Below are 1,003,373 nucleotides of genomic sequence, written 5' to 3' on the forward strand. Positions count from 1 at the left end.
CGTACCCCAAAATTCTTCGTCATAGAACCTCACCGTGGCAGTAGCGTAAACTAATTAGTCGATAATTACTGTAAAACAATAGTCATAAAAAGTAGTTAACATCCCAAAAATAAACAAAACAAAACCAATTTATTTATTTTAAATTATACTGTACTTATACCATAATACTTGAATTCGACACAAGAATGCTCTAATAGTAATATAATGTGATTATTCATTTTCCCAATTATTCCAATCTAACTATTCTCTACAATTGGGTAAAGAAATCATTGAATTCTAATCAATAGAAAGAGAGATATAAAGGTTTGAAATTTGAAGCAAAATGAAAACCACCAAATTTTAACCTTCTATTATCTCATTACCTGTTATCAGTAACATATTGTCATTTAAGCTAGTTATAAAGCTAACTATTCTCTACAATTGGGTAAAGAAATCATTGAATTCTGATCAATAGAAAGAGAGATATAATGGATTGAATTTTGAAGCAAAATGAAAACCACCAAATTTTAACCTTCTATATCTCATTACCTGTTATCACTAAAACATTGCCATTAATACTAGTTATAGAGCTAAGTTTTTCCTACAATTCGGTAAGAAAATCATTGAATTCTGATGTGTGGGATAAGAGATATTAAGGTTTGATTTTTGTACGAATTTGAATAAATTCGCTAACCTTTAAAATTTACCCTTTAATTTCTCATTAATTATTAACACTAAAATATTGAAATTTAAATGATTTATAAAGCTAAATTTTCTGTACAATTCGGTAAAATTTTCATTGAATTCTCAGCTGAATGAAGGGAGACATTAAAGTTTGTAATAATAGTACATCTCATTAATTATATCCTTTACACAAATTTTTAGTTTTAAAAGTTTAGTATGAGGGTTAATTGTACCTTAATATAGAGATCCTTAGCTCTAGAGATCTCTTTAAAGAGTTGTTATTGATATTGACCCCTAAACTATCCTAAAAAACAATTTTCTTGGAGTGTAAATTTTAAATTAATTTGAAACAGGATAGTTCACTGAAATGCGGGTCCGAGACAAACTTTTTGAGCCCTTAGATGTAACTGCTGTTCTGAAGAACCTTAGTAAAGCACAGATAGGTTATTGTATTTCACACTTCAGTAATACTGAGAATGATGTATAGAAGTAGGACGAAGAAGAAGAATACAATGTATAAGAAGATCGAAGAAGTGTTGGGTAAAAGTTACTAGCCCAGTTCAAGGAGTAACTTAGAAACGTTTTAGGTTACTTACAAGGTTGCCTTAATGGAAGCTGTGCCAGTTTCCAAACACACACTTAGTGTAAATGATGGAGACTCCATTAAGGCTTTTATCTCCCAAAGTAAATTTATCTTTGAAATAGAAGGTAAATGTATTGTTATCCACTGGAGTGTAGACTCACATGACTTCCTTGAATCTGCCTGTCTCAAGGTTCTATCTCGATTAATATTCTTCTACAGTTAATAAATCTACTTTGTGATTTATATAAACACAGTTTACTGGATAATTTCGGTACCATTTTTTTGGGTAAGTGAATAATTCTTTGGAAAAAGCAGGAATTTTCATTTAAACTCAGTTTTTTGAAAATTAATGACCTACCTAAAGAGAGTTGAAGAATTGTTTTTACCACCAATTTTTCTCCTAGAAGTAATTCTCGTGCCAAGAGGGTGGAAGATGTTCATTTTATGGTAAAATGCTATCAAAGATTCTTTTGTAAGTAATTCTATCTGGAGCAACCGCTCAGATCTTCTGGATTCTATTGAACAAGCAGATCGTTAAGTATACTCTGGGTGCCAAAGGTAGCCGAGCGGTTAGAGGCGAGACCTGCGAAGCTAATATGTATTGTGGTACTGAAGAAGGGTTTATAGGTTGGGAAGCCGGTAAAATCGTCGTCTAAATGATAGGTAATCAAAAAAGGTAGTCACCACGGTAGCCGAGCGGTTAAGATACTAGACCCGCAAAGCTAATGTGTATTGTTGGTTTAGTGGGTTCGTTTCCCTGTCTAGAGGCCTTGGATTTTATTTAATGGTTAATAAAAGAAATTTACAGCAAAGTATGTTTGCTGGTTGCCTCCGTCCACGACACCTAATTGGTAGTTGGACGTTAAGCCCCGCCTGAAAAAATAGGCGATTACTTTACTTTAAGTATGCTCGCCGAACGTGGAGATATCATTAAAGAATTTCATTTTTTTTGTACACCATTTCCCAAGGGGAAGGGCCACTGTACTGAATAGATCTTTTTCAGTTTTTTTTTTTCTCCAACGATTTGCCAGGGAAATGCTTTTCAAGTCCAATTTATAGAGGGAGAGGTTCTGATAAGCTTGCCTTTCTAGTCTAATGAGCGTCTTCATCAGCTGTGTAATAGCCGCAATAGGTTGAGCGGAAGTTGAAACGGAACTAAAATTAAATTACGTGATTATTATCATGGAACCAGGTTCCTCTTGGAACCCATTTGGGAGTCTTTCCCATCAAATACAAAATTGTTGTTTTTTGTTTTGCGTTTATTGTGCTACAATCAGCGCGTTGGCGCTATAAGTAACAATGATACCATAGCGTAATAAATAATGTAACGAGTGGAGAAGTTACCCAGTGGTAACACTCCAAAACATTATATGGTTAGTCACTCTGTTCACTGGAGAGGAGATCACGAGGCCACTGTCTTTTAAGACGCCTTGTCGGGTTGTCAGGAAGAGTTCTAGAAGAAAGATATTAAGCTAGAGGATTTATATGAGATTGCAGGCTGAAGTGGCGTTTTCTGAATCGTGTTTTAGCAACTTGGGTGACGAAAGGAATGTTAAGGTCAGTGTGTATAGTCCAGGTTGGAGATAAAATGGAGCGTGTACAATAATTCGAAGTATTTTAGATTGTAGCGATTGAATCCTTTAGATATTGGAGAGTTTGGTTGAACCCCACAGCTCTATTCCATACGCCCAGATGGGTTTCAATATAGAAGTATAAATCAGTCTTTTGTTGTCCAGAGAAAGTTTTGATCTAACGTCTAAGAGTCTTTTAAGTAGTCGACAGCGCCTGTTTAGTTCTGTTCTTTCAAGTCTAGTGTGGGGGAAATGTTTTAAAAATAAATAAATTAACTAGTATGGGAATCGACTAAGCGTTCCAATTCTCTACGCCCCCAGACATTACAGTCAAAAATATGTTCTTCGAAAACTTCTTAACGCTCCGTTCTATGTAACTAACCTCACCATCCATAAAGAAACTCCATTCTTGCTAAAACTCCATTTTCTCAAATTTCATACCTCTACAAGCAGCTCATCCTAACCCTCTAATAGAACAACTATCTTTTTCTGCAATACCAGGTGTTCCTCCAAGGAGATTGAAGAGAAGATGGCCTCGCGATCTAATCCTTATCATAAGAGCAGACTAACCATATCTTCAAGATAATGGAGTGATACTACTGGTGCCTTCTCCACTCATGTACCACATTACCACATTTGCAACAATCATTGCAGTTGCGAAATTTCAATAAAAGTTGTAAAAAAAGAAGAAATTGATAAAGCTTATTTAAAGTAATCAAAGCTGATAAAATAATTAGCTTAACTGAGTTAGTAATTATAAATAAAACCCGCTTTTAACCTTCCCTTTTGGTTTAGTTCATTGTAGTTGCAATCTACAATCACACCAAGGACTGGGGGGGAAGAGCTTTCATACAAAGGGTTGGAAAATGAATAGAAGTGGGAGGAGAAAGAGAGAGAGAGAGAGAGAGAGAGAGAGAGTGAGAGAGAGCGATTGGGCAAACGGGTTTGTTTGCTACACGGAGACGATGAAATTCAGAGCCCCCACGAGGAGTGTGAGTGTAGAGTGGAACTAACACAACAGGCATCAATGATGACGTTGAGAGTGAGGTCCGTGGCCAGGGCGGAAATAGTGGAAGTTTGGTATAAGGTCGGCGGACTTTATCGATTACGTATAATTGGTATAGTTTATCCAAGGAGAAGCCCTAGTACTAACAGTACAGTGATTATCGGAGTTAGCCACAACTTTGATAATTAAATCCTGGGAGTCGGTGTGTGGGGTGGGGTAAAGCGAGCGAGACAGAGTGAGGGAAGCCTTGGGGACCTTGTAGAACCGTATTGGCGTCTCTCCATTGTTGTCAACCCACAAAACATCCTCGGTTTTACCTCCCTTTCCACGTCACTTATTCCAAGTAATCTACTTTTGTTGTTTAGCTGATTTAATTGAAGCCACTTTATAAATTTATTATTACCTAAGGAAATTTATGTAAAAGGGTATTTTAATTATGAAACTTTATCATTGTAAATATATCAAAGGAAGTGTGAATTAGAAACTTGTCCCGAAGTTGGAATAGAGGTGGTTCTCTCCAGCACGCTGCTGAAGGTGGGGATGTCTTCAGAATAACTAAGAAGGGTAGGAGCCACAATCAGCCAGCCAGCAATGATTATGATTTAATGCCTTACACCACAAATGACTAACAAAGGAATTGGCTTAGGCACATCATTTAAGAATATTCACAGCTTCATTTGGGCACAATATCAAATGTTCTTGGCAATATTACCAATCTGAACGAACAGTGATTACTGTAAAGTTCTCATATTAACCATTAAATAAAATCCAAGGCCTCTAGACCTCGGGAATCGAACCCACTAAACCAACAATACATTTTAGCTTTGCGGGTCTAGCCTATAACCGCCAACATACTTTACTATAAATTTCTCATATTAACCATTAAATAAAATCCAAAGCCTCTAGATAGGGGATCGAACCCACTAAACCAACAATACATCTTAGCTTTGCGGGTCTAGTCTCTAACCGCCTAACATACTTTACTATAAATTTTTCATATTAACCATTAAATAAAATCCAAGCCCTAAGACTGGGAATTGTGGGAGTACAATACACATTAGATTTGCGGGTCTAGCCTATAACCGCTCGGCTACCGTGGCGCCTAACTTTTTTGATTACTTATCATTTAGACGACGATTTTACCGGCTTCCCAACCTATGAAACTTATGAATGGGATAAACCCTTCTTTTTCTGCCCGTCTTCTTGTTGGTCTTAACAAACTCTGGCTACCCCTGGGAAGTGTAAACATGTTTTCTGATACCTTTCATTAAATGGCCCATATTGCATTCTTGTACAAACTTTAGGTTCTAGACTAGACATTGTTTCAAAGAGCCTATCAAGAATTACTTTAACCCATTTCTATTCAATCCTAAGCTTGCTAGATTCAACATTTCGCCCAGGAATTGGCGATTTCCAGTCAAGTAGTTGGGAGAGAGAAAGAGAGAGAATCCTTAGCCAGTTTCAGTCCAGTAAGAGAAACTACTTTAAAATACTTGTGGCTCCTACAAGTATGTAATCTTGCATTTCCGTTCAGTTCAGTCCAACAGACAGAGAATAGAATTTCTACATGTTTAAACATGCACCTTTTCTTTAGAATCTTGTATCCACTTCACTAACGTTAAGTGGACACATAAAGCCCAGGTGCAGTTCTTACACAAATAATCTAACTCCCTCCTTCCTTAAAGGGATACGTAATGTTGACATAGATCTGACTACCTTCTTATAGCAGTACTTGACCCTTATAGTACCAGGTAAGAGATTTTGTTTGTGCGCCGCACGCCCTTTGTCCCGCTTATTTTGTATTTCAACATCTTGATTATTCCGACAAAGAAAAAAACTAAAATAAATTAAAAATAAAAGAAATGTCCAAATCGCCTTTTTTCTTACTTCAGTACTCACTGATTAATATTAATCGCAGATCATGGTCCATTATGTTCTCTGAGACTCACTGGCAATATTCTTTAAGAGGGCACAATATTGTCAAAAGTAAAAGTAAATCGAATAACAATCAAAGTACACACATCGAAAAACTTTACTTCTTTATCGATAGTCACTTAGTAAGAGCAAAATTTTGCGATCGGTCCGGATATCCGGAATAAAGATTTTCAACCGGACATTTTGCGTGTTACAAAGATTTTGAGCTCTCATCTGCTTAGTGATTTCGAGCACATAAATCTATGAATTTTACTACAATTATTTTTTCCTGAAAACATCGTTAATGATACTTCTAGGGTAAATTTAAAGCGGTTGGGTAAATTCTTTTTTAAAGTGATCATAATTAAATATTATTCAAATGCTTGGAGTTTGCAGAAAATTTGGTGAATTAGAACTTTTGGAATAGAAGAATAGAAAGTCGTATGGGTCTGCACAGCAGATTCTGCCTCATTGTCCAAATCTTGTGTAAAAAAAAAAAAAAAAAAAAGACAGATTATTTTCCATGTACAATGCGCAATCTAAGCCAACATGAAAACGTCGGACATTTCATTGCGATTTGTCTAGTTTAAAAAAAAAATTCAAGAGTTATCTGGGTTAAAGATAGCCAATCTATGGAAGAAAATTAAGGCGCCACGTTAGCCGAGAAGGTTAGAAGACTAGACCCGCAATGCTAAGATGTATTGTTGGTTTAGTGGATTCGATTCCCGGTGTCTAGGCCTTGGATTTTATTTAATGATTAATAAAAGGAATTTACAGTAAAGTATGTTGGGCAGTTATAGGCTAGACCCGCAAAGCTAAGGTGTATTGTTGGTTTAGTGGGTTCGATTCCCCTGGTCTCTAGGCCTTGGATTTTATTTAATGGTTAATATGAGAATTTAATAGTAAAATATGTTAGGCTTTTATCGACTAGACCCGCAAAGCTAAGATGTATTGTTGGTTTAGTGGGTTCGATTCCCGAGGTCTAGAGGCCTTGGATTTTATTTAATGGTTGATATGAGAAATCTATAGTAAAGTATGTTGGGCAGTTATAGGCTAGACCCGCAAAGCTAAGATGTATTGTTGGTTTAGTGGGTTCGATTCCCCTGGTCTCTAGGCGTTGGATTTTATTTAATGTTTAATAAAAGAAATTTACAGTAAAGTATGTTGGGCAGTTATAGGCTAGACCCGCAAAGCTAAGATGTATTGTTGGTTTAGTGGGTTCGATTCCCCTGGTCTCTAGGCGTTGGATTTTATTTAATGTTTAATAAAAGAAATTTAAAGTAAAGTATGTTGGGCAGTTATAGGCTAGACCCGCAAAGCTAAGATGTATTGTGTGTTTAGTGGGTTCGATTCCCCTGGTCTCTAGGCGTTGGATTTTATTTAATGTTTAATAAAAGAAATTTACAGTAAAGTATGTTGGGCAGTTATAGGCTAGACCCGCAAAGCTAAGATGTATTGTTGGTTTAGTGGGTTCGATTCCCGGGTCTCTAGGCGTTGGATTTTATTTAATGTTTAATAAAAGAAATTTACAGTAAAGTATGTTGGGCAGTTATAGGCTAGACCCGCAAAGCTAAGATGTATTGTTGGTTTAGTGGGTTCGATTCCCCTGGTCTCTAGGCGTTGGATTTTATTTAATGTTTAATAAAAGAAATTTACAGTAAAGTATGTTGGGCAGTTATAGGCTAGACCCGCAAAGCTAAGATGTATTGTTGGTTTAGTGGGTTCGATTCCCGGTGTCTAGGCCTTGGATTTTATTTAATGATTAATAAAAGGAATTTACAGTAAAGTATGTTGGGCAGTTATAGGCTAGACCCGCAAAGCTAAGATGTATTGTTGGTTTAGTGGGTTCGATTCCCCTGGTCTCTAGGCGTTGGATTTTATTTAATGTTTAATAAAAGAAATTTACAGTAAAGTATGTTGGGCAGTTATAGGCTAGACCCGCAAAGCTAAGATGTATTGTTGGTTTAGTGGGTTCGATTCCCCTGGTCTCTAGGCGTTGGATTTTATTTAATGTTTAATAAAAGAAATTTACAGTAAAGTATGTTGGGCAGTTATAGGCTAGACCCGCAAAGCTAAGATGTATTGTTGGTTTAGTGGGTTCGATTCCCCTGGTCTCTAGGCGTTGGATTTTATTTAATGTTTAATAAAAGAAATTTACAGTAAAGTATGTTGGGCAGTTATAGGCTAGACCCGCAAAGCTAAGATGTATTGTTGGTTTAGTGGGTTCGATTCCCCTGGTCTCTAGGCGTTGGATTTTATTTAATGTTTAATAAAAGAAATTTAAAGTAAAGTATGTTGGGCAGTTATAGGCTAGACCCGCAAAGCTAAGATGTATTGTTGGTTTAGTGGGTTCGATTCCCCTGGTCTCTAGGCGTTGGATTTTATTTAATGTTTAATAAAAGAAATTTAAAGTAAAGTATGTTGGGCAGTTATAGGCTAGACCCGCAAAGCTAAGATGTATTGTTGGTTTAGTGGGTTCGATTCCCCTGGTCTCTAGGCGTTGGATTTTATTTAATGTTTAATAAAAGAAATTTACAGTAAAGTATGTTGGGCAGTTATAGGCTAGACCCGCAAAGCTAAGATGTATTGTTGGTTTAGTGGGTTCGATTCCCGGGTCTCTAGGCGTTGGATTTTATTTAATGTTTAATAAAAGAAATTTACAGTAAAGTATGTTGGGCAGTTATAGGCTAGACCCGCAAAGCTAAGATGTATTGTTGGTTTAGTGGGTTCGATTCCCCTGGTCTCTAGGCGTTGGATTTTATTTAATGTTTAATAAAAGAAATTTACAGTAAAGTATGTTGGGCAGTTATAGGCTAGACCCGCAAAGCTAAGATGTATTGTTGGTTTAGTGGGTTCGATTCCCGGTGTCTAGGCCTTGGATTTTATTTAATGATTAATAAAAGGAATTTACAGTAAAGTATGTTGGGCAGTTATAGTCTAGACCCGCAAAGCTAAGATGTATTGTTGGTTTAGTGGGTTCGATTCCCCTGGTCTCTAGGCGTTGGATTTTATTTAATGTTTAATAAAAGAAATTTACAGTAAAGTATGTTGGGCAGTTATAGGCTAGACCCGCAAAGCTAAGATGTATTGTTGGTTTAGTGGGTTCGATTCCCCTGGTCTCTAGGCGTTGGATTTTATTTAATGTTTAATAAAAGAAATTTAAAGTAAAGTATGTTGGGCAGTTATAGGCTAGACCCGCAAAGCTAAGATGTATTGTTGGTTTAGTGGGTTCGATTCCCCTGGTCTCTAGGCGTTGGATTTTATTTAATTGTTAATATGAGAATTTAATAGTAAAATATGTTAGGAGTTTATCGACTAGACCCGCAAAGCTAAGATGTATTGTTGGTTTAGTGGGTTCGATTCACGTGGTCTAGAGGCCTTGGATTTTATTTAATGGTTGATATGAGAAATCTATAGTAAAGTATGTTTGCAAGTTGCCTCCGTTAGCGACACTTAATTTGGTAGTTGGAAGTAAAGCATACCTTATGACATTACAAGTATTAGTACTACATAAAAGTGTAAATTATGAGGCAATTAATATCTAAAAATTAAATATGTACCAAAGTTATATGTGAGGTCAATACGATATTTTTTAAATATCAAGCCAGTTAAAATTAAATCTTGAAACTTGAAAGGGAAAAAAATTCTTTATTAAAAGGCATTGTTGAAGAGAGAAAAATTGGATGTGAATGAGAGTTGTGATAAGGATTGGATTGCCGTGATAAGGGGCAGCTAGTTAAGGTGGTAAAGTCAAGTACAATGATGTTTTGATAGCCACGGAAGGAAGTACACCCATACATTGTTCAGGAAATGGTATTACAATCGTGGTTTGGGTTAAATAGAAGAAAGATCCCCCATCGTTGGGCTTTCATTCACACCCACCCTAGGGGTATGGCTAATACAATAGCTCCTGTGTGTGTGGGGGGGGGGGAGAGCTGGAGAAAGTGCAGGACCAAGTTATTGGGTCTTTCACTGTCAAGTGCAGGAAACACCACTTTATCCCAAACATCCAAAAGCTGCTCCCATTTCTTCACCACTTTTAAACTAATTATCATATAAAACGATCTGGTGTGGTTAGTGCAGCTTTTTGTTCTCAACGCTGCCTCTCCGCAATCTTCTCAATTATATTACTGGCGCAATCATTAGTAAACAATACAAGTACTCAGGGCCGGCGTAGATATAAACCCCAAGATATAGTCCTCCGTCTACTGGATAAGAAATTATGAATTAACAGAGCTCCCCACTAAGTGGAGGGGAAGAAGAACCTACATGGAAGCTGCAATTAAAGTGCGGGCCAGATGAGCTGTCTACAGTACGGTGCTGACTGAAGTGGGTCATGTCAGCTGAAGTGGACCATATGATCCTATTCAGTTTGGGCTGGTTCACACACAACCATTTCCCTCACCACTATCGGCTCTTAATAGTTTTTTTAATACCTCTTTCAACTTCCGCCACAACAAAATTCATCCATCAATTTCCGGACTAGCGAATCATAGTGCGAAATTTTTCGCTGTGTGTGGTTCAAATTTAAGTCAGGAAAAAAATCTAAAGAAAATTAGTTCATATTGAATTATTATCTCAGGCTAACGGACGTCAGGTTTTTCTCCATCACCAGCAGTTTGGTGACGTGGAAAATTCAAATTGAAAAAAATCCATTGGTCGACTTTCTTGTCACCAATCAAATTGTTACGTGTAACGAAAATTGAGTTATAGCCCTTGCAATTGTCGACTGTAAATAATCATTTGGTAAAGTCGGGTGAGATGGCCACCATTTTATTTGGAGGGTGCCTGCAAAATTTTGGTTAGGGCTAGGCTTACTTTAGTATTATTTTTTGAAACCTCATACGGTCACAAACATAAGGTAAGGAAAATTTATAATTGCCCAAGAGATAGAAAACAGATTAAAGCTTTAATTGTAAATTGAAGATTAACCAGAAATCTTTTGATAATTCACGTAAGTTTGGAAAAATAATTAGTAAATTAAAGCCAAAAGATTTAAACGAGATAATAAGGAAGCTGAAAAGGAAATTTAAGAAAATAATTTTCCACATATTTTTGATCCCCAAAACTGGAAAAAATATTTTGTATTTGACTGTGGCATCTAAATAAAAAATAAAAATTGAAATTTGTCTTTTTCCGCTATTTACGTTATTTCATTGTATTGAACACACAAATCGACTGACAGACACAAATTTGGACAAATAATCATCTTCAAAGAAATTTCGAAAATTGATTAGTTTTGCGATTGTGAATTGTAAGTAATCATAATCACTCACAGAATAGAAAACACTACTTACATGATAAAACAAATCGATCTAGGAATGTGATTAGTTGTTCAGAAATAGATCGATCATTATCAACAATCGTTTTTTGGGTGAAATTTAAAATAAAAATTTTTCACAGATGAGAAATACTTGCACTTACTTCAAATTTAAGTAAAGTACTTAAAAAAGAAAAAGAAAGATTATTAAAAGACTTTTTAAGTCTGAGAAAATTCTGTAGATAATTTCCCTCTTCCTTTAATCTAGAAAACCCTTTTCAGTCCTCAATTTTCTAACGCTCTTCCAATCTGCGCGCGTAGGGGGGGGAGAAAAATCTGTTAATAAATAACCTTCTAAGGATTTAATTACGAACCACAGCTTCTTTTTTTTCCCCGGACAAAGAGGATTTCAAAAGATTTAAAAAAAAAAAGAACTAAAGTAAAGAAAGAAGCTTGCAAAAAAAAAAAGCTGAAAAAGTCAAAATGTTAGAAGGGAAAAAATAAAAATAATAATGCTTATTCTTATTTTCAAGTTTTAGGTATTAAGAAGGAGTTAAGTAAGGGGCGAGCAGAAGGGCTTGCAGCTTAAGACGGCAAGTAAAGCGTTCCATTAAGGGCAAGGAGAGCCTGTAACCGTCGCTAAGCGTACCCTAAGCCAAGTTGTCGCTGGTGCCGACATTTTTCACAATTCTTTCGGCATTAACGACCTAACTTTAAGCCCCCGTCGCTTTCGATTTTGTGTGTCAACTTTCTATTTCTATTTTTTTGTTTTCCCTCAGGAGACTGGAGAAGAATTTTAAAAAAATAAGTGAGGTGGTGGTGGACTTTGCAAGTTCAATCTGTAATTATTTTTTTACTTTTACTCACTTTATGAGAGAGGTTTAAGTTTCTATTTTTCTAGATTTTCTGAAAATTTCCACACAAGTAAACAAAATAAAAAAATTTCTAAGGCTAACTGACGTTTTTCTCCATCACCAGCAACTATGTCGTTTGGAAACGGCCAAAATTCAAAATTAAAAAAAAATCCATTGGTCGACTTGTCAATGTATCAACCAATCAAATTTTTTTTTTTTTTTTTTTTTTTGCGCATCAACAGCTGAGGTCATTAGCGCCCGGAGCTTTTTCCAGTGCACTGCCGGCCTCCGGTCAGTGTTCTCTCGTTACAGACAACACTGTCCATCACCGGACAGTGAGCTGTAAGAAGCTCCTAGGAAGAGAAAATCTAAGGGTCAGCTGCTGGATTCGAACCCGGGACCTCCGCGTGGGAGTCCAGTATGCTAACCTCATAGCTAATCCCTTCCCTGCCAATCAAATTGTTACGCGAAACGAAAATTGAGTTATTGCCCTTGCGATTGTCAATTGTAAGTAATCATAATTGCAAACAGAATAGAAAACACCACTTACATTATAAAAAAAATCGATCTAGGAATGTGATCAGAAATAGATCGATCATTAAAAACAATTGGGAAATGAAGGCTAATAATAGTTTTGGCCAATTAATACGATTGGAGGAAAGATGAAAGCCAAATAGACTAATTTAACTTCGCTCAAAAAAGAGAAAGGTCGTTCAAGACCAGGAGGGCTCAGAAAAGGCGATTGTCGATTGAATTAGAAGGGCGGTTCCACCAAAAAAATGGGGTAAGGAAACGCAGGTAACCAAAATGCATCTCATGAGAGATACCGGGAGCTTCAAGACCAGTAAAATCCGTCTAAGAGTTTTCGGATAGCAGTACAATGAACTAATAAAGTAGTGACCAGGACTCTAGGGAGCATGGCGACTCAATCGCCCACTGAATAAACCTAGTAAGTTCTGATAAAGATAACCAGATGCCACAATCTCCGGTCGGGGAAACATTTAACCTCCTGAAGACCAGAAATCCTAGTTTCAGAATAAACTGGACACAACTCCACAAAGTCCGCACAGTCTCTCATTGGACTCCACCACAGCCAGCACAGATTGGCGAGACTGGGTAAGGCAGCATTTAAAAAAAAGATGGTACCATAAATTCGCATGTCCACTCAACACCTGAATTGTGTTACCTATTAGGAGATTCTTAATTATGAATTCATGAATCAGTGGAAAACCATTGATTCCTTCAATTGGGACTTAATAAGCAAAGATGGACTCAGAAATACCCGATTTAGAGTGAGAGAACTCCATTGCTCTTCCAACAGGATAATGAACAACATTGAAATTGATCCTCCCTTAGAGCCCTTACTGGAAGCTAAGCCTCAGATCTTGAGTGGTTAGTTTTCTGAATGGAATTGTCTTCTTAGTTTCAAGATTCTTTTTTTCTTTGTCTTCGAAGCATTTGATAGTGAAAGAGACGCGGCCCTGCTTTGAATAAGCATCAATTGCTCCAGCTCAGTGACGACTACAAATGCGCATCGATACACTACCAAAGTTAAGAGATAGGAGCACCTAAAGCATCAACTGATCCGCAACATCGAAGATATGACATTTGATCACGTCCTCTCAAACCAAAGAAGAAGAAAAATGCCGAAAACACGTTGTAACTAAATGAACAACTTAGAGGAAAACTTATCGTTGAAACTCCCACTGAATTGAACGCCCACTTGAACCCAGGAAAGCTATTTGCCATGGAAAAGTTTCGAACCCAAAAAAAAAAGAACCAAAGGTTCTGAATATGTAGATTCCAGGTAAGGTATTCACAAATTCTAGGATAATTACCATGTAGATCTTAGCATTAACAATTCTAGGACTTGGGGATTACTTAATCACAGTTGGAAACAAGCAGAATCTTATGTTAGTGTAAACAATGATTTCTGTTTATATAACCCGTGTAAGTCAGTTTAACCATATTAACCATATTATCAAGGAAAGATAATAAGAAGGAAAATTTTCTTGCTTTATAATTTCTGTAATAATATTATTAGTTAAGCCATTCATTGCACAACTAGATTAACTCCATAAAAGTGGAGAAATGCGAGGAGATAATGTAAATTTTTTTTTGTAATTCTGTTTAAAATATAAATTCAAATAAATTTAGCATTCAGCGGCTGCTACTGAATTTGAGTTGAATTATTACAACAATTTAAATTAGAGCAAGGAATTAATCAAAATGACTTCTGAAATAAATTATTTATTATTTAATGGCCAAAAAATGTTTTACCATTTAATGGCGTTAATCTTTATTATTTGAGAAATTTATTATAAATTTAAAAAGCTAGAACTGAACACTTTGGGCACTTAAATTTATGATATTTCAAAAAGTGGAGTTGTTAATCGATTTAATTGTATAAATAAAATTTTTCATTATTAAATATTAAATAAAATCCAAGGCCTAGAGACCGGGGAATCGAACCCACTAAACCAACAATACATCTTAGCTTTGCGGGTCTAGTATCTTAACCGCTCGGCTATTGTGGTGCCTGTCAAGTGATAAAAAACATTTCTATAACTTCAATTTTAGTGAAGGAACTACCGGAATCAGTTGAGCACAGTTTTAACCGCAATTATACGTAAGCTCTTGGCGAATTTTTTCAAATAAAACATGTGTAAATAAAAATAAAAGAATGTGAGAAATAATTCCATTTCATCGTTTTACTTACTGTTCGAGTCTCGATTAATTTCTTAAGCAAGCCCTCTTAAGTTAAATAATTTACTCCTAGTTATTTCCAAGCTCCTCTTTGCATCTGCAACAATTTGAACGAATTTAGAAGTAGTTGGACGATTCAAATTCACCATAACGTTACTGTTTACTTGCCCACTATCCAAGAATGTATAAACCTTACAAATAAATGTAGAGTGAATTAGATCAGTGATTAGTGTATGCTGGTTTTCAAAGCAGCGATCCAAGGGTTCGAATCCAGCAACTAACCCTTACATTTTTTTCTCTTCCCAAGAATTTTCTTGCAGCTCACTGTCCGGTGATAGATTTTTAAGGTGATAATTTTGGTGGCACTTTTTAAGACTATAGCTGTGTTATGGAATCGTTCGCAACTCATTGATAAGATAACCTTCTGCGGTTTTTTACTGCTTCTACTAAGATTTTATTTTAAAACATCTGAATACTTTGAAGTTTTGTATTGGACGCATTCCCCCCCCCAACTTTTTGCTTTCATAACCACAAAATAGTCTTATGCAGGAAGCAGTTTAATTGAGACTTTTTATTGATGATATTGATGATTTGTAAAAAGAAGACTAGCATCAGTTTGTTGGTTATTAGAAGGTTGTCAATCAAAATTTCTTTTTAAAAAGTAAAGTAGTCGCCTATTTTTTTTAGGCGGGGCTTAACGTCCAACTACCCAATTAGGAGTCGTGGACGGAGGCGACTAGCAAACATACTTAACTGTAAATTTCTTTTATTAACCATTAAATAATATCCAAGGCCTAGAGACCGGGAATCGAACCCACTAAACCAACAATACATCTTAGATTTGCGGGTCTAGCCTATAACCGCCTAACATACTTTACTATAAATTTCTCGTATTAACCATTAAATAAAATCCAAAGCCTAAAGGACCGGGAATCGAACCCACTAAACCAACAATACATATTAGCTTTGCGGGTCTAGCCTATAACCGCCTAACATACTTTATTATAAATTTCTCGTATTAACCATTAAATAAAATCCAAAGCCTAGGGACCGGGGAATCGAACCTACTAAACCAACAATACATATTAGCTTTGCGGGTCTAGCCTATAACCGCCTAACATACTTTACTGTAAAATTCTCATGTTAACCATTAAATAAAATTCAAGGCCTAGGGACCGGGGAATCGAACCTACTAAACCAACAATACATCTTAGCTTTCCGGGTCTAGCCTATAACCGCCTAACATACTTTACTGTAAATTTCTCATATTAACCATTAAATAAAATTCAAGGTTTAGGGACCGGGGAATCGAACCTACTAAACCAACAATACATCTTAGCTTTCCGGGTCTAGCCTATAACCGCCTAACATACTTTACTGTAAATTTCTCATATTAACCATTAAATAAAATTCAAGGTTTAGGGACCGGGGAATCGAACCTACTAAACCAACAATACATCTTAGCTTTGCGGGTCTAGCCTATAATCGCCTAACATATTTTACTGTAAATTTCTCATGTTAACTATTAAATAAAATTCAGGGCCTAGGGACCGGGGAATCGAACCTACTAAACCAACAATACTTATTAGCTTTGCGGGTCTAGTATATTTACCCCTCGGCTACCGTGGCGACTCAATTTCTTGTTATTTATTATAAGATTGTGCTGCGTGAACATCACAGCTTTCAAAAGGGCTCGTATAAACTGGTAATGTCCGAGAAACAGAAGGGCTGTTAGGGTACACCAGATTTTTAGGTAACTTTAAGACTTATTTGTTCTACAAGCAATTAAAAATACAAATAAATAATTAAAAAAAAAAAATGTTTAAACGGTTTATTTATTTAGGATGAAACATTAGAAGGGCAAAGGACGAAAGGGAAAGGATGTACGAAGGAAAGGCAGGAGAAAAAAAAAATAGAAACATAAAAAAGAAGTAATAAGTGTCCAACCAAAAGTAAATAACTAAGTGGGTAAATATTGTATAGGCCTACTGTAACCTCTGGCCGCATTGCAAACAGGATAGTAACCTCCCTAATAAAGAGTAAATTAAAGTGTGGCACCAATTAGAGGAGCAAGATGTTAGCCGGTAATGCTCCCCCAACTGAAGGGAGGTGGCAGGAAATGAGTTGGTTGCATTAAGTATGTCTTATATGATATATCATTCCCTGTAGATGTGTGTGTGTGTGTGTGTGTGTGTGTGTGTGTGTGTGTGTGTGTGTGTGTGAGGTAGGGGAGGCCAAAATGGGATGATGATGATGATGGGATGGAAAGTTAAAGAGAAGTAACACGATGAGTATAAATGGGTGGAAGGGATATACACGACCACCAGAGAGAGCGCCCCCCTTGGATGACTCTTCTCTCACACACTCTCTCTCTCTCTCTAGGGGGAGTGGTATTTCTGTTGGCCACGCCTACTACCCCATCCAGTCGGCCAATAGCTGTATTCCATTATTCTGTGTAGTGATGGTTATAACCGTCAAGTAGGAGAAGGTGGTTTTGGTTTTTGGTGGTACTTCTAGTGAAGGGGGGGACTAAGAGAGAGACAGAGTGAGAGAGAGGTTTCTCTCATACATGGGCGAGTTGGGGAGGGGATAAGGCCAGGTGAACTGGGATTGAAGGCACGGCCAGTTTTACCCCTACCCAACTGGTTATAACTAAACTTTCAGCCAAAAAGAGGGGTGAGAGGGCCGCGGCACTCCACTACCTTCCCGTATCGGTTACCCCGAAAACAAAATTACGTTCACATGTCTCCGTTCAGTTATAGGGCTCAGTACAGAGCCGGCTATCAAGATAGGCCGCCTACATTCTACGAGAATAGAACAACGGTGGAGCTGGGCTTGACTCGTGGCCCTACGGGTGGTAGCGGCCCAGGTAGTGAAGAAGACGAAGACGAGACTACGGTGGCCAACAACGCTAAAAGAATGGGCGCTTTATATCCGGCCGATTTAAGCAAACCAAGAGGATTGTTTACCATTGATAGTATACTGTCAAGACCGGCCGTTAATACTGCTAGTAATGGTAGTAGTCTTAGTAGTAATAATGCTATTACACCTATACAACAACAACAACAGCAGCAACAACAACAACAACAAATGGATACTACCGTAGCGTCGCAGAGTAGTATCAGACATCCACTACATTTTGGACATCTTGCAGCGGCCGCAGCAGCTGCAGCTTCAGTCTTCCCACCGGCGCATGATTTTTTAGGTAATTATAACCTCAATATTTCACTTAAAAATTATTTGTCTATTAAAAAATTTTTTTGTGTACGTTGAACATTCGGGATTGTATTACATAGTGATTAAAACTGTCCTGTAGGACAGTTGTAATAAGGGTTGATCATCTAAGAAACTGCACGAAAAAGCGTAACGTTGAAAAAACGCCCAACTTTGACAATTTTTTTTCTCTTTTTCTGTAAAAGATAAAATTCTCAAATTTTCTTTAAATTATAGGGGAAATCATCCTTTATAACTGTAATTTTTTTGCAACAACCCAGTTGCCAAAAAGTTGCTGAAAATGAGCAATAACGGCATTTTCAAAAATTGTTCTTTCTTGTTGTTGTTACCTTTTTTTTTTGTAAACAACGTAGCGCTTTAAAGCGCGAACCGATTTTCATGAATGAGGTGTCATTCGATTTGGAATTTTATGTAGATGTGCCTTTTTTTTGGGGGGGGGGTCTCGATGGTGTAAATCGAGTGGAAGAGGAGTTAGCTTGAAAACAAATCTGGTGGGCACTATTCTCGAATTTCTCTTAAAACAATTGTCAAAATTCCCAATAAACTGTATTATGATCTTTTCAGATTCGTAATTTCAAACCATGTTTCAATTTTTGACACCATAATTTACACCTTTGAAAGACCATAAACCTAAAAAAATGGCAACTTTAAAGGTGAACTAATCCTTCCTTAGAACTGTCCTAAAATGAATTCTCTTCGACAAATCATTCAAATAAACTTTATATATCCACGATCATGATGATAGGGAGCTTTAGCAGAAGAATCATAGGAGCCGTTGTCGGCTCCAAATCCCAACAAAAAAAGAGAGAATAATTCGTCCAGTCAAATGAGCCCGTATTTCCTTTGTTCTTGCAATCCTAGCAATCCACTTAATCTACCAGTTTGAATAAATTCATTAAAGTTAGGATATTACTTTTTGCTGGGATAGCATTTTTCAGTCCCCGCTTCCTGCAATCGTACGGGATTCCCAAGGAGAGTACAATGCAAAGAGAGAGAAAAACCACCATACTCTGGAATTGTTTGGTGAATCATTAAATACCTTCTTTCTCTTTTTGTCCCCGGGAGCGCGCTAGGGTTTCCTTTACTGCCGCTAAAGACAACGCAGTCCATCGCTGCTTATAGTGAAGCTCCTAGGAAATAAAAAAAATCTACGGGTCATTAGCTGGATTAAAAGGGAAAAGTTACCATTTGTGCTCTTATTGGTGGAATTTTAAGATAAGTACAAGGCTAAAGGAAATCTTTGTAAGCATTTTTAGGGAAGACCCCTTCCCCCCAAAAAAGAATCCAATCAGTAAAAAGAAACTTGCGTTAGTGGGATTAAAATCCATTCGGTAAAATGGAACTTCCGCCTAATGGATTTTATTCGCTAAGTTCAGACGGTTTCTCCAGTAGAATCTAAAAACAAAAATAACCATTTTTGTTCTTAGATTCAAAATATTTTGTTCACAAAACCCACACACGGACCTCTTTATAATAACTACTATTTCCGTCAAAGAACATCTCAAAATATACACTTCCTGTGCATAAAATTTGGCCATGATTGCATGATTTTTTTTTTTACCTGAAGTGAATGTAAGAATAAAACTGTAATGATTTCTCGCACGACATTCTTTCGTACTCTCCTTTAAATTTCGAATTTTTTTTTTAAAAAAAAGTTTATTAGATTTATTAATAGGGATGCTGTCACTTTAAAAAGGAAACGTGAAGTGCCAGGAAAAGAATTCCCCCCCCCCAAAAAAAAACTGAGAGCTCTCTCTGACCAGACTTCCCGTCAAAAGAACTCCTTTAGTACAGTAAGCGTGTATATAAAATTGAAACAAAAATCTTAGAAGCCATTTTTTTTTCTTTTTTTTCTGCACAAAATCACAAAGAAGTGATATTTCCGTAAAGTGGTATTTCCGGTCGAATGATTTTACCCAAAAAAATCTACGCGCCAAAAAGACGCCAAAGAGATACATACAAAAAAAAAGAAGAGTTATTTTTCTGCGATTTCTCGTGTTTTTTAGTTACAATGGATTACCATGCGTACATACAAACAGACCGATCTCTTTCTTTGTTTCATTCTCAGAGAATGATTCCTGTAATTGTTTTTCCTTAAGAGAAAAAAAGAAGAGAAAGAAGAGAAAAATAAAAACATTTTTCTCTTCTACTCTACGTAGCAGGAAATGGTATCGTGATATTTTTACAAATTTTCGAATTAAGAGATTGTACCGGAAACAAACAAAAAAAAGAAAAATCTGTTTTCAGCTTCCCAGAGTCGGAAAAACAGTTTTCTTTATTATAAATAAAATAACCGTTTTAACTAAAAAAAAAAGAAGGAAAATCGCTGAAAATTTATAAAGCTGATATTTTGAAATAGACTTTTTACGATTTTTTTTTGAAAACGGTACCAGCTACTTCCTTTTTAACTTCGCATACTCTTTGCTCACTTCTAGGCTCTAAAATTTTCATAAGAAACAAAATATTTCCCCCCCTCCCAAAAAGGGAGAAAAATTGAGGTTAAGATTCCCTCTGTATGGCCAAATTAAGTGTAATGAGTGGCTTACATTTTTTCTTTATTACTAAGCATTAAGTAAAATTCACAAATTTTGAAGGAAAATTATTTGAACAGTTGTACCACCTTTAATGATTAAAATTTGGAACCTTTTTTAACGATTTCCGGGCACGTAATAGAAAATCATATTACATGTGAGGAAATGACGTAAGTGTTTTACATCGTACATTAATTTTTTTTTCTAATTATTATTTTCGTATTTACCACATCAAAAATTTAATTTCTATGAATAAAATATACAGCTAAAGTTAAAATATTTTGTTTCACAATGAGATCATTAAATACAAAATAAACAGGTGGGCATTATTTTACGAAAAGTTTAAAAAAAACAATTAAAAATATCTAATTAAACAATACAAATAAATTAAAAAATGTAAGCGCTTTTGCTGTTCATTCTACTACGTCAATTAATTATTTAATTTTATTTATTTATTTTTTGTTAATTATTATTTAATTGAAAGCTTTATTTTGACACTAATTTAAATGTTGTTTTATTAAATCAAACTCAACTTAAATCCACATTATAAATTTATTGTTTTCAGAGCATGAATTATGGTTAACGTAATTTATACGGTTTAGCTAATTTATTTATTTTTATTTATTTATTTACTTTTTTTTAAATCAACTTTATTTACTGCAGTTAAGAGAAAAATTATTAGGGAACGGATTAGCTGGGTGGTTAGCGAATACTCTGGATTCCAACGCCGCAGAGATCATGGGTTCGAATCTAGCTAATGACGGAGTAGATTTTTTTATTTCCTAGGAGCTTCTTATAGCTCACTATAAGCAGCGATAGACTGCGTTGTCTGTAGCGGCAGTAAAGGAAACCCTAGCGCCGCTCCCGGGGACGAAAAAAGAAAGAAGCCCCACTGAAAGTATTCACTAAACAATTCCAGAGTATGGTTTGTTTTCTTATTTCAGTCGTGATATGTCTGTCCATGAACAGACAAGACAGAAGACACACACCAACCCTCTAATAATGTAAAACAGTATATTGTAAATTAGCCCTGAAGATGACCCTAGTCCCTAGGTAGAAAGCTCGGCATAATAAAGTTTATTATGACTGAAATGGGCAATTATTTTTTCATCCTACTGAAACTATGATTCAGCCACCAAAAAGAATGAACAACAGTTGTTTTTCTCTTTAAATTGTACTCTTTTGGGGAATCCCATACGATTGCTGGGAGCGGGAACTGACTCTGGAGAGAAAAAAAAAAAAAACCTCCAGGCGCGTCTTTAATATATTTAGATTCCCGATATAATAGGGGAACAATTTACATGCCGCTACTGTTGAACCAAAATCAAATCAAAGGTACGAATCTTGCCGAATACATGGAACTGTAAAGAGTAGTTTTTGGAAGTAATTTTTCATGTTTTGAAGCTAAATTCTTTAGCGCTTCGAACTTTGTTTTCAGTGTACTTTGAAGCTCCTAGGTAGAGGAAATCAATGGGACGATCAGGGCCGGGATTTCCCTATAGGCTAACTAGGCTTCAGCCTAGAGCCTCAAGATCCAAGAGGGGCCTACATTCAAATTGTTAGCAAAATTAAAATTACGCTATTCTAAAAGCAGTACCAATAGCAACATGTTTCATTTAACATATTGATACAACATATATCACAGTAGTGATGTATTTTATTATCTCTGTATGTAATTTACAAACCTAAAAATGGGAGGTGAAAGGGCCTCATAAGTGGGAATAGCCTAGAGCCTCTTTTCATCTAAATCCGGCCCTGGGGACGATAATAGCTGGATTCGAACCCGGAATCTCCACCTATGCTTACCGCTTAGCTAATCCGTTCTCTAATTGTACTTTAGTTTCTCACCTAGAATAATAGAAAAAAGTAGAAAAGGGAAAAGGGAAAAGAACACAATCAACTGGGAGAATTATTTAAATTTAAAATGGAATTACATTTTTTTTAACAAAAACCTCACTCATGAGGCCTATGAGATTTGTAAATCGTAGCTAAGTTGTCCCCTGGCGATGTAAAAAAAAAAAAAAACCCACTTCCTGCAATCGTACGGGATTCCGAAGGAGAGTACAATGTAAAGAGAAGAGAAAAACAACCAAACTCTGGAATTGTTCAGTGAATCATTAAATACCTCCATTGGGGCTTCTCGTTTCTTTATTTTTTCGTCCCCGGGAGCGGCGCTAGGGTTTCCTTCACTGCAGAGGGGGAGTTTTGCATGATGTAAACATCATTTTCAGTGCATTTTAATCTTTCAACAGGATTTACTAGAAGGGGCTAGTTACTAGAAGGAACACGCACAGAATGTAAGGTTTTATGCCCTAGAAAGGCCCTTAATAAGGGTGGTTGTTATACTCTAGTGGTTTAGTGTTATTAGACGCTGCAGGCAAATTTCTAATACAGTTAATCAAGTTGTACACATTTACCTAATCACACTAAACTATGAATGTTGCATAAACAGTGAGGTTTAGCGGACGATCTGGGTATATGTGTGTGTGTGTGTGTGTGTGTGTGTGTGTGTTGGAGGTGGCGGTGGAGGCGGAGGAGGGGATAGGTCCTCCATGGATAGGGGGTTTGTTTTTGTTACACAGCCTTCTATATTATAAACTTCCCTATTGCCGCCGCCGCAATCGTTTCAGTATAAATACCCGCCACTTGGGTATTGGAGGGAATATTAAGGAAAACAAAAGTGGTAGGAAATTGTTGAGAAACCCTTCTTCCAATGGTTATATTTTATTTTTAATCTTGAGGGAAGGTTATTTTTTATTTAAAATGCTTACTAGTTTTTTTTTGTAGAATTTAAAATTGATGGTATAAATAATTCTAACCTACAACAATCTAGAGCAGGGGTCCCCTGAAACTACGGCCCGAGGGCCACTTCCGGAAGGGGCATCTCTTTCATTGGTGGTCAGTGAGAGGAGGAGCACTATACTCGTATGTGTGGCGGTGCCGCAAAGCGCTGTGTCGTTCTTGTACAGTACTACTTCCAATGACGCGGGACGGACGCGTCACGGCTCCGAAAACAGTGTAAAATAACAGCCAGAAGTAGGAAGAAAGGCAAAGCACTATAACTAAACCGGGGACATTGGACCATCTCATTAGCCAAAAGCAGGTCCATAATTCCCACAGAAATACTGGGCAGTTTGTTGATTTAAATTTACTTGTTCTTTATTTGAAATATTCTATTTGTTTCCGTTTTTTACTTTAAAATAGTTTGTTTTATAGTCCGGCCCTCCAGTCTGAGGGACAGTGGATCTGGCCCCCTGTGTTAAAAATTTGGGGACCCCTGATCTAGAGTGTAACTTATATTGGTAAATCAATCGCCTATTTTTTTTTTTCTTGCGAGGCTTAACGTCCAACTTAGGTCTAAATTAGGCGTCGTAGACGGTTTGGGATACTTTACATTTTTTTTCAAATAAAAAGTAGCCATACGCAGGACTCAAACTTACTAGTCCACGCTCATATCCAATACACAAACCCGCTATGAGTGTATTTATGTAATATATAAACGAAGTTTACAGAAAAACAAAAAAAAATTACTGAAAATTAAAAATTCGTTCAGTAAAGTTGTACTTCCGTTGCTGGCATTCTCTTAAAGCTTAGAATTTCAGCCACACTTCATCCACTTCCCAATTATACTTAAGATACAGGATGATTAAGTGCACTGAAACGGTACTTAACGGTACTTTGAAGTGAAATCGAAGTAGGAGCTTCCGGACCCATTTTTGCGAATAGTTTTCAGCGCCAGTTGTGGCGTTTAAGGTCGTGCGTTGTCTTGAAGAAGAAGAAGAAGAAGAAGAAGAAGCACGCCTTTACTCGGCCGGCCATTCCAGACATTTCCATTAACAGCGCGGACTAGAACATTGTTCTCAATCATTGCTGAACAGTTTTTAGGCTGTTGATATGCTCCGGAAAAATTACGACTATAGGCACTACTTCAGGAGCAATGCTCGTCGCTTATTGCGGCCACTTTTTAAACCATCCCCCCCACCCACGCGTATCTGCAACTAGCACCGTATCGTTTGTCATCCGCGAGAAAATTTCTGACGGCTGTTCACCAAAAAATCGTATCACAGAACCCTGTCCTTCCAAACTACAATTCTTCCAGCCGACACGCCAACGTAACTAAGGCCTTAAAGGTTATATTTACGTAAATACTAATCAAACAGCTGACTGTTCACAGGGTTGCCAACTTCACTAAACATTATTTATTTATTTAAATTCAATGACCCCCACATAGATCAATCCAATAAGATGAACATAAACGATTATACTAACCAACAATACTCGGGTGCAAAAAATGTGGATAAATAAAATCAGTTCTATAATTCTATAAAAGGAGGCAATGAATTTTCATTATTTTAGATAATATTTTAAATATTCACAAAGCTTTTAATACCTAAAAACACACCTGTTATTAATTAACCGTTAAATCTTATGAAAATATAATTAAACAGTTTGAATTAGCATATAGGGTCAGATTATTATTTTATTTTTAGAAAATTTCATTTTAAATTAACCAATATTAATTACTGTGAACGTATTCTATAATTACTATACTGAACTTGCAGATGTCCCATACATATATATACATATAATAAGTTGTAAACTATAATATTGCGAATACAATTCACATTACACATACACACACATTACTTCATGCGTATATTTCCTTCTACACACGAAGATATACTCGTATATATTGCAATATATACCTATACAGTGTTTGTATTATATAATAATAGTATCAATATATAATTAAATGATAATGTTGTCCAGGTAATCTATTGACTGTTTATATAAGTAATATTATATAAACGGTTGCTTTGATTATCATTTAGAATTAGATAATAACATAAAGTTTCACAAATTAATCAATAATAAATTGTCGATTTAAACTTTATTCTTATTTATTTATGAATAAATTCAAATTATATATATTTAAATTAAATAAATAAATAAAAAAAATTGAATTGTGGTACTGGGTTTGATCCCTGGTCTTAGGCCTTGGATTATTTGTTTAATATGAGAAATTTACAGTAAAGTATGTTAGGCGGTTATAGGCTAGACCCGCAAAGCTAAGATGTATTGTTGGTTTAGTGGGTTCGATTCCCCCGGTCTCTAGGCCTTGGATTTTATTTAATGGTTAATAAAAGAAATTTACAGTAAAGTATGTTAGGGATTGTTGCTTAGAATAATATACTTCAAAGGAAAGGGATTAGCTATGCGGTTAGCGTACTGGCCTCGCACGCGGAGGTCCCGGGTTCGAATCCCTTAGATTTTCTCTTCCTAAGAGCTTCTTACAGCTCACTGTCCGGTGATGGACAGTGTTGCCTGCAACGAGGGAACACTGTCCGGAGGCCGGCAGAGCACTGAAAAAAGCTCCGGGCACCAATAACCTTAGATGTTGACGCGTCTTAAATCATTAAAAAGTAAATAAATAAATAAATAATAAAACAAAAAAATAACTTATCTAAATGGTTCTCTTAAATGGAAGTCAATTATTAAATTTTTGTAAATTTGCTTGGAATTTCCGTCATAATTACCTAATTCAATTAAATTCTAATAAATAATGGTATAATGCAATACATTCTGTAATATTTTTCTGATTTTTAAATTATAATCAAAGTTTAAAGCAATTTTTGTGATGTTTTAAGTATATTGTTATTGTAATTATTTTAAATGATTTAAGCTCCTAGGAAGAGAAAATCTAAGGGTCAGCAGCTGGATTCGAACCCGGGACCTCCGCGTGGGAAGATATGTTATTAGCTGCTCTTTTGTGAGACTCTCCTTTTCCGAGAAAAAAATGATTGCGTAACTCTTTAAGAGCCGGACACACAGCGAGAAAATGGAAAGTATTCTTTGGCAAGGACATATCGCACAAAGAACGGAGGGGAACCTTCACCATCTCTAAAGAAATTTATAAATTAAGATACAAAAGTTAGCCTCTCGCTTTCATAGTCCAGTAGATCTGATCTAGGAGAGTATTCATTGCTAATAAACTTATTTTCTCCTAAATCATAGCTCAGTTCCTTGTACTGAGTCTTCCAGAAGAGGAGTTTAAAAATACTGAACTATATCGCCGGCTATACTGTAGGGCCATTGCCTTTTCAATCGATGGTTAAAAAAAATAAAAATAAAAAGGAAATCAGTGGAACTTAAAATCGGTTGATTTCCGGTCTTAAACTTAAAAAACCCCAAAAATTCGACACGATCACATTACCTCCTATTAAGAAAAGCAGGAAGAAAGTAGTGATACCAACTTTCTTAAAAAAAATAAGAAAAAATATCCACAATAGTTTATATAACTTATAAGGCTAAGTGTTTATGACGCGTTATGTCTTATTTGAAGAGCATTAAAGTTTTTGTTTTCTTTCTTTGTGCGTAAGTGTGTGTGTGTGTGCGTGTGGATTTCCGCTGTCACAGGAAGTGCGAATAAAGATTTCTTCCTCTTTCCCCTCTCCACAACACCTTTAAAGTAAAGAAGAGTCGCAGAAAAATAGAAAGAGAACGCAAGAAAGAAAACGGATGATAGAGCTCGAAGAGAGAGAGAGAGAGAGAGAGAGAGAGAGAGAGTCTACGTATTGTCGGGCAAAGAAGTAAAAAACAGGAAAGATGTTATGGTTTTTTTAAGGAGTTGAGTAGAGCTACCCAATGGAGAAACCCAGAATAAACTCAGGGAGGTTTAAAGATGTACGGTTCACTTGACAAGGAGATTTGCATCTGAACATATTTCTAGCACTGCTACGTGTTCTTTTCACTAGTGAAACACCAACGGCTTTGTCCGTTCTACTTAGTCTAGATCTCTTTTATAGCTGAGTAAGCGGTGGAAAAAAATATTAGACGAAAAAAAAAATAAGAAAATACTATATACATACATACCACAACCCTCAGAAGACGCACAGATTTTCTAGAGAGAGAGATAAAACCATCACCAGGGAATAAAACACTCCAGAGACCTACATTGTAGCCAACATAACAGGCAAAAAAAAAGAAGAGAGAAAAGGGGGAAAAAATTTCCCTACATTAAACAACACTGATCCTCTTAAAATTAATATGGTTAGACCGGAAGACTTACACTGTCATCCAAAAAAAGGTTCAAACTCACGAATTTTCTCCAAAATCCCAACATTTGACCCCCACCAAACACGTGATTACTGAATCAAATATTCAATGGTTTCGAGGATTTTTTTTTATGCCTAGACCTAGAACTTTTACTTGAAACCTATTACCAGTAAACTTTGAATTAAGGGCAATTTTGCGATTGGGTGGGTAAAAAAAAAAAGGTGCCCCCCTAAAGTGTCCTTACTGATTTTTATAAGGAGGGTTGTATTTGTTCTTAAAAGGCGCCACGGTAGCCGAGTGACTAGACCCGCAACGCTAAGATGTATTGTTGGTTTAGTGGCTTCGATTCTCGATCTTTAGGTCTTGGATTTTATTTAATGGTTAATATGAGAAATTTACAGTAAAGTATGTTAGGCGGTTATAGGCTAGACCCGCAAAGCTAAGATATATTGTTGGTTTAGTGGGTTCGACTCCCCTGGTCTAGGCCTTGGATTTTATTTAATGGTTAATATGAGAAATTTACAGTAAAGTATGTTAGGCGGTTATAGGCTAGACCCGCAACGCTAAGATGTATTGTTAGTTTAGTGGGTTCGATTCCTTTGGTCTAGGCCTTGCATTTTATTTAATGGTTAATATGAGAAATTTACAGTAAAGTATGTTAGGCGGTTATAGACTAGACCCGCAACGCTAAGAGGTATTGATCGTTTAGTGGGTTCGATTCCCCTGGTCTAGGCCTTGGATTTTATTTAATGGTTAATATTAGAAATTTACAGTAAAGTATGTTTGCTAGTCGCCTCCGTCCACTACACCTAATTTGGTAGTTGGACGTAAAGCCCGCCTGAAAAAATAGGCAATTACTTTACTTTACTTTTTTTTATATTTGTTCTTAAAATCGCAAGTTTGAATAGAATTCCTCAATCCGAAGTCCGGACTTCACTCCACGGATTGTTCACTTCTTTGAGATTTCCTCGACAATCACTCCTAGGATTTTCCTGTAAGGTACATTCATTCCCTTGTGCTTACTAAGAATAAAATTATATATTTTCCAAGTTTTTCCTTTTTAAGTGAAAGCACTTACCCTTCGTTAGAAGAAGGTATTGCGATTTATTTTATGTTTTCTCCCCCCCCACCGGGAAATTCACGTCCTCTGAAAACTTGGAAGGAAGAGGATAACCATCCTAGGCGGAAGAAGAAGTGCTCCAATAGCGGATGGCCAACAAATCCATCGGGATAAGAAGAAAAAAAATAATAATAATACGAAAAAGTACAACTCAAAAGCGGAAATACATATGTGGTGAGCTCAAATTTTGGTATTTCGATTAGGTGTCAAGCACTTTGGGTGGTAATCAAAGATCATTTCCCGAAATTTTGATACTATCGCTTTACTACCTAAAATGTTGAAGGGAAAACTGGGAAATTCTAGAATATTTAATCGTCAAATTACGATCAAACGTTAATAGAAAGGAGGTGATATTTACTAAAAATAAAAAATGCGGGAAAACAAACAACACACTAGTGTGCCAAAGCGGGGGGTGTAACAGTGTAAGAATATTAGCCCGCAGCAATGTGCGCGCAACGCTGTTCACCAGAGAGAAGGTTATTTTATATTCCATTCATCAACAACATTAATGCCGGCTTCAACGCCTTCATTATTTCCCTTTTATTAAATGAATAAATAAATCTTTTATAAATTAATAAATTAATTTCCTTTGGGGGTTTTCTATAATTGGAAACAATTCATCTTGAAGGTGAACCAACGCGGAGAACCCGGGTTCAAAACCAGCTGATGGGCCATTAGATTTTTTCTCTCTGCAGAAACTATTTACAAGGTAGTTGCTTGATTTGTTCGAACGTCTACCAATCTTAGATGGCTCAGACCCAGGGCTGGTGGATTTTTATCCTTTTTTAAGGAAGGCGAGAGCTCATATGGGTCCAGACCGGATTTGGATAACTTTGGATTCTCTCCTTTATACTGACGTATAAAATATTAAAAATTAATTATTTTGGAAAGAAATCTGAGTTTGCATAAATATAAATGGTTTAGAACCAAGTGAATTGTAGACAGTCATGTGAGTTAGAGTAAAGAGTTTTTACTTCGTGTATTTAGTTTTATTGTTTCACTTCACTTCCTCTTGGCACTTGTCAGATGAAGGCCTAAGTAAGAGCGCGAAACATTACTTTACCTCTCGCGAGTGTGTGTTTGAAAACAGATTGCGTAAAAAAAATCTGGGTAATTCCTATTTGGTAGCATTGCCATTTCCGATATTACGGTTTCCGCAGGAAATCCAAGAACAGGAAGTGCAACTTAACAAATATGGTAATATGTATGTATTTCCTCGAAATGCCAAACACTCTTTAATTAAATTTATTTTCTTTCATTTTATTGTTACAGTTCAGATTATGATAGAAAATTTAAACAATGAACGCTAAGTTCTTAATTGTATTATTTGTTTTTTTCTCTCTCTCTCTTGTTTTAGGAATGTATCCAGGACTGTATCCTGGTTATGTAGGAGCTGTAGCTATGGCCGTAGGACAACAGGCACCACCTCCAAAAAGGAAACGACGACATCGGACTATATTCACCGAAGAACAACTAGAACAACTGGAGGCCACCTTCGATAAGACCCACTATCCAGATGTAGTGCTCAGGGAACAATTAGCCCTTAAAGTTGATCTCAAAGAAGAACGAGTGGAGGTAGGGGATTTATTTAGTTTTTTCACTAATCATACCTTAGATTTGTGTAATAGGACAAACTTTATTTAATAACATCTAGGCGTCATGGATAGTCGAGTGGGTTAAGATACTAGACCCGCAAAGCTAAGATGTATTGTTGGTTTAGTGGGTTCGATTCCCTTGACTCTAGGCCTTAGATTTTATTTAATGGTTAATATGAGAAATTTATGGTAAAGTATGTTAGGCGGTTATAGATAGGCTAGACCCGCAAAGCTAAGGTGCATTGTTGGTTTAGTGGGTTCGATTCCCTTGACTCTAGGCCTTAGATTTTATTTAATGTTTAATAATGAATAATTTATATCAAAGTATGTTAGGCGGTTATAGGCTAGACCCGCAAAGCTAAGGTGCATTGTTGGTTTAGTGGGTTCTACTCCTGGTCTCTAGGCCTTGGATTTTATTTAATGGTTAATAAAAGATATTTACAGTAAAGTATGTTAGGCGGCTATAGGCTAGACCCGCAAAGCTAAGGTGTATTGTTGGTTTAGTGGGTTCAATTCCCTGTCTGTAGCCCTTGGATTTTATTTAATGTTTAATATGAGAAATTTACAGTGAAGTATGTTAGGCGGTTATAGATAGGCTAGACCCGCAAAGCTAAGGTGCATTGTTGGTTTAGTGGGTTCTACTCCTGGTCTCTAGGCCTTGGATTTTATTTAATGGTTAATAAAAGATATTTACAGTAAAGTATGTTTGCTAGTCGCCTCTGTACACGACACCTAATTTGGTAGTTGGACGTAAAGCAATCACTACAAAAATTGGCATCACTGGATTTTTATTATTGCAGACATTTCTACTCTGCTTCTCAACAACCATGCACTTTCTTCTGATCTCGTCCTCTTTCTTAGAAACCCGCAGAGTCATTTACCAGAAAATCAATCATTCAAGTCAAGCTTCAACTGCGGGACAATTCCTCCATGTTGATGAGCAATCAACTCCTACACCCTACTTTTGATGTAGTTCGCCACTTTGGGTCTCTACATTGATTAACTTGGAACCTCCAGACACGATTTTATAGAGATGAACAAACGTTAACGACTGGACATAAAAAAAAACTAGCTAGAAAACAAACGACTATGGTCTATCGCGGGGGTCGGCAACATATTTTAAGTAGAGAGCCGATTCTCCTTAAATAATTTTAATAAATCTTACCAAGAGCCGCATGGATGAGAGTGTAAACAAACTCTGTAGATCATTTGTAATCTCAAATTATTTCTTTATGATATTCAATAACATTTAAACGTTTTATATATTTATTTTCACATATTGCAAAGTAAATAAACAAAAAATAATAAGCAAACCTGTGTTTGATTGAAAAGGCGGCAGTCTTACTTAATTACGTACTGCATTTTAATATAATTCTATTCAATTTCAAACCAAATCTCAATTTAAAATTCTTTTTGAAAAAATATCTTTACTTTAATGAAAGAAATTTTCATTTGTTCCAATAAAATTGAAATATACAATATATTTTGGGCACGCTGAAGAGCCTCACAATTTGGATAAAAGAGCCGCAGGTTGCCGACTCCTGGTCTATCATATTCTATGTGCTCGAATGTGGGGGTTCATCCAAACTATCTAAACTAAAGAGTATTCAATCCCAAGAATTGAAAATCGTTAGAACTAAGGAATCCTTAGTTTTGAAAAATGAGAAGTGTTCTTTTAGAAACAATTCGTGTTAATGGTACTTCTATGTAGTCTTACACGTTGGCGTCAAGACCGCCAGCCAATCACGCCGAAGTTCTTAAAAATCACAAAAAGACGTTGTTTTCACTAAAAAACAATTCAGAGTTTGAAGGAAATTTACGGTTACTGAGCTTAAGAGTTAAATTCATCCCAGACTTGGTGATTTCACAAGACCATGAGCACAGAAATTTCAGCACAATCATAGGCTGGATTTGCTACTGAAAATATCTTCTCAGAAATGTCCATGTTGCAAAAAAAAAAAAATGATGGTATTAATAATCACGCTTCTCTTATTAAAGAAAGAAGTTTGCTAGAGCACGTACAAAAGGGAATCAAGTTAGTGCTAGCTCAGGAAGAAGATAAATACAAGCTAGAAGCAGTTGGTGAACGAGCTCGAAGAAGAAAAGAATGATGCCGTACAAAAAAGGAAGACAACATTAAACTTTAATAAAATATAAATATTGATTTTTTAGAACAAGAACTAGAAGATAAATAGGTAAAGCTGTGGTAGACATTAAGAATATTTGAGTGAATAACTAATTTGGGAAATGTTTGACGATTTATTATTATTAGAGAAGTAGTTTGAGGAACAAGACAGACTCCTATAGAAATCGGACGATGTGAAGAAGAAGAAGAAGAAGGATATTTGTGGGTCTTTGAGTGTTGTTTGCGTGTGGTACTCCCTAACCCACAAGTAGTGTGGCGTGGGCTCAAAGAAATCTTTTCCGACACCCCAAAAGAAGCAAGAAGTAAGAACTACTAGGCTTAGACAAACACTTTTGTGGAGACAAATACGACATCGGCCAGAATAGAGAGCTACCTGACTTTACCGATATTACTACCTCATTGATGGTAAACATTGCTTCCCCTATCTCCCTTCTCTCTCACAATCTCTCCTTCCCCTAGTATCTAACACCAAAAAAGGAGAAAAAAAAAAAAGTTGTCAACTTATTAACCAGAACTTTACCAGGTAATTCAATAAGAACTACCTCTTTATTCTCCAGCATCTTTACCAACTTCAAACGACTTTAAACTACTAAAACTTAAGCAAAAACCTCTCCCCACACACAGTTGGGGCAACTTAAAGGGGTCCAGAGACAATAAACCATGTTTACATTAACAAAACAGGCGGACAGACAGACAGAAAAAAAAAAAAAATTCTTGCTGAATCATAATATAATTATTCAATTCTGCACAAAACCGGTTCTTGAAAACCAGTAATCTGATGGCTTCATTTAAAAAGATTTTAGAGTTGTAAATTTTATATATATATACGTGTATATTTTTTTAAATCCGTTTAGTACAATCACACAGGCGCCACGATAGCCGTGCGGTTATGATACTAGACCCGCAATGCTAAGATGTATTGTTGGTTTAGTGGGTTCGATTCCCCCGGTCTAAGCCTTGAATTTTATTTAATGTTTAATAAAAGAAATTTACAGTAAAGTATGTTGGGCAGTTATAGGCTAGACCCGCAAAGCTAAGATGTATTGTTGGTTTAGTGGGTTCGATTCCCCCGGTCTAGGCCTTGGATTTTATTTAATGGTTAATATGAGAAATTTACAGTAAAGTATGTTGGGCAGTTATAGGCTAGACCCGCAAAGCTAAGATGTATTGTTGGTTTAGTGGGTTCGATTCCCCCGGTCTAGGCCTTGGATTTTATTTAATGGTTAATATGAGAAATTTATAGTAATGGAAGTTTGCTAGTCGCCTCCGTCCACGTCACCTAATTTGGTAGTTGGACGTAAAGGCCGCCTGAAAAAAATAAAAAATAGTACACTCACTCACACGACTTAAATAAAGTTAATTAAAACTTAAAATTTTTACTAAAAAATAATAAATGAAAATAAATAAAATTACATAAATCGCAATAACAGTATGTCGCACCAGATTTTTATGGTTTTCCAGTTCTGCGTAAATTTAAGATCAAGAGATAAACCAAAGATTTCCCCAATTTCTATCTTTTTGAATCATTCCTTTACTATATGATTTAAAAGAACAGAGATAACTATTATTCAATTCAATTTTTTGCTGACATTGATGGCTTTAATTTATCATTTATAAGGATGGAATTAAAGTCGACTAAAAAAAAGAAGGATTTGATTTCACTAGTTGACATCTATTTTTCGTGTAATTGAGAGAGGGGAAGGGTGACGAGGGAGGGAAACGATTTGAGAGGGTGATTGCACATAAGATGAGGGAGAGCTTTGCAATGATCATATCAAAGGTTACAATTGTGGAAGGTATTTCTACAATTTGTCATTGTTGTAATATTGATTTCTGACAATACCTTATAACTTCCGGTACAAATAGGGGGGGAAGTTTTATATTATATCCAACTCCAGTGAATCAGTTCCCCCCCGCCGCCCTATCTCCGTCACACCATCCCACATACCTTACGTCATCATCCCTTTTACACATTTTAATCATTTCCGTTTTTGAACTCATTAATAACACGACACTAAATATTATAAGGGTATTTATCAATCATATACTGTTATTTGACTACGATGTGCATACGGACAGACAGATTCCTATTTCTTTTTTTTCCGCTTTCATCTTCTCCTCTTAATATATCCGATCATTAGGAAAATAAAATCATTCGACTATATGATCCTATTAGTCGAATCCTACCAGTCTAATTTATGTAATAATACTTACACACACACACACACACACACATTTGGAAAATTTTTTTGATCGAACGATTATTTTTACTTTTTAATTTTCAGTCTTTTTTTCAAAAGAACTGATTTAGTAATTAAGGGCAATATCGATAAAAGAGCACAGTTACACATAATATCGATTTCTCCAGTTAATAAAAAAAAATCTGGAGTGTAGACTCGTGCGACTTCCTGTTACTGCTATACTTAAGGTTCTAACTCATTAATATTCTAATAAACTCGAAATATTTAAGCCATATTCATATTCTCAGCAACATTATAGTTCGTAAAAGCGTACATTATACTGAAATACAACAACCAATACGTAGTTTAAGAGCCATTTCCGTGAAAGTAAACCATCTATTGAATAAAGGGGTACTTCCGGGGGAAGAATTACTCGTATCTAACAATACATTTAACTAACTCCTCAACACTGTAGATATTAGCTATGAAGGTAGATTACCGGAAAACAGGGCATTTTAGAGGGAAACTAAACACCCACACGCTCACAAAATACTCATTAATCGAATTTTCCGGAAAGGAAGAAATGGTTTCAAAGGAAGCTGTGATCTATACATTCGTAATCACTGTATTAAGTTTTTTTGTGGTTGCAAGAAGCAAATGCGATGTAATATAGTGTCTTGATTGAAGATTGGAGAAGGCACCCAGTGGTGACACTCCATTAACGAGATCAGATCACTATACTGTTATGAGGAGATAGGTCGCGGGGCCATCTTCTCTTCAATCTCCTTGGAGGATTGCCTGGTAATGAGGAAGAAGTTAAGTGTTCAATTAAAGGATTAGGATGAGCTGCTGTAAAGGAATGAAATTTTAAGAAACGAGTTTTAATAAGGTCGTTAATGAAAGGGATTTTGAGATCATTATGAATGTTGAGGTTGGAAATGTAGAACGGAGCGTTAAGTAGTTTTCGAAGTAATTTTGACTGTAATGCCTGGAGGCGTAGTGAGTTGGAACGTTTAGTCGATCCCCACATACTTCGATGCCGTATGACCAAATAGGTCGCAGTAACAACAGGTATAAGAGTCTTTTGTTTTGTAAGTTGAATTTAGATCGTTTATCAAGTAGTCTGGCCGAGAAGTTTGTAGCGTTGGTTAGTTTCTTGTCTTTTCAGTCTAGTATGGGGATTCCATGTCAACCGTTTGTCTAGGTGCAGTCCAAGGTAGCGTACTTTGTCCACAGTTGGTATAGGAAATGTATGAAGTGAAATTGAAATTCTAGGAACGTTTCTGTGGAAATTTTAAAATATTGAAAAATATTTTCAGTAAAAGGCGCCTGAGGTCAGCTGATTTTCTTCAAAATTTGGAATTTATTCATCCCCCACCACTCCCCCCCAAAAAGTGCCTTTAATTGAATTTCCCTGGAAAACTGTTTGAAGTAAAGATTTTTAGATCTACGTATTAACAATTACCTATCTGTCTTATATCGCTTAAAAATTTGATTTTAAGGTAAAATCTTTAAATTGTTATAACTGGCTTTAATCAGGAAGCTGATACATAGATTGGACCCTACCAAGAGAACCTGACGCCCATCCTAGCGATCACAAAACCCCGACGATCGGAAGTACCCCACCAATACTGAATGAACTTTTCTCACTTTTCTTAAGATTTTTCATCTCCTCCCAATTTCCTGTGAAGTTCGTAGATTAAAAGTTATTATTTGAATCATTTTTTTGTTTTGCTTTGGAAATTCGTTTTTAGGGGGTAGGCCATTTTGTGGTGCTTTAAAATTAAAATGTTCCTAAAAGTTAACAACCCAGAAATGGGCAATAAACAAAAGTCGAGTGTCACAACAGATCGCTACGATATAAAGAATATTATACATAGTTGGATTTCCTTTAATAACAATAATAACAGCATCTTTCCTTTTATTAAGTCATTTCCTGAAAAGCAATAACCTTCTTTTCTTTCTTTGCTTTGCTTTCATCCTTCAAATTAAGCGGAGAATAAAGATGAAAAGAGGAAGGATATCGTTAAAATACGAGTAAAATACACAGCCTTTTGGATTTGGTAGAAAATAAAGGAAGTAAAGAAATGAATTCGTATTTCTTATATTAAAGCAGCTGTTTTCTTTAAAGAGCCCAAGATTTCCTTCCTGTACTTCTCCTCTCGGAAGCCTTCAATATTTTTGGTTCTTCCAATGTTCATCGAGTTGGAAGAAGAAAAAATAAAAGTTATCCCCCCGGAAATATCACTTAGCCAGAGAAGTGGGGGGACTGCTGAATCGTCTACAATATCCCAAACGACGATATCGGGCAGGCCTGGCGGTATAAAGAAGAATGTAACCAATATCAGTAAAATATAAAGCAGGAAAGAATATTATAGAGTAAACAGGAAACGAACAAAGCAAAAAATGGAAAAAAAAGAAAAGGAAAGTGATATATGTAAGTGAAATTGGTGAAGCGACGCAAAGCGGAAGTAGGGATATCTTGGCGTGCTTTTTTTTTGCTTTTTTCCAGCCCTGGCTCATTATTCCAGGTAGATCTGTGTTGGGACGGTCGTCATGGCAACGATTATCATATCAAAGAGCCGTTGCCCGCCCTGCCCCTTCCCCAACTGGGTAGAAAGCGCTTCATTTTATCCGCTACCCCCACCACTGCAGTTATCCCCTGTGTGCTATTCAATCTACCTCCATTTGCAAAATACAGATTCTCTCCACCCACACTTAAACTGTAGCTTTTTTTTAAAGTTTATATATAAATAATAATCTACATATAAATAATATTCGTACACCTCACTGTCCGATGATGGTGATTGTTGTTTGTAACGAGAGAACACTACCCAGAGGCTGGCAATAAACTGAAATAAAGTTCCGGAAGTCAATGACCTCAGATATTTTGGGAGCCTTTTACAAAATTACAAACAAATGAAAGTAACTACACGCGGGATTTCGAACAAATTCGCACCTCAAAATCAGACAGCCCACAGAGCCGTCTCCAGGAAGAAGAACAAAGAATCCCGCAAACTATCTCTGGTCAGTGAAACTAACGTAACTTCGAACCTAAAATAGACATTCCAGGAGATTGTATCCCACAGCATCCCAGAGATAACATCAAGATAATGCTATTAACCATTTTTTTTTTTTTTTTTATAATCTGATGGGAACCTCTTAAGAATCTTCTACAGGATCACAAAGGATCTGAAAATAAGATTTAGTTCTTATTTAATTTTTTGGTTTTGTTTTAGCTTTTGTTACCTGTATCGGTTACCGGATCTGACAACAGTTCAATTATGTTAATTCCCACCTGATCAAGAAGATTACGTACTTGATCGCCAAGCGGTTCTCCTTGTGTTCTCATGTTCGCGCTTGATTAAATAAGCATATCAATTATTTGGGTTATTTTATTTTTTGTTCTTTGATTCATGATTTTGAACTGTTTTTTTTCCTTAAGACTAAAGGAACAGAATTTGGACGTAAAGAAAATTTGGTTCAAACGACTTTTCTCTTTTACCTTAGTACACGTTGTTAAATTTTCTTGAAAATACTGAGGAAAATTCAAAATTACAAATTTTCTCTTTAAAAGTACCCATACTAGACTGAAAAGACAAGAAACTAACCAACGCTACAAAACTTCTCGGCCAGACTACTTGACAAACGTTCGAAACTTAACCTACATAACAAAAGACTCTTATATCTACTGTTACTGCGACCTATTTGGTCATACGGCATGGAAGTAAGGGGGATCGACTAAGTGTTCCAACTCACTACGCCTCCCAGACATTACAGTCCAAAAAATACTTCGAAAACTTCTTAACGCTCCATTCTATGTATATTTAACCTCACTATCCATAATCACCTCAAAATCCCTTTCATTACAGATCTTGCTAACACTCGTTTTCTCAAATTCATCATTCCACTCTACAGCAGCTCCATCCTACCTAACCCTCTCATAGAACATCTATCTTCCTCCACATTACCAGGGTAATCCTCTAAGGAGATTGAAGAGAAGATGGCCTCGTGATCTACTCTTACCGTGAGAGCAAAGCACGTTACTGGAGTGACACCACTTGGTGCCTTCTCCACTCATGATTTTCTTTGATTTCTTTTTTCTTTTACCATATTTGCTTGTTGTAACAACTGTTGCAGTGGTAAATTACAATAAAAGATTTTTTTAAAAAAAAAGTACCATTTACAAAAGAAAAATATTGCTAAAAACCAAAAAAAATGTTTGCCAATTTGTTATTAGAAAATTACCCCTCTGCAACCCAAGGAAAATATTATATATTCACCAGTTGGATTGGGGATAAGAAACCCTTACATCCCAACAAAATATATTCACCAGTAGGATTGGGGAGAAGAACCAAATAAAAACCCAGCTCCAGGACAGTGAAGATGAAATTTGACTTAGAGAAGGATCTAAGCGTAAGGATTTTAGAAAAGTATTTATTTCCCCCCCCCTGGCAGGTTAGTAAAGGGAAATCTTCTGGAAAAGATGATGGCTTTTTTTCACATTTCACCAACCCGCATTTCCCATTCTGACATGCTTTTTCACTCTATTTCCTACATTCTTTAATATATTTTATATTAAAGTAAGTCGTAAACCTGTACGTAAATCAGGATAAGATTCAAGGACAGTTTTTGCTATATAACCTTTTTGCTACATACTTCTACCCTTTCTATTTTCTTATTTAAGGAAGTCCAAAACCTTCATTTTTATTTTTTTTTTACCCTCCTGGCAGGAAATAAATCCACTTCCTGTAAAATCGTAATCTCCGAGGACTTATCGCTGATGTCATGACGTCAGGGAATTACATTTCTTTTCTGGCTCACGTTTTTTTTTTTCCTTTCTTTGATTAAATTCCACATCGTCTTATCGTTCTTTCTCTTACTTCCAATCACAGGAAGTATTTCGATCGTTTTTTTCACGTTATTTTTTAATTACCAAAAACGATTTTGGGGGGGGTAAATCTTGGATCACTCTTAACTTTTTTAAATCTCAATAGAATCATTCACCTGCAAGGATTTGATGCGGGCCCTTGTTCGCGAGAAAGAGAAGATTAGGGGGGCTTTCCCTTTAAATAAAGTCCCTTTATGTACCACTAAATGTCACCAAACCTACAAAGGAAAACGTTAGAAAAACCGGAAGTGTGATAATTTACTAAAAACAATTTTTTTCTTTCTTTTATTTATTTAGGGCGCGCCTGTATCTAAGGTCATCAATGGCACCCGGACTTTTGTCAGAGTACTGCTGGCCTCTGGATAGTGTTCTCTAGTCTGTAAAAAGCTTCGATTAAGAGGGAAATCTAAGGGCCAGCAGGTAGATTCGGACCTGGGATCGATTATACGAGTTATATTTGAAGCAAAACTACTCTTTAGCGCAAATACTAATTATTTTGAAAAATTTAGTTACGCAAAAATGTAGTTAAAAAAAAAAATTCGAGCACAACGTGAATCAAATTTCGATGTCGGAGTATAACACCGGAAATACTCAGTCTGAGATCCTCCAGAGTTCAAGAAAAACAACAGAAAAAAAAAAATAGAACAAATAAAGAAATCCTGATTGGTTAGAAAATATTTCGTAGAAAAGTAATGATGTATATTTCATTTTGAATATTGGAAGCTGCGCCAGAGATGAATCTTCCACATACGTACTACCTACCAATCTCCACATACACACACTGCAGGATCTTAAATTTCCAACATCATGTTTCAATCAGAAAGTGGTATTTATTAACAAATGTGGCGCTCCAAGGGAGGCTGAAGCAGTAGAAAGAATCTCTACACACATATATATATATATATATATATATACGTATATATTTTAATAATATGTGATTCTGTATATTACACGGACGACTTGTAATAAAGTCAATAAGGAGTTGGAATGGTCCTATGTGGAAGTATGAAACTCATTGGAGAAGCAAGAATTGTGTGCCGAAGAAGTGCAGCAACTGGGGTACCCTCAGGATCTTCTCCAGTCGTGAGGAGAAGAAGAATTTAATATGCGACGCATGGTGGGAAAAACAAACTTAAGGAGAGGATATGCGTGTTTCATTTTGTGACTGAATCACAATGCCAATATTTTTCTTCAAGCAGTTCGTATTTCATCATCATAGCACTTCATATCCCTGGCATTCCCTTTTCGCCCCCTCATATCCACGCAGTACTGCAGACAGGAATAGCAATATTCTTATTATATGTAGCCAGCCAGATTGAATATATGCTCCCTATTTCCAGGGCAAAGTTTTTATCTCCCCCGGGGGGAGGCGATATATTCGATATAATATACTTCCAAGTTTTCTACTCTACATAAATTTCCCTCTAAACAAAGAAAATTAGCCTTTCCAGATTCCTTTTCCAAGAATTTTCTTTATGTTTTTGTTTTGTTTTTTCATCTCCTTCTTATAACTTTTCATCACGTTCGCGTATTGTAGGAAAATGAAATTCGAAATTCAGTGAATATTTACAGTAATGATGGAAAATTGGACGAAAATCGTTCCAGTTATTTTCTTTATAAAGAAAAGCGATCAATTTCTTTTAAAATTACCATTATTCAGACAGTTTCCTGTTTTTCATTGTCTTTTTAGAAAGGAAAAACTTTTTAAAAATTTCCATATTATTTTAATCCCGCATTTTATAGAATGTATTATTATTATTATTTTTTTATTATGATTTAAGGCGCGTCAACATCTCAGGTTATTTTCGCCCGGAGCCTTTTTTCAGTGCACTTCCGGCCTCCGGACAGTGTTCTCTCGTTACAGACAACACTGTCCATCACCGGACAGTGAGCTGTAAGAATCTCCTAGAAAGAGAAAATCTAAGGATCAACAGCTGGATTCGAACCAGGGGCCTCCGCGTGGCAATCCAATACGCTAACCGCATAGCTAATCCCTTCCCTGTGTATAATAATAATTATTATATTTGAGTGAAGTAGAAATCTCTTCCCCAAACTTCTGAAGATGGCTGTAAGTCCGAAACTCCACATTTTCTAAAAAAAAAAAAATTTTGTGCCAAAAATCGAGTTAAAAAAAAAAGAAGTTTCTCGATCGGAAACTACGTCATTTTTTCTTTCACAAGATCGTACACTTTTCCGGAAATGGCTCCTTAGGCTTTACTGTAAACTTCCTATATGCATTATACGAGGTGTGGCTATTAAATAACGAGACTATTGCTGTAAAACATTTTATTTTAAATTTAAACATATTTAGTTACTGTCCCCTTCAATATACACCCCTCCCCTATCCCAACAACGCTTCATGCGAATTTACCATTGTTCAAAACAGTGCTGGAAGTCTTTTGCTTCGAGCTCCTGTATGACGCGTGCCGCTTTTTCTTTCACTGCTTCAACGGACTGGCAAATCGTGTTCCTTTTAATGCAGATTTGATTTTTGGGGAACAAATAAAAGTCACATGGGGGCCAGGTCAGGCGAATAAGGCGGATGGCCTAAAAGCTGGGATGTTGTACTTGTCCTCTTGACAGACAATGCAGTGTAAGCCGGCGCGTTGTTTTGATGGAGAGAACCCCGTGACTTGTTCTTCCACAAATCGGGTTGTTTTTTTTTCTTACTTTTTCACGGAGTTGAAGCGAGCACCTTACGGTAGTAATGTTGATTAATTATAATCGATATTTTCAACTGTTTTGGATTGTGGAAGAGCTACCCGGGTGGTCATCATTTCCGATGTCTTTTCGGGCCATCTTTTAAACGCTTGAACCACTCAAAAACTCGCGCACCTGGTAAACATTCATCGCCATAAACTTCTTTTAATAAAAGTTAAAATTTCAGTAGTTCGGTTTTATCAAGTTTTGATGTGAAATTTCACGACAATTCGTTGCTCTACTACATGTGTAGTATCCATGTTTTCGGCAAAATGGAAACTAACACCTCTAGTACACAAACGACGGTTCCGGTCAGACAGATTTCTCTACAAAAACACGTGAGACGCTGCAATCTAAAGAGAAGGCTTTACGCTGCACAGCTGACAGGTCAGGTTAGGATTTAGCGCATGCATAGTTCTTCTGTAGCAGCATCAGTCTCGTTATTTAATAGCCACATCTCGTATGCGCACAGATTTTTGCATAATTTTCTGCACATAATTTTGCAGTTTCTCAAATAATAAAATGTTTTTGTAAGCGTTTAATTAATTTACATAATTAAAATATCGTAAAGATTGAAGAAAATTTTGTAAATTAAACTTTGAGAATAGTAGTGGGGGGTTGTTTTTATTTTGTTTTATAGTAAAATGGTTTTATATTTTTTAGTAAAATTTGAACTAACGAGTTTTAGGTGTTATAAAATTGAATTAGAATAGAGGAATACCATTTTCCTGTGGGTGGGCGTGAGAGGAGAGGGCCTGTATGTGCAGGAAGCATGATCTATAATTAATCCTGTATTTGTAGGGTGCTTTAATTAAGTGAACCAATCAAAGTCGGCCAATGTAGTAAGCACGTAAAGGACTATATATGTAGGCTTCCCCTACATACATACGCACGTGCATATACAGCACGAACTATGGGTGGGGGCCGGAACTCCTCCTCATAACCTCCCATCAATTTCTCGCCTATACGAGGCTGATCAGCTGTCTCACTCACTCTCTGCAACGGTGAGTATTTGGTGGGAGCGAGAGAGAGGGAGGAAGGAAGGAAGGCTCCACTCCACCTTGGATGACAGGACAAGGATGTTTGTCAAAGTAAACCGCACGGATACACACCGCTAAAGCAATGACTAAAACCAATTCCCAACCCACATATGCACAAATTGCACAATATATTCCTGGAAAGAGAGAGAGAGAGAGAGAGAGAAACAACAACAAAAAACACGTAGCGTACACCCCCCCCGTTTCAAAAAACCCAAACCGGATATCATTGCATTTTGATCTACAGGGGGGGGAGAAAAAAAAAACTGATGAAGCGTCCCCCCATAAACCCCTTTTGGCCAGAGTCTGCATGGATACATTTCTAGCTTTAGGGTAAATACCAAAAAAAAACAAAAAAAGGCTAACAGGTTGTTGTTATGTTTTAGTGACAATCATGGAGCGAAAACAAGAACACAAAACAGCGCAAAATTTTTTTATTTTTTTTTAATTGGTTCTCTGTTACGATTTTAAATTGGCTGCGATTGGGTCCCCCCCACCTTCCTTTCCCCCCATCTACTGAGGTTATTAAACAGTAAATATGGTCCCCACCCCCCCAAAAAAAACCAAAAAACATTTATTCCGTAACCGTTACAAAACCTGTACAAACCTGTTCAAACACGTTCACAAATTTTTACACTCACATAAATTTTGGCCAGTGAAGAAGAGTGGGGAGGAAGGCAAAATGTGAAAATGCATTTTATTTTATTTTTTTTAAACTCATTTTTCTCCCAGTTAACAAAAAATAAAAAAAAATTGGACGAACCTGGACAGGTGTGGTTTTTTAATTTCTACCTGTTTTACTGCCATGTTCATATTATTGTTCACGTGTGCGCCATTATACGTCACCGTTTTTGTTTTAAAGTTTGTTTGTTTTTTTGGAAAGTGGTCATTTTTAATTAACAATTATAAGAAATTAATTTTAAAATAATATACAATAATATAAGGTCCGCTGGTTAACATCTTTGATTTTATTCGTCGAAGCACACATGTTTAATAATAATAATAATAATAATAATAACAATATAATATCTTTGGCGAGGGAAGGGACCTAGATCTTCTCTTCCTAGAAGCTTCTTACAGCTCACTGTCTGGCGATGGACAGTGTTGTCTGTAACGAGAGAACTCTGTCCGAAGGCCGGCAGTGCACTGAATAAAGCTCCGGGCGCCAATAACCCTAGATTTTTTTTTTGCCTTTTTTTTGGCATTGGCTTTCGCCATACAGCCAGAATCGTCTAGCTGCTTATCACTAGAATATCACTCACTCTCCATTCTTACTTATAAATACATTCACTTCACACATTCATCCCTCTACTATATACAACTAATTTACATACAAATTTACAACTAATGGATGGATCAGTACTCTATATTCCTGCCATCCTTATAGCATAACCTAAATTAAAATCACCGTAATCCTTCTCTAATCATTTTCTTCCATTCATTCTATAACTTTTAAACACATTCTATTTCATTGCTAGCTCTTCTACAGATTTAAGCACAAAGAGGTTGGTGGAGAATATTATGTCTTCCTAGCGAAATGGTGCATCTAAATACCTGTATATGTCGTCAAACATTCGTTTCCTTTCTACTACATAACGTGGACATATCATTATTATATATTTGAAATCCTCCTCCTCATTGCAATGCAAGCAAAGAGGAGAGGACCTCAACCCTAGATGTTGACGCGCCTTTAAATAATTAAATAATAATAATAATAATTTTTTTGCGTTTATTTTTGCTACAATCAGCGCGTTGGCGCTATAAGTAACAATGATTGAAGTAAATGGTAGATAGAAACGAGTGGAGAAGTTTTCCCAGTGGTAAAAATCCTAAACATTGGGCTATTAGTCACTCTCTTCACTAGAAAGAAGGAGATCACGAGGCCACACTGTCTTTTAAGACCTCTTGTCCGGGTTATCAGGAAGAGTTGTAGAAGAAGAAAGATTTTGAACTAGAGGATATTATATGAGATTGTAGGTTGAAGTGTAGTTTTCTGTATCCGGTTTTGGCGTCTTGTGCTTGATAAAAGGAATGTTAAGGTTCAGGTTGGAGACATAAAAAGGAGTATTTGTTATGGATCGAAGTATTTTAGATTGTAGAGATTTGAATCCTTTAGAAAATATGGTGCGTTTGGTTGGAACCACACAGCTCTATTCCCAGACATCTAGATGGGTTTTTAAAATAGAAGTCTAAATAGTCTTCTCTTGTCCAGAGAGAGTTTTGATCTTTCGTCTAAGAGTCTTTTAAGTAGTCGACAGCGTCTGTAATAATAATAATAATAATAATAATAATAACAATATAATATCTTTGGCGAGGGAAGGGACCTAGATCTTCTCTTCCTAGAAGCTTCTTACAGCTCACTGTCTGGCGATGGACAGTGTTGTCTGTAACGAGAGAACTCTGTCCGAAGGCCGGCAGTGCACTGAATAAAGCTCCGGGCGCCAATAACCCTAGATTTTTTTTTTGCCTTTTTTTTTGGCATTGGCTTTCGCCATACAGCCAGCATCGTCTAGGTGATTATCACTAGAATATCATTCACTCTCCATTCTTACTTATAAATACATTCACTTCACACATTCATCCCTCTACTATATACAACTAATTTACATACAAATTTACAACTAATGGATGGATCAGTACTCTATATTCCTGCCATCCTTATAGCATAACCTAAATTAAAATCACCGTAATCCTTCTCTAATCATTTTCTTCCATTCATTCTAGTCGGCTATAACTTTTAAATACATTCATATTTCATTGCTAGCTCTGCTATAGATTTAAGCACATAGATGTTGGTGGAGAATATTATGTCTTCGTAGCGAAATGGTGCATCTAAATACCTGTATATGACGTCAAACATTCGTTTCCTTTCTACTACATAACGTGGACTTATCATTATTATATTTGAAATCCTCCTCCTCATTGCAATGCACGCAAAGAGGAGAGGACCTCAACCCTAGATGTTGACGCGCCTTTAAATTATTAAATAATAATAATAATAATAATTTTTTTTGCGTTTATTTTTGCTACAATCAACGCGTTGGCGCTATAAGTAACAATGATTGAAGTAAATGGTAGATAGAAACGAGTGGAGAAGTTTTCCCAGTGGTAAAAATCCTAAACATTGGGATATTAGTCACTCTCTTCACTAGAAAGAAGGAGATCACGAGGCCACACTGTCTTTTAAGACCTCTTGTCCGGGTTATCAGGAAGAGTTGTAGAAGAAGAAAGATTTTGAAGTGTAGTTTTCTGTATCCGGTTTTGGCGTCTTGTGCTTGATAAAAGGAATGTTAAGGTTCAGGTTGGAGACATAAAAAGGAGTATTTGCTATGGATCGAAGTATTTTAGATTGTAGATATTTGAATCCTTTAGAAAATATGGTGCGTTTGGTTGGAACCCCACAGCTCTATTCCCAGACATCTAGATGGGTTTTTAAAATAGAAGTCTAAATAGTCTTCTCTTGTCCAGAGAGAGTTTTGATCTTTCGTCTAAGAGTCTTTTAAGTAGTCGACAGCGTCTGTAATAATAATAATAATAAAGGGAAGGGATTAGCTATGCGGTCAGCGTACTGGACTCCCACGCGGAGGTCCCGGGTTCGAATCCAGCTGCTGACCCTTAGATTTTCTCTTCCTAGGAGCTTCTTACAGCTCACGGTATTGGACAGAGAACACTGTCCGGAGGCCGGTAGTGCACTGATAAAAAAGCTCCGGGCGCCAATAAGCTTAGATGTTGACGCGCCTTAAATCATTAATAATATTTATTTTGGGGAATACTGGAGGAGGGGTCAGTAAATTCTTAAATAAATTTCTGTCTTTATACCAACGTTTCGGTAAATACGTATATTACCTTCTTCAGAGAAGAATACAGGGTGTATACGGAGGAGTGGTCGAAACTTCGGGAGGTGATTGTCTAAAACATTAAAGTAAAAATTTCATTGTTATAAGAATCGTTTTGAGGCTCTATACCAAGCAAATTTATAGGAAATTTAATGCTCTTTCGTTTGGAATAAGCCGATTTGTTGTAGGATAAAGGATAGAAAAGTTACGGCCGTTTTTATGGTGAAAAACGCGAGTATGGTCGAAAAAGTTAGAAATGCAAATATCTTGGACACTATTGAGAATCGGGCCAAAGTGAAGAGAATATTTTTTGTTGCATTTGAGCTGCAGAATCACCTCCCGAAGTTTCGACCACTCCTCCGTATACACTCTGTATAATACCTTCATCACCATTACAGTTATGATTCATTAATATTTTAAAGGACACAAATATCAGCAAGAGTACTGCAAGATGGAAATCATAAGTGAAATTGAAATCACTACCTTCACTAAACTGGATTAGTCGACCACTGATAATGGATGAAGGTCCACTGAGAGATACAGAAAAACACGCGTGCTCCGATATAGAAAATCAAAGATATCGATCAAAAAAAACTCTCTTGAACTTTCAATATTGTCAAACACTAAGTCAAAAATGACTTAGCCAGTGGTCCAGTGTGAAGACTACCGTGGCCAGTGGCTATTTCCGTGTTTGGCAAAGAGATACACCGGAAACTGGATGCTGATGAAGACAGCATACAGTAAACATTAAATCTAAACCCGAAAAGTACATTAAAATTTTAGTGGGGCCCCCTCCTGCCAGCTCGCCTAAGGTCCCTAAGAGAAACAGCCCCTTTGCCAAAGCCAACCTGATAATGAAATTTAACTTTCATTAAAATCTCCCCACCACCTGCCCCTCGCAACTTCCTTCCCCTACTCTTCCAGGTTTTTGTTTTTTTTTTTTTGTTCGAACACTTCCACTTCTTTGTTCCCGTCTTTCTTGTTCTTTTCTTTCTTTTTTTTTTTTTTGGTATTTTATTTTTAGTTTCGTCTTCCTTTTTGCAATTATAATTAATTAAGGATATTTTACTGGCAGTGATCTGGTCCTTTACCCGCCCGTCGTACCTCCCACAGTGCCGGCCATCTTTATAACAGTTAGGTAGGTAACTCTCTCTTTTGTTCTCCAAACTTTTTCACTAGAATTAATTAATTACTGGGAATTTTATTTTCAAACTTTTGTTTTCCGCCTGCCTCTCCCCCCCCCCCCCCCCCAGAAACCGGAGCTCTTTTTTTTACAACAGCCATCTTTTTTTTTTTTTTACTTGTTCATAATTTTAATAAAACAAAAGTTGAACAAGGCTGAAAGAGGGTTTTAGTATTAACTTTATCTTTTGTTCAATTATACTTCTTCATAAATTTAGAATGAGGAAGGTTCTTTTTGTACCTGTATACCTTCTTTTTTTTTATTAATTAACAAAGTTTAACGATCTATATGGCTGGTCTTGATATAAAGGGTTTCCGCTATACTTTTATCTTCTTTATACAAAAAGACTTTCTTCCTGCAGTTATTTCATTAGTTACTATCTCTTACTTCCGCTTATCATAAATAAGAGGATATATGGTAATCATGCAGATTTTCCTGTTTCTAATTTTATTTACCGGAAAAATATACATTATCAATTTCTCCTAGAACAAACTACCAATATATATGACTGAGTGAGGTCAGACTAAAATATTTTAGGAATATTTCTATAACAAATGTGGAAATATTAGAAATATTAAATGGTTCTGATTGGCCTCGGTTAGCACAATATTGTAAAGCAATAAGTATATACGGTTCTAGTATAGTTTAGTATATAGTTTAGACCTGCGAAGCTAATATGTATTGTGGTACTGGGTTCGATTCCCGGTCTTAGGCCTTGGATTTTATTTAATGTTTAACAAAAGAAATGTACAGTAAAGTATGTTTGCTAGTCGCCTCCGTCCGCGACACCTAATTGGTAGTTGGACGTTAAGCCCCGCCTGAAAAAAATAGGCGATTACTATACGGTTCTAGTATTGGTTAAATTACATAATAGAAATAAATGTTAGATTTATAGGGTAATCCATTACTTTCTGAAAAAGGTTATTATTAATTAATAATAATAATAATAATAGTCTTTATTCAAGACTGCCTCCTGGCCATCGACCATCGGGGGAGTCGGTCATCTCATACATTAAATTAAACAGATTTGGTACATTACTAGTAAAATACAAAAACCAAATAAAAAGTACAAAATACAAAAGAAATGAGATGGAAAATTTACACAAAAACAATACAAACGGGAAAATAAAAGAAAAACTTCTCCAAATAAGCAAAAGCAAAATAAATTGTAAACTTATGCAAAAAATAAAAACAAAATAAAGCAAAAAATAATTTAATTAAATAATAAAAGATACTTAAATGAGAAGAAAAGACAAAAAAGAAAAGAAATAAAAACAAATAAATAGCTAAAATAGATAATAGTAATATAGAGAAATAATCATCTCAAATTATACGTAGAGTTTACATTTTGACGTAATCTTGAGGCAATCTTACAGAAATTGACAATTGAATTCCAGCCGCACTCTCCATTTAAGTATTTTATTAACACATCTTTCTGCAATATCTCCTGCTTTAAACATTTTAATCTTATTTCTTTTAATCTGGGACAGACAGCTATGAAGTGGAAAGAGTCTTCCGTTTGAGACAAGTTACATAAGTTACAGAGTGAGCTATGTTCGCTATGTTGATAGATTTTAAAGTTTAAGTTCAACAGGCCACTTCTGGCCTTCATGATCCAAACACTATCGCTCATGTTATTGTCGTACACATAGCTAATACACTTATGCTCAAAGTTCAGCTCTCTGTACATCATGTTTGAAATTGATCTCTGTGCCCTTTCAATGAATTCTGCATGAAATATTGTTTCCAAACGGTTACGTATTTTATCAAATTCAGATTTCCAATTGCTCATATTCTCAAAAGAAATATCCGCAGTTATATTAAATTTATTTATGAGTTTTTCTAAATCAGAATACCAAAATAGATTTTTTGCTATTAATTCTTTTGTCATTAAGAGAGGGTATCTATTAGCAGGAAGTTGTGTAATTTTAACTATGTAATTTAAGTGCAGTCTGAGCGTGTAGATGAAGAGATGTGTCGAGTTTGTTTCCAGATACAGCAGATATGTCGGGGTGGACCGCGGAAGATTAAAACATTTTTTTAAAAAGAATCTTTGCAGCTTCTCCGCCTCTTCAAACATATTTCCTCCCCACACCTGTGCACCATAGCACATTACTGTCCTAGAAACTGTATTAAATACATTTCTCTTAGCAGAAAATGGTATATCTCGGTTTTTCATAAAATAATTCCACACTGAATTTAGTGCTATTTTTGATTTGTGAAGTTTATCATGAAGGTGGGGTTTAAACGAGAGTGTAGGTGTTAGTATTATTCCCAAGTATTTGTACCTATTAGTAACCTGTATTAGTTCGCTACCTAATTTCCATTTCTCATTTTTCGAGGGCCTTCCCCCATTTCGAAAAACTAATATTTGTGACTTTGTTAGGTTAATTTTCAGATTCCAAGCATTGCAATACTCGAAGAACGCGTTAATCATAATTTGTAAACTTTTGGGATCGGTTGCCAAAAGGACCAGATCGTCCGCATACGCCAACAATTTTATTTTCGCATCGCCCACCCTGATACCTCCGCATTCAATAGCCTCCTCTAGATCATTGATGAATAAAGAATACAACAATGGGCTTAAAAGGCATCCCTGCTTAACGCCTATGTTTGTTCTAAATGCTTGGGTAATGCCTTCTTTACACCATACAGAGCAATCAGTATCAGTCAGCAAATCTTTAATAGCTCGAACACACTTTGTAGAAAGCCCTTGTTGATACAATTTATATATAAGAGCATATCGATCTATTCGGTCAAAGGCAGCGGACAAATCCACGAAAAAGGCGTATATCTTACCTCTTTTCACGCTTAATTTCATTTTTATTAATGATATTAAATTATATAAGTTATCTATTGTAGAATATTCCTTACGAAATCCTGCTTGGAATTCTCTAAGTATATTACAATCGGCAATCCAGTTGGATATCCTGTGTAATAACAGTCCAGTATAAATTTTACCTATTGTGTTTTCAAAGGAAATTCCTCTATAGTTTTCTGGAAGATTAATATCCCCTTTCTTGTGCAATGGAAAAATTATAGACTGCTTGAAACAATTTGGGGCATTTCCGGTTTCATATATACTATTATACATTTTTAAAATATAAAGCAAAAATTTATCCGGGGCATCTTGCGCAGTGGCAATATCGTAACCAATGAAGGTCTCCTGAGGTGCGATTATTGCTAGTTGGAAACTTTTATTATTAATTATTCGCAAATGATTTTTTGAAAACTTTTATTTACCAAATTTTTGTTTAACTCTCTGGTTTCTTTAATAATAATAATAAAAAGAAAAAAAAAAGAAAATTGTATTAACCACTCCGCCGACGGTCATTGACCATGGCAGATGTCTTTATAATTATTTTGAACCCCAGGAATGTATTTTATTTTTATTATTATTTTAATAAATAAAGACTGAATAAATAAATAATAAGTTCTCCTAAACTCGCGATATACAGGGTGAACCAGTAAGTATTGTCCATAGGCCTACTGTGTGTAGTACATCTAAAGTGGAATTCAATGACGTATTGGCCAATTTCATATTTTCCACTGTTCTTGAGTGACGACACTTTAAATATATTTTCTAAAATCGTTACTTTTTTTTGCAATAAAAATGTTATTACTCAGAAATTTTTAGTCCGAATTCGATTCTGATGACACGATTAGAAAGACAGATAAATTTTCTGAAAAATTGACACCATTTCGAAGCATAAGTTATTCTCCAAACAGCCTCAATCTTCCTCCTGGATGCTGGAAAAATAAAGGTAATCGAAATTTTTTAAGAAAACTCATCAGGCCCTTACGTCTGACCATTATCAGACCCTAGGTGCTGGCACTTTTTATGTAAAAGTTTCCTTGCCTAAATGGGCTTTCTAAACCGGTATATCATTTTCCAGGATTCCTTTTATCTCCTTTATAGTGCTGCACGAGAAACGAGACAAATCTCAGTCTCGGTCTCGGTACATGATATATATCTCGTCGAGAAATCTCGGTCTCGTCTCGGTTTTTCAAATATTAATTTTTAGCTACAAAATTATAAAATTGTGTTCTTTATTAATAAATAATTATTACGGGTATTGAATTAATTATTAAAAGATGCGATTTTATTATATATGTTCAATATTACTACATCTATTTGACTTCGAATTACACAAGTAAAGTAAGCAAAGTAAAGTAATCGCCCATTTTTTCAGGCGGGGCTTTACGTCCAACTACCAATTAGGTGTCGCGGACGGAGGCGACTAGCAAACATATTTTACTATAAATTTCTCGTATTAACCATGAAATAAAATGCAAGGCCTAAGACCGGGAATCAAACCCAGTACCACAATACATATTAGCTTCGCAGGTCTCGCACCGCTCGGCTGCCACGGCGGCCCCCTTCGAATTACATAATTTTTACATAAATTCCCTAAATTTCACTATTCATATCATTCATTCATTCAATTTCATAAATTTCACTATTAATAATCTAATACTTTGAACTTTGATATTATTTGAATTATATTTTAGAATTTTGGAATTAGTGAATTTGAAAAAAAAGACTATCTATGCACCTAAAAAATATTGCCACAAATTTTCGTTTTTATGATACACTTTGCCCAAGCATTGATACATAAAAGAGCTTTTACTGAGTCTGAAGTTAGAGAAGATCTTCTATTGGTCATTATCATCGCAGCTTGCGAAAATAATCTTTCCGATGGCACTGAAGTTGCACAGATACTAAAAATATCTTTCGCCATTCTAGACAAATTTTTGAAGGAATTCTCAAGTGTTTTCCACCATTCTAAAATGTCAACGTCTACTGGTGCTTGGTCTAATTTGGTGTAATTAATTATTTCTGTCTTCCATGCTTCGGTGATATTTGCTGATTTTTGAGCAAATGGTGCAAAAATATTGATGCAGTCGTCGACATCGTCAAAAGGTGATTCATCAGATTCTTTATCTTCACCAACAGCCATAACTAATGGAGTGGGAAGTTTGTTGGGTGTATTTTTTATTTCACGAATCGACTTGTTATAGGAAGCAGATATGTTATTTGGGTCTTTCATTTGGCGCGTTTTTAACATTTGTTTGAAATTATACAAAGATATATAACAGTAATAGTAATATATGATGCATTGAAGTGTAAGTAGTTGTCTTCTTTTACACACATTTTCATTACCAATATATAAATTAAAATAATTATTAGAAAATAATAACATTTTTTTAAAAGATTATTAATAGCAAACCGCTTTTAATACTTAAACAAAAATTCAAAAAACCGAGACCGAGACCGAGATCGAGATTGCATAAAGTCTCGCCTCGTCTCGGTCTCGTGCAGCACTACTTCTTTATGAGAAATTACGTTTGTTTTGCAAAAAAACGTATTCACGAGCACTCAGCAGTGATCCAAGTTGTTTAATTCATTGAAAACTCTTTTAGATGGACCAGTAGACAAATTTTTAAAGTAGATTGTCTTAAAATAAAGAAGTCAAAGGTTACAAATTGCACTTAAAAAAAAAGGTTAAGGTTTATTCACATTCTTTTCTTTTTCAACAGTGTAGTTGTGTGTGAAATTGTAATTTGGAGTAAGTACATATGAATTTTTGTCTATAAAAATAGTACTTGTTTAAAATATTTCCTAACATTTTCTCAAATATTTCAGAGAGTTCAGAATTTTTTTTTTCTAAGTGCAATTTGTAACCTTTGACTTCCTTATTTTAAGACAATCTACTTTAAAAATAAACGGAAATCTCTATACCACATTGTTTAATCTACCTCTGATGACGGATGATAATGCGAAAACGGAAGGATATACAATAGACAAGCGTATTACGACAGAGGAAATCAAAGATATGAGTAAGAACATTTAGAATAGTATTGAGACAAAATCGTGAGAGAATTTTCGCTAAATTTGGTTTCACACTTGCACCAGAGAATTTAGGAAATATTTATTAACTAAAAGATGAAAAAGGAAAACTCTATTCTCTCAACATTTTGACAACAGCATTCGCAGCGATAAACGGGGTCGTTATATTGAAAAAGTCTTGAATACGAATTACACGGCTAGAAAGCCGGGACCAGTGACTCGGCGTATTTCTAAATTCCTATTGATCCGAATCAGTATATACTCGTATATACATTCACGCTAACAAAATGGGGAATTTACTGGGAGAATCGGCAGGATATCCCTGGTGTAATAGACTAAAGCTGGCAGAGTTTAGGGAGAGTGAGGAGGGTTTAGGAAGGGATCTCTTGGTTGCCTAATTTTAATCACGAAGAAAAACAAAGACGATGCCAGGGCCCGCCCGGTCGGTGATGCTGGATTGGGGGTGGGGGACTAGCCGGCTCGGCCGCAGAATGCCGAACAGCTGTATCAACTGGAATATCTTCCCACCAGACTGGGCTGTGCAATCTGTTCCCCCTACTACTACAACCACCTTGCCGCCTCCACTAGGATAGCTACTGTAGCTACTGTAGGCGGCCGCCACATCCAACCACCGCCTTCCACATCAGATTTCACTTCTCTATGAATAGCTTAGACCGCCAAATACACTTAACTCCTTTACTCTAATTCAATATCTCTGTTCCCTCATCCTCCTATACCACCACTAAATATATATATTATTTCGGCTTTATTTATTTAAGTACGTTTATTTCCTTTCTTTATGTATTTCCACTTCTTCTCTTACATATATTTTATTTAGTTTTTATGTAAAAGAGTGCTTTATTTTCTCGTTGTAAACCGGGAATATATTGCGACTATGACTAATTCTCGATATACACAGGTAGTCCTCGGGTTACGACGGTCTCGAGTTACGACGTTTTACAGTACTGTACAGTATGTACTATGAAAAACCCGCCAACTACTGTACGTGTTTTGGTGTGCAGTACTGTATAGTACTATGTAAAGCCCGTGATTTACTGAACGTGTTTTGGTGTGCAGTACTGTACAGTACTATGAAAAGCCCGCGATTTACTGTACGTGTTTTGGTGTGCAGTACTGCACAGTACTATGAAAAGCCCGCGATTTACTGTACGTGTTTTGGTGTGCAGTACTGCACAGTACTATGAAAAGCCCGCGATTTACTGTACGTGTTTTGGTGTGCAGTACTGTACAGTATAATAAAAAGCCCGCGAACTACTGTACGTGTTTTGGTGTGCAGTACTGTACAGCAGTATGAAATTTTTATTACAGTACACTACTGTTTTTTATTACTGTTTCATTTCATTATTAAAGATACTGTACAGTATTTTATGTGTTTTTTTGATAATTATGTAGCGTACTGTGTTAGGTTAGGCTAAGTGCTTACAGTACTGTACTGTTATTATGGTAATACAGTACTGTACTGTACTGTACTGTATATGTATGTTCCAACTTACGTCGAAAAACCGGTTTACGACGCCGCGTAGGGAATGGATCAACGTCGTAAGTCGAGGACTACCTGTACTGTGTACCTACATCTGTCAGGAAGAAAGCAGACGCTTTAAACGGAAACAAATGACCGTGTTTACGTTAAAATGCCTCCGGCGATTCAGAGAATCCTGCCGACTGAGAAATGACGCGCTGTGATTCGTTTTCTTAGTGAAATCTGGTTTGAAATTCATCGTGCAATGGAGAGAACATTATTGAGCAATGAAATGATATGGAAATCGGTCAGAGCTTTTTAAAGATGGCCGCACGATGATGTGGAACGAATTGTGGGGTGGGAAGCCTTAAGTCATTACTGAAGATTTTGATCCAGAAAGATTTGTTGAAAGAGAGTGGCTATCACCTGTTTCTGCATTTGAAGATGCAACTGGGTGGACAGCGCCACGACAACGGTGAAGAGTACAAATCGACCATGTTGCAGAGTGGTTGTAAAATCAGGCGGCACCCATCAATGAGGATGGGATTCAAAAAGTTGGTTTTGTAGGATACGATAAGTGCCGCAATATTGGTGGCAATTGTGTAGAAAAGTGTCTTCAGGCATAGGCTTTTCATTTAAAAATAAAATTGCCAAGAAAAGGGCACTTTGTTTTTCTTTTATTTCAAAACGGTACTGATTTGAAATAACACTCGTCAACATTGGCGCCCGAAGCTTTTTTTTTTTTAGTGCACAGCCAGCTTCCGGACAGTGTTCTCTCGTTTCAGACTACACAGTCCATCACTGGACAAGGAGCTGAAGGGTACCGTAGAATTTAATTATCAACTATTTCTTTTTTCTGTTTTATTGCTGGTTAACGGAAGTTGAACATTAAATTACTCGCAAACACTGCGGCACACTGGACCTTAATGCGAACTCAGGGAACTTTAAAAAATAAAAGAGTTGAAAATTTAACATTATCGCAAAGATTTCTCCAGAGACTGGAAACAAGATGTTACACCATAAATCCATAACCTGGGATTATCCCTAATATTTAACAGTAAAAAAAATTTAAACGGAAAAGTTTTTTGTTCTTCTCGGTTGAATAAAATGAAAAATCTTGTGTATTTTTCTTTCAATAATTGCTTTTTCTGGGAAATCGTTTTATATCTATATACATAAAAAGAAGAGAAAAATGTAATAAAAGAAAATTATGATTTCCTGACGTTACCTCTAATCGTGGAAAAACTCTGGCTGTTTCCAGGCGTTTCTCAATCTCTCGGTTTTTTTTCTCTCGTCCTCTCTCATTTTATCTCCTGAAAGTTGAAAAAATACACTTTATTATGATTATATTAACTTATTATAAATACTTCAGTGGCCCCCCCCGGGGGGGGGGGGCGGGCGGGGCCACTGATTATAATTTTGCAGGATATTCAGTTACGTGTTATCTTTATTCTTTCATAATACTACTACTGAGTAAAGAAATATTATTGTGTAGTGATCTTATTAGATTTTTGATCTCGTGTTTTTTTTTCCCACCGGAAATATGCATTTTTGATGTCCCCTGAGACAGAAAAATTCTGGTGTTGAAGACTCACACGACTTCCTGGTACTACTATTCTTGAAACTCTTACGGTTTCAGTTAATATTCAATTTTCTTTATTAGTCCTCAAACCTCATTCTCTCTGCCCTCTCAGGAAAAGCGTTAAATTTTAAAAATTTTCTAGGGGCAAAGGTTTCCCAAACCTGTTAAGCGTGTGTTGACGTGTATACTCGTTGTGAAAAATGTAAAAATTGCTATTAACTATAAAAACTCGAAATTTTAATAAAATACAATAAGAATATTATTTGGTGGGGATGATTCCTTTATCTTTACCAATAGAACTGCCAAGTATTTTATTCGGAGGGGGTCAGCCAAATGATGAATGGTTGGTACATGTTTGGTCTCCGCATTAGAGATTGGGAATTAAGGACACAAATAGCTCTCAACGTGGGCCGGATTTAGATGAAAAGAGGCCCTAGGCTATTCCACTTATGAGGCCCTTTCACCTCCCATTTTTAAGTTTGTAAATTACATGAGATAATAAATCTATCACTATTGTGATATTCATCAATATGTTAAATGTTAATATATAATATCTTATGTTTTTAAAATAGTGCAATTTTAATTTTCCTAACAATTTGAATGTTGGCCCCTCTTGATCTCGAGGCCCTAGGCTGAAGCCTAGTTAACCTATAGGTAAATCCGGCCCTGCTCTCAACCCTTGTGCAATGCCCGTTTTTTACCTTTTAGATAGAGATTCAGACCTCTCAGTACGAGCATGATTTCATTTTGCACAGAATTCAAAAAGCTCTTTTCTACCTTGTAAAAGCTCTTTTGCGTCCCTACTTAACTAGAGCAATGCATACGTGAAGAAGCGGTGCAAGATTTTGAAAGAGCACAGAATGTTCTGTCTGTAATCTCAAGCCACGCAGAGAGAGATTGCAGAAAAAGTCGCTTGCAGTGACTATTACGACGTTGTAAAGTTTTGCCCTGCGTTCTACGTGTATACACGTCATTGTCTGATTTTAATTCCTAACACTGTGGGAAAGTTTTTAAAACTAAATTGCCACGCTTAACTCGATAAAAGATGTAGTTTTTTGTATTTATAATCATGGCACAAAGTTAAAATAAAACTAATTTTAAATTTTTTAACCCCCACACGAGACTCAAACAAATTGACCTCAATCTGAGGTATAAAATGTTGAAAAGACTACTCGACAAACGATCAAAACTGACCCTGACGAACAAACGAACCCTATACACCGATCTACTTGCCCCAATATGGACGTACGGAATACAGCTCTACGGAAGCGCCAAAAAATCGAACATCAACCGACTTCAGACCTTACAATCAAAAATTCTAAGAGCAATTGTTAACGCTCCCTTCTACGTCTCCAATCATACTATACACTCTGATCTAAATATTCCTCTAGTCTCTGAAATAGCCCAATCTCGATACACAAAATTTCACTCAAATCTACACAGTCACTACAATCCTCTGATCCCACAACATGTCTACTACAACACTTCCTTCAAATCCACAGCGCAGACTGAAGCGGCGGTGGCCGCCGTGTTGATCATCTCAACACGAACTAACGGCTTCCATCACTGAATGGTCGTCATTCACTCCACTCACGCCCTTGGCGCAACATGCATGTGCGCGTGTATGTATGTACACACACACACACACATATATATATATACTTATGTGTATGTGTATTTGCGCCATCCCTTATCTCCCATCCCTTTTGCCTATTGTACCAGGATATAGTTGCAAAATATATAAACAAATTAAAAAAAATTTTAATTTTAAATTTTAACGTATGGAAAATTCTACTAGGTCACTTCCGGCCAGCTGATCGCATCAAATATACGGGTATGTATGGCCATTTAAAGGAAAGCCTTATCTCTGAGAAGGGCTAACCTTAACAAGGAAGTTCGACTGAATGAGGATTCCGGAAGAGTTAAACATCAGACGAAGGGGACCGGAAACACAAGAACAATATCAATAACACACTATTTCCTTCTTAAAGCGATAAAAGTTTTAACAATATCAAATCAATATCTACAATTTTTTAATCTATTCAAGAAGGGAGGAAAAGACTCCCATTAATTATATATAATTTTATATTTTAGTTTAATTAAAATGGAGCTAATAAAATAGCATTTTGTAGAGACTGGAGGGTTTCCAGATCCCAGGGGGACAGGAGTGCGCGGTGAAGAGTGTAGGGGGGCTTTGTATTTAAAACCCATAACCGCAAATTGCCCTGAAGGTAAAAGTTATAAAACCGAAGTTAAATAAGGGTATTAAAGAGTGGTATAAAGAGGCTGTGAGCTCCATTGGATATTGCGAGGAGTGGGGGGGGGATGGTACTCAGGGAATTATTGTCGCAGTGTTGTTAGCTTACTACTCAAATAGGGAAATTTAATTAAGAAATAAAAAAAAAAAAAACAAACCTGCAAAGAGGGGGGAGGATTATATTTCATGTATAGTTTGTTGGGAAAAAAAATCAAATGCAAGTTTTAGTTACGGCAAGTTTGAACATTCTAAATTTAAAAAAGGTTATTCGTAATAGAATGAGGATTTGCAGGATACTAATTGGTAGACAAGTTAGCGCCCTAAATTCACTCTCTTTGAACTTGTGTACCTTCTGGGATACTCCCCTCTCCAAAGTTACTTATTTGGGCAATAATTATTTCCGGAGCATCCGTTCTATTGTGGTGAAACGCATTTCCGGTATTTCAAGTTAACTCGTAAACAATAATTATAACATAAAATGCTTTGTATCTAATTCCGGCCGATTCTACAAACAGACTACTTGACAAATGTTCGAAACTTAACCTACAAAACAAAAGACTCTTATACCTGTTGTTACTGCAACCTATTTGATCATACGGCATCGAAGTGTGGAGATCGACTACACCAGGGGTGAGCAACCTTTTTAATCAATGGGCCAATTTAAATTTTAATTTTTTTTGGCGGGCCGCACATAGATTAACTCTTATTAATAATTTACGAAACTTCGAACGAAACGCATGGCGTCCGTATTGCATGTTTGAAAACGTCGTCGACAAGTAACTCGCCATAAAAAAATATTTCGGTTTAGTATGTACTACCATTCTATTATAATTAATTTTATAACAATATATTGATGGGAGAAAGTCGATAAAATAAATTCAATTTTAGAAATGCTTGGCGGGCCGCGTGTTGCTCATCCTTGGACTAAACCGTTCCAACTCACTACGCTTCCAGACATTACAGTCCAAAAATACTACGAAAACTACTTATCGCTCCATTCTACAATTCTAACCTCACCATACATAATGAAACTTCAAAATCCCTTTCGTTAAAGATCTTGCTAAAATTCGTTTCTTAAAATTTCCTTCCTCTACTAGCAGCTGCCCCTAAACCACTCATAGAACGCCTACCTTCCTCCTGCAATACTAGGTGATCCTCCAAGAAGATTGAAGTGGAGATGGCCCCGCGATCTTCTCTCATCATAAGAGCAGTATATTCTCGTTAATGGAGTGACACCACTGGGGTGCCTTCTCCCAACATATTCACGAAGTAAAAAGTAAAATAATTGCCTATTTTTTCAGGCGGGCTTTACGTCCAACTACCAAATTAGGTGTCGTGGACGGAGGCGACTGGCAAACATACTTTACTGTAAATTTCTTAGATTAACCGCATTAAATAAAATCCAAGGACTAAGACCGGGAATCAAACCCAGTACTACAATACATATTAACTTCGCAGGTCACGCCTCTAACCGCTCGGCTACCGTGGCGCCTTTTAAGAACAAATATTCCTTATCAAAAACACAAAAGATAGAGCCGTACAGTTTAGCGAAATGACACTTTAGAGGCAATCCATCCATCCTCCCCTCCCAAGAGTGCCCCTAATAAAATTTTCCAAGAATAGATTATTTAGAATAGAATTTTAAAGATTTATTTAGCAGTTTACACTCTGTATATAAATGTACCCAAAGTACCCTGTATGTAAATGTGAGTAAAGATGCGTGAAGAGCAGGAGGAGTGAAACTACCCAGCGGTAGCATTCTCTACAGGATATTGAGGATAAGGATGATCTTAAGACTTCAAGTATGTCTCGAAGACCACTGGTGATTCAGTCGGCCTTGGAATGGCAGTAAAGGTAGCAAGTCAACGAAAACCATTAGAACAAGTAGAGAGAGCAGTGTGGGAACTTTGTGATCTCGTATTTCGTCTTGGCGAGAAAGTTTGTACGAATCGGATGTTGAGATCGTCAATTTTCAAGTATCGGAAGATAAAAAATTAACAAACCCACAGAGACAAACAAATACAGACACTCGAGAGAGCAATTTGTAAATTTCACTATATCGTACTCAGAGGAGCTCAAAACCGGAAATCATTCCCGGTGAAAACTTTAAACAGGAAATGCTTTTTATACGCTTTCCGTTTTTTATTTCTGTTGAAGTGAAAAATTCGAAATACAAAATTATATAAACCTATAAACACAAAAGCGGGTGTACGATTGTGTTCTTACAGAAATAAAATAAAAAAAAGTGAAAAGTACCTGATTCTGTATATTTGTGTGTCTGTATTCATACACTGCAATAGCCGGAAGTGTACTAGGTAAACTTTATACGTGTGAGCGTGCATATTAATGGAGTAAAAAACTTCGTCCTTATAAACCTTTCGCTGGACTAACGTAAAAACAAAAAATTATTGTTTTGGAGGTTTGTATGTCAGTGCGAGCTGTTAACGAATTGAAAGACGGTTTAGCCGGAAGCTGTTAGATTTTTGCAAAATTAATGAACTTTTCAAAAAAAAAAAAAAAATGTTAACCTACCCAAACTGTATAGGAGCTTTATAACTGGCCGAATCGCCGGATATTAAAGGGATCTAAATCTGGTGGGTTGTAGCGGTGAAGGGGGGAAGCTTCCTGTTCCATGGCCAATCCACCTTACTGCTTGCTTTTCGATCTAGCCCTTAACCCAAATATACCCATTGTTATTGTTAAATTGTGGAAAAAAACCCGATTGGTACCAGCTTTTCAAAATAACCCACGGTTTTGTAACCAAGTTAGGTGTGGTGAGTTTCGCGTGGGTGTGTGAGTGAGAGAGAAGAGAGAGAGAGGGAGAGAGTGCATAAAATCGAGGAACGAGAGAATCTGTACGGCCGGATTTGAATAGAACGTTTTGCAGCGGAAATTCCTTCAGTTTAACGCTATTTACAATGTACACGTCATTTTTAATCGCTCGCTTGTAGCAGTTCAATCCACGTCGGAAATACTTGACTTTATTGGATAAATTTTTTCAGTATTTTCTGGAATACGACTCCAACAATTTTATTTAACCAGTTGAGCGTGTTTGACGTGTATACTAATAAATGGGGGAAGGGAGCGCAGGTAATCCAAAATGCATTTCATGAGAGATACCAGGGCTTCAAGACCAATAGATCCGTCTAAGAGTTTCCGGATAACAGTACAGTAAACTAATAAAGTAGTGACAGAACACTAGGGACTCAATCGCCCAGTACCCTGTTTAAACCTAGAAATTTCTGGTAAAGATAACCAGATACCACAATCACCGTTAGGGAAACATTTGACCTCCCGAAGATGAGAAATCTAGTTTTAGAATAAACGGGACACACCTCCACAAAGTGCCGCACAGTCTTATTGGACTCATCACAGCAGGCGCAGATTGGCGAGACTAGGTAAGACCGCATTTGAAAAGATTGGTACCCTAAATTCGCATGTCCACCCAACAACTGAACCAACTGGTCGATCCCGGGAACTGCTAGAACCAACTAAAGCCGTTTTTTGACAGGCCAAGAATTTCTCTTTAGCCTGGCGGCAGTTTCAGCTCGGGGATCTCCACCGTTTCCGATGTTCCTTCCAAAATCCAACTGCTCCACTGCTCTGTTCTATAACGTCGATAGGATACAGGGATAATAATGGGCTGAGGAGTCATTGTTATCATCGCAGCTCCTCCCTTTGCTATTTTGATCAGCAAGTTCATTACCCAGAATCCCGGAGTGACCAACAAATTGAGAGCAGCAAAAAAAAATGTACTAAGAAAATAATTTTCAGAGTTAGAACTTTTGGAAATATTGATAAGTGGAAAGTCAAACGAGAATTTCCCGACAGCTTTTCCTTTTTTTTTCTTTTTTTGGTTTATAATAACTTCGGGCTCCCCAAAAAACAAAAATAGGCTACGACCCAATTTACTGGGATATATAAAAAGAGGGAAGCAGTTCATTCGGTATTATTTAATTAAATCTCAGAGCTGGGTATTTTATGAGCAACCCATGGGTCCACCATGTGTTACAGGGGAATTTTAATTCCCCTGTATCCAGAGTATGAGTTTTTAAACTGTTGTATTAAAAACAAGAAAAAAAATAAAAAATAAAAAATGCCCCCCCCCCATTGAGAGTATTATACTAGCTAGAAATTTAATTTAACCCCATTCTGGGGAAAGAAGGGGGGTCTTGTATCGCCCCAACCCCCACAAAAAAATATGAAGGGATAAATTTTATAAATCATACAAACACACAGAGGGATTGGTTCGTGTATTTAAAAGCAAGACTCTGGGGCGCTCTCTAGCGTACATAAAAATAAATAAAGTTTACATATATATACACAATATATATTCTACTAATTCCATTCTGCAATTCCCCCCCCCCCCAATTCCATGGCCTCTACCCCCAGAACAAACATCAAGCGGCTTAAATTCAGTATTACTGGAATAATAATTTTTTGTTGTCGGCGGATATATATACTGATATTTTTGTTAAACCAGTCTAAAGGGAAAATTGTTTAATTCTGTGATTTTTGCTGGGAAAAAATTAATTTCCATTTTTCCCGATTCCAGCTTTTTTGTTTAACACTTTATTTATCCTCTAATATGTAATTTTTTAAATAATGTTTATTTTCTCTTGTCAATCTACCCGTTGGGCAAATACCAGTAAAAATAATAGCTTTATAGCTCTGTGTTTGTGGATTATAGAAAAAGGGGTTAATTGAAAACTGATTTTATCCAGTCATAGCTCACATGTTTATTGTATCCAATAACTGGTTTATTATCCTAGTCCAGTTTTATTATAACCACGCAGATAACTCTGGAGTGTTGTCCGATATTGTGCTCTAATACAGCGTTTCCCAACCATTGGTGGTACGCGAAAAATAACCAATAATGGCGGACATAAAAAAAATTAAATCATAAAAATCTCATAGATACGTCTTTTTTCCTATTTCATAAAAATTATTTTAATTAAATAATATTATACATTAACGACGATATATGAAAGCAGAGGTCTTAGGGTACGTTTACAACGGAGCTGTGAGTATAGATGATAGCAGAGATGATAACTGATAGAGTAAAATATAATCGCTGATTAGTGTGCACAACGGAGCTGTGATACATGCAACATGTCGAGTAGTGAAGAAGAGTTTTTATGTTCAGCAGCAACCAAATGGTATATTTAAAAAAAAAAGATGTAGAAAATATCATGTACATACCATAAATAAAAAAACGAAATACTTTGGGCGAATTTCACTATTTATATAAGGAACTTAGAAATTATCCGGATCGTTTTTTTGAATATGTGAGGATGGGTCCACCCACATTCGACTATATTTTAGAAAAAATAAGGTCAAAATTAAGAAAACGTAGGAAAAATTGTCATGGAAATCCTATAACTATAGAAGAAAAACTAGTGATAACTCTGAGGTAAGGTTATATTGAGGAAAAACAAATAAATACACATAAAAATAAATGTAAGCACGATTTAAAAAACAAAATATTGTTTAAAAGTAAATAATAAAATAATAACAAAAAATAATGAGTAAAGACAGCACTAAATAATTTTTCGACGTCCATTTTGAAGCTCCGATACTGGAGTTCAGCTAGCAGAAAAATGAAAAATTCAATTCTATCATCTATGCTCGTTTATAGCAGCGCGTATGTGTCACTAGTCGAAGCTTCGTTGTGCACGCTCACATAAGAATGTACTAGGTTATTCTATAAGCGCTGATGCATCACTGCTATCATCTCCGCTATCATCTATGCTCGTTTATAGCAGCGCGTATGTGTCACTAGTCGAAGCTTCGTTGTGCACGCTCACATAAGAATGTACTAGGTTATTCTATAAGCGCTGATGCATCACTGCTATCATCTCCGCTATCATCTATGCTCGTTTATAGCAGCGCGTATCAGTCACTAGTCGAAGCTTCGTTGTGCACGCTCACATAAGAATGTACTAGGTTATTCTATAAGCGCTGATGCATCACTGCTATCATCTCCGCTATCATCTATGCTCACAGCTCCGTTGTGAACGTACCCTTAGTCAGGCCTCCCAATTCGGCTTTAGGAGGGGACTGTCTACGGAGGACGCGATTCGCTCATTGATAGACCACATAGTCCTGAAGTATAAATATATCGCGGGTATTTTTACGGACATTTCTGGTGCTTTCGATTGTTTATGGGGGGAGGGAATCTTGGAAAGATTAAGAGAGAGATGAACTGTCCGATGTATATCTTTCGTATGGTGGCGTCATTTTTGCGAGACAGGGAGGTTTTTGTGCGATCAGATTATCAGCGGGTTTCTCGGGATGTTACGCGAGGCTGTCCGCAAGGCTCTATTTCGGGGCCGATCTTATGGAATATAGTCTTCGACGATCTGTTGGCTGGTGACGTTCCGGAATTGCTGGGTAGGGTCGCATACGCGGACGATTTAGTTCTTGTGGTAGGAGGTAATAGTAGGGCGCAATTGGAGGCTAATGCGACATCAGCGTTGAATTATGTTTGCACATGGTGTAAGCATAATAAAATAAGGATTGCTCCGAATAAGACGGTGGCGATGTTGTTGAGGGGGTCGCTTGCCCCTACCCGTCAGCCAGTAGTCAGATACTGTGGCGATAGGCTGAGTTGGGTGTCACAGGTCAGATACTTGGGGATGATTCTGGATGCGAAATTAAGCTTTGTGCCACATGTAAGGGATTTAAGAAGGAAGGCTAGTTCTTTTGTCGGACAATTGAAATCGGTAACGAGGAAAGAATGGGGATTGAAAAGGAAGGTAGTGAGTACCTTATACCTTGGGGTTCTGGTCGCTCAGGTGACCTACTGTGCGTCGGTTTGGGCCCATCGGGTGGGGACCGCGATTGTGAGGATGCATCTTATGGCCGTGCAACGTTCTATTCTGTTGCTCATGGGGCGTTATAGCCGGACCACATCCACGGAGGCTTTGCAGGTGCTCACGGGGTGCTTGCCATTGGACTTGGAGGTGGTTAGGGCCGCGGTGAGATTTGGTTTGCGAAGGGGCATAGAAGTGCGTGTCCCCATGTTAAGAGCCTTACGATTGTCGGTGGCTGATATGACCGAAGATTACCGGTTATGGTTTAGGGAAAGAATGTATGGCGAAGTGGAAGAGGAATTGAATCGGGAATGGAGGAATAGGTGGCGAGCGTCAACTAAGGGAAGAACAACCTTTAGTTTCGTCCCCGACGCTGCTGGAGGTAGGCGGCTGGTTTCCACTGAGATGCCATATGCAGTTGCCCGATTGGTCACGGGACACGGTATGTTGCGCGCCAAATTGTTCGAAATGGGCTTAGCAACGGACCCATATTACGCTTGTGGAGACCCAGAGACAGCGGAGCACATTATTATGCAATGCGATCTTTATGATGATTTGCGCTGTATTATGTGGCGGAGGGTGGGATTTCCGTTCTGCGTAGCTGGAGACGTTTTCTCCTTGTTACTGGAGAACGCGTCCGCGTATGTGGCTTTCCGCGAATTCGCGCAGGCAGCCTTTGAGAGGCGGATGACCTCGGTGGTTGGTAGATGAAGTAGATCTGGTTGGTTGGCTGGAGGCTGTTGTTGGGTGTTTGATTTGGTGTGTGTTTTTCGAGTTTGTGTTGGGTGTGTGCGAGTGTGTGTGTGATTTTATTTGTTTTATTTAATTGTAATTGCGTGATTGTTGTTGATGTTGTGTTGTGTTGTTGTTGTTATTGTTGTGATTGTCAGTGCCTGTTGGCTTTGTTGCTTTGTTGGCCGGGACTTGTGTTTGTTTTTGTGGTCGTTTGGTTGAACGGAGGAGTGTGTACGTGAGGCGGGTATGAGCTAGCGCTCGGGGACCGCCCCTAAAAAAAAAAAAAAAAAAAAAAAAAAAAAAAAAAAAAAAAAAAAAAAAAAAAAAATACAGTAAAGCTGTTAATATGTACAGGAATAAAGTAAGTCTGCCTCAAGATATACGAGAAAATATAATAGCACATTTAACAGGATTAAAATTGTCTTTCATGGAGTATTTTCCCAAAACCCGAAAACACAAATGATAATTGGATTTCAAAGCTCCTTCTATAAAGAAAATTTAGGAAAAGCTACATCATTATCGATAAAAGATAAAGAAAATTTAATAGAATTATCATGTGACAGAAATTAAATGATAAACTATTTAAAAAATCTGCTTAAAGAGACTTGATTGTAGTGAGTAAGCTCTATCCAAGCAACATTACATTTAATTGGTACTTACAGGTAGTTGAATGCTTAAAAGATATTAATTTAGAAGATTTAATAATCCTAAAGAAGAACTCTGTAAATTAACTAATAATTTTGAAGAGGAAAATACAATCATTTTTACGAAGTGGTACAATTTACCATGATGTACTATAAAGTGGTACGGTGAGCCAAAAAAGTTTGGGAAACGCTGCTTTAATGGATCGCATGGACTTTGAAAGACCAAAAATAAACAAGAGATTGTCAACTTGTATGGATACAGTGGTCACAATGAAACTCTCTGTCTTAAGCGGCGCAAGTGTGGGCAATAAGATTTCCCACGTCGAGCGTATTGGTCAGCTGGCCAGCCATCTGGAACTCTTTTGTGGATGACGGCGACCACCCACCCCCCCGTTTAGGAGGTGCATTGAAGTCTCCACCATCTATCGACTGATTACTTGTAACACGCAATCAATTCCTTCTCACGCTGAGTAAGGTGTGACTTTTATTATCGATTCCCAGGAGATTGAGTTGGCCGAAGGAGTGGGTTCAATATTTTCTGATATCTTAAACTTCCTTTTAGAGGTTAAACTGGACGCTCTGGAAGATGCTGGAATATTTTTTTCCAGCCATCTGGAACTCCTGTGAATGACGGCCATGTATTCCCTTCCCTTTAAGGAGGTGCATTGAAGTCTCCACCATCTACCGACTGATAACTTGTTACAAGCAATCACTTCCTTCTCATTAAAACTGTCCGGTAGGACAGTTGTATAAGGGTTGATCATCAAAAACTGCACGAAAAAGCGTAACGTTGAAAAACACCCAACTTTGACAATTTTTTTCTCTTTTTCTATAAAAGATAAAATTCCCAAATTTTCTTTATAATATAGGGCAAATCCTCCTTTATGACTGTAATTTTTTCGTAATAACATAGATTAATTAGTTTTCGAGAAAAACTATGCCAAAAATGTGCAAAACATTTTCAAAAATTGTTGTTGTTCTTGTTATTGTTACCTTGTTTTTGTAAACTACGTAGCGCCTAAACGCGCGAACCGATTTTCAAGGATGAGGTGTCATTCGATTCGTAATTTTATGTAGATATGCCTTTTGGGGGTCTCGACGCAGTACATCTGCTGGGTGAGGAGTTAGCCCAATGTAAGCAAGGCCTCCTCAAAAATTATTATTACTAATAACCCTGCAAATCTTAGCCTGACTTTTTAAAATTTTGCAGGATGAAAGGGTTAGGGCTCCCTCTACGTAACAGTAAAGCGCCTATTCTGAATAAGGTGTGACTTTAGTTTCGTGAGGAGTTTGCCAAAGGAGAGGATTCAATATTTTCTGATACCTAAAACTTCCTTTTAGAGGTTAAAAACTGGACGCTCAGGAATATGCTGGAATATTTACCCATAGGACCAAGTATCTGATCCATGGAAATTCCAGCTCGCTCCAGAGACTCTTCCATCTCCAACAACCCAGAAAAAAAAAAAAATCTTCCACAGAAACTGAAACGCTGCTAGCCTCTTAATTTAGCGTCATATTTTTAATTCTTATTACAGGTGGTAAGACTGCAAGAAATAGTAATGTGGCACATCGGACTAAAAAACCTGAAAAACCCCCTCCCTGACCTTGAACTGTCCTTTAACGAATTTGCCTGGACCAAGTTTTCCAAACAGAAGCCTGTAGTTCCAGAATTTTGAGTATTTAGCAAAACAAGCAAATTCAGCAAACAATCAACTTTTAACCTATCGGCAATTTTATGGTTTCTAAGTTGCAGCGGATGCACACACCAATTATGTAAAAAAAAAAAAACATTTTTTTCAGACTCTGGGGACCATTAAACGGTTATTCAAGATTCTGCACGGAAACAATGAAATTACTTTCGCCATACAGCCAGCATCGTCTAAATGCTTATCACTAGAATATCACTCACTCTCCATTCTTACTTATAAATACATTCGCTTCACACATTCATCCCTCTACTATATACAACTATTTACAACTTACAAGTAATGGATGGATCTGTACTCTATATTCTTGCCATCCTTATAGTTTAACCGAAAATTAAAATCACCGTAATCCTTCTCTAATCATTTTCTTGCATTCATTATATAACTTTTAAACACATTCTATTTCATTGCTAGCTCTTCTACAGATTTAAGCACATAGAGGTTGGTGGAGAATATTATGTCTTCGTAGCGAAATGGTGCATTTAAATACCAGTATAAGTCGTCAAACATTCGTTTCCTTTCTACTACATAAAGTGGACATATCCATTATTATATTGAATTTCTCTAAACCTATCAACTATAAAGAAATGGAAAACTTCGAAAAAAATCTTAGCCTAATTTTGATAGTAACTATAAGCTTTAAAGATGACCTAGCTCTTTGATTGGAAAGCTTGGCAATAATACAAGTATACAAAGAAAACTATGGCTGTAAATGGCAGCAAACTTTCTTCGTCTTGGTGTAAAATTAAATCGTGTTTTTAAAAATTTGGAATTCGGTAAACAATAACTTCTTTCTTTAGCTTTTTTGGCATTGGCTTTCGCCATAGAGCCAGCATCGTCTAGCTGTTTATCACTAGAATATCACTCACTCTCCATTCTTAATTATAAACACATTCGCTTCACACATTCATCCCTCTACTATATACAACTATTTAAATACAAACTTACAAGTAATGGATGGATCAGTACTCTATATTCCTGCCATCCTTGTAGCTTAACCGAAATTAAAATCACCGTAATCCTTCTCTAATCATTTTCTTCCATTCATTCCAATCGCCTATAACTTTTAAATACACTCATATTCCCTTGCTAGCTCTGCTACAGATTCCTTTCACTTACTACGGGAAGAGGAAGTAAATAGTACTTTCACAAATATTCTGTGTGTGTGTGTGTGTGTGTGTAGCCAATAAAAACGAAGGATCGCAGGAAATACGAATTGGATTTAAAGCGATTAGGGTTTCCGGCATCAGCTTTTGAACAAAATGAGCCAACCGGAAGTGCTTATTCACTGAATCACTTTTTTACACCCCCCCCCCACCGAAATGGGCTCCGTTTTCTTTAGACTTCCTACGCCATCGTACTTGTAAATTTTGTTTACAATATTTACTAAGGAAAATGCCAGGATCAAAATTTCGAACTTATAGAAAATAGGTTTAGCGGAAATGCCATTTAAATAAATTTTTATAGTTTTTGATAACTTCCGTTAAAGATAAAGGAAGTGTGTCAGTTTTCGGATCATACATATTTTTTTTTTAATATGAATTTATATTAGCTTTTACTCAATTACTCAATATTTTTTCTTAATGAATGAATCGATATTGATTGCCGCCATTTCTGTATTAAGTTCATAGATGAAATCTATAATTCATTCCAGTAATGATTGTGGAGCGTTGGCACACATTAAACAATGGAGATTGGCAAAACATAGGTACCAGCTTAACCGGACAGTTTATGTAAGCACAACACTTTAATATATGCACATTGCAGCATCAATGAGCCTCATTTATCAACTGTGTATGCACAGCTTCCATATTAGCCCATGTTTAAAGCATAATTTATCGATCTAAAATCTGTATGATTATCGATACCAATACTTTTCCAAAAAAATTTTGTAAAATAATATTACCGTTATGAAGGCGCTTTTTATTGGTGTTTAGAATGTGGGTGGGGGAACATTTATTGTCTTTAGGACAGGGGGAGAGTTATTAAGGAGCCCAACCTGCCGGCACCCTTTTCTCTTCCTGGAGAGTTCCCCCTCCAAAAAAAACCTGGATGGTTTCTGGGTTGTTAAAGCAGGAAAAGTCCTCTCTGAGGAACAGGTGGAGAGTTTTAGTGCCAAAGATTAATCCCTTTCGCTATTAAATATTTATTGTAAAGATTAAAGTATTTATGCCATTTTTTCGAAATTCTTTTAATTAGTATTATTACTTTTATTACTATTATTAAAGTAAAGTAATTGCCTATTTTTTCAGGCAGGCTTTACGTCCAACTACCAATTAGGCGTCGTAGACGGATGCGGCTAGTAAACATGCTTTACAATAAATTTCTCATATTAAACATTAAATAATATCCAAGACCTAGACAGGGGGAATCGAACCCACTAAACCAACAATACATCTTAGCTTTGCGGGTCTAGCCTCTAACCGCCTAACATACTTTACTATAAATTTCTCATATTAACACATTCAATAAAGTCCAAGACCGGGAATCGTACCCACTAAACCAACAATACATCTTAGCTTTGCGGGTCTCGATTACTATTATTATTACTATTAATTAATGCGGCTACAGTTTAAGCCTCCAAACAATACTTAACATGCTTTAAAAGAACTTCAGTCTAATATTTTTTGTACTTCTTAAAAAAAGAGAAGGTATTTGGATAGACTTATCAGTGAAGTTAGATTTCAGTATCATGTTAATTTCAGTATAATTAAACAGTACAAAGTTAATAATTTAATTTACAAAAAAAAATCTGTGAATTTTTGACACCGGCTGTAGAGTTATTACGTATATTTTTCTTACAAAGTGTAGTTACGTGTTTTCACAGTAATATGAACAAATAAATGTTTGTGCATTAGACGAGAAACCCTATCAATATTGTGATACTGTGCATTGTATGTGTGTTGAAAAGCAAAATGAACCGGGGATGCCCTGCAAGCACACTATCCCCTCTCCCTATTTCTCAGGGTGAATCTCAGGGGTGGAAGCTCACCCATTGCTTGAAAGGGGGGAAACAGAATCACGAGCCAAGCAACCACACAGTGCACATAGTTTATCCATTATGCATTTAAATCAGGATCGGGAGGAATACTGACAGAGATAGAGAGAGAGAGCAACCTACTATTATGAGACTAAACACTCGGTTTATTGTGGGTGCTCTGGATGTATATCTGGATAGAGTATACATCCAGACTTGGAATAGCAAGCCTGTCCAGCATCCCAACATGTGTATCGCTAGAGAGGAGTGCAGTTTAAAGGCGGAGAGTTTGGATAGAGTGCCACAAATCACAATATAACAGATCACTCCAATAAGTCTCAGGGTCTGACATATGTAGATGGCAGCAACAATGTTAACAGAGTCTTATGATTTCTAGGATAGTAAGCATCCTTTCAAACAATACATGTCAACATTTCATGACATTATGATAATTGATTTTTACAGGTTACAAGTGGTTTTAGTGACCCCAGTTTTTTGTAATTTTTAAAAAGATGGATCAAAAAAAAGAAGAATTTCGTGTGTAGATTAAACATTATTTTTCTAATGGGTTGAATCCCAAAAACGGTGGCTTGATTACCTCCATGGAGACTCTGCGCCAGGAAAAACAACTATTACTAGACTGGACGCTGAACGCTATTACTGCTGAACGCTCTGGTCACCCAAAAATCGGCAGTTGTTCCGGAAGACCGTAAAATAAAGTTACATGAAATAGCTGACACCTTAAACATATCAGAGAGTAGTGTGTGTAAAATTGAACACCAAAATTTTAGCCATGTATAAGTTTGCTTTGGAAGAAGAAGGGTGCCGGTGTTTGCTTACACCGGACCAAAAACAACAACGCGTCCAGGATTCGCTTATTCATTCCCACTGGAGATGGGAGAATTAAAGGTCAAAGACAATTAAACTGGAAGTAATCTGGGCTCGTTATTACGATTACCACTACTAACACAAACTATCTCTAGAATAGCTGTATTGTTTAATCGACTGAAGAAATAATAATCTCATTCGATTACAATTATATTCGATTAATTTCCTATGAAACAATATCCTGTGCGAACACCCAATGTCTCTCGCTACAATTCTCGATGTTCTAACTCAACATTTCGATTTTTTTTCCCCGAATTCCGATTTTTCAAAAACATGATTTAATTTTACACCAAGACGAAGAAAGATTGCTGCCATTTACAGCCATAGTTTTCTTTGTATACCTACTTGTATTATTGCCAAGCTTTCCAATCAAAGAGCTAGGTCATCTTTAAAGCTTATAGTTACTATCAAAATCAGTCTAAATTTTTTTCGAAGTTTTCCATTTCTTTATAGTTGATAGGTTTAGAGAAATTCAATATAATAATGGATATGTCCACTTTATGTAGTAGAAAGGAAACGAATGTTTGACGACTTATACTGGTATTTAAATGCACCATTACGCTACGAAGACATACGTATTCTCCACCAACATCTATGTGCTTAAATCTGTAGCAGAGCTAGCAAAGAAATATGAATGTATTTAAAAGTTATAGCCGATTAGAATGAATGCAAGAAAATGATTAGAGAAGGATTGCGGTGATTTTAATTTAGGTTAAGCTCTAAGGAATATAGAGTACTGATCCATCCATTAGCTGTAAGTTTGTATGTAAATGGTTGTATATAGTAGAGGGGTGAATGTGTGAAGCGAATGTATTTATAAGTAAGAATGGAGAGTGAGTGATATTCTAGTGTTAAGCACCTAGACGATTCTGGCTGTATGGCGAAAGCCAATGCCAAAAAAAGGCGGAAAAAAAATTCAATTAATAAAAAATGGGGGATTGTTCTGCAGTGCTAGATGCAATGATTTTGAGTTTACCCGCCGTAGCACTATCTATTGTGTCTGTGAGGGGGTTCGCACTTTCAGGCATCATCAGAGGTTAGATCAATAAGTTTAACGTAGAGAAATTTCTACTTATGTTACCGTCTCGCACTACAATAGCGGAAATCTTCACAACAGTACTTTCTTTTTGTGAGAACGAAGTAAAAACGCCTAATATTTTTTTTGTTTACCTCTCTACGGTACGTTTTAGTGCTAGCAGAGAATTGAATGCTGACTATCGCGATAGAATTCTTAAGCTTAAGCGAAGCAACTATGTGGGTGGTTAAGCTTTAGCTTTTTTGTGGGCGAGTGAATAAGAAGATAATCCAATAGTTTTCTCCATAGATCCAGTAAGGATAGGGTTGAATGGTTCTTTTCTTTTGTTGGTGCTTAAGTGAAAGCTTAAACCGACTAGAAGATCTAGTTCAAGGATAAACTGCCGACTTCAGGACAAAGTCTAGGAGAAAGTGGAGCATGGCATTGCCGAGGACTAAATTGATTGAAAGTGTTTTATACCATTTAGAAAGACAACACTAGGGAGACATAGAAGTAGAGCTATTTGTGTACGATAATAGCGAGCAGAAGGGCCCGCCCGCACTTGTGAAGTTGATCAGATCATACGCATGAAATGAACCATCCTGTGTGGGCGTATATTGGACCAAAGGGTGGCTGAAGGACCACCCCTATTCTCGGTACCCAAGTGTGCCCCCCCCCCAAAAAAAAGAGACACCGCCCCGTTAATCCACTTGAGTGGCGGTCTACAAAAAAGGAAAACACAAGTAAAGACCCTTGTAGCACCTTACCTCCACAAAGAGGAGCCACTTATATCAATCTCTCTGTTTTTGTACCTGAGTTCATCTCTTATTTTCTTTGTAAAGTGGTTGGCCCCGCCCCACTCAAGTCTGTGGAGTATGTGATGACAATAGACTTTTCTTGTCACTTTAATTGTTCATTCTTCCCCTTCTCCCTCTTCTTTGTACAGAGTAACTGAGGGATAAAATACAAGAGATCAAGTTATGTCTAGATCTTAATCAATCGCAAAAGAACCGCTGAAAACCTAAGCTTCATTTTCCGTTTACAATTACAATAATTTTATAGGATGAAAAAATAATTGCCATTTCAGTCATGATACATTTATTCTGCCGGAGCTTTCGACCTAGAGACTAGGTCATCTTCAGGGCTGTGGAACATATTTACAGATTGTTAAATTAAAATGAATTTTTGAATAATATAATGAAATTTACAAAAAATTATTTACCTAGTTTACAAAGTAATATTTTTACATTACACAGGGTTGGTGTGTCTTCTGTCTTGTCTGTTCATGGACTGTGTGTGATCGGTCCTGTGTGTGATATGTGTTATGTCGTGTTGGAGTCAGTGTTGCCAATTATCAAGTATTTTGTAGTAAGTAGGCCGTATATGTTGTTTAAATTGTTGATTTCAGTTTTGAAATTTAGACTGTTTTTTGTCTTAGATACGTCTATCTTTCTAGAAATATTACTTTGTAAACTAGGTACCTAAATAATTTTTGTAAATTTCGTTATATTATACATATTCATTTTAATAGAATTATTGTTAACAATCTGTAAATATGTTCCACAGCCCTGAAGATGACCTAGTCCATAGATCGAAAGCTCGGCAGAATATGTTAAATGTATCACGACTGAAATGGCAATTATTTTTTCATCCTATTGAAACTATGAATCAGTCACTAAAAAATAATGAACAATAATTTTATAATTTCCATCGAGTTGTAATTGACGCAATTTTCTTTTTACCGGAAATAATGGTCTATAAAAAGGCTGCGTATTTTTTTTTTTACTTCCTCTTAATCTTCTAAATAGAAAGCATTGCCTAACCTGAGGATTTCCTGTTTTTTAAATATCCATTTTGGGAGGTCCAGTAAGTGCATGCGTCTGTCTTCCGTCCGGTTTCAGTATAACCCCTCCCCAAAAAAGGAAAATCGCGCTTAGTTAGATAGGTCTTCAGAATAAGGTCAAACTCAATTTACCGGAAGTGCCTCTTTGTTGAACAATTTCTTTTTTTAAATTTTAAAACGGCTTTAATGATTTTTTTGGTTTCCTGTTTATTTGGAACATTATTCCAGTAAAGTTTATTTAGGACAACCTGGAGTAGAATAGTTGTTACGTCGCCTAATGGCTCTCAAGGTCACCACCTAAGCTAAGTAAAATAAAAGAGGGAATAAGGGGAGCGAGTTCCCTCGAGCTTCTGACCTTTCAAAGCAGAAATCAAATTCCCCCTTTCCAACTTTTACTTATCCAAATGTGTACCCAAAATGTGAGTAGTCAACTACAAGCAGACAACAACCGGAAATGATCTTAGCGAAAATCGCAGAAAATGGGGGAAAAAAACTGTGGCTAGACACTCGCGCGACTTAATAGTAAGACGATTCTTGTAAAAAGGGCACTTACAAAGGGACGGCTAGGAATAAGAGATAATAAAAAACAAATATCGACAGAATGTTTATCTGAAGAAACGTTAGGGGTGAGGGCAGCATCCTAATGGATTGTTAAAGTAAACACAAAGCGGAAGCAGTAGCTGGAGGCGGAGATGTTCTGGGAGTGGGCAACATGTACGGAAATGGAAACCCTCTCTCTCTTAATGCGTGCCGCCTCTCGGTCTCTCTTCAGTTTTTCCAGGGTGTCGTTTACAACACATACAATCCTCCAGGCGTACCTACTTGTATTTCTTTGGCCATCAAATTTGATACGATGATACTCACACTCTCTCTTTCTCTCTCTAGTGACACCCCCAGGAACTGCCATCCCCCACTTGTATTGTTAGTTAATGTTGTTGTTGTTATCGTCTCTAGAAACAACATACAGTCAACTACATTCAAGAGATTTTTTGTATTTCTCTCTCTCTTTCTTTTGTTGTATAGTTTTGATAGAGGCGTCAGGTTGTCACTTGAGATCCCTAGATCCATCTCCCACATATGATCCCACAAGAAAGTGTTTGTCCACGATTGCACTCAACGGGGATGTATGGGATTTCCCCCGTTAACCGTTTCTTAGACCTACTTCACTTGAACATAAACACAGACAGACCACTTCTACTCTATCGCCGTCGCTATTTAGTTTTACAAGTATTAACTCTCCCCTAGACTTCTCCAAAACATTATAAGGCTTCCAAGATGTTGTTTTGCGAGGTTGTACCTACTCCTAATGGGTACATTATTCTTCTTTCTTTCTCCCTTGCCGTACAGAATCATATTAACCCTTTTTTTTGTTTGTCGCGGCGGCACACTTTTAACAATTTCAAAATTTGGGGTGGTACACTAACAATAAGATAAGTTTAAAAGTATTTTACTTATCCATATTTTACTCTCCGCCACATCACTCTTCCTCCGATCTTCTATAACTCAATTCCAATTCCCCCTGCCAATGTTGTCCATTATCTTGGGCTTTATTTAGCCAAAAGACTGTCTTGGAACTCGCACACACGACTTAAACGAACTAGACAGGCTTAACACTAACTAGACAGGATTAACAGGCGCTAATCGACTACTTAAAAGACTACTAGACCAACGTTCAAAACTTTCACTTAATAACAAACGACTGATTCACAATTCTATACTAAAACCCGCCTGGACGTACGGTATTGAAAAGTGGGGTTCAACGAAACGCTCCAATCTTCAACGAATTCAATCGCTTCAGTCTAAAATTAACTATCGTTAACGCTCCATTTTACGTTTCAAATCTAACTATCCACACAGAGCCTGGAAATTCCGTTTGTAGGTCCAGGTTGCACGAACTCGCTATAAACGTTTTCATCACAACTTGCACTGTCATTCCAATCCTCTTGTCCGCCATTTATCATCTCATCACCTTCCAGATCACTTGGAAGTGGACTAAGCACTCACAACGATCAAAATATACCTTCAACCATTACACATGACGATCGCAGTCATAGGGGTCGTGGCGAAAACGTCACTAATGACGTCATTATTTTTCGCTCACGCGAAGCTCACAACGCCCCACCTTAAGAGCTGGGTCGAAGTGGGCGTTCAAAAAATTTGGCGCAATTTTTTCAAAGAAAAGATGGAGACCAAAACAATTATCTCATGTAAAATGAAAGTATATTATCTCACGTAAATAATAGAATGTGTTTCTTGAAAGACTACAAAAAATAAATAAATAATTACTTATGCCTTTACATACTAAATCGCTGAATAACGATCAATTACACTTTGATAGTTAATAATACGGGGCCTAAGTTTTCGCTTTTCACCATTGCGATTTTTGTAAAATTGCATTCCACTCTTCATCGGAACTAGATGAAGAACTTTCTAAAGCATTGTTACGTTGCATTAATAAATATCTTACTGTTGCCGCAAAAGACATTTTAATTTTATTTAAACGTAAAATTTTGTAAATACTCCTCTAAAATGTAATATAAAAAATTGAATTATATATATATATTTTGACGATCAACCCTTATACAACTGTCCTACCGGACAGTTTTAATTTAATATAAGTCAACTTTACCAATAATTAATAAAGTTTATTATAACTGCTTATAAACGGGGTTAAAATTAAAAAAACAACCTCTTCAAGCTTCTGACTTATTTTCTAGGTCGCCATTTGTAATGTTTAAAATAAAGTAAAGTAATCGCCTATTTTTTCAGGCGGGGCTTAACGTCCAGCTATCAATTAGGTGTCGTGGACGGAGACGATTAACAAACATACTTTACTGTAAATTTCTTTTATTAATCATTAAATAAAATGCAAGGCCTAGACCAGGGGAATCGAACCCAGTTCCACAATACATATTAGCTTTGCAGGTCTCGCCTCTAACCGCTCGGCTACCGTGGCGCCTCCATTTGTAATGTTTACATGAACAGTTAAAACGCCCCATAGTCCATTCCACTTCGAGTTTTCGATTGTAGCGTTCGCAAGCAAGTGGAACGGGCAAAACCACGGTCGTGAGCGTGATCGTTGCGAACGCTTAGTGGAACGCACCCTAAGAGCTCTCTCCTGGACGGAAGTGGAGGTTGGGCTTACCACTAAAATGCCAAACTAATCACCTATTAAATATTAATTACAATAAAAATTAATTTTGGAGGGAAATTGGCTAAATCGGAAGTAGGATTTTACTCAATAGCTACTATTTAGTGTCGCAATCAACTACTTTTTAGTAGAAATATGAAAGTTCCAGAAAATTTAATTGGGTTAAATGCGGTTAAATAGAAATCGTGTTATTAAAGTAAAGTAAAGTAATCGCCTATTTTTTCAGGCGGAGCTTAACGTCCAACTACCAATTAGGTGTTGTGGACGAAGGCGACTAGTAAACATACTTTACTGTAAATTTCTCATATTAACCATTAAATAAAATCCAAGGCCTAGAAACAGGGAATCGAACCCACTAAACCAACAATACAGCTTAGCGTTGCAGGTCTAGTATCTTAACCGCTCGGCTATCGTGGCGCCCATAATCGTTTTAGTGTTCACTTTACTTTTTCTTTTTTTTTTAAACAAAAAATCATAATTGTAAAATTTAGGAAGATCTATTTTTACTGGAAAACATATTAAAAGTTAACTACAGTTAAGAAACAAGTAGAGGGGAGAAGGTCCCTGCTTACGTAAGAAAAGGGTCTCAAAATTTTAAAGGGTTCAAAAAAGGGTAGTAAGCGACTTTGAAATAATAATCGACACCCCCCCTCATCCAGTAATACACTTGGCTTTATTATTTTTAGATGATTGAATCAAAAAAAAGGGGTGAGAGTTAGTTGATGGGGGGCCTGGAGAGATCGCTGTCACAGTGGAAATCTGCGTGTGTTAGTGGAGGGCCGATCAACTAGAGGAGGAGAGGAGGTGGCCGGCCATATTGTTAGCGAGTTGGTGAATTGTGAATGGTCTTGTGGGAGAGGGTAGCGCTATGTCGGGAGGCTATCCTGCGCATGACACTTTAAACCCACTTAAAAGAGGTTTTACCCAGAGAGCCACTTCTATTGTTAAGCCAAGGCTCAACATTGTCTCTCTTCTTACTTTCCTTCTCTCAAGACTTTTAAGGAGTAAGAGAAAGATTTTTTTTTTTTTTTTTAATTTCACTTACAGCTGTGGTAACGGAAATTATTGCGTTCGCGCGCCAAATTTTTGGTAAAAAAGAAGAATTGTCACCGGAAATAACGTGTTGAGATCACTTGAACTCAGTAAAAATGCGCATGGTCTGTGTACATGTGTGTGTTCGAGAGAAAACACAGAATACCTTAAACTACCAACAGATGCCTTCAATTTAGTATTCCGTTTTGGTACTATCATCTCACTAAATACGATTATTAGTATTATATCTTAAGATAGGTCTTCGTCTTAAAAAAAAAAGAAAAAAAAAAAGCTTGAAACCCCTCTTACAAGGTACAGAATCTTCACCATCCAGACTTCCTTGTGGGGAAAAAAAACATCCTCTTGGCGCAGAGAGCCAACAGTATCTCCAAGGAGGATATGAAAAGCAGATTCCCTCTGTTCCAACTCACAAAAATCCCATCAAATGAGGGATGTTCACTGGATTTACCATGCTCTATAAGATGGTCCATTCACCCCCAAATAAATCAAGTTCCTAACTAACTTCAGTACCACATTCTCACGATATTTGATTCCTGCAAATATCCTTCCCCGCTTTGTCGTGCTCTTACTAGTAAGCATTGTTTCAAGAGCCGTTCACAAGATGGTTTTTATTGGTATTACCAAGTAACCAACGAAACGAGAAGTAAAAAAAGAATATTGCCAATTTTTTGTCATAGTTAGGCACCACGGTAGCCGAGCGCGGTTAAGATACTAGACCCGCAAAGCTAAGATGTATTGTTGGTTTAGTGGGTACGATTTCCGGGGTCTAGGCCTTGGATTTTATTTAATGGTTAATATTAGAAATTTACAGTAAAGTATGTCAGGCGGTTATAGGCTAGACCCGCAAAGCTAAGATGTATTGTTGGTTTAGTGGGTTCGACTCCCTGTCTCTAAGCCTTGGATTTTATTTAATGGTTAATAAAAGAAATTTACAGTAAAGTATGTCAGGCGGTTATAGGCTAGACCCGCAAAGCTAAGATGTATTGTTGGTTTAGTGGGTTCGACTCCCTGTCTCTAAGCCTTGGATTTTATTTAATGGTTAATAAAAGAAATTTACAGTAAAGTATGTCAGGCGGTTATAGGCTAGACCCGCAAAGCTAAGATGTATTGTTGGTTTAGTGGGTACGATTTCCGGGGTCTAGGCCTTGGATTTTATTTAATGTTTATTATGAGAAATTTACAGTAAAGTATGTTAGGCGGGTATAGGCTAGACCCGCAAAGCTAAGATGTATTGTTGGTTTAGTGGGTTCGACTCCCTGTCTCTAAGCCTTGGATTTTATTTAATGGTTAATAAAAGAAATTTACAGTAAAGTATGTCAGGCGGTTATAGGCTAGACCCGCAAAGCTAAGATGTATTGTTGGTTTAGTGGGTTCGACTCCCTGTCTCTAAGCCTTGGATTTTATTTAATGGTTAATAAAAGAAATTTACAGTAAAGTATGTTAGCTAATCGCCTCCGTCCACGACCCTAATTGGTAGTTGGACGTTAAGCCCCGCCTGAAAAAATAGGCGATTACAATGTTTTTTGTCATAGTGTTTTTATTCGTATTAACGCCAAGCTTTCGATCTACGCCGCCATCTTCAGGGCTCAGGAACATATTTTACAGAAACAGATTATCTCTGTTTACATGAGAATAATTGACTATTGAATTATTAAGAATGCACAGCGTATATATTCTCAAAGAGATATCGCTCTACGTTTTGGAATTCATCTTTATATTTTAGCGACAGAAAAAGAAATTATATCCTCTATACAATTCTTTATGATAAAATTCAAAAGCGGTCTTTGGCGATTTAAACAACAAAACGTTACACCAAAGTTGAAATATCTATTCACTTTAAAATAAAATGAGAATTTACCAATATAAAACCTGGAGTCTTACTAAATGTATTAAAATTTCATTATTTTTTACTTTCTGGTCCACTTCCGTCAATCTTAGCCACTTTTACAAGGTATATCCCTTGTTGGTTGAACTTAGGTCTCGGTAAATGGTAAATGAAATCCGTCTTAGCCCAAGCCTTTACTCCAACCATAAGACTACCCCCCAAAAGGACCGCTAAAGAGGACTAAGTTTTGTAAGACGTTATTGTCTTGGCAAAGTTTTGTTTTATAACAACCCGCTTTAATAACAAAAGGGACTTAAAGGGGGAAGGAGTAAAACATGAGGCAAAATTTAGGAATTATTAAATCCTTACAATGCAATACAAGGTTAGGGTTGTTATTTTAAAAGACGAAGAATTGTTGAAAAGTTTAAAAAGATAGAAATTTTAATATTTCTTTCAGAATATTTAATGAAATCAGGTGAGAACCACTCACAAGACCTTCTGTTCCCGCAAATTAATGATTATTCTTCACTGATTAAAAAAGAAGAATATTATGGACTCTTTTAACAATTTATCCAGAATCAATAAATTCTTCTGCATCGAATTGTTTTAATTATTGACATTTAACGTTATGCAGAGTTGCAAAAATCTTATTTCCTTTTTGTTAGTCTAAAAATTTCAATACAGGCGAGTGTCTTTAACACTGAAAAGGTTGTTAAGATAACGGAGATACATGGCGTTTAAAAGGAGTGTGATCCAAGTGCTACACTCTATCGTGGAAACAATCAGTTAAGGCTTGCCACACTGCCTTTTTGGTTGCATTTGATCTGTAGTTATTTTTTTTTATTTTTTCGAATGAATTGGACTATCATTATTGATATAATTCATTTTAGTTTTATTTCCTATGTATACAGGGTGATCCATTTAAAACGCACCAACCGTTAATAACTTTTTAGGAAAAAGGAATTTCGAAAAAACCCACTAAGTAAACTATATGTTTTTTTTGGTCTGAGTTACAGCCAAAAACCCGATTGGGGTTTCATAAGGATCACTGGTTTTGACAAGGATTATGAAAACTACATGAAAAACTGTGATAAATGACGTTAACCCCGTTTTGATACCCATAATATTAGTTGAGATATTTAAGATCAAAGTTACAATTTTATCTTATTCGTGAACGGTTTTCAATATTAATTTCCCACCACAAATACAAGTTTTGGGAGGTCCTCTGACTGCAAAAAATTTTATTGGTGACGCAAAATGAAAAATAATACGATAAATTTGTTTTTTCCCGCGTATGCAGTCATTCTTATTACTTAAAAAAATCATAATACTTTTTTTTTAATAAAGTGTAGTCATACGCGGGATTCGAACTGGGGATCTCCCACTTACAAAGCCATGCTCTTGACCACTAGACCTACACTCTGGCAAGATATCCTTACCGTAATCATAGATCAAGAAGTCTTGCATACTGGGTGGTTGTAATGGTTGCTTTTATTTGATGATAAAACCAATTTATCTTGATTCACCCACAACCATTACATTACACTAAATTTTTTAAAATCTTCAATTATTATTTTTGTTCTTTGCGTCCACCAATAACATTTTTTTGTAGTCAGAGGACCTCCCAAAACGTGTATATTTTTGGTGGAAAATTAATATAGTAAACCGTTCACGAATAGATAAAATTGTAACTTTGATCTTAAATATCCCGACTAATATTAGGGGATATCGAAACGGGGTTAACGTCATTTTTCAGTTTTTTTTTTTTATGTAGTTTTCATAATCACTGTCAAAAACAGTGGTCCTTATGAAACCCTAATCAGGTTTTTGGCCGTAACTCCGCTAAAAATGAAAATACAGCATCAGGGGTTAAAAATTTGATAACTAGACAAAACAAAACATATAGTTCACTTAATGGGTTTAATCGAAATTCCGCTTTCCTAAAAAGTTATTAGCGATTGGTGCGTTTTAAATGGATCACCCTGTATAATCTAAAGCTGTCGGAGTTGAACGTTTGGTTTTGTGTTTTAGCTTAGAAATTTAGAAATCTGTAATCTCATGTCCAACTTGAGTGACTACCAGTCCCTGAACAATAGTACACCAGTTAAAAATTACTAAGATAATCAGATCTCTTCTTTGTTTCTAGATTCTTAGTTGAATGACAGTTAATTAAATTTTCCGTTACTGAATAAAATAGCATAAAAATTCAGAATATAATATAAAAGGATAGAGTAATGTAACCAATTTATCAGCACAGAATGAACCCCCCACAGTACCGGATTATTCTATTATTGCTCTCTGAGATTCTCTTTCTCTTTCTCTCTAGCAAAACCCAACACACAGAACAATGCAATAATGTTTAGTGAGATAACAATGGTTTCCTATATGCACACATACCAGTGGATATCCAATTTAAATATTGTTTTCCACTACCTGGGGACCTGAAGAGTGGTATGGACAACGAAGAGAGTGGTCGGATCAAAAATGGCTAGAATCCACATAAACAGTACAGTCCATTATTAATAGTAAAGAGTATTACTATTCAATTTAGAATTACATAAAGCGTAAAACTTTTTGGGACTTTACCAGCACGGCTATCAAAATCGTATTGTAATTGTAAATTACAATCAGGTTATTCAAAACAATTTTAAAATGCAAAGCGATATTGTTGGATATCCATGTTGTAATGTTTCGTTGATCTGGAATATTTGGACAGCTTAATATTTCAACAAGATGAAAATTTCTGCTATTTCATTGTGTTTATGGTGTTTACATTAATTGGAATTTTCAATCCTTACTAGAATAACAATTGTGTGTGTTTAAACGAAAAGTAGGATTATTCGCTAGAATATTCTGTGGAAAATCTATTTTCCTTTTTCTTTTTTTTGACTACAGAAATAATTTTACACAGAAATTATATCTAGCAACAATATTTTTCACCATTACATACATATTTTTAACGTAATATACTGTCTTCAAATATACTTAAAATAGGTTTGTTTGTACATTTTTTTTCTCTCTGTCTCTCTCTCTCACAACAGGTATGGTTCAAAAATCGCCGTGCAAAATGGCGGAAACAGAAACGAGAAGAACAGGAACGGCTGCGAAAACTCCAAGAAGATGCTGTAGGTTTGGGTAGATCACTGCCAGTTGATGTAACACCGCAGAGGCATTGTGCTTCAGATTCTGACGAAGATCTAGAAGTAGCTTAGGGAGTAACTATTTTTTTTTTTTTTTAATTTAAGTACAGAGAAGTAAAAGAAAAAAGAAATACGTAATAAGTGTAAACATTGTATAATTAAATAATCTGTAAAATTGAATATGTTACTTTTATATTTCGCATTTTCGAAAAACGTCTTTTGTAATTTCACTTCGCGCTGGGCAAATAATAGCTATGACAATAGTCAACTTTTAAAGAGAAAGAATTTACCATGATTCCTAACAAGTAATTCAACAGTTTAATCAACGATGTAATTATAGTGCAGGATGCAAAATATAGGCAATTAAGGCAAACTAAACGTATCCTAATTAATTCTGCATAATACTGAACCTTTTAAATGAATGCAATTCGTAAAATAGTTTTCATTTGGAAAATATATTTTCAAACTTATTTGATAGAATTGAGTTAATAAAAAATTAAATTAACAGACTTTTTACCTCAGAAAACCAGAATGCAAATGAAGTCAAGAAGGTTGCAGAATATTATAGTTTAGTTAAGCTAAATATTTTGTATTATAAATCACCTAGTTTAAATTTAACATCCTATACAGTAAACTTTAATAAAATACTATTTTTTTAAAAAGACCGGTAGATATTATTTTGAAGTATCATAATCTTGAAGCCCTAAAGAAAACATTGCATGTTCGGTTTGAATTACACAAAGGCCCAATTTCTTTTGTTTATCGCCTAGTACGAAATAAAATCGCACCCACAATTTCTCCATTTCAATAATCAAGCTTAAAGTGAATCTTATGTTTTTAATTTTATCCTTGAATGAAACAGTTTGAAGAAATCAGCACAAAATCAAGGCTAAGTTTTTGTATTAACTTCGAACACTTAAATAAGGAGTACCTATTTGCAGACTTTTAATTGAAAAAAAGATATATTTGAATACAAGAAATCTACTCACTAAGTAATCAATATATATCACTGCATCCTGCTTGAATAATTTCAGTTTGAATGTGAAATAAAAGAAATAAACTGTATAATCTAACCATAATCTATCTAACTACTGGAACTTATATATTTTCTTAACACTACTTTTAAAAGGGTCAATTTAAAGATTTTCTGTTTCATATTTTTCATTAGTTTCAATTTTTTTATTTACTATTTTCAAATCACTACACCATGATGAAAATTAAAAGACAACCCAAAACTATCTTCAATCATCTCCGAAGAAAGTTTATTAAAGAACAGTGTTGCCATCCAGCAATAAACGAATTTCCCTTAAAAATAAATAAATTATTGTCCTAAAAGAATGTTATTTTTTCAATTTTTCGGATTTAATTTAAAAAATAATTAATAACTTAAGATTTTAATTAGGTAATAAAAAAAGAAAAATTAATATATGTTCTAATATCTGGCAAAATTAGTTCTAATTTCACACCCCACACAAAAAAAAAATTGAACTTAAATTTAACCATGATATATTTTAGATAATCTATGTACAGTGACTCCCATTAATATTGGGACACCTATTACAAAATGATTTAAAAGGAAAATGAAAACAACATACAAAAGTTTGGAATTTTTTTTTTTTTAAATAACAGCAACATCTGTATAAATCGATGAAATTCCAAACTGTTAGGTAGTACTTTTTGAAAAAGTGTGAAATAAGGCTCTCAAAAATATTGGGACACCAGAAGTGCTAGAGTTTAAATGTTCAATATTTAAAATCTCCTACTATTTAATAATTGGTTGGTAATAATTTAATAATTGCTTTTTGACTTACAATAGCCCTCAAACGATCAGGCATAGGTGAAACAAGTTTTTGGTTAATTCAGGTGGTGTTTTTTTCCCATTCTTCCAGGAAACATCGTTTTAATTCATTTTTGTTAGATATTATTCGTTTTTCTTAAAGCACTGGCTAAATATTGCCATAAATGTTCAATGGGATTAGGATCTGGTGACTGCGGAGAGGTTTGGAAAACTTTTCGGCAATTATATAACAGTCACTGACGTATCACCCAAGCCGTAGGTTTGGGGTCGTTATCTTGGTAGAATTTAAAAGACCCTAAAATACCCAATTTTTTGGCACTTTTTCCAAATTATTTTTTAATATATTACTATAAACTATTTTGTCCAACATTCCATCAATAAACACTAATTCTCCAAATCCTGATGCGGACATCCAGCCCCAAACCAGAACTGACCCACCTCCACCCGGAGGTGGAGCTTTAAAACCCTTTAATGTTGGCTGTAAATTCTTCTTTTCGAGCTCAGCATTCGCTTTCCTCCAGCCCATAACCCATCCATCTGACTGAAAAACATTAAATTTTGATTCATCGCTAGAGTATATCATTCCAAAAGTCACTATTTCCATTAAAACATTTTTCGGCAAATTTCACTCTCTTAATACGATTTATCTTAGTGACAAAAGGATTCTTCCAGGCTATTCTACCATGATAGTCGAGTTTTCTTAGCACTCTCCGAACAGTTTCTGCCCCTTTTTTGCTTTCTGAACATGTCAAAAATTTCACATTGAAGTTTTGGATCACCAAGTCGGTGATCTTTTTTAATTCTTTTAATATATAACGCTGCTCTCTCTCAGAGAGCAGTCGAGGACGGCCTTTTTGTGGGGTTGAAACAATTCTTTTTTCTTTGTGGTAACGCTGAATGATGTTCCACGCAATAGATGTTTTAGGTCCGATCAGTTTTTCTGTCCCTCTAACACTTTTTATTGTCTTTGTGCATAGAAATTACAATTTTTCTTTGTTCAATCGTTGTATTTGTATTTTTGCGCGACATGTTACACCTGGCTTGATTTATATAAACTAATTTAATTATTAATTTCATATTGAATATATGCTTAAGGTAAATATTTACAAATTGTATAAATATTCGGGCAAAACCTTGGACAAACTATAAATTATAATAGTGTCCCAATATTTATGAGAGGTAGAATTTGCACTTATTATAATATATATATTTTTTAATCTACCAAAACATTTTTATGTAATTATTTAAATAGTTTTTATTTAATTAATAGTAATTATAAAATGAAATGAATTTATAAAAATTTGAATAAATGGGTGCCACTTTTAATTTTCGTCAATTTTTAACTTCTGTATGTACTGTCCCAATATTAATGGGAGTCACTGTATATAAAGTTAATTTATTTAATTATTTTAGTCATAAATATATTAAAAAAGTTGTGCAATACACATTTTTTATTTTAATTTTATTTTAACTTTTAAATAGTTATTATTAAAATTGTAAATTAATTTTCGAATAATGAAAAAATATTGTAAATACTTAAAATAAATGTCATTTTTATCAAACTGTACAAAACTACTTACGAGGTTATTTAAACAGTGGTAAAATGCTAGAGGTAATTAATAATTTATTGAATGATTTGTATAATTTTTGTATTATATAAAAGAATATATATATAAAAAACTATTTAATGTTTTATGTATTTTAATAAATTAAAAAAAAAATAATAATAAAAGTTATTCTCTAATAAATTGTATGTAATTCAGCGCTATTAAAAATTAATAACTCGTTAATGGACAAATAAAAATGTTAAGGTCAATTTAATACAAAAAAAAATTAAGCTTAATTTTTAATTGATTAACCTAGTCTTATTTAAAAAAAAAAAAAAATTAAAAATGTAAATATAGTAATGTAAACTATGATCAATGTAAGTTATAATTTAAATAAATGTATAGTTATAAATATTAATTCATTTATTTTTGATTTCTATCTTTTGTAAGAAGAGATAAACTCAGTGGTAAGTGGACTCAGATTGCAAAAGTTCTAGCTGTCCTTAGATTCTCTCCTGGGAGCAACTTATTGTGTGTTGTAGCTAGCTAATTAAGGAGCTAGCTAATCATGGCAGAAAATCAAATTTATAATATCTACAATTATTGTTTTTCTATTTAGATTCTCAAAAATAAACACCACATAGCTCGCATAAGTTTCACAACTTTTATTCGGACTATAAACTATTTAGGAGGATTGAAAGTAAAAAAATTACTAAATATCAAACAAAACAAGTACAAAGAAACTTCCTGAACCGAAAAATGAATCGATTTTTTCACTCTTGTGAGATGTTTTTCCCTAAAATAGAATTTAGAATTATTTTTTTTCAACTTCACATTAGTCTGTAAACTTCATTTCAACAATTTTTCGAAGAAAATTGTGGTACAGGAAAGTTCCAAGTAAGGGTAAGTTCCAAGTAAGGCTTACTTTTAAGTAAGTTCTTCTGAAGTAACATTTCAGTCTAACCATAAACTTAAGTAAGATTGAAATATGTTTTAAATCCAGAGTTTGATGAAATTGAAAAAGATAGAAGCCAGATAATTACAGGAAGGTTCGTATGAGTGTTCACAATCTAATTTTTTAATTCCTTTTACTTTATTAAAAAAAGTAGTATTTCCTGTCTTGAGTCCATAAAAGAAATATCTGTATTTGTCCACTCAGTAGGAATATAATATATTCCTACCTTTTGTGCACTGCTAAGGAGAGAGTTAAATTAAAACGGTCCAGTAGGACAGGGTTGAAGTCAAAAAAAAGTGCACGAAAACCCATAACTGTATTTCCTTTACTATTGCATCCACAATCATCACACTTCTCTCAATTCTAGAGATAGTTAAAGTCTACAATTGTGCTAAAGTGCATAGAATTCCATGCAGTAGAAGTCGAGATAGTAGAACTCCAAGTTTAGGCAAACCAAAAGTAACATAACTTTACCTTCCTATGTTTCCTTTACTATTGCATCCACAATCATCACACTTCTCTCAATTCTAGAGATAGTTAAAGTCTACAATTGTGCCAAAATGCATAGAATTCCATGCAGTAGAAGTCGAGATAGTAGAACTCCAAGTTTAGGCAAACCAAAAGTAACATAACTTTACCTTCCTATATTTCCTTTACTATTGCATCCACAATCATCATACTTCTCTCAATTCTAGAGATAGTTAAAGTCTACAATTGTGCCAAAGTTTTCCATGTCGAGATATTAGAACTCAAAGTTTAGCCAAATAAGATTTTTGAAAAGTAGAATTCGCCAAGAAATAATGAATTAGAGAAAATTTTGAACATAACAGATTTCTATTACATTTAATTTTATTTGAAACTACAAGGTCTGGCTAAAAAACTTACCACATTTCGCTACGCCTACCAAGCGTGAGATTGATCGTGATGGGCCTATCAATTGTAGGCCCGTTACCTTTTTAGTTACCATCATCAAAGAGCAGGTAAACAACATGGTTATACGATTGCATGTCAAAATGTCATGCGCTCAACCTTTAGACATATCGATAACACATATAACTATACAAATATGTATAAAAATAAGCCTAGTGGACTAAGAAGTCCAGAGACGCCATAAAATTAGCGAACTCCAAAATCCAGACGTTTGATTTCAACAGCATGGTGCGATGGACGTTTTTAACGGAATTGTTTCCTGTACGCTTAAAATTACTGCAACAAAATCTGACCTTAACAGTTAACCCTAAAACATTTCTTCAAGGCAGTTCTGCCACAATCTTTGCTTTCTAATTAAAGAAGCATTTTAATTTAAAACTAATAAGAATTGCTACAATTCATTAGAAAATAGAACTAAAAATCTTTCCGGCTTTAGGATTATTTTAAAACTGAAAACCAGCTAATAAAAGCACATAGTAATTATAATTACGCCTAATCCCTAGAATAGATTTAAACCGAACTAAAATATATTTACTTTGTGATTTACGGGAATTTTCGCAGCAGCCTACGTACATGATTTAAGAGTTAAGTTGCTCTTTGTGAACGTAAAGGTCCGACTTAAAAACCATCTACGTGCAATTTAATAACTGCATACTATACTAATCTTTAAACTCATTAGTCTGTAGAGTGCTAATGAATAATACGATGTTCTTTTTTAAAGAAATTATTTTAATCGGTTATGTGTAGAAAAATCAAGGCTTAAACCAAAAATCACAAAAATCAAGGCAAGACAAAAAAAAAAGGTGAAATGTCACAATTTTAGAGATAGTGTAAAACTACTCGTGAATGGCCTTCTTAAAGGACAAGACAGGCTCAGGAAACATCTTCACAGAGTGGAGTTGTTCGAACCGTAACCTCTATGAACCAAGAGGAAGAAAACGCTCTCAGCAGCCACTCAACATGACATCATATCGTAACAAAGACTGGTGGGGAATATATCCTGTACGTTGAAAGAAGTGGAAGAGGATTCACCAATTAGATCACCAACAGAGAGGTAATATAAGAGTGTAGGATGCAGTACGGTACAGGAATTACCAAGTACTTAATTATAATAATATACATCTATTGGAACATGCAAATTTTATAGATCAAATGGCAATCAACTTCTTACAGGCCTCTTTAAGCTTTAGATGGGTACTAATTTTGTGTGAATCAAGCACTAAATAATTGAAACTAAGTGACTTATCAATGTACAAACCTTAATAATCATTTTTTTTTATGGAATTAGTAAAAATTAAAGTGTTCTTAATTGATTATGAGTCAAAAAAGTTAACAAAACGAACGTTTTGAGCAAAATAATCAGCAAGATATTACCTTAAGATTTATAAAATAACTTATATTCTGGTAACTAAAATGCAAGAACTCTTTTTGGGAAAAATTTATAATCGCCCTTCATGAAGAGCTTCTGAAAATGTATTTAAAAGACAAACATGGTAGGTTTCCATGTTTTACAACATGATTTAAAATAAAATGTGTGCAATTATTTAATGAACAAGTCATTTTAATTCTTCTGATAAAGTACACGAATGATATCTGACAACGTAACAGATCAAAAAATAGAAGCAAAATAATTAAGTATTAAGTTAGAAATGAAAATATTATTGGTGAAAAAAATCTATATCACGAACATTTTCGTACCCAGAGATACCCAGCTGTACACCCGCAATCATATCTCAAAAAATGGGAAAGTTCTCAACACATCACAATTCATACTTATAAAACCTAATTCTTGTTTAAAACTTATTTTAGTTGTACAAATAAAATTAAAAATAGAAACATTGAGTGTTGCAAATGATCGTGAATAATGAACATTTTCAAAGTATTAATACTTGAAATAGTTAGTACATACCAAAAAAAAAGTTGAGAAAAGTCCTCTTTCATTGATTGGATTTAAAATAATTTATTTTACAATTAAAAAAAAAACTGTTTTAGAAAACTGATTACTTTTTCCATTAAAAATGATTTTACACAAATTCAATCTTTTAAACTTTTCACTTTACAATAATGACTGACATTAAAACTTCATTATAACTCATTTAAATAAAATTATTTAATTTCAGGAGACCACCACAAAGAGAACGAAGTGATCTAAAGTGATACCAACCTACAAGAAACAAAAGGCAATGAAATTAACATTCAGAATATTTGTTTTAAAAAATTTAAAATAACGGAATAAAATTCTCTTACAAAATCAATAATACGATGAATTAAATGTTAAAATAACTTAAAATAATTAAATTTTTGGTAAATACCATATAATTAGATGTTTAAGCTCTAACCCCTCTCATTGGACCAGTCCTGTCCTGGAAATCATAAGATGAACTTAATCTCGATTTGTAAGTAAATTTAAATTAATATAAATTGAAGTTAATTACAATAGTTTATAACACGAATCGTTAAGCTATTCACAAATATTGAAGTTATACATTTTCATCAAGGATCATTAAGAAAATTCCAAAAAACATTTAGCATTAAGATTCCAAATTCAAATATGGCGAACTAAAAAAAAATTATAAGAACTAATTCAGTGATTGTTAACAATTTTAAAGATAAAATGTTTAAAACATACGAAAACCTTGTTTATTTTTTACAAATCTAATAAGATTATTTTTATTAGTAATCCGTTCTATAAACGGATTTCTTAGTTCTACTGAATATTGGAAGATGGAATCTTCTTTAAATATAGATGGCCCAACTTAGATTTTTTGTAATTCTCAATAATTTTAAATGGAAAACATGAAGTTGTTAAAATGAAAAATTGTTTTTAGATAGAAGGCAACAAAATTAAAGTAATTCAAGTGAAATTCTTGATCTAATAATTAATCACAGTAATGAGGCATACCTGACTATTGGAATGTTCTATTTCGATAGTAAAGTATTCTGGACAATTGTGATTTTTACAAGTGATATTGGGTTGAATCTGGTTAATATTTTATGACCTAAAAAGCCCTTTTGCTGTAAAAAAAAAATTACTTTCAATTAGTTTGAATTTCCACTCTGTACATTCAAATGCAATTGCAAATTTAAAAGCTTAAATACAGAATGTCTAACAGATATGTATTATTTCTATTGCCCCAAAAATCGCTTCGGATAAAGCTTTGAATAAAAGGGATTGTTTATAACACAACAGTTAGCATACTAAATTATATAGAAATTGTTGGAGACATTATCTAGAAAATTTCCACAAATTCAGGTACCTATTCTTTTAATGGTGAACTGGAGTTTTTTTTTTTTCAAAATAGCAATCTTAAAGTTGCTTTTAACGCTCCTTAATATTACGAGCCCTGGTAAAACCATACATTTTACTAAAGTTGAACTTTAGGACAGTGCTTAAAGTTGTTTTTCTCTAAAAAAAAATCACCTTTTAAATCCATTTCCATAGGAAATAAAAGCGAGTGATTTGGTGCGTGAAGTAGTATAGGAAATTTTAATAAAATTGTTTGATCTTATTAAAAGAAACATTGGAAAAACTGAGAAATAGTTATAGGCGATTAGTACCTTTCACTGTTAGCATCGGCCAAAATTTCCAACATTATTACATGAATAATAGGAGAAAATAGAAATTATAATCAATTACATACCTAATCGCTCTTGTCCTTTATCCATTACTTTATAGGGATAAATTATAGGATTATCTGTAATTTTCTTCTTGTTCACAATTTGTCAAAATTTCTTGATAACAATTAATTTTGTTCTTAATAGATGTTCAACAGTTCGGGTGGTTAGTTTTGTGCAGTGGTTGTGTTAGTGCAGTGGAACTTTTTACTACTTTTGGCTATTTCCTTGCTGGGTTTGCACTTTCTACAATGCTGAACAGCAATAAGGTAAGATTAAGATTACAAATCTTTTAAATTTTAACAATTTATACTGATATTATTTGTTTAACATATGCCAGGAATTGATTTTTCTAGATTCTTTTAGTAATCAAACAATTTTTCTTGTATTCTGCATGCAAATCTTACTTTTTACACGTGAACTTTTTTCTTTTTTAACGTTAAACTTCCATAATAACAGATAATTCTCTGCAAACTTACTTTTGAAGTATTATTTTTAAGTTAATACTAAAAACTAGAAGTAAAGAATCAATCAAATAAAAACTAGTCATTAATTCCCTTCTACAACACACTTTATAACCTCAAAATTTTGCACCATCACATGCCTGTTTGTGTGACGTTTATGTTGGAAGGGAGAATTATTCCCTCTCCTTTGTAATTTTTAATTCAGAGAAAATTTAAATACGGCCCCCCACGCTGTTTTTGTCTATTTAATTTTTTTTTATTAATTAATATTATTATTTTATTAAAAAATAACGTAGCGCCTAGTGAACCGATTTTCATACATGACGTGTCATTCGATTCGGAATTTCTGGTAGATGAGCCTTTTGGCGGACTTGATGATACACATTCCATGGGAGAGGAGTTAGCCCCTTATGTGTAAGGCCCCCTTTTAAACATTTATTACCAATAATTTGTGCAAAATCTTTACACCAGATTTTGATCAAATTTGGCAGAATAAAGAGATTAGAGCTTTCCTACTTATCTTGTAAGTGCCATCATACTATTACACTTACTAAAAGGAAGTATTGCGATCGTTTCAAATATCATCAACGCGTGTAAGGCACTCACTAAACTATTAATACTAATAACTCTGTAAAATTTGAGCCCGATTTTGAGAAAATTTGGTGTAATTAGATCTTCCCTACGTGACATTAAAGTGCAATCCTGCTCTTATAGCTAATCTCCGTAGTCTGAAATTTAATATATTTTTTTTTAAGGATTTTACCGCGGGGACCTTACAGTAACTTAGCGATCGGAATCCCTTAACGGGAAATACGAATTTACAGAATGAATCTTTTTCATTTCTTCAAATTATTCTCGAAAATGAATACAAAGATTTTTCTTTTAACTTATGCTCCTCTCTAACTTTTTATTGTAGGAAAATTTGATTAAAATCAGAAGTACTAATTTTATAAAATGGATTTTTTTTTGAACTTTTTGAGATTTTTTTTTTTTTTTTTATTCATACGATTTCCTAATTGGTTCGTTTTCAGATCCAATAACTTTTATTTGAACATTTTTTCTGGAAAAAAATTGTTTTAGCACATTTTTGAGATTTTAGTATCTCATGATTTGTTGTAATAGAAATGTAATGTTTTAAAGATCTCTATGTAATCTTTCGCACGAAGAGAAACCGCAAGTAAATTTGAAAGTAATTGCATAATAATATGGCTATGAAAGCGATTGTGTCCCAACAACACGGTTAGGCTGGAAACATAGTGGAGCGGCGAGCAAAGCGGCGCTGATAGCGAAGAGCGAAGCGGCGAAATCAAACACAAGTAAACATATGGGACCGCGCATAGTGGCGAGCAAAGCGAAGATAGAGCAACTCTATCTATTTCTAGTTTTTGTTTTTGCCGCTTCGCTCTTCGCTATCAGCGCCGCTTTGCTCGCCGCTCTACTATGTTTCCAGCCTTAGAGAGTGCTAATAGTGTTCACTAGTGCTATCTAGCGTCACTATTACAAATGATTGTTTGCTTTATAAACTCAAAATTAAATTAAAAAAAATCAATACATATTATTCATTTAAATTTTACAAAAATAATGTAATCACTTAGTACCGGTTATTTTAATTAAATTAATAACTCCTAATTAATTATTTTCTACACAGATATATATATCTAGAATAATGATGTTAATACTTTGTAACGTATGTATTAAGTCCATTATAAATATTGGCTAATGCTGTTGGAAAATATTAAATGATTGGAAAATAAAATAAATTCTAATGGTGGGGGGAGTTGTGCAGGTATTATGTTCATTGGGTGAACATTAATTAGGGGGGGGGGATTGGAAGTCGAGTAGAATTCATTTTTATTATTAATATCGTATTGAATTAATAATCATGTATAAGTATGTTTGTTCAATTTGTTTGGCTTTTTGTTTTTAATTTTCTTTGTATTAATAAGAGAGGAATAATAAAATTATTATAAAATAATATAAGCTTAAATAATAACAACAATAATAATAATAATAACAATGAAAATAATAATAATGACTGTTAGGGAAAGGATTAGCTCTGCGGTTAGCGTACTCGACTACCACGCGGAGGTCCCGGGTTCGAATCCAGCCGCTGACCCTTAGATTTTTCTCTTCCTAGAAGCTTCTTACAGCTCACGGGTCCGATGATGGACCGTGTTGTCTGTAACGAGAGAACACTGTCCGGAGGCCGGCAGTGCACTGAAGAAAGCTTCAGGCGCCAATAACCTTAGATGTTGTCGTGCCTTAAATAATAATACTAATACTACTACTAATAATAATACTAATAATAATAATACTATTTACTTTCAACTTAGTGTGTTCATTGTTTAAATGTAGATCTACGAGGGTTGTTTGAAAAGTCCGTGCAAAGTCAGAGAGATAGCACTACTGGCGCGTATCGAGGTTATGTTTAGTTAGTAGCATCTCTTGGAAGAACACACACCAAGTTTCAGCCAGATCGGTCTATTTCTTTGTGTTTGGCATTCGTTTGAATCGAGGAAGTCGAGTGATTTTCAAAAAATGGACGAAAAAGAATTTCGTGTGTTGATTAAACACTACTTTATGAATGGCAAAACGCCTCAGGAGACTAAAGAGAAGCTTGATAAACATTATGGATTAGAACAGTTTATAAGTGGTTTCAAAATTTTGGGAGTGGCCATATGGGCACAAGTGACGCTGAACGTTCTGGACGCCCTGTTGAGGTTACTACTCCAGAAATCATTGATAAAATCCATGATATGGTGATGGATGACAGAAGAGTGAAGGTGCGTGAGATTGCTAGTGCTGTGGGCATCTTGAATGAACGGGTACATAATATTTTGCATCAACATTTGGACATGACAAAGCTATCCGCAAGATGGGTGTGCCGCGATTGCTCACGCTTGACCAAAAACGAAATCGTGTGAAGTGTTGCAAGGACGGTTTGCAGCTGTTCCAGAAGAATCCGCAGGACTTTAAGCGTCGTTTCGTCACTGTGGATGAAACATGGATACATCACTACACTCCTGAGACCAAAGAACAATCTAAACAATGGGTTACCAAGGGGGAATCTGCGCCAAAAAAAGGCGAAAACCGTTCCTTCGGCCGGAAAGATTATGGCGGCTGTCTTTTGGGATTCGCAAGGAATAATCCTCATCGACTATCTGGAAAAGGGTAAAACTATTACAGGTGCATATTATTCATCGTTATTGGACCGTTTGAAAAACCGAGCTGCAAGAAAAACGGCCCACGATTGGCCCACAAAAAAAGTCCTTTTCCATCACGACAACGCGCACCAGCTCACACCTCAGCAGTTGTGGTCGCAAAATTAATGGAAATAGGGTTCCAACTCGTTTCACATCCCCCCCTATTCTCCAGACTTGGCTCCCTCGGACTACTATTTGTTCCCCAATATGAAGAAATGGCTGGCGGGAAAAAGATTTTATTCAAACGAGGAGGTGATTGCAGAAACGAATGGCTATTTTTCAGACTTGGACAAATCCTATTATTCGGAAGGGATCAACAAACTAGAGCAGCGTTGGACGAAGTGTATAAGCCTAAAAGGAGACTATGTTGAAAAATAAAAAAGGTTTACCCCAAAAAATTAAGTAGTTTTTATTTTTGCACGGACTTTTCAAACGACCCTCGTAAATAACTTTATTTTCATCTTTATATTTTTATTCTTTTCGCATTCTGCTTCTTTAGTATAAATGCCGAGTTTTAAGGAAATTAAATTGACGTGAATCTCAGGCTAAGTGGGAGTCATGTCATATTAAGAGTACGTTTAAGGGGGGGTGGGTACGTTTTTCCCCACAATAATTTGGATTATTATTAATAATTAATTTAAATATTTCCACTAATTTAATTTAACTGATTTATTTCTCATTTTTGTTGTTTTTATATTTTTATTAACCTTAGTAAGAGAGAAATAATGCCATTTTATATAATATATGTGACGGAATATGAATTTGATTGGATTTTTATGATTGGATATGGTGTATATAAATCATACATGAAAAAAAAAAAAAATTGTATATACGATTGTTGCAGCATTGGCTTTTATTTGATTTATTTATTTATATTTTTTTATTTGATATTTTTTCCAGAGTTAGGTTGGCTACATTGTCTCGTAACTTGTATACGAGAAAATGAGGAGTATTTTTATTATTTATTCATTTGTTTTTTTTTGGTTTTTTTATTTTATTTTTGAGTCAGTTAGTCTCCCCCCTGTTTCTCATTATTCCCTTACTGTTATAGGACCCTATTGACAAGCTTTATCCCCTCCCTCCACATTGGGGACAATTCCCCTCCCACTCTTTCCACGCTGTTGTTTTTTTGATTCTTTTGGGTTATTTATTTCGGCTGATGAGAGAATCGCCATTTTAACTATATAACAGGAAACAGGAACATACATGTCCAATTTTTTTTAGTTTTTTATTTTTGTTTTGTTTGATTGGTCATCTTCTTTTATTTATTTATTTTTCTATAAAAACACTGTGATAAAGGATGTTATTGGGACATTTTGGATAATAAACAAAGTGAATAAACACAGTTTCAAATTGGGAAAAAAATTTTACGTACAAATTCGTACGAATTTGATTTGTATCTTTCAAAACTGTATTTTATTTTTTTAAAGAATAGGTAATTTCTTTTTAAAATTATTTTTAACATTTTTTTTGAAATGTTGTTTGATGAAAAGTCGATTAAGGAAGCCCCCACCCCTTCTAGGAGATAGGGCCTAAGACTTCCATCTAAATAGTCTCTTTTTCAGCGGAATCTCAGATCTAAAGTCGAATGTACGTTGCTAAAATTTCGACTACGCAAAAAAGATCTCTCAACCGGATGTGTCACTTTGTTTTGACCTTTTCTGTTGCTTCTATGATTTGCTCCAGACTTCCTGTTTTTCATTTCTTGCCTCATAGATGAACAACTTTGTATTATTGCATGCATGTTATTGTTCCCCTGAGCGGTTTTATAGTCTTTGATCGATCATCACAGTTAGAGATTAATGAGTTCAATGTTGAGCTTTCGATTTCAACTATGTTTCCGTCTCGCTTTACTGAATGATTCGGTTACATGATGTGCATGAGAGTCATTTAAAATGTAAAGGAGTCTTAAAACATTTTGTAAAAATTAATAGAATTAAAATTAATGAAACCTAGTTTAAAAAACAAAGTATTTTAGAATTGTATTCTATGGGAAGGGCCCTCCCTGCGACTTCCTTGCAGTCTGAAGGCCTAAAAATCATATCCTGTAGAGAGTGCTACCGCTGGGTAGTTTCTCTTCTCCTGCCTTTCACGCATCCATTTATCCTTGATTCTCCCTATTTACTTATTGTATACTATATTATACAGATTGTAAATAACGAAATAATTTTTTTTTTTAAATGTGAAGGGCACAGGAATTATACTTAGTTCATTTGTACTGGGAAAGAATTATTATTAAATAGGGAAGTGTTAGCGTACTGCTTTCCAAACGCGGAGATTCGAACCAGATTCGAATCTAGCTGCTGGCCCTTAGATTTTCTTTTTCTAGAAGCTTCTTACAGCTCCAGAGACAGAGGACAGTGTGATCTGCAACGAGAGAACACTGTCCGGAAGCCGGCATTACACTGAAAAAAAACAACTAGCTCCATGCCCTAATGACCTCAGATGTTGTGCCTAAAATTAGAGATTGGAAAACATATGATAGCGAATAATGCTTAAATTTGTAAAAATCTTTTTTAAAAAAAAAGGAAACTTTAAATCGTAAAGGAACGTGCAACATGTATAACTTTTTTTCCCCTAAGAGAATTTGTTTTAGGACTGTACTTGCGAGATATGGAGTTCTCGAGACTTTGCTTTTTGGTGTTCACATCATGGTTTCCACACACTGCGAAGGTTAAATTGGTTTCGAAATTCGGAGTCTGAAGAAAACTGTGAAAATTACAGGATGTGTGAATAGGGGTTTGATTGTTCTATCCAAAATTAGTTTATTTCTATTTTTTTTTTGGTAGAGGTACTTAAAACATGTACTTCCGGTGATTTCCGGTAAGACGAAAATTCTGAGAATGAAGATAAAATTATTAGTATCTTATGTTTCTATTAGTGGTAGAAAATAAACATAAGGCCAATATAATTACTACAATAATATTGTTAGAAATAACGTGAACAACGCGATGCTAAAGGCTTGGTCGGGAGTTTAATAAAAGCACCCTTCCCCCCAACACTATATCCATATTTTACCACCATATTATAATTTCGGGAGTTAGCATTGGTGGGTAATGGTTGCATATATGAGCGTTTGGTGGATAAGGTGGGGGATGCATGAGAGTTGATTATAATATTTATATTAAATTAACAATCTGTTATATACTAGTATTGAATGTGTGGAGGGGATTATATAATGAAATTAGCGTTAGTTAAAGTGCCTTTATAGTGATGGTTATGTGCGTATATGTGTGTATAGTTTTAGTGTTATATAGGGTATTTTGGTTAAAGTGGGAAGGGAAAAATATAGTTAACTAGGTATAACTATGGAAGAGAGGGTTTGGAAAACAAGCTCAGGGTATAAACTAGGTACAACTGTGGGTAGGGGGGGTTTGTAAATGGGTAATCTAACTAGGTATATATTTCCAGCCAATGGAATGGCGCATGGAATGGGGCGGTCTGATGAGGAAGCGGTGGGTATATCTATATATATATTCTGGTGGTAATAAACTCTCTCAAACCCTGGGTTATATTAAAGAGCAACGCTAGTGGAGGGGTGAGAGAGAGAGGGGAAGAGAGAGGGAGAGTAAGTGAGAGAGAGAATGGTCATGTGTGTGTGTGTGTGTGTGTGAATGTGTGTGCATAAACAGTTTGTATAATGGTGTTGACATTGCGTACTACATAAACATATTATGGTATTATAAAGTGAGATTGGTTAAACATTAATATAGTTGGCACTGGCATAACCCAAAAAGGTGTGCCTTTCTGTCCAATTTGAGATTTATTATTTGAAATTAATTTGTATATTTATATTTTATTTATTTATTACAACTATATTATTTAAAATAGTTTTATATTTAACAAAGAAAAAAAAAGTCGGTGTAAATATTCATACACTTTCTTACTTCCGTTTACGTTATTAAATCTGTGACAACTCACAAATAGTGCACAAAAGAATTTGACTTTAAAATGATACATATTAAATTTAAAGTTAACATTTATATAAAAAAAAAAAAATATCCTTAAAAACTATGTAAATCAGACGCCAAACAGGTAGCCGAGCGGTTATGATACTAGACCCGCAATGCTAAGATGTATTGTTGGTTTAGTGGGTTCGATTCCCCGGTCTCTAGGCTTTGGATTTTATTTAATGGTTAATGTGAGAAATTTATAGTAAAATACGTTTGCTAGTCGCCTCTAATCCGGTTTTGGACTTTAGTTATCAGCCAAGGCCTAAATCAGTTTGGTGTAGAGATTATTCGACTTCAACTGTTTTAATCATACCCTATACTTCCTGATCGAGTGTGGGAGGTTATAAGGAGTGTAGGTTTTTTAAAAAAAAAAAAAAAAAAATAGAAAAGTTCTAGACATGAAAATAGGCCATGGGTAGTCCCAGTTGTGGGCAGTTTTCCAGAGAATTCGTAAAAACGGAAAAAAAAATTCTAATCCCTTAATTTCTATTTCCCGGATTGGCTGATTTCGAGTTCCTCTATACTGTGGATTTCTTCAACCAATTATTTCTTTTAATTTCATCTTCCACCTGGATCTAACCCGGATATTCTCTTCTTTCAGTTCGTAGAGGCTTTCTCGGACGCTATTTATCCACTTTTTCTTCGGATCTGCCCTTTCTTCTTCTTCCTTCGGCTTCCCAGTCTAGGATCTCTTCAGCCATTCTTCAAGCTTCCATTCTTTTAATATCGCTGTACCATCTAAATTTCTTTTCCTCCACCTTCTGCAGCACATTTTCTTTCTTACTCTTTCAAGCCTTGACATTCGTGCTGCCCTTCTCCAGTAAACCACCTCGGTAGCTACCAAGCTTTTTCCTTAAAGCCTTTTTTTTTTTTTTTTATCCAAAAAAGCTTATTTTCTTGTTCCCTGATGGTTCGTTCCTAAATAAAAATCATAAATTTAAACTTCTAAGATTTTTCGTTACTGATGCCTTTGGCAAATCAAAGCAAATCAGCATTGTTTTGATGTTTGACTTGACTTGACGACATTTTTTTGGTCGGGGTGAAGATGACGTCTTCCATTGGCTCGACTGTTGCTTTGTTTCTGGGTCATAACCATAGCACCATGACTCATCACCAGTAATGACCTTTGACAGAAAGTCTGGATCAGTTTCAAGCTGTTGTTTCAAAGCACGACATGTTTCAACTCGATGTTCTTTTTGATTGTCAGTCAGAACTCGAGGAACAAACTTGGCAGCAACCCTTTTCATCCCCAAAATGTGCAGATTAATTTGTAAAATACTACTTTTTCACACTCCGGAAGTTACTTCCGGCTATAAAATCAACACGATTGCAATACTTGTGCGCGCGATGAGTGAATAAAAAATCTAAAATTACATCATCCAAAGTACAAAAAAGAGATTAATTTATTAAATTTGGCGTCCTTTTTTTTTGGTTCTGAAAAAGTCCTTTTGGTACAATAATATTATTATTTCATTAACAAAATTAAGGTATTTATGTGATTATATTTAGCAGATTTCAGTCAGCTGTTTTTTCTTTTATATAAAATTTCAGAAATGTAAATATTAATAAAATTATAAAAGCAGATTATAATAACAGTGGAGAGGTTACAAATCCTATAACCACAAAACGAGAGTTGGCGGGAAAAGAGTCAAACACGACTTCCTCTATTTTTACGGCTCTCGGAACTTTTAACTGATACATGTTTTGAAACTCGGCATTTTAACGGAATGCTGAATTTCTTTCCAGCTTAGAAGTTTCCTGAAATGTCCTGAAACATGATTATTTCGCGATTAAGTTTGTGGCGGGTGCGGAGCCGGCGTGAGTGAGGCTGAGATAGATTGAACAATGAAAAACTATTACAAGCTAAAGGGTCGGTACGCGTATATTGAAAGTGCCCCCCTCCCCACCTTTGACCAAACACTCACGCTGGGGGTGGGGTAGGAGCTCGGTTTGGTGACGTAGTGTTGGTGGGCGAAAGAATGCGTTATGTGCATTGTATGAGTACGTTCATATTTGTTGGACTGCATAATGAAAATAATTGGTTTTTACCGGGGGAATTTTGCTATAGGAGTATATACTCCCGCGCGCGGCGGCACGTACCCATTTCCTCCCATATCCTGTCGATCCCATGGAAAACTCCCCCGTTTACACTCTCCCCGCCGCCCCCGCTCTGCAGGTTTTTTTTTTTTCCAACCGGACAAAAACATATGGTCATCGCTAAAAACCAGTTTTATAAACACACTGTGTGTATATATTCCTCCCCGAAAACCTTATTCGTGGTTTTCAAACAAACAAACAAGGAAAGAGAGATCGACCATTGGTTTTGGTCCAACGATACTGCTTGTATTTTAATCCAAACCGAATGAATATTTGGCCAAATTCAGGACAAATATAGTTATTGTCAATAGCGCACCCATATTGGCTAACTAGCCAACAGCTTCATGTTCACCAATACCCCGTTTTTAACTTTTTTGGTGAAAGTTGATTTCCCATATACTTGGCTAATATTTTCTACCCCCCATACCGTATACCAATCGTCCACAGTTACCCGCGCTCAATGAGTTCACATAGTGCTCGCCAGCGTTCAGTGCAGTGGGGTGAAGAAAGAAGATAGAATAAATACAAAATAAATAAAGCCTTGAGCGCCACGTCCTTTTTTCCTCTAAGTAGTGTATACGACGAAACGCAACCAAAAGGAAATGAAAATAAATGAGGATTAAAAAAGCTCAATAAAAATCAACAACTTTGGTTACCCTTAGCGACCACTTATTTTTGTTACCATGGTAACGAGACTGTTTATAATAATGGCTCCTTTATAATTTAAACTCTAAAATAAAAAATAACCTTAAAGCGAACAAAATTCCAATTATTATTTATATTATTCAGTTAGCCTAGACTTCACAAGTATAATATGAACACACACTCACACACACAAAATTTGTTGAATAGATAATAATTTCCCAAAAGTCTAATCAAAATTAAATAAAATTAACTTTAAAGTTTTAATTACTTCCTGAACAAAAAAAAAAAATTAAATAAATATATAAAATAAAGTAGCTAGGGGTAGTTTTTCGTTTAAAATAATTGTAATCATTTAACACAAGTTAAATATATAAAATATATAATATATATTTAGTTAAATATAGTTAAATTTGTTCGCTTGTAGGTTATTTTTTATTTTAGAGTTTAAATTGTAAACGAGCCATTATTATAAACAGTCTCGTTACCATGGTAACAAAAATAAGTGGTTGCTAAGGGTTACCAAAGTTGTTGATTTTTATTGATTTTTTTTTTTTTTTAAATTAGTCATAAATGGCACTTTTTTCTTTTTTTATTGTCAACGTAATCGTTTGAGCTTCCTGTAGGTTAACTTATAATTTATTGTAATAATTACTAATTATTATTTTTTATTGTTAATCATATCTAATTAATTTTTATTAGTAATTATATTATTACTTTGTAGGTGTTTTTTTTGTGATTAAGAGCTTATAATATCCGCGTGGTCGTTTATTTTTTAATATTGTAATTATGTATTTTCTTCCATTATCAGATCGCTTTTCTTTTAATTTAGTTCTGTAAGTTTTAGAAGACGTTTCATTTCTTGCCGATAACAGTCAACTTCCGACAGACGGTTTATTACTAATGCTGTATGTAGTTTATGTTATACGGTTCGATGTATCAATATAAGGCCTTTTTTTTTCCTGTAGATAAACTATTCTATTCTTAACACCAGTAGTCTGGTACAAGTTATATTCTTGGCACAACTAAACTGTACCTGTTTCGAGCTGACGATAAGCTTCTCCTGAACAAGTCCCTTCCGGGAATACTTAATCGATTTTTTGCCTTATCTTAGGTGTTTCCGTAAACTTATTATGTTCATTTCATTCGCGTACATTTATTACTTGATATACAGGGTGAACCAGTAAGTAAATTTAAAAAAATTTAAAGTGACGTTCCACTCAAGAACAGTGGAAAATATGAAGTTGGCCAATACGTCATTGTACTCCACTTTAGATGTACTGCACACAGTAGGCCTATGGACAATACTTACTGGTTCACCCTGTATATATAAATATATTTTTTTTAAAGATAAATTTGTTTTAAGGTAGTTCTCTAGGTAGGGAGGATTCGGGTTAGGTTCCCCCGTGAGGTTACGTTTTAGCGTAATGTACGGTTCCAAAATGTATAATGTTGGTATGGATTAAATGTGTCTCAAATGTTTAAATTTTGCGAGAAAAAGCGTACGTGTTAGAACCTTGTGATTGTGGTAGTAAGAGAAAAAAGTCAAGCATTTTTCTCAACAATATTTCTCATTCTCTGTAACGTTTTTTTCGCCAAATATAATCAATAAAAAAAAATGTAGACTTAAGTAACAAGGAGTTCTTATTTTATCGAAGCGGCAAAGTGGTAGTAAACCTTGCCCGGCTAGCAGTGCTTTGCTTTGGCGGGAGAGAAGATTGCCATGGCTTCCTTTATTTATTTAGCGGGATAGCTCTAGCAAGCTGTAAAATCTCTTTATTGTTATTGTTGTTAGAGGGGGGTGGGAGGTGGTAGTGAGAGGGGGGAGTAAAGCTACAAAGCAGGAGATTGGTAAAGGTTGGGCTTGCTTGTTTGCTTGGATAAGGGGTTTCCTCGTAATTGAATCTTGTAAACAAATTAGCTTCACTTTCCTACTACTAATGTATATTCACTGACAGACAAACGCGCGCGTTTCTGCGCACAAACTTCCTTTTAATGTTAAGCTAAATGTTATAAGAAAAAAAGAAGCTAAAAGAAATTGTAAAACTGCTATGATCGGGCCGTATCTGTCGACAGTACCCATGGTTTTGATATTGTACAAAACTTTGCACTGTTGTAGGCAGTTTTAATAAGTCCTTAACTTTACTGTAAAACAATCTGGAAACGCAGGTAACTATTGTTTCCTGTCTATTCCACACCTCAGTAGCGGGTACCGGTGCGTTATTTAGAAATCCTCCCAACCAGAGAGGACATCGCATATTTTATGTTTAAACTGCCTCTTTAGTACAAATTCCTATTTATTTACTTAGAAATTAACACTATGTAAAGTTAAGACAATCGCTGAATGATTAAATTCGATATTTCGCCCAATACCAGTGATGCTAAATACCCGTTTTGGACAAAAAACAATGAATCGGAAGTACTGAAGCATTTCCTCGAAAACGCTTCGACTAATTGCTTATAAAAACGGTTACGGGGGTGAGTGTTGGTCTAGTGGACAAGAGCGTGGCTTAGTGTGTTGGAGATCCCTGGTTCGAATCCCGCGTATGGCTACTTTTTATTTGTTAGAAAAAATTGTTTATACTAAAATATGAGCTTCCGTTCCCGTCCACCGACACCTAATTGGTAGTTGAATGTTAAGCCCCGTTAAGTAACCAGAGAGGACATCTCATAATTTTATTATTAAACTCTCTCTTTACTACAAATTCCTATTTATATTCTTAGAAATTAACACTATGTGAAGTTAAGAACCCAATAAGTAAATAGGATGAGACAAGGAAATTAGTTAGTCGTGAACAGCAAGAGAATGGTAGCAATCTCGACGTGATACCCACTTTATTGTCAGTTGGGGCGGGGATCTAGTGGTCAAGAGCGTGGCTTTCTGTGTCGGGAGATCCCCGATTCGAATCCCGTGTATGAATACTTTTTATTTGTTAGAAAAATATTGTTTTGTAGTAAAAGTATGAGCTTCCGCCCCCCCGTCCACCGACACCTAATTGGTAGTTGGACGTTAAGCCACGCCTGAAGACATCGAGACTAATGGGTACTTTTAGTCAGAGTGGTGGATTGTCAGGATTGGTAGGAGAGTCCGTAAAATAGAATGGTATTTCCGGTATTTTCTCTTGGCCTAGCACCTTTACCTAAGGAATGGTGAGATCGGTGTTTAGCGCCAGATTTGTGCTTAGACTGAAATTGTCTACATTGTCCGGTTGTCTGTCTGAGCTCCAGTCTTTAGGTCCATGGGGAGGTTTAATTGAGATTGTACTCTTTGTAGTTCCATTGGTAGTTTAGATCTTCTCATAGTAAGTAAATTAATGTAAAACATCTTACAGTAAAGAGGTTTCGCACACGTTTTCTCATTGCTTGTCTCTTCAGTCTTGTGCGTGGTTTCCAAGTAAGGCGTTTGTCTATGAGAAGCCAAGATACGAGGTGTGTTCAAAAAGTAACGGGAATTTTCGTTTTTTGAAAAAAATATTTATTTATTCATCTACATTAATATTGTCGCCTTCAAAGTAGTCCCCTTCGCATACAATACACTTGTGCCAGCGCTTTTTCCAATCCTCGAAACACTTCTGAAACTCGATCTTTGTGATAGCTTTCAGCTCTTTCAGCGATTCGCTTTTAATGTCATCTATGCTTGTAAAACGACGGCCTTTTAATGTTCTCTTTATGTTTGGAAATAGAAAAAAGTCACATGGAGCCATGTCTGGCGAATATGGAGGCTGGGGCATCGTTAAAGTTTTGTTTTTGGCCAAAAATTCACGAACAAGCAATGAAGTGTGACCAGGTGCATTATCGTGGTGCAAAATCCATGAATTGTTTTGCCACAAATCCGGGCGTTTTTTTCGGATTGCTTCACGCTAACGGCGTTGAACTTGTAGGTAGTACTCCTTATTGATTGTTTGACCTTGTGGCAAGAATTCATGATGCACTATGCCATTAAAAACGAAAAACACAGTGAGCATAACCTTCACATTCGACCGCACTTGTCGAGCCTTTTTCGGTCTTGGCGATCCAGAATGCCTCCACTGGGACGATTGAGCCTTAGTTTCGACATCATATCCGTAAACCCATGTTTCGTCACCTGTTATAACACGTTTCAGTAGATCCGCATCGTTGTCGACTTCATTGAGTGACTCTTGAGCAACTTCCATTCTCCGCTGTTTTTGTTCGAAATTCAACAATTTTGGAACAAATTTTGCTGCCACACGTTTCATACCCAAAACATCCGAAAAAATTTCATGGCATGAGCCAATTGATATGGCAACATCATCAGTGACTTCTCTGATTGTAATTCGGCGATCGTTCATAACCATTTCTTTCACTTTTTTCACGTTTTCATCGGTTGTTGATGTGCTTGGACGTCCAGGTCGTTCGTCATCTTCAACGTTTTCGCGGCCATCTTGGAAACGCTTATACCACTCGTAAATCCTTGTTTTACTCATAGCAGACTCGCCATATGCCTTTATTAACATTTCACACACTTTATTTCATTTTTTACGCAAAATTTAATACAAATTCTTTGATCCATTTTTTTTAACAAACAAAAATCGCCAAGCTCGAAAAACACGTCTAACCTTAACGGCTGCCACTTAAGAAGTAAACAATGAATATTACTGAAAATTTTATCGTACTTCAGGGGCATGTGTACCAACATAATAGAAAAAAAAAATTTACAATCAGACTCTCCAAACCCGCGAAATTTAAAAATTCCCGTTACTTTTTGAACACACCTCGTATTCTTGAAGACAAGAGGATGGATAGAAGTCCTACCGGAAAATGAACGTGGCAAGTTGAACTTTTTTCCAGGATCCAGTTGATTTCTACCAAATTTTTGCACCATAGTCCTATGACCGTGAAGTTAGTTTCTGTAATTAGTGAAAAACTGATGAAGGATATTGTACTTGTCGTAAGAATGGATGTAACGTCTTTGAATCTCCCCCCCCTCAAGAAAAAGTGTTGGGTATCTAAAAATTTTTAGAATTCGAGCTCTCGAAGGAGCTGTCTTCCGACTTCTTTCGACATTTTCTAACACTGCCATTTTGAGAACGTGATTGTGCCCCGGTAAATCCTGCAATCGTAATACTTAAAAAAAAAAAAATCTTCTTTTAACCCACTCCTTGCAATAGCACTCAAACTGTAGTATCCAGTTCATTCTATCTCTCATGTTGTTCATTTTCAATTTTTAATTTTTTCACTCTGTACTTATTTTTTCCAGTTTACAGTTTATGGAAAATCCATTTGCAATGCAAAATTATTTTTCCCCAGCGTTAAACGTTGATGGTGTTGATTATATTTCATCATCTGTATGTATTGCGTGCAAATTAACTTCTAAAACAATTTGCATATTTATTTTGTTTTTGCTTTTTGCTTTTTTTTTGTTTTATTTTTGGTTATTTGTTGGCTGAAAAAAAAGCAACATTATGTTAATGATTATGGAGGTGATAAAATCATTTCTTTATTAAAAAATAAATTTTAAACTTATATTAAAATCTTTAAATGAAATTTTAGAGCGCTAAAAATAAATATATATATTTATTTACGAGGGTCGTTTGAAAAGTCCGTGCAAAAATAAAAACTACTTAATTTTTTGGGGTAAACCTTTTTTATTTTTCAACATAGTCTCCTTTTAGGCTTATACACTTCGTCCAACGCTGCTCTAGTTTGTTGATCCCTTCCGAATAATAGGATTTGTCCAAGTCTGAAAAATAGCCATTCGTTTCTGCAATCACCTCCTCGTTTGAATAAAATCTTTTTCCCGCCAGCCATTTCTTCATATTGGGGAACAAATAGTAGTCCGAGGGAGCCAAGTCTGGAGAATAGGGGGGATGTGAAACGAGTTGGAACCCTATTTCCATTAATTTTGCGACCACAACTGCTGAGGTGTGAGCTGGTGCGCGTTGTCGTGATGGAAAAGGACTTTTTTTGTGGGCCAATCGTGGGCCGTTTTTCTTGCAGCTCGGTTTTTCAAACGGTCCAATAACGATGAATAATATGCACCTGTAATAGTTTTACCCTTTTCCAGATAGTCGATGAGGATTATTCCTTGCGAATCCCAAAAGACAGTCGCCATAATCTTTCCGGCCGAAGGAACGGTGTTCGCCTTTTTTGGCGCAGATTCCCCCCTTGGTAACCCATTGTTTAGATTGTTCTTTGGTCTCAGGAGTGTAGTGATGTATCCATGTTTCATCCACAGTGACGAAACGACGCTTAAAGTCTTGCGGATTCTTCTGGAACAGCTGCAAACCGTCCTTGCAACACTTCACACGATTTCGTTTTTGGTCAAGCGTGAGCAATCGCGGCACACCCATCTTGCGGATAGCTTTGTCATGTTCCAAATGTTGATGCAAAATATTATGTACCCGTTCATTCGAGATGCCCACAGCACTAGCAATCTCACGCACCTTCACTCTTCTGTCATCCATCACCATATCATGGATTTTATCAATGATTTCTGGAGTAGTAACCTCAACAGGGCGTCCAGAACGTCACTTGTGCCCATATGGCCACTCCGAAAATTTAGAAACCACTTATAAACTGTTCTAATCGAAGGTGCAGAGTCACCATAATGTTTATCAAGCTTCTCTTTAGTCTCCTGAGGCGTTTTGCCTTTTCATAAAGTAGTGTTTAATCAACACACGAAATTCTTTTTCGTCCATTTTTTGAAAATCACTCGACTTCCTCGATTCAAACGAATGCCAAACACAAAGAAATAGACCGATCTGGCTGAAACTTGGTGTGTGTTCTTCCAAGAGATGCTACTAACTAAACATAACCTCGATACGCGCCAGTGGTGCTATCTTTCTGACTTTGCACGGACTTTTCAAACGACCCTCGTATATATATAAATAAATATCCATTTAAAACGCACCAATCGCTAATAACTTTTTAGGAAAGCGGAATTTCGAAAAAACCCACAAAGTAAACTACATGTTTTTTTCGGTCTAGTTTCCAAATTTTTTACCCCCGATGCTGTATCTTCATTTTTGGCGGAGTTACGGCTAAAAACCGGTTTGGGGTTTCATAAGGACCACTGGTTTTGACAATGACTGTAAAAACTACATAAAAAATTGTGAAAAATGGCGTTGACTCTGTCTTGATACCCCTAATATTTGTCGAGATATTTATGATCAAAATTACTATTTTATCAACTCGTGAACGGTTTTCAATATTAATTTTCCACCAGAAATACACGTTTTGAGGGGGTCCTCTGACTACAAAAATGTTAATTGTGACGTAAAGAACAAAAATAATAATAATTGAAAATTTTAATGAAAGTAGTGTAATGTGTTGGTTATGGGTGAGTCAGAATAAATTTGTTTTATCATCAAATATAAGCAACCATCACATCATTTTAATGTACCCCGTATGCAAGACTTCCTTGATCTATGATTACGGTAAGAATATCTTGCCAGGGTGTTGGTCTAATGATGATGAGCGTGGCTTTGTAAGTGGGAGGTCCCCAGTTCTAATCCCATGTATGACTACATTTTATTTAAACAAGTGTTATGATGTATTAAGTATTGTGAATGACTGCACCCGCGGGATTCGAACTGGGGATCTCCCACTTACAAAACCACGCTCATGACCACTAGACCAACACCCACTCATCCCTGGCAACATATTCCCACCGTAATCATAGATCAAGAAGTCTTGCATACGGGGTATATTAACATTCTGTGATGATTGCTTTTATTTGATGATAAAACAAATTTATCCTGATTCACCCACAACCATCACATCACACTACATGTTTTAAAATCTTCAATTATTATCATTTTTGTTCTTTGCGTCACCAATAACATTTTTTGCAGTCAGAGGACCTCCCAAAACGTGTATTTCAGGGTGGAAAATTAATATTGAAAACCGTTCACGAATAGATAAAATTGTAACTTTGATCTTAAATATCTCAACTAATATTAGGGATATCGAAACGGGGTAACGTCATTTTTCACAGTTTTTTTATATAGTTTTTGTAATCATTGTCAAAACCAGTGGTCCTTATGAAACTCCAAACAGGGTTTTAGCCGTAACTCCGCCAAAAATAAAGATACAGCATCGGAGGTAGAAAATTTGGAAACTAGACCAAAAAAAAAACGTATAGTTTACTTAATGGGTTTTTTCGAAATTCCGCTTTCCTAAAAAGTTATTAGTGATTGGTGCGTTTTAAATGGATCACCCTATACTATGTATAAATAAATACATTTATTTTATAAGATGGCCTTTGAGAATGGATAACTTGGAAAAGGAATGAAACCAAGAAAGTACCGGCGGCGATAGACAGGGGAAAAGCCACTTCAACTCATCGTAGATTGGCGAAATGGGAGTATCTTTGGACATGCTGAAAATAAATCTTATGAAGCAGTTCATGAGAGGCACTTGAGACTTAATTACTTGTTAAATAAGATAAAGGACCCCCGCCCTTAGCTGGTTTCCCAGAGCGGAGATTTAGGTATTCGAATTCAGTTGCTGGCCCTTAGATTTTCTTAAAAAGTGATCGCGTTAACAATTGAGAGACGGTAACATATGTGAAGCCGGAAATCTCTACCCGAAAGTGAGTAAACTCAACCTGTGATGGTGGATGTAAGTTCAAAACCGGTCAGGAATAAGCATGCTTGTTATGACATATGAAATCAAAGATAATATTCTGCTGCGCACCTAATAATATATTCAGGGGACAGTTAAAAATAAAGTATCTACTCTATTATAATAAAATAATAAATGTCCTTATGAGGAGTTGATGAAAAATTGATGAACACGGATCTCTGGCTGGATAGAGATTCTGTAGTGAGAATTTTTTTTTTTAGATCGTATCCTTTATTCCAAATTTGGAATATGTTATAACTTTACTCAAGTTGAAAAGGAATTTGATTTACTAAGCAACGTTAAATGTGACATTAACAAGAATCCTTTACATTCTTAGGACATTTTGGAATTCATATCAGACTGTTAAACTTCCTGTGTAGAAGAGAAATACTTTTACGCCTTCACTACGTCCTTATTTCCTTTTCTTGACAGGTTTCTTGGTAATTCTCTGAGTTGTTCTTTATTCAATTAGGAAAACTATGGAAAAGATTGCTCCACATGTATCTATCGTGTCACATTGTCTCTGTCTATTTCGGCTCCTAATAATGAAAGGAAGTCATATATTTTATAAAGGGTTCAATGAAGTATGTTAACTTTAGGACACGTCTTTTCAAATATTTTTTTTATTTTACGAAATTGCCTCTTGCAATTTTTTATTGTAATGTTTGCCAGCCTTACCGTTGGTATGGTCCATAATTTTCCTTCTAAGAAAAGTTAGTTTTTAATTAAAGATTCAACAGTTTTGATGATGTAGCTAAACATTACCGAAACGTTGGTATGAAGTAACAAAATTTGTTTTTTTGTATTTATGACCGCACCTCAATATTCCTCAAAAACATCAATCAACCACGGTCTCGAAAACCAAAACCATCATTAGTGTAAAAACTTAGAATTAGTTGCCACTTTGGTATTCCGGTATAAATACAGGAGGCATTGATCTTTCTGGCAGACAAAATTGATTTCGTCGTTCTTTTTTGTGTAGAGCCACCAGTTTCCGCTCGTTATATTGATTGATGTTTAATTTTTGGGATATAATAGGAAGCTACGTCACAGCCAAAGTAATAAATCGGCGCAATTTATCAGCTCAATATTACCGAGAAACTAGTACAGTAAACAGCATCCTTCTTGTGCAAAGTTTTCTCATCAGTATTTAAACTACAAACCTTAGGTTTTCTTTTGATGGCTCAGATGTTTCAGCTGCCAGCTGATGTGCTGATTCTTGATTATTGCTGTTTTGATCCTTCATCATCTTCGTGAGAGAGACTCGAGTCCAGCTGGTAAATTTAGCCTTTAATCTTAACCAGCTGCTATAAAATGAAGCAACAGATTTCGGACAAAATCCTTTACAAATTTTTGGAAGTTTTTTTTTACGCCTTTTTTTAGCATTGGCTTCCGCCATAGAGCCAGCATCGTCTAGGTGCTTATCACTAGAATATCACTCACTCTCCATTCTTACCTACAAATACATTCGCTTCACACATTCATCAATATACTATATACAACTATTTACATACAAACTTACAACTAATGGATGGATCAGTACTCTATATTCCTGCCATCCTTATAGCTTAACCGAAATTAAAATCACCGTAATCCTTCTCTAATCATTTTCTTCCATTCATTCTACAATTTTTAAATTCATTCATATTTCCTTGCTAGCTCTGCTATAGACTTAAGTACATATATGTTGGTGGAGAATATGTCTTCTTAGCGAAATGGTGCATCTAAATACCTGTATATATGTCGTCAAACATTCGTTTCCTTTCTACCACATAACGTGCACATATCATTATTACATGTATGTTTGAAATCCTCCTCCTCATTGCAATCTACGCAAAGAGGAGAGGACCTTTTGTTGATCCTGTGAAGATACGATCCACACACCGCGTGGTTCGCTCTCAGCCTGCTTATTGTCGTAACAACCCATTTATTAGTGACAGTTCCCTTTAACCATGGTTGTCTAGGTAACTGATCTACCATAGTTTGGAAGAATTTCAATTTGGCTATAATTCGTTTCAAAAAAGAAGAATCCGATGACGGTACGATACACCAATTTAACCATTCCAAAGAAATACACTCAATAGACACACTCGTTTTTCTTTCAAAAGCCGTACAAAGAGATCTACTATTTGAGAGATCAGGTTGACCAACACAACAAAATCACATTGATAGCATTGCCATCTTGTGAGATCGCCAGCGAAATTTTCACCTGGCACTTTTTTCTTCCGCTAGAAGTAAGAGTGAGTAGAGGGGGGTGGAAAGAAGCAGAACAGTTAAATTGACCCCAATTTGTAAGCCCATTAGTTTGTTTAAAGTAAACCCCACACAGGTAAAACTACCTAGTTTGACCAAAGATATCATTTGTCATTACACTATCCTCACACAAACAAACATATGTAGTTGTAACGAACATGTGTAAACATGTTTGCCTTTCAAACTAATGTACTTACAGCTGGAGGTAGAAGGGGGGCCCCACTATGTTGCCCGTTATGTTTGTATAGTTTTAGCATATGTACAATTTAGGGCTATGTGACAGAAAGTTGTTTATTACGGTAAATTTATCGAAAAGGAGTTAACTAGTAGAGAGTCTAGGTACAATATGCTGTTCTAATTCTACGACTGACTTTTAGCTGAAGTTAAGATTCGTACGTGTTTCTGTTGCTACTGTTCGCCAAGGTTGTAGATTTAGATTTAGAAACGGAACGGGACCTGCGCCCCACGGCACCGCAGCCACAAGAGGCCTTCTTAGATCTAGTGTACGAAACCTTCCCTACTAAAGAGGTTGAAGACTTTTCCTACTGGTTCTACTTTGGTCCAAAGGATTCATAGCGCAACAGCTAGTAAGAGGCCGTTTCCTCCTCATCCAGACACAATCTGCACACAACGGTTCCGAGCTAATAAGCCCCTACCTTGTACACAGATACTTCCAGAACCTGCCATGCCCCAGAGAATAGGCCTGTGAATCAGAGTAATCTGATTTCTACCTAAGCACAGGGTCTCTTTAGCTCTTTGTTTACACAGCCAAGGCATCACAGTCTTGCTTAACCCCAGGACACTTCACCCAGTTCTCCTCGTGCTCCCTCCAGATCAAACCTCTGATAGCCGCACGAACCAAACCCTTGGTGATCTCTAGGTCAGGCTCCGGGCCAGTGAAAGTTGTGTTAGCTCCATTCCTGGCCCTCCCAAGGTTGTAACTCATTTCTTTAAGCTAGAAATATTTTAAGTTCAAGAACATCCGGAGATCCTGGGTTCGAATCTACAAAATTTCTCTTCCTAGAAGCTTCTTGCAACTCAAAGTCTGATTATGTACAGATTTTTTATTTATTTATTTTATTTTTTAAGTTAAAACCTTGAAAATTGTAAAAATCGTCGTATGAGGGTTTCCACCAATTTCTCCACCCCCTCAAAATGTGTATTTTCTTTGAAAATTCTAAATAGAAAATCTGTCCGATTCGAAAACGCATTTTCCTTTTTCCTTTTTTTTTTCGAAAAATATTTTAAGCAGCTCATCCTTGGGGATAAAGTGGATACAGTAATGCTAGATAACATTGCTGCTGATTTTACGCGTCGTACGTAGTACGCATGTTTTTTCTTTTTGTATCCTGACTGGTTACGGACTTCCTTCCATCGTCAGAAGTTAATTAAACAGTTTGGTGTAGAGAATTTTGTTTTAATTGTGTTTCCATCTCACCCTATCCTTGCTGACTCATTCTGAGAGCTTAACGGAAGCTGCAAAGATGACAAGGATATCCAGGGATTGGGAGGCCTAATTTCTCCTGGATAGTCTTCATAAAAGGACGCCCCGCGCTATCAGTATTCTGTTTCTGTAACTAATTTCTGGGATAGTTGATAATTATTGGGATATTTCTTACAATAATTCAATATATCTTCGTAAAGCAATGAGAGCATCCGCAGTCAATAATATGGTAATGATTTGTGGTGGAAAGAATATAACAAAATGGAGATTGATTAAAATTTTCATAATAAATACAATTCGGAAAAGCTAAATGGAAATCAGTTTTCTGGTTTGTATTTTCCGCATGATAACGGAAGCTGCAAAGATGACAAGGATATCCAGGGATTGGGAGGCCTAATTTCTCCTGGATAGTCTTCATAAAAGGACGCCCCGCGCTATCAGTATTCTGTTTCTGTAACTAATTTCTGGGATAGTTGATAATTATTGGGATATTTCTTACAATAATTCAATATATCTTCGTAAAGCAATGAGAGCATCCGCAGTCAATAATATGGTAATGATTTGTGGTGGAAAGAATATAACAAAATGGAGATTGATTAAAATTTTCATAATAAATACAATTCGGAAAAGCTAAATGGAAATCAGTTTTCTGGTTTGTATTTTCCGCATGATATGTTTATCTATAACATTTTGTAATATTCGTTTGTATCGATATGTCCCCGCCGCGGTGGTGGTGCTGTGGTCAAATAGAGTGAACACGGACGGCTGACCACTACTACGCCCTGGTGGCAATGTCTGGTTATTTGTATTGAACATCCTTCCTCTCTGTATGTACGTATATATGGGAGCCAATGAATAGTTAATATGGCTAACGATATACCCACAGATCTTCTCATCCATTACGTTATCTTTCTGTTTTCCAGTTATGGGGTTGAATTTGATTTTACATTTTATTCCATTATGATTTTTGAATGGATGCTAATTTGATTTGGCAAGAGGAATGTATTGCGAACGTATCAAATTTCGACGTCACCGGAAGCATCTGGTTTTTTTCACGAAGGCGTGCTTTTTTTTAAGTCAGTACCGTTTTGAAATAAAAGAAAAACACTTTAAATTGCACTTTTCTAGACAATTTTATTTTTAAATGAAAAGCCTGTGCCTGAATCCACTTTTCTACACAATTGCCACCAATATTAAGGCACTTATCGTATCTTACAAAACCAGCTTTTTGAATCCCATCCTCATAGATGTCTGCCACCTGATTTTACAACCACTCTGCAACATGGTCGTTTTGACCTCATCTTCGTCGTCGTGGCGCTGTCCACCCATATGTATCTTCAAATGCAGAAACAGGTGGTAGCCACTCTCTTTCATCAAATCTTTCTGCAACAAAATCATTAAGTAATGACTGAAGGCCTCCCCCCCTAATTCGTTCATCATCGAGCGGCCATCTTTAAAAGCTATCTATTACATAATAGATTTTCCAGTTTTTCCAAATTTTCTCAAAAAATAACTCTTACGATTTCCTTTATTTAAACTTAGCATTCAAATTACGCATAATTACAATAGTTCTACAACTTTTACTTGAAACAATTTCCCAAGGAAATATTCTTCTGAGCCAGGAAAGAGTTGTGCTTAAGGAAATTGGAAAAGCTTCTTTTTTCTTCGAGAAAATCTTCGAGAAAAGTAATTGGTACTTCCGGTTTGACCGATTTTGATCAAAACCTTTTGTTGGCGTCCTTTAACACATCTAACTGAAATATTAAATTTAAATTTCCGGCGATTTTTTCATTTTTGACTTACTGTGCACACACACACACACACCATTTTTTTGAGACTCAGGGGATCTAATTTTCGGTTTGAAAAATCGGAAATCGAAAAAGAGTAAGAGGAAGTTCTTTTTTCTTATTATTTAAGAGGCGTCTCTGAACATCTGAAGACATTGGTGATCAGTACAGTGTTTCCTACGTCAATAACAGACAGTGAGCAGTAAGTGAGCTCCTAGAAACAGTAGATTAGATTAGATTAAATTAGGGCGGCCTCAAGGCCTACGCCACCGTGACCCCTATTGTGGCTCCCCGGCTTTAGAGCTCACCCACCAGACCCGTCCGCTTAATCAGACTCTTAATTCTGGTGAGTGGCTCCTGGGTAAAGCTCTCAGGCCTTGGTTTTTCCTCCCCGAGAAGTAACATCCTTAGCCCCAGACAAGCCCCTCACACTGACACAACACCTGCAGTGCCGTTTCCTCTTCTTCCTGACAGAACTTACAAAGGCTATCATCTGCCAGGTGCCCATGCGATGCATGCGTTTTCTGGGGCCTGCAGTGGCCCAGTTAATAGGCCTACAATTATCCTTATAGCCTCACACGGCCTTGACGGATTAATTTTGCGGTCAGCCTCGGCGAATAGCCTCTGATGAACTCCTTCGCCTGTCTCAGCCCAGTGGTGGCAAGCCACCACTTCTGAGCCCTCCTAGAAACAGTAAGGGGCTGTGGTAGCTAGATTAGAACCTGAGATCTCCACGTGGGAACACACTTAGCTAATCCCTTCCCAAAAAGTAAAATTAAAAAAAAAAATCAAGTAAAAAAATTTTGTATAAAACAATTATTGGGTGTTCGCTATTCTTATTGGCCATTCTTAAGATGATGGAATTAAGGTCTATTTCTGAACTTAGATCTGCATAACTTTCTTCAAAGATTAAGACTATTATTAAAGTAGTTTCTGAAATAGGGTTGGCAAAAAAAAAGAAGATTTATATTTGTACAATTCCAGATCCTATGGGATCATGCACCACGTTAAGTCCATAGATAGAAAATACCGCCCCAGGAGTGCCATAAAAACCCCCACAATACCCAACAAAGAAGGTGGTGTTTGTATCCGTTCGTATGTATAGTTGTTATTTTCCGGTCAACTTAGTGTGAGTACATTATTATATCTCTTTGTTGTTGTGGGTGGGTATATCAGTTACCCCCAATTGTCGGTGTTAAGTCGAGCTGCTTTCCCTTTATTCATTCCATCCCAATAAATAGATCTTTTACTATAGCTTCTGGGTCTTTTATACCACTATTATTATGATTTTGGTTTCTGCCCATTGTATTGGTTCTACAGAGAACACCTGTGGAGTGTGGTTCAGTGAGGTATCATGCATGGCCTTCTAAATTTGGAAGAAAATAGGCGGAGGAAGAAAAGGATAAAAACCACGGGTTTATGCATGTTAAAGTTGCAATTATATTCGGGCATGTAACTTACTCCCTAAATACCCTGTTTCCTATTTATAGATCCAGATTCAGCCCTTTACTACCATAGAAGTACTCCAGAGGTAGGAAATTTTCTAGAAGTTTACAAGAATTTGAGGAGAATTTAGAAAAACTCTAACGACTTCCTTTACGTAATTTATTTTTGGATTTTCCGCAAGATGCAAAGCGCCATTTTTTTTTTAAATTCACAATAATGTTATAAAACGTAAAATCCCTAAAAGGGCCATTCCAGAATAAAGCCCTTATACTTCTTCCCTTTTAAACCCTCATCAATCAATTCAAATTCACACTTTCTTCCTGTTACTACTACTCTCAAAGTTCGAGCTCACAAATTTTTCCTTTCAAAACTCCGAACGTTTGAATCATTCTTAAATTCTAATCACTCAACAAGAAATCCGCCCAGCCTCTTCGCCGAGGTACTCTTAATTTAAGTTCCGGCAAAAAAAAATTGTTTCAATTAAAACTTTTAGATTTATGTCTTAGTTATCATTACACAAATTTTGAATAAATTCTTAGAAACCGTTTGCGAGCTTCTTAAAATACGAAACATTCTATTCGGTCGAATAGCACATCCGGTCCAATAGATTTTTATCAAATTTAGAAATTCAGTCTCACATTTGATTCTGAGATTAATACTATTGAAGTGGCATGCCAAAACATTAAACAGCAATGGGCGCTTTAAAGAAAAGCCTAACCACCTCCTCTCTCTCAGTAACGCTCCTAAATAGAAAATTTTCCGGAAAAATTGACCAATCAGCTTACTAAAAAATCGTCAGTAGAAAATCGTTGGAGCCATTTTTTCGAGAAAATTCCAAACAACTGGAAAATTTATTGTATGAAATGGCATTTCTGGTCAGCTGATTTTGATGCGAACCTCACTCTGTAGCACGCTATATTATATAACTTATTTATATTATTATATATAATATTTTACACATGTACTTTACTGCAACTTACTGGCCAAGAATTTCTGCTTTTAAAATCTAAATCTTAATCTTCTGCAATTTTTCTTTCTTGAGTTAGGACGGATATTACTTTGAGTTAGGACGGATATTACTTTGAGTTGGGGAAGATATTACTTTGAGTTAGGGTGGATATTACTTCAAGTTACCGTGGATATTACTTCGAGTTTGGGTGGATATTACTTTGAGTTGGGGAAGATATTACTTCAAGTTAGCGTGGATATTAAACATGTAAAAAGAATAAGTATTCTTTTAGTAATTACATAATATAAAGTATGATTAGAACTTCTTTCATTATCATTATTATTGAATAAGAGATAGCAAAAATATTTTTTATTAATAAAACGGAACTTCCTTGAAATCTATAAGATTGATCACAAAGTTTTTGATTGATCAAGTTGACTCGTCTTGTACTCCATCAACAAATTCCTTGTCGGGGGTCACCGATTTGTCACCAACTTTACCTTTTCACGTAGTAGCAACAATTTCGTGAGTTTTATTATATTCATAAATAAATAAACCAATTTTAGTATTATGTAAATTATATTTCTTCCATTATGCGAAATAAATACATTTTTTACTGTACATAGTTAAAATAAAAATTATAATTTAAAATAATAAATACAAAAAAATATATATATAATGATAAAAATATACAAAAAAAAATAAAATATAATAATACTGATAATTGAAAATTGTTATAAAATACTTTCTCCTTCTTTAATTGAAAATACATAAATTTTATGAAAAGAAGAAGTGATACTCAAAACTTCCTGAGCGAGAATAAATTTTAGGAGTACCTTTGAAATTAATAATTTAAAAAAATATATAAGGAATCGATTTTACGACATTATTAAGCAAAAGTAAAATTTACATGTATCTCAGTTATCGTAAATAAGATCGATTTTCCATAATACACAATTAATAGATATATTTACAATATATTAATACTTCTTACACAACTAAAATAGAAAGAGAGAGAGAAAATTATAATTAGAAACTGTAACGTCACAGTTATTCACCGTAAAACAAATAAGTAATAATTTAAACAAAAAAATAAGAACACAAAAAAGAACAAAATTAAGTAATTAAGAAAAATAACTTTTGAATTAAGTATGAATGACCAGGCTTATCTTCTCCTATCTCTTCTCCCAAAATTCTTGAGTTAAGAGTCCCCCCCCCCCATTAAATGGGTGTTCTTACACATTTAATAATTAAGAAGGGGGGTCTTTAATTAATTAAATAAGTAATTTAAACCCAAATAAGTAATTAAACAAAAATTGAACAATATTGACATTAATTAAAAATTAATTAATAAAAAAGTCTCTGGAGTTAATTATGAATGGACCAGGCTTAGTTTTTATTTACCCTATCCGCTCCTTAAGGACCCCGTTATTCGTTAAAATGGGACCTACGCTTCATTGAAATAGGCCTAATTCAGTGATTCATTAAATTTCAAGTATCGTACGATATTACAACTTGTTTTTTTCTTATCATTTCTTATCTAATTGTTATAAGTTACAACACGTGTTTCTTTTATCTATTTCGAAAGTTGTATTATGTGACTTTTTTTCCAAAGAAATAGTATAATTTTAGTCTCTTTTTATTTTATTAGAAAAATATTAGATACTGAATTTTGACGGAAGTAAAAAATAATAATATATCATTTCGAACATAATTGACAAAGTGGCTGATTTTATCCGACCTGTTTATTGTACCTTTTAACCTGGTTTCGAACTTTTTTCCCACCATTAGATGTTGATTGATCAGAATTTGACCTTGACCATGTTTCAAGTACGGAAGCTGATTACGGATAAAAAAAAGGAAGGAAGTTCGAAACCAATCTGGGGTTACAATGGCGGATGAAATCAGCGATCGATACAGTGGTACCTCGGTTTTCGAACGACTTGACTTACGAACAAATCGGTGGTATTCGGCCAAGAAATTCGAGGTAAATATTGTCCTGAAATCCGAACAAACATTTGGAACTCGAACACCACCGAGATGAGCCGAGTTGTTTTTATATTTGCACACTTTTAGATCTTATTTCTTGTTTAGATACATGTTTTTACATAAAATATAATATAAAAATTAGGCCAGTAAAACGGCCTAATATTTCTGGGGCTTAGAAACGAAATAAACTACATAGTTTACATTATTTCTTGTGGGATAAATTGTTTTGGTTCTCGACCGCACTTCTGGAACGAATTGTGGTCGAGAACCGAGATACCACTGTATATATATATTATTTTTTTCTCAATTCCTTGCTGTTGTTTTTAAAATAGATTTTTTGTAATTAAAAAAAAAGAAAAACTAAAATTATGGAATCATTTTCACCGCTGCCTCTACAATATTATGTTCGTCCATCTTTTTACCCAAATTATTCGTAATTAATGGTAATTTTCGTTTCGCTTCCAGACTATAGGTTCTATACGGTGGTAATTTATTTGATAAGGTTGAATTCAATTCTCTACATGCCATAGTTATGCCAACAGTGGCGCTCAATATGCCAATCACTAATAAAGCCAATGCTATGGTATTACAGACATGGTATAATGTTACCATAAAGCCAATTTCATTGGCCAGTGGTTCAGTGAGTGAAGCACGTTGATCAAACCATAGGATTGGCATGTAATATCGTTTGGGTAGATTTCTTAGGATGCTGTAACAGAATAGAGAGACAATATTGAGTTGAGATATAAGCAGAGCATATTGTTCTAAAATGTAAAATAAAATCCGGTTATTACTACCATCTTGAGGGGGGGGGAAATTAACTTTGTCTGAACTAAAGGAAGTTTACAGTGGTGCCTATTCCTTAAGGACCCTTCAAGGACTTCCCTACTATAGGGATTTGCGTCTTATCACCAAGTGTCTTAGGGTTTGAAAGTAAGCGATACGAGCGATAGGACTTTGTAACCGTTTGGTTTGTCTTTTTTAATTAACGAACTGTCTAAACAAAAAATTCTAAGTTCAGAAAATAAATAAATAAATAAATATTTAAATTGGTGATAAGAGAGACTATCTCTGAAATAGTCGTGTGAGTTTGCGTAAGAATTTTTTTAAACATTTAAATAAAAAAGTAAAATAAAAAAATATAAAGGTACGTTTCATAATAATTATCTGTACGTAGTTTGGATCTGTAGAGAAATTTGTACGTGCGTGTGTAACATGAGTGGAGTACTGATTCTATATTCATTGATTGTTACCGATAAAGGGAGCCACGGCGCCGTCAATCACTGCCTTACTGATAACAGAGAAGATCAGAAAACAAAAAAAAAAGGGAAGGCGTTGTCCTGGGGATAAGAAAGGCCTTGACTTTTTCTCTAGATAAGAACTACTTCCCGTGCGTGCTAGTTTCCCCATTATATACAACAAAATATTATTATTAAATACTTACAGAATATCCTTTGCCGGCTCTACCATAATATTGATCTGGAATCGTCCTTTTACATCCAATGGTACGCCAAAAGTCTGTTAAAAAAAAAGAAAAAAGATATTTGCATATAAAAATGTTGTCACTAAAATATACATATATTTTTTATAATTAGAACAGCTGATATCGTAACTCTTGCAACAATTTTTATCGAATTCAATATCGTGAGTAATTGATTAATAATTTCAATGAAATGTTTTAATATCACGCCATACTCCTGGCTATATTCTGCGCAGATATTATCATTTATTTACAATATAGAAATAAATTTAATAATAAATAAAATAAAATAACTGAGATAATGTGCATTGGAAATGTCGTATGTGATTCACAGTTTGTGGAAATTTCGTAGCTGATAATTTATTGGGAAATTTTAATTGTCTGGAATTTTCAGCGTTATTTATTTATTTATTTAATTTTTTTAATGGTGCATTTATAGATTAACTCGGTTCGATTCCCCCGATCTTAGGCCTTGGATTTTATTTAATGATTAATAAAAGGAATTTATAGTAAAGTATGTTAGGAGGTTATAGGCTAGACCCGCAATGCTAAGATGTATTGTTGGTTTAGTGGGTTCGATTCCCCCGGTCTCTGAGCCTTAGATTTTATTTAATGTTTAATAAAAGGAATTTATAGTAAAGTAAGTTAGGAGGTTATAGGCTAGACCCGCAAAGCTATGATGTATTGTTGGTTTAGTGGGTTCGATTCCCCCGGTCTCTAGGCTTTGGATTTTATTTAATGATTAATAAAAGGAATTTATAGAAAAATATGTTACTAGGTGGTTATAGGCTCGACCCGCAAAGCTAAGATGTATTGTTGGTTTAGTGGGTTCTACTCCTGGTCTCTAGGCCATGTATTTTTATTTAAAAGTTAATATGAGGAATTTACAGTAAAGTATGTTAGGCGGTTATAGGCTAGACCCGCAATGCTAAGATGTATTGTTGGTTTAGTGGGTTCGATTCCCGGTGTCTAGACCTTGGATTTTATTTAATGTTTTATATGAGCAATTTACAGTAAAGTATGTTTGTTAGTCGCCTCCGTCCACGACACCTAATTGGTAGCTGGACGTTAAGCCCGCCTGAAAGTTCTAATTCAGAAATTTATCTTCAAATTCTATCGTGGCGCCCACATTTGATGTAGAGAACGGTAAGCATTAAAATAAGCACCATCATTAGATGCAAAATAAGTGCTTACTCTTTAACTAACAATAGCTGATAGAACTTCTAGAATAGACAGATACCAAGATACGCCACTAGTCTGAGCAAATGTCTACCATAGATCTTACGTCACTATTCTCAAAAAGATATCAGTAATTACGTCGTTCGGTTGTATTTTATTGGTTATTACGCAATATTCTTCAAAACTTTGCGAAAAAAAAAACTAGAAATTTTAGCCACGCATGTCATTCATACGCACATTTTTAATTAATAAAGATATTTGTAAAGATGTTACGTAGTAATCTGATAATTTTTTTAGGATGATTAAAACGTGCGTGTCTGTCTGTGTGTACAAAAAAGGTTTTTATTACACATAAAGTTGTAATATTCTGTTGTATTTAATAGTGGCTGTAAATAGATAAAAAAGTGTATATATTCATATATTGGGTCAGCTGTGTCATTTATTATCTTTCACGTGGCTATAACCTATTGAACTGGTTATATCGCGCCACATATTACTAATAGGGCTTTTTCTTCTTGATTACAATACGACGGATAAGATAAACTTTAATGAATGTACACTGGGTTTTAGTGGATTGTTTACACTCGGAATCTGGACCGAGTGAAAAATGGGAGGAAAAGAAGATTCTGTGCTCTGTGACTCAATTTTTTGTTCTTCATTTCCTGGTGTGGGTGGTAGTCTTATGCGATGGAAGCAGGGATAAGTTAGATTTCCAGTTTTTAGGGTTATCAGCTACCTAAATTTGGTTCGGATGTGTTCGTCCTTTTGATGAATCAATAGGGATTCATCTAATTCTTGGAGCATTTGAGCAGAAAAGTTAATTACATAGGAGGGACTCCCTGCGACCTGCATTGTCCAATCCTCTAGTTTCTACTGTGGTCAAGGCAAATGTATGCTCTTCTATTTTGACTGCCGCTAAATCAGTTAGTCTGTCCTTATGCCATTTTATATGTAGAGCACTATAGGCTCATAAAAGACATCCACAAGATACTATACGTTGTAGTTGGGTTCAAACGTTGGGATGCCCGTGACAAAAAAGGAAAGGAAGTAGGGAACGTCTCTGAGACCCGGTCAGATTACCCTGAATAGTAAGTATGATTTATAAGGCAGAGAAGACCATTGGTGAAAAAAACACCCTGGACCTTTTTCATTTACCTGGAGTCCCAGTGGAAACTGTTTCGAGAAGAGGAATAAACGACCTCCCTGTCTCCCGGACGTTGCTGCATGTTCAGAACCTGCCCCCCCCCAAAAAAAAACTGGATGGAAAACAGTGGGTAGAACCCTGAACCCCCCCTGGAGACTAGATCTACTAGATTCAGTGATGGCAAACCTTTTGAGCTCGGGGTGTCAAAATTTTGGAAAAAATAGAAACATAATTTTCGTGGCGTGTCCCACATCAGAAATATTTATAATTTTTTTAAGTAAATTATTTGTTTAATGCCATTTAAAATACTAAAACCAAAATTATGAAACCAATGATTTACATTTAGAGACTTACATTAATATTATTATTAATAACCAACTCTGGCCGTTATGAGAGGCAAATATTTAAATTATGAATTTTTTTTATCTTTGAAGTTGCGTGTCACCAAGAATGAGCTCGCGTGTCATGTTCGCCATCACTGTACTAGATACCTCAAGGTGGAGGATGGTTCGATCTCTATGGCTGTATTTCAGTTGGGTTTCAGGACCAAATCTTTATTCCAATAGTAATTAACACAGCGAAATTTGGTAAAATTGTTTTTAGCGAAGCCGCCAATATTCTAGAAATGTTGGGCTAAACAATTTCATGATCAGAACTAATTTAAAAAAAAAAAATAGTTTATCGATTTATCGATTCCATCATGCGTTTTTTTTTTAGACAGAAACTAGAATATCGCTACTAGAATTTCGAATATCAAATTCGAATATCGAAACTAGAATATAGAATATCGCTGATTTTACCCAGCAACCACATTTTAAAAAAATACGTAGAATTTTAACTTCCAGTGATCTTTCGTTTTTGAGTTTGGCTGGCCACATGGGTATGTGGTATGGGTATGCATGGGTATATGGGTACATTCATTCAGAGAGAGAGATGGTTACATGGACAGGCAGAATAAAGGGTTTAAAGAAATAAAGAGACTGACAAACTGATATAATACAGACCAATTTGTAAAAATCTCTTTTCACAGGGGACTGAAATCACGTATTTGTAGGGAAAACTAAACAGAAAATCTGTAAGATTCTCTTAGGACTAGAGCGGAAGTGCCCACTTCCCACACTGGTAACAAAAGTAACTATTAAGGGAATCCCTGAAATTAATGTACAAAATTTAGCCACATTTATAAAATTCCATCACGTTTTTACCAGATATTTCCACTTACCGGTTCTACGGTCAAATCAAAACTGTGTTCCTCTTTTCTTGGGTTCATGCCATCCACTTGCGTCTGCACCTCTTTGTCAGCCAGATAGAAATGTGGATACGATACAAATATCGGAGCACCGTATCTACATTCAGTGATGTTCAACAAACCAAGCGGTGCTTGTTCACCATTTCTATAACATGCTGTTTGCGAATCTTTCAAACCAGAATCCACCAGATCTGTGCCGCCGGTGAACTTCAGTCCATGTATCCCGTTTACTGATCTGTCTTCTTCGTAATCAAGATTTATGGTCCTGGAAAGAACGTAAGAGTTTTAATTTCTATATTAAAATACGAGGGTCGTTTGAAAAGTCCGTGCAAAGTCAGAGAGATAGCACCACTGGCGCGTATCGAGGTTATGTTTAGTTAGTAGCATCTCTTGGAAGAACACACACCAAGTTTCAGCCAGATCGGTCTATTTCTTTGTGTTTGGCATTCGTTTGAATCGAGGAAGTCGAGTGATTTTCAAAAAAATGGACGAAAAAGAATTTCGTGTGTTGATTAAACACTACTTTATGAAAGGCAAAACGCCTCAGGAGACTAAAGAGAAGCTTGATAAACATTATGGTGACTCTGCACCTTCGATTAGAACAGTTTATATGTGGTTTCAAAATTTTCAGAGTGGCCATATGGGCACAAGTGACGCTGAACGTTTTGGACGCCCTGTTGAGGTTACTACTCCAGAAATCATTGATAAAATCCATGATATGGTGATGGATGACAGAAGAGTGAAGGTGCGTGAGATTGCTAGTGCTGTGGGCATCTCGAATGAACGGGTACATAATATTTTGCATCAACATTTGGACATGACAAAGCTATCCGCAAGATGGGTGCCGCGATTGCTCACGCTTGACCAAAAACGAAATCGTGTGAAGTGTTGCAAGGACGGTTTGCAGCTGTTCCAGAAGAATCCGCAGGACTTTAAGCGTCGTTTCGTCACTGTGGATGAAACATGGATACATCACTACACTCCTGAGACCAAAGAACAATCTAAACAATGGGTTACCAAAGGGGGAATCTGCGCCAAAAAAGGCGAAGATCGTTCCTTCGGCCGGAAAGATTATGGCGACTGTCTTTTGGGATTCGCAAGGAATAATCCTCATCGACTATCTGGAAAAGGGTAAAACTATTACAGGTGCATATTATTCATCGTTATTGGACCGTTTGAAAACCGAGCTGCACGAAAAACGCCCACGATTGGCCCACAAAAAAGTTCTTTTCCATCACGAAAACGCACCAGCTCACACCTCAGCAGTTGTGGTCGCAAAATTAATGGAAATAGGGTACCAACTCGTTTCACATCCCCCCTATTCTCCAATCTTGGCTCCCTCGGATTGTTCCCCAATATGAAGAAATGGCTGGCGGGAAAAAGATTTTATTCAAACGAGAAGGTGATTGCAGAAACGAATGGCTATTTTTCAGAGCTTGGACAAATCCTATTATTCGGAAGGGATCAACAAACTAGAGCAGCGTTGGACGAAGTGTATAAGCCTAAAAGGAGGACTATGTTGAAAAATAAAAAAGGTTTACCCCAAAAAATTTAGTAGTTTTCATTTTTGCACGGACTTTTCAAACGACCCTCGTAATGTAGCTTTTCCTAAATTTTCTTTAAAGAAGGACATTTGAAATCCTCTATTTCCATTCCTTTATTATCATTTGTGTTTTCGGGCTTAGGAAAATTCTCCATTGTCTAGTCAGATCAAAAGATATTCCGATTTTTGTTGGCAATTTACCCTAAGGATGGAGGGATTCTGGGACGACATTTTTACCACAAAAGTTTCCTTTACTTTAGGAAACCTATTTTAGAACCAATAATTATTAGTAAAAAGTCATAGTTTGACAAAAATTTAGAGGAGAGCCTTTGAGCTTTTGTTCTAATTTTTTACGATCTTCATTTTCGTGACGTAATTTAGATAATTTAGTTTTTTATTAGAAGATTTTCCAAAATGTTACGTCTAACTAAATTAGGTTTTTTTAATTACCTAGAAATCAGATTAATGTCTTTATTAGACAAGTACATAATTTGATTAGATTTGCCTTTTGGGTCAATTAGAGAGTGTGCCCCAAATCTCCTAGGAATTACTATAGTAACGCAATATTCCTAGTTATATACGTAATTGTGATTATTTAACGCGTGAATTATAATACCGAAAAATAAAATTAGCTGCCCTGCTGTGAAACACTCGCGTGATTCCTTTTACGTCATAACATTTTTTTAAAGTAACTAAATTTATTCAGTACAAAGGCACTTCCGTTTTACTGTTTTTCTTTAAATTTGAAAGTTTTTTACGTACATATTTAGTTTCTATTAATATTACAGAGATATGAGGGCGCTCGATGTTACTGTAGAGGGAAACCTTACCATCATTTCCCCAGAAAAAGTGTTGTCCATAGAGTACATTTTCGTGTTAGTTGTTCGCACCATTTTTTTTGGGCAAAGTGATTTCAACGCTTTTACAGTAACATCAAAAAAGTGATATTATTATTATTTATTATTATTATTTACCTGCACAAATCACCGCTGAACAGACCAATCCGGTCTTTAGACGTTAACCAAGGCGGAAACACCTCGCCAGAAGTGCCGGCCACATCGCCACACTGTCCACGGAAATAGTTAGTCTTGTTTTTATAATTCCATGAACGAATCTTACCCACTTGATTCAGATCTTTTGTGCCAGTATCCATGTTAAACAGTCCGTCCACTATTTCTGAACCATTTCTCTAAATTAGAAAGAAAAAAAAATCGATTCAAGAAAATTGATTGTAATTATCGATAGTAAAGATTAAAAATATCCTCAGGTATCATCCAGCTAACATTTTTTAAATTTCCTAGTTTTTAGAGTGAAATTTTCAATGCCTATTTTTCCCTTGTATACAGGGTGTTCATTTTAAAACGCCTCAAATGCATTTCATGCTTAAACGGTTTATCTGAGCCAAAAAATGGTAGAGGAAAAATTTGTTGCCCGTCACCTCTAGTTTCAGAATATGTGACTTGATTTTAGATTTCTGCCCGCATACTCGGCTGACGCGCGACCCAAAAAAAAAGGGTTTGCAGTTGACCCCCATTTTCATGTACACATTTTCAAAGAGTATGAAAAGTTATGAAAGAAACCGGAAACCGCAATTCGATATCTTTAAAATTAAAGGTGCTAGGCCATTTCAAAATCTGGTATTTATTAATCATATTTCAATTTTTTAACTTGTTATCAAAGAGAAAGAAGAGCACGCGATAGGTCATTTTTATGTATTTTTTCATCCCCTTTCTACTAAAAATATTGCCAAGACAGTAAAGCTAGTATTTTTCTTAATATCGGGAAATATGTCGTTTTCCGAGTGATTTTTCTAAGAAAAATCAAATGTTAAGAGCTTTAGATGTTCTCAAGCATACACAAAATGGCTAAAAATTAATTTCACATCTGTTACAAACAAGAAGGTTTAATAATTATTTGGTAATTTTGGGAGAGTTGCGTTTAATTACCAAAAAAAAAAATTGGAAACCACCTGCCACATATTTAAATGATCAATATCTTTCATGTAAAGGATCAAACTTATTCCTTAATTTATCAAATAATGCACTTTACTCAACTTGTGCGGCATGTACTGTGCCTTCAAAGGTGCCTCCTTAGATACAGAGAGCAGTTGATAACCTCCTGGTTAACCTGGCTTGCGAGCCAAAAAATACTATTTTTATTCTACACTATTCAAAAAAAAACTATTTACCTTATAAAACCATCCAAAACGATCAGTTATCTTCATTTTCGTCAGTCCAGGTATGAATTGTAGAATGCTGAGCAATCGATCTTGGTAACCATCGAACAGTAATTCACTGACAGTTTTCTCAACATCCAGACGTATGTTTAACCCGGTGAACGCCCAGGATAAAGTCATCAAATCTCTTCTGCTGCGAAACCTAGCGATGTGGGCCACTATCTGCGTGTGGGTGAGATTTTTTTGTTCCCGCCAAACAGAGAAAACACATGTTTCAAATTAATTAATTTGTTTCTCTTTCTCGTAGCCATAATAAGTGTAAGTAATAGCGGTACGAAGAGAAAGACGTGTGAGTTGTTCGCATCATTATTTTTTAATTTCTCTCCGTTCTTCGGTTAAGAAGAAAGTGTTTGTAGTCCCCGGACGGATTTCCTTTTGACATTTGTTTATCTCCAATGTGTTACGTACTGACGAAACGTGGCAGGGTTTCAGGCGTTGACGGTCTCGCAGCATTCATCCCAATGGATGAACTCAGAAGGTTTATGGGCTATAGTGGTTCTTAGGTTTTTCTGGGTCGTCTGATACCTCTTTGGTTGTGGAGTTTATGAGACAAGAGATACGAGGTCTGTAAATTAAGTAATGAGACTGATTTTTTTAAAAAAAATTTTATTCAAAAAGATTTACAATTCTATATTGTCACCTTCAAAATAACCTCTCGGTAAAAGTGTTGATTGACCGTTCGAAAAAGGGTCCATTCGTGTGAGACCAAACATCAAGAACAAGTGGGTGTTGCGTCAAGATAATGCTCCTTGTCACACAGCAATTTCAATAAACCAGAGTTTTTGGCCAGTAAAAATATTCCTGTGGCTCCTCAAGATTCCTTATTCGCCTGACTTTAGAGTCCTTATGAATTTTTTTTTCTCTTCCCGAAGTTGAAAAAAATCACCTCAAGGGAACTCATTTTAGGACAGTCGAAAACATTCAAACGGCTGAAGGCTATTCCAGTATCGGAGTACCAGCACTGCTATGAGGAGTGGAAGAAACGTCTCCAGCGCTGTGTGCGCTTCAGAAGGAAGTTATTTTGAAGGTGACAATATAGAATTGTAAATCTTTTTGCATAAAAATTTTTTTAAAAAAAATCCGTCTCATTACTTAATTTACAGACCTCTTATATTCATCCTGTTACAGAGGTTTGTTTTGAGGTGTGAGAAGGTTAGGATAAGTAACGTAGGCCGGAACAGGAGGATCTGCTTCCTGTCGCTCGAAATAAACTTCTAGTGATTGTTACCTCACTATGGCCCCCCAGCTATATGGGATGCCCCGGAGAGGTTTGGTTCACGAAGGACCAAGAAAATATGAATTTTGAATTTCCGGAAGATTTTTTTTGTAACTCAGGTGTCCTTAAAAGTGTACTTCCGGCGGGAAAATCAGTTCCCCCCCCCAAAAAAAAAATTCAATCAATTGCAACTTTTCTTTCTCGCCTTATGAATTGAAAAGAGAGAGACAGAGAGTACAAAAATGCATTATTCCACAGCCAACCAGAAAAATTAAAAAAAAACGGAAAACTCAACAACAAAACACGTAAATACATACATACCAATACTGTAACATTTGAATAAATCAGCCAATAGAAAACGGCATATACAAACACGTACACTTTTTCGGGCAATTTTGAATTTGCATATTCAAACTGAACTCAGCTGAAAGTATCTGGTGAAAAGTATAGTGAATGCAATTGATTCATTGAGGCAGAAACTTTTCATGTGTATCACGAGAATGACGTGTGTCAGTTCCGTCGTGTGTATGTGACTCCTGCCAATTTATTTCCGTTTTCTGTTCACTGTGTGTGGGTACATGTTGACCGTGTTACTTTAAAATTTGCGAAATGTTACTGTAACCCTCTCTCTCTGTCTCTCTCTTTCCCCTGCCAATTTCTAATTAATTAATTTGGTAGTACAGAGGGCGTAACCGTAGCCGGGTGTTGAGTAGTGGGGGAGAAGAGATGAGAACGGTTCAAAGGGTTTGCAGTGTAATAACTAGGTGGGCAGTTACCCCCTCTACACGCAGTTGTTTATTGCAATTCAAACCCCCCTCTCTTGGTTTTATATATACCACCTAATCAACCTATTAGCAATTAACCTCCACTAATAATTATTGTTTCGAACGTAATATTAATATAGTATGCCGTATGTACATATTTAAAAATATATCCCAAATTTATCCCCATTTTTGTTTTTAGCCAAATATTAGATTTTATTACGTACATAACCAATCAGTGACAAGTTTAAAAAAAAATAAAACTGTGGCTGTGTCCTGGACTCACGGCCGTGTGTTGTTCGTGAATACGTTTACCGTAACGGGTTATATTTTTTATATAAAATACTAGCTGTACCCGTTCACACGTTGCTGTGTTTGAACAAAAAGGCAGTTTTGATACCTCAAACATAATTTATTAATGATCAAATGTATACAATACATCGAAATGAAAATTAACAATAAAATTATCCCTACTTCAGAGTGCAGTAGTGTCCTTGCAAAGGTAGCATTTCTACATAATGTGAAAAATTCAGTTAATGTTGTTGGCGGTGGTGACATTGCTCTTGCAGGTACATTTTCTGTTGTAAAGTACACACGATGTCCATTTTCTGCTAAATGAACAACCGTTGGATATCGCTCATGAATGGAAAATGATAAAATACGCCATACGGCCTCATTGCTACTTATGTAGCGTCCCAGTTGATATTGGGTGACTTCATCGTTAGATGCAGTTGTATTTTCCTCTCCAAACACTGCCATATCGCTTCCTTTGTTCACATATTTGCAAATATATTTTATAGCTTTCACTGAATTGCAGTACTCAGCATTTATGTGTGCGTTATACGTTTTTAGTAGTAATGGAGAATATGGTACTACCCAACGATTATCAACATCAATAGTATTGTTGAGTACTTTTAGTTTAATGGATTTTCCACCATCCTCGGTATAATTTATTCTCGTATTAATAATTGCAAAAAACTGTTTTTCATGGTTTTCATGGTTACACTTTTAACAAATATTACTAATTAAATGTTATTTTGATATTTTTGGGATATTTGTTCGGGAGCACCTAGAGCCCCAACTCTGATTTTAAAAAAACTTTGCAAAAACCTTCCCGGGGATATACCTAATAATTTCCCAAATTTTCACTGCGATTGGATGTATGGTTTTTGAATCTATCGAGTACAAACAAACAGACACACATTCATTTTTATATATATAGATTTTTATTTATATATTTAGGATGAAATCAAGGAAAAACATCGTAGTGAAACGTGTACTAGCTGCTGCCTAATGCGTCTTCAGGCGGATTATGGGCTAGGGCTATTGTGGTTCTTAGGTTTCTCTGGGTCGTCTGATACCTCTTTGGTTGTGGAGTTTATGAGACAGGAGATATATTCATCCTTTGAGAAGGTTAGAATAAGTATCCTAGGTCGGAACAGGAGAAGCTGGATCTGCTTCCTGTCGTTCGAACTGAACTTCTAGTGGTTGTTACCTCACTTTGCCCCCCCCCCAGCTATATGGGGCGCTCCAGAGAGGTTTAGTTTACGAAGGGTAATCGACGATCGAACACAATCTATGTCTATACAGTCCGTTGTCGATGTAGAAGCGATTTCATCATACACTTGCATAATTTCAACCGGTCCCAGCTGCAGACGTACTGACACCGTCGTTGATCCGCTCGGCCGTATTCATTCTTTTACGTTCCTGGCACAGCTTGACTCGGTCATATGGTGTTTTATTATTACCATTCGATTGTTCTTGAGAAGCCCTTTCCAACCGTATACCGATCTCTGTATTTGGTTTTGACTTTTCGACGCGTATAGGCCGACATTATATATGTTTTTGATAATATTTTTTTTATTCTAACACCTTATTATATTCACTGTCACTATTCTACACTAATGTTTTATATACAATCGATAGATTGTGACGACAGCTGACGATTAAAACTTAAACGAACATCCTAGCTTCTAACGAGTCAAAAGTTATACTAAATAGCAAATCTCGATACGCAGCAAAATGATCACAAAATGGCGGCGCTTCCCCCTCCACCGCGCGCGATGCGTCACAGTCCTCGCTTATCGTCATGAACTCTTTGATCCTTTAGCTATCCAGTGGTCTAATTTAATTTTGGATGTAGACGATAGATTCGAAACTATAATGCCAAACTGTATCCCCCTGATTTTTTGTTATCATTAGGTTTTTTTGGATTGCCTCTATATGATAGCAAATTTAAAGATGTATTCACGTCAAAATTCTAGGAAGAGAAAAGTCTAAGGATTCTGGGTTCGAATCCAACTGATCCAGGATCTTCGCGTTGGAAACCAGGTTAATCGCTAATCCCTTCCCTTATCGTATTCTTATCACGAGTTCCATTTTATAGAACTTACCTGGGAAATAATAAAACTTAACATAGTTCTCCTACTTAATAAGTGTTTTGCCGCGTTGAACTTTTACAAATAACGTTTTTCTTTCTATTTCTTTACAAAATCCTATAATCCTCACCCAGCTTCATGGCCACCAGATCCAAACTTCTTTGGGGTGAGTTTGTTTTTTAGTGTTTTTAAATACTAATTTCAGATATTAGCCTTGGGGCTAAGCTATATCGTAGTTAGTAGCTACTGATGCAGGCTAACTATACGAGAGTAGAGATGCTGTTAGAAGCTGTAGATCTTGATGAAAAATTATTTTCTCATCTTTTGCAAGCAAAAAAACTCAGTCAACTGAGCAAAAAAAGAAAAATCAAAATCAAAATCTAATAAAATTTAATTTGATTGGATAATATCCCTTTTGTGGGAAATTTTCATGTTTTCCCTCCTGATCATTTTCAATTTTCAGGAAAAAATGGATTTAAGAGAAAAATAATTTCACTTTTCCATCATGATTGGTTTTTTTCTTTTCTGTTTTATGTTTAAGGTGCGTTAACATGCTGAGGTGGTATATAATAATGTGGCCATTCTGATTGGAGGAAAAAATACATCCTTCTTTTTTGTTCCTCCCGAAATGTAAAAAAAGGCTGGAAATGTAAATTTAATACTACATCGATGGTTTATCAAAGTATATACACAAAACATTGTTACATCGAACATTTTTCTTTACATTTATCTCGTGGCTGCGAAGGAAAAACAATAAAATTAACTAATTGACAATTGATTTGTCATCTTAGTTAATTGAAATTTGTCAAAAACTTGTTTTAGATTAAAATTCTATATACGTGGAAAATTAATATTTCTGTAGCCAATCAACAAATAGAGCTCACCATTAAAGTAAAACCTCACAAAACGTGATTTCTTTTTTAATTTTGTTTAAATATTTTTTCGAAAATTTTTGTAATTAATTAACGTTTTTATTGTTATTTTTTTATCTTATATCTGTGAATTGATTGGTTAGTACAGAAGTTTATAATAATTATTATTTTTTGTTTAAATTTAAATTAAAACACGTTTTCAAGAAAGCGGCCATTTTTATAACTTCTCAACTCTTTTCCTTCAAAATTCATCTAATCTCCTCAGGGAATACTTCTATAGAAAGAACATTAACTTTTCTAGTAAGTTGTCGTCATTTTACCTTTAAGATGGGGTAGCTTTGCGATTTTCTCTCTTTTCTGAAGAGAGTAGCTAATCCTCGGAGACGACTTCTGGGAGTGCTATCACTGGGTAACTTCTCCCCTCAGTTAGTGAGTTTGTAGTGATGTCAGTTATTGAATCGCGGCTACATCTTAGGTTATTACTTAACCAGTTAAGCGGAGGAATTTAGTTATTAAAAATAACCCCACAGTGTGCGGAATTAAAATCACGACAACGACGTGTATTCACTAGTCGAACGCAGGGGGGCAAAACAACCAAAAGTTTTACAACAGTCGTAATAAGTCACTGCAAGCGACTTTTTCTGGGGCTTGAGATTAACAGGAGCATTCTGTGCTCATTCAAAATCTTGCACCACTTCACGTTATGCATTGCTCTAGTTAACTAGAGACCCAAGAGCTTTTTTACAAAGAAGAAAAGAGCTTTTTGAATTCTGTGCAAAATGAAATCATGCTCGTACTGTGAGGTCTGAATCTCTATCTAAGGTTAAAAACGGGCATTGCACAAGAGTTTGAGAGCTTCTATTTGTGTGCGTAATTCCCCAATCTCTAATGTGGAGACCAAACGTGTGACAACCACTCATCATTTGGCTGGCTCCCACCGCAGTTCTATTGGGTAAGATAAAGGAAACATCCCCACCTAATAATATTCTTATTGTATTTCATTAAAATTTCTAGTTTTTATTGTTAATGGCAATTTTATAATTTTCACAACGAGTATACACGTCGAACGCACCGTAACAGGGATTTGGTTTTTACGTGTATACTCGTCAAACGCGCTTAACTGGTTAATTACAAGCTGTCAAAAGATACCCTATCTTAAAGGCAAAATTTAATGTATTCCCTGAGCTATTTAGATCATTTTGAGGGAAAAGAGTTGAGATGTTACAAAATGGGCGCTTTCTTGAAAACGTGTTATAATGAAATGTTTTTAGTTGCAGAAATAATATAGGCACTTATTTTTACAATATTATAATTATTTTAATGTAAGACGCGTCAACATCTAAGGTTATTGGCGCTTAGAGCTTTTTCCAGTGCTCTGCACGTTCGTTAAAGACAACATTGTTGTCAGGGAGCTGTAAGAAACTCCCTGGGAAGAGAAAAATCTAAGAGCCAGCAGCTGGATTCGAACCCACGATCTGCGCGTAGAAAACCAGCAATCGCAAATCCCTTCCCTTTTTCTCTAGGCTAATTCTGTAGGAATTTTTATCACGAGTTCCGCGCTAAAGAGCTTAACTGGGAAATCATAAAACTTAACACAGTTCTCCTACTTTATAAGTGTTTTACAGCGTTGAACGTTTACAAATAACGTTTTTCCTTTTCTTTTTTTTGCAGAATCCTATAATCCTCATCCAGCTTCATGGCCACCAGATCAAAATTCTATGGGGTGAGTTTGTTTTTTTGTTTTTTTAATACTAATTTTCGATATTAACCATGGGGCTAAGCTCGTACAGTTAGTAGCTACAGATGCAGGCTATCTATAGAGCTGCTGTTAGAAGCTGTAGATCTTGATGAAAAATTATTTTCTCATCTTTTGTAAGCGAAAAAACTCAGTAAATTGAACAAAAACAAAAGAAAGACCTACTCACCACAGGGATCATATTGATAGTAGTAACTTTATCCTCCAGGGTACCGTTAGAGTGTTCCGGGTCGAAAAACCAGTGGCGTGTCTGTCTATAGCTCACAGTACCATTCTCATTCCAAGTCAGGTTCACTTTAGTTCTTTGCTCACTGGACATGTTGAAAGGAAAAAGAAAAAAGGTTAAGTTTTATCCAGAAAACATTAAATTTTTCTTGATTAAATTTGATTTTATTTTGATTACTTACTAAAATCTATATGGTCCCATTTGATTGAACCTTGGCTTTTCCGTGTACGCTTTGTTAGCGTTGGTCCAATTGTGGAAATAAATATCTATGTACATAGGTACTGGAGTTTTCTCCCAGTGTTGAAAACTTTTAGTGCCTGGTGATAATTTTAATTCCTGTTGTTGAATTGAAACCATGGAAAAAAAAAGTCCACATTAAATTTAATTATAGGAGTAATAATATTAAAAAGGAACGGATTAGGGTCAGTGTTTAGTGTTTACTGCATTCTGCTAATAACCATTAAAAACCAAAAACCAAAGCCGGGAATCGAATTCACTAAACCAACAATACATCTTAGCTTTGCGGGTCTAGCCTATAACCGCCTAACGTAATTTACTATAAATTTCTCATATTAACCATTAAATAAAATCCAAGGCCTAGAGACCAGGAGTAGAACCCACTAAACCAACAATACATCTTAGCTTTGCGGGTCTAGCCTATAACCGCCTAACGTAATTTACTATAAATTTCTCATATTAACCATTAAATAAAATCCAAGGCCTAGAGACCAGGAGTAGAACCCACTAAACCAACAATACATCTTAGCTTTGCGGGTCTAGCCTATAACAGCCTAACGTAATTTACTATAAATTTCTCATATTAACCATTAAATAAAATCCAAGGCCTAGAGACCAGGAGTAGAACCCACTAAACCAACAATACATCTTAGCTTTGCGGGTCTAGCCTATAACCGCCTAACGTAATTTACTATAAATTTCTCATATTAACCATTAAATAAAATCCAAGGCCTAGAGACCAGGAGTAGAACCCACTAAACCAACAATACATCTTAGCTTTGCGGGTCTAGCCTATAACCGCCTAACGTAATTTACTATAAATTTCTCATATTAACCATTAAATAAAATCCAAGGCCTAGAGACCAGGAGTAGAACCCACTAAACCAACAATACATCTTAGCTTTGCGGGTCTAGCCTATAACCGCCTAACGTAATTTACTATAAATTTCTCATATTAACCATTAAATAAAATCCAAGGCCTAGAGACCAGGAGTAGAACCCACTAAACCAACAATACATCTTAGCTTTGCGGGTCTAGCCTATAACCACCTAGTAACATACTTTACTATAAATTCCTTTTATTAATCATTAAATAAAATCCAAGGCCTAGAGACCAGGGGAATAGAACCCACTAAACCAACAATACATCTTAGCATTGCGGGTCTAGCCTACCATCAAAAAATTATAAAATGCCCAATTTCTCAATAATGGTTACAATAACGGAACTATGGTTTATATGAACTTTTCTGTCACAAATGATCAAACAGTACCAACGTATCTACGGCCAGTTTGAACTTGTAGTACACCTTTATATAACAAATAATAATTAGATTAAGAAGTAATTAGCAGTATTAACATCATTATCGTGTTTTGCATTAACAGTACATCGATATATTAATAATCGCTTTATCTAATCAATTACCTAATTAGCTTGGTAGCACCTTCTAGACAAACCCCCCTTGATCGCCTCTAACTCCCTACTAAGACAGTAAGCCGTAGCCGTATCATTAGTCTAATTATATTAACAGGAATAATTTTTTAAAATTAATTTAATTTGTGTTATTTTTTTTAATTAAATTAAATTAATAAATTTAATGTTTGACCAAAAAATAAATTGTTTAATTTTTAAAAAATTGTAACTGCTTTTTTTTTTTTTGGTTTATTTTTCTATTCGCAGTATTTTTCAAAATTTCTTTTTTTAATTTTTATTGTAATTATGGTTTAATTAATTATTACCAATTTAAATAATTGTTCAATTATGTTATTAATTATAATTGTAATTCATTAAGCAATTATGTAATTCATTAAGCAATTCCTAATTAAATATTCTTGTTGCAATTATTGTCGATTTGAAATCGATGTTTCGATAAAATAAAAATTTAATAGTAATCAATGAAAACGAAAATAATTTTAATAAAAAAAAATTGTTTCGTGTTAAATTATTTAATAAAAAAATAATTACTCGTACCATGATATGTCAGACAGACAAATTTGAAAACTATAAATATTTGAATCTATTGGGCAAAGGATGATGACCTCCGGAAGTTCAGAAGTTTATACGCTTCCATCAGAACTACTGGATTAGTTAATGACAGGAAGTGATGGCTTTCTTGGATCGCTTTGTTCGTTTTACAAGGGAAGCAACAAGTCATTATGGTTGGATGTCCAAGGGATACAATCATCGACTTTCACTAATTAAAAAACAGAAAAAGAAACTATTTGACATGATATGGGCAACCAAAGAGGATACAGTAGACTGTTTGGGGGATTATGGTACGGTTGTCATCTGGAACAAGGAAAAAAATCTGAGGTCAGCTAGGGTATCGTCTTTTCCTCTTTTTCATTGAACGGCAGTCTGGTCATATGATTTCCTTGAATTTCCCTGCATTAATCTTAAGCGAGAGAGTGGAGCAGAAAATTCGCTTTTGCGAGGATATATAGTAGGATATATCATATGGGGTGGAGGATCCCCTAGGAAGTGGTAGTTTTTTTTGGAGCTAGACATCCGAAGTCTTTGGGCGAATACAGTAGCATCTCTTTTTTTTTTTAAAGCCAGAAGATATTGTGTTTGTTCTACATTGTCAAGAACAAGGACCAGTAAAGTTGCCGTACTTTGGAATGTGGATTATGTTATATGGTAAAAACTTTGGGTGTACTACCGGCAAGCACAAGCACAACAAATTCCTGACTGGGGTTAGGAACCCTTTACAGTAAAAAGCGTCTATCCCTTCAAGAAGAGTACAATAAAGAGAAAAACTCTAAGAGATCCTCCCAGATCGGAAATGACAAGATTGCTGAGAGAATGTTCTGAGTGAAAGCAAGCTCACATGTTTCCGCGCAGTGTATCAGAATACGGGATCATCTGAAGAAGTAAGACAGGATGTTAGAAAAAGAAACATTATCCTAGAACCTTCCAAAATCCTATGGTTCCTGAGGGAATCAATCTATAAGAGGAAACTTGTTTCCTTTAATGAACTCTCTAGAGCAGGGGTGGGCAAAGTGCGGCCCGCGGCACAAAACGGCAATTAATAAAAAACTTAAATCATAAAATATTTCAAATTTTAAGTCACATAAAGTTTGGTAATTTTTGCTAGTACAATTATTGTCTCAGCGTTCAAATCTTATATTAGTAATCCGCGCTCTTTCTTTGTATGATCACTTGACTATACGCCATTTTTACACCGACACAAAGCGTGTTGTCGCCGACGAAGCTGCGGATTTTTCGCTTCTCCTCTAGTTATTTATTTTATGGTGATATATAAATGTAAATGGAATCGCATTATTTTTATTTCGTCTGGCTTTTAATAGAAAAAATGATGAAGGAAGATATGAAGCAATTTCATAGAAGTAACTAATGCCGTTTTTTTGTTGATTTGTTAATAAATTTCATTTTAATTAATAATCTGTATTATAAATAGATAAAAACAATTAATAAATAAGAACCCGCAATAAATATATATATATGTATACTGCGGCCCTCGGTAATAAACCAATAACCTTCTGCGGCCCTCGCTAATAAACCAATACCCCTATGTGGCCCTTTACAGAAAAAGATTGCCCACTTCTGCTCTAGGGAGACCAATGAGGGATTATTTCTTATTCTGAACAAAGAGGTATCATCATTGTCTTTAGTAAGGGACCAAGCACTAAGCTACTCAACTACTCAGAGAAAATTCCCACAAGCTGCGCTAGAGATACAAAGACCAGTCCAAAAGAAGAGCTTCACTATGTCAACCTGTTACGACCCAAAGATCTTGTATCAAATTAAAGGCATTGGCCAGTCAAATATCCATCTAGGAGTCTGGGACAGGCACAGAATCCCCCGTCTGGATCCTCAAAACAGCATTTTATACTGCTGAAAACCCATTAGGCTCATCCATACTGTGAAGACTTCCAGGCCCTGGAAGCCAGACAGAGCACGCCATCAGCACTTTCAAGATCAACACACAGCTGAGAAAGCGCCTAATTTGGATAATACATCTAGCCTCCCACACTCATTTTCCAGAACATCTTGCATTTACAACGCTTAAAGCCAATTAAAAATGAAATAAAATTTAAGCTTAACAAATTTAATAAGTACATAACTTAGTACATACCTTGTACATAAGCGTTGACAGTACGACTGGCCATAACAGCGAGACACTGGTCAAGATAAGTCCACCAACAGCAAACAGCTTTGTCCAACAATTCATTTCGACTCCAATCATTTCGACTGGTTTTTTTTTTATGTTTCGATTTATTTATTATTTTTGCCCAAAATATATAAATAAAAATAAATTTAAATACAAAACAAAAACCGGTCAACCACTCAAAAATAGAACAACAACAAGAAAAATTTTGTCGTGAACAAAAGAAAATATGTTTATTTTGTTTCGGCTTTTCTGTACCAGTAGAATACAGGAAGAAGGATTTAGTAAGACTGGGCTATAATTAACCATCAACAGCTTATTTAAATTGTTCCCACTTTTTTTTCTTTTTCCTTTTTTTTTTGTGTCTCTCTCTCTTTTGTAATCAAGATGTGGTTGACCGTATTGGCCGATAGAGTGTGTGTACGGCGGCCTAGAGAACGAGGATATCGGAAATCCCGTTAAGAGATAAGACGCTTGATTATCAATGAAATTGTTTAATATCTCAATGAACGAAGGAACTATCCTTAGTTATTAGTTCAGCAGAGTTTATTCTCTCTCTCCCCTCTCTTTCTCCCTCTTACTCTCTCTCCCTCTCTCTTTCTCTCGCTCTAAATATATGTATATATACATAATTTGTCTGTACTCATGTGTTAGCTCAATGTTCAACTGGTGTTTACACAACTAGTCTTCAAGTATTCAGCTACGAACGGAAAGACACGAATACGTCTCCTCCACATATTATAGAACATTACCCCCACCCACTTAGTAAACAACAATCAAACCCAAGGACATTGAAACTTGAAGAAAAGCAGAACTTAATTTTAAAAAAAAGAAGATTGGTTAATATTCAATTTGCTTAAATTTTTATAACTTCCTCTCACTCCACTATAGTTAGAGCGGAAACTGTAATCGTGTGTAATTATTCGAATTTTGGTTTTTACCGGAAGTGTCGGTTTTAAGGTTTCTCTGGGTGTGAAACAAAATCTGACTATAGAAAAATCAATTCACCCTTACTGGATTGTTAATTGTAACAAGTTAGGCGCCACGGTAGCCGAGCGGTTAAGATACTAGACCCGCAAAGCTAAGGTGTATTGTTGGTTTAGTAGGTTTGATTCTCGGTCTCTAGGCCTTGGATTTTATTTAATGGTTAATATGAGAAATTTATAGTAAAGTATGTTAGGGGGTTATAGGCTAGACCCGCAAAGCTAAGATGTATTGTTGGTTTAGTGGGTTCGATTCCCGGTCTCTAGGTCTTGGATTTTAAAGTAAGTAAAGTAATCGCCTATTTTTTCAGGTGGGGCTTAACGTCCAACTACCATTTACTAGGTGACGTGGACGGAGGCGAATAGCAAACGTACTTTACTATTTCTCATTTAACCATTAAATAAAATCCGAGGCCAAGACCGGGAATCGAACTAGTACCACAATGCATATTAGCTTTGCAGGTCTCGCCTCTTGACCCGCTCGGCTACCGTGGCGCCTCTTGGATTTTATTTAGAGGTTAATAAAAGAAATTTACAGTAAAGTATGTTTGTTAGTCGCCTCCGTCCACGACACCTAATTTGTGGTAGTTGGACGTAAAGCTCACCTGCTAAAAATAGGCGATTACTTTATTATTATTTTTTTTTAGACGTTTTCCAGGGAAATTCTATTAAGAGCAGTTTTTTTGGAGTGGAGTAAAGACCTGCCTAAAGTGCCCATACACGTAAATGGTACAGTCTTACCACCAGTGTAATATTAATTAGAATCAAATTATGTGGCCAACTTTACAAAACTTTACCGGATGTACCATTTCCATGAATAGATTTTTCCAATATTTAGATATTTTCCTCGAAAATGGTGTCTCTTTAAGATTTTCTTTTTTATCTTCTTCTGGGAAATTCGATTAAGGACATTTGCCCAGAGAGGAGTTGAATGGATTTCGGTTTAAAGTGCTTATTTCCGGTAAGGGAGAGGCTAAATGTTTTGCTAAAATCGAGTTAATAGAATATTCCTGAAGCGGAAGTACCTCATTTATTCAATGGATGGTTCACTTTCAAATTGGCTCTTCCGTAAGATTCGTATACAGATTAGGCACACAGATGGTTTTATAAGCTTTTTTCCTGTTATCAGTTGAACAGTGTAGTTCTCGGCAATCAAGTTTAGACCCTCTTTTGAAAGATTACATTTAAGTGAATTATTAAGTGAAAGATTAAAATAAGGCTCAAATGTGCGGGGGGGGGGTTGATTTTAGCCTACGCAGAAGACATGGGGCATCATTTGCACCCTAATTCTCAATCCCGTTCTTGCCTCTAGAAACCTTCACAGCCCCCAATAAACACCCTAAGAAGAAGATGCTAAAAAAAGGCTAATTTTGTAGAAATTTCGACATTACCGGAAAATTCAATTATTTCTAAAGGTATTTTTTAGTCAGTTTTTCACCATTTTCTCGATTTTTTTAAAAAACTTTTAGCGTAAAGAAAAAATTGAAATTATGAAAAAAGTTTTGGATTTTTCTGCATCTCTCTCTTCGTGCTTTATAAAATTACGCTTACGGGCTTTGCTTCCTCTATTTACGTGAGATTTAAAGAATTTTGGAAACTGTAGTAACCGGAAAAAACATCCTGGAAGTGATGACGTATGATTTTTTTCCAATTGAATTTTTGTTTACAATCATTAGATAACCTTTCCTCAGAAATAAGGAAAGGGATAACTTCTTATCTTAAAGGGGGATAATTAATTAAGTTGGTATTATTACCACAATTAATCGTGAACGTCGTTTATCCAAAATCGATTTCTGCAAAAAGGGAATCTGACGTGCACACACACGACTTTTCTCGTACTACTATATCCTCAATTTGTTCTACTTAAAGGAACAATTTTAACTTAAAGCCTAAAAAGTCCGACGAAGAAAATTATTCCAATAGAAACTTATGGTCTAAATATGAAGTTTAGAGAAAATTTAGAAAACAAAAAATCACCATTGAGTAATGATGGCACTTCCGGTGGTTTTGTAAGTAACGAATATTTCCGGTCAAAGCTCGAACTTTCCGACACGATCGCAATATTTTCCTTAATAAATAATATGTGATAAATATTTATATAAATAGTTAAATAAAAAAAAAAACAACGAAATATTGTTTAGTCACCAAAATAAGAAGATATTTGAAGCGATTACAGTTGATTGAGTGGCGCAATAGATTGCACTGATTGGCCGGTCATCACTGAACACTTCACTAAGAGATAAGTGGTCCAACTAAACATCTTCCAACTACTTTGCATCAATGAACTTTCTTGAAATGGGAACAGATTAACTGTGTGTAGTTATTGCGGTTCTCATTTTTATAGGGCCTTGAAATCATCTTTTATATTCTTCTTACCTCTCCCTTAATGGGAAGTATTGTAATCGTATAGTTAATGTTCCATTATTTTTGGTGACTGATTCATAGTTTCAATAGGGTGAAAAAATAACTGCCAGTTTCAGTCATTATAAACTTTATTATGCCGGAGCTTTCGGCTCTAGGGGTTAGGTCATCTTCAGGGCTGTGCAACATATTTTATAGTGTGGTCACAATAATTATATTATTAAAATGAATATGTATAATGTAACGTAATTTACAAAATTATTTAACTAATTGACAATGTAATATTTTACATCATTAAAGGTGTGTCTTATGTCTTGTCTGCTTATGGACTATGAACCAAGGTTCATGAATAGACAAGACAGAAGACACACCTTTAATGGTGTAAAATATTACTTCGTCAATTAGCCCTGAAGATGACCTAGTTCCTTAGGTCGAAAGCTCGACATAATAAAAATATATCATGACTGAAACTGGCAGTTATTTTTTCCATTGATTTGTCAAAAATTTCTATTAGGAGAAAATCTCAAGATTAAAAAATATATTTATATATTTTTATAAATATATATATTTATATATTTGAAAAAAAAATTATATTATTATATCCACCATTACCAAAATTATGACTCAACACTCGATGCTCAGAGTACAAAATTATGCAAGTAAATGTGATTGACCAATGACTTAAAGCAAAAAGCAAATAAGTTTATCAAAAGGACCAATTAGGCAAAACAATAAAAAAGTAAGAAATCAATTAGGCGTCTTTACAATTCGAACTTAAGATTAATACTAAATTTATTGTGTGAACCCTAAAACACAAATTTAAATGTAAAAATAAAAAATTTGGATTATTTATTTGGTGTAGAGTAAATGCTTTGCTAAAAATATAGATACGAGTAAATATTTACATTGTTTTTCTATTTATTTATGTTTACCGAAAATAAGTAAATACAACTTATAAAAAGTAGTAGTAAAGTAATCGCCTATTTTTCCAGGCGGGGCTTAAGGTCCAACTACCAATTAGGTGTCGTGGACGACAGAGGCGACTAGCAAACATACTTTACTATAAATTTCTCATATTAACCATTAAATAAAATCCAAGACCTCTAGACCGGGAATCGAACCCACTAACCAACAATACATCTCAGCATTGCGGGTCTAGCCTAATAGCTGCCAAACATACTTTACTATAAATATCTCCATATTAACCATTAAATAAAATCCAAGACCTCTAGACCGGGAATCGAACCCACTAACCAACAATACATCTTAGCATTGCGGGTCTAGCCTAATAGCTGCCAAACATACTTTACTATAAATTTCTCCATATTAACCATTAAATAAAATCCAAGGCCTCTAGACCGGGGAATCGAGCCCACTAAACCAACAATACATCTTAGCATTGCGGGTCTAGCCTGATTGCTGCCAAACATACTTTACTATAAATTTCTCCATATTAACCATTAAATAAAATCCAAGGCCTCTAGACCGGGGAATCGAGCCCACTAAACCAACAATACATCTTAGCATTGCGGGTCTAGCCTGATTGCTGCCAAACATTCTTTACTATAAATTTCTCCATATTAACCATTAAATAAAATCCAAGGCCTCTAGACCGGGAATCGAACCCACTAACCAACAATACATCTCAGCATTGCGGGTCTAGCCTAATAGCTGCCAAACATACTTTACTATAAATTTCTCCATATTAACCATTAAATAAAATCCAAGGCCTCTAGACCGGGAATCGAACCTACTAACCAACAATACATCTTAGCTTAGCGGGTCTAGCCTATAACCGCCTAACATACTTTACTGTAAATTTCTCATATTAACCATTAAATAAAATCCAAGACCTCTAGACCGAAAATCGAACCCACTAAACCAACAATACATCTTAGCTTTGCGGGTCTAGCCTATAACCGCTCGGCAACCGTAAATTTTCCCTAGCTTTTGGAATTTTACTAAAATTATCTGCTCAAATTAACAAAATAATAATTTATAGAAGATATTTTTTAATTTTCGCAATCTTTACTGATGACTCCAATTAAATTTGGATAATTTAGTGTCAATGGAGACCACTATATCAGTTTTGCGAAAATAAAATAAAAAATATTGCAAAGAGCTTATCTCATAAATAGGAGTATAAGCCATCAATGTCAAGTGATAAAATGCATTAATCTCAAACTAATTATTATTAATTAATTATATTGAATAAAATGTTTTTAAAAAAGGAAAATTCTCAATCAATATTCTTGAAAATCGTTTGGTAGATAAAAGGTTACAAAAAAAGACTAAATTCAAATTCAAATCTCTAATTAAAATTTATTTTTAAATTGCAAGGGTGTTAAGAAATTTTCTTTTTTTTTTATTGCTAGAATTAATTTTCCTTCTTCCTCTTAAGAAAAGTGTGTTCCGTTTTCATTGGTTATTATTACTTTTTACGAGGTGTAGCTATTAAATAACTTTGACTGATGCTGCTACAGAAGAACTATGCATGCGCCAAATCTTAACGACCTGTCAGCTGTGCAGCGTAAAACCTTCTCTTTCGATTGCAGGGTCTCACGTGTTTTTGTAGATAAATCTGTCTGACCGGAACCGTCGTTTGTGTAAGAGGTGTTAGTTTCATTTTGCCGAAAACATGATACATGGTAGAGCAACGAATTGATGTGAAATTTCACATCAAAACTTGATAAAACCGCTACTGAAACTTTCTTTTATTAAAAGAAGTTTATGGCGATGAATGTTGTATCACGTGCGCAAGTTTTTGAGTTGTTCAAGCGTTTCCAAGATGGCCGAGAAGACGTCGGAGATGATGACCACCCAGGTCGCCCTTCCACGTCCAAAACGGATGAAAATATCAGATTATAATTAATCAACATTACTACCGGTGAGGTGCTTGCTCAACTCCGTGAAAGATTAAGGAAAAAAACGACCCGATTTGTGGAAGAACAAGTCACGGGGTTCTCAATCAAGACAACCGGCGCCGGCTTACACTGCATTGTCTGTCAAGACGACGTTTCTAGCCAAGTACAACATTCCAGTTTTGGGCCATTCGCCTTATTCGCCTGACCTAATATAGTTGGCTATAAATTTAAACATTGCGCTTTAAGGAGGGTATATTCTCTAGGGCAATCCCAGGGATTGGGACGCCGATTGGGATAACCTCTTCCTGGCACCAAACACCCAACATCCTGGTAACCACCCAGGCTTCCTGGGGTTCCCAATTTTAGGTAGATTATTATTATTATTATTTTATTCTGTGTATAAGTACCAGAGTTTCAAGTTTCCGTCCAATTAGGGCATCAATATAAAGGTGTACGTGAACATATCGGACCCTCTTTCTGCGTATTACTTATAAACCATTACAGAAGATTTCACTGCATGCATAATGAAAATGCATAAATAAAATAAAATAAATCAAAGTTTACAAATTCTTACCATTCTGATTGTACTCGCTTCGGTGGTACATATACTAAAAGTGGAATTTTAGGTAGTTTAGGATCACAAAGGGCTAAATTCTCAATAACCTTCCCCTCAAGGTTATAGAATCTAGGATATAGGTGATGCAGGAGTTTTTCTACCAATCGACATTTACTAAGGCTTTCTAGGAAGAAAAATCGCCCTTGGATTTGAGCTAAAAGAGGTGCAGCGGAAAAAAGAAAAACGGGATATCTTACTCCCTAGGGCTAAATGCTCTCCTTTCCTTCCATCAAACATCGCTTTAAGATGTTCTGCGCTTGACTAACTTTGTCCATCTCTAAGCTGAGATGAAGATCAGGTGTGGAAATGTTGATTATCTTAATCCTGGCTATAGATAAAGCCTTCATACCGTGTCCTACTTCTAGGAGCAGTTGTCCGGATAGCCCACAACGAGTTAGAGATCGTCAAAAATGCTTAATTTGATGGCCAAACAAAGCACAATGTTTAAAGGAAATCGATAGTCATTTATTGAAAAATTATTCAGTAATTTCGCGCTTCCTTTTTGACTAATTTCGGTCGCATATTTTTTTTAAATCAGAAACAGCAATAGTTTATCCAATATTAAGAACAAATAAACAAGACGTGTTATTAAATAAAGAAAAATAAATAAATTTACCAATAATTTACAATAAATACATCGATAATAATCTTTTACTGATAATAGATGAAGACATAAATTTTTCCACCCAAATTATAGAATAATTTGTTGTCAGTTTGACACATCCTGTATGTTTGTAGGTCTGTATAACCGTGCTAGCATTTATCTAACCAACAAAACCAAGATCAGTAGACTGGCCAAACGACCCATAACTTCGTCGATAACTTCTATTGACATTAATTATATTTGTTATTATTTATAATTTCTACATTCATCAAACAAAACATTTTTTTTATTTTTTTTGTTTAAATGAAATTTAAAAATTAATTAAACATTAAACTAAATTAAGGTTATTTTTTTGTTTTATTATTTAATTAAAAATTACTATTAAAAAAAAACAGATAATGTTGCGAATAAGTTTTAAGAGCAATTAAGTAATAAGCTGTCCAATAATTAAATAATTTTTGTTTACTTATTGAAATTATTAATATTTAATAAACAAAAAAACATGTGACCTATAACCTAAGTGTAACCTGTCAAAATAGAATGACAAATGACTACAGAAACTTGTATCTTTGTAGATCCCGACAATTCTGTGACGTAGTTTTAAAGTGTAGTCCTATTTTGAATATCCTTCAACAAAAAAAAAAAACAAAAAAAATTAATAATAGTTTCTATTAATAAAAATTAGAACAATAATAGTCTAGTGACGTCAAAAAGTTAATTATGTAGAAAAAAATGTCTAAAGCTAACAAGACACTTCGACAAAGAATTGTAAATACTTGAAATTTTCTTTAATTTATATAATTATTTAAATACACTCTCTTTGTAGTATTTTTAAGATTATAAGTTTTATTTTCTCAATGACTTTGAAAAAAAACTCCTAAGTTTTAAGAATTTTTTTCAGGGAGAATAATTTTTAAAAAAAAAAAAAAAAAAAAAATTCTGGGAGGAAAAACATTGAAACTTTTTTATTTTTTATACTAAAAAGAAGTTATATTAAACCCGCACAACGTATGTGTATTGAAGGAAGGTCAAACCCGCACAACGTATGTGTATTGAAGGAAGGTTAAACCCGCACAACGTATGTGTATTGAAGGAAGGTTAAACCCGCACAACGTATGTGTATTGAAGGAAGGTATAAGTTTATTAATCTTCCTTCACGCGAAACTTTATTTTCAACACTAAAAGAAGTTATATTAAACCCGCACAACGTATGTGTATTGAAGGAAGGTATAAGTTTATTAATCTTCCTTCACGCGAAACTTTATTTTCAACACTAAAAGAAGTTATATTAAACCCGCACAACGTATGTGTATTGAAGGAAAGTTAAACCCGCACAACGTATGTGTATTGAAGGAAGGTATAATTTTATTAATCTTCCTTCACGCGAAACTTTATTTTCAACACTAAAAGAAGTTATATTAAACCCGCACAACGTATGTGTACTGAAGGAAGGTTAAACCCGCACAACGTATGTGTATTGAAGGAAGGTATAAGTTTATTAATCTTCCTTCACGCATATCGTATGTATAGTATGTATTAGGCTTTCACTATAAATTAGTCTAGGCACAAACTGCTTAAACTTATTTGTTTATTTTAATATTTACTTGTAAGAGTTAATAATTTATTAATTATTTTTAGATTTTAAGAGCACAATATAATGCTTTTAAAATTTATGTTAGTTTAAAATGTTGGAAATTGTGTAGGTTTGTCTGTAATTTCTAATTACAATTTTACAATACCTTGGGCCAATTACGTGCCCAGTTTAGAACATTCGGACATACTGAATCAATTTCTTGTGGTAGCCCCAGTTACCCCTCCCCCCAAGTAACATAAATAGAAATTCTGCTTATCATTTCAATTTTAAATTAATTTATTTAACAATTAATGAAAATATATTACAAAATATATTTTGTACAATTCCCAATATTATTATCACTAAACATAAATTATTCAATCAAAACATCAGTATTTTATTAAATACCTACCAATCATCTGGGATCTTTTAAACTATTCCATCACTTTCAAACACAGGACAATATAGAAAATTACAAAATAATAATTGTTACGTATTTTCAATTTTATTATTATTTGTATTATTTATCACTCAAGTCAATCAAAGAGTGTTTTGATTAGATTTTAAATACATTTTCGTTTCACATTCTGTCCAATCATCATCAGTTGATTACTGTGTGCTAGCTAGTATGATATTTACGGTGATGTATACGGTTTTGTTTGTACAAAATAATTATTTGAATACACATTTTTAGATATAATTAATGTATATGTGTATCAGCATACAATGTATATATTATATTAATTAAAATATTGTATTGACTTTTCTTTACTTAGTGATTACTTATTACGCTGCTCTGTACCCCTAGGGTTGAGTCTTGGCTTACCTCACAATGTTCCTGCACTTATCTTGGTGGCTAGTGCCCTTTTTTATAAATTTAAGGCGCATAGCCAAATCTACAAACATACGGACAGCACAAGACATTTCAGTCAAAATTACTCCGACAGATAGCTGACGCTCCTTTCTACGGTGACTAACCTCACTCTTCACAACGACCTTAAAATTCCCTTCATAGACCAACTCGCCAAGACTAAATATCAAAAGTTCCATACTGCTCTCTCGACTAGCACTAATCCTCTCTTGTACTGTCTCTCGCTTCCTCTGACATTCCTAGCAATCACTAACTCGCCGACTGAATCGCCAGTGGCCCCGCGACTTCCTTACAGTCTGAAGGTCTAAACGCCATTATTCTCCTATCTCTCCTCTTTCCTCCGCGTATTCTCCTCCTCACATTCTCCTCTCTCCTATAGAGAGTGCTACCGCTGGGTAGTTTCTCTCCTCCTGCTCTCCTCCCGCACCAGTTCATCATACTCTCCTATCTCTCCTCTCTCCTCCCCACATTCTCCTATCTCTCCTATAGAGAGTGCTACCGCTGGGTAGTTTCTCTCCTCCTGCTCTCCTCCCGCAACAGTTCATCATACTCTCCTATCTCTCCTCTCTCCTCCTCCAATTCCCCTCTCTCCTATAGAGAGTGCTACCGCTGGGTAGTTTCTCTTCTCCTGCTCTCCTCCTGCACCAGTTCATCATACTCTCCTATCTCTCCTCTCTCCTCCTCCAATTCTCCTCTCTCCTATAGAGAGTGCTACCGCTGGGTAGTTTCTCTTCTCCTGCTCTCCTCCCGCACCAGTTCATCATACTCTCCTATCTCTCCTCTCTCCTCCTCCAATTCTCCTCTCTCCTATAGAGAGTGCTAACGTTGGGTAGTTCCTCTTCTCCTGCTCTCCTCCTGCACCAGTTCATCATACTCTCCTAACTCTCCTCTCTCCTCCCCACATTCTCCTATCTCTCCTATAGAGAGTGCTACCGCTGGGTAGTTTCTCTCCTCCTGCTCTCCTCCCGCACCAGTTCATCATACTCTCCTAACTCTCCTCTCTCCTCCCCACATTCTCCTATCTCTCCTATAGAGAGTGCTACCGCTGGGTAGTTTCTCTCCTCCTGCTCTCCTCCCGCACCAGTTCATCATACTCTCCTATCTCTCCTCTCTCCTCCTCCAATTCCCCTCTCTCCTATAGAGAGTGCTACCGCTGGGTAGTTTCTCTTCTCCTGCTCTCCTCCTGCACCAGTTCATCATACTCTCCTATCTCTCCTCTCTCCTCCTCCAATTCTCCTCTCTCCTATAGAGAGTGCTAACGTTGGGTAGTTCCTCTTCTCCTGCTCTCCTCCTGGACCAGTTCATCACTCTCTATATATTTACTGATTGTATACAATGTATGCAGATTGTAAATTACAAAATAAATTTAAAAAAGAAAAAAAAAAGCACATTAACCTATTTACAAAAATGATGGTACAACTCCATAAATGGCCACAAAAAATTTACTATTTCTTTAAATCTTGCCTCCTCTACTATTTCAAAGTGAAAATCTATTTTTTTCTGACCTTGGGTCAAATTTAATGGTTAATGTACTCTCAGTTTATGGGAAATTAAAAAAAAATCTAATATTCAGATCTTAGGGCTACATTAAGGGCTCAATTTTGGACTGCTAGATTATTAACCCTCCACGTTTTTAAACATGTTACTTTCCTTTTTAGTTCTAAAAGGTGTAAGGCACTTTTATGGGGACCCTTTATATTTATAGCTGTAGGGCTCACTTTAGAATCACTTTCTACACTGGTCAGGTCATAAAAACGGCCATAAAAACTATTGCTCAATGGTAGGCTGAAAAAAAAAAAACAAAAAACAAAAATAGAACAAATATCCGTTCAAAATTTACTGGCTTAAAATTTAAGATGCACGCTTAAGTCGCAGTAAAATTATGACGTCACGTTCAGAGATAAATGTTAATCCGCAGTTGAATCTATCAATCTGTCATTAGCACGCTCAGTTTTTTTTTCCCAGTACACTGCTGGCCTCCGGACCGGAACTATAAGAAGCTCCCTAATTAAGAGAAAATCTAAAGGGCCCCTGCAACTGGTTTCGAACCCGTGATCTCCGTGACCATTCCGCTAATCCCTTTCTCTAGAGATAATTTATTAACGATTAATTGATTACAATCAGTATAGCTCAATGATCCTGCTCTAATTGCGCTAAATGATCTAAAGATGTTAATCTAACCAATGGATACATATTATGTCCAACATTCATCTGAACCGGATCAGTCTGTCAATCCCTTCCTCCCCTATCAATCAGCATGTTCATGCCTTACATGCTGACGCTATCTTGTGCTCTCTAGATTAAAGACACCATTACTTATTCTTGTTTCTCCACCATTCTCTCTCACTCTTTTCTATTCTTGCTTCCGTTCCTTTGAAAGAAGTTGCTAAGTAAAACACGCGTACAACTACCTGTTACTTCAATTCTCAAATTTCCAAACTTATACTTCGTGTTCATCATCTTAAGACAACGTCCTGTGAGCTGAGCGTGCATATCGGATGAAACTTGCTTATTTAATTAATTCTACAAATGAATTAGGCGTGTTTATCATCTTTCTTTTATTGTTTTAGTCTTTAATGACCATTTAATTCAATATTGTAGATAATAAAAGAGTCACAGTTCTTCTTAATCTAAATGATTTGTGTGTCAGAAATAAGACCAAAATTTCTAGGGTGATATTAATCGCGATTAATTGGCTCCGTACATAACAGTTCCTTGGGCCTTATTCTTCTGTTTTAATTACTTTTATCTTTATTTATTTAATCTTAATTAATTAGACATGCATTAATCTAATTTAGAAAATAATAATAATAATTATAAGAATTCTTATCACAAAATGATATTTCATCACCAACTAATTATTGCGATTGGTGTTAGTGGTAATTGTAATTAGATAATTATTGCACATTTTTATGTTTCTTAACGGCGAAATTGGCAAATTAATTATTTATTCTTTGTCTTATTACTTTAAACAACTATTATATAATTAAACACTAGTTATTCATCAGAATTCGGCATTGCAGCGATACATTTAATCTTTTATTATAAATATAAAAAAGCTATGACTGAACCAAGTGGTTTGTCCATTAAATTTAAGATATTGCAAAAAGTGGAGTTCATCAATGAGTGCAGTAGAGGCGCCACTATATCCGAGCGGTTAAGAGACTAAACCCGCACAGCTAAGATGTATTGTTGGTTTAGTGGGTTCGATTCCCGGTCTAGGTCTTGGATTTTATTTAATGGTTAATATGAGAAATTTACAGTAAAGTATGTTAGGCGGTTATAGACTAGGTTCACAGCTAAGATGTATTGTTGGTTTAGTGCAGGGGTCGGCAACCTATTTTAAGTAGAGAGCCATTTCTTCTTAAATAATTTTAATATATCTTACCAAGAGCCGCAAGGATGATAGTTTAAACAAACTCTGTAGATCATTTGTATGCGCAAATTATTATTTTATGATATTCAATAACATTTAAATGTTTTATATATTTATTTTCACATATTGCAAAGTAAATCAACAAATAAATAATAACTAAACCTATATTTGAATGAAAATGGCGGCAGTCCTATATATTACTTACTGTATTTTAATATAATTCTATTCAATTTCAAACCAAATCTCAATTTAAAATTCTTTTTGAAAAATATCTTTACTTTAATAAATGAAATTTACATTTGTTTCAATAAAATTGAAATATACAATTTATTTTGGGCAGGCTGAAGAGCCACAAAATTTGGATAAAAGAGCCGTATGCGGTTCGCGAGCCGCGGGTTGCCGACCCCTGGTTTAGTAAGTTCGATTCCCCGGTCTCTAGGCCTTTGATTTTATCTAATGGTTTAATATGAGAAATTTACAGTAAAGTATGTTAGGCGGTTATAGGCTAGACCCGCATTGCTAAGATGAATTGTTGGTTTAGTGGGTTCGATCCCCGGTCTCTAGTTATTGGATTTTATTTAATGGTAAATATGAGAAATTTATAGTAAAGTATGTTGGGCGGTTATAGGCTAGACCCGCAATGCTAAGATGTATTGTTGGTTTAGTGGGTTCGATTCCCCTGGTCTAGGCCTTGGATTTTATTTAATTGTTAATATGAGAACTTTATAGTAAAGTATGTTTGCTAGTCACCTCCGTCCACTACACCTAATTTAGTAGTTTGACGTAAAGCCCCGCCTGAAAAAATAGGCAAAAAAAAAAGAATGCAGCGAACGGCTCTTATAAAACTAGTGATTTTTTTTTTACAGTCAGATTCATTCCTTATTTCTTAATATAATTAAGAACACCGGAAACAGTCGGAATTGTACACGTTGATTTAATTACTGACTCTACTGACATTGCGATGAGGATAAATCATTAGTACCTGATTATTTTTCCTTTAAAAAAAAAAAGAAAAAAAGGAAAATCATTATTTATTTTTTGAAAATTCAAGACATCAACATCTTGAGTTTATTGGTGTTCGTATTATTTTTTTTTTTATTATTTCACATCCGGTCTCTGGACAGCATCATCTCGTTACAGACAACACTGTTTATTATTGGACAGTGAGCTATAAGACGTGCTCCTAAGATGTGAAAAATCTAGAGGTCAGCAACTGGATTCAAGTATACGGTAACCACTCTGCTGAGCCCTTCTCTCTTTAAAAAAAATAATTATTTAATTGTCAACAAAATTTTGGGACATTTTTGGTTGTAAAAATTGTTTTCTAGCCAGTTCGCGATATAAAAGTGCACCAGATTTTTTTTTTTTTTTTTAGCGTCCTTTTACCCACACAATTTTGATTTTTCCACGAATATGATGATAAATTAACTGCTACGTACAGACAAACAAATATTTACAAGTAATTAACTTCAATTAAACTGAACCTAATTAACGAAATGAGATAATTATCAACATGAAGATGAAATTACTGATATCGTGGAGAGTGGGGAGCAGTTTGTAATGGCGGACTGATTAACTATTACAATTTGAATAATTAAGCAAATGGTGAAAATTGGGTTTTCACCAAATTTTTTTTCTCTAATTGGAAAATACAATATTAATAATTGAATTTTTTTTTGTATTAGATATATTTTCTCTTATTAGTGGTTTTAAAGTGCGTTGATAGTCAGTTAATTTTTGTCAATAAAATTGCCAAAAATTGAGTTTACTTTGTTAATACAATTTTTTAAGTTCCTCTTTTGATAAAGGAAATGCTTTTTTTTAAAACGGATGTCTGTTGAGGACTGTGAAGTTGAAAAAAAATCATTATTGTGTTGCTCACCAGGAGCAAAATCCAAAAAACCGAATTACAAATTTATGGATAGATTACTTTTCTAAATATAGAATAGAATAGAAAAGAAATTTATTATTCTGGGACAATTGTCCCCTAAGAATAAACACAGGTACAAATAGAGGCCTTAACAGTTTGGCCTGTGATTAAACAGAAAATAAATAAATAAATAAGTATTTTCAAAAAGTGAAAATAAAAATAACAGCAGAAATTAAGGAAATAAATTAAAACAATTAGAATTTCGGAGGAAGCTGGATAGAAAGGAGATAACTGAATAGACGGGATTTAAAGATAGATAGGGTAGGAGCATGGCGGACAGATGAAGGCAAGGAGTTCCAGAGAGAGGTAGCCCGTATTAGGAAGGACTTGTCAAAGGTTGAGGTACGGTGTGAGGGAATATAGAGATCGGATGAGCGAGATCTAGTATTACGGGAATGGATCGAGGATTTGAACTTGAAGAGTTGAAAAATCTAGGAAGGCCTTTGAGACTGGATGACTTGAAACAGGAAGGAAGCCAAAAATACTGACGGCGGTAGACAGCAAGAAAAAGCCACTTCAACTCATCGTAGTAGTGCGAAATGCTAGAGTCTCTGGAAATGCTGGAAATAAATCTTATGAAGCAGTTCATGAGAGGCGCTTGAGCTTAGCTTCGAGATCACCTGAAAGACCGGCCATACACTAAGCAACCATAGTGGAAATGGGGGGGGGGGAAATAAGAGAGGAAACTAATATACTGTCTTTTTCTTCAACAAGAGACAGTACAGTAATCGTGCCAATTTTGTAGCTACCGGAAATATGATGAGGTACCCGGAACTCATCCCGGCAAAGAAAAGTTTTATGCTTTTGTCTCAAAAAGAAATAAAAATGGAAATAATTTTCTCTTCCGATATTATAGATTTGGCTGAAATTATCCCACTAAATATACTATTCCAGTAAATTCGAACAGAATTACGAAAAATTAGGGAAATTATTAGCACAAACATTAACCTATACTGGAATTCCAATGGTGGAGATCCCAGGTTCGAATCCAACTAGCTAGCTCTTAAATTTTTCTCTTTCTAGAAGCTATCTTACAGTTCATTTTTCCGGTGATGTCAACAGTATGACGAGAGAATACTGACCAGAAATTTATGGGCATCAATGACCTCAGATGTTGACACATCTTAAATTATGGAGAAAAAACAAAAATGGCAGATCTTAAGCTATACGTCATAACTAAGGTGGTTCTTTTGCCAAAAACAAAATGAACGAAATAGAGCGGATGTTATATCTATATCCGATCTAACAAATTTAACATAGATCTAATAACAAAGTATAGATCTAATGGTATTGATGTCGTTTAGATTTTCAATTTTAAGCTTTAATAACAGCAGCCAACGTCCGTCCGCTACCTTGGGCTTGACAAAAGACTAACATGGAATCCTCATACTCAGACTTAAGAGAGAATAGAACTCAACAGACTCTTCCGACAACTGAAAAGACTATTAGACAACAGATCAAAACTCACTCTGGACAACAAAAGACTTATTTATGTAAGTAAGTATATTAAAGACAGTCTGGGCTTATGGCATCGTACTGTGGTGGTTCAACCAAACGCTTAAAGCTCCTAAGGAACCAGGCCTTGCAGTCTGAACTTCTTCTCTCCATAGTAAACGCCCCTTTTTACGTCACCAATCAAACCTTTCACACTTGTACATTCCTTTCGTCACTCAAATTGCAGGACATTCCATCTTATAATTCAATCTCATCACAATCCACTGGTACAACAACTTTCAACCAGAACAATTCCAGACAACACTTCTAGACAGTCTTAAAAGACAGTGTGGCCTCGCGATCTCCTCTCTGATGACGAGAATCAATAGAAAGTAAAATGTTATTGGAGTGTTACCGCTGGGTAACAGAGAATTATAACATATGTTGTTTATTGTAATTATTGTTGCTTATGACGCAATAAAATGCGTTGATTGTAACTAAATAATCGATCCAAAAAAAAGTTTTAATACAAAATATTCCTTTTGGGGTGCTCCGGGTCTGAAGATGGGATAGTTTTCACCCAAATTGATCTATTACCAAATTAAAATTACGTACCTATATAAAATAAGGGAAAAGATTAGCACAATGTTTAACTCATACTGGGACTCCAACGCGGAGATCACAGGTTCGAATCCAGTTTGCTAGCTTTTAAATTTTTTTTCTTTTTATGTGTGAGATGTGTTTATGTGTTACAATAGCATCACTCATTAATGAGAAAATTACCGAGATTTTTTTTTTTTTTTTTTTTTTTAATTTATTTATTTTCACAACTGCAGAATAATTCTGCATCAAGTGAAGCTGATACAACATGATACATAGAATACATACATGAATACATGAGGGGAGAATTCACCCATTGGTGAAACTCCCAAAGTGGTACAGTTCACTACTGTACATTGGCTCTTACTTCATTTAGAAGATCGCGTGGCCACCTGCGCTTCAACCGCCTGGGAGGATTTCCTGGTAGAGTGGTAAGTTGAGCTACTAGAGGATTAGGATGTGAGGTGATTGATGTGTGGAATTTAAAGTATCGGGATCTTACAGCTTCAGAAACATAGGGAACAAGGAAATCTCGGTGCAAGGTATGATTGGAAACAAAGTAAGGAGCATTAGCGATTCTACGGAGAGTTTTTGACTGGAAGGATTGGATTCTGTAGATATTGGAAGCTTTGGCTGAGCCCCAAAGTTCCATTCCGTAAGTCCAGGCAGGTTTTAGTATCATAGTATAGATAAGTCGTTTATTCTGTAGAGAGAGTTTAGATCGCTTGTCAAGAAGTCTAGAGAGAAGTTTGTATCGTCTGTTCAGTTCTTTCCGTTTGAGTCTAGTATGTGGATTCCAGGTTAGGCGTTTGTCCATGAAGAGTCCTAGATACTTAACACAATCTGTTGTGGGAAGAGGAGTGAGGTTTAGGTAAACGGGTGGAAGGATAGTTCGCCTTAGGGAGAATGTAATGTAATTACATTTATTTTCATTAATTTTAATTCTCCATTTCTTTAGCCAAGGCTCAAGAGATTCTATATGGGATTGGAGGAAGCGGTAGGCAAGGACCGGGTCTTTATGAGGAGAGAGGATGGCCGTATCATCGGCATAAGTAAAAAGGAAGGTACGAGGATTGGTAGGAATATCAGCAGTGTATATGGTGTAGAGTACAGGCCCAAGGACACTTCCCTGGGGAACACCTGCTCGAACTGGGTAACAAGGAGAGTAGGAATTTCCACAGACGACACTAAATAAGCGTCCAGTAAGGTAAGATTGAAGGATGAGAAAATATGTAGTTGGTAGGATGCTCTTGAGTTTGGCAAGCAATCCCCGGTGCCAGACGCGATCGAAAGCTTGAGCAACGTCGAGAAAAACTCCCGGACAATACTGTCCATTCTCAAGAGAGGTTGAGATTACATCCACAACACGATGACATTGTTGGACTGTAGAGTGATGAGCGCGGAAACCAAATTGATGGGACGGAAGTATTTCCTGTGATTCTAGGAGAGGATAAATTCGTTTTAGGAGCAGTTTCTCAAGGAGTTTTCCTAAGATTGGAAGAAGGCTTATAGGACGATAGGACGAAACGCTGTTTACTGGCTTTTTAGGTTTAGGAATCATTATTATTTTGGAGAATTTCCATTGAGTCGGGAAAAATGTGGTTCTAAGTACTGAATTGTATAGGTAGGTAAGGAAAACGATAGCACGTTTTGGCATTTGCCGGAGGACTTGGGCGGTGATAAGATCGTGACCAGGGGATTTTTTCCTAGGAAGATTCTGGATAGCATACTTAACATCAGAAGGAGAGAAAGCTTTGGGAGGAAGTTCGAGAGGTAACGGTCTATTAAGTTCATCTACAATTTTGCTGGTATGTTCGGAGTCGAATATGTTAGTGTGGGGTGTAAAAGTGGTATGTAAGTGTTGAGAGAATAGATCAGCTTTGTCGCGGTCAGTCTTGGTCCAAGAACCATCCTCACGTCTAATTGGAGGTGAAGTGAACTTATACTTAAGTAAGCGTCGTGTAGTGTTCCATAGTGAGTTGTCTGTAGTGTTTAACGCTGCAGTGAATTTTTCGTGCTGCTCATTTTTGTACTTACTCAACTCCTTCTTAACAAGACGTGCTAGGCGATTAAATTTACGTTTGTAAGAAGGTAGTCGTGTGTTTTGCCATAACGATCGTATCCGTCTTTTATAAGTAATAAGGATTCGTATGTCACTAGGTACAAAAGAGAACTGGTCAGGTAGAGTACGAGGTCTTTTATTTGTTGTAGAATTCCGTACACTTTGCTGTATGGCAGAGGTAAAGTTTTCTACTGCACTGTCAATCTGTTCAGGAGTCTTGAGAGGTATTTTAAAGTCTATTGAACTGTCCAGTAAGTAGCGAAAGTTGTCCCAATTGACGATTCCGTCAATCAGTCTCGAAGGATTTTGTTTGAATACAGGTTGAGTGTCTAAGGTAAGTAATACAGGACTGTGATCAGAAGAGAGTTCATCTAAGGTTTCAATGTTGGGATGTAGAAAAGAGATAGGAGTACAAACAAAAAAGTCTAAAATATCTGGAAGTTTGGAGAGTGAAGTAGGCCAATAAGTTGGTTTGAGTGGAGATAAAAAGGAGTAATTCGTTTGGGATAGGACATTGTTCAGTAAACAGCCTCGAGGATTGGACACTCTACAGCCCCATTGTGGATGCTTAGCGTTATAGTCACCTCCTGATAAGAAGCGGGATCCGAGGGACTGGAAAACCGAGATTTAAAATTTTATATTACTAATCACCATGGAAACCAGATAATAAGCTTTTAATAAAAAATCAGCCAACCGGAAATTGGCTTTACTGAATATTTATGTGAAAAACGGCTTTAACGACTTCCTTTAAAACATTGTATAGCTTTCATTGCACGCGTATCTAAAACTTTAATTTGAAACAATTTTATTAAGGAATTTTCAGATTAAAAGTACAGCTTTTTCTCAAAAGAGTTATTAAAAAGTAATGCGCGAACTATATTAATTATAGTAATTAAATTAATGTAAGTAAAATTCTTAATATGAACGGAAGTGACACTTGACTGGAATTTCGTACTTCTCCCAAAATGAATTTCAACAAGACATTTTTGTTAAGTAAATTGTGGTCAAGAAAACAATATTCCTGCAAGCGCTTTGCTCCAGACATCTATTGCTGTTTGCTTCATCATTCATATCCTGTTTATATCGCTAGTGTGGCGCATGCTCCTTAGAAACAAACAGGAACAAGAAAATAAAATAAATTGTAATGGCGCTGAAAAAATGCGATAAAAATAGTTTGTTTTTTTTTCTGTTTTTTCAGACATCAATACATTTGAATTGCTGAGCACCGACTAGATAAGAAGCTAAATTTCAAATTTCTGTATTCATAAAAAAGAAAAAAGAAGGAACTATTTCATAATCAATGAGAACTATGAGGCCATCGTCTGGGGAATACCAATGAGATAAAGATGTCTCTAATCATAAAAATTCCTTGATTTTATTCCGCACAATGGTGTGGCGTTTGATTTCTTCTCTTGAGATGATCTAATTATTTCCTAATTCCAATCATCAAGTAATAATAATGAAGCAGATATTTATGAATAATAATGAATGAATTAATATTTATTTCAATAAATATATACAAAATAATAATAAATAATGAAGTACAATGCACAATACATTTTAATCTTCATAACAAGTGAGGAACGAGAAAGGTTAAGATTTGAAGGATACAGAATGTTGGGAAAAAGGAGAGGAAAAACCTGCAGCTAGTGTAGAGAGTGTAGAGGAGTATCTGTGGGGAATAGAAGGATCTGTAGGAGGCTATGTCACGGCAGAGTGGATTAGGATGGCAGTCTAAGATGGAAAGGAGTTTGAGCAGACGATTTTGGATGTAGATTTTGTGTATTAACATATTGCCTGGCACAGCACTATCAATAATATATTGAACGAAAGAAATAGATTATAGAATAGAACAAATCTTTGTTACAATAAATATGTACAAAAAAGAAATATACGAAACATCAAGGTACAAAACATTGTAACCTTCATAACAAGTAAGGATAACAAGAAAGGTTAAGGTGTAGGATAAGAATGCAGGGAAAAAGGAAGGAAAAACCTGCAGCTTGTGTAGAAAGTTAGAGTAGACTATATTTTAGTCTTTTGTGTCCTGTAGGGAATAGAAGGATTTGTAGGAGGCTATGTTGCGGTAGAATGGATTAGGATGGCAGTCTAGGATGGAAAGGAGTTTCAGCAGACGATTTTGGATATAGGAGTGTACCAGAGGATAATGGATGCAGTCTCTGTGGAGTGCGTCAATTTTAGTGCGTCCTGGAGAGTCTGAGAAATTTGTCCTATGTTGTCCTGGAGTTTCTTGATGTTGCTTACTACAGGTCCAGGCTCCAGGCGGAGCAGGCGTAGAGCAAAACATCAGCCTAATGACTATATTGTTGGCCGCAGTCATTTTGGAGTCACGTGAGAGTAGAGGAAATAGCAGTCCTGTAGACCAGTTTGCCTCTGAGTTTACTTTGTCCTGAACGTGTGCAGTGAAAGTCAGTTTGTTGTCCAAAGTTAGGCCTAGGTACTTAACGTGGGTAGGACCATGGGATCAGAGTATTATTGTGTCTAATTTGTCCGTCTGCGTTTGGTGAAGAGTATAGCGTTAGTCTTATCGTGGTTTATTTTAATTCTCCCCCTTAGTGCAGAATTTTGTTAGTCTGTAGGTAGCAAGGAGTAAATCTGTTGGTGATGGTGTCCATTCTCCAAGATGACGTGTATAAAGCCACGTCATCAGCGTTCAAGGCAAGGTTGACAAGAGGAGGTTTTGGGGAGGAGGATTTATGTAGGTGATGAACAGGATAGGACCTAGGATGGAACCTTGGGGAACGCCTGCTGCGATTGGATATAGGGGTTATGAGGAGGCAGAGGATTATTTGCTTTCCTTTTACGGAAATTGAAAGTTTTTCACCAGATGTTGAACTTTCACGTGTTTTGGATCCGGAAAATGTCCTTTTTGCAAGTACGGGGGTGTCAATAAACAAACATATTTATTGAGGGCGGCGCTTAATATAGGAAATAGAAACTTTGGTAAATGCCAATTGGCAAACTTCCATTTATAATTCAACTTTGAAAAACTGCAATAATTTTTTTTCCTTATTATAGCAGAGTGAGAGAACACAAATAGCATCCAGTGCGACACAAATTACGAAAATCCAACAGTTGTACATTCCAACTCAAAACTTTATTTAACTAAATGTTAAATGTAGATTATAATATTGAATTTCTTACCAGAATGTATTTAAATGACTATATATCTTAATTTGTATTAATTAATAGAGAGATTAAAAAAATTCATTTTAGTTCATTTACAATGTCTTAAACATGGAATCGAACAATGAATAAAAAAATAAATAAAAGGTTAATGTGGCGTGATCGGCTAAATTTTGATTGGTGCTAGATAAGGACGCGAATATTTTGAAGCGAACATTGTCGGTAACGATCTGTGGCGCCTATTCCATTAGATTATATTAATTATTAATCTAATAAATCTGATATTACTCATTATATCTTTGATTTATTTTAATCTTTTTTCTTTTTTTTCTAATCTTAAATGCAGCATCCCACAGTGATACGCTTTTTAGTCTGTGCAACGATGTATTTTTTTTTTTAGCCCAAAAAGTGTGTTATATTTCTATTTTTAGATTTTACCGGAAGTACTCATCTTGAGATCTCTTCGAGTATGAAAAAAAAAGGGTTTTTACGAATTGGTCTGTACGTGTGTATGAAGAGTTTGTCCTGCATCCTCTGTAACTCAAAATGTAATATCAAATCTATTACGAATCCAGACGAACTTTGATGCAACTGGGTACAAGAAATAATAACAATTCCATTATTAAACATTATTATTATCATTACATTATATTATAAATACAATTATTATAATATGGCACACAAAATAAGTAATGATGAATATTAATTAATCCTGGGTAAGTGCACACAATTGGTCCGTTCCAGTATGTTGGGAGAGATGTGCTGGAATGAATTGTGAGGCGGCACTGAAGTAGGTTATTACAATTCTAATACAGGCGCCACGGTGGCCGACCGGTTAAGATACTAGACCCGCAATGCTAAGATGTATTGTTGGTTTAGTGGGTTCGATTCCCCTGGTCTAGGCCTTGGTTTTTATTTAATGGTTAATATGAGAACTTTTATAGTAAAGTATGTTTGCTAGTCGCCTCCGTCCGCGACACCTAATTTTGTAGTTGGAGCCCACCTGAAAAAATAGGCAATTACTACTACAATTCTCATTTGCGGGTATGGGCTAGCTTCTTGTTTGCATTTGATTATCCTAAAGGGTGCCAAATGGCAAGATTCCTCAAGAAACTGCCTGAAGATCACTTTATCCTAAATTGGATGGCCGTTTATAATCAGTCTCTCCTCATAATCATCTCCTGGGATTTTGTTATGTTTAATCAAATAGCTCCGATTTGAACTCTTTCCGTCAGATATGGAATTTTAATTATTTCTACTTTTAGGCAGGGGACACATTTTGTTCGTCGTTTGGTTTTCTTTGCACTCCTCACTTACAGAACTCCTTAATTTGTTCCGTTTCTTTTTTCGGAAATAAAATTATGGCAGGAACTCCCGTACCAAGCCTAGGCTCTCTAAAGAAATCCCAGGGAATTAGCTGTTCGATAAGACCACCCTAGTGGTCTTATCGAACATCTCCATATACCCCAAAGGAAGATTCCCTTTGTCCGTATCTCCGCAAGATGGGCAGGTGTGAGATTGAAGATTACGTCAATCCCCCAGTTTCGGAAAATTCCTTTTCACGTCTCTACTGACCTAGAAACAGTGCCTAGGAAAGGTACCTCAAGAAGGTAAAGGTCGCCCGAATAACATAGCATAACTATTCCATTTCCAGAAACTTGTTACCACTCTTTTCCAAACTAGATTTATTGCTAATTACTGATAGGCTGTTATTGAGACGCCATTGTATTCATGGGATACACCAAAGTTATTATAAATATATTATTGTAAAAGTTCAAACTTTTGTGCAAATTTTGATTTACAAAGCAATCATTTAGAATAATACAATTGTTGCTTCAAATTTTGTTTACACTTAAGAATAAACTGATATCTGTTAACGTTATCAACATAACATGATAACTACAAGACGATCCTCCACTGTTCTATAATCTGATTGGCCAATATTATATAATAAATTGTGAAAGAAATTTTTAAGACATTAAAAAAAAAAAAAAATTATATAAAATAATATGATGTAAGATTTAACCACTTGACATCAGAATACCGTAGATAACTGATCATAAAATTCATTCACAATTCAAAGAATAATTTGGCAAATATTTTTTCAAAGTAAATTTGATTTGATTGGTTTAAAATTTAGAATACGTAATTTGTGGGTTTTTATCTAGTTATCATGCATCATCAGAGATAGAGGTAGATTAGTCCAGAGAATCAGTAAGTGTGTAATATGAGAAGCTAATGTAAGTGAAGTCGGAAATCTCTGCAGCTAACTGATTTAATTTACCTCTGATGGTGGTGGAATGTACGAAACCGGTCAGGGATACTTTTACGACAGATAAAATCAAATATATTCTGAGTCTGTAAAAATTACCTTGAGAATTTTATTTTATAAAAGTCTTGTGAGTCTCTAGCTTCGCTTTATCTTCTTCTTGTCGGCTATTTGCTTAAGATCTAGAATCCCACCAGACTAGCAGATGTAAATTTTTGTAAAGAGATGTTTGTTTTTATCTTCAGGCATATTTCTCACATGATCTGACCTAGTTCTGATCTATTGTAAAAGAAAGTAAGTAAAGTAAAGTAATCGCCTATTTTTATCAGGCGGGCTTAACGTCCAACTACCAATTAGGTGACGTGGACGGAGGCGACTAGCAAACATACTTTACTGTAAATTTCTTGGTTTAACCATTAAATAAAATCCAAGGCCTAGACCAGGGGAATCGAACCCACTAAACCAACAATACATCTTAGCATTGCGGGTCTCGCCTCTAACCGCCTAACATACTTTACTATAAATTTCTCATATTAAACATTAAATAAAATCCAAGGCCTAGAGACCGAGCATCGAACCTACTAAACCAACAATACATCTTAGCATTGCGGGTCTCGCCTCTAACCGCCTAACACACTTTACTGTACATTTCTCATATTAAACATTAAATAAAATCCAAGACCTAGACCTGGGAATCGAACCTACTAAACCAACAATATATCTTAGCATTCCGGGTCTAGTATCTTAACCGCTCGGCTACCGTGGCGCCCAATTCTGATCTATTGAATTTAGTAGTACCCTGCTAAAGGGAAGATTGCAGTATCCTCCTTTACTTAGCATAGTCTGTAAATTACCTTGAGAATTTTATTTTAAAAAAGTCTTGTAAGTCTCTAGCTTCGCTTTATCTTCTTTATGTCGGCTATTTTCTTAAGATCTAAAATCCCACCAGACTAGCAGATGTAAATTTTTGTAAAGAGATGTTTGTTTTTCTCTTCAGGCATATTTCTCGCATGATTTGACCTAGTTCTGATCTATTGAATTTACCCTGCTAAAGGGCAGATTGCAGCAGCATCCTCTTTACATGGCAATCAGTTCAAGAGCATAGAAAGAACAAGTTAATCCCAGGGTAAACATGTAGTTTCAATATTTAAAACCAACAAACACTCCTTAGAAGTGTTTTGCTTCTTTTTTTTTTCTCCTCTCCCCGATTTCATTGGTTGTAGAGTAACAGAGTTGGTATATTTTACCTTTACGATTGGCAGATATAGATCGCCAATGAAAATAAAAGGTACAATACGATTCAAAGAGATACGAGGACAAAAGAGACCTTCTCCCTCGGTTAAAAAGAAAGATGAGAGTAAAGGAATAAAGAGATATCGGCCCTTCTGCCCTACAAAGGGACCGCCTTCTTAGTTCACACTATCTTCATTATGTTATTTTGATTCATAGAAAATAAATCCATTCTATACAGAAGAAGAAGAAGAAGAAGAAGAAGAAGAAGAAAAAGGAGGTAAAAAAGAAGTAGGTAGGATATTAAGAGATAGAAGGCAGTGCTTTGTAGGTCTAATCTATTCTAAGCACCCTACAGAACCTAGTTAATGCCCTTCTTTTTCCTGGTGAGAAGGTTTTCCATCAAAAAATTGTGGTTACTTTTCATTTCTAAATGGTCCAATAGAGACGGCAATAGAAAACTTTTTTTTTGTACGATTTGGCTTGCGGCTATCTAGTACAAAATTTACTGATTGGGATTAATTGTTGGAAGGCCATTGTTACGTGTTTATCCCGTTCCCATTTCATGGTCAAGGGTTCAATTCTCCCTTCCCTATTGTTAACACTAACTCAAAAAAAAATTAAAAATTCTCCCCCACCCCTCGTTAAAAAACGCCAAAAACAATTATGACTAGCGTTCCCGATAAATTCTGGAAAAGAAACTGATATTTTCGGGAGATCTCACACGCATCTCTTTTTCTCCTAAAAGGATCTAACATATTAATTTTGGTAAATCTGGTTATATCCACAGTGCTGGATAAATTACTCACGAGTGTAGTTGAGCAAACAATAAATATACTATTTCACATTATCTGTTGAATGATTGAAATCGCCATATTCATCATTATTACCGTTGATCCACAAAAGGCTGAGAAATGTTTTCGAATTCATTCAAATTTCAAACCTTTATATCTCTCTTCCTATTGATCAGAATTCAATGATTTCTTTACCCAATTGTAGAGAATAGATATCTCTATAACTGGTATAAATCGCCATGTTTTAGTAATAACTGGTAACGAGATATAGAAGGTTAAATTTTGGTGGTTTTCAATTTGCTTCAAATTTCAAACCTATATATTTCTCTTCTAATTGATTAGAATTCAATTATTTCTTTACCCAATTGTAGAGAGTAGTTAGCTCTGAAACTGGTAAATCGCAATGTTTTAGTGATAACTAGTACTGAGATATAGAAGGTTATATTTTGGTGGTTTTCAATTTGCTTCATTTTTCAAACCTTTATATCTCTCTTCCTATTCATCAGAATTCAATGATTTCTACACCAATTTAGAGAATAGATATCTCTATAACTGGTATAAATCGCAATGTTTTAGTGATAACTAGTAACGAGATATAGAAGGTTATATTTTGGTGGTTTTCAATTTGCTTCAAATTTCAAACCCTTATATCTCTCTTCCTATTCATCAGAATTCAATTATTTCTTCACCAATTGTAGAGAATAGTTAGCTCTGAAACTGGTATAAATCACAATGTTTTAGTGATAACTAGTAACGAGATATAGAAGGTTATATTTTGGTGGTTTTCAATTTGCTTCAAATTTCAAACCTTTATATCTCTCTTCCTATTGATCAGAATTCAATGATTTCTTTACCCAATTGTAGAGAATAGATATCTCTATAACTGGTATAAATCGCCATGTTTTAGTAATAACTAGTAATGAGATATAGAAGGTTATATTTTGGTGGTTTTCAATTAGCTTCAAATTTCAAACCCTTATATCTCTCTTCCTATTCATCAGAATTCAATTATTTCTTCACCAATTGTAGAGAATAGTTAGCTCTGAAACTGGTATAAATCACAATGTTTTAGTGATAACTAGTAATGAGATATAGAAGGTTATATTTTGGTGGTTTTCAATTAGCTTCAAATTTCAAACCCTTATATCTCTCTTCCTATTCATCAGAATTCAATTATTTCTTCACCAATTGTAGAGAATAGTTAGCTCTGAAACTGGTATAAATCACAATGTTATAGTGATAACTAGTAACGAGATATAGAAGGTTATATTTTGGTGGTTTTCAATTTGCTTCAAATTTCAAACCCTTATATCTCTCTTCCTATTCATCAGAATTCAATTATTTCTTCACCAATTGTAGAGAATAGTTAGCTCTGAAACTGGTATAAATCACAATGTTTTAGTGATAACTAGTAACGAGATATAGAAGGTTATATTTTGGTGGTTTTCAATTTGCTTCATTTTTCAAACCTTTATATCTCTCTTTCTATTCATCAGAATTCAATGATTTCTTCACCAATTGTAGAGAATAGATATCTCTATAACTGGTATTAATCGCAATGTTTTAGTGATAACTAGTAATGAGATATAGAAGGTTATATTTTGGTGGTTTTCAATTTGCTTCAAATTTCAAACCCTTATATCTCTCTTCCTATTCATCAGAATTCAATTATTTCTACACCAATTTAGAGAATAGATATCTCTATAACTGGTATAAATCGCAATGTTTTAGTGATAACTAGTAATGAGATATAGAAGGTTATATTTTGTTGGTTTTCAATTTGCTTCAAATTTCAAACCCTTATATCTCTCTTCCTATTCATCAGAATTCAATGCTTTCTTCACCAATTGTAGAGAATAGATATCTCTATAACTGGTATTAATCGCAATGTTTTAGTGATAACTAGTAATGAGATATAGAAGGTTATATTTTGGTGGTTTTCAATTAGCTTCAAATTTCAAACCCTTATATCTCTCTTCCTATTCATCAGAATTCAATGATTTCTTCACCAATTGTAGAGAATAGATATCTCTATAACTGGTATTAATCGCAATGTTTTAGTGATAACTAGTAATGAGATATAGAAGGTTATATTTTGGTGGTTTTCAATTAGCTTCAAATTTCAAACCCTTATATCTCTCTTCCTATTCATCAGAATTCAATTATTTCTTCACCAATTGAAGAGAATAGTTAGCTCTGAAACTGGTATAAATCACAATGTTTTAGTGATAACTAGTAACGAGATATAGAAGGTTATATTTTGGTGGTTTTCAATTTGCTTCAAATTTCAAACCCTTATATCTCTCTTCCTATTCATCAGAATTCAATTATTTCTTCACCAATTGTAGAGAATAGTTAGCTCTGAAACTGGTATAAATCACAATGTTTTAGTGATAACTAGTAACGAGATATAGAAGGTTATATTTTGGTGGTTTTCAATTTGCTTCAAATTTCAAACCTTTATATCTCTCTTCCTATTGATCAGAATTCAATGATTTCTTTACCCAATTGTAGAGAATAGATAGCTCTATAACTGGTATAAATCGCCATGTTTTAGTAATAACTAGTAATGAGATATAGAAGGTTATATTTTGGTGGTTTTCAATTAGCTTCAAATTTCAAACCCTTATATCTCTCTTCCTATTCATCAGAATTTAATTATTTCTTCACCAATTGTAGAGAATAGTTAGCTCTGAAACTGGTATAAATCACAATGTTTTAGTGATAACTAGTAACGAGATATAGAAGGTTATATTTTGGTGGTTTTCAATTTGCTTCAAATTTCAAACCCTTATATCTCTCTTCCTATTCATCAGAATTCAATTATTTCTTCACCAATTGTACAGAATAGATATCTCTACAACTGGTATAAATCGCCATGTTTTAGTAATAACTGGTAACGAGATATAGAAGGTTAAATTTTGGTGGTTTTCAATTTGCTTCAAATTTCAAACCTATATATTTCTCTTCTAATTGATTAGAATTCAATTATTTCTTTACCCAATTGTAGAGAGTAGTTAGCTCTGAAACTGGTAAATCGCAATGTTTTAGTGATAACTAGTACTGAGATATAGAAGGTTATATTTTGGTGGTTTTCAATTTGCTTCATTTTTCAAACCTTTATATCTCTCTTTCTATTCATCAGAATTCAATGATTTCTTTACCCAATTGGAAAGAAAAGTTAGCTGTATATCTGGTATAAATCGCGATGTTTTAGTTATAACTAGTAATGAGATATAGAAGGTTATATTTTGGTGGTTTTCAATTTGCTTCAAATTTCAAACCCTTATATCTCTCTTCCTATTCATCAGAATTCAATGATTTCTTCACCAATTGTAGAGAATAGATATCTCTATAACTGGTATTAATCGCAATGTTTTAGTGATAACTAGTAATGAGACATAGAAGGTTATATTTTGGTGGTTTTCAATTAGCTTCAAATTTCAAACCCTTATATCTCTCTTCCTATTCATCAGAATTCAATTATTTCTTCACCAATTGTAGAGAATAGTTAGCTCTGAAACTGGTATAAATCACAATGTTTTAGTGATAACTAGTAACGAGATATAGAAGGTTATATTTTGGTGGTTTTCAATTTGCTTCAAATTTCAAACCCTTATATCTCTCTTCCTATTCATCAGAGTTCAATTATTTCTTCACCAATTGTACAGAATAGTTAGCTCTGAAACTGGTATAAATCACAATGTTTTAGTGATAACTAGTAACGAGATATAGAAGGTTATATTTTGGTGGTTTTCAATTTGCTTCAAATTTCAAACCCTTATATCTCTCTTCCTATTCATCAGAATTCAATTATTTCTTCACTAATTGTACAGAATAGTTAGCTCTGAAACTGGTATAAATCACAATGTTTTAGTGATAACTAGTAACGAGATATAGAAGGTTATATTTTGGTGGTTTTCAATTTGCTTCAAATTTCAAACCCTTATATCTCTCTTCCTATTCATCAGAATTCAATAATTTCTTCACCAATTGTAGAGAATAGATATCTCTATAACTGGTATTAATCGCAATGTTTTAGTGATAACTAGTAATGAGATATAGAAGGTTATATTTTGGTGGTTTTCAATTAGCTTCAAATTTCAAACCCTTATATCTCTCTTCCTATTCATCAGAATTCAATTATTTCTTCACCAATTGTAGAGAATAGTTAGCTCTGAAACTGGTAAAAATCACAATGTTTTAGTGATAACTAGTAACGAGATACAGAAGGTTATATTTTGGTGGTTTTCAATTTTCTTCAAATTTCAAACCCTTGTATCTCTCTTCCTATTCATCAGAATTCAATTATTTCTTCACCAATTGTACAGAATAGTTAGCTCTGAAACTGGTATAAATCACAATGTTTTAGTGATAACTAGTAACGAGATATAGAAGGTTATATTTTGGTGGTTTTCAATTTGCTTCAAATTTCAAACCCTTATATCTCTCTTCCTATTCATCAGAATTCAATGATTTCTTCACCAATTGTAGAGAATAGATATCTCTATAACTGGTATTAATCGCAATGTTTTAGTGATAACTAGTAATGAGACATAGAAGGTTATATTTTGGTGGTTTTCAATTAGCTTCAAATTTCAAACCCTTATATCTCTCTTCCTATTCATCAGAATTCAATTATTTCTTCACCAATTGTAGAGAATAGTTAGCTCTGAAACTGGTATAAATCACAATGTTTTAGTGATAACTAGTAACGAGATATAGAAGGTTATATTTTGGTGGTTTTCAATTTGCTTCAAATTTCAAATCCTTATATCTCTCTTCCTATTCATCAGAGTTCAATTATTTCTTCACCAATTGTACAGAATAGTTAGCTCTGAAACTGGTATAAATCACAATGTTTTAGTGATAACTAGTAACGAGATATAGAAGGTTATATTTTGGTGGTTTTCAATTTGCTTCAAATTTCAAACCCTTATATCTCTCTTCCTATTCATCAGAATTCAATTATTTCTTCACCAATTGTAGAGAGTAGTTAGCTCTGAAACTGGTATAAATCACAATGTTTTAGTGATAACTAGTAACGAGATATAGAAGGTTATATTTTGGTGGTTTTCAATTTGCTTCAAATTTCAAACCCTTATATCTCTCTTCCTATTCATCAGAATTCAATTATTTCTTCACCAATTGTAGAGAATAGATATCTCTATAACTGGTATTAATCGCAATGTTTTAGTGATAACTAGTAATGAGATATAGAAGGTTATATTTTGGTGGTTTTCAATTAGCTTCAAATTTCAAACCCTTATATCTCTCTTCCTATTCATCAGAATTCAATTATTTCTTCACCAATTGTAGAGAATAGTTAGCTCTGAAACTGGTATAAATCACAATGTTTTAGTGATAACTAGTAACGAGATATAGAAGGTTATATTTTGGTGGTTTTCAATTTTCTTCAAATTTCAAACCCTTATATCTCTCTTCCTATTCATCAGAATTCAATTATTTCTTCACCAATTGTAGAGAGTAGTTAGCTCTGAAACTGGTATAAATCACAATGTTTTAGTGATAACTAGTAACGAGATATAGAAGGTTATATTTTGGTGGTTTTCAATTTGCTTCAAATTTCAAACCCTTATATCTCTCTTCCTATTCATCAGAATTCAATTATTTCTTCACCAATTGTAGAGAATAGATATCTCTATAACTGGTATTAATCGCAATGTTTTAGTGATAACTAGTAATGAGATATAGAAGGTTATATTTTGGTGGTTTTCAATTAGCTTCAAATTTCAAACCCTTATATCTCTCTTCCTATTCATCAGAATTCAATTATTTCTTCACCAATTGTAGAGAATAGATATCTCTATAACTGGTATTAATCGCAATGTTTTAGTGATAACTAGTAATGAGATATAGAAGGTTATATTTTGGTGGTTTTCAATTTTCTTCAAATTTCAAACCCTTATATCTCTCTTCCTATTCATCAGAATTCAATTATTTCTTCACCAATTGTACAGAATAGTTAGCTCTGAAACTGGTATAAATCACAATGTTTTAGTGATAACTAGTAACGAGATATAGAAGGTTATATTTTGGTGGTTTTCAATTTGCTTCAAATTTCAAACCCTTATATCTCTCTTCCTATTCATCAGAATTCAATTATTTCTTCACCAATTGTAGAGAGTAGTTAGCTCTGAAACTGGTATAAATCACAATGTTTTAGTGATAACTAGTAACGAGATATAGAAGGTTATATTTTGGTGGTTTTCAATTTGCTTCAAATTTCAAACCCTTATATCTCTCTTCCTATTCATCAGAATTCAATTATTTCTTCACCAATTGTAGAGAATAGATATCTCTATAACTGGTATTAATCGCAATGTTTTAGTGATAACTAGTAATGAGACATAGAAGGTTATATTTTGGTGGTTTTCAATTAGCTTCAAATTTCAAACCCTTATATCTCTCTTCCTATTCATCAGAATTCAATTATTTCTTCACCAATTGTAGAGAATAGTTAGCTCTGAAACTGGTATAAATCACAATGTTTTAGTGATAACTAGTAACGAGATATAGAAGGTTATATTTTGGTGGTTTTCAATTTGCTTCAAATTTCAAATCCTTATATCTCTCTTCCTATTCATCAGAGTTCAATTATTTCTTCACCAATTGTACAGAATAGTTAGCTCTGAAACTGGTATAAATCACAATGTTTTAGTGATAACTAGTAACGAGATATAGAAGGTTATATTTTGGTGGTTTTCAATTTGCTTCAAATTTCAAACCCTTATATCTCTCTTCCTATTCATCAGAATTCAATTATTTCTTCACCAATTGTAGAGAATAGATATCTCTATAACTGGTATTAATCGCAATGTTTTAGTGATAACTAGTAATGAGATATAGAAGGTTATATTTTGGTGGTTTTCAATTAGCTTCAAATTTCAAACCCTTATATCTCTCTTCCTATTCATCAGAATTCAATTATTTCTTCACCAATTGTAGAGAATAGTTAGCTCTGAAACTGGTATAAATCACAATGTTTTAGTGATAACTAGTAACGAGATATAGAAGGTTATATTTTGGTGGTTTTCAATTTTCTTCAAATTTCAAACCCTTATATCTCTCTTCCTATTCATCAGAATTCAATTATTTCTTCACCAATTGTACAGAATAGTTAGCTCTGAAACTGGTATAAATCACAATGTTTTAGTGATAACTAGTAACGAGATATAGAAGGTTATATTTTGGTGGTTTTCAATTTGCTTCAAATTTCAAACCCTTATATCTCTCTTCCTATTCATCAGAATTCAATTATTTCTTCACCAATTGTAGAGAGTAGTTAGCTCTGAAACTGGTATAAATCACAATGTTTTAGTGATAACTAGTAACGAGATATAGAAGGTTATATTTTGGTGGTTTTCAATTTGCTTCAAATTTCAAACCCTTATATCTCTCTTCCTATTCATCAGAATTCAATTATTTCTTCACCAATTGTAGAGAATAGATATCTCTATAACTGGTATTAATCGCAATGTTTTAGTGATAACTAGTAATGAGATATAGAAGGTTATATTTTGGTGGTTTTCAATTAGCTTCAAATTTCAAACCCTTATATCTCTCTTCCTATTCATCAGAATTCAATTATTTCTTCACCAATTGTAGAGAATAGTTAGCTCTGAAACTGGTATAAATCACAATGTTTTAGTGATAACTAGTAACGAGATATAGAAGGTTATATTTTGGTGGTTTTCAATTTTCTTCAAATTTCAAACCCTTATATCTCTCTTCCTATTCATCAGAATTCAATTATTTCTTCACCAATTGTACAGAATAGTTAGCTCTGAAACTGGTATAAATCACAATGTTTTAGTGATAACTAGTAACGAGATATAGAAGGTTATATTTTGGTGGTTTTCAATTTGCTTCAAATTTCAAACCCTTATATCTCTCTTCCTATTCATCAGAATTCAATTATTTCTTCACCAATTGTAGAGAGTAGTTAGCTCTGAAACTGGTATAAATCACAATGTTTTAGTGATAACTAGTAACGAGATATAGAAGGTTATATTTTGGTGGTTTTCAATTTGCTTCAAATTTCAAACCCTTATATCTCTCTTCCTATTCATCAGAATTCAATGATTTCTTCACCAATTGTAGAGAATAGATATCTCTATAACTGGTATTAATCGCAATGTTTTAGTGATAACTAGTAATGAGACATAGAAGGTTATATTTTGGTGGTTTTCAATTAGCTTCAAATTTCAAACCCTTATATCTCTCTTCCTATTCATCAGAATTCAATTATTTCTTCACCAATTGTAGAGAATAGTTAGCTCTGAAACTGGTATAAATCACAATGTTTTAGTGATAACTAGTAACGAGATATAGAAGGTTATATTTTGGTGGTTTTCAATTTGCTTCAAATTTCAAACCCTTATATCTCTCTTCCTATTCATCAGAATTCAATTATTTCTTCACCAATTGTAGAGAATAGATATCTCTATAACTGGTATTAATCGCAATGTTTTAGTGATAACTAGTAATGAGATATAGAAGGTTATATTTTGGTGGTTTTCAATTAGCTTCAAATTTCAAACCCTTATATCTCTCTTCCTATTCATCAGAATTCAATTATTTCTTCACCAATTGTAGAGAATAGTTAGCTCTGAAACTGGTATAAATCACAATGTTTTAGTGATAACTAGTAACGAGATATAGAAGGTTATATTTTGGTGGTTTTCAATTTTCTTCAAATTTCAAACCCTTATATCTCTCTTCCTATTCATCAGAATTCAATTATTTCTTCACCAATTGTACAGAATAGTTAGCTCTGAAACTGGTATAAATCACAATGTTTTAGTGATAACTAGTAACGAGATATAGAAGGTTATATTTTGGTGGTTTTCAATTTGCTTCAAATTTCAAACCCTTATATCTCTCTTCCTATTCATCAGAATTCAATTATTTCTTCACCAATTGTAGAGAGTAGTTAGCTCTGAAACTGGTATAAATCACAATGTTTTAGTGATAACTAGTAACGAGATATAGAAGGTTATATTTTGGTGGTTTTCAATTTGCTTCAAATTTCAAACCCTTATATCTCTCTTCCTATTCATCAGAATTCAATTATTTCTTCACCAATTGTAGAGAATAGTTAGCTCTGAAACTGGTATAAATCACAATGTTTTAGTGATAACTAGTAACGAGATATAGAAGGTTATATTTTGGTGGTTTTCAATTTGCTTCAAATTTCAAACCCTTATATCTCTCTTCCTATTCATCAGAATTCAATTATTTCTTTACCCAATTGGAAAGAAAAGTTAGCTGTATATCTGGTATAAATCGCCATGTTTTAGTGATAACTAGTAATGAGATATAGAAGGTTATATTTTGGTGGTTTTCAATTTGCTTCAAATTTCAAACCCTTATATCTCTCTTCCTATTCATCAGAATTCAATGATTTCTTCACCAATTGTAGAGAATAGATATCTCTATAAGTGGTATAAATCGCAATGTTTTAGTGATAACTAGTAATGAGATATAGAAGGTTATATTTTGGTGGTTTTCAATTAGCTTCAAATTTTAAACCCTTATATCTCTCTTCCTATTCATCAGAATTCAATTATTTCTTCACCAATTGTAGAGAATAGTTAGCTCTGAAACTGGTATAAATCACAATGTTTTAGTGATAACTAGTAACGAGATATAGAAGGTTATATTTTGGTGGTTTTCAATTTGCTTCAAATTTCAAACCCTTATATCTCTCTTCCTATTCATCAGAATTCAATTATTTCTTCACCAATTGTACAGAATAGTTAGCTCTGAAACTGGTATAAATCACAATGTTTTAGTGATAACTAGTAACGAGATATAGAAGGTTATATTTTGGTGGTTTTCAATTTGCTTCAAATTTCAAACCCTTATATCTCTCTTCCTATTCATCAGAATTCAATTATTTCTTCACCAATTGTAGAGAATAGTTAGCTCTGAAACTGGTATAAATCACAATGTTTTAGTGATAACTAGTAACGAGATATAGAAGGTTATATTTTGGTGGTTTTCAATTTGCTTCAAATTTCAAACCTTTATATCTCTCTTCCTATTGATCAGAATTCAATGATTTCTTTACCCAATTGTAGAGAATAGATATCTCTATAACTGGTATAAATCGCCATGTTTTAGTAATAACTAGTAATGAGATATAGAAGGTTATATTTTGGTGGTTTTCAATTAGCTTCAAATTTCAAACCCTTATATCTCTCTTCCTATTCATCAGAATTCAATTATTTCTTCACCAATTGTAGAGAATAGTTAGCTCTGAAACTGGTATAAATCACAATGTTTTAGTGATAACTAGTAATGAGATATAGAAGGTTATATTTTGGTGGTTTTCAATTAGCTTCAAATTTCAAACCCTTATATCTCTCTTCCTATTCATCAGAATTCAATTATTTCTTCACCAATTGTAGAGAATAGTTAGCTCTGAAACTGGTATAAATCACAATGTTATAGTGATAACTAGTAACGAGATATAGAAGGTTATATTTTGGTGGTTTTCAATTTGCTTCAAATTTCAAACCCTTATATCTCTCTTCCTATTCATCAGAATTCAATTATTTCTTCACCAATTGTAGAGAATAGTTAGCTCTGAAACTGGTATAAATCACAATGTTTTAGTGATAACTAGTAACGAGATATAGAAGGTTATATTTTGGTGGTTTTCAATTTGCTTCATTTTTCAAACCTTTATATCTCTCTTTCTATTCATCAGAATTCAATGATTTCTTCACCAATTGTAGAGAATAGATATCTCTATAACTGGTATTAATCGCAATGTTTTAGTGATAACTAGTAATGAGATATAGAAGGTTATATTTTGGTGGTTTTCAATTTGCTTCAAATTTCAAACCCTTATATCTCTCTTCCTATTCATCAGAATTCAATTATTTCTACACCAATTTAGAGAATAGATATCTCTATAACTGGTATAAATCGCAATGTTTTAGTGATAACTAGTAATGAGATATAGAAGGTTATATTTTGTTGGTTTTCAATTTACTTCAAATTTCAAACCCTTATATCTCTCTTCCTATTCATCAGAATTCAATGATTTCTTCACCAATTGTAGAGAATAGATATCTCTATAACTGGTATTAATCGCAATGTTTTAGTGATAACTAGTAATGAGATATAGAAGGTTATATTTTGGTGGTTTTCAATTAGCTTCAAATTTCATACCCTTATATCTCTCTTCCTATTCATCAGAATTCAATGATTTCTTCACCAATTGTAGAGAATAGATATCTCTATAACTGGTATTAATCGCAATGTTTTAGTGATAACTAGTAATGAGATATAGAAGGTTATATTTTGGTGGTTTTCAATTAGCTTCAAATTTCAAACCCTTATATCTCTCTTCCTATTCATCAGAATTCAATTATTTCTTCACCAATTGAAGAGAATAGTTAGCTCTGAAACTGGTATAAATCACAATGTTTTAGTGATAACTAGTAACGAGATATAGAAGGTTATATTTTGGTGGTTTTCAATTTGCTTCAAATTTCAAACCCTTATATCTCTCTTCCTATTCATCAGAATTCAATTATTTCTTCACCAATTGTAGAGAATAGTTAGCTCTGAAACTGGTATAAATCACAATGTTTTAGTGATAACTAGTAACGAGATATAGAAGGTTATATTTTGGTGGTTTTCAATTTGCTTCAAATTTCAAACCTTTATATCTCTCTTCCTATTGATCAGAATTCAATGATTTCTTTACCCAATTGTAGAGAATAGATATCTCTATAACTGGTATAAATCGCCATGTTTTAGTAATAACTAGTAATGAGATATAGAAGGTTATATTTTGGTGGTTTTCAATTAGCTTCAAATTTCAAACCCTTATATCTCTCTTCCTATTCATCAGAATTTAATTATTTCTTCACCAATTGTAGAGAATAGTTAGCTCTGAAACTGGTATAAATCACAATGTTTTAGTGATAACTAGTAACGAGATATAGAAGGTTATATTTTGGTGGTTTTCAATTTGCTTCAAATTTCAAACCCTTATATCTCTCTTCCTATTCATCAGAATTCAATTATTTCTTCACCAATTGTACAGAATAGATATCTCTACAACTGGTATAAATCGCCATGTTTTAGTAATAACTGGTAACGAGATATAGAAGGTTAAATTTTGGTGGTTTTCAATTTGCTTCAAATTTCAAACCTATATATTTCTCTTCTAATTGATTAGAATTCAATTATTTCTTTACCCAATTGTAGAGAGTAGTTAGCTCTGAAACTGGTAAATCGCAATGTTTTAGTGATAACTAGTACTGAGATATAGAAGGTTATATTTTGGTGGTTTTCAATTTGCTTCATTTTTCAAACCTTTATATCTCTCTTTCTATTCATCAGAATTCAATGATTTCTTTACCCAATTGGAAAGAAAAGTTAGCTGTATATCTGGTATAAATCGCGATGTTTTAGTTATAACTAGTAATGAGATATAGAAGGTTATATTTTGGTGGTTTTCAATTTGCTTCAAATTTCAAACCCTTATATCTCTCTTCCTATTCATCAGAATTCAATGATTTCTTCACCAATTGTAGAGAATAGATATCTCTATAACTGGTATTAATCGCAATGTTTTAGTGATAACTAGTAATGAGACATAGAAGGTTATATTTTGGTGGTTTTCAATTAGCTTCAAATTTCAAACCCTTATATCTCTCTTCCTATTCATCAGAATTCAATTATTTCTTCACCAATTGTAGAGAATAGTTAGCTCTGAAACTGGTATAAATCACAATGTTTTAGTGATAACTAGTAACGAGATATAGAAGGTTATATTTTGGTGGTTTTCAATTTGCTTCAAATTTCAAACCCTTATATCTCTCTTCCTATTCATCAGAGTTCAATTATTTCTTCACCAATTGTACAGAATAGTTAGCTCTGAAACTGGTATAAATCACAATGTTTTAGTGATAACTAGTAACGAGATATAGAAGGTTATATTTTGGTGGTTTTCAATTTGCTTCAAATTTCAAACCCTTATATCTCTCTTCCTATTCATCAGAATTCAATTATTTCTTCACTAATTGTACAGAATAGTTAGCTCTGAAACTGGTATAAATCACAATGTTTTAGTGATAACTAGTAACGAGATATAGAAGGTTATATTTTGGTGGTTTTCAATTTGCTTCAAATTTCAAACCCTTATATCTCTCTTCCTATTCATCAGAATTCAATTATTTCTTCACCAATTGTAGAGAATAGATATCTCTATAACTGGTATTAATCGCAATGTTTTAGTGATAACTAGTAATGAGATATAGAAGGTTATATTTTGGTGGTTTTCAATTAGCTTCAAATTTCAAACCCTTATATCTCTCTTCCTATTCATCAGAATTCAATTATTTCTTCACCAATTGTAGAGAATAGTTAGCTCTGAAACTGGTATAAATCACAATGTTTTAGTGATAACTAGTAACGAGATATAGAAGGTTATATTTTGGTGGTTTTCAATTTTCTTCAAATTTCAAACCCTTATATCTCTCTTCCTATTCATCAGAATTCAATTATTTCTTCACCAATTGTACAGAATAGTTAGCTCTGAAACTGGTATAAATCACAATGTTTTAGTGATAACTAGTAACGAGATATAGAAGGTTATATTTTGGTGGTTTTCAATTTGCTTCAAATTTCAAACCCTTATATCTCTCTTCCTATTCATCAGAATTCAATGATTTCTTCACCAATTGTAGAGAATAGATATCTCTATAACTGGTATTAATCGCAATGTTTTAGTGATAACTAGTAATGAGACATAGAAGGTTATATTTTGGTGGTTTTCAATTAGCTTCAAATTTCAAACCCTTATATCTCTCTTCCTATTCATCAGAATTCAATTATTTCTTCACCAATTGTAGAGAATAGTTAGCTCTGAAACTGGTATAAATCACAATGTTTTAGTGATAACTAGTAACGAGATATAGAAGGTTATATTTTGGTGGTTTTCAATTTGCTTCAAATTTCAAACCCTTATATCTCTCTTCCTATTCATCAGAGTTCAATTATTTCTTCACCAATTGTACAGAATAGTTAGCTCTGAAACTGGTATAAATCACAATGTTTTAGTGATAACTAGTAACGAGATATAGAAGGTTATATTTTGGTGGTTTTCAATTTGCTTCAAATTTCAAACCCTTATATCTCTCTTCCTATTCATCAGAATTCAATTATTTCTTCACTAATTGTACAGAATAGTTAGCTCTGAAACTGGTATAAATCACAATGTTTTAGTGATAACTAGTAACGAGATATAGAAGGTTATATTTTGGTGGTTTTCAATTTGCTTCAAATTTCAAACCCTTATATCTCTCTTCCTATTCATCAGAATTCAATTATTTCTTCACCAATTGTAGAGAATAGATATCTCTATAACTGGTATTAATCGCAATGTTTTAGTGATAACTAGTAATGAGATATAGAAGGTTATATTTTGGTGGTTTTCAATTAGCTTCAAATTTCAAACCCTTATATCTCTCTTCCTATTCATCAGAATTCAATTATTTCTTCACCAATTGTAGAGAATAGTTAGCTCTGAAACTGGTATAAATCACAATGTTTTAGTGATAACTAGTAACGAGATATAGAAGGTTATATTTTGGTGGTTTTCAATTTTCTTCAAATTTCAAACCCTTATATCTCTCTTCCTATTCATCAGAATTCAATTATTTCTTCACCAATTGTACAGAATAGTTAGCTCTGAAACTGGTATAAATCACAATGTTTTAGTGATAACTAGTAACGAGATATAGAAGGTTATATTTTGGTGGTTTTCAATTTGCTTCAAATTTCAAACCCTTATATCTCTCTTCCTATTCATCAGAATTCAATTATTTCTTCACCAATTGTAGAGAGTAGTTAGCTCTGAAACTGGTATAAATCACAATGTTTTAGTGATAACTAGTAACGAGATATAGAAGGTTATATTTTGGTGGTTTTCAATTTGCTTCAAATTTCAAACCCTTATATCTCTCTTCCTATTCATCAGAATTCAATTATTTCTTCACCAATTGTAGAGAATAGTTAGCTCTGAAACTGGTATAAATCACAATGTTTTAGTGATAACTAGTAACGAGATATAGAAGGTTATATTTTGGTGGTTTTCAATTTGCTTCAAATTTCAAACCCTTATATCTCTCTTCCTATTCATCAGAATTCAATTATTTCTTTACCCAATTGGAAAGAAAAGTTAGCTGTATATCTGGTATAAATCGCCATGTTTTAGTGATAACTAGTAATGAGATATAGAAGGTTATATTTTGGTGGTTTTCAATTTGCTTCAAATTTCAAACCCTTATATCTCTCTTCCTATTCATCAGAATTCAATGATTTCTTCACCAATTGTAGAGAATAGATATCTCTATAACTGGTATAAATCGCAATGTTTTAGTGATAACTAGTAATGAGATATAGAAGGTTATATTTTGGTGGTTTTCAATTAGCTTCAAATTTTAAACCCTTATATCTCTCTTCCTATTCATCAGAATTCAATTATTTCTTCACCAATTGTAGAGAATAGTTAGCTCTGAAACTGGTATAAATCACAATGTTTTAGTGATAACTAGTAACGAGATATAGAAGGTTATATTTTGGTGGTTTTCAATTTGCTTCAAATTTCAAACCCTTATATCTCTCTTCCTATTCATCAGAATTCAATTATTTCTTCACCAATTGTACAGAATAGTTAGCTCTGAAACTGGTATAAATCACAATGTTTTAGTGATAACTAGTAACGAGATATAGAAGGTTATATTTTGGTGGTTTTCAATTTGTTTCAAATTTCAAACCCTTATATCTCTCTTCCTATTCATCAGAATTCAATTATTTCTTCACCAATTGTAGAGAATAGTTAGCTCTGAAACTGGTATAAATCACAATGTTTTAGTGATAACTAGTAACGAGATATAGAAGGTTATATTTTGGTGGTTTTCAATTTGCTTCAAATTTCAAACCCTTATATCTCTCTTTCTATTCATCAGAATTCAATTATTTCTTTACCCAATTGGAAAGAAAAGTTAGCTGTATATCTGGTATAAATCGCGATGTTTTAGTGATAACTAGTAATGAGATATAGAAGGTTATATTTTGGTGGTTTTCAATTTGCTTCAAATTTCAAACCCTTATATCTCTCTTCCTATTCATCAGAATTCAATTATTTCTTCACCAATTGTAGAGAATAGTTAGCTCTGAAACTGGTATAAATCACAATGTTTTAGTGATAACTAGTAACGAGATATAGAAGGTTATATTTTGGTGGTTTTTAAAATCGTTTTATATTTTAAATTTTAAAATTTACATCTTTATTATCCCAAATTCTTTTTCTGATTGATCTCTATAATGCTCTTGATTATTTTGAGTAATAACATACACACTTAAACATGCCCATTCAAACAGAAAAATACAAAGTTAGAGTTTATTCTGTTTAAATTTGAATCACGGATTTAAAAGAAAATTTGCTTCTTGAATTCTTCTAACAGAAGTATTTGGAGCCCACATAACACCGGTTAATAACAAGGAAATTATTCAATAGTAATTAATGATTTCTGTATTATAATTTACTGTATTTTTACTTGTAGGAAAATACTTTATTATAATTTATTGGCGGTCCTAAAAATATGTATGAAAGACAAACGCCTTGTTGATGGAAGAAAAGCGAAAAATCCATTCAATTAGTTTGTACTTCCGTGGATTTCCGTTTCTAAATCAGTTCCCACTGAAGTACAAAAACCAAGTATAAAATCAGGATATAAATTGTTTTCATTTTTGGCTTTGAGTGACTCGTTCATACAGACGGCCTTTTTTTGTACATTAAAGGAGCCTTTTCTAATCTTTTCTTGATTCGCTCTCATTACAAGATTGTTTATCCCCATTAATTGTATAACTTCATTAATTATTTTTGTCCCCAATGATAACTAGATCTGATCTATTATCGATAGAAAAAATTTAAAAATTAAGATACTCGATTTGACTGCTTAACGATAGCTATATAATTAGTGGTTTAACATTGAACATAATCAGTCCTTTGTAGATAAGTTACGTTTTATATAATAGTTTAGATTTTTTGTTTAAATTATCTATTTTTGGATATGACCTTTTCTTTTTAACTCTAGACTGGGCTGCAATTACTTGTAAGGGTAACTAAGTGGTTAGCGAATACTGGAAAAGCATGAAAATTGAAACTCAAAGTGTAATTAAAAGACAAGACTCCAACAAGAAGGAGTAACTTCATCATCATCCGGATGAAATTTTAAGTACTTTTTTGATAAAGGATAGCAAAGATGTAGAGTAAGAGATGAGGAATTCCATCATCGAATCCAGGGTTCGAATCCAGCTGCTTAAATTTTCCCCTTCCTAGATTAGATTTTGTCTTCCTCATGGTAATGAGAAGGTTTAAGGGGACACACACCTCTTTTTCTCGAAATTATTCGGAAAAATTAAAGTTTTTCAGTAAAAGCTAGAAAAAAAACAGATGTAGATGTAAAGTAGACTATTGAATTATTAAGGATATTCGATTCCTAAGGCAAGATTAATTGGCTATGTAGTATTTAGGGAGCAGGGATAATGTAAGGTTTTCCTCTGTCCAATAGGGCAGCTGTAATAAGGGTTGATCGTCAAAAAAAGTGTCCGAAACAGGGTAACGTTGAAAAAACACCCAATTTTAACTAAATTTTTTTTTCTAGCCAAAATACCCAAATTTTCTTTAAAATATAGGGCAAACTCTCTTTTATAACTGTAATGTTTTCGGCACAACCTAGATCTGATAGATTTCGAGGAAATAGTTGCTAAAAATGAGCAAAAAACGGCATTTTCAGAAAATTGTTGCTGTTACCTTTTCTTGGTAAACAACGCACGAACAGATTTTCATGATATATTAATATATTGTACGGTTCTGTCTCGTGAATATTTGATTAAAGTCTAACCGAAATTCTGATTAGGAATTACATCTGTATTGTGACTTTACAGAAAAGGCTTTTTTCATCATGTTTTCGTGTTTTTTTCAGTCATTTTCCGGGCATTTAAAGCAAATTCCAAGTTTTTATAGAAAAAATTTAATATTACGTACATTGTTTAAAGTGAAAATTCTTTTCTTCACTCTGAGATGTATCAATTTCTAATAATGGATGAGAAGTATCGATAAAATCGGACGATATTATACATAGATCATCGTTTGGAAAAAAAAACTTATAATTTCGATGGTTTTTAAATTTAATAAATTCTAATTCTATATTCCAATTGGATGATTATCCAAAGACCAGTTTCATTACCAATCCGATCTTCAATTTCTGCCTTCTCTATCGTTCCTAAAGACTTTTCCGATGAATTACTAATTTTATCTTTCTATTTCCATTAACAAGAAGATGTTGGAATTCCTCATCCCTTACTCTACTTCTTGAGCTTCTTCTGCTACATCATTGCCATACTTTATCAAAAAGTACTTATAATTTCATCCTGATGATATTTTCCATTAAGTTACTCCTTCTTGTTGGAGTCTTGACTTTTAATTACACTTTGAGTTTCAATTTTCCTATCCAGTTTAGTAGTAGTGGTAGTAGTAGTCGTCTCTTTGATTAATTAAATACGTACACACGTACACACAGACACAGACAAAGTAATTAAAACAAGTGTAAGAAGTTTTCCGCTCAAGTGTAAATAATATGGGCCTACTCATTCTGCAACCATCTTTTCCAGAGGGTTATTCTCGGGAAAAGATTGGTTGTTAACTGTTAGAAGAAGGAAAGTGGGATGTACGAGCAGACAACGGCAGGGATGGTCGCTTTGGCATGGATATCCTACTTTTACTTATTCCCAAGCTTGACAAAAGCTTCTTGTTATAATAGAACTTCTTTTGCTTCTTACTTCGTGGAGGTGGAAGTCTTTTACCAAGTTATCTTCATTAAGTAAGAGGAAGAGGAGTGAGTGTACGTACCCCTTAGCGCTACCAATTAAGACATTATATCCAACCAGGGTTGCTCGCTCAGGATCGTACTTATTAAGTACAAAGTTTTAAGAAATTGATGCTGTACTTGGCAAGCTTTCTTTCATTAACTTTTATTAATTTTTATTCTAATTATTTTATTCTTCTTTTTTGTTCTATTCGTCATTCTTCTTACATCCATCTTAATGACTGCTTCATTGCTCACTCAATTTCATGCTCAAATTTATACATAGTTAACAAAATTGGGCGTTAGATTTTTCTCTATCTAGGTGCTTCTTTCAAGCTCACTGTCCGGCAGACATTGTTAAGAGAAAACAATGGTTAGAGGTCAGCTGGGAAATGTAAAAAACTCCGAGCACCAATTTCCGTGCCTCAAAAATAAAATAAACCAAGATTTCCTGTTAAGAAAAAAATATATTGATTACAATAAACATCAATATGATTTTTTTTTTTTTTTTTAATATAATTTTGAAAGTAACTCCAGCGTTCGATGTTACAATGACAGTAATTGGCAGTACTAAACACTCACTAACTGTGGGGAGAAGTTACCCCAGAGGTAACCACTCTCATCTCTAGGGAGTGATTACTGTCTTCAGAAGAGAGAAAAATCATGAGGCCACTGGTGTTTTAATCGCCTTAGAGGATAATCTTGGAATGTGATTAGATGATAAATGGCGGCGGACAAGAAGATTGGAATGAGACTGTAAAATTCTGATGAAAGTATATATAAGCAGGACTTACAAAACAGAATTCCTAAGACAGTGTGGATGGTTATATTTGAAACTTAAAATGGAGCGATAGAGCGGAGAAGACTGATAAGACTTATTTCTTTGAAAACTGAAGCGTTTCATTATAACCCACCGTTCAATCCAGGTGGCTTTTAGCACATGAATGTATATCAGTCGTTTGTTATTAAGTATTCGAGGCGCCACGATAGCCGAGCGGTTAAGATACTAGACCCGCAATGCTAAGATGTATTGTTGGTTTAGTGGGTTCGATCCCCTGACTAGAGGCTTTGGATTTTATTTAATGGTTAATATGAGAACTTTAGAGTAAAGTACGTATGTTTGCTAGTCGCCTTCATCTAAATCACCTAATTTGTCAGTTGGACGTAAAGCCCGCCTGAAAAAAAAGGCTTTACTTTACTTATTAGTAGGTAGTCGATAGCCCCTGTTAACTTCAGTTCGTTTAAGTCCCAAGACAATCTTTTGTCTATTTGTAACCCAAGGTAACGAACAACATTGACAAGTAAAAAATAAATAAAAATAAAATTTTATTAATTAATTAGATTAATTAAACTATTTATGCGTGCGTTCGACTGGATGCTGGACCATGAGATCAGTTTTGGCGATCGAAGGCACCCTAAATCGGAAGTACCATTTTATAAAGGTGGATTTTCTTTATGTTATTTTTGATTTTATTGTAATTAGCTTCGACTATTTTTCTGTTGTTGTTCTTTCAACTTTGTATCCTCATTGTACAAGCGCTGGTCTATGGGTTGGGGATGGATGTACTACAAAAAATAGCTGCTTTGATTCGCTTTCTCACCCTAACTAAGAAGGCTCACACAGTGGTCTACATCCTTGCAAGAAGTAGACTCCCTTTTCTCAAGGGAAATATTCAATATGCAAAAACAAAACCCATTTCACCACGCCCCCAGGCGGTACTCATCAATCTAATTGTGTGTACTAACTATTATGTTAAGTATAAAATAATAGAACATATCCACATACAAACCTACCTTATGTACGTAGATTTAATTAAAGATAAACATTAATCTAAGTAATTTAGTAAAGTTTCTGCCCCAGAATGTGACCTCGGCCAGCAATAATTATACGACAATATTAAGATGTTGCGAACTTAAACACGAAATTAATATATGCATGCTAATGTACCATTTATGCTGCAAACATTACATATATATCTCTCTCTAAATGTAAAGACAAATATAGTGATGGTGACGTTTTGGTAGTTAGTCTCTCAGTTGGTATGAGTGGAGCACTTCGAATTCATTCCAGTCACCAGGATGTGTTACATTCACAATTAGTGAACTCCCCCACAGGTCATGTCGACAAGTGCACTGTGAGCATGTTTATGTAAGTTGGAATTCAAAATTCTAAAACTTCTCTTATAATTTCATCACTCAACTTCTGATGGTGGATGAAGATTTGAAGCCAAAATATAGCCCGATCTTTCGCCCAAACAGAAATCACTTCCTACAAACACATGTGAACGATTTATCTGTTGACCGTTTCCCGGAAATGTTGAAAATACTTGAAGTGCCACCTAAAAAAAAAGTAAAGTAATTGCCTATTTTTTCAGGCGGGCTTTACGTCCAACTACCAATTAGGTGTCCTGTACGGAGGCGACTAGCAAACATACTTTACTGTTCATTTCTCATATTAACTATTAAATAAAATCCAAGGCCTAGAGACCGGAGAATCGAACCCACTAAACCAACAATACATCTTAGCTTTGCGGGTCTAGTATCTTAACCGCCCAACATACTTTGATATAAATTTCTTTTATTAACCATTAAATAAATTCCTAGGCCTCTAGACAGGGAATCGAACCCACTAAACCAACAATACATCTTATCTTTGCGGGTCTAGTATCTTAACCGCTCGGCTACCGTGGCGCCTGAAGTGCCACCTATAAGTCAAGTTGTTTGAGAGTACGAGCTTTGAGAGAAAACGAATAACTCTAAGTGAAAAGTAATCGCCTATTTTTTTTTAGGCGGGGCTTAACGTCCAACTACCAATTAGGTGTCGGTGGACGGGTGCGGAAGCTCATACTTTACTATAAACAATTTTTTCTACCAAATAAAAAGTAGCCGTACGAGGGATTCGAACTTACACTTACAAATTTAAGCTCACTAAACGCAATATCACGGAAATTGTGAGAAGTATTTACCTTATTTGATTTTATTTTTTTCAACCAATAGTTATAAGGTCTTGAGGCGCATGTTCATCAAAACAAATTATGGGAAGAATTGTGTTAAATAAATACAATTGAGATCCTAAGCATTTAAAAACTAAGGTGCTTCGTTGGAATAAGCTGTAAAACCCAATTGCCTTATTTTTTAAGGCAATTGAACATCTGGGGTCATTGATAAATCAGGTTTTAAGAGAAAAAGAAAGGGAGTATTAGGAGCCTTAAGTGAAATTTAATAGAGGAGAAGAAGAATTTAGGACAGAGCCTTTGAGTTCCCTAGTTTGAGTGGTGGAGCTATTAAAGAAGGTGCTGTTGTAGATGATACATTAAGTTGTTGCTGGGTTATAGAGGTCCCTCCTACAGACGAAGGTCTGCTAGCCCGTAGGTCGACCCTAACAGCACAATGAGCTGGAACAAGATGAAGCCAGTACCCACTATTGTGCAGCAAGACTACAGAATAGCGATGTGTAACCGGCACCAAGCTCTCTACAAGCAAGACTATTGTCCGTTTTGTGACGTCCCAGTTCACACAATTGAGGCACAAACTTCTAACCCTCCATTTAAAGACCAAACGGGTGTATTCACGCTAGTCTGTCCCTTTCTAAACACATGTTCCTTCTTACACACACACTCACACACATAGACCAGTTCAAATTTAACGCCTCTTCTCCATACTTTTCTTACTCTCTTTGTGGGCAGTAAGCAATCGTTTACTTCCTATTATCTGCAGCATCAGCCCCTAAATATGTTTACAGATTTATAATTTAAATCATCCCTTTCAAACGCTACTCGTATAATAATTGAAATAATATCCATTTTTTTTAGATTAAATGTTTACGTCCCTTTTTTCAGAAGGGGAAAACTGGACCAGCAACTTCTTCTGCAGAACTTTTCACGAATGCGAGATGAATTCACGTTCAAAAAACTAGGACCTAATCCAAGGTAATTCCAGTTTCTATCATTTCCTGTCTGAATTTGGTTGAGTTTATTGTCCTGGATTATAAGTTTGAGATCAATATTTTTTAAAAAAACGCTAAATTAATCTAAACTGTGATCTGTTTCTGTGAAATATGTTTCTCAGCCCTGAAGATGACAAGATCAAAAAGTTTGGCATTAATACAATCAAACAAACCAAAATTATGACTGGAATTGGCAGAAATCTTTCTCGCACTTGGAAGATTTAAAGCTTCAATTTTTATTAATTCTTTTCATTTCTAGAAGAATTCGTTTTCGGGGCAGTTTTCGGGAAGAGATTTGTGAAAAAGTATCATTTCAGGGTAATTTACTTTGAATTCAGTGTATTTTAGTATTAAATTCAAAAATTAAAAGTTTGACGAAATTTCATGAGTTAGAGCCTTACGTAAAGTCTGTGTTTGATGTGTTTTCACACCAGATTTTTTAAAAAAATATTTCTAACCGTTTTCGAACTTTCATCCATCATCAGGAAGTTGGATTCATCAGTTTGATGTTTGAAGAGTAATGCCAATTTTTTTGCCAGGCTTTGCACGTCCAACTACCCAATTAGGTGTCTTGGACTGAAGCGACTAGCTAACATACTTTATTCTAAAGTTCTCATATTAAACATTAAATAAAATCCAAGGCCTACAGACCGGGGAATCGAACCCACTAAACCAACAATACATCTTAGCTTTGCGGGTCTAGTATCTTAACCGCTCGGCTATCGTGGCGCCTATCTATTTATGTTTTTGCCAATAAGTAAAAAAATAAAATAAAAAATGAATTTATGCATCACCCCTTAAAATTTATTGTATATAAACTATATCTATTAATAAATTTTTGGTTATAATTAAATATTAAAGCAATATGTAAGCTATAGGTACATATATAATGAGCTAAAAGTGATTATTTTAATTAATTATTGATAATATAATTTAATGAACAATTTAATTTTTATTAAATAATATTTATTACATTTTCCAGTCATTTAATTGAATATAATTTTTGTATGGAATTTAGTGATTCAGCAAATTACATTTTTTTAACATTCTGAATTTTAAAAAGTTGTTTTCTTGATCAATTATTTTTTTAGCAATGGTTGCAATTTTACAGTGGGATTGGGGTAACATTGTGTTTTACAAAGAATTGCAAAATGATTGGGGCTATATACAAAGATGTTCTAGATCTTTAAATACAATTTTAGTTCTTATATATTTGAATTTTCTGTAAGGAATGAAGAAGTGAATAGAGATCGAGGATGAAAGTTAGACTGGGCGGAATGACGTTGTTCTGCGCGTTGACATCACTTCCAAGGTTTGTGACGTCTTCTTAACCATTACCGCAACACCCGCCCCGCTCAGTAGTAGTAGTAGTAGTTTCCTAGTGAAGGCAATTTGGTACCTGATTTGGTAGGTGGCCAGTTTCAGTGCAGTTTACCTAAGTCGTGGTGCGCTAAGAGTTATTCGGCAATTAATGACAAGGCACTTATGGGAAGATTGCTGATGTCATTGCGGAGAACGCGAAATCAATTTCCTGATGCGAGTGTTGGTAGAATCAACAAATTTGAATCAACAAATTTGAATCAACAAATTTGAATCAATTGAATTTGAATCTTACAACCAATCAACAATTAATTTCTGTATTTGGCTTTGAGTTTCTCTTTAGGCACACTTGATTTGATGGCAGCTAAGCCGTATGATGGACATAGGTACCCTTTTGGCAAGATTAGGTTTTCATGTAAGATACTATATTCGCATACGCTTTGTTGCCGGAAAATAGGTCTGCCAATGAAGCACTCTCAGCACGTTTGTATCGGCGACTTTTACTAAAAAAGCGGAAAGTAGCTAATTAGATGGCTTAGGCGAAGTGTCCGTAAGTAATTCATTGATTGGATGTGGCACGATTGTGATTAGCCTATCATTTTGTAGATTTAGGTTTACTGAAGGGAATTTATAGGCTTCACCTGGAATTTTGAGTACAGCGAAACGTTTTTTCATCGTTCAGTTATGATTTTTCTTTGATTTTCTCCCTGGAATTTTCCCTTTTAAGGTTAAGCTTGCACGCTCTTGGTGGGAGAATAATTTTAAGGATTGTCTAAGGACAAGGGATGAGCGCAGCTTTGGAATCGCCCTTGGAGGGATTAAAATGACTCAAAACAACTACTTTTCCTTGGAAGCTTAGCTTACTAGAATTTAACACCTTCGGCTCGTGTCTTAACATTCCACAACTCTTAAGAAACTTTTACGAAACCCAGTCACACAAAATAACTATTGAATAACATAGAATGACTTCGATGGAGTACCTCAAAGAAGGAATGACCGCTACAGAACTACGAGTTATAGAGCCAGCGGTTTTGTACCATGGAAATCATCAAGAGATGAAATAATTCCTTAAGTACGCACACTGCGGAACAGTCTTTGGCGTCATTCTCTTATTTTTTTAGCTCTTAAGATCTAATTTCTTCGATTGGTTAAAGCTACGACTACAGTGACTTACAAATGAGAGTAATGAGCTTTGATATTGAACCCATATTTATTGTATCCCTGACCGGATTTCTGACGAATCCATCATCAGAGGAAGATAATTGGGGGTGGTTACTTAAAGCGTTAATCAGAAGAGTCAGCTCCTGTAGTGTGAGAAGGTAACGTAAAAGTGAAACGGAAATCTCCTCTGCCTCTGCTGATGGATGTAAATCCAAAACTGGTCAGGGACACAAAAAAAAGAGCCTGTTTCGACAAGTTAAAATCAAGGATAAAACTAATAACATTTAGCGAAGTTATTTACTACTATATTACAATAAATCAATAACTTCTGAGTAATCATGAGGTTTTATTCTGAATCTGAGGTTTTATCGAATAGAGATATAGTTTGAACTCTTGTGTACGCTATTACGAATGACCGATTTCATATAATTTTATTTTAGGTTAAGTTGCTTTACGTTAGACGTGATTTTCCCTATAAATATCTATAGAAAGTTACGGGGGGTATTATCCCTTTTTATAAAAAGGATTTATCTAGTAGTTTTCCCCATTTTTCTTAGGAAGAAAACCGTTTCCACCCACCATGTTTTTCCCTTTATTGTTGTGAAGTGAGATAGCTGAGTCTATGCAATAACAAGAGTCCCTAGCTAGAATTGGGAATAGATCTATATAGAGATTATACTTGGAATAGATTCACAGAAATTGGAAGGTATTTATTGTAATGAAGGTATTTGTGAACAGCAGAGGGTAGCGGAAGGGCAGCAGCAGGAGCAGCAGTAGAGAAGGGCGTAACAGCCGGCTGTGAGTTCTGCTGGCCGACATTACTTGCTTATCCACAGGGATAAAGAATGGGATTATCCTTCATTGTGTGCCGGGTGGTAAGGAGGGTTACCCCAACTTCTTCTCTCTCTGCAATTCTGCACACAGCCCACCAATCTCCGACCATCATCGCCTTCTTTGTCCCGCCTACCATCTCCAGCAGTGCTTTCATCCAGTATTTAGCGTGTAATGTCCCCTTTTCACACAATATACTCCATAATAATAAACTAACTTAGTAACTATATACAGTTCCCTTATAACTGTTTACTTATTTACCTAAAATATTCAAACACGGATAACCAATCAGAATTCTGATGCGATCACTTTTACGCCTTTTTCAAATTCTCAAGGTTTCACGTTTTCTCTTCAAACAAACAAACAAAAATATTGAGTCATCAATTAATGCTTACAATTATGCAGAGTTTTTAAAACAGTACATTTCACTGAAATGCTTATAGTGCTGGAAATTCATTGATCTAGGAACCATTGTCGAGAAAATCTCTCAATAAATTAAGAACACATTGGAGTAAAGGAGAGGACTTCCGGTTGTGAACACGTTTTCCGCTACTAAAGCCTTCTTAACAGTTAAAAAGTGGTAGAGCCGTACACTCTGCACAAAATATCATTTTAGAGGGAATCTAGCCAATCATTTTCCTAAAAATAATCCTAAACAAATTTTTCAAGAGATATGTTTACAAATAAAAGTTTTAAATCGACAAATTTACAATGTACTATAAGTTTTAAGAAAATAAGAAAAGTTGTAAACCAAAAAAAGATGTACAAAGCTATTTTTGAAAAAAAAAAATAAAAAGAAGAAGAAGAAGGAAATAATCCTTTTTGGTAAAGGAGGACTTCCTTCCGGTTTAGGGATTTTGCGTGTTAACTTTCTATGAGGTTCCATGGGATTACCCAATCAAAGAGTAAAGTTTGAGCTACCGGCAATTTTCATTCACAACTGAAACCTCAAAATGGACACTTCCGATGAGAATTTGACAAGATCCCTGGTTACTTAGTAAACTTACAATGGGTAAGTGGTGAATTCTTGCCAGAGCGGAGCCGTATAAAGGAGAATATGGAGAACTATGCTATCATAGGAAGTCGTGAGAGTCTTCATAGCTGGCTAATGGAATGTTTTGTAGTATTCTAGTTATTTGATGCCGCGTATAGAACATTACATTTCTATCAAACTGGGATTGCTGTGGATAAAACCAGCTTTTACTTTGATACAATCTGTGACGGTTTTGTCCGGAAGCAAACACCTTTATAGAGGTATAACCAAAATGTTTGGGAGCGAAACCAGTGTTTTTCCCAACTCAACTGTGGCACTACGGCCCGTGTAGGACCTTGGCCTCCGCCAGTAGCTGACCCCAAAGCCTCTCTATCCAAAGCCTTCCTTCACCACTGTCTTACATTTAGTTCCCGGAGAGATCCTCTTCCAAATCACACATCCAACGCAGCCTAGGTCTCCCTCTCGGTCTACTGCCTCCAGGGTGACCCTCCAGCGCTCTTCGTGGTGCTCTCTCTCTCTCTCTCCAACCTTATGCACATGTCCCGTTTTTCCCCAACACTATGGGATAAACCTTTTCCCGTCACCCGTGAGAGAGCCCCACTGTATAATGGTCCTAGGTCCTTTCTCTCGTAACCAACCCGGGACTCTTTCTCACTTATTTGCGCCCAGTGTGTGAGTGTGAGTGTGTGTGTGCAAGTTGTGGCCGTTTGAGCCTTGATCTCATTCCTCTCCCCTACCCCTGTCTGTTGGGATTATCATGCCCAGATTATCCGATCTGCCAGCTGTGCCCGACTTTATCCCTTGACTGACATATGCACACCAAAAATCTCTGCAACCCCTGCACTAAATATCCACATCACCCCTACTTAGTAAAGTTTTCTCCCCTCTTTATCGAACATTACACGCTAAACATCTTCAATTATGCTAATTAAAACGCTGTATACTGAATGCGTTAATAACACAATACATATGTATATCAAAAGAATGTAAAATCCCCAGTTTATAAGGTTTAAGTTAGAAAGAAATATGTTTCTAACAATCGGTAGCTAATAATCCATGGTAGCTAATAATCCATGGTAGCTATCATGGTAGCAAATTGTTAACACATTTTCCTCCTTATCATGTTACCGATTTTATAGATTCTCTAATCATCTACTTGAATATATTCTAAACCATCAATTGAGTAAGATAAACTTCAAAGTCTTAAGTCTTTGTTTTAATTTGTCTTAGCACGCACGTTTATTGTTTATCCTTAATCGATTACAGACTTCCTTCCAAGATCAGAAGAGCATTAATCAGTTTTTGCTGATGTTGATTTCTACTTCACACTTATCTACTTCAGTCTTGCACTAAATTTACCAGTATACACTGCCGATAAAGAACACTACTAATAAAGTAACAAACGTAAAACCGCTATAGGTACCAAAATAAAAATCACTTCTTTTAGAGAAGTTAAGTTTAAATTTCTAAGCAATAAGTGATGTAATAAGTAACTTAAATTGAGGTTATTTTTTTTAGTATTATTATTTATTTACAAGCTTATAGGTAAATACATACCTTTAGCTGGGAGTAGTAACAGCAATGCATAAAAAAGTAAAATAACATTACATTAACACAGTATTAAAAGAGCTATTCTTCATGAGGTAAAAAATTGGAAAACTAAAACATAATTCACTGACGTACATAAGTGAAAAATAACTTAATTATTATTATTGTGTTCTTTTTAAAGGTGCTCAACATCTAAGGTCCTTCGCACCTAACTTAATTAGTTAAACATAATTTACTCAACAGTTATCACTTTAAGAGCAAAGAACTACTGAACTGCAGAGCTTGGTGCATAAAACTGTAAATTTCATCAATTTGATTCACACTATTTATATTCTACCAACTTGAGAAACTTGATCATTTTTAGAATCATTTAAAGAATGGTACGAGTTAAGAAAATGACTTCTAATGGGTAAAAGTGAGATACATTTCAAAAAGGAAATGAACCAGTTGAAACAGGAGAAAAAGAGTTACAAATGAGGCAAAGATTGTTTTCATCAAATTCATAAAAGGTGTCATTAATATAGAACCATACCTTGGATAAATTGCACAGAATTGCACTACCACTCTCACTTTTTTAATATTTACTTTCCAATCCAGATATGGCTCTGGTAATCCGAGTGTAGCTGATGATCTGTATAAACAGTTGTATCAAGAGTTGAGAATGAAATCAATATCCTCAGTGACACATTTATTCTTATATTTGTTAATAAGATTGTGAAATTTTACCCCCAGTTGTTATCCTTACTAGAAAAAGTTAAAGAGAACGTTATAAGAGATTCTGAGCAAACGAAAGTCAGGCATATCTACAATTTTAATAAGTAATGAAAGCATAGACTGAAATAAAATTACTTTAACTGGAAGAAAATTGAATTCTGAACGTACATACGTGTTAGGAGTGTTTCTATTAAGTAAATAAATTTGTTTAAACAATTGAAGTTGAACAATTTCTAGCTGGTTAGTATAATTATAGGCCCAGCTAAATTGTGGTCATTAAAAACCAACTCATTATTAAGCAAAAATTCTTAGATTGTGTAAAAATTCGTAGCACAATTACAATCCTTGAGTGAAAGACTGAATGTCACCAGCCCCCTTTAAACAAAACTCCACAAATCCTGCAATATTTGTTTATAATAAGACGACAGGTTCTTCTTCATTTATTTTTTAAATCAATACGCAATAGCTTCTTAGGATGTAACAAAAATCAGATCGGATGATCTGTACCTAAATAATAACACATAAAGAGAAATAAGATTTTTGGACAAACTGGTTTTTTTTTTTTTCATCACTTGACAATAATACAATAACCTTTACAATACATTAGGAAAGGTTTTTATAGAAAAGAGAAGGTATTTTTAAGGTTTCCATTGTGGTATGTTGGAGGGATCTACTACTACGTCTTGTTTATTATAAAAGAATTTGGGAGGTATGTTTCAATTATTTTTTTTTTTCAGTCCCAATAATCTCGCAGGAAACCTTTCTTCAAATAGAATGGGTATTTACTGTTAAAATGTTTCTAAATAAGATCTTAAAGAACTGAAAAAAAGTGTAAGTGCCAAATAATGTTAAAGGTTAAATACACTTTTCATTAGAATCAAGTAATAATGCTGTTGAAGGTATGTGTACTACTAATTGATACTTTTATTACTTAATTCCCTATCAATTTTTCTCTTTTACTTCTAAGAACAGAAATACCTTCCGTATTTCGATATGTCATCGTATCAAATTTTACGCTATTACGAGGTGTCCTGAGAAAAATGTTGCGTGTAACACACACGACTATTGCAGTTGTCAACATTTTAATTGACAAAATATTTACTTAAGACCTTCAGTAAAGTTCGAATCTTACAATTAGGGTTGCCAACTGCCCTTTTTTGGAAAGGACAGTCTTTTTTTTAACACCTGGTCGTCCTTGTCCTTTTTTTCAGAAATGATTCACACAAATTAATTTACTTTATTGTATTTTTGATTTAAGTTCTGACTTCCGAGACTTCTTCATTTGGCGTGTTGTTTTTCTGTCCTAACTGAACTGAATAGGACAACAGGTTATTGATGTAACGATGAACAGAATGCAAAAAAAATGGTACTGGATTTGATGGATTCTGATCAATTATATTCTTATGGTAGGTGAATTCCTTTCATAATGCCGACGCTGTTTTGAGGCCTACTTTTTTTGCAATTAATCAGAGATTTCTGCATCAATTTTTAAAATAACCACTATTCATGGAATATCTTTCGAAAGATGTTTGTATGTAGATGTTTTTCATGAGTAGTGCACGTTTTAAACTTATATAATATTTTTGAGAAAAATGAAGACCAAGTTTTTGGAAAAAAATTAGAAACTTGCTATTCCTTATGTTTGGGCCACAAAGTAGAAATAATTAATATTATTATTTTGGAATATAATTAGCTTATTTAAAAGGAAATTTAACCTTTCTATTGAGCTTATTGAAATTGCTGCAGCTATAATAGTTTGAGAAATATAGACAACTGTTGGCTAAAAAGTAGTAATATCTTGAAAAAAACATAAAATTAAAAATATTTATACAACGGAGCCAAATCGAGCCATAGTTTATATATGTAGAATTTTTTGTCGCAAATGATGCCCAGAATCGCCTGCCGTTGTCTTATGTCACGATAGTCTTATGCTGAACCCCCTGTATATTCCCGGGCCCCAAAATCCTGTCGACGGCCCTGAATGTACCTAATTTTTTTAGGGTGTCCTTTTTTGGAACTTTATAGACTTGGCAACCCTAGTTACAATTAACTTACTTTCAATTCCATCCACGATACCTAATTGGTAGTTGGACGTTGAGCCCCGCCTGAAATAATTGGCGATTTCTTTATTTAACTTTCAGGTAAATTTTTAATGATTGTCTTAAGAGGTTCCAGGGAAGAGAAGTGTAAGGGATCTCCGGGTTGGAGTCAAGTGCACAAACCACTAAACTAATCCCTACCTTTATTATCTGTTATATTTATTATATTTCCAGTATAAAGTAATGAAAATAAAACTGTATTTAAAAAAAAAATACACGGTATTAATCGCCCAATCACCGGGCGACGCTTTTACATTAATTCGAAATAATTAAATTGGTATATTAAGAACTTTCTTGTCTCTCCTGTTTCCAGTAAGGCACCACTGAGCAAAGCTTTCTGAGCATCTACCATTCTTGCTAGAGTCTCGAGTCTGCTGCAAGAGAGAAGTATTGGAATCAAGAGCTGTCTTTCAGATGATTAAAGTGTGGCAGTGACAGTTACTACATCGTTCCTGGCTCAAAACAACAGCTCCAAAATCTAAACTTTGCGTCAAGCTTCATAGAACTTAATCTAATTGTAATTATTCCCATAATAACATTTTGATAATCGCATTTACAAACAATGTAGCTTTGTTTAATTGAAGGTAGATTATTTTGTTAAAGAGCTCTTCATATCACTCCTAAACCCCTCTACGTCTCTCTTAGGGAAAGGCCCACCGGCATTTTACTATTGACATCTATGATAATGATAATAGTGTGTCTGGTGTGTGTTTAGGTTGGGATTATACGTTTAACATACGTGTATTATCTAATTACTATCTAATATAGTATGTACGGACGTTAAAGGCAACTTGATCATATTTCGTCCAAATCATATCCACACAGAATAGTAATTTTGAGATTTCTACTTAAAACATTCATACAGATCATGCGCTTGAAGCTTTTTTGTATTCAGTATTGTGAGAGGAATTAACTTATCCAATTATTTCAAAATTGAATTTTCTACAAAAAAAAAAATTTGGGGCCTCTTGAATGCCAAAAAGAAAATTATCTTTATGCGAGTGTATAGAAAACTGTAGGTAACTTTATTATTCGATTAGTTCTTACTAGAAAAATCGATTGGAACTTAGCGATTAAAAATCTCCTTTTCAGAAATAAGGGTTAGCAAATAAGTTCGTTCGGTTTTTGAGAGTGGAATAAATAGCAATTTTTTTGATATACAGAATATATTTTAATCAATTATACATTGACTATTCTTATTGATAACTTCTTGCCATCTTTCCACCAACTTCATTATACCACGTTCGTAGAACGTCTGTGGCTTATCGTCTAAAAACCAATCAAACTATTTTTTGACAGTCTTCTCATTATCGAAAGTTTTTCCGTTCATGGAGTTCTGCAACTATCAGAATAAATGATAATTAGAAGGTGCCAGGTTCGGTGAATTTCGGAGGATGAGAAAAAACGTCCCAGCAGTTTATCCCCAATGGTCAATGACGTATGCGGTCTGGCCTTGTCGTGGTGGGAGACGATACCTTTGCGATTTGCCAATTCTAGACGTTTAGCGCGGATTGCTTGGTCCAATTTTGGTTAACTGCAAGCCTTATGCGGTTGAATCAATTGTTTTGCCTGGCGGTAACAGCTCGTAATAGATGATACCTTTATAATCCCACCATACGGAGAGCATTGCATCTTCTTCGGATGCAATTCCGCCTTCGAGCTTGCTTGCGGCGGCTCACTGCAGTGCTTCCATGATCTTTCACGCACTACATTATCGTAGACGATCCATTTTTCATCTCTCGTTACCATCCGCTTTAAAAATGGGTCGTTTTCTTGACGTTTCCGCAGCGAATCGCAATTGGATATGCGAGTGGCTAAGTTGGCTTCGTTTAATTCATGCGGTACTCAAACATGGAGCCGAGAAATGTAACCCAGCCGGCGCAAATGATTTTTGGAGCTTATATATGATATGTTAAGTGCTATTGCTATCTCTCTCACCGATTGGCATGGATCTTTATCGATTACGCCCTTGTCATTATCTGAATTAATCTCGGTCGGGCGACCGGAGCGGGGCCCATCATTAATGTCAAAATCTCCAGAACGGAATTTGGCAAACCACTTTTGGTACACGCGTTCTGTTAAGGCATCATCACAATGTACACAACATATCTTTTTATGAGCCTCTGCTGCTCCTATGCCTTATTTAAAATAATAGAGCAAAATATGACGAAAAAGCACTTTATTTTCTTCTATCTTTACAGCTACGCAGCAAGCGCAATAGTAATGTTTGTTAAACCGAAATCCATAGAAAGGTTAAGCTTAACATAACCTTTCAAATGAACAATCGAGTTCTGCGCTTGCGCCGAAATTGAAAAAGAAAATCAGAATGAATCTATACCGAAATAAAAACCGAACGAACTTATTGGCCAACCCGATAATATTGATGGATTTTTCGTTTTGCTTTTTTTAAAGATTTTTTCGAATAGTACCATTATTTTCTTATCCCTTTACATATCTACACATTTATCTATAGCTTTGATTTGAATTGTTTTTAAAAACGAAGATTTGTTTTAGGGCCGCTTTGAGGAAGAATTGGAGGAATGCTCCCTTGAAAGTACTACTTCGGTTTATTTACCCTACGGTACAAACCATACAATCTAGGTAAGAATTTAACATGTTTTAAAAGAATAGAATCAAATAAAGTAAATAGGATTTATAATATATACAATATATACATTTGGGTGCCAGAGTTCAAATTTTTGGTTAATCTACATTAACAGAAGAAAATATATATTAAAACTGTTCGGTAGGACTGTTGTTATGAAGGTTTGATCGTCAAAAAGTGCACGAAAAAGCGTAACTTTGAAAAACACCCAACTTTGACAATTTTTTTTCTCTTTTTCAATAAAAGATAAAATTCCCAAATTTTCTTTGTAATATAGGGCAAATCCTCCTTTATAACAGTAATTTTTTCGTAATAACATAGATTTAATAGATTTCTAGAAAAAAAAAGTTAGCAAACACTGGAAAAAACGACATTTTCAGAAAATGTTCTCGTTGTTGTTACTTTTTTTGTAAACAACGTAGCGCCTAAACGCGTGCACCGATTTTCATGTATGAGGTGTCATTCGATTCGGAATTTTATGTAGATATGCCTTTTGGGGGTTTCGATGCTGTACATCGAATGGAAGAGGAGTTAGCCCCATGTATGTGAGACCCCCTCCAAAATTATTATTGCTAATAACTCTGCAAATCTTAGCCCGATTTTGTTGAAATTTGGCAGGATGAAAGGGTTAGGGCTCCCCTACGTAACATTAAAGCGACGATCTGCTCTTACACTTGTTAAAGGGAAGTATAACAATCGTTTCAAATTATCAACGCGTGAACTGATTTACGTCAATGAAGTGGACGAAATACGAAGTTTTATGTGAATAAAGCTTTTGTGGATCTCGAAGTTTTCAACAATAGAAACGGAGTTTGCCCCACGTAGGTAAGGCCCGCCTTAATAATCAATAACTACGACCAATTTTGATATTTATATAAATTTTAGAGAAAACTAAAAGTACTCTAAGCATTTTCCTCCTTGTCTTTAATGGACTGTTTGACTCTCCTGAAAAGACATATTTGTATTACAGGTCTGATATTCGGGTCTTTTGCGGGTAAAGGATGTTACCATGTAAGAAATGTAAGCGATGTTGTATAGAAATGTCAGGCTGCAAATTTAGCAGGCGTACCAGTCCCATTGGTCTAATTACTTTCTGGGTAAAGAGGAGTTAATTTTCCTGGGATAGCTCGGTTTTCAAACATTCAGAAAATGAAGTTTTTGAAAAAAAAATCTGCCTTACTCCCCCCTCCTAAAAAAGAAACATTTCCTGAAAAATAGCTATACATAGCGTTTTTATTTTTACAGTAAATATTGTGAAATTTTTACGTTAAGGTAAACGACATAATGAAAATGTGTTAAGAGTAAACATATATAACTTTATAGGGAAGGCTGTGAAATTAATTGTCATACTCGTATATCTAAGGCAGTGAACACGATGAATAGCAGAGAAAGGATATACAACAGCTGTTAGGTGTAAAGCTAGGTATTTAAAATTAATGTAGTTAAAAGGTTAGGTGTGAGAATGAAGTAGTTGTTGATGTGTGCTTGTGTTAGCGTTTAATAAAATTTAGTTTGTGTAAAGTAGGGAGAGGTAGAGTTGGCGCTTTTACAGATGTATATATATATATATATATATATATATATATCACATTTGGCTAATGGGTAAGTATGTCTAAAGCAAAAGAATAAGCCTCTGTAGAAGATGTATTACCGGGGTATAAGGCTTGGCAGGATTGCTAATGGTATTGCTGTTTTTGGACTAGATAGCCTGCAGACATCTCTTGTGTTAGGGCTTAGCATCCAGTTCCCTCTTGTTATTAGCTGGGCTCTCTGCCTCGAATTTCTGCCCTTTCAAAACCTCCTTCCCCCTCCCCCCTTTGCCCTTTTAGATTTGCCAAAAGTTAGACGTGTTTTCACACTCTCTTATATTTAATACAAGAACTTTAAGTATGACATTACCTAATTGTATCTGAAGGATCTTTATTTGGTGGACTGGGTAAAACTCCTCTACTATCAAATACCAACATCTCTTCACCATTTAATTTAATTATATTTTCTGTTGTTTTGGAGGTTTTTTTTTCTTTTCTTTGTACCTGGAATATCTAAGTGGTATTTATTAGACAAGGATCGTATTTTTACCATTTTCTTTTCCTTTGATAGTATTTTAATGAAATTACTTTGTCCTTATTCTGAGTTATTGTCCCACTCAGTGTTTAATAATACTCAGAGCGGCAACTCTGTTAAGATATTAATTTAGAATTTGTTTTTTATTCTTGTAGTGATGAACATAACAGACTTTCGGGACCCTTTCCAGTAGTTGAGGATCCAATTCGTGGGACCTTCATACTTTCCTGTGAACCTGTAAGTACCTTGTCATTCACATACAAGTTTTTTTGTGCAGTGAACACCTACAACTCACGAAATTTCTATTAGTGCAATTAAAATTTTCAAAGACGACTTTAATAACAAATAGATCAAATTAATTGCTTCTTAATAGACCTCTACTTGCGGCCTAAGATGTAGAAGCTCGGAAGGCTTCTAGCCTAGCTGCAAGAGCTTGTACCAAAGCATTTCATTGGTTCAACAAACCCACCAACTATCATATAAAGACATCGAAGTATATTTAGGGAAAAAAATGAAAGAAAATAACATCTTATTACTAACTCAATTATTCGCCGTGTTTGAAGAAATCTAACTTTAAGGCAGCTTTTCCATTATTCCATTCGGAGAGTTTTTGTTACATATTTTCTCCTAATTCGAAGTGCAGAAATGATGATAGTGTGCTTAAGTTCACTGCTACATTTTGCTGGATTGAAAATTAAGGAACAGGAAGGCATTATTTACGAAGGGACCTGTCTTCTTACTCTTCTGTCTAATCAAGTAGAGTGAGGGAATGCCACATCTCGCCTGTGTCGCGATAGCATAAGTGAGTCTATCTGGCCAATAATTCCCTCCTCATAAAATTAAGCTAATCTGAATTTTCAATTTTTAAATTAACAAGATACTTATAAATACGAAAGTAGTATGAATAGAGAATTGGTGAATGCGCCAAGGAAGAAAATTACACTACTATGCGCTTACACGCTTAATTCATTAAGATAACATGGTTACCGGCGAGTGGTAACACTGTCAATTTCCTGGCAATGTATTAAGTTGGGAAACCAGATTAGAATGTGCGGAAAACTCTTCAGTTTCAGCATTGTACTTGGCATAGCGGGATCTTGCAGCTTCAAAAACATAAGGATAAGGAGATCTCGGTGCAAGGAAGTGTTAGAGGCAAAGTAAAGAGCAATAGTGATTCGATACAGTGTTTGTTTGGAAGGATGGGATTCTGTGGATATTAGAAGCTTTAGCTGAAGGTCAAAGATCATTCTGTACTTCCAGACTGTTTTAGAATATTGTGTAGATAAATCAGTTTGTTGTTTAGTGAAATTTTAGATCGTTTGTCAAGAAGTCTAAGAGAGAAGGTTGAATCGTCTGTTTAGTGCTTTCCGTTTAAGTCTAGTTTGTGGATTCCAGGTTAGAGTTTCTCCATTAAGAGTCCTGTATTTAAAACGTTCTGTTATGGGAACATGAATTTGGTTTAGGTAAGCACGTGGAAGGATAGTTCGCCTCTGGGAGAATGTAATTGAATTACATTTGTTTTCATCTATTTTAGTTTTTGTTTTCTTTAGCACTGTTCTATACAGGATTTAAAGGAGTGATAGGCAAGGAATAGGTCTTTGTGAGTGGATAGGATTTGTAGTGTCATCGGCCTAGATACTGTTTCTAAGAGCATTTTTTTTTTAGGTAATATGTTACAATTTACGATAAGCTTATTTTTATATCATGTACCTATGTTCTTATCCTAAATCCTAACCTTGGGTGAGCATGTTTGTACGTATAATTTTGTTTTTAATTTAAGGCTCTATAACTTCGAAGATCGTAGACGTCCTGAGTTATAAAATAATTATTTGTAAATTTTCATCATGCTTCTACAAAGAAGATAGCGCAGATAATCTTAATAGAATATAATTTCAAAATAATTTATTGCTAAATTATTTTAAAATTGTCCAACTTTAGTAATTTTAATCAAAGGCATATTTAAAATGAAATTGTACTTTTAGTTGTGATTTCCACCACAGATGGCTCTAGCCACTGAAGGTGATAATTCTTTGGTTTGATGTCTGTTTCCTAGGTATCGCTAGCGCAGCTGGCACACTATTGCCGTGCTGTGGTCATTTTGGCAATTTACAGTTGTGTTCCACATTGTCAGAGCCGCTTAACCCATATGCTTAAATTTTCAAATAATTAAGTACTATTTACAAAAAAATGGCCGAAGTAATGCGACAGACTGTTGCTTCTATGCTGCAAGGCATTGACAGGTATTTAAGAAATATTTTCTATTTTTTTGTAACGATTTACGTAAAAACTAATTTTCCAAGAGATAACCTTATTGAAGGTTAGCTTTATAATTTCATTTCACATCCCCTTTTCTACATTACAATAATTAATACCATTAAATAGTTACTCAATAATATTATTTTGAGGTGTTTTCTAGGTATAATCCTGATAATTTATCTACATTAGAACGGTATGTAGAAATACAATCACAAGAAAATGCTTACGACTTAGAGGCCAATTTGGCAGTTTTAAAATTGTATCAGTTCAATCAAAAGTACAACGAAGATATTACTTGTCAGATTTTATTAAAAGCGCTTACAAATTTTCCACATACTGATTTTATACTATGTAAATGTTTATTAAATCAGAATCTGGTAATTATATTTTCTCTCTATCAAGTAAATTTTAGCTTTATGGATCCAGTTTTTAAAAATGTTTTGATTATTTTTAGTGTGAAAATAGTCCAATCAAAGATATCATAATACTCGCAGATTTTTTAGAATGTTGTAATTTTGAACAATTTTGGGAAAATGTAAAGGAAATGAAGGTATGTGGTAAAATTACTGGTTTTGAAGACTCTATTAGAAAATTTGTATGTCATGTGGTTGGAATAACATTTCAAACTATACAGAGATCTCTCTTATCACAACTTCTTGGCGGAGTAGATGGTAAGTACATCCAATAATTTCAGGGAGAAATTTGTTACGAGACTGAATAATTTTAAATTACTAATGTATTGTTTTTCTCTTCTTCGGGGGTACCGTCCAGTCTAGTTCTCTCAATTGTGCCAATCTTTCTATAAAACTTCTGCCAGCTATCAGCTCTTGGTAATCTTCCTCTAATGCTGATCCTGCTCTGGCAGTCTCCAAAAGGCTTTCATCTAAGATGACCGTACCATCTAAAATTCTTTTCTCTCAATCTTTTAAGTTAATTATTATCTTTCGAAGAGATTTTGTGTTTCAAAACACCAATTTTTTGATGATACCATTCCTTAGCAAAAATCTTAAACAGAATCTGTAACTTTCTCTAATATGTTGCTGCTCCAAATTCATTAGGGTTGCTAGCACAGTACCCATCAATTCCATCAAGATTTATCTGCTAGATTATTCACTCATGAAGAGGAAGTGAAGTGTATCATTTCCGATACCGTCCATAATTTTTGAGCTTGTATAATCTATTTTATGAACTGGTCCTTTCGATCAATCTATGTACACAATATAGTGAACTAATGAAAGATAACCAAAGAGGACTGAGTTATCAGAATTTGAATCTTAAGAATATCATATCAAAAGAAAAGGATTAAAATATCCTTTTAGTGAATCTGTTTTGGTAATTAAACGAAATTCTAATGTTTACTAAGGTAATAAATAATTTGAACATCCCTTATCACAAATCTATGCTACAATATTTTGAGTGTCTAATAGCAACTCTATTTTGTAAGTGTTCACTTGTACTTTCGGTACAGACATTTTAACTTAGTTTAACAAAGTAAATCTATAATTCCTCTACTTGTGTCCCTATGGCTTCCTTGGGGTAGCCCCTATCATATACTATCTCCAGGTTAAGATAGTATATTCGAGAACTGTCAGAATCTGGAGGGAGTTATAGAGAAGTTCCTAAGCGAGAAGTCAGCAGTTCGGGGATAAGTACTCCCAATAATCCAGTGCCTTCCCTAAATATTTTGGGCATGACTTCTCAACAATTGACTAACTCCTGATAACTTCCTCTAATGCCCGAAGAAACCTCGCGAAGTATTAGAGATCAGATTCCTCTCCCTCTTACCTCTCTAATTGCAGCCCATTTAAAAAAAAAAAAATCCAAAATAGACAATTAATGAGCAATTTTTATATTACTAAATTCTGTCATATTGTGCGGGAGAAAAGTATTCTGTGACTCATTTCTCATGTATGTTTTTAATTATTTTTCTTCTTTTTTTTTCAGATCACACATTGAAACATTGGGTTCAGAAGTATGGTTGGAAAGAAATCGCGAACAATATGATCTTTATAGCAAATCAAGATGAAAATATCAAAACTAAAAATATAACAGAGAAAATTGATTTTGATAGTGTAGCTGGCATCATGTCTACTTGTCGATAATTATACTAAAATATTTCTTTTTTAAAAAAAATAAAAATAAAATATTATACTTCTTATGTAAAAAAAGTCAAGCCTTTAAAAAAAAAATTAATAAAAAAACGATTCTGTCTTGTTTTGGATTGAACCAATTTCAGAGATTCGTTAGCGTAAAGAATTTGACTGATCTTTTGAAGTTGCCGTCGCTTTATCTGACTTGTTTAAGGAGTTACATTTTTTTTATAATGGAACACCTGGCAGAGTATCGTAGCGGTAGACTTTATATCACTGGTCATCCTCAGTGAAATAGGATAATGGAGGAGTAAAGGAAACTGTGAGATAGGTATTATAATCAATAAAAAACCACCCTTTCATCCGGAAGTGTCCTTAATCGGATTTGGATTTTAAGTTGATATCAGTTATCAGTGTTGCGATACTTCTGTCCATAAAGTTATTTAGTAGAAAACTTCCATTATACTCAATGTAAACTATACTCAAGCAGGTAATGTGGTTTTAGTGCGATATCAAATTCTTAACACAGACCTTGATGAAGCAGTCAGTATTCCTTGATTAGATGTATTAACTTCATCCCTGATACGACCCTTTTTTTGCAGTAACGTAATTTCAAGACTTGTAAGATTACAGTTTTCTGTTTTTATATTAATAAAGTAATCGCCTGCTTTTCAGGCTTAACGGGTCGGCCGGGCTTAACGTCTAAGTACCAATTAGGTGTCGTGGACGGGGCTGAAAGCTCATACTTTTCTATAAACAATATTTTTTTGTCAAAAAGTAGCCATTATAGGATCTCCCATTTACAAAGCTACGCTCTTGACCACTAAATCAACACCCGCCCTTATATTAATAAGAGTATTTGGATTATCACCAGGATTTTTCACTCGATGTGAGTCGTCTTGAGGACGGGACCTCTCACAATGAAATTTCGAATTTGAGGTGAGTCTAATGGCTATTGCCCAGAAGGTAAAATAATAAATGTTTCAAAACAAATTACTTTTTTAAATTATTGTTTCTTAATTGAGAAGTTTCAAGAAAACATTATCAAATGCCTGATGGGACGTCTGTCTGAAGGAATTGATAAGTCTTCAGAAGGATGAGGGCAACCAAAAGTGGTCTGTTATCACAAGTGGATACTTTTCTCTACCACACTTAGTAACCAGTACTAGTACGTTTTAGATATGAAACTATTTCCAGTGTTTGATAGTGAATTATTAAATCATAACGAGAGATCACCAATCGAAATCGGCAGTGCTGATTTAATTAGATTTACGAGCCCAATAAAATTTTTAAAAGTCCCACCTAGAGTGTTTTTTTCGTTTTTTGTACTGAAAAGAGATTTTTCATTCTAAAGAAAGGTGAACGATTCGTTTAAGTAAATATATAAATTTCTCTTCGGTGTTTTAAATCAACAAGCAAGTATATGTATTCCTTGTTAAGTACACTCGAACAACGAAAAATAGTTTATATTGTAACTTTAAACGTATTCTTCAATAAACTCAAGAAAATTTTATATTTTCAGTAAAATTTACTTTTTCATTTTTTTCCATTTAAAATGTTAATATTAAATTCTCAATTTTAAAGTTTAAAAAATTATGAAGATGAAAACAAAGTTTAACAGATGACCGGATAACAATTGTGGAGGTTACAATGTAGCTGTTATAGCTTGTTTTCCGATTGTGGGCTCGTAGATTGTCATTTGGTTTCAAAATAGCGTAACATATTAGGGAAGTGTATTCAAGAATGTTTTAAAGTATTTATTTTCTTACTAAAGTAATTGTGTGAATCGTATAAATCAAAATGGATCATATGCTACCTAGTCCAGGATTTAGCATCCCTAGTATAGGGACTCCTCTACATCAACCAGAGGAAGATCAACAGATTTTACCTATGGCACAACAGCAACAGCAATCCCAATCTCAACAACAGCAACAACCTTTACAAATTCCTCCGTTATTGCCGATTCCGATGACTGCCCAGAAAAATATTAATAATACTTATGCTCCTTCTCTTGGATTTACTACACCGCAGAGTATGATGCATCCTCAGACACCGGTAAGTAGATTCTTTGGCAAAATATCATTTATTGTGTGTTTTATAAACAATTGTAAAAGTTTAATTCATAAATACAACTTAACGTTTTTCGAAGGCAGGGTCAAATATAAGTAATAGTTGGCCTGATGGATAGTTCTCTAATATCTAAAAGTGCCTCACATTAATTTAGTATTATTTACTTTTTAATATAAGTGTAAATGGTGATATAACACCACTCCCGATTAAAGTCGGCTAGTAACCAATCGTGGCCATCATTTTGGGGAATGTTGGAAGAATGGGATCATTAAGTTGCCCTAGTGAAATCAAGTGCTTTCCAGCAGTTTAGCTATGTGTTTTGCTGAAACTTCTTTTTCTACAGAAGTAAATCTTCGCTCTAAGAATTCTTCTTACTTCTTTCTCAGATATTACTTATCATCGGCGAGTCATCATTGTAAAGAACAATTGTCCGACTGTTGCACAACATTACTTTCATCGAATCTGACCACTATTGCTCTTAATGCTGAATTATTATCTTTAATCTCTTGTTTTATGTCTTTTGAACAACCTTGTCTATGTGTGATGCAGTATTAGCGTTGTTCTCAAAGAAATGGCTTTTGATGTTGAAAAAACCAACTGCAGCCGCTGAGGTTTTGTGCTTTGGCGGAAAAAAATGTTTGTTATCCAGATTTTTATGTTAATTTGAAACAGTTCTTTTTAATTATCAATACAATTGAAATAAATTTAAATATTTCAGCAAGCATTAATGTCACCTATGGTTAACCGTATGGAACAAGCTCCCAATATTTTGGCACCTACAACCCCAGGACCCTCTACTCCAATGACGCCATCATCCGCTGATCCTGGATTCATTCCGCAATTACAGTAAGACTTTAAATATATAATTTTTTTTTTCGAAGTGTATCTCTTAATAACAATGTTGCACCCAACATCGGCGGACAAAGGTATTTCTTCACTTAAGACGCTTAAAACTTATGGGCTGTAGAAGTAGTAATTACCTCCCCAACTTAATTTTGCCCCAATGCCTTTTTAATGAACAAATAAGCTCTTCACCGTAACATGTTCATAAAGAAAGAACCAATACCTGAGGAGACTGGACCGTTGGTAGGTAAGTGCTCTCTTACATCCTATCTGTTTTCTAATCACTAGTTTATGACCTAAGAAAGTCGGCACTTTGAGACGTGAGACAATGATATGAAAAAGCGTTTGATAGGAACCCCATGATAAAAAGAAGGTTGAAAATAGGAGTTAACATTTATTTTTAAAAAGTTTGTAAGTAACTTATACGTTTATTTTAACCTTACTGAAGTTGGTATTTTACTTGAATTTTTACCTGGAAAAAAATTTATTTTTTGGCTTCAATACTTGCGGAACAGTGACCGCTCAACGCTTTAATTTGATTCAAGAATCAATACGAACAATTCTAATGAGACTTTTGTGTTTTTCTTTTCAGAAATATAGTCTCCACAGTCAATTTGGGTTGTAAGTTAGATTTGAAGAAAATTGCATTGCATGCCAGAAACGCTGAATATAATCCGAAAAGATTCGCAGCAGTAATCATGAGGATTCGTGAACCAAGGACCACCGCGCTTATATTCAGTTCGGGCAAGATGGTGTGTACAGGAGCAAAGAGTGAAGATGATTCAAGGTTGGCTGCTAGAAAGTATGCTAGAATCATTCAAAAACTTGGATTTCAGGTAGACAAATTTTGTTTTTAATTCGTAAGTTATACACTATTATTTTGAAAAGTTCTAAATTTGGAAAATTATGTATAAAAAAAAGTCATTTAAAGTGCAATTTAGCGTCTTTATACGCGTTGGGTGTAAAATTTACGCTATTGATTTTCTGTTTTATTCTTAGGACAAATTTTGTTTTTAATTCGTAAGTTATAAACTATAATTTTGAAAAGTTCTAAATTTGGAGAATTATGTATAAAAAAAAGTCATTTAAAGTGCAATTTAGCGTCTTTATACGCGTTGGGTGTAAAATTTACGCTATTGATTTTCTGTTTTATTCTTAGGACAAATTTTGTTTTTAATTCGTAAGTTATAAACTATAATTTTGAAAAGTTCTAAATTTGGAGAATTATGTATAAAAAAAAGTCATTTAAAGTGCAATTTAGCGTCTTTATACGCGTTGGGTGTAAAATTTACGCTATTGATTTTCTGTTTTATTCTTAGGACAAATTTTGTTTTTAATTCGTAAGTTATAAACTATAATTTTGAAAAGTTCTAAATTTGGAAAATTATGTATAAAAAAAAGTCATTTAAAGTGCAATTTAGCGTCTTTATACGCGTTGGGTGTAAAATTTACGCTATTGATTTTCTGTTTTATTCTTAGGACAAATTTTGTTTTTAATTCGTAAATTATAAACTATAATTTTGAAAAGTTCTAAATTTGGAAAATTATGTATAAAAAAAAGTCATTTAAAGTGCAATTTAGCGTCTTTATACGCGTTGGGTGTAAAATTTACGCTATTGATTTTCTGTTTTATTCTTAGGACAAATTTTGTTTTTAATTCGTAAGTTATAAACTATAATTTTGAAAAGTTCTAAATTTGGAAAATTATGTATAAAAAAAAGTCATTTAAAGTGCAATTTAGCGTCTTTATACGCGTTGGGTGTAAAATTTACGCTATTGATTTTCTGTTTTATTCTTAGGACAAATTTTGTTTTTAATTCGTAAATTATAAACTATAATTTTGAAAAGTTCTAAATTTGGAAAATTATGTATAAAAAAAAGTCATTTAAAGTGCAATTTAGCGTCTTTATACGCGTTGGGTGTAAAATTTACGCTATTGATTTTCTGTTTTATTCTTAGGACAAATTTTGTTTTTAATTCGTAAATTATAAACTATAATTTTGAAAAGTTCTAAATTTGGAAAATTATGTATAAAAAAAAGTCATTTAAAGTGCAATTTAGCGTCTTTATACGCGTTGGGTGTAAAATTTACGCTATTGATTTTCTGTTTTATTCTTAGGACAAATTTTGTTTTTAATTCGTAAGTTATAAACTATAATTTTGAAAAGTTCTAAATTTGGAGAATTATGTATAAAAAAAAGTCATTTAAAGTGCAATTTAGCGTCTTTATACGCGTTGGGTGTAAAATTTACGCTATTGATTTTCTGTTTTATTCTTAGGACAAATTTTGTTTTTAATTCGTAAGTTATAAACTATAATTTTGAAAAGTTCTAAATTTGGAGAATTATGTATAAAAAAAAGTCATTTAAAGTGCAATTTAGCGTCTTTATACGCGTTGGGTGTAAAATTTACGCTATTGATTTTCTGTTTTATTCTTAGGACAAATTTTGTTTTTAATTCGTAAGTTATAAACTATAATTTTGAAAAGTTCTAAATTTGGAGAATTATGTATAAAAAAAAGTCATTTAAAGTGCAATTTAGCGTCTTTATACGCGTTGGGTGTAAAATTTACGCTATTGATTTTCTGTTTTATTCTTAGGACAAATTTTGTTTTTAATTCGTAAGTTATAAACTATAATTTTGAAAAGTTCTAAATTTGGAGAATTATGTATAAAAAAAAGTCATTTAAAGTGCAATTTAGCGTCTTTATACGCGTTGGGTGTAAAATTTACGCTATTGATTTTCTGTTTTATTCTTAGGACAAATTTTGTTTTTAATTCGTAAGTTATAAACTATAATTTTGAAAAGTTCTAAATTTGGAGAATTATGTATAAAAAAAAGTCATTTAAAGTGCAATTTAGCGTCTTTATACGCGTTGGGTGTAAAATTTACGCTATTGATTTTCTGTTTTATTCTTAGGACAAATTTTGTTTTTAATTCGTAAGTTATAAACTATAATTTTGAAAAGTTCTAAATTTGGAGAATTATGTATAAAAAAAAGTCATTTAAAGTGCAATTTAGCGTCTTTATACGCGTTGGGTGTAAAATTTACGCTATTGATTTTCTGTTTTATTCTTAGGACAAATTTTGTTTTTAATTCGTAAGTTATAAACTATAATTTTGAAAAGTTCTAAATTTGGAGAATTATGTATAAAAAAAAGTCATTTAAAGTGCAATTTAGCGTCTTTATACGCGTTGGGTGTAAAATTTACGCTATTGATTTTCTGTTTTATTCTTAGGACAAATTTTGTTTTTAATTCGTAAGTTATAAACTATAATTTTGAAAAGTTCTAAATTTGGAGAATTATGTATAAAAAAAAGTCATTTAAAGTGCAATTTAGCGTCTTTATACGCGTTGGGTGTAAAATTTACGCTATTGATTTTCTGTTTTATTCTTAGGACAAATTTTGTTTTTAATTCGTAAGTTATAAACTATAATTTTGAAAAGTTCTAAATTTGGAGAATTATGTATAAAAAAAAGTCATTTAAAGTGCAATTTAGCGTCTTTATACGCGTTGGGTGTAAAATTTACGCTATTGATTTTCTGTTTTATTCTTAGGACAAATTTTGTTTTTAATTCGTAAGTTATAAACTATAATTTTGAAAAGTTCTAAATTTGGAGAATTATGTATAAAAAAAAGTCATTTAAAGTGCAATTTAGCGTCTTTATACGCGTTGGGTGTAAAATTTACGCTATTGATTTTCTGTTTTATTCTTAGGACAAATTTTGTTTTTAATTCGTAAGTTATAAACTATAATTTTGAAAAGTTCTAAATTTGGAGAATTATGTATAAAAAAAAGTCATTTAAAGTGCAATTTAGCGTCTTTATACGCGTTGGGTGTAAAATTTACGCTATTGATTTTCTGTTTTATTCTTAGGACAAATTTTGTTTTTAATTCGTAAGTTATAAACTATAATTTTGAAAAGTTCTAAATTTGGAGAATTATGTATAAAAAAAAGTCATTTAAAGTGCAATTTAGCGTCTTTATACGCGTTGGGTGTAAAATTTACGCTATTGATTTTCTGTTTTATTCTTAGGACAAATTTTGTTTTTAATTCGTAAGTTATAAACTATAATTTTGAAAAGTTCTAAATTTGGAGAATTATGTATAAAAAAAAGTCATTTAAAGTGCAATTTAGCGTCTTTATACGCGTTGGGTGTAAAATTTACGCTATTGATTTTCTGTTTTATTCTTAGGACAAATTTTGTTTTTAATTCGTAAGTTATAAACTATAATTTTGAAAAGTTCTAAATTTGGAGAATTATGTATAAAAAAAAGTCATTTAAAGTGCAATTTAGCGTCTTTATACGCGTTGGGTGTAAAATTTACGCTATTGATTTTCTGTTTTATTCTTAGGACAAATTTTGTTTTTAATTCGTAAGTTATAAACTATAATTTTGAAAAGTTCTAAATTTGGAGAATTATGTATAAAAAAAAGTCATTTAAAGTGCAATTTAGCGTCTTTATACGCGTTGGGTGTAAAATTTACGCTATTGATTTTCTGTTTTATTCTTAGGACAAATTTTGTTTTTAATTCGTAAGTTATAAACTATAATTTTGAAAAGTTCTAAATTTGGAGAATTATGTATAAAAAAAAGTCATTTAAAGTGCAATTTAGCGTCTTTATACGCGTTGGGTGTAAAATTTACGCTATTGATTTTCTGTTTTATTCTTAGGACAAATTTTGTTTTTAATTCGTAAGTTATAAACTATAATTTTGAAAAGTTCTAAATTTGGAGAATTATGTATAAAAAAAAGTCATTTAAAGTGCAATTTAGCGTCTTTATACGCGTTGGGTGTAAAATTTACGCTATTGATTTTCTGTTTTATTCTTAGGACAAATTTTGTTTTTAATTCGTAAGTTATAAACTATAATTTTGAAAAGTTCTAAATTTGGAGAATTATGTATAAAAAAAAGTCATTTAAAGTGCAATTTAGCGTCTTTATACGCGTTGGGTGTAAAATTTACGCTATTGATTTTCTGTTTTATTCTTAGGACAAATTTTGTTTTTAATTCGTAAGTTATAAACTATAATTTTGAAAAGTTCTAAATTTGGAGAATTATGTATAAAAAAAAGTCATTTAAAGTGCAATTTAGCGTCTTTATACGCGTTGGGTGTAAAATTTACGCTATTGATTTTCTGTTTTATTCTTAGGACAAATTTTGTTTTTAATTCGTAAGTTATAAACTATAATTTTGAAAAGTTCTAAATTTGGAGAATTATGTATAAAAAAAAGTCATTTAAAGTGCAATTTAGCGTCTTTATACGCGTTGGGTGTAAAATTTACGCTATTGATTTTCTGTTTTATTCTTAGGACAAATTTTGTTTTTAATTCGTAAGTTATAAACTATAATTTTGAAAAGTTCTAAATTTGGAGAATTATGTATAAAAAAAAGTCATTTAAAGTGCAATTTAGCGTCTTTATACGCGTTGGGTGTAAAATTTACGCTATTGATTTTCTGTTTTATTCTTAGGACAAATTTTGTTTTTAATTCGTAAGTTATAAACTATAATTTTGAAAAGTTCTAAATTTGGAGAATTATGTATAAAAAAAAGTCATTTAAAGTGCAATTTAGCGTCTTTATACGCGTTGGGTGTAAAATTTACGCTATTGATTTTCTGTTTTATTCTTAGGACAAATTTTGTTTTTAATTCGTAAGTTATAAACTATAATTTTGAAAAGTTCTAAATTTGGAGAATTATGTATAAAAAAAAGTCATTTAAAGTGCAATTTAGCGTCTTTATACGCGTTGGGTGTAAAATTTACGCTATTGATTTTCTGTTTTATTCTTAGGACAAATTTTGTTTTTAATTCGTAAGTTATAAACTATAATTTTGAAAAGTTCTAAATTTGGAGAATTATGTATAAAAAAAAGTCATTTAAAGTGCAATTTAGCGTCTTTATACGCGTTGGGTGTAAAATTTACGCTATTGATTTTCTGTTTTATTCTTAGGACAAATTTTGTTTTTAATTCGTAAGTTATAAACTATAATTTTGAAAAGTTCTAAATTTGGAGAATTATGTATAAAAAAAAGTCATTTAAAGTGCAATTTAGCGTCTTTATACGCGTTGGGTGTAAAATTTACGCTATTGATTTTCTGTTTTATTCTTAGGACAAATTTTGTTTTTAATTCGTAAGTTATAAACTATAATTTTGAAAAGTTCTAAATTTGGAGAATTATGTATAAAAAAAAGTCATTTAAAGTGCAATTTAGCGTCTTTATACGCGTTGGGTGTAAAATTTACGCTATTGATTTTCTGTTTTATTCTTAGGACAAATTTTGTTTTTAATTCGTAAGTTATAAACTATAATTTTGAAAAGTTCTAAATTTGGAGAATTATGTATAAAAAAAAGTCATTTAAAGTGCAATTTAGCGTCTTTATACGCGTTGGGTGTAAAATTTACGCTATTGATTTTCTGTTTTATTCTTAGGACAAATTTTGTTTTTAATTCGTAAGTTATAAACTATAATTTTGAAAAGTTCTAAATTTGGAGAATTATGTATAAAAAAAAGTCATTTAAAGTGCAATTTAGCGTCTTTATACGCGTTGGGTGTAAAATTTACGCTATTGATTTTCTGTTTTATTCTTAGGACAAATTTTGTTTTTAATTCGTAAGTTATAAACTATAATTTTGAAAAGTTCTAAATTTGGAGAATTATGTATAAAAAAAAGTCATTTAAAGTGCAATTTAGCGTCTTTATACGCGTTGGGTGTAAAATTTACGCTATTGATTTTCTGTTTTATTCTTAGGACAAATTTTGTTTTTAATTCGTAAGTTATAAACTATAATTTTGAAAAGTTCTAAATTTGGAGAATTATGTATAAAAAAAAGTCATTTAAAGTGCAATTTAGCGTCTTTATACGCGTTGGGTGTAAAATTTACGCTATTGATTTTCTGTTTTATTCTTAGGACAAATTTTGTTTTTAATTCGTAAGTTATAAACTATAATTTTGAAAAGTTCTAAATTTGGAGAATTATGTATAAAAAAAAGTCATTTAAAGTGCAATTTAGCGTCTTTATACGCGTTGGGTGTAAAATTTACGCTATTGATTTTCTGTTTTATTCTTAGGACAAATTTTGTTTTTAATTCGTAAGTTATAAACTATAATTTTGAAAAGTTCTAAATTTGGAGAATTATGTATAAAAAAAAGTCATTTAAAGTGCAATTTAGCGTCTTTATACGCGTTGGGTGTAAAATTTACGCTATTGATTTTCTGTTTTATTCTTAGGACAAATTTTGTTTTTAATTCGTAAGTTATAAACTATAATTTTGAAAAGTTCTAAATTTGGAGAATTATGTATAAAAAAAAGTCATTTAAAGTGCAATTTAGCGTCTTTATACGCGTTGGGTGTAAAATTTACGCTATTGATTTTCTGTTTTATTCTTAGGACAAATTTTGTTTTTAATTCGTAAGTTATAAACTATAATTTTGAAAAGTTCTAAATTTGGAAAATTATGTATAAAAAAAAGTCATTTAAAGTGCAATTTAGCGTCTTTATACGCGTTGAGTGTAAAATTTACGCTATTGATTTTCTGTTTTATTCTTCTAGACAAATTTTTAACAAAACCTATATTAATAAGCTCGCCTTCGTTAAGCTCTATTCAATTAACTTATTTGGCTTATTATTTGATCTATTTAGTTAGTCGTTGACTTTTGATAGGCAAGCATGTTTATTGTATCTCTGACTCTGGTTTGAGACTTTCTTGCATAGACATCTTCATTTGTAAAAAAAAAAAAAAAAAAAAACTTTTGGCAGTTGGCTATAAAATGATAGAAAACTCGGAAAAGGCCAAAAGTTCAGCTTTTTTAAACTAAATGAGTTAAACTAAGTGCTTTTGAACAGGACAAGCACTAAATGAAAATACAACTTTCTCTTTTTTGAAAACTTAAGAGTTCAACTTATTGTTTCTATCTTTATCTGTTTCAGGCCAAATTTTTAGATTTTAAAGTACAAAATATGGTGGGAAGTTGTGATGTAAAATTTCCAATTAGATTAGAAGGATTAGTTTTGACACATGGCCAGTTCAGCAGGTAAAGTTAAAAGTTCTTTGACACAAAGTACTTATTTTTTTCCGTCACTCGCCCCCTTAAAAACAAAAAAAAAAGGATCGCCGCTCCCTGCAAATTTATCTTTTATAATCAAATAAGAAAGGTCAATATGTTACAGCTGTTATTATTTATGATTACATTTGTAAGTGGGACTAAACTCGGTTACTCAGCTAGATTTTTTTTTGCAAATAAGAACAACTGGGAGCATGAAATATCTAAATTATTTTTTCAAAATCAAAGTAGAAATACAAACAGAATGATATATTTCATTACTCAAACCACAATCAAAGATTATTTAGTAGGAATGATGAACTTGATGCAATCGATCAATTTATTTTTTAATTTTACCGGTTTTGCTAAGGTCCCTTTTAATAAATTAATAAACTTTTTGACAACCATCGGACTTCTTTTAAAAGCAACATTTTTTTAAATTTTATTGTACGCTTTATTAGCATACTGTGACCACTTTTTCAAGGGTTCACTAAGATTTATAGCTTAAGAAAAGTTTTCTTTTTTTTTTTATAGATTATTTTCTTGCATAGCCTCTTTAGTTTTCTTCAGTTTATACAATGCTCCCAGTTTGAACCTGATCTTCCCTTGAATCGTTTCTGCATCTCCTCTTGAGGGAACCTTTTGTTCTAAATCGTTGAAGTAAAGTTGCATTTAAAAAATTTGTTTTTTTTTTTTTTTTTCAGTTATGAACCAGAATTATTCCCAGGTCTAATTTATCGTATGGTAAAACCTAGAATTGTTCTGCTAATATTTGTATCTGGAAAAGTTGTGTTGACAGGTAAACGAAATTTGCGTATTTATTTATTGGTTTAGACTCCTTTGAATCTCTTAGCCATTTGACGTCTCCAAGCCCAGGAAAGCGTGACTGGTTCTGAAAAGTGATCCCATGTTTTCTTATATCCTACGCTCCTTATATATTTTTTTTTTGTGTGATAGTTTTTGCTTCTACTTACCCTTCTTGTGGAGATATTTGTTGAGGCTCGGCCATAGTATACAACGTGAAGCCCCCCCCTTAATGGGCTAACTTAATTTTCAATTCTTACAAGTATTGTCACTCAATTACTAGAGAAAAATCACAATGATGATTTGGATATGTTCTCCCGTTTTGGACAACAATGCCCACAATGAGTACCTACGCTGCTAGGAAGGGAAACGCTTCCTCCATTTGAATTTAGGACCACAGACTAAAACTTTTTTAGCAATAATATTAACTCTTATTTCAAAACATTAAGTAGGGGAATAGCTCTCCCAATTTAATCCTGAAAAAACCATCTGGTTGCGCTATTTTTTTCAAAAGCACGTAGGGAATCATGACTTTCTGAACCTCTCCTGTGTCTGCTGTGCTCAGAACAGCAAGGGGATGCAAGTCCAGTCGATATATCCAAGGGAGAACACAGGTAAAAACAATTCAGGCCTCGCACATCTAACTTGGCAGGAATTTGCTTCAATTTAAGAATTATTTTTTTTATTTTATCTTAATACTTTTTTTGCATTGACGTTAAATTTAGATTCCCTTCACCCAAAAATGGACATGGTCAGCTTTCGTACAAGTCCCAAGCTCATATTAAATTTTTGCTTATTTATTTACAGGCGCAAAAGTACGTCAAGAAATTTATGAAGCTTTTGAAAATATATATCCAATACTTAAAAGTTTTAAGAAGCAGTGATAAAACAATGTTTTGCTTAATTTTTTGTTTTCTACATTTTGTTTCTGTAAATAAGGTACATAATTTTTTATTTTTTAGCTAATTGTATATAACTTATAAATTCTATTTATATTTTTTAAATTATTTTTATTTTAAAATAAGACTTGTCAGTGTGACAAAAAAATTATATGATAAATGAAGTAGGGATTTTTATAATGAATGTCATTGTACATTTCTTTTTAGGTCTAAATTATCGTTTGTTTGTTTTTTTTTTTTGTAACATACAATTTCATGACGTTTATGTGACCTGAATGCTGAAAGTGCCTATAAATATATGTACAATCCTAGAAGAAAATATAGATTTTTTAAAATTATTATTATTTATTTGTTTTTAATGGAATTTCTATTCTATATACTTAATGTGCTCACATGGTGACTAAAAACTCGATAATGGCAATGGCCAAAAATTGGACAAGAAAGAAAAATAAAAATATTCTTGGAAGAAGAAGAAGAAGTAAATCTGTGTTGAGGTCGTGCACTTCCTAAAAATATATTTGGTCCGATTAACAACTTTCATCCCCCAAAAAAATTGTCTATAAACAGTATGGGTGTTACAGGTATTTTAAATTTAAATACAATAACCGAGTAAAAATTATTTTTTTCTTAAAATGATCGTGTCATTTTAAGTATTATTGTAAAAGAAGCTTTAAGAAATAACTTCATCTCATAATGACTTCTCTTGATCGTTTTCGAGCTATAAGCTGATCCGAATATTCGTCAGTTAGTGCTCTTCAAATACCTTGTGCTCTTTTAACATTCAAAGAGGGCAAATAGATAAAATAATATGTGTTCTTTCATTTCATTCATTAGATTTACCTATGTGCAAATACGAGTTGGGAAAATATAATAATTCTTATCTTTTACATATTTACGATTCTGTTTTACATCAAGTAAAACTTTTTAGAATTTACTATGAGGCGTATTAATGATCAATTATTGCCACTTATGAGGTAGCATGGATTGTTCAAAACAGGTAAGTTGCAGGTGCAAATTAAGCCAATTTTCAGTCACTTCAATAGCAGACCTCCTGGGTCTATCAACTGTATATCAACCAATATTATATTTACGCCGGCTTAATCTTGACAGAGTAATGTAAGATGAAACCTTCTTTTTTAAAAAATTTAATGAAGTCAAAACAAATTTGGCGTGTGAATCACCAGATGTCACAAAATTGACAAAAAGAATTTCTTAATAGTAGACTAGTAAGTAGTTTTAAAAACAGTCAACATCTTAAAAACGCAAGATGTTTCCAAGCACATCAAAAGTAAAAGATTTTATTAAAGCTTTGCGGTAGGACTGTTGTATTGATCGTCAAAAATTGCACGAAAAAGCGTAACGTTGAAAAACATCCAACTTTGACAATAACAAAATAAGTACTATGTGGTGATTTAACAAGTATTCTGAGTACTAACTCGTTTATTAGTTCGATGTAAAAGCGTAACACCTAAAAGACAACCATTTTGATTATTAATAAATAAAGGAACGATTAAAGATTTAAATCGTCACACAAAAATTTAAGCCAATTGTAATTTTCCTCTAGTTTTGAAACAAAGAACGAGATTTCTGCATTAATGTATTAATTTAAATGCCAGAAGTGGAATGTATGTTACAAACAGGTTCGCCAATAATTTGAAGTTACGACAGTAGAAATAAAATAATTTCGTCCCAAATAGACAAGAATAAATTATTTGGAAATAATAAAATTCATTTGTAAATTAGATTGTACAAGCAGGGTACTCCGAATTAGAAGTTACGATTGCAAAATTAATGGAAAAATTAGGTATGCACGTTTTGTTTGACTGGAAAGATTGAGATTTCTGCTTTAGTTTATTAATAAATAAGCCACAAGTAGAATGTATTCAAAGGGTGGGCGAATTCTAAATTTCTGCTGAATAATAAATGAAAATATAAGAAATACTCTTCTAGTTTTTAACTAATGAAGGAAAAAGATTGCGATAGAATCAAGGAAGAAATCTCAATAATTATAGTAAAACTAGACGGGAATTCCTTATTTTTCCAATAATTCTTCAATTGTAACTTCTAACTAAAGGCAACCTGGCATTTACACCTCTAGCTTAGTTATTAATACACTAAAGAAGAACTTACTTTCATTTGTTTAAAACAAGTAATGAACTACTGCTTTAACTTAAAATTATTTGTTTAAAACTGGTAAAGAACTGCTATTTTAACCATTAATTTTGCAGTGGTAATTTTAAATTAAGGCTACTCAGAGAGTGTAATACTCCTTTGTCTTGCTTATCAAAATTATGAAGCAGAAATCTCAATCTTTCCAGTCAAACTGTACGAGGATTCATAATTTTTCCATTAATTTTGCATTCGTAACTTCAAATATATGGTGACCCTGTTTGTACATTCCACCTTTGGCTTAGTTATTAACGCACTAAAGAAAAAATTACAATCATTTGTTTAAAACTAATGGAATGTAAATGCTAAATTGCCTTTAGTAAGGAGTTACAATTGAAGAGTTAATGGAAAAATAAGGTATTCCCGTCTAGTTTTACTACAATTATTGAGATTTCTTATATATTTGAAGTACAAATTGCAAAATTAATGGAAAAGTAAGGAATTTTCGTCTACTTTGTCTGGAAAGATTAAGTTTTCAGTTTTAGTGTATTAACAACCAAGCCAGCGGTGGAATGTAAATGCCAGGTTGCCTTTAGTTAGAAGTTACAATTGAAGAATTATTGGAAAAATAAGGAATTCCCGTCTAGTTTTACTATAATGATTGAGATTTCTTCCTTGATTCTATCGCAATCTTTCTCCTTCATTCGTTAAAAACTAGAAACGTATTTCTTATTTTTCCATTTAATTTTCAGCAGTAATTCAAATTCACTACTCAATGTATACATTCTACTTGTGGCTTATTTATTAATACACTAATGCAGAAATCTCAATCTTTCCAGTCAAACAAATCGTGAATTCCTAATTTTTCCATTAATTTTGCAATCGTAACTTCTAATTCGGAGTACCCTGTTTGTACAATCTAATTTACGAATGAATTTCGAATCACTATTAACAAATAATTTATACTTTTCTAGTTTTTGACAAAATTATCTGATTTCTCAATTATTCTATTAATAACTAAGACGAAAATTGATTGTACAAACAGGATAGCCCGACTTCAAAATACCTATTGCAAAGTTTACAGGAGAACAAGGAATTCTCGTCTAGTTTTACTGCTAGATTGAGATTTCTGCTTTAGTGCATTAATAACTAAGCTTAGAGATGGAATGTACACATAGGGTCTCTATGTATTTGAAGTTACGATTGCAAATTAATGGAAAAATTAGGTATTCTCGCCTATTTTGACTGGATTGAGGTTTCTGCTTTAGTGTAATAATAATTATTAAGCCAGAGGTGGAATGTATAAACAGGGTCAACAAGAATTTGAAGATACGATGACAAAATTAATGGAAAAATTAGGTATTCTTCTTTAATTTGACTGGAATGATTGCGATTTCTTCCTTCATTTTATGGCAATCTTTCTCCATCATTTGTTCCAAACTAGATGAGTATTTCCTATTTTACCATTTGATTTTCTGTAGTAACTTAGCCTACCCTGTGTATTCCTTCTACTAGTGGCTTATTAATAACATCAAATTTCCTTTTTTTTTCATAAATTTTTTAATCGCAACTTTTAATTAAAGGTTACTTTACATTTACATCCCTCCTCTGGCTAAGTTATTATAATAATAATGCAGAAATCTCATTCTTTTGTTTGGAAGTAGAGTGAATTATTCATTTTACCATTAATTCGGCAATTGTAGTTCCAAATTCAGGCTACTCTGTGAGTACAATCCACCTTGTCTGAGTTATGAAATGTATGAAGGTGATATCACAATCTTACGAATCAAACTAGACCAGAATTCTTTATTTGTCCATTAATTTTGCAATCGCAATTTCAAATTCTAGTTGGCCATGTTTGTACATTCCACTTCTGGCAAAGTTATTAATACATTTAAGCAGAAATTAAATAATTGTGTCCCAAATTGACAAGAATAAATTATTTGCTAATAGTGATTCGAAATTCATTCATAAATTAGATTGTACAAGCAGGGTACTCCGAATTAGAAGTTACGATTGCAAAATTAATGGAAAAATTAGGTATTCATGTTTTGTTTGGCTTGTTGGAATGATTGAGATTTCTGCTTTAGTGTATTAATAAATAAGCCACAAATAGAATGTATACATTGGGTAGGTGAATTCTGAATTACTGCTGAAAATTAAATGGAAAAATAAGAAATACTCTTCCTAATTCCTAATTTTTCCATTGAGTTTGTAATCGTAACTTCTAATTAAAGGCTACCTAGTATTTACATTCCACTTCTGGCTTAGTTATTAATACAATGAAGCTGAAATCTTAATCTTTCAAGTCAAAGTAGACGAGAATTCCTAATTTTTCCATTAAGTTTGTAATCGTAACTTCTAATTAAAGGCTACCTAGTATTTACATTCCACTTCTGGCTTAGTTGTCAATTCACTAAAGCTGAAATCTTAATCTTTCCAGTCAAAGTAGACGAGAATACCTAGTTTTTCTATTAATTTTGTAATCGTAACTTCTAATTAAAGGCTACCTAGTATTTACATTCGACTTCTGGCTTAGGTATTAATACAATGAAGCTGAAATCTTAATCTTTCCAGTCAAAGTAGACGAGAATACCTAGTTTTTCTATTAATTTTGTAATCGTAACTTCTAATTAAAGGCTACCTAGTATTTACATTCGACTTCTGGCTTAGGTATTAATACAATGAAGCTGAAATCTTAATCTTTCCAGTCAAAGTAGACGAGAATACCTAGTTTTTCTATTAATTTTGTAATCGTAACTTCTAATTAAAGGCTACCTAGTATTTACATTCCACTTCTGGCTTAGTTGTCAATTCACTAAAGCTGAAATCTTAATCTTTCCAGTCAAAGTAGACGAGAATACCTAGTTTTTCTATTAATTTTGTAATCGTAACTTCTAATTAAAGGCTACCTAGTATTTACATTCGACTTCTGGCTTAGGTATTAATACAATGAAGCTGAAATCTTAATCTTTCCAGTCAAAGTAGACGAGAATACCTAGTTTTTCTATTAATTTTGTAATCGTAACTTCTAATTAAAGGCTACCTAGTATTTACATTCGACTTCTGGCTTAGGTATTAATACAATGAAGCTGAAATCTTAATCTTTCCAGTCAAAGTAGACGAGAATACCTAGTTTTTCTATTAATTTTGTAATCGTAACTTCTAATTAAAGGCTACCTAGTATTTACATTCCACTTCTGGCTTAGTTGTCAATTCACTAAAGCTGAAATCTTAATCTTTCCAGTCAAAGTAGACGAGAATACCTAGTTTTTCTATTAATTTTGTAATCGTAACTTCTAATTAAAGGCTACCTAGTATTTACATTCGACTTCTGGCTTAGGTATTAATACAATGAAGCTGAAATCTTAATCTTTCCAGTCAAAGTAGACGAGAATACCTAGTTTTTCTATTAATTTTGTAATCGTAACTTCTAATTAAAGGCTACCTAGTATTTACATTCGACTTCTGGCTTAGGTATTAATACAATGAAGCTGAAATCTTAATCTTTCAAGTCAAAGGAGACGAGAATTCCTAATTTTTCCATTAAGTTTGTAATCGTAACTTCTAATTAAAGGCTACCTAGTATTTACATTCCACTTCTGGCTTAGTTATTAATACAATGAAGCTGAAATCTTAATCTTTCCAGTCAAAGTAGACGAGAATACCTAGTTTTTCTATTAATTTTGTAATCGTAACTTCTAATTAAAGGCTACCTAGTATTTACATTCGACTTCTGGCTTAGGTATTAATACAATGAAGCTGAAATCTTAATCTTTCAAGTCAAAGGAGACGAGAATTCCTAATTCTTCTATTAATTTTGTAATCGTAACTTCTAATTAAAGGCTACCTAGTATTTACATTCCACTTCTGGCTTAGTTATTAATACAATGAAGCTGAAATCTTAATCTTTCCAGTCAAAGTAGACGAGAATACCTAGTTTTTCTATTAATTTTGTAATCGTAACTTCTAATTAAAGGCTACCTAGTATTTACATTCCACTTCTGGCTTAGTTATTAATACAATGAAGCTGAAATCTTAATCTTTCAAGTCAAAGGAGACGAGAATTCCTAATTTTTCCATTAAGTTTGTAATCGTAACTTCTAATTAAAGGCTACCTAGTATTTACATTCCACTTCTGGCTTAGTTATTAATACAATGAAGCTGAAATCTTAATCTTTCCAGTCAAAGTAGACGAGAATACCTAGTTTTTCTATTAATTTTGTAATCGTAACTTCTAATTAAAGGCTACCTAGTATTTACATTCGACTTCTGGCTTAGGTATTAATACAATGAAGCTGAAATCTTAATCTTTCAAGTCAAAGGAGACGAGAATTCCTAATTTTTCCATTAAGTTTGTAATCGTAACTTCTAATTAAAGGCTACCTAGTATTTACATTCCACTTCTGGCTTAGTTATTAATACAATGAAGCTGAAATCTTAATCTTTCAAGTCAAAGGAGACGAGAATACCTAGTTTTTCTATTAATTTTGTAATCGTAACTTCTAATTAAAGGCTACCTAGTATTTACATTCGACTTCTGGCTTAGGTATTAATACAATGAAGCTGAAATCTTAATCTTTCCAGTCAAAGTAGACGAGAATACCTAGTTTTTCTATTAATTTTGTAATCGTAACTTCTAATTAAAGGCTACCTAGTATTTACATTCGACTTCTGGCTTAGGTATTAATACAATGAAGCTGAAATCTTAATCTTTCCAGTCAAAGGAGACGAGAATACCTAGTTTTTCTATTAATTTTGTAATCGTAACTTCTAATTAAAGGCTACCTAGTATTTACATTCGACTTCTGGCTTAGGTATTAATACAATGAAGCTGAAATCTTAATCTTTCCAGTCAAAGTAGACGAGAATACCTAGTTTTTCTATTAATTTTGTAATCGTAACTTCTAATTAAAGGCTACCTAGTATTTACATTCGACTTCTGGCTTAGGTATTAATACAATGAAGCTGAAATCTTAATCTTTCAAGTCAAAGGAGACGAGAATTCCTAATTTTTCCATTAAGTTTGTAATCGTAACTTCTAATTAAAGGCTACCTAGTATTTACATTCCACTTCTGGCTTAGTTATTAATACAATGAAGCTGAAATCTTAATCTTTCCAGTCAAAGTAGACGAGAATACCTAGTTTTTCTATTAATTTTGTAATCGTAACTTCTAATTAAAGGCTACCTAGTATTTACATTCGACTTCTGGCTTAGGTATTAATACAATGAAGCTGAAATCTTAATCTTTCAAGTCAAAGGAGACGAGAATTCCTAATTCTTCTATTAATTTTGTAATCGTAACTTCTAATTAAAGGCTACCTAGTATTTACATTCCACTTCTGGCTTAGTTATTAATACAATGAAGCTGAAATCTTAATCTTTCCAGTCAAAGTAGACGAGAATACCTAGTTTTTCTATTAATTTTGTAATCGTAACTTCTAATTAAAGGCTACCTAGTATTTACATTCCACTTCTGGCTTAGTTATTAATACAATGAAGCTGAAATCTTAATCTTTCAAGTCAAAGGAGACGAGAATTCCTAATTTTTCCATTAAGTTTGTAATCGTAACTTCTAATTAAAGGCTACCTAGTATTTACATTCCACTTCTGGCTTAGTTATTAATACAATGAAGCTGAAATCTTAATCTTTCAAGTCAAAGTAGACGAGAATACCTAGTTTTTCTATTAATTTTGTAATCGTAACTTCTAATTAAAGGCTACCTAGTATTTACATTCGACTTCTGGCTTAGGTATTAATACAATGAAGCTGAAATCTTAATCTTTCAAGTCAAAGGAGACGAGAATTCCTAATTTTTCCATTAAGTTTGTAATCGTAACTTCTAATTAAAGGCTACCTAGTATTTACATTCCACTTCTGGCTTAGTTATTAATACAATGAAGCTGAAATCTTAATCTTTCAAGTCAAAGTAGACGAGAATTCCTAATTTTTCCATTAAGTTTGTAATCGTAACTTCTAATTAAAGGCTACCTAGTATTTACATTCCACTTCTGGCTTAGTTGTCAATTCACTAAAGCTGAAATCTTAATCTTTCAAGTCAAAGTAGACGAAAATACCTAGTTTTTCTATTAATTTTGTAATCGTAACTTCTAATTAAAGGCTACCTAGTATTTACATTCCACTTCTGGCTTAGTTGTCAATTCACTAAAGCTGAAATCTTAATCTTTCCAGTCAAAGTAGACGAGAATACCTAGTTTTTCTATTAATTTTGTAATCGTAACTTCTAATTAAAGGCTACCTAGTATTTACATTCCACTTCTGGCTTAGTTGTCAATTCACTAAAGCTGAAATCTTAATCTTTCCAGTCAAAGTAGACGAGAATACCTAGTTTTTCTATTAATTTTGTAATCGTAACTTCTAATTAAAGGCTACCTAGTATTTACATTCGACTTCTGGCTTAGGTATTAATACAATGAAGCTGAAATCTTAATCTTTCCAGTCAAAGTAGACGAGAATACCTAGTTTTTCTATTAATTTTGTAATCGTAACTTCTAATTAAAGGCTACCTAGTATTTACATTCGACTTCTGGCTTAGGTATTAATACAATGAAGCTGAAATCTTAATCTTTCCAGTCAAAGTAGACGAGAATACCTAGTTTTTCTATTAATTTTGTAATCGTAACTTCTAATTAAAGGCTACCTAGTATTTACATTCGACTTCTGGCTTAGGTATTAATACAATGAAGCTGAAATCTTAATCTTTCCAGTCAAAGTAGACGAGAATACCTAGTTTTTCTATTAATTTTGTAATCGTAACTTCTAATTAAAGGCTACCTAGTATTTACATTCGACTTCTGGCTTAGGTATTAATACAATGAAGCTGAAATCTTAATCTTTCCAGTCAAAGTAGACGAGAATACCTAGTTTTTCTATTAATTTTGTAATCGTAACTTCTAATTAAAGGCTACCTAGTATTTACATTCCACTTCTGGCTTAGTTGTCAATTCACTAAAGCTGAAATCTTAATCTTTCCAGTCAAAGTAGACGAGAATACCTAGTTTTTCTATTAATTTTGTAATCGTAACTTCTAATTAAAGGCTACCTAGTATTTACATTCGACTTCTGGCTTAGGTATTAATACAATGAAGCTGAAATCTTAATCTTTCCAGTCAAAGTAGACGAGAATACCTAGTTTTTCTATTAATTTTGTAATCGTAACTTCTAATTAAAGGCTACCTAGTATTTACATTCGACTTCTGGCTTAGGTATTAATACAATGAAGCTGAAATCTTAATCTTTCAAGTCAAAGGAGACGAGAATTCCTAATTTTTCCATTAAGTTTGTAATCGTAACTTCTAATTAAAGGCTACCTAGTATTTACATTCCACTTCTGGCTTAGTTATTAATACAATGAAGCTGAAATCTTAATCTTTCCAGTCAAAGTAGACGAGAATACCTAGTTTTTCTATTAATTTTGTAATCGTAACTTCTAATTAAAGGCTACCTAGTATTTACATTCGACTTCTGGCTTAGGTATTAATACAATGAAGCTGAAATCTTAATCTTTCAAGTCAAAGGAGACGAGAATTCCTAATTTTTCTATTAATTTTGTAATCGTAACTTCTAATTAAAGGCTACCTAGTATTTACATTCCACTTCTGGCTTAGTTATTAATACAATGAAGCTGAAATCTTAATCTTTCCAGTCAAAGTAGACGAGAATACCTAGTTTTTCTATTAATTTTGTAATCGTAACTTCTAATTAAAGGCTACCTAGTATTTACATTCCACTTCTGGCTTAGTTATTAATACAATGAAGCTGAAATCTTAATCTTTCAAGTCAAAGGAGACGAGAATTCCTAATTTTTCCATTAAGTTTGTAATCGTAACTTCTAATTAAAGGCTACCTAGTATTTACATTCCACTTCTGGCTTAGTTATTAATACAATGAAGCTGAAATCTTAATCTTTCAAGTCAAAGTAGACGAGAATACCTAGTTTTTCTATTAATTTTGTAATCGTAACTTCTAATTAAAGGCTACCTAGTATTTACATTCGACTTCTGGCTTAGGTATTAATACAATGAAGCTGAAATCTTAATCTTTCAAGTCAAAGGAGACGAGAATTCCTAATTTTTCTATTAATTTTGTAATCGTAACTTCTAATTAAAGGCTACCTAGTATTTACATTCCACTTCTGGCTTAGTTGTCAATTCACTAAAGCTGAAATCTTAATCTTTCAAGTCAAATTAGACGAAAATACCTAGTTTTTCTATTAATTTTGTAATCGTAACTTCTAATTAAAGGCTACCTAGTATTTACATTCCACTTTTGTCTTAGTTAATTATACACTGAAGAAGAAATCTCTATCTTTCCAGTCAAACTAAATAAGAATTTCCTTTAATATAGTCTTCGCAGCTTCAAAATCTGGGATACTCTGTGTGACATTCCTCATCTGCCTTAGTCATTAAATGTGTAAAGCCGAATTCGCAATCTTTGCAGCAAACTAAACATGAATTTCTCATTCCTAAGATGGCTGTAACCATTGTAAGATCTTGGCCTGCGCCAGTAATTCGCCAGTTGGCTCTATCCTAGCCAACCGGCCAGCCCATCTAGCTTGATAAATTATATGACGCTCTCGTTGTAAAAACAAATCTAAACTTAATGTAATCTACAAATTAATCTTTGAAACAATTAAAAATCACTTATCATAAAAGGTACCCAATCATTTGCTTTGAGATTATGTGAAACTGTTGGGTAACAAGAAATTTCTTTTTAATTGTAGTAATTGTTTGCACACTTTATTTCTACAAGATTAACAACCATATTGATCTTGCTTCTAGTTTCTAGTAGCCAATGAAATAGTTATAGATAGTTCTGTATTTTTACGTGTATATTTTCTTTTAATATTCTTTGTACTTTATGATAGTTACGGACAAAAACAAAATTTTAATGAGTTATATTAAGATTGTGTTTTTTGTATCGAATTTTTGTGAAACTGGTAATAATAAGAGGAAGGGTGTCAGGGAAGAGAACAAGTTAGGTAATACAACTTTTCGGTAAGATTTTATTTTGACCATTACATTTGTTATTATATTACATTTAAACACGTAGCTTGGGTGCACACCACCGGCAGACCCATCGGTAAGAGCAGACTATCCACATCTTTTCATAGTTCTCTGGATATCCTAGAGACATTGACTAAGACGAAGACTTTCAGAGTTAACGGTTGTTGTAGCAGTTCGGCAAAGTCACAGAAAATCTCTTACGCCTATGAATGACAGAACATCGTTCTTATTTAAAACAAAAATTTAATTTATTTTATCAGAGTCACGGACTCTTAACTCATTCAAATTATAAGGGAAAAATAAATCATAAATACTAAATATCTCTTACAGTCTACGTTTAATATTAAATTAAAGTTTTACGACTTTACTTGTTATAAAAAAAACTATTTCCTCTTTAATGCCTCTTTTTACTATCGTAATATTAAAAATAGTTATTTTATACACCAGCTATTCAAATATTCTAGATGTGTTGGAATTTAAATTGTTCTTCATTTAGAGACGATGCAGCCTTTTCGAAAAGCAAGTGAGAAATAGAACATTATAGTTTGAGCTTGTCTTTGTTTAACATGATAGTTAGAAAATTATTTAAAAAATAAATCTTAAAAGGGTAATTAAAAATAATGGTGTTTGTGGGTTGGTAATTAAAAGGAACCTGCACTCCCATAATGAAGACATAAATTTTACACAAATAACGTTATTTCGAATTTTTTTTTACCCATTAACTTAATACATTTTAAAAGACTTAGAGATTAAATTCTCTAAATGTTTGTTATTTAATTTGCACTTGACGTAAAAGTAATGAATCATTTTTAGTTACACTTAATTCATTATTTTTCATTCTTCCTAAATGGTTATTAGTTACGTTTGATTTTATTCAGTAAATTGTTCAGTATTAGTTCTGGTTGTACTCATCTTTTTTCTTACGCTTGTAATGCAGATAAATAAATAACTTAGTTCTGGTGTTATTTCTTCTTTATTTAATATCTATTATTTATTCATTTTAGTAATTTTCTTAGGCTATTGTGATATGTATTATTCTAAATTACTTCTTTATGGCCAACAAATTTTTGTAATATAATTTATTACTCTCTCTGAAATTGATAATGTACTATTGCAAACTTTTTAATCTACTTTTGCCTACGTAATAATCTCTAAATTTTAATAGCAATGATAAAAATAAAATGAGTTCATAATAATATATTTTTTAATAATTTAATTCAATAAAGACAATTTTTAATTTTAAATTATAAATTAGCATTAACTTGTAAATATCATATGATAAATTCAGTCACCAATGTTGTGTAACCTGAGAGAAACCTTCTACGAACAACCAACCATAGTGGTGGTGGTGTGCCTTCACCTTTAAACGACTACAAAGTGCGTTAATGTAACTGTGGATAGTAATGAATACTTTTCTGAAATTTTCCTCAATTAAATCAAGGAACCAGTATAATTCTATAGAAAAATAGACAACAAATTGATAACTTCCAAATATAATCGAATCAACAGCAAGATTGGGCACTATTTCTCGTTAAGGTAACAATTATAAGTACAGTAATCATCATAACTAACGGATATCTGGGCAGTTTTAGTCTTTATCAGAATCTTTATACTTTTAATGACCAAGATAATTTAATGTTCAAATCCACTCTAGATTGCAACAGTTACGTTACAGTTGCTACTAAAATGTTCATCAGAGAACAGTGCAGCTAGAAATGTTAATTCGAGATTCATGGATAAATTGATAGAAATAATGAGTTATTCATGCTTGAAAAATTAGTTACGATGTAGAACATTTGGAATCTTGTAAACTCTATAAAGAATTTTCGGATTTTGTGAAATCTCACAATTCAGGTTGTAGTATTAGTGCAAAAATATCTTTCTTCATTATTGAGAATTCCAGACTGTTAAGTAAAAAAGTTAAAATTCCATCAACAAAGAATATTACTTTGTCCATATACCTAAAATCAATTGCACAACAATTTTATTTGCTAACAAGTTGTACCAGTGGTTCTTAACCTTTTCATAGACGCGGAACACAATTATATGTATATATTTTTCTCGCGGAACACTAACATTAAATAATTTGAAATTCGGTATTTATCAAGAGCTTAAAATTAAATTCAAATTAAAAAAAAGGGGAACAATTTTTTGTTTTCGTATCTTTCCTAAGTTTCTAAATTTCAATACATTTAAAATTGAAATTTCGCGAAACACCAGTTAAGAACCACTGCTTTATATCTTCTACCTTTTTAGGTCTGTGCTCAAAATAACTATAGTTTATAATTGAGAAAAACAAAGTGTATAAGAGAACAAAATTCCATACCAATAAGTGGTTCAAAGTGGGAGATATAGAACGGCCATTATTTTACAGAATTTCATGACCCAAAAAATTTTCAACCCTTTATATCTTCTACCTTTAAAGGTCTGTGCACAAAATAACTATAGTTTATAATTGAGAAAAACAAAGTGTACAAGAGAACAAAATTTCATACGAATACGTGGTTCACAGTGGGAGATATAGAACGGCCATAATTTTACAGAATTTCATGACCCAAAAAATGTTCAACCCTTTATATCTTCTACCTTTTTAGGTCTGTGCACAAAATAACTATAGTTTATAATTGAGAAAAACAAAGTGTACAAGAGAACAAAATTTCATACGAATACGTGGTTCACAGTGGGAGATATAGAACGGCCATAATTTTACAGAATTTCATGACCCAAAAAATTTTCAACCCTTTATATCTTCTACCTTTTTAGGTCAGTGCACAAAATAACTATAGTTTATAATTGAGAAAAACAAAGTGTACAAGAGAACAAAATTTCATACGAATACGTGGTTCAAAGTGGGAGATATAGAACGGCCATAATTTTACAGAATTTCATGACCCAAAAAATTTTCAACCCTTTATATCTTCTACCTTTTTAGGTCAGTGCACAAAATAACTATAGTTTATAATCGAGAAAAACAAAGTGTACAAGAGAACAAAATTTCATACGAATACGTGGTTCACAGTGGGAGATATAGAACGGCCATAATTTTACAGAATTTCATGACCCAAAAAATTTTCAACCCTTTATATCCTCTACATTTTTAGATCTGTGCACAAAATAACTATAGTTTATAATTGAGAAAAACAAAGTGTACAAGAGAAAAAAATTTCATACGAATACGTGGTTCAAAGTGGGAGATATAGAACGGCCATAATTTTACAGAATTTCATGACCCAAAAAATTTTCAACCCTTTATATCTTCTACCTTTTTAGGTCAGTGCACAAAATAACTATAGTTTATAATCGAGAAAAACAAAGTGTACAAGAGAACAAAATTTCATACGAATACGTGGTTCACAGTGGGAGATATAGAACGGCCATAATTTTACAGAATTTCATGACCCAAAAAATTTTCAACCCTTTATATCTTCTACCTTTTTAGGTCAGTGCACAAAATAACTATAGTTTATAATGGAGAAAAACAAAGTGTACAAGAGAACAAAATTTCATACGAATACGTGGTTTACAGTGGGAGATATAGAACGGCCATAATTTTACAGAATTTCATGACCCAAAAAATTTTCAACCCTTTATATCCTCTACATTTTTAGATCTGTGCACAAAATAACTATAGTTTATAATTGAGAAAAACAAAGTGTACAAGAGAAAAAAATTTCATACGAATACGTGGTTCAAAGTGGGAGATATAGAACGGCCATAATTTTACAGAATTTCATGACCCAAAAAATTTTCAACCCTTTATATCTTCTACCTTTTTAGGTCAGTGCACAAAATAACTATAGTTTATAATCGAGAAAAACAAAGTGTACAAGAGAACAAAATTTCATACGAATACGTGGTTCACAGTGGGAGATATAGAACGGCCATAATTTTACAGAATTTCATGACCCAAAAAATTTTCAACCCTTTATATCTTCTACCTTTTTAGGTCTGTGCACAAAATAACTACAGTTTATAATGGAGAAAAACAAAGTGTACAAGAGAACAAAATTTCATACGAATACGTGGTTCACAGTGGGAGATATAGAACGGCCATAATTTTACAGAATTTCATGACCCAAAAAATTTTCAACCCTTTATATCTTCTACCTTTTTAGGTCAGTGCACAAAATAACTATAGTTTATAATCGAGAAAAACAAAGTGTACAAGAGAACAAAATTTCATACGAATACGTGGTTCACAGTGGGAGATATAGAACGGCCATAATTTTACAGAATTTCATGACCCAAAAAATTTTCAACCCTTTATATCTTCTACCTTTTTAGGTCAGTGCACAAAATAACTATAGTTTATAATCGAGAAAAACAAAGTGTACAAGAGAACAAAATTTCATACGAATACGTGGTTCACAGTGGGAGATATAGAACGGCCATAATTTTACAGAATTTCATGACCCAAAAAATTTTCAACCCTTTATATCCTCTACATTTTTAGATCTGTGCACAAAATAACTATAGTTTATAATTGAGAAAAACAAAGTGTACAAGAGAAAAAAATTTCATACGAATATGTGGTTCAAAGTGGGAGATATAGAACGGCCATAATTTTACAGAATTTCATGACCCAAAAAATTTTCAACCCTTTATATCTTCTACCTTTTTAGGTCAGTGCACAAAATAACTATAGTTTATAATCGAGAAAAACAAAGTGTACAAGAGAACAAAATTTCATACGAATACGTGGTTCACAGTGGGAGATATAGAACGGCCATAATTTTACAGAATTTCATGACCCAAAAAATTTTCAACCCTTTATATCTTCTACCTTTTTAGGTCAGTGCACAAAATAACTATAGTTTATAATCGAGAAAAACAAAGTGTACAAGAGAACAAAATTTCATACGAATACGTGGTTTACAGTGGGAGGTATAGAACGGCCATAATTTTACAGAATTTCATGACCCAAAAAATTTTCAACCCTTTATATCCTCTACATTTTTAGATCTGTGCACAAAATAACTATAGTTTATAATTGAAAAAAACAAAGTGTACAAGAGAAAAAAATTTCATACGAATACGTGGTTCAAAGTGGGAGATATAGAACGGCCATAATTTTACAGAATTTCATGACCCAAAAAATTTTCAACCCTTTATATCTTCTACCTTTTTAGGTCAGTGCACAAAATAATTATAGTTTATAATCGAGAAAAACAAAGTGTACAAGAGAACAAAATTTCATACGAATACGTGGTTCACAGTGGGAGATATAGAACGGCCATAATTTTACAGAATTTCATGACCCAAAAAATTTTCAACCCTTTATATCTTCTACCTTTTTAGGTCTGTGCACAAAATAACTATAGTTTATAATCGAGAAAAACAAAGTGTACAAGAGAACAAAATTTCATACGAATACGTGGTTCACAGTGGGAGATATAGAACGGCCATAATTTTACAGAATTTCATGACCCAAAAAATTTTCAACCCTTTATATCCTCTACATTTTTAGATCTGTGCACAAAATAACTATAGTTTATAATTGAGAAAAACAAAGTGTACAAGAGAAAAAAATTTCATACGAATACGTGGTTCAAAGTGGGAGATATAGAACGGCCATAATTTTACAGAATTTCATGACCCAAAAAATTTTCAACCCTTTATATCTTCTACCTTTTTAGGTCAGTGCACAAAATAATTATAGTTTATAATCGAGAAAAACAAAGTGTACAAGAGAACAAAATTTCATACGAATACGTGGTTCACAGTGGGAGATATAGAACGGCCATAATTTTACAGAATTTCATGACCCAAAAAATTTTCAACCCTTTATATCTTCTACCTTTTTAGGTCTGTGCACAAAATAACTATAGTTTATAATCGAGAAAAACAAAGTGTACAAGAGAACAAAATTTCATACGAATACGTGGTTCACAGTGGGAGATATAGAACGGCCATAATTTTACACAATTTCATGACCCAAAAAATTTTCAACCCTTTATATCTTCTACCTTTTTAGGTCAGTGCACAAAATAACTATAGCTTATAATCGAGAAAAACAAAGTGTACAAGAGAACAAAATTTCATACGAATACGTGGTTCACAGTGGGAGATATAGAACGGCCATAATTTTACAGAATTTCATGACCCAAAAAATTTTCAACCCTTTATATCCTCTACATTTTTAGATCTGTGCACAAAATAACTATAGTTTATAATTGAGAAAAACAAAGTGTACAAGAGAAAAAAATTTCATACGAATACGTGGTTCAAAGTGGGAGATATAGAACGGCCATAATTTTACAGAATTTCATGACCAAAAAAATTTTCAACCCTTTATATCTTCTACCTTTTTAGGTCAGTGCACAAAATAACTATAGTTTATAATCGAGAAAAACAAAGTGTACAAGAGAACAAAATTTCATCGAATACGTGGTTCACAGTGGGAGATATAGAACGGCCATAATTTTACAGAATTTCATGACCCAAAAAATTTTCAACCCTTTATATCTTCTACCTTTTTAGGTCAGTGCACAAAATAACTATAGTTTATAATCGAGAAAAACAAAGTGTACAAGAGAACAAAATTTCATACGAATACGTGGTTCACAGTGGGAGATATAGAACGGCCATAATTTTACAGAATTTCATGACCCAAAAAATTTTCAACCCTTTATATCTTCTACCTTTTTAGGTCAGTGCACAAAATAACTATAGTTTATAATCGAGAAAAACAAAGTGTACAAGAGAACAAAATTTCATACGAATACGTGGTTCACAGTGGGAGATATAGAACGGCCATAATTTTACAGAATTTCATGACCCAAAAAATTTTCAACCCTTTATATCTTCTACCTTTTTAGGTCAGTGCACAAAATAACTATAGTTTATAATCGAGAAAAACAAAGTGTACAAGAGAACAAAATTTCATACGAATACGTGGTTCACAGTGGGAGATATAGAACGGCCATAATTTTACAGAATTTCATGACCCAAAAAATTTTCAACCCTTTATATCCTCTACATTTTTAGATCTGTGCACAAAATAACTATAGTTTATAATTGAGAAAAACAAAGTGTACAAGAGAAAAAAATTTCATACGAATACGTGGTTCAAAGTGGGAGATATAGAACGGCCATAATTTTACAGAATTTCATGACCCAAAAAATTTTCAACCTTTTATATCTTCTACCTTTTTAGGTCAGTGCACAAAATAACTATAGTTTATAATCGAGAAAAACAAAGTGTACAAGAGAACAAAATTTCATACGAATACGTGGTTCACAGTGGGAGATATAGAACGGCCATAATTTTACAGAATTTCATGACCCAAAAAATTTTCAACCCTTTATATCTTCTACCTTTTTAGGTCAGTGCACAAAATAACTATAGTTTATAATCGAGAAAAACAAAGTGTACAAGAGAACAAAATTTCATACGAATACGTGGTTCACAGTGGGAGATATAGAACGGCCATAATTTTACAGAATTTCATGACCCAAAAAATTTTCAACCCTTTATATCTTCTACCTTATTAGATCTGTGCACAAAATAACTATAGTTTATAATTGAGAAAAACAAAGTGTACAAGAGAACAAAATTTCATACGAATACGTGGTTCACAGTGGGAGATATAGAACGGCGATAATTTTACAGAATTTCATGACCCAAAAAATTTTCAACCCTTTATATCTTCTACCTTTTTAGGTCAGTGCACAAAATAACTATAGTTTATAATTGAGAAAAACAAAGTGTACAAGAGAACAAAATTTCATACGAATACGTGGTTCACAGTGGGAGATATAGAACGGCCATAATTTTACAGAATTTCATGACCCAAAAAATTTTCAACCCTTTATATCTTCTACCTTATTAGATCTGTGCACAAAATAACTATAGTTTATAATTGAGAAAAACAAAGTGTACAAGAGAAAAAAATTTCATACGAATACGTGGTTCAAAGTGGGAGATATAGAACGGCCATAATTTTACAGAATTTCATGACCCAAAAAATTTTCAACCCTTTATATCTTCTACCTTTTTAGGTCAGTGCACAAAATAACTATAGTTTATAATCGAGAAAAACAAAGTGTACAAGAGAACAAAATTTAATACGAATACGTGGTTCACAGTGGGAGATATAGAACGGCCATAATTTTACAGAATTTCATGACCCAAAAAATTTTCAACCCTTTATATCTTCTACCTTTTTAGGTCAGTGCACAAAATAACTATAGTTTATAATCGAGAAAAACAAAGTGTACAAGAGAACAAAATTTCATACGAATACGTGGTTCACAGTGGGAGATATAGAACGGCCATAATTTTACAGAATTTCATGACCCAAAAAATTTTCAACTCTTTATTCAGTGGTTCTTAACCTTTTCATAGACGCGGAACACAATTATGTATATATTTTTCTCGCGGAACACTAACATTAAATAATTTGAAATTCGGTATTTAGCAAGAACTTTAAATTAAATTCAAATTTAAAAAAAAGGAACAATTTTTTGTTGTATCTTTCCTAAGTTTCTAAATTTTAATACATTTTAAATTGAAATTTCGCGGAACACCGGTTAAGAACCACTGAGCTATACGTTTGATGATGAAGCACACTCAATTTAAATCCCTGACATTTCAATTATATTTCATTCTAATAATTTGTCTTCATTTTTTGGTATTCTTATTGCGTAGTTTATTTATGTAATATTCTTTTTTTGGCTTAGATTGCTTTGGACTTCTTTTAGAAGGTGAGTCATTGTATCATTTGAATATCAAAATTGACTTGAAAAAATATGTCCACTGTGATATGGCAATACATGACATTATGGCTGTTTTATCTGCCTCAGCACGCTTGTATTTCCATTCTTGAGTGGTTTCCGATTTTTTCCGTCATCAGGGGTTGATTAAGTTTGGTGTAGACGTATAGAGAAGATGACTTCACTTTTCACTTACTGCACCAAACTGATAACTCATCTCAGATAACGGATGATAGTTCGAAACATGTAGGAATGCAAAAAGCCATGTATGCTACGACAGGTAATCAGCAATACCGATTTCTTTATTTCTAATACTCAGTTGTTTTAATAGTGTGCTTTCATCTTTATCAGTGTCTCGTCCCTAAGCTCTTTCTCGCTGGTTGCATTTCCCTGATGGTCCTTCTTTTGATCATATGATAAGATGATGTATTAGAATCCATTCTAATACTACTTTCTGGCAAATATTATTATTATATATTAAATTTGGATAATAAATAATAATGCTTTAAATATGTTCATTGAAATACATTGGACATTTCCAAACATACCGTGCATTTATGTTCTCTAATTCTGTGTAGTTTCAGATACATATATTCCTTTTAAAAGCCTGTCAAAATCAAGTAAACATAAAAAAGCTATGAGATCATTATCTGAAATATACCAATTATAGGTTTTTTTTAAGTAACAATAATATCAGCCTTTATTACCAATTATTAAGTGTCCACCAAATAAATGAATAAATAAATTTAGTTACAAATGAACCAAGAACTAAATGCTTGAATGTAAACTTGTAACATAAATAGATAAACAACTTTTTGAATGAATTCTTGCTCACTAAAATAAATAATAATAATAATCATCATAAATTTAATTACAACTAATGATACCGAGGGAAATTTTATTAATTCATTTGGGCATGCTCGATATCTGTACCCAGACTATATCCTGAAACCGATTCTTTAAGATTTTCTTAACCAGAATTAATGTAATAATCTGTGAATATTGCTTCAGTTTTTCAGGTATACAAAAGTACTCGTAGGAGCTGAAGGTACTTTAGCTATCTGGAGGAAAAAACAAAGAATGGCCATTGCTAAGAGCTTTGGTTAGACATCCGAGTATACTAAGCAGACATACGTCATGATACTTATTTCCTATTTGACGTTTCCAATATTTTTTTACAATTCTTATAGAAGAACTTTCATGTATGTTTATGATAGAGATTTTTAGAATAGAGAGACATACTTATGTTATTATATCATATTTGATTAGAATATGTTTTATTACAATTCTTATTTTTGACTAGACAGACATATGTCATCATACCTCTTTCATATTTGATGATATGGGACTATAATAGATATGTTTAAGGTGACGAGCGGCAGAGCGATGTGCTACCCCTTAACATTCAACTCGTACTTAAGAAAAATATTGACAGTTGTATTATACAGTTTTAGTGCTATCTGGTGGCGAATATGTAAACTAAAATGTGTTTTTACAGTTGACACGTCCAGTAAGTGCTGCTACCTTGTGGCCATTTTTGAAACTAATCTTGCTTTTTTTTACTTTTTGATTTTCAAAACTGATCGACCCAAGATATACAGTCTAGAATTGCCTTTATTAATTACTATCAAATGCAGAAACAGCAGCATTGCAATGAAATTAAGAGACTATTTTTAAATTTATATATTTTTTAATACAGCAAACAAATTAAACATTTTATTAAAAACAAAGAACAAGTGATTTGAAGAAAAATTCTACCATTACATTGTGAAATTAACGTGCATATTACGCATAGTAACTACATAACACTTGTTTTATTAATTGATTCTTCACAAACATTTCCTAGGATAGATGGTTAACGTCTATTTCACTTGGGCTTAATGAACTAGTTCAGAATTACCATTAGAATGAAAAATAAAAATATATAAACTATTATTTATACAATTGTTTTCATTGTAATTTACTAATATTTAGAAAAAAAATATCAATTTTCAATAATTAAGAATTCAAAATTACTGGTGCGAACCTTGCAAAATCGAAGGTCCATAATTCTAGGACGTTATTAAACTTTACATTATTAATTTAAATTTCATGGAGATTACTCTCCCCTTTAAATGAGAGAAATGTGAATATTTACATGGAAGTTCATAGTTCCCAAATACATAATCGTAATTAGCAATTTACTTTTACAATAATAAAGACGAACAAAAATTATTAACATATTACGAACTAAATCTACCTACTTATGAAACAAAATAATGAAGATTAAAATCAACTTATTAAAATTACATGCGTACACTTAAAACATCTACTATCAACAGTCTTGGAAACATGTCGATTTTATAATTACTTCTTGTAAGTAAGCTTCACTCACATCAACTTGTAATTAAAAATAAAAGTAAACACAAAAAAATGTTGCTTACCTGCAAGAAGTTCTTAACGCAGTAATAAAGCAAAAACAAGTTTTTTAATTTCCTAGGAAGTTATCGCTTAATGCAAAAAGATAATCAGTTTTCTAAGGTATGTAAAGTTCTCACTGACTTAGTTACAGCAGCATCAACTTAAAACTATCGAATCATAATTTTAAAAAAACATCAAATTATGAGGTAAACAGTGAATTTTAAACATGGACATTATTTTAGAGAAAAACTTCTTTTTAAAATACTGACGATATAAAATGTTTATCGACGTGGGTAAAGAATATTTAACAAATAAAGCAAATTATTACTGTTGCTACACGATAGTGAATATGGACAAAACCGAATAACATTTTTATCCAACTGCTTTACCGGACAGTTGTTTCATTAGGAGGTTATTTAATGTTTATTTTAATAGTGTCAAAGTACATGTTCATGCTACCTAGCGGTAATCACTGAAACTAGTTCCTATGTAATTACATCTCCCTAGTTCAAGCTATTGCCGCTAGAAAGCATTGAGATGCTCTTAAAACGTCTATTTTTTCCTTATTCCTATTTTGAAAGTAAGAACAGAATGTATAGAACTCTTTAACAAAAACTTACAGTTTAAAAAGTTAAGTATAAGGGTTGATTGAACGCCCTTTAAAGTGTTTTATTTATTTTTTAAAGAAGCACTTCACAGTTCCTGTCAACCACCTCCTAATTAAGAAAATATGCCCAAAATGAAAAATATGTACATATTTTGATTAAATATGTATAAATATTTATTTATTTTAATCAAATACGTATAAATATGCGATAACACCCAAATTTGTGGAAATATGTGAAATAAAAGTAGACTCAAACGGCTTAAAAAGTGTCAGTATGAATACTTCTAGTTGAAAAACGTCTGTAAATTGCCTAGAAAAAAATATGTAAATACATACGGATCCGTTCCCTACTTATCAGTAACAAATACAAATTAATAATACAAACACTTTAAACTGATGAAGTTCCCTCTTATCGCAACTTGTGGAATAACACTTTCACGGAAATTATAATTTCTATGAAAAAAAATCTGGTAGCAACACTCTCACGACTTCCTCTTAATATTATTCTTTAAATTAAACTCTCAAATATTTTACAAACTTGGCACGTTTAATTTTAATAAGTTTACAATTACTTGTGTACGCTTAATCGAATTTCCTGTATAAGTTTCCCAGAAATTCCTATCAAACTGAAGGATCTGCTCTCATTAAAGTGATACTTCCGGTAGATCGATTTTCACTAAAACCTTATTGTGTCGTCTAAAAGCTAAAAAAATTTAACGTTCTGCAATTTCTGGTATTTGAAATACACAAACACACACTCAAACAGAAAGAAAGAGAGAAGACAGAGAAACCAACTTCAAATTCAAAAAATTTATCTTACTAAATAAATTGAGTAAGACACAATTCATCTTAAAAAGCAACAGAATTTTTTCAGGCCGCTCGTTACACTTTCATGACATTTTAAGGAATGCTTAATCTATCGTGCAATAAAATGTTCATGTTTGAAGGAAGTAACACTCGTAAGTCTTTTATGAGAAAATGTGTGCCCCTTCATACACACTCAGCCAGACAGACCATTTGATAATTGGAAACGATTGTAATACTTCCCCTTAATAGGCGTAAGAGCAGAACGTTGCTTCAATATTACGCAGGGGAGCCCTAGCCCTTTCATCCTGCCAAATTTCATCAATATTGGGCTAAGATTTACAGAGTAACTATAGTGTTAGAGGGGGCCTTACGTACATTGGGCTAACTCCTCTCCCAGTAGATGTACTGCCTCAGGATCCCTAAATGTCACGTCTACATGAAATTCTGAATCAAACGACACTTATTCACAAAAATCGGTTCAAGCGACGATAATTTGAAATTATTGCAAAACTTCCTCTTAATACGTGTAAGAGCAGACCGTCGCTTTACTGACACGTAGGGGAGCCCTAACCCTTTCAACATGCCAAAATTTAACAAAATCGGGCTAAGATATTAAAACTGTCCGGCAGGACAGTTGTATAAGGGTTGATCGTCAAAAACTGCACGAAAAAGCGTAACGTTGAAAAATACAGAGTTATTAGTAATAATAATTTTGGAGGGGGCCTTACATACATGGGGCTAACTCCTCTCCCATTCGATGCACAGCGTCGAGATCCCTAAAAGGCACATCTACATAAAATTCCGAATCCTATGACACCTCATTCATGAAAATCGGTTTACAAAAAAGGTAACAAGAACAATTTTTGAAAATGTCGTTTTTGCACATTTTTGGCATAGTTTTTCTCTAAAACTAATTAATCTATGTTATTAAGAAAAAATTACAGTTATAAAGGAGGGTTTGCCCTATAATATAAAGAAAAATTGGGAATTTTATCTTTTATAGAAAAAGAGAAAAAAATTGACAAATTTGGGTGTTTTTCAATGTTACGCTTTTTTATGCAGTTTTTGACGATCAACCCTGATACAACTGTCCTACCGAACAGATTTAATACTTGACGAAGCCTCACCGGCTTTGGATTCAATTAGCGAGTTGATTGTACAAGCAGCTTTAAACCGAGCAGCACGGAATAGAACTACTATTTTTGTTGCACACCTATTATCAGCCATTAGGAACGTGGATTTTTGACTGAAATTGATTCTAGTAAATGTTTTTTCTCTTATTAACATTTCACTACCTTTGATCCTTTAATAAATAAATAAAAAAATTCACTAGAATTTTAAACTGACTAAATTTATAATTTCACAAATTCAACGCCAATCAATTTGTACCATTTCAATTTTTCCCATTAATCAGTGCATAATATTCATAATATTCCGTTGTCATAGTAACATCATTCATCAGCTGATCAATCAGCTGATGTGTGGTTATTCCTGCAGATATGGTGGGGCCATTATCAGCTGATGTACAAGTTACTTGGGGTGCTCAGTTCGATGGAACTCTACGGTCTTTATTACAACTTAATAGTGGAGTAACAAATGCAGGCAGGACAAGAAGTGAATGTATTTCAATAAAAAAGTAAGTCAGCTAAAAGATTTCTTATAATCATGTTTTATTTCTTGTAATAATTGTTAACTTGAGATACCTCGGTGGCATTTAGTGTTTAATCATTTTTTTTAAGCATAAGGAGCTTCTTGCTAAAACATTAACCTTTAAAATTAAAATACATAAGAACATTATAATTAAAATCTTCAATTCGCATGTTTTATAATTTTTGTATGGTTAACATTTACTGAATGTTACAAATTCTCTCTTGTTCCTAAAACCGACTGTAAGTCTTAAATACCTTACTAAGGAAAGTATTTTTAAAATATTTCTTAACTTTCTAATAAAATATTGATTAGGTATTGAAAATATTGATTAAGTTTGGAAGTATCAGATAATAATTAAAATGTAGAAAGAGAAAAATCTTGAGAGTTTCCTTTTAAATTTTGACAATAAATTGATAATAATAGAAATGCTTTAAATATGTTCTTTGAAATACATTCAACATTTTCAAACGTATCGTGCTTTTATGATCCCTAAGTATGTGTAGTTTCGGAAATGATCCTTTTAAAAGTCTGTCAGAATTAAGAAAATATAAAAAAGCTATGAGATCAATATCTGAAATATACCAATTATAGGTTTTTTAAAGTAATAATAATAACAGCCTTTATCAGAAATTATAAAGTGTACACCAAAAGAAAATTAATTCAAATATTTAGTTACAAAGGAACCAAGTACTAGATGAAAAGAATTAGCTTAACTTAAATAAATAAATAACTCTAAGTGATTTCTTGGGCACTAAAAGAAAACAAAAGCCCCTAAAACTTTATTCATATCATCCTTCCATCTCAAGGAAGATCTTTCTAGTCTTTCTCTATTTCTTGATCTGTCTAACAAAATGCTTTCTCTTAATCTTGTTATTTCTCCCATTACCTAGGTATTTCTTTCGCTATTGCTATCTTGTTAAGTATCTCTGTTAATACTGCGACTAATGATAGGAAGGAAAATTTTATTAATTCATATGAGATTTTATCTCGCTTTTCTCATTTTGAATTCTTTTTAACAGAACAAAGAAAGAGGAAAGTTAAAAGTGGCATGATTGATATCTGTACCCAGACTAAATCTTGAAATAGATTCTTTATGATTTCACTTTACTAGATTTAATCTTGTAATAATCTGTGAATATTGCTTCAGTTTTTCAGGTATACAAAAGTACTCGTTGGAGCTGAAGGTACATATCTATCTGGAGCCATTGCAAGAGCTTTGGTTAGAAATCCGAGTATACTAATACTTGACGAAGCTGCACTGACTTAGGATTCAATTAGCGAGTTGAATGTACCAGCAGCTTTAAACCGAGCAGCACGAAGTAGAACTACTGTTATTGTTGCTACACCGATTATCAACCATTAGGAATATGGACTATTGATTGATATTATTGATCATTAGGAATCTTTGTTGCCCAGGTAAGACTCTTTGCACTTTTTTTCTAGTAAATGTTTTTTATTTTTATTAACGTTTCACTTCCGTCGCTGGTCTTTTAATAAATAAATTAAAGTCTGCTTTAAAAATAATAAATTTGATAATTTCACTCACAAATTCTACGCTAATTAAATTATACTATTTCAATGATTCCCTCTAATCAACGAATAATATCCCGTTGTCATGGTAACTTCATTCATCAGCTGATCAATCAGCTGATACTAAAGTGAGGTAGGTTATCTTTGCCAATTTGGTGGGGCCATTATCAGCTGTTGTGCTGTAACTTACCGTGTGGTCAAAGTTACTTGGGGTGTTCAGTTCGGTGGAACTCTACGGTCTTTATTACAACTTAATAGTGGAACAACAAGTACAGGCAGAACAAGAAGTGATTGTATTTCAATGAAATAGTAAGTCAGCTAAAAGATTTCTTATAAATATGTTTTATTTTTTGTAATGATTGTTAACTTGAGATACCTCGGTGGCATTTAGTGTTAATCTTATTTTTTTGTTAGCATTAGGAGCTTCTTACTAAACATTAACCTTTACAATTAAAATACATAAGAACATTAAAAATAATATCTTCAATTCGCATGTTGTGCGATTTTGGAAAAATAAATAGAATCAGAAGATAGGGTTAAATTGGTTGATAAGAAGTTAAAGGTTAATTGTTAGGGGGTATAACCTGAGCGTTTAGTTATTTTTATTTTTTTTTTAATGCAATATTAAACTATTTATTGTTATTTCCTTTTTATTTGGGAAACTTCTGCTATGTCATTAAATCGATCTTTGGCAATCTTCATCCACTTTATCTCTGATAGAAGATGATTGAAATCTGGCATTCATTCTGCATGATATATCTAAGTTTTCAAATATCTTCTTCTTCCTTTGTTGCAGGAAATCACTAATCTTGGACTTCACAATTCTCTGGCAGTTCTTGTAATTTTCAATATTATGATGCTTACCGTTGGCAGATGAAGACCTGTATTCAACTCTAGTATGCTGATGCGTTCATGTAAGTTTATTTGTTTTATTACTTATGTTTATTGTTAGGAAGTGAAATTTTTACATAATTTATTTTTATTTTAAAACATACACTGACTGTGAAGAATTTAAACAACCTGTTGCATATTGGACTGGAATCTACGCGTGATTTGATATTATTACAGGATTAAGTAATTATTTGCATGTATATAGTTTTCTTTCGTCCTTTTAGTCTCATAATTGAAGATTGGTAGAGAAAAAGTAATATTAATAACTAATATCTCTTATTTTAATAATTATATCATCCAATCTTCTGTAATTGGTTAATGTGCAAACAAGAGCACAATTACAATAAATAAATCCAATCTTCTTATAGAAAAATTTTATCAGTACACCACTAAGATCGAAAGCCATCAAAAGTAAAGTATATAACGTAAGCTCTGCACTGGTTTGACAGTGAAATTTATACAGTGGTTAGATTAGTAAATTGTTTGGTCAGAGATCGGCCAGCTGCAGTAAAAGTATATCTTAATCTAACATACATTTCTTAAAAAAGATACATGGTTATAATTGAAATAATCTTCGAGAAAAACGGAATAGATCTTTTAGAATACGGAATGATTTATTTCTTTCTGGAAGTATATAATGTAAATTGGGTACCAAAATTAGATCCAGCTCTAATTTATTTAAAACTTCAGTGTGTTCTAAGCAGTGTGGTTCCTTTGCCGGTCGATCAACAATTATTATCGTGTTGTTTGAAAATTACTTACTTTATTGCTTGATTTAGATTAAGTACTGTCGTGTTGATGTCGTTTATCTTATCGACAACATCTCTAATGCATTTCATTAAGTCAGCTTACTTGTTCATAAGCTAAGACATTATAGGTGTAATAGAAACCTTATAAACTGGATTTTCGATTTCCTAATGAATAGAATGGTTCTAAAATAAATACTTTAAACATTTCTTGCTGTAACGAAACAGTTTCAGGCGTTCCTCTGGTCTGACACTTTGGACCATTTCTTACTTTTTGTTCATTAACGGTGTTGTTTCTATGTTCTCTGAACTTCTTTTCTTACCTATGCTAACGATATCAACTATTTTTTAATAGTTTCTGTCTTATGTAAATGTATATCTCATCAGGATAAATCCTGTTAATAGTACACGTAACTCTTTTTCTACGTCCAATATGCTTGAATGTTTTTAATTTTGCTGATACTGATTCAGTTATTGTAGATTTAATATGGTAAACGCATTTATTTATTTATTTTTTTACCATCGATAACTGAGAATCAGCTGATATAAAAACATACACAATGTTGGGGTACCATAGGTTAGGTTACAGTTAATTTAGGGAAAGGAGAAGAAAACAGACTTAATTAAGTTCTTTGGAAATAAATCTTTTTATTTAAGATTAAATAATTATAATACGTTCTACAATTTAAGTAGTTAACAAAATTTAAAAAATAATCATTAGTTATTTTAATTACATAAGTAAATAAGACATTATTTCAGGCTGCTGGTCTTAGAGGTGCTCCTGTTGATAGCAACTATCTCTTTCATTGCAACACTTTGCACAGCATTGATTTCTGGATGGGAATTGACTCTACTTCTGTTGCTGGCAATACCTGTCAAGATAATTGTACAAAGGTTAGTGAAATTTTTAAAATCAGTTTTTTAAAAAAATTCTCTTAAACGTTTGTAATCTCCTTTTCAAATTTGCGCAATGAGATAAAAATCAAGCATGATCAGTCTCTTAACATTTGTTTTCTTTATTTTTCCATTTTATTTAAATTTTCCATTTATCTTAGTAAGAACAGAACAATTGAAAATGCATCACTTATTAGGAACTGTTTCGTTTTACGAATAAATAATAATAATAAATAGATATTATTACAAATATTAAAAAAAAAGTAAAAAGCTATAAATTTTATTATACATATTATACAATTTATTAAAATAGTTTATATAATAAAATAAATTTTTGGTTTAGGAAGCAAGAGGAATACCATTTGAGAACTGTACAGGCAGTGAACAAGGAAGGATCCTTCTCTCAGGACGGTGGCACTAAATATTTACTTCCACCTTTCACGTAAGTCCTTTAAAATTATTTTGCATGTTGCATGTAATCAGCTAAACTGGCTACGTGGCTAACTGGTTGAGCTGATTATCTAGTTAACCGGTTAAACTGGCTGACTGGTTAAAATGGTTAATTGGTTGAACTGGGTAACTGGTTGAGCTGATTAACTAGGTAACCGGTTAAACTGGCTGACTGGTTAAACTGGTTAATTGGTTGAACTACTAACTGGTTGAGCTGATTAACTAGGTAACCGGTTAAACTGGCAGAATGGTGTAACTGGTTAACTAGTTGATCGGTTGAACTGGGTAACTGGTTGAGCTGATTAACTAGGTAACCGGTTAAACTGGCTGACTGGTTAAACTGGTTAATTGGTTGAACTGGGTAACTGGTTGAGCTGATTAACTAGGTAACCGGTTAAACTGGCTGACTGGTTAAACTGGTTAACTAGTTAATCGGTTGAACTGGGTAAACTGGTTGAGCTGATAAACTAGTTAACCGGTTAAACTGGCTCACTGGTTAACTAGTTAATCGGTTGAACTGGATAACTGATTGAGCTGATTAACTAGGTAACCGGTCAAACTGGATGACTGGTTTAACAGGTTAACTATTTAATCGGCTGAACTGCGTAACCGGTTTAGCTGATTAATAGTAAGTCGGTGTGGTTAAGTTAGGTTAGGTTAACCTAGCCTAAGTTAACCAAAGTATAAGGGGGGGTTAGGTTAGGTTACCTTAGATGAACTTAACATAACCTAACCTACCCTAGCTTAATTAATCTAGACTTAACTTAACCTAACCTACCCTAGCCTAACTTAAACCTAACCTACCCTAGCCTAGCCTAACCTATCCAGTTATAAACTGGTTAACAAAGCAGCCGGCCAGTTTTGCCGATTAACTAATGGACCAGTTAAACTAGCCAGCCAGTAAAACAAATTACCTAGTTAACCAATTTAAATAATGGAACCAGTTAGCCAGGTTAACCGATAAACTAGTTAACCAGTTTAACTGATTAACTAGTTAACCAGTATAATCTATCAACTAGTTAACTGGTTTAATCGGCTAATGGGTTTAACTAGTCGACCTGATTAACTAGTTAATTGATTAAACTAGTTGAACTAGCTTACTGGTTTAACTAGTTAATCGGTTAAATAGGCTAACTGGTTAAGGATATAACTGGGTAGGAAATTAATCGGTTAAACTTGTTAACTGTTCATCGGTCAAACTAGCCAACTGGTTAACTGGCTAAACTTGGTAAACTAATTCAAATGGTTACCTTTGTCATTTCGTTTCACCTTACAACTTATTTCTTCATTTGTCCAGTTATTCTCTTACCAATCCACTTACCTCTCTAACATAGAAGGATAAGCGGAGGATCAAGAAGTGGACAGTTAAAAGAATCAATCAATTGATAGGTGAAAAAAATTAATTGATAAATATCAAAGGTAACCAGTGGAACTAGTTTAACCAGTTTAACCAGTTAACCAGTTGCTAGTATGACCGATAACAGTTCACAAGTTTAACCGATTAACTAGTTATACCTTAACCAGTTAGCCAGTTTAACCGATAAACTTGTTCATGCAGTTAGCTAGTTAAACTAGTTTAACCGGTTACTAGTTAACTGTTAACTGTTAACTGTTACTAGGTTGACTGTTAACCCATTAGCCAATTAAACCTGATAACTGCGCTAAATAAGTTATACTGTTTAAATAGTTAATTGGGTAAACTGTATCAGTTTATCGGTTAACCTTGCTAACAGGTTCTGTTAATTAAATTGGTTAGCTAGGTAATCTCTTTTACTGGTAACAGACTAGTTTATCTAGTCAACTAGTTAATCGGCTAGTTACTTTGTTAACCAGTTTAACTGTTTAAGTACTTAATCGGTTGAACGGTTTAACATGCTAACTAGTTTAGTTATTTTGTTAAACTGGTTAATCTGGTCCAACTGGCTACCTTTGCCATTTATCCAATTATTTCTCTTCACCCATCATTTATTTTCTTCATCTATCAACTTATTGTATTTATCTATCCACTTATCGATCTACCTACCTGCCTATATAAGTAATATAAGTGGATAGGCAAAACAATAAGTGGATAAATGAAGAAAATAAGTTATAAGGAGAAGAAAATAAGTTGATAGGCGAAGCGAAGTGACAATGGTAACCAATTAAACTAGATTAACCAGTTCAACCGATTAACTAGTAACAAGTTTAAGTGATTAACCCGTCAACCAGTAAAACCAGTTTAACCGATTAATAAGAGTCAACCGATTAAGTAGTTAGTTTAACCAGTTAACCAAGCATAACTGTTTTAACTGGTTACACTGGTGTAACTGTTTTAACTAGTTAACTAGTAAAAGCAGTTAGCCAGTGTAACCGATTAGATTCTCTAATCAGTGCACCAGTACAGTGTAACAAGTACAACCAGTTTAACTTGGGCAACAGTTAGCTAGATTAAGTGGTTAAAAGATAAACTAATTATATTACTTTAGATACTTTATCATACCTGCAACAGTGCATAATAGGCCAATTGTGCTCTTCTGTTTCAAGGCATTAGTTGGATCCAGTTCTACATCAGTATCGGACCCTGATCCATGTTCGGTGTCTGGTCTTCAGGAACATTATGAATAATCAAACAACATTAAATTAGTTTGAATAGTTTTAAGAAAAATGTTAATTTAAAAGTAATTGTAATTTATTGTAGTTAAAAAAAATTATAATAAAAGCTATAATGAACTAATACTTCGTTCTTACTGATTATTTCCCTACACCTACTGATCAAGTTACTTTATTGAAAAAAATAATAAAATATTGAGTAAAGTGAAATCTTGAACAATTCTATAAATTGCTTCCTTTCACTGATACATTTTTCTTGGCAAACTTGATGTTTTAAGCTCGAGCTGGCATTTTTTTTTTTAAATGAAGTAATATTTGCACGTTATGCATGTTATTATTTATTTATATTTCAGGTACTCATTACATTCAAACTTTTTATTCCCGCGTCAACTCAAGCTTTAGTGCTAGTAATATTTTTACCAAACAGAAAAACCGTCTGATATTCACCGAAAGGGGAAGACCTTCGTTTGTTCTTAACGAAAGCAGAAGTAGGTATCAGTTATTTATTTCTGAATCTATTACAAGGATCTAAATAATTAATAAGAGGCGAGTAATGATGTGGAGATTCTGAGATTGGATTTAAATATTCTACTTAGAGTTCTATAAAAGGAACTAATTAAAATCAAACACACTTGAGAAAAGGAATCTTTAGAAATCAATTCCTGGTACCAAAAAGGTACACGGGGCCAAACAAGTCTGTGAACACTTACCTAAATTTTATAACTTTTATCTTAGTTGGAACTTCTTTTATCTCAAATGAAATTATACTATTCGGTAGAGAGAAACCAGGATTGTCTATTTTATATAAAATCTTTTATTTTTTTTTTCTACAGGAATATCATAATGAAACGTTAAACAAAATACCACACACGAATGTAAAAGGAGTCTGTGAACAACCGTATAAATGCTCACAAATCGATATTTTTACACAGGTAACAAACAGAAAAACAGTTGAATATAGTCCCAAAGAACCCTATAGTCTTGTAGAAATCATATCAGTCAGTTTAGTGAACAAATAATGTAATTAGTATTATTTAACCACTAGTATGGAAGTTCCTAGACCGATTCTTGAAATTATTGTGTAGTTACGAAATGAAAGAAAAAGTATGCGTGAAATAGGGAAGATAGTTAAAGAAAAACCCCCCACGGAGCATAATATAATTAATAAGTACGAAAAATGCGGAAGTGTGACTAGTAGGCCACGCAGTGCACAGCCACCAAAATTTAATTCCTTTAATAAACGGTAAATTCAGAAGACTATTTGAGAAGAACCGAAGTCAAGTGCTCAAAAGAATATTAAGGTACAATTTACAAGTAAAAGTTCAATGAAATTGGGGATGGATGGAACGTTTGTCTTCCAACAAGAAAACGACCCGAAACATACCGCATTAAAAACTTGGGAATGGCTTTTATATAATACAACCGGGCGCCCAAACACCCTTCGACAATCGCCAGACCTTTACCCAATCGAACATTTGTCGGAAGAAATCATTTGCCAAATAAATAAAAAAGAACTAAGAAATCGCGAAGCAGTTCAAAAATACTATTTTAGAAGAATGGGATAAAATTCCAACGTTGACGACTACAAAATTAGTAGGATCGATGAAAGCTCGCTTGTTGAAAGTGATTAGAAACAAAGAAGGTCCGACAAGTTTTTAAAATTTATAATACATGTACAATGTGTAAGAATACTCTATTATGTTCATGGTGTTCACAGACTTTTTTTGCATTCGTGTGTGGTGTTGTTTTGTTTAACGATTTTATATAAAATAGACAACCCTGATTTCTTTCTAGCGAATAGTATTATTTCATTTGAGAAAAAAGAAGTTTCTACTAAGATAATAGTAATAAAATTTAGAGAAGTGTTCACACACTTTTTTGACCCAGTGTAAACCAAGAATACTAATTTTGAGCTCATAGTCGATTAAAAGAAAAGATCAAAGAATTCATCAAAAAGGTTTAGATATCAATTTAAATACTTTTTGTAGTGTTCAATAAATTAAAGAATTAACCAAAACTGAACGAAGCAAGACGATGCATTGATTATAATTTGTAAGTTATAAATAAATGATAGCATGCTGTTTTCATGCAAGAATAATAAAAATATTATTAAATAATTGATAATAAAGTCTTACCTTGTCTAAAGAATATCCAAGTTCATCAGCATCTCAGTAGATCTCCAGTCCAATAGCACTTGACACTTACTAAAATAATTCACAACCCTATTCGCACTAAAACTGTATATCACGCACTAAGTATAACTTAAACTCAATTTATAAACCCGAATTTCACTTTAACACGCACTAATATCCACTTAAAAAGTCACGATAATGAAGAGACATCACGAACGAGTTAAAGATGGCAGACGGTAACTGGCCAGGCTGATCAGCTGGTAAGTGAAGGTTATCTAAACAGCTGATTCCAGCTGTTTTTTAAAAATTTATTTATTTTTAAATCTACCAAAATAAAATTTAATCAATAAATTAAAATCTTATGAATCTTACCTACAAAAGTTAGGTCTTCTAAAAAAGTTAGTATGATTTGAATAATGTAATTAATAGCGTAAGTCTACCTAATTTTGTACAGCAGTCCAACGTGTCAAAATTGTCAGATATATCAGCTAAATCAAGAAATATAGCTGCTGTGTACTTACTGTTTTCTACTTTATGCAAGATATGTTCAGTTATTCGTTCAACTTGATGTTATTGATAAATACTTTGACCTGAACCCAAATTAGTGAGGTGGTATTTTGTGAGTCAGTCAAGTTATGTAGATGTTAGCAGAAAAATTTGTTCAACCGTAATCATCTAAATTAATAAATAAGTAAGTAAATCCGATCTAATATTGCTGCAGATGTCCCGATTATATTTTGACATGAAAATATGAAGGTCCAATCTTGGCATTAACAAAAAAAAATACTTTTTCTTAATGAAGTAGTAAGATTTCATAGAGTTCTACTCTTAGACAATTTCAGCGAACTTAAGAAAACACGACAGTAAGTTCCCGACATTTTTGAATATGTTCCAAGTTTCTGACGCTATTTACAAAACCACGAACAAGTCTCAAACTGGATCTGTATAAATGATAAGGAAAGAAAAAGTACAGCACCAGTAAATTAAATATTAGATTATTTAGCTAATAGCTCGATGTTAGCCATTTGAAAACAGTGTAACAATTTCAGAAAAATAATAAAATTCAAATCTTTTTAAGAACACAGTTTTGGGATCACTTCTACAGCCTCTTTAGTACATAATATTATGATTCAAGAAAATTCATTTAAAACACATTGAATATTCTACTATTAAGTCGTTTATGGTAACAGAAAATGAACACATTTCTCAATGAAAGAAAAGAGAATATACCCGAAATCACACAAAATTAAAAATAAAATGAATTTAAAATTATAATTAACAAACACAGAGAATTAATGCCTGGAATATAGAAATAAGAAACACTAGTACTAGATACACTATAAAATATACTATAAAATTTCAAGTAGAGAAATAGTATTTTAACTTAATTGTGCTGGTTTACTTACTCTTATCTCCAAACGTACAAAATAGCTGCAAATATTGCAGCCATAACAATTCCTAACAGCATCAAATTTATCTACGTCTCTCGAACAGCAAAGGCAAGTCACTGATAAGCATATGTTGTATAACCTAAGAGAACCTTCCTTGTTCCACAAGCACCATAATCTGGAGCTTTGTAACTGGTGTAACTAAATATATTTGAACTCGAATTAAAAATGCTTCAACAAATGAATCATTTAATTATTTTCGAAAGGATATTTTTTTTTTATTTTGGAAAAATAAAAAATTTTCATTTAGAAGTGAATCTAGATATTGAATAATAGAATAAATTTTGATAAAAATAGATGTTTACAATGTTTAGACTGTTATTGCTAAACAATCCAGCTAAACCTCTATTGAAGTAATCTTTTTTAGCTAGCAGGATTCGAGATAAAGTGAAAGATGTTAGGAAAACGAATCTTCAGTAAGCTAGAGATCTTGTACACTGCTCTTACTAATGCTAAGAAGTGGCCTTAACCCATCTATTTGAAATGAATTTTCTTGAATCATAATATCATACTGAGACGAGAAAAAAAAGAACTATCCTTTCTAACCTGTTTGATTCTTTGCTTAGTGATACGAAGTCTTTAGCATCTAGAGTGATCAGAATAGATATAAGAGGAAACAACTTAAAAGGAATTTCTAGACCTTAAAAAAAAAGGTTGACCTACAAGGTGATGGCACAGTCAAGACTTCTGTTGGCGGCGTGACTGAAGAAAACAAGTTGATCCATAATCTTATCTAACATGCCATAAAATTAAGCTTGAATTTAAAAGATCATTACTTCCGAATTAGATTTACTTAACGTAATATAATATATACGTAAAGAGAAACTAGAGGGTTATTTCAAAAAATAAATCCATGAAAGAAAAGAGAATATCATCAAATATCAAAAGAGAAGTTGAAATCATACACAACTAAAAAATAAAATGAATTTAAAATTACAATTAACAAAAACACAGAATTAATGCCTGGAATATAGAAATAAGATTACACTACCTTACGGTATTTCAAGTAAAGAAATAGTATTTCAACTTGTGCTGATTTACTAACTCTTATCTCCAAACGTACGAAATACCAGTTACAGCAAATATTGCAGCTATAACAGCTATCAACATCCAATTCATCTACGTCTCTCGCACAGCAAAGACAAGTCACTGATAAGCATATGTTGCATAACCTAAGAGAACCGTAAAAGCATTAGTACTTGTCTGAGAAATAGTATAGAAGACACCCTGGCGATGAATTTTGTTGCTGAGAATAAGAGTACAGAAAATGAAAAATAATCTCCTGAGTTTAGTTATTTATAGAGCTCTGAACTCTGGTTATTCCTCAATATACAGAAATATTTGTTACTTCGCTCACTTAGAACCTCAATATTACTTCACATTAATTGTTAATATTAATATATTAAGGATTACTAGCTAATTAAGAATAGCAAACATTAAATTGTGTGAAACATCTCTTATTGGAATGCCCTATTTATTTCAGCTTTAGATCTAAATTTTTAAAACAATATATTACATTTGACGAATATACATCAAATCTTGTTAATATTTACACTTTTGGTAGTGTTGAAAAAAAGTATATGTTTATTTTTACCTGTTGGAGATCTGTAGACTGTCTGCAGGATTAAAATGAAAAATATCATTGTCAATGTTAATAATTAATATTCTGTAAAGTTGAAAACTTCTGTCTCCATTTTAGTTTTCTTTTCTTATTTGGGTAATATGTGAAATTTGGAGAGTTAAGTTTTAATTTATTTTTCTTTATTATTTTGTAACTATATAATGATTTTGCAAAGGATATTATTTTAAACTGTAAAACTGAGAATGTCAACTCTATGCTAATAGATGTATTTCATATAGCAATAAATAAATAAATAATACCTGAGAAATAGTATTCCAACTTACGTATCTAGGTTTACTAACTCACCTCCAAACGTACGAAATATCAGTTACAGCATATATTGCAGCTATAACAACTCCTATCAACATCAAATTGATCTACGTCTCTCGTTCAGCAAAGACAAGTCACTGATAAGCATGTGATGTATAACCTAAGAGAACCTTCCTTGTTCCACAGGCACCATAATCTGGAGCTTTGTAATTGGTGTTACTAAATATATATGAACTCAAATTAAAAATACTACAACAAAAATACATTTAATTATTTTTGAAAGGATATATTTTTTATTTTTATTTTGAGAAAATAAATTTTTTCATTTTGAAGTTATTTAAATATAGTTATTATAGAATAAATTCTATAAAAAATAGATGTTAACAATGTTTAGACTGTTATTGCTAAACAATCCAGCTAAACCTCTATTGAAGTAATGTTTTTAAGATAGCAGGATTCGAGATAAAATGAAAGATGTGAGGAAAACGAATCTTCAGCTAGCAAGAGATTATTCTTGTTCACTGCTATTACTAATGCTAAGAAGTGGCCTTAACCCATCTTTAAGAAATGTCATGTCCTTACGTTATGTAACCTTTTTTTACTTTATCACCCTCCCCAAAAACATTTTTAACGAAAAATATATTTCCAATTATAAGTTGATTTGGATGTATATAAGATTAGGTGTAGGTGATAAAAAAAAAAAATCTTGAGCGAGTGGTATTTTAGGCATTTGGTGAAATGGTGGGGGAGTATTTCTGGAAGCGTGTATTTTCGGCGAAAACTCAAATACAAAATATGTTCGATTGTAATAACGGCACTTGATAGTGACTTAGAAAAAGAAAAGTTGAAAAAAGTAAATATTTATATAAAATTCAATAAGCAAACTTATTTACATATTTATCTAAGCAAACGAATAAAAATCACAAAAATATATCTGAATTTTAAATAAAATAGCAGCACCCACCTCACGAAAAAGTAAATATTACTGTGTAGATTGTTCACCGAGACAAAGCAATAAAACATTGTGTTTGAGAGAAAAACAAAAGAAAGCTATGAAAAAAAGAAAAACACGGAAAATATAAAGAAGGTGGAGGAGGAGGACTGGTTGCCAATTAGGGTGTGGAAGAGACATTCAAATTTTAACGGGAAACAGACCTTATTGCGTAGTTTCTAGCGTGTTTATTCCAGAGTGTGTCAAATTAGATATAGTGTTTAGGTTTCTTAGTGGTTTGACATAGAAATGAGAATACCTGTGCTTTTTTTGGAGAATATATCCACAGATAGATGAACAACAATAAGGTAAAGACCTTCTGAAAAGTGAAAGAATCGGAGATGTGCAAAAACAAAGCAGATCGATTCAGCTCAAAGCAGACTACTTCAAACATTATGATTATGATGATGATTATTTTTTTTGTTATTAATGTTTAAGGCGCGTCAACATCTAAGGTTATTGGCGTCCGAAGCTTTTTTCAGTGCACTGCCGGCCTTACTGAAGTATTACTTTTTAGGTATTTTATTTTTTTAGGTGGGCTTTAGTAACTATCAAATAAGGATAGAGGCGACTAGCAAACGTTCCTCACAAGAAATTTCTCACTTTAACTATTAAATAAAATCTAAGGCATAGATCGGGAATCGAACCCAGTATCACAATCATTTTTTAATCAATACAGATAAACGTAGTTTAACAAAGAAATAGCCAACGCATATACTTTTAAATGATTGCTTTTAAGAACTTAAACCTTGTTTTCTTAATTTAACAATAACCTCATTTATCTAAAAAATATAACTTTTATTCAGTTTAAATAATACCATTTTTCTAAAATAATTTATTATTTAAACAAAATTAATATTTTGAGGAAAAGAGGTTTTATTTGGCCAAATAATAATTTTATTAGTTTATTATTAGAAAGTGCTACAAGCTACGAATGTAAGTTTTAAGTAATTTCAATAAAATGTTAGCCTTTTTCCAACCAAAATTAGAACTACCAAGATTAATAAATTGTCAACTTGGTTAATTTGACTAGAATATTGAATATAATTTTCAAATATTACCTTTTTCCTTTTTTGAATGAAACTGAATCTTTTTCCATGAAATTTAAGTAAAAAATGGTTTCATTAAAAACATAAATAATATTGTAGAAAACAGTTTAATTTGGGTGAATAATTGTTTTAATTGATGGCTGGAAATAGAACTTATGAAATAATAGATAAATCTTAGATGTTGACGCGCCAATAAGAAATAATAATATATAAGCTTACCAGAAGAACAGTCCAACACAGGCAAAATGGTAAGTATATTTCCTTTACTTCTTTATATTCCAGAATAGATTTAATGAGAATCACATAATATTATCGGCATGCTGCTAGAAGTAAGGTAGGGCCATAGAGGTAACTATTTCCAGATGAAAGCTGAGCATTATTTAATATGTTATTAGGCTGCAACCTGGTAAAGTAATGGAAAGCACTGGATAAAGATAAAAAGCTCATGACTGCAGTATCTACCTACCACTGTACATGCACATTTCATCAGGCTATTAAATAACAAAATATAATCAAACTTATAGTTTTTACGTTACTGTACTTTAATATACATTAATGTACAGTACCTTATTCTAAAAAATAAAAATTATGCTGCCAAATATGTAGATTCTGTATTTTTATAGACAGCATTAACGAAGTTTGATGCTTTGTTCAAAAAGAAAAGATAATTTTTGTTTAAAGAAACTTTAAGCCACCTTTGAGACCAAAATAACACTATAGAAAAAGTGTACTACCAGTACTAATTATCAACCAAAACAAACGTAAACAATTTAAAAAAAAAAGAAGTTAAATTCATTAAAACCTCTTTTTTATTATGAGGAGTTTTCTTTGTAATAATAAAAAGTATTATTTTTTTAAATAATGTCTCAAAACATGCTTTTTTTTTTTTAATTTATTTATTTTCACAACTGCAGAATAATTCTGCATCAAGTGAAGCTGATACAACATGATAATGGAATAGATACATGAATACATGAGGGGAGAATTCACCCAGCAAAACATGCTTAAATTGAAAAAAAACACTATGCATTAACATTTATTTGTTATTACCTGATTTGAAATGTATCATTGATTTTGTCCATCGTAGTACTCAGTTAAATTCCTTACAGTTTTGATCCAGGATTAATTATACATTAAATAATTTTAATAAAAATAGAATATAAATCGTATACTCCACTGACGTTCCTACACACAACGAACTTGCTGAGTGAAGAAGGTTACGTAGTAGTTACAAGATGTCACATGGCATATGTGTGATATTCAATATGTTATTGGGCTGTAAAACACTTTTTGAAAAATAGTGAAATAAAATTAATGAAACCTAGTATATTTATTTAAGACTTGTGTATTTTTGTTTCACAGATAATGCTTCAGAATTGTATTTTACCCAAGAAGGCGCGCATTTTTAAGCAGAAAACTCTTAAATTATGTCAGTTCCCTGTTTATCCCAGTTGTATTGAGATATATTTTAAAAATAACGGAAATAATTATTAATATTGAGAAATATGTTGTAAGATTCGGTCCTATACTTATTGTTCTTATTCCTTATATTAAAATAACCAGGCCTTCATTGACTACATAGACAAAATCTTGAAAAATATCCTTGGTCTATTTTGTAGATGGTTTTCCTGGTCAATGAAGAGTGTTCACAAAAGGCCTCTACAAGTGATTGTTTAGGAATTGAACCAAGAAGGCAGTATACGTCCTAAAATAAGTTTAGACTAAAACAAAGCTTCTTTGTACTACAGTAATAGAACCCTAAAAATGGTTTAGGTATAAGCATTGTGAATTTACTTGAGATGATGTAAGGGATTGTACTGGAAATAAACACTCAGAAGCTTACACAATGAAAAGATGACTCAGTTCAGGGCATACTACACAACATGACTACACACCTGTTTCTCTTAAAAGCTTCCAACATTCTGTTCTTACCTTGAAAAAGGATTAGAAGTGTTCGTCTTTTTTGTCTATATCTTGCAGAACTTCACTCAGTTCCCTCATATTTCTAGATTCCTGAGTAAAAATATTGTTTGAATTGAGTTTGTTTTTTTAATTTTTTAACTATTCACATAATTAGTTAATAAATATGTACACGTGTAATTACAAGGCATTGCAATCTGTGTAACAACTGAACCAGGGATGGTATAGGTTGAAAAAAAAGGAGAAATTTCAAAGCATCTGTCCTCGAATTTGACGAGAAGCTTCATTTAGAATGCTTGGATTACCTTATCAGCCCACCTATATCGCAGCAACGTTGAAGCGAATGGAAAAGTAGTCCCCTATACGTGTTTGGAGTTTCTTTGCAGTGAAGTCACCGAGAGCTAAGATATTCTTGCACTCTAAGAAAATTAAGGAATCGTTTAGACTTATGAACACACATCTTCACTTAGTTATAGCTATACCCTCTATTGGTTTGCAAGGATGTTTATAGGCTACCGACAATCCAAGAAATGAATTGTATGAAGAAAAGATGGAGTGAATCCCTTAATGACTGCAGATGCTATAAATAATTAAATGGTGGAAATAAAAAGCCTCATCTTTATTAACAACATTTTTATTTAATCATTATTTATGCATTCTTATAAAAATGCCATTTTATTTTTTTCTTTCTGCATAGGTACACCTTAAAACTATATATATAACATACTTTTTTCTATATAAAAATGCATAAATATTTTTATTTTAAAAATGTTTTATACTTTTTTTTTTTTGAAAATAAAATAAACATAAGCACCTTAGCTTCTCTTGGGGGAGGGGAGAAGATACAAAATAAAAATATTAAAAGTGAATCTGTTTTTTCCTTAAATATTTACAAAATTTCTAATGAGAAAAAACAAATTATTATTTTTCTTTTCGTGCTTTTAACAATTATTTTTCCATTTCAAATAATAGAAAACCTAACAGAGATTTTTCTTTGACCTTAGTAAAGATATTGCCAAAAAAAAAAAAAAAATTATAATATAAAAAAGTAGTAAAGCTATTCACATGCGGGGCAACACAGTTGCGTTCAATCGTAATAACGTTTACAAGAAATAATACAAAAGGCTGAAAAATCCAGTCTGAATAAAACAGCTAAGGTTACTGCAAGTAGTAAATGTGCTGGTCCTAACGATCTAACCCTATGTACGAATGAACTTTCGTTGAAGTGTACAAAGAAGTTCAAAAAAATCATTTCGAAACACAAAAATATAAGTATTCTATTTACCGGAACGCCAAAAAAGACGCTGATTTCGCTGTTTCACTCCACCTGATTTCGCTGTTGCCCCACATGTGAAGAGACTATTACAATTACAACCTTTTTTTTTCTTTACATATTTAAGTAGATATTTAAATTATTTAAAAAATAAAATTAAAAAAAATTAAAACTTACGAATCGTGTACACTAGACAGCACGCCATTTTAAATTAATTAAAAAACAACTTGGCAGCAGCCTTCTCTATACACAAAGCCTTTTTAATATATATTTTTTGTAATTTAAAGTTTTAGAAATATACAATTACTAGCTTAAATATAAATATACTTCCCGTTCTTTATTTTAATTTAAGTTTACTTTTTTTTAATTTATTTTTCTTTTTTAAATATTGAGAAATACACAATTATTATTACTTTTAAATAGAATTCACAATTTTTCTGTACAAACGATGAACACATCACTTGACTCCATGTATTTTTTTTATATTATTAGAGAGAACATCACAATATTTTCTGTTGTTACTTTTTAGAGGAGGGAAATTAATAATAATATAATAATTATAATAATAATAAAGACCAAAAAAATATGGTACTATTAACTTATTCTCTCTTATCCTCACTTTTGTTTACGTTTTAGTGTAAGTTCATATCTTCCTCTAAAAACACGTCTTAAAAACAAAACAATAATAATAAAAACAACATAAGTCACAATAGTTTTATTTCTTTACTTCTTTTAAAATAAAGAAAAATTATTCAGCTCAGCGCTATTAAAAATATTTAAGCGTCCATTTTTTACCCCGAGCAAGCATAATTGAATTTTAGAGATTCGTTTTACTCTTGTTTGATTTAGGTAAACAACTATAGCCCCTTTATTTTTTTATTTCTCCTTTTGTTCACTTTCTGTTAACAATTCACAGTAAAAAAAATTGCTAACAATTCATAGAACAAAACAGAAAAGTAACGAGAATAGTATGTTAACTGCAGATAACTGATGATCCACTGAACGTGATACCAGTCTGCGATATAGATCACTTCTTAGTTTTAGTGCGTGGTCAGTAAATAACCTCGTAGACGGTTGCTTTTTTGTCGCCAGAACCTGTCACTATGTATTTATCGTCTGCTGATATATCACAGCTAAGCACTGATGAGGATTCCTTGCTCTGTGAACAAATAATTTATTATTATCATTTTGAATGAACCATACGCATTAATAAACACATTAAATGAGTACATATTCATTTAATCATTATTAGATCCACACATTGTAAGGTCATCACAATAGTAGGACAAGAGAAGGTGCCACGATTGCTGAACGGTTAGAGGCGAGAACCGCAATGCTAAAATGTATTGGTGGCACTGGATTCCATTCCCGGACTTCGTCTTGGATTAAATTATATCGTAGGATATGGATTTTCCAGTAAAGTGCACCAGAAAAACTATAGGCATTACTTTACCTTATTTGAGGAGAGGGACATGGTCAATTAGGCAATCCCAATATTACAAGTTTTCTCAGATTCTACCATTCTCGAGACTGGATGTATAACTAAAATGCACGTCTCCCACGAATAACTTATTTTTCACTTTCTTGAAAGATATGTTCATAATAAAATATTAGGCACTGCTTACTAGAAAATTTAAACACGTAATCTTTTAGGTCGCATTGGATGAGACTTTTAATAAAATTCCACTTCAACTAACAATACTTTAATACAAAAAAAGGTAACAACAAAAACAATTTTTGAAAATCCCGTTTTTGCTCATTTTCGACAAATTTTTTCCCGAAATCTATTAGATATGGGTTGATGCAAAAAAAATAAATACATTTATTTAAAAGAGGATTTTCCCTATAATTTAAAGAAAATTTGGGAATTTTATCTTTTATAGAAAAATAAAAATTGTCAAAATTGGGTGTTTTCAACGTTACGCTTTTTCGTGCTCTTTTTGACGATCCTACCGGACAGTTTTAATCTAGGCTTACAGGATCCCAAAAAGAGCTCTATCATTCCACTGGAAGCTATGAACCAAGAGAATATGTAGTAGGCTCAGATCAATCTCAAAATACTCTATAAAATAATGTACAGACAATAAAAGTACAGAAGAGCTCTAAACCAAATAGCTTCGTAGCTAAAAATTTTAGTTTACGCCTGTACAGAACATTACAGTCTATCATTAAAATTTATCACCAATCAAAATCAGAAGTAAGTATTTTCTTTAAAAGATGGAATTCAGTAGTTTTCTTTTTTTTACTGCAATCTATTGGTTGTCAAGAACTATCTGATATACCTATCTGCAATGGGACACTTGCCATAAAGCTGTCTGCAATGTGTGGATCTGATTATAAGTAATATTCACTTAAAATCAACAACATCAACACCATAAAAAAAGAAAACAAAACAAAAAAATGACCCCATGCAAAAAAAGACAAAGAAAATAGCAACTAACAGGACAGACCTGGAAGATGGAAGCACCGTAGGGCGTCCTCCAGGCGTTCAAGAGGTTATCCTTGCCGGTGGAGACAAACCATTTACCACAGGCGGCAAACCTTAATGATAGTACACACGATTCGTGCAGATGTAACTGATACTTGTCCGGTTTTAATGCGTGCAATACTTCTACGTTGGAATTTTCCATACCAACTGCTAACCATTCTCCAGTTGGGCAATATCCAAGGGAGAAGATCTGAAACAAGAGAAACAAACTATAAGCTTTCAACGGGTAACAAAACAAAAATAAATAAAATCATGTAATTTTTAACACAAAGCTATATATTTAGACAACTGTCACTAAAAAAGTTTAATTTTTCTAAATCAATTAGAGCTCTTAGCACACAAAGTGTGGGCCAACAGAATGCCTCTAAATCTTAAAATCTCAAAATGATCCAACTTGTTATTCTGTTAAGGGACGTTAGCGCTTTTATTCCCCGTGGCTGTCTATTTATTTCTCCATCAAAGTCATGAAGGTAAGTGAACAAGCTTTGTTCATTGAGTTAAATGCTATGTTAATAAAGTAAAGTAATCGCCTATTTTTTCAGGCGGGCTTTACGTCCAACTACCATTTACTAGGTGTCGTGGACGGAGGCGACTAGCAAACGTACTTTACTGTAAATTTCTTTTAGTACCACAATACATCTTAGCTTTGCAGGTCTCGCCTCTAACCGCTCGGCTACCGTGGCGCCTTAAACGCTACGAGGGACGTTTGAAAAGTCCGTGCAAAAATAAAAACTACTTAATTTTTTGGGGTAAACCTTTTTTATTTTTCAACATAGTCTCCTTTTAGGCTTATACACTTCGTCCAACGCTGCTCTAGTTTGTTGATCCCTTCCGAATAATAGGATTTGTCCAAGTCTGAAAAATAGCCATTCGTTTCTGCAATCACCTCCTCGTTTGAATAAAATCTTTTTCCCGCCAGCCATTTCTTCATATTGGGGAACAAATAGTAGTCCGAGGGAGCCAAGTCTGGAGAATAGGGGGGATGTGAAACGAGTTGGAACCCTACTTCCATTAATTTTGCGACCACAACTGCTGAGGTGTGAGCTGGTGCGTTGTCGTGATGGAAAAGGACTTTTTTGTGGGCCAATCGTGGGCGTTTTTCTTGCAGCTCGGTTTTCAAACGGTCCAATAACGATGATTAATATGCACCTGCAATAGTTTTACCCTTTTCCAGATAGTCGATGAGGATTATTCCTTGCGAATCCCAAAAGACAGTCGCCATAATCTTTCCGGCCGAAGGAACGGTCTACGCCTTTTTTGGCGCAGATTCCCCCCCCCCTTGGTAACCCATTGTTTAGATTGTTCTTTGGTCTCAGGAGTGTAGTGATGTATCCATGTTTCATCCACAGTGACGTAACGACGCTTAAAGTCCTGCGGATTCTTCTGGAACAGCTGCAAACCGTCCTTGCAACACTTCACACGATTTCGTTTTTGGTCAAGCGTGAGCAATCGCAGGCTCCCATCTGTCATGTTCAAATGTTGATGCAAAATATTATGTACCCGTTCATTCGAGATGCCCACAGCACTAGCAATCTCACGCACCTTCACTCTTCTGTCATCCATCACCATATCATGGATTTTATCAATGATTTCTGGAGTAGTAACCTCAACAGGGCGTCCACATCGTTCAGCGTCACTTGTGCCCATATGGCCACTCCGAAAATTTTGAAACCACTTATAAACTGTTCTAATGGAAGGTGCAGAGTCACCATAATGTTTATCAAGCTTCTCTTTAGTCTCCTCAGGCGTTTTGCCTTTCATAAAGTAGTGTTTAATCAACACACGAAATTCTTTTTCGTCCATTTTTTGAAAATCACTCGACTTCCTCGATTCAAACGAATGCCAAACACAAAGAAATAGACCGATCTGGCTGAAACTTGGTGTGTGTTCTTCCAAGAGATGCTACTAACTAAACATAATCTCGATACGCGCCAGTGGTGCTATCTCTCTGACTTTGCACGGACTTTTCAAACGACCCTCGTATGTTAGTTAACCTTCATATCTGATGATTATTTTCCACTACAAGCAAACAATAAAGTTTCAACGTATTCTATTCTCCATGTTTTTCATACACTCCCTCAAGAGCAGAAAGACAGAGAACAAAATCGGGACAAAACTCGAAAAACGTTTTTTTCGTTCTCTAGGTTCTCAGAACATAAAGGGCCGGTCTTTGCAGCCTGAAAAAGTGAACTTACTCCTTTGCAGCCTGAAGAAACGAACTTTCTTTTTAAGAGTTTTTCTTACATTCATTTTCTTTGTGTCTATACAAAGACTCACCTGTGAGGAGAAATCATGTTGCTGTAATTGTCTTCCTTCTCTAAGATCCCACGATCTTACAGTATTATCTAAACCGCCAGTCCATAACTTTGTACCATCCGCCGAGATATCTATACAAGAAGCGCCATCTGTATGGCCTTGAAATTGTCTAACTAAAGTTTGATTATGCAGGTCCCATACGGCGATGTTGCCATCCGAACAACAACTGAAGCATACCTGTAAATAATTACACAGCATTAATGGTTTGTAAAGTATAAACACAATAAATTGGACAAAAGGATAGATAGTTGGAAATAGGGTACAATCCAAAAGAAAATACGAGTATTCAAATAAATGGGAACTATTTATTATGAAGTTGAACAAAATTACAATAATGAATAGCTGCGAATAGAAAATTTAGGAGCTAACAAAAAGGAAGTAAGTATGCTAGCCTTAAACGAAAAAGCTCAAGACCCCTTCCAAGTTGATGGCTTCTCAAATAAAGAAATGAAACCCGAGAATTGGTGGTGATATGAGAGGATAGAGATACTTAATTCTGTCCTATGGATGAACTCAACAAGACGAAGAAAATTATTTATAGTAGTACCGTTCAGAGAGTACAATTTACATAATTATAATTTTATGACTAGCAATAGTGTCCATCCTGGAGATAAGAAAAAAAGAGCTCCAAAGAATGGCCCACGCATTCTCATGCGCACTTGAGTTTCGAACTGCAGGTCTTGAGAGAAAGAGAAAAGGAATGAACAAGCGGAAAATATGCTTATTAGTTTATATGTGCACTCGATCAGAGAGGTCAGAATATAAGAAATTAGAGATGATTCCAACAACGTATTAGACATACAAATAGAAATAAGACGACCAAGATGAGGATTTTAAGAAAACAGATCAATATGATAATAAGAAATGTCCAGATAGGATTAACTAGCAAATGGAGCATTCTGGAGCAGTAATTTTAGCTCAGACTTACTTTGCTGTCCGGACTGATGGCCAGAGCGTAACATGCGGGTGCACTAGAGGTAAGTTCAGCTTTAATCCTAGGTGTGGGTGAAGCTAAATCCCAAATACTTAAATTACTCGCTTCACCGCCGACTATCAGTGTCCTCCCATCGGGTAACAGTTTTACTGATCTTATATAGTTATCTCTTTGCTGAAATTAAAAAAAAGAAGGGTAAGTAGTTTGAAATGGATATTAAATTATTCCATTGTAAAAAATCATGGTATTTGTTACAAACTTACCAAACAGTCTAATTGGGAAACTGGACTTTTAGAACCTGGTTGGCTAATGTCCCACACTTTTACACATCCTTTACCACCCGTGTAAACATATTTCGTAGGATTACTAATGGTTACAGCGCAGACTACTTCACCATGGCTAAGCGTGTTTATTTGTCTGGCATGCCTTGGTATACCTGGACCAATTAAGGCGTCCGGTGGGAATGGTACTGGCTGCATTTGACCTTCAGCGCTTACATGAAATGAATAAGCCCTGAAATAGAAAATAAGATATAAATAAATGAACACGAAATGTTGAAAAAAAAAAAAAGGATCAGTCAAAAACGGAACTAATTATAAAACTTACGGTTTGCCTCCTGGAATGCCGGCTAACGTCGGTCCTAGAGGAGCTCTCATCTGAGAATGTGGGTCGTAGCCAAGCTGGAACAAAGATATCTATTATTGTTAAAATAGTATAATAATAACAAAGACAGTAGTTACATTATATAGTTTTATTATTTTATTGCATAAACAAAATAAATAAATCAGAAACTGAACAAATTATGGTACCATCATCTAACACTTTTCAAAATTTACTACTGCATGCAAACACGACCTCCCTTACTGGTAACAGTAAGGTACAACACGATCCTTAAGACCATATTCCAGGCATACTCTTTAGTACATCCAAAGAAAACAAATATCGGAAGACTTGGGCAATAAACTAGGGCTGCAGCATAGGGCAGTTGTACAACTTAACTCTCTGATTTGACAATAATCAACTTTCATAATAGAAAGTCTTTCTTTTGCTAAGCAGGACCTTCTGGCCCAAAGCCAAACTACTTATTCAATCGATAAAAATACCTTAGAAACTTATAATGACTTAAATACTTATGTTATCTACTATAAGAAAGTATTTAAGGCTCACCATTGGCGGCCTAGGATAACTGTTTAGAGTTGGAGGAACGTTGTTGTGCAAAGCACCATATCCTGCTGCGGCAGCGGCTTGTAGATCGTGGGGTCCCGCACCAGTCAGGTAGTGTGGATATTGCGCTGAAAAATTGAAACAAACATTGAATTTTTTCTCCCAAATAAAATTTCACCCAGTTTATCCAAATAATTTGCAAAACAAAAACAAAAAAATGTTAATAATATACTCACACAAAGATGGTGGTTTAACTAGTGGTTTCATTGCACTGGCTCCGGCCACGCTACCTCCACTCCCGCCACTGGTAGGGGTAACAGACTTAGATATAGGCGTCGTAGGTTTCTCTTCCATTTTCTTTGTAGACGGGGTACTAGCGTTAGAAGAGGTTCCACTTCTTGGACTAAAAAAATTGTTCATTAAGAGCTCGTTTTACTATTTTTTGAAGCTATTCTTGAAAATACTTAAAATAAGCAGAGCTAAATTTAAAGAAAAATCAGAATTTTTCACAAAGAATAAACAAAGCAGAGAGCCACCTTTCGGAAGGATCTGTTAGAAAAGAATGCCAGATAAAAAGAACTGGGACATTTTAGACTAATTTACATGAGGGAAGGTCCACTTTTCCTTTGTCCTATCTTCTTGCTTTGTTTTACGAGTCTTTGGTGTCACGAAGAGGTAGCAAGAGGGACTAATTTTTTACAGTTATGTTTTTAGATTGAGATGCTTGCATTACCTTGGTACCTAAGTTTTGCTTGACAAGAAAAGGTTTGCTGTCGGGCATCCAGCCCTGCGACTCAATAGCGATGACATGACAGGTGAGTGTTCCGGAAGCCCATGAAACTCTTCGACTTTTTGGATCTCGAATGGTACTTACTTGGGCTTAGTAACAAGCAAGGTAAAACGCACACCTCATTGGGGTTTCCAAATAACTGCCCGCGGTCACGATCTAGACCTTAATCTGGCTTTGTACCTCTTAAATGGCGTGATAGTGCACCACGTTGGTGCAGACAATGACAGAGGAAGGATGAAATAACCTGCTTTATCCTTTATGATTGCGTTTTAATCGGAGGTTTACGATATGAGTTCTTAAGCAAGACCGACTTGGAGAAGAATCCTGGATCTCATATAAATGTAGAGGTTTTTCCTCTCCTACTACAGCTGCAAGGAGTCGGTGTTACATTATTTATTGAATAGGATTCACGGGCAGACTTCTACATTCTAGTAGAAGTAAGTGATGTGAGATTCTTTACACTTCCGCTATTTTATACTACTGAAAGCTTCATCGTTTCGAACCAGTCCATGAAAGGTTCAAGATATTAGAATTCTTCGTAGAGGCATTTAATTTATTTATTCATGATACCCACTGCCGGACAATTTTAGTATGTTTTCATACATCTCAAGTTATATAAACACAAAAAAGGACAAATTACTGAGCTGAAAGAAGGCATAAAACTGCAGTTCATTGTTCCATTGGTCAACCCCCATCCTTTTCAAATCATTCACGCATTATGAATAAAAAAACTAACATAATATCAGTTAATTAGAAACTCACCTATGGGGACCAACATGTTCTTTCTTAGGTGCAAGTTTATCCAGACCATTTTCTCTCGGAGAAGTGGTACCATTAGGTGGTGAGACAGGATCCTGAAATGCATTCTGGTCAAAACAAAAGGTAAAACTTGTGTTAAAAAAAATTAGTAAATAGCGGAAAAAATTAAAGTGAAAAATTAGCGAAAAATAAAACATACTTTGTATTAACAACTACTAGTGATTTGAAATTTTTAAAGAAGAAAAAGCACTCAATTTAAGAAATATGAATTTACACACTGACATGCAAAAATAAAAGAAGTTATTACAAAATTTACTACACTGTCATGCATATTAATTTTTTGATTATGGATGTATAAATAAAGCAATGGGGAAAAGAAAGTAACTCAGAACAGAAAAAAAAAATAAACACAACAGTAAAAAGACAAAATGGTGAGCACGCGGTCGAATAAAAACAGTGTTGTCAACTACACACAATTCATCCATAATTGTTTTTCCCTCATCTTTTTTCATTAAATTGTCTAAATACATATGTATTTTTAGTAATTCTGATTGTTTCATTTATTTTAAAAGAATATACGCAGCAGCATGGTGAAAAAAGTGACCAAAAGAGATTCACCATGAAATAATCATTTTGTTTTTATTTGAGGGGGGGGGGCCAGAAGACTGAAATTTTGACTTTTAGTACTACTTCATGCATTTTTTTTTTTTAAATCGCGAATTTTATTATTTATTTTTGAAGTAAAAATAAAATCAAAATTAAATTTATCTAACAAAAGAAAACCAACTCAAAACAAAAAAATAAATAAATAAAAGAGAGAGCCCAACTACCGGAATAAAATGGTTACAAGAGAAAATAAATACAAAAAATAAAAATAAAATAAATATTGTGTAAATAAGTAATTTATTTATTTGTGTAAAAGTGTTATTATATTGCTTACCTCACTGGCATCGTCTACAACTAAATCTTGGTCACTTTTTTCTCCGTCGCTAGCCTGTAAACGTACATAAACCGATTAGTTTAGATCTGTCAATTTTTTTTTTTTTTGTTTTTAAACAAATAATGCCCCAATTTTTATTTATTTTATTTTAGTTTTTAGTTTATTTAAAAAAAGATGCAGAAAAATTGAAAAAGCAAATATTAGTTTGCGTTATGAATAGCTCGAAGGACTTCGCACGATTCAGTTTTGTTCAAGTGTGCGGTTTTTAATTGAGAACAAAGAAACGATGGTTAAAAAATATCGATTTTATTTTTTTTTTTAACGAAAAAATAAAACTGAGGAAGATTGGAGGTTAAAAGAGAAGATAGATTAGGCAGTGGCAGGATTATGGTAAAAGATAGATTTTAAAATAATAAGTTGATCCTATTTTCTAAAAGTAATTCTATAGAATTTTCTGATTTTATGAGGGCGATTTTCAAAAAAACATGTTATACGTATTTTGGATATTTTAAATTCGATGTACATTTAAACTGGCTGTTCTAGCTAACCTTACCTTGCCAAGGTAAGGTGCAATAGAACCCGTAGAACTAGACGATGGGAAAACGTCTATCAGTCTTTAGTGGACTATCAGCAGCGATTAACCTAAAGAACGTTAGCATTTCTTGCTTCAAGTTCTACACTGCAAGGCAACGAACCTGCGCAGGTCCATCCCATCAATACTAGTCCCCAAAATCTCTTACACAGAACGTACTAACTCCATAGATTTATTGAGCTGGCCGAATAACCTGACGAATCTTGCATATCTTGCTTTCCTTCAACAAGATGGTTTTCAGTTGATTGTTGTGTGGGGGGGCATTACAAGGAATTTTTTCCTGTGAGAAAAGGACCTACTGTGTTCTTTTATGGAGACTTTCTAAGAAGAACATCCTACCTCTAAGAGTTCTTCTTTCTAGTGCCGGCAATACCTTGCGAACAAAGACTGGTAAGAATATAAATCTGTATACAGCACTGCCAAAAGTTCTTCAATAACTGAATTCCTCTCAATCTTTTAAGTTTGGTTGGTCGCTCTATCTATCCCACCTAAGTATTGCTATCTCCCTAAGTAACATGATCAGTATTTTTTTAAAAGGAATTTTAGAACCATTAAGATGTAATGATAAACAACTTACTGCCTAATAGGGGTTCTGCGAGTCCTAAAAACAGATCGTTTTAGAACATAATTTTGTCTTTCTTGTAAGTGATATTTATCAAGAATGGTAAGCCAGAATTTGTTAGGTCAATTAAAAAAGAATGAAGATCCAAAGAGGAATTGAAATAAGATCAGTTTATGTTTAAATACACGTGTTATCTTGATATACTGTTAAGTCAGTTATGGAAGTATTAAATAATATTCTCTTTTTTGAAATACATAATTTATTAAAAACATACATAAAAAAAAATGAAGATATAGAAGTAGTCAAAGAAGATAAAAGTCAGTGTTAAAAGTGTAAACAAAACAAAAATTAAAAAGATAATCAGACAAAACAGAGAAGTGGGATTGTAAAAGATCTTTGTTTTTTATTTTACTTTTACTCGTGTAACATGTTTGACGCGAGAAATAACACGACTGAGAATAAATTTAGTTCGAAAAAGGCTAGTATTTAGTTAGGGATGGGGGGTGTCCACCAGCCGCAGGCACACCAACATAACACCTCCCCATTACATTATCGTATAACAACACAAACACAAACACCGGCCATTCCTACCTTTTGTAGTAAGATAAAATCAGAATAATTTAGCACGTATTTTCAAACGTACACGCTATAGAAAATCTTAGAAAGTTAAAAAGAAACAAAAAACCTAATTTACATAAGTACACCTACATGAAGAACTAAAATTTTTTTAGGGATAACCAAGTAATAATTATAACCTTGTATTTAATTTATTTAATTCCCTTTAATTTTTTGTTTTTAACTCTTTCTTACTGGACTCATTCTCACCGAAAATAATTTATAATTTAATAGCACTCTCTAATAAAATCAAATAAATGAAGCAACATCTAAAAATATAAAAGTGAAACAACAAAACGTGATCAATGCTTGTTTTTTTACAGGGAGGGGCCCTTCAAAAGTTACTAAATAAAAAACGAATTAATGTATCAAATAATTAAGATACTTTCTTCAATTTTTACCGATTATTTACAGTTTTTATTTTTTTATTATTACCGATTTATTTTTTAATTTTCATGCAGCTTAGTACAACAGTAATAACAACTACGGAACTATAAGCAGAGTTAAAACTTAAAATACTAAGGGAAATCTAGGTATTTTTGCGGCAAGTTTGCTTAATACTAAAATAAGTACAAGAACCCATAAACCAGGTTATATCCGTTAATTTTCATTATGGCCGAAGAAGCCTTAGTAAGAAATTAAATAAGAGTTACCCCAATTACACTTGAATTTGTAAACAACATTCACTGCCTGACAAGGCACAGATGGACAAATCTGGAAATACAAAGCAGGACCTCTTTAAAAGACCTGCTGAAAAGCCAGTTGGATTTGGAACGTGAAAGGTTCTCTGAGTTTGAATCCACACTTCTTAGATTTTCTCTTTTCCGTAACAAGGAGGCAGGTTGTCTATCACAATCCTTTCTGGAAGAGGCAGTGCCTTTTTTTTGGTATGCAATGAGAGGAAAAGCCTTGGGCTATCTCAAATCCCTATTGTGACCAACCAGTAGCTACATCCCCAAGATGTTGTGGGTGAGCCCTATTTGTGGGTGAATATTCTTGCAGGGCCTACGTAGGTTGTATAAGTTCTCGAGGGTAGTGTTGTATAGCTGGGATCAGCTGGAACCAGTTAGTGACTTAAAATTTATGTTAACTATAAAAATAGTTTACAGAAAATTTCTTTTTTAGTTCAAGATGAAAACTTGTTAAAAGGTGTTTAATCAGGCTAAGTCAAGAAACTTTTAGTATCAGCTACTATATGCTGTACAGAGATTGGGTATTTAGTTTGCTAGTGCACGAAGTCGCCATAAAAGAGCGATGGCGAAAAAGAAAAAAGTTGAGGAAGAAGTGAAGAGGAAAATTGATTGGATAGTAAATTGTGGTAGGTTCAGGATGGATGCTGGCTGAGCAGGCTAGATAGAGAGAGGAAAGAGAAATACGGAGAGATCAACCATTTAGCATGAATCAAGGAGACTTGGATATATCTGGGTTTTGTGAGACCCAGGACCTTCAAGAAGTATGTCCTACCTTATTCCCAAGTTCCTATCCCACTTCACAATGAACAAACCAAAAACCTATTAAGCTTTTGAAGCACACAAGGACTGGAGAGAGAGCGAGGAGAGGATGCAGTAGGGAGAGAAAGGTGGAAAAATGGGTTTCTTTCCCGTTCTGGAGCCTGAGAGAGAGTTAATGATGGTCCCAACCAGGCAGCCATTACCTGTACAGGTGGAGATAGAGGAAGGAAGCAGGAAGGTCTTCTACTAGATTCCCCGCTGCAAATATCTCCCACAGCCTCCAAGCTTGGTTTTATATCCTCCATAAAGGGAAGAGCCTTTACCACGGAGGAACTTGCCATGGTTTTTACGGTTGTTCCATTTTTACAACCCCACCCCCCGCACCGAGAGAGAGAGAGGAAGAAGAGTCAAAGCGGGAAATATTCCCTCTCACCTATTTTGCCGCCTTTACTTAACCCGCTCACCCGACAACTCCTTAACCTTTTTCAATATTCCCCGCAAAAACAGCAACTCATTTCCAAGTCCTACTTTATGCTTCCATTCCCAACTTTTCTACAATTTCAGCCAGGCAGGCGTTATCTCCAGCTTCTAATCCACATCTTTAAAAATTTGTATTTCCCACTTCATTTTCCTTCTTTCAAGTTGAATATCCACTACTATCCGTAACGCTGGATGATTTCATTGATTGTATCTCTCTTAAAAAGATGAATTCGGTTTTTAAAAATCTAAAATATACAGGGATTACAGTTCCTGTATCACACCCTACACTCACGGATTTTGTGAGGAAGGCCAGTCAAGTTCTTTGGACAAGACCGCGAAGCTATCCACCAACCACCACAAAAATGAAGTATAGGAAAAATATAGATGACATGATGACGCGGAGGTTGGGAGCAGGTTGAACAAAAAATTATTCCTGCAAGTCTCTTCACTATAGTTGGTAGCTCTGATTTTTGGATTTTAAATCTCTTTCAACAACTTAAAAGGCTGTTCCGAAAGGCTCCTTTCAGTTCGACACAGCAAACGAATCATTAACGCTGGGCCAGCCCTGGATCGGCAGATGACTCCCTACAGAGAAACAAAACATGAAGACCTCCGTCCATAATTACTAAAAGCAGCCAGTGATTAGGTGCTTGCCAGCCAAGAAACACATGTTAGAACTGAATTTCTGTTTCAGCAAAAATGGCAGAGAATTGCCTTTGTGGGATTTTGTTGACAAAACAACTTTCAAAATATAGGGATCATTTCATAACCTAAAATGATGAGAACATAATGCTCGGAACTTCAGAGAAGCAGAGAAATTGACTCATTGACTTTCAAAGAAGATATCCGGTACAGTTTTGTCTTCTTCAAAAAATAAAACTTAAGCTAAGCATTTTCAAGGACATAATTCGCTTAAACCTTTCTGTCTTGCTGAATCCACCTAATGGGGATTTTAGCAAGATTTAGCAGCTCCCAAGGAAAGGCGAGGAATGACTAAATATTGTTGAGTTTTTTAGTGCTGCTTTTTGGACCTTTTGACAGCCACCTTGATGTTTTCACGTCTTGATGGCTTGTCACCCACCCAGAAGATGATATCCTGTTCTGTACGTCTAAAAGAGACTTCAAGATTTAGTCTGGCGAAAATTATACGCGATTCGTTACGGTAAGGAATGGAAATTTAAAACAAGCATTAATCGAGACGGACGTTTTCAATGTATATATTTTTTTTTTTGCATTGTTTAACGGAAGATTACGATGTTCACATTTAACTGGCCCCACTCTAACCCGACAGAACAATCCCTGAAGCTGGATGAATATGCGATACTGGTGGAAGGAATAAAGACAAAACAAGCATGCTACTGTGGGGACCCAAAAATCAAACAACATAAAGAGGTTTATAGAATCTAGCAGTAAAAAAAAGAAGCGATGGTGGGGGAAACCATGCAAACAAAAGACTTCCACTAAGGTCCTTTTAAGCTTAAAAAAACCGGCAATTCAGCCATCGTTTTATAGATACAAACTTGCAAATGTACAGAATACTAAAAGCTAAGCTTGAATTTACAAAGAAAACATGCTTTTCACATTTTTTTGCACTTTTTTTTTACCGATAAGATTTACTTTTTGAGGTTACTTTAATTTGAAAAACTGTAGCAGGAAATCTTTTTAAAAATCAAAAAAAGCTGAAAGTCTGCCAGTAAGTAATGAGAAGACGCATCTGAAGACGTGGGTTTTTTTTTATAGTACACAACTCAATTCGATGCTTTAGTATTTAGACATAAAGTGTTAATGCTTTTTGAGTTAAAGAATTAATCATTATGAGAAGGGATCCCGTGCAACAAAAAAAGTTTAAGAACCCATAGTTTAAGGCAACTAGGGCTAGTTGCATCATGTACTGTTTTATTGTAGTATCTTTTCAAATATTAAACCAACTTTAATTATGAAATTCGAAATTTAGCTAAAATTTCGTTTGTTAAAAACAACTTAAGAAAATTACAGGTCCTTTCGTGAAAATAATTTATAGCAAACAAAAAAATACTAATTCATGCAAATATCCCAATAAATATACAATATCTTATAAACACTTACATGACAGTCTTTTTCTTCCTTTTTAACCTTTTTGTGATCTGGTTCCGGTGGACTTCTAGGTCTATATTTCTCCCGTTCTGCGGGTGATATTGAATTCCTCTGGAAACAATACAAAATTATTAAAATACTGATTAAGCTATATTTTTGTAAAGTTTATAACTAAATAATGGTCGAGTAAATTCTATTAAGACGGTGGCTTAATTTTTTTGGTCATAAACGGTGTTTCAGATTTTCTATCCTCTTCAGTATGTTGTACTTTAACATGAGATGATGGTCCTGTAGTCCTGGCCGTTCTACCAAAACAGGCTTATCACGTCAATGTCTACTAGGAGAAACCACTCCTTTTACAAAATTCTTTGAAACAACTCCAAGAGAACTAGAACTTGAAGAAACACAAAAACTAGGAATGAGTATCAAACAACCATTGGGGTAAGCAAAGAATGTAAGTAAAATAAAAAGAAATCACCATGAAGATAAAAGAGAATGCAGAGAAAGAAACAACTTCTATCTATACATCAATAGCTCTACACTTTGTTTGAAACATTCTACTGATGATGGTTAGAAGTGAAATAGAAACGTGGAGGAACTCCAAGAATGATGGTGAAGGTAAAAAGAAGTTCCAAGGTAAATTTTCCGCAAGAATTATAAAGAGAAATAAAATGAACATTGAAGAATGAGACTGGAAGGGAGAAGACTGGGCGAAAGGAAGAAGAAGAAGTGAAGCTAGAAGATGGTGAAAGAAGAGGAGTGTTTGGAACGTGCTGGGAATGACTATGTCAGGAGTAAGCAGGCAGTAAGTTGGATGGTAGCCAGGCTTAGTGTGAAGTCCCTTGGGTAGTCAGGTAAGATCCTGGAGGTAACCAACATACAAGGAATTCCTGCTCCCCTCTTCATCAACATATTCCACTCCTTCACAATTCCTCATTTTCTGGCTTTAACTTCCCACACGTGTTCAACATACACTCTCTAACACATATTCCATGTTTAATTGGGCTTACACACCCATGGACAAGATCACATCTCTTGTAAGTCGCTCACGTGATCTACAATCTTATCTTCTCTAATTTACTCTACATACACCGTCTTGTTTCATCGCCAAGTTTTGTATAAGTTAGGTTCCTAAACTATTGCTAACAGTTTGTTGTCTTCAGTTCTACACGTATATGGTAATCCCTACACAAAATTTTCTTTAATTAAAATACTCGGTGGATAATAGCTTCTCTTTCCTGGAGGTATGTCTTCTATCCTCCATACAAGGCTGTGTCCAGTATGGTTGGAAAAACAACTTTAGGAAGGAAAATTTACTTGGAAAAGAATGCTAAGTAAAGAACTAGATGAACTTAGCAATTTTACAACCAAGATAAAAGAAGCTAAACTATTTTCAGACTGCAAGAGAGTTGGGGCTAGCATGCGATATGGTAAATGGCACACATCTTTTTTTAAGAAACGTCAACGATATGCTTAGTAATCTCGATAACTAACCTCTAGACCTTAAGAGTCAAGAGGTGAAAATGCGTTAAGAAGCCTGAATTGGTATGACAACTCCTGGACCTTGCAAAAAGTAGAAGCCCTCTACATGAGGTTGGCATAAAAAGCATTTCTTTTTTGCTACATCAAGAACCCGACACATTGCAAACTAATTTGATTGGAAAAATTGAATGACTTCAAGTCTGACTCAATACAATTAAATACAAATATGAAGTTTACATTATAACCAAAGTTACCAAATACTTCAAAGAAGAATAAGTTGTTTGTTTAACAAGTATGGGGAATTGAGTTTTTAAACTGCATGGAACGTAAAATTTGTAATACAATCGTTTTAATAATTTAGTAGATAAAACTCAAAACTTAGACAATAGGCTACCCGCTGAAAGTTAGGTTAGATTAGAATTTAGGATATTCAATTAACTTTAACTTTTAAAAGAAAAAATTAAGGAACACATTAAAATTATTTAGATACACTTTAATTCTTCACGTTATTTATTAATATGGTTAATTGTACTTACAATAAATAGTTTCCATAAATGGCATGTGGGCAACCTTGCTGTTGATTAGTTTGGTAGATTGCTATAGAGTTTACTATTATACTAGTATTAACTAATATATTTATTAGTTCTCAGCAATTTTTGTAATTTTAGGAGTATTTAAAGACAAAACTATTAACACTATCACGTTGTGGCACAGTCACCCTTCGTAATGTAAAACCAGTATGTGAGAAGGTTTCTTTCAGGTTACAAAACAGTGATGAATAAATACTTAAATGTTGTTGCTAACATAATTTTAAATTTTCAAATAATGAATTTAAACAATCTATTAAAATTATATTACATTATTTTTTTATTAATATAAAAATAAAGTTAATTATTAATTAAGGACACTTGGCAATTGTGCGCTAATCAGTTATTGAAATTTCAAGTTTCTTTACTTAATTTAATGTAATAATGGGCCCATTATTTTTAGTGATTGCAGAAAAAAGGAATAATGATTGTTAAACTTGCCTTTGGGAAACCATGACAATTTGAAAATACTGAACATCTTAAATAACAGAGCAAACTGGAGCCTGACTACGTATACGTTCTCCAATAAATCACCTCTATATCTTCAGACAGCCAAGAGAATTCTAAGTATTTTGTGATAACAACACTGCTTCCAACCCCAAAAACACTTAAGACGATGGAATTCGGCCAGCAAATGTTCTTCTTTCCTATATTTCCAGAAGGAATTTATTATTTGAAGGAATTCACTAGTCAAATTGAATTGCACAATACATCTAGTATTTTTGCAACTGTATATTTATCCACATGTTGTCGGGGAAAATATATTTTTTGAAATCGGTTAAGTTTTATAGTCAGAATTTTCTGCGAATTTTTCATTTTTAATTACATGGCCGACAGACACATCTAATCCAACTTCTAAAAACCTTTTTCTCCTCAGAGAACCTCAGTACGGATATATTTCTGGTGAGAACTCCAAATGATTACAATATTTTCTCTTAAAAACAGTAAAGAGGAGGAAAAAAAGAAAAAAACTTGGAAAACATCTTAGTAAATCGAAGAAATAACATTTTTATAACTAAAATACTAGCAGAAAGAACAGCGAAAAAACCTTTACGAGTGACAGCATATGCAGAATGTTTAAAGAACTACATATATTTGACAAGAGAGCAAGCGGGTCGCCAATGTAATCGTGAGGTTGATGTCACTCACGAGGGATGTGTGTGAGTGTGTGTGTGGAAAGAGGATGCTGCAAGGGGGAAAAGATCGGTGCGTACATCCTGCATACTGACGCGCGCTCTACTACTACCAGAGTATACACAAACAGAAAACCATGCTCCATCGGTTTTTGCCAGGGATGTTGGAAACACTGCGACGAGAGGGGTATTTCTGTGTACTCCACTGGGGATAATTTGTGCCAGTGTTGCCTGGCAAGATAGAGGAGGGTTTTTTTTTTTTTTTTTTTTTTGCCCCATAGAACTAAGAGGGTTGGTAGGAGTGTAGATTGAGGAGACGGAGAGGAACAAGCTCCGAGCAAGACCATCAGCCAAATTACTGCTTTACATCACCTCCCCGGAGTTCCAGTTCCATCAGGACCATGCTCCAGAACACTCCTCAGATATATATATTCCCCAGTTAGTACTCTTTCCAAACTAACCCACTCTAGACACCACTTTTTCTACCGTTACCACAGCCAGCCTGACAGAGACCCCGATCATCCCTTGCTCTCTCTATCTGCTCTTTCTCATTACTTCTACGCTCTCTTACCTCTCTTGCCGGCTCTCTGTGTGCGATATTGTGACTGTACATGTGTACGTGTAGGAATGAAAAGAGGCCGCATTTGGCCCTTGGGACCTGAATTCATTATAACCAGGCTTTTACCTTTTTCTTCTACCATACCCTTCGCCACATCCACTCCTCTTGGTATATTTTGCTTGCCTGGTGTTTTTTTCCCCCTATCTCTATACTTTCCCATTGTATTCACTGAACTCTTCTTCCTTCTTCGTCCGTCTTTGTCCCATTTTCTTCGTATTTTCCATTCCCGTACTTTTCTCTGTTCAACGTTTCCTACCTATTAACCACTTTTTCTTTTTCTTTCCTTTTTACAGCACATCCTTTTTTACAAGAATTTTTCAAGAAAAAATTAAAATATCACAGAGGTTTTTTTTCTGTCTTTCCACTCAAACGACATATCTTGAAATGTCAACACTTAGAACCTGAGTGTTCACATACAATATCGAGTTAAAATTGTTCCTCGTTAGGAAATGTTCGACTTGGGTTTCTCCCAAAGCTTTTGTTTCGTCAACTGTTTGCGTTCGGTCTTCTTAGAGGACTCACTGATTCTGTCTCTTGATATCCCCTCTTTCAATGCCACTTACAACGTAAGAGCTAAGTTATATATGTTCTTTCATTACGTAAACCAATATTATAGTAACTTAATGAGGTGAAAAAAAGGAAGAATCTAAACCAGGGATGGCGAACCTTTTTGAGACGTGGGTCAAATTTTAAACAAACAAATATGAGTAAAATTATACATTTTATTTTGGAAACACTTTTGCTTTATTTCCAAATATTACAAAAAGCATTTGTCGCCATTTGCATGTTAAAACTGTAATGATCCAAACTAAAGGTTATAGATAGCATTTAAATTGCTTTTATGTCAATGCGTGATTGAAAAAAATACAGATAGAATATAAATTATCCACAACAATTAGAAAATCTAAATCAACCCGGGTAAAAAAAAAGAAATGGTTGCCTAGCAATTGTGGGTCAGTGAAAAAGCTTGCGCGGGTCATAGGTTCGCCATCACTGATCTAAACAAACTATGGAAATAATCAGAAACAGTTACAAACTACAAGAATTGTCCATTGATTGAACTAGACACAATTCTTAGTCCACTACTACTGCTACGGAAAGGATCTTATGAGGAGATTCACTCCATTCCTGTTTGCCAATAGAAGGGCAATATAAGGGACATGGCGGAAGGCACACTTTGGTTAATTGTTCTCTCTCTCTTTCTTTCTCTCGACGCGCTAAATAGAAGGGCTGCTAAACTTCCGTGGGAAATGAGAGGGGAGACGCTACTCGCTGTAATTGATATTAAAGTTTGCCTCTCCTCTTTACCCCCCAGGCAAGTCTAAACTTTTACCCAACCGACCCACGGGCATTCCCTTCTTCATTTCACTAAGTCCAGAGAGAGATTCTGCCCCCATCTCTTCTGGCACACACACACTCAACAACTTGTATACCAACCCTCCCAAGAATGAAGTCCGGCGTATTACTAGCCAATTTCCGTGATTAGCACTTTATTGTCGAAACAATTAAATAACTTTCTCCCTCCCTCTTGAACACTTGTTAATCACATTACTCTACACAAACACACACATTAAAAGCTGTCTGATCAGGAACTACAAGTGCTTCTCTACTAGAAAACTGCATCTATAATGGATACATCAATTTCAAGTTTTAACACCGCTACAGTTACCAGTGAAAACCTGTTCTATCTTTTATTATAAATCAAGGTAACAAGTACTAATTGAAGGGTTAATTTTCACAGGATCAACAAAAGGTCCTCACTCCTCTTTGCGTAGATTGCAATGAGGAGGAGGATTTCAAGACAATATAATAATGATATGTCCACGTTATGTGGTAGAAAGGAAACGAATGTTTCGACGACTTATACAGGTATTTAGATGCGCCATTTCGCTACGAAGACATAATATTCTCCACCAACATCTATGTGCTTAAATCCTGTAGCAGAGCTAGCGAAGAAATATGAATGTATTTAAAAGTTTTAGCCGATTAGAATGAATGGAAGAAAATGATTAGAGTAGGATTACGGTGATTTTAATTTCGGTTAAGCTATAAGGATGGCAGGAATATACGTAGAGTACTGAACGTGTGAAGCGAATGTATTTATAAGTAAGAATGGAGAGTGAGTGATATTCTAGTGATAAGCACCTAGACGATGGTGGCTGTAAATTCATTACACATCAAACATCTATTGAAAAAAGAAGGAAGCAGTTCTTAAGGAACAAGGACAGCCTAAGACTTCCACTAACAAACTGTTCAGTCCAAAAATTGTAATGAACAAATTACACTACTCTTCTTCCTTATCTCTCTCAATTTCCTCACCTTCCAGAGAGTGCTTCGTGGACAACTTAAGAGAAAAGTTCCCTAACAGCTGATAATAAGGTTATTTAAAAGAAGAAGTGGACCGAAATTGGCCCTCATACTAAATTTGGCCTTCTAAATTATTGCTTCTTCCCACACTTGATTGTACAAAAGGGAGCATTTGGGGGCACATCCCTCTATTGAATTACTTCCTGAATGAAATTAAATCTTTAAACTAGGAAGCTTCCGAAGAGTGATCCACTCCTTCGGGTGGGTCTAACAAAATAAACGTCAAAATACTGATTGCCACTCTCATGCATGGAGCACATCTAATTCTCTGCCCCCGGACCTCAATATAAATGTTGAAAAATTAAAATTGACTTTCCAATTTAAATTTAATCTTTAATTAGGGGGAAGATTGGGTACGGAATTCAATTAGTGAAGCAGAAATAAGAGCTCTTCCAGGCCCTTCCTGCTGTCGGTGTACAAAGAGCGGCACCCCCTATCGAACAATTTCTTGTAGCTCACTCCACATTTACTTATTATTATTAATATGGCAGTAAATATAATAAAAGACTCGAGGATGAAGGGGTGCGGCGGCGGGTACTGGTGGAAATTATGAGCGTTGTTCAGAGCACACGAATTGACGGATTATGCAGTAGATTAAACTGTCTCTCCAAGTTTGAGGGGGAGCCGTCCTTACTGGCGGCATCATATGCGTGTTTGGGAGAGGGAGAGAGAGAGAGATTCTCTGACAGATTCAACGAGATAATAGCGATGAAAGACCTCCAAAAAAAAAAGGGTGTGGAAGACCAAAAAAATATTCTAAACTAAGGGTTGATACCATACTCAAATAACTTCTATTCATTCAACCCTAGCTAGGGCCACCCCTGATCCAGCATCCCCCTGCCACATATTTATGTAATCAGTTCGTACTGTCTGTCCCTGTTCTCTCAACAATATTCCCTCCCTACAGTTTGAAAAACCCCTCATGGGATTATAATGCTCACTTGCACGGATCACAATAGCATGTATACAACAATATCGACAGAGAAACAGGGGAGCCTCTACCCTCCTAAATAAGTTCTACTTAATACTTCTAAGTAGTGACAGGGCATTCTTCTCAAGTTAAGCTCTTAATGGTATGCAGACACGAACTCCGGATTAGGTCCATTAAAAGAGAGAGACGGGGCTAGGATCGTTAAGAGAAATGTTGAATATCATTTCCTCTTCAATGGAGAAATTTTTTTTGTTTTTTTTTACCGGAACTCCCCAAAAAAAGAACACCGGATCTTCTCTTGCAGCAATTTACGTAATTAAATGATTTGAAGTAAGATGTTTTATTTTTTGTTTAACTTCAATATTACCCACGATTAAGTAAAAAAAAAAAAAAGTAAAGTAATCGCCTATTTTTTCAGGTGGGCTTAACGTCCAGCTACCAATTAGGTGTCGTGGACGGAGGCGACTAACAAACATACTTTACTGTAAATTTCTCATATTAAACATTAAATAAAATCCACTAAACCAACAATACATCTTAGCTTTGCGGGTCTAGTATCTTAACCGCTCAACTACCGTGGCGCCCTATTATCCATGATTACTTTTAATGGAACCATTGTCAGCAAAAAAATCGCTAAAAACTAGAAAAAAAATAAATGTAATCAATAAAATCTCATTTCCGGCCAGCCAGCAATTGATTTATTAAAGTGGTATTTTTGGTGCTTATTGTGGGGGCATCGTCTGATGGTACCTAAGCGAACATCAAATTTTAACTTTCTGTGATTTGATTTTTTTTTTTTTTTTTTTTAAGTTCCGGTAGGCGTACACACACAAATCTGTATACAGGAACCACTTTTTCAGATTCAAGGGACCTCAAATCGGATATTTCCGGAATACGAACCCTTACTCAGTAGTGGAGGAGCAAACAAAATTGGTAAATTTGATTGTAAAGTTTGTCTGTACGTGTTATAAATCAGGACCACGAAAATCATGAGCTGTATTTGATACTTAGTTCTCAGGGAAGGATAGAACGACTCCGGAAGTGCTTTTTACAGAATCTTTAACAAAAACTTACAGTTTAAAATGTTAAGTATAAGGGTTGATTAAACGCCAAAAGGTACACAAATCAGCAAGTACCCAACATTTCCTTAATATTTCATTAATATTTAAGTAATTTTACTGCTTTAATTTTCATTAATATTTTTTAGAATTTATTAGATGTCACAGACCCTTATGCTGGCCATTTTCGTCTACAAAATATATGTTCAATTAGCACTGTAGATTGACTGTAATATCTAGTTATTTATAATAATCAAACTATTAATTACAGGTTAAAAAGAAAAACGTTATAAAAAATAAAAAAAAATTATGAGGCTAAAAAATTCAAAAACTTTTTTAAAAAATGCTTACACCAACATACATCAATGATTTTGTTTATTTTATTTTTAATAAAAATCGTCGGTTTAAGTTTATTTTTCGATTAAAGTAATTGTTATTTTATGTAGTAGTCAAACGTTTATAATAATAGGTAATAATTATCTGGCTTTATCGCAAATAATATAGTTTTCTTCAATCACACTCTCAATGTAGCTGTTCTTCTCACAATGTTATATATATGTTATGTAATATAAAATAAATAAGTATTGCATACTTTTAGGACATCTAATTATTCCAGTATTTTACTATAAGTAAGAGGAGCTTTAACCACTTATTCGAGCTGACTTTTAGCAAAATCGGACTAAGCGTTATAGAAATATTGGTAATAATAGTTTTAGAAAGGGCCTTATTTGGGTGGGGCGAACTCCCCTCCTTATGAGGCACAGCGTCGAGACTTTTAAAGTACAAATCTGTACAAAATTTTGATTCGAATGACACTTCATTCATGAAAATCGGTTCACGTGTCGATAATTTGAAACGATTGCTGTACTTTCCCTTAACAAGTGTAAGAGCTGATCGCCGCTTTATTGTTGCGTAGGGGAGCCCTAACCCTATCATCCTACCAAATTTTATCAAAATCGGGCCATGATTTACAGAGTAATTAGTAATAATAATTTTGGAGGGGGGCCTTACATAAAGGGGGCTAACTCCTCTCCCATTCGATGTACAGCGCCGAGACCCCTAAAAGGCACATCTACATAAAATTCCGAATCGAATGACACCTCATTCATGAAAATCGGTTCACGCGTTTAGGCGCTACGTTGTTTACAAAAAAGGTAACAAGAACAACAACAAGAAGAAGAAGAACAAGAACAAGAACATTTTTTGAAAAAGCCGTTTTTGCTCATTTTCGGCAACTTTTTTCTCGAAACCTATTAGATCTGGGTTGTTGCAAAAAAATTACAGTTATAAAGGAGGGTTTGCCCTTTATTTTAAAGAAAATTTGGGAATTTTATCTTTTAAAAAAATTGTCAAAGTTGGGTGTTTTTCAACGTTACGCTTTTTCGTGCAGTTTTTGACGATCAACCCTTATACAACTGTCCCACCAGACAGTTTTAATACGATTTTTTTTAAAAACTTTTCCGCCTTCCGGGAAAACTGCACTATTTTCTTTTCATTTAATATTTAAAGTAAAAAAAAAATTTGCATACTCTATTCATTCCATGAAAATGTGTTTTAGTGCAGTTCCTGAAGATGAGATGAGAGTAGCGTTCCCACAATGTGTAATCAAGGTTTTTGCGCTTTTAAAGGATCTTAAAAATGATAAACCTAAAGAGTAACTTATTTTGCAATATTTTTTATTTTAAGCTTCCGGCCCCCCTCAAAAAAAGAAGTTCTACTGATAAAATGGGAAGTTTATCATGAAAGAGAGGATTTCATTTTAAAATAGCGAATAGTAGGGACAAAATGGAACGGGTGGAAAACTTTTTAGTTAAAAGAGGGTAGCAGAAGATTTTAGTTGAGTGGGAGATGGATACAAAAGACAAAGTAGGATCTGGAGACAGACACAACAAGGCTTGGCACTCAAGTTAACTCGTCGTCTTCTCTTCGTGAGCCGTAGAAAGGGGAGGAGATTAACAGAGGACTTTGTTATCCCCCCACCCATCTTTTGAAAGATATAGAAGATTGGAGAGGAGAGGACATGGCAGAGTTTGAGACAGCCACACCAACTACTTCTATTACTGGGCAAAGAAGAAGGAAGTCGAGGAAAGCCTTTATCCACACAGCCGGGGAGGAGTGGATCTGGAAGGTTCACGATCAATTATATCTCTGGCACAAAGTGGCTTAACTGGTGACAGACTAGAGGAAGCGAGCGAGCAGGAGATGATCTGTGTTCCCCTCCACTCCCCTCTTCAACAACCACCCACACACCACAGTTCTTCTTCATCCTCCTTCTCTCTCTCCTTTACTCTGCTTCCTTTTGCTTTCTATCCAAGAAAAATCTGTCAGCTGTACATCCTTTCACACTCGGATGAACTACTACTTCTTCTCCATTCAAAAAGTTAACCTCTTCATCACATTTCCCACAAACTACTTCCAGCAGCCGGTATAATTTGTTCATTGACAACTTAACTTCAAAACTAAGCAAAACTCCAATAAATCAACAAGATGTAATTATCTAAGAAGATCTCTCACTTAGGTTTCTGGCAAACAAGAGGTTGTTTTGTTGGTTCACTGAAGAATGAGATTGTCTGTGCAAAATAAGAGTGGGTGGATAGAAATGGGCATCAATTTTACGTCTTATAACGTAGTAAGATTTGTCCATCTAAAGATATGCTCTACAGTTATTTCTTGTTCTAGTAGATCCGATGTATCCATGTGCCCCCTCCTTAGGACGCCACGATAGCCGAGCGGTTACAGGCTAGACCAGCAAAGCTAAGATGTATTGTTGGTTTAGTGGGTTCGATTCCCCGGTCTCTAGGCCTTGGGTTTTATTTAATGGTTAATGTGAGAAATTTATAGTGAAGTATGTTAGGCGGTTACAGGCTAGACCCGCAAAGCTAAGATGTATTGTTGGTTAGTGGGTTCGATTCCCGGGGTCTAGTCTTTGGATTTTATTTAATGGTTAATATGAGAAAAGTACAGTAAAGTATGTTTGTAGTCGCCTCCGTCCACGACACATAATTGGTAGTTGGACGTAAAGACTGTCTGAAGAAATAGGCAATTACTTTACTTCTACTTTATTTTACTATTTCTTCTTGATCTACGTTACTGAGCGGCATCAGGAATTCCCAACTACTCCAGTACTGGCGAGGTGGTACACCCCTAATGCCTAATCATGAGCCAAAAACAGTACTCGAGCCTTATCGCTGGGCTACTCCAGGTCGATCGTAGTTCAGGTCCTAGAAGTTCTTTCCAGAATCTCTCCTGCCGCATCCTCCAATCACGATTTCTTTTTAATTTATAATGAAAGCATTCTGCTAAGATAGAGCTATACCGATTCTCGATCGGCTATCTGCCTTTACATTGCTTGGATTTCCAGTGCGCTAGTATTCCCTTTGTAATACAACCCTTTCGAGATTAATCTTGAGCTTGATACATTTCAGGATGGTTGGTGGATGGCAGGGCTAGTTCAGATCTATCTTGCTTTTTTGTGGCAAGACTAACATACCTTTTTTAACTCTTAGTGAAAAACTGTTCGCGTCAAAAATTCCCATACAAGATCAACCGCGCTAAATTGAATTTATCCCAACACATTTCCCCAAAAATAGGCCCTATTGTGACAGTTGAAGTTTCAAGAAAAACTGCAAAAACTTTTGGGAGAAAATTTATGATATTTTACTAGTGAAATAATTAATTAAAACATTATAATCTTGAGATCTACAAAACTTAGGCCTAGATTAGATGTTTATGGCGTTTCTAGCTATAGCCAAAAATATTGTTTCAAATAAAAGAAAAGAACGATTAGATTGTAGATATGTTATTGATTTTGGAATATGTTAATATGTGGCTACATAGATCTATATACCTTATACATCTGTGTATAATAAATGCATAAAAGTTGTCATTTAACCGTAGAATATTGTACGTACGTGTGTGAATGTATGCGAGTTGGGAGGTTAAGGCGGGTGGAAGTGGTTTTAAGGTTTTGAATGGTTGGTGTCACGGATAGGAAATGGTAATGTCATAGGAAGGAGATGGTAGGTTATATACGGTTATAATTTGTCAAGTGGTTTTGGAAGCGGAAAGCTAGGGAGTGGAGGGGTGGACATGTCAAGGTATGTAGAATTAATGGAGGATGGTTTGGTAGGCCAGTTTGCCAAGTAAATCGTTGTTGAGGGTCTTTGGAGAAGAGTGAAATAGTAGAGTGAAGTAGTGGGAGTGTCAAGTAGGGGTCTGAGGAAGGAGGAGCAATATAGGGATTACTCTGGCTGCCGAGGGGTATAGGGGGAGAGAAATACTAGTGGAGAGAGAGGGAGATCAGATTACTCCTGGAAGGGTTTTTGGGAGAGTGGAGTATGTATGTTGACGGTAGTAGTACGGGGGTAAAGGAAGTTACCGCATGTGTCGGTTGCGGTATGAGCGGATAAAGTGGTTTCACAAGGCACTAAGAGCACTATACTCTGGCAACCCACACACTGGGAGTAGAGAAGAGAAGAGGAGATGATGCGATACGAACAGAGAAAGGAAGCAGGGCGCCTGGATCAATACTTTGGGCTTCCTCCTTTTGCCAACGGATCCAGCAAAGCGATGACGACAACATGAAGAACAGCGTTATAAAGTGGCCGGGGGGGAGTTTGGAGCAAAGAGAAGAGTTCTTGCTTTCCTCTCTCTCTACACACAAAGCGCTCTACCAACTTCTCACTGTGTATATACACAGCCTTCTTTTCTTGTTCTATGTACTCTACTGCCTGCCATTTCCTTTTTTTTTTTATAACACCATGTAACCTTCCTTACTTGGAGGTCTCCGGTCTTCTTTCTTTTCTACACTGATACCAACCTGATTCCGGTAAAAATAAAATATACTTCCCCCTTGAAGCTAGTGCAAAAAAGGGAGAAAGAGGAAACATTGTAAGAAGCGGAATGAAAGCAAAGGACAAAAAAAGGAAGTAAACAAAGATGGAGATGTGAAAGCTTTGTGCAATGGCCCTCTCTCTCTCTCTCTCTCTCTTCGTGGCAAAGTCTTTTGAATTATTCAACATCTTTCCACCAATGTGGTGATGTGTCTTAGATCCCTTGGGAGGTACCAGAAGAATTCTTCCATTTCTCCATCTACTTCTGCTACTTCTGGCAGACTGCACTAACACAACTACCCATACACACAAACAAACACACGCGCGGATCTTCATCTTAGGTCTCCTTCTGTCCAACCACCCACTTTTCTAACCACTTTAACATTTGGTAAACATTTCTCTACTTCCCAATTCTGGAAGGTTCGTATTTTCCCACCCAGTATCTCTTGGTTACGGGCACTGCCTCCTCCTTTGAAGTCTCCCTCTCATCTTTCTCACTTTTATTAGCCGGAAAAGACTTTTCATCACTTTTTTACGATTCACACACTCACTAATCTTTATGGACTCAACATTACAAAGATCTCCAGGAGCTCAGATTCTACTCTCCTCCTCCTAAAAAGGTTTCTTTACCACTTGTTTGTATGGAGGAGTGTGCTCAGTACTAGGAGTGTTATGCGTTCTTTGAGCTTCTCCTGAAGCACCCTTAAAAAGAAGTCTTTCAAGGCAGGACTTTGCAGGACAAGGCAGAATATACTATTCAAACTTTGTTTAGCAGCCAGCGCTGGAACTCTCTAGGAACGTATTGGGGTTTAGGAAGCAATGAGGTCACGTGGCCAACGCCGTTTTAAGAGTGACGTGGAGGATTGTCAGGATGGGAGGATGTGGATAGTGATTCAGCCAGAGGATTTGGGTGATCACCGAGAGTTTGCTGTGGAAATTTAGGAATCGGGTGTGGATCTCTGAATACTAATTTCATTTTATCGAACAGGATAGCGGTGATGTTGCGAACTGTAGCGTTGATGTTGATGTTGGCCGAACTTTCGAAACATCATTATGGCAGAATAAATGTTAAAGACCGTACGACAATACGACTATTACGTGGGTACTTGGAATATAGACCGATTCCTTGTGAGGATAGAAATCTTGAGCTTTATATCTTAGCAAAGATCAGAAGCTTTCCCACTTCATTGTGATGTGATCCTCTAGTCTCAAAGTGCTAAAGATCTCTCGCATCGTAGAGGATTGCTGTGTAACTAAACAGGATGTGATTCTTCGAACTCCTTATAAACCGCACACTAGTTTTAGATTAATTAACCAACTTCACATGCTACCAGTGTAAGTAGTAACGTTTTTATTATCAACTTCAAACACAAGTGTATAAAAGTAAATAATAATGAGACTTCATTAGAATTTAATTGGAAAGCATTTAAAAATAAATAGCGCAACAGAAATACAAAATAAATAATTAAAATTAGCATAAAAAAAAGAAGGGGAAGTAATCAGTTGGACAGACTTCCGGTAGCCCATAAACTTCCCCTTTTGGGCTGGGGTCGCAGGGCAACTTACTGTACTTGTGAACTTTTAATCGCATTATCACTTTGAAGCTTCTCTAATCTGTAGAGAAGTTACGGGACAGCAGGGGACACACGAAGGGCGTCTGATGCCAACAAGAACAGAAAGAGAAGGAGAGGGGGTTTTAAGGGGCAATTTAATTAACTAAAGGGAAGGAGAGGGTTCCCTTTGTTTGGGAGTAACAGAACTTGTGACTTGCCAAAGTCCAGGAAAATGCACAAAAGAGGGGATGGTTTTTTGGTAATAAGTCGCAAGCACAAATCTCTATTAAAGTCCCACATACAACCCTTTTGCATCCTTTTCCCCCTTAACGTTTCCGTTTCCCTTTTAATCAGCCATTCCAGAGCTTACCTTCCCATCCTACCCAAGACTAAAGCCAAGGGTTTAGAAGTGGAAAAATACACGAAGCTGAATTTAACAAAAAAAATAAAAAAAAAAATAAAAAAAAAGCTTATGGACGGATGAGATTTAAAGCTAGGCTCCAGAAGAGGGAAAAAAAGATAGGGGGAAAGAAAAGGACAGAGAGAGTAAATTACAAATGGAGGAAAGCAAAATTAGGGAGTGAAAACAAGGGAGACCAGGAAAAGCTGGCGTTACGAGCAACTAGCCACACTAGGGAAAGGGCTTTAAGGGCAAAAACGTATTTAATTAATAGAAATCCTACGTGAAGGTGTAGCGCGTGCGGGAGAGAGAGAAAGAGAGAGAGGAGAAACTCAAGAGAGAAAGCTCCTTTAGTTGCTGAAGTGGCGGACAGAGTGCGGGCGGGTAGCGTGGCGCGCCAAGAGGTTATGTTTGTGTAAACAGTGGCGCCGCCAGAAACACTGGCTCTCTACCTTAATTGTACTAATTAGCAGAAATTACACGAGTTCTGCTAGGTGTTGTCCGCACTGTTTAAAGATTCCTCGCTCTTAGTTGTTTGTTTTCTTGCATAAAACACATATTACTTGTTTAGCAAAACAGTGCGTTTCCCTCTCGTCAGAGATATTGTAATCTCTCCGTCAAAGAATCGAAATCAGGCAAATAATGTGGAAGCTTGTGTTGTCCTTTTTTTAAAAGCGCTGTACTCACGATAAGTACAAGGCCCCTTCTCACAGACTTAATCGTGCAGGAGCGTTTTCCTCTTCATCCTAAGCAAAATCTAGTCAGGCTATCCTCCTCTGCCAGAACTACAATGAAACTTGTAGTGTTTTCTTAGTTTGCAGAGGCTCGCAAAAGAAATTTACGATCATCCTTATGGACGCGCCATACCTTATAGAAGTATGGTTCGAGCAATTCATCCAGGCTCTGCTCTAGCCTGCGAATTTTACCCCTTCTTCTGAAACTACCAATTCTTTGACGGCTACTGTTTAACCCTGGATCTTGTGAAAAGGATAAGGTTTTATACATTACGTAAAGTAAAGTAATCGCCTATTTTTTCAGGCGGGGCTTAACGTCCAACTACCATTTACTAGGTGTAGTGGACGGAGGCGAATAGCAAACGTACTTTACTATTTCTCATTTAACCATTAAATAAAATCCAAGGCCAAGACCGGGGATCGAACCCAGTACTACAATGCATATTAGCTTTGCAGGTCTCGCCTCTTAACCCGCTCGGCTACCGTGGCGCCTTATACATTACGTACAGAGTAAAGCCAGGGTACTTATTCTTAGAGAAAGGAAGGCTTTGATCCACTTAAAGCTTTCACCTCCTTGGCTTCAGCTTTTTGGGGGGAAACAGGACTGCCATGTTTCAACTCGTGTCCATTCGTGTTTTTTTTAAATTTTATTTCAATCGGAACTGAAGAGATTTTAATAGAAGAGAAATTCGCTTTAAGAATTCAATCCTGATTTTATTTCGTGTTCTTTTTTATTTCCGCTGTTTGCTAAACGGAATTGATTTCACAGGATGTCAGCTGTTTGTACAAATGAATGCGCGAAAAAAAAAAATTGATAACAGCTAGAAAGATTTGGAAATGATTGATTCTCGTTTCGTACATATCAAAAAATTTGAGCGTCGCTGCACAAACAAAAAATACAAGAGCGGAAGGTAATTTACAATTCCGCAAATAAAAGGGAATTGAAACATATGAGAAAGGAAGAGAGGGAGATAGAAAGCGGGATAAAAACGCGAAAAGCATACAATGCGGAGAGAGGAAGAATGGGGTGTCCTTGTTTTTGTGTGTGTGTGTGTGTGAACGAAGATGGGGACCGGAATGCTAGACTATCGATCGGGGCTTTTTTTTGGGGGGGTTGTAGATAAGGTGCGAAACTGGAGTAAACTGGGGAGAGAAAGGCAGGGTTGGGTATTCGATGGTGGGCGGCGGGTGAAATGAAGCGATAGAAGGAGTACTAGAAGAGTTGTAACGGAGTGAACGGGGTAGAGTGAAGTTGTGCAACGATCTGAAAGGGTGTGCAGAAACATGACTTTAGGAGAGGGTTGGTGAAGGGGCTTACACGAGCTTGCTAACTCTCTCTCTCTCTCTCTCTCTCTATAGATACACTACCGCCTCCACTAACCCACTCACTAGCCATGCTGAAGGCACCGGAACCCCAATTAACTATAAACGAGTTCTGAGAGTCGTCACAGCCAACTCGCCGAGACAAAGCGATCCGACCCGACGTTTTGTGGCCGACAAACGAATTGATTTTTTTTTTTCTTCTTCTTTACCCGCTGCCGCCTCCGGACTAAACAACACACCCTGGACTAGGCAGATGGATGGTGGGTGAGGTGAATATGCGGTAGCCTAAAGTGGTTGGTTGTAGGCGGCGAAAGGATGGAATAGATGCGGAGGAGATTGAAGTGAGGTTGAAGAATCTAGCGCAAGCGCACTAAAGCGAATGACAATAGCGCACACTGACGGCAATACTAGCAAACTGTGCTCAGTTGGAGCTTTACATTCAACATGTACACACAGTCGCTGTCTCTCATCTGTTTGAACTATTCGACTATCTCGAATTTCGGAAACTAATCTGAAATCTCATTAACATTATCCCGATTTCAGAAAACTTGTTATTCAACATATTATGAATAATTATGAAGGTTTATTGACCCGTAATTATTCAATTAAGGATTCAAAATTGGCGAGGAGGAATCGGCCCAAATAAAAACAACAACTCGTCTTTTTGCCAACGTTTCGAAAAAAATATATTTTCTTCAGGGCGTGGCTATGGGGGTTGGTTGAGTTACAGAAAGCTTGTTACACCCACGCCCTGAAGAAGACAATATATTTGTCGAAACGTTGGCAAAAAGACGGAGTTGTTGTTTTTATTTGACCAATTCCTCGCCAATTTTCAATCCTCGTTATTTAACAATAACAGATAAAACAAAATGAAACATTTAGAATTGAACAAGCGAGGATTACATTCCGGTCAAAATCAGGGCCGGATTTAGATGAAAAGAGGCCCTAGGCTATTCCACTTATGAGGCCTTATCACCTCCCATTTTTAAGTTTGTTAATTACATGAGAGATAATAAAATACATCATTTCTGTGATACATCACTAAAACAGCGTTTTATTGTTCACTGTTTTTACAAAAGTGTAATTTTAATTTAGCTAACAATTTGAATGCAGGCCCCTTTTGATCTTGAGGCCCTAGGCTGAAGCCTCTTAAGCCTATAGGAACATACGGCCCTGGTCAAAATAAAAAAAACCAACAATTCCGTCTTTCCGCCAACCTTTCGACAAATTTATTTGTCTTCCTCAGGACTATGTAAGTTGGCTAAGATGAAGAAAAAAATTGTAATGATTCGATTATTAATAACAATATTGGGCAATCTCTGAATTCTTCTAACTAGCTACCTGAAAGGAGACCACCTCATCTCCTCAGACTCTAAGCAGAATCAGATATAAATTAGGGTAGCTACTTCTTCCTTAGAAAAACTCTATACAAAAGATATCTAATGATGTCCAGCAAAGAATCCAACCAGGAGTCTGAGAGAGACACCGTTACTTCCTGACAATCTTAACTAGGCACTTTGTCTTCAACAACAACCCAACGAACGCCAAGACAAGAATAAATGTTATAGACGATTAAGGGCGATTTCCTCTGAATAGCTTGAATTGGTAAATATTAAACGATAGCCAATACGAGCTTGTACTAGCAAGATAGAAATAAATAATATGTACATCTTCTCTAGTTTCAGCTATGATTCACGATTATGTTTGACGGTATTTAGCCCAAGAAATTGTACCGCAGGTTGTTCATAAATTTTCTAAAAAAAGTCGCAAGATTTTTTATTGGTTCTAAATTAACTAAATTAAATGCTAGCAAAATTGTATCCCTAAACAATGAAATTACAATACAGATGAACAACAGAGAGCCAACATCTCTCACTAACACACATCCACACCGGCGATATGTAATAATACGGTAGCAAACTATCATTAGAGGCAGTCAGTGCACTCTCTCTCTCTCTCTCTCTCTCTGGGTGTACACAACTAGTAAACTATAGTCGCTTAGATTAAGCCGGGTCCACCAACGCAGTGGCGGGCGGGTGGGTGAGACTCCGGGTGCATTGTTTGGCCCGCTGGGCACAGTAACACCAACCCTATTATGATCACTATACTAAATAGGGTGTATTGGCTTGAATAGAACCACCCGCCTCGTCCCACCTACTTTACAGCTGCCATACTTGTGTTCTATTGTATTATACACCCCATATTATACAGTCACTCGGGTCTATTTGCTACTTGTTTAATATTTCACCTAATACTTTACACACACCAAAGCATAATTATAATGTGCTTATTAATTTTAACATATACGTAGGTTTTTTTTTAAAAAAAAAATTATTTCGTTATTTACAATCTGTATAATATAGTATACAATAAGTAAATAGGGAGAATGAAGTATAAAGGCGTGAAAGGCAGGAGGAGAGAAACTGCCCAGCGGTAGCACTATCTACAGGATATGATTTTTAGGCCTTCAGACTTCAGACACTGGCGATTCAGTCGGCGCGTATTGTTAGGAACGTCAGAGGAGGCGAGAGACTGTACTCGAGGATTGGAGCAAGTGGAGAGAGCAGTATGGAATTTTTGGTATTTAGTCTTGGCTAGTTGGTCTATGAAGGGAATGTTGAGGTCGTTGTGAAGAGTGAGGTTAGTCCACCGTAGAAAGGAGCGTCAACTATCTGTCGGCAGTAGTTTTTGATTGAAATGTCTTGTACAGTCCGTATGTTTGTAGGTTTCGCTGAACCTCAACAGCTCTAGTCCCGTAAGTCCACATAGGTTTGAGGATAGTACTGTATATTAAGCGTTTGAGTTCAATGGGTAATTTGGAGCGTCGCCCAAGAATATACGTACGAGTATATGTAAATATTTTTTCGACTAATTTTAAAATAGTTCTGCTGCTCTTTGCACCAACTTACAAATTTACCGAGTCTGTATTTAAAGAGAATAACTAATCGCCTCCCGTATTCGTGGTAACAGTGGGCGTCCATCGAAGCTTGGGTATGCTCTTCAGCCTGAACATCGACAGTCACGTCCTAAATATGGGGCTCAGCAACTTAACATCCAAAAAGTGGTACAAGTAAGAGAATTCTCAGCTTCTTCTTTCTTAAAGCTCTAATGCCTTTCACCGTCGATCCAGATTACACTCTTAGCCAACACATTCCAGTGGTTTTTAGCCCTTTTACTTGGCCAAACACAATCCTACTACTCTGGTCTTCTACCAGGGCCGCATAATCTTAGTTTTGGCCACCATTAAACAACTCCAACACACTTTCAATACGAGGATCGTTTGAAAAGTCCGTGCAAAGTCAGAGAGATAGCACCACTGGCGCGTATCGAGGTTATGATTAGTTAGTAGCATCTCTTGGAAGAACACACACCAAGTTTCAGCCAGATCGGTCTATTTCTTTGTGTTTGGCATTCGTTTGAATCGAGGAAGTCGAGTGATTTTCAAAATATGGACGAAAAAGGATTTCGTGTGTTGATTAAACACTACTTTATGAAAGGCAAAACGCCTCAGGAGACTAAACAGAAGCTTGATAAACTTTATGGTGACTCTGCACCTTCGATTAGAACAGTTTATAAGTGGTTTCAAAATTTTCGGAGTGGCCATATGGGCACAAGTGACGCTGAACGTTCTGGACGCCCTGTTGAGGTTACTACTCCAGAAATCATTGATAAAATCCATGATATGGTGATGGATGACAGAAGAGTGAAGGTGCGTGAGATTGCTAGTGCTGTGGGCATCTCGAATGAACGGGTACATAATATTTTGCATCAACATTTGGACATGACAAAGCTATCCGCAAGATGGGGGTGCCGCGATTGCTCACGCTTGACCAAAAACGAAATCGTGTGAAGTGTTGCAAGGACGGTTTGCAGCTGTTCCAGAAGAATCCGCAGGACTTTCGTCACTGTGGATGAAACATGGATACATCACTACACTCCTGAGACCAAAGAACAATCTAAACAATGGGTTACCAAGAGGGAATCTGCGCCAAAAAAGGCGAAGACCGTTCCTTCGGCCGGAAAGATTATGGCGACTGTCTTTTGGGATTCGCAAGGAATAATCCTCATCGACTATCTGGAAAAGGGTAAAACTATTACAGGTGCATATTATTCATCGTTATTGGACCGTTTGAAAACCGAGCTGCAAGAAAAACGCCCACGATTGGCCCACAAAAAAGTCCTTTTCCATCACGACAACGCACCAGCTCACACCTCAGCAGTTGTGGTCGCAAAATTAATGGAAATAGGGTTCCAACTCGTTTCACATCCTTCCCTATTCTCCAGACTTGGCTCCCTCGGACTACTATTTGTTTCCCAATATGAAGAAATGGCTGGCGGGAAAAAGATTTTATTCAAACGAGGAGGTGATTGCAGAAACGAATGGCTATTTTTCAGACTTGGACAAATCCTATTATTCGGAAGGGATCAACAAACTAGAGCAGCGTTGGACGAAGTGTATAAGCCTAAAAGGAGACTATGTTGAAAAATAAAAAAGGTTTACCCCAAAAAATTAAGTAGTTTTTATTTTTGCACGGACTTTTCAAACGACCCTCGTATAAGGACTACAGCTGGCAGAACACTTAATAGTAGTTCTCTGACTTCAATTTATCGAGTTCCAATTGGGCGAAAAGAAATTTAAAAAAATAAAACTAATAAAGTGTATGAAAGATGTTGCTGTAAAAAGAAGAAAATAAAAACCAAACGGGAATAGAACGTCAGAGGCTTTACGATTATTTGATATTTCTAATGATGCAAATAAAAATGGTGTTAAAGCCTATAATGAAAGAAAATTATTTTTTAATCTAACAAAAAATGAAATTATTAAAAAAAAAAAAAACAATAAAAAGGGTACGAAGGAATAAAAAGAATAAAAAAGGACAGAATAGGAGATGAAATAATATAGGAAGAAGATTGGTTAGTAAGTGTGGTAGTAATGGAGGCAAAGAAGTTAGGGAGGAGTTTTTAGAAAGAAACTGGAGGAGTAGAGAAGAAGATGGAGATGGAGTTTGTAAAAGTTAATAGGTTGATGTTTGAAGAAGTCTGGCCAGAAGTGGAAGACGGAGGTAGCGCGGACGGTGATGTTTTCAAAAGGCGGTTGGGCAGAGAACTGGCACAAATGAAGAAGGGCAATAACGGAGGACTTCGAGGTGCTCTCATCCTCCTTCTTGTGAAGTAAGAGCCTAGCCAGTACCATGGATGGAAGTGGTAGTAAGAAGTCTGTGCGGTAATTAAGACCTGGCAATGGTGAAACGGCGGCGGGGTATAACAAGGAGCCAAAGTAAGGGACGAGGTGGCTAAAAGAGGAGGAAGTGTGGTAGGAGTTAACAAATTGTTTTCACAGAGCAGGGTTGGCAAGACTGTGGCCCACTAGGGAACGTTTCCGCCGGAAACACATCTCCCAAGGTCCTCGTCCTCTCTCACCCTTCACCACCACCGCTCTTTCACAAGTTTGGCCGCAATCCTTCTCAGCGCTAATAGACCGTTAAAGATGTGCCAAGCCACCCCCCCCCCTCCCACCTATCTTAAACAAAGACAGCTGATGAAAAAGGGCAAGCGTGCGACAGAGACGGAGATAGTGGCAGTTAATTAAAATTCATTTACTGCATTAGCACCACCCACTCACCACCAGCAGCTAGCAGCACCAGTTTCCGTTCGTGTATATCTGTCTGCTTGGGCACTCTCATGCCAAAACAGGACTCCTTAACCCCAAATCTAGGGGACATGACCAATATATCTACTAAAATCTCTTAATTCTTTACAAAGCAATTTCACAGTTTTAGGAAAGTTTTGTAAAGAGATAAGATCCCCTATTCAGAAGAATTTATCAGAAGAAGTTTACTGGTCAGTTCCACCAGTGGTTGGGGCGATATGAACGTGGTCTTGTAAGTTGGAGATTGCCCAGTTTAGGGGGAAAAAAACGTTTGACGAGTAATGTTCACACCGGGTTGTTTGCTTAGAGGTTATGGCAAAAATATTCTTTTAATCTGTACCATAAACTATCGATATGTAGAGGAGATCCTATATATTACAGGCAAAAAAAGGGAGACCTTACAACTCAAGTGAGTGAAGCTCTATGACAGCTGCTTCATGTTAAATGGGCGATTCATGTTTATCATTATTGTTCCACATCAGCGAGCACTTCTATTTATAGTCTAATAAACATGTTATATACCTTGATAGATATGTTCCATGGTACTCTACGATATGGATCAGTGTTCTACTCATTGGTATACAGTGGAATTAGAATCTAATAGACATATGCACTGATGCATTCTACTTCAGCATGTACATAAGCCATGAATTTACATATGAATATAATCATGGTAGGGCTGAGAACCATCCGCCCGTAGATGGGTAGATACAAAAAAAAAAGATCACCTTGCAGGAAAACACAATGCTGCAGGAAGATCTAATGTATAGTAAAAATACTGAACACTCAAAATAACACAAGAATCAACTAAGCGAATGCAACCAATGGAGGGATTAAAATGCATTAAGATAGGTAGAACTAGTTTGATCGGGATAAGGGGTGATCTGCTATAAACTTTTTTAAAGGCGCCACGGTAGCCGAGCGGTTAAGATACTAGACCCGCAAAGCTAAGATGTATTGTTGGTTTAGTGGGTTCGATTCCCTGGTCTGTAGGCCTTGGATTTTATTTAATGGTTAATATGAGAAATTTACAGTAAAGTATGTTAGGCGGTTAGAGACTAGACCCGCAATGCTAAGATGTATTGTTGTTTCGTGGGTTCGACTCCCGAGGTCTAGGCCTTGGATTTTATTTAATGGTTAATATGAGAACTTTATATACAGGGTGACCATGGTTATATGCTCCACCCACTTTTTTTTTTTAACGGCGGGAAATTTCGAAAAAATAAAAAACACGTATTTAATCTTTTTTAGTCTAGTTTATTTTCAGTGATTGACTCATTTTTTTAAACCCCTGTATCTCGAGATACAGCATCCAACTTTTGTTTTTCAAATGGAACGTTATATTTTTTGTTGCATATTTTTATAGTATTTGAGCTCCTAAAAAAAATTTTTGAATTCGGTTAGGTTTTTCAAAAGTTATGGTAATTTAAAATATGAAAAACAAATTTCAGTTTATTGTCAAAATTACGTTATTTTTTTTAAAGAATCTATTCAAACTGGCCACAATCAACGGATAGGCCAACCAAAACTCTGGACTCCCACGCTTTGCTTGTAGCAGCATTTATGGTGGCAAAGTCAAGATCTAGGCAGGCTAGAGTTATTCGACGTTCAGGTTTTTTTTTCTACAAACGTTTGGTGTGGAGTTGGATTTTATTCAATGGTTAATATGAGAACTTTACAGTAAAGTATGTTTGCCAGTCACTCTGACCACGACACCTAATTGGTAGTTGGACGTTAAGCCTGTCTGAAAAAATAGGCGATTACTTTACTTACTACTTTAATACTGAACACTCAGAATGCCTGAAGAATCAACTTAACGAATGCAACCAATGAAGGGAATAAAATGCATTAAGATAGGTAGAACTAGTTTGATCGGGATAAGGAAATCAGTAATCTGCCTAAACTGTTTTTCTGAAATTAAAAATCAACCCTTGCCGACTGGAAACTTAGTTAAGTCCACCAATTCTTGATATTTGATGATGGATGAAAATCTAAAACCTCAGTGGGGAGGAGGGAAACAAGCGAGCCTATGGCAAATAAAGTCAGTGATATCATCCAGCACCCTGGACTTAATCATATTGTCAACCAATGGAAGTTACAATTTCAAAATTTTAAAATAAGCTCTGCCTCACCTTCCAGTTTGATAGCAAGGCCCGTCACTAAACCACTATCATGGGAAATTATGGTTTAATATGGCTGACACTAAAACTGCACAAAAGGACATCCCAAATGTGTGTGCGTGTGTGTGTGGACTATATATGTTTGCACAGAGCGCTAATAGATGCAAATACAAGCAGCGAGGAGGGGTATGAGAGGTGACGGGTGGGGAGCATTTCCTGCTCCTGTTATATAATGCAGTCTGGTCGCATTTAGTTGGTAGCTGAGGGGGCGGCTAGACTCTCACTGCTCGTGTCTTCACTCTTTCTAGTAGCTTTGGGACTTTGGGAGTTGTTGGAATGGAAACTGGTTGTATACAGGAAGTGGTCGCAGTGGATCCAGGGGAAATGGGAGGTAGAGAGAGTACGACACTTTTGGGTATACCTAGAGGTTGTGAATATTTTAAAACACAACCTGTGTGGTGGGGGAGAAGAGGGAGTAACGGTTTTTGGACCAGGAAGCTGTAGGGAAGCATCCAAAGTGAAAATCGGCTGAACGAGCCAGACCTTACCATGGATGTACATAGGGCTGGCTGGGTTAGGGGTTAACTCATGAATAAGTGAAGTCCTCTGCGGCGGGTAGAGTGTGTTACTCTCCTCTACGTATATCGTGCCGGAGATAAAGCTGTGCATTATTAAGAACTCTGGGGGGGGGGAGGTGGTGGGCTCGCCCGGGTGGGTAGGCTCTGTGGGATGGTTTTTGGAAAGCTAGCACACGGTTTTAAGTCCAGGGGAATGGGTTAAAAATGGCAAAAGAGTAGGGGGAAAAGGGTTTATGGTATGAGAGTTGTTAGAGGACGATGGGAACTGTCTAGGGTACGTGCGCACGTTATATGGTGTAGGTTAAACTTACTCTGGTCTAGGGTATGGGAAATAGAGAGAATGGGTTAAAAAGAAGAGCTTCCAAGAGAGAGAGAGAGAGAGAGAGAGAGAAGTGGGCTTTGTGCTGGGTGTGAAAGAGAGCGAAGCAAGAGAACCCAAGACAGAAGAAGTAGAGCACCCAGCGAGAGTACTCTGTAATTTATTTATAGAAGTGACGGTTAGAAGTAGCAGAGGAATGCGTAGCTCTCGCTACGTTGTTACCCACCCACGCACGGTCCAACCTTTGCCTTGTTTGCGGAACACCCATTACCATGTACGTACGTCCGCCCCGTCTTTTCTGGAAACCTTTCTATACACCTCACGCGGGGTAACTCACACACACCCGGCTAACTGTGTAAATGTTACCATCCACCCCCACACAGCACATACTTCTCAGCCCAAACATACCGCCTTAATTGTCCTTATACTGCTCTATCTACTTACATGTCGTTCTTCCGCCGAGTTCAGACCTGCAACACAAACATTTACATAGCTAATTAGTTCGTATGTTACACATATTTAATATGTAAAGATATTTACTTATTTTTTATTTATTATAATTATTTTTTTTAAAAAAAGAAAAAAAATTAAATATTCTTATTAAATTCAAAAACTTGGAGATCGCTCTTAGTTCGCCATGTAGGGCCCTCAGTGGGCTTCTTCGTCATTCCCTTGGGCGACCTCCAAGTCACAGGAAATCCCCCAATAAAGTATCTTATACTTCAATTCTTTTTTTCATTCAGAAAATCGTATTTCAAAAACATTCTAAGTACTAAGTTCAATGTTAAGTCAGATTTAACTTTATGAACATTCACAATTATTCTAAGTGCGTTTCCAGAAGCAGTTAAACCCCGGTATATTGTTAACAAACACACAACATTTTACTACCCTTTTACCAAAAATATCAAGAGTTTTATTTTGAGTTTGGAAGTGCCAAAAAACCTTTCCAGTAATTCAGTAATTCTTCTAAATCACAACATTTATGGACAACCACAAAAATGGATAGTTCCGAGCGGTTGTTAGAGGCAAGACCTGCGAAGCTAATTTTGTATTGTTGGTTTAGTGGGTTAGATTCCCGGTCTCTAGGCCTCGCATTTTATTTAATGGTTAATATGGGAAATTTTTTGTAAAGTATGTTTGCTAGTCGCCTCCGTCCACGACACCTAATTTTGGTAGTTGGGCGTTAAGCCCCGCCTGAAAAAAATAGGCGATTACCTTACTTCTACAACAAAAAGCTTACAGGAAATCGTTTTCTAGAAAATAGATGAATGAAAAAATCGAGTCACTTAAAGGAGCGTCTTTCGGTAGTTTAAGTTTGACCAAAATCTTATTATAAGGTCCTCGAATCTGTGAATTTCCGTTTTCGAGTGGCGCGAAAAAAAACCACAGCTATTAATAGAAAGATCTTCTTTTTTTTTTTTACTTAAGAGACGTTTCAGGGACATAAGGTATTTTAATGATTGGTATTATCCTATATAGGAGCTCACGAGGTCAATGTAGCTTTAGGCATCGCGGTGGATTAGGATGGTGGCAATGGAGGATCTCTGTGGTGGATGTTTTTAAAAACATAGTGGGGGGCGTTAACAATTCGGCGAAGCACTTTTGATTGAAAGGATTAGATGTGGGAGGCATTGGAGGGGTTTAATTCAATAACTAAATGCTCCAATCCAATTATAAATATGCTTGAAAATAAATAGAGGGGGCGGTTTTTATTATTAATACTAATAATGGCGGAACAAAACAAAAGAGTTCATAATAATAAAAAAAAAAATAATAATAAAGGAGAGTTGAGTTTCATGTTTATGATAGATATATGGGGGATTGAGTGGGTACTACACAGGGGGGCGGATGGAGATGGAAAGGTCACGCGTAATGTCCGGTCCAAAAGAGGACTGGAGATAGGTGGATCTGTTAGAGGTGACCGCAATTAGTGTCCCGGTATTGTTATACAGGACTAGGGGGGAATACAGCGAGTGGTGGTAATGCTCCCTTATAAATAGAGGGGATAATTCAGAGCCGGCCGGATTTAATAATTGAGTAGACAGGTAATTACCAAGGGGGAGTCGACCATTGTCATTTCCACAATACCATACCCCTACTTGCACCTGAGGGATGTTCCGTTCATTCTCTCTCACTCTACACCATCCACTACGCTCGAAGCCTCCTGGATTCTTCTAAGAGGTGGCCCTTCAACCACGTAAATCAGGACTTGTATCTCAAAACCGGAACCATTTTTAAAAATAGGATAACTGATATCTCGGTAATTATTCTTTAGGAATGAAGCGGAAATGGGATGGCTTCTTGATTACCAAAAATTAAAAAAAAAAATTACCAAGAAAGATTTTTAAAATACTCATCGAGATAGCGAAGATTTTTTTTTTTAGATGAAGGTTGGTAGCACTGTGTAGAAACGAGAGAATTGAAGAGAAACTTGCGACATAGGTTTTTACATAAGTAATAGTCAGCAACATGCACGCAACTACCGGGTTTAAGTAAAGTAAACCCTGCTGCAGGTAGGAAAACTAAAAATATGGCCAGCTTCTTCTTCTTTTTTAACTTTTCTAAGTAAAAGGAAGTGTCCACGATCTTGTAAAATTTTTGATGCTAGATTTTTTTTAACTTTTGAGATCTACCATGCGTCGTAATTCTTGTCCCCCTATAACTTTTAACTCAATTCCTCTTCCTTCTGCTAATTTAGTTCGCTACCTTGGGATGTAGATCGACAAAAGATTAACGTGGAATCCGCACACTAAACTGAAAAGACTTGAACTCAACCGACGAAACAAATTACTGTTACGACTAATTGTCAGACAATCCAAACATAAAAGACTAATATACAACAGTGTACTCTAACCGATCTGGACTTACGGACTTCAGCTGTGGGGTTCAACTAAACATTCTAGTTCACAAAGAATACAGTCCTTCCAATCAAAAATTCTCCGTGAATTCTCTCCATTTTATGTCTCTAACTCTACCCTCCATAACTATCTCAAAATCTCATACGTAACTGACGAATCTAAATCTAAATATAGAAAATTCTTTGACTCTTTTCCATACTGAACAGATACTCTTGTACAAAATCTTGCCTCTACAACGATTCTAGATCGTTCTCCACGCAGATTGAAACACGCTGTTGGCCTCGTTATTTAATAAACTTAACCACGGTAAGAAAAAGTCGATGTTCATTTCAGATCAATATTTTAAACTAAGGTAAAAGTTCATAAGGCAAAACATAGGAATAAGAACTGCATTAAGGGTACAAATGGATTGGAGCTGGGTAGAATTAAATCCTTCTAGATACTATCCAAGGCTGTACATTGGTAGAAAGGACGATGATGTGGAGAAATATGAAAGTTTTGATGTCTATAGAATCCCCTTCCCCCTAGAGGTAGATAATTGCAACCCAGTAAATAGAAAGGTAGATAATGTCTTCATATAACTATAAATAGAAATGGGTTGGCACTATGGTTATACGCTACTTAGAGAGAGAGAAAGATAGCGTACAAGAAGTGGGTCGTCCTGTTGGAGAAAAGAGCCATCCATATAACAGAGAACATCACTGAAGGGAGGAGAATGTCTGGAATATAATTGCAGTTTATATAGGATATGTCTAGTGGCTCTTTTAACGGACCATATAGCATCAGTTTGCTTGTAGTCGGTGCGCTGGGACAAGGGTTTAAGGGCTGTAAAAGGGACCGCTCCCATACACATATACGAGTATTATATATATATATATATATATATATAGGAATCCCTTCCCGCTGGTTCTTGTTATATCCGGCAGTAAAAGATAATGTAGCATTAGAATGGAAATGGTAAAAGGGGACCCAGAATCTCCTATCCCTTACTGTCTGTCTGTCTGTCTGTATATGCTGACGTAAAGAAGCTCTAAACGACCCGCCAGTCTCCCAATCCATTTCTTTGTCCCAAAACTACTTGGAGTCCCCCAAACCCTGTTCTCCTCTTTTATCATCCTTCTCTGTAACTATCAACTTCCCTCCTCTTTTAGACACTATTATCTCTTAGACCCAAAACTGCAATTAAATTCCTCTATTCCAGGCTTATCTTACATTCATAGTGGACAGCCGTTATTGTTATGACTAGACTACTTTTTTGCCTTCACATTTTTTATTACTTTAAGTAGAAATATTTTATTACATTTCCCTAGTACAGTAATAAAAACCGGAAGTGAATACACATTAAACTTTCTCTCACTCATTTAATGACTATACTAATCGTCAAATTTCCAACTAATTTTGCATTTAATAGAATTAATTTAGTTATCACAGTTGACTGTTTACGTAATGCGAACAGATAACACACGCCTAGTTTCATGAAACGTCTTAATGAGCAAATTTAAAGAACTTCAGAATCATTTTCAGTTCTCTTCCGTTTTTGGAATTTTTAGCAATGCTTTTAGGTTGGTTGCCCCAAAAAAAGAAAGGGAGATTTGAATTGACTGAGGCACGTGGAGAGTGGTTGCCTGCGAGGAGGTCGTCTCAAAATCTCATGTGATTCAAGAGGACCCTCGACTAAAAATTGATGGTTGACTTAGGCTGGAAACATAGTGGAGCGGCGAGCAAAGCGGCTATGATAGCGAAGAGCAAAGCGGTGAAAACAAACACTCTCTATAGATAGCGTTGCTTTATCTTCGCTTTGCTCTCCATTATGCGCGGTCCCATATGTTAACTTGTGTTTGATTTCGCCGCTTTGCTCGCCGCTCCACTATGTTTCTAGCCTTAAAAAGGAAAACCTCCGACGGGGTTGGAAATGAGAAGATGGTTGCTTTAAAGCCGCAGTCCGGAACAAATATAGGGAGAACTTATCGAGGAGATCCAGTTCCTACTTTGAAGGACACTGTTGCACTGGAGTCGTAATTGTTACTAAACTTGATGAGACTGTGATGGGTTCAGATGTGAGAGAGAGAGAGAGATGTTGGTTGTGGATGTTGACGGATAAATAACACTTTTAGTATCGGTATAAGACTTTATATATTTATATGACTGACTGCCAAGGACTCTATACTTTACACTACAAGAACAGAACAGACTGACTGACGTGGCTAAACGATGTGTACAACTCAAGTGTAAGACTTTGAACAGAATTACAGAATCTCCGAATCTCCGAATTGAATATATATCTCACTGAATTGAATATCTAATTGAATCTGTATTTTAATTTCTAATTGAATCTGAATATGATTTGACTTTCCTCTCGTTCTTATATACCTTCGCCGAGCCTCCCTTCTCTGTGTGCCGAGGGGGCTGTCCCTCTCTCTCTGGCTAGAGTGGGTGAGTGGTGGGGTTTCACTACCCCTACGCTAGAGTGGATGAGTTGTGGGGGGTTCACTACCCCTACAAGACCCATGATGAGTGTGCCGCTCTAGAGAGATGTGCTTGCAGATCCCAGGAGAAACCTCCAAGAAAAATCTATTTTCCTTAGATCAGGATTCAAGAAAATCAGAAAACTGAAAGATTACTTTGGGGGAAAATTTGCATTCATGGTGACGTGATTATTTTTAAATTTAAAATTTCAGCAAATAATTTTCCACTTGAAGCGTTATCTCCCCTTTCAGGAAAAGTTCTGTACGTAAAATTGAAAGAAAATTATTTTTCTCCAAAGCCGTTTTCGGTAAGAATATGTTCTCTTTTTTTTGTTTTTTTTTTAAATAAACATTTTATTAATGATTTTTTTTTAATCCGGAAGCTTTATAAGGGCTTAAATCTGTCACTCACATCGTTTTATTTTCCGCTCATCCCTTTCTTATCAACACGGCCCTAAAAACGGATACTAGCGGAAGTTCCAGTGATGAGAACTGAACTATTTTTAGCTATAAACACGACGGCAAATTAATTTCCGGTTTCTCCGTAATGGACTAAAAGTGATTCACTTCCGTATTCTTGGAAAATATCAATTTGCCTATAAAAAAAAAATAATGAACAACAGTGTTCAATTCTCTTTTACTTCCTAAAACCAATTCAGCATCTTTTACAGTATTAATCTAAAATAAAGAGTCGATTTTGAGACTGAACGCTGCCTAAACCACCAAAACAAATATTTGTGCGTTTTAGATCGTTTCCAGTCACCAGGTGTAAGATCTTAGTAAAAGACATAATATAAAAAACCTTTTTCAAGTAAAATCTCTGTTTCCAAAAGATTATAAAAGTAAAAATAATAATATAAATGGTCCAGGATGTAAAAACCAAGAAAAAAAAAATTTGATCTTGGCAGTGGTAAGAAGAGATGATGGTATTAAACTTTTTCATGAAATAAAATAAAAAAATCTACGAAATGGGAGTTTGTAGACTAAGTGGCAACCAGAAGAAGGAAAACGAAGTGGTTGCTGGAGGAAATTGAAGATAGGGAAGAGAATGACTTTAATATATATTGAAAGGGATGACGGCAGGAACTGCAGAGAATGGAAAAATGGCGTAGACGGACGGCCGTTGTTCTCCGGCTAGCGGGGGACAAGGAGATGGTGGCAGGGAGGAGCAAAAAGCACATCTTCGGCAAAAGATATTGCATTTGATGTCTATTTTTCCACATGACGGCGTGTTTACTTAATAAAAAAAGATGAAGAAGCTTTTCTCTTTTATTTATTATTATTTTTGTTTCCTTTTTCTTACTTTTCTCTTAAAAGAATGGGAGAAGAGGCAAAACGGGTGGGGGAAGTGCGGAAGTGCAAAAGGGAAGAACTACTCGGCGAAAAGAAGGGCTAATATTAAAAGTTAGTAGGGAACATAACCTGGAACAATCCCTCTACACAGACTTCCTTCCCCACTGTGAGGGGGAGTAGGGAGTACACGACCCCATATTTCCTTTTGGCTCCACAAAAGACCTGGGATAGGGGGAATCCTTGAAAGTGAAGAGGGCGGGCGAGGAAAACCATTCGCTGTTTCCGCTTAGCTCTTTCCTGTAAATCTCTCACTTCCTTTTCCACGCAAATCTCTTCCCTTTTTTTCTTTTTTTTTTAAAAAAAAAAAAAACCTTTCATCCCATCTTCTGGCTTCACTGAACTCCTCGTATTGATGGGATTTTATTGGAATACTTCACTGCCAAGACTCCTGGAAACCCGTGAATATGGGGGGGGGGGACTACATTCACCCGCACATGATTTCCTCTCTTACGAGGTTGCTTTAAAAAGAATTTTCATCAGCAAGGGTAGGGGGGGGCGTGGTATAACTACAAACAGCATTGAGGGCGTTGCCATTATCGACGCTGGAAGTGGATTTAAGCTTTGGAGTCTCTTTAAAGTTGTTCGTCAATGATGAAGCAATGAATGGCTATGAAGAGAAGTGAACGGAAATGGTGTAAATTATTTGGAAAAAAAGTTCGAAATTGAGGTATCCAGATCTTCGAGGTGAATGTCTTGGTTAGGAAATGGGTTTCCAGAAAAGCTTTAAAGTTAGTAGTTAATAGTTTGGGAAAGATTGTGCCGTGGGCTGCCACTATCAAGTACCTTGGAGTAGTAATGGATCGTGGGCTGACCTTTACCCCCCACACATAAAGGACAAGAGTCAATAAAGGGTTAGGCAACCATTCGAGTACTATTCCCGCTGTTCTGCAGGGACTCTAAACTGTCCCCAGAGAATAAACTCCTGTACAAGGTAGTGGTCAGGCCCATGTTACTTTATGCTTGTCCCTCCTGGAGACTTACATGTCTTTTCCAATATCGCCTTCGCTGCAGATCATCCAAAATAAATTCCTCAGACTTGTGACAACTTCCCCCCGCTACAGACCGTATTATAGACCTACACTCTAACACCAACATGGACTATGTAGAACACTACATCAAGTATCTCGCTACTGGTTTCTTCAGTAAGTGTGAATCAAGTCACAACCACCTATGCAGACTAATAGGGGACTATAGTTTGGACACGGTGCACAGGCACAGAAGAGTTAGGGACTTCCTGAAAGTAAAACTTTCCTTAGAGGCTGAGGGTTTTTCATTGTTTTTCCCCTCATTATTTACTTTTATTTATATTTTATTTTGTAACAATTTATGTAATTAGCTGGAGGTTATAGTGTTTATACTGGAACTCCTTATTTACACATGTATATACCTTAAAATGTTAAATAAACTTTATTCTATTCTATTCTATAGTTTGGGAAAGGGGATATCAAGGAGGTTAATGGAGGATAGTAATGATGCAATATCCTGAAGATGTCAGAGAAGGAAACTGGAGCTGCAGCTTTCATGGAGGTAAACAAGGTCTTCCAGGTTGCTGGATAGTTGCTGGTGTGATTATTGAGATTATAACAACGGGCAGTCCAACAAAGCAAACCGCCGCTAAACCATCAACAGAAAAACCTTCTTAAAACCACTTTTTGGGGAAAAAAAGGAGGACACTTCAGGAGGAAATTTGATCTGATCACAAGATTTCCTGCCTAAGATTAACCGGAAGCAAAGGAAAAAAAATGTGCGTAACTCTCACGCCTAATTTTAAATTATAGATTTTTTTTTTTCAAACGTTAGTTTCCCTTCAGATAAAACCCGGGAGCTTGCAAGTACAGAAGGATTATGAAATATTGTTACAAACAAAGAAATGAACGTCTTCGATTTCCCCGGAAATACTTAGTTCCTTTAAAAACAAAGGAATGGGGACCACATAGATTCCCGTTCATCTGAAAAAATTAGCAAATCTAAATCTTGAAGAACGAAAGAAAAAAATGGCCCACCAAGGAAATCCGAAAAGGATATTCATCATTTAGGGGTGCCCTTTCACCCTAAAACTGGGTAACTAAAAGGAAATAGAGTACCATCAAGATAGTTGCAACTGACTCCTGTAGCAAATTTCCCTTTGCTATCTCCATAGCCAAGCCCTTCAACCTAGAACCTCCATTTTAGTAATCTTTCTCTCTTAACTACTCTCAACGTCTCAACCAATAAAACCAACAGTTTCCAATTAGCAGATTGCTGCTATTGGTTACCCAAAACCTATCCCAAGAAATGATTGGATAGAATCCTCTCTCACTACTACTACTAAGAGAGAAAAATATAAAAATGAATCCACCTTACTCTATAAAAAAAAAGTACAGTTACATAAGAAAGGTTAAGTGTTTCAATAGGGAGGTCTACCATTCGTTCCCCCCTCTATGGAGATGAGTTTAAAGATGAGGTAACGACTGGAGATGAACTGTGGAAAACTATAATAATATATTATATAAATTGATTTGTGTCTCAGAGCTAGAACCGCCCCCGCATAAGTAAATAAAATGGGTATAAAAGTAGGTGAGAACCATAAGCCAGGAAATACTACGTCAAACTCTAATACGCCCATAAAATACAAGGAACAGATTTAACGGGAAAATAAAACTGTATAATACTACTTGGAATTTTCCCTGATAAGAAACAGTAGGTGGATTATAAAGTGCTGTGTGAAGAAAAAAGGGAAGGAAAGGAAGAAGGTTATTTGGGTGGGATAATAGTGTTGTAAAGAAGATTGAACCTTTGGGAGACGGAATAGGCAGAAGGCTATGAGGATTTACACTCTATAGCCTTCAGGATCGGCAGGCAGCAAAAGGGCGAGAGCAGTTTTATTCGGCTCTTCTTGGGCAACTCCCGGTAGGGTAATAAGGTGTCTCATTCCCTTGGGGAGCCCAGATGGTTTTTAGTAAGGTGGTAAAAGAAAAAAAAAAAACAACTAACCCCGGTAGATATCTTGCTTGGTAATTGTTTGGTAGGGAATAACGCTAGAAAGGGCTGGGAGAAGAGGTAGTCTTCCCTTTTTTTTGGCTGCAGACCAAATCCTCTGCCCTTTTTTTCTTCTTTACCGGAAGAGTTAAGACTCTTCGCCATTCTTCTTTATCACCTCTTTCTCTCCATTTTACTTCCCATATAAAATGTGGGGGAAAAACTTTTTCATTTAGCTGTAGAAAGCAAATTTTTCATTGTTCAAGTAGTAGCCCACATGAGCACAGGAAAAGTTACCCTTTCAAAGGAGCCTAATGAAGTATATTGATCATTTTAAGTCCCTTGAATACGCTAGAGATTTCTGAGACTTCCTCCAATTTCTTCTTTTCTTTTATTTACGATATCAGGGGAAGAGAAATAGCTCAGTTAGCGTACTGGATTCCCACCAGAGTTCCCGAGTTCGAATCCAGCTGCCGATTTCTAGGAGCTACTTATAGCTCAGTACGAGTTATGGTGGATAGGTACACAGCGACAGATACTGCTACAAAACCTGGATAGGTACCTCAAAACGGGAAAGATAGATAGATTGTATTAAAAGGGTGGTTCCACCAAAAAAGTGGAGGAAGAAATGCAGGCAATCCAAAATGGCCATTGTTCCCCGCCCAACCATTCATCACATAAGAGATACGGGGGCTTCAAGTCCAACCAATCCGGCGAAAGATTGCCGGATATCAGTACAATAAACTAATAAAGTAGTGACAGGACAGTAGGGAGCATGGCGATCTCAATCAGTGCACTGGAATAAACCAAGAAAGTTCTGGTAAAGATTACTAGATGCCACAATCTCCGGGTAGGGGAAACATTTAACCACCCGAAGACGAGAAATCCTAGTTTTACAAATAAACGGGACACACCTCTACAAAGTGCCACACAGTCTCTCATTGGACTCACACCAGCCAGCGCAGATTGGCCGACTGGGTAAGGCCGACCTCAAAACGGGATACTTCCGGTGAAATCCCAAAATCAAAAACCCGCACGATTATAACTTCTCTTTTTTGATAGGATGAAAAAATGATTGCCATTTCAGTCGAGTAAAATTTATTTTGCCGAGCTTTCGACCTAGGGACTAGGTCATCTTCAGGGCTGTGGCACATATTTACAGTATTACTATTTTATTACTATTACTATTTTTTGTGGGGATACCTAAAAAATAAAGTGTACTTCCGTGGCTTCAGTCGATGATCTGAAACGACGAATAACTCTAGTCTGCCTAGATCTTGACTTCACCACCATAAGTGCTGCTACAAGCAAAGCATGGGAGTCCGGAGTTTTGGCTTGCCTATCCGTTGGTTGTGCCCAGTTTGAATAGATTCTTTAAAAAAAAATAACGTAATTTTGACAGTAAACTGAAATTTGTTTTCCATATTTTCAATTACCATAACTTTTGAAAAACTTAACCGATTTCCAAAATTTTTTTTGTTTTTTTTAGGAGCTCAAATACTATAAAAATATGCAACAAAAAATATAACGTTCCATTTGAAAAAACAAAGTTGGATGCTGTATCTCGAGATACAGGGGTTTAAAAAAATGGGTTATCACTGAAAATAAACTAGACTAAAAATGATTAAATACGTGTTTTTTATTTTTTCGAAATTTCCCGCCGTTAAAAAAAAAAAGTGGGTGGAGCATATAACTTTGGTCACCCTGTACATATCTAAGACAAAAAACAGTTTAAATTTTAAAACTGACACCAACAATTTAAACAACAAGTACAGCCTACTTACTACAAAATACTTGACAATTGGCAACACTGACTCCAGCACAACCTAACACACATTACACATAGACCGATTACACTCAGTCCATGAACAGACAAGACAGAAGACACACCAACCCTTGAAATGTAAAAATATTACTTTCTAAACTAGGTAAATAATTTTTGTAAATTTCGTTATATTATACATATTCATTTCAATAGAATGATGGTTAACAATCTGTAAACATGTTCCACAGCCCTGAAGATGACCTAGTCCCTAGGTCGAAAGCTAGGCAGAATAAATTTTACTCGACTGTAATGGCAATTATTTTTTCATCCTACTGAAACTATGAATCAGTCACCAAAAAGAATGAACAATCCCCTTATTTGTTATAGTAGGGTAAAGAAGCTCTAGGTCTGAAGAGTGAAGAGCAAATACCGAACAGAAATAGTCATCTCTTAAGTCTTAGTCTGAGAGTACCGAAATGTGGCACTGGCAGCGCTGAGTGCAATCACTTTGTGTGACCATTGTGATGCTACAACAGCGAAGTGTGTGGGGTGTATCGTACAAGATAAGGGAGAAGTGAAATTATTGGGTGATATCTGGCCAAGTGGATGCTGTGGGTTAGAGGACGACGAATGGAAGAGCACACAAGAGAGGATGACAGTTGGAGTTAGTAGAGAGAGAGGACTGATAAGGGTACACAGCTACACGTACGCACAAAGGGTGGTAAAAAAAAATAGGAAAGAAATACACCCACGAGATTGGAGTTGGACGTCAGTATGTGTGCTGCATGTGGAAGGGTGTGCTTAGCGAGCGTGTGGATGATGATGTAGTACCAAAGGGAGACTACAGGATGTACACACGCGCACGAAATAAGGGCCCGCTGTACTATCTCTTGTTCCTTCCTGGCTCAGACCAGACCCTCTGATCCAGATAAAAATCCCATCAAGTTCACTCCTCCAATATACCTAGCTCAGTGACCTCTCGCTTCCTCTCTCTCTCTCTCCAGAAACAACCCTTGGAACTTTCTATAGACCTCTCTCCCTACTGCTTACCCCCAGCTGTTCAAGTGCTCCCCAAACCGAACGTTGGGCTCCTTTACTGAAGCTTCCCTATACTACTACCCTCTACAACAGGGTGATAACACGTTCATTCTTCACCGCCTCCCCTCTCTACCACCATAATTCTCACATTACCTCCCCTTAGCTTCTGGGATATTGCTTCTGCCAACTCAACTAAAAGAGGGCTCTACGACGCCAGGCTTCCTAGAAAGCATACAAGTTTTATCGTATATAGCTGGAACATAGGAAACCGCTCTCTCTCTCTCTCACTTCCGCTTAAGACTCTTTCACTTGTGAGAGCGGACAATCTTCTTCCAGTGATCGTAAAAATAATGCTTTCATAATGTTTATCTCTTATTCCTCCTTGTCTTTGCCACTAACCTGTGACCAGGAGTGAAACTGGAAGCACATTTTTATGATCTCACCAGTTTTCAACCACCCTCACAGCTATCATTTACTTAGCGTCTATCCAATAACTGAAGTCATTAATCCGATTACTATTATCTCCGTTCTAGATATTATCTGAACCAACTGAAATTCTATCAGACTGGATATCCAAAACTCTTTCCTTCATGGGACTTGGTCAGAAAAGTGGTAGTATCCAAAAAGATGGTAGAGACATACTCTACCAAGAAACTTTTGGCATCAAAACTTTTCTGTAAGGGTTACCGACCTACAGGGTTCCTCTGGTCATCACGCTATCGTCCTCCCACTAAAATCATCGAAGTCTAGCCCTTCACTACCTAGTCTTTCTAAAATATCTTTTCAAAGAAAACTCCATCTCAAGTCCTTTGCCATCCTTCTACGGTTCTTTTCTTCATTGTCCTAGTCTCAAGTTGAAAGTTTAGCAAAAGTTCCACTTCAAATGTGTTCCTCCACACTTGACTCGATGATAGATGGGGGACACTCTCACTTCACAGACTAGGAAGTCTGGCCTCCGGGTAAGCCCTAGTTGGTGTATTTTGGGGGCCATTTGGGATGCGACTATAATAAGGATCCTCTTCAAACCGGACCAAGAGTCCAAAGTCGAGTGGTTCTGTTTGTCGAGTGGTGTATCTGAAGAGGATCTTCATCGTGGTGAAGAGAGCTGGCTGGATGAAGAGAGAATGAGAGTAAATGGTGCTAGTGTAAGAGAGAGATGTATGAAATAGGTCGGTGATAGCTCTGAGAGAACTACGTGGTTTTGTGTGGTTTTGTAGATGCACCCCAGACAAGTGGAATCGGGTGCTATGTACTGGTAAGAGTATACAGAGGAGACGAACATGGAAGTACGAGGCCTACTGTGTAGTGAAGAGAGCCAGTGAAGTAAATATTGATGCAGTGGTTTAGAGTGCTAGTGAACAGTCGGCACTGAGCTGCACGATATCAAATACGAGACTGGGCACTAAATAAGTGTACAAACACATACAAAACCATAGTGAACAACTTCCTAAACCCAACAAAACCCATTGTGTTTTAGGAGACTGGGTTTGTAGTAGTGGGTACCAGTGTTCATAGCACCACGGAAAAGCAATGCCAAGTTATCCATACCTCTATTAACCCAACCTACTAACACCACAAGTGGCTGTATACCCAAAATTACAAATCAACTCTATGCTTGTGGAATTTACGTGACCAAAATTTGGTTGGCTGTAAAAGAGGAGGGAGGAGTTACTGTGGATTTTCGTCAAAAATGACACCGATTTGGGAAGTGGAGTTAAACGTTTTTTTAGGTAATTGGGGATAAGATTAAGATTAAGATTCTAATAGGGCGGCCCTTGAAGGCCTACGCCACTGCGACCCCTTTGGATCTATTGTGGCTCCTCTCACTCTAAAGCTCACCCTCCAGAGCCTTTTAATCAGGCTCTTAATTCTGGAGAGTGACTCTTGGGTAAAGCTCTCACAGGCCTCGGTTTTTCCTCCCCGAGAAGTAACATCCTTAGCCAGACAAGCCCCTCACACTGACACAACACGTGCAAAGCCCGTTTCCTCCTCCTCTTCCTGACAGAAACTACAAAGGCTGACAGGCCCATGCGATGCATGTGTTTTCTGGGGCCTGCAGTGGCCAAGTTAATAGGCCCTACAATTATCCTTAAAGCCCCAAACGGCTTTGACGGATTAAATCTGTAGTTAGCTTTGGCGAATAGCCCTAATTAGAGATAAGTTTTCTTTCTTTAGAATTTTTTAGCTTCCCGAAATAACTTGGGAACATGTTACGGGATGGATAGGTGCAAAATGAGAGATTTTACCGACATCTCTACCGGAAGGCGCGTCAAAACGAGATAAATTTTTATTACAAAATTACTTCTTTTCTTTTCTTCGTCTGCAGGTGGCCCCTCTCAACAAGGGAAAGTCAAACTTAAAATCAAAATGCAACATAGTTTTTCTGTGAAGGGGAAGAGGTAAGAAGGAATCTTGAGGAAATCGTTATAACTTAGTTTGCAATCTTCAAAATTGGATGATAAACGTAAAATATAACTCACAACCTGTTTCGTTCTGAAGTGACGCAAGTGTTGTGGGAAGTGAGGAAGTGCGTGCAATGTCCGGCAACCGGTATTAGTTAGAGCACAACCAGCGGATGTTACAATGTGTGTGACATGTTTAGTAGGGTAAGCAAGAGGAATGGATGTCCCAGAACGGTACAGCAGCAGCAGCCGTTGTACCAGGAGCCTCTCTCGGCTGCCGTTACTCTACTAGCAACAATGTCGCCGTTCCTAATCTACAACAATGTTTTATCTCCATGGCTCACAACACATAGGTACATATGTGTGTGCCCCAGGAATGTAGCCCGTATTCCCCCACACACGCTGGACATCACTAAAACAAACTCATAACCAAACTGATGATAACATTGTCCTTTGTGTGTTACCATACACTATAATGGGTTTTTGGTGTGCAACATCAACGCAGCGAGCATTTCATGGTACACCATTTGTTGAGCATTATCAACACGACATAACGTACCCAACAATATCACAAAACAACATCCCCATTCTGCTGCAATGCACTCGTATATCCGCAAGCATTTACCGCCTCCTCCACTTCTTTACAATTCATAAACCAAGCATTTATATTAATATAAATACTACAGACCGCACTCAAAAAAGTAAGAGTACCGAGAGAAACGCACCTAATCCCTCCATCTCCCCTAATCCCTACACCATCCCTAAACCCTTCACTAAGGCTTCCACCTAATCTAGATAAATGATTACATAAAAGTAGTCGTTCGAGTTATTCACATATCTCCTCACCAATAACATCTACGGCAAGACATGAGAAATAAGAGAGACCATTAATTGTCAGCATAGTAAACCCCCATTTGTGCGATGTCCATAAACATAGAAACGTCCATAATATCTCCCTCTTCAATGCTTGAGAAATCGTCTTCTAGTAACGATGTTTTGTTAGACTTTCAATTAAAGAATCGTTTTTCATGTACGGATAGAATCATAATCGTACTGAAATTGGTAATTTAAAGGCTGCTAATAAATAAGATTTAAATAAAAAGCCTTAAAAGTCGGAAAACTCGAACTGAAAAACCATTTTCCAACAGTAAAAGACCCCTAGAAATGTTTCAAGCCTGAAATTTTGAATAAAATAGTTTGCCTTCGACTCCCTCTCACAATGATTCCCTTAAAGGTCATAATATTCCACCCTATGCTTGCAGTGGGTTATAGGGATTGAGATCCATCCCATTTTTCAGTATAATCTGTGATTGTGTTAAATACCCGAGAATTTATAATAAACAAGAGAGAATATAATAACTCGGAGGGCTTCTCCTATTTTTGGGCAATCTTAAGGAATTTGTCCAAAGTACCCAAGCATGTTTGCAGAACTAATGGGCAACAATTGCTCAATACGGTATCGTAAGGATTTTATTTTATGAAAACGGAGTATCTGTTAATATTCTTCATACAGTTCTAGTTATGGGTCTGATAATGCCCAAACAGGGCGCCACGGTTGCCGAGCGGTTAGAGGCGAGACCTGCGAAACTAATATGTATTGTGGTACTGGATTCGATTCCCGGTCTTAGGCCTTTAATAGTTAATATAAGAAATTTACAGTATGTTTGCTAGTCGCCTCCGTCCACGACACCTAATTGGTAGTTAGACGTTAAGCCCCACCTGAAAAAATAGGCGATTACTTTACTTTACATTACTTTTAATACCCAAACAAATGGCTTCCTTAAAGGAGATCTTTTTTACAAGGCTGGCTTGGGTTATCATTTAAACATTTCACGTAATAGTTCTTGTAGTCATTGTAGTTTCTGACCAGAACTATGTAGCTGAACAAGGTCAATCACTCTAACCACACAGACATGAACAGGGTAAAGCATGTTTCCTTAAAAAGGACTTGCTACAAAAAAAAATTGAAACAACGAAGACCAAAATACTGTCAAGTGACGGGCAATAACCCTGCTGATCCAGATATAAAAGCAATACCACGGGTACCATGACTTATCAAGAAGTACCCTCTCGTCGACTGAGTCGATAAGTACAAGGAGAGGATCCGTGGAGTCAATTACTAATGACTGAGGAGGAGCTCTTCTACTTAAACTTCCTGGACGAAGGGTTGTTTTGGGGACGCTCCATCGGGCAAAGGGAGCCCATTCTAATCTGAGTGGAATATGTTCAAGAAAATAACCAGATATTAGAGGCGCTAATGGTCTTAAGCAGTCGATAGGCAGCAGTTTCTCTACTTCTTCAAGGTCAGCGTAAAGCCACCCTCCCCCAACCACTATAGATCACAACCTCAAGGCCAATCTGCTGATTATCTGTAATCAGAGGAAACTCAGTTTCAACAATGAGACTGAATCTCCTTTCCATTAGGCGGTTCGAGCAAGTAAACAGAAAAAAAGGTGGTGAAAAATGTTCTTCTCGCCAGATTGTGGATGTTGCCAAGAACCCCTTTTCCTGCTAATAAATAAATTTATGTGTGAGAGAGAGAGAGAGACATGATGAAGATTTTGTAGTATCACGTTGAATACATAACGTAAGTATGAGTTGTAACATTCGAGATATTGCCAGTGGAGGATGCAGACGAACCAAGGGTGTGGTTTTGCACGAAGTGTGAGATGAGATGATTGTACAGATAGGCGAACAAGCAACGGTAGTAGTATATATCAGCCAGTTAAAGGATAATTAGGTATATCAATAGCGAAGTGAAACAGGGAACGGTTAATAGGTGGAGAGTGCCATTGACAGTGGAGGACTACGGTTAATGGAGGCTGAGCGTATTAATAGTTGCCAAGAGTGAACAGCGGGCCCAACCACTTAGACACACACATACACACAGGCCGCCGACCAAAAAGGAGCAAGTGAGGAACAGAGTTAGTGAAATAGGGTTTGAACAAGAGAGAGAATTAGAGTGCAGAGTGGTGGTTGGTTTGGTTGGCCTGGCAGGAAGAAGTAACAGGAACGAGTGCGAGAGGAAGCGGAAGCAAGAGAGCGAGGAGAGAATAGAGAGAAGAGCACAGAGGGGAATTGAGCGAGAAGCGGTTGGCGGGAGAATAAGGCGGGCGGGAGATTTGTGGGCTTGGAGTCAATTTGGCGGGGCTTTGCTACGTACTACCACATACACCCAGACCAAAACCGTGTACCACAGAACACTCTCCTACTAACCAAGGCTACAATTAGTAACTCACTCCCGAATTCCCAAACCATGTTACTTCCCCAGTTACCATGACAACCTATTCCAACTCACACACCAAAATAAACGCCAACACAACACTAAACTCGTATCTTCTTCTCAGAACGTATTCAGGATCTGCTTTTTTAACCCCTTTCGTCGTTAGATCTTCCAGAACAGCTTTCAGGACTTAGAACAAAAAAAAAAAACATGGTCCGAAAGCACAGAAGTTACGTCAAATGAACAAGAACACCCAACTTACAAACAAACGGAGAAAAACTTCCTAATCAGGAAAACATGTGACATTACCCAATAAGAACTTAAGTGACCAACACAGAAAACATAACAAAAAAAGAGGCCTCTGGAACTGGACAGGACAGTCCAGACGAACTAACAACTTCAACCAAATACAATGATAAAGATCCCAGTGTGTGGGTAAGCAAATCTCTTAAAAACGGACACATGCAAAAAGCCCCATTATCAGATTGCCAGCTTCGGATACGAACTATGGTAGCGTAATCGCTATTGATTCTATTCATTAGACTCTAGATATAAAACCACCACAATAACTACACTTTTGCATTCATAACATTTGACTTACCTGAAGCAGACTTGGAGTCCTCCCTATGAAGATCTGGTTTAGCGGCTAATATACTGAGAGGATGACTGGCGGGTGCTAATGCGCCCGATAAACCTAATAGAGAAGCGGCCGACGCACCCGGAGGACCCGGCAGGCCGGGATGTGGCATCATGGGCAATGGTGGCGCGTGTCCCGCATGCGGTAACTGCTGGGCATGCATTTGTTGCTGTACAAAAAAAAAAAAATGCATTTCATTATTATTATTATGCAAACTCTTTGAACATTTTCAAAAATCTGATTTATACTGCACTTATTATTACGTTCATTCCATCATTACGCCAACAAGATTTAATTTTGATACATTTATTTTAATAGTGGTCCGTAAAATAAAAATCCAGATCGTTTTTTGGGAGGATGATAAAAACCCAGTCAAAATACTACAAACCCGGACACTCCAGATCAAGGGAGGAAAAAAATCGAAGCAGTGCTGAAGATTCTTGATAAATAGCTTGCATTCAGCAAATTTAGACGCACAGTGTGTCCTGATTTAGAGCTGAGCAAGATTCTGATTTCACAAGTAAAAAAGTACAGTAATTGCCAATTTTTCCAGGCGAGCTTTACCTCCAACTACCAATTAGGTGCCGTGGACGGAGGCGACTAACAAACACATACTATACTGTAAATTTCATTTACTAACCATTAAATAAAATCCAAGGCGTAAGACCAGGGAAATCGAACCCACTAAACCAACAATACACCTTAGCATTGCGGGTCTAGCCTATAACCGCCTAACATACTTTACAATAAATCTCTCATATTAACCATTAAATAAAATCCAAAGACTAGAGACCGAGAATCGAACCCACTAAACCAACAATCAACTTTGCTTTACGGGTCTAGCCTCTAACCGCCTAACATACTTCACAATATATTTCTCAAAGTTAACCATTAAATAAAATCCAAAGACTAGAGACCGAGAATCGAACCCACTAAACCAACAATACATCTTAGCTTTGCGGGTCTAGCCTGTAACCGCCTAACATACTTCACAATATATTTCTCAAAGTTAACCATTAAATAAAATCCAAAGACTAGAATCGAATCGAACCCACTAAACCAACAATACATCTTGTGTATGTTTTCTTAACACAATCAATCAAGCCGAACATACAAATGGCTTTAGAACCAACAAAAGGCGAAGAAGAAGAAGAAGCCTTCAAATACAGTCGACTCTCGATAATTCGAATTTTTCGATAATTCGAACTCTACAGCTGCTAACTTCGGTAAATCGAAAAAATGCAGTGTATTTAGATACGCTCGATAATTCGAAATCCTTTTCTTAACAACAGGGGGTGAGAAGGCTCTATAATTCGAAGGAGGTCGCTTCCCCTCTTTATAATTCGAATTTTCCCTAGTAATGTTTACTTCTCATTTTCCGCTTAATGTTCATTTCCTGCGTAATGTTTCCCTCCTTTCAGCCCAGTTTAACTTTCCAATTCTCTTTCTTAGTTTGTCACGATGGGAAGTACGTCTCCCCTTACTGTGTCCGACCAAAGAAAACAGTATCGCTGCCGTGGAAAGTGGTTCGAAAAGAAAAAGATATCGCCAAAACTTTCAATATTCCACCATCAACGCTTTCTACAATTCTAAGTCACTTGACTAAGTCAAGCCACATTGTAACAAAAAACTGTCCTTCATTTTTTTTAATTAGGTACATATGTATATTATTATTTATTGAAATGTTAATACATATGTAATTTTTTTTGTTCTTTTTTGTCGTTTTCATTATTTTTACTTTTTTACTTGAGGCTACATATGTCTAAAACTTAGGTAAGCTCAAACGTATTTTCAATATACGTATGTACATACATATATACATAATAAAAACTCTTAATAATTCGAATTTTTCTTGTAGTCCCTTGGATTTCGATTTATCGAGAGCCGACTGTATAACTAACTTGTTAGGAACCATTAAGTTGCTACTGCATCAAAAACCCCTTTATAACAAAAAACCTGAGATGCTGGCCCAAGTGATAAAATGATCGTAATACAAAATATGTAAATAAAAAGCATAAAGAAATTATTTAAGTAATAGAAGAGATTAAATTAAATTCAAAAGAATTAAAAAAAATTTAAATAGTCTAAAACAAAAAATTTCTTATTTACTAGAAATAAATTTAAACCAAATTACGTAAAAATAATAAAGCCAAAACTAAAGACATGTTTTTAAAAAAATAAATTAATTAAAATTAAAATTTTTAGTAAAAACTAAAATAGTAATTTATTTTCGTATTTATTAATTTTATAATTTTTTTTTAGTTTACTTTATTTTTTTATTTTATTTTTTTGGTTGTTGTAAAAATTAAATCTTACCAATAATCTCGGAAGGTCCGGTCGTTGTTGCTGCAACACAGAATAGAAACAAAAATATACAAACTGTATTTTAAACAAAAATAGGAGAAGTTTTTTTTATAAAAAAAAAAAAAAAAATTCTCTCCTTTGTTTTTTAAAAAAAATAAAGTAATAATAAAATTAATTAAAATAAATAAAATGCAGTGCGTGAACACAATACTCAAAAAATTAAAAAATAAATAAAACAAAAACAAAAAATAACAATCACAAAAAATAAAATAAATTCGATATAAACAAAAGAAGGTTTTTTAATTTTTTAAAAATACTATTTAAGTTTTTTTTGGGAGGAAAGCCACTAACACTTAAAAATAAAAAAAGTTTTTAATTAATAAAAAATAAAGTAATAAAATATTAATATAGTAATAAAAACAACTTCCGGACCTTAGAGATCTCAGATGTACATTAAAGCAATAAAATAAATATACTTTTTATTTAGGCAAAGAGTGTTCATTTTTCGCCAGCCTAAAACTCAAAGAAAGAATACAAAAGACATGCTTACAACAATCTGACATACACCGTTACTTGCTCCTTCTCTTACAGTCATTCTAAAGACCTTTTGGGTAAGCTCTTAAATTTTTGATTTGTTAAGTATTAAAAGATTTATATATATATATATCAATTATTTCCGGCACACAGACCCCCGATTATCTAATATAATATTCTAAAGTATGGGGGTGTTTAGGTGTGTTTTAACCTGTAGGAGGGTAAATGAGGTGCAATAATTTGTGTGGGGGGGGGCTGTTACTGTTTTAGAGTTTGTGCCAAGGATTCCCCTGGAGGTTTTTGGGGCAACGGGGGTGGGGAAAAGCAATATAATGGTGAGTGAGGAGGAGAGCGGTAGAGATAGGGTTGTTGTGGTAGTGCGGAACCTCTGGGAATGGTGGGAAGAGTTAGGAAGTTTTAGTTGGCTTGGGTTTTATATGATGGTAAAGAGTGGTGGGGGGGGGGAGAGAGCGGCCCCGGAAGGTCTCTACTTGGTACGATGAGAGTCAGAAAGGGACGCCCGCAGTGAATGGGGTAAGGTAATTACTAATATAAACTAGGGCCTCACCCACTTCCCCCCCCACATACATAACCAAACTGGAAGGGCAAGTAGGGCTTTTGGCTCTCTCTCTCTCTCAGTCTAGCTCCACTTCAACGCTGCCAAGGGCATCATTAGCTCTCGTAATGACCGCACTGAGCCCGCTATTTTGAATCTTCAACAACCTTTAAACACCATACAACACTTTACACCCACTGTTTCCCCCCCCCCAACCTCCTCACTCTTTCAACCCTTCCAGGACGCCCTTTCGTGCTCATCTACTTCCATTATAACCCAATAACGGTTTTTGTACCTCTCTCAGAAATACTTTTTTTTTCTTCTTAAATTATATTTTAATAAAATGCTTTTTTTTAAAAAAAATTAATTATAAACTTACATTTTTAATTTTGAATCAAGTTTACTAAGAAATGACAGTGTATTAACTTCCTCTTCCGGAAATACTACGATCAAGTCAAATTTTCTGTAGCAAAATATAACAAAGTTTTGTGCTCCCTTGTGTCCGAAAAAAAAAACTGCAGTTTTCAGGAAATATTCTGGATATTTTTAGGAAATACGATCGTATCACCATCCTAAAAGCTGTGGAAGCTGATAATAGTCTGATCGGACGAATGATTAACGCACGCCCCTGGGAATTCAATTCCCAGCTGAACTAAAATAGCGTAAGACTAAGGCATAAAAGGTACAAGAATAAAGGAGGTAATTCTGCAGGATGTATTCGTATAAAGATGGCTCATACGGAAACGTATTTGTTAATGGACAAGTATGGTAGACACTCTTAAGATTGTACTGCAGAGGATCTAATAAAAATTAAAGTAAAGTAAGTAAAGTAATCGCCTATTTTTTCAGGCGGGGCTTAACGTCCAACTACCAATTAGGTGTAGTGGACGGAGGCGACTAGCAAACATACTTTACTGTAAACTTCTTATATTAACCATTAAATAAAATCCGAGACCTAGACCGGGCCAATCGAACCTGCTAACCAACAATACATCTTAGCTTTGCAGGTCTAGCCTATAACCGCTCGGCTACCATGGCGCCGAGGATCTAATAAGAATGGTTCACTAATCTACTTGAGAAAACGAAGATTACTGGCCTTATTCCTTCTTGAGGAAATGGGACATTTGGAATTCGCATCTGTCCAGGAAGAAATGTCTAGCTTTGAGAATGAAATGTATGAGAGCCATTCTCCAGAAGTGAAAAACCATTCTATAAAGTGGCATTTCCGGCCAAGAGATTTTCATTTGGCACTACAGGAATGTTAAGTTTCAGTTTCCCTCTAGCTTTGTTGTGTTTTCATTTAAAAGCCAGCTTTCACATTCATATTATGCAGATTATTTTCTTGAAAGCTACTTTTCCGAACTCTGGGAACCACAAAACAGATATTTTTTTCCCAGAGAAAACTAGATACAAAAAAATTTGACGTGATTTCCAATACTTTCGTTCCTAACAGTGAGAAAAATCAATATAATTGGGTAATTTTTTTTTTTTTTTATGATTTAAGACGCGTCAACATCTAAGGAGCTTTTTTCAGTGCACTGCCGGCCTCAGGACAGTGTTCTCTCGTTACAGACAACACTGTTCCATCACCGAACAGTGAGCTGTAAGAAGCTCCTAGAAAGAGAAAATCTAGGAAGAGAACAGCTGGAGCCGCATAGGAGTCCAGTACGCTAACCACATAGCTAATCCCTCCCCTCTATAATTGGGTATTATTTTAATTTTAGTTATACAGAACGTAAAACAATTTAAGAATGAACAGGAAATAGTTAAAAACGTCTTCAAATGAGATGTTTAAAAGTCTAAAAAGCAATAAACCGAAAGATAAGGAGAAAAGTGTCAGGACTTAATGATTCAGAAACCTGATTAGACTTGTAAAAAAGTTAAAGGGAGGGAGGAAATTAAAAGACGTATTTTTTTATTCGTCAGCGACTCAAAGCCCATTCACGCATACAGATTGGGCTGTGGACTAACGATAAGAGGGGAAATATTTCTGTTTTAAATTATTCTCACCAGATCCGCCAATAAAAAGAGAAACGGAACGGAGGGGAGGAGAGAACAAGAGCAATGAGCAGATCCTCTAATTGTATTAATAACATGCAAATGAGTTAGATCCTGGGACAGGAAGGGGCATCTCCACAACAAGAACTTCCTTCACTGTAAGCGACGTGCTTGCTTTTTTCTTACTGGGTAGTCCAGTGGTCCCTGAGCTTGATTAAAAAAGCATAATTGAAAGTCTTTAAAAGGGAGAAAGCGAAGGAATAAGGGAAAGAGAGAGAGAGAGGATCTTTTCTAAGAAAAAAAGTAAGGAGTTTGCAAAAGGAAAAGCGTTCGGGTTGGATGAAAACCTCGTGTCCTTGCTCCTTTTGCCCCCTTTTATTTAAACTGACAGGGAATCTCTTTTTCTTTTCTTTTTTCTGGAAGTGGAGGAACTCTGGCGAGGGTGTAAAGGAACTAAGAACTTTTTCTTCCCTTGAAAGTAAAGTATTATTTTTTTTTCTCCCAAGTTGTAAGGGAAAACCGAGGGGTTTTTTCTTTTTCCCCCATTACTGGAGGGTCGTAAGTTTTAATAAGAGATGCTGTAATCTCTGTAGATTCGCTTCCTACCTAAGCAGAGTATAAGAAAAGGGGAAGAAACTAGGAGAAAGAAGTTTTGAAAGAAGAGTGAACTTCCTTTTCTCACTCTTCCTCCCCAGCTCCTTTTAGGTACACTTTTTCTCCCTACCTCATTCAAGAAGGGAGTATCTTGGAATTAGGGAAATAATCTTGAACAGGATAAAAGAGCGAAAAGAAAGAGCGCTGTAAGTAAAGTAAGGAGAGAGATGATGGTGAGTCCAAATTAACAGGACCGGGAAAAGAAAAAAAAGAACTGCTCCTGAGTGTTAGTAGTAATTGGACTGGACTGCCTCATAAACGGCACAGAAGTCTCCTTTAGGGAATTTCTCATAAAATGAAAATAAAGGAAGGAAAAACTATGGGTGGAGTTTACAGTGTGAGGAAAAAAACCAGGATAAAGCAGGAAGGAAAGAACGTTTCTCGGGCGGGGTTTGGTAGAAGAAAGGGCTGCATTATATTAAGACCACTAAACAACAAAACCTTTCCCCCTGGTTAAGGGGACTTGATATATCATCGCTTACTGACCAACCCGGACTAGGGAAGACACAGTCCCTAGTAATAATATAAATTTCTGGTAGCAATGACAGTTGGATGTATTAGATCTTCAGCATCAGCACCTTATGGGCTATAAGGATAATTGTAGGCCTATTAACTGGCCACACTGCAGGCTCAGAAAAACACATGCATCGCATGGGCCTGGCCGATCACCCAGCCTTTTGTAGGTTCTGTCAGGAAGAAGAGGAAACGGCACTGCACGTGTTGTGTCAGTGTGAGGGGCTTGTCTGGGGCTAAGGATGTTACTTCTCGGGGAGTAAAAAACCAGCTTTACCCAGGGAGCCTGCTCTCCAGAATTAAGAGTCTGATTAAACGGACGGGTCTGGAGGGTGAGCTCTAAAGTCGGCCGCCCTAATTTAATCTATTCTATGAGCACCTTATCAATTTATCTACAGCGCTTTTTTCTTTTATTTCATGATCTGTTATCTAAAAATTGGAACAGAGGCAAGATAGTTTGCTTGAAAGATCCCTTCTCATACCCTAGGGATTCCCTTAATTCAGTTCATATAAAAAAAATAATGAAAGAAAATTTAAAAATTTGTAAAAAAAATAATTTTGAGGAAAATTTTAGAAACTTTTATATCGAATCTAAACAAGAATACAAAAAAATAATTAAATTAAAAAAAAAAAACTTATTTCAATACAATAATTCATGAAATAACAGCTGCTAAAGATAGTCAAACATTTTGGTCTCACATAAATAAATTCAAAAGGAGAACTTTTAGTAATTCGGCTATAGCGTTAAGGGAGTGGCATCTTTATTTTAAATCTGTTTACCACCAGAATTTTGCTTTGCAGAAAGAATGTTTAATAGATGCTAGGAACCCGTCACTGGACGCGGAAATACGAACAGTAGAAATTTTGGAGGTTTTAAATAAAATTAAAAATAATAAAACTCCGGGAAATGATGGTATATCGAACGAATTTTATAAATTATTACCTTTTAATTGGCTTCTATATTTGGAGGTGTTATTTAATAAAATATTAGATTCTGAAATGTTACCCGAATCCTGGAAAAAGATTATTTTCACAATGATACACAAGAAAGGTTGTAAACTAGATCCAGCTAACTACAGGCCCATAGCTTTAATCAATTGTATAACGAAACTTTTCACGCAGATACTCCTTAATAGGCTAAGTTCATGGTGTCAAGCAGCAAATATTATTCCAGAAGCCCAAAGTGGATTTAGGCCGAAAAGAAGCTGTGTAGACAATATCTTTGTACTTAATTCTTTGGTACAATTAAAACTTTGCCAAAAAAATGGGAAGCTTTTTGCAGTTTTTATAGATTTGGAGAAAGCTTTCGATAATATAAATCATAGCCTTCTCTGGAGGAAACTGTTTGATTCAGGGGTTAGCGGAAAATTTATTAGAATTTTGCAGAATTTGTATAGTGATGCAACTCTACAAGTTAGGACCCCGGAAGGTGTTAGCTCGGAAATAAATGTAACAAAAGGTGTTTTACAGGGTGAGTCACTATCACCTTTATTGTTTAGTTTATATGTATCCGATTTGGAGAGTTATTTCAGAAGTCAGGAGGTTGCAGGAATAAAAATTAATAATGATGTTGACATTCTATGCCTGCTTTACGCAGACGATCTGGTCCTGTTATGTGATTCCGTTACTGATGTTAATAGAAAATTAAATTTATTTAAAACTTATTGTGATAATAATTGCTTAAAACTAAATGTAAAAAAAACCAAAGTTGTTGTGTTCCATAAGGGTAGATATGTGAAATCCAAAATTCCATTTAAGTACGGTGACGACATTCTAGAGCAAGCGAGTCAGTACTCGTATTTAGGCGTAATTTTCAGTAATTCTGGTGTCTTTAAAAATGCTGTTGAGTCTTTAGTGGCAAGAACTAATATCGGATTTGGCTCTGTGATGAAGATATTAAGTAATATAAAATGTAATTCATGGGAGGTTCGCAACAAATTGTATCATTCGTTAACATTAAATTCATTACTATACGGTACACAGGTTACGGCCTTAAGATATTTACAAAAATTAGAGTCTTGCCACTTAGGATTTTATAAAAAATTGCTCTCACTTGCGGTCAACACGCCTCATTATATAATTAGATTGGAGATCGGCTCATGTCCGGTATCATATTTTGTGTTGAAGTCTGCCCTGAAATGGCTGTTACAAATATTTGCTATGGAATCTGATAGATTCCCGAAAATTTGTTTCAATGAATTGGTTAAATTGGACAACAAAAATATAAAATGTGTAAAGTTTAATTGGTGGACGCAACTAAAGAATTTATTGCAAAATTGTGGATATAATTTAGATTCAGTTAATTTCAATTTTGAATATTTAAAAAAAAACTTAGCAGAAATTTTAAAGAAATACAAAGATTATTTACTCGAACTAGATAAAGCAAGTTTGGCTAAGAGTAGTTTCTGTCCAATCTATAAGTGTTTAAACATTAATTGTAATTATGAAAATCCACAATCTTATTTATCGCTTAAAATTCCACACCATATCACTAAGGTATTGGCACAGTTGAGAACTAGTAATAAATTAATGCTGAAAATTGTCATAAAAAATGTTATGTATATAATTAAAACTGAGGAAGTGTGTTCAATCTGCAACCTATTAGAAATGGAAGATATTTATCATATATTTATTAGATGTCCAATTTATGCCCCTTTAAGGAAACACCTTTATAATGAACTTAATATCCATAATGAGCCTCAAAATGAGGATGTACTTAGAATGCTTAGTATGACATCTGAACCCGAATTAAAAACCATTTTTAAATATGTCCGTGATGTATGCAAGTTAAGAGCGTTTTGCAGGGAAGAATAAAATATTTTAAAAATAAGAAAATGTATAAAAATAAATAAGAAAAAGTAGAGAATTCAAGGGTTTTAAGCAATTCTGAATAAGTAAATTTAAAGTTCTGTATCAATTTTTGGGATGAAATTTTATTTTTATTTCTGTAGATTTATTTTTATTTCAAACAGTAAAAATGTTTTGTTTTTGTATTTGCTGTAAACAGTGAACTCTCTCCAATGAGATCTTGTATCTTTATATGGAACAATAAATTATTATTATTATTATTATTATTATTATTAATTCAGTTCATATGGTTGCATCCTCCATATAGAAGCCCCAAAATTTTTAATTGGGATAGCCGGGTACTCTGGTTTTTGGTTATACCACTCCCTCTCTCTAGAACTGTTTTGAAGACACTTGAAGCTTTCATCTTGAAGGCACTATTCTCAAAAGATCTGGGATACTTTGTACCAGAGTTATCCCTAAATCACACTTAAGGTTCTACTTAGATCTTTCGTTTTTTTTTTTGTTTGTTCTTTAGCCCTGAAGATGAACTAAATACGAAACGAAAGATTTAGTTTTGTTCAATATCTGATCAAATATCTTATCAAGCGACTGGTTCAAGAAAAGCTGCCATCTTTCGAAAGCTCTATGGAGAATTTAGTTACTGAACATTTCAGAAAAATGAATATCTCCCTCGACTAGGACGTATATCCTTCTTAAATTGAAAATAAAATTAGAAAGAAAATGCTAAGGGAAAAATCTTTCTGAAACTCAAAATTAGAAAATAATTTTTCCCCATTTTCCCCAAAAATAACGAAAATCTCACAACATTCATGCGCCACAATTACAAAAAACTGTTATTTTACAACAAACACAACCTACAACCAAAAGTAAATAACACTAAATAATCGTGAAAAATTTTTTTGAATACTTGAAAATGAAAAACTCTATTTTCTGATATTGTTATTTTATTGGATTTCTGTTTTTTTTTTAATGTTTTGCTTTTTTAAAATGATCCGTTTTGTGTTTTGTTTATAAAAAAGACTTACGCCTATTATGGCATTCAATTCGGTCATTGTGACTTGCTTCGCTCTTTCTACCGCTGTGGCCACCTGTTGTTGGTGCTGTAATTAATTATAAAAAAAGAAATTAAAATTAATTGAGTAAAATTTTCAAAAAAAATTAAAGTTATAATTTTTGTTAACTTTAAAGAAAAACCAAAAAAGTAGAATAACAATGTTTTATTGGGTAAAAATACTAAATTTTAGGCACTCACCTCTTGTGAAAGGAAAGGTAAAATTTGCGCAATTATGGCGTTCAAACGTTTCGCTATTTCAGTCTGAAACAATACCAAAACAAAAAAATATATCGATTAATTATATCGAAGCGTTTCATAGGAGCAAATTGTAAATACAAAAAAAAAAGCAATATCGATTAATTATCAAAGCGTTTCATAGGAGGAAATTGTAAATACAAAAAAAAAGCAATATCGATTAATTATATCGAAGCGTTTCATAGGAGCAAATGTAAATACAAAAAAAACAAAACAATATCGATTAATTATCGAAGCGTTTCATAGGAGCAAATAGTAAATACAAAAAAAAAACCAATATCGATTAATTTTATCGAAGCATTTCAATAGGAGCAAATTGTAAAAATCGAAGATTAGTGTTCTTACAAATTTTAAAAATAAAATTATTATTGGGATCTTGTAAGACCTTTTTTTAAAGACATTATTAGCCAATATTTCTAACTGGGAAAACGCTGTTGCACTCTTTCGCACTATTGTGATATGTAAAGAGGTGCTATGAAGGTTATTCGTAGTGAAGGTTATAATAACCAGCTGACCCATTAAAGGCAGTATATTTTTATAGCAAGTGGACTTTCTACTACGTAAAGAAAATTTTGTGATTACAAGTATTGGATGACGTAAAATTTTCGATATCGATTTTTTTCACCAGAAATATTCATTTTAAAAGATTTTTTTAATTTATTTTGTAATTTACAATCTGTATAAATATATACAATAAGGAAATGGGATGCAAATAAGATGAACTGAAGCGGGAGGAGAGCAGTAGGAGAGAAACTACCCAGCGGTAGCACTCTATAGGAGAGAGGGGAATGTGAGGAGGAGAATATGAGTAGGAGAGAGGAGAGACAGGAGAATAATGATGTTTAGGCCTTCAGCCTGCGGGACCATTGGCGATTCAGTCGACGAGTAGGATTGTTAGGGATGTCAGAGGAGGCGAGAGACTGTACAAGAGGATTTGAGCAAGAAGAGAGAGCAGTATGGAACTTTTGATATTTAGTCTTGGCGAGTTGGTCTATGAAGGGAACGTTGAGGTCGTTAAAGGAATTTTTTTTAAAAAAGAATCCTGAATCCGAAAATATGGAATTCAGTAAAAATGCCAACTCAAAAACGGAAAAAAAGCAAGAAATAGTTACGCCTAAATAGGAAATCCAGGAATATCTTCAATTATCAGATCATTTTTTGTGTGAATATGGTTTGGAAGAGGCATTATTCATTGGAGCATCATTACGATGCAATTCACAGCGTGGAACATCGAGTTTTTAGGTGGCAATTCAATAGAAACATCTAAATCGACGATATAGAGTCTTCTTGCCAACAAATATATTAATTTAGCCGCCCTCATAGTTGAAACATGACTAGCATTATCTACAGAATTTCAACGTTGAATATCTTGCAGGAATCAACATGTTTGTTTTTAATCTTCTTCTTCTTCAAGAAAAGCATTCTTGATCTCCTAAATCGTCTTGTCCCTATTGTAAACAATGATGGAGGAATACATAGTTGATTAATTCTATGTCCATTTCTGTCAAAATAAGTAAGTAAAGTAAAGTAAAGTAATTGCCTATTTTTTCATGCGGGGCTTTACTCCAACTACCAAATTAGGTGTCGTGGACGGAGGCGACTAGCAAACATACTTTACTGTAAATTTCTTTTATTAACCATTAAATAAAATCCCAGGTCTAAGACCGGGATTCGAACCCACTAAACCAACAATACATCTTAGCTTTGCGGGTCTAGTATCTTAACCGCTCGGCTACCGTGGCGCCTAAATTACTATAAATAATGGTGAAAGAAACGGTATGAATTCAACTTTCATTACATACATGGAAATATACAAGTATTTTAAACACAAAGTATGGAATTTGTAAACACAAAGATTTGTGTAGAAAGGGGGATGGTGGTCGATACACACATAATTGCAGCTGAATCAATTACAACAGAAGTAGGGTTTGTGTGAGGTTTAAATAATTAATGGATAAAGAGGGAGAATGAAAAGCAGATGGATGCTGCGGAAGCAGAGACGAGGAAATGACGACAAATCTCTGGCTGTGGGTGTGATAAGCCCATTCCAGTCTATTTGGTCGAATTCAATGACTATATAAAAGTGAACATATATACGTATATAGTCCAATTTATTTAGAGCTACCCAGTCTGTGTGGGTGGGTCCCTCCTCCTCTACACGAACACAAAGCCCAAAAATCCCACCCAAAACAGTAAATAGTTATCTCCGCGGTTCAAATGCAAATCTCTAGCTCTTGCAACCAATTCAATACACCTAACACTGCGGTTTGAGGGCACAGGCAGGCTTTACACTCCCTTCCTTCTCGCCTCTCTCCCCAAAAAAACCGCACACATCGACCAAAACAACCAACCAAAGCTGCACTGCTAAAATCTACACTGGGAGCACCCCTCTTCTATTTTAGTATTTATATTAAAATACTGACCAGGTTCCGTGTCCAGGAATCATCAGTAATGGTAGAAACTGCTCAAAATGGAGTCCAATTAAAACGGTGGAGGGGGAAGTGAAATTGAGTGTACCATCTCGGCTGACTGAGGTCAGTAGTTTCCATAACCAGAAGCTTATGATAGTTACCGGGTTACTAAATATATAGTTAACTTGATCAGTCATTTCCATTTTCAAGATTATAGAACCACCAACAATGGCTAATACAGTCGAGCCTCCCATAAAGGACACTCTCACTAGCGACCACCTCCATTTACGGACCAGTTTTTGGATTTCCCCGTTTTATCCCTATACCACTTTCTATATAAAAGAACCTCCGTCTAACGGACACACTCTACATAGCGACCGCGGACATTGATTTTTTGGGGGAACGGATTAAATGTTTCACCTCCCACCAACGACCACCTTATTATTAAAAGTTCGTTTGACGCGGTGATAGAAAATAATTATCCCCTCTCAAGTTTTTTTGTTTTTGTTTTTTTTCTGGTTTTTCCTAAAGTTTCCTATATATGCTCCATACATCTTGTACCCATTTTAATCATTTTTCAATATTACTTTAGACCAGTGGTTCTTAACCGGTATTCCGCGGAACACTGGTGTTCCGCGAATATGGTCCAAGTGTTCCGCGAAAATTCAATTTTAAATGTATTGAAAATTAGAAACTTAAGAAAGATAGGAAAACAAAAAATAGTTCCTTTTTTTAAATTTGAATTTTCTACTACCAAAGCTGGCCTATCTTTTTAAGTCATAGTCTTTTACAGCATTTGTTATTTGTAGCAACGTACTTTTATGTTCATCATTTGATTAATTTCATTTTCAGAATATATTTGTTAAAACTATGTAATAATTTATCCTTTTTAATTTTAATTAATACACATATATCTTTCTTGAAAATTATATTCGATATTTTATTATTCATTAATTTTAAGTTCTTGCTAATTACCGAATTTCAAATTTTTTAATGTTAGTGTTCCGCGAGAAAAATATATACATAATTGTGTTCCGCGTCTTTGAAAAGGTTAAAAACCACTGCTTTAGACGAACAATATTATTTTTTATGGATATGTCTCCCAAACGAAAGTGGTTAACTCTAGAAGAGAAAATAAATTTTGTTAGAAGATTTTGCAAAAACCAAATCGAGCCAAAAGTCAACTTGCCGAAAGGTTTGTTCTATTTTTCTAATAATAGATGATAGTATGATGATAATTTTACCATAAATTATTATTGTTATGAATAAATGTGATGATAATTATAAAAATTATTTATTAAGTCAATAATATGTAGTTTTTTGATAATTTTTTTGGATAATTAAGAAAAATTTGATGCATATCATATAGCTGCAATAATTATGCAATTATGTACGTTTTTAAATCTATTAATTTATAAACAATTTTTAAATAGATGTGTTTGGAAAAAAAACCCATATTTTTTCATTATGAAACTTGCCTACACTCCTTCTAACGACCACCTCCAAACAGCGGCCACTTTGCTTTCCCCCGCCAGTGACCGTTATTGAGAGGTTCGACTGTATAACAGTATTTTTTTACTTTGTGAATAATTCAAACCAACAAATATTAAGCAACTTGTGTAAGACAATTTCAAGGATTCCCAGCCTACTTAATAAACCATCTTTCTGTTTTGGCTCAAGTCCAAGATATTTCACTACAGAACTACACATTCACTGAAGTATATATTCCTAAAAAAAATGACTGTGATTTAGGAGAGACCAGAGTGCGTTCTTAGTTGCCTCTCAAGAGCTTTCAATTCCTCCCCCACTTGAAAAGAAAGAAAAAAAGCTCTAATAATAACTAATACTGACATCCAGAGAACTAAATCAGCCGTAAAGAAACAAACATAACCTGCCGCCCCCACAGTGTCTTTAAACCACTAACCAACTAAGAAACCTCCTCTTCTCTCTCATTATCTATATATACATCCGGGCAATATGCCCAAATATATCTCACTTCTCGTAGTGAGTGAATCTACGAGTGGGTCCTAACTAATGCCCATATTTCCACGAATATATTAATTTAACAAGTTCTATCCTGTCAACATTTCACGAGAAGTATTCACGCCTCATTTATTCATTTTGTAATAACCAAATAAATGTAAATCAATTTTAGTTAAATTAATAAACTTTTTTCTTTTTTTTTTTAATCTTTTTATAAAAGTTTCAAATTTTATTTAGTACCTTTCACTGTTACTATAACGCGCCTCTGTGTATACGTGAGAACAACGTACAGTTCTACCAACTATAGAAGAATGGTTAGTATCAATAGGCGCCACGGTAGCCAAGCAGTTAAGAGGCGAGACCTGCGAAGCTAAGATGTATTGTTGGTTTAGTGGGTTCGATTCCCCCGGTCTAGGCTTTGAATTTTATTTATTGGTTAATATGAGAAATTTACAGTAAAGTTTGTTAGGAGGTTATATAGGCTACACCCGCAAAGCTAAGATGTATTGTTGGTTAGTGGGTTCGATTCCCCCGGTGTAGGCCTTGGATTTTATTTAATGGTTAATATGAGAAATTGGCAGTTAAGTATGTTAGGCGGTTATAGGCTAGACCCGCAAAGCTATGATGTATTGTTGGTTTAGTGGGTTCGATTCCCCCGGTGTAGGCCTTGGATTTTATTTAATGGTTAATATGAGAAATTGGCAGTTAAGTATGTTAGGCGGTTATAGGCTAGACCCGCAAAGCTACGATGTATTGTTGGTTTAGTGGGTTCGATTCTCCTGCTCTAGGCCTTGGATTTTATTTCATGGTTAATAAAAGAAATTTATAGTAAAGTATGTTTGCTAGTCGCCTCCGTCCACGACACCTACGAGTAATTGGTATTTGGACGTTAAGCCCCGCCTGAAAAAAAATAGGCGATTACTTTACTTTACTTTTTTTAGTTAGTATCAATTGGGTACATTGAATTTTCGTTTTGAGTTAGTATAGACCTTTAGACTTAACGAAACCACAGAAAGAGAGTGACAAATGGCATTGCGCAAGATCTGGTCGGCCAATTGACGTCAGCATTTCTGGAAATGACTAGGCCAGGAAAACGTCATCACAAAACTAATAGGGAGGCTGGACAAGCTGTACGGCATCAAGATAAGAAACTTCTTGTAGGATCCAATTGGATGACACGGGACGGACCTCGAGGAAAAATGGTTGTGAAAACAGGACGGTACTAATGGTTGTAGGGTACCCCTCCTTAACCAAAAAATGTTTGAGGGACAATTTTGCAGCGTTGGAAATCTGAAGAAAATGTTATTCGACTTTTTCACGATTTCATTTACAATACCCCGAAAGTGTTGGAAACACATAAAATCTCATCCAGTTTTACTTCTTCATGAAATCTGTAGCCAGCTTCACGGTCCAGTAAGGTGAAAGATGGACACCGTTTGTCCAGCAAATTGTTATTTTTTTTTAATCAGCTTAAATCTTGTGAATATTCACAACTTATTCATTTTCTTTTTACTTCACAAGAAAGTAACCAAAAGATACAAAAATAATACAAAGAGGTAAAAGAACAGATGTTAAAAATGATTTTAGCGACATCTTTTTTTTGTTTTTAACAAGTCAATTAAAAGAAAAGACAGCTAAAGAGATGATAATAAACATAAGGTAGAACAAGTCTGTAAACTCCGCTCTCTTTCTAAATGGTGTATATTCATGTCGGTACAAGAAAGTGGAACGAGCGTGAGACAGGTGTTTATATATATATAAAAAAAAATTGCATTATTACAAAGTGCCAGTGTTGCCAACTGTATATATATGTTCGAATTCACATGTGTATTAAACATAATTACTATTTAGATGGCAGTTAGTGGTGGGGGAGAAGCTAAATAAAAAAAGAACTTCTTGTCTCGAGTTCTTCACGATAAGACTTCAATAATCTGCGAAATAGTTAAGCTACTATGTACAACAATTTAATATTCAAAGCGTTGCCCTGCGTCCTTTACTGGATAGACTTTCCAATATTTGGAAAAGAAAAAGACTTAACTAACACAATTACTGTATCATACAGATTAAGTGAAAAATGTGGAAAAAGATAAAATCCTCGTTGATGGGGTAAAAGGAAAATTTATCACTTGAAGTGAAAATGATTAAGCAGCAAGATAGAATGGTGTCGTGAGAAACCAGCTGGAATTATGTGAATTGGAGAAGTATTAATGGAGCTGGAAGTATTAAGGGCAGGAGGAGAAATTGGTAGTGCTTGAATTGCTCCACCCCCACGGAGGAGGGGTGGCGCTCTCTGCATGCTGCTCTGTCTTGGGGGGAACTGCTGTTCGCCACCCCCCCAAGTTAAGTGGAAACCATTAGCTTAGCAACAAATTGATTCATCGGCCAATTTCCTCTTCCAGAACACCCCCACCCCTACAGGGCGAGGTCCAGACTACGTGGGATAAGACCGCACACCAACCCGGGGGGGGGGACCCCTTCATTGCATAACTGTTTTGGGAATTTTTTTTTTATTATTATTATTATTTATCGATGTTTTGGTGAAGTGCTTGGCACAGAGAGAGAGAACACAGGAAGTAAGTAGTGTCTGCAGAAAAGGCAGATGCTGCACTGTTAACTGAATCCAATCTTCATTAACTCTTCTACAATCTTTTTGGCTTAACATTAATTATGTTGTCTTAATGAACAAAAAAAAAAATCTTTTACAAAATCTGTTACCTAAACCAGCGTTTCCTAACCTTTTTTGGCTCACCGTACTACTTGGTAGTGCAATCATGCTAAATTGTACTACTTCGTAAAAATGATTGTATTTCGTGAAATTTGTTATTCCCGAGTGTGTTATTTTATTATTATCATCTTTATTTGCATAGAGATACAATGTATCTGCTACAAAGGAGTTCAAGTTCATCTTCACTTTATAAACTTTGTAAAGTGTAAGATCTTAGTTTTAAAACTTTTTTAAATAATCAAAAAATTGCGTACATATTTTTCTCTTCAAAATTATTAATTAATTTACAAAGTTCTTCTTTAAGGATTATTATATTTGTGCTCAAATCTTCTAAATTAATTTCTTTTAAGCATTCAACTACCTGTAAGTACCAATTAAATTTAATGTTGCTTACATAGGAACTTACTCATTACAATCCAGTATAGGAACTTACTCACTACAATCAGTCTCTTTAAGCAGATATTTACATAGTTATCATTTTAGTTCTGTCACATGATAATTCTATTCAATTTTCTTTATCTTTTATTGAGATAATGATGTAGCTTTTCCTAAATTTTCTTTATAAAAGAAGGGTTTGAAATCGAATTATCATTTGTGTTTTCGGGGTTTTGGGAAAATACTCCATGTGCAGGGCCGGATTTAGATGAAAAGAGGCCCTAGGCTATTCCACTCATGAGGCCCTTTCACCTCCCATTTTTAGGTTTGTAAATTACATGAGAGATAATAAAATACATCACTAAAACAGTGTTTTAGTGTTCACCGTTTCTAGAATAGTGTAATTTTAATTTTGCTAACAATTTGAATGTCGGCCCCTCTTGATCTTGAGGCCCTAGGCTGAAGCCTTGTTAGCCTATAGGAAAATCCGGCCCTGTTCATGTGCTATTATATTTTCTCGTATATCTTGAGATAGACTAACCTTATTACTGTACATATTAACAACTTTACTGTATATTATTAATTAAAATAATTAATGTATGTATTGTAGGAAAAAACGTTTCTATAATTTTTTATATCTGCCATTATTCATTATTTTTCGCGTACCACCAACCAGCAACTCGCAACTACCAAAGGTTGGGAAACGTTGATCTAAGCACTCACACGACTATTTAATAGCCACGCCCACAACTCCATTAATAAAACCTACGTCCACCATTTAGTTTTTAAACGTTCAGTTAAATAAACAAGGCCTGCCACAAACTAAAAGAGCTGAAATATGGAATGGGGTCCATGCTTCTGCAGAGAATCCTTAGCATTAGCTCCTGAGAACCTCCCACCACAACAATCATACAATTTTCCTGGGTAAAAGTGGATGGATTGAAGTGTTGGAAGTGATAAGGAAGGAAGGATTAAAGAAAAGCGTGGATATTATGAAAGATAGAAGAAAACAAATCAGAAATCCGACTTCCGGTGGACGGATTTCGATCAAAACTTTAGTAACGGAAGTGATAGTTGAACCAAAACAGAACCATGACGGTCTTTTCTTCTTGAAGGGATATTCCGTTGAAATATTCAGACATAAAGAAACAGATCTGCGCTAAACATCATTTTAAAAAAATTAAACTGATCCTCTAACTAGGAAAAAGTGAAAACAAAAACACATATAGAATAAGAAATAAAAACAAAGGGTTTCCACAGGGATGGCTGCCCTATAGCTAAATGCTGATTCAGCTGAAAAACCTGAAGCAAAGACCCTACTACTATGGTAAGGTAGGTAGAGAGGGATGGACTGAACCCCCCCCCCCCGCAGGCTGTTGGAATGTAATGTGGCTTGTAAGAACCAGTGGAGTAGCACACGGCAGCGGATGTACAAGGGCGGTAGTTCAGCCAAGCGGACCATCATCCGGCTGCCTACATGGTCCACACATACCAACGCCGGTTCTTATCCACTTGGCCGGGTTATATGGCTTTCCAGGGGATCTCGAGCCCCTATTTCCCGGCTCTATACCCGGGGGATAATGCTCTGTCTCCTAGAGCCAGCTCTTATTTTTTATCACTCTTTCCCAGCTCTGCCCCCTCTTTTGGTCGTCCCCCTCTACACTGTTTCAAAGCCATCAGCGGATGGAAGGAGAGATAAAAAGAGAGATTCTGGGTTGATTTTTTCTCTTCAAACAACGTTACCCAGGAATTTTTTTGTTCACGCTCAATTGAACTGGGAATGGAAAAAGTGGGAAAACTAGTGTCGCCGTTTTTCCTTCTTGCTATAGACCTTCTCCTCTTTACAGGAAGTCCATGTTTTCTACTTTATCAATGCCTTTGTACAGCCTACACAGTAAGATTTCCTCTTTAAGAGCTTTGTGTGCTTTCTTTCTAGGCCTGTTTTGTGCTTCAGTCGGTTCCTCTGCCGCTTCTTCCACCTGGTTCAACGTCTGGAGACTTCTCTTTCTCTTGATGGACTACGTCTTCTCAACGCCCTTCAAGAGCTTAGTGCTTTCTTTGCAGGCTTACACTGGCCTGTTCTATGCTTCAGTCGGTTGTCTACTGTATTTTCAGCGTTACTTCCTCTACCGCTTCTTCCATGTAGTTCCACGTCAGACTTCTCTTTCTCTTGATGGACTACCTCTTCTCAACGCCCTTCTTATGTTTTCCGAAATCTATCTCGATCATCTATCCAAATTCAAGGCCTAAGATCGGGAACCGAACCCACTAAACCAACAATACATATTAGCTTTGCGGGTCTAGTATCTAACCGGCTATCATACTTTACTGTAAATTTCTTTTATTAACCATTAAATAAAATTCTATGCCTAAAATCGGGAATCGAACCCACTAAACCAACAATACATATTTACATATTAGCTTTGCGGGTCTAGTATCTAACCGCCTAACATACTTTACTGTGACTTTCCCATATTAACCATTAAGTAAAATCCAAGGCCTAAAGACCGGGAATCAAACCCACTAAACCAACAATACATCTTAGCTTTGCGGGTCTAGCCTATCTATAACCGCTCGGCTATCGTGGAATTAGTTAGCAATAAATGTTATTACATTTCCTTCTTTCATTTACAAGTTTCATTTATTTGCAACTTAAGCCTGCTACCTGATATTTAACTTTAAATAAAACTGAATTTGAGTTGTTTTGATCAAGAGAAATGTTGGCAATAGTACCCCTGGACATTCAATTTTCTTCTTTAAAGAGAGGAAATGAATTTGACTCCCAAAGATCGTCGTAAAGGAAATCAAGTTAGATTCTCACCAAGTTCTCGCGAGTGATTCCTTCTTTAGGTTCATAAAAAAAAACACCATCTAGCACTCTAGAACTGGTCTTGAAACAGGACGTTGTTAGGGAAAGCAAGTAGCTTGGGAAATAATTCCCAGAGTGGTGAGAAATCAAACTGAGAACCTCTCCTGCCTACAGGAAAAGAGATAAAAGAGAGGACGGGAGTCAATAGAGAAGCTAACCCCTGGTACTTGTAGAAAGAATTAGATCTGGGAGAGGATGATGGAGAGTAGAACGCGGATGAAGCGTATAAAATAGTGATGGAAGCACTAAGGACTCGTGTCAACAGCTGTCGTCGAGGGCTGCTTCTCTCTAACCACTTTGCAGCCCTTACCCTCTCTCTCTCTCTCTCTCTCTCTGGCGGCAGTCTCCTTTCAAAAGACGACCCTACTAAATATTCATCAGAGCGGCAAGCCCTACCACAGCTCTGACTCTACCAGCAAACTCTAAACCAAGTCATTCCATCACACTCCATCTCTTTATCTCTCTCTCTCTCTCTCACTCTCTCTCTCTTCACCGGAAGCTTCATCACTCGCTTCTTCAGCTGCCCTGACCCCCGTCGCGCGTAGGTGTCATACCCACTCTATACTTTCTGCAAACCCAACTTGATCAATACGTGTGTACACGCATCAAGTGTACAACTCAACTCACTAACACACAACCCTTCTCTCTGTTCGCTACTCCAGCAGAACCCATCATCCAGCTCTTGTGTAACACCTTTTACATCAAGCCACTACACAACTAAAAAGTTATCTAGGCAACCTCTCCAGCATCCCCACCCATCATCACATCATCCCCTTCTTCAATTCCCTCTCTCTAGTTCTTTTCAAAAAACCTTTTATCATAGCAAAAAACTTTTTTTCTTAACTGGAGAATAAAAAATATGGTTGTCATGCGTACTTTTATATCAAATATAACTTTTTATATACAGCCGACATACATTTTATATATGTACATTTCTAACAAACATACGTACAAATCTACACATATTACAGCTGATCTGTTCACCCACACGAGATTGATGTTCAACAGGACCATTTTTCTAGCAAACTTCTGTTGAGGGGATCGATTGGAAGAATCATGTAATTCTCCTCTTTAGATCAATGTAAGGACTAATCCCTTATTTAAAAAAAAGGGGTTAAATATGTGCCCTAAATTCCAAAAAGGGCCAGTTTAATGAACAGACTTTTTTTTAGTCTTTATCATTGGTTTGTTTTTTAATGATTCTATTAAAAGGGGGTACTTAATCGTATAAAATAGTAGAGCGAGTATTTAATAATCAAAAATCACATCAGAGCCATAAAAGTTTATTAAATTTTATATTTTATTGATTATTAATAAAAACTCATTTAATTAATACTTTAATTTGAAAACGGAAATCATCGCATTCATATTGTTAATAATTTGGCACATGGCAACCAGTGAGGCACCAATTTATATATATATATATATATATAGCTTTTCTCTCTTTTTTTTATATTTACAAAAGGGATTTGAAGGGTGTGTTTGTACATATATATGAAGGGATATGGCAGTCGTACAGATGAGTGGAGGGGAGTGGAGAAAAAGCTGTTATAGAAATATAAGCACTACCAGCCTGCTGTGTAAACCCAAACTCCCCTCAGCCCCTGCCCTATGGGTTCCCAGGGGGGTAGAACTGTATACCGCACACTGTTACCGCACACTAGGGCCTTGTAAGTTTCTCCCTATGTGGGGTTGGTTACTCTGTGTATGTGTGCGTTACGATGCGGGAAGTGAAGGGGTAGGGACTCTGTAGAGGCTTGTTATATTTGATTGTGAGGCCGAAGAGGGGGTACGCGGGTAGGTAGTGTAACAGCTGTTGCAATATTGACAATGTTCTCTCTCACACACAGTCCGGGATGGTAGAATGGAGGGGAGAACCACTCCCCCTAGTTGTGTATGTATAACGAGACTGTGTGAATGTGTGCATCTGTGTAAAGATACAGCATCCACAGCAGCTATTTCTTTCTTTTTTTTTACTCTCGTTCCCCTTTTCCAACAATCTGAACAGGGAGAGAAAAACTGTGATTTGGTTTTATGTTTACCATTTTAAGAGGGAGGAATCGGAAGATCTGCTAACACTTCCCCCATATAGGTGAAACAGGAACAAGAAGAGCCAATGATAAGCGAAATTCCCGGAAGGAAAAGTAAACAGAAGAAGAAGATTGAAGACTGTACATAGCACAGAATTCTCGCAGAAAAAGGCCGACATTATCTAAAGATAATGGAAGCATCATCCATGTGATGTGATGAAAAGCGGAAGGAAATGCCCGAGCTCGGTCTGTATAGTTTCCTCAAGCTTCCGTAACAAAAGTATTTCAAAAGTTACTGTTCATTATTTTTGGTGACTGAATCATAGTTTCAATAGGATGAAACAAATAACTGCCACTTTCAGTCATTATAAACTTTATTATGCCGAGCTTTCGACCTAGGGACTAGGTCATCTTCAGGGCTAATTTACAATATACTGTTTTACATCATTAGAGAATTGGTGTGTCTTCTGTCTTGACTGTTCATGGACTTACATGGTCCCTCTAATGATTTAAAACAGTATATTGTAAATTAGCCCTGAAGATGACCTAGTCCCTAGGTCGAAAGCTCGGCATAATAAAGTTTATAATGACTGAAACTGGCATTTATTTTTTCCTCGTATTTCAAAAGGTTTTTATTTACGCTTGTTCCAGCCAGTGGTAATGGCGAACGTAAATTTCAATAACTAACTCGAGTAAACTAGATATAGAACTATTTCTAGGAGAACTGGTTAAACTGAATGACGCGAAGAGTAATGATGTAACTGCTGCGTAGAGATTGAATGAGGCAGAGCAGTGGGTTTGACATCCTTATTATATCCACTGATGCTTGGGCCAGTTTCTATTGTTCTGAACCCTACTTAGCTTTAAAACTTTGAAATTTCCAAATTCTGTGACATTCAAAAAATTAGCGTCTACGATTTTTCCGCATTGTAATTATGCTGCTCATTTTCACTCATTGCCCATTTTTTCAAAATGTGTACTTCCAGGAAGATCTCAACATGGACATCTGAACGGAAACAATACTTCCTCTTATTGTGGATACGAGGAGGGGGAAATGGATATCTTGAGAAGGCGTAGGAGCAGCCATTAGTGTGTGAGTTATTCACCACTGATTTGTGAGACTTACAAAATTAGGGTTTTATTTGGGAAGGGTAATGCACTATATGTATTCAACGTTATGTAAACTGATTCTCCAATCTGATCCCAGACGGCAGGGGGTCTAATATGCGACCTTGCCCCCCCTCTGTTCGCTCACCACGCTGAAAATAGGGGGGAGATACCTTTACTAAATGTTCTGAAAACCAGCGTTGGGCTCCCGTTCATTGTCAAGACCCAAACAGTTAATGAACCAGGACCTTACTTGCACATCACATCCCCATCAAAAGATATCGCCTCCTATTTTCCTCCATGTTCACGGGCCACCCCTTGCCTTCCCACTTATACATGTGCATCCCATCTGCTGACTGTTGGCACCTACCCCTCATCTAGCTTCAGGCTTAAACCAATTTTTATTGTAACACATGTCCACACAAGTCAAGCTTGACTTAGTGCACTGCCATCCCATCCATCCCTAGGGGGACGTTGTTTAGGGGAGGAAGTACGGGTAAACTACAATAATAGGGGCGTCTATTTAGAAGAGAGCACTCAAACATTTCTCACCCTCTGTGGGGTGTCTAGAGCCCTTCCAACCCCCCCTCGTTTGCTTAGGACCAGGGTGGTGTTCTATTGTTATTGCCAAGCGCATTTTACTCTCAACATATAAAATGAAAGAAGCTTAACAGTTTCTATCACGTACGGGGCTACTTCATCAACTTATTAAGCGCCCCCTTTTTATAGAACGTTAAACTCTCCACAAGTCTCTTTGTTACCCTCACTTCATACAAATCGCCCAGAAAAAACTTAACACTAGTTTTTTTTAACTGTGTTAATACCATACTGTTGCAGTGCACACACATACTGTATCATCTTATCCTAGGCCCCTAATTTAGAGAGGGGATGAAGGACTGTTCCCAATCACAGTATGTGTCCTCTCCTCTTCAGTTAGGAAATAGGGAGAACTTTAATAGCAGCATGCATCACTTAACAATCATAAAGGAAAAAAAGCTCATTCAGAGCGTTTGAAAACATGAATTTGTTACATCCGGGGACTTGTGTACATCTGTCCTTCTAGGGCACCGCCCAAAAGAGATAATCTTTAAGTTTACCAACTAGGGTATTAGGCTCAGCTTCTAAAGTGGAGGGTACCAAAGAGGATTAAAGAGAAACTAATAACACTGCATTTAATTCCAATAAATAGATACGAATTATTTAAGGTCCCACCAAGCTGCGTCATAAATTAAAGCCTAGAATATTGGAGGGGGGGAAATAGCCCAAAAAAACATTTATTTAAAGGAAATACTCAATTTTGGAAACAGCCTTTTCTCAATAAGAAACTAGAGGAAAAAGTCTAGAACCTTGTTCTACTTAAAGATCAACCAAAAAGCAACGCAGCAGCCTATTTCATTTACAGAGTAAGATAAAAAGAAACCCCTGCACTCCAACTATAGATCGAAGAGTAGACGCTGAACCACAAACCAACTATAAAAAAGTTACTTTCCCGGCACATAAGGTATCTTATGAAATGTTTAATTTTTACGACAAAGAAATTTTCAGTTCATGAACCATTAATATAATACAAAACTTGATTCAAACCATCACCCAATCACTTGAGATTTATAACATTTTTTTTGCAAGTCATTTATTTAAACTAGTAGAGAGCATTCATTGTTACAAATAAGGTACTAAATTAACGGGTTATTTGTCTAGTAAAATAATAATCTTAAAAGTACCAACATTCTTATCATCTGACCTATTAATAACCTTTATAAAATGGTAATACAATTCTAAATTCAATATCTCCCGTTCAACTCCATGTATCTGCACGAAATTTTAATAAAATGTACACTATCTTATTCTCTACATGTGTACTAAATATCTTTGTAAAAGACCTAGTAGTTACTGAAATATTTGATGTTTAATGTTCTATAGTCAAGGAGGCCATTATCAATCTTCCCCCTAAAAAGAGTCCAGGTTATGATTTAATCACAGCACACATTCTCCTCCAACTTCCTAGAAAAGCAATAGTCCTCCTTACAACCATCTACAATTCAATACTGAGAACTACCTATTATCCTATTCTTTGGAAATTCTCCACCATCTGTATGATACCTAAACCTTCAAAACCCACGCATCTACCTTCCTCTTACCGCCCTATCAGCCTCCTTTCGATTCTAGGCAAAATTTTTGAGAGACTCCTCCTACCACGCCTTCAAGAAAGTTTTGATGGCCTTGAAATTATCCCAAATCATCAATTTGGTTTTCGCAGTTGCCACTCTACAATCCAGCAGGCCCATCGCGTTGTGGACACCATCGCTACATCACTGGAGCTTAAACATTTCTGCGCTGGAGTATTCTTGGATGTCTCACAGGCCTTTGACCGAGTATGGCACAAGGGTTTGCTATGGAAGCTTAAGGGTATTCTACCAAGCACATACTATCTTATACTCAAATCCTATCTCTCCGACCGATTCTTCCTAGTAACTCAAGGCTCTTCTCGATCATCTATTTTTCCTGTCCTTGCTGGTGTACCACAAGGTAGCGTCTTAGCTCCTCTTCTCTACACAATCTTTACAGCCGACTTACCTTCAAATCCCAACACCTCCATATACACCTTCGCTGACGACACTGCCATTCTCTCCACACATACTGATCCTGTCTTCGCTATCCGCTCTCTACAATCTCACCTTCACTCACTAGAACCCTGGCTACAAAAATGGCGAATAAAAATCAACCCAAACAAATCCAAACACATAGTCTTCACACTCAAACGAACAACTCTTGGACCTGTCTTCTTATATAACACTCCTATCCCACCAGCCGACCATGTGCGGTACCTTGGACTGTACCTAGACAAAAGACTAACTTGGAACCCTCATACGAGACTTAAACGGGCTGAATTACACAAACGATACAAACTCCTTGCTAGACTACTGGACAAACGCTCAAAACTAACACTACAGAACAAGCGTCGACTGTACACTTCCCTTCTTGCTCCAATATGGACTTACGGACTTGAACTTTACGGGACAGCTAAACGATCTAATATCAACAGATTACAAACACTCCAATCTAAAATACTCCGCCGCATTGTAAACGCTCCCTTTTATGTCAGTAACCACTCCATACACACAGACCTCAACATTCCATTTATACCAGAACTTGCCAAAACCCGCTACAACACATTCCACCAAAAACTATCATTTCACCCTAATCCTTTAGCTGCAAACCTATTCTCAACCACACTTCCCTCCAACCCCCAAAGACGGCTGAGGCGCCGTTGGCCCCGTGACCAACTGGTAAACTAATGATGGTCATCACTGGATGATCATCATTCATGATTGCCACGCCATTTTTATTGTTCGCCCAGCATATTTACTTATTGTACTGTACGAGTGCAGGTGTAAATTTCAAATAAAAGATAAAAAAAAAAAAAAAAAAAAAAAAAATGTTCTATACAAGAAACAAAGAAAACTGCTAAATTTCCACATTTAATATCTCCCGTTCAACTCCATGTATCTGCACGAAATTTTAATAAAATGTACACAATCTTATTCTCTATATGTGTACTAAATATCTTTCTAAAAGACCTAGCAGTTACCGAAATATTTGAAGGTAATATTCGTTGAACGAAAGTGTTCACAACTGCTGGAGAAAACCTTCATATTTGTAGCTTAAAAGTTTTTTGCAAATTAGCTAGTGTCAAAATATTATCCTAGTCAGGAATTAACAGAATTTACCAAAAGAAAAAGAAAGAATGATTAATAAGAAAAAGATAAGATCGATCCTCCTTTTTGTGGAACGATATGGTGATGCAATAAACGGGCCACATGACAATACTACGGTCTAAATTATAGGTTTGGAGTACAGGTGTTCTTTAGGTATCTTTTAAGACTATCAAAAAGTAAATAGGATAAATACTACATCACTTTTGGCGCCGGATAAGTGCAAAGGTGAAAGGAAATTTAATAACTAATAGTTATTATAGAAAAGGAGTGTAATAGAGTTTGGTTCAGTAATTATTTAGTTACTTATCTTTAATTACAACTTCATTTTTTGACTTAGAGGTGGATAGGACTTCTTTTTTAAAATAAGACGTGCTCCCTTATTCGACTTTTTCTTTTTTTACAATACTTACAAAATGTTGCTACAAATTTGAAAATTCTGTTTTGAACTGCAAACTTTATTAACCAATTCAGATCGTAAAACTCTTTGTTATTGCTGAGTTGACTGTTTGGTGAGAACGGAAATACGTACCCATAATGGCGTAAAAGTGAATTTCCCTGAAAGAATATTTTTCACTACATTAGGCAAGATAGTAATAAGAAAAATAGCGAAGCACCGTAGTACCTAAAACTAGATTTAATTACAAATAGAGAGAAGGTTGTAACGGTTAATGCACAGTACATCAGAGGACTGGCTGTGAAGGGGTATGTGACGAGAGGGCATTGCTAAAGAGTGTAGAGTGTGTAAAATGGTGCTAACATATGTTGGCTGTACATGATGGTAATACTGGACACAAAGCAGGAATGGAACGAACGCGGGAGACTGAGTGAACGTTGGTAAGCTTTTGGACAGTAGACGGATAAACAGTAAGCAGGGGTTTAGTGGTAGAGTAAACCCATGGGCGCTGTGTTAGGAGAGGGGGTGAGATTTGTCCCGGTCTCGCCTAAAGCCAGGGTTTACTATGTCTGCTTTTACATTATGTTATATCCCTTCACGTACATTGGGACACTACTAATACAAGGGACACTGGACTTTATAATATGATTATCCTGCCTTTAATGTAGGGGATGTGTTCACAACAGAGAGGAATATCAAGCGAATAGAACGGTAGTATATCCTGATGCAATGCATTTAAGCAGACGTGACACACTATGTTATACTACAATAGTGCTACAAAGAGCGACACCGAGGAGCACATTAAACTTGTTAAATCGCATCAATAGTTACTGCAATATAAACTATCGCGCCACTACTGCAAACAGAACGACACTATTATAAATTGCCTATCTCAGTATAAAGTGCCCGGAGTGTTATACAGGAATATACGAGACAAACACAAAACCTCATCATCATTTACGCGGATAGTATTTAACAAATAGTAAAGTTATTACTATTTGTGTAAGCGCCAAGCAAATAATCCCTGGAATAGTTGGTAGGATAGAATCATTAGTTTTAATCGCCAATGAAAACTATAAAACAATAATAATAGCAATTAAAATTACTGCATAGTTTATAATAGCTTAAAGTTTATAATGATTGATTGTGGGATGAAGGCGGGGATAACTATAGGGATCCCTGTTCCAATCTCTTTTTCACCAACTGTAGACCATCATATGCCGGGAATATTTATATCTAATACTCCAAGTGAGTTGATTTAAAACGCACGACTTCCGGATAAATAAATACAATAGAGATCAAATCCGCACAATCAGGACAGTAAAAAGTAAAGTAAAGTGATTGCCTATTTTTTTCAGGCGGGGCTTAACTTCCAACTACCATTTACTAGGTGTCGTGGACGGAGGCGAATATAAATTTCTCATATTAACCATTAAATAAAATCCAAGGTCTAGATCGGAGGAATTGAACCCACTAAACCAACAATACATATTAGCATTGCGGGTCTAGCCTATATCAGCCTAATATACTTTACTATAAATTTCTCATATTAACCATTAAATAAAATCCAAGGCCTAGAGACCAGGGGAATCGAACCCACTAAACCAACAATACATTTTAGCTTTGCGGGTCTAGCCTATAACCGCTCGGCTACCGTGGCGCCTAAATCAGGACAGTACCGGAAAAGCTAAAGAAGAATAGAAGATAACTGTTCTTTTTCTATTTATGGGAGATGAATGATGGAAATAAAGTTTACAGGTTTTGACACGTTTACTTTTATAGAGTTTTCCCCAAACAAAACAATCTGTAAAGAATTTTTTTGGGGACAAAGAGACCTTAAAATGAACACCCATAATATATAGTATATTATATATTATTTGTTTATTTTTTTAATAAAATTTTGAAAGTTACGCCAGAGCGTAAATGCACTATTAGTAACAATGAAAATAATGTTGAGATAACTACACATTCACTGAAGAGAAATTGGTCCAGCGGAAACGCTTCCTAAGCCCCTGATTAACTACTCTCTTCAGAAAAGTGGATATCACTGGCGTTTTAATTGCTAAGGGAGCATGCTCTTGGAATGTGTCGAGATGATAAATGGTGGACTAGAGGATTTCGAATCAGACTGTACGTTTTCTGATGAAAAGTTTTTATAGAGAATTCGAACTAGCAGGACTTACAAATGGAAATTCTAAGACTGTGTGGATGTGGGATTTGAAACTATAGAGCGGAGAGAATTGGCGACTGAAAAGATGGAATTCTTTGAAGATTGGAGCGTTTGTTGTTGAACCTCACGGTAGAAACCTGATACAGAAAATCACTATATTCTCCTAGAAAAATTGTTTAATCCCACTCTTTTTAAGGGTCAAATTTAAGAATTAATGTTTCTAGTATAAATTCTAAAGATAAAACAGGATTGAAAGCATTATTAAAGGAATGCCGTGCTAAAGTAGTTAAATAACGGGTGGAGTAAAGTATTTAATAAGAGGGAATATTGAGTTGGAAGAGATGGATAGATAAGGGTGTTTGGAGGTGGAGGACTTTAATGAGTGGACAGATATTGAATTGCGGTCGGCTGGTGTTGTGGCCGACCACTGAATTATGCATAGAACTGTTCGCTAATGAGCCGCCTCCAAACCTATTCTACAACACTAACTCAAATACAATTACATCAGCTCGTAAACTAACTAATTTCAGCGGGGAGTTTTATTTGTCTTTTTTCTCTTCTTTATCTTGTAAAATAATTTTCCACCGCAGGCGCACGTGATTAGGGCGGCGGCTAGGATGACGAAAAAGTGATTCTTACAAATCCTCTACTGCCATATTCTGTCTCCCTCACTCACTGTGAGTTACTCGAGTTTTTCTCAACCTTACTCGGCCTGGAAAACTTTGGGTACACCATTTTTCCCAGGAAGACTGTGTGATGAGAAAAATTGCCTTGGCTGGGAGAAATAGCTTGAGATCTAGGCATGTTTGTATAGGAGTCAGTGAAGGTTGTTATAATAATATTCTAGAGTGGTAGGGAATAAAAAAAAAGAAAAAAGAAAACCCATGGGTTTGCATTTGGAGGAAGACTGAAGGATGAAAGAAAGACCTGGTGGATTGTAGACGGTGAATAGGTACACTGAAGCGGGAAGTTACAGGCAGTGTGTTCTCCTATACAGGAAGCTCTCAGCGCCGCCAACTCCAGCCACTTTCTTTGTAATATCACCAACAGATCTTCCTCCTCCTCTCGCACCAGACAGACCCCATCATCCTGAACAAGCCCAACTTCTTCTATCTAGTTTTCTTTCACTTCTACCACCACAGTTCCAGAGGCTTCAATATCTTCTCTACCTTCCTTTCAACTACTTCTTCCATTATCCATTTCTACTTGTGATTCTCCTTTTTCTTCACAACTAGCTCATCTCTGCTTTCTTTCTTTTTCTCCCCCTTCACTCCCGAACCCTCAGGAACTTCTCTATTCTTAACCAAAAAAAAGGATGAAAGAAAGAAACCCTTATCTCTAGTTTCCCTTTTTCTTTACCTATACAAATAACTCGTAGCCCTTCCTCGTTCCTCGTCTCTTTTACCGCCCCTTTACCTCTTACTATAGTTGCCTTATACACTGCTCTAAACTAATTCTCCTCTCCTTCCCTTTTCAAAGATCCCAAGGAGTTGGCCCCTCCGAGTTTTTCTCCCTATAGTCTTCCCGATTCTTTATTTTCTTTTTTTGTGTGATTCAAGTTGTGGGTTCCATGAAAATAAATAAATAAATCACAATTTTTAAGGGAACCCCATGTTTTTCCTTAAAAAAATTCAACTTAACTTACAGAAAATCTGGCCTAGAACTCTCACATAACGTTTACATTTTAACACATCATTGAAAATAGTAAATTTTCTTGAAAGTGTAGGTAAACATGAATTATAACTAGTTTTTCCTGTTTTAAGATTTTCCAAGTAGTAATCTTCTTCCTCCTTTGAACTAGAACTTCTAAATACATCGATTGCCCTGAGACCTGCAAAGCTAAGATGTATTGTTGGTTTAGTGGGTTTACTCCTGGTCTCTAGGCCTTAGATTTTATTTAATGGTTAATAAAAGAAATTTACAGTAAAGTATTGTTAGAAGGTTATAGGCTTACCCGCAATGCTAAGATGTATTGCTGGTTTAGTGGGTTTACTCCTGGTCTCTAGGCCTTAGATTTTATTTAATGGTTAATAAAAGAAATTTACAGTAAAGTATTGTTAGAAGGTTATAGGCTTACCCGCAATGCTAAGATGTATTGCTGGCTTAGTGGGTTTACTCCTGGTCTCTAGGCCTTAGATTTTATTTAATGGTTAATAAAAGAAATTTACAGTAAAGTATTGTTAGAAGGTTATAGGCCAGACCCGCAAAGCTAAGATGTATTGCTGGTTTACTGGGTTCGATGTGGTTGGGGGGGTCTACTTCCTGCACACTTGAAAGATCTTTCAAGTTATCTGTGGAATCTATACTAGCGGCCTCACCTAGGTTTATAGCAAGGGATCGGCAATCAAAGACAAGGGAGTTCCTAGACAATTTCGTGTGCACACCACTTCGCAGAGAACGAAGAACTCTTTCTGAGAACAATTATTGAACAATCTTCATAACAAAGACAAGGTTCTTAAGCAAACCCCATTTTACTTCTTCAAGAACTCGGATGGCCCTTGAGTGTCAGTGAGAAAGAGAGAGAGAGAGAATAAGAGCAGGATAAGGAGACAGCAAACGGCGGTGGGTTTCTTTTCATTCAGTTTCCCCCGCAGTACCCACGCGTGTTCTTGTATTCCTGTCAACCACAGAGGTAACTTCTCCTTTAAAAGTGGAAAATGGTAGAACAAGTGGAAGCGGTAGTGTAGCGTAGTTATATTATCTGGAGAGGCGATGAGCAGCCATACTTTCTCATAATGGACACCTCTGAAAAACCTTCTAAATGATTTATTCATTTTCCTAGATTTTTTGGAAATTCTGAAGCATAGATTTCCCATCAAAGTTCGTCAAAGCCTTTTTGAATGTAGTATTTTTTTTCCTGCCAATCTTAAGTGAGTGTAAAATGACGGAGAATCTATTGAAGATCCTGTTAAGTTTATTTCTGTGCTTTAACCTTATTTCTTCACTAAAAAAAGTAACATTTCTGTGTAATGTGCGAATTGTTACTAAATATCCTATCATGATCAAATAAGTCACCAAAATACCAAATTTGAAGAAAAATGGCAAACCGGATATGCGATTTTACCAATTATTCCGGTAAAAAATTCAAAATTTAAAATTTGACACCATTTACAATATTTCGCACGCTTGAATGAATAGTAACTCCCAGACCTAGATACATAGATTGCCCAGTTGGTAGCCCTGGTCTTCATCCTGTTCAACTATTCCGCTCTAACTAGTTTCTCCAACACACCCTCGCACTATAACACCCCCCGCACATTGTGACCAACCAGCTGGCGGAATACTAGCGGCCACAATGTTTTATTCATCGCCACCAATTATCCAGCAAAACAACTGCGGCACCTAGCCCCGCTTAGCCCCATCCCCCATCCCTCAAGACGGGAGAGGAAACTACTTACTATTCCCGCCATATACCCCGGGACTCCCCCCCTTTTTTTTAAATAAAAAAGTAGCCTCGGAGCTAGGGGCTAAATAATAACTAGCCATCAAGTATACCTTTTTTTAGTTTAATATTTTTCCTTCTAACTTCCAAGCCTCTATAACCCAATAATAACCTCCTTTAAAAATATAGATAAATAACAAAGTGGGGGGGAAGTACTTTTAGTTAGCGTCCGTCCGGTTCCCTTGTAATATCGACAAAAGACAGATGGGACCATCTCCATTGTTATCTATTTTTAATTTAATTCACACATCGACAGCAGTACTCTTACTTTCTCTCAAAGCTCCTTTTTTCTCTGACAACACAGTGGAATTAGTTTCATTCTCTCAAAGCTCCTTTTTCTCTGACATCACAGTGGAATTAGTTTCATTCTCTCAAAGCTTCTTTTTCTCTGACATCACAGTGGAATTAGTTTCATTCTCTCAAAGCTCCTTTTTCTCTGACATCACAGTGGAATTAGTTTCACTCTCTCAAAGCTCCTTTTTCTCTGACATCACAGTGGAATTAGTTTCACTCTCTCAAAGCTCCTTTTTCTCTGACATCACAGTGGAATTAGTTTCACTCTCTCAAAGCTCCTTTTTTCTCTGACATCACAGTGGAATTAGTTTCATTCTCTCAAAGCTCCTTTTTCTCTGACATCACAGTGGAATTAGTTTCACTCTCTCAAAGCTCCTTTTTTCTCTGACATCACAGTGGAACCTAGTTTCATTCTCTCAAAACTCTTTTTTCTCTGACAACACAGTGGAATTAGTTTCATTCTCTCAAAGCTCTTTTATCTCTGACATCACAGTGGAACTAGTTTTATTCTCTCAAAACTCCTTTCTCTCTGACATCACAGTGGAACCTAGTTTCATTCTCTCAAAGCTCCTTTTTCTGTGACATCACAGTGGAATTACTTTCATTTCCTTTATTAGACTGAAACTTTTCCTATTACTATTCAAGCTCAAAACTTATAAATGCTTCTTCAATTGAATAAAAACCCGTAATTCCATTCAAAAGCAAAACCGACTGCCTCGGGATTTTGCCAACTAGAAGAATGACCTTTATTGACGTGATTCTTTCAGTTTTGCGTATTTCTGGAAAGTCTTAGATATTTTTACTTTCAAGGATTCACACAAAGAGGCAAAAAAAAAATATATATATATATCAGTGAATACATAGATAAATGTTCAGCTAGAATTTCAAAATTGTGGAATAATCAAGAACCGGAAATTGCGACTTTTTATAGTGTTTTTACGACTGCAGAACCAATGAGAGTTATTTAAACTTGAATTACTAATTGCTTATATAAACAACCATTAATAATGCAAACAAGTTTTTTTGCGGGGTAAGCCGGTTAATGTGTATTTACCAGTCTAATCCACTTATAACTGCATATGTAACTAAACAGCAGGTTCTAGAACTACAAAAAAGCTAAAGAGTAAATTCAAGGTTACAAGAGAATTTATGTAATGTGATAAGAGTATTGAGTGAAGAGAGAGAGAGTGAGTGAGAGAGCCAGGTGAGTGCGCATGCCCGTATTTTTGCATATTTTTTATTTTTTTTTTAAGTAAACATATGATTCATTTTATTAATGTTCTGTACAGGAAGTTTGTGCACGAAGACGATCTATAGCAAGCAGTGCATGATGCATGATGTTATGGCGGTCATAGTATCAGATCTTATAATAAGATAAGAATAATATATATAATATTAAATAATGGAGGGAACACCTTTCTACTATACCCCCCCACACACACATATCGATAACCCACATTATCGATGCAAACACGTAATGTTTGTCTGTGTGTTTAGAAACACTCCCCCCCGTGGGTGCTTTTACGGGCCCACCAACATCGATTTTGATTAAGAAATAACAGTATTTTGCTCTCTATCAGTTCTTTAAAATGTTATTGTTTACATCAGGGCTATCTAAATAACATTAACTTTGAATATGTTATACATATCGTATATATAACATTTATTTAGCATTAACCTTTTAAGGGGTATATATACATAATCAAAATGCAGAAATTATTATTATTAGTATACATATACTTATTATACGATATCCTCCTATATTCACTATCTTATTTAGAACAGTAAAACAAAAAAAAATGAGTTTACCGGATTTCCGGCAACATATACGGATCAGACCGGAAGTAAATTCGTCACTAGAATTAGGGTACAGTGGCCTACATGCAGTAGATATTTAAATTTAAACTACAGACTGATGCTGTTTCAATAATTCCCCCCCCCCAAAAAAAAAATTAAGGAAGCATTCAAACTATCCCTCCCAGATTCTGTAAGGGATGATATGTAAGCTTACAAATCCTAAAATCTCTCCCTGGAAATGCTGGATCATCTTACGTCGTCATCTATTAACTTAAAACTGTAATTTTACAGCACAGATGTAAGAAGAGGCTGTGATGAGTCATTTAAACTTATCTTGAACAAATCCTACAGGAAAGAGATCGGGCAGTAATCCTGTTTATTAAAGCACAAAACGGAAGTTTCAAATGAAAAAGCTTCTCCCTGCTTCGACGCAATTTTAGAAGCTACACCCGCCGCCAAGTTGAAGTTAGGATCAGATGTTATTTCTAGGACAGCTGCCGTAAATGACAATTTAAGATAGTAACTAAGTTAAATGAAAAATTAATTTAAAAGTACCCCTTTTCTTCTTAGGTAAACCCTGTGATATCTGTAAGAAAAATATTAATTTACATTAATAAATTAAATGAAAATGAAAATTCTCAATTACCTGTTTGTGCATTTCTACGTTCAACCCGTACGACATTTCGTAATACTGGAAAAATAGCAAAAACAAAAAACAAAAACAAATATTAAAAACCACGTAATGGCAAAGTAATATTAAATAATAATCTTTAATATGACTAATTTCATTTCTTTTGAATTTAATAAAACTACACTACAAAAAAATCAATGGAAATTTTTAAATATTTTTCTTGGAAAAATTCTTTATTCAAGAAAAACAATTTCATCTTCCGTCTATGGGGGAAAACTATTTTCACTAGAAAAGCTTTATGCTGTAGTGTAGTTTATTAATTCATATTTTAACCTAAATTCAAAATATTACCAAATATTAAACATAAATTATATCCTCAATGAATGTTTGGGAAATTGCTAGATTTAAATTTATGAGAAAAATCAACTTCCTGGAAAAACTAAACAGCCATTCGAATACTTGACTAGTTAATACTTGAGGAAACCCAGTCCCCTCTCTTGGGCTGAAAACACATTTCAGTCACAGCTGCTTCTACTAATTACGTAGCTGTGCTAAGAGCATTCGTACTCAGTTTCAGCTGTAGTACTGATCAGAAATTTGGATGTTATTCGAAACTGGATTTGACTGTTTGATAATCCAGAAAAGAGTTTCCAGTCTGGATACGTGGCGTTAGGATTCATTCCAAGTGAACTGGCAATAAATTGTTATCATATTACAGCTTAGTAACAGCAATTCAAAGGCTAAGAACAGTGGGTCTAAACTTCAGTCTCTACCACTGGTACTTACTACGACAACCCGATCAGGATAACAACAACATGGGAGTTCTGGCTAGTTATAAAGTCGCTCCTACATCGCTTGACAGCATAGAAGAATGTCTTTCAACAGCCATCATGATGGTTAAAATGGAACGTATATGAATTACGTAAGCCTGGGACAGAACGGACCACGTTTTGTAAGGAAGAAATGGGGGATAGTCTAAAATTTTGAGTCTTCCAGATCTCTTGAGAATAGTAGCTCATATTTCTCGCAAGCTTTTTTCCTCAGATCCGGAGTTCTTCTCCAGGTTTCTAATTAAAATCAACAGAACTGGGAAAGCTGTGATCTATGGGTGATTGGGAAAATAAATCTGTCCCCACATTTAAACCAAAAATTCAAGCACTACAACTGGGAAATCAAAACGCTTAACTCCAATTTAAGCTACTTATGACGAGTATTTAAATTTGAAATAACACCTGTGATAAATACGTTTGGATATAAAATTTATGTATATTCTTGCGAGGATATAATTTATATTAAAACAATATACATAATATGTAATTGAAGAAGTCGACGCTCAGAAGCAGTAAGGGGAACTCCAGTACAGGATTCGTATTTAATTGGGGGTACTTTGTTGGGGATATGAAAGAGATAGATGAACGATTGGGGCTTTTGAGGCGTAAACAAAGGAGAGTTGATTGTTGATCGAAAGTGACCAGTGACAGGGCACCGCTCTGTTTAAACGTGTCTCCGTCAAATAATGTTGCACCAAGACTCTTTTGGGAGCCAAACGATTCAAAAAAACATCGATTCGATAAACGATCCTACCACGGACCTAATCTGCAATTACTTATGACCCTAACTGTCTTATTGTTTCAATAAAAATTGAAGCCAATAGAATGGTTTATTTCATGGACTAATTTTACAAGTATCGCGAAATTATCAGGAGTCAGGAAACATAGATTGATGACCAAGATGCCTGAGTACGGTCTTAGTTAAAGGCCAATTAAGATGATGAGGTTCAACGTTTTGAGAGAGAGTTTTCTCAATCAAAAACAAAAAATAATTGCAGGGCTACATTTCGAAGGTTTTGACTCCATTAACATAGTCAATCTTGTAAGACTACATAAGACTATGGTGCTGGATAATCCGCCCCCTCCCTTCTAGGAGTATTTTGTATCCCCTTCCTTGGGCATCACAGTTAGCCAGAAAAGTTGTCTTCATAGATCCTAATTTTTATTTAGGGTAGCCTTAAGACTGTTAATGAAGTGGACCAGTTCATCGAAAGCTTTTCTATTCTTTAGAATGCTAAGGGTATGTTATATTAGCCGGCAATTTGATTTCTCTGAAAATCAGGTTTCTCTGGGGGGTGCGAATTAAAAAAGTAAAGTAATTGCCTGTCTATTTTTTCAGGCGGTCTTTACGTCCTACTACCAACACTTTCAGGTGTCGTGGACGGAGGCGACTAGCAAACGTACTTTACTGTAAAATTTCTTTTATTAACCATTAAATAAAATCCAAAGCCTAGAGACCGGGGAATCGAACCCACTAAACCAACAATACATCTTAGCTTTGCGGGTCTAGCCTATAACCTCCTAAATTTCTTTTATTAACCATTAAATAAAATCCAAGGCCTAGACCGAGTGAGCGAACCTACTAAACCAACAATACATCTTAGCATTGCGGGTCTAGTCTATAACCACCTAACATACTTCACAATAAATTTCTCATATATTAACCATTAAATAAAATCCAAAGCCTAGAGACCGGGAATCGAACCCACTAAACCAACAATACATCTTAGCATTGCGGGTCTAGTCTATAACCCCCTAACATACTTCACAATAAATTTCTCATATTAACCATTAAATAAAATCCAAAGCCTAGAGACCGGGGAATCGAACCCACTAAACCAACAATACATCTTAGCTTTGCGGGTCTTGCCTATAACCGCCTAACATACTTCACAATATATTTCTCAAAGTTAACCATTAAATAAAATCCAAGGCCTATACCGGGAATTGAACCCACTAAACCAACAATACATCTTAGCTTTGCGGGTCTAGCCTATAACCGCTCGGCTACCGTTGGAGCCTCTGATTTCACAAGTTTTCCTTACGATACCCTGGAAGATAGGTGTCCTTAAAATACGGCCGATTAACGAGGGAAAGATCGTTGAGAATCAGCTCTTCCACAGGCCTGACAGAGAACCTTACCACAAAAAGGGCTCCCTGAACATGATAATCCCTTCATATCCAATTTTAATCATGGTCCTTTCAAGATATTGGTACACAAAATACCAGCAATAATACTTGCTCTCAAAAGATGCACTTTTAGGTTTTATCCAAAATAATCTCCTTGGGAATTCATCTGGAACTTTGTATTGTGTGACAATTAAGTGACAACTTTGGTTCTAACCTACAACAAATTCTTTGCTTTAAAGATGATTTTTCCAGTGCCTCTCAAAACCGACATTTCGGCGACGTACTTTGGTTCTAAGCTACAACAAATTGTACACGGAGGGGAGGTGATGCCTCTTAACCTATTTTATGAGATCATATTTCTTATTATGATCACTTCTCAGTCTATTGGACAATGGATACTGTTTGGAGCAAGATCCATCGCGAATCTCAAGGTTTATCACCTACTTTAGAGACTAACGATTTATAAAATTGCCCTTTAGGGTGATTCTGAGTAAGTGCTTTGCCACCTTGTGCTGTTACTCAAACTTATTTCCAATCATTTCCTGAGCGTAGCTTCTTTCGTTACAATTTCATAAGTAAAAGTAATAAATAACAATATGTGATAAATATAAAAGTTAATACAAACAAGCTAATCTACATGCCAATCAGTAATAGTATAATAAAAAGCATGCAATGTTATATCTAATAATAGTAATAATAATAAAAAATGGTTGCAATGCAAATATCTATAATAATATTAATTTTTTTTAAAAAAAAACTACATAGTAATAAATAAAATGATTGTGTTGTGTTTAAATAAAATGGACAACGTCTGATATTATGACGTTATGAAGAACCTACGTAGAAGTAGAGCGGGCATTTAGGTAAAACATTACATTTTATTTTTAACAAGGTGTTGCAAAAACTGTTCTTTTAAAATTTTTTATGTGCGTATGTATGTGTGTGTTTATATGTGCGCGCGCGTATGTGTGTGCGATGAAAGTGAGAAGGATGGTCCTGGTCTGGGGGGCAGGGGAAGGAAGACGGTGAATGAATGGAGTTACAGGGGGGAAGGAAGTAGGACAAAGCGACCACCTTGCCTCTACCTTAACATTAAGAGCGCAAACAAATTAATGACCTAACGTTACCCATTAGCTCATGTCCAAAGTGGTATTTGTCGGCAGCCGAACGTGAAGAAGGGGGGAACGAAGAGGGAGAACGAGGGGGATACCTTCCACATTCTCACACACACACACACACACACACCCACAAAATTACTTACAACTACAAAACTTCTTCCCCCCCCCCCGGTAGATACAATCTGTAGGTTTTTTTTAAAATCAAACAGCGAGAACAGCACAACTTCTCCTACCACATCATCATCACCATCATACACGCACGCGCAATAACACCCACTCATTTTTTTTTTTTTTTTATATCCATAGACATGTCCAAACATGCATGTCCCCCCTTCCCTCAATCTTCTATTTCCACTACTTTCTAACACCCACAACACCTAGTACACACACACACACACACACACACACACACACACACACACACAGAGGAATGCCGCTTTATAATTCTATAATCATGAAACGGTTTTTTTTTTTTTTTCCATGTTGACCGCCGAAAGTCATAACTTGTGGTAGAATATTTTAGCGTGAATAATTTTTCCTATCCCCCCCCCATACACTCTCTCTGATAATAGATGGCAGCACATGTGCACACTACGTGCTAGAGAAGAGAATATTTTAGATTCTTCTTTAGTAGTAGGTCACGAAGAGATTAACAACTAACGATAATATCAACATAGATCTCTCATTTTTTGTCTTACAATTAATTTTTAGAATATGCAAAAAAAGAAAAGGAGCGGAAAACTCACAGGAAGCTAAAACTTACAAAGTTTCGATAAAATTCCAAAAAGGGGCCTTACTGTTACTTAACAGTTAATTAGGAACTGCAAAGATATTTGATTTTTTGATATCAAACAGTTATGATGATATACTCGTAGCTCTACATTAAACTTCACAAACTTTTTTTTATAATACCCCGAAGATTGTAGTAAAAATTACCGAAACGTTGGTAGGTATAAAGCAAAAAAGTTGTATTTATTTATGACCGCACCTCGATATTCACCAAAAATCATCTATCAACAACGGTCGAAAAAAACCAAAACCATCAATGTAAAGATATTCTTAGGGTGTGCGTTCCCACTAAGCGTTCACAACGATCAACGCTCACGACGGCCGCGGTTTTGCCCGTTCCACTTGCTTGCGAACGTTACAATCGAAAACTCGAAGTGGAATAGAATATGGGGCGTTTTAACCATTCATGTAAAACATTACAAATGGCGACCTCGAAAATAAGTCAGAAGTTTGAAGAGGTTGTTTTTATTTTAATTTTAACCCCGTTTATAAGCAGTTATAATAAACGTTATTAATTATTGGTAAAGTTGACTTATATTAAAAATAATTATATATAATTCAATTTTTTATATTACATTTTAGAGGAGTATTTACAAAAATTTTCGTTTAAACAAGTTCCGATGAAGAGTGGAATGCAATTTTACAAAATCGCAATGGTGAAAATGGCGGAAACTTAGGCCACGTATTATTAACTATCAAAAAGTAATTGGTCGTTATTCAGTGATTTAGTATGTGAAGGGATAAGTAATTTTTCATTTTATTATTTTTTTTAGACTTTTGAGAAACACATTCAATTATTTACATGAGATAATATACTTTCATTTTACATGAGATAATTTTTTCGGTCGCCATCTTTTCTTTGAAAAAAATTGCGCCAAATTTCTGAACGCCCACTTTGGCCCAGCTCTTAAAGGTGACGTTATCGCCGCGACCACTACGACCGCGGTCGTCATGTAGAACGGCTGATGGTATATTTTGATCGTTGTGAGCGCTTAGTTTGAAACGCTTAGTAATAAATCTGCTTCAACCGTACTGCAAGCAGCTGAACTGGCACTTCATACATTAGAGGGAGCCACAAACGATTTAGAAGTATCGGAAAATGAATTTTCAAAGAAAAACGTAACCGTCAGGAACCTTTTTCCTGAAAGATCACACAAAATTTTTTGGAAAATCGATTTATTAAAAAAACGTTGATGTCTAAGTTAAATCAAAACAGAAAATTGAAATTCTGCTGGCATCCAGGCGAAATAAACATCCGGTATTTCCCAGTTCCTTTTTAACGCAGGAAGTATTCTAAAATAATTTCTGGGTATAAATACACTTCCTCTCTTCTTTGATGAAGAAGTTCGACGTGTATACACGTCAAACCAAATCTCTATTACGGTGCGTTCGACGTGTATACTCGTGAAAAATATAATATAGCCATTATCTATAAAAACTCGAAATTTTAAAAAAATATAATAAGAATATTATTCGGTGTGGGATGTTTCCTTTATCTTACCAATAGAACTGCTAAGTTCTACCATACAGAGGGGGTGGAGGGAGTCAGCCAAATTGGTTGGTACATGTTTGGTCTCCGCATTAGAGATTGAGAATTACGCACACAAATAGAAGCTCTCAACCCTTGTACAATGGCCATTTTTACCTTAGATAGAGATTCAGACCTCAGTACGAGCATGATTTAATTTTGCACAGAATTCAAAAAGCTCTTTTCTTCCTTGTAAAAGCTCTTGCGTCACTAGTTAACTAGAGCAATGCGTAACGTGAAGAAGACGGCGCAAGATTTTGAATGAACACAGAATGCTCCTGGTAATCTCAAGCCCCAGAGAGATTGCAGAAAAAGGACCTTGCAGTGACTTATTACGACGTTGTAAACTTTTTGGTCGTTTTGCCCCCTGCGTTCGACTAGTGGATACACGTCATTGTCTGATTTTAATTCCGCACATTGTGGTTTTTTTTTTTTTTTTTTTTAAACTAAATTCCACGCTTAACTGGTTAAACACAAAAACCGAATCCACGTATTAGATATAAAAACTGTAAAGGAACTAGAAATTTCCTAAGAAAATAAATGAAGGTACTTTAGAGAGCAAAGACGTCACAATATATAGCGGAAGTAGATAACCAACGATGAAGTTTTACTAGAAAAGGTAAGTAGAACACAGCTACAAGAGTCGCCCGGTTGTTGTTGATAATGACGTAGTCACGACTTGCCTCTGACATCATCACACTATATCGTCAACACTATTATTGTAGTTTGGCTTCGTGTTTAGCTACAGTATATTGACAAGACATTTCTGTCTAAATGATTGGTTAGTAACTACAGAGAACTGACTCTACTTAAAACTTGTTATCTGTCTCGCTATGTTCTCTAGTCAAACAGATAACAACGTTAGAATAATAGTCATTTTATTGGCAGTTATTATTTACGGTTCTATGATAATAAAAAAACATAAAATGAGAGAAAGTAAAAATATAAAAATAAAATAAAATGATCTGATATAAAAAAATTATATCTTTAAAGGAAGGGTACAATTTTTATAGCAACTATATTTATTGTGTCAAATTAAGTATAAGCAATGTTTTGGAACATTTACGAACCATTCACCTACTTCCGCTTAGGGAAACGTTTATGACGTCAAATTAAGTTTACGCAGAACGTTTTTGAGGCCCACAGAGTTCAAAACAAAAATTGTTTAGTATTTGAATTAAAAATATTAGGCCAGGGATGGCGAAACTTTTTAAGACGTGGGTCAAATTTTGTTCATTTTTTTTTTTAGTACTAGCTCTTGGGTCACTAATGCCCATTCGCGCAAGAGTTAAGTTTAAAAAATTTGAACTGAATACTTACAAAACTAAACATCTTTAAAATTCAGTTGGCTTAACTGGGTAAAGCGGGACGAAACAAGTGCTATGGAAGTCTATCTTTATAAACATAACTGAACAAAACCTTGTAAAAGTGTGCTTTATCTGAAGAAAAATCTAAATATGGTTATTTGCTTTGGGTTGTCAATTTTTTTTAACAAACAAAATATGAGTAAAATTATACATTTTATTTGATATTTTGTAAACACTTTTGCTTTATTTCAAATACTACAAAAAAGCATTTGTCGTCATTTGCGTTTTAGAACTGTAATGATCCAAACTAAAGGTTATAGATAGCATTTAAATTGCTTTTGTGTCAATGCGTGATTGAAAAAAAAAAATACAGATAGAATATAAATTATCCACACAATTAGAAAATCTAAATCAACCCGCTTAAACAAACAAATGGTTGCCTAGCAATTTTGGGTCAGAGAAAAAGCTTGCGCGGGTCAGTGTCTGACCCGCTGGTCATAGTTTCGCCATCACTTCCTCTAGGTGGTTAGGGAACATGAAAAAAGACCATGTTCGCCAAGAACTATAGCCGAAGAAGAAGAAGACTCAAGGCCGACAAGGTGTAGATAGATCTAGGAGAGATTACCCTCTCATTTTTACAAGATTAAGGGGTTCCCTTTCGAGGTTTTTGTGTTTTATTAAAAAGGCAAGTCCAAATTAAACCTGGCATTGGGTAGTCCTCAAGTTGAAGTTAGGTTAGATTGATGGGATAGTAACAATCTCTCCAGCCCACTGAGTCATCCCAACACTGAATGCCCAAGCCCAACGACCAACTAAGGAGCCTCTCCCAGAATGATACAAACACAAGGAGAAGGATTCAGCTTAGTAACTTGTCCCTAAAAAGTAGCCCCTAGCTACCACTTAAGAGGCCTAGCCGAAAATAAAGGGAGATACTTCAACATGGACTTCCCTTAAATAAACTGAAACACGGCAGCAATACCGTAATGTGTCCAAGGACAGATGACCTCCCTTCAGAAGACGATTAAATGTCTTATTTGAATAATTGTTTTCGGGCATCCTCAGTATCTAAACATCTTGTGCATATACCAGACTCTTTCAAGACTCATTAACGGCCAAAAAAAAAAAAAAAGAAAAGCGTAAAAGATTTGCGTCACAATGGGAATGAATCACGAGTTACTAGAAAGATGGGGCTCTACAAGAAATAAGCTAGCCAGAGGATTTCCGTAACATAACTCTTGTGATATGAAAGTAAAATTAACAGGAGCAAATTACTGGACAGAGTTTGGGTAACATGACATATGGAGGCAGTTAAGGCGACATTATAAGGTGGTTAGTCTCGACATACTGTGTGACGACTGTAATTTTATCATCCACCAAAAGAGAGAAATTCATGTGGCAAAACTTATAAACTCACACTCACAACCAAGCACATAACAAAAGACCACTGACAATGCATACAAATATGGGCCCGGCTACCCTAGCCTATAAAACTCCCACCAAGTGGAGAGACAGTTGTAATGCTGGTTACTATTTTAGTTACTTCCTCCGCTTCATACCACTAAACACATTTTAGTAACCACTTATCATAGTTACCTCACCACCAACACCGCCACCATCATCTTATGAATACTAAAGATATTTCCTCCAAGGAAACTGGCGGAAACCACAGAACGGAAACTGTGGCCAAACTAAATGAAGTGTTGAGTGTTGGTTACTTATTTACTCGCAGGAAGTTAAAATAATATACACCGATAATACACGCTTCTATATTAACGTTTCATTTAATTTAATTTTTTCCCCCATGTTCAGTTTGATTATTTCTTTCAAAAATATTATCACCTCTCAAAAAGTATTTGATAATTTTACAGAATATTTTGGAAATCCCTAGACGTAAAACAAAAAAATGCCAGAGTTCTTGTCAAAGAAATTTTGCATAAATGGAAAACCCCAAGAAAATTTACCATATTTTATAATCCATTTCGATGTTATAGTTAAAAAAAAAAAAAATACAGATAAAATATTTGGAGCCGGAAATCCGGTATTTACTGGTTGCTTCCGCTGTATTTGCGATTTAGCCCAATAATTTGCCCCTCTCCAAAAAAAAAAAGGCATTCCCGATAATTAGAAAGATTTTCTTGGAAAACTGACTTGGGGGTTTCTCAAAAAACTATAATTTTAGGAAAACTACGTTTCCTTTTCCTTCAGAATTTAAAGACGGGAATGTTCATCATGGGCAGAGAGGGGTTAAACTTGCTAAATGAATATGAATTAAGGGGTTATACTATTAGTAGAGCTAAGATTATGGTTACATTTAGATCGGGGAGGTAAGAACCATAGAATTAATTTAATGACGTAATTAGGGAAGCGATGGACTAGTTTTGGAAACACCTAAATTAAATTATAAGCTCTAATACCAATGTCTTCAAAAAAAAATTGTTAAAAAGTGCCTCTACTCGTAATTGAGGCGCCACGGTAGCGCTACGGTTAGAGGCGAGACCTGCGAAGCTAATATGTATCGTGGTATTGGGTTCGGTTCCCGGTCTTAGGCCTTGGATTTTATTTAATGGTTAATAAAAGAAATTTATAGTAAAGTATGTTTGCAACGATACCTAATTGGTAGTTGGACGTTAAGCCCGCCCGAAAAAATAGGCGATTACTTTACTTACTTACTCGTAATTGAGGGTCTAGACGTGTAAATGTTCAAGTTCTGAAGAATATTATAATTGTAATGTGGGAAGAATATCGTGTGAGTGATTGCACTTTTTTTGCTTTCAACATCGGCACTGATGATTTGCTCCGGTTTCCCAGGGGTTAATGATCAATTTACCAACCCTCCTTACTAGCTGTAGAGGGGAGATTGATTATATATATATATATATCGGCAAGGGGGACCGTATGTAATGTGATTTATATCTGTGACGGGAGGTAAGAGGGAACCAAAATGATGCTGGCAGAGGGAACTTTTATTGCATTTAAGGTTCATAAAACCCCTAAAAGCCCTATGTGGAAAGTGGGGAACGGACGTTTGAACGTCTACAATGTAGTGAGTGATATGTCGTGGAAAGACATCATGCAGCGAGAAGTGGCAATCTCACAGTCATTAGTGAGGCTGCATGATGTGGGGGTCACTGTTGGGGACACAAACTCAATGGTGTAATAGCCCCACGCATACACCTTCATAGCCAACAAAACCTTCGCCCTTATTCCTCCTTCCATAGTCTTCATATATTCTGGCCATATTTTAATCACAGCTTTACAAATAGTTCTTCAAATTTTCATGAATACCTTGATTATTGTCTTGAGCGCCTCATTAGATATGGTGGATATGGTCACCATAATTCACAGACGTGCTTGAAGTTCTAATGCAATATTTTTACACAAGGGGAATTTATTCAGTGATTCAACGGTGGGAGCAAAATCCCAAATGTACTCCCTCCGAACAACTACTCCTAGGAGTCCCAGCTAACCGAGAGTCAGGATTCAGTTTGTTACTCACAAAAGAAATCCTTAATCTTGAAGCTTAAGATGGACAAAGAGAGCCGTTCCCAGTACATCCAGGGAGAAGATTTGGTTGGAGCGACAGGTGCCTTGGAAGTAGTTATCCCTGACTTCAGACTAGAACATCCCTGGAAAGCCCAGGGTAATCCAGCTTGTTGAAGTCAATCGCCCTCGTTAGAGGGTCACCAGGAATGGAGGAAGTAGTAGCAGGGATTCATTAATCCTAATTCCCAAAGGGCAACCTTTACTTTTGCTAACCTGTGTCCTACACCTTTTTACTTTTTTTAATCCATTATCCTGGGTCGACTAGGAGGCTCCAAGCTAACTTTCTTAAGGAATGAAAACCCTTTCAAAAATCTAGATCTTCCTAATTAGAGATTGCAACAGAAGTGTACTTGGTTATACGTAAAACCGGAGGTTCGCAGATTATTCATATTTGACTTAAAACTAAACTGAATTAAGGAGAAGCGGACATGAGTCACAACTTTTCTTTGATTTTTCTTCCTGCAATTTTCCCGTAAAAAGCTTTAGCGCTATTCTTGGAACTAGGCGCCACGATAGCCGAGCAGTTAAGATGTAGACCCGCAAAGCTGAGATGTATTGTTGGTTTAGTGGGTTCGACTCCCTTGGGTCTGTAGGCCTTGGTTTTTATTAATGGGTTAATATGAGAAATTTACAGTAAAGTATGTTAGGCGGTTATAGGCTAGACCCGCAATGCTAAGATGTATTGCTGGTTTAGTGGGTTCGATCCCCTGTCTAGAGGCTTTGGATTTTATTTAATGGTTAATATGAGAAATTTATAGTAAAGTATGTTTGCTAGTCGCCTTCGTCCACGACACCTAATTGGTAGTTGGACGTACAGCCCGCCTGAAAAAATAGGTACTTACTTCACTTTGAACTTCACTTTAAGTACCTAAAGGGAGCTTTAAACTTTTTAAGTTAAAAGATTTTTTCAAGAAGATTCATTGAAGGACCATTCTAAGCACTGGGTGACTTTAGGTTTCCTCCCAAAAGTTCTGTAAGTCTAAAAAGAGCGTTCAGCGATTTCATGTCAGTATTTAAGAGATAGGCATACTTTCATCGAAAATCCGACATTTTAGTGGACAGTTTAAAAGTGAAACGATTTCATTAAGCATTTAATATGTTTGGGAAATTTGAAGAAAATACGTAAAGTGAGAACCTTGGAAATTGTTTTAAGAGAAAAATCATGTGAAAATTAACGCCTTGGATAATGGAAGCACTAAACCATGTAAATAGTAACACATTCCCCCACCCACCGGAGAGTGAGCCTAATTAGCCGCAACTATACTCCCACCAACCATCGTGGGACACGCGCTAGCCACTGGACATATCAAATATTAACAACACTTTCCCTTGTTTAGGAAAACCGTGATTTTCTTTGTACATGTTTCACCGTGTAAAACGTTGGGAAAACACATAATTTTTCATGGACCGAAACATAACGTTCAGCTCTGGACTGTCTGAAACCACAAAATGAGCTGGGCTACGTGTAGCTAGGGGATGGAACATGAAATCTTGATGTTGCAGGCTACAACAATACTTCCACGAAACTACAGAGTACAAAACCAAAAATCCCCAGGTACGAGGGAGAACCTGTGGCGAGTTGTTGTTGTTGTTGCAATGGGGTTGAATTTTTAAAATTGTCCCAAAAACTTCGCAGATATTCCATATTCTAAGCGAGAGATAGACTGGTGGGTTCAGTTCTGGGTTTGGGTGGGGTAGCGCAGTTCCTTTTATTTATTCATTGTGTGGGTTTCCGGCGCGAACATGTGAGCTCCTTTATCTCTTTCTATCACTCCTACCCTCTCTCCCGAACCCACACTCTCTGCAGGCAACTCTTTCGTACAGGACATATATGTGTAATTTAAATAAGCCAGGTAACCTAAAACAATGTTCTCTACGAACAATTTTGTGGACAGCCAGTGAGAGGGGCAGGCAGCTGTGGGTATGACGTAGTAGGAGAAAGGGACCGCAGTGGCCTCTTCATCGTGGGTACTTACTGCGGCTACTGACAAACCAACCCCCCCCCACATACAGAAGAGTTTTAACTATTCAAAAGTGTCCGTGAAGCACTACCACCATAGTGTACAACAATTTCGTATGCTCTGGGTAATACCACAAACAAAGTCACCAACAAAAACGTGTTTTCACCATTAAAACCCAACGTTTGCAAAATGTTAACCACACACACACACACACACACCTTCAGCGTATACCCACTAACTCTAAAAACCATTGCCAAGGCCGAGGGCAGAGTAAAGGCCCTTAACACCACTCTAAAAGTGGAGTGGGGTTTGTTTTGTGCATGTTATTTTCTCTCTCTCTGTCTGTCTTTTCCCAGGGCTCTCTTATGTTTACGTTGTTTGAGGAGGGGCGAGGGGTCAGAGTTCGCTGGGGTTCAGAGGCGCTTAAAACTTCGTTCAACGGTGAATAGCTGGTGAATGTTTTTGAACAACATATGCTTACAATATTCATTAAACAAAAAGGTAAAAACCCCTCCCGCGTTGCCGCAGCATGGAACGGGTAGTAGGAAACTACTTTGAAAAAGCCATATCGTACCCAATGGTACATACACGATGAACGTAAACACGTACGATGACAAACAAACAAACAAACAAACCCACAATATTTACAAAGCCAACCAAGAAAACTAAAGAGTTTTTAGCCGTACCGCGTGGTTTGTGACACAAAACATACACATTGCTCTAATGTGCGTATATAACGCAGCATACGATATACATAACTCGCCGTAGGTACCCACAGTTTCATATAAGTTGAGTAATGTTTTGGCTGTATGCTTTTTTTTAGCCTCTATGGAGAAAAACCAAGGCCTGAGAAGTTTACCCAGGGAGCCCGCTCTCCAGAATTAAGAGTCTGTTTAAAAGGACAGGTCTGGAGGGCGAGCTCTAAAGTCGGGGAGCCACAATAGATCCAAAGGGGTCGAAGTGGCGTAGGCCTTGAGGCCGCCCTAATTTAATCTATTCTATTCTAGCCTCTATGGAATATATTCTCTCACAAAACTGTTTCGAAAAAATCCTCCCAAGATTTCAACTCACGGGCTCAAGTACCCAGCAAACTTTACAGGCTCCCTTTAGAAGGTAACCGACTCCTGGAAGTAACCCTTCCCCTTTACAGCGAACTGAATGGACTTATCGTCTAAAAATAATAAAATTAGGATTAAACATTTAACAAAACTTTCCGAATTAAATAAAAAAGGCTGACCGGAAGTGCCATTTACTGGCTCAATGTTTCGTAGTTATGGAGTAACTTTTCCGGAAATGGAATATGTAGTCATATATTTTTTATTAGAAAATTAGTTGGTAAGAGTTTTCTCCTCAGATTTTCTGTTTTGCGTGCGCTTAAATGTTAAACTATCATTTTCAAACTCGGAAAACGTGAAAAATCAATTTCCTTTGATGCAAGAACTCAAAAAAAAGTCTAACCTTTTACACCAAATCCAAAATACAGGACTAACGTTATATATTGAATAAAAAAAATGTATTTATTTAAAAAAAAAATATTCAGCGGAAATTGCATTATAAGGAAGTGACCCCCCTCACCCTGTGCATACCCAAAACCACATATGCATAAAGTGGTAATGCAGATACAGTTGCAAATTTAATTAGCAAGCATTAAGTGCAGCAAGCTATCGTATGTAAAATAAGGGGAGAAACGCCACAGTCGTTATACTAATTGATTAATGCACCACTGCAATTATCATGTATCTCTATGTACATAACATACGTATTTATTTTCATTCTGAATTTTCTTATTCCTCTTTGTTAACAAGTTTTTCTATTTTATACATAAGATGCAGTCATAAAAAAGATGAAAACGTTCTTTTTTAAAAGTTTCCCTCCATATACAGGGTGAACCAGTAAGTATTGTCCATAGGCCTACTGAGTGTAGTACATCTAAAGTGGAGTTCAATGACGTATTGGCCAACTTCATATTTTCCACTGTTCTTGAGTGACGTCACTTTAATTTTTTTTTTCTAAAATCCTTACTTTTCTTCCAAATAACATGTAATTACTCAGAAAGTTTTAGTCCGAATTCGATTCCGATGACTCGGTTAGAAAGACAGATAAATTTTCTAAAAATTGATACCATTTCGAAGCATAAGTTATTCTCTAAACAACCCCAAACTTCCTCCTGGATACTGGGAAAATAAAAGTAATTGAAATTTTTAAGAAAACTTATTAGGCCCTTATGTGATCGTTATTAGACCTAGGTGCTGGCACTTTTTATGTAAAAGTTTCCTTGTCTAATGGGCTTTATAACGTGGTATATCATTTTCCAGGATTCCTTTTATCTTCGTACGAAGATACGTTACGTTATTACGTTTGTTTTGCAAGAAAACGTTTTCACGAGCACTCAACAGTGTTAGTTTATCAAGTTGTTTAATTCATTGAAAACTCTTTTTAGATGGACCCGTAGTCAATTTTTAAAGTAGATTGTCTTAAAATAAGGAAGTCAAAGGTTACAAATTGAACTCCACTTTAGATGTACTACACACATTAGGCCTATGGACAATACTGGTTCACCCTGGATATATAAAGGGGGGGGTAAATTTATTGTTAAATTCGAGTTTAAAGAGAATTCTTCCACCGGAAGTACTCCTTTATTCAATGGATAGTTCACTTCCTCGAATATGGTTCCCAGGCTATTCTATAAACTTAGTATTGGTTGTTACATTCCAGTATAATGTAGTACGGTTTTACAAACTGTAATGTTGCTGAGAATTTGAATATTGCTCAAATATTGCGAGTTTTGAAGAATATTAATGAGTTTCGAATTTTGATGACGTAGCAGTAAGAGGAAGTCATGTGAGTCTACACTCCAGATTTTGATTTTGAGTTAAATTATTGTTACACAAAGAAAAAAAGGAAGATATTTTTTTAAATATATCATAGGATTCGCTAGTCAGAAATGTGTCAGGATAACGGAAACTAAAGGAAGACAAAAGTGATATTATCGTGTTTTTGCGGAAAGGATATTTTGGAAGAAGATCTTGACTGTAGATCCTTCCGTATTCCAGACATGTGTTGGCATATCGAATGTAAAGGGCTCTCTTCCGCAGTGCAGTGCCCCCCGCCCCCGGAATCTCAACCCTTCATCACCACAAAAATCCTTTCTCTTTTGCTTCTGGATACCCTTGTCGCTACTGATTTAATGTTCTCGGAGGAGGGGAAACTATCTAAGAGAGATTATCAAATACTAAGCACTTACTCCACAGGCTGGATAAGAGACATCTACAAAGAGTTCTGGCAGGAGATAGTCTATCCCAAAGGGCACCAAACAAAAGATCCCTTTCTAAAAGCGGTAGTAGACTACACACACAAACGATCCAACATCTTCTTCTTCTAACAAACACACCCTATTCTCAAATTTACCAACCACTACAATCCTGGGCCGGAAGAGGGTCAGAGAGAGAGAGAGAGAGAGAGAGAGAGGAAATGAGATATTGCGCCCTTCTATAGCAATCACCCTATTGTTCTTCTTCAATACCATCACTTTAAGTAACTACTAGAGGAGGGAACGGAGACTGTAAATGTGAGGCCCCTAACACTCAACAATTGCTCCATCCATTCAAACTAATGAAAATCCCATAGGGGATTTCCGCTTTTAGAAATCTAGGAAAAACACAAATTGAAATAAAATTAAAAGTTTGCGCAACCCCTCCTTTTTCGAAATTTCCTAAATTAATTTTTTATTTGCAATAACTTAATGTTTGTTTTAATTAAATTATTTTTTTTTTAAAAAAATCATTTTTGACATCTGCCCAGACTTTGTCAAACCTCTAAACAACAGCAATAGACCAATCATTTTGTTCTGTTAAAAATGCTCAATTTTTAAAAAAAAACAACCTACAAGGGGAAGTGGCAAGTAGATAGTAACGAACTAGTTACTACAGTATACTAAAACACTGCTTTCGTGTAAATACACACACATACACACGAACAGTACAGGAAGTTAACGTAAACAAATTTAACTAGGCTCGTTATATAGCTTATTAACAACGCACGGCTGTTTGTGTAAAACAATCTGGGTAAACATACGTAGTTACCATAAAGTGTACTTATGTACATTATCATCTGTATACCTACCTTTTTGTATCTAAGTTTTAGATCCGGACCTGGGACCCCCTAAATAAACCATATTTGTGTACATATCTGACCACCATCCAACTATCGAACTATAAAAATCAAAATAATAAAAAACTTTGTACAACATATATCACCGGATATCATGTCTATCTTATAGCCTAATTAAAACTGTTTCCGGGAGGACAGTTGTATAAGGGTTGATCGTCAAAAACTGCACGAAAAAGCGTAACGTTGAAAAACACCCAACTTTGACAATTTTTTTCTCTTTTTCTATAAAAGATAAAATTCCCAAATTTTCTTTAAAATATAGATATAATCCCAGTTAATTATTCCGGATTAGAGCGCTACTTATATTAACTGAGAAAACAATAACTTCCTGCAGTAAGAGAAACTTAACGTTCGTGAGAAACTGTAATGAAAAAGAAACAAAAAATTAGTGCCCCTGAAAGTTTTGATCTTGTAGTGCGCACGAATTGATGGCATTTCCATCCCATTTCAAGCAGACTCTGATTTCCAACTATTCCCAAAATCTAAAAGACGTTTGGGAGGCAGGAAAACTATTCGCAAGTCAAATGAAGAAGTGATAGAACTTCTACAAAGTACTAGTATATCAGAAATGGTCTTTTAAATTAATGCCTTTTCTTTTTTAGACGTGCTTTAAGTCCCTTTATGTGCCGTGGAACGGAAGCGACTAGCTAACGTAAATTACTTCAAAATTCTCAGATTAATCATTAAATATATTGGTTTCGTGACCGTAAATTGTTAAACTTAGGATATGTTGTCCTCTCTCTTCAGGGCGTGGCTACGCGGGTTGGTTGAGTTACAAAAACAGTTTTTGCTGCATAGCCACGCCCTGAAGAGGACAATATATTTGTCGAAACGTTGGCAAAGAGACGAGTTGTTTTATTTGACCGATTCCTCGCAAATCTTCCATCCTAAGGTTAATCATTAAATAAAATCCAATAGCTGGACCCTGGAAATCCACCCTGCATACTGCCTATACATTTCAGCTTTGCGGCGGGGGGGCCACACTTCAAACTGCTCGACTGCCGCGGCGCCTCCTTCGAGAGGAAGCCTAAAGAGCCAATTTTCCCATTTTTAGCCCGTTTTTTGTCGCTTCGAATTTCGCCCGGGAAGATCGTGATTTGCCAGAGTGTGATTTATCCCCATTCTACCGGCCTCCTCCCTGGGAATACCAGGATTGGAGAGGTGTGTATTCTGAACAGACAGGTTGAAGGGAGGTAAGAATTACTCGTGTGATCTTAGTTAGCATTTAAACATAATGACTGATGGAGACCGGATTTTTGGTCTATTACAGCCTCCACTGAAAGGAATAACGGTGTAATGAGCTAAGAACATCGTGTTGACAAGAAGAAAAGATCTAGCTTGGGATGGCCAGAACCCTTATATACTCTCTTTAAAACACTCCCTTCACTATTTTTTTTAATTTGAGGCCAATTTCTGGGAAAGTTTCGTGATTTTTCTCAGCAATGCCGGAGATCTGTTCAGCAGAGGCTTTGAAAGGAAGAGAAAGTCAACATTAAGCTCCACGAGTAACCGGAATTGATCAAGCGATGATTCGTCTAAAATATCATCACCGGAAGCTTTTGGGGGGGGCCCAAGTAAATCTAAATCATCCTTCACACATAAATTAATTGAAGTGGATTTACAACATTTCTGTAATAAATAATTATAATCCGGTGCTAGGGGGAAATCAGTGCAAATAATTACATTCATCTTTTTATCTTATTTTATTTTTAAATTAACTGTCATAATAACACTATAGTTATTTAACTTTTTCATTTAATTACCATCCTTTCGCTATACAATTATCTGTAATTATAGTTGCACTGTAAAGAAGCTTTTACCTATTTTTTTTTTTTTATGAGTTAACCATCAGCTGACCTTGTTCAGTTTTTTTTTTTTTACTAATTATAATTTCTATTGCTTTAAAGAGTTGCCACAGTTCAGACTACCCAAACGAAATAAGCACGCTACGCTGTTGCTTTTAACTGAAAGATAGAAAAAGGAAAAAACCCATATTTTGAACAGTCAGTCGAAGGCAATAAGCATTACTCGTGTGAGCTTAGTTAGTACGAGGTGTGGCTATTAAATAACGAGACTGATGCTGCAACAGAAGAAACTATGCATGCGCCAAATCCAAACGACCTGTCAGCTGTGCAGCGTAAAACCTTCTCTTTCGATTGCAGCAGCGTCTCACGTGTTTTTGTAGAGAAATCTGTCTGACCGGAACCTGACGTGTTTGTGGTAAGAGGTGTTAGTTTCCGTTTTGCCGAAAACATGGATACTACACATATAGTAGAGCAACGAATTGTCGGGAAATTTCACGTGAAACTTGGTAAAACCGTTACTGAAATTTTATCTTTTATTAAAAGAAGTTTATGGCGATGAATGTTTAATGCACGTGCGCGAGATTTTTGAGTGGTTCAAGCGTTTCCAAGATGGCCGAGAAGACGTCGGAGCTACGATGTCCGCCCGGGTCGCCCTTCCACGTCCAAAACGGATGAAAATATCGATTATAATTAATCAACATTACTACCGTAAGGTGTTTGCTCAACTCCGTGAAAGAGTAAGGAAAAAAAACGACCCGATTTGTGGTAGAACAAGTCTTGGGGTTCTCCATCAAGGCAGGCACACTGCGTTGTCTGTCAAGACGTTTCTAGCCTAGTACAACCAATCCCAGTTTTAGGCCATCCGCCTTATTCGCCTGACCTTGGCCCCATGTGACTTTTATCTGTTCCCCCAAAATCAAATCTGCATTAAAAGGAAAACTATTTTTCAGTCCGTTGAAGCTGTGGCACGCGTTATGCAGGAGCTCAGACAGAAAAAGACTTCCCGCACTGTTTCGAACAATGGTAAATTCGCATGGAGCGTTGTAGGGATAGGGGAGAGGTGTATATTGAAGGTGATAATAACTAAATATGTATAAAATGTTTTAAAGCAATAGTCTTGTTATTTAATAGCCACACCTCGTATTTAAACATTTAAGACTGTTGGGCAGCCCCCACCAAAAAAAAAGGACAAGATAAATAACGGTGTAAAGAGCTAAGAACATCTTGTTGACGAGAAGAAAAGATCTAGCTTGGGATGGCCAGAGGGTCTTTGTATAATGAATGGGCTTGACGAGTGACAGAGACAGAGAGAGAGAGAGAATGCGCCAATGGTTGCGTTGGCGGGAGCGGTCTGTCAGCTGGTTTTGGTTAAGTGTATAAATAATATAGCAGTGGTTTAAGAAGTAGAAGAAGCAGAATGCTGGGGAGGAAAACAGTGCCCGAATGTTAAAGGTTAGGTTGGCAGGCGTTCAGGGATGAGTTGAAAAGATCCTAACACTCTACACTTCCTACGCTACACACTAAGTTTCCAGTGCCATCTATATACAGAAGGCTCTTTCCGTTATATAACTTCCTGCGCCGTACTGAGATTCAACACAGCGCTGTCTACATTCACCGTATGTAAAGTATCTCCAGTATATTAGGGGTAGTGGGAGGCTTTACGCGCTACGAACTTACACAGATAATATGTATACTCACATAACCACAAGATTGGGCAACATTACTGCTCTCTGCTATACATCTCTATCTAATAAACTAATCTTATATATCTCTCAATCCATCCATTAATATAACTGTGCATCCATCACTAACATGTTGTTTCTCATCTGTCGGTCACTCATTCCACACCACAAATATCGTATATCTTAAAATCCTATAAAGAAAAAATTTTTCCAAAATTATATATAGACTGCCACAATTTTCTGTAATTTCCCACATTAATTCAAAAATAACGCAAATTTCAGACGAGTATATTATACAAGGAAGGGAACAGCTGGAGGAAGGAGTGAAAACGCTTATTACGTCATTGTAATCGTAATCGCGCAGATTTTGGGCTTCTCAGATTTCAAGGTCACATGGAGTCCCTCCAAAAAAAGTTGGTCTCGAAAAAACGCCCCCCAAAAAAGAGTTCAAATTTGATAATTCGGTTAGATGTTAAAATCCTTTACAAAAAAATACGTAAAATAAAATTCATACTTGGAGCAATAAACAGACCACTTGAAAATAAAACGGTAACCGGAAACAAAACTATGGCTGTGCCTCCGCTTACTTAACGGAAGCGAATCTTGGGTTACCAGAGATAGAGATAGAAAAAAAATAACCTACAAAGTACAGAGATGCGATTTCTCAGAAGAAGAGTTAAGGATTGTACAAAAGAGAGAGAGAGATGATACGAAATGTTCACACACGAGAGGAATTGGATATTATACATAGTATTAAGGAATTTATAGAGGAAATTATATATATAAAAAAAAGCTATAAGAAAGCACTTGAATCAATTAACTAAATGGCATTTATGAAGTAGAGTAATAGTTTAAAACAATAAACCGTAACACTACGTCAGAGCGTGTTCCTGTGGTTAGATTATGTTGAATGAATAATTAATTAGCATTGATGGTAAGTAAGACCAAGCCCCTGTGTGGAGAAAGGAGGGAGGAAGCCGTTCCAGATTGACGTCATTCCATGGAGTGTGAAGTGGTGCTTAGAGACTATAAAGAGAGGTGTGGTGGCAAGAACACTCGGGCTAGGCTGGAAGCTAGAACTAGAGGAGGAGGACAAGAACGGGGTGGGTAAGGATTGTTATCCTTGTCCTGTACCATATAGAGGCAAGCCGCCTGAGCAAAGAGCGGTTATAAATTAACCAGAGGACGACGTTTGTCGGTGGTAAATTGGTAAGTATGAGCGGTGGTGTATTTTTAAGATTGTACAAAACTAGTGGAGCAGAGAGGTTGATGGTATTAGAGATTTCCTAGCTCCATCACTAAAAAAAACGGAAGACACGAAAGAGGAGAGACTCAAAAGAAGAGAGGTTGATAGTATTAGAGATTTCCTAGCTCCATCACTAAAAAAAAACGGAAGACACGAAAGAGGAGAGACTCAAAAGAAGAGAGGTTGATGGTATTAGAGATTTCCTAGCTCCATCACTAAAAAAAACGGAAGACACGAAAGAGGAGAGACTCAAAAGAAGAGAGGTTGATGGTATTAGAGATTTCCTAGCTCCATTACTAAAAAAAACGGAAGACACGAAAGAGGAGAGACTCAAAAGAAGAGAAGTTGATGGTATTAGAGATTTCCTAGCTCCATCACTAAAAAAAACGGAAGACACGAAAGAGGAGAGACTCAAAAGAAGAGAGGTTAATGGTATTAGATTTCCTAGCTCTATCACTAAAAAACGGAAGACACTAAGAGAGGAAAGAGACTCAAAAGAAGAGAGGTTAATGGTATTAGATTTCCTAGCTCCATCACTAAAAAACGGAAGACACTGTGAGGAAAGAGACTCAAAAGAAGAGAGGTTAATGGATTAGATTTCCAACCTCCATCACTAAAAGTACGGAAGACACTAAGAGAGGAAAGAGACTCAAAAGATAATGTTTGCTGTACCTGGGAAATGGAGGAGGAAGTAATACCAGCGACCAAAAAAGTTGCAGTACTAATGACAGACAGACGTCGAAGAAAAAAGAATGACTCGCACAAGTAAGAAGCTTGTCCTGAAAGAAAAAAAAATCGATTTATCAATGGCTCGATTGGGCAACAGTTTTCGAGAATTTTGCTATTATTTACTTAACACTCATAATCACTTTTCGAAATAAAATAAAATACAATATGGGGGCGGTGAAACGAATTATTAAATAGAGTTTTAAAACTTTGTGGAAAAAGGATATCCGCGGAAGGTTAAGAGAATAGAGGGGAGGCCCCCAGACTAAGAAGAAATTAGTTGAAGATAGAAGAGGATGAAACAGGGGATTTGAGTGAGGATGCTGATGTGAGGCGTTCTTCTTCTTCAGAGGCTGAGGAGGGCAGAGCTATAAAACAAAAAAATATTTAAGTACTTTCTCGGGCTAGCCAAAGATGTTGGCAGTGAGGAAGTCCCATAAAAAAATAATAAAAAGAAGAAATAGATGCACAAACGAGCGCCAAGTCTGTTGGTGCTCGTACGTACGGAAGTGTCACAGGAAGAAGTGAGAGAGACAGAGCAGAAGAACCAAGAGGAAAGAGAGATTGGCAAGCTGGAGTTGGAATCGTGCCACAAACTAACGCTTTGGAGATGCCCTTTAAGCCTCCAACACACACATACAAACTTGCGAGCGACTAACGAATACAACCACTACTAAGAAACACTGTTGAGAAGCCGCCAGTATATCTCCCGCCAAACCCCTCACTCTCACCCTCTCTCTCTAAAAGCAAAACTTGGACAAATAACACCTTTCAAAACATCTGTCCCACTGTTTAAGGCGGGAAGAGGGGAGTTTACTTCCCTCCAAAACCACTCTCTTGTTCCTTGTCGGTAATTTAAAACATAACTATACGGTCCACATACATACAAACACATAATATCTCTCTCACTTTTACTTCGCAAACATAACATTAAAAAAAAAGAAAAATGTGCAACCTTACTAATATTTTTTATTTTCAATCTTCTTTACTGTACAGGCCTACCAACAAACGTAAATACTCGTATACTATTACGCTCTCTTTAAAATGTAATTTATGGGTAAAGCAATTATTGTGTTTGTTTCCCCCCCCCCAATTATTTATATTTAAATGTCATGTTTCTAAAAACACCTGACCGCAAAAAAAAAATATCTTTAAACAGCATAACTCTGAGATATATCAGATTTCCTTATTTAACTGATGGAATTAAGGAGAGGCAAAAAAACACGCACTAATTACGTCAATAAATAATGTAAAAATAAAAACCGCCATTATTCAAACATCAGCTGACTTTTTTTTGAAGTATCCTTTTGTACTTCGTTCGCAAATAAAAAAAATAATAAATCGATCTTTTACATTTGATTAACCCTTAACGGTCCGGAAGTATTTCAAGTTTACTTCCCACCAGGTCCAAGCTATTTTCTATACGAAGAAAAACTGCGGGCTTAACATTTTTAAATCATGTATGGAAAAGAAAATATTTATATTTTAGTGAAAATTTCGTTTTCTTGCAAAATCAAAACAAGACTGAATTTAAATGCAAAGGGACAAAAGTGCATGTACAAAAAACAACAACAAAAGATAACGGAACATCTATAACAAGTGGAAGTGAATTCATAGAAGGTTACAGAAGTGCGCTAATTGTAAATATGACGACAATAACAGAAATAAAAATAATAAAGAGATTTTTAGGGGAGGGATTAGCTATGTGGTTAGCGTATTGGATTCCCACGCGGAGGTCCCGGAGTTCGAATCCAGCAGCTAGCCCTTAGATTTCTCTCTTCCTAGGAGCTTCTTACAGCTCACTGTCCGGTGATGGACAGTGTTCTCTGTAACGAGAGAACACTGTCCGGAGGCCGGCAGTGCACTGAAAAAAAGCTCCAAGCGCTAATAAGGGGACGTCCATAGATGACTTAACGCTAAAAATCTCCTTTTTTGACCCCCTGCCACCCTTTGTCACACTGAGTCACAATTTCCTCCCCCCCCCCTAAAAAAAGAAATCTAATTTCTTCTTACTTCCTGCTGCAATTTCAGACAATTTTTGAATCTCTTTTTCCGTAATTTCCTTCAAATCTACAGAATTTTTTAACTTCTTTTTTAATTCATTCCATTTTTCGTTTACTTTTTTTCGGCAGATATTTTCCTTGTATTGAAGGATATGCTACTCTTACAGCTTTGTAAAAACATTGATAAAGATTTTCTGACATTTTATAATATAAATTTCCGATCTTATTGTCAACAAACGGTAGAATCAATGGCGATAATTTTAGTTCAACGAATTCACTACGGGCAGCCATAAAAACCAATTGCAAAACAACAGTCTTTGAGTAGCGCTCTTGTATATACCGACATATCGATAACCCAGTCGATGAAAACGAAAATCATATGGTACACAAAACGCGCGCTATCCAAAAAAAAAAAGAAAATGAAAAAGTGATTTAAAAAAGCGTGACATAACGCTGATTCTATCCCCCCTAACCCCCTCTTGTTACAAAGTGTCACAATTTTTCTACCACCCCTCCCACGTCATTTATGGATGCCCCTAACCTCAGCTGTTGATGCGCTAAAAAAAAAAAATAAAAGAGATTTTTGCCGCCATATACGCGGCATTGGTTCCATTAAGTAAAAGTGCTATGCCGCTTATATGGCGGCATTGGACCGTTAAGGGTTAAAGTGTGATGAATGATAAATCACCGCATACGTAAACTGCCTAAATGAGTAAGAAATTTAAAAAAAAATAACTAGGCATTACACAAAATTCACGGCTTCCTCATTTTGCCGGAAACTTCCGGGTAGAGAATTTATTACAAACTCCACGATCTAGCAAAAAAGGTAGTATGAACTTCAGAAGAAATGGCTATAATCGATTTATTTATTTTATTTTTTTTTTTTTACAAATATACAGGGTGTACACGGAGGAGTGGTCGAAACCATTCGGGATGTGATTCAGCAGCTCAAATGCAACAAAAATTATTCTATTCACTTTTGCCAGATTCTCAATAGTGTCCAAGATATTTGCATTTTTAACTTTTCCGTCGATATTCGCATTTTTCGCCATAAAAACGGCCGTAACTTTTCTATCCTTTATCGTACAACAGATCTGCTTATTCCAAACGAAAGAGCATTAAATTTCCTATAAATATGCTCAATACAGAGCCCCAAAACGTTTATTATAACAATGAAATTTTTACTTTAATGTCTAAAAAATTCGTTCTCGATGATTTCTGTTAAAATTTTCAACTGTATTTTTTTCAATGATTAATGAATCAAGGAGTCACATAATTACAGGAAAATGTTGCGCATTTATTGAGCTTCAAGACCATATGGATTTTTTGGGTTTTTAATAAAACCCTACTCCGAACAGTGTAAATGCAGAAAACTGGGATTTTGCGTAACAGACTTTTCACTACTAATTTACTCAAATGTCAATTTTTGGAGACGGAGCAAAAAGAAAAGTAACCATTTTAGATTTTTAACAATTATTATTTAATAAAACGGAAGTAAAAAGTAAAAGTAGCAATAAAACACAGTAAAAAAGTACTACAGGGTATTAGGCTATATCTTGGACACAATTGAGAATCGGGCCAAAGTGAATAGAATATTTTTTGTTGCATTTGAACTGCAGAATCACCTCCCGAATTTCGACCACTCCTCCGTATACACCCTGTATATCTAATCAAAATATTAGGTGGTCTAATTTGTATTTTTATCCATGTTCACATGAACTTCCGGTTCCAAACTATTTCAAATATTGGATAAGATCGTGGATACTTCCGTTCAATTAAGAAGAACCACACTCCCTAGAACATTTTTTTTTTTTGAATGACGTATGGACAGAAAGCTTCAAGTAACCACCACTAAGGGTGCTAAGTAACTTGGAATATTAAGCAAGACTTAACCGGTGAAATACTCTATACACAAACATCAAACCTCGAAGCATTAAAAAAAAAGGATGTTGTAAGTACCAGACATCTTCACTTCGAATCTTGCGAAAAGAAATAATTGAAATTTATAAGCATATGAAATGTACCAAATTTAGCATAAAAAAAGTTTTCAATTTGATTAAAAATAAGATATGTATTAAAAATGTATACAAATAAATAAATTTAGTCAACAAAGAATACCTACATAAGTTGAGAATGACAATGTAATGGTGGAAAAAAAAAAAAAAATTTGTTCCAGTATGTGTACATAATTCTATGCATGTCCCAACATGTTTGTTCTCCAAAATAATCTATGTATATTTGAATATGTAAAATAGTAGTAAAAAGAGAATAAGGAATTAGGAAAAGGGAGTATAAAAAAAAAAAAAAAATTTAACATGCATCATGCACATGCAGAGAACAAAAAAGAAAAGCATGCACGCAAAACAAAAAACTATAGCAATGGGGGAAGCAAGAGATTTTGGAAAAGGAATTAAAAAATAAAATTAAAAATTTTCTGGTGTAAATTTTGATCATGTTTAGTACTGTATTTTCCGGTCATTGTGTTTTTGTGTTTGTTGTTGACTTGAATGTCAATATGTGTTTTGTGTGTGTGTGTGTGTGTGTGTGTGTGTGTGTGTGTGTGTGTGTGTGTGAAATTCTGTGAAAAATTTGAAGTGTGTGTGTACGTGAAAACTGTGGGGGGAGGGAAGAGAAGTTAGGGAGGAAGTGTTGTGGAAAAATGGCAGGAGGAAAAGCATGACTCACCATCACGTAGTGCCTTTGCATTTCCGTTTTCTCTTGTGCAAGTTTCTCCATCTCCATTTTTATACTGTAGACAGAGACACAACGCGGTGGTGATAATATTTTGATTTGAAAAAAATAATAATATAAAAAAAAATTGGATTTTTTTTCTTTTGATGGCGGGGGGTAAACAGATAGCAAGTCAAAAATTAATTAAAAAATAAATAAATTTACTGGGAAAATTGATTGTAATGCTCATTAAGTTGTGAGATTTATTTTCAAGAATCTATTGTTTCCACGGATGAAAAATTGGCTACGTCATTCTTGGCTCATTCGGCCAAATGAAAATATAAACATTTCTAACACTATTTTGAAATGAACTTCTGCCAAAACGATAAATGCTTTATAAATTCAGACTTCAAAACAAGTTTAAAGTGACTAGTAAATAGGTTACATATATTGCGTTAAAAAAAATAAGCTAAATATAAGTTTAAGATGGATCTGTATATGTCTAGTGAGTCTCCAACATGATTAAATGTGAGTGTAAGGTGGATCTAAGTAAGTCTAGAGAGTCTCTAACGTAGTTAAATGTGAGGGTAAGGTATTCCTATATAAGTCTACTGAGTCACCAACATGGTTAGATATTAGTGTAAGGTGGATCTATGTAAGTCTAGAGAGTCTCCAACGTAGTTAAATGTGAGTGTAACGTAGATCTATATAAGTCTAGTGAGTCCCCAACATGGTTAAATGTGAGTGAAATGAAGACCTATATGTATAGGTTTAGTGAGTCGTCAACATGGTTAAATTAAAATGTAAGAAAGATCCATATAAGTCTAGTGTGTCAGCAACATGGTTAGATATTAGTGTAAGGTGGATCTATGTAAATCTAGAGAGCCTCCAACATGGTTAAATGTGAGGGTAAGGTGTTCCTATATAAGTCTAGTGAGTCACCAACATGGTTAGATATTAGTGTAAGTTCCTATATAAGTCTAGTGAGTCACCAACATGGTTAGATATTAGTGTAAGGTGGATCTATGTAAGTCTAGAGAGTCTCCAACGTAGTTAAATGTGAGTGTAACGTAGATCTATATAAGTCTAGTGAGTCCCCAACATGGTTAAATGTGAGTGAAATGAAGACCTATATGTATAGGTTTAGTGAGTCGTCAACATGGTTAAATTAAAATGTAAGAAAGATCCATATAAGTCTAGTGTGTCAGCAACATGGTTAGATATTAGTGTAAGGTGGATCTATGTAAGTCTAGAGAGCCTCCAACATGGTTAAATGTGAGTGTAACGTAGATCTATATAAGTCTAGTGAGTCCCCAACATGGTTAAATGTGAGTGAAAGGAAGACCTATATGTATAGGTTTAGTGAGTCGTCAACATGGTTAAATTAGAATGTAAGAAAGATCCATATAAGTCTAATGTGTCAGCAACATGATTAAATGGGAGTGTAAGGTAGACCTTATATGTCTTATGAGTCACCAACATGGTTAAATGTGAGTGTAACGTAGATCTATATAAGTCTAGTGAGTCCCCAACATGGTTAAATGTGAGTGAAAGGAAGACCTATATGTATAGGTTTAGTGAGTCGTCAACATGGTTAAATTAGAATGTAAGAAAGATCCATATAAGTCTAATGTGTCAGCAACATGGTTAAATGGGAGTGTAAGGTAGACCTTATATGTCTTATGAGTCACCAACATGGTTAAATGTGAGAGAAAGGTGGTTCTATAAAAGTCTGGTGAGTCACCAACATTATTAAATGTGAGTGAAAGGAAGACCTATATGTATAGGTTTAGTGAATCGTCAACATGGTTAAATGTGAATGTAAGAAAGATTCATATAAGTCTAGTGAGTAACCAACATTATTAAATGTGAGTGAAAGGAAGACCTATATGTATAGGTTTAATGAGTCGTCAACATGATTAAATGTGAGTGAAAGGTAGTCCTATATAAGTTTAGTGAGTCGTTAACATGGTTAATTGTCTATGTAGACACTGCATTTAAGTTTACGGAAATTGCCACTAGAGTTCTCTACTGTATGGAGTATAAAGTAAGCTTACCACCTACTTAATGGCGGCCTACTAGTCTACAGTAAGCCCAATTTTCTTTGATCTATTTCACGATTTAACAATACAAATTCTGAAGTTTTTTGTTTTTGTTAACGATAATTGTGTAAAACATGAAGTATTATTCCAAAAGAAATATTATTTATTGTATTTTTAAAAGGGACATTTCTTTTCTTACTTAAATCGAAAGTTTATCAAATACCTATGGGAGAAACGTTGGGAAAAAATTTTAAATTAATTATTTCATTGTTTTTATTGAGTTTAAAGTATTGGCCAATCACAGTGCAGTACGGCTGCTGACTGTGGGCGTGTCACGCCCACCTCTAGTTTAATCACGCCCCTTCCAATGGAAACCAGTTATGGGGCAGGTCAAAGCGTATTAACTATGGTTCTTCAATACCTTTCACTTATTTTTCTAAATCATTCATAATTTTCTTATACTTTATTAACTATTTTATTGTTATTTTAGAAACAATATTAATCATACGTAGGTATTGAGATAAAATGCTGAAAAATTATTCAAAAAAGAAAATAATAAATTTTCAAGAAAATTTTTATCAAGTTAAGATCGTTTTCGAATAGTTTTCGCCAATATTCACTTATATAGGACCATCTTCCACCTATATTTAACCATGTTAACGACTCATTAGACTTATATAGATCTACCTTACACTTATATTTAACCATGTTAGAGACACACTAGACTCATAAAGGTTTACCTTACACTCACATTTAACAATGTTGGAGACTCTCTAGAGTAATATAGGTCTACCTTTCACTCATTATTAACCATATTAGTGACTCACAAGACTTATATAGGTCCACCTTAGACTCATATATAACCATATTGGTGAATCATAAGACTTACATAGGTCTACATTAAATTCATATTTAACCATTTTAGTGACTCACTAGACTTATATAGGTCTACCTTACACTCACATTTAACCATGTTGGTGATTCACAAGACATATACAATAGGTTTACCTTACACTCACATTTAACCATGTTGGTGACTCACAAGACATATACAATAGGTTTACCTTACACTCACATTTAACCATGTTGGTGACTCACAAGACATATACAATAGGTTTACCTTACACTCACATTTAACCATGATGGTTACTCACTAGACTTATAGGTCTATCTTAGACTCATATTTAACCATATTTGTGAATCATAAGACTTATATAGGTCTACCTTAAATTCATATTTAACCATATTGGTGACTTACTAGACTTTTACAGGTCTACCTTACACTCACAATTAACCATGTTGGTGACACACAAGACTTGTATAGGTCCACCTAACACTATCATTTAACCATGTTGAGGACACACTAGACTTGTATAGGTCTCCTTTCTCTCACATTTAACCATTTTAGTGACTCACTAGACTTATATAGGTCTACCTTACATTTACATTTAACCATGTTGGTGACTCACAAGACATATACAATAGGTTTACCTTACACTCACATTTAACCATGATGGTTACTCACTAGACTTATATAGGTCTACCTTAAACTCATATTTAATCATGTTGGTGACTCACAAGACTTATGTAGATCTACCTTACGTCGCTAAAACGTGACCTGAACCATTAGTTCAGGAAAAGTCATACAGTGAATGATTAAATTAAATTTGATTAACTATTAATTACGCCAATTAAATTCTGATTATAATTAATTTAAACAAAATGCAATCAATTAAATTTATGATTAAATTGTGTATTTTTAATTAGCGCCCATCTCTGACCACGATAAGTACTTTCTGTATTATATTCTGCCTTATCTTGTATTATATTAGCCCAATACACACACAGACACAAAAATTGATAAAATCAACACTAATTGAGCATTACAATCAATTTTTTTTTGGTAGTTAATCACAAATTAAATAATTAACAGAAACACTAAATTAAAAAAAAAAATAAAAAGGTATATTTTTTTTATGGAGATGGAGGGATAATTATTTTTCTGGTGAGTGATTTGGTGCTGTGCTCATGCTTTTGTGCAAGCAAAGCAAAGCATTTTTAGATTAATTATTAATTATTAATTGAAAAGCAAAGTTAGTGAATTTTTTTTATTTTTTTAAAAAAAAGGTGTTATTTGGTTTTGTTTCTTTCTATTAGCTTTCTAAAAAAATAATCAACAAAAAATTCTGTTTTAAATTAAAGAATAATTTGTCTTAAATTGTGTCTTTATAAAAGCTTCCAGGACACACAGATCTTAATCTAAAACTTTTTTTGGGGGGGAAATGTAGATATTTTTTTTGGAAAGCATAAAAGAGAAAAACTTAAATTATTAATTAATCTGGTTAAAAGAGGAAAGAGGCTGCTTGCTATACAAAAGCGGATAAGGCCTTTCATTACTTTTATTACAATCAATAAAAATAATATTTCTTAATTTTCAGACCTGGTCCACCATTTTTTCTTTCTTTTATTTTAAACTTACCATTACATAATGCCTCTGAATTTCGATTTTTTCACTTGCCAACTTCTCACATTCCATTTTCAAACTGAAATTTGTACAGGTTTTTCTTTTAAATTGTATTTTTTCATTTTTTCTTTTTTTAAATTTATCAATTACTTAAATTTTCTATACAAAAATTTTATTCATACATTTAATAAGGACTATGTTTTTTCTCTTGTTACAGAAACTATTTTTGTCCATTTACCGGACAGTAAGCTGTAACAGGCTCTAAAGGAAGAGAAAATCTAAGGTTAGAGGCCCAGCTGGATTCGAACTTTTTTTTTAGTGATCCAGGGCATAAAACCACTCAGCTGATCTCTTCCCTCAGGATCATTATTTCTTTATTTATTGAATTGAAATAATTTATTTTTCAAAATTAATAATAACAATAAAGTAACCCTTTCAGTGCCCAAAGCAATTATTTACTACATAAATATAATTTAAAGTAAATCTCCTAGGATTATACTGCATTTTGTAGAAAAATGAGGAAGTTGTTAGAACGTAATATTATATTTTTAAAAAGAATCTAATGTATCTAAACTCACACGACATTTTGTTACTACGTTTCGACTCACAAATTCTTTTTGCAACTCTAAAAACTTTTTGAGTTATATTTAACTCTTTATCACTCTTTAAAAGGGATGTAAAGTAATCGCCTATTTTTTCAGGCGGGGCTTAACGTCCCAACTACCAAATAGGTGTCGTGGACGGAGGCGATTAGCAAACATACTTTACTGTGAATTTCTTCGATTAACCATTAAATAAAATCCAAGGCCGGGAATCGAACCTACTAAACCAACAATACATCTTAGCTTTGCGGGTCTAGCCTATAACCGCCTAACATACTTTACTATAAATTTCTTTTATTAATCATTAAATAAAATCCAAGGCCTAGACCGGGGGAATCGAACCCACTAAACCAACAATACATCTTAGCTTTGCGGGTCTAGCCTATAACCGCCTAACATACTTTACTGTAAATTTCTTTGATTAACCATTAAATAAAATCCAAGGCCTCTAGACCGGGAATCGAACCCAGTACCACAATGCATATTAGCTTTGCAGGTCTCACCTCTATTTAACAGTTCGGCTACCGTGGCACCTAAAAAGGATGTACCAACACCAAGTACGTGCTGTAAATTTAGATGTTTCTCATCATCATCAAACAAAATTTAAAATAAACTCGTAGGAGTTGTTTGCAAGAAAATATTGAAGTTTGTGTGGTAAGAATTTATGACCTTATTGTGGTAACTAAAAAGGGAATTAACAAATTTTAGCGTAAATTGTACCCCATTGGTTAGCCCCTAAAACGGTTTATTTGATGTAACATTTATGGGCTTCCCATTATTAGGACTTAACATTTTATAAAAGTGGGTACAACAGTTGCTGAATTCCCATTACCGAAAATATCATTTTAACGGCTAGATTATTTCTTAAAAATAGCTCCATTTTCCTTTTTAGTAACCTTTAAATTCTCATTGCACTACTCCTGTTCTACAACTTCTTCCTTTTTTTTCAAGCATATTTCTTGGATAATTCGTTCCTGGAAAATCCCTTTAAGAAAAGGGAGAGGCTAATCTTTCCTCTATAAAGTAAAGTAATCGCCTACTTTTTTACAGGCGTGGCTTAACGTCCAAAACTAACAATTAGGTGACGTCGGTGGACGGGGACAGGAGCTCATACTTTACTGTAAACAATTTTTTTTTTTCTAACAAATAAAAAAGTAGCCCATACGCGGGATTCGAACCGGCGTTCTCCCACACACAAAGCCACGCTCTTGACCACTAGACCAACTCACCCGCCCTTCTCTATCCACTATAGTATCGTTTCAGTAAAATGTAGAATAGGATAAAGGAAGTTTAAATGTTTAAATTCCCAATTTGAAAACAGGAAATACTAAATTACTCACAGGATTTTTTTTTTTTTTTACATTTGCTAGACTTTCTAAATTTTCAAACTTGGAGTGTTTAAAGATTCCCCCCCGGAAAACAGCTCTATTTTCTCGTAAACTGTGTATGTTCCACATCAAGTAGGAAAAACTATAACATTTATTTGATTAATCTTTTTTTCCCCCCTAAAATTTGCTTCAAGAGGGGAGGGGTCATGGTGTTATCATGTTGTTCTATTTCTCTTGGCTGAACTGGAGTAGAGTTGTTGAAGAGATTAATGGGCAATGAGTGAGAGAGAGTATCTCTTCCTAGAAACGAGCCGAGAGAAGAGTAGAACAATTTGTTTAAGGCTTAAGTAAGTACAGTGGGGAGAGAGAATCTTATCTAAATATAGCCTAACCCACTTCAAACAGCTTCCAACTATACAGCTTTATTACCGGACACATAGACATACGCACGCACCAGAGCGGTCTATTCTCTTTCCGGTCGGTTAACTTCACTAATTTCACAACAGACACCCGCCAAAAAAAAAAAAAAATTAAGCGCTAAGTGACTACATGCAAATATATTATTAATTCTCCTCTCCTTATCTTATTTCTAGTAAGAAAGGAAACTATTTTGGTAAATAACCATTAAGTTTTCAACAAGTGCTGATAATTTTGACTAGATTAAGGAACTATTGAAGATAAATTATTGCAGAAATGGAATTTATTGATAATGATAATTTCATGGACTCACACTGGACTAAATCATTACTTAGTGATTACTAAGTGAGGAAATTTTTGAGTAGAATCACGATAATATACATTTTGAGGTCTCAGATTTTTTTTGAGAGGGGTCTTTTATTTGAATAATTTTTTCCCCAAAAAAATATTTCAAGCAAAAAAAAAATTATACTTTATTATCTTAATAATTAAAATACCACGTTTAGAGAGAGTTCAAGTTGATTGGTCTTCGTGAAAACAATCGAGAAAAAAAAGAAAAACAGTTCAAGAGCAGATATTATCGATAGTTCGGCACATCGCGAGCAATGAGAGATAGTAAAGTTAAGTAATTGCCTACTTTTTACAGGCGGGGCGTAACGTCCAACTGCCAAATTAGGTGTCGTGGACGGAGGCGACTAGCAAACATACTTTACTGCAAATTTCTTTTAGCACCACAATACATCTTAGCTTAGCAGGTCTAGGCTATAACCGCCTAACATACTTTACTGTAAATTTCTAATATTAACCATTAAATAAAATCCAAGACCTAGAGACCAGGAGTAGAACCCACTAAACCAACAATACATCTTAGCTTTGCGGGTCTAGCCTATAACCGCCTAACATACTTTACTGTAAATTTCTCATATTAACCAATAAATAAAATCCAAGGCCTAGAGACCAGGGAAATCGAACCCACTAAACCAACAATACATCTTAGCATTGCGGATCTAGCCTATAACCGCCGTATGTTAATACGAGGGTCGTTTGAAAAGTCCGTGCAAAAATAAAAACTACTTAACTTTTTGGGGTAAACCTTATTTATTTTTCAACATAGTCTCCTTTTAGGCTTATACACTTCGTCCAACGCTGCTCTAGTTTGTTGATTCCTTCCGAATAATAGGATTTGTCCAAGTCTGAAAAATAGCCATTCGTTTCTGCAATCACCTCCTCGTTTGAATAAAATCTTTTTCCCGCCAGCCATTTCTTCATATTGGGGAACAAATAGTAGTCCGAGGGAGCCAAGTCTGGAGAAAAGGGGGGGATGTGAAACGAGTTGGAACCCTATTTCCATTAATTTTGCGACCACAACTGCTGAGGTGTGAGCTGGTGCGTTGTCGTGATGGAAAAGGACTTTTTTGTGGGCCAATCGTGGGCGTTTTTCTTGCAGCTCGGTTTTCAAACGGTCCAATAACGATGAATAATATGCACCTGTAATAATTTTACCCTTTTCCAGATAGTCGATGAGGATTATTCCTTGCGAATCCCAATAGACAGTCGCCATAATCTTTCCGGCCGAAGGAACGGTCTTCGCCTTTTTTGGCGCAGATTCCCCCTTGGTAACCCATTGTTTAGATTGTTCTTTGGTCTCAGGAGTGTAGTGATGTACCCATGTTTCATCTACAGTGACGAAACGACGCTTAAAGTCCTGCGGATTCTTCTGGAACAGCTGCAAACCGTCCTTGCAACACTTCACACGATTTCGTTTTTGGTCAAGCGTGAGCAATCGCAGGCTCCCATCTGTCATGTTCAAATGTTGATGCAAAATATTATGTACCCGTTCATTCGAGATGCCCACAGCACTAGCAATCTCACGCACCTTCACTCTTTTGTCATCCATCACCATATCATGGATTTTATCAATGATTTCTGGAGTAGTAACCTCAACAGGTCGTCCAGAACGTTCAGCGTCACTTGTGCCGATATGGCCACTCCGAAAATTTTGAAACCACTTATAAACTATTCTAATCGAAGGTGCAGAGTCACCATAATGTTTATCAAGCTTCTCTTTAGTCTCCTCAGGCGTTTTGCCTTTCATAAAGTAGTGTTTAATCAACACACGAAATTCTTTTTCGTCCATTTTTTGAAAATCACTCGACTTCCTCGATTCAAACGAATGCCAAACACAAAGAAATAGACCGATCTGGCTGAAACTTGGTGTGTGTTCTTCCAAGAGATGCTACTAACTAAACATAACCTCGATACGCGCCAGTGGTGCTATCTCTCTGACTTTGCACGGACTTTTCAAACGACCCTCGTACTTACTATAAATTTATTCATATTAACCATTAAATAAAATCCAAGGCCTAAGACCGGGGAATCGAACCCAGTAGCACAGTACATATTAACTTTACAGGTCTCGCCTCTAACCGACTCGGCTACAGTGATACCGCAGTGATAGATAGTACAAACTAAGGATAAGGCGAGAGAATTCGAATTTTTTTTTAATTAAGAGAGGCGAGAATTTGCGGATGTACAATACTCCGGAGAAAGAGAAAGAAAAAATGCGTAGGTAGTTTAATTTGTAAAGTGCCCCGGCCGGCATTCCAGGTTGTTACCCCCCCAAAAAAAAAATTGGGGCAGGAGAAACGGGATTATGTAATGGGTCTGAGCCTTACCTTTTTTATGGGGGTTGGGGGTGAGGAGGCAAGATCGAAACAAAGAGTGTGGAGGGATAGTTCGTGAAACGCACGAATGCACAAACAGTAGTCCATGTTTAGGGTGGGGAAAAACCCAAGTTTAATGGGAGGGGTGGGGTGCTCCACCCTAGGGTTGAAGTGGGAGAGTTTGTGGAGCCCTTGGTTTCCCGTAGCTACAATTTAATTAGACTCATGGGATTGTAGAAGTTGAAAACTGGAGCGAGTTTTGGTAGCCGACGTAGTGGAGGGGAAGACATTAACCTTTCCCGTGGGTACGCTATGGCTGGCCCCAACCCCCAAATTGTAACATGAGTTTACTACATGTGGGTTGTTATTTCGGGGTGAGGGGCGACTCAGCCTATTCTCAAATATCCCCAGACGGCGTACAGGTGACCCCTTTTTTTTACTACTCAAAATGTCCACACGGCCTGAACACATCCCCCTGTGGGTTTTTATCATTCTTGTCCAAGTGAAGCGAGACAATAATCACACCAAAACGGAACTGGTTACTAACACTGACTGGAGTTGGGGGACCTCTTCCCTAACTGCCACCAGCAACCCCTTCCTATTTCGCTACTTCTATTTTATTACTAGTACCCCAGTTTAGGGACCTATAAAATACAAGACATATCCCCCGTTGTGTGTGTGTAGAGAGGGATGCTTTCTCTAACTCAGTCTGTCAGTCCGTGCCATCACACATCCATTTTACCCCCCTCTCAGCCCGCTAAATAGTTACCTCAACTGCCAACAGCCAAGCAGAACTGGATGAGTTGGGGAATTTTATTAATGGTAACACTGCTTTCACATTACAACCTAATACGTCGCCACCAGCTACTTCCCGTCTAACACGCTACGTCACTTTAGGAGAGAGAGACTCGCTAACACCGCATTAAAGTGTTTAATTTAATAATAAAACTGTGTGACGCCACTAACTCGCTCTATCTCACCCTCGCACACCCAAGGATTACGTCATTTCCACTTTTTAAAAAAAGAAGAAGCGCTATTTAATGCCGACAGTATTTTAAGGCCTTCTATATCGCTCCCGCCATATTTAGTTATCTTAAACCATCTGCAAAGTAAACTTTCTTCATAGTGCAACCCTGATGGAGGATAATCCTGGTTCCTTAATTTGGGAGCGGAAACATTCTCAGAACATCTAAGAAGCTCAGCTGAAGACTGATCTGGCAATCGAGATGGTGGCATGAGCTCTTGTTTATGGCTCCCCGTTCTACCAGAGGTTTCCCTGAAGAGTGTGAGCAGTTTCTTAGATGATTCTAATTTGGGTGAGCCTTCTTTAGAATATCATGGAGATGACAATGAAGAGGAAGACTGAGTTGACACTAGGAGATAACTCCTGTGCTGCCTAGTTCCTGAGGGTGCTGTAGGGTTAGTGGTCGCACTAGCACCAGTGGATTAGGCACATTAGATCTATATTGTCACAGAATAAAATTCTGTTAAATCATCGACCCTACTTCAACTTTGCTCAAGTTGAATCTATACACCGGAATAAAATCGAATATTGGGCGAAAAATTCGTAAAAATTAACTTAAAAATCGGACGGACATAAGGGCTGTACAAGACATAAGGGCTGTACAAGACATTTCAATCAAAACTACTGCGACAAATGACGCTCCTTTCTTCGGGTGACTAACCTCACTCTTCAGAATGACCTCAACATCCCCTTCGTACAAACTACTCGCCAAGACAAAATACCAAAAATTCCATACTCTTTCTCTCCACTTACTTCAATCCTCTTGTTGCTGTCTCTCGCCTCCTCTGACAATCCTCCTAACAATACGCGCTGACTGAATCGCCAGTGGCCCCGCTACTTCCTTGCAATCTGAAGACCTAAAGATCATTATATCTTGTACAGAGTGCTACCAGTTTCTTTCCTCCTGCCTTTCACGTATCCATTAATCCTTCATTCTCCCTATTTACTTATTGTATATTATATTATACAGATTGTAAATAACGTAATAAATGCTCCATTTATTATAACCCATCTCTTCCTGCTATCAATCTTGACAATCCTCCCTTTTTAGGGAAAGGAATTGTTTCTCCAACCTCTACTTATGCTCAACTTTAACGTAGGTTCCTCTCTGTAAATGTGGGTGACCAGTCTTCTCGGTGACCTCAAGCTGAGATATATTCTACTAATTACCTTCCCAACAACAAAAAAAGTTGATTAGAGAATCCCATGTCGACTACGATTCTGCTTCCTGAAAGAGCTAGAGCTTAGAGAACCACATCTCCTCAGTCAGCATTCTCCTTCTAACTAATTAGAGCTATGGACCAAGAAAGCTAGCTTCCCCTCCCTAATTGAATATCCTCTCCTAAGTTAAGAAATAATGATTGTCATTTACTGTTATTTTGTTTACCATAATTACGAGCACAGCTGTGCAACTATTTGTTAAGGAAACGATAAAACTAACAATTATAATTATTATGATAATAGGCTAGAACTACTGCTATTAAATTCTTATTACTCTATTGGAGACACCATTCTTATTTAAAGCAAGATTGTAAAGAGTATTTTATTTCCAGCAAAAAAGTGGAAGCTGCAAATAAATTATTTCTATTGAATTGCTTTGGCACTAAAAGAATTATTTTTTTACCACCCCCCACAAAAGTTAACCCAAAACTATTAATAATTTGATAAAAATTATATAGATAACATTTATTTTTGTTTAACAAATAAAAAATTATTCAACACTTACTTATGGTATTGTGCCTGTAGAAAATTAAATTCTTCCTTTATCCTATCACAAGATTCTCCAACAGTGAATTTAAATGGCTGTCCGGGTTGGGGTGGACCCTGTAACAAGAAATTTAATTGGTTAAAACCAAAAAAACAAAACAAAAAACAAAAAATTAGTGAAACTATCATAAAAAATTCTGAGCCTTTCAGAAGAGGAGGAATCATCTGAACGAAATCTGAAAAGATAATATGATCGTATGTAGACCGGAAATTATGTGACTACAAAACAGGTAAAAATCCTATGTAAGTCTAGAGAGTTTCCAACATGATTAAATGTGAGTGTAAGGTAGGTCCATAAAAGTCTAGTGAGTCACCAACATGGTTAAATGTGAGTTTAAGGAGGTGCCATATATGTTAAGTCTAGTATGTCGCCAACATGGATAAATGGGAGCGTAAGGTAGACCTACATATCGTATGTTTAGTGAGTCACCAACATGGTTAAATTTTAGTGAAAGGTGGTGCCATATATCGTATGTTTAGTGAGTCACCAACATGGTTAAATGTGAGTGTAAGGTGGTGCCATATATCGCTGGCTCAATATTACAAGGTTGTATGTTACATTTTAAGAATCAAAGTTGTATGATGAAACATATTTAATTATATCTAATCTAAATAAGGCGAAATGGGGATTATTCAGTTTTGTTTTTTAGTTTACACATTAGTAAGTAACAGTTAGACTCAATTTTGCAGCGCTAACTTATCTAAAAATAGTACAATAAAAATTAAAACTTTGATTTTCTCTAAACCTGCCTCTGGTCACATACAACCTTGTAATATTGAGCCAGCGATATGTTAAGTCTAGTATGTCGCCAACATGGTTAAATGTGAGTGTAAGGTGGCCCTATATAAGTCTAGTGAATCTCCAGCATGGTTAAATGGGAGCGTAAGGTAGACCTATATATCGTATGTTTAATGAGTCACCAACATGGTTAAATGTGAGTGTAAGGTGGTGCCATATGTTAAGTCTAGTATGTCGCCAACATGGTTAAATGTGAGTGTAAGATAGACCTATATATGTCTAGTGAATCTCCAGCATGGTTAAATGGGAGCGTAAGGTAGACCTATATATCGTATGTTTAATGAGTCACCAACATGGTTAAATGTGAGTGTAAGATAGACCTATATATGTCTAGTGAATCTCCAACATAGTTAAATGGGAGCGTAAGGTAGACCTATATATGTATGTTTAGTGAGTCGTCACATGGTTAAATGTGAGTGTAAGGTGATCCTATATAATGTTTAGTGAGTCACCAACATGGTTAAACAACAAGAGAGAGATCTTATCCTTTCCTTTTTAGTTCTTAATTATTCAATTAACAATTTATTTTCTACTATAAATTTATCACATTCTTTATTAATTATTATACATATAATTCAATTAATAAAGAAACAGGATAGTAATTAAAACTAAAAGAACGTAAATTAAAAAAAATGGAATGATAAAAAAATAATAAAAGATAGAACCTTCTGTTGTGTAAAGGTTATGTTTATATTCAGAAGAAGGAAACCTTCCTCTCTTATTTTTTTTTTTAACTTAACCTGTTTATATTTATAACCTGGTTGGAGGTAGCAAAGTAATTAAATCATACAAGACTTGTTTCCTCAGTCTCCGAGAGAGAGAGAGAGAGAGAGAGAAAATGGTTGAGAAGTGTCCTTGTGTGTATGTGTGTAATAGAGATAGTGGTAGATATTATAAATCTAATACAAAGAGATAAACAAGTCCAAGCAACATACAAAGAGAATACACATTTTGTCGTCTTAGTAAACTTAGTTTACCACTACTTATACAAACTAGGATGTTGTATGTTTCTTTTTCGATATATATTATGTGTGTATTGGTTTTTTTTTTTAAAGAAGTGACAAGTACCTTTTACACTACACCCAAGTATTTATAAGAAGCACCTTGTTATATGTAAATTAAAGTTTTTCTCCCACTCCTCTGTCCAAGAACTGTATCCCTCCCTTCTCACAGATACCATGTTTTTTGCTTTCTTCTTTTAATATGTAAATTTATATGTAATTTTTGTTTTTTTTTATTTTCCACACTTTTCAAACACTGTGTGTGTTGTAACTACGGTTAATTTTAAGGTTCTTATCTCCTTTTTCCTTTTAAGCTTTTTCTTCAAAGTGAATGCGTTGAATAAATTATTTTCTCTTACTGTAGACGGAGTAATTATTGCGACTGTGAAAATTTTTCGATAACTAGTTTTCCTCCGGAGATACCTGTTTTAGGGTTTTTAAAAGATTTTAGATTTTTTTTTTTTAAATACAATAACTGTATCAACAAAACCGAGATCGAAATATCACCAGAGGATAGTTAGATGGATTTATAAGACCTCGCAAGTAATGCCATTGGCTTGAGTTTGGGGTTGAATTCTTACTACCTCTTAAAAGAGGCCCTAACCCCATAGCGGCAAGCAGAGAGTAGCTCTAACTGTATCCACAAAACCGAGATCGAAATATCACCAGGGGATAGTTAGATGAATTTATAAGACCTCTCAAGTAATGCGCCATTGGCTTGAGTTTCGGGTTGAATTCCTAATACCTCGTAAAAGAGGCCCTAACCCCAAAGCGGCAAGCTGAAAGTAGTTCTAACTGTATCCACAAAACCGAGAACAAAATATCAGCAGGGGATAGTTAGATTTATAAGAGCTCGCAAGTAAGGCTTGAGTTTCGGGTTGAATTCTTACTACCTCGTAAGAGAGACCCCTTAACCTAATAGCTGCAAGCAGAAAGTACCTCATCCAACCTTTTAACAGCAAAAATGATCTAGTTCCAACTCACGATATACATCCAACGTTCTATTATTTCCACCTAAATAAGATTCTAAGATTGAGATATCCCCCTACTCAAAACCCCCCGGGGTGGAGGGGATTAATGGAGCAAACAACCAGGAAAGCATAGTTCCTTTGGGAGTTAACAAAATCAAGGGAGAAGGGGAAATTGTAAATTGTTTGGTGGTGTGTGTTTGGTGAGATATAAAGCACAGGATTTGCGGAAGCCTGTCAAGAGATTGTTTCAAGCCAATATCCCCCAACCGTGGGGGGGGCAGGAATTTCCTAGTTTAGTTCACAACCCCTCCAAGCTTCACTAACTACCAGTTTAGTTTCAGCTTGAATGCCTTCCCCGATCTGTAAAGCAAGGAGGAGGAGATTAGCTAGAAGAGAGGGTAGTGGCAGCCTTTATAGTATCAAATAGACGGGAGTGCAAAGACAACAACCTCAGTATCAGTAAGTAATTGTCGAGAGCAAACGGGGAGAAGTCCCACCCCACCCCTCAAAGAACAGAAGGGTCGACTGTTCCAAGAATAGAAATCAATAGATTGTGAAGCAACCGGCAGGAGAAGTAAGGCTGATGATGAATCAGCAATAATAATATAACAGCAGCAGAACCTACCTCGCTGTCAGTCACTCGCTGTTTGATAATTTCTGAACCCTTGACAATTAACTTGGCTCTCGGATATAGATGGCAACTTCCGCTTAGTGGGTTTGCTAATATTGGCCGTCTGTGCTCCGTGTACTCGGCTGGACATATAATTGGCCATGTGTACACAGGAGCTCCAGTAAACAATCCTATGGCCTTAATCAATTCCTAATACAATCTTCTTCTATTTTGTAACGTTTAATATTACGAGTTCCCTGTTTTAAATTGATGATGTCGAAGGATACGTGAAGTCGCAGCATTATCTATTACCTATATAATAATTATTAATCCAAGAAAATATTTCAAACCAAATTCAGAGACAGTCGTAACAATCTTCAAGTCCAAACTTAAACAGAAAAAAAGAAGCTGATGACTGGCTAAGAGATCACAGCATCCATTCTGTTCGATCGCACTTACTGTAAAGCTAATATTCATCCAATCCAAAAATCCACAAAACCACCCTTGAGTGAGGACAAGATCAGACAATAGCTAAGGAAAGCCTAGAAATGTGAACTGCTGAATATGCACAGAAGGTGCAGGACAAGTGCTGCTTGTGCCAGAGGCCTGGGGTCACTATGTAGGACACCATCGCGTGCTCAGGGGCTCTTGCCTCTTGGCGCTGTCCAAGTTTTTTTCTTCATAGTTGGCTCTAATAAAATCCCCTTCGAAGATTGGTGGTAGATCTGGCTGTACCATTCTAAAGCCACATTGTGTGAGGGGGAATCAGATGCTGCGCAACTTTTATATTCTTCCATTTGCGCTCTTATCTTCTAGACAATGGTGTCCTCGATGAACATGTCATGAGACCAAAACAAGGGCTGAAATTGGTGCCTGAAAAAACGATTAGCAATAAAAATGCTGGTGGTTGGTTTTCTTCAGCTGTTGGATCAGTAGCTGCAAGTTCTTCTTAACGGATACCGCGAGCTGAAATTCTGTCACAAAGATACCTAATCATACAGCTGATCCATCCGTGTTTCTGCAACGGTTTCGTGAGCCAGAGCTCCTCGAGGTTTTGAAACTTCGCTATGGTAACTTTCGAAAGTAAACAATGTAACTTATAAGGATTAATAATAAATCAGCAGTACTAGCAAGCGAAACCAAGTCACGTGACCCTCACGCAGCCATTAAGTTATCAAGCAAGAAAATCTAGCAAATAAGAAGGGAAGTAGCGCTGCCGCTTCCGGAGGTGGAAGCAATGGAAGTAAAATTTAATTAGACAATATAGTAGATAGAGTTTGTGTCAATTAAGCATGGAGTCTGGAGAGAAGCTGTATCGGTGAGGGTTTTAGTTACATCCTCCCTCCGGGAAGCCTAGTGTACAGTAATTGTTGGGTAAGAAGAAGATGAAGAGAAACTTTCTGCAGAAGGAGCGGTTGGTAAAGGTTTGGCTGGTTGGTGAAGGTGGGCGAAGTGATGGCAATGAAACGGTAGTAGTTCTGGAGGAGGCTGTTTGAAGAGTACGTGGTCTGTAAACAGAGAAGTCACAATAGACAGGGTAGGAGGTCGCCTCTAAAGGGCTTGGAGGTGTTCTCATCGTGGCATGGAAGGAAGGAAGAAGTCAAGTTATATATATATATCTAAAGGAGGCAGGGTAACATTGGCACAAGTGTTATACGGTGAACCAGGACCTACACTGAATACCAACATACAGTGCTGATGTAGCAAGAGAAAGCCAGGGGGAAGAAATGTTGGCGGAAGTTGGTAGGCAATGTGGGTGGGATGGCCGCGCGCCTTGGTGTGGATTGAGAGCGGAAGACGCACAGAGGCAACAAACGCCCAGGATGAGAAAGGCAGGCGAAAGTAGAGAGAGAGAGAGATCCAGACCTAAACCTTCTAACTCAATCAATCCAACTTAGCTGTGTTCCGTCAATATACAGACACCTCTAGCATCATTACAGAAACAGTAGTAAGCAGGCATGCTTTGCATGTTGATGTAGGAGCGTATACCCATGTATATATAAAGGGGAAGGAAACCCACCCCAAACTATGTGCTTAGCGCGCTTTAACTTAATTGAGCCAATATCTCTTCTAGTCACCAACTCCTCTCATATCCTGCACTTCTCCTCTGGAGCCTCTGTTCTTCTTCTTCTTCTTCTACTTCTTGCCCACACAATCTCTTCACCAACTTTATCCACAAATTTCTCATCCTTTCCCACCATGGCCATCAACACACCCTTATTCTGTGTCACTTACACTTACACTGCGCGAACATCTTGGGTTATACTACACAACTTTACTTCTTTATAAAAAAAAAAGAAATTTAGATCTAAAAATGTCCATAAATCCATTGATTAGGCATTTTTCGGTAAATAATTAAAAACACAGGTTAAGCCTGCTTTTGAAAGTAACCTTAATTTGATGTGATGAACGTAACGCCTCATGAACTGCTTCATAAGATTTATTTCCAGCGTTCCCCAGAGACACTCGCATTTCGCACTGCTACGTTGAAGTGGCTTTTCCCTTGTCCATCGCCGCCAATATCTTTTGGCTTCATTCCTATACCAAGTTATCCAGTCTCAAAGGCCATAAATTTTTCAACTCTTTAAGTTAAAATCCTCGATCCATTCCCGTAATACCAGATCTCGCTCATCCGATCTCTATATTCCCTCTCACCGTACCTCACATCCTTTGACAAGTCCTGCCTGATACGTGCTACCTCTCTCTGGAACTCCTTACCCATCATCTGTCCGCCATGCTCCTACCCTTTCTATCTTTAAATCCCGTCTATTCAGTTATCTCCTTTCTATCCAGCTTCCTCCGAAATTCTAATTGTTTTAATTTATTTCCTTAATTTCTGCTGTTATTTTTATTTTCACTTTTTGTAAATATTTACGTATATTTTCTGTTTAATCACAAGCCAAACTATTAAGGCCTCTATTTGTACCTGTATTTATTCTTAGGGAACAATTGTCCCAGAATAATAAATTTTTTTTCTATTCTATTCTATTCTAACGAAACTTAATTTCAACTTCAAATAGAACCCCGAGGCTTATACTGGGAATCAAACCCACTCTAACTGCTTCGGTGCCTGAATTCAGGATTTCTTCCTTAATTTCCGTTTCTGGAAGAATTATCGCGAATGGATTTTTAGTATTAGTTCCTAGTCTGAAATGTCTGCAAGTACAGCCTTTTTGTCAACAGATCTGACTTTGACAAGGAGGCGAAAGAACCTGTGGTTGAGTCACGATATCCCCTCTACATACTCCTCTAAACAAGGGGTCTGACCAAAGCCTTTAGGTGCTTTTAGGCCATCAAGCACCATACAAGTCCACAAACTTGACTTAAAATCGTCTCTAATGCTTTTTTATATGGGCATCATAATAGACTTCTCATGAAATCAATCTTTGAAAAGTACGAGGGTCGTTTGAAAAGTCCGTGCAAAGTCAGAGAGATAGCACCACTGGCGCGTATCGAGGTTATGTTTAGTTAGTAGCATCTCTTGGAAGAACACACACCAAGTTTCAGCCAGATCGGTCTATTTCTTTGTGTTTGGCATTCGTTTGAATCGAGGAAGTCGATTGATTTTCAAAAAATAGACGAAAAAGAATTTCGTGTGTTGATTAAACACTACTTTATGAAAAGGCAAAACGCCTCAGGAGACTAAAGAGAAGCTTGATAAACATTATGGTGACTCGGCACCTTCGATTAGAACAGTTTATAAGTGGTTTCAAAATTTTCGGAGTGGCCATATGGGCACAAGTGACGCTGAACGTTCTGGACTCCCTGTTGAGGTTACTACTCCAGAAATCATTGATAAAATCCATGATATGGTGATGGATGACAGAAGAGTGAAGGTGCGTGAGATTGCTAGTGCTGTGGGCATCTCAAATGAACGGGTACATAATATTTTGCATCAACATTTGGACATGACAAAGCTATCCGCAAGATGGGTGCCGCGATTGTGCTAAGTGTTGTAAGGACGGTTTGCAGCTGTTCCAGAAGAATCCGCAGGACTTTAAGCGTCGTTTCGTCACTGTGGATGAAACATGGATACATCACTACACTCCTGAGACCAAAGAACAATCTAAACAATGGGTTACCAAGGGGGAATCTGCGCCAAAAAAGGCGAACACCGTTCCTTCGGCCGGAAAGATTATGGCGACTGTCTTTTGGGATTCGCAAGGAATAATTCTCATCGACTATCTGGAAAAGGGTAAAACTATTACAGGTGCATATTATTCATCGTTATTGGACCGTTTGAAAACCGAGCTGCAAGAAAAACGCCCACGATTGGCCCACAAAAAAAGTCCTTTTCCATCACGACAACGCACCAGCTCACACCTCAGCAGTTGTGGTCGCAAAATTAATGGAAATAGGGTTCCAACTCGTTTCACATCCCCTCCTATTCACCAGACTTGGCTCCCTCGGACTACTATTTGTTCCCCAATATGAAGAAATGGCTGGCGGGAAAAAGATTTTATTCAAACGAGGAGGTGATTGCAGAAACGAATGGCTATTTTTCAGAGCTTGGACAAATCCTATTATTCGGAAGGGATCAACAAACTAGAGCAGCGTTGGACGAAGTGTATAAGCCTAAAAGGAGAATATGTTGAAAAATAAAAAAGGTTTACCCCCAAAAATTAAGTAGTTTTTATTTTTGCACGGACTTTTCAAACGACCCTCGTAAATCAATCTTTTCGCCCCCTTTTAATGCAACCCAACCCCCCCAAATTTCCCCCCTCAAAAAAAAAAATTATGAGTTCGACCAAAATTCCGGAGCCACAAACTTTTCATTATTAAGTTTTTGGTTGACATTTTTAGCGCCAAAAAAAAATAAATTCACAAAGAGATCCCCCCCCAAGTTGCGGCATTCTTTGTATTAAAAATATTTCTTTTAAAATCAACGCATGCGCAACACATGTTAAGTATTTTTTTTTTGTTTTTCGTGTTATTTGTGCCTCAAAAAACTTTATATTTCTGTGAATATACCAGTTTTTTTTTCGAAGATTTGGAAAATTTTCGCAATACTTCGTAACAGAAGTAATTCATGTAGTTCTGAAGTAGCACTAGAACAGGTTGTGGGGTGAAGGTAATAAAGTTTGGCTGTGATAATGATATTAGGTGACGTCAGAGGAAGTGAAACGAATTTTTTTTTTGAAAATTTGGCGCGATTATAGTACTTCCTCTTACTAGAAGTGAGGTATAAATAACAAAACCATGTTTATTTTAATTATAAACTGAAAATGAATGGTTTTAAAAGGAAATTAAAAATAAATATTGATTAGATATGAGTGAGAAATAGTTATAAACAAATAACATTCTTTTTACGTAATGGTTAATAAAAGTTACGATTTGCAATAAAATTAATGAGAAACAAAACATAAAAATGGACAGAAAAAATAAGGCGTAAAATGAAGAGTGACGGCGGAAAACGATTACTATTGTAACAAGTTTGTAAATTAGCAAAAAAAAAAAGAACAATTTGATTGGTTCAATAAAAACCAAATATTAAATGCGCAGTCAACATATTTCTCCTTTTGCGTCACTCAATAAAAAGGAGTGTTTATAAAAGTAAAAAAATTACAATGTGTAATATGTAAATTATAACAATTCTCAAACTAAATAATCAAATTTTTTTTTTTTTTTGCAAATAACCCGCCGCGTAAATAACATGCATTAAGAATCTTAAAGATCTTTATCTAACTCTGTTCGCATTTCACACCATCCTCCGCAATATCCGTAGTATACGTGCATTCACTGGAATTTTATGAATATTGTAATAGACAGAAATCTGGTGGTCCATCAGGAAAAAAAATATTGTATATAAATAAAATAGGTCGTCTTATGCTAATAAGATCTGATATTATGTGTAATATATACAGAGAAGTATTCGAAAATATTTTTTTATTGCTTAACGGATATGACGAAACTAAACTGCTAATCGAATTTTCTTGAAAAGATCTTTAAAAAAAATAAATACCTGTACGAGGGTCGTTTGAAAAGTCCGTGCAAAAATAAAAACTACTTAATTTTATGGGGTAAACCTTTTTTATTTTTCAACATAGTCTCCTTTTAGGCTTATACACTTCGTCCAACGCTGCTCTAGTTAGTTGATCCCTTCCGAATAATAGGATTTGTCCAAGTCTGAAAAATAGCCATTCGTTTCTGCAATCACCTCCTCGTGTGAATAAAATCTTTTTCCCGCCAGCCAGTTCTTCATAATTGGGAACAAATAGTAGTCCGAGGGAGCCAAGTCTGGTGAATAGGAGGGGATGTGAAACGAGTTGGAACCCTATTTCCATTAATTTTGCGACCACAACTGCTGAGGTGTGAGCTGGTGCGTTGTCGTGATGGAAAAGGACTTTTTTTGTGGGCCAATCGTGGGCGTTTTTCTTGCAGCTCGGTTTTCAAACGGTCCAATAACGATGAATAATATGCACCTGTAATAGTTTTACCCTTTTCCAGATAGTCGATGAGGATTATTCCTTGCGAATCCCAATAGACAGTCGCCATAATCTTTCCGGCCGAAGGAACGGTCTTCGCCTTTTTTGGCGCAGATTCCCCCTTGGTAACCTATTGTTTAGATTGTTCTTTGGTCTCAGGAGTGTAGTGATGTATCCATGTTTCATCCACAGTGTCGAAACGACGCTTAAAGTCCTGCAGATTCTTCTGGAACAGCTGCAAACCGTCCTTACAACACTTCACACGATTTCGTTTTTGGTCAAGCGTGAGCAATCGCGGCTCCCATCTGTCATGTCCAAATGTTGATGCAAAATATTATGTACCCGTTCATTCGAGATGCCCACAGCACTAGCAATCTCATGCACCTTCACTCTTTTGTCATCCATCACCATATCATGGATTTTATCAATGATTTCTGGAGTAGTAACCTCAACAGGGCGTCCAGAACGTTCAGCGTCACTTGTGCCCATATGGCCACTCCGAAAATTTTGAAACCACTTATAAACTGTTCTAATCGAAGGTGCAGAGTCACCATAATGTTTATCAAGCTTCTCTTTAGTCTCCTGAGGCGTTTTGCCTTTCATAAAGTACCTAGTGTTTAATCAACACACGAAATTCTTTTTCGTCCATTTTTTGAAAATCACTCGACTTCCTCGATTCAAACGAATGCCACACACAAAGAAATAGACCGATATGGCTGAAACTTGGTGTGTGTTCTTCCAAGAGATGCTACTAACTAAACATAACCTCGATACGCGCCAGTGGTGCTATCTCTCTGACTTTGCACGGACTTTTCAAACGACCCTCGTACATACATACATACATATATTGTGAGCGTGAAAGCAAATCGAAAGAATTGAAAGATCTATTTTGTATTCGGATACTTCCGGTTCGCTAAATTTTTACCATTAATACAACTTCATTTGATTTCTTGAGACTTAATTCCTGTGATGATTACACTTATAAGTTTACGGCGGAGAGGTAAGAAAGCACAATTGGTATTGTCTACTATTGAATTCGGGATTCCAGCGACCTTAAACACGAATACTTCCGGTGAAGAATTCAAAATAAATAAATTGCTTAATAACAATAGCTTCTCGTAACTACAGTAAAATTAGAGGAAGTAATAATAGCGGAAGTTATAATCAGCTGTATTTCTGCTATTATTTTTTTTACATATAACTATAATCACAATATGTACAATTTGTTAGCGACAAATAGCTAAAAGCAGGTCGATAATTCATTGATTACTGTAAATGAATGATTAAGGGGGGCGACGCTAGAAAGAGTAGGGGAGATCGCTGAGAGTAGACTATATCACAGAGGAGTGGAGGGACGCTGTCCTGGAAATAACAGGTTATTACGGGAGTTAGTGTGTGCAGAGACTAATAACGTACCCAATGGAGGGGAGGGGAGGATTCTAGCCTAATAATATGTAATCATAGGGCACAGATGAAGAGCTTTTGGAGAATATGAAGGCGCCCGAGTGGGAGGAGAAGTGGCTTTCAATAGCACTGGATACGAGGGGAAGGCAGGCCTTACTGCCGTGAGGGCCGTTTCCTGGTCCATAAGTAACAGCTGACGGAGAGTAGAGATGCCAAGAGATGATGCTGTGGTTCAAAGTTCCGTCAGAAGAGGGAGAGGCGTTTGTAATATGAATAATAACTTCTCCATCTCGCTTGCACAGCCGCGCTACCTCTTAGGCTCTCTTGACGTAGGCCTCTGTGTATGGCCGTCACAGGCCCGGCTCGCTTTGGATGTATTAGCATTTGAAAAGAGCTCTCCAGGACTGAACCATTTCTGTTTAATAAAAGCGGCAAGCTCTTACTTAAACTCCTTTCTTCCTGGTATTTCCCCTATTTATGGAAAATTATTTTCCATTTTCCACTTTTAGGAAAAACTATCTGAGGTGTCACTTGATCAGCGTCCTCTTACTACAATTCCCAACTCACCAATTTTCTGAAAAAACTCATCCCACATTTAAGACAAAATTAATTCTTAAAATCCACAACCATCCTTCTTCTAACCAGGAAAGCACTCTGAATTGAATTTCCAAAAGAAAAATGTTTTTCCAGTAAAAATTGTAGATTTGATGGTTTACAATCCAAGTTTCTGAATAATATCTTTTTCCCGGGAAGAAGCGTGGAAAACTGTGCGAGAATAATTCAGTAATGAGTAGGAGAAACTAGCAAAAGAGGACTCTTTTAATGTTGGGAACAACTTATAAGATCATCTAGAGGAAGAAGAAGAAAGAAATAACAGTTATTCGATAGGATCGTCAAACATGATGACCAAATCATGATCTGCACGATGTGATGTTAGATTAAATATTACGACGACGACAACATTAAACCTTTTTAATGTAAAAATATGATGTGACTAAAAAGTGATGGAACAGAAAAGAAAGACGGAGAGATAAAAAAAGAAAGCAAGAGGATAATGCAGATATCACGTACAGTTATCTCCTCATCCCGACGGCTGAATTATCATATCCGCCTGCACACCATTTCTTCATCTTTTTTCCTTTATGAAGAAGCAGAGGCGAAGGAAGGAATATTGTATTCAACACGATCGAAATGAAGAACTACGGTGAAGAAATATCTTTAAAGGATTAGTTCCAAATGGTGGTAGGACGACGGGGGGAAGGAGAAAGAGAGTTTTGCTCCTCAAAAACCTTAAATAATACAGTTTTCTAGCTCAATGTGTAGCCTTCGAATCATTTCCAACACTTGAGCACGTAAACCGCCACATCTTACAATCTCCAGGAGAGTAAGGAGGCTGAGTGGGTTAGAGAGAGAGAGAGAGAACGCTATCGCACGTGACCAGACCATCAAACTACTTTGTTCTTGTTGTGGTAGTAGTGAGATAGAGAGAGACCGCAACGCAGGTTGTAGCCCAATGTCTGTCCTTCAATACTCACAAGTTCATTTCTAAGGCGATATTACTTCGTAACGGGACCATAATCTGGCACAACAATCCCCGGGACTGGACTTGGACTAAAGCCATCAGCTTTGTGGCTTTCTCTCTCGCACACTTAACTTTGTGTAAATCGAATTACGATTTGTGTGGGGGGAAAGGATATCCTAAGTTTTTTCTAAGGAAAAAGCCGGAAGCACCTTGTTTTTGAGAGGAGGTGAAGAAGGTTTTTGAGTCACCGATGATTAAGCCACGTCTGCACTTCCGTTCAACTGATTCGCTTCAAATTATACTTTTACGTACATATTTCGTCCTTATTAATATGCTATTTAATGTGGTCGCACCTTGCGCACCTCTCCCCCACAACGGCTCTCCTTAAGTGCGATATCTTGGGACTATATTTCAAAAAAAAAACGCTCCAAGAGCGACTGAAAACTACTCCAAGACAAACGATACACAAAAGGATGCCACTAAGCGCTCACAACGATCAAAATATACCTTCTTCAGCCGTTCCATATGACGACCATGGTCGTAGTGGTCAGGGCGAAAACGTCACTGATGACGTCATTATTTTCACTCACGCGAAGCTCACTTTCGCCCACCCACCTTAAGAGCGTTTCAAAGAAAAGATGGCGACAGAAAAAATTATATCATGTTGAATGTGTTTCTCGAAAGTCCAAAAAAATAATAATAAAATTAAAAATTACTTATCCCTTCACATACTAAATCACTCAATAACGACCAATTACACTTTGATAGTTAATAATACGTGGCCTAAGTTTTCGCTTTTCACCATTGCGATTTTGTAAAATTGCATTCCACTCTTCATCGGAACTAGATGAAGAACTTTCTAAAGCATTGTTACGTTGCATTAATAAATATCCTACTGTTGCCACAAAAGACATTTTAATTTTATTTAAACGTAAAATTTTATAAATACTCCACTAAAATGTAATATAAAAAATTGAATTATATATAATTATTTTTAATACAAGTCAACTTTACCAATAATTAATAAAGTTTATTATAACTGCTTATAAACGGGGTTAAAATTAAAAAACAGCCTCTTCAAGCTTATGACTTATTTTCGAGGTCGCCATTTGTAATGTTTAGATGAACGGTTAAAACGCCCCATAGTCCTATTCCACTTCCAGTTTTCGATTGTAACTTTCGCAAGTAAGTGGAACGGGCACAACCGCACGGTCGTGAGCGTGATCGTTGTGAACGCTTAGTGGAACTAAAGAGGAACTGGTGCACAGCCATATTTGGCCCTAATCTGGACTTAAGAACTTGGACTCTCCATTAATCCTGACCGTATTCAAATCATTCTAATCCAAAATCCAAAGCAGCTGTTCCAGAAGAATCCGCAGGACTTTAAGCGTCGTTTCGTCACTGTGGATGAAACATGGATACATCACTACACTCCTGAGAGCAAAGAACAATCTAAACAATGGGTTACCAAGGGGGAATCTGCGCCAAAAAAAAAGGCGAAGACCGTTCCTTCGGCCGGAAAGATTATGGCGACTGTCTATTGGGATTCGCAAGGAATAATTCTCATCAACTATCTGGAAAAGGGTAAAACTATTACAGGTGCATATTATTCATCGTTATTGGACCGTTAGAAAACCGAGCTGCAAGAAAAACGCCCACGAATGGCCCACAAAAAAAAGTCCTTTTCCATCACGACAACGCACCAGCTCACACCTCAGCAGTTGTGGTCGCAAAATTAATGGAAATAGAGTTCCAACTCGTTTCACATCCCCCCTATTCTCCAGACTTGGCTCCCTCGGACTACTATTTGTTCCCCCAATATGAAGAAATGGCTGGCGGGAAAAAGATTTTATTCAAACGAGGAGGTGATTGCAGAAACGAATGGCTATTTTTCAGAGCTTGGACAAATCCTATTATTCGGAAGGGATCAACAAACTAGAGCAGCGTTGGGACGAAGTGTATAAGCCTAAAAGGAGACTATGTTGAAAAATAAAAAAGGTTTACCCCCCAAAATTAACTAGTTTTTATTTTTGCACGGACTTTTCAAACGACCCTCGTATTGTTAAACCCACCGGAAGTTACTTAAATAACTCAAATTAAACATACGAAACAAATTAATTGTACACTTTGATCCGATTTTGGGGTAAAAAGCTACTTTAGTATCATTTTAAAATATATTTCACTATAAATTCTTAGCCAAACCTGACCAATAATTTAAAGATAATTAAAAAAAATATAAACATAACAAATAAAAACAAAAATAATCTCAAATGAAAACAAAATAAACAAAAGAAACTAAACAAAAGAGACAATATAATTTATTACTTATATTTCATTTTTATCTTTAAAAGTCATTTTATTTATATTGTTCTGTTTTCTCATACTTCATGAATGAGAAAAGTTTTGTGTGTGTATGTTTGTCTATGTATTTTTATAGTATATATGTTTACATAATACAAAAATAATGTATAAAAAAAAAAATGGTTTATTTGTACATTAGTAAAGGTCATTTATGTGAGATATGTATTGGGAGTTAATGTGTGTGTATTTGTGAAGGTAAATATTTACTCTTATCCGAGGTTATTACATTGTATATGGAGCACGCTGTCTGTGTGTGAGACAGAGAAGGAGAGAGCCTTATCTCAAGTGTCTATATTAGAAAGAGAGGCAAAAGCAGAAACTTTATATCGTATTCTATACAAACACTTCAAAAAATACTTTGTTACGAAGTATTTTTTTTTGTTTTTTTTTAATTTACAAAAAAAAAAAGATAAAATTTTGGTTAAAAAAAAAAAAACTCTTTCGATTGGTCATTTAACTAAATAAAAAAAAATGAACATATATTATGTACATGTACTCATGAAATAAAAATAGACCATAAATGCGTAGTCTACTTTTATAAGACTACGGAGTTCTTGTAATGTCTATAAGTGGCCCTAAATCTAATTGGTTCTAACACATTCCAGAATATGGGCTCTTATTTACAGCACAAGATAATCTTTTTCAGAATATTAACCAAAAAATCATTAAATGATTCATAATTTCTCGGAGTAATCAGTAAAGTAATTGCCTATTTTTTCAGGCGGGCTTTACATCCAAAACTACCCAATTAGGTGTTGTGAACGAAGGCGACTAGTAAACATACTTTACTGTAAATTTCTCATATTAACCATTAAATAAAATACAAGGCCTAGTCCCCGAGAATCGAACCCACTAAACCAACAATACATCTTAGCTTTGCGGGTCTAGTATCTTAACCGCTCGGCTACCGTGGCGCCTATCTTTTCATTATTATTTTCTCAGAAAAAAATAATAAAAATGCTGGACAAAAATGAGATTTTACTTTTTTTTTTAACAAAAAAAAAACTGTTTCTTAATTTTTTTTAAATTACTATTTACATTTTTTCAACTAAGAATTTTTACTAAAATTAAGTACCTAGTAAAACTTTAAACTACAAACTTTACAGAAATTTTTTTTAAAGAACTATTTCTAAAATTTTTGTTATTTTCGTATTCAAGGGATATTTCTCAAAATCTATTATCTGCACATTTCTTTCTACTAATAGAGGAAAGTTTAACGTAAGATTTGACAAAGAAACAATTGGGCAATATGAACTACAGTGACAATGAGTTTAATGATGACAAGATAAGAGAACTGGAAAAAGAAGGCCAAACATAGAAGGTGAATGCTCCTCGTTGTCAGGCGTAATGGACGGGTGACGACAACAAACGCTGGGGAATTGGTAGGATTTGGTTGTTTTATTTTAGAATGAAGTTAAAAAAAACAACAGATGTCGTGTGATACTTTAGTATATATCCTTAGTAGAAGAAGGTTTGTGTTAGTGTGAAAAGACACACCATGGGTGGCTTTGTATTAGTATGATGATCTTGGTCATCATCTTAGAGAGGAAGTGGACAATTTGGTTTGAAGAAATTATACTCTAGACACAACTATAGACAGTGGTGGCAGGGAAAGAGTAGAAGATAGACGCAGAAGACCATTTACTTGAGGGCAATCAACCGTGTTAGCACTATCAACATAGTTTAGAGCGGTTAAGAAGGGCACAACTACCAACTTCTAGACTTCATTAACTAACATTGTCAGTAGTCTGTCCAGCGACTACCAGGGGCGCTCTCTTCTCCATAGCCACTATTCTTGCTCATTGCCAAACTGATTCTCTTCAACAAAAACAACCTGTTATTATATTTCAGGGCAATTTATTCAATTGAACACTGAATTCATTGATCACACCTCTGTAAATAATCGTTTAGTATCGCAGTTTACTTTTTAATGCAATGAATGCAAAAATCGATGTTTTTTTTAGCCAACGATCTGTGCTTATGTAACAGATAAAAAGAGAAAGATACTTGTAAGTTGCCTTTTGGAATTATTCTTTCTTGCCCCAATACACATTCAATTGTGTCGCTTCTGACAACCCGGTATACACATCCGGATTTTAAACACAAAGACGACTTTGCGACCATGGTCGACGTAATAAGTACGTACAAATTGTGGTCGTTTAAGCATCTCCTACAGCACAGTACATCACCTAGACACGTACTTCCGCTGCATCTCATTGCCTTGTCTACTGAACAAAACCATTTCCGTTAAGATACGGAAAATATTTGTTTTTCTAAAGGAAATTATCTGTGTGAAGTGAAATCTTATGTTTTACGGAAATCTGGGCAAGCAAAGGTTACATTTGAATCAGGGTAGGTTAAAAATCCCGAATCATATCCTATTATCAACTAATTTAAACCCAACAGGGTAAACTCTCCCCTGGTCCAGAGCTAGGGCACTCTGGCTACCAGTACTCGTCAGTGTACGGATCTCGTCTCTTATTAGAAGTCTTTGTATAATGTTGTTAATGGAGGAAAATGTGCAGCGCACAAGAAGAGTTGGACGCCCTCTAGGTTACGATGGGTTCATGGTATCAGCGAGGACGCCAAGAACAACATAATGCTGATCACCCTCTTGGAAAATGTGATCCAGAATATGCATTGACTCAGCTGGTTGAATGTATTCAGAAAGCTACCTATTGGCATCGGCCTAGTTATAACCAAAAAAAGCTATTCAGGCAACCCTGGTTTGATTGGAGTTGTTACAAGGCTAGGAAAAAATCGCGCAAATTACTTAATCTATGTCGTAAAAGTTCCTCTCAAATTGTTAAAAAAGCCTACTTCGAAGCGGACAGAAACTATAAATGTTTAATGGCGGCAAGAAAGTCGGTGTACTATCAGAATTTACTGGAAAAATTTAAAAACGTTAAGTTAAGTAAAGATTTTTGGGCTCTGGCGAAATCTTTTAGAATATCTGAGCATAGGGTTGATAATGGCATTTCCCCAGTTGAGTGGGTTAATCATTTTAAGACGTTACTGTGTCCATCTCGCTCCTTGTGTACTCTCCATTATTATGCTCCCCCACTAAACGTTTCTCCAGAGTTAGACGTTGGTTTTACTTTGGAGGAGTTATATGTAGTTTTGGATAAAGCCAAAAACAACAAAGCGCCTGGAGTTGATAGAGTGAGTTATGAGTTCTTTAAAAACGCACCCACAGGTTATCTTGAACAGCTCCTCCTTGTTTTTAATGAAATTTATTTTGTGGGCAATGTCCCTCTCAATTTTAAGGAATCCATAATATTTCCATTGTTTAAGAAGGGGTCTGTATCTGATGTTAAAAACTATCGTGGATTATCATTTTTGAACTGTATTGGTAAATTGTTTTGTGGACTCCTTTTGAACAGGTTGGAGGTATTTGTCCGCACAAATAATATACTTAGAGAGTGCCAGGCTGGTTTCAGGAAGGGTTACTCCACGGTCGATTGCATATTTGTTTTGGTCAACATTATTAAGATGCGGTTGCAGAGAAAAGGAAATAAACTATATGCCTTCTTTGTGGATCTCAAGGCAGCATTTGACACCGTTGACAGGGATGCACTTTACTTGAAATTATTTAACGCTGGGATCTCTTCACGTTTCATAAATGTTCTAAAGAATATGTACAATGGATCAGTTTCTTCGGTCTGGACTCCGTTGGGTAAAACTGAAACATTCCCCGTGTTTAGTGGAGTACGGCAAGGCTGTCTACTTAGTCCTCTTCTTTTCGCATTATTTATAAACGATTTAGAGGATGAATTTGAAACAGGAGTTAAGGTGGGAAGTCACGCAATTAAAACTTTGCTATACGCGGACGATATAGTATTAATTACTGATCAGCCATATATTCTGAAAAAAAATATTTTGAGGCTGGAGGGATATTGCGAGAGGTGGAATCTCCAGGTGAACCTTGAAAAATCTAAGGTGGTCGTTTTTCGTCGTGGTGGTAGACTTGGCGTTAGGGAGCGTTGGACATACAAGGCTCGGGAAATTGAAGTGGTAGATCGATACATGTATCTAGGCGTTTTACTCACCTCTCGGTTGTCCTTGAGACCGCACTTTTTAGAGAAGTCTTCGGCAGCTAAATTTGCGATAAACTTTGTCTGGAGAAGAGCGATAATGCAACCACATATTCCACTTAAGTCGAAACTTCATATATTTAATGCCGTGTCGCGAGCCATTCTCTGCTATGCAGCGCAAGTGTGGGGGTCAGAGTATTTTTATGCAGTAGAAAAAGTTCTTTGGTTTTTTATTAGAAAGTTATTCGCCCTGCCAAATTTCACCCCAACTTACATTCTTCACTTAGAGACTGGTCTAGAGCCTATTTTCCATTATACTTTAGCGTTAAATAGTCGCTATTTAGTGAAGGTATTAAATATGGACCATTCAAGATTTCCCCGAGTAATCGCGGAAGAAGTTCTAAGGCTGGGAGTATCTTGGGCTGGGGATTGGACCACTTTAGCTGCACAGACTGGAGTTGCCCTTAGTTTTGATAGGTCTGAAAGAGAAGTTCTTAATTTAAAACTCCAATCTATCTTGGCTCGCCTAAAAGAGAATTTTAATCTTAAGCAAATTGAAAGGGCGCAGGCTTCACATCGGAACACTACTTATAAGCTGTTAAATCATGAAGTTAGGTGCGCGGATTTGAGCGATAGTGGTGAGGTGTGCAGTAGTATTGAAGTGGTGCGATGGGTGATCAGGCTGAGGGGAGAACTGCTGAATCTCAACTATAAACCTTATAACCCTGATGGTCAGGGAGAATGTTCCCTCTGTAATTATAGGGTTCAGGAGGATACTTTTCACTTTGTAGCGGTCTGTCCTATCCTCGCCTCTTATCGTCTAGAAGTTTTTGGCGAAAGATTTCTCTCATTTGATTTTTTTATATCTCTCTTAAATGGCCCAAACTGGAATAATCTGATTAGATATGTGGTTGGTGCATGGAAGTACAGGAGGATGCTCAATAGTGAATACAGCTGCTGTTGATATAAAATGATGGTCTGATCTTTGAAAACCTCAGTTACATAATTTCTAATTATTTATAATTTCTGATTTATTTTTGATGTTTAATTTATTTTTTTTCTAATTTCCCAGTAAAGTCAGCATTATTTTAGAGAGTATTGTGTATTGCTTTGTAAACTATTTATTTATAAGTTAGGATATTGAATTCTGAATGACTTGCTGATTTGTTGATTATTTATTATTATTATTAGGTACTCTTTGGCTATTCATTCATTTAAAAAAAAAAAAATTTTCTCACTAGTTTAAAGAAAAAAGAAAAGAAAAGAAAGAGGTCTGTTTATTTCATATTCACAACAACACAAAATTGTTTACAATTACAATTATTAAAAATGTATAATTTTAGTTTATTTGTACTTACGTATATAATTTTATTTATATTCAAAACCAAACCCCGGCAGACGGATTTCCATGCCGTAATAAGTTTTTGTTTTTTTATTTTTATAAATTAAAATGTATTATGTATTTTGAGTTTTTCAATAAAACTTTATTATTATTATTATTATTATTATTAATGCTGATCACCCGCAATTGGAAAGCTGCCACATTGATTAGAGAGGACTGGCTGAAGCGGATCAAGGAGGCCAAGGGTCCATTGATGAGCTGTAGAGCCGAGTAAGTAAAGTAAGTAAGTATAATATACTTATATTATACTGAATTATAGTATCCAACTTGAACATTTCCCCTTCCTCACCTGGTCTGGCCGAGGAGGTTTATAATTTTATTTTTTTTATGTAACTGGAGAACCCAGATAAGAGCCTTATTTTAATTTCCTTGTTGCGCTGGGAATTTTCCGGGCCCATAACATGAATCTACCATATCCTGCATCAAACCAGAAAGCATGCTCTGTAAAGCAACAAGAAGGTGTGACACCATAATCTGAATGCTTATTCTGACGTAGGGAAAGTGAAGAATGTAACTAAAAGGTGTAGGAGTTGTAACTTAGGTAATTAAGCCCCCTAGACAACTAGTTAAGGTGCTTTGGTCAAGGTTTTAATGCAAAAAAAACACCTGTGCTGCTGCGGTTATTCAAGTTATTGGTTATTGCAATAACAATTAATAAAAATATATTTAATAAAGATTGGTGAGAGGAATAATATTAGCATTATTATTAGATGAGGAATTAGAGGAGAGCTGAGGGGTGGTGGTGAAGCGATGTGGCAATGCGGTAGTTGTAGGGCAAATGGGTGAGACCGCACTAGTGGACAGGCCACTCTTGTGGTCAGAGACCGCAGACCGCAGACTGTGGCCAAAACCCAGACTCCTGCAGGCCCCGAAGAGAGAGAGAGAGAGAGAGAGAGGTCCGTCCGGTCGACCAAAACCCAAACCCAGGGACCTCACTCAGTTACACTCACAACCCTCCTGTGATAGCACATACACACACACTCTCCAGAGTGGTGGTATTAGGTGACGGGACCCAGTACTTCACCAAACCACCACCAGAATGCGCCACCACCGCATCCCCACCACCAACCAGTTATCCAATCCCCACCACTAAACACTAAAATACCATACACACAATACGGGCGGCTTCTTGTTAATTATTACTATTAGTCGTTTATTACCCCCTCCCCCCGCGGGTCTTCGAAACCAATCAACTTAGTTGAAATACTTCCACTTCCGGCAACAATTTATAACCCCACTTAATAACTCTACACATCCTTCTCTCTTACAAGTACGCGTTACCTTCATGATCATAGCACACAATATATCATAGTATAGGCATAATATTCACGTTTAATATAAATTGGATTTTACGTAAGAATAATTTCTCCGTATAAAGCGCGGTGTTATTTCTTCAAACTGGGAACTTTTACTGAATGTTCGATGGCTTCATAGCTAACTGCGACGAACAAACTGACGAACAAAAAAAAAACCAAAGTTTTGGACCAAATAGACTCTTCTTCTTCTTTTCCTATCTGTGCCGTGAGGCGTGGAGAAGTTTGTTATACTTCAGACAGGTGATTGGCCCAGTGCTGAAAGCCCTCTATATACCCTGGGACAACAGGTTCCCAACTAATATTCGATTGCCGGGACCCCTTGATGAGCTGCCTTCTCTTCTTCGACTATGGAGTCTCATCCACTCCCGTACCGCTGGTCTCCAGCTCCGCCGCCTTCTGATTTGATGACATCGGCCCCTCCGACAAACATCTGACTTCGGCCCCATGCCTCTACTGATAGTGCTGCTGCCCAACACCAAGAGATGTTTTTCGACCTCAAGGGTCTATTCCTTTAGTCGCCTCTTACGACCTCCTGGAAGGGAGCGGACCTATTCTAACCCCAGTCCGCAGGGGTACCAATTAGACTCTTAATATCAATTATAAATCAAAAGTTGCTTCGGCGTTAATGATTCCTGATTTTTACTCTTTTTTTTAAATTTTATTCCAGAAGCCCCTCTAATAAGTATTTCCGGTGAAAACAAGTATCGATAATTAAACATCGAATCTGTAACATCCGATTTTTACTCTCTTTTTTATTCAGAAGCCCTCTAATGAGTATTTCCGGTAAAAACAAGTATCGATAATTTAACATCGAATCTGTAACACTTCCTGCGTCGGGGTAAGTGCAAGCGAACAAACAAAGAAGCTGGTAGAAGTGAAAAGAAACAAGATGGAGAGAGAGAAAAAAAAGGAAGTGTTGATACGACTCATCTAAGTGGATTGAACAGCGTACAGTATTTCCTCTGAATGAATTGTAAGCACAAACAACAGTTAACAACAACCTAATGAATTAGTTGTTTATTGTTGTTTGGGAAGCGAAGAAAAAAACAATGAATAGAATAGGCGTGCAAGAGAGAGAGAGATGTTGCTGAATAGAGGCAAAGCGATGGTGTAGTGGAATCTAGTTTGCTTTAATAGTTGCAACTAAAAGTAAACCAAGCATAAACTAGTACTCCGATTAAACAAACCACGTGACAAGATCTCATTGCTTGGCTGGGAAATTGCTGCCAAGCTACTTAAGTGTGTGTGTGTGTGTGTGAGACAGAGAGAGAGGAAGAGAGAGGGAATAAAAGCAAAGCACAAGCAAGCAGGCCACAAACAGAGATGAGCCCCGACAAAGTCACCACTCCGGAACGAGACTAATTATCTTGGATAAAAAAGTAAAGAGGTGGTGGGGGGAGACGGAAACCAGCAAGAACGGTTGGTATGCGTGTGTGCATTGTGCAGGACGGACACACGCACGTAGAAACTTCAGTGAACTAAGGCGGCGGTGCTCATACGTGCACCGTACAAAGAAGGTACAAGTTCTGGAAAAGGTGTTGGGGCTACCAGCAAACCTAACTTCTTTTTCTGTACAACCCCAACTGGAAGCGAGGCTTTAGCGGCATGAACATGTTCCTGGCTGGAGAGGAAGAAGACCAAGAGAGGCTTACAGCGGCAAATTGTTGTTGTTTCCACGCGGGCGAAAATACGCAACCTCCTTTTGCTCCAGCTGTTAGCTAATAAAAGGCCTCCCCCTCTACTCCGGCCCCCTATCCCGGCGAGATAACGCACTATCCTGTGTTAAATACACCGTGAAAGATAATTGTTAGTTATCCTCTATTAAACACACTTTTTTTTCTCTATCTCTTTTTAAAAATAAATATCACGCATTATCATCTAAAACAACATAAGAAGCGTAAATAATAATAGTAATAATAAAACTTCCTCAATTAAAATTTACAACGTTCATAATTATTATTTTATATCTTTTATGTCTGCAATATGTTTTTTTACCTCCATTATTTAATTCATTACTTAATAATCGTCTTTGTAAGAGAAAGTTTTACATCGGGCTGATTTTAGATATTTTGAAAGTACTATACAGGCGTTAAACGGTACAATATTTATATTTATTTAGGCGCCACGGTAGCCGAACGGTTATGATACTAGACCCGCAATGCTAAGATGCATTGTTGGTTTAGTGGGTTCGATTCTAGGGGTCTAGCTCTTGGATTTTATTTAATGGTTAATATGAGAAATTTATAGTATGTTAGGCAGTTATAGACTAGACCCGCAAAGCTAAGATGTATTGTTGGTTTAGTGGGTTCGATTCCCGGTCTCTAGGCCTTGCATTTTATTTAATGCTTAATAAAAGAAATTTACGGTAAAGTATATTTGCTAGTCGCCTCCGTCCGCAACACCTAATTTGCTAGTTTGACGTTAAGCCCCACCTGAAAAAATAGGCGATTACTTTACTTTTTTATTTAATTTCTTTGAAGCACGATAATATTTCTGATGGTTGTTCACACATTCTGATCACATAACGTTGTTCTTTTAAAACTACTTTCTTCCAGCGGACACGCCATCATAACTAAGTCTTTATAGGTTACGTTTACGTAAATATTAATCGACCAGCTGACAGTTGAACCATCGCCATGTTGCCAATTAACACTACAATAAGTTCCAATTTTTTTTTTTTAAGTGACACCCTTCACTAAATATGTGTTTCTCTGATCATTTATTGAATGACTCTATTAAAATAGCACTGATAGTTTTTGACTAATTTTATTTTTTTTTTAAAAAAAAAGCTATTTCTGGTTTCCAAGGTGGTCTATAAATCAAATATAGAATTTTGGACATTTTACTTTTTTTTTCAATCCAGTAAAATGAATTCAGGAGATTTTAAAACGTATTTAATGAAATTCTGTACGACTAAATAATATTTACTGAACTAAACGAACGAACAGAAGTTATGCTATAAAAAAAACCCATAATATCCCATAATAATAATATTAGTCCCATAATGTCCCTCAACATGGCGTGCAGCAGCTCGTAATCATTAAGATATTTCAACTTTCACTAGAAATAGAATTTTTATGATACTGTCAACACTGTGACTCTGTCAACTTGGCGACTGGACAGAAATATTTAAATCACTTTTTATAAAAAAAAAATAAATAAAAAATAACGTAGCATATGTTGACAGCCCTCTGACCACCCACTCTGGCCAACATTACAGACTCAATTTCCCCCGGCCTCTAAAATGCCGGACGTTCTCAGTTAAATAAACTTTTCTAATTTAATGCCGGAAACTTTAACAACCTTTATAATAAATTTATGTGCATTTATAATAATATACTTGGTGCCAATTTGATTATATTAAAAGGATGGACATGTACACGGTTATCATAATAATTTAATTTACTGATTAGGAAAGCATGAATTAATTTTTATTTTACATCGGAAGTAGGTTGGGCATAGGAAGTGGAAATTAAGAAGCTGGAGGAAATCCTGAGAGCTAGATGTTCCCAAATCCGAAGGAAATCCCAAGAACTGTTCCCAGATCCGAAGGAAATCCCAAGAACTGATCCCAAATCCGAAGACTTATTAAAGAATTCCCGTTTGATGAAAATCAGGTATTGGCAGCTATCTTATTGTGCCATTGAATAAATTTGAAGCATACAAAATCAAATACACATAAAGAGGAGCAAACTTGTATCTTGGAATACGAAAGTAACCCTCTACAAGACGCTCCTTCGTTCGGCCTGTTCTCACATGCGGATCAGAAGCCTGGGTAATAACAAAAAAAAGCCGATGAAAAACTGTTACTAAGGTTTGAAAGAAAGATTCTTCGGCAAATATATGGGACCTATGAGAGAGGAGGAAGTAACCTGGAGAAGGCGCTCTCTGACGCGGAGCTGATACACCTATTCCAGGCCCCCGGACATCGTTAAGGTGATAAAATTAAGTAGGTTGCGATGGGCAGGCCATAGAATGGCAGATAATGGAAATGCCCAGAAAAATAATGGAGGAAAATGTGCAGCGCACAAGAAGAGTTGGACGCCCTCTAGGTTACGATGGAGGTTAATGGTGTCAGCGCAATTGGACTGGCGGAAGCGGATCGAGGAGGCCAAGATGACCCATTGATGGGCTGTAGAGCCGAGTAAGAAGATATAAGCTAAAATAGGTGGTAGGTAATACATTAAATGGATTTCTTTTGGATAATGTTATCCTTTGAAGTTAAAGGAGTTGCAACTAAGAAATTAGTTTACCCATTTAAAAGAAACTGTTTCTAAGATTTCGGAGAAACCCTCTCGAAAACATGAAAGTTACTGTTGACTGATTTCCGGCAAAAAGAAACCAAACTAATGGTTCCTATCGAATTTCAACGCTCTTTGAAATTTATTAGTCCAGCTGGAACACACATATTGTCTATCACACAGAACTATATTTATATGAAATTTCAAAACAAATTACTAAAATAACAACAAAAACAAAGACGATATTTGCCGATTATTGGGACCCAACAATTAAACTAATCTTCGACTAAACAGATCAATAAATTTGGAATTATTCAATTTGTAACAAGTTGTAATCATGATTAGCTTTAATCGCTGATTAGTTTAATTATGATCGACTAATCAATCATCAAATTTAGTGATTAAAATTTAATTAAGAGGCCAAGGCTATCGATTATTTTGTGGTCGAGCATAATGTGTGTGTTTGTATGTGTTCAGTCTTATTAATGTCACCACCAATCTGGTAGGAACAAATCAGTTCTAAGTGGAATAACTACTAATTTAATAAAAAACATAATTTATTTAATCGATTTAATCACTTGATTTGATTAATGTATTATCTTATCGATTAAAAAAAAAAAAAAAAAATCATTGAATCTCCTTGTAACGGGATCGGCGATTTCTCGACTTGAACAGATCCTTTTACAGATAGAGATATTATTTCCATTTTTATAATCATACATTCAATGGAGTACGATTTTTGGTATAAAGTCAACAAAAGAATTTTGACTATAAAATGTTATCACAAAATTTTGAAAGTGGACTAAGTCCATTTCTAATAATTATAATAGTAAAACAACTTTCTTATTGTAATTCTTTTTGATTATCGCTACTTCAGTGTACGCTGCTCGTTAGCAGCTATTATGCTAACTGTAAAAGAAAAATAAGTTTAAAATATCTTTTTTTGCTTTAAAGATCTTAACGACGTAATGTTCATTTTTATATTTTTAATATTACTGAAATTAAAGAAAAATAAACTTGGTTATTCGTGTATTTAAATGCCTTCATTTTAATTAATACTTTTTATAAAAAAAAAAAACATTTCAGTAAAGCTATAATGTCCATAAAAATGTGGACTTAAATTTACTCCTGTTTTTATTTCTTGTTATATGTTATTTTTGAAAGTGATATAAGTCCATTTGGAGCTAAAGAAATCTTTTATTTTTTTAAGAATTGTAATAATTATTATTTCATAATAAAATTTAAAAGGTGTATAGTGTTAATAAGATCACTTGAATAAATTAAGGTTCACGAATATTTTTAAATTAATTCAAATGCAAAACTTTAAATATCTCGATACATGGAAAAATGGACTTATACCACTTTCAAAAATAACAGCTCATATATCATAAAAAACTGTTTCACATTATTATCTCTTTAACAAAAACTTACAGATTAAAAAGTTAAGTATAAGGGTTGATTCAACGCCAAAAGGTACACAAATCAGCGAGTACCCAACATTTCATTAATACTTCATTAATATCTAAGTAATTTTACTGCATTAATATTCATTAATATTTTTTAGAATTTATTAGATGTCACAGACCCTTATGCTGGCCACTTCATTTATATTATTTTTTTGTTATAATTATGATAAATCACATATACATACATGCATGTTAAAGTAGAAAAAGACAAAGTTAGAGTAGGCTACTGTCTTGAATTCGTCTTACCGAAACATTTGTGAGCACAAATAACACACAGTTATAACAAGTAGATTATTCAACAACAATTATTGATTTCTCAATTGTAATTTAATTTAGTCCCCCTAATTTTACTTATAGTAAAATACTGGAATAATTAGCTGTCCTAAAAATATGCATCTTATTTATTTTATATTACATATATACAACATTGTGGGAAGAATACCTAGATTGAGAATGTAATTGAAGAAAACTATATTATTTGCGATAAAGCCAGATAATTATTACCTATAATTATAAACGTTTGAATACTATTAGTAATAATAATTTTGGAGGGGGGCTTCACATATATGGGGCTAACTTCTCCCCCATTCGATATACAGCATCGAGAACCCCCAAAAGGCACATCTACATAAATTCCTGAATCGAATGACACCTCATTCATGAAAATCGGTTCACGCGTTTAGGCGCTACACAGTTTACAAAAAAGGTAACAACAACAACAAGAAGAACAACAACAATTTCTGAAAAAGCCGTTTTTGCTCATTTTCGGCAACTTTTTTCTCAAAATCTATTAGATCTAGGTTGTTGCAAAAAAAATTACAGTTATAAAGGAGGATTTGCCCTATATTATAAAGAAAATTTGGGAATTTTATCTTTTATAGAAAAAGAGAAAAAAATTGTCAAAGTTGGGTGTTTTTCAACGTTACGCTTTTTCGTGCAGTTTTTGACGATCAACCCTTATACAACTGTCCTACCGGACAGTTTTAATCATATAACCAAAACTTTTTAATCGAATCAATAAAACTATCGTTAAGATACAACACCCACATTAAAATACTGTTCATAAAATTAGAGGAAATTTTATTATATTGTACTGGGGAACACAGGGAGTGATAAGAGTTATCAAAAAACCGTTTATTACACCGAGATTATATGTTTATTTATCACTCTAACAACATGTATACATATTTTATTTTTTTTAGCCTAAATAATTTTTATCACCAAGCATTACTTTATTTTATTACACTTTTATTTTTATACCCCTAATGCCAGAGATTTATTATTATTTTTAGAACCCTGGTGGAAGGGGGCAGGGGAAATACGTACCTTAAATCAAGGTTTCTGTTCAGCAGCTTTCTGTGTAAAGGCTTAATTAAAGGGCCCAAGCAACCTTATTAATAAAGATCAGGCTTCTATGTTATTAATTTATACACAACAGTAAATGAATTATTCGGGGTTTCAAATTAATTAGATAGTTTAATTAGACTATAATGGAGAAATGGAATGGGGGGCGGGAGTTTGTGCGTCTGTTCAGTTAATTCAATAATTTCAGTTACTCTGTTCTGTATGTTCACTGAAGACGTTTTCAAAATGTTTGAAAATAAAATCTAATTCATGGAATTTAAGAAGGTAAAAAGTGAACTTTGAACTTCCCCCTCCAAAAAAAATCAAAGACAGAACCCTAAAAACTGACCGATTAACTTCAATTTACAACATTAACCTGTCAAAACATGAAAGGTAACTCGCCAATAATCCACTATGTAAACATGGAACTCAGCATAGAGCTAGCAATGATGTTTTAACTTTTAAATGCTTATAATTGTGCATAGATTTATGCTTTTTTTTTTTTTTTTTAATTGCTCAGCTTCTGGGTCAACAACATCTGGAAAGCACGTTACAATCAACTGATCTGTAACTAGATGGCATCAAATTGTAGGGGGAAATCAATTCAAAAAAGATTTTTTAAAAATAATACCAATTAAATAAAGCAATGCACATATTTCAATTTTCCTTTTTAGAAATAATAGGTTAATTAACCCACAAACGGTTTCTTTTGTATACAATAATAATCTAAATGGTAACATAACCAACAATAAAATAATGTAAGTTTGAGATAAATGAGGCGGCACGCTAGCCATGAGCGGTTAAGATACTAGACCCGCAAAGCTAAGATGTATTGTTGGTTTAGTGGGTTCGATTATCCGGTCTCTAGGCTTTGGATTTAATTTAATGGTTTAATATGATGAAATTTATAGTCTAGTATGTTTGTTTAGTTGCCTCTGCACATGACACCTAATTGTGTAGTTGTACTTGAAGCCTGCCTGAAAAAATAGGCAACTACTTGACTTTACTTGTTTTGAAAAAAATGGCCTCATTTTACCGGGAATAAAAACTCTTAAAGATTACATGGAGTTTTAAGGGATTAACTTAGTGGTTAGCGGAGAATCCGGAAGGTTCGAATCCAGCTGGTGACCCTTAGATTTTCTCTTTCTAGGAGCTTCTTACAGCTCACTGACCGGAGACTGTGCACTGAAAAAAAGCTCCGGGCACCAAATAACGTCAGATGTTGCTGCGTCTTAAATTGAAAAAAATAAATAATTTTGTTTTGTACAGTTTTAGGGTATTTCAGAAACAAAGAACAAAAAGAGGGTATAGAAGAGGATCCTAATTTGTTTTTAATGAAGAGAATGCGTCCCCAATAAGGCCAATCTTGGTTACAGATGCTGAGCTAGGGAAGCAGTCCTCGAGTCCTAAAGAGGGCGACACTCTCTGCGGACTTCTATTCTATTTCACCATAACGAGTTAGCAGAGTGACAAGTAGATCATAAAACGGAGATGAGATTTTTTTTCTTTTTACAATCTGTCCAGCTGCCCAATGTCCACAAGTCCCCTCTCCCAGAGAGTCTGTATTAGGAGAGAGATGCGGTATGACGTGCACAGATGGAGGGTGATGGTGACCAGGGGGAGAAAACACGTATATGTTTGTGCGAGGAAAGGAGGGAGCGAGCCGACAAAGACAGATGTCCCATTAATTGATTGTGCGCGAAATGAAATAACGGGAAGAGTATGCTGTTTGTATGTCACTAGGTGTAGAGGCGAGAGAATGGAGAATATATCTCCGCCTCCAGTTCCAGCTTTGGCTCCGGGTGGGTGTGTACATTGCCGTGCAGGACCATACTCTACTCTCTAGCTCTCTAGGCTACATAGAAGCTGGCGGCAATACGTAAGCACGTTGGCACCAGCGGAAATGGCCAGTAATAACGTGGAACAGACATGCTGAACACTTTGCCGCACAGTCCCCTGTATATTAGCTACTACGGGCTAATTACAAACTCCACCACACGTTTCTCTCGGCGTACTTTGTGAGCTACATGCAAGCGCCACGATTGGACAACCAACCCTAGCTTTAGCTCCCAACTCCACTCACCACCACCCAACTACCTCCCAGAACATAATACCTCTTCCCTCCTCATTATGTCACACAACACGAACCAAAGCTAACCCAATTTTTCACACAACTGTTTTTCCACCGTAATACCATTGTTTTGGTTCGTATGTTTCTTTTTTGTTTGTGTCTCGCTCGCTCATCCCACGCGTCATCATCATAAAACCCACCCACAATGTAGCCGGTATAGCAGTCCGCAAACCGCACGTCATAGCCAGCCCATTCGCTCCTCACCCTCCACCCGAAAAACATTCTGCTTTATTTTCCAACGTACACATGCACAATTTAAAACCTTTTTACAAAAACACACACTATCAGAGAAAAATTTCACGGATAAAACTTCCAACATAAAAGTTTTTGCCTGCCATCCTGTCCGCTTTTTAGCTGAATCCTGCGTCACTCCCTCCAAAAAAAGGAGTTCCATAATTCTGGCTCCCATTAATTTGTTCTCCCCTGGGGATCCCCGATATGTGCTTTCACATATACACTTTAATTTTAACCAACTTCTTGGCTAATTACGTAACCCTGGACCATACCATGTACTCTTAGCGTTTAAACTTCACTCACGAATTTAACCAATTTCAGTTTTGAAAGTCTCTGCAAACTTTTTATTTTTTGCGTTTATTTGTGACTAAAATCAGCGCGTTGGCGATATAAGTGACAATGATAGAAGTGAATGGTAGATAGAAACCGAGTGGAGAAGTTATCCCAGTGGTAACAATCCTAAACATTGGGCTATTAGACACTCTCTTCACTGATCACGAGGCCGCACTGTCTTTTAAGGCGTCTTGCCCGGGCTATCAAGAAGAGTTCTTGAAGAAGAAGAAAGATTTTGAGACTAGAGGATATTATATGAGATTGTAGATTGAAGTGTAGTTTTCTGTATCCGGTTTTGACGTCTTGTGCTTGATAAAAGGAATGTTAAGGTCCAGGTTAGAAACATAAAAAGGAGTGTTTACTAGAGATCGAAATATTTTAGATTGTAGAGATTTGAATTCTTTGGAAGATACGGTGCGTTTGGTTGGAACCCCACAGCTCTATTCCTTTACGCCCAGATGGGTTTTAAAATAGCAGTGTAAATCAGTCATTTTGTTGTCTAGAAAGAGTTTAGATCTATAGAGGATTTATTTGAGATTGCAGATTAAAATGAAGTTTCCTGTATCGTGTTTTAGCGACTTGTGTGGCGATAGAAGGAATGTTAACGTCAGTGTGTTTAGTCCAGGTTGGGAGACATAAAATGGAGCGTTTACGATAGTTCGAAGTATTTTAGATTGAAGAGATTGAATCCCTTGGAGATTGGAGCGTTTGGTTGAACCCCACAGCCCTATTCCTTTACGCCCAGATGGGTTTCAAAGTAGTAGTATAAATCAGTCATTTTGTTGTCTAGAGACAGTTTAGATATATCGTCTCAGATTCTTTTTAGTAGTCAATAGCGTCTGTTTATTTTTAAGTCTAGTGTGGGTTCTGCAAACTTAGAAATTCCAAATACTTAGCAGGGGGGAAAAAAATTTAAATTCAAAATACAGAAAACAAAATTTCAAAACAATAAAGAGCTCATAAAGAAAAAAATTATCATTAAATTGAATCAATGGATTCAATAAAACTACCCTGAGATGGGGGAAGAGACAGCCTCACTATAAACGCTTGTTATATATTGTCATAAAACGGCCGATGGGGAAACTATTTAGAACAAGCGGAGTATTGTGTTCAAAACAAACTACAATAAAGGTCCCCCCCCCATTTCTACCTGGATCTCTCGCCCATTTATGCTCCCATTGGGGCAGAGGAGTCTTGTAAAGAGGAGAACAGGTATTACAGGAACAACACGCTGATCTATATCTAGGCTACAAACAGAATGAGATGATATCTATTATTAATAGAGAGGAAAAAAAGCCAACCTTGTCTTGTAGTTGAAACAACACTCAGCTACATGCGCCTGGTCTTTTATGAAATATTTATTTATGCTAATGAACTTCAATGGACATACCGCACACCCCGCCCGGCTGCTCACCAAGACTGGTTTTTCCACAGCTTCACCCCTCATGCATCCCCATCTTCACTTGTATACACATTTTTTGTTTTAATTTTTATTTTTTAACGAGCACTTATTCTTCACACAACATAGAAGTATATCAAAGCTCTTATTTACAATGTTTTTTAAATAAAAATTGTGAACCAACTTCTCAAGACATTCCCTTCATGCACAAGTTGACAAGTTACCCCGAGGGTTACACTAAAAAAGCCGAATATAAAACCCCTAGTTTTTTTTTTAAATGATTCAAGGCGCGTCAACATCTAAGGTTATTGGTGCCCAGAGCTTTATTTTCAGTGCACTGCCGGCCTCCGGACAGTATTCTCTCGTTACAGACAACACAGTCCATCACCGAACAGTGAGCTGTAAGAAGCTCCCATTGAATAGAGTAGTAAGTCCAAGCTGACACCAGGAGGGTGTAGAGAAACCTGTAAGTCATGAGCTGGGCATGGCTCTCGGCCAGTAACTATTCTAGGCCTTAAAATAGGAGACATAGTCTCTCTATGAAATGGTACCATTAGGATCGTGAGCCACAGCCCGCTGGTGTTCTGTGTCTCCAGGCTCACCAGAGTTGAGGAAAGGTTTCGTGGTGGTCGAGATATTGCAATGATGATGGGTAGAGTCTCCCATGATCTACTGTGCCGGGGAGGAGGATGGTTGGTTTGCCTTCGGGAATAGATACGTCACCTTCTAAGTCTCCACAAGAACATGTAAGAAGCTCCTAGGAAGAGAAAAATCTAAAGGTCAGCACAGCTGGATTTGAACCCGCAATCTCCGTATGGGAGTCCAACTGCATAGCTAATCCCTTCCCTAACTTTTTCTATAAATTTTATCCGCCCATAGCAGCAGGCACGTTTTTATTGCAGCTCTGTCCGATTTCAGACATTTATCCATCCCCAGAGGTCTGGTGATAAGGATTTGGATTTAAAAATTTGTTTCCTAATAAATTAAAAAAAAAAAAGTGACGTCAAAATCTCTTTAACTAACCGATTAATCTACCACTAAATATAGCTGATAGCCTGTTTCCGGTTTAAGGGATACAATAAACACGCTTTGAAAGCTGTTATCTATTTATAAATATATTCTAAGCCCCCTCCCAGATATGAGATTATTTCTAAAATTGTTGGGATATTTACATCAGTTTTATAAGCAACTCTTATATAGCATTAAAGTCACTATATAATTAAAATACTAGTAGTATAATAATTATTATACCAACTTAACTGTAAATTAAATATAAGGTTTACATTATCCTAATAACGAGAGTGCCTGTGCTTCAAGACCAATTAAGGAGAATAAATAGGAGTTATTAACAAAAAAAATAAATAAATAAAAGAAGAAGACAACAGAGTTAATTCTTAAAAAAACGAAGCCTTTTATTCCGCTCATGTTTCAGACAACACACAAGAAGATGAAGAAGTAGAAGAAGAAAGAGAATTATCTTTCCTTTTTCCACTACCTCTGAGTTCTTTCTTCTGAAGCAAAAGAAGAAAAGAGTTTAAGGTAGAGAAGTGCAATAATAATATATATAAAGAAATGAGGGATAAAAGATCTGAAACAAAAAAGAATAAGAAAAAGAATATTCCCATCATTTCTCTTTCAGCTCCATAGATAATAGGTTTTAGTAAAGCAGACACGATTTTAAAATTAGAGGAGTGTTCTTACCCCCACTCACTGTTGTATGAGAGAGAGAGAGAGACAGAGTGATAGAGAATGCAGAAGAAGAACACGCGGTATAAGAAGTTCTCGAAGAAGTGTAGAGTTAGTTAAAGTAGTAAAAAAAAAAAAAAAAAAAAAAGAGAAAGAAGCATCATTATCCCCACTCTCTCTCCCCAAAAACATAACTTATACACACACACACAGATAATAATACAAATCTACTATCTCACTTTAACATAAATAAAAAGTCTTTAAAGTGTAACAGAGATAGATAGTCCCTAGTGAAGAGAAGTCCACGTGGACTACACAAAACACAGCAATAATAAACTAACCAATCAGATTGTTAGAAGCAACTTTACTACGTGTGTGTGTATGGGGAATTATTATTGGTCGGGGAGGAGAAGTAGTAAAACTGGGCGCAGTTGTTTTTCTCTTTCTCTTTTTTTACTTCAGGTTTCAGTTAGTGAAAGAGAGGGGAGTGAAGTGTCGAGTGGTGGGGGGAGTTTTTAATGTTTGTGTGTAGTTTCTTGCTGTGGAAGACTCTGTTTTTGGGAAGTAAAACAACCCAAAAAAAAGGAGAGAGAGAAACAGAGAACCCCGACCCCCGCCTTGTCCTATACATGAAAGCCATGCTCAGCTGCAATGTTCTTTTTAACTTCTTCACGCATCTTGCTTTATTTTATTTTTTATTTTTTTATTTAACTCAAGTTTTACTTCTTACGCTCTCACCGGTGTCCTGTGCAAAGCTTATACGCACTCATGAACACGTATAACAACAGCATACATTCACTCTCTACCAGCAGTTCCACACTCATGAACACCATGCACATATTAAACAGGCAGCCAGCCTGTTATTACATGTGTTTCATCAACTGGAAAAATGCTATTAACATAAAATTAGAAAAAAACAAAAAAACAAAAAAAAATCTGGGGTGTGAACAAATCACGCGTAATTTCTCTTATAGCAACTTCCGGCAGATCTACCATCACAAATATTTCCATATTCACCAAATCTTTCTACCACACAAAATGATGTAAACATTTTTCTTAGAATTCAAAACAAAAACAGTTAAAAGAAAATAGAATACAATAAAACAGCATAGGGAAGTGATTAGCTATGCGGTTAGCGTACTGGACACCCACGCGGAGGTCCGGTGATGGACCGTGTTCGTCTATAACGAGAGAAAACTGTCCGGAGGCCGGCAGTGCACTGAAAAAAAAGGGCTCCGGGTGCCAATAACCTTAGATGTTGATGCGCCTCAAATCATTTAAAAAAATAAATCAGCATATACAATATTGCAGATCATCTATGTACAAAGTTTAGAAAAATCATAGGCAAATCAAAGAGCTAATTCAATCAAATAAGGCCCACAGAAAAATGTAAAAATCCATTCAGTTGGATTGTACTTTCATCCATTTCAGACTAATTTGCGGTCTTGTGAAGATTATAGTGTATAACAAAGAAAATAAGAATACGAAATATAATTCATTGTTTAAAAGAAAACATTCCTTAAACAATAAAATTAAACTTCACATCAATTAATCTAAAATGAATGAATGAATGAATTTTTTATTGCTTATAGAGTTTTACACAACTCATAGCAATGAGTTGACCAATACAAACTTCTTTACAATAAAATAGAATTTAATATGAAATTAATATAAGGTAGGTAGCTTATTATGTAATAGAAATTAAATTGACAAATACTGAATAAGTTTGTAACAGAATAACAGAAAAAAATAAAAATAAATAAATGAAAAACAGAAAAAATAACAGAAAATAAAATAAATAAATGAAATCAATATTCTCCAATACAATAAGATACATTAATACTAAATACAAATTAAGAGAAAACGCGGACGTGATGTTAAACAAATGAAACAAGAATTTTTTTTTTAAATAAATAAAACGGAGAGCTTTACATGAATCAAACTAATTTTCTGATAAACAGTATTAAACAGGCTCGATAAGGCAGGCAAGTAGCTAGCTAATTAAAAATACGCTATCAATGAAAAATTCAAGTTAATTAAAACTCTAATATAATAGTTTTCTAAGTTTTAAGCTTTTCGTTACAAAAAAAATAAATATTATTCATTTTATTATTGTCATTCTCAGCTGACAGTAGATCCAGAAAATTTTCTCTGTCTGAACTTTGAATGACTATGTATTTCCCGATATATGTGTCCCTAAAAGAGGAAAGAATTGGACATGATAATAGGGTATGAATTAGACTATCCCGACTATTGCTGCAAAGAGGGCATTCGGATTCCTCAGAAAAGGTTATTGTGAAATTTCTATGCCAGACCCGGGCGCGATGTTTCCCAGACAACCTTAGCTGAGCAAATATCCTAATTTTATTGATTTGATTTTTTTTACTAAGGTAAGTTTGGGTGGTTTCGAAGGAGCACATATCCCTGTAAAAAACATTGAAACTACTATTTATAGCAGAATCAATGTCTTTAGAGATCAAATGGTTTAAATATCTTTGCGCTAAATTATTATAAATTTCTTTGATAAGATAGGGGTCTTGGGCAATCCAAATTTCCTCTGAACCTATGATGGAAAGATATTTTCTTAACTCTAGCACCCAGTTAAAGGGCAAGTTAAATGTATCGGCGATTTCAACAAGGCGATTGTAACATATCTTTGGTAAGTTATTAATCTAAAATAAAAAAAATAGAAATCATTGATAAAAGAAAAAAATTCAATTAATGATCTTCAAATCTGGTTAAATGTTTTCGTCATAAACTGTACTGGTTACGATCTGGTTCTGGTACAGAAGGTTAAAGTTTACATTTTAACTGTAATTGTTAACATTTTTATACAAGAAGAAGCTCAGTCAGTAGTCGATTTCTAGTACCGCAATACATCTCTGTTTTGCGGGTCGTGCATAACCATTCACGCCCTACTTGTTGGGAACATTTAATATGTTTACACTTGCTCATCTTTTGTTGCAATTATTTTGAAATATTATTAGACCTAAATGTAATTTAGATCTACCCCTGATGATGTATGAAAAAGCGGAACTGGTCACAAGACGCATGCGTATTATAAGCTATATTTAAAAAAATAAAATAAAATAAAAAAGGCCTAAGGAAGTTTTTTATTTTGTTTTTTCACCATTTTGTCTGTCTGTCTGTCTGTCTGTCTGTTAGTAAAAAATGTTGCCATCAAAGAAAATTTAGCGCATTTTTCGGGTTATTCTTTTCAAAAATTTTATTTAAATAATTCTACACCTTATTGCATTTTTCTTTTTCTTTTTTGTAAAAGAAAATCCAATAAAATTTTCATTTATTCTAGTCCTGTACATTTTACGATATTCTCGTAAACTAGAAGTTACTTAGATTGTTATACATTCTCAAGAGAAAAACATGCGGAAAAAGTTTATACAATTACATTTAATCATTATCGCATCATTCCAACCTTAATCACTTCTGAAATATGGAAAATTTATCTAAAAATCAATTTAAAAAAAAAAATATGTAATACATAAAATATGTCTGCAGCGTATATACACAAAGTAAATTTCATTTTTCTTTAAAGCCTGTCTTTCATTTAAGAGAAAGGTTTTCTTCAAAGAAATTATTTTCTTAACAGTTGCAAAAAAAAAAAATAAATAAATAAAATAAAAATGACAAGACTAATGGTCTGGGGAAAAAAAGTTTACGTCACAATCTCCTTTTTTAGATCTCTAGAAATAACATTACACAAGTTACAATAACAAGAAAGGGAATAAACTGGTGAAAAGAACATGTTACAGGAATGTGTAGTTAGATAGAATAACTACAAGAAGAACAACTAGAATGTAGCCAGCCGCCACAAAGTGCGTCGTCTGTCGGCGGCAATGCGTTGCACAAACTATTAACTTTCCCAGTTAGAACTGTGTACAGTACTGAACATGGTGCAAATAACTATCTAGGCTGAAACTGCTTGATGACTGACAGAGAGAGCAGAGAATAGTGGCCCCTAGATAGTGAGCTTAAAAAGGAGATACAGGCAATTATAAACCACAGATGTTGTTGGGGCCTCTTGAATCATCCTTAACAGAAACTTGTAGTTAGTAAAGTATAAGGGCTGAATAAAGGACAAAATGTTTACAAATCAGCTAATGCCCTACATTTCATCAATACTTCAGCCATTTACTTCAGTAAAGAGAGTAGCAAACAAGCATTTGGTTAGGCAGGCACCAACCTGTACGGTTGTAATTGAAAGCGAAAAGAAAGAAAAAAGTGTCCCAAGTTAGTAAATTACCGGCACTTTGTCCTCTAAATTCAATTACACTTTTCTCCAGTTGGAGATGTGCTCTGCATAAACAGTGTCTGTCCGTCTACTTCGTCTTTTGACTTGCAATAAATGAGGAACAAGTAAAAAACGTTGGGGACACCAAGAGTTTCAAGTTACAATTTTTTGTTCCCGTTTAAGAACTCCTACCAAAGAGAAAGGAAGGGCTTAAAATATCATCCTCCGTTTATTAGTTGAGAACAAGGTAATTTGCACAAGGTAGGGGTGTGGCGGAATTTATTAGTGACAAAGAGTCAGCTAAGCATGGAGCGCCTGACGATAAAAGGGAGGTTAGAGTTCGGGGCAGGAGAGAATTATCTGCAGCTGTCTCTCCCGAGGGAATATACTCTTCCAAATAGAGAAAGAGAATAGAGACGCCAAACCAGAGAACTTCGCAGACACGTCTATTTCTCTAATCAACAGGCAAATATTACCTGTTTCTGGAGAACCCCATTGGCTTCTTCTCTCGCAGATACTCTGAGACGAGCTATGCCCCCCCCCCCCACAACTTTACAATTACACTGGTGAGAATTAGTACAGGAGCAGCGGGTAAGAGAAACTAACAATAAACTTTCTCAAACTAAAACTATAAGTTTCTTATTTCTCTCCACCTTCACCAACAGTCATCACCCACACGACTTCCTTTTCCTCTCATGATTCTAACGCTTTTAACAACCAAAATATTCACACTTAATTCTTAAACCAACGTTAAAAACTTTGTACAAAACGCGTTACAGAGAATCTACCCTGACCGTACAATGTATAAGTCAATTTCTGCATGTATGTAATGTATATACGAAGTTTGCCGCCAAATCCTAGGAGTCATTGTCGAGGAAATCTCGAAGAAGTGAACAATCCGCGGAGTAAAGACGGACTTCTGGATTGAGGAACTCTCAACAAACTTGGGATTTTAATAACAACTATAAAAATCCTCCCTATCAGAGCACACAAGATAGGACCACAAATTACAGTAAAATAACACTTTAGAAGCAATCTAATTATAACCACTGCTAGAATCACACTCTAATCGAATTTCCCAGGAAAATTTTTCAAAGAAAACTAGTACATATGTTGGTCATCCACTAAAAGATGCTTCAATAAAATTGCAGAAGCCGCTTTTCCGGAGAAAAATCTCAATATTCTGATAAATCTAATCGATGATAAATCTAATCGATAAAGTGGCACTTCCGATCAGCCGATTTCCTGTGAGTTTAGAAATTTAGATTTTATTATTCTTATTATTCTGTGTAAAAAAAAAAAAGAAAAAGGAAACAGAACAATAAATTCGATTAAGGTATTCGATTAATAAATTACACGATTTTCGCACAAAGAAGAAAAGAAAAAATTAGTGGAATTCCTTTGAAAGCAATCTTCCAACGAAGAGAGAGAGAGAGAGCATCATGAACATCTGTTACGATGGAAACCATACAGGGCATAAATTTAAAGAATGAGTAACAAAATAAAGAATGAGTCCTATAAAGAATTAGAAAAAATAGAGAAAACGTAACTACACATATAAATTTTACAACCCCATCTTCTTGGTACAGACAAGAACCCGACAAGAATATGTACATATATATATATATAAAGCCTACCATTTACTTGGTGGAAATTTTAAGACCATTAAAAATGGTGACCGTCTTTGCACAAAAGAAAACATACACATATGTAGTGGTGGTGAGCAAAAAGTGACATTAAATGGTAATTGAAGGAAGGACTTGTATGTGTTTCTGTCAGTATGGGGCAAAATACCACCATCCTGGGGGTATTGGGACAATAAAAACCTGGGATGGAGAAGGGGAGCCTGGGTATTGGGACAAAAAAATACCTGGGATAGAGAAGTGGGAACGTTCCCAGTCTGTGAAGGGGGGAACGTGAAGCAGCATTAATGTGCATGTGTTGTTGGAAAGGAGCCGTCTGTAGGTATGTTAAGTCGACAAAGAAGACTGATGCCTCTGTTTTTATGTGTTCTCTTCTCGCTTCTCATTTAAAAGAAAAAAAAAAAACATATCTTCTCTTATTAGTCGTTGTAAGATTAGAATAAGAACAAAATGTATACGAATAAGGTGGAAGCAAAGAAAGAAAGAAATACACTCAAAAGAGAAAAGAGAAGGTAGGGGAACTCTCATGAGAATTCTAGAAAGAGATAAAGAGAGAAGGATTTAAAAAAAAAACGCTAACATTGTTAGGAAGAATGGCTTTAAAGATGATGATGATGATGATGCGACGATGAATGAGAGAGAGCCTGGAAAGATTTCAAAGTATTTCAGAGCGTTAAAAGTTCTTAGTATCTGTGGCCGGAGAAAGAGAGACAGAGATGAAGAGGAAGCGGGCGACAACATCCTGTCTATATACCCCTACTGAGAGACCCGACCACTCGACAGGAGAGCTCACGTCTGTCTGTATATCTGAAGATCTCACTGTATATACTCATTCTTTTTTTTATTATATATATACAACACTTAGAGCACTTTGTCTTGGATATCGTCATGGATCTACGCCTTTGCCTCGCGCAACAGCAGCTGCTGCTGTCCCCCTGATAGACTGGCCTATTTACAGCTTCCTTAATCTGATTAAAGAAAAGAAAAAAAGAAAAAGTAAAGTGCTATAAGACGGAGCAAGGGTAATTTACTTTCTCCCTTACCCGTACAATAAAGGAGAATTTCAGGATGCGGGATCAATGCTTAATTTCAATTCTCCCGATTTTGAGTGGTAAATAACTTTCCTCAAATTTTAAATTCCAGAAAACATAACTTAAATAAGGAAATGAAGGCGCCACGGTAGCCGAGCGGTTAAGATACTAGACCCGCAAAGCTAAGATGTATTGTTGGTTTAGTGGGTTCGATTCCCCGGTCTTTAGGCCTTGGATTTTATTTAATGGTTAATATGAGAAATTTATAGTAAAGTATGTTAGGCGGTAATAGGCTAGACCCGCAAAGCTAAGATGTATTGTTGGTTTAGTGGATTCGATTCCCCCGGTCTTTAGGCTTTGGATTTTATTTAATGGTTAATATGAGAAATTTATAGTAAAGTATGTTTGCGAGTCGCCTCCGTCCACGACACCTAATTTGGTAGTTGGACGTAATGCCTCGCCTGAAAAAAATAGGCGATTACTTTACTTTACTAAATAAGGGAAGATATTTTTTTTCGTTTTCCCCGCAAAATATCGAGTTTTTGAGGCCCCTTAAGTCCAAAAGTTGGATAAAACTAGGCTTAACAGAAGTGCAACTGCACCGAATGGAATATTTTCCCGCACGCAGCGCTTTTGATAACGATTATGAACACATTAAGTCTACAACTTTTTCAAAAAAAAAATCGATTAAGAGTATTTTTGTTTAAAAAATTCTCTCAATAAAATGGTATTTCCGGTTTGTGGGTATTATTTGCATACGTAAACAAAGAAGGAGGCAAACTAATTGTAAGGGCTGAGTATATCAGCGATTTGTCGTTTTAAAAGGGATTTCCCTCCCCTCCCAAAAGACAAGAAAAGCTATTTCATCAAAACCACGTTTTCCATAACATGAATCCGCAAAAATAAACTTTTAGAAACCAAAACAATCCATCTTGCTCACTGAACGATTCATTAAACAGTAAAAAAAAAAAAAAAAAAAATACTTTAGAAATAAATCTGCCTTAAGCAAGTTTAGAATAGAAAAAGGTGATTTAGTTACTCAGGAAAACCAAACCAAGAAGGAAATTTGAAAAGAAAAAGGAGAGAATAAAGAAAGAGGAAAAACTCCACTTTTGAAGAGTAACTATTATTGGATCTCTGTGTTTGACCTAAAGTAGAACCGCAAGCGCAGGATGTTTGTAGTTTGGTTTAGATAAGGGTAGAGAGAAGCTGTACCTACAGCTATATAGAATACCTATTTGAAAAGGTAGTGAAGGGGCCAATAGCTGGCTGGCTTGTTCCTTGGATCAAGCTAGTAAACTGGCCCCTTTTATCCTTGAGTATTATTCTGGTACATTGGCTTTCTATAATGGGATATTGGATTTCCCAATGGTAATAGTGAGCCCTAAAGGGATTGGGTACGGAGTACCAAGTCGGGGTAAAACCCTAGGTTATTAAATAAATAACCCTAGAATTTCTTTTCTGTATTCTTGAATGCATTTATTGTACTTTCAGTGCACTTGTAGACAAGATAGACAAGTGAAAATGTATTTTTTTATAATCATTTATTTAGTTACAGTCAACACATTGCGTTATAAGCAACAAGGGTAACAAATAAGCAACATTCACACATATCAGAGTGGAGAAGTTACCCAGCGGTAACGCTCCAAAAACATTCTAAATTCTACTGACTCTCTTCATCAGAGAGGTGATCGCGAGGTCACACTGTCTTTTAAGACTGTCCTAGAAGTGTTGTCTGGAAATGTTCTGGAAGATAGATGTTGTACAAGTGGGATTGTGATGAGTTTGAATGTTAAGATGGAATTTTCTGTATCGTGTTGTTTTTGCAACTTATGTTGCGCGAAAGGAATGTTCAAGTCTGTGTGAATGGTTTGATTGGTGACGTAGAAAGGAGCGTTTACTATAGAGCGAAGAAATTTAGATTGCAAGGACTGGATCCTTTCGCAGATTTGAGCGTTTGGTTGAACCTCCACAGTTCGATGCCATTAGCCCATACTGGCTTTAATATAATTACATATATAAGTCTTTTGTTGTCCGGAGTGAGTTTTGATCTGTTGTCGAGTAGTCTTTTCAGTTGTCGGAAGCGTCTGTTGAGTTCTGTTCTCCTTAAGTCGAGTATGAGGGTTCCATGTAAGTCTTCTGTCAAGGTAAAGCCCAAAGTAGCGGACTACGTTGACTACTGGTAAAGGAATTAAATTGTAAAAGACAGGAGGAAGAGTGATGCGTCGAAGAGTGAAAGTAATATTTTGAGATTTAGTTTCGTTCAGTTTGATAGCCCATTTTTTGAACCAATTTTCTAAGGAGGTGAGGTGAGATTGAAGGTTTCTATGAACTATTATTGGGTCTTTGTCAGAAGATAAGATGGCAGTATCGTCAGCGTAGGTGAGAAGAGTAGTTTGAGGATGAGTAGGTATGTCTGAGGAGTAGATTGTTTACAGAATGGGGCCTAGTATGCTGCATTGCCGGAACTCCAGCGTCAGCATGGCTGAATGGAGAAAGAATAGTTCCTACCAAGTGAAAATATTAAAAAGAAAAATCTAACTGTTTCAAATCAATGATATTAATACTATAATAAAACAGTTTAATAACAACTTTACTGAATGGATTTCCCTCTTTATTTTTAGATTTTGGAACAGAAACTTAGATGTCGAATTCCAAATTGACTAATGATGGAAGAATGTTCGAAAAAATCAACGATATTATCCAGCATTGTGGATCTAACCACAAATTAAATAGATCAAAAACTTTGATTATAATTTTTCTAGGAATATTTATTTTTTGGCAATTATTGGGGGGTTTAAAAGGGAGTTTTCTTTCCTGATAAGTGTGATTTCAGTGTTTACAAACTTAATAATGTTCATGAACAAGAAAATGTATAAATATGTTGGAAAAAAGAGAAAATTTTTATGGCGCTTTTGCCACATCAAACAAAACTGGACAACTAATTGACTTTGGTTAAAAATAAATAACAATGCCGCCAGATCTATTGTAATAGAAATGTCTTTCACAAGAAGTTTAGGCTGGATAAATGGGATAGTCGGGAAGAACGAAGCAAGTTCACTGACAGATTACACCCTAATGATGGTCATTACCGACGTGAAACACATTACCAAAAAGAAAAGAAGAAAAAAAAAGTCGGTCGGTTTCTTGCACGATACAAAAACACTAAGAAGTCATGGGGATACCAACTCCTCTTGTTCGGCTTATTTGATGTTATTTAGAAGGGGGAAAATAAAAGTACAGGAGGTCGTTATGTTGGGAAGACTGACAAGACTCAATAATCTTTAGCTCGTGGGGCGAAGAGGCGATAGGAGTCTTAACAGGCGATTAAGAACACAAAAGAGGTATTAATCAATGATATTAATGCAGACCAAGATTAACTCTTCCTGTACTTGAATACTTCTTAAAAAAAAAAAGAAGTTTTTTTTCTTTTTTATTTTAAACAAGTCACTCTTGGGTACAAATGATTCACAGGATAGTGAAAAATTACCCGAAAAGGAGGAGCTGTAGAAAATAGGAGCTTAACACACGTAGCTAATTAATTATAAAACGGTCAGGAGCTTGCTTAGTCAGTGTGTGTGTGGCCGTCACTAAAAAGCCTCCTACCTCCTACTCGACCAAGACTTACTGAAATTTATTGCTTGGAAATATTATTGGATGAGAGGAGATCAAAAAGGCCGCTTTGATTTTTTTTTAAAGACATCTGAACAGAAAAATAATTACGGTCAAGAAAAGAAGTGAATGAGATCAGGATAGCTGATAAAAAATTTAATAATCTAAATTCTAAAATATAAAAGACATGAATTTATACTAAGGAGATGTGGTAACTCTTACGATAAATGTTAACTTGAATTACAATTTTTTGTCTTTCTATTTAATCTAAAGATAATTTTTACTTTTTTTATATAAGGCGAGCAAAAACATCTAACATCATAGGAGCTTTATCAGGACACTGAGGCTGTTACACTGAATGACCCACAGGGGGTAGGGTAGCAGTGTTGTCTTTAAAAGAAGCTCCTAGAGAGAGAAAAGCTGCTCGGTTCAAAACCCCAGAATCTCCGCGTTTTGAGATTCCCTTTTTACTTTTTCTTATACCTTTTTTTTTTTGATCGAAAAAAGATCGATTTCAGTTGGGTGTACCTATCTGTAAAAATCACTGTTTAATTTTTATTTGTAGCTTTAAAAAAAAAAAAAAAGAAGAAGGCAATAAACTTTTAGTCAATATCGATAAACTTTGGAAATCAATCATCGATTACTGCATCGATTTTTTTTCTTCAGTTTTCTTAAATTAAGCAACTACTTCTATTACTCTTATTTGAAACATTTTCACTTGGAAAATTCGATTAAAGATACTTGTGGAATAAGTGAAAAATGGAATTTTCTCTTATCAGTCTTTTTTTCTTTGTGACGTCACACATACTTAGAATAATAAACTGTTAGAAGGGTTAAAATAGTGTTGCAAAATTCCGTGTTGTTTCAGTAAAAAGGAATTTTCTTTTTTATTTGCTGGAAAACGGCTGGCAGGATTTTCCTGTAAACTTCGTAAACACACACACATAGATCTATATGTATAATTTTTCATTTGATCATTTTTTATCAAGAATGTCCTTGAACAAGGCAAAAAAGAAACAGCGATACTAGCAAAATTATCAAAGCGTTTACAATATAAATGTTATAACAATTAAATTCCATTGCCTGCGGGCTTATATGAATGGAAAGATATAATAGTACGCATTAGGTAATACTATAAAGCTTGTATCAAACAAGAATTTAATGATTTTCAAACAAGCTACGACCTTGTTACAAGATAAAACCAATTAAGGCATTTTATTTTTATTTTATTTTTTTTTTTCTGCCGCGTCAAACTTTATAAATTTATTAAATTTTTCCTGGTTTTATTATTTCAATTTAAATAATTTATCATTCTCGTTAATGTTATCAGCGATTATAAGATCGTACTATAAGTGGGAGAAAAGTTAATTGGCAGCCTAAGGGTCAAACTACTAAATCCCTTGCACTAAGCGAAGGGTTCATCAGCTATTACCTTCCTATGCCCACTGATCATGCGCAAAAATGCAGTTACAATTGTGTCGGAAAGAATTTCGAAAAGTAAATTACATCAATCAACATTGTTATTTAGAAAATTCAAGTTTCCACAGTGTGATGACGTTTTCTTTAAAAAAAGCATTATCCTGTTGGTGTCACCGTTACTAATTTTCCATGCAGAGATGTATGGTACTGTAAGCTTCTCAAACTCGCGACATATTTACACTGCACAAAAAAAAACTGGAATTGCTGGTGGATATTTTAAGTGTTACCACCACAAGACACTGATGAATTGATGAATCTTACCAAATCAGGATATATCAGGAGAAGGAGGTAAAAAGTTTTACAATCCAGGGCTACCTCACCCAGGATTGGGGGATACAGTAATGGTTCCAGCACATTTGTGAGGGGGGTATCCTGGAAATGAAATAGCCGACCAGTTGGCTAAAATGGGCCAGCCAGCCTTTCCCCTCTCTCATTTAAAAAAGAGCGCAAAGACTGAGCATCAGAACAGTTTTACCACCGAAATTGAGCGCAAATAATCGCTCAACATAATAGAGTTCCTTGCTAACCCCAAATTACCCAATCATCTTTGCTACAGGGATGGATTTATGGTTTAATTTTTGTACCCTGATAATCCTCCGGGAGTATTTTTCAGAGCACAGCCAGCTCTCATGTCCATTAGATTAGATTAAATTAGGACGGCCTCAAGGCCTACGCCACCGCGACCCCTATGGATCTATTGTGGCTCCCCGGTTTTAGAGCTCACCCACCAGACCCGTCCGCTTAATCAGACTCTTAATTCTGGAGAGCGGGCCTCCCTCTCTGGGTAAAGCTCTCAGGCCTTGGTTTTGTTCCTCCACGAGAAGTAACATCCTTAGCCCCAGACAAGCCCCTCACACTGACACCACACATGGCGCAGTGCCGTTTCCTCTTCTTCCTGACAGAACCTATAAAAGGCTATCATCATCTGCCAGGCCTATGCGATGCATGTGTTTTCTTGGGCCTGCAGTGTGGCCAGTTAATAGGCCCTACAATTATCCTTATAGCCCCACACGGCCTTGAAGGATTAATTCTGCGGTCAGCTCTCATGCCCATCATCGGGTCATAAGCTGTAAAAGGCTCTATGAAGAGTAGATTCGAACCCCGGGTTCTGTTAGAATGTACCGCGCCATGAACACACGAGTTAATCGCTCTCCTTTAGTGTAAACTGTACATGTGTTTGAGCAGGGAGAAAATTCATCTTCTTTTAATTCGCCACTAATAAGTGACCGGAAGGTACAAAAATTACGACTTACTTCCTTCATGAAACAAAAATCCTTTAATATAGTCATCAATGGAACATATTACTTTAATAAAAAGAACTAAGAACGTACGTAAGAGAGACCCCATAAATAAATTTTGACATTTTTCCACCTTTAAAAACTTATCTAAGATTATAAAGTTAATTTTACCTAACTTTTAATAATTAATATTAAAATTTAATTAAGACACGTCGTAAATTAATTCTGTTAATTAATTGAAAAAGGAAGTCTAATTATTTAACTTCTCTGTACCCAATAAAATACTACTAATTAATACAAAAAAATTAAAAAAAAAATTAAAAAATATAAAACTTATTTTAAAAAAATATTTAAAAAATAAAAAAATTAATTATGTAAATTGTAGACTATTCTTTTGCCCGTTCATTTTTTACTTATATTTTCTGAATACATTTTAATTCAATTAAAATATATATGTAAATATTTTTAATAATAAATAATGGCTAAATAAATAATAATTGAGTGTGTCTGGTTTGAAGCTAGATTTTTATTTGTTATTCATTTCATTCATTTTGCTTTCACAAACGTTCCTGCTATTTCGTTTTTAAAATATAATAAAATGTAATATGAATAATATAAATAAAATAATATTGCATACATAATTAATATGCGTAATTAAATTTATAAAGGTTATTTAAAATATTTTTTTAAATTATTTTTATTATTATTTATGAAAGAATGAAATTCAACACCTATTAATAATTCACATTTTGTTGGTAATTAAAATAAAAAAATCAGAATTTTTATTGGATTCGTTTAATTAAATTTATAATTAAATTAATATATATTTTTATGATTACCGGAAGACATTTAATGATTACTTTCTCTCTTACAAGGTAAGGGAAGGCGTCATTCGATCATTTCAAAGTCTTAGAAATTACGTTCTCACCGGAAACAATTTGAGTCACTTGAGTCAGTCAGTAGGAAGTGGGTTTTAAGAAAAATGGGATCTTGCTGGAAGCTAAAATCTTGGATAAGTTCTTCCAGAGAAATTGAATGAAGAGCATTTATAACAGGGACTGGTTCCTACCAGTCTGGGAGTCTTGGCTATACGAGGTGTGGCTATTAAATAAACAAGACTGATGCGCCAAATCTTAACGACCTGTCAGCTGTGCACAGCGTAAAGCCTTCTCTTTCGATTGCAGCGCCTCACGTGTTTTTGTAGAGAAATCTGTCTGACCGAAACCGTCGTTTGTGGTAAGAGGTGTTAGTTTCCGTTTTGCCAAAAAAACATGTAGTAGGGCAACGAATTGTCGTGAAATTACACATCAATACTTGATAAAACCGCTACTGAAACTTTTTTTTTTTTTTATTCCGGGTAGTTTACAACCTATGCGGTCATATTCCCGATACCCAATAGCCAGCGCTCTCTATCTTCCCAGTCTCCCTCTCTCAATCCCCTCGCTGCCATCGCCTGTTCCACACCCTCCATCCACCGCCTCCTAGGTCGGCCCCGTTTCCTCCTTTCCTGTGGAGTGAAGCTGTGGATTCTCCTGGGCCAGCGATCTTCATCCATCCGCATTAGGTGGCCATACCATTTCAGTCTTTTGGTCTCTATTGTATAGAGAATGGTCTTTTCGACTTTGGCTTTCTCCCTAATTTCGGAGTTGGGAACTCGCTGGAGCCTGGATACACCACAACTCCTCCTCCAAAAGTCCATTTCCAGGGCTAACAGGCTACCTTCAGCTCTTCTGGACAACGTTCAGTTTTCTGCTGCGTATGTGGCTACACTTTCCACAAACTGAAACTTATCTTTTATTAAAAGAAGTGCGCAAGTTTTTGTGTGGTTCAAGCGTTTCCAAGATGGCCGAGAAGACGTCGGAGATGATGGACCGCCCCGGGTCGCCCTTCCATGTCCAAAACGGATGAAAAAATATCGATTATAATTAATCAACATTACTACCGCGTGAGGTGCTTGCTCAACTCCGTGTTAAGAGTAAGGAAAAAAAAAAAAACGCCCCGATTTGTGGAAGAACAAGTCACGGGGGTTCTCTCCATCAAGACAACGCGGCGCCGGCTCACACTGCATTGTCTGTCGCAAGACGTTTCTAGCCAAGTACAACATCCCAGTTTTAGGCCACATCCGCCTTATTCGCCTGACCTGGCCCCATGTGACTTTTATCTGTTTCCCAAAAATCAAATCTGCATTAAAAGGAACACGATTTGCCAGTCCGTTGAAGCTGTGAAAGTAAAAGCGGCACGCGTCATGCAGGAGCTCACAGAAAAAGACTTCCAGCACTGTTTCGAACAATGGCAAATCCCGCATGGAGCGTTGTAGAGATAGGGGAGGGGTGTATATTGAAGGTGATAATAACTAAATATGTTTAAATTTAAAATAAAATGTTTTACAGCAATAGTCTCGTTATTTAATAGCCACACTCCTTCAGTTGTTGTGTAGTATAAGTTCAAGCTTTCTTTCATTAAAACTTATTGTGTGATAAATGGTTAAGAATCCAATAAGAAAAATGCATTTTGTTTAAACGGAAAAAATAAAAGCAAATTTTCCACGTTCGCTTAAATTCAAACTTATTTTTTTAGGAAAGATACCTGTAAGTTGTCTTCAAATTGTTGCACACGAAAATTTTGGGACGTTATATAAGCTTGGATCTTCTTAAAAGAAACTTCCGTGCTTTTTCGATAAGCACAACGAAAAATGGCAAACAGCTGTCGTTAACACTACATTGTATTGTAGCGTCGAAAATTGTAAACACTGAGGTAATGGTGGGAGTCTAAACGAAAGAAAGAATGAAGTGGTTAATTTGAAATCTAAGTACCTCCTGAAGATAGTAGATAGGAATAGCGCGTTACATGTAAAGTATTCTCCAGCTCTCTATATAGCTATAGAGCTTCCAGATAAGTGATGCTTGCTCTGTTGAGTGGAACGAAGCGAAACTACAAGGTAATTGGGGAAAAGAAACTACTGCTTACTTCAAGACAAGAAACGTGAACGGGGGGATATGCCTGCAAGGTCCTAAAGTGTACACCTGGTGTATACAACGTTTGGCCAACAATTATCTGCATTATCGTTTTAAAATCATACCTTTAAATGAGCATAAATAGTTCCATTGAACAACTGAAAGAGAATGAATATTCCTCATATATCAAGAGAATATTTAATATTTCTAAGGCTAAACCTAAGTTTCAAAAAATTCTTTAAGTCGGTTAAGCAAGGAACTGTATAGAACATTAGTAAGGGTTTTAGTGACGTACTCTGCAGAAGCATTTGCTGGTGCAGTCAACAGGTTGTAGGTATTTGAGCGTAAAATGTTAAGAAGAATGAATATTTGGACCTGTACTGGAGGAGGTTGCATGGAGAAGAAGGAATAACAAAGAGCTGAATGAGTTATACAGGGACCTGTGATATTGTACCGTTTATAGAAGTGAGGAGGATTTGATTGGCTAGGACATGTTGCGAGAATGGCGGAGGACAGAATGCCTTGGAAGATGTTATTTGCAGACGTGTTCGGTACGACGAGAAGAAGAGGACAACCGAGAAGAAGTTGGCTCCAGGATGTCGAAAGGGACCTTAAAGTGCTGAACGTGGAGAACAGGAAGAGAAGGTCCATGTGTCTAGAGAGGACTGTTGAGGAAACCAAGGGCTGTAGAGCTGCTTAGTTAGTAAGTAAGCAAGCAAGCAAGGTGCCCTTACACGAATTTAGAACTACAAGAATACAATATGGGTATATGTAAGAAATCGTAAGCATTGTTTTTAAAAGAACCACAAATAAAGTCGAAAAAATCAGATTTAATGCACAAAAAGAAAACACGCCGCAATGGAACTATTCATGTTTTTGGGAAAAAAACTCATCTAGCCAAAAGTCTCATAAGAATTGGCATTTTTCACAGAATACAACCTGTACGGATAACTCGGCATGTTGAACGAAGGAGAATGGAAGGGAAGATGACGGATATATTCCCGGAGGCTAAACCATATCCACCTCGAAAAGAAGGAGACTCTTACCATTATCATTGCGATTCCTTCGAAATCTGTTCCTCCAGTTGTGAACCTGGAGATTAGAACTCTCCAAACGGCCAGCGGAAGTGCTTTGGCTCTCTTGCTGATGCATATTAAGGTGCATAATCAGGAATATTGGAATTAATGGTACAAGCATTATAACTGCAACTTGCACTTCTGATGAAATCTTATCAAGAAAATAAAGACGGAAGTGCAATTCTTATTATTTACAATGGCAAAGATGACGGGGTAGGGAACAAAAAAAATTATAATGTAAAAAAGCAGAAGGCTTTTTGCAAGAGCGTTGGAATGAAGTCGAGAGGAAGGAAGAAGCTTAACAAGAGAGAGAGTCTTTGAAAATAATGGAAGAAGGCATGAAGAAAAAGGAGTTGGAAAGAGCAGGGCAGAGAGAGTGAAGGCACGTTTTAAAAGAGACTCGCCATTGTAATTCTGCGCCACGTCTATATTAGCATTCCCGCACTCTGCTGGAATTTCCCATGCAATTGCTTCTCCATTTCTGAAACTGTTTTACATTCACGACAAATCTAACATAGCAGCGAACAAGAAGAGCGAGGCGATGTCGTCGCGCACCTCGACCAGCCGGTGGCAATCCCACTTCCCTCCTTGCACGGCATTCTGTTCCTATTTCCTCCTCCACCAACACCAACATCTGAAAACAGGATTTCCACCCCTGGTCCTACCCATTATATTAATACTACTTCCTAGGATGTGCGCGGCCGTGCTGCTCCAGGAAACCCATCCAGTTACCATCATGGTCACAACTTAAACCCAAATCCCGGAGGCCACAATCTAATATCCCTGTCATTCCTCCCTCCCACCAAAGAATTTATACAATACCCAGGGATTTACTTCTAAAAAAAAAAGAAAAAGAAGAAAATTATCAGGGGTGTGAATGCAGATTTTCTTATTACAATTTTCGCACTGAATTTAAAGAAAATTATTACATCTATTTTCAAAGCGCTTCGTGGGATCTTAAAAAAAAAATTTAAAGTTTCATCATACTGCCATTTGAGGAGGTGGAGAAAAGAAAAACTTTTTCCTCGAATTATACGATTCATTTTCAAAAATTTCCCATAGTTCTAACACTTTTCATTAGAATTAATAGAAAATAATACAAAAATATGTGCTTCCGTTTTTTTTTCTCACGTATGTCACAGTCTGAACGTGTACTTCCGGAAAAAAGTTGATGACGAAATTATGACGAAGCTCTAAAAGACAAATCTGATAATTATACTTTATATTAGCAGACTATAATTTCTTGCGAGAGAGAGAGAGAGAAAATAATAAACCACACAAACCAGAAGGTATATTAAACTGAAAACTGATAAATCGATTTAAACATCAAACATAAATATACTAAAAATTGATCATTATATATATTAAACCGTCAGTGATTAGTATAAGTCTAATTCACCGCCCCTCGTGGCAGACTTTACACAAAAACCCACCTAAAGGTTATCACCAAATTGACCAGAAAAGGCTATCATTATCAAAACGGCCAGAGATCAATATATAATCGCAACCAGTTCGATTTATTACATCATCAATTCATAGAGATGAAACAGTGATTCTATTATTTACTGCAAAAAGAAACTAGTTTTGTTTTTGTCTATAACCACATGGACATTACACTTTGAGGTCCTTCATTTCGATTAAAGTTAGACTTTTCGCTGGATCATTTAAGTGTGGCTTTAACGGTTTTGTGATCGACACAATATAAATTTGGCTGTCAAAAGCATGGCAAATAATAATTAAATAAAAAAGAAAAAATTGGGAACAAAATAAGGAATAATTGTTTTCTTCCTTTTGGATCAATGAAATCAATCTAGACAGCCAGTTTAATGAAAATTACATCACCGGAAGTAGTCTAATTTATTCATTAATTTTTAACTCCGGAAGTGGTTTGTAGCCTAAAACTGAGAAATACGAGGGTCGTTTGAAGAGTCCGTGCAAAAATAAAAACTACTTAATTTTTTGGGGTAAACCTTTTTTATTTTTCAACATAGTCTCCTTTTAGGCTTATACACTTCGTCCAACGCTGCTCTAGTTTGTTGATCCCTTCCGAATAATAGGATTTGTCCAAGTCTGAAAAATAGCCATTCGTTTCTGCAATCACCTCCTCGTTTGAATAAAATCTTTTTCCCGCCAGCCATTTCTTCATATTGGGAAACAAATAGTAGTCTGAGGGAGCCAAGTCTGGAGAATAGGGGGGATGTGAAAAAGTTGGAACCCTATTTCCATTAATTTTGCGACCACAGCTGCTGAGGTGTGAGCTGGTGCGTTGTCGTGATGGAAAAGGACTTTTTTTTGTGGGCCATTCGTGGGCGTTTTTCTTGCAGCTCGGTTTTCAAACGGTCCAATAACGATGAATAATATGCACCTGTAATAGTTTTACCCTTTTCCAGATAGTCGATGAGGATTATTCCTTGCGAATCCCAAAAGACAGTCGCCATAATCTTTCCGGCCGAAGGAACGGTCTTCGCCTTTTTTGGCGCAGATTCCCCCTTGGTAACCCACTGTTTTGATAGTTCTTTGGTCTCAGGAGTGTAGTGATGTATCCATGTTTCATCCACAGTGACGAAACGACGCTTAAAGTCCTGCGGATTCTTCTGGAACAGCTGCAAACCGTCCTTGCAACACTTCACACGATTTCGTTTTTGGTCAAGCGTGAGCAATCGCGGCACCCATCTTGCGGATAGCTTTGTCATGTCCAAATGTTGATGCAAAATATTATTTACCCGTTCATTCGAGATGCCCACAGTACTAGCAATCTCACGCACCTTCACTCTTCTGTCATCCATCACCATATCATGGATTTTATCAATGATTTCTGCAGTAGTAACCTCAACAGGGCGTCCAGAACGTTCAGCGTCACTTGTGCCCATATGGCCACTCTGAAAATTTTGAAACCACTTATAAACTGTTCTAATCGAAGGTGCAGAGTCACCATAATGTTTATCAAGCTTCTCTTTAGTCTCCTCAGGCGTTTTGCCTTTCATAAAGTAGTGTTTAATCAACACACGAAATTCTTTTTCGTCCATTTTTTGAAAATCACTCGACTTCCTCGATTCAAACGAATGCCAAACACAAAGAAATAGACCGATCTGGCTGAAACTTGGTGTGTGTTCTTCCAAGAGATGCTACTAACTAAACATAACCTCGATATGCGCCAGTAGTGCTATCTTTCTGACTTTGCACGGAATTTTCAAACGACCCTCGTAATTCCAGAACAAATCGATATCAAATCGAGCCTGTGGGTAATAATGTCCGACAACTCATTCATTATTTTCGGTGAAAAAGTCTCTAATTGTAAAAATTATATTCTGGCATTAATCTGGTATTTAATAATTTTACGTTGTGAACTAAAATATATTGTAAGTTAGTAAATTTTTAACTATTTAATTAATATCTCATTTTCTATTCATAGATTTGGTATAAAAAATAAAATAAATGCTATTCATAGACATCAATCCAATTTTTATATATGTTTGTAATTATTTTTTTTTGTTTATTTTTAATCAATACAATTAATGATGTGAAACAAACATTAATTATGAAAATAAATACAAAATCGACAAAATAATAAGAAGATAATAAATAATAAAGCGAAATAAAAAATATCAAGGAATTTAATATAAACAGAATGCCAACGATATTATTTCATTTCTACAGTTGTACAAATATTTGAATTAAATTAGTCAAAACTAATAAATATATTTAACAATTTTTTTAGGTTATTAATTAATTTATGATGAAGTAATATCGTTTTTAAAGTGGGAGAAAATGGGTGTGTATCCCACCCCTGATGAACTGCGTCAAGCAGAGGGGAGCGTATGGCCAAAATGGGACTGCGGGTTCCCTAATACGTATCTGAGATCAAAGTGCATCACTACAATTACAGAATCCAAAATTTTTTTTGTTGGTATTCTTAATTTAAGGCGCATCAACGTCTGAGAAGATCATCAGCGCTCGGAGCCTGTAACTTTTTTTCAAAAACACTACCAGTCTCCGGACAATGTTTTTACGTTCCATCAGCGGCAGCGAGCTAAAAGAAGCTCCTAGGAAGAAGAGAAAAATCTAAGAAACTGTAGCTGGTTTCGAACCCAGGATCTTCGCGTAGAGCTGCGCTAATCTTTTCTCTAAAGTTTAGAATTCAAACTGGGGTTTTATATTTTAAGACTGAATCTTCTTTAAAAAATGCTACGCTCTTTACATTTTAAGTCAAGAATAAAATGGACGAAATGTGATAATGTTGGTAAGTAGTTGGAGACTTTAAGGAACGAGACAAGCCCTAAGCTCCAATCTGATCTGACTTTAAGACCCCCCATAAGACTGACGCTTACAGAACTGCTGTGACGCACAGCCTCCACAGCCTTAGATAGCAGGAAATCGCCTTACCTTACACCAGCTAATTTAGAGAGACTTGGCACTTACCTGTAACAGAAAAGAAAACCATATTGAAAACAATAATTTTCATTGGGAAAAATAATGTGAACACTACCGCGCACTTTGCCAACAAGCTTTCCTCCAAACTGGGAAAACTGACTTTAAAGTCAAGCAATACGTCTACAGAACTCCTACTTAAAAATTGACTTTCATAACAAGGATTCTTTTTGCACTAAAGGGAACATTTCAAAGTTAATGGAGTTCAGCTAGGTTAAAAATCATTACAGCTTCTTTCTACTTGCAAGTCTGGTAGGGAAGTTCTAGGAAGGGGTAGTCAAAAGATAACCATAAGTAACTCTTCCCACTCCAATGAGCACCAGGGAGAAGATACCCAAAAATCAATAATTAAAATCCAAACTCTAATTGAAATCCAGTTTCCACTCTAAAAGAACCTGTAGGAAGACCTGGCAATAGTTTGGTCACTCCCATGAATGCACCTGAAGAAAATATTCTTCCTCATTAACAGGTTATATTCAGCTAGTAAACAAAGAAAAGAGACAATCATGCCCGGAAATCTGCTTTTAGGTAAGTTAGAAATAAAAAATAATTTCAGAGTTGCAAGACTCCGTAAAGTAAAGAAAAATAATTGTCTATTTTTTTTAGGTGGGGCTTTACGTCTAACTACCAAATTAGGTGTCTGAATGGAGGCAACTAGCAAACATACTTTACTGTAAATTTCTCATATAACCCATTAAATAAAACCAAGGCCTACAGATCGGGAATCGAACCCACTAAACCAACAATACATCTTAGCTTTGCGGGTCTAGCCTATAACCGCCTAACATACTTCACAATATATTTCTCATATTAAACATTAAATAAAATCTAAGGCCTAAAGACTGGGAATCGAACCCACTAAACCAACAATACATCTTAGCTTTGCGGGTCTAGTATCTTAACCGCTCGGCTACCGTGTGATGCAAGACTCTGCTTGCTAAAGTAACACTTCTAATTAATCTATATTTGGCTAAGACTCAATAAAATTGTGAAAACTTAAAAACAGAAAATCTAGTTCCTCTTTTGAATATAAGCATAAAGTAGAAAGATAATAATTTTAGATTAGAAAAAAGGTATACTCATAAATATTGTAATTATTAAGATTAGTTTCATTGCAAAATAATTTGACCTATTGGGATAGTGAAGAGGGGGAAAAAAGGCATTAATAAAAAGTAAACTACCGGCCTTTTAACACATTCAGCTACAGAATAATTTATTTAATATCAAGGTTCTAAAAAATAAGATTAACCACCAAAACAAAAAGGGCCCCCCCCTTTATTATATTCTACAAAAAATAAAATAAAATTAGATTTACCATATGGAATTAATAAGGCAGTGAAATAGGGTGCGACAGAGTGAGAAGGGGGTACGAAGTGGAGGGGGAGCCGGGTTGGATGTTATAAAAGCCTTGTGTGGTAGTGGGGGGGGCACCATTTATTTGGCAATGTTTAATAATTTAGGGAAATCGATTACACATGTTGACTGGAATTGGTGGAGAAAAAAAAAAAAAAAAATGCGGGCGCGGCAACAACTCCTGTACTTGTACACACAGACAGACAGACACATAGCCGCATACTGACGAGCACCCACAGCGGTGCGGCCAACAAGGGCGCGTACTCTCGCGCTAATAATAAAGAATGTTTCCTTCCACACACATACACATACACACCATGTTTTACAACCACTAAAATACAAATTGTACAACCTAATTAATTTAATTATACTCTTTAGCGGACAAAATAATAGACGAGTTCCGGCCTTTTTTTGTTCGGTTCTATTTACATCCTAAAAAGGTACGTATTTATTTTGAAATAAATATATATTTTTTAATTACTGTAAATTCTTGATTAGGTATTATTAGAAATAATTAAAATGCAGATTCCCAGTAAAGCTTTTTATAACTTTCACTTGAAGTATGAGGAAGTAATGAGGCTGGTCAGAGCTCTAACCGGAAATGCATGATTTGAGGTCCTCTGAGTGAAGAAAAAAACAGTTACTTTTTCCGGAAACAGACTGTGCGTGAATAAGTGTTCAGCTATACAACCGGAACTTCGAACTTTTCTGCTTCCCCCCTGGAACATTATTAACTCGAAACATTCTCCAACACTTATCTTCAAAACTTAACAGACTTTCGATATGAAATGTTTTTTTCTTGAAGACTAGGATCACCTAAATAAACTTTAATTAAATATGTTCACCAACATTCAGAATTAGATGAGGCGCCACAATAGCCGAGCGGTTAAGATACTAGGACCCGCATTGCTATGATGTATTGTTGGTTTAGTGGGGTTCAATTCCCGGTCTCTAGGCTTTGGATTTTATTTAATGTTTAATATGAGAAATTTACTGTAAAGTACATATGTTAGGCGGTTGTAGGCTAGACCCGCAAAGCTAAGGTGTATTGTTGGTTTAATGGGTTCAATTCCTCCGATCTAGGCCTTGGATTTTATTTAATGTTTAATATGAGGAATTTATAGTACAGTATGTTAGGCGGTTATAGGCTAGACCCGCAAAGCTAAGGTGTATTGTTGGTTTAATGGGTTCAATTCCTCCGATCTAGGCCTTGGATTTTATTTAATGTTTAATATGAGGAATTTATAGTACAGTATGTTAGGCGGTTATAGGCTAGACCCGCAAAGCTAAGGTGTATTGTTGGTTTAATGGGTTCAATTCCTCCGATCTAGGCCTTGGATTTTATTTAATGTTTAATATGAGGAATTTATAGTACAGTATGTTAGGCGGTTATAGGCTAGACCCGCAAAGCTAAGGTGTATTGTTGGTTTAATGGGTTCAATTCCTCCGATCTAGGCCTTGGATTTTATTTAATGTTTAATATGAGGAATTTATAGTACAGTATGTTAGGCGGTTATAGGCTAGACCCGCAAAGCTAAGGTGTATTGTTGGTTTAATGGGTTCAATTCCTCCGATCTAGGCCTTGGATTTTATTTAATGTTTAATATGAGGAATTTATAGTACAGTATGTTAGGGGTTATAGGCTAGACCCGCAAAGCTAAGGTGTATTGTTGGTTTAATGGGTTCAATTCCTCCGATCTAGGCCTTGGATTTTATTTAATGTTTAATATGAGGAATTTATAGTACAGTATGTTAGTTAGTCGCCTCCGTCCACGACACCTAATTTGAGGTAGTTGGACGTAAAGCCCGCCTGGAAAAATAGGCAATTACTTTACTTTACTTTTACTTTTACATGTCGCTCAGACCCTACGAGTTACAGCATCAAAAAACACGAATATTATAACCTTCAATTGACTAGCAAGTTACTAACTACTATACATTAAATCAACCTTACACAAACATTTTAAAAGACTACATAATTTGCCGAATATGTGACCACCAATAATTCAAATAAATATGAAAATATATGTTTAATACAATTACCAGTGCGAACGTATCCATTACGTATCCACCATTAAAACTGGGGTCTAATATTAAAGTGATTACATTTAAGTGATGATCATTTAAATTGAATGACGCTATTTGCTGACGTCATTCTAAAGCGTAATTAATTATATCTCTCACTCTTACTACAGGCAAAGAAGATCGTGCCAATAATACGGAATGATTCTCTGTCACCGGAAATCAGCTGGCACTATGTCCTCTGAGATCGAAAAAATAATTTTGTTTTCACAAAAAAAAATATTTAAAAATAAATGAATAAAAGTTGTATGAAATTAAAACTTTATATTTTGTCCCCGAACTATAAAACTTAGTTAGCAAAATCTTAGTAATCGGGAAATATCACTCAAGAGAATGGGAAATTTTCTTTGGGGGCAGACCTCGAGATACTGTAAACATTTTTCCAAAGAAGTGGGACAGTCTACAAGAAAACCTGTTTCGGTTTTTTTTTTGGGAGGGGGGTCTAAAGTAGTTCCCCCCCAAGTGATTCTTTTAAAGACAAACGTACGGCTGAAAAGAGATCGGTTTTTTTAAGTTTTGGATTCATAGGGAAATTTTTTAGATATGTTAAGAGAAAAATTCATTTTTTCCAGCCGCCAGTGATAAAGAGATGTTTACAGTGGATGTCCCATTTGCTGATAAATAGGGCTACTGAAGGACCTACGAATACTAAACCAGAAATTGTAATGAAATGTAGTGACGATAATGGCGAAGTTGTCAATACGCCAATTTAAAAAACAAAAAACCACAAAGTAATTAACGATAAAAATAACGATGCAGAATAACTTAATTGCCCATCAAGAAACTAATATAAAAAACGTTCCATCCAGAATTAACTAACACCAATTCTAATCCTCTTAGAAAACGTAAAAATAAAAATAAAACGATTAACTCCAATGAATAGTTCGAAAAAATAACAAGAGAAAATATTAAAAACAATAAGATATAAACAGCTATTAAAATAATTATTACCTTTCAAAATTTTAATGAGTGTAATTAAAAATAAAAAATGTTTAAAATATCATAAATAATTGCTAAACAATCCCATGTTTACTTATTTAACCTTAACTAATAACTATTATTTATTTATGGACATTCTTTTCAATAAAATAAATAAATAAATAAAACTAAAAAATATCATAAAAAGAAATAATTGAAACAAATTTTCAAAATTTTCACCTAAAAATACATATTTTTAATTTTAAGATTCCTTAGACTAAAAAAAAAAAAAAAAAAAATTAGACTCGCTGATCTGTATTCGTGATTTGCTGAGGTAGACAATTTTAGAAAAAAAAATAAAAAAAAACAGTTTAATGACGTAGTACTTCCGTTTTTGGAATTTTTCTAAAATGCTGAATACGAGCGTTAAACATAATCGTTCGTTAATAAAATATAAAAGACGTTGGACTCAAACGTTAAGAAATTTATGAAAATATGATTTTTAATAATAATACTAATAATAATAATAGTAATTTTTTTCGCCTTTTTTTTTCAGGCGGGGCTTTACGTCCAACTACAAATTAGGTGTCGTGGACGGAGGCGACTAGCAAACATACATTACTGTAAATTTATTTTATTAACTATTAAATAAAATCCAAGGCCTAGACCAGGCAATCGAACCCACTAAACCAACAATACATCTTAGCTTTGCGGGTCTAGGCTATAACTACCTAACAAACTTTACTATAAATCTTTTATTAACCATTAAATAAAATCCAAGGCCGAAGACCGGGAATCGAACCCACTAAACCAACAATACATCTTAGCTTTGCGGGTCTAGGCTATAACCGCTCGGCTACCTAATAATAATAGGGAAGAGATTTGCCATGCGTTTAACGTACAGAACTCCCACGCGGAGGTCTTGGGTTCGAATCCAGCTGCTGACCCTTAGATTTTCTCTTCCTAGAAGCTTCTTAAAGCTCACTGTCAGGTGATGGACAGTGTTGTATGTAACGAGAGAACACTGTCCGGAGGCAGGCAGTGCACTGAAAAAAGCTCCGGGCGCCAATAATCTTAGATGTTGACGCGCCTTAAATCATTAAAATAATAATAATGAAGACGGGAATAATGATAACTGTAAAACAAATATAGAATAAATAATCTAATAAATGTCTATAATCTTTTAGATGGAGAATAATTCCTTTTCCATTTCCGGTTATAACAGCTTGTGAATAATAAAACAGTTGGGCCAACCTAAAATTAAGTTAATTAAGAATTATTTACTTAGCGAGAGACAGAGAGAGAGAGAGAGAGAGTTCTATTTTCATCTCTATAAACAACGACCACAAACTCATTTTCTGCGTCGCTCGATTTATAAAACGTTCTCCCCCCCAAAACAAACCGCTAAAGCCGCGCTACGCCACTACTAACCTCGTTGCTAACGCCAAAACGCTCCTGGTTAAAATGTTCTTAATTATTTTTATCTTTATACATATATATATATATATATATATATATATATATATATATATATGTATTCATTGTTTAGGTGATTTATGATTCACAATAAAACTATTCAGAAAAATAATAACACTGTCCGGAGGCCGGCAGTGCACTGGAAAAAGCTCCGGGCGCTAATAACCTCAGCTGTTGATGCGCCCAAAAAAAAAAAAAAAAAAAAAAAAAATAATAATAATAATAATAATAATACAAACTTTGAAAATACAAATAGAAAAGCATTAAGACAGACATATTCATGGTTCTTAGACCGTCTGAAGAGTAGTCGAAACACCAAGAAATTTATAATCAGTGTAGCGATTGAAATATAAATAAAAGTAAAGTAATCGCCTATTTTTTCAGGCGGGGCTCAACGTCCATCTACCAAATTAGGAGTCGTGGACGGAGGCGACTAACAAACATACTTTACTGTAAATTTCTCATATTAACCATTAAATAAAATCCAAAGCCTAAACCCCGAGAATTGAACCCACTAAACCAACAATACATCTTAGCTTTGTGGGTCTAGTCTATAACCGCCAAACATACTTTACTGTAAATTTCTCATATTAACCATTAAATAAAATCCAAAGCCTAAACCCCGAGAATTGAACCCACTAAACCAACAATACATCTTAGCTTTGTGGGTCTAGTCTATAACCGCCAAACATACTTTACTGTAAATTTCTCATATTAACCATTAAATAAAATCCAAAGCCTAAACCCCGAGAATTGAACCCACTAAACCAACAATACATCTTAGCTTTGTGGGTCTAGTCTATAACCGCCAAACATACTTTACTGTAAATTTCTCATATTAACCATTAAATAAAATCCAAAGCCTAAACCCCGAGAATTGAACCCACTAAACCAACAATACATCTTAGCTTTGTGGGTCTAGTCTATAACCGCCAAACATACTTTACTGTAAATTTCTCATATTAACCATTAAATAAAATCCAAAGCCTAAACCCCGAGAATTGAACCCACTAAACCAACAATACATCTTAGCTTTGTGGGTCTAGTCTATAACCGCCAAACATACTTTACTGTAAATTTCTCATATTAACCATTAAATAAAATCCAAAGCCTAAACCCCGAGAATTGAACCCACTAAACCAACAATACATCTTAGCTTTGTGGGTCTAGTCTATAACCGCCAAACATACTTTACTGTAAATTTCTCATATTAACCATTAAATAAAATCCAAAGCCTAAACCCCGAGAATTGAACCCACTAAACCAACAATACATCTTAGCTTTGTGGGTCTAGTCTATAACCGCCAAACATACTTTACTGTGAATTTCTTTTATTAACCATTAAATAAAATCTAAAGGCCTAAGACCGGGGAATCGAACCCACTAAACCAACAATACATCTTAGCTTTGCGGGTCTAGTATCTTAACCGCTCGGCTACCGTGGCGCCGAAAATATAGATATATTGTCTTTTTTTTTAAAGTAAAGGAAAACATATGATTAAAAATTGCGAGGACCATATTATGTGTCCAGATTGTTATAATATACAATACAATAAGTAATAAAGTTGTTTAAATAATGAAATTCTTATTTCGTACGTACTATAATCAGCAACTCAGGCTTAAAAAAATACTTTATATAAATAAATAATTAAACTAAAAAGAAAACACAAAAGAAAGAGTTACAATGACGCATGTACTCCTTATACAATAATGTAAAGAGCAATGATAACAAAGAGGTGAGAAATAAACATAAATAATAAACATTTAAAAGGACCAAGGACTGTAAAATACCAAAAAAGAAATTGATAGAAAATAACATTGGCCATCTTGCTGCTGAAAAAGTCTTTGATAATAATAAGAGACTTGATTTGAAATCGAATTGAAGGGGAATTTTTTTAATGAAACCTTATAAATACTGGAAACCTCCAGAAGGAAGATAGTTGCTGCTTGGAGGGGATTGCATAAAAAAACCCATTGTTTGTCTCTCTCACTCACTCTCCTTAAACGGCTGCATTCAAGCGGCAGTGAACTGCATACATACACTGTTGAAAGTAGAACAAGTTAGAGTGAGATAGGGAATGAAGGCCAGGTGAGACGGTTTGTTGTTTGGAAAGCCAGCCAGGTGCTTGTTAAACGATTCACATGGCTAGGTAGCTATTGGTTAGAGCGAACAGGCCTATATCTACCTAAATGAAATAACATAGAATCCTGACTTACATGTATAATACAACTAACTTTATTAGGGGGGCTTCCCCCCTCCACTCAATCTATCTATCTCTCCCTCTCGCCAAATAACACAATAAAGAACCAAAAAACGGCCTAACTAATCTTCATAATTTAACTCAAGTCTCTTCTGAACACTGCTGGAACAAAATTGATGAATAAAACTTTCACCATGGACTGTACAAACAAACTACAGCGTCAATAAATAGAAAATCATACTTCCGGTCAAAATAGAAAATTGAAAATCTAGTGACTTACAATAGTTTCTTAAATTAATTGTAAGAAAACCATTTTTCATTTAATTAACGTTTAAATATTTTCAGTAAAGGCTGGATACTGAAAATAGCAAGATCCCAATTCTCCCAATTCCCTGCAGTAAGACAAAAATAATAAAAATAAAAAATACGTTGGTAACAACAGCTTATTTATAAATATTTACAAAAACGTCTCACAATTTTTCCATTAAAAAAAAAATGTATGCTATAACAAAAATTGTTTAACAGAGGAGGTGGTGAAAATGAAGTTGATGAGATATGGAAGGTTAAAATTTTTGATGGTTTTCAATTTGCTTCAAATTTCAAACCTTTATATCTCTCTTCCTATTGATCAGAATTCAATGATTTGTTTACCCAGTTGTAGAGAAATGTTAGCTCTATAACTGGTATGAAAAGCAATGTTTTAGTTATAATAGTTCTTGAGAAATAGAAGGTTAAATTTTGGTGGCTTTCAATTTGCTTCAAATTTCAAACCTTTATATCTCTCTTCCTATTGATCAGAATTCAATGATTTCTTTACCCAATTGTAGAGAGTAGTTAGCTCTATAACTGGTATAAATAGCAATGTTTTAGTGATAATACGTAATGAGATATAGAAGGTTAAATTTTGGTGGCTTTCAATTTGCTTCAAATTTCAAACCTTTATATCTCTCTACCTATTGATCAGAATTCAATGATTTCTTTACCCAATTGTAGAGAAAAGTTAGCTCTATAACTGGTATAAATAGCAATGTTTTCCTGATAATACGTAATGAGATATGGAAGGTTTAAATTTTGGTGGCTTTCAATTTGCTTCAAATTTCAAACCTTTATATCTCTCTTCCTATTGATCAGAATTCAATGATTTCTTTACCCAATTGTAGAGAAAAGTTAGGTCTATAACTGGTATAAATAGCAATGTTTTCCTGATAATACGTAATGAGATATAGAAGGTTAAATTTTGGTGGGTTTCAATTTGCTTCAAATTTCAAACCTTGATATCTCTCTTCCTATTGATCAGAATTCAATGATTTCTTTACCCAATTGTAGAGAAAAGTTAGGTCTATAACTGGTATAAATAGCAATGTTTTCCTGATAATACGTAATGAGATATAGAAGGTTAAATTTTGGTGGGTTTCAATTTGCTTCAAATTTCAAACCTTGATATCTCTCTTCCTATTGATCAGAATTCAATGATTTCTTTACCCAATTGTAGAGAAAAGTTAGGTCTATAACTGGTATAAATAGCAATGTTTTCCTGATAATACGTAATGAGATATAGAAGGTTAAATTTTGGTGGCTTTCAATTTGCTTCAAATTTCAAACCTTTATATCTCTCTTCCTATTGATCAGAATTCAATGATTTCTTTACCCAATTGTAGAGAAAAGTTAGCTCTATAACTGGTATAAATAGCAATGTTTTCCTGATAATACGTAATGAGATATAGGTTAAATTTTGGTGGGTTTCAATTTGCTTCAAATTTCAAACCTTGATATCTCTCTTCCTATTGATCAGAATTCAATGATTTCTTTACCCAATTGTAGAGAAAAGTTAGGTCTATAACTGGTATAAATAGCAATGTTTTCCTGATAATACGTAATGAGATATAGAAGGTTAAATTTTGGTGGCTTTCAATTTGCTTCAAATTTCAAACCTTTATATCTCTATTCGTATGAATAATATGGAATAATATTAATATGGCAATTAAAATACGCTGGATTCGAAACGGGAATCTCCTGCTTACAAAGCCACGCTCTTGACAACTAGACCAACACCCGCCACTACTTTAAGTTGATAGTAAAATGAGGCTAAATTGTAAAATAGAAAAAAAGAAAAAGATAATAAACTTGGGCTCATTCGAAGCCTAATAGAAACTGAATTATGCTCTCAATAAATACTTAAAATTGAGATTAAATCAGAATAGTAGCACTAAGTTTTTTTTCCTCCATTATACTTGCAAATTAAGCACAAAGTATTTACAAAAAAAAAAAAAAAAGAATAACTATTCAAGCAAAACGAACGGCAACAAATAACATAAACAGGCCCTGACACTACAGTCACAGGACTAACGCACGCACAGTACAGGATGTTGTACATATTTTATGATACCGCCGTCGCGGCCCGGTTACATGAGCACACAAAACACTTCATCAACATAATGATGTACAACAGTCTACGTCACTAAACCATTACAGTGGGGCGTCATTTAATATTGTAATTATAACGCTCAGTATAATAAATACATTCATTAATATCACGAGAATAAATAACAATAAAATAGAATAAAAGCATCCATGAATGTACCTTCCAATATTTAAAATGATAATTTATGTAAAATTAGGATATTAAAAAATATTATCATATGCAACCATTAATTATTAATAATTGCATTTCTTTTGTTTTATAATTCTCACAATATTATTTTAAAAGTTCACATCCTTAATTACTTTCAAAAGGCATAAAAACCTTCAGGTTAATTAGCAGATGATCTTTACTTAATTATCTGAATGAAATTTGCAAGATAATTCTTATAGTTTTATGAAGTTGATTCTATTTCATCTGCTGAATAAGATTTTCTTTACATTTAATATCCTAAAACGGAAGATGACGATACGATCTTGTCTAACCGTTCATAATTTAGGGCCAAGATTAGATTAGATTATCGGGGTGAGACTGCCCCACGGTATGGCAGCCAAAAGAGGCTTATTGTGCCTTCCCCTTTGGATCTAGTGGACGAATCCTCTCCTACTAAAGAGGAGGAGGACTTTCCCTACTAGTTCTTTTTGCGCTACCATCTCCTTTGATCTCTTAAGAGCCAAAGGCTTCATAGCGCAACCGCTCGATTGCAGCGCCAAAACAGGCTTATTGTGCCTTCCCCTTTTTTGGATCTATTAGACGAAACTTCCCCTACTAGTTCTTTTTGCGCTACCATCTCCTTTGGTCTCACAGAACCAACCGAACAGCCAGCAAGAGGCCGTTTCCTCCTCATCCTGACACAATCTGCACACACCGGTTCCGAGAGCTAATAAGCCCCCCCTCCCACCTTGTACAGATGATTATGCCCTAACGTGTACTGTGTAAATGTATTGTGGGCAGTAACAGTTTAATGTTGCTAATGTTCACTTGTTGTTAGGCTGTGATACTCGCAGGGACGCCAAGTAAACAGGAGAAGTGGCTAATCCACTTCGCCCTACGGAATTCAGGGTCGAAAGTAAATTGAAAGACTTTCAAGACGGAAACGGGCACAAATACAAGGAAGAGAAAGATTTAAGGTAACATACATATATAATACGCAAGTACTCGCTGAGAAAAAAAAACATAACTCTCTTTACACTTCCTTTAAAAGGGCGACGGCTGGCAGATTAACGAATTATCCTCATTATGGTTTCAAGACTAAAGGCAACAAATTTAAGAGTTCGCACTATATGTACAGGGTGTTCAGCATAAGACTACGGTAACTTCGGGAGCCGATTCTGGGCATCATTTGCCTAGTATCTTAACCGCTCGGCTACCGTTACACCTTCATTCTGTGCTGTAATGACTACAATATGTTTAGTCCGATCTGCTTATTAATAGAAAAATATTCTGCTCCATTAGTTGTTTTTCTTAATTTACTATGCAATAGCTTAACATAAAGTTAATTAGATTTTATGGTAAGATGTGGAGGACTAGGAGGGGAGAAACTATCCAATGGGAGCACTATCTACGTCAACTACTTTCCAGGAGCTGTGAGGGAAAAAAAAATCGTTGAAGAACAATTCCTTAGGACACTTCTTCAATCCTTGAAGAAGAAAAGTGGAACTTTCTGACAATAAGAAAACCTGTCAAAGGCCTGGGAACTTCTGGAACCGCAACTAAAGGCATACAACTATCTCGTAAAAAACATTCTAATCTATTCAAACCAAATCCTAGCCCTTATCACGAACATATTTTTGATGTATACAGGATATGTAACACAGTAACAAAAACCAATCAAAAAGGATTCCTGAGCATAAAGAGACGGGAAAAAAAGTTGCATATGTTTTCAAAGCACTTCAGATTTGAAATTTACTTCCTGTGAAGTTTGTTGTAAGTCCGAAGCTGAAATAACAACGTACAGTATCAGCAACCAGGAGTATCAGGAGAAATGTTTGCTGTTATTATTAATTACCATATCATTTGCTATGGTGCCCAATTGTGGGGATGGAAAAGATATGACGAGGTTGAGAGGGTTCTTTATTTTTTCATGAAGAAATTAATGAGATGCCCAAAATACGCACCCTCAGCGTTAATACATTTCGAAACCAAATTACCGCCTATTTTCCTTTACACATTAAAACTGCACTATAAATATCTACTCAGATCCTTAAACCTTTCCGAAAATAGATATCCCAAAATTTTAGCTACTGAAATAATAAAAAAGAATATTTTTTGGTTTTCAGAAATTAAGAGTCAAGCTGAAAAATTTAATATTAATTTTAATTTAAACTTCACAAATTGTAACAATAGCGTTTTGTGGAAAACTACGCTTAATATTATAATTGAATCTTTAAACAGTGATTTTAATAACATTTGCAAACTGAAGGTATTTAATACAAGTTATTACCCATTTTATAAAGAACTTCATTATACTTTAGAGGATAAATTGTATTTAACTGATGCTTTTTCTTTGAAATCAATGAGATGGATATTTAAAATTCGAGGTGATCTATTACCGTTGAATTACAAATATTTTAAGAATACCGACCTTGAATGCAATCTATGTGTCAGTAATGAGTATGAGGACCTGTTTCACTTCCTGGCGGATTGTCCAGCATTGGCTGAACTGCGCGGTCATTACTTTGGTTCGCCTACTCTTTCTAGACAGAGCTTTGTGGATTATTTGAACGGCAAAGACTGGGTTGCTTTGGTTCAGTATTGTACTGTAGCTTATGCAAAACGAGTATCACTTATTAATCCAGGATAATTATAAATCTATTTTTTGTTTTCCAATTTTCGGTTTAATGCTTTATGTTTTATATTGTATAGTTAAGACAGAAAGAAGGAAGTATATAAGGTAATAATAATAATAACAGTATAAAAATAATAATAATAATAATAATTTAAAAAAAATATATATATATATGTTGATATATATATATTAATATATATATATACAAAAATAAATAAATATAAAATGCAACAATAAATCATAGACTCCACGGACGGTCAATGACCATGTTGTTTGTCTTTATAAGGAATTTATTTTTAGTTTTATTTAATTTCACTGTAATTGAAATACTATTTTACATGTATGTAATTTTATAATTTTGTAAATTAAATAAAGACTTCTTCTTCTTCTTCTTCTATTATTAATTACCCCGCGGGGGGGGGGGGAAATGGACTAACCAATCATTACTTCCATTGTTACATCCCAGCCCAGCATTAGAAACGATAGAATCTTCAAAGATACCCACAGTTATCGTAAATTAAAAGGTTTTTAAAATATCTTTGTCAACTCAATCATTCATCTCCTCTTCCAGGACTTCCTCTAGATTTATGTAGATTACAATATCCGTTAAATAAAGGAATGAAAAATAATATAAAATTAGCCGCACAAAATTAGTTAGGCCTAAAAATAAAAAAAAAATATCGTATTCCAATATAGTTTTGTAAAATGAGTTACAACACATCCATCACTGGCCGAGCGGTTAACTTTGAAATATTAAAAAAAATGAAGGACAGGAAACGGCTGGCCGCCTAAAGGGGATATAGCCACAGCCTTGTTAATAATAGAGGGCGCCCCCCTTCCTTCTCGTCAACCAACCCCGGGCCTTACACCATAATATACCAATTTGTCCCGTACGCGCTTTATTATACACTAAGACTGGTTTTCAAATATTAAAACTAATGAAGCGTTACACTTTCACCAACAAATAGGCGTAAAATTAACTTTATATATCTATATACAATATGTTCTGTGTAGTTAATGGTTACAATTTTTTTAAAAAGTAGTTTTTTAAGAGATTTATTAGACAACTTATCGACCTCATCAAATTTATAATTTAAAACAAAACAAAAATTTTGCTGTGAACACACAAACAAACTTTCTTGAAGCTTAAAATTTGCGCTAAAATATTATTTACTTCAATAATTATGCTTAATCGAAAAAACCAAATCACCTAATTATTTCGAAAATCTATCCGGGTCAATTTGGAAATTCTCTTTAAATATGAAATTTCAGTTTTACATTAATTCTGTGAATACAGTACAACCTGGATTAACCGGACTGACCTCCGGCTATATCCACTCCGGAAAACTGAAATTCCGGTTAAACCGAATGCACAGTATTACATAGTACATTTGTATCTATGAATGTACATAGACATATTTTTTTTACATACATTTTACATGTTTTACATACATAATGACTCTTCAAGAAAATCAGGTATAAAAGAGTTGCTGCCACGCCTACAATTATGTTACATCGGAAGACCAATAAAATTTTCCTGTCGCCACCGAAAATTAATTTTTATTTCGGCGCCGATCCGAAGTGTTCTTATGATGACTCAACATGATCCTGGATAATCCGAATCCCCGGTTAACCGAGGTTGTACTATATTATTAAGCACGATTTTCTTAGAAAATTAATAGCAGAAGAAACCGGGGAAAATTTATTATTCAGGAAATCCTGGGATGGAAATTTGGGATTGCTCTTAATTGAAGAGGATTAGGGAAGCGGAGGAGGGTTTGAGTTTTCTCAAATGGGGGGGTTGAGATTTCCTGGAAATAATTGGTCACGATTGAAGCATCAGCGGTGGCAACAATGTACCAGGTTTTCTCCTTGGAAGAGAAATTCTAAGAGCTAAAGGGATCTTGGCGTTGGAATCCAGCAGACGCTAACCACTGAGCCATTCCCTCCCCTCTAGAACAAAAGCTAATAATGACGTAAACAACTATTATGGCCGGATGGCATGAGTTTGCTTTTTCTTTCTTTTTGCAATTAGAAAGGCAACAAAATGAACGCGTATTATTTGCTCGACCGCTAAGTGCTTCTTATTAACCACTGAAGATGACTCAAGATTACCAAGAAGAAGTACTAGAAAGAGAGAGGTTGAGAGTTAACATGATGGTAAAGGGTGGAAGGAAGATATCTCTGTTTGAACTTTAACTCGTATTATCACTTAGATAAATACACATACACACACTTTACAGACAAACTGAGCTTTAAGGACAGTCTTACTCGTCGTAAGTGTGTACAAAACGGAAGTAAGAAGTTTCTAATGTGCACTCACACACACATAAATACGTATTTACCTCCTCCTCACCACTCTTTCAACTCACTCACTCATCACCGCCAAGATGACTTTACCCAGGCTTAAAATACAATATACTTAGTTGTTTGTAAGCCGCCTTTCACCGCCTCCATTAAACAGTCATCATTATCTTCTACATCCACCACTCCATGTAGCCGCCGTTCGCAACAACCTAGAACATGATGACGTCCTTACGCTTTCTCCTTGTCGTCTTTTTTTTGATCAAGTTACCAACCACTTTTACGTCACAACTCGCTAATAATTACTCTTTTTTTTTTATTACTTTAATATTTATACACTCAGAGCAGTGTCCTAGGTCCTCTTCTATACTCTTTTTATACAGCAGACATACCTCAACATCCAAATACCATTCTTTCTACCTTTGCTGACGATACTGCAATCTTATCTCACCTCATTCCGATCCTCTTATCGCTACACGAACTCTATAAACACACATTAACTACTTACAGGACTGGCTTTTCAATTGGAGAATCAAAACCAACGTTACGAAGTCAAAGTTTATAGTATTTACTCTCAGACGGAAAATCCTACCTCCCATCATCTCGAACCAAACCTTTATACCAACTATGGACAAAGTACGCCTACCTTGGACTGGACCTAGGACAAACGGTTGACATGGAATCCCCATACTAGACTGAAAAGACAAGCAACTAACCAACGCTACTAACTTCTCGCAAGAACTACTTGACAAACGTTCGAAACCTAACCTACATAACAAAAGACTCTTATATCTACTGTTACTGCGACCCTATTTGGACATACGGCATCGAAGTAAGGGAGATCGACTAAGCTTTCCCAACTCACTTCGCCTCCAGGCATTACAGTCCAAAAATACTTCAGAAAACTTCTTAACGCTCCGTTGTATGTATATTTAACCTCACTATCCGTAATGACCTCAAAATCCCTTTCATTACAGATCTTGCTAACACTCGTTTCTTCAAATTTCATTCCACTCTACAGCAGCTCATCCCTAACCCTCTCATAGAACACCTATCTTCCTCCACATTACGCCAGGTAATCCTCTAAGGAGATTGAAGAGAAGATGGCCTCGTGATCTACTCTTACCATGAGAGCAAAGCACGTTACTGGAGTCGCACACAGGGTGCCTTCTCCACTCATGATTTTCTTCTATTTCTTTTACTATATTTGCTTGTTGCAACAACTGTTGCAGTGGTAAATTACAATAAAAGATTTAAAAAAAAAAAAAAATTTATACAGCTATCGATGTATTTATTTCAAATTTTTATTTTATCGATATTTTATAGTTTTATGTTTTAAACAAAATAATTTGCGATAAAAATAAATAATAACAAAACTTTTAAAGAAGGAGATGAGATAATTTGAAAATCAATAGGGATCGTTAGAATAGAGAGAAAAAACGAAATTATAATAAATAATTAACTAAATAGTAATAAACTGGTCAACTTGGCGAACAAGATAAATAAAATAAATCAATAAACGGAGAAAGAAGACTGGATAAATGATAAATTACAGAACAGCATAATAAGCAGGTGTTAGTAGAACTGTCAGTATTGATTTTACAGTTATCTGTTCGAATCAATTTACATAAATACTGGTACCACAGCAAGCGTGTACTAGTATACATTTAATGGAAAGGAATTATCGCTTCGAATGTCACCAGATTACGTCAGAATTTTTATACTTATTTATTTATTTTTTGGTATATGCTACAAAACTGAATAAATACATTTATATTTATTCATCTTTATAAAACTCTGTGGTTGGCTTAAGATTCAGTATCTACAAAGTTGACGCACAGGACAGTGATTGCAAACTTTTTTTTTTGTTTGCCGCGGTGGCACACTTTTAACAATTTCAAAATTTGGGGCGATACACTAATAATAAAATGGGGGAATACTTTTTGGGTCGTTTGAAAAGTCCGTGCAAAGTCAGAGAGATAGCACCACTGGCGCGTATCGAGGTTATGTTTAGTTAGTAGCATCTCTTGGAAGAACAGACACCAAGTTTCAGCCAGATCGGTCTATTTCTTTGTGTTTGGCATTCGTTTGAATCGAGGAAGTCGAGTGATTTTCAAAAAATGGACGAAAAAGAATTTCGTGTGTTGATTAAACACTACTTTATGAAAGGCAAAACGCCTCAGGAGACTAAAGAGAAGCTTGATAAACATTATGGTGACTCTGCACCTTCGATTAGAACAGTTTATAAGTGGTTTCAAAATTTTCAGAGTGGCCATATGGGCACAAGTGACGCTGAACGTTCTGGACGCCCTGTTGAGGTTACTACTCCAGAAATCATTGATAAAATCCATGATATGGTGATGGATGACAGAAGAGTGAAGGTGCGTGAGATTGCTAGTACTGTGGGCATCTCGAATGAACGGTTACATAATATTTTGCATCAACATTTGGACATGACAAAGCTATCCGCAAGATGGGTGCCGCGATTGCTCACGCTTGACCAAAAACGAAATCGTGTAAAGTGTTGCAAGGACGGTTTGCAGCTGTTCCAGAAGAATCCGCCGGACTTTAAGCGTCGTTTCGTCACTGTGGATGAAACATGGATACATCACTACACTCCTGAGACCAAAGAACAATCTAAACAATGGGTTACTAAGGGGGAATCTGCGCCAAAAAAGGCGAAGACCGTTCCTTCGGCCGGAAAGATTATGGCGACTGTCTTTTGGGATTCGCAAGGAATAATCCTCATCGACTATCTGGAAAAGGGTAAAACTATTACAGGTGCATATTATTCATCGTTATTGGACCGTTTGAAAACCGAGCTGCAAGAAAAACGCCCACGATTGGCCCACAAAAAAGTCCTTTTCCATCACGACCACGCACCAGCTCACACCTTAGCAGTTGTGGTCGCAAAATTAATGGAAATAGGGTTCCAACTCGTTTCACATCCCCCCTATTCTCCAGACTTGGCTCCCTCAGACTACTATTTGTTTCCCAATATGAAGAAATGGCTGGCGGGAAAAAGATTTTATTCAAACGAGGAGGTGATTGCAGAAACGAATGGCTATTTTTCAGACTTGGACAAATCCTATTATTCGGAAGGGATCAACAAACTAGAGCAGCGTTGGACGAAGTGTATAAGCCTAAAAGGAGACTATGTTGAAAAATAAAAAAGGTTTACCCCAAAAAATTAAGTAGTTTTTATTTTTGCACGGACTTTTCAAACGACCCTCGTATACGTTTATTAAGGGATTAATTAAAAGTTAATAATAAGAATACTTTTAATGCGAAATTTGAGCTTGATGTTTTTTGATAATTACAGTTTATATTTGGTCGTATAGATGATAATGCTACTCTCATATCGTCTTCTACAATTTAATATACAAATTTTTATTGTATGCCTTTTCTAAAATTTGGCGGCACACTTCAAAACTTTCGCGGCATTGCAAAAGTGCCACGCGGCACAGTGGTTGGTGAATCACTGATATATTATATAAGATAGATGGTCTCGTCAATATTTAATTTAATAGATTTTGCTAACATTGAATTCTTTTAGGTCGGGGGGGGACAGTAAGGTCAAGTACCAACCGGAAATGCTCCTCTTTATAAATTTTTGAGTTATACACGATTAGTTTGCTCCCCCCACCATGAAAAACGGCCATTTTCCAACTCGTAGCTAGCCTTACCGCCCAAATTATCAGCTGGACCCAAAAACCAATCTCCAAAAAAACAATCACCAACTTCGTTAAACAGATAAAACAAATGGAAACGATAAACGATAAATGAACATAAAGAAAAACTAAATTACAAAACAAGAATTGCAGAATAGAAACAGTGGTTTACTGTTCAGAGTGGAACAGGAAGGAAAAATAGAGCGGAAAATGCAAACTACCGGAACAACCATTTGAATTAATACCTTCTCTTTTTTTTTCTTTTTTTTAAGGTAAATTGGAAAGATTTTTGCCCAAAAAAAACATTTTAGATTTTAAATGTTTTTGTAATAAAGTGCTTTTAATGGAGTAAATATTGGAATTGTGAATAAAGTATGCCAAATTGAGTTTCCCGCGGAAGTGTACGCAATGTATGAGGTAATCAGAATTCTAAAAAAAAAAAAAAAAAAAAACCATATCAGAGATTAGTTAATCAATTTGCTGCAGAGATTTCGTCTTGCTAAAGCCCTCCTCAGACGAATTCTCTGAATAGCAAACTTGATTTAACTCTGACGATGAATGAAAGCCCTAAAATTGGTGTGAATTACAATATTATCCAACACTGTGAACAGGTTCCAACAGTCTGTACGTGTTTTTGTTTTTGGTAGACGAGCGGTTAAGATACTAGACCCGCAAAGCTAAGATGTATTGTTGGTTTAGTGGGTTCGATTCCCGGTCTCTAGGCCTTGGATTTTATTTAATGGTTAATATGAGAAATTAATTGTGAAGTATGTTAGGCGGTTATAGGCTAGACCCGCATTGCTAAGATGTATTGTTGGTTTAGTGGGTTCGATTCCCGGTCTCTAGGTCTTGGATTTTATTTAATGGTTAATATGAGAAATTAATTGTGAAGTATGTTAGGCGGTTATAGGCTAGACCCGCATTGCTAAGATGTATTGTTGGTTTAGTGGGTTCGATCCCCGGTCTCTAGGCCTTGGATTTTATTTAATGGTTAAGATGAGAAATTAATTGTGAAGTATGTTTGGCGGTTATAGGCTAGACACGCAATGCTAAGATGTATTGTTGGTTTAGTGGGTTCGATTCTCCTGTCTCTAGGCTTTGGATTTTATTTAATGGTTAATATGAGGAATTTACATTAAAATATGTCTGCTAGTCGCCTCCGTCCGCGACACCTAATTGGTAGTTGGACGTTAAGCCCCGCCTAAAAAAATAGGCAATTACTTTACTTTTTTTACATAAAACATTTAAAAGAAAATTAAGACATAATTTTAAAATGAATAAAAGCAAAAAAAAATAATGAAAATAACTGAATTTTTAGCATTTTATAAGTGGCTAAAAAAATATATCTTAACACAAGGATACTTTTCATCGAAATCAATTAAAATGTCAAATTAAAGTACAATTTAGATTGGAGCGCGAAAACAAAATAGCATGAGAAGTGGCGTGGCCAAAAAAGGGGCGACAAGAGAGAGATAGTGATAATAGAACTGGCGACTTTCTTCCTTTAAATTAATTAGGCAGAGTGAGACAGCGACTGCGGCTCTAATTGAGGAACTCTCTCAGAGCCACTATGGGACATCTGCCAGAATTTTTCCCAACTGGTCGGCCACTGCTAGTTAGTTACGAGGAAAATTAGGAAAATTATGCAATAAACTTCCGTTTATTATTTATTTATTATTTTTTTTATGATCATAAATTTGTATTATAAGATTTTTAACTTTCTATTTAGGAGTTTGCGCCGGGATTGAGTTGGCTAAAAATGGTTGGCTCATTTTTAGTTTTATTCGTTTATTGAATATCTGACTTTCATTCATCGTTAGTGGTTGATTGAATTTAGAGAATTCAATGCTGACTGTATAGTATAGAAACAAGACCTTCGATAAATAGAACTCCGAAACAGATGATAATAAACACAAAAGTGTGAACAAACGTTAGAAATATTATCGCGAATGAACAAACGATACACAGTAATTGCTGGAACTGGACGAATTTTAACGTGTAAGAGGGGAAAGTTTAAAAATGGCCGCTAAAGTGTTATGCGAGGGGCCCTTAGTCCGATTTCCTGTGATTTGGGGGTGGAAGCAATGCACAATCAGTAGCCTGTACTACTCAGCAATAATTAAGAAGCTAAGTCGGCACTGATGAGGAAATATCCGGAATGGCAAAGCAAAGGCGTCCTTCTTCCTTTTTAAACCACCCAAAGCACGACCCTCATACAACACAACTGGTGTTGCAAACTATTGGGCAAAAGTTGGGCTTCCACCTCTCATTCTCCTCCTTAACAGCCCTGATCTTACACCATTTCGGGATTATTATCTGCTTGGTGCGGTGCGATGAAAGAAGCTTTACGAGAACTTCACCGATAATGAAGAGATACAAGTTCAAAACTGGATTCGAGATCAAGGTAAATGAATTCTGCGCTGAGAGGATCAGAAGATGAGACAAGTTGGTGGGGATTACGTGTAATTTTTTTAAAAAAAAATGTATTGATTTAATAAACCATGTTTGATGTACATCTATTTGTCTGTGCAATTATTGAAATCTCCCTCGCGTAAATAACGGATCATTACAAAATAAAACACACACACAAACAGTAAAATTTACAAAGTTAATAAACACAAACTTTAGCACAAAGCGGACACAAAGTAAATATAAAATATAAGGCGCGCAACACACACTAAATAAAATACAACAGAGAAGAGAGAATAATCTGTCAGAATTTAACAGCACTGTCATTGTACAACTGTCTTTTTTTTTTTACAAGTTGATAATGACAGAGAAAACTGCTGCGCAAAGTGATGTTTACACACACGACAAACTTGTAGGTGAAATACCATATTTACTCACACAATGTACTGTGTCAAAGATACCGACGACTGAAAGGGAAGAAGAATTCACATCCCCCCTTATTCCCTCTTTGTATTTCGCAAAACTTAAATGGTAAAAGGAAATTGTAAAAAAAAAAAGGAAGAATCATCGAGAGACAGAGACAGGGAGAACAAGACAAAAAAGTGTAATGGTAGAAAAAAAGATCCATAAAAATATGTTGTTTTTTTTTGCTCTTTCCACAAGTGTAATAAACCAGCGCTAATGAAACTTTTATTGCCAGCTATTAAAAGGGAACCTATTTTAAAAAAATAAATAAAATACTCACGCTGAATAAAATTTTTCAAAACACAAAGACTTAAGTGTTTCATGTTTTCAGGTTTATTTATTTTTATGATTTCTCTCACAATTTTGGTAGCGGAAGTTACAGTTATAGGAAGACGCCACCTAGATATAGTCTAACGAAAATAATTAGTTTCCCTTTTAGAAGGTGACCTGCAGAGGCGTTTCAGGACCTCTCTTTTGGGCATCTCTAATTTTCTATCTAATAATTTTTGGAGAATATCGAGGTGCGGTCCTAAATAAATACAAATATTTTTGCTTTATACCAACGTTTCGGTAATTTTTTTACTACCTTCTTCAGGGTATTATAAAAAAGAGTTTGTGAAGTTTAATGTAGAGCTATATCATCGTAACTGTTCAAACAGCTCTACTACACTAAACTTCACAAACTCTTTTTTATAATGCCCTGTAGAAGGTAGTAAAAAAATTACCGAAACGTTGGTATAAAGCAAAAATATTTGTATTTATTTATGACCGCACCTCGAAATTCCCCAAAAATCATCCATCAACAACGGGTCGAAAAAAAAAACCAAAACCATCATTTCGATCTATTGTTTCTAATCGATTATATTCTATGCAATTGTTGATTAGAGAGCTTTGTAATTTAGGTCAGCTGTTTTGAGAAACAAACAATTTTTCGAAAACGTGTGCAAGTTATTGGTACAAGAGACTTAGATTGGTTTATCTTGGACTAATTCTGGGAAAGTATTTGATCTCTCACCAAGAAAGTCTTTGTGAAGTTTGGTTGCTTGTGAGGTGAATGTACCTACTTCCTCTTAGAAGGCGCCACGATAGCCGAGCGATTAAGATGCGAGACCCGTAAAGCTAAGATGTATTGTGGTACTGGGTTAGATTCCCGGTCTTAGGCCTCGGATTTTATTTAATGGTTAATAAAAGAAATTTACAGTAAAGTATGTTAGGCGGTTATAGGCTAGACCCGCAAAGCTAAGATGTATTGTTGGTTTAGTGGGTTCGATTCTCGGTCTTAGGACTTGGATTTTATTTAATGGTTAATAAAAGAAATTTATAGTAAAGTTTGTTAGGCGGTTATAGGCTAGACCCGCAAAGCTAAGATGTATTGTTGGTTTAGTGGGTTCGATTCTCGGTCTTAGGCCTTGGATTTTATTTAATGGTTAATAAAAGAAATTTATAGTAAAGTTTGTTAGGTAGTTATAGGCTAGACCCGCAATGCTAAGATGTATTGTTGGTTTAGTGGGTTCGATTCCCGGTCTTAGGTCTTGGATTTTATTTAATGGTTAATAAAAGAAATTTATAGTAAAGTTTGCTAGACGCCTCCGTCCGCGACACCTAATTGGTAGTTGGATGTAAAAGCCGCCTGAAAAAATAGGCATTACTTTACTTTTATTCCTTTTAGAGGGGAGGGATGTTACAGCTTTGGGAGAGTGGTATTACCCTAATCTAGCAGCAGCCCGTTTGCAGAGATCCTGGAAGGTGATCAGGTGTTAGGACGAGTTTTGCTGGATGAATCGGACGGGAAATTCAACGCCAGAGATTCCACAATCTACCAACTCTCTTGGAATATCGTTTGAGGGACTATGCAGTCATCAGAGGATTTCTTGAAAGGTTGAAACCCTAACCTCCAGGACAATCCCATTCTTGGAGTTTAGGGGCCTTTTTTTTTTTTAGAGAGAGAGAGAGAGAGAAATCTGAAGCAACAGTTTATGGGCAACATGGGACTCCAGGGAAATCACAAATGACTTCTCTCTTTCCAGTACTTCCCTGTAGAGCTTGGTTCCTTTCTATGACCTGCGGGAGCCACCCTCCATTACCAATACATTACAGTCGACTCCCATTTCTCCTCCTAAACCGTACCTAATGCACCAGGTACAGTTGTACTACAGCTTGAAGGCGCTGTAGGATCCGTTCTAGCATAAGAAAGCAACAAAAGACCTAATTTAAGCTGGCAGTTATTTGAATTTTAAGCTTTACTGCTATCGCCGAATATATCTTCATATTTCTACTTATTTTTTTCTAAAATACTTTTAAAGAATTTCTAAACCCTGCCTTGCTTACACACACCACACAGAAGCCCACCTTTTACTAACACAGCCTCTATTGTATAGTGAGAAGACTGGGCGTTGTGTGTTAGTGGAAAGCTTTATTCTTACACTAAGACGCTAAAGGGAGAAAGGGTCCAACTACAGTAGAGAAGAGGGACAGGTATACTTTATAGGTTTTCATTCCCTCTTGGAGGAAACTGCTTTTAATATCCGCTTGCCCTATTATGTTACAACCTACAGATTAAAGTAACAAAATACCTACCAATACCCTTCTACTTCCAAATCTATGGATATTTCGAATAAAGCAAAAACAAAAAATTATTCTTACGCCCTATTCCTTTTCAGTATTGTGACATAATTTCAGCAGATTTCTTAGAAACGGCCCTTTAGTGACCGGGGGGATGCTGGAAAAACCTTCTGGAAATCAATTTTCAAAACTGATTAAGGTCTTCCTTGAGCATTTTCTTTAAACTAAACAGTTCAGCTCGATTAATTTTCGACAAAAATAAAACACTAGCCAGATCTTAATAATTCCACTGACTAGTCGAGGAGTTAGCGAGAGTAAGTCTACAAAATTCCTAAAAACTTTGCAAATAATAATTTTCATAATTGAAAAATCAATTAAAGAAGGCCAAAGAAACAAAATAACACAAAATTTAAAAATTAATACGTATAAATATACAAAGACAGAATGTTTTGACCAAAGTATTATATTGGTTACAGAGAGAGAGACATGAGAGATAATAAGACACAATTCTGTATCTTATTCTAGGCACCATAGAAATAAATAAATAATTTACTAACAGAAAATACGAAGCACCAAACAAATAAATAACTTAACAAGCCCAATATTTAGAGTTTGTTGATAAGTGTTGGTTGAATATAGACCGGGGAGGAGGTCGAGAGATGGGCAAACCTTATCTATATTTCATAGACCAGTTATTTCTTTTTTTATCGGAAGAAATATCGATTTATGATGTAATTATTATATGACACGTCTTTTTACTAATCAATCCTTTAAATGAAATAAAATGAATAGCTCACATAATTTTTAATTGCAACACATTAATGCAAATAATATTATTTAATTACTAATTACTGTTCATTATTTTTGGTAACTGAATCAAAGTATCAATAGGATGAAAAATTAATGCCAGTTTCAGTCATTATATACTTTATTATGCCGGAGCTTTCGACCTAGGGACTAGGTCATCTTTAGGGCTGTGGAATGATATACATATCTAAGAACAGAAAACAGTCTAAATTTCAAAACTGACACCAATAAAACAACACATACTGCCAACTTACTACAAAATACTTGTGACAATTGGTATCACTGACTTCCTTACAACCAAACACAGACCGATCACATTCAGTCCATGAGCAGACAAGACAGAAGACACACTAACCCTCTAATGATGTAAAATAGTATATTGGTAAATATTTTTGTAAATTTTCGTTACATTATACTTTATACATATTCATTGTAATATAATTAATTGGTAATATAATTGTTAACACACTGTAAATATGTTCCACAGCCCTGAAGATGATCCTAGTACCTAGTCCTGAAAGCTCGGTAGAATAAAGTTTATCATGACTGAAACTGGCATTTTTTTCATCCTGTTAATTACTAATATTTATGTCAGCTGAATAAAAAACTAGATTGCACGGAAAATAGAACTGATTATGGAAATATTAGAGGAGCGCCACCAAATTAGCAAAAAGTGGCAGAAGGCAGCGTTAGAGGATTAGCTGACTTAAAAGAACTGTCGATATCGACGGCAAGTATCTATCCCCTACTTTGGTACCTTGAGACCAGGGGAGATTGTAGCGCAGAAGGAACTGGTAGGGAAAGCCCTCTACCTTCTTAGAAGGAGAGGTTTCACCTACTAGACTCAAGGGAAGGCACAATAAGCCTTTTGGTGGCTGCAGTGCCGTGGGGCGTGGGTCCCGTCCCGCCGAGCCAAATCAAAAAATCATCTATCCCCTACAGAAGCAGAAAGGATGTTGAGAGTTAAGATGAACTTTGTTTAAGAGTTCATACCAGACTTACTGGATACTTTCATAGTGAGCCAGAGATCGGGATTATCACCCTAATTTAATCCAGCAGCCAAAATCTTGTAACTAAATAAAGAACTTTAGGCCAAAAAAGCTGTTTTTTCTAGGATGAAACTTAACATCATCAACAACAACAACAAAACTTCAGAAGTAGAAATACAATAAATAAGTACGAAGAACTTGTAATAAGATGAAAGGGAGAGAGTGCGCTAGGAAAAAGAAGAAGATACAGAAGAAACACAATAGACGACGTTGCATGTTCTCTTATACACAGTTCAGAGGAATCCTCCGGAGGATAAAGAGAGAGGGGAAATATAGAAGAAGAGGTGGAGCAGAGAGAGAGTCAGCAGCGGAGATGGAGGCGGGTCTGTGACAAGACCTTCTTGTACAAATTTACATAAAGGACACCCACGACAACACAGACTCTCGGGTGGTCCACGGGTCTAGAGTGTGAAGAGGAGTTAGCGCGTTGTATTGTCGTCGTCGGGGAAGTTGATTCTCTGTGTGAGTGTGTGGGACGTAGCAAGATGTGTAGAGTACTAGTGAAAGGTCTCTGAGTGAATAGAGTATGATAACAAGTAGGTGGTAGTTGGGCGTGTGGACGTGGAAGTAGAAAGGAAACAACTTGTGAAGGAGTTGCGGCGAAGAGAGACAGAGAGGACACGGAGGCAGAGGGAGTAGCCCCAGTATACACACTGTTAATTCTATGCTTTACCATGGGGACCCCTTAGCACGACAAGCCGAAGAGGCGGCACTCCAGCGGTGGTAAGGAAGTAACAAGGAACAAGGTAGAACGTACACTCTATTGACAGGATACAAACACTAACACACACAGCTCTTGGCTGTTCCGAGTCTCTAGTTACCATAGTTACTAGAGGAGTATAGTTTGAGCAAGAAGAAGAGGTGGTTAAGTGTAATACTAACAGGCCTCTAGACTCTCCACCTAGCTATATAACCTGCTCCTAGACTACCTCACAGAGCTCGCTCGCTAAACAGTTTGCCCTTCTCTTACACCAGAGGCTGTGCCACTAAACCTACCAGATAATTAGTAAAGTTAATAATTAGTTAGAGTGGGCCGATAATGAGACGGAATTGTATATACACCCGGGCAGCACTGTACAGGCCCAACTAGCTTCCGCTCCCTACCACTCTCTTTCTATATTTTGGTCACCGGAAATGAACTCTTAACCAACAAACATGCACGCCCCTAATTGGTCATATTTTCGCCAACCTATCTTTGGTGACTTTCAAATCCCAACTTGCTCGATTTTTGACACTTCGATAGTCATCACTAAGCCGGCTGTTTCTTCCAGGTGAATGCTGCAAGAACCTAGATCAATAAGATTTCCCAATTTCCCAGATAGTTAAGGATATTCGGACAGGCAAACTGTTGATACATGAAACAGATGCATAGAAAAGACGAACTATATCCCTTGCTGCAAAAGCACGTTTTAATAAAGGTGTCCCTTTAGAAGAAACTCTATAAACGAGCCCTAGAACCGCCCCCCCTCCCAGAATCAAGTTTTACAAAAAACGAACCTGAGTGACCAAACCTTAAATAATAGTTTAAAGAATCTCGATAAGCTTTACGGTTTTTCACAAAATCTAAAGAAGACCATTCGAGAAAGTCCACTTTCTTCAAACATTCACAACACATTTAATCGTATTCATGAAGTACAGCAACAGCCTATTTTTTCAGGCGGGGCTTAACGTCCAACTACCAATTAGGTGTCGGTGAACGGGGGCGGAAGCTCGTACTTTACAATAAACCATTTTTTTCTAGCAAATAAAAAGTAGTCACACGCGGGATTCGAACTGGAGATCTCCCACTTACAAAGCCACGCTCTTGACCACTATACCAACACAGACGCCCCTTAGGTCTCTAGCATACGGTACCCGTGGGCCTGTGTGCGAGCTATTGGCGCATCACGTTCAAAAAATGAAAATCTTTGAGACTATTTTACGGAAAATCCCCCCTCTACCCACCAAAAAAAAAAATCTCTGGAGAAAACTGGCACTTCCAGAGTTAGGTGATTCAAGTCTGAAACCCTTTTCGATAGGCATTCCATCGTAGCGCCTAATCGAATTGAACTATCGAAGTCCTGATTTCTATTTTTAGAACTGTGCTGCCAAAAAACAGACGCCAATTTTCAATAACTTAATTTTCTTTTAGCCTAACCTAAAAGTATACCACTTCCGGCGTAAAGTAAATACATAAAACCTTTTAATTGCAATACTTCCTTAGTGGGATTGGATAAAGTAGGAAAAAAAACTTTTAAAGCCTTAAAATAGTTACGAAATTTAATCGTTATTTCACTGCCAACAGGATTATGTAGTCTGCTTTATCTCCATTGCTAAAATGGATTAGGGAGAAGATTTACGGAATGAATTCATCTGATGATCAAGAATGACGAGACCCTCCTCAAAAGAGGAACATATTACCATGACACCCAGAATCCAATGCGTGATATATATATACACACACACACACACACTGTCACTGAAGAAAGGGTTGGGTATTGTAACTCTGTGCACCCTAGCCACCAACTGGTGACGGGTTTTAGCTTAAACATTAGCCGCACATAACAAGTAGGGTAACTCTGGAGGAAATAAAATATTCATTTCGAGGGCAAGGGCGGGACGGACACTTTGCAGGCAAAAGAAAATGTGTGAGAGAGACGGTAGCAATAAAAGTGGTGAAGAGCCCTTAGACAATGTAAACGCAAGGTCCCATGTGGGGAAATCCCTTTTCTAAACGACCACCCCAAAAAGGGAGTCGAGGGTAAAATTACTGTGAATGGAGAGGGGATCCGGGAGGATTTGGTGAACAGTAAAACATCTAACTGGGGGGTATTAGTATGAATGGAAAGGTGACACAGTGGGGGTGCTTTGGGGCTAAAGCATGCAAAAGCCTCCCCTTTTATATTAGTTTGGGGCTCACCCCAAATAACCATTCTCCATCTCTTTGCTATAAAGTATACAACACACAGGGCAAATTGAGAAAGGGCTGTGGAAAAGAGATAGTTCAGGAACTCTGTTAGAGGATACTAGCCTACCAGAGGATTAGCCTTCCCTACGTCACTATGGGGCAACGCTCTCTATTCCATTTCTACCAGTAATTAGCAATACAGGCAGGAGTAATGACCCTATTGGCTACAGTTACGTACTTCTCTACTACATCTAAATGCTCAAGACTTCCCCGCTAATCTAGCCAATCACTGGACACTACTCAATTCTCGCCTATTAATTACTTCCAATAAAAATGAGAAAAATATTAATATCCAAAATATAATTATTAACATCAACACCATCCAATGATGGAAGCCGTTTTAGTTCGCCACGTTGGCAAGCTTACACAGCAACCATCCTAGGAGGTCGGCGTTACATGTTGAGATGATCGCATGGCCACCGCCGCTTTAGTCTGCGCTGTGGATTTGAAGGAAGTGTTGTAGTAGATATGTTGTGGATCAGACTGTGTAGATTTGAGTGAAGTTTTGTGTATCGAGATTGGGGCTATTTCCAGAGACGAGAGAAATATTTAGATCAGAGTGTATATAGTATGATTGGAGACGTAGAAGGAAGCGTATAATAAATGATGAATCATTTCATTAAAAATTACATTGTTCATAGACACATCTGACTCATTAAACCAAAGAGAAGAGAGATTATTGCCAAATTTAGTCACATTTTTTTCCCCCATTTCTTACTTTGCCAAGCTTTCCACTTAAGGAACCTCTATGGACCCGGAAGATGACGTATTTCTTAGGTTGAGAGCTTGGGAAAAGAGGAAGTAAAAAAACTTTATCGTGTTAATAAAATTTCTTGACAATTTTTTAAAGAAAACACGGTTTCAACGGCAATGGTTAGCAACAGGATTTTCTTGGGACTTGGATTTTCCTTCACCAGCAGATTACTACGTGGAGGAAATGACCGTTATTTCACATTTCAGCAAAAATTCTATTGAGAAAGAGAGAAAGATACGTTTATTGTGCCCTGGGACTCGTGTCCCTTAAGGGCAACAAAAATAAATAAAATTTACATGATAAACACAAAAAAACTCTCGGTTAAAATAATAAAGTACAAAATAAAATCCAAACAGCTGTTCGCAAAATTTATTTACAATAAATATAAACTAATAAGAAAAAATTATAGATAACTTTCACAACTAGAATAAATAAATAAACTATTTCCTCCTAAATTCCTGTAATAAGTAGTCATAAAATACAAATCTGAAATTAAAAATTGTTTTCCTGTTCGTAAGGTCCGTTGGTAGGTCGTTCCACAGTCTACAGGAAGTAACGAAAAAAAAGAATTCTGATAGGTAGCAGTCCTGTAAGTTGGTATGTACAGTCTGGTGTGGACAGTCCTTGTAGTCCGTAAGTCCAGTACACCCTTAGCAGTAAACATGTCAAACAGATATCGTGGGAGTCTGCGTCCTAAACAGGAGGAGTGAGTTTAGGGGACGCTTTTCCCTTTTAGAGGACCCCATTTGAATACAATATCAAGTCATGGTGTCCTTCCATATTTATAAAGAAGGGTGCCAAAACTGTAGCTTGAAATTCCATTCGGGTCTTTTTATGGGAGGGGGGGTCCCTGTGTAGGTCAATAATTAGAGAATTCGAGTGAGCTGTTTGGTGCCGTCAAGTATGCGATCATAAGCTTAACACATGAAAGATATCATGAAGCTTATCATTTATAGATACATTTTTCTGCTCCACTTAATTTTAATATAAAAAAATAATTACTGATCAAATGAAACAAAACATAATATTTCAGGGAATTTTTTCATTTTTATTTTTCAATGGCTTTATAAACACTAATTATAAACGATAAATAATACGCGATGATTAAAAAGTGAACAAGCTATTTTTGAACACGTGGTATTATAACCTAAATCGGCTGACATTTTAGGGTTCTATAAATTCCTCTAAAAACTAGATGGTCACCATTAAAGAGAATATAGTGCCCGAGAGACGTTTATTTATTTACTTTTATTTTACTTTTTTAAATTTAAAGTGCCTTCTTTATTTGTTTAATTTACACTTAAAATTAAAAACAGTATGTCCCTAAATTTGGGGTTATTTCTCACTAATAACAAACAAACACAATAAAAACGCATTTAAACATTAAAAAATTATCAATTAAAAACGACGTAATCAGCTCGCCGGATGTGATAATATAAAATAGACAAACGGAAGTCTTGATGTAGTTCTTACAATTATTCTGTTAACTGAATAACGATTTTTACTTCTCCAACTAGACACAAGGTTTCATTATAATCTCTACACCAACTAAATACAGCAATTTAAAAGCAACTCATAAAAAACTTTATTATTTATTATTACGCGAACTAATCTAACCATGAAGAATGATTAAATTTTACCTAGTTTTGGCTTAAAAAGGCTAGGAATTTTTTCAAAACTAGGAATTACAGTTATGCAGCTTCTACAACCGTTCAACTATATTGAAAAAGAGATTTCAGAAGAGAGCATCTTATAGAGTGGCGGTAGAATGAGTCACGTAGTTTTGGAGGATAGGACGCGATAGATTCTGTTCTTGCCTACTTTCAGTTTAGGATATTATTAGGTACTGGCCACAGTTTTAAGGGTGGATTAAAACATCAAAAGATTGGACCTAGTCTGGCGGATCTACCTTAAAAGATAACTTCTAAAGGGGAAGAAGATATTTTTGAGATAATTGCCTTGGAGATCCCCATCGCTTTTTTGCGGCCCTAGTACAAACTATGAGAACTCCAAAGCAGGTTAATTATCCCGAAAAGCTGGATATTCCATCTATGGCATCTACGCCAAATATTATTAATTTCAACAAACTACGATCATTTGATTGTGACTTTAAGTAAAAAAAACCCGCACCGCCTCTTAGTTGAGATAGACAAACACACTAACATACCACTTTGCGGGAATCTCAGACACGGGCATTTCCGCATAGAATTAAAAAAAAAAGGGAAATAAAAAAGAGGGTAGTTTCAAAACCGTTAAGAGACATTTTTATAATGTTCTGTGAACTAACTCAAAGAATTCTAAGAATATTTTAACTAGACTTTTTTTTTCTTTAAGTAATCTAGCATCGAGCTAAGTTGTAAAAATGCTATTTATAACCAAAAAAATTAAACAATTTCTACAAAGAAAACTCATTGGCAGACGCTTAAAAGGTGACGCTCTTAGGGGCCCCACTTCAGTTTAATCTACAAATTTTGCTATCATACAAGAATTAAATCAACAGCATTTACAGAATAATAAAATTTTTGAAAAAATCGCTTAACCGGCTACTTTTGATAATCACTGATATAATCTTGGTGAGGTTACGATTTGTTTGTTTTATTACCAGCAACGACACACAATGGAAGCTTTACAATTTTAGTTTGTAAATCGTCGCCTAAGAAGTGATACCTTGTAACTAGAAAATATCAACTTTACAGGAGAAGGAAAAAACAGGATATAAAATTCATTTTAAGGCATACAGTAATTCTTCTTTCAATATTAACTATTAGTGTGACTGTCGTCTTTAAAGTGTAATTTATATAAAATAAATTTTATATATTTATTCATTTTTTATATATAAAAATGTAATTTTCGTTGAAATTGTAGTTACGAGGTATCACTTCTTAGGCGACGAAATGCTTCTGTTCTTTCTGGGGTTGTCCATTGTGGTCTTCCAAGACATTTTTAGGGCACTAACATTCTGAATAGTAGACAGCACTGCGCTCATGACATATTTTTTAAAAAATAGAACTTACAAAGAAAAATACACACGTTTTAAAAGATACCGGATGGAGAAAACGTGGTTTTATAAAAACTAGCTACTAAAAGGTTAGCATTTATTACTTTTTTTTAATGATTTAAGGCGCGTCAACATCTGAGCTTTTTTCAATGCACTGCAGGCCTCCGGACAGTGAGCTGTAAGAAGCTCCTAGGAAGAGAAAATCTAAGGGTCAGCAGCTGGATTCGAACTCGGGACCTCCGCGTGGGAATTTTTTTTTTTATTATTTATTTATTAATGTTTATTAACAGGAATATTTTTACATAGGTGTATATATACAATAATTTAACATTATTATTGCTTTGGATATTATCCGTCAGCAGAGTTGCAAATGCGAATACAATACGCTAACCGCATAGCTAATCCCTTCCCTTGTTAGGATTTATAGTTAACAAAAATCGGCCAAAACGTGATAAAATCTCAACTGTATTAGATTTTTGGGTTCTAATTGATCAACCGAAAATAAACCGTTCAGGGAGTTTAAAATTACGGACGGCTCATATATATAGTCAAACCAGAGTTCTTTAACTACGTTCAACTGTTTGGTACTGTATCACACCACGAGGCACAACCGTAACTTGGCCGGAAGTAGTACTATCTAAAGAGATAGAGAATAGAGAATTTTTTTTTTTCATTTTGAAATAATCTTAACAATGGCTCTTAAGTATTTCCTGTAGACTTAGGAAATGAATTCTTATTGGACACTACTTAACAACACTAGCGACTATAATTTTGAAACAAACTGATCAATTCTCTTGAGAACACTTCTGGGGGAAGGGTTGTGAAGGTTACTTCTAGAATGTGATTTTGTAAGAAATACACAGTCACCAATAATAGTAAAAATCCAATTTTGATGAAAATTACTTGTTAGAAGCGGGCGGAAATGTCCTTCACGATTCAGCTGATTATTTTCTTTAAAAAAAAAATCCGGTTATAGGTGAATTTTTAAAAAATTGGTATCCCTGATTATTATTTGTAAAGCCAGCTGGCAGAAAATCACCAAAATATCATCATTTACAACAGTAATGAGAACTTAATTTGAAAACACTTTCCTGAAAGGCAAGGTATAAGTGAACAGCAAGTGATTTCCGTCACACATAAGTTAGTGCAGTGGGGGGGGGGGGAACTAAACAGAAAAAAAAAAAAGATCGAGTTACCCTTACCGGATGCCTTGCGGCTGCTGCAACTGCTGCGGCATTCATTCCTGCTGTCGGGTACATGTTACATCAGCACATCTCTGTATCAAGAGATGTACGGCACATATATGCGACAAAAAAAAAGAAAAAAAACTAGAAACTACAACCAGAAAACTTTGGGAAAACACTACGCGAATCCAAATGATTACACCATACACTTTTACGAAGACACGTAGCACACCTTTCTTGTTTGTTCCAACACAATCACTTCCTGTTTTAAGTTATATTTTTTATTTATCCACACGAAGATCGTAATCCAGCTAAAAAAGGAAATTATCAAAATAAAAAAAAATCCAAATGTAAGATTATTTTTTTAAAGAGATTTATCGTGGGAATGGAAAAAAGAAAAAAGTAAAAATAAACGCCAGAATTTTAAGCCAAATAGCTGTATACAGCACAAAAGCAGACACTGAACTGACTCTCTGGTGTGAGCCGGCGTCATATTCCCCCCTCCACTAGTAGTATAGAAACCTCTCCGCATAGTCCCACTTCATCGCCCTCTGCCGCGGCTACTCTGCCACTTCTATAAAACCCTGGGACACACATACACACACACACACAAAATACAATTCCCTTCAACAAGCACGCACTCAGCGAGAATCTTGGGTGAGAGGGGAGTAGAAAAGGGCAGAGTGAGAGAGATAGAAAGAGAGAAAAAGTGAAAAAAAAAGAAAGGGCGAGGAAAAAAAAATCGAAGTTCCCTCACAGCAGGGGTGAGGGCGCTGCAAAATGGCCGGGGCTACCCTCCTACACCCCGGCACAGCAGATCTCTCACTCTCTGTACACACCCTTCGCGGCCCTTCCAGAGAATAACACAAAAGGTCTCTTACTCTCTTTCTCTTTCAAGCGCGGCCTCTCTTTCCACCACCAATTTTTTCCCTCCTCGCACCCCTTCAAATGCTGAGAGTACTAAAAACCCTCATACCCTCAATAGTGATTTTCATCCCCCTGTCGGTTTGCACAAATATGGCAGCCGTATCACAAGGGCTACCCCCCCCCACGCCCACCCTGTTCCTACCCTACGGGTCGCTACGTCGCTCAGACCACCCCTGATTACCAGCTTCACTACCTCATCCACCACACCCCTTATCCTGGGGTCCGCACACAAGCACCGACACAACACTTCCCCCCCCACACACATTCCTCAAAACCTCTCCCTCTCGCCTATCCAAGAACACAACACAGAAAATACTCCCGAGTCCACGTGGACTCAACCAAAACACCAAAGCAGGCGGAGCTACTACAAAAACTACACCAATCAACTGCCTTATACACTTAGACAACACCAATAACCGCTTGAACTACACTATACAGGCCGTACCTCTAAATAATATAAACTGTGCACAGTAGGAGGGGCGCATGACTAAGCAGTTACCCAATGACTGTGCTCCGTGCACCAATGAAAGTGTGTAGTTTCAGTGCGGTTGCCTAGCGACTTCCCCAACAAGACAGTCCACGTGGAGTGAATTCTAGTTTGTTATTTGAACTATTATTACTTTCAAGTTTTTTTTTTAAGAAAAAAAAAGAGAGAAAAATAAATAATAATATAAATATCTATGAAAAGATCTTTCTAGTATTTTTTGTTTTAATTTGATATATAAATAGTTTACAATATAAATAAATAATAAACTAAAAAATTAAATGAAGGAATATTTTTTAAAAAATATCTGGTGCCCCAGTACCATGAAATAATGAAAAATCTATGAAGGGGCACTTTCTATTAAGTTCGAACTTTGGTTTCTATCCAATAATATACTGAGTGATGTGACCGTAAATTGTTTTCAAATGACATTTTTAGAAGATTTTCTTTCTTTTCCTCCAAAAAAGCGCCCTTAAATCAATTTAAGGATTTACGCTTGTCCTCACACCTCGCGCGTAACTGCAAAGGCTCTGGAAAAACTGAAGTTTGAACCAATTCCACACCCTCCTTATTCCCCGGATCTTGCCCTCTGCGATTTTTATTTGTTTCCTCTAACTCAAGAGAGACCTCCAAGGGTAATCACTACTCCTCAGGTAAAGGCAGCTGTCAAGTCCTGGATTCAAGAAAAGTCAAAAGAATTCTTCAGTGACGGAATGAAAAAACTTGTATCACGTTGGGAGAAATGTATCAGCGTTAATGGTGACTACATTGAAAAGTAATACATAATTGTGAAGCTTAAGAATTGCACTTTAATATACCTTCTGTCCCAACTTGATAACACTTTTCTTTCCCCCTCTTCTAGCATGTGTGCATTACTTTTCAGCCAACCCCGCAATGCCAGGATTGTATTGCTACAAACTGTGAGTTTGGTAAAGAAATGGTGAGAGATCGGAAATGCAAATCCTCGCGAAGAATTGTTCCCGTTTTCCGGTGGTTTTTTCTGGAACTTAGTGATTTCTTTAAACATAGTACGATAACACTCATGATTACCTTTCTATATTAGACCTAAGCATAAACATTTATAAAGGTTGTACTTAGTTTTATGATCTATAGAAGTGCAAGAATCAACTCCAAAGAGAAGTTTAGTGCAGTACAACTTTCTGGCTTCTTAGAACAACATCTAAAACCCTATGCGTGAAAAATATAATATAATTCCCGGAGCAAAATGTTTTCAAATGAAATTTTTTTTTTTATCTATGAAGTGTGTGAATCACTTCTTGAAAAACTTTCGTGCCCAGTTTTTCCAAAACTTAATTGATTAAAGAAGAAGTGCAGAAAAAAAGTACCAATTGGTTTGTGGGTGAGTTTATATCTTTGTACACCATAATTCGGTAACTATACCGGAAATACAGCTTCATTATTTAGATTTTCTTTTATAACTTTCCTTGAATGAAGCTCACATGATTCCCAGGAGAATCCCTTTTAAGGTTGTTTTTGAAAGGGAAGAATTAAATGTTATAATGTGCGGAATGTAAAAATAAAAAATTATTAGCACCTCGATTACTGAACCTCGATTACTGAACCTCGATTACTGAACCTCGATTACTGAACCTCGATTACTGAACCTCGATTACTGAACCTCGATTACTGAACCTCGATTACTGAACCTCGATTACTGAACCTCGATTACTGAACCTCGATTACTGAACCTCGATAAAGTCTACGGTACGATTTTGTACATTTTTTATTTAAAAATATTTTTTAATAAAAACTGTTATTCATGAAGCGTGAAAAATATAATATAATTAAAAGTAAGAAATACAAGAATTTATTTTGAAGAATTAATAACAGCTGTCTCCATCTTGACCTGGCTCTAACCACTTAGAGAATGTAATTAACAAATTGCTATACGTATACGGCCAAACGTTCACACGCACAATAAACAATAAATCATTTAAAAGCAAGTGCCATTAAATTTTTATTACCTCATTTAACGTTTTCTGGTTATTATTATTTTTTTTAAAAATTTATATAAATACACATATTTTTAAGTAAATAAACCATGAACGATATTTTGCTACACAATATATAATTAATACATCTTTGATTATTATACCCCTTTAAATATGTACGAGCTGGGGTTATTATAATATAATAATGAAAACAATTAACAGTTAGTGTAAAGAACAATAAAAGTATAATAAATGATGTGTTGGAGGATAATGAATTAATAGGAATGAAAAATTTAATCACAGAATAATATACTATATCTATATAATAAAGAAATATCCCAGCGAAGAAGAATGTATCGTAATAATAGCGCGGAGTACAATATGATAAATAATCGCCCCGTTTATATACTGTTGTATTCTTGTTATTGTAAAATACAAAAATAACCTTTTCATTTTTATAAACAGGCATTTTTATTTCCCCCCATTACTTCTCTTATGGAAATCTTATCGATTTTCTCCAAACAAATATCGGTTTTGAAAAAAAAAAATCGATTTTCAAAAAGCTATTTTTCTTTTGTCGATCTATTATTGGCCCGATAAATGTTAATACGGGGGTTGGCTGAAAAGTAATGCACACATGCTTGCAGAGCGCGAACGAAGAGCTTCAAAAAGCGCGCGAGGTGGCATTTGGAAGTCACATTTCCTCTTATTACGTATAAGCTCGCTGCGTTCAACCTGTGTATTTTTAGACGCCGAAGTATGGACGGACACGTGTAGTGGTGCTATGGTCACTGCTGCTATCGACTTTCTTTTGAATATTGTGACAGGGGACGAATCACGGGTTCATCATTAAGACACCCAGAAGAGAAAAGGCAGAGCACTGAATATCGACATGCGTCTTCTTCAACTCGGCCGAAAAAGTTCAAAACACAACCGTCCACAATAAAAAAATTCTTCTGTCTGTGTTTCGGGATGCTCGCCAAGTTTATGTGACCGATTTTCTTCTGTAACCAGGGGCAACGGTAAATTCTTCTCGGTACGTTCAGACTCTAAGAAACCTCCGATGTTGAGCTAGTCATGTTAGAGGCAGCTTAGCACCAATAATCTTGCAACATGACAACGATGGTCCTCACACCTAGCACGAAACTGCAGAGGCCAATTCCACACCCTCCTTATTCCCCGTATCTTGCCCTCTGTGATTTTTATTTGTTTCCTCTAACTCAAGAGAGACCTCCAAGGGTAATCACTACTCCTCAGGTAAAGGCAGCTGTCAATTCCTGGATTCAAGAAAAGTCAAAAGAATCTTCAGTGACGAAATGAAAAAACTAGTTTCACGTTGGGAGAGATGTACTAGCGTTAATGGTGACTACATTGAAAAGTAATACATAATTGTGGAGCTTAAGAATTGCACTTTAATATACTTTCTGTCCGAACTTGATAACACTTTTCTTTCCCCCTCTCCTAGCATGTGTGCATTACTTTTCAGCCAACCCCGCAATGCCAGGATTGTATTGCTACAAACTGTGAGTTTGGTAAAGAAATGGTGAGAGATCGGAAATGCAAATCCTCGCGAAGAGTTGTTCCCGTTTTCCTGTATTTTTTTTTTTTGGAACTTAGTGATTTCTTTAAACATAGTACGATAACACTCATGATTACCTTTCTATATTAGACCTAAGCTTAAACATTTATAAAGGTTGTACTTAGTTTTATGATCTATAGAAGTGCAAGAATCAATTCCAGAGAGAATTTTAGTGCAGTACAACTTTTTAAAACCCTATGCACCCTGCAGTAAACAGACCTTCCAAGTACCAAGAACTACCTAAAAGCACTAAGCAGGTCAGAACATGAGAAATGGAAAGAAAATAAGCAGAGAGAGAGAGAGAAAACGATACACCTGTTGGACGTAAAATTGTCTGGCCACATGTAGCGCAACTAACAAATCTTAAATAAGGGTGAAATTTTTTGAACTACCCTGCCCCCACCCAACACTCACCTAAAATCAGTCTATTTCTCCTACCTTTGGGTAAAAACGAAGAATTGGAGCAATTTGTCAAATATTCAACGCTGTTTTCACAGAAAATACTAGTTTGAATAAAAAAAAAACAAAAAACAATCAAATTTTACTTGGTAACATTCGATTCCGGAAAATTCGATTATCGATACTTCCGGTAGAGGGGGTGTTCGATTCCAGAAAATTCGATTATCGATACTTCCGGTACAGGGGGTGACGTACTTCCCCCCACCAAAGTACCATTTCTCTGCAGATTGTTTTCCAATTGTGTATCAGCAAATTAGGAATTTTGTTGTCTTTCTATTTTAAAGAATGATAAGACGATGGTGCTTAAAGACCTAAAGAATGTCGCCCCTCTTAACAACAACAATTTAAAGAACAACTGTTTCTTTAATTAATTCTCCAACAAACGTAATAAAGAAGAAAAAGAAGTTTCTATTAATTACTTTGCTTATAAAGTTTGCTGGTATAATTAAATGAATAGAGAAAAGCAATATACCATTAAAACAACACTTAATAGCGAAACAAAACGTTAAGAATTATGCAACCTTTTATAGATAATTAATTATTATTTTTTGTTATTACAATAATTAACGATATGATTATATTATTATTTTTAAATTTCTTACTACTATCATTTTTTTGTATGCGTGATTATAATCAACCAATTTAGTGACGCAATTAGTACAATGATGTTTAATCTGTCTAAAATCTCTTTAATCAGCCCACAATGACCTAGTAAACAGTGCTGACGCAACAATGCTACAACAGAAATCGGGGTGTGTACACTCATATAACGTTTCTCTTAATGCTGAAGTTTTACTTCAAACTTTGAATGTTTTCTTAAAAGCGTTAGTAGAGGAGCTTCAAAGATAGGTGATACAATAAATGGGACTCTTTTTTTTTTTTTTGCAAGAAATGTGATGTTTCATAACCTTTTTTTAAAATTAATTAAAAAAAAAAAAATAGACCGGGAATCGAACCCAGTATCACAGAACTAGCTAGCTATGCGTGCCTCGCTTCTAACCGCTCGGCTACCGTGGCACCTTCCCCGAAACAATAGTAACATTCAGCCTCATTTCAGGGTGGGGCACTATATTTTCATGTTTTTTTTTTTGCTCCGATATAATCTGTGCGACCAGAGAACAGGGGACTGATCTCTATCACTACTTACGATACGAGACCTCTGGTGCTTCGAGATCACAAAGAAAATAATACCATTCCAAAAATAAAAATAAAAATGACTATCGGGGAAACTGAGGACTTTGTATTAAGGAGAGGCTTTTCGTTTAGATCTAAAAGGGGGTTCGTCACAATAAGCCGCTCTTGGAGGTGGTCACTGGGGGGAACAAGACCAGCATTATTCTCTAATCTAATGTGACTTTAAGACCCTCCTCCACAGTAAGACCCCCCATAAGACTGACGCTTACAGAACTGCTGCGACGCACAGCCTCCACAGCCTTATAAGATAGCAGGAAATCGCCTTACCTTACACCAGCTATTTAGAGAGACTTGGCACTTACCTGTAACAAAAAAGAAAACCATATTAAAAACAATAATTTTCATTGGGAAAAATAATGTGAACACTGCCACGCACTTTGCCAAGAAGCTTTCCTCCAAACTGGGAAGGTTTACTGTTGGCTTCAATGTAGGCTAGTAAGGGCTTGTATGAATAGCGTAACGTTCTAGAATCCTTCTTAAAATTGATTTCTTTAAAAAGAATTCCAATAGAAATTTGAAAATTCATTATGAGAGTAAAATAAGGGGGGTGCTGCACAGTTTTCACGGAACCAGAACACTATTTCTGGCACTGGGAAATGCCTCACCAGAGCAATTTATGCCATAGGTTGCAGAGGTGGGGGGAAAGACCTGGCCGGTAGCTGGCGAAGTCAAAAAAAAAAAAACTGCAACTCGACCAAACTAACAGCAAGGCTGGTCGAAAATCAGGTTTGTTGAAGATTTAAGGAACGTAAGCATCTCCTGACAGAGGACAGCCTATGCAGGAGGAAGGAGAAACGATGATGCAGTTACTATGTCAGTCCTGAAGGATTAGTTTGGCTTTGGTTAAGTAACGTGGTTGGTTTGTGGAAGATCCCGAGTTCGAATCTCGCACGTGGCTATTTTTTTTTTTTTTTTTTTTTTTTTTTAATTATTATTCGGAATTTGAAGAAAACCTAAAGGATTTTGGGTAATGAGTGAGAGAAAACCGTGTGGGACCACCTCAAACTTCCGCCTTTCCGAGCACTTCAAAATAAACATTTCCGGTAAAAAAACGCATGATCGCTATTCATTTTCCTCCCTAGTAAGTAAAAAATAAATACCAAAACTAAATAGAATTCGTAATAGATAATTTAAGGTCACAGTAGAGATTATTCAGCTGATAACTTAATAAATAAACTCAGCGGAACAAGATAATCCGAGCGAAATAATTATCATGACGACAGTGCACATCTATAGAATCTCATCCTTGTAAAATGTTTGTCTGATATCTTTTTTGGCCCCCATCTGCCTCTGACTAAACTTGTCAGTTTGATATTTCAAGTTGGGCAACCGTTCAAGAAGTGTCTAAATATAAAGTCTTTATTTCTACTAAAAGAGTTTGAAAAGACAAATGGGATTTACAATAGACTCATGTGAGATTCATATGTGTTCAGTTTTAAGAGATTTCCCCCACCCACCATTAGGAGGCCCGCCAGAAGTTTGAGTGATACTAGTTGGGAAACCGCTGACAAAGAGAGGCTTCTTCCAACACTTCTAAACTCAAAATCCCAGTTTTTATTCATTCCTTAGAACCCAGCTCAGGACCAAAATGAATTTTTTCAGAGAAAAAAATTCCTTATAGAATGGATTTTTCCACTTTTAGAGACTTTCTCACGAACGGACATCCGATTTCAATAAAATAAACGTTTACACACTCGACTCATGACAGTCCGGTGGCGGGTTTAGTGAAGTGGTTGTGAGTTCAGAGTAAGCAGGAGATTCGGACGGATCTGAAGGGCGACCTCTAGAGTAGTGGAAGCCACAATAGAACCATTGGGTCGCGGTGGCTTAGGCCCTTAAGGCCGCCCTGCTAGAATCTAATCTAAGTAGGAGATCTCCAGTTCGAATCCAGTGTGTAGCTAGTTTTACTTTATTTTTATTTTTTAAAGTTATTAAACTCCACACGTTAAACCCCTCCTTAAAATATAAACCATTTGATTTTCCCTCAACATTGTCTGGAACGTTTTCTAGGGAAATTCTGATTAAGGCCAATTCTGGGAGAGAAAGGGTCTTCCCTTTCAAGTACTTTTCCAGAATAATGAAAGCTTCTCGGCTTTATTTATTTTACAGGAGAGATAAATGAGTTGCTATAAAAAAAAAAAAAAATGAATTCAAATAATATGGTTATTCTAAAAACGGAAGCACTCATTTACCGAAATGGCTTTTTCTTTTTTTCGAAAAATAGTTTCGAACTATTTGCCTTTGAACAAAACTGTCCACTACCCGACAGAGAGTGAGTACGAAGCTCCTACGAAGCGAAAATCTAAAAGGGCTAGCAGCTGGTTTCGAACCTGGGACCTCTACGTTGAGAATCCAGTATACACTAGGTCAGAGGTCACCAAAGTAGTCTGTATAGACCTCCAGGGGTCTATTTAACAAAAATAGGGGGCTCGATCTGAGCCAGGGGGTCGAAGGAAAAACAATTTCGAACCCAATATAGCGGAACCTCGCAAAGAAACACCAGGCACACCCCATCTCATTAATTAAGAAGCAATACTGTAGTTACTTTACTTATTATTTAATAAATATTAAGGTATTTAAATTTCAACATTAAGATATTTTTCAACAAAACTATTTGTTACACAATGTAAAATTACTTTAATAAAAGTTTAAAATCATAAAATAAATGTACAAACACAGTACCTAATAGATAGTTTTATTTTAATTAACTGAAAATTACTTTTATGGGGGGGTCGATGGAGATTTCGAAAAATTATATAGGAAGGTCCATGATCAAAAAAGTTTGGCGACCCCCTGCACTAGGTAATGAGTTGTACCCACTTTTTTTCGAAACATTTGTTTTTTTTAATTGAAAATTCGATTTAGGATATTTTCTTGTGAAAATGGACTTTGATAGGGTTTCCTCTAGAACCCTATTTCACTATTATATGTTTTGTATATTCGAGGTTTCTCAAAAAAAAAGCCAGGGAAATCTCAAGATTGAGAATTGGCCACCAATATTTTCCCTCTTGTTAATAATGAAAAATAGTAAAAATAAAATTATAGAGTGTGGAATTTTCCTTTTAATAAATAAGTAAACTCCCATAAAGTTGTTTTGTTATGTGGGAGTTGAAACAGGTAAATATGTATAAGTGAAAAAAAAAATGTACATATATACACACATAAAATGATAAAGTCACTCGCGGCAACATTGTGTGCACATATCTATATTTATTTATATATAAATATCAGTGTGTGTATATAGGACTAATGTTTAAAAAGGAAATCTAGTATATATGTATAAAAGATAATAATGGACTGACAGAAAGGGGCAGAAAGAAGTTGTGTAGTGTTACACAGAGTTTATACAAAACACCTTGACTCCCTAACACAGTAGAAATTACTTGCGGTGTGTTGTCAGCGAAAGGGGGCTGAGAGTAGAAGTGAACATGTTAAGTGAGAGAAGAGTGGAACAGTTAGTGAGTTTGAGAGAGAGAGAGGAGCGTGTGTTAGTGAGTTGTGTGAGAGAAGTAGTAGAATTCGAACAGCAGAGAATGTGGGAGAAAGAGAGAGGAGACTATTATACTTGGTAAGAACAGTGTATAGGTCGGCGGCTGTATGTGTTCTCACTAACAGAGTCAATGACTGTTTCATTGCTTGTTAACTTGTGAGAGCTGCTGTGGCTTAGAGGAACAGGGGCGTCAGAAGCGGAAGGGGAGATTCCCCCACCACCACTAGTTCTGGCTCTTCAGTTCGCGCCAATCACCTTTTGTTCTTCCGGCGGATATGAACTAATATAACTTAACCCGTTTAAAACTTACGTAACATCTACATACATATATTGTGATCACTATGGCTATAACTTAAGTAGTAAAAATAAAGTAATGCCTATTTTTTCAGGCGGGGCTCAACGTCCAACTACCAAATTAGGTGACGTGGACGGAGGCGACTAGCAAACATACTTGACTGTAAATTTCTTTTATTAACCATTAAATAAAATCCAAGGCCTAGACCGGGGGAATCGAACCCACTAAACCAACAATACATCATAGCTTTGCGGGTCTAGTATCTTAACCCGCTCGGCTACCGTGGCGCCTAATAACTAAAGTATATATTTTATAAACACATAAAACCATTTCTTCTCTATCCAACTAATAAATCTATGGTTATCAAATTCTAAATAAAATAAATCTGGAGCCAAAATGATCTAACTATTAACCTTAAAATTGTAACCCATAAATTTTCTTCAAATTCCAAATCATTTTGACTCATTTTCAATTCATATCACTTAAAAAGTAATCTATCCCCTCTCATAAACTGATTTTCCGGAAAAATCCAGAAAACATTTGTAATATCCAGGCCCTGAAGAGGACAATATGTATATTTGTCGAAACGTTGGCAAAAAAGACGAGTTGTTTTTTTTATTTGGACCGATTCCTCGGCCAATCTTGAATCCTTAGTTTAATAATTTACGGTCACGAAGCCTATATATTCATTATTTTGTACTTTTAAACTTTACTGGTAGAATATCCTTCGTTGGCATCAAGTAGAATAAATATCCCATAGTTAGGAGCAAAATAACAATCCATAACACAACAAAACAGCCAAGTACCTGAAGAAGGACACACTAGATGTGTACAAAACGTCGAACCAATTTTATTTTTTGTAATAAAAAAAGAAAAAACTGTACTTCTAGGCTACAGCCAATAAGTTACGTATATTATAACAATGGCCAAAATTTCAATTTATTCATCAGTTAAAAAGAATTCATTTTGTGTCACAGAAAAAATTAATAAATTCATTAAATAAATAAAACGCCAATTTATACATTTTGTTAATTAAAAAAACAAAAGAAAAAATCATTCAAAATAAATAATAAAGATAAAAAAACATGATTAAATTGTAACAAAAAGGTTATATTAATACAGGTTATGTTTTTATAGAAACTTTGGTGTGTTTGTTTTGGTGCAGGCCAAATAAGTAGTATAAATTTGAATACAATACTGTCGGATTTCAACTTGTATTAATTAAAATGTATAACCTCTATGGGAAGTAATTTATTGGGAACGATGGCAACAGGAGTGGGGGAAAACAGATTGTGTACATTTAATACAATATAACTAGGGTTATATGTCAATAACTCTTTACTGTAATCTCCTTAACAAAAACTTACAGTTTTAAAAGTTAAGTATAAGGGTTGATTAAACGCCAAAAGGTACACAAATCAGCAGTTCCCAACATTTCATTAATACTTCATTGATATAATTTAAGTAATTTTACTGCATTAACTTTTCCTTCACATTTTTTAGAATTTATTAGATGTCACAGACCCTTATGCTGGCCATTTTCGTCTACAAAATATTTACTCAAGTAGCACACCATTTAACTTAGATTGACTGTAATATCTATTTATCTATAATAATCAAACTATTAATCACAGGTGAAAAAGAAAACGTTATAAAAAATATAAAAAAAATAAGAGGCTAAAAAATTCATAAACTTTTTTTACATCAATAATTTTATGCATTTATTTTTATTTTTAAATAAAAATCATTGGTTTAAGTTCATTCTTCGATTAAAGTAATTGTTATTTTATGTTGTAGTCAAACATTTGTAATAATAAGTAATAAATAATCTGGCTTTATCGCAAATAATATAGTTTTCTTCAATTACATTCTCAATCTAGGTGTTCTTCCCACAATGTTATATATATGTAATATAAAATAAAGAAAATAAAGATATGCATATTTTTAGGACAGCTAATTATTCCAGTATTTTACCATAAGTAAAATTAGGGGGACTAAATTAAATTACAATTGAGAAATGAGTAAATATTGTTGAATAATCTACTTGTTATTAAATGTATGTTATTTGTGCTCACGAATATTTCGGTAAGACGAATTTAAGACTGAAATATTGTTTTGAATCCTCCGTGATTGAAATTTAAAAAGTGGCCGACTCTAACTTTGTTTTTTTCTACTTTAACATGCATGTATATGTGACTACTCAGAATAATTCATCACTCATTTTATCATAATTATAATAAAAAAATATTATGAATGAACTGGCCAGCATAAGGGTCTGTGACATCTAATAAATTCTAAAAAATGTGAAGGAAAAGTTAATGCAGTAAAATTACTTAAATTATATCAATGAAGTATTAATGAAATGTTGGGAACTGCTGATTTGTGTACCTTTTGGCGTTTAATCAACCCTTATACTTAACTTTTAAAACTGTAAGTTTTTGTTAAGGAGATTTTTGTACCTTTTGGATAGATTTTCCTTTTTGTCTATTTGCAAAGTTACGTCTGCTTTACAGATTTTTTAAAATTTGGAATAAGGTATTCTATCATTATAACCTGATAAGGTGTTAAATCGGAACCGTAACTACCACTGGAGAGATCTTTTTAAAGAATGATTATAGTTACGGTCCCCAAACCATCCTCAATAACCATTTTTTTGAGAAAGCGTTTTGAATAAAATAGGAAGGTATTTGTACGTAAATAGCAAAATTAAACTGCGATTTCAGTACTTCCTTTTAAGAGGAGCAAGAAAAATAAACTGCGATTACAGTACTTCTCCCTAAAAGGCAAAGATTTTGAATCGAACGACAATTCATTGATGTAAATCGGTTCACTCATTGATAATTTTAACGATTGCAGTACTTCCTCTTAGTAGGTGTAAGAGCATGATGGCACTTCACAGCCACATAGAGGAGCTTTAATCACTTCTTCGTGCTAAATTTTATCAAAATCGGACTAAGCTTTGTAGAAATATTGGTAATAATAGTTTCAGAAAGGGCCTTATTTGGGTGGGGCGAACTCCCCTCCTTATGAGGCATAGCGTCGAGACTTTTAAAGTACAAATCTGTACAAAATTTCGATTCGAATGACACTTCATTCATGAAAATCGGTTCACGTGTCGATAATTTGAAACGATTGCTATACTTCCCCTTAACAAGTGTAAGAGCAGATCGTCGCTTTATTGTTAGGTAGGGGAGCCCTAACCCTATCATCCTACCAAATTTTATCAAAATCGGGCCAAGATTTACAGAGTAATTAGTAATAATAATTTTGGAGGGGGCCTTACATAAAGGGGGCTAACTCCTCTCCCATTCAATGTACAGGGCCGAGACCCCCAAAAGGCACATCTACATAAAATTCCGAATCGAATGACACCTCATTCATGAAAATCGGTTCACGCGTTTAGGCGCTACGTTGTTTACAAAAAAGGTAACAACAACAAGAAGAAGAAGAAGAACAACAAGAACAAGAACAACAACAATTTTTGAAAAAGCCGTTTTTGCTCATTTTCAGCAACTTTTTTCTCAAAACCTATTAGATCTGGGTTGTTGCAAAAAATTACAGTCATAAAGGAGGATTTGCCCTTTATTTTAAAGAAAATTTGGGAATTTTATCTTTTATAGAAAAAGAGAAAAAAATTGTCAAAGTTGGGTGTTTTTCAACGTTACGCTTTTTCGTGCAGTTTTTGACCATCAACCCTTATACAACTGTCCTACCGGACAGTTTTAATAATTACCAGAGTTAAATGTTACGTTCAGATAGACAGGCGGCAGGTCCGCCATTGCATGTCTAAATACAGATGTATTAATTCCAATTTATTTGCTAGTTTTATTACGTCAAGATAAATTTAATTTTTAATTTTAATTTAAATAAATATTTGTCCCCCCCTCACTGTTGGGGGCTTTTATATTGAATATTATTTTCTCAGAATAAACCAATAATGTTTGCTAGAAACTTCTGCAAGAGCAACAAGGCTGCGATCAGACTAATTCCATGGCTTCTATCAAAATTTGGGGTTTCCAAATATACGTATGGTTTATTGGAAAAAAAGCTCTATTGTGTGAACACGGCTAGGTCATAATGAAAATGTGCAGAAAAGAAAAACTTCATTTTCCTAAGGGCCTGGACCAGTAATAAGCGGTGGAAAAATCCACCCTTTACAGTAAAGTACCAATAAACCTCGGTAATCTGTAGGTTTTATTAAAAATATTTCGGCGTTCCCCAAGGTTGTTCCATCCTAGGTCCTATCCTGATCGTCACCTATATATCGCCTCCTCCCTCAAACCTCCTCATGTCAATCTTGCCTTGTACGCTGATGATGTGGCTTTATACACGTCATCTTGGAGGAGAATGGACACCATCACCAACAGACTTACTCTTGCTACCGACAGACTAATAAAATTCTGCACTATGGGGGAGAATTAAAATAAACCACGATAAGACTAACGCTATACTCTTCACCAAACGCAGACCGACAAATTAGACATAATAATTCTCTGATCCCGTGGTCTACCCTAGTACCTAGACCTAACTTTGGACAACAAACTGACTTGGTCTACCCATGTTAAGTACCTAGGCCTAACTTTGGACAACAAACTGACTTTTCACTACAGACGTTCTGGACAAAGTAAACTCAGGCAAACTGGACTATACGACTGCTATTTCCTCTACTCTCACGTAACTCCAAAATGACTGTGGTCCAACAAACTCCTCCTCTACAAATTAGTCATTAGGCCGATGATGCTATACGCCTGCTTCGCCTGCAGCCTGGACTTGTAGTAGGTAACATCAAGAAACTCCAGGACATCGCAGAACAAATTTCAGAGACTCGCAACAGACTCTCCACGACGCACTACGAGTAGAATTGACTCACTCCACGGAGACTGCGTCCATTATCCCCCGGTAAGCTCCGATATCCAAAATCGTCTGCTCAAACTCCTTTCCATCCTAGACTGCCATCCTAATCCACCCTGCTGCGAAATAACCTCCTACAGATCCTTCTATTCCCCTACAGGACAAAAAAGAATAAAACAGATACTCCTCTAACTCTCTACCACTAGCTGCAGGTTTTTCCCTGCAATCTCCTATCCTACTCACTTAACCTTTCTCGTTCCTCACTTGGTAAGAAGGTTGAAATGTATTATACATTACTTTTGTATTTATTTTATGTAAATACTATTTATTGGAAATGTCTGAACAAAGTCTGGCCCGTTTTCAGCGCAACCAACAAGATTTTTTGCGCCGGTTTGTGACTACAGATGAAACTTGGGTCCACTACTATACCCCAGAGACAAAACAGCAGTCAAAGCAGTGGAAACATGCTGAGTGACCACCACCAAAGAAAGCAAAGGCAGTACGTTCGGCCGGAAAGGTCATGGCCTCAGTTTTCTGGGATGCAAAAGGCATTCTGCTGATAGATTATCTTCCTACTGGCCAAACAATTACGGGGCAATACTATGCAAACCTCCTAGACCGACTACAGGAAAAGATACGCGAAAAAAGGCCTGGTTTGGCAAGGAAAAATAGTCATCTTTCATCAGGACAACGTCCGCCCGCACACAAGTGTTACTGCCATGGCAAAACTTCATGAACTGAGCTACGAATTGTTGTTGCCACATCCACCTTATTCACCTGATTTGGCACCATCAGACTTTCATCTCTTCCCCAAGCTGAAAATTTTCCTCGGTGGACGGAGATTTCCTACAGCGGAAGAACTGACAGCCGAATTGGAGAGGTATTTGGCAGGCCTGGAGGAATCTCATTTTCGAGATGAGATCAAGGCATTGGAACATCGCTGGACCAAATGCATTAGTCTACAGGGAGACTATGTTGGAAAATAAAAGCAGTTCCACCGACGTAAGACACTTCTTTCTAGTACATTCCCAGAACTTTTCAAACCACCCTCGTATATTTAAAGAAATAAATATTTATTCATTCGTTAAAAATATTTTTTTATATTAAGTTATTTCCTTAAGAAGCTTTTTTTTTCAGTGTTTTTGCCTCTGCAAAATATACTTCAATGATTCGCCAAAAATTAGACGCCAAGGTTATCCGAGCGGTTAGAGACCCACAGAGTTAATATGTGATTGTGGTGCTGGGTTCGATTTCCGGTCTAGGCCTTGGATTTTCTCTTATCAAAGCAGCATTTATAAAAGAAAATTGTTACATTTCCCCAAGAAAATTCATTTAGAGCAGTTCAGCAGAAGGTGAGATTCCCTCTGAGGTGTGTCACACACATTATATGGTACTATCAAAGATCAACTATGTGGCTAAAATTTCAAGATTAAATGAAGAAGTAGACGAACGGAAGTCTGAGTTTATTGATGAATTCTTGAAGGCCCAAAACAGCCTTCCGCAATTTTCTTAAAAAAATCAATGAAGCCTTAAACTTTTTACACAGACCGCTCACTTAAACTTTTTTTTATTTCTGTAGAACTCTCTCTAACCATTCCATTTTTGGAAATTTTACGATTTTACCACCGAAGTATTGTTAAATATTTTACTGGAAAATGCTGAATTGGTTTTTCCAGTTCAATTATTCAAACTTAAAACTCTCGTGATGTTTTGCTTATTAAATCATTAATGAAGCAAAATGCAGTCTTTTGCGTACACATATTTAAAATTAGCGAGGTCAGCTAGCGACTCCTGGGTGTGTGGAATGGGGTACAAACAGGGTACTACCCCTCATCCCCCTAACATCACCCCAAAGCATACCCCATTCCCAATTGATGCGCACAATCGTAGGATAGTTCCAAACCAACCACCATCTCGTTTTTCCTATCCTGACCACCATATTTCCATGCAGGTACCTCTCCAGCCCCCGAGAAACATCCCCACGACGTCAAAATACATCCATGAATAAAGCTGTTCAAATGTTAAATTCTCCCTCAGTTCAGCATTTTCCTGCAAGGCAGATGTTTAATGTGTGGTATTCATTAGGAAACGTGCGCGAACGGGGTGGAGTTGGCCGACCAGAGCAGAGGGTGGACTCGAAATATTTTCGTTAACAAGCATCAGTCTCCCGCCCTTCTGGTTGCCCGCCGCCGCCAAAATACACTCTACACTCGTTGCAGAGTCATAGTATAACCATAGCACATTATTGTGTAAAATATTTGTTTGTGTTTGTGTACATACTCAAATACACAAACACACAGAAAACATCATTTGGTAAAATATGTGTCGATATTTGTTTTTGTTTATAAAGTGCAGGCGTGTGTGTTTGTGAATATTTGTTTGAAATCATCGTATGGAAGAAATTCCCGCGCGCACACACACACACACACACACACACAAACAAAAAAACCCCTTCCCTCCATAAATAGACCGTTCGGGTTTGTTCGTTTTTTTTTTTCGTTATGATGTTGTTTTTAGAGCGCAGTTATTTGCCCATTATTGGAACAAACAGCCAATCACGGATATATTCTGTTCCCCCCGCCCCTCTCTTTACTTCTGTTTTTAAATTTTATAACCAAATTTGTGGATGCATGTTTGTACAGGTTGGTGGAGGTGTTTATATATGTTTCATTGGTTTCCATAGTTACTTGGGTGTTTTATTTCCATTTTCAAACCATATGACTCATATTTTGTAAAAAAATTAAATAAATCCAATTTTTTCTGTTAATTTTAAAATTAAGTTTCAGTTGGAAAACCCATTTTTGACGTCCCCTGAGTCAGAAAAAGTCTTTTATTAAAAAAATTTAGCAGCCCAAAAATTAAAAAAAAAATAAAATGCATGAAGCTTACAACTTATTATTTCGTTTAGACATCCCAAGAGCAACTAACCACATCTTTGTGATCCAAAATTCTCCCAACAGGAATTACCACTTTAATACAGGATTTGTGGCTCCACCAAATTTTTCTATAAAAATTCACTCGCTGTACAAATCTTTGGAACTTTTATTAGAACGATTGCCTACAAAAATAATTCATTCTTTGGCAGTACCTGAGGAGATTACAGTTAGGCTCTAAAGCAGGAATGATCAACTCTGATACAGCAATTTAGGAAGCAAAATTGAAGGAAAATTATTAAGCTGGATTCGAGAAGAATGATTAAGAAATTAAAAACAAGCAAATTCGCAAGATTAAAGTAAAGTAATTGGCTATTTTTTTTCAGGCCGGCTTTACGTCCCAACTACCCATTAGGTGTCGCGTGGACGAAACACTTATTGTTCAGTCGTACACAGCTTTTCTTGGCGGCCCTTTTAACTTTCCCGCCATGCCTTTTCCCGCGCTTCTGGTTGCCGCCAAACTTCTGTAGCCTCGTATCCTATAACTTTTGACCAAAACCTATCCTGGAAAAACCATGTTTCCCAAATCTCTCGTCGTTCCATCCATATCCTTAAGCAGTTTAATAGTTCCCTGACACCTTTTTCCAATTAAGACCCGGCAACTCCTTGTTTCCTCTCTTATATTCCCCCATTTCGACTATGGTTGCTTAGTGTATGGCGGTCTTTCTGGTGATATTGAAGCTAAGCTCAAGCGCCTCATGAACTTCTTTCATAAGATTTATTTTCAACATTTCCAGAGACTCCCGCATTTCGCACTGCTACGATGAGTTGAAGTGGCTTTTTCCTGTCTATCGCCGCCAATATTTTTTGGCTTCTTTCCTTTTTCAAGTCATCCAGTCTCAAAGGCCTTCCTACATTTTTCAACTCCTTAAGTTTAAATCCTCGATCCATCCCCGTAATACCAGATCTCGCTCATCCAATCTCTATATTCCCTCACACCGCACCTCATCCTTTGAAAAATCCTTCCTAATACGCGCTACCTCTCTCTGGAACTCCTTGTTCCTACCCTATCCATCTTTAAATCCCGTCTATTCAGTTATCTCCTTTCTATCCAGCTTCCGAAATTCTAATTGTTTTAATTTATTTCCTTAATTTCTGCTGTTATTATTATTTTCACTTTTTGTAATTACTTACTTATAGATTCTGTTTAACAACAGGCCAAACTGTTAAGGCCTCTATTTGTTCCTGTATTTATTCTTAGGGGACAATTGTCCCAGAATAATAAATTTCTTTTCTATTTCTATAACCTTCGCTGTGTTTCCATTTCTGTTCCTTCCAGGCTAGAAGAAGGAGCACCAGCGTTCATCGGCAAGAAGAAGGAGCAACAACCGCCTTCCTGTATCCTTTACATTACACTTCTATTCAGCATCAGTTTTTCTCCATCTTCATCGGCAGGGGTTGTCTCGGTGTCTTTTGTTTGCCCTCTTTATGGCCCTGGCCTTTCCCGGCCTTGACCCCCACTGGGTGTCCAACCTTGTCGAGATGGTGGTGGGGCTTACGCACTAAGTGCACAAGAGATTAACCCACTCTAAAACTTTCGCGTTTTCCGCTTCTGGGGTGTGGGCGACTTCGCGCGCCTAAACTTATTTTTAAAGTAGAATCTCACTAATCCGGGTCTCAGCCCTACAGTTCACTTAAATTAGTGTCAAGTTACATTTCCTCTTGGAGCGTTTACAGGAAATAATTAAAAGAAAAAAAAAATCAAATTGTAAATGTACATCGCTGTAAATTTGTAATTTCCATAATTAATTATGGTGACAGCGTTATTCGAGTGGGTAAAGAACATACATTTAATATGAAAACATGTAAATGAAGTTTTTATTATTTTTTACTGCCAATTTTATTTATTAAAAAAGACGGAGAGGTTTAGTGTTGCTGTATGTATATTGGGAGGAGAGTTATACATTATACATAGAGGTGTATACTACATCTCCTGGGTAGTGGGGGACTTGGTTTTACTTAATGACCCTGTCAAAAGGTAGCTTATTGATGTTTATATTTACATTAGTGTGGGTCTGTGAATGGTGAGAGAGGGCAAGGGGTTAACGGTGTGGGTATCCACCCACCGCCGCTTTAATTGACAACAACCATGATGAATAATAATTTTGCACATGTTAATGTGCACACACACAACGAGAGAGAGAGAGAGAGAGAGAGCGCAAGAGAGAGAGATAAATAAACAGAGACCCCCAAACTGTGCCTGCAGACATGAGGGTGGCCGCCCCCGCTGTAATCTAACAGATTTTACTAAACCAACTCTAATTCCCAATGCACTGTTATTCACATCTCATTATCCCTATTTTATTATGCCTGTTCAGTTAAATGTCTGGTTGGATGGTTAGTCAGTGTGACAGGCAATTAAGTCAAAAGAAAACACAGAAACAGAACAAAAAAAATAATTAAAGAACAAAACAAATCTGGTATAAACACTTTTGATCTAAAAACGAACCAGTTTTTTTAGGGGGAAAATAGTATGAGAAAAACAAAAAATCTATAAAAAAAAGAAGAAGAGGGAATTCCATTAACTGGAAATTTTCTTAAAACATTTAAGGGGCCCCTCTTTATAAAATTAACACCCCTTAATTGAATTCTGCTGGAAAAATTTCTCAAATAAAAGTGGATAATCTCAGTAACAGAGAGGTATTTTGTTTTACGGACTCGCAGAAGACCTCAGTAAGGAAGATTGTATCGACGAAAACACAAATTGAAAATTTGTGGCCTTTAGTCAGGAATGTTCAAAAAATCTCAAATATTTATATGTATTTGGTAAAAGCATTAAAAATTAGAGAGATTGTTATCGTGAATTGTGTTTAGAAATATTTTTATAATATATTATCACGATTAATAAATTAATTTTGCTCAAGACCGTGGATCTCGGACGTATCCAGAAGAAGGGGATTGATTGGTCAAGGTATAAAGAGCTAATCCGAGATGTGGGATTCTAGAAAAACTGTCTTTGTCAAGAGAACTGCATTGCTGAGATTACGGAAGAAGGATAAAACAATTCCAGAGTTGTTCTTTTCTGAGACAATCAGGCGACTATACTGTAAGAGAATATCAATTCCTACGAAGTTTTAGTACAAACAAGTGCCAGTCAGCCAGGATGGGCATTCCGATGAGTTAGTACGAACTGTGTAAGTACCCAGTCATTCAGGGGCAAAAGCTTAATTTAATGGCAGACTGCCTGGACATCACGCTCAGAGAACCTGAACCATTTACGGCCGTAGTGAAATGCCACATCCCAAAAAAAGCCAAGCCAACAAACGTAGATGCTCAAATTGTCGAAGAGATCAATGAAACACTTTTTTTTATCGGTGCTCAAATACGGAATTAGAGCAATAAGCACAAAGAAAATGGTACTCTTACAGGGTGTCCTAAACATTTTGCGTACGTAGATGATGCGCTGATAGCTGCTCGTTCTAAGCGTGGCTAGCTGTGGTTTTTGAGGACTTTAAAAGAGCTACACCTAATTTGGGGGGTGATAAATAAATGATGGGGATACGTTGTACATAGGGACAAGAAGAATGAAGGAAAATGTCTGTTTTAGAATCCACGAGTTCAAATATTTAGCAGCTCTCATAACAGAATAAAAAATAAACCTCTGAATGATTAAGGCCTAAATGGCTTTTGGGAACAAGTGCTATTTTACACTTCAGAAACAGCTGAATTTTAGTGGCCTGACAATTAGAGCTAAGGTCCTTACTTATTATAAAACCTGTGGTCACATATGATTGTGAAACCTGGTTACTTAACAAAGAAGCAGAGAAAATGCAAAATGTATCAAAAAAAAGAAGATACTCAGAAGAATAAATGGAACTGTTTACTGTGATTTATTGGTGGAAGATAAAAACGAACGCTGAGCTCCGTCAAAGGTATAGTGAACGAGAATTGGTGTACTTTGTAAGGAAAAAAAAACCAGTTGACTGGATGACTAGGGCCTGTGGAACGAATACACGAAAGCAGGATTCCGAAAAAAATTGTTGTAAAGGAAATCGGTAAGATGTGGAAGAAGTATTGAGAAGAATGGAAATGAGGAGATAGATAAGACTCGCCCAGGAAAGAGAAGAGCATTGTTAGATTGTGGAGGAGCGTCAAGGGGGTAAGTAGGTAATGCTGGCTAAAAACCACAGGCCAGAGTTTGGGCGAAAAAGTTGCATAATTAGTGATTTCATGACACAGCACTTTGGGGGTACAAAAGAGATACTAGAAACAGGTTGAAAATCCTGGAGCTTGTTTTTTCTCTTCACTATAGAATAACAAGGGATCTACACAATACTATTGGTTGCAAGGTTTGGGGTTTCAGGATAAGTACCATGCTCTAATCTAATGAAGCTGTGCAAAAGTTAAGATTGCTCTCTGTACACTTACCTGTTCATATGTGAAACAAAGAAATCATTCTTACGCAGTAAACATTGCATAGTAAAGTTCCATAGAAAGTACACCAAAGTTTGTTCGAACAAATTGATTTTCAATACAATCTTCTTCCAATCAATCAAATTAAGTTCATAGTTTAAAATTCGTGTTTAAATTATGAGAGATTAATTACATCTATAGAGTTTAGTATAATAAAATATAACTCTCGAAGAGGTGGTTGATACATTTTTCAATTAAATTCAGCCTTTAATTAGACTCGCTAAAAAATATTAACCTACTATAAACTGTTTCTATCTTACCTTAATGTAAGGTTAGAATAAAACCTCCAAATGGTCACACAGCAGTCACCTGACATACTATTGCAACAAGGAATCCACACTGGACACTGTTACTCACTCGCGCACCTGAAATTAGAAAGGTTTTAGTTTTAATTTTAGACAAGTCTATGTAAATTGGTACCATTATTCAAGAGGTAGTAATGTCTCAAAGTAGAATCAAGCAACGGTTTTGTGTCAGGTAGGATTATTCTAATATTTGATTTTCTTTTCTTATAATGTACATTTAATTGGTGACTTAACATACATAAGATTTATCTTTCGTTAAAAGATTATTAAAAAAGTTCAAGTGATCACTCTAAAAAAGAAGAACTGTTCTAAAGTGTTCATGACATTCTTAAGGTGATGGATCTACTTCACAGAAAAGAAAAAGGTAAAAGAATCAAATCATCTTGAAGGAATCTTGAATGAGAATTTAGACCAGAGTTGTGAATTAAAAAAAAAGGTACGTTAAAAGGAAGCCATTAATTATTAGATATTAATAAAATTTCATCAACTATAACCTAACCACAGTTAAAATTTATAATCGTTTCGGACATAGCGCAGACTGGTGGACGATTTATAAGTTTGCTAGGCTTAATATTTAATATTTAATATTTGTCTTTTTTACATTAAGAAGATGATTTTAAACGATACGTCAAAAAAAAGAACTTCAAAACCAGAAAATAAAATAAAACTGATTTTAGTGCTTAACAATTAAAGACAAATATTTTATCGAATTGTTCATTTGTAAGTTTAAAAAGATTGCTACAAAAAAAAAAAATTCTTACAGAAAAGTAAAGATGGTCATTAATATCCCATAAATTAATCAATAAACTCAATACATCTTTAAAAAAAAAGTCTAATTAAATAAAAATTAAGAAAAATGCACTCAGTTAACTTCAAAGACACCCAAAAATGATCCTCTAATTTTAGAATTTCATTTTAAAATGGATAACAAAAAATTAAAAGAGAATTGTTTAACATTTATATAATTAATTTACATAATAATTTAAAGAAAACTTATGTTTAGAAACAAATAGAATAATATTATAGATATGTCTTAAAGATTACTAGCAATTTAGAACCAAAAAACTGATTAACACTTACGAAATTAGCTTATTCATCGTCCGCCATTATGGATCGAATATAATGCCCCCTTAGCCCAAATTGACTTCATTAAAAAAAAGTTAATCCATCATTAATACGAACCAAAAAAGTGGTCAATTACTAAAATATCCACTATTAGATAGATTAAGACATGATACAATGATTAAACTGATCGAACTATTATCATTGAATAAACTATTAATTATATATGATTCACACCAGGTCTAGTTCACATAATCCAATTATTCCAACAATTTATAAAGCAATAATCCATCATAAAACATAATAAAAGTATACTTGTTTTATTGCTTATAATTAGCTCTACCAATTGTAATAAAAATTTTCACATATATCTTAAATATTAATTTGATAATTATTAAATTAAAATCACTTACATTTCAAGTATAATCCAAGGCCAAGACGTCACGAGAAACTTGGCTATTTGGGGCGCATTTGTAACAACCTTACAAGATGAGAGGATGCTGTAAGTTGTATATACATTAATATATTTTTAATATTACTGAAATTTTACTTTAAAATTTAATTTTTAATTTTTTTTGTTTGTTAAAGTTTAAAAAGAAAATATAAATTTAGTAGTTATTTAATAAAATATTTGAAACTTTTTTTCTAATTCCAGCTTCAAGTCCGTAACCTTAAATTTATTAATTTTTCTGTACTTTGAGTAATTTTTTCTATTTTTTTTTTAAAGTAAATTATTTTTGTAAAAAAAATATTCTGAATTTTATTCCAAAATATATCTATATATATTACTTTGTTCCAGACTCTTCTAGTGACGTCACCTACATATATCCCTCGATTTAAAGGATTTCATTTGCTTTATTAGAAATATTTCTTTATATTAATAAATAATAAAAAAAAAAAGGGTTAAATTTGATGAAAACTAATCATAGAAAAACATTATTGTTACAATTACAGTATGGCATTAAAGAAAATCTGAAAATGGAGATACTGAAATTAAGGTAAGTAAATTTTGATTTCATTTCGTTTAATAAGTTGTCTTTTAGATTTTTTTTTTGTTTAAAGAAGTTGAATGGACTTTTTATTTCAAGAAATCGTTATTGATTTCAATTGAAAGATACTTAACAATAAGCTAATTGTGTGCAGCTTACTTTTGGATTCCTTCTTTAAAATATTAGTTTAAATGAATGGGCAATTTGAAAATTAAATTTTTATATTTCAGAATAGATTTTATATTTATACTTTATTAAACAAATTTTATGTGAATATTCATATAATAAATAAGAAGCCAATTTGGTCGATTTCATCACCACATAGAATCTTAAGAAAATAAAGGTTTTTAGATTCATTCATGTGCCCATATGTTCTTGTTTCTTGAAAAGATTTTCACAAAATCACAGTTGGAGCAGTGGCTGTAAGGTAGGAAAAACAAAAAATCTTTGAATTCATGAAAATTACTACATTTGGTCTTATGGTTGTTAAAAAAAAAATAATGCATGCTGTTTAAAAATGTGCCAGGGTCACCTCAAAATAGAATTCTGTCACTCAATGATTCTTGCACTAGCTTACTACATTAATTTTCTCCATTGTTTTTCTGTTGACCATCGTTTTTCACTTTTCCTTCTTTTTTTCAGGACCTAGTTTAGAAGTGCTTAGGTGTACTGTAGTTTATGTATCTTCCTGGCACAGTACTTTCTCCAGTAAATCCCTTGAAGAATCTATTTCCTGCAGATATGAAGGTAATTTCGTATTAAATTATCACATTTACTTATAACTTGATTCAGTTTCGATTACAATTTCTGTGCCATACATTAAATAAATCTGATTTTGATTGTGAGCTGCATTCAGATGTGGCTGGAGAAGTTTATTTTAGGGCAGGGGAATGTAAGGTATGTTGTAGGTTTAAAAAGTAGCAAAAAAATCAAAAGATTTAATAATCAATATTTTTTAAATTTTAAATCACTGTAGACGACGTTTTGTTTGAGTTTTAATAAATAGCAATAAATATGAAATAGAATTTAATCATTGTAATTAAACATAAATTCAATTTTAAGCTGAATTGTAAACTCAGTAATTGTAAGGAAGATTATGTAAAACTTTATTGCAGATTGCTCAGTTTATAAAAACTAATTCCTAGTTAAATTTTTAGCGTCTGTTTTCTGATAAAGATAAAATGGTAAGCCTATTTGTGAAATGTAAATGTCAAAAAAGATTAAAATAAAAGTATTTACTTTTATTATTTTAGAAGCTTAAAATTAAGATAGGGTTTAATAGAATGGAGATTGTTTAAATGTCTAATTACAGGATGCTGTAATATTTCTACATAACTATTGTTTAACATTGTAACCTTGTAAACGTGTAAATTATCACTGCATTCATTTCATCGTATAATTCAAAAAGGGTGCTGTAAGGCATAGGACCGAGAGAATCTCTAGTCCTTCACGATTAGAAACCCAATCTCTTATACAATACTAGCATTAGATCTTCATACTGGTTACTCTTAAACATAGCAGTCTCTCTTTACAGTACCATCTCTAATATATGTAGTTCGTAAACTTGTTTCTCTAAAGTACATCCTCTCTTGAGACCCTCGTTCTGCATTGCATAAAACCTTCCCCGACATTCCTTCAGGGTAACACGCTACCCAACTTCGTACCCAAATTTTTTTTTTTTTCAATTCCCCATTGTTGATCCTCAGCCTTCCAAATCACCTTCATTTTAAACAAGTGTTTAATTCCTTAAATCATATTATAATTTCAAAATTTCTTTAGTCTTAACATTCTGTACAGATCTCTTTGTCTAGGTGTGAAAGTTAAGTTGACTTTATCTCATGTTCATATCTTGTAGAGTGCCCACTCTTTGATGTGGCAGCTCATCAGTAGCTAACGATGGGCAATACAGAGCTCTGAGAAGAACCCACAAATTGCCAACTAAGCCTTTTCGTTGCCGTAAATTCCTTGATATCCTGAGATGTAGATAAGGATAAATGCTTTATTCTGAAATAATTCATCAAAATTAAACCTCGTTTCTTCTATCCAACTGGTGATCTTTCAACCAAATATCAAATTTAAGCTGATATGATTTTCGGTTTTGTAAGTTTCGCTAAACTTTGTCTCAGATAGTCATAGACCTGATGGCTGGTTTAATAAACACACTTTTCTTCGTGAAAATCACTTTTTCACGTTCGTGTAGGGAAGTGGAAAGAAAATTCTTTTCTTTTTTGTTATGGCCACTACCTTTTAAACTGCTTGAGGTTTCCTTCAGTACTACATGACCATTCACTCCTCCGAGGTAAATGTACCTTCTCGCTCCAATCTGAGTTCCTTTTTCGAAAGGTTTCTCTTTCTCACCCTCCAACAGGAAACTCAGAATCGAAAATCTGCAAGATTGTCTTCAATCTTCTAACGAGAGGATGGGTGGAAATACAAAACTAAAAATACAAGTTCTAACGGGGAGGGCCAAGAGTAGAAGTTGGCTCCTACCAACTATTATTATTTGTAGCCTCGTCCAAACATAATATTAATCGAAAACTGAAAATGTTTGCATCAGTGTGTCAATATGTTGATTAAAAAAAGATTGTGACGGTTCTTGCCTTTGACTTCTCAGGGTGTCTCCAAAATGTCGATGTATTTTCGAGTTTTTTTTTTACAGTTTTTAAGAATTGAAAAGAAATTAAAAAATTTGTCTGCTTCTAATTACTTTCATTTTACACAGTAAGTTAATGCTGTTATTTCTTAATTTCAGTCAATTAGTTGCGTAATCACTGAGTCATAAGGATTTAGGGTCATTAGATCTCTTGATCTTAAATAGAGCTAATATCTTCTGCGTGTTGATAATCCCATTAAATTTATTTATGGGATAATAACTTGCTTCTATTACAATTTCTTTTTACTCCCCTCTATATTTTTTATCTTCTACAAAATTATGAAACTGTGATTAACTTTGAAGTAATATTGTACTTTCTAGCGCGCTTTATAATCGTGGTATAATTTTCCTTCTTCACTCTAATAAGAGTTGTTTAGCACTTAGTTGTTAGCAATTAGTTTATCAACTTAGTAATGTTGGAGAGCCCTCTTACTTGATGGAGAAGTGTAATCATCGCTTTATTGGCACTGAGATCGCCTCCATTATTGATAATAGATCTGACAGCAAGTGATTGTTGGTGATTGCAGGGAAATTTAGTGTTTGGAATGCCTCCTATTTCCGCTTTACTCAAGGCAAGTGTACCACCTGCGCTAAGTCGGCTGAAATAGTTTGCAAGTTTACATGCAGCAAGCTCTTTGATAGATTAAGAAAGTATTTGTTCCTCACTAAGCAGATTAAAGGGCACCTGCTCGCGCTAACTGCATGCAAAAAAAAAAAACTGCATCAATGAGCCTGCATCAAAAGTTAATAGCAATTAAATAATGTGATCCAAATTAGAATGAAATTACGTGAAATACCCAATATTATTTGCAGTTTTTTACAATGGTTTACAAGGGGTTTTCATTTTTTGACGTTCACTTACTGTTCATTATTTTTGGTGACTGAATCATAGTTTCAATAGGATGAAAAAAATAACTGCCAATTTCAGTCATTATAAACTTTATTATGCCGAGCTTTCGACCGAGAAAATGATATACATATCTAAGGCAGAAAAACAGTCTAAATTTCAAAACTGATACCAACAATTTAAACAACATATACGGCCAGGGCCGGATTTAGATGAAAAGAGGCCCTAGGCTATTCCACTTATGAGGCCCTTTCACCTTCCATTTTTAAGTTTGTAAATTACATGAGAGATAATAAAATACATCACTACTGTGATAGTTCATTACTAATACAGTGTTTTAGTGTTCACTGTTTTTAGAATAGTGTAATTTTAATTTTGCTAACAATTTGAATGTAGGCCTCTCTTGATCTTGAGGCCCTAGGCTGAAGCCTAGTTAGCCTATAGATAAATCCGGCCCTGTATACTGCCAACTTACTACAAAATACTTGTGACAATTGGTAACACTGACTTCCTTACAACCAAACACAGTTAAAACCGATCACACAGTCCATGAACAGACAAGACAGAAGACACACCAACTCTCTAATGATGTAAAACAATATATTGTCAATTAGGTAAATATTTTTGTAAATTTTCGTTACATTATACATATTCATTGTAATATAATTAATTGGTAATATAATTGTTAACACACTGTAAAATATGTTCCACAGTCCTGAAGATGACCTAGTACCTAGGTCGAAAGTTCGTTTATCATGACTGAAACTGGCATTAATTTTTCATCCTGTTGTAAACAGTGTTTCAGGGAGCCTGTCTTGGGGTTGCCCAAGCTGTTGATCGATTTTTGGTACCCTGAATACTCAGTCTTCTTCATCCAATGGCCTCATTTAGCTGCCCTTTCCCTTCTTTTCAATGATCAATAAATTCCTATAAGCATAAGTTATTCTCCAAACAGCCTCAATCTTCCTCCTGGATACTGGAAAAATAAAAGTAATCGAAATTTTTGAAGAAAACTCATTAGGCCCTTATGTCTGACCATTATCCGACCTAGGCGCTGGCACTTTTTATGTAAAAGTTTCCTTGTCTAATGTGGGCTTTCTAACGTGGTATATCATTTTCCTGGATTCCTTTTATCTTCGTAGGAGAAATTACGTTTGTTTTACAAGAAAACGTGTTCACGAAAAATAGCACTTGTTTAAAATATTTCCTAACATTTTATCAAATATTTCAGTTTTTTTTTTTCAAGTGCAATTTGTAACCTTTGACTTCCTTATTTTAAGACAGCCTACTTAAAAAATTGACTACTGGTCCATCTAAAAGAGGTTTCAATGAATTAAACAACTTAACTTACACTCTTGGATGCTACACACAGTAGGCCTGTGGACAATACTTACTGGTTCATCCTGTATATTGTACGGTTCTTTCACAAGTGTAGTATTCATTATCTTCTTATTCATTTCGCAGTCGCTAAATGGATTATCTTTTGGGTTTCGACTTAACGTTTCCCTAAGCACTCACTTTGATGTGAAATTTTTCCAGAGAATATTGATTTTAGCGGAGTTCTGTCCAAGTTTCACTTCCAGCCATTATTTATTGAACCATGTACAATATAAAGTCAACTTCTTTCCACGGAAGTGTAATTACTTAAGATGTTTAAGAAAAAGATGTGTTTTCACACTAGCTTTTCTTTTTTTCCCAGCTGGAAGACCATTTTTACAAGTAAACTGTGAATTTTCACAAGAAGAGAGAGCGTGGAAAAAAGAAAAGAAAAAAGGTAATTGTACGATAACATTTTTTGAGTGCTAAAGTTAAACTTAGTTGAAGAGTATGGAATTGTTGGTAATTTTTTTTCCCTCCCGCAAAAAGAGGCCATTAAACAATTCGCTGTGGAGAGTCGGTCGATTTGCTAAATTGGACAATCTTTGCCGCAATGTGGTGATGGTCGGGTCGATTCGTTCAAGCGTTAAGTCATCTTTCCTCGCTGTGCCACTCTTCTCTCAACAGTGTTTCTTCCCTCTTCATCCTCAGCCTTGTTTTCCACTCTTCTCCTTCTCCACCTCACAACCATGCTCCTCTCTTGCCTTCTTTTCCCAGCGAAAGACGTGCAAAGAAGAAGTAGAAGGATCTACTACTCTAAAAAAATAGAAAGAAAAAAGTACCATCTTACCAATCTTACAACCTAATTTATCCTCTTTCCAGCTTTTCAATCGTAATCTTTTTTCCTCCCCCCTACTCTTCCTTGCGCCCTTCTGTAAAAGCATTTCTCAAACACAATTTAATTTTAAAGTGGGTAAAGTGAGGAAAAAGAAATTCCGTCGCAATTTCCTTTACGGTTATCAGTTTTGATTAAATTTAGATTTTTACAAGAACCAACCACGACAGTGTATAACCAAGAAAAAGAGAGATGCCTTTATAAAAATGAAAGTCTTGAATTTTTTACTTTCATTTTTCTTATTTAAGATAAGATATTGTTTTTAGACGCCATGAAAATGGAAGAAAACAAAATCTGTTGAAGGAAAAACTCACTTGACCTTCTCTTAGTGTAATTTTCCTCAGGCTAAGATTTTTCCACCTTCAAATGTGATATATTGGTGGAAGATTTTTATGGTATACCTAGTACTTAAGTTTGTGCCGAAGGATGGCTTTTTTTTCGGTGCTGGGCATTTGACTTCCTGATTCCCTGCGCAATGTCACAGACCTGATAGCTGTTCCTCGTGCAACCCTGCCATAAAACAGAGCTTGGAGCTTTTTAGCTGGAAAAGTTGTTTCTTAGAACCAGCGTACGATTCTTAAAATCCATCCAACTAGACTCACAAGTCTAATCTTTGTGATCTTGACCAGTGTTGAATAACCTTATCAATTTAATTTGGTATATGCATTTTTTTTAGACTCAGCAAATATTTCCTCAGGGTGAGACTGATTTGTGGCAGGAGGAGCAAACATTCCTTTTGTTTGCTTCTTGATTGCAATAGTTAGTTGGCAATATCTGACCTTATTACGAGGTGTGGCTATTATATAAGGAGGCTATTGCTGTAAAACATTTTATTTTAAATTTATACATATTTAGTTACTATCACCTTCAGTATACACTTCTCCCCTATCCCTACAACGCTCCATGCCTTTTTCTGTGAGTTACTGCATGACGTGTGCCGCTTTTTCTTTCACAGCTTCAACGGACTGAAATCGTGTTCCATTTAATGCAGATTTGACTTTGGGGAACAGATAAAAGTCACATGGGGCCAGGACAGGCGAATAAGGCGGATGGCCTAAAACTGGGATGTTGAACTTGGCTAGAAAAGTCTTGACAAACAGTGCAGTGTGAGAACCCATGACTTGTTCTTCCACAAATCGGATCGTTTTTTTCCTTACACTTTCACGGAGTTAAGCAAGTACCTCACGGTAGTAATGTTGATTAATTATAATCGATATTTTCATCCGTTTTGGACGTGGAAGGGCGACCCGGGAGGTCATCATCTCCGACGTCTTCTCGGCCATCTTGGAAACGCTTAAACCACTCAAAAACTCGCGCACGTAATTATCATTCATCACCATAAACTTCTTTTAGTAAAAGATAAGTTTCAGTAGCGGTTTTACCAAATTTCATGTGAAATTTCAAGAAATCCGTTGCTCTACTACATGTGTAGTAGTATCATGTTTTTTGGCAAAACGAAACTAACACCTCTTACACAAACGATGGTTCCGGTCAGACAGATTTCTGTACAATCACGTGAGACGCTGCAATCGAAAGAGAAGGCTTTACGCTGCACAGCTGTCGGTCGTTAGAATTTGGCATATACATAGTTCTTCTGTAGTAGCATCAGTCTCGTTATTTAATAGCCACACCTCGTATACCTTCAAGATCATTGGTGATTTTAGCACAAAACGTTTTGTTGGGAAAACTCTGGTCAATTCGATAAGGGAAGGAGATTTTCATATTAGACCAACTTAGGGCAGACATAATAAGCCTCTAGTCTGGCAATTGAGAATTTTCTCTTAGTTTATGGCCAGCAAATGAGATTAGAGCATGGAACACTCTTCTCCTGTTTGATATTCCACAAGCCGCAACTGGTAGTACCTAACTCTGAACACTAGTTTCTGCTTCCTTTCATGGCTTCACAACAGTCAACGGAAGTGGAGGGACAAACTTAGACTGGAGAGCGAGTAGTTGCTTCCCTCTCAGGAGACCAGGAAATACCACAACTTTTTTTTAATTAATGAAAGAAATAAATCGATGATTAAATTAGCCATAAATATTATAACAGTAGTACAAGCTGAACCACTCAAGATGTGGAAGGCATAACAGGATAAAACAATTGGATCGATTGTCAGCCATCAAGTTGACTTGAAATCTCTCTCTCTAATGAACTAGTGTATATCAGTAGTTACTCAGTTGATTGTATTATATCTGTGGTTTGCAAATATGTCTATATACAATGGTATAACATCAAGCTAAACTGAGAAGTGAAAATCTAAAACATCTTTGCCCTAAATGTGGATTTAGTGGTTGTCGTACAAGGCAAGTAGTGAGTGAATTGAGGCAAATACACGCATTTTAGGCTAAGGTAAAAGCACTGCATATACATTAATCTCCTGCATTATACAATATTGAAAGTAATGACGTCACTACTTGACAGTAGAGAAATGTGTGCGAGAGAGAGTGCAAGACAGAAGAACCGACAGACAGATGGAGAGACACAACTTCCAGGATATCTGTGCTAATATAACACCTGTGGGGAGAAGACATGTGCCGCCCATTATGGTCGATCAATGTTTCATGAACCCATGGTTCACTATGTCTCCACATTGCATTGACAAGTAAACACAGAAATAACAAATGTACATCTTGCTGATATCCTCAGTATGATCCTCACATTTTACATAGGCCATCCCCGGGAATAGAATAAAATCCCCTTAATCCTTGAACAAAGGATGTCTTCATCGTAACAAAATTTTTGTAATAGAGTTTTCATTTAAAATTACAGCCTTAGTATCACAAATAGAGAATATATCCGCTCAAACTACCCCCTCCTCGAATCCTTTTCCGAAGACTTCGCTTCGAATTCACTTCATCGGTGTATCCTGTGTTATCGATGTTGTTTCAGTGACCAGACTGCAATAAAGGTGTGGCTACGGTATGGAAGAGGAGGTCAAGAAGATTGTCGTGGCCTCGATCTATCTTCCATACGATTCAACAGTGCTCCCTCCCTCGGAGGAGATGCAACATCTGACCATCCAGTGTAGGGAGGAGAGAGGTCTGCAACTATTAATTGGGTATGACGCTAACTCATGATGGTCGTCATCGTTGGAGATGATAGCCTTTCTATTTGGTGAATAACCAAGAGCTTCTATTGAAACGGATGTGCTAAACTATCCATATTAGCAACAAGTTAATGGTTACTGCGTTTTAAAAATACTCGTAGAACGAAGCCATCATAAAGAAGCTGTACACCAAAAAAAATCGTTGTCCAATTAGAATTAATTATCATCAAAAATAACTTTAAATAACATAAAATTGGGTTATATCCAAATATCATTCTAAAATCGTAAAGGAAGGTTAAAACTGTAAAGTTGGACTTGAGCCGGCTTTATTTTATTTAATTTTATTCATTTATTTCATTTTATAAGGTCAATTTAAAGGCCATTAAATAGAGGAATGATTCCTTTATTTTCTCTCCCTACTGGCTCTTGATACGGAATCAGAGATTACATTCTTATCATTATTTTTAACGAACAGAATCAACAACAACAGATTCCAAACCTACCACATACTACATTATCTAGATTCTTTTTTATGTTACCGATATAAGTCTGTGTAATTGCCAGTGGAGGTTATTTTTTTGTCCTATGCGTTGAACTGTTTATAGTTCTGGCGTTTAACCAATAAAGTTAAAATATTCTGGCACCATAGTTAAAGAAACATTAAATCTAGGTTAATCTAAAGTGATGTTTGTATTTTATGTTATGGGTTATAATTTATGAGCGTTTAGTATCAAAATATTTATTTTATTTTTTTAAAAAAAAGGAAATTATCCTGTGACGTTTTAAGCATTTATGAATGAAATTTAAATATATCTTTATGAGCAGAATTTTGTCGTGGACAACTCGCTAAACCGACATACGGCTGATCTAATTGCACTGAAATACGAGGTCTGTAAATTAAGTAAAGAGACTGATTTTTTTAAATTTTTTTATTCAAAAAGAATTACAATTCTATATTGTCACCTTCAAAATAACTTCCTTCTGAAGCCACACAGCGCTGGAGACGTTTCTTCCACTCCTCATAGCAGTGCTCGAACTCTGATACTGGAATAGCCTTCAGCTGGAGCGGTTACAGCCGTTTGTATGATTTCGACTGTCCCAAAATGAGTTCCCTTGAGGTGATTTTTTCAACTTCGGGAAGAGAAAAAAAGTCACAAGGACTCTCAAGTCAGGCGAATAAGGAGGCTGAGGAGCCACAGGAATGTTTTTACAGGGCCAAAAACTCTGGTTTATTGAAATTGCTGTGTGACAAGGAGCATTATCGTGATGCAACATCCAACTTGTTCTTGATGAATTTCCTGTGGCTCCTATTATAGACATACCTCCACTGGTCCAATTCGACTTATGATTTTGTTACAGTTGTGCAGACAGCAAGTGTGGTTAGAAACCGAAATGAAAGTCAAATTCTCTGCACTAAATTGATGGTAGCAATCTCTATTGATGGATGAATATCCAAAACATGCGAGCTAAATATATAATATATTTATAAATATATTTAGCCACCTTACTCGCCTGACTTTGAGTCCTTGTGACTTTTTTTTCTTCCCGAAGTTGAAAAATCACCTCAAGGGAACTCATTTTGGGACAGTCGAAAACATTCAAACGGCTGTAACCGGCCAGCTGAAGGCTATTCCAGTATCGGAGTTCGAGCACTGCTATGAGGAGTGGAAGAAACGTCTTCAGCGCTGTGTGGCTTCAGAAGGAAGTTATTTTGAAGAGGTGACAATATAGAATTGTGCTTCTTTTTGTATAAAAAGTTTTTAAAAACTCAGTCTCATTACTTAATTTACAGACCTCGTAAGTTCCAGTTTGACTACGATTAATGAAATGTGTTGATTACACCAATTAAGTATCTTCAATACCCTACTTCTTTCTCAAAAGCAATTTTTGTTCAGGTACTGTGCCCTTTGCTGCATAAAGGGTTCTGGGCCCACATAAGTTGTTTTGAAGCAAAATTAGCCATTATCTGAGCAGTTTAACAAAATTGGGAAAGGAAAATACACTTCTGACGTCGCTATGAAAATATAATTGACTCTTAAGGCAGCTATCTTGAGATAAAGATGAAGTACTTATTAATGGAATAAATAATTCCATGGTGAACATCGATGTTATTACTAAATAGCTTAAGTTTGGCAATAGTTTACAATGGTTGCTGAAGTCACTGCGACTTAAAAGGGTTAAGTGTAAAGTTGATGAAAACGCCAATAATCAAGAAGGCTGATAAAGTGTAAAATTTCTGTTTACTTCCGAGCGATTTTGACGGAAGACACTTGAAAAGAGCAGATATTTGCAGATACATCCATCACCCAAAACGATACAGCCTCAATTCTCCCTTAAAGGCTTCGCTTCAAGCAGCTGGATGGACCTATTTCCTATCACTTAATCCCTCTCTAGATAATGCCCAACATCAAACATCTGTTTTCTAAATAATTATGGTGCCCAAAGCTTGATGACTGGGAAAATAAAAAGTCTTAGAATCTTGGCCATCAACATTAATCACCTGAGTACCATTGTTTGAATGACTTATGCTGAATAATTTTCATAAAATGTATCACCATCTCAATAATCCAACAGCTAAAATAGCTTTATTAAGCTGTATTGACAATGTTGAACAAATAAATTTAATATTATCATTGATGTTGCCCATTTTAGCTCGCATGTTTTGGATATTCATCCATCAATAGAGATTGCTACCATCAATTTAGTGCAGAGAATTTGACTTTCATTTCTGTTTCTGACTACACTTGCTGTCTGCACAACTGTAACAAAATCATAAGTCGAATTGGACCAGTGAGGTATGTCTATAATAATGTATTTTGTATTTCATTTATTTTGTAAGCGTTTTTTTTTAATAAAGACGAATTATTATTTTGTATATTATATTATAAGTCGAATTCTCTGCATCAAAACTAACGAAACAATATCTCTGATGTGAGAATAATGCGTACTACGAGCATTTAAGTCAACGATGTTATCAATCACTCTGGATCCAATTACTTTTTCAACGAAATTAGTGCTGCACGAGACCGAGACGAGACTTGAGCAACCGAGACCGAGACCGAGATCGAGACATGATATATATCTCGTCGAGAAATCTCGGTCTCGTCTCGGTTTTTCAAATATTAATTTTTAGCTACAAAATTATAAAATTGTGTTCTTTATTAATAAATAATCATTACGGGTATTGAATTAATTATTAAAAGTTATGATTTTATTATATATGTTCAATATTACTACATCAATTTGACTTCGAATTACATAAGTCAAGTAAGCAAAGTAAAGTAATCGCCTATTTTTTCAGGCGGGGCTTTACGTCCAACTACCAATTAGGTGTCGTGGACGGAGGCGACTAGCAAACATACTTTACTGTAAATTTCTTTTTTTAACCATTAAATAAAATCCAAGGCCTAAGACCGGGAATCGAACCCAGTACCACAATACTCATTAGCTTCGCAGGTCTCGCACTATTTTCGTTTTTAAGATACACTTTGCCTGAGCATTGATACATAAAAGAGCTTTTACTGAGTAAGAAGTTAGAGAAGATCTTCTATTGATCATTATCATCACAGCTTGCGAAAATAATCTTTCCGATGGCACTGAAGTTGCACAGATACTAAAAATATCTTTCGCCATTCTAGACAAATTTTTGAAGGAATTCTCAAGTGTTTTCCACCATTCTAAAATGTCAACGTCTACTGGTGCTTGGTCTAATTTGGTATAATTAATTATTTCTGTCTTCCATGCTTCGGTGATATTTGCTGATTTTTGAGCAAATCGTGCAAAAATATTGATGCAGTCGTCGTCGTCGTCAAAAGGTGAATCATCAGATTCTTTATCTTCACCAACAGCCATAACTAATGGGGCGGGAAGTTTGTTGGGAGGTGTATTTTTTATTTCACGAATCGACTTGTTATAACAGGCAGATATGTTATTTGGGTCTTTCATTGGGCGCGTTTTTAACATCTTTTTGAAATTAAATAAAGATATATAACAGTAATAGTAATATATGATGCATTGAAGTGTAAGTAGTTGTCTTCTTTTACACACATTTTCATTACCAATATATAAATTAAAATAATTATTAAAAAATAATAACATTTTTTGAAAAGATTATTAATAGCAAACCGCTTTTAATACTTAAACAAAAATTCAAAAAAACTGAGACCGAGACCGAGATATCTCGACGAGACCGAGATCGAGATTTGAGCGACCGAGACCGAGATTTGAGCGACCGAGACCGAGACCGAGATCGAGACTGCATAAAGTCTCGCCTCGTCTCGGTCTCGTGCAACACTAAACGAAATGCAGTATTTTTTTTTAAATGCTTCATGCATGTCTATATTGACAAATGATCTTTTATGTTTTTTGACGAATGGAAACATTCTTTTCGCCACATTAATACCATTTTAATGCTTAAAACAACACCATGTCTTTGTCTTTTTTATGTGCACTTCGGAAAATTCGCTTTTTGTTTTCCCTAAATTGATTTTCTTAACTAAATAGTGTTTCAACAGAAAAGTAAATGAAACAAACAAATAAATATAATAATACTCTTTATTAACCAAAAAATACGAGTACAGCTCGTAAAAACATCCGTCTGCCTCAAATGTTGATCAACACAAACTGAAACAAAATAGATTAGTCAATTAAATTTATCTGCTACGTTAAAAAAAATTATTAAAATAAAAATAGTATTAACAATTGGTTGGTGGAAATTAGGTTACCTAAGCAACACTAGCCTGTAAATGGACCAATCATGGTGAATCCCTGGTATCATTCAAAATGTGGTATTCTAAACTCAGTTTTCATTTTCTAAATCAGAAAATCTTTTCATAATTTCAAAAAAGTTTACACTTTATTCTAGAATAAAGGAATCAAACAAAACAACTCACTAATATAATTAAATTCTAAACAATCTGGAAAAAATATAGGGACTTTTTTAAAGACATGCATTGCCATTTATTCCTAGAAACCTATCGTGTAATTCTTAAAACCTCTTTGTGGCCTGGACATGACCGTTCTTCAGAATGAACAACAGAATAGTTTTACTGGATATGAGCTTCGGAAATTCGTTCATGTCCGAATAGAATTATTGGGTTATGTGATTGAATGAAAACTATTTAATAAATATTCAATATTCCACTATTTCGAGGATTAACTTACAAGCAGTTAGGACTCCCTGGTCCCCGATATACCCCACGCAGTTTTCTCGCCAGAACATCCCCAGATATTCATTCCAAGGATGGCCCCCTTTTGTTCACTTCTCAACCAGCTAGGTGAAAGAGTAGTAAGAAGTGGTTTACTCAAAGAGGAAACTGGGACACACCCCCAGGTATAATCTCTGCTGGTACAACAACTACCTCTTGCCTCCGATGTTTTGTGGGATTCTAGGATATTAATTACTGTTGGTTAGAACAAAGAAGTAAACATGCTTCACATCCTTAGAGTTTGGAGGCAGCATATAAGTTAGAACAGTTGGGAACAGTAGTGAGAGAAGTCTGTGAGTGAGCAATCCAGATTTATTGCTAGAAAACGAAGGGAATTCACTGGGATAAAAGCGAATAGAAAGGTTAAAAATAGAATGGACCCGGGGACTAAGTGAGTTATTACAGTCAGAGTTGTTAGTCAACAGCACGTTGCTCAGTTTGACTTAGACACCAATGTTTACTTCCATCTAAATATATATATAGATGTGTGTGTTAGTGTGTCAGAGTATGAAACAAGGTCTCGTGATGGGATAGAGTAACCTTTTTAGACCGGATATTGAAAAGGATGGGTCTGGCGGAGGGGTAGCCTGGGTTAGTTTATTAAATCAAGGATTAATCCTTCCAGTTTAGCCCTGGGGCACTTCCCTTCCTCCAGATACTCTATAAATTAGTGTAGGTGTCAGCCTGGTGTTTACAAGTAGAAAAGAGAAAATTGAGATAGAAGTAATACTCTGGACCCGGAGAGAGAGAGAGGCGGAGAAGAGGATGAGATACGATGTCGTCCTGTATATAGGGAGTCCAGGGATAACTCTATAATACTCCTCCAGTCCAGGGGGGGGGAGCTGCACAATTGGATTTATGGGGTGTCCTTGTATAGAAGCTTTTGGTTTTAAATGTTCGTCAGCAGAATAGGGAAATAAAGATTTCTTGGTTTGTGCGTTTGCCTATGCACCATTTAAGGAAGGAAGAGGAAGTATGTAGAGTGTATATTTTAAGAATTTTGAGATCTCTCACCGGGAAATATCCGTTTTGAGATCTTGAAAGATCTTTTGAGTTCTAGCTGGAGGACACATCAAAATTTGGCCAACTTGAAGTAAACACTTTAATGAAACGAATTTTTTTTATGGTTTCATCAAAAAGCATAGCTCTAATGATTGATTTCTTTAAAAAACACTTAGTGCTCCGATTGCACAGGAGTATGTGGATCTGTAACTTTTATTTTAATCAGTTTTTCTAAAAAGAAAAATCGATTTAGGGTATTAATGAGGAAAAATCGATTTAGGGTATTAATGAGGAAAAATCGATTTAGGGTATTAATGAGGAAAATCGATTTAGGGTGTTAATGAGGAAAAATCGATTTAGGGTATTAATGAGGAAAAATCTATTTAGGGTATTAATGAGGAAAAATCGATTTAGGGTATTAATGAGGAAAATCGATTTAGGGTGTTAATGAGGAAAAATCGATTTAGGGTATTAATGAGGAAAAATCGATTGATCAAATCAAAAATTTGGCCTCTTTCTATTAGATCGGTGTAGTTACAGGCCCACACCTCAGATACATAAAGCAGGACACTCTCTGCTAGTGAGTCAAATAAACCAACTTTAGTCGACCACTTATCAGACTTGCACCTTCTTAAAATATTTATCACAACTGAATTTGCTACATTAAATTTCTTAATAAACTCATCGCATGCAGCTCGAAATTTTAGGGAACTTGTAAACACGACACCCAAATAAGTAAATTTTTTCACAAAATTAAGTTTAGATGACTTATAACATAAATGTTTAATATCACCCATTTTTGTACCTCTCTGGAAGGGAAGAACAACAGTCTTATCAACGTTCACAGTTAAACCCCACATCTGACAATACTTTTCTAACAAATCTAATTGACACTGTGCATCATTTCTGGTACCAGACAGCATAACAATGTCATCCGCGTATAAGATCATGTTCAGACTTTTATTAGGAGCAAAATCAATACCTGAAGACCCATTACTATTAAAGAAGCATACAATATCGTTAATATAGAGGGAGAACAGTAGCGGGCTTAAAATTTCTCCCTGTAAAACTCCCTCGGTAAACGGCATCTCCGAAGAAGAGGAATTATCTTGCGAGATGACAATATTCGTGCCATTATAAATAGACATTATTATTCTCAATAACTTGCCATTAAGACCAATACCATTTAATTTACTCCACAACTGAGAGAGAGGAACCGAATCGAAAGCACGCTTTAAGTCTACAAATGTTCCTAACAAGTACATTTTAAAAAATCGACTCAGTGCCTAAACAATCTGGACAGAAGACATACCAACCTATAAAAGTTTAACAATGGAAAAACAAATTACAATTTTTAATAAATACAAGGTAAATAATTGTATCAACTTCTATAAAATATGTTCCACAGCCTTGAACATGATCTAAATCTTTTTAGCATCAGTGAAATCAGTAAAAAAACTTAACGACGGAAGTTTACGGTTATCTTTCATCCCAAAACAGTCACCCATAAAAAGATGAACAATTATCACGTTGAGAATATGTAGCAAGAGTAAGCCAACGACACCAGATATTTTCCCATAAAATTAAATGATAATTGATAAAGAAAGATTGATAATTACAAACAAAAACTAAACCTACCATTTATATCAAATAAATAAAGCTATTCGTAATAGTTTTTGTGATAGGGTATTTCTTTAATCTTAATTATTCCTAACAACAAAATTACAGAAACAAATAAAAAATATTGGGGGAATTTCTTAATTAGATAAAACTGTTTATACAGGATTAGAGATTGACTTGAAACGTAAATAACATCCTAGAATTAAAAATAAAATAAAATAAGGGACCCAAGAGAATTCCCAAAGACATATTAACAAGTTTGGAATGCTGGTGTTGACATTTATCTAATAGAGGTTAGAAACACTCTCTTTCACCGTATCAAAAAGTATTACCAGCGTATAATATGTATATATATATAATTCCAGCTTACAGCTACCAGGGAGCAGCACAAAACGTTTTTAATACAGATTTACCTCTTCTACCTCCTCCAACCCAATCCATAGCTAAATCTTCCTGTCCTTTTTTTTAATGACATCCATTCATTATCTGCTTCAGAAAGCAGAGCTCTCGTTATCTCTATACTCCTAATCTTTTTCCCTTTCTCTTTTGTACGCTCTTTAATTCTAAGAGTATTAACATTTTACTTTAGTAGTTTATTTTATGCTGTGGATAGGATTTCATTTTTTTTTAATTTTTTTTTTTTTTTTGTATATATAAATATATTTTTTTAATAATATCCATTTTTTGTTCCGTTGCGTTCTTGAGAAATGATTCGTTAAGACATAGGTTTAATATTAATTTAAACTAGCTGGTTTTTTGCTTTTTTATTACATTACTATTTTTTAACTCTATTTTAAAGGCATCTCATTTACATATCATATCAAAATAAATATAGCTTATAATTGAGAAAAAGAAAGTGTATAAGAGAACAAAATTTCATACGAATACGTGGTTCACAGTGGGAGATATTGAACGGCCACAATTTTACAGAATTTCATGACCCAAAAAAATTTCAACCCTTTAGATCTTCTACATTTATAGATCTGTGCACAAAATAACTATAGCTTATAATTGACAAAAACAAAGTGTATAAGAGAACAAAATTCCATACGAATACGTGGTTCACAGTGGGAGATATTGAACGGCCACAAATTTACAGAATTTCATGACCCAAAAAATTTTCAACCCTTTATATCTTCTACATTTATAGATTTGTGCACAAAAAAACTATAGCTTATAATTGAGAAAAACAAAGTATATAAGAGGACAAAATTCCACACGAATAGGTGGTTCACAGTGGGAGATATTGAACGGCCACAATTTTACAGAATTTCATGACCCAACAAATTTTCAACCCTTTATATCTTCTACATTTATAGGTCTGTGCACAAAATAACTATAGCTTATAATTGAGAAAAACAAAGTGTATAAGAGAACAAAATTCCATACAAATACGTGGTTCACAGTGGGAGATATTGAACGGCCACAATTTTTTCAGAATTTCATGACCCAAAAAATTTTCAACCCTTTATATCTTCTACCTTTTTAGATCTGTGCACAAAATAACTATAGTTTATAATTGAGAAAAACAAAGTATATAAGAGAACAAAATTCCATGCCAATACGTGGTTCACAGTGGGAGATATTGAACGGCCACAATTTTACAGAATTTCATGACCCAACAAATTTTCAACCCTTTATATCTTCTACATTTATAGGTCTGTGCAAAAAATAACTATAGCTTATAATTGAGAAAAACAAAGTGTATAAGAGAACAAAATTCCATACAAATACGTGGTTCACAGTGGGAGATATTGAACGGCCACAATTTTTACAGAATTTCATGACCCAAAAAATTTTCAACCCTTTATATCTTCTACCTTTTTAGATCTGTGCACAAAATAACTATAGTTTATAATTGAGAAAAACAAAGTATATAAGAGAACAAAATTCCATGCCAATACGTGGTTCACAGTGGGAGATACAGAACGGCCACAATTTTACAGAATTTCATGACCCAAAAAATTTTCAACCCTTTAGATCTTCTACATTTATAGAACTGTGCACAAAATAACTATAGTTTATAATTGAGAAAAACAAAGTATATAAGAGAACAAAATTCCATGCCAATACGTGGTTCACAGTGGGAGATACAGAACGCCCACATTTTTACAGAATTTTATGACCCAAAAAATTTTCAACCCTTTAGATCTTCTACATTTATAGATCTGTGCACAAAATAACTATAGCTTATAATTGAGAAAAACAAAGTGTATAAGAGAACAAAATTCCATGCCAATACGTGGTTCACAGTGGGAGATACAGAACGGCCATAATTTTACAGATTTTCATGACCCAAAAAATTTTCAACCCTTTATATCTTCTACCTTTTTTGATCTGTGCACAAAATAACTATACTTTATAATTGAGAAAAACAAAGTGTATAAGAGAAAAAAATTCCATATCAATACGTGGTTCACAGTGGGAGATGTTGAACGGCCACAATTTTACAGAATTTTATGACCCAAAAAATTTTCAACCCTTTATGTCTTCTACATTTATAGATTTGTGCACAAAATAACTATACCTTATAATTGAGAAAAACAAAGTGTATAAGAGAAAAAAATTCCATATCAATACGTGGTTCACAGTGGGAGATATTGAACGGCCACAATTTTACAGAATTTCATGACCCAAAAAATTTTAAACCCTTTATATCTTCTACATTTATAGATTTGTGCACAAAATAACTATACCTTATAATTGAGAAAAACAAAGTGTATAAGAGAAAAAAATTCCATATCAATACGTGGTTCACAGTGGGAGATATAGAACGGCCACAATTTTGCAGAATTTCATGACCCAAAAAATTTTCAACCCTTTATATCTTCTACATTTATAGATTTGTGCACAAAATAACTATAGCTTATAATTGAGAAAAACAAAGTGTATAAGAGAACAAAATTCCATACAAATACGTGGTTCACAGTGAGAGATATTGAACGGCCACAATTTTTACAGAATTTCATGACCAAAAAAATTTTCAACCCTTTATATCTTCTACCTTTTTAGATCTGTGCACAAAATAACTATAGTTTATAATTGAGAAAAACAAGTATATAAGAGAACAAAATTCCATGCCAATACGTGGTTCACAGTGGGAGATATTGAACGGCCACAATTTTTACAGAATTTCATGACCCAACAAATTTTCAACCCTTTAGATCTTCTACATTTATAGATCTGTGCACAAAATAACTATACTTTATAATTGAGAAAAACAAAGTGTATAAGAGAAAAAAATTCCATATCAATACGTGGTTCACAGTGGGAGATATAGAACGGCCATAATTTTACAGAATTTCATGACCCAACAAATTTTCAACCCTTTAGATCTTCTACATTTATAGATCTGTGCACAAAATAACTATACTTTATAATTGAGAAAAACAAAGTATATAAGAGAACAAAATTCCATGCCAATACGTGGTTCACAGTGGGAGATATAGAACGGCCACAATTTTACAGAATTTCATGACCCAACAAATTTTCAACCCTTTAGATCTTCTACATTTATAGATCTGTGCACAAAATAACTATACTTTATAATTGAGAAAAACAAAGTATATAAGAGAACAAAATTCCATGCCAATACGTGGTTCACAGTGGGAGATATTGAACGGCCACAATTTTTACAGAATTTCATGACCCAACAAATTTTCAACCCTTTAGATCTTCTACATTTATAGATCTGTGCACAAAATAACTATACTTTATAATTGAGAAAAACAAAGTGTATAAGAGAAAAAAATTCCATATCAATACGTGGTTCACAGTGGGAGATATAGAACGGCCACAATTTTGCAGAATTTCATGACCCAAAAAATTTTCAACCCTTTATATCTTCTACATTTATAGATTTGTGCACAAAATAACTATAGCTTATAATTGAGAAAAACAAAGTGTATAAGAGAACAAAATTCCATACAAATACGTGGTTCACAGTGAGAGATATTGAACGGCCACAATTTTTACAGAATTTCATGACCCAAAAAATTTTCAACCCTTTATATCTTCTACCTTTTTAGATCTGTGCACAAAATAACTATAGTTTATAATTGAGAAAAACAAGTATATAAGAGAACAAAATTCCATGCCAATACGTGGTTCACAGTGGGAGATATTGAACGGCCACAATTTTTACAGAATTTCATGACCCAACAAATTTTCAACCCTTTAGATCTTCTACATTTATAGATCTGTGCACAAAATAACTATACTTTATAATTGAGAAAAACAAAGTGTATAAGAGAAAAAAATTCCATATCAATACGTGGTTCACAGTGGGAGATATAGAACGGCCATAATTTTACAGAATTTCATGACCCAACAAATTTTCAACCCTTTAGATCTTCTACATTTATAGATCTGTGCACAAAATAACTATACTTTATAATTGAGAAAAACAAAGTATATAAGAGAACAAAATTCCATGCCAATACGTGGTTCACAGTGGGAGATATAGAACGGCCACAATTTTACAGAATTACATGACCCAACAAATTTTCAACCCTTTAGATCTTCTACATTTATAGATCTGTGCACAAAATAACTATACTTTATAATTGAGAAAAACAAAGTATATAAGAGAACAAAATTCCATGCCAATACGTGGTTCACAGTGGGAGATATTGAACGGCCACAATTTTTACAGAATTTCATGACCCAACAAATTTTCAACCCTTTAGATCTTCTACATTTATAGATCTGTGCACAAAATAACTATACTTTATAATTGAGAAAAACAAAGTATATAAGAGAACAAAATTCCATGCCAATATGTGGTTCACAGTGGGAGATATAGAACGGCCACAATTTTACAGAATTTGATGACCCAACAAATTTTCAACCCTTTAGATCTTCTACATTTATAGATCTGTGCACAAAATAACTATACTTTATAATTGAGAAAAACAAAGTGTATAAGAGAAAAAAATTCCATATCAATACGTGGTTCACAGTGGGAGATACAGAACGGCCATAATTTTACAGAATTTCATGACCCAACAAATTTTCAACCCTTTATATCTTCTACCTTTTTAGATCTGTGCACAAAATAACTATAGTTTATAATTGAGAAAAACAAAGTATATAAGAGAACAAAATTCCATGCCAATACGTGGTTCACAGTGGGAGATATTGAACGGCCACAATTTTTACAGAATTTCATGACCCAACAAATTTTCAACCCTTTAGATCTTCTACATTTATAGATCTGTGCACAAAATAACTATACTTTATAATTGAGAAAAACAAAGTGTATAAGAGAAAAAAATTCCATATCAATACGTGGATTACAGTGGGAGATATAGAACGGCCATAATTTTACAGAATTTCATGACCCAACAAATTTTCAACCCTTTAGATCTTCTACATTTATAGATCTGTGCACAAAATAACTATACTTTATAATTGAGAAAAACAAAGTATATAAGAGAACAAAATTCCATGCCAATACGTGGTTCACAGTGGGAGATATAGAACGGCCACAATTTTACAGAATTTCATGACCCAACAAATTTTCAACCCTTTAGATCTTCTACATTTATAGATCTGTGCACAAAATAACTATACTTTATAATTGAGAAAAACAAAGTATATAAGAGAACAAAATTCCATGCCAATACGTGGTTCACAGTGGGAGATATTGAACGGCCACAATTTTTACAGAATTACATGACCCAACAAATTTTCAACCCTTTAGATCTTCTACATTTATAGATCTGTGCACAAAATAACTATACTTTATAATTGAGAAAAACAAAGTATATAAGAGAACAAAATTCCATGCCAATACGTGGTTCACAGTGGAAGATATAGAACGGCCACAATTTTACAGAATTTGATGACCCAACAAATTTTCAACCCTTTAGATCTTCTACATTTATAGATCTGTGCACAAAATAACTATACTTTATAATTGAGAAAAACAAAGTGTATAAGAGAAAAAAATTCTATATCAATACGTGGTTCACAGTGGGAGATACAGAACGGCCATAATTTTACAGAATTTCATGACCCAACAAATTTTCAACCCTTTATATCTTCTACCTTTTTAGATCTGTGCACAAAATAACTATAGTTTATAATTGAGAAAAACAAAGTATATAAGAGAACAAAATTCCATGCCAATACGTGGTTCACAGTGGGAGATATTGAACGGCCACAATTTTACAGAATTTCATGACCCAAAAAATTTTCAACCCTTTAGATCTTCTACATTTATAGATCTGTGCACAAAATAACTATACTTTATAATTGAGAAAAACAAAGTATATAAGAGAACAAAATTCCATGCCAATACGTGGTTCACAGTGGGAGATATAGAACGGCCACAATTTTACAGAATTTCATGACCCAACAAATTTTCAACCCTTTAGATCTTCTACATTTATAGATCTGTGCACAAAATAACTATACTTTATAATTGAGAAAAACAAAGTGTATAAGAGAAAAAAATTCCATATCAATACGTGGTTCACAGTGGGAGATACAGAACGGCCATAATTTTACAGAATTTCATGACCCAACAAATTTTCAACCCTTTATATCTTCTACCTTTTTAGATCTGTGCACAAAATAACTATAGTTTATAATTGAGAAAAACAAAGTATATAAGAGAACAAAATTCCATGCCAATACGTGGTTCACAGTGGGAGATATTGAACGGCCACAATTTTTACAGAATTTCATGACCCAACAAATTTTCAACCCTTTAGATCTTCTACATTTATAGATCTGTGCACAAAATAACTATACTTTATAATTGAGAAAAACAAAGTGTATAAGAGAAAAAAATTCCATATCAATACGTGGTTCACAGTGGGAGATATAGAACGGCCATAATTTTACAGAATTTCATGACCCAACAAATTTTCAACCCTTTAGATCTTCTACATTTATAGATCTGTGCACAAAATAACTATACTTTATAATTGAGAAAAACAAAGTATATAAGAGAACAAAATTCCATGCCAATACGTGGTTCACAGTGGGAGATATAGAACGGCCACAATTTTACAGAATTTCATGACCCAACAAATTTTCAACCCTTTAGATCTTCTACATTTATAGATCTGTGCACAAAATAACTATACTTTATAATTGAGAAAAACAAAGTATATAAGAGAACAAAATTCCATGCCAATACGTGGTTCACAGTGGGAGATATTGAACGGCCACAATTTTTACAGAATTTCATGACCCAACAAATTTTCAACCCTTTAGATCTTCTACATTTATAGATCTGTGCACAAAATAACTATACTTTATAATTGAGAAAAACAAAGTATATAAGAGAACAAAATTCCATGCCAATACGTGGTTCACAGTGGGAGATATAGAACGGCCACAATTTTACAGAATTTGATGACCCAACAAATTTTCAACCCTTTAGATCTTCTACATTTATAGATCTGTGCACAAAATAACTATACTTTATAATTGAGAAAAACAAAGTGTATAAGAGAAAAAAATTCCATATCAATACGTGGTTCACAGTGGGAGATACAGAACGGCCATAATTTTACAGAATTTCATGACCCAACAAATTTTCAACCCTTTATATCTTCTACCTTTTTAGATCTGTGCACAAAATAACTATAGTTTATAATTGAGAAAAACAAAGTATATAAGAGAACAAAATTCCATGCCAATACGTGGTTCACAGTGGGAGATATTGAACGGCCACAATTTTACAGAATTTCATGACCCAACAAATTTTTAACCCTTTAGATCTTCTACATTTATAGATCTGTGCACAAAATAACTATACTTTATAATTGAGAAAAACAAAGTGTATAAGAGAAAAAAATTCCATATCACTACGTGGTTCACAGTGGGAGATACAGAACGGCCACAATTTTACAGAATTTCATGACCCAACAAATTTTCAACCCTTTAGATCTTCTACATTTATAGATCTGTGCACAAAATAACTATACTTTATAATTGAGAAAAACAAAGTGTATAAGAGAAAAAAATTCCATATCACTACGTGGTTCACAGTGGGAGATACAGAACGGCCACAATTTTACAGAATTTCATGACCCAACAAATTTTCAACCCTTTAGATCTTCTACATTTATAGATCTGTGCACAAAATAACTATAGTTTATAAGTGAGAAAAACAAAGTATATAAGAGAACAAAATTCCATATCACTACGTGGTTCACAGTGGGAGATACAGAACGGCCACAATTTTACAGAATTTCATGACCCAACAAATTTTCAACCCTTTAGATCTTCTACATTTATAGATCTGTGCACAAAATAACTATACTTTATAATTGAGAAAAACAAAGTGTATAAGAGAAAAAAATTCCATATCAATACGTGGTTCACAGTGGGAGATATTGAACGGCCACAATTTTTACAGAATTTCATGACCCAAAAAATTTTCAACCCTTTATATCTTCTACCTTTTTAGATCTGTGCACAAAATAACTATAGTTTATAATTGAGAAAAACAAAGTATATAAGAGAACAAAATTCCATGCCAATACGTGGTTCACAGTGGGAGATATTGAACGGCCACAATTTTACAGAATTTCATGACCCAACAAATTGTCAACCCTTTATATCTTCTACATTTATAGATCTGTGCACAAAATAACTATACTTTATAATTGAGAAAAACAAAGTGTATAAGAGAAAAAAATTCCATATCAATACGTGGTTCACAGTGGGAGATATTGAACGGCCACAATTTTACAGAATTTCATGACCCAAAAAATTTTAAACCCTTTATATCTTCTACATTTATAGATTTGTGCACAAAATAACTATACCTTATAATTGAGAAAAACAAAGTGTATAAGAGAAAAAAATTCCATATCAATACGTGGTTCACAGTGGGAGATATAGAACGGCCACAATTTTGCAGAATTTCATGACCCAAAAAATTTTCAACCCTTTATATCTTCTTCATTTATAGATTTGTGCACAAAATAACTATACCTTATAATTGAGAAATACAAAGTGTATAAGTGAAAAAAATTCCATATCAATACGTGGTTCACAGTGGGAGATATAGAACGGCCATAATTTTACAGAATTTCATGACCCAAAAAATTTTCAACCCTTTGTACGTAAGTGTGCGTTCAGTTGTATATTAACTAGAAAAAGACCTGGAAATAAGGTCTTTCTTTTAGCTTACATTGGCCATTTGACATTGTGCATTGATTTTGACCACATATTTTTAAATTTTACTTGATCATGTTTTTGTTCATTTTAAACATAGTAGCATAGTAGTTTCTATTCCATCGTTAGACATCGTAGTAAACGATTTCCTCTACGACAACTATGTACAAATATCTAAAGTGTATGGATTTCTTAGTGACTGACTGCAGCGCATTCTTGTAGTGAAAACATTTACTACCAAACCTAGTGTTGGTTTATGCAAACAGAATTTTAAGGTGATCGCATATTTCTCTCTTTCTTGATAGTATTATACGTAATTTTTTTCCCTCCTCCATTAACATTGCATAAAATTTAAATAATTTTTTCTATCAATTTATTATTATTTAGTTTAGAAAATTTACTGATAGAAAAAAAAAAAAAAATGTTAAACAACCGGTTTTGAACTGACAACTTAGTCGACAGTAAAAAAGCTATATTTATAAATTTCCTTCTAATTTATTATTATATTTACTAATTTTTTGATTTAGTCAGCATAGTAATTTGCATTCCAGTTTGTCGTAATAATTTTATTTTTTAGTTTAAAGGTTTTTTTTTATGTTATTAAAGGGGGTCTCCGCAGGTTTTAAAATTTTATTATAGCAATATTAACATAAGTTAGAAAATGCTCGTCAAGATTTTTACTATAATTTAATAACCAATCATCTTATTAATTTTTTTTTTTAATAATGTCGAACTAGTTATAAATCAAAGATTATATTACTTGTGATTTTTTAGAGCAGTAATTAATTCAAAACATTTTTTATCACTGTATTTTTATAAATTATTGCTTTTAACTTTCATAATCTTGTTTAGCATATATTCGGCGGTAACGAGGAAATATTTTTATGAGTTAATACGAGGGTCGTTTGAAAAGTCCGTGCAAAAATAAAAACTACTTAATTTTTGGGGGTAAACCTTTTTTATTTTTCAACATAGTCTCCTTTTAGGCTTATACACTTCGTCCAACGCTGCTCCAGTTTGTTGATCCCTTCCGAATAATAGGATTTGTCCAAGTCTGAAAAATAGCCATTCGTTTCTGCAATCACCTCCTCGTTTCAATAAAATCTTTTTCCCGCCAGCCATTTCTTCATATTGGGGGAACAAATAGTAGTCCGAGGGAGCCAAGTCTGGAGAATAGGGGGGGATGTGAAACGAGTTGGAACCCTATTTCCATTAATTTTGCGACCACAACTGCTGAGGTGTGAGCTGGTACGCGTTGTCGTGATGGAAAAGGACTTTTTTTGTGGGCCAATCGTGGGCGTTTTTCTTGCAGCTCGGTTTTGAAACGGTCCAACAACGATGAATAATATGCACCTGTAATAGTTTTACCCTTTTCCAGATAGTCGATGAGGATTATTCCTTGCGAATCCCAAAAGACAGTCGCCATAATCTTTCCGGCCGAAGGAACGGTCTTCGCCTTTTTTGGCGCAGATTCCCCCTTTGGTAACCCATTGTTTAGATTGTTCTTTGGTCTCAGGAGTGTAGTGATGTATCCATGTTTCATCCACAGTGACGAAACGACGCTTAAAGTCCTGCGGATTCTTCTGGAACAGCTGCAAACCGTCCTTGCAACACACGATTTCGTTTTTGGTCAAGCGTGAGCAATCGCGGCACCCATCTTGCGGATAGCTTTGTAATGTCCAAATGTTGATGCAAAATATTATGTACCCGTTCATTCGAGCTGCCCACAGCACTAGCAATCTCACGCACCTTCACTCTTCTGTCATCCATCACCATATCATGGATTTTATCAATGATTTCTGGAGTAGTAACCTCAACAGGGCGTCCAGAACGTTCAGCGTCACTTGTGCGCCCATATGGCCACTCCGAAAATTTTGAAACCACTTATAAACTGTTCTAATCGAAGGTGCAGAGTCACCATAATGTTTATCAAGCTTCTCTTTAGTCTCCTGAGGCGTTTTGCCTTTCATAAAGTAGTGTTTAATCAACACACGAAATTCTTTTTCGTCCATTTTTTGAAAATCACTCGACTTCCTCGATTCAAACGAATGTCAAACACAAAGAAATAGACCGATCTGGCTGAAACTTGGTGTGTGTTCTTCCAAGAGATGCTACTAACTAAACATAACCTCGATACGCGCCAGTAGTGCTATCTCTCTGACTTTGCACGGATTTTAAAAAAAAATTATTTCATTATTTTTTTTTAAACAGTAAATTCCTTTGTATGAACACAATATTTCACAAATAAACAAAAATCCACAGAAAATTATGACGTCATATTTCGATTTAGTTATTCAAAATTTTTTGTTTACGTTTATTTGAAATATTGTTCTAGGAAAATTTTATTAATGGTTGTGGGTGGGTGGGGGGAAATGGCTTTGGCTTTTCCTTAAAGGGCCACTCATAATAGGGTAATGTATGGTTCAGTTTCCCATTATGTCATACCGAAGAGATCAGTTTCTAGCTCAAATTCAGAGTTTTGTAGAAAATTCATGAACACCGGAAGTATTTCGTAATGGACATCACCTATTTCCTATTTCTTCTAGTTTTCCTGCATAAATTCGATTCATAACTTTTATTCAAATAAGTAGGTATTGATCAATAAGTTTGCTTTAAAAATTACAAATTAAAGTTCAGTAACAAATTTATTTTTTTCCAGTAAAATTTAAAAAATCCAAAATTTTCCAAGATTGCCATTTATTTTTATGACATTTATTAAAACATAAAAAGTATTTGAAACAACATGGAAGAAAAACAAAATAAATAAAATAACTTTATAATAATAAAGTTTCAAAATTTGTGACAGCCAATATCACAAAAATTGCCAACTGGATATGGCCAATATTATCTTGTTAAACACGAGTACTTCATCATAAAAATGTAAACATACATGGTTCACAAATACCATAAATAAATAAATAAATGGAAAAAAAATAAAAAATTGTGTATATTGCAAGCTTTTTAGTAATAATGCCTAGTCGTGACTTGTCAGGTGGTAAAATACATGACTAATGTAGCTGTTGTATAGGTTGGCTGCCTTGTTTCCAGTAACAAAAACAACAACAACAACAGAACAAGGTTTTTGTATCATTAACAAGGAATACCTCGCCGCTTCCGTTACGTCACTGGAACAGATACATACAAACCTACGAATGGACGGACATTTATTTGTCTGATCTTGTGGACAGTTTAATTTTTATGGCAAGCATTCTCTCTCTTTCTCTTATTACTTCATTTATTCAGTTGTTCGTGTTTTTGTTTTTTGTCTAAGAAAAGGTGAGACTTGTCTAGGAATGGTCTAGGTTTGGGTATGTACGAGTATGTAAGTATGTGAACCATGTTATGGATTTGGAACCATCATTATTTATGACGAGGGGCGGATCCTGTTCCCCCTAGACACTGCAGCCTAGAGGCCTATTTTGCCACCCCCCCCAGGTAATGTGGTTGGTAAATCCTCCCCCCTTCATAACCAGGTCCAGGATCTTAGTCACTAGTCTCTGTTATGAACTAGATCTTCTCTGACAACAAATGGCCAATTCTATCACAACGCAAACTTTGCGATAGCCTACACAGCCTATGCAGTAGGATATATGAGATGCTGTTTTCTGCTCTTCCTGACTCACCTGAGGTTTCGGTTTAGGTTACCCAATAAAGGAAAATGTGTAAGGAAATAAGGACCTGCAAAGCTAATATGCATTTGTGGTACTGGTTTCGATTCCCCTGGTCTAGAGGCCTTGGATTTTATTTAATGGTTAATAAAAGAAATTTACAATAAAGTACGTTAGACGGTTATATACTAGACCCGCAATGCTAAGATGTATTTTAGTGGGTTCTATTCCGGGTCTTAGGCCTTGAATTTTATTTAATGGTTAATAAAAGAAATTTACATTTAAGTATGTTAGGCGATTAAGATACTAGACCTGCAAAGCTAAGATGTATTGTTGGTTTAGTGGGTTCGATTCCCCCGGTCTTAGACCTTGGATTTTATTTAATGGTTAATAAAAGAAATTTACTGTAAAGTGTGTTAGGCGTTTATATGCTAGACCCGCAAAGCTAAGATGTATTGTTGGTTTAGTGGGTTCGATTCCCCCGGTCTTAGGCCTTGAATTTTATTTAATGGTTAATAAAAGAAATTTATAGTAAAGTATGTTAGGCGGTTATAGGCTAGACCCGCAAAGCTAAGATGTATTGTTGGCTTAGTGGGTTCGATTCCCCCGGTCTTAGGCCTTGGATTTTATTTAATGGTTAATAAAAGAAATTTACAGTAAAGTATGTTTGCTAGCGGCCTCTGTCCACGACACCTAATTGGTAATTGGACGTTAAGCCCCGCCTGAAAAAAAATAGGCGATTACTTTACTTTAAGATGAGTTCCTCCTGCAATTTATACCCTGAGATGTCCGCCTCTTCATTGCCCTTTCTCAAAAATCCTCTCCTTCTCTTCCCTTTTAGTTTTGTTCTTCTTGCCATCAAAACAGAAAGTGACAACCTAAAAGAAAACTTAGTTATTCCAATACAGTCCCATCTCTCCTCATTAGAACAGTGGTTCAAGAGATGGGCTATTAAACTTAATGAAAGCAAGCCTCAAAATATCACCTTCACTCTTCGGCGCATTACTCTTCCTCCAGTCTTCTATAACCTAACAGTGAACGTTGCCCGCTACCTTGGGCTTTACTTAGACCGAAGACTATCTTGGAACCCACCACACTAGACTTAAAAGATCAGATCTGAACAGACGCTATCGACTACTTAAAAGACTCTTAGACGACAGATCAAAACTCTCTCTGGACAACAAAAGACTAATTTATACTTCTATTTTGAAACCCATCTGGGCGTGTGGAATATAGAGCTGTGGGGTTCAACCAAACGCTCCAATCTCCGAAAGGATTCAATCTCTACAATCTAAAACACTACCAACTATTGTACACGCTCCTTTTTATGTCTCCAACCTGGACTATACACATTGACCTTAACATTCCTTTTGTCACACTAGCTGCTAAAACAAGATACAGAAAACTCCACTTCAACCTGAAATCTCATATAAATCCTCTAGCTAAAAATCTTTCTTCTAGAACTCTTCCTGATAACTTGGACAAGACGCCTTAAAAGACAGTGGCCTCGTGATCTCCTCTCAAGTGAAGAGAGCGACTAATAGCCTAATATTTGGGAGTGTTACCACTGGGTAACTTCTCCACTCGTATACTTCTGTTATTCAATGTTACTCTGTTATCACTGTTACTTATAGCGCTAACGCGCTGATTGTAGCATAAATAAATGCAAAAAAAAGGAAAAAAAAAGTTATTCCAAAAATATAGACGAACGATAACAATGTTATGTAAATAAATATTGACGTAGAAGGGCTTAGAGGTTCTAGGGTACATAAATATATCTTTATATAATACAGATACATATCCGTAGGTTATGCATGTTTATCCCGAGCATATACATGTATAAAGTAATGTGTCAGTAGATACCTTGTAGTTGTGAAAAAGGCCTTTATCTAGGGGGAGGGGGTTAGTGCGGGCTAGAAGAAGAAGTAGAAAGAGCCAAGGGGTATGGTTGTACACGTTTGCTGTCCTGGGTACGGCATTATGTAGGATGTGTATAGAAAGTTTAAGGAGAGAGGAAGTGAAGCCATGGTGTTGTTAGCAAGCGGCTGTGGTTGGTCGGTCGGTAGGTGGGTGACGGCCCCTAGGAGGAAACGCTAGGTTTTGGTTTGGGTTGGTCGCCGGGAAAAGCCGAGTAAAAGGAAAAGTGGACGAGGAAGAGGAAGAAGCAGAAGGGGAAATATGTGGTTTTTAGAAGGGTGTGACAGGAATTTTCTACCTCATGGTTTAGTGCTTCTGGTAGATGGGAGGCGGCGGAGATGGGTAGCTAAAGCCCGGGGTGTTATACTAGAGCCCGCTAAAGCACAACTTGTGTTGGCAACTTTAGCTGTACTCTCTTGATGGTAGTGATGGTGGTGAAGAAGTAGAAGAAGAAGTAGTAGACCGGAGGCGGCAAGATCTCCGCTTTGTATTCCGGAGGCGGTGAAGTCCCTCTATATATATACATTTACACGCGCACACGAATACAATGTTAACGCCCTGAGAAACAGACACACCACCATTCCAGCAACATCTTTCTAACAGCCAACTGGTAGATTTTCCATCGACTTCCTTCCGTACACCTCTATTCTTCCTAACATTGCGTACACACGCGCACCCTTAGATCCTGGTTTTCCAGGTCAACTCTGACTTTACATCCTGACCCACTCACTCTTTTACTTCTTAGCTACCTTCTTTCTTCCGTCAAGTTAACTCTTCTCATCCTTTTTGTACAAAAACATTCCATTCAACCTATATTCAGAAATTTATTCTTTTACCACTAGCGCTACCTATTTAGTTTGGTTAAAACTTCAGGCTTCTCTTTTTTTCTGGGCAAAATTAACTTCGAATGTTTAGCGCGTATTGTGTGAATTTTACTCCATCATACCTCTCTCGAGAGAGGATTGTAATCGTTCAGTTCTTGGATTTTGAAATTTTACCAGGAATATCCGGTTTTCGCTACCCTGAATCAGAATTTTATTTCACGCTTTATTCTGTACTGGAAGCGTAGAGTAAAGTAGTAAAGTAAAGTAATCGCCTATTTTTTTTCAGGCGGGCTTTAAAGTCTAACTACCAAATGAGATGTCGTGTACAGAGGCGACTAGCAAACATACTTTACTGTAAATTTTCTTTTATTAACCATTAAATAAAATCCAAGGCCTAGACCAGGAGAATCGAACCCACTAAACCAACAATACATCTTAGCATTGCGGGTCTAGCCTATAACCTCCTAACATACTTTACTATAAATTTCTCATATTAACCATTAAATAAAATCCAAGGTCTAAGACCAGGAATCGAACCTACTAAACCAACATTACATCTTAGCTTTGCGGGTCTAGTATCTTAACCGCTCGGCTACCGTGGCGCCTGAAAGCGTGGAGTATGCTTGAACATGGGAGTCGATTAAGTAAAATTTCATTGGATAAACTTTGGTTAAATATTTGTGCTCTTGAATTCGCTACAACTGACTATATCTCCGAAGTGACCTAGCCAGCTGTATTTATACTATCCAACTCCTCAAACCACCTGGACAGAATCGAACAATAATGACGATCCCCCTCACACTAACTTGTTTTCTAAAAGCTGGCAACAACTTAGAAATGTTGTACTAAAGCGGTGCACCACATAAATCAAGTAACAAGTTATGTACTTACTTGGTAACTTCTTAATTGGCTAGTTACTTCTAACACTTCTTTCCATAATGCTGTCATATGAATATTACTAAAAACAATTGCCAATGATTTCCAAAATAATCACGTGAAACAGGGATGCGAACTAATCTAGTCTACCAACAGCCAACAGTCTTTAGTATAAAAAGATCATAACCTATAAACTTCAGACTTCGAGATATTTTGACACGCCCACTTATTTACTGAGCATGCGCTTTAATATATATATATTCTTTTAAATCAAATTCATGGAGTGAACTTCCATAATACTCTGATGGAAACTAAATTTTCTAAAATTTTGCTCCATTGTAATATTTTCTCAAAGTAAAACAAAAAAAATTACAACGCAAAAAAAATATAAACGAGTCCTTTATTAAATACAAACAAGATAATTATAAAAATAGAAAGGTGGTAAATTAACAATTAATTGTGTTGTGGCAGTTAATTACATCGGACAGTTAGTTGGACAACTAGAATTTATACTACATGACCACTAAATGTTGACATGGTAATATTATTCTATTTTTTTATTAGTTCTTCCATTACAAAACACAACAACACCTCTTGGATTGGTTCCAAAATTTTTTTAATTAATTTCAAATGACTATTTTATATTGCGCAGGTTTATTTGTAAATATATATTTAGAATTACTTTTTTTTCTTTTTTGTTAAATTGTTTTATACAAATTACATTACAAATTAATTATTAATTTTTTGTATAAATTTGTAAATATATATTTAGAATTACTTTTCTTTTTTTTTTTTTGTTAAATTGTTTTATACAAATTACATTACAAATTAATTATTAATTTTTTGTATAAAGTAAATATATATTTAGAATTACTTTTCTTTTTTTCAAAATTATTTTATACAAATTACATTACAAATTAATTATTAATTTTTTGTATAAATTTGTAAATATATATTTAGAATTACTTTTCTTTTTTTTTTTTGTTAAATTGTTTTATACAAATTACATTACAAATTAATTATTAATTTTTTGTATAAAGTAAATATATATTTAGAATTACTTTTCTTTTTTTCAAAATTATTTTATACAAATTACATTACAAATTAATTATTAATTTTTTGTATAAATTTGTAAATATATATTTAGAATTACTTTTCTTTTTTTCAAAATTATTTTATACAAATTATTTTCTTGTAAATGACGATCATGTTACAATTTGACAGCTACTCGTAAAAAAGTGTTCATTTTTCTGCAGATTTTTCTTCTTTTTTTTAGTTTTTTCCGGAAATATCCAGTTTGAGATTCTTTGAGATAGAAAAAGTGGTTTTTGCGTATTGGGTTCTGTCTTTCAGTTTGTCTGTCAGTAATCAATCAGTCTGTCTGTCTGTCAGCAATCAATCAGTCTGTCTGTCAGTATTCAAGATCATGTCACAATTTGACAGCTACTCGTAAAAAAGTGTTGATTTTTCTGCAGATTTTTTTTTTTTTAAGTTTTTTCCGGAAATATCTAGTTTGAGATTCTTTGAGATAGAAAAAGTGGTTTTTGCGTATTGGGTTCTGTCTTTCAGTTTGTCTGTCAGTAATCAATCAGTCTGTCTGTCTGTCAGCAATCAATCAGTCTGTCTGTCAGTATTCAATCAGTTTGTCTGTCAGTCTGTCAGTAATCAATCAATCTGCCTTTTTGTCAGTAATCAGTAAGTCAGTATTTCTGTCAGTAATCAGTCAGTCAATCTGTCTGTCAGCAATCAATCAGTTTGTCTGTCAGTAATCAATCCGTCTGTCTGTCTGTCTGCTTATATGTAAGTTGTGAGTGTTTGTGTGTGTATATATATATACCTAAGTACATATGTATAAATTGCAAAATGTTTAAATCCGCTTAGGTGGCAGTGGACGCGTCAATCAGGTTTTGGTCAAAACCAACCGGAAGGAAGGACCACTTTACAGAATATATTTTTTTCGTATTTTGAGATTTTCTCGGAGAAAAAAAAAGCTGAAAAAATTCCACACATAAATTATTCTATAATTAACTCATTCCAGAGTAGAAGATTACAATGGATGCATACTCACAGATAAAATGTACGAGTAACTTGGAAGTTTTTACTGAATAACAATCGAAAAGTCACTACGACTGCTCAGCCTACTTAAATGAAAATAATCATCACGCGATGCTACTCGTTACAAGATTTTTTTGAGGTCAAAATTAGTTGTATAATTAACTTCCGCCATGTGACGGGAGAGGAGGGAAAATATTTCCTGAATAGAAATACCGACCTTTAACACTCATCAATTAAGACCGGAAACTTGGCCTACAGTGAGAACTGAAGGAATTAAAAAAACCAAATGTCGAGTTTAAAAACAAAAAAAAAATTATCTCTTCCATTTCTTAATTGCATAATTACACCAAAAAAAGGCAAAGCATAACGTAATTACGGTGGCAGGTTTCAACTGGTTACATAAATACTTAACATGTGTAATTGATGTAATTATTCTATCATATGGGAATCAGCTGTTCACTTATTAAGATCTACTTATTGAATTATCTACCTGTTATTGTGCTGGGATCAAAAGAATCAGCTGCGACCACTCACACGACTTTCTATTACTAGTATTCTGCCGGTTGTTGTTGATTCACAGCATCTCAGAATACCCAAAACGTACATTCCGAGAAAAATTCTTTTTTTTTTTTTTGGACTCCGAGAACTTCAAAACGGAACGATCGCCATTTCTTGGAGAATTCTGGAAAGGATATTAGAAAACTCCACAACTGACAGCGATATCCATTATCCAGAGAACATTTTATACATATCGAGGGAAGTTAATTGCAAGAGAAGGACTTGCTCTTGCTGGAACCCTCTCTCAGATAGATATCTTGGCTTGAAGGAGGGGGATACTACAGGGTTTCCCCTTAATGAAGGGCAAAATATCTTGGAAGTCGTAGTGAGATAGTTCCGGTTAAAGGGGAGCAAAAAAAAAGGGGGAAGAAGATTAATTAAAAGTGCATTGAACCTTATAATAGCTTCGGCTTCCCTTACAACGGGATCTGGCTGCTCCAGAGCAGATCTCCTCCGTCTCCTCCTCCTTCCAAAGCTCTCCCTGAAGGAAAACTGTGCCCCTTCAAGCAAAAGGATTCAGGCCTCCAGCAAAAGTCTTCCTTAGCGTCTTCCTTTTCAAAGTGTCCACCTTCTTATATCCTTCCTATGCTCTAGTCCAGGGATCCCCAAACTTTTCACACAGGGGGCCACACTTCACTGCCCCTCAGGGCGTTGGAAGGCCGGACTATAAAACAAACTATTTTAAAGTAAAAAAACAAAACAAAACGGGAACAAATAGAATATTTCAAATGAAGAACAAGTAAATTTAAATCAACAAACTGCCCAGTATTTCTGTGGGAACTATGGACCTGCTTTTGGCTAATGAGATGGTCGTTTGTCCGGTTTAGTTATAGTGCTCTGCCTTTCTTCCTACTTCTGCGCGTACGTCCCGCGTCACCGGAAGTAGGTACTGTAAATGAGCGACGCAGCGCTTTGCGGCACCGCCACATATAGTGCTCCTCCTCTCACTGACCACCAATGAAAATAAAAATGTCCTCAGGGGGCGCATGTGGCCCGCGGGCCATACTTTGGGGACCCCTGCTCTAGACATTCACTTTAACCAGGCATTCCCGTACTAAGTATCTCTACTTGGAAGTTAAACCAGGAGTGGGCACCTAGTACTTGCTCCAAACACTGCAGTTCCCCGGGTAGTCCTCGAAACTGTTTAATCAACGTAATATTTTTCACAGGATACAGCTGGCAAAAATTAAGTATGGCGCCTAACAGATTCAAATGCCAACTAAATTATTTTTTTAAATAATTATCGTCTTCCAAAAATGAACCAATTAAATTAAAAGCTATGACCCAACTAATTTTTTTTTAAACTTTGAACTAAAGATTAAATTAAAAAATAAATAAATAAATAAATTCGTTAATTATTAAGAGTTAATCAGTCTTTATTAAAGTTTTATGACGTTCAGCTAAAAGTTTATTAACTTGTTTTTGCCTGTCCAATGTTCTGCTTTAATTATACTGATGTTTTTTTTTTCTTTAATTATGAATAATTGAGTTGTTCTACAAATTTTTTTTTACTTTGGAACCATTTACTATTTTTAAATAAGCCTACAAAAACAGCTGACTTTGTAATTAGCTTAAATTTGGTACTTTGACGGAAATTAAATTCGTTTTTTTCCTTTTTCTTGACGTATTTTCTCTTAAACTCTCTCGTTAAGTGAATCTGACGACATTCTCCTTCAGAACTTAGTGTGTAAACAGCTGATCAGATGGCCAGGAAAGGAGCTAGTACTCCCTTCATTGGCCCGGAACCAGTCCTGGGGATCACTAGGGGTGCAGTTCGTGAGGCTCTCAGAGACTGGATCTGGAGAGAACATGAAAAGTACTGGGTGATGCTTCCTGGGGTCAAACACAGCAAGAGGGCTATGCCCTTGCTGTGCAAACAAAGAACCAAAGTGACTCTAGGTTTGGGCAGGAATCAGATCACTCTGATTACAGGCCTATTCACAGTATACGGCAGGTTCAGAAAGTACCTGCACAAGATAGGGCCTTATTAGCTCGGAACTATTGTGCAGATTGTGGTCAGGAAGAGGAAGAAACGGCCTTCTCACCTGTTATTCGATTGTGTTGCAATCGAGAGACTGCGCTACAGATATCTTTGGTACCTTGAGACCAAGGGAGATTGTAGGGCAGAAGGAACTGGCAGGGAAAGCCCTCTACCTTCTTACAAGGGGAGGTTTCACCTACTAGACTCAAGGGAAGGCACAATAAGCCTCTTGGTGACTGCAGTGCCGTGGGACATGGGTCCCGTCCCGCCGAGTAAAATCTAAAAAAAAAAAAAAAAAAAAATCTAAGTTGAATATCTTGAAATGGTGATTTCCGATTTCGAATCTTGCGACCTGTATCTTTAATTTGAACTCATATTTTATTATTATTATTATTATTTTAAAGATATTCTTTTCAGCTGATTTTTAGCCTCTTTTTTTTTGGCGCCAATCTCAAATTTGGCGCCTCTTTTTTTGCTTGGGGCCAGTTTTCAATTACCGGAAATAAAGGTTTTGTTTTAAGGGATACCAGAATTCAATATTTTTGTTTGTTGGGTTTTTTGGGCAGTCATGTGTGTTATGAGTAGTTCGCATTTCTCTGAATCAGTAATTCGTATAAATATCTTCTTTTTTTTTTAATTATTGGTTTTGGTATCTCTGTAACAATTTTTGATTATTATTCTGTAATAATTTTGATCAAAACGAATTATTCGACTGTATTGTGGAGGGAGGGATTGGCTCCCCGACATAAGTGTAATTGGGTCGTATGAATGTTGGTGTAAATAATTATGTAAGTAGTTTTTATTTACCTTAGATTTGGTTAATTATGTGATGCGAGCAATATCAAGTACTCCATCACATATTGCGATTAGTGTTAGTAAATTTAGAGTGAGTGAACTTTGGGAATGCATATTATGTAAGATTTATTGTGTCTGATTGGGATGAAACTATGTACGAGGGTCGTTTGAAAAGTCCGTGCAAAGACAGAGAGATAGCACCACTGGCGCGTATCGAGGTTATGTTTAGTTAGTAGCATCTCTTGGAAGAACAAACACCAAGTTTCAGCCAGATCGGTCTATTTCTTTGTGTTTGGCATTCGTTTGAATCGAGGAAGTCGAGTGATTTTCAAAAAAAATGGACGAAAAAGAATTTCGTGTGTTGATTAAACACTACTTTATGAAAAGGCAAAACGCCTGAGGAGACTAAAGAGAAGCTTGATAAACATTATGATGACTCTACTCTGCACCTTCGATTAGAACAGTTTATAAGTGGTTTCAAAATTTTCGGAGTGGCCATATGGGCACAAGTGACGCTGAACGTTCTGGACGCCCTGTTGAGGTTACCACTCCAGAAATCATTGATAAAATCCATGATATGGTGATGGATGACAGAATAGTGAAGGTGCGTGAGATTGCTAGTGCTGTGGGCATCTCGAATGAACGGTTACATAATATTTTGCATCAACATTTGGACATGACAAAGCAAAGCTATCCGCAAGATGGGGGTGCCGCGATTGTTAACGCTTGACCAAAATCGAAATCGTGTGAAGTGTTGCAAGGACGGTTTGCAGCTGTTCCAGAAGAATCTGCAGGACTTTAAGCGTCGTTTCGTCACTGTGGATGAAACATGGATACATCACTACACTTCTGAGACCAAAGAACAATCTAAACAATGGGTTACCAAGGGGGAATCTGCGCCAAAAAAGGCGAAGACCGTTCCTTCGGCCGGAAAGATTATGGCGACTGTCTTTTGGGATTCGCAAGGAATAATCCTCATCGACTATCTGGAAAAGGGTAAAACTATTACACGTGCATATTATTCATCGTTATTGGTCCGTTTGAAAACCGAGCTGCAAGAAAAACGCCCACGATTGGCCCACAAAAAAAGTCCTTTTCCATCACGACAACGCACCAGCTCACACCTCAGCAGTTGTGGTCGCAAAATTAATGGAAATAGGGTTCCAACTCGTTTCACATCCCCCCTATTCTCCAGACTTGGCTCCCTCGGACTACTATTTGTTCCCCAATATGTAGAAATGGCTGGCGGGAAAAAGATTTTATTCAAACGAGGAGGTGATTGCAGAAACGAATGGCTATTTTTCAGACTTGGACAAATCCTATTATTCGGAAGGGATCAACAAACTAGAGCAGCGTTGGACGAAGTGTATAAGCCTAAAAGGAGACTATGTTGAAAAATAAAAAAGGTTTACCCCAAAAAATTAAGTAGTTTTTATTTTTGCACGGACTTTTCAAACGACCCTCGTATATGCAACGAGTCTGTTTTTTTTTTCCATTAGAACGAGTGTTTTAGATTAGAATGAACACCAGTTCACTATACCAATAGTGTCATTGAGCCACATTGTCAGGTGCGAACGGCCTTAGATGTTGAGCACCTATAAAAAGAACATAAAAACAAAAAAAATCCATTCGAAATTATCATTTTTGTTGTTGGTTTTTGGTCCTTTCAAATTTGGACGTTGTTGGCGCAGCAGCAATACGTTGATTTTCTAGCTCACTAAATTTTTTGTAACAGATGTGACCAAGTTAAGTGATAGAAAATAGCTCAAAGCTCATCTAATAAGTTGTTTTATTTTCTGTAATAAAAACACACTTTTCGATTTTAGTGATTTTCGGAAAATATTATTATTATTGTTTAAAAATTTTTTTTCGTTTTTTTGCCTTTTTTTTGGCATCGTCTTCCGCCATACAGCCAGCATCGTCTAGGTGCTTATCACTAGAATATCACTCACTCTCCATTCTTACTTATAAATACATTCGCTTCACACATTCATCCCTCTACTATATACAACTATTTACATACAAACTAATGGATGGATCAGTACTCTATACTCTTGCCATCTTAACCGAAATTAAAATCACCGTAATCCTTCTCTAATCATTTTCTTCCACTCATTCTAATCGGCTATAACTTTTAAATACATTCATATTTCTTTGCTAGCTCTGCTACAGATTTAAGCACATAGATGTTGGTGGAGAATATTATGTCTTCGTAGCGAAATGGTGCATCTAAATACCTGTATATGTCGTCAAACATTCGTTTCGTTTCTACTACCTAACGTGGATTATTGTTTAAATACTTCTTAAGAAAACAGAAGTTAGTGGACGGCTGGGTTGTAATTTTAGATAGTTTTTTTTTTATTATATTAAAATAATTACTGCAGCAAATTATTTAGTAAAAAGTCGTAGTTTTAAAAAAAATACAACCTCAACAAATGTAGCGGAAAGTCTGTCTTAGAATATGCTTCGTCTGAGTATTAGCGCATAGAATGTGATGATTGTTCCGTCTGCGTCTGCGTCTGCACACAAATACCTCGAATTATATTGTTCGTCTCGAGACCGGCTCAGTCCACATTAGTTGGTACGTGTTAAAGTATAGTTTACTATGGTACCTCAAATTACTTAATACTAGTAGCAATAGATACCCTAGAGCATGCCTAGATAAAATGTTGTCCTACACGCAGGGAAGTGAAAATATTTGTTCCCGAAAGTCTGCTAAGTACAATTGGGTTGTACGATTGAAGGATTTATTAGATCAGTTTGATGAGTCTAGCCTGCTGGGAATATCTGACCCTGAAGTTTTCTCACGAATGATTTCTCCAACTTTGGAAAAATATAGACACTTTCTTGTGAATCAGGATTTGGATAGACTACATAGCTCCACTTGTAGTATTTTATACCCTCAAGTATTCAACCATAGCTCGATCCCGCAACAATATCTCCTTACTCAATTACCTATTTCATACACACGCTTATTTGCTCAACTTAGGACAATTAATAAATACACATTTTCATTAAAATTAAAAAATAGCGCTTACAGGATAGATTCAAACAGTAATTGCCTTTTATGTGGTAATGTTCTAAAAGAGGATTTGTACCACATATTCATGGTTTGTCCAGCATATTTTAGTATCCGAGAAAAGTATCAGGACAGAGCTTCTTTCAGTTTACCTTTTGTGTTAACTCAGTGCAGTAGAGCTGCAATGAAAACTGTATTTTGTTATCTGTGTGAATGTTTCTCTTTAAGAGAGGAGTTAATAAGTTGAAAAATTGATTTATGTTTTTTACTTTATTTCTTTTTTTATTACTATGATTTTATTTATCTTTTTACTTATTTCCAAGGTCTTAAAAAATACCATGAAATACCTCAAAGGAGCTATTCCTTAGACCTATTTCAATGACATATTCAAAGTGTTTCTTTCATTTTTTATTGTGCTTATGTTTGTATATATTTATATTAATTTATGCTGTACCCAACTGTTTTTGAGACAGGACGTGAGTCCTATAAATCAAATAAATAAATAATTTCTTAATTACTGCAGCAAATTATTTAGTAAAAAGTCGTAGTTTTAAAAAAAATACAACCTCAACAAATGTAGCGGAAAGTCTGTCTTAGAATATGCTTCGTCTAAGTATTAGCGCATAGAATGTGATGATTGTTCCACAATAGTTAAAAAAAAAAATCACTGAATCTGAAGTGGGAAGCCATATAAGGAGATAGAAGCTGCAATCACAAGATACAGTTGTAAGCACTGGTGGGCTAAGAACTAGTGTCTGTCAAATGTATTTTGTCTCTCCGCAGAGAAAAATAAACAACTTGAGAGTTGATAAAAAAAAAAATATATCTTGGACGGGCCATCGCAGACCCAGACTAGAAACAAGGAAGAGAAAACCGGTTGGAGAGAGCGTGTTGAGGAACATGATTGTGGGGGGCCGAGGGGAGAAGGAGCATTATTGGGGAGAAGAGAAGATAGAGAGGGATGCCCAGAGAGGAGAAATGGTCCAGGACGAGGGAAGAAGTAAGGTGAAAAAGTAGAAAAACGGTTATACACCCTCCACCCCCGCACAGGGCCCTCCTTGCGGACAGCTAAACAACCTCCCCTGCAAAGACCCTGTCGTATATTCAGTTCAGTATATTTCTGATCCTCTTATATTTATAGTAATGCCACTGTCTTCTTGGTCCTTAGACTGTCCTTCTTGGTCCGTACGCCCAATATCTCGGCTCTTCCCACATCCGGCATTTTCTTTCCTTCTTCTTCTGCTTCCTCTCTTAAGCACTCCTTACCGCTCAATTCGGCTAACTTTATCCTAGCACTGAAACCTTTCTTTCGCCTTTTCTTTCTTTTTTGTTAAAGCTCAGAAGCGAGGGTTTTGCTCTTTATATATAGTAGACTCCCAACTTTAATACAGCTTTTAAGGAATCAAGTTCAAGCCTCTTTTTGGGAGAAAAAAAGAATCTTAGCAGAGATTTTATTTATTTTGACCCATCGAGCTTCATCCACTTCCTGTCTTAGATAATTAAGGGAAAAGTCTTTCTCCAGGGGAGGGGGGAAATAAATAAAGCTGGAAAATGCTCTTTAATAATCACTGCTGTCGGAGTAAGTACAGCATCAGCTGTTAGTTTGGCGAAAAGAAGAAAGTAATCGCCTATTTTTTCAGGCGGGGCTTAAGGTCCAACTACCAATTAGGTGTCGTGGACGGAGGCGACTAGCAAACGTACTTTACTGTAAATTTCTTTTATTAACCATTAAATAAAATCCAAGGCCAAGACCGGGATCGAACCCAGTACCACAATACATATTAGCGAGAGCAGGTCTACAAGGATATGATTGAAATTATATATTGAAGAAAACATCATACTTTACTATAAACAATCTTTTCTATGAATTAAATAATAGTCATACGCGGGATTCGAACGTGGGATGTCCCAATTACAGAGCCTCAGCTCTTGACCACTAGACCAACATCCGCCCCGGGTTGGACTAAATTTCACGACATCCAAAACTCCGTTCTAGGGGTTCATGTAAGTCCCACGAAGAAAAATAACGGCTACTACCGCCCGATTCTATCCTGATCCAGACCAATCAAGGACAAAATCCTAGGCTTTTCTACCCACCAAACGTTCCAGTATCCTAACTTCAAACAATCCTAGTTCTGATCTTCGCTGAAGATGACCAATTTCATTGAAATCACTCATTTCGTAAACGTGTCTACGTAATACAGCCATGCTCATCGGAGGAACCAACCAGAAAGAGTGAGAGAGAGAGAGAGAGAGGACCATTAATAACCCTCCCCTCCTAAATGTCAGCCTCAGTTTGCCGAAAGCCGAAAACCAGCTGAAGGAGCAGTTAAGGATGAATGTGAAAGGAGGCTATCCATCCTTGGAGAGTTCAACTTTAGTCCCATCCTGGCAGGAAAAGGCCTCCCAATTTGGACAGTCCAATGCAATGAGGAGGAGGATTTCAAACATATAATAATGATATGTCCACGTTATGTGGTAGAAAGGAAACGAATGTTTGACGACATATACAGGTATTTAGATGCACCATTTCGCTAAGAAGACATAATATTCTCCACCAACATATATGTGCTTAAGTTTATAGCAGAGCTAGCAATGAAATATGAATGTATTTAAAAGTTATAGCCGATTAGAATGAATGGAAGAAAATGATTACGGTGATTTTAATTTCGGTTAAGCTATAAGGATGGCAGGAATATATAGTACTGATCCATCCATTGGTAGGTAAGTTTGTATGTAAATAGTTTGTATATAGTAGAGGGATGAATGTGTGAAGCGAATGTATTTGTAGGTAAGAATGGAGAGTGAGTGATATTCTAGTGATAAGCACCTAGACGATGCTGGCTGTATGGTGAAAGTCAATGCCAAATAAAAGGCCAAAAAAAAGAAGCTTTTCCAGTTTCCTAGAATATTCTAACTCCGTCTAGTAGTTCGAAGACAAAAGAATTTGGTACTTTTAATCCTCCTGAGATGAGTTAGGTTAGAGAGATAGGTGGAGCCTAGTGATTGTTCACAACAAATTTATTTTTCCTATTTATTAAAAATAAATAAATAAATAAAAAGTTGCGTAAATAAAGCGGAATAAGGTGCAAGAATACATGAACAAATAAACAAAAAGTTGAAACGTGAAAAGAGAGGGGGCCGAAACAAAAAGCTTTGTTTTGATTTTCTCTTTTTATGTAGCCCCCCTTTCTAAAAAAAAAAAAAAATAATAACCAGCACAGAGTCGCGCTTTAAATAAAATATTAGGCGGGAAAAGTGTATTCCCGGTTTTTTTTCTCCTTTTTTTGCGCGCGCTCTTTTGGTTATTGCATCAACTCTTGTCGTTGTATTTTTTTTAGACTGATTTTTTTTCCTGCACCCCCCCCCCCCGGTCAACTCATACTCTTTCACATTTGTCCACTTCCTGTGATCAATTTAGCGGAAATGGTAGGCGAATGGGGGGGGGCAGGTTTGTGTATTGGGGAAGGTGAGGATAGCACATATGTGCGGGCTAATTTTGGGATCGTTCAATGGGAAAAAATATATATATATATATATATTGGGAATTACAAGGTGTGTTATGGACACAAAAGGGTAGCACATTGCACTCCATCCCATGTTAAAAAAGAAAAAAGAACCCCAGTTACCCGCTTTTGCACTGGATACGCATAAAATTGTGTGGGAAACGTGTGGTACTAGCCTCTGGCGGGAATAAAATCAGGGTTCAAAGTGAGGGATAGTGGAAGGAGAGAGGCAATAGAGAGATTTTTATCCCTTTTTACTGGCGTTGCTAATAAATTTATTAGTCCACTGGAGTATTCCCTGTGTCGGCTGGAACTCCATAAATAGGATTATGTAGGTTTTATTGATAGCCCACTAGCCAACATACTCCTGGCTCATTATTCTCTTTTTGCCTTTTTCCTTTTTTTTTTATCGACAATCGCCGCTCTTTTATCTGTATTTGCGTTTCAAGTCTTTTAGCCCGTCTATTATTATTTGTTTTTCCCCATATTTTATTTGCTTCCATGTGCTTCTGTGCTTTATGTATTAATTTTCCTTCTAAATATTGAACTAGAAACACTTAATAATTTCTTTGTTTAAAAAAAAAAAATGTGCCATTGTGATTTGAAGTAGAAGCTTTTTGCAGTTAGGATTTATTTTTTGCTTTGTCCGAAACATAATTGTTTCGAATAGAGCTATAGTTTCCATAACTACTACTACTATTGGCGCTACAGCCCATTACTGGGCCTTGGCCTTCTCAATCCGCTTATCCATTGCAAGCAACCTTCCAATTCCTCAACTCCTGGCAGGTCTCTGGCCTACCCATCTTAATTTAGGCCTGCCCAATCTCCTGACTCTGTGTACATCTTCTTGCAGAAGCCGTTTGGGTGTTTCCAACTCAGACATCCTTGCCCATCTGAGCCTGCCAAGCCTAAATTACCTTTACGATGTCTGCTTCCTGGAATAGATGCTTTAGTTCCTGATTCTTTCTTCTTCTCCAAATCGCGCCCTATAGTTTCCATAAAGCAGTACAAATTGTGGAATCCACTCAAAATACCTGTTACCCAACAGCTAGCTGGCCCGGATCCCAAGATCTGCTGAAATTAAGCAGAGCCGTACCTAGATAGAGACCCATGATCTGGTTGGCCACCACTTGCTGTGTTCTTTCATAATCCATTGCCCCATGTGAATCCCAAGGATAACGGGTTTTCGCAGTCATTGTAACTAAGTCCACCTCCTGTGCTGCTTCTACATCTTTCATTGCAGGGAACCAGCCAGTGTTCCAAAGAATTGAACACAATAAATAATTCCCCAAAAATTGGTACTTACTAGAAGATCTCTTTGGCTTTGATTGCTGCCTAATTATCCGTAAATGAATCTAATAACAGAAACGGTAAAATTCTTTTTTAGGGTATCCTTAGTTTTTTAAGGCATTGCGAGGACAGGTGGGAATAGGTTCTTACTTAAGAATCATTTTGGCGTTATATACCAATTTGTAATAAAGATATCGTTTGTTATAATTAAATTTGTTCCCAAAGTTCGGATTTGGAATAACGAAAAAATGTCGTTAAATAACGAATCTAAAGATTTGTCATTAAGAAAAGGTGGTGTCAGTGTCCTTACTAGTTTTGTTTTCACAGTAAAACTCAAAGGAATTTATTGTCATCCTCTTTAAGAATACACAAGGGTAGGTGGAGTACATAGAAAGATAGCTAGGAGATATCCTGGTCAAATATGGCAGCTAGATGGAGAAAGTAAATGGCCAATTATCTGGACTTGGAAGTAGTCTTTCCTAAATTTGTCTTCCATCCACAACTTTTATAAGTTGTAAAAGTTTCTGTCTAGCCTGATGTTCTTCATCAAAGGAATTTTTCTAAGCGAATAGGAGGCCAGTGCCTCAACTGGTAAATATCATTCTAGAACTGACAGCTGTGTGTGAGAGAGAGAGACAATGACAGAGTGAGGAAGAAAGAGGGCGTGTTATTGAGCGAAAAGGATTGGAACGTGTGGAACGAAGAAAGACGAAACAAAAATACGAGTAAATAAAAACAACAACTAACCTGCACAGAGATAACCTCCACTAATTAGAGATTCCAAACGGATCGTATTCCATTTTCAGATGAAGTTAAAAGCTATGCGTAGTCGCAAGTCATTTACAGTATCGCTTAGCAACAAATTTATCGTAACAACATTCAATACTAGTTCGTTTGTTTGTTCTATTATTTATTTGTCATTCTTGTAATTTTATCGTTTGATTTACTAAGCATACATTCTGCTATCCGTTATTATATAATGAACAGCTGGCTGGCCATGTTTGTAAGTACAAGTACACAAGATGAATATGACTTTCTCTTATCGATTATTGCATTCGATAAATGACCTATTTTTTTTTTTTTTTTTTTTTTGTGATTTCACCGGAAATATCCGTTTTATGAGTTTGAAAAAGTGTTTTTTTTTAAATTTATTTAATTAGACTGTGAATAAAATCGCTGTTTTACTTCCTGTTTAATTTTTATTCTAATCAGTATCACCATGGGAACCGATAGTTGAATTTGTTGACCAAATTAGCCCGCCGGAAGTCTTTTAGCTTTGTAGTTTTTTTCCCCCCTTGAATATGGGTTATACTTTGGTACACTTCTTTTATTGAACGAATTGTTTAAAGATTTTTGGCCCAATAACAATTTTCTGGAAAATTACGTAAAATTGCAATAAGCGATTTTATTTATTTTTTTTATCTCAACGTAAAAGCTCTTTTAATAAAGTTATCCAATCAATCATAACGTTTAGTATTATTGGCTAAAAAAACTATTCAAATATTTTTTTATTTATTTTTTAACTGTAAATATTTAAAAAACAGCCTAATAAAATTAACGTCAGACAAGCGCAGTATATCACATTTATGTACATTAAAAAAATTATGTAAAGTGTTAATAATACTTCCGCCCCCCCCTGTAGATATATATTTTTCCATACAACATGTTTTATAGATAATCATGTTAGTATATTGTACATAAAAAGCTGTTGATTAAAGTTAAGTACATTAATTATGTTTGCTTTTTATGTTTATGTAATACATAAGCGTTCTCTAACTAATAAATGTTGAATTATGAATAATTCTATTTTATGGAATTAATAGAATGTCTATCAATTCAGATGGTGATGTCTGAACTAAAAATCAAGAACGTCACGCCTGAACTTTCTGCAGTTTTTCTGTTTTGAATTCTTTTATTTGTTCAAGGTGCTTTACGTCAAACTATCACAAATTAGGGGCCATGAACGGAGGCGGCTAACAAATATACTTTACTATTAAATTCTCATATTAAATATTTAATAAAATGCTCATTTTCGGCAAATTTTTTTCTCGAAATCTATTAGATCTGGGTTGTTGCCAAAAAAAAAAAAAAAAAATTACAGTTATAAAGGACGGTTTGCCCAATATTTTAAAGAAAATTTGGGAATTTTATCTTTTATAGAAATAGAGAAAAAAATTGTCAAAGTTGGGTGTTTTTCATGCAGTTTTTGACGATCAACCCTTATAAAACTGTCCTACCGGACATTTTTAATCTAAGGCCTAGACAGGGAATCGAATGCACTAAACCAGCAATACATCTTAGCATTGCGGGTCTAGCCTATAACCGCCTAACATACTTCACAATAAATTCCTCACATAAACCATTAAATAAAATCCAAGGACTAGAAACCGGGAATCGAATGCACTAAACCAACAATACATCTTAGCATTGCGGGTCTAGCCTATAACCGCCTAACATACTTCACAATAAATTCCTCACATAAACCATTAAATAAAATCCAAGGACTAGAAACCGGGAATCGAATGCACTAAACCAACAATACATCTTAGCATTGCGGGTCTAGCCCATAACCGCCTAACATACTTCACAATAAATTCCTCACATAAACCATTAAATAAAATCCAAGGACTAGAAACCGGGAATCGAATGCACTAAACCAACAATACATCTTAGCATTGCGGGTCTAGCCTATAACCGCCTAACATACTTCACAATAAATTCCTCACATAAACCATTAAATAAAATCCAAGTCCTAGAGTCCGGGGAATTGAACCCACTAAACCAACAATACATCTTAGCATTGCGGGTCTAGCCTCTTAACCGCTCGGCTATCGTGGCGCCGTATGTTCTGAGTTAACCTCCAGACTGACAATTCCAAAGAAAAAAGACACTTGTCTGTTCCAAAAATGGAATATTTATTTTTACTTCTTTTTTTTTTATTGTAAATTGAATATCTCTCAACTTTATAGGAAATCATTGGGGCCATTATTAAGAAACTTCAAAAACTGAATTACAAAATTGCGGGAAGTGTCCGGAAAAAAAGCTCTGTGCTCCAATAATCTCAGATGTTGACGCGCCTTATTTTTTTTTTTTTTATTTTATTTATTTTTTTTTTACCTCAGGGGATCTTATTTCCGGTGAGAACTTAAAGTCTATGCATTTCCGATCTTCCCTTCATTTTGAAACATACACAGACATACTTTGAAGGCGATTAACTCTAATACTTGATTTTAAACCTCTCCTTTTATAATTTAAATATCACAGAGCCGGAAATTGTACATATATTTTGTATATGACAGTACAAATCCACACCAATATAAACCCACCATCCGTTTATCTATATACATTTAAAGTATGTCATGAGAGTAATTAATAATCACCAACTTTACTAACATGACGAAGGGTGCGGGGGGATTACATGTAGACATGGTTCATATAATGAATATATTTTACATTTTGCTAACTTACTAATGGGTTTTGGAATGTTTCCATCAGTGTGTCGGTCTGGATATTATAACAGCAGTGGCACAGCTCGTAACACGTCACTTACCTCTTCACCTTCTCTAGCTCTCTCTCTCTCCCACCTGGGTGTATGTATGATGATGGTTTTGATGAGTCACCATCTCTGTTTTGATGATATACAGATTTCCTACTCATATGTTAAACGTATTTATTTATTTTATTCATAATGTTTTTATATCTACGACATGAAGTTGTCATGTTGTCAGAATATTTTATCATTTTATAAATCTTTTTAAGTTTATTTATTCTTAACTTTCTTTTACTTTGCTACTGAGCGAAAAGTAAATATACAGATATTTCTTTCTTGCGTTGTCATCAGTAATATATCCGGTTTGTGGTTCGCTTTTTGGACACGATCAACCAACCGGAAATAGATCTTTACAGAATAAATTTTTGGAGCCATTAATACAAACTTCGATAACCGCATATGCTCTGGTATTAGTAGAGATGGATTTCTCAAGGAGATCAAAACTACTTCTGTAATCAGATATCCGCTTACTAAAAACATAACACCTGATATTGTTATGGATCAACGGAATCTTATAAAAATAAAGCCATAAAAATTTGTGTTGTAACCAGATCTTCAAGGAATCTTGACAGATTGGGGAGGTGAAATTCTTAATCAAGTGTAACAATTTGACGGAGGTGTGTGTGTGGACGAGCTGCTATATTAGAGGCGTGTAGAGATTAGATTTCAAAAATTGTGGGAAACTGGATGCCGACTAGATCGATGTTTCATAACTCTGTCAATTAATGGTGATATTGAGATTATCAGTGGAGCAACAGTTCTAATTTATGTATGCATATATAAAATCGAAAAAAAAAGTGAGGGAAAAAATTGATATATATCTCGAGAAGTGAATGAAAATCGATATATATCTCGAGAAGTGAATGAAAATCGATATATATCTCGAGAAGTGAATGAAAATCGATATATATCTCGAGAAGTGAATAAAAATCGATAAATATCTCGAGAAGTGAATAAAAATCGATATATACCTCGAGAAGTGAATAAAAATCGATAAATTCAATTAGTAAAATGGTGCTTAAGCTTCAAGATAAACTTCTTCAAGCTGCCGGTCATTAGGTTTTCTCTTGCTAGGAGCTTCTTATAACTCACTGTCTGGAGACGATAGAAGGCCCGACAGTGCACTGGAAAAAGCTCCGGGCACCAATGATCTCTGATGTTGATACAACTTTTTTTAAAATAAACTAATTAATGTGTATCGAATTTCAGTTAATATTACATTAGAAAAAGTATATTAAGAGCGTACAGTAAAGTAAAGTAATGCCTATTTTTTCAATTTGGTGTCGTGGACGCAGGCGACTAACAAACATACTCATACTTTACTTACTACAAAGCTCTCGTGTTAAACATTAAATAAAATCCAAGACCTGTAGACCAGGTCCACTAAACCCACTAAACCAACAATACATCTTAGCTTTGCGGGTATAGTCTTTAACCGCCTAACATACTTTATTATAAATTTCTCATATTAACCATTAAATAAAATCCAATCTCTTTAACAAAAACTTACAGTTTAAATTGTTAAGTATAAGGGTTGATTAAACGCCAAAAGGTACACAAATCAGCTAGTACCCAACATTTCATTCATGCTTAGCTGATATAATTTAAGTAATTTTGCTGCATTAACTTTTTCTTCACATTTTTTTAGAAATTATTAGATGTCACAGACCCTTATGCTGGCCCTTTTCATCTACAAAATATTTGTTCAAGTAGCACTGTAGATTGACTGTTATATCTAGTTATTTATAATAATCAAACTATTAATTACAGGTGAAAAAGAAAAACGTTATAAAAAATAAAAAAAAATTATGAGGCTAAAAAATTCAAAACCTTTTTTTAAAAAATGCTTATATCAACATACATCAATGATTTTGTTTATTTTATTTATTTATTTTATTTTATTTATTTTTTTAAATCGTCGGTTTAAGTTCATTCTTCGATTAAAGTAATTGTTATTGTATGAAGTAGTCAAACGTTTATAATAATAGGTAATAATTATCTGGCTTTATCGCAAATAATATAGTTTTCTTCAATTACACTCTCAATGTAGCTGTTCTTCTCACAATGTTGAATATATGTAATATATAATAAATAAGATATGCATATTTTTAGGACAGCTAATTATTCCAGTATTTTACTATAAGTAAAATTAGGGGGCCTAAATTAAATTACAATTGAGAAATGAATAATTATTGTTGAATAATCTACTTGTTATTAACTGTGTGTTATTTGTGCTCACGAATATTTCGGTAAGACGAATTCAAGACTGAAATATTCTGTTAAATCCGTGATTCAAATTTAAACAGTAGCCGACTCTAACTTTGTTTTTCTCTACTTTAACATGAATGTATATGTGACTACTAAGAATAAAGGGCATATTAAAGAGAAATTTGAAGAATAATTTGAAATGGAGTTAAAATAAAGTACCTATTTAAAAACGAAGATATAATATACATTTTATCATAATTATAACAAAATAATATTATGATCTGGCCAGCATAAGGGTCTGTGACATCTAATAATTTCTAAAAAAATGTGAAGAAAAAGTTAATGCAGCAAAATTACTTAAATTATATCAGCTAAGCATGAATGAAATGTTGGGTACTTGCTGATTTGTGTACCTTTTGGCGTTTAATCAACCCTTATACTTAACAATTTAAACTGTAAGTTTTTGTTAAAGAGATTTTTGTACCTTTTGGATAGATTTTCATTTTTGTCTATTTTACAAAGTTACTTATCTGCTTCACAGATTTTTTTAAAATTTAGAATAAGCAATTCTATCATTATAACCTGATAAGGTGTTAAGTCGGAACCGTAACTACCATTGGAGAGATCTTTTTAAAGAATGATTATAGTTGCCATCCTCAATAACAATTTTTTTGAGAAAGCGTTTTGAATAAAATAGGAAGGTATTTGTACGTAAAAAGCAAAATTAAACTGCGATTTCAGTACTTCCTCTTAAGAGGAGTAAGAAAAATAAACTGCGATTACAGTACTTCTCCCTAAAAGGCAAAGATTTTGAATCGAACGACTATTCATTAATGTAAATAGGTTCACCCATTGATAATTTTAACGATTGCAGTACTTCCTCTTAGTAGGTGCAAGAGCATCAGCGACGTAGAGGAGCTTTAACCACTTATTCGTGCTAAATTTTATCAAAATCGGACAAAGCGTTACAGAAATATTGGTAATAATAGTTTTAGAAAGGGCCTTACTTGGGTGGGGCAAACTCCCCTCTTTATGAGGCACAGCGTTCAGACTTTTAAAGTGCAAATCTGTAAAAAATTTCAATTCGAATGACACTTCATTCATGACAATCGGTTCTCGTGTCGATAATTTGAAACGATTGCTATACTTTCCCTTAACAAGTGTAAGAGCTGATCGCCGCTTTAATGTTACGTAGGGGAGCCCTAACTCTATCATCCTACCAAATTATTTCAAAATCGGGCTAAGATTTACAGAATAATTAGTAATAATAATTTTGGAGGGGGCCTTACATAAAGGGGGCTAACTCCTCTCCTATGCGATGTACAGCGTCGAGACCCCCAAAAGGCACATCTACATAAAATTCCGAATCGAATGACACCTCATTCATGAAAATCGGTTCCCGCGTTTAGGCGCTACGTAGTTTACAAAAAAGGTAACAAGAAGAAGAAGAAGAAGAAGAAGAAGAAGAAGAAGAACAAGAACAACAACAATTTTTGAAAAAGCCGTTTTTGCTCATTTTCGGCAACTTTTTTCTCGAAACCTATTAGATCTGGGTTGTTGCAAAAAAATTGCAGCTATAAAGGAGGGTTTGCCCTATAATTTAAAGAAAATTTGGGAATTTTATCTTTTATAGAAAAAGAGAAAAAAATTGTCAAAGTTGGGTGTTTTTCAACATTACGCTTTTTCGTGCAGTTTTTGACGATCAACCCTTATACAACTGTCCTACCGGACAGTTTTAATACCATCACCAGGAATCGAACCTACTAAACCAACAATAAATCTTAGCTTTGCGGGTCTAGCCTATATCCGCCTAACATACTTTGCTGTAAATTTCTCATATTAAACATTAAATAAAATCCAAGGCCTAGAGACCGGGGAATCGAACCCACTACATACATCTCAGCTTTGCGGGTCTAGCCTATAACCGCCTAACATACTTTGCTGTAAATTTCTCATATTAACCATTAAATAAAATCCAAGACCATCACCAGGAATCGAACCTACTAAACCAACAATACATCTTAGCTTTGCAGGTCTAGTCTCTTAACCGCTAGGCTACCGTGGCGCCTTTAAGACCGTACATTATACTTGCATGAAACTGGGAAACAAGCTTATATATATACCCACGTCCTCCTGAACTGCCTTTAATGTTGTCACTCTTTTGTTGCTTTGAGTTCGAGAGAGTGAGAGTGTGTGATTGTTTCCGGAAATTTAGTTTAAAACGGAAGTAAAGGAGAAAACACAGATTGTTGAATCCATGTCGTAGTCACACGCACGGACGTACGCACAAACATATTCACATATCCTTTTGCCACAAGTTGGCACTAGTATAAACAGGAGACAGACAGTCTGACAAATAGGTCCGGGTGTTAAACACAAGTAGCTCGAACTAGAAACCATTCTAACAACAACACCATGTGTTAATTACATTAGATGCATGTTTTGCACACAGTAGATATTGTGTTGGCAGTTGTATAAAAGAGGTATTTGCCTGTATAGAGGTGGCATAGAGTTGGGTGTGCGTGTAAATGGCGCGCAAAAAGCTGTTGTTCTGTTCATAAAGGCGGGAGTTCAGTAGGCGGGAAAACATTAACGTATCCTGTTCAGCATATTCAAAAACTAACGTAAACTATTTGCGTTTTTTTTTTAATTAAATAACAATACTAAAAATACTTATATATAGAAATAGATAGTTTTAAAAACCTTGAGAAGGATGCTGGGTCCATTGGAACTCGTGTGAGTGTTTATATAATGGTGTAAGCTGGTGATGCTGGTGATGTTAACGCAGATAGATTCTTGAGCGAGAGGATTAGGTGGAAAGTTAACTTGCTACGTGATTGGTAGGCGGTAGGATGGATCAATTATAAGGCGGTGGAAGTCCATCGTTTTTTTTTTTTTTTTTTGCTCCTTCTTCAACGTGCGTCTTAGCGCCTCAGCCTCTTTGGGAAGCGCGGACGTCCGTGAAGGAATCTCTCTCTCTCTCTACCTCACAGCCATCTTTGTCTACTGTAAGAGGCCGAAGCTATTAAAGTGGCTCGTCTTCAGTTCGTGAACAGTGAAGAGAACCTCCTCCCTTCGTCGTCTCTTCATCACTCTCTCTCACTTCAGGCTCTCATGCCCCTCGGGAAGAAAAAGATAAAAATAAAAGCTAAAGACGAAGCTGTTTCTTCCCTTCAATGTTACCAACCCACAACTGAAACCACAAAAAAAAAAGAAAAAAAAAAGAAGAAAAAAAAGACCAGTCTTAAAAGTTATTTATTATTCACATCATGAATAAGGTGGTAAGACTGAAATAAAGTTTTGTAATACAACGTCCTGGGAGACATTTTATTTGCCTCATTAGGTTTTTCTTTCCTTTCATTTTAAGGTTATGTAATTTTATTTTTATGTTTATGTAAAATGTGGAGAATATAAAAAAGGTTCAAGTTTTTATTTTCGTAAAGTTTAAAAAGGAAATAAGGGTTTTCCGGTTTTTATTACGGGGGGGGTCAAGAGTTCATGAATTTTTTCCCCCTTACAACTGTGCGTAGGGAATGAAGTACAACTTCCGGTCATTACTATGGTTACTAAAAGGTCCAAGTTTAAAGAATGCGGAGAACTAATAATTGGAAAAAACAAAATCACGCTACATTCTCTTAGTACCCTAATCTCGAGATTTTAACTCAGAGATTCACTAACCACTGTGCCGACAAAAATTTTAGAAATGCATACAACAAAAACTTTGTATATTAAATTGTAGAAGACAATATGAGAGTAGCATTGTCATCTATACGACCAAATATAAACTGTAATTATCAAAAAAACATCAAGCTCAAATTTCTCATTAAAACTATTCTTATATTAACTTGTAATTAATCCCTTAATAAACATATACTGTTGTTTTTTGTAGCACAATATTATGTTTATTTTATATTGAAAATAAACAAACTATTTTACACACTGTATTATGGGGATAAGGTATCTAACTCAATAATATTTAATATTAAAACAGAATATTTAAGTCATAATAATTGTAACTAACATTGTACATTTGTAAAACCGTTAGAGAAAAAGTTTACCTCGCCCCCCCCCCTAATCGAGAACTATCCTTAAACGAATTTCCCAACCAAAGTAAAAGTCCGTTAACAACTTCAAATTCGATTTTGGAACCCATTGAACAGTACCCAAAGAGAAAAGACCATAAATTAGAGAAAAAATGGCCCCTCAGATGAGGGAATCTATCCACCAACTTTTTTTTAGAAGTACCCCCCATAGTCGAATTTTCCGCGGGGTCGGGGGGGGGGGGTAAAAGGTTACAATTACCATGATTAAAAAGAAACTGGTCGGGATCGTTTTCAGGAAAATCTCTAGATGCTGGGAAAAAAAGAAGAAGCGAGTGTTTACTTGTAAAAATTCAATGCAGAAATTTAGAATAAACATTTTAAAGAAGGGGGCGTAGAAAAAATAATAATATTAAAGCGTCCAATATTTCACATCGAGAGAAATAAAGACACAGTTGTAATATGAACATCCGGTGTCCATATGACAGGATGCTACTCTCCACTGCATATATCCGTTCTGTTTCCAATGGCTCTCGTCCAAAAAAAAATCATCTCCGCTCCGTTTTAGTTTAGACTTCTTGACATCTAGCGATTTGTCAGGGCACGGCTTGCCAGTTGTTCGCCAAGATAACTATATTTAGAGCTCCCAGTGAATAGTATATAACAATAGGCAGTTATTATCTGTCAAAAAAACAAAACCAAAATAATCGTAAAAAATACATTTTTTATTTAGTAGCCAATTCTATAACCTTCTCTTAGTATTATGATTAAGAGAGGGGTCTTACCTGGCTGGGCTAAAGGCACTAATCTTCGCGCCATAAGGTATCATGGACTACTTAGAGGTAGAGGTTAACTTCGCCGCCCAGAAAGCCGCTGGATTCTTCGCAGAGGATCGCCAAGACCCATTGGCTGAGATAATGAATCGTTCAAACGTCGTGGAGGATTTATTTGGAAGGGAGAAGGTTGATAGGGTTTTGGGCTAAAAGGATTCGTGTGAGAGGATAGTTGGGTGGGAAATTTGAAGGTCATTGAGAATAGTGTGACGTTCTTAGGAGCATTGATCAGGGTACATAAGCTTTCGGGTTGGAAGGGAGTGGATACGATAAAGGTTCCAGTGTTAGGCTGTCCCACATTCCGTATGTCCGTATTGGGACTAGAAAGGAGCATTGACCAGGGTGCGTAAGCCTTTGGATTGGAAGGGATTGGATAGGATAAAGGTACCAGTGTTAGACTGTTCCGTAGGTCCGTATTGGGGCTAGAAAGGAGCATTGACCAGGGTGCGTAAGCCTTCGGATTGGAAGGGATTGGATAGGATAAAGGTACCAGTGTTAGGCTGTCCCGTATGTCCGTATTGGGGCTAGAAAGGAGCATTGACCAGGGTGCGTAAGCCATTGGATTGGAAGGAATTGGATACGATGAAGGTTCCAGTGTTAGGCTGTCCCGGATGTCCGTATTGGGGCTAGAAAGGAGCATTGACCAGGGTGCGTAAGCCATTGGATTGGAAGGGATTGGATAGCGTAAAGGTTCGAGTGTTAGGCTGTCCCATATGTCCGTATTGGGACTAGTAGTGAGTAGTAATGCTGTCACGAGTCGAACGTTTGTCTTTGTATACTAAAAAGATTATATCCGATCATTTAACTCATTTCGTTGTAGTCGAGTATGAGGATGCCAGGTTAGTGGTTTGTAAAGTCAAACTTAATGAGCTTTAATTGAAGCTTAGAACTTGCATCTTTTACTTTTATTATAGTTCCAAAATTAATAAAAATTATTGAGTTACTCAATAGAAATCAGCTGGCTCTGTTAAGATTTAACGAACATTATTTTACTTTTAAATTATTTTAAAGGAAATAATTCTCTCAGCATTTTATTCCCAACATTGTAAACAGGATGTTACTTCGTGGAACTCGGTAAGTTTCTGTCCCTTTTAGAAGTTAACTAATTGAATTAGGACATCCGTATTTATAGTACTGGGTAGCGGAAATCCATTTTTTTTTATGAACTCTTCTTTCTTTGAACGAACACCAACTTTCAGAAACTTTACTCGAACTATTATAGTATTAATACGAAAGCAAAACTTGCATTTTACTGAATTAACTATTGTCTGGTTTTAATTAATATTTGTTCCCTATAAATAATCTACTTAAATCTTTGTAGAGTACTTGGTTCTTGAATTATTTATTTTTTTCTAAGCATCCTATACGAAAGGATGATTCCCATTAAATCGGAAATGCTTTTACTTAACAATAAATGTTTGCTCACGTCATTTTAGTTTTTTTTTTAGTTCCGCCGTTTTCTTGAAACCGTGAAATTAGAACTCCGTAAACTTTTTTATTTTAGATTTTAGTAAATAATTCAAGGCATGACTCGAAGGCGCACGGAACTCTTTTCCTGTGCAATGACCGCTGACCTCTGTACATCCCTGGAGAAATGTTTCTAGTAAAAAAATGTTTAAATTTTCAGATTTAGATGTACGCAATGAGCCGTCAATTATTTTAAAGAAAAAAAGTTAGGAGTTAGTTTCGAGAAAATGTGAAAAAAGTCTCATATCCGCTCAGGAAATTGGTTTTGTTGAAGAGATTCACTGTGTTCTGTTAAACTGGTTGTAACATGCATTGAGTTGCAAAACTAAACAATTAAACAAATAAAAAAAGTTTAAGGAGGGAGTTACGCGTTAGCTCCCAATCAGGCGCAGAGCTTAGGCTAAGGTTTTAGTTCTAGGGCTATTTTTTGATATCTTGATCCCCTTATATTTGACACTGAACAGTAACAAGTCAAACATGATGAACATTGTAGTATAAGTCAGTCAACACTCAGTTGACATATGTTCCTTTAGCATTTAACTATGACGTATACATGTAGTGAGCATGTTCTATGATCAGGAGTGGGTTTAGATATCAGGTGATCAGATGACAAGGAGCTAAGTGATATGTTTGCTTGGTGGGAGAGCTAGGATTAACCTGCCGGAAATTCTCTCTCTCTCTCTCTCCGCCTTTTACGTCAACCAATGTTTTTGTTATCGTGCGTTTTATGCGTGTTAACTGGCGGGGGGTTTTTGGTACAAGATGCTCACAACTTGTCCACCTTTGTTTGCTTTTTGATCGTAATAACATAATCATCAGTGAACTAATACCTAGTTCAGCCGGGAGAGAGCACCAAAGTAACATCCGGTTAGCCTAGGCACCACGGTGGTTATTGTTCGTGTATTACGAGGTTTTGGTGAACAGGACCACAGCTACTCTAGGTCCAAACCAACTACTGTTTTAGTTCGATCAACTATCATAAATAAGCTACTGTACAACACATCCCTGGCTATTAAATCACCTTGCGTAAGCATCGTCCAAACGACCATCAAAGATCCATTGGAAGTATGTACGTATGTGTGTGTTTGTAAATATTATACATAGAGGTCGCCCCAAACTAGGTCCTGTTAAATTTTCGATTAGAATTAAACCCCCCTTCAAACTATTCACAAACTATCAAAAACCTATTCCATACAACCCCCTCTATATCCATGTCTAACCTGCCGCTTTATAACCTTCTATAACTGTATTTTATTACTTTAATATTTATACACTGAGGGCAGTGTCCTAGGTCCTCTTCTATACTCTTTATATGCAGCAGACATACCTCAACATCCAAATACCATTCTTTCTACCTTTGCTGACGATACTGCAATCTTATCTCACCTCATTCCGATCCTCTTATCGCTACACGAACTCTACAAACACACATCAACCACTTACAGGACTGGCTTTTCAAATGGAGAATCAAAACCAACGTTACGAAGTCAAAGTTTATAGTGTTTACTCTCAGACGGAAAATCCTACCTCCTGTCATCTTGAACCAAACTCCTATACCAACTGTGGACAAAGTACGCTACTCTGGACTGCACCTAGACAAACGGTTGACATGGAATCCCCATACTAGACTGAAAAGACAAGAAACTAACCAACGCTACAAAACTTCTCGCCAGACTACTTGACAAACGTTCGAAACTTAACCTACAAAACAAAAGACTCTTACATCTACTGTTACTGCGACCTATTTGGTCATACGGCATCGAAGTGACGAGGATCGACTAAGCGTTCCAACTCTCTACGCCTCCAGACATTACAGTCCAAAAATACTTCGAAAACTTCTTAACGCTCCGTTCTAAGTATCTAACCTCACCCATCCATAATGACCTCAAAATCCCTTTCATTACAGGATCTTGCTAACACTCGTTTTCTCTAATTTCATTCCTCTACTAGCAGCTCATCCTAACCCACACATAGAACACCTATCTTCCTCCACATTACGCCAGGTAATCCTCTAAGGAGATTGAAGAGAAGATGGCCTCGTAATATACTCTTACCGTGAGAGCAAAGCCACGTTACTGGAGTGACACCACTGGGTGCCTTCTCCACTCGTGATTTTCACGTGTTATTTTTTTGCTATCAGCTACCACATTTGCTTGTTGCAACAACCGTTGCAGTGGTAAATTCCAATAAAAGATTAAATAAAAAAATATATAATTTTCACTAATAGTATTCGTCGTATCTTTCATCGGAAGTGAAGGGAACAGCAAAAAGAGGGAAGAACAATAGTGCATTAATGATGATTGGCTACATTTAATAATCTAGACAAGATCATAAAAGAGTTTTTTAATGGCCGTACGTAGTATTTCTCCCGCGTATTTTTTTAATAGTATAGGTTAGGTTTTTTTTTTTATAGGTTAGTTTACTCTCGTTAACCAGTTTCGAACTCTCTCTAAATATTATTCTAAGCAATAAAACTATGGCTGCCTGTAAATCTATTAATCTTTTATTAATAGTCACTAGAAAATAATAAATATTGACTATTCCCTAATATATTTCCTGTATAGGGGTTATGAATATTTCTTGTCAAGAATGGGTAATTCCTTTCCGGTAGCGGTTAGCTTCTTAATAGATCTGAGTTTAATACTTTAATAGCCATTATTTATTGGGCATAACTTTGATGACTTGCACGAATATTAATAAATTGTTTGATTAAATTAGAGATTTTAAAAATCGCTATCCTGAATCTTCCTAGGAAAAAATCCCCCGGACACGATCTTATCACCGCCAAAGTCCTCCGGCAAATGCCAAAACGTGCTATCGTTTTCCTTACCTACCTATACAATTCAGTACTAAGAACCACATTTTTCCCGATTCAATGGAAATTCTCCAAAATAATAATGATTCCTAAACCTAAAAAGCCAGTAAACAACGTTTCGTCCTATCGTCCTATAAGCCTTCTTCCAATCTTAGGAAAACTCCTTGAGAAACTGCTCCTAAAACGAATTTATCCTCTCCTAGAATCACAGGAAATACTTCCGTCCCATCAATTTGGTTTCCGCGCTCATCACTCTACAGTCCCGGGTCCCGGGTTCGAATCCAGCTGCTGAGCCTTAGATTTTCTCTTCCTAGTAGCTTCTTACAGCTCACTGTCCGGTGATGGACAGTGTTGTCTGTAACGAGAGAACACTGTCCGGAGGCCGGCAGTGCAAAAGCTCCGGGCGCCAATAACCTTAGATGTTGACGCGCCTTAAATCACAAAAAAAAAAAACTCTACAGTCCAGCAATGTCATCGTGTTGTGGATGTAATCTCAACCTCTCTTGAGAATGGACAGTATTGTCCGGGAGTTTTTCTCGACGTTGCTCAAGCTTTCGATCGCGTCTGGCACCGGGGATTGCTTGCCAAACTCAAGAGCATCCTACCAACTACATATTTTCTCATCCTTCAATCTTACCGTACTGGACGCTTATTTAGTGTCGTCTCCTTGTTACCCAGTTCGAGCAGATGTTCTCCAGGGAAGTGTCCTTGGGCCTGTACTCTACACCATATGCACTGCTGATATTCCTACCAATCCTCGTACCTTCCTTTTTACTTATGCCGATGATACGGCCATCCTCTCTCCTCATGTAATTACACTTGCTTTTTATTAATTTTAATTCTCCATTTCTTTAGCCAAGGCGCCAGAGATTTTATTTGGGATTGTAGGGAGCCTATAGGCAAGGACCGGAGTCTTTATGAGGAGAGAGGATGGCCGTATCATCGGCATAAGTAAAAAGGAAGGTACGAGGATTGGTAGGAATATCAGCAGTGTACATGGTGTAGAGTACAGGCCCAAGGACACTTCCCTGGGGAACACCTGAACTGGGCAACAAGGAGAGTAGACATTTCCAAAGACGACACTAAAAAAGCGTCCAGTAAGATAAGATTGAAGGATGAGAAAATATGTAGTTGGTAAGACGCTCTTGAGTTTAGCAAGCAATCCCCGGTGACTTTTAGGCGCCAAAGTAGCCGAGAGGTTAAGATACTAGACCCGCAAAGCTAAGATGTATTGTTGGTTTAGTGGGATCGATTCCCCTGGTGTATGCCATGGATTTTATTTAATGGTTAATATGAGGAATTTATAGTAAAGTATGTTTGCTAGTCGCCTCCGTCCACGACACCTAATTGGGTAGTTGGTCGTAAAGCCTGCCTAAAAAAATAGGCGATTACTTTACTTTTCTTTACCTGGTGACTTTTTTTTTTTTTTAAATTTAGAAATTTGTTTAAATATTTATTTTTCATGCCATAAAATAAATTTGTGCAAACACTTCAATCCCGCTCGCGTCACTATTTGAGAAATACTAACTGTTGTATGAAAACCGGATATGACGGCAATTTTTATTAAAACATTAACCACTAATGATGTGGAAATTATTTTCCCCACCACAAAACCGCACAAATAGCTGTTATATATATTATACCAAAATGTGGGTCCATGTCGACGTGTATATCTACTTTTTTGGGTGACCTTTAATTATGTGGCCATTTGTTTACCGGGACCAAACCACTAATATTTTAATGATGTGAAAGAAATTTGTTATAAATTGAGAATACAACTAAAACAAAAACTGTATTTTTTTATTATTTTCTATTTAATTCTCGCTAACAGGCAATAATGTGATCTCAGGACTCTCCGGACTGCAAATAAAAGGTTTATACTTTCTCTTATTGCTTCAGTAAGGAAATTTTTGTAATCGATTTTTGGTTTTTCGATATTGAATTTTCATAGAAAATATCAATTATTTGGAAAAAATTGTAAATTTAATATTTTCATAAGCAGTAATTAGAATTATAGAAAGAGGGTGAGAGTGAAGAAGCAGTTGTGGCGATGTCACAGCCGCGTCGCTAAGCATCCCAAAAGTTAGTAGTGCGAGAAAACTTTTTTAAATTGCTTGACGATCTCTGGAGAAACTGCGATCTAGCGTGGAAAACTATTGTCTGCACAATGGGAGAGAAAGGCTGACGGGTAAATGAGAGAGGGAGAGAGGTAGGAAGAGAGTTGTTTTGTTCTGTATTCCCCGGGAAGATGTGCGCAGCCTGAATTGGGTTGCTCTTTCTCGGAGCGGGACGAAGCGGTCGGTTTTCCGGCCCTCGCCACCGCTAAATAAAGTAAGGAAATAAAAAAAAAAGGAGAAAAGGAAACTCTCTGTTAGAACGGATGTAGTGAGAGTAGGAAGAATAAGAGGAGAATAAGTTAAGATCCGGAAAGGAGCCGAGAAAGAGAGAGGGAGAGAGTTTCCGGAAAGAGAAAAGACTCTTGTGATTGTATCTATTTCTATGTTGGTTCCCTTAATAGAAGAGATAGGGCGCTTCTGGGACGCAATTTCTTTTTTCCTACTTCCACTTTGCTCCAGTAGGGCTCGGCTTTTATTTCTTTCTTTATTGTTTCCGCAGACTGGGCTTGCTTGCTAAAGACCTTTCTGCGGTGGTACACCTCTCCTGCTTGACCTACACACACACACACCCAGACACTCAACTCTTCGGGAAAGTTACTTTTTCCCCATTTCCAGCTTACAGTTATCCTTCTCCCTTGTTTTTATTTCCGGTGCTAAGGCCTGTCTAAGACAGTAAAAAAGAAAAAGGAAAAGAAAAGAAGAAGAATGAACCCATACTTTTTTTTTATATATATATATTTTGCTTTCACTTACCATTCTTTCAAAATAATTGAGGTCCTCTGAGATCGAAAGAAATATTTTTGTAGAATCGAGGTCTTGAATTTTAACAGAATATCTTCCTTAATAAAATTACTTAACCACCCCGGAAATTGCGAATTGGTGACCATAAAAAAAGAAGACGAATTGTTGGAAGCTGGGACTCCATTATCTTTGATTTTGTCCATCGCAGCTCGCATGCTCACTGTATCCCTGATCGGTTCCGGACTTACATCCATCCTCAGAGGTAGATTACTCAGTTTGGTGCAGAGATTTTGACTTCACTTCCGTTTCTGTCCTGCACTAACACTTTGCTGACTACACCAAACTAACCACATTCTGAAACTTTATTATTTAGAATTGGTCACACCATAAGACTTAACGTTCAGGATATGTCTTCTAAAAAATTTACTCTAAACTTGTAACTTACATTTCATAGATGTAATATTATTCCATTTGAACATTTATTGTAGAGAAATAAGTTTTAGATAGGTTCTTGGGAACTCTGGTTCCTTAATAGAATAGATAGGGCGCTTCTGGTACGCAATTTTTTTTTTCTACTTCCACTTTGCTCCGATTGGGCACGCTTTTACTTCTTCCTTTATTGTCTGGAATGGTGGTCGACTTCTATCCAGTGTCGCACTTCATTGTAATTTCCGGCTTTTCTTAAAGTATTTAAGAGTTAAATTATTCTATTTTGACAAATTTAAAAAATAGAAAATCATGAAAATAACATTAATTCCTCTTAGGTAAATGGCGATAGTAAATCGCCATGCGAGTATTAGCTCAGATTTTTTTTTTAAAAAAAACCATTAAATTCTAAATTATTTATTTCTTTAATTAAGTTTAAGGAACAATATAACAAGTTCGTTCTACAATTTATTACTATTAAGCAAAAATAAAATTAGGGTGTATGTTGGTCTAGTGGTTATAAGAATGGCTTTGTAATCTGGAGATTCCAAGTTCGAATCCCGCGTAAATAGAGTTATTTTTTATTTATTAGGAAAAAATGTTTAAAAGCGTTTTTGGGGGAAGGTATGTGTGTTGAAAAGCGGTAGAGTGAATGGTTTAGTGGGGAGAGAGAGAGAGTGAGAGAGCGACAGCGAGCGTTAGAAAGAGAGAGAACATGGACTAGGATAATAATGGAATCGTCTTTTAATTAAATATAAAGATTAGTTAATATAAATGTTAAACATACGATGATATTACACTTTTATAATACTATATATATATAGGGATAATATATAATTACACAATTTACTACATATAAACTATTAATACAGATGAGATATGAATATGTAATGTTACTTGGTTATAATTATGATAAATTGTTCCTTTAACGTAATTTACCATCTTGTGTAGTGTAATACAGACCGACACGCGTACCCTCTAGTGTTCAAACATCGCGCCTCTGGCCTGGGTTTCTCATACTCTCTAGCCGGCACCTAGTATCCATCACCCATCCTCCTTTAGAACTGACTCTGCCAATACGAGACTGGCTGCCATGGTTACATGAATATACTATCCGCGCCATATACTGCTATGTATTCAATGTATGTTTATTGCGTTTAACCTCTCTCTTCATTTGGAATAAATTCCTTACGAGTAAATTGTAGTTTGTTTTTTTTTTGTTTTTTAATTTCTCTTTAAAAAAAATAATATTTAAAAAAACTGGCGTGATCCACTCACACGACTTCCTTCTTACTGCTGTTCTCAATGTTTAAATACTTCCGGTAAAAGCTCGATTAGATAATTTGACTCAATCGTTAACGTTTTCGTCACTTTGTTTCACAAACAATCAATAAAAATAAACAAAAAATCACCCAAGATTTGATTATAATTTGCATATTTGGCAATTTCTATCAACTTTCAATAATAAGTCGGTAATGAAATTTTTGTCCATGGCTTACTTTATAAGTTTACGAGTTTTGTTTCCATGTTTATGGTTAATTGCATGAACGGTCCAGATCGCACCAGCAGATTGCTGTGGTAGAAAACAGAAGTTGAAGGAGCTACGTCTGACGGAGCATGAAAGTGGCATATGAACCATTTCCAGGATTCAGTTTGTTTTACCATTCGTTCTATTGTGTGAAGGAAGAAGCTGGAAGAAAGGGTCGGGGGTACTTGCCGGAAGTAATGCTCAGTCAGGGGATTCCATGTTTACAAAGTAGTGGGGGATAGATGTCTAGGTGTAAAGTTTTTCTTGCCCTTTTACTAAGAAAGAACTTTACTTACACAACTAATGCCTGCCACTAGTTATTAAATAATATGTGGGTTTGATAAAATAATAAAACTCGCTAAATTTGTAAGTAATAACCTGATTTATTAACACATTACCTTTACTCACATTAACATTTACTAGCAACTAACGCTATTCATTACAGTCACCATTTACAACAGTCACAACAGTTTACTGTTACTTACTCACTACGTAACGCTACAAAACTGTTCCCCGACTGACCACTGGTCCGCACTGCACCGAATTGCACTAGTCTCTGCTACACAAACAAAGCTCTACTACTAACTGACTAACCGCCTGACTAGCTATCTCTGAAGCACTCCGCAACACTGACTCTCTCAAACTGTCACTTCCAAAGTGTCTCTCCAAACTAACGTCTCTCCAAGACTCACTCAAAACTAACTGATTAAAACTGATTAACAACTGTAAAACTCTAATAACTCGTTAAGAACTGACTTCACCAGCTGTGTCTGCCTCCTTTTAACTGCGTGCCTCCCTCCAACTGGGACTGCTCTCCTCCAATTCTCTGAGCATAAGTTTCCACGCCCTCCTGACGTTCATTGGCTGGAGAAAACATACTGCCACCACCTCAGCTGGGGCCGCCCTCCTCCTACTCTCTGTCTCGCTCCTACCTGTCAATCACTGGCTGGGAAAACACATATGCCACCACCCCAACTGAGGCCTTTCTCTTAGCTGGCTTTTACACAGGTCACTAACTCCTTGAACAATCTAGCCCTTTCCTTTCTAGTTCAGGTAGAGACCGGCCCTTTTGTCTACACAGTGGTGGCCTGATACCGACTTTGGTCGCTTAACCCCTAGAACAATCTAGCCTTTCTTCTCTGCCACAGGTAGATACCGCCCTTTTGTTTATGCAGTGGCGGCCTGTTACTGACTTTGATCGCTCAACCCCTAGAACAATCTAGGCCTTTCTTCTATGCCCAGGTCAACTTCGTTACACTAGGAAACTCCTGTTGTACCCAGTGCACCGCCCTAAGATGATACTCCTGCCGCCCTAACCGCCGAAAAACTCAAAATGATTATCTACCCGCAAGCATTTCCTTCTACTTAGCGTCATTACGGAAAACATGACGAGCATTTTCCAAGAACAATGTCTTTGGTTACAGTTTTCAACTTTGCCGACTTGAACTCTTTGCTAAACATACGAGTATAATTATGGGGATTAATAGGATGAAACAAATAACTGCAATTATCAGTCATGATATATTTTTATTGTGCCGAGCTTTCGACCTAGGGACTAGGTCATCTTCAGGGCTAATTGACAATGTAATATTTTACATTATTAAAGGGTTGGTGTGTCTTCTGTCTTGTCTGCTCATGGACTGAGTGTGATCGGTCTATGTGTAATGTGTGTTAGGTTGTGTGGAAGTCAGTGTTGCCAATTGTCAAGTATTTTGTATTTACTTATTTTGTACACGCCAGCTTACTACAAAATACTTAACAATTGGCAACACTGACTTCCTTACAACCAAACACATATCACACGCACAGACCGATCACACTAAGTCCATGAACAGATAAGACAGAAGACACACCAACTCTCTAATGATGTAAAACAGTATATTGTAAATATATATTGTAAATATATAAACAGTAATTAGGTAAATATTTTTGTAAATTTTCGTTACATTATACATATTCATTGTAATATAATTAATTGGTAATATTATTGTTAACACACTGTAAATATGTTCCACAGCCCTGAAGATGACCTAGTCCCTAGTCCTGAAAGCTCGGCATAATAAAGTTTATCATGACTGAAACTGGCAGTTATTTGTTTCATCCTATTTGAAACATTGAATCAGTCACCAAAAATAATGAACAGTAATTACAGGTATTAAATTGTAATCACTTATTTATCTAAAATATTTATTCAACTATTTAGTCCGTAAATTGTATAAAAGCGGAAGTGGAGCTTTAGTAATAGTTTGTAAACACGAATTTATGCATCAATATGAGGTTTGTACATTTATAGGTTAGGTTATGTGTGGTCTATATTAGATTACACGTATGTATCATTTCGTAATATTATATATTGATTCTTCTCTCGCCCCTCTCACCAGTATACACACAGACTAAGACACAGTGTTCACAGCGTATAGCTCTAGAGATGACATTATATTATAGCAAATCTAGCCATACTTGTGCAAGGCGGAGGGGGGACCGACCACACTTTAGACTGCACTGTACGTGTGAATGGTAAAACCATTGTTATTATCTATTCAGTTTAATGTATACAATATACAATGTTATCGTGTTTACAAATGTTTCAATCGGCTGCCGATAATGTTGCAAATATTAACCGCTATTCTACTGTTATGTATATATATAGGTACGTAAACAGATATAACAGACAAATCTGCAATATGTATAATATAATGGGAGATGTATAATATTCTCTCAGTAATAATGCTTCTCTCATCTCGATTTACATACCGACAGATATATATTCACATTTATACGCACAGACGTACATTCAAACTGACGCACAAACACGTCATGCATTCTAGTCGAATGGCTGGGGAAATATTTCTCTATGAAATTTAAATCTTTTGGGGTTATTTATGATAAATTTATTGTGAGAAAAAGTTGAAGAGAATTACCTCAATTTTTCACTCAGAAGAGAAAGTTGTTGTAATTGTGCAGATGCAGGAATTTTGTTTTATCATCACCTGAAAGATCCGTTTGAAGTTCGTCTTTTTGACCGCAAATATGGTCTACTAATCGAACATTTTACCGGTAAATGTCTAGGGGGAGCTTCTAGACGTGGAGCCGGTTTAACTTTTTTATTCTTAATTTGCCCATTTTAGCGAAAAATATGGATTTATCAACATAAGAATAAAATGTGAAAGCATGATTCTAAATTTTAGGTAAATTATACTATTTCAAAATAGTGATTTACGATATATAATTTTTAAATTCATCCCGTAACAAATGGTAGAGTCGGTTGGGTATTCATACCAGATATTTTTTGTTACAATTCTTTTATTGAATGAAGAATAAATTAAATATAATTATATAGGCGTCACGGTAGCCGAGCGGTTAAGATACTAGACCCGCAAAGCTAAGGTGTATTGTTGGTTTAGTGGGTTCGATTCCCGGTGTCTAGGTCTTGGATTTTATTTAATGGTTAATATGAGAAATTTATTGTGAAGTATGTTAGGCGGATATAGGCTAGACCCGCAAAGCTAAGATGTATTGTTGGTTTAGTGGGTTCGATTCCCCCAGTCTCTAGGCCTTGGATTTTATTTAATGGTTAATAAAAGAAATTTACAGTAAAGTATGTTAGGCGGTTTTAGGCTAGACCCGCAAAGCTAAGATGTATTGTTGGTTTAGTGGGTTCGATTCCCCCGGTCTCTAGGCCTTGGATTTTATTTAATGGTTAATAAAAGAAAATTTACAGTAAAGTATGTTGGGCGGTTATAGGCTAGACCCGCAAAGCTAAGATGTATTGTTAGTTAGTGGGTTCGATGCCCTGGTCTAGACCTTGGATTTTATTTAATGGTTAATAAAAGAAATTTTACAGTAAAGTATGTTAGGCGGTTATAGGCTAGACCCGCAATGCTAAGATGTATTGTTGGTTTAGTGGGTTCGATTCCCCCGGTCTCTAGGCCTTGGATTTTATTTAATGGTTAATAAAAGAAATTTACAGTAAAGTATGTTAGGCGGTTATAGGCTAGACCCGCAAAGCTAAGATGTATTGTTGGTTTAGTGGGTTCGATACCCAGTCTCTAGGCCTTGGATTTTATTTAATGGTTAATAAAAGAAATTTTACAGTAAAGTATGTTTGCTAGTCGCCTCCGTCCAAGACACCTAATTGTTAGTTGGGCGTTAAGCCCCGCCTGAAAAAATAGGCTATACTTTACTTCTACTAGTTTTTATTGTAATTTTCATGAATGAAGAATATCGAAGGGTATATATATTGTTGCAATAAATGTGCGTGTTCTCATTATTATTGTTATTATTTATTCATTGGTATCTATGATTATTGCTCCTTTTTGTTCATTATAACCGCAGCTATATTATATATATGACGTAAAAATTAGGTATTCTTTATAGAAAATAATGATTAACTATTGATATCAATTCTCGTACAAAAGAATCAATTATGGACTGGAGAACAGATGTAGCCTGTTTCTTAACCCTGGTATATATCTTCAGGTAGAAATGAAGAAATAAATTATAGACCTAATAATTAATATTTAATGCTTGTAGGGCTTTTGCAGCTTTCATTGTTTACTGATAACTTTTTACTGTTGATTTATTTATGAAGTGTACAAGGTAGGACAGGTGAGTGACGTACATATGATGGCCTAAATATTGGCGATATGATGTCACCCTATGGTGGGTGGATTTCTTTTACTTTCTCTTTCTCACTATTTCTTCGTAAAATAGTGTTTTGTAATCCGTGCCGTCTTACCGGAAATATCAGTTTTTGAAAACACGATTAATTTCGAAAACGATTAATTTCCTGATTACGTATGATACTGTTTTTTTTTTTTTGTTTTTTTTTGAAAGTTCAAAATTTAATATTTCGCTTAGGAGTCGTCATACTGCGCAGACAATATAAGGTGATGATCAAAATCGCTGGACTGGAAAGATCGCTCTGTTAAGATGATTGATCAGTTATTAAGAAAATGAGGACTACCTGGGAGTATAGAACATTAACTGTAAAGGCACACAATGATCGATAGCTGGTTCTACCACTTACAGAAATAAAAAAAAAATCGTTTAAATTTTCCGAATTTGAGTTTTCCACACTGGAAGTGTCCGGAATTTGAGATTTCCTGTTCGAGTTCAAAGTAAGCGAGGTTTTCACGAATTGGTCTCATCTCTCTCTCTCTCTCTCTCCCCTCCTTGGCCCAAACCAATGATTGACCTTGAAATAAAGAATTGCTCATCCATAGTAATCCATTATCATGGATACTCCACCGGAAGATAGTTTCTATGACACGTAAACTTCGCGCACGTATCCGCTATCATCTTTTCTTCAGCGTTTTTTTCCACTCCCTTTCATCTACTTCTAGACCTTGTGAGAGGATTTTTGCACAATATTTATTTATTTTGTGTAAGTGCTTGAAATTTTTTACTTTTAATATAAGTACCTCGGAGGGAAAAGGCACCATGTCACAAAAAGTACAATAAATTTTACAGGGGAGCCAAATAAAGATATTTTTCCAAATTCATTTTTTGTTCCACTTTTCCGGTTATACTCTTTCCTGTACTTCTCACCGTAATTATTATAGTTGTTATGGCCACTTTAACTCCCATATTTTAAAATATTTTATTTTGATCTCCATTGTGAAAAAAATTTATGCCCATGTAGTGCCTTTTACCCTTAAGTAATGAAGTATCATGGTGCTTTTTAAAAACACACAAATCGCTTAATATTGAACATAGGACCTAGTGCTTTATACCTCTAGAAAGAGCAACAAGAAATTTGTAAAATGATGCCAAAATCTGAAAATCGAAAGAAATGGACATGATGCCATTATTGAATCAATAATAATAAAAATAATAATAATAATAATATTTTTTTCCCCCCCCCGAGGGGGAAAAATGCCACAGGCACCTTCCAGACTAAAACTGGGTGTGTGGGGCTCCACCCACTAAAAAAACCCCCCCTCTTCAGGCATTACGTCCACCCCGGAACCGCCATAAGCATTTCTTCAGGGTGGTGCCTCGTATTAAATGCAACTATCTTTGATTTGTCTAATTGTCTGGACCGTAGACCCTAACGACGGTCTAGCTCCCTCTTCTTACTTTTTAGCACAGACCTAACGAAGTACGAAACTTTCTCCCATAGATCTGGGCTAACCAGCATAGTATCAACTACGTTGTGCGGTGATAGCGGACCAGTCCTTTTCTGCAATCTCGCTCTTTCCTCCGCCCATCTTTCACACTCGAAGAACGTATGATGCGCATCATCATAGGCAGAATCCCCGAATATACCGGAGTCCGGCAGTGCACTGGAAAAAGTTCCGGGCACTAATAACCTCAGGTGTTGATGCGCTAAAAAAAAAAAAAAAAATAGTAATAATAAATATTATTTATCTTTAGGAATACTTTTTTTTTAATTGTTCGGTTAAAATAAGACACGTCTAAATAATAAATAGTGTTTTATATCATAACGATCGCTTTTATAGATATTGAGTGTGATTCAGGATGAAAGCACCAATTCCTGTGAATAAGGTGGATAGATCCAAAATCTTTGGAAGGAGGAACAGTTCAGAATGGTTTCCCAGATGGTAAAATTGAAAGATTCGTTCTGATAGCTGTGAATCGCAGAACGGTTCTCTTATTTTGTTAGTCCTTGCAGCGAAGTTTAGCTGTAGGGTAGTCCGGAAGTCCAGAATGGCTTTGGGCAACGTTAGGCTTCCACCTTCCATCCCACAAAACGAATAAAATAATCCATTTATTAGCGGTTAGTTAAGGATAACTATAAGGTTCTGTGAAAAACCAATGGTAGTAGAATATGTTTCCTTTTTGGAATAAAATAATTGCAGTTATGTGTGCATGTTTGTATGCTAGTAATGTGCAGTTGAAGTACATGCACCAGAGTACAGCATGCAGCACACATATGGTTTGGGTTTTTAGTTAGGGAGAGCATAACGGGTAATCAGCTGATGAAATGATTTCAGGATATGTTTGTGAAATATCCGGCCCTAAATCCAAATACCCAAAAGGCTTCGCTTGGGTTCGTGGTTTTTACGCTTTGTCAGATTTTCTACCCTAACCAACCCCAAGTTAGGAGCTGTGTTTGTCCTATATAGTTTGGTACACAGGAAGTGAATAGAGTAGTACATATTACATTATTATGGATAGCAAAGAGGTATGTGTATTAACATGGCTTCCCCCTCCCCAGTAAGCTGTGGGTGTGTTAGTAATGTAAGCTTGGTAGAAGTACTCGCGGTTTATGTTTTCTATCTATACAGAGTGTTTGAACGTATGGCCCTATATATATGTAAATGCAGTAGCACATATAGCCGTACACATAGCAAACAAAACCTTAGCAACTCAAAATGGTGACACAGAGAATAGTGTGTACATGGTGTAGTATAGAGAGAGGCGACAGCAACTCGGGGGCGGCTGGAAGAGTGGCCGCCGACTAGTTTGAAGAGAGAGTTATCCTCCAGCAAACTAGCGCATCATGTCTATCTCCTCCTCTACAGAGTGAAGTTTGCCGCCTCCAGCTGCCCCTTTTCGTTCTACCGTTCTCCACATCGAGTTTTCCACACGAAGATGTCTGCGCATATATATATATATATATATATATATATATACAGTTAGACAGACACACAAATGTTACCAACAGCTACAGCATTCAAAAGGGTGTGAGAAGAGACTTGTTTGAACTATTGTAATTGTCAACATTTGGTGAGCGTGTTATCTGGTATTGTAACTGTACAGTGTTACTGTCACTTTACGTAGTACTGGGTACTACGCACAAGCCAAACCCGTCTCCCCCCACCCACTCCGCCAGAACATCCTGCACAAACATGCACACACCACTGTTTACGACACGATATACGTACCAGCCTAGAGTCGTCAACGTTGATAGCAGCACCAACGTACGAGCCACATCCAGTTCTACACCTAACTTTGGTTTTGGGGCTCGTACGTACAATTAACCAAACGGGCATCATACAGACCAACATATCTATACCATTCTGCTAGTACAGCATCCCCCCGCCTCCAGTTTGCTTTAACATCTCTCTCTGTCTCTCTCTCTCTCTACTAAAACACTCGTGTGCTTTACCATAAACACTCATATAACACACAAAGCCCCCCCCCGTGCTTCTACACAGAGTATTGTGGTGCCAAAGCAACTAGAGTATCCCCTATCAACATTACCGCTCTGGCTTCCTTCCCACACTCTATACCGCAGTATGTACGCTATCTAGTACACAGAATGTCTCTACGTTCTGGGGGCCCAGAGAACGTGTGCCCTAATCGGCATTGCAAATTCAAATATACACCCAACAAGAATACGTTACATGCATAACACAAAACAACTTTACTATGATAACTTTACTATAGTTTGGTCGGGTACAGCCATATATACTCGTACTTTCAAACAATCAGATCTTTAACTGTTTTTTTTTGTTTTTAATCCGATTCCTGGGTGGGTGGGTGGAATTAAAGTCTCTTTCAATTCTTTGCTATTTAAAACGCTTTCATTCATCCACTTTACTCGGGGATCTAATTGTTAAAATTGAATCTTAGGATCAATTAGCCATTCAAGAAGAGGTAGTTTTTTTCAGTCAAGTACACTCTACTTTAAATATCTTCTACACAATAATGGTGTGAGCAACATGCCTTAGGAGTCCTTTGGTTGTTAGCCAGTTGGTTCAGGTGTTGTGAGTGGAAATGCGGCCTTACCAAGTCGCCAATCTGCGCGCTGGCTGTGGTGAGTCCAATGAGAGGTGTGTCCAGTTTATTCTAAAACTAAGATTCCTCGTCTTCGGGGGTTTCCCTAACGGAGATTGTACCATCTGGTAATCTTTACCAGAACTTTCTTGGTTTATTCAGTGGACGATTGAGTCGCCATGCTCCCTAGTATCCTGTCACTACTTCATTAGTTTATTGTACTGATATCCGGCAATCTTTAGCCGGTTTGGTTGGACTTAAAGCCCCCGTATCTCTCATGAGATGAGTGGTTGGGCGAGGAACAGTGACCATTTTGGATTGCCTGCGTTCCTTCCCCCCTCTTTTTTTGGTGGAACCGCCCTTTTAATACAATCAATCAACATTCCTTAGGGAGTATGTACTCTCCGTGGAATGTACTCAGGAATGTATAGCTGGAGGTGCCAAAATCTATGATTATGTAGAAAGAAATTTTGCACATTTCTAGAACACTTAAAAAAAAAAAAATCTAAGTTACATCATCTAAGAACTTCCACTTAATAACAAACGACTGATTTACAATTCTATACTAAAACCCGCCTGGACAATACGATATTGAACTGTGGGGTTCAACGAAACGCTCCATTCTTCAACGAATTCAATCGCTTCAGTCTAAAATTCTCCGCACTATCGTTAACGGCTCCATTTTACGTTTCAAATCTAACCATCCATACAGACCTGGGAAATTCCGTTTGTTGGTCCAGGTTGCTGGAACTCTCTATAAAAAGTTTTCATCAGAACTTGCAATTCTTATTCCAATCCTCTTGTCCGCCATTTATCATCTTATCACAATCCAGATCATCCTCCCAGACGATTAAAATCAGCCAGTGGCCTCGCGATTTTCTCTCTTCTGAAGAGAGTAGCTAATCCTGGAGACGACTTAGGGATTGTTACTGCTGGGTAACTTTTCCCCTCAATTAGTGAGTGTGTAGTAGTGGTCAGTTATTGCCATTGTTACTTATGGCGTATCTAGCGCTGGTGTAACTTAACAGGTAAATTTAAAAAAAAAAAAAAAAAAAACTAAGTCACATGAGCTATATTTCCAACTCCAGGATAGATCAATCAGGACGGAGAACTAAGATGCCCCTGAACCCTGTACTAAAAATAAATGGATGACCATATATCACTTCTTCAGCGAATTTAAGCCCCAGGATCCTACAAAAATCATAGAGATTTAAACTCTTTCTGTAATTACGATAGAGTTCTATGTGTTGTTTGTTGTATACCAGATGGCTGATTGGGTGTCCCCTAGCCGTTTAGATTAAATTGCATACGTTAATGTTTAACATTAAGTATTTAAACACAATCTCTCTGTCTTCAGACATTCCAATTCTTTGCGTTTTCTTAGGGATGCCCACTTCCAAAACAACAGGATGCCTTTTTCAGTCCAGCAATCCTGAAGCACAGAAGAAAAGATGCACGATAGTTGTGTCTGCTTCAAGGGTGACGTCATTTCTTCACTTTTCATAATTGGAAATTTGTTCCCCGACTATATGTTTCCTAGTACAATTTCAATACTCTACTTCTTCTCGGGGGTGTTATTCTTTTAAAATCCTAATTACTACAGAGTAACAAGGACGATAAAATAGATAAATGAAAAAGGAAGGAGAGAGAGGGTTGTTATAAGACTGGAAGAGATGGGGGAAAAAGCAAACATGAAATAAGATTATTGCCGGCACTTTCGGACTAACTAATTGCCTTTTAACTGGTCGGCAAATTAAAACGAGACTCTAGTAATTACAAGGGTAATGGTGACTCCCGGAATACAATGATTACAGTGCCACCAGTGGCATACTCTCTACCCCACCACCGGCAGAGCAAGAAGTGGAGGATCCTCTCTCTATCTCTCTCCAGCCACTCATCAGAGCACGCTGGCTCTCCCTGCATGCTCAGAGAGTGAGTCAACTAGAGTCTCTCCTCCCTCTTTAACAAATTAATTTGTACCATTCTCTTAATTGGGAGAATTTAATTTATATATAACTCGTTGGAAATTACAACCGAAAACAACATCACTCTATTTCTTCGTCATTTAGTAAAAGCCACTGACAGCAATGGCTACTTTCCTTATCATTTCCTGTTGTTTATATCCTAATCTTTCATTAATTAAGTGATGGGTGGGGGCACACAAAAAAATCTGACGACATTCTCCTTCAGAACTTAGTGTGTAAACAGCTGATCAGTTGGCCAGGTAAGGAGCTAGTACTCCCTTCATTGGCCCGGAACCAGTCCTGGGGATCACTAGGGGTGCAGTTCGTGAGGCTCTCAGTGACTGGATCTGGAGAGAACATGAAAAGTACTGGGTGATGCTTCCTGGGGTCAAACACAGTAAGAGTGCCATCAGCCCTTGCTGTGTAAACAAAGAACCAAAGTGACTCTAGGTTTGGGCAGGAATCAGATCACTCTGATTACAAGCCTATTCACAGGGCACGGTAGGTTCAGGAAGCACCTGAACAAATTAGGGCTTATTAGCTCGGAACCGATGTGCCGATTGTGGTCAGGAAGAGGAAGAAACGGCCCCTCACCTGCTATTCGATTGCGTTGCACTCGTGAGACTGCGCTACGAAATCTTTGGTACCTTGAGACCAGGGGAGAATTGTAGCGCAGAAGGAACTGGTAGGGAAAGCTCTCAACCTTCTTAGAAGGGGAGGTTCCATCCACGTGGGTCGTGGGTCCCGTCCCGCCGAGTAAAATCTAATCTAAAAATCTAAAATCTAGTGTGTAAATTATTGGTAACGAGCTCGTATTGGACAGGAAGTGGGCCTAGCCACTTCTTCCGGGGTCCTGGCGTCCTTGCGGGTCTACCAGTCTAACAACACTAATAATAATACTCTAATAACCTGTACTGACATTTCCAACACACAGACTTAGGGCCTGCAGTGGGTAGCGGATGCGTGTTGAGTTCAGCGAATACCCACAGGAAATTCAAACTCCAACATTTCCCTTAGATGCTAATTGGAGAAGACTTTGGTTAAAAAAAAGCGATGAGAACCGGAAATACTTGGCTGGAAAAGAGTTTTCCATTTTTCTCAGATTATTTTGCGAAAACTCTACGTCGATTGTCTCTCTCTCTAAACATCGTACATATTTTTACACATACGTAGAAAAATAACTCTTATATATGAAGAAAAATTATTTTTAAGTTTGAGGAACACTCAGACAGGTTGCCTCTAAAGTGTTTAGTTTCACACTCTGGTCATTATCAGTGAAAATTTAAAAAAAGTCTTTGAAAAATCACCGCTTTTTAATTTTTTTTTTCTTTTAATTTATTTTGTAATTTACAATCTGTATACATGGTATACAATCAGTAAATGAGAAGATTATGATGAACTGGTGCGGGAGGAGAACAGGAGGAGAGAAACTACCCAGCGGTAGCACTCTCTATAGGAGAGAGGAGAATACGAGGAGGAGAATTTGAGGAGGAGAGAGGAGAAATAGGAGAATAATGGCGTTTAGGTCTTCAGCCTACAAGGAAGTCGCAGGGCCATAGGCGATTCAGCTGGACGAGGTGTATTAGGGATGTCAGAAGAAGTGAGAGACAGTACAAGAGGATTAGAGCTAGTCGAGAGAGTAGTATGGAATTTTTGGTATTTAGTCTTGGCGAGTTTGTCTATGAAGGGAATGTTGAGGTCGTTGTGAAGAGTAAGTCCAACATAGGTTTGAGGATAGTGTTGTATGTTAAACGTTTGAGTTCTAAGGGCAATTCGGAGCGTCGTCCAAAGTAGTCTGTAAAGCAGTTTCGCACGTTTTGTCATTGCTTGCCCTTTTAAGTCCAGCTTGGTGATTCCACGTGAGTCGTTTGTCTATGTAGAGCCCAAGGTAGCTAGCACCAGATCTGTACAAGGAAGAGGATTGCTGTTGAAGAGGGACAGGTGGACAGGAGCCCCGCCGGAGAGTAAACGTGGCGTGAAAAATTAATAAAATTTAGGAATAAAAAAGAAGATGAAAAAGCCAGATTCCGGATTATCGTAGATAGCGGAAGTAGTGCTAGTATTCGTGCCACATTTGTTGTTGTTGTTGTTGTTCTGGTTTTATTGTACAGAAGATAGACATGATTCCTCCCCTTTCTACTGCACTTTAAATACATACATCCTGTACATAATGACACTGCAACTTACTTACGTACTAGAGTGTTTCTCCGGCTAATTTTATTATATGTATACATCTGTATATAAAATTACAATTTAATAGTTATTTTTATATTTTTTTATAATCTATCCTCAATTAATACACGTTTTTCATCGAGTAATATAATAAAAGATAGATTATAACTTATACAAGCTGACTGTAGTTATTATTCCCAATAAGTAACAACTGTTTCTTTTATATTCTCTAATAAAACTTATATGTAATAACTTCAGAACTATCATTACTAATATCGTTTAAAGCTAAATATCGTAATTATAAGTTATTTGTTATTATCTTCAAATCATTCGATTTTTTTATAGTTTCTCATTCCATTATCTTTTTTATATATTTATTATATCTTACTCCTCGTAGAAGGAGCAAACAATTTAATAACGTTGATTACAATATTTTTTTTTATTTTTATTAAGAGTCTGAAACATAATCTACGATAAATATATTTCATCTCAGATTTTTCTATAACTTTCTAATTTGTTCATTTTATTTTTTAATCTAGGAATTTTTAGTAGAAACATAGTTACTACTAGCTAACATTATCCAGATGGTCATTCTGTACATTACACCAACATGATACTTTAGAGAAAAACTTTACCAGTCCGTTCTCAGAATTTTCATTAACTAAAAAGAAAAAAATCTGGTTGAATTCGTTTAGTGGGTTTTCCTGGGTTTCAGCTGGGTTAAGCTTCTTGGTTATAGCTGGATGTAGCTTGGAACTATAAGTTTAAGCTAGGTTTAGATGGTGTAAATAATTTAGTTGCTTTAGTTGAGTTCAGATAGGTTTAACTGGGTGTAGCTTGATTTAACTGCATGTAGATTGTTCATTGTACTGGTTCAGTTGGATGTAGCTGGGTTGAATTAGCAGTTGGTTGGGCTGGGTTTAGCATGGGTGTAGCTGAAAGTAGTTTTTGGAAAAGCAGGTATATAATGGGTGAAGATACTTTAACTGGATTCACTGGTGTACGTACCTGGTTTAGCTGAAAATAGCTGGTTTTAAGGTTTTGAAAGGATTTTGCTTGGATCAACTGTTTTATTCCACTGTGCACATTATTAGAAGTTGTAGAACCGTACGATGAACTTTAATGGCGCATTAGAGGATAGCTTAAAGTTTGAAAACACGAATTTTCCTGCATTTACATCCCTTTTTTGGGGGGGGGGAGACCATTCCATTAATGGTAACAAATTTTTTGCTGCTATCCCAGAATATTAAGGTAGCACTGATATCTAGAAAGTTGTAAAAGTGATGACTTTTCCTTGTAGTAAGTCCTAAGTGCCTCGTGTAAGTCTCTTTTCATTTATAAATGCATCTTGAATGCATTCGTGCACTTTTACACCCATCTGCAGTCGTTAACACAAGTGCACTCTACCTAGACTGAAGATTACCTTAGTCGACTGAGATATCTGTTATTACCTTTCCCACTTATTGCTGCAGTTTACAAGATTTTTGCTTGCTAAGGTTTAGCAGCATCCCTACCTTTATCTCACGTCTCTTCTCTGTAAACATTTATTTCAATCTTATCATTAACTTATCACACATTCAGTTTACTTGATTGCTTCAGACTTATTTACACATGTGGCCACCTTATCACTCTTACCGAGGGAAGTCAGTTATCGGCGATTATCAAAGATTTCTGTGGCAGATACAATTTTAATTTTTCCTTTCAATTTTGTTTGTGTAACCAGCATCAGAATTTCATGTAAAATTATAAGAGTTTTTTAACAATTAGTCAAAAGCCAAAAATAAGTAAGTAAAGTAATTGCCTATTTTTTCAGGCGGGCTTTGCGTCTAACTACCAAATTAGGTGTCGTGAACGGAGGCGACTAGCAAACATACTTTACTATAAATTTCTTTTATTAAACATTAAATAAAATCCAAGGTCTATACCGAGAATCGAACCCACTAAACCAACAATACATCTTAGCATTGCGGGTCTAGTCTCTTAACCGCCTAACATACTTCACAATATATTTCTCATATTAACCACTGAATAAAGTCTAAGGCCTAGACCCCGGGAATCGAACCCACTAAACCAGCAATACATTTTAGCTATGCGGGTCTAGTATCTTAACCGCTCGGCTACCGTGGCGCGTAACATGATCGTAATATATTTTTGTTTTAACCAATAAAGTACGCTAAAATAAGCTGTACCATTTCCAAAAAATAAATTTAAAGCAATATAATTACAAGCTGTATTTAGAAAATTAAAGCTTGCGGCCCCCTCTCTAACGGAACTGAATTCCCACTAATATTAGTCTAATTAAACATACCGATACACAATAAACATTTGTATAACTGAAATTATTAATTATCTCCCTGCACCCCCTCTTGTAATTATTATTATTAATAATAATAATAACAGTACGCTGACTTATTATAATAATCCCGCTAGCATAATGTTTGTATTTAATCAGGTACGGACAAATTGCATTATTATGCACGCTACATTTAGTTGGAGATGGTCGATGGCGGGAGGTGAGAAAATAGACTAGACTAGCTTCGTTTTGGTATTTCTCGCTGTAAAATACACAATTGCTGTTGCTTTTTAATAAGCAGTTAACAGAGATTATAATATTATTATTTAATTGAGTTATTTAAATAAATATCTATTTATTTATTCAAAATAAATCATGGAGATTACAATTTTGTATATACGACTCGTATCTACTAATTTATTATCAAATCCACTCTGGCTAATTATTTAATTGAAGACTGTTTGTTCGTATCTTTGTTTTATTTACATCTATTTTGAGGTAGTATGGTAATCCTTGGAAAATAGGAGCTTCTTGGTCTTTACAGAAAGTGTTGCGCTTTAGAATCCTATCGAGAGAAGGCAAATTGCATGCTTTAAAGACGATTTTGAGACCTATTGAGATGTTTAGGGAGCGAGAAACGTGGGCTCTTACTAAGGGAGGATGAACGCTTCTTGGGTGAAGAAAATTTTAAGAAGAATATATGGCCCCATTCTGAATAAGATGGAGGATAAAGACCAACAAGGAAGTCAGAGATCTTTATCAGGATCTAGTTAGCTGAATCAAACAAGGAAGAATTAGGATTAATCACTTGGAACGAATGGGGGTGGAAGAAAGAATAGCCAAGAAACTGTTTCTTGGACGTCCTGGAAGGGCTAGAAGGAGAGAGGAGGCCTCGGGTGAGATGGATGGACAGTATTTGAACAGGATTTCAGAGATTTGGGCTTAAGAAGTTGGAGGAAGAGCGGCCCAAGAGAGGGCACAAGATTATTGAGGCTGCCAAGGTTTTTCTTGGACTGTAGTGCCAAACAAAAGCAAGAAGATTCAGCAATCTTGCTGAGTTTATGATTTTTTTTTTTTACTATCTTGATAGTTGATGCAAAAATCGGAATTCGTAGCCTCCTGGTTTAGCTAAGTTTGCTGGGTGTAGCTGGGTTTAGCTAAGTTCGCTGGGTGTGGCTGGGTTTAGCTAAGTTTGCTGGGTACAGTTGGGTATAGCTTGGGTTTAGCTGGGTTCGCTGGATGTAGCTGGGTTAGTAAGTACAGCTACGTTTAGCTAAGTTTGCTAGGTGTAGCTGGGCTTGGCTAAGTTTGCTGGGAGTAGCTCGGTTAGCTGGATGTAGATTTAGATTTTTTTTAGATTTTGAAAGCGAGATGGGACCCAAAGCCCCACGGCACCGCAGCCACAAGAGGCTTATTGTGCCTTCCCCTTTAAGTTTAGTAGGACGAAACCTCCCCTACTAAGAAGGTTGAGGGCTTTCCCTACCAGTTCCTTCTGCGCTACAATCTCCTTTGATCTCAAAGTTCCAAAGATATCGTAGAGTAGTCACACAGATTGCAACGCAATCGAATAACAGGTGAAAGGCCGTTTTTTCCACTTCCTGGCACAACGGTTCCGATCTGATAAGCCCTATCTTATGCAGGTGCTTTCTGAACCTGCCATGCCCTGTGTGAATAGGCCTGTAACCAGAGTAATCTATTTTCTGCCCAAGCCCAGAGTCTCATTGGTTCTTAGTTTATACACCATGTTTACACGTTGAATGTAGCTGGGATAAATAGGTATGCCAGGTTCAGCTAACTTTACTGGGTATTGTCGGGCTTAGCTAAGTTTCCTGGGAGTAGCTTAATTAACGCTATGGTGTGATTAGTTTTTAACCTTATTAGATTTGTCTTTCATGAAGTTATTTCATGCTGCAAATTTCAGCATTAGAGAGCAGTAGAGGAATGGTGAAGTGAGTTAGAGAGAGTGATGCTGAGGAGCGATAGTTACTGCTATTGAATAATGGAGTAGCGAATTATTATTCAATATTGACTTATAACGCTAATGAGTACAGTGCAGCCAGTTTGATAGTTGATTTCTGAATCACATTTACATTTACAGTCAAAACATTACCAAACATTGTAAACAGTGATGATGCGGCAACAGCTTCACTGTCTGCTTCGGTTCACTGACTGCTGGTAAAGATGAACAAACTTTAGAGATGATGGGGACTGATGGATGATGTTGTTTTTGATGATATAAATCACATTACTATTTGCAAGGAGTATTTGTACAGCTCCAAAGTGGGAATTCCCCCTCCCCCACCCCCACCCCCGATAAGTTCTGCGCCGGATCGTGTAGTATTGGGTTCGAAACTAATCGAAAAACAGTCTCAAACTGAGGAGGGGCCTCTAAATTGCCGGTGAAAAACTTGCATAACGAAACATAGTATAAAGTCCAAGTTTAATATCAGTATTACGTTCAGATACCACCATCGACATTGGCCTACCGGAAATGCACTTTACTGTAACCAGTTTTTCCAGTTTTTTTGAGAATTTCTAAGATTTCCTTCAAGTTCGGACTTTAATTTTCATATACTTTTAGATATAAGGCGCCACGGTAGCCATGCGGTTAAGATACTAGACCCGCAAAGCTAAGATGTATTGTTGGTTTAGTAGGTTCAATTCCCCAGGTCTAGGCCTTGGATTTTATTTAATGGTTAATATGAGAAATTTATTGTGATGTATGTTAGGCGGTTATAGGCTAGACCCGCAAAGCTAAGATGTATTGTTGGTTTAGTGGGTTCGATTCTCCTAGTCTAGGCTTTGGATTTTATTTAATGGTTAATATGAGAAATTTATAGTAAAGTATGTTTGCTAGTCGCCTCCGTCCACGACACCTAATTGGTAGTTGGACGTAAAGCTCCCTGAAAATGAGGCAATGACTTTACTCTTAGATATATAACATTCATTAGAAAAATTTCTAAATAAAAATTTGTTATCGTACAGTTCTAGAGAAAGAAGAGCTTGTTTGAAGAAGACGCGTTATGTTGGCATCCTGTGAAGAGCGGAAGGAGAAGATCGTCTTAGTGTCCAGAGCAGAGCCAACCAGCTTCCGCCCCATTGCTTACTGATTACTTTTCTCGGCCTCAGGTGAGCACAAAACAGGTTTCGAAAATATCACCTCATCGCAATACTTTTTTTTTTACAATAATTAAATTAAAAAAGAAAAACAATTTAAAAAACGCCCATTACTTCTACACTTAAGCCTAGTATTGCAGAAAATATTTAAACAGCTGATATAATGGCCTAAATATATCAAATTTAATTAAGGCCCTATTAGGTTATCACTTTAGATAAGTATTAGTGGTTAGTTGGCTTTGAGTAGTGAGTATTAGAAGTTAGTTGTTCGGTTGGTATTTCATCTTGGTGGGACTTCTATTCCACCTTTCCGCAGCCTCCAGCATCTCCGTTCAGATCGGCCGGCTTGATTTAATTAATTGATCCCTGAATGTAAAGCGCCGCCCGGCCCATCTAATTACTCTTTAATTACTTGTAAAGTGGCCGGATGAAATAATAAATGCTTGTCACGTCCACCAACCCCATCCTCTCTTTGACTTTACCTCCACGTAATTTCCGGTTGTTGAATTTCTAGCTGCTTTCCCTCCCCCCCACAGTATAACTTTTCTTGCTTTCTTTATTGATGACATCACTCTAGTTTTTCTTTATTAATTTTTCTTTATTTAATTTTCATATTCCTCTTAGTGTTCTCAAAGAGGAAATTATCTTTTCTTTTAAAAAAAATCGCGATTTTCACTCGAGGAACCTTTTTTTTTGTCTTCTTCTTCTTCTCTTTTGCTGTACATTCCCAGACCTCGACTTCTTGCCTGAAGGATTGCCCGGGACGCTCCTTTCAAGTTAATTTAACATCACGAGGTCTCTCCGATATATTTTCCCTCAATTATCAGCTTACATTACGTAGTTCAGTTTCAGGCACAGGGTGGGTCTCCTTCCTCAGTTGCTCCCCTCCAAAAAAAAGGCCTTTGTGTCGACTTCAAAGTAGGGATATCCAGCTGGAGAACCTTCCAATTTCCTGCTCCCTAGTTACAGTCTTTTTGCGCTAGGTCACCTTCAATGATGTCTAAGAATGTAATAAGAGAAATTGGGACGATACAGGCTCTGAGAGAAAACCTCAGGAAGAAAAGGGAGCTATCATATGGGATGACCTTCCTCTCTCTCTCTTTCTAAAGGCTTCGCAATCCTCTTTAACACCCAACATTTACTAAGTTTTTTCTTTTTAAAGGATGACAAATGATCTAACAAACCCACCTTAATGGGAAACTCCTCCAACTACTCCAAGATAGAGTAGCGGATCGTAGGAGGCTTCGTTTTATATCACTAGGGATCCAAAATCGGCCTTGGATTAGATTAGGGGAAGTGCTGGTTAGAAAGGTGAAGCAGCAGTCTTAGATATCTCACTCCTTAGCGCCGTGAGCTCCCTTCCCTTTGGTCAAGCGCCCGCTAGCCGTATCTGCAAGGGAAGCAGGGATCGAATTCTACTCCAATTAATTAGGATTAGGAAAAGCGATAAATCATCTTAAAGTAAACATAAAAAAACTAAACATTTGCTTTCCCGAAGTCGGCGTAACGTGAAAATAGGTAAAGAATAATAAAATAAACCAATAAAATATGAAAGCGAATTTAATAAACATGAATCGTCACGTTTATAACATTGAAGTTTCTGACTTGTAGCAGTGAGGCGGGGGGTAGTTGAGGGAACAAAACTATATTGTTGTATTTGTTGACTATACGATTACAATATAAAGGGCACGATGAAAATGTTATGTACTGCATAACAGTAATTTCATTGTCGTCAAAAAAACTACACACAACACATATCTACTCGGCTCACCATGGCAACAATGAGATGCTGTGTGTGTGTGTGTGTGGTGACGTCACATCTGTAGAGAGATAAAATCATCGTCATGAAGGAAATATTAAAATAGAATTGTTTAGATTACTCATGGCCACACACACAAACACACTGATAGATCCTCACTCCACCCCCCCGCGCGGGCACTTATTTGTTACAGTCTGGCATAAAGGCACACCGTGTAAAAGCATATTATTTACATATGCAGGGTCTGCTATCCCTGTAGCTTTATGTAAATACTGTTGAACACACTAGCTTGATGAATGCAGGTCTTCGAGGGGAAAAAAAAAAAAAAACTGTTGTTAACTAACAGACAAACGTTTCGACACGGATATGTGTCCTCATCACTGTCTCTCAACTCATATTGATGGTCGCTAATAGGTATGAAGGTTATGTTTTGCGTTTGGTTACAATTCTTTGCAACGACCGCCTTTTTTGTTATGTGCTGTGTACATATTTCTAAATTGAGTCCTCCCCCTTCCCCCGAGGAATTGAGCGCTATGAGGTCATCCCACTGAGTGCAGAAGTCTATCGGTTTGTCGGTGAAGAGTGTTTGAACAATGTAACTTAAAAGCCAAAAAAAAATCCTGAAAAATTAAATTTATTGCTTAGTTTCCACAATGGAACCGGAAATTGGAAGCTTTTGAAGAAAACAGGCAACCGGAAGTGAGGGCGCTTCTCAAAAAAAAAACATCGCATGCGGCCGCCCCCAAAGTAATTTTTTATTCGTGACCCACTTTGTTCTGAAAAAAATAAAATGAAAATAGAAAAAAAATTGTTATGAAGAGAAAATATCTCGCTTAGGGGGGGGGGGTCATCAAGGCAATGCGGTTAACCCACGTGTGGTATACACGTGGCCTAGTGCCTTAATCTGAGGTCCTGCGGGCGTGTATAATAAACACGCTGACTCAGTTTCGGCGACTTTTTTTTTTTTGAAGCGACATGTCTGCCACTCCAAGTGGGGAATTCCAGAATGATTAGGTTTTTAAAATGCAAAAAAGTAGTGGGGAATTCCCCAAAATATATTCTTACGTTCCCAGGTCTTTGAATCCGGAGATATAGCAAAACTTGTACGAGGAAATCGCTGGCCAAGTTTCGGGTCAAAATGAATAATTTTCGTTTTATAAATACAATTTCGAATTTATAGTGTATTAATTATTCTCTCCATATTCTTGAATCCTCACTTCAGAACATAAATTAAACAAAATTAGATAAATGTGATGTGACCCGCGTGAATCTTGCCTGTAACACCCCAATTGGCCCATGTTTTAATTGAGTTTGAAACCCCTGATCTAAAAACCTTTATTTCAAAACCCACGAATCCTTCGGCTTAACTTTGGACAACTAACTGATCTTCTGTTCTCTTGTCCAGGACATGGAGAATCCCAGTAAACTGACTACTAGACTACTTTTTCCCTCACGAGACTCGAAAATGACCGTACAGAACAAATTTCCCAGAATTTACAACTGTGACTCTATTCGACGTACTAGAATCAACTCCCATCATGAGATATCTTCCACAATCCCCGTACACTCTTTTATCCAAAAACCACTCTAGATGGTCATCCTAGTCTACTCTACAACGAAATAACCACCTACAATCCTTCCATTCCCTATAGACACAAAAGAATCAAACATATCCTGCTCTAACTTTCTCCTCCATCTGCAGGTTTTTCCATCCTTTTTTCGTTCCTACAATAACCCATCCTGAATGTCTCAGAACTAATATTTAATGAAGGAAGATTGTAAAATGCGTGACTACTTTCTTTTTTTCTGTAAATAATTAAGTTTATATCTATCTTTATATTAAGTATTCAAGATTGGCGAAGAATCGGTCAAATAAAAACAACAACTCGTCTTTTTGCCAACGTTTCGACAAATATATTGTCTTCTTCAGGGCGTGGCTATGCGGGTTGGTTGAGTTACAAAAAACTAACCCGCATAGCCACGCCTCAGGGCATGTCTTCAGAGAAGACAATATACGAGGGTCGTTTGAAAAGTCCGTGCAAAGTCAGGGAGATAGCACCACTGGCGCGTATCGAGGTTATGTTTAGTTAGTAGCATCTCTTGGAAGAACACACACCAAGTTTCAGCCAGATCGGTCTATTTCTTTGTGTTTGGCATTCGTTTGAATCGAGGAAGTCGAGTGATTTTCAAAAAAATGGACGAAAAAGAATTTCGTGCGTTGATTAAACACTACTTTATGAAAGGCAAAGCGCCTCAGGAGACTAACGAGAAGCTTGATAAACATTATGGTGACTCTGCACCTTCGATTAGAACAGTTTATAAGTGGTTTCAAAATTTTCGGAGTGGCCATATGGGCACAAGTGACGCTGAACGTTCTGGACGCCCTGTTGAGGTTACTACTCCAGAAATCATTGATAAAATCCATGATATGGTGATGGATGACAGAAGAGTGAAGGTGCGTAAGATTGCTAGTGCTGTGGGCATCTCGAATGAACGGGTACATAATATTTTGCATCAACATTTGGACATGACAAAGCTATCCGCAAGATGGGTGCCGCGATTGCTCACGCTTGACCAAAAACGAAATCGTGTGAAGTGTTGCAAGGACGGTTTGCAGCTGTTCCAGAAGAATCCGCAGGACTTTAAGCGTCGTTTCGTCACTGTGGATGAAACATGGATACATCACTACACTCCTGAGACCAAAGAACAATCTAAACAATGGGTTACCAAGGGGGAATCTGCGCCAAAAAAGGCGAAGACCGTTCCTTCGGCCGGAAAGATTATGGCGACTGTCTTTTGGGATTCGCAAGGAATAATCCTCATCGACTATCTGGAAAAGGGTAAAACTATTACAGGTGCATATTATTCATCGTTATTGGACCGTTTGAAAACCGAGCTGCAAGAAAAACGCCCACAAAAAAGTCCTTTTCCATCACGACAACGCACCAGCTCACACCTCAGCAGTTGTGGTCGCAAAATTAATGGAAATAGGGTTGCAACTCGTTTCACATCCCCCTATTCTCCAGACTTGGCTCCCTCGGACTACTATTTGTTCCCCAATATGAAGAAATGGCTGGCGGGAAAAAGATTTTATTCAAACGAGGAGGTGATTGCAGAAACGAATGGCTATTTTTCAGACGTGGACAAATCCTATTATTCGGAAGGGATCAACAAACTAGAGCAGCGTTGGACGAAGTGTATAAGCCTAAAAGGAGACTATGTTGAAAAATAAAAAAGGTTTACCCCAAAAAATTAAGTAGTTTTTATTTTTGCACGGACTTTTCAAACGACCCTCGTATTTCTCGAAACGTTGGCAAAAAGACACAAGTTGTTGTTTATATTTGGACCGATTCCTCCTCGCCAATTTTGAATCCTTAATTGAATAATTTACGGTCACGAAACCTATATATTCTATCTTTTTATGTTATTCTCCAACTCCTGTCGGAAATGAAGGCACTTTCTTCAGGAGTAGGACTCAGGATGATTTTTTTGTGCTCACCTCGAACTCATAAGATAGGGATGTTCAGAATTGAGGATTGTCTAATCACGAAATTGAATATTTGTTTTTAAGCTCAATATTTAACTTACTTAAACTTTTGAGTGAAAGTAACGTAATAATGGCTAGATATCATTATTGATTTTTAATTAAAATCCAATTTCAATTTGGAATTTAAAATGCTGAGTGTACGGAGTTTTTTAAATTGTTTGAATTAGGGCACGATACTTGCTTTGCTAACCCTGTAAAAGCGGCCAGCCTTGGAACTGGCCAACAACACACGGCGAGGCGAAGTGTTTACAGAGGAAGAGAGAGAGCGACTGAATGCTAGAAAGAGATGGAAGCCTTAAATTGAGATTAGCCCAATTAAAGGGCTGCAGTAAAAATTAAATTAACAGATTTTTATCGCCCTACAAATTAACATATCCCTTCCCTTTTTTTTTGAAGATTTAGTTTCAATGAGATAACGATCGGCTTAGGCACTTACCACTCGCCTTTTTTAATAGCGTTTAGAGTTACGCCCCCCTCCAAACATGTCTATATAAAGATCCAGGGTTACTGATTCTTATCGTAATCAACAATTTTACTCCACTAAGAGGAAGTCTTGCAATCGTGTTTGTATTTACACCGGAAATACGAGGTGTGGCTATTAAATAACGAGAGTGATGCTGCTACAGAAGAACTATGCATGCGCCAAATCTTAACGACCGACAGCTGTGCAGCGTAAAGCCTTCTCTTTCGATTGTGCAGCGTCTCACGTGTTTTTGTAGAGAAATCTGTCTGACTGGAACCGTCGTTAGTGTAAGAGGTGTTAGTTTCCGTTTTGCCAAAAACGGATACTACACATGCAGTAGAGCAACGAATTGTCGTGAAATTACACATAAAACTAGGTAAAACCGCTTCTGAAACTTATCTTTTATTAAAAGAAGTATATGGCGATGAATGTTTAATCACGTACACGAGTTTTTGAGTGGTTCAAGCGTTTCCAAGATGGCCGAGATGACGTCGGAGATGATGACCGCCTGGGTCGCCCTTCCACGTCCAAAACGGATGAAAATATCGATTATAATCAATCAACATTACTACCGTGAGGTGCTTGCTCTACTCCGTGAAAGAGTAAGGAAAAAAAACGACCCGATTTGTGGTAGAACAAGTCATGGGTTCTCTCTATCAAGACAACCGGCGCCGGCTCACACTGCATTGTCTGTCACCAAGACGTTTCTAGCCAATTACAACATCTCAGTTTTAGGCCATCCGCCTTATTCGCCTGACCTGGCCCCATGTGACTTTTATCTGTTCCCCAAAGTCAATTCTGCATTAAAAGGTACACGATTTCAGTCCGTTTTGAAGCTGTGAAAGAAAAAGCGGCACGCGTCATGCAGGAGCTCCTACAGAAAAAGACTTCCAGCACTGTTTCAGAACAATGGTAAATTCGCTTGGAGCGTTGTAGGGATAGGGGAGGGGTGTATATTGAAGGTGATAATAACTAAATATGTATAAATTTAAAATAAAATGTTTTTTATAGCAATAGTCTCATTATTTAATAGCCACACCTCGTATGCAGTAAAAATGCATTTTTTTTTAAAAAAAATGTTCTACGTTTGTCTGTTTGTAAATATTAATTTTAACTCGGAAACCAAAAATTGTAGAAAGTTGAAATTTTATATTTTGCTTGGGAGCCCAACTGAGGGGATGCTACAGGAACAGGTTTTTATGGTAAATCATTTTAAGGAGACATTTTCGAAGTATACTTCCCCCCCCACAAAAAAAATTCATTCGATCAAAATTGTAGTTCCGGTAGGCAGAATTCGATCGCTAAGTTACAGTCCCAATCGAACTTAATAGTTTCAGTTTATTCTGATTTTTTTTTAAATTTTTATTAAGCGAAAAATGTTTTCTTCTTGACTTCGTCAGTACGTACAATAATGACAGACAAATTCTTAAAAACACCTGATAAATTATAATATGGAGATTAAAGAAAACATTAAATATGAATTACTAGCCGACTTGATCGAACTAGGCTGTGGGTGTGTGTGTGTGTGTGTCTGTGTGAGTGAGTGAGTGAGAGAAAGAGATACTAGTAGAGAGCGAGAGCGAGCGAGAGCGTGAGCGAGAGAGCGAGAGCGAGAGCGAGAAAGAGAGAGAATTGTTTTGCGGTCATGTAAGGTTGTTTTGGGTGTGGTAGTAATACTGCTTCTCACTTGACCAAACTACAAGCTGAGCGCTAATTAATAAGCATTAGAGCCCCCCCACCCACTGTTGTTGCTCTTAGACCTCCCCCACAGGCAGGCCTGCCAACTCACTCACATAAACACTTAAAACATCCACCGCTACTATTATAATCTACCGCTTTACAATGATGACTCACACACCTCACTTATTATCCACTAGATTATACTATCAAGTTGGCATTTTATTATTTACTCGCTATTCTATTTCTCCTTCCCTCTCTGTACTTTTTAATCAGAATTGATTTATTGATCTTTTATTTTGATGTATTCCTTTGCTAAACTCGTGTTCAACCATATTTACTAATTTATTTTTTATTTATTTAGTATTTAAGGTGCGTCAACATTATTAGCGCTCGGAGATTTTTTTCAGTGCACTGGCTCCGGACAGTATTCTCTCGTTACACTGTCCATCACTGGGCCATTAAGCTACAAGAAGATCCTAGAAAGAAAAAAAAAAAAATAAGCACCAACTGCTGGATTCGAACCTATGATCTCCGCAGTATTCTCTTTACTTGGGCGCCACGGTAGCCGATGCGGTTAAGATACTAGACCCGCAAAGCTAAGATGTATTGTTGGTTTAGTGGGTTCGATTCCCCGGTCTCTAGACCTTAGGTTTTAATTAATGGTTAATATGAGAAATTTATAGTAAAGTATATTAGGCGGTTAAGATACTAGACCCGCAAAGCTAAGATGTATTGTTGGTTTAGTGGGTTCGATTCCCCGGTCTCTAGGCCTTGGATTTTATTTAATGCGGTTAATATGAGAAATTTATAGTAAAGTATGTTAGGCGGTTATAGGCTAGACCCGCATTGCTAAGATGTATTGTTGGTTTAGTGGGTTCGATTCCTGGTCCCTAGGCTTTGGATTTTATTTAGTGGTTAATATGAGAGAAATTTTAGTAAAGTACGTTAGGCGGTTAGATACTAGATCCGTAAAGCTAAGATGTATTGTTGGTTTAGTGGGTTCGATTCCTGGTCCCTAGGCTTTGGATTTTATTTAATGGTTAATATGAGAAATTTACAGTAAAGTATGTTTGCTAGTCGCCTCCGTCCACGACACCTAATTGGTAGTTGGACGTTAAGCCCCACCTGAAAAAATAGGCGATTACTTTACTTTCTTTTTACTTTAATCTCTTTACTATTAACTACTTTCTTAATTTTTGAAACCATAATAAGCATTACTTGTATTATAGTAAGACTCGCACAAGTTTCTCAGATAGCAAATTCATTATAATTCAATTTTTCTTGATTCTTGGACTTATTACTAAAAAAAACAAAAAAAAACACACACAATTGACCAAGGGAAGGTTTTGGCTCCAGGGAACGTTCTGGAATCCCTTGGTCTGAATCCCCCCCCCCAGAACTAGCAGTAATTCAACAATGGATTATGTATTTATAGTTCCAAGATATGCATGACGTTCTACATTATTAAGGACTCAAATTGGCGAGGAATCGGTCCAAATAACAAATAACTCCCGTCTTTTTGCCAACGATTCGGGCAAATATATTGTTTAGTTCCAGGGCGTGGCTATGCGGGTTGGTTGAGTTACAGAAAACTGTGAAGACGAGTTGTTTGTTATTTGGATCGATTCCTCGTCAATTTGAATCCTTAATTTAATTATTTTACGGTCACTAAAACCAATGTATGTTCTACTTTATCCTATTCTATTATTAAGGGAAGTTGTTGAAATCGAAAAAATTGATCAACCTTGAGATTTTTGGAAATATCCATAATTAAGGTTAACAAAAAAAGAAAAAGATTTTTACAAATTTTTCGGTATTTTGGGCCAAATCTTGGCTCAAAAAAAAAAAAACAAAACGAAAAATCGTAGAAATTTGAAGGTTTTGACCCAACTGGAAATACTACTTCTCTGAATCGTTCTTTTTTTTTACAGTTACAAATTTTGTGAGTGTTTCCGTGCAAAAAAGAGAAACGGCTGCGGAAGTAGCAAGAGTTTTGTCTATATGTGCGTATTGTATTGTGCGAACATTTATGTAGGTAAATTACATAATATACTTAAGATTTAATACCTACCTATTAGATATGGTAGTTTAGGTTAGGTCAATAATGATTGAAACCTTTAGTAGGAGGTAAATTAGTAATTATTGGTCATCGCAAGAGGAGTGGGAGTGGGTGGTAGTTAGTTGGTAACCGTAAGTGCCCTTACCATGTTAATGTTACATTGTCTTAACCGCGCACTAGGTATATAATGGCGGCCAATTAGTGCTCCGTGTATATGTACATGCGTATACCGTGTTATTATGTAAGCCATTCGATAAACATACACCACACATGTAGGGTATGTATTTAAACACATAAATGTATGTAGACATTCCACCATTGTACGGTTTCTTTCTCTTTATTCCTTAGACTTACACAACTTTCTCTCACTAAGTTCTAACCCTTAAATTTCATTAAAATGTAACCTTGGAGAGAAGTATACCCCCAACTCCATAGCCCTAAGAACTGCCCTAAAAAAGAATTTTTATATACCTATTAGTTATTAAGGTATGGGCTAAATCTAAGATTATTGACGCCCTGAGCTTTTTTTCTGGTACAATGCCATCTTTAAGACAGTGTTTTCTCGTTATAGACAACACAATATTGAACAGTGAGCTATAAGAAGCTGTTGGGAATGAAAGAGCCAGCAGCTGGGATCTCCGCTTGGGAATTCAGTACGCTAACGACCATCTTAGTGCAGGGGTCACCAAACGTTTTTTTGATCATGGACCCCCTTATATAATTTTTCAGAAATCTCCATCTACCCCCCCACATAAAAGTAATTTTCAGTTAATTAAAAATAAAACTATCTATCAGGTACTGTGTTTATACATTTATTTTATGATTTTAAACTTTTATTTAAAGTAATTTTACATTGTGTAACAAATAGTTTTATGAAAAATATCTTAATGTTGAAAGTTAAATACCTCAATATTTTTATTAAATAATAAGTAATTATAAATAAGTAAAGTAACTGCAGTATTGGCTTCTTAATTTATGATGTGGGGTGTGACTGGTGTTTCTTTGCAAGGTTCGCCTATATTGGGTTCGAAATTGTTTTTCCTTTGACCCCAGGGCTCAGATAGACCCCTACTTTAGTTAAATAGACCCCCTGGGGGGTCTATCTAGACCACTTTGGCGACCTCTGCGCTTAGTGAAATGAACTAAGTAATAGTTAGAGATATATAAGATTTTATCCGTCCGGTTTTATTCGAAGCTCTCTCTCTCGCTCTCTCTCACTCACTCTGATGATGGACGAAAGTCCGAAGCCGATCAGGGATTAAATGCACATGCGCGATGCGACGGATGAAATCAAAGACAATATCCAGCACTGCCAACCTTACAATCTTTGTAATATACCAAGTTTTTTAGAATATATTGGGATCCAGCTGCCAGGAAATCTCGAAAAATTGAAATATCTATTCAGAAAGTACTACTTCCGGTTTAGGAACTGTTTTCTAATTGGGACTAATTAGCTACTAATATAATTCTCCTTAATATTAAAGTAAATGGGACCGCATATCGCAATAGACTTAGTACTTTTAAGGTAAGTCTACCGATCCTCTTTGGTCGAAGAGTCCTTAATAAAAAATAGTCAGTCATCGATTTGAAGTTTTTTTTTTGTTTTTTTTAACTTTTATTGGAATTTACAACTGCAACGATGCAAATGTGGTACCTGATAAAAAAATAGAAGAAAATCATGAGTGGAGAAGGCACCCAGTGGTGTCACTCCAGTAACGTGCTTTGCTTTCACGAAAAGAGTAGATCACGGGGGCCATCTTCTCTTCAGTCTCCTTAGAGGATTACCTAGTAATGTGAAGGAAGATAGGTTAGGTGTGCTGTGAGAGGGTTAGGATGAGCTGCTGGTAGAGGAATGAAATTTTTGAGAAAACGAGTGTTAGCAAGATCTTTAATGAAAGAGATTTTGAGGTTAGATACATAGAACGGAGCGTTAAGAAGTTTTCGAAGTATTTTTTGGACTGTAATGTCTGGAGGCGTAGTGAGTTGGGAACGCTTAGTCGATCCCCCATACTTCGATGCCGTATGACCAAATAGGGTCGCAGTAACAGTAGATATAAGAGTCTTTTGTTTTGTAGATTAAGTTTTGAACGTTTGTCAAGTAGTCTGGCCGAGAAGTTTTGTAGCGTTGGGTTAGTTTCTTGTCTTTTCCAGTATAGTCTGGGGGATTCCATGTCAACCGTTTGTCCTAGGTGCACCGTTTGTGGGATTTTTATTTCTTTCGTTATTATCGTGTATTAGCGTACTGTGATTGTTTGCCTTTCAGATATTTTGTTCACAAACAAGCAGTCAATTTTCTTGGAAACCCCATTTTCCGAATTAGGGAACTGCAATATTACTATTAAAAAAAACTCATTTTCCAGAATTTAGCACGATCACAATACTTTCCTTATCTAGTGAAAGAGGAAGTGAAATGAAAATAAAAAACCAAGATGTGAAGAGAGGTACTTGCAAAAGGAATAGGAGAGAATATAGGAGAGATGGTTGTTAGGTTGAAATATATAAGTTGATGATGGTTTTGCTCTCTCTGTCGGTGGAAGGATTGTAATGGCGGGAAACTAAAGGTGAAAGGGGGGGTAGAACGGTGCCTTTAAGAAAGGTTGGAAAAACTTGTGATGTTAGCGCTGGGAAACGTGTTTGAAGTAGGGGGTAGCGCGCGGTGTGCAATTTGCTGTTTAGATGGCTGAGAAGGCACCCACTACTCGTGTTGCCAAAGAGCCGGCAAGTAGATAAGAGCTGTGTACATTCGACTGTAGTGTTGGCTGTAGTTTCTAGCGTAGTAGAGAGTGGGAAAAGCGAACAGATCTTAACGAGCCTCGCAGAGTGGAAAGAGCCAACTTCTACGCCGTTCTCCCTACTTGAACGTGGGGAAAACCTCCTTTTCCTATCCTCTGCCTTGTAGTGGCTTTCCTCCTCCACTCCCGCGTTGCACGTCCCTCTCTAGTTCTGCTTATTTGCACTTTCTCTCCCACTGTTAAGCACTTGCCTTTTACGAGAGCTCTAAACTCCAGCTCGTTGACTTCGTCCAAGCTTTTCCCCGTTTGTTTACAATTGCCTAGTACTTACCCTGTATTGCTTGTACTTTTCCACCCAGGTTCAGAGGAAAACATCTTCATCCCACAGTACCTCTGGCCTAGGATATATCCTCTACTTTCTTCTTCTGCTACAGCCTTTCTCTACTTAGAAGTTAGACCTTCTTCTACTTCTTTAAATGTTCTGTCACCATAAAAATAACCATGAAGTTTCAGAGAAAAAAGAAAAAGAGAATGAGATTGAAGCTGAAAATAAAGGTGCCAACTTTAGTGCCATCTAGTTTGATATGTTTATGGGATGTATGTTGCCAAGGCCAGCAGACTTGCCAACGGAAATCATGGTTCCGCGTTTTTGTAAGTCGACTAGTTAAGAGCCCACGTTTGTCGTAAATGAAATGAAGTGTTCTTTGTTTTGAAGCTACTTCTTCTTTATTAAAAACAAAAATGTACGTTCTTCCACCTCCGTCCATTGACACCTAAATTGGTGGTTCAACGTTTTAAGCCGCGCCTGAAAAAAAATAAGCATTATCATACTTTTTTAGGACCACTGCAGAATAATTAGGTAAAGTTAAAATATAATCTGTTTAGGTTTTCGTTCAGGAAGATTAGTTAGCACTGCAAACATCGTGACAGTTAAACGGCAGTTAAAGACTGAAAAATTTGATGGATTCCAATCGAAACTTCATTAACAGAAATGATATGAACTTATAGCCTATTTTTTCAGGCGGGCTTTACGTCCAACTACCAACTAGGTGTCGAGAACGGAGGATACTCGCAAACATACTTTATTATAAAAGTTCTCATATTAACCATTAAATAAAATCCAAGGCCTAGAGACCGAGAATCGAACCCACTAAACCAACAATACATTTTACTAAATTGTAGAGAAAACAATGCTCTATAGCCGACATAAATTACAATGTATTAGTAATACTAGTTGATGAGATATTGAAGGTTGAATTTTTGAGGGTTTTACTTTCCTTCAAATTTCAATCCTTTATATCTCTTTTCCGAATCATCAGATTTTAATGAATTCTTTACCAAATTATAAAGAAAACAATGCTCTATAGCCGACATAAATTGCAATGTTTTAGTAATACTATTTGATGAGATATTGAAGGTTGAATTTTTGAGGGTTTTACTTTCCTTCAAATTTCAATCCTTTATATCTCTTTTCCGAATCATCAGATTTTAATGAATTCTTTACCAAATTATAAAGAAAACAATGCTCTATAGCCGACATAAATTGCAATGTTTTAGTAATACTATTTGATGAGATATTGAAGGTTGAATTTTTGAGGGTTTTACTTTCCTTCAAATTTCAATCCTTTATATCTCTTTTCCTAATCATCAGATTTTAATGAATTCTTTACCAAATTATAAAGAAAACAATGCTCTATAGCCGACATAAATTGCAATGTTTTAGTAATACTAGTTGATGAGATATTGAAGGTTGAATTTTTGAGGGTTTTACTTTCCTTCAAATTTCAATCCTTTATATCTCTTTTCCTAATCATCAGATTTTAATGAATTCTTTACCAAATTATAAAGAAAACAATGCTCTATAGCCGACATAAATTGCAATGTTTTAGTAATACTATTTGATGAGATATTGAAGGTTGAATTTTTGAGGGTTTTACTTTCAAATTTCTTGGTTTGCCTGATGGTTTTTTTGGATTTGAATTTTAAACTTTTTTGAAGTTATAAAGTCACAAGTATCAAGTCTAGAAATCTAATCAAGTGCATTATCTGAAACTTTACAAGTAGAAATAACTAGTAACCTTCTTTATTTCGTAACTTACTTAGAGGAAAGATTATTGCTTTTACGTTTTCGGAAGTACGTAACATTAAATTGCCTTCCTGTTTGTTCAAATGACACAGTTCTAAATGACTGAAATTACTAGCTGAAATATGAATGAAATGTTGGGTACTTACTGATTTTGTGTACCTTTTGTCGTTGAATCAACCATTATACTTAACTTTTTAAACCTGTTAATGTTTTTGTTAAGGAATTTAGTACGGATTTAAGGAGAATAATATTTACATATTAAATTTAATACAAAATTTTATTTACTACGTCAATGCCCCTTAACTTATAACCTTGTCATTTTTCCATGATTATTTAAAACTCAACTGACAATAATTAATTTTAAACCTTAGAGGAGTTTATTTCAATTTACCTCTCAGCTGATTTTATTTAATTTATCTCTCAGCTGGCTGTAATTAATACATTTACATTGTATTAGCACGTGTTACCTATATTACCTAACAAGTACAACGCTTGAAATGAAAATTTAACAGTATTCATTATTAGGTTAGCAAATTTAAAATTCTTAAAATTATTATAGAATCATTTTTGAAATAATTTCATTTAATTCTTTACACATATTTTATTATTCATATTTTAAATTCTAATCTACTAATCATTTCTATTAAATCGATTTATTTAGTAAAGGTATAAATGGTCAACTGACTCCAGTCGGTCTTTGATGTTTCACTATATAACAACGCCTGGGATAAACGCTCAGAGCTGGCGGACTGATAATGCCTCGATTTCGTGAAAAGTTCATTTTTTTCAACTAAAAAATCGTTAAAAAATGAATATACCGGAAGTTAGTTTCTCTTTCATTTGTGTTTCTCAGATTCTCTAATTAGATACGTTGATGCTATTCGCTGAAAAAAAAAACATTTCTCTTGCCTTCCGAGTACCTGTAACGGATATCCTCTACTTTTAAACTTCCTGTTGGAACACAATGGATACAAAATTAAAAAATTTAAAAAAATTTGTAGCCAGATAAAATATTTAGTATTAAATAAAGGTGAAGTTTATTTTGATTACGAAATCATGTAACTTGTAAAACATGAAGAATTTTTGTTTTGTTAAAATGTCGCCCCTTTTTTTAGCCCTTGGGTCACGTAATCTCGTGGGGGTTACTTAAGGGTAAGATTTAAATAATTTGCCTGCGCTAATGTTTATTAAAATAAAATATTATTGTTTTTAACACGCAAACTGTTGTCGGTCTCTACGTGATTTATTGAACTGAATATATACTTATTTAATTATAAATTATTTAGATATATAGAGATTATAGTATTATACGTATATATATATATTATAAAGGGAAAGTATATTCCGTGACTCACGTTCTTTTTTCAAGAAAGAGCGACTCACCTGAATTTATTCACAAAGTAGAGGGTTAAGGTCTGTAAAAATAATGATAGTAATTTCGGCTTTGTAAGGAAATTATAAATTAGCATTGATAATTTTGTTAAGTACAAAAAAAATGAAAAAGTGAAGTAATGCTATTTAATAAGGCAAGCTTTACGTGCAACTACCACAGTTAGTTATCGTGGACGGAGGCGACTACAAACTTTACTATTCATCTCTCATATTAAACATTAAATAAAAATCCAAGACCTCTAGACCGGGGAATCGAACCCACTAAACCACCAATACATCTTAGCTTTGCGGGTCTAGCCTATAGCCGCCTAACATACTTTACTATAAATTTCTCATATGAACCATTAAATAAAATGCAAGGCCTAGAGACAGGGAATCGAACCCACTAAACCAACAATACATCTTAGTTTTGCGGGTCTAGTATCTTAACCGCTCGGCTATCGTGGTGCCTCGTTTTATCAAGAAAAAAATCTACTTTTCTGCACTGATCCATTGTCTTATAATTGCCTTACTTCATTTTCCAATGGGATCCTCTATTCTTTCAACAACCGAAGTCCATAAGAACATATTCATCCTAAGAAAAAAGCTAACAGTTCTACGTTCTTGTTGACTTCCCACTTTGCTTTCTGATTTTTTTTTTAACAAATTCCTTAATCAGATTATAAATTTGATTGTATAGCTACATTTTAATTTCATTCTTAAGACTCGAAAGAGGTAGTACGTATTGCCTTATTTGATATTTCAGATTTTTTGTTTACACCGGAAATATCTGGGTACGAAATCTAGTTTTCGAACAAATCGATCTATGGGTATGTAGATGAGCTGAATCGATTTTCTAGTTTCTTGTCGACGACTTTCAAACTTGCTATTCAAAATTTTCTATGATGACTTCTTAATGAAACTTCATTCAGCGCTTTTTTTCCTGGCCAAGAACAGGTGGTTGAGTCTCGAAAATGCCATTTCATTTTTGTCGAAATTTTGAATTCGAAGAATGACAATTGATCGGAAGCAGCCAATGAGTTTTTCCATTTGAACTTGTACTAAGAATGTAATTTGTTATATTCAACTCTTTGATGTAAAAGATCAAAGATCTTGAATGTACTTGAAAATTGCAGACACCACGTATGGTCCGCTTCCGTATAAAAAGTATAAGTTGGTAGAATGTGCTGAGATGATGCTGGAATAGAGCACAACAGGAAGTACAACTCTAGGATATAAAAAAGAAGAAGAAAAGGATATCCGTCCCATCTTCCGGAAAACATCACTCCCCCCCCCAAACCGTAACATAACTTAACTATAAAAACTTGCCACCCCCCCGCAGGGATACCAACTTGCTGTCAGTAGTGTACCCCCCCTACTACTCGCACATTAAAAGCCGGCCATAAAACTGGGGACCAAATAACAGTTAACGACCCTTAACATAACTATAATCTCTAACAGGCTATCTAACTGCTGGCGCTCCCCCTCGGAGACATCTCTAACCAGGATATCTCCCTCCCCATGATTTTTTCTAGTTAAGATATATAACTATTATTTTCTCCTTCAGCTTTGATTTTGTTTTGATTAATATAAAATCGTAAAAAAGAAAATACTCGTAGATTCTTTTTAATAGACGTAAATAAGACACTTCTCTAGGGCTGCATTAAATTTTACGTCTCTGACGATTGATACAACTTTTTTTTTTTTGCTTTTTCTCTTACCTAGGTAAGGAGGAGAGCTTTTGCGATCAAGCTAAACTTTCGAATCTTATTTTTCTCTGGGGCAAATCCGTTACAAAGTCCCTTGAGAAAGAAAAAGTAGTTTTAGGAAAATCGATATTTTGTATTTGTGTGTTTGTGACATCAAAATATCTTCATAACGAGAAGGGAAGCGGATGAAACTTCTACATTTCGATTCGTTCCTACTGCGGAAGTATCACCAGAAGTCTCAATTTACTCATAGTTCCATTTTTTATTTTTTTTTAAAAGATTTTCCCAAAAGTGGTTTCCAAAATTTTCTTTAAAGTGAAAATAATACAACAATTCTGCAATTTTTATTTGAAACATTTGCCCAGGAAAAGCTGAGATTGAGGAAATTAATTGTGACGTTTCAGAGGAATGTGTTAGGATCTAGCTCTTCTGTATTATTACGTACGATTATAATGAATTTCTGAAATTTCGAGTTTAAGGAAATCCTCAGAAAAACAGGAATACCTCATTACTGAATGGGTTTTCCGTTATTATTATTTAATTTTCTCAATACTGGGTTTTCTATTTTTTTTTTTTTATTATTAGTTCGGATATATTTTCTTTTTAAATTTCACTTATCAACATTTCGAGATTATTTGAGCGCCCGGAGCTTTTTTTTTTTTCAGCACACTGCCAGCCTCCGGATAGTGTTCTCTTAATACAGTTCATCACCTTACAGTCAGCTGTAAGAAGCTCCTAAGGGATGGTGGCTGGGATTCGAACTTAGGTATCTAATATACGCTAACTGATTTCTCAAGTGTTAGTGTTGTTAACGGTAACGGAAGTGAAGTCGGAAATCTCCTACACCAAAACTTCTTAAATCACCTCTGATGATGGATGAAAGTCCTAAAACCGGAAACGGATACAATAAACGTGCATTTTATGACGGTAAATTATGTTTCTTAGTTGAAAGTAAAGTCCAACTGAAATATTTATTTAAAATAAAATAAATATTACCGAAAAAATCTATCTAGCAGTATTCTAAATTGAAATAACACTAAATTTATTCAAAATAAAATGTCTCTCATAAACATGGTATTCAATTTAAAAATTGAATAATTGATTGAAGATTTTTTAGAAATTAATTAATGGAAAAAAGATAACTTTTTTTTTTCACAATGTCGCAATTGTTTACTAAATTAATTAAAAAATATTACTTTCCAATCTGACGTTCTCATAAATAGGGCTGTCCAGAGATGAAAATCACATATCAGAAAGGGTTTAAAGGTGAAAATTACTTCCAGGGCTGGGGGTAGAGTTTCCACCACGGCAAAATGACATGATAAGAGCTCCCCAAATGAGTGTCCAAAACTGGAATGGGTTTATAATTAATTAATAACAGCAATAACCCATTCGGCGCCAGTAAAGAGTGTGAATAATGGCTGGACAGGTCTCAACATGCGCGTGACCGTCCCCCAAACCCCCTCTCCAGACAGAATCACACCTGCAGCCAGCTAGCAATCATTATTTTTTGGTCCCCAGCGCTGATGAATTTCCATCAGTTATGAGATTATGACCCACAAAACCGCCGCCGGAAAACAAATCACCCAAAAAATCAGTTGGTAAAAAAAGTAGCGACTGACGTTTTTTTTTTTTTTTTTTTTTTTTTTTTTTTTGTATTTTCATTAGGCTACAGCTTCAATTTTCAGGCTTATTGCTTCATATCGTGTTGCAGGCTTCTTAACTATCAATCATTTCCTCCCTCCCTGTAGATATGCCTTATAAATCACTAAGTTTTTTTTTCCCGCCCAATCGAACTTGAAACAACAAATCGAACACTCGTTCCATTTCCTCTTAGTGCAATTCTCGTTATTCCGGTTTACACATTGTTTATATATATTGGTAGTTTACTTCAGATATTATACGACGATTGATTATTAGAATCATCATCATTATCAGCGTTTTCCAACCTAAAGTACGCGAAAAATAATCAGTAATGGCGGACATAAAAATTTTTTTTTTTTTTTTTTTTTTTTTGCGTTTATTTTTGCTACAATCAGCGCGTTAGCGCTATAAGTAACAGTGATAACAGTAACAACAAATAACAGAAGAATACGAGTGGAGAAGTTACCCAGTGGTAACACTCCAAAACAGGCTATTAGTCGCTCTCTTCACTTGAGAGGAGATCACGAGGCCACTGTCTCTTAAGGCGTCTTGTCGGGTTGTCAGGAAGGGTTCTAGAAGAAAGATTTTTAGCTAGAGGATTTATATGAGATTGCAGGCTGAAGTGGAGTTTTCTGTATCTTGTTTTAGCGACTTGTGTGACAAAAGGAATGTTAAGGTCAGTGTGTATAGTCAGGTTGGAGACATAAAAAGGAGCGTTTACAATAGTTCGAAGAATTTTAGATTGTAGAGATTGAATCCTTTGAAGATTGGAGCGTTTGGTTGAACCCCACAGCTCTATTCCATACGCCCAGATGGGTTTTAAAATAGCTGTATAAATTAGTCTTTTGTTGTCCAGAGAGAGTTTTGATCTGTTGTCTAAGAGTCTTTTAAGTAGTCGATAGCGTCTGTTCAGTTCTGTTCTTTTAAGTCTAGTGTGGGGGTTCCAAGAAAGTCTTCGGTCTAAGTAAAGCCCAAGGTAGCGGGCAACGTTTACTACTGGTAGAGGTGTTAGGTTATAGATGACTGGAGGAAGAGTAATGCGACGAAGAGTAAAGGTGATATTTTGAGACTTGGTTTCATTAAGTTTAATAGCCCATCTCTTGAACCACTGTTCTAAGGAGGAGAGATGTGACTGCAGATTTCTGTGAGCAAGTACAGGATCATGATTAGTGGACAGTAAGGCGGTGTCATCTGCGTATGTGAGAAGTGTAGTGTTAGTATCTGTTGGTATGTCTGAAGTGTAAATGGAGTAGAGAATAGGACCCAGAATGCTGCCCTGTGGAACTCCAGCGTCGATATGCTTAAGTGGGGAGAAAGAAGATCCTATTTGCACTCTGAAGTACCTGTCGGACAAGTAAGATTTTATGATTAAATAAAACGTGGCAGGTAAAATATTTTTAAGCTTCCACAAGAGGCCAGTGTGCCATACTCTATCGAAGGCCTGCTGCACATCAAGGAAAGCCCCTGAACAACATTCTTTCTTTTCAAGAGAGGATGCAATTATGTCCACTACTCGATGACATTGCTGAATAGTAGAGTGGTTACGTCTAAATCCAAACTGATGATCTGGGATCACATAAGAGTTTTCGAGGATAGGAAGGATTTGTTTGAGAAGAAGTTTTTCGAAAATTTTTCCTAGTACAGGTAATAAACTAATTGGACGGTAAGACGAAGGATGTTGATGAGGTTTTTTAGGTTTTGGGATAGGACGGATTACGGAATACTTCCACAAGACGGGGAAGTAGGTTGTTCGGAGAATTGCGTTGTATATGGAAGTCAGAAATACCATGGCTTTTTTGGGCAGATTGCAGAGAATGGTTGGTGTAATGAGATCAAATCCAGGCGCTTTCTTACGTGAAAGATGATTTATGACGTACTGAACCTCAGAAGGTGAAAATGGTCTGGGTGGGAGTGAGAGAGGAAGAGGTGTGTCCAGATCTTGTAGGAGAGATTTTTGGAATTGTGAGTCGATAATGTCAGAATGTGGAGTGAATGCATTTAAAAAATGAGAAGAAAAGAGAGCAGCTTTATCACCATCGGAAGTAGCCCATGATCCATCGCTACGTCGAAGTGGGGAGGGTACTGGTTTGTAGCGGAGGATTCTTTTTGAAGCGGTCCAGAGAGATTTGTCTTCGGTAGTCAGTGATAGTGTATAGTTTTCAAAACGTTCATTTTTTAAGAGCTGTAGTTCAGTCCTGAGTAGATGAGTAAGTTTGTTAAAGATTTGTTTGTCTGAGGGATAGCGGGAGCGCTGCCATACGGCTCGTGCTCGTCTCTTATCTGTGATGAGTTGTCTTATGTATAGTGGTAAATTAGTAGTGTGATTATGTTGTTTTCTGGTATGTGATGCAGATTGATAAATGGAATTTTGTATTGATGTTGTGAAATGTTGTACAGCGTTGTCTATGTCTTCACTTGTTTTAAGTACAGTTTGTAGATTTAATGAGTCCTCTAATTTAGATTGAAATTTCTTCCAGTCGACCGGGCCACATATCAGAGATGGTTTAGGAGTACTAAGAAAAGGATTTATGTTGAGAGTAATCAGTACGGGGCTATGATCTGAGGAAGGTTCAGTTAGAGTGGAGATTTCATAGTATTGAGACATCCGATAAGTGACAAAAATATCTAGGATATCAGGGAGCTTAGATAGAGATGTAGGCCAGTACGTAGGATGATCCGGTGATATTACGCTGTAATTTCGGGCGTGAAGAACATTTAGTAGAGTATGGCCACGTGGATTTGTTGTGCGGCATCCCCATTGTTGGTGCTTGGCGTTGTAGTCTCCACCGGACAGGAATCTGGGACCAAGTGTTTTGAAAAATGAAACAAACTGTTGTTGAGATATGGATTTGTTTGGAGGGCAATAGACAGCTGCGAGATTAAAGTTATGAGGATGAGCGGATAAGGAGATACTGCATGATTGGAGATAGTCAGTAGATGATGGAGGAAGGTTATGATGTGAGAGAGTATTGCGAATTAGGATTGCCGCACCACCGTGGGCCGTGTCATCGGGATGGTCAGTCCTGTATGTTTCGTAGTCAGTGATGTAAAAGTTTGATCTACTAGTAAAATGGGTTTCAGTAAGTAAAGCTATGTCAATACGTTTGTCGTGTAAGAATGCGTCAAGTTCGTCTCTGTGGGAGTTCAACCCATTGGCGTTCCAAAGTAGGATGGTTAAGGATTGTTGAGTTGGAGAAGTCAAGGGTTGAGACGAGGAAGTAGTTGACTAACTAAAGTGTTTAGAAGATTAACGAGTGGAGTAAGGAGGGATTCGAACCTTTGGAAAAATGAGTTGAGAACTGTCGTTATGTCGGGTTGTGTAGATGGAGGTTGAGGAGGAAGAGGTGAGTACGGAGAATAAGACCTCGTGATCTCCGAATAAGAGAGTCCTCTGGTAGCTGGTTGGTTGAAGGGCTGCTGCTGTGGTTGTGATTGCTGCTGAAGGTGTGACTGCTGTTGCAATTGAGGCCGATTCTGTGGTTGCTGAGGTCGTTGGCGCGCTGTTTGCGGGAGAGCCGGGAAATCCTTGAAAGCAGACGTTTGAGGAGGCTGAGGGTGATGGCCTCTAGAAGGTAGGTGACCTCGGGCAATCTCTCTTTCTCGACGAACTCTTTGAAGCTCTTTGTGAACTTCACAGCCTCGGAAGGCAGATGAGTGAGCTCCAGAGCATAGGGCGCATGTGGGAGGTGTATCAGGAGATTTGCTGCAGTTTTCCCATAGATGAGGACCAGCGCATTTAACGCATCTCGGGGCTACGTGACAGTAAGCCCGCGTGTGTCCGTATTGCTGACATCTCTTGCACTGCGCTATTTCTTTAGTTTTGTAGGGTTCTTCTACCTTGACTATTGTATTGAGTAGCCCAGTGACGTTGAATATATTTTTATTGTGGGTATCTGGCTCTAAGTCAACATAAAATAGAGGCAGCGGATTTTTGTGGACAGGGTGTCGGATGTTTGTTACGTTTCTTACGTTGAACCCTATTTGTTGAAGTTCTTCTTTAATCATCTCTGGAGGAACTGTGTAGTGCAGGTGTCGCAGAACCACTCGGAATGCTTTATCTTTCTTGAGCTGATAAGTGTGATACTCAATTTTTTGATCATTCAGATAGTGGACAACTTTCCTGTAGGCCTCAATATTTTGGGTAGTTACCAGTATATTGTCCAAACGAGACTTGCACGAATAATTATTGGCTCCTATTAAGTTCTTCAGATGGTCATTCAACATCACAAAATTATTGATTTTGTACACGTGTATAGGGGGTGGCTTATTATCACTGGTGGATGGATCGCTAATCTCTGGCAAGACGCTAAATTTATTGTGGGTGGCAAAATCGGATACATACTGTACATTTTGTTGCTGCTGCTGTTGAGGAAATGAAATTTGTTGTAGGGAGGTTGACTGAGACAATACGCCTCTCTGACGAGTTAGTGGCGGCGAGGGGACCGGAACAGTCTTCTTACTTTGCTTCTTTAGTTTTCCTTTCCCAGGTGAGAGCTTGGCCATCTCTGAAGACCGTTTTGGTTTGTTCACTGAGGAGGTAGTAGATTCGTCCCCTGAGGTAAAAACTCCCCCCATATCGGTGTCACTTAGAGCCATTGTCTAAGCTGGCCGAATATGGGATTTCTACACTTTATTTTATTGTTTATATTATTTTGTAAAAAACTGTATAATTACCTAACCTTTCTAAAGAATCACTTCTCTCTTCACTGAGCAAATTGTTTGCAAAGATCTAGGCGAAAGTTAATTATAACGAAGAATAAAGTATCTTTTTAATTTTATTGAAAAGAAGGAAAGAGAAGAGAAGTCAAGTAAAGTTAATGGAATAAGTAAACTGGCAATAACACTAATAAACTAAATATATAAACATAGAAGTAAAAAACTATAGTTAACAAATGTTTTAGAACACAAAATATATACTAAAATCCAATCAAAATTACTTTAAATAAGTATTTAACGAGGAGCAAAAATATTCGCGTATATTCACTATTTTAGCACCCAGCTGATTTTATAAAAAAAATTAAATCATAAAAATATCATAGAAACGTATTTTTCCCTATATTACATAAAAATGATTTTAATTAATAATATTATACAGTAAAGTAGTTAATATGAACAAGTAATAAGGTTAGTCTGTCTCAAGATATACGAGAAAATATAGCAGCACATTTAACAGGATTAAAATTGTCTTTCATGGAGTATTTTCCCAAAACCCGAAAACACAAATGAGAATTGGATTTCAAACCCCATTCTATAAAGAAAATTTAGGAAAAGCTACATCATTATCGATAAAAGATAAAGAAAATTTAATAGAATTATCATGTGGCAGAACTTAAATGATAACTATGTAAAGATCTGCTTAAAGAGACTGGATTGTAATGAGTAAGCTCTATCCAAGCAACATTAAATTTAATTGGTACTTACAGGTAGTTGGAATGCTTAAAAGAAATTAATTTAGAAGATTTGGGCTCAAATATAATAATCCTAAAGGAAGAACTTTGTAAATTAATTAATAATTTTGAAGAGAAAAATATGTACGCAATTTTTTGATTATTTAAAAAAGTTTTAAAACTAAGATCTTACACTTTATAAAGTTTATAAAGAGAACATGAACTTGGAACAAATAAAGATGATAATAATAAAATAACGCACTGGGAATAACAAATTTCACGAAATACAATCATTTTTACGAAGTGGTACAATTTACTATGATGTACTACCAAGTGGTACGGTGAGCCAAAAAAGGTTGGGAAAACGCTGTTTCTAGACTAATTCATTAAATATGAAGTTCAAAGATTTATTGTTATTCAAATAGACAAGCCAACTTTTAAGCGATACCACGGCCATGAATAAAAATTGCTTCGTAATCAGCTGATTTATATAATAACAAATCCGGAAATCCATGGCAAACTTGATCATACAATGGAAGATACAAGCAAACAAATATATACATGGAAGTATAGATTTGCCAACAGAAAAAAAAAGTAAAAATAAATAAGGGAAATTGAACACAAACTAGAAAAACATGCAACAATGTCAAAGTAGTATTTTCTTCACGATGGGAAAGAAAATGGGGGAAATTGAATTGCATCCCTTGTACGTTGGAAAATGGGAAAAGCAGTGAGGGTGCGATTGGAGGCGGCAGCTAGACCTTGGGGGTGGTAAGAATAGAGAGTTTTCCTAGTTATACTCGTATTCCTCTCTGCACCACTAACTTTTTATCTTTGTTCGCTTCTCCAATGTACTGAACATGCATTATTCAACAGTTGGACTGTGTATCTGGAATAACACTCTCCTAGCTAAACCCTTTTTTCCGATATTGATCGGCGGGGTTATGTTTCCCCCCTCATGTTCCACCAGCTGAGCTGATAGACTCTTCGGGATGGGTTTATCCTTTCTGAAGATGGTCTTAGAGTCTACTTAACATATCCTAAGCTTTCAACAACATCTCCAGCGGGTTAAGGCTAGAGAAATTTTTAATTTTATAGGATATCTCTGGAACAGTGATTGGAAACAAAAAACACATCGACAATTTTCATTGTCCAGAAACATCATTTCCGGAAATTAGATTAAGGTTAAAAGTTTTTGTGTGTTAAAGAGTGAGAGAAAGTCGTGTGACCTCTCTGTTGTTAAACAGGAAATGAATCCATAGTTTACCAAGAAATCATCCACTGAGGAGGTGCCAGTGTAATTGAGCCTCTAACATCTCACGAAATATTGCCATTAGTAGCCATTAAAATAAATATAATAAGATGGACTAAAGAAGTAGTCAAAATGGTGGGAGAAGAGCGAGGTTCCATGAACACAGTGTGGATGCTGCTCGTGACTAGTCATGCATGACTATTATCTCGTGAGTCGTGTTTGTGTGTGTATATACTGCAACTACTCCACACAATAATAACAGTATCCGGGACCACTAAGGACATAATAATTCCATTATTTATTTCTTTTTGTAGCCGAAGATTAGTTGCGAGAGGATAAAGTCAATAATTCTTGCGGCAATCTGTACTTTTTCATCAGATCGATAATTTGGGCTAGCATTCAATTTACTCAACCACGAACATTAATAAACACTTTTATATTATTATTATTTTTTTTTACTAACGTAATAAAGGTGTTTTAATAGCTTAGAAAAGGTTAAAGTAATTTTCATCCATTTATTTTCTCTTACATTAATAAGAAGAAGTTAGTAATTGAGTTGGCCCATACATTCCGGTGTGTGGTCAAAATTCAAATTTGTTACTTTGACTCGATGACGACAACTAGGTGAAAACCGGAAGTCCAACTTTACTGAATATTTTCAAAGTTTTCTCTAGAAATATCTCCATTTTCTTTAAACGCTCTTTGTTTAATTGAAACAGTTTTTGTTGATGATGATGATGACCAGCGTTTCCCAACCTTTTTTGGCTCACCGTACACCTGGTGAGTACAATCATGCTAAATTGTACCACTTCGTAAAAATGATCGTGTTTCGTGAAATTTGTTATTCCGAGTGTGTTACCTTATTATTATTATTATTATTATCTTTATTTGTATAGAGATACAATGGATCTGTTACAAAGGAGTCCAAAGTTCATGTTCACTTTATAAACTTTGTAAAGTATAAGATCTCTTAGTTTTAAAACTTTTTTTAAACAATCAAAAAATTGCGTACATATTTTTCTCTTCAAAATTATTAATTAATTTACAAAGTTCTTCTTTAGGATTATTATATTTGTGTCCAAAATCTTTTAAGCATTCCAACTACCTGTAAGTACCAATAAAATTTAATGTTGCTTGGATAGAGCTTACTCATTACAATCAAGTCTCTTTAAGCAGATCTTTACATAGTTATCATTTAAGTTCTGTCACATGATAATTCTATCAAATTTTCTTTATCTTTTATTGGATAATGATGTAGCTTTTCCTAAATTTTCTTTATAAAAGGAGGTTTGATATCCAATTATCATTTGTGTTTTTTCGGTTTTTGGAAAATACTCCATGAAAGACAATTTTAATCCTGTTAAATGTGCTATTATATTTTCTCGTATTACTCGATACAGACTAACCTTATTACTGTACATATTAACTACTTTACTGTATAATATTATTAATTAAAATAATTTTTATTAATTATAGGAAACAACGTTTCTATGATATCCTTATGATTTAATTTTTTATGTCCGCCATTATTGATTATTTTTCGCGTACCACCACAGGTTGGGCAACGCTGGTTTAGAAGCAGTAGCGTAGTTTCCTAATTGGCCACAAGCTGAGCCTCCCCATTTTGAAAATATCTTTTCTTAAAAAGAATATTTTGCTTTTATTAGATTTTACTATCTTTTGAGTTCCTCCGAGTCCCAAAAAAAGGGTGAAGATTTTTGGGCGAATTAATCTTCTATGTTATGTGTGCAAGAAGTATCTTCCTATTTGGTTTTTGGAATCTGTAGTCAGCGTAAATAAAAAACGAGAAAAATCACGGAAAGCCACCAACGGACGGACTATTGTCGGGCCAAAATCAGGGCCACCGGAAGTGTTACATTACGGAATTAGTTTTCCACTTTTGGGACGTTTTCTTTTTACGATTTTCGTGACCTGTGTTGCAGAGATTTTTTGTACAAATGAAGACCCACGTTAAATTTGGAAATGCTCTGGGCTTTCACCAACCCCGCTCCCAACAATATATTGACGTTTGAAGGCACAAAAAAAAAAAAGCCCCCAATAGCATTCTTCATCAATATCTAGATATTTTCCAGCCCCCAATATTGGGTAAATGCTAAAACAAAACCCACAAAATAAATTTTGGTGGTGAGGGGTGAAATTAATTATTATGTGACAGGTGTCAAAATAGAAAGTCTGACCTTATTCCAGGGCCGGAAGTGTGGGAAATCGGGGGAAGTGAATTAATTATTTTCTCTTCGGCGGGAATACCGGGGCCGCCCATGTAGTTACCAAATTATATTCCACGCATATACATATATATGACAGACGGTTCTGTCCATTGTATTTATATATACTCGTATAATGCGAACTAGATTGTTAATGTCACACCTGTTGCTCGCTTCTTCTCTTATTAATAAATATAAAATATATTTCCGGTTTTTTACTCCCCTCTTATCCATTAATTAACTTTCATTTATTATTATTTAATTATCTTCATTTAATTTAAATTAATAAATCGGGATCATTATTCTGTTTATATCTGCCACTCACGAACATGTCCCAAATTGATGTATATCCGTTAGGGATCTCAGGATTGCTGCGGATACCCTTATTCCCTTTTGTCATTCCATTTCGTGTGAGCTGGGTGCATTGTTCCTTTTTGGCACCAGGTTTATCCCCTTCTCTTCCTGAGGCTTCCCCCCAAATAGCATTAGGTGATAATCAATGTGGGCGGTGAATAAGCTCTTAATTCTCCCGTGTAGGGATTCACTTCTTAGGGCCTAAGATAAGATAAGATAAGATTCTAATAGGACGGCCTTTAAAGCCTACGCCGGACGGATCTATTGTGGCTCCCCTGACTCTTAATCTCACCCTCCAGACTTGTCCTTTTAATCAGACTCTTAATTCTGGAGAGCGACTCTTGGGTAAAGCTGCTCAGGCCTTGGTTTTTCACTTCTCTGAGGAGTAACATCCTTAGCCACACGGGCCCCAACACTGACACAACACGTGCAGTGCCCGTTTCCTCCTCCTCCTCCTCCTGACGGAACCTACAAGCCATGCGATGCAAGTGCTTCCTGAGCCAGCAGTGGCCCAGTTAACAGTCCTACAATTATCCTTATAGCCCCATACGGTCTTGACCGATTAATTCTGCAATCAGCCTTGGCTGTTATGAACTCCTTTGCCTGTCTCTACCCTGTGGTGGTAAGCCACCACTCCTGTGAGACCTAGTCTGTACCCATAGTTTAATGGCCGCAGCTCTTATGACACTTAGGGATTGCATTCTACCAATTTTTGGGCCGCTTAGGGCTTGGCCCGGACTATTGCACAAGTTATTGTCATTTCCGCTGTTCTATGGTTTAACGAACTCAGGAAGTGATTAGTAAGAAAAATCAAGAGAATGTTCCCCCCACCAGAAATTTTCCTTTTTCACGATGAAACAAAAGTCACAAGCGAGCAATGAAGATGAAAAAGGAACAGATCGTTAAAGAAAGAACGAAAGCTCGCCCTTTATATAATGGGTTTAAATTAAGTATAATTGGTAGGATCGCGCGGCTGAACATTACAAATATAAATAAATAAATACAAAGTTGAAAAAAAAAGAACAGGTGGTGATCTTGTGTGTGGGGGTTATTTATATACAAGCTCCCAATTAGAGCTTTTAGAATGGGTATAAAAAAAAAATACTGTTTTATAACAGAAACGTTTATATTATAAAAAAAAGAAGGTATATATACACAGATCGCAGACATCTGAATACACGCAGGTATATTATATATATAATACTGTATACATAGACCCCCTGGGGCGAATACTGTTTTTTTTTTCCTCAGCCTCGTGTGTCTTGTGTATAACTCACACACACATAAGAAACCTACGCCCCCCTCACCACCGGCTTTACAAGCACTTACCGTTCTTGTATACAAAAGGAGTATGTACACAAAACTCATATAAATAAATACCAAGACAGACATACAAAACAACCTTTGATTATACAGGACTATATAAAACGGCAGCCAATGGCGGTGTAGCCTTAATTTTTCATCATATTAATTATAAATTTTATTGGTTCTAAGTATACACCAATCACGATTCATTTTTTTCCTGAATAAATTAATTGGTTTAGCTTTTAATCGATCGTTTGACTGATTTTTTACGTTTTTTTGGAGGGGGGAAAATTGAATCTTAGATTACGAACTAAACTGTCTACTCGTAGGAGGGGAAGGAAGTGTATTAGCTACTTGTTCTCAGAGATCTTGGCGTCCCCGCGGATATCCGAGCTGAACAACATTTACGCCCTTCCTATATGATGAACATATGCAATAGGTATAGCCAGCAATGATAAGTTTAGAAAACATTGTGATTGGGGCGTAAAGCACGATGTAACTCCTAGAGCAGTGATGGCAAAGCTATGAACTCATTTTGGGTGAAACGCATCGACTGTGGCAAAAAATTATTATACAAATTTTAAATAATAAATCGATTCGTGGTATACATCGATAAAAATTACGGTAATAATTGAGAATAAGTATCTGGCAAACTTTCCTCAGATCAAAGTGCTACTATACGAGGGTCGTTTGAAAAGTCCGTGCAAAAATAAAAACTACTTAATTTTTTGGGGTAAACCTTATTTATTTTTCAACATAGTCTCCTTTTAGGCTTATACACTTCGTCCAACGCTGCTCTAGTTTGTTGATCCCTTCCGAATAATAGGATTTGTCCAAGTCTGAAAAATAGCCATTCGTTTCTGCAATCACCTCCTCGTTTGAATAAAATCTTTTTCCCGCCAGCCATTTCTTCATATTGGGGAACAAATAGTAGTCCGAGGGAGCCAAGTCTGGAGAATAGGGGGATGTGAAACGAGTTGGTACCCTATTTCCATTAATTTTGCGACCACAACTGCTGAGGTGTGAGCTGGTGCGTTGTCGTGATGGAAAAGGACTTTTTTGTGGGCCAATCGTGGGCGTTTTTCTTGCAGCTCGGTTTTCAAACGGTCCAATAACGATGAATAATATGCACCTGTAATAGTTTTACCCTTTTCCAGATAGTCGATGAGGATTATTCCTTGCGAATCCCAAAAGACAGTCGCCATAATCTTTCCGGCCGAAGGAACGGTCTTCGCCTTTTTTGGCGCAGATTCCCCCACGGTAACCCATTGTTTAGATTGTTCTTTGGTCTCAGGAGTGTAGTGATGTATCCATGTTTCATCCACAGTGACGAAACGACGCTTAAAGTCCTGCGGATTCTTCTGGAACAGCTGCAAACCGTCCTTGCAACACTTCACACGATTTCGTTTTTGGTCAAGCGTGAACAATCGCGGCACCCCCATCTTGCGGATAGCTTTGTCATGTCCAAATGTTGATGCAAAATATTATGTACCCGTTCATTCGAGATGCCCACAGCACTAGCAATCTCACGCACCTTCACTCTTCTGTCATCCATCACCATATCATGGATTTTATCAATGGTTTCTGGAGTAGTAACCTCAACAGGACGTCCAGAACGTTTACCGTCACTTGTGCCCATATGACCACTCCGAAAATTTTGAAACCACTTATAAACTGTTCTAATCGAAGGTGCAGAGTCACCATAATGTTTATCAAGCTTCTCTTTAGTCTCCTGAGGCGTTTTGCCTTTCATAAAGTAGTGTTTAATCAACACACGAAATTCTTTTTCGTCCATTTTTTGAAAATCACTCGACTTCCTCGATTCAAACGAATGCCAAACACAAAGAAATAGACCGATCTGGCTGAAACTTGGTATGTGTTCTTCCAAGAGATGCTATTAACTAAACATAACCTCGATACGCGCCAGTAGTGCTATCTCTCTGACTTTGCACGGACTTTTCAAACGACCCTCGTAAAGTGGGGTTATTTTGATAAATCTTTTTTTTCCCCTACTTTGGTTGAAAATATCAAAAAATTATGAATATTTCTAAATTGGACACGGCACCAGAGGTTAAGTAGGAATTTCCAAAATTTTGAAATGCCCCGTGCTCAAAAGGTTCGCCATCACTGGTCTAGAGGCTCATTGGTTCATCGTCACGACATATTCACTCATCTAAACCTTTACAAATCGAAAGCAAAATTAGAGCTTAGAAATTGTGAAATCAATGAAGTTCTATTGGCTTTGAATTTCACGTACAACGTTTCGACTCTTTGTTAAAAATAATATCTTCTATGAGGAGAGCAAAAATATCCAATCTAAAGGATGTCCTTAAAGCGACCAGACTATATGTTCCAGTAGCGTACTGGTGAATGGCGGGAGTATACCGGAAATCCGGAACATGTATGTAACAAATACTTTTTTTTTTTTTAAACAAAAAAAAAAGTAAAAATAGTGATTCTAAATCAAAAAGTAAAGATAAAGCTGGCAGTGGCGAAATAAATAATTTTCAACTTCCCCTATACGAGATAAAAATCTTGGTTTTTTTTTGCCGCTTTACGCGGGCAAATGGCATTCCCACCTTTTGTAAATCATATGATGGCTTGGTGGTTTACATGTGATAAGGTTTTGTTTTTTGTTTTTTGTGGTATATATTTATATTATATTTAAATATAAAAACTTGGTTGTCTTTCACATAACCTCAATTCTGATGCGTAACCATAATTTGGTAAATCTTAAGAATAGCTCCCCGGAGGTGTGGCCTAATTCGAAGTGATTCTGATTCGCTGTTACTATAGAACCCGCCATATTCAAATATAAATATAAAACTATTTATTTTATATTTACACTTAAATCTAGCGGGTTATATGGTAACAGCGAATCAGAATCACTTCGAATTATTTATTTAGGATTGATATTTCTATTTAAACTATCCCCTGATTTATTTATTTCTTACACCCCCTGATTTTTTCTTAATGGGGGGCTTCGCCCCCCATACCCCCTCCTAACCTACCTAATCACCCTCAATTTTTTAATTTGTGTCACAAGATTCATTACAATAATTACACAGAACAACACAAAAGAAACTTACCTTATTCTGTGGAGTCCTTTTCCTGAGGAGGGTATACTTGTCGAACTCCTTCCAGAAAATCGAACAAAATTTTATAACATTCATTACTTCATCCTCACTCACACTACAATCATGCTTTAATTTAAAAAAAAAAAAACTGCAAATTTAAAACGCTCATACTCATAAAGTTAGAAAAAAAAAGGCACCTCAGGTCACAAACAGGGCACTCGCGGGAACTATTAATACATTAAACAGGAAGCAGTTACTATGCAGTAAGTGTACTGCGCATGCGCGCGAAACATAAGAGTTACGAAATTCGCACAATCCGAAACAGTTCATTGGCGGGAAGTAGTTTAAAATCTCACCGGTAGGTGCGCTGTACTTCCCACCCCCTAAAAATAAACAGGCCACACCTCCGGGGAGCTATTCTTTAGATTAGCCAAGAATTTTAAGTTGACGTTGAAATTCACACAATCTATACAGGGTGAACCAGTAAGTATTGTCCATAGTCTTACTGTGTGTAGTACATCTAAAGTGGAGTTCAATGACGTATTTGGCCAACTTCATAATTTACACTGTTCTTCAGTGACGTCACTTTTAATTTTTTTTTTTTTTCCTAAAATCATTTCAGAGAGATCAGAAATAAATGTTTAAAGGGCAATTTCTTACCTTTGACTTCCTTATTTTAAGACAGCCTACTTTAAAATTGACCGGCCCATCTAAAAGAGTTTTCAATGAATTAAACAACTTGATAAACTAACACTCTTGAGTGCTCGTGAACACATTTTCTAGCAAAAAAACAAACGTAATTTCTCATAAGAAGATAAAAGGAATCCTGGAAAATGATGTACCACGTTAGAAAGCCTACATTAGGCAAGGAAACTTTAACATAAAAAGTGCCAGCACCTAGGTCGGATAATGGTCAGACATAAGGGCCTAATGAGTTTTCTTCAAAAATTTCTATTACTTTTATTTTTCCAGCATCCAGGAGGAAGATTGAGTCTGTTTGGAGAATAACTTATGCTTCGAAATGGTGTCAAATTTTTAGAAAATTTATCTGTCTTTCTAGCCGTGTCATCAGAATCGAATTCGGACTAAAACTTTCTGAGTAATAACATTTTTATGGCAAAAAAGTAATGGTTTTAGGAAAAAAAAATATTAAAGTGACGTCACTCAAGAACAGTATAAAATATGAAGTTGGCCAATAGGTCATTGAACTCCACTTTAGATGTACTGCACGCAGTAAGCCTATGGACAATACTTACTGCTTCACCCTGTATATACAGGCTATACTTTTGGCATAAGATTTTTTAATTCGGTCAAAACCTATGAACAGACACAAGTACACAGAAAAATAGTAAAAAAAAGCTGAATGGGCAAAAAAAGGCCTAGTGTTAAGAATGGAAGAAATGTTTAAAATAAATAGAAAATTACATTTTTCAGCGTGGGGCCGTGTTTATGTGTTTGCGGGGGGGCAAAGACAAGACATTTGTGTTCAAATGAGGGCCCTCCCCCCCAACTAGATGGCGTGCTCACCGAGCATTCCTCACAAGGTCCCCTTCCAACACGAATTCAGTGGCTGAGTGTGTTTATAGCCACCACATTGCTTCCCCCCCCCGGGTGCCACAAACACCATAACACGCTATTCGCTGTATTTATTTATCAGGATTATAATAAATTCCCCCAAGCCCCTCTCCCCCAAACTGGTGGAAGGGGGACTTTAGTCGCCCGCCTTTGTGGCTAAATAAATACAGCAGTAACAAACAGTAAAAGTACACGGTGACAAGTAATCCGCAGCTGAATGCCTCCCTCCCCCTATATACATAGTAATATAATTACCACTTTACAGGCCTAGTGCCTTCCACCCCCCACCCCCCACCACTAACAGGCCCAGCTGTTATAGAACGCCGACAAAAAGTAGAAATCTATAGTAGTAGAATGGGCGAGCAAGTCTATTCACTCTTGTAACACGCAACCTTGTAGTTCAGGGTTCGATACCCACCTTCCTGACATTTTTTTTTTTTTTTAATTCAACACTATTTATTTGCCACCTTTTTTGTTCTAATCTTCAATCTCTAATTTCTACCCTTTGATTGGGAATTTCCTTCACTTGATCCAAGTTCTTGGCTACTAAATTACTATTACCTTGAAGTACTTCCTGTCTAGATTACATTACCAGCCAATTAGATAATACTAGAGTAAACTTTCATCCAATCACAGCCGCTTAAAATGATGATTACTGATGATGGGTTGGTGTTTTTTTTTTTGCTTTAATCCTTTAAGAGAAAGTATTTAAAGATTTTGGAAAATTCCCTAGCCTACTAATTGAAAACGATTCTCCAACAGGATCATGCGAAGGCTAAGTTTTTGGGCAATTTTACCTTCTCTTATTCCAGGAAAAGAGGCAGTATTGCGATCGTTAGATTTCCGACTTAAACTTTTCAACAGAAAAAAAGTTTTAGTCAAATAGAGTGTCTTTTCTTCTTTGAAAGGTGATCTCACTAAAAAGGAAGTTTGTTAAAAGGAAACTGAACAATATATTACTCAAAAAGTATGACGTATTTACTATATAATTGAAATTTAAATGTAATAAAAAATTAAGAGATTTACGTAGATAGATAGATAGATAGATAGATAGATAGATAGATAGATAGATAGATAGATAGATAGATAGATAGATAGATAGATAGATAGATAGATAGATAGATAGATAGATAGATAGATAGATAGATATATAGATAGATAGATAGATAGATAGATAGATAGATAGATAGATAGATAGATAGATAGATAAACATTTTTATTTCACATACAAAATACGTACTAAGGGGCAAAAAAATGAAAAACCCCTAGCTAATAAGAAAGATTTCAATCCAGGGAGTCCCTAACTCTCCTGTGCCTGTGCACTGTGTCCATAGTCCTCTATTAGTCTGCATAGGTGGTTGTGACTTGATTCACACTTGCTGAAAGAAACTAGTAGCGAGGTACTTGATGTAGTGTTCTACATAGTCCATGTTGGTGTTAGAGTGTAAGTCTATAATACGGTCTGTAGCGGGGGAAAGTTGTCACAAGCCTGAGGAATTTATTTTGAATGATCTGCAGCGAGGCGACGTTGGATCGACACGGCAGACTCCAGGAGGGACAAGCATAAAGTAACATCGGCCTAACCACTACCTTATACAGGAGGAGTTTATTCTCTGGGGACAGATATTTACTACTTAATCCTCATACTCTGACTTAAGAGAACAGAACTCAACAGACGCTTCCGACAACTGAAAAGACTACTCGACAACAGATCAAAACTCACTCTGGACAACAAAATACTTGTATATGTATGTATACTAAAGCCAGTCTGGGCTTATGGCATCGAACTGTGGGGTTCAACCAAATGCTTAAATCTCCCAAAGAATCCAGGCCTTACAGTCTAAAATTCTTCGCTCTGCAGTTGGACGCTCCTTTCTAAGTCACCAATCAAATCATTAACTCAGACCTAAACACTCCTTGCGTCACACAAGTTGCTGGAAATTTCATCTTAACTTGAGATCTCATCATAATTTTCTGGTACAACATCTTTCTTCCAGAACAGTTCCAGACAACGTTTCTAGACGTCTTAAAAGACAGTGTGGCCACGCGATCTCCTCTCTGATGACTAGAATCAATAGAAAGTAAAATGTTATTGGAGTGTTACCGCTGGGTAACAGAGAATTATAACATATGTTGTTTATTGTTATGATTGTTGCTTATAACGTAACAAAATGCGTTGATTGTAACTAAATAAACGATCCAAAAAAAAAGTTGGGGATTAAAATTTTGCTCGAAATGGAAAAATTCTCTTGGAAGTGGGCCAGTCTTGTCCGTTTGTCAGTACATGTTGTATCCAGTCACTTCTACGTCATATCCGATGGTGGACAATCATCAATTAAGTGTTTGAACAGTCGTGATGTCAGAAGTGTTGTAGAGCTTGTCCATCATTCAGGATCGGCATTAGTTTGGTGTCAGGTTCAGCCATTTCCTGTCGGAAAGTTGGTGTTAGTTCTGTCGTCTATTTTAAGTGCTGAAGTTTTTTTCAGCCCTGGTACAGTTGGTTTTACTGTTGGAATTCCGGTTCTTCTATTAGAAGTCAATCTATTCTACTTCCCTATTCTTTTCAGTCTGCAATCGAAACTGATTTCTGTGAAACTTTTCTACAACTTATTTTACTGTACTTCACCAGCTGAAGCTTCTCTCGCTTCTCTATCGGCCAAAACACATTCTCCAAGTTTTACACAATTTCAAGGGTAACGTTTTCGAGAGTAAATCTGAAGGAAGTGAAAAAATGGTCTTAGTCTTAGTTAAATGGCATATCGTCGTGTCAAACCAAAATATCTGCTATCTGCACATTTTGGAGATTTCGACTATTTGTACTAACAAAATTTTCGTACAGAAAGACTGATATGTGACTCTAAGCAATTATACGGTGAACTGTGTTCGCTAAATATGCTCTGTGCATCAGCCAGAATATTGTCAGAATAAAAACTAAGAAAACTAACCGTAATCGAAATAAGATTACCGGAGCATCTAACCACCAATTTTCAGTCTGTCAGACCTTGGCGATCCTGCTGTGAATGATATCAGAGGGATTTCTATACAGCTCTAATAGTGGTCTAATGTGCTTCAAACTTCGCCTGTCCCTATGATTATATAATACTTCCTCAAGGAAGGCGTCTTCCTCGAGAGTATTAAAGTATAAGTCTGATTCAACAATAATAAAACACTAATGTAAATTAGACATGGTTTTTCACTAATACCTGCCAATAATTGACTATTTATAATCTGTTATGTGCAAAAATTACTCTAATTTGGTAATAATAATCAAATTATTACATTTGATTACCTAAAAATCAAATCAAATAACTTATTACTTTAATTTAAATTAGTTTTCAAAAATCTACTTCATATAAAATTTTACAGGAGAACGTTTTTATTCAATATTTCGAAGTTCTACTTTTTGCCATAGTTTGGCAATGACGACATTTCCGGTGATAAATCGATATAGCACAGCTGACTTGATCTCAATTCTTCCTGTCACCTCTCGCAATTATTTAAAGAAGCCATTTGACCATGAGAAGTGATGCCGGAAGTAAGTTCGTAATAAGAAGTGAACAGTTTACGATTACCCGGAGAATTGACTTATAATTCTCACCCACCAAAAGTTCCCCTTTTAAGTAATTACAAAACTAAATAAAATAATACTAAATTACAAACGTCTTCAGGTTCGTGATAGAGAGAGCGTTCATCTCTCCCTCTCTCTCTCTCTCTCTCTATTTCCCCTACTTACCCCCACCCACAGCTTTCCTTCATTGTGATTCAATTGCGTGTTTTGGTGGAATTGAACGTTACGTGACTCGGTTGAGTTTAGTTGTTATTAATTTAGCGTAGAGTCAGAGAGGTAGACGTGTGGAAACCCCCATTCTCTGTCACTATTACTAAACTGGTGAGTTGTGGAGTCCCGGAGGAGGTGTGGGATGTGCATTAAACTCACTAGGGAGTATAATCTCACTTTTCCTTTTCTTTTTTTGGTTTAAGATCTAATCTATGAGGCAATGAGTGATATTAGTTCTAGACCAGTTTACAATCTACGTGTATATGATTAAACGTAGTTCTAGTTTTCTCGCCGTTACACGCGATTTGACTTATGGTACAAGTCATTCGTTTAATATTACACAGTCATTTGTGACTTACGTTTATTTTATTTTTTGTTCTTTAAGAAAGTCATTATTCTTGTTGCTTATGGTTTTTTTTTTTCTAGTTCTCTCACTTCCGTTATCGTAATCTTTTTTTTTGAGTTTGCGCAGGAAGTACAAGATTTTCCAGATCTTCCAGGTTATTCTCCAGACGATGTGCATAAGATAGTGGCCTTAGAAAGGCCGTGGATCGGGAAGACTCCAAACTTTAATATTCTTTAGATAAAAAAGGACCAAGAACATATTATTTACTGAAAACATTACTTACCCCCAGACTTAATCTGTCCAGGAAGATCAGAAGATTCAGGAAAATTAAAAGATCCCTTCTCTACAGGGCTACTTCCGTTTTGCTAATTTTTATCACTACGTCTTTCCTCATGGTGATCAAAGTAATGGTCAAATTGGAAATTTCTATGATTTTTCCATTTTATTCTCGGAAAATTAATTTTTGAATATATATTTGTTGCTCGCAACACTTCTGTTACCCCTCCATTCAGAACGGAAACTAATTAGTATGAATAAAGATAATAAAACTAACATGAGACTGCTAACTCACGAACTTGAGCTATTATTAACTTCCTGGCATTTAGCATATTTTTTTTTTTTTTTATTACACTTAATAATAAAATAAAAATTGAGACATATTTTCTGTAATATTTAGCATACAATCACGCAACATCTCGCGTGTTATCTGGACATGTTTTCACACGTCGGCTTCAGTAAAGTTACGCTACTAATTAAGACGATCTAAAAGTTGTGTGTGTGAGATAGATAGAATCCTTCTACTTAATTTTAAAATTTTTCTTAAAATTTATGGTGAGCTTAAGCACATCTGAAATTCCTTGTTTTAAAAGCTTGCACTCCTTAACTCCCAAGATGGACGCATATTAATACATACTTCCCCCTTTTTTTTCAGCAAATCCAGAATCTTTTTATTGCTTTTAACAATAATGAACAAAGAAGCGAATCTACACATCTTCAGGTAATTGATCAAACTTTTTTTTTGTCTTAAGAAGTATTGATTTTTAGGATTCTAGAGGGAAGATGTGGTGATATCACAGTTTCTTTTCGATTCTGAAAGCGGCACTGTAGACATCATAAATGTTTTTGTAATAAGTATGCGCGTAAATGTAAAATTAATTGCCAATTTTTTCAGGCAGGCTTTAACGTCTAACTACCAAATTAGGACGGAGGCGACTAGCAAACATACTTTACTATAAATTTCTTTTATTAACCATTAAATAAAATCCAAGGCCTAGAGACTGGGGGAATCGAACCCACTAAACCAACAATACATCTTAGCTTTGCGGGTCTAGTATCTTAACCACTCGGCTACCGTGGCGCCTGCTTGTAAATGTAATGGCTAATTTATATGTTCATTATTTTCAACAGCTAGCAACTGGATTCAAAGCCAAGGTCTCCCCCAGGGAATCCAGTACGCTAACCACATAGCTAATTCTTTCCCTACCAATTTTTTATTTTTCTTTTTCTTAAAATACTGAATAAATATTTCTTTAGATACTTTTTATCCTTTATGAAAATGGTGGAAAAAAAATACAATTTGTCACTTTTACTTTACAAGATAAAAGAAAAACCATTTTCCTTCCTGCTAGAGAGAGTGTGTGAGTGAGCGAGGAGGAAGTGAAAGAATGAGAGAGCAGCAAGAAAAGAAAAAGGAAAAATATATATTTTGAAATGAGTAAAGCGGGGGCGTGGAGGCGTCAGGAAAATACAGCCGCCTCTTGAATGGTAAAATAGCCAGAGAAGGTTGTGGAAAGGAGAAAGGAGGACGACGGAGGGAAGAAAAGGAAAAACCTTTAAATATAAGTCCAATCTCAAGGTATTACTTTTTCTTTTTTTTTCTTTTACTTTCTTGGTTAGAAAGAAGCAACGGAAGAAGTAGCTCTATGAGTGGTGGAAGTTTTTGGAAGCAGCTTGGATACGAGAGGAATGGAACACCAAAGAAATGATTAAAGAGATAAGAATAAATCCGAGATTGTATCTTAGGATGGGTACCGCGGGTTGGAAGATGGTTGCTGCCGGTGGTTACTGCTAGAGGTTTTTTTTTTTGCTTATATATATATTTCTACTTTAGCTGGAAAACGGAAGCTGGCGGATAAAGGAACTGAGAGAGGGAAGCGTGCACTTTAATAGAGGAAATGTTAATCTCACTTTAGGTTGTAGGAAAATACTTTGGATGGAGGATTTTTCTTTTATCCTACTCTACTCTTCATAATCAGTCTTTCCTGGGCTTTTTATCTTCTTCTTTTCGGCGAATCTGAAGTGAGGAAAAATAGGTTGGGGAAAACTGACTGCTAGGATATAGTATATCTATACGTAACCCAAAAGCACGCTATAGTAAAGAAAATAGCACTGAGCTGGGTTTAAGATTGCTTTTCCATCAGAGTTGGTACATTCTTTTTAGAAATATCTAACTGGGAAGCCGATGTAAAGCTGAAGTTTGGTTGTCTGTTGGCGTTCTTCTTGGCGTGATCTGTCAAGAGTTTCATTTCATTTTGGACGTTCTAACGATAATTGAATTTTATCCGCACTTAACATTAAAGTCTCTGATAAAACATTAGAGATGATTGTCGATTTGAAGAGGACGAAATTGCAGAACTGTAGGCTTGTCAGAAGAAAGATTATTTTATGTACGATTTGACTTCAATTTCAAGAAATCAGGTGGCAAGTTTTCTGGAAGAACTAAATGGACAACAATAAATTGTAAAATAAGCTAGGCGCCACGATAGCCGAGCGGTTATGATACTAGACCCGCAAAGCTAAGATGTATTGTTGGTTTAGTGGGTTCTACTCCTGGTCTCTAGGCCTTGGATTTTATTTTTAATGGTTAATATGAGAAATTTATAGTAAAGAATGTTTAGTAGTCGCCTCCGTCCACGACACCTAATTTGGTAGTTGGATTTGGTATAGCTCGCCTGAAAAAATTTTACTTTTTATTTATTTATTTATTTTAAAAAATGAAATTTTGGTCAGCAAAATGTTTTGAGCCACAGATAAGATCTTTGCAGTGATAAATATAAATTTTGCACTCATTTGGGAATCGGATTTCAGGGATAGAATCTTATCATATTGTTTATTATCTCTAGTGCGTTACGACTGGGAGTTAGAATTTCAGCATCCGGATCGTTACGGATCTTTTCTCCCCTACAAAAATCAAGACTCAATTGAATCTGTTGCCTCAACATGTGTACCAAATTGCCCAATTCAAACTCGTTGAATTCTTATAGTCTCCTCTATCCACTGTGCCCCTTCAAAAGAGGGGTACAGTACTGAAATCAAATTAGTACAATTTATTATCACCAGGGGTGAAGTTGTTAAAAAGAAAAAAAAAATAAATAAATAAAAAATCCAATTGTGAGGCTGGAACCTATTATTAGGCTGAACAATCTGTACACAGCGCTGCCCCTCGAACACATGTGAACAAATAACTGCGCCCCCCAAAGCCCGGTAACGACCTACTATAACTCAATAGGGAATCTGCTCACTTCCGGTCTCCCCCTTCTTAGCACCCACTTAAATTAATAAAGCTACTGCACATTATAGTGTCATGTGTGAGGATGACGTCATTGAATTGTAAATCATTTTTCAATAATGATACACCCAGCTTTCATTATTGTTGATTATCAGTATTATTTCTGTTACATCATAACGCGGACCATAACTCTCATCCTAGAAGGGAATGCGTTCCCGCGGAGACTGTGGTAGTATCACAATCTGGGTAGCAAGTACTAGTATATTTAGATTTAGGTTTCTAGTCTGGGATGTTGCCCGCTTTTTCGGATATCTCTTTTTTTGGTGGCACTTTGGCGGCCGCTGAGCATGATCCCTAGGGAAACTATGGCCCTTGGAGCTTTAGGGTTGGAGAGGAAGTAACTCGGAACGAACATGTGACCTACAATTAAGTCAAGGCAATTAAGCATCACTTTGTCGGCCTTAACCTACCATACTAAGGGCCTCCGCGAGTTAATCTTTTAAATATTATTGCGCACGATGTATTATTATTATTATTATTATTATTATTATTATTATTATTATTATTATTATTACTATTATTATTATTATTATTATTATTATTATTATTATTACTATTAATATTATTATGGGAAGTGAACAAGAATTTAGAACTTTTAGTTTTCTTCTTAGGATAAACATATTCTTATGGACTTGGAAGAATAGAGGATGCCATAAGAAAATGAAGTGAGGCAATTATAAGAGAATGGATCAATATAGAAGAGGGCTGATCCATTTAAACGAAGAGTAGATTTTTACTTAATAAAATGAGGCCCCCACGATGGCCGAATGGTTAAGATACTAGACCCGCAAAACTAAAATGTATTGTTGGTTTAGTGGGTTCGATTCCCGGTCTAGGCCTTGGATTTTATTTAATGGTTAATATGAGAACTTTATAGGTCTTTAAGTACGTATGTTTGCTAGTCGCCTCCGTCCACGACACCTAATTTGGTAGTTGGAAGTAAAGCCTGCCTGAAATAATAGACATTAGTTTACTTTATGTATAGTTATGTATATTTAGGGGTGAAGGAGCAAAGAGAGAGGGCGAAAGAGAAAGAGAGGAGATTGTTATTAAGTGGCTGGTGCGGTTAGTTTTAGACTGTAGCGAGCAGGATGGTAGGTAGAGCATTAGGTTGTAATTAGGGTAGGTTAGAGGGGTGATAGCAGTCGGGGCAAGTGAGGAAGATGGTTTCCTAACGGCTAGATTGATCACTTAATCTACGTGACTCTAGCACGCAGTTACATGTTACAACTTGCACACTCTCCTGCTAGCTTTATACACGTCCTAGACTTTCCTCTTATTTAACTTGCCAGATTTGCACACCATTTCTTTTATCTTTGAGGAAGTCTTCGTCTACCATTTTGAGTACTTTTGAGTCCACACACACACTATAACCAAAGTAAGTAATCAGCATAACTTAAAAAGAGAAACCCACAGATAATTCAAATCTGGGATTTAGTTTTGATGGCACCATCAAAAAAGCGTTTAAAATTTAAATCAGCAAACCAAAACTTCCACTCTACTAAATCGATTATTATTACCATTATTATTATTATTATTATTATTATTTTTTTTTTTTTTTTTTTTTTAATATATGATTTAAGGCGCGTCAACATCTAAGGTTATTGGCGCCCGGAGCTTTTTTCAGTGCACTGCCATCCTCCGGACAGTGTTCTCTCGTTACAGACAACACTCTTTCATCACCGGACAGTGGGCTGCAAGAAGCTCCTAGGAAGAGAAAATCTAAGGATCAGCAGCTGGATTCGAACCCGGGACCTCCGAGTGGGAGTCCAGTATGCTAATCGCATAGCTAATCCCTTCCCTATATTATTATTATTTTTTTAAAATAAAACTGGGGGGATAAGAGGAGTTTTTTTTGTGAAAAGTCTGTGGAAATGATTTTTCACTTTTGGAAGTAGGAGATTAGTTTTTCATTTATGGAAAATAGTGAAATTATATTGTTAAGAAGGTATAATAACCAACGGCACATCTTTTCGTTCTAATTCAGTCAGTCGTTAAATGTCTAAACCTGTTTTTTTGTTTTTACTGTCTGTAGTTCCCAACTGTGAGAGACAAAATAGTGAGGAGACTGACTAGTAAGGGCAAGGTGGGGGGAGGTAAAGGACCACCTTGAAGCAATCAGATAGAAAGCATACACAGGGCAGGTGTCCAACCAATACATTTAGAACAGAGTGGGATATAAAGCCCCAGACCTCGCAGACAATCCTCTATTCGATCCTCTTTATTCGGTGACCTAAGCCAGAGAGTGTTCTGTCTGCGTGTGTGTTTGGGCTGTTGGTCTCTTATTTTAGTTCCAATATTGGTGAGTGCAGCACTATCGCAAAGTACACAACTGTTCCGGAAATAGTTGATACATATTTTCTTTTTTTTTTCCTCCCCAATTTATCTTATTTATTCGTACACTTTTACCGCCGGATGTAAGTTTTCTCTTCAGGTGAATGGAAATCGCAGGAGGGGGGTTCTATCGGGAAATAATAATTTGAAAAACAACTTGCTCACATTCAAAGTCACTGTGCTGCATTCACTTTTCAGTTTTCTTTAGATTTTTTTAGAGATTTTCCACCAAAAGAAAAACCCCCTCCGGGTTTTTTCTTTTTAATCACCAATCGGTGAGCGAATTTTCGAACTTTGGCTGTAAAGAAAATTGTGTTATTGAATGTTATTTACATTTCAGTTTATTTATTCATCCAATTGTTTAACATTCAGAGATATTTGGCGGCGTGTGTTGTAGTGGTTTTGAAGCTTGCGATTTGTAAGTAGAAGATCCCCCTGATTCGAAACTCGCGTGATTAATTGTTAGAAAGAAATGTTGAATATGTACTTCCGCCCCCTCCACCGTTCACGATACCTAATTTTTTTAAAAAAAAAATGATTTAAGGCGCGTCAACATCTAAGCGCTCGGAGCTTTTTTCCAGTGCACTGCCGGCCTCCGGATAGTGTTCTCTCGTTACAGGCAACACTGTCCATCACCGGACATTGTTGTCTGTAAGAAGCTCCTAGAAAGAGGAAATCTAAGAGGCACAGCAGCTGGATTCTAACCTGGGACCTCCGAGTGGGAATCCAATTGGCTAACCGCATAGCTAATCCCTTTCCTAACGATACCTAATCCGATTAACGATACCGTTAAGCCCCATCTGAAAAAAAAAATGGCGATTAATTAACTTGTTACGTAATAATTAATCTGATTGTTCTTAGAATTTTTTTTTTTGCGTTTATTGTGCTACAATCAGCTCGTTGGCGCTATAAGTAACAATGATACAATAGAGTAGTAAATGATAAGGCAACGAGTGGAGAAGTTACCCAATGGTAACAAAACATTCACTCTCTTCACTTGAGAGGAGATCACGAGGCCACTGCCTTTTAAGGCGTCTTGTCCGGGTTGTCAGGAAGAGTTCTAGAAGAAAGATTTCGAGCTAGAGGATTTATATGAGATATCAGGCTTAAGTGGAGTTTTCTGTATCTTGTTTCAGCGACTTGTGGCGATAAAAGGAATGTTAAGGTCAGTGTGTATAGTCCAGGTTGGGAGACATAAAATGGAGCGTGTACAATAGTTCGAAGTATTTTAGATTGAAGAGATTGAATCCTTTGGAGATTGGAGCGTTTGGTTGAACCCCACAGCTCTATTCCATACGCCAAGATGGGTTTCAAACTAGTAGTATAAATCAGTCTTTTGTTGCCCAGAGAGAGTTTTGACCTATCGTCTAAGAGTCTTTTAAGTAGTCAATAGCGTCTGTTTAGTTCTGTTCTTTTAAGTCTAGTGGTGGGGGTTCCAAGGAAGACCAAAAAATTAAATAAAATTAAAGCTTCTTTTTACGCATTCACCGATTAAATTCTCTGTCGTTGACTTTGTTACACAATTTTTAGATAATGTTTTCTCTTTGTCTGTATGGGGTGTTTACTGGTTCCCTGGAGAGAATCGGGCACAAGAGATTCACTAGGATGAATCAAATTTCTCTTTATAAATATCACTGGCTCCCTTCAGTATCTTTTAAAAAGGGTTTAGCTTCCCCCTTTTTCGTTGTAAAGTCGCTAATGATCCCCACTACAAACACCCTCCAAACAGCCCCTCCCTATTCCTCCTCGCTGATTATCTCTGGGAAACTGGATAGCCTAGAAAAAATATGATGGCAAAGAATAGAAAAAGGGGAGAAGATTCTGTTGTGCTCTTGGATTGGAGTGTGGAGGAGTTCGTATCATCGGGCGATGTATGTATTGTGTAAAGAGAACTGCCACTATTTATACTGGTAGTTCTGTCAGTGTGTGCGTGTTTATACAGAGTACATGAGAGGAGAGTCTTGTAGAGCCTTGGAAGGAAGCGCTTATTCTAGAAGTAGCGGGTGGTTGGTGGGGAATTGGTTATAGTGCAGCAATCTAGACGGCCGTAGAAAAACTAGTGTTGTGTGGGCTTTTTACGCCAGAAATGTGTGGCCCTAGGGAGAGAAGGGTGTGTTACGAGCGAAGGGCAAAGCCCTTTTGGTTTTCTCTTGTCTCAAATCTACCGTGAAAAAAGGGGGAGTATAGTCTCCATCCACGTTTAGAGAAGAGAACGTGAAGGCAAGAAGGGCCTACAGTACAGTACAGTGAACAGATAGTCGAGGCAGAGTGAATGAGAAAGGGTGCGGAAGGGCAGTGGAGAAACCCTTTTGTAGAGACTCTGCCCTTAGGGTGTGCGCTGGGGAAAAGGGCTTTGGGTTAACTCCAACACTCCCTTATTGCTCTGCTCTTCCACTTGAGAGGAGTTCTACCGCTCTCTGTCTTTCCTTGGGCGGGGGGACAGGGCTCCCTGCTGTTCCTCTCAAGCCCTTCAACTGCTTCCCCGCCATTTCCTGTAACACGCTATTCAATGGAGATGTGACCGCATACAAGCTCAGCTAGCAGCCTACTATTCTGCTCCACTGGTCTCTCTCTCTCTCTCTCCTTCTCCACGTTCTACTTCCTTGCGGGCCAACACAATAGATATTCTCTTGTCGACAAACCATCTACCATCCTCAACAAACATATCTCTCTCTCTGTCTTCTTTCATTTACCCAGAAACACACAACCTTCTTGGTTATCTTCTTCTTTCTCTTTTAGCCACCATTTTCTATCTGGAGTTTGCTCTTTTTCTTTTTGCGGGAATAACAATTTTTTTTCTTTTTTTGCGGGCAAGGCGCACACAGGCGCCAAACTTTCTTTTAGATCAACAATTCACCAAAACATAACTAGACATGTTGTTGTTGTTGTCAACAATGTAAACCTAAAAACCCATTATCTGCCATTAAGTAAGAAGGAAAGGATATAAATATGGAAAACTATGCAGGGTGATAATACTGATTGAAATGGCTGTGCTGAACTTCTTTCTGTCCATGGCCTCCTTTTTTGATTGATGATTATTTTGGGGGCGGCCCCACTACTGCTGCCTAGCTCTTAGATTTTCTCTTCCTAGGAGCACGGTGATGGACAGTGTTGCCTGTAACGAGAGAGAGAACTCTATCCGGAGTTACTCTTACTGCGACCTCCTTGGTCATACGGCATCGAAGTATGGTGAATCGACTGAGCGTTCCAACTCATTACGCTTCCAGACATTACTTGCCCAAAAATGCTTGCTTAAATGGTGGGTTAAACTTCTTGAAATGTCCCCTGGACGCTTGATCCGTATGCTTGTTTCTACCAGCTGTTAAGACTAGATAATATAGGTAATACTCTGAACGGTTTGATTTGGGCTTGCCAACTAAAATCCATATTAGTGGAAATTGGTGCACATAATATTTGGATTGGTCAGAATGTAATTGAAATTAGAAAAATCTATTCCAAGTCTTTTAGAAAAGTATGCCAACCGCTGTATCAGTAAAGATATTGACAAAGTTTGTAATTCAAGATACAATACTTTATACTGTGGCTTGGTGCAAGAAGTGCCAATGTCAGATTTTGGTAAAAATGGGTAAAAAATCTGTTTTGATATATTAACCATCAGAATGTTTTCTTGCAAGGAGTGCCAAAGTTGATTTCAAAGTAGTAACTGAGTTACTAAAACTTACTAGTGCCAATGTCAAAATTTAGCATCAATATTTCCCCCCTCCAGGTAAACCAAAGAGGACGTGTACTCGTAATCCCCTTTTTTGACCTTGGCACTTCTTGCACCAAGATCCATAAATAGTTTTGGAGCTGGAGAAGAATATCCAAAATACAGAGTGTTTTCTGCCCTGAACCCATTTGTAGGGTCAAAGGGCTTTTAGCAAATTATAAATAAATAAATAAAAAATTAATAATTCAGTCAAAAAATACTTCGAAAACTTCTTAACGTTCCGTTCTATGTATCTAACCTCACACTATCCATAATGAAACTTCAAAATCCCTTTCATTACAGATCTTGCTAACACTCGTTTTCTCAAAAATTTCATTCCTCTACCAGCAGCTCATCCTAACCCTCTCATAGAACACCTATCTTCCTCCACATTACCAGGTAATCCTCTAAGGAGATTGAAGAGAAGATGGCCTCGTGATCTACTCTTACCGTGAGAGCAAAGCCACGTTACTGGAGTTACACCACTGGGTGGCTTCTCCACTCGTGATTTTCACGTGTTATTTTTTTGCTATCAGCTACCACATTTGCTTGTTGCAACAACCGTTGCAGTGGTAAATTCCAATAAAAGATTTTTTTTAAAAACTTATGGTTTTTAGTTAAACATAAAACCCTAATTTAATTATAAATAATAACAATTAATAATAATAGTTACAATGGTATTTTACAATAACCATCTTCATATGTATACAATATTCCAGAATTCCAACTGTTCTCCCAGTTAATTACTGTTTATTATATAATTTAATTATTTATCCTAGATAATTATATAATAATAAACCCAGTTTCCACTCAACCCCCGCTTACCTCACAATTCCTCATATGATGTAATTAGTCCCTAGAAATTATGATGACCTTCACAAATATCTATCTAATTATGAGCCGTAATCAAAATATTTTATTGCTAATAATAAATATACCCCCTCCTCCCCTAAATTATATATTTCGCTTTTAACTACCCAATAAGAACTATTTAATTAGTTTTGACAGCATACCTAGTCTAATTAGATTATCAAAGATAATGTCTTTCTGATAATGAATTTGTTAATTGTTGGTTAAAGCGATATATATATAATCATGTCAATTAGTGGTGATTATAATTATTACAAGGTTGTGTTTATTATAATGGGTCTATTGTTGTTGGGATTGTTTATTTTAAACGATCAAAATTACGATCTTTACTCTTCTTCTTAGCTAATTATCTTTGAGAGGGCTTTCTTTAATATTCTGATTAGATAAGAAGCTAACTGATAGCGTTAATTTATGGAAAGCATTATGTTTAAAGATGGTCTAACCAATAAGATTAGCGTTTTTATTTGAGCATTTCAGCGAAATGTTTGATGCGGCCATTTTTATTAGTAAAATTAATTATTGCAAATCTGGTTATTTTTTTAAAAAAAACTTACCGTTAATTAAACTTGATTAAATTTTTAAGTTGGATTTCATTCATGAGCAAAAATAGCATAACATGATCTTGTAAATTTCTTGATCATACAATTCCAGTGGCATGCCACATGAGCAATTTTGTCACCCATTTCCTGGACTTCATCAAAGCCGAATTTTCTTTTTTTCTTTTGTTGTTCGGCATCTGTTTGAAGAAAAAGATCGCTGACTCCAGTCGTTCGAAACCTAGAGAGCGTTCAAGCATTGCCACATTCCAGAAGAATAACTTCATTCTTAGAACAAGTCTACCCTAAAAAGTAATCACACATACATTCCTAGTTTCTCCTCCCCCACATCTTAGACTTTTTTACGATCACTTCTTTTATGATCTTCAGAGTGTGAGCTAAAGCGAAACAATGAGCAAGAGAGAGAAAGCTATAAAACTTGAGTTAATGTCTTTAGCGCTTAAAATAGAGATAGAAATTTTTGTGTTTACTCTATTTAGTCTATTTTCAGTAAAATGTTTATACGCTGCTGCTCTCTTTTTATGAGCTTAGAAACGTATGTGAAAAGGGATGGGGGCTGAAATTTATTACCGACCCACAACTAACATCTGTGAAATATTTTCTAGAAATCATACGCTGAAAAATATTTAGTTTCACTTCCGTATTCGTACAATAGACGGTTCCCGTTTCACCAACTCTCCTCGTATCTGCAGCAAACTTTCAAGAGCCACACTTTCCAGAAAAATCTTAGAAGAGTTGAAAAATTCATTTTCTATCATGATTTTTCCAGATCGCAAGAGGGTTTTTGATCGTCATGTTCTCCCCAATCAGGTCAGGTCTCCCCCTTCTAAATGCGCCTTGCTGCAATTCTTTGTTTGGGAGATAATTCTAATGAAAACAATATTTTCACGAAAAACTATTATCAAGCTTTAAAACGGATGCTGGACCATTTTTCACGATCACAAGAGTGTAGGAGTGATTTAGAGACAGATAAACAAAGATTTTTCGTTTGACTTACGTTGTCCTCTCTCTCTCTCATGTTTCTCTTACTTCCGCAGAGAGTAGATTTCTTCCGTTACAATTAAAGCACACTTCGTCTATCAGAGGAGTTACAGAAAGTAAAATAAGAAAGGTAGACAAAGGGATGAACATGTAGTAGATAATCTTGTGTGTAGTCACAGTGATCGTACAGGAGACTTGGCGTGGTTTGTATGTGTGGGTAGTAATGACGTCAACAGGCAGGATGGGGGGCGTTTTACGGCTGAATCTATAAAAATTATGTTGGGCAGGAAATAACCCCGGAATTGTAACCCTTAACCCTTCCCAAACATAACGTAACCTTTTATAGACATACAGGAGCGGAAGTACCTTAGTCCTTTTGGTACTTTAAAAAAAAAAAAAAAAGAAGAAGCCCAGAAGCTTTTGGTACTTTAATAATTCATTCAAATAGGGCTAAAAACAACCTGAACTCTTGCAACCTCTTCTGAACTACTAAGGGAGCGTTTACAACACCGTTTTTTGAAAAAAAAACAAAACAAAATATCTAATGTGAATATTCACACGGGTTCCTTTGCTAACGAGAGGACGTTCGGGAGGGGAATCGTGTATTTCCGGTGAAAAATCGATTCGCAAAATTCTAGAGAGAGAGAGAGAGATTTTATTGCTGATGCTATAAACTGAATCAAATAAGAAAGAAGGTATTTAAAGAGAGCTAGAAGTACCTTGAGGGACAACAAAGATATAAGGGACGCAATTTGGCTGTACAAGGACGAACAGACAATGAATGCTAAGAGTGCATTGCGTCTTCCTTTTTTCCTTCACCCCCAACCGCTTCCTTTCTACCTGCATTAAAACAGAAAAGCCCTTTGTCCGTGTTGTACCAAAATAAAGTTATCTCTGGCCCTTATCTAACGATGAAACCTTTTATGCACGCACCCATACGTTCAAAGCACCCATTAGAATCCCATCCAGTGAATAAGCAGCCCTTAACACTGAAAAGAAACCCTTCCCCCCAACTACAACCTGAGCGAGGTTCCCCCTCCATTGTGCTGTTCTTTGATCTGTTCGGTTTCGGTGTTTGTGTTTTGTCTCTTTATCTATTCTTGAATATCTAGAATCACAATAGATGTAGGATTTTTTCTACATTCCCCTACTCTCTGAACCTAATTTATAATCCCACAGGGGTTATTTACAGATCTTGCAATTGTTACTAGTAAATCTATAAATGTATGTTCGCAGTGGGAAGAAAGATGACGAAGATGAAACAAACATGGATCAAAAATGGGATAAAGTCAATTCTTCTTTAACCTTCAGGTTATGAAGAATTACCATTGATCTGTAAAAGTTTCTTTTGAGATTAAGAAAGAAATACAGTCGAACCTCTCAATAACGGACACTGGCGGGGGAAAGCAAAGTGGCCGCTGTTTGGAGGTGGTCGTTAGAAGGAGGTAGGCAAGTTTCATAATGAAAAATATGGTTTTTTTTTTCTCAAACATCTATTTAAAAATTGTTTATTATTAATAAATTTAAAAACGTACATAATTGCATAATTATTGCAGCTATATGATATGCATCAAGTTTTTCTTAATTATCCAAAAAATTTATCAAAAAACTACAAATTATTGACTTAGTTAATAATTTTAATAATAATCATCACATTTATTCATAACAATAATAATTTATGGTAAAATTATCATCATACTATCCATCTATTATTAGAAAAATAGAACAAACCTTTCGGCAAGTTGACGATGGCTCGATTTGGTTTTTGCAAAATCTTCCAACACATTTATTTTTCTCTTCTAGAGTTAACCACTTTCGTTTGGAAGACATACCCGGAAAAAATAATATTGTTCGTCCAAAGTAATATTGATTAAAATGGTACAAGATGTATGAGGTTATATAGGAAACTTTTGAAAAAACCAGTAAAAAACAAAAACTTGAGAGGGGATAATTATTTTTATCACCGCGTCAAACGAACTTTTAATAATAAGGTGGTCGTTGGTGGGAGGTGAAACATATAATCCGTTTTCCAAAATCAATGTCCGCGGTCGCTATGTAGAGTGACCGTTAGACGGAGGTTCTTTTATATAGAAAGTGTATAGGAGTAAAACGGGAAAATCCAAAAATTGCCCCGTAAATGGAGGTGGCCGCTAGTGAGAGTGTCCTTTATGGGAGGATCGACTGTAGTATGCAATCAGAGAACATTTCAAGATTGTTAGTTCAACCGACCATCAAGGGGAACCATCTTCCAAAAATAGAAATACCTTTCAGTCCGAAAATTGAATGTTTCAAAAAACTAATTACTAAAGTAGAAGCTCTATGTGTGAAATAAAAAAAAAAAAGTGTAAGGCAATTTGGGAGAGGTAATTTTCTTCCTGAGGCAGTTAATAGCCAAATAAAGTCGGCATAGAAGAAGAAGACCAAGGATGCGCGTTTAGATTGATTTGCAGAGTCAGTGTAGTTCACTTACAATTCCAACACACCCGGGTAACAACCTTCCTTCTGATTACATGTTGTGTACGCGCCGAATGTATTCTGCATTATGCAAATTACTGACAACGACGACCATCTACAAGAAGAAATATAAAGTAAAAGTAGAAGGAAGCCGCCCGGTGCAAGGTAACCCCGGGTTACGTCAAATATCCGGTGTAAGAAATGTTGTGTGTGTGTGTGTGAGTATTAGGTTGGTAACACTGGTGGATGCTGAGAGAGAGGGAAGACAACTGATCGTGCCTCGAATACTGATCATGTCTTCTAAGTTCCAGTCCCTCGCTTCTTCGGCTATTTCCTCTTCAATGTTCTGCCATACTGTTCTCTACCTTCTCTTCATCTACCTATCTGCTATATACACCTTCTATGTACACTTTCTTTATACACTACCTTGCGTACACCATAATCTCCGATCTGCTTACTTCAAACATAATTCTACAGCAAATTATGATGAGAAAGTGGGCGAGAATACATTACTCTTTGACAAACAAGCTCCTTTCCATCTTCCGCCAGGATGTACGCCAATCACTTGGGGGTATCCTGCATGCCAACACGCGCGCATAGCTTACTCTGAGAGCTTTTTTTTTTTTTTAATCGACAAGTTCTCTTTTAACATGGAATCTCTATTAAACGTTTATTTCCTGCCAATGCCGAAGCTTCCTTATGGACTCAAAAGCCGAGCCTACCCAAAATGGCAGTCTTCTTTAGTAAATTAATGCCTATTTTTCAGGCCACCAAATTAGGTGTCGTGTACAGAGGCGACTAACAAACTTACTTTACTATAAATTTCTCAAATTAAACATTAAATAAAATCCAAGGCCTAGAGACCGGGGGAATCGAAACCACTAAACCAACAATACATCATAGCTTTGCGGGTCTAGCCTATAACCGCCTAACATACCTTACTATAAATTTCTCATATTAACCCATTAAATAAAATCCAAGGCCTAGAGACCGGGGGAATCGAACCAACTAAACCAACAATACACCTTAGCTTTGCGCCTAACATACTGTAACAAAGTTGACCTGGGCAGAAACGAAAGGCCTAGATTGTTCTAGGGGTTGAGCGACCAAAGTCGGTAACAGGCCACCACTGTGTTGACAAAAGGGCCGGTCTCTACCTGAACTGAAAAGGAAAGGGCTAGATTGTTCAAGGAGTTTAGTGACCGTAGCCTGTAACGGTCCACCCCTGTGTAAAAGCCAGCTAAGAGAGAGGCCGCAGTTGGGGTGGTGGCATATGTATTTTCCAGCCAATGAGCGGCAGGTGGGAGCAAGACAGACGGAGTTGGAGTAAGACAGAAGGTTAGAGGAGGGCGGCCCCAGTTGGGGTGGTGGCAGCATGTGTTTTCCTCAGCCAGTGACCGGCCGGTGGGCGTAACAAAGACGGAGTGGGGCAGTCGCAGTTAAAGGGAGGCAGACACAGCTGGAGACGTCAGTTTTAATCAAGTTTTTAGACAGAGTTTTTAGTGAAGTCTTTGCAGACAGTTATTAGAGTTTTTAGTCAAGTTTATGAGCTAGTTTTGAGAGAGTCAGTGTTGCGGAGTGCTTCAAAGTTAGCTAGTCAGGCGGTTAGTCAGTTAGTGAGTAGAGCTTTGTTTGTGTAGCAGAGACTAGTGCAATTCGGTGCAGTGCGGACCAGTGGTCAGTCGGGGAACAGTTTTGTGGCGTTACGTAGTGAGTAAGTCACAGAAAACTGTTGTGACTGTTGTAAATGGTAACAGTAATGAATAGCGTTAGTTGCAAGTAAATGTTAATGTGAGTAAAGGTAATGTGTTAATAAATCAGGTTATTACTTACAAATTTAGCAAGTTTTATTATTTAATCAAACCCACATATATTTAAATTAACTAGTGGCAGGCACTAGTTGTGTTGTTAAAGTTTTTAGTAAAAGGACAAAAACTTTACAATACTGTTAAATCTGTTTACTGTTAAATTTCTCATATTAACCATTACATAAAATCCAAGGCCTAGAGGCCAGGAGTAGAACCCACTAAACCAACAATACATCTTAGCTTTGCGGGTCTAGCCTACCACCGCCTAACATACTTTACTATAAATTTCTCATATTAACCCATTAAATATAATCCAAGGCCTAGAGACCGGGGAATCGAACCAACTAAACCAACAATACATCTTAGCTTTGCGGGTCTAGCCTATAACCGCCTAACATACTTTACTGTTAAATTTCTCATATTAACCATTACATAAAATCCAAGGCCTAGAGGCCAGGAGTAGAATCCACTAAACCAACAATTCATCTTAGCATTGCGGGTCTAGTCCCTAACCGTTCCGCTACCGCGTAGTGTTCGACTGTAAATTAAATATGTTTCAAAAAATTATGAGTGTGAAGTATATTAATGAGTTACAACATGGAGCGTAGTAGTTAGTGTGATGTTTTTGTCTGCTTGTTGTGGATATTAAAACTGTCCGGTAGGACAGTTGTATAAGGGTTGATCATCAAAAACTGCACGAAAAAGCGTAACGTTGAAAAACACCCAACTTTGACAATTTTTTTCTCTTTTTCTATAAAAGATGAAATTCCCAAATTTTCTTTATAATAAAGGGCAAATCCTCCTTTATGACTGTAATTTTTTTGCAACAACCTAGATCTGATAGATTTTGAGAAAAAAGTTGCCGAAAATGTGCAAAAACGGCATTTTCAAAAATTGTTCTTGTTCTTGTTCTTGTTGTTGTTGTTGTTGTTGTTGTTGTTGTTGTTACCTTTTTTGTAAACAACGTAGCGCCTAAACGCGTGAACCGATTTTCATGAATGAGGTATCATTCGAGTCGGAATGTTATGTAGATGTGCCTTTTGAGGGTCTCGACGCTGTACATGGAAAGGGTGAGGAGTTAGCCCCCTTTATGCAAGGCCCCCTCCAAAATTATTATCATTAATTACTCTGTAAATCTTTGCCCGATTTTGATAAAATTTGGTAGGATGACAGGGTTAGGGCTCCCCTACGTAACATTAAAGCAACGATCTGCTCTAACACTTGTTAAGGGGAAGTATAGCAATCGTTTCAAATTATCGAAACGTGAACCGATTTTCATGAATGAAGTGTTATTCGAATCGAAATTTTGTACAGATTTGCACTTTTAAAGTCTCGACGCTGTGCCTCATAAGGAGGGGAGTTTGCCCCCACCCAAGTTAGGCCTTTTCTAAAACTATGTTTACCAATATTTCTATAACGCTTAGTCCGATTTTGATAAAATTTAGCAAGAAGAAGTGGTTAAAGCTCCTCTACGTGGCTGTGAAGTGCCATCATGCTCTTACACCTACTAAGAGGAAGTACTGCAATCGTTAAAATTTTCAATGAGTGAACCGATTTTCATCAATGAATTGTAGTTCGATTCAAAATCTTTGCCTCTTTGCCTTTTAGGGAGAAGTACTGTAATCGCAGTTTATTTTTCTTACTCCTCTTAAAGGGAAGTACTGAAATCGCAGTTCAATTTTGCTATTTACGTACAAATTACCTTCCTATTTTATTCAAAACGCTTTCTCAAAAAAATTGTTATTGAGGATGGTTTTGGGACCGCAACCATAATCATTCTTTAAAAAGATCTCTCCAGTGGTAGTAACTCCGACTTAACACCTTTTCAGGTTATAATGATACAATTAAAATTTATTATTCCCAATTTTAATAAAATCTGTAAAGCAACTTTGCAAAACATACAAAAGGAAAATCTGTCCAAAAGGTACAAAAATCTCTTTAACAAAAACTTACAGTTTAAAATGTTAAGTATAAGGGTTGATTAAACGCCAAAAGGTACACAAATCAGCTAGTACCCAACATTTCATTCATACTTCATTGATATTATTTTAAGTAATTTTACTACATTAATTTTCATTAATATTTTTTTGAATTTATTAGATGTCACAGACCCTTATGCTGGCTATTTTAATCTACAAAATATTTGTTCAAGTAGAACACCATTTAACTTAGATTGACTGTAATAAGATAAATAAGATATGCATATTTTTATGACAGCTAACATAATTATTCCAGTATTTTACTATAAGTAAAAGTAGAGGGACTACATTAAATTACAATTGAGAAATGAATAATTATTGTTGAATAATTTACTTGATATTACCTACGCGTTATTTGTGCTCACAAATACTTCGGAAAGACGAATTCTAGACTGAAATATTATTTTAAATCCGTGATTCAAATTTAAATAGAAGCCGACTCTGCCTTTGTCTTTTTTTACTTTAACGTGCATGTACATACATACGATATATGTGACTATTCAGAATAAAGAGCATAATAAAGATAAATCAGAAGAATAATTTGGAATAAAGCTAAAATAAAGTACCTATTTAATTACGAAAATATAATGTACATTTTATCATAATTATAACAAAAAAATAAAATATTATGAATGAACAAAGGGAAGGGATTAGCTATGCGGTTAGCATATTGGATTCCCACGTGGAGGTTCCGGGTTCGAATCCAGCTGCTGACCCTTAGATTTTCTCTTTCTAAGAGCTTCTTACAGCTCACTGTCCGGGTGATGGACAGAGTTGTCTGTAACGAGAGAACACTGTCCGGAGGCCGGCAGTGCACTGAAAAAAGCTCCGGGCGCCAATAACCTTGATGTTGACGCGACTTAAATCATAAAAGAAAAGAAAAAGAAAATGAATGAACTGGCCAGCATAAGGGTCTGTGACATCTAATAAATTCAAAAAAATATTAATGAAAATTAATGTAGTAAAATTACTTAAAATAATATCAATGAAGTATTAATGAAATGTTGGGTACTAGCTGATTTGTGTACCTTTTGGCGTTTAATCAACCCTTATACTTAACATTTTAAACTGTAAGTTTTTGTTAAAGAGTTGAATGAGTAAGCTGTAATTTGTGTCTACCGGTGCGACTACAAAAGTAGACTATTTACAAGACTAGTTTAATTTCCCTATAGTGTTTATGCGCATAGTTGAAAGTAAGGTTTTGAAAAAAGAACATATAATTACGCCAGGTACAATTGAGGGCAAAAAAAAATAAAGAAAAATATATATTGAATGTTGGCAATTGTTAAAATATCACACTCTGTTAGCAGAGGGAACCATTGAGCCGTTCTATTGAGGATATAGAACTGGGATAGAGTGTGCGAGACGGGGCTTTTTTTTTTTGTAGACAGGGAACACAAAAGAGGGCAGAAAGTGAGGAGAGGAAGAAGATAAAGAACAGTAGAATGAGAGGTGAAGGTGAATTGAGGCGATACGCCGGGTAGAAGGGGACGTACACTTGTGAATTGTTATCTAATGGACCGAGAAGAGGTAGTTCTGGCGAGACCAATTTCTAGTTTAGTCTAAACTATAGCGGAGGGGTGCGGTAGCAAGAGAGAGAGTGGGGCGCAGTCCCCCGTGTCCTTTTCGAACAATCAGTCACCCTCCTCCAGAAATCGGTGAACTGGCGTATCCTTGGCGACAGAGATACAGTGGTCGGTGCAGCCTCTCTCCTCTCCTCTGCAATAACCATACTTGTCCCCCCTGTCACAGCCAACAAAGAATTAGTTCCCCTTTCTGGACTCATATGTACAAACATGGGCACACAAAAGCATTAAGCCTTTTATCTCCTGCCTTAAGTCCTTCTGCCTTAAAGTATCTTTTCCCTAACTCGCACAAACACATCGATATATTAGTGTTTTTTTTTTTTTTGGAGGCCCCTCACACAAATATTTTGGCGAACATCCATTAACCTTTAGTAGACTTTGCAAGGTTACTGCAATTACTCAATCACTCTCTTTGCTCACTCAAAGAAGAATTGCACCATTCAGTTTGTGGAATAGTAGAGTCGTGTGAGGGTGCACAGATTATTTTTCATGAAAAAAGAAAATAATCGAAAATCACATTATTCATCGATAATGAAATTGAATGAGAACAGCAGGCTTAACAGTAAAGACTTGTACATCGATTATTTTCTGCTGATAGTCGCCACGATAGCCGAGCGGTTAAGATACTAGACCCGCATAGCTAAAATGTATTGCTGGTTTAGTGGGTTCGATTCCGGGGTCTAGGCCTTAGATTTTATTTAATGGTTAATATGAGAAATATATTGTGAAGTAAGTTAGGCAGTTAAGATACTAGACCCGCAAAGCAAAGATGTATTGTTGGTTTAGTGGGTTCGATTCCCGGTCTTAGGCCTTCCATTTTATTTAATGGTTAATACGAGGAATTTACAGTAAAGTATGTTTGCTAGTCGCCTCCGTCCACCGACACCTAATTGGTAGTTGGACGTTAAGCCCCGCCTGAAAAAATAGGCAATTACTTTACTTTTTTTTAATTCTCTGCTGATTCTAGTCCAATGTAAATAAATGTACAATAAAAATAAAACAGAAATGTTATTACTATAATAAAAATCCAATATCGTAAGCATAAAAGCAGAAAAAAAATCTGTGTCAACGACACGAAAGATTTATGTATTAAACGAATACATAATATATACACATAATCGTGTATATACGAGCGTCGTTTGAAAAGTCCGTGCAAAAATAAAAACTACTTAATTTTTTGGGGTAAACCTTTTTTATTTTTCAACATAGTCTCCTTTTAGGCTTATACACTTCGTCCAACGCTGCTCTAGTTTGTTGATCCCTTCCGAATAATAGGATTTGTCCAAGTCTGAAAAATAGCCATTCGTTTCTGCAATCACCTCCTCGTTTGAATAAAATCTTTTTTCCGCCAGCCATTTCTTCATATTGGGGAACAAATAGTAGTCCGAGGGAGCCAAGTCTGGAGAATAGGGGGGATGTGAAACGAGTTGGAACCCTATTTCCATTAATTTTGCGACCACAACTGCTGAGGTGTGAGCTGGTGCGTTGTCGTGATGGAAAAGGACTTTTTTGTGGGCCAATCGTGGGCGTTTTTCTTGCAGCTCGGTTTTCAAACGGTCCAATAACGATGAATAATATGCACCTGTAATAGTTTTACCCTTTTCCAGATATTCGATGAGGATTATTCCTTGCGAATCCCAAAAGGCAGTCGCCATAATCTTTCCGGCCGAAGGAGCGGTCTTCGCTTTTTTTTGGCGCAGATTCCCCCTTGGTAACCCATTGTTTAGATTGTTCTTTGGACTCAAGAGTGTAGTGATGTATCCATGTTTCATCCACAGTGACGAAACGACGCTTCTGGAACAGCTGCAAACCGTCCTTGCAACACTTCACACGATTTCGTTTTTGGTCAAGCGTGAGCAATCGCGGCACCCATCTTGCGGATAGCTTTGTCATGTCCAAATGTTGATGCAAAATATTATGTACCCGTTCATTCGAGATGCCCACAGCACTAGCAATCTCACGCACCTTCACTCTTCTGTCATCCATCACCATATCATAGATTTTATCAATGATTTCTGGAGTAGTAACCTCAACAGGGCGTCCAGAACGTTCAGCGCCACTTGTGCCCATATGGCCACTCCGAAAATTTTGAAACCACTTATAAACTGTTCTAATCGAAGGTGCAGAGTCACCATAATGTTTATCAAGCTTCTCTTTAGTCTCCTGAGGCGTTTTGCCTTTCATAAATTAGTGTTTAATCAATACACGAAATTCTTTTTCGTCCATTTTTTGAAAATCACTCGACTTCCTCGATTCAAACGAATGCCAAACACAAAGAAATAGACCGATCTGGCTGAAACTTGGTATGTGTTCTTCCAAGAGATGCTACTAACTAATCATAACCTCGATACGCGCCAGTGGTGCTATCTCTCTGACTTTGCACGGACTTTTCAAACGACCCTCGTATATATATATATATTTTTAACCCCGAGTTTAACAAAATAAAATCAATTGCAATGAAAAATTGAACGCGAGAAAAAAGATGGTGTAATACTTAGTTACTAAATTATTTACATAGGTCACAAACAATTTCACCGCAAAAATATATGCGCCATTTATTGTGTCAGATCGGCTAAAACTGCGAAGATGAAATTGAGGCAAACTTTTTGAATAATGCAACTTTGTTAAAATATATTATGTAGGAGAACCGAGCAAGGTGTAATTGCTATCCTAATTTGGTTGGAGCATCGTTGCAATAGTTAAATATTTGATTTATTTATTTTTTGGTTTGAAAATACATTTTATTCCTAAATAATAAATATTTGAACATTAAAGGAAATGAATAAATTAATTCATTTACAGCTCCGGGACTTCTTTTTTAAATAATAAATGCTGTCGTTTGATGTGTAGCCGATTTTGTCCGCTATACAGCGCATATATATGTATAGATATTTTTTTCCAAACAGGTTTTAAATTCTCCTCACCAACCTCTGATGATGAAGGAACATCCGAATCCTGTCAGAAATTAAAAAAAAAATAAAACGCGTGTTGCAAATTATTTAAACAATATCATTGATTTCTATCTGTCGTAGAACAAGAGGCATGTTTATTGTATCAATGTTTAACTTCTGTTTGTCTGAATTTTGGTTTTGTAAGCTGTGATTGAGTTTTTTGATAATATGTAACTGGGCCCGAGTATTCTGGAGTGACGTTAGGCCCCCCCCACGCTAGCCAATCGCAAAGCTAAAAGAATCCACAGTATTGGATTCGATTCCCGGGTTTAGGCTTTTGTGATTTTATTTAATGGTTATTATGATGAATTTATTGTATGTTAGTAAGTTATAGGCGTAAGTTATAGGTGTAAGTATGTTAGGCGGTTATAGGCTAGACCCGCAAAGCTAAGATGTATTGTTGGTTTAGTGGGTTCGATTCCCGGTCTCTAGGCCTTGGAGTTTATTTAATGGTTAATAAAAGAAATTTACAGTAAAGTATGTTAGGCGGTTATAGGCTAGACCCGCAAAGCTAAGATGTATTGTTGGTTTAGTGGGTTCGATTCCCGGTTTTAGGCCTTGCATTTTATTTAATGGTTTATGTGAGGAATTTATTGTGAAGTATTTTAGGCGGTTATAGGCTAGACCCGCAATGCTAAGATGTATTGTTGGTTTAGTGGGTTCGATTCCCAGGCTCACTAGGCCTTGCATTTTATTTAATGGTTAATATGAGAAATTTATAGTTAAGTATGTTAGGCGGTTATAGGCTAGACCCGCAATGCTAAGGTGTATTGTTGGTTTAGTGGGTTCGATTCCCGGTCTCTAGGCCTTGGATTTTATTTAATGGTTTATGTGAGGAATTTATTGTGAAGTATGTTAGGCGGTTAAGATACTAGACCCGCAATGCTAAGATGTATTGTTGGTTTAGTGGGTTCGATTCCCAGGCTCACTAGGCCTTGGATTTTATTTAATGGTTAATAAAAGAAGCTTACAGTAAAGTATGTTTGCTAGTCGCCTCCGTGCACGACACCTAATTGGTAGCTGGACGTAAAGCCCGCCTGAAAAAATAGACATTACTTTATTTTTCTTTTTTTAAATCAGCCGAGAGGATCAGCTCCAATCTAGGAGTTGTCCCAAGAACTCGGAGTTACTGCTTTAGTTTCTGGAGCCTCTCTACTGATAGTCCCTCATTGAAGCATTTCGGGGGAAAAAAGATTCCGGTCCACTAAAGAGCGAGTTTCCTGGACTTTCTCATCATCGGCATACCTTTGATCCCCCAGGATGAAGTGAGCTCACTGGAGAGCAGCCCTATTTTGGCGAGCTTATAAAAAAAACAGCCCTTCGCTAACTGAATAAAAGACCATGGTTATATTTCTAGCTGAAAAATCAGCGTAAATTATCAGCTGTGATATTTGATGTCACAATTTATTAGAATATTTTATTAACATAATGACTCTTGGTTCAAATAGAATTATCTTGGGGGAAAAAATAAAAAGCTAAATGTACATACTCATGCTGTTGATATTGTAGTAAAACAGATTAAACATTTTATTGGCACAAACAGTAAACAGCCTTATCTACCTCCTTCCCCTTGCACCCAATTGTCGTGTACACAAGCTCGAGTTTACTTTTATTACGTCTAAATTAAAGTAAATCCTCAAAAATTGTTTTAAATGTTATTTTCTCATCCATAAATAATATGGTTTTATATGTTTCTGTATGATGTTTACATACGTTTTATAGCAGTTTATTTTTCTGTTTTATTTGACTTTAGTCTGACGTTAGGACATGTGACAAGTGGCCTTCAGTACTTGTTTTCACAAGTCGCCGTTTTTACTGTGTTGGGAAGTGAAACCGCCCTTTGGCACTATCTCAGTACGTCTTACGTTTCACAGTAAGAGGAAATCAAAATATTTCACACGCATCACGTCTAACACGCTTCCGGAACTAAATATTAAAATGCCAATCAATTTCATCCTGCTGAATACGAAAAAAAATGTCATACTTGTGAAAACTTTAATCTACAATTTAAAGTTAATCAGAATTTAATAGATTCGGTTAAAACTAGTGGAGAATAACTAAAAAGAAAAAGTACAATATAAAATTTTTAACCAATAATAATTCTATCTTTAATGATAGTTTTGGTTTTCGACCGTTGTCGAATTGATAATTTTGGGAAATATTGAGGTGCGGTTAATCAACACAAATTCTGTTTCATCTCACCAACGTTTCGGTAAATTTATTACCATCTACAGGGTATCGTAAAATTTGTGGAGTTCAACTTTAAGCTACATCATCATAACTGTTGGATGTAATAGAACCTGAAGATTGAAATAGAACTACCGAAACGTTGATGAGATGAAACAGAATTTGTGTTTGAATTTATTGATTGACCATTGCAAAATTACCTAAAATTGCACCCATCAATGTAAACATGTTCGATTGGTTAAAACTTGGTATGCTATATCTAAGATTAATATTGTAGACAAATTAAAATATTCTAGATACCAAAGATAAGAGGGATATAGGATGTTAAACTTTTTGGGGATCTCTTAAGTATTCAAAATTCAACTGTAATATTTTGGTTCCTAATTTCCATAACCCCAGGAAATTCGGAGCAATAGCAGACAATATCTGGCTCTATTATTGTGAAGTATTTTAGGCGTTTATAGGTTAGACCCGCAAAGCTAAGATGTATTGTTGGTTTAGTGGGTTCGATTCCCCTGGTCTAGGCCTTGGATTTTATTTAATGGTTAATATGAGAACTTTACAGTAAAGTATGTTAGGCGGTTATAGGCTAAACCCGCAAAGCTAAGATGTATTGTTGGTTTAGTGGGTTCGATTCCCGGTTTTAGGCTTTTGGGATTTTATTTAATGGTTGATATGATGAATAACAATGTTCTAGATACTATAGTTTTGTAGATATAGATGATAAACTTGTCGGATTACAAAGATAGTGTGAACAAAAATGAAATTGAGATTATGATACTCAATCTTTGTTACATTATACAGAATATTTAGTACCAACTCCAAGTCTGAAGAGAATGTAACATTTTGTGGTTTGATTGCTCGCATCAAGCTGTTTTTTTGTTCATTTCCGTTTTCTTTTTAAATACCAGCTGGAAAATTGAAGCTGTAAATAAAAGTAGCAGGTTTACGTTAACCACTTTCTGCATGGCCAGCGATGCGCAAAATCGGGTCTCACTGTTCGTTATGCTGATGATGCCCGAATCAGTGGTGTGATTTAGCTTTACACTTCCACCTCATTTGGTTGGGAAATTTATTTCAATTACTGTGTACGTAATATTTTTTACAGATGAATATTTATCCTCTCGTAATTACATATTTATGTAAATTTTATGCCAAAGTAAATCTTGAAATATTAATTTTTAACAGGGTAATAAAATTTGTTGAAGTTTTGCACGTTAAAATTGCAATTAGTTGAATATAAATACATATATTAATGCACTTTACTTTATGCTTTAGTGAACTTCTTCTATTTAACACTTTCGTATTTACTGTTTAAGTCTCTCGTTGCTTGGAAGAAGATTGTAAGTGCGAATGTTGGAGGAGAATTCTGGGGAAGATTTTGGGCTAGGTCTCTGTGGGAAAGGAGAGAGCTCGAGGCGTCCAGGAGAGCCTGGGTTAGTTTCTAAGGTGTTAGAGCGGAATATGCCCTACCTTCGGCGTGATCAGAATATTTTAGGAGCAGCAATATTTGGGGAGCTGTAAGTACTCCAAGAAATGGTAACTGTCGGCTCCTAAAACACCACCTAGGCGCCACGGTTAGAGGTGAGACCTGCAAAGCTAATATTCATTGTGGTACTGGGTTCGATTCCCGGTCTTAGCCCTTGGATTTTATTTAATAGTTAATAAAAGAGATTTACAGTAAAGTATGTTTACCAATCGCCTCCATCCACGACACCTAATTGGTAGTTGGACGTAAAGACCCGCCTGAAAAAATAGGCGATTACTTTTCTTTACTTTAAAACACCACCTCGAACTTCCTAGTCTGGATAATTTTTAAAATTAGGATTGCTGCAAAGTTTCACCTTCACTAATAGAGGACTTAGTAACCTAATCTTAGAATCAGAATATCAGGAGTATTCTGGAAAAGAAAACATAGCCCTGAAAACTTGAATTTCCGGTGTAAAAAAACAAAAAGTCGAAAATGTGCACGATTTCAGGGCTTCCTGTTTTTCTTTTACGAGAGGTGGGAGAAAATTGAAAAAATAAATAAATCTCCTGTTTTGGGGCGATGGGGAACGTTGTGGGGTTGATTGTTTCTCCTTTCGCCTCACAGGATTCGCATTTACGGTCCATTGCTTCAATTCCCTAAATTTCTATGCTGTTTTCTTAAACCTTGCCGGAAAAGAAGTTCACCCTGATGTGGCTAGCGGAAGGGTGTTAGCATTTTGTTGATAAGAACATAAGCACAAACACAATGGGGTTCTGAAAGACGTAGTAGTAGGAATTGTCTAGGACAGTGATTCTCAACCTTTTTTTTTTTTTGTCGCGGCGGCACACTTTTAACAATTTCAAAATTTGGGGCGGTACACTAACAATAAGATAAGTTTAAACGTATTTTACTTATCCCCATAATACACTGAGTAAAATAGTTTTATGTTTATTTTCAATATAAAATAAAATAATATTGTACTACAAAAAACAACAGTATATGTTTATTAAGGGATTAATTACAAGTTAAATAAAATAATATTGTACTACAAAAACAACAGTATATGATTATTAAGGGATCAATTAAAAGTTAAATAAAATAATATTGTACTACAAAAACAACAGTATATGTTTCTTAAGGGATCAATTAAAAGTTAAATAAAATAATATTGTACTACAAAAACAACAGTATATGTTTATTAAGGGATCAATTAAAAGTTAAATAAAATAATATTGTACTACAAAAACAACAGTATATGTTTCTTAAGGGATCAATTAAAAGTTAAATAAAATAATATTGTACTACAAAAACAACAGTATATGTTTATTAAGGGATTAATTAAAAGTTAAATAAAATAATATTGTACTACAAAAACAACAGTATATGTTTATTAAGGGATCAATTAAAAGTTAAATAAAATAATATTGTACTACAAAAACAACAGTATATGTTTCTTAAGGGATCAATTAAAAGTTAAATAAAATAATATTGTACTACAAAAACAACAGTATATGTTTCTTAAGGGATCAATTAAAAGTTAAATAAAATAATATTGTACTACAAAAACAACAGTATATGTTTATTAAGGGATTAATTAAAAGTTAAATAAAATAATATTGTACTACAAAAACAACAGTATATGTTTATTAAGGGATTAATTAAAAGTTAAATAAAACAATATTGTACTACAAAAACAACAGTATATGTTTATTAAGGGATTAATTACAAGTTAAATAAAATAATGTGTACTACAAAAACAACAGTATATGTTTCTTAAGGGATTAATTAAAAGTTAAATAAAATAATATTGTACTACAAAAACAACAGTATATGTTTCTTAAGGGATCAATTAAAAGTTAAATAAAATAATATTGTACTACAAAAACAACAGTATATGTTTATTAAGGGATTAATTACAAGTTAAATAAAATAATGTGTACTACAAAAACAACAGTATATGTTTCTTAAGGGATTAATTAAAAGTTAAATAAAATAATATTGTACTACAAAAACAACAGTATATGTTTATTAAGGGATTAATTACAAGTTAAATAAAATAATGTGTACTACAAAAACAACAGTATATGTTTATTAAGGGATTAATTACAAGTTAAATAAAATAATGTGTACTACAAAAACAACAGTATATGTTTCTTAAGGGATTAATTAAAAGTTAAATAAAATAATATTGTACTACAAAAACAACAGTATATGTTTATTAAGGGATTAATTACAAGTTAAATAAAATAATGTGTACTACAAAAACAACAGTATATGTTTCTTAAGGGATTAATTAAAAGTTAAATAAAATAATATTGTACTACAAAAACAACAGTAGATGTGTATTAAGGGATCAATTAAAAGTTAAATAAAATAATATTGTACTACAAAAACAACAGTATATGTTTCTTAAGGGATCAATTAAAAGTTAAATAAAATAATATTGTACTACAAAAACAACAGTATATGTTTCTTAAGGGATCAATTAAAAGTTAAATAAAATAATATTGTACTACAAAAACAACAGTATATGTTTATTAAGGGATTAATTACAAGTTAAATAAAATAATGTGTACTACAAAAACAACAGTATATGTTTCTTAAGGGATTAATTAAAAGTTAAATAAAATAATATTGTACTACAAAAACAACAGTATATGTTTCTTAAGGGATCAATTAAAAGTTAAATAAAATAATATTGTACTACAAAAACAACAGTATATGTTTATTAAGGGATTAATTACAAGTTAAATAAAATAATGTGTACTACAAAAACAACAGTATATGTTTCTTAAGGGATTAATTAAAAGTTAAATAAAATAATATTGTACTACAAAAACAACAGTATATGTTTATTAAGGGATCAATTAAAAGTTAAATAAAATAATATTGTACTACAAAAACAACAGTATATGTTTCTTAAGGGATTAATTAAAAGTTAAATAAAATAATATTGTACTACAAAAACAACAGTATAAGTTTATTAAGGGATCAATTAAAAGTTAAATAAAATAATATTGTACTACAAAAACAACAGTATATGTTTCTTAAGGGATTAATTAAAAGTTAAATAAAATAATATTGTACTACAAAAACAACAGTATATGTTTCTTAAGGGATCAATTAAAAGTTAAATAAAATAATATTGTTCTACAAAAACAACAGTATATGTTTCTTAAGGGATCAATTAAAAGTTAAATAAAATAATATTGTACTACAAAAACAACAGTATATGTTTATTAAGGGATTAATTAAAAGTTAAATAAAATAATATTGTACTACAAAAACAACAGTATATGTTTATTAAGAGATCAATTAAAAGTTAAATAAAATAATATTGTACTACAAAAACAACAGTATATGTTTATTAAGGGATTAATTAAAAGTTAAATAAAATAATATTGTACTACAAAAACAACAGTATATGTTTATTAAGGGATTAATTAAAAGTTAAATAAAATAATATTGTACTACAAAAACAACAGTATATGTTTATTAAGGGATTAATTAAAAGTTAAATAAAACAATATTGTACTACAAAAACAACAGTATATGTTTATTAAGGGATTAATTACAAGTTAAATAAAATAATGTGTACTACAAAAACAACAGTATATGTTTCTTAAGGGATTAATTAAAAGTTAAATAAAATAATATTGTACTACAAAAACAACAGTATATGTTTCTTAAGGGATCAATTAAAAGTTAAATAAAATAATATTGTACTACAAAAACAACAGTATATGTTTATTAAGGGATTAATTACAAGTTAAATAAAATAATGTGTACTACAAAAACAACAGTATATGTTTCTTAAGGGATTAATTAAAAGTTAAATAAAATAATATTGTACTACAAAAACAACAGTATATGTTTATTAAGGGATTAATTACAAGTTAAATAAAATAATGTGTACTACAAAAACAACAGTATATGTTTATTAAGGGATTAATTACAAGTTAAATAAAATAATGTGTACTACAAAAACAACAGTATATGTTTCTTAAGGGATTAATTAAAAGTTAAATAAAATAATATTGTACTACAAAAACAACAGTATATGTTTATTAAGGGATTAATTACAAGTTAAATAAAATAATGTGTACTACAAAAACAACAGTATATGTTTCTTAAGGGATTAATTAAAAGTTAAATAAAATAATATTGTACTACAAAATCAACAGTATATGTGTATTAAGGGATCAATTAAAAGTTAAATAAAATAATATTGTACTACAAAAACAACAGTATATGTTTCTTAAGGGATCAATTAAAAGTTAAATAAAATAATATTGTACTACAAAAACAACAGTATATGTTTCTTAAGGGATCAATTAAAAGTTAAATAAAATAATATTGTACTACAAAAACAACAGTATATGTTTATTAAGGGATTAATTACAAGTTAAATAAAATAATGTGTACTACAAAAACAACAGTATATGTTTCTTAAGGGATTAATTAAAAGTTAAATAAAACAATATTGTACTACAAAAACAACAGTATATGTTTATTAAGGGATTAATTACAAGTTAAATAAAATAATGTGTACTACAAAAACAACAGTATATGTTTCTTAAGGGATTAATTAAAAGTTAAATAAAATAATATTGTACTACAAAAACAACAGTATATGTTTCTTAAGGGATCAATTAAAAGTTAAATAAAATAATATTGTACTACAAAAACAACAGTATATGTTTATTAAGGGATTAATTACAAGTTAAATAAAATAATGTGTACTACAAAAACAACAGTATATGTTTCTTAAGGGATTAATTAAAAGTTAAATAAAATAATATTGTACTACAAAAACAACAGTATATGTTTATTAAGGGATTAATTACAAGTTAAATAAAATAATGTGTACTACAAAAACAACAGTATATGTTTCTTAAGGGATTAATTAAAAGTTAAATAAAATAATATTGTACTACAAAAACAACAGTATATGTTTATTAAGGGATCAATTAAAAGTTAAATAAAATAATATTGTACTACAAAAACAACAGTATATGTTTCTTAAGGGATTAATTAAAAGTTAAATAAAATAATATTGTACTACAAAAACAACAGTATATGTTTATTAAGGGATCAATTAAAAGTTAAATAAAATAATATTGTACTACAAAAACAACAGTATATGTTTCTTAAGGGATTAATTAAAAGTTAAATAAAATAATATTGTACTACAAAAACAACAGTATATGTTTATTAAGGGATTAATTACAAGTTAATAATAAGAATACTTTTAATGAGAAACTTGAGCTTGATGTTTTTTTTTTATAATTACAGTTTATATTTGGTCGTATAAATGATAATTATACGATATATAATTTATATATAATTTATAATATTTATATATAAATTTATATATAATTTAGATATATAAATTTTATTGTATGTTCACTGTACGAGAAATAACACAAGACTCTGCATTTCTAAAATTTGGCGGCCCGCAAAAGTGCCGTGCGGCAGAGTAGTTGAGAATCACTGGTTCTAGAAAAAGAAATACACTTAGTTAATATTCTTGAGTATTGTTTGGTATTTTGAGGATTGAATAGGACTTACCAGTTTAAAATAGACAAAAATAGTTCATAGGTATCCAATGGTAAAATTGTTGAATACTATGTTTGATCTGGCATACTTCTAAAGCTCATACAGTGGTATAAAAGAGAATTTCTCTTCTAAGTTTTTGATAGATAAAGAAAGAGAAAAAAGGTTCTGAGATAGATTAAGAGAAACTGCTTACCTATCTCTCAATAGAGGAGATGTAAGATTAAAGAGAGGAGTTGAAGAAGTGGTTAGAAAACCTGAGTAGAGGAAGCCCCAGAAAGGATATGAAGAATTTTCTCTTCTCTTTTAGCAGCTTGAAATATTCTCTCGGCTATCTCTTTGCCAAAGAGCTTCTTTCTCTCTCTCTCTCTCTACCAAGTTATACCCTCGTTCATAAAACGGAAACTGGGGTATGAGAAATAAGTGTGAGACAGAAAGCTGAGAGGAAACAAAAAATACGAGAAAATATCCAATAGAAGAGAAATTGAAGTAAAAAGAAAGTTATGTTAGCAACACTGCAGTGATGGTGGCGCGTCAGTATGTGTAACACAGTGCGTGAGTATGGAAGGTGGCGCGTATGTATGTACGAGACAAAGGTAACAAGCAGTAAAGGTAACAAGTCTTGTTTACACAAAATCTTCTATTTCTCCTCTTTTACAAATACAAGAGCAATATATATATATATATTTATATATATACACCCAAACATTGCACAAAACCACTAGAATGTTCTATTAACGCAACTACAATGAGAATTTCTCCTTATTCTCTTTCTCTTTCTCTCTCTCGACAAATACAAAACACATTCTAAGAGAATCTCATTAACTCACAGTGTTCATTATTTCCTTCCTCGTAAGTGCCTCATCCTCCTCCTCATCACCGCCCACACCCGCAATTTTTAAAATGTACTTAATATAATTACCGCCTTTCTTTCACACAACTGTGTAAACAGTGTTACCAACAAAATTACTCACTCTACCAACAAAAATTTTCTCCACCACCGCCACCACACCACCTTTCAAGGAAAATTATAATTAACCTACTTCATACTCCATACAAAATAACTCCACTAAGTAATAAATTAACTCTATTTAGTTGAACAATGGAAATGTGTATTTAATTTTCCTCAATTTGGAAATTTTTTCCCCCTGGAAATATTTGTTTTATTTCGTGTTTGTTTCTCACAATTTTCAACTGGTATATTTCCACTGGAAAATTTAAAAGAAAAAAAAAATCGCCGTAAATATTTAAATTTTATATTTATCTTTTGTGTCCATGGTGAATGTCACGATAATGTTTTTGGTGAAAACAAATTGGTCAACCAAAAAAATAAAATAAATAAATAAATCCACCTGGAACTTTTCCATTGAAACATTTTTCCAGGGCAATTCTATTTAGGGGAGAAAAACATTGAGTAATAAAAAAAGATTTTTGTAAAAAATAAAAAAAATAAAATAAAAAGTAATAATAATAAATAAGAATATTTATACGTCAATAATTAAGAATCAAACATAATATTTAGTAATAATCACAAAAATAGTAATATAAATAATAATTGATTTTTGGTGAATATCGACGTGCGGACTTAAATAAAACAACTTTTTTGCTTTATACCAACGTTTCGGTAATTTTTACTACCTTCTTCAATAATAATAATAATAATAGTAATAATAATAATAATAATACCTACGTCTACAGGCTGTCGCGCGGAGTGGGCTTCATAGTGGTAATTTGACCCGCGCGATCAACGCTTTCTGTGTCCCGGTGCTGTCATACACATTTGGGATAATTAGATGGACCAGCACAGAACTTAGTGCATTGCAGCGTATGATGCGTACTTCGCTGACAGCGCAAAACAAGCACCACCCCAGGGCAGCGGTGGAGAGGATTATCCTCCCACGTGCGGTAGGCGGCAGGGGTGTTGTGGATATAATCGCGCAGCACGAAGCCCAGGTAAACCGAATGCGGGAGTATTTCTTGGCACGGCGGGGATCAGGGCTGATAGATGCAATGCTTGCTAGTGATACAGGTTTTACCCCTCTGAATTTGAGTGCTGAGCCTACGAGGGTGGAGGTGGATAATGAGCCCCCACCTAGCGTGGGCGAGACCTGGCGGAGAAAGGCGTTACACGGACAACACCCGGCAGCACTAGATGGAGAATTGATTGACAAGGAGGCGTCCGTGGCCTGGTTGACGCGTGGGCTGCTGTTCCCGGAAACGGAAGGTGCCCTCATCGCGATACAGGACCAGGTTGTTCCCACCAGGTACTACAGGAACCGCATCATGAACGATAGCGGTGTCGCCGACGTCAGGTGCAGACTGTGCCGGGCTGCGCCGGAGACAGTTCACCACCTGCTAGCGGCGTGCCCCTTGCTGGCACAAAGAGACTATCTCCAAAGGCACAACAGTGTGGCCAGGATCCTACACAGAGAGTTGGCGCAGAAACTCGGTTTGATTCAAGACGCCCCCCCATACTACAGGTATGACCCCCTGCCCGTGCTGGAAGACGCGCGGTGTCTCTTGTACTGGGACAGAGAGGTACTGACGGACCATGCCGTCGCCAACACCCGGCCGGATGTGATCTGGCATAACAAAATAACAGGCAGGGTGTGGCTGATTGATGTATCTGTCCCGGATGACGCCAACATAGCCCGCGCGTATACCACGAAATTGGCTAAATACAGGCCACTGGCGGCAGAAATATCTGCTGTGTGGAGAGGAGTCTCAGGGGTGGAGATAGTCCCGTTGATTATTTCAGCCACGGGACTTGTGCCGCGGTCGCTGGGGGAGGGCCTCTGCATGATGGGAATCAGGAGGACCATCATATACGAGATGCAGCAGGCTGTGGTTCTCCACACCTGCCGCATTGTAAGGGAAGTGCTAAGGGAAGACGCCAGAGACTAGCACGGACATATTTTTCTTTTTCTTTTTCTTTTGTCTTTATCATAGGACAATTGTCCGGTTCCAGTTAGAACCGTAATACCAGATAAAGAAAACAGGTTCCTCCCTTGCCTGCGGGCCGCGAGGGATTTGGAAAAAAAAAATAATAATAATAATAATAAGGGAAGGGAGGGAAGGGATTAGCTATTTGGTTAGCGTACTCGATTCCCACGCGGAGGTCCCGGGTTCGAATCCAGCTGCTGACCCTTAGATTTTCTCTTCCTAGGAGCTTCTTACAGCTCACTGTCCGGTGATGGACAGTGTTGTCTGTAACGAGAGAACACTGTCCGGAGGCCGGCAGTGCACTGAAAAAAGCTCCGGGCGCCAATAACCTTAGATGTTGACGCGCCTTAAATCATTAAAAAATAAAAAAAATTACCCTTCTGTATGTCTTTGACTGTAACGGAAGATATAATATGTATAAATAAATAAAATTAAGGGAAGAAAAAGCTGGCCACGGTCCTACCACTATTTCCTGTTAAGCGTAGCTAAAATTCTTCAACCCCCGGAAGTACGTCTTTACTTAATGGGTTGGTCACTTTTGGGATTCTGTTGGAAGTGGTTCAAAATATATTATTTTTCTACATAAATTATTTTTATTTTTTAAATTATTTTTTTAGGAGTCAGAAAAGTCAGTAATCCTGGTGATTTTTTTTTTTTTTTGGAATGTGAGTTAAATGTTCGGGGGTGTGGAGAAAATTTGTGAATTAGAATCTGGAGGATATGGTTGCAATTAGTTTCCTCTTACCGGAAGTGGGAGAATGTAAAAAGTTTGAAAAAAAGAAGAAAGAAGAATGTGAAAAATGTTAAAGCCAGGAGAAAAATGTTGGGATAGAGAATTGTGGTTGATGGAGAAACGGGAAAAGAAGGTCCAGGAAAGCAGAAAAGAGGATTCTCTCTGTCTCTCTCTGTCTGTCTGTCTGCTTGTCGTATAGATAGAGGAGATCTAGAGAATGGGGTGGATGGAGTCTTAGACTGGAGGAGCATTGCGGAGAGATGTAGGATCAGAGGGTGAAGCACACACAAGATATAAGTGGAAAAGGTCTTTCTCTCTCTCTTTTATAAAGAGCGCTTCGAGAGAAGGTTAAACACGGGAAGTAGTGTTTGAACGGAAGAGGGTTGGCAGAGAGAGAGAGACGACCACCACAGATATCAGAGGGCAGGATCAATAACCACGAACCGGAGAGAGACAGAGAGATAGTGAATCGACCCTCGACTCCTCGTCTTTCTCGTGTCTCTGGCAAGGGTTACAGAGGACAACAGGTCCTGGGGACAAATCAGATGTCAACACCGACTACGGTGGCAACACTGAAGAACCTTCTAACTAGTTCTTCCCCCTTCCCTAGATTCCTCCTGGTACAATCCTCTTTGGCTGGCATAATGTCAACACGCTGGCTTGCCAATAAACCTTGGATGGTCAGCTAAACCATCCTGGTATATCCCAGTCTATTCTACTATAACTTTCCTTCAGGACTTACCTATGAAAGATTTGTCGCCTCCAGTCTCACTTGCCATTTCATCGCTCTGAATTTCACATCATAATCTATTTATAATTACCGTGATTTTACCGGAAATAGATGGGCGAAATCTAGCTTAAAAGCAGGCATGCCAACCTCTTACATTTTACATTTCCCATTATTTAAAATTTTCTACTTGTCATTTGACCATTCCCTATTTGACACTGTTGCTTTTATATTTGTCACATTACTTACATTATACTTCTTGTAGTAAAAAACCTTGCTTTTTTACAAGAACCAATGATTTTCATGAGTCGTTTTTGCGATTGTCTTTTCTGGTCAGAGGCCTCATATCGTAATATAACGATACAGAACAGTCTGACAGAATTTGCCGTACGCCTAAGAAGTTTCTAGTAAAACAAAAGTAAAGAAATCGCCTATTTTTTCAGGCAACGTCCAACTACCAATTAGGTGTTGTGGACGGAGGCGACTAACAAACATACTTTACTGTAAATTTCTCATTGACCATTAAATAAAATCCAGACTGGGATTCGAACCCACTAAACCAACAATACATCTTAGCATTGCAGGTCTAGTCTATAACCGCCTAACATACTTTACTATAAATTTCTCATATTGAACATTAAATAAAATCCAGGGTCTAGAGACCGGGGAATCGAACCCACTAAAACAACAATACATCTTAGCATTGCGGGTCTAGCCTATAACCGCCTAACAAATTTACTATAAATTTCTCATATTGAACATTAAATAAAACCCAAGGTCTAGAGACCGGGGAATGGAACCTACTAAACCAACAATACATCTTAGCTTTGCGGGTCTCGCCTCTTAACCCGCTCGGCTACCGTGGCGCCTTTTCTAGCTGAATATGCATTGTGGTACTGGGTTGGTTCGATTTCCGGTCTTGGCCTTGGATTTTACTCTATTTAATGGTTAAATGAGAAATAGTATAAGTACATTTGCTAGTCGCCTCCATCTGCGACACCTAATTGGTAGTTGGACGTTAAGGTCCCGCCTGAAAAAATAGGCGATTACTTTACTTTCAGCTAGAAAAAAAAACACAAAAATAGTCCACAAAATAATATCGTTCAAATAAGAGAATCTGATTATTTAATGTCAAAGATAATATTATGGTAAACAGAGCTGGCATACAAAAAGATAAAATATAACACATTATAATCTATATAAATACATACAAACAAAATCATAAAGTTTTTTTGACTTTCAAAACAATAAAACTATAAATAATAAATATAAAAGCTTTTGTATATACGTATGACGTATGAGTACAAGTATGTTTTGTAACAGAGAACTTTTGCCCATAAAACACATGTAAAAACAAAAGAAAACCTAAATGAAAAAAAAAGTTGTGTTTTTGTGGTAAATGCATTTTAAACTTAACAACGTCATTATAATCAGTACACTCACACACACAGACACACATATGTACAATCATCACAACTGTGTGTTTACTTTACAGACTAAAAAACAAAAAAAAACAAATACTGTTTAGTTTTGCATTTATAATTACATTTTGTAGGAATAAACATTTTTGTACATACTTTTACTGTAGTTGTAACCGTTGTGTATGTATGTTCGTAGATATGAGTTTGTATAAAAAACACACACATACGTGGAACTCCACCACCCGCACAAACATACAAAACTCTGTGTCTGGGTCTTTAGCTAAGAAAAACACACTGTAACGCTAATTGAGTGACTAGGTAATTTACAAGCTAAATAATTTACATTGTATGTTTTAGTAATGGCCGCCGGTTGGCAACCATTTTGTCATTGTAACTTATTTACACTTTTATTTTTTTGTTTCGTTTTGTTTACTTTATGAACTTGCAAACTGTTTTTAATTTTAAGTTCCGTTCGGAAAATTAACACTATGCTTCTCTGAGGATCATGATAGGGGATTTGGAAGGCCACTGTAAGAAATGGAATTTAAAAGTAAACTTAGATATATCCCAGATCATGGTCTGCAGGAAGGCGGGGGGGGGAGATTGAAACAAAATGAGAAGTGGTTCTTTGAGGGAGACAGACTACAGTGTGTTAATTCCTATAAATATTTGGGTATTATAGTTAAACCATGATTTAATTTCAAACAAAATAGTAAAGAAAAAGTAGCCAAAGCTAAATCTGCTGTGAATAGTGTTTGGCGTAAAGTAATAATGTATACAAATATCACATTAAATAAACAAAATTAAAGTCTTTAATGGTGCAATAAGAGCGGTATTATGCTATGGCGCACAGGTTTGGGGCTACTTAAATTTACAAGAAGTTGAGAAGCTACAGAAATACTTCCTAAAGAGGTTATTTTATCTGCCTCCAAACACACCCGATTATGTCCTATACCTGGAAACTTCAATCCCACCATTGTATGGCTACACTCTTAAAATGCACATAGACTACATCCGTAAAGTACTAAATCAACCACCAAACAGACTCACTAATTTTTTAGCCAATGTAATAATAGAAAAGAAAATATCCTGGTACCTTGCACATTAAAGATTTAGGTGATCAGTTTCAAATAGAAATTAACAAAGAAATTCTCAAAACATTCCAGCCTGAAAACCTAATAAATAAACTGGAACTAAATAGTAAAATGGAAATGCTAACCAGAGCTGATAAAAGTGAGTTTCACAAATTATATTCAAAATTAGATCCACACCAAGCAGAATTTTATATCCACAATGACGCAATAAATTTATATAGTAAATCTCTCATATTAAAAGCTAGAGGCGAACTGTTAGACCTGAACTACCAACCATGGAATAAGAATAGGGTGTTTATGTGTTCCTTGTGCAATCTAAATGTCCCTGAAGATACTGTTCACTTCCTAGGAATATGCCCAATTCTAGGGGAATTTAGAAAGGCAAATTTTGGTAAAACTAAATTAAGTCAAGAGGAGGAGGTGGTCAATTTATTGAATGGTACTAACTGGGTAACACTCGCCAAATATTTAAACACGGTTATAAAATATCGGAAGTTCCTGGTTGAGCATTTCCAATATAGCAATTAAATTAATATATGTATGATAATAAATTCTGTAATTAGAAGAATGAATTAAATTTAAAAAAAAAATTAAAGTAGGCAACTCGACAGACGGCAAAAGCTATTGTCTTATACGCTTCTTTTTTGTAAAGCAATTTTATTTATGTAATTTGCGAATAAAAGCATTTATTCATTCATTCATTCATTCAAATTAACACTATGAAAGACACAAACTATTTTAATTTAAGTTTTACTGGCGACTGTGGCAAAACTTTTTTGGATTCATTCCCTACTGTAAATTGGGAATTCTATTGTTTGAGGAGAAACCAAATTTCTGCGGATTAATTAGAATGTCACTATATTTTCCATGAATTCACCCAGGTTCTGCAGGAAGATCTAGTGCGGAGCCAGTAATAAGAAGTATCCGCTTCCTGTAAACCCTACTCCTTCTAAAGTTCTTCCAAGATATTTTGCAGGCAAATGCCCCCAAATTAAAATTAACTGGCTAACTACCCAGGCTTTCTAGGGGAAGCCTCAGGAAACCGGTAGTGTGGACTAAACGCTTTCTGATGCTAAATCGTGTCCATATCCTGTAGTGATCTTCCCAGATGTAAATGAGGTTGACTCTTCTTTTAAGCCACACAGTCCTGAGATGTGTAGTTGATAAATAACCCTATAAAGTAAAATAGTAATGCCTATTTTTTTTTCAGGCATGCTTTACATCCAACTACCAAATTAGGTGTCGTAAACGGAGGCGACTAACAAACATACTTTACTATATTATTATTATTGTCTTAATTTAATACACAATTTGAAATTACAACTTTATACAAAGAAAGATAAACTATAAAGAGAGGCTACAGGGTCAAGGACCATACTTTACTATAAACTCATATTAACCATTAAATAAAAATCCTAGGCCTAGAGACCAGGGGAATCGAACCCACTAAACCAACAATTCACCTTAGTTTTACGGGTCTAGCCTATAACCGCCTAACATACTTTACTATAAATTTCTCATATTAAACATTAAATAAAATCCAAGGCCTAGAGACCGGGGAATCGAACCCACTAAACCAACAATACATCTTAGCATTGCGGGTCTAGCATCTTAACCGCCTAACATACTTTACTATAAATTTCTCATATTAACCATTAAATAAAATCCAAGGCCTAGAGACCAGGAGTAGAACACACTAAACCAACAATACATCTTAGCATTGCGGGTCTAGCCTATAACCGCCTAACATACTCTATTATAAAGTTCTCATATTAAACATTAAATAAAATCCAAGGTCTAGAGATCGGGGAATCGAACCCACTAAACCAACAATACATCTTAGCTTTGCGGGTCTTGCCTATAACCGCCTAACATACTTTACTATAAATTTTTCATATTAACCATTAAATAAAAATCCAAGGCCCAGAGACCGGGGAATCGAACCCACTAAACAAACAATACACCTTAGTTTTACGGGTCTAGCCTATAACCGCCTAACATACTTTACTATAAATTTCTCATATTAACCATTAAATAAAAATCCAAGGCCTAGAGACCAGGGGAATCGAACCCACTAAACCAACAATACACCTTAGTTTTACGGATCCAGCCTATAACCGCCTAACATACTTTACTATAAATTTCTCATATTAACCAATAAATAAAATCCAAAGCCTATACCGGGGGAATTGAACCCAAAACCAACAATCATATTAGCTTTGCGGGTCTAGTATTTTAACCGCTCGGTTATCGTGATGCCTAATTACCTACCCTATATGAACAAATCCTTCATAACGTTTGTGTTAGCTTTCTACTTTGTAGGAGGCACCACAAGAAGATAATGAATGGATTTTTTGGGTGTAGGGAATCTAATTTGGTTCCTGTAACTTTAGAGCTAAGTCCATGACGTTGACCACTAATGGCTGGCCGGTTCTCACTAGCATTGTAGCGCTACTAAGGAAGATAGATGGCTTAAAGGAATGGATGCGATATAAAGATTAAAAATTTGATTATTTAAAAAAAAAAAAATTAATCGATTAGACAAGGACAAAATGTTAATTGGCGAGTCATGAGCCTGACTAGAGATCGATAGGGATGGAATGGCGGAGAGGGGTAGCCTCCAATTCCGAATACAACCTAGTCGAGGATCACTTATCGATGTCTCTTCCATTCAAATACTTCTTTTTTTTTTTAATCACTCATTGATATTGACATCACAGTTATATTGGCATGGAGATGATGATGATGATGAGGGCCATGCACCACCGAATGAGGAGTGAATGCGTGTTGGCATCGCACGCATAACTGAATATCAATGATGCGAAAATATTCAAGTGTGTTTCAAAATTAAGGAGGCGGTAGGGGGAGCGGGGGAGTTAGAGGAATAAAAACATATTCTGAGGTATTAATTTACATTCTGCAGCATCTGGGTTTGCTCTCTCTGTCTAGCTCCTCATCGCTCTCGTTCGCTCCATCCACTCGCCCTCTTTGTATCATTTTACAAGTCACTAAACAAACCACGAATATTATATTAAAAAACTCTAGAATAATATAAACGCATAAATAACTTAATGAAAGCAAAAGAGAATAATAACAATAAATTTCGCATTTCAATAAATTTATATATTTTCTGCATTTATTAAAAAAATAAATAAAAAAAGGATAAAAAAAATCAAAACAAACATAAATAAAATAAAGGCCTTTTTTTTGTCTGTTTGTCTAAAAAAAATATCATTTCGTATTTTTATTCTTGAAAATAATAAATTTCCGCTAAAATGAAATTTTCACATCAGTTTGGTATTTTGTATCTATTTTTGTTGCTTTAATGATTTTTCCCTTCGGTTTTCTTTTGAGTTTGTAAAGTACATCTTTTCGACATTAACTTTACTTTCCGCAGGCCAAATTGATATATATCTGATATACGATAAATATTTAGTATACAGGGTGATCCATTTTAAACGCACCAATCGCTAATAACTTTTTAGGAAAGCGGAATTTCGAAAAAACATACGAAGTAAACTGTATGTTTTTTTTGGGTCTAGTTTCAAAATTTTTTACCCCCGAGGCTGTATCCTCATTTTTCACGGAGTTACGGCTAAAAACCCGATTGGGGTTTCATAAGGACCACTGTTTTTGACAAAGATTGTGAAAACTACATAAAAAAAAACTATGAAAAGTGACGTAAACCCCGTTTCGATATCCCTAATATTTGTCGAGATATTTAAGATCAAAGTTACAATTTTATCTATTCGTGAACGGTTTTCAGTATTAATTTTCCACCAGAAATACACGTTTTGGGAGGTCCTCTGACTGCAAAAAATGTTATTTGTGACGCAAAGAACAAAAATAATAAGAATTGGAGATTTTAAAACATGTAGAGTGATATAATGGTTATGGGTGGGTCAGAATAAATTTGTATTATCATCAAATAAAAGCAATCATCACATCATTTTAATGCACCCAGTATGCAAGACTTCTTGACCTATGATTACGGTAAGAGTATCTTGCCAGGGTGTTGGTCTAGTGGTCAAGAGCGTGGCTTTGTAAGTGGGAGATCCCCAGTTCGAACTTACTTTTTTTAATAAAGTGTAGTCATATGCAACATCCTGGCAAAATATTCTTACCGTAATCATAGGTCAAGAAGTCTTGCATATGGGGTGCATTAAAATGATGTGATGATTGCTTTTATTTGATGATAAAACAAATTTATCCCTGATTCACCCACAACCATTACACTAACACTACATATTTTAAAATATTAAATTATTATTATTTTTTCACTTTGTGACACAAATAACATTTTTGCAGTCAGAGGACCTCCCAAAACGTGTATTTCTGGTGGAAATCACTTCTAGAAGTGTAAAAAAATGAGTGTACAAAATTGGGGGGGGGAACATTTTTGAACGTTATTGCTGAGAAAATCTTTAAAAAAAGTAAGTACTTCCGTTTGAGGGGTTTTGATGGCTAAGTAAGAGTCAGGACCTCTGCTGAGGCACAATTGCAGTGCACAGTTTCAGCTTCCGGTGAGTTTTTTTACGATATTTTGTTCATACTGACCGGTCTCTAAGCAAACTGCTTCCTGTTCCGCTACCCAGGGGAGCTCAAAACGGAGACTTCCGGCTAATACTTGAAATTACGTAGATTAGCGAGGAGTGAGAGAAGAGAAGAGGGCGCCACCTGATTCGAGAGCTGGACGTACAGCCTGCTGGCGTTTACATATCCATTGTCTTGTCACCTCGGGCCATCTAGTGCGTCTCTTCTATTCATGGCTCTTCTCTAATACTAATCAGCTTCTTTAAGATTTGAATTTACAACGTCAAGGAGGAACCACCCACAAAAAAAAAAAGCCGTAAAACATCGACCCAATCTTATTAAAATCAAAATTCTTTTTTTTTAGCCCCTTATTTGAGCATCTTCAAAGGAAGCTTTGCTCTTGCCGCACTCAGAGAGCACTCTACTTTCAAGATCCCTTAATCATTATGGATCTCCCATCATGCAGAGCTGCAAAACAGAATCATGAGAGGAAAAAAAAACTAGCGCTCCTTGCGGAATACAAAGTAGTTACAGTAGGCTTCTCTTAACATTCCAGCTGGCTTGCGCGCGGCCATCTTGGCATATCTAATAAAAATAACAATTACATCATACTAGCACTCTTTTGAGAATTAGTTTTTTTTTCTTTTTTGCAAAATTGCAGAAGCGAACATTATCTGCAGAATTACAATTACACTAAGCCATTCCAATTAATCCTTGCACTGATGGGGATTACACTTTGCAGAAATTTCTAGAACTATTTTATTCTCCTACTTCAATATTTTTAAATGAAATCTTGCATGAGAAAAATTGATAAATTCGATGCCCTCTAGATAGGTAGATAGTTAGGAGTATAATGTTTGTCTTTGTCTTCATGGTTACCATGAGGTAACCAAGTCAAGTCCTACGCAATAGTAAGGTGATCTTTCTTGCTGAAAATCAAGTAAAAGTTCAGGAATGTCTCTTTCATCTTTGTGGTGGAACTAAACGTCCAAAACTAAGAAATTAGCCGCCGTGGACGGAGGTGGAAGTACTACATACTTTAAGCTGGGAAATCTCCTACTTACAAATCCAGGCTTCACAACCACCTGGAACTTCCTCTTTACTGAAATCGATTCGTTCCACGTCCTTGGAAAATGACTCAAAGTAGATAGGTCATCTATGCTGCTCAAACTGGGGACTCTTTCCTAAATTCGACTCCCTCTAGATAGTTAGGTAGGAGGTATATTGTTTGTCTTTGTCTTCATGGTTACCATGAGGTCCTCCAAGTCAAGTCCTACGCTGCAGTCAGGGTGCCACGTATCCTTAATCTTTCATCCTTGCGTTAAAGTTACTTCCTGTTTCTATTTTCTACAGTTTAGCGGAAATGACTCAAAGTAGAGGCCACCTATGCTGCTCAAACTGGGGACTCTTTACCTATCCCACATAACCTTTTTTCTGTTAGCTGCCTCAGGGTAAAATACTGGCTTCTGAAGTCGTATTGTTCTCCACTTAGGTGCGTAAAAACACTTTTGTGATTTGAAAAAAAAAAAAGTCAAGCAAACTTCCCAAATCTTCTTCCCAGCCCACAAAGAAAAAAGTTACCCTCAATCACCCCCTCCAAATCTAATTAATTGTTCGTAAACAAAGCCTCAGTATATGGCACAAACCATACGCGTATAAAGCACCGAAGTGTGGGTAACCAATTATAACTTCACTCTTTTTGGCAAGTGGGGGATAAAAGTTCGTGTATACTCGTACATTCCATATACTCGTGGATTTCTCTACAAAAAATCGTTTCCCGAGCAGTTCTCGGCGAAGGGTTAGGGTACGGCTTCCCGGTAAGGTTACATTTCAGTATAATGAACAGTTTTACTACTTACTGACAAAATTTTACCAGTTTGGAGAATATTTATGGTGAAGAACTTTTTAATATTCGTATGAAAGTTGATAACCGATTATTTTTCATTGATAAACTTCCGGCCTAACCGGAGAATATCGTTAACTGTGTATATCTACCAAACACAAGGGCAAAGTGAAAGAAAATGTTCGAGGGATGAACCCACCGATGTTGTTGGTACAAAGTCATTAAAAATATCTACAGTGCGAACAGATGTGCTTGACGGTTCAGACATTGTGCCATGTGTAGTTCCGCTCTACGGTTCCGACGGAGAAATGGTGGAAGGGAGGAGAGGAAGTCCACTGTTGCACCCAAACACAACTATTGTGTGTAGTAGTATAAATTAGCCACGAAGATACTGTACATAATGGAATTAAGCGACCGATATATGTAGTGCCTCACTGGGTTTTTGCGTATCCCCCTAGTTAAGTTTGTTAGTAGTTATATAGTGTGTTAAAGTAGAGAGGGGGTTTTATATGCGAGATTGAGTGGGGAGGTATCCCCTCTTTGTCTCTTAGGCTTATTTATTGTGATCCTCCCCAATGCGGGGCTGTTGGGGACGTGACGCATGTCGTCCTAGGATAAAGAGGTTTCATCCCTCTTTGTATTGTAGCGTCGAAGGACCGGAAGAAGGCATGTTCGAGATGGATAGTATAAATTATAGTTTTTGGTGGAGAGCGAAAGTTGACGGGTCAAAAATAGTAACAAGTGGGGGCGGTGGAAAGGCGGAAATCCCAGCGGGGGGCGTCAGTAGACGAGTGTAAAGGAGATTTCCAGCGTTATGTGGCCGAGCTATCCTCCGTAACAAGAACCGAAGCACCGGAATCCCGGAGGGAATGACTTTGGTCGCCGGAAAGGGGATAGGGAGAGGCTGCAGCTTAAATCTTCCGCCCCCCCCGTGTCACCAATCACACTCTGTAACAGCCAATTCTCATACCCGGCCACCTCGCCCTTAGTCCTATCCCTTTTTCTACCCTAACTCATGCCCTAGCTACCCCCACCAAAAAACCTTTCAAACTCACAAATCCGTTTTGGAAACACCGAATCCGTCACCATGCCACTGCCCCCTCTATTGCGCTTTGTTACCTTATTTATGATCCTCTAAAAAAGAACCCCTTCCACTGTACTTACCCCCACCCTCTCATGTTTACCACTTGCACATTTTTATACACACCACACAGTCATATAAACAGAGGGTAGCAATTTTGTCTATATTATTTTAAATGTATATGTACCCACATACAGTTGTTCCACTAACAAAAACAACCCCATATTAAACACAATGCCCAATAGAAGTAGAGCAATTTTATCCCCCACTTGCCAAAAAGAGTGAGGTTACAATTTGTTACCTTCACTTCGGTGCTTTATACGCGTATGGTTTGTGCCATATACTGAGGCTTTGTTTACGAACAATTAATTAGATTTGGAAGGGGTGATTGAGGGTAACTTTTTTCTTTGTGGGCGGGGGAGGAGATTTGGGAAGTTTGCTTGACTTTTTTTTTTTCAAATCACTAAAGTGTTTTTACGCACCTAAGTGGAGAACAATACGGCTTCAGAAGTCAGAATTTTACCCTGAGGTAGCGAACAGAAAGAAGTTATGTGGGATAGGTAAGAGTCCCAGTTTGAGCAGCATAGTTGACCTCTCTACTTTGAGTCATTTCCAGGAAAATGTCATTTTCCAAGGACGTGGAATAATCGATTTTAGTAAAGAAGAAGTTCCGGGTGGTTTTGAAGCCTGGATTTGTAAGTGGGAGATTCCCCAGCTTAAAGTATGTAGTACTTCCACCTCTGTCCACGGCGGCTAATTCGTAGTTTTGGACGTTTAGCTCCACCCCAAAAATAAAAATAAAAGAAGCATTCCTTGATTTTTAGCCGGAAATATAACCTTCCTCAATAACGTAATTGTAATCTGAAAGGGTGCTTAAAGAGTCGGAAATAATTTGACCAGTTCGCCCAATACTTGAAGTGAAAATTCAAAAGAAATGACGTAGCCAGAAGTGTTCCTCACTTTTCTTTGATTTTCTCACAAAATAGCCAAATTCGCTTATAAGAACCTCACCTTTTTCTTTTTCTTAATTTTATTTTAATAATTCAAAGTAAATTATCATTTATGTACACATTTGTGGCATTTTCATTGGGTAAACACAAACACGTTAAGATAACACAACTTGCCAACACATATACACACTCACAATGTGGTTAATAATTAGACAAATTGTATATTAATTATGTGTATTCAAGCGTTTCTAATTAATCATGTAGGCTATTGCAGACGTCACTGAGGGGCGCCACGGGGGGTGGGTATGAATGTATATATGTGTATGGGTGTGTGTGTATTCACAAGTTTAGTTATACCCTATAATATACCTTAATACCCAGTGAGGCTGTTACCCTCTCATTCTCGTAGCGGAGCATACATACTACGTACACTAAAGCTGTGTCTGTATGTGCATGTGCAGAGGCTAATGGGAATGTCGCTTTTGGCTTACCCGGCCCTTCCGGTTTCAAGACTAGGTGAGCCAGCTCCATGTTCCGCCATTCATCATCGTGTAGTTTCATGGCCGCCGTCCATATTATTATGTAATCTTAATAAACTCACCCTTCGAGTACCATCTTAGTGCCCTTTCTAATCACTAATCGTGTAAGTACTAAATTAACTTGCTCTTAATTATTTGGTTTCAGTTAATGGGGCGGAAATGTGTGCTGCTCGAATCGGTGTCGTGTATTTGACAGTTTTTACTTCCGCTTGACGTTATTACCAACCGGAGGTACCTCTTTACTCAATCGATTTTGTAGTTTTTTGAGATTTGAAAAAAGCTCCGATAATTTTTTTTTTCAAAGACAATAAGCTGATTGGTGAAAAGCTTATAATTTCCATGAAGTTTTAATGGGCGTGGCTGAAGTCTGGCGAGGGTTTCGAAGCAGCTTATTCATTCAATAAATTGTAGCTAAAGCGAGATTCTAAACCATAAAAGTTATGATCGACTCGTTTAGATAAATCCTTCGACTGAGCTAAGAGAAATTATAGCTGTTCATTATTTTTGGTGACTGAATCATAGTTTCAATAGGATGAAAAAGTAAATGCCAGTTTCAGTCATTATAAACTTTATTATGCTGTGCTTTCGACCTAGGGACTAGGTCATCTTCAGGGACAGTCCATGAACAGACAAGACAGAAGACACACCAACCCTCTAAGGCTGGAAACATAGTGGAGCGGCGATGATAGCGAAGAGCAAAGCGGCGAAAACAAACACCCTCTATAGATAGCGTTGCTCTATCTTCGCTTTGCTCCTCACTATGCGCGGTCCCATCTCTTAACTTGTGTTTGTTTTCGCCGCTTTGCTCTTCGCTATCATAGCCGCTTTGCTCGCCGCTCCACTATGGTTCCAGCCTTATGATGTAAAACAGTATTTTGTACATTAGCCCTGAAGATGGACCTAGCCCCTAGGTCGAAAGCTCGGCATAATAAACTTTATAATGACTGAAACTGGCTATTATTTTCCCATCCTATAGAAATTAAAGCATTATTTTGTTTGAGTTGTTGTTTATACAAAATGCTACGTTTTGTAGAGAATGTTGTTTCCAAGTTGTTATTGTGGTGTACGTACATCTGTGTGTAAACTAGTTAGAGCAATAACCGTGGTTGGTGCTGGTGGTGGTGTTATTTGACTCGTGTAATTCTCGCTCTGTCTTTTTTTATCCCCCAGAAAGTTCTAAACTTAACACCAACAAAAATATCTCACTTTGTTTTTCCACTTTTGACCTTTACCCTTGGTCAATTTGTGTTTTTATTGTTTTCATAAAACATCGTTAAGACACAATCTTATTGTGTCGCACATTTTAACTGGTGGAGTCATTAACTGAATCATCTGCTTCTTTTTTACTCCCACCTAGCTATTCTTTTACTGCTCCTCAATCACCTAAATGCTTATCTGAACACGGGCTAGCTCTAGCTTAGCACAGCAATCTTCAAGATCTATTGTAATCCCTTTCTGGTGCTATGTCAAGTCTTCCTAGGCTAAGGTAATCTAATGAATCTCAAAAAACTAAGAACTATTGCTCCTACAGCATCATGCTTAGACCTAGCTTCTTCAGGAGCTCTCTAGGGTTGCCCATGCTCCATTCTAAAACCAGCCAGCTTACAAAACTCCTGGTAACTATAGTATATTTTAGTACTTGTGCATTTTTTTTTTTTAAGTATCCAATGACTGAATCTCAAAATAGGAGTTCAACAATCTCGATTACCTATTCCGAATTTTCGGCAATCTTGTCTAGGTCTGTTGCCCAAAGATTTGAAGCCACATTGGTTACAAACGTGTTTCTTAGGCTGTAGGACGAGCAGCTGTGAAGCTTCCTTCAACATCGATCATTTTATAGCAATTGATCTGAATTTTACTGAATCTGTCTTGTTAGAAACTGATTTTAAGATTCATGTTCTTGTTCTAGGCTCCTAGGTTCGTTTGATCTAAACTTGTCTTGAAAAAATCAATTAGATTTGTAAAAATAATTGAAGGAAGAGAGAAATATGAGTGTTAATCGGTAAAGCTGTGTGGGTATGAACCCAAATTAGTCCTGTCAGTTGGTGCCTGGCGGTGCCACCCCCCCAAAAATAAAAAGGAACACAAAGTAAGGCAAATTGTAAAGGCAACGGTGAGGAAACGGGTGGGCTACCCACTTAGTTTACACCCTCAACTCCCCTGTAGCTCTCTGGGGGGAAGTTGGCCATGGGCTCCACGCACACTAATAATAAATCCATTTGTCTGCCCTCTTTTGTTATATTTTCGGGGATCTCCCCCTATATATATATATGTGTGCTCTAGTGAGCTCGTTTCTACACAGTACACAGTTTGTGCGCATTTGTCTGTCTGTCCAATAAAAAAACAGAACAGACTTGGCCCTATTTTTTTTACCTACTTCTTCCTCCTCTTCCATGTTGAGCTGTAAATCGAATATTTTTGACTATCCACCGAGAAAGTGGGTAAAAAAAATCGATTTGATCGTGTTCCACAGAGGAAATCGATTCTGACAAAACTTGGACGTCTCAGTATTTAGCTCAGATTAGACAAGTAAAATGCTGCTGCAAATCTTTTCTCAAACGTAGATCTACTGTAGAGGATGAAATAGATTAGTTACAATTGGTTGAAAATCGGAAAAATATTTTCAAAACTGTGAAAAATTGAAGTGAGAATGAATAATCGTGCGAGTGTATTACGTAATTTTTTTTTTCTTTAGTTTGAACTTCAGCTACAAGCTTACGCTTAAGTTGTTCTTCCTTGCTGAACAAGATTTTTTTAAAAAAACTCCGCTAAGTTTGCTGTTTGTATTCTATTTTATAATTTTAATTTTTTTTGCTCCAAGTTCTTGTGGTACGTCACAACTTGTGATGGAGAGAGTGTGGAAGTGAGAGAGAATATTTATGCTCGCACTCTTTCCAGGGCGGGATGTGCCTTAGTAAAGAAGGAATTAAAAAAAAAAAAAGCAAAAAAAAAGTGAACATTCGAGTAAAATTTAAGGATGTGTGTTTGTGTGAGTAACGAGTAAAATAGTGTAAGAGAGACTCCTAGCTTGCCTTATATATATAAGGCATATATATATATATATATATATATAGATATAGATATAGATATATATATATATGTTTTGTGGCACCCTTCGTGTGTTAAAGGCCTTAACTCGGCACAGAGGGCCCTGCGGGTCATTAAGTCTAGCCGGGCTACTCAACAACATGACGACGACGACGACGACGTCCGATGGTGAAGGGGGAAGCCATGTGCAGAGTAGATGCCGACGACGACGAGGGGTTTTTGAATTGGGTGTGACAGAGAGAAGAGAGAGTTTTAGAGCGAGTAAGAGAGTTTCTGTGTAATAAAAAAGAGAAGAGAAGAGAGAATGAACAACCTCTGTGTGTGTGTGTGTGTGTGTTGTATGTGCTAGTAGAAGAGTGTTTGTAGAAGAGAAGAGCGAAAAAAAAAAACCTTACCACCCTACAGTAATACTCAACTAAACCTAAAGAGGAGAAAGAGAACTGTGTGAGAGAGTGAGAGTAAAGAGAATTGAGCAAATATTCCTTAGCATTATCATCATCTCACTTGCACACACTATAAACCATCCATAGGTTGAACAAGGACAGAGATCCTTTATACTCCACGTGGACTGGTTTATATGTGAGAAGAGACCAATGAAACGGCTTGGTTTTTACTCCTTCCAGTTTTTTTTTTCTCTAACAGTGTGTGTAAGAGAGAGAGAGATAGTGATAGAGAGTACAAAAAAAAATAAAGTATAAAAACGTTCCTCCACTCTCTTTCTCCTGGTATTCTTGCTTACCAAAAAAAAAAGAATACTTTTTTTTATACTTCACTTCTTTTTTTTTTTTTTATACATTTTTTCCAGGTCGATCCCTTCACAACAAGCCCTGTGTGTTGTGTAAGGGCGTAGAAAATACAAGATATTTATATATGTGTGTGTGTGTGTGAAGTTATATTCAAGCGCGTCTAGATCTCTCTCTACCAGCTCTAACGTTAAGAGAGAATTATTATTTTTTTTTTTAAAGGTTTTTTTTTTACATTTTATTTATTTTATTTTCTCCCCACCCTGCTTTAGGATATAGTAAAACGAGACGAGACGTCTCCTCGCGTCTTTCTACTTCTCTTTAGTGTGTACCCCCCTCAAAGATACAAAAAAAATAATATTTTTTTTTTCTTTATTTCAACACGATTTATGAAAGTTTCATGAGTGGAAGCAGATTTGCATTAAGACGTCCCTGTGTGTGAGAGAGAGAAGAACGTTTTTGATTTCTCTTTTTTCTCTCTCTCTCCTTAATTCTCTTTCTCTCCATTCTTAGTAATACATGCTCTCCATTTTAGTATTCAAAACAAATAACAGGGAGTTGACACACACGCACACACACACAAAACATACGCACTAATACATTTGTGACGTCCCTGGGACCTATCTCTCTTTCTCTCTTTTCTCTCTCTCCTTTTAAAGAGACCCTAAAAGAGGTAGCAAAAACATACTGAAGGACAACGAAATTACATATTTCACTACTCCGCAAAAAATAAAAATAAAAAATTACGAATCTTCAACTGGCGAGATAAAATTAAAAAATAAAAACTGTGACGAACAGTCGGCTTCCGTTTAACACAATTAAATTTTGTAATAGAAATAAAATTAAAATAGTAAATAGATGTTTTATAATATACTGTTTGCGAGAATGAAGTCTGAACTAGTGCTTACGTGAAGATATTGCGAACGTGATACAATAATACGAATTAAATATGTAACTAAATAAACTAATTGTGAAGCTAATTAGCAAACCGGAAATGAACTTCATTTAATGGATTTTTGTTCGAAAATGAAACTTTTACAGTGAACATGGTCAGTGTAGCCAACTGTACTTTGCAACAGGAAGTACTGCCATCTTGGCCAATTTTCAATTTCGAATTTACACCGGAAATCCTTGTTTTAAGTCTGAGTCTAAAAAAAAAAGTCGTATTCAAAATTTAGTTCTCTCTTTTATGTGCGTGCATTAGACGCAGGAACTTAAAATTCGATATTGAGTTTATAGGGCCACCGTTGTAACTAAATTAACCTACCGGAAGTACCACTGAACTGTACCAATTTTTCTAGTTTTTTTTAGATTTTCCCTAAGACAGCTCTAAACTTAACAAACTTCAATAATAATACCTTTTTCCCGGGAAATTCGATTAGAAGTGCGCCTAAGAGGGAGACGAGGAGATTCCCTCCGGTGTTTTGTTGTGTGTGTAATTTCCAGTCCTTTATCTTGCGATATCATAAGAAGAATTATAATTGTTATTAAAGTAATGCCTCTTTTCTTTTTTTTCAGGCGAGCTTTACGTTCAAACTAAAGTTCTCATATTAACAACTATTAAATAAAATCCAACTCCTAGAGACAGGGAATCGAACCCACTAAACCAACAATACATCTTAGCTTTGCGGGTCTAGTATCTTAACCGCTCGGCTATCGTGGCACCCTGTATTTGTTCTTTAAATTCAGAGTTATGATGAAAATTCCACAATCTATATCTTTAATAGATTTTCCACACTTATTATGTATGATTATAACGTAGAATTAAGTATGATTCAAATGGTCATTGTTTTCAAAACATTTGTGGCTTCGAATCTAGAGTGGAGAAGCCATTCAAGGCCGTTCTTCGCTTAACGTTAACCGTTTATTTAGGATAGAAATGACTACTTCACTAATAGAAATTGCACCGGCCAATTACTCTTAATAATGATGTTTTACTGATTGCTAACTTTTGTAAGTAATGATCTCATGATTACTGTCGTAATGATAGTAATAATGTTCTTTCTGAATGAAGCTGATTATTCTTCTCTTTTCTTTGTTTTCTTTGTTTAAGAAATTTAGTTGTTAGATTAGGTTTAATGTTGTCCTTTCATTTGGTAATTGCATTTATATCATCTGATAATATTTATTTTGAAATTATTTTATGGAACTTCTAAAAAATATCAGGATGGCAGGAAAAATATCGGTAACAGGATGAATACTTCTTGGACTAGCCATTTAAGGCTGAATTTAACAGCTGTATTAATAATGTTCTCTCTGAATGATGCTGATTATTTTTTTCTTTGTTTTCTTTAAGAAATTTAGTTGTCTGTTGGTGTCCTTTCGTTTCTTGAGATGAGAAGCCATTCATGGCCATTCTTCGCTTACAGTTCTTTATTATTTGCTTTTGGTTTTTCGAAGTTGAAATGTGATTTCAATGGATGCATGAACGTAGACTTGACGCAAAAAATTGAAATCATCTGTGAACCTACTCTGATTGGCATGTTATGGTCATTATTATTTTGTACGAGATAGAGACCATGAAATATCTAATTGAGATTTTATGTAAAATAATTTATGAGCGTGTTAAATGTGGAGACGTGGAAGATGCATGTTAAATTGGCCGCAGTAATATTGTGAGCATAGTATAGAGAATTAGATATCCATATATAAGATGAAGAAGTAATGATGCGCAGATTAGAGATGGTCTAACGAAGAGAGAATAAGTGTCTAATGTAATTAGCCACAGTTCTAGAATAGAGTGGGAGGAGAAGTGAGTCTGGAGGCATTGGAGAGGGGCCAGCGGTTTAAGTATCCTCGGCGACTTAGAGTGAAGAATGTTGTTTAGTGTGAGCGTGTGTTAGTGAGAGAGAAATAATGTCTGGGTGTTATCTGAGAGTTAGTGTTGGGAGCAAGCCCAGAGCACAAGGGGTCTGTCAGTCTGCGGGTCTGTGAAGGAAGCAGCGAGTTGACTTGTCCCAGTGCAGGATACTGTCAGACCACCTTCACGATACATAATACATGAAACCCACCAGCCCTATAGGGCCGCCCGCCCTGGGACTCATGCACATTGCTGCATTATGCAATCATTCTGAGCCCTTCTGCCATCTACTGAGACTCCCCAGTCACTTAACAAATGTCTCGGAGAATGCGGGCGAAGGGTTCGCACACTAAGTGAAGTGAGAGTCTACCAACACGCAGCCAGATCCCCAAGTTTATCCTTATGTACATCCAGTAAATAATACAGCATGATTTCCGCTTTCAGCAGTGGCTCTAACATGGTGGTTCTTCTTGTTGAAAATATTAGCATCATATTTTGTGTTTTTGTGATTGTTGTTTCCCCATTTTCTCAGACTAGGCGCAAGAAAAAAGTAACGTAATTTTCCAATTTCAGTCCCCATCGGTAATTCTCCAGAACCATTAAATAAATACATTTTTATTTATTAAGCTCTTGCTTACGTTAATTGTCTAAAAAAGCAAAGTAAAGTAATCGCCTATTTTTTAAGTCCGGTTTTACGTCCAACTACCAATTAGGTGTCGTGGACGGAGGCGACTAGCAGCATACTGTAAATTTCTTTTATTAAACATTAAATAAAAATGCAAGGCCTGTTGACAAGGAATCGAACCCACTAAACCAACAATACATCTTAGCGTTGCGGGTCTAGCCTATAACCGCCCAACATACTTTACTATAAATTTCTCATATTAACCATTAAATAAAATCCAAGGCCTAGAGACCGGGGGAATTGAACCCACTAAACCAACAATACATCTTAGCTTTGCGGGTCTAGTCTCTTAACCGCCCAACATACTTTACTATAAATTTCTCATATTAACCATTAAATAAAATCCAAGGCCTAGAGACCGGGGAATTGAACCCACTAAACCAACAATACATCTCAGCTTTGCGGGTCTAGTCTCTTAACCGCCCAACATACTTTACTATAAATTTCTCATATTAACCATTAAATAAAATCCAAGGCCTAGAGACCGGGGAATTGAACCCACTAAACCAACAATACATCTCAGCTTTGCGGGTCTAGTCTCTTAACCGCCTAACATACTTTACTATAAATTTCTCATATTAACCATTAAATAAAATCCAAGGCCTAGAGACCGGGGAATTGAACCCACTAAACCAACAATACATCTCAGCTTTGCGGGTCTAGTCTCTTAACCGCCCAACATACTTTACTATAAATTTCTCATATTAACCATTAAATAAAATCCAAGGCCTAGAGACCGGGGAATTGAACCCACTAAACCAACAATACATCTCAGCTTTGCGGGTCTAGTCTCTTAACCGCCCAACATACTTTACTATAAATTTCTCATATTAACCATTAAATAAAATCCAAGGCCTAGAGACCGGGGAATTGAACCCACTAAACCAACAATACATCTCAGCTTTGCGGGTCTAGTCTCTTAACCGCCTAACATACTTTACTGTAAATTTCTTTTATGAACCATTAATTGACTTAATTATATAGCCATATCAGCTATTGGCTGCAGCAAACACAAATGGGTTATAAGAGTTATTACCCTAGAAATAACCTAAAACCTATAAAAATAACTTGATTCCATATTCCTTCTCTGTGTAGATTCCTTATCCTGGCTATTCAGCGCTTTTTCATTTCTTTGTCTCATCCGTTTCTGTCTCCCTTTTCTAGGATTCTATTCTAGGATTTTCTTCGTCCATTTTCCATCCTGAGAGTGCAAAATCTGTTACCTATCCCAAACCCACTTACTCCAGAACCATAGCTGTGATTAGATATTAGTCTAAGCATTGGAGGTTAGACCCAAAATTTTGAAGCCCTATTCTGGGCCTAAAATGACCTACAATTTTTGGAACTTTACTAATCCTGATCCAATCCGAAGGTACTGGTCCTTAATTCCTAAACCAACCAAGCCAGTATCCTCTCTTCTATCTTTCAAAAAGTACTAAAGGATTATTCAACCCCGTAGGGAGGAAGTGGACTAGCCACTTTTTCAGGGATCTTTAGCGCCCCTGCGGGTATCCCCCACTCTAACAACACGAACAACACTTTCGCTGATATCTCAGCACTGATTCAATGCGGGAATAGTTTGTGTTTAGCGAACCCAAACTGTCGTTCTGCCTTAAACCATTTTTTGGGGGGATAAAACGGGTGTCTGGCACCAGGGATTGGTTAATTCTTGTTGCCGGCTCCTTGCTCTAAGGGTGAAGTTAGATACTGCATTTTTTTTAATGTTTAAATACAAACAGTTCTTTTTCCCCACCAATCAATGGCGGATATCCGCATAGACGGTCAGAAAACTGCGCGATTGCAGTGCTCCTCTTTTGTATAGGATAAGACATGATAAGAGACTCTTGTTTAGATTTTTAAACCACTGAGAAACTGAAAAAAAAAGAAGCACCAGAATAAACTTTTAACTTCTGGTTGTTCCAATGGAGAGGTTTAAAGTTGTTGGTCATGTCCTGTTTAGCCAGCAGCGCTTCCACACAGATGGTTACCAAGCTTTACTGGAGACACTAAATCCACACGGATGGTTTTTTCCTCGTTTGGTTGTTCACTCGTTTTCTCTCTTTTCCTGTGCTATTCAAACAGCACTTTTAAAGCCACCATGTCCAACCTACCGGATGGACACTGACCGCGGTTTCAAGATAATTTTTTTTTTTTTGTAGGCTCTGTAAACTCACTGGCCTACCTTACCTGCAACGATTTGTTTGGTCTAAAACGTTACTGTTTGCTAGAATTCTCCTCTACACCTGGATGCAGACACTCTCAACATAAGCACCTCTACATGCACGTACAGTGGAGTCTCGGTTATCCGCCACCCTTTTATCCGTCTATTCCAATTAACCGTCACAGTCCTCAGTATTTAAAAATTAAAAAAAAAAAACCAAAAAATTATGTCGCCCGACATCGTATTTATTAATTTTAATACCCAATAGGATGAATTGAATAATGAAAGATACCTGACCTGTAAGGCTTAAGCGTATAAACGTATAAAATATGTATACCAGTTAATACAAAGTTTTATACACGTTAAACAAAAGAATCTGGAAATTTTCCTGTTTTTTTCCATTATCCGTCTATTCGACTATCCGTCACGTGTCCGGTCCCGGTCATGACGGATAACCAAGACTCCACTGTACATGCACAAGATTGGTGTAGTGGTCAAGAGCGTAGCTTTGTAATTGCGAGATCCCCAGTTCGAATCCTAGCTATAGCTGCTACTTTTTATTCATTAAAATAAACTGTTAATAATAAAGTATGCTCTTCCGTCCCCGCCCACGACTACCTAATTGGTAATGGGACATTAAGCCCCGCCTTTTTTTTTTTTTTATAGGGAATAATCCGACAACTTTTCTGGATCGGATCTCGAATATAAGTAAGTGTAATAAATGATACTTAGGGTCCATCATAATAACAGTAGATATCCCCCAAAAATTTTTTTTATAACTCCAGTAGTAGCCCAGTAGCAATGTTCCGCTCTTAAATAATCATACGTTCGTAAAAAAAAAACTCATCATTAACCGTTCTGATAAGTATAATCATAAGAATAAATTTAATAAAACTCTGTAATGGTGGACAGGAATAAACCTGTGAAAACAAAATGGCTGGCCTTAAAATACTTTTGATGTGAACAAAAGCCATTATTATTGTTAAGTTAAATAATAAAAGAGTCTTTTATTATTATTATTGCTATATTTATTTTCTGAAGAAGATGAGAAGTAGAAAGATCGTGAGTATAATTAATAATAATCAAAATAATTTTAACGGAAGTTAGCTCTAAAATTATTTCGTACGTTTATAAAGTGGTGATTAGTTCCGCCTAAAGGTGGTTTTATGAAGTAGTGTTAGTGAGGGGGCCATAATTAAGTTTTTATTCGTTTACTTATTTTATTTTTATTATTATTTTTAATCAACACAATTGTACGTGAGATTTTAATCTTAACAGCATGAGTGTGTTTATTAGTAGCCGTTTGTAGGATGTAATCTTTTATTTAAGTGAGGCGGGAACTTTTTTCTTTTTTTGGGGGCGGGGAGTGGCAGGGCTGCCAACTTAACTTTTTTTTACAACTAAAAAAAACGGATTTAATAATAACCTTGCTCGCTTACACATTAGACTTTCGTTTTTTTTAACACTCGTACCAATTTCCTCTTACTCATAGCTTACGTAATTGAAATTTTCTTTAATATGGAAAATTTTTACTTCCATAAATAAATATGGATATCTCACAAGAGTGCCTATTTAAAAGGGAAAGCCAGCTCCTTAACCCTTAAATGAATTTTCCTCGTTTTCAAATTCATTTTTAGGCTTTATAATCTACGTACAAGTTAAAGAAAAAAGGGAAAAATCTCTGAAGCGTTTTTCCTAGGAGAGGGGGTGTAAGGAAACACCAAAAAGCTGAATAATCGATTTAGTAAAGTTGGCACTCCTGGTTGGCTTCTTATTGACAAGAGCATCGGGTCCAAGATAGTGGGTACCTAAACTGGAGTTCTAATTTAAAACTTCCGGTGACCTTTCATTGCTGAATTCTCACAGTGCAGACACATGCGCAGATTCAAGCAGTTCTAGGAAATGTACGAGTATATATCCTGGTGGCAAACTTGGTTTCCAAACATTGATGGTTATCACAATACTTCCTCTTGCCCGGCATTATGGGTAAGGGATAGTAAAAAATGAGAATATACTCGTAAAAGTAAAGTAAAGTAATCGCCTATCAGGTGGAGCTTAACTTCCAACTACCAATTAGGTGTCGTGGACGGAGGCGACTAGCAAACATACTTAACTGTAAATTTCTTTTATTAACCTTTAAATAAAATCCAAGGCCTAAGACCGGGAATCGAACCCACTAAACCAACAATACATCTTAGCATTGTGGGTCTAGTCTATAAACGCCTAACATACTTCACAATAAATTTCTCATATTAACCATTAAATAAAATCCAAGGCCTAGAGACCGGGGGAATTGAACCCACTAAACCAACAATACATCTTAGCTTTGCGGGTCTAGTATCTTAACCGCTCGGCGCCACGGTAGCCGAGCGGTTAGAGGCGAGACCTGCAAAAATGAGAATATAATCACATTGCTTTACTGTGTGATTCATTGATGTACATTGATGGAAGAAATTTTTATTGCAGACATTCATCAAAGCGAGAACCCCCCATTCTTGAAGAAAACAATAAATTTTTGAATGAAGTGATGAAAAGATACGTAAACTATAAGAGATAATGAAGTTTTTCTCCATTACTGCGTTTCATTTTCCTTTTGCCTTTAATTAAAATTGAAAACCCGACGAAGTGATGCAAAAGATTTTAGATCCTAGACAATCTCGTATTCTACAGCTGCTATGAGGCCTGGTTGAGGCGGTTCCAGGTAATTAGGTAACTAGCCGGCCGTAAAAGGCACATTCTCCCCTTACAGATCCAGTGAAAACAACCTGTTAACGATGCATTTATGGTAATTAAATTGATTTTAAGAAAAAAAACTGCTGTGAAGACTCACACGACTTCCGGTTACTACTATTCCGGAAGTTTAAACTCACAAATTTTCCTTAAAAACTCCGAACTCGCAGAAATCGAATTTTCCGGAAAGAAAAGTATTTCCAGCAAGCAAGTCTAAAGTGCCAATACAGTTTTTTGTACAGTCTTATCACCTATTTAATGCAAACAAGAATCTAATTGATTTTCAGTATTTTGAGACCATCTCAAAACACAACTTCTTTTTTCTTTCGTTTATTTTTTGCTACAATCAGCGCGTCAGCGCTATAAGTAACAGTGATAAGAATAGAGTAACTTTATGATAAGGTAACGAGTAGAGAAGTTACCCAGTGGTAATACTCCAAAACATTAGACGGTAAGTCACTCTCTTCACTTGAGAGGAGATCACGGAGGCCACTGTCTCTTAAGACGTCTTATCCGGGTTATCAGGAACGGTTCTTGAAGAAAGATTTTGAGCTAGAGCATTTATATGAGATTGTAGGCTGAAGTGGAGTTTTCTGTATCGTGTTTTCAGCGATTTGGGTGATAAAAGGAATGTTAAGGTCAGTGTGTATAGTCCAGGTTGGGAGACATAAAATGGAGCGTTTACGATGGTTCTGAAGTATTTTAGATTGAAGAGATTGAATCCTTTCGGAGATTGGAGCGTTTGGTTGAACCCCACAGCTCTATTCCATAAGCCCAGATGGGGTTTTCAAAATAAAAGTATAAATCAGTCTTTTTGTTGTCCAGAGAGAGTTTTGATCTATCGTCTAAGAGTCTTTTAAGTAGTCAATAGCGTCTGTTTAGTTCTGTTTTTTTAAGTCTAGTGTGGGGGGTTCCAAGTTCAAAATTTTTTTTTTAATCATTGAAACATCGAATAGTGATTTAAGAATCATGTAATTGAACAACTTTTATTTGAAACATTATTTCTGGATAATTAGATAGTTCTGGATTCTAATTAGATTAGATAATTAGTTCTGGATAACCAAGCTAATTATTCTAATCCCTATGTCCCTTTCAGTTGTTTCTCTAGATTATGGGATGACTGATTCCCTTTGCCCCAATCACTCACAAAAGTGTAAGATTGAGAATTACCTCAGCGATTTAAGAGAGCTCATAACTTGTTCATGTGCCCCTTCCGAACGAAAATTGAATTCTAGAATTACGATAAACACAGAGCATGAATAATGCATATGAACACATGAATAATGCATATTATATAAACAAAACAGGTCATATACAATTTAGGTAGTTAGTAAATGAGCCGATAGCATGACTTTAACATATTTTCATTTATATGTAAAAGTAAAATATATTACTTAAATTGATTGTAGAATAACACAAAGCTGAGCTTGGCCCATACCCCTTCACCTCCATCGCCAGCTTTTACTGCTAACACCCACGCAATGAATGTTTTTCTTTGTAGAAGAAAAAAAAAAATCCATTTTAAATTGATGGATAATTTAGTTTAATGACTAATTTGCTGTGGAAAGACCGAGAGTTGGAAAAAAATGATGCAATTTTGTTGATGTTGTTGTTGTTTATGCAGTTAACCGTTTATTTAGGATAGAAATTACTATTTCTCTAATAGAAATTGCACCGGCTGAATTACTCTTAATAATGATGTTTTACTGATTGCTAACTTTTGTAAGTAATGATCTCATGATTACTGTCGTAATGATAGTAATAATGTTCTTTCTGAATGAAGCTGATTATTCTTTTCTTTTCTTTGTTTTCTTTGTTTAAGAAATTTAGTTGTTAGATTAGGTTTAATGTTGTCCTTTCATTTGGTAATTGCATTTATATCATCTGATAATATTTATTTTGAAATTATTTTATGGAACTTCCAAAAAAAAAAAAAAAAAAAATATCAGGATGGCAGGAAAAATATCGGTAACAGGATGAATAGTTCTTGGACTAGCCATTTATGGCTGAATTTAACAGCTGAAGTGTGGACACACCCAGGCGATACTTGCATTTACTTAGTCTGCAGGAGCCTAAGAATAACCTGATGACTTCCTGGCCATGATGGATGGCTTTGGAGATTATTTGGTATTTTTTCCGCCAACTTCTGGGCTTCTGGTTTTGAAGTTTTCGCCGGTCAAGTACTGTACAAAAACCACTCCTTACTCTGATCTTGGCCATTTCAGTTGTACTACACAGATTCGTTTTGACAAAATGGTGATCTAAGTTTCCTTGCCTTGCTGTCTCGATCACGAACTTTAAAAGTGTTTGTGGAAGCTGCATTTTAAGATCTATGATGGACCAAGGAATCAGTTCTCCAGACTCCAGTGTTCTGCAGACTCTGGTTACACCTTTGATATGGACGAGGAGAACCTTCATGTCCGGCGGAAGTGGGTGTGTTCCTCATTGCATCCCTTGAAAGAAAGATTTAAACGCCGATTAGCGCTGTGTTTTTGCATCCACCTGAGAGGTCTCGGTTTACTATATCCCAATCCTACAGGACAACCATTGTTTCCACCATATCCGAGTAGATCCATAAGGATATCTTCTGGCTAAATCCTCAACTTCATCCACACTGTTTGCATCTTCCAAGGAAGACTCACTATACGAAACCCCTACCTTAATTAAAATAAAGTTTTGGTAAAATAAAAATGTTTGAATGAAATTTAATTTGTATCCTCCCAGGGTGGTGGGGGGAGGAGGAGGATGAAATTGAGGAACAGAAGAGCCGGCAGACTGCAGTGCACTCTAGTAGACACTAAAAGAGATAAGGCTATTGTACTGGTTTTTTTCTCTATCTCCTTTTTGTTCCCATTCTTCCCGTTGTGTATAATGTCGCTTCTCTTTTCTATCTCCCTTGTATTGTGCTCCTTTTTCTGGGCAGAGAGCGACTAGAAGGACTTGTTATTCTTTGATATACACGACGGCTTCTTTGTTATGGTGGCGGAGTATTGTTGATGAAGGCTGCTGATTGGCCTATTGTTGTGCCCCCCACCAACTAGCCACTGCTCTTCTTGTACTTCTTTCTTCTTTGCTTCGTCTTCGTCTTCTTCTACTTCTTTCTTCAACTTGTATTCAATGGCTCTCTATATACTATACTTTATTGTACAGCATTCTTCATTTCGCTAAACTGCTTCTGCAGTTCTACTCCAGTTTACCTCTATACACTACCATTACTTCATCAGTTCCTAATAAAAAAAGATAAGTTTATCCAGCATCACTCCAGCATCAACAAATGCATGTTTTATTATTATAATACCAAAGATCATCCAGTTCTGGGCATTTAAATCCTTAAATCTCTGATTTTATCCGCCATAGCACGTATGTTAATTTCAATCCTGGACCGTTTTAGGAATTAATTCCATCATCAGAGATAGATTGGTCAGTTTGCTGTGAGAATTCGACCCTTTTTTTCCGTTTTACACGCCGACTCTGAGTTGGTCTACGGATCTAACCACATTTGCTGTCCTATATAAAGCCTATTTCTTATGAAATTAACATGAATAAATAAATAAAATACAGTTTTGTAACTTTTGATGACGTATGGGAGGTGGAGATTGCATTTAGAAGTTCCTAGATGAGTTTCATGAATGGACGCATCACTAAGCGCGTCTCTTCGGATGTTATTTCCTTTTCGAACTCTCCTCCCTTATCAAATCTGACAGTACTAACTAAAGTAAAGTAATTGCCTATTTTTTCAGGCGGGCTTCACGTCCAACTACCAATTTTCTACTAGCAAACATACTTTACTGTAAATTTCTCATATTAACCATTAAATAAAACCCAAGGCCTAAGATCGGGGGAATCGAACCCACTAAACCAACAATACATCTTAGCTTTGCGGGTCTAGCCTATAATCTCCTAACATACTTCACAATAAATTTCTCATATTAACCATTAAATAAAATCCAAGGCCTAGAGACCGGGGAATCGAACCCACTAAACCAACAATACATCATAGCTTTGCGGGTCTTGTATCTTAACCGCTCGGCTAACGTGGTGCCTAATTAAATTACATCTTTATTTCTGTAATGTCTATCTTTATCATTCTATTATGCGAATATAAAGCAAATATGCTTTACAGGTCTCACCTCTGTCCGCTCGGCTACCGTGGCGCCTACCTGACAGCACTAAGAACCCTCCAAAAGTAATTCTCCAGAGAAATGTTTGAAAAGCATATTTAGCCGTTTTTCCAGCCATTTCTAGGAAAAATAGAGAACTTTAAATACACTTTGTTTTGAAATTCTCGAATATTTTATAGATGCAGAATAATAAATTGTTTAGAATGATCATTTTAGAAGCTTCAATGGCAGTTCATAAGAATTTGAGCAAATTAAAATTGCCCTCTCATGTTTGACAATCTAACAAAGGGCTGCAGGTTGTGCACAGCTGATCTGTTTCGTTATTTATTTTTCTTTATCTGAAGAAATTCTATACTCTTAACATCTTTATCATCAAGGATTTAGTAACTTAACTCTTGAAAAGAGAGATAAAAGATGGATATCAACATCTGGCTTGTCCTGAAAGAAGGAAGAGTGCTCGGGGGGGGGGGAGGAAATGTAAAGAGCTTTTCCACCGACTTCCTGTTTGAAGATTATTGGAATTATTTTCCATCCAAACTCTCTGCGATATCAGTCGGAAGCTTAGAGAGAGAAACCACATTTGGTCGTTCCCATACACCTTTTTTCCAACTTTAGAGCACAACTTTGGGGAATAAAAGTTAGGTGTTGCAATCAATAATTTCTTGAATATGTTATCTCTGTGGTAGAATATTCTTTTACAAAACTTCTAGGACCAAAATGGTGGTAGGAAAAAGAGGCTTGTCTCACACGGCTGTCTCAGGACTCTGGCAGATCCAATTCCTTTCTATAATATGAATGTGGGATATCCTCTGACAGCAACATTAGTGGAGGGGCCGAAAACCCTTGGGTGGAAAGTATTTCCTTTCTCTCTTACTGGGCAGGAAAAGTATTGCGATCATATTTGATTTCGATTTTTCCAAGGAAATATCCTTTTTCTTTTGTCCCCTGAGTCCAAAAAAAAAAAAAAAAAAAAATATGCGTCTTTAGAAAATTCTCTTTTTTGTCTCTGGTGTGTGCATATGACAAGCTAAGTATCTCAAAAAGCGATAAGTCCCAGGAAGCAGGCAACTTAAGATATATCGAATAAGTCTCACCAGGATACCCGTCAATAACTTCGCGATCAATATCTATCAACCGCAATTACCACTTTATTAATCAGTGAATTATTTTCTTCTTTTCTTTCCCAATTTTCGAAATTTTCTCAAAAATTGGCATCGACGCTTTTCTTTTAATTTGTTGCACACACACACATTGCATTGGAAACACTTTTCCAGGAAAAATCTATTACGGGCTTTTCCGGGAGAGGATAGTGGCTAGGTTTTTCTCTCTTACGATTATAATAATATAATAAATTCTAATATATAAGAGAAAGTGGAAATAAATAAATAAAATACATTTTTATCATTCAAATTGTGAATTTCATTTATTTCCTTCTCGATTAGAAAAAGTAATTGAAATGACGTGACATATTTTATTAATTATTTAATTACGTACATTCTCACATACAGACATGGCGAAATAAATTAAATATTTATTGATTGTAATAAAACACACCGGATACAGCAACCTTCTACATCCACCCTAATATTATTTATTTGCAATTATTCTTATATTAATCAATACGGCAAATCTGTTTGTATCACTCTTATTAATAACAAATAATAACATTTTAGTCATAAATATTTTATTACCGGTAATAAAAGATGAATGTTCATTTTATTTTTAAAATTATTAATCAAAATATTAAACGGAATGATAATTAAAAAATTATTAAATAGTATGTTTAAATAGTTATTTCCTGTAGTGGTAGATTCGAAGAGGAAAAAATTATAGTATTTCCTGTTAATTGACTAGACTGAGTGTAATGGCTGTGGCAGTAAAAGGAACGTTTACTATCGTCAAAACAAATACGGAAGTACCAGTGATAACAACAACCAAGCTAGGCGACTCTCTGTTAGGGTACGTTCACAACGGAGCTGTGAGCATAGATGATAGCGGAGATGATAGCAGTGATGCATCAGCGCTTATAGAATAACCTAGTACATTCTTATGTGAGCGTGCACAACGAAGCTTCGACTAGTGACTCATACGCGCTGCTATAAACGAGCATAGATGATAGAATTGAATTTTTCATTTTTCTGCTAGCTGAACTCCAGTATCGGAGCTTCAAAATGGACGTAGAAAAATTATTTAGTGCTGTCTTTACTCATTATTTTTGGTTATTATTTTATTATTTACTTTTAAACAATATTTTGTTTTTTAAATCGTGCTTACATTTATTTTCATGCGTATTTATTTGTTTGTTTTTTTTTTTTTTCAATAAAATCATTACTTACCTAAGAGTAATCACTAGTTTTTCTTCTATGGTTATAGGATTTCCATGACAATTTTTCCAAAGTTTTCTTAATTTTGACCTTATTTTTTCTAAAATATAGTCGAATGTGGATGGACCCATCCTCACATATTCAAAAAAACGATCCGGATAATTTCTAAGTTCCTTATATAAATAGTGAAATTCACCCAAAGTACTTCGTTTTTTATTTATGGGATGTACATGATATTTTCTAAAGCGTTTTTTTCTTTAAAATATACCATTTTGTTGCTGGTGAACATAAAAACTCTTCTTCACTTCTCGGACATGTTGCATGTATCACAGCTCTGTTGTGCACACTAATCAGCGATTATATTTTACTCTTATCAGTTATCATCTCTGATATCATCTATACTCACAGCTCCGTTGTAAACGTACCCTTACTCTCTAACTGGCAGACTTCCTCCATACACAAGACTTGAACAAGTATCTGTTTGTTTACTTCCGTTTAAGGAGAAAGTATTGTAATCGTTCAAATTTTGTGTTTTACAACGGAAATATTCGTCTCATTGCCCGAAATGCTTTTTTTTTTTTGCAAATTTTGGTGTGACAGGAAGTTCGATAAAGTGGCATTTCCGGTTAGCTGGACTTTGTTCAAAAATTTCTTGTGATTGGTCTGAATTATACCACCTTTGATAAGTTTGAAAAATAATAGAACATTTTTAGCTAGGAGTTTCATGTGAAAAATGACCATCTGGATAATCTCGAAGCAAATTCTTAGCAAATTGAAGAAAGAAAGAAAGTCCAACATTCCCTAAAGTTCTCATTCAGGAACAGTAGAGAAGTGCGCATGTGCAGTTGGCTGTGAAGATAGCAGCCTTCAGCTATGAATAGTCGTACAGTCACAAAGTAAAGAATAGAACGAAAGCTGCTGCTGTAAGCTTCAAAACGAACAAAAAAAAAAGATATATTTCTTCAAAAACATGGTTTGGTTAGGCTCAGCGTTGGAGTCTATCAACAATTTTGTTAAGAATGCTGTGGTGTGCATAAAAGGATGCACGTTTCACTGCAGATCTGATGCTGTAATTAATACAATTGGCCAAATTAAGCGAAGGAAATGAACAGGGAAGCGTTTCCTGCCAAGAGCTAGAGACGCTAACGAAGGATAAAATCATTTAGGGCGTAGGTCTACTGAGTCGTTCAGAGAGCAGTGATTTCAGGCTTCACTTTGTCTGCGAGGGCTTGGCAGCCTAGAAATGCGAGGGCTTGGCTCGCATTTCCTGAGAGGCCATTTGGCTCCCCTGTTCCTTACCACTTACTAAGGCCAAGGTGTTCTTACACCCAAAATTTCTAGCAAACAAATCACTTTTCACTTTTCCTAAAGTGATTCACTCACTTCTCCTGAAGATACTGATATTGAAATTACTCATACACGTGTTCCTTATCTAATCACCTGTTGACTTGTAGTGCTAACACTTGAAGCCGTCACACACTTCAAGCTACAAATAATAAATTCATATAAAATTTATTAATAAATATGTGGCAATAACTGAATAAAAAAGAAACACTTAAAGAGAAATGTCTCTACAATCCTTGGCTCGAACGGGGTCCTTCAAATTACTTTATTAATGGTAACTTGCCATAAGTACTTCTAAAGAGCGAGGTACTCAGGAATATCTAATGTAACTTGTCTTTAAAAGCCAGATAATTTTTGAAGTGTTCCTTATTCTTAATTTCGAATAATTTTATTTAGATATTTGGCTGGGTTCGAATCGTAACTTTTTGCCAGAAAGAGGTATTGAGTCCTAAAAACAAAGTGAAATTTGTGTTTGTGGTCTGGATTACAGGAACGGTTTTTTCCAGTTATTGGGGGGCTTTTCTTAAAAATGGGCCCGCATGCAGCCAGCTCACTTTTATGAGCGGCCCATTGGGAGTTTCATAAAAAATTATTGTAAAATAAAAAAATAATGAGTAAAATTATAGTAATTTGTAACTTTTCAACATATCTATACATATTTTAACACTTATCACCAAATATAGACGAATTAGTTGCTAAAAAAATCAATGCGAAACTTCTCATTAAATATGCAATAACGTAATCTTTTATGTAAAACTTTTTCTACATAATAATCACCCACTAAACCAACAATACATCTTAGCATTGCGGGTCTAGCCTACAACTGCCTAACATACTTTCCTATTAAGTTCTCATATTAACCATTAAATAAAATCCAAAGCCTAAAGACCGGGGAAATCGAACCCACTAAACCAACAATACATCTTAGCTTTGCGGGTCTAGTATCATAACCGCTCGGCTATCCATGGCGCCTAATTGAATTACGACTTTATTTCTGTACTGCCTACCTTTACCATTCAATGTTTTTTATTTAGTATTATACTTTATGCTCTTCTATGCGGCGCGCGCATCATTTTTAAATTTGGATCTGGAGCGTAGTAAAAAAAAAAAAGTTGCTCATCCCTGCTCTAAAGTGTTCACTGAAGTGAAATGTACGACCAATATTATATTAATTCTCCATATTTGGAGAAAAATCAGTGAAGCGGAAGTGCCATTTAACTCAGTAGATTCTATTTTTTAGCAATAATTTTTACGCAAATTTCTTGCAAGAAAATTTTATTACTTTAATTGCTGTAACAGGAAATCGTGTGAGTCGTTGAACCAAGATTTTTTATTATTGAAATATGTTAATTATTTACTGTACTTTTTATTTTTTAATTAAACTTTTTATTTTTATAAAGCAAGAGACTAAAATTTTTCTTTTTTGCAGTTTGAAAGAAAAACAAAGGAAAGCAAAGAAAAGCAAAGAAAAGTTAATAATGGCGTGTGCCCCACCACCTCCACTGGTAAGTTAAGGAGCAATAATATTTAATTAAACTTCGTTTAAGGGTAAGTGGCGATGGGCGGTCCAAAATGGTTTACTTGAAAGGATAATTTGTCTTTAATTAACCTAATTGTTATTACTGGGAAAACTAAGATTTAATAGTGTTGTGAAGGAGTGATGGATAAAAAGGATTCGGAGAGGGAAAAGAAAGGAGAAAATGGATTGAAAAATCTTTGATTGAAGTAGCGTTAAGATGGCAGGAACTAGAAATGAAGTAGGCACATAAGAGTAGCATGGAAACGCTGGGTTTTCCGTCTTCACTTTTAATAGAAGAGAAATACGGAAAAAAAAAGGATCTTCAAAGAAGATACAAAAAACGAAAGAAGGGAACTGAACAATAACGAGAATAGATCTTCCAAGTCCAGAGTAACAGTAAGTGGCAGGGTGAAGGGAAAGTGCGTTTAAATTGGCGGGAAACTGAGCAAGGCCCCAAATACTTCTGAACCGTTTCTTTGTTTTATGATTTCACACGATGTCAGTTAAACAGTAAAATATCTTGTAACCTGTATTAGCAAACTCTATTCTTGGGCACAAATATTCAGGCGCCACGGTAGCCGAGCGGTTAAGATACTAGACCCGCATTGCTAAGCTGTATTGTTGGTTTAGTGGGTTCGATTCCCCCGGTCTTAGGGCTTGGATTTTATTTAATGGTTAATAAAAGAAATTTATAGTAAAGTATGTTTGCTAGTCGCCTCCATCCACGGCCCCTAATTAGGTAGTTGGACGTTAAGCCCCGCCTGAAAAAATAGGCGATTACTTTACTTTACTAAACCTTAAACTTCCGGAAACTTCCCCACCCCCTCCCTCTATCACTGGGGAGAGGAAAATTCCATTTCAAAAATTTTATTTGTATCACAATAGTTTAAAAAACTATATTTAAAAAAAAGTTAAAATATTTTCGATTGCACCAATCAATCACATGATACATTTCACGTACATTTTTCAATCAGCAATCAACTCCAAGTGATAACAAGTGGTTTTAAAAGGAAAAAAAAATGTGTTCATTTGTTCAAACAATAATACAGTGTTCAATTAAAGCAAATAAAAAAGAAATCATATTACAAAGCAAACCATGTAGATATAATAAAAGTATTGTCACATGTTAATTACATCATTCTAATGGATTGATTAGATTTATTACTAAATGGGCTCGTTTTTTTAATTATTTACTAGATTTTGTAGCATGGCAATAAGGTTAACATTAATAATGGTAGTAATAGTTTAAATAAAGAATGGGTATATTGCGGTTTCAATAGATAATAGTTTGTTTCTATTAAAGTTTTCTATGATTTAAATACTGAATAATAGAAATTATCTACTGAATATCCTTATATAGTTGACAACACAAACTATCCCGTTTTTAATATTTGATTAGAGCATGTTCACTATTATGCTGCCAGAATAGTCCAGAGCTCCTAGCACTGGAGACAGTTACAAATCAACATAGACAGAATGACAATGTCAATAAATATGTAACAAACACGAGTCAGCTATCTAATAGAATATGAAAACAACTATAGCACTCATTATTGCTTATCTAATATTCATAAAATACTTCTCCCCCCCCCTAGTATCTGTCCCCTCAACCTGAAGGATCTTCTCCCTTTTTCCACTTCCTGTTCTGCGAAAGCGGAATTTCCGCTCGATAATCTTGTGGGTTCTGTTTTTATGCACCATTTAGCTGATCTTGGTTTTCATCCCAGTAACAGTAACTTCCATCTTTTCAGATGATACCGCTATCTCCTCTTTCCATTTCGCACGTCTCTTGACACCTTCAAGAAGACGCCACGATAGACGACTGGTTTGAGGCAAGACCTGTAAAGCTAATATACATTGTGGTACTGGGTTCGATTCTCGGTATCCTAAGCCTTGGATTTTATTTAATGGTTAATAAAAGAAATTTACATTAAAGTATGTTTGCTAGTTGCCTCCGTCCACGACACCTAATTGGGTAGTTGGGCGTAAAGCCCGCCTGAAATAATAGGCAATTACTTTACTATTACTTTTCTACAACTTCAAGAGCGTCTTCTCCTCCTTAGTGGTGCCAAGATGTACGATCAGAAATCTATTTTTATTTTTTAAGGCGCGTCTACATCTGAGATGATTGGTGCCCTGAGCTTTTTTTTCCAGTGCACTTCTTGCTTACAGATAGTGTTCTCATCGTTGAAGACAACGCAATAGTTTAGTCTTTAGGTAAGGGCTAGCAGCCCTGGATTTGAAACCGAGGGTATCCGTGGCAATTAAGACCCAGAAATTTAAAAAAAAAGTAATCGCCTATTTTTTCAGGCGAGGCTTAACGTCCAACTACCAATTAGGTGTCGTGGACGGAGGCGACTTGCAAACATACTTTACTGTAAATTTCTTTTATTAATCATTAAATAAAATCCAAGGCCTAAGACCGGGAATCGAACCCAGCACCACATATTAGCTTCGCAGGTCTCGCCTCTAACCGCTCGGCTACCGTGGCGCCCAAGAACAGAACTTTATTCTAACTATAATATTTTTCCTCATGTTGTGACATTAGATTAAAAACACGTGGCTATCTCCTCTGTCAGAGTATACTATCTTGGTTATATACCTGGACAAAGGACTACCTATACACACATTAGCAAAATAGAAACCAACAGACGATTTAAAACTATCTAAACACACATTACAAAGAACTGTGCGTGTGAGCATCCTCTAAGCATTCTTAAAGGCTTCGCCGAGTCTTTCGCAGGTAAAGCTTAGGAGGGCGCTTCTATGCTTCTTTTTGGGGAGCCAGGGGAGTTTTTCACGTTTTAAATGGGAATCTAGGATCCACTTAAGGGAATTTGCAATAGGATTTTTATTTTATGAATGGAGGAGGGTTCAGCTGCTTCCAGAAGAGTCGATGTCTTTTGATGTCGACTCTAAATTTCTTCCCAAAACTAGGAAGGTGCATTAGATCGAATTAATGGTTCCCGCCAAGAATGCCGCGTCTAAAAGTAAATAAATAAATTATATTCTCGAGTTCATTAACTTCATTATAAAAAATAAATTGAAATCAATAAACAGAACGAAACTTCTTACATTATTAGTGATGTACGATCTGGACGAAGAAACTATTAACCAAACTGCCAATCCAGAGTGATAGTGGTAAGTTCTACTAAATGAATAAACTAGTGGGATGCCTAAATAAATAAAGAGTTGGCGTGAGTTAAGTGGAGAACAAGATGGCATTGTTAAGTTAGAGCGAAATGTCAGTGGTGGGGCCCAAGTGTCACAATCGAATGACTTGTTTACAAAATATTATACATTCTACCGTCTCCTTCACTTCCGGCCTACAGATGTTTCTATTTTACATTTTTTATTTCTCTTCAAACCTCTTTAAATTTGGCCGGATGTTAACTTTTTTTTAACGTTTTAAACGTCGCAATGGTTTGTCAGGGGTAGACGGGTGTGCCGGTAATTTACCGTACGAAAACGTTAGGATGATCGTATTTGGGTATTTGAATTTGGGACATTTCAGAAACGGAAATGGGACAATTCAGTGACATTGAGAACATGATGAAGGGTGTGATTGTGATTGGTTTGGTACTTTTATGGTAGATTTAGGTCCAAGGGAGAATCCTGAGAAGTCCAGTCTGTAATGGTTCTGTGTGGGTCTCAAGTTAAACGCTTGACTAAATAGGTTCCGAGCTATAGATAAATAGACGTTTATCATTTCCGGTGATGTACAAGTGAAAAAGGAAGTTATGCTTAAAATGGATCGTTAAACAATTTTACCTCAAATAAAAATATTAATTAATTTAAGTCAAAATGGTTTAAAAAAATAATAATATTAATAAAATAATAAATAATAATAATTATAAAAAAACACTTCTTTACTCTGAGTACGTAATACTTTAAGCAAGTTGTCACTTCATATGTTTCACCTAGGTTTTGTTGCAGAAATAGGAAGTTATACGAGCATCCAGAGATTGTTATTTCTCATCCATTTCCGGAAACAAGATTTCCCACTGAAGTCTTTGAAGACATGGGTAAGTTAAGGGTGTGTTTACATTGAATTGTGTAAAAAGGGAAACCAGCAGAGTTTGGTTTGATGTGGCAAACGGAGAAAAGGTTGACCTATCTTCGTAGACAACAGAAAGGTAGAGGTTAGAAAGTAATGAAGGGCCAGGTTCTTGGACTAAATAAATGTGCTAATGGGCTGGTTTTGGAGCCCTAAAACTCCTCCCAACTTGTCTTAGTTAGATTAACTTGCGACCAGCGGCCGGCCCTCTTTGCCCAAGATAGTTAGCTTACTTGGGGATCTGTAAACTAAACACTGGAATGGTTTAAACATTTTAGTCTCGCTGGTGTTAGTGTCGTGGAAAGGTTGCTGGATAGGGTGCAGAGGAGAAAGAGCCCCTACGTGGGAGCAAAAGTAGCTCTGAGACTATTAGTGTTTTGGTTCTCCAGCTGGGTTAGCATCCCTTCTGTTGCTCTACCGTTAGGACGTTTCACAGTTAGCCCTTTGCACTACATCAAACCTCGCTCACAACCCCGTCCTTCTTACCTTCTTACCCGCTACCCTTCATCTAATTACTTATGTTTACTTTATTTCAATCGGATTTACTTACTCATGGTAAATAAGATTGAATAAACTTTCCCTCAAGATTTAGTTTACTTAAAGTGTTGTACTTAATTTAAAGTACAAAGAGAATGCCTAAAGTACCTGATGAAATCTAAAATGTACTATGTTTACCAGCGACACAAGTTAACTGTGAACGTAAATAACGAGTTCTATTCGCAGATATAACTCCGTCATGTCTGTGGAACGTTCAAAAGAGGACAACCAGTAAGTTTAGTGTTTTCTTATTATAATATCTGCGTGAAGCTGAAGTGGATGAGCCAAGTGGTGGAGATGGATTTCAAGTTAAGGAAGGATAGCGTGAGGTACGAATGATGGAAGATGAGGTGGAAATGAGAAGAGAGTAAATATTAAAGTCTGGTATGGATCAATTTAAGTAGCTCATATCCGGGTCTGGATTTCTGTCTTAGGCACATCTTTTGTCTTTTTGTAGTGCTTCGGATAGATATCGTATATGGTCTCAGAAGGGGAGTTAGTAGCAGCATAAGTTCTATGTCTCTTCCCATGATCGAATACAATGTTAAGTTACCATCTTAGGTAGCTCATGGTGCAACCATCAGAGGTTAATTCAAGGCGCCACGGTAGCCGAGCGGTTAGAGGCGAGACCTGCGAAGCTAATATGTATTGTGGTACTGGGTTCGATTCCCGGTCTTAGGCCTTGGATTTTATTTAATGTTTAATATGAGAAATTTACAGTAAAGTATGTTAGGTGGTTATAGACTAGACCTGCAAAGCTAAGATGTATTGTTGGTTTAGTGGGTTCCAGACTTAGGTAAATAGGAGGACCTTTTTTTTTGTTTAACTCTCGAGATAAACCAAAAAGATGTAGTTAACAATAGAACTGTAATTTTATTTCGACATTATGTAGACGTATTAAATAAATATTCTACTAGTTATAAAGGCAATAATTGACGCGATGGATAAATGATTATAAAACCATTCAAGCTTAACTCGTCAGCTTTACTCATGTGTGTTAATAACTTTGCAGTACATTAAATGTTAATTTATCCCCATTATTATAGCCGTAGTAATAATACTGTAACAATGTAATAACGGACACTAGCATAACGTTTATGTATGTGTAAGCGCACGTTAATACTTGGTCATACAGATTTATCAACAAAGGTTTTGTTTACGTTCGGAGTGAATAAATAATAATTTACCTATATGAAACTGCATATCGTATATGCATTCAGGCGTCTTATAAACGTATATAAACATGTGCAGTTATCGTTTCATTGGTTATGCACACACATTATGTTATATGCTCTCTAGAATATATATGTATATGAATAAGTGGCAATTTATTCTAATTTAAATAATAATTGTACAAAATGGTTTATTCGTATTACAAATTCGCGATCCTCTTCGTGATATTTATCGAACAACTCCAGCTAAAATAGGCTTACAGGAAATGAGGACCAGTACAAAATCTCATTCCCCTTCAAATAGACGAGCGTTCAGGAAAAAGGATTCATCCAGGAATTCATGTTTTCCAAGTTACAAATAACTATTAACATTTTCTTAGCCCGGAAAGATTATAATCAGAAAATTTATCTTAAGTACGAACTGGCAGTTTTCTTTGAACTTTTATTTACATTTTAAGTGTTCTTGGTCAGATGCTAGACGAACATGTTTGTACAAGCTGAATCTTGACGATTTATATACAAGTAGATAGAGGTTGGCAACATTTTAGTAGCATTCTATCACGCTGATTTTAATATTATCAAGAATATGGGGGCCACTTGAGTTTTTACGGTAACATACTAAGAGGAAGTAAGTCTTACTAAGTAGATAATTTGAGATTTCCCCGGAAGTATCCGTTTTGAGGACCCCTAAGTCCCTCGTCCCCCAAAAAGAATCTCCGGAAGTTGGGCCCTACTAGAGGGGACCTGACAGCAACGTATCTCTCAACCGGAAATATATTACAGAATGAATTTTCCACATTTTTGAGATTCACATCTCTTGTGGAAATTTGATTTAGTAGTCATTAACATTACATTTTGAAAAAAATAAATAATATAAATTTTATTAAACTCTAAATTGAATAAATTTTATAACCCCCCCTCATAGAAAAAACCTTTCCTTTAAATTAATTCTTTAAAAATGAATCTAAAAATTAGGACTCGTTCATATCCATAGAAATTGAGAATTTAAGCTAATGTTAATGATGAAATGAAACGTTCATTAAACGTTAATTAACTGAATGATGGACTCGATTAAGTGGGGGGATATATCACCAGCGGTAAAGGGCTTAATGGGCACACAAAATCTATTTGATGGGCCGGGGCTTCATTACCATAATTAATGCTAACTTGTGAAATTACAAGTATTTACACAATATATGCTACCACATGTATATGATGATATACAATATTAGCCGTAATCTCCGCCCATTATGTAGGGACCCGGTGGATCAGTCAATTAATTACACTGTAATCAAAAGGCTAAAGGGAGAAAATTACAAAAGGGATTATGACCAGTTTTTTCCCCCCTCCTCTCCTTTAAGTACACCCTAAATTTTGTTTATATTTTTATTTGCATTCCCAAGTCCACTTAAGTTAGAAAGAAGTTGGGCTAGGAAAAGGAGAAGAAGAAGTCCTGGAGATCTCTTGAGGTCCCTTTCTGGACATGTATTGTCTCAGTACAATAGGCAAGCATGTGACCATCGATTATCCTTTGAGGACATTTCTCAGGAGTAGTAATCGCCGAGAAGAGTGAGGATAAAACGATTATGCAAGATTTTGCAAGATTTGGTTGAAGTATGTTTTCTTGCGTTTTTCCGGGTTAAAAATAAACAAACAATTTTTTTTGGACCATTCTAAACGTGTTTCCGTTGGATTGGTTTTCCCTTACAAGTAAACAGCGGTAAGTGAGGTCGCTAAAAACTATGCAAAATCTATGCTAAACCATTTTATTTTATTTTTTTAAATTTCACGATATTAAAGCATGAAATGCTTCTTTTTCACGTTAATTTTTATATTAATGAGTGGTGTATATCTGTTCAATTAGACGTTAGAGAAAACGGAAGGGAACCTCAACTCTCAGGAACAAAAAAAAAAAATAAGAAACCCTTGAATAATTGTTTTCATAAACCCTAAGGGCAGAAACAAAAGGTAAGGATGAAGGGAGAGGGTAGCTAAGAATTAATAATAGCAAAGAAGAAGGAAGAACAAAAAAAAAGAAAGAATAATCTTGAACAAAACAGGTGACTTGGACGACGCAAGTTTCAACATGATTAACTACTGTAGCATTATTCATGTTTTTTGGAAGGTTGTGAACTGCTGCGTCAAGAGGGATAGGAGCAGTGAACAGTTAAATGAAAGACCTCCCCCTCTAAAGAGGAGTTGTGAAGAAAAAAACAAAGAACAAAAAAGTATTGGGGGTATGAGTTTTGGGAGGAACAAGATAGACCAGGAGTAGATGGGTAGAAACCGGGGCGCTACACCTTATCGTGAACTGAGGATGCATTAATCAAGCACAGATGTTTCGTCGACATTTTACACAGGGAGGAAAATATGAATCCCTTGGGAAAGCGTGGCTGTTGTACGCCTAAGGACGGAGAGAGTTTTTAGCAAGGCTCTAATGAGATAAACAGAGGGAGGAAAAAGTTATTTAGACAGGATGGTAAAAGGCTTGTGGGGAGCTTTTCCTTTTTTTTTTCCAAGGGTGGAGGATTGAGAGGCAGAAATGGATGTACAAGCAAGAAGGGAATAGACAAGGGGAATTTCCGGAGGCGGAGGAATGTGTTTAGTGCTTGGAAGTAGATGAGCACAGAGCACGCAGACGAGTTGTGACGTAATGGAGTCGGTGGGGCGGGAAGTTGTGTGGAGCAGATTGCAGTAAATTAACAAGGACAAAGAGGTCGAAGGCGGTAGACGCAGGCAGAACGAGGAGGCGGCTGTATATATATATATATATGTTATAAGGCTTGGGTAGATAAACCACAAGCTTTACCACCTCCGTTAAACGCGTCTAATACTGTTTCCCCACGGCTTCCTAAAACGCTCCACACACACACACACACACACCCGCCCCCCAGAGGCTTATCTCAGATGTGTCCCGGTAAACATATCCCTTCTCCGCCTCTTCCACCCATACCACATGCACACAACACATCCAACTACTTTAAGCAACACTCTTGACAAAACAGCAACGGCTGTTACAGGCCAAACATTCCTTTTATCAAAGACTTCGGTGTAGTCCACAAAGTCAACAACCGTTGGCGTGAAATATTCACTCGTGAGTCATTCACTTTGACTTTCTGTAACTGCATTTAGTGAGTTTTTTTTTTTTTTTTACAAAAATGGTCTGTTGTAAGTGTAAAGCTCAAAAGAGGGGGCTATCGCAGGAAGCTCAAAGTCTGCGTAGTCCCACGGCCATGAAAATCTTCCTACCGGAAATACCATTTTATACACGTTTTTAGCCTATTTCCCTTTTTTAGGGCCTATTTGCTAAAAGGGCCATAACAATATATTTATATGAATACAAACAATATACATACATTTTCTTTTAACGTGGCATTTCACGTCAGTCACATTTTCACAGGAAACTCCAAAAACATATGGTTTCATTTTCTTTCTCTCAAACCTATTCAGACGGACCGTTTACAGACAGGCTCTAGATGATCCATGTCTAAGTCTGACTAGGTCCTCACTTCACTGGAATGTCAAGAGTACCTAAGATCACTCGATTTCAGCTTTGTTTGAACTGCAGTAAATTTATGCTAGTGGTCTAGTCTAGTCGCTGGTCTCAGATTTTTACTCATCGAAATTATAACTACGATGTATTTTATCGTCCATACTTTTCCATCTTGGAGGATATTACTATGGGAATCCTCACTAACCAGGCAGACTGCCAGCTTAGTTTTTGTCCTGAATGCCCGGGGACAAAGTAGGATTTGATAGCCAATAAAAGTAAAGTAAAGTAATTGCCTTTTTTTTTTTAGGCAGGCTTTACGTCCAGCTACCAATTAGGTGTCGGTGGACGGAGGCGACTAGCAAACATACTTTACTATAAATTTCTTTTATTATCCATTAAATAAAATCCAAGGTCTAGAGTCAGGGAATCGAACCCACTAAACCAACAATACATCTTAGCTTTGCGGGTCTAGTATCTTAACCGCTCGGCTACCGTGGAGCCCTTCGTAAATACAAAGTTTATGTATAAATTTGAGAATAAAATCTACAATTTTAATTGTGTAAACAAGATATGCAAATGAAATTTATGACAAGTTGAAGTTTATTAGACAAGTAAATTTTAATGAATTATTACAAGCCATATCAAGTTCACCAGCAGAATGTATTCTTATTAGGTACATATGAATATAACAAATTCATATGTAACATGCATGTATGTTGATTTTATTCGTAACACGTAACAGATGTTGTTTTATGTAATAGAATAAATTTACATAATTAAATTAATGAAGAAATTTACAAAAGGTGAAATAGATAAGTTAAATTAATGTAACTCATCTTAAACATGTGTCTGTGTTGAGCTAGAACCAAGTACCACACAGTGATTAAACTCGAACTTTATGATTCCCTGTGACGTGTTGATTATAACTACAACTTTTGATTGAGCTCCTAATTTTTGAGCTCCATCCAGTTCTATACATTTAAATTTTTAGCTCCATTCAGATCTATTCATTTAAATTTTGAGCTCCATCCAGTTCTATTCATTTAAATTTTGAGCTCCTCTTTCAAATTTGTTGTGGTTAATAAAGTTCTCCTTTAAAGTAACTATATTGTGGGCCAATCAACAAATAGTAAATGCATGGAACTAAGTTGTCTGAATTGTCCGCGGGGGTGGGGGAGGCGGTAAAGAATCGAATTGTAGTGCCATCAACTTTTTCCCCTTACTGTTCAAGGAAGTATGTAATAGGTTCAAGGAAGTCCTGCAATCAAGTCAAATGTTTGACATCAAATTTTTACCAGAAATATCCATTTTGAGATTTCTCTTGTCTTCCCCCCCTCCAAATTGCTTTTTACAAATTATTCCCTTTCTTCTTTGAGCACAGGTGTGTATGTGAAACACATGACTATATGCTCTATCCAGGTGATATATAACTTACAATTTGGGGGATCTTCATTAAAAACTCATAATCTTAAACTAGTTATACTGAAAAGAACTGTTGAAGGAGGAGGGGTGGGGTGTGGCCAATAAATAAATAATGTGCCAGCCCTAATAGTGATAGAAATTCGATATAGTCTAAACTAAATATGTGATATTTCGATATACATAATGGTGAATCATATATTATTAAGTTGACTAGATCATTTAAATATTTATTCAGCAACTTATCCACTATATCTACAACAGAGAGCCATTAATAATTCCCTACCCTAGAAACTGCTAATAGAAAATTTACCAATGGAATTATCTATTCTGAATAAATGATAACGACTTCATGTCTTCGGATCTTACCCTAGGCACTCTAATTAGAATATATTCAACCTATTAAAGAATAAATAAGGCTAGATTAAATATCAAAACTTTTCTAAGAATACTTGAATAAATAATTTTGTGGAGAATAATGTATGGTAGATTATAAATTTTGTTTTCTATTTAACTATTTCTCTTACTTTTTTGTAAGTAAGTCAAAGTGTTGTTTGTTGTAAGTAAAAGAAAATCGAGTGCTTCAAATTAGAGTTCGTTTATTGTATTAGAGAGAAGATGGATTTATTAAGGCGTCACGGATAGCCGAGCGGTTATGATACTAGACCCGCATTGCTAAGGTGTATTGTTGGTTTAGTGGGTTCGATTCTCCGGTCTAATGGCATTAGATTTTATTTAATGGTTGTTAATATGAAAAATTTATAGTTTGTTGCTAGTTGTTTAGTCTATGACACATAATTTGGTATAGTTAAACGTAAGGCTCGCCAGAAAAAAATTGGGCGCCATTACTTTACTTGTCTTACTTTGGATTAATCAATAAGTAGTTTTTATTTATTTAGTGATGTTCATAGGAGGTTGTAATCGTTAGCATTGACGGCGAATTATACCACGCAACAGAATCTTCATTCAGTTTGTCTCACTGTTTTATTTAATTACCTAGCCCAGGTGTGTTGTATAGCTGGTATAATATAAACAAACTCATGTACAGACATGCTCATACATTCCAAAGTAAAACTGCTAGTCTCCTAAAACACTCCCTTTATTATCTTGATCAGATAGTACAAAGGATCCGTTTCCCTGCGGCACTTTTTAAGTTCATATTTTATGCAAGAGGGTGTTTTCGTTTTTTCCCCCACCCCCACCCCCTCCACAAGCTTTAATGTAATAAATATTTACTACCAGCTAACATTACATACACACTGTGAATTAAAGGACGAATTCCCTTCTCCGCTTTTCGTGTAACCAATGTCCACTTAAGCCCCTATTTAATTCAGTGTCACGCACCACCATATTGTTTGAAGAGAAGTGGTAATTCTCTTTGAAATACTGTCGGGAGGGTTCGCGTGGAGAGGGGGGTGGGAGAAAAACCGGTCGCGTGGCGACTAAAAGGGTCTCCGTTTGAAATAATTCACGCCCTACTGTTTTTTAATGTCCCTGTAAAGAATCTACGGCCAGGGGTTCTCTCTCTCTCTCTGTCTTTCTCCTTCCTCTCATCCCTGTGTAAGAGCACGTATTATCGAGAATTATAGTCAGAAAAAGCTGGGTCTGTTTTTTTTTTTAAAAAAAAAAGAAGTTGTGGTTAAAACCAAAGAAATCACCGGTTACCAACAAAAACAAAAAGTAAAGTAAAGTAAAGTAATGCCTATTTTTTTCAGGCGGGGCTCAACGTCCAACTACCAATTTAGGTGTCGTGGACGGAGGCGACTAGCAAACATACTTTACTGTAAATTTCTAATATTAACCATTAAATAAAATCTAAGGCCTAGACCAGGGGAATCGAACCCACTAAACCAACAATACATCTTAGCATTGCGGGTCTAGTATCATAACCGCTCGGCTACCGTAGCGCCCCAATAGTTCAATATTTAACATGTGAATATGTAGTTAGGTCCGCAATGTTGGATAATACTACATCTTTGATTATTCCCGTTTCGCACTACACTTGATGACTAAGTGAGGAAGGTTACTTAGTGTGTTATCCAAAATGATAATGAATCGGTTTTTCTTAAATTGTAAAATAAAATTAATGAAATCTAGAATTTATGTTTTAATTGATACTCTACAGAGAGCCAAATTACTCTGATGTTCAGTATTTTATGATGCGGATAGATCCTAAACTTGCAGGAAGTTTTGCTGATTAAATATTAGAGATTTTTGGCCACAGCCTATCCAGATAAATTAACTACGCTACTACAGAACACTTGCATGACTTTCACCATACTACTGGTTTACAAAAAATGGCGGAAACTCGCACAAACATATTCACACAAAACACAAACGCTAATGGAAATTTCTGCCATTCCTATATTAGGATAATCTGTCCAAATCCAGTGTGCCCTCTGGTTTTTCTCACAGGATGAATATCCGGCGGAGGGGGAGAAAAAAAGGTTTTCCCATTCTCTCGGGTTTTTTTTTTTTTGTTTTTCCCGACCCTCAATGTGAATAAAATATCTGGAGGGTAGCCTTCAGCCCAGTTTAGGTCCAGCAGAACGTAGAGGAAAGATAGACCTGCTGCAGTAAGGCTTACCAGAATTGGATAAAATACAGAATAAAAAAAAAAAAACACCTCCCTATATTCAGTAAGGGGAGTGGAGCTGCAAAAAAAAAGAAGGGAAAAACAAGGACGAACACAGGAGGTAAATGGAGATATGAAAGCGGCTGGTAGGTCTCTGGGCATTTCCAGATAAAAATTATATACCACTCTTGACAGGGAAAATGGAAAGTGTGCGAGTGGTCCAGTTCAAAGAGATGGGGCTGAACTGTATGTCCATGGACGGGTTCGGGAGATATCAGGGTATGCGAACCTTCCTCTCTACTGCCGATTGTGCTACACTGGAGTTCTAGTTTTTTGCCTTCCCCTCTACAGGAGGAGAGTTAGCACATGAGTTCCAATATCCAGGGGATGGTGGAAAGCAGTAGGGGAGAAATGTTTTCCCTTGATCGAGTTTTGGGGGGGGAAAAAAAGAAAAAGAGAGATGATATTGTCGGGAAAGTGTCGGTGTACCCAGGAAGTGTGATTTCCCTCCCCGTTAATTGAAATGACAAGTGTCACACCCAGAATTTTTTTTTTTTTGCTTTTTACGGGTTTTCGGGTTTGGATTGAGAAATGTGATTTGTTTATTTCGGGACAGATGATGCTCAGGGTCCAGACCCTCAAAGTTACAGCAGTTTTGAAATACCTTTAAGAAAAATTCATGAAATGGTCTCTCTGAATCACATCCACTTCAGAGAATCTCAAGAAGTGATGCTCAGAGCATCCCCCGTAATAATTGTCCCAGACTCTGACTCTGGACTGACTCTGTTGCTCCCGAATGGCCAGAATGTTGGACAGGTGTCCAGCCACAGGTTCTTTTCCAGTAATCAGCGCCATTAAGTTCCTTACATCATTCCCTAACTCATCTAGAAAGGTGAGAACCTTTAAGCTTAACTTTTTTGGTAAATTAATCTTTCCAATCAGCATCATCTTTTATCTAAAAAGTTTACGTGCAAAAAATCCTTGATTCACTTTAATCTTTTTATATTTAAATATTTTTTCCCACCAATATGGATTTACGGACTAATCCAACATCAATAGACTGCAAACACTCCAATCCAAAATACTCCGCCGCATAGTAGACGCTCCATTCTATGTTAGTAACCATACAATCCATACAAATCCCCAAATTCCACTCATCTCCGAACTTGCCAAAATTCGATATAAAAATTTTCATCAAAATCTCTCATTTCATCCCAACCCTTTAGCTGCAAACCTGTCTTCAACTGCAGCTACCCTCCAATCCTCGAAGACGGCTGAGGCGCCGTTGGCCCCGTGACCAACTGGGTGCCTAATGGCGGCCATCACTGGATGACCGTCATTCACGTCTGCCACGTTACTGTGTATACTTACATTCATCACATTTACTTATTGTACCCTCTAGGTATAGGTGTAAATTTCAATAAAAAGATAAATACAAAAAAAGAGTACTCGTAGTTTTTCTATTTGATGGAAATTTTCTTGGAGTATATAGTTCTAGAGATTTCAGGAAAGCGGGAAAACAAGGATCTACACATCCTTTTTTGTGAAGGTGTCAAACGGTAATATCTGTATTGGATCTGTGCATGGATGAGTTTAAGACGAGGGTTGTGTAAGAGGTGGCAAAGAAATAAGAAGAAGAAGTAGAAGATAGAAAGAGCAATAAGAGCACTTTGGGACTTTAGTCCAATGCCTTTAGGCGATGTCCAAGGATGTGTGTGGAGGGGAAACCGAGTGGCAGTTACAGGAGGCAAACAGTAAGGGGACTAAAGGAATCTCTGGCCTGTAAAAAGAAATTAAATTGGGATTCAGGATCTAATTTGCCCCACAGGGGAGAAGGAAAGTGGGTGTGTGAGAGAGAGAGAAAGAGATGAACGGAAGTGATCAGTAGAGAAAGAAGTTAAAGGTGTGCTTTGCTGTACAGGGGTTGGAGGTGGACAAATCCTATTTCTTATGTTGTCCCGTTTGGTGAGATGTTGTTTAGAAGAAAAGGGTGGACCCAAGTATAGGAGGTTCTATATCCTGTACTCTGACACGTACACAGAACCAATACCGCCTCCATTGGAGGCCATCAGAGAAGCCTCTATTCCCATCTACTCAAACACTTCTTCTTTTCCTGTGTGGACGCACCCATTGCTTTTCACTTTTCCTTTCTCAATTCCTTCTTCATTTCACATTCTAATCCGAAGCAGCAATTATGTTCTTCCAAATTAATGTTTCCTTTCCGACAAGATGGAAATTTCCTGGCAGTTGGCGTTGCTATCAATTTTTGTTTTTCCTACACAACGATGGACAGCCTAATTTCAGGAGGAATTTCTGTGAAAAGAGAAAAGCAGAGGAATAGAAACATGCTTAGATAAGATCAAATGCAAATAAAAGATTCAGGTGAGAATTAGACAGACTCTGGACCAGGTCTTCCAGATCTGTTTAGAGAAATATAACCATAACAGAACGCCTAAATCAGTGATTCTCAACCACTGTGCCACGCAGCACTTTTGCGTACTGAGAAAGTTTTGAAGTGTGCCGCCCAAATTTTAGAAATGCATACAACAAAAAATTATATATTAAATTGTAGAAGACGATATGAGAGTAGCATTATCATCTATACGACCAAATATTTTAATTTCTCATTAAAAGCATTCTTATTATTAACTAGTAGGTAATTAATCCCTTAATAAACATATACTGTTGTTTTTTGCAGTAAAATATTATTTTATTTTATATTGAAAATAAACATAAACTATTTTACACAGTGTATTATTGGGATAAGTGAAATACTTTTAAACTTATCTTATTGATAGTGTACCGCCCCAAATTTTAAAATTGTTAAAAGGGTGCCGCCGCAACAAAAAACAAAAAAGAGTTGAGTATCACTGTATCTAAATGAAGATAAATTCCACAAACTGCCATTGTTCAAGGAGGATTCAGATACTTGGCTGGTTACTCTCTAGTGCTCTTTACCATTGAGAGCGTCTTCCTTTATTTCAGTGACTTTTAGGGGTGTCATCCCTTCCTGTCTATTTGCACCGCAATCACTGGAATGCGATGTGAGACACTTTGAAGACTAGTGGAGGCTATGCGCAAAAAACACAGCGGAACTTTAATACTCTTTTCTCTCTACAGCCCTTGAGGAGACTATTTCAGCACGAGATGGAAATGACCTCTCAGGCGGTGGTCTGAGGCTGCTAGCATCCTCATCCTCCTAGATCCTTGGCGGGAAAGTTACTTCTGTAGCCTCCCATTCTATAACCTTCGCTGTGTTTCCATTTCACTTGTCATTAGCATCAGTTTTTCTCTATCTTCATCTGCAGGGGTTGTATCGGTGTCTTTTGTTTGCCCTCTTTATGGCCCTGACCTTTTCCGGCCTAGATCTTGGGTCCGAGGGAAATCATGTCGCATACATAGACTAGTGGGTAATCCTTGGGCTTGACTTTAAATAGGGAGACTTGATCTACTAGGCTTTTTAAGGGAGATGGTATAATAAGCTTCTTAGGCGCCACGGTAGCCGAGCGTTAGAGGCGAGACCTGTAAAGCTAATATGTATTGTGGTACTGGGTTCGATTCCCGGTCTTAGGCCTTGGATTTTATTTAATGGTTAATAAAAGAAATTTATAGTAAAGTATGTTAGGCGGTTATAGGCTAGACCCGCAAAGCTAAGATGTATTGATGGTTTAGTGGGTTCGATTCCCCTGGTCTTAGGCCTTGGATTTTATTTAATGGTTAATATGAGAAATTTACAGTAAAGTATGTTTGCTAGTCGCCTCCGTCCACGACACCTAATTTAGTAGTTGGACGTTAAGCCCCGCCTGAAAAAATAGGCGACTACTTTACTTTACTTTAATAAGCCTCTTTGGCTGCTATGTCTTGGGATCCAGGATCTGTCTTTTAATAATAATAAGATCTCTTATTAGATAATTGAATTAGATAGTTTATTAGATGTTGAGTTGATGTTTATTTTGTACCAATTTTGTACAAGATATCAGTAGATGCATTTTTTGAGGTAAGTGCTTCCTTTTTTAAAAGGCTCTACACGTATTTAAAACTGTGTTATTGGTTTACTTGGTGGCTCGTATGTCGATTAAGGCACGGTTGGGTTATTTAGACGGAGAAAACTAAAAGGGAAGTTGTCTAGTGTGGGTGTGAGGGAGAGAGAGAGAGAGAGAGAGAGAATGAGAGGATGTGTTATTGTTATTAGAGCGATAAAATCAGTGTAGCAGTTCCGGGGCTTCACACTCGTAGCCCCGATAATGATGGCTTTGTGCGTGCACATAATGCTCTGAGAAGTGTGCACCAAAATGAGGCATAGGGGCCGGAGATGGTACGGCTTATGAACTCTCTCCTGTGTGTTTGTGTGCCTAAGTGATCACACAAGATATTGGGCGTGTGGTAGTACAGGATACGGGTGTTAGGGACTTAGTGTACGGGGCCCCCCCCATTCACAGATACAGCCCCTCCCCCGCCAATGATGGAGCGGGTAACCCCCAATAATGGTTCATGAATAGTGCTGGGTGGGTGGGTGTATATAGGATACTGGGCCGGGTGCTCCTATATTCTTCTATTAAGTACCAAGCGTGTTTGTGCAGGTACGTGCTTTGGGATACAAACAGTCTGGCGATGAGCCAAAAAGCTCTCCCCTATGATGCGCGCTCGTACGCATGCGTGGTCACACCCTTCCCCCTTAATGAGCCATGCTAATCATCATCACACTCAACAACACATGGCTTTTTTTTACCCCCCACTCTTTATCGCTCATAAATAAACTCTGATGATGCACGAAGAACTCATACTCTTTTTATTCACTTCCACTCTCCTGATAATTCTATATATATATATATAAAAAAAAAAAAATCTAAAAAATATTTCTCAGAAATATTATTTGTTTTTCTAAATTTATACACTTTTAAAGCTGAAACTGATTCAGTAATCTAAATTCAATAATTCTACGAAACCCTGTGGTTAGTTATGAGACGATTGAAGGAAGAATGTACACAGCTTTTCTTGGCAGTTTAAATTTTCCCGCCATGCTTTTCCCGCGCTTCTGGTTCCCGCCAAACTTCTGTAGCCTCGCATTCTATAACCTTCACTGTGTTTCCATTTCTGTTCTTTCCAGGCTACAGTGCATCTCGTTCATTCTCGGCAAGAAGAATCAAGCAACAACCGTCTTCCTGTATCCTTTACATTACACTTGTCTTCAGCATCAATTTTTCTCCATCTTCATCTGCAGGGGTTGTCTCGGTGTCTTTTATTTGCCCCTTTTTTATGGCCCTGGCCCTTCCCGGCCTTGGACCCCACTTGGTGACCCAACCTTGTCGAGGTGGTGGGGCTTACGCACTAAGGGCACTAGAGACTAACCCTCTCGGAAAACTATCGCGTCTTTCGCTTCTGGGTATGGGCGACTTCGCGCGCCTACAGTAATATTGATCGCATGATTTTCACTTTCTAGATTTTTCACTTGGAACTAATACAGCTTCCTCTATAATCTTACTTTTTTTTTAGGATCGTGACGAATTAAGGAAATAACAGTTTTTAACCGCCATTTTGGAGAAATATCCATAAATCCTAAAAAGTGGTGATCAATGCCCGTTACCGTTCCTAAAACTATAGGATGATAAGCAAAAAGTTGTTTCTTTCACCCTAGAGTGAGTCCTTCGTTCCTTTTTTAGGATGAAGGAAGGATGAGGAAAGCTTGAGGCTGAGGGGAAGGAAAGCTGTACATGGCAGCCAAGCTGTTTCCTGTCATTACATCTTGATTTTCACTAATCGATCTGCCGGGAATATACAGGGTAACAAGATGTTTTTTTTCTGCTTTTTTTCGTTGCCGTCATTTCCAGCAATACTTTGAAACTTTGGGATAAAGTGAACTTATTGCCTCGGTTAGGCAATGCAACGCAGTAGTCCACCAGCAGGAGCCAGCTACATCGATTTTCGAGATTTGGTACAAGATCAAGAAGGCGTTTTTTTGTGCTGATAAATGTTCTCCACAAATAATGAAATATTTGTTTCTCTTAGGTGCCCAAGAAACTGGCAAATTTTTTCTTTTCTTTTAAGAGTGAAGAAGGTTGAACTTGAGATATTTGGGAATGGATACGTAGAATATTTCATTGAATTATCAGGATGTTTGTCAATCATTACTGACCACATGACCAAAGGAGAGAATATGCGGCTGTACGGACTTCTGCAGCCGGAGGATGATATGAGGGGCAACAAGCTGCAGGACTACGTAGCAGCAGCGTACCAAGGCTATGGTCAGATAAGTATGCGGAGGATGTAACAGGATGTGGGGTGGGTGAGTTTTGTAGAGACTGCCAACAAGAAGATCTGGTCAGACAAACCAAATGTATAATGCAACAGAGGTAAAGTTTTAGAGCGAAGTGGGATGCCGAGTAATGTAGTGTAAGTTTGCGGTATATTAGGGAATCCCTACCTGGGACTGAGCGCGTCCGGAGAGGTGTTTCTAGTATAGGAAAGAGAGGAGATGTGGGAGAGTTTAGAAATGGAGATATAGTGACGTGCCGTTTTGGGTAGAACGGGGAGAATTTCCTAGCTACATCCATTTCCTCATACTAAGTTTCTGATACAGAGAGAGAGAGGGAGAGAAGGGAAATAGAGGTAACAGAAGAGGGTGTGGAAAAGCGCCGGCTTGGCCAAAAAGGAGGATGAGGAAAGCTTGAGGCTTAGAGGGGGAAAGCTGTACATGGCAACCAACAGTTTCCTGGCTCCAAGAGGATAGCCTAAATTATTCAGCAGCAAATATTGTGCATAATACAGCGGGTTTTCCCGAGCGAGCGAACGAGATAGCCAGGATGTACCGTCATGAAATATTTAGCGAGCAGGAAGTGGCCACCCTGGGGAGAAAGAGATGGTAGAGTTGCGATATGGCCGTAAACGCTCGCAGTGTACACATTAATCGAGTTTTCAATTATTTTTCCCCCCTCTCCGCCGTAAGACCCAACTTTTCTTTTGTGTAGGTGAAATTAGGGTGGAAAAATTGCTAAACTATGATATGCTTTAAATTTTAAATATTTTACGTAAGTTAGCAAAGAGTGAGTTAAGTAGCGCTGACGAGATTGGTGTACAGTTGGTAGTATTGCAGGCGTTTCCGTGGACCAATTGTAGGTATCAGTAAAAAATTTGCTTATTATAACAAAACAACACCAATCCGAATCTTCAGCGATTGAATCATCTGAGATTTCTGTAGCAGAAATGTTATTTCCATTTATGGAGTGGTACCCCGTAGGGGGGAAGTGGATTAGCCACTTCTTCAGGGTAATAGGTGTCCCTGCGGGTATTCCCAGACTAACAACATGAACATGAGCAACATAAACTGTATCACCTCAATACATTTACAAATTTACACATGGGGCATAGTCATCTGTTCAAGCTTATCAGCTCGGAACTGTTGTGCAGATTGTGTCAGGATGAGGAGGAAACGGCCTCTCACTGGATGTTCGATTTCGTTGCAATCGAGTGGTTGCGCTATGAAATCATTGGCTCTGTGAGACCAAAGGAAATAGGAGCGCAAAAAGAACTAGTAGGGAAAGTCCTCAACCTCTTTAGTAGGGGAGGTTTCCTCTACTAGATCCAGAAGGATAGGGCACAATAAGCCTCTTTTGGCTGCGGTGCTGAGGGGCCTAGGTCCCGTCCCCGATAATCTAATCTAATCTATAGAGTGGTATCACGTTTATTTACCAAAATATCTTAGCGAGATAAATTCAGAATCTCTAACAGTTAGACTTCTCGCAGTGCTTTGAAGTCTTCTCGCAGGTTAGTCTTAGCCTCAAAATGTGGTCTTTTTTTTTTTGCTAGCAGGACGAAAGCCATAATCTGCTGATGTTCCTACTGTTCCGTTAATTTTTTTTACAAGTTTCGGTGTCTAGATAAACTTAAAAAGGGAAATTCCCCTGTTTTTCTTTTAAGAGGAGATCTCCTCATTTAGGAGGATAATCCTCAACCGAAGAATAAGGGAAAGTGAAGATAATGTAACGGCTTATCTGCGTAGAAATGCGAATTCCTATTTAGGCGATAATTAGAAATATCGACAGAGGGGGCGACTAGAGCGACTGTGCTCTTACCAACTAAAAACATGGAGTTTGTTAAACATTTAGCCTGTACGTAGTAGTAAGGGATAGGTCGAAAGGGGAAAGGGTAGCTGTCCGTCCCCTAATTACTGAACCGTCCCTTAATACTCAATAACACGAAGCGACTTCATTTGCCCAGTTAGTTACCCTTATTGGACATCTGTCCTCTCTGTATACTGCCGGGCGCTCTTGCTTCCCCGGACTTGTCCCATCATCCACTTACTATCTGCAGGGGGAGGATATCCCCCACAGCTTGCACAGCCGGAGGAGTAGTTCACTGGGTCGCCGGTAGCTATCCTACGCTACCCTGCTGATATCATTAGCCTCCCTTGCTAGATTGCCACTCACTATAACTAAATTATCTCACCCGCGTCGACTTTAATCACTCCGCCTCATACACTCGTAACTCACTTCTCACTCACACACTCATATACCCACGGTAAAGTTATCCACGCTCTGATCTAGACGTAGTGGTAGTGGAGCCTTTCTCAACATTGATTGTTACTCAGCCTCCAGTACTCTAAAATTAGTCATCAACCTGGCACAGTGTTGCCACAGTAATTCGCCTAGTAAACCATCCCATCTTCTAAAGTCTGTTACAAGTTATTTATTTAACTTATAACAGTGTTGGCAAGCATGTTAATATAGCTAGAAAACAAAAAGAATATCTACAGCCCTTAACTGGCATTAATTCCGTTTTAATGATACAGCTTAGTATTTTTGATTTTCTCCGTCTTAGAACGCATTGTTTTTGTTGTATCCGGTTTCAGATTTTCATCCATTGTTAGAGGTAGTTTAATGTGTTGCACAGATCTTGACTTCAACTTAAGTACTACTAACAGTCTGTTTAATTATCATTAAAATCTTCTTTTTGGTTTTTCTTTTTTTAAGGAATTCCTGGGAAGAGGAGGGGATAGGCTCATCCCATCAGTGAAATATACAATTTTATTTACAAACTGCAAAATGTTGGTAAATAATTGAAAATCCCATTGTAATTTTTAATGTGCCTCAATTAAAGAAAAATTTTAAGACGTTTGTTACATCCCAGTATTATCTTTAATGAGTGAATTATTTAATGAAGAACGAAGGGAGAGAGAATCTTTGAATGTGAAATTTGGAAATTCACACCTAGGCAAAGATGGATTAATTAAAACCGAATACAGACTTTGAGAGTGAGTTACTGAACAAAACAGTTACCAGTTACTGGCTGGAAACTTTGTACGATGACAATTTGTAGAAACTTAGAAATATTATTGAACTTAATGGAAACTAGTAAACATGACTTACGGGTTTCTAGCTCTATTGAAGAGAGAGAGAGAGAGAGCGAGTGTGAGGGGGAGTACAGGAAGTGCAAAATATGGTGAGCAAAGCGGAAGTTCTATCACTTATTTTGCAACTCAACTAGTAACTTAACTGCATACAATAGCCCAACGCTTTACATGAACTTTAAATGATTTAGTTGTGTAGTACATGTTGTCGCCGTGGGTTAAGGAAAGCATTACACAGTCAGACATATGACGTCACTGGTAGTTTGCATATGTTCTGGCTTGGATGGGTAAGTCTTGTACCGTACATACTGAAGCTGTCTCTGCTGACTTGTTCAATATGTCTGTCTGTGTAGAGAGGTATGTACTCCAGTTAAATATTATGGAAATGACAAGCTTCGTTCTGCAGCCAGTTCTAGTTACTCCAGCAGAGTGTTCATCTCTCTATCTCTATCTCTCTTACACACACATATACATACACACACACTAACTAACCGCCTACTCTAATGCTAACATCATGTAATACGTTAATTGACAGGACACGGAACATATAGTGGGCTTGTCAAGTCTATGATCTGTTAATTTAGAATCTATATCGTTACAGAACATCGATAATAACAAAAGTAAGACAGAAACTTAAAATGACGCAAACACTAAATAACTGGACACTTACTTCCGGCCCATTAGCATTCGCAGAGCCCAGAAAAAAAAAAACTAAAAATAATTTTTCATCTTTCAGCGGCTCCACTATTGATTGAAGGTATTTTTTTCCCCCGGAAATAATCAGGGAATATACGAGGGTCTGTAAATTAAGTAATGAGGCTGATTTTTTAATAAAATTTTATTCAAAAAGAATTACAATTCTATATTGTCACCTTCAAAATAACTTCCTTCTGAAGCCACACAGCGCTGGAGACGTTTCTTCCACTCCTCATAGCAGTGCTCGAACTCTGATACTGGAATAGCCTTCAGCTGGAGCGGTTACAGCCGTTTGTATGTTTTCGACTGTCCCAAAATGAGTTCCCTTGAGGTGATTTTTCAACTTTGGGAAGAGAAAAAAAAGTCACAAGGACTCAAGTCAGGCGAATAAGGAGGCTGAGGAGCCACAGGATTGTTTTTACTGGCCAAAAACTCTGGTTTATTGAAATTGCTGTGTGACAAGGAGCATTATCTTGATGCAACACCCACTTGTTCTTGATGTTTGGTCTAACACGAATAACCCTTTTTCGAAGTTTTTCAAGAACCTCTTGGTAAAAGTGTTGATTGACCGTTTTTGACCTTGAGGTAGAAACTCTTTGTGGACGATTCCGTTGGATATCGAAAAAACAAATCAGCATGCATTTGATTTTCGACTTCGCCATCCTTGCTTTTTTGGGCCTTGGAGAGGTTGAAGTGTGCCACTGCATGCTCTGGCGCTTGGTTTCTGGGTCGTACTCAAACCCACATGACTTGAGTCCTTGTGACTTTTTTCTATTCCGAAGTTGAAAAATCACCTCAAGGGAACTCATTTTGGGACAGTCGAAAATATTCAAACGGCTGTAACCGACCAGCCGAAGGCTATTCCGTTATCGGAGTTCGAGCACTGCTATGAGGAGTGGAAGAAATCTCTCCAGCGCTGTGTGGCTTCAGAAGGAAGTTATTTTTAAGGTGACAATATAGAATTGTAATTTTTTTTTTTTATATATATGATATAAGGCGCGTCAACATCTAAGGTTAATGGCGCCCGGAGTTTTTTTCAGTGCACTACCGGCCTCCGGACAGTGTTCTCTCGTTACTGACAACACTGTCCATCACCGGACAGTGAGCTGTAAGAAGCTCCTAGGAAGAGAAAATCTAAGGGTCAGCAGCTGGATTCGAACCCGGGACCTCCGCGTGAGAGTCCAGTATGCTAACCTCATAGCTAATCCCTTCCCTTATAGAATTGTAATTCTTTTTGAATAAAAAAATTTAAAATAATCAGTCTCATTACTTAATTTACAGACCTCGTAGTACAAATTTTCGGAAGTCTAAAATTTAGATTTCAATGGGTTTTTCGTCCGTAACTTTATAGATATTTTCTTGAAAATGGATTTCCTTAATACGATTTTACGTGCATTCAAAATTCCCCCCTCCCGTTCTTGTGAGGTAAACATTTTTCTAGAAAAAGCAATTCTTCTCATTTCCGGAAAATTCTATCATCTCGCTTCTTTCTGCAGTTTCATTAAGGAACGAAAAAGCCATCCTATAATAATGTGATAAGTACTCAAAAAACTTAAGTTCAGTTTTAATTTTTAAAAAGAAACCGGAAAAGCGCTTTCACTTTATCCACTCAAAACTTGGAAGAAGTCTTGAACAATTTGTTTTTTTTTAATTACAACCGGATGTACTTAACGGAAGAAGTGAGTAAGGCAACTTCCCCTTTGAATACTCTTCAACTTCTTTTTTTTTTTTTAGGATTCTTCTTTACACTTTAAAGTAGGGAATGGAAAAAGAGTGTTAGAAAGAGAGAAAATAAATTGGATGATGACGCAGGAGGGTTTCAAGAACTAGTGGCAAGCTTGACGGGGAAGGAAGCCGGTGCTTACTCGATAATGAATTGAAAAGAGCCGTACACTCATTTCCTTGTTAATTATGTAACGCCTTACCCTCCAGTTCCTCCAGGCTTCCTCTTTCTCCAGCCATAATTTAAAGCACCTCCTTTTTTTTTCTTCCTTACATGTCCTGTTAGAAAATTGGTTCTTGAATATTACACCTCCAGACAGGATAGTCTGCTTTCCTGTTGTTTCATTAAACAAGGGGATAAGATCTTATCTTTTTTTTTTGCAGTACTTCATTCTCCTTATCCTTATATATATATATATAAACATCCTGTACTGAACTTTGGTTCTGAGTAGATATCTATAAGGCTGTACCTGAACCGGAAACATCAAGTTGGAACTTTCTACTGAACTAATAAGCTTAAAATCTGCGAAATTGTAGCACTTCCAGTTCATATGGGTTCTATGGGTTATTTGGGTTTTATATACTTCTGCTTATGTACAACTTCAATTTTATTTTTATGGCCATTCTTACACAAAACTGAACTATAGTTTTTTTTTGCTTATCACTAGAATATCACTCACTCTCCATTCTTACTTATAAATACATTCGCTTCACACATTCATCCCTCTACTATATACAACTATTTACATACAAACTTACAACTAATGGATGGATCAGTACTCTATATTCCTGCCATCCTTATAGCTTAACCTAAAATTAAAATCAGGTAATCCTTCTCTAATCATTTTCTTCCATTCATTCTATAACTTTTAAATACATTCATATTTCTTAGCTACCTCTGCTACAGATTTAAGCACATACAGATGTTACTGGAGAATACTATGTCTTCGTAGCGAAATGGTGCATCTAAATACCAGTATATGTCATCATATACACTTACAGTTCACCTAATATTTATGCTCTTTACGTTATGATCATTGTAGTCACTCGTAGTTGTTTCCGGTGGAACGAAAAAAATCGATTTCTACTAAATTTTATTCGATTTTTTTTTTTGTAAGTAAAGTAATCGCCTATTTTTTCAGGCGGGGCTTAAATTCCGACTACCAAATTATGTGTCGTTGACGGAGGCGACTAGCAAACATACTTTACTGTAGATTTTCTTTTATTAACCATTAAATAAAATCTAAGGCCTAAGACCGGGAATCGAACCCAGTACCAAAATGCATGATAGCTTTGCTGGTCGCTTACTCTAACCGCTCGGCTACCGTGGCGCCCGATTTCTTTTTTTAAATATCTTCATTTTTTTTTATTTATTTTTTATTAAAGAAGGTATTTAAGTTTAGAGCTTTATATTAAAAAAGAAAAAGAAGGGCAAAAAAATAAGAAAAGCATTTAAAAACAAAAGAAAAAAACAAAAATAAAGGGTAGGAATTTTTTAATTCTAAAAAGTCTGGAGTAAAGAAAAAAGGAGCAAGTATTACGTAAGAGGAAGTTTAATCAAGTCGTGCCTGAAAGCTCCTTGTAAACTCTGTTCGTCTTCCTCTTCTTCTTCTTCTGCTGACGAGGTCAGTCTTGTGCTGTTTGGACGTCTCTTCGCATCCCTCTATCTTCACGAAAACACGCACTTCTTAACTTCCGCCTAACAGCGGAAGGAGAGAGAGAGAGAGAGAGAGAGTAACTCCGGGTGAAAGAACATTACAGCTAGAAAGAAAGGGTAAAAAATTAAAAAGAAAAAAATATTGTATATAGTGAGAAAAGAAGCGTGTCTGTGGATGAATGCAAGGATTGTAAAAAAAAAATTCCATCAGAGAGTGGATTTAAAAATACCAACAAAGCTTTAGAAATATTTACTTCGGTTATGATATTTCTTTTATTAAAAAAAAATTATGATAATAAATACTAATAATTTAGTGAGAGCGCCACGGTAGCCGAGCGGTTAGGATACTAGACCCGCAAAGCTCAGATGTATTGTTGGTTTAGCGAGTTCGATTCCCGATCTTTAGGCCTTGGATTTTATTTAATGTTTAATTAAAGAAATTTACAGTAAAGTATGTTTGCTAGTCGCCTCCGTCCGCGTCACCTAATTGGTAGTTGGACGTTAAGCCCCGCCTGAAAAAATAGGCGATTACTTTACTTTACTTTACTAATAATCTAGTGGCACAATTATTTATGTCTGGAAACCATTTAATCTAATCAGCATCCGGAGCCTGAAGATAGAAATAAGTTTGAACTTGTGGCAACAGTGGGGCCTAATAGGGCTATAAAAGTAAGGAATCGCGACTATACTCGAGATCGCACGGAGTTTCGTACCCCTGGTTTTGTGTTCTTCCTGTTAGCACAGAATTTCGATTTTGGCTCCTCTAGGAGATCTTTAGGCATGCCTTATATTCGTTCTGGTTCTCCAGTGGAGAGTGTGTGCACCCGTGTGCAGCAGGCACTTTCCAGTTGTGCTCCAGCAACAGTGGTTCACCAGAGTCTGGCATTCTTTGATCTGCAAATATCTTGATCTTTTCCCAGCCCCACATTAGCTCATTCTACCTGGTTCCATGAAAGATAGCCCCACAGTCCATACAACCACTTATCTTCTCATATTTTGTTACCCCTTTTCCTCGAAAATCTACCTCTAGAACGCGCATTGTTGGCATGAATTCTTAAAAAAAAAAAAAACGTTTAACCCTTGGCTGGAACCTGAGACTTCAGAATGGAATTTTTTAGAAGTTCAAGGCTTCCCACGTAACACAGTTGGGTTTGTGGAGGGGAGCTGCTAGCTGTTTTAATTTCAAGTGGCTAAGAATTAATCAAAAGTTAAAACAGATTGCCCTCCCCTTAGAAAAAAACGGAAGTTTCACACTCTAACCAACAAATCATGATAAGCATGATGCAGTCTAGCATCACCTTCTCCTTCCTCTTAATCATGCGCGAGCAATACGAAGCAAGAACCGGGTTCTAAAATCACCCTCTTCGATAGACATAAGTTTTGCTTCATCAAACCCCCTAAAAAATCGAAGTTTTTTGAGCATGTTTTTTTTTTTTGGTCCAGCAAGCTCTCTCTCTTTCGGATGAAGAAATATGAGGATTATTTTCAACTGTTCAGTAGAAGGGGGGAAAACTGGGAGAATATTAAAAGTTGAAATGAAATAGACCCCTACATTGTAAGCGCCAAGAAGGGTAGTTTTGGAGTGCTATCTGTATTGGATTAGGGTTTTTGATAAGGGAGAAAGGGACAACATCTCCTCGCTGGGAGGGGATGGCAGTTACCGCCAGTTTATGTGAGGGGGACGAAGTTTAGTTTACAAATTAAAGGTGTGTTAGTGTGTTAGTGTGTGTGTGTGTGCATTGGTTTTGTTGGGGAGATTGCCGATATTAAGCCCCTACTGGGAGATATGACTCACACTGGATCTGGCTTTGGTACGCATCTGCCACGTTCATATAGATGTTGATAAAATATTTTTATAAAGGAAAGGGATTGGATTGGAATGAAAAGGAAGACCCCAGAGTAGATCCTGGACGATGTATGTGGGGGTGTATAAAATCCCTCTTGCCCCTTCCACAAAATACTCATCCAATATCTGCTTCTATGAATACAGTCACCAGATAATGAGTATATGGTTTACGTTTTGGTATAGTATAGGCTGTTTTGGTTTAGAGTCAGGGAAGGCTCCCTGTGTGCAACTAGGAGGGTGCAGTAACCAAGCATTGTGTTGATGCACTGGGCATAACAGACAATGGGAAAGCTCTTTATTTTTTTTGAAACTGGTAGAAATGTTTTCTAATTCTGTTTAGGATTGTGGGATTAAGCTCTAGGCTAGCAGCAGTGGAGAAGGGGTTAGGCATTGGGTGCCTGCCGGGATGCCGGAATGGTAGGGGGAAAAAACGAACATTAGCCACCACCACCAACCAAATCTCCCTACGTGTTCTGTAGATCTATGTCTGTATTTAGCTTGCATGCAAAGTGAGATAGAGCAATAGTGGTAATACAATATGCCCGTTAAAATGCCCTTATGCCCAAACAGAACAGGAGAACTGCATCCATTCCTATCTCCTAATAATGATAGCAATGCTACTAACAAACCTAATTAAAACTGGCTTCCGCTTTTCACTACTACAGTATTGTTGTAGCAAAAGCCATTATTGTCGTTTTCACACTGACATGTCAATTGTGTTGTTCTACTTACTCACACGATCCCCCAAGTTGTTTATCCCATTTTGTCAACAGTAGATTTACCTGAGGACTGACATTATAAATTATTAACGACCAATTTGCAAATACCGGAAGCCTTTTTTTTTTTACGTCTTTCAAGCGGAAGTTCCACTGTACTCCATGTTTTTTTGTTTATTCATTTTTTTTTGCAAAAAATAAATTTTAGGGATATCTTTTATGATTTAATAAGCATTGATATATAAATTATATTCATTACTTTTCCTCACAAAATTCTTTCTAGGGCAGAAGTTTTCACATTAACGTTCTATTTCAGTGCAATGTACGATCTATCATTTCTTTATTGTAAAAAAAAGGCTCCAAGGTAGCGGAGCAATTAGAGGTCAGGTCCGCCAAGATTAAAAAATTAATGGGTTAGATTCATTATCTAATGATTAAAAGAAATTTAAATTTTACTTTTAAATCACTTTAACAAAAACTTACAGTTTATAAAAGTTGAAAACATAAAGGTTGATTAAACACTTAAAGGTACACAAATCCGCAAATATCCATTATTTCATTCATATCATTTGAGGAATTTAACAGCATTAGCTATTCATTAAATTTTTTTTTTTGAATTTATTAGATGACACAGACCCACTACATCCCACTATTTAACGTAGATAAACTGTAATATCAATCTATTTACTGTAACTATAAAAAAAAAATATTTACACCAATATTAATCATTCAAAGTTTATTTAAAACTATTATCACTAAAACACTGTCATTTATACCATATATAGTGATAACTATTCTCTACAATTGGGTAAAGAAATCAATGAATCAATAGGAAGAGAGATATAAAGGTTTGAAATTTGATGCAAATTGAAAACAAGTAAAATTAAACGTCCTATATCTCATTACGTATTATTGCTAAAACATTGCGATTTATACCACTTATAGTGCTAACTATTCTCTACAATTGGGTAAAGAAATCATTGAATTCTGATTAATTTAAAGAGAAATATAAAGGTTTGAAATTTGAAGCAAATTGAAAACAAACAAATTAAACGTCTTATATCTCATTACGTATTATTACTAAAACATTGCGAATCATACCAGTTATAGAGCTAACTACTCTCTACAATTGGGTAAAGAAATCATTGAATTCTAATCAATTAGAAGAGAAATATAAAGGTTTGAAATTTGAAGCAAATTGAAAACCACCAAAATTTAACCTTCTATATCTCATTTCCTCTTATCACTAAAACGTTGCAATTTATACCACTTATGGTGCGAACTATTCTCTACAATTGAGTAAACAAATCATTGAATTCTGATCAATTAAAAGAAAAATATAAAGGTTTGAAATTTGAATCAAATTGAAAACCACCAAAATTTAACCTTCTATATCTCATTACCTGTTATCATTAAAACATTGCGAATCATACCAGTTATAGAGGTAACTATTCTCTACAATTGGGTAAGGAAATCATTGAATTCTAATCAATTAGAAGAGAAATGTAAAGGTTTGAAATTTGAAGCAAATTGAAAACCACCAAAATTTAACCTTCTATATCTCATTACCTCTTATCACTAAAACGTTGCGATTTATACCACTTATGGTGCTAACTATTCTCTACAATTGAGTAAACAAATCATTGAATTCTGATCAATTAAAAGAAAAATATAAAGGTTTGAAATTTGAATCAAATTGAAAACCACCAAAATTTAACCTTCTATATCTCATTACCTGTTATCATTAAAACATTGCGAATCATACCAGTTATAGAGGTAACTATTCTCTACAATTGGGTAAGGAAATCATTGAATTCTAATCAATTAGAAGAGAAATGTAAAGGTTTGAAATTTGAAGCAAATTGAAAACCACCAAAATTTAACCTTCTATATCTCATTACCTCTTATCACTAAAACGTTGCGATTTATACCACTTATGGTGCTAACTATTCTCTACAATTGGGTAAAAAAATCATTGAATTCTGATCAATTAAAAGAAAAATATAAAGGATTGAAATTTGAATCAAATTGAAAACCACCAAAATTAAACCTTCTATATCTCATTACCTCTTATCACTAAAACGTTGCGAATCATACCAGTTAAAGAGCTAACTACTCTCTACAATTGGGTAAAGAAATCATTGAATTCCGATCAATTTAAAGAGAAATATAAAGGTTTGAAATTTGAAGCAAATTGAAAACAACTAAAATTAAACGTCCTATATCTCATTACGTATTATTGCTAAAACATTGTGAATCATACCAGTTATAGAGGTAACCACTCTCTACAATTGGGTAAAGAAATCATTGAATTCTAATCAATTAGAAGAGAAATATAAAGGTTTGAAATTTGAAGCAAATTGAAAACCACCAAAATTTAACCTTCTATATCTCATTACCTCTTATCACTAAAACGTTGCGATTTATACCACTTATGGTGCTAACTATTCTCTACAATTGGGTAAAAAAATCATTGAATTCTGATCAATTAAAAGAAAAATATAAAGGATTGAAATTTGAAGCAAATTGAAAACCACCAAAATTTAACCTTCTATATCTCATTACCTCTTATCACTAAAACATTGCGATTTATACCACTTATAGTGCTAACTATTCTCTACAATTGGGTAAACAAATCATTGAATTCTGATCAATTAAAAGAAAAATATAAAGGTTTGAAATTTGAATCAAATTGAAAACCACCAAAATTTAACCTTCTATATCTCATTACCTGTTATCATTAAAACATTGCGAATCATACCAGTTATAGAGGTAACTATTCTCTACAATTGGGTAAAGAAATCATTGAATTCCGATCAATTTAAAGAGAAATATAAAGGTTTGAAATTTGAAGCAAATTGAAAACAACTAAAATTAAACGTCCTATATCTCATTACGTATTATTGCTAAAACATTGTGAATCATACCAGTTATAGAGGTAACCACTCTCTACAATTGGGTAAAGAAATCATTGAATTCTGATCAACAGAGATCGGAACAGAGATATAAAGGTTTGAAATTTGATGCAAATTGAAAACCACTAAAATTAAACGTCCTATATCTCATTACGTATTATTGCTAAAACATTGCGATTTATACCACTTATAGTGCTAACTATTCTCTACAATTGGGTAAACAAATCATTGAATTCTGATCAATTAAAAGAAAAATATAAAGGTTTGAAATTTGAATCAAATTGAAAACCACCAAAATTTAACCTTCTATATCTCATTACCTGTTATCATTAAAACATTGCGAATCATACCAGTTATAGAGGTAACTATTCTCTACAATTGGGTAAAGAAATCATTGAATTCTAATCAATTAGAAGAGAAATATAAAGGTTTGAAATTTGAAGCAAATTGAAAACCACCAAAATTTAACCTTCTATATCTCATTACCTCTTATCACTAAAACGTTGCGATTTATACCACTTATGGTGCTAACTATTCTCTACAATTGGGTAAAGAAATCATTGAATTCCGATCAATTTAAAGAGAAATATAAAGGTTTGAAATTTGAAGCAAATTGAAAACAACTAAAATTAAACGTCCTATATCTCATTACGTATTATTGCTAAAACATTGTGAATCATACCAGTTATAGAGGTAACCACTCTCTACAATTGGGTAAAGAAATCATTGAATTCTAATCAATTAGAAGAGAAATATAAAGGTTTGAAATTTGAAGCAAATTGAAAACCACCAAAATTTAACCTTCTATACCTCATTACCTCTTATCACTAAAACGTTGCGATTTATACCACTTATGGTGCTAACTATTCTCTACAATTGGGTAAAGAAATCATTGAATTCTGGTCAATCGGAAGAGAGATATAAAGGTTTGAAATTTGATGCAAATTGAAAACCACTAAAATTAAACGTCCTATATCTCATTACGTATTATTGCTAAAACATTGCGATTTATACCACTTATAGTGCTAACTATTCTCTACAATTGGGTTAAGAAATCATTGAATTCTGATTAATAGGAAAAGAAATATGAAGGTTTGAATTTTGAAGTAAATTGAAAACAACCAAAATTTAACCTTCTATATCTCATTGCCTGTTATCACTAAAAAATTGCGAATTATATCAGTTATAGGGCTAACTAATCTCTACAATTGGGTAAAGAAATCATTGAATTCTGATTAATTTAAAGAGAAATATAATGGTTTGAAATTTGAAGCAAATTGAAAACAACTAAAATTAAACGTCTTATATCTCATTACGTATTATTGCTAAAACATTGCAATTTATACCACTTATAGTGCTAACTATTCTCTACAATTGCGTAAAGAAATCATTGAATTCTAATCAATTAGAAGAAAAATATAAAGGTTTGAAATTTGAAGCAAATTGAAAACCACCAAAATTTAACCTTCTATATCTCATTACCTGTTATCACTAAAACATTGCGAATCATACCAGTTAAAGAGCTAACTACTCTCTACAATTGGGTTAAGAAATCATTGAATTCTGATCAATAGGAAGAGAAATATAAAGGTTTGAAATTTGAAGTAAATTGAAAACAACCAAAATTTAACCTTCTATATCTCATTACCTGTTAAAACAAAAACATTGCGAATCATACCAGTTAAAGAGCTAACTACTCTCTACAATTGGGTAAAGAAATCATTGAATTCTAATCAATTAGAAGAGAAATATAAAGGATTGAAATTTGAAGCAAATTGAAAACCACCAAAATTTAACCTTCTATATCTCATTACCTCTTATCACTAAAACGTTGCGATTTATACCACTTATGGTGCTAACTATTCTCTACAATTGGGTAAAGAAATCATTGAATTCCGATCAATTTAAAGAGAAATATAAAGGTTTGAAATTTGAAGCAAATTGAAAACAACTAAAATTAAACGTCCTATATCTCATTACGTATTATTGCTAAAACATTGTGAATCATACCAGTTATAGAGGTAACCACTCTCTACAATTGGGTAAAGAAATCATTGAATTCTAATCAATTAGAAGAGAAATATAAAGGTTTGAAATTTGAAGCAAATTGAAAACCACCAAAATTTAACCTTCTATACCTCATTACCTCTTATCACTAAAACGTTGCGATTTATACCACTTATGGTGCTAACTATTCTCTACAATTGGGTAAAGAAATCATTGAATTCTGGTCAATCGGAAGAGAGATATAAAGGTTTGAAATTTGATGCAAATTGAAAACCACTAAAATTAAACGTCCTATATCTCATTACGTATTATTGCTAAAACATTGCGAATTATATCAGTTATAGGGCTAACTAATCTCTACAATTGGGTAAAGAAATCATTGAATTCTGATTAATTTAAAGAGAAATATAATGGTTTGAAATTTGAAGCAAATTGAAAACAACTAAAATTAAACGTCTTATATCTCATTACGTATTATTGCTAAAACATTGCAATTTATACCACTTATAGTGCTAACTATTCTCTACAATTTCGTAAAGAAATCATTGAATTCTAATCAATTAGAAGAAAAATATAAAGGTTTGAAATTTGAAGCAAATTGAAAACCACCAAAATTTAACCTTCTATATCTCATTACCTGTTATCACTAAAACATTGCGAATCATACCAGTTAATGAGCTAACTACTCTCTACAATTGGGTTAAGAAATCATTGAATTCTGATCAATAGGAAGAGAAATATGAAGGTTTGAAATTTGAAGTAAATTGAAAACAACCAACATTTAACCTTCTATATCTCATTACCTGTTATCACTAAAACATTGCGAATCATACCAGTTATAGAGGTAACTACTCTCTACAATTGGGTAAAAAAAATCATTGAATTCTGATCAATTAAAAGAGAAATATAAAGGATTGAAATTTGAAGTAAATTGAAAACAACCAAAATTTAACCTTCTATATCTCATTACCTTTTATCACTAAAACATTGCGAATCATACCATTTAAAGAGCTAACTAACCTCTACAATTGGGTAAAGAAATCAATGAATTCTGATCAATAGGAAGAGAGATATGAAGGTTTGAAATTTGATGCAAATTGAAAACAACTAAAATTAAACGTCCTATATCTCATTACGTATTATTGCTAAAACATTGCGAATCATACCAGATATGGAGATAACTATTCTCTACAATTGCGTAAAGAAATCATTGAATTCTAATCAATTAGAAGAGAAATATAAAGGTTTGAAATTTGAAGCAAATTGAAAACCACCAAAATTTAACCTTCTATACCTCATTACCTCTTATCACTAAAACATTGCGAATCATACCAGTTAAAGAGCTAACTACTCTCTACAATTGGGTAAAAAAAATCATTGAATTCTGATCAATTAAAAGAGAAATATAAAGGTTTGAAATTTGAAGTAAATTGAAAACAACCAAAATTTAACCTTCTATATCGCATTACCTGTTATCACTAAAACATTGCGAATTATATCAGTTATAGGGCTAACTAATCTCTACAATTGGGTAAAATAATCATTGAATTCTGATCAATAGGAAGAGAGATATGAAGGTTTGAATTTTGAAGTAAATTGAAAACAACCAAAATTTAACCTTTTATATCTCATTACCTCTTATCACTAAAACGTTGCGATTTATACCATTTATGGTGCTAACTATTCTCTACAATTGGGTAAAGAAATCATTGAATTCTGATCAATAGGAAGAGAGATATGAAGGTTTGAAATTTGATGCAAATTGAAAACAACGACAATTAATCGTCCTATATCTCATTATTTATTATTGCTAAAACATTGCGATTTATACCACTTATAGTGCTAACTATTCTCTACAATTTGGTTAAGAAATCATTGAATTCTAATCAATAGGAAGTGAGATATGAAGGTTTGGAATTTGAAGTAAATTGAAAATAACTAAAATTTAACCTTGTATATGTTATTACCTATTACTACTAATACATTGCGAATCATACCAGTTATAGAGGTAACTATTCTCTACAATTGCGTAAAGAAATCATTGAATTCTAATCAATTAGAAGAGAAATATAAAGATTTGAAATTTGATGCAAATTGAAAACAACTAAAATTAAACGTCCTATATCTCATTACTTATTATTGCTAAAACATTGCAATTTATACCACTTATAGTGCTAACTATTCTCTACAATTGGGTAAAAAAATCATTGAATTCTGATCAATTAAAAGAGAAATATAAAGGTTTGAAATTTGAAGCAAATTGAAAACCACTAAAATTTAACCTTCTATATGTCATTACCTCTTGTCACTAAAACGTTGCGATTTATACCAGTTATAGTGCTAACTATTCTCTACAATTGGGTAAAGAAATCATTGAATTCTGATCAATAGGAAGAGAGAAATAAAGGTTTGAAATTTGATGCAAATTGAAAACCCTCAAAATTTAACCTTTTATATCTCATTACCTCTTATCACTAAAACGTTGCGATTTATACCACTTATGGTGCTAACTATTCTCTACAATTGGGTAAAGAAATCATTGAATTCTAATCAATAGGAAGTGAGATATGAAGGTTTGGAATTTGAAGTAAATTGAAAACCACCAAAATTGAACCTTCTATATCTAATTACCTTTTATCACTAAAACATTGCGAATCATACCAGTTAAAGAGCTAACTACTCTCTACAATTGGGTTAAGAAATCATTGAATTCTGATCAATAGGAAGAGAAATATGAAGGTTTGAAATTTGAAGTAAATTGAAAACAACCAACATTTAACCTTCTATATCTCATTACCTGTTATCACTAAAACATTGCGGATCATACCAGTTATAGAGGTAACTACTCTCTACAATTGGGTAAAAAAGTCATTGAATTCTGATCAATTAGAAGAGAAATATAAAGGATTGAAATTTGAAGCAAATTGAAAACCACCAAAATTTAACCTTCTATATCTCATTACCTCTTATCACTAAAACGTTGCGATTTATACCACTTATGGTGCTAACTATTCTCTACAATTGGGTAAAGAAATCATTGAATTCCGATCAATTTAAAGAGAAATATAAAGGTTTGAAATTTGAAGCAAATTGAAAACAACTAAAATTAAACGTCCTATATCTCATTACGTATTATTGCTAAAACATTGTGAATCATACCAGTTATAGAGGTAACCACTCTCTACAATTGGGTAAAGAAATCATTGAATTCTAATCAATTAGAAGAGAAATATAAAGGTTTGAAATTTGAAGCAAATTGAAAACCACCAAAATTTAACCTTCTATACCTCATTACCTCTTATCACTAAAACGTTGCGATTTATACCACTTATGGTGCTAACTATTCTCTACAATTGGGTAAAGAAATCATTGAATTCTGGTCAATCGGAAGAGAGATATAAAGGTTTGAAATTTGATGCAAATTGAAAACCACTAAAATTAAACGTCCTATATCTCATTACGTATTATTGCTAAAACATTGCGAATTATATCAGTTATAGGGCTAACTAATCTCTACAATTGGGTAAAGAAATCATTGAATTCTGATTAATTTAAAGAGAAATATAATGGTTTGAAATTTGAAGCAAATTGAAAACAACTAAAATTAAACGTCTTATATCTCATTACGTATTATTGCTAAAACATTGCAATTTATACCACTTATAGTGCTAACTATTCTCTACAATTTCGTAAAGAAATCATTGAATTCTAATCAATTAGAAGAAAAATATAAAGGTTTGAAATTTGAAGCAAATTGAAAACCACCAAAATTTAACCTTCTATATCTCATTACCTGTTATCACTAAAACATTGCGAATCATACCAGTTAATGAGCTAACTACTCTCTACAATTGGGTTAAGAAATCATTGAATTCTGATCAATAGGAAGAGAAATATGAAGGTTTGAAATTTGAAGTAAATTGAAAACAACCAACATTTAACCTTCTATATCTCATTACCTGTTATCACTAAAACATTGCGAATCATACCAGTTATAGAGGTAACTACTCTCTACAATTGGGTAAAAAAATCATTGAATTCTGATCAATTAAATGAGAAATATAAAGGATTGAAATTTGAAGTAAATTGAAAACAACCAAAATTTAACCTTCTATATCTCATTACCTTTTATCACTAAAACATTGCGAATCATACCATTTAAAGAGCTAACTAACCTCTACAATTGGGTAAAGAAATCAATGAATTCTGATCAATAGGAAGAGAGATATGAAGGTTTGAAATTTGATGCAAATTGAAAACAACTAAAATTAAACGTCCAATATCTCATTATTTATTATTGCTAAAACATTGCGATTTATACCACTTATAGTGCTAACTATTCTCTACAATTGGGTTAAGAAATCATTGAATTCTGATCAATAGGAAGAGAAATATGAAGGCGTGAATTTTGAATTAAATTGAAAACAACCAAAATTTAACCTTCTATATCTCATTACCTCTTGTCACTAAAACGTTGCGATTTATACCACTTATGGTGCTAACTATTCTCTACAATTGGGTAAAGAAATCATTGAATTCTGATCAATAGGAAGAGAGAAATAAAGGTTTGAAATTTGATGCAAATTGAAAACAACTAAAATTAAACGTCCTATATCTCATTACGTATTATTGCTAAAACATTGCGAATCATACCAGATATGGAGATAACTATTCTCTACAATTGCGTAAAGAAATCATTGAATTCTAATCAATTAGAAGAGAAATATAAAGGTTTGAAATTTGAAGCAAATTGAAAACCACCAAAATTTAACCTTCTATACCTCATTACCTCTTATCACTAAAACATTGCGAATCATACCAGTTAAAGAGCTAACTACTCTCTACAATTGGGTAAAAAAAATCATTGAATTCTGATCAATTAAAAGAGAAATATAAAGGTTTGAAATTTGAAGTAAATTGAAAACAACCAAAATTTAACCTTCTATATCGCATTACCTGTTATCACTAAAACATTGCGAATTATATCAGTTATAGGGCTAACTAATCTCTACAATTGGGTAAAGAAATCATTGAATTCTGATCAATAGGAAGAGAGAAATAAAGGTTTGAAATTTGATGCAAATTGAAAACAACTAAAATTAAACGTCCTATATCTCATTACGTATTATTGCTAAAACATTGCGAATCATACCAGATATGGAGATAACTATTCTCTACAATTGCGTAAAGAAATCATTGAATTCTAATCAATTAGAAGAGAAATATAAAGGTTTGAAATTTGAAGCAAATTGAAAACCACCAAAATTTAACCTTCTATACCTCATTACCTCTTATCACTAAAACATTGCGAATCATACCAGTTAAAGAGCTAACTACTCTCTACAATTGGGTAAAAAAAATCATTGAATTCTGATCAATTAAAAGAGAGATATGAAGGTTTGAAATTTGATGCAAATTGAAAACAACGACAATTAATCGTCCTATATCTCATTATTTATTATTGCTAAAACATTGCGATTTATACCACTTATAGTGCTAACTATTCTCTACAATTTGGTTAAGAAATCATTGAATTCTAATCAATAGGAAGTGAGATATGAAGGTTTGGAATTTGAAGTAAATTGAAAATAACTAAAATTTAACCTTGTATATGTTATTACCTATTACTACTAATACATTGCGAATCATACCAGTTATAGAGGTAACTATTCTCTACAATTGCGTAAAGAAATCATTGAATTCTAATCAATTAGAAGAGAAATATAAAGATTTGAAATTTGATGCAAATTGAAAACAACTAAAATTAAACGTCCTATATCTCATTACTTATTATTGCTAAAACATTGCAATTTATACCACTTATAGTGCTAACTATTCTCTACAATTGGGTAAAAAAATCATTGAATTCTGATCAATTAAAAGAGAAATATAAAGGTTTGAAATTTGAAGCAAATTGAAAACCACTAAAATTTAACCTTCTATATGTCATTACCTCTTGTCACTAAAACGTTGCGATTTATTCCAGTTATAGTGCTAACTATTCTCTACAATTGGGTAAAGAAATCATTGAATTCTGATCAATAGGAAGAGAGAAATAAAGGTTTGAAATTTGATGCAAATTGAAAACCCTCAAAATTTAACCTTTTATATCTCATTACCTCTTATCACTAAAACGTTGCGATTTATACCACTTATGGTGCTAACTATTCTCTACAATTGGGTAAAGAAATCATTGAATTCTAATCAATAGGAAGTGAGATATGAAGGTTTGGAATTTGAAGTAAATTGAAAATAAGTAAAATTTAACCTTGTATATGTTATTACCTATTACTACTAATACATTGCGAATCATACTAGTTATAGAGGTAACTATTCTCTACAATTGCGTAAAGAAATCATTGAATTCTAATCAGTTAGAAGAAAAATATAAAGGTTTGAAATTTGAAGCAAATTGAAAACCACCAAAATTGAACCTTCTATATCTAATTACCTTTTATCACTAAAACATTGCGAATCATACCAGTTAAAGAGCTAACTACTCTCTACAATTGGGTTAAGAAATCATTGAATTCTGATCAATAGGAAGAGAAATATGAAGGTTTGAAATTTGAAGTAAATTGAAAACAACCAACATTTAACCTTCTATATCTCATTACCTGTTATCACTAAAACATTGCGGATCATACCAGTTATAGAGGTAACTACTCTCTACAATTGGGTAAAAAAGTCATTGAATTCTGATCAATTAAAAGAGAAATATAAAGGTTTGAAATTTGAAGTAAATTGAAAACAACCAAAATTTACCCTTCTATATCTCATAACCTGTTATCACTAAAACATTGCGAATCATACCAGTTAAAGAGCTAACTACTCTCTACAATTGGGAATGAAATCATTGAATTCTAATCAATTAGAAGAGAAATATAAAGATTTGAAATTTGATGCAAATTGAAAACAACTAAAATTAAACGTCCTATATCTCATTACTTATTGTTGCTAAAACATTGCGATTTATACCACTTATAGTGCTAACTATTCTCTACAATTGGGTAAAGAAATCATTGAATTCTGATCAATTAAAAGAGAAATATAAAGGTTTGAAATTTGATGCAAATTGAAAACCACTAAAATTTAACCTTCTATATCTCATTACCTCTTGTCACTAAAACGTTGCGATTTATACCACTTATGGTGCTAACTATTCTCTACAATTGGGTAAAGAAATCATTGAATTCTGATCAATAGGAAGAGAGAAATAAAGGTTTGAAATTTGATGCAAATTGAAAACAACTAAAATTTAACGTCCTATATCTCATTACGTATTATTGCTAAAACATTGCGAATCATACCGGTTATAGAGGTAGCTACTCTCTACAATTGGGTAAAGAAATCATTCAATTCTAATCAATAGGAAGGGAGATATGAAGGTTTGGAATTTGAAGTAAATTGAAAATATGTAAAATTTAACCTTGTATATGTTATTACCTATTACTACTAATACATTGCGAATCATACTAGTTATAGAGATAACTATTCTCTACAATTGCGTAAAGAAATCATTGAATTCTAATCAGTTAGAAGAAAAATATAAAGGTTTGAAATTTGAAGCAAATTGAAAACCACCAAAATTTAACCTTCTATATCTCATTACCTTTTATCACTAAAACATTGCGAATCATACCAGTTAAAGAGCTAACTACTCTCTACAATTGGGTTAAGAAATCATTGAATTCTGATCAATAGGAAGAGAAATATGAAGGTTTGAAATTTGAAGTAAATTGAAAACAACCAACATTTAACCTTCTATATCTCATTACCTGTTATCACTAAAACATTGCGGATCATACTAGTTATAGAGGTAAATACTCTCTACAATTGGGTAAAAAAATCATTGAATTCTGATCAATTAAAAGAGAAATATAAAGGTTTGAAATTTGATGCAAATTGAAAACCACTAAAATTTAACCTTCTATATCTCATTACCTCTTGTCACTAAAACGTTGCGATTTATACCACTTATGGTGCTAACTATTCTCTACAATTGGGTAAAGAAATCATTGAATTATTATCAATAGGAAGAGAAATATAAAGGTTTGAAATTTGAAGTCAATTGAAAACAACCAACATTTAACCTTCTATATCTCATTACCTGTTATCACTAAAACATTGCGGATCATACCAGTTATAGAGGTAACTACTCCCTACAATTGGGAATGAAATCATTGAATTCTAATCAATTAGAAGAGAAATATAAAGATTTGAAATTTGATGCAAATTGAAAACAACTAAAATTAAACGTCCTATATCTCATTACTTATTGTTGCTAAAACATTGCGGTTTATACCACTTATAGTGCTAACTATTCTCTACAATTGGGTAAAGAAATCATTGAATTCTGATCAATTAAAAGAGAAATATAAAGGTTTGAAATTTGATGCAAATTGAAAACCACTAAAATTTAACCTTCTATATCTCATTACCTCTTGTCACTAAAACGTTGCGATTTATACCACTTATGGTGCTAACTATTCTCTACAATTGGGTAAAGAAATCATTGAATTCTGATCAATAGGAAGAGAGAAATAAAGGTTTGAAATTTGATGCAAATTGAAAACAACTAAAATTTAACGTCCTATATCTCATTACGTATTATTGCTAAAACATTGCGAATCATACCGGTTATAGAGGTAGCTACTCTCTACAATTGGGTAAAGAAATCATTCAATTCTAATCAATAGGAAGGGAGATATGAAGGTTTGGAATTTGAAGTAAATTGAAAATAAGTAAAATTTAACCTTGTATATGTTATTACCTATTACTACTAATACATTGCGAATCATACTAGTTATAGAGATAACTATTCTCTACAATTGCGTAAAGAAATCATTGAATTCTAATCAGTTAGAAGAAAAATATAAAGGTTTGAAATTTGAAGCAAATTGAAAACCACCAAAATTTAACCTTCTATATCTCATTACCTTTTATCACTAAAACATTGCGAATCATACCAGTTAAAGAGCTAACTACTCTCTACAATTGGGAATGAAATCATTGAATTCTAATCAATTAGAAGAGAAATATAAAGATTTGAAATTTGATGCAAATTGAAAACAACTAAAATTAAACGTCCTATATCTCATTACTTATTGTTGCTAAAACATTGCGATTTATACCACTTATAGTGCTAACTATTCTCTACAATTGGGTAAAGAAATCATTGAATTCTGATCAATTAAAAGAGAAATATAAAGGTTTGAAATTTGATGCAAATTGAAAACCACTAAAATTTAACCTTCTATATCTCATTACCTCTTGTCACTAAAACGTTGCGATTTATACCACTTATGGTGCTAACTATTCTCTACAATTGGGTAAAGAAATCATTGAATTCTGATCAATAGGAAGAGAGAAATAAAGGTTTGAAATTTGATGCAAATTGAAAACAACTAAAATTTAACGTCCTATATCTCATTACGTATTATTGCTAAAACATTGCGAATCATACCGGTTATAGAGGTAGCTACTCTCTACAATTGGGTAAAGAAATCATTCAATTCTAATCAATAGGAAGGGAGATATGAAGGTTTGGAATTTGAAGTAAATTGAAAATAAGTAAAATTTAACCTTGTATATGTTATTACCTATTACTACTAATACATTGCGAATCATACTAGTTATAGAGATAACTATTCTCTACAATTGCGTAAAGAAATCATTGAATTCTAATCAGTTAGAAGAAAAATATAAAGGTTTGAAATTTGAAGCAAATTGAAAACCACCAAAATTTAACCTTCTATATCTCATTACCTCTTGTCACTAAAACGTTGCGATTTATACCACTTATGGTGCTAACTATTCTCTACAATTGGGTAAAGAAATCATTGAATTATTATCAATAGGAAGAGAAATATAAAGGTTTGAAATTTGAAGTCAATTGAAAACAACCAACATTTAACCTTCTATATCTCATTACCTGTTATCACTAAAACATTGCGGATCATACCAGTTATAGAGGTAACTACTCCCTACAATTGGGTAAAAAAATCATTGAATTCTGATCAATTAAAAGTGAAATATAAAGGTTTGAAATTTGAAGTAAATTGAAAACAACCAAAATTTAACCTTCTATATCTCATTACCTGTTATCACTAAAACATTGCGATTTATACCAGTTATAGTGTTTACTATTCTCTACAATTGGGTAAAGAAATCATTGAATTCTGATCAATTAAAAGAGGAATATAAAGGTTTGAAATTTAAAGCAAATTGAAAACCACTAAAATTTAACCTTCTATATCTCATTACCTCTTGTCACAAAACGTTGCGATTTATACCACTTATGGTGCTAACTATTCTCTACAATTGGGTAAAGAAATCATTGAATTCTGATCAATAGGAAGAGAGAAATAAAGGTTTGAAATTTGATGCAAATTGAAAACAACTAAAATTAAACGTCCTATATCTCATTACGTATTATTGCTAAAACATTGCGAATCATACCGGTTATAGAGGTAACTACTCTCTACAATTGGGTAAAGAAATCATTGAAATATTATCAATAGGAAGAGAAATATAAAGGTTTGAAATTTGAAGTCAATTGAAAATAACCAAAATTAAACGTCCTATATCTCATTACGTATTATTGCTAAAACATTGCGAATCATACCGGTTATAGAGGTAATTACTCTCTACAATTGGGTAAAGAAATCATTGAATTATTATCAATAGGAAGAGAAATATAAAGGTTTGAAATTTGAAGTCAATTGAAAATAACCAAAATTTACCGTTGTGTATTTTAATACCTATTACTACTAAAACATTGCGATTTATACCAGTTATAGTGTTAACTATTCTCTACAATTGGGTAAAGAAATCATTGAATTCTGGTCAATAGGAAGAGAAATATAAAGGTTTGAAATTTGAAGTCAATTGTAAATAACCAAAATTTACCGTTGTGTATTTTAATACCTATTACTGCTAAAACATTGCGATTTATACCAGTTAAAGTGTTAACTATTCTCTACAATTGGGTAAAGAAATCATTGAATTCTGATCAATAGGAAGAGAAATATAAAGGTTTGAAATTTGAAGTCAATTGAAAATAACCAAAATTTACCGTTGTGTATTTTAATACCTATTACTACTAAAACATTGCGATTTATAGCACTTATAGTGCTAACTATTCTCTACAATTGGGTAAAGAAATCATTGAATTCTGATCAATAGGAAGAGAAATATAAAGGTTTGAAATTTGAAGTCAATTGAAAATAACCAAAATTTACCGTTGTGTATTTTAATACCTATTACTACTAAAACATTGCGATTTATACCAGTTATAGTGTTTACTATTCTCTACAATTGGGTAAAGAAATCATTGAATTCTGATCAATAGGAAGAGAAATATAAAGGTTTGAAATTTGAAGTCAATTGAAAATAACCAAAATTTACCGTTGTGTATTTTAATACCTATTACTACTAAAACATTACGATTTATACCAGTCATAGTGTTAACTATTCTCTACAATTGGGTAAAGAAATCATTGAATTCTGATCAATAGGAAGAGAAATATAATGGTTTGAAATTTGAAGTCAATTGAAAATAACCAAAATTTACCGTTGTGTATTTTAATACCTATTACTACTAAAACATTGCGATTTATACCAGTTATAGTGTTAACTATTCTCTACAATTGGGTAAAGAAATCATTGAATTCTGATCAATAGGAAGAGAAATATAAAGATTTGAAATTTGAAGTCAATTGAAAATAACCAAAATTTACCTTTGTGTATTTTAATACCTATTACTACTAAAACATTGCGATTTATAGCACTTATAGTGCTAACTATTCTCTACAATTGGGTAAAGAAATCATTGAATTCTGATGAATAGGAAGAGAAATATAATGGTTTGAAATTTGAAGTCAATTGAAAATAACCAAAATTTTCCGTTGTGTATTTTAATACATATTACTACTAAAACATTGCGATTTATACCAGTTATAGTGTTAACTATTCTCTACAACTGGGTAAAGAAATCATTGAATTCTGATCAATAGGAAGAGAAATATAAAGGTTTGAAATTTGAAGTCAATTGAAAATAACCAAAATTTACCTTTGTGTATTTTAATACCTATTACTACTAAAACATTGCGATTTATACCAGTTATAGTGTTAACTATTCTCTACAATTGGGAAAAGAAATCATTGAATTCTGATCAATAGAAAGAGAAATATAAAGGTTTGAAATTTGAAGTCAATTGAAAATAACCAAAATTTACCTTTGTGTATTTTAATACCTATTACTACTAAAACATTGCGATTTATACCAGTTATAGTGTTAACTATTCTCTACAATTGGGTAAAGAAATCATTGAATTCTGATCATTAGGAAGAGAAATATAATGGTTTGAAATTTGAAGTCAATTGAAAATAACCAAAATTTACCGTTGTGTATTTTAATACCTATTACTACTAAAACATTGCGATTTATACCAGTTATAGTGTTAACTATTCTCTACAATTGGGTAAAGAAATCATTGAATTCTGATCAATAGGAAGAGAAATATAAAGGTTTGAAATTTGAAGTCAATTGAAAATAACCAAAATTTACCGTTGTGTATTTTAATACCTATTACTACTAAAACATTGCGATTTATAACACTTATAGTGTTAACTATTCTCTACAATTGGGTAAAGAAATCATTGAATTCTGATCATTAGGAAGAGAAATATAATGGTTTGAAATTTGAAGTCAATTGAAAATAACCAAAATTTACCGTTGTGTATTTTAATACCTATTACTACTAAAACATTGCGATTTATACCAGTTATAGTGTTCACTATTCTCTACAATTGGGTAAAGAAATCATTGAATTCTGATCAATAGGAAGAGAAATATAATGGTTTGAAATTTGAAGTCAATTGAAAATAACCAAAATTTACCGTTGTGTATTTTAATACCTATTACTACTAAAACATTGCGATTTATACCAGTTATAGTGTTAACTATTCTCTACAATTGGGTAAAGAAATCATTGAATTCTGATCAATAGGAAGAGAAATATAAAGGTTTGAAATTTGAAGTCAATTGAAAATAACCAAAATTTACCGTTGTGTATTTTAATACCTATTACTACTAAAACATTGCGATTTATAACACTTATAGTGTTAACTATTCTCTACAATTGGGTAAAGAAATCATTGAATTCTGATCATTAGGAAGAGAAATATAATGGTTTGAAATTTGAAGTCAATTGAAAATAACCAAAATTTACCGTTGTGTATTTTAATACCTATTACTACTAAAACATTGCGATTTATACCAGTTATAGTGTTCACTATTCTCTACAATTGGGTAAAGAAATCATTGAATTCTGATCAATAGGAAGAGAAATATAAAGGTTTGAAATTTGAAGTCAATTGAAAATAACCAAAATTTACCTTTGTGTATTTTAATACCTATTACTACTAAAACATTGCGATTTATACCAGTTATAGTGTTAACTATTCTCTACAATTGGGAAAAGAAATCATTGAATTCTGATCAATAGAAAGAGAAATATAAAGGTTTGAAATTTGAAGTCAATTGAAAATAACCAAAATTTACCTTTGTGTATTTTAATACCTATTACTACTAAAACATTGCGATTTATACCAGTTATAGTGTTAACTATTCTCTACAATTGGGAAAAGAAATCATTGAATTCTGATCAATAGGAAGAGTAATATAAAGATTTGAAATTTGAAGTCAATTGAAAATAACCAAAATTTACCGTTGTGTATTTTAATACCTATTACTACTAAAACATTGCGATTTATAGCACTTATAGTGCTAACTATTCTCTACAATTGGGTAAAGAAATCATTGAATTCTGATCAATAGGAAGAGAAATATAATGGTTTGAAATTTGAAGTCAATTGAAAATAACCAAAATTTACCGTTGTGTATTTTAATACATATTACTACTAAAACATTGCGATTTATACCAGTTATAGTGTTAACTATTCTCTACAACTGGGTAAAGAAATCATTGAATTCTGATCAATAGGAAGAGAAATATAAAGGTTTGAAATTTGAAGTCAATTGAAAATAACCAAAATTTACCTTTGTGTATTTTAATACCTATTACTACTAAAACATTGCGATTTATACCAGTTATAGTGTTAACTATTCTCTACAACTGGGTAAAGAAATCATTGAATTCTGATCAATAGGAAGAGAAATATAAAGGTTTGAAATTTGAAGTCAATTGAAAATAACCAAAATTTACCGTTGTGTATTTTAATACCTATTACTACTAAAACATTGCGATTTATACCAGTTATAGTGTTAACTATTCTCTACAATTGGGTAAAGAAATCATTGAATTCTGATCAATAGGAAGAGAAATATAAAGGTTTGAAATTTGAAGTCAATTGAAAATAACCAAAATTTACCGTTGTGTATTTTAATACCTATTACTACTAAAACATTGCGATTTATAACACTTATAGTGTTAACTATTCTCTACAATTGGGTAAAGAAATCATTGAATCCTGATCATTAGGAAGAGAAATATAATGGTTTGAAATTTGAAGTCAATTGAAAATAACCAAAATTTACCGTTGTGTATTTTAATACCTATTACTACTAAAACATTGCGATTTATACCAGTTATAGTGTTCACTATTCTCTACAATTGGGTAAAGAAATCATTGAATTCTGATCAATAGGAAGAGAAATATAAAGGTTTGAAATTTGAAGTCAATTGAAAATAACCAAAATTTACCTTTGTGTATTTTAATACCTATTACTACTAAAACATTGCGATTTATACCAGTTATAGTGTTAACTATTCTCTACAATTGGGAAAAGAAATCATTGAATTCTGATCAATAGAAAGAGAAATATAAAGGTTTGAAATTTGAAGTCAATTGAAAATAACCAAAATTTACCTTTGTGTATTTTAATACCTATTACTACTAAAACATTGCGATTTATACCAGTTATAGTGTTAACTATTCTCTACAATTGGGTAAAGAAATCATTGAATTCTGATCAATAGGAAGAGAAATATAAAGGTTTGAAATTTGAAGTCAATTGAAAATAACCAAAATTTACCGTTGTGTATTTTAATACCTATTACTACTAAAACATTGCGATTTATACCAGTTATAGTGTTCACTATTCTCTACAATTGGGTAAAGAAATCATTGAATTCTGATCATTAGGAAGAGAAATATAATGGTTTGAAATTTGAAGTCAATTGAAAATAACCAAAATTTACCGTTGTGTATTTTAATACCTATTACTACTATAACATTGCGATTTATACCAGTTATAGTGTTCACTATTCTCTACAATTGGGTAAAGAAATCATTGAATTCTGATCAATAGAAAGAGAAATATAAAGGTTTGAAATTTGAAGTCAATTGAAAATAACCAAAATTTACCTTTGTGTATTTTAATACCTATTACTACTAAAACATTGCGATTTATACCAGTTATAGTGTTAACTATTCTCTACAATTGGGAAAAGAAATCATTGAATTCTGATCAATACGCTTTTTGGTGCAGTTTTTGACGGTCAACTCTTTACAATTGTCCTACTGGACTGTTTTAATGTTATAATAAAATCAATTATTCTTAATAAAATAATAAAATTCTCTAAGGTACGTGCGCAATGTAAAAAATTAACTAAACGGGATTATGCATTCTATATACATGATGTAGAATCAGCAATAAATGAAAGTTGTGATATAAAGGATTTCTGGAACTATATCAACAGGCAAAAAAACAATAGTGCCATTCCAGATGCTGCCCACTTCAATAACACTTATTCTTCGAGTAACCAAGATACGGTAAACCTGTTTGCTCAGTATTTCTCAAGTGTATATAATAAGTCTGTTCTAGATACCGCAACCAATAAAGATGTGATATCTTTGAATTCAGTGAACATCTCAATGATAGAATTCAGCACCGAAGATGTACTAAGACAACTGTCTAATGTCAACATCAGGAAAGGTACAGGACCTGATGGAATACCATCTGCAGTATTAAAAAATTGTCAACTTGCTCTGGCTCCGATTCTGGCCTCATTATTTACCAAATCCATAAAACATGGGATTTATCCGGACATGCTAAAAACAAGTTTTGTAGTTCCGATTTACAAATCTGGAGATAAGAGGGATGTTACAAATTATAGACCAATTTGCATTCAATCAGCAATTGCGAAAATATTTGAAAAGTCTGTAATTGACATTCTTCGGCCTTTACTCGACAACCTCATCCTCAGTGAACAGCATGGCTTCCATTCTGGTAGATCGACGCTCACTAATTTGTTACTATTTGAGGACTATCTGCGGAGAGCCTTAGTTACTGCCAAGCAGGTCGATGCTGTATATCTCGATTTCGCCAAAGCTTTTGATCGTGTCAATCATTCCAAACTAATTCATAAACTATCCCATTGTGGAATTCATGGATCACTACTTGACTGGTTTTACTCCTACCTCACCGCAAGACATTAATCTGTTAAATACAAATCACTAATGTCAGAAGAATTTCTTGTATCATCTGGTGTACCTCAAGGTTCTATTCTTGGCCCTTTTTTATTCAAAATTTTTATCAATGATATATCTACATGTCTCAATTCAGTAAACTTTCTGCTTTTTGCTGACGATTTAAAGATTTATACTGCCATTAACTCTGCGGATGACTTTCTCCTCCTCCAAAACTCTCTTCATAGACTGAGTGTTTGGTGCGATGAAAATGATATGAGCCTAAACATCTCTAAATGTAAGGTAGTATCCTATCATCGTAGTCGGACGTGTACAAACTTCGATTATTCTCTTCATGCTTCAACTCTAAGTAGATCTAATGTAGTGAAGGACCTTGGTGTTACGTTCTGTGCTAACCTTTCATTCAACCTCCACATGAACTCCATAGTCACAAAGGCAAATAAAATGCTTGGCTTTATATCTAGATCTACTCGAAACTTTAAAGATGTCAGAACCATAATTATCCTTTACAAAGTAATGGTGCGACCTATTCTTGAGTACTGCTCTGCTTTATGGTCTCCTTACCAGAAAACTTACGTCAACAAACTTGAATCACTTCAAAGAAGATTCCTAAGATTGCTCTGGTATCGAGAGACAAAAGTCATGACGGAGGTACCGTACGATGACGTAATGGAATTTACTGGTTTGAGTACTTTACAGTTTCGTAGACAAGCCACAGACTTAAATTTTATCTTCAAAATTCTAAATAATAATATAAACTGCCCTGAACTTTTATCATTGTTAAATTTTCACGTGCCAACAAACGGTACTAGACAAAAACAAGTGTTTTCTAAAGTGTGCCATGGTACCAATTATCGTAAGTTCAGTTATTTTCCAAGAGTTGCGGATCAAGTTAATCATCTACCCGCTGATTTTGATATATTTAACACCAACATGATCGAGTTGAAACATTTGTTAAATGGCTGATTTTGCGGTGATTGGTACTAGGGAAAACTTACCGGTTATTTGTGATATAAAGATTTATTAATTGAGTAAAGTTTCTATTTTTAAAGTATATTTTATAGTACATATTTTGAAGTATTTTGTTTATCTATTAAGTAAATTATGTGTATATATTATTTCTATTTTATCTTTATTTCCATTCTACGATATATATATGTATAAATGTATGATGTATGTATATTCTATAATTATTATATATTGAGTTATTATTAAATGTTATTTTAAATTGTATTTCTTTGTAACTGGGTGATTGCCCGTCTTGTAAATAAATAAATAAATAAATAAATAAATTATGTTCAAGAATGCGATTGGTTTTGTAACAAATATTCATAATTTTTCTTTTATGATTTTGCGCAAATCATGTGGCAAGAAAACATTGTTCTCGTTTTATTGGTTTAATGTGCGTGAGCGTCATGATAGCGTTGTGGCAAGTTCATATATTAACCACCAGATTGCGTGATTTGCTAGTTCTTATATATTGGGAAAGAGAGTGCCACCGCTGATTAGTGATGCTCCTACGACTTTCTTGTCATTATCGTGTTAACCTGTATCATGTTGTCCTGCTTCTTCGGCTTCTAATTTGTCTCCAGGTTGCTTCATACTCACTTATGTTCTTCAGCTGTACTTATCTATTAATTTTCCTTTCCAGTTACTCACTTTTACGAGTACTATCACGCTCACAAGTGATTTGTTTCTGATGAAAAGTTAAACACGAAAACAGTATCACAAAGCCATTCGTGTAACAAATTTGTAACCACTAAATATTTACACTTTGCGTGAAAACATTTTCTCTCTCTAAGTTTAAACACGCACCCTTCTTATGTTTTCCAAATTAACATCTTATTTAATTTAATTTTATATTTAGATTAGATGGATAAACTTTACTCTTAGAATGGTACATCATGATCATGGCATGGTGGCAAGACACGGCAATGAATTACTACCCAATTTTAGGGAAGACCTGTAATCTAGCTTAGGACGTGATTTTAAGCCGTAAATGTCCAATTATCGGCTAGCGATTAAAAATACCAATAGCAGCAGCATCTTCCTGTTCCAAAGTCTATCATCATTTTCTTAGCCCTGACGAGTAAATTTTGTTCTCTTGGAAGTCTATATTGACCAAACTGTTATCCACCAGGAAAAATTTGTTAAATATTTTCCGATTTAGTATCTATTTGTTTTTTTTCATTTCCACGTGTACACGTGGAGATTTTATTTGAGTCTATAGTGTGGTTAGGAGTAGGTGCGTGTGTATGAGAGAGAGAGAGAGAGAGAGTGAGTGAGCGAGTAAGGGAGAGTGCAGTATACTCTGGAGAATTAGGTAGCGCTAGAATGGAACCTGGTTTGTGTCAGGGGTGAGAAGGTAGATTCAATAAAGGCGAGAACGAACCCATGGAACGTCCAGGACGGAGAGAGTGGATGGCAGGGTCCTGGAGAGTGCTAACACAATAAGTCTGCCGCCAGTGTTGGGGATACACTCTGGAAGAGTCACTGCTGACCAGCTTCACACTACTTCTACCATCTATCTATCTATCCATCCATCCACCCTACAAGATACAAGCAAGATTGTCAATTAGGCTTTCCCCTTACCCGAGGGAGTGCTGCGTCCTGTATTCCCTAAATAGAATACAGAGCTTCCTGTCAGAGTCTTTTTCACTTAGACACGCCCAACCGAGCTTGCTACGGAGCAAACAAAATTGACATGAAGACTCTCACGACTTGATGTTACCGCAATTATTTCCTCAAATTTGCCACTTTTCTTAAAACCAATTGTAATATTGCAAACTGCATAGGGTGGTGAGGATCGGTAAGTACAACTTCCACTTCAAGATTTATGAATAGATCTCCATTTTTATTCTAGGAATTTCTTAGGCTTAGATTTCATTGTTCAGCGAAGATCAGAAAGTGTTGCAGAACTCCAGCACTCCGCTGTGAATACAAATTGGATGAGGAGACACTCAGTGTGAGGACTTGATTGCTCAATCTTCAGATCAATCCTGAATCTTTCACCACCCTCCACAGAACATCCAGGAAAAGTAAGGGAGTATCGGCACCTAGAATCTTGACTGCCGGATGGTTGCACTGGCTATAAAACCTTTTTATCAAAAAATTGGAGCATAACGTACTTTTATCTTAACTTAAATAACAAAGACATACAGGAATAAACGTGGTATCACTATTCGAGAAAGCAGGGCTCGTGAGTTTGGCCTGAAGATGAAGGACTCATTTGAGAGAAGACACCGTAACTAAGCTCTGGGCGAAAGAAGACTTGGGCAGGCGAACATTGGTCTTGGTAATTCTCCTCTCCTTAGTCTGCCAAGGGTAACTTGAGCTTGGATAGCCAAGAACAGATGTAGGAGGAAAGACTCTTCTGGATGTTAAATTAGAAGACTGACAATTGTTTTTGAGACTAGTTGGGTACTTCAGAGCTCGCAGAAGTACTTTTTACATTAAACTCAAGAATTTATGGCCAAGGAATCCAATAGCTGGCCAAAATATGAATTTCTCTAGCCAATCACAATGGAATAAAACATGATTTTATCACATATGAAATAGTATTTACTATTGTAACCCAATTCTATTCAGTTTCAGGATAAAGGACCCAAACGGTGGAAGTTTTAGTGGAAACCGCTAGGGGCTGGCTCCCTTTGGCTGGCAGCTCTTTTGTCAAGCGCAAACCACGAGAGAACATTTCCTCCCGCCACCAAACCACTCGGACTTTCTCCAGCAGAGTCTGCTGTTGGAACACAGCAGAGTTTCTAGCCGTGTCCGTCCAAACAACCGCTGCTGCTATCATCTCATTGTTCAATCCAGTATGGTGTCTGGCTGGCTCTGCTGTGTGTGTTTGGAGGATGTATTTGTGTGGGAGTCGGTCAGTTGATGGAAATAGGAAGAAGTAGTGGAGTACGGGTTTCGGGGGATGTGGCAGTGGTTAACAGGAAATGACCACCGGCCTGGAACAACGTTGAGCCACCATCCCCATTGTTGTTGGCAGAACCCCTCCTCAGACTAGCCACCTATCTCCACGTGGAGGTGGAGGAAACTGGGGCTTGTTAGTAATGGCAGTGTCGGTAGCACTCTTGTTCAACAGTCACTTCCGTTTTCATACTCTCTGTCTGTCCGCCCCCACATCCTCTACCCTCTCTTTCGTGTACCTCAAACTATTCCCTGTTATACAAAAGTTTCATTGTAGACTTCACACAATTTGGTTTGTAATGATTGTCTACCCGCTGGAAGCTTCATCATCATTTCAATTGTATTTTCTTATCTCCACTTATAGAATTTTCGCAAAATATTTTAACAATTAAAAAGACTATAAAGACCCTGATACGAACTCTGAATACAACCTAAATAACAGTTCCAACGTCCTATGCGTCATCAAAGACAAGAATTGGTTATTGTAAAAAGCACAATAGTTTACAAAATAAACAAATAACTTTGCTTATTTCAGCCATTAATGTTTTCGTGATGTAGGAGAATGAATTGCATTCAAGGATTTCCTGTTTTAAATTTTGAGTTTTGAAACTTGGAAAGATTACTAAGCCTTAATATTGTAATTAATAATGAGTTTTATTACTTAAAACCTAATCTTTTAATTTTTGATCAAAACTTTTTTTTTGCGTTTATTGTGCTACAATCAGCGCGTTAGCGCTATAAGTAACAATGATAACAGTGAACAGTTGAAGTAAATGAGTGGAGAAGATAACCAGTGGTAACACTCCAAAACATTATATGGTTAGTCACTTGAGAGGAGATCACGAGGCCACTGTCTTTTAAGAAGTCGGGTTGTCAGGAAGAGTTCTAGAAGAAAGATTTTGAGCTAGAGGATTTATATGAGATTGCATGCTGAAGTGGAGTTTTCTGTATCGTGTTTTAGCAACTTGGGTGATAAAAGGAATGTTAAGGTCAGTGTGTATAGTCAGGTTGGAGACATAAAATGGAGCGTTTACGATAGTTCGAAGTATTTTAGATTGTAGCGATTGAATCCTCTGGTTAAACTACAGCGTTTGGTTGAACCCCACACCTCTATTCCATACACCCAGATGGGTTTTAAAGTAGTAGTATAAATCAGTCTTTTTTTTGTCCAGAGAGAGTTTTGATCTATCGTCTAAGAGTCTTTTAAGTAGTCGATAGCGTCTGTTTAGTTCTGTTCTTTTAAGTCTAGTGTAGGGGTTCCAAGAAAGTCCAGTTATAGAGCTAACTATTCTCTACAATTGAGTAAAGAAATCATTGAATTCTGATCAATAGGAAGAGAAATATAAAGGTTTGAAAAATGAAGCTTTATTCATCTTCGGTCTAAGTAAAGCCCAAGGTCGATCAAAACTTAAAATCGAAAAGCTAACAATTGCAACTCTTTTTTAAAGTTAAGAAAGTAATGCCTACTTTTTCATGTGGTATTTACGTACAACTTCCGATCAGGTGTCGTAGACGGAGGCGACTAACAAACCTACTTTAGTATTAAATTCTCATGTTAACCTTTCAATTAAATCCAAGGCCTAGACCGGGAATTGAACTTAGTAAGTAAAGATGACCTTCCTTATGATTTTTACCCCCCGAATTCTTGGTTATTTATTTTCAAAATCAAGACGAAGGATTTCCCTATACTTGTCAAACACTTAAAGAAACAAGATTAATCAAGTTACAGCCATACTCAGATACTATTAGAAAATGTTGGATTCATATTCTTCTGACTTACATTAGTTGGAAAAAAGTAAAACATATTAATGTAGGAAAAATAGTTTTATTTTTGGTGGTTTCGAAACAGAAATTGTTTCTTTCATAATTCGACATTCATTAAATACCTATGCGGATAATTAGTGAAAGAAATTTTAAAGATGAAGTCAGCTGATTTGTTTTTTGGAGGGAAAAGAATTGTTAACCTTTGTGGTTATCTTCTCTGGTTTAGGTTATAGAGGATTTTCATTCTTTTTTAAATAATTTAATCAGTGTACTCATCTGAGTGTTGAAAGATTTTTTTTTTTTTCTTCTTCTTTAAGATTAATACAAGAGGCTGTGTTCTCCAGCATCTTTCTCTTTAAAAATGGAGAAAGAAAGAAGAAGCCGGAGAAAGAAAGATCGGAAAGGAAAGAGAAAAGAGGTTGTGTGTAAAAGTTTTATGAGATGAAGAATAAAGATGCTGGAAAGTGCGAAGGAGAGGCAACCACCCTGGACTGAGAGAGAGAGGTAACCGGCGAGCTGTTGGCTAGCAGCCCAATCAGGATGAGGTAATAAACTCCAATCGCATTACAGCCTCCGGAGTTGCTGGAGCTCTCTCTCGTCATTACCACTCAATAAGCCCTTGGCTCTGTTGGCGCCCTCTCTACAGTTCACCACTCGCTAATATAACATCAACCACTTGCCCTTTTTCTTTTTTTAAACGCACCACTTCTCTCAACACAGTTCTGCCCTACAGGGTTAAGGCAAGAAAATAACCTACCCTTCTAAAGAGTGGGGGAAAAAAATATCAAGAAAATGCTGCGAATTTCCATAATTTTTATTCGCCCCTTTTTCATTCCATTTCCTTTCTTCAGGGCACAAGCTACGTCAGTCCTTTATTGATGTTTATGTGCGTGCTTGATACGCTGCTCAGGTTTTCAGAATACTACCCGGGCGTATCATCTCACACCATTTCACTTCATGCCCCCTTGCATATACACCAAAACCTCTCTGTTATATGTGAGGGAAGGGCCCTTAATTGGATTTTGCCCTGAAAAAAAAAAAAAAAAAAAAAAAATTAATGGAGCTGAGAAGCACCAGCGTTCGCGCTTCATGATCGAGTTATTGGTGCGTGTTCAGACCTGCACACCAGTAAATCATGCGTAATCTCATGTTCTTCACCATGAAACTTGGCTCGTACTCTTCTAGTACCAGTGCTTCAATATTGGAAAATATTTTTACATTTTTCAAACGATAAAAACACTTTTATTTAACAATTGTAATTTATTTATTATGAGAAGTATTAACTTTTTTATGGACAATAGTGTCTGCTGCAAGGCTGGTCTTGGTAAGTATTCTATTAGTATAAGCAATGCTTCCTAAAAGAATAATAAAATTGTTTCAAAAAAAACCGTCTTACAAATTAAATTACTAGTTTATATGTAACCATTACTGAACACTATGAAAACATTCTACGTAACGTAAACACTCTAAAGTCACGCTGAACCTTCCCAGGCTGTAACCTAAAATTCAGGTTGTGTCGCGTTGTCGTCAGCACCCTCTGATGGCACATTTACATTCTCTTAAGAGGTAAGCATACTCAAGATCGAAAGTCTATATGATTTACTGATCAGTCTTTCCCTTACACAAAAATTTAAGTGATTACTTAATTCCCTTAAGTAAGTAAATTAAAACTAATAATCTGTTTGGGATCCACTATCCTTTCTATAAACCCAAATCTGGACTCCGGAGCTGGCGTATCCAGAATTTAGAATCCAGAAGAATTGTCAGATTGGACATAATTTTGTACCAATTATAATTTAAACCGTACGGTTCTTACGAAAAAATTATACAGAATTTGGTAAATCTTAATTAAAACCTTTGAAGATGCAGAACTTAGTTTGAGGCAGCTGAGGCGAGAGAGAGAGAGAGAGAGAGAATCAAGGGTATTATCAGGGATTATTGATCAACAAGATCCTAGTTTGGATATGAGGCGTTCCGAAGTGGTAGTTCTATACCCATATTATATATATATATTTGTGGATGTATGTGTGTGTGTGTGTATATGTATAACAACTATGATATGCATGTAATCCATACATTACGCTGATAGCTCCTTGTACTGTGGCGGCGACCAAATGCCAATATCACCGCGTAATACCTGCCCATCCTGTGTACCCCCGGCAATAATATAATTTACTCAGGATATTGGCATTCAGAATGTAATTATTTTGATGACACAGCGGGTCTCCACAATATTATACCCAGGGCTTTATTAATGGAAAGTGCTAGATGATATTCTATCTGTATTAATACTATTCGCCTTTATCATTGTCCCCAGATAATTAATGTTGATGTTAACAATGTTAGATACTAATTTAAATTTAACATTCTCTATGCTTACCACGGTAATAGCTATGGGAGGGGGAGGGGGAAATCACAAATAAAGCCTTGCAAGAAAATAAATTGATGGAATGTCTGGGTAAAAATTGAAAAATGCTTCCAACTCCAGAAGTGGGTATTAAAATTGATTATAAAACACGTGTGAATGAAATCACGGTCGTGAAAATAAATTACCCTTGGGTAGGTTGTGAAAGGAGTTGAGAGGTTAGTTGAATTCGTGGTATGGTTTTAAACAAGGAGTTAAAGTTGTGTAAAATTACATAAATACATTCAACGCATGAGTACTTGAAATATGGTGGGGGCATAGTGCGGGTAGGCCTAGGTTGTTTGTCTAAGACAATAACAAACATAGTTGCGGTCCGCCAGTTGCTGTTGCTTAGCGTCGGCCGGCGTTCTTATTAATACCATCCACCTAATGAGCACACTAGTAGATGTGTAAGTCATGCAAGAGGAAAACGAGCAAAGTACAAACCACTTGGTTTGCTAGGGCGTTGAGAGAGAGCGAGTGATGTGAAGAGGGAGAGATCCTGGTTAGCACGGAGGAAGTGAGAGAGACAGAGATGGTTAGTTGAGGTGGTAGAGGTTTTAGGACTCCTGAACGTTGGTTAAAGTTGGCGGCCACTGTTACCAAACCCCCTGTGTACCATAGTAAGGCCGCCTCGATCCTGCTAGCTGCCTCTTAGAAAGGCTCTGGTTGAAGACGAGGAAGTGAGGAATGGTTCGGTAGCCTTGCCACAGAACTGTGGCTTGTGGCCTTGTGACCACACTCTACTACTCTTACTATCTCCACTGTACACTCTCGTTCTCCAACAAGCAGCCTCTTTATCTCCTAGGCTACCCAAGCTTCTACAACACTCTACAGTTAGTTCCCCTCTAATTACACGACCAGAAGAGGAGGTCTTTCTTCCCTTTGAGTGCCAGCTCTCGGCTCTTACTAAACCACCATGCTTTCCTTTGATTGAATCTTAAGATCGAACCCCTAAGGGCCACTTATTTCCAAACTTACTCTTATTAAACCTCACCCGTTCCTCCAGTCTAACTTTCTCGGCCTCTACATCCAGATTATTCCAGATAGAAAGAAAACTAAAGATGCAACATTCACACAACTTCTCTCTCTTTCTATTTTTCTCAACTGGAGATTCTTAACTGTGAATAGATCTATTGAGTCACTCACCCTCCAGCAAACTCAGGTAAAGAAACCATCTAAGGAAAGTTCCAGGAAGGGATAGAAGCTAGCTGGGGAGTCAGGGATAACTACTCTCTGGTGCCCTACGCACCACTCTCAGCCACACAATTCCACGGTAGTCGAGCGGTTAGAGGCGAGACCCGCGAAGCTAATATGTATTGTGGTATTGGGTTCGATTCCCGGTCTTAGGCCTTGGATTTTATTTAATGGTTAATAAAAGAAATTTACAGTAAAGTATGTTTGCTAGTCGCCTCCGTCCACGACACCTAATTGGTAGTTGGACGTTAAGCTCCGCCTAAAAAAATAGGCGATTACAATAGGATGAAAAAATAATTGCCATTTCAGTCGAGTAAAATTTATTTTGCCGAGCTTTCGACCTAGGGATTAGGTCATCTTCAGGGCTGTGGAACATGTTTGCAGATAGTTAACAGTGATTCTATTAAAGTAATAATATAATATGTATAATATAATGAAATTAAAAAAAAATTATTTACCTAGTTTATAAAGTAATATTTTTACATCACAAGGTTGGTGTGTCTTCTGTCTTGTCTGTTCATGGACTGAGTGTGATCGGTCTGTGTGTGATATGTGTTAGATTGTGTGGAAGTCAGTGTTGCCAATTGTCAAGTATTTTGTAGTAAGTTTGCGTAACTATATGTTGTTTAAATTGTTCGTGTCTGTTCTGAAATTTAAACTGTTTTCTGTCTTAGATATGCATATCATTTCTATCTGTAGACATGTTCTACAGCCCTGAAGATGACCTAGTCCCTAGGTCGAAAGCTCGGCAAAATAAATTTTACTCGACCGAAATGGCATTATTTTTTCATCCTATTGGAATTATGAATCAGTCACCAAAAAGAATGAACAACAATAGGCGATTACTTTACTTTACTTTACAATTCGTCAGATATGCCACAGATTGCACCTTAATTAAGTAGTTGTGAGGATCCTAAAAAGGTTATATACCTCCACATCCCTGGCAAACAACCAGCTACTCTTAACTTTTAATCCCAGGAAGAAATGGGAGCCGACAGATTGGGATGGCTCCTTTGGGCCTTCTCAGCCAATAGAAAGTCCTCCTTCGCATCTGATAACTATACAGACTATCTGGGAAAATAAAATGTCCTCACAAGCCCGCGTATGGCGTTAGAAAAGGTTGCTTACTCGAACGATGTTTCGATCTTGACATAATCACTGCTGTGGCTTCAACTTTTAGTACGGGTTGCATGATACCTTGCGGAGTTAAAGTTTGGTTCTCTAAACTCAAACACAAAAACTCAACATAACTGGTGGAGACTCATTTTTAAATATCTTTGACTTAGACTTTGACTATCCCTTTGAAGAAGTAAAAAACAAGGTACCAGCCTGCCCACAATTACAACAGGAAATATCAGGGCGAATTCATTAATTGTGGCAGTCGAGGAATTCTTCGTGTGGTGTGACTTCGGAATGGGTTATTATTCTTCATTCATTGTGTTTAATAAATAAGAAATATCAACACTGCAAAATAAAGCTCCAACAGTGTTTCAATAAATTTATTCAACATTCCATTCACAGAAAATTACATAGAATAACAAAACTTACTAAGTTTTGAGGAAAGTAGAAGTCGATCAGTTTGAAGAGGTAACAATAGTGTACCTACGGAATTGATTGGATTTGTTGCAAACTGATTGAAAGGTTTAATAATGATGGTAGAGCTATAGTTCTATAGAAAAACAAGATTCTAAAGATTGATTTGTGTAAAAGGATATGAAGTCTGAAAGGGAAGGTTATGTGCTTGTAAAAGGGTTGATGGATAAAGGTTATAACTTTGAGGTGGGGAAATGGCCTTACAAGAGAGAAAACCGTGGTGAAGAACATCGGGAAATGGAAAAGCCCTGACATCAGTCAGACTGACTGTTGCTATTATAATTATTTTGTTTAGCCGAGCGTGTCCCATTTAATTAAACCACATCAAGTGAAAGAGAAGCTTCTGTGAGAATGTGGTCGGATTCCAAAAGGTTTAGTGAAGTATACGACAGACGCTACCGTCTTTCAGAAAGGAGTGAGAGTCTGGAAGTTTAGTGATCTGATGTGGAAAGATGAGGAGAGGTTTTGTGTAAGATCGGCTATAATCATGCAGACCGAGAATCGGCTATATTAGTTCCCGTAGGAATGCAAACCACTGGCTTGCTTTCTTCCCTCTATACATTGTTCTAACAGAATTCGCTACAACCCTAGACATACCTCGACCTGGTGGAAAATATTCCCTCAGTATCTCTCTCTTCACCTCCCAAATGGGTTGCGCAGGGGATTCTCAGGGAAATGGTCCTAATCTCCTTTCGCTAAAAGCCAATTCCCTCTTCCTGCGCCTTCTCCGGCTTCAAGCTCTCATTCTCCGTTTCTCACAAAAACTAAATTCACTTTTGCCTGCTTACACAATCCACTTCGTTGTTTTACTAGAAAACTTTATTTGTATTTGCTGGTCCATAAGAATTTAAAATATTCAAAGAACAGATTACTTAGGGTATCCAAATTGCCTGCATAGATCCAATACTGTCGTTCTCAATATGTTCTGCATTCCCATTCGACCGTAAAGTGCTGATTACACTGTGTAGCCAGCCATTTCTTACGCTTTATTTGATTTCATCAAAAAAGATGGCTGTCTGTCGATCTTAAACATCTTTTGTAACGTCTTTCTTGTGGTCTCTTGCTGGTTACGATTGAAACATATTAAGGATCCTTATTTAAAGTATATAAAAGTATCCACCATGTATTAATATACGTACTGTAAAAATAATTTTTTCGAAGTGAGGGGCCCTCAAAATGAACATTTTTGGTGAACATTTAGATTTAAAAAATCCTTAAAGTTTACAACACCTTCACTTATTTAGTAGAGCAAGAGAAAGTGAGAAATAAATAAAATGTTAACAAAACTTTTACTTGAACTCTTAAGAATAAGAAGTAAAATCATTTAGATGTTTGAGAAAGTCAAGAGATGGAGTTAGTGTACAAAGCGGACAGATAAGTGAAGCCTAACTCTTGGCAGAGAAGAAATCAAGACAAGCGCAGAATCGCCAAAAATCCCTTAGGATACTTTTCAATTGAAACGTTAGAGAAGTTCCAAACTGCGAATAATTGGCGAACAGAGGAGGAGGAAGCAAGTGGAAAACATTTGTCTGTCGGTCGCACAAACTTCCTCAATTAGCTGACTGAAGAGAAAACTAGGTGTTATCCACCTCCTTTGCTGAGAAAACTTTTTCAAACATGGTTCTTATTTTCCTCTGCTAGCTCAATCTATCGGGTTTTGTTTTTATCTTCTTTTTCTCTCTTACTTCATTGCAAGTCGCTCGTTTTATTTATTCAAGAAAGTTTCCTGATAATCCTTAAATTTCACTGTATATCTCAATTATTAGATATAAAGTAATCGCCTTTTTTTTTCAGGCGGGGCTTAACGTCCAACTACCAATTAGCTGTCGTGGACGGAGCCGACTAACAAACATACTTTACTGTAAATTTTTTTTATTAACCATTAAATAAAATCCAAGGCCTAGACCTGGGAATCGAACCCACTAAACCAACAATACATCTTATCTTTGCGGGTCTAGCCTATAACCGCCAAACACAATTCACAATAAATTTCTCAAATTAACCATTAAATAAAATCCAAGGCCTAAGATCGGGGGAATCGAACCCACTAAACCAAAAATACATCTTAGCTTTGCGGGTCTAGTATCCTAACCGCTCGGCTACCGTGGCGCCCTAAATATTGATGTCCTAGGATTGAATATATAATTACATAGAATGCTAACGTAGTCTTCGTTTTCTGATACTCATGTAGTAAACTCGCTTACTGTTGCAGTCTTTCCTCAAAATGTGTCCAGTACGAGGGTCGTTTGAAAAGTCCGTGCAAAAATAAAAATTACTTAATTTTTTGGGGTAAACCTTTTTTTATTTTTCAACATAGTCTCCTTTTAGGCTTATACACTTCGTCCAACGCTGCTCTAGTTTGTTGATCCCTTCCGAATAATAGGATTTGTCTAAGTCTGAAAAATAGCCATTCGTTTCTGCAATCACCTCCTCGTTTGAATAAAAATTTTTTCCCGCTAGCCATTTCTTCATATTGGGGAAGAAATAGTAGTCCGAGGGAGTCAAGTCTGGAGAATAGGGGGGATGTGAAACGAGTTGGAACCCTATTTCCATTAATTTTGCGACCACAACTGCTGAGGTATGAGCTGGTGCGTTGTCGTGATGGAAAAGGACTTTTTTGCGGGCCAATCGTGGGCGTTTTTCTTGCAGCTCGGTTTTCAAACGGTCCAATAACGATGAATAATATGCACCTGTAATAGTTTTACCCTTTTCCAGATAGTCGATGAGGATTATTCCTTGCGAATCCCAAAAGACAGTCGCCATAATCTTTCCGGCCGAAGGAACGGTCTTCGCCTTTTTTGGCGCAGATTCCCCCTTGGTAACCCATTGTTTAGATTGTTCTTTGGTCTCAGGAGTGTAGTGATGTATCCATGTTTCATCCACAGTGACGAAACGACGCTTAAAGTCCTGCGGATTCTTCTGGAACAGCTGCAACCCGTCCTTGCAACACTTCACACGATTTCGTTTTTGGTCAAGCGTGAGAGCAATCGCGGCACCCATCTTGCGGATAGCTTTGTCATGTCCAAATGTTGATGAAAAATATTATGTACCCGTTCATTCGAGATGCCCACAGCACCAGCAATCTCACGCACCTTCACTCTTCTGTCATCCATCACCATATCATGGATTTTATCAATGATTTCTGGAGTAGTAACCTCAACAGGGCGTCCAGAACGTCCAGAGCGTCACTTGTGCCCCATATGGCCACTCCGAAAATTTTGAAACCACTTATAAACTGTTCTAATCGAAGGTGCAGAGTCACCATAATGTTTATCAAGCTTCTCTTTAGTCTCCTCAGGCGTTTTGCTCTTTCATAAAGTAGTGTTTAATCAACACACGAAATTTTTTTTCGTCCATTTTTTTGAAAATCACTCGACTTCCTCGATTCAAACGAATGCCAAACACAAAGAAATAGACCGATCTGGCTGAAACTTGGTGTATGTTCTTCCAAGAGATGCTACTAACTAAACATAACCTCGATACGCGCCAGTGGTGCTATCTCTCTGACTTTGCACGGACTTTTCAAACGACCCTCGTATACTTGTTGTGCCCTCTTAACCAAACAAACCAAAGCTTAAGCACTTAAAAAAAAGGAGTAAGGAGAGAAAAAGGGGCTTAAAGGTCAACAATTGTAAGTAACGCTTATCTTTATTTTAAATATACTTTTTATTTATTTAAGTTCCACTATATTTACATTACATCAAACTTGGGACAGAAAAAGGAAAGAAAAATATTAAAACATAAAAACCAACTTTATTGGTAATCAGAGATTGGAAAATCAATATAGTATTGATTTCTTGGCTTGTATTTATTTTCGGGAAAAAAAAGAAAGAAATAAGAAGGCTCTTTCAGATTTAGGAAAAGGTCAAATTTAAAAGAAGCTAAAAGACATTGTTATTACTTTGAACGGTTAACATTAACATAATTCTTTTAAGAGGTTAACAGCTGTTGAAATATTTTTTATTTTTTTTAAATTAGGATACAAAAAAAAATATATATATATATATATATAATTTATTAATTTCGTCAATTTGCAAGCAATACTTTTTCCACTACAACAATTTGCTTATAAAATATTTTCGCTGTCCTTTTATTCATTTATTTAAATTATTTATTCTCTAATTTCTTCTTAATGACAAAGTTATTTTTCTATTTTAGGAATAACAATTAAAAACAGAAAATTAAAAGACATTCGCAGCCAATTACAACTATCCAAGAAAAATCTAGGAAAACAAGTTTCTCATTTTTCTTTAATTATGTGTAATTTTCCCCAAAAAATAAATTTAAAGATATTTGTTCCTGACTCCATAAAAAAAAAAAAAACTAACCTTGTATTATTTATTATTAATAATAATTATTATTTTTACTATTTCACTACACTATCCAAAAAAGTTTAAATGTATTTTAAATTACTATTTTTTTGTATTTTATGTTATATAAATTACGAGTTAGAGTAAAAATTTCCAGGATATGTAAAATCGTTTCTTTAAAAATATTATTATTTAAAATACTTTGTTATTTTATTTTAAAAAAAATCTTTTAATGCCTTAAATCTGCTAGGTCAAGTATAGTTATTAAAAGAATGTGATTAAACTGCTACGTTGGATCAGTAAATCCTTCAATACCAAAACTTAAATGTATTTTATGATGAACAATAATTTTGCTATGTAATGTAATTTTACTATGGAGAAACTATTTGTCTTGTTGTCTTGATATTGTAGTCTTTAATCCACAGAAGAATTTTTTAATTGGTTTTTACTATTATAATTTTGGGGCTAGTAACCAATGGGATTAGTACTACGACCTAGGTATCAAGACAAAATACTCATCAGGCATCCAGATCAGCCTGTTGGAAATGAAGCAGACCTCAAATTAGCGTGCGACAAGGCAGAAGATGATGTCGCTCTTTCTGAGATTGTAATATCTTAGTCTTGCAGGGAATCCTGTTAAGGGATTTGAACATCCTCCAAAATGAAGCCTAGCAAATCAATGGTATCAAAAAAACTTGGATAGATCCGACAACAATGCAATGGGAGGGGCCAAAATGTAAAACGGTGATCATCATCCCCCAAGACTAGTCTGGTCTCCGTTCAAAGTCGAAGACCTCTAAGTTCCTGTGGTACTCTGCGAACAGGTTTGGAAGTGTTGTTTAAGCGCGTAACTTAATCCAGGAATAGAGATTTAACAACAAGAAAACGGTTAAAAAGTCCTTCCTACTTTTAAGTAAAAACACCAATCAAGCTTTACCAAATCTTTATTGGAAGGGACGAGTTTATTGTTACGGGGCGGACATCAACTGGTCACTTAAAAACCACAGAAAAGCAATCACACGAGTTTTAAAAAGATTCATCTGAAGGGAGAAGGATCAAGCACCTGAGGAGTTTGGATTTGGATCTAGGAATTTCTTCACGAAGGTTATTTGTTGGCGTACCATACGGTTGTAATCCAGCCTAACAATATAAACCGCACTTAATACTGAAGTACCATAACTCATGTTATGCTTACAGATCCGTGGGGGGAAAAAAAAATCGGGTTTAGGATTAGAGATCGCTGGATTGACCCTTGCATTTGTAACATACCCCCCTTCCAAAAATGAGCCTTCAACAGAACCAATTCATCAAGGAAATCAAGGACTAAGGAGACGGTCCGAGTGTTAGGTTTAGATGCCCTAGAATCATGGCAGCAGAGAAGGGGTGTTTAAAAGAGGAAACAGCTGGCCCAGATCTTTGAAGATCGATCTTGCCAATAGGGAAACCAAGAAAATGTATATTGTGTTGAAAATCAAGAAATTTAAAAAAAAAAACAAGAACAAGGTAATACAAAAATTCGTTCATTTCCCCAACAGTTTACCCCCACTTATTTTTAATGGACATCATTAAATGGCATATTGGACGATCGCCTATATTAAAAATCTGCAGCAGTATTTATGGCACAGAAAGTGGTTCTAGTAGCAGCGAATCACCACCACCACCAACACCAATAGAATAGAAGCGCAAAACACATCAACTGCGCATGCTTGATTTAAAAGGTAAGTTTTCTCTTTATTAACTCCCAAATTACCTTAATTTTTATTAGAAAACCACCATCAAAGGTTGTGTTATTACGTGGAAATTTTTTTATAAAATAAAAATAAAAAGAAAGATACATGTACAGACATGAAAAGAAGAAAAAGAGAGAAATCATTTAACTTGTACTGTTTTTATGTATCTAGGTGTGATTCCCCAAATTTTTATTAAATTATTATTTATTACAGAAAGTGCAAATTAACTTTGCTTTAAAAAAAACAAAAAACAAAAGAATTAATTAAAATAAAGCACTGACCACCTTTATTTTTCGAAGGTTGTTGGAAGGCCTAATAAATACTTACTTTATTAATTTACTTTTCTTCTATCATTAAAAATATATTTTTGTAAATATTACACACAAAAAATTATATTATTATTAATTATTATTTTTAATAATATAATTTATTTCATTTTTTTTTTTTTTTATTTATGACTTAATTATTATAAACATTTATTTATTTATATTTAAGGTATTATATATTTGAAGAAAGGAAAAAAAATAAATTTTGACCCCTAATTGTATTGAAGAGAAAGAGAAAAAAAATAAGAGAGTATAGAGAGACAAGAGAAGTGAAAGAGAAATATTTTTTTTTTTTGTAATTTTTTTTTATTTATTTATTTATTTTTTTTTAATGGTAAGACAAAGGGAGACGATTTGTCGTACTTACTACAAGAGAAATACATCACCCTTAATTTTTATTTTATAATTCTGTACACATGCGCACAGGTTTTTCCTTTTTTTTTGAGAAAGAGAGAGAGAAAAACAAATTTTCTTCAGGGAGAGGAGAATTTGGCTCTTCTGAATTATTATTATTTTTTTTTTTGCCACAAGATAGCGTACATGACGTGTCAAGGCCTCTACACTATCTCGTTCTTATATTTTTGTTTTAAGTTTTGTTTTCCTCCTAATTTATTAATGATTTTTATTAATTAATATAATTAATTTTTTTTTTTTTTTTGGTAAATTAAAGCTTCCACAGCTTTGTCGCCACGTGTATGAATTTTAAAGCACGGGTCCGCCTTTGGATTATTTTTGTTTTATTTTTTTTTTTTTGTTTTCTTAGACTTGGTTATATTACTTTTCTTTTTTAAAAAAAATATCATCGTCGTCCACAACAACAACAACAACAACTTCTTCCCATCAACCCATTTATGTTTGTTTAGTAGTTAGCATTCCAGTTAAAGCCCTCCGGCTGGGTGCTTTGTTCATCCATGGCTTTTTGAGGAGCTTTTCCATTTACTGAAGAATGTCTCTATGTGTTCCACATTGATTCCTAAAAAAAAAACACACAAAAAAAAATGCATGAAAACTCCTCGCATCTTAAAACTCCTATCTCCATTTATTATCTTTTATCTCCCACCAACATATGGATCCATAATTAATTCTTATCAATATTGGTAAAACCCTTACCCATACACTGAACATCTTACTTAATGGGAAATTCTACCCTAACCACTTCCCCCCGAAAACTGTTCTGAAAAACGGAACTTTCCTCCAAAAAAAATTAGCAAAAAAAAGAGTAAAAGTTCTAAATCTATTTGTATGTGATTATACAGAATATCGACATGTCCACTTCGGGGGACGGATTGTGCCGTGGGCTGCCACTATCAGGTACCTTGGAGTATTAATGGATCGTGGGCTGACCTTTACCCCCCCCCCCCCACCGCCACATAAAGGACAGAGTAAATAAAGGTAAGGCAGCCATTCGAGTACTATTCCCTCTGTTCTGCAGGGACTCTACTAAACTGTCCCCAGAGAATAAACTCCTACTGTACAAGGTAGTGGTCAGGCCCATGTTACTTTATGCTTGTCTCCCTCCTGGAGTCTGCCGTGTCGATCCAATATCGCCTCGCTGCAGATCATACAAAATAAATTTCTCAGGCTTGTGACAACTTCCCCCCCGCCCGCTACACGCGTATTATAGACTTACACTCTAACACCAACATGGACGACTATGTAGAACACTACATCAAGTATCTCGCTACTGGTTTTTTTCAGCAAGTGTGAATCGAGCCACAACCATCTATGCAGGCTTATAGGGGACTATAGTTTGGACACGGAGCACAGGCACAGAAGAGTTAGGGACTCCCTGAAGTAAATCCTTCCTTGGAGGCTGGGGGTTTTTCATCGTTTTTCCCCTCATTATTTACTTGTAGTTTTATTTTGTAACAATAGATATTTTGGAGGTTATAGTATTATACTGGAACTCCTTATGTACATATGTATATACTTAAATGTTAAATAAAGATTATTCATTATTCAAAAAAAAAAAAAAAAAAATTATACAGGAAGTTTTGTAGAAAAGTCTATAAGGGGGGAGGGGTACTTCCGGTTGAGGAATTCCGTTCTCCAACTTGGACTTTAGCTACTCCCTTTATTTAAAACCACTCCCTTAAGTGATAGGACCGTATATTACAGAAAATAGGGGGCGAACTTTAGAGGGGAAGCTATTATCCATCTTAAATTATTATTTTTTGGAGATGGGGTCTTTAATTGCAATTTAAGGGGGGAGGGATCTTTCAAATAAACAGATCTGGATGACGCAGCTTCCTCATTCGGCTTTCTGAGATTCTAGCGACAAGGTAAAAAACAAAAGTAGCAATTTTTCCAGCTTTAACCAATCATACATAAATACCCCATCGATTTGTAAGGTCAAGTAATGGTTGTCAACCTTCATGCTCACCAAAGTAACCATGCTTTGGAACTTTGAGGCCAAAGGTGATTGTAGCGCGTGAAGGAACTGGTAGAAATGTCTTCGACCCTTCTTAGAAGGGGAGGCTTCATCTACAAGACCAGGGGTCGGCAGCCTATTTTAAGTAGAGAGCCATTTCTCCTTAAATAATTTTAATAAATTTTACCAAGAGCCGCAAAGATGATAGTGTAGAAAACTCTGCAGATCATTTGTATTCACAAATTATTATTTTATGATATGTATTCAATAACATTTAAATGTTTTATATATTTATTTTCACATATTGCAAAGTAAATAAACAAATAAATAATAACTAAACCTGTGTTTGAATGAAAATGGCGGCAGTCTTACTTAATTACGTACTGCATTTTAATATAATTCTATTCAATTTCAAACCAAATCTCCATTTAAAATTCTTTTTGAAAAAATATCTTTACTTTAATAAATGGAATTTACATTCGATTCAATAAAATTATTGAAATGTACAATTTATTTTGGGGCAGGCTGAAGAGCCACACTATTTGGATAAAAGAGCCGCATGCGGCCTGTACTAGACTTTAAGGGGGCGGGCACAACAGCCGCTCTTGTGGCTGCGGTGCCGTGAGGCTTCGGGTCCCGTCCCGTCTTTCAAAATCTAAATCTAAAATCTAATCTAATTCATGCTTACCAGCCGATTTGGCGACTCCGAGTTGACTAAATCCTGTACCATTCTGATTGGAGAGTATGGTCTTTGAGCCAGTGAGCAAAGTCACTAGTTCTGGATTTTTCTCTCCAGTGCTTTGATTACACAAATAATTACAACATTCCACAACTTGCAGGAACATCCTACAATAATTAAGGAACAAAAATTTACATTTTATTTACTGTTACTAGAATTTTTAGAAGTTAATAAAAATAAAACTGAAGCAAAAAAAATAAATAAATAAATAACTCACCAAGCCTCTTTGTCTTTTTTCTTGGGATATTTAATGAAAGGAATTGCCTGATGTTCATTGGCTCTTTGTAGCCTCATATTTCTTCGTCCATTTCTTAATTGCCATTCAAGCCATCTTATGGTATCTCGAACTCTACTGGAACTTTGCTTACACTCGTCCAATGCAGACACAACTGTAAAACAAAGACGCGAAAAATGTAATTGATATGATTTCCGCCGACGGTCATTGACCATGGCAGATGTCTTTATAATTATTTTGTACACCCAGGAATGTATTTTATTTTTATTTTTATTTTAATAAATAAAGACTGTATAAATAAAATAATTGATATGAACATTCACTCTCAGTATTTGCCTGCTTGCTACTTGCAACTTTCTTCTTTCTCGGCACTTCTACCGAAGTTGCCTTCCCCACTAAAAAGAAAACCAGTATAGTAAGAACCATTACTCAATCTTCCACTTACCAACAGAAGGTATGAGAACGATGAATTTCTTGGCAGAGATAAGCTGTTTGATAAGCGAAGGATGATTTAGAAAAGCATCTGGATCTGGTACCAGATATGGTGGCAATGAATCCTTCAGCCCTTTTCTAGTTTTGTCCTCTAGTTGTGATACTTCGGAACGTAACCACAGTTCGCCCATGTCATGCATCAATTTCTCAACACGTCCTCCGGCTTTGTTATTGTCCGTGTGCTGCAAAAAAAAGCAAGTAAAATGTGTATATTAACTAAATGGTTTATAAAATCTAATGTATTCACTTAAAAATGAAAAAAAGAAATTGTCCACTCAATTAAAATCAAGAATACAATAATTTAGATCGATGTGAACGTAGGTAGTTATGTGATTAGCCTAATTGTCATTAAACTGGACAGTGAAGTACTAGTAAGTCTAGGTAGTTATTGTAAGGGATTAGGTACCAAGCGTAGGTACTTAATTCTTAATCCCAATTTTATTTTTTTGAGCGCACGCTTCAAAGGGATAGATCGTTATTACTTTTAATGAGATTATTCGAAAGACAAAAAAAAATTAAATGTGCAGTCAAAAAACAGTTGGAGCATTTAGCCAACTGGGCGTTGGACGAGTTTTTTGAGCCATTTCTTTGAGGTCATCTCTTTCCAATTACTCAGTAAAAGCAGAACAACATTGTATACTTTATTCTCTGGGCAGTGATGTTGTTCCTGCTTCAAAATTAGTTCTTTTCCCAGCATGTGCCAAAGCTTTTTAAGAGATTAACGTCCAGACTTTCTTTGTACAGAATGCAAAGGCGTAATTGTTTTTGTCGCAAGATTCACTGTGACGCTATCTTGTATTAAACAGATAATTTAGTCGCACATAATCTTCCAAAATAACTCCAAACGGCGTTTTAGATTCTTCTCTCGATTACGTCCCGGAACTGCATTTCATTGCATTGCATTTCCAACCAAAATCGTCCAGAGAACGTTCTGATATAATAAGCACTACTTTTACCACTTGCTTCTCACTTAGTCTTCCATCCAGTGAGTAAAGGGATCTTAAACCAATAGCCACCCTTCTAGAGCTAAACTACTCTCATCATCCAATCTTCTTTTTAGAGTAGAAACGTTGAGATCTTCAACTTTTCTCAATTGATTGCTCGTAATTATACCGGTTCCAGAGCGCAATGAACAGGACAAAAAATTTGTCAGTGCTTGTTGTATTCCTCGTCATCAGTTACTGCTGTTGTTACAACTCCTCCTTCTCTTCCCAAAGCGTTGCCAGACAATCGAGGAGGGATACTGTGACTGAGAAGGGTTCTCTATCGATTACAGCAGCCAAAAGGGAAGTGGTCTGAGTGTTGGGATGCAGTGAAGAAGTATCTTAGTAGATGGTAGGAAAAAAAGAGACAGTTAAAGGGAGTGCTTTTAGAGAACTTAGTTTTCTGTTCTTCTTCTTCTTCTTGGGTTTATAACAGAAGAGAACTTTAGTGGAAGGGGGTTAGAAAGTTGGTGAAGCAGGATGACGGGGCGTGTTAGCAGTATGCAGTGTATTGTAGGAAAGACCAGGAAGGCAGGGGGGGGGCTTTGGAAGAAGTTGGTAGAAGCAGCAGTTAGTAGTGGGTTAAGACTGTCACGAAGTCTTGTTGTTGAAGAAGAAGCACAATCTCGAAAATTACTTTGCAAGAGAAAATAAAAGAGGGGGTTAGGCAGAAAGGAAGAAGGAAGGCAGAAGAAATGATGAGGATCTGGGAGGAAAAGAGGAAGCGGCGTTTGGGGTTGTTGTCGGTTGGTTTTGTAGGGAGAGTAAGAAAGCAGAAAACCGAGGAAAGGGCCAAGGTGGATGTGAGAAGGGTCTTGGGCTTAGGGGGATGAGGTGACGAGGTAATACAGTGCATAACGTTGGAAGCTTAAGTAATTGGAGGAGCTAATGTTTCACTTAGGGAGTTGATTAATGATCCCTGGAGGGATTGTTTGTGTAAAGAGTGGAGGATGGTTGCGAGGCGGTCAAAGTTTGCACCCTTTTGGAGGAGTTGAACTGCCTTCTAGAGGCAGTGGCGAAACAAGGAGAGCAGCGGGTAGTTCGGGGGGGTGGTTTATTTCCTTCCAGTTTGCATGGGCACGTTAGAGTGTTACTTTGGTGGCGTTCGTGTAATTGGACTTGTAAAACTCTCTGCTTGGTGCTGTAGAACGCGCCGGTATATACCCAGCGCTGTACTAGCATCAAGCCCAGTTCACACAGTCCTGGGTCGCCCTTCTCTACGCCCTTCGCACACACACTCACAAACAGCTAGGGCATCGTCTTGCCAAGCTCGTCCACCATTCTTGTTTTGTCCACCCAGCGCCTTCCAGAACAACTTCTCGCGCTCTCATTTTACAACTCTTCTCTCTTCCTCTCTTGCAATACTATTCTCCTACACTATGGCTATTGTTTACTATTATCCCCTTATCTTTTATTTTTTTCTCGTAATTAGAAGCTTCGCAATCGCTCCTTCGAGTCTCAAATAATAGTTTTTAGAAACTTTTCTATTAAACTCGTCAATTTAAATAAAACTGCAGAACCAGAATTGGATTTTTTTATGTTACAATTTACTGTAAACTTTGAAGGTACTACACACACACATGCGCGCGCACGAAGGTCTGAAACTGTAATTCAAATGATTTGGTAAGAAAATTCGTTTTAGGACAGTTTGAGGATAGAACTAAATAGGTTTAAATATTGAGAGTTTAAAGCGTCATGGTAGCCGAACGTTATGATACTAGACCCGCAAAGCTAAGTTGTATTGTTGGTTTAGTGGGTTCGATTCCCGGTCTCTAGTCGTTGGATTTTATTTAATTGTTAATATGAGAACTTTACAGTAAAGTATGTTTGCTAGTCGCCTCCGTCCACGATACCTAATTTGGTACTTGGACGTAAAGCCCCCGCCTGAAAAAATAGGCAATTACTAATTACTACTTCTATTGGGAGTTCAACCTAAAACTTGAGGTGATTCACGACGGTAGCTATTTAATATAATGTGCATAAAGATGGACTGGAAAAGTTAAGATATACAATTAAAGCAATCCACAAAAATTTGTGAGTAGTTTTCTTGTAACTATAATATGGAACTGCCAGTAAGTACGAGGAGCGACGATTTTCATTATATACATCGAATGTAGTAGTACATGATGTATACTGAAGATAACAAGAATCTGGATGATTTAGGAGAAATTGTTACGATATGTGGTACAGAGGACGAGGGTGGTAACGGTTTGGTTTTAGGAAGCCCTTAATAATCAAACTATATGGCATATAACACAGGCCCGGCACTCCTCTACTGTTCACTCATGGACAGTTCTCCACCAAATATTACTGTAGGGGGTGGGGTGCTGCTATATGGTGGCCAAGCCGTTATGGGTTTGCTATTTCCGTAGTACGCCACTTAATGGTTAGGAACTAGATTTGGGGAACATTGTATGCGGCCAACCATATACATATATATATATATATATAATAGATGTAGATATACACCAATGCAGAGCTGGAGAGAGGTGGTAGAGCAAGTGGAGGCGGTCAGCATCCTCAGCCACAGTATCCTATTACTTGGGATCCTCTCTACTGCCTCCCTCATTGTTTTGGCCTTATATAACTCCCCCTCCCTTTACTAGAGAGAGTGCTTTATCCGCACTCTATATTCACTCTCAAGGGTTGTTTCCGCCGGCTAAATCCACATCTATGAACATATATATATATATATAAATGTGTCTACGTATACAGATACATTATTGATTTGCTGCTACATTTGTTTATAAAAATAAAAAAGTAAAGTATAAGGGATGATTAAACGCCAAAAGGTACGCGAATCAGCAGGTACCCAACATTTCATTCATACTTCCGCTCGTAATTTCAGCCATTTAGAAATGATTTTATTTATTTATTTTTTTTTACATAAAAATAAGAACAAAACTAATAAAAATTCTCTCTTTTCTCAGTTTTGATCTCCCCAGAATCAGAAAAATCTGAGTGGTAATAAACACATCTTTCTCTTACGGCAACCGCAACAATTTAAATAACAAATTCTTAAAAAAATATCCGGTACGTGGGGAGGATTTTGGACTTCCATCCATTATCAGGAGGTAATTAATGAGTTTGGTGTAGAGAATTCTACTTTTAACTACATTTCCTTTGCGCACTACACTTGCTGACTGAATGAGAAAGGTTACAGGAGGATGGAAGTGAATTATTTAATGAGTATTTCCTGATTTTTCTATTTTCCCACGAATTTGACAAATTCCAGCCAAGCAAGACTCTTTAAATCAGGTTATCTATCCCAAAACATTTATTTAAAGAGGGTTTTTTGTGCTATAGTCTTTACGCAAAGGGCCAATATTAAGAATTCTACTGATATAGGAGGGTATTAGGGCACGGCGACCAACCTAGGTAAAAACTAGGACCCCTATTAATACCAGATGAGACCTTGGACGAGTTATAAATCAGTTATTATATAAAGAGAAATTGAAACAGTATTGAAGGGCCGGGCCCAAGATGGACTCCAGTTAAGGGTTCTCTTAACGCTCGGCAGGGAGCATTAGTAGTGAGGGGATAGACAGCATTCTGCTCTCTCTCTCTCTCTCTCTCTTTTATATAGATATATATATGTCTGTGTGTGTGTTTATCTGACAGTATGTATAAGTGGAAGCTAGGAAGCAGAATCATTTGGAGATGTAATCTGCATATTAGGGCAACATAGCGAGGATAGCAGTGGAGGAGTGAGTATTCTCCGGTGAGGGTATGGAGTACCTTCCACCAGCAGATATACACTGTTAGAGGGTTTTGTGGATATAGAGGAAAGTCTGGGAGATTACCATAAAGAGAGAGTCCCCCTAGGGTTAGTCTCTTCTAGGCAGAATGAAGCGGAGGTAAAAGCAGGGAGACGAGTGGATCAGTAGGAAATTCAAATGAATTGTACCGTTCTAGAGAGTATGAGGGGAGGCAGGCAGGCAGGCGTCTGTGCTTGAGGCGGAAGAAGTGGATAACGCAGTTTGAAGAGTACGACCAAAGCCAAAGCCTCTAGTATACAGTAGAACGAGCGGCAAGGGGGTATAACATACTCCGGGGGGAAGGTTTTGTGTGAACGAATTTAGCATTCAAAACAAGTCACGTCTAGATGCTACCTCTCCTCTACACCTGTGGTAGGTCGCTGTTGACGACGCTGCTGGTTTACGCTAAACAGGGGGGGGCAGGGGTGAGAGGGTTTTTTAGGGAAGAGAAACGGTGGAGAAAAAGGGTCGCCGCCTGGAAGTAGTGGGAAATGAAGCTCCAAGAGGTTGGGGATGATTTGATGTGTTTAGACATTAGGAACGACACACTCGAGAGAGAGGGCGTTGGTAGAACTGGGAACAAGAGCGCCCGAGGGAGTGCGCTGCGGTGGAAGGCCGAATACAAATGCCGAGTTTGCACCCTTGTATAGAGAGGCGGTCTTCCCAAGCCTCCAACCACCATCGTCATGATGATATAGCCTCATCAGGTATGCCCGGCCCGTACTCTGGATCCACTTGACTTTACTCTCTTCCACCTCCGTTCCATAGTTGCTGATGCTGTGTATTCCCTTCACCCCCGGCACGCAAACATCCTCCACATCCCCCTTGCTTGGCGACTCTCTCTTCTCTTTCGCCCTTGTACGTTCAGACTGCCACTTACATTATATTTTGCCAACCCTTCTCTCCATGTACCTGTACACTGTATATACAGTCACAAGTTCAGAGTCGCATGAAAATATGGCACATGTCACACAACACACTCCCCCTCCCCAGCTACCACACTCATCCTCTCTCTCTTACACACACTCTCATTTCTCCATCAATCTCTCTCTTCTCTCTCTAATCAAAACACTCTCTTCTCTGATTCTTACAAAATATTCATAACAGCTTTACTTCCGCTTGCTCTAAAGTTTACTTCCGCTTTCTCTAAACTACTACGATAATTTCCAAATTTTTACCCATTCCCAAAATATTTTCTCGAAAATGGTCACATTTTACATTGCAGAAAGTTCAAATTTGTTATTTTGTTTATATGTTACTTTGAAATCAAGGGTTTCGGTCAAAATTTGGTCAACCGGAAGTTACTACTTTTAAAAAACGGTTAACCTTAGGTAAAGTTATGTTAAGCACTCGTACTGATTAATTTACCTCTGGTGATGAATGAAAATGTGATACTGATCAGGGAAAAAATGAACATGCGCCCTATTCAGACATTATCCACCAATGCGGATCTAGCCTCCACTTTCAGTATGTTTAGACTTCACCTTTGTTAAATGAACTAACTTACAAAATCCTTCCTACCAACAAGTTCTTGAGGGTTACGGTGGGAGATTGATGTAAGAATGAGAACTAATCTGCTATGAGATGGCCACACGGCTTTTGTCCTTAACTACATAGATAATATAATAATTTATTCCAATACTTGATAAGAAATCAATAGAAAAAGTTGAATATGCAACTGATTACTCAAACGCTGCTGCACACCCCATGATGAAACAACTAACCAGGGTACTTGGGTGATTTCGTGGAGGAGAAGTGGGAGCCGACCAGTAACAGAAGTCTATTCGCACAACCTCGATTGCCCTCCCTAGATCCGAGGTGTGGTTATTAAATAACGAGACTATTGCTATAAAACATTTTATTCGTATTTAGTTATTATCACCTTCAATATACACCCCTCCCCTACCCCTACAACGTTCCATGCGAATTTACCATTGTTCGGAAACAGTGCTGGAAGTCTTTTTCTGTGAGCTCCTGCATGACGCGTGCCGCTTTTTCTTTCACACAGCTTCAACGGACTGAAATCGTGTTCCTTTTAATGCAGATTTGACTTTGGGGAACAGATGAAAGTCACATGGGGTCAGGTCAGGCGAATAAGGCGGATGGCCTAAAACTGGGATGTTGTACTTGGCTAGAAACGTCTTGACAGACAATGCAGTGTGAGCTGGCGCGTTGTCTTCATGTGTAATATTTTGGAAGAAAGGATATTTAGGTTTGAGTTTTGAGCGTGTTTAGTTAAAGAAGAGATATGAAGGGTTGACAGCTAGAACAATATTGGTTGGTAGCGCTGTCTTGTGGCTGTGAATTTGACAAAGAGGGAGCGCCCAAAGACAAACACACGGGGAGAAGGTGGCTTTCCTGTTGGTTGAATAGCAGGAACCTACCACTACTCTCCTGGTAAGTCGCTCGAGTGTACGTAAGTTTGTTGGTAATAGGAAGGAAAGTGTCAAACGGGTTGGTGGAATGCTTACAAATCAATAATCAGGAGGTTGGATATCTCCGCTGATGTAGAACTGCTTGAAGTGCTGCTCGCTGATGGCAGTCATTTTCGTGATAGGAGCTCTTCTGTTAACTAGTACTGCTACCCAAGCTCCTACACTAAACCAAAAGGATTCAAACCCCCCCACCCCACTTGCTCCCTCATCATCCTTGTGCCACCACTTTACAAGTAACACAGAGTTCTCTCTCCTGTTAACATGCTTTAGCCAAGGGCGGTGTGGCTGCTCTCTGTTTAATCAAAATCCTTCCCTAAGTCCTGTTTAATGATCCACGCGCGTACCCACTTCCTCCAAACTCTTCTCCCTTTAAAACTGAACCCGCTGCTTTAACTTGTTACTCATTGACTTGCTCACACAACCCCTCTAATTATAACACTACTGCAACCTCCTAGAAGGTCTATTCTGCCTTGCTCATCCGGTATTCTCTGTTTTAACTTGTTCTCTCTCCACTTCACTCGTATAATATATGTAAAATTTATTCTTATACTTATTTTTTTTGTTACTGCTATTGCAATCATGCAGATTTGATTCTGTTTTTAACTGAAATACGTTTCTAGCTCCATTGTGTCAGAAAAATAACTTTATAAGTTTGAGTAAAGTAAAGTAATTGCCCATTTTTTTTTTTCAGGCGGGTCTTAACGTACAACTACTAATTAGGTGTCAGTGGACGGGGAACAGGAGCTCACATACTTTACTATAAACAATTTTTTTTCTAACAAATAAAAAGTAGTCATACGCGGGATTCGAACCAGTGATCTTCCACACACAAAGCCACGCTCTTGACCACTAGACCAACACCAACCACCCTACAAGTTATATCACCGTAAAGTTTTTGAGTTTATTTGCCAAAACATTGCTAATTTTTTTGGCGGCGGGGGTGGTTACTAGTTAATAGTCACAAAATTAACTAATAACAATAGTTTTAAACACTGGCCAGACATAATAAAAAAAAAAGCTAATGAATTATAGTAAAAAATAGATATCCAACTATAAAATGACTAAAATAGAAAAATGATCCGATGAAAATGTCTATGAAAGAGAGAGAGAGAGATCGAGAAATAATAGGAAAATGCCATACAAATTTTCTCGTCAAGAAAAGCAGCAATTTATTTTGGGTATTTACAGTTTTTTGATGACCACACATATACACACACACACATACACATAATATTTAGAAAGTGGTAAAACTAGGGGGAACAAATTTAATAACAGCTCCCAAGTATTAAATAAATAATAAAGACGTGGGATATGAGGCCACAAAGTTTTTGATAAAGGTAATAAAAGTAAGGAAGTTGAAAGGCGAAGAGAGAGAGAGCGAGTGTGTGGTACTGGCCAATGTGGCGGGAGATTTTTATGTGAAGGTAATAAAAGTTGAAGGTAAGGGGAGAAATTACCACTTCTTACAGCCAAGAAGGAGAGGAAGAAGTAGAGGAAGAAGAAGAATAGAGGATGGATGTAATAGTTATATGGCCGATGTTTGGACAATTTTCATGTAAGAGGTTATGTGTTTCACAACATACTGGAAAGCACCTTACCCTTCTCAAAAAAGGTTACCACCTTTAGTAGCCCTTTAATACTTCAAGTATTGTGACCTAATAAAAATAAAAAAAAGAAGCATCTAATACTTCTTTGGAAAACAAGCTTTTATTGAAGTGAATTAAGGTTTGAAGACATCATAACCTGGCTGTGTGAAGTCTGGAGAAGTTATTACGTGCTGCAAACTTTGATGGGAAGCAAAATTGCAATAAGCAAGTTTTACGGTTGCACTAGTCCACCACCCGTTGCATTATGAGGTGCAGGCCCTTATCCCAAAAGGGAGGTTTTTGCAACAAAATAAAAGATCTTTGAAAAGGGGAACTCTTGTAATGGTAGTAACAATTTTATGATCAAAGAACAATCCCTCCGGTTAGCCAATAAACCTCTGGGGAAAGCAGAAGTACCACAACAGCTTTGCACTTTTCTCTTGGGAAAAAAAAATTCAATCTGAATGCGGCTGGTTCATGTTGTAGAGGATACGAAGCGCCTAGCCATCACATCTGGAAGTAGCGGTAACAATTTTTGAACTCTGCCGTTGGATAGAGGATAGCTTGTGGTAGGACTTGACAAAGATTGGAAATTAGGATCTGTTTGGCGCATACAAGGCTGGACTTTGAGCACATCGGCCAGCTCAGTCTGTACGATCACCAGAACACTGTAGGTCCTCACAACCAAAATATTTTTTCGATTCTTATAAGTGGTAATGATGTCACTTTCCGGTTTCCCATTTTCGAAGGCACGCTTAGCCATATTTAATGGATTCTCCAATGAAATAAAGAATAACAGTTTTAATCACTTTTCGACGCGACATGTTAAAACAAGTTCAATTTCACTCAAAATGATTTACAGAAAATAAATGATTTTACTGCCCAACGAGACACCGTTCGGTACTAAGTTCAATTTACCGTATTTGCCATTCTATGTCTTTCCAAATACTTGCTTAGCGACCCTTGTGTTATCTTCGAATTGGAGTTCCGGGTTTGGTTCATCGGGGTTCCTCGTAAAAACCTTCATCAAGCTTCCCCTTCACATTACAAAAAAAAAAAAAAATCACCCTTGTTTTGTCTTTTAAGATTTAATTATCCATGAAATCCCTCGTCTATATAGCCAAAGCGTAATGGGAGACCATTTTCTATCTAGGGAGGAGATAGAGTACTTCGTCATTTCCGGTATTAAAAGGGAGGAAATAATAGTTGATAGAGAGGGAATAAGCAGGGTATTTTCAGAGAAGGGATATTTGCCCATTTAGATTTGGTAAAAGATGGTGTGAGGGGAAATGCTACCAACATGGTTTTTCAAGGACTGGAGGCCTTGATAAAGAGGGGTTGAGCACAAGTTTTAGGAGGGGAGGCGAAAATTGAAACAAACATCCCCTCCTTCCGTGGGGGGGTAGTTTATCAAGGACGAAACAGAAGCTGTCCGCTTGTAAACACCAAAACGAGTCCCAAAAACCATCTTCTCGCCGGGGAACTACCGCTTTTTGTTTGTTTTGAATGGGGTGGGAGAGAGAGGGAGAATGAATGCTGCTGTTAGCCGCACTTCTACAACCATCTCCTTCTACATCCTTCTCCTATCTCTCTTCTTATCTTCATCCCAATATTGGGGATGAATAAAATGGGATTTATAGAAGGCGATATAGGGGGGCGGGGCAGACGCGCTCTCGACGGCTGCGTGTGTATGATTGTGACGTGTGTATAACGCCCCTAATGATAGGCATTAAACTGTGTGCTCGTGCCCCTTCCATCGTCTCTCTCTTATCTCGCAGGGTCGTATTCCCTGTATCCAACAACCCATCATCGAACAAACCATCCACCAACCTATTACTCTGCCGTCCCCTACCCCTTCGCTTTGCTACTTAAATCTCTCTCCAACCACACTCACACACCCTTCATGCTACCTTCATGTCTGCCATCCACGCAATAATCATCCACTTCGTCCGCACCACCGCGTTATTCTCACATCGTTTGCGACAACTAAGTGCCACTTTATATGGTATACAACTCCACCCTCAAAATGTTCTATCCAAGGATAATTTATTTAACATATACTTTGTTTTTATGACGTATACCTCATTCTCTCCTCTCTTTTTTTTAAAGCTTTCTTCCCCCTCACTCCCTAAAAGCAGAGTTGAGGTATTTATCGAAAATATATCCTAAATTCTAAATCTTGATGCGAGGGTGGCTTGAAAAGTTCTCGAAATCTCCGCTAGATGTCTGTGCTAGAGCAACGAGGTTCCCGCGCAATAATCACACATCCTTTGTGAGTGAATACGTGGCGCGTCAGTGCTCTTGCTGCAGGAGAGTGGTAGTGACGACGCGTAGTGATTTGTGACAATGGAAAAAACTGAGATTCGAGCAGTGATTAAGTACTTTTTAAAGAAAGGTATGCAAGCAAAGGAAATTCATGCCGACTTTCAGAACACACTGGAAGACTCTGATCCTTCATATTCAACTGTTGCCAAGTGAACCAGCGAGTTTAAATTTGGTTGGGAGAGCTTATCGCAAAAGTACAACGGGTTACATCAGTGGCAGTGTGCTGTTCTTAGGATACTCCAGTCGGTCTGTATCCGGTTTTACATTCTTTTCAAATGAGTTTACCATCAATGAGGTTTTCCTAGCCAAAATTTATTCACAACGCTCAACTAGGCATTTACCCCTATTACGAACTGCAAGGCTGTACCCATTATGGAGACGTATAATACAGAAGAAACACATCGGCTACAACCTACCACCCCCTCCTAAACACTTCGCTACAGCTCCTAAGAGTGATTAACTTCTGTACTAAAGAAGACTGAAGATTTCAGGGATTTTAATGAGTCATATTGTTCAAATAAACAGATCTTAACGCAATGGTTGACCCACCCGCTCTAAGCGACCTACACCATCCAATGAAACTACTAATGAAAGACATGCTGGTACTTTAAAAAAACTTAGAAGCAGAATCGGAGTAGTAACTGAAAGGAAGTAAGACAGTCGGCGCGGTAAGAACCGTACTGCAGACATTTCTCTCAGTTTGATGGATAACCTGAGATTATTAGTTTGTTACCTTCCCGACACTGCCACCATGATACACCAGATTGCGTGCGTGTCTTTCTTCTTCTTCTTTTATTCATTTCTACAACCTTTTCCTTCCTTCCTTCTCAATGTGTAGCACGTGCGTGTAAAAAATCTAGAAGCCCTTGGTATTACGGTCGTTTTCTCCTACTGCAACCCCTCCTTCCCTGCTGCAATGCTGGTAATAACAAATCTGCTTTTTTCCCCAACACACAACTGGGAGAATATTAGTGTTTGTGGATAATAAAGGGTGGCAGCACTGACTTTTAGAGACTTTATCTTACTCTTACGCTACTTATTATTATTATTCTCTTTACTTCTTTCAAGTAAAGCCTGAAGAAACTCCTACTTTCAACACCAAGCTTCTTCTTTTTTCTCTTCATTAGGTACCCTTCTTTTACCTTTTGTTTCTTAACTTTTGAGAATGACTTCATAAACTTCTAGAATAGATTAGATTCTAACAGGGCGGCTCTTAAGGCCTACGCCACTGCGACCCCTTTGGATCTATTGTGGCTCCCCAACTTTAGAGCTCGCCCTCCAGACCTGTCCTATTGATCAGATTCTTAATTCTAGAGAGCGACTCCTGGCTCAAGCTCACAGGCCTTGGTTTTTCCTCCCCGAGAAGTAACATCCTTAGAGTACGTACACAACGGAACTGTGAGCATAGATGATAACTGACAGAGTAAAATATAATCGCTGATTAGTGTGCACAACGGAGCTGTGATACATGCAACATGACGAGTAGAGAAGAAGAGTTTTTATGTTCAGCAGCCACGAAATGGTATATTTATTTATTATTTATTATTTATTTATTGAAAATATTTACAATTCATTTATGAAAGAAAAAAGAACTCTACATAAAAATATTTGTACTGACATAGCAACGGCTGTCTGTCAGGAGTGCTGTTAATACAACAAATAAGAAAAGAAAAAGAAAAAGAAAGTCTACCTAAGAAAATAAAACTTTACATTAACACAAAGAAGGAAAACTGTGAATAAATTCTATATAAAAGGAAAAATAATTAACAAATACATTTTTTTGGTTTATTATACATTTTTTATTTTAGGTTGTATAATTAGAAATTGAAATTTCCAACTAAATATGACCGATAAAGGGTAGCTTCGTTTAGGTATCTGGTCAGAGCTGCCCAATCTGCACCATTCAACCATGCTATCATTTCGTCTCTCGTTAAGGTGAGGCCACCCAAACACTTTTTCCTTATTCCCGCAAGAACCCTACAGCGACCTAAGAAATGGTACACATCCTCGTCCTCACGAAGGTTACACATAGAACAGGAGTAGTCTTTTCCCTGGATGAAAGGTTTATAATTTAAATTAATAAGTTCTCCTCTTATTTTGAATATATTACTAATATTGGAGACACACATACCCAAATTTATATAGTCTACATCCAGGGAAAGTTGCTTGTAAATATTATGAAATACCCCTTTCAAAGCTTTATCTCGGTAATCCGACCGATAACCAACGGTTAGATTACTTTTCAGGGTATTCAGCTCCTTCCTCCATTGCTCTATGGACACGAAAACTTGCCCGAATTCACAATTTCTTTGCTTAGACCAATTGATCCAATCATTAAACCACAAAATTTTCTTTTGGATTACTTCCTGAGCTATCAATTTGGTAAGTCGGAAATCTTCAAAATTTAAGGTCTTTAACACGTAGTTAAAATGAAGAGAGAAAGTGAAGACGTGGATAGGCAAAAATTTGGTCTCTAGGTAGATAATATAGTTAGGAGTATTTTTTGGAAGTCTTAATAACTTTTTGATGAATGTCCTCTGCACTTTTTCAATGGTTTCCACATGCTGATACCCCCAGGCCTGGCAACCATAAGTGAGGACAGATCGTGACACAGATCTGAAAATATCGAACTTGGCCGAAAGAGGGATGCTATCATTTGAAAATAGATTTGACCAGACAGTGTTAAGACCCAACAAGGCATGGCGAGCACAGTCCAAAAAATGCGAAGCGAGAGACAGTGAAGGGGCCAGCATAATCCCTAGATATTTATAACGATTGACTACTTTAACCAGCTGGCCATCAAACCTCCAGGACTCATTTTTACTAAGTCTCCCTCCACTCTTCCTAAACACCATGATGTTTGACTTAGAAAGGTTTACGGTCAAGTTCCACCTTTTAACATAATTTTCAAGTTCATTCATCATAATTTGCAGAGCCATCGGGCTATCTGCCAATAATACTATGTCGTCTGCGAATAATAACAGCTTTATTCTATAACCCTTAATCCATATTCCTCCATGTAGGCTTTCCTTAAGGTCATTTATAAATAGAATAAATAAGAGTGGGCTGAGATTGCAACCCTGCTGAACCCCAGAAAACGTTTCAAATGGCGCAGACCGTCCCTGTTTACTCCAAACCGATAATTTGGTGTTTGTGTAGAGGCCGGATATCGCATAAATAAATTTTGTAGAAACGCCTAACTGCGCGAGTTTAAACATTAATGCACTTCTATCGACGGAATCAAAAGCGGATTTAAAGTCAACAAAAAAGCAGTAGATTTTCTTTACCCCTTCATGCCACTTCAATTCAATTAAATTTATAAGGATGAAAATATTATCTACTGTGGAGTAACCTTCTCTAAACCCGGCCTGCTCCTCACAAATCAAACGCTTCTGACCCACCCAGGACTTCAACCTCTCTGCGAGCAAACTGGTGTATATTTTCTTAATTGTGTCCTGCAAAACTATCCCTCTGTAGTTCACCACCAAATTGACATCACCCTTTTTGTGTAAGGGGAGTACGATGGCCTCGTTCATACTATCAGGAACCAAACCCATTTCAAAACACTTGTTAATGAAATTTAGCAGCATGAGTGAAAACCTTTGTGGAGCAAATTGGTAGAATTCATAAGAAATGCCATCTAACCCCGGCGCTTTTCCAGTCTTAAACCTTTTTAGCACACCCTCTAGTTCACCAATGCTGAAAGGGGAATCAAGCGACTCATCTAATACCCACGGTAGAGCATACTGCGTAGAAAGAGCAACATGTGGGGGGTTATAGAGCTGACAAAAATGATCTACCCAATCTTCCATTTGTATATTTACCCCACATTTATAGTGCCGCTTCTTGAATTTATTAATCTCCGTCCAAAACTCACTCGAACTCCTGGCACGTTTAATTGAGTCAGCAGCCTCGAGGAAGTAGTTTTCACGTTTTCGATTACAAAGCTTTCTGTATTTATTTTTTTCTATAAGATACTGTTCCCTCACTAAAATAGCGCCTGATTTTCTAAATAAACTCAGTAACTTGAAAATTCTGTCCCTTTTTTTTAAACACTCTCTATCAAACCAGGGTTGAATAGGTTTAAACGATTTTCCGTGAGGTTGCATAAACTTCGCACTACTTCTAACAATTTCCTTCATCGAATCCAGGTCTACCAGCATTGTATTTTCATAACTGTCCATTATCTCTTCTATTTTATTTCTATATCTCAGAGATTCAGAATTTTTCCAAACTAACTTCGGCCTAATCGACAGAAAATCCAGAAATGGTATATTTTAAAGAAAAAAACGCTTTAGAAAATATCAAGTACATCCCATAAATAAAAAACGAAGTACTTTGGGTGAATTTCACCATTTATATGTGGAACTTAGAAATTACCCGGATCGTTTTTTTGAATATGTGAGATGGGTCCACCCACATTCGACTAAATTTTAGAAAAAATAAGGTCAAAATTAAGAAAACGTAGGAAAAATTGTCATGGAAATCTTATAACCATAGAAGAAAAACTAGTGATAACTCTGAGGTAAGGTTATATTGAGGAAAAACAAATAAATACACATAAAAATAAATGTAAGCACGATTTAAAAAACAAAATATTGTTTAAAAGTAAATAATAAAATAATAACAAGAAATAATGAGTAAAGACAGCACTAATTAATTTTTCTACGTCCATTTTGAAGCTCCGATACTGGAGTTCAGCTAGCAGAAAAATGAAATATTTAATTCTATCATCTATGCTCGTTTATAGCAGCGCGTATGAGTCACTAGTCGCAGCTTCGTTGTGCACGCTCACATTCGAATGTATTATGTTTTTCTTTAAGCGCTGATGCATCACTCCTATCATCTCTGCTATCATCTATGCTCACAGCTCTGTTGTGAACGTACCCTTAGCCAGACAAGCCCCTCACACTGACACAACACGTACAGTGCCATTTTCTCCTCCTCCTCTTCCTGATAGAACCTACAGAGGCTATCATCTGCCAGGTCCATACGATGCATGTGTTTTCTGGGACCTGCAGTGGCCAATTGAATAGGCCTTACAATCATCCTTATAGCCTCACACGGTCTTCACGGATTAATTCTGCAGTCAGCCTCGGCGAATAGCCCGTTATGAACTCCTTCGCCTGTCTCTGCCCTGTGGTGGCAAGTCACCACGATTGAGACCTAGTCTGCACCCATAGTTTAATGGCCGCAGTCTTAAGACACTTGGACACCCCAAAATAGGGCTCTGGGCTGCTTCTAACTTTACCCAAATTTTCTAAAATAGTATTCGAGAAATTTCTACCAAATTTCTACCAGTTATAAAGGGACTTCTTTTGGGGTTTACTAGGAGAAAGCTCTCATATTTACATAAATTTTCCCACCAGTCTTCTATCTAGTCTTCAAGTGGCCAGAGCATTCACAAACTCCTCCAACACATGGAATCAAGCGAGCCACCTCATGTGAGGGCGGCATCCTCTACAGAAGTTTTCTTGGCCGACTAACCAAATAAAAAAAAAAAAAGCCAGATTACGTCAGATGGAAAAAAGAAGTTTTCTAAAATAGAACCGTCTTTTCGGAGGGTTAATTTTTGTCACGACTTTTCCAACATATTATAAAATTTCAAATAATTTAACTGTCTTAACTATTTTAGGTTCCTCTCTCTCTCTCAGGCCCAATATTAAGACAATTACTTACTTGAATCATCAGCCTGGGGGAAAATACAATTGAAAGGGGGGAGTTCTTGGTTCTAGGACGATAAAAGGGCGAGTATGGGGGCCGGACAAGCTTTGACGCCGCTAGGGACAAACGAAGCGGGACTCCACACTCACTTACTAATCTAAAATCCCACCCATTCCTCCTCTCTCGCAAACATCCAATACAGGACAAGATGCAAAAGGGTGAAGGAGGAAGTTTGCCAAGGGGGTGTGATTCAATCATAACTTTGCTTCTGGTTAATTTCCCGTACAGAGGGACCCAACCAAGCAAACTGAATTAATTCCCCGGAAGGTAATACGGGAAAAGGAAAGTGGAAAGAGGATGGGGAAGAGAGTTCCAGACTGGTGGAGGAGGGATTTAGGGGACAAGATATTTACAAGGAGAGGGGATGCTGTGAACAGATATATGCACACACACACACACACTTGGGGGAACAACGTCAGCCTTCTCCTCGGGGAAAATAATTTGTTAAGAGCGCTGACAGAGCGGGGAGGAAAAGAAGATCCCATTAAAATGGCGGGGGAGGAAGTGAAACATATAATCGTTTTGACATTGATGAAGCAGGCAGTGAGTTGTAATAAATTTGTATATTTCATATTGAAGGGGAGCGAGGATGAATTCATACTGTAAATCCGGAAGTACTATAACTAGGGTCCATTTCCCTCACTTCTGGCAAGGAAATCATTGCGATCGTTTAGATTTTTCAATGTTGAGCTTACACCGAGAATTGAGATTCTCTGAGCTCAAAAAAGGGAAAAAAAGAAGGAAGCTCAAACTCAAAATCCCTGGCGGCAGCAATTTTCCAAGGATTTTTTTTTTAGTCTTAAAACTTTCCCGGAAATAGTACCAACGATTTTCTCCAACTGCGTTAACATTCCGATGTTGCGCCGAAGAAGACTTAAAAACTCTTTTTTAAAAAAATTTATCTAAGGATATTTCGATTTCGGGCACTTCTGGGAATGCGGAATGCGCTTGGACAATAGATTGGACCTGGTACGAGTTTAACTTAAGGATAGAACTAGTATTTTATAGTGCCGAATGCTGTAAAGGAAATCAATCCTTCAAATCGTGGATCCGGTAAAGTGAATTTGAGAGCTGGCAGTAGTGATATACCAATGAATGGCCACCATGTGGGGATTGAGGGGAATGAAATAGCTGATCAGTTGGCCAGGAATGGAGCTAGTACTCCCTTCATTGGCCCAGAACCAGTCCTGGGGATCACTAGGGGTGCAGTTCGTGAGGCTTTCAGAGACTGGGATCTGGAGAGAACATGAAAAGTACTGGGTGATGCTTCTTGGGGTCAAACACAGCAAGAAGGTTATGCCCTTGTTGTGCAAACAAAGAACCAATGTGACTCTAGGTTAGGACAGTAATCAAATCACTCTGGTTACAGGCCTATTCACAGTACACGGCAGGTTCAGAAAGCACCTGCACAATGTAGGGCTTATTAGCTCGGAACCACTGTGCAGATTGTGGTCTGGAAGAGGAAGAAACGGCCTCTCTCACCTGTCATTCGATTGCTTTACAATCGAGAGACTGCGCTACGAAATCTTTGGCACTTTGAGATCAGAGGAGTTTGTAGGACAGAAGGAACTGGCAGGGTAAGCCCTCAATCTTCTTAGAAGGGGAGGTTTCATCTACTAGACTTTAGGGAAGGCACACTAAGCCTCTTTGGTGGCTGCAGTGCCGTGGGGCATGGGTCCCGTCCCGCCGTGTAAATCTAATGAATGGCCACAGAGACATGCGGAAGTGTTTGGCTCTTTTGCCAAAGTTATCGGCGGATTTACTTGGCTAGGAACCGAGAAAGTACTGAGGGATGTAAAGAAATCAATCCTTCAAATCGTGGATCCGTAAAGTGAATTTTAGAGCTGGCAATAGTGCTATACCAATGAATGACGCATGAAGAGACATGCGGAAGAGTTTGGCTCTTTTGCCAAAGTTATCAGAGGATTTACTTGGCTAGGAACCGAGAAAGTATTGAGGGATTTTGCAGACCGTGTACCAAAGACTCAGGAGATAGTTGATGTCTACAACTATTTGACTTTAGCAAACCAAAAGACGAATTCCTACCTCCTTAATCACATTCACTTTACATGCGTAAACCTGCAACAGACCCACATACGAGGGCCGTTTGAAAAGTCCGTGCAAAAATAAAAACTACTTAATTTTTTGGGGTAAACCTTTTTTATTTTTCAACACAGTCTCCTTTTAGGCTTATACACTTCGTCCAACGCTGCTCTAGTTTGTTGATCCCTTCCGAATAATAGGATTTGTCCAAGTCTGAAAAATAGCCATTCGTTTCTGCAATCACCTCCTCGTTTGAATAAAATCTTTTTCCCGCCAGCCATTTCTTCATATTGGGGAAGAAATAGTAGTCCGAGGTAGCCAAGTCTGGAGAATAGGGGGGATGTGAAACGAGTTGGAACCCTATTTCCATTAATTTTGCGACCACAACTGCTGAGGTGTGAGCTGGTGCGTTGTCGTGATGGAAAAAGACTTTTTTGCGGGCCAATCGTGGGCGTTTTTCTTGCAGCTCGGTTTTCAAACGGTCCAATAACGATGAATAATATGCACCTGTAATAGTTTTACCCTTTTCCAGATAGTCGATGAGGATTATTCCTTGCGAATCCCAAAAGACAGTCGCCATAATCTTTCCGGCCGAAGGAACGGTCTTCGCCTTTTTTGGCGCAGATTCCCCCTTGGTAACCCATTGTTTAGATTGTTCTTTGGTCTCAGGAGTGTAGTGATGTATCCATGTTTCATCCACAGTGACGAAACGACGCTTAAAGTCCTGCGGATTCTTCTGGAACACTTCACACGATTTCGATTTTGGTCAAGCGTGAGCAATCGCAGCACCCATCTTGCGGATAGCTTTGTCATGTCCAAATGTTGATGCAAAATATTATGTACCCGTTCATTCGAGATGCCCACAGCACTAGAAATCTCACGCTCCTTCACTCTTCTGTCATCCAACACCATATCATGGATTTTATCAATGATTTCTGGAGTAGTAACCTCAACAGGGCGTCCAGAATGTTCAGCGTCACTTGTGCCCATATGGCCACTCCGAAAATTTTGAAACCACTTATAAACTGTTCTAATCGTAGGTGCAGAGTCACCATAATGTTTATCAAGCTTCTCTTTAGTCTCCTGAGGCGTTTTGCCTTTCATAAAGTAGTGTTTAATCAACACACGAAATTCTTTTTCGTCCATTTTTTGAAAAATCACTCGACTTCCTCGATTCAAACGAATGCCAAACACAAAGAAATAGACCGATCTGGCTGAAACTTGGTGTGTGTTCTTCCAAGAGATGCTACTAACTAAACATAACCTCGATACACGCCAGTGGTGCTCTCTCTCTGACTTTGCACGGACTTTTCAAACGACCCTCGTACAAACCAAAACAATTCACACAAGACGAAACTACATGGGCCCATTAGGGTTTTCGATAGAGTAGATCTTTGTCGTATATAATTTTAGCGCAGAGCCGATTAAGGGCGTTTTATTTACTAACCAGTCAAAAATAAAATAAATAAAAATGACTAAAATACATATAATAAAAAAAAAACAGATGAAAAGTTAACAAAAATAAAAACCTAATAATGTAAGCAATAAGGTCAGTAAACTTGCAGTGCATGGGAATTAATAGTTCTTTTAAGGAGAATATTACAAGTTTTTCCACTACCATGAGAACTATTTTATTACAGAGCGTGTAAATAAGCAAAACCCTGCATTAAATTTAAATTATAGCCCATTAATTTTATAAAACATTAATTTCCCATTCATTAATTGAACATAAAACAATTTATAGGTAAGAAGCCAGGCGAAAAGAGAAGAAGTATTAGAATAAAAGCAAAGATCAAAAGAGTGACACGGTAATAATAATTAATTACTACAGACTACAGGGAGGTGTTTATAAAATAAATCTTTTCATTAAAAGAAAACAAAATAAAAGAATCAACAATAAAGAAAATTACTGGCAAGGAGACACGCTACTGAGGAGGACATGCCAACACTCTCTACCATGAATAATGGGAACTAGTCGGCAGCGCGCTCCTCCTACCCACTTTAGGTAACTGGCCATTCTCCACTAGAGAGTGCTCTAAATGAACACCCATTACACGCTAATGAACACCTTGGCCCAAGTAATACATGTATATGTTACACGACACGTAAACTGGTGATTTGCTACCTTCCACTTCTTCACCAGATTGCACAACCTCTATAATTATGGAGCTCCCATTAAAATATCATTTCAAATAATACCTCTTCTCCACTGAGACGTCGAGGTTTATTATAAAAAAAAAGAAAAAAGCTGGAGTAATACTCTTAACAAATTATTCGTAATACAATATTCTTAAGATTTTTTTGTTTTTCAAACTTTGAATTAGAATAAACGTTGGTTCGCCTCGTGTCATCTGGTACCACTGGGGTAGCCTCAATAGATCTGTTTGGTCCTAAGGCAAAATAACTGTGAAATCTAAACACTGAGGGAGAGAGAGACCTGCGAAGCTAAAATGTATTGTTGGTTTAGTGGGTTCGATTCCCAGGGTCTAGGCCTTGGATTTTATTTAATTAATGGTTAATATGAGAAATTTACAGTAAAGTATGTTAGGCAGTTATAGGCTAGACCCGCAATGCTAAGATGTATTGTTGGTTTAATAGGTTCGATTCCCGGTCTTTAGGCCTAGGATTTTATTTAATGGTTAATACGAGAAATTTATAGTAAAGTATGTTAGGCAGTTATAGGCTAGACCCGCAAAGCTAAAATGTATTGTTGTTTTAGTGGGTTCGAATCCCGGTCTTAGGCCTTGGATTTTATTTAATGGTTAATACGAGAAATTTATAGTAAAGTATGTTAGGGAGTTATAGGCTAGACCCGCAATGCTAAGATGTATTGTTGGTTTAATGGGTTCGATTCCCCGGTCTAGAGGCCTTGGATTTTATTTAATTAATGGTTAATATGAGAAATTTACAGTAAAGTAAGTTAGGCGGTTATAGGCTAGACCCGCAAAGCTAAGATGTATTGCTGGTTTAATAGGTTCGATTCCCGGTCTCTAGGTTTTGGATTTTATTTAATGGTTAATACGAGAAATTTATAGTAAAGTATGTTAGGCAGTTATAGGCTAGACCCGCAAAGCTAAAATGTATTGTTGTTTTAGTGGGTTCGAATCCCGGTCTTAGGCCTTGGATTTTATTTAATGGTTAATACGAGAAATTTATAGTAAAGTATGTTAGGGAGTTATAGGCTAGACCCGCAATGCTAAGATGTATTGTTGGTTTAATGGGTTCGATTCCCCGGTCTAGAGGCCTTGGATTTTATTTAATGGTTAATACGAGAAATTTATAGTAAAGTATTGTTAGGCGGTTATAGGCTAGACCCGCAAATCTAAGATGTAATGTTGGTTTAGTGTGTTCAATTCCCGGTCTTAGGCCTTGGATTTTATTTAATGGTTAATATGAGAAATGTTTGCTAGTCGCCTCCGTGCACGACACCTAATTGGTAGTTGGACGTTAAGCCCCGCCTGAAAAAATAGGCATTACTTTACTGAGGGAGAGAAGAGAGAGTGAGATCATTTTTTTGAGGTTCCACCGGATCTGACTCATGGGGACTCAAAATATCTATTTCCGTTGAGAAAGCCGTACAGAAAATTTTAAACTCTCGAAATATTTCCTATAACATTACTAAGAGATAACGGAATAAAGGATACAATACGAAGATTAGATTAAAGAGGAAATCAGCCAAAAATTAAAAGAGCAATAATACTGAAGGGTTGAGAAGGCGTAAAAAAAAAAAAATAATAATCGTGAAGAAAGAAAGCAGATGGCGAATGGTGGTGAAGAATGGCTTTGGCAAACAGCAGTCTGAATGGTATGGAGTAGCCTGAGGGGCGACAAGGGCGCCAGTCAGCTGGTTGTAGCCAAGATTACTGGCTCACTTCCACTTCCTGCCTTGAAGGGAGAGATGTAGCAGATCCTAGACCGGTACACAATCCACTTTATCCAAGGCAGTAGTTTGTCAGCACGCGCGTGTGTGTGTTTATAGAGGCACAAGGAAGACTCTCGACTCTGGTCAAAGAAGAGTGTAAAGGGGAGATCTGGTTGAGAGAGAGCGGTCGGTGGTAGTGAGAGGAGATAAATCAATACACACCTACTTATCTCTTCATGCTGGACCTAGACACCCCAAGCATCACTCGGTATCCTCTCTCATCTCGGCTACTCTACAACCCAAACTATCTCTCCAGGACCACCCCTCACATCATCTCGCCTCTCATTTACCACACACACACCTCCTCCTCCTCCTTCTACCGCAAGTCGCTCCATTAAACCGACAACACCTCCCATACTCAATATTTTCACCACCTCCTTATCCACTGGATCCACAGTTACCTCGTATTACATTCGCTACATGCCCACACTATCATATAACCTATTATTTACTTGCGACACTTTCTAACTTTATTTTACGATATAGAGCGTGTAATTATTTTTTACATTAATTTTTATATACACATATTTCATTAAAGGGGGTTGTTTCATCAACTTGGGATGCTGCAGCGTGAGTGATTTCTACTTGTCGCTAGTATATTAGATGTGTTTGGGATTAGAGATAGAATCCCCAAAATGTAAAGCATCTTTATCTGATCAATTTGGCCCAAAACTTTATTGCCGTTTTGCTTGATATCAGTATAAAATGAAATATAATATACGAACTTCTAGGGCGCCACGGTAGCCGAGCGGTTAGTGGCAAGACCCGCGAAGCTAAGATGTATTGTTGATTTAGTGGGTTCGATTCCCCGGTCTTAGGCCTTGGATTTTATTTAATGGTTAATATGAGAAATTTACAGTAAAGTATGTATGCTAGTCGCCTCCGTCCACGACACCTAATTGGTAGTTGGACGTTAAGCCCCGCCTGAAAAAATAGGCGATTATTTTTTACTTTTACTTTACAATATGAACTTCTAAGATTTTGCATTTAGGAACGTTACTGACAAAAAAAGAAAAAAAAGCATGCAGTCGAATTCGCAAAAACTCTACTGTGACGTAAAAGGAAGGAAGTTTTAAAAAAAAATGAAATCAAATATTTTAGATGAAAAGCCTAAAAACACAAAACATCAACTGCCTTTTTTTTTTCTTTTAATAATTTTGAAAACAAAATGGAAGCTTTTTAAAAAAAAAAAAAAAAAAAAATTATAATAATAAAAAAGACTGAAAATGCCTTTAGAGTGTTACGCTTTTTCTTTTTTTGGTGGAAAAAAATTTGCATTTTAATGTGAAAAAAGGAAATGAGAAAGTACCCCCAGAGTATGGTGAGAGTAGTAGGTAGGTAGACACAAAGAAGAAGATAAGTACGAACAAACAGACAAGCGGGAAGGAGTGTCTAAAAGAGAGGAAATTCATTCGAATGGGGGAGAGAGATAATGAGAGTAGTGGGGATTTGGCGCTTGAGAAGCAGAAAGAGGTTTTTTTTAAAAAAAAGAAAGCGTGTTTTACGGAGGCCGAATTTTATGCTTCTGCACAAGCGTAGATCATAAATATGCAACAGGAGCAAGAGAGAGGATGAGAGGAGCTGGTTAGGACTTTTTTTTCTCTACCTTGTCACGCTTTAGTGCTGCGAAGCGCGCTCTCTTTACCTCCAATGAAGAGTCTGGAGGGGCTTAACCTTTCTCTTTCTACTCCATCCCTTCTTTCTTTGCTCTTCCAAATTGGGAAGTTCACACAGAACGCAGAAGAGAGCAGCGTTTATAGAGTCAACAGAATAATGGTTTAAGAGAGCGCGTGGGAGAGAGAAGTGAGGGAGAGAGAGAGAGAGAGAGATTGAGAGGGTGCTTTGGATTATCTTTCACACTCATTAGGTACCTGAAAGCCGCCCGCCATCCCGGGGTGGGGGAGGCTGTATTATTCAAACTTCCCACAGCTCCAGGCCCTGAGAATCCCTTGGGAAACTGAACCATGCAACACCACGCTAGGCATCACCTAGCCTACCCCAATCCTGGTGGTAGGCAGTCGCTTCTTTTAAATATTGAACAGAGAAAGACTGTTTTTTTTTTTTTTGTTTTTATAATAAAATACCTTCTCTGCTTTGGCCCGTAATCACTTTTCTCTCCCTTATTTGCAAGGGGAGGAGCTTTTCACACATACACCAAGGCAACTTAGAAGATTGCAAGAGTATCATAACCAGATCCTGAAAGCTGAGCTTTTAAAAAGCGGAGTAAAGAGGAGTTATGCAAAAGAAGAAAAGAAAAGACTCTTTATACAAAAAAACTAAATGATCTTTTAAAATATTCACGCTCATTATAATTCAAATAATTCTCTTTAGAGAGTACCGTCTGAAGTGACAGGAAACGAGAGCTTCACATTTGGTTTCTTTTAACAAACATTGAAAAAAAAAAATCAGAAATAAAACAAACAAAATCTTTCTTTCAATTAAAAGTATATGCTATAAAAAAGATTTACTCTTTTAACTGCAAAAAAAAAAATATATTCTTTTGATTTAATGATCAGCTGTGTTTAGTAGGCGAACTCCTCTTCACAGCTGAATGAATAAGTTATCACAGCCAACTTCTATCATCAAAGCAGAGTTAATTTATTTACTCTTTTTTTAAATTTATTTTGAACGACAGCAATATACTCTTTATTTACTCTTTTTCTAATAAGCTAGAAAGAGTACGAGTATGTGTTTGCCAATGTGCGCAGTATTGGGGACTATTTCATCAGACTTAATAAATCGGTGTTGAAAACACTAACGCGATGTTCACTCATGTTAATTGTAAACAATATTTTTTTTAATAAGTACACAAAGTTGAAAAAAAAAAAAAAAATTGTAAATGTCATGTTCTATAAAATTTCTTTTTAATTTTTTAAGAATGGTTTGAGTAGCAAATATTTTGAACAGAGGCAGAGATCTTCTCCAGACAAAATTAGCATTTTGAAAATGACACGAGCAATTTTGAAATTCAAAGACTAAATTTTTTTTCTTCGAAAAAAAGTAACCAGCGATGTTGCTCACATAATAAATTATGGTCAATATTAATTATGCATAAAGGGATCATATAATTACGTCAATTAGGGAGAAGAAATAAAAAAAGAAGAAGGAGAAGAAGGTACTTAGTAAAGTTAAGGGAGTAAAGCTATATACATGTACTACAAGACTAACAAATTAACCCAGGAATGGAGTGACTTGAGCAATAGGGGCGCTAATGAAATTGGAATGCTCTGCCAGTAACTCTTTACTTAGGGGCCACCCACACACACACACACCCAGAACCAGTGAGGGAGGGAGACTTCCTATTATTGTTACTAAAGAGTAGAAGAAGATTTGCTGCTAGTGGGGATGAGAAGAGTCCCTTCTCCATTACTTCTTAGTTCTTCTAAGTGAATAATGTGATACCAAAAAGATAGGTACAAGAGAGAAGAGTGGAAGAAGCAAGTAGATCGCTCCACCAACCCAGATGAGGGTGGGAATTACTTAGACAGTAACTAGAACCAGTTAGGAAGGTGGGAGTTAGAAAGTAAATTAGAGCCGTTCCCAAGGAGACGCTTGCACTTTACTTTTCTAATCTATTTACATCTTGTGAAGAGCAGAGAGTAACCTTCTCACTAGTCAAAACTAAACATCTTATCTTCTACTTCATATACTACACTCAAGCTACTTGACAAGTTTATTTAAATAATATTATATAAGGGAATGCAGTCCACGGTCGTGTGTCTTTGCTTGCGCATTTCCACGCCAAAAGACTTCCGATTTTCTTGAGGGGAGGAATTGATCAATTACAAGAATAAGAATAAAACATACAAGGCTTACATCTGGCATGAGCAACATTCTTTCAGCTATAGGGACACTTGAATTTTTTTGAAATGTTGGCATTATTGGTGAATACGAAGCAGTCCTCTGCAACCCTCCTACCGCAAGGAAATTTTTTTTTTTATTAATTTTCTCTAGAATATGTTTTCAGGTTGAAAATAATTTTCCTTGAATGATTTCCTATACTAATTAACTTTTTTTTGTCAATCACTCAGCACTCCTTGCTTGCCACTGCTTGTTGAAGATAATTGTTAGCGATTCAAGTAGGGGTAACCCATTATTTTCCATCAATTGAAAATGAAAGGACTATATTGTATCTTGAGTGAGGAAACAATTTTTATTTTGTACCTTCATGAGTATGGATACTTCACTTGTTGTACCTAATACACTGTACTATCTTACGACTTACAAGGTAGGACTGTGACAATTTAGCGCTTAGGATAAAAAGTCCTATGCATCGCAAAGATATATGCAAGGGTCGAAAATGGCAATTATTAAAAAATAAAATATTAATCATAACAATGGATAGCTTAATAAAATACACTTACAGATATAGCATGTATTAAGCCATTCTTCTGATGTACTTGACCCTCCGCTGTAAACCAACGTTTTGAATCATCATAGGCAAGAGCTGAAGCTTTAGACTGTGCCAAATTGATTCCAAATTTAATCAGATAACAGATACGGGAGTACGTCTAGAAGACAAAAAAGTAAAAGAGATTCTAATTAATGAAAAGCAAAAAGAAAACCTAAATTGGTAAAATTTATATGTTATACGAGGGTCGTTTGAAAAGTCCGTGCAAAGTCCGAGAGATAGCACCACTGGCGCGTATCGAGGTTATGTTTAGTTAGTAGCATCTCTTGGAAGAACACACACCAAGTTTCAGCCAGATCGGTCTATTTCTTTGTGTTTGGCATTCGTTTGAATCGAGGAAGTCGAGTGATTTTCAAAAAATGGACGAAAAAGAATTTCGTGTGTTGATTAAACACTACTTTATGAAAGGCAAAACGCCTCAGGAGACTAAAGAGAAGCTTGATAAACATTATGGTGACTCTGCACCTTCGATTAGAACAGTTTATAAGTGGTTTCAAAATTTTCGGAGTGGCCATATGGCCAAAAGTGACGCTGAACGTTCTGGACGCCCTGTTGAGGTTACTACTCCAGAAATCATTGATAAAATCCATGATATGGTGATGGATGACAGAAGAGTGAAGGTGCGTGAGATTGCTAGTGCTGTGGGCATCTCGAATGAACGGGTACATAATATTTTGCATCAACATTTGGACATGACAAAGCTATCCACAAGATGGGTGCCGCGATTGCTCACGCTTGACCAAAAACGAAATCGTGTGAAGTGTTGCAAGGACGGTTTGCAGCTGTTCCAGAAGCGTCGTTTCGTCACTGTGGATGAAACATGGATACATCACTACACTCCTGAGACCAAAGAACAATCTAAACAATGGGTTACCAAGGGGGAATCTGCGCCAAAAAAGGCGAAGACCGTTCCTTCGGCCGGAAAGATTATGGCGACTGTCTTTTGGGATTCGCAAGGAATAATCCTCATCGACTATCTGGAAAAGGGTAAAACTATTACAGGTGTATATTATTCATCGTTATTGGACCGTTTGAAAACCGAGCTGCAAGAAAAACGCCCACGATTGGCCCACAAAAAAGTCCTTTTCCATCACGACAACGCACCAGCTCACACCTCAGCAGTTGTGGTCGCAAAATTAATGGAAATAGGGTTCCAACTCGTTTCACATCCCCCCTATTCTCCAGACTTGGCTCCCTCGGACTACTATTTCTTCCCCAATATGAAGAAATGGCTGGCGGGAAAGAGATTTTATTCAAACGAGGAGGTGATTGCAGAAACGAATGGCTATTTTTCAGACAAACTAGAGCAGCGTTGGACGAACTGTATAAGCCTAAAAGGAGACTATGTTGAAAAATAAAAAAGGTTTACCCCAAAAAATTAAGTTGTTTTTATTTTTGCACGGACTTTTCAAACGACCCTAGTACATATATATATTTTTCAAAAAAATAATACTGTTCTGCGAGGAATTCTTTGTACTGTATTGGTTCAATTCTTCCTATATAACAGTATTATCAATTAATGGTTGGTACAATTGGCTTTTACGCTGCCACCGAACCGAAAATACAGTTCCTCAATCCATTCTTTAGCAGATTTAGATTAGCATCGATAGATGTTATTCAAACAAGTGATTTCAAACAACAAATTTGAATTTTGGCTAAAATTATTGTATTATAAAATTATTATATTATTAAGGTAATATAGTATAACATCCTACCTCTTCATATGGTTTCAAAGTTTTGGTCCTAAGATAATCCCAATTCAATTTCGACTGAGTCAATTGCAAACTGCTCAAACCTCGTACAGCAACATCTTCTGGCAGCGGTGTAGTACAAAGAATATTTTCAGAAATGATTTCTGGAATAGAGAGAGAGAAAAAAAAGAAAAATTATTAAGAATTAATTTCAAGAAAAGCTGGATAACTGTGAAGACCTGAGAATATAATTCTTTTTAAAAGAATTTGTTGATACTCTCTTGTGGAAGTGAATTTTTAAGTATTTTGTCTTCCCTCTTTTAGGAACTGGTTTAAGGAAGTGAATTCTACAAAAATGTTATCGTTCTCATGGGTATCCCAGTCTAAAAAAAACAATCGGACATTTACAGTGACACACCAAACCCTCATGCAATATGTGTACGAGACTGCAGATTGTACTGTGTACGTAGATTGCATGTGCAATTAAGTATCTATAGACAAAGTTGTGCTCCAAAAAACATAATTCAACCCTCACCCCCACCCCGTAGGAGAAAAAAGACATCAATACTTCCAAGGAACTTGGCTATATATCAATATCTATGGTATCTTAAATTACATAAAAGTGATATTTAAAGAACTGCACTGATTAAGGGTTTTCAACCTCATCCATGACTGACGTTTAATAGAAATTTAAAGAGATCTGATCAGAAGATCGGTCGCTAGTCGCCTGTTGTTGTCTATAATCTTACATCAGGCCACTATTGTCGCTTGCAATGGGCACTCCCCTAATCTCTTCAACTATGATCAGCCGTTCACGCGATGCCTACTGGAGGCCATTACCTGCATACATCTATCTATGTTTTTTTACGAACAAGCTATAGGAAAAATCAAAGCTCTTAATGTCCCTGTGGGAAACCCAAAACTAACTATGCTGATAATACCCATCATCAATGCTGCTTTCAGTTTCAGTGTATTGGCGATCAACTTCTCACCCCCACACTTTCATCTCTTTAGCCCTTAGCTTATATCTTCAGTTAAACAGATAACTTGAAATAAAAATTATTACTAACCCCTTAAAAATAGATAAAATCTTTTACCTTCATCAAAATGATCCTTTAGCGAAGCAAGACTCGGCACAGCAGTTAGATGATTTAGAAAACCAACAAATCTTTCCACCAAAGTCACCGAGGTTGCTCCACAACACTTTAAGAATATTGGATTACTATCTATCCAATCGCAGCATATCTGTTTAAAAAAATTAATAAATAAAATAAAAACAAGGAAAACAAAAATAATTAATTAATTGGCCATTAAGCCAATTAAAGACTGATCTTAAATATTGCAAATAAATATTTCAATAGTTTTTCAATTCCTAAAGACTGCTTGCTAGCCATTTTTTTTGCACACATAAATACCTACTTAAAATTTGTTTATCAATAAACTTGATCGTATACCTTAATCGATTGAAAAATATATCCTTCGTGGGAGATTTTATGTATGTGCTGAAAAGCTTTATCATTGGCGATTATTGGATGATTCCATGGTTGTGATGGATCGCTACAATCTCTAGCTTTCGACAACATGTACACATCGTTTGTTCCATTAAACCCATTGACACAATGTTCTGTGGCAAGACCTAAAAAATGAGATGTAATAATAATTGAATTAGATATTTATTTAATCTGCAAAATGCCTTAATATTTTTGAGAATTATTAGCTAAGAACTGTTATTCATTGCATTACCATTTGTCAATGGTTCTTCATCGGATTCGTGGCACTGGTCAAAAATTAGATCTTCCTCACTTATATCAGAGTCCAAACTGTATACCGAGTCATTTTCGTCTGAAAGTAATAAATTTATGTTAATAACTTCGTAAATTTGGGCAAAAAATACTTAATGGAATGGTTAGTTAGAAATTATGTGAAAAGATACTCGATTATAGGGAAAGGGCCACCATTTAATTAAGCAACTTTTTAAGCTCAAATCAAGCTGAGCTCATGCAACCCCATAAGGGGAAATGGAGTAAGGACCACTATAATCCCTACGGGAATCGCTGCCTTTCATCATGAACTATACTTCAACTAAGTAGGCGTGAAATCGCCCATTGATATGAAAATAACAATAAAACTAGATGCTAGGTGCACTTAACAACTGATTGACTGACATCACCACAGTCACGAAATAAAAGAGGAGACTGGACATCAGGATCATAGCTATTTTCTGAAAAAGAATTTAATTAAAATAATATATATAATCATTCGTGTACAAACCTTCACTCAGATCAGAAGCATTTGAAAATGTTCCTCTCCTTTTACGTCGTCTACGTTGTTTAACATCTCTATCAGTTGACGGAGCGACTCTGGGCTTCAACGCCACTTCTAATCTGTTCACAGCGTATTGTACTAATTGTGACATTAACGACAGACAAATGGCCACGCCACCCATTGCATGGGATGAAGCTGTAATATTGAAATATAATTTACATTAAAGGAACGTAAACAAATTTTTACTAAAAATAAAAGTCTAGAGCGTATTATGTAAGACATTTATCTTACTTCACAGAAAAACTTTAACTGACAAAATGGCCATTTTCTCTTGATAATTCAACCCCTTAAAAACAAGAGGCAAACTGCGCCAGATCGAAGATTATTAATAAATGCCACTTGAAATTGGTGTTCCCGGCGAAGCGCAATAGGATTAGCTAGCGGGGAATCCGGAGCCAGTGGCCTACTAGTAACAAAGGGAAAAGAGAAAAGACATTACGGATATCCACCGGTCACACTTCTTAAAACCGCTTGCAATCCCGTTAAAAGACACAGCAGAGTTGAGGTGCTCTATGATTTTTTCCAAGAGTGCTCCAAAAACACTCGCATGATCTGTTAGGCAGTTCACTACACCAGTAACAAACAAGGCATTGCCAATTTCTGATTGTCATTTCTTAATTTCCAATTACTGATTTCTCTAGGGTTTTAGGGAGCACAGTAGCCTTTCTTGTTCTAAACTAAACTCAATGTCTTATTCCCCAGGTACTACCGGCAATTAGGGATAACCACTTCCTGATACCATCACATACTTCCCACAAAACCTCCCAGAGCGTAACTAGAGAAGACAAAAAGAATGAAAGTCATGCCGAAGTCTGTGCTATTTCTGTCCATTAAAAATGAAACTGCATTTTCGTTTAATAAAAATTACCTACTGCAAAAAAAACACGGTACTCTTTTCACTAAAAAACGTCACACCGAAAGCGTAAATATGTACTACGTGATATGAACATAGTCACAGAAGGGAAGTCTAGTATAAAATCTTAACTTAAGAAGTCCCGGACCCAGATTAGATAAGTTAAAAGCAAAAACCTGGATTCTGGAAAATTCGAGGAGAAATGTGAAGAATATTTTGTCATTTTTAACTCGCTGTAGAGGCTCTTCTCATAAAAATTGTTTACTTAAATACTGTGAGTGGGTAAAATACTTTTTTTAATAATAATAAATTAATTTTTGTACCTTTTAATTTAAGCTGCTGTACGCACATGATAATTATAATAATCATTTTGAAAAGCATATCATCATTTAGCACGGTGGGTTCAGCGCACGGATTTTTGTCAACCATTGTGATAATAGTCTTGTCCGTTTCTATTATGAATGTTCCTAAATAAGTAAACACTTCTCCTCCTAACTGTAATAAAATAAAAAAAATTTAAAATAAGTTAAGTCAGTTATTTGTGGAATTTTAAACTTTCTTAAAATTACTTCCATATACCTGATTCACTTGGGCATAATTTTTATCATAAAACATACAATAAGCCAAATGTATGAACGTAATAATTAATCTTTTAACAGATGGCATTGCTTCTTGATTATGAGCATTTCTTAGTTCTTCCAAACAATGGGCATTATTCTCCAGGAGATGTTGTAAATTACCTTCTGCTCCTTCAAATTTTTGTGCACAACATAAGCTAAAAAATTAAAATTCTGTTTTGAGCATTAAGTGCATTTACTGAAATCCTTAAAAACATTTTACAGTTCAAAAAAAACTGTAAATAAGAATAAATCTTTATTATAACATAAATATGTACAAAAAGATAAATACATGAAGGTTACAATGTACAAAACATTGTAACCTTCATAACACGCGCTAGTAGAACGGTTAAGATATATAGGATAAGAATGCAGGTCAAAAAACCCGTAAATTTAACTGAAACAACCATTTAAAATGAGTTTTCAAAAAAATAGAACCTATAGTTTTGTTTATTGTTCATCGTTAATCTGTAACTGCATATGTTCGTACTTGGGCGCTAGTCTAAAGCTTGGTAAAAAATGAAGAAAAAATTATTACTGAAATTGACATTAATCCTTCTTCCTGTTAAGATTTAGATTTGAACGGCGGGACGGGACCCATGCCCCACGTCACCGCAGCCACCAGAGGCTTATTGTGCCTTCCCTTAAGTCTAGTAGAAGAAACCTCCCCTTCTAAGAAGGTTGAGGGCTTTCCGTACCAGTTCCTTCTGCCCTATAATCTCCTTTGGTCTCAAGGTACCAAAGATATCGTAGTGCAGTCTCTCGATTGCAACGCAATCGAATAACAGGTGAGAGGCCGTTTCTTCCTCTTCCTGGCACAATCTGCACAACGGTTCCGCGCTAATAAGCCCTATCTTGTGCAGGTGCTTTCTGAACCTTCCGTGCCCTGTGAATAGGCCTATAATCAGAGTGATCTGATTTCTGCCCAAGCCCAGAGTCCTTTTGGTTCTTTGTTTGCACAACAAGGGCATAACCCTCTTGCTGTTTTTGACCCCAGGAAGCGTCACCCAGTACTTTTCATGTTCTCTCTAGATCCAATCTCTGAGAGCCTTACGAACTGCACCCCTAGTGATCCCCAGAACTGGTTCCGGGCCCTGTTAAAGTAATGCAAATTTTATCATGGTAGAATTTAAGTCTAACTGTAAGTTGGGTATCGTGAACGAAAGCTAATAGCAAACATTCTTTACAATAAATTTCTCATATTTATCATTAAATAAAATCCAAGGCCAAGAATTAAATCGTTCGTCTACCTTGGCGCCTATCTAAAGACATTATTAAATAGTTTTGTCAACGTCTGTTTTCAAACTGACATCCTTTCTAGTCTAGACACTGCTGCCAACGCAAAGCAATAGATCCGCAAAAAATAATTAGTTTGGTATTTGCTTGCATTCTTGTTCAATGTCAGCTCTCACGCTATCAACTATTGTTGGCTCCTAGCGAAGGACTTTTTTTAAGTATCTTCTCCCCCCCCCCAAAATTTAGTGATAAGAAGTTTCTGTTCTAGAAAAGTCCTCCTATCAAGTTTGTTTCACCTGTTTCACAAGATCTCATCAAGTGTCTGGTAGGTTCTAAACATTATGGGGATGCCAAATATTGCTGTGAAAATAAAACTTCTCATCTTCAAAGGTCTCTCTAATGCTTCAGGTTAAGGGATTTCAGCTGTGCTCACTGGTCAAACCCAATCGAAATATAAAATTGCAGCTTCCAGCTGATTTTTCGTAAGCTATACACTAACACTCATACAAAAACACATAATTTCTAAAAAAAATAAAGTCACAGGAGATTTCAAAACGAATCCCGTTTAAATTCAAAACAGAAAATATTTTCCTTGCCAGTTTTAAGGAAAAATAAAAATCTTTTAAAAAAAATTACCATCTCATGTAATAATAGGCAGCATCCAAACCGTAATTTTGATTCCCTGACAAAGTCCCCAGCTGATTATGTGGCATTCCACATTCTGGTTTCCAATTCAAAGCCTTTAATTACAATAATATTAAATTAATAATTAAAATAAAAGAAGAAGAAATAAACATAAATTAAAATGCAACAATGCTTCACCTGAGCATAATATCTTTGAGCAAAATTATGATCATAAGATGATTGTAAATCAGAGAGATAACGATTTAGGTCGCCTAAATAGATGAGGCAGCGATGTAAAGCTTGATTGGCCCATTCCAGGGCACTACTCTCTATTGGTTTACTTGTCCACCATGCTTTGTCTATAGGTAGAAAAATAATTAAATTTTTTGCATAATTCAAATCTACAAAGAAAACAAAAAAAATAATAATATTTACCTTTTTTAAGACCACGGTCGGTGACAAATAATGGAAAATCTACAATTCCACGTAAATCTAGTCGATAATTTGATTGTAACTTCATAATGATATGATGATAAAATCCAATTCCTGATTGTAAATGACACTGAACTAAAAATGTTTCCGATGGTTCCATTTTTACATTCTGGAAAAAGAAAAAGGAGAAAAAAATTTGATTAAAAGGGCGTATCCACTCCACACTTGTGTTGCACACATCCGTATCTTATTAGATCGACAGGACAATGAAAAAAAAAGTTCGGGTACCAATGACCTCAGATGTTGACGCACCATAAATTAAAAATAAGATCTTATTTTCATAAAATATGTAGCATTACTATGTATTATTTTTTAAAATTTTCATTAACAATGAAAACTGTCTTTCAAAATATGGTCAAAATTTATTATTGATTAAATTTTAAACATTAACAATAATTATTATCCACAAACCTTCATCAATCTTTTAACTGTGGTTACAACTTCGTGAAAACCTTTCCTCCACAGTAATTCTTCAGTCTTTCTACCATATCCAACAGGATCAGTAAACATAAGCTTATCAGAATAATCTCGCAATTTAATCTATAATAAAAAAATAACAAATGTATTAGGGCAAAAAAAAATGTTGAATCACTCTATAAGAAACAGGATAGACCATTTATTAATTATTTCTAGAAATTTTGCATAAAACTTTATCGATAATAACCCCAGTCTGGAAGAAATTACGACATAATTCTTCTCTAAGTGAATGTACAAACTTGCAAGAATAACGCAGTTATTTTGACGTGAACAGGAGGCAGAAGCACATACATTACTATTAACATTTTTTCTACTAAGCTACTCGCAACATTCGAAAAGGGGGATCTCTCAATCACAAAATCTATGCTCCAAAATCACTACGCCAACACTTAACCACTAAATTTTATATTATGGCGGAACCTCTATGTGCCAATCAAATGACTGGTCTCACTAAAACTATAAATAACAATTCAATATGTTAAGTAGGAATTCTAAATTTCCCAAAAAAATGGGTCATGTGATCTTTTTCGCCCCAGATTTTTAGCTTTTGCTGTGAAAATATTTGCGAAGACCATATTTACTTTTAGAACATTTTAGTAATTCTATCTAAAAAGCAGTGAAGAGATTATGAAAAGGAAGTCCTACAATTCTAAATGGGTTAATGTTGAACGAACTTATAAGCATGTAACTGAGGGAAACCTCTAAAATTCTTTATAGATATAATCCTTTTATCATCTAGAAATCATAAGGGTACAAGCCTTTAATTTAATATAGTTTTATTTTTTAAATTGTTATTTGGAACAATATGATTCATTAGTTTCCATCTGTATGACATGATATGAGAAGAAACTGCACATTTTTCCTCGATCCATTATTAGATTACTAAGATTATTTTTATTTATTTATTTTTATTTTTTGGTAGGCCTGTACACCAATGACTGTCGCGGAGTTGAATGCTATACCAACACTTTAGCTTGTATATTTTCGCAATTACCTTAGGCGTATGTTGGGCCTATAATAAATTATAATTTTAAATGCCACATAATCATTCTCTCAAATTTTAGGAGCCCAGAAGAAGTGAAAGTTTTTACTGGTCATGCTGAGAACTAAACAAAAAGAAAATTGAGGGAAACAAAATTCGAAGTCAACATATGATGGAAGGACAAGACTGGCAACTAAGACAATGAGAGAATTATTCTTTAATGATATCTTAAACTTAAAACCAAATCGAGAAAGATCTTGAAAAGTCTGGTGTGGTTAGTCTTCTTAGATGAAGAAACATGGAAATTAAAAGAGTGTTCGGTTACCATGACTTTAAACCTTAAAAAGTTAAAACTTGCTAAGGGAGCTAATCGTAATTGCTCGAATTACGATGAGCAAAAAAAAAAAGGTAGAAGAGAAATGTTGAATACATCAAATGCGAGACAAAATAAGATCTTGAACGCTTGTTGGAAGATTGAAAACTGATGGATGGGCGGACCAGGGAAAGATGCACTTGATTTGAAAATATTAAGAGCGTAAAAGAGAGTCAAAAGCATGAAAGAACTTTTACCTAATTAGCAACTTTTTCTGCCAAAGAACATTGAGAATACTTAAAGGCTTTCACACGCTTCAACTTATCGTACGTTTTGTTGGATATACCAAATAATAATAAGTAAAATAGAAATTGTTAAACAACTATTCGCACGTCTTATTGAATCGTATGAAATCAAAGACTCCAAATCATCATTTCCCTAGGTTCGTCCAAAAGTTAAGCAGATAGTATACCCCAACTTCTCTTCCGCCTTTTGTTAAGATCTTTACATGAACCCTACACCTTAGGTGTTCGTACGTTTTGTTTTTAAAGTTTTATTGGAAATTTAGATGTTTGTTAATTTTTTTTTACTGTTTGGCCAGATATTATTGTATTGTATTATCGGTCGGCTATTATCTGCTATCTGCTCGCTATAGTGTGGGTTATGTTACATTAGTGTACTGTATATCTGATATGATAATGCATTCCAACCAATTCCACTTTTCAGATTGTAAGCAATGGAATCCATCCGCGAAATAATTTCGCCTGACGTTAGATTCACCAACTAATTCACATAGTAAACTGTTACAAGAATATTTATCTCATTAAACAGCAATTTTCTGGAACATCCACAGCTCTTGTTCAATTTTTGTGCCTCCTCTGACTTAGTCACAAAAAGTTAGGACTAAATTGAAAAACGATTACAAAAGTCGAAAAGAAAAGTCGACACACAAAAAAATAACTTGATTTGTCTCTCGCTTTCCTTGACTTACAAAGAGCCATAATCATCCGCAGCTAGTGAAACACTTGAAAACTATTCACAATTGATCTTGTTACATGATTCTCCAAAAAACTACATTTGAACTTAGTCAAGTTACTAACAAATTCATGATTAATAAAATGTTAGTTTTGCTGGTGCTACTTCTGCCTCCATCAGTTCCATGCTTCGGTTTCAACAGCTGCGATCAGGCTAAATGTAAAACAGCTTTTGAAATCTAATTCATTTTTAGAACCAAATTAATTTGAGACCCTCTTAAGTTTTTACAAGCAAAGTTAATATACATCGCATAGAATTTTATATATAAAATAATAACTAATAGTGTGACTTGAAGGTCAAACAAGCATAAATTAAACTAATGTCAAAATTAGCTACAGTTTTTCTAATGATTTTGACTACATAAGCACATCCAATCATGCAGTTTAATCACACTCATCAAGCAAATTCACTATAAGCACAATTCAATCAAATAACTTTTCGAAATTCTAGTAGAATTTCACTACTTTTAATGACAGACCATAACGCAAAAAGTACCATTAATTAACTAATTTCCCCAAAAAACGACATAATAATTAAAATATGGTTTAAGTTTTTGTTTATTAATGGGACAAACATAACTTTGGCATTTTCTTTAGGTTTACAAAAATGAATAAATACACTAAATATCGCCTGCAAATAGAGCACTACATTAATACCTCTATTTAACTATTATCAACACTTATTACCAAAACTTCTGCATTTCTAAATAAGTTTTGCACTTTTGAGTGGGTAAGGTTAGAGAAATAATTATTATTTAATTTAGACACTCTAACTTATAATTATTAAATAAAATTTGGTTTAATAAAACTGAATATAGCACTACGCAAATTTAGCCATGTTAATTTTTGAGGAGGTTATTATTATATTATTCAATAAAATTTAAAAAATAAAGACAGCTCAGAAAGAAAATTTCTTAGACACTTAACATGTAAATTTTCATTTTGGTACTTATTTGTTATGGCACTTGAGAAAAAAAACTATATCCTAGTTTTTATTTATTGATTGAAGGAAAAAGGCATAGTGGGCCAAAAGCATGATAGCAATGTATTGCGGTCTTATCAGTTATTTATAAAAGGCGACTTAATCGGCTGGCTTTAAGAAAATGGGATTTGAATATGAAATTTATTAACAAAAAGGAAAAACTTACGCGTTGTGTTTCAATACTTTCAGAAAATAAGTCAAAAACTCTTTCTGTTCTGGCTCTCTGGTCATCTAAATGACGGACAACGTCCGATATTGCTCTGAAAAAAAAGTACTTATTTACATCCATCACGCAATTTAGTTAACTTTGATCAACATATGGCAAAACACATCATGAAAGTTAGGGTTAATTAAAACACGAGAAAAATTATGAATTAAAAAATAGCTTGCTAGCTATCATAACCTACCTATACAATCTTATCGGAAGTTCAGCAGAATCACTCCTAGAATCTGGTATACTGTTGCTATTTTTCTTCATGCTGTCAAGTCATTCTAAACTTTTTTACTCCTACAAATGTCAGTCGCATGAGTATTCAGATAAAATGACAACTAACTGAAGCTCAAGCCTTAGAGCCGCCATCTTTGCAACTGGCATCGTTCAGATTTCAAGAAAATTACGTTTAAACTTGTACTCAAGGGCATGCTAAATTTTAATTTACGCATGAAGGTGCTGGTTTTTCTTTAAATTGAAATAATGCTCCTTTTTCTTGTACTTACGCTTCAGTATGAATCATTATGACTTTTAATTAAAAAAAAAATCACATAAAATTTCAAATCAGTGAAAGACAAAACAGCTGCTGCTACTATTTTGTACTGGAATAGGTTATGTGCTGGTTATTATTAATCTATCTTGTGTAACCATGACACAGTAGTTGTCTTATGACTAGGTGATAAGTGACGAAATTCGTAAGTTTTCTTAGAGAAATTATGGCTAGGATTTTATGCTCATAATTTAATAAGCTCAAATATAATTAAATACAAATTATAAAATAATTATATATTATTTGTGTTTACTCGGTAATTATAGTTAATGTAAAACTATTTTATAAATTGTAAATAATATGCACATAACTGCTAGCGCAACATTTCGTAGGCTTTCAGTTTTAAATCGCCTTTTAAAACAAAGAAATTTATTAGTGAATAATATTGAAAATCTGACGTTATCTTATTGTTCGGCCAATGTTGAAAGTGGTAAGTTGAGAAATAAGTTTAAACTTAAAACACAATTTTTAATGGTTCTTATTGCCAAAAATAAGTCACAATTTAATTTTAGAGACAACTTGTGTTTTTTAAAAATAATAGTCAATAGTTAAATTAAAAATGACTGCGAATGTGCAAAACATATTTTAAAAGAACTATTTTATCACATTTCTATTTTGTGATTTTTTTTGTTTGGTACCTGTAAGATGAGTTGATGTCAGGGATCCTTTTTACAGGAGTTTTGCTTAATGATGCATGATAAATAGTTGTACGATACACGGATTCTGGTCGAAATGTGCTTTTAAAAGTGGAAATGTTCACCTTATTTCTTCCAACATTTTAAAAAATTAATACGCGACTTATTCATCTTTTTTTTATAATAATTAAACGTAATTGCTAATTAATTTTTCTAAAAAATAAAATATTTTTTTTAAACACTTTGAAGTTATTAATACCGTTTAGTATAATTATTCTTCACTTGTTCAAGATCATTTGTTAATAAGCTCAGCAAATACTAGATCATGATCATGAATGATTTTGCTGCACTAGTTTACACATGATCATTGCAAAATATTCTTATTTATGATTAAAGAAATTTCTAAAAAGAAAACAATTTTAATTTAAATAATTGTTTTAATAATGGAAAATAAGTTAAAAAATTTCGGGGTTTTCTCCGTAAAAAATTTTGCTTGAAAAGAATAAAAAAAAAACCCTGGATTTGTGCAGAAATTTCAGTAAAAATATTAACAATTTTAATACAGTAGTGGAGTAGCAATATCTTAAAGATAGTTTCTTGTAGGATAGTGTACAAATGTTTTGTCATGCGGGCCTAACAAACAGTCTTCAAAGTGAAGCTTAATAAAAATTCAAAATTTTTTGTTTTGTTTTAGGTGAATACTCGGTAACTATAGGTGACATAACAAAGGTTGTAGTGCAACCGGAGAATCCTCTCTTCGTGCCAACTTTATTTCGTGAGTTTTTTAAAATTCCTAATCTAGTTCACTATTTTGTTTATTAAAATCATTCATTTAAAGACATTTCTATGATTGTTACAGTGCCAAAAGAACTAGACCAAGAAACACTTCATCACCTAAGATGGATGTTGCAAAAAGACAAATTAGCGCAAGACATATTTCTGGTAGGACGTCCGGGACCATTAAAACGACGTCTTGCTATGCAATTTTTAGAGCTTACAAAAAGAGAAGTAGAATTCGTTTCGTTGTCAAGAGATACCACGGAATCTGATTTAAAACAGAGACGGGAGATAGAATCTGCAACTGCCAAATATATTGACCAGGTATGAATTGGATTCTGTTTTGTTGAGAAACGGGGGTCCTTTGTTTGGTCGTCAGTAGTGCCACTCTTATGTAAATATCATTAACAATTCTCCAGCCAACCTATCGCCTGGATCTAGTTACTGTTGGAGTTAACAAGGTGATAATTCAGATACACTTTCGTTAAAATCACTGACTAATCAGATGAAATAGTAGAAATAAAATGATAATTCTTTAAATATATTTCATTTTACAATATACATTTCGCAATTTATTTTAAATTTAGCCAAAAATATTTAGCAATCTTTTTTAAGAATTACTATCTACTCTCATTAGAATGTCCAACAGATCGCTTAACCCATATAACCATTGAGATACACTCCATGATGTCCTCCAGTCATACCACTGTTGGCCGCACCGTGATGATTGTCTCTGATTGCATGCATTTGATCATTGTTGAAAGCGATGTCTCTGTTATTGTAATAACCATTGTGTCCTAGAGTATCATAATTTGCGTGATGGATTCCCGCAGATTTTGCACCATCTCTGGCCGCGGTATCATGTACATCTGCATGAACATACTCTCCGTTGTTCTGGCCGGTTGAATGTACCCCCCATTTCCTATCGTCAAGTTGATCATCATAATGTTGTCCGAATTTTTCCTCACCTTCATCGTGATTCTCATCCAAAAATGTGGTATCTTTGCCAGATTCAACATTGTGGTAGGTTTTGTGAAAGCCTGAGGTTTTATGTCCTTTTTTGTGACCAGCGGCTCCAACACCTCCATATCTAGATAAAATAAATAGAAGGAAAATAAAGCTAATTATATTATCTTTGATTATTACATTTCCTGAACATTCTCAGTATTGTAATGGACTAATACACAAAATACTTGTATCATGTTTTGAGAGGAATTTTTTTAGAGCTAGATTAGGTTTTGAAGTCTGCGATAACAATCCATTGAATTGTTCATTACAATTGACTGAACCTTTTTTTTGGTAACCCTTTTAGGATTCCTTGAGCCATCACTGTCAAAGCATCCTTTTCAGAATACGATGTAAAAAAAAAATGTACCCTTCTTTGCTGGCGACTCCATAATTGTTAACTGCTCCTTGATAGCCTAAACCTCCGTGATTATAATTGCTGCCAGCAGATTGATGATGGTAATCTTTTATCCCCTCATCATCTTTAGCAATAAGATGTCCACCGGTGATTCCTTCCATTCCTTGGTTGTTTACTAGATTTACGTCTCTAATTGATTCACTGCCCATTCCTGATTTGAATTTAATAGTACAAGTGTTGCAATAAAAGTTGAATTGAATGAACAAAAAGTATATATATATTATATTACCATAAAAAACGATATACTAACCATTTGCTACATAATTCTTGTACAGATCACTTCCTCCATTGTAACCACCCATGTTACTGGTGTGTCCACCATAGACCACGGGTTTAGCCATATGTGGATACATGGGACCAACAGCACCAGCTAATGGTACTCCAGCAAATGCTGGTCCATAACCAAATGGTACAACATTTGCCAAACCAAAGGTGAAGCAAATGGTAAACAATGCAGTAACTCTCAACATTGCAGTTGTTTACAATTAAAACTAGTGACTGAATATCTTCGAATATCAGCGGACATTTTTATAGTGATTCAAGACATTCGTGGTTCAGTGATCATTGTTTGCTTCCTTTGTTCGTCTAAGATTTTTTTATTTTTAGTTCTTTGGTTTTATTTTGCCCTGACTTTGACCTTTTGTTCATTGGTCCAAGAACCAGTTAGTCGTTTCGTAATAGTGATTTCCGATTATAATAATGACTTTTTTTTAAATTTTATTTTAACAATTGCTATTTTAATATTGAAAGTAATAATAATTAAAAATTTATTTCTCAATTTTATTATGACGAGCTGATAAAGTAGTTTCAAAATTTTCGTACTTTAGTTGGTTAAAGAGTTAAAAAAATTGCATCTAATTGTTACTTGCGTAATACTGCCTTCCTAAGCTTGCTTAACAAGAATTTAGGTCGGAAAGGTGTATTTATTATAAATAGATTCCTTTAAAATGGCAGCAAATTTCAAGCGGATGTAACTCCTATAATACTGCCTGTTTAATCTTGATATTTTGTAGAAATATAACAATAGAGAGGGTCTTTATTAGGCCAAAATTAAATTAAAAATCATACCAGATAAAAACGAGGGAAAGTGTTTCAAATTATTACAAGATTTGTTAATTACAAGAACTGAAAATTTCAAACAATCTTACAATTGCTTATAAAATATTGCTTCCCTAATAATTTATACACAAGTGTAAAGTTAAGAAATGACTTAAGTTGACCAAAAGTTCGTTAAAATCTTAGCGGAGGTAAGCGAGATACGGAAATTGAAAAATATAATAGTTTAGTTGTGATGAGAGCTTATTAAAACTGTCCGGTAGGACAGTTGTATAAGGGTTGATCGTCAAAAATAGTAAGTAAGAGATAGGAAAAACTGGAAATTTCAATGAACTGTAACTCTTGTAGAAATGCATCTATAATCTTGATGTAATGCAGAATTATAGAGATAAGGATTGTCTTTAATTGGATAAAATTTCATTAATTTCGAAACTGTAGAAAAGGAGATATAGTGATTTAAATGTTTGAACCATAGTTGTTAGAAAAAGTGGAAATTTCAGTGAACTGTAATTCTTGTAGAAATGCAACTATAATCTTGATTGATCTTATGCAGAAATATAGAGATTAGGAATGTTTTTGTTTGGCCAATATTCCATAAAAATCGTAGTGGTAACAAGCGAGGTATTAAATGTTATTAGGTATTAAATGTTAAATGTTATTAAGCGAGATTTCAATGTTAGTCATTAACTTATTATCTTATTTCTAAGCATTTCTAATCCTGATTTTTGTGCATATCTGTATGTAAAGTGATAGGATTCTGTTTAATTGCCTAAAATTTCATTAAAATATTAATATTTTTAGAGTGCAGTAAGGGCAGCTTTGGAAGGTAGAGTGTTGGTTTTGGAAGGTATTGAAAAAGCAGAACGCAATGTTTTACCTGTATTAAATAATCTGTTGGAAAATAGAGAAATGCATCTAGAAGATGGACGCTTTTTAATTCCTGCCGTTCGTTACGATAAACTATTAAAGGTATGATCAAATAAATAGAAGGTACTAAGCGAAACACATGTTTTTTTTTTAATTTTTATTTTCCCATTTTTTTGTTTCTTTCCTCAAGGAACATGGTGAAGAAGAATTGAAAAGATGGCGTTTATTGAGAGTTAGTGAAGATTTTCGAGTGATTGCACTAGGTTTACCAGTTCCTGGATATCAAGGTAATCCTTTGGATCCTCCACTTCGATCCAGATTTCAAGCTAGAGACGTGCCTTCGCCTACCTATCAGGTATTTATGATGTCATTAGTTGAGCACTCAGTTATTTGGCAAAAATGCGCCTCTTAGTTTAGTAAAACAAAAAAAATTATTACATCCATTAGAGTATAATTTCGATACAATGAATAATCTTTACACTAAAATAGACTATATAAAACACAGTTTAATTCACATTGACTTGATAGAGACATCAAGGTGTTAGAATGAATAATGGTCTTTCACGAATTAATGATGGAAAAAATGGTATAGTTCGAGTCCTTTCACAATAAGGCTGCGTATTGAATGTAGATAATAGTATCGTTAAAGGTGAATAGTTTGCGAATAATAATCGCTTTTTTGGGTTGAATATTTTTTTAAACATGTTTATTTTATTATTTACTGAAGGCGATTAAATAATTTATTTATTTTTTTTGTGATTGCTGACAACAAAGGGAATAAATGTGATCGAGTCCAATGATCAAGTTGTGTAACATATTACATATTTAAGTCCAAGTTACTTAATGTGTGGACGGAAGCGAATAGCTAAAATACTTTACTTAATTTTTCTTCATTTAACAAATTCAAGTCCATGGCATGCTTACATATTTTAAGTTCTTCTGAGTTTAAGCATAGAATCTTAAAGTTTTTATCTATTAGTTTGCATTTGCCGGACGTTTTACTCTTGATATCCGGGTTGGTCAAGTCAAGCCATGGTTTTTTTGGGGGGGCTAAAACCGTAACAGATTTGTCACTTTCACCTACTTCTTGTAAGTGTCAGTGTTGCGAACGTTTGAAATCATCAAAATTGGGTTTTCACTGAAAGTTTTGGATACGAATAACTTTTTTTTTTTACCGAATAGTTTATATAGTGTGTGCGTCAGTACTAAAATTACTAAATCGATAGTTATTCAAGTTGGAATGCTGTTGGTTTACGTAATTTATTTATTTAAAGTATTCTGCTTTTTCGCTTGTGATAGATTAAAACGTATTTTTGTAATCTAACCGCAGTTAGATTGTCTGAAACTATGCCAGTACTATTCTGCTGATACAAAGTCATCATCTGCACACGTCAAAACTCTAAAGTCAGTTTTCTATATTGAATTTTTAACGGAAATATCTTGTAAGTTTCGAGACCCGCTAACCTAAAAAAAAATCTGTTTTTCGTTTTATATTGTTTAAACATTCTGCCAGCATTTTGATTCACTCTAACAATAAAATAGTTATTGTTAGAGTGAATTGATTGATTATCACCGAATGAAAGAAATAGTTCAGTAAGAGATAACGCTAGTTCCCTTCCTCCCACACCGAGGAAAGCTGTGTAACTAGTGGACCGAAGAAAAGCTATTAAAGTATTCCGTTGCGTGTGCACATAATTTGTACTGTAACCCATCCATGTCATTTATAATAACCCACAAATAACTCACGCATTTTATTTTATAAATCTAATACACATAAAATCTGCTTTAGAATTATTTTTTCCGTTGTTGCGGATTTTTTTTTATGTTTGGAACAAAAAATCTTTTAAATTTGAAATTCTATAATTGTTTATTATTTTCTGAAATATTTGTATTCCTAATATTAAACAAAAAAAGGTGTAAGCTGAGATTAGGATAAGGAATGTCCGCACCCAACGCTGGGAGGTCCAATTATCGTCTAAAAAGGTAGCAGCAACTTAGGTTCAATTCCCTTAGGGGGACTGAAAAATTCTTTCAAGTAAAATGGTGAATCTAGTTGAGACTACTAGTCGCTAACTTTCTATCAGGATCTCTGTTAGTTCTTAAACGTAATATAAAGTTTAACCTTCAAAACTCTTTTTCAGACCCTGGAAATTTCAAATCGTACACTTCAAAATCATTTTGGTATATTTGATGCTCCTTACAGGGGGTGAAAGTTTAAATAAAACATAATTTATGGTAATAATATTTTTTCCACTCCATTTAACTGAGACTAATTAGTATTTATTAATTTAATATAAACATTTTTATTTGCTCTGAAATTTGGAAATTGCTGTGAAAGAAGTTTAATTGTATTTAATAATTTAGTGATTTTATTTTTTGATTTGTATCCAAAATAGTTGATTTAAAAATAAGGGATGGGTTGAGAAACATTTTGTGAAGGGCTGGCAGTTTGTGGGGTGGTATTGGATTGTCAGTGGTGGGGATATGTCATTCAGGGGGGCTGGTGTCGTGTCAGACCCAAATAAAAGTCTCGCTATGAGAGTCTAGCTCACTCACGACATAGTAGTGGCACGTGGAGGATACGCGGACGTGGTGGAAAGGTACCCAATAGTGGCAAAAAATAAAACAATACAAACAAACATACAAGAAATGCCGCCTACCAGATGGGAAGCATCACAAAGACCTTTATTTGTTAAAACAGTTTGGATAGCTGGAGCACGTCATGCAATACTGAGCCAAGATGATCCGGCAAGGCGTTGTCCAACGATTGGCAATCCTGCGCGACGTTCCAATAGAAGAGCTTGTTCAGCACCGGCTGTAAAATCATCCTCAACAAGAGCCCGTAATTTGACGGCACAGTCAACGATTGAAGCCTGCCTATCGAACAGAAGCCTAGAAACACCGGCCGAAGAATCACCACGTCCTAATCAGTTCACTGAACGAGTTTATCAATGGTTAGAGGCGGCTGGTAAAGTTAGACCGCCGACACCGTTCGAAGGAGCACTTTGGGAAAGTCCTAGAGGTGAACTTTTGGACTTGAACGGTGGCCCGTTGCGGCTGGCCACCAAGAATGTTGAACTGAATGTGTCTTGTGCTTCGTTTGGAACCTGCAAGCGTACTCCAACCAACAGCGCAGATACCAGATCACCGAGTCCAGGTTTAGTGCAGACATTTTCACCACCTAAACAGATCACGGCTAGACCAAGTACAACTGGGACACGTCCACAGTTGCATATTTTCATGCCACTTGTCCAAGCAATGCAAAGACCGTCCATTGATACTCGACTTTGATCATTGTAATATTTTCTGTTTCATTTATTTTTTATCTTTTTTCTAAAGTATCCTAAATTCGTAAAAAAAATTAAATTTAATTGTTATCAACACTTTCAAATTTAAATTTCACCAAATTCTCATATTTAACACTCGTAGATCCGTTGATCAATACAAATATCATTCTTGATATCAGTTTTATTTCTACATACAAACCTGATGATTTAGGGTCTTAAATTTGGTTGAAAATCCGAAAACGATTAAAATGAAGGAAAATAAGCTTGCTGTGGACTGGTGAATTCATTGTACATTTAATACAGTTCTTACTACAATTCTCAAGCTAATCTAACCTAACTTATAAACTTCTTAAAGCGATATTTTAGATTACTCTTCTGTATATTTAAAAAAAGTCAAATAACCTAAACTTTCTATCTCAAATTTTGTTTATTTATGATTATTTTTAATTAAGACGTTTCGCACAAGCAAAAGTCTTTCTTTAATTAGTTATGTTGTTATTTTTACGAAAGTATGTTTCAAAAGATCATTTAAATGACTTTGAAAAATTTTATTTGTATTGTATATAATAAATTATTCCAAAACCTTGTTAAAAAACAGTTTTTAATTCTCGCTCACCAATTTTTTTTAGTAAATTCAAAACCATAATTATTTACTAACCATTGGTGTTCGAAAACAATGAGGTCTCTCGGGGCTTAAGTATCTTTTTTAAAACTAATAAATTTCTCCCAAACTTTGTATTAGAAAATGAAAGCAAAATGGTCAGCAGCCTTGATACCAGTTTTGGGGTATCAACACTCTCACGATTCTCCCTTATCGCAAATCTCATTCTCAAAATTTTTTTCTCGGATTTTCTGAAACATGGGATTTATAGAAATATTTAATTCGTAGTAACTTTGTGACAAATGGCGCTCTAGAAAAAGGCTCAAATAAAATTGCCCTCATTTGGAACGTTTCAAAAAATTAATTTTTACAAAAAAATACTTTAAAACAAAAGAGATCAAAGTGTGGCCTACTCTTCCTGCTGATTTTGATGAACTTTTGATGGACATCAAAAGTTTTTAATGTGACCTTTCGCGGTCGTCCATTCCTGCCTCTTGCAGTTCCCTTTATAGTCTTGTCTTTTAAAATTCTTTGTATTTTACCGCCACCTTGAGTGTGTGTTCTCCTGATAACTCATGCATGACAACGTGCATGCAGTCTCTGATTCCTAATTCCGAACAGATACCTCTGCTAAAAGACGGTGCGCCCAGTAATCAACCCGGAACATTGTGATTTCAACAGCAAGAGGAAAGCCTATTTCTACTCTTCTGCCTTTCTGAATTAGTGATTACTACCTTTTCCTAGCTCAGTATAGCCCATCTTACATTTTTCCCCATATAATTGCACACGATTTCAGACATCGAAGTAAGAATACCGTGTTTGTAAGAAAACATTGACCTCTCATACTCCTTCTTAGCCAGGCCCTACCACTTCTATTATGAGAATTTTATGTGCCTATTTAAATTTCCATTAAAATTAATTTTCCTTTTTTAAAATCTGTCGAAGATCACTAATAATTGTAATAATATAGTTCTGTAGTTAGTATAACTATTAGAGAAAATGTGTTAATGCTACACACTCGATTATATATATAATTTACAGTTATTATTGTGTGACAAGTTTTTTTTATTATTATTACAATTTTATGCATCAACACAAACTAAATTCTGTTCAGTGATGTTTGTGCTGTTAAGTCTACTTACTACAAACGTTCATGTGTGATAGATTGATGTGTTTATTACCTAAGATTAAAATAGTAACATGTCGAGTGTGAAAATATCTATGTCACACGTCCATCAAGGGGAAAAAGAACATGTTTTCAGCTTTCAAAATAGGGAAAATTGTATCATGTAGCTTAAAAAAAAAAAAATGCATCTTGCGTCAAAACAATTATAATGATCATTTTTGGCATTGTAATACATTTTTTTAAACCTTGTGGCAATAATATTTTATCATCGCTTTTTCCTTCTTTGGTAATATACGTTAATAAGTAAATTTTGTATTTAGGGATTGATTTAGGACTTAAGGGTTAAAAAGGGTGAAAGGAATCTATAGCATTAAAAAAGCTTGTTTCATTGTTTTGTTAAAACTTTTTATTTAAATATTTATTTTATTTTTTTTACAAAAAAAAATGTCTTATTCTATTGTAAATAAATGTTAAATTTATTAAATAAGTTTATTAATGTTCAAATTTGTTTTTAATTAACCATCTCTAAGGGGTAAAAATCTCTAAAAAATAAATTTTAATCGCTTTAAAATTTCAAAAGACTATATTTGGTTTTCTCAAATAGTTAACAAGACTAATTAACATTTTGACTAATGTCCGGCTCAGTTGATTTTTGGTGAATATCGAGACGCGGTCTAGAATAAAAACAACTTTTTTGCTTTATACCAACGTTTCGGTAATTTTGCGTTGGTATAAAGCAAAAAAGCTGTATTTATTTAAGACCGCACCTCGATATTCACCAAAAAATCATCTATCAACAACGGGTCGAAAAAAACTAAAACCATCATTGAAGTCTGGCTCAGTCTTACGTTTAACAATTTTTTCTATCTCATTTTCTAAGCTTAGCGAAGTTATCTTCAACTATTTTTAGTATTTCTTAAACAATCTTTTATACAAAAAATGCTTTAACCATTTCCTAATATGTATCGTGTTACTGGGTTCGATTCCCGGTCTTAGGCCTTGGATTTTATTTAATGGTTAATATGACAACTTTATAATAAATAGTGAAAGTATGTTTGCTTGTCCACTCTCCATCCTCGACAGCTAATTGGGTAGTTGGAAGTTAAGCCCCGCCTGAAAAAGAAAATGTAATTAGTTAATTCAATTATTTACATGTTTTTGATTTTTGCTTTTTAGTTTGTTGTAGGGAACTTATAATGTTTCTGTCTTCCCACTTGCTGATTGCTTGAGGGTGGAAACTTGATACGGAAAGGGCTCAGTTGAATATTTTACTTTTTGCAAATGAATTATTTAAGAATTAAACTAAGTACATCAAATATTCAATTCCTTTGGTTAGCCAGTAAATCTTGGTGTGTAATAATTTCGAGGCGTTAGCCGAGCAGTTGGAGGCGAATTTTATTTGGTACTAGGTTCGATTACTGGATTTTATGGAATGGTTAATATGAGAATTCAACAGTAAAGTATGTTTAATATTCGCCTCAGTCCACCTCCCCTAACATAATGTTGGCCCTTTAAAAACAGGCATTACTATACCTTACTTAACAGTGGCGTAACTGAGAAACAGGAAGTTCTCTGCTTTAAAATTGTAATAGTAGCGGCAAGAACAGTTTTCTTTTTTCCTAATCAACAGAAGCCCAAACCTAGCATTTTCAGTGAACATCTGTTCTTGATTATAATTGTTAGTGTTGTTTGTCTCCCCTAAAACTAGACCGAAACTAGTTAATGATGGAAGAAAAAAAAACAGTTAAATTTATCTTAATCTGAATCTTTCAGATAATAAATCAAACAAAATTAACTTTAACAAGTCACATCTCCAGAATTTTAATGACTTCTCTGTTGGTCGTGAAGTAAATAAAATAGAAATAGAGTAGTTAAGTAGAGGGTATTAGTGTGATTCATTCGTGACCTGTGATAATAGGTGTAGATTAACTAGTATGGTATCCCAGTGGCACAGTTAGGAGAGTTTGTCGTCATGTCGTCCGCTACTAGACTCGTCTGGAGAAACTTCTTTTTCTTTTTTGTCCTGACAAAATACAATTGACAAACATAACCTTTCCTAGTTTTTGCAGCACGACAGTTTTTCCACAGAGTTATCTACATCACGTTCAACTACAACTCGTACACTCTGTTGTTGTTGTTGAAACTTTTTAATTGGCTTCAGGAAAGAAATAACAGATGAAGAAAGGAAACAATTCTGCATGTTGTTTTTTTTTTTTTCTCTCATTTTGGCGTTTATTAGTTTCTTTGCACTAATTTTCTTTATCTTATTCTCGCAAATGGAAAAATTGCGGTTGTGTCTCATGGTGAACCGAGAGTCTCAGCCGGTGTTTAAACGCCAATCCCTAGACAGGGGCCAAAAAAGGAAGAGGAAAACTAGTATGCTCCTTACATGGTTATTTGGATTGATATGCCTTGATTGATTCAATCCTATATTTCTAACTTTTTCCAATACAGGTAGTCCTCGACTTACGACGTTGATCCGTTCCTACGCGGCGTCATAAACCGTTTTTTCAACGTAAGTCGGAACATACGTAAACTACCATATACAGTACAGTACTGTATTACCATAATAACAGTATAGTACTGTAAGCACTTAGCCTAACCTAACACAGTACCCTACATAATTATCAAAAAATCACATACAAAATACTGAACAGTACGTTTAATAATGAAATGAAACAGTAATAAAAAACAGTAGTGTACTTTACGATATCAAATTTCACTTCCATGGTGATGGTCTTCCTTTTCTTCGATGCACTGCCATCAGAAGAGTCTGCCTTACGTTTGGGAGCCATGATGAAGGGCAAAAAGTGATCGGGACAACGATGTTAATGGCGTACTGGGATGCTGGTGACGCCGTTTTCCTCGGTCCCGTGGCCGCTGCACACCAAAACACGTACAGTAGTTCGCGGGCTTTTCATACTACTACGTAGTACTGCACACCAAAACACGTACAGTAGTTCGCGGGCTTTTCATATTACTGTTCAGTACTGCGCACCAAAATACGTACAGTAGTTCGCGGGCTTTTCATAGTACATACTGTACTGTAAATGGGAGTCGTAACCACGATACGTCGTAACTCGAGACCGTCGTAACCCGAGGACTACCCGTACTTGTAATATGTACAGTGAAAGAAGTCAAAAAATATGTGTTTCTCCAATGAGATTTGTGACTTATTGAGCTAGGCAACCGTTAAGTATTCAAAAAGTAAAATAGTGAACTAAAAATAAAGTGGTATCTATTCTAAAAAAAGAAAAAAGTGTTACTGACCTAATTTTCTAGGTACCTAGGTCAAATGCTCTACATATATTTTATTTTCTGCCTAAAAGAAATACACCAAGTTTGGTTCATGTTATATCTACATTAGAGAGTGTGCTTTCACATCTAGATTTGGTACATGCAAGTCTATGGCCATTAGCTGGCGATTGAATTCACTTTACTAACTTGTTGCCTAATGTTATTTTACTGCTATTATTTTATTATTAAATAGTTTTTGATTGATTTGAGTTATTATCATAATAGACCCATCTGGTTGCCTTGGAGAAGAACAGTAGCTACACAAGACAAGTTCATGATAAAAATCCAGACCCACACTTGAGCCTTATTAGATTCACTGCTGAGCCAAACAATCATAACAGTCGAAGAATAACCTTAAGGGAGAAAAATCCTGAAAACTCCCACTGGTAATCTCCTTACAATCCCAAAAATCTGTAGTGAGATGAAAGCATTTCCTTCTCTGTTCCCAAAATTAGACCAAAGAGAACTGTAATGTGCCCCATCAGTATCTAGAAGAGTGTTGTTAAACCAAAATGTGCCCAATAAGAGATCTCAGAGATGCCCGTATCAAGCATATTTCATCTTACTAGCAGTTCTATATGGACCGCCTAAAGAAATCCATAAGAAAATTTATGCTATGAAGTCGTCCATTCCAGTAATATGCCTGAACTTCATTCCAACATCAAGGTTTCGGAACTAATAAAGAGAAAAAACGGCCAATCCATCCCACTTTTCATTTTCCAATATCCCCAAGTTACTTGTTACCCAAACTTGAAGATATAAATGCTGGAAAATACTTTCTCCTGGCTCTTGGAACTTTTCTGAATGTGGTTACATTTACCAACAAAGCTGCGTAGTATACTCTTGTCTCAATGTAGCTTTATCATAATAGGCCCACCTGGCTGCCTTGGAGAAGAACAGTAGCTAACACAAGACAAGTTCATGATAAAAATCCAGACCCACACTTGAGCCTTATTAGATTCACTGCTGAGCCAAACAATCATAACAGTCGAAGAATAACCTTAGGGGAGAAAAATCCTGAAAACTCCCACTAGTAATCTCCTTACAATCCCAAAAATCTGTAGTGAGATGAAAGCATTTCCTTTTCTATTTCCAAAATTAGACCAAAGAGAACTTGAATGTGCCCCATCATTATCTAGAAGAGTGTTGTTAAACCAAAATGTGCCCAGTGTACTCCAGCTTTACTGGAACAACCCATTTGATTACCTAGACTAGGCTGAGGATGACGCCTCACTTCTTGTGTGGGTGTACTTGTATTGAAGTAGTTTTAAAGAAAACTGAGTACTGTAGTAAGAACCAGTTGTGTGGTTTGAGAAAAGGTATTATTTTTAATGGCTTTACTGCAGACATTAGTTTCGTAAAATAGTCTGTAAAACTATAATGAAAAAAGGAAGTTTGCCAGTAGACACGATATGGTTGCAGGTAAAAAGTGCAGTGCTATACTTCATTTCCTTTCTGCTGCCTTCTTTCGGAATTTGACTTCCTCTTATTTCTCTATTTAAAGAGTGACACTTTTCTTTTTGGATTGTTAATTATAACTTTCATTTCCTTAAAAGTAAGAAATTTAATTTAAGTGATTAACACTTAAGTTTTTGTGTTCTATTTTATTTTGTGACAATTTAAAACAAATAAATAATCCATCGCGTCGTAATTTTTATTTTTTAACTCAAGACAGACTTGATCTATAGAGTTTGTATTTCCGGTGAAAATTCCTGATCGATAGTCTTCACGACAAAAATATACATATTCTTATTTGTGTTATGCGAAAGTAAACTGAAGTCAGGTGAGTTGTTCAGACTAGATTTTTTTTTTCTCATTAAAAATAAATGAATAAGTTGAGTTCATTGATCCTTTGAAAACTAATAGACTATATTATTTTATTATTTTATCTCAATATTACGCAGAAATGTAAGGGAAATATTGCAACAGCTGTGACTGACAGAATTCGTTTATAGCGCTGCCCTTTCTTGTGGCGGCCAGTAATGCGTGCAATGTCTCTGCTAAAAAAAAACAAAACAAATATACCCACTAACTCACGCACTTAAACAAAATAAAAAATAAGTACTACGTAAAACGGAGCCTATAAGGTGCGTGAAGCTATGGAGATGTGCGAGACTTATTTATCTGAGACAAAGCAATATAAAGTACAAATATAGATTTAAAAAAAAACGCGTGCCAACGAACTTTCAAGATCCTGCACTATTAAAATTGACCTAAAGTTTTGAATTGATTCCCAACAATTTTATCTTGGATTTATACAAATTAATTTCTGCTGAATGAACATTCTGTACTTTCGTGTGTTCTTGATTAATGGATGCAAGAGAATAGATTATTGATCTGTGATTACATCTCTAGGAAATGTATTCTTCATACATATATCTATCAAAACAGAAGTCATTTGTCAGTGTAATCAGTGTAAATTCTGTTTGAAAAGAGTAATTTGATTGCTACAGTATGTGTCTCCAATTTACATCCACTCTGTGTTCTTGGTGATTTTCTACCGTTTCCATCGATATCCTGGATATTCTGTATTTTTTTGCCAAGCTTTAGGCGTTTTAATATTTCAAGCTTTAATATTTCAGGTTTTACCCTCAACCTACGGCCTCCAGAATTGCCCTTTATATAATTTTATTATGAATTCCTTTTTCCCGCTTAGCAAGCCCAAGTCATGGTAGTCAGCTTTTCTTGACCATTGTGAGAAAAGAAGAAGTCCTAGAAGCTAGCTTGTAAACTCTGGCTTTGAATCCTAATTTTGAATCCAGTTTATCATGTTTGAAAGGTTCTTTATCACCGTTACGCTTAGCAAGCCCAAGTCATGGTAGTCAGCTTTTCTTGACCATTGTGAGAAAAGAAGAAGTCCTAGAAGCTAGCTTGTAAACTCTGGCTTTGAATCCTAATTTTGAATCCAGTTTATCATGTTTGAAAGGTTCTTTATCACCGTTAGTCTGTTTCTTTTTCTTAACCAAAATGAATTCATGAGACTAAAGCTATTTTCAGCTTTAGATCTGCCAAAAAACATTTTAAATAGATTCTCTGTAACCATACCTATAGTAATAGTTTTATCTGGGTGGTTGCTGATATTGAAGATATCAGGGGATTTGTCACACTGAGTAGAGTAATTTTGGTGCTTTTGAAAATCTATTTTGAAATGATAAAATTACTTAGGGATCTTAATTTTTTACTAAAAATGAAAATAGCAAAAAAAGTTTTTCAAAAGAAAAAAAAATCTCGTACCTTAAGAGAATCGACAGAAAAATCTCGTACCTTAAGAGAATCGACAGAAAAATCTCGTACCTTAAGAGAATCGACAGAAAAATCTCGTACCTTAAGAGAATCGACAGAAAAATCTCGTACCTTAAGAGAATCGACAGAAAAATCTCGTACCTTAAGAGAATCGACAGAAAAATCTCGTACCTTAAGAGAATCGACAGAAAAATCAGTTAGTTATACCAAAATTTTCCCTCGTGATTATAAAATCCACTTGATTTATTTTAATTAGGCTAACCACCCACATATAACCAAGTTTTAGGGTAAGTTAGATAGTTGTCAGCTGTGATAGTTGGAACATTTAAACTATTACCACTATTGTTACACTGCGGTAGCCTAACTGGCGTGTTTCACTACAGTTTAACGCCAGAACAGAAGTTACCCTTTGTGGGTAACTCAGTTCAGGCCTCATTATAATCATTGTACATTAAGTCTTCAAGTGCCAAGCACTAGATATTATCTTGTAATTGAAAACTTTTCCAGTCGATGGTGAATTTAAGCCCCCTTTTCCTGAAAAAAAAAGAAGAAAAATTACATTATAATATCAATCACCGGCTTCTACTGGAGTTTCTGAAAGCTTAAGAGCTTTTCACACGCAAACTTAATTAACTGCTAAACTCAACTTATTTATTTTACAGGTTTTTTATTCTTAATTAATATTTTATTATGTTTAATTATTTTTAATTACAGTTTTTAAATGGTTCTTCTGGTTTCGTATTTTTTTTTTAAATATAAGGCGCATCAACATCTGAAGTCATTGGCGCCCGGAGCTTTTTTTTCAGTGCACTGCCGGCCAGTTTTTACTGAAACAGACGTATCATGACATACTCTTTGTACTTAATAATAATGTACACAGATGGAGTAAATAAATAGAAATAAATATGTCTGTTTAATCTCGGTAAAGAAAACTATTTCACAACTAAGAGTCTGCTAACAGTAAAAGTCGTGTGAGTCCAAACTTGGATTTCTTTATTTTTGTTCAATCACCGTTATAAAAAGAAATATTCATTTTCCTGTGTTTAATTTCTTCTTCTATTTTTTGTTGAAGTATATGAGTCACATTAAAAGGTTTCAAACGTTCCAGTTCATTAGTCCACAATTGACCACAGTGTTCAGTGAACCAAGATATTGTTCATTAGACTTAATCATATAAAAGGCAGGTGTACTTAGCCAAGATTAGTCAGTTATAATTAGTCAGCTAATTTCAGCTAAATAATGTATCGGTGTCTACTTGTCATTTTGAGTCCATTGGTATCTGGATTCAGCGTACCATACGTTTTTACTCCTGAAGCCGTTCATAGTGTGCCATTTCATCAACCTGAAATTGCCAAAGTTTTTCTGCCATATGCACCAATCGCCAAAGAAGTTATCCACGATGATCGTCTATCTAGAATCCACGGTTACCATGGAGCAGACGACTACTACAAAGATCATTTGGACAGCATGAAGGAAAGATATAATCTAAAAGACGAAGAGGAAATTGCCCATCATGGTAAGCATGATCTAGTCGGTGAGCAACTACTGTTGAAAGATGAAGTGGGCAAACATGGTGTTGTCAGTGGTAAAACTGCTGGAAGTTTTAATCATGGAGGCTCTGGTTATTTTGGTGGCGAGAGTAAATATGGTGTCACAGCAAAAGGCGGTTTTGGAGATACTGGAAAAGTTGGCCATCGTAAAGAACATAAGACTAGCGGCTTTCAGAAATCCTATCAGAGTATGGAATCTGGCAAGGATTCCTCGTTTAATGATGAAAGTCATGATATTGCTGAGAAAAAATATGGAAAAGAATTTGACGATGTTTATGACGCTAAGAAATGGGAAGGTCGCAACGATGCCCATCACAATGGACTGCATGGACATGCGGCTGTGCATGATACCATCGCCGCAGATCGGCTGAAATCTGTGGGAGTACATCATGCTAATTTAGATAAGCTTGGCCACAATACCTTCACCAAGAATAGGGATTTGTTCTTCAACAATGAACGTCTAGCGAATGCCCATGATAAACACATGACCAGTGGCCATTCTAAAGCGTTTGGTGGGCACGATGACACTTTTTTCTCTGGACATGTGCTTTGATGCACCCTTTAAAAGTGACTTAATTAAACTGTAGTAAAAGTGTAATTTTGTAAAGAAAAAAAATATATAAATAAAAGAATTTTTACAGACTGAAATTATGTTTACTCTTTAGCTCTCACCCAGTTTAATTTTTTTTTTTTTTTGTATCCTGATTTCATTGAAAATTTTCATTTTTCACAATGTAGGTTAAGTAGATCTAAATTACACAATTTACTTTTTCTTTCTTAAAAATTGACCAAATTGTGTAAAGAAAATTTGAATTCTGGATTGTTGGGACTTCTCTATTTGCCGAACTCAGAACTAAATCTACATCAAAAGCTACATCGAGTTCAATAAAACCTCATCAAATTCCTACCGCGCAATCTTGTATCCACCATACTTGAGAGCTAATTTCCCTAGTCTTCAGAACCTCGAAAAATCTTCAAGATTTTTCTCCATTTTCAGATATTGAATCATCAGGTTTTGCGTAGAAACCTTTGGCAACCACCTAAAAAGCTTTTGTTACACTTTTTTCTCCCATTCTCTATTCTAGTGAAGTCGATATCAAATCGACTAACAAATGTACGTTTCATTTGGAAAAAAAAGACAGAGTGGACTTGTGTGGCGACGTAAGCGGTTATCTATGATAACATAATGTGAAATGAGAAATGTGTTTCTCTTAAAAACTTTAGACTTTTTTTTTCCTGAAGATGCTTGTAATTCCAAAACCTGCCAGAGTAGCAAAAAAACAAGCTTTCAATGATGTATAAAATTTCAAAAATGCACTAAATATATTTAGGTTAATCACTTTCTTTTTTAGCCCAGAAAACCTGGACTCGATCCCATGTCCTCCGTATCTTAATTTTAGTATGAGCCAATTACTGTTTTTGATTAATTTTCAAAACCAGTCAACATCTGAAGGGATGGGATCGGGCCTTAATTTGGCTGTCGGAAAATCTCTTAAGGACTACCGTTGGCTCTAGAACTCCTACCACTAAGCTCTTACCCATTTCCCTGTTCTTGTTTTTACTGACATTTCAAAAATTGTTTATTTATTAATTTACAGGATTTATTAAGACAACTATCGGTAGAATATAGGCACATACCCCAGGATAAATTAAGCACACTATTGTCATGTGCATACGCTCTGATATCACCAGAAGCTACGTCTATAGGACTTCCAGATTTCCCGGTGGATAACCTTCATCGAGCGGCAAAATTATTAGTAAGTAAAAGTTTATAGGTAGTTTAAATTTTTGATTTTTTTTTTTTTAAATTAAATTCAAGTATTATATTTCTGTTTACTACCAATTATTCTAGAAACAAAAAATTGATTTATTTATTCCATATTAGGATACATTTTCTTGGTTGAATGTGTCTGACGTGTTGAGCAGACTGTATCCTTTTGATTACCTATTAAACAAAGATGGTGTCAACAGTGTAAATGGCATTTTGGAGGAATTTAAAGTTGGTAATAAATTTGACAAAACTAGAAATGTTTCCGTTAAGCCTACTCCGGATAAATCGTTAGTAACGTTTGCGGTAAATGGACATCATACTTCTATTCAGGTATTCATTTCAATTTTCTTTTATACTGTAAAGTGTTTTCATTTAAGTATTTTCTTAAGAGATTATTAATAAGTCTTGAAAAAAAAAATGCAGATGGCATCTGGCTCATTTATGGGTGACAATAACGCTAAAACGCTTATAAGTAATCTGTATCACGATGACTTTCTTACGTCATTAGTGGAGAGCCATTTAGTTGGAGACATCTGCATAATAGGACCAAGAGGTTGTGGAAAATCTTTGGCTGCAGTGAGACTTGCCGAGACACTTGGTTATTCAATTGAACCGATTGTTATGTATCAGGTATTTATGAATCTAAATTATTTGGGCGTTTTCTTTTAACAAACTCTTACTGCTAATAAAAAGAAGTAATATTTCGTGATGGTTTAAAATATTCTAAATTCTGGGTATTTTCTAACCACCTACTTTGCTCTTGCATCGAAAAGATCCTTCTCTTAACCAACTTCACGTACTTAACGACCAACTTTAATCAATTAAGAAGCTGGGCAAAAAAAAAAAAGCTTCTTCTGCAGATAAAATAGATTCTTTCAGATTGTGGAGACTGTGGGTCATTTGGCTCTACATTGCTAAAAAACATTCTAGCCTTTTACATAATCGGTGACAAAATATAAGTTTTATCCAGACAAAAATGGTACATCTTGTAAATCATTTTTTTTTTTTTTTTTTTTTAGGATATGACATCCAGAGATCTAATACAACAACGGACAACCCTGCAAAATGGAGACACTGTTTGGAAAAATTCTCCTCTTGTAACTGCTGCTCTGGAAGGGAAATTAGCAATTTTAGATGGACTACACAGAGCGCACCCAAGTACACTTTCAACGTTGCACAGGTATAGATTTTTTTTTTTATAAATTTCATCAGAAAAGTTAATAAAATTCCGTTTTTATTAAATACATTAACAAATTTTCAGATTGGTACTCGATCGAGAATTGCAGTTGTATGATGGTAAACGTTTAATTAGCCATGATCGTTATGATCAACTTGTCAGTATCCACGGTCTTGAAAAACTTCAGAAATATGGCATATTGAGGATTCATCCATCTTTTAGAATTGTAGCTTTGGCAGAACCAAACAGTAAGTGATGCAGAGCTTGCTAAGGTTCTTTCATTCAACTTGAATTCTCGTAAGTTCAGGTTATGAATTAATAAAAAACTTAATTTTATTGTTTTCAAGTGCCGCACTCAATACCTTGGTTAAATCCGGAAATCTTGACACTATTTCTGTATCATGAAATGCGACCAATGTCAATTGATGAAGAAACTCACATCATTCAATCAATGGTAAATAAAAGAATCTATTCTAATTTTGATTTCTTTCAAATAAAATCCCCAATAATAACCACCTACCTCTTGTTCGTCAGTTCGAAAAATGTTCTTCATTTTATTCGTCTTTAAAGGTTGATTCATCCTTGCATCTCACCCTTGATTAGTTCCAAAAGTATGATAAATAATTATCAAGGTTATTATAATTTCGTTCCTTTATTTTTTTAGTTTGGAAAACTGCCACAATCTGTGCACAAAGTCTTAGAAATATCACATATTTTGAGACGATCCACGGATGCTACACTTTTATCACTTGCAAGTTCTTTATCTACAAGACAATTGATTAGAATAGCTAGACGATCTGTTACCTATGAAGCGGAGGATCCTTATGATATCATACAACGTGCCTGTTTATCAAAGTTTGTTTTATTTTCTATTTTAATAAATTTTCCTTACTCCAGATGATAAGATGGTCGCCTAATTAATTTTCTATTTCAGATTTTTACCTCAACTGGCTAAACAAGCACTAGAAACAATTCTGTTAAGAGCAGGCGTAATGAAAACAAATCGAGATGATGGTGCTCGCAAAATTGTAACAGATGGTCGAGAGATAACCATTGGGAATACAAGCGCCCCAGTTTTTCAGACATCAGCATCTAGCAAAGTTCCAGATATTCTGTTTTACGATGTACCTCAGGTACATGTTAATATGTTATTTCTTACAGTGTTTAGCTACAGTAATATGCTTAACATAATTCCAGCATTCACATACTTTAATTATACCTAAGGCAAATATTAAGCGCTTTTGGGAAATGAGAAGAGACTGATACTACCTAAATTGGGTAAATTTAACCATTGATTGGTCCTAAAACTTAAATTCTCCATTATTACGAAAACTTAAATTTAACGTTTTTATGAGAATTAGGGAGGCAAATAAAGTAAATCCCAAGAAGTTAAATTCGTCGCCTTTCATGGAAAATTCATCTTATGTACGGGGTGTGATCTGCGTGACAGAGAATTAAATTCGATAGAAACAAGGGGCGGCCTTCAGTGTTTTATTACGCCCCTTGAAAGCCTGGTAGATGTAGCCTCAGTCCAGGCATGTTAGGTTTTTCCTGGAGTTGTCTTCCTTAGTTTTAGCGTGATTGCTATAAAACCATTTCTTAAGGTCAGAACTTATACATTGTTTTTAGCAGCTAATTGGATTTACGACCCATTTATAGCTAAGGGATTGATGATGCATCTCTTAATATGGAGTTGATTCAGATTTAAAGAAATTATGATATCCAACTCTCAATTACCTCGTGACCGGATGGGTATATGCTGGATTGTTGAAAATAAAATCATTGATGTTGGAATGAACCTCACTTATTCAAGTGCTTCTGGGCTTTTGATAATATTTATTGGAATGGAATTTTGGTTTTTTAAATTTCAGCACGTAGGGCTTTTAGAGAAAATGTTACAAGATTTTCTGCTGGGCGAACATTTACTGCTGATCGGAAACCAAGGAGTTGGCAAGAATAAACTTACCGATAAACTTCTACAACTAATGAACCGACCAAGAGAATATATTCAGCTACACAGGTAAGCAACATTTATTTTACATGTCTCTTAATTTAAAGAGAAATTTAGATTCTAATAAAGTATTGCTCGACAAATGTATTTCCGGTTAAAGTATAAAGAAAAATTGACGGTTACACATACAGGTGACTCACACTAATTTGGAAATCCACTTTTTCTTACTCTTGTGACCTCAGAACGGTTATTCTTCGTCTTTTGTGGCACTACGGTCTGCGAAGAACCTTGGCCTCCTCAATCACCCTCTCCCACTTCGTCATGACGTCACAACTTGCCTCTTCAGCACCTTCTAGATTAATTTACTCTTAACAGTACGCCATATCCATCAAAACCAATATTTCTGGTGAAAATCCACAATCCAAAAGCTACCCAATTACAGTAATTTCTTCGGAAAAGAAAACCCATCAGTTACAGCTAGGTTATAATTTATTTTCATTTTTTACTCTCGTTCTGTTTTAGGGACACAACAGTACAGTCCTTAACTTTACAGCCTACAGTCCAAGGAGGTGTTGTAATATACGAAGACTCCCCACTTGTCATTGCTGTCAAAAATGGTTATGTGCTGGTGGTAGATGAAGCCGATAAAGCGCCAACAAATGTCACCTGTATTCTTAAAGTATGTCTCGAATTTTGATTAATTGTAATGTGCAAGTTTAAACTGTAAATACACCAAATGAATATGCTAATTTTTTTGTTTAGACTCTGGTTGAAAGTGGTGAAATGATTCTGTCTGATGGTAGGAGAATAGTACCTGCTAATGACCCTAGGGTTGGCAGTGCCCCAAATATTATACCTATTCATCCAGAATTTAGAATGATTGTTTTGGCTAATCGTCCAGGATTTCCATTTCTTGGGAATGACTTTTTTGGTGCACTAGGTAAAAGAAAACTTGAACTGAGAAGAAAATTTACTTCTGAGTAATGCATTGTTTGGACTAAAATAATAATCTTATCACCTTACTTCACTTAGGGGATTTATTTAGTTGTCACGCTGTGGACAATCCTAGTAGACTGTCAGAAATACAATTACTTCAAAACTACGGTCCTGATGTCTCATTAGATGTAATCAACAAGTTAGTCTCAGCTTTTGGGCGGTTACGAACTTTAGCTGACCAAGGACTTATTGCATATCCGTATTCAACTCGTGAGCTTGTTAATATTGTGAAGCATCTTCAGGTTTGTAGTAAAAAAAATATTTAACAACTATAAAAATGATGCCAAAGCTAATAATGTTTCATCTATGAACGTTACAGGCATTTCCAGAAGACAGCATATCTGATGCAGTTGGAAACGTGTTCGATTTCGATAGGTACAGCAAAGATGCTCGCGAGACATTATTGGAAGTACTAGAAGAAAATAAAATTCCTGTAGCGATGTCATCTGAAGAAAGGGCTAGACGTAAGTTTGTTAAATTGAATTATTTGTACTTGTTAAGAGATAACTTTTGTACGAAATGTCATCTGAAGAAAGGGCTAGACGTAAGTTTGTTAAATTGAATTATTTGTACTTGTTAAGAGATAACTTTTGTACGAAATAAGGAATAAGCTTGAGAAGCGATTAGCGTCTCTATGATATATTAATAAATTAATAAATAGTTTAAATTGTAAAATATAACAACATAATCAAAATAAAATAATAAAATCTAAGGAGATGTAAGAAGAGAATGTCAAGGGTTAAGGTTTCGAGTGAGTTTGGAATCAGAAGTAAAATCTGTTTGAGAAGAATGTAGCATTTGTGGAGACGAAGGAAAAAATTGAGATGTGTGTAATGCAAGGTTGGGTACATGGCATGGTCATCCGGTAATATTATGGAGGATTTTAGGTTGGAGGCTTTGGTTCGGTTCAGGTTGCAACGTTTTCCAAAAAATTAAAATTTTATTAGAATTAATCCTAAATTTTGTACAAATTTAAGTTGTGTGGAAATAACAATAAGTCCAAGATTGAATGGGACAACATTGTCACATAACAGGCGTATTTTCTTCTCGCCATTATACTTAAACGCCACTAAAAACACCAAATTCTCAGATTCCTCAGAAAAGTGTTTGAAAAAATTTTGTGCTCTCAACAAATTATATTAGAAGGACGATTTCGTCGTCGATGAACCCACTATTTCAAAGCTTCCTAATTGTATTCCCAATGGATGACTCCTGTTCAAACTAAATATTCACTTATAAAGATTAAATTTATTTTTTTGGATTTAGTACAGATGTAAATTTACCAAAATTATACATAGAGTGTTTCACTTGAGTTTATTCTATCTCTTTGTTCCTAGTAATAAGACTTAACTGTTTAATTTTAGAACGGAAGCGGGTACAGATGACCATAGAACGTGACAGCGGCAAAGATATGTCCGGACCTAAGCACGGTAAAGTGGATGAAAAAAATGAGCCACACGTTGGAGGTAATACTTGGGCCGGAGGTACTGGAGGTAGAGATACTGCGGGACTTGGTGGCAAAGGTGGACCGTACAGATTGGATGCTGGACATGATGTTCACCAGGTGATTGAAAGCAAGTCGTCCTGAAACTCCCAATCTTGGCAATTAGTTTGTCATTTCGATTAACAACATCGGTTCTATGAAATACATTTTTTTTTTATTCAGATAAGTGACGAAGAGAAAGCAGCTGTTCCAGAACATATTAGAAAGGCCGCCCGAGAGATGGGGATGAAAGCGTTCAAACAGCTGTTGAAAGAAATCGAAATGAGTGAATATGATCATAATTTATATCAACAGTTTTCACTTCCTGTTGCGAAACAGGTATATTTTACCAATATTTTTAATATATTTTAAAAAATATTTAATAGAAAGCATGATTTGTTTAAAAGATTATCGGTCTGCTTTTAGGTACAGGCACTGCGTGTTATATTGAACAGTCTTCAAGCTAAGTCTAAGGAAAGACAATGGCATCGTCATCAGACAACCGGAGAGCTTGACGATACAAAGCTTGTGGAAGGTTTGTATTAGTAAATCAAAAGGGTTATTTTAGTGATGTCTGCTTAGGTCCTTTCACTTCATTTTAGGCTTCTTTACATCATTAGGTTTTTTGTTTTTATTTTGTAAACCAGATGAGCAGCCTTTATATTGTTCTTCCATCATTCCATATCTTGACCTGACTCAACAAAACTTTTCTCTTCCTCTTGGTCTTTTTCTGTTCGTTCTTTCGCTTCCTTCGCTATCCATTCACTAATTTCACACGACTTAATTTGGTTTTTGTTTTGTTTTTACTTTAAGACGTTCAAGTTTTCCACTCCGCTTCCTCTTAATTAATGCGCTGTATTTAATTTCCTGTCGCCACAACCAAGTCATTAAAGAAAATTTAGCACTGAAGATGAACTAAAAATATTTAGTTCGAAACGATGGCGTGAAGGTAATACCTTTTACTTCCTTACTCTTCTTGATTCTCCTTTGCCCTTACTTTTGGTAGGATTCAACAATTTTCCATTGTAAAATCCATGTTTTGAAACTAGTCCCTTTTATTTAATGATTTCGTCTTTTAATTCTATAGTGCTCCGCTTTTATCAAAATTAATGCTCAGTCCCCTATCTATCCATTACCACATTGCACTCTATTCATCAATCAGTCTAATATTCCTTTAGGTTACCGTCATGGAATCCCTTGAATTTTTTTTCGTCTTTCTATTCCCCGCGGGTTTCTTAAAACCTGCTAATGGAACTTAGTGTATTAGGTTTCATCGCACACCTACTAACTTTACACATGTAAGTCTCACCACTTTCATTGGAAACTTGAAACAGTTAATAAAAATTCTACTGTTAGACTGCATTAAACTTTAAAACCTGACGTTGATTTTATTGATAGTTTAAATATTTTTTTCTTTCTACAGGTGTGACTGGAGAAAAGAACATATATCGTCGAAGAGCTGAAAAAGAACCAGAAGTAGGGTCTCCTCAATTAAAACCTAAACGTTTAAAACTGGTAGTAGATGTTTCAGGCAGTATGTACAGGTAAATTTAATTGATGCCAATTTATGTATTCATTTCATCTTTTAGAACTAAAAACTGTACTCTTTATAAGTCCTGTGAATTACCCTGTCATCAGTTCTTGGTCATGTCCATGAATCTCCGGTTGAGAGTTTAAATTCCAAACGATCCAATTAATGCTATGTTTAAACTGGAACTTTTGTTGCCATTCTCTTAAAATCTATTTGCAAATACAAGCTTAATGTATTGTCTATAGGGTGGAAATCTCAGTGTTTCATGGTTGTAAACAACTGATTAATAGCTGGTAGTTCAGTTATGTTGCATTTTTAAACAGCGTTTGGTACTTTAAAACAGTTTTGTTATTTTTTATTTCAAGGTTTAATGGATATGATGGAAGACTCGATAGAGAAATGGAAGCCGTAATCATGGTAATGGAAGCATTCCATGGATTTGAATCTCGTTTTCAATACGATATTGTAGGACATTCTGGTGAATCACATTCCATTTCATTTGTTGACAAAAGTAATCCACCGGCTGATCCGAAGCAAAGACTTGATATCCTTAGGGTATTTAACTCTTTCAGATTTGTTATATTTGTATTTTTTTATTATAAATCAATAAATTATTCATCAATTTTTTAGATTATGCAAGCACATGCTCAATTCTGCATGTCTGGCGATTATACCTTAGAAGCTACAGAGCATGCTGTGCAAAAATTAGCTGAAGAGGATTGTGATGAAGCCATTGTTATCGTATTATCAGATGCCAATCTCTCACGTTATGCTATCCCACCAAAAGAATTTAGTGCTTCTTTGACCTGTGATCCAAGAGTTGAAGCGTATGCCATATTTATTGGTTCTTTAGGAAATCAAGCTGAAAGGTACTTAAATTTTATTCAAACTTATGTTTCTAACAATTAAAATCCTAGCTTATAACCTTTGACTTTACTTTTTAGATTGTGCAACGCTCTACCAGCTGGAAAAGGCTACATCTGCCTTGATTTGAAAAATATTCCCCACATTTTACAAACGATTTTTACCTCATCAATGTTGAAGAGTGCATAATAAGTCAATTTTTTAACATTAAAACAAAAAAAAATCTGGATATAGCAATTATATTCAGATACTTTGAAAATCAAGATCATGAACAATAAAAAAAATTGTCTTTTCTTCATGAATACACGAACGTTGTGTACATACGAGTTGTCAGCAGATTTGAGCTTAGGCTCGTGACTCAATTATCCTCTTGAGTAAATAAATATCCTGCTGATGAGTGAACAGAAAAACGAGAATTTTTTTACTGGCAACTGAAGGAATTCTACATTGGGACTCATGGATTATATCTAAATTGTTTACTATTGACCTCGGCATCCATGAACTGACCAAAAGTTAATATTTTTCTCTTAAAAGGCAAGTCTTTAACTTACATTGAAATGACTCATTCAGCAACTGCAGTGTGAGGTAGAAACATAGTTGAAGTCAAATACTGTACATCAAACTTATCAAACTCTGACGATGAATGGAAATCCGTAACCGGTGAAGGATACAAAAAAACATGCGCGTTAAGACGGATAATAACTGCGGTATTTATTGATTTATAAGTCTCCATGATTAGATACATTTTAAGCAATCAATTTCATTTAAAGGAGTTGCCGTTAATTTCATGTCTGTAGCGAAATCATTGGCATAGATTGTAAAATTTACAAAAAAAATTCTTTCAACTAATTTTCGATTCCATTATTTTCAGCATTCACTATCAATTACTTGTTTCATGAAACACCAATTTTCCAGAACATGATCCTACCCTTTCTTCCAATTTTTCTTGAAATACTCATTTAGACTAAGGGACACCTTAACCTCATTTTAGTTCCTTTTTATCTTGTAATTATTTCCGTGCGATTTTATTTTTAATTTAAACTGTCATATGTCACTGATCGTCAAAAACTGCACGAATAAATTATTACATTTTATACATGTTTAATGCTGAGTCGTTTATAGTTAAAACGTCACGAAGAAGTACCACATATAAAAACCGACGCCGGAAAATGAGAATTGAAATGAAAGAGAAGCAAAATGTTGTAATAAGATAAATTTTGAGTAGCGTGTATTAAATAAATAATAAGCATTTTAAGTCAGCATTATGAATTGGACTAAAAAATGTATTTTATTTTTTAAGAAAAATATTTTTATAATTTATTTTTATATATTAAAAATGTATGAAATTTGATTCCTGGCTGTGAAAGAATGTTTTCGCATTATATAATAAACAGTTTTTAAAAGAAAATTTATTTTATTTGTACGGAGTATAGTTTTAACAATAGCTTTTATTACAATTACCAATTCTATATCTCGTTTATTTTTAAAGATTCTAGAAAGAAAAGTGTTACACACTATCAACGCCTGGTAACTTACCAACTGCTCTAAGGTAATCCCAGGAGCCGGCAGTTAGAGATACACCTAATTCCTTGGTCATACACTATGTGACGCAACTGTCACTGACCAAACCTCCACTCCGTCTGGGAGGATGTTGAACTCAAAATAGCGAAGAAGGCGAGGACTAAGAGCTACGTCAAGTACTGTATGTAAATTCAAAGATCTTTATCCAGAGAGTTATTGCAATCCTCACATATTACGTAAAAATCTTAAGGAAAGATGTACTATGATGCTTCAGAGATCAATTAATTGTAATCTTGTACCCTCTATCGCGGAGAAAACTGATTGCACAAAAGAACAATGAGAGCTGGACAATAATTTCTCACCTGACTTGAATATTGTGAAATTCAAGCACAGCGAAATCAATTTGGATACTGGAATGTTCTCAGGAGCTGAGAACAACAGCGATCAATTGCGTGATCGGTCTGTTCTAAATAGAGATGAAGCTTTCCTTCGGTGTTATTGACTTATGTTGCCTAGCCTAATTTTTCTGCTACCAGGTAAGGTATGCCATAATTTTTTAATTTACAGAAGGTTTGTATTTACCATTCATCAAGTCATGGCCAAAGTACTCCTCTTATTCCCTCTTGATGGAGAGAGTACTGTCACTGACCAAACCTCCACTCAGTCTGGGAGGATGTTGGACACAAAACAGCGAAGAAGGCGAGGACCGTAGAGCTACGTCAAGTACTGTATGTAAATTTAAAGATCTTTAACCCGAGAGTTATTGCAATCCTCACATATGTACGTAACATCCCAAATATTTTAATAATATTCTTTCTCTACTCACCTTTTTTTATATCGCCTCAAAAAGTTCATGAAGAATGAAACTACCATGCTAGACTGAATTAAAAGCTTATTCCAAACTCTCCACATCAACATCTCGACTAAATGAGTAACTGAAGATTGATTATAGTTACACTGTACACTAATCTCAAATCCAATTCGAAAGCCTAATTGTGCACACAAATACTGCTATTCCCTCATGCCCCCTAACAAAATACTAATGGCAGGCCTTTCTAAAAAGAGTGTTCCTGGAAATCTAAGATTAGAAGTGTGAATAACTCTAGTTTTCTTATGCTCTTTCTATTTAATTTATACTTTAAACAAATTTTCATTAATATCAAATAAAATATGTGCATGAAAAACCTATTCTTTTTGAATTTGGAAAGGATATGCTGCAATCACAGCTTGACCATATTAGCAGTGGTTTTTACGGGAATAGCCGAACATGAACGACAAATGGCAGGCATTTGATCTTCTGTTTGCAGCCGCCATATTTCGTGGAGACCCCTAGTAAATGGTATTTGTTGGTAAATTAGTCGTTATTTTTTTCTAGCTCGGGGTAACTTCAAATAAAATTTGTTATATGTAACTATATATCGCAAATGGCCTGCCTGATTACTTTAAAACAGGAAATCAAGACTTTAGAGGCCGTATTCCCAAAAACTCATGAACGTTTTCAGATCGTATCTGCTAGTGTGGACGAGCTGAATTGTAAATTTGTTGGAAGTAATGGAAAGAAATATGAAATACATGCCAACATAACCGTAAGTTTTTTTCCTTCTATATTTGTGTTTTTGACTTTTCAATTTCTTTATTTCTTGGCCCTTTTAATGCTTTAGTTGAATAGAAAAGAACAAAAAAAAAAAAAGAAGTGCATTCCATACTTCATTGTGAAACAAAGAAACTTGGCAGGTCCCTGTCAACAATTTTTTTTCTAAGGAAATTAATTTTTTAGACAAACTTAATTTTCTTACGCTTGTTACAGTAGATCTTTTACTCAAAAAAGTCTATTAGGAAAATATTGCGCATTTTTTCTTACATTTTTCCAGCTGATTTTTAACCTTTGTTAAAATGTTTTTGATTTATAGTACATTGTTACAGTAGTAGACTTGGAATATTGTCCAGATATAAGGACTCTAGTATGTTTACTATTATCTGTATTTTTTTAATATTTTTTTCAAATTGTAAGCTTAATTTCTTTTGAGGTTTTTAGCATACGAGGTTTTTATTTTTCATGCTGTACATTTAGGTAAATTTAGTGTTTATTTGAAGTTTAAATTAAACCTTTTCTAGTTACTTTTTCCATATTAATTCTTTTAACAGTTTAAGTTACCTTAATTTTTGAAAAAATAGCTTTTTTTAAAAATAATATTAACTTATTACCTCGCTTTAAACAATTTTGTCGTGCACTATTATCTCATTGTACTTGTATAATTTAGATTATTTTGAGTTCAGTTTGAACAATTTTCTCTGCCAAATTTTGTGAATGATATGATTTACAGCAACTGAACAAGTAGCTACTTCGAATGTTGGCGAAAGGTTATTTAAACAGTGCAAAAGTCTTATTTTTCTCTCTTATTATTTTAAAATCTTGCTCATTCTTCTTCAGTGTCTTCTTGGTTTCCATGGAATTACATCAGGGTGGTCATTCCTTGTTGCGCCTCCCCTCTTGACTTCTAAAAAGATTTTTGAAAGACTACCTATAGTCATCGTCATCTGCCACAGACCAATTTCAATCGGCACTGCATAATATACCATTTTTTTTTTTCTTGTTCATGCACTGCTGTCTTTTCATTTTTTTTGCATTCTTCTACGGCCTTTGCCACAGAAAAGTACCCTAACCTTTCCATTTCCTTTGTAAAGCTGACGTAACTTAGGCAGTCCACAATAGGCTTGTTGATTGTCTTATAAATAAGATCCTTAAAAAAAAGAGTAGGGTTCAAAGAAAAATCCTTTCTCCAGGCTGCAAATTCTTGTTGTTGCTACCATGAATCTTAACCTTCCAGCTAGATGGGTGTCATTCTGATTAGCCAAACAGCTTTCTGGATATACGTAATTTGAACATTTCATATTTCGACCCCGTTGATGCAGTCAAATCCTGTTTGAAATTCAGTGAGGCAGTCAATTTTTTATTATTAAATTTGTATTTTTTATCATTTATCTGTCTCACGGAAAAAATATAGTTAATGGATTTTCTTTTGCATAAAATACTGATACTCTTTCAGGTTTTACTCAGATCAAAGTTTTTACCCTGAAAGAGTAGCTCCCTCATATTAGGTTAATGTTGTAAAATAACAAAACGCTTTAGAGGGCGTAAGGGGAAAAAGATAAACCTGGACTTTGGTAAGGTAATTACTTAACAAACGTCCATGCCCAATATCTTGTCTATTGTCTTTTTTTTTTCTCATTGATTGAAGAATGCCTCCAAAAAGCCCAACTCTGCTGCTTTTAACTTAGCCCAAATTCCTAAACTTCCTTTACCGAATGACATATTTTAAACGATGGATTCAAGTACTTTAGAGTCTCTGGGAATTGGTTTAGCTCTCAATGTCATTGAACTTTATAATAGCGACCTTTATGGAACTTAATTATTGATTTAATATTACATATTTCTTTTTTTGTTTTCCATCTTTACTGTTTTTAACTTTTGGGTGCTTCGTGTTTTTAATTTGAAAAGTGGGGCAATATTTTTCGAAACAAATTGATCTGCCACAAACATTTTTTTGTTGTTGTTGTTGACGAATTCATAGATACACAGCAAAACTTAAGAGAGGATAATAAGAAAGATATGCGCTGCTAGTTGATTGGAAAAAATGAATCTCCTGTAAACTTGAAAAAAAAGTGTCTTCAGAAAACCCTATTTTCTTTATAGCTGTAGATCATCCTTCTTTCGTTCGCTTTAATGTTACTTCTTATTTATTTCTTTTTTTTTTAAAGGAGACATACCCGTCAACACCACCAGTTTGGTTCGCTGATTCAGAAGATACAAGTGTCACGAATGCTGTACAGATACTTAGCAATACTTCGGGCAGAGATAATCATGTGAGTGGCTATTTTTAGAAACATATATTTATGCACTTTTTAAAAGTAAGTCGTGCCTTATTGTACGCATACACTCTTTTTTTGTTTCTTAATAACTTAACTAATTTTTTTTTTTGTTTTAATGATTATTTTTCTTACTCGTAATAAGAGAAGCATTGCGGTCATTTCAATTTTAAAATAATTAATTTTCACCGGTCATTTAAAATGATCTCTGGGTTCGTGAACAAAAATATCTTCGATAAGCCAAAACATTTTATTTCGTATCTGCATTAGAAGGGGGGACCCGATAAATTTTCGATTCAGTTTTTCCCCCGGAAATATCCGTCTTGAAAGACACTGAAAGCGTGAACTCTTGAACTGACTTCCTTTTAGCGTTAATAGACCTTCACTTCCGATAAATAAATTCATCATTTTGAAATTACAGTTTATGGAAGAGCGGTTTCTGAAACATCATGCTGAGCCTACGTGTTATCATAGTGACCTATTGTAAAACAATATTTAATTAAAACGTGAAATTTGAAGAAAACTATGAGAGTTCCGTTTTGCCCAATCGTACGGGTGTCCTCGGTAGATTTTGTTTTTTGTCTTAGGTTTGTTTTAATGTCGAAAAAGTATTATTTAAACAATTTAAATTATCAGCCATAAATTTTCGAATTAATTTTTATTATTTAAAAAAACAAAATTTAAAACAGAAAACGTTTTATTAAAAATAAATAATAAATAAATAGGTAATTAAATAAAAGAAAAATAAGACATAGATTGAACTGTGTGATTAACAACTGGCCGACACACAAAACGTTCATTGTTTTGGCCTTTTTCTACAGATAAAATGAGTCATATTTCTTTTTTACCTTTTATTCGATTATTGTGTCGATTTAAATAAATAAAGACTTGTTTAAACATACGTATATTATTTTTCATTTTTGAAAGATGTTTACTTCAGTTTCCTATAGAGTTAAGGTGTATCGTGTTTCCTGAAATAAACATGATTATGTTTCCTGTTTAGCTTTCTCAACTGATAACATTTGTTTTTAGTTTGTAACTCGACAAAGAGAACGTAATTTCTATGATTGTTGATTATCTTTTTTCTTTTTATTTATTTTTTACAAACATTCCGTGTTTTCTTATTCGTCACTTATAAAAAATAATTAACATTGTGCTCATTTGTGATAATTATTCAAGGTAGTTTATCTTTAATTAAATACAAATGAATTGGTATATTTTAAACAGTAATCAACACCTAGGATTTAAAAAAAAATTAAGAATTTGACAATATATTTAGTTCATCGTAACACTTTAATGAAAGAAAAACACTATAGTATCCAGAAATGCCACTTTTGAGGGAAAACCAAAGCACTCTCATGTCGTGAAACCCTTCTAATATAAATTTTCACGAAAAAAAAAGTCTGAAAACCTTTTTTATGAACTCAGACTGGAGTTCATGAGCATATATAAGGTCATAAGCAGACAGGAGAAGATTCTCCAATTTTATAACAATGTAAAAAGTATTATAAGCCTTAGCGTAAGACCTGAAGGAGGCCTAGCCCCCTAGGCTAGGTTGAAAGGTCGGCCAAAATAAATGAATCATGACTGAAGTTAACATAATTCTTTCTGTTTTTTGGAGTAATGAATCAGTCACAATACATTGAACCTTATTTCAGTTTGAAAATTTCACTGTATTTTCGATCGCAAAGCTTCCTCTTACCATAACGTTAGAAGCTAGTAATATTGACATTGTTTCTCATCAATATCGCAATATATTAAGTGTTCAGTTTATGCTTGACTCACTAAACGGTTTGCTTGTCAAAGCTTAGCTAATGTTTGCTAAATGTGTGCAGAATTTGTGTTCTGACATTATTAGACGGCTTATTATTAAAGTTTCGATTTAAATTCCATGAATTCCACTAATAAAATATTAGTTCTTTTAATAGCAGTAGTTGCCATAGCTTCTACAGCTGTAAATTGCAAACTTGTCATTTGTTAGGCAAAATACTTAAATAAAGAAATCTTAAATTAAATTGTTAAATTTCTTTCGTCTTTTAAAGGTTCATTGTAGGAAAATGTTTCTTTCATAGGTTTGAATCCATTTTGTAAGTATTTGTTCTTTTACATTTTGGATTTAAAATAGAAATCTGGCGTGAAGCAAAGTTTCCGGCAATCAAGTTTACCACTCACTGGGACCAAAACGTCTCCTCCCAATCTTCCTGAGGGAGAGTCTATCCTCTTCCACCTTCCAATGAGCTTTATCGTTCCTTTAGGGCCTTGGGCTACCAGTTTTGTTTATCTGTTTGATGTTAGGCGTATCCTTTTACCCACCAGAGATTACCATATTTCTAGTCTGGAACTGTTGGGGGGGATTCTTCCCATTTATTTTTTTTGGCAGTTTTTCTCAAGATAGCTGTTAGATTTTCTTTAAATCTAGTATGAATATCCTCAGTAATATAGGCTTATTACTTTTATTGGAAAATTTCTGAGAAAAATGATTTATTTCTGATAAAGAAGTGATCGTAAGCTTTTAAATTATGACAACAAAGCTTTAATGAGTGCACAAAATGAGGCTAAAAATTTCGGGTTTCAAGAAAAATCACTGATCTAGAGGGCGAAAATTCTGGAACAATTCATTTTTTTAGTCGGAAATGAAACCATTTGAATCTCGTCTTAAATTTTGTACCCCAGAATAAAGACCTATTCATCTCGAAATTATCTGATGTTTCTCTTTGAAAGAAATCATTAATTTGAAGAGGAGGGTCTAAAAATTCGTTCTTTCAAATTTTTTAATTAACATTGTGTTATCAGGTTTACTGTTATCCCAGAAAGGAACAAAATTTTCTTATTCTTATTTAGTTTTCAAAGCGCATTCGTTTTCCTATTTTCTGAAAAAGCACACAACAAGATGCATGTTGTTTCAACGAGTTTAGGAACTTACCTCTTCAATTATAAGTAGATACTCTTTTTAATCCTACATTGTATTATCAAATGTAAAAATAGCTTTAATACATGATATTTTTGTGATTATGTCATAATTAATTTAATTTATTTATTATTTGTTTTGTAGGTAATAAACCAAGTAGGCATATTACTGAAAGAACTTTGTCGTTTACATAGTGTTCCTGAACCCGAAGAACTAGAAAGGCTTGCTCTTGGTAGGTATAATTTTTGTTTTAGAAGTTTTCTTGTTCTGTTAATCATTTTATTTCAAAAGATATTTGACCTTATTTATAATGGTTTCTAAAAGAGTTGAAGATTTTTTTAAGCATTTCAAATCTATTGAAATCTAGAATTTTAGGGCAGAAACTCTGTTTCATTTAATAATGCAAAAGGCAAGAAAGAGTTCTGAATCACAGGTGAGCTGTACATGCGTGTTTACGCTAAGACCTCTCCATATTCCTGGAGAGTTTCTACTGGCTGTTTCACTATTCTTTGATAGTAGCATCTTATTTGGAATTTGATCTCAACGGATACTCTCGAGGTGTCTTACTTAGCTGATTTGTCGGAGTCATTGTTAATTTGTTTTGCTTTTAATTGAAAATAAATTCAAAGTTTGATTTATGAACTTTTTTTTATAATAATCTGTTGATCACCTGCTCTTACTATACTTTGGAAAAAGAAAGGATAGTAATCATGCAGATTTTAAATTTTTGAGGTCCTCTGAATTAGAAAATGTGATTTTTACGATATGGTCTTCGCGAAATTCACCGTAAATTAAAAACAAAAAAAATCGTACAAATTTGATACTTCGTTTATATGCGCCTACAGAGGATGCCACAAAAAATGTTTTGGTCAATATGCGTAACCGGAAGAACCATTTCACAATTTTTAACATGAGTTGACCTCCCCATCTTAAACTCGATTTCTAAAACACTGCCTCCTCTATAAGCGCTCTCAGCCCCTCATTTAAATAATCCATAGCCGTGGTGGTGCAGCACCCCTAAACTCTCTTTTTCATTCTTCCAATCATCCCCAATTAACAAATTTTAGAGACAAAGCCTTTGAAGGCGCCTACTATTTATTTTACCTCTAGCCTTACAGGCAAAAGTTTTGAAATTGTTGCTAGTAATGTAAATTTAATTATTTTTCCAAGGTATTTGGAGTTGTGCTGTACCAATGGAAGCTCCACCAACTCCACCACATAATGATGACGACGATGAAGAAGAAGATGATGCAGAAGATGAAGAAGATTTACATTTAGAAATGGATGATCCGGCTGATACAGCGTGTAAAAATAAGGTAAATTGATTAGAAACTGGTTAATGGACTTAATAAAAAGCAATGTTCTTCAATAATGTACTGAAAACAGGCTTTAATCTAGAGGTTTTTTTAAAGGTAATTATTTTAAATGTAGAAATAATTAAAATGTGGTGTTATTAGCAGATTTTATGTCAAAAACACATTTTCATGTTTTGTTTTTTAACTCTTCAAAAACTCGCATTTACCCATGTTTTGTGATTTTTTTTTTCAGGGTGATGAAATGGGAGTGGAGCATCTAGCAGTATTAGAGAGGCTCCGGCAGACGCAAAGACAGGATCATCTTAAAGGATCAGTGTCGGGTTCTGTTCAAGCAACAGACAGGCTAATGAAAGAACTTAGGGATATATACAGATCTGATTCGTTCAAAAAAGGTGAAAAAAAACAATATTCCCTCTCTATTTTACTGTTTTTCTTCACTTATTCTAGTAAGAAAATGAATAAACTGATTTTTGCGGAATTTCATCTTAGAAGGGCAAACAAAGGGAGTGTATCAAAAAGCAGAAAGAACTATGGGTAGAAAAAAAAAAACTCGTATTCTAGTTTCTAGGGGGGTGTTGGGGCTTTGTTGACTTGATAGTTTTCGTATTAAGTTAGTGTTAGTGAGAGAACTTCTTGTGGTGAGCTAGAGTAAGTGGTCTCCCAAAACCCGCTTGAAGTGCAAGAAAGCAACAAAAAAAAAAAAAAAAGTCCATAAGAGCTTCAATTTCAGTTAAGAAGATTTTTATAAACCACTTTATTTCATCACACTCTTTCTAGTTACTTTGTCAGAGGTGAGTGGGTTCACGGAGACATCTTAAAGCAAAACATCATCCTTAGCTCGCCCTCAGAACTATCGTACAATGAATTTTCCTGAAAAAATGTTTTGTAAAGAAATAAAGTTAAAAACTTGTATTTAAAAGAAATCAATAGAGATAGTTTCGGAGAATATTGTAGTAATCAGAAAAACCGTACGGGAAATTCGCTTTTGCGTTTATATCAGTTTCTTCGCTCTCCATTCTTTAACTTTTCATTCATTAATCCTGGTTATGACCAAATTTATCACCTAAAGTTTAGTGTGAAGTTTATCCTCTTTAGTATATTCAGTTTTCTATGAAATTTAGGTCAAAAGTAGAAAACGTTTTATCTCTACAATTGAGTGAAATTGGAAGATTCTTGGTAGAATACTTTAGGAAATATAGGAAGTTAAATTTCACGAAACTTGAATCATATTCAAATTTAAACTTCTAATATCTCGTTAAGTAATCCACCGTTTTCTATGGAATTTTGGTAAAATGCAAATAATGTTTATCCCTATAATTGACAGACATTTGAAGGCTCTAGGTACAATAGTTAAGGAGATATAGGAGGTAAATTTTACGAAACTGTAACTAGGTTCAAATTTTAACTCCCAATTTATCTCCCTTAGTAATGCACCAATTTCTATGAAATTTTGGTCAAATGTAGTGAATCCTGTATGATAAACTTCACACTAAAATCGTAGAAGAACATGAAACCACCACGAAATCGTAAGAACGAGTTTAGGAACTTATCTCATTAATTATAAGTAGATACTCTTTTAGATCCTACATAGTAGTACTATGTACTAATCTTGTAGATCAAGTACGTGTTTTCTCCTGTAATGTTCACTCTTCTTGGAGATTCTAATCCCTTCTTGATGGTTTTTATGTATGTTTGAAGGTTGTAATAAATTTCAAAAACAATTGCTTTCATTTTTACACTATATTTTTTGAATGATTTAATTTGTGCCATTTTATGATGTAGGTATGTACAGCATCGATTTGGTTAGTGAATCATTATACGAATGGAACGTTCGACTAATGTCGGTAGATCCAGATTCACCGTTGCATAATGACCTAGTCGAACTTAAAGAAAAAGAAGGTAATGATTCAATATTGCTCAACATGCACTTCAAAGAAACTTATCCTTTTGAGCCTCCATTTGTTAGAGTTGTTCATCCGATCATCTCTGGAGGTTATGTACTAGTAAGTTACATTTTTTATTCATTTATGTTTTATATTAAGGATGGTAAAGTAAAATAGAAAATATACAGACCCTACTTTTAGTAATGAAAGAATAGCAAAAATGTTTTTATTATAATAGGAATTGAGTCCTATTTTGTGCAACAAAGATGCTTGTTATTGAAGTGCGATTCTGCAGTGTTCTCTAAATATTGCTGTCTAAACATTTAATTCGAAAACAAAAATTCCGTTCAATTTCTTCAGATCTAGGAGCTAAAATTCAATCCATTTCAAAAACTGGCGAATATATAAGAGGTGCCAATAATTCGTATTTCCATCCCTTTAATGCCATTTTCCCTCTGATCATGATCTTTCTAGTTAGTGAAAACGAATCGTTTTTAATGTAAAATGTACGCTACTCTTTCATCTGATTTGGGTACGGTGTCCGGTGTAGTTAAATTGTGTTGTAACGATATGAGCCGAAAGAATCGCTAAAACTATTTAGAGTTTTATTTGCACATTGATCGCCTATTAGTATTATAATGGTAAGTGAAATTTGGTTTTTAGGCCTTAACTCTAGCCAGGAAAAGTAGGCAATTATTTTACTTTTACATCTCATCGTTTAACAAGTTCAGCATTTGTTTTCATGACCAGACCTATTTATTAAAGGAAAGTATATCTAAAGAAGCAATATTTCTTTCTAATGAGAATCATAAAACAGGTCGGTGGAGCTATATGTATGGAACTGCTGACGAAGCAAGGTTGGAGTTCAGCTTATACAGTGGAAGCTGTGATCATGCAGATAGCTGCAACACTGGTGAAGGGCAAAGCCAGAATTCAGTTCGGGGCACCAAAGGTTGTCGGACAGGTAGCAAACCAGCAAACGAGCGAGAGAGCTTGATCATTTGCCTGTTTCTCGGTTTTCAAATTATCATTCACCTTCTCTTTCATCTTGATATTCTGTTTTAGTCTCTTTGCTGTTGTTTACTATTTATAGTTCTTCATTTTTTTGATCAATATTAATAAAGCTGGAATTATTTAGTTTTTTTTAATTAACTTGATGAAAGAGAAGGTACAGTTTTTTGTATCTATTTTAGAACTTAGATAAGATTTTTGTACAACTTTTGTAACAATTTATGTTACTCATTGGAAAATTATAATTAAGAATAAGTAACTTCTAATTCGTGCATAAATTATTCAGAAATTTGGAAGGATTCACTTTTGAAAAATAGTTTTTTTTGCAAAATGAAGATCGACCTTTCTAAACGGATGTTGTACTTTATGATGGTTGGTTGGTAACTCGTTTTAAAATGAATGATGTGAATTGAAAAGAGTTCGAACGACTTTGCTCGATTCCATTTTTGAAATATGGCGCGTTGAATGTTCAGAAATCTTAATGCAAAAATAGGATAAATTAATTTAAACTTTTTTTCCTGAACTTTAAATTATTCTTTCGATTTTCTTTTGAACAGTTTAACATCACTCGAATCGACCATTTTGATTCAAAAACCATATTTTCTATTAAAATTTTATTTATTTTATTATAGTTATCATCTTAATTCAATTTTTAATTTAAATTAGAATTATAATAATTATATTTTGTACTGTTGTGTTTTCTAACCAGGGGCAATACAGTTTGGCTAGAGCGCAGCAGTCTTTCAAATCTTTAGTACATATTCATGAAAAGAATGGTGAGTAATTTTAAATTTTCAAGTTTGATTATGTGTTGAAAAACTTGCGTCATGATTAAAGTTTTGATGAAGTAATCTACATTTGATAAAATAAGAACTGCTTCAATTCGCAATGTGAATCGATAAGAGTTATTGCTTAGCCGATATTATAATTGAATTTTTTATTTGATTTTTTTTATTTATCTGTAGCTGGTGGGTGTTCTATCCACTCTCCCCAGATTTACATGATGCTGGGAAGTAAAATGTAGAAGAGAAGAGTGTTTTATTTCAATAAGTATTAAAAAACTAAGTACAGTTTATGCTTCAAAGCATTAAATCATCATCTGTGGATGCGACAAAAAGGTTATGGTCTGTTAAATTTATAGTTAATTAACGATTTCTAATATTAAATACATTTTTTGCGGAAAATGTGATTAAAAAAGGGTTCTTGAAGGGTGAGAGGGTGAGTAGATTCCCTATAACGTGCCATTTTGTGGTAGTGTACGGTCCTATTACTTGGGCACTGTTAAGTTGGCTGTTAAAATTCGGGGGGTTGAATGAAATTTCTTATCTCCTGTTAGCGTTTCCCAAAGTGTGGGTCGCGACCCGGCCACCGGGTCGCAGAAAAAAAATCAGCTGGGTCGTGGCAAAAATTGTTAAAACACAAAATAATCTATTACATTTTGCTCTAAATTTAATATTTTTGAAACTTTTTCAAGTACTGCAGGTGGCAACCCTTTACCACCGTTTCTTACCGGGCCGTTTAAATTCGGATGCTCTGATTGGCTGATTTCGATTCGTCATTCAGTGCCTTCTCCGGTGCATGCGCCGTAAACTCACGTGTATCAAAACAACAAATTAACATCATTAAGTCCTAATTTGAAATTACTATGTGATGAAAAACAACATCATCCTTCGCACTAAGGTCAAAATATGTAAAACAAAATTTACTGTAAGTTTTAAATGAAGATAATGGATTGTCTTTAATTACTTATGTTTTTGTTATATAATTATTTTGCAATTTTTGTGTATGAAATTAACAAACAAATAACTTGAATTTTGATTTTTATTAAAAAACAAAATTTGTTTTGTAAATAAATGTTTTTTTATAAGGTGGGGCGCGAAAAAATTTAAAATCTCGTACCGGGCCGCGGTCAAAAAAAGTTTGGGAAACGCTGTCCTAAGTACATCTTTGCTCAATAGATTTTGCTTCTAGAATTTACTCAGTACGTACATTACTTACTGTTCCCATAGATATTTGTATCGTTATAATTTTACTTAAGAAATTCGATTTAGGGCAGTTCTCAGGGAGGGGTTGGACAAAAAAATAAAATAAAAATATATGGCTGAAATAGGCAGTAATTCTTCCCTTTATTATCAGAAATTCAGTGTAATTTACGGTTTTACAAACTGTCTAATTTTAGTAAGAATGGATGTATGACTACAGAATTAAGATTTTGAGGTAATATAGTAAAATAAAATGTAAATGGATTCACACCAGTCTTTTTCCTCATGGAAATTATTTAATGGTTGGTTATAATGTGAGGAAAATGTGAAATTTCGCTGATTTTTTCCATCTTAGCCAGAATCTATTTATTTTTTTTTTTTTTATAGTTTTTAAGTTTCAAGTCTATAACTTGGCTACTTATTAGTGGAGTCCAATGTTATTTTTTTGGCAAGGGGAACGCAGATTACTAGATATGTTGTTCATTTAACTGTTCCTAATCTTCGTTTTGATTATTCAGTACTGTTTTTGGGACTCCAGATTATGACTGAAATTCTCCAGCAACATCTATCACGAGTCCTTAGCTTATAATACTGATGGCTGACCTTAAATTAAAAAGAAAAAAAAATAATCAAAATTGTTTCTGATATAATTATTTCTTTGTCCTTAGGTTGGTTTACACCTCCAAAAGAAGATGGTTAACTTGAGTCAGTTTTTTAATTTTTTTTTTTTTTTGTTTTCCTAAATTATTTTACTAATTTTATTTTCTTTTCTTTTCTTCTTCGGCATTTTTTTTTTTTGTAATAAAAAAAAAGTTCACAAGATAAATATGCATTGAAAATATGTATGAAAATTTTTGTGAAAATTTGAAAAGAAAGAAGCCGTAAAAAAAGAAAAAGAGATTTCAAATAAAAATACGAGAAAGTTGGTTTTCTCTTCGATAAACGTGATTTTAAAATAATGTTTGTTTAGTATTTTGTTCTAGAATTTGGATTTGTTTTTCTTCTTCTAATCAGAAAACGAAGGATTTAGAAGATGAAATAACGGGGAGGAGAGCGCTTCTCCCCATGTGTATAGTATACATAAGTTTCCGGTCAGCTACTGATAAACTTTCTTACTTCTTTTTTTTTGTTTTGTTTTGAATCACAGGTACTCCTCTCTTAATGGCTGAGTTCCGTTTTTTTCCTTGGTTTCTACAGAGCACACAGCTCGCTCGGTAAGCAAAGTCTAACTTAATCATAGAAAGAAGTAGGAAGCGACCTAGTTCGCAGTGCTGTACGAAGTTGATTAGAGCGCACAGAGATCTATTTGTGACTCTTGGAAGTTTTCATTAGCACCGAACAATCTCGACTTGAGTTGGACTATTTGGAAACACAGCCTAGTCGAGTGCTCAAGTTACTCCTGTGTCTGGACGGACAAGTAAGGATTTGTGCTCTTCTGGATTACTTGAAGGCATAATTGGGAATTTTTCTCTGCCTGACCACAATGCTCTGTTGTCTAAGTGGGCCGCAAAGTTGTGCTTGTACGGTGCTCAAACCCCCAGCTTCTTTCTATTCTTGTTTTGTACTCCTTGAATATCGCCGCAAAGAAGTCAGGGATATTTTTTATAGCAATTTAAAAAGATGTGGGCTCCAAACTTATATGTAGGAGGGGTACAATCTTTAACCTCGTTTCAATCTTTCTCTCTTTGTTCGATCTCTGAGTTTTTTCCGGATAAAATAATTTTATCCTTCTTAAATAAATACTACTGTTGTTGTGGTTGGCTAGGGCCATTTCCTTTAATAGGAAACTCTTGGGAAGAGCAGCCACTTCTGGACTTAAGTAACCTTGATGGTTTGCCTTACCAAAAATTTATGCCGACTTCTCCTGCTTATCACTTTCTTGTTAAAGAATTTCATTTCTAGATGGGCTGTACTCAACAATTTGACTTCCTTCTCAGTGAGAATATGCCCTTTTTTAATTTTTTTTTTTTTTTTTTCATCCTTTAAACACCAAATTCAGCTGGGTCGGAGATGCCTACAATGATCACTTTCCCGCATGTATACCGCATTGCTATTACCAAAATGTGATAATTGCGTTGCTTCTCTGCCACTACAAGAGACAATGTTGCAATCTGTTTAGGGCAGCAACCAGAAGTAACCTCTCTGGTAACCTCAACATTTCTCTCCAACTTAACTGTTACCGCTTTCAATTGTAACTGTAACAAGCATTTCTTACTCTTAACATCTTTAACTTAGACCAACTACCTACGTACTTACAACTACCACCAGCACATGGTGTTTGTACTCTTCAATTTGCTAGAACCGATCGCGAACTGAACCTTCTGTAACCGATAATATTATTACCAAAATTTTGCTAGACCGAACCGTCCCTAAAAGTAGTCAGGCCTAAATATCGTAAGCTCTAAAGACCCTTAAAACATTCTTTTTGAGAGTACACATCCACCCTATAGATAATAATTTTAGGTCCCTAAGGGTGGAAATGATGCGCATCCCAAACACCTCAATGAGGATAACTGCATCTCTCTCTCTCTCTCTCTCTTCTCGCTGCCGAATCATCCTTTATAAACCTGGTAGTGTGTTTATTTGCTAATTTGACGGCGACCGCTGGTCGGGACCACATAAATCATGAGAAAGAATTATAGAAGCTTCCACCTTTAGCGAGGTCCGATGTTTCGGATCCCTGTTCATAGGCAGGCAAAGTTTCACTTTACTTTTCTGTAGATGAATAATGTATTTCTCCTAAATTCACCCAATTATTTACAAGTTAGATAAATCTTTTTTGTTTTTTTTCACCTTCGTATCATTTTCGCAATTTGTAAAGATCTAAAGTACTTTAAAGAGGGTTAGTTACATTTACGCTGTGAATATAAACTCAGCCCGGAAATAAAATCGAGAAGTAGTTAAAATTGGGATTGTTGAAGGAGGGGATTACCTGTTATTTATTAATTTAAGTACTTTTTCTTCTTTTTTTTATCACGCTATCCTACTTTTTTATCCTTACGCATGAGCCCCATTTTTTTTAAATCACGTATAAATAATTTTTAGATAGTTTCCATTTTGTTTGTATAAGACTGTAATGTGTATTGTAACTTTTTTAATATTATTATTTATGTAAAATGATCGCTGTAGCTTTTCATTTACGTATTAGAAAACAAAACAAAAAGCATATTTTAGAGAATTTTTATTTTGTTTTTAGCAAACTTTTTTAATTCAACTAGAATTTTATGCATATGTACATTTTTGTTTGTTTTAATTAAATTAATTTTTTCTTGTTTTATGAATTTTTACAGAAAAAAAACAATCGAAAACAACAAATATTCCTAATTAGTGTTTTTATTTGCGTTAAATTATTTTGTACATTATTATTTTTTATAATTTGTTAATAGTTCGTTCGTATTATTAAAAATAATAATTTTTTGTTTGAATATATAGTTTTTGATTGGTCTTGTTTTTTCTTCTTTTTTTTTTCACTCAGTCTTTTTTTTTTTCTCTCAAATTTTGTTTACTTTATAACCTTCAAAAAACCTTCTCTTTATTGGTATAACCTTCAATGATGTTTGAAGTTAGGAGGAAGTTCTCTTTTTTTGTCATCTAATGTCCATGAACGGGAGAAAGTGTCAAAATATTTCTTGGACAGCCTTCCTGAAACCCCGTTTGCCATAGAAGTTGTCTCTCTAATCAGAAAATGTTTAGATGGACATGTTTTAACCACCCTTGGAGCTTTTATTTTTCAATTGGGATGGTTAAAAAAAAAATGAAATTAAACATTTTTTAAAAGACCTATATCTGGGGTTGGCACTCATTGGAATCTGACGATTGCTTAAGTTTTGACAGTTGTGCTTTCAGCATTACGAGTCAATCCTTTTAAGCGAGAGAATGTCCTTTACAAAAAAATCGTTTCGGAGTTATCATATATATATATATATATATCGGTGCCCTTTATCTTTGGTGCAACTTCCAGATTTGATTACTAAGTTCCACAGAAAACAAATAAAAGAATTTTTGTTAGCGCGCATACAATTCTCGCAACTCCGAATCAGCTGTAATAAGATTTCTTCTGTCATTGGCGTCTAGTGTTGCGTAAACAGTAAAAACAAAAATGTTTAATCCGTTGGTCGTTTGTAAAAGAAATCTCCCATTGCCATTCATCTACAAAAAAATATAAATTTCCGGGATCCAAACCTGTTGAACGTTCTTCGTTGCTTATTAGTTAACTTATATTCCAAAATAAGGTTGAATGTTCACAGTTTACGAACCTAAGAATGGTAAATCCCTGATCTGGTCGCTTGCAGTGGGCCTTTGCTTTCTTTAAAGTTCGGGAATAGACTCACTTCTATCCAATACCAAAAGGATCCGCCGCATTGTTTATTCTGTCGGTCGTTTGTGAAAGATATCCCCCCCCATCCATCTACAAAAAAAAAATATAAATTTCCGGGATCCAAACCTGTTGAACGTTCTTCGTTGCTTATTAGTTAACTTATATTCCAAAATAAGGTTGAATGTTCACAGTTTACGAACCTAAGAATGGTAAATCCCTGATCTGGTCACTTGCAGTGGGAGGTATACCTTTGCTTTCTTTAAAGTTCGGGAATAGACTCACTTCTATCCAATACCAAAAGGATCCGCCGCATTGTTTATTCTGTCGGTCGTTTGTGAAAGATATCCCCCCCTCCCATCCATCTACAAAAAAAAAAATATAAATATCCGGGATCCAAACCTGTTGAACGTTCTTCGCTGCTTATTAGTTGACTTATATTCCAAAATAAGGTTGAACGTTCACAGTTTACGAACCTAAGAATGGTAAATCCCTGATCTGGTCGCTTGCAGTGGGAGGTATACCTTTGCTTTCTTTAAAGTTCCGGGAATAGACTCACTTCTATCCAATAATAATAAAAAAAGGATCCACCGCATTGCTCGATATAAACCATTGTTGTTAATTCTAATAGGCGCCATTGGCTTCAAAAGTTTTCAGATTTGTATTAAAAAGATTTCAGGTCAATTTCGAATAAAAAATCCACCCAGATTGATCTAAACCTTGAAAGTTTCTATTGAAGTTTTCTACTAATCGTTATTCATCATTTGCATGTCCTTAAAACTTCAATTTCAGTTTTGAGTAATACATTTTTAAAATTATATTAATTGGAAATGTGGACAGAATTTTGTTTTTAGACCCTTGAAGAAAAAATATAAAATAAGTAAATAGATAATTCATTTAAAAAAATATTTTCATACATTTTCAATGCTACTTGGAAATTAGATTTATTTATTTATTTTAATCTGTAAAAAATTAAATGAAGAATATCAGATAATGCTGCAAATAAATATTAAAATAAAAGCACTATGTTCAAAAACAAACAATTTTTTTTTGGTTTATTTTTTTTTAAATTGTTTTCCTTTTTTTGTTTTTGTTTGGTTGTAATAAATTAGCCAATTTTTTAAAGTATTAACTCTTGAATAAACAAAACTTGTTAGTTATGCTTTAATATACAAAATATATATATATATAAAAAAAAAATCCCTTAAACTGCAATATAATATTTATGTTTTTTGTGTTATGAATTTATTTTTTACAAAAACTTAGGCTATAGTTGAAGTTTCAGGATGTTATTTATAAATAAAGACAGGAAAAAAATAAAAAAACTCACTTGTACAGTAAATAACAGTGTGGAAAATAAATAATACACTTCTTGAAAAAATATTTTATTCCTTCTAAATTAAAAAAAAAATAAATAAAAAGTAAAGAAAAATAAATAAATAGACTTTAACAAAAAAGAAAAGGCTGAGTAAAAAAAGAAAAAAATTATTATAAAAAATTTAATAAATTTGTAACTATATGCAATTGTATGCAATGTCAAAAAAAGAAAAAGTAGTTTGATGCAATAGTGCTTCCCCCCAATTCTTTGTTTTTTATATATTTTTTAAATTCCCCCCCTCTCAATTTTGTTTTTAATTTAGTTGATAAATTTTAACATTTTTTTTTTAATTTTTTAATAATGTAATTCTTAAGGTTCCTTTAAAGTTTTATAGGTAATAAATATTTTGTATTGATAATTTTTATTATTTGGTGACAAAAAAAAAAAAAGAAAAAAGCAATAAATAAGGTCTTAATTTTTTAGTAAGATTTTCAATTTTTGAGTTTTTAAACGAAAATGGTTGTTAAAGATGTTCCCTAAGTAAGAATTTTTATAATCTTTTTTTTTTTTAAAAAAAAAAAAAGATTAGTCTATTGGAAATATCACTTTAATGATGAATCGATTAATCAGTTTTTCCTTTTTCTTAGATTTTCTTTGGGAAAATGGTATGTATACTGTTGTTATCTTCAAACTTGAAACACTGTGTACATGAAAAATTTCATGGTAGGCTTTTATTTATTTTTTGTAATTTTTAATCATAATTTTCTTCTTTTTTTTGTGGAAACTTCGTTTTAGGGCACTTCTGTGTGTGTAGATTGGTTCAAAAGCTTCCCACTCTAAAAGTGGCCATTTTTAATATATTGGTGGCCTCTCTACCAACTTATATTTCATATTAGTGGGGGGGGGGATTAAAATGATTTACTGAAGTTTTTAATGAAAAATTGGGCGTTTCCCTGAAGTGCGATGGTTGGTTTAGTTGGACGTTAAGCCCGCCTGAAAAAAAAAAAAATAGGCATTACTTTACTTTTTGACAGAAAGTTTTAAGTTTTTCAAGATTTTTTTTTTTTTTTTTTCTGCAAACTATTTTAAAACTAATATCCATCAATTTGATGTACTAATTTGGTCAGAAAAGGACACTATAACTGACGCAGTTTTTTTTTTTTTACTTTCTTTTAGTTGGATATTTTCAAAAAACATTTCCCACATGTACTAAATTTTGTGCGCACGAATGGAAAAATTGGGAACAGCCTCTCCCAAAGCTGTTTTAAGGAAATTGTAGTGGATTGTTAGTAAATGATGGGGGGACCGATAATCCAATCTAACTTCCTTTATAAAAAAAAAAAAAAAAAAAATATGTTTTTCTTCCTGTTTCACATAAATATTCCTAGTAATGTTTAACCCCTTAATGCAGAGGTCGGCAACGCGGCGCCCGCGGGCGCCACTGCGCCCTTCAATAAATTTTAGTGCGCCCTTAAACTATTGTTAATTTAGACAAGAAATTCAAAACGTAAATTTTAAAATTCCTTGAATCTACTATACGTCAACGGTGACGCGCTTACGCGTTGAACTGAAATGAACTGAGCAATCATGTCAGTAGTAGTCAGTACTCAAGAGAGCTTAGATCAAGAGAGTTTGTCACAGGTTTATGCCATCCCTATTATGGACTCATCGTAAAGAAAACTTACTTATTATTTCAATGCCGAGTGAAAAAAAGAGTTCCCATATTGCTGATATGATTAGCGCAGTTAATTCTTTCAAATGTAAGTTGGAATTGTTAAAAGCGCATTTGTTGAAAAATTTCTTGTCTCACTTTCAAAATGTCAAACGAATAATTGAAAATTAATTTAAATTTGAGTGTTGATGAATTTGACACTACATCGTACATAAAAACCATTATAATCGAATTTTCGTCGAGATTTCAAGATTTTCTACCGTTAGAATCAGTAATTCCATTTTTCGAAAAATAGTTGGCGCCCGCCATGAATTTTTAATTTAGTATTTCACTCTTTACATTAAAAACGTTGCCGACCTCTGCCTTAATGCACAGTTTTTTTTTGTTTATATATATATATATATATAAATATCAATAAAACGATTGTTTTCCTTTGCTTTCACATTGTTATTTTCAATTCTCGATTATATTCGTGTGTGAAAAAAATTATAGCAGCATTTAAGAACAACGCCGCTAGAATTATCTCGAGTGTGCACAGTTTGGCCAGTATAGTGCACGTTAAGGGGTTAATATCTCGTTCCAAGACGTATATTCTAAAATCGGAAAAACCAATTTCTAAACTGACCAAAAAATATTTGTTTTTTTTTGTATGGATTTTTTTTTTTTAGACTTAATTTTTCTTTAGTTTTGTTTTTAAAAAAATATATGTATATAAAGATGGAAAAAAAAAAGAAAATTCAAATCAGGTTATTGAAAAATTTAAACCAATTCGTGAAAAGATTTTTTGACGTAAAATTTAGTGCTTTAAAAATTGAATTACAACTTTTGTTTTGGATGTATACATATGTTTAGATTTTAAACTTTATTTTTGTTGAATGAAATATTTAGAGAAAAAAAAAAGGAAAATCCCCATGCATTATTAGTTTTATCTTTGTGTATAGTTACCGAATTTTCTCTTAACTCTCTCTCTCTCTCAAAAAGGAAAAACAAAAAAAAAAATATTGATTGCAATATGTTCAAATAGAAAAAAAAAAAATTAAATTCTATTAGAAAAAGAAAAACGTAAAATTGAGAAAAGAACATGTGGAAAATTTGTCAAGACATTCCATGTTTTTTGTTTTTTTTTTTTAAATTTATTTTTCATTTTATTTTATTTTATTTTTTTAAATTAGTCGGCAAATATTGTGGAAAAATAAAAGATGAATAAATATATGTATAATTTTAATAAAAAGAGACAAAATTAAAATTTTTTATGTAAATAGATAGTATATTAAGAAAATATAAAAACTTTTTCATTGCCACAAAGTTTGCTTTATACGTACATTGAAAAAAGAAAAACAGAAACATTCAATGAGAAATCAGAAGATAAAAAATAAAAAGAAAAAGAAAATTTCCAGTCCATTATCTCTGCTATATAAATATATATATATAAATATTTAATGAAAAATGAAAACTGTTTAATTTGTAAATATGTCTGCAGTGGTCAGTGTAATCTGTAACATACCACTAATTAATTATATAAAAAAAAAGAAAAGATATATACAATTTGTATAAAATAAAAAATCAATTAAATTCTTTCTCTTTTATTATTAACATCCAAAATTCCTAAACTAAGGATCTTATTAGAGTGGATCTTACGTTTTTTTTGGATAATTTTTGTTATTTTATAAAGTTAAAGGAAAACTGACAACATCTCCTTCGAAAAGTTTTCAAATCATTAAATGAAATACATTATTTAGCTTATCAGAAAACTCAGGATATTCAGCCAACTTATTTCATTCGTGGAAACATTAATTAGATCTGTGTACACACAATTTCATTTTAAGTCATCTGCTAATATTTTATTTTTGTGCCACGTGGATCTTATACACATTTAGATTATTTTGGATATGGAGTATAAGGTTTTACCAGACGTCCCCGTTTTTCCTGAGGGGCAGTCCCTGAATTCTTACTTCTGTCCCTGATTGAAAAGTTTACCCAGAATGTCCCAGAATTTTTTTTTTTTTTACATTTCACCCTGACTGTCTTAGCATCACTAACTTTCCAGTATGACTTGTCAAGAATTTGGCTACAAAACTTAGTTCAAGAGGTGACATACTACAAAAAAAAAAAAAAAAAACATTCATCACCAAAAATATTTGTTACATTAATTGGTGTCAAAAACAAGAATACGAGGGTCGTTTGAAAAGTCCGTGCAAAGTCAGAGAGATAGCACTACTGGCGCGTATCGAGGTTATGTTTAGTTAGTAGCATCTCTTGGAAGAACACACACCAAGTTTCAGCCAGATCGGTCTATTTCTTTGTGTTTGGCATTCGTTTGAATCGAGGAAGTCGAGTGATTTTCAAAAAATGGACGAAAAAGAATTTCGTGTGTTGATTAAACACTACTTTATGAAAAGGCAAAACGCCTGAGGAGACTAAAGAGAAGCTTGATAAACATTATGGTGACTCTGCACCTTCGATTAGAACAGTTTATAAGTGGTTTCAAAATTTTCGGAGTGGCCATATGGGCACAAGTGACGCTGAACGTTCTGGACGCCCTGTTGAGGTTACTACTCCAGAAATCATTGATAAAATTCATGATATGGTGATGGTTGACAGAAGAGTGAAGGTGCGTGAGATTGCTAGTGCTGTGGGCATCTCGAATGGAACGGGTACATAATATTTTGCATCAACATTTGGACCATGACAAAGCTATCCGCAAGATGGGTGCCGCGATTGCTCTCACGCTTGACCAAAAACGAAATCGTGTGAAGTGTTGCAAGGACGGTTTGCAGCTGTTCCAGAAGAATCCGCAGGACTTTAAGCGTCGTTTCGTCACTGTGGATGAAACATGGATACATCACTACACTCCTGAGATCAAAGAACAATCTAAACAATGGGTTACAAAGGGGGAATCTGCGCCAAAAAAGGCGAAGACCGTTCCTTCGGCCGGAAAGATTATGGCGACTGTCTTTTGGGATTCGCTAGGAATAATCCTCATCGACTATCTGGAAAAGGGTAAAACTATTACAGGTGCATATTATTCATCGTTATTGGACCGTTTGAAAACCGAGCTGCAAGAAAAACGCCCACGATTGGCCCATAAAAAAGTCCTTTTCCATCACGACAACGCACCAGCTCACACCTCAGCAGTTGTGGTCGCAAAATTAATGGAAATAGGGTTCCAACTCGTTTCACATCCCCCCTATTCTCCAGACTTGGCTCCCTCGGACTACTATTTGTTCCCCAATATGAAGAAATGGCTGGCGGGAAAAAGATTTTATTCAAACGAGGAGGTGATTGCAGAAACGAATGGCTATTTTTCAGACTTGGACAAATCTATTAGAATTAATTTGAATTTGTATGATCGGTATGCATTTGCACCATGTGATTTTTTGCTTTTTACATATGTGGTGTTAATATCTTTGTATATTTTAGTTACATTAAAGTTTTCTATTCTAGCTGAACCTTTCGTTTTTTTAATGAAATCCAACAGGTTATGGGCCCAGGACAGTTAGAATAGAAGAACAATTCGGAGTGTTTGCGTTTAAGTTTTGCTTTGCACTGTGTATTATCGGATCCTCTTTGTTTTGGTATATTGGCAATGGATTCACGAGGAATTATTGTTATTGACAAATTGTTGGGCCAGTCAAATTGGAAAGACTGGAAGTTCCAGGTGAGGATCCAATTACAATGTAACGATGCAATGCAGGCTATAGATGGCACACTTTTAAAGCCGACACAGCTGCCACTTAAAGCTACATCCAAAGATGTGGAAGAATATAATAAAAGTTTGATTGCTTATAACAGAATAGAGTACTATGCTCAAGGCTTGATTGCTTCGAGTGTAACTCCTGAAGTAAGGAAACTTATTAATATGTGTACTACATCAAAACACATGTGGGATAAGCTACACAGCATTTATGAGCAGCGTACTGAGCAGCGTCAGGATCGGTTGTTTAATGAATTTTTTGGCATAAGAGAAAAGGATACATCTGACAATATTGCGGGGCATATAGCCAGGCTCGAAAAGTTGTGGGAGGAGTTGAAGGACGAGACGTGGAAGGAAGATAAGGTAAAACTTCCAGATTCCCTGTTTTTGAATAGAGTGCTAAACACCTTGCCTGGTCAATATTTTGAATTTATTAATGCCTGGGAGTCCGTGTCCAAGAAGGACCGTACCATTGACCTATTGAGGGAGCGGTTAAGCACGGTTGAATTGCGGTTCAATGAGAGGTCCAGTGTGTGCTCGGGTGATGTACAGAAAGACTCCGTGGCATTGGTAGTATCAAAAGAAAAGAATGTCTCCAAAGACTATAGAACGTCCAGAAGGGGGCCTCGCTGTTATTTCTGCAGCGAGTTCGGACATGTCGTCAAATATTGTCCAAATAAACATGGAAAGGACGCCAAATCTGACCAAGGTGCGCGGGATTCTGCTTTTTTTGGAGCCTTTGAGGCCAACACTTCTGGGAGTGATGAATGGTTTGCGGGTTCTGGTGCAACTCATCACATGACTATGAATAAAAATTTTTTGTTTAATTACCAACTTTTTCCAGCTTTGCAACCCGTACTTATTGGGAATGGACAGCACATGATGGCTATTGGTAAAGGAAACGTTAAAGTTGAAATGCAAGTCAATCAAGGTTGGAAGAAGGGTACCTTGTACGATGTTTGGCTGGTTCCTGATTTGAGTAAGAATCTTTTTTCTATTTCCTCTGTTGTTAGTAAAGGATTAAAGGCGGTTTTTGACTCAAGAGGCTGTACTATTATGAGAAAGAACACTGTAGCTGCCACGGCGACAAGAAGCAACGGTATTTTCAAAGTGGATATGAGGGTAGTTCTGCCTGAGACACCACTTGGAACTTCTCCTCAAGCGAATTTGGCTAATAAGCTGGACAGCCTACAAGTATGGCATGAGCGTTTGAGTCATCAAAACAAGAAGTACGTAGGAAAGTTTTTAAATGAAAATGGCGTGAATTTTGTCGATGATGATTTCTTTTGTGAGGCTTGTCTTTACGGCAAACAGAGCCGCATGAGTTATGGGCAACGAACCGTGAAACCCATGAAACCTGGCGAACTTGTGCATGCGGATGTATGTGGCCCTATGCCAGTCGCATCCTTGGGTGGATCACAATATTTTTTAATACTCAAAGATGACTACAGTAAGTATAGGAGTGTCTATTTCCTTAAACGAAAGTCTGAAGTATCAGACAAATTGAAAATATTTTTAGCCGAAGTTCGTACACGCGGTCACACATTGAAGGAGGTGCTGACGGATGGGGGTACTGAATTTAACAATGGTGATGTTAAGGAAATTATTGAGAAGGCGGGCTTGTCTCATCGGGTGACGATGCCCTACTCGCCGGAACAGTGCGGTGGCGCAGAGAGAGAAAATCGCACAATAGTTGAAGCTGCACGGAGTATGATACATGCCAAAGGGTTACCGGAGAGTCTGTGGGCTGAAGCTGTTAATACTGCCACATACGTGATTAACAGGACGGGGCCCACACCAGTGGATAACAAGTCTCCCTACGAATTATGGTTCGGTAGGAAAGCTGCTATTAGTCATCTGAAAGTTTTTGGCACCGAATGTTTTGTGCATGTCCCAAAGCAGCAGAGAAAGAAATGGGATAAAAAAAGTAAAAAGGGATACCTCGTTGGATATTGCCATGACAAAGACGGTTTTAGAGTTTGGATTCCCCAGAGAAATGATGTAATTACCAGTCGCGACGTGGTGTTTAAAAATGAAGAAACAAGTTTATGTTCTGCAGAAAGTAAGATACTAGAAGAACGCCTGGAAGAAGAGACTGGTCCTGATCTTGTGTATATTCCGGTTCCTACGATGGGCAATGTGGAACAAGTTTCCACAGTTGATGATGAGATGGTTGAAGAAATGTCGAGCCCCAAAAGACTGAGAGACAGAACTGCGCTGAGAAAACCCATTCACCTGGAAGATTATGCTATGTTAGCTGCGTGTGAGGAGCCGCTAACACTGGAAGAGGCACTGGAATCCGAGGAGGAGCCGAGCTGGAGAGAAGCCATCAAAGAAGAACTTGCATCGCTGGATGAAAATCAAACATGGACTCTTGTTGATCTGCCTGAAGGAAGGAAGGCAATAGACAATCGATGGGTTTTCAAGAGAAAGTACAATTCTGATGGAACTATAAGACATAAAGCCAGATTAGTTGCTCGGGGTTTCACCCAGAAGCCTGGGGTTGATTATAGAGAAACGTTTTCACCAGTAGTAAGATGGGATACTGTTAGGGCGTTTTTAAGCGTAGTTGAATCTAGAAATTTTATTTTGGGTCAATTTGACATTAAAACGGCTTTTCTTAATGCGAATATAGATGAAGAAATTTATATGAGGCAACCGAAAGGTTTTAGTGATGGCTCGGAGCGTGTTTGCCTGTTAGAGAAAAGTTTATACGGCCTTAAGCAGGCATCTAGGAAGTGGAACCAAAGGTTTGTCGATTTTTTGGAGAACTGTGGCCTAGTTTGTAGTGACGAAGATACATGCTTGTTTATTTCCTCAGATCACTCCTTGATCTTGATTTTGTATGTCGATGATGGGCTTGTGGCTGTCAACAAACGAGAAGTTTTGGATGTTTTCTTTTTGAAACTGCAGAAGGAATTTAAAGCAACTGTGAGTTACAGTGTGAACCAATTTCTAGGTATGGAACTAAGTCAGCTACAGGATGGCTCTATCTTCATAAGCCAACAGACGTATGTGAAGAAGGTTATTAGTAAGTTTGGCATGGTTGGGGCGAACCCTGTACTGACACCTGTTGATCCCAGCCATCTCGCCGAAGTTTGCACTGAGAATCTAGATAAGTCCTATCCTTACCGCGAGCTGGTAGGTAGCTTAATATATTTATCCATTGTCACCAGACCCGATATTTCGTATGTTGTAGGTGTGTTGTCACAGGTATTGGACAAACCCAAACTCAAACATTGGAATATGGCTAAACGTTTGCTGCGCTACATTAAGGGGACGCAAGATTTTGGAATTCACTACCAGCAGGACTCAAACCGGAAATTGGAAGTATATACCGATGCTGACTATGCAGGTGATTCAGGTGATAGAAGATCAACTACAGGATTATTTTTCCGCTATTGTGGAGGGGCTGTTAGCTGGAGGAGTAGCAAGCAGAAGTGTATAGCACTTTCCACCACAGAAGCCGAATTTATTGCTGCCAGTCAAGGAGCGAAGGAAGCTATATGGCTGTCCCGTTTGTATGCCTCTTTGGTTGGCTCAGCTGATGTTCCAGCGCTAATGATTGATAATCAGAGTGCTATTCGACTGATTAAGAACCCGGAGTTCCATAGTCGCACTAAACATATTGATGTACGATACAAGTTCGTCAGAGAAAAGTACCAGGAGGGTGGCCTACAGGTGCAATATGTACCTAGTGAATACCAGATTGCAGATATCTTTACGAAAGGACTTTCAAGACCCCGCTTCGAGAGCATGAGGGAGAGTTTGGGACTAATTTCTAAGGGCGCTCTTTCATCAACCTTTTAAATTGGACTTTAAAGGGGGGGTTCAAATTAAGAGGGAGTATTAGAATTAATTTGAATTTGTATGATCGGTATGCATTTGCACCATGTGATTTTTTGCTTTTTACATATGTGGTGTTAATATCTTTGTATATTTTAGTTACATTAAAGTTTTCTATTCTAGCTGAACCTTTCGTTTTTTTAATGAAATCCAACAATCCTATTATTCGGAAGGGATCAACAAACTAGAGCAGCGTTGGACGAAGTGTATAAGCCTAAAAGGAGACTATGTTGAAAAATAAAAAAGGTTTACCCCAAAAAATTAAGTAGTTTTTATTTTTGCACGGACTTTTCAAACGACCCTCGTATTATGTACTAGCTGTAACCGTTCACACGTTGCTGTGTTTGAACAAAAAGACAGTTTTGATACCTCAAACATAATTTATTAATGGCCAAATGTATACAATACATCGAAATGAAAATTAACAATAAAGTTATCCCTACTTCAGAGTGCAGTAGCGTCCTTGCAAAGGTAGCATTTCTATATAATGTGAAAAATTCAGTTAATTTTGTTGGAGGTGGTGACATTGCTCTTGCACGTATGTACATTTTCTGATGTAAAATACACACGCTGTCCATTTTCAAGATGTACTGCTAAATGAACAACCGTTGAATATCGTTCATGAATGGAAAATGATATACAGGTAATACGCCATACAGCCTCATTGCTACTTATGAAGCGTCCCAGTTGATATTGGGTGACTTCATCGTTAGATGCAGTTATATTTTCCACTCCAAACACTGCCATAGCGCTTCCTTTGTTCACATATTTGCAAATATATTTTATAGCTTTCACTAAATTGCAGTACCCAACATTTATGCGTTATACGTTTTTAGTAGTAATGGAGAATATGGTACTACCCTACGATTATCAACATCAATAGTATTGTTGAGTACTTTTAGTTTAATGGATTTACCACCATCTTCGGTATAATTTATTCTCGTATTAATAATTACAAAAAACTGTTTTTCATGGTTTTCATGGTTACACTTTTAATACATATTACTAATTAAATGTTATTTCGATATTTTTGGGATATTTGTTCGGATGCACCTAGAACCCCAACTCTGATTTAAAAAAAAAATTCCAAAAACCTTCCCGGGGATATACCTAATAATTTCCCAAATTTTCACGGCGATCGAGTACAAACAGATAGACACACATTCAGTTTTATATATATAGAATTAATAATTATATTTATTGTGTATAATTATAGTAGTATTGCATTTACTTCGAGAAACTTGACTCCTATCAGTGGAGGACAGTAAAGATATGATCATCTGTATACATGGAGCTGCCAGGTGTCCCCAGATTTCAGGTGAAATATCTGGTAAGCCTTATATAGAGTCTCAGGAAAAAAAAGTAAAAATATGAAATTATACTGATAAATCCTTATTTTCTGTTGTATACATTGCCTTTTTTATATCTAGAGAATCTTATACAAATTAGGTCGGCAAGTTTTAGATGTAGAGTTTCAGAAAATTGGAAAATAAAGACGTAATCTTTATTAGTTTCACTAAAAATTCCTTATACTTTTTGTTTCTAACATCGTATTTTTTGCTGGGCTCATCTTACAAACATTTGGACGGCAAGTTTCGGATTTTTTGAGTTTCAGAAAAAAAGAGGAAAAAAACGAAATCATGATTAGTTTTATTGGCAATTTTTTGTTTTGTGTTTCTAACATTGCATTTTATTGGTAAGCCAATTTTATACAAACTACAAACACGGCTAGTTTTCTGATATGGAAATTTAGAAAAAGGGAACAAATTCGAAATCAATATTAGTTATACTGATAAATCCTTACTTTCTATTGTATACATTCTATTTTTATGCCTGGGGGAATCTTATACAGATTGTGTCCGGTTGTAGAGTTTCAGAAAAGGCGGAAAAATAGGAAATCAAGATTATTTTTACTTTAAATTCATTACTTGTCTCTAACAATTTATTGAATACACACTCAACAGCAAAAAAAAACCGGACACTCAGATTTGGTCTCATAATTTTGTTAAATACGCTAATCTTTTTAATTTATGGTAAGAGTTGGTTTATTTATAAGTTATTTACACAAAATCTGCCACAAATGACTAATTTTTATTAATTATTAACACAAAATTATAAAATAAAGAAAAAATAAGAAATTAACACATTTTTTTTTAAACTTTATTCTTCATTCTTATCAGGTTTTCTGACAAGGGATGTTCTTCTAATAGCGGGTATTTCTCCCTCTTCTACGGCGAAGGGCCCTAATCCTGTCAGGCATAGAAGAAATTAAATTTTGGACGTACTCCACCGGCAGAGCTTCCCATTCTTCACGAAGAGCAATTTGGAGCTGATTTAAGTCACTAGGAGGAGGAAGACGATGTCTAACACGCCTTCCTAAATTATCCCATAAATGTTCTATGGGATTCATATCGGGAGTTCGTGGAGGCCAGTCCAGAACTGTGATTCCCACTTGCTCCAAGTATTCGGTAACAATTCTGGCGGTATGTGAACGAGCATTACCCTGCATCAAAATGAATTGGTCACCAATAAATGGAGCCAACGGGGTCACAGCCTCTAGGAGCACTTCCTCAATGTACCTCCGAGCAGTCAGAGCCCCCATTATCAATGAAAATCAGTTCAGTACGGGCGTGGAAATTGATTCCACCCCAAACCATAACTGATCTCCTTTCGAAAGGTCGTGACTCGCGAAGATTACATTGAGCAAATCGCTCCCCTGATCGACTCCATACTCTGTCTCGATCGTCTGAGTGGTATAGACCAAAGCGAGACTCATCTGTGAATAAAACTGTTCCCCATTGCTCTACAGTCCAATGAAAATGCTGGTCGGCAAATAATCGCCTTTCTCTATGACGCCTTTCTTGGTGTTGGGGCCCTGTCGCGGGGCGCCTTGCTTCAAGTCCACGCTCCCTCAGTCTCCGCCGTACTGTGTCCGAGCTAACACGCGTATTTCGCGACACTTGGAGCCTGCCCGAACCTCAGGAGCAGTTAAATGGCGGTCTCTCAATACTGAGAGCGTGATAAATCGATCGTCAACTTCAGTTGTGGCCCTTGGTCGGCCACTGCCAGCCCTCCGTTCATAACTGCCAATCTCCCGGAAACGCCGGAGTGCATCATTAATGGCGGACTTCGCTACTCCAAGGGTTTCTGCGATAGATCGGACGCTCCGGCCTTCTCTTGCCAAGGCATCAGCTCGGGCTTCGTCTACATTCGAAAGAACCATTATTCTGAACCAAAATAAAAAAAATGTCTATTAATGTCAGAAAGGCGCGGTTAATAAATTAAAGATCTCTAAAGGTGCGAAAACCTACTTACAGTTTAGAAGAGTTCCGTCAGGTAAAGCAGCCCCAAGACAAATAAGCCACATCTGAGTCTTATCTCGTGCCCTACTAATCCTGAAGGGATTAGTTCAATGGACTTAGACCCTTCCTTCTCTATAATAACCAGATTACCCACAAAAACAAACACATTACTGATAATCAGCTTTTAATATAAAAAATATTGTGTCCGGTTTTTTTTGCTGTTGAGTGTATTGAATTGTCTATAACAATTGTATTTGAATGGCAAGCCTATCTTATTAAAACTGTCCGGTAGGACAGTTGTATAAGGGTTGATCATCAAAAACTGCACGAAAAAGTGTAACGTTGAAAAACACCCAACTTTGACAATTTTTTTCTCTTTTTCTATAAAAGATAAAATTCCCAAATTTTCTTTAAATTATAGGGCAAGTCCTCCTTTATAACTGTAATTTTTTTGTCAAAACCCAGATTTAATATATTACGAGAAAAAAGTTACTGAAAATGAGCAAAAACGGCATTTTCAAAAATTGGTCTTGTTCTTGTTGTTGTTGTTCTTCTTCTTGTTGTTACCTTTTTTGTAAACAACGTAGCGCCTAAACGCGTGAACCGATTTTCATGAATGAGGTGTCATTCGTTTCGGAATTTTATGTAGATGTGCCTTTTGGGGGTCTCGACGCTGTACATCAAATGGGGGAGGAGTTAGCCCCATATATGTGAGGCCCCTTCTCAAAATTATTATTACTAATAACTCTGAAAATGTTAACCCGATTTTAATAAAATTTGGCAGGATGAAAGGTTTAGGGCACTCCTACGTAACATTTAAACGACGTTCTGCTCTTACCCTTATTAGGGGGAAGTATGGTAATCGTTTCAAATTATCGAAACGTGAACCGATTTTCATGAATGAAGTGTCATTCGAATCGAAATTTTGTACAGATTTGCACTTTAAAAGTCTCGTCGCTATGACTCATAAGGAGGGGAGTTTGCCCCACCCAAGTAAGGCCTTTTCTAATACTATTATTACCAATATTTCTATTATGCTTAGTTCGATTTGGATAAAATTTACCACGAAGAAGTGGTTAAAGCTCCTCTACGTGGCTGTGAAGTGCCACCATGCTCTTTCACCTACTAAGAGGAAGTACTGCAATCGTTAAAATTATCAATGAGTGAACCTATTTACATCAATGAATTCGATTCAAAATATTTGCCTTTTAGGGAGAAGTACTGTAATCGCAGTTTATTTTTCTTACTCCTCTTAAAAGGAAGTACTGAAATCGCTTTTTAATTTTGCTATTTACGTACAAATACCTTCCTATTTTATTCAAAACGCTTTATCTAAAAAATTGTTATTGAGGATGGTTTGGGGGACCGCAACTATAATCATTCTTTAAATAGATCGCTCCAGTGGTAGTTACGGTTCGGACTTAACACCTTTTTAGGTTATAATGGTAGAATTTATTATTCCAAATTTTAATAAAATCTGTAAAGCAGATATGTAACTTTGCAAAACAGACAAAAAGGAAAATCTATCCAAAAAGTCCAAAAATCTCCTTAACAAAAACTTACAGTTTAAAATGTTAAGTATAAGGGTTGATTAAACGCCAAAAGGTACACAAATCAGCAAGTACCCAACATTTCATTAATACTTCATTAATATTTAAGTAATTTTACTGCATTAAATTTCATTTATTTTTTTGAATTTATTAGAGGTCACAGACCCTTATGCTGGCCAGTTCATTCATAATTTTTTTTTTTTATTGATTTAAATCGCGTCAACATCTGAGGTTATTGGCGCCCGGAGTTTTTTTCAGTGCACTGCCGGCCTCCGGACAGTGTTCTCTCGTTACAGACAACACTGTCCATCACCGGCCAGTGAGCTGTAAGAAGCTCTTAGGAAGAGAAAATTTAAGGGTCAGCAGCTGGATTCGAACCCGGAACCTCCACGTGGGAATCCAATACGCTAACCGCATAGCTAATCCCTTCCCTTAGTTCATTCATAATATTTTATTTTTTGTTATAATTATGATAAAATGTATATTATATCTTCGTAATTAAATAGGTACTTTATTATAGCTTTATTCCAAATTATTCTTCTGATTTATCTTTATTAGGCCCTTTATTCTGAGTAGTCACATATACATGCATGTTAAAATAGAAAAAGACAAAGTTAGAGTCGGCTACTGTTTAAATTTGAATCACGGATTTAAAACAATATTTCAGTCTAGAATTCTTCTTACCGAAGTATTTGTGAGTACAAATAACGCATAGGTAATATCCAGTAAATTATTCAACAATAATTATTCATTTCTCAATTGTAATTTAATGTAGTTCCTCTAATTTTACTTATAGTAGGTAAAATACAGGTATAATTAGCTGTCATAAAAATATGTATATCTTATATTCCAAATATAAAACACTGCGGTAAGAATACCTAGATTGAGAATTGAAGAAAACTATATTATTTGCGATAAAGCCAGATTAATTATTACCTATTATTAAAAACGCTTGACTACTAAATAAAGTAACAATTGCTTTAATCGAATTACGAACTTAAACCGAAGATTTTTATTTAAAAATAAAAATAAATAAATAAAATAAACAAAATCATTGATGAATGTTGGTGCAAGCATTTTTGAAAAAAGTTTTTGAATTTTTTAACCTCATATTTTTTTTTTATAAAGTTTTTTTTTTAACCTGTGATTAATAGTTTGTTGATTAGATATTACAGTCAATCTAAGAAATAGTGTTCTATTTGAACAAATATTTTGTAGACGAAAATGGCCAGCATAAGGGTCTGTGACCTCTAATAAATTCAAAAAAATAAATGAAATTTAATGCAGTAAAATTACTTAAATATTAATGAAGTATTAATGAAATGTTGGGTACTTGCTGATTTGTGTACCTTTTGGCGTTTAATCAACCCTTATACTTAACATTTTAAACTGTAAGTTTTTGTTAAGGAGTACAAATCTTGGTCAGCTAGTTTTTTTGATATGGAGGCTCGGAAAATGGGGAAAAATAAGAAAATATGGAAAGTTTTAATGTTAATTCCTTATTTTCTATAGTATACGTTGTATTTATATGTCATGCTTATCTTATAGAAATTAGGCCGTTTAGTTTTAAATGTAGGCATTCAAATACTGTAAATTCCTTACTTTCAGACTCGTAACAATGTATTTAATGGCAAGCTTATCTTATACAAACTAGGGCGTTAACTTTATTGATATGATGATTCTGGGAAAAGGGGAAAATTACATAATTATAATCAGTATAACTGATAATTCCTTAGTTTCTTCTGTATACATTGTATTTATATGCCAGGGGACTCTTTTACAGATTAGGTCAGTTAGTTTTAGAGCATCAGAAAAAATAGAAAAAGGCAAAATCTTTATTTATTTTACTGTAAATTCCTTATTTTCTATTTCTAACATTGTGCTTTGGTGGCACGGGTAGCTAATGAAGGTTTAAATCGGTTAGTTTTGATTGTAAGCGTTCAGAAAATTGGAAAAAAGGGTGAAATCTAGATTAGTTTTACTGGGAATTCCTTTTTGTCTCTTCCTAGCATTGTATTTTCATGCTAGGTCTATTTAATACCCATTAGGTCGGCTAGTTTTGGATATAGAGATTCTGAAATAGGGAAAATCTTCGTTTACAAGAGTTTTTTTTTTTTGCAAATACGTAGTTAAAAAAGATTTCGAGAAAAAAATTGCCAAAAATGAGCAAAAACTGCATTTCACAAAATGCTTTTGTTCTTCTAGTTACCTTTTTTTGTAAACAACCTAGCGCAGAAACGAGCGAACCGATTTTTATGAATGAGGTGTCATTCGTTTCGTAATTTTACGTAGTTGCGCCTTTTGGGGGTCTCAATGCTGTACATTGAATGGTAGAGGAGTAAGCCCCAATGTATGTAAGGCCCCCTTCAAAATTATTATTGCTAATAACTCTAGAAATCTTAGTCCGATTGTGATGAAATTTGGCAGGGTGAAAGGGTTAGGACTCCAGTAACATTAAAACGATGTTCAGCACTTACACTTACTAAGGGGAGGTGTTGTGATTCATTTCAAATTTTAGTCACGTCAGCCGATTTTCGTGAATGAAGCGTCATTTTATACAAATTTTATGTAGATTATCATTTTAGAGGTCTCAACGCTGTTCATCATTAGACGGAAAGGCTGCCAGAAAGGCGGTCACTTGGTATTGTCAGGTGATGACGTCGTCATGAAGTAAGCCACTCCCGGACCAATAAAAGAAGAGTTAGCCAGCGAAATAAATGTGGTACCGTACGTTGGTATTTTTATCTGTATGGTTTATTTATCTATATTATTATGAACGTTATTGATTCTGGATTACATTAGAAGTAGAATGAGGAAAGATCATGCAGGAATAATCTTGGTTCTGGGTGTTTTTAAGACGTTAACTATTTATTGCACAATTAGATAATTTATCAAATACCTATGGGGGAAAAATTAGTAAAAAAAATCCAAGTCGTTTTTTTCCTGGAAATATTTAGAGAAATGAATTGGGCGTCTCATTGGCGGATTTGAGGCGTGAAATGTAGGCGGGGTTCGGTGTGGTCAGCTATGACGTCGTCATGGTTATAGCTACACCAATAATAGCAGAGTTAGCCAGTGAAATAAATGTGGTTCCGTACGTTTTTATTTTTATCTGTATGGTTTATTTATCTGTATTATTATAAACGTTATTGATTCTGGATTACATTAGAAGTACAATGAGGGAAGATCATGCAGGAATAATCTTGGTTCTGGGTGTTTTTAAGACATTAACTTTTTATTGCACAATTAGATAATTTATCAAATACCTATGGGGGAAAAATTAGTAAAAAAAATCCAAGTCGTTTTTTTCCTGGAAATATTTAGAGAAATGAATTGGGCAGTCTCATTGGCGGATTTGAGGCGTGAAATGTAGGCGGGGTTCGGTGTGGTCAGCTATGACGTCGTCATGGTTATAGCTACACCAATAATAGCAGAGTTAGCCAGCGAAATAAATGTGGTTCCGTACGTTTGTATTTTTATCTGTATGGTTTATTTATCTATATTATTATAAACGTTATTGATTCTGGATTACATTAGAAGTACAATGAGGGAAGATCATGCAGGAATAATCTTGGTTCTGGGTGTTTTTAAGACATTAACTTTTTATTGCACAATTAGATAATTTATCAAATACCTATGGGGGAAAAATTAGTAAAAAAAATCCAAGTCGTTTTTTCCCGGAAATATTTAGAGAAATGAATTGGGCAGTCTCATTGGCGGATTTGAGGCGTGAAATGTAGGCGGGGTTCGGTGTGGTCAGCTATGACGTCGTCATGGTTATAGCTACACCAATAATAGCAGAGTTAGCCAGCGAAATAAATGTGGTTCCGTACGTTTGTATTTTTATCTGTATGGTTTATTTATCTATATTATTTTAAACGTTATTGATTCTGGATTACATTAGAAGTACAATGAGGGAAGATCATGCAGGAATAATCTTGGTTCTGGGTGTTTTTAAGACATTAACTTTTTATTGCACAAGTAGATAATTTATCAAATACCTATGGGGGAAAAATTAGTAAAAAAAATCCAAGTCGTTTTTTTCCTGGAAATATTTAGAGAAATGAATTGGGCAGTCTCATTGGCGGATTTGAGGCGTGAAATGTAGGCGGGGTTCGGTGTGGTCAGCTATGACGTCGTCATGGTTATAGCTACACCAATAATAGCAGAGTTAGCCAGTGAAATAAATGTGGTTCGGTACGTTTGTATTTTTATCTGTATGGTTTATTTATCTATATTATTTTAAACGTTATTGATTCTGGATTACATTAGAAGTACAATGAGGGAAGATCATGCAGGAATAATCTTGGTTCTGGGTGTTTTTAAGACATTAACTTTTTATTGCACAATTAGATAATTTATCAAATACCTATGGGGGAAAAATTAGTAAAAAAAATCCAAGTCGTTTTTTCCCGGAAATATTTAGAGAAATGAATTGGGCAGTCTCATTGGCGGATTTGAGGCGTGAAATGTAGGCGGGGTTCGGTGTGGTCAGCTATGACGTCGTCATGGTTATAGCTACACCAATAATAGCAGAGTTAGCCAGCGAAATAAATGTGGTTCCGTACGTTTGTATTTTTATCTGTATGGTTTATTTATCTATATTATTTTAAACGTTATTGATTCTGGATTACATTAGAAGTACAATGAGGGAAGATCATGCAGGAATAATCTTGGTTCTGGGTGTTTTTAAGACATTAACTTTTTATTGCACAAGTAGATAATTTATCAAATACCTATGGGGGAAAAATTAGTAAAAAAAATCCAAGTCGTTTTTTTCCTGGAAATATTTAGAGAAATGAATTGGGCAGTCTCATTGGCGGATTTGAGGCGTGAAATGTAGGCGGGGTTCGGTGTGGTCAGCTATGACGTCGTCATGGTTATAGCTACACCAATAATAGCAGAGTTAGCCAGTGAAATAAATGTGGTTCGGTACGTTTGTATTTTTATCTGTATGGTTTATTTATCTATATTATTTTAAACGTTATTGATTCTGGATTACATTAGAAGTACAATGAGGGAAGATCATGCAGGAATAATCTTGGTTCTGGGTGTTTTTAAGACATTAACTTTTTATTGCACAATTAGATAATTTATCAAATACCTATGGGGGAAAAATTAGTAAAAAAAATCCAAGTCGTTTTTTCCCGGAAATATTTAGAGAAATGAATTGGGCAGTCTCATTGGCGGATTTGAGGCGTGAAATGTAGGCGGGGTTCGGTGTGGTCAGCTATGACGTCGTCATGGTTATAGCTACACCAATAATAGCAGAGTTAGCCAGCGAAATAAATGTGGTTCCGTACGTTTGTATTTTTATCTGTATGGTTTATTTATCTATATTATTTTAAACGTTATTGATTCTGGATTACATTAGAAGTACAATGAGGGAAGATCATGCAGGAATAATCTTGGTTCTGGGTGTTTTTAAGACGTTAACTTTTTATTGCACAATTAGATAATTTATCAAATACCTATGGGGGAAAAATTAGTAAAAAAATCAAAGTCGTTTTTTTTCTGGAAATATTTAGGAAAATGAATTGGGTAATCTCATTGGCGGATTTGAGGTGTGAAATGTAGGCGGGGTTCGGTGTGGTCAGCTATGACGTCGTCATGGTTATAGCTACACCAATAATAGCAGAGTTAGCCAGTGAAATAAATGTGGTTCGGCACGTTTGTATTTTTATCTGTATGGTTTATTTATCTATATTATTTTAAACGTTATTGATTCTGGATTACATTAGAAGTACAATGAGGGAAGATCATGCAGGAATAATCTTGGTTCTGGGTGTTTTTAAGACATTAACTTTTTATTGCACAATTAGATAATTTATCAAATACCTATGGGGGAAAAATTAGTAAAAAAATCCAAGTCGTTTTTTCCCGGAAATATTTAGAGAAATGAATTGGGCAGTCTCATTGGCGGATTTGAGGCGTGAAATGTAGGCGGGGTTCGGTGTGGTCAGCTATGACGTCGTCATGGTTATAGCTACACCAATAATAGCAGAGTTAGCCAGCGAAATAAATGTGGTTCCGTACGTTTGTATTTTTATCTGTATGGTTTATTTATCTATATTATTTTAAACGTTATTGATTCTGGATTACATTAGAAGTACAATGAGGGAAGATCATGCAGGAATAATCTTGGTTCTGGGTGTTTTTAAGACATTAACTTTTTATTGCACAAGTAGATAATTTATCAAATACCTATGGGGGAAAAATTAGTAAAAAAAATCCAAGTCGTTTTTTTCCTGGAAATATTTAGAGAAATGAATTGGGCAGTCTCATTGGCGGATTTGAGGCGTGAAATGTAGGCGGGGTTCGGTGTGGTCAGCTATGACGTCGTCATGGTTATAGCTACACCAATAATAGCAGAGTTAGCCAGTGAAATAAATGTGGTTCGGTACGTTTGTATTTTTATCTGTATGGTTTATTTATCTATATTATTTTAAACGTTATTGATTCTGGATTACATTAGAAGTACAATGAGGGAAGATCATGCAGGAATAATCTTGGTTCTGGGTGTTTTTAAGACATTAACTTTTTATTGCACAATTAGATAATTTATCAAATACCTATGGGGGAAAAATTAGTAAAAAAAATCCAAGTCGTTTTTTCCCGGAAATATTTAGAGAAATGAATTGGGCAGTCTCATTGGCGGATTTGAGGCGTGAAATGTAGGCGGGGTTCGGTGTGGTCAGCTATGACGTCGTCATGGTTATAGCTACACCAATAATAGCAGAGTTAGCCAGCGAAATAAATGTGGTTCCGTACGTTTGTATTTTTATCTGTATGGTTTATTTATCTATATTATTTTAAACGTTATTGATTCTGGATTACATTAGAAGTACAATGAGGGAAGATCATGCAGGAATAATCTTGGTTCTGGGTGTTTTTAAGACGTTAACTTTTTATTGCACAATTAGATAATTTATCAAATACCTATGGGGGAAAAATTAGTAAAAAAATCAAAGTCGTTTTTTTTCTGGAAATATTTAGGAAAATGAATTGGGTAATCTCATTGGCGGATTTGAGGTGTGAAATGTAGGCGGGGTTCGGTGTGGTCAGCTATGACGTCGTCATGGTTATAGCTACACCAATAAAAGCAGAGTTAGCCAGCGAAATAAATGTGGTACCGTACGTTTGTATTTTTATCTGTATGGTTTATTTATCTATATTATTATGAACGTTATTGATTCTGGATTACATTAGAAGTAGAATGAGGAAAGATCATGCAGGAATAATCTTGGTTCTGGGTGTTTTTAAGACGTTAACTTTTTATTGCACAATTAGATAATTTATCAAATACCTATGGGGGAAAAATTAGTAAAAAAATCAAAGTCGTTTTTTTTCTGGAAATATTTAGGAAAATGAATTGGGTAATCTCATTGGCGGATTTGAGGTGTGAAATGTAGGCGGGGTTCGGTGTGGTCAGCTATGACGTCGTCGTGGTTATAGCTACACCAATAATAGCAGAGTTAGCCAGTGAAATAAATGTGGTTCCGTACGTTTTTATTTTTATCTGTATGGTTTATTTATCTATATTATTTTAAACGTTATTGATTCTGGATTACATTAGAAGTACAATGAGGGAAGATCATGCAGGAATAATCTTGGTTCTGGGTGTTTTTAAGACGTTAACTTTTTATTGCACAATTAGATAATTTATCAAATACCTATGGGGGAAAAATTAGTAAAAAAATCCAAGTCGTTTTTTTCCTGGAAATATTTAGAGAAATGAATTGGGTAGTCTCTTTGGCGGATTTGAGGCGTGAAATGTAGGCGGGGTTCGGTGTGGTCAGCTATGACGTCGTCGTGGTTATAGCTACACCAATAATAGCAGAGTTAGCCAGTGAAATATATGTGGTTCCGTACGTTTTTATTTTTATCTGTATGGTTTATTTATCTATATTATTTTAAACGTTATTGATTCTGGATTACATTAGAAGTACAATGAGGGAAGATCATGCAGGAATAATCTTGGTTCTGGGTGTTTTTAAGACGTTAACTTTTTATTGCACAATTAGATAATTTATCAAATACCTATGGGGGAAAAATTAGTAAAAAAATCCAAGTCGTTTTTTTCCTGGAAATATTTAGAGAAATGAATTGGGTAGTCTCTTTGGCGGATTTGAGGCGTGAAATGTAGGCGGGGTTCGGTGTGGTCAGCTATGACGTCGTCGTGGTTATAGCTACACCAATAATAGCAGAGTTAGCCAGTGAAATAAATGTGGTTCCGTACGTTTTTATTTTTATCTGTATGGTTTATTTATCTATATTATTTTAAACGTTATTGATTCTGGATTACATTAGAAGTACAATGAGGGAAGATCATGCAGGAATAATCTTGGTTCTGGGTGTTTTTAAGACATTAACTTTTTATTGCACAATTAGATAATTTATCAAATACCTATGGGGGAAAAATTAGTAAAAAAATCAAAGTCGTTTTTTTTCTGGAAATATTTAGGAAAATGAATTGGGCAATCTCATTGGCGGATTTGAGGCGTGAAATGTAGGCGGGGTTCGGTGTGGTCAGCTATGACGTCGTCATGGTTATAGCTACACCAATAATAGCAGAGTTAGCCAGTGAAATAAATGTGGTTCGGTACGTTTGTATTTTTATCTGTATGGTTTATTTATCTATATTATTTTAAACGTTATTGATTCTGGATTACATTAGAAGTACAATGAGGGAAGATCATGCAGGAATAATCTTGGTTCTGGGTGTTTTTAAGACGTTAACTTTTTATTGCACAATTAGATAATTTATCAAATACCTATGGGGGAAAAATTAGTAAAAAAAATCCAAGTCGTTTTTTTCCTGGAAATATTTAGGAAAATGATTTGGGTAGTCTCATTGGCGGATTTGAGGTGTGAAGTGTAGGCGGAGTTTCGGTGTGGTCAGCTGTAAGTTTTTGTTAAGGAGATAGTACGTAGTTCTTAGAACAGTGTAATGTAGAATTTGTTGTTCTGTTAAACGATAGTGTAAAATTTATTTTATAAAATTAATAATTTAATAAGTTTGAATCAATCCAAATAATACAAATTATTGATTATTCTTGATCAACGAAACTTAAGTTGAAAACGATGGTTATTTTTAGAAAAATATTGCTTGAAAATTGTTTTTTCATCTTTAGTTACAACTTTCTTTTGTCAATTTGATTTTAAAAAATAAGCTAGAAATCCAGTAAAGTATTTCTAAAATTTTGAAATTCCAGTTTATTTAAATAAATAATAGAAAACATCACAACATTAATGAATTTTATATATATATATATATATATTTTTAATTAACCAACATGTTACAAATCTCTTTAATTTCTACATTTAAAGAATTTCATAAATATTTTAACAGATCATTAATCATTTCTCTAAAATAACAATAATTTCATAATCCTAATTAATAAAAAATATTCAGCACAACAATGTAATAAATATTTAAAATTACAGGCATACATTTTTCTAAATTTCATTTTAAATAACCAGGAAAAATAATAGCAAATTAAAAAAAAAAATATATCACAGATTACTTTAATAATTTTAAGAGGGTTTTTAATGTTAATTTTGCTATGATTTCAGATTTATAAATGGTATCGTTTAAGAATACAGAAATTAATGGTTATGTTAATGATAGTTTAGATGGGTTTTTTTAAACGGGCTTTCGAGGATTGGTGGAATTTAAGTGGAAGTAGATTAGAGCTTTTAAAAGTCATCTTTTTATAGTTTGAATACTATCTTAACACTTTGATGCTAGTGTGCGGCCATTTTATTACTTTTTTAGATTTTCTATTTTTCATAAAATTTTATTTAAATTATAATAATTATGGGACCATAATTTTAAAACCAAATCATCATTGGATGAGTCCATGGCAATCTGTTAGGAGGTTTCTTGAGGGATTCATTCATCACCTGAAAGTAGATGCTACCACGTTCTAAGTCCAGCTTTTTTTGATATTCTCCGCATCCAGACTTTACTGGATCATCCCTGCCAAAAAAAAAAAAAAAAAAAACGATCTGACCCATCCAGGAGGATGAAAAAGCTCTTTCTAATTCAACGAGATAACCGTTTAAGAAAATTAATTCCAGAATTTCTTGCTGAAACGCTAGTTTTTTTTCTTTTCTTTCATTAACTAGTGAATAAATGTTTTATAAAAAAAAAACTTAGATTAAAAAACACTTTTCCAACACTATTCCTAAAACCTAAACCTAAGTTTAAATATTTTCACGAACACAGAATATTCATAAATCCTTTTTTCCACTTATTTGTTTGAAAAGGTGGTTATGTTACGCAGTGCTTGATAATAACTTTGATTTTAACTGTCGTAGCACGCCATGTTTACTGTATCCCTGACAAGGTTTCGAAATCTCATCCATGATCAGAGGTAGATTAATCTATCTGTTTAGTGTAGAGACTTACAATTTACTTATGCACCCGGTCTCACACTGCCCTTGCTGACGACACTGATGATGAAGTTTGAAACCTGTTCAGGTTGCAATAAACATGCTAAGACGGATAAAATCAGCGACATTTAACCCCCTTTTACAGCAGCATACAACAGTTTGAACCGGAAATTACTTATTCTTTTTATTTTAATCAAATTTTGCTTTTTTAAAAGTTTTATTTGTAAAGCACTAGTTTATTTTCAAAATGTTTGCTATTGAGAGTGAGGTAACTTCGTTTAATAGTCCTATGTTAAAATCTAAGTATAAAATAATTGATAGGCTAAACTTTAGCTACAGTTCTCCTCAGCTTTAATAGTTTTAGTTCAATTGAATTATTACGATTATAATTTAATTTTATGCCAAATCGAATAGCGCTAATATTTTAATAGGACTTATTTAGTTAGTACTTATATGTTTATTTGCGAGCTATGATTATGTTTTGAGACTTAACTTTAAAATGAAGCCTCCAAAATTTGAGGTATACTTGTGCCCTGAAAAGCCTTCAAAATTTGAGGTATACTTGGTGCCCTGAGAAGCCTCCAAAATTTGAGGTATACTTGTGCCCTGAAGAGATTTTTTTTTTTTTTTTCTTACATGCAATCCATCTGTCTGGTGAGACTGAAACACTGAGATATTAACATTTCGAACTATCAGTACTATAGTAATTTATCCAACCATTTTCTTATAGAGTAGGCGTGTCCTGTACGGATTCTAAGGTTATAGAGGACCCAAATAGAACTTAACTTTATCTTTCCATCCCACTTACCACCCAAAAAATGTAAGAACTGTACTTAAAAAACTGTGTAAACACAAGCAAAGCCACCATCAGATGGCTCAAGATATATTTGCAATTCCAGTGGCGTTCCATTGATGAAGATTGAATCAATGTTACAAGAAAAGGGCACAAAAAAAAAGAAAAAGAGTTAACAATTTGGAGACTTCAAGTTTGGATAAAGCAATAAGATTTTTATCTCTAGAAACTATCCAAAATTTCTTCGGTTATTTGGTATTTTAAAATGAGGTTCTTGATTTTAAATTTTTTCAAAAAATTATTGGTTTATTAATTTGCTTGAGCATTACTAAATCATTCACCAACTTTTTTTTCTAGAGATGAACAACTTTTTTTTAAGAACTGTGGAAGACTTGATCTCAAAAATAACAAGAAAAAAAAAAAGAAGTTTTGTTTTAAAGGCTCAGTTTCGTGGTAAAACAAATTTGGTGTTATTATTATGACAATTCTCTCGGAAAGAAAGCCAGCTGTTTTTATTGAATTCGCGCCAGTAATTAATTTCCATTCTTTATTTTTTAGATCGATAAATTGGTTGTATTTTTTTTCAGCCATTATTAACACTTTTGAGCAGTGGTCGCAATTAGAAGTTAACTTTTACTTTAACCTTACTGAAATTTGTATTTAATCATGCGAAAACGTTTTGAAAAAGTTATATGTAAAATTTTATCTTTAAAACTTTATTCGTAAATGTTTATTCTAAAACTTATTAATAATAAATTTTTATAGGAGAAAATAACTTAAATAATATTGCAAAAATTAAAGGGATAAGGGGAAAAAACAAGATCCTAGAGCAGTGATGGCGAACCTACATACACATGACCCGCGGATCAGACACTGACAAGCTTTTTCACTGACCCACAATTGCTAGGCAACCATTTGTTTATTTACGCGGGTTGATTTAGATTTTCTAATTGTGTGGATAATTTATATTCTATCTGTACTTTTTTTTTTCAATCACGCATTGACACAAAAGCAATTTAAAATGCTATCTATAACCTTTAGTTTGATCATTACAGTTCTAAAAACGCAAATTAAGACAAATGCTTTTGTAGTATTTGAAATAAAACAAATAATTTTACTCATATTTTGTTTGTTAAAAAAATCGACAACCCAAAGCAAATAACCATATTTAGATTTTTCTTCAGATAAAACACACTCTTTTGTAAGGTTTTGTTCAGTTATGTTTGTAAAAAGAGACGACTTCCATAGTACCTGTTTCGTCCTCGTTTTACCCCATTAAGCCAACTGAATTTTAAAGATGTTTAGTTTTGAAAATATTCAGTTTAAAATTTTTTAAACTTAACTCTTGCGCGAATGGGCATTAGTGACCCAAGAGCTAGTACTGAAAAAAATGAACAAAATTTGACCCACGTCTGAAAAAGGTTCGCCATCCCTGTCCTAGTGTAATCCCTCGTATCTCGCAACATTTTTTTTTGTATCATAAAAGATTAAAGTCAAGCGAAGAACCCGGGTACAAATCCAGCTGCCTAGCGTTTAGATTTTCTCTTCCTAGGAGCCTCTTACAGCTCTCTGGAGTCTGTCAGGAGTTAACAAGTCTAGAAACTGGCAGCATACTGATAAAGGCAGTTAATCTGATCTTTACTTATCATATTTAAGGGCCAAAAAAAGCTTGTTAAACTTTTAATTTTTGTTATTCAACAACTTTGATTGAACTTACTTAATAATAATTTCACTCACAAACTTTGGAAATTAGACCTTCTTAAATTTTAAAGATATATTCGGCCCCTGATTTGAATTATTTTAAGCATCTTTTTTTTTTTTAATTGTAGCATTTTGAAATAGAATCTGGTCTAATCTAAAATTTATCTTAATTAAATCACGACTACTTTTAAGGCGAAAATTACTTATTCAATAAAATTTTCGAGATAATTTAGTTGTATACATTTTTATTACGAAAAAAAGATCTAGTTCTTTTAGGCTTCCATATGTTTCCGTTTAAAGTAACCGAGTATAGCGTGTGACAGAAACATTATTAGTGGAAGTCAAGTGTTCTACACCGAACTGATGAATCAATCTCTAATGTTGATTGACCTGAATCCAAAAACGGTCAGAAACTGTAAAACGTATAACGCGACATTTTTGGCAGCCTAAAAATATCTAAGATTGTATAAAATATTATCAGAAAAGGTCCCTGTAGAATTTAATTTTAAGATTATTATTTTTTAGAAGATGAATGAAATTGAAAGTGAAAGTTGGTTTTTGAAATTACTGAATTGAAGTATATTATTATAATTAGTAGAATTCAAATACTGAATGCTTTTTAGAATTGAATTACCGAGCTAAAAATGCTGAACCAAGAGCCAATATGGCGGCCGATACTAGCGGCGATTGTTTACCAATATCTGTACCACTTACAACTGGAAACGCTAGATCGACTATCATTTCTGGTGGTAAATCTAAATATATCTTATCGCGGCCAATACCATGAATTAATCGCCTTAATAGGTTCAAGTCAGTCTTATCGTTTGACCCACACCAAATGGTTAATGTGGTGCCTGGCACAGAGGAACCAATTAAATTTGACAATTGTTCGTAGGATTGTGCGGCGATTGCTGCTCGGACAGCAAATGTTACCGGCGATGTGACTAGATTTCTATTCAAAGCATCCGTCATCTCCTCTATAATACCTACGGTGTATTCACCTGTAACAGACAAACAATAAGGTGTTATTAGATTAGCCTATCTTTTCAACACACTTCTCGGGTTCACTTTTCTCGTTATTCTTCCTCCTTCTTTCTGTTGGCCCTGAAGGGGTGCAACAAAGGGTGATTTACTTTCATCCATGGGGCCAAATCATCTAAGGAGCCATAGATTTTTTATAATGGGTCCTCCAGCTACTTTCTCATATTCAGGAATCCAAAAAATATCTACTTCTGGCGAACTACAAATAAAATAATTTCTTAAATTTGCTCTCCAATATACCTTTGTCAATTCCGTTACCAAATCTTGTAGTCCAACCGACAGATAATGTAGCTACTGGAAATTTGGTCACAGATCTTGACAGAAAGTAATCAGCATCTACTGGCTGTACCTCACTGTTCACTGGTCCTTTTATGATGTCCGCATTCAGCCAAACTGGGTAGTCCACCTGTGCGAAAATTACCGTTACTGTTATATGAGAGAGGGGGGAGGGAGAGAGAGAGAGAAAATGCAATTTAATATTCTATTGCTTGGCTTAATAAATAAGCAATAAATAAAACTAAATAAATTATAAATAAAACTGAACGAAAGCCAAAGAGTAACAGTAAATTGTTTTCTTCTGCAACATTGTCAAGAACGTTAGGGACGAAGAATGTAAACAAATTTATACAGATAAAATGAACATCAATATCAATTATTCCTGCGCTAATGGTATTTCTAAGGGACTAATGTCTTTCTTAGGGACAGGTTCAGTATACACCAGGTATATTACACTGGATGGGCCATCCTTTTTATCCAGTCCGCCAGACTTTTGGCATTTGAGATCTAGAGAAGATAATACGCAAATACAGGGAGTGATGCTTCCTGGTTGTATAGAAGGAATTTTTTTAAAAAGGGAACCAGAGTAAGTCAACGAAAGCATTTAACTTCTCTAATCGAAGTAAATAAGCCGCAATAAGTTTACGCCACCCTATTTGGGGCGCTTGAATAACATGAAAAATAAGACCATTACTTGTACAAGAAATATCCAAGAACATTGTGATAAATTATTGGCAGAATTTTAACTAACATCTTGAAAATAAAAAATATTTACAAATACTTACATCCCGATTATACAGAGAAGCTTCAAGTATAAATTCCGAATGTGAAAATGCTTCCTTAGATTTGAAATCTAATTTGATGCCTTTTCTAGCACTACTTTTACTGAAAATATACAGAAAATCTTCCAGACTAAGATCCGAAGTGTTTGCTGGAGGATGTGCCATGATTGGTCTAAGTTCTTTGGTTACATCGCCAATCACATAGCCCAGCGATATATCTGCTTCAATCATAAGACTATCACCTACATAATTAGAAAATCGATTAATCCAAATTGAATGTTTTAAAATTGCAATTTAATTAATTTTCTTAAAAAAGGAAATTGAATCCCATTACCAGCCAAAGCTTTCTCCAGTTTTTCCTTACTATTGACTGCATGTTCCCAGGTGACCAGAGTCAAATCGTGACCAATCTCTGGAAAGTATTCACGTAATGGTTCTGGCATAGTCACTGAACAAAACAAAAACAATGTTCTTAGCTCTAAATAATACCTGTTTATAAAATAATAAAGGGGGTTCAAGCATTGGTAATAAAATTATCATGGTTATCTGCTATCATTTTCTTGTTCTGTATTAAAATGGAGGTTTCTTCTCGAAGACAGTGTGCGAAGAAGTGTTTATATGAATAGCTGAAGTCAAGCTCTGTGAATTTTGGTTTTCTAATAAGAATTACTTCAAAACAAATTAATTTACACCATATCCTTCAAAATAGCCTCCTCCTAAGTTAACTCCTCAATTTTAGCGAGATTTCAATCCTTCCTCTGGAATCAATTTGTTTTTCCCTTCAGCCTGTATCAAACTCAAGATTTAGTTTCTTCTATTTTAGAGCCGTCAGTGTAACACATAAAATCGCGTGAAAGAAACCTCTCTACCCCGAATAAGAAATGTGAAAGACTCTTTCATTTTTACTTGGTTTTGTAAGTCTAAAGTTTTCTAGGTTTTTTGTAGGTAGCTGGTTTTTCACTATTCTGGACACCTCTCAAGAGGAGCTTTAATGATCATGCATCAATTCTCGGTTTTCACTTTTTCCTCACACGTGAGGATTTAAATTTAGAATTAAAGTTATTTGGTTAAATAACATCAAAACTCATTTCAAATGAATTTTATTGTTTATTAATTATTTTTACTGATTTAAAAAGCCGCATCCCGGGCAATAATTATATATATAAATAATTTTTAAATAATATTCGAAAATAAAGATATGAAATTTAGTGTACTTGATATGCATGATGTATATTGAAAATTAGAACAGGTATGGTTGATGGTGATCCTGTTAGAGATGCCATGATAAGAGCTTATTTCTGATAAGAACAATCTGTCATGTGTAGTTCCCTTCTAAATATAATGTGAATAAAAAATTACCTGAATATTTTTATTTAAAATTATAAAAAAAAAAAAAAACAAAGATTGATTTAAAAAAATAAAAATAAATCTTTCGATAATTGAAATTTCCCTAGAAAAGCTAATGTAGATCTCCAATTTTCTTTTACTAACTGAAAATTTGGAATTTTTACTCTCTATTCACTAACATATGGTAAGGGAAGTATGACGATCTCGTCCAAATTTGCTCAAAAACGGTTTCAAGGATTTTCCTTTAAACTTAGCCTGTTTACTCGTAGGTGCCCCGGCTTCCGTTTGAAACATTTTTTCATGGAAATGCTCTTTTGGAAAATAGTTGGGGGGAAGGCCTTTCTCTAAAGTGTCATTCCAGTGCAAGGTATGGCCGGCACCACCTAGTAAAATATTGATGAGCAATTAATATGTAAATGAAAAATGCCAAATTTGAAGAAGGCCACGGAAACGGTTTACTTATTATGAAGGACACAATGCATTTTATTTGAAATAAGTTTCTAAAAAAAACTTTTAATTATGCAAAAAAAAAAACCTGCGCCGAGGAGGACCAAGCGAAGAAGGCATTAACATAAGGAGATACTAATTTTTTTGTAAAATGATCTCATCCCTTGTTTGGAAGAGTTTAGGGAATCCTTGAGGCAGTTTCTCGGCCAAATAAGGTAGTTCTTGAGAGGGAACCGGGATATTCTGACAGCGGTGGTAATGAAGCTGCGCAGATTGATAGGCCAGAATTGGGGGGCTATTCACTGGTCCAGCAGCTGCTCTTGATATTACCAAGTGCACTGTAACAAGGGTTATAACAGTGAAAAATTGTAAATACAAATTTTTTGATTACAATCCTATTAACTAAAACCCATAAATCAATATGACGCCGGATGATGTAGGAATGACCCTTTTGGCAATCCCACAAATCCTATTTATAGATTGTACGTCAAGGTAATTTTTTCCCCCTGTGAAACCTAAAATTAGTTGTCCTCCTATTGTTTAATCCTGTTCTTTGAAAAATCCTTATGAAAACCTGATTTTGAAAACCTCACAAATTTTTTCTAACCGCAGCTTACGTAATTTAATTTTCTTTAAACTAAGAAGTTTTACTGAAAAGTAGATCACTTTAAAATAGTAAACTTATTCACTTTAAAAGAACCATTTAAAAATAAAACCGCTAGAAGTACAAAATCCCATTTAGGAAAATGCGCTGCCAGTCAGAAAATTCTCTTCAAATACAGTATTTGGGATACATTTTTAATTCTTGTTATTATTTAGTGGGTGGTAAGTCTATTCATTACACTGAAATAGGGCGTTAAAGGAAAATCCAACCCTTCCTTTCAATATAAATAGCCCTTAATCGAGTTTTTATGCGAAAATGTTAAAGAAATAAATTTGCCAAATATAGCCTTATTTGTAACCGCACATTAACGTCAGAGACAAAACAAAAAATCAATTTTAATATCTTGATTACGTATCAATCTTCTGGATTAAAGGATTAAATGTTATCTTACCTTAAGCTAATACGGTTATAATAATCCATCACTACCGGAACAAAGTCTTATCAGAATATTACGCATTAAATAAAAGGCTGATATGAAAATAATTACCTAAATTTTGTCAAATTTGGAAGGTTTGTTCAACACTAAAAGTTATTACTAAAATATGCGCGAAGTAGAAGTATTAAACTACAAATAAAACAAAAAAATGTATTGGTTCATATAGTTTTGGCTGAATACATACATAAATAGGTCAGCAGTGCTGGTGGATATACTGTTGATTTAATCTGTCGTAGCATGTTTATTCTATCCATGACCGGCTTCGAACTTGCACCAATCATCAGAATCATTGGTATATTTGCATTGTCCAGCATTGGTCTATTTGGTATTTGGTGAACAGAATTCGACTTCACACTAGCTAAACACAGCAAGCAAAAATCCCCCCCCCAAAAAAGTGGTACATTCCGTTGTAGAAATTTCTTTATTACTCTACGTACCAGCAACAAATTCAGCTCTCCTTTATAACATATATTATACTGAAATGGTATCTTACTGGAAAGCCTACCATTTTCAATCTTTTTGAAACGATCTTAATCGACTTTGTCCTGAATTGCGGTTACAAATGAATGAACGCAACGCGTACAACTTGTTTACAAGATTTTGTCGATACGAGTGATTTTGATCGCTAAGTTACAGACTCCTCTAAAAAAAAGGAAACCCAAATCAAAGTTTCAGCTTTCTACGAGTTTCCATTTTGGGAAATTGTTTACAAGAAAACACGTAAACATGTTTCTAAAACACACTTTTTAGAACTCAAGAGATCGAAATCGATCGGAATACTCGAAATCGAGACATGATCGCGATATACTTCCATGAACTAGAAAAAGAAAGTTGATGAGATTTATGTATGTTTACGACTTGACAGTACAAGGCAATCAATATCACATCCTAAAACCAAAATAACGAGCACTCAATTAAAAAAAGTTCATTCCCTTATATAGGCCATAACATTGCAATCTGTTTGATAATGCAAAGTAAGACTAATAATCTATCATTTTTCTCTTTTAGGTCTAATTCAGCAATCCTAACCTAATTCCTCTTTTACTCAACTTGCAACTATTACAGTCTAAATTCACACTTCCTCAATTTAACTGAAACAAGATTTATGCTTATAACAAGTTAACCCTAATTGTCTTACACTATTATTTACGACTCCTACTTAAGTGACATGCAGCAATCATTTCTATTCTATTAAAAAATACCGTTTTTTTTTATTTTATCAACAAATGTCATGAACTAAATTGTGAGACAAACAAACAAACAAAAATTATGATTTTTCATGCTGTGCACAATTTCTACTGTAATTGAATAATGAAAAATTGAATTTCATCGAAAGTCAAAAAACAAAATAAACATCCCTTACCGAGTGAGAAAGGTTATAATCAAATACAGTTTTGTAACTTCTTCAAGTAAATTTACAGAAACTGTCCAAAGATAGCTCTGATGTTGGACTGCAGTAAGTTGTACGATTTGCCCGGCTATTTAAAAGTTGAATAGACTGGTTTGCATCTTGCTTCGAGAAAGTAAATGTATTGTAGAAGTTTCAGTAATTTACTATAAAAAAGTTTCCGTAGGAAATATACGTTTTGTGATACACCTTGAGTTCAAAAAGTAATTTTAAATTAATCGCCTGGTTGAGGGAGAGAACAAAAAGTGTTCTAAAACGAGATAATCACCGAGGAAACTTCGCAACTAGCCCGTTCCAAAAATTATGGGTTTGATCGTTAGTAATTTTATTATGAGTAAGTCGTGACATTGTGAACGTAAAATTTTTGTAATGTAAAACTGACACAGAAATGTTTTCTACATTTCAACTTTACGAGACAAACAGAGTCATTTACATTATTATTGTCCATAGAAATAAATAATTTTCTGTATACTTCACCTAAATCCTTGGCATTAAAACGAACAAATAAACTAATTTTAATTACTAGAATTCAATATTTTTCTGTTTATAACCATAACATTTAACTTTAAAATATTAATTTCATTTTCAATAGTTGAAGTATGTTTCTATACGATTTAAAAATAACAACTTTAACCAGTTAAGCGTGGAATTTAGTTTTTAAAAAAAAGAACCCCACAGTGTGCGGAATTAAAATCAAACAATGACGTGTATACATGAGAGGAAAGCAGGGCAAAACAACCTAAAGTTTACAATAGTCACTGCAAGCACTTTTTCTGCAATTTCTGGGGGTCTCAGATTACTAGAGCATCATGTGCTCATTCAAAATCTTGCACTGCTTCTTCACGCATGCATTGCTCTAGTTAACTAGAGACCCAAGAGCATTTTTACAAGGAAGAAAAGAGCTTATTGAATTCTGTGCAAAATGAAATCATGCTCGTACTGTGAGGTCCTGAACCTCTATCTAAGGTAAAAACGGGCATTGCACAAGGGTTGAGAGCTTCATTTGTGTGGTAATTCCCAATCTTTAATGCGGAGACCAAACATGTACCAACCACTCTTCATTTAGCTGACTCCCTCCACCCCTCTCCGCATAAAATACTTGGCATTTCTATTGGTAAGATCCCACCAAATAATATTATTATATTTTATTAAAATTTCGAGTTTTTATAGTTAATGGCAATTTTATATTTTTCACAACGAGTATACACTTCGAACACACCGTAGAATAGAATAGATTAAATTAGGGCAGCCTCAAGGCCTACGCCACTGCGACCCCTTTGGATCTATTATGGCTCCCCGACTTTAGAGCTCACCCTCCAGACCCGTCCGTTTAATCAGACTCTTAATTTTGGAGGGTGACTCCTGGGTAAAGCTCCTCAGACCTTGATTTTTCCTCCCCGAGAAGTAACATCCTTAGCCATACAAGCCCCTCACACTGACACAACACGTGCAGTGCCGTTTCCTCTTCTTCCTGGCAGAACCTACAAAGGCAATCATCTGCCAGGCTAATCTCTAATGCGGAGACCAAACATGTACCAACCACTTATCATTTGGCTGACTCCCACCGCAGTTCTATTGGTAAGATAAAGGAAACATCCCCACCAAATAATATTCTTATTGTATTTTATTAAAATTTCGAGTTTTTATAATGAATGGCTATTTTATATTTTTCACAACGAGTATACACGTCAAACACGCTTGACAGGTCAAGGTGTATAGAAACAAATTGAAATGTGTATACACCTATTGTAGTGAGAATGATTCATTGCTAGCCAATGATTAAATGCGTCACCGATATTTAGAATGTATGAGGGGAGTGTTAATTTGTCTGTGTTACAAGATGCTGCGATTTTATTTCAAATGGTCAAAATTTTTAAAATTAACCAGGAAATAAATGTTGTATGTACGATCTTATAATAAGACCAAAAAAAAAGTGGATTAACCTGAAAAATGATGACTAAAGTAAAAAAAAAATCATTGAAACCTATTTTAGAGAAAATTTCAAAAAAGTAAAGAAAAATAAATAAATAAATACATTCAGTAAAATGGTATTTCCGGGAGAGAGATGTTGATCGTTAAGTTACAGTCAGGGATTCCTTAAATCGAAACATCAAGTTTCAGTTTTTCGTTTTCGAGATATTCAATAAACACTTTCAATCGAAAATTTAAAATGATCAGAGTAATTTTCCTTGATTAAAGTAAAAAGAAAAACTGGTTTTGAAAACTTCCTCGACTTTTCTAAAAAAAAAATAAATTCTTTTTCCTCCTCCCCCAAAAACAATTTTCTCGACCTTCTAGGAATTAGTTATCAGTTTAAATGTAAAAAATTATAATTTATTGTTTTCTGCGAACATTTAGTTTAATTGTGACACAGTCTAGATATGATAGGGATAAAATAACCTTCAGCGTTTTTTAGGAACTTTATTACGCTCTTTTTTCACAAAATATTTAAATTAATCAACATAAATTATCCTTCTCACTGTTTTTATTGTTTTCCTTCTTTTTCTGTAAATTGAAAATTAACATTAAAATTGTCGTAACTATTGCATTTTAACACAATTTTAAACTAATAAATTAAACAGTTTTACAGGGGCTAATATATTGTCAGGTGTACAAATTAGCATTTAAAATACTGAGATCTAAATTGCTATCTAGTTACTAATTTTATAGGTTAACCTTTTTATTTTTTATTTTGTGGGGGGTGCAAATTAAATGTGTACCCGCAAATTCAGGGATATAACTAATAAAATAAACAGAAAAAAATATAAACCATTTTGCGATAATCAACCGTTTGTGTGAACTCTATTATTTGTAATTTTTTAATAATTCACTTATTTATTTATTTTTAATTTAACATAAATAAAATCATACCAGCAACTTACAATATTGAAAGATAGGTCGCGTAAAAAAAGAAGAAGCATTTAACAGAAAGTAACTGGAAGTTAGAGCCACTGATTTAGGTTCTGCAAATGTTGTTCTGACTCTGGAGCAAATGATGTACTCTTAAGGGCATCTCCAGCAAACAAGGAAACTTACAGGAGTTGTTTGACTTGACCTTTTTTTTAAAAAAAGAAAGCCACAAAATCCATGTTATTACAGACGTGCCTTACGTTCCACTACTGCTTGACATATGTATGTCTTGGACGTAGCTGCATGATTTACTGAATGTCCAAAAGTTTTACGATCTGTGATGGCACCTCTTTTCAAATGCTTATGGAACCATATGATAATTTAAAAGGAATATGACACAATTTTTTTATATTTTTTAAATGAAACAAAATTGTACTTTCTCAGTACGATACTAGCTTATTTTCCGGCTGATTTTCATGGAAAATGTAACCAGCATTATGAATGTTATCTGCGGTTAACAGGCAGCAAAAAGTTTGGTTCTTTGTCCACCCTGCACTCCCTTAATAATACCCGAATCTGCTGTGATAGAGATGTACTGAGGAAGGTACTTGCCTGTTTAACTTTAAAAATGGATGTATTTCTCCGAATTCATCCTTATAGATGAATACTCAACCTTTTGGGCTGGCTGTTGGCTCTCCGAAATGTCGTATGGAAACTGAAAGTTTACTTATTTGACTTTCACAACAAATTCTATCATAAATTAACTACTTTAACTGAACCGTTCTTGTGGGGTGTTAGTTAAACTATCAATAAACTAATCAGATGACTGTTTTCAATGTTGTGTGTAGAATTGACTGCTCTTGTAAAAACGTAGGGTGTTGCCGTCTTAAAGGAATTGTAAGCTTGATTTATAAAGTTGGATATTAGGAGAGATTTCAAAAGATTTTTTTAAGTCTTAGAATAGGATGAAACGGCATTTTTTGTTTTCTCTGGGGTAATTTTATTGACTCAGGCACCGATTAGTGTAGAAGCCCTAACTGCATAATAAAGATAATAACGGTACTTTCACTTTAGCATAACACAAAAGTTATGTATAATTGACACTTCTGTTTAAATGATTATTTAGCTGCTGCTACCCGCATAAAAGTTTACTTTTCCTTTTTCAAATTTTGCTGATAACGCACACAATCATACTGAGTAATTTCTTTAACCCAATAGTAAAATAATATACATTCATTAAATTCAAAATACTAATAAATATTTGTAAATTTAAAACAAAATGCATTAATAAACAATAATAAACTTACTAGTAATTTGGAATACATCGTTTAGGAGAAAAATAAAAATAAATTTAAATGCGAAGAGACGCATCACTGAGTTTACAATGAATAACACACTACACTATCCGAGCTCGACTCACTTTCATCTGGCCAATCTGTCTACACTATACAACATATATAACGGTTATATCAATGGAGAGTCACCCAGAGAGAGAGAGAGTGTGTGGGAAAGAGCATTTAAATTTAGAAAGGAGAGTTACAAGCTCGTAATAGTTGTTAAATTGTCTAGTAGATAGCTCTAGCTGGCTTTGACTTGTCGCTAATCTGCTGCCCTTCAAAAGAACAGTCCAATGAAAACTTCAGTGCAACCATCTTTCATGGTAGATTAAAAACCAAAATTACAACTAATAATATTGTTCAAAATTATCGCATCACTTCTAAATTTGGTGAATTTAAAATTAGTATTTTTGTATTACTATATTATTTTGAGATAATAAATTTGAGCACATATTGGAAATTTGGAAAATTCTAGTCTAAAAAGAAGTAGAAGAAGAAAAAATCTAATCGATATACTTTTCTATTTAGCACAGCTGTTGTCATTCTTTAAAAATATCAAAATATCCAACAGAAAGTCAAGAATAATAGCAGAAGTTTTGAGTATCCTTAAGTGGTGAATTTATATACGTTCACACACACAATTTTGGGAAGAAATTAGCTCCCACTTAGGGATCCCGGGATACGTGCTGCCGCCCTTACTCCTTATAGGAACAAGTTACTACCCCACAGTTCAACGGCTTCTCATATCCGCTTTGACTGTGAAGCTACAGCGAGGTTTGGATATGAGATATTGGAAACTCTGTTTGAACTGCTCGTAGGTTTCTCTCTCCAAAGTTATGTAGTAAAAATACCAAATATAAACGAAATGTGTCATTTTGAGAATGATTTAGATATCATTTTATTATTTTAAGAAGTGAATCGATAATTTGCACAGCCGAATTCATTAACTAGAAATAATTATAGCTACCACTTCACTTATTCTTTGGCACAATAAACAAAGAATAATTTATAAGGACTAAATTGTTTCTTTTTTTAAATCTTTTTGGTGGAAATCACAAAATTAGGAATGTTCTTTTCAATTTTTTAAGATAAAATAAAAATGCAATTTTTTCTCCTATTAGCATTCTAGTTTCTCATCAATTCTGACTCCATTCATGGTTTTTGGTAACAATTCTTGCATAGTTGCGATCTGTATCGGTCTGTCACTATGAATCAACGGTTTTATTATTGGTCCTTCTTTCAAATCGATTATCGTCTCCTTGGATCTGAAAAATGGTAAAATTGTATTCTAGACGATAAATTGCAAAAAAATTTGTAATTTCTTTTACTGTGAATTTGAGTATTCAAAGAAAATTCATGCTTTAAGATTTCTATTCTGCTGGAAAACTGTACTAGAAAACGGTTATAGGCAAACTAAAAAATGAAGAAGAATATTTGCTGTAAACACTCTCACGAATTCCTCCTAAAAGTTCTGACTTTCTCCTTTTATTTAAGCCCGAACGTTGAGTTAACTTATATTCCCATTCTGCACAATTGTAAAACACACTAACTGTATTTGTTTCTGATTTAAGTATACCCTAGTTTGCAAAAATTTATCAGGGTATCTGAGCGAAAAAAAAAAATAACAAAGATGATGTAGAATTAAAAATAATTACCTCCTGCTGTATGGAACAATCAGATAGAGATAGTAAGCCATCACTGCGACTCCTCCGACTATAAATAAAAATGACACAATCTGTCCGATCAAAGGTGCGGCCAACGCGAACTTCACTTGCCAAGCTAAACGGCTGGTGATCGTAGCACGTTGTTCAAACCATATCATCGGGAAATATATCGTAGGAACATTTTTAAATAAACTGTAAACAGAAGAGAAGCAGTAGGTTATAAAAGTTGAAGGTTATAAGGAAGCAAACTAACCTAGCTAATTATACAAACAAACTATATTAACCTAAACTTTTCTATTGGGGATAGCAAAATGTTGATTTGAAATCTTGCAGCTACATCCAGGGGAATGCCGGTTTCCTGGAACAAATAATGAATGGAGATAACAGAGTATTTCCTTGTAATGAAGAAAACCATTGTGTTGCCGAAGGATCCGATTAGTGGGTTGGAGATGCATGACTTTTTTGACGTCTGAGGGCCAGAATTTTATCATAAAAGTGTTGATGAAGAGCTTCAACATCTCCTCCGTCAATTATCCTTACAAACCAACCTTTAATTATGATTTTTTCTTGAACTTAGTGATAACCAGAAGTACTTTAAAAGATGCCAGGTTTGAAACCTGGATAAACCGAGATCTGCCAGCGCAGGTCCGACTATAACTTAGAACACTCGCTAGACTTCCTTTTAATTTTTAATTTTTCTTAATCTATCTTTGGGAAAAGTTATTGTTTTAGGTTTTCTAATGTAGGCTCGAACTCTAAAGGGCTCCGAACTCTTGTGTAGTGTTTGAATTTGAAGAGGGATTGAATGTATAGTTAAGATCGATTTGGGAGAAAATTCTTCCACATGATATGGAGTTTCCATTCTCTCGAATGTGGTGCTTAGGCTTTTCTTTGCATTTCTCAGATATGTTACCTTTTTTATCATTTTTTCATTTTTACAAAAAAATTCGTTCAAATTAAGAGAAAGTCGAGTGAGTGTGCATATCCGGATTTGTATTAACAGCATCTCCTAGGTTTCCATTATTCTCGTAACGTTACATACAACTATACTGGATAAAGAATCGCTAAGGATTTTGATAAGCGTGTGGGGATGATTTTTAGCAAAAGATACATACCGGTTGCAAAGTAATGAATAGAGTATGCTTCGCAGCATCCGGTCTCATACCCTCCACCTGATCCAGATAGAATTTATCGGCTAAATAAAAATGCGGAAACGAAACAAATCCTGGAGCACCATAACGGCACGATGTTACATTCAGTACACCAGCTGGACTGCAGGCACCATTGCAAAAACATTCATTACTCGGATCCAGCGTTCCATTATCGAAAGTATATTCATTTCCGGTGTATTTATATCCGGTAATGCCGTGGATAACTTCTTCTTCTTTAAAGGTCAACTTTAGTGATCTGAAACAGTCATTTTTATATTTGAATCATTCTGCAAAGAATTGGTTTTTTTTACACTCTTTTACTATTATCGTATATGCAGTCGGAGACTGGATTTCTAAGACCAGCAAGACTATGTCATCGCCACCCCAGAATTATATACAGATAAAGTTGTACATAAAATTGTAACTTTAACCAAGCGCTACTAATGAATGAAATTCTTAAAATACAGAAGATTTTTTTCCTAATCAATGAAATACCTGCACAAATCTGCCGAATAAAATTCTATTGCCTTTTCTTTAGTTTGATTCGGTGGAAACAATTCACCAGCCGATCCGTTCACCATATCGCAAGGCTCGTCATAAAAATTGGTAAAATTATAGTAATTCCAATTATGTAATCTTCCTAATTGGTATATATCATTAACACCTGTGTTCATATTAAATACACCTTCGAAATCACTAGATTCGTTTCTCTGAAACAAGATTATCATTGATTAAATCTCAGTCCACAAAGCCAACACACCACCATAATCAAGTTCAACTGATACAAATAATCAATGAAGTTTTTAGGAAAAAGTATTTTTACGCATTTTCGGCAAACAATTCGAAATGTTAACTTTTCTTTTAAAATGCTACTTCGAAACTGAGAATCTTTAATATCAGAAAATAATTTTTCAAAGCCAGCCAGCCATTCACCTTGTAAAACCATCCAAACTTATCGAATGGAATATCAACGCCGATGAACTTTGGCAAGGAATCGGCTATATCTAAGAGCGGATCTTTATATCCAAAGAACAATAGATCGCCCACTTTCTTCTGTATGTAAATCTTTTGCCCGGTTTGTATCATGGCGATGGATAAGGGGCTAGTCATCAGCCTGGACCAATCTTTAGCAGTGGTTGCGGCACTCTGTTGACATAAAAAAAAAAGTTGTACAAATGATTAATCTATATATATATAAAAATGAATGTGTGTCTGTATGTTTGTACTCGATAGATTCAAAAACCATACATCCAATCGCCGTGAAAATTTGGGAAATTATTAGGTATATCCCCGGGAAGGTTTTTGTATTTTTTTTTTTTCAAATCAGAGTTGGGGTTCTAGGTGCTCCCGAACAAATATCCCAAAAATATCAAAATAACATTTAATTAGTAATATGTATTAAAAGTGTAACCATGAAAACCATGAAAAACAGTTTTTTGCAATTATTAATACGAGAATAAATTATACCGAAGATGGTGGAAAATCAATTAAACTAAAAGTACTCAACAATACTATTGATGTTGATAATCGTTGGGAAGTACCATATTCTCCATTACTACTAAAAACGTATAACGCACACATAAATGTTGAGTACTGCAATTCAGTGAAAGCTATAAAATATATTTGCAAATACATATGTGAACAAAGGAAGCGATATGGCAGTGTTTGGGGTGGAAAATACAACTGCATCTAACGATGAAGTCACCCAATATCAACTGGGACGCTTCATAAGTAGCAATGAGGCTGTATGGCGTTTTTTTTTATCATTTTCCATTCATGAGCGATATCTAACGGTTGTTCATTTTGCAGTACATCTTGAAAATGGACAACGTGTTTATTTTACATCAGAAAATGTACATGCAAGAGCAAGATAATGTTATTGTTAATTTTCATTTCGATGGATTGTATACATTTGATCATTAATAAATTATGTTTGAGGTATCAAAACTCCTTTTTGTTCAACCACAGCAACGTGTGAACGGGTACAGCTAGTTTACAATAAATGTTATAATCTAAGATGGTTACTAAAAGCCAGTTACCATAGCAACTGCATTCAATGTCGTCACAATATCATCCAGCGTTCCGTTGGAGGACTCCTTATCAAAAAACCATTTTCTTGAAATTTTGAAAGTAACAGTGCCATTTGGATTCATCACAATATGCGTCTTTTTCTCTTCTATACTGAAACAAATTAGGATTTTTAAAATTTCATTTTTTTAATAGATATTTTTCATGGAAAACGTTGTTTTAGAGTGATTCTTATGATGTTGGATTTGATGTTTCAAAATTATTACTCTAATGTGGCCTAAAAACTCGAAAATTCGAAACCTCTGTTAAGCTGCTTGTTCAAAATATAATTTTTTTTTTATTATTTTTTGAAAATATAGTTCGGTAAAAAGACATTAGCGGTTTTTTATTAAATGTTTTGCTTTAAATTAATATTTCAGCACATTATATTTACTAAGACTGCCAATGCATCAAGTAAGTGCTGACACCGGTGGCTAATTGATGAACTAACTATTTTATATTCTTTTTTTTCTCATTGTTTTACATTTATTTACACTAAAAAACAGCTATAAAACCAAAATAATTGTGAAGCCCTGCAAAAAGATAAATCGAGTCAATTACAAGTGCACAATAAAAATAAACAACGAAACTGAATATGCGTACAGTGTACAGACCAGAGTTGGGCACTGATTAAAAAAAAAATTAAATTCTAAATTTAATTGATTAAATTTTTTAATTGATTGAATTTATTTTTAATTTTAATCAGAATTTATTCGGCGAATTTAATCGTAATTTTAATCATATGACAATTATTTAATCAATTAAATTTCAGATTTAATCGTTAACCAAACTAATTTAATCAAACTAAAAAAATTATGATTAAATCTGAGAATTAAATTGAACTTTAATTTTAATCACCGAATTAGTTCAATTTCAATCGTTAATCAAACTAATTTAATCATCCACTTTTATGGCTTTTCAACCAATGGTTCGAACCACGTTTTGGCGGGGCCCTTTTTCTGAGCGTCTTCAGTAAATACATTTCGGTTAATTTTTGTAGACTTGGACTTCTTCATGAGTATCTAGACCAGTGGTTCTTAACCTTTTCATAGACGCGGAACACAATTATATGTATATATTTTTCTCGCGGGATACTAACATTAAATAATTTGAAATTCGGTATTTAGCAAGAACACAAAATTAAATTAAAAAAAAAAGGAACAATTTTTTGTTTTCGTATCTTTCCTAAGTTTCTAAATTTCAATACATTTAAAATTGAAATTTCGCAAAACACTTGGACCATATTCACGGAACACCGGTTAAGAACCACTGCTTTATGTCTTCTACATTTATAGATCTGTGCACAAAATAACTATAGATTATAATTGAGAAAAACAAAGTGTATAAGAGAACAAAATTCCATATCAATACGTGGTTCACAGTGGGAGATATAGAACGGCCACAATTTTACAGAATTTCATTACCCAAAAAAATTTAAACCCTTTATATCTTCTACCTTTTTAGATCTGTGCACAAATTAACTATAGTTTATAATTGAGAAAAACAAAGTGTACAAGAGAACAAAATTCCATACCAATACGTGGTTCACAGTGGGAGATATAGAACGGCCACAATTTTACAGAATTTCATGACCCAAAAAAATTTAAACCCTTTATATCTTCTACCTTTTTAGATCTGTGCACAAATTAACTATAGTTTATAATTGAGAAAAACAAAGTGTACAAGAGAACAAAATTCCATACCAATACGTTGTTCACAGTGGGAGATATAAAACGGCAACAATTTACAGAATTTCATGACCCAAAAAATATTCAACCCTCTATATCTTCTACCTTTTCAGATCTGTGCACAAAATAACTATAGTTTATAATTGAGAAAAACAAAGTGTACAAGAGAACAAAATTCCATATCAATACGTGGTTCACAGTGAGAGATATAGAACGGCAACAATTTTACAGAATTTCATGACCCAAAAAATTTTCAACCCTTTATATCTTCTACCTTTTTAGATCTGTGCACAAAATAACTATAGTTTATAATTGAGAAAAACAATGTGTACAAGAGAACAAAATTCCATATCAATACGTGGTTCACAGTGGGAGATATAGAACGGCCACAATTTTACAGAATTTCATTACCCAAAAAAATTTAAACCCTTTATATCTTCTACCTTATTAGATCTGTGCACAAATTAACTATAGTTTATAATTGAGAAAAACAAAGTGTACAAGAGAACAAAATCCCATACCAATACGTGGTTCACAGTGGGAGATATAGAACGGCCACAATTTTACAGAATTTCATGACCCAAAAAAATTTAAACCCTTTATATCTTCTACCTTTTTAGATCTGTGCACAAATTAACTATAGTTTATAATTGAGAAAAACAAAGTGTACAAGAGAACAAAATTCCATACCAATACGTTGTTCACAGTGGGAGATATAAAACGGCAACAATTTACAGAATTTCATGACCCAAAAAATATTCAACCCTCTATATCTTCTACCTTTTCAGATCTGTGCACAAAATAACTATAGTTTATAATTGAGAAAAACAAAGTGTACAAGAGAACAAAATTCCATATCAATACGTGGTTCACAGTGAGAGATATAGAACGGCAACAATTTTACAGAATTTCATGACCCAAAAAATTTTCAACCCTTTATATCTTCTACCTTTTTAGATCTGTGCACAAAATAACTATAGTTTATAATTGAGAATAACAATGTGTACAAGAGAACAAAATTCCATACCAATACGTGGTTCACAGTGGGAGATATAGAACGGCAACAATTTTACAGAATTTCATGACCCAAACAATTTTCAACCCTTTATATCTTCTACCTTTTAAGATCTGTGCACAAAATAACTATAGTCTATAATTGAGAAAAACAAAGTGTACAAGAGAACAAAATTCCATATCAATACGTGGTTCACAGTGGGAGATATAGAACGGCCACAATTTTACAGAATTTCATGACCCAAAAAATTTTCAACCCTTTATAACTTCTACCTTTTTAGATCTGTGCACAAAATAACTATAGTTTATAATTGAGAAAAACAAAGTGTATAAGAGAACAAAATTCCATATCAATACGTGGTTCACAGTGGGAGATATAGAACGGCCACAATTTTACAGAATTTCATGACCCAAAAAATTTTCAACCCTTTATATCTTCTACCTTTTTAGATCTGTGCACAAAATAACTATAGTGTATAATTGAGAAAAACAAAGTGTACAAGAGAACAAAATTCCATACCAATACGTGGTTCACAGTGGGAGATATAAAACGACCATAACTTTACAGAATTTCTTGACCCAAAAAATTTTCAACCCGTTATATCTTCTACCTTTTTAGATCTGTGCACAAAATAACTATAGTCTATAATTGAGAAAAACAAAGTGTACAAGAGAACAAAATTCAATATCAATATGTGGTTCACAGTAGGAGATATAGAACGGCCACAATTTTACAGAATTTCATGACCCAAAAAATTTTCAACCCTATATAACTTCTACCTTTTTAGATCTGTGCACAAAATAAATATAGTTTATAATTGAGAAAAACAAAGTGTATAAGAGAACAAAATTCTCTATCAATACGTGGTTCACAGTGGGAGATATAGAACGGCCACAATTTTACAGAATTTCATGACCCAAAAAATTTTCAACACTTCATATCTTCTACCTTTTTAGATCTGTGCACAAAATAACTATAGTTTATAATTGAGAAAAACAAAGTGTACAATAGAACAAAATTCCATATCAATACGTGGTTCACAGTGGGAGATATAGAACGGCCACAATTTTACAGAATTTCATGACCCAAAAAATTTTCAACCCTTTATATCTTCTACCTTTTTAGATCTGTGCACAAAATAACTATAGTTTATAATTGAGAAAAACAAAGTGTACAATAGAATAAAATTCCATATCAATACGTGGTTCACAGTGGGAGATATAGAACGGCCACAATTTTACAGAATTTCATGACCCAAAAAATATTCAACCCTTTATATCTTCTACCTTTTTAGATCTGTGCACAAAATAACTATAGTCTATAATTGAGAAAAACAAAGTGTACAAGAGAACAAAATTCCATACCAATACGTGGTTCACAGTGGGAGATATAGAACGGCCACAATTTTACAGAATTTCATGACCCAAAAAATTTTCAACCCTTTATATCTTCTACCTTTTTAGATCTGTGCACAAAATAAATATAGTTTATAATTGAGAAAAACAAAGTGTATAAGAGAACAAAATTCCATATCAATACGTGGTTCACAGTGGGAGATATAGAACGGCCACAATTTTACAGAATTTCATGACCCAAAAAATTTTCAACCCTTTATATCTTCTACCTTTTTAGATCTGTGCACAAAATAACTATAGTCTATAATTGAGAAAAACAAAGTGTACAAGAGAACAAAATTCCATACCAATACGTGGTTCACAGTGGGAGATATAGAACGGCCACAATTTTACAGAATTTTATGACCCAAAAAATTTTCAACCCTTTATATCTTCTACCTTTTTAGATCTGTGCACAAAAAAACTATAGTTTTTAATTGAGAAAAACAAAGTGTACAATAGAACAAAATTCCATATCAATACGTGGTTCACAGTAGGAGATATAGAACGGCCACAATTTTACAGAATTTCATGACCCAAAAAATTTTCAACCATTTATATCTTCTACCTTTTTAGATCTGTGCACAAAATAACTATAGTTTATAATTGAGAAAAACAAAGTGTACAATAGAATAAAATTCCATATCAATACGTGGTTCACAGTGGGAGATATAGAACGGCCACAATTTTACAGAATTTCATGACCCAAAAAATTTTCAACCCTTTATATCTTCTACCTTTTTAGATCTGTGCACAAAATAACTATAGTTTATAATTGAGAAAAACTAAGTGTACAATAGAACAAAATTCCATACGAATACGTGGTTCACAGTGGGAGATATAGAACGGCCATAATTTTACAGAATTTCATAACCCAAAAAATTTTCAACCCTTTATAACTTCTACCTTTTTAGTTCTGTGCACAAAATAACTATAGTTTATAATTAAGAAAAACAAAGTGTATAAGAGAACGAAATTCCATTTCAATACGTAGTTCTCAGTAGGAGATATAGAACGGCCATAATTTTACAGAATTTCATGACCCAAAAAATTTTCATCCCTTTATATCTTCTACCTTTTTAGATCTGTGCACAAAATAATTGTAGTTTATAATTTAGAAAAACAAAGTGTACAAGAGAACAAAATTCCATACCAATACGTGGTTCACAGTGGGAGATATAAAACGACCATAATTTTACAGAATTTCATGACCCAAAAAATTTTCAACCCTTTATATCTTCTACCTTTTTAGATCTTTGCACAAAAAAACAATAGTTTATAATTGAGAAAAACAAAGTGTACAAGAGAACAAAATTCCATGCCAATACGTGGTTCACAGTGGAAGATATAGAACGGCCATAATTTTACAGAATTTCATGACCCAAAAAAATTTTCAACCCTTTATATCTTCTACCTTTTTAGATCTGTGCACAAAATAACTATAGTCTATAATTGAGAAAAACAAAGTGTATAAGAGAACAAAATTCCATATCAATACGTGGTTCACAGTGGGAGATATAGAACGGCCACAATTTTACAAAATTTCATGACCCAAAAAATTTTCAACCCTTTATATCTTCTACCTTTTTAGATCTGTGCACAAAATAACTATAGTCTATAATTGAGAAAAACAAAGTGTACAAGAGAACAAAATTCCATACCAATACGTGGTTCACAGTGGGAGATATAAAACGACCATAATTTTACAGAATTTCTTGACCCAAAAAATTTTCAACCCTTTATATCTTCTACCTTTTTAGATCTGTGCACAAAATAACTATAGTCTATAATTGAGAAAAACAAAGTGTATAAGAGAACAAAATTCCATATCAATACGTGGTTCACAGTGGGAGATATAGAACGGCCACAATTTTACAGAATTTCATGACCCAAAGAATTTTCAACCCTTTATAACTTCTACCTTTTTAGATCTGTGCACAAAATAAATATAGTTTATAATTGAGAAAAACAAAGTGTATAAGAGAACAAAATTCCATATCAATACGTGGTTCACAGTGGGAGATATAGAACGGCCACAATTTTACAGAATTTCATGACCCAAAAAATTTTCAACCCTTTATATCTTCTACCTTTTTAGATCTGTGCACAAAATAACTATAGTTTATAATTGAGAAAAACAAAGTGTACAATCGAACAAAATTCCATATCAATACGTGGTTCACAGTGGGAGATATAGAACGGCCACAATTTTACAGAATTTCATGACCCAAAAAATTTTCAACCCTTTATATCTTCTACCTTTTTAGATCTGTGCACAAAATAAATATAGTTTATAATTGAGAAAAACAAAGTGTATAAGAGAACAAAATTCCATATAAATACGTGGTTCACAGTGGGAGATATAGAACCGCCATAATTTTACAGAATTTCATGACTAAAAAAATTTTCAACCCTTTATATCTTCTACCATTTTAGATCTGTGCACAAAATAACTATAGTTTATAATTGAGAAAAACAAAGTGTACAATAGAATAAAATTCCATATCAATACGTGGTTCACAGTGGGAGATATAGAACGGCCACAATTTTACAGAATTTCATGACCCAAAAAATATTCAACCCTTTATATCTTCTACCTTTTTAGATCTGTGCACAAAATAACTATAGTCTATAATTGAGAAAAACAAAGTGTACAAGAGAACAAAATTCCATACCAATACGTGGTTCACAGTGGGAGATATAGAACGGCCACAATTTTACAGAATTTCATGACCCAAAAAATTTTCAACCCTTTATATCTTCTACCTTTTTAGATCTGTGCACAAAATAACTATAGTTTATAATTGAGAAAAACAAAGTATACAATAGAACAAAATTCCATATCAATACGTGGTTCACAGTGGGAAATATAGAACGGCCACAATTTTACAGAATTTCATGACCCAAAAAATTTTCAACCCTTTATATCTTCTACCTTTTTAGATCTGTGCACAAAATAAATATAGTTTATAATTGAGAAAAACAAAGTGTATAAGAGAACAAAATTCCATATCAATACGTGGTTCACAGTGGGAGATATAGAACGGCCACAATTTTACAGAATTTCATGACCCAAAAAATTTTCAACCCTTTATATCTTCTACCTTTTTAGATCTGTGCACAAAATAACTATAGTCTATAATTGAGAAAAACAAAGTGTACAAGAGAACAAAATTCCATACCAATACGTGGTTCACAGTGGGAGATATAGAACGGCCACAATTTTACAGAATTTTATGACCCAAAAAATTTTCAACCCTTTATATCTTCTACCTTTTTAGATCTGTGCACAAAATAACTATAGTTTTTAATTGAGAAAAACAAAGTGTACAATAGAACAAAATTCCATATCAATACGTGGTTCACAGTAGGAGATATAGAACGGCCACAATTTTACAGAATTTCATGACCCAAAAAATTTTCAACCATTTATATCTTCTACCTTTTTAGATCTGTGCACAAAATAACTATAGTTTATAATTGAGAAAAACAAAGTGTACAATAGAATAAAATTCCATATCAATACGTGGTTCACAGTGGGAGATATAGAACGGCCACAATTTTACAGAATTTCATGACCCAAAAAATTTTCAACCCTTTATATCTTCTACCTTTTTAGATCTGTGCACAAAATAACTATAGTCTATAATTGAGAAAAACAAAGTGTACAAGAGAACAAAATTCCATACCAATACGTGGTTCACAGTGGGAGATATAGAACGGCCACAATTTTACAGAATTTCATGACCCAAAAAATTTTCAACCCTTTATATCTTCTACCTTTTTAGATCTGTGCACAAAATAACTATAGTTTATAATTGAGAAAAACAAAGTGTACAATAGAACAAAATTCCATATCAATACGTGGTTCACAGTAGGAGATATAGAACGGCCACAATTTTACAGAATTTCATGACCCAAAAAATTTTCAACCCTTTATATCTTCTACCTTTTTAGATCTGTGCACAAAATAAATATAGTTTATACTTGAGAAAAACAAAGTGTATAAGAGAACAAAATTCCATATCAATACGTGGTTCACAGTGGGAGATATAGAACGGCCACAATTTTACAGAATTTCATGACCCAAAAAATTTTCAACCCTTTATAACTTCTACCTTTTTAGATCTGTGCACAAAATAAATATAGTTTATAATTGAGGAAAACAAAGTGTATAAGAGAACAAAATTCCATATCAATACGTGGTTTACAGTGGGAGATATAGAACGGCCACATTTTTACAGAATTTCATGACCCAAAAAATTTTCAACCCTTTATATCTTCTACCTTTTTAGATCTGTGCACAAAATAAATATAGTTTATAATTGAGAAAAACAAAGTGTATAAGAGAACAAAATTCCATATCAATACGTGGTTCACAGTGGGAGATATAGAACGGCCATAATTTTACAGAATTTCATGACTAAAAAAATTTTCAACCCTTTATATCTTCTACCTTTTTAGATCTGTGCACAAAGTAACTATAGTTTATAATTGAGAAAAACAAAGTGTACAATAGAATAAAATTCCATATCAATACGTGGTTCGCAGTGGGAGATATAGAACGGCCACAATTTTACAGAATTTCATGACCCAAAAAATTTTCAACCCTTTATATCTTCTACCTTTTTAGATCTGTGCACAAAATAACTATAGTCTATAATTGAGAAAAACAAAGTGTACAAGAGAACAAAATTCCATACCAATACGTGGTTCACAGTGGGAGATATAAAACGACCATAATTTTACAGAATTTCATGACCCAAAAAATTTTCAACCCTTTATATCTTCTACCTTTTTAGATCTGTGCACAAAATAACTATAGTTTATAATTGAGAAAAACAAAGTGTACAATAAAACAAAATTCCATATCAATTCGTGGTTCACAGTGGGAGATATAGAACGGCCACAATTTTACAGAATTTCATGACCCAAAAAATTTTCAACCCTTTATATCTTCTACCTTTTTAGATCTGTGCACAAAATAACTATAGTTTATAATTGAGAAAAACAAAGTGTACAATAGAACAAAATTCCATACGAATACGTGGTTCACAGTGGGAGATATAGAACGGCCATAATTTTACAGAATTTCATGACCCAAAAAATTTAAAAGTGGTAAACATGGTTAAATGTGAGTGTAAGGTGGTCCTATCTAAATATAGTGTGTGGTAAACATGGTTAAATGTGAGTGTAAGGTGGTCCTATCTAAGTCTAGTGAGTGGTAAACATGGTTAAATTTGAGTGTAAGGTGGTCCTATGTAAGTCTTGAGAGTCACTAACATGGTATAGATGAGACACCAGACTGGTAGAATGAAGGTGCCAAGTTTGGGAAAGGTGATAATATTGATAGAGAAGAGGCACCAGCTAGGCGGAATAAAGATGCATTGGTCCGATTCTGGTTTAACCATTGGCAATGTTTGGTTTTAAAAATTTAATCTCTCAAATTTTGATTAAATTAAAAAATTTAATCGTCCACAGTGATTAAAACTAAATTTGGAATTTAATTCAATCAATTAAAATTATGATTATTTAATTTTAATCTTAATTTTTAGTTATGATTAAAAATTTTAATTGATTAAATCCGATTAAATTAAAAGTGAATTTAATTTTAATCAACTAATTTTGGCCGATTAAATTTCTTAATTTTAATCGTGATTAAAATTAAATTTCGGTTTAATTCAATTGATTTTTAATTGATTAAATTTTTGCCCAACTCTGGTACAGACACAATTGCTGCAAGCAATAAGTTTTCGCTAGATAAGATTTCCGCACAATAACGACCTTTAGAATCAAATGAAAACATCATACGAAAATCGCTTGTCCTTAAGGGAGCTTCTAATTCACCTCGTGTCATTGCACTGCCTGGAATATTCCAGGAAGGTGACAAAACTATTTTGCTTGTTTAAACAAGTACAGTTCAAGCGGGGCTCTTTAATTCTATGCTCTAACTTTTAAATTTTATTTAAACTTAACACATTCACAGATGTTTTTACTAAAAATCATTGGAGTTGCATTTGGGTCATTGCATTTTGACCTAAATCTCTTATACAGAAAATAACTGTTTCAAACATTTATTTCTGGGGAATAATCATAATTAAGAAATAGACTTAGCACAGCTAGTACAGTACCACAGAATTAAGTCCTACTTAGATTTAAAAGAAGACAAAACAGTTTAATTATATATAAGTTAATTTTAATTTAAGCGAATGAAATCATTAAAATAAATGGAAGCTGATTGGAAGAAAGGAACGACAATGGTGATTGACTTTGATAGACAAGTCAATAATATTGACCTTTGCACTTCTCGGGCCGTAATGTACGCAATTTAAAAAAAAACATTTCTTACCTTAACTTATTAAAAATATGGCACAGCAAACTGTCAAACTAATTGTGCAAACTGTGAGATATTGTTATTATGACAAATCTGTCCATCACCATCATCTTGTCAGAGTCAAACATTAGTTCACAGCAATCATCGCTGATTTGATTAACCAACTAAGTAGAATTTATTACAAAGTAAAGGATTAAAATCTAGAGAGAGAATTGTTTTCATCATGTTGGTTTTATGGTGGCTAACGGTGGAGTGTTTTAAGGAACCCTAAATAATAAAAAGCAGGTTTTTACAGAATTAGTGGGGGATTTAGTGTGTGTGTCCCCCAGCGTAACTCGGAAAACCAAATCTCAGGACATTGCTTTGGGGGATAGGGGTAAACGTCCCTCTAGTTGTTTTTGACGTGAATACGTCTTTAAATTTGAATCATATGGTGGCAATCCAAAAAATCTAATGATAACAAAATCGGTGGATACAGTTTGGCATTATAGTTTCGAATCTATCGTCTACATCCAAAATTAAATTAAACCACTGGATAGCTAAAGGATCAAAGAATTCATTACGATAAGCGAGGACTGTGACGCATCGCGCGCGGTGGAGGGGGAAGCGCCGCCATTTTGAGATCATTTTGCTGCGATTCGAGATTTGCAATGAGTATAACTTTTGACTCGGAGTAGCTACGATGTTCGTTTAAGTTTTAATCGTCAGCTGTCGTCACAATCTATCGATTGTACATAAAACACTAGTGTAAAATAGTGATAGTAAATAAAATAAAGGTGTTAGAATAAAAAAATATTATCAAAAATATATAATGTCGGCCTTTACGCGTCGAAAAGCCAATACCAAATACAGAGATCGTATAAGGTTGGAAAGGGCTTCTCAAGAACAATCGAATGGTAAAAGTCGCAAAGCCGGTGGAGTCGCCATATATCGCAACATCAATAGCTTCACTGATTTTAATAGAGTTAACATTGACATTTCGGAAATTTATTAGGAAATGAAAGACGCAAAAGCGTTGTGATGTCTGTCTAGTAAACGAAAAAGGCCAATGGCATCTTCAAATTCGTACTTGGGCATGTGTATATCCACCCGGGCACAGCGTTGGCAGAAATTAAACTCTTTATGTTACGATCGTTGTTAAAATATTCCAAAATCATCTCTAAAATTATACCCGATTACGAGCCTGATCTTACTACACCAATTATGATAGTTGGAGACTTTAATGTTGATGTCTCACAAAACCGCTCATTGCCCGACTTCATGCTCAACGAGTTCAATTTGTCTAATATTGAAACTTCTCCAACAACGTTAGGTAATACCTATATTGATTTACCAGAAATCTCGATGTATCTTGTATGCCATTTGTGTCGTACTTTTCGTATCACAGACCTATAATTAATAAAGTTATGTTGTAACACAGTAATTATTTGTTTCCTTGATTTCATCCTAAATACATAGATAAAAATATTTTATATAAAAAATATAACCCGTTACGAAAACGTATTCACGTACAACACACGGCCGTGTCCATGACACAGCCACAGTAGAGCTTTTTACAAATTTGTCTGTCACTCGCTCAGTTCCACCCTAGAACTCAAAATCAGTCCTGTTCATCCTGCACAGTGTTCTAACTTAGTGGGCCCTTAGGTAACACCGTCCCAAGGTTTATGTAGCATAAGTTCTGTAAGAGTTGTAAGATTTTTATTTCGCCTTCAGTGGTTATCCACTTGTGTACTTATGTACTTCCGGTGCAAAGTAGCTTTTAAAGAAAAAAAATTGACACCATCTTTTCCTTTTTACAAAAAATAAAAAAACATATTTTTGCCGACAAAAATTTTGAACAATTTTTAACTTACTTGAACCTGTATGGACCCATTTGTTGAAATCTCGGTTTATTGAGCTTCAGCTCATCCGGGTTTGTCCAGTTGTGAAAGTAGAAGTTCATGTACATCGGTACTGGAGTGTCCCGCCAGAGTGCGAATGTGTGCGAACCTTGGATGATTTGCATTTGCTGAAAAGATGGAAAAATTATGAAACAATAGTGACTAAATCAATAAGGCATCATCCTTTCAATTGTTCTTCACCTCTAATTTTTATTAAAAAGTAAAAAAAAAAATTCTTACACTGTGCAGTATATTCGTAAAAATTTCTGGCCACGTGAAGAATATAGTTGTACCAAATATGCAGAATAATGCACCGATTGCACTGAAAATGTACAGCTTCACATTGATATCATGCGGCATGGCCATACTGAAAAAAAAAGAAGGAATATAGTGATAAACAAACTGATAACTTGGATACAACGATAAAACAAAAATCAAATTTATTTCAAACAATAATAAATATCTTTTTATTAAATCTATTATTTATTATTACATAAAAAAATTATTATTTTTTTATTGAAGAAAATAATAAATGAGAATTTTAATAAATAAAGTGATTACTAAGTAGTATACAGGGTGATCCATTTAAAACGCACCAATCGCTAATAACTTTTTAGGAAAGCGGAATTTCGAAAAAACCCACGAAGTAAACTATATGTTATTTTTGGTCTAGTTATCAAATTTTCCTCTCCCGAGGCTGTACCTTTATTTTTTGCGGAGTTACGGGCAAAAACCCGATTGGGGATCCATTAGGACCACTGGTTTTGACAATGATTATGAAAACTACATACAAAACTATAAAAAATGACGTTAACCCCGTTTCGATATTCCTAATATTTGTCGAGTTAGATAAGATCAAAGTTACAAATTTATCTATTCGTGAACGGTTTTCGATATTAATTTTTCCACCTGAAATACACGTTTTGGGTGGTCCTCTGACTGCGAAAAATGTTATTTGTGATGCAAATTACAAAAATAATAATAATTGAAGATTTTAAAACATGTAGTGTAATGTAATGGTTATGGGTGAGTCAGGATAAATTTGTTTTATCATCAAATAAAAGCAATCATCACATCATTGCTTTGTACCCCGTATGCAAGACTTCTTGACCTATGATTACGGTAAGAATATCTTGCCAGGTTGTTGGTCTAGTGGTCAAGAGCGTGGCTTTGTAAGTGGGAGATCCTCAATTCGAATCCCGCCTATGACTACATTTTATTTAAAAAAGTAATGTTTTAAGTAATAAGAATGACTGCATACGCACGATTCGAACTGGGGATCACCCACTTACAAAGCCACGCTCTTGACCACTAGACCAACACCCGCCCATCCATGGCAAGATATTCATACCGTAATGTTAGGTCAAGAAGTCTTGCATAAGGAGTACGTTAAAATGATGTGATGGTTGCTTTTATTTGATGATAAAACAAATTTATTCTGACTCAGCCACAACCATTACATTACACTACATGTTTTAAAATCTTCAATTATTATTATTTTTGTAATTTGCGTCACAAATAACATTTTTTGCAGTCAGAGGACCTCCCAAAACGTGTATTTCTGGTGGAAAATTAATATCGAAAACCGTTCACGAATAGATAAAATTGTAACTTTGATCTTAAATATCTCGACTAATATTAGGGCTATCCAAACGGGGTTAACGTTATTTTTCATAGTTTTGTATGTAGTTTTCATAATCATTGTCAAAAGCAGTGGTCCTAATGGAACCCCAATCGGGTTTTTGCCCGTAACTCCGCAAAAAATAAAGGTACAGCCTCGGGAGAGGAAAATTTGAAAACTAGACCAAAAATAACATATAGTTTACTTAGTGGGTTTTTTCGAAATTCCGCTTTCCTAAAAAGTTATTAGCGATTGGTGCGTTTTAAATGGATCACCCTGTATAGTGTCAAGAAAAATTATTTGGGGGTAAGAGAAAATTTATTATTTTCGTTTTACTTTATTTAATTTATTTAGTTGAAATACCTCAAAATCGAAAAACTATTTCGATTTAATGCATTCGGAAGACCCGAATAAAAATACGAGTTAAATATCCTTTAGCCGGGAAGTACCCCTTTACTGTTTGAATTTTCCAATTTTTTGTACATTTCCTGTAAAATATTTCGAACGATTTTCTTTAAACACATTCTAACCTGGTGGTTCACAACCTTCATTAGAAAACCACTTTTTCCAGGGAAACTCGATTAAGAGTTGAAAACGAGATGGATACGTTTCTATCTAACCTAATAGTTCAGTAACACGGTCGAACGTTTCCGTAACAGCGTCTGGTTTCATACTGACAGATGTAGGTGCACAGTGCGCATGCGCCAAAAAAGCTGACCGCAGCACTAAAGCGGCCAAATTTCAAAACTGTACTTACTTGCCAAAAAAACCCCACGCCTCATAAGTACACAACAGTGTGGTCTTTTTTATACCATAAGGGCAATTTTAATAAGCAGAAGAAATTCTCAGTTTGAATGAAAAATCCAACATCAGATGGTACCACTGTACTGAATAGATATTTCAATTTTGTCAAAACTTTTTAAGTCGTTAGCGTACTGGATTCCCACGCGGAGATCCCGAATTAGAATCCTGGCTGCTTGCCCTTAGATTTTCTCTACCAAGGAGTTTCTCACAGCTCAATTCTGTTGATGCGACAGTATTGATGGTAGCGAGAGAGCACTTTTAAGAGGTCGGCAATGCACTGAAAATAAAACCAATATGAAATAAGTCCAGTAAGTCTTAGATGATGGAGCGCCTTAAATGAAAATAAAAAAAGTAATGAAAAATGAAAAATTTAAGAAAAGTCTGAACTTTGAGAGTAGAATTAAGAAAATCATACGGGATGTTCACACCAGGTTTATAACTTTAGAAATAAGACTTTGTTTTGTCATAATACCCAAAACAAGTTTTTGATGAAGGTATCTAAATAAAGCTAGGTTTTCGTCCTTATCATTAAAGCAATTCACAATAGATTATTTTCCCTTGAAGGATCTTTAATGAAGGTGTCCGGAAAATTGATGCTTCGAGTGACATTAACTTGTTTACCTTAGTGGAAAACAAAACTATGTTGATCGTCTAAAATAGATATTTGACTGGTGGGAGAAGGAAAAGATAGATTAAGTGAGTTAGAATGTGGAAATGCATTTTCTTACTTTTGGTCGTCATGATTAATATGTGTGACCTTGAAAAATATGGTATTTTTAATTGGGGAATTTAATTTTCCGCAAAGTATTTCCTTCCGGGAGTAGATATTTTGTCCTGATTTCTGTGTATTTTGGTTGCATACTCAAAGAGTGTGCTAGCTTAGCGATAAAAATCTCACCACCGAAAGTGCCACTTTTCTCTATAAATTTTCTTTAAGTAATTTGAGATTTTCTTGAAAATGAGAACTACGAGTTTCTAAATACTTTGCTCTTTTTTTTCAGTTTCACGCACTTAGTTCCTAAAACTTTAATTTGAATCATTTTTCTGGGAGAATTCATTTTTGGAGGTTCAGAGGAGGGACTAGGATTGATTTATCTGGAATAAATCGTTATGTCAACGAGTCTCTTGTGGCTGCGGTGCCGTCGGGTGTAGGTCCCGTCCCGCTATCTAACTGGACAGATACCCTCTATAAAGGTTACCTGTTTCTGTAATGTACGGTCCTGTAACTTATGTACTTGTTATGAGGGGATTAAGTGAATATTGTTAAAATGGAATTTAGAAAGTATCTCCTTAGAATAGTTCACTTTCACGAAAATGGCTCCTAGGCTTTTCTGTAAACTTGGTTGGAGTAGACTTCCCAGTAAAGTTCAGGGATAAAATTTCAGTATAATGTAGTACGGTTTCACAAACTATAATGTTGCTGGCTACAAAAATGGCAGACAGATTACAGTAATGGTAATAAAGGGAGATTCTATAAAACTATGGCAGATCAGTTACCTAGACAACCATGGTTTTTAAGAGGACTGTCACTAATAAAAATGGGTTGTTACGACAATAAGCAGGCTGAGAGCGAACCACGCGGAGTGTGTGGATCGTATCTACACAGGATCAACAAAAATGTCCTCTCTCCTCTTTGCGTAGATTGCTGATGAGGAGGAGGAGGATTTCAAACATATATAATAATGGATATGTCCACGTTATGTAGTAGAAAGGAAACGAATGTCTGACGACTTATACAGGTATTTAGATGCACCATTTCGCTACGAAGACATAATATTCTCCACCAACATCTATGTGCTTAAATCTGTAGCAGAGCTAGCAAAAGAAATATGAGTGTATTTAAAAGTTATAGCCGATTAGAATGAATGGAAGAAAATGATTAGAGAAGGATTACGGTGATTTTAATTTCGGTTAAGCTATAAGGATGGCAGGAATATAGAGTACTGATCCATCCATTAGTTGTAAGTTTGTATGTAAATATTTGTATATAGATGAATGTGTGAAGCGAATGTATCTATAAGTAAGAATGGAGAGTGAGTGATATTCTAGTGATAAGCACCTAGACGATGCTGGCTTTATGGCGAAAGTCAATGCCAAAAAAAAAAAAAAATGTAGCTGAGAATTGAATCTGGCTCAAATATTCCCAGTTTGAAGAACATTGGATTAATTAAAACCTTGAGGATATTAGAGTGTGTCTTAAGCCCAGATTTTTTTTTAAAGTTTTCTTATCCCAGCCGAAAGAAGAAATTCTTATTTTACTTATTGATTTATTTCTAATCTACTGATGCACACACTGAACACAACTCATACGATACAGCCGCCGTGGTGAAGTGTAGTAACTAGTGGAACAATTACCTCGTCAAAAGAACCGCCGTCACTCAGTAGAGTAGCACGGACACTTCAATTCCGTTCAACCACACACTCACGGTCAATAATAATAACCAGCTACACACTCTAATTTCAATCAACAACCAGGACACACTCTTTTCTTGTCATTGTCACACACAACACATCAAAACACAAACTGACAAAACTATAAAAACAATTCAGAATGAGTATATTATTTGTAATCTTAGAAGCTATAGATGTTACCCTATTCGTCATTGTCAGATATATCTTATCGCGTAGAACCAGCGAAATTATTTGACTGTTACACATTTTTTAATGATAGTGTGATTCTTTTTATTTTTTATCGTATCGATAGAAAATAAATATAATTTCAATTATTACTAAATTTTACTCAATTACTAAATTTTATTCTACTAAGAGAAGTTATTATAATCGAAAAGATGTAAAGTAAATAAACTAAAGTAATTGTTTATTTTCTCAGGCCGGCTTTACGTCCAATTACCAATTAGATGTATACGGAGGCGACTAGCGAACATTACTATAAATTTCTTTTATTAGCCATTAAATAAAAATCCAAGGCCTAGAGACCGGGAATCGAACCCACTAAACCAACAATACATCTTAGCCTTGCGGGTCTAGTATCTTAACCGCTCGGCTACCGTGGCGCCAGGCTAGTTGTACTACTTGTTAGCCTGTTTGTCCGTATTCACCGTAACTCAAAAACATGAAAATCGTAGTCTTTTTTCTGTATATTTCCCTTAAGTACTAAATCATAGAGGTCTTCGCAATAAGGCTTTGATTAAAATCATTCCTCCCAGAATCACTACTTTACTAATAAATTTTCAGTTCTTAAGATTTCCTTAAAAAACTGCAGAACCGATTTTCTTTTAACCTGAGGAACTAATCGCATACATTTAGATCTATTACTTTTATTAGAAATTTTTTTTCCAGGGTAATTCCATTAAGGGAAATCCTGATAGAGGCAGATGGTTAGTTTTTCATCATAAGCACCATTACTGTACTGTCTTGCTAGTTATATAATACTGGTGATGATTATGTGATACGAAATTTCCTGATTTGAAGAAAAGTGGCTGACTGAAAAGTGCCACTTTATTGGACAGATTTTGGTGAAAATACCCTCCTATCATCTCGTTATGGTATACAGGAAAATCCTCTACCGGAAGTAGCTATTTCACTTTCTCGAAAACGGATACTCTGTAAACATCGCATTGGTTGGGAGGGGGCAGGCTTCTTTGTGAGCAAAATAACGTTGGTTTTTGGTCCAGGGTTCTAGTTTGTGTAAGTGATTTTGTTGTGTGGAGTCCGAGTTAGAAGATAGAATGGCCGTTATCTTCACATCGTACAGAAGTGCAGAGCAGGGTGTTCAATTCAGATGTGTATATAGAGAAGCGATCCGAGGATACTCTCTTGAGGTACAACCAGCCCGTGCTAGAGAGTGGTCGGAAGAGGTCACAGAACCGGAAAATATGTATTTCCGGTAAAAAACCCTAAATCTATCTTTAAATTTTTTGTAAGAGGAAGAATGCACACGAAAAATTGCATACGAAATGATGCACGTGCTTTGAGTGCCTCAAGGAATGCATTTTGCGCCGACTTGCATGCGCTCACCTGTAGATCAAAATCAATGTGTTTATAAGTGACAATATGGTTAATGAATTTCATCAGCTTTGTGGTGTAAGCCGTCGCTCACTGCACTGGCTTCCTTCAGACTACCCCGCTGTCTGTCGATCAGTAATGTAATTACGTAACTCTTTAACATATGTTGACCTCAAATTCTTTCAAACTTTACACCTTTTCTGATGCAATTGCGCGACACTAATTTGACCCTTACTTTAGTAAGGGTTGGCTGGTCCAATCTACGTCACCACCAATACCACCAATCAGTCATGGTGCCCGTTTTATGTCCGGTTTATTGGAAGGGGATTCTTCTGGGTAGAACTTGAAGACATCGATACTTTTTGCTCCGAAGAAATAATCCGTCGTCAGGTCTGAGCGATACCTGTGCTTCCTCAGTATGCTTTTGACGAGTTACTAATAAAGAACTTGTTCGACCACCTTTTGGTCTGCGTTTGGAGTCCGAAAACTTCAACTTTACTCCACCCTCATGATCTACAGGCAGTACTTGAAATTGTGTGCTTTGAAACTGCAAAACAGTTCAGGTCTAAAGAGGACAACAAGTCTAACGTCCGGGCATCCATGCATGGTGAACCTTCTTATTTTGGTTCACCAATCGGAACTGAGGAAAACAAAGTTATGAATGGGACCACAGAATTTCCTTCCAGTCACCTTCATATTTTTACTACCTCTTACCTAGGGTAAGCATTAAGATCATGAACCATTTTTTTTGACTTCCGATTTATCACCAGAAATATCCGTTTAGAGGCTCCCCCTGAGTCCGAAAAAGTGGTTTTTAAATCAAATTTCCAAAAAACTAAAAATTACAGAAGTTGACAATTTGTATTTAGGTGAGGCTCCAAAAAGGGAACTTAACATACTTTACAGTAAGTTCCCTCAAAACGGAAGTCAAAATCCCTCAAACCAATGGGATTTTTCACTTAATTCAGATTTTCCCGAAAAAAAAACTTCGCTTTTCTTTAACCACGCACACACAATTGTGCTCATATTGATCCACGACTTTTCTTTTCAACAGCTTTCCTAGTGGTTTTTAAATCAAATTTCCAAAAAACTAAAAATTACAGAAGTTGACAATTTGTATTTAGGTGAGGCTCCAAAAAGGGAACTTAACATACTTTACAGTAAGTTCCCTCAAAACGGAAGTCAAAATCCCTCAAACCAATGGGATTTTTCACTTAATTCAGATTTTCCCGAAAAAAAAACTTCGCTTTTCTTTAACCACGCACACACAATTGTGCTCATATTGATCCACGACTTTTCTTTTCAACAGCTTTCCTAGGAAATTAAATTATGGACATTTTTGGGAGTGGGGAGGGGTTTATAAGCTATCAGCTGTAGTGCAATTGGGGTATTGGGGTATAACATATACGAGCTTATGACCTTCATACTATTAAAGAAATATTTGATGGTAATTTCCAGAATCCGGAAGTAGAAGGGTTTTTATTCACGTATTCAAGATTTCCTCTTTGTTCTAAACAACTTCCTTTGAACTTTACTATTCAGTAGTTATAATTGATAAAGTCCGAAACCAGTCAGTGATACGATAAACTTGCGCTTTACGGCGGATATAATCAAAGTTATTATCTAGGAGTGCGGATCTAACCACATTCTAAAAATAATTGTTTACTCGACTAAAATCTAATATGTAAATGTTTTTCAAGTGACGTAATATAATAGTTATAATTTTCTTTGTATAGGCAAGGCCATACCTTTAACCGACAGTAATTCTTGATTATAAGATAGTAATTTTCTTGAAATTGAATATATTGATCACAATATAAGTTAATGACGTAATCATTTCTGCGATGGTGCGCTTAAATAAACACTAATCTAAATTGGTAGGGTTAAAAGAGGGAAACCTTGGGATGTCCACCCGCACAACACACCTCCTTCTTCATTCCTCTGGCATTCCTGAGGGAAGAGGCTGCCATAGAATTTCCCCGGGTAAAATTTATTGAAACCTCCAAAAAAATTTTTTTGACAAGAATAAAGAAATTTTGCTGTAATAAGTTAAGAGGGGAGGTAAGAACTAGCGGAACAGCCTCCTTTACTTCCAACTGATTGCCAAGCTACGGTGTCATCCCCATTTCCTGTGCGCCGCGAAGCACCTTGGAAATCGCTAACTTCTTGCATGGCTGCATCCATTTTAACATGGTCAACGTATATTTTAAACTATTGTTACATAATTCATTAATGCCCATAAAGCGTGTCAGACATCTTGCTTTTTTAGATTAGTTTTTTGCAGTTTATTTATTGGCCTTATTAATCATATTAAGAAGTGCTTATTACTAATTAAGATCATATGCATACAGTAAGCACAAAAAAATAAAAATAAAATAAAACACACTTTCAAGGACAAAGAGTACACCTGAATAATTATTAGCTTTTAATATGAACTCTTAAATTATCATAAATTTACTGAAGCGGATGGAAAACAAAATCTGATAACTTTTTTCTTATTGCAATGGCCATCATAATTAACACTAAACCTGCCACGACCGGTCAATTGACCGTTTTTTAAATTTGGTTTAAATTTTCTAATTACAGCGTCATCATACCGCCATTAAACTTTACGACTTTTCCTAAAATATGTACACAATTGTTTTCTTAATATTCACTTCTTTTTTTTCCTTCCGGTAGGAAAATAATTGATTTTTGAGAAAAATTTGTAGTCCGTCTTAACTACCGCGACCGGTCATTTGACCGGCTGAATATCTTCTTATTTTAATATTTTATTTTATTTATTATTTTTTTTTTTTTTGAAACAGAATTCTCTCGAAAATTCAATTTGATAATGCATTTATTGGATTATTGTTTGCATGTGGTGCATATGAGGCGAAAAATGTACGATATTGCCCTTTTCACTATAATAAAAATAGGGACGAGCATTCTCTCTCAAACACTGTGAGCAGAAATGTATAGGCGGAAATTTTGAGGTTTATTCGAGTGGATCAAAGAAATAATCGTTTTCAAATCGATAAATTTGCTTTGATTTCTAAATTTTGGAAAAAATTCGTAGAGAACTGTCAAAAACTGTTCTAACCAAGAGCATATATCTCTTCCAAGGACATTTGTTCCCAACAAAGTCAAGATGCAGATTTACTCAGTACTTGCCAAATAAACCGGACAAATTTGGTATCAAATCCTGGCTAGCATTCGATGCAATAAAAGGCTTTCCATTTTTTTGGGGGAAAATGTGAAAGCAGAGAACCTTCAGTACCGCTTGAGGAGATTGTCGCTCGGAAATTAGCAGAAATGTATATAGCTCGTGGAAGAAATACAACCGTAGAAAATCTCGGAGATGGCCTCAACAAATAGTTTTCAATAACCTAGACTTAGCATGGATAAATGCATGGATTTTGTATTAAAAACTACCGGAAGTGAAATTTCAAGGCAAAATTTGTGTTTCCATTGCAAAAGCATGGACAAATACTAGTACACGAACAAGTGGTCGGAAAATAGCCAAAAAAGATACTGCAAAGGCAATAAGTCTAAAAAAATGCTGTCGAAACTGTAACGGGAAATTTGCAATTGAGAAGCCTATAATTATAAAAAATGATGCAAAAAAGAGTAAAATCTACGAGATTTATTTTTAAACAAAAGAAACTGCGCTTTTTTATTGTTAAATAATTATCTTTATTCTAAAATAAGAAATTTAAGTGATTTTAAAGCCCCGGTCATTTGACCGGTCATGGTAGGACTAGTTATGCATAAATGTCAGTAGGATTAGTGTTAAATGTATTTTGAATTTACAATTTATGGCAAAAAGGAGTCCATTTCATCGTAGTCATGTTCACTAGAAAGGTACCACTTCCGAAAAAAAACAAAACCGTAAACATCAATTCGGTGAAATATCACTTCCGCTGAGCCAGATTTCTTCAATTTAGAATTTTGGTTACATATATTTAGACTGTATTGATAATAAATACGTAATCCCATACATTGTAATCCCATTATCCCTGTATCCTATCGACGTTGTAGAACAGAGGTGGAGCAGTGGATTTTGAAGGAACACCGGAAACGGTGGAGATCCCGAGGCTTGACTGCCGTCAGGCTAAGGAAATTCTTGGCCTGTTAAAAAGCGGCAGGTCCCGGATCCGCCAGTTGGTTCAGGTATTGAGTGGACATGCGAATTTAGCGGTACCATCTTTTCAAATATGGCCTTACCCAGTCGCCAATCTGCGCTGGCTGTGGTGAGTCCAATGAGACTGTGCGGCACTTTGCAGAGGTGTGTCCAGTTCATTCTAAAAATAGATTTCTCGTCTTCGGAAGGTCAAATGTCTCCCTACCGGAGATTGTGGTATCTGGTAATCTTTACCAGAACTTTCTAGGTTTATTCCAGTGCACTGTAGCGATTGAGTCGCCATGTTCCCTAGAGTCCTGTTACTACTTTATTAGTTTATTGTATTGGCATCTGGCAATCTTTAGCCGGATTTGTTTTAAAGCTCCGGTATCTCTCATGAGATGAGGGGTGGGCGGGGAACAATGGGCATTTTGGATTGCCTGCGTTCCTTCCTCTTTTTGGTGGAACCGCCCTTTAAATACAATCTACAATCCCATAAATTTACTGAAATAGTTCTTTAAAGGACTTCCGGAAGAATATTACAAAGTTGCTGGGGACTTAAAAGTACTTAAAAGTAAAATATTACACAAATAAAGTTGCACATAACGCTACTTCTCTGCCAAAAAATACTGCCTTAAAAAAGGGCCATTTCCTGTTGTTTTTTTTTTTCAAAAATAATTGTTTTATATTTTTTTTTCTTTTGAGAAAATCCCTGTTAAAAAAATCTGGAAAAACAATGGGATAATGGGGGAGCACTTCCGGCTAGCTGATGATGCCCAAAAAGCTCAGTGTTCCATGTGGCATTCGTTTACGTTTAAAATTTTTCCAACACGTGGCAAAATATCATGTTGACTTTATTGGAATCAACTACCTGCCACTGATTTAAAAAAAAAAACTGTTTACTGTGTAAACTTATAGTGTAAACAATAACCATATTGGGAATAGATAAATAATGACTGTTACAATGACAACATTAATTTGTCCGTTCACTTAAAAAAAAAAAAGTATAGATGTTTATAGTTGATTTTGTTCCGTCATGGCATGCATGTTTATCGTTGATTTTGTTCCGTCATATAGCATGCATGTTTATCGTTGATTTTGTTCCGTCGTATCATGCAGTTTATCGTTGATTTTGTTCCGTCGTATCATGCAGTTTATAGTTGATTTTGTTCCGTCATGGCATGCATGTTTATCGTTGATTTTGTTCCGTCATATAGCATGCATGTTTATCGTTGATTTTGTTCCGACATGGCATGCATGTTTATCGTAACCCTGACCGGATTCGGACTTGAATTCATTATTAGAGGAAGATTGATTAGTTTGGTGCAGAGATTTCGAGTTACTTAGTCAAGCGAGAAGGAACACAAAAATAATAATGCAAGAAACACAAATAATGCATGGAATTAACACCGTCTGTATGAGTTGCAATAAAAAATTATAACCAAAAGATCATAAATTTTTAAATTAAAAAAGATAAAAATGAAACAAAAATTCAGTTAGAACTATAAAGTAAATTTTATAATTAATAAAAATTTGATTTAAAATATAAATAAAGAACTGATACATAAATAGAAACTGATCTACACTAATAATTCTATTATATACGTATACATACATACTCGTATAAAGCTCTGTTTTTTTAAATATCTTAATTGCATTCCAAAACTGTTTTGAATCTTTAGCACATTTTAAACTGTTTATTACAGAATCGTAATACTCGTAATTTTTTAGTTTTACAAAGCTGATCATAATTCTTTTTACATTCCAAATACATATACTTTATTACTGTGGAGTTCACTGTTTGCTTCTGTAGTGATAACATCGCTGCGTGTTTTTTCGTTAAAAAAGTGGTTTAAAGTTAACGTAGAAAAATAATTTTTTGCCAGTGTTTTCTTTAATGTGTGTCTGTGGTTGTGGTAAAATTTCAGAAAAATCTATCGACTGGTTTGAGAGTTTTAGATTATTTTAAAACTTATTAAATCTGAGGATTTGATAGTGAACTGATGTGGAGGGGGAAGCTATCTTACTTTCGCTAGCCCCACCTGCTTCATACATAGTACACTGGTATTATTTATCTTTAAGAAGAAGTAATATTGTTTATTTTTCAAATAATACTTTTAATATCAGACTGTTTATAAACATTTCTTTCTTTTCACTTCTAATTTGCCGTTTAAGTGCTTATTTTGCTCATTTTATATTATATTTTTTATTTTTTTTTATTTTTTCTGATTTTATAACTTAATAAGAGGTGAAAAAATTAACATATTGGATTTACATTTGTGGAAAATTAAACAAAAAAGTACGTATTTGTTACATGTCGGATTCCTCTCCGATCAATTTTAAACGTCAGAGGAGTTCACCAGGGGATTCTGATAAGACTTTAAAAAAAAAAAATACAGCTAATATGGCTGATTATAATTCTTCTGAATTTGCTGCGGCAATAAGGGCGGTGATGACCGGATTGCTTGACGAAAAACTGGCACCTGTTGCTACGAAAGAAGATATTGCTTTGCTCAGAATCGATATTACAGAACTCAAGGAGGAAAATGCTCGACTTAAGGCGGAAATAGAATCTTTAAAGGCTTTAAGTACTAAATCAGATTCTAGAATTGAGGAATTAGAGTTAGCTTCTCGCAGAAACAATTTAATTTTTAAAGGGGTGACTTATTCTCCGTCGGCCGATCTCAACTCTACAATTGGTCATTTCTGCCGAGATTTACTGAAGGTTGACGTTTCATCGGATCAATTCAATGTTATTCCTCTAGGAAATGTTACTAGTAAACCTAATAGACCTCTGTTGGTGTCTTTCCTGCGCCTTCAAGACAAGATTAAGGTTCTTAACTGCACTAGAATTTTGAAAGGTACAGGTTTTGTTGTTCATCAAGATCTCCCAGAGGCCACCCGGAAGAAGCGTTCTAATCTTCTTCTGCTGAGGAGAGAAATTATGAGACTGAACAATCAGATTGGTGTGGGAGTCCGCACAAACTACTTACTGGTGGATGGCTGTAAATTCTTTTGGTCAGATCAAGATGGCTTACGTTTTGCTGGTGGTGATGGCACTCAAAAATTAAGCAGTTTAGTGAAGGTTAACCTTCACGGTTTTATCGCAGCTCTACTAACTGGCAATCTTCCTAAAGATTACTTTTCATCTGCATGCCAAAATGCTACTGGGTCATCTTTACTGCCTGCAGTACCTTCTGCTACTTCCTGAGATCCTCCTGCCGTCTGCAACGGAGGCTATTCTTCAAAGAGTCTTGTTCGGCCTATCTCTATTATTTCTTATAATGTCTCCGGGTTACGATCAAAAATTCTTAATTCAGATTTTTTGCATTTAATTAGAAACTTTGATATTTTTATTCTGATTGAAACTTTTATAATAGAAGATTCTTTTGGTTTGTTTAATAAATATTTTCCAGAACATAAGTTGATTTGGGAGTCAGCTATTAGACTATCTAACCGTGGGCGAGCTAGTGGGGGTAAATTAATTGGGGTGAGGAATTCCCGTGCTAATATTCGTGTTTCTTATTCAGCCGGACATCCTCACATCTGTTTGCATAACAATGATAATACGGTCATTAAGTTATTGCCGGTCTATCTGAATTGTGGTAATTGGGAAAATGACTTCGCTGCTCTTTGTGATTTTTGTGAAAACTGCCCCGCTGAAAATATGATTTTGATAGGAGACTTTAATGTTAGGATTGGCAGTTCTCAGCTTCTTCCGGATGATTTAACACTTAACAATCCTAATTGCAATTCAATTAGAATATCAAAAGATACATCGCTTAATTCCGCCGGTACTAAATTTATTAATTTTTGTGATGAAAATGATCTTGTGATTTTGAATGGGCGCTTTGTTGATGATTTTGAGGGTGAGTTTACTTTTGTTGGCCCAATGGGCTGTTCGGTAAACGACCTTTGTTGCGTATCGTACGACTGCCTACCCCAGGTGGAACGTTTTTCTGTTTTGAGTGAGACCTTCTCTGACCATTTACCTCTTTCTGTGTATGTTAACTTACATGAAGCCAGTAATGATCCTTTACCTTTGTTGCCTCAGCTGATTTGGTTGGACTCTGCCCTAGATGTTTATCGCGCTAATCTTGAAGTCGCTCTTACTTCTATAAATCAATTTCCTGAAAATGCTCAAGATTATGCGGATGCCATCACTAGCTGCATTAAAAAAGCGAGTCCCATACCATCTTGTTCTGCCTCCTTTATAAAAAGCTACCAGAAAAAGCCCTGGTTTAATTTTAAGTGTTTGAGAGCAAGATCCAGATCATTTAGGTGTCTTAATTTATTTCGTAAAACTAATTCCATAATTGCCAAAGATGCCTATTTACAAGCAAAAAAGGATTATGTTGTAATATGTACAGCACAAAGAAAGGAATATTTTTCAGCTCTTTGTGATAAGTTTGTAGCTGCCTCGGACTCCAAACAATTTTGGAAATTGGTTAATTGTTTTCGTCGTAAGAACTTTATTATAGGGTCTGATTTGTCTGTGGATAAGTTAATGTCTCACTTCAAAACTCTTCTCAATCCTCCTGTAGTATCTGTTCCTTCCTATGCTGAACCATCTCTGTTCTCTCCCACTTTAGATTCTCCTTTCTCCAGTGATGAGCTGCTTACCATAACTTCTAATCTTAGGCGTAACAAGGCTCCCGGGCCTGATCGCATAACTTACGAGTTTTACAGGTATGCCCCTACTGTATTTCTTGATAAACTTTTGGCTTTTTTTAACTATATTTATGAGCGGAGCGATATTCCTCCATCTTTTGGCAAATCCATAATTTTTCCACTCTATAAAAAAGGGAATATTAGTGATGTTACGAACTACAGAGGCATCTCCTGCTTAGATACCGTGGCAAAAATTTTTACCTCATTGTTGCTCGCCCGTTTAAATCAGTTCGTGTCCGAAGGCAACTTGTTGACCGAATTTCAGTCAGGCTTTAGGCGTGGTTATTCTGCTTTGGATAACATATTTATTTTAACAAACTTAGTAAATCTTAAGCTCTCTGCGAAGGGTCGGAAAATTTATTGTTTTTTCATCGACCTTAAGTCAGCCTTCGACACTATTAACCACTCTTCTTTGTTTTTGAAGTTATTTAACTTGGGCGTCTCTTCCAAGTTTATAAGGGCTTTAAAAATGTTATACTCCTTTGCAGCTTCCTCAGTCCGTTGTTCAGACAGAATATCCAATTTTTTTAAAGTTGGATCAGGAGTGAGACAAGGATGTCTTTTGAGTCCCATTCTGTTTGCACTCTTCATAGACGATTTGCCATCGCTTCTGGAGGGTGGGGTACTTATCGGTGACACAAAAATAAAAATTCTGCTTTATGCTGATGATATTGTGCTCATCTCCGATAATCCAGTAACACTCCAGAGAAATATTAATATTTTAGAGGTATACTGTAACCAGTGGAATCTCTCTGTCAATTTACAGAAGTCAAAAATAATTATTTTTCGAAAAGGCGGTAGGTTTGCTTCTTCGGAAAAGTGGACATATAGGGGTGAAAGAATTGAGGTGGTCAACAGATATAAATACCTTGGAGTAGTTTTGACTCCTCGTCTTTCCTTCCTTCCCCACCTAGAAGACAGAGTATCACAAGCAAAAATAGGCATAAACAGAGTTTGGTCAAACTTCATTCTGAATAGAAATGTACCTTTAAGCTCCAAGTACCGGGTGTTCGGCAGTATATCGCGTGCAGTTGTGTGCTATGGAGCCCAAGTATGGGGTTTTCAGTCGTACGATGTGCTGGAAAAATTTCAGAGATTTTTCATCAGGAAATTGTTCTCCCTACCTTCATCCTCTCCTAATTATATGTTAGCAATAGAAACAGCTATGGAACCTCTGGAGTGTTTCACACTTCATTTACACCTTAAATATTGCCTCAAGGTACTCTCTCTCCCGGATTGTAGACTGCCTAAGAAGGTGGCGCTTGAGGTTATAAAGGGGGGATCTTACTGGTTTAAGCACTGGCTCACCCTATCACGAACATATTCTTGCCAATTTAACGGTAGTTTAGACGATCTTTCGAAGTGGGGTAGCCAGCTTTCTCCTTTGAGATCTAAGATTTGTGTAGCTCATCTCGAACAGTCTGTGAGTCGAGCGGTTGCTTCAGATAGATTCCTTTTATATAGGTTTCTATTAAGTGAGTATAGGGACCAGGTTACGGCCTCATTATCGCACGATCTTTCCTTCAATGAAGTGCGCTGGTTATTTAAACTAAGGGGTGAACTTTTATTCTTGAATTTCAGACCTTGGCTCGAAAGAGACTCTGATCTGGAAAGGTGTCAACTTTGTAATTCTGGTAGGTCGGAAGATATGTATCATTTCCTTGGAGAATGTCCCCTTTTGGCAGAATTTCGTTTACTCTATTTTAATAAGCACACTCTCTCGAGAGCTGATGTGGTTTCTTTTTTATCAGGCCAAGAACATCCCCGTCCTTTGCTCCAGTTCGCTCGCCTTGCCTGGAAGGTTAGGTATGGTTGGATATCTGACTCTAATTAGTTTTTGTGTGGCCTTATTTATTTCTCTCTCTCTCTTTCTTTCTTTTTTTTTTGTTTTTTATTTCCCTTTTTATATCTCAACTAGTTTGTATTTTCTAGGCGTGATTTTCATTTTTGTATATTTGTATGTAATTATTGTTTTTTTAAATAACTCTTTATTTCATTTATATTTTTGGATTAATTATTTACTTATTTGTTATTATTATTTTTTTTTTTTTTATTATTTGTTTTTTACCTTTTTATTTTATTATACTGGTTTGATTTATTTATTTGTAGTTTAATTTGTTTAGTTACAAGAAGAAAAATTAATTACTTTTGCAGTGAACTCTGGCAGACGGCTAAAGCCATTGCTAGTATATTTTGTATATATTATCTAATGTAAATTACTTTTTCAAAAATAAATATTATTATTATTATTATTATTATTATTATTACTTTATTACTGTAACTACAATTAGTTCGCCCAACAACTTGTAACAAATTAAAACAATTTTTTCTTTCCTTGAAACATTGCCTAGTCACAAAGTCACAAACCATTCTTGTTTAATGAGCAGGGGTTTACCAGGGGTTTACCGTATTGACATTTAGGGGCGGCATTTTCACATACACTGAGTGAGGGTAGACATGGACTTTTCGGGGTCACCATTGAAGACATATTTATCTTAATTCATTTTGAAGTTTTTGCTTATATTTCAAACTATTTTCTTCACTTCAAAGTAATTTTGGTAAAAGCAGGAGTGTTTACAATATCATTTGTATGGATACTGAAAGATGAACTGTTAAAGCAATAGGACAGTGATCGGAAAAACATTCCCGTAACATTGCAAATTGATTGTTTGCAAAAGAGAAAAACTGACCCAACAAAGATCATTCACTGATGACCCCCATAGCTCCGATGAACGTTAAATCCCCCTCTTCGTCACCTTTAGTTCCACCATTTAGAAATAATTAAATCATTATTGTCGCAGAATTCTAGCCATTGTTTACCTTTAGAATTTAAATTTTTATCTTTAGGTTTACGTTCAGAACTAATATTAGCATTCGAATAAATTTTACTCAGATCGCACATTAAAATTATTTACCTCAGCCTCACAAAACAAATTCTCCAAATTTACAAAATCTTGTTCCCAATTGATATAAACTAGCACAATTTTAAATTACGGTATCAACACTTTGCACAAATTTAATGACCACATTATTGCTTACTCGTACAAAAGCTTATTGCATTACTCCTAAATTTTGATTTTTTTGAATCCGTAAATATTGCCACCAATTGCCCTACCATAAATATTATGACGTACCGCTGGAAGTACAAACAAATGGGTAAATCTCTTAAATAATTTTCAAATAATTGTGAATCATTTTCCTCTAAAAAAAAAAGTCTCGAAGAGTAAAACAATATCAAAATCCTTAATAAAATTTAGGAAAAGAAAATTATCCTTCTTATTTTTAAAGCCCGCTATATTACGTGGTGGGACAAAAGGTATGAACCGGTTTTAAAGGGATGTAAAACAATAACAATTCAACTTACAGAAATTATGTTTATACTGTTTAATTCAGTACAGAATCTAGTTTTTTACATTAAGTTTGAAAGATGATATCACGTAGGTGGCGGCCGTCAGCCGCGATGCACTCTTGAAGGCGAATTCTGAAGTTTTCAACCTACTCTTCTGCACATTTCGATGGGTATTGCCGTAACTTCCTCTCTGATTCTATCCTTAAGTTCTTCCTGGATATGTGGGACGATGTTTAAAAACTTTTTCCTTTATGTACCCCCAAAAGGACAAAATCAGAGAGGAAGTTACGGCAATACCCATCGAAATGTGCAGAAGAACGGTTGAAAACTTCAGAATTCGCCTTCAAGAGTGCATCGCGGCTGACGGCCGCCACCTACGTGATATCATCTTTCAAACTTAATGTAAAAAACTAGATTCTGTACTGAATTAAACAATATAAACATAATTTCTGTAAGTTGAATTGTTTTTACATCCCTTTAAAACCGGCTCACACCTTTTGCCCCACCCAGTATAAGCAAGAATCGTAAAAGCGAACTCATTACCTTCATTGACGAAAATTTTATTTTTCACTACCACTTTCTTTTGAATTTTTCCGCTCAATTGCTTGTAGACCTTTCTTCTCATCAATTTTCCTTCCCTTATCCAATTACGTAAAGTTCCATCTGAAACTTTATCTAGTCCAGTACTTAAGGAATCATCATCTCTCTCACTTTCCGACGGTGAAACAGTGCTTGCATCACCCTTTTTCTGCAGTTGGTCCAGACTCCAGGATCTTCCATCTATTTTCAGCTTATCAATAGTACATGAAAGCTTTTTTTTATTTTCACTGCGTGCCTCCATCTCCAAAAAGGGTAAAGCTTTTTTCTAATTTCTCTAACTCTCAGGGGGAAAATCCTCAGTTAAAACTAAATTGGTTTCTTCCAAATTTTTCGCAGATCTTAATACCTCATATTTGCATCTCAGTGCTGAAAATCTTACTGAATACTGGCCGATTATTTCTTTTATTAATACCAACTCTCCTTATTACATCCAATATCTTCCAAATTGACTTCTGTTTACAGCATCTCCCGGAAAATAGATTCAATTTCCTTTTCTAAATCATAGATTTTTTTGGTGTCTTTCACAGGGAAATTGAATAGAAGTAAGTTTTTTCTTTTGTGAACATCTTCAGATTGTTTAATTCGTCCCTCTGATTCTGTAATTTTGTCACGGCTTTTTTTGCAAGAGCAGATTTATCTTTTTGTCAGTACTTTTGACTTTTTCAATCAGATCATCATTTATTTGACTCAACTCTGTACGTAACTGCCTAATTAAAGATATTAAATCATTTAGATTGGGCTCTTTGTCTCCCATTTTATTAATAAAGTAAATCAGATTTTTTAAAAAAAAAAATTATATGATTATTTAGTAGAATTCAAATAAAGTATTTTATTGTGACACCAACATTTATTAATAAAAAAAATCTCAAATAAATGGTAAAAGCGAGAGTTGTCTAATTTGACTTTGAACTGAGACTCTAACTATTAGCAGTCAATAAATCTATCGGTACATAGATCGACAAAAATACGCATAGAAACATCCACAGATCAACGTAGATCTTCAGCGAGAGAGTTCTTGTATATTTATTTTAACCAATTCTCTTCTCTTCTCTTCTATTCACTCCCCACTCCAATAACTAATGTGCTGTTTAATGAAGCAGTTAACATTAAAGATAAATTATTACTTTAATCAATAACAAGCAAACGGCTGGAACAATTTTTTCAAAAATTTACACGTAAATTCAACTCACAATTTAAACAATAAATGTGCCAAAATTCAAATCAAAATTCAACTTCTAACCACTCCAAATTACATAAAAATCACTGAGCACACAAAAAAGATGTTGACTTTTCCACTTCTAGAATGCAACTCGTGTTTGACCAGTATAACGATCCAATTGGAAAAGCCCAGAGTTTGTATTTTTGAAATTTGGATTAGGCGCCATCATTTTGGAAACGTTAAGTTTTTAGATAACATTGGAAGTTGCCACTTTCATTGAATAGATTTTGAAGTAATATTCTAATATAGATTGTCGTTAAAACTCATCGCTAACGTGCAGATCTGAAATTTTTATTTGAAACATTTCTGTCAGCTGGATCATTCATTAAACAATTCTGAAAGTGCCTTTCTAAAAAATCTAAAGAAAGTCTAGTTTCCCCAAAATGTTATTTCCCTCGCACCTTTACTGATTCTGGGAACAATAAAACCGATATTTCTGGCGTAAATGCAGTTTCTTAATAATTGACATAATACATTTAATAACAGTTGTCTATTACCACAGTAAAGAGAAAAAAAAATGAATTCTAAACTAAAAGTTTTAGTTGTGTGAATAAAAACTATTTAATGAGATGCCAAATTTAGTAAAGGTTATGCTAAAAATAATGCAGTTTTCTGATCGTAAGGCCTATGCAACGAACACGTTACTAGGGAATGAATAAGATTATTCTCTAAGTTATTTAGCTAAACTAACTGTACATATTATTGTTACCAACAGATTGAAAACATGCCTTTCAGAGTCTAATACAATGACGAACATTTTCCTTGCATCATAACTTCTTGCACCCTCCAGGTTAAAAACTTAGGAGTCAACACACTCGCAAATATTTTTTTTTGCTTTTGTTTTCAAAAACAACTTTCTTATTATTACACAGGGGACCAGAAAACAAATTTTTTCCAGTGATAATTCGAAATGGTAAATTTGGTGCGATAGTACTGTTGTTAGGACAATGGAAAATTTTTGTCCGTCAGCCAAGTTACATTCTACTTTGTTTTGTACTTAAAATTAAAATATATTTTTGAAGTTTATGAAACTTACACGATCTATTGGTTATAGTGGTCGGTTACAGCTGAATGGATGGCCCTGGTCATTGTAACTGATGGCACCAAAATTTTCCATTTAAGTGCTAAATAATTTCCACCTTTGGTCAATTTGGCTTTCCCCTAACCACCTGCAGCAATAATCACTTAACGCTGAAAGAAGTGATATCCGTCCTCTCTTGCACGATAATCGCACATGGTACAAAGTCCGCTCAAGTCAGAGGCAAACGGTTTTGTAATCGAGGTTTAACCACTGGTACATCTCGATCCGGAACCACACCTTCAGTTTAGTGCAACTTATTTACGTTATTTGAGTTTTTTTTCAAAAAAAAAGTATAGATCTGGTAATGGAAAGCAACAAACTTTGTTTTGGCCATTTGGGCGGGATACGTTTTCAAAATATCAGCTGTTTGCTTTTAACCATCATTTAGCCACCTAAAGAACTTGTTTAGTTTACAAAGAAATCTTTTGTCCTGTTTATATAGAGCAAATAAACAAAGATGTTTTTATAAAACTAATTATATATATAAAAAAACTAAGAAGTTGATATTGAAACTATAAATATTTATTTGTATTATCTATGCGCCAGAGTTGCTAATAAACTAGATCACGCTATCTTTGTATGCACTGGAGCGCAATCTAAAGAAATGCGCCAAAAAAAAAATTAATTGCGATTTGAACTGCAGTTCAAGCAAAATTAATTTTGTTTTCAAAACTTGGAATTTTTACTAAAAAAAGAGTAGAAATTTAATCCTCCGGGGGGGGGGGGGGGTCGTTTCTTCAAAAACTACAAATTGACTCAGTGTAGTGGCACTTGCGTGTTTTTTCTTCTGATTTCAAGTAAATCTTATCCCCCTATTAGTACGTTCAAGAAATTACAAATTTGAATTTTCTTCGAATTTTTCGAAACCAAAAGATCTCAGACCAATTTCTGAAAAGGAAAAAAAAAAACTTACTTTTCCGAACTAAGCGGACCTCAAAATCAAGAATTTCCGTAGTTTATGCAACGTTTCTTGCTATTTCCGGTAGAGGATCTTCGTTCGAACTTGAATTTTTAGCTTTCTAATTAAATCCACCCTTTATATAATAGATAGAACGTTAGATAAGGCTGAAATATCATTTTAATTTGGAGGGAAACCTTCCCAATCCTCTCGCCTAAAAAATGTCTTAAAATAGAATATTTTCAAATAGGAACTTTTTACAATACATTTAACTCCTCTCAGCAGCATTTATTTAGAGGAGTTATACTTTATTCTCAATGGAGACTTAAAAGAGAAGCATCCCCCACTGCACTCCCTGAAGGGTCTTAAACATAATTTCAATAGAAAATCTTTCAAACAAAAGACCGGATTAAAGAAAATCACAGCTTAAAGAAAATCGAAGGAGTCATTTTTGAAACAATCTTAAAACAAAACAAAAAAGTAACCTTCACTGAAGAGTTACTTCCGTTTGGGGGGGTTTTTTGGCGCCCAAATTTTTTGAGCTTCCTGCAAAAACTTTTCGCTTTACTCTAACAAAACTTTTTCCAAAAAAAAAAACCACAATTTTCCGGACACCGGGGGGGGGCCTTAAAACGCGGGATATTTCAGAACATTGGACACGATCGCAATTCTACTTAGTGACGTCGCTTACAGTTGGTTTGTTTACCAACAGAATCACGTGTTTTTAAACCACACTGCTCTGGTTAAGCTAGCTCGGGGTTTTGGTTAGCTACATTTTATTTATTTCGTTTAATCCGTTCAAAATTGCTCGTGTTTTATGAAAGTTGATTTGATTATTGGGTAGGGACCAAATAATATTAGCGGACTCTCTTGTGTTTATAACAAACTTACAGAATAAAGAAGTAAATTTAGAATTTCAAGTAAAAGTAACCAAATTTAACTATAAAAGAACAACACAGCTAAGCAATCTAAAATCAAATTGAAGTACCTGGTTGAGTTCCGTAATTTTTGTTTTGAATTATTTCTGGACGAGATGGTTGTAGCAGTTTTTCTTTTTGATTTTTACAAATATTTTTTTATCACTAAATTGATGTTTGCAGTTTTGCTCTTCGTGAAAAATTGAAAATATTTTTAATACTTTGTTGAGTATTTACGTTTAAATAATTTTCCTAATTCACAGTGGTTGTACTTCACCCTACGGACGGTTAATAAGTCACCCTGTTGCTACTGATATTGTAGCCTAGTTCATCCCCTCTACTAGGCTTCTAGTATTGTTGTCTATTTCCCCCTCTCCGAATGATTTTTCTTTCATCATAATAATTCAGTTAGTGTTCTTGCTAGTTAAACAAATGTTCTTCTATGTACTGTAAATCTACATTAGGATTTCATCATATTTCTGTTTTCTGATACCAGTGCTAATATAAGGATTCCCACACCCTCCTAATCCTAGTTAATTTCAAAATTGAGGTTTCACCAGGAATATTCAACTACCAGGTGTCTTCAAAACCTTTTTTTTTAATTATTCTTAGTATTAGGACGCTCATCAATCAACCTGGTAAAAGTACCCATAGTCTCGTACCCTAGTCAAATCCATTACAATAGTAATTCTGATCCAAGGCAAAGCTCAGGCAGCCTGAATCATCCATTCCCTGAACCTGTCCAATCTGCCGCTTACTAGGGTACGTTCACTGTGAGCATAGATGATAGGAGTGATGCATCAGCGCTCAAAGAAAAAACATATACATTCGAATGTGAGCGTGCACAACGAAGCTGCGACTAGTGACTCATACGTGCTGCTATAAACGAGCATAGATGATAGAATTAAATTTTTCATTTTTCTGCTAGCTGAACTCCAGTATTGGAGCTTCAAATTTGACTGCTGTCCAAAATACCTCTGTTTTCCAAGAAATTTGGTGAAAACTGGCATTATTTTTTTGTTATTATTTACTTTTAAACAATATTTTGTTTTTTAAATCGTGCTTACATTTATTTTTTCTCAGTAAAACCATTACTTACCTAAGAGTAATCAGTAGTTTTTCTTCTATGCTTATAGGATTTCCATGACAATTTTTCCAACGTTTTCTTAATTTTGACCTTATTTTTTCCAAAATATAGACGAATGTGGGTGGACTCATCCTCACATATTCAAAAAAACGATCCGGATAATTTCTAAGTTCCTCATATAAAAATGGTGAAATTCACCCGAAGTACTTCGTTTTTTATTTATGGGATGTACATGATATTTTCTAAAGCGTTTTTTCTTTAAAATATACCATTTCGTGGCTGCTGCACATAAAAACTCTTCTTCACTACTCGACATGCATGTATCGCAGCTCCGTTGTGCACACTAATCAGCGATTATATTTTACTCTATCAGCTATCATCTATACTCATAGTTCCATTGTGAACTTACCCGACATACAACACCCATTAAGATACCCATCAATACTCGGAATTCACAATGTGGATGCGTTTTTCTTCCAAAAATTTTCAAAATAAATTTAACCATTTCTGTCACAGGAAAATTTTAAAAAAGGTTGAACAAAAAAAATTATAATTTTTCATTTAATTTTTTTTTTTTTTTTTTTGTATTTTGTTATAACAATAATTTACATTGACATTAAAAAAAATCAATTTAAGGCAATCATTGAGCGCAATTAACATCTATGGAACAACAATAGCAAGACACAGCCTTCTCGTTATATTAAAAAGTATTTTTAAGTAATTTATAATGTTTGCTATATTGTAATAAAAACGATTTCATTTCTTTTTTTTTGTAAATTTAGAAAATTCTATTGAAAACATTACCAATAAATAATAAGTACGAAATTAAATAGATTTTAGATTCAGTAACTGTCCCATTGTAAAATAATTTATTAACTTATTTTCTTATAAATAATTGAATTAAATCAGCTTAAAATTATCTGTAAATGCCTTGTTTTAAAAAAATTGATTTTTGCACTTTCAGTACTATAAATTCTGCTAGAAATCTTCAATAACTTCATTCTCTAATTCCTTTATTTATAATAAGTTAAATAATTAATATTCTTACTATTCTAAGGTTGGTTAAATTGTTCCAATGTCCTATTACTAATTGTCCCAGCTAGTAGTATTTCCTGAGTGAATGTTCCTTCCCATTTGGATCAAGATTTCCACAAATTCATCATCTTTAACAATTTCCTATGAACGAAAACCTCTGGGAAGATCCCCTCTAAAAGTCCTGGGCAAATTAACTACCATTTTTATGAGGAGGTTACGTTGTTTTACCTAGGTGAAAACTATAACAATCCATTGAAATGCTATTCAATGGGCAAGCACCATTGAACAGCATTCAAAGCTCTTGGGTTTGACAAATGATTTGAGAATAGCTTTGCCACAATTCATGGTTTTGTGCATGGGTAGGCCCTATTTTTAGGTAGGCGGAACCCGGACTGGGGGAAACGCGCTAACATGCTTTTATACGGCCGGAAAGTACCTCTCAAGAGTTACCAATCTCTTCCGAGTAGTTAAGGGGATTTATTCAGCCTTAACAAAGTGGCCAACTCTTAGTGCTTATTTCGCTGCTAGGGCTAGGACATTCAGGGCAATAAGAAGGCGGAAGAACTATTACCAAAATGTTCAAGCAACCATCTCATGAATCTAGAACTTCTATGCGATGTGCGGGTGGCTGTAAAGAAATCAATCGTAAGTTTGTTTCAAACCTGGCCAAAGACATGCGCAAAGAGTTCATAACGTAACTTTGGCCAAAGTAACCGGCAACACTTGCTAGGGACAAAAGAGGCTGTTAAACGCACCCAAACGCAGCGTGGGTCTCTTTGAGGTTGATTGAAAGTGGAGGTCGCTCTTCTTCACTATCTCTGCCATTGTGAGGATGCAGTGAGATACCTAAAATTAGATCTTGAAACCCAGGCAACTAGGAGCATCAGGGCATGGGCGCGGCTGCTGAACCCTACATACTCTAAGCCCTTGCTGTAACCACAGAGATTTGTCACATGAGGTCCTCACGGATCAAGGTCATAACCTTCCTCCCAACTACACTTTCTTCCATTTTTGATAAACTAAAATAATAATAATCCATTAGCAAACAAATTGCTAATAAATCCAATATTCTTTTAAGAACACTACAATTTAAAAACTAAAATACATTTATATAAATACGTGCATAAGCGATTTTCATTATCACTTCATTCCAATATGCACAATCACTTAATTTGAAGGTAAACATTTAATAGAATTTACGAATTAATTGAATAAAAATGTCGTTAAAATTATACTTAATAATTATTTAATGCTTTAATAATATTCATTATCTTCTTTAAAGACTATAAATTATCTAAATAACGCCAACAAAGATCTATACAAATTATTGAATTTAATTGCTTGTTTTCTTTTAATGGCAGACCAATTTGTGTTTGATTTGATTTTCCGTTACAATAACTTGCGCAGCTTCATATAAACAAGATTTTCTTGTTTCTTAGAATAGAATGAAGACTTATTGTAATGAACACATAGTAACATAAATGGCCGCTACGCACGAATTTGTACTTTATTGTAATATTTAGAGTCTTTATAATTCCAATAATAAATACAAGTTATATATTCAATATATTTGAAAATTTATGGGAGGTTTTTTAAAGTTTCAATTTTCTGTTGACGATTGATAATTAATAACCTCACTGGTTAAAATTGGATGCCAATAATTAATAACTTCATTCTTTAAAGTTTTTAGGATATTAAAACCTCTTTTAGCGGAATAAGATAGTTTCATTTATCTTCAGGGCTATGTTAACAATAATAATATTGCTAGTTACATGTTACTTAATTTACAATACATGAAAAGAAAAATCTAAAAAAATGGCAAAGAAAATATTGTAGGTACGTAAGTATGTACGAGAGATTATCCACCGAAACTTCAAAACGAAAATAGCAAAGAAAATTCAAAATTTCCATAGGCGCATCTGTGTGTCTCAGTGATTTACAACTTTTCTGGCCAACCTTCAACGAGTAAGGTTATGGTCAAGGACGGTTAAACTGAACCGGTTACACCAGTTTATAGAATCGATTTTTTTTTATTTCTCTAATCAGCTGCTAGTATTGCCCTTTATACTTGGTGTACTAGTCGAAAAATTAGTATTATTTACCATTCATAAAGCAAAAGAGGTATTAATATCGTGAAAAATGGAAAACTGAAAATAAATATCCTACATATACTTAGAGTTAGCTGGTTTATTATAAGTCAGGGATCTCCAAAGAGAGTATTCTGGAGGAGGAAGTGGCCACTTCTTCAGGAATTGATTTTTGTCTTACTGTAGTTTAGCATCTGCACAATTTGGGAATTATTAGCTCGGTACCGTTGTGCAGACTGTGTTAGGAAAAGAAGGAGACGGCCTCTCACCTGTTGTTCGATTGTGTTGCAATCGAGTGGTTGCGCTATGAAACATTTTTGAGACCAAAGGAGTTAGTAATGCACAATGAATTAGTAGGGAAAGTCCTCAATCTTCTTAGTAGGGGGAGGTTTCATCTACTAGATCCAAAAGGGTGCTGGCACAATAAGTCTCTTGTGGCTGCGGTGCCGTGGGGCATGGGTCCCGTCCCGTTTCAAATTATAATTCTACTGTAGTTTACCCACGAACTACACTAGCACATAGTCACCTCTAATCACTACAAACCTAAAGAAATCCACAATTGGTGCAGCCCTACGGAATAATATTCTACCTCTTCCCTCCTCCGCAGAAAAAAAAAAAACTCATCTGAGCCCTACAAGAACATTTAAGAAGGCCAGAACTGAAATGCCAAGCTAGCCACGGATCCTCCAGCTTCACCAGGGGGACTTCAATTTCTTGCAGTATCCATTGAGAATATATGACACAGTGAGCTTGGCTTCCTAGACCTTTAAGGTGTTTTGACGGTCAGAGAAGGCAATATTCTTTCTGCAGTGCCCTTAATATTAAAATTCTGAACACAATTTAAAATGGCGAATACTCCCAAAAGAAATGGGATATAAACATTGACTTCCTTAATACAGAAGCAAGTCTGTGAAAGGCGAGAGAACCAAAATGTTAATGTAAATATTAAAAATGCAAAGGAAATTTTAGAATGAATTGTCCAGTACCTTTGGAGATCCCTGTTTTCACCCTTCCTAAAAACTATATTTTCTTTTTTGTTTCAATAATAAACAATTTTTATTTTTATAAAATAATTTAACGCTCAACCGATTTGTTTTTACATAATTATTTTTATAATTATTCATACATACAGTACAATATTTATAGCAATAAGTATCGAAGACCTTGTACGCGTTTTAAGCTAAACAGTCGCTGTTTAGAATTTATAAATTTTATATAATGATTGATAACTACTAACTAATGACTGAATTTATTAAATAGTAAACAATTAAACCAAAAATTAATTACTTAAAATGAAAAGCAATTAAATAATTATTAATAAATATATAAGAATAATTATCCTTGATAATATAGAAATAATAATAATGGACGAAAAATCTATTAATTATTGATAAAAGCCACTATTTTTATTAGTTCTTTTTTGATAACCCAAGGAAATGTTTAATGTCAGAAAGGTTATCAAACTCTACTCCAAGTACCTTGGTCTCATGAAACACTTTTGAAGGCAATTAATTATTATCCGTTCACAACGTTTTATATTTTTCTTTCATCCTATCGTAGAGAAATGGGTTCATCAGATTCCAGTAGGGAAACTTGGCTACTAATGAAATCTGAGAAGTACTGATCACCTTCTGATAAGTTGGTAAAGAGGTTTGGCACGTTTCTTTTTATAGTTTATCTTCGAAGTCAAGTGAATGAGTTGCATGATAATCGTTAGTCTGTGACCAGCCCAAGGAAGCTCTGTACGAGGAAGTGGATTGTTATTAACGAAGACAGGAGGACAGGAGCCCCGCTGGAGAATACGCGAGCTGGCATTTCTGAAAGTGTAGTACAATTCTAAATCTTTGAACATGGTTCTAGGGTGGAAGCTGTGACCATTATACGTGAAATTGATTCGCACTTGTCGCTAATATGGCTGTGTTGTCTGCATTTGTACAAAGTAGGGTGAATGGATTTAGGAATGTCCGAAGTATAAAACTCTTGTACAAAACGGGGGCCAATTATACGCCCATGCGGTATTACTTCTGCCCCCCCTCCACCCACTGGAAAAAAAGGGAAGCATGGTGCGCCACCGAAAATATTTTTCAAAGAGCAAAAAGTAACTAATTTTCATTTTCCTTCTGTAACAGGTGAGTACTAAAGTGCAATTACTTGGCTGTTGCCTGTAAGTAATTTCATCCCAGTACGATCAAATACTTTCATTTGAAACTTCGTGAATTAGAGATCAGGGTCAGTAACTTAAGAGTGTAAAATGTGTAAATTAAATTAGGAATTACTCCGTGTTCTCCGGAAGTGTGACGAACAGAATAACTTTTTTACTTAGAAAATATTTTTTAGGAAGTATGTCTATCGAGTCAAATTTTTCACCGAAAATTCCTCCGTTTTTAAGATCTCCCGAGTTCGTAAAAGAATTTTCTAATAAAATTGTGAGTCCTGCTTTTCAAAAACAATAGAAAGTACAAACTTTATATTTCATTAGTTTACCTCCACTAGTATTCGGTGGAGTATCCTTCAATCGGAAGTATTACTTGAAATGTGCCATTTCAGTGTAATGTACGGTCTCACCACTATTTAACAATGAATGGCCAAGTGTAAAGAAAATTCCTTAACCATAAGCGCTAAAAACAATGAGAATTTATCGTCCTGTTAAATAAAATTGCAAGGCACATAACTGCTGTATATTTATAATTGCTTTTCATCACAAACTATTTTATTATTATTCTATATTTATTGCCTTTTTTTAAAAATATGAGCATTTGCTTAAATATTAAAAAATATATATATTTCTTTCAAAGTACTATACATTTCTTTAAATATTATTTATTTGGTTAATTATTTATAAACTACTAAAACAAAATAATGGAAATAAACCTTTTTCTTATCATTTAAATCTAATGCGCTAAACACTAAAATGATGACGTATTCTAATATGTCTGCTGTTGTGAAATCCATTTTTGGCATTTTCAAAATAAAGAGCTCCACTTTAAGCAGACAAACTACTGTAACGTTAGTATTCAGTTTATATAACTATAGTATTAACTACATTGGAAATATTTGTGGAAAACCTAATATCAGCCAAATTTGATTTCATCGATTTCAGGAAGCATTTTATGACAAAAAAAAAAAAAAAAAGAACGCCTAAAGAAAAGATCGTCACATAAAAACGTGTTTCACCAGTAAATGCTCAATCGTGCGTCCAAAACAATTTTCATCGATAGTTATAATTAATTAACTGTTCAGCGCAAATTAGTCGAACATAATCACTGGTATAAAAATAGTAAAATCATCTGAGGATTACTTTAAATTCGCTGGCCTTAATTTAAAGGAAAACTTACTAAAAACTGGCGGAGATGAGTCCCTTTTTTTCCATTTTTGGGTATTTGGCAAGACGAGCAACTTTTCGACGATCTAAAAGGATCAATCCAAAATCAGGATCTAATCTGAAATCGAAAAGAATTGCGAGTTAGAAAGAGGTACAGTGAAGAAGTACAAGGAAACAAGGAAAAAGTAGATGGATTGTACACAAAGAAATTTTTGGCAAACCCGGAAGTCGGGGTAAACTAATTTGAGTACGAGAGATCTTTTAAATATTTAGGGCTTATTCCGGCAGGTACTAATCCTACACTTTTTACACCCAAAGTTCTCGCTTCGCTTAGGTTATGTCGAAAAGATGCGATTAAAGACTAATTTAAGAGTTGGTTTTCTACGCTAGGATGGTTTGGCTCCTAAGTTCAGTCCTTGCGGGAAGGATTCTTTGTCCTTGGGCATCTCTAGCAATGGGGAATTCTTTTCGCCTCTTATATCTCTCTACTAAAGTTAATTAAGTAAGACCTTTGAAGCTTCTGAGTTGATTATTATTTAAAAAAACAAGCAACATAAAAGTCCATCTGACTAGACTCCGTAGGAAAAGCCAAATGGCGGCATAACTCCTCCATCCGATAGGCCTACTCAATCAGTACTTGTGCCATCTGAGAAAACATGGAAAGCTCACATCACTGGAAGAAGTCTCTCGTGACAGGAGAAAAGCAACAATATGTTATGCATCACAATCACCATCGCGCATCTTGGTACCAGAACACTGAAGGAGAAATCCGGCTGAGATGGTTAGAAGACGTGGAGGCCGATCTTAAAGCATTGATTTATTACAGACAATTTAAACCATGGATAGAGAGACGACTGGAACAACCTGGCCGAAGTAAGAAAGTTTATGGAGCAAAAGTATTTTAATTTCTTAATGTTTATGGTTGAAAAGAGAAGCATGAATTACTTTAGGATGAAGTAGATTCCAGAAGGGGTGTATCTCTTTTGGTAAAGAAGTGGTAACGCCATAGTATCAACCCTGCGATTATCATTACCGCTCCTAGTACTGCCAATCCAATGAGAAGTGGTTCAATGTAGGTGGCTACGGCTACTAAGGTAGACAGTTCAGAGGCTAAAGATTGTGTAACTGCAGCTTTTTCATCAAACCAGATCATCGGGATGTAAGCGGTCGGAATCCTTTCATAAAATCTGAAAAAAGATGAAGAGAACTATTCATGAAATAACAATAATAGACAACAGAAAGCCATTTAGAATGTGTCGATGTTAAGAAGATCGAAGTACACTGAATGTCGTCATACAAAAAGAGGACTTTAAGGAATGAATACTTACTTGATACCGGGAACAGGCTCTGAGCGGATGCTAATTTGCAACCTTGCGTGCACTTCTAAAGGAATGCTAGTTACCTGCAATAACATTATATGTATTAAATAAAAAGGTAACAACATCTATAATTCTCCAAGAAGAATCTATAAACTGCAGGTAACAGTATCACACACTAGAGGGAAGCGCTCAGTTGGTTACACATTAGACTCGAGTGGGCAAAAACTGGACCCAAAGAGATTAACTCAACTTCCCACAGCCTATAACCATTATTCTCTTACCTTCTCTAACAGTATATGGAAGTTGTGCAATTCAGGCGAAGGAAACATGCCACTAATGTTGGCCGTATAGGATGGATCAGCCAAGTAGAAATGTGGCAAAGATATGAATGCTGGTGCTCCGTAACGACAGCTCGAGATGTCCCTGGCACCTGTTGCCGGACAAGGAAGTTTCGAACAGTAGCACATGTTGTTTGGATCTTGAATTCCATTATCGAAAATCAAACTGTCCGCCGTGAATCTGCTTCCTTTCACATAATTGATTACATCTTCACCATCTTCTTTCAATTTCAGTGAACTGGACAAAAAAAAAAAAGAAAGTTTTTTTTAAACACATAAAGGTGATTTTGGTTGAAATTGGCCATCATGAATGGAAGTAATGATCTCGTAAGACTTTTTCTTAAAATTGATGGGAGTTGTGATGAAGATGAACATAGGACAAGGTTAATTGGAGTGGTCAAATATAAGCCAATAGGCAGGCTTATATATTTTTAGATAAGGCGTAAGAGAAAAAATAATTTGGAGGGAATGCTCATACAAATCCCTCCAGTTCACAGGGATCTCAAGTACAACTTCCAACTTCTTATTAACGCTCTTAGAAAAACAGCAACATTTCCACCACATCTCAAACAGCGATATAAGAAGCATAAAACAACAAACCTGCATATATCAGTAACAAAGATCTCAGCATGCTGTTTTGCAGCAGTATTAATTGGCCATAATTCTCCAGAACTACCTTTCACTTTGCCACAAGGTCCTGGATATGCGGTTGTTGTAGAATTGAAATTCCATCGATCTATATTTCCTAAACTATCCAGACCTCCTGCTCCGGTCTTCATGTTAAAAACGCCATCGTAATTAATAGAGTCATTTCTCTGTAATAAAAGGAAAGTATTAGGGTGTTAGAATTAGATCCTATGACCATCTGTGTTGGGAAGTTTGGTAACGTTAAAATCGCTGTCTAGCAGTATGAGATCTCAGCACTTCCTCGAGGGCAAAGGGGACATTTTAAAAAAAATCTGTGAACTAGTATTTTGAACAAATAAATCAATACTTACATTATAAAACCAACCAAATTTATCAAAAGGTATCTTGATTTTAAGAATTCTCTCCAGCTTTTTCGTCAGATTCAACAGCTCATCAGAATAACCATCAAAAAGTAATTCTCTTACGGTTTTAGTAACAAATACCTTTTTCTCTTCTACCTTTAATATGATGTTCGCTACTGGATACCATTTTTTAGGCACATATTTGACTACCAAATTTCGCATAGTCTAAAAAAAAATTGATGTTCGTTAATTACTTTTATTTAAATTTCTACAAAAAATTAGTAAATGAAAATGAAGGAATAAAAAAAGCTGGTTCACAAGTGACGTTTGCAAATCCGTGATTACGATTGCTTTTAGTATAATCAAGGATGAAGGAGGCCGGAAATAGTTACAGGGTACGCCAAGATCCCCCTGTAGTCAATGGTTGGCCAGCATTTCACTTCCTTTTTATGTTTATATTTGGTCGAAGCCATGTTTAACTGAACGATCACTAGTAAAACTTGATAAATGCACGTCAGCAAAAGTGATCAATCTCAGTGAAAAAAAATGCTCTCAAAATGGCGTGTTTTTTCTTTAGAAAACGCTCAAGTGTGAACTTGGCTGTTGTAAGTTAAAAGAAAATTAAATTACCATGGCAACAACGTTTATATTGGTAATTTCATCATTGAGGGTTCCTTTAGACATTTCCGGTATAAAATACCATCTTCTTCTTTGCTTGAACGTTATCGTATCATTTGTGTTCCATGTTAGATTTTTTTTCATGTGATGCTCACTGCAACAAACAATTGGCAATTGGTAAAAGTTCAGATATTGGAGAGTAGAGAATAAAACAAATAACCTAGAGAAAACTTACCTAAACACATATGGACCTAATTCTAAAAAGTTAGGTTTTACATTATTTTCCAACGTTTCTATAGGGTTTGTCCAATTGAACATATATATTTCTAAGTACATTGGAATTGGCGTTTCCTTCCATAGGTTGTAACTTTTGGAATCATTAGTTAATACTAATTCCTAAAACAAAAACAAGAAAAACTAACAAATGTTAAAGATTAAAGATGATCTCTTAAAAGTTTAAAATAAAAAGTGATTACTTTAAATATTTGACGAATGGTTCATACATTTTTAAAAAAATCAGAAATTTAGTCCATGAAAACGGTTTATTTTTTTTAGTTAGTGGAGAGGGTAACCGTACGATGCTCAGAGTCACTCTGAACCCAAATAGTTGCCTCTCTAAAAAACATAACAGACTGAGTCTAGAACAAGAATTTAGTTCCAGCTCCAACTGTGATTCTGGGAAGTTACGAGAAAAATGGAATATCCTATTAATTTAGAATATTTAATTTGCTACTCGTTGGTGGACGCTTTAAAATCTTTCCTTTGATTTACCCTCGTCTTATTTGTTGACATGTCTCCCTGTGCCGTATTCTTAGCAATGTATATCAAATTAACAGTAAAATATTAAACAAAGTACAATATCAACGCTATGTATATTAACAGTTCGAAGGAACTTCTGGTACAGAAGAATGTATTAGAATCTCTAACCACCATATTTGTTTTTCTTTTTAATTGAAACAGCAACTCATCAACAATTAAATTCTAGGAAAGGGAAGCTGGTTAGCGAATATTGGATTCCAACGCGGAGAACCATGGGTTCAAATCCAGCTACTGGCTCTTACATTCTTTTCTTTTCCTAGGAGCTTCTTACAGTTTACAGTCCAGTAATAAACAGATATGACTGTAACGAAAGAACACTCGGAGGCCGACAGTGTTCTGGAAAAAGCTCCAGGCGCCCAATAACCTCAGATGTTGACGCGTCTAAAAAATAAAATAAAATAACCTAATTCTAGAAAAATAAGCTTAAGTTAAAAAGCTCAAGGATCTAAATAAAAGCCGGTTTCCAGGAAACTAATGGAAAACCTATTCAGGAAAGGACACTTTCGTGTCAGCCACTTTCTTCCAGTTTTCTTTGAATTTGGAAATTAATTTATGCATTTTATTCTAAATAAACTGCTAGAAATAGTATAATAATTAGTTATGTAAGAGGAAAAACCAACCTACACCCTCTTGCTGAATAGTCACTACAATCTACAATATTGGTGAGAATGGATATTGGTCAAATATTCTAGAAAATACTAGTAAAAGATAAGTTGAGTTAGCTTATGTTTTAACAAATAAAATTACTATAAAATAAAAGATTTTGTTTTTTACTTACAGTTTTTAATTGATAATTCAATATAACTGGCCAAAATCCACTCATAGTACCACACAATACTAGAATTACTCCTCCAAGACCCCATAATATAACTTTTGAAATTACCACACCAGCTGACATATTTTACAGTATTGTAACCACTTACTAGAATTGAATGTTAACTTAATGGAAGTAGAATCATAAACTGAAACAGATCACAATTTATAAACACCTATTAAGGTTATAATTAATTATGGTTATAGCTAAGGAAAGAGGCTATATATAAAGAATAGCTACTCCTACCGTTACATCACACGATAGTACTAATTGCGTCACTTTACTGATTGCTCTATTTTCTATAATTGGTTTATAATTTAAAAAAAATTAATACAAATAAAACGAAACATTATTCTATTAACACTTACTTTCTTTTTAAAACATAAAATCATTAGACAGCACAAGGCTAAGGTCCAACTAATTGATAAAATTTCTATCAAATAGTTCATTAATTAAAATAATATAATCAGCACTTAAATGATTCATTTTTATTTGATATCTAATAGAAAAAACATACTCAGCCAAACCTAATCCACTATGTAACAGGGAGGAAGGTTATGCGATAACAGATTTGTTAGATTATCAGCTTTTCGATTCAAACATCGAACTAGAATCAATTGTAAGAGGCACGATACAAATTCAAACATCGAACTAAAATCGATTGTAGGGTGTAAGATACTCTGCCTTGAATATCTGGGTGTCAACCTTGATTTTTTAAGTGAAAGCGTAAAGAATGTTTAGAAATATTTTTAAGATAAAAAAAATCTTGTATTATTATTCTTGTGGTATCGAATTATTGTTGAAAAGAACAAACGGGGGCGTGAATGACTCACAACTTTCTCGTAATTTATTCACACAAATTTTCATGTAATTTACGATTCGCAATGAAAATTAATTTACTTCAGCATTATACATGTTCACTTTAAAAGTACTATAATCGAAAAAAGTCGCTAAAAACATCAAATTTTACTTGTAAACTTCTTTTCAGCGTCTCTCCCAAGTTGAAGTCATTAAATCACGGGAAGGAAGAATCTTTCAGGATGATAACGTTCTTTCACTTTAAGAATAAATAAATATCATGTAAATTTATTTTTGAAATTGATTTTTGTTTATACTAAATCTCCATTTTGAAGTCTATTTTGAGTCCAAAAATGTATTTTTAGAAAATGCCCGGTCAGCAAATGAGTATGTAAACAAAATATCTGGAAAACGCAAGTACTCTGAAATTTGTTGTAATTTCGATTGCATTGAAGTAGAAAACTCGATTGTGATTTAGCGAAAAAAAGGCCACTTTACAAAATTGATTTTTCACTTTTAGTAGGTTTCAATTTTATTTTAAAAATTGGTTAATACTAATTGCAAAAATTTAGATCTACAACTTTGATTTTAAACAGTGTTCCAGAATAATTTTTTTACGATCATTTTTGGGAGAGAGATTTCTCTAAAATGCCATTTCAATACAATTTATCCTAATTAAGAGGATTTGAGATACTAAAATTTCAATTTTATAAGTACCACTGATTGGTTTTTCCTGAAAACGTCCCAAATAATTTCTTCAACTTCCTATTTAAGTTACGTAACTTAAATAACGGTGACTTGAATTATTTTTCTAAGAAAGGTTTGTTTTGAGTAATATTTGGGAAGAAATGTTTTCGATTTAGTGGCGGGCTTTGCCTCTAACGTTCTATACCAGTTTAAAGCACGATTTTACTAACTGTATAATTTTAATAAAAATAAAATTGTGTGAGAATCACTGCGATTGTGGTTAGAGAGAGAATCGTGTTAATGTTCACCCAGATTTTGAAATAGTTTTTCTTAACAAGCTGAAATTAACTAACATTTTTAATTAAAAATAATCACCTTAAAATAATAAAATCCAAATGGGGAATTTCATTTTTCGAATACACATTGACCACTCATAATTTTTGAATTGGAAATCTTAAAACTGTCTTGCTGCATTTAAATCTGGTTAACCACTGCGTCCGTCAGATCGATTAACTTAACACTATGAGCTACGCTAACTCTAGCTTACACCGATACCTGACTAATAATCTGATATACTGATACTACCGGTAAATAATTCTTGAAAAAGTTCAAATGTTCTGTTCAAGAACGAAAATATTCCCTCTCCATCGTGCTGCGCATGCGTCCTCTGTGACCTGAATTCTGTTTATTCTTTCTTTGTAAAACGAATCACCTGCTGTGTTTTTTTTTTCTTATTGTTTAGTATTAACAAGACGTACAAAGTGACCTAGCTAGTTTTCATTTCATTAATTATTTAATAAGAGCAATTAGATTCCATAGAATACTAGGTTAATAGTTAATGGTTGTTGGTAATCTTCCGGAATCATATTTAGATCGAGGGAAAACGTTTCAACGAAAAAAAGAAATCCGTCATACCTGAAATGGGAATTTAGAAAAATAGTTCTCTAACTTGAAAAACCTTCCATCGTCAACGTCACAACATTTTTCTGTCCCAGTTCCTGAAGAAGGACCCCAGAGGAAACGTCGGTCTTTTTTTTGCTTTGTTTTTTAAAGAAAATTTATACTTCTCGGCTACAGTCAAACCAACCATTACGAGTGTCGTAATATCTACGTAACATCCAAATTTATTCAATAGAAAATTTTCTTTTGCGGTCCAGAAAACACCTTCTCGGTAAATGAAACCGATTTCCCTTTCTTTTTCTTTTTTCCGCTTCCATCCAATGCTTTGATTGTTATACCGATTGTGGTGGACCAAATCATTTTGATTCTTTTAAAAACGTTACAAACGTTGCCGTGAGGAATTTGTTTTCGAATTTAGTCTTTTATGCACATCTAAGTGCGGACACCTAACTTGCACAATCTTTTTTCTTTATGGTTAATGCTCGATGTAACTGATGACGTACACTTTCTTCCGGCATAGTGTCCCTACACCGAACTGATAAAATCAACTTCTGACGATGGGGATAAACCCGAAAATGGTCAGAAATAAGAAAAAAGCGCATACTAGAACGAATAAAATCAACGATATTTTGTAAGTCGTTTTTTTTGTGTTTTTTTTTTTAAATTTAAGAAACTGTCCTACATTGGTCGGTGGCCTGAAGAAGGTCCTGAAGGAAGAGATGATCTAAAGGCCAGCCGCTAGATTCGAAGCCGGGATCTCCGCTTCAGTATGTGCTAACCACTTAGCTAATCCCTTTCCTACGATGTCGTCACTACACTGTATCCACAATAAATTCTTTTTTTTTTTTAGATTTTTTTTATTTTTTGTAATTCTTCATCGCCTCTGGGAAAACTAAGCGGGAAAAGTCTTGGCAGGTTTCCAGGCAAAGCTGAAAGACAGCAAAGGTGGTGGCGTTAGTTGGAAACGCCCTCAGAACGGTCACCCACATTCCTTTCATGAAGATACTCCTTCCTTCTTCTTGGTAGCTCTTTAGCAGGCAGTCCACCACTCCCTTGTACTTGGGATTAGACAAGTTGTCTGCCTGCATTCGGCTTTTCACCACATCCATTGGCATTAGAAAGATCCAAGATATGATTCCTGCGGGCAACAAATAAAACTAAAAATGTTAGGTTATTTGGCATAAAATATTAAGGCGATTTGGGGCATGCGCAGACTGGCTTTTGTAAAGATAGATTTTAATCCATTGTACTTTGAGACTATCTTAATGTTACTTTAACACTTATCTTTGTTCAGATCTCATCAAATTTTAATGAAAACTAAATATATAAACAAAGTATATATACAAATCTGAAGACAATCGGGAAATTCCGAACAATCTATTCGGTTTTTAGCGAAATTCACTTTTCTATCGATAGTGATGAGGTTACGATATGAGATATTTGGCTCTCTGCGGTTAGAGGAGATCATAACCACAAAACACAGACTATTGAGAAAACTAGATCTTATATCGAGACTTGGATTTTCGCCTTCTGGACTAACTAGGGATTGGGAAGAGAATGTATTGTAATCGTGCACATTATTGATACTAGTACCCATGGTCAGCAGAAGTGGTTTTCAATAGGATGAAAAATTAATGCCATTTTCAGTCATGACAAACTTTATTATGCCGAGCTTTCGACCTAGGGACTAGGTCATCTTCATGGCCAATTTTCAAAGACAGAAGACGCACCAACCAATGATGTAAAACATTGTAAATTGGCCCTGAAGATGACCTAGTCTCTAGGTCGAAAGCTCGGCATAATAAAGTTTTTCATGACTGAAAATGGCAGTTATTTGTTCATCCTATTGAAACTATGATTCAGTCACCAAAAATAATGAACAGTAAAAGTGGTTTTCACAAAACGGTCTTAGTACGTGCTTCTGTCACTTCTGTCCGTATCCAATTATAACTCAAATAATCGCAAATTTGCTCTTTCCCTTAGGTGCTAAAGATGCCAGGGTAAGGTTTTTTTTTTTAACATACCTTAGATAGTCTGGCAGGCGAATCCCCGTCTCGGTCTTTGTTGTAGTATGATCTGGCTCCGGCCGCAGAGAGCCAAATATCTCATATCGCTACCTGGTCACCAATCTCTACGTAATCAAACAGGAAGCGATAAGCCATTTCTTCCTCCTCCTCCTGACAGAGTCTACACAGAGTTTCCGGGTTAAATAACTCCATCCAGTGGAGATATTTCCTGAATCTACTATGCCCAGTAAAAAGGCCAGCCGTCAGATTAATCTGGTTTTCTGCTTAACTTAAGTAAGGGTCTCCTGTGTTTCGAATTAACACTGATCGGACCTTAAGTCTTTTACGGGTGTTTGATTCCTAGAACAGTCTTCAAAGCAATTGCTTAAGAGCCGTTCGCTAATATCGATTCCAAGTTTCAAAACAATTTAAGAATGTAAACTTATGTAACAGAAAGTCGTGCCAGAGTTCACAATAGATTCTTTTTTGTTTCTAAATTAAGATTAGTGGCTTCCTTTAGAACGAATTAAAATTTTAAGAGAATTTTATTCTTTAAACAGTGAAAATATGAGAGACATTCATGGTAGTTTTCAGGCCATTAAATAGTTAATACAAAACAATTGTTCTCGTCAAGCGTAAAAAGATTCCTTGTAATATCGATTATGTTTCGATTAAAATAATTGCAAATAATTCTAGTAATGAGAGAAGTAGGTATTCTTCTCCCTCATTATTTCCGTTTTAATGACAGGAAATAATCTATTAATTAAATACAAATTTGTTTTTTAATCTTATTTTGTTTTTCTTTGTAATACGATACAAAGTTCAAATCGCCTTATTATGGTTATCATATGTTTGTTTGAAAAATAGCTGACGTCAATAGATAATTTTTTTATTAATTATCATTTTTGTTTTCTTTCAGTGAGTCGCATCGTTTACTTAGATTCCTAGACTGAGACAATTCCAGCGCTACAAGGTTTGTTATCTTTACTCATACATTGTAATATGGTACCTTAATAGCCTGGAGAATTATTACCTTCACTTTCTACCTGGTAACCTGCGAATAATCTGGTCGAGACATACTTGATAACAGCGTTATCAAGAGTATTGGGAAATGTAATCTTTGAATTTTTGTCTGCTTCGCCTTAGCGGTTACTAAAAATATCAGCCAATCGTTCCGCTCAGCTATCGTGGCCTTCCTAATCTAATTAGAGGTATACTTACTAAATACAACTAGTTCTAAACATCTTTTTTTTAAATTAAAATACTCACCTGCGAAACCACCAGCTATTATTTCATGTACTATTTTTGGACGCTGTTCAGGCTCCATTTTACCTTGCAACAGACAGACTATGTGTTCGTACGAGACGATGTAGAGAGAGAATCCAGGAGTGTCTCTAAAATTTATCAGTTAAAAAACAAAAAAAATTAATTACAGAGTAAAGCCTACAGTAGTTTCGAAGTTGGAATACCCAACGACTTTAAGTTGCTACAATTACAACGTAATAGTATGGTGAAAGCGGAGCAGATGCTTCCTTTGCAGGTGATTCAAGTCCATACGGTTTTGAACTGCAATCTAGCAGTACCGGGTCCCTCCAAAAAAGGTCGTAAGATGACTTAGAAGTCACCAAAATTAATTTTTTTTAGATTTTGATTTTATAGAGAGAGAGAGAGAAAGTAGATAGATTTTCTTTGTAGAGTCTTCTTTCTAAAAATTCACTCTTTAATACTGAGAAAAGTTGCTTCCGTTGGGAATGAAGAAAATTCTCCAATCGGAAATACCCTTTCACTCAACAGCTTGTTCACTTTCTCTTATATTGCTCCTAAGCTTTTCTGAAAACCTAAGATGTACAAACACACATACAAAGGGTTTATATTTTTCTTTTATCATTTTTCCTGGATTAGTTGTAAGGGAGTAGTTGATAAATGCTTCCATAAGAAGGTTACATTTTAAAGTATTTAACGGTTACAAAAACTCGTTTATATTAAGTAAGAATTGAGTCATATTTTAGACTCAAATGTTGGGAATTTGAAAATAATTACTTGAGTTAGAGTTATGAGAATTGTAGCAAGAGAAAGTCCTGTGAGTATTTACTCCTGAGCAAAATTATTTTGGCTCACCTTAAGAGCAGAGGCCAGCCCCCAGTATACAAGGCGCGAATTCCACCCAATTTAAAGATGTATTTGGCACAAGAATATGGTCCTGTGATCTCCTCTTTACTGCGCATTCGTCTTGATAAAATTGGGTCTGTCATCAAAAAATGGAATTTTAGTAAATCTAATGATGGTTAATGAAAGAATGGTAAGATGTAAACAAATTATCTAACCGGTCTTCACTTGCAGTTGGGTCTTGATGAGTTCAATTGGAGCACCTACAATGGTGGTGGTTGCACCGGCTACAGCTCCAGCAATAATCACATTTCGGTGCCAGTGTTCATCTACAGGACCCCATTCGCAACAGAATTTCCTTAAACTGGTTGGAGAATCCGAGTATTCCAATAAATTCAATACAAATCCAAAATTTCCAAAGAAAAGGCTGTTGTAAGCTCCGGCTGACAATGCTGGAAACAGTAGCCCTCGATAAAATCCCCGGATCTGGGGGGGGAAAAAAGGAAACATTAAATCGATTTGGTGCGCATTGAATTCTAGTAAATAGATGCATTAACTGGGTAAAATTTATAATGAAAAGGATAAAAACTGCATAATGTGACCCTAAAACCCAGTATATTCTGATAAACGATTTTATAAGCACCTCTATTCGACTATACAAGAATCATAGTTTAGTATCTCTGACTGGTTTCGGACTTACATCCACCAGTTTGTGTAGAGTTCTCGTCTGGCCTCTAAATTTAATCCAAATACATTCAAATTCAATGTATTTTTATACAGAGTACCCATTGCCCCATTGGGGCGTATAGGTAGGTAACGCATGGTGCCATTGATAACAAACAAAAACAATGAATTTATGTTTAAATGTAGATGGAATAATATTGTACTTATCAATAAATCTTGTATCAGCAATAAACTTATCAGTAACTTCACTTGTACTGATAAGTTGATCGTTGCACAAATCTTATTTAGTGCGTTTTAGGGATTAAACATCGCAAAAATAGCAGGAAAACGCCAAGTGTCAGCTCTGGGTTTATGCAAATCCAATGAAATAGTAAATTGGCAACGAAATATACTATTTATATAAATTCTACCACATCTACAACTAGAAGGTCATTTAAAAATGCATTTTTTTAACGGTTTGCCTTCAAGAAAGTCAACTATTACATGTATTTAGCAGATTGTCTCAGTATAGACTGACTCTAGTCCACAATACAAGGCAAATCAAACTATTTAGAGATAAATTCACAAAATAAATAAATAAATAAAATCTAGCTGGAAAACAACCTTCACTAACTAAAATTTTCGAGTTGTTGACTTGTATATGGCACATCAAGACACATCTCAAAACGTATTTTCCCAGAAAAACTTTGGTCTTAAATACTAAGTTCAGAAAAAAATCTAAAAAACCATTTTCGGAGAAAAAGAAAATCACGTCAAAAATCCATTGACTAATGGAGGCACATCCGTTTCAGAGTTTTTCATTACGCACGAAATTTTAACAACATATTTAATTCTTAAATTTTTATGCAAATCATAAAAGGGCTAATTTGTAGAATTGCGCCCCGGAGGCGTGGCCTGTTTATTTTTAGGGGGTGGGAAGTACAGCGCACCTACCGGTGAAAATTTAAACTACTTCCCGCCAATGAACTGTTTCGGATTGTGCGAATTTCGTAACGCTAATGTTTCGCGCGCATGCGCAGTACACTTACTGCCTAGCAACTGCTTCCTGTTTAATGTATTAATAGTTCCCGCGAGTGCTCTGTATGTGACCTGAGGTGCCGTTTTTTTGTAACTTTATGAGTATGAGTGTTTTAAATTTGCAGTTTTTTTTTAAATTAAAGCATGAGTGTAGTGTGAGTGAGGTTGGAGTAATGAATGTTATAAAATTTTGTATGGATGTTGGTTTTGTATGGTTGTATGGAGAGATTATCTGGAGGGAGTTCGACAGGTATACCCTCCTCAGGAAAAGGACTCCACAGAATAAGGTAAGTTTCTTTTGTTTTGTTCTGTGTAATTATTGTAATGAATCTTGTGACACAAATTAAAAAATTGAGGGCGATTAGGTAGGTTAGGAGGGGGGTATGGGGGTCGAAGCCCCATTAAGAAAAAAATCAGGGGGTGTGGGGGGAGAAGCCCCCCATTAAGAAATAAATAAATAATTCGAAGTGATTCTGATTCGCTGTTACCATATAACCCGCTAGATTTAAGTGTAAATATAAAATAAAGAAATAGTTTAATATTTATATTTGAATATGGCGGGTTCTATATAACAGCGAATCAGAATCACTTCGAATTAGGCACGCCTGGGGAGCTATTCTAAAGATTTACCCATAAAAGCTATTTTAGAGGAAATCTCATAAAAGTGTAAAATCGACTCAGAGAAGTGGCACTTTCGGTGCAGGAATTTCGGTCGCGAGATTGCAGTCAATAATATCAAGTTTCAGCTTCCTGCGTTATTCAGTTTGCACACACACCCCCATACAGGCTGTTTTCTGAAAACCATTCAGGGAGCTGCAAAACGGATCCGCTTTACTTCCGGTAAAAACACTAAATTTTAAATTGGACACATCCGCAATACTTACCGAGTAAGAGGATGTAGTAAAAGAAACCATAAGTTTTTATGGGTAAATTTTTAAAATTATTCAAAACCATGAGCAAAATTTAAGTAACGGTAAAATATTAATAAAGACCTTTATGTTTTACTTTACTTTAACTCAACAACGATGATTTCCAGAATCTTTTATCATCCATTTTGTGTTTCACAGCGCCCCCAATGTCCTCAACACCTAGGGGACTTATTCGACCACTTAGAGAACCAATTCTTTAATTTTTTTAATTCAAAATTAGTCTTAAAACAGAAAATAAAATGTTAGACGATATTTTTTTTAGCAAGATCCCTAGCAACGGAGTAACTTACAAAATCGAACACATACTTGGTAGGGTCCAATATCGAAGTTTTACCAATAAAAGAAGTAAGTGGATTGAGCACAATACCAAATCACCTGGGATACATACACCTTCATTTCTGTAAGTACTCAAAAAAATTCGGATCATTCCATGTTCTTTAAAGGTTTGTTGCCTTACTTTGACCGTGTCTAAAGGATGTCCTACGGCCAGTCCAACAATACCTATAACATGCGGGTATGCATTCCTGTACTTGTCCGATATAAACAAAAGAATCGTTAAAAAATAGATCAATTTTATCGCAAACACCAGAGGGAAATTTACAACTTACCCGCTATCCAGCCGGATACGAAATCACAGCCCCAAAACATTGGACTTTTCTGTTTTCATTTTATTGACAAAAATTTATGACGACATATTATTAAATGTATACATTGCCCAACTAAAAATTATTCAATAAAAATGCGTGGAAACCAAATAAAATAATATAAATCATATGGTTCAGGAGAATAAACGAACGAAAATTCAAGGCAAAGAAAGGTTATTGCCAATTATAATTAAGATTTTTTTTGCCTACCTTTCGATCTAGAGGTTATCTTCAAGTCCATCTTCAAGGCTGAGGAACATATTTTATAGAAGCAGATAAGATTGCTTTACATTGTGTTTGTGCGGTAACCTGACAAAGGCTCCATTTAGACGGTTCAGCAACTGAGTGGTAGGTTTTAAAATTTGGTTGCTGTACTGTTCAGTGTTGCCATTTGTTAAAAAGAATATTTCTTATGTTTAGTACTAAGTTGTCATATTTGTTGTTCAGATTTTACGCATCTGTTTTGAAATTTATACTGTTTTCTCTCTGTAAGGTTAGTCATTTCTAGTATTATCCCTTTTTTTTGTGTGTTTTTGTCTCTGATTTTAGTATTTTGGTGTTTGGGACCCCCACAACAAGTTCCTCAAATCACAGAGAAATTATCAGCACATTTCTTATTTCCATACCAACCTTTAAAATTAACACCCACAATATAAAACAAATTTTAATAAGTACATGTGTAGTAAATAATTTTTGGCTTCACCAAATCAATGTACAGTTGTAATCGGTCACTGTAAAATATGTTCCACAACCCTGAAGATGAATACTTAGTGAAAATCGTAATTCTGTGTAACGGAATATAACTGAACAATCATTTATTATTTCCCAAGACGTGTAGGGTTGCTACAGTTTCTGTAGTGATTGAATCAGGCTAACCTTGGAATTGGCTCGATTTCCAAGTCCTGGTTCCTATGTAGGATCTCCAGGGATGTTCTAGGAAGAGAGAAGAGCAGTCCTCTGGGTAACTACTCCCAGGTCTGGTTTCAAACGCTTTCCCCTAGATTTCCTTTTGTCCACTTCTCGAGCACAAGATGAAGAGGCGTAATATGTTATAAATCTATGATCTGTTATCTTCTTAGATGTACCCAGGATGTTTCCAGAAAGGTCCCTGAGAGCAAGGTTTTGGAGAAAATCTTTAAAAAATGGTAAAAAAAATGATCAACTAAAGTGGATCTTCTGATGGACTTTAATCAAAATATGGCTGCAGCATCGTCTTGTTAGTATCTAAACGGAAATATCGAATTGGAACTTCCGGCGACTCCCGGGTTTTTTTTGGGGGTTTTTCGCGTGGATTCTCACACAGATTAATGAATAAAAACCACTTTTTCATACACTTGGGGACATTCCCGGTGAAATCTCAAAATCGGAAGTTGGCACGATTGCAGTTTACCTTCACTTACTATTATAGTACAGAAAAGTTTTTACAGCAGAGCTGTTCAATTTATGTATGGACAGCGGAAGTCGCCATTCAGTGGTCAGGCGACATGGAAGGGGTTGGGGATAAGATTTGACCAGCGACATGGCCCACATTGGATGTGTGGGTGGACGAACTGTTGGGCCTCCACCATTACCTCGCCAGTCCTTCAGTTACTGTCAGCAATAGAATGGTAGGTCAGCTGTGTATGTGTGAAAGGGCCTAAACGTATACACACACGGGAGTAGCCGCGAAGTTGTTGAAACACCTCAGGGAAATTAAAGTTCAAAACACTGGCCATAGAGCGCGCTCCACTCCAACCGTTTTGAATTACTGCCGAGCTGAAACCATGGTTACACATTCCCACGCACACGTACGATGAACAAATTTACATGCACGCGTATGTATGCAATTATAGGACGCTTAAAAATTATTCATATATGACTGGCTTTTTTTTCAGCCATATTCGTAAAATTCAACTTCCAGAATTCAGTCGTTGTTAACTTTCACGTTTGCAACACTTAACTAGTTTTAACGTAAAAAAAAACCGGATGTGACGATTTTTCGAGGTTCTAAGTCAACTATTTTACAAGCGCCGAACTTAATTAATATATTAAACTAACATTATCGTAAGTTGTAGACCACCATTAGCGCAATGAGTAAACGAAGTTAACAATGGCGCCATTTTCGTGAAAATCCCAAAAACGTGCAAAATCCATTCAAATTGGTTCGTGGAAATTTCGTCAAGCGGCAATTTTAGCATTTTCCCATTGTTGTTTGAATAGAATAGAATAAATATTTATTACAATAAATATATACATAAAATAAATACAGAAGTGTAAATGTAATGTACTATTTTAACCTTCTAATCTAGTGAAGAAAGAGAAAAGTTAGGTGAGGAGGATTGGAATGCAGGGAAAAAAGGAGAGGAAAAACCTGCAGCTAGTGTAGAAAGTTAGAGTAGGATATGTTTTACCCTTCTGTGTCTGTACGTCGTAGAAGGGTCGTAGGAGGCTATGTCGCGGCATAGTGGATTGGAATGAGAGTCTAGGCTGGAAAGGAGTTTGAGCAGACGATTTTGGATATAGGATATAGGACGATTTTAGATATTCAATTCTAGTGCCTCGTGGAGAGTCTGTATTGTTGTTGGAAAATGAAGTCTATCTACGATGTTTTTAGGCAACTTGCTAAAGCGGTATTGACGTTTTGGATTTCGGAATGAGATGTGTCAGTAACTAGAGGACAGTGGTAGTGTGGATGAAAGTAGTTTATTTTCTGGATTAAATTTCCCAAAACCCTGGATGAATATCTCTTCCTATACAGTCGATACTGGTTGCGTTCTTCACTGGTTTCGATTCAGTAATTTCTCACAGAAATAACCATTCCCCTTCTTTTTTGGGGGGGAAAATGGAGGATTAAGCTGAACGGGAGTAAATGTCAGCGCGATATCTCTACCCTCAGAAGAATGCTGATTCCTTTCCTTCCGTTTCCATTGACAAGAGTCTTGTTTGGAACTTACAGGACAGTAAATGAGCAACTCCTAGACTACTGTCACCTCAAAAACAAACACTTGCTTTTTTTACATCATTAAAACTATTTTAGACTCATGGCATCGAACTGTTGGGTTGAACCAAACAATTCCACAAGCCATACTTAAGACCAAGTCCGGGTCAACCTTGTTTTTTAACCGCCAATTGAGAAAGAGATTCAAATGATGATCTGGAGGGGAAAAATGTTTTCTGAACTGCTACAGAAATACAGATTTAGAGCAGACCATTTGCAGATAACTAATGTTCTTCAGGAAGTCGTTGGCTGTGCAAATTTCTTCATTACAGCAAAACTCTGGCTCCACTTCCTTCCTCAGTCTCGTCATACTTCTACTTTCCAAATTACTTCTCTTCTTCTTCTTCTTCTTCTTCTTCTTCTATTTGATAGCAAAGAAATCATAAAAAACAATTGTAGTGTAAAAATGATAGTTTCAAGAACTAAAAGCAACATGAAAGTTTATAGCTTACGAAGTTCCCCTAGCTTGGGGGAGGAACAAAGTTGGCTCGCTACTTGGAAACTAACTGCCACTTAAAAGTTTTCTAAACTAGCAATTCTCCACTGGGATAATATCATTTAAAGTTTTTAATACGACTTTGGAGGGCGCACATGACAATGACGACAACATTTCACTTTTCTTATAAGCACTACGTCATCTACAATCCTAGAAATTTTGGTCTTTAGAAGGAGCCAAGATTTTAATGTATACTTTTGTACGTAATAAATTCCAAACGTTTTTTTTTCTTGTCGACTGTTTCTAAGTGCTTCTAATTTCTAAGCCACAACTTATTTCTTATTCGTCCAAATTTGAAGAAAAATATGGGTCAGAATTTAAGAGATTTGCGGAAAGAAGAAAGTGGTTGTAGAGGGAGAATTCCATGGCTGCCAATTTTAATAAAGGCATTAAGAAGAATGAATAAAAAGGTCGGCATAACTCATTCATCTTTTTTAATCTCTCATTTTTTTGCTCTGGATTTAAAATTGTTTACACTTCTCTTTAAATTGGTTTTTATTTAAACAATCTTATTGGTTTAATAATACATACAAAGGCAGGTGCAACTAATTGGCTCGAACAAAGATCAAAATTCTTTATTTTATTATTATTATTTGCATCAATATTTTAGAATCGCGATTATTGTAAATCTAATTTCTTATTTATCTATCAACAAACAAGTGAAGTATTGCCATCGCGCCTAATTGAGCGAGGAAGGTTACATAGTGAAGGTTATCAAGTGTAGTGTAAGATGTAAACGTACATAAGTGAAGTCGAAATCGCCACCCTAGATTAATCTACCCCTAATGATGGATGAATAACCATAGCCGATCACGGATACATTAAACATGCGTGCTTCGATGGTAAAATCAAAGAAAATTAACTTTATTGGGTTCGTAATACAGTTTATATTAAATAACTGGAAAGCATTTACTTTCTTTAATCAAATTAATCAATCAGAATCAAATTATCTATAATCTCATGTTCAATATTGTTCATTTTGTTTCATTAATCTCAACACCTGTGGATGTAGATAAAACTTTATCATCACTAATAATAAAAAAAAAATTAGTAACTTTAGTAGTAGATAACATTATACCTCGTTCAATGAGGTATAATATTATATCTTTTTTTTTTGGATTAGCCACTTCTCCAGGGTACTTGGCGTCCCTGCGGGTATCCCAGTCTAACAACATGAAAATGAGCAACATTAAACTGTTACGTTGTGTGCAGATTGTGTCAGGATGAGATGGAAACGGCCTCTCACTTGTTGTTCGTCTGCGTTGCAATCGATTGATTACGCTATGAAACCTTTAGGAACTTTGAGACCAAAGGAGATGGTAGCGCAAAAAGAACTAGTCCTCAACCTCTTTCGTCTACTTAAAGGGGAAGGCACAATAAGCCACCTTTGGCTGCGGTGCCGTGGGGCGTAGGTCCCACTCCGATAATCTAATCTTAATACCTCGTTTACACTTTATTTTGATCGAGCAGATTTTTAAAACCGGAAATACATGGTATATTGCTCCACTCAGTAAGAAAGGGAAAAAAGTTGATCTAGCGCATTAGAAGGTGGCTTAAACTCGGAATTCTTAAAAAAAAAATAGCTTCAATATTTCGTAATATTTTTCCTTATCTAGCGTTGTGGGAGAAGGTAAAAATAGTTTATATTAAGTCATATATGTATACTCGTATATATAGCCGGAAATGTTATAATCCTGTTAAGAGAATAGAGCAAGTTATCATCTTTTGATAGAGATAGGTAATCTAAGTTATGGCACGAGATTTAACTTGAATGTAGTTGGGCGCAGTTTGGCGGACAAAGCATTACTTCTTCACACAGCAGAGACAGACAGATGGACAAGATGAAAGAGATGGGTATCAAGTTTTATTAGATATCGAAAGTGTTCAAACAGGAGTTGGTACTTCTTTTTGTTTTTCCCTTCAAAACTACTCTCTTGCAAAGTTTTGGCCAATCATTTCAAATCCCAGCATCCTGGGGGCTTCGCATTTCTTCTTCCGCTTTTATTGTTTTGTTGTTGTTGTTGTAGAGTAGTTGGCCTGGCGGGATGATTGAGTGTGAAGCGAGTGAACACAACTTTGGAAATTGGGTTTCCGGTTTAGCAATCCAGTCTTAACACTCACATGACTTTGTCTTGAGGTATAGTTCCTTTTTTTTTTTTCAAACTCCGAGTTACAAAACATATTTAAGTATTACTTTCATTAATCAAGATTGTAAAACTGCACCTAATACTGAAGTGCATTAAAGGAAATCTCCTTCCACCTACTCGTTTTCAAAGTGCCATAAATTTTAGATTTCAATAATTTTAATGGAAAAATTATACAAATTAACGTTAATAATTTGAAAACGATAACGTTGCACGTATTTTCGAGAAAAATGTTAAAATTCATTCAACAAAATGGTACTTCGATTTGTTGAATATTCTCCTTACTCGAACTATCAGCTAGACTCAAGACTTCGAACTGGAAATGGTTCTTTAGAAAAAGGAGCTACTCACTTCCTCTTCCAGAAATGTCTTTAATCATAAATTGCCTTGGAGAAATGCCTTAAAATTTTTTGTTTCTAGTATTTCCGGCACGTTTCTGGTTTGAGAAATTTTGATTATTCAGTTACAGTGTAATAATAATGATATGTCCACGTTATGCAGTAGAAAGGAAACGAATGTTTGACGACTTATACAGGTATTTAGATGCACCATTTCGCTACAAAGACATAATATTCTTCACCAACATCTATGTGCTTAAATCTGTAGCAGAGCTAGCTAAGAAATATGTAGTATTAAAAAGTTATAGCCGATTAGAATGAATGGAAGAAAATGATTAGAGAAGGATTACAGTGATTTTAATTTCGGTTAAGCTACAAGGATGGCAGGAATATAGAGTACTGATCTGATCTATTAGTTGTAAGTTTGTATGTAAATAGTTGTATATAGTAGAGGGATGAATGTGTGAAGCGAATGTATTTATAAGTAAGAATGGAGAGTGAGTGATATTCTAGTGATAAGCACCTAGACGATGCTCGCTGTATGGCGGAAGTCAATGCCAAAAACAACCCCCCCCCCCAAATACAGTGTAATAAATATGAAGTACAATTATCAAACCTGTGTGGAGCCTTCTTGGGGTTGCAGCTAAATAGACAAACATAGGGACATTCCAGTCTAGGTTAGTCCGACAGATAGTTGATGCTCCTCAGAAACCATTCTCTTCATCTGAACTCAACATTCCTAGCCTACAACAACTCGCCAAGACCAAAATACCGTACACCCACCGCCAGTGACCCTGAGATCCTTCTCTGGGACTGACCAGTGTCACTGATTTAGGTAGAAAATGCAACCATTGGGTGGAAGTTTCTCCCCTCTCTATTTTCTACCCCCTTATTCTCCTCACATCGCCATTTTCCTTATTTTAACATTACACTGATTGTAAGAGGCGCCACGGTAGCCGAGAGGATAAGAGGCGAGACCCGCAAAGCTAAGATGTATTGTGGTACTGGGTTCTACTCCTGGTCTCTAGGACTTGGATTTTATTTAATGGTTAATATGAGAAATTTACAGTAAAGTATGTTTGCTATGTCGCCTCCGTCCACGACACTTAATTTGTGGTAGTTGGACGTTCAGCCCCACCTGAAAAATAGGCAATTTTTTTTTTTTTTTTTTTCACAATGAAAACCGTGCTCTTTATTTAGTAAATTTGTGAATTTTACACAAATTAAAGTAGGTATTTAATATTATGAGTATAAAATTAGTACATTAATTTTAAGAGGCACACCATATTATAGCAACAATAAAGTATTTTTCATTAAAGATTTTTTTTTCAAAAAAATATTTACATGTTAATGACAAGTTTACATAACTTCATCACAGTTTTCAATCTATGACAATTATCACAGTCTACAAAATAGATTATAAATTACAGAACTGGCTTAGTATTAGTATTAGTATTTTTATTGGAACATTTAAAATTATACATTTTACATTTATATATTATAATTTGCATCTGGGGTCTAGCCCCATACAAAAGGAGAAAAAAGTTTGGCGCGACAATACAAGTAAATATACAAAGAAATATTGAACAATATCACAAATGTAGTACAAACAATGCAAAGATACAATTTTTTTTTTTAATTATTTAAATGTTATCTAAATTTATTATTTATTTATTATATTTTATTTTTTTTTTATTTATTCTATAAAGGATCTCAACCTTAGTGCTGATGAAAAAAATAAATAAATATTTTTATAATCTTTCTTCGACGAGGGGTTCAAAACCAGACCAGGCCAGGAGGAATCAGGGTTTATATGAGCGAGGTAGCATTCTCTAAATGGCGTGAAGGCCGGACAGACAAACATAATGTGGTGCAGATTCTCTTTTAAATTAGATTTACATAGAGCACAATCTTGTTGCGGATCTATTTTATAAGAAATGGCGTTTATTGTGTTTTTAATGTGATATTTACTTGCAGTTCTAAGTTGAGCAATCAGTTTAATAAATGTTATTGATATATTCTGCGTGAGGTAATTTTGTGTAAGCAGTTGTAAATTTCTTTATAATATGCGTTAAAATTAGAAGTTTGCAGGCTGCACACATCATTATTTTTTAAATATTCTTTATATTCTTTCAATATTATTGGAATTTTTTGCTTTATATATTTATGATCTGCTGATTCTGGCAAATCCGCGTAACCAATCAACCTCAAAAGACCTATCAGCTGAGAGACCCAGTTATATTTTGAGACCGTATTAGCTCGCGATCTCTCTAACAATTTTGTGAAACAAATTTTGGGGTATCTTGTGGAGCTCATTTTGACAAGTTTTACTAAATAATTCAAGGTTACCTTTAATATATACCAGCTGATGTGGAGCAATCCTGTTTCTAATCTTATTAAATAGTTGGGCGTATTTTTCGCTAACTGTAGGTGACGCTTAAAAAAACATAGATGCGCTTTCTCTATTTCATTACCATAGCGCAGTCCCCACACTTGGGCCCCATACAACAGGGTGCTACGTATAATGGCGTCGCTAAGCCTCAGTTTGGATTTCCAACAGTTCAATTTTGAGCGCGCGCAAATGTCAAGTACCGCCCCTGTAGCTATATTAGATTTTGAGATAGTCTGCTTAACAGCTTGTATGAAGAGTCCAGAATTTGAGAAAAGTACTCCTAAATAATGAAAACATTTAACTATTTCTACCTGTTCGTTATTATAGAATATTTGTCGTTCCTTTCTCGGTCTACCTTTATAAAATTTAATAATCTTTGTCTTGTTTACATTCACTTGTAACGAGTTTTCTTCTGAGTATATTCTAAGTAATTCTAGTTTATTTCTAATATCAGAATTCGAGTCGCCAAAGATTATCAGATCGTCTGCATATAACAATATAATTATGGCAGAATTAGCTGAAATCGTAATACCATGAGCACCGTTTTTAGTAAAAAAGCTTTCCAGGTCACTTAGATATAGATTAAAGAGCAAGGGGCTAAGGGGATCGAATAGGCAATTACTTTACTATTACTTTTACTGATTGCAAATTTCTAAATAAACGAAATGGAAAACAAAAAGTTTCCTTCGGTTTTCCTTAACCAAAATTAAAAAGTTTCATTTTCCGGCGATTTTTCCTTTTTTTTTAATATTTTGTACATGCACGCACCCACAGACACTTCAATTTCCCAAAAAGGACACTTTTCCTTTACTCGTGGGACCTCAAAAGGTCCTCAAATATTTCCTGTTCAAACTTAATTTCGAAAATTTGGCACGATTGCAGTACTTCCCTGCAAAAAAGGAAGAAAACAAATGTATGTATAAAAAAACAATTATATCCGGTAGAGGAATTCTAACAGCTAAGATCCTACGTGTGAACTAAACCATAAAGTTTGCGCTTCCTTTGTGGTTGAGCTAAACAAACAATGCACAATAAATGCAGCACATTAAAAAAAAAAATAATAAATAAAATAAACACTTTTTACGATTCATAAAATCTTAAAGTGGATATTTTAGTTAAAGTAAATGACAGGATATCGACAAATATAAAATGACTTTTGCCCTTTTCAAAACAAATATTTCCATTTCATTGTTACACAAGGGCTAAACTGAATAAGCCTGTCAATGTTCTGATTATTATTACCGGCTAACTGGCAGTTATTGTTAGGGTTAACGAGTTGTCTTCTTTTTTTTGGAGTCGTTAAAACACTTTTCATGTAAACAGTCTTGAGCTGTCTAATTACGAAAGTTAATTCTTTTATTTTTATAATTATTAAGATAATTACTGGAGATTACGTAATCTTAACGTCTGGTTTTATGATTCATCAGATTTCCAGCAGTAGCCAGTAAACTGAACGGAAACAAAGACTAGTAAATGACTCATGATTTTTTCAATTACGTCATCTGACTATTAAGATTAGTTCCTAGATTATTTAATGAATCAGGAAGTTTTTTTTTTTTTTTTTTTTTTTTTTTTTAAATAGTGATCCGGAGTAAACATTAGCACGACTTTTCATTTCTTCAGTTCTCCAAGATCTTGATGACGTTCTTTTCTTTGGAACTCTCAAAAAAGGAAGAATACAGAAAATACCTCTGCATTGTTTCAGACCAGACGTTTATCTAGAAAAAAAGGACCGATATTTGCTGCATTTTTGGAACCAACCAAACAGGAGACATACATAGCTGAAGGCTATTCCAGTATCCGGAGTACGAGCACTGCTATGAGGAGTGGAAGAAACGTCTCCAGCGCTGTGTGGCTTCAGAAGGAAGTTATTTTGAAGGTGACAATATAGAATTGTAATTCTTTTTGAATAAACAATTTTTTTAAAAAAAATCAGTCTCATTACCTAATTTTCAGACCTCGTATTTGCTGTAGAGGAAGGACAGCACAAAATGTCATTTCTTGTGCTGGTTGTTGCCCTTGCTGATTGAGTGGTAGTCCTTGAACTCAAAGTTAACCTTCAGAGGAACATTTACTAGTTCCATTTTTTGTTGTTTTTTTAAAATTATTTGTATGTCCTTTTCAATGTCCAACCATAATTAAAATGATAAAGGGTATACGAATTCCACATCCCAAGGAAACGGATGAAATAGATGGTTGAAGAAAGTAAAAGTATTTGTGACATTTACCTTAATTGTGAGTGTAAAAGATACAGGTTATTAGATTTGAGATCAAGGTGGTCGCCAGCTTCCAAACTGGGTGAGTGGAGGGCAGCTCAAATGTTGATCATTTTCAATCATAAGGAATGGAAATCCAACCAAAATAAAATAAGTAATCCGATCTCCATAATAATAATAATAAACCTTTATTTGTTATACAAAATATACATACATAAATCATAAATTATAATATAAGGAAATATTGCATGGCTAATAGCCGTCTGCAGGAGTTGGTACATTCATTAAAAGAAAATAATAATTAATAATAATAATAATAGTAATAATAAAAGAAAAAAAGATGTCATGTAACAGTGAAAGAAACATTAAATAATATTTTCACCAAATTTTATAATGTAAAGTAAAAAATAGAAGGAGCAATATAGGTAATAATACAGACATAAAAATAGAAGGAGCAATATAGGTAATAATACAGACATAAAAATAGAAGGAGCAATATAGGTAATAATACAGACATAAAAATAGAAGGAGCAATATAGGTAATAATACAGACATAAAAATAGAAGGAGCAATATAGGTAATAATACAGACATAAAAATAGAAGGAGCAATATAGGTAATAATACAGACATAAAAATAGAAGGAGCAATATAGGTAATAATACAGACATAAAAATAGAAGGAGCAATATAGGTAATAATACAGACATAAAAATAGAAGGAGCAATATAGGTAATAATACAGACATAAAAATAGAAGGAGCAATATAGGTAATAATACAGACATAAAAATAGAAGGAGCAATATAGGTAATAATACAGACATAAAAATAGAAGGAGCAATATAGGTAATAATACAGACATAAAAATAGAAGGAGCAATATAGGTAATAATACAGACATAAAAATAGAAGGAGCAATATAGGTAATAATACAGACATAAAAATAGAAGGAGCAATATAGGTAATAATACAGACATAAAAATAGAAGGAGCAATATAGGTAATAATACAGACATAAAAATAGAAGGAGCAATATAGGTAATAATACAGACATAAAAATAGAAGGAGCAATATAGGTAATAATACAGACATAAAAATAGAAGGAGCAATATAGGTAATAATACAGACATAAAAATAGAAGGAGCAATATAGGTAATAATACAGACATAAAAATAGAAGGAGCAATATAGGTAATAATACAGACATAAAGATAATTAAAAGAAGAAACAAGCAAATTCTGACAATGAAATGCAAAGTTATGATTGTGTTGATTTCATAATTACATTAATATAAAACAGAAATTGAAAAAATAAACTGACCACTTCTAACTAAAATAACTATGGATTTAAAAGTTTTGAATGGAAGAATCGTCTCCCTTAAGAATTTTAATTCTAAGACTCCACGCTTTTCTGGAAAATTTTACAAGTGGGTGATAGTCTAGAGAGGATAGCAACTGAACAATCTGGGGTCCGGAAATATTAGAGCATCCCATATATTTAATGCGAAGTTCATTTAATCTCGGACACTCTGCCAAAAAATGGAACAGATCCTCTCTCACTCCAAACGTACATAATGTACAAAGTCTCTTATCCTCCTCGCTGTCTAACCACGGCACACTACCCAAATTTACTAACTCGCCTCTCAATCGGAAGAACCATCTCAAATCAATCAACTTACTTTTGTTATCCAGATTCTTACCAAAATAGGCCCCAAATTCCACTTTAATAGTAGTCAGTTCCCTGTAGAGGAGGAAACGTTCCGTATTTTCAGCTCTTCTAACAGATTCGTCCCTAGAGGTTGCGAGGATTTTTGCTCTTAACAACGATAGTTGTGACTGCCATTGATCGTGACTGGCCAATGAAGTGTCAAACTCCACAGAGTGTTTCTCGGCAAGATTCTTCCAGCGTCCAAAGAAAGCTGTGTTTCTCTTAATTACTTCGAGAGCTACAATACGAGACAGTCGAAACGAGGGTAGGGCTAATACTTTAAGGCAATATTTAAAATGCAGGTGTAAAGTAGAGTGGAATAAAGGGTCCATGGCGGTTTCGATATGGAGAATGTAATTGGGAGTACAGGAAGGGAGTGCAAATAGTTTTTTAATAAAATACCGCTGAAATTGTTCGAGAGCGTCAAATTTTTTCCATCCCCAAACTTGACATCCATAACAGACAACCGCACGTGAAGCTGCATTAAAGACTTGAAGCTTGGCACTTAATGGAACCTCATTCTCAGAGATAAAGCGAGACCAGATACTATTAATTCCCGCTTTAGCGGATGAAATTTTATCATCAAAGTGAGGCTTAAAAGAGAGGCGTGGAGTTAATGTTACTCCCAAGTATTTATACTGATTTACATTCTCCAAGCGTGAGCCTTTGTAATACCAACGCTCACGGGCAGCTGGACGGCCTCCTTTATTAAAAACCAGTACTTCAGATTTAGTAAGATTGAGATTAAGGTTCCAGCGGTCGCAATACTGCTCAAGAAGGTTAATATTCCTTTGAAGTAAAACAGGACTATCTGCCAGCAACACAACGTCATCTGCGTATAGGAGGATGTTGATTTTGGCGCAGCCAACACGTACACCGCCCTCCAAAAGCAGCGGTAGGTCATTAAGGAACAGACAAAACAGAATAGGGCTAAGGACACACCCCTGTCTGACTCCACAAGCAACTTGGAAAAAATCTGAAATCCCATTTCTGCCTCGAACTGCCGACCTCGCGACAGAGTATAATGACCTGAGCACCTGAATAAATTTAGAAGAAATACCTACGTTAAAAAGTTTATACATTAGTGAATCACGATCAACGCAGTCAAATGCCGATTTGAAGTCTATAAAGAAGCTATAAAGTTTCTGCCTGGGTCTTTGAAAAGTCAACTGTACCAGATTGGTTAAAATGAATAAATTATCCAGAGTCGAGTAACCGCGCCTAAAAAACCAGCCTGGTTTTCACACAGAATGTTATTATCTTTAACAAATAACTCTAAACGGTTTAAGAGAAGTCCTGAAAAGAGTTTAGATATAGTGTCTAAACACGAAATGCCTCTATAATTAGAGGGATCATTAATGCCACCCTTTTTAAAAATGGGAAAAATTATTGACTTACTAAATGAGTCTGGAGTTATACCTGAACTGTATATATAATTGAACAGTGACAGGAGCATATCTAAAAACATAGAAGGATCATTTTTATAGTATTCAAATGTTACACGGTCGTGACCAGGGGCTTTATTGTTCTTGGAGTTATTGATGACAACAAGAAGTTCCTCCATAGTAAAAGGCGAATCTATTAGCGGATCAACGATACTAGGTTCCGCGTACAAAGTGAGTGTAGCTCCCCCCGCGGATTAAGCAGGTTGCGGAAATGATTAACCCAAGCACTCATGCAGATCTCGTTACTACAAACGAAACCCCTATGTTTGAATTTATTAATTAGGTGCCAGAACTGTTTTGTATCCTTAACCACTTGAAGCTGCGAGTAAATTGAAGCAAAAAAACTCTTTTTTAATCCGATCACCATGCTTTCTTTATTTTCTTGTTACGGGACTACAAGATTGTTTTATTTTTATTCTTAAAATTTTTGAGTTTGAGCTCCAAACAGATCAATTTGTTGGACCTCAAAAGGTTTCCAACCCTTCGTACCTAAATCGTCTATTTATCTACAGCATAGATTTATTTATTCTACTTAGTTTAGAACTAACACAAGTTTAGTAACTATATATATTTTGTTTTTTATCTTATCCTCTAAACATGTTATTTATTTAGAGAATTTATCACTTGGTCCATCATCATTTATTTTTCATTTTGATAAATGTTTTTGTAGTCATTAATTTTATGTTGGAGGTTACCCTCAAGGAAACAACGGGTGGACAAAATAATCTCTCTTAGTGTGAGAATCTTCAACTGGCAGGCTGGACATAGATGGATGACAGTTTGCACTATAGTTCTTTACAAACCTGACAGATAGCACCACTGAACGCTATTAAATTTTATTATTTTTTATTTTACTCTTTTTATGTCCTCCATGACGCTGACTACTATATATTATTATTACCAGTAGTAGACCTAGAATTTTCTCACCGGGAAGGGGGAAGGGTATATGGTTTTTGGTTGGTTCCAGAACAGAAGAAATGGGGATGCTGAGGTGATAATTCCCGGAGGCCTTGATCGAGAGAGTTGAGATACTTTTTGGGTGCTTCTGAGATACTAAGAGTGTAAACAAAACTCTACCCATAAAGTGGGATTTTTTTTTTTTTTTTAGGCATCTAGAGCTTATTGGCTATCGTAATCTTAAGTAGGATAATTCAAGATTAGTGAGGGATTGCCTAAACATCCTGAAGGATATTGAAAATTAGTTCTATTTGTCTAAGGCATTCCCCTGAATGTCCCTACAAATGGACAATTTTCCCTCTACTCTTGATGTACTTATGTTATTGACAGAGAAGGGAATCCTGTCGTTTCTAATCTAATGCCTTGTTACTTTTGTAAAATACAACAAATTAACTAAAATTTTAATCCATGAGGTGGCAAGACTGTTCATGAGCAGTCAAGACGGTCTATGAGCAGACAAGACAGAAGACACACAAACCTTTTAATGATGTAGAAAAACATTACATTGTGAATTAGCCCTGAAGATGACCTAGTCCCTAGGTCGAAAGCTCGACATAAAATAAATAAATAAATAAATAAAATAAAAAAAATACAAAATATGACTGAAATTGGCAGTTATCTTTTCATCCTATTAAAATGTTGATGGCTACTTCCATTATTCTATTAAATTGATCAGAAAACAGTTAATTGTTTAGCTTCATATGGTCGTAAAATACTTGGGAAGGAATTAGGTCAATTTATAGAACATTTTGGCATGCTGTGTATTCATTTTGTAAAGGCTTTTAGGCATTTTGCAACTAGGCTTTAGATAAAATGCTTGCCCGTAACGTAAAACATCCAATAACTTTAAATATTTCGTTGGAGAAATCGTTTTTTAGGCATTTTGTGGTAAATCTGATACAATTATCCTTGGAGAATTTTGAGGTTTGGTCCACAAAATTTTTGTAGACAAATTTATTATTTTATTTTTTTGTACCAGTATAAAAAAAATAAGCATAATCTACAAAAATTTTATTGACTACTTCTCAATATTCCCAAGGATAAAATCTATCAACAACGATCGAAAAAACCAAACCATAACTATGCAATATGAACTAGCGATAACCAGTAATTTTCTTTACAGTTTACCCATCTGGGCACCAGGGCAATGCTTGTTAGAATTTAATAGTTTTAAAATCTGGTATTTTGGAAAATAAAACATTTAGTTAGAATCTGGATAGTTTTTGTGCGAGAGAGCCTGGATGGGTGTTCTCATCCAGATTAGTATTTTATCTCATCTGAAGTATTCTACAATAAGAAGAAGGTTGGTGAAGAGCTAAGTAGGTTAGTGGCCGCTAGAACGCGCTGCCTGTACTCCGCAATTAATTTTCTTTAAGGCTCTTAGTTAAGTGCTTTACCCTTCACCACTAATCGAATTTTGGCTTCTTCCATTATTGTAATGTTACCTCCAATTAGTTATAACTTATTCTAGGAGTTATATTCATAATATTTATTTTTAATCTATAAAAATTATTTTTAATTTACACCTTCAAAGTGGTGGATAGATTTTTCACTAAAGTGCAATTTTCCGGTAATGTAGGATCCTATATCTTGGGTGCTGTAATCGAATTCAACCGGAAGTACCTATCTCTTTACGTCGTGGATTGGTTTGCTTTCTCGAAGAAGTTTTGTAGGTTTTCCGGTAAAAATTGTTTAAACATTACAAACAAACAGGTTAATAACTTTTTCTTTTAACATTTCTCTAAAAAAATTTGATTTTTGGGACGGGGGTTAGATTAGGCTATCCTATAAGCTACCATTTCAGTATAATGCACGGTTACAAACTGTACTCCAATCTTTGGAATTAGAACTTTAAGCAAGGTTTTGTAAGGATTCAAAAACATAAATCTATATTTTTAATCGTATAGTAAAGTTTTTTCTTTATCTTTCTCTATTTAATTAAAAATCTTGAAACTACAACTGGGGACTGCCACTAGTTATTAAATAATAAGTGGGTTCGTAAATGAATAAAACTTGCTTAACTTGTAACAAACCTGATTTATTAACTCATTAACATTACTAACATTAACATTTACTAGCAACTGTTACTATTCACTACTTTTACCATGCCCTACAGTCACAACAGTTTACTGTTACTTACTTACTACATAAATACACCACAAAAACTGTTCAACGACTAAATTACTGGTCCGCACTGCACTGAATTGCACTAACAGAACTCTGCTCACTAACTCCATTCAGCTGACTAACCGCCCAGACTCTGACTAACTCTGAAGAACACTGCCAAAACTCTTAAAAAACTCTGACTGACTCACTGGGGCCGCTCACTTGGTTTTTATGCAGAGGTCATTACTGTCACTAAACTCCCAGAAAAATCTAGGCCTTTCTTCTCTGGCTCAGGTAAAGTCTGGACTTTTGTTAGTCCCTCCCAGCGGCCTCTCCACGGACAATAAGCTCCATTCCCTCGGCGCCAAGGTCACTAAACTCCCAGAACAATCTAGGCCTTTCTTCACTGGCTCAGGTCACTTCGTTACAGTATTGATTCGAATCTAAAAGTCAGGAGGAGTTAGTAATTAACTACTTTAATTTTAAGCATGCAAAAAATTTAGTTCTCCTCTTGTCCAAGACACTTATAGGGACACTCATAGGATTGGTTAAAGATAAAAAAATAAAGTTCTGCAAAATGGTGGGACTACAACGAAGAGTTGTAGGACTGTGCGGGAGCGAGAGAAATCCAGAATGGGATGAACATGGAAAGAGAAAGAGATAGAAGGAGAGAGGGAACTGGAAAAAGCAAGGATTGTCGAGAAGAATGGTTGTTCTGTCCAATTTACTAAACTCTGCCAGCAATGGTCAGACTAAGAGAGAGATGTCCACTGGGGTTGATTGGCCGTGCACTAAAATGCCCGTGCTTCGGACAGCGTTTGTCTAATTATTGTTACCGATACGTGACCACTAGGCCTTGCGAGTTCTAATCAGGACCATTCCCCTCTACCCAACCCTGTCCACTACGCCAGTACCTCACATCCAACACACAGCTAAAAATTTCCCAGCTGTTTCCAAACTTTCTGTTTGGCAGGAATTCGTTTTTTTTTGTTTTTTTAATTTCCAATTCCTCTTACTTGGTAAAAAAAAAAGTACTACGATCGTATTCAATTTTCAATTTCTCGTTACCACCGGAAATCCTCTGTTTTAGGGTCCTCTGAGTTCGAAGAAAAAAACTAGCCAGTTTTTGGGGGAACGAAGTATCCCTAGAATTAAAAATTACACAGGAAGCTGAAACTCTATATTTAGATTGGGCCCTAACCGGATGTTTGGCGATCGAAGTCCTTGAACACCGGAAGTATCATTTTACTTTTAGCAGATTTTCATCTTTTATGAAATGTTTCCGATATTTTTTAACTAGGCACAAATTGCTCACAGGCGAGTAAAATTTTTATTTGACAATTTTTTTTTTCAAGGAAATTCAATCAAAGGTTTTCCGGATTTCCAGCTTTGAAGTGACATGTTGAGCATTACGTACGATTTTAGGTATATTTTTAGCTATATTCGATCAAATAGTGATTAATTTCTGTATTTTATGGATTTCGGGGAGGGGATTACTCTTTGCTCAGGAGTACCACTTAAATGTCTAAAAACGGAAGTATGTACTACTTCAAACGGCACTGCACGTGTTGTAACAGTGTGAGGGGCTCGTATGGCTAAGGATGTTACTTCTCGGGGAGGAAAAACCAAGGCCTGAGAGCTTTACCCAGGAGCCACTCTCCAGAATTAAGAGTCTGATTAAACGGACGGGTCTGGAGGGTGAGCTCTAAAGCCGGGGAGCCACAATAGATCCATAGGGGTCGCGGTGGCCCAGGCCTTGAGGCCACCCTAATTTAATCTAATCTAATCTACTACTTCACTGGATGGATTTTGAGGTCTCCTGAGTTTGGAAAAGTGATTTTTAGAAAAAAGCTATCGTTTTCTTTCTTTGAGTTTTCCTCGAAAATTCTCGGATTTTCTTTTACCTTCATTATTTAGAATAAAGAAGAAAACAATCTCTTCCTCGAAAGACGGATTGTTTTGGGGGTGTGAGGAGTTTAAAATTCTTTGATCGGAAAAGACGATTTGATGACGAAGTCTTGTAAGATTTTTGCCTGTTAGAACTTGAAAGAGAGTGTCTGAACGAGTTGTACAGATGTTTTTTTATACTATACTTTTTTATACTTTACTAAGTTTACGTATATAAACTTTACGTTCTAGTGACTTAAGTTCCAGCACAAATGATATGCTCGGTTTTGTTAAGTCCAGGAAGAAAGATGTTGGAGAAAAGCGATGTTAAAAGCGCAGAGTAGATTTAATGTGGAGGGAAGACATTTTCAGACTACAAAGTATTTTAGTATCAGCACGAACTGCACAAGTACTAATGTACTTGTGAGAGTGGTAACCCCGCCAGAATTAGCGCAGACCCACGAGCAAACAGACAACAGACTGGGTAACATGGAGCCGTTAGGACTACTTGTGTATACAAGCACACCAAGAACAACATAATAACAACTAGGTTGTGTAAGTTTATAAACCCATGTAATACGTAGGCACTACTTTTGTATTTCTGGGTACATTATGTAGCTCTGTTTATCTCAATTATTAGCCGCCCCCAAAGTGAAAACTTCCGTCTCCACACATCCTCGCCAACTACCCTATCGCAAATAACTGAAATAACACATTTTCACAGGGTAAAAACGGGTTCACCTAACGTTTACGTATTCTGGGAACACATTATGAGGGTGTAATACCCTAAAATAGGAAAATTAACAGTACCTGAAATGTTTCGGACATGCGTAGGATAACTTAGTCTTCTTACTGTGGTAACTAGAGTGGTAATCCTTGACTGTTGGCTCCTCCCTCTTCTTCGCAGGAATCCCTGGAGCCTGGTTCAGTCCAGGTGGTACTGAAGAACGGGTAAACTTTCCCAAGAACCCGTCCAGATTCATTTAATTTGTACAAACAATCCTCGGATTATGGAAGAAGGAGAATATATTGCCACCAAAGGTCTGGACTATCTCTGATTACTGTCTCTCATTGTTCGCAGAATAGTTACCAAGTATTGTAAGCAGCATACACTCCAAATCATAAGTTTACACTTTTGAGGGGTGCCTAAGCTGCAATTTCTCTCCACCCACTCCCTGAGAAGATCCTCTCTAAGCATCAAATCAATTTCGTCCCAGGCAAAAAAAGGTTGTGAAACGGAAGAGGTTGTTGAGCGCATAGAAACGTAATAATAAAAAAAAGAGTAGTATTTCCGGGTTGATATATTTCTGGGCAGATGCTGCCTACGTAATTTCAGTAATTAGTAATTAAATACGTTGATAAAATTCTGTATTTGAAGAAAATCACATAGCAGGCAGACTCTGGAACGACTTTTTTTTTTTAACATCCCGGAAGTGGTCCAAAATCCTATTGCTTTTATTTGGAATTCTTTCCATGAAAATGGATTTTATAGACGAGTCCTGGAACGTGATGCTCCCTTCAAAGTTTCTTTTTATTTATAATTAACCTGAATTGATGGTAACCAGTATTTAGTAAAAATTCATAGTATTGAAAAATGTAAATGAAAGTCCGTGTGGTAGTAACAATAATAAAACTTTATTACAAAAGGGTTATAAAAAAAAAAAGGAAGTTACGAATGCTGCACTCTGCAGGGCAAGTCTATGAAACACAATGGACATTATGGCCAAGTACAAAACTGGGACAGTCCCGCGTACAGGACCCCTATTTAATCAACAGGTGGCATTGGCGTGCCCAATCACAATTATATACTCAATTATTACGTACTCAGTTTATTTTATTAATTAAATTAAATAAATATTTATGTACTTAATAAAATCAATGTGGCTTTATATTTTTTTGTTTACTCTACGTAAATTTTTGTCTCATTTTATCGATAGTTTAAATTTGATATTTCGATTATTATCAATCGATTATTATTTCGCCACAGTAAAGTATTGGTTACCAACCAATTGGTCAACCGGAAGCTATCACATTACTGAATTGATTTTTCATTTTATTGAGATTTTACCGGAAGGAAGTACCCGTGGTTATTTAAGCTTGGTGCACGCACTGTTACTCATCGTGATCTACGGCTCATTTTTGCTGAGAAAACTCTCAGTTTCGACTAGTGTAGAAATAGTACAAAGATATCGTTCTAGTACTGACCACAAATAATCACAGCTCAGAAAAGTACCAGATTCGGCAAGCCTATAGCATACCTAGATAAAACAACCACGCTATCCTAGTGGAGATCTACCGTTTCATTGCTACATTGCGCAACCTCAAAGACTATATCTAACTCGCCTTGACATAACAAGATACGTATATAGGATCTTGGTTCTAAAAAAGAAAAAGTTTAATTAAATTTGTTATTTTTGTTTTACGGTTGGTAACATTGATTTCTAGCAGAATGTTTCAATTGATCATTTAAAATGGTGTACGCCTGTCTCAGCTTGTTAACATGATGACGTCACAATGACAATTAAAGGAAACAGAAGCAAGAGTAAGAAAAAAAAAAAAAAACGCAGGCTCCACTTGATTTCCTATTGTTGTACTTAAGTTTCCCCTTTCTGTTTTCTTTAGGTGCGTTGTTTTTCCTGTACAGAGAGGAAACCCTTCTTCTGCAGATCTAATTCCCCCCCACACCATCAAATTCCCCTCCACTATTTTTCAACTTGTGTGTATGTGAGTGCGTGTGTTGTTTCCCACTTGTGACGTCGTTGTTTCTAACCCATTCCCGGCTGAGTATTCTTCCTTTTACCTTTCATTCCCATCATTCCGACTGCTATTCCCCCTGTGCTTTCACTAACGAGCTCCTTTCCCACCCCCACACATACACACACCACACATCATATACAATGCCTTACACACATACTCTTCTATGGTGAGTGTGAACAGAGGTGACAACAGCCAAAGAGAACAATTGCACTTCTTCAGCCTCTTAAAACCATTCAATGACGCTCTCTACTCAAGCTGTTTGTACCAAGTCTCTTCCCTGTTACTACGTTGTGTTCCTCTTTGCTTTCGAACGAACAAACAAACAATAAAAGAAAAAAAAACAAACACACAATAGCTGTTTAACTATCATTGGAACAGTTGTCACTCTTTAAGACAGCGACAAATCAAAAATTGTGTTCCACCATCTGTATAACTGCAATCAAACATCATCAATCTTCTATATATCTCATTATCTAACATCAATGTCATTCATATCACCTACAAAACTAACTTTTCTCTACTATTGGGTAAAGAAATCATTGAATTCTGTTAACAAGGAAGAAAGATATAAAGGATTGAAATTTGAAGCAAATTGAAAACTACCAAAATTAAACGTCCTATATCTCATTACCTATTTTCACTAAAACATTCATATTGATACCAGTTATAGAGCTAACTATTCTCTACAATTGGGTAAAGAAATCATTGAATTCTGATCTATAGGAAGGGAGATATAAAGGTTTGAAATTTGAAGCAAATTGAAAACCACCAAAATTTAACCTTCTATATCTCATTACCTGTTATCACTAAAACATTGCCATTTATACCAGTTATAGAGCTATCTATTCTCTACAATTGGGTAAAGAAATCATTGAATTCTGATCTATAGGAAGGGAGATATAAAGGTTTGAAATTTGAAGCAAATTGAAAACCACCAAAATTTAACCTTCTATATCTCATTACCTGTTATCACTAAAACATTGCCATTTATACCAGTTATAGAGCTATCTATTCTCTACAATTGGGTAAAGAAATCATTGAATCCTGATCAATAGGAAGAGAGATATAGAGGTTTAAAATTTGTAACAAATTTAAAACCACCAAAATTTAACCTTCTATTTCTCAAGAACTATTATCACTAAAACATTGCTATTTATAGAGCTAACTTTTCTCTACAATTGGGTGAACAAATTATTGAATTCTGATCAATACGAAGAGAGATATAAAGGTTTAGAATTTGAAACAAATTGAAAACCACCTAAAATTATCCTTCTTTTTCATAATAACTATCATAACTACAACATTGCTAATTATACCAATTATAGAGCTCACTTTTCTCTAAAATTGGGTAAACAAATCATTGAATTCTGATCAATAGGAAGAGAGATATAAAGGCTTGAAATTTGAAGCAAATTGAAAACCACTCAAATTTAACCTTCCATATCTCATTACCTATTCTGTGGAAAACATTGCGATTTATACCAGTTATAGAGCTCACTTTTCTCTAGAAGTAGGTAAAAAAAAACATTGAATTCTGTTAACAAGGAAGAGAGAGATAGAGGATTGAAATTTGAAGCAAATTGAAAACCACCTAAATTTAACCTTCTATTTCTCTATAACTATTATCACTAAAACATTGTTATTTTTACCAGTTATAGAGCTAACTCTTCTCTACAATTGGGTAAACATATCATTGAATTCTAATCAATAGGAAGAGAGATATAAAGGTTTGAAAGTTTAAGCAAAAGGAAAACCACCTAAATTTAACCTTCTTTTTCTAAATAACTGTCATAACTAGAACATTGCTATTTATACCAGTTATAGAGCTATCTTTTCTCTAGAAGTAGGTAAAATAAACATTGAATTCTGTTTACTAGGAAGAGAGATATAAAGGATTGAAATTTGAAGCAAATTGAAAACTACCAAAATTTTACCTTCTATATCTCATTACCTGTTATCACTAAAACGTTGCTATTTATATCAGTTTTTGAGCTAACTATTCTCTACAATTGGGTAAACAAATCATTGGATTGTGATCAATAGGAAGGGAGATATAGAGGTGTGAAATTTGAAGCAAATTGAAAACCACCAAAATTTAATTTTCTATTTCTCTATAACTATTATCACTAAAACATTGCTATTTATATCAGTTTTTGAGCTAACTATTCTCTACAATTGGGTAAACAAATCATTGGATTGTGATCAATAGGAAGGGAGATATAGAGGTTTGAAATTTGAAGCAAATTGAAAACCACCAAAATTTAATTTTTTTTTTCTCTATAACTATTATTACTAAAACATTGCTATTTATACCAGTTATAGAGCTATCTTTTCTCTAGAAGTAGGTAAAAAAAACATTGAATTCTGTTAACAAGGAAGAGAGATATAAAGGATTGAAATTTGAAGCAAATTGAAAACCACCTAAATTTTACCTTCTATATCTCATTACCTGTTATCACTAAAACGTTGCTATTTATATCAGTTTTTGAGCTAACTATTCTCTACAATTGGGTAAACAAATCATTGGATTGTGATCAATAGGAAGGGAGATATATAGGTTTAAAATTTGAAGCAAATTGAAAACCACTAAAATTTAATTTTCTGTTTCTCAATAAGTATTTCTCTAAAATGAAAGAATATTAGAAAAAGATTTTTTTTTTTTGCAAGTTTGATTAAATGCGAATTAACGCACGATTACTTAATGCACTGCACATTGATTGAATCGAATCATATTGGCCCATAGATTGAGTCGCAGGCCGCTGCGCAGTATCAGAGAATGGCCCATAATATTGTCATTATTAGTGACCTCTATATATGTATAAGCAGAGCAATCTGCAAGCATTAGTACACATAGATGTCAACAGAGTGAGCCATTGTTGTAGTTATGCATACGAATACAATAAGGGCTAGTAGCTTGTCCTTTACGCACACTGGAATACACATTAGGACAGATGCCCTACTCAATGCCTCTATCCATGGTAAATTCACACAATATGTCGATATCAACAGCTGTCTGGTCGGTATTAATGCTAACTACAAGGCGATATATTATAATCCAATCAAACATGGCTAAAGTTATTAATGGCCGAATCCCCTCCATTAAATACAATAGTTTAGAAACGAAATTACACACCATTGGCTGTAGAGAAGATAAGAAATGTTATGGGAAACACCAATGGGAGTTTGTGTTGGTCGAACATCCCAACTTTATGGATAACAAATTTTCAACGATTACTCAAATGAACTAAGCCATGACGTAAATAACTGCTCAACTACTTTAACCAATCATTTCCTTTATTTCTTTGACACCATGGCAACACGAACAGGTTAAAGAAACTATGTATTTACATTTTCCTTACTTGGCTAGGAAACAGAAAGTTCTGCAATCGAGTCATATCATCGATTCAAATTCTTATTACAATTATTTCATTTAAATTCCAAATAAAATGGTTATTTAAATAACTTTATACATATAAATATACAAATAAATATCCAAACATTTCATTGATTAGTACTAAGTTAAAACCTAAGCCTCAATATCTCGTTTCCTACAGACCAGATCATTACGAAATTTTAAGCAATTGTAGACAATATTGGTCTCTACAAACGAGTAAACTATGAATCAAAACGGTGTATTAGTTTAGAAGATATTAGCAGTTAAACTTTTCATAGTTATAAACACACCCAAAACTAAACCTGCAATATCTCGTTTCCTACAGATCAGATCATTACGAAATTTTAAGCAATTGTAGACAATATTGGTCTCTACAAACTAATAAAATATGAACCAAAACGGTGTGTTAGTTTAGAAGATATCAGCAGTTAAACTTTTCATAGTTATAAACACACCCAAAACTAAACCTGCAAGATCTCGTTTCCTACAGATCAGATCATTACGAAATTTTAAGCAATTGTAGAAAATATTGGTCTCTACAAACGAGTAAAATATGAACCAAAATGGTGTGTTAGTTTAGAAGATATTAGCAGTTAAACTTTTCATAGTTATAAACACACCCAAAACTAAACCTGCAATATCTCGTTTCCTACAAATCAGATCATTACGAAATTTTAAGCAATTGTAAAAAATATTGGTCTCTACAAACGAGTAAAATATGAACCAAAACGGTGTATTAGTTTAGAAGATATTAGCAGTTAAACTTTTCATAGTTATAAACACACCCAAAATTCAACCTGCAATATCTCGTTTCCTACAAATCAGATCATTACGAAATTTTAAGCAATTGTAGAAAATATTGGTCTCTACAAACGAGTAAAATATAAACCAAAACGGTGTGTTAGTTTAGAAGATATTAGCAGTTAAACTTTTCATAGTTATAAACACACCCAAAACTAAACCTGCAAGATCTCGTTTCCTACAGATCAGATCATTACGAAATTTTAAGCAATTGTAGACAATATTGGTCTCTACAAACGAGTAAAATATGTAGCAAAACGGTGTGTTAGTTTAGGAGATATTAGCAGTTAAACTTTTCATAGTTATAAACACACCCAAAATTCAACCTGCAATATCTCGTTTCCTACAAATCAGATCATTACGAAATTTTAAGCAATTGTAGAAAATATTGGTCTCTACAAACGAGTAAAATATAAACCAAAACGGTGTGTTAGTTTAGAAGATATTAGCAGTTAAACTTTTCATAGTTATAAACACACCCAAAACTAAACCTGCAATATCTCGTTTCCTACAGATCAGATCATTACGAAATTTTAAGCAATTGTAGACAATATTGGTCTCTACAAACGAGTAAAATATGTAGCAAAACGGTGTGTTAGTTTAGAAGATATTAGCAGTTAAACTTTTCATAGTTATAAACACACCCAAAACTAAACCTGCAATATCTCGTTTCCTACAGATCAGATCATTACGAAATTTTAAGCAATTGTAGACAATATTGGTCTCTACAAACTAATAAAATATGAACCAAAACGGTGTGTTAGTTTAGAAGATATCAGCAGTTAAACTTTTCATAGTTATAAACACACCCAAAACTAAACCTGCAAGATCTCGTTTCCTACAGATCAGATCATTACGAAATTTTAAGCAATTGTAGAAAATATTGGTCTCTACAAACGAGTAAAATATGAACCAAAATGGTGTGTTAGTTTAGAAGATATTAGCAGTTAAACTTTTCATAGTTATAAACACACCCAAAACTAAACCTGCAATATCTCGTTTCCTACAAATCAGATCATTACGAAATTTTAAGCAATTGTAAAAAATATTGGTCTCTACAAACGAGTAAAATATGAACCAAAACGGTGTATTAGTTTAGAAGATATTAGCAGTTAAACTTTTCATAGTTATAAACACACCCAAAATTCAACCTGCAATATCTCGTTTCCTACAAATCAGATCATTACGAAATTTTAAGCAATTGTAGAAAATATTGGTCTCTACAAAGGAGTAAAATATAAACCAAAACGGTGTGTTAGTTTAGAAGATATTAGCAGTTAAACTTTTCATAGTTATAAACACACCCAAAACTAAACCTGCAAGATCTCGTTTCCTACCGATCAGATCATTACGAAATTTTAAGCAATTGTAGAAAATATTGGTCTCTACAAACGAGTAAAATATGAACCAAAATAGTGTGTTAGTTTAGAAGATATTAGCAGTTAAACTTTTCATAGTTATAAACACACCCAAAACTAAACCTGCAATATCTCGTTTCCTACAGATCAGATCATTACGAAATTTTAAGCAATTGTAGACAATATTGGTCTCTACAAACGAGTAAAATATAAACCAAAACGGTGTGTTAGTTTAGGAGATATTTGCAGTTAAACTTTTCTTAGTTTGAAACTGTAAACTAAAATTGAAGCCTCATTGTTTCTTTCCTCAATAATCTACCAATACATCAAGAAGGATAAGAAAACTTTTTTTTTAGGAAACAAAAATGCTAATTTCGCACTTATAAACGATTAAAATGGAAAGATTAAGGAATACATTAAAGAGAATTAAGAGAATTAGAGATCCATTTCAATAAACAAAGTGTGGAAATCAAAGAAAAGTAATTTTGAACATTCTGTCGAGTAATAAATTTTTTTTTAAAGAATACTTTAATAAAGTTTTGAAATCTATTTCGAAAAAATGACGCGGAAAGAAAATGATAATTTTGAACTTTAGTCGATTAGAAAGAACAGATGATAGAATACATCAGAAAGGGTAGAAAACAATTTGGGGGATCAAATCGATAATTTCGAACTAAAAAGTTAGTCGATTAAAAAGAAAAGATTAATGAATAAATCAAAAAAGCTTAGAAATCGATTTTAAAAAAACAACTTGGGGAATAGAAAAATGCCACTTATTAACACAAAAACACAAACAATTGCGTACAAGATACAACTAAAACCTATTCTGACCTGCCTTTGGTCGACTTGTAAATGTGAAATCGATTTGTAATGTACGTAATTTGTTGGTCAGTAATTGTTTTTGATTGTCCATCAAAGAAATGAGTTCAAAATTGAAACTATAAACTTTTTTAGGTGTCAAAATTTTCAACACGTGCTTAAATATGCCACTATTTTCTTTTTATAATAGCTAAGTTATAGATTAAGTCCCGAAAATTTCCTCTACAGCTGTAATGATTCCCATAAAGTGCCAAACAATTGGTGTCCTCCTAATTGCATTATTTAGTTACTTTATTTAACTTACCGAGTAAAGTTGTACGTCAAACGTCTTTCGTTGCAAGAGTTTACCAAGAAAATGGCTGGCAGAAATGGATGAATTATGAATTATCGTGTTTCTTTAATGAAAGAAACGGAAGCTTTAGGTGAAATCGAAGCGAGCCGGGGTTATGTCCTACTCTTCCGGGAAGAATGATATTAATGGTTCGTCAAGAATTCCTTTAACTTCGCTCTCCAGGAAAACGGAGCGCTGGTAATCTTTTTGTTAATCTTTTCTAGATTAAAGGACTTCCTTTTTAGGCTACAGGAAACTACGAAGCAGTTAATAATCTACTCAAAATGTTCAAAGAAATATTACACGTATGGTACTTAATTATATAATTTTCTGTAGGTACAATCTGATTGGATTGAACTAGTTACTAAATTAAATAGAAAAATATTTAAAAAAAATCGTTACTATTCAAAATAAGTATTCATTTTACGTAACTGATGCTGCTTCGTATGTTGAGCTTTAAAGTTTTGAAGCTGAAGTTTCACTGTTTCAGAAACTTGAAGTCATAGCTTTTTTTTTTTTTTTGATGCGCATAGAAGCAGGAAATAATAAAAATATTCTTACACCTCTCTTTCCGGTAGTAGACAGTCTTGTCTGTGACGAGCTTACGAGATTAGCAGTGCGCTGAATGAAGCCCAAGAAATATCCGAAGGAAAAAAAAAACAAATTGTGTAGAATGGGACTGAGAATTACCCCTAAGGAGCTACGGACCCTGATAATTGGTCGAGTATTTGTAGCTTCACGTTTAATCCAACCTGAAATATGCTGTCCAGTAAAAATTAAGTTACTATTTCTCTTAGATTAAGAAATATTTTAAATGGGGTTAAATTTTGGTAGAATAATATTCACTTCCGGTTACGTCACATAAATATCGCGTAAAACGTAAGTATATTTACGTATTCTGCTCCAAGTATTACGGTGCCTTATAAAACTAAACCTAATTTAAGTTAACTACTAATTTTACATTGTTGCCAAAAATTTAGTTTCCATGGAAACTAAGAGATTTCATGATGTATGCTGGTTTTTCTGCGTGTGTGTGTGTGTGTGAATATAAATAAGGTACGTTTAATTGTTTTGGGAAACTATAAAGATAGTAGAACAGATGAGAGGAAGCTGGTACACAGTGTGATGGTGGTGGGAAAGTAAGAGTCAGGTGTTCCAGAAGTGTGAAAATGGAAATAAATCTCAAGACTGGAAGCTGCCGGTGCTGCCTAGCGCCTGCAATGCAGCCTACTGTTAGATATATTACTTTGGTGAAGTGTAGCTAGACCGTAGAAGGGATTAGCCCGGTTCTATGGGAGTAAGAGGCATGGGCATGGGTGGGGGGGAGTAGTAGTATTTGAGTGAGCTGTAATAGTGATGTAGGTGCTTAAGAACTGGAGGAAGCTTTTGGACAATGTGAGCGAGAAGACTGAGACTAAAAGAGAGAGGGTGGTAGAGAGGGAAGAGAATCTAGCGCCTTATTCCTCCTGTGCGTCTGTCAGTCCCTAAAACCTTTAGAAGGCCCCTAAACTTAGACCTGCTTCTCACATATACACGCACTTACACACATAGGATCTTCCTTCATATTCCTCTATTCTCTCCTGCAAGTTGTTGATGAACATACCACAAATTAATCAACACGCTTTCATCAACAGAAATCCTCTTTCATTTTTTTTTGTTTTATTTATTATTTTTAATTATCTTTGGCCGGATACAGGAAGCTCTTGTTACCCGATATTATCTAAAAATAAGAAGAAAAAGTTGTATTCCTGTGGAGAACTCCTGAATGTATCTCTAGCCTTCCTTTTTGTTTCCGGCTCGAATAATACTTTAATCCAGATTATGGTCTGGAATCCAGTCTCTGCATAACTGATCCCAAGTAACATTCTACCAATTAAATAAAATCTTTTAAAAGCAATCTAACTGCAAGTATGAGACGGAAAACATACGTGACGGCAAATTGTCTACACTGAACTGATTAATCTAAGTCTTGATGATGGATGAAAGTTCGAAACCCAGTCAGGGGAATTCAATGAGCATGCACACTGCCTGGCGGATAAAATCAAAGATATTATCCAGCATTCTACGTTCCTAAACCAGTAAGTTTATTAAGTAAATTTGGGGAACTATAAAGATAGTAGAACAGATGAGAAGAAGCTGGCACACAGTAGAACAGATGGCGGGGGGGGGGAAAGTATTCATTCTCCCGTCTTTCTCTCGCTACAATTCTACTTCCGCTTTATGCAGTTCTCTGCGAGGAGGGGGTTGCTTCAGTTTCTTCCTGTAAGCTTGTATTCCAGAGAATATGTACGGTTAAAAACTGTACAATTTTGGGAAGTATTTTAAATATGGCTCAAATTTTGGGAGTTTTAATAAAAACTTTTTTTTGAGTTCGAACTTTGAGGATATTAGTAAGAGGAAGTCGTGTGAGCTTGATCCCGGGGTTCACCAATACAGGAAGTGAACTTAGTCATTAAACTGAGCGCCAGTGCGTGCACAATTAAATCCAGTAAATTACCCTGGTATTACATAAAAATACTGCAGAAAAGTTAAAACTTAAGTAGCAAACATATTTCAGTGTTTATGTTCGTTTGCTTTGGATCAAACTTCCAAACCTCTTTTCCAATCAGCCAGGATGGTCATTGAAGGGCTGAGTTCATGCATGATTAGATCGAAAATTGGTTGGAAAATGCCCAGAAAATGCAATGGGCCAGGACCCTTTCACAGGGATAAGCGACAGATTCTGCTCTCCAGCTAAGGAAAGAGCAGGTACCTGGGAGTGGTACCTTCAGGAGGCTGTGGACAGAAAAGCTTTTTATCTACCACATAATTTGCACATCTTCACAATTCGTTTTGCATTTTATAAAACATGACTGGTTCTTTCTTATCTCTATAGCGTTTTCTGCATTATTAGCATGGAATAAAGGGAGAGTAAAGGAATTCAGAGACACGTCCTCCAAGAAGAAGAAGAAGAAGAAGTTCTGGGAAATACCCCCCCAAAAAAAGAGACAGAGAGAGAGAACTTAAGACATTCTTAATTAATTCATTATCCCGAGGGAAAGGAAATGAGACGATGGTGGCGCATTCTGGCCTGTATTTGCCGAGAAATACATTCCTCTATAACATGGGTGCTTCTGGCTGGCAGGCAGGAGGAGGTGCGGTTTTACTCCAGGAACAGTTCTAGCACAACTTTATTCACTTACCTGCAGCAGAGCACGTCTAGCTTCTATCTTCTGTATCTTACCAGCTTGGAATACCTAGAGATGTAAAGTTTGTATAAATTCTCTCTCTTAAGAGGGTTTATTGTTTACTTTCTTCTCTTACTGTTTACCGGAAGTGATGCGGTTGTTTCAAACTTTTTGATGTTCAGTTCTTACCGAAAGTAGCCCAGTTTTGAGACCTCTTTGGTACGAAAAAAGTTGATTATATAAATATATCTAAAAAAAAAAAATCTCATTAAAGCAATCGCCTATTTCAGGTGGGGCTTAACGTCCAACTACCAATTAGGTGTTGTGGACGGAGGGCGGAAGCTCATACTTTACTATAAACCATTTTTTCTGACAAATAAAAAGTAGTCATACGCGAGATTCGAACTGGGGGATCTCCCACTTACTCTCTTGACCACTAGACCAACAACCGCCCCTACAATATCAGGAATCGGAAAAGGGAAGAAATTAGCTAAGTGATTAACGTACTGGATTCTCACGCAAAGATCCCCAGGTTTGAATCTAGCAGCTGGCGCTTCTTAGAGTTTAATCTCTCTTTCTGAGAGAGCTTCTTACAGCATACCACTGCCCTGTCGAGATAGTTTTGTCAGTAACGAGAGAACACAGTCGGGCAATGCACTATCTTCACCTGGAATGGTGTAGTCAGTCCAAACTGACTTACAGGAGGGTGCGGAGAAACCGTAAGTCATGGAATCCATGACTGGGCCATTGGACCATTCTAAGTCTTAAGTAGAGACTATTAAGAGAAATTAATAGTCTCTCCACCAAGAGATCTCGTGAGCCACAGCCCGCTGGAGTTCTGTCTCTAGGCTCACCAGAGTTGAGGAAAGGTTTCGTGGTGGTCGAGGTATTGCAATGATGATGGGTAGAGTCCCCCATGAACTATTGTGTATGGGGAGGAGGATGGTTGTTTAGCGTTCGGGAAGAGTTACGCCGCCTTCTCATCCACCGCGAGAACATGTCGGGCAGTGCACTGAATAAAGCTCCGGGTGTCCATGACTTCAAATGTTAGTAACTTTTTTTTTAAAGGATTTTGGATTATAAGGTAAGGATTGGATTCGGTAGAGGTTAGAATGATAAGCGAAACCCCATGTCTCTAACCCCTAAGTCCATATTTGTCGAAGCAAAGTTTGATACAAAATAGGCTGAAGTTTAGATAGTTTTTTCGAGTAGTCTTGTTACCAATCGAAGTAGTCTGCTGTACTCATTTATTTTTATATTTATTTATTTTATATTAAATAAAAAAAATTACGCATTTAAATTGTCCTTACAATAGATTCCATTATTTTTTTAAAATTTATTTTGTAATTTACAATCAGTAAACATTGTATACAATCAGTAAATGAGAAGAGTATGGTGAACTGGTGCGGGAGAAGTGCAGGAGGAGAGAAACTACCCAGTGGTAGCACTCTTTGTAGGAGAAGGTTGACGTTTAGTTCTTCAGCCTACAAGGAAGTCGCGGGACCACTGGCGATTCAGTCGGCGAGGAGTATTAGGGATGTCAGAGGAAGCGAGAGACAGTACAAGAGGATTAGAGCTAGTCGAGAGAGTAGTATGGAATTTTTGATATTTAGTCTTGACGAGTTGGTCTGCGAAGGGAATGTTGAAGTCGTTGTGAAGAGTGAGGTTAGTCACCGTAAAAAGGAGCGTCAGCTATCTGTCGGAGGAGTTTTGACTGAAATGTCTTGTGCTGTCCGTTTGTTTGTCGGTTTGTAGGTCCACGTAGGTTTGAGAATAGTAATCCTACGTCCATAGATTCCTTACAGGAAACGGGAAATAACCTTAGCTGTTAGATTAGTAAATTAACATTATGCATTAATTATTATTACATTATGTAAATTATCTATTACGCTTTCTGTAATAATCTCTTTATTTATAGGAGCAGTGTTTCCGGTGTTAGTACCCATGAGTGATGAAAACGATTTGTCCAGTAAATTTGAATAGATTAAACGATTGTCATGTTTAGATGATAATTGCTCGTAAGTGATTCCTCTAATGGAAACATGACACGAGTTTAATAATTTACTCAAAATTACTGAACCATAATTTGTTGCTCGATTGGTATCAATATCATGAGGACAGGCACTCAACTCGTTCGTGTAAGATTAATATTTATTTGTGTGAATAAAAATTAAGAATATTCAGTGTAAAATATTGATTGAGTGTCTTCTTCAGCTAGACCAGGGGTCGTCCAACCTATTTTAAGTAGAGAGCCATTTCTCCTTAAATAATTTCAATAAATCTTACCAAGAGCCGCAAGGATGATAGTGTAAACAAACTCTGTAGATCATTTGTATTCACAAATTATTATTTTATGATATTCAATAACATTTAAATGTTTTATATATTTATTTTCACATATTGCAAAGTAAATAAACAAATAAATAATAGCTAAACCTGTGTTTGAATGAAAATGGCGACAGTTCTATATATTACGTACTGTATTTTAATATAATTCTATTCAATTTCAAACCAAATCTCATTTAAAATTCTTTTTGAAAAAATATCTTTACTTTAATAAATGAAATTTACATTTGTTTCAATAAAATTGAAATATACAATTCAATTTTGGACAGTCTGAAGAGCCACAAAATTTGGATAAAAGAGCCGCAAGCGGCTCGCGAGCTCCGGTTTGCCGACCCCTGAGCTAGACGCAATTCGGATTCTATATTTCATCCTGTGCACAAGTTTACCCCGAGGAGGTCCAGTAGTTCTTGAATGTATTTCGTAACTGATTCTCTTTTTTTTTTTTTCCAAGGTTTGAGGGTCAAATTTAAAGTAAAGATTACCAAAGCTTACCCAGGTAGTCTTTTAGCGACAAGTATCTAACCAGTAATACATATCTGGTACGTAAACACAATAATGCGGCGAGTAAACTGAATCGTGGAGTAGTTGAACACCAGCCAGTGTGAGTGTGTAAAGTTTGTACAGGGGCTGTAAAAGCTGTTGTTTGGGAGGTTCTATCTGATGGTTCACTCCCTATACTACAGCTGTATCCCCATTCTGCTACTTCCGGGTAACCAGAGGAAATCTACTGAAACCTCTCTCTCTCTCTAATCCTCTCCGGGCTGCCACTTCCGCTAGCACGCTCTTCTCAACAAATATTGTTACTTCACTATTCTTAGAACGTGACTGTTCATGTGTTTGTTATGGACAGACTCCAGGATGACCTCTCCTATAATCGTTGGAAGTAGGGTGTC

The 1,003,373-nt window shown here is 35.2% G+C and overlaps 14 protein-coding genes, 5 long non-coding RNA genes and 1 other non-coding gene across 91 annotated transcripts; 9 read left to right on the forward strand and 11 right to left on the reverse strand.

The window, feature by feature from the left end:
- Positions 1–1,574: 1,574 nt before the first annotated feature.
- Positions 1,575–94,490, reverse strand: LOC141448307 (uncharacterized). The gene is made up of 8 exons (XR_012454947.1): positions 94,353–94,490; positions 93,900–94,127; positions 93,161–93,273; positions 92,571–92,621; positions 92,168–92,422; positions 56,626–56,710; positions 14,571–14,654; positions 1,575–1,761 (listed from the first exon to the last, which is right to left on the reverse strand). It is a non-coding gene; the product is annotated as an uncharacterized lncRNA (long non-coding RNA).
- Gsc (goosecoid homeobox) lies at positions 17,263–88,126 on the forward strand. The gene is made up of 3 exons (XM_074116579.1): positions 17,263–17,762; positions 29,856–30,073; positions 84,930–88,126. The coding sequence occupies exons 1-3, from the start codon at positions 17,300–17,302 to the stop codon at positions 85,098–85,100; spliced, it is 852 nt and encodes a 283-aa protein (XP_073972680.1). The 5' UTR covers positions 17,263–17,299; the 3' UTR covers positions 85,101–88,126.
- Positions 51,193–51,334, forward strand: LOC141448374 (U4 spliceosomal RNA). The gene has a single exon (XR_012454982.1). It is a non-coding gene; the product is annotated as a U4 spliceosomal RNA (small nuclear RNA).
- Positions 94,491–121,291: 26,801 nt separating the features above from the next.
- On the reverse strand, positions 121,292–143,395 carry LOC141448302 (protein croquemort-like). The gene is made up of 8 exons (XM_074116577.1): positions 143,061–143,395; positions 138,908–139,062; positions 138,670–138,811; positions 131,470–131,679; positions 130,256–130,470; positions 127,712–128,003; positions 124,131–124,204; positions 121,292–123,395 (listed from the first exon to the last, which is right to left on the reverse strand). The coding sequence occupies exons 1-8, from the start codon at positions 143,169–143,171 to the stop codon at positions 123,053–123,055; spliced, it is 1,542 nt and encodes a 513-aa protein (XP_073972678.1). The 5' UTR covers positions 143,172–143,395; the 3' UTR covers positions 121,292–123,052.
- A 56,510-nt stretch (positions 143,396–199,905) lies between these two features.
- Positions 199,906–210,472, forward strand: eIF3k (eukaryotic translation initiation factor 3 subunit k). 4 transcript variants are annotated; one of them, XM_074116581.1, is made up of 9 exons: positions 199,930–199,953; positions 200,503–200,650; positions 201,657–201,860; positions 203,858–203,944; positions 205,272–205,371; positions 208,066–208,252; positions 208,429–208,645; positions 208,723–208,939; positions 210,213–210,472. In XM_074116581.1, the coding sequence occupies exons 6-9, from the start codon at positions 208,200–208,202 to the stop codon at positions 210,368–210,370; spliced, it is 645 nt and encodes a 214-aa protein (XP_073972682.1). In that variant the 5' UTR covers positions 199,930–199,953; positions 200,503–200,650; positions 201,657–201,860; positions 203,858–203,944; positions 205,272–205,371; positions 208,066–208,199; the 3' UTR covers positions 210,371–210,472. The 4 variants fall into 4 exon arrangements, with proteins under 4 accessions (XP_073972683.1, XP_073972682.1, XP_073972681.1 ...); XM_074116580.1 differs by lacking the exon at positions 205,272–205,371 and adding an exon at positions 206,168–206,249; XM_074116582.1 differs by lacking the exon at positions 205,272–205,371 and having other exon boundaries at positions 199,906–199,953.
- Positions 210,473–211,983: 1,511 nt separating this feature from the next.
- On the forward strand, positions 211,984–223,367 carry Tbp (TATA binding protein). Its single transcript, XM_074116584.1, has 7 exons — positions 211,984–212,413; positions 213,147–213,274; positions 213,864–214,107; positions 221,211–221,314; positions 222,028–222,122; positions 222,935–223,066; positions 223,234–223,367. The coding sequence occupies exons 1-6, from the start codon at positions 212,159–212,161 to the stop codon at positions 223,009–223,011; spliced, it is 903 nt and encodes a 300-aa protein (XP_073972685.1). The 5' UTR covers positions 211,984–212,158; the 3' UTR covers positions 223,012–223,066; positions 223,234–223,367.
- Positions 223,368–235,486: 12,119 nt separating this feature from the next.
- Positions 235,487–255,569, forward strand: LOC141448313 (uncharacterized). Of its 7 annotated transcripts, none has more exons than XM_074116611.1 (8): positions 235,487–235,700; positions 243,891–244,081; positions 248,156–248,329; positions 249,491–249,759; positions 250,670–250,787; positions 252,270–252,404; positions 252,748–252,846; positions 255,378–255,569. In XM_074116611.1, coding segments are annotated over exons 5-8 (243 nt in total). In that variant the 5' UTR covers positions 235,487–235,700; positions 243,891–244,081; positions 248,156–248,329; positions 249,491–249,759; positions 250,670–250,785; the 3' UTR covers positions 255,385–255,569. The 7 variants fall into 7 exon arrangements, 5 of the variants coding, with proteins under 5 accessions (XP_073972712.1, XP_073972713.1, XP_073972714.1 ...); XM_074116612.1 differs by having other exon boundaries at positions 248,191–248,329; XM_074116613.1 differs by lacking the exon at positions 243,891–244,081.
- LOC141448309 (transducin-like enhancer protein 3-B) lies at positions 252,134–515,866 on the reverse strand. Of its 26 annotated transcripts, none has more exons than XM_074116607.1 (25): positions 515,748–515,852; positions 402,094–402,191; positions 394,349–394,412; positions 389,843–389,906; positions 362,335–362,379; positions 336,319–336,381; positions 336,092–336,166; positions 328,013–328,042; positions 325,661–325,865; positions 307,442–307,467; positions 281,324–281,422; positions 275,539–275,592; positions 274,602–274,705; positions 273,286–273,452; positions 273,053–273,177; positions 272,492–272,580; positions 272,149–272,398; positions 271,880–272,059; positions 270,913–271,128; positions 268,589–268,825; positions 264,005–267,306; positions 263,174–263,357; positions 257,579–261,133; positions 255,334–255,437; positions 252,134–252,382 (listed from the first exon to the last, which is right to left on the reverse strand). In XM_074116607.1, exons 4-21 carry the CDS (start codon positions 389,897–389,899, stop codon positions 267,199–267,201), a joined length of 2,130 nt encoding a protein of 709 aa, XP_073972708.1. In that variant the 5' UTR covers positions 389,900–389,906; positions 394,349–394,412; positions 402,094–402,191; positions 515,748–515,852; the 3' UTR covers positions 252,134–252,382; positions 255,334–255,437; positions 257,579–261,133; positions 263,174–263,357; positions 264,005–267,198. The 26 variants fall into 26 exon arrangements, with proteins under 26 accessions (XP_073972708.1, XP_073972692.1, XP_073972687.1 ...); XM_074116591.1 differs by lacking the exons at positions 389,843–389,906; positions 515,748–515,852 and adding an exon at positions 492,929–493,396 and having other exon boundaries at positions 257,579–257,868; positions 260,951–261,133; XM_074116586.1 differs by lacking the exons at positions 389,843–389,906; positions 515,748–515,852 and adding an exon at positions 492,929–493,396 and having other exon boundaries at positions 257,579–260,195; positions 260,951–261,133.
- Positions 261,925–264,278, forward strand: LOC141448316 (uncharacterized). The gene is made up of 2 exons (XR_012454960.1): positions 261,925–262,213; positions 263,350–264,278. It is a non-coding gene; the product is annotated as an uncharacterized lncRNA (long non-coding RNA).
- Positions 515,827–767,262, forward strand: LOC141448315 (uncharacterized). 6 transcript variants are annotated; one of them, XR_012454957.1, is made up of 13 exons: positions 515,827–515,964; positions 516,055–516,228; positions 517,276–517,356; positions 517,654–517,852; positions 518,486–518,590; positions 523,043–523,117; positions 529,255–529,397; positions 601,829–601,972; positions 641,241–641,306; positions 653,565–653,773; positions 709,570–709,645; positions 713,584–713,684; positions 766,272–767,262. It is a non-coding gene; the product is annotated as an uncharacterized lncRNA (long non-coding RNA). The 6 variants fall into 6 exon arrangements; XR_012454953.1 differs by having other exon boundaries at positions 713,596–713,684; XR_012454956.1 differs by lacking the exon at positions 766,272–767,262 and adding an exon at positions 714,440–716,334 and having other exon boundaries at positions 713,596–713,684.
- LOC141448291 (uncharacterized) lies at positions 531,139–573,131 on the reverse strand. Its single transcript, XR_012454934.1, has 3 exons — positions 572,463–573,131; positions 531,327–531,414; positions 531,139–531,225 (listed from the first exon to the last, which is right to left on the reverse strand). It is a non-coding gene; the product is annotated as an uncharacterized lncRNA (long non-coding RNA).
- Positions 767,263–777,797: 10,535 nt separating the features above from the next.
- On the reverse strand, positions 777,798–821,828 carry Smg5 (Smg5 nonsense mediated mRNA decay factor). Of its 3 annotated transcripts, none has more exons than XM_074116619.1 (19): positions 821,564–821,828; positions 820,572–820,672; positions 820,331–820,424; positions 816,788–816,916; positions 816,320–816,485; positions 816,083–816,243; positions 815,897–816,000; positions 813,987–814,182; positions 813,731–813,902; positions 812,501–812,689; positions 811,973–812,071; positions 811,684–811,865; positions 811,327–811,474; positions 810,254–810,393; positions 808,492–808,638; positions 781,305–781,533; positions 780,842–781,013; positions 780,574–780,731; positions 777,798–778,487 (listed from the first exon to the last, which is right to left on the reverse strand). In XM_074116619.1, exons 2-19 carry the CDS (start codon positions 820,640–820,642, stop codon positions 778,420–778,422), a joined length of 2,625 nt encoding a protein of 874 aa, XP_073972720.1. In that variant the 5' UTR covers positions 820,643–820,672; positions 821,564–821,828; the 3' UTR covers positions 777,798–778,419. The 3 variants fall into 3 exon arrangements, with proteins under 3 accessions (XP_073972720.1, XP_073972721.1, XP_073972722.1); XM_074116620.1 differs by lacking the exon at positions 821,564–821,828 and adding an exon at positions 820,882–820,900; XM_074116621.1 differs by lacking the exon at positions 820,572–820,672 and having other exon boundaries at positions 821,564–821,827.
- c12.2 (von Willebrand factor A domain-containing protein c12.2) lies at positions 821,019–849,968 on the forward strand. Of its 4 annotated transcripts, none has more exons than XM_074116617.1 (25): positions 821,019–821,070; positions 822,255–822,335; positions 822,420–822,661; positions 825,618–825,785; positions 825,874–826,038; positions 840,386–840,544; positions 840,673–840,888; positions 840,982–841,188; positions 841,578–841,738; positions 841,820–841,983; positions 842,083–842,189; positions 842,400–842,590; positions 842,670–842,868; positions 843,607–843,755; positions 844,209–844,365; positions 844,449–844,626; positions 844,719–844,924; positions 845,002–845,146; positions 846,047–846,246; positions 846,349–846,504; positions 846,592–846,700; positions 847,589–847,709; positions 848,062–848,251; positions 848,327–848,565; positions 848,641–849,968. In XM_074116617.1, the coding sequence occupies exons 3-25, from the start codon at positions 822,464–822,466 to the stop codon at positions 848,747–848,749; spliced, it is 3,894 nt and encodes a 1,297-aa protein (XP_073972718.1). In that variant the 5' UTR covers positions 821,019–821,070; positions 822,255–822,335; positions 822,420–822,463; the 3' UTR covers positions 848,750–849,968. The 4 variants fall into 4 exon arrangements, 3 of the variants coding, with proteins under 3 accessions (XP_073972718.1, XP_073972717.1, XP_073972719.1); XR_012454961.1 differs by having other exon boundaries at positions 821,040–821,355; positions 846,573–846,700; XM_074116616.1 differs by having other exon boundaries at positions 821,042–821,355.
- LOC141448326 (uncharacterized) lies at positions 822,673–824,246 on the reverse strand. The gene is made up of 3 exons (XM_074116656.1): positions 824,011–824,246; positions 823,713–823,911; positions 822,673–823,427 (listed from the first exon to the last, which is right to left on the reverse strand). The coding sequence occupies exons 1-3, from the start codon at positions 824,228–824,230 to the stop codon at positions 822,992–822,994; spliced, it is 855 nt and encodes a 284-aa protein (XP_073972757.1). The 5' UTR covers positions 824,231–824,246; the 3' UTR covers positions 822,673–822,991.
- LOC141448327 (uncharacterized) lies at positions 830,780–851,225 on the reverse strand. Its single transcript, XR_012454963.1, has 4 exons — positions 850,908–851,225; positions 837,950–838,064; positions 837,575–837,771; positions 830,780–831,810 (listed from the first exon to the last, which is right to left on the reverse strand). It is a non-coding gene; the product is annotated as an uncharacterized lncRNA (long non-coding RNA).
- A 140-nt stretch (positions 851,226–851,365) lies between these two features.
- On the forward strand, positions 851,366–871,925 carry LOC141448322 (ubiquitin-conjugating enzyme E2 Q2). 3 transcript variants are annotated; one of them, XM_074116633.1, is made up of 10 exons: positions 851,366–851,667; positions 853,841–853,945; positions 857,001–857,088; positions 858,027–858,172; positions 858,405–858,564; positions 859,955–860,175; positions 860,873–861,019; positions 861,776–861,842; positions 863,717–863,753; positions 866,339–871,925. In XM_074116633.1, exons 1-9 carry the CDS (start codon positions 851,506–851,508, stop codon positions 863,746–863,748), a joined length of 1,128 nt encoding a protein of 375 aa, XP_073972734.1. In that variant the 5' UTR covers positions 851,366–851,505; the 3' UTR covers positions 863,749–863,753; positions 866,339–871,925. The 3 variants fall into 3 exon arrangements, with proteins under 3 accessions (XP_073972734.1, XP_073972735.1, XP_073972733.1); XM_074116634.1 differs by lacking the exon at positions 866,339–871,925 and adding an exon at positions 864,196–864,262; XM_074116632.1 differs by lacking the exon at positions 866,339–871,925 and having other exon boundaries at positions 863,717–864,262.
- Positions 871,926–883,899: 11,974 nt separating this feature from the next.
- Positions 883,900–906,336, reverse strand: LOC141448323 (protein FAM151B). 6 transcript variants are annotated; one of them, XM_074116639.1, is made up of 6 exons: positions 900,586–900,793; positions 899,619–899,868; positions 898,071–898,184; positions 897,740–897,978; positions 896,919–897,084; positions 883,900–896,638 (listed from the first exon to the last, which is right to left on the reverse strand). In XM_074116639.1, exons 3-6 carry the CDS (start codon positions 898,177–898,179, stop codon positions 896,268–896,270), a joined length of 885 nt encoding a protein of 294 aa, XP_073972740.1. In that variant the 5' UTR covers positions 898,180–898,184; positions 899,619–899,868; positions 900,586–900,793; the 3' UTR covers positions 883,900–896,267. The 6 variants fall into 6 exon arrangements, with proteins under 6 accessions (XP_073972740.1, XP_073972737.1, XP_073972741.1 ...); XM_074116636.1 differs by lacking the exons at positions 899,619–899,868; positions 900,586–900,793 and adding an exon at positions 906,196–906,336; XM_074116640.1 differs by lacking the exons at positions 899,619–899,868; positions 900,586–900,793 and adding an exon at positions 901,994–902,017.
- LOC141448320 (protein croquemort-like) lies at positions 905,187–946,956 on the reverse strand. 7 transcript variants are annotated; one of them, XM_074116623.1, is made up of 11 exons: positions 946,721–946,956; positions 925,979–926,123; positions 923,662–923,788; positions 923,395–923,549; positions 911,080–911,221; positions 909,974–910,186; positions 909,536–909,750; positions 909,005–909,296; positions 908,174–908,247; positions 907,881–908,081; positions 905,187–907,490 (listed from the first exon to the last, which is right to left on the reverse strand). In XM_074116623.1, the coding sequence occupies exons 3-11, from the start codon at positions 923,785–923,787 to the stop codon at positions 907,343–907,345; spliced, it is 1,566 nt and encodes a 521-aa protein (XP_073972724.1). In that variant the 5' UTR covers position 923,788; positions 925,979–926,123; positions 946,721–946,956; the 3' UTR covers positions 905,187–907,342. The 7 variants fall into 7 exon arrangements, with proteins under 7 accessions (XP_073972724.1, XP_073972725.1, XP_073972727.1 ...); XM_074116624.1 differs by lacking the exon at positions 946,721–946,956 and adding an exon at positions 944,790–945,188; XM_074116626.1 differs by lacking the exon at positions 946,721–946,956 and adding an exon at positions 928,202–928,357.
- A 1,637-nt stretch (positions 946,957–948,593) lies between these two features.
- LOC141448321 (protein croquemort-like) lies at positions 948,594–962,284 on the reverse strand. Of its 3 annotated transcripts, none has more exons than XM_074116631.1 (10): positions 962,145–962,284; positions 959,042–959,225; positions 957,680–957,840; positions 957,457–957,598; positions 956,836–957,051; positions 956,438–956,652; positions 955,781–956,075; positions 955,509–955,582; positions 955,126–955,367; positions 948,594–954,298 (listed from the first exon to the last, which is right to left on the reverse strand). In XM_074116631.1, exons 2-9 carry the CDS (start codon positions 959,159–959,161, stop codon positions 955,127–955,129), a joined length of 1,464 nt encoding a protein of 487 aa, XP_073972732.1. In that variant the 5' UTR covers positions 959,162–959,225; positions 962,145–962,284; the 3' UTR covers positions 948,594–954,298; position 955,126. The 3 variants fall into 3 exon arrangements, with proteins under 3 accessions (XP_073972732.1, XP_073972730.1, XP_073972731.1); XM_074116629.1 differs by lacking the exon at positions 962,145–962,284 and adding an exon at positions 960,938–962,079; XM_074116630.1 differs by lacking the exon at positions 962,145–962,284 and adding an exon at positions 959,446–959,639.
- An 11-nt stretch (positions 962,285–962,295) lies between these two features.
- On the reverse strand, positions 962,296–969,463 carry LOC141448324 (solute carrier family 25 member 45-like). 13 transcript variants are annotated; one of them, XM_074116642.1, is made up of 7 exons: positions 969,059–969,462; positions 968,813–968,923; positions 968,511–968,705; positions 965,793–966,026; positions 965,587–965,713; positions 964,738–964,862; positions 962,296–962,600 (listed from the first exon to the last, which is right to left on the reverse strand). In XM_074116642.1, exons 2-7 carry the CDS (start codon positions 968,850–968,852, stop codon positions 962,320–962,322), a joined length of 1,002 nt encoding a protein of 333 aa, XP_073972743.1. In that variant the 5' UTR covers positions 968,853–968,923; positions 969,059–969,462; the 3' UTR covers positions 962,296–962,319. The 13 variants fall into 13 exon arrangements, with proteins under 13 accessions (XP_073972743.1, XP_073972744.1, XP_073972750.1 ...); XM_074116643.1 differs by lacking the exon at positions 968,813–968,923 and having other exon boundaries at positions 969,059–969,463; XM_074116649.1 differs by lacking the exon at positions 968,813–968,923 and having other exon boundaries at positions 968,580–968,705; positions 969,059–969,461.
- Between the last annotated feature and the right edge of the window lie 33,910 nt (positions 969,464–1,003,373).

Source organism: Rhodnius prolixus, unplaced genomic scaffold, assembly GCF_049639745.1.
Source record: "Rhodnius prolixus isolate KJV_2025 unplaced genomic scaffold, Rpr scaffold_19, whole genome shotgun sequence".
Taxonomy (NCBI): Eukaryota; Metazoa; Arthropoda; class Insecta; order Hemiptera; family Reduviidae; genus Rhodnius; species Rhodnius prolixus.

What these genes read in the sequence shown, in the direction of transcription:
- Gsc (XM_074116579.1), top strand. Translation starts at nt 17,300, where the DNA reads ATGTCTCCGTTCAGTTATAGGGCTCAGTACAGAGCCGGCTATCAAGAT. An exon ending in ACCGGCGCATGATTTTTTAG is followed by an intron (nt 17,763 to 29,855) that starts GTAATTATAACC and finishes CTCTTGTTTTAG; the next exon opens with GAATGTATCCAGGACTGTAT. An exon ending in TCAAAGAAGAACGAGTGGAG is followed by an intron (nt 30,074 to 84,929) that starts GTAGGGGATTTA and finishes CTCTCACAACAG; the next exon opens with GTATGGTTCAAAAATCGCCG.
- LOC141448302 (XM_074116577.1), bottom strand. Translation starts at nt 143,171, where the DNA reads ATGATTGGAGTCGAAATGAATTGTTGGACAAAGCTGTTTGCTGTTGGT. An exon ending in GTTTTGGATGGTTTTATAAG is followed by an intron (nt 130,471 to 131,469) that starts GTAAATAGTTTT and finishes TTTCTAATTTAG; the next exon opens with AGAAATGGTTCAGAAATAGT. An exon ending in TTCAGCGGTGATTTGTGCAG is followed by an intron (nt 128,004 to 130,255) that starts GTAAATAATAAT and finishes CGTTCTTTCCAG; the next exon opens with GACCATAAATCTTGATTACG.
- eIF3k (XM_074116582.1), top strand. Translation starts at nt 208,200, where the DNA reads ATGGCCGAAGTAATGCGACAGACTGTTGCTTCTATGCTGCAAGGCATT. An exon ending in GTTTATTAAATCAGAATCTG is followed by an intron (nt 208,646 to 208,722) that starts GTAATTATATTT and finishes GATTATTTTTAG; the next exon opens with TGTGAAAATAGTCCAATCAA. An exon ending in ACTTCTTGGCGGAGTAGATG is followed by an intron (nt 208,940 to 210,212) that starts GTAAGTACATCC and finishes TTTTTTTTTCAG; the next exon opens with ATCACACATTGAAACATTGG.
- Tbp (XM_074116584.1), top strand. Translation starts at nt 212,159, where the DNA reads ATGGATCATATGCTACCTAGTCCAGGATTTAGCATCCCTAGTATAGGG. An exon ending in TGATGCATCCTCAGACACCG is followed by an intron (nt 212,414 to 213,146) that starts GTAAGTAGATTC and finishes TAAATATTTCAG; the next exon opens with CAAGCATTAATGTCACCTAT. An exon ending in ACACATGGCCAGTTCAGCAG is followed by an intron (nt 221,315 to 222,027) that starts GTAAAGTTAAAA and finishes TTTTTTTTTCAG; the next exon opens with TTATGAACCAGAATTATTCC.
- LOC141448313 (XM_074116611.1), top strand. An exon ending in GTCAAGATAATTGTACAAAG is followed by an intron (nt 252,405 to 252,747) that starts GTTAGTGAAATT and finishes TTTTTGGTTTAG; the next exon opens with GAAGCAAGAGGAATACCATT.
- LOC141448309 (XM_074116592.1), bottom strand. Translation starts at nt 492,985, where the DNA reads ATGTACCCGACAGCAGGAATGAATGCCGCAGCAGTTGCAGCAGCCGCA. An exon ending in CTACAGGCACAATACCATAA is followed by an intron (nt 389,907 to 402,093) that starts GTAAGTGTTGAA and finishes CTCTGTCTACAG; the next exon opens with TATAAAAATGGAGATGGAGA. An exon ending in CCATCTTCCAGGTCTGTCCT is followed by an intron (nt 267,307 to 268,588) that starts GTTAGTTGCTAT and finishes ATTTGTTCACAG; the next exon opens with AGCAAGGAATCCTCATCAGT.
- Smg5 (XM_074116619.1), bottom strand. Translation starts at nt 820,642, where the DNA reads ATGAAGAAAAATAGCAACAGTATACCAGATTCTAGGAGTGATTCTGCT. An exon ending in CGACCGTGGTCTTAAAAAAG is followed by an intron (nt 816,244 to 816,319) that starts GTAAATATTATT and finishes TTCTACCTATAG; the next exon opens with ACAAAGCATGGTGGACAAGT. An exon ending in AAAGGATCATTTTGATGAAG is followed by an intron (nt 810,394 to 811,326) that starts GTAAAAGATTTT and finishes TCTCTATTCCAG; the next exon opens with AAATCATTTCTGAAAATATT.
- c12.2 (XM_074116616.1), top strand. Translation starts at nt 821,226, where the DNA reads ATGCACATAACTGCTAGCGCAACATTTCGTAGGCTTTCAGTTTTAAAT. An exon ending in CAACGTGCCTGTTTATCAAA is followed by an intron (nt 842,591 to 842,669) that starts GTTTGTTTTATT and finishes TTTCTATTTCAG; the next exon opens with ATTTTTACCTCAACTGGCTA. An exon ending in GAATATATTCAGCTACACAG is followed by an intron (nt 843,756 to 844,208) that starts GTAAGCAACATT and finishes GTTCTGTTTTAG; the next exon opens with GGACACAACAGTACAGTCCT.
- LOC141448326 (XM_074116656.1), bottom strand. Translation starts at nt 824,230, where the DNA reads ATGTTGAGAGTTACTGCATTGTTTACCATTTGCTTCACCTTTGGTTTG. An exon ending in CAAGAATTATGTAGCAAATG is followed by an intron (nt 823,912 to 824,010) that starts GTTAGTATATCG and finishes AATTCAAATCAG; the next exon opens with GAATGGGCAGTGAATCAATT. An exon ending in GGAGTCGCCAGCAAAGAAGG is followed by an intron (nt 823,428 to 823,712) that starts GTACATTTTTTT and finishes TATTTTATCTAG; the next exon opens with ATATGGAGGTGTTGGAGCCG.
- LOC141448322 (XM_074116633.1), top strand. Translation starts at nt 851,506, where the DNA reads ATGGCCTGCCTGATTACTTTAAAACAGGAAATCAAGACTTTAGAGGCC. An exon ending in ATACAGCGTGTAAAAATAAG is followed by an intron (nt 858,173 to 858,404) that starts GTAAATTGATTA and finishes TTTTTTTTTCAG; the next exon opens with GGTGATGAAATGGGAGTGGA. An exon ending in TCTCTGGAGGTTATGTACTA is followed by an intron (nt 860,176 to 860,872) that starts GTAAGTTACATT and finishes ATCATAAAACAG; the next exon opens with GTCGGTGGAGCTATATGTAT.
- LOC141448323 (XM_074116635.1), bottom strand. Translation starts at nt 900,944, where the DNA reads ATGCTGGACAATGCAAATATACCAATGATTCTGATGATTGGTGCAAGT. An exon ending in AGCACTGCTGACCTATTTAT is followed by an intron (nt 898,185 to 900,814) that starts GTATGTATTCAG and finishes TGTTTTGTTCAG; the next exon opens with TGACTATGCCAGAACCATTA. An exon ending in TGGTAACGGAATTGACAAAG is followed by an intron (nt 896,639 to 896,918) that starts GTATATTGGAGA and finishes TGTCTGTTACAG; the next exon opens with GTGAATACACCGTAGGTATT.
- LOC141448320 (XM_074116625.1), bottom strand. Translation starts at nt 923,787, where the DNA reads ATGGCCATGCCGCATGATATCAATGTGAAGCTGTACATTTTCAGTGCA. An exon ending in ATGGGTCCATACAGGTTCAA is followed by an intron (nt 911,222 to 923,394) that starts GTAAGTTAAAAA and finishes AATTTGTTTCAG; the next exon opens with TATAGAAGAGAAAAAGACGC. An exon ending in CATTGAATGCAGTTGCTATG is followed by an intron (nt 910,187 to 911,079) that starts GTAACTGGCTTT and finishes TTATGTCAACAG; the next exon opens with AGTGCCGCAACCACTGCTAA.
- LOC141448321 (XM_074116631.1), bottom strand. Translation starts at nt 959,161, where the DNA reads ATGTCAGCTGGTGTGGTAATTTCAAAAGTTATATTATGGGGTCTTGGA. An exon ending in TGAATTATCAATTAAAAACT is followed by an intron (nt 957,841 to 959,041) that starts GTAAGTAAAAAA and finishes TTTTTGTTTTAG; the next exon opens with GAATTAGTATTAACTAATGA. An exon ending in TTAGGTCCATATGTGTTTAG is followed by an intron (nt 957,599 to 957,679) that starts GTAAGTTTTCTC and finishes TGTTTGTTGCAG; the next exon opens with TGAGCATCACATGAAAAAAA.
- LOC141448324 (XM_074116642.1), bottom strand. Translation starts at nt 968,852, where the DNA reads ATGTTTTGGGGCTGTGATTTCGTATCCGGCTGGATAGCGG. An exon ending in CGTATCCGGCTGGATAGCGG is followed by an intron (nt 968,706 to 968,812) that starts GTAAGTTGTAAA and finishes CGCATGTTATAG; the next exon opens with GTATTGTTGGACTGGCCGTA. An exon ending in GGCTGGCCTCTGCTCTTAAG is followed by an intron (nt 964,863 to 965,586) that starts GTGAGCCAAAAT and finishes GATAAATTTTAG; the next exon opens with AGACACTCCTGGATTCTCTC.